The following is a 1153433-nucleotide window of genomic DNA, read 5'->3' on the forward strand; positions in this document are numbered from 1 at the left end:
ATTCCTCACATGTGATTTAATAGTTTTAAAGCTTTCACACCTTGGTTGTTCCTAGGTACCAGAAACTCTGTCAGCATAGGTTTTCAGAAATGGTAAAAGGTAAAGTGCTTTGCTTTTTCCACCACACTTCCATTTTCTAACCACCGAATTGGACAAAACCTTTTTGGAATCCTGTAATTCTTGTGAAATCTGCTCTCCAAGCTGGAAAATTTTAAAACAAATTGTACACTGCTCTTAAGAATACCACTATGTTTCAACCAGAACTCTGAAAAGATGCTTTGAAAGCACCATGAAGAACATGAAGTCCGCAGCTTCCTATTTCCAGCAATGTTGTACTTTCTGGCTCATTAATAGCCATGTTTTCTTTGAAAAAGGTGAGAAATTTCCAGTTAACTGCTGGTCCATCCATGGATATTTGCACTATGTTTTTCAAATTGATACCTTTTACACCTTCTTGAAATACCAGTAGCAAGTCACTAGCTTTGGTATGGCCCAGAAACAAAAATACAAATTTTTCCAGAAAAATAGTAAATTTCCCTGACTTTTCGAGAAAAATAAAATTCCCTGACTTTTCCAGGTTTTCCAGACTGATAGACACCCTGCTTCCCAAAGTAGTCCCCACCCAGAGATCCGAATGGGAGACTATTTTATCTTGGGAACATCCATGGCCTCATATTGCTGTTTCTTGGCATGTCTTTTTACAGTGCAGAGTTGGCTCTATGCCTAACCCCTAAATGTTAATGGAGGACCGCACCTGTCGTTGGTCAGCGGATCGCTCGGATGTAGCTGGGAGGATCACATAGTAGTCCTCCAACCGTACCCCACTTCTGCCAATTGTGGGACTCTCATAGAGCCATGACAGGACAGCTCTGAAAATCCCAACAGAGCAAAATGTTGACCATTTCACTCTGTTGGTTGACTAACTGCAGTGAACAAGCCACTGGGCGATGAGGTCGTCACATCCCTTCGCCATGTTATATCATTTTGTCTAAAAAAAAAAATGCAAGTAAAATATTTGTACATGCAGGTTTACAAAATTTATTTCTTCTAAAATTTTGAGACTCCGAATCCCTACAAGCAATGGATGAATTGGATGATTCAGAATGTCATGTCTGGGAATGTAATTTTGGTTACAAAACATCGGACTCATTGAAGTTGTAGCATTGGTATTACCAGCAACAGTATATATTGGTTTCTCACATGAACGTGTATGCTGAAGATACATTTTTGAAATTGGATTATTTGAATAAACTTTCACTGTACAAGGTTGAGCTTCATTATAAAAACCGGCATTCAGAGGACTATCATAATCATATGGTTAGTAAAACAGGGTTCATTGTAATGCACTCTACCTGTATTCTCTGAAAGTGCAAAGTCCCGAGTGGTCAACGGATGTTTAATGAAATGAGAAAGTGATTCGTCACGTGATGGAAGATCCCACAAACAGAATGAATTGAAAAGCCTGTAGGAAAAATCAGTTCCTAAATGAGTACAGTTCTGACTGGATTTACATTTAGTAATTGTAGGTACATCATTATCAGATGTATAACTGGAAGAACCAACATCACATTTATCAAGTCTAGCAATAGCCCCAAAATTAACATTTCTTGCCCTTCGGTTTGAATTTACATATTTAGTTTGACAAGCCACATGTTCAGTTTGTTCCATCAAAGTTTCGTTAACAACATTGTTGCTGATGGCATTGCCTTGCTCCAGAGAAATAACTATATTTCGACGGTCATTTTCCATGATTTCAGAGATACAGTAAGCAGTCTGAACATTATTTTGTTGTAATTCCTATTGCAATGTTTCATTATTTTGTTGCAAATCCTTATGCAACTCCTTTTGCAACATTTCATTATTTGCAATTCACAGAGAATATTTTGCTGCAACTCAGGGTGTGAAATCCTGGGGGGGGGGGGATTTCCCCCTCACGAACAATCTTGGTCTCAAAAATCCCCTTCACCAAAAATTTCCAGGGGGAGAGTTTTTGTTATAACAAACAAAAGATAAGCAATAACTTTTAATTTCGTTTTATTTACTAAGAATAATATCGAAAAAACACAAATTTGTGAAGTTGTATTAAATGCTTTGCCTCTCAAGAGATCATTAACAAATCTACATCAATGGGCACAATAAAAGTAAAAACAGAATGCAAAAAAATAATAACTATGAAATCTAATTGATTTATATTAACAAACACAAACTAAACAAAAACTTACACAAAATAAAACCACTTCAACTATTTCATAATTTATTAACATCTTGAACCAGTTAGTAAAGGTAGCTGCCATACAATATATGATACGTATAAAAGTAACAAATTAATTTCCTTTATGTAATTAATAATAATAATATTTTTAAATTGAGTATCTTTTTACTTTTAATAACATTATAAATATGTAGCCTATATCATATAATTTACACATGTTTGTGGGGGAGGGGGTTTGAAAATTAAGAACTTCCCCCCCACCAGTTTTCAATGATTTCGCACCCTGCTGCAACTTTTCTTGAAGATTTTCATTATTTTGCTGCAAGCTTTGGGTAACCGTAACTTGAAATGCAGCAATAATCTTGTCCAAGTTTGAATTCACTGTGCTTGTGTATGATTTTAACAAAAATGGATCAAAGTCTGGTTCACATGATTTACAAATATAGTTTTCATTGGTAGAACTAAATATTACCCACTGCACGACAGTCAAACCTCTATACTCCAAATGTTCTCATTTATAGCAGCCATTGCACTTCACAAAATGGGAATCTGCTTCGATGTTACTGCAACAAATAATATCCTTCATTGGCTCAGCATTTTCTTCATTTGTTTCATATTCCCTGAAACTATTGACGACACTGGATCTTAAGAAAACTCCCGTTCTTAAGTTGTAAGAATGTTGCTTCCGATCCATTCTTATTTAAAGTAATCAGAAGATAACTTCCAAACTATATATTTACGAATCCTGGCTGAAGGTCGCCATAATTGTTCCCGTTAGGTTTTAAATTAGCACAAGCACAAAATATATAGTAAATTCTTGTAAGAAATAAAATACAGAATTCAACTTACGACTTTGTGTATTACACCGTATATTCCGTAACAGTGACGACGAAACGTATATTTTCTTATCAAAGATTTTTATCGTGAATACAATTAAATTGTGAATTTTATAAAAAGATGACAGTCACCCATTCCATCATGGAAGCTGCATCTCAACTAGCAATGACTCGTATGTTGAAAAGAGACGAACACTCAAAAAATGCTTCCATCACTAGTAGGAAAAAGTCTTGCCTTTAGTTGAATGATAAAAAAAGAACATCTCACTGGGAAGTCATAATACAACAAAAACAAATTGCAAATGCACAAAAAACAGTATTTTCCCTTATCTTCAGCAGTTGTGAAGTGGTATATCATGTTTGTGCCGTCACCATTCTTAAGGATTGAGGACATTTCAAGTCTCACGGGGAAAGTGTAACAACTTTCCCCGAGATGTCGACCTACATATGGAACCAATGGCCACCCACCATTGTGAGAAAATGCTATGAATGAGTAACGTAACCCAGTCATAGGTTCGTCCTGCTTTTGTTTTCTAAATGCACGAATGGCAGATTGTGGTGGATTCTCTATTCAGCGTTTGTGAGCGAATTCACATGGAAGTAAATAAATAAATGTTAACACAATTTTTCACTGTACTATATGCACTTTTTTATTGAAATATATAAAACAAAATACAGAAAATCTTGGAAACTCTCAATACTTCACTTGTCTTCCTTAATTCACCGGAATGACACTTGACACTTATCATATAAAAATTAGGTGATGAGTCACATAATCTTCTTGACAAACAACACTTTCACTAGCATTTTTTAAAAAAAATTGCGATAACCACAATTCCACGCTTACTCACACAGCACAGAAAGCTTTACAGAGAAATACAGTACACTGAAAGAAAACTGGTCTAGGAAAGTGTGGAAATACCATACAAGACTTAATAATCAAGTCTATTTTCTCATTTTCTACAATACAAACAATAAGAAATGAAGATTATATAAAAAGTATAAACAATGTATTTTATGTGTAGATAAAACTTATGTTTAAAATTTTACTTCAGTAATCTGTTACACAGAATAACTGGAAAACAAAATACGTATTTACTTTAGTAATAGTATAAACAGCGAAAAATAAATATGTGAATTAATAACAAATTTCAACAGTGAATGATAAAATTAATGCACCACAAGATAAAACATGTCTTTCAGAAATGGCTGTTGATTTTTATCTGCATGGGAGCCACAACTTAACATATTGCAGCAAGTTACAGAACGAAACATGTAATGCCAAATGGACTGAAATGACTAGATAATTTCTTTCTATGCACCACTTAGCTAGTCTTAAGACACAACACTTCTGGTCCCTCTCTTCACAGACTCTTGTTTCCAATGTTTTATGCACAATGAAGCTTAATGTAATTCATGTGATAGTTATGTTCAATGATAATGATATTAAATGCCATAAACCAGATGGTAAGAATAAATAAAATAAAAATTGAAATACATATGAGGGTCAGTCATAAAGTCTATTATCGTAGTGAAAAACAAGACTGAAGCCAATGTTTGTGTTTTTCACGTAAGCAAAACTTCCTCTAGTGTCAGCTCAACAGAACTAACCAGCACTGGATGCTGGAGCGTCAATTCCAAGATGGCATCCCCAGTGGAAGTTTGCCCAGTGATTCCTTTCCTATTTTTGAAGGGGAATAAAGCGAAGGTGATCCATGCGGAACTGATCAGTGTGTATGGCGAAAATGCCCCATCCTATGACAGTGTGGTAAAGTGGCACAGGTGCTCTCAATGCGGAAGCACATGGCGTCGCCACCTCCAAAAAAGGGGAAGATGCAGAAGTCATCGGGAAAGGTAATGCTGAGCATTTTTTGGGACTGCCAGGGTGCTCCTCACAGATTACACTCGGAAGGGTCAAACAATCACACGAAGGTACTACCAGGACCTCCTGACCAAGTTACGTGAGGCCATCAAATCAAAGTGCCAAGGAAAACTCTCCAAGGGTGTTCCTCTGCTCCATGACAACGCAGCAGCGCAATCTGCACAGTAGATGGTGACACATGCAGCTGCGTTGGGTTTCAAAATTCTGCCCCACCCACCCTATTCACCCAACTTAGTACCCAGTGACTTCTTTCTCTTCCCTCGCATGAAGAGCCCGCTGCGTGGAAGGCGTTTCCAGGACGACAATGAGGTGATTGCTGAGGTGAAGCAGTTCTTCGGCAGTCAAAGTGGGGACTTCTACAACCAGGGTCTCCACCAGCTCAACCACTGCTGGGAAAATTGCGTTGCTCTGTGTGGTGCATATGTAGAGAAGGACTAACCCCACCCCACGCATTCATGACACCAGCTCAATTTCATCACTACGATAATAAAGACTTTATGACCGACCCTCGTATAGCCCTCTATCTTCACTAGGTAACAAACATCTAAAAGAGTTGATCCCAATGCACATTCACAGGGTAATCCTTTCAGACAGGGAAAGGCTGACAATCAAAATATTACCCCCAACCCAATTTTTACCTGAAATTTCATTGTTTTGTTCAATGGCAAGAAGATATTTGTGAAACTTGGGTCAAAAATGACATGCTTGAGCCTTCAAGTTTGAAAATCCCAAACCTGTTAATTTTTACTCAGTTGTACACTTAAGTTTTGAAAATATTCCTTTCCAAGATACACAGCTATCACACTTTAAAAAATAGGAAAGTTTCTGCATAAACAATCATCGATTAGTATTGCATTAAGCTTCAACATGAACTGAACTTTCCAGCATTTTCAAAAGCTGTTTTTCTGTAAGCTGTCAAATTGAGACAAGAAAAATATCTGTAATTTCTCAGGAAATTTCCAAATTTTAATGTATGTAATCTTCAGCTAATTACTCCTCTTGGTGAAGCTATACTTTCCCATAATAAGAGAATTTCTCATGGTAGAGAATAGTTGAAAGTAATGCATCTATTGAATTGCACACCTACAAAAAATGCTAAGTACGACATGGCCTGTTATAATTCTACAGTTGCTTTTCAATGTGTTACAATGTCACATGAAACACACAGCTTTATGTAAACCTCCAATCATAATCCATTACAACATAAACGTGCATAAAATACAAAACTCATCAATGTAATGTAAAACCAAACCCCAAACAACCTTATACATAAACCTAGTTGCACAAACAGATATAATATATAATATTTGGCAGTGTATGGAACTTATTTCTTTTAAAAAAAGAAAAAGAAAATAGCACATAAAAATTTATCCTCACACACTAAATCATGTACCACTTTTAGTGGTAGTTCAAGAACAGTAAAATCAATAAAGCAACAATAAAATATGTACACTATATGAATATATAAAATAACTTTTCAAACAAAATTTGCATTGTGATTGTTTTTTATAGCTTGTAGCATTTCATTCACACACTATTTACAAAGCAATCCTGCAGAAATGGTTTTAGTTTTAAAACATATTATTATTATTATTTTAAAGCAGAAGTTCATTTTGGTTTATAGCACAGATTTTAAAGGCCTCATGTATGTTTCTTTTTTCTTTTCTGTTTTCATATATTCTATTGGTTGGCACATTTCATCACAAAATCCAATATGTAAAAAACTGCCTCAATTTTTCTTAAAATCTCATTTACACTTTGGTTAGATTGAAACTTTGGCTAACATAAGAATCTGCTGTGATTAATGACAATAACCTATAAAGAAATGGATTTTTCAAAGTAAATAAAAATTTATATTTAAAAATTCATGAACACTTTCTGTATAATCAAAAATTAAACTAGAATTTACTTCGTAACATTTAACCACAATCAACCATAAGAACAAAATAATTTCGGTTATCACATGATCACTTGTCACACAACATGCAAAGTGGGGGAAAAGTGCACATCACACCAAGTTCACACTAATGAAGAATGTATCAAGTCTTTTTCAACTAAATGTTTCTGACTAGGTAGCATTAGAACATTTTCATAAGCGAGGCTTTATCTATGTAATAGACACTGGTTTCATAATGCTCTTTATAAATCAATATTTTAACAGGCCAGTCTCAGAACTAAATAGTAATATATATGAACTATTCTTCTTCTTCAGTATACACTATCATTCACCCATACCATTAGATTTAAAACACTAACTTTTCCTCTATATATGTGTGATTTTTATATAAAAAGAAAGGCAACAATTGTGCAGATTATATTAACCTTATTATCCCCAAAAAACTGCGATCTATTCTTTTTCCCTCCCTTGTTATTACTAAATGAACTTAAGTATTATTTATTACTAAAATAATGTTGTTTTAGCCTAGAATGTTATGTAACTTAATGTGTGATACTTTTGATAAATAATTTGCTTTTTAATAGTACTGCGACAATGTTTTGTTAACACTCTTTTATCTTTCTACATGATCGTAATGCATGATGATATGGCTGGTACAAAATTAAGAATTTTTTTACATACATATACAGTCAAAATGTTTGCTATTAAGTTCAACAGTTTCCAGTTCCTTAATCCACAGCATACATCTTGCCCGTTGATCTTGATGGTTAATTGTAACACTCATGGTTTCTTTAGAACCATGATAAATAAAACGAGAGTCACACATCACTCCATTCTGCTTGAACCACAGGTACATGAGCAGTGCTGCAACAGGAAGCATTACACATAAAATAACCATACGTGATCTATCGTTTGGATGTAGTTTGCAGACAGTAAATTAGCAAGCACACCTAACTAACTAACTCTCTAGCCTTCTGAAAGCCGAAGGTATATGGCTGCAGCAACAAAAGCCTTCAATGTGTTCCTATCCCGGGCAAGATCTATCCACTCTTTTCCATCCTTACCGATTTCCTTTAGATCCATCCCAACGTTATCCCTCCATCCTTGCCTTGGCGTTGCTACAGGTCTCCTACCATCAGGCTTCCCAACAATAATCCTGTAAACTCCTCTTTCATTCACGCCACATGGCCTGCCCACCTAACTCTTCTTGGTTTAATCATTCACATAATATCTGGACAGGAATATAAATTGTGCCGTTCTAAATTATGTAACCTTCTCCACTCACCTGTCTCCTCATCCCTTTTAGATCAAAATATTTTCCTAAGGATTGTATTTCCAACTACTCTTAATTTATGTTCCTCTTTTAATGTAAGGGACCAAGTTTCACATGCATATGATAGTACAGGCAAAATTAGTTTTGTATATTTTCACTTTTAGTTTCTTAGATATTATATGAGAAGAAGCACATCAAATAATTATATTTACTATTTAAAATCATAACAGACACACTACTTACTGTAAATGATAAGTATGATAAGTGGTGATATTTCACAAACTTGTTCATGTGCTTAGACCCACTGAAGGGAATTTGATCTACTCCATACTGCCATGTGACTAGTATGTCACGTACATAGCAGTGTATGATGCTCTTGTTTTTACAGTTATCAATGATTTGTTTAAAAATTGTTCAGCTAGCTAAAAGTGGGGATAGCATATTCAGTCTTGTGTGATTTCTTCTATACAGATTAGAACATTACGACGTGCAAATATATTTTTTATAATATTACAACATTGCACATTGCATGAGTGAAGCTTCAATAAGGTAAGGCAATATATTGTCCCGCACCGTGACCATGCAGTGTCAGGCTTTGGACTTGGGCTATGATTTCGGCCTGTGTATGGGACCAGTGGTCACCCACCATTGTAAATGAATGGGAAGCTACGAATGAGTAGTGTAACCCGGTCATGGAAACCTACGACGACGACTCAGGATTCGCTGTAACTGGTCGGATGATCTCCCATCTCTGCTGATGAATGTTAGGGTGAGGCTGGCAGTGGGTATAAGCCCTGGCCCTCACGGGCAGTTGCACCATGGGTTATTATTAAGGTAATAATTAAGTGCATATTGCACTGTGCCATGAAGGCACTCCATCTCAGCCATTATATGATCAGCACCATGCTCCAGCTACCTTTACCCCCCTCTTCCCCAGGTGTCCATTTATTTGGGGCTGCCACTTTATCCAGGGACAAGGCTGAAAAATTCCAACCTTAGATAACCCACCCTGGAAATAGAACCAAGGTTTTCCATGTGGCAGTTACATACCATACCAACTACACAACCACGGCTCCAACATTTAATTAATAAAAAAAATAAAAAACCAGATATATATGATTTTTTAGTAATTTCGAAGTGCAGTATTAAAGAGTAGTAACATTTGAAGTACAACATAAAATCAAAAAAAGCTTGAGAGTTGTATTTATATACAACACACACACTTACTTTTAATGTTATCCTATGAGTCTAATTTTGCCAATTCTGCCGTGTAAATGCCAATACTCTCCATATCATATAAAACAAAATAAATTTGCTTTAGAGATGAAGACATCACGTTTACAAAATAGTTGCTGATGGCTTTTAGGATAGTTTGAGCAGCCTGCTGCTTTGGGAATCCAGCTCTGCAAAGTAAAACATGAGTTAGTGATAAAATAACAGCAAGTGCACAATCTATTCTACTTAATGAATATGACCTTGGTACTCAAAAAGCTGCCAATCCACTGTGCAAGCTAAATAAATAAAATGTAGAAATAAATAATGATAATTTCTCTACTGTACTATAATGAAAAAGAAAACAAATCGACAGAAGCTCCTGCATGTTAAGTTCATATTACAATTCCTTATAAAATGCACTGTTAATACTTTTACTGTTTTCTTCACAATTAAAACGGTTGTCATCAAGTTATTTAACTTTTAGCGGATGGGAGAGTCTCTCCTGCCTGTTAACCTCTTGGTCTGGAAACTTGTCAGCACATGCTTTTAAAACTTACCGCAATGAAAAAAAAATCCACAGGGTGTTTTTCCTTGAATGAATGGAAGTTATTTTTGTTTTACAAAAGAAAGAAATTTAACTACAAAATTCATATTCGGGACCACCCCATGGCCAAAGTGAACGAAAATATGTAGTATGCAGCAGTGGTACATTCCTACAATAATGCCAAGTTGCCTTGAAAACAGATGGATAATTTTTGCAAGAAAAAAAAATAGCAACAATGTATAAGAAAAGCAGTGTAGCCATGGTATGCAATAGATTTTCAAAAAATTGGTTCTAGTGTAAGTGCTATGGCAGCTGGATGCACCTAATTTGCAGAGATGCACAACAAGAGACCACTTTTCAAGAACATTTAAGCCCACCATTAATTACAAAAACCTAATTATTAAAAAATCATAATTTTTGTGTAATTCTGAAAATCGAAGGTTTCCCAGTGGACCCTAATTGCCGCATGTTGTGAACAAGACTTTCTTCTTACCATTTTTGTCATTATTGTGTGTAAAGGTAAGAAACTGTGGTTGAAAAGTAATACCTCATTCATATGTTACAACCAAGTGCCGTAGAGCATTAAGTCTTACCTTCCACTTCCTATAGATGGAATAGCTAGCGACTTGAGGTTTTTCTGGTCTGCCAATGTCAAACAGTTCTTCACTGTGCTCTCCAACTTGTCTGAAGCATCCACCTCATTCCACGTTGGTCCATTCACATGAATTACCCATTTTGCAGGGAAATTATGCCCTGCACATACAGCAGCTGGAAAAGACAACCGAACATGAAATACAGCATATTTTTCTGGAAGTAGAATTTTTAACAGTGCTACTCTGTGTTACATCCAAGGTCTGGTTACAGTGATTATTTTAACTGTATTTTTGATGTCACATTTTCTACTTAGCAAAATACAGTGTAGCAGTTGTAGATAATGACAAATCAAAGAAAATTTATACTAAGATCTACACTGTATACTGTTGCCCCTTCAATGTGGCTGTACGCTACTGGTAACAGCTGGTAATATGGGCATATCAGTATATCAACAAAATTTACTGATCTGATAATCTATAAATAGCTCGTAATTTAGTGCAAAATCTGTCACATTATTTTAGGATTATAAACTTACAATTCATGTACCATGGTGTTGTAAAGTAAATGCCTAGGGAGGGGGAGACAAAGATGAGAAAAATAGAAAAAGAAACAGGTGGTGGAAAGGAGAAAAAGATAGAAACAGGCGGTGGAAAGGAGACAAGGAGGAGAAGATAAGTGCACTTTCTTTTTTGTCATCATAGGGAGGCATAACCCTTTGCAGTCACCTCAATACAAACATTAATTATGGTGGTAAATGAACCATTCATGCTTACGTTGGATCGATAGAATTCTCGGTTAATTTTATGTTCATCATGCTTGTATGTAAGCAGGAACACAATGCAATTTTACATGAGTACTTTATTTGTAAATAAAAACAATTCACATCAGTCTACAAAATATATTGTACAGTGGAATCTTAATTTTTACATTTTTCAAGGGACCAAGCTGAGAAAAAACTTAAAATGTGGGAAAATGTAAATCTGAAAAAAAAATTATTTATAACATTTTGATACGTTGGTACCATCCAGACTGAATGTATAGCACAGGAAAATATACAATCCAGAAACATTAAATCGGGATTCCACTGTATATATTTTTGGGCCTTTGTATCCAGAAAACTTAAACTTACCCCCTGCAGCATCCAATGTTCCATGGTTTGTGCGTAAATCATGTATTTCCTTAAAATAAAAAGAAAAACAACACATTAGTCTGTGATTTTATAGCAAAAATTAGGGAAAGGGGAATGAAACTAGTACAACTGGTATTTTAAAGGTAATCGTTGATTATATGCTGCAAGTGCCAATTTTCAATAAACAAAAATATGATTATTAAATTGTTGTTTTAAGTCCACTTTATGCACAGAAAGGCTAATCGGGATTTGACCTACAGTTTAAAGTGAATCCGAACCTCTATGCCATGTGACTCCACTGGGTATCGAACCCGGGAGGGACCCCTTGATTAGAAGGCGAGGACGTTACCACTAAACGAAAATACAAGGATGGCAATTGTCATGAAACTGATATCTGGTTAACAATTTCTGTCATTTTAATAACTCATTCGTCTAGTTCTAAAAATTTCATCATTGCAAGCATGACACAAACAGAGGCATGGCAGCAACACATATATATTAAGGGCCTCCAAGGCATGGTGGTAACACCATCACCTTGTAATCAAGGGGTCCTGGGTTTGATACCTGGTGGAGGCACATAGTGGTTCAAACTGTAGGTCCAGTCCCAATTGGCCTATCTGTTCATAAAAGTGGACTTAAAACGAAACTCAAACCAAACATACAGCTTAGAAAAGAAAGCTGACACATAACAAGGAATAAAGGCATATTTCCAGGAATCATTAAAGATATAGGAAAAAAAAAATACATAGAAATTTCAGTGAAAAATGCTCAGGCAAGACTTGGACATCTAGCAAACAGTGCTAAACTAATTCATATATCAACAGAGCTGCCGAGCCAGCATTAGTTTTGCCAGTTAGGTTGTTTTGTGTGTGTGTGTGTGTGTGTGAAAGGGGGGGGGGGGGCTGCCATGTTTTAACTGAATTTCCTAACATTTCTTCACATAAAATGCCATTACATAATGCAGTTAAGTTCACTTTTGAAACATGACTGAGGCTGTTTAATAATATACCTGACATCTTTATCATTTTAACCTCATCAAAAGTAACAAATTATCTACATAAATTGCTATACATCGCCTACCTGTTGGAATTCCTTTCCTCCTCGTTTCTCCAAAGCCTGGCCCACTTCTCCCATCAAGGCAATACTACTATTTGTCGGATGAACCATAGCATCAGCAGTAATGTTTGTGATGTCTCCTTGAACTACTGTTAACTACACAGACAAGTTACAGAAAAAAGATTAATTACATAAATATACAGCATAATATTTTCATTAGGGATGGGACCGATTAATCGGTATCGGCCGATATAGGCATATCGGTGTATCGGTTTATCGGTAAAATTACCGATTATTTTACCGATCCGATATATTGATTATTATCTGATAATTTAGTGCAAAATTCTGCCATTTTGTTGTAATTTTTATGGATAATATCCATGCCCTACTTTCTAAAAAAGTAAACGTCTAAATATGCAATTTATCTAGCACTGCAGTCACCTTGAAACACACATTTATTAAAGAGGTCAGTGAACCTTTCAGGTTCTTCAAGGGCCATTTCTAATTTTATATCGGATCGGTAGAATATCGGTTATCGGTATCGGTAAATTTTATATCGGTACTTTATTTGTATCGGCCAAAATTTCATATCGACCCATCCCTAATTTTCATTAACAAGTAATACATTAACTTATTGAAAAGTTAATGAAAATTAAAAGGCTCACAAACTTTGGAATTATAATTGTGTGCTACAAGGCCTGTATCAAATAGAATTAATCTTATATTCATGTCGGAAAACTTCACAGCAATTGTTAAAAAGGGAATAAAAACTACATTTTTATGTATTGTTTAAATTTACCGCATCAAATTCGTTACTAACTTATGATTTGGAAGCATGGGTGTTGCAAGCAATTTTTGTAGGGGGTGGGATCAGGCCATTGATAAATCTCAAGTGGTACAAGTAACAACAATAATGATTATCATCATGGTTATGATTATTGGAAAAACATATCAATTTTTATTCCAAATTTATTATCATTATTATATCCTTGGGGAGACTTGATCCACCAAATGAGTCAATACCAAAAACAACCGGATTTTCATTAATCGGTACTCTATCAGTATCGGCCGATATAGACACATCGGTGTATCGGTTTATCAGTAAAATTACCGATTATTTTACAGATCCGATATATCTATAAATATCTGATAATTTAGTGGAAAATTCTGCCATTTTGTTGTAATTTTTATGGATAATCTCCATACCCTCCTTTCTAAAAAAAGTAAATGTCTAAATATGCAACTTCTTTTGCACTGCAGTCACCTTGAAACACACATTTATTAAGGAGGTTAATGAACCTTTCAGGTTCTTCAAGGACCATTTCTAATTTTATATCGGATTGGTAGAATATCGGTTATCGGTATCCGTAAATTTTATATCGGTGCTTCATCGGTATCGGCCAAATTTCATATCGGCCCATCCCTAATTTTATATATACATATAGAGACAAATGATGAAGGAGACAGTAAACACTTACCACACGAAGAGAAATAGTTCTATATTTCGCGATATATGTTGCATTTTCAACTAGTTCTCTTCGTGTGGTAAGTGTTTACTGTGTCCATCATTTGTATTTATCCACCCTTCTGGCACCTTTTCTGATCCTATTCTTGTATGTATGTATGTATGTATGTATGTATGTATGTATGTATATATATATATACACACACACACACACACACACACACACATTTTGTACAGCTATGTACTGAAATGATAGTTATTCAATTTTGTTCTACAGTTTTACACACTTCATTCAAGAAAAAACGTTAGAAGTTAGAGGGAATTTTCAGTATGTTGTGTGACTTCTCACACAAAACTCTACCTTTTTTATGAATTTAGAAAACTGTGGAACAATTTATTTTTTGGATCAAATGGTAGAACAATGAAAACATAAACCTCGTTCCTGTATTTCACACTTAATTTTTTCAATCTAATGCAGTTTTACCTTGGTTATTCCTCTTCAATACTAACTATATTTTTGTTCCTAACAATTAAAATATCAAACTTTCTACTTTTTTACATTAAAAGAATGCCAATTTCCAGTGGTTCCATGAACTGGTTGAACTTCTGCCCCACCTGGTGGTCATGTTTGGAAGACTTTTGGAACTAGTCTTAGGCAAGAATAAAGTTAAGTGCTTGCTTATCTCATATTTACCTTCTGTCCAAGAAAAAGCTTCTTCTCTGATAAGACAGTTATTCCAGAACCTGCTGTAGGATTGTTAACAGTTGCGTCTTTCAATTTTCCTTTCCCCTTGCCTCCTTTAGCTGTGAATAAAAAAATGATATCATTATCTAATTTTTTAAGCTTTTTTTATTAATATGAAATTATGAAGCAACAGAATATCTCAGATAGGAAACCATTCCTTTCTGTTTCAGGTCTAACTTTTTCTTTTCCAAAGCAAATACTCTTCCTGTATTGAGTGGTGCTATTTGTAATTAACATTGAAATATTAATTCAAAATGACAAATAGATAGTTCACATTTACAACTTACTTTTATCTCTTAAAGCAGTGGTTCTCAACCTACACGAGACTGCAGCCCGGTAAATTATTTTTTTTAAAAGCCTCTATCTTAACAATTTTACTCGTAAATGTAAAAAGTAAACGTAAAATGCTCCCCTGTGCTTGGCACCATGCCATGAAGGCGTAAATGTCATTCAATATTTCAAAACTGTATACACTAATTAACAACCCTTGAAATTAAATATTAATAAATAAATTGTGACAAAATCACAAAGAGAGTGTGATTACGAGGGCAAATCAAAACGTCTTTTCACCTAACTATTTATTGCCAGATTACAGACCATAAGAAAAAGAAGATATACACAATCTTCTACGTACTTTTTGCTATTTTCCCACATAATCACCACACCTGTTGAGGCACTTGTCCCACCCCCAACTCCATGGGGCTTGGGGGCTTGAGCCCCCCCCCCCCCAATGTTAATGATGTGGGGGCAGAGCCCCCAAATAATTTTGCTTTAGAGGATCTAAGGTATTATTTTGCTTCTCTTGTAAAGTTTACTCAGAATTGTGCCACATGAACTTAACTTTAAATACACATTTGAAATGTTCTAGACCATGAATTTGGGGGGCTGAGACCGCTAAACCATCAACTTTGGGGGGGGGGGGCTGAGACTGCTAAACCATCAACTTTGGGGGGGGGGGCTATGACCAGAGACAGCAAAACACATGACTTATTACTATATACTAAGTATGTAATTATGAGTATTGTTAAAATTTTTACTAAAGAGAGTTTCAAAAGACGATGTGCATGAACTAGGGTAGTGGATGAGACTTTTGGGCTACAAATGGCTCTAACATGACATTCAGAACGAGATCATTGATACATTAGGGAGATCTGTTTTGCGCTCCGTGTTAGCAGATATTAAAAGTCGGGAATATTTTGCTATTATGGTTGAGTAAACTTGTGAAATATCCATTCGTGGACAATATTAATATTCTGCATTAGAACTGTGAATAAAAATTTTGATATTTTTGAGGAACTCATGGGCTTTTACGTGATTCCGAACACTGAGATCAAAACTTAAAAAAGGGAGAGAGTGAGTCATTCATTAATTTATTTCAGTGATCAGAGCCCCCCCCCCCCAATAATTTTGACAAGTCGGTGCCCCTGGTCCCACAAGTTTCGCAATGCCCGTTGCATGGAAGGTGGCCGGCTGATCACGAAACCAACGACGAACAAAGTTCTGCACTTCGGTGTCGTTCGTGAACCTCTGTCCTGCCAGGAACTTCTTCAATGGACCAATAATCACTGGGGGCTAGGTATGGGCTGTACCGGGAATGCTCCATAATATCCCACCCCCATGACTGAAATTTGGCAATTTTTTTTTCGCCACGTGTGGTTTTGCGTTGTCATGGAGGAAGACCACATTGCTCACTTCTAGAATACTCTGATGCTGACGCTTTTTCCTATTGGCTGCTCGCAGATGGAAGAGTGTGCGACAGTAGCTTGTCCCCATACATTGAATCTATTTCCCTGTGGATATCTGTGGCTGTTTGTCGTTTGCACCATAAAAACTAATAACACTTCGCTGCTCATATGGTGTGGACTTCCTGAGCACTCCGGCCATCTTTGCCAACTGATAACAGCACCATGCCATGGAAGAAATCGGAAGTTACAATAGGGCCATTCCAAGAAAAGCCTACTGCATCGGTCATTGATTGAGTTGGTGTTTTAAGTCCACTTTGTGCACTGTAAGGCTAATTGGGACTGGACCTACATTTTAAAGTGGGATCCGAACCACTATGTGCCTCCACTGGGTATCGAACCCGGGACCCCTTGATTACAAGGCGACAACGCTACCACTGCGCCATCGGGGAGGCCCTACTGCATAGGTCATATATCTCGCTTTTGTAATAACAATTAAAACAAGCTATAAAAAAAATAGGCACAAAGACTTTTCGATTTGTCCTCGTACATCTAGACTTCTTGGTAAATATAAAACTAGGTTTAAGTCAGTTGTCAGCCACTGGACCTAACCAAATGACAAATTTCAGAAGAACCTCTGGTGGCCCAGTATAATTGATGCCAGGGTAAGGCACCAGACTACAGCCCAGATGTTGAGAAAAGCTGTCTTCATTCCAATTCTCTGGATTTTTTCTAGCCTAAAACATCATGATACATATACTCACATGACTAGCCAGAACATACAATGTTTGGCTTAAGCTAGTAAGACAAAACATTCTCCTTGTGAGAAAACACACACTTAAATGATTCATTGTGCTATACTGTAATAACTTTACAGTATTTTTACTTTAAAACAACACAAAGGACAAATTAGAAATTTTCTCAGCACGTGAAAAAGTTCTACACTGACTAATTTTTGAGACAAAATTGTAAAAGTTGGTACTACTTACGTCCTCCTGGGCTTCCAGGTTTTTTAGCTCTCACCCCACTTGGGGCAGGTGCTGCCTTCTTGTGCAGCAATGGCTTTGTTGCTATTGGCTTCTTATATGGTACATTAAGTGGCATGTTGTTAGCCATCACAAACTTTCCACCTTTCTTCTTTGCTAACAGCTCTGGATGTATCTTTGGGAGTACGCCTCCTGAAGCTATTGTGACATTTTTCAAGAGCTGGAGTTGAAAGAAAGTAAATCCAAAAATTCTGTCAGGTTATTTTCAAGCTCTACATTTTACGTGTTCGTGTTGCTTATTAACACAACTTGTTTGGCACAGGTAATCTTATTGACATTTACAATTCTTTCAATTACATCTTTGTGCATAGCATGTACCTAATCTAATGGTCTACATGAAGGATTTCATGTATTTTGGTACTTAATATCAATCTTCTTAATTGGACTTGTTTGAGTTTTATAGGAGAGGAGCTGCAATACCTTTCTTTATATTATCTTTTATGAGTGCAGGAAAACTTAACACAATTATAAGCTACGATTTCTAATACTTTATCAGGTAACTAGTAGAGATTACAAAACCACAGTTTCTTCTGGCAATTATTTATTCTCCTGCCTTCACATGTACAGTCATGGACATTTTTGGGTTGTAGTGAATACATTGACTTCCAATGGACTTGTCACAACCCAGAAGTGTCCGTGACTGTACATGGTTACCTCTCATGCATAATGTATCAGTATAGTTCCAAACAAATCTTCCACTTTTTTAAACAACTCAACACATTTATAATCAAAGATCAAAAAAGCAAACAGTAATGATATTAAGGACAGAATATGACATTATAATAATGTCATTATAATAATGTTAATTTCATAATAGTTAATTACTGAATGAGCCATCAACTTACTTTTATTTGTAGCTCCTAAATACCTAAAGCATCGATTGATTGATTTATTTTAGTTTGCTTTACTGCCACTTTTGACATTCCGAAGATGAGGATGGGTGATGATATGATGAAGGGACACTCACAAAGAACACCCATGCCCAGGCAGGAATTTGAACCTGGGATCCCTGGGAATGCCCAAATAATTCTTTTAGGTTGCAATATGCAGGTTAGTAGTTAACCAGTTGTTCCTACAAATATGTCAAATTAACGAAGTATTTATGCTCATCGGTACAGTCCTTACACATAGCACCATGGTGGTTGGGCATTTGACTGTGGGAGACTTGGGTTAGATACCAGGGATGGCTGATCTCAGAATTTAAATTTTCCAATGATGTCCCTACATGAAGCAAGCCTATGGCTCACCCAGCATCTAATGAATGGATGCCTGGGGAGGGGTTAAAGACCTAGAGTGTGGTGTTGATCACGTCACCTCAAGAATGTGCAGGACCCTCCCTACCTTCGCACCCATTATGTCATTCATGGCAAGATATCATACACAGGGGACAGCTTTATCTTTTTTCTACCACATCTTTGGGCAAAGAATATTAATATCTTTATCTATGGCTTGTAAAGCTATAAATTATGTCGAATAGCTCCCTGATGCTAGGACTGCTTAAAGGATCCTGGATTTGATCCCTAGCAGAGCTACATTGCACAGTGGTTTGGATAGCACTTTAAACTGTACGTCCAGCCCCAATTAACCTATCTGAGCATGAAGTTGACCTAAACAAACCAGCTAAAACTGCTGCTAATGGACTCTTTGGAATCACTTGAAGACACCTTAAAAAAATTCCTGATAAACAGATATCTTCAGGACATCTATTTATCAGCTTTCAGCTTCAAGTCTGTTCTTTGTGTGTAAAATTAGACAATGACTTATTTATCGACCAAGAAAATTATCTCCCTGTGTTTCAGGTATGTTGAACTACAAAAAGCGGAACTGTTTCCTCCAAACATATTAATTACATTTCAACAGAAGAGATTTATCTACATACACACTTCTTGTGAGATATTCCCTAAAATATTTCACAAAGGTCTAATTTATAGGAATTTTGAAATTCAATTTACCTTTACACACATCCTCAACACAAAGTGAAAATTATTAAAAAGTCTGGACCCACAAGGATTCTGAACTTCTTACTGTTCTGCTTAAAGAAATCAAGCTGAACTATCAGATGGACACTACCTTCAATTTTATGAGAATAAATAGTATTCAAATATTTTTGATGAGATTTACTACTATAACCACATTATACTTAGAAATCTTAACAAAACATGGTGGAATACACTATCAGGTTGAGGTTTTCATATTTGTCTTTTAATTCTGCAACAAATTGAAATAATAAAGATTAACTAATACATCAAAAATGGTTGGAAAGACAAAAATATCACATGAACTTTGAAATGAGGTCACCAATCCCATGTTAATAAAAGAATCTTATTTTATGCAGAGCAAGCCTATGTTATTGAAAAAAAATTACATTCTTACCAAATGCAACTCCTCATCATTCGCAATTGCAAGAAGAATATGCCTTGGAGTAATACGACTCTTTCTATTATCTCTTGCAGCATTTCCAGCTAATTCAAGAACTTCCGCTGGAAAAAAAAGACAAGATATTACATTTTATGTATATTTTTACTTGACTCCAATGAACTTAGAAAGAGCAGACAAAGTAAATAGGTAAACATGCTGGGAAATGAAAGACACACACCCAAAATAAAGTGCTCAAAAAGTAGCAGTGCAACTTGGCACAGATATTGAGACAGCTATACAGTGGGAAAAAGGACATGACTGCCCAGAAGAGGCAGCTATCATGGAGGAGTAGGTCCAAAGATGAAAATTGGAGGGAGAGTGTTATTTTTGCAGATAAGAGTAACTAATGTTTCTGGATCAAATGTTAGAATGATGATGTGGTGCAAGTCAAATAAATATTTACACCTCCAAACACCCAAGTACAGGGATGTTTATGTGATGATTTGAGGATGTGTCGCATCAGCTAGTACAGAAATATGATTTCATGTGATCACAATGAACAAAGGACATCCATCATCTGGCAATGTTGAAGGGAAAATTCCACAGGTATGCTGAAGGATATCAGGAATAATTTTAAATTCTATCAAGATAATCATTTCAAGCACAAATCATGTTTTGGGGAGGAAGTGGCTGCTCTGTTAACATTCCGAGGGTTCTGAAAAAAATAACCCATTTATTTAATCTCTCAAATCATTAAACATTTGTGGCAATAATTTGATAAAATGATTAAGTCAACAATTAAGCTAAAAGCTGAGGGATGAATGGGTAAATATTTGATGCAATTTCACAAGTTTTATGTCAAGATGATTGAAGGACACCATCAAGCGAAAGGGGTATGACAATAAGTATTAATATGTTTTTATTTGTAGATTATTAGCTATTTCTTTATTATTTTACTCAAGATGTCTGAATATTAAAGTGGCTGTGATGCCAAGACTGATGTTAAGTTTATTCTCTGGCTTTACAGTATCTTCATAATTGTTTTACATTGTATTGTAGGCTAGGAAGATAACATTTTGCTTATTGTTTTCAATGTGTGTACCAGGCCTTCAAAATGAAAATTTCCTATTTTCTTGATATTTATGAAAGTCACTGTAGTCTCCTTGAAGCACACACCCTTGGAGGCTAGACCTATTTCTTTCCCATAAGACAGGATCTGTGGGATTAGAGAATATGATTCAGATGACTCCTGGAAATCAATAATACTGCATGACATTAATAATAATAATAATAATAATAACGATGTGGAACAATTTCACAAGAATAATAATTCTCGACTGATTGAATGTAATGTTCGAATAAAAAAATTATTAAAATTTTTTAAAAAAAATCTTAAGAAACCGAAATTTGTAATCCCAACAGAATTAGGAACGTTCCATGCTACAATACACTGCAAGGAATTAAACATAAAAGCCGCACAGAGAAACATCAATATCTGGAACAACATTATTATATGCTATTCATAAAAATTATGGAGATGTGTCATGTATGTTTATAAATCTATCATTTTCATACTAAATGATGAGACACAAGTTAGAAATGAACACATCCATGGACATAACACAAGACAAAGAAAAACTTTAATGTCCAGACTAGGGATGGCCAAACGGATCTGGATCCGAAAAATCCGGATCCAAAAGTTACGGATCTGGATCCGGATCCGAAAATCCGGATCCGAGAGTTTCGTATCTCAATCCCATTATAATATTACCACACCTACGCCATATCGAAAAATGTTAGTTCTTAAGAAAGAGTCCTACAAGAATTTTTTTCAAGTGTTGTTCCTAAAATACTTTGCTACGCATCGGCTAACACACTCGTGCACAAATGTCCGAAGTGATTTTGTAAATGCCATTGAAACGAATATGTATTCATTCGAATGTATTGGAAATGAAAACACACATAAATGTGAGACATTCCATTCCAGGATGAAACCTTTAACACATATAACAAGATAGAAATGTTATACAAAAATTATACAATTGTTCTACAGTTACGGTTTTACAAATTAAAATAAAACATTATAATATATGCAGTGTTAAATAATTATAAAGTGTAAGACTAACAAGGGAGGTTATCTAAGTGTCCCCCTCCGATTTCCATGAAACTTGGCAGGTGTATTTATTTATTTATTTATTTATTGCGTCTTGTTTATCATGGCGAAGTTAAGGCTTTGTAGCCTTTTCTACCAGTTAACCATGTTTACAACAACATTTAAACCATTACATAGAAAGGTAAATTTTTAAAATATAAAAAGAGAAATATAAAATTAAAGAAAAAAATACAGAAAAAAATGATAAGAAAAAAATACATACGGGAATAAAATCCTAACCTATACACACGAACATACAACAAACACACACATACACACACACACACAATCAGATATTCATGACAGTAGTCAGGGATTTGAAATATTAAGGTGAATAAGGATTTTCAGTGTTGTTCTGCGCTTAACTGTATGTAATTTATCACTAAAATATAATGTGCTAACTATTTGTGCCCAATAAAAAATGTTTTAATTGCATCTTAAAGACATATACTGAAGATGAGTTTCGGATTTCGAGGGGCAGTGAGTTCCAAAGACGAGAAGTAGAAATGGTGAAAGATTTTGAATAAAAATTTGAGTTATGAAGGGGGATGAGTAGTTGAGTTCTCCCTCGCGATCTGGTGTCAAGGCTGTGTGATTCGGAAAGCATTGAGAATTATAAGGTGTATAAACGGGCCCAAAGGAAGAAATACGTGTTTTTCTTGTTTTGGCTAAAAAAACTGTTCTAGGGGGCAACCCACCCTTAAATGTCAAGATGAGGACAAATTGAATTGAGGATCTGACTCCTGTGTCCCTCCCATTTCCATAAAACTTGGCAGGTGTATAGTGGGGCCCAATGGAAGAAATACGTGTTTTTTTTGTTTCAGCTAAAAAACTGTTTTTATGGGGCAAAACCCCCTCAAATGTCAAGATGAGGACAAATTGAAGTGAGGATCAGACCCCTGTGTCCCCCTCAGATTTCCATGATACTTCGTAGGTGTGTGTATAAACGGGCCCAAATGAAGAAATACGTGTTTTTTTTTTGTTTCAGCTAAAAAACTGTTTTAGGGGGCCAAAACCCCCTCAAATGTCAAGATGAGGACAAATTGAAGTGGGGATCTGACCCCTGTGTTCCCCTCCGATTACCATGAAACGTGGCAGGTGTATAGAGGGGCCCGAAGGAAGAATTACGTGTTTTTTTGTTTGAGCTACAAACTGTTTCAGGGGGCAAAATCCCCTCAAATGTCAAGATGAGGACAAATTGAATTGAGGATCTGACCCCTGTGTCCCTCCCATTTCCATAAAACTTGGCAGGTGTATAGTGGGGCCCAATGGAAGAAATACGTGTTTTTTTGTTTCAGCTAAAAAACGGTTTTAGGGGGCAAAACCCCCTCAAATGTCAAGATGAGGACAAATTGAAGTGAGGATCGGACCCCTGTGTCCCCCTCCGATTTCCATGATACTTCGTAGGTGTGTGTATAAACGGGCCCAAATGAAGAAATACGTGTTTTTTTTTGTTTCAGCTAAAAAAGCGGTTTTACAGGGCGAAACCCACTGAATTGTCAAGATGAGGACAAATTGAAGTGGGGATCTGACCCCTGTGTCCCCCTCAGATTTCCATGAAACTTGGCAGGTGTGTGTATAAACGGGCCCAAATGAAGAAATACGTGTTTTTTTTTTGTTTCAGCTAAAAAACTGTTTTAGGGGGCCAAAACCCCCTCAAATGTCAAGATGAGGACAAATTGAAGTGGGGATCTGACCCCTGTGTTCCCCTCCGATTACCATGAAACGTGGCAGGTGTATAGAGGGGCCCGAAGGAAGAATTACGTGTTTTTTTGTTTGAGCTACAAACTGTTTCAGGGGGCAAAATCCCCTCAAATGTCAAGATGAGGACAAATTGAATTGAGGATCTGACCCCTGTGTCCCTCCCATTTCCATAAAACTTGGCAGGTGTATAGTGGGGCCCAATGGAAGAAATACGTGTTTTTTTGTTTCAGCTAAAAAACGGTTTTAGGGGGCAAAACCCCCTCAAATGTCAAGATGAGGACAAATTGAAGTGAGGATCGGACCCCTGTGTCCCCCTCCGATTTCCATGATACTTCGTAGGTGTGTGTATAAACGGGCCCAAATGAAGAAATACGTGTTTTTTTTTGTTTCAGCTAAAAAAGCGGTTTTACAGGGCGAAACCCACTGAATTGTCAAGATGAGGACAAATTGAAGTGGGGATCTGACCCCTGTGTCCCCCTCAGATTTCCATGAAACTTGGCAGGTGTGTGTATAAACGGCCCAAATGAAGAAATACGTGTTTTTTTTGTTTCGGCAAAAAATTTGTTCTAGGGGGCAACCTCCTCTCAAATGTTAAGATGAGGACAAATTGAAGTGGGGATCTGACCCCTGTGTTCCCCTCCGATTTCCATGAAACGTGGCAGGTGTATAGAGGGGCCCGAAGGAAGAATTACGTGTTTTTTTGTTTGAGCTAAAAACTGTTTCAGGGGGCAAAATCCCCTCAAATGTCAAGATGAGGACAAATTGAATTGAGGATCTGACCCCTGTGTCCCTCCCATTTCCATAAAACTTGGCAGGTGTATAGTGGGGCCCAATGGAAGAAATACGTGTTTTTTTTTGTTTCAGCTAAAAAACGGTTTTAGGGGGCAAAACCCCCTCAAATGTCAAGATGAGGACAAATTGAAGTGAGGATCGGACCCCTGTGTCCCCCTCCGATTTCCATGATACTTCGTAGGTGTGTGTATAAACGGGCCCAAATGAAGAAATACGTGTTTTTTTTGTTTCGGCAAAAAATTTGTTCTAGGGGGCAACCTCCTCTCAAATGTCAAGATGAGGACAAATTGAAGTGGGGATCTGACCCCTGTGTCCCCCTCCGATTTCCATGAAACGTGGCAGGTGTATAGAGGGGCCCAAAGGAAGAAATACGTGTTTTTTTGTTTCGGCTAAAAGACTGTTTTAGGGGGCAAAACCCGCCTCAAATGTCAAGATGAGGACAAATTGACGTGGGGATCATCTGACCCCTGTGTCCCCCTCCGATTCCCATGAAATTTGACAGGTGTATAGAGAGGCCCTATGCCCCCTGTTTCTTCCTATGCCATATTTACGTGGTTTCGAGGTCAGATCCCCACTTCAATTTCTCCTCATCTTGACATTTGAGGGGGGGGCATCTATACATCTGCCAAGTTTCATGGAAATCGGAGGGGGAGACTTAGACCTCCCTAGTAAGTGTATTAATTAATTACAAATCGCGCACGCGCACACACACACTATATATATATATATGTGTGTATGTATATTATATATATATATGTATATTAGCAGGTAACAATATGTTATAAGCACATTCTTACTTTCCAAAGAAGCGCATGTGGGATGGCAAAACGGATCCGGATCCAAAAGTACCGGATCCGGATCTGAAAATTCCAGATCCGCGGATCTGAAAATTCCGGATCCGAAAAATTTTAGGTCGGATCCGTCAGGATCCGGATCTGGCCATCCCTAGTCCAGACAAACAGACTAACTATGACAGATAGATCATCACATTCTGCAGGTGTAAAATTTTACAAAAAACTTCCTTCTTGGCTAAAAAAATATCACTCCTTTTAAGGAAAAAAAAATCAGTTAATCAAGCAATATCTCACAGAAAAAGCGCTGTATGACATAAATGAATTGTAAAATACAGTATGTATCATTCTTATTTGTACACACAGATTTTCAAAGAAAATGCTTTAATATCTGAAAGGAAATACACTCTTTTGAAATTGTTTCTTTACAATTCAATAACTAATCATTAGGAACATAAAATCTTACCCAAATTCTGTATAACCAATCACAATAATAAATTAAATGAAACTGAAAGAGAAACAGGCCATTTTTTGTACAACTTTTCTATTCATTCACTTAATAATATAAAAGAAAAAAGTATATTCAGAGCAAATTGACTGACAGTTCTAATACGTACTTTGATGTGTATCCTTTGGCTTTAATTACTGCATGACACCAGTTCTTCATAGAATTAAACAGCTTCCGACATGTTTCAGAGTTTATTTTATTCCACTCGGCTTGCACAACAGTTTTCAACTCTTGTTTGGACTTGATGCCTGCTTTATGGTCTCGCCTCTTCAAAATTGCCCATAAATGCTCAATGGGATTTAAGTCTGGACTCTGAGCTGGTATTTGTAGTAGTTTGAGCACATTTCATATTAGCCAATTCATGTTAACTAGCGCCTTATGCGTAGATAGGCGGCATGTCCATTTTTTGGGCAGTCTGCTTTACATTGTTCTTCAATATGTCCAAATAGACATATGCATCCATGATATCATCAATAAACTGGATAGTACCAACACCTTTGGATGACATACAGCCCCAAATCATTAATGACCCACCACCATGTTTAACTGTTGGAACTGTGTTAATGTGATCATTTTGTTTATTTGATTTTCTCCAGACCCTATTTATCCCATCTGATCCGTATATATTAATCTTGGACTCGGCTGACCATATGACACTATCCCAAAATTCCTGGACCTTGTGGATGTGCTCTTTCGCGAATGAAAGTCTATTCCTACAATTCACCTTATTTACATACAGCATCTTTCGTGGTATTCTGCCATGATATCCATTATCGGACATTATCCTGCCAGCAACATTTTCTACTAACGGTCGTAACTGAGGAACACTTAGTCGTGGGTTTTCTCACACTCTTTTTAAAATAAAGCGTTCATCACGTTAATTCAACCGTCTCTCTTTTGGTTTTCTCGGCACATTCTGTGTTGATTTCTCTCTAAATTTGTTTACTATGTATTGAACTATGGAGTGTGATTTATTGACTGTTTGTCCAATTTTTCTTAACAAATAACCTCTAAGGGCCAAATTTATAATAATATCCTTCAGATCGGAACTAAGTTCCTTCACCTTGCCCATTTCAAACACGCTGATAGATAGTTGATATGCCTACAACAATACCTATGCCAGCATTCCGCTTGACGGGGAGCATGCCTGCATTTTCAAAGTTGTTACGAAGTTGCAAACTGTAAGAAATCGCCAAAATAGAGGTGGCGCTGTATGCGAGGAAAATTGAAACTCTTGCCCGTACAAATAAAAATGTAGCATGAAACAGCATGTTTTTCTCTTCTCACACAAATTATATGCTCTGTTTATACACTTTGAACATACATTTTTATTGACATTTGTTGGTGAAACCTTCATTAACATTAATTTCCAGGTACATATGGAAATGATTACATTTGCTAGTAGATATGACATTTTTGGGTCGGGTACCCTATTCTACACCCTCGAATTTTGAATTTTTTTTTTTTCATTATGAACATTATTTGATCCTATTTGTGAATTTAAAAAAATTGGAGCGCGGAAAGAAGTATTTACGACTGTACAGCCGTTTAAAGTTGAAATTTTGTCGTTTGAAATGGTTCGCAATTATTTCCAATTTCTAGATCGTGATATTAACATGACACCAAATTTTAACTATCGATCTCAACCTAACTGAACTAACCTATCCACGCGCCAATGGTCCGTGGGGCTAGCGTCAATGGTTCGTGGGGCTAGCGCCAATGGTTCGTGGGGCTAGCGCCAATGGTTCGTGGGGCTAGCATCAATGGTTCGTGGGGCTAGCGCCAATGGTTCGTGGGGCTAGCATCAATGGTTCGTGGGGCTAGCACCAATGGTTCGTGGGGCTAGCGCCAATGGTTCGTAGGGCTAACGCCAATGGTTCGTGGGGCTAGCGCCAATGGTTCGTGAGCCTAGCGCCAATGGTTCGTGGGGCTAGCGTCAATGGTTCGTGGGGCTAGCGCCAATGGTTCGTGGGTCTAGCGCCAATGGTTCGTGGGACTAGCGCCAATGGCTCGTGGGGCTAGCGTCAATGGTTCGTGGGGCTAGATTCCCTGTAAGTCAATTACAATGTCCCGTATGTCTCGTCGAACAAAGTCCTCTATGTCCTTCATCCGTTGAACGTGTGTCAATCTCATATTTAGTCCTGTTGTCTTAATTCAATGTCACACAAATCAATGCCAATGTCTAAAGTCGCACAAAACAATTGCAATGTCTCAAATATCCAATCCGCCAATAAATTACATAAATAATATATTGAAATCGCAAATTATCCCAATGCACAAGTCATTCATAACAAGAAAAAATTGCAAATTATCCCATTGTACAAGTCAAAGATAAGAAGAAAAAGAAAATGTTCAGACGTGCGCCTGTGACATGAATCCAAGATGCGCCATGATCAAATCCCTGCAAAACCGTTTCGACGTTACATAAGGAATCTAAATATTGAAAAACGTAAGTTTCCTAGCACGTAAATCTAAAAAAATTACTTTCCGCGCTATTTAGAAACATCGTTTCTTATGAAGAACTAATTTTCGTAACGAGAATATTTGAAATGTGCGAAAAATCGAGGGTGTAGAAAAGGGTACCCGAGCCACATTTTTTCCTCGGAAATTCTGTGTGTACAAATAACAATGTTACATACTGTGCACAACTGTCAATTATGTAAAAAACAATAAAAAAAACCCTACTAATCACATAGACCTAAGTGTTTATAAATACTATCACACAAATTTAAGGAATAATGTATCTAACTTAAGAAAAAAAATCATGCATACACTATATATTTTATTATGGGCATACCTGTTTATCCTTGTTTTTAATATTGTAAATGTTCAATTTATGTCAATTTGTTTATCACATATGTGCATTATGTAAACATATTTGAGGTTTTTATACTGTAATATTTCTTATACTATATTTATATGTATCTGACGATATCCACACCCATGGAAAAATGGGTCAACGGATAAATAAAGATTATGATTATTGTATGTGTGTATTCATGGAGAAAGCTCGCTCTCTCTCTTTCTCTCCTTCCTCGGCTACATGAACGCACATGCCCATACTTACTGTTGGAATCATATGTAAGACAATCAGATGTTCTCACATATAGAAATAAATACCAGTGTTTTAATTATGTTACAGACACTTACCTGCTAGATATTCTATTACCGCTGCCATATAAACCGGTGCTCCTACACCTATCCTCAGATGATGCATTCCAGTCTTGAGATACCGGTGCATTCGCGCTACGGGAAAGGCCACATTAGCCCTTTGCGATTTGGATATGGATTTCTGCTTTTTCTTTCCACCTCTGGCAGACATTGTGGGATATGTTTGAAACGAAACCACGGCCGTAAACGAGGTATTTGCTCAATCACGCCCAATTTTCAGTAAACAACTTGTTCCGGTGTACTTGTCCTATCTTCTCGGCACTTGTTTCCACAGTTTGGTCGCTAGGTGTCAGGAGCGTACGGAGAGCAATGTGTACATTTTTCTCATTTTGTCAGCTGGAGGTCTTAGAGTGCAATGGAAAAATGTAAGGTAAACATCAAAGGAATGTATGGGTCATTTGGGCCGTCGTGCACAGCGAGGAGTTTGAGGTCATGTTACCCCTTTACTTCAGATGTTCTAAAGAAAGAAGAAGAAGAAAACCAATACTACACTGAACTGAAAGAAATAGCACTGGAATTTTTCTTAAAAGGGGGGAAAATAGTCCTCGAGAAATCTAATAAATCTGCTGCACAGTAAGTTCGTATTTTTTTTTTGCTGTAGCAATATTAGATAAGACTGGCTTTACAATTCACACAAGAAATTGCGGTAAAAATCTGATATTCCCCGGACACCTATAACTTCTTCGTTTTGTCAATTTTTGACATTTGTACTTACCTATCTGCTTCGCGGAACATTCTTTAACGTGTGTTCACGTTTTTTTGATCAAAGTAATTGCATTTTTTTTTTTAAAAAAAAAAAGTGTTTTTGTAACTGAAGAACGTACGTTTCCGCAAATGGTTTGTGGGGCTATGTGTCAATGGTTCGTGGGGCTATGCGATAATGGTGTGTGGGGCTACGCATATTTTTTTCGAAACCAATTTTTAACTATTGTGACCTATACGTGACTCTACCTAACCTAACTTTACCGGAAATGATTCGTGGGGCTATGCGTCAATGGTTGAATTTCCGCTATGAAACATTCCCACATCACACTAAACACCTTCCAGATGTTAGACAATGCTACAGGAATCTCCAGTTTTGTGATAAGTGGCGTGCCAGAAAGGTTTGGTGGGAGTATTAACCCCCCTTTTGTCCCAATATTTCTATAGACCGTGTTAAAAATGTAAACATAAACATTGGTGAGGTCTTGCCCGGTTCCCCCGGAACTTCCGGTTTAGGCCAGTCCCCGTTGTTGCCAGTGCAGATTCACCGTCATACGAAGCAAGAAATGGGCGCTTGTTTTCATCAGTTGTGCGACGATAGTCAAGAAAGGTATTTGTTAAAGTTCTACTATGAAGGAGTGGACGTCTAGAATCCGTCGGATGATCAACTGCAGATCAGATTATTAAAATATGACGTGTCTTTGTGGCCGCCAGTTGTATAGCATACTAGTATCTCATGTACACGCACGCGAACTCAAAACGTATGAAAGTTCAGATATATTCAATTATTTTGTAAATGGAAAAGTGAGGAAAAGATAATTCTATGATATGGCATACCACTTTCACTTGCACGAATTTACTTCAAACAACAAGGGAGTTTTCAGACTGAAGCGACAAGCGATATCGGGATTTCGTACAGAAGCATTCGATCTAAAGCAAACCATTCACCAGTCACGCTTGCGCAAATAACAGGCCGGGGCAACACAATACACGCTATTGATAAAACAGCCCATTCCGAGCGACAAGCGACACCTGCAATTTGTCGTGTCTCTTTAATTCGGAAGGTGTTGTTTATTTTTGAATGTTGGTTTCCAAGAGAGACGTATCGCTGCAGTCTGAAAGCTTCCTTTCGAACCAATGCACGTTTCGCTTGAACTGGACTGTTGTTTTCTCAGTACCATGCATCGCGTAGCCTCGGTCGGTTGTACTCGTATGCAAGATTAATTGTTTCCTTTAGAGTAAAGGGGCTGTTGCTTGTCGCTTCGGTGTTTAATCTCCGTACCACTTAAAAGTGAATCCTCAGTGAACAATGAAATTTTTCGAACCGAAGCGACACGACAAGCTGCACGTGTTGCTCACATTTCCAATGGCGTGTATTGTGCCACCTGAGACTTGATCTCCGATGAACGGTAAATGCTTATTTATAGACTAAATGGGACTGTGTCGCTTGTCACTTCGGTACGAACCAGTGCTGTCGCGTGTCGCTTCGGTATGAAACCTCACTAAGAGGCGTGCTTTTCACCACAACACAATACGCAGATAAATGATCAACATGTTTGTAAAAAATGCAAGTCGTACAAATCCTTTCTTCGTTCTGCTTGTATCAACAGGTTTCGTCTCTCTACGTCCTTCGGAAACCTACGAAGTGATACTTGACTCAATAAATTTGTTCCCGATCGAACTGTACAACCATATGCTACACAGCTGACACCCTATTTCCTTGTAAAAGAATCTCCACTTTGCCCTTTCATTTTAACTAGTTGCCCACGAGACGAGACTTTGGTCTGTCTCGTCCCGTCTCGTGAAAGTGCTATCTCGTCTCGAAAATATTCGTTTGTCCCGTCTCGAAGGGTTCTGTCCCGTCTCGTTTTGTCTCGTCTCGTCTCGTAAAAGTGATCCGGGATATCATGCCAACAAAAGTCAAAAGTAGCAGAAACACAATATTTTTCCGGAAAGTGGGATAAAGCTCCAAATATTTTACCCATTGCGTTGTGAGAATAAATAAGGTTCGTTAACCATGAGGACATTAATGTTAAAAATGCAGTTTCTTGGTTACTGATTGCTGGGTATCTTATGAAATCTACCTTGTGGTTTTTCTCGCTTCCATACAACTGTCTATCCTTTTGAAATGTTTTCCCCTGGACCTTTTTACTTTCTGAATGTCGAACTTCCGAGCACTATGAAAATTTACATTTTATCTTTAAATTGTAAGCTTGGCGCTGGGAGCAACAAAAAATATTTTAAATGTGTAGTACGAACACAAAAGACTATTCAAAATTGCAATAAGTTACTTAGTATATTTCAAATAGAAAGTATTTATTGTTCTTAATATTGTTAACATCTCCTTCTATGACAAGTTTCATTAAGTGTTTCTTTGTAATATTGTGCTGTTTCTTATTTTCAGCTTACGACGCACATACTTGTTTGTTTTTCCTTTAGCCTCTAAGCCCGATACCACCACCGCTTGATGTAATTTATCCTTCGGCAGGTACGCATCTAGAAATATATGTCGGGGGAGGGTGTCCAGAAAAAATGATAATAATAACATTAACGACAACAATCAAGAAAATGTCTAAATTAATACATTAATATAATTCATAAATTTATTAACTTGAATATGCAAATTAATTAATTATATTGCCATTATTATTATTATTACATGAAATGTTACAAAGACGGTACAAGAATAGTAATATAACAGCACAAATATTAGCTAATACCTAGCTTATGTGTAGTTAAGTACGCCAAAATTTGCATAAAAACAGCTGTCCTGGCAAGGAAATTAATGACAAAAAAGGTGATGAATTGAATATTTGCTGAATAAAAGTTCCTAATTAATATTTCTGTACATAAATCTTCATTGATACTGTCATGCAAATCCGTATGGTCGCAATAGAATCCTTGTTCGGCAGGAATAAGTAACCCTCGATTATGCTAAACAAATATATTTTTTGTTTAGCTAGAGCAGGGGTTTCCAACTGGCGGCCCGCGGGCCGCATGCGGCCCCCGTTGCCTTTTTCTGCGGCCCGCGAAGCCAGTTTGCAAAATACATTAATTTTATTTATTTTTATTAAAATACGTTCTTTTTTACTGAAGGAACGGATGCTCTGTGAAGAAAGACACAGGTAGAATTGATTTTGCAGTCAATAATGATAAATAGAAGAATCTAAAGTGACGTAACTTTCTCTTCACACCATGCATTCCATCCCTTCGCTATGTGGAATGAACTCGCCTGCTTCCGCGAAGGCTTCACTCTTTGTGTTCAGAAACAAACTGCAGAGAGGCGCTATAGAGGTCTGTTTTACTACGCACGAAGTACGAAGACATTTCCAGTGTTCCAACTCGGATTGTACTGTGACTGATTGTTAAAGTTTGTGCAAATATCGAAATGAGCAATATCTCCAAAAAACGTAAGATTGAAAATTAAAATAGCTTCTCTCCAACTTGAATTGCGTGATTTGCAAGGCGATGTGTTCCTTCAAACTAGGCAAGAAAAGGGGCCAGAGTTTTTCAAATACCTTTCAAAAGAACGCTTTCCAAACCTTCGTAGTTTTGGGCAAAGAATGACATCGATGTTCAGCAGCACATACACGTGTGAAAGTGTTTTTTCTTCAATGAAGTTCATCAAGAACCGCTACAGAAGCAGACTGGCAGATTCTTCACTGCTTCACCTTCTGAGACTTTCAAATACAGAAATTCAAATACAACTTTAATAAAAGAAGCAGATCGGGCTCAATTTTCACATTGAACACTTACTATGAGGGATTCTTATTTGTATGGTAAAAGGTAAAGGTAAAAAGGTAAAGTGTTCCCCTGTGCATAGCACCACGCCATGAAGGCGTATAGGGGGTGTGGGGGTAACGCCCCACTCTTTCTTGATCCGGTCGTGAGTGGGGGTGATGTGATCAGCATCACGCCCCTAACCGCCTTTACCCCCCAGGGTTTCCCCCAGGTACCCATGTTATTCGACGCTGGGTGGGCGCCGGGGCCGCTTTCACCGTTAGAAAAGTTCCCGGATTTGAACCGGCCGGGGATCGAACCCGGGACCTTGAGCATGGTAGCCAGATGCGTTACCGACTTTTTTTTTTTTTTTTTTTTTTAAAGGAAAGCCCCTAAGCGGAAGCTTTCCCCATCACACTTCATTCACTCATATCATTTACATTTGAATTTCAGGACTCTTCAGGACGGACAATCACAAATACCCATGCCTTACCCGGGACTCGAACCCGGAACCCCTGGCGTTGTAGCGCGCTCTGCTAACCACTTCGCCACGGAGGTCGACACTGAGCCACCGCGGCCACCTTCTTATTTGTATGGTGTGTCTTTAATTTCTCTCAATTCATCAATAAGTATTGGGTTTTTGTGAAATAAATTGTAATTATACAATTTTGATTTGTAATTCCATTGTTTTATTGCCTCATTTTAGAAATTTGGGTCATGCGAAAGTACTACATTTTCAGTTCAGTACTTACAATTTTTGTAATTTTTTAGTCCCCCCCCAAAAAAAATGCGGCCCGCCTATCAACTGCTGGATAAAATTTTGGCCCTCGGACCTTTAGAAGTTGGAAACCACTGAGCTAGAGCAAGACCTCAGGCGGATGCAAGAAGCCGTTCCTGCAAAAGTGTCTGTTTCACGAAGCGAAGAAACTTGACAAAACCACCACGTATGGAAGGCAAACCGGCATTTATTTTATATCGCACATTTTCAGACCCGTGTCTCCTGAAGTTATAAAAATCCAAACTTCAATGACTTTTTTAGACATGCTATAGTTGAAAAAAATATATTTAGATGCACCAAAAGTGCATCATTATCAGATTATGCATATAACGTGTTATTGGAATCAACCTATTTGTGTAAATTGGATGCCTCCCCGATGGCGTAGTAATAACGCCGAGGTCTTGTAATTAAGGGTCCTCGCTTTCGATACCCAATGGAGGCACAAATTGAATCGGATCGTACTTTAAACTGAAGGTCGGTTCGCAATTTAGCCTATTTGTAAATCAAGTGGACTAAAAAAATACAATATCAACGTTAAGAATATTAGAATCCACTAACTCACCCGCAGGTAAGTCAAATTCCACATATCCCTTTTCATCCTCGTTCATAGAGTTCCTGCAATACTCTTGTGCATGTGTGTTGCATCCCACCAGGTGCGAGAAATGTGAAGAGATATTCTTTCCCTGTACTGCGTTATCTCTTTTTATAACAGTAAGGCTAAATTCTCGTTTTATCTGAACTTTTAAAAAACGTGCAAAATACTTCATAAATTTCCTATCATTTATACAAACAGTAGCACATATCACGTCCTTTTGTGCAACACTCTCAACAGCTAATGTTACTTTACTCGTCCTAATAAATTAACTTCCAACCAGTGACGGCACCAGGGAAATGTGACGGGGGGGAGGTGTCAACACTACATATATAACATATATATACATATATAATAATAGTTATAATAATTATTATTATTATTATATTCATGTATGCTGTTTTGTGTTTGTCCCTTGTTTAGAGTGGACGTTTACTGCCTAAATTTACTTCTTGATTACGAGTTTATCTCCATATGATTCTATTTAATAAAGGCATTAATTCGTTTTTATTCGTAAGTTGCGTTGTCTCTAGTGGCCTATTTCAGTATTGGAAGACATTCATAATTTTATAATTCATCGTCTTTCATGAGATGAAACTACTGATATAAATACTCAAGTTATAAGATAATAATATAAATGACGAAAAAATGTTTCGAAGAGTTTAATTTTCTTGCAAAATGAACGTGACGTTGCAAGAAATTAATCTTCTTAAGTATTAGAAACAATGAAAGTCATTTAGTGAAGTGCAATTCTCCTATAGGAGAATTCTGCTCTATGTGTTTTGGAGAACACATTGCCCATCTTTGGTACGTCCAGGACTTGACATTTCTTCTCAATATCAAGGACAGCCAAATGAGGCAGTTTGCATCCAGCATCCTGTTTCGAGCAAGCCTCTTCAAAGATTTTAAGGACGAAAATGTTCTTTCACATTCACACGCTGCATTGGAAACTGGAATTGTTACAAAGAATACAACTAGAGTGTGAACCTTGTGAAATGCCAATTTATATCTTCCTAGGATTTCAAAGAAATCCATTAAGTGGAGTACTTCGGTGCCATCTTCGTAACGCAGAAGAGTTTTGGGCAAAATTTGTGTTTCACCTTTCAGGGAAATGTTATCACAGGATAAAAAAATCTGAAAAAGAAATATTCTGACCCTGGCATTACTTACTCTTGCTCTACCACTCCAACGTATGTCTGTGCTACACAATTCCAGGCACCTATGGAGTTCGTGGGAAGAAGTTCTTCGACTTTGATATGTACGAGAAAGAGCGACCCTGCCCGCGATGTGTTTTGAATCAAATTTTAAGTATAATTTGCATTTTAAGGTTCAAGTCCAATACATTTCCGAATAATATCCCCTCATTTTGAAATTAACTTCAAGAGTATCGAAGAAATTCCCTTTGCTAAGCTTTGCCTCAGGCTCATCATCTCGAAATTCAAGTCCCTGAATAGTAAGAAACAGCGATGAATCCACAACAACTGACATGAAGTGTTTGTTTTTCTCCGATCACCTTTGGTCCCGGGTTCGATAACCCAGTGGAGGCACTTTAAACTGTAGGTCCACTCCCGATTAGCCATACTGTGCATAAAGTAGACTTCAAATACCAAATCAATCAACCAACCAAATCTTGAATCAACTTTGAATGTCTTTTACTAATTAGCGTTGTCACTAACGACCCACGATTAGAATAATTTGCCCGTACTACAGATGATGTTTTGTGGTCCTCAAAATATGTTTTAAAACCATCCACATTCAACGCTTTTTCCCAGTTCTTAAAACTGGTTAAAACTTAAATTAATCTCGACGATTACAGGACATACATGAATAAGAAATAACCTATGCCCAGATCAGTGCTGGAATCTTGAACGAAAGTCACACACACACATTCGTATATATACTAAAACAAATTTAGTCAAGTTGATATTATAAGCAGGAAAGTGATATCATGCAGAATACACCACTTTGAAAAGGTGAAAATCGTCATACTCTTATAAATGAACTCTCTTATTATTCGATATTTAATTAACTTCAGTTGGGGGGCACAGGGGTGGGGGCGAAGTGTCTGACTTGTGGTGCCCCCCTGCCACCCCCTTTGGCGTTGTCACTGCTTCCAGCCCTCTAATAACATCGCTGTTGATAGCCTCAGCTTTGAAATGGAAGCTTGCGTGTCGGCGAATAATACAAAGGACTTGTTTATCTTACAAGGAGTTCACTGTCCTTCTTTCATTCAAAGTCTGCCGTTTTCCATTTCTCAGCTTTTCCTAGGAGCTGAAAAGGATCCTAAGTGTCCCTCGTATTATTGTTCCTGCAAAACTTCCTGTCGGCAAGCAAAGCAAATTACAGAATTTTTATTGCCCCTCCCTTGCATCAACCTTCATTCTTAGGTCTGGATTTATGGCACTTGCCCGCTACTGCAGGTCAACCTCGGCCCTGAAGCAACGGTGTCCATTGTTCAAAGCGAAACCTCTGTCAGTGGTGAGCGGCGAAAAAGAGTCTCGGAATACACCCTGGTCGTAACCAGGCAGGGTGTGCGCTGAACTCCCGCCTCCCCCCTGGCATTGCTGTCAGCTTCCCTCTGAAGTTTTATAAAAACTACTTTGTGAAATTTGTTTGGTTACGAGTGAAAATGTAGACAATAGATACTACATGTATTTTGCTCAAAAACTAGGCTAAATTCACAGAATAAAAAGAACAGATACAACATTCGTTCATCTGATTTACAGAGAGGCTAATCGGGACTGGACCCACAGTTTAAAGTGGGATCCAAATCATTATATGCCTTCACCGGGTATCATACCCGGGACCCCTTGATTACAAGGCGACGACGCTATCACTTTACCATCGGGGAGTCCCCTCATAGAACAAAGTTTCCTCCTACGACAATTATACAGAACTTAATTATCTTCCTTCACTTGAAATCTATTCTATTTCAGCCTCAGTATTTCCTTATTACAATCCAACGAATAGTATTCTCCTTAAATAAAAATAAAAGCATTGGAAATATTCTTCAAACGGACGTAAAAAAATCGAATCGAACCACCTGTGGAATGCCTGAGGGAAAGAACAAGAATTTTCTCAACAAAGACATTTCCGAAATTTCCATAACATTCTAATAATTTTGCAACCCGCGCAAATAATCATGTGTTAAAATCTTGTCATGGTTCCCTGTAAACACTAAAATCATCAAATTAGTTCTTTCCAAATTTCCCGTATTTCCTCCTCCTCTTTAGCTCTCAGCTGCTCGGAGTGGGAAAATGCAAGATTATTTGTCCCTAATTATCTCCTTCTCTTAGTCTTGCTGTATCTTGGACTCCCTAATAACTTTCCCAACAACTCCTCATCAATTTGTACTGCCATGTTTCCTACAATTCTCGAAGGTAGAATTCTGTGTACGGTGTCAAGTGGTAGAGAAACGAAAATCGGAAGCGGAGGTAAAGCAAGAATGTGTTCTGTCACCCCTGCTCTTCACTCTCTATATATATTATATAGTGGCGTATATAGAGTGTGAACAAGCCGACATCCCCAAGGTGGGGATGACAAGGGTACCGGCGCTCCTGTTCGCAGATGATATGGTTCTGATCTCGGAGACAGATGCCGGCCTACAAAGGGCTCTGGACGGGTTGGAAAAATACAGCAGAGAATCCAAACTGCAAGTAAATCTCACAAAAACAAAAATTATGGTGTTCAAAAACGGATATGTATATGGGAAAAGACGAAAGGTGGACTTTCAGTGGGCAAGAATTGGAAAGGGTAAAAATAATAAAATACTTGGGATTAGTTCTCACTATGGCAGGGACGTGGACAAGACATATGCAAACGGTACAAGGAAAGACTGCGGCAATAACAAATGAAATAATGCGGACAGTATGGAAATTGGAGAAATACGATATACATTTTGTGGAAAAACTGTATCGTACATTATTAATAGGGTCAATAGGCTACGGGAGGGAGATATGGGGTGCAAAGGGGGGCCATGTACTAAACAGAATCCAATGCACATTTTACAAGAGAGCTTTGCATATCAGCATGGGCACTGCAAACTGCGACGTACTACGGGAACTTGGACTGGTCAAGGAGCATACGTGGGATATGTTGAGAAGAGTTAAATACTGAGCAACATTAATATCGAGAAGGGAGAACTCTGTAAAATGGCAAGCGCTGATGCAACGGGTACAAGGGGAGGAAATGGGAACGTGGGCGAAAGAGATCAAAAGCAAACTATACGAAATTGGACTGGAATGGATATGGGAGGAGGGACACGTCGACCAGGGGATATTGCAATTAGTGAAACAAAGATTAGAGGATATAGATAGGCAGGAAATAATAGCGAAATGTGAAACTAAGAGATCGCTCGAACTCCAAAGAAGGGGACCGCGGGAATGGGGACAAGTAGCGTACATCAAGAAAGTGGTTGGCATGGATGAGGCTGGGGGGTTGGAGACACAATACAGTACAAAAATGAGGAAGGGAGATATAAATGCGTATTATGCAATGGTGATGATGGGACAGAACATTTATTCTTATGTCAGGACACGAGCGTTCTGCAGGAGGAGAAGCTACACAACATAAGCTTGGAAAGAGTGTTCTATTCAATTGTAGTGCAAAGGAGCATGGAACTATTGGAAAAAGTGGGGGTGTATTTACAAACATTTAAGGGGGAAAGAAGTTCTGTAAAGAGACGGGATAAGGAAGAGGAATAAGTGCTAATTTACCAGAACTGCTATGTTAACATCTATACGGAATGTAACGGATAGTGTAGTCTGTAGGGAATCATAGTTATGTAATAAGAATATATGTAGTGCGCACAGCCGATTGCTCGCACACGAGATGAGTAATAAATACTTATACAATGTTTTTCCTACTTCCTAATAACATTCACTTCTGTACACCCTTTGATGCAAAAATTAAATAATAATAATAAACCCTATCCGTCGGTCTGTTTATCTTTCCAACCTATAGAGTTTGGCTATGTTTACAAGATAAATCTCGGACTCAGATACTCCACGATGTTTTGGCCCCTCCTTCCACCTTCTCTACCTGCCCTTTAACATGATGTTATTTAGAATTGTTTTAGTATCTGGAGTGCCATCGTAACATAAAATTATTAACCTGGAATAAATTGAAAAAAAATGGGTAGTATTGCTGTGTTTCGAAAGAGTATTGAAAATAAGTTTAGGTATTCAATGCATTCATTACTCTCTCTAGAATAGTCTTCTTTTGACTTAATACACCCTTATCAACGTTTCTAATTGAAATACTTTATTACAAGCAAACAAGTATTTGGAACTGATTAAATATTTTGCTTTTATTTTTTCGAAACATTCGAGACGAGACGAGACTTTTCAAAAGCCGTCCCGTCCCGTCTCGTGTCTCGTCTCGAAAACGAGACGAGACAGACATTCCGTCTCGTCCCGTCTCGAATTTCAAAAGGTTTGTCCCGTCTCGTGTCTCGTCTCGTTTTCGAGACGAGACACGAGACGAGACGGGACATGTCCCGTCCCGTGAGCAACACTAATTTTAACGTCCATAGCACTGTAAGCGTAACCGGATGTTCGAGGGGGACCAGACGAGTGCGCATGCTCCACAGTAGCTCCGCCTTTAACACCGTCTATCAGGCGCGGTTGGCCCTATAGCGCACAGGATCAGTGAACCCCCAGTAATATACGATAATCACCTCGAGAATGAACAATGAACAATGTCTGTAAATTTTCACATTATTTCGCTAAAAATTCTACACAATAAGTCATGTATTTGTGCCCGTAACACGGCGAACTCTCTTGCTGAGAAGAAGAAACCGCGAATCGGCCGCCCTGATACAGACCCTCAGTTGAACCCCCACAGGACAGCTCGTGCCATTGTGAAAGCTTCGTGCGGGAGCAGAAGCGCGAGGAGGATATAGTACAAAATACATGGGAGATGAGATTCCAGAACCTATGTCTCTACCCAACGGTCATGCGCAGTTCGTTCTCTAGCAGAAGCCGCGGGACAAGGCTCCTTTCTCGCTGCTTCCTCCCTTCCAGTGTCGCTGTGTGCGGTTCAAGTTTGAAGCGCACACATTACATATAAAGGCCTGCACAAGACCTGGAGCAGACCCGTTCGCGAGACATCGCTCCTGAAATGCCATGCAACCTGCGCAACACCCTCGCTTGAGCAGCTTGTATGCCCACCTACACAGATCGTTCCTGGCAGGCATTGTAGACCCGCCGGGTACCCGCAGTCTTACGATACCTAGTAGGTCTCAGTTCGTTCCGGTTCGTTCTTTCCATCAACTGCAGACCCCTCCCTCTGCATGACGTAGTTGCTTCGAGTAGAAACTGCACCTGGCCCACACCGTTCTGCAGTGTTGCCAACTGCAATAGATTTTCACTACTTAAAAAAGGGAACTCGAAGCTTCGTAAGCCACATCACCAATGAAATGAGATTTACGAATGTTGCTACCCCCCCCCCCACACACACATTGAAATAGGTTTTCCGTGGCACAGGATCCATAAGTATATGTCGTAAACAACCAATATACGTATATATAGTGATATATGACAGGACTGAAACATGTCACGTTCGACGCTGAGGTCGCGAGTCGAACAACACACTGTTCTACTGCGAACACCAGGGCCGTAGCCAGCCAGGGCCATTGCCGTTACCCTCGTTTGGGGGGTAGGGCCAAGTACTTGGATAAACGTGCCAACAACAACAATCACAATAATAGTAATAAAGTAGCATGAAAGGCATTATAATCCTCATAAATCACGCAAAAAGGGGGTAGAAGTCGGTTCTCACGCGCATTTGTGTTGAAACAGAGGATTAGAAATATTTTTTTTCAACACGTCAATTTCACATTAGCTAATAATGGAAAACAAGCACACAAACTGTTTTTGAAAGAAAGGAAGTGCATGATAAATGCATTCCGAATGTACAGACATATGGCATGTAAAATTTCCATCTACAATATTTTCTTTTCACATGGAGCGACGTATTACATAATCAATTCATCCAACTCGTAACAAACCAACATTAATAGCAAATAATATCACGGGCCGCCATAGCATTCTCTGTTTTAAAACTTTTCTCACTTAGATCGTTCGGCGCTCAGGGCCGACTCCCGCTACCCCTTTGCTACGGCATTGAACTTGATGAGACTGGATAATATTTTATAATATATTTCTACTTTCATAAAATTTGAAATCAAGGGGTTGCAATTACCCCTCCATTCCCCCTCTGCAGGTGCCCTTGGCCGTCTGGAAGGAAAATGCAAGAAAAATATGAAAATTAATTCCATCTTGAGTACCCTTTAGCCCTGCTACTCTTAAATTCTGCTAGTCTGTTTTTTCTTGTACTTTAATGTTTGACCCCCACCCTGACCCTTCCGCTAGACTTAATTTCCGTCCAAGCTTGTGAGCAATGCACCCTACCCCCTCTGGTTGCGCCACTGCGTGCCTGGTTAAGGCACCATGCAATGAAAAGCAATTAGTTTTCAGTGAGGAGATTTTTGTTTGCTCGATCATTCATTTAAATAAATGAAGCTGTAATACTGCGTGCATTTCCTGGCAATAAGATAAAAACTGCTTACGCTGAACTGAAATCGCTAAGTATATAAATTCTCCTTGGAGGAGAGAGCTCCTCCTAGGACCTCGTAGGATTTACGAGCTACGTAAGTAGGCAACACTGGCTGAAGCTGTCCACGTGGTGATGAAACACCTGGAGCGACACGCTGCCGGAGGGCTGTTTCCTTCCAGCAGGTTTTGCAGGCGCCCGGGTCTTGTTGAATGCCCAGTTACCTTGTAAGCGCAGAGCGCCTGGAAGACGAAGAACCCGGGTAAAGACGCAAGTCGACTCGTTGCCGTGGGCAGGCTAGCAGGTATACCTGTCCTCACGGGCAAGCGGGCAGTGGGTAGGTAAAATGCAGACTATGCTGGCCTCTGATTACATATTCAATCTTCTCTTGTATCATTTTTGCACCGAACTTCTTGGAATAAATGCAAGATTGTGTCAGAGATGGATGAGTGGAAACAAATAGAAGCTGGAATTAGATGCGATGAATTAAAATAAAGGAGATACATTACCAAAATACCTTGTGCATGCATTCAGAGGTTTTTCCTTAAAGGTGGAAACACTTCGGGTTCGCGAAAGAGAAAGAATGGCGCAAAGACGTGACCCGCTGTCGCTCGGTGTCAAAGTCTCAAGTTTTTTAGTTTTTGAAGTGCTTGGATACTTGTTGGAAAGTATTAAGTGATGCTGCGAGTGAAACGAGGGATGGACTTTACCTAGGTTATGTCATTTGATGCAGTGTAGGCGTTGCTGTCCGCGCAGGTAAGAAATGACCGATAGAAATGCACATAATTAACGTAAACAAACTTCCTTGTCCACTGAAAAAAAGCGTGTGCTGGTCGACCAGCCCCAAATTTGAACAAACCTGTCGCGTATAAATGAAAGGGTCTCAGGTTCGATTTCTAGTATGCGCATGCCATTAGTTGCCATTTCCCTTTAACAAATGTAGGACCAGTTCTGATTAGTCAGCATGGACGTCCGGAAGGGGAAAAGGGGGCCGCCCCCCATGGAAATTGAATGTAAACCAAAAATTATATATTACACGCATATAATTTAATTTCAGTCACAGTAATTTTTGGTAATTATTATAAAAGCGTTGCAGTAACTTCAGAATGAAGGAGTGTTTTTTGCTCCTCGTGGGGAAAAAATATATTACTTGCCCCTACTTGAGGACGTCCATGATATTCCAACAAAACTCAACTTTTTTCATAAAGGCACAATTTATTGTAGTTTCAGCCCTAAATTTATTCGCACACCCCTACAACAAAACCTTATACTCCCAGATAAAAAGAATTCTTGACAAAGCTTTTAAACCCTCCCCCATCCTTTTGTTGGGCGAAGGAAGTATATTTTGCGGAAAGTGAATATATGTCACATCACTTCAGTGAACCCCCAGGTAAATAATGCACAAGCCGCGCCTGCCGTCTATAAAAAGAAGTACACTCCCTTTCGGAAATATTGGGCACGCCACTGTCTGTGATATCTTCTTTTGTACAGTGTCTGAAAGTATTGGGCGTAGGTACGAGATTAGAAGTAACGTCGCTGCTACACTCTTGAAGTTCGTTTTCTGATAAATCAAGGAGCACCGAAGGACAAAGAAACAATTTTGTTAAAAGCCCGCAAAGCCTCTATTCTATCTTGCAGCCTCGTTACTTAATAAGTGATAAGTGATACAATATCTTTCTCTCCAATTTCAACTTTATTTAGCTGTAGAACAAAAGTAGAAAGGAATATTTATTCTAAGTTTAAAAATGAAGAAAATTCCCAGACCCTGAAGCACCGATTCCACCTTCGGTTTTCATAGCACTGTATGAAATGCTACAACGTTTCTTGAACACGCCAATCATTCTAAGTTGTTAAACTTTAATAAAAGAAATATTATAGCAGATTTCTGAAAAGCCACAATAGTTTGATTTTTCATTACAATATATGTGACTGTCGGTATGTCTTGTCCCAACAGGCAAGAAAATCACTGCTGTGTCACCTCCCATGGTTGCTAATTTTTAGCTCTTGGGGTATGTCATAAAATGAATGATCACACCCTTAAGCCTCACAGTATGATATTTCGTATTTTTAGGACTTTCCACTCTCATAAATGGCAATCGTGGGTCATTTTAAGAGAGGTATGCATTCTCCCTACTTCTTCGCTGCTTTTATGTGAAAATGTTGATTTTTTCAAAATTTCGGAGGGGGCTGTAACACCATCAGCCAGCCCCCTTCTGCGTACTCCAGTGCTAACGAGTAAGGTTTTACCGCCGTATACTACCCTCGACTACAGTCTTGACTTTTTGCTATCTTCATCCTTGTTTCTCTCACTCTCTCACACACACACATACACGTACACATGCAAATTTCTCGTGAAATACCCTTCTTGCGAAATGTGCGTTACTTGCATTAAATTGATGACGGACATACTAATTCTAATATCATATTTGGCCGGGGTGTGGTGCTGATCACATCACTTCCGCTCGTGAATGTATGGGTGGGACCCTACCCATCGTCCCTATCCCTATGAACCTCCATGGCAAAGTGCTTTAAGAACGTGGTACCTTTATCTTTACTCCCCCCCCCGTCGTCCCTCTCCATTTCTCTCGACAAGTATGCACTAGTAAAATTATAAATATCAAACAAAAAGTACTTGGTTAAGGAAGATTATTTTTTACCCACACTTACACCGTCCCTGCTCAGGGGCGTATTTACCTAGGCCCTAGGCAGACTAGACAACTGGCTAGGTCGGCGGATCTAAGGGGGAAGTGATGCCTTTCAGGCCATCATGTTTCATTATTATATATTTTTTAAAAAATCTCTTTTAGGTAGTGTTCTAAGAATAAAAGTAAGATGAACTCATTTACAAGGTAATATTTTTGGTAGTGTCTGCTGCCACGTTCTTTTTCTGCTGGAACCTCAAAAAAGATGCGCGTGGCAGCATACTCGGTCTTTATCTTATCGTGATTTCATCATGCTATGTATGCAATTACGTCTGTAACACATACTGTGAAGTTGTAGCGATTACTTTCACAAAAATGTTTTAACAGTAAGTCCCTTAGCATTCTTCTAATAATAAACCTAATTGCTCTCGTAGTTAGGTTAGGTTCTCTTAGCATTAAAATAATATCGCTAAATGCTTTCTAAAGAAAAAGGTTCTAAATTACCTGTACATTCATTCCCACTAATCATAAACTTGCATTTATCTCGTCTCAATCTGTTCTTAAGATTTGTAACATCCTCTTAGCAGACGAATTACGTGGCAGGAGCAAATCTGAAGCTTATTCTTACTGCTGACACGTGCGTGGCAGCAGACTCGGCCAATATTTTTGGTTATTTATTTATTTACATTTTACTTGGGATTACCGCTAAGCAGTTTTTCCCATATCTATTATATCTATATATTTTTGGTTGGAATTAGTGCCACAACACTTCTTCTTCTTCTATCTAACGTAACATCACATTGTCTGTGCTCACCCTACTGACGTCATGACACGTCAGCCAATCGGATATCAGCAATCACTACCATTATCCTCAAATCGGAGGCAATAGAGGGGGCTGGAATTTTAAAGGTGGTTATTACTGTCAAATACTTCTGGTTTCACGTGATCGGGAACTTAATGTCCAAAGAGAAATCTCGAGAAAGCTTATGCCAATTATAGGTAGCCTACATCATCATCAGTATTCTGCCATCAATGGTATTTTTTCAGAAGTTAAATGATTTCATCCAAAATATTTAATGGAAACATTTGTATTTTTGTAATTTACCTTCGCTTTTATGTCACTTCTGGTGGCTAATTTCGAGTGTTTTTTAAGGGGGCAACACTATTATGGAGGAAAATATGCCTAGTTTGCCCCCCCCCCGCCCTCCTGAAAAAAAAACATCTTTCTTGCCTCTCCCTGGGAAAAATCCTGCGAACGACACCCCCCCTCCCACATCGCGGCGCACTGATCTTGAACCCCTTCCCAGTTCAAATACCTCATAAGCTTACACAACGACGAGGCGTTTGTGTCGAGAAGCACATAGTAGTTTATAGTTACGGTAACAGATGGCGTAACAAGTACCAATTGAGTTAACCTAAGGCACAAAAAGTGGTGTTGACTTAGGCCGCACTAGTCTAAATTAAAAATTAGTTAAACTTGAATTTTACCTTTGTTTATTACAGATTTCATAGGCGTGCGCAGGCCCTCTGATTAGGGGGGGGGGTGCAAAAACCTTGAAAGTTCAGTCGGGAAAGAGAAACCTCATTTTATCTCACTGTTTTAGTTTTATTGCATTGACGGGTATGTGTGTGTGTGTGTGTTTTTCGATCCAAATTTTTGGAAATTGAAAACAGTATTGATTTAATATGGCGCAAAAAATTTCATGGGACGCCATAGCATTCTCTTTTACAGTTTTTCTCATTCAGATTGTTCGGCGCCCCCTAGCTACAGTTATAAACTTAACAAGACCGCAAGAAAAGCAGACATTGCGAGCGAAGCGAGCAAGTACATTTTACGAAATGTATTTTTGTTTGTATAAAATTTAAAGCTTAGGGGGCAATTGCCCCTCTGTGCCCCCCGCAGGTGCTTCTGGCCGTCTGGAAGAAATGATGCAAGAAAGACGTGAAAACTAATTCCATTTTAAGTATCGTTTTCTCCTGCTAGTGTTGCTTTCTCTTACTTCAATGTTTGCCCCCCTAGAATTGATTTCCGTCCAAGGTTGGGCTATGGCAATTCCCCTCTGCCCCCTTATGGTTGCGCCACTGCACCCCCTTTCACCGTAGTTGCTTTGAATTTTCATCGGCCTGCGATACTTCATTTTCTCCAATAATATCGTTTAATAAAAGTCATAAGATTCGTCTACGCTAAATTTCTAGGTGAAAGTATATGATTTGGGGGCATGGAACGTAGAAGGGGGGGGGGGGGGCAAGGATGACCACACTCCGACAACGAATATCAAGCTAAAAGTACATATTTCCCACGTATAATTTGATTTCAGTCATAGTAATTTACATTAATTATTATGTAATGGGGGAACGCAAGTATGCGATAATTTCAATTTCAAGTGGTGTTTTTGAGGGGGCAGCACTATTATTGGGGTAATATGCCCAATGGAAAAAATATCTTGCTTGTCCCTACGTGGAAAAAATCTGCGAACGTCCGTCATGGGGGGGGGGGATTGCCCCCTTGTTCCCCCGTACGCACGCCTATGACAGATTTGCATATAGAATTGGTCTACATGGACGAAGTTCACAGATCATCAGGCGAGACTCTTGTAAAAGTTATTTATTTTTAAATTTTTAAGAATAATGACTGAAACTGTCATCGGATACTTTGACCTACATCCTTCGGTTCAACGATGTGTCACAATATTATTTTCGGGTAACAATTACTCCAACTAGATAGTACAGAAATCTCATGTCAATTTATATTATTATTGTTTGTAATTAATTTAGTTAATTCACCTATCCGCAAGTGCAATCTAGACCAGGAAGATGCTAATCATGTTATATTTCAATGTCCACTTTATACCAAAGGGAGATCTTATTCAAGAATTTAATAAAAAAAGGAATAACTCTCCCAACTTCTTTAGCCTGTTTAATATCGTCACCGGATGTAAGAATTGTATTTATCATTTTTAGATTTTTTCATGAAAGTTGTAAATATTCAAAATGTGTAACTTGATATAGTCACCAGATATAACAATTGTATTTACACTCTGTAAAAAAAATTAGCATCACTGTATTCTTATTACGGATGTTGACAATTTTGAGTTTCGCATGCATGCATCTTTCCTGCACAACTTGAAATCAATTGATTGAAGTATTGGTCTGGATTCACTGCGTAGTGTGGTGTTATTCTTATGTTGATGTAGTGTTTGGAGTGTCCGCTAGAGGGTGTTGCAATCAGTTACTGCTGCAAGGCTTTGTAATCAATTGTCAGGAATCTGTAAAACGATTGTTTGTAGTGCAACTTGTGTTTTATGTTGCAACTACATGTTCATTATTGACAGTTTGTATACGTTATCATATTTGTGAAGTGTTCTGGTGCTGTGTAGTGTATTTGAGCGTGTTTTCTCGAAAAAAATGGGCAGAAAGTGTGACATTTCACCACGTAAGCAAAGAATGGTTCTTGCTTTGCATATGGATGGTCATTCTCAGAGAGAAATTGGTCGACAACTTCAAATGCATGAATCCACAGTTAGCCGCTGCCTGCAAAAGTAACAAGAACATGGAAAATCATCACTGAGAAGTCACTGTGGCAGAAAGAAAAAGACATCACCTTGACTGGATCGTATGATAAAGGACATGGCACTGAAGAACAGATGAATGAGTTCACGCCAAATTGCACATAAACTTCAAAATAAGGTGGGAGTTAATCTTACTCATGCTACTGTAGTATCCCGACTAAAGAAACAGGGTGTTTCTAAACACGTCCCACGTAAAAAAAAAACAGACTTACTGACGCACATGCAAAAGCTAGACGTGAGTTTGTCACATGTTATGGCGCATGGAATGATGCAGATTGGGAACATGTGATATTTTCTGAAGAAAAACGATTTAAATTGCTGGGGAATGACAGCTCAGTTAAACTGTGGATGCGGAAGGGAGAAGAACTTGCAAAATCTTGTAGTTTAGAAACTCAAAAGTTTTGTGGCAGTGTTATGATTTGGGCATGTTTCTCTGCAAAAGAGATTGGCATGATGCATATTTGCACATGGACCGTTAAGGCTGATCAATATCTGGAAATCCTGAATCGGAAAGTTCTACAAACTGCAGGAGATCATTTTTCTGGACAGAATTTGGACTACTTTATTTTTCAAGACGATAATGAAACCTGTCACCGTGTTCAGGTGGTGAATAACTGGTTTCATGATATGAATATTGAAAGACTTTGGTGGCTGCCCAACTCTCCAGACATGAATCCTATAGAAAACCTGTGGGCTATGATGTGCAAAAAACTTGGTAATCAGACGTACAGGTCAAAAGAGGAACTTATGGCAGCAATTGTACATGATTGGAATGAAATTGAGGTCGAATATTGTCAAAATCTCATTCATAGCATGCCTCGAAGGTTGGAAGCACTTAGGAAGGCCAGGGGTGGCCACACTAAGTACTAGTCAATGTATTTACTTACTATCATTTCAAATTAACATATCATGATGCATTTAAAACCTTTGTTCAATCTTTTTACTTGTAAAAATTGTCTTTCTGCGAAAACGTTCCACAAGCTATATTTGCAATAATTTTGATATTAGTTCTGTCAAGTGCATTATGTACGTAACTATGACTTAAATAATAAAAATATATTGTACAGATATAGTGTTTTATATAATTTTTAGGAAAACAAATCGACAAGTCGAATTAAATCAATAAAACAACAGATAATTCACGAGCGAAATGCTGACGACCAAAAATAATGAAGTGATGCTATTTTTTTTTACAGAGTGTATAATCAATTTTAGATTTTGCATGATATGATGTATATGAAAACTGTATATATATTCAATATTTGTAATTTGATGTAACAGTATCATGTATGACATATTTTTAGGACACTTAGCGTAGAGCTGGTATAACAGCTAAAACCAATAAAGTATGAATGAATGAATGAAGTGTTTGTAGGCCTACTTATCTTATTTTTACGTCCTTTTCTACCTCTATAGGCAGATCAAAGGGATTATGCACCCCCTGTCCTCCTGAACGTCTAACCAAAAATCGTCAATTAAGATTGTAAATGACGATCGAGTCCCCTCTTTCACGTCTAATTATTCCCCTCATCTTGACGCAATAATCATCAATTAGCATAAGAGTAAATGAGAAAAAAAACCTCTTTCTGATTAAAATAAAGGAATCGGCTTCGAGACCCCTAACAATAAAGCTTCAACGAATCCGGAACGCAATAGCTCAATGTGTGTCCCTTAATAGAGACACACAAATATGTCAACCTCTCTTCCACGCCAGTATTATCTTCTGTGGGATTTGTGTTTTGTCCTGTCCCTGTGTGTTTGTGGTTATCTATCCTTAGCCAAAAGTAAATAAAAAGCTAAGTGAAATAAATCAATTCAATCAAGCAATCAAACAACGTTTAAAATATATGGTCTTGTAAAAATCGTGATGAGAACGAGATCAGATCATTCGAGACTTGTCGAAACGAGACTGAGACTCGATCTCGTTCGATACTTCGGTATAATATTTGATAAAATCAACTAAATCAGACTTACTTTGCTATGTGACTTCTTCAGACTACCAAGTTGATATCCAGTGTTTGTAAATAACAACTACTCTTCTTGAGGAATTGTAACTGTAAGTAGTTACTTTTAAAAGTAAAAGAGTTACTTTTTTGCAATAGAAACAACGTTATCAACAGTTACTTTACGTTACTTAAATTTTTAATTTGAAAATTTGTAACGTGCGAGAAGAACTAAATTTGAAACTCTGTTTCCAACTATGTGTCTTCTCTGGATGTTAAAGTGAAAGAATTTTCGTGGAAACAGTTCGTTAACTAACTGTGATAACCAAGCTATTCCATTAAAACTCAACTCCCATCTTTGCCTTGCAGATTCAGTACGAGAATGTTAACAATTTCACCAGCAACTTTGCAGAACTTATTAACATATTCAGTAGCTTTGTCAGTTGGAAAATAGGTTACATATTTATTTCTTTATCTATTGTGTAGACACTTCAAATTTCACATCATTGTAAGACGGATCTGTGGTCTCTGACGAAACATTTTTAGCAGAAATCTTCAACCAAGAACTTGTCACGTGTTTTATTCTAATAATGACCGATAGAATTGGTAATTTTACTTTTTGAACACTCCTCGCACGTCAATGTAAAGTAAAATCATCTCAAAAATTTTAAATCGTTACGAATGTGACATGTACACAAATGTACATTATGGTTGTGTGTCTTCTTCGTCATATCTTGACAAATTAAATACGAGGGTCTGAAATGCCAGATGTAAAATGTGTTTTGATTCATAACTTCGAAACTAAGAAAGATAAAACATATATTTGTTTGCAGTAATAGTGAATCCATTACTCGTCATTGTGAGCCTGTGCAGCCTGGTTGCATATATTCAGAAACAAATTATTTTTTTCGTATCGTCGAAACAAAGCGTCGAACAGAAGAACGTTAGTAAGATAAGTTGTTTGGCCTAATAACCTCTATACACTATGACAAGCTGTGTATTTTTCATATATTATATATTTCCAGAAACGAGGAGACTGATGTTTATAAGTCGAGATGAGACAGAGATACTCCCAAGTCTTATCTTAAAATGCACCAAATGTACATTACTGTTAAAACGTTTTGTTGCTCTTCCTATTATTACACTGGCTCTTGCAGCCGTTCCCCATGACTTCACACACGGAAGTTAGTGCCATAAAAAATTATAGGAGTAAAACAAAAGCACACTAAAAAAATGAATGTTAAGAATTGAAAGTACTTTCACTGTAACTAGTTTTAAAAAATGAAGAGCCCTCCTTGCTCGATTAGTGGGTTCGCACTGACAGCCAGAGATCGGCCTCTTTCTCCTTCAAGAAAGACATTTCCGCATGGAACACCGGCTTTGTATTGGGAATAATGCCTGCCATATATATGTTTGTGGTTCACTGTTGTTTTTTCAGCACAAAAGAGGCTTAAGCGGCGATATGTTCTTCGTCGGGACAAAAAGTAGGAAGTCGTGAAGCGTAAACGTGAAGTACGGTGCACCACATTGCAACTATGACATCACGTGTGGACTTGCCAACCCCTCCTTGATTTCCAGAAATTATATACGTTCTCCATGAAAACCATAATATTATATATATATATATTCATAATTACGTTGGAAGCCTTGGTTTGCATTGCTCGGCTTCATACGTGCAGGATAGAAAAATTACCACATCTTGCGAGATCTCGTAAGGGACCTCAAAGAGAAAGACTTTACCAGGCATGCTAAGTTTCGTTTCACCTGTGATTCTGTGAACTCGAGTTTTTTAAAGTCCACTTTATGCACAGATAGGCTAATCGGACCTGGATCCGAACCACTATGTGCCTCCACCGGATATCGATCCTGGGATTACAAGGCGACGACGTTACTGCTACGCCATCTTGTACGACCTTGTGTGTGTGTGTGAGGAGGGTAGAACCATTAAGGGTGGTTAGAGTTAATCGTATTTTTTTTGCCAAAAAATGATATCTCTCCTTCTCATTCAGATCTTTGTCGTCTATCATAAGGAGTTCACCAATGTAAAATTAAAATATAACCTGAATTCAAGACTGTTCTGTTTCTGAAGTGCAGACTTCTGGTCTCACCCAAGAAGCTTCTGCGGTAGAGTCCCGTCTACTGCTTGGATCATCCACTGTATTACTTTCTATATATTTCACTGAATCTTTGTTTCAATTCTTGAAGCTCACATTGCTTAAAACAATTTGCAGGAATGTGACGATGGGGAATTTACGTATGAATGTAGCAAAACCAACACACAGAGACACAAGTACAAGAGAGAGAGAGAGAGAGAGAGAAAAGTACAGGGAGACAATGATAGAGAGAGGACAAGAGAGAGGAGTACAGAGAAAAAGAAGGAAGAGATAGAAAGAAATCAAAAACAGGAACAAAGGAAGATGAGGAAGCAAAATATATATACAAAGATAAAAGGAAGATAGGGATAAAGAAGAAAGAAAAAGAAAGCTGCCGAAACATAGAAAATAATCAAGAGAGATAGGAAGAAAGATGTAAAGGAACAGGAAAATCGAAAAGCCGAATCAGTGGAAGAAAGAGAAGAAGAGAGAGAAAAAGGCAAAAGGAAGTAAATTATAGATAGAGAGAGAAAGAAAGATAGAGCAATACAGGATGAAAGGAAGGAAAATAAAAGACAACAGAAGAAAATGCAAAAGAAAGAAGCATATGAAGAGAAAGAGTATGAAACAAAGGAAGATAGGAAGAAAGAAACAACAAGAAATGAAGAAAACGAAGAGAAAGATAGAAAGGAACGGAAGAACAGAGAGAGAAACAGATGAAAGGAAGGAGAAGAAAATAGAGGAAAAGCCAAAAGAAAGAAGAAAATGAAGATGGAAAATGAAATAAAGGAAGAGAAAACACAAAGGAAGAAAGAAAGAGAAACAGAATCCCTCAAACGCACTCAGTTCAATGCTTCGTTACGTGGACCAAACTGTTTAAATCCGTGCAGTACAACCTACTTTGCGTTTCATTTTATCTTTCTTCTAATTTCTGTTACTTTTCAGAAAAGAACAACTTAACCCAATCACGAACTCTTAAACGCGGACTCTAAAATGCGATCACTGTAATAACATGGTTACATAACCAACGAAGCGTGCAAATATACTGTTTCACCTAGGTCGTGGTTGGGATTGTCTTTCTCTTCAAACGCTCTTGCTACAATAGTTTCCTCCACTCTACAATTACCTTGCTGTTTATTACAGAGATGTTTCTTGAAGTTGTTAAGTGCCAAGGTTGGATGTGGTCAGTGTCGAACCGGTTGAACCGTTTTCCAGAGCTAAGAAAAGGAAGAAGATGTTGTTGTTAACTACGTACAAATACTGGGTCATTATCTACAAGATTCAAGTTTATAAAAAGTTAATGCGATTTTAGGCTGGTATGAGAATTATCATAAATCTATGAATTAAAATGGTATGACGGTATATAACAATATCAAATGAGAGAGTGTCCTGAAGGGGGGGCAAGGGGAGCTGTGCCCCCCTGGAAAATGAAAGTCAACCAAAAATTATGTATTTCACACATACAATTTCATTTTAGCCACAATAACATGTGTTAATTATTGCATGAACACCATAAATTCAAATTTAAGTAACTTTTTTTTAGGGAACAACACACTTTTGGGGGGAAATGTGACTTGTTTGCCCCCCCTGAGAAAAATCCTTCCTTGCCCCTCTCTGGAAAAAATCCTGCGGACGTCCATGGCTAGTAAACCCTTTTTTCGTTTCTATATGGAGTTGTTATCACAGCTCGATACAACACCAGGGGTTCCGGGTTCGAATCCCGGCCTGGCCACGGGTGTTATTAGTATGTGTCACTTAATCAGTTTCATATCATGCTTATCCTCATGTTCACGATTAGCCGAAATTGGCAGAAGCAAAATAATCATACAAATCCCTTGCGAATGTAGTTTAGTGCCAGAATTCGATATATTTTATACAACCAGTAGCGGCGTTTGGGTGCCAAAACTGGGTGGGCAAAGACAGTTTTCTTTCTCTTAGTAGACAAGGCTTACAACATGTATATCATCAAATATGCTATATTTGCTGTACATATGTGTGCATTTGTAGATGAAAATCTGCCTCCTCCCTATCAGTTTTCAACGATTTCGCACTCTGCTTTAAACTGTAGGTCCACTCCCGATCATAACCTATCCGAGCATCTGGCTTTAAACAAACGTTTGATATGTTGTCACAACTTCTGGGTTTCAGACCCCAACATATATCCTTGGCAGTGACAGCTGATATCATTTCCTCCAGGCTCAAGAACATCAAGTGGCCGGGAGCACTTTCTTTCCCACGAACCTCGTCACTTCTCAGCACGCCCTTCCACGATTCTGTGCGAACACTTTTACATTAAAAGACTTGCCTTGTACGCGGAAGTCTTTGGGCTTCGGTGAAAGTAATTTCTTTCCTTTGTTATCCGCGTTCTGTGGAATCTTGGCTTTCTGTTCCCACCCCTTCCCACTCTCACGCCCACCATGCACCGAACACACGTCGCTGAGCATTGACCTTGCATTTCCGGAAATCTGAAAGGAGCCATGGCCCATTGTTGCCCTCCAAGAACTTTTCTAAGTTGTTCTCTCTTTAGTTTCATGAAATAATCACTTTTCTTGCTTGAATTTTTTTTCGAATTAAGGGAGGGGGATTAAGTCCCATAGTCCTTTTTTTTCATTACCTTTCTTTCTTTCTTTTCTTGTCGAGAAAGAGCGGTGAGGCCGTAGGCTAGGTAGAACAGCAGAAAACAGGTCTGACCTTGATTTCGAAAATGGAGCATATGCACACTTTTTTTGAATGACTACTCGGCTACGTTGGAGCAGAGGACTGTCCAGAATTTTACGTTGTTCGGGAAAAGGCACTTAAGCCACACACTGCATTTCTATTGCTTTCATCCAAGAAAAACTGAAGCAATTAAATAAAATATTATAATTTCATATTGGGCATGTGTAAAGGGTATTCCAAAATGATTACCCTGATTTAAATTGCTTATAATTTTATTACCAATATACGTACTTACAAGCACCATATTTTGCAGAGACGCACATAAGGTGATCAAGTTTTATTTAAGAGCTGCGTGAATATTTTCAACAGTCTCCGCAGATGTTGATGCTCGCCCAGCACTTTTACTCTTTTCGACTGTACCCGTTTCTAAACTTTTGCATTCAAGCTTTTATCAACTTCACATCTGGTGGTTGTTTTCCATAGCGATTTTGAAACTTCCGTTGCACCGTTATTTTTTGTGATTTCGTTTCAGCCAGCCACACGAGACACTGAAACTTTTATTGTGTCGAGGCCATGTTTTCAGATTAAACAGCAGCAGCGCCCCTAGTGACGAACCTGCATATTAATTTCACACAGCCAGAAAAAAAAACTCGACGATTGGTCCAACGCATCGGCAAGAGAAATATCAAAATCAGTGCAATCACTAAATGATAAAAACATTATGAAATGATGGTAATCATTTTGGAACACCCTGTATATATGTCTGTAATGATCTCTGTTAAAAGAATAAACATAAATGTCTGCTGTAAAATTGCATTTTTTTTTGACCGAACAACCTAGAGTAAGAAATTTTAGGGTAACAAAGGGCCACAAATTAGGGCTTTCTGGACAAAAATTGAGTGTGTTATGAATAAATTGGGGGAAATGCCATTCCTGAATAGCACTTTGCCTACTTATCTTTTGCAATTGGCTGTACGTGCTTGGGCACCTGGGAATTTCCAGCAAACAAAACACGTTTAAGATAAAAACACCACATTCTTGCAGGTTTAAGCACTCAACAAAAACGAACTTCCTTCATGGAAACCTATTTTCTTTTTTTATCTCTGGTTACGAGCTAAGTTCCGTCCCAGGATAGTGCTATGTTCTCCCGTATTTCCTGGAAACTCCCGTATTGGAGCTAACTTTTTTGGATCCTCCCGGCTCAAGTATTGACATTCTATTTCTGCCATATATTTAATTAACAACGAAGGCAGCAAAATTAAAATTCACTCCGGTATAATACAAGTCAACTGAAAGATCTTCCCAGACCCGTCCACCAAAATTACAATCCAGGGTATGGCATTTTGTTGTGCCCCGTGCACAACATTAATTTACAATATGAGAAGGAAAATTGTGGTTCAACTTTTACTTGAGTTCGTACAATGCGCCTCCCCCTATCAAGAACCATTAGAAACAAAAGCTGGTGCTTTTGTAGGAAAATCTGTACACATTTTAGAACAGATCTTAAAGTTTCAACAAGAATTAGATAAATTCTGCCCAGAAGCTTCTGAAAAAATTATAAAGTCGCTGGAAAATATAATTATTTGTTCGTATTACGTACAAATCCGTTAATACAATTGGTTATTGCTAAAATAATTATGAATAATCGTATGCCACTTGTTGAAATTACATAATGTATCATTGTATTTATTCGCGTATTGTTATGTTTTCTTGTTCTTAAGAGTTTATATTAGATTAATTATTTATTGATGTTGACAAGTAGGCCTAACCATACTGTAAATAAACTCTCTTAGTGGAATTTACGTAGTGTAATTGGCTGCAATATAACGTTACCTTTGGGGATCTCTGCGCACTGGCTTTTAGATACAGTATGTAACATTGTTATTCGTACACATAGAATTTCCGAGGAAAAAATGTCACATCTACTAGTAAATATAATCATTTCCATATGTACCTGGAAATTAATGTTAACCCATTAATGCATAAAGTTTACAAACCCCTTTCATAAATTTTTTTCATGGTTTTGGTATCAGTACAATTCAAATAAGACACAATATACGATACATTTTTATTTTTACACTGTATGTAAGAGATACAGTGCGTCCGATAAATCGGACACTGTGCACTGCGATCACTTCCGTGTGCACAATGGTCACTTTCATGTTTTGTCTATAAAGAGCTGTCCCAAGGAAAAAGTATTGCTGTGCAAAATATGTAACCAAAAGAAAATAAAACACTTAAGATCAGTCATATGCAGTGGCGGATATTGGGTTCCAAAACCGGGGGGCAGTGGGGGCAAGGTGCCAAATGTAGGGGGGCAAAGACAGATTAGGTTTATCATAGTGCAGGTGCAAAAGTGACGAAAAATGGGGGGGCAACTGCCCCCCTAATCGTCGCCACTGGTCATGTGTATGTTTGCATAAATACATACACATATTTCGAAGAAACAATACAAATGGAAACATTTGCAATAGAAATCAACAAATATACACAAAATTATTATTATTACAGTATAGAACACAGTGGTCCGATATCAGATTGTGTCTGTGCACAACTGGAAATCTATCATGTAACCACTACTAGAGCTTTTTTGCCCAGTTCTTGAACCCAAAATGGATCAACTTTCCTCTAATGAACTGTTTTGCGTAGTGCCTCCCGTAGTAAGGAATCATACTCTCGTCGATGGAAAGTATTTCGTCCACACCCCCATGCTGTTCGAAAGATGAGGAAGAAAAGTTTCTCGAAATATGGTCGTATCTTGTACAGACGATCGGACTCATCTATTTGTCATTCAAATTAATATTATGCAGAATAGTCTCAAACCGACCACAAGGAATGATTTCAGAAAGTATCGAAGGAGTATATTTTTCTTTTGACCAAACATACGTCTGTTTGAATATTTTGCATAACCTGACAACAAGAGACCACCAAGAACAACAAGAAGTTCTTCTTTCGTCAAATCAAGATCAATATTTTTTTGCGAAGCATACAATTTGGATTGATTTGTTATAAGATTTAGCATGTCCTCATCAAAAAATAAATTATAAAATTCTAATGGTGATTCACAGTTTCGTGCTTCTTCAGATGGTTCAATAGGGCAGCACTCAGTTTGTAATTAGATTGAAGGTAGACTTTTCTTCCACAAGGGTCTTGATTTTGTCTGAAGACGTATTCTTTTTTTTTTTTTTTTGAAGCACCAGTGTTATGTGTAGTGGTAGATGTAGACGCTACATTACTGGATGAACCTTCACAATCAACACAACTACATATCTTAGTTTGCACCTCACAAACACTCATTAGCGTATTTCGCCAAAAATTGTTTAGTTTGGCCGCAAGCTCATCATCAGATTTATCACTGTCTTCATCTGTATCCTTGCCATCCACTGATGGTGTAACATAAATGAGTTGTTCCTCCTCCTCCTCCATATCTTCATTCTCCATAGTCATAGGCGCCGACTCCATGGGGCTTAGGGGGGCTCGAGCCCCCCCAATGTTAATGATGTGGGGGCAGAGCTCCCCAAATAATTTTGCTTAAGAGGATCTAATGTGTTATTTTTCTTGTCTTGTAAAGTTTACTCTGAACTGTGCCACATGAACTTAACTTTAAATACACATTTGAAATGTTCTAGACCATCAACTTTGGGGGGCTGAGACCGCTAAACCATCAACTTTGGGGGGGCTCTGACCAGAGACAGCAAAACACACGACTTATTACTATATACTAGGTATATAATGATTATTTACTATTAAATATATATTAATCAGAGACATAATGAATTTAGCCAACGACTTGTTAAAGACTGTTTGGGAATCCCCTAAAATAATGCAAATATTTAGGAATATTATTGATGTGAACGATAAGGCTGGCCATACTGGACTGCGACCACTTTGCCCTCGTCGGTGGACGTTGAGAGCCTCCAGTATGCAACGGATCTTAAGGAACTATGAAAACCTTCTCAATTTTCTTGAGAAATTTTCTGAAGAAGATTCTACTGACGCAGCTTCAAAATGTGCTGGATACCTGGAGACAATGCTTCACTTCAAGACATTTTTCTTTCTCTCCCTCTACTGCCATGTGATGGGTCCAATAGAAGACGTAAACTGAAAAATTCAGTCTCCACGCATTGGTGCTACAGAAGTGGAATCAAAACTAAAATACTTGACTGACATCTTTCAAGAAAAGCGAATGTGTTTTGAGCAGTTCTGGCTGAAATGCAGAGAGGGCAAACCGAGCCTCGTTGATGTGCCAGAAGAGACTTGAAAATCCTAATGCTGCCAAACATCACAAGTTCTACACTTGAAAATAGTATTACAAATCAATATGCACTGACGTGTGTGACACAGCAAAATCATGTGTTAAACAAGGACATGAGTCTACAGGACTACAAAAAGTAACAGCCGTAGAGAAAGAATGCATCTCGGCTGTGAACAGTTGCACAACAAACTTTCAGCAAGATTTGGATGCCGATAGGCTCTCCTTACACATGTCCATGCTTGGTGATATCGCCAAACAGAAGAAAGTGGTTCTAACTACCATGCGTGACATAAGGAAGTTTCTTTTGGAAGACAGCACCCTCCAGGAGCCAAATTCATGATGGTCCTCCGCACTGTGCCAGTGACGACAGCCACAGCCGAAAGGTCATTCAGTGCTATTCGCCGTCTAAAGACATATTTGAGATCTACAATGGGGCAGAAGAGACTAAGCAGTTTAGCGGTACTCCACATACATCAAACTGTGCTTGATAATTTGGACCTGAGACCGGTCGTTAATGAGTTCATAAAAAAATAACCCAGTGCGTAGAGCAACTTTTGCTTTATTTTTAAATTATATTCATATGTTTTTGTTGTGTATGTCACTTTATATCTTAGTGTACATGCTATTTTTTTTATTATTGCAAAATTCAATTTAAAAAGTTAAATATTGTAGCAAGAACAAAAAGTAAAACTATTTTCCTGCGATTTGTGTTAGCATTTATGTAAATAATTAAATAAAACTTAAATATTCGTTATTTTATGGGTTATTTGCAACCCATCACATGTCTGTTTGCGGACATTAAAACACACCCATGCCCTCGCTGGGACTCGAACCCGAGACCTCTGGATCAAAGCGAGTTGAGTTGACACCCAACACGCTCGGCTACCGAGGCCGGCATAAAACTGTTGGGCTCTTAATGTAAATACATACTTTTCAATAAAAATGTTAATTGTTATCTAAAAAACAAATGAGCAGACACAAAAGACATAAAGAGACTTTGAAACATTTTCTAAACGTTTTTATTGTTACATTTCATTTGCATGAGGAATATAATAGCTGCTTACAAACTGCTATACGAAGACGTAATTTTTATTTTTAAAAAAGGGAGGGAGTGAGTCATTCATTCATTTATCTATTTCAGTGATTAGAGCCCCCCCAATAATTTTGACAAGTCGGCGCCCCTGTCCATAGTAGTCAAAATTTGATCACACACACACACACACTAAAGCACAAACACGCACACTAATGCACAAAAATGCACACTAATGCACAAACACGCACACATTCACACACTAATGCATAAACACGCACACATACATGCATATATACATACACACACTAATGCACACACACACACACACACACACACACACACACACACATAAACATGCACACATACACACACTAATGCACAAACACACACACACACACATACATACACATATATATACATTGACAATGTCTAAACATCAAAGGTATCGAAAATTTTACAGGAAATGGAAAATCTGCATAAAGTGCTCAATGAGCACGGAGTCCGATATATCGGACACTATATTTTCTCTCGCAATAGTAGCTCCGGGATAAAACTAATGCACAAATTAGTGTTACATGTTTGATTACTAATGTCTCTTACGCATATTTGTCAAAACACATCTCGGATAAATGTCAACTACTACACATGAATTGAAATTAGCTTTCCCGTTACGCAGAAACGTAGTACAGCTCACTCTCCATGTTTCACTCCCTTACAATTTGGTTGGAAATTTACAATGTTGCCAAACCCGTGGGGTGACATATGCATCACAGAGGTACCAAAGAACTAGATTTGATAAATATAACCAATTAAAGTGAAACAGTGTTACAGAAAATGCAAGTATGTCAGTGTCCGATTAATCGGACACCAAGGTTTCACCAACAAATGTCAATAAAAATGTATGTTCAAAGTGTATAAACAGAGCATATAATTTGTGTGAAAAGAGAAAACACGCTGTTTCATGCAACATTGCTATTCGTACAGGCAAGAGTTTCAATCTTCCTCGCATACAGCGGCACCGCTATTCGAGCGATTTCGTGCACTTTACAACTTCGTAACAAGTTTGAACTAGGGGTGGCCAGATCCGGATCCTGGCGGATCCGAAATCCGGATCCGGTTGGTTCCGGATCCTAAAATTTTTCGGATCCGGATCTGTGGATCCGGATCCGGAATTTTCAGATCCGGATCCGGATCCGCGGATCCGGAATTTTCAGATCCGGATCCGGATCCAGAACTTTCGGATCCGGATCCGCGGATCCGGAATTTTCAGATTCGGATCCGGATCCGGATCCAGAACTTTCGGATCCGGATTCAGAACTTTCGGATCCGGATCCAGAATTTTCGGATCCGGATCCAAAACTTTCGGATCCGGTACTTTCAGATCCGGATCAGGTACTTTCGGATCCGGATCCGGTACTTTTGGATGCGGATCCGGAATTTTCGGATCCGGATCCGTTTTGCCATCCTACATGCGCTTCTTTGGAAAGTAAGAATGTGCTTATAACATATTGTTACCTGCTAATATACATATATATATAATATACATACACACACACATATATATATATATATAGTGTGTGTGCTCGCGTGCGCGGTTTGTAATTAATTAATACACTTACTTACTAGGGAGGTCTAAGTCTCCCCCTCCGATTTCCATGAAACTTGGCAGGTGTATAGAGCCCCCCCCCTCAAATGTCAAGATGAGGAGAAATTGAAGTCCCCGAAACCACGTAAATATGGCATAGGAAGAAACAGGGGGCATACGGCCTCTCTATACACCTGTCAAATTTCATGGGAATCGGAGGGGGACACAGGGGTCAGATGATTCCCACGGCAATTTGTCCTAATCTTGACATTTGAGGCGGGTTTTGCCCCCTAAAACAGTATTTTAGCCGAAACAAAAAAACACGTATTTCTTCCTTTGGGCCCCTCTATACACCTGCGAAGTTTCATGAAAATCGGAGGGGAACACAGGGGTCAGATCCTTACTTCAATTTGTCCTCATCTTGACATTTGAGGGGATTTTGTCCCCTGAAACAGTTTTTAGCTCAAACAAAAAAACACGTAATTCTTCCTTCGGGCCCCTCTATACACCTGCCACGTTTCATGGAAATCGGAGGGGAACTCAGGGGTCAGATCCCCACTTCAATTTGTCCTCATCTTGACATTTGAGAGGAGGTTGCCCTCTAGAACAAATTTTTTTCCGAAACAAAAAAACACGTATTTCTTCTGCCAAGTTTCATGGAAATCTGAGGGGGACACAGGGGTCAGATCCCCACTTCAATTTGTCCTCATCTTGACAATTCAGTGGGTTTCGCCCTGTAAAACCGTTTTTTAGCTGAAACAAAAAAAAAAACATGTATTTCTTCCTTTGGGCCCCACTATACACCTGCCAAGTTTCATGGAAATCGGAGGGGGACACACAAATCAAATGCCCACTTAAATTTGTCCTCATATTGACATTTGAGGGGGTTTTGCCCCCTAAAACCGTTTTTTAGCTGAAACAAAAAAAAACACGTATTTCTTCATTTGGGCCCGTTTATACACACACCTGCCAAGTATCATGGAAATCGGAGGGGGACACAGGGTCAGATCCTCACTTCAATTTTTCCTCATCTTGACATTTGAGGGGGTTTTGCCCCCTAAAACCGTTTTTTTATCTGAAACAAAAAAACACGTATTTCTTCCATTGGGCCCCACTATACACCTGCCAAGTTTCATGGAAATCGGAAAGACACAGGGGTCAGATCCTCACTTCAATTTGTCCTCATCTTGACATTTGAGGGGGTTTTGCCCCCTAAAACCGTTTTTTAGCTGAAACAAAAAAACACGTAATTCTTCCTTTGGGCCCCACTATACTGCCAAGTTTCATGGAAATCGGAGGGGGACCTTTAGATAACCTCCCTTGTTAGTCTTACACTTTGTAATTATTTAACACTACATATATTATAATGTTTTATTTTAATTTGTAAAACTGTAACTGTAGAACAATTGTATAATTTTTCTATAACATTTCTATCTTGTTATATGTGTTAAAGGTTTCATCCTGGAATGGAATGTCTCACATTTATGTGTGTTTTCATTTCCAATACATTCGAATGAATACATATTCGTTTCAATGGCATTTACAAAATCACTTCGGACATTTGTGCACGAGTGTGTTAGCCGATGCGTAGCAAAGTATTTTAGGAACAACACTTGAAAAAAAATCTTGTAGGACTAACTAATGAAAAATTTATTTGTAATCGAAGATCATAATACCTTTTAAGGTGTGGTAATATTATAATGGGATTGAGGTACGAAACTCTCGGATCCGGATCCGGAACTTTCGGACCCGGATCCGGATCCCGAATTTTCGGACCCGGATCCGGAATTTTCGGATCCGGGATTTTCGGATCCGGGATTTTCGGATCCAGATCCGGAATTTTCGGATCCGGATCCGAATTTCTCGGATCCGGATCCGGGATTTTCGGATCCGGATCCGGGATTTTCGGATCCGGATCCGGGATTTTCGGATCCGGATCCGGATTTCTCGGATCCGGATCCGGAATTTACGGATCCGGATCCAAGTAGATCCGGATTTCTCGGATCCGGATCCAAGCAGATCCGGATCCGGATCCAAACGGATCCGGATTTTTCGGATCCGGATCCGTTTGGCCATCCCTAGTTTGAACATGCAGGCGCGCTCCCCGTCAAGCGGAATGCTGGCGTAGGTATTGTTGTAGGCCTATCGTCTATCTATCAGCGTGTTCGAAATGGGCAAGGTGAAGGAACTTAGTTCCGATCTGAAGGATGTTATTATAAATTTGGCCCTTAGAGGTTATTCGTTAAGAAAAATTGGACAAACAGTAAATAAATCACACTCCAGAGTTCAATACATAGTAAAAAAAATTTAGAGAGGAAGGTTCAACACAGAATGTGCCGAGAAAACCAATAGAGAGACGGTTGAATAAACGTGATAAACGCTTTATTTTAAAAAGAGTGCGAGAAAACCCCCGACTAAGTGTTCCTCAATTACGACCGTTAGTAGAAAATGTTGCTGGCAAGATGATGTCCGATCAAACTGTCCGACGTGCCTTGTGGAAGCATGGATATCATGGCAGAATACCACGAAAGAGGCCGTATGCAAATAAGGTGAATCGCAGGAATAGACTTTCATTCGCGAAAGAGCACATCCACAAGGACCAGGAATTTTGGGATAGTGTCATATGGTCAGACGAGTCCAAAAGACAGTGATCACATTAATACAGTTCCAACAGTTAAACACGGTGGTGGGTCATTAATGATTTGGGGCTGTATGTCGTCCAAAGGTGTTGGTACCATCTAGTTTATTGATGATATCATGGATGCATATGTCTATTTGGACATATTGAATAACAATGTAAAGCAGAGTGCCCAAAAATGGACATGACGCCTATCTACAGATTCCAACAAGACAATGACAGTAAGCATAAGGCGCGAGTTAACATGAATTGGCTAATATGGAATGTGCCCAAACTACTACAAACACCAGCTCAAAGTCCAGACTTAAATCCCATTGAGCATTTATGGGTAATTTTGAAGAGGCGAGACCATAAAGCAGGCGTCAAGTCCAAACAAGAGATGAAAACTGTTGTGCAAGCCGAGTGGAATAAAATAAGCTCTGAAACATGTCGGAAACTGGTTAATTCTATGAAGAACAGGTCTCAAGCAGTAATTAAAGCTAAAAGATACGCATCAAAGTATTAGAACTGTCAGCCAATTTGCTCTGAATATACTTTTTTCTTTTATATTATTAAGTGTACGAATAGAATAGTTGTACAAAAAATGGCATGTTTCTCTTTCAGATTTATTTAATTTATTATTGTCATTGGTTATACAGAATTAGGATAAGATTTTATGTTCCTAATGATATTTATTATTGAATTGTAAAGAAACAAATTTAAGAGTGTATTTCCTTTCAGATATTAAAGCATTTTCTTGAAAATCCGTGTGTACGAATAAGAATGATACATACTGTATCTTTTAGCTGGTTGAAGGTAGGCAATGGCTAGGCCAAGAAAAGGGAAATCAACCCTGTCAATCACCGAAGTACAAATAGGAAGGAAACTGCTATCATACGAATATATTGGCTCATAGGCTTTGAGGGTCAGGTATTTTTTGCTTCCCCTCCCCCAAAATTCCTCACGCTGTGTACGTGTGTCCAGCTCGGTGGTCGAGCGAGTTAAGTGGTTGACTTTCGATCTTGCAATCAAAGTTTCCGGGTTCGAATCCCAATCTGGGCATTGCTGTTCTCTATATGACCCTTCATCATTCCTCCTCATCGTTGCGATTACTCAAATGTGGTAGAAAAGCGACGCTACAATAAAAAATATAAATACTATGGTGTGTATAATGGGGGTGTATGTAAAATGTCGTTTTTATTAATTTTGTGACTCCTCGATGGTCTAATAATGTAATAAAGCGGCCCCGGATACGATACCCGATTGAGACCAATACTGGTCTGAACTGTATATCCAGTCCCAATTAGCCTATAAGTGCATAAAGTGGGCCTAAAACTAAAAAATAATAATTCTGGCTCTAATAAATGAGTGGTAAACTAAGGAACGCCAATCAAATGCACATTAACTGTTTACCGGCTTCTTTCAAAAGCATATCATCTTGTACAGTCACGGACACTTTTGGGTTGTAACGACTCCATTGGAAGTTAATGGGATTGTTACAACGAAGAACTGTCCGGAACTGTACGTACTTTAAATGTTATAATATTGTTGCCTTTTAACATTTGTAACTTGCATTACATTTGGTTGTATTCTTGCAGTACGTCGAGATGATTAAATTAAAGAGTTTCAGCCACTAAAGAAACAAAAGTTCTTAAATATTAAGATGAATGTGCCACTTGGACAAGTCTCTAAAGATTTAAATTTACGCTTTTCTTTATTGACTGTCTTGTAAAAGGACCTCTGAATTTGCCTCTCGTGTAGAAGAGGGACTGTTGAATTTACAAATTATTCACTTTCTCCTCCCGATGCGTCTATTCATTCCTTCCCCTCGTCTAGTCTCCTTCGTGGAGAAGGAATTAAAATCGCAGCTACTGTGCTCTTGGCACGGGTCATTCACATCCAGGCCGGCTGAACCCGAACGAAAGCGAGAGCGATTTTTTCTCTCCGCCATTAGGGCCATGGCAACGAAGGGAGGACGTCGCGTGAGCCGCTTTCTCCGCCTGCTTGAGAAGATGGATGGCCGCGGCGACGATGAGAAGGATGAGCCTAATTTCCGCCCTTCCGAAAACACACGAAGCTCCCATGCTTCCTAAGTGTTACGGCCCTTCCGTCTTGGTTGGCGATGTAGAAAATGAGGTTCTTAGGAGGAGCCAGCTTTTCCTAAAAATTGATTATACGGCTAAAATGTAATTTCATTTCCATAACAGTACACTGTATGAATTATTATTGGTGACGTCTGGAGCAAGGCCGTCCGTAGGATTTTTTTTCTCAGGGGGCAGGAATGCTTAAAATGGGGGGAAACTCTCTCCCCAGTTGAGAGAATTCTCATGAAACATGCACAGCAGTAGGATAGTTTTCAAAGGTACTTAATCTGCTGTCTTTCACGGCACCCCTCGTTCAGGTTTTCACACTATAATTTCAAAATTTCAATGATATGAAGTCTTTCCAGAAGTCTCAGGAGGGCAAATGCCCCCAGGCCCTCCTCTGTGGGTGCCCTTGGACTGGAGTTTGTTCCTATTTGAACAGAACAACCAAAGTAAAAATGTGTTAGAAAGCAAAAAAAAAATACTATACTCTTCTCGTCTCCCTTTGGACATTCTCTGTTTACCCCATCGGAGGGGGCCTCACCGATGGCGCAGTGGTATCGTCTTCGCCTTGTAATCAAGGGATCCCGGGTTCAATACCCGGTGGAGGCACAAGTGGTTCGGATCCTACTTTAAACTGTAGGTCCAGTCCCGGTTAGCCTTACTGTGCATAAAGTGGACTTAAAACAACAAATCAATCAATCAATTTAAAGAAAAAAACATCTTTAGGTGTAGTACACAAGGAAGGTTTGTTCGGATTTGCCAAGCGTCTTTCCTCTGTCACTTCCATTAAACAGGACAGGGGGAGGGTGGGGGAGGCAGGCGTTCTTCCCTTGGTCCCTTGACTGTTTTTGCAAGAGTGGCGAAAGGTTCCCAGAGGGAAAAGATGTGGTAACATTTTCGACTGTCAACCGTGGCATGTGCTGTGGTTGCGGCATGAAGAAGGGTGAGGTTAAGGACGCCTAATCGTGGGAAAAAGAAAAAACTACAGGAACCGGGTAATTTTTTATATTTTTATCAAAATTTCAATAATGGTTTTTTTATGTGACTAAAATTTTCCCCAAAGTTCTAAAGTTTTAACACCATTAAGCCTTGTTTCCATGATATGAAAAACTCAATATGCTGACCAAGGCAGAAATTTATTTGATTATAAAACAAAAACTAAACGTGAAGTTTCAACCTTCTAGCAAGGTCTTCTTCAGACTCTGCACCAAGTACAAATGTAACAAGGTACAAAACAGGACGATATATATATACACAATACATGCACAGCAGTAGGATAGTTTTCTAGACCTTGCTAGAAGGTTGAAACGTTACGTTTAGTTTATGTTCTATAATAAAATAAATTTCTGCCTTGGTTAGCATATTGAGTTTTTCTAAAGTTTTTCCTTGAACGAGGTGTGTAAAAGTTAATAGCGAAATATAATAACTATGAACACTATACTAGGTATTTGACGTGCAAAAAAGTAATGAAACAATTGTGCTGGATATTCACTTATCACCTCTGATTAGTATAATTTGATTACTATGATATACCACTTCGTGAACTTGGATATCCCCGCCGGAGGAAAGTCTCTAGTCTAGAGTTAACACTGGAAGAAATAGACTGAACGCGAAGGGGATAAATATATATATATAAAGCAAGGGAGAATGAGAAAACGAAAGACAAGGGCAGGAATACTGTAGATTCGAAAAGAGGGATATGTAGATAGAGGTAGACACACACCAATATACGAATACAAAATGTGTTAATGACTATTGCACCGTTCGTCAACATTGATGACCTGTTTTTCATACAGTAAAATCGGACAAATTCTCGCACTGGATCTGATGTCAACAGTTGCGAAAAAAAAAGACTGTTGATAAACAGGAAATATAGTAGACTCCTTTGCGCCGCAGGGTGAACCGTAATTAGGCGGTCCTTGCAAGCTGTGGCAAGAGACGCGTGGCGCAGCAACCGTTGTCGCAGACCCTGAAGGAACGGAGAGAATTATGTAATTTACTCGCCGCTTGGCCGACCGCGCGGAACAGGGATAGGCCGTCGCTAATTAGAAGACCTCCAGGAAGTTGCCACAGCGCGAGAAACAAAAGGTGTGGCTTGTCTTGGCACCAGAATGTCTTCCAGTAATTGCCGCTCCGATGAGGTTGTTTCGTGGAGAGAGAAATAAAACAGGAAGATTTTCTTGGCTTTCGGGTACAATCAGCGAAACCGAAGCAAAAGTGTCTTATGTCGACGTTAGTCAGTGCTACCGAGTTCGATTCGCAGTGAGGGTACATAAATTTAGTCCCGGATAGTAAGAACGTATTTAAAAGACTTACCAAGTTCTAAAATTAAATAATCAAAATATGCTTGATTAGCATTTGTTATGTACTCTATGTTTATTTATTACCGCCAAACGTATTGGAAGGCAAGGAATTGGGATCATACGTCTTTGAAGGACAATTCCAAAGATTTATGGACACTGCTACTTATGATAATATGCATAAAATATTAATCAGGAACTTTACTTTTTGTCAATTGTTACAAACAGTATTTGTTTTTTGGTTTCTTTTTTGTGTTTTGTGTATGATTCTGTATGCTTGGGTTTCTTCCATGGTTCTGTGTAGTTTAAAACAGCCAATAAGATTTGAACTTTTAGCCCTCCCCCATGCGACGCGGGAGGAAGTATAAATATGGCCTCTGACAGAGGACAGCACACAGAGTGTTTATGAACCGGATAGCAGAAGGGAGAGTGATCTTCGGTCTCCAGTGGCCTCCCATGAGAAAGAGCATCCCGAGGCGGTTCCGCCGATGCTTAGCTTCCACTTGGCAGTTCTGAAGTGGGGCTCAAGTTAGAGGAATGTAATTAATGTAAATTAGAGAACTAATGGAAGAATCCGAGACTTGTTTGTTGAATTGTAAATAAATGTATAAAACCCATTTCAGCGAGTTTTCAGCCATTACCCTGCAACATTAATTCAGTAAGTTCTTGCCTGTGATTGATTCTTTGGTTCCGAGCGCTCTGGTGAGGAACGGGATGGGAACCCAGGACTAACGAGCCTATTTAGTTGTTATTTGGGTTTTTCCTGCCAGAAGCGGCCCGGTAAGGGTGGAGTGTTGCGAAACACAATTGAATCTAACTCCTTTTTTAAAAAAAATGGAATTTAAAATTTTGGGTGCGTCAGCACTTAGGCTATTTTGCACCCGTCACATTATACGGGGGCCAGCCCCTTACCATAACAAATAACAACTCTAACATTGCATAATTAAAAATCTTAAAATATTCTGACTTCTGTTAAAATCTGAGGCTGTAAACGAGCACTCAGCACACACAAGGACAAAAAACAGGACAACACACACAAAATTATACTGGCTATAGAACCAGTCGCCAGAGCCTCGTTCGTCTGCCAAATGCAGTCCAGGGTGTACTACGTGGAAGTGAGGTTGACTTTTGGGCGCCTACGTGGAAGGTACCCCTTACACCCCTCCTTTTTTTGTTATCCAGTAAATATTAAATGCTTTATCTATTTGACATTAATTTACCTTGTTTTCATACAAATTTTGGCGAACTTAACTACACGGTAGATAATATTTCTATTCTATTACCATATTTTTTACGTATTCATGTAATTTACATATTTAATTAATATTTTAATTTAATTAAATATAATTCTAATTAAATTATTATTATTATTGGAACACTTGGTCAGACCACCCCTCCGAAATGTATTTCTAGATACGTGCCTGCCGCTTAGCTTCTCTGTGTAGAAGAATATTTGAAACAAACTTTTCTAACTCTTGGTATTCCTCACATTATCATCGATCTCCGTATTTCATTTGTTCGTACATTTCGACAGAATTTTCCCAATGTTACTGAGTTTGAATCCTGAGTAAGCTATGGATGGGAACAGCGCTGTTCCCTCATATACGGAGGGAACAACTTAGGGAGGTGGAAAAACTGCGCAAAACAAACCAAAATAGAAATATATCTTCATTTTGCAACTTTTTTCAAGTTTTCAAGTTTCGTCTCGAGGTCTGCTATTTAAACGATACCTTTGGTCTAGCCTCGGTACGATCCCCATTTCTTCTTCACTACCTGTTTTCCACAAGACTAAAGCATATGGAGACTTAGTTAATGATTACATCTAGAATCTCTCAGTAGCTATAAATTTAATTTTATCTGACGACCGAAAAAGGACTTTTCTCACAATCCATATTGATGAAGATTTTCAATAGTTATTAATTTACTGCTGAAATTACGATTTTTTTCATTTTCTGGGATTATTGGTCAAAATTTAAGAATGTTGGATGGTGGTTCCTTGGAAAATTACGGAGGATCTCAAAATAATCTACATTATTATCGATGAGAGTCACCGCCCACGTATGAGAGTCTCGTTCGATTCCTTCCGTGAAGCAAAATTCCCATACCCTTCCATAAGAGGCCGTCTGGCTCACCCAGCATTACTCGTGATGGATCGTTGCTACGCCCCTTGAGTGCACAACTTAAATTACTATACCACGGCGTTGTTTGAGAATGCAAATAACAAAGCGTTATAGCCAAAGGATGAGATAAAAATGCGAGTCTATATTCTGAAAATCTTCTCAGTTACAGAGATCATACGATATATGTACATGAATATTTCTTTGGAAGAGATTATATTTGCCTTCTTCTTCTTTCTTCTACATTGAAAGATTATGCTTCTTCTTCTTTCTTCTTCTAACGTAAATTTCTTCTTTGGTTAAAAGAATAGGCTTCTTCTTCTTTCTTCTAAGGATATATGGATTTCCTTGATGAATAAATGATTGGCTTCTTCTTCTTCTATTTTTTCAATCTTCTATTTACAACAAATGTTCTTAGCCTTTTTTCTTATAATGACATCAATTTTTTTTATGAATAGATGATTAACTTCTTCTTTCTGCTATTTATCATCTATTTCTTCTATCTTCTATTTACAACAAATCGTCTTGGCCTTACTTCTTTTTCTTCTAATGGCATCAATTTCTTTTATGAATAGATGATTAACTTATTCTTATTTCTTCTATTTTACATCTATTTCTTCTATCTTCTATTTACAACGAATCGTCTTGGCCTTCTTCGTCAATTTCTTCTTTGGCAAAATCATATATTTCTTCAATCTTCTATTTACAACAAATCGTTCTTGGCCTTCTTCTTTATGACTTGCCATCCTTTATTACTTTTCTTCTTGGATCCTCAGCATTGCTACCTTGACTATCATCGTAAATTCCCTTGGCGGAAACTGGTATATCCATTGCGATAGGTTTGAAATCCTTTTCTCTTCTCGAAATATCGTATTTAAGACCCAAAGGATCATAGCTCATAACAGGAGGGATAGTTTCTACTTCTACTTGTCTCCTCCGTTCAATAACATACTCCCGAACTCTCTTCCCAGCGCGCTTTCCTCTTTTCTTCGGCATCGAGAAATGGAAGTCAAAGCTACAATGTAGTTTAGGGGCGTCGAATTTGACTACAGCGCCGCCTCCTATGCCAAAACCAAAGGGAAATAACCAAGGATCACTAATAAAAAGCGCTACCTGTGGCCCAGTTCTACTAATATAACTAGCGCAGCCGGAAGTGCTTTGGGGCGTCTAATTTGAATACAGCGCCACCAGGGACAAAAACCAGGTACTACTTTACTATAGGGGTGACACCTATAAATAATTTATTTCGCACTTTTTTACATTGCTAAAGTACTATTCTGGAATGCGGAACATTTCTTTAGGTGAAATAATGAATTTCTAACGAAAATAATGTCTATTTCTTACATTTACGAGTACTTACTCTTACTCGTTATTTCGATTCTGTAAAACACATTATGGCAATAGCGTACTGGTTCATCGCGCGTTGTGATAGTGTTTTGTCGATTTATGAGGTGTTGCAACCTTGTTCACCGGAAAATACCTACTTTCGTGCCCGGATTTGAAATTATGCTAATACCTCGCAAACCATTGACGTTAGCCCCACAAACCATTCACGTTAGCTCCACAAACCATTCACCTTACCCTCGAAAACCATTCACGTTAGCCCCACAAACAATTTTCCGTAAGGTTAGGTTAGGCAAGCATAGTTAAAAAAATTAAAATTACTCGACACGTCATGTTATAGTGAAAACACGGCGAGTTTGAAACACTGACACGGGGTTTACGTCATCTAACACACGGAACATTGTGCTCTCGTGCAAAAAGCAAATGGCGGCAGCAGAAACAGCGTGTCGGACAGAGATTTTCGCAGAAAACAACATGCATTCGCATTAAAATGGATCAAAACTACATTCATGAACTTCCAAAACGCTAAAGAAAATTATTTGTGTAAGTACTTTCTCCTGTAAAAAGTAAGAAATCTGTCACCCCTATAGTAAAGTGTTACCAAAAACCAAAACCTGGCGATATTCTCCTCATCAGAGGTAAACAGAATAAAAAAGGACATATTTCTGAACTCGTCACTCAATTTATTAACTTTACTGAATATTCCATATATAAGTATATCCTTAATTGTCATAATCTCCTATTTACATTATGTTATTTATTCCTTATATACATTTCTATAATCTGCATTTACTTATTTCCCCATTTGCTTTAATACACATAGTCATCCTTCTCATATTCTAATTTCAACAATCAGCTTTCTTCCCCGTTCTTTTGCGCACTGCCATCTGTCGTCACTTCCATGAAATATTCCATATCGCATTAGTGATTCTGTTCTGCCGACTAGGCACGTGACATCGTGGAAGATAAAGGCGGACCGACCGTAGTACTGACCACTTCACCCCACAATGGCCGCCGTCAAGATTGTGTCGAGTCCTACGTACAGTCACAGGCACTTCTAGGTTGTAACGATCCTTTTGAAAGTAAATTAAGTTATTACAACACATGAGTGTCCGTGATTGTACAATGTACATAGGCCGGCCTCCATGGTGGAGTGGTCAGCATAACGCACTGCAAAAGCACCGTCGTGATTAACCCAAGAGGTATACAAGCGAGGTAAATTAACCAAAACAGATATAAATAAAGAAAAATATTACAATGCTTGAGGGATAATTTCTCTTCACCCAATTAACCAACGACCTTCTACAAGAGGCAAGACATTTTCAAAAATTCATTCGTGAATGAGACTCAAGGTTCAGAAGACCAGAGGGCAATCGAGAAGAAGACTCGAGGAACCGCCTTCTACTGCTCGGGAAACTAAATTCTCTGGAGGAGTCAATCGATGACCACAAAAACAAGCTTGCTCCTCGATGCCCCACCACCACCACACGTGGTCACTAAGGTTGCGGCAGATCATTAGAAAGCCACGGCCTTCGGACGATTTAGGCAGAGTTGACTCCCGGAAGATGAGAAGAAGGTAGAAGTGGATTAACGATGGTGAAAGTAATGGCGAGCAGGAAAAGAAAGGCTTTGACAGGTTATACTGAAAGGACAAAGCAGGAAGCTATCGATTACGGTGTTGCACTGTGAGATATCAGTTGAGCAGCTTATGCCACGGATATTCTCTATTCTCGTGTTCGATCACCGCAAAAGGCATACATTTCTGTTCCTGCTTCTAGTTTTTGCAGTGTTTTTTTTTCTAAGTCATCTAGCTGTCATCATCCTGGTTGGTTGGCTAACAAGAATGGCAGCCATCTTTTAAGTCCACTTTATGCACAGGTAGGCTAATCGGGAATGTATCTACACTTTACAGTGGGGTGTACCTCCACCGGGAAACTTGATTAGCTAATGGGAATGAGAACAGCGAAAGGCACACGGTCAACCACAAGTAAGAGAGACATCCACAGCCAAAAGACAAACAACGAGATACAAAGACTGACTCAAAACACAGTGTGCATACCATAGCCCAGTCTACAGTCACTACGCAGTGCTACTCGGATCCAACTGAAGAGGCACTTGAAAAAAATAGCTTCGTGGACGCCATTTGCAATCAGACAGTGAGCTGAACAACGCTCTTTCTGGTGTGCTCAACAGACTGTCAAAGGACTTCAATGATTGCTTTAAAAATTGGATTGAAGATAATTGAAATCAGTGCATCTCTTCCAAAGGAGACATTTTCAAAAGACTGTAACTGTAAGTGCAATTCAATAAAGAGAGCAAATAGTCAAAAAGTAATACAATTAGTCCCGTTATTATTTTATATACACTCGTAAGATACGAGGCAATGATGACTGGACTTCCCGATAGCGTATTGGTAACGCTGTTGTATTGTAATCGAGCAGTCCAAGGTTCGATTCCGGTAGAGGCATAGGCGCAGTGGTTCGAACTGAGTACAGTCCCTATTACCCTATATGAGCACAATGTGAACTACGAAGATAGAAGGCAATGTTGGAATGTCTGAGGTAAAAGGCGAAAATTGGTTGATTTTACTTAGAATATGGACCAATGAAATAGTTCTGATAGTTCGGATTTAGGAATGCCAGGGAATTACTTAGTTAGTAAGGATATATTGTATAATCTACTCGACCCATTCTATTATTTGTACGTACCTCCAAATAATTGGCTCAAATATTGTATTTCTATTCAATCTTAAACTTGGTTTTAATGAAATGTCTCAAGTTGTTTCACTATTAGGTTTTTGTTACTATTATGTTTGCATGTAATTAGATGAATCTCAGTCCCAATTTCGTGCTTTTAGTTTCGAAGTATCATCATCATTCAACAAATCGCAAATGCGAAATGAGAACTAAGTTTCTCTCTTGATTACAGTTCGTAGTTATTTAATGACAGGTATATGGTGTGATTTTCCTCTGAACTACACGCAATTATTACTCATAGCTTCCTGTTGCAAACAAGCACACAAGAATTCGTTTTCGTCTGAGAAATTACGCTAGTAGAGCAAAAATTTCCCTTTATAGGTTTAAGCATACTTGTCAAAACTCCCTTTCACAAAGTTATGAAGGTGCCTCCCCGATGGCGCAGTGGTAGCGTCGTCGCCTTGTAATCAAGGGGTCCCGGGTTCGATACCCGGTGGAGGCACAAGTGGCTCGGATCCCACTTTAAACTGTAGGTCCAGTCCCAATTAGCCTTACTGTGCATAAAGTGGACTTAAAACAACAAATCAACCAACCAACCATCAAAGTTATGAAGAAAATTTGATGAGATTTCAGACTACATGCGGAAATAAACGGTTGGATATAATGTAGCACTTATCGGTTGAAGTTGTTCATTCGGTCGGTTCATAATCTTATTTTTCCTACAAAAGTGAAGTGTCTTTTTTAAAGTTGATTTAGAGATTCACTTAGCGGCATTGTAGACTTAAATACCGAGTCTTCCAATTGACATCCTCGTTATTCCAAGTCAGAAATAAAGTTAGCTGTGTACAACAATTGAAATTATCTAACAGTGATTGTGGCACATTAAATGAACTTGTTTATGCATTAACTGAGGAAAATATACTAAATTCTGTTTATAGTGAAATAATAGGGTAGTAATAATTGAGCAGCTATGGAGTAAAACTTGATAACCCACAAAAGTATGAAACCGAGAAAAGAGCAGATGAACGTTCGTTACCCAGATGTTCCCAAGGAACTTCATTCACTATCATACAGCAACTGGAGACTGTGCAGTATACAGAGTGTGGATTATCAAGTTTTTCTTCCGAGCAGCTCAATTTATATCATGGGTTTATTAGGACTTCAGATAATTTTGGGAGGCTAGGTTGACGTAAACCTCACACAACAATTACATAAAAATACGCACATAATGATAACGTCACAGGGAGGTAGGCACAACTCACACCGTAATTATCCTAGGAAGCATGAAACAGATTAATAAGTGCTCTTTTCGCCGAAATATATATTTCTTGTAAATACGTATTTCTGGAATTTCGGGATATATTAAAAGTTACTCCCCCTCCTTTCTCCAACGCAATAAGAATATTGCCTCCTCACTCATGTTCTTCAGCACACACACACACACACATTCCTGACTGCGCCAGAAGGGACAAGGGGGAGGTCGACCACTCGTTATTTCATCCTGACCGTCCCCCAAAGCAAACAAGAAAAAACATAAATAAATTGTTCTTCTGACCCAAATAGGCATTTTTATGGTATTTCAAATGTGACTACCTCCTCACTCATTTCTTTCTGCTTCCGCAATTCACACACACACACATACAATCACCACTATACAATGATCACCAAAAATAAGAAAGAATAATATTGGAAAACCCTGCTATGGATTGAAAAATATTCATATGCTTTAAAAATAATTTATTTCAGAAAGTATGTGGATTACTTGCTCATTTCTTGATATGAAATCGTCTGTGCATCCTTCGTTATTCAATTCTAAACATTCTCTAAACGTCAAATGCAGGAAAGATTGCTAAATGAGGGCTGACTACTTTAAAAAGTATGCGTAACCGCCTCCTTTCGAAAATCCTGGGCACGTCACTGTACCATACCCGTTATAGAGAGAAAGCTTAATCGCCTTGAAAATTAAGAATCTGGGATTTTCTGCCTCCTGGTGTTTTTTTTCTGGGGGGGGAGGGTACCTTGCCCTTCTCACAAAAATCGGCGCCTCTGGTTTAGTAGTAAAAACCCCTATGGGGAGGATTCTTGTGTCGCTACTGTGCGACAGAAGCTGCTTCTTCTAATGGCAAGAGTACAGGTTTTTGACATGCACCCAATTTCGCCAATCGCAGTTAGAGAAGGACAAGAAGCAACTGGTCCTACGAGACTTTTACTGGCTTGGACTCGAGTGAGATTTATGAAGCTTGTGGAACCTTGTTGGCCAAGTACTGGAATCAACCACGGGTTCAAGGACTAAATAACAAACCATTACCACTCTCACCAGTTGAGTGATCATATTAGGTGAAGTTACCAAAGATTATCACCAGATGTCTCTGTAAAGACAAGTTTCTAATTTTACAAAATCAAAAATTACAGATAATATTTTCTATCTCAAAGACATGGATAAGTTTATCCATTTAATATGTGTTCTATTTATTAATTTTAACTTATTTTGTAAAAATAAGTTATAGAGTCTGGATTTCTTTTACGTTACTCATTACATAAGTGTCCTTCAGTTTTAGCTTGAGAAAGACAAGCCCTTTCAAACAAAAACATTACAGAGTACTCTAGTCATTCTTTCAAACAATAATATTACCAGAGATTTGCCTATATACAGGGTGCGGACAAAGTCCCGTGACCCCCCTCCATATTGTGACTGCAATTGCTAAATTATTATTTGTTGCTAATGCATGTATATATTGCATGTTGCAGGTGCAAATCATGGCCTACACAAGTGACTACACCATTGAACAATGCCTGATTGCCAGCTTTTGGGTTCACGAAAGGGAACGAACTGGACGAACATTGGAGAACGTGCGAACAGACTTCCAACAGCGGTTTGGACGAGGCCCTCCTCCCAAATTCACATTTCTGCGATGGGAAAATAAGATTTTTACCACCGGTAGCGTGAAGGAGAAACCACGAAGTGGCAGACCGTCCACCAGACAGGAACAGTGCAGAGACGTAGCCGAATCCGTTGTAAGATCCCCAATGAAGTCGACGCGGAAGAGATCCGCGGAACTGGGCATACCCCGGCCCACAATGCGTAAGCACATGAAGTTGGATTTAAAGGTGCGACCATATCGACCGATGTGTGTTAATGAGTTATCGGACAATGACTTGATGCGCAGGAAGGACGCATGTCCCGCAGTGCTTCAGACATTTGACACGATACCGAAGCGGGGGAGAGTAATCTTTAGTGATGAGTGTGCCATTTATCGGAGCTCCCGGGCACGAAACGTTGTGTTCTGGTCAAAGGAAAACCCTTATTTTTACGAAGAACTGTAGAACAACCCTCCTCATGTCATGATATGGGCGGGCATGGACAGTAAACGCCTTTATGGTCCTATTTTATGGACAATGTTGTGAATCAGCATGAATATCTGAACATGCTCCGTAATTGGTTTGTACCCCTCTTGACAGACATGGGGGTTAGGTAGACATGCTGGTTGCAGTAAGATGGTGCACCCGCTCATTTTGCCATTCGAGTTCGCGAGTACCTCAATGAAGTCTTTCCACAACGTTTGATTGGTCGTGGGTCTCCTGCCTTACCGGCTCCACTTGACTGGCCACCACGCAGTCCTGACCTCAAAACATGTGACAATGCACTATGGGGTTTTATCAAGGAAATAGTTGCCAAGGACCGTTATGATACGGTTGAAGAATTGAAAGACGCTGTGCGGAGAGCGTTCACACACGTTACTCCAGCAATGTTGAGGAAGATGTCACACAGGACATGGCGACGAATAATTCTGTGTTACGAACATGATGGGGTTCATACGGACCCTTTGGACAGTTAGCGACCCTGTATAGTATGCGCTCGACAACAGTGTCATTGACTCATTATGTGACGATAAAAAGACACGCTAAAAACTCAACACCTACTAACATGCAATATTTCTACAATTACTCCTAGTTGTAATAACAAAGATTACTAACACTACCTACGTGGTTAGGATTAGGACTCTTAGCAACCAACTTTTGTGAAATGTCGACGCATCATGTTCGCGTAGACTGGCCTTCAGTTCCCAGCTTATTTCTACCACACTCAAGGTTCATAGTGCATATCTGCCTTCTAGGTGGGCGGCACACCCAATAAGATATTTCGTATAGTAAGAACTTTCCACTCGCAAAAATAGGAATTGTTCAGTTTTCATAAATTAATTTTCATTGTCCTTCTCTCGCCTTGTAATCAAGGAGTTCCGGGTTTGACAGCCGGTGGAGGCACGTTCTGGTTCGGACCGTATCTTAAACTGTAGGTCCAGTCTCCAAATTAGCTTATCTGTGCATGAAAGTGGACTTAAAACGCAAACTCAAATTCTCCTCCTAAGAAATGGAGTAGTTTTGGAAGACATGTGGACCAGCTGACATTGTAAATATAGCTAGTAGACAGAACGTCTCAGCACTATCACCCGCAATAAAGCTTTTGAACCTTTGGAAAATGTGTGGACGATATTGTGACGTACTGTACGTGTATTTGGCCAAGTAACTGCATATCAGCAGGCAAAAGATTTTTAGGAATATTTTAAAACCAATAACTTTACATAGATTGCAAGTTGTTTTGAAAGTGTACGATGATGAGTCACACAAATGAACTCTTTCTTCTAAATCGTATTTGTACGCAAGTGGGCAAACTGTAATACTGTATATGCCTAGTGTTTGCACAGTGAATTGGAATACGAGGCTAGTGGTGACTGATATCCAGGATGCGATTTGTGATTTTATCAGGCTGGGAGGATGGACTTGGTGGATTTCCTATCTTAATAATCTTGTAGATGTTTGCCTGCAGCTTCACAGAAAACTGTGTAATGTTCCCATTAACTTAAAATCTTGCATGCAGTATATTTTCTACTTGTACATTATGTACGCTTATACAGTAATTGGACGTTATTGGATATCAAGTGGAACAAATCAACACCATTCTAAGTTAAATTCTAAATTCAAACCATAAGAAAATTAGATAAATCATTGAAAAGACGAGATGAACGAGACTGTTTCTGCAGGCTCGATGGTTTGCCAGTTGGTTCGTTCGTGATTCGAGTTGATCCATTTTATTGGAAATGTTTCTGCATCGGAACAATGCACTGGAGGTCCATTCATTGAAAGGAAAGGCAGGTTTGAAAGTGTTGCAATTTCTACATGATTTCACTGATCGGTTGAGGTATAATTCGTCACTGGACCTGCTGTAATGGTACAATTTCGATTGAATTCACAAGTTCGTTAAGTAGGGTGGGAATGTGTTTCAGATGTTCTTTCGAGATGATAGAAGTCTTTAATAAGTGGCAAGTACTGTACATGCCATGAATCCCTGAAATTAACTGAGCTGTAACTCGATCAGCATGGTGTATTGAATAATGTAGTTTACATTATTATTATTATTGGGATGTGTCATTCATAACCAGAGGATGGTGGATCTCCACCCCATCAAATCGAAACCTGTAGTCATTTTCGTGCTGCGGCATTGCTGACAGTTGTCTGAATAATTGCTGTTTGTGATATTCATAACGTCCTGTCTGCGCCATCGTGAATCCATAAGTAGCGCGTTCTGAATCCAAATATTCCTTGATTTTGTATTCGAATACCAAATAAGGGAAGGATTCATGATTCATCGTCTATTATTACCACTTGACTATGCTTAACAATGGAAACATATTAGTAAAGTAATTTTGTAGGCAAAGAAAATAAGAAAGTAACGTTGGTAGTGTCTATAGAATTTGTCATGTGCCCCCCGCCCCCCCCTCCTCTGTTTATTCTAACACAGGTACTACTTGGCTTGAACTGATGTAAACAGAATCAACATTTAATATTATAACTCCCCATTTTTTAGGTACGAAGTGGGTATCCTTAACATGCCGACATTGATGTAATTAATAGTTTTAAACGAATCATCAGCAGTAGCTTTTGTTTATCAGTTAGATATCGATTTCTAAACACAACGATGAGGATATGAGGATTATTATCATCTCAGAGTAGATTACAACGACTGCCAGTAACAATAAAAAAGGAATACCCCTAGAAGTAGGGGAAGCAGCCGCCACCGTCGCTGAATGTGTTGAGTGGTCGACTCATGCTCTCGAGACCAAAGATTCCGGGTTCGTGCCCCGACCTTAGCATAAACGATTCTTTATAAGTGTCCCTTCATCAGTTTCATCTAATCATCATTCAACTACGTACATGGTAACTATTAGCTGAAAGTAGCAGAAAAGCGACGAGAAGTAAGAAAATATACACACAAAAGAAGTACAAGACTATGTAAAAAAAAATGCATGGCAATGTAGGGTGGGAGAGTTTTCATATTTCTAAATATGCTAAGTACATTTTTTACCAGTAATTTAAAGAAATAACATGTTGATGCAAGAGTAATGTTATTTTATGGTTTTATTTTAATGTTTATTTCATTGTTTGTACGGTTAAAGTAATTTAATGTTGAAGAAATCATAAGGACGCAAACAATTTCCAGAATGATTACACTGAATATTTATAAAACAATGGCACTCTTATATCTCAAAATTATATTAGAGAAAACTATTATTTGTTTGATTTATTACATTGGTTATTAATCTTCGCTTTTCTTCCACTTTTGGCTAATCGAGTTATTCTTTCTTCGTTATCTACGAGGAAGTTGAAAGGCAAAGAGTCAGCAAAGATTCCTCTTCCTTTCTAGCAAGAGGAGGGAAATAATCGTATGTTTTTTGAGAGTGAATCCATAATCCACACCCACGTGGCATTTTGATGCACGTGCCATGCCATCCCAAATGGTAAACGCAGGATCCTCAAGGCTAGTTGGTTTCTTGAACCTTTTAAGGGCTTCCTCCCGCAGTTCTGTGTTACTTCATCAAAAGGATTTATAGGCATCATATTTTCCATCTTCTGAACATGCTATGAAAAGACGTATTCTCTGCTTTAATATCCCCCCTTCCTCCAAGCTAACATGCGCATACATCACCGTAAATGACGTCATTTATCTAAAGAACTGCTGCTGGAGGCAATATCTGCTGCGTGCATAGATCTAATAGATGTTCTTTTAATGGTTCTTCTGAGTTTTTAAATATATGTGCTGAAAATAATTCCTATTTGTTCAAAATTAACCAGAGACATGGTTGTTATGACAATTTGTGTTCTTATGCATGCATAATGTAAATAGTTGGAAATAGCGACATGAAATGGCCGTGTTTAACTTGTTATAAACTTTCTTGTGTCTTCTACATACTGATATATTAAAATAACGTATTTGCATGTAAGAATACTTATTTTTGTATTGTTCAAACAGCATACTAGATAACGGGCGGTTAAGGAACCTAGGTTTTTTTTTAAAATTCTAGTTTATCGATTCAACAGAGTTCTTTAGGTTATTAAGAAAATGACAATAACTTGAGGTAAATACTTGTTAATTGAAGAGACTGGAATGTTCATATTTTCGGAGATGCCCACAGGCTACACTAATTTTAAAAAATATAGGAATGCCAGAAGAAAGGTTTTCAAATCAACACTTTAAACCGAATAAAGATTTCATTCGGAATAAGACTGTGCCTATAAAATGCAGCTAAATCGTTTAGAAAACATATTTAAATCCAGTAATGTTAGAGACATCGACCCGTGAACCCATGGAGTGACCACGATGTTGATGATAAATAGGGAATGATACTCTATCAATACACATTATTAGGTTTTCTACAAAGAGAGCAAAATTGAAACTTATTTCACCAAAACTTGAGCTGGATTTATATTAAATTACAGGAATTAAAATTTCTTCCATAAAGGCAGTATTTTTTGTACACTATTTTAAAAATGCTTATTGTAGAGTCATTTCCTTGAGGATTCTATCCATGATTTATATGGCCAGGTTGCTTTTGTGTTGCGGAAAGTCTGGGAGGTTACCCGAATTATACATCTGGGAGGCGTAAGGTCGATTTTAGGGTAGGCAAGGGTAAATTTAGTGCCAATTGGGCTTTTTCAAAACGTTTTAAGGGTGTTTGGATACATTTGGGTGGCAAGTGTTAGGGGATGTGTGTAAAAATTACTTATTTGCGGTATCATCTGATACTCGTGAATAGAGACCTTCACTCAAAAATGAAGTTCAGTATAAATTAACTGATTAGAGTTCTAGGCACGCAGAACGTCGTGACTGGATCAACCCACTCGTTACATCACGAGTATGTGCCTTCTTCATGTTCATGGTACGTTGTGTGCTTTTTGAAGGAAGAGATTTTGAAGAGGAAGACCATTTCCTCTTATATTATGCAAAGAAGATGAGAACAGATGATAAGATGGACAAAGCACTCGGGTAAAACAAAGAAAAACTGTTCTGCCAGAAAAGGTTAAAAGGGCCGACTAGCCTTGAGATTCTGTGTCAGCCGTTCTTCGGTGCACGTGACTTCAGATGCTGCCGCGTGACTTAAAAACTATGGCATGTTGCCGTGCGAAACGTTGCTGGGGCTAATAGTAAACGCCAGATAGGAAGGCGGTTCAGAGAGAGAGAGAGAGAGAGAGAGAATAATGTGACAGCAGAATAATGAAAACATTTTTGTCAGTTTCGTTTCTTGTACTTCATTCGTATCTTCTGCAGAAGTCAGACCCAGTTTGTGAATTCGTCGACAAAGATCACTCATTACTAGGGTGAGGATACGTCCCTTTTGACCGGGAAATTTCCGTTATAACCAGGGTGTTTAATATCCAGGAACCCATAAATTCTAATGGGTTCTATTGGGTTTCGCTGCAGGACCAGAACATTTTTCTCGCACAATTTAAATTCGGTACAAGTTGCGTATTACATTGAAAAAAGGTTCCTGGACCGCATTTTAATTGTTCCTGAAAAAAAGGTTTCTGGACCGTATTTAAATTGATGTGGGAAAAAAGGTTCCTGGACCGAATTGAAATTCTTCCGTAAAAAAGTTTCCTGGACCGAATTGAAATTCATTCTGGAAAAAATGTGTCTGGACCGAATTTAAATTCATCCGAAAAAAAGGTTGATGGACCTTATTTAAATTGATCAGGAAAAAAGGTTCCTGGACCGAATTGAAATGATTTAAATATGAAAAGGTTATACACTGTCTAGAACTCACGTTTGCTGATTTTCTCTCCCAATCCGGGATTGAATTTATTTACAATTACAGAAAAGGTTTGACCGATTAAAAGTTGCCTTTCAAAAATATCCGCGAGTACGTTTTACATTGGAATGTCACACTGCGGTTGTATAAAACGCAGTGCAGGGAATAAATCATAACGCTGTTGTTCTCTCGTTTGCCAGATTCAAGAACTCCCTTGTCGAAGAGTTACTGTACAGGATAGGGACACTGAGGTACGAGGTCCTCCAGCCTCCTCTCGCCACTCACACATATCACCCTCTCTCCTGGCGTACTTGGCGTCGATTGCTAATCTAGCTATAATCTTACCAGGAGCGGTAGTGTCCCAAAGGAAAGGATGAACGGAGGATGCAGGTGATGGTGGAGAGGTAATTAACCTTGGTGCCTATCTTGAAAAACCAAGGTGTGCTTACTGTTTGGATGTTTTCTCTATGTATAGTATTTGTGTCAGAACAAAGATAAGAAAGAATGAAAGAATAAATACTTTGAATAAATTCAAACAACATATATAAATATTATAGAAAATAATAATGAAAGTGATATGTCAGAAATGATTGACTTATTCAGTCATGGTCCTTAGACCGATTCCTATGATGTTTGCTCTAGTAAAAGTATTTAAGACATCACAATCACAATTTAGAATCCCTTGTTCTTGCTTAGCAACATATAATAGAATTTGATATGATATAAAATAGAATAAATAATATGATGATTATATAAGAAATATAATACAGTTTACCAAGCACAGAACATTGATACATAATTAAGAGTAGTATGATTTGACCTATAACCATTTCGATAAAGTATGAACCCCCCTCAGGCAGATTTGGCTACACTTAAAACTTGCTCAACATGCCCATATGAGCTTTTTCCTCAAGTGTGGTACTCCGTCTAATCCAAGATTTTTGTAAAAATGCCCTCGGGAATTTCCCGGGAAAGTATGACCCCCCTCAGATTGATTTGGCTACACTTACAAAAGCTGCATCTGTGAGATTGTTGTCCATAAGCTTGTTAAAAATAAGCCCCTCTTGATATTGTTTTTGGCTACACTTAAAACTAGAGCAAACGTATTAACACACCCACACCCACACACACCCACACCCACACACACACACACACACACACACACACACACACACAGACCCACACCCACCCACACACACACACACCCACCCACACCCACCCACACACACACACACACACACACACACCCACACACACACACCCACACCCACCCACACACACACACACACCCACACCCACCCACACACACACACACCCACCCACCCACACACACACACCCACACAAGTAGTGTAATTGATGATACAACCAGTGCACTTATAGCGTAGAAAAGAAGAGGTCATTTGATTAAACAGCCCGATTTGCCTACACTTAAAATTACAGCAAGATGCTCTTATTCCCCAATTCTTCAAGTGTGGTATGCTCTTAATCCCCAAGAATTTTGAATCCTAGTGTAGAAAAGAAGAGTTCATATGCCCCGATTTGCCCACACTTAAAATTAAGTCAAGTACCCATATGATTTTATTGTTTATAGTGTGTTATTCTGTCAAAATCCCAAGAATCTTGAATTCTAGTGTAGAAATGAAGAACTCCCCTCAGACAGATTTGCCCATGTGTGTAAAAGCTACATCTCTCAGTTTGTTGTCCATCAACTTGTCAAAAATATGCCCCTCTTGATATTTTTTTTGGCTACACTTAAAAACTAAGGCAAAATGCCACACACACACACCTACACCCCCCCCCCCCACACACACACACACACGAAGCACATTGTTGAACCCAACTGATATTTTTTATTAAGTATAGAGTTTTGATTTGAACCCCAAGAAATTTTATATAAATACCAAAGCCAAAAATATTCACACACATACACACACACACACACACAAAATATACAAAACACACTGCTGAACCCAACTGATATTTTTTATTAAGCATAGAATTTTGATTTGAACCCCAAGAAATTTTATATAATAAACAACAACAAAAAATGTCAAATCAAAAACATTGTAATCAATGCAAAAAGAATATATCCAGCCCCAATTGGGCTAAGCATCAAAAGAATTGTAATCCAGATAAATATAGAACTCCCACAAAAATATGCCCTAAATGCCATAGAAAATACAGCATGGAATACTTCACATATAAACATAAAGGTACTTGTTCTGCACAGTCATCAACATTGCCCCCACAACCATCTACATCTGGTCTGAAAAGGAAGCATGAAACACCTGTTAATGCTGGACCGGCAAAGCAGCCACGCTATGAACCCATTCATAGCAGTTTTGCTGGCCAACTTAGGGATTACCGTTTTGTATCAGAGCCAAGATGTGGTATTAAGAATTTTTTGAACAGTTTAAATCCTGATGTGCAGGCAATTCTAAATGCACAAAATGGCTCTTATAAGCTGTCCCTCAAATTGTTTACACAATATAAGAAATCAAATGGCACAAAATTTACACAGCCCCATATAACAGAAACTGTACCTGTATATTCAAATACAAATTCAGACAAAATAATAAGCAGTTTGATAGATCAATTGATTATTAAACACTCTGAATTTGCTGCAAAAGAATCAGGATGGAGCCTATGCGGATCTCCACACAAGTTATATATTAATATTTCTGAATTCAGCCCATTACAAGGATCTACATATCTGCCATTACCTGCCAATATCAAAAACAAAACAGCCGTGGTTAACATAGAAAATAATGATGAGAAATGCTTTCTGTGGTGTATTTTAGCTGCTTTGTATCCAGTTTTAAGGAATCCTCAGAGAATAACTTATTATAAACAACATGAAAATGATTTTGATGATGCAATGAAGGGCTTAGAATATCCAATGTCTGTTCAGAATATTGATAAATTTGAAAAAAAAAGCCAGGGATATTAATGGTAAACAATTATCTATTAATGTATTTACTTGTTCTACTGGCCGTGGCAATTGCTTGATAGCACCTCTCAGAATCAGTACATTTGATGATGATTCTGCTGTTCCGATTGATCTGCTCTTAATTGAAGGGGATGATACACACCATTATACTCTGATACATAATCTTGAAGCTTTAGTGAGAACACAACTAGACAAATCCAATACAATATTCAAGTTGTGCAGAAGATGTTTAATTGTATTTGATGGTAGAAAAATGGTGAATGGTGTTTGTGAAAAGAATGCAGAAATTGCTAAAAACAAATTAATTGAGCATCTGAAATACTGTGGCAACCATAAACCTGTTCATATGGTGATGCCTAATCCAAGTGAAAATGCCAAATTCAAAAAATTTGAAGCCCTGTTGGAACACCCAGCATATATAGTCTGTGATTTTGAATCAAATCTCAAACCCCTTGCATTCTGTAGCCCAGATCCTGATGAATCTTCAATTACATCATACCAGCTACATGAACCTTCTAGTTTTTATTATGTGGTTGTACAGGATGGGGTTGTTAGTAAAAAAGATTTATACATGGGAGCAGATGCCATCAAAGAATTTGCACAAAGAATAGAAAATGAGTGCCGTTGCATAGCATCTAATGTCTTATTAAAATCAAAACCCATGTTGCCTTTAACAGAGGAACAGATTGAAGATTTCAACAATGCAGAAAAATGCCCGGTATGTGATTCTGAATTTTCAGATACAAATATCAAGGTGAAACACCATTCTCATACAGATGGTAAATTCTTAATGGCCCTGTGTAATAGCTGTAATATTAAGATCCAGAGACCAAAATTTGTCCCTATATTTTGCCATGGAGCATCCAATTATGATTTCCATCATCTGATCAGGTACGAGGGGTTTGACAAGCAGAATTTAAATATTTTAGCTGAAAATAATGAAAAATATATTGCCATTAGCAAAATAATTAAAGTTAATGGTGTTCCTATTCACTTAAGATTTCTTGATTCATACAGAATTCTGACTGCTAGCCTGGCTACACTGGCCACTCAATTATCTGATGATCAATTCAAAATCACATGTGCTTCGTTTCCAAATCAGGACCTGAAATTAATTAGGCGGAAGGGTGTATATCCATATGATTATGTTACAGATTTTTCTAAATTTGATGAGTGTTCTCTGCCACCACAACAAGAGTTTTACAGCAAAATCAGAGGATCTGGAATCACTGATGATGATTATCACCATGCCCAGTTGATGTGGAACAATTTAAAATGCCAGACATTTGGTGATTATCACAAGGCTTATTTAAAACTTGATGTGACCCTCTTAGCTGATATACTTCAGGCATTTAGAAAATCTTCCATGCAAAATTATAAGCTGGATCCAATGTATTTTTACAGTGCTCCGGGCCTAGCATGGTCTGCAATGTTTTTAAACACTAAAATGCAATTGGATCTGATCCAGGATCAAGATATGTATCTGTTTATGGAACAATGTATAAGAGGAGGCATGGTGCAATGTTCTCAGAGATATGCCAGAGCAAATAACAAATATATTCCTGATTATGATCCAGCACTGCCATCAAATTATATACTGTATGTGGATGCAAACAGCCTGTATGGTTATGCTATGATGAAAAAACTGCCATATGCAGGGCTTGAGTGGGTTGAAGATTTCAATATTGAAGATCTTAAGGATTTTGATGACAGTAACTATGGCCTGTTCTTAGAGGTTGATCTGACAATTCCTGATGATATACACAACACATTTTCTGATCTGCCCCAATTCCTGAGGTTAAGTGTTCACCTGGCTCTAAACAGAAGAAATTGATGATGACTCTAGAGCCGAAACAGGATTATGTCATATATTACAAAAACCTCCAGTTCCTGATGAATCATGGTGTTCAAGTGACCAAAGTTGGAAAAGTTTTGAGGTTCAGGCACTCAAGATGGTTGAAACCATATATTGATACAAACACAGAGCTTCGAACATCTGCAATGAGCCAATTTGATAAGACCTTGTTTAAATTGATGGTCAATTCAGTGTATGGCAAAACAATTGAAAATGTCAGAAAACATATTGATGTTAAAATAATTACTGACCCCAGCCGGAGCAAAAAATTGATAGCAAAGCCCAACTTCAATTACAGAAGAATTTATGATGAAAATATGGCACTTTCAACATGAAAAAAACAAAGATTAAGTTTGATAAGCCTATTTATGTAGGGGCTGTGATATTGGAATTGGCCAAATTACACATGTTAAAATTGTATTATGATGTGTTGAAGCCTTTTTATAAGGATCGTGTAAAACTGATGTACATGGACACAGATAGTTTTGTTCTTGATATTCAAACAGAAGATGTTTATCAAGATATGTCACAGCCTGAATTGTTTAAATATTTTGATACCACTGAACATTCAAAAATTAAACACCACAACAAAAAGGTGCCTGGCAAGTTAAAAGATGAGACACTTGGTGATGTTATTGTGGCATTTGCTGGGTTAAGGGCCAAGATGTACAGTTTTGAAACATGTAGTGGCGCTGTTGCAAAAAAGCCAAGGGCATTGGCAGAGTGACTGTAGACAAAGAGCTTGAATTTGAAGATTACAAAAATTGCCTCAAATCATGTAGCACAATCAGAACATCAGAATCCAGAATTCAGAGTGTGGATCACTTGTTGACTACAAATATTGTAAGAAAAGTGGCTCTGGACCCACATGATGACAAGAGATGTATTTTGTCATGTGGCATACATACTCTACCATGGGGTCATTGTGATTTGAAAAGTGGTAATCAATGCCCAATTACAGAGCATGATTTGAAATAAATAAACATGCCTATGAACTTATTTGGGTTCAAAAAACAGGCTATTATGGACCTGCCAACACCACAACCCTCTTCTGATATGATATCTAAACTAAGTGCTTTGTTAATTATTCATCTGAACATCATACTTACAGATGTTGATGATGAAACAGGTAAAACATTGTACATATTTAACAATAATTTAAATCATTACCAATTACCTGTAAGTGGTCAATTGCAATTTATTACAACCCCTGAGGGTAATGTCAAGATTTCAATAGGGAGAAATATTTATAGAATTAAGCACTCAAACATGATTTCTGGCACTGTATATACTGTTTCTGCTGGTGACTGCTTATATATTGAGGTCCCGGGATCATATGACAAGCGTATACCTTTTTTTTATAGAATTAAGAATTAGATATTCAATAATAAATAACCACTAAATCAAAATGCCTAATGATATATTTGGCCATACAAGACATGAAGATCACAGTGATGAGATTCTGATGCTTGATGTCAGAGTCAAGAAATTAAGAAGTGATTTACAAGCTTTACAAACCACACTCAATGCCAGTCTTCAACTAGAAATTACAAATTTGCAATCACAATGCATGGACCCACTTCTTAAAATTGATTCTGAACTCAAATTGCTGCTTCAGAAATATACTGATTTGGCCACATTAGATAATTTTCAAAGTTTAGAAGAGGCTGTAGCAGCTCTTCAAGCCAAATTTAAGACCCAGGCCACCAACTCTGAGCAATTGAAACAGCAATTGGAAGAGCAGATAAATAATGTCCAGACACAGCTCCAAACAATTGTCAAAAGCATAAAATCACAAGAAGATTTTGATCTAGTGATTTCCACTCTAAAAGAACAGATTCAATCACTCCAGATACCTAATCTGGACCCCTTGAACAATGCCATAGCCGAGGTTAAAGAAAAAATTGAGACACTTGAAAATTTTATGAACAACTTGCCATCGTCTGATGCTTTGAGTGCAATAACTCGGAGTGTTGCCAACATTAAGCTGCAACTTGAAACATATGAAGATTTTGGAAAAATTCAAAGTACCATAACCCATCTTGAGGGTACAATAGCAGCAGTGCAAAGTGATTTGACAAATGTACAAGAATCTCTAGAATCTCGCCTGCCTGGTATTGTAGACACACTTGTCAGTGTCCAGCAACAGATCACAAAGCTTGAAAACCTCAACACTGAATCTGAGCTATCTCATTTTCATCACTTGATCGATGATATCCAAACAAAACTTGAAATTTTACAACAATCAACACCCACTCAGGCAGATATAGCCCTGCTCCAAAATGCTATGCAAAATGTGGCTGATGCTTCTGAATTAAATAATGTGAAATTGGCACTTGAATCTTTGCAAAATACTGTAACAAATCTGCCTACATCACAGGAACTTAAAAATATTAAGAGAGCTGTGAATCGCATATTGAAATCAGAAGATATCAAGAATATCCAGACAGAGATCAAACAACTCACTCAGACAGTGGCCACTCTACCAACTAATCAACATATTAATGAACTGCATGCCCTGTTTGAGGATATCAGAAGACAGGTCCATGATCTTACTGCTCAAAATTCAAAATTGGCAGTTATTGAAAATTTGCAACAAATTGTAGCTAATATCAAGCAACAGCTAGGGACCATGGAATCCAATCAAGCAAATGCTCTGTCTGTTTTTGCCACCCAGCTTCAAGAGATTGTGCAACAATACAAGAAACTTGTTGTGGACATAAAGATCAAGCCAGGCCATGATGATGTTGTTAGGACCATCAATGAGCACCTTGAATCTGTAACAAGCAGATTGCTTACAGCAGAAAAAGAAATAACCGGCATAATTGAGAATCCAAAACATACAGTAATTCTTGAATTGTACAGCATCCCCAACAAAGAATATGATTCACCATTTACACCAGGTGGCAAAATATATATGCTGTCCCCTGCACAATTTTATTACCAGTTTTTTGTTGGGGGCACACTTAGACCAATCAAGATCAAATATTGGCTTCAACCACAGGCACACCACTACCCCACCTTATCAATAACAAATGCTGACAACAAACCAAAAATCACCAGTGTAGAGTTAGAGGATTTTACAGATCCCAATACATTAGAAACATCTTATGCTGAAGATGATGGCTCTCTGGAATTTCATATACAAATAGGAGACAAATTATATTTAGAAAATCCTGTAGTATTAGCTGCTGAACACCCCATAGTTGCAATATTCTTGTTTTCATATTATGTCTAGACAAATTATTGTTGATGAATTACACAGACAAGCCAGACATAATTATAAGAGACTGCCAGTAGTCACAAAAGGCATAGATGATTTATGGCAGAGCGACTTGATTGAGATGGCAAGTGGACAGCTGAAAAACTTAGACAAAATGAACAAGGGCTACAAGTATCTACTTACTGTAATAGACACATTTTCAAAATTTGCCTGGGCTGTGCCACTCAAATCCAAGACTGGAAAATGTGTTACAGAAGCCTTCAGGACAATCATCAATCAGAGTGGAAGATCACCGCGCTATTTGCAAACAGATAATGGCAAAGAATTTTATAATTCTGTGTTCCAACAATTTATTAAAAGCCAGTCAATACAACATTATTCGAGTTACAGTGATCTCAAGGCCTCAATTGTAGAGAGATTCAACAAAGCCCTAAAAAATCTTATGTATAAACAATTTACACTTCAAGGTAATTATAAATGGCTTAATATTCTTCCAGAACTTCTACATAAATATAACAACTCGGTTCATTCCACAATCAACATGAAACCCTCTGAAGTAACTTCATGTGATGAGCAAAAATTGATCAGGACTGTTTATTATCCTAGATACCAGCCAACAACAAGAAAAGCCAAATACAAGGTGGGTGATCAAGTAAGAATCAGCAAATATAAGCACTTATTCAAAAGAGGCTTTACAAGAAACTGGAGCACTGAATTATTTACAGTGGTTCAAATTAAACCTGGGACCCTTAACACATATATAATAAAAGACCACCGAGGAGAAATTCTCAAAGGCCGGTTCTATGAAGAAGAACTCAGCAAAACTAAACAGCCTGACACATATCTCATAGAAAAAATCATCCGCAGAAAAGGCAACAAGTTATTTGTCAAATGGCTAGGACTTCCAGAACACAGCTGGATTGATGCAGACAAAGTGATAATATGAGCACCTGGGATGTTATAAAGAGGCTGCCAGAACCTGAACAGCAGATTAAGAGAAATGGTAAGTTGCTGCCTGAAAATATTAGATGTCTTATTGTTGGGCCATCGGCTTGTGGTAAAACTACACTAATGATTGATAATTTTTTATTGGCACCCAACTGGTTAGACTAGAAAAATAGGCACTTGTATGTTTTCTCTAAGAGCTTGGAACAATTAAAATATCAGCAGTTGATGAAGCTATATGATGGATTGGATATTGCCACTTTTGAATCAGATGTTAAGCCACTTCATGAATGTCTCGATAATTCTGTTGTTGTGTTTGATGACATTATACTGGATAATCAAAACAAGGTTAGAAATTTCTTTACACAGGGCCGACACAAAAACATTGATTGCTTCTACCTGGCACAGACTTTTTCTGAAATACCGAAGCAGCTGATCCGAGACAACAGCAATTTTATATGTGTGTTTCATCAAGATCATACCAACCTCAAACACATACATGATGAATATGTAGGTGGGGACTTGAGCTACAATGATTTTTCCAAGTTTTGCAGTAGGTGCTGGAACCAGGACAGTTATGGGTTTGTCACAATTGATATGACAAGAAAACCCAATAGTGGCAAATACAGAAATAAAATCAACAATTTTCTAGACATTGAAACATATATAAATAACCATTAAAAGGCCAATCATTGATGATCTTAAATTAAGAGATTATCTTGTAAAAAGATTTAAGGGATGGAAATCACAGAACCGAGGAATTTATGAACAACACAAACAAACAGAACAGCCTGTTATTGATGCTATTAGTGAATTAGGTAAAAATATCAAAACTGTTACAGAGCAAAATCAAAATTTGATCACAGAGCTTGTACCTGTAGCTGCAAGGAACATATTAGATTATCCAATCACCCCACTTTCCAGTATTCATACACCTAGTCCTGTTGCTCCTCGAAGAATTGAAGCTACTCTGGATCCTATTGAATTGGGTCTTCTTGCTCAAAAATATTTAAGCACACCTAAAGACAACAAAGATGAGGTCTTTGGCTTATATGCTGACACAGAGCGTGATGGTAGCATCATACATAGAATTGGCAATTTCAGAGTAACATTTATGGGAGATGATCTCATTGTATATTCAGAATCTCATCTTGGAGAAAAAGGTGGTTTTGTTAAATATCCCGGCACACCTGGGTTGTGGGAACTGATGACTAGGAAGAGACCTGGCAGCTATACAGATCAAGATTATGAGCACTACAAAGAAATATTAATAAAATCAGATGCTCTATACCAGAACAATGATCCCACACAAAAAAGAGTCAAGTCTAGCAGTGGAGCAAAATATAACAATTTAATCAAGCCCATATGGTCACAAATCAAGACTGGCAGTGGAATCAAACAATACAACACCCTGCCTAAAGAATTTGTCTGGGTTGATGATGTCAGGAAACTTGTAGATAGGTTATTGGTGATAGCTGGGGAGGAAAATGCTGGCAACCACAATTTTTACAATGAAAAGGTTGGAATTATGGACATAAGCACAAAATTGTCTAATTTTATAGTGAATGACACTAAGGGGATTGGATATCTTATAAAAATTATTAATACTCTACCACCTAAATTTTGGAATATTTCTGAGGGTCGGGGGTTGGTTAATGACATTATAAACAAGCTGCCATTTGAACTACACATTCCAGGCTATCAGTATTGTGGTCCAGGCACAAAATTGGACCATAGATTAAACAGAGGGGACCCTGGTGTTAATCCCCTAGATGCTGCTTGTAGAGACCATGACATAGCATACAACACACATTCTGATCTAGACAAGAGACATGTTGCAGACAAAAAATTAGAAGAGGCTGCATTTGGTAGATTTGTAAGCAAAGATGCTTCTTTGAGTGAGATAATAGCAGCATTGGGGACCACCATAGCTATGAACACCAAACAAAAACTGGGGTGGGGGTTGTGAATATATATATAATAAACCTAGGATGAAGGCCAAGGGTGTTATGTATCAAATACCTTATGCAGGTCTTAAATCTCTTAAAACTATTGATAGTCTTTTAACCAAAAAGCAGCGCAAGAAAAAAAATTCTTGTATTGCCAAGGGCCATGGTATGAAATTGTTGCTTAGTACCCCCAATTAAAAAAATTACAACAATCTAGAAAAAAATCACATGTGGGGGGTTTCATATTTACTATCCCGGCCATCTTAGCAGCACTTGGGGCTGTTGGGAGCTTGGCTGGGGGATCAGCTGCCATAGCAAAAACAGTAATAGATGCCAAGAAAAATAGGGCAGAATTAGATGAATTGAAGCGCCATAACCTGGCCATCGAGAAACAAGACAAAGGTGTTAAGAGAGCCATGAATAAGTTTAAAAAAACAAGAGCCGCTTACAAACCAAGATATTGAAGCTTTAATCAAGCCACTGGGCATCAAAAATTTTAGAGGTGTGTACATGTCTGATTCTTTACCAGAACAACCACTCAACAAAGAGTGTGGCATTGTTAATTTGGATAAGTACAAAAATCAGGGCACTCACTGGATCTGTTATCTTAAATATTTAAACAATGAGGCATTTGTGTTTGATTCATTTGGAGGTGTTCCACCTGAAAATTTAGTAAAATATCTAAAATCAGCTAATCTTTATTACAATAATGCCCGTGTTCAAAACTTCAAAGATGTTAATTGTGGACATTTGTGTTTATCTGTTCCTAGATATATGTCTCAAATAAATAAACCATCAATTGAAGATTTTCAAAAAGCCTTGTGGTATTTAAAACATCATGGGGGTATTCCATCTCACCAGCCAAAATTCAATATTGAAACTCAAATTGCATGATGATATAGTGTATCCCAAAACAATAGCTCTCAGAGCATTTTATGGCATGTACTTGATCCCAAATATTACACACCACAACAACAAAATTGCAGTAGGGGATCAAAAAATTGTCATCACTCCAGGGCAGTATAATCTGTCCACTCTAAATGCTCAGTTACCCAGAGGTATAGTCTTAACTCAAAATTCTGTCACTCACAGAGTAGAGATTGTATCTGCTACAGAAACAGTGGATCTGGGTACTATAGGAGAGCTGTTAGGCTTTGAGAACAACACAAAACTTGAACCAGCCATCAAACACACTGCTATTAATATACCTAAATTCTTAGCCATAGAGACTCTGAATATTCACTGTAATGTGGCCGAGGGTATGATCACCAAATCAAATGGCATAGGCACTCACAAACAAACTGGCATCATTGCAACATTTAAACCTAATTCTGAATTTATGGATCCAATCATCTACACTCCATCCCGAACATTATATTTTCCTGTGTGCCATAATAGAATAGATAACATTGAATTGATGGTCACTAATGAAAAAGAAGAATTAGTTGATTTTGCTGGAGCCACAACAACTGCAATCATAGAGATTAATATTTAAATAAAAATACATACAAAAAAAATGGAAAATATTGAGAGTTATGAGCTACAATCATTCCCCCCAAACAGGAGGACATTTGCAAATTTAAATCAACCCAACACAGAGATTGAGGTTGATCTTGATGTAAGGGATGGCTTTATACACCCCCACAGAGCAGATCTATACATCAAATTTGATGTTGTAAAGCTCGATGGAACAGATTATCCGGCAAATTCAAATATAAGATTGGTAGATAATTTTGTGCCGCATCTGTTCTCTGAAATTGAGATCAGAAAACATGGTGTTGTTATAAACAGAGTAGATTATCCCGGCATTACCTCCACAGCTTTGGCCACACTAAAATTATCCAAAACCGAGGCTTCTTACTACAAAATAGGTGGATTTGAGGCTGGTGATAAAATTATATCTAAGAGCCACACAGTGCTGTTTCCTATGCACCTGTTGCCTGGATTCTTCTCAGATTACAAAGATATTATGTGGAAGGGTGGTTTAAGAATCACATTTAGAAGAGCTGCCAATGATAATAATGCTTTGAGGAGGTACAGCACATTAAACTCTACAGGGGAAGCTCTGCCCAATACCCTACCTGATGAAGGCAAATGCATTATTCAGACTATGGAGCTAAGAATCCCTGTTGTTGAATATGAAGCCAGTTATGCTCTTAAATACAAAGCAGATATAATAAAAAATCCACAGATTCCTTTACAATTTTATACATATCAATGTGTACAGAAGCCTGCCGCTGGTACTTATTATGAGTTTGATGCTACAAATTCATTCTCCAGTATACAATATGACATGCCGGATTTTGTGGTGGTACTGTTTCAGACTGGAAGACACAATAATCAGGAAAAAATTCAAGTAGATTTGATAACTGCAACATCAAGAACATATATCTTAAAAATGGCAGAAATGAGGTATTTCCTAGAGAAAATTATAATTTAGACATGTCCAAGGATGATTTTCTTAAATTATATGAATCATTTACGGCATACAAAAGGGTCACTACTGGCAATACTGACATGTATTACACACCAGATGAATTCAAAGCACAGAGACCCATGTTTGTCATCAACACTTCAAAAAGGAAACAAGTTGTGGTTAATGACAGGACAAACATTAAAATTATCTGTGAATTCCACGATACACTCCCTGATGACACCATATGTAGTGTTATTCTCATAGGTTAAAAATCATATGTTTATGATGTAAGAAATGAGAGAGTCACAGAGCAATTCTAGAAGAGCTCTGCTTATTACCGGACCGGAAGAAAATATAAATGGGTGTGGGTGGGTGAGAGTGACTTTTTGCCTTAGTTTTTAAGTGTAGCCAAAACAATATCAAGGGGGGGCATATTTTTGACAAGTTGATGGACAACAAACTGAGAGATGTAGCTTTTACACACATGGGCAAATCTGTCTGAGGGGAGTTCTTCATTTCTACACTAGAATTCAAGATTCTTGGGATTTTGACAGAATAACACACTATAAACAATAAAATCATATGGGTACTTGACTTAATTTTAAGTGTGGGCAAATCGGGGCATATGAACTCTTCTTTTCTACACTAGGATTCAAAATTCTTGGGGATTAAGAGCATACCACACTTGAAGAATTGGGGAATAAGAGCATCTTGCTGTAATTTTAAGTGTAGGCAAATCGGGCTGTTTAATCAAATGACCTCTTCTTTTCTACGCTATAAGTGCACTGGTTGTATCATCAATTACACTACTTGTGTGGGTGTGTGTGTGTGGGTGGGTGGGTGTGTGTGTGTGTGGGTGGGTGTGGGTGGGTGTGTGTGTGTGGGTGGGTGTGGGTGTGTGTGTGGGTGGGTGGGTGTGTGTGGGTGGGTGTGGGTGTGTTAATACGTTTGCTCTAGTTTTAAGTGTAGCCAAAAACAATATCAAGAGGGACTTATTTTTAACAAGCTTATGGACAACAATCTCACAGATGCAGCTTTTGTAAGTGTAGCCAAATCAATCTGAGGGGGGTCATACTTTCCCGGGAAATTCCCGAGGGCATTTTTACAAAAATCTTGGATTAGACGGAGTACCACACTTGAGCAAAAAGCTCATATGGGCATGTTGAGCAAGTTTTAAGTGTAGCCAAATCTGCCTGAGGGGGGTTCATACTTTATCGAAATGGTTATAGGTCAAATCATACTACTATTAAGATTAATACTGTGGATCCTTAGATCCTTTAGCCTCCCAAAGTGAGGGGAGTTGCTAGACCGGATGATGGCTTCTTCTTCAGTCTCCTTTCTTCGACTTGGATTTAGTCTTCCGCATCTAGAAGTTCCTGGACGTCATCCAATGGATGAATGTAAAGTTCATGACAGATCGTTGGATGAAGTTTCGCTAGTCCATGGTCCATTACCAGGCTTCTTGGAGTGATCACACTTAGTATCCACTTATCACACTTTACTGTACATAACGCAATGGACTATATGGCGTCACACTGAGTTCAAACAAACCCGTCACGTGTTGCTCCGGCATCCGATCCAGAAACCGCAGCCAATAGGAGCCGTCGATGAGGTAACGTGAGGCTGTTTGCTGTGTTCACAGCAGATATTACAACAGGGAACGGCAGTGCTGCTACAACCAAGTGAAGGAACGCGCGCGAGAGAATGGGGCTGTGGTAACGTGACTGCAGCATTTGCATTTCGTCCATTTCTACCTTGTGGCTTTACCTTAGATTCTCGAGACAGCCATCACCTGGATTAGTCTTTCATGCTCACAAGTGGATAATTGTTTATCGTCAGGTCCGTATTCGATCCAAGTTGCGTATTGTTTCATTTCAATACGGAACTTGGACCCTATTTAAACAGATTTTAAAAAAAAGTTCCTGGACCGTATTTAAGTTGATCCTGGAATAAAGGTTCCTGGACCTAATTTAAATTGGTTCGGAAAAAATGTTCCCGGACTGTATTTAAATTCATCCGGAAAAAAGGTTCCTGGACCGTATTTAAATTCATTCAGAAAATAGATTCCTGGACCGTATTTAAATTGATCCTGGAATAAAGGTTCCTGGACCGTATTTAAATTGAACGGGGAAAAAGGTTCCTGGACCGAATTGAAATATTTACAGATAAAAAGGTTCTTTACGGTCCAGAACTCATTTACGCTTGCTGATTTTCTCTGCTGGACCGGAATTGAATTTATTTAAAATTCCTGGACCTTTAACAACCCTGGTTTAAATCCACTATTTGTCCCGTTTCATAAAAGTCTAGCAATTAGCTTGGAAACCAAATCTCAATTTGAGACATTCATGCTAAAAAAAAAAATATGACAATAAATAAAGTTGATGGACTTTTTAAACTAGCGTCATGCTAGTGACAAACATCTGGACTGCGTTCCAAACATTGTAGAGCCTTGAATGAACATGGTTTCAATACGGACCTGCAACTATAATTTAAATTCCTGCATCTTGACACAAACTCAAGACAAATGTTACGTTGTGTCAGATAGCTACGTGGGGAGTTTTATGAACGGTTGGTGAAGAATAAATAAAATACGCATATATAAATAAAAGTTGATCTCAAGAAGATTGGTTCTTCTGATAAATGTTTCTGATCAGGATGTAAGTCATACCGAGATTATAATAATTAATACTTTTGGACAACGGGAGATCGTATTTCATTTTTTGTTTATGATGCATCATTCATGCGATCCATACTTTAATAAATAATAATACCTTAATAATAACAATTTTATAATCAGACCTAACCGATTTTTCAGGGTGGGCGGTACATTGATCTCCTTGGGATCCCGTTTTTGGGTCAAAATATTAAGGTCACCCTACTTATTGCATATTTGAATAAATATTGTAACACCTTCAATGTTGGGTCAATAAATATAGTTGAAAATAACAAACATCTTGCTTCTTGAAGTTTGGGAGTCTTGAAATAGGTACTTACCATTCCCAAATTAGAGACCAATCTACATCACAAAAATACAATGATACTTTGCACATTCTCACTTGAAGAAATGTTCCTGTAATTATTTGATCACATAGTGTGAAACGTTTTCACTTGAAAATAAGGATTGAACATACAATGAAAAATAAAAAGATAATCGTGTATATATTTTTTGTAACATTTTTACTTCCCTCAACTACATATTATGGACTAGATAAATCTGCACTTTCTTAAATTGCGCAGGATTTACTGCCTTCGTAACACTTTTTACACTTTTAATAATTGCTCTAGTTTAACATTTGATTAATAAAATAAACAATCCACGCTATTCTAGAGAATTCTTACGTTCGAAAACCACTTAGAACTTAGCGTACAACATTTACCATGCGAGAGTTGGTGGCATGAAATTTCCTTATTGTCACAATTAAAATAATAAATAGCAAGAGTATTTATTAAGTCACAAGAGTGATTTTATTCCAAAATTTAACTGGATTTTTCGACAGTATACACTCGCTTCTTATGGGTTTGTTTCTGTGGTCATACTCGTTGTTTCGATTTTTTGATTCCTTTAAAGTAAAATTTGCTAAATTACAAACTGAAAAATAACATTGAAGTACCTCTATTTATAATCCTTGAATTTTTGAATGGCAGCTGTTGCTATCATTTTGATTATACGAGTAAGTTAACAGAGCATTTATAACATGTGAAGTATGCAAAATGCACCCAAAGTATAGCCACAGATTAGGTACAAAAAAAAAACTGAATGGAAAATTTTACTTATAAGGTTTGTGCGATGGTACTTTCTAGAACTACTTTGTTCCAATTCCAATTGCTTGGTTTTATTTTTCCATTACATTATGTTAATGGAAGTAGGAACAAAGTATACAACACGCCATGTTTTAGCTCTTGATATGGTGCTGGTAGAATAAGAATACATTTATGTAGCCTAATAGAATAATATTATTCGCTAATGTTGACTTTATTCCAAAAGTTTCAAACCACTTACGTGCATAGAAAACCCTTTTTAAACCAGAAGTCAGCTTTTTTTTACTTTTTTTCTGAGCTGTATTTGAAAATATTTAAAAGTATTCCATAAGGATGTTGCGCCTTTCTCGCATTCTTTCTTATATTAAGCTGATATCTCACATATTTTAAGTGTTCGTTTTATCTCTTGGAAATGTCTGTAGGAACTATCAAAAATATTTGAGGATTATAAGTCAGGCATTGTTTACATATATTAAAGCTCATCTTGTATCTCCTACTACCTGTCCTTAAACTCCTACCGTAACGTAAATTACAATCATTTTATTTAATGCAATTATTATACATTGAAATCACTTTATATCACTGAACTTCTAGCAGACTTACTTGACTAGGGCGTGCGCAATTTCGAATAGAATTATTCACCTTATCCCCTTAAAAACCCTTCAAATTAAATAAAACCCAATTTCATCCCACAGCACTGAAACCAAGAACAATATTGTAGACGTTTTGATATCTTAAATATAGTAATCTATCCCAGGTCCTCTGATTTTTGTTTTACTTTTAAAAATAAAAATAGAAGTTGCGAACCATTGAGCCTGATCAGAATTCTCATAGCCATTTATTTCACACACTCTAACTATTCCAAAACATAATAACTGCGCCCATCCCCTTATTAAAATTCCATCACCACCACCCTCCCGCATGTTTACATTGACATATTAAAAATGTTTCTCTTGTGGGTATATGTACACATACATGTAGGATTTTATGCATTTAGGTAACTGTAGGTCATCACAGGTGTGACGCGAGCAGTTTGGCACAAAATTACATTTAATAACGTTAGTCTATAACGTATGCACATTAACAATCGCGAAAGGAATGTCCTCCCGAACGTGAATGTAAATCATTCTTGTCTTCGATTTGAGATCAGTTAATCATGGTTATCAAAACATGTTTCAACATGGCGTTAATAATTCGACAAGTAGAGTACTTGGTGTCCATACAATAAAACATACCATTTTCGTCGTCATTTTATGAAATCTACGTGCACAGTTTCATGTATAATATCCAGAAAATATCTAGTGTTATTTTTCTTTATTTAAAATATTATATAAGGTTTTTTCCTTCAAATAATAGACGGGTTTGTTGGCTTCCAGTTTAGTATTTTATATAAATTATCTTTAGTTCACTGATGAAAAGGTATTATAAGTCCTTGCCATGACTCATCTCACCCAACAGGTCGATAGGTGCCGGAGCTTGCCCGAGTTGATATCTACCTGGAGATGAGGCCTGCTCGAAAAGGTTTTATAAGAAAAGAATAACAGTACCTACGCATTTTGTAGACCAACTTAAATTGTCTTTTATTTTTGATTTTGTACAAGATAAACTAAGATTATTCAATAATTGTCCACCTCAATACGAACCAGGCTACAAGTCTACTCTGGATGTTACATGTTGCAATTTGCCAAGGTTCTTAGAAATATTATCAATTTGCTTCATAACGATGCAGTTTACTGTGATCGAAATTTCATTCGACAACGCACCAATCACAAGCTCCCGTGGCTTCAAGTAACTAACCAATTGCTGCACTGAGCCACTTCGGGCTGTTGCGTCTCTTTGTTTAAAATTAATTTCATTGCTTTCAATTTACAATATCTTGTGGAGGGGCACGTTGCCATGTAGAAGAATTGACACGCAAATCAAAATTAGCCGCCTATTAACTAGTATACTATATGTAGGAATATAGGTTTGAAGTTTGAGGTAGTTAAATTATCGAAAAAACTATCTTAACTAGTATCTGGCAAAAGAAGATGAAATCCAACATTTTTGAAGTCTCATTAAATAGATTGAATAATACCTCTCATAACAATTAATGATAACGCTATAGCTACAGCGACACAGACAATATCTCATTGTGATAATTAAAAAAATAACTCCCAAAAAGAAATTAGTTTGAAAGTTAGTAGTTTTGCAGCAATAACTGCTAATGGCATGATTCGATACAAGTTAGTGTATTTCTCGAGTCATATACTTTAATATTGCCCTTTAATTATTAATTCATGGACAAGGCGACGAGAATTGTACTTTAGTATTTTTCTTTACATTAACTACATACTTCACACATACATATTCCAAATATAGGTATTGACTCTGTGAGCGCATATGCATAGTATACAGACACTCTCTATAGAAAACACTTACATTCATCCTATCACACACATAACATATTACTACGTAGGCTACTACGTCTCAGAATACAGTGCGCAAAGGGTCTGAATTATTTGTAATTGGTCTTCAAATATAGAAACTGTTATTCTTATCAGCTATTGAAAATTGCTGAAATGTCACGGAAGCCAACAAGACCATACACTCAAGTACTCAACTTGTTACAACACTTTACGTGTATTTACCACGAAAAATATGATTCATATTTCAATATTGAGGAATTTCGTTCAATTTTGTTACACTGTACATACTCTGATAATACGTTACTTGAAACTGCACGTTTATATAAATCCTAGGTATTTCATTTTTCAATCTCAAAAAAATAATAACGTTCATCTTAAGTAAGGGTAAAAAAAATGATGCAATTTGAAAAGATTGGAAGACTCAGAATATAGCAACAGAGTTTGAATAACATGTTCAGCGCACAATTGTTCATGTTCTGTAGAGAATCTTCAATTCGAATTTGTACAGAATATTGGAACTTGAAGATTGTTAGGACAAGTCAGCTATCCAAACCAGCAAAATATATTTTTTTCTGATGATGGAAACCTTAGCAGTGGCGTGGCCAAGAACTTCGTTAGAAGAAGGATTGGGTTTATGACTTCTTTTTTAATTAGTTAGTGGTATATTCTACCATATTTTCATGTATCCAGCGGGTAATTTTTTTTATTTATTTATTTTTGCAAGAAGAGGTTATAATCTCAATCAACTTTCCCCACCTGTGGCCACGTCACTGTTGGTTGGCTACTCTTGTGTAAAATGTTATCCATTACTTATATATTTACGTGTATATAACTGCGGGATAACATTCCCTTAATACCATCATTGTGACGTGAGCAGTTCTGTCTATTGACGATTCACAACAATGAACCTCCGCTGTGAACAATGTCTGGTACGAAACGTTTCACAACTCTTGACGTTTCGTACACATCTCCATGGTTCTTATCACAATGACATCCCACATTTCCGTTTCGACACTTATGGTATGGAATGCTTAGCACACTAATTTCCTTCTTGCACTCTCGCACATTCACTCATTTCGCCAAGCGTTTTTAAAGGAACATTAAGGATGAAAGTACACTTCATCTTTCTCTTCTTCAGGCTATGTCATACTTAGCTGTGGTCGTGATCGTGATCGTGGTCGTGATCATGGTCGTGATGATCATGATCTGCATGACCCAATATCGCTGACGTCAGGCTGTTCGTCGCCGCCGTGAAGGCTTTCTCCGTCATGTTTTGGATCACCGTTGTGACGCTGTGTGTGTGATCGTGGTCGTGTGAGTGATCGTCGTCGTGAGAATGGTCGTGCTCGTCTCCGTGGTGATGGTGATGGCCTCCTGCAACGAGAAAGAAGGCAAATTGAAATGTTTCATGTACATGAAGATTAGACACAGTACTAAAGTTAATTTACACAAGTACATGTAGTTTCATTGCCTGTAGACATATCTAATAAGAGTAAATTCAAGTAAGGAAAATATGAGGTTTATCATCATTAATTTTATTGGACGTGAAGCTTTACATTTGGTTGTCAAGCCCAGCATACATTTTGAATACATATTTATAAGTGCAAACACATTCCTAAAATAAATTATTTGCATATAATTACATTCACTTTGCTACCTACATTTGGTGCAAAGGTACATAAACCTTAAACTTAAAACTCAGCTAGCTTATCTACAGGGTAGGGTTCTTTGTAGACAACGAAACCAGACAGGATGCCTTCCAATGGAGACGTTTAAACGAATATATTATTTAAACACAGGATACATGGAGTAAGAATTTTACATGATAAGCTACATTCTTCTATAATTTTCTCGTTACAGTCAATTTTCATCTCAATATTCTTTTTATTATTTATTTTCTTTATTTGGATATTCTTCTATATGTACTTCCTTCGTAGTGGGCAGATCTGGATCGGGACTTCCTTCTCAATGGGCGGTCTGGACTTCCCTCTTAATGGACGTTCTAGGTCGGGACTTCCTTCTTGATGGACGGCCTGGATCGGAACTTCCTTCTCAATGGACGGTCTGGATCTAGACTTCCTTCTTAATATGGAGGATATGGACTTCCTTCTCAATGGACGTTCTGGATCGGGACTTCCTTATCTTCTTTGTAAACTTCCCTCTGGATTTCAATTTAGGTTTTGACTATTCAACGAATGCCTTTATCATTTTCCAACTTTTTCCTCCAAGCTTTGGGAATAATACTAATATCCTCCCTTGGGGCTTCGATCGGAACGCGCCACCACTAACTAGGTACAACAGAGTGTATACTTGGTGCAGCCGATTGACATGCGCATCCAAGTAGGTGCTACAGTTAAACTGCGCAACCAAAAAGTGCTGTGGGGCGTCGATCAGAACGCGCTCGCCACTGATGTAAACAAAATTTCCGCTACGGGAATGGTAAATCAACCAAACAGATGCAATATCTGTTCAAAGACACAAACTTGTATCAGTGCTTTGACTTCCTTAATTTTCATATTAACTTACATGTGATCACTGATTTGATTTATAAAATATATATATTAATTTACTTCTTTCATATTTATTCTTTGTCTTCTTATAATATATTCTATTGTTTTTCATCTTTCCAATTTGTTTTGTTCTTATTTACAAAATTATTCACATATATTATGCCAATTCTTAACCTTGCACGCCTGGTGCTGCCATCTCTATTCGTCTTTGGCAAACTATTCACATTACTTGGTCCTATTGGGTACGTAACACAATATTCCCCACGTTGGCCATAAAAAAAATTGTCGTAATATATATATATATATATATATATATATATATATATATATATATATGCAGATACATTTTTTTTCAAATTATATGTGTACAAGTCTATTATTTCTTCTTGACGCTTTCTTTCTTCTCTTCTGTACAATTATATCTTCTAATGTTATCTAAATTCTCTCTCCTTTCTACATCTGTTTTTATGTGCTTTAGAAGAACTGTATTTCTAAAAATACTTATCACTTCATATGGGCCTTCATATATGAAAAATAGCTTTTTGATAGCTTTCTCTGAAGCTTTGCTCACAGGATGTGTTTTACAAAACACCAAATCTCCTTTCTTGATACCTATTTTCTTAACCTTCTTCTCGTCCTTTGTCTTTCTTCTATTTCTCTTTTTATACAGCTCTAATATCACTTTCTTCATTTCGCTCTTTTGCTCCATCATATCTGGCCACTCCAATTCTTCAAACACATATGGTTCCTCCGTGTATCCCAGAAATAATTCAGCAGGGCTTCTTCCTGTTTCTTCTGACAATGCGTTGTTTAACAATTTAGTTATTTTATTAACAACAGTTGACCATCGTGTATGGTTATCGTGGCAGTATGTTCTTAACAGTCTGACTATTTCTCCATTGTATCGTTCTATGGGATTCGAGCTGGGGTGGTATCGCGTTACATTTATTACTTTGACTCCTTTGAATTGCATATAGTCCATGAAATACTCCGATACAAACTGTGTGCCATTATCTGTTAACACCTTTCTAGGAATTCCATAGTGTTTAGTGAAACCGTCTTCGAAACATTTAACTATCTCTTTTGATGTTGCTTTTCTTATGTTGTAACACATTACAAATTTACTACTTATGTCCACGCATGTAAGGATGTATTGGAATCCTCTTGATCTCGGCAGTGGTCCAATTAAGTCTATGGATATTAAATCCAATGGCCTTCGACCTATAACGTGTAATTCTTCCTTTCTTAATTTCCATTTAGATGGCTTAGTCTGTATGCATACAACGCAGTTTCTAACATGGTCCACAACATCCTTTTTCAGAGTCTTCCAAAAATAAAAACGACGTGCCATCCTCAAAGTTTTGTCTGTCCCAAAATGTCCTGACTCTTCATGTACTGTTGTTAAGATCTTATAGATCATTGTTTTGGGTACACATAACCTTACTTGGTGAGGATTTTCAATGTTCACTTTAAAAATCATGCCTTCTATAATTCTGTAATTCCCTTTGATTCTGGCTTTTCTCATCTTCCTTTCTCCAACAATGGTTTCTCCTTCCAATATTTTAAGTATAGTACTAAGTTCTTCATCTTCTTTCATCTCTTTTATCCATTCTTCTTTTACTACATTCTTCATTTCTTCCTCCACAATCGCATTTATGGACAATTTGATTATCTCTTCTGGTTCTTGTTGGGGTCTTATTGGAGCTCTGCTTAATGCATCGGCAATTTGATTATCCCTGCCCTTTATATCAATCACTTCAAAGCTATATTCTTGTATTAACAGGGCCCATCTGGTAAGTCTAGGATTCCACTGCTTTGCCGAATTTAGCCAGACCAAGCTTTTGTGATCGCTGAATACCTTAAATCGCCTTCCTTTGAGGTATGGTGAGAACTTTTGTATTCCGAATAGGATGGCTAGGCATTCGAGTTCACTTATCGTATAGGATTTCTCAAAAGTCTTAAGAGAACGGCTGGCATACTGGATGACTTGGTCTTCTCCATTGCTGTCCTTCTGGAATAGATACGCCCCTAGTCCTATATTAGATGCATCGGTTCCCAAGCAAAATGTTTTCTCGAAATTCGGTTGGCTTATGGCAGGCGATGATATGAGATCGATCTTCAGTACACCGAAAGCTTTATCTTCTTCTTCTCCCCAATTCCACTTGTTAGTTTTCTTTTAATAGCTCATACAATGGTCTGGCCTTTTGTGCAAAATCTCTAATGAACTTGCTTCTCCAATTACACATTCCAAGAAATCTCTGTAATTGTTTCTTTGTAATTGGCTTAGGGAAACGTCTTATCGCTTCATCCTTATCTGTACATAGCTTAATTTCTCCACCGGATATAACATGGCCTAAAAACTTAACTTCCTTTCTGACAAAAGAGCATTTCTCCAGTTTGACGGTTAATCCTGCTTTTCCTAATTTGTTCAATACCCAATCTATTCTTCTTATATGTGAATCCCAGTCTTTACTGTGAATGCACATGTCATCTACATATATGGCTAACCAATGCTTAGTTTCTATCCCAAATATCTTGTTCAACGCAGTCATAAATGCCGAAACCGATGAATTTAAACCATATGGCAATCTTCTGAATTGAAACAATCTTGAGCCATATCTGAATGCTGTATACTTTCTTGACTTCTTCTCGATCTCAACTTGAAAGTATCCCAGGGTCAAATCAAAAGAAGTAAAGTATCTGCTTCCTGCAAATGAGTGTAGCATCTCATCTATTTTATCCACCTGGTTTCTTGGAAGTAATACGTGTTTGTTTAATTCTCTCAGATCTAAGACTGGTCTAACTCCTCCATTGGGTTTGTCAACTACATGCATCGGGCTTACATGTATGCTATTTGAATCTTCTATAATTTCCCATCTTAACCATTTCTGAAGTTCTTCCTCTACAGCTTTTCTTTTCGCAAAAGGTATCGGATACTGTTTAGATACTATAGGTCTTTCTGTATCTACTTCTATTTCGTAGGAATACCCTCTGGCGAGTCCTGGCTTTTGGCTAAACAAATTCCTATGCTCTAACAAAACTTCTTGTAATTCCTTCCTCTCTTCTTTGGAGATATCTTTGCACTCATCAACCTTATTCTTTATCTCTTCAACAGATGCAGTATATTCATCATTTTCTTTATTCATTTCACTTTCAATTTCTTCACATATATCATTTGGTACTGCCTTCATCTGTCCGTACATTAAATTGAGGTTGCCAATGCATTCTTTTCTCTCCATTTCGTTGTTTACAGTTTCCATAGGAACATCTAGTCTTTCTTCTTCCAATGACTCTAGATTCAATCTTCTCTCTTTGATATAAATATGACCATCATATTTTTCCAAAAATGGTATTCCTAATATCATATCACTTCTTAGACCTTTTACTACGAGAAATCTGACAGGAAAATTTAAACCTTGAAGGTTCATCATTACGCCGACAGTTCCCTGTATTTTATATTCTTCTTTCCCTGCTGCCATGACCAATCTTATTTTATCCCTTTCTGATGCATCTAAACGAGTTTGTGGATATTTTCCCTTTATCCGTTTCCAACAATCATAACTCATTACTTCTACCACACTACCACAATCTATTAGGCACTTTACTTCTAATTCTATAATTTTTGCCTTTACATAAAAAGTTCTCCCTGGCTTCAGGTCATTGAAATTCGGCTCTTCTATTAAATATAACTCAAGACTTTCTCTTTCACTATGTACATTTCTATTTACAATTTCTCCCTGCCTTACATTTCTCCCTGTTTTTGCTCTCACACCTGGGAGATGCTGCAAGAGCATTACATGTTTGACCCTCTATTCTCTTCTCCATTTCTTGAATCTTCATCTGCTGTAATTCCCTCTTGGAATCTTCTTGCGTCATTACAATAATTTCTGGCTAATTCTATGGCTTCGTCTCTTTCTACATCCGGAAGTGCATTTTTTCTTTCCATTTCTTCATTGGGCACACTTACTCGGTATTCTCTTTCGTTCTGTTCATATATGTTCCTCCATCGCTGATTTCCTCCTCTTCCGTATCTTCGGAAATTATTTCGGCCTCTCACGTTTCTCCAATTTCCTCGATATCTATCATCGTTTCTCTCTCTTTCTTCCACAGAGTCTATGTTTCTTTCATATCTTCCATTGTTTCTTCCTACGTCTCTTCTTTCTGCACTTGGTCTCTGGTTTCTAACTTCTATTCTTCTTACATCAAATTCCTGTCTCCGGAACTTTGGTTTTGAGCTCCCTTCTTCTTCTGAATGTTGCCTCTTTCCATAGAATCTTCCTTCCTTATCGTTCCAGGAATTCTGAGTTTTTGTTAGCACATCTTCGGTTCTTAGATATTCAATCAAATCATCCACTGCTTTTATCTTAACCGCTGCTATAGCTCTCTGTATTCTTAATGGCAATGTTTGGAAAACTTGTTTAACCAGCTCCTCTTCACTGCATCCTTCCTTTAGGTTTTTGAAACTTCTAAGAGTCTCCCATGTATGTTCTTCCAGGCTGTCGACTTTTGACCAATCTACATATCTTCTTTTTAATGCTTCTAGCTGCCTTTCCTTTATGTCTTTACTGCAGTAGTAGTTCAGGAATTTTCGGCTGAACTCCTTAAAATTTCTAAATTTGTGCTCATTTAGTTGGTACCATCCTGCTGCCGACTGTTCAAAACATGTCTCTATGACGTTCAAAATCATTCCTTCGGGGATCCTCATAAGTCTGACATTTGTTGTTAGTTCCCTTAAAAACTTTCTGGGACATTTATCAGATATATTCCCATTGAATTTTGGAAGATGCTGCAATTCTTGTGGCCTAGGTATCCTGGTCCTATAGTTCTCGTCTCTCGGGAATTCATTTTCCAATATGTCTAAGAGCCTTTCATTATTACTTCCATCTTCGCTATTCTTCCATTTCCTTTTCTTGTGACCTCCCGCTATTCTATATCTCTTATGCTTCTCTTCTTCCTCCGTCGTCGATTCATCGCTTGAACTCTCTTCTTTCAGCTCTTTCATAACCTTCGTTTCTTCACTTTCTCGAAACCTAGGATTTATGTTTCCTTCTTTGATGAATAGCTTTCCTAACTTTCTTTCCACTTCTTCTACTTTCTTTTCTGTTTTCTCTATCTTTGACACTGCCCCATTTAATTTTCTGTCTAATTCCTTTCCTTTCTTATCTGCTGCATTAATTTTATTTTGATTTTCCGCAATGTCCTTCACCATACTGCTAGTTTTTTCTTGAACTTCTTGCAGTTCCCGCGTACTTACTTCTCTCAGTTTTAGAACTTCCTTTTCCATTCTATTGCGTGTTTCCCAGCTTCTATCTTCCATTAGGACCTTTGCTTCTTCTATCTTGCTTTCATTTGCATCTACTCTAGAAAATACTGCTTCTATTTGCGATTTATTTTCAACAATTTTTCTTTCCATACTGTTGGTTCTATGTATATTCTCCTCCCTAAGTTTTGAAACTTCTTCCTCGATCGTCCTATTTATATCCACGCTTTTGTTTTCGATTAGCAGTGTTGTTTCTTCAATCTTCTTTTCCAATGATCTTCTATTTTCTTCACATGTCTCGGTTATTATCTCGTACATTTTCTTGCTTTCATTTCTTACTTCTTCTAATTTTCTACTATTTTCATCGAGCCTTTCTTTCACTTCCTTGTTATTTTCTTCCAACTTTTCTTTTACTTCTTCAATCTTCTTCAGTTCTATGTTATTTTCATTTATCTGCATTGACAGCTTTTGGAACATTTCCATCAAGTTTATTTCTTCTGTCTTCTTCTGCTTTTCTTTTAGCTTTTCCTTCTTGCATTCCTTACATGTATAATCTTCTTCCCTTTTACTTATTGCTATGTATTTCTCCTTTCTTATTCCCTCGCACGTCCAATGTTTCATTTCTTTACATGTGACACAGAAAATAATTTCTTCCTTGTTTCCTTCCTCTCCGCAACAAATGAAAGTTTCCCTTTTTTCTCCGTCTTCCTTCATTGTAGCTTCTCCATTCTCATTTCCATATTTATCCTTTTCCTCCATTTTCAATTATTCTTTCTCTCTTCACTGTCTGGTTCCTAATTCTCTAGCCCCAAAAGTTGGTCGCCATTTATTTATGCTACCTACATTTGGTGCAAAGGTACATAAACCTTAAACTTAAAACTCAGCTAGCTTATCTACAGGGTAGGGTTCTTTGTAGACAACGAAACCAGACAGGATGCCTTCCAATGGAGACGTTTAAACGAATATATTATTTAAACACAGGATACATGGAGTAAGAATTTTACATGATAAGCTACATTCTTCTATAATTTTCTCGTTACAGTCAATTTTCATCTCAATATTCTTTTTATTATTTATTTTCTTTATTTGGATATTCTTCTATATGTACTTCCTTCGTAGTGGGCAGATCTGGATCGGGACTTCCTTCTCAATGGGCGGTCTGGACTTCCCTCTTAATGGACGTTCTAGGTCGGGACTTCCTTCTTGATGGACGGCCTGGATCGGAACTTCCTTCTCAATGGACGGTCTGGATCTAGACTTCCTTCTTAATATGGAGGATATGGACTTCCTTCTCAATGGACGTTCTGGATCGGGACTTCCTTATCTTCTTTGTAAACTTCCCTCTGGATTTCAATTTAGGTTTTGACTATTCAACGAATGCCTTTATCATTTTCCAACTTTTTCCTCCAAGCTTTGGGAATAATACTAATATCCTCCCTTGGGGCTTCGATCGGAACGCGCCACCACTAACTAGGTACAACAGAGTGTATACTTGGTGCAGCCGATTGACATGCGCATCCAAGTAGGTGCTACAGTTAAACTGCGCAACCAAAAAGTGCTGTGGGGCGTCGATCAGAACGCGCTCGCCACTGATGTAAACAAAATTTCCGCTACGGGAATGGTAAATCAACCAAACAGATGCAATATCTGTTCAAAGACACAAACTTGTATCAGTGCTTTGACTTCCTTAATTTTCATATTAACTTACATGTGATCACTGATTTGATTTATAAAATATATATATTAATTTACTTCTTTCATATTTATTCTTTGTCTTCTTATAATATATTCTATTGTTTTTCATCTTTCCAATTTGTTTTGTTCTTATTTACAAAATTATTCACATATATTATGCCAATTCTTAACCTTGCACGCCTGGTGCTGCCATCTCTATTCGTCTTTGGCAAACTATTCACATTACTTGGTCCTATTGGGTACGTAACAACTTATTCATTATTGCATTTTCTTACGATTTCATGTTAGCTTGTCTCAAAGAATATATCTAGTGGGAATATCTAGTACATATAAATAGATTATTGCCAACTTCAAGTTCATGGTGGGTTGTGTGGATAACACGTGGGACAATCAGCGATAGCATACTGCAATTGGCTCATATGAAATGATGTCAAATGGATATATATGTGAAGTTTTGAGAAAGGTAATTGGAGACCCAATCACGTAGTCGATTTTCATGAAATTAATAATATTAGAAGTCCCTTGCACGTGCTAACTTTACCCTTTACCATATATTCAGAGGAAGACTGTAATCATTATTATTTTATTTATTTCCTTACTATTTCTAAGGAAACCAAAGAAATCAAAATAAGATTTTACTCGTGTAACTAGATGTCAATCTTAAACTAAAATAGAAATTAAAACTAACAGAGTAGTTCATTAAAAGTTGATTGATTGAATGATTTGGTTATTTTGCGTCGTTTTTATGCTACTTTTGGCTAATCGCGATAATGAGGATGAGTGATGATATGACAAAATTGATGAATGGACACTCACAAGGAACACCTATGACAAGGTCGGAATTCGAATGCGGGACTCCTGGCGTCGTAGCGCGCTGTGCGCTAACCACTTTCCCATGGAAGTCACCGGCAGTTCACTAAAAGTGTTTCATACAATGAAATGTATATATCACTTTAATTTATGCATAACATCGAAATCTATTTTCTTGCATTAAGAATTAGCTGAGCCCCCACCGGTAGAATTCAATTCGACCGGAAACGGGTAACGGGTACATTTTTCAGTCCCGTTCAATGCATGCATGCATTGGGGCCCTCGCGTGCATTGAACCGATTACACGGACACACTTCAGCTAACGAGAGTAATTTTTCCAGAGATCCGTTATCAGATGCTATAACGGGGGTCAGGAAGGCCGTGGAGTAACGGATGTTGCATGAGAATAGATGTTCTTCACTGCCGAAGATGCGCCATCGCGTGCAGAACCAAGGACTCGGAACCACATGATTTGCGATCTGGCACTATCTTCTTTCGTCTACCGTGCGCATATGAGTGGAAATTTCAGTTTATTTTGTAAATAGGAGCCATAAAGCGGTGGATTACACTTCAGCGTGTGTCAGGATGGATCTTGCATCAGTATATCATTCCAATAGGACTGTAAAGGCCAACACAGGCTAAACCTTGTATCAGCATATCCTTTCAATAGAACCGTATAGTACAACCCAGGCTAAACCTTGTATCAGCATATCCTTTCAATAGAACCGTATAGTCCAACCCAGGCTAAACCTTGTATCAGCATATCCTCCCAATAGAACCGTATAGTCCAACCCAGGCTAAACCTTGTGTCTGCATATCCTTTCAATAGAACCGTATAGTCCAACCCAGGACAAACCTTGTGCCAGCATATCCTTCCAACAAAACCGTATATTCCAAGCTAGGCTAAACCTTGTCAGCATATCCTTCCAATAAAACCGTATAGTCCAACCCAGGACAAACATTGTGTCAGCATATCCTACCAATAGAACCGTATAATACAACAATCTAGGCTAAACTTTGTGTCAGCATAGCCTTCCAATAGAACCGTATAGTCCAACCCAGGACAAACCTTGTGCCAGCATATCCTTTCAACAAAACCGTATATTCCAAGCTAGGCTAAACCTTGTCAGCATATCCTTCCAATAAAACCGTATAGTCCAACCCAGGACAAACCTTGTGCCAGCATATCCTTCCAACAAAACCGTATATTCCAAGCTAGGCTAAACCTTGTCAGCATATCCTTCCAATAAAACCGTATAGTCCAACCCAGGACAAACATTGTGTCAGCATATCCTACCAATAGAACCGTATAATACAACAATCTAGGCTAAACTTTGTGTCAGCATAGCCTTCCAATAGAACCGTATAGTCCAACCCAGGACAAACCTTGTGCCAGCATATCCTTTCAACAAAACCGTATATTCCAAGCTAGGCTAAACCTTGTCAGCATATCCTTCCAATAAAACCGTATAGTCCAACCCAGGACAAACATTGTGTCAGCATATCCTTCAAATAGAACCGTATAGTCCAACAATCTAGGCTAAACCTTGTGTCTGCATATCCTTTCAATAGAACCGTATAGTCCAACCCAGGATAAACCTTGTGCCAGCATATCCTTTAAATAGAACTGTATAGTCCAACCCAGGCTACACCTTGTGTCAACATATCCTTCCAATAAAACCGTATAGTCCAACCCAGGACAAACCTTGTGTCAGCATATCCTTCCAATAGAACCGTATAGTCCAACCCAGGCTAAACATTGCGTCAGCATATCCTTCCAATAAAATCTCATAGTCAGTCCAATCTAGGCTAAACCTTGTGTCAGCATATCTTTCAATAGAACGGTATAGTCCAGCCCAGGCTAAACCTTGTGTCAGCATATCCTTCCAGTAGAACCGTATAATCCAACCCAGGACAAACATTATGTCAGCATATCCTTCCAATAGGGCTGTAGCTATAGTTCAACCCAGGATATATGTTCCAATGTGGCTCATTTCGGGGCGTTATTTAAGAATTTAAAAGTTCATTTCAACAGATTATCCCCTTCTGTTATAACCGAGAGTTAAGAAAATATTGCCGAAAATTGAGAAACGTAGGACAGGTCGAAAACTTAGAAATAAATTGGGTTCGAATTCGAAGGTGCTCTTTTATATCTTATGACCAGGTGTAACCGCTTGCTATTGCTATTTCTATTTTGAGTAATATAATAAACAATTCTTACAAGGGTTACAAGGGAAGTCAAAATAATGTATTAAAAAAATTTCAATGCTTTTTTAAGAGACGGCATTTTATAATTGCCTAAGGGCGGCAGGAACAAAAAACACCCTCAGAGGAAAGGGAGAGGGAATGAGAGAGACTGACATATTTAACAATACTGGAAATTTTGCTCGTATTGTTGAGTTAGTTTTTCCTGATACATGCGGCTTCCGAAAGCTCTAAGGTAATAAAATGAACACGCTAGTAAAATCTTAATTCATGTCCCCAGGACGTGAAGTATATAAAAAAGTTGATTCATTTTCGAATCACGGATTTCGTGACTAGCTCAAACAGTTCCTTAGTCGTACCGTGTCATTCAACGGCGTACACAGAAAATTAAGGAAGATCAGGGAGAGGTTATTTCCCCCTCATTTTCACGATGTAGAAAGCAGAAGAAATGAAAGACAGTGTCAACGTAAAGGAAGATGTAGACAGGTTAAACGAGCTGACTATCCTTGAGGATAGCCCTTCCATCATTTTAAAGCCGCGCATGCTCCAACACTTAACCGTTGCCAGGACCGGCGCTAGTCATTTTGCCGACCTGGGCGGTGGCGGCAGATGCCGCTCCCTTTCGAACGCCCCCTCCTCCCCCCCCCCCCGTCATTACCCAGCAACGGGAAATTGAAAAATCAATATATTCCTAAGTAAGACATCAAACTATAAAATAAATAATGAGACTTGTTACGCTATTTCGATATTATTAATCACAAAAGAATATCTCGCTCGACCACAGTTAAACTTTAAAAAATGCGACACTAATTTTATATTATTATTATATTTTATGAAAACTCTCTCTCTCTCTCTCTTAAACGTATCTTAAATGTAACAAGTATTAGGAAAGAAATGAAGGCTTGACTTAATATGTTTACTGTTGTAGGTCTGTGAAATATGACTGGATCTTTAAAACGTAATATTGCCGGATCTCCCGCGTGGGTGATCTAAGGTCTGAATTGTTTCCTGCGTTGTCCCCGCATAAAGCGGCTCTGGGGTTCACCCAGCTTCAACCCTGGAAGGTATAGGCGGCCGGAGAGTGGTGCTGATCACATCACCTCAAAAATGGTCGAAATCAAGAATGTGTGTGGCCCTACACCCCACATCCCCTAAATGTGACTTCATGACATGGTACTATATGCACAGGGAACTTTACCGTTACCTTTGCATGTAATATTCTCTTTCGTATAATGCTATTTAATGCATAAAATCACTATGATGTTTAAGCTGCTCAAATATTTCTCTTAGAGCTAAAATAATCGTCAAGGACCTGGTAAAAAAATCAACTTTGTACCGGTTTTGTGGATCTTCAGCAGTTACATCATGCGGAAACTGCTTCTTGTTTCGATTTTGGCCCTGTACAGTGTTTCCTATCTTTGGATTATGTATATCTAAATTCGATTCCAATTCTTTCTCTTCGACCGGGACTCACTGGTCGCCGCCGCCCGCCGACGCCTCCACAAGTGGAGGGAGGAAGGCTCTACCAGGCTGTCAACTGGCGTCTAAGAAACTTTGAAATTTTTCATCACTCCTGCTTTTTTCAAAGCGCTGATATGTTTGCTCATTACATTGCGTGGAATCTGTTTTCTCAATTTGTGACACTCAGTGGTTTTAAAGTGATACTACTGATATGTTCCTTCAAAACGGTGGGTTGGCATATATTAACTTCCAAGTTATATAATATAATATAATATAATATAATATAATATAATATAATATAATATAATATAATATAATATAATATAATATAATATAATATATAATTTTATAACTTTTGAGGCCTCCCCGATGGCGCAGTGGTAGCGTCGCCGCCTTGTAATCAAGGGGTACCGGGTTCGATACCCGGTGGAGGCACACAGTGGTTCGGATTCCACTTTAAACTGTAGGTCCAGTCCCGATTAGCCTTACTGTGCATAAAGTGGACTTAAAACACCAACTCAAACCAAACCAATATTATATAACTTTCAAGTTTTCAATAGGCTTATTTTTTCTTCTCTTCAAATTTTGCAGTCCTGAAAATTTGCCGCTCTGGGCGGTGGTACGGTTCGCCCCCCCCTTCCGCCGGCCCTCACCGTTGCACATGGAGAAAATGGGCGTGTTTGAATTTCTCATGTTGTTCTCAAGCTACCGGCAAGAGAAACTTTCATGGTTTCCTGTGCGCTAATGGATTATGAGATATGTAGGAAAGAAAAACTCACTTATCACAGGATAAGCACTCTTTTAATTCAATGAGGATTAAGACTCCTCCTACGGCAATTACCACCTAAACACCTGGTTTTCATTCTGGTTTTCGAAATCGTCGCAAATTATTTTGCTGTATATGTATGTCCCAAGTATTTTCTTCAGCATCAATATTACTATTTCTGTAATTTGACACACAACTTTATTCTTGCGTTCAGAATCATCTCTATTTAGATCATTTGTCCTAATATCCTCACCATGTTATTTCCCGTAGTATTTTTTTCATTAATATGCTTACCTTACGGCGTTATTTTATCTCTACGCTACTTTGCTTCCATATTTTGGGGTGTAAGGTGTGACCTTTTTTTAGGGCACCCAAACGTCAACCTTTCTTCCACATAGTACACCCTGAACTGCATTTTGAAGACTAACGAGTCTCTGGCGTCTGGATCCACAATCAGTGTAATCCTGTATGGTACTTGTGTCCTGTCCATCTGTGTTTAAGATTGCCCTTCATCCATTTCATCTTGACACTTATCATCCTCAACTTCGCGATTAACCTAAAGTGGCAGAGAAGCGAAGTGAAAAAAAATAAACGAATCAATCAATCAATCAATTTTAAAACTGCCTCGTGTTTCACTTCCATTGCTCAAGTAATTCTATTTTTTCACCTTGATTTATCTTCGCTCTAAGTTTGATTTCTTTTTTTCGGCATCTTTTATTTAGTCTGTTACCGTCATGTCTCGTGTATTTATTCCATTTGTCTTTTAAGGGCTTCTGCTTTTCCCTATTTCATTAATCTCCTTACTGGATAACTTCCGTTACTTATTTCGACATCAATGTCGTTCATATTTTCCATTATACAAGATGACATAATCGTGTACATATAATCAAATCCACGCAACAAACATCAGAAACTTGTATCCATTAAATGTACATATAACTGTAATTTCCAATTTTATATTATTATGTAGTCTGTAACAATGTTTCTCTTATGTGTTCTGTTAGTTTTAAAATTGGCAAAGATGTGTCGCAAAAGCGACTTACGAGGTTGAAACTGCCCATTCCAATCACTATTATTATTAAGTTTATTTATACATCCATACATTCGCTCCTTCATTCTATTTAGGTTCTCCGTTAGTTCCATTTCTTCCCTATGTTTATTAAATTATTGTTATTGTGATTTTCATTCCTTAAAAAATAGTCTTTCTAACGCGTTATTAATATTATGTTTTGTTCCTCGATTTCATCAGTGACTGCGCTGAAACAAAATTAGTGAGCAGACAGAAAAATATTTTCTGCGGGAGCAGTCACATTTAGTATAGATGTATACAGCTAATTACGATGCTAAAAGAGCATTCATTTATCTAATATTTTTTGTTGCTACTGTAATCCAGGACGGTAGGGGTTTGGTCGCCTCCTGCCCTCTTTTGGCATTAATATATTTTCCCTAAGACTTAATTTTATTACTCCGAAGACTCGAAGATACTTCTCATGTTTTTACCTTTTTCGTCTTCGTTTCTAAATTATTTATTTCGTATTCTTATTCTATTATTCCCTGAAGAATTTTATCATTTTCATTTAGCTTTTTTGCCTCATACTTTTTTTTAGTACCTCCTGTGTCTTGAAGTTTGCCTTAAGACTTTACAACACGCCGAGTAAGTTTGCTCATAAAACATTGTTTATTGTTGACAAGAAACAAGCCGGGAAAGTGGTGCAAAGGGATTCGCCGGGAGGAAAGTTGTAGGTCCAATTAACATTAGGATAAACAAACTGACCTACTTCAACCAACCTTGAGTTGGAAGCTGAGATGTTTTCAAAATTTACGCGCCCTTGGAGAATTCACGGCCTCCTGCGTCGAGCAGGGGAAATGGTTGATGGTGAAGCAGACAAAGGGGCAGCTGAATAAATGATTTCAGAGCAAGGGAGGAACGGAGGATGGACACTACAAGGAGAATGAATGATGATGACCATGATGTGCAGGGTGCGAAATCATTGAAGACTGGTGGGGGAGGAAGATCTTAATCTACACACACACAAATTATACGTATATATATATATATATATATATATATATATATATATATATATATATACATACATATATATATATACACATATATATATATATACATACATATATATAATTTACATTTATATATATATATATATATATATATAAATGTAAATTACTAAATATTGAAAAATACATTTGAAGGAATTAAATTTGTTACCTTCACATATATCAGATATGTTTAACGTAACAAACCTGGTTAAAGATGTCACTAAATTACGAAGTAGTTGAAATAATTGTATTATGCATAAGTTTTTTAATTATTTTTTTTTTGCTTTCTATTAATATAAATAAAATAAATTTAAATCTTATATTTGTATTGCATCCTTGTCTTACTTTTATTGTGCAGTGTATATTATTATTGGTGTACATCAGTTAATGATCTCTTGAGAGAGAGAGATAGATTGAGAAAACATTCAAGACTGCACTGCTCTGTGTGTGCTTTCGATATTATCCTTAATAAAGTACATTGTAAGTCAAAACTAATTGCTTATCTTATGTTGTTTAAACAAAAACACTCAACCCCCGGAAATTGTTGATGGGGGAGGGGTTGAAGCCAGGATTGTTGGAGGATGAACCCCCCTGTCCCCCCAGGATTTCGCACCCCGATGATGTGACTACAGAATGATAATGAAGCCGTCCAAACATTGAATCTGAACTAAAGTGGAACAACACTACTCTGTGCGGGTTTCCAGCTTGTATATTGAATTATAACAGCTAGAGATGTGAGATTCGCTAAACAGCAGGATTTCTCCGTGAAGCTGATCACGTCTATGGATATGAATACATATTTAATGAATGTTGGACTTAACTTGACGAGTAGACAGGGAAAACGTAGACTCTTTGGAACTGTTAATACGAGAGAGAATTCAAGATTATCGGCCCGAATCAATCATCCAGACCAAGGGGACGGACAAAATAGAATTGAGATCCGGGGTGCCGACATGTGGCTCTCTCGGGAACATAATCTTGAATCTCTCGATCCATACGCTTTGTGGAAGTCATGCGCGACCAGCTGTGCCAGCTTATAGTCTTCGAACACACCCAATAGTTTGCCTATTGTACTTGTTATTTGTATATTTATTTGCCATCAACACTACACATAAATTTTGCGTTTTAAGTCCACTTTATGCCCGGATAAGCTTCTCATACTACTGTATGTGCCTGAACTTGCTATCGAACCAGAGACCCATTGATTTCAAAGCGACTATACTTATACATACAAAACTTATTCATACACACACTATATATATATATATATTTATCAAATCGATAAATCATATCTATTTAATGGAAGTAGATGTAATGACCCATGTAATGGTGGGTAAGGGGTTATATTTTTGTATTCCCTGTGCGGGAGCGACTCAAACCTGCTGTTTTCATCCAGCAGGATAATATATTTCCTCCACCATGAAAAGTGGCGCACCTGTCTATTGTATTAACAAATTATTTAACGTGTTCACTTCTCTTACCGAACTGTGCTGCATTAGAATTCAAGTGAGAAGCTTGGCCCGATAACTATGTCATTTCATCCATTCCCACTTCAATTACTACAGGATCTGTCATTGTCTCCTTTTGATCTTTTGCAAGATTCGGCATTCTTGACTTCTTTCGTAACTTTTCTTCCTGTGCGTTAATCAGGTTTACTGCCACCTGAAATCATTAACCCTCGCTTGTCCGTGATTTGAATGGAGCTTGCAAATGGACCTTTCATTGTCTTTTGAAGTTGTTCTTTCTTTATGGCAGACGGTCCGATTAAACACTGAGACAACGAAAAGCACAACCGCGATGCATGATGTGGATTTTGTTCCAAGGACGAACAAGTTTACTTTGTGCAGTTTGTTTGCATTCGCTGGTCATCGGTTTTCTCCGTGGTCAACAGCCTACGTTGTTTTTGCGAGGAAACAACTTCATTTGAAGCGGAAGTGCTGGCCACGCAATGCTAATTAGGGTGTGGCGTGCCCTTTTGTTCAAATAATGCGAGATCGTTGTAGACAGTGGCGTAGTTATAGAAGCTTCATTGATTGGTTTTAATTACTTTACTTCGCTTTTCTGCAACGTTTGGCTAATCGAAAAGATGAGGATGAATAACGATATGATGAAATTGATGAAGGGACACTCACAAAGAACACTAGTTACATGTTAGTTACTTCCAGCAGGGTTGTCAAAGGTGTAGGATTCGCAACAGGTCCGGAACTTTTTTCTCTCGCACAATTTAAATTTGGTCCAAGTTGCATATTGTTTCATTTCAATACTTGGAGCGTACTTAAATTGATCCGGAAAAAGGTTCCTGGACCGCATTTAAACTGACCCGGAAAAAAAGGTTCTTGGACCGAATTGAAATTCTTTACAGATGAAAAGGTTCTTTATGGAATTCAATTTATTTAAAATTACTGATCCTTTAACAACTCTTACTTGCAGGGAGAGGAGGTGGAATTTCCAATCTGGTTATATTGTATAGGGAAAAGTATATTTAATTTTAGATTATTGTGCACCTCAGCAAACTGTAACAAGAAACGACTAACGCTTAGCGCATCGTCCAGTACTGCCAACATCAGACTCGAAAAGTTGTAACTTCGTGATCTCTGACCTATGATGATTGGATAAAAGTAAAAACCCGGACATATTATCAGAAAGTAAAAACCCGCCCGCACGCAAATTTCAGGGTCCGAAAAGAGGACATGTCCGGGAAAACCAGGACGTATGGTAGCCCTACCTTATATACTTGGATCCAGTATTTGAAATGGAAAATGTTAGCTGGGGGGGGGGTGCTTGGTGGAGCCTTGAAGTTAACTGGGGGGATGCTCCTATGGTTTAACATGATTACAATGAGGCAGTTGGAAGGATGCTTTGCGAAATCTTTGATAACTGGGCGAATATCTCTCACCCACCCGCATCCATCTCACTTCGAGCACTGTTAATTGCACAAGATAAGTAGATGTTTGACCAGTGACGGTGCCTGAGAAATTTAGTGGTTAAATAAATATGGCGTGAATATTTTCTGAAGATGATGTCATATTTAATATACCATAATGTCATACCAAAAATGCATATTGGCTAGAACCATAGTTATTTACCTAGTTTGCTGGGGAGGCGGTAGGGAGTTCACCCCCCCCCCCGCCCCTTCTGAGCTCTGTCACTCTTTGACGTCAATGGGTGGGTATTATTTATGCTGCCATGATATGAATGGCATATCTCGCCAACGACGCAACTTAAAACTGCGGACATCTCTTGTAATTGTGTTTCACTATGTAAATAGGGATGTATATGTGTGTTTGTATGAGTCTTCTTGAGTGCGTAGGCGACGTCGTGCCGGAATGTGTATGTCCTTAAACGACGTGAGGAGCTGTCGCGAATGTCCGTACGGCATTGCGATTACCCAGTGAATGACAATGGCGTGCAAGATGAGGCACGGGTGTCAGATTCCTTCTGTACCTTATGAAATATGAATTGCTGAAAACACACAATGCGTGAACATTTTTAACTTTTAGGATGGGTGACTTATCAAGAGCGTGCTCTATCGTTGCTGAGGCAGACTGGAATCTGGGAATGTCCTTGGGCACAGTAAGGCCAAAATGCGACTTGTTTCATCTTATATGTTATTCTTGCTCTCTCGCATGACGTAGAGTGAGCTTACTTTCGTAACATCTCTGGTTGTTATGCATTTGCAGCTTGGAAGTGAGTTACAACTCCCAAAGCGTCCAATCATCAAGTGAGGCGCTGACGCCATCTCAACACAGCTGCCCTTGTCACCACTCTCCGTTATGGACTGTTCGCTACATATAGAATGTCCGAGCACTACATAGCACTAACATATACTTTACACCACGCGTGATATGGCGCCACTTCCACTTCGTGCGCTGGTTTTCATCTCAGTGAAATGAGGCAAATACGGCACGTCGGATTAATTTGGACAACCGTCATTACTTGCAGACGTTTCGAAATGCAGTCACTGCACTTTCATTCATCACGCAGTGAGGAAGATCGCTAGGGTCAGATGAAAACATGTAAAATACCCACTCCAAGACGCTTGAGATCAAAGCAATGCATTTCTTCAGGTATTTGTTCGAAATTTATATCTGTTTTACTAATTAAAATGAAAGTGAAAAGTTCAAGCGATGGTTCATGAGACAAAACCCTTCTCAGAGCCCCCACAAAACTATTGGGGGTAGGGGGCGGTGAAGTGATCTTTTGGAAGGCAGTCAAATATGAACCTCTTTTCCTTGTGGTGCACTCTGAGAATGCAATTTATGACACCTAATGTCCTGTGTTGTATCCGTATGTGCGAGTGCCCCACATTCAACCTCAGTTTGCAACACAGGTGTTGAGATTTTAGTGGTCAGACATCGACTCTAGTCGTAAGGTAAAGTTCCACGAACACATAGCACCTGGGCCTCCCCGATGGCGCAGTGGTAGCGTCGTCGCCTTGTAATCAAGGGATCCCGGGTTCGATACCCAGTGGTTCGGATCCCACTTTAAATCGTCGGTCCAGTCCCGATTAGCCTTACTATGCATAATGTGGACTTAAAACACCAACTCAAACAAAACACACAACACCGTACCATGAAGGCACATTTAGGGGATGTGGGGGGTAGGGTCCCACACATTCTCGATCTCGGCTATTTTGGAGATGATGTGATCAGCACCATGCTACGCTCCAGCCTCCTTTATCCCCCCCCCCTTTTAGGGTTGCCAGGTATCAATTGTTTTGAGGCTGGGTGAGCCCCGGTGGCCGATTTATACGGGGACAAGGCCGGAAATTAAATCCGGGTCTCCAGCGTGCTCTACCGACTAGACCACCGCGGCCCACCGATTTTTATCGTTCAGATAAGTTATAATCAAGACTGTTTCCAAATTTTCGCGAGACTCAATCTCCAAATTATTGTCTTCTATAACATGGGAGTGGAAATAGATCTAACGCATTCAATCAACAAATATTGTTTCTAACTGTACCCAAAATGTAATTAAACAACACTTGTATTTTTACAATCATGGATTCCTTTTTACTATTATGAGAATTTATTCTGAAAGTCTTCGTATCCTCTTCAAGGCTAAGTCCGTAATACCATACTGCTTTGAAGTACTCAGTATATTTTGGATCCATTGTAATATATTTTACAGTATTGTTGAAAGGTATTGTACCCCGTCAGTTTTTACTCTCTCTTCTGATCTTCACAAGACCGCGGCAGAAAAGTTTGGATCATAATTCACCAGTTTCTCGACATCTGAGTGCGTGACCTGCGTACGGCAGAGTCGTGCAGCGGAAATCTTGGCAACAGGTGGACCGTGGAGAGCCATATGACAATAACGCTCTCGCGTGTTGACAGACATACCTGGACAACCACTATCTTGCGCAGAAGCAGGCATCAATATTCAGAAAAAGCTGTTATGCACGGAAGCAACACACTGTGGAATCCAATGCCTCTTCGTTCCCAAAGAACTTAGGAAGGACATCCTGCTGTATATCAGTAAACTCTGCTGAGCTCGAGGTTCGTGACCATTAGCGGGAATTCTGTGGTCTCGAGATGCTTGTTTACTAGGAGCGGAGAATTGTATTTTTCTTTTAGCTTGACCCACGGGTCGTGAAGGCGTTGCAAAGTATGATGTTTGTGTGTCCTTGAGTTCTCTAACTGGCGCCTTATGGAGTGGCGTGAATAGGCAGGCCTTCAGCTGTCAGCATCTGTCCAAAAGTTTAGAACTTCACACCGTTTATGATGCAAGTTTTTTCTTTGTTCCACTCAATTCTATTGTCAGGGTCAAGGTTTGGATGTCATTTAAAACTGTATATCTTAAAATGTGATTCGCTTATACTCTTGGGCGCACGCAGGATTAGTTTAAAAGGCGGCTCAACTGTTGAAAATAATTTTGACTGCATCTATGAATTTGCTTTGCTTTGAGTTGCTGTTTTAAGTCCACTTTATGCACAGTAAGGCTAATCGGGGATCCGAACCACTTGTGCCTCCACCGGGTATCGAACCCGGGACCCCTTGATTACAAGGCAATGACGCTACCACTGCGCCATGAGGGAGGCCGCATCTATGAATTCGAAGGTGGTTGTCATTATGCTATTGTCATCATTATCATATGTAATCTTGCTGTTGAGTAGGGATAGTTCAGAGAGGGCATTTTAATACTGGCGATATTAACGGAACCATCCTCTGACTATTCTTGATTGATGCAGCCTACCTCCATGGCGGAGTGGTAGTCGCAGGGGTTCCGTGTTCGAATCCCGGCCTTGGCATGGGTGTTCTTTGTAAGTGTCCCATCATCAATTTCATCACTCATCCTCGTCTTTGTGATTAGCTAAAAGTTGCAGAAAATCGAAATAAATAAAATCAATCAATGCATTGTTGCAATCCCAAGGCCATTTCCATTCACCACGAGAGAGGGTGCAAAAAAATGTGTGTGCCTTTAATGATAATCCATTATTATTTCAAGTTTCCTTCGCAATTGACATATCGGAGTAGAAAACTGTTAAGTAAGCTAGGCAAAGAAAAGAAAGATGAAGTTTTTGCCGACAACGTTTGGCAATTCCTTTCGTCATATAACTTGCCAGAAACTCTTAAAGGGTGCAAGAGAAATCAGTGCCTCTCTTGACTTAGCTAAACCGATGCAGAAAAAATGCAACCGCCTCATTGAGTAACAGATCAGCCGTAGCAAGGAGCCAGGGCGACCAACGACGCTTTCTTCTCTTTTGGCTGCCGATTTAATTTGTCATGCCCTATTTCCTCCGCTTTTGACTTTTCCTCCGTCACCTCCAAACACCATCTTCGTCTGCTGCGATCACCAATTCCTTGCACCCGCTGTGACGCCCCCTGGTGGATGCCCGATGACCGCAGCGCCTATGTCATCAACCGGTTATGCAACGAGGGCCACTCTTTTCGTGCGGACGCTCCTCCACTTTCTATTTGCCTTAATGTTGTTCTGCGGTCATTCCGCGAGTGAAAGGGTATGCAGAGCGATTGTTATGTCAACATGCTTCATTGTTTGCGAAAATTAAACCGGCCTTTTGCGCGGGGAAGGACGGGATAAAGACTGTTTTCATCAAATATAAGACTACATCTTTTGGTTGTGTTTGCGTAACGAAGACTGCACGATTCTCTTCTGGAATCACGAGAGCAAGACATGCTATATTCACCTGCAGTGGTGCAGGAACGTTTCTGATGGGCAAGGGCACACAATTCAATCCCCCTTTCTCTATGTGTGTGTATATATAGAAACGAACAGTCTCTTCGAAAGAGGGTTAGTATATACAAAACATCCACCCGCCGATCCCTCCATATTTCAAGAATACATGTGTGTATGTATGTACTCATATGCCTGTGTATGATACTTTCTTTCTTCTCACACTATGTTGACAAAAATGTTCAATATCAACTGACCACCTACCCAGACAGGAGGTAGCGTGCGCTACCCCTATCCGTATGGAGTATTAGCCACAGTAATGTATATGTATATCTATATCTTGTTTCAGAATATTTCTAATAAGAAGAAACACTTGTCAGAAAATAATTTTGAATTTTTACATTATGTTTTCAATGTTTTTTTGGTATTTTCAAGATGTGTTTCTTCTGTAAGTTATAATTGCAGAACAGATAAAAGTGGATTTTTTTTTTTGGGGGGGGGGTCATTTGAAACTTACCCTCGGATTAAAACTTTTGGATACTCGAGTTTGGACTCCAATTAAAAATTAACCAGTAGACCTGCATAGAAACTATTTACATCAAAATTTAGCTTATTCAATTATGCGTTAAGCTATGATAACATTTTTTTCCGATTTTTTATTGTTGTGAGACCAATTAAAGTACCGGGTTTTGGTGTTTTAAAAACGAACGCATTCTTTGAAATTCTATAAAAAAAAACTCTTGGTCCGATCGTAATAAAATTTAAATACAGTGAAGGTAGAAAGGTATTGTTCTTAATTTTCAGATTCTTTAAATCGGCCAAAAAAATAACTTATGAATTTTATGGAGCAACTCTTTCTTAGGGTTCCATAGTCCTACAGATACGATCTTGGTCTCGTTTTGAAGCTCTTTGCAGCTGTTATCACTGTCATTTTACATTGTGAAACCGATTTTATACAGATTTTTATTCAACGGAATAAATATGTATGTTGAACGTGGCGACCCAGTACACAGTGACAGCCACATTTCCAACTGTTAGACGGATATCGATCGCTGTATTTGATATTTTTTACATATAGTATATCGAAAAGAATTAGCAGCGATATACCAATACTGAACATCAGTGCAAAAGTTCTGAGTCTTCTATTATGGACATGAATCAGAAATTGTCGCTAACTTCAAATATAGTTTACTGGGGAAAAAAAGAAAAAAAACTGACCCGAAGTATTCCTAACATTAATAATTGCTGCACACAGGCACAAACTGCGACAATCGACGAAAAAATACACCCTCCTCCCATGCAATAAGAAAAAAAGATTTCAGACCGAAACGACACACGTCGCTTGGAAACAAATGCTCAGTAATACATGCAAACTTTCGAACCGAAGCGACACGGCAAGCTGCAGGAGCCTCTTCTCGCTTGCGTGTCGCTCGAACTGGGCCGTTTTTTCACTATCGTGAATTGTTCCGCCTCCTGGATTTGGTCAGAAGTGCCCGTGGCGCTTGTCGCATGTCACTTTGGTTTGAAAGCCCAGTGTCGTGTGTCGACTGTCACTAACGTCTCAAAGTTTTCTAATTTCTGCCGTTAGACTTTAATGAAAGCATGCGATAGCAACAAAAAGGTTCAAGGGCAAAGGTGCCTGAACTTCGATTAAAATATAATCCGAGCATTGTGCCTCGTCGGTTATCAGTCAACCTCCGTGGCTAGCGCAGGGCGCTACGACGCCATGGTTCGTGGGTTCAAATCTCGTGTAAGGCAAGGATGTTTGCGTTTGTCCTGAATGAGAATTGAGTAAAACTGATATAAGAAAGAAGAGAATGACAAGGAAATCTACCTGTTAGCGGTTTTTGTCCCGGGTTCAATACCCGATGGAGGCACATAGTGCTTCAAGTTTCACATTTTACTGTATGTCCAGTCCCGATTAACCTTTCTGTGCATAAAGTGAACTTAAAAAGAAACTCAAACAATCCCAGCATGTGTACCGTTACGATTTTGGACAGTAGCGTACAGCACACCAACCCAGCACGAACATCTCTTTAAGAAATGAGGCGAAAAATGCACTTTTCCTGTTTGTGTTGATACCGTACATTTAGCGATGAATGAAGAAGTGAAAGGTCAGTTTATCTAAGCACTTTCTCCGCATCATTCGCTTTCTTTTTTCCACCGTGAAAGTCCATTACCCATCTGGGCGAACAATGATGGAAAGATGAGGAAGCATCTGAAGGCAAAAAAAAAAAAAAAAGGAGCATTTAGCGAAGGAAAAATAGAAGACTGAGAACAAAGCTATGCACGTGTTACCTAAATTATCGACATTGTCAAAGGGAATCGTAAAGGGGGCGCCTTGTTAAGGGACAAGACCTACACCGAAAGGTGAAATTTTTGACGAAGGAAAGCGGGCACTAATTTTCTTTTCTTCCTTCAGTGGGCGAGCAATTTGTCAATGACTGGATGCGGCCTCTCGATCTCTCATTGATGTTCGGGAGAGTTTCATTTTTCATGACGCGATATTCTCTTTTTGTCTTGCGATTGAACCGGCTTCAAAAGAGGAACAAAAAAGTGTTGAAATGAAGATAGACGAACGTGGTAGCAATTGTAATGAACGAGAAGAAAGTAGGCCCATATAACAGAGTAGAGAACGAAAGTTCTATACATTGTTAATGGATTATTATTGGTTGCAATAATGACATGCAGTAGTGTGATACTCTGAATTTCTATTTCGAGAATTTCTTTCACCCCCTTCGCTACCACTTATTTCATCTCATTAACATGTAACTAATTATTATCGAAGGTGAGATGGGTGACCTGCTTGGTGCCCCATAACTGCTCGACTTTCAATCTTGCCATCGAAGTTTCTGGGTTCGAGTCACGATCAGGGCGTGACTCTCTCTTCATCAATTTAATCTAATCATCACTCATTATCCTTGTCGCGATTAGCCAAAAGTGGCAGAAACCAAATTGCAAATATTGAGGTGAGGTGACATTATTATATTATATTTAAGAAAAACCTAACGTTTTCATATTTCTTCCCTTACATGTAAAAGAAATCGACTCCTATATATGTACTTCCGTAAGTGCCTACATCCAATATTTGTGCCGCATTTTGTATTTGTACCTTTTAAAAATCTGATGTCGTTTTTATGCCGCTTTTAGTTTGGTTTATGAATACCAGTTTGGCAAGGTTGGTAAAGTTCCTCGTGCACCGTGACATGAAAATACATGCGTTCTTGATCTCGGCCATTTTTTTGGAGGTGATGTGATCAGCATCACACTTCGGCCGCCTATACCCTTCAGGGTACGCATTTATTAGAGGCTGGGAGAACCCCACAACCGCTCCATGCAGGGATATTGCCAGAAAATTCACCCACCCTTGGAATCAAACCCGGATCCCCGACGTGGCAAACAGATGGCCAACCGACTAGATCACCGCATGTCTCTCTCTCCACACAGACACACACATAAATATGTCTTTATATTTCAGTCACCAGACGATAGTCTCCTCCACCCCGGACGAGTACCAATCGAGTTGAGGTTCTTCCAAGCCTCAGCTCGCTTCGTCTCCTCTCTATACCGTCACCACCACAGTTTATAAGAAGGCAGTTAATGCAGGTAATCATTACGTTAATTGACCCTTCCCACAACGAAACGACTTCCTCATCGAAGGCGTTCAGTACGTCACAGCCTCTCTTTTAAGAATGGAAACCTCTGAAATTCCATCTCACAACTATTAGAAACTCGCATGACGTTCGTGCAAGAAGCAAATTAGGAACGAAGACATAAACAAGTTTCTCTCCGCGAATCATTAGGTAGAACTCTTTAATTCGTAATAGAAGAACTTGAACTGTAATCGCCTGTCGGCTGAATAATACATCACGGAAAGTCTTCCGTTCCGTTTCAATTTGTACGAGAGGAGGAAATAGATTATCTTGTCCTTATCGAGAGGTTCTGAGATATAATCCTCCTTTCCTTTTTTGTTCCTTCCATCTTCCAAGTGGCATCAAGCATTTTCTTCAAGACAATTCTACGTAATTCCCGTAAGCTAACCGTGAGCAGATAATGATATGGGAGAGAAACGTTGGCTGGAAGGTGTTATCTGTTGATTGAACTCGTTTTATTTCCTCCAGCAATGTGCAATTATCTTACAGGTAATAGGCGTTACAAAGGGGTAAAGTTCCAAACGTTTCTGCAAAATTAAATTCGGATACGTAACACAATAAGGAAATGGAAATAACTATTTCAGGGTAAATAAGGGCAATCTTAAAAGAGACAATTAAGGCGCCTTTCATATTATATACTCATTACGAGGACAGCTAAAGTTCTAGGCATTATGACATCGTCAGCGCCTATTCTGTACTTAGGAATTCTTCGTCAAAGGGTGGACATTTTCATAGTGTCTGAAGATTTCAGTGGGTTTTTCCCTGAAAAATGAATAATCTGATATCTTCGTTTCAGCAAAGCTTCTCCCTTTGTTTGGGCATTTAACGTCATGTATTACTTGTCTTTCGTTCACTTCTATTTTTCCAGAATTATACTTTCATTCTCTTTATTATTTGCAACTGATCAGTGGTGGTACATTCATGATGAATTGTTTGGACACTGTACATGGTTCATTCTGCATATTAACTTTTCAGAGACTTTTTCTCGTCTTCGTTATTAATTTTCTTCGGTTTCTTACTTTCCTTTCGGATAATTAACACTACACACTCTTACTCTTATTCCATATATTTAAATTAAGTTTCATATTGTGTATTCTTCCGTACGTATACTTGAACCTTGGGCTTTCTTTTCTTTGCAACTTTTCTCTCGTCTCAAGTTCCTATAATATATTTCATATTCAAGGCTCAGCTGAACCTTTGGCCGGCGCCAGAAAAGCCGTTAACGAAATTTCTCCTCTTCTCGAAAAAACGCTTGGATATTCCTATTCTAAAAAATTACATCTGTTTAGAATTGCTTCTAGAGTATTCACTTGGATCTTCGTGTGGTTTGCCATTGTCTAGATTTTCGTAATAGTTTCGTGACTGCGTAAACCTATTAAACAACGGAAAGTGTATTTCAAAACGGGTAGGTCGATTGAAATTGCGATGGTATATACGAGGGTTGGAGAGTAAGTCATGGCAACCCAGTAATAATTCGACACTCGAAGAATGTATTAAAAATTTGTTATATACACAACTGAAAGAGTATCCATTAGGATATTTTGTTGGTAGGAATCATGAAAGAAAACCCAAGCAACCCTGTGACATACACATGTATTAATGTACAAGTTACAAGAACCTGTCTGACCCTGTGACATACACATGTGCACATGTTACAAAAACTTGTCTGATTATGACAAACCTTCGAAATAATCTCCCGCCTTGTCCACAGCACGCTGCCATCGATATGGAAGATGTCAATGCGGGAGATTATTTCGAAGGTTTGTCATAATCAGACAAGTTTTTGTAACATGTGCACATGTGTATGTCACAGGGTCACACAGGTTCTTGTAACTTGTACATTAATACATGTGTATGTCACAGGGTTGCTTCGGTTTTCTTTCATGATTCCTACCAACAAAATATCCCTAATGGACACTCTTTCAGTTGTATATAACACATTTTTAATACATTCTTCGAGTGTCGAATTATTACGCGGTTGCCAAGACTTACTCCCCAACCCTCGTATTTGAACAGAATTAATTTTATTATAAACCTAATTGTCATAAGTATGACTTTCATCCAACCAAGGATACGAAACGGTAAGTAGGTGTTTCCTTTGGCGATGTACCGAATATGTGAAGTTCAAATGTAACTAACGAGAGAAGTGTGTGTGTCAGAATCCGATGCAGCCTTATACCACTTGTTCCATTCAAATTCTCTATTTTGCTCCATTGCTCATGGGATTCTAAATTTTCTTCTTGCTCACCACATCTTCATCACTCTACTCTCTTTTGATCGACGACTTTCTTCCGCGTTTGTTTCCTCTCGTGATGCTCATTGTGCTATTTCTGGGTCGCACGAAGAACAAGAAAATGAAAAAAAGAAAACTTTTTTTTTTATCCTGCCGTGATGCAACCCATTCAACTCTGTGCGGTTTCTCTCTTGCGGAACACCCGAAAGCATTTGCGTGCGTGATACGATCTGCCGAGGCAATTCCACGCAATGTTACCAGGTCAATTTGGGTTAAACATTTACGTGTTACATTTGCGTCATTTTCAGTGGTTTTTTTTTTCGGTACCTTATGGAAATGTGCATTTCCCTACAAGATTGGAAAGTTGGTAAAAATGTTTAGGTCCGTTTTAAGTGTGAGTCGGCTTATTGGAACTTGGTCTCTAGCTAATGATGAGGACTGAACCCGTGAAGTGCCTCCACTAGAAATCAGATTGATTATGGTGGGGTCCTACTTGGGCCGAGAAAACTCCGACCTTAGATTACCCACTCCGGAAATCGAACACGGATCTCCCGCGTGGCAGTCAGACGTTCTGTCTAATATCACCATCGCAAATGTATAGATTTTTATGTTTGACGGTAACGTCGAAAACCAACAAAACGAAGCTTCAGTTCCTGTATTTGTATTTTTGTTATTTAGCGTTGCTTTCTTCCACTTTTAGCAATCACGACGATGAGGATGATATGGTGAAATTGAAGAAGGGATCCTCCCAAAGAACACCCCATGCCCCTGATTTGAACCAGGAAACTTCAGTAGTGAAGTCGACAACTTAACGCGCTCCTTCACCAAGGCAGAAAACTGTAGGCCCAGTTCCTATTGATCCGTCCGAGCATAAAGTTGACGTACGACAAACCTTTTTGCTATCCAGTCGTTCCTTCGAGTTGGTAATCGATTATCAAACATCAGATGATGACCCTATCCGTTCTTACGTATTGCTAATCGATAAACAAATCACAGATGATGACCCTACCCGTTCTTTCGTGTTGATAATCGATAAACAAACATTAGATGATGACCCTACCCGTTCTTTCGAGTTCGTAATCGATAAACAAACATCATATGATGACCCTACCTGCTCTTTCGAGTTGGTAATCGATAAACAAACATCAGATGATGACCCTAACCGTTCTTTCAAGTTGGTAATCGATAAATAAACATCAGATGATGAGCCTACCCGTTCTTTCAAGTTGGTATTCGATAAAGAAACATCAGATGATGAGCCTACCCGTTCTTTCGAGTTGGTAATCGATAAACAAACATCAGATGATGACCCTACCCGTTCTTTCGAGTTGGTAATCGATAAACAAACATCAGATGATGACCCTACCCGTTCTTTCGAGTTGGTAATTGATAAACAAACATCAGATGATGACCCTATCCGTTATTTCGAGTTGTTAATCGTTAAACAAACATCACATGATGACCGTACCCGTTCTTTCGAGTTGATAGTCAATAAACAAACATCACATGATCGCCCTACCCTTCTTTCGAGTTGGTGATCGATAAACAAACATCAGATGATGACCCTACCCGTTCTTTCGAGTTGGTAATCGATAAACAAACATCAGATGATGACCCTACCCGTTCTTTCGAGTTGGTAATCGATAAACAAACATCAGATGATGACCCTACCCGTTCTTTCGAGTTGGTAATCGATAAACAAACATCAGATGATGACCCTACCCGTTCTTTCGAGTTGGTAATCGATAAACAAACATCAGATGATGACCCTATCTGTTATTTCGAGTTGTTAATCGTTAAACAAACTTCACATGATGACCGTACCCGTTCTCTCGAGTTGATAGTCAATAAACAAACATCACATGATCGCCCTACCCTTCTTTCGAGTTGGTGATCGATAAACAAACATCAGATGATGACCCTACCCGTTCTTTCGAGTTGGTAATCGATAAACAAACATCAGATGATGACCCTACCCGTTCTTTCGAGTTGGTAATCGATAAACAAACATCACATGATGGCCCTATCCGTTATTTCGAGTTGTTAATCGTTAAACAAACATCACATGATGACCGTACCCGTTCTTTCGCGTTGATAGTCGATAAACAAACATCACATGATCGCCCTACCCTTCTTTCGAGTTGGTAATCGATAAACAAACATCAGATGATGACCGTACCCGTTCTTTCGCGTTGATAGTCGATAAACAAACATCACATGATCGCCCTACCTGTCTTTCGAGTTGGTAATCGATAAACAAAGATCACATGATGACCCTACCCGTTCTTTCAAGTTGGTAATCGATAGAGAAACATCACATGATGACCCTACCCGTTCTTTCGAATTGATAGTCGATCATCAAACATCCCATGATGACCCTATCCATTCTTTCGAGTTGAGAGTCGATAAACAAACATCACATAATCGCCCTACCCGTTCTTTCGAGTTGGTAATCGATAAACAAACATCAGATGATGACCCTACCCGTTATTTCGAGTTATTAATCGTTAAAAAACTTCAGATTATGACCCTACCCGTTCTTACCAATTGATAATAGATAAACAAACATCACATTATAACTCTATCCGTTCTTTCGAGTTTGTAATCGATAAACAAACATCAGATGACGACCCTACCCGTTCTTTCCAATTGATAATCGATATAGAAACATCGGAAGATAACCCTATCCGTTCTATCGAGTTGGTAATCGATAAACAAGCATCAGACGATGACCCTGCCCGTTCTTTCGAGTTCATAATCGATAAACAAACATCAGATGATGACCCTACCCGTTATTTCGAATTGATAATCGATAAACAAAGATCAGATGATGGCCCTAACTCAAGCAGGTCCAGAGTTATCAACGGGCACACAAAGTGCGAAACTATTGGGGAGCTCAATAAAGCGTCGAATTTCTAAACGTACAAGAGAGAGCACCAAGGTTAAACCACACGTGCCCAACGTACCCTTGAACCTAAATATGGGACTACCTCAACGAATATCAGTTTCACCGTGTGGACGGTTAAGCTCTACGAACGATTTCCACTTTCCAGACTCGATGACGCTCGGTGAATGACCACTGCATTGCCCGGCGATAGACCATATGGGTCTTCGGGGTGACGTGCAGGACAGGAGGACATGTACTTTCATTTCTTAGCTCATTTGCTTTCGCTGCCACGTGACTGGCAATGGGTGAAGTCGCCACCGCACCAACCGGTCCGTCCTCGGTGAGAGAAACTGGATCGGGTGACTGACCTTGCTTCTTCCTCCGATCTTGACCTACAACAAGGGGACCCTGTGTGTGTCATTGTTGCTGAATTGGCTAAGGTTAATGCAAAAAATCATAACGTTCTCGATGATATAACTAGGGTTCCGATGTTAACGATCTAAAGGTTCTTACAAAGTTACGTACAAAATGACCTTGAAATTATAAGAAATGAGACAAAAAGTATTAAGTCAACGTTTAAGTCCACTTTTATACACCAATCAGGATCGAACCTAGCGTTTAAAGTGGGATCCGAACAACCGTGCTACGAGGATTGAACCATGTCCCCTTTAATTACAAGGCGACAACGTTACCACTACGCTATCAGGAAGACCCTGCAAATATTTACATAGGTGAAAAAAAAGGTTATCAGAGCGCGCCAGGGGCCCTGGGTTCGAATCTCGGCCTGGAGATGGGTAATCGTTGCGAGTGTCACTTCATCACTCATCCTCAACGTCGCGATGAATCCAAAGTGGAAGAAAAGCGTCGCGATTAGCCTAAAGTGGCAGAAAAGCGACACTAAATAACAAAAATCAAAACAAAACAAACATACGTGATAAAGGATTCATTTTGTGATAAGTGGTTTCATAATTCGTGACTCGGATCATTTCTTGGTAAGCATGAAGTACAACAAAGGATTTCATTAAAGAAGGAGAGAAAGGATGCAAGAGAAATTTGATGTAAGCAAGTTGAAAAATAAGAGAAATGTATCAAGACAATATAGAGAGGAGATAGGAAGAAAGATAGAAGAATGCTCGAATAGATATGAAACATCGGTCGGAGAAGAATGGAACATACTTAAGGAAATTGCAACATGTACAGCAGAAGTTGTTGGATAGGAAAGGAGAAAAATTAGGAATGTATGGTATGATGAAGAATGTCAGGCAGTGACTAAAGAAAGAATCGAGGCAAGACAAGAAATGTTAATGTAAAGAACACGAAGTTCAGTGGAAACCTTCAGGGAGGAAAGAAGAGTAGCTAAGAAAGTGTACCGCAAAAAGAAGAGAATCTATGAAAATAATCAAATACAAGAAATAGAAGAGCTTGCAAGGAATAAGAAGACCAGAAAAATGTACAAAAAAACTGGCGAAATAGAAAAAGGGTATCAACCACGAATTGCATTGTGTAAAACTAAGAAAGGGGATTTAGTGGAAGGAGTAGAAGGAATTCTAAAGCGATGGGTAGAGCATTTTAAAGAATTACTGAATACACCAACAGTACAAGAGAGGGAAGTTATGAAGGAAATAGTATTTTATGGACCAGAGCAACATATACCAGAACCTAGCTATCAACAGGAAGTCCTGCAAGCCATAAAAGAAGTGAAGAATAATAGAACCCTAGGAGAAGACAAAATTAAAACAGAACTTTTAAAGTATGGAGGAGAGAGGATAGTAAGAAAGCTACATGAATTGATACAGAGAATCTGGGAAAGGGAAGAGATGCCAGAAGACTGGGCAATGGGTATTATTTGCCCGATTCATAAATCAAATGATAAAACTGATTGTAGAAACTAGAGGAATTTCGCTGCTAAGTGTCCCATACAAAGTCCTGTCAAGAATATTAACTAGGAGAATAACACCTTACAGTGAACATATTTTAGGAGACTATCAATGTGATTTCAGGAAAGATAGATCAACCACAGACCATATTTTCTCAATAAGGTGTATACTCGAAAAGTGCTATGAACATAACATCACCTTACACCAAATGTTTATAGATACCAGAAAGCATATAACAGCATATGTAGGTAGAAAAGCCCTTTTTAACATAATGCAAGAATTTGGTATACCACTGAAGCTAGTCAGGCTAATTAAAATGACATTAGTAAACACAAAGGCAAAGGTGAAGGTAGGAGGTGAATATACTGAATAATTTGAAATATCACGAGGAGTGAGGCAGGGAGATGTATGTACTCTCAACTCAGCTATTCAACCTGGTCTTGGAAAAAGCCATACCAGGGATAGAAATAAACAAAGGAAGAAATATATTCAACAGAATAAAACAATATCTTGCTTATGAGATGACGTATGTCTAACAAGCAAAACTGATATGGGAATCAAGGAAAGCTTTGTACAACTAGAGAATGAAGCAGAAAGAGTGGGTCAACAAGGAAAAAACAAAGTACATAATAAACACGCTGGAGAAGAGAAAATATCAAGAAGTTAAAGGTATACAAACAAACAAGAGGAAATTTGAAAGAGTTGAGAAGTTCAAATATCTAGGGACAATCTTAACAGATACAAATAATATAAGTGCAGAGATAAACAACAGAATAGCTGCAAGCAATATATGCTATTTTTCCCTCTTGAAGTTAAGTTATTCAGATCAAAGGGCATATCTAAACATCTCAAGATAAGGCTCTACAAGACTGTAATAAGTCCAACAGTTACATATGGAGCAGAAGCATGGTGTCTAACAGCACAAGATGAGAAAAACCTACTCGTATGGGAACGGAAAATCCCAAGGAAAAGATATGGACCAGTTAATGAAAGGGGACTCTGGCGTATAAGAACAAACAAAGAACTCGAGGACATATATCAGCAGCCAGATATTCTGATTGAAATCAAGAGGATGAGACTGAGATGGTTAGGACATGTGGAAAGGATGGAGGGAATGAGGTGTGTGACAAAATTTATGTATGAAAGACCAGAGAGAAGAAGAAGGGCAGGAAGGCTGAGGAAGATCTAAGGAAGCTGGCAGTGAGAGGATGGAGGAAGAAAGCAAGAGATAAACCCGTCTGGCAGTCCATTGTGGAGGAGGCCAAGGCCCTACAGGGGCTGTAGGGCCACAGGGTAAGGTAAGTAAGGTAAGGTAATTCGGCACAATATGTTTGGTGGTAGAAACTGTAAGTGGATGTGTGTAAGGTGCGACTATCTGGAATGAAATGCTGTTATACGTTTTATTTGCATCTATCTGCAACGTTCTCTTCGATTCACCCCCACCCTCTCTCCCTATCTTTATACTCGAGTGGTACTAGTAAAATTTAGGTATATGCAAATATTCATAAAGTGCCAGAAAGGACTGTCAAATGCAAAATTGCAGAAACATGAAAGAAATAATAAAATAAATTTTAGAGATCCACAAAAATGATTAATAAAAAGGCCAAAGAATGCAAAATAAAATCAACGTCTTCTGTTTCTTTCTGAAGGGAAACTGATTGCTTTTACGTTTAGCACCGTTACCAAAGCGACCTACCTCAAACAAGACTCTTCAGCAACGTACGAGCCCTGGATAGGATGTAATTCCGACTACTTTTCAATCTCGTAAGGGAAGGAGATTTTTTCCACATCATCAAAGTGGGTTGGTGGACCTCGATCAAGTGAACCGAAGACAACTCTTTGCTGAACGTAACCTAGGCTGTTGCTGCACGATTGGAAACCAGTCTCACCATTGGATCAACTTATTAAACAAATTGCCACTCTTTGATTAACAGTGCTGGCTGGCTAAGACCAGTTTCGCTAAAACAAAGAGGCGAAGAACTAAAAAGTAATCATCACCCACGGAGCACTGGGGTGTAAGTGGCGGCCTTCTGGAAAAACATCCAGCAACCAACCTCTCTTCAGTGGAGCACATCCTCTTGCAGGGAAACGAGGCCTCTGCTCCCTGGACTACAATTCTCTATGAGGTGTGTTCGAGTTTGTTTAAGTTCATGTTATGCAGAGATAGGCTAATCGAGACTGGGCCTACAGTTAGAAGTGGAATCCGAAACAGTATGTGCCTGAACCAAGTAATGAACCCGAGACCCCTAATTACAAGGAGACGAAGTTACCACATCTCTGAGGTTTGTGCTGTGCATCCTGTACCATGTGTGTTTCATCCATCATCTATATAAACGTCATTCATCCGCATCGCTGTGATTCGCAATAAGTGGCAGAAAAATGACGTCCAATATGATAAATACAAGTACATTTCCACTGCTGTTATTGGTAAGGAAAGGATTCAAGGAAATAAGAGGTAGTATATCTCTGATACAACGTTCCCGTGAAAAAAATAGACCTACCGGATATCAGAGTAGTTTTACCTTGTAGTAAACGTTTCCCGGATTCAATTTTTCGCACAAAACTTTAAACTGTAGTTTCAACCTTGTTTCTTTTTTTGTTATTTAACGTCGCTTTTCTGGGACAAATCGCGCCGATGAGGATGAGTGATGATGAACAGATAAAATGGATGATGGAAACTGACCATCCTCCTAAACGGATTCGATCCTGGGACTCCTGCCTTCGTAGCGCGTTACTCTTATCACTCCGTCACGAGGCCGACAGAGTCCAGTTTTGTATTTGTATTTCTGATATTTAGCGCCGCTTTACTGCCACGTTTGGCTAATCACGACGATGAGGATGATATGGTGAAATTGAACTCGAACCCAGTAACTTCAGTGGCGAGATTGATAGTCGACCAGTGCAGGCTCCAGTCTTGATTAGCCTATCCGTGCATAAACTGGATACGAAGGAAAAAAACTTTTCACAAAATTATTGTAAGCCTCAGAGTCATTTGCAATTCAATGGTAAGCAAATTCAGGGACCGTGAAATGCGGTATCTAAATTCATTTCGTCCCATCTGCTGACACCATTTGACCTCTGATGGCGGTGGTTGTTCTCAGAGGCTTGCACTCAAGGTAACCGAGCAGTGGGTCGAACGCCATGGTATCTCAGCGAGAGAAAGTAAGGGAGGGCATATCCAGTAAATCTCGCTTTCCTTTTACGTCATATTTGCGTGCGTGTATATGCGAAGGCGTAGGATGATGTTTCATCGCCGCCTGCAAGTTCACGAATGTTAGTGCGTGAGAGAGATGATGGGAGTTTTAATTAAAGTGACGGTGCTTGTCTTTCCGGTATGGGTTGGCCACTGAATAACTGTCAAAGATTTGGGGTGGATCATATATTTTTAAAAAAATGTATTTTGATGTTAATATTGCTATTACGTGCTCCAAACAGAGTTGTATCATCCAATAACATGATGTAAAAATATTGTAGTTAAAACAAATTATAGAAATTGAAATGTCCTCTAAAAATGTGTTAAATTTGAGGGTCAACTAAGTGTATATTTTATAGCATTGCATAGTAATATCAGTAATATTAAAAACTACACACTAATTAGCACTATGTTGTGTTAACAGCGAATAAAAAAGAAACTAAACTGAAGACGTCATTGGTTGGAAGAACGCAATCCGAAACCAGAGATCCTGGAATAAAATCTTCTAAGTTTACTCATCATATCTCTTATTGTCTACACACTTGCATTTTAATAATACAGGGTGATTCTTATAGAACCGGCCCGACAAAATGAGCTGTAATATAAAATATACCATACAGATATTAACATAATTTATACACGACGCACCTTGGATAGTGTGCCGTTGATTGTGATCAGAGCAAGTTGATAAAGTTAAACGGGTACAGTACTGTTTATGGTTTCAGGAATTCGTGCGCGATATTCCCAGAATTTTAGTGATAAAGCATGGTTCCACCTATCGGAATATGTAAACGCACAAAATTTTAGGATTTTGGCGTCTGAAAACCCATATGCGATTGCTGTGCCATCGCTACACCCGCAAAAGCGAATTAATCCACAAAAAGTGTGTGTGTGGTGCGCCATATCTGGTTTACGAATTATTATTGGAGCGATCTTCTTCGACACGACCGTGAACAGCATCATCTTATACTCTTATACTGCCGTATTTTTGACGTGCATCAGTTGGATGATATGAAACTTACACAGGGTTATTTTAACATAAGTCAGTGACGTTCCACACGCCCAACGTGACCATTGAATTGATTGAGAGCTTCATCCCCAACAGCGTTATTTCGAAAGGACTGTGGCCCCCAAGATCCCACGACCTTACCAGCCCGGATTTTTTTCCTGTGGGGTTTACTGAAGGACAGGGTGTAGGCAAACAAAGCGAGTACGTTACAAGCTTTAAAGGACAACATTTCGGCTAAAATCGGAAACATTACCGGAGAAACACTTTGGCGAGTCACCGCGAATATGCAAACGCGAGTGGAGGCGTGGCTTCTTGAAAACAGCAGACATTCTCAACACATGCTCCGATCACAGTCAACGGCACACTATCCAAGGTACGTCATCTATAAATTACAAATACGTTAATATCAATGTGGTATATTTTATGTTACAGATTATTTTGTCGGGCCGCTTCTATAAGAATTACCCTGTATCCTGAAATTTTCCTATTTCATTCTGACAAAGAGTATCAGAGTGCGTCATGCACCATTTAGGTCCTGCACGATGACTGTGTGGTCTAAGGCTTTGTCCTCGGGCTACGGCACGTGCGCTGTATCGAGTCTCCTGGAGGGGGGGGGGGGCGTACCAACATTTCTCCCTGGATTTCGGCCAATGTATGGAGCCGGTGTCCACTTACCATCGGGAGGAAACTGGGGAGCTACGAATGAGTAGCGTAACCCGGTCACGGAAATGACTGTGAGTTCGTCGTGCTGACCACACATCACCCCGCAACTGGTTGGATGATCGCCCACCTCCGGTGAGGCATGTGGAAGTGAGGCCGGCAGTCGGTAGGTAGACACTGGCCCTTACGGGCTGTTGGGCCACGGGTTATTGTGGACCACTTAGGCCCACCCTTGGCGCTGCCCCAGCTGAATTACTCTTCAATCCAAAGAACTGCTACTCCTCTGCAGTAGGCCGTCAGAGAATCTTGTTTGGGTGTAGCCACCAGGATAAAATTACTGATACCAATATGACTATCTTTACTTAGAGTTGACCTCCGTCGCTGAATAGTTAACACGACGCCAGGGCCCCGGGTTCGAATCCCGGTCTGGGCATTGGTGTTTTTTGTGAGTGTCCCTTCATCAATTCCATCATATCATCACTCATCCAAATCTTCACGATTAGCCGAAAGTGGAAGAAATGTGAAGTAAAATAAACCAAATCAATTAATCAATTGCAAAGTCTCACGAATATTTGTAAACAGTTGTTAACAGAATGAAATGCAATGTTAGCTACAACAAATAATCAATAACAATGATTAAACAAAGTGATAAATTCCGCAACACGCCTCTTTATCAAATATACCTTTACTCCGGCATGAATTCGGGGCGAGATCTACTCCAGTAGTTATGTCTACGCTGTCAATTAACAATACATGCTCCAAAACTCTCAGACAGTTACATTTCAATTTTTAGTGGAATGTGGCAAGAATGCTACCCTACACGAAGACCAGTATAATGGCTGTTCATAGCGAGCTTGAGACCAATGCAAAAGCTGTAGGGGGAGGAGAGGGGGGAGTTAAGAACAGACAAAGAGAGGCCTTTAGTTTCACGAATGAATCTTTAATGAGCCTGCAACCCAGGTACTTGCAGTAAATTTCTTCTTTTCGCCACCGGTTGCTAAAGGGGCAATGAAAAACGTTTCCTTTACGACCAACTCTCAACGATTCAGTTCATTTACGTTGATGACACCGCATCAAGAGATCCAGCTCCTGCAGCATCCGTCGCCGAAAGAGAGAGACGAGGAACGAGCTCTCATCACGAAGAGATTTTTCTCCAAAACCCATCTTGCAACTCCTCACCACGCTTGTTATTACTCGTATATTCCCCACAAAGGAAGATACATCGTTTCGTGAATCCAGCTAAGAGAAGGCTCGTTCCGAGGATTCTTTGGGATGCTGCATCGCAGGAGCTTCATCTCGACTTTCCATCTCGCCGATGCTTCTCGGAGGCGATGCTACTTTTACGACTGCAAAGCTACAGAGCCATAAAAGAGGCTGTGCTGATCGTTTCCCTGCTTCAATTTCCGCCTTTTCTTAAATTCTGTTTTTTACACCTTTTCTCCCTTTGCTCCAAGGGACCGTCGTTGCTATAGCAACAGTCATGCTTCTTCTTGAGAAAACTACTCTGAGTAGAGAGCGAAGTATCTCCAGTTGTTAAATAAATATGTTGTCTGCGATTATTTGCTTTCGAATCGGGCACGTAGCCAGGGGGAGGGCTAAGAGGGCCGAAGCCCTCTTAAATCCTACAAATATCTAATTTAAATAGTGTGTAGTGGTAATTAATTTTACTTCCTTACCAAAACATTAGATCGAAAAAGGTTTAGTGTATAATAGAGCAACCAGCTTAAATTTTTATATTCTAGAATTTAATCCAAAGAATAAATGGATCCACAGCTCCCAAAATTTATAGTTTTCTTTTTGAGAGGTCACACAATATAAACTTTTATGAGTAAAATTTGCCCCTAACTTTTGAAGTCTTTTTTTTTAATGGCAAGTGTAAAAGTTAATAACAAAATACAATAACTATGTATTTCAGTACACTAACTGTACGAAAAATAATGTCACTCATACGGTGAATCGAATAGCAAAGTCCCTTGATTTATATAATTATAATAACAACAATAAATTTGGATTAAATTGATTTATTTTTAATAACTTATAATAGTTACTAATGTAAAATGACAATTATAACCGTGGTAATAATTATAATTGTCATTATTATTTCTACTAATCAAGTTTTATCAATGGCTTGTCCGTCTACAAATAATTCTGGCGACGCATCTGCTGATAAGGGATGAGCCTCCCCCCGAAATAAAATCCTGTCTACGGACCTGTTTCGAATACAAGGTTTTCTCTGAGGAGAGGCCATTGTGTTATGTTGGTCTGATTGGAAATGATACTAAGACTTTCGCATCAAGGTCTAAGGATCTATAAAGTGGTTACCAGCGGCAACTGATAGAAATTCTTACTGTCACGTTCCCTCTCTTAAGGATTTGCATAAATTTGGGAAAATAATTACGAAGTTGATATTCAGTGTTCCAGTTTTCCTTGCTAGCTATTCATTCTAATCTTATTCGTGTACTTTTGTCCCGAAATTTTTCCTTTGATTATTTGCGTTAAAATTTTAAACGCCTCCAAATTATTATTTTTAAAACTTGGCATGTAGATTAAAATCATTATCATCTTTTTAGTTCTTGTACTTGTTGGGATGTAGACTATATTAATATATACATATCTATTTATTAAAATTTACATCATGAAAACTTAATGTGCCACAGAAATTGTATAATCGAATGCAATCAAACAAAACACTGATATTAAGCCTACAGCTTTAATTTGTGCATGTTTTGTCCACTCATCCTTCTCGAGCTAGTCTCATCGTCCGTGGTCGGAAAGTAATCGTAATTGGACCTACAGTTTAAAGTGGGACGCGAATCGCTGTACATATATAATGTTCCTTTCCCGTGGATTAGAACCCGGAACCCCTTGATTAAAAGGCTACAACGTTAGGCACTTCGTTTTCCGACAGGTCCTATGATCTATAGTGTGGTGGTTATTGTGGCGAACTACGAAACAATGGCATGAAAGCTCGAATTATCTGCACCATCAATTAATTCTTCATCCTCCTTGTTTTTTGTATTTTCTTTATTTGCTTTATTTTACTTCGCTTCTTGTGCCAATTTTGGCTAATTTGCGAAGATGAGGATGATGAAATTGATGAATGAACACTCACAAACATCCATGCCCATGCCAGGATTCGAACCCGGGAACACTGGCGTCGTAGCGCGATGTGCTAACCACTCCGCCACGGGGTCCGGCTCATCCTCCTTGTTATTGTTGATGTTATTTTTAAGTCCACTCTATGCACAAAGGCTAATCGGGACTGGACCTACAGTTTTAAGTGGGACCCGAACCACTATGTGCCTCCACCTGGTATCGACTACCCGGGACCTCTTGATTTCAAGGCGACATTCTCCTTGTCGTGATTATTCCAGAGAGCTAGTAAAATAACGTTAAAAATGTTTAAATTACGAATTATTTCGTAACCATCTAGGATTAGCGAAACAATAATGTCATAGCATATTGGTTGAAGTTTGCAACGAAAATTTAAAGACGACGAGACAATGTATCCATCTGATATTGACAAGACTGTATAGAGTAAAAGTTTTATTTATTTTCCTAATCCCGTTTTCTAAGGCAGCACTCAAACGCATGCGGAAATTTAAAAGAATTACGCGCCGTGCTACCGTTACCATGGAGATGGATCGAGTGGCAACAATCGACGCATCTGGGAAGTTTGAGAAGTGGAGCGCCACCACCTTTAGACTCACCTCAAGAGATCAATACCACACAAATCCATTTGAGATTTAATCTCTTTTAACTCGGATCCACCGCAACAAAACACGCGAGAATCCAACTTTCCAGACTCCCGCTTTAGAAGTTCCTCGTCACGTGAGAGACAAGGCAATGCGTCTGTAGGCGTGTTATCAATTTTTACAGCGAGGTCTACAGTGTTCGGAGAAATGTATTTTGACCGTAAGGGTTGCATAATGCCTGCACGGATTGATTTATCATTTGAATATTGAACTTTGTGTCTCTCTGCAAAGATATTAAAAGCAACAATATGAAAGATAAATTAGAACTAAATGAAATGGCATGATAGTTCTCCACTTCGCCTGACTACAACAATGAAGGCGAGGGGATGTTCGTTTCACTAAATATTTACTGATTTTTTTTGTATTTTGTGTGAGTATTTCTCTTGTTTTTGCATTGCTTTGGTGAGCAGGTACAACCAGAGACCAGAGTTGCGCAACTAGTGAGCATAATTTTACTTTCCAAAGTCCAAAATTTGGCCTTTTCAAAATTACCTAAAAAAAATGCGATCACAGAACATCATCAGTTATGATGATTATTTCTATTGATCCTACAAAATAATCAATATACCAAAAATCAGTATTGATAGAATTAATAAAAATAAGGAGTGAATAACATATAGATAACATTAATGTGAAATTCTACACCTTGCAAAAAAAAATATACGAAATACGAATTTTCCCGACAACAGGTAACATTAGGTCAGTAGTCTGTGTTATTACAATAAGCGTTAGAAGTTAGATAATGGAAAGGTGTTGTTCCCAAACCAAATTTAAAAGTTTAATTGTATTTTTGGAGGCCAGAATAAATTAAGCGACGGAAATAAGACCAAATGTCTCCCACACTTCACAAGAACTTGAATGCAATATCAGTCTGTTGTCATTCTTCCAATTTTTTATACTTTTCACAAAATTTATCTTTCTTCGGTCCACCTAAAATTTTAAGTTCGTGTGGCAACACTGACCTGGACACTAACCCAGAACCGTACATGGCGAAATCGATGGTTCAATGCGCCTGTCGATTGACACAACCGTTTTTTATTTAACTTTGAATGTTGTATCTTGCATGAAGATTGATATTGATTATAAATTATGAATAAAATGTTTTTAAAAACTGAATCATTAAAATTGCATTAATTACAGCGAATTAGTACTGTGAAAAACAACCATGATCATTTAATTACGGTGTAATTGGCTGGCAGCGGAAATTGTCGGTATTAGAACATCATTTCTCCAGTCAGCTGCTTACAGTGCATGTACACACGAGAGATAGACGATTACACAGATAACGACTCACATTTCCTGCTTTTGTCCTTTTGTACTTTCTGCTAAGGAAACGCTTGATGGGTCGTCTTTTTGTGATCATCAGTAACAGAATGGTATAAAAGATGTTCTCCGAGGAAAAAAACATGACAAGAAGTCTGTTCTGACGATCGTTACGTGCAATGAAGAGTGTTACTGCGGCAGAGAAAGTGGAATGTGGAGTGCATCTCCTGGAAGAAACATTTGAATGTGGAAGTGCAGCGTGAGTTGCATTTGGAGAAAGTTATTTTTTTCTCTCTGAATGGGAAAGAAAGGATGAAAGCGAGAAAAAGCCTTCGTGAGAGAAAAAAGCACGCCACCTTTTCAAGCCTTAAAATTTTACTGTTCGCCGAATGAAGTGTTGTTGTAGACAAAGCACGAAGTAAGTTCTGAAGCTAGACAAATGGAAATGCAAAGTGTGGATTTAAAGTGCAATGATTCGCGGAGTACATAAATATTAGTGTAAACAAAAGCGCAAGGGAGTCATGCGGGAGAGAAGTATACGGCGTATTAGCACTAGATTTCCCAAGAAAAGAGATTCCTCGAGCTCAATGATACTATTTCATTCCAGTAAAGTGACTTAAGTTGACCCTTATTTCGTGGTAAAATTTTTGACTATTCTTATTGATGTGGTCCATATTTTTAAAAACAAAATTTTGAATAAATTAAAAATAATAAAAAAGTAATGTTTCGATTGTGGCCTCTGGCACAAAGTCCCCCCTGGCTGTAATAGTGCCATGTTCTTTGACATGTAAATTGTATGTATATTACTCTCTAGAACATTGGTTATGACACAAATAAAACATCACGTTATGTAAACATTACTGTGGAAATATAGATTGATTGATTGATTGAATTGTTGATTGAATTGTTGTTTTAAGTCCACTTTATGCACAGCAAGGCTAATCGGGACTGAACCTACAGTTTAAAGTGGGATCCGGACCACTACGAGCCTCTACCGGGTATCGAACCCGGGACCCCTTGATTACAAAGCGACAACGCTACCATTGCGCCATCGGGGAGGCCATTACTGTAGAAAGAATTATTTTTTAAAACTTAATAAAATAGTTTTACTTTTGCATTACTTTCAGTCCGTATGTTCATCCCTAAGTTTATCTTGTAATTTGAAAGCAAATAATCATCATAAATAACAGTTTACAACACAATTCAACATTGTGCTTAAATAACCTAACATTAAAGTGAAAATTAATTCAAGCATGTAACCCTCATGTATGCGTCGAACGAGATTCCTCCCCGCTATTCATTGGAAAACTACTTTGCAGATAATAGCATGGGCATTTGGAGTAATAGTTAATAATAAAATTTAGGTTGAATTAAAAAAGGATTCAATATTTCAATTTACTGCTAAGATTAGAAATTAGTAGTAGTAAAATTCTGGTATGCGGATGTGAAAAGAATGATTCGGGGTAATATCCCGAAACATAGTTAAGAAAGAAGCAGAACATCTCATGAGTTTGGGGAATGTAACGTTACCAAAACTAAAGGCAAATGTAGAAATTGGCCTATGCTTATACGTGCTTCTCTAATTTATGATAACAGCTTCAGCCTGGATACAGACGAAACCGATTTCACAAATTTTAAAAGTGCAGAAATAAATACCGCACCCAGAGTTTTGGAAGCGTATTTCTCAATCTTCATTTCCTTAAAAGCGCTTTTCTTCATGAAAGTGAAAAGCAGATCTACCTACACAATAGAACTCCTGCATATATTCCCCTACTGTTACATAGAGTTTATTGTCCGAGGCTTCTTAGAACATTTACACAAAAGCGGGATATTTTGATCCGATCACCCAGAGAAGCAAGAAACTCTAGATAATTGTAGAGAGCACCCGTTTTGTACAGAGCTTAACAATCTGCATTTAAGTTAACTTCAACTTTGCGGTAATAGTTAAGAATAGCAAAGAAACACCAGACGATAAATTCCTCGTCACCTAAACTAACTCCTTGTAAAATTTTCACCTTAATTTTTGAACAAAATAATCTGTCGAATATTGCTTCTTAAAAAGTTTTGTGTCGAGAAATGCAACAAAAAAGTGAAATTCTTCTCCCAACCATAGATGGTTGAGTTTCACGAGAGGTGTACTTCCTCAAAATTCCCTGCCACATCAAATGTAAATAATATACGTTTGAGTCCTTAAGTCCATTTGATGCACAGATAGGCTAATCGGGACTGGATCTACAGTTTAAAGTGGGATACGAACCACTATGTACCTCCATTGGATACCGAACCCGGGACCCCTTGATTCAAGACGACGACGTTATCACTACGCCAACGTATACTGTATGTTACCAACGAAGGTGGTTACTGGTGGAGGTATTCCTTTCAGTAGGGAAATGGATAGATATATACACCTAAATATATATACACCTAACAATCAAAACTGACCAATCAATATCTGCAGTTTTTTTTTATTATATTTTTTTTCTTTTTTCTTTTTAAGCTGAGAACCGCATTTAATCTCGACCTCCATTACCTCCTACCGTTCTGGAGAGTTACGGTCATGATTAGCACCGTAATAGGCTTTATGGTTGCACAAATCCTCACCCTCCACCATGAACGAAGATGGTATTATCATACTATCAAACCGTTAATTCCCAGGTTATCCCGAGACAAAGAACAATATGGACGGCTCAGAATGAATGCAATCATCAGACTGCGTTACACTCTCCCGTCTTCGTCGACCCAAAAGTAGCGATATCGGAATCTCGTAACTGTACGAGACGGACTTCGGAACAGATTACCTCACGGACATTCTCAGAAAGGCGTGACAAAGTAATGGATTTCTAATCTCGACCACTACTCACAGAACTCCACGAGGTAGAACAGATAATGCATTATCTCCTTCAGCGATAGTTTCTCACTTAAGTTCATCAAATTGTTAACTCCTCTGTCGAATTTCCACCTCCCGACCTTTTTTGTTGTAAGCTTGAGGCGACCACATCCTGGAAGGGCCGTCATCTTCCTCTCTCTTCCTGCCAAGGGTCACGGTCTTGCCTCCTCGAGGAGATGGAATTTCCTTCAAGGTTGACTGAGGCGACGGGAGAGAAGAAAGCTCTTCAGAGAATCACTTCCCCAGTCATCGCGGAAGAAAGAGATCGATCAGCAGCGGCGATGGCTTCTCTGCAGAACGGTCCAAACATTATCATTATGCAGACGAAATTTCACCTCGAGTTTCTTCTTTCTTTCTGGAGTTTTTCTTTTGTTTTTGTGCATGTGCCTTTTTACATGTAGTAATTGAAGTGACGGTGATATTGCCAAGACAAAGCAAAATCCGGGATCTATAAAATCATATTGATCTAAGATTGTAAGATCCATTGGACAGATTGTATGCTGCTACTGTCGGGGTTCCTGAAGATAGAATGTAAGATATTTTATCTTCCACCACAGAGCTGGTTTTTAAACTTGTATCAACTGGACAAAACGTCCCCAAAATTCCATCCGTTGACCTTCATAAAACACTCAAAATGCTGACCAAGGCAGAATTTATTGTAAAATAGCGTACTGTAAACGTAACGTCTCCACCCTGTAACAGGGTCTTCTTCAGACAAAGATTCACACTATTTTTTTAGTGTGTTTCTTAGTCTGAAGAAGACACTTTCTTTGTGTGTGAATCTTTGTCTGAAGAAGACCCTGTTAGAGAGTAGAAAAGTTACGTTTACAGTGTGCTATTTTGCAATAAATTCTGCCTTGGTCAGCATTCTGAGTATTTTATTAAAAATGGAAACCTACGGTTATGAGTTCGTCAGACGCGTTGCATATAAATTCCGTATATTAATTTTACATGCTTAATATGGGAATGTAATGCCACGGTGGCAGGTGCTCGATCTCTTTTTCGAATGTACTGGATTCGAGTCCGTGCAAAAGGATAATTATTTTCGTAGTTCCTGAATTGTCATATTCACATGATTGCTCAATTAGGCCCTAATGAGTCATTCACACATCCGAATGAACTAAACATAATACCTCGATTTTAAAGTTTGAACGGGATAGATTATAACGCGATTCAATCAGAGCTGTAGTCAAGCAAACTCTCAATATGTTTTTCTATTTCGTCTTCAGCTTAAGATCCATTGGACTTATGTTTTTAAAATGTAAAGCTAATTATAATTTTTTAAAACCTAGATACATATACAAGTGTAAAAATACCACAGCGATGTGGATACGAGTGAGTAAATATGAGTTTGAAAAGTCAAGTTTGTACATTTTGGAGCGTAATGTACCCTTCATTCTACCTTTTCTATCCCTTTTGTGCCATTAAAGTCCTGCAATTTAATTCCTTTTTTGCCGCCCTACGGTAGGATTTACCTTTAAGTAGCTATATCCCTCTCCATTTTTCCATTTGTATTTTAATAACGTTGGACAGGTGATCTTCCTCTTCCTGCATTCCGGGCACTCACCCCCCCCCCCCCCCAAATCGCCAAATTGGATTTATCTCCTTCGCTTTTGTTATATCCTTCACCACACCTTGTTACAACGCTACTGAATTGAAAATTGTAACGTATGTCCATATTCACGTGACTATAGCAGTACATCATACGTTAAGAGTCGTTTACTAACCAACCGGTGCTGATATCCACCTACAGCCGAAGTCTTCAGGTTTGAGTCATAGCCTCATCATGGGTGTTCACGTGTGAATGCTCCATCAGCAATTTAACTTAATTATCATCGTCGTCATGATTAGCTAAAAGTGACAGAGAAGCAAAATAAGAGGAATACAAAAGTATAACTACATCCTTCAAGATCTTTTGTGCGATAATATCGTTTTTTTTTAATTGTCCTAAAGTGGAATACTATGTCGTCACATGATTTCGCGTGCAGATAGTATAAATCGATCTCACGTTAGTCAAATATTACATAGCGTGAATATATATTACAAGAAATCGTGATGTCTCTCGTCAGGTTATGTACTTTGAAACTACTGACAACTATAGAATACTCACGTATCTCCTTGCATGAGACCACGAAGAAAAGATATTACTCACCTGTAACAAAGAGAAAGAAAAGGAAGTTAATTTAGTGTAAAATTCAATGTTGGCAATTAAAATTTTATTCACTATTTCAATAATAATTCATTTATTACTATGAACAACGAGTTGCCTGTACAGCACCTTGTCTATATACACAATATAATCCATATAATGACACAATCAATTGTACTCATTTGCAAACATTAATAAGTACACTATCCACCAAAATGATATACATTCTGAAACAAATCTCTTACAAAACTGTAATTCAATAATTTTAAAATGTAAAATTGTATATTACAATTTTGTAAAAGCTGGCCAAATATTCATAGTTCTAACACAGAAACACTGCAAACTTATAAAATTAAATTAGTTTAATTTTTAAGCTTGTATTGACCTATTGGTTACATAATAAACTGATGATAATTATGTATATTATTTTATGGCTACAATCAACTTTAATTTTTTGGATCACGTAAATTCAGTCAGTTACTTCTGTTTTATCAGTGCTAGAATGTTGAATATAAGTACTGTATTTTCTCAATATATGGATTTTTCTCAATATATGGGTTTTTCTCAATTTATATCCGTTCTGAAGGTATCTTTTATTTACACCCTGCTTGAGAATTTCTATCAGAATGTGACATTCTTTTGATTCGAAAATTTCCAATCCTATTTGTCATTCTTTCATGGAGGCTCGCAGCGACCATCTTTCTTTAACAGCTTCAGCTTCTCTTCGGAATGCACCAATGGCGATTCTGGGAACTCGGGAGTCGTGACCAATGGCCACACAAGGGCATGGGATTGTTCGCTGTCTTTGTGTCAGGATACAGAAGTAAAATTCTATTTTGCATTCTAATGACAGGTCTTTTCTCTTTCTCAAACGGTTGAGATAGTTCAAGGTTTTTCTGGCACCTTACTCAGTGTTTCCAACTGATATAACATGTCACCTACTTTTACTATTTAATGAGTGTGATTCTTCTGTTTCAAAATTCCTTGTAAATAACATATGGGTTATTCCCACATTGATAATGCTTATTTATGAATGCAGTATCGTTGCAAGCCACAGGTTGGCGAACGACATTTTCTTTGTAATGTCCCAAGTGCCGTGTTATTTAGCGTTTATGATAACCTGCTATCCTTGAAAATGAACTCGGAGAATGGAAAAGTACGAAGGTCCATGAAAGAGATGTTGTATATTCATTTGCGGAACGTATAACGACGTACTTATATAAAGGTGAAGGCAGGAATATTGTTCTGGTCTTTCACGTAACGTTCCTCATGAATGTAGAATCACAACCATGGCATTATTATTCTCCTGCACACTGTGTTCTTATTTTTACATTGCGTTTACATGACATGCTCAGCACGGTCTGCGGGCATTCCTTTTATCTTTTGTGCTATTCTATTTGATACTGAAGAGAGAATTTGCGAGCTCTAAAAGGTTATAAAAATAAAGAAGCCAGAACCAAAAACAAGGAAAAGTGACCTCTGGTGCTAAGGAGAACTTTCAACGGCCCAAGGCCCCCCAATGAAACTTTCGTTGGATGATTGCATGGTCTGTCCATCACAAATTCCATTTGGCTTTTATAGACTTTGATTGTAGCCATAAAATAATATACATAATTATCAGCAGTTTATTATGTAACCAATAGGTCAATACAAGTTTAAAGATTAAACTAATTTAATTTTATAAGTTTACAGTGTTACTGTGTTAGAACTATGAACATTTGGCCAGCTTTTAGAAAATTATAATATACAATTTTACATTTTAAAATTATTGAATTACAGTTTTGTAAGAGATGTGTTTATCATACTTCCTCGTATGATATACTAAACGAAAGGGCATGAAATTAGGCGGGTGGCAGAAATTTGCGCTGTTGCCACGTCGGAGCACAACCGCATGTGCTCGGGGGTTTAAGAGAATGAAAGATCTCGTTGTAGAGTTGGTCTTTGTAATCCATGTGATACAAACTGACAGCATTTGCTCGAAAGGTCAGGGATGACACAAGAGTGCCCCGGAGAGAGGTCTGAAGTTCGAACTAGGCAACGCAGCCCGGTCGACGTTGCCACACAGTGCGCGGGAACCAGCTACTTTTGTCCTGCTCTCGCTTTGCTTTTCCCACACGTGGCACCAGCTCAATTCTGCACAACCGCCTATTTTCATGGCTGTGAGTTCAGGTGCAATATCAATACCAAAATTCTGAGCCACCATTTATAAGGTATTCTTCTCCCACTCGAAGATCGAAGTGCAAGTAAACAGAAAGGCATGAGCTGAGAGTTCCTATTTTATAACAACAGTTCTTCCACATACTTCCTTGATATGTAGTGCGCTTAATAGAGGTGCACAATTTCTTTTTAAGTCCTTCCGACACGTTTCATTCAGTACTGGTTTCCTTAATCAAGCTAGAACGAGCACTGGACAATAGTCAGATAACGACACGTGTAGAAAGTACAAATTGTAGGAACTACTGTTACACGTTAACGTCACACTTAAACGCTGTTGATTGATGGAACATGACACACTGCCCTTCGTTACCAGGGAATTAGCGTAACACGTGGCTAAGGAAAGGGTGTTAATTCGTTTCCATTTATGGTATACCTTCAAAATAAGACAGTGACACAAAACATTTCAACTAAAATCAGGAAATATGTTAGATACCGCAAAAAGGAGGGTTTTCTTCTAATTACGTACATGTTGTTGTTGAGTGCTTTGGATGCTCTTCGTGGAATTCCCATGCAGCATCAACATGTTATAAAACGATTCTTTTTTGTTCTTGTTTATAATATGGAGTTATATACCTTATAAAATAGTTGCTTACAGGTGGATTTCATGTGACGTCAGGACGCGCACAGCCGCCATGCTTGCGGCCAATTTTGTTTCTCGTGTGCAAGAAAATATCGTGAAATAACGTGAGATTCTGTTTGAAACCCTGAATACTGCACAATGCACCATCGTAAACAAGGTTCAAATCTCCGGTCCGCCCGCTTGAATTCCTTACGCTTACAAGAACTGGCCTCAATCATGGCTGTTCGAAGCCACAATTTAGCAGTTTGAGACGTAGGTAAAACACACTGATAGATTCCAAACACGGTCTTTATTTTGTAGACATCATTGAATCTAGAGTGAAATGAGAGTTGTATCAGGTATTAGCAACCCCGTAGATAACAGTGATACACAACAGTAATGAGACTTGATAATGCCTTTGTTTTCAAAAACTTTAAGATATTGCCCCGCTTATGCAAATTGTCCCCTTGGAATGCCTACGCGACTGAAGAGACAAAAGAAAATCTTGAAACGCGGATGTTTGGGCAATGTTTGCTCTTGCAGCAGTAAATAAACTCGTCTGCGAAGGTTACTTGCACTCGGAAGGAAATTCCCGATTTATCACAAGGAAGGAAAACAATTGCTGCTTCGTCAAGACGCTCCATGTAGACGGTCATGCTTGTCCTTGGCTAGAGGACATTATATCCCTCTGGAGCACCCTTAAAAGGATCTACAAACTTTCCACTCACTTATCTCCGTACAACCACCACTGTCATCATCCGTGACCTTTGTTTTGAAAAAAGTCCTTTATGTGTGGATGCTGCCTGCCGGATTTCACCATCGATGTATCAGAGTTCGTGTCCCGGTCTAATATTGAATACTGCTCTCCGACCTGGTCCGTGGCATGTCACTCAAATCTATCGAGACTAAATTCCGTCCTAAATTTCTTGTTGGTTACTGTATGTCACCGAGTTCCATTTACAAAACACCTGGAAAAACCCATCCTTATAAATATATTAAATATCCACACTCCCCCACGAGAGACAAACTGGTAGATCGCATAATTCTACATAAAATAGCCAGAGGCAACTTCAGGTGTGATCTCTTTCTCCAGGAAATACACGTTCCAGTGCCTTCTCGCACAAAAAGAAGCACTCCACTCTTCGATTGTCAGGAACCTATACATAGATTATTCCCCATTCACCGTTCATCTTCCACAAACTATACAAGTACTACAATAATCTGCCATATCAAATAGGCATTTGTGAAAATCAGGCACGTTTTAGAAGGTTGCTGTGTAAAGGTTTCACTTCATGTTGTTATTTTCTCTTGTTAGTACACAAATTCCAACTTAAAATGGCTAATGCTGCATTTGGAATTTTATGTTAAATAATTAAGTAAGATTTAAAATTAAGGAAGTGTTTATAAAGCATCTAAAAATTCCAATTTCTTCCCACAAACAGTTATAAATCAGTTAATACTAGAAAAGGAATGATATTGTTAAGCACCTGGCATTGATTTAATACCAGCTGAGTTAATTAAATATGGTGGAAATTCGTTAATATGTCAAATTCATAAATTAATTTGTTTAATATGGAATAAACAAGAAATCCCTCAACAGTGGAAAGAATCCATAATTGTTCCTGTGTTTAAAAAAGGTGATAAAATGAACTACAATAATTACCGTGGAATTTATCTACTCTCAACAACATATAAAATATTATCTAACATTCTTTAAACAAGACTAACCCCATATGCTAATGAAATTATAGGTGATTATCAATGTGGATTTAAACGTAACAGATCAACTATAGATCAAATTTTTCACATCAGACACACACTTGAAAAAAAGTGGGAATATAATCAAAATGTCCATCAGCTATTCATTGATTTCAAAAAAGCATATGATTCGGTCAAAAGAGATAAATTATATAATATATTAGTCGAGTTTGGAATACCTAAGGAGCTTGTTAGTATGATAAAAGTATGCACCAGTAAAACAGAAAGTAAAATTCGGGTCGGTATTAATGTGTCTGACAAATTTACAATTCATGATGGGTTAAAACAAGGAGATGCATTATCTCCATTGCTCTTTAATTTTGCCTTAGAATATGCTGTTAGGAAGGTAAAAGAAACTAAAGAAGGATTAAAATTAAATGGTGTGACTCAGTTGTTAGCATATGCAGATGATGCAGACTTATTAGGGGATGATATAAATACACTTAAGAATAATGCTAAAATATTTTTCAAAACTGCTAAAGAGATAGGTTTGGAAGTTGGAAGTTCGGCTTACATGCCGAAACCAAGTGTTAAGTAATAATCAAAATCTAATTATTGATAACAACTCGTTTGAACCAGTTTCCAAATTCAAATACTGAGGAGTAATGTTAACAAATGAAAATTTTATTAAAGAGGAAATAAAAAGTAGGCTTAATTCAGGAAATGCATGTTACTTCTCTCTTCATAAACTTTTGTCTTCTCGTTTAATATCTAAGAAACTAAAAGTAAAAAATTACAAAACAGTAATTTTGCCTGTAGTATTATATGGGTGTGAAACTTGGTCCCTTACATTGAAAGAGGAACATAAATTGAGAGTATTTGAAAATAAAATCCTTAGGAAAATATTTGGACCTAAAAGGGATGAGGAGACAGGTGAGTGAAGAAGGTTACATAATTTAGAACTACATAATTTGTATTCATGTCCAGATATTATTAGAATAATTAAATCAAGAAGACTTAGGTGGGCAGGCCATGTGGCACGAATGGGAGAGAAAAGAGGAGTTTACAGGATTCTTGTTGGGACACCTGATGGTAAGAGACCTGTAGGAAGGCCAAGACGAAGATGGAAGGACAACGTTGAGATGGACCTAAAGGAAATCGGTAGGGATGGAAAAGAGTATATAGATCTTGCTCAAGATAGGGACAGATGGAAGGCCTGTGTTGCTGCAGCCATGAACCTTCGGGTTTAAGAAGGCTAGAGAGTTAGTTAGTTAGTTAGTTATTAGTCTTGTTTCGTTTGAGCAACTAGTATATACCTAAGTATGTACTCGCAACGCTAGATAAATGGTGAGAAAATGTAAATTATTTATGAAGAATACGATAAGTGGCTGCTTAATTACTGTATTCTACAGCTCTGTATACTTCCAGCTTTATTTGTAGGAATAAAATGGGAACTTATACTTGTTGAGGGTGTGGCTGTCTTTTGTTGAGAAAACATTACTGGTGTGATAACTGCTTAGACATTAGATTTGCAAATCAACATTGCAGAGGAGGTGATGGTCGTTGGCTACCGTGTCAAGGACATGTAATCTTTTTTCACTATCTGCAAATAAGCGCATGAAAAAGTAACACTATTTACAAAACCTCCAAGGATGCTTTGACACTAATTGCTCGTGTACTTGTCATGCACAGCGGCTGCATGCTTTCCGCATCCTCACGGATTCGCCTTGAGTGTGAAAGGGCATGTCTCATCCAAAAGGTACCCATCAGCATGCTCACCTCCCGACCTCAACCTGCTGTTGTCTCTTCTCTTGGCTGAACGTACGAAAGTAGTCAAAGACAAAAGGTTGAAAGCAGCCATGCGAATACACCACGACCTCGTACTACAAAGTCTTTTTGCTTCGGATGAGTAAGATCTAAAAGTGCGTCCAGTGCATTTGGTTCAATCACGATCAGAGTGAGTTTTAGTTTCGGAGATATCCAGAAAGTATCAGTGGACGTTTAAACCGAAGTTCAGCTAAAACGTTTTTGACAACTAAAGTTTGTCATTCTACAAGGAGAATACTACTGAGGGAAATTCCAAATATCGAACTGACGTCAAAGAAAGTAGTAGCGCATCATTGCACTCTGACTGCCTGATTTGTCGACCTCTTCTTTTCATTTTATATTTTGATGATTTTCCTGAATCTCTTTCCACTATATGTAGAAGCCTTCTTTAGTTCGTTGGCAATTACGAAATAATAGGAAAATTACAAATTTTACTGATATAGCACTTCTGCAAATGAATTATATTCTCTAATTAAATGGCTTGAATTGTGAAACTTAACGCTCAAGAATGTATTATGTTAAGCATCTCACTGAAGAAAAAGCACATTGAATACCAAATGCAACGCAAGAAATAATTGTACTCGTTAATTTCCATTCTTGTATCTCAGCAGTCACTAATAGTGCCATACGTAGGCTACATTTACTGTATATCGTTTCCCAAAAATTAACAATCTCTCTGCTTTCAATATCTTCCACAAATCTTTCGTTTCTCCTCAAATTGAAAACTGCGTCCCAATTTGCTTCACGGCATATCCCTAAAATCTAGCTAGACTAATCTCCTTCCTAAATTTCTTCTAGCCATTGTTCATCAGCGAATTCCATCAACAAGGCATTTGCAAAAAAAATTCTTATGAAGATTCTAAGTATCCAAACGAGAAACACAAGCTTGATGTTCACAAGTTCTTACATAAAATATTCATTATGATTTGGTGCACCCAGGAGATGTACTTTGTAGACATTTAAGCAAAAAAAAAAACAGGATTCGAGTCCGGATGGAGCCACATTTTTTGTTTGTTTCTACACAAATAGTCAGTGGTAAATAATAAGAAGCGAGCACTCCATGTTATTCACTTTCGAGTGTCTTCATGCAGTGCCCGAAACGCTCAACTTATCACTTACTCAAACCAATTTTATGCCTCATTAAACGTTCCATGTTCTACAAAGTACATTTTTTTTTTCAAATCAAGCACGTTTTAGAAATAAGTGTCTTTCAATATGTAATTACGAGGGAGAGTCAAACAAAAACCTTAAAAGTCCAACAAAAATTACAGGACAGACTGTAAACAAATAAAATTTACATGAGGTATCGACTGTTATTTACAAAACGACCTCAAGGCTGCAACACTGATCAAGTGAGCTTCACAACACCATTTTTGTCATTTTAAAGATGGCGCCTCCTACATACACATGCACTAGCAAAGAGCAGTGGTTTCTTGTCCTCTGGAAGCCTTAAACTTAGACATTCTACGGCAAATGAAAATTCAATGTGTCTGTGCATGCTTACGACACCAGCAAGTTTACAAACAGAGGAGGAAGTTCGACAATGGCCTCAGTCCGCACGCAGATGGGTTGAAAGACCTTCGCGATGGCTCATAAGTGACTGCACAGAGATTTCAAATATTCTTCTTCGTGAGGTATACAGGCAGTAACTTAGACTTGAAAATAAATGTGAATCAGCAATGGGTCTAGGCTAAAATGCAGCAAAACTTGTGCAACTTGACGTGCAAAATTCTACTAGATAAAAAAAGAAAACAAATTAAGGTTTTTATTTGACTGCCCCTCGTATAACATATGTTTTTGTATTTTTTCTCATGTTGGTCCATTCAAAATGCAAAACGGCTGAGTGCTCAATTTTGAATTATTGGTTAAATAAATGAATACCATCAAATAAAATTGTTCAGCTACCAGAATGGACAAGCAGTCGCGATTTCATCTGTAGCATTGGATTCTGTCCAGATCATAGAGAGAACGGAACTAGAATTCAAGTAGAAATATTTCCTGGGGCTTCTACTAAAACAAATAATGTGGTATGAGGACGGTACATCAATTCTAGCTGCTTCGATCGCAGCAAAGTGGCACGTTTCCAAGCACTACTTTTAGCGATAATATTTCATGCACGCAACGTGCATTCAAGTCTTTTTCTGCAATCGATCTGTTTACACCCACAAGTAGATATGACGTTAAATACGAACTGAAGCACGCGTTTCCGCTGCTTTTAATGTTAAATGTGGTTGGGTTGTACTGGTGATGGTGAGGTAAGAAGGGTATAGAATAAGCTAATGCAATGATAACCCCTGAAGAAGTAGTTGATTTACTATAATGTAATAATGATAATAATAATACAGTTTGAATTATTGTACACAATCATAAATAATTTATGTTTCTTCTTGACCTTGTTCGCAAATACTGTGATACCACTTTTAACCAAGAGCCTTGTGCTGATCTTCGTGGCGGAGTGATTAGCACAGCGCGCTACGATGCTAGTGGCTCCGGGTTCGAATCCCAGCCTGAGCATGGGTGTTCTTTGTGAGTGTTCCTTTATGAATGTTATTACTCATCATAATCTTGGCGATTAACCAAAAGTGGCACAAAAGCGAAGTAAAATATGTAGGTAAATCAAATCAATCAATCATCAAAGGGCCTTGTGAATTGATTCATTTGTTTTGGAAATCAAAAACATCATTACTTATATTTATTTCCAGCTGTGTTTAGCCCCCCCCCCCCAATATTCTTAATTATTGAATACAAGCGGATAAATGTCGTTATGCTCTAAGCTCTCATTTTGAAATATTCCATGATGGACTCAGTTTTCTATTATGTTGTCTGAGATGTTGATAAATCACATGATTTGATATTATTCTTAAGGATAGAAAAATGGTCGAATTCAGATTATATACATTGCAAAATGGTAAACATTTGGTATTCCATTCTGTCTACCAAATTTATATTACATAACTATTGTAATTCTTGAGAAACTAACCTTTCAGAGAACAGTTTCACAACCAGAAAACAAAATGAAAGGCAAGAATCTTGGCATTTAGCTGTCACTGCATCTCGACCAGTGAAAGGGTCAGATGGCTGACCCTGGGTTATTGGATCCAGGAAGTGTTGGAAACATTAGATGTAAATGCTTTCGTCAAAGCCCATTGGCTGTAATGGGAAACTCATGTAGAGCCAAGACGCTTCCTATACAACGCCAAAGTTTCAACACCCAAAAGTGACGTCACGAAGATGTTTCGTGTTCCCTGGGAATTGCCTGCTTGAGATCTCCCACCCACCTGAGAAAATGAGACACCCGGAGGATTTTTTTTTTTTTTAACTGCGGAGGACTTTCACTTGCAGAAATGAATAAGACACGAAGATTCGTGAGCGAAGAATTATTCTTATCTACGAACGTCAAGAACGTCTATAACTTCCTTTTTAAAAACCGTGATTTACTCTGGACGGACCAATTTCCCTCATTTTCCCCGTTTCTATCTCAGACTGAAGCCTCCATGCAACAGGTGTCGGCAGAAATGCTTTGTGAGTCGTTGGTGCATTTCGGACTACGGCACTGCCTTCCCAAACGCCCATCTACGGACCAGTGTCAGCACATTCCAGTGCCATAGCTAGTCAATATACAGCTCCTGATGTAGTTTTAAGTGTACTTTATCATCAGAGGCAAATCGGGACTGAACCCACTGTTTGAAATGTGGCCCCATGGTGGTTCTACAGTTCTACTAGGTTCCATGATTGCAAGGAATATGATTAGTAATGATAATTGATTGATTGATTATGTTTATTTTACTTCGCAATTCTGCCATTTTTGGCTAATGAGTGATGATATGACGAAATTGATGAAAGTACACACACAAACGTCCCTGGATTCTAACCCGGGACTCCTGGCGTCGTATCGCGCTAACCACTCCGCCACGGACCAGCGAATATGATTACAAGTTTAAAACTCTGCCGTCGGGAAGACCGTTATGGCTACCATTTACTTTTACAATCAGACAGATTAACGAAGAGGGGTCACATGCCTTGTATTGTAGCGTCGCTTTTGTCCTTTTTTGCATAATCGCAACAATGTTTAAGGTCATTAACTTCCGAGTCTTAATAATTACAATTGATCGATTGATTTTTGCTTATTTTGCTTCGCTTTTTCTGTCACTTTTGGCTAATAGCGAAGACGAGGATGAGTGATGACTGGATGAAATTGATGAAGGGATGCTCGCAAAAAAACACCCATGCCAAGGTCGAGACTCGAACCCGAGAACTTCGGAGGCGATATCGAAAGTCGACCACTTCATGTACCTGGACATTAAGCCGGAGACACTGCTACTTTTCAGTTGCTTCAGTAATATGAGTTCCAAAGTTAATGGAAACATGGTCTCTACATAACGTTTCACAAAACTTAACGTATACCCTGTGAAAATGTTGGGACTATAGCACTGGGTTTCATGAAATATGAGACCTTTTTATAATCCAAATACTTGTTGATATAGAAAGATCTTGTAATACAAAAGGTGCAGGTACGTCGTCTTTTCTGACAGAAGCGATGTTCAAATGATTCTTTTGCAAGTATTTTGTCATTTATCACTGAAATATAGCCCCTTCAGTACAAAAGTGTGGCAGGCGTCGTCTTTTATTGAAATTGATTTTTCAGAAGGAATCGAAAAAAAAAAAATGTAGCAATTTTTTGGTTTGATCTGCACAACTTGGCTCTACTGTTATACATTTTTTTTCTCGGCCAATTACGTAAGTGAAAAAGACGATTTGAGAGCGTTATAATGAAAGTGCATGTCAGTACTCTTAAATCGAACTTTTCGTGCTGGACTATCACTGCCGTTTTGTTGGGCCGCAAAAACTGAATCGAATAATAAAGGAAGTGACGTCATGTCAGAACAGAAGTGAAGTAGTTAGTTTCATCAGCTGGGGGCAAATATCGATTTGTGTGTATGTATTTGTTTGCAGGAAATATTCTAAAAATATTCTAAATTGTGAGCAACATAAATGATTCATCATTGAAATTTGGAAAACTTATTTCAGAAAAGCTGGAATTCATTCATTTCTTTTCTCGTTTGGTGCTGGAGTTAGCACCGCGGGTGCTGCGAAACTAGAAATGAAAAAGAGGGAGAAACGAGGAAGGTTGCCTGGAAAAAGAGAGCGGAGAGGCAGGGTGGCGTAATGGGAATATTTTGGGAGGGTCGGGGAAGGGGGACTTGACGTTAGTCTCCGTTACAGCTGCGCCGTTCTCACTTTGAGAGCCACTGAATTAGATGATTTGCTTTAGAAACATCGAACTGTTCTTCATAGAGGTTATACGCGTCTTAAATGAGAGTGCTACAACCATAACAAGGGTTGTCAAATTCTGTAAATAAAAAGAAAAACGGGACATCTATCATGATCATATTGTAAGAAAGGAATATTACACATTTCCTATGACTTGCATTTTCAAATCACATATCGAAGGAAAGAATTGCCTATAAAAAATCATTAAGCTTTAACACTATGAATAATAGCTAATTTTAATGTTTTAAGCGTTAGTTACATGCTCACTTTTTGTGCCTCTTCGATGGCGTGGTGGTAACGTCGTCTCCTTGTAATCAAGGTGTCCCGGGTTTGATGCCTGGTGGAGGTACATAGTGGTTCAGATACTACCTTACATTGTAGATCCAGTCCTGCTTAGCCTACCTGTGCATAGAGTGGACTTTGAACAAAAACTCAAACATGCTCAGGTTTTAAACTTGAAAATTAAAATATCTGAAAACTAATTGTGACTTATTATCTTCTTTACCTGACAAAATAATGTGTGAGTTTGTACCATCAGTTTTCTGTATCACAACTGCTCCCAATGGCATACACAAGGGGATAGCTGATAAGACTACAGCCCCTCCCGGAAATTTTGAGAAAATCAAAATTTTTAAAGAAAGCAGCAAAGAACTCCGGAAAAACCGAAGTGTAATTATGAAATATTTTATTTCCTATTCCGCTCCCTCCATAAGAACTCACCTTTACAATTCCCGCCCCCTCCGAAATAAAATCCTGCGTACGCCAGTGCCTGCCTCCTTCTGATATTTATCTGATTGCAGCAGGCCGACACTGAATGGATAATATCTCTCAGGGAAAAACCGGGACAAAGAGCCATCCCGAGAACATTTTTCGAAAAAGTGAGTTTATTTATTAAGAACCGTGGCTGTCCCGAAAAAATCAGGACATCTGGCAACCTTGACCACAACAAACCGCAACACCATAAAGACAAGCTACCCGGGAAGTTACTAGACCGAAAACAATAATAAATTACACGGACGGGATCAAAAACAAGGTCTCCACACTATGACGCAATAACATGTCGTAATACATGACCGCCATCACAAATTCCATGCATTTTCCAGCATTTTACTCCCATATTCCTCCACATGTAAACATTTCAGGCGGACAATAACGGTAATCGGCGGGAGACATGGCGATCTTTCATTTACACATGAAAATCGATAGCTGGTGGTCGTTTCTGTGCAGGACATTGCTTGGAGCGGTCGCTGTACAACGTAAAAGGCTATTTACGTCATCGAATAGCCTTCCTCGTGTTTCGGAAGAAGTGTCACTATGGCAACAGAAATAATACAGGAATACGCGCTCGCTTTGTAATCAGGAGGGAATTAATGTGACGTTTTCCGTTTAACGAACGAGAGCATTGATCAGAGTGGCTTATCCTTCCGTTGGAAGTTCGGTAAAAGGCTATAATCCGTCTATGGTGGTCTTTCCGTCTTGTGATTTGAAACTTAGATCCTCATTTGTAACTATGTTTATACCGCCACTGAACATTTCGTGGTACTGATACATGCAAGATTCATTATCAGAAGTTGAAACAAGTGTTGCCACATGGACAGAGATTCAGGTAAAATTTTAGAGGAAAAGGGAAAAATATGTAAATTGTAGGGAAATTTGAAGATATTCTAATCAATTGTTGCATTCAAGCTTTTTCTTTGAACTTTTCATTTCTTTCGTTGGTTTATTTATTCCCGCAAAACAAACAATAATGAAATTCATAAATTGGGGTTGGGAACAACCGATAAGTTTCAATTATCCTAATGTTAGCTGTTGTTCTGATATTTTTGGTATATTTTTCACAAAGTATGCAGTTTGATGTGACTTATCTCTATTTTTCTCTCTCACTATTTTAATTGAGTCAATCAGACGTTGATTTTTTAATAAAATAATGTTGAATACAGTTATGTGATCAGGATTTAAATTACACTGTCAGCGGTAGAGAAGGGAAAGGAGACAGAGAGGGGAACAGAGAGGAGAGTGAGACAAACATAGAGAGAGAGAGACAGAGAGTGATATAGAGAGACTGGGATAGAGAGACTGAGATAGAGAGACTGAGATAGAGAGACAAAGAGACTCGGATAGGGAGACTGAGATAGAGAGACTGAGATAGAGAGACTGGGATAGAGAGACTGAGATAGAGAGACTGAGATAGAGAGACTGGGATAGAGAGACTGGGATAGAGAGACTGAGAGAGAGACTGGGATAGAGAGACTGAGATAGAGAGACTGGGATAGAGAGACTGAGATAGAGAGGCTGAGATAGAGAGACTGAGATAGAGAGACTGGGATAGAGAGACTGAGATAGAGAGACTGGGATAGAGAGACTGAGATAGAGAGGCTGAGATAGAGAGACTGAGATAGAGAGACTGGGATAGAGAGACTGAGATAGAGAGACAGAGAGACTGGGATAGAGACAAGAGAGACTGGGATAGAGAGACAGAGAGACTCGGATAGGGAGACTGAGATAGAGAGACTGAGATAGAGAGACTGGGATAGAGAGACTGAGATAGAGAGACTGAGATAGAGAGACTGAGATAGAGAGACTGGGATAGAGAGACTGAGATAGAGAGGCTGAGATAGAGAGACTGAGATAGAGAGACTGGGATAGAGAGACTGAGATAGAGAGACTGAGATAGAGAGACTGAGATAGAGAGACTGAGATAGAGAGACAGAGAGACTGGGATAGAGACAAGAGAGACTGGGATAGAGAGACAGAGAGACTCGGATAGGGAGACTGAGATAGACAGACAGACAGAGACAGACAGAGAAAGAGAGTGTTAAGGGTTAGAAAGAGAAGAAAGGAAGACATAGATTGAACACAGAAAGCAAGATAAATCCGAGGAAGAGGCAGAGTGAAAACGAGAAAGAGAATCAGAGTTTCAAAGAGAGAGAGAGAGAGAGAGAGAAGATGCGATATTGATAAAGAGAGATAATCAGTAGCCATGACCACCGAAGCTGTAAATACTATTTTATGCACCTCTGAGCCTACCCGAACTAGATTCCCTGGCAAAGCCACCGACAGTAAACGGATTTTCTCTTACATTGGCTTCGTTGTGAGAATTCATTGACAATCTTCGACATATCCTTAATCCCAAGCGGATAAAAGTACTCATACGTTAACAAGCGGAAACGCGTTCATCAGAAGTGCGCGTAAAAGCCAGCTGCGAATCTCGCTTATGCAAATATATCACAAAAGGAATTTTGCAGGTATAAAACGCTTGAGTGTCTTTAATTTTATGCGCAGCAGATGGTTTTAAGGCCTCATGAATGAATTATAAGATATTTGTTAGAACTTCTCGTCTTTGTTCCGTTAGTTAACGTTACCATTGCTTTTTTTTCGCAACGAGGACATTGAATAACCGAGGGAAATAATCCACACACCATCTGTTTGGTTTATGTAATATATAGCAATGTAAAGTCACGATCAGGAGGCTTTCACTATAAACCTTTAATGCGAATTCTTGGAATGATGATAATCCTATCCAGTAACAGTAAACAAATCGGCGGTTCGAACATTATGGAAACCATGATATAATACTGTTTCATCGCCTTCTCTTACCTTACCTTACCAACTATCTCTACAGCTCTGGGTGAACTTTGGCCTCCTGTACTATCAGCCTCCAAGCATATCGGCCCAATATCTTCTCCCTCCGTCCATGGACTCCCATTCTTTGTAGATCTTGTACGACACTATCCCGCCATCTTAGTTTGGGTCTGCCTCTTCTTCTTGTGGAATACATTCTCTCATACATGATTCTTCGCGGCATTCTATCCTTACGTTCTATGTGACCCATCCAACCAATTCTTCTGGCTTTAATAAATCTTATTATATCCTGTTGGTTTAAGATGGAATTTATCTCTTCATTGTTTCGACTTCTCCAAAAATCTCCATCCTTGATTGGTCCATATATTTTTCTGATTATTCTTCTTTCTGTTTTCCTTAATTGTTGTTCATCTTCTAAACTCATTGTTCATTCCTCAGCACTGTAAGTTATTACCGGTCTTATAAGTGTTTTGTAAATCAATAGTTTTGTATATCTGATAATTAACTTGCTTTTTAGTAATTGTATATTGGCATAATATGCTTTGTTCCCTGCGTTTATACTTTCTCTAATTGTATCATGCATATTATTTTGGTCATTTTTCGTCATTCCAAGATACTTGAAGTTTGTTACTGCTTCGAATTTCTTGTCGTCTATTGTAAATTGATGGTAACGTTTTTTACCTTGTTTTGGTGTCAGTAGTATGAATTTGGTTTTGTTCATGTTTGTCTGTAACCCAATTTTATTTGCTTCTTCTTCTAATATTCTGTATGCTCTCTTTAATTCTTCTTCTGTTCTGGATATTATAACTCCGTCGTCGGCATATGCGTTAATTTGGCTAAGTTTCGTAAATATTGTTCCTCTTTTATCTATTTTGCTTATTATTCCATGTAGTGCTATGTTAAATAAGCATGTAGATAGTCCATCTTCATCGCCTTCTCTAGTTCACATTAAGGTTCGGCTGGACCATTTTCTGACGCCGGGGAAACTTTTCCGAATTTTCCTCTCCTTTAGAGAAACAGCTATGATATTCCAAAAATCTGAAAAATTACATATGCCTAGAATTTCTTGCAGGACATTCACGTAAATCTTCACATGGTGTGCTTTAGCTGTTGCCTAGATATTATTAATAGTTGTGTGGCTACGTAAGTTTATTAAACTATTGATAATATCTAGACATGAAGGAAAGTTAACCACACGAGATTCATGTGAATTTTCTAGAATGGTTTTGGAATATCATAGCGGTTTTTCTAAAGGAGATGAAAATTTAAAAAAAAATGCTTTGGCATCGGCCAAACAGCAAGTCGAGTCTTAACCTATTAGTACTCTCAGGCCGAGCCTGATGGAATAGAAGTATTGACGCATGCATCCATTTTCAGAAATAGCCCTCCCTATGGCGTATTGGTAACGTCGTTGTCATGTAATCAAGAGGTCACTGATTCGATACCCGGTTCGGATCCAACTTTAAACTGTACTTCCAGTCTCCATTAGCCTATCTGTGCATAAGATGGACTTTAAAAACTCAAAGAAACTCCCCCCTCCCAAACTTACTCAGACAAAAGAGTGTGTGGTTACGTTGCTTTCGTTTCCTGCTATGATGACAGTGAAAATGATTCTGTATTAGGCTGTACGTCCGTCCCGATTAGCATAAAGCGGATATCAGATAAAACTTTCTGTGTTATGTTTCATTCATTGTTAGCATCGTGACATATCAAATCAGAACATGTCGTACAGTAGCACGCAGAACGATAGAATATCAGTGTCCGCATCATTTTCAAGCAACGCGTGTAATTTTTGCACTTTAAAAGCCAACGAATCCAAACATTAGTGTTCATTTTGTCCAGTCATTCAAGGTCCAATTTGCATCATGTTAGCGCCATAAGCAGATGGTATAGGAGAGCGAGCAATGGCCTACCTGGAGTCAGGATTGCTCAGCGTGGCACGTCAAGGCAAGGGAGTATCAGATTAGACACAGCACTTTTAAATGGCTCCTTCTGTACGTCTATACCCTGTCCCAGCTGTGGAGCAGGGGCACGCATAGCGGCAGAGGAGGAGGATGGAAATTTAGTGATGAAAGCGCAGCGTTGCCAACCGTACGGTCCTGACTGTACATGTACAGAAATGTCATGGCATGTAGGGACAGACCTTAGTCCGTACGCTAAATGTACGGCTTATCAAAATTTGCACTTCCTGTTTTATCCCTAATATTTCCCTAAGAAATTCTTAAACCAAGCGTACGGAACTGGAGACAAAAATACGGTCCGTTTGCTATGTGCGTACGATATTATCGTTTTCAAAAGGTTGCAACGCTGCAGAGCGAAGCCGGGAAATCGGGTAACTCCATTCTTCCATTATGCAATCCCGTTTCTTTCACTGTTCATTGGTGGAGCCGTCTCGCGTCACAACTTGCGCAGAGACTTGATCTCGTTCGCCTGGTCTACAGTTAGCTGGTACAGGGTTTAAGTTCAAGTGACAAAGACGATGTTCCTTAACTTTTTCGACAAATTTCTACCCCAATCTCCCTTCGCATTTAAAAGACGTGCATTTTCTATATTTTCAATAGGGCTGAGCCGATAGCACTTTGAACAGATACCGCTGCCGATGCTCTTACCGATTACCACCAATAACGATACCGATACTTTGGAAATTGCAATGAATAAAAGTTGTTCAAAATATTTATCAATACCTATTAGTGTATATATATTTTTCTCCAATTATATGGATCAATGTACCAAGAAATTTGTTTTAGAAAATTCAAGGATTGCATCAGGATATTATAATAGATGTTATATTACCACATCTAGTTGTTCATGCAAAATTGGTGCAGAATAAATAGAATGTTTGAATTTTGCATAATTTCCAGGATAATTAAATGTCGCGTGGCATTTTTTGCGGAACCCACGAAAGACCAAAATGCCGGAAAAATATCAGCTGGTATTGATTGATTGATTGAGTTGGTGTTTTAAGTCCACTATGCACAGTAAGGCTAATTGGGACTGGACCTACAGTTTAAAGTGCGATCCGAACCACTATGTACCTCCACCGGGTATCGAACCCAGGACCCTCGGCTGGTATCGGTATTTCAATTCCAACCGATACATCGGTATCGACAGATATCGATACGTCGGTATCGACTCAACCATAATTTCCAATTGTCAAACATGTGCGCAATAATCTGTTTCATTTCTAAATATTGTTCTAAATCTCTGTGTGCCCCTTCAACGTACACAAATATCATTCAAAGTTGGATAAAAGTTATAATTACATAAAGTTGGATATTCCCTGCACATTGCATCATGCTATGGAAGCATAAGGGGGTGAGGTGGGAGTGAAGGTAGGGAGGGACTCGTACATTCACTATCTCCATTTGTGGAGATGGTGTGATCAGCACCACGCTCCGGCCTCTTTTAACCCCAGGTGTGCCCAGGGATACGCATTTCTTAGAAGCTGGGTAATCCCTAGAGCCACTCCGGGTACGCACATTACTGAAAAAGTTCCCACCTGAAATCAACCACCACGGAAATCGAACCAGAGTCTTCCGCGTTTCAGTCCTTTTATATACGTTGTAATAAAAAACCCTAAACGGTAGTTTCCCCCTGTCATTCTCTTTCACATCTTTCCATATAAATTTTAATCTATTCCCGACTTTTCATTCAGGGCAGACAAATACCCAGATGTAACCAAGGATTCAAACACGGGGACCCTGGAGTCTAAGGGCACTGTGATGTTCACTCCGCCACGGATGTCGATGACTGGGCCACCGATGCTGAATCATAAATTAGATGTATAGATTAAAACTCTCCGACAAATTAGAGAAGAAAAATTATAAATACATCATGAAAAAAAAATGAGGAAAAGAATCATGAGCTTAAAAGAAAAAACAACCATACTGATTGTGTATAATCGGTAGCTTATCCATTTCGATTTTTAATCTATAGATTTAAAATCGCTGAGCAATTAGTAGGATTAAGCATTGGACAGTTAGCTCACTCCAATAAACTACAGTAGTTAGATTGCCATGTGGAACCAGAATTCTTCGGCTCATACCCCAGGTTTGAATTTGTTCTTTTGTCACCAAGATTTACACCCTGGATTGCATTTTGCAGAGTAACGAGGCTCTGGCGTGTGGACTCACATCCAGTGAGACTTGTGAGCTGTCCTTGTAGGTTTATGATTGTCCTTTCATCCTTTTCATCCTCAACTTCGCGATTAGCCAAAAGAGGCAGAAAGCCGTCGTAAAATTCATCAAATCAATCAATCAACAACATTTATAGTGGCAGCAATAATGCACTGTATCAACAATTTCTGTACACAAACTTATATAATATCGAAGGCGCAATTCCTCTTCCTGAAGTAGGTAAGCCTTCGTAGGTTGGTCTTGTAAGAAGACTCATAGGAAACCGCATCTCATAGCGCACAAGAATATGCTGATCATTCTCTTTCTTACGTCACGCCTGTTAAAAACATCTCCAGCATCGTTTGTGTAGTACATACTTCAGTCGTTGGACACACTCGGACAGAACAGAAACCTTTTGACTCGAAATGATTAAGCAAGGGTAAAGAGTGGTAATGCAAATTAAGGCATTTGAAGTAGTGTGGGAAAACACTCCCTCACTCAAGCTTCTGCGTTGTTGATTGTTAAAAGAAACGGCGCAGAAGTGTTGCAGTAATTTTTTCTTATTGCCATTCTGAAGTAAGCCTATATTTTTCAAACAGGTGAGGGGTTAATGGTTGATGTGCATGGGCACCTGTAGGGAGGGTCGACGGGGGTTCACCTGACCCTCTAATAGAAGGAAAAATTGCCTACGGAATTTTCTTCTCTCACTTCTATTAGTATCTCTTTTCCGTTTTCTATTTATCTTTTCTCGTATCATTTTTCTAGCTTTTGCTGATGTTAACATCTGTATCTTATTGGTTCCTTCCTCTTTTCTTGATCATTTCTTTTTCTGTTTAACTTCCGTGTCATGTTCTTCTCTACACTCTCCTCTCTCTCTTTTGTATGTGTCACTATTTAATTCGTTTAGTTACATCCTTTCTATCTCTTTTCGCTTCCATATTTCTCCTTTCCCCCTTCTGCTTTCTTTTTTTATTTCCTTCTATTTTTCTCTGTCCCTCTGCCTTTCTATTGCTTAATTATTTCTCTTCCTCTCTCTCCACTCCTATCGCGGGCCTCCCCGATGGCGTAGTGTTAACGTTGTCGCCTTGTAATCAAGGGGTCCCGGATTCGATATCCGGTGGAGGCACATAGTAGTTCGGACCTCCACTGTAAACTGTCCTGATTAGCCAAAGTGAGTATGAATTGGACTTACCTCTGACACCACGTAACTTTAAAAGAACGTAGGAGGAATATCAAATTAAACTGAACCGGGTTGGAATGCTCACTAAGCTCCTTAAACTTCATTCCGGTCAAAACCAGTGCAGCAATTGTGTAGATAATCGAATCCAACCCTTGAAGTTATTCCATTGTATTTCCTGAGTCTGGTTTCATAGCCGATATACGAGAAACAGCATATGCAACAAGTTAAACCTTTCCATTGGATTTTGAAAACCTAACTGACCTATCGAATAATCCATGAATTCTGTCACAACCTGCGTAATAGTTTGACAGCTTCATGATAGGTTAGCTTTGAGCACTGCAAGTTGAAACGCTGCCGGAAATTCGCGAGAAAAAGCAATAATAATTTATATTACTTCCGCATTGTGAATCGCCAAAGTTTCTGAAAAAAAGAAAGTAATTTCTACTGTCTTGAAAGATGGATTTGCCTCTCGGCTTCTCGTGCTGAAGGATAAGTTTATTTCTCCTGCTATGCAACGTTCTCGAAATAGTTCGTTTACGGGCAGTGACCTCTTTTAGCTCAATCAATGCTTAAGGAATGGAAATGGTTCTTTAATAATTGATGCGACGTGGACGTCAATGAGTAAGGGAGCGTGCTCTCGCCCTTTGGGTTTCGTCACGTCATGCTTTTCTTGTGAACGTGTTTGGCAGCAGCGTGGGTATGCGTGATATGTAGGTGAGGAGAGGTCAAAGTTATACTACAGTGGTTAATTCCCTAGAGAAAAAATGTAGTCGCACCCTTTCTGCAAAACATTGCATGTAAGTTGCATGTGTGTATCCAACGAATATGGCATATTCGAACCTACAAGCGAAAATAAAGCAACACCTGCGCTGCTTTTGTGTAGATGTTAGACAGGCTAAACGGTGCCTGTTGTGGGGTGACCGTGGATCTTCTGAAGTTCCTCCTCCCTTCTTCGACGCATTGAACGTCTCTGAGAGAAATGGCTCCCCACCCCCATTAATGAATGAATGAACGAATTAAAAGTTTTGGGTGCCTCGGAACTTAAAGGCCATTTTGCACCCTTCTATGTTTGCGGGGAACTATCCCCTTATCTAAAATTCTGACTAAAATGTTAAAACAAGGGGTGTAAAAAGTCCCTTGGGAAAAATTAAAAGTGCAAGACTTGCACAATACGAACACAACACATTAAAAGGTCAGAAAAAACTAAAAGCCTCCTCACAGACAGTAGAAGAGCTCTTCGTAATAGGATAAAAACATTTCATAAAATACTGTTATCACCGCCCAACAGGGATGACAAACAGCTGGGAAGATTAAAAGTCTGTCTGAGGAGAGCAAAGTCGGCAATTTTAAGTAATTTTGTCACACTTTGGGCTAATCGCGACGATGAGGATAAGCGATGATTACAGGAAATTGATGAAGGGACACTGACAACCCCGGGAGCCATGGTGCCGTAGCGCGATGTGCTAACCACTCGCCACGGAGAGCAAATCAAGCTGATTCGATTACGACTTACGGGGTGGGGTGTAAAGGATGACGACCATTTCTGAAGACACTCAAATGCCAACCTCTCCTCCACGTAGTACACTCTACCCGGTCGAGGCACATTAAACTGTAGGTCCAGTCCCGATTAGCCTTTCTGTGCATAAAGTGGACTTGAAACAAAAACCGAGACTGAAAACGTAGTGCACTCTGGGCTAATTTACAGACAAAGGAAGCTCTGGCGCCTGATTCTGCAGCCCCGTGTTTTGTGCTGTCAGTGTGTGGTTGTGATTGTCCCTTCATCTATTTCACATTATCACCATTCATTCTCATCTTTTCAATTAGCAAACATTGGCAGAAACGCGAAATTAAATAGATCAAAATAAATAAAATAAATCATAAGAACCGCGGTGGTCAAGACGGTAGGGCGTCTGACTGCCACGCGGGACACCTGGGTTCGATTCCGGCCTTGTCCCCGCATAAAGCGGCTCCAGGACTCACCCAGTCTCAAATCATTGGGTGCCTGGGGCCAACCCTGGGGGGTAAAGACGGTCGGAGCGTGGTGCTCATCACATCACATTCTTTTTTTCCCCTCTCTCCTCTCTCTCTCTCTATCTTACTCAATCCAGATCACATCACGTCCAAAATGGCCGAAATCGAGAATGTGTGGGCCCTACCTCCACATCCTCTAAATGTCCCTTCATGGCACTGTATCTTTTTTAAAAAATAAATCAAATCCAATCAAATCGATTATGACTTACGAATTAAACGTCTATTCTCTTTTACGTAGTTCTACGCTATTTCCGTCGGTTCCCTTCAAAAAGATTGCAGATAACTGAGAGAGGAAGAGAACAGAGCCAAAATGTGAAGCACGATTACCTCTCCTCGATCGCCCGTGACCTTGCGACGTGACATTGTTCGACGTGGCTTCTCTTTTGGCAGAAGACAAGGCCAGTGTGCTATGAACGGAAGGATTGCGTGTTGCATATTTTACAGGCGGAGCGTGCCCTGGTACGTTCGTCACTGCCTGGAACTGAAGGATCAATTTCTGTCGCGGAAGGTTGCTGCCTCGGTGATCGCGGGGGCAGATGGTGGAATGGGGTGCCCCGAAGCATGACGTTTAACCTCGGCAGGGGTCGCCACAAACAAACTTACAGAAATGCGAATGGATGAAGAGTCTCCTGGAACATCCTGAATGCTATCTTTGTTGGCATAATTAGTAAGGCAGAGGTTTTGCTACACTTCTCCTTTTCTCTCTCTCTCTCTCTCTCTCTCTCTCTCTCTCTCTCTCTCTCTCTCTCTCTCTCTCTCTCCTTCTGTCTCAATTCTCTTTCCACCTCTCACATTCTCTCTCTAGTCTCTTCCCACTGTCTCTCATTCTATCTTTACTCTGACCCCTCTCTCTCATTGTCTCTTTTTTCTTTCTCCTCTCTTCTGCTACCTCTAGCCTTTTCCCCAGTCTCTCTCTTTTCTCTTTTCCAATTTTCTTCCCTTTCCCTTTTCTCTTTCCCTATTTTCTTCCCTCTCCCTTTTCTCTTTCTTTCTCTCTTTCCATCTGTGTCTTTTCTCTTTCCCCTTTCTCCTCTTTCTTTTCCCGATTAGCCTTCCTGTGCATAAAGTGGACTTAAAACCTAACTCCTCTATCTTTTCTCTTCCCTCTTTCACCTATCTTATCTCTTTCCCAATTTTCTCTCCTTCTCTCTCTTTTCTCTTTCTTTCCATTTACTTCTGTCTCTTTTATCTTCCCCTTTCTCCTCTCTCTCCTCTTTATTTTCTCTTTCCTCTTTTCCCTCCCTCTCTTCTCCTTTTCTATTATCTCTTTACTTTACTCCTCTGCTCTTCCTCCTCTCGTCTCTATTTTACATACAGCAACTTTCTGAATCTTAGAAAAATATTGGAAACAAGCGAATGGAAAAGTTCACCAATACTGAACTGCAGGAACCATATTGATATTAACGTAGAACTGGAGAAAATATAAAAGAAGTGGTAGTAAAAAATGTTTAAAGCAGGATGAATATGCAAATGAAGGTTCGAAGGAAGGACTAGAACTGAAGGAATACCACAATAAACAATAAAGGTAAAAGTATGACCTAAGAGAGGGTGGGAAAAAAGATTATATGGAATAACAAATTGGAAACGAGCGATGCGATGGATGTTCATTTTAGAAAGACCAAAGATACATATGAATGTTTTAAACATCAAACTTTCAAGAACAGATCTTAAACTTCTCTTTAACTCGCCCATTTGTTAATTTTAAACTAAAACGAATTTTCAGCTTCACTGCACTAAAATAATATTTTCTATCCGGCGTAGCAGAAAAGTTGGAAAAGTCCTGCGATTGCTTTTCCCATACAAGGAGGCAACACTGCCTGATTTTTCTCCTGTGTAATATCACTTAGTACTATTACATCAGTTTTTAAATTATACTCGGTTGCGGTTTATTTCTGGTCAATGACTTGAAGAGCACTTTCTCCACCGCGTTATCGTCGAGATTTTTATCGATTTATGTAATAACGAATCTGCACCGTTAACTATAAAGAGCACCATAACGGTATCCCCATGCAATGCAGGTTTGCTGATGCACGCGAAATTTCACGTTCGGACATGTATGAAGATAAGAAAACCGTTCGGTTCTTGTTATTTTTCATTTGACCATATCCAGGCCTGTTACCTTTTTTTCACAATCTCTGCTTGTTAACTCGGAGCTAACAAACCGAGATCTGGAACGAGGAATTGTATTTTAATTTTTGAATCGTCACTGAATGGTTTAAATGGGTTGCTAATGCAATTAGCACACCACTTTTCTCAGCATGGCGTTAGACGGCCACTAAAGTCTTATTCAGAATATGTTTGACGGTACTGAAACCTGATTTTGACAAATTAGCACGTTGCGAAAATTGATTCGTAGCTTTTACGGAGGACTACTTATTAAGAATCAGTGAACTTGTTCCTGTGTGAATGTATACACTGGCCGGTACTTCAGTAATTATTACTTTCCAATCGTAAATACTGACAATCTAAGCATAAGCAGAACAAAAAATTGTTTCTAAATAACTAACATTTTCATTTACCTTGGTATAACTTTGATACGCTCGTGTTTACAAATTCAGTGGAAAATATTGTACAGTCAACGGCAAAACAATGGGGCATCTAAGTAGGTACTGAATACTCGCTTTCCTGCAACACACGTAACGTGTTGTCTAATTCAACGGCAATGGTAGAAGTTGCCTTTCAAAATTTTCTATTAAAATCCATTTATCGCCGTAATGTTAGGCAACACACATAACGCCTTGTACAGAAACGAGTATTTCAGGATTTAGGTGGCCCCTTTGTACTGCCGGTGATTGTACAGGTGAGTGAGCTTGTCATACAAAGGATTTCAAGATACAATAGCCGTTTCAAGGAAGACTCCATATTAACAACGTGACACAAAATGCTCATTCTTCTCTATTAAATGTGCGAAGCACAAATGAAATTTTCCAGAAAGTCAGATAAAAAGTAGTACTATAAAATGTAAAAAAATAACGAAATCGGTGGGAGTATTTCTTGCTATTCAAATGTGAACAGAATATTCCAACTTTGTTGAAAGAAAACCGTTTGAATACGGATTCTCTGGCATTTTCTATTTAAACTGAGTTCTCCTGAATCTCTATCTGGGATAAAGCCTATTGAAAAATATGCCTTTTTCTGTAACTATAAAAGAAAAAAAAGCAGTTTCCCCGAACGCCTGAAAAATACAAAATTCATTACAAAATTTTCAAAAAAGTGTCGAACGAGACTTTGTGTTGTCATAAAACCACATTGACTGCAAAGTTCATCAAAAGTCGTGACTATGACAGTCAACACCATATACATAAAATCTAACTAATGCAACCACATGATTCAAACCGAGTACACGTGATTACTTGTAATCATGACAGCAAGTGGACTATAGGTGTAAACAAAAATATATAACTTATTTCAAAATTGGATCTTGTGTTTAGTACAGCGTGCTGAGACGCCAGCGTGTGCCAGGTCCGAATCCAGGCCTGGGTATGGGTGTTCTGTATCAATTTCGTCATATCATCACTCATCCTCATCGTCGCGATTAGTCAAAAGTGGCAGAACGGAACCTTTACTTTGACCCAGAGAAAACTCTCTATGGGTGTACAGTAAACTTGAACGTAAAGTTTGTTTCTAAGAGGGAGATTCCGAAAGCTCGTGGATTGGCAACACTGCGCCGATTGTGTAAGCCGAGTCTGTGATTGTTGCACGTGAAGATAGCCTGTGGTGTGCTTTGTTAATGTACGAGTGAACCAACGCGCAGCTGTTGCTTGTTTGCTCGCTATAAAAATCGAACTGCAGAGTGTATTACAATTGCGGATGAGAATGATATACTGATAATTACCAGACAAAGGATGGCTATTGAATTTTGTGTGAAGTTACGCAAAAGTGGCCAGGAAACGTTTGAGATGATCAAAGAAGCATATGGTGAAGAAGCAATGGGCAGATCGGCAGTATTCAAGTGGTGCAAGCATTTTAAGGCGAGAAGTGGGCATCGATCAACATCAGTGAACGATGTGAACATTGTGAAAGCAGAGACATTGTTGAAAGAAGATAGACGTTTATCGATTCGTGAATTGGCACCTAAATTGAATGTTGGTGTAGCAAGATGTCACGAATGGAGCAAATCGCAAAAAAGACATGAACTGCTTCATGAAGAATGCTAAACCGCATTTGGCACGGCAAGGTAAGGCAGCTTTGGAGAAAATTGGTGGGCAGTCTCTAGGCCATCCTCCATACAGCCCAGACCTCGCACCCTTCGATTCCTGGACGTTTCCAACACTTAAGAAAGAGTTACGCGGAATGAAGTTTAGCAGGGACCAGGAAGTGAAAGCTGTCACATCCACTCTCAGAAAATGGTCTCCAACATGTGTTTGACAAGCTAGTGCATCGCTGGAATCGGTGTATAGAGTGTGAAGGGCGCTATTTCGAAAAGTAAACTCACACCAACCCTTGTACTGACTCGGACTCCGAATAGTGATCTCAGTCCACGAACTTTCGGAACAACTCTCGTATACGTAGCTATATATTGTTGCATATGTACCGTACAGAGTATTCTCAGCAGACCCGCAAGAAGTTGTTTTAGCCGATTAACTTGGCAAAGTTCCCTTGGAATTTTCCATTGCAGCACCGCCTCAATAAGCAAGGAGCAGTAAAATAAATAAAGGTAGGAAGGAGTTATTAAGTCTCACGCGATTCTGGAAACTTTGGCCACTTTATATTACTCAAATTAATATTGCCGGCAGCGGAGACAAAAACTTTCTCTAATTTTCAAAAGTGGTCCACGCTCATGGGATGCTGAGAGAGAATGTGCATGCTTCCATCTCCGTCTCCCAAATGCGAGAAGAGCTCATATCTTGGTAGCTTTCCTGTTTCCGGGAAACGGAGAACGTCAGGAGCCGCATCCTTTGGGTCCGGTCTTAATGTTTCCCAGAGGCGTGATTTTCAAGCTCGGCCTTATTCTGTAGCCGTCGGCTTCATCCCGAGGAAGTTTGTCAATGCGTCTCTGGACAACTGGAGGATAAATCACTTTCATACTGAAGTGGGCGTTGTCTTTCAGCGAGCGCGTCTTACTTGATATTTCAGAACACTGGGTAGATACAAACAAGTTTGAAGTTTTAGCCGATCCCCAGACTTGTGATCCATGCTGATCCATATCGCAATGATTCTCCCAATGTACAGTCAGAAAAAAATGGGACACGTAGATCCAGAAACACTTGTTTCCCTGCCAGGAGTAATGTGCGTTGCCTAACCCTTAGGCGATAGGTCGATTTTAGTACCAAATTTTTAGTGATAACTTCTACCACCGCTGTACCATTTTTATTGCCGTTGACCGTACAGATGGACTTTTTAAAGTTTGTCCACAGATAGGTAATCGGAACTGGCCTTAAGAGTTTAAAATGGTATCCGAATCACTGCGGCTCCACCGGGTATCGAACATGAGACCCCACCTGATTACAAGGAGATGACGTTACCACAACACCATTCAGAGCAAATAGAGGCACCTCCATTGCAATTTATGTTTGGAATTTCATTTCTGTTTTGGGGTTTCAGTTTTTTAAGTCCACTTTATTCACAGAAAGGCTAATCGGGATTGGACTTACAGTCTAAAGTGGGATCCCGAGCCACTGTGCTGTGCCTTCCAACGGATACTCCTTGAGTACAAAGCAACGCCATTCTGTTTCCCTTGATATATGTAATGATTAGAGCCCGGAAGTTCAGGCATTTATTTTCGTTAAAATAGGCAGGCAAAAAGGCATTTATAATGTGGTAAATAGGCACTAAAAATGAAAAAAAAGGCAAAATAAACCGAAAAAGTCGCTTACTTTTATCTATAATTTCTGGCAAAATGTTAAATTGGGAAGAGCATTTCAATTTTCTCCGTCTTGATTGCACATAACTTCAAGGTGTTTTTTTAAGTTCTCAACGTTCATTGATAGTCGTCTGTCAAAGAGAATGTTTTTCATAATAGAAAATGTTCTTTCTACTTCGACAGAAGTTATTGGAGCACACATAAAACAAGCTAATGTAGCTGGACGCATTTCGGTAACAGCATTTTCACCTTTTAGAATATCACAAATTGTTTTCAATTGTTTCAAGACCTCATTTGCACTCATTACCCGTTTGCACTTTTCCCCAACAGCTGACCCCTTTTCTCCTGGCACTTCCGTCATCTGCTGCATAGATTCCTCGAAGATTTTCATGGATGCTATAATTGTAATTGTCTCTGGAAATCCACCATAATGTGCAAAAATAAACTTGAATAGCACAGGAGTTTTTTCACTTCACGAATTGAAGCCGCTTCATTTTCTGGAAGAGCATCGATCACCTCACTGATTTTTTCAAGGTTGTTAGCATAATATATAGCTGTTGATATCCAGGTTCCCCATCTCGTCAAGACTGGTTGCGGAGGTAAACTAAGCTCAATCGCAACTTCCTGAAATTTTCGGGTTCGAGAGGGAGATTTCAGAAATATCTTCTTTGTGTTCGAAATCAACCTGTCCACTTCAGCAGTCAATCATGCACAAGAAATGTTACCCGAAAGGCAATATCCTGACTCAGCATGAAATACTTTTTTCTCATACTTTTCTCCTTCAGCAATGTTGAAACATGCGTGAGTTCAATATTACTTAAATAAGGCGAAAATTATTCACATAATAAACGGAAGAATAATAACTGCCAACAACGTTTTTCGGAGAAAAATAATTTATATACACCTTTTTTTTAAAAATAAAATGTCAATTTTCATTGAAAAAGGCAAAAAAAAAAGGCATTATAATTAAAAATAGGCAGTGGGGTCCCAAATATGCAAAATGAAAAGGCTTCCAAAACATTCGAAACAACATAAGAAACGTATATCCGGAAAAATTTTATCAATATATGCAGTAGATAAAAAGAGGTATTTTGCCAAACTTCCGGGCTCTAGTAATGATTATTAGTTAATTTCAATGGGGTACGCTGTGAGGACTGATGGTGTTACAGCCCCTCCCGAAATTTTGAAAAATCAAAATTTTCAGGTGAAAGCAGTACAGAAATGGAAAATCCAAAGCGGTAAATGTAAAGCCCCCTTAAAATAACCCCCCAATAACCATCTTTGCTTTGAACAGCTTTTAAAACTAGGGTTAAAATTTGTAATTAAAAAATATTTATTGTGTATCCTCTAGAACGCAGCTTTGTACTATCTACTTTTACAAATCCAGCCCCTCAGAAAATATTCTGCGTAACTAGTGGCTAACTTAATACATGATAATAACTATCTTAACTTCGTTACCTATTGAATGGGGAATGCTAATCAGCACTGTATCTTTCTATTGATATGATTGTGGTTAATTTTACCGATTAGGTATTTTTCTATACATTATACAGTTAATATTTGTAAGAAAACGAAAGTATCATACAATAACTCAATTTTATGAAATAAAATATACTGCGTCTTTCTAAAGCAATGCACACTCATTTCATTCAGTGTTCTCTACACATATGGCATCTTTTTCACTTCAACCTTTAGGCTTTCGGATCTCACGCCTTACGCTTCATGTTAGCGTAGGTCCCAATATATTTTTTTCGAATTTGGAAGGAAAGCTTTCTATTACTCTCCGCACGCCATTCTCTCGCATCTTGAAAGAAGGGGGAGAGTGTTTTTTCACTGAATTGAGCCCTTCGAACCCCACAGAAATTCAACGCATCAAGCTTTTGGTGTTTGGGTATAGGTTGAAAATCAGTTTCATCCGGGTTTGTGACCCGAACATCTTCGTGAAATCCCAATTATCCCCGCCTCCCCAACATCCATTATTGATACATAAATTAGGGTACCATTGAGGTCCTTCATAAAATGCTTGCTCCGCACACACATATGTCACTTGATATTATGTTTACAAATCACGAGCCCTGGATTATATTGTAGATAAATTAGTTTCCCCTTGTGCTACAATTTAATTATATGTAAAGAATGGAAACATTGAGTACCTGATACTTAAAATTCGTGACTCCTATAATAATGCCTATGATTTAATAAAAATATTTAATAACTCCTGACTTTTGCGGTCGGTCAAGCCTTTGTGTTTATACAAACATTGTAAATAAGTGCTTAGAAATGTTATTTTAAAACCATTTCTTGTCGGAATGGTTAGCGTACCCTAGTCCCAATTCGACTCATGAATCAGGCATGTACCCATTACAAGTTAGCAAACTCTTATTTAGATATCATTTTACACGATACGTCCTCACCGTCACGATTAACCCAATAGGTAGAAAAGAGACGTAAAATAACCAAAATTAGAGAGGAATGTTTGGAGCCAATATTCGAACTGATCCCTTTTCTTATTTTCCTATTCGTTTGGTATATGGAATCTTGATAAAACAAATAATAAAATTTATGGCATGAGCTGGGGATAGCCGAAAATACAGCATTGTGAGGGGACTATCTTTCCTAAACAATGATAAAAGTTATGCACAAACATCCGTATTTGTACAGTAGCAACTTTGGTGTAATAAAGATGCCAACGTTGTATTCTCTTTTTTTCTTTCTCCAAGATTACTGAATTACGGTATATTCATAATTTCCAAGAGGAGATAAATGGAGGTCTATGCCTTCTTACCTCCTATATATTGTGGTTCGCACCATGCTGACTACACCTGCATTCATAATAGTACTACAAGTTGCTAACAGAAATATCACAATTTCAAACTTCGATTCGTGCAGGAAAATACACTCCAACGTGTAATTCAGGGATATCTGACACCATGTGCTCCAGACGAAACATTCAACATGGCAGCCTGTTTTCCAAAATAGTAGCACCTTCCCCTTGTGGGATTTTTAGTATGTCGTTAGGGTTATTCGATTGCTAAATTTCGGGTAGTTCGGTGGTTCGTCCAGGATTCATTCTTGGGAAGGTAGGTTCATGGAGCAAACTATTTGCAGTAAGATCGTTTGTCACCAGGGCTTTGAAATCGAACATCTAATCTGGATCTAACTTTTTAGCACTTCAGCCAAAATCTTGCATATTGTTCCTGTACAGTCACGGGCATTTCTGAGTTGTAACTATCAGCTTTACTTTCAGTGGGATCATTACATCCAAGAAGTGTCTCTGACTGTACTATTGTGCTTCCGTTGGAAAAAGAAGGCTTGATCTGCCGATTACCAGTCGTGGCCTATAACCCTTTGGATGTAGGGAGCCGTTCACATCTGACGGCCTTGAGAAAACTCCCAGAAAAGTCTTTGGTGTCGGAGTTTTGCTTCTAACCGTCGGAAGGGAAAACCTGATTTCTTTCTTTCTCGCTTTGTTTGGACTGTCCGTGTACTGGATCAGCGAGCAGATCGTCATGCTTGGTGAGTTTTTCTCGCAACTAAATCACCATTATTACACCTACACTGCTATTGCCACGGTAACCTAAAGACTAACAACGCACCCTTAAGTACATGAGGTAAATAAATGTCCAAACGCCACGGTTGACCTTGCTTCATAAGATATCTTCAAACGTAATTAATTGTGCGTTACAAATGTTTCAAAATTTTTACTATAATAGCAAGCTGCTGTCGCTCTGGGGAAATAAACGTTCGCTTAATGACAGGCGATTCCGAACAACCAGTAGGCACTTGATGTTGTGGCCTTTCATAACATTTTTCAGTATTATACGAATTGCAGCTTTACTGTTGGGGATTCATAAACTATTGTAAACTATTTGTAAAAAAAACAACTTATGTTTTGTATACTGCAAGGTTGTTGGGTTTACAAAATGCCAGAAACCCTCTCCTTTGTGGCGTTATGTTAATTCAAATATTTCTGTAAAAAAAAGTGACAATGCGAAATGTGTGATAAATGTGTAGAATAGTTGACGTAAGATATGTGGATTATCTCTTTGTAAAACTTCACGATTGGTTATGGCGCTCCAGGGACAACATACGGAAATAACGTGAATACTATCGCCTGTGGTATATGAACCAACTAGTTTTTACATACATACAGAGGGAAAAATAGGCTTTTGAGGGCTTGCAGGGTCGAAACGAACAAATCATTGTCAAGAAAAGTTGTATGGTTTGATGTCCTGTACGTGTTGTGAAACTTAGTCGGTGTTGAACAGCGACACCCTGTATATCCTACACTGTGCAGTGTAGATTTTCGATATCGATTAAATATCAATATCGAGTCGATTTGTCGAAAATAGCGACATCGTCGATGTCGAATATATCGGAATAATCGATATGGATAATGTCGTTATAATAGATCTAATCCATATATTGAAATCGATATTTTTACGATATCAACGCTTCGCTTACTTAAAATATGGACTCGATATCAATATATCGAAATATCTTTTTGTCGCCGTTCTGCAATGGAAGTTTACGCACGTGTGCATTGCTCAACAAGGGTGTGATGTTGATTCGTGGATGGATCAATCAGAAAATCGCCGACTTGGATATCGGCTCGTGTGCACGGGGCCTAATGGTTCCAGATCCGACTACCCTTCCTGGGCAGGAACCAACTGAATCCTGCAAGTTCGGCTACTTTTCCACTCGCGTAATCAGTGTCTCTGTCTTTTGTCCGTAGGTCACCGGACTTGAGCAACCAGAGTGGTTTTCCCCCTCCTTTCCATGTTAATGGATTCACTAATGGCGCGAGCATTAAATTTTTTCAGCTGTACCATTAACCAAAGTAGTTCCTGCGTACACAGAGCTAATGCATCGGTTTTCCAGTCGCAAACACAGGCAGATTAAGCAAAAAATATGCACGAAAGCAAACAGAGGAAGTCGAAGATTTACACGAAATAAACAGATTACGCAGGACCCACAAAGGAAACAGGTTCAAGGATGCTCTCAGGGCACGTGCGCGGCCGTAGGACTACGCTACATACCAAAACACTTTCTGGCGCATCCATTTTGCCCAAGGACCATATATGTTTGTCTATGCTGTGGCCGAGGTTGCAGCTTTTGTGTGGCACGATCCTGTCTGATAAACCATCAGTCATTCTTTCCGAATGCTGACAGTTTGTTTTCGCTACTGATCCAGAGGGAAAAAATGGCAAATGTGCCGCATCAGCTGAAAGGCCACTATCCTGATGACTAGTAGCCAGGGATTGGGCACGTAGCCAGGAAAAAGGCTCGGAGGATTGAAGTCTCCCCCTCCCCCCCACTGACAACCTACAAATATCTAATTTAAATAGTGTGTAGTGGTAATTAGTTTTACTTGCTTAGCAGGGTTAAACATCTTGTGTAATAAGTTCTAATGTACTAAGAGATTCATTTTCAGGGCTTCTACTCCCACCACATTTTTGCATTTAGATGGTGGCTGATAAAGGATGAGCCCACCCCCGGAAATAAAATTCTGGCTACGGGCCTGCCAGGGATACAACCGTGATCTATCGGGTGTGCCAAAGAATCGGATAAAAAATCTCTCTCACTCTGTGTGTGTGTGTGTGTTTGTGTCTCGTATGTATATATTATATTTTTTTCTGTGTGGGGGATCTCTCTCTTATCTCTCTCGAAAGAGATAGACATATTCAGTCTCCTGTATGTGTGTGTGTGTGTCAAGATAAAGCTACCCCCTAGCGCATTTGAACATGCATTGAAGACATATGTGGTTACCGATATATTACTGGCTGGGGGAACCCCAGAGCCGCTCCATGCATGGACTTCGCTAGAAAAATTCCCACTAGACGTCACCAACCCCAGGTATCGAACCCGAGTCCCCCCTCCTACTGCCCCACCGCAACCATACATATGAAGAAACTATCACTATATTTTTATGTGATGGAAGCTGAACCACAGCGTCCTCCAATGCTGATTCCACCAACAGAATCTAACCCAGAACCATTTGCCACTGTGAGTCAAGAACTTTACACGGCGATCGGTCGCTAACAGTACAGAACCAGGGGACCTGGATTCGAGCCCTAATGTACTTCTTTCATAATTTTCATGCTTGAGGGATAGAATATAATGCAAAACAACAAAAGGTCTAAAGAACTACCCCTATGCTCATAAGTCAAAACGTTAACGGAATTCCCGAGTAGACAATTGCCGGACAGGTATTACTTGGACATTTGTTGTATAGTAGAACTGCAGGCAAAAAAGACCTTTGGAGAATCGCGTCATGTGTATCGTACTCGCTCGAGGTGGGGAGGGGTACTGGAGCAGGGTTCCTTATAGCTTGAGCTGAACAAATGGAGGGGAAGATGCGCGAAGGCTTTTGGCCGAAGGTTCTTTTCCTTGTGGTCGCTCTATTGTTGTTTATTTACTACGATTCATCTGTCTTATGAACAAACATATGCTGAAGATGTAAACAACGCCCTTCCTTCCGTCCTTATACCTCACTTTCAAAGAAACGTTTGAATTTTTGTTTTAAGTCCACTTTATGCACAGATAGGCTAATCGGAATTGGACCTACAGTTTAAAGTGGGATTCGAAACAGTGTGCAATGTGCCTCCACCGGGTATCAAACCCCTTTATTATCAGGCGACGACGTTACCACTACGCCATCGGGGAGGCCTTAAAGAAACGTGTCAGACTTTGATGCAATACATGATACAGGCATTAAATATTCGCTCATTTTGCATATTAATTGGTCTTTCGTGGAGGGAAAATAATTCCCAACTCTCCTGTATTTGGTCTTGAGCAATTCTACATGCAAAGCCTCTTGCGCTGATGATGTTCCTCGGGGTATCCAACATGTTACATAATCTCGAGCTGTGTGCACTTCACAGAGACATGCGGGTCCCTACCGGTACCGTAGGCGGTCAATTTATCCTGCCTCTTCCCGTCCTCAACCCATTAAACAAGTGAAAGTGGCTTTTTTGTATCGCCCTCAGACACGCTTCTGCTCGAAGGAGCTTCTGCATTGCATTGCTTGTTTAGATATGCTTTCCGCCTCAGAACCCCCCCCCTTTCCATTTCCATGTGCTGAAGAAGGGGGAGGGGTGTAACGGACGTGTCTTCTTTCGTTCAGAAAGGATGTTGCCGGATATACAGACGAGAGAGCATCCGGCAGCCGGAGATGTTGGCCCTCCTAGTGATCACACGTGAGGCTGCGTTTCAGCAGGGTCCTCCTGTTTCCTTAAGCACTGATGTTTCTGACAGGAGACAAAGCAAGAACATTGGAAAATCAGCGGAGCGAGGTAAAAGTTTCGGCGCTGTAGACCGGAGATGACAGGAAAACAGAAAAAATCAATTTTGGAAAATCTCCCGGAAAAGTTTCCAGACCGCTTTTCCCCTCACTGATTTTAAATCTGCCTATGGCAAGTTTCCTCAGATTTTCTTTTACTCTCCGTGTGCTTATTTTGAAGTTACTTTTTTATTGCTAACTTCAAGTTTCTCTTCATTTTCTTCTAGGTTTTATTTACTTTGAGAGACTTTTACAAAGCGTTTTTTTTTTGTTTGTTTTTTTTAATTTGTACATATTGTCACCTCGAACTAAGCGCGATGAGTCTACTCGCTATACCACGAATCTTGGATTTGGGTTTGATTCCGGCAAGGCATGGGAATGTTTTTTCGTGTGTTCCTTCATCTATAGAATTCATTCTAATCTAAAGATGCAGGAAAGTGACAAAAATATGTGCAGAAATACAATCTAACAAATTTATGTGCAAGTGTTGTTAGTTCTGTGCGTGTGTGTCTTGATTGATTTGGTTTATTTTACTTCTGCCACTTTTAGCAAATCGTGAAAATGAGGATGAGTGATGATGTGACGAAATGCATGAAGGAACACTCATAAAGAACACCCATGCCTGGATTCAAACCTTGGACCACTAGCGTCGTAGTGTCTCTGTGTGTGTGTTGGGGGGGGGGGTGTTTGTGTGTGTTGTATTATCTCGCAATCAATCTACTTGTAGTCAGTGCTCTAAGTGAAAATTCCTAGCTGGAGGTTACTTGGTCGAGTTTGAGTATTGATGGCTCTAATTGAAACCATGTAAATTATAACAGTTGGTTAAACAAAATTGTTTATTATACTTTTTTATTGTGTTTAATAAATAGGGATGCCTATGCAAATTATCCTAGCTGGGGTGGGATTCTTTATGACAATTATCTTAACTGAGGGATAGCATCCTCCGTGTTCACACCCACCACTTCGAGCGCTACTTGTAGTAGAATGCAAATTTTCAAAACAAATGTAAATTAGGATACTGGGTCTCTAGTAAGCCGGTATCTGACAGGAAAGCCGCTGATAATTCTGATATTCATCACGTGGTATCATTTGTTGATTAACACGGACGGACAGGTGGGCTAGTTGAGATTTTCTGCTAATAAACTATTTAGCAAGTCTTTCATTTCACCAAATTTTATCTTTGTAGGTGTACCCAGGTACTTTGAGGTGTCGATAGATGACATTATACTGACACGATTGCCACATCTAGTAGCCTCTGTAGCTCAGTCGTTGACGGATCGACTCAAGATCTCGACACTGAAGTTTCCGGGTTGGAGTGGTGGGCTGGGCAATTATATCTCGTCACCATTAATCCCCATCGTCACGATTAGCCTAAAGAATTGCAAAGCGATGCTAAATAAGAACAATACACTTGTACTCATTCGCGCAGTTTTTAGAACCATTTTCCCAGGGGTGCCCACAGGGGGGATTATGGCCCAGGTTGGGCCATCGAGATTTTGGGGGGGAGTTCCCTTCAAATAACATTAAATTCAACATTTATATCTTTTTCCAAAATATCTGTAAATATTTTACACCTTAAATGCACTATATTTAATCCATTAGATGAAGAAAAGAAAGTGTTTAAGGGTATTATCGAAGGTGGTGGTGGTGGTGGGGGGGAGATATCCAACTTTTACATGTTAGACCTTAATTCATATGTGGGTTCTGGGGGATTCTGAATTAAATTTTGAGGGGGACAGTATCCAACTCTAGGTCTTAGATTATGGCGGGTATTTTAGTTAGAGGGGGATTGAGCATTACATTGAGGGGATATCCAATTCTTGTGTATTACTATTGTCTTAGACTGTCGCGGAAATTCTGATGTGGAGACTGAGAATTAATTTTTTGGCGGAGGCAATATCCACTCTTCAATATCAACAGTAAGTCTAAAATTGATTATTAAATTTAAAGGGGGAGATAGGAAGCTCTTGATAAAGTGTTAAATCTTAGATTGTCAAGAGATTTCTGTAGTGGAGAGAGAGTTCGAGCATTACATTTTGGAGACTTACTTAACGATATGCTATCCACACGTTTTCGACCCCGAACGTGCCAAAGGAGAAGCTGGAAAAGATTAAGAATGTATTGACATCCTATTAAATTAATATTCTTGAAAGCCTGCAAAGAATGGATGTAAAAATTTTCTATGTTGCTAGGATGCGTGCTTGGCGCTTTAATGAGGTGAATGTGAAGCTTTTATAACTGCATTACAAGACAAGCGATATTCTCGATTATGATAAACGATTTTCGGGGCGGTCTTGAGCGATGGACCCCCTGTTTAGGGAGGAGGGGCAGATCAAGTATAGTGTTCAGTAAAGCTAAGAAAAAGTTACTTTCGGTAGACACGCTGTCGTAATTAAATACTTTGTGCAGATTACGATATGGTTTGAGGGCGCGAATGATATTATTGAGGAGGGTAGCATGAAATGATTTTGGGGGGCCGCATGACATGAATTTTAAGGGATGCGCCATTGGCCTTGGTGGGGATGGGCACCCCTGCATTTTCCTACATGAACTCTTACTTTTCAACCTCTTCGGATTAATTGTAACGATGATGATGATAATTTTGTGAAATTGATGAAAGAACAAAAGAAGTGGAGCACACATGCCATGACTTGGGCTCAAACTCAGAACTTGACGAGATCCTGAATCGAGCATTTAAGTCGTTCGGAAAATTGGTGTTGTTTTTATGATCCTCTGGTTTTCTTTCTGGAAAAAATCATTTCTTGAGATGACAAAAGAGGAAAACAAGGGCAGCAAGTGTTTGTCAATGACTTGTGTCACCTCCTGTCGCTGCAGTGGAACTTGCTGAACCACGCTATCAAGGATCCGTTCTTGATCGAAGAATTTCAGGGCCCTGACATCATAATTGACGTTGATCAAAAAGGTGACTGGAAATGGGTTATCGGAATAGCCGACCGACCTGAACGCCGAACAAAGACATCTGGTTGACAATCAATAGACGCCAAGTGCCGCCCCGTCTAGTAACCAGGTCAAATTGCTTTAGGGTGATGAATGTGACGGAAGCCTTGGTTGTTTGTTCTGTGTGTTTTGGGTTTAAAAGGGGACGGAGGTCAATCAGAAAAAAAAGGAAAGAAAAGAAAAAAAAGTTTAAACAATCTGCTCCCGGAATCACGGTCATGGCTAATGCATGACGTGGAGAGGGTTGGATGGGGATGAGAAGTGGATGAGTATGCCACTTGATAACGATGGACTTGAATTCCCAATTAAGACGCAAGCATCTTCCTCAACAATTCTGCTACGATCGAAATTCTACCTTGCAAAGTGAAAAATCTTACGTTTCGATGCTATTTCCTGGCGTATTTCGGCCGTTTTCTCGCGTAGATAACCAATCAGAAACGATTTATTTCATTGTTTTTTTATTATTTCGCTATTACTGCCTCTTTTGGCTTAACCACGAAGATGAGGATGAAGGGCATTAAGATGAAATTGATGAATGGATAATCACAACCACACACGGACAAAACACAACACGAGCCCCACAGAGGATTGTACTGGCTATGGATTAAAGCGGCAGAGCCTCGTTAGCCTGCAACAATGCAGTGCATGTGCATTAAAGAGCGGTTGACATTTGTGTGCCTTACACCCCTAATCAGAAGCAAGCTGTGCGTCACAAGTGCAGATGTAATGTAAATAATGATCATATTTTTACAGACCAAAACTATTCAATCATGAGGAAATAGCGTTTCCTACTAACAGTACTTGGTATAAATCAGTCGATGCTTCTGAAATGTACTTTGATAGCGTAAACAATATACATGTGGAACAATAGTAATTTATTAGTAATTGCAAACGCCGAGAATTGGTTCACGGAAAGTATTGTATACTCTGGGTCTGAATAATTATATGTTAATTTAATTATCGCTCTCACGTTCCCTTTAGTGAGAGAGGTCCCGGAGTGGATTCCCGGTGTGAGCCCTCAAAATGTCGATGTTGATCCAGCATTGTGAGGACAATCGGGGAGCTGCTTGAAAATAAGTGGCAGGGTCTGAAAAGACAGAAAACAGCTGAGCACGTGTCTTCCAATGGCAAAGCCCCTTGGCCCTCAGAGGGCTGCAAAGGAGGAGGAGTTTTACGTTAATACATCTTGAATCTTTGAGCCGATTTATGCAAAGACATTGTGAGGAAAATTCCCAACTGAGATCACGCACCCCGAGATTGAAAACAGGGCCTTCGGCCAACGACGCTCGCCAAAGTGTCCCAAACTACGAGTAAATAAAATACAAATACAATAATTCTGATTAAATTAGTGGATGATGGATTTTTCTTTTCTTCTTTATCCCCTTTACATGAAAGTGTTCGAGTGTACAAATAGGGGGTAAAGACTAAAGAGAGTGTGATTATTAGTGTGTATTTCTGCGTGATCTAATCAGAGGTGTTCACCATCCGGAGGGCGATCTTGATGAGGGCTCATCTCACTCTCACCCTCCGGAAGACTGAGGGTGAGGGCTAGAGTGAGGGAGGTTGATTCAAATTGAACACCTCTGGATTTAACAGACTCCATTGGAACCTTCACGGTAATCACTAACGAAAGAAAAATACCTCAATTTGTTAATTTATTTCGCCGTCTACGTCCGCATTCCTTTCTAGCGCATGAACCGCGGCTGAGGCGTGAAATCAGGAGAGAGTATCATCACCAAGGGAGGAAAGAAGTCGTCCGTGGCCTTCGTTATAATACGTACCAGCAGCCGTCGTCTACAATCGAGGAAGGAAAGTGAGAGAGGGATGCAGGATGTGCGGGCAGGCATAGGACTACCTGGATGCCAAGGGCCAATGTCTCGCACCTCGACCTTGGTCAATGTTTACAATAATTGTAAGGAATTTGCAAACAGAAACCTTGAAATCAGGTTCTCACCGTGAAAAACACATGCCTGTTAAGCTCGTTTAGAATGCAAGAGAGCTTAGAAAACTTTGAAACATATTAATTGCATGTTGATGTGGGCTCATTTGAAAGACGAAACTATTTGCAACATGTTGAAGTGTTAAAGAACTTGTATTGATAAATCTACTTTCAACTGAAGACCGAGGGAGGGAAAGAAACAGTATTTTTGTATTTCTTTTATTCGTTTTACGTCGCCTGACTGCCTCTTTAGGCTAATTGAAGTGATGAAGATGAGTGGTGATTAGATAAAGTTGATGAAGGCACAATTTCAAAGGAACGCTCGTGATCAGGCCAGGATATGAACCTAGAACCTTCGGTAGTGATATTGTGAGACGTCTCCCCCCCCTCTCTCTCTGTCAACCGATTTTAATGACAGTGTAAATTATACGAAGCCTCTGCGCTACGATGACAGGGGTGCTGGGTTTGAATCCCCGCCTGAGCATGAGCGTTCTTTGTTATTGTTCCTTCATCAATTTCATCCTATCATTACTCATCGTCATTCACCAAATGTGACAGGAAGCAAAGTAAAATAAATGAATGAATCAAAAAGTTCCTGGCGGAAGAACCTTAATGTTTTTATATACATTTGTAATGGATTACTTTGTGCACATGCGCGCCAAAAATACATATAATGTATTCTTTAAATGCTCTGTCAGAATCAAATGGTAATGGACCAAACTTCCACTGCATCTGTTGTCTAATTCCAGTCCATCACTCTTTCTAGTCTATATAATATGGTCCTAATATAAAACGTTTTGTTTAACATGATCCCTGGTAAACATTGGTGATTAAAATGTGCGTTAAACCAGTAACATTTTTTTGGAATTTGGGACTTCTCTTTTACTTGAACAGCACATGAGTTAAGTAGCTCAGGAGGGTAAAATATTTAAAATTTCACAGAGCATAAGGCTTTATAATACATTTTTAAACGTGAGTTTTCTTACTATTTAATACTATTGAAGGTAAGTGTTGTGCGTCTTTGAAAACACCCCGCACTAAATGCAAGATCAAAGTGTTCATATTCATTACAATAAGCAGAAGAAAACAAAGCTTCCTTAAAAAAATCTATTGTCCCATTTTCCATCTTGCTCCTATCTTCCATCAGTACGTTTCCCATATATCCTTTCTTCAGCTTCAGGAGATTGGAGAAACCTCGCTTTCACTGATTGCATGCGTGCTTGTTTTTCTGTTGAGAGATCGGTCTGTCGATAGCCCCAGCACCCTCTTTCGGGCAGAACTTCCATGAAAATATAATTCTTCTCGTGCTTTGAATAGCTCGAAGTGCCTGGTGCCAATATCCTTTCCGTTAGAATCCGTTCGTTTCACCCACACAATCCCTGCTTGCGGCGTCTCTTCGAAAAGTTTCGTTTCTGCGGGAGGTTGTCAATTAGTGTAGCCTCATTCGAGATTGGAAGCGGGTTCGATTACACGTCCGACTCGGAAGTTAGGTGCTGATCCTCAGCCTAATAGCATAGTGGGAGAAGGCCAAGGCCTTGCCATACCACTTTCTTCTGCAGAAGAGGTTGTAAAACGCCCCCGTGGACACACTCGATGCACAAACACAATCCCACTTGTTCCGGAAGACACTGAGGCAAGCATTCAAATACTCCATCATGGAAAAAGCATCTCGCCCTTCGCACAGCGTGTGTTCGGAAAATATCTCTGGAGTCGGTTACAATGGGAAATGCATAGATGCGTGAGTTTATGATTCGTCATTATTTTTTCTTCTGGAGTGACTAAGGTATCTTGTTTAAAGTACGGACGCCTGCGAGTAAAACATAACGTGTAACGTGAGTCAGTGGGTGGAGCGCCCAAATGAGTCACTGCGTTTCATTGAAATGTGATCCCGACAAAGGTGAACTGGTGTTTTAAGGCATGTGCCGCCCGAGGTCAGGACTCGGGCCGGTGTTGTAGGATTTGAAGAAAGTGACATAAAAAAAATCTCCCTCCTCAAGGTTGTTCGTTCGGTTTATGCGCCTTTGTTCAAAGTTTCCAAAAACTGTTACTCAGAAATATTAGGTTTGTGTGAATAGGACACAGAAAATTGTAACTAACTAACTCTCTAGCCTTCTACGCGAAGGTTTATGGCTGCATCAACACAAGCCTTACATCTGTTCCTATCCTGGACAAGATCAATCAAATCTTTTCCATCCTTACAGATTCCTTCAAGTCCATCTTCATATTGGCCTTCCTACAGGTCTCTTACCATCAGGTTTCCCAACAAGAATCCTGTAAAGTCTTGTTTCCTCTCCCATTCGTACCACATGGCCTGCCCATCTAAGTCTCCTTGATTTAATTATTATGATATTATCTGGACATGAATGCAAATTATGCCGTTCTAAATTATGTAACCTTCTCCCCTCACCTGTCTCCTCATCCCTTTTAGGTTCAGAAAATTATAGATAAACTAAAATATTTTTCAGTTCCAATACGTTCATTGTAGAAACTTTACCGATAGAATTGATTGATTGATTTGGTGTTTTAAGTCCATTTTATGCACAGTAAGGCTAACCGGGACTGGACTTACAGTTTAAAGTGGGATCCGAACCACTATGTACCTTCACCGAGTATCGAACCCGGGACCCCTTGATTACAAGACAAACATATGAGGTGTATTGAAAATTGGTTTTAGGTTGTCATCAGTAAAAACAAGGGCAGCTCGCTTGCAATTCGTACGTGCAACACGTTCCAAGAGTTTCAGGTTATCTGGAATAAGGTAATGGTAATTATAACTGAGATGCATTAAAAGAACAGTAAGCCTGAGTTACTTTTTAAGCAAAGAAATTGTAACCAGGTTACTTTTAAAAGATAACTATCTAAAATTATTATTATTATTATTATTACGGTTAGAACTATTATTTGTGTCTTACGTTATTCCTCACTCTCTTTTACAGTTAGTGAGCAGTCGGACAGACCCCCCCATGCTTGAGGAGAAATCTCTTGCTGATGGTAAGTGCAGACTCAACATTACGCCGTAGAAGTTTTACTTGTTTTGTTGCTGCGCAGAACATATTTTACATTTCGAACAGCCGTACTTTGTGAGACAAAAATACAAGCATCATTTCGGATACATCACCGGAAGCTTGCTTGCGGGAGTAATTTAAATGTGAATGTCTCGTTGCGAAACAGGACAACACGAAGGTCGGAAGCAGGAGCGTTGGAACTTTGAGGGTCTTGGGGCATTATTTTGCAAACCCTGCACAGTCCACTACCTCGAGCAATTTTAAATTGAACGTGTCACAATACTGCCTTCCACATGTAGTTGATGTCATATTTTCGCAAGGAAGGACTCTAGTTTGACATTTATTTTCTCGAATCCTACTGTAAATACAGCTAAAATAATGGCGTTTTTCTTCTAGGATTGTGATTAATAATTTAGCCACTTCCCACCCTTCTTAAAAGTTTGCATAGAAACCTGATTTGCAAGCTCTTTGGTCTAAAATTTGCCGCTTAGAGTGGAGAAACGCGTAACTATGATTGTATTCTAATTTTTCCCGACATGCTCCACCACCACCGGAAATTGGGATGGTTATTATTTTTATAGTCGGTAACAGAAATAAAGTTTAGTTAATTAGTATTTCAACCCAATAACAAAAGATCGAAAGTGTAAAATGCAGGAACAAGGAACAAATATTCTAAAAATAACAATTTATGTGAGATATCGCACAACGGCAATTTTATGACTAACATTTCCCCTTTACTTCCAAAGAGGTTCTTGAATAACTGTTCATTTCAGTATACTAACTGTATGGAATGTAAAAAATAATGCAAGCAGTTGTTCCTGATAACCACTCTTCTGATGGATCAAGTAGAGTCTTGCCAAGAATATAATGTTAATGGTAATAAAATATTAATTTTCAGTTTATACACAATTATAATATTCGGCAATCATTATTTTTCTATTCAGTGTTATGCCACCGGCCTGGCCTCCCTAACCCAACAAAAATAACTGGTGACCCACATGAATCTTACCCCTCCTCCCTTCAGGAAAATTCTGAGCATAATATAACATGCAGTGGCGTGACCAAGGGGAGGTTGGTGGGTATCGTATCCCCCAACCCCTCCTTGGTCCTTTATTTCTAATAAAATAACGTCAAAATGAGGTCTGACTACTATAAAACGTATCCGTAAATCTCTTTTGGAAAATCCTGGGCACGCCACTCATAACGTGTATTCGTACATGTTATTTTCTAACAACAATTTTCTAACTGAAACAGGTTGGTAATGAGGTTGACCTTTAAAATACTAATTCTTTCTGATCGTCCTAACTAGGTTTTGAGTGTTGTAATTCCTATCGTATCAGTCTTTATTTTTGCTTCACTACTAAGAAATGGTTGCAAAGTGCATGCGATTTACACGGTTATAGCGTCGTTGTTTTACATGCAATTATCAATAGTAGTTAGGATATTTATATCATTGATGTACATTGACACTATTGCACCTAAAGCGAGCGAAAACAAAACACTAATTGGCACCAGCAGCTGTAATTCATTACTTCCGTTTCGAATATTGTTGAGCAACAAAACGGAACTAACTATCTTAGAGAATCGTTTATCCATGTGAATTTATGATTTCCTCATCTCTGGAATTCCGACTGTTTTTCATGTCTCACTCGCGCTCGCTGTCGTGTTTTGACAGATGTGAGACCTGCCATGATTTCATGCCTGAATTCCCCATTAGCAACACCCATCGTGAAGTGTTGTGCGAACCTCTGTTGACAACGAATTCTTGCCTTGAGGTTTCAGGTGCCAGCAACGAAAGCACGTTGTTTTGACGCCAAAGTAAAACAGTAACGTATTTTTTTCCTAATTGGCTATTTTCACATTATCTTACATACAGCATGCCCAGTTAACCTTATTCATCTTTTTGGCCTTCTGGATGGCGTAGCGGTAACGTCGTTGACTTCTAACCAATGGGTTCCGGGTTCGATACTCGGTGTAGGCGCATAGTGGTTCGGATAGCCTCTTCATGCATAAAATTGGACTTAAAACAAAACTCACGATAATGATAAACCAAATGCATTCCCATGAAGAAACATTAAAAACATCTTCATTGCCATCTTCATTGTCTCCCTAATAACGAATAACTAACGCTTTTTCCTTTTAATCAAGGAGGCAGAAGTTCGTGTCTAGGTGGAGGTGCAGTAGTTTAGATCCAGTCCAGGTTAGCCTATTTGACCATAAAATGGATTAAACTCTTCTCCTTGTCATATTTCATCTAAATACGCAAGGAGGAGCCCTATCAGATCTTTGCATTTCTAATAGCGAAACTTTGTTTTAAAGCCAACAGAGATTACTCGTAACTAAATCTAGCATTTTAAATTAGAATTCGAAGAACTGAAATGTTCTTCCATCGAGAATAAAACCACAGAACAACAATGACGGATGTGTGGAAAGGCGCAAGAAGATAAGTGTCGGAGCTAGTATTGTTTGGTTGATCTTTTTGTGACACTCCTATACAGGGAAGCGAGTTAAATTGATTGATGAATTGTTATATTTTACTTCGCTTTTCTGCCACATGGTTAATTGCAAATATGAGGAAGAATGGTGATAAGATGAAATTGATGAAAGGACAGTCACAAACAAAAATGGACAACACAAAGCTGAATGTGGGTCCATACGCCAGAGCCTAGCTAGTCTGCAAACTACAGACCAATCCAAGGTATACTACGTGGAAGGGAGGTTGGCATATGAGTGTCTTCGGAAAGTGCAGCCGGCCCTAAAAGAGTTTAACTCAGGGGAAAGAGAAATGATGCGGAATTCGAGGACCTGGTCCGAGTCAATCAAAATTTCTACAACGGCAGGAACATCTGACTGAAAAAATCGCCCTTTTTAAGCATAAACATTAATTAAAAATATATGTTTGATGGAACTTACCTATGAATTGCAGCCCAAACATGATACCAAACCCAACCATGATGGCAAGGAGCTGGAAGAAACCGGATTGAGTCTTGGCCCTCTCCCGCTGGAGAACCTCGAAGAAGACGACGTAGATGAGCGTCCCTGCAGCCATGCCTTGCAGGACGACCGTCACGAGCATCGAAGACGCGCTCTCGGCGCCGGCGTGCTCTGTGACGGCAATCCCTATTCCGATCCCGAGAGGCGAAACGGCGGCGAACGTCGCCACGTAGATCATGAGCAAGCAAGTCCTCGTCCTGGAGGTCACGAGTTCGATGCCGACGCAGAACGCGATCACGAACTTGTGGGTGGCGATGGCGGCGAACAGGTACCACACGTTGGCGACGTTGGTCTCCAGGCCCACGGCGAGGCCTTCGAAGACCGCGTGGAAGGAGAGGGCCAGGACGGCCAGGAGACCTCTGAGGGAAGCGGCGAGGGAGTCGCTCTTGAGGCTGCCGTAGGGAACGGCGTGCGAGTGGCCGCCGTGCAGGGGGCCGTTGTAGCTGCTGCTGGCACTGTCCCTCCCGCTGTCAGCATTGAGGTGGCCGTTGGCGAAAAAGGGTCCTGCAGAGAGTCTGTGCTCGATGTCCAAAGGCGAGGACTTGCCAAGGGTGGACGTGGAGGTGAAAAGTCCTTGGGTCGACACGCTGCTGACCTCTCCACGGGAACTCAGGCTGACCCTAGGGATAAGAGTGCCGCTTGCAGGCTTGGTGCACTTCCTGATGCTCATGGTCCTGTGCAGCACTGCCTCCTCTTCCTCCTCGTGAGTGGAGTCCAGCAGCAGGTGAACGATCTCTTCGACCAGGTAGACGAAGAAGAACCCGCAGCAGAATATCAACTCGCTGAGGTGCATGTTGGATTCGGCTATCTCGCCTTTCCTCACGAGCATCGCCATCGCCTCCCTGACTTCCGGTTGCAGGTGGAGGAAGGTGGTGTACAGGAGGACCCCGCCGCCGAAGCACAGCAGCAAGGAGAGCACCAGACGTGTCCTCTTGCTCTCGATGCCGCCGCGGTTCCACTTGAACCACGTCGCCAACTTCACCGGCAAGATCCCCAAGAGAAACGACGCGAAACCCAGCACGAACATCGACACCACTTTTGCAGCGATGAGGTCCGAGTTACTGTCAGAGACCTCATGGTCGTGATCGTGGTAACCCTCCTCCGTCATCGTCGCTGCGATCGTCTTCTGGCGCGAAACAACACTTCACTGTCCTGGCAAGATATTGCCTCCAGAGCACTGCTTGCAGCCCCTATCCAAAGCCGTGCCAAAAAGTCGATCGGAGAAGTGCGGCGGAACACGCGGCTTGCGGCAGGTACAAAGACCTTCCCGCCTCAACTTGAACGGTCAGAAGCGCGCGATGCAACTAAAGCCTCTCGGTCGGCGCGGCAACCGTCTGCTCCTGACATATTGGAAAGTGTGACGTCACAGTCATGCGCTGTTGCCGCACCTGTCGGCTCAGGTAACAGACGCTCCAATCTCGTTGCTTTCGTCTCGACCGTCTCCTTCGGAGTGATTCATCTCGCGGGAACCTACGGTGTTTCCCGCTGCTGCACAGAACGGAGCACTCCTACGTCGCCCTCCTCCCACAGACAAGATCATTAAATGTTGTTATCAATCGTGACTTTTGGCTCTGGAGGGTCGATATGAGACCATGAAAGTTTTCCCCCAGACAGATTATCCTTTGATACTGTCTTTCTTGTGAGTCTCGACGGGAGATGTTCCACCATAACCTCTGACGTCTGTCGCTTTATCTTTCTGTCACAGAGAATGGCTCTCAAGCACTGCATCTGTTTCATACTTTACATAGATTCAAATCATAGCGTACATTTTCTGTTATTTTCGAGCAGTACCGACAACTACGAACATTTCCCCTTGATATGATCCTCCCGAACCATATCAAGGATTCGGTCATGTTTAATATTATTCTTAAACATTTTGCTCTTTATAATTTTAAGATATTTGAGGGTTGATCTAATTACATAATTAGATTATCTAGAGTTTCGTATTTGCCTTTTGCAAGCTTCATGAAAGAAAAAAGAAAAAAGCTTTCATTGTTGGCAATTAGTAAAAATGTGTTGTTTTCCGTTTTAGAATCAAACTATTATGAAAGCCATAAGAGCTAAATTTCAATTGAAGTTATTAGAAATATAAGCCTTATGGACATTGGAAAGAAGCTTCTTTAAGAATGTGACAACTTTGTAGTAGAGAATATTATAGAAACTTCAAACATCTGTGCTTCAAAGGTCATAATTGTTGTTTTAGACATAGAAAATTGAACCTTATAAAACGTACTGTTTAATCTTTAAAATATTGCTATTATACACAAATTAATTATACATATCACAGCTGTAGCTATGTTTATCTTTTGTGTCACGGGAGGCGCTCTGATTGACATATGGGGGTATAAATACAGCTACGGATTCTTAATTCAGGGGCATTTTCATCACCGACTCCGACGAGTTTATATCTTAAATACTCAGCTCCCTTTATGGGAGGGTTCAAGAACTCAATCTTCGTTCTCAAATTAGCTTAGAGACATAGTTATTCTGTCGTATGGGTAGGTTCGCCCTGTGGACATGCTAACATGTCACCATACGAAAGAATAAGTTAATTTAAACATTATTTTGAAGTTTTCTGAAATTTTAAATTATATCTTCACAAAATAATGTTAAATTTCGACTCAGAACATACTGTTATTCTGACGCATGGGTAGGTTCGCCCTGTGGACATAATAACATGTCACCATGCGTGAAAATAAGTTAATTTTCGATTGCTTTCAACTTTTGTGATAATTCAGTTTGATTTCTTCGAAACTTATACGCAATATGCGTAATATATTTTCAATTTTTGCATAAAGCAACAGGACTTAATTTTATTCTGCCGTATGAGTAGGTTTGCCCCGTGGACATGCTAACATGCCATCATACGGAAGAATAAGTTCAGATTATTTCGTCTCCATGATTATTATTTATTTATCAGGTTATTCATTATTGATATCTGGCATGGTTAGGTTTCGCCCTGTGAACATGCTAACATATTGCCATACCCGATATCAAGTCGATGTCTCGATTATTTTACGAATTATAGCACTTTTGTACTTCTTCACATATCTTGAAGCCAGACCATAATGTCCAATTTATATTAAAATCGGAGTCAATACTTAAAACCTTTGCCAGTCATGTCAAAGTTTTGCTTAATTATGACAGGGAGCGTTCATAAAGTTCCAAGCAAGCGCCTGGTCGTCTTTATATAACTGATATGACAGCTTGATCCTTATTCTGTAAATAAACTGCAAGAGTCGCGTAGATTTGATTATAAGAAGGAAATCTGTTCTGTCCTTTGTTTATGAAGATCTGTAACTAAGATGTAAATTTATGAAAGTATCTTAAAAATAAACCATCTTCAGGAAAATAATTGCCCATAAAGAAACCTACTGAAGACGCAGACCTTTCTTCAGAAACAGATGTTGTTCATTTATATAGTCTCCCTTTTCCATAGATTGTCAAATAATTTAGTACATAACAGTCGAAGCTTCATATCCCATGTATTTCTACTACTATACCCGTACCTGAGAGGGGTCAGAGTATCCAATTAGCCGACTGAGTTTTAGCCGAGGTGAAGAAACAGATGACATAGGATATTGAAAGGTGATTGAAGGAAACAGGAAGGTAAAGATGAGGATGGGCGCTTTGTCTTCGTGATTTTTTAATGTAATAGCTACGATTGTATATTGTTTCGAAGGCGATTTATGCTCGAGGACGCTGACGACAGAGGGTGGTCTAAAGGTTCGAGAGAGGAACCGCCACGAAGCCTAGTTCAGTACGAGAGCAGTCGCGATGGATGTTTCCGCTCACTTTCTTCGTCTCCTTCGCAGTTCAGAGCTGGCGATCGAACGCAGTTCTCTCCCCAGCCACGCAGCTAAGCTATGTTGAATTTTAAAAGGTATATTTGTTTATTTTGATTTTGAGCGTTTTCCCTCATCAGTATCCCGCAAGTTATGTTTTCCTTCCTAATTTTGCGTAACGCTATGCGTCGCTCTTCATAGTCATTCACCTGTTGACATATGCTGATGGGAATATTAGCAGCCCTGAAAGGACTCCCCTGGAATTGGAGGAAAGGAAATGAAGGGAGAGAGAATGGTACCATTCACTCTCATTCCCAGTCGCTGTAAATTATTTTTTTAAAATAAGCAACACTATCTTAATGCATATATTTGCTTTGACCAGTACGAGAAATATTTCATGTGTTTTCCGCGATACTAGAAAGTGTTGCAAAGCTTGTCAGTTCAACTCAATACAACTTGCATCTTTATTATTTTGTGTCACTATTCTGTTACTATTAGCGATGAATATGAGTAATTATTAGAAGGGATACTCATGTCCAGCCCTGGACTCGAACCAGAAACCCTCGATAGCGCTGCTTCATAGAGACATCGCATTGGAATGCAAGTGCATTTACTCAGAATAGATTAGTCTCACGCAGGATTCCTTCCTTTTGTCCTAGAAAAGAAGCCGACATCACTTGTGGCTTTGTAAACTAGCTGACAAAGAGAAGAAGTATGCAATTCCTCTTGTGCTTTAAACATTCGACGTTTTATGTAAGATCTGTACGTGATTGTTTTGCCAGTGTAATAAATTTTGTATCGCAACTTTACCTTTATAATATTATTGATTGAATTGGTGTTTTAAGCCCGCTTTATGCACAGAAAGGCTAATTGGGACTGGACCTACAGTTTTAAAGTGGGATCCGAACCACAATGTGCCTCCCCGGGTATCGAACCCGGGACCCCTTGAATAGAACTCGATGACGCTACCACTACGCCATCGGGGAAGACTTTATAATATTAACATGGAACGAACATTATCTCACTCTATCTTTCGGTACATTTACACCGCGGGACTATACCACATGCTACATTGTGAGAATATATGTGCAGTATTTATTGAGCCTAATTTCGTTCATACTCATACATTTTCACTCCACTGGCACAGGCTTAAAGACTTTGGGTTCATAAACCCTTATAATAGTTTGGAAAAGTTATTTTTATTTGCTAACTTAGCTCTGGACAATTGAAAGGTACAATACATGTATTTCATGACACTTAAATGACTTAACACGAACGAATTGAACAAGCATAAATGAAAAAAATATATAAAAATAGATGAGTGACACACACATAATAGTCCTAATCTTGACTAAAATATTCGTAATGTCTACTAGGCAGTCACAAAATACAGGTTAATCATTGTTGTTGCTTACACTGCTTAGACAACAATTGTTGCTCAATAATGTCCACGAACGATCTAATAACAGGCTATTAAGGAGTGAAGTACTTTTCTCTTGAAATAAGAGATAGGACAAGTACTATAAAGGCCTGAACATAGAGGGGCTTTGGGAAATGAAGCACTGGGTCTCCATTTAAGACAATTGTATTGAAAAGGTCCACAAACGTCGTAAAACTACAAAGAATATTTAACAATCTGATATTGCTTGACCTAAATAATTTAACTGAATTTGTATAAAATGGGGTACTTATATGATGTTGCAGGAGTATAACCAGGATTTTCTTTCTGGTATGGTCAAACCTTCATTGGAATAGCATTGAAACAACATTGAAATAACTGCTTGCAACATATTCTGCATTAGCTTTACCTTTGCCAGAATGTTATTCAACTCGTCAAACTCGCATAGCATATTCTTCTATTTTCGCTGCATTTTTTACAGAATATGTGCAAGATGTAAATTTTTTTATAAACACTAAATATCGCGTAAAACTACTATATAAACCGCAAAACCCCGCAATGGATGGGGGAGGGAGTAACCCCGTAGGGTTCATTATTATGTATATGTAAAACAATAACTGTAGTAATTCTTCTATAACAGCGCAGAGCAGAGAAGACCACTTAAATATTGTAAGGTAAAATAATTTGTTATTCATTTTTAGATTGGCTTACATGCAGTAGTTGTTCTATTAATACCACAAACTAATTACATTCAAACCACGAGCTTTTCTTCCCTAGCTTTGTGATGTGGGGGTACTAGTTGAGGCTGTACGTTCATAGGAGCTTTGCCAATTCCTTTCACAAGTACAAGTATTTTATGTCCGACACACATACAGTATAAATGTGTAGGTTTATATATATAGGGAGCCTTTGGTAATACAGGATTTTGCAGAGGGCTAAACTTTGTAGATCCGGCATTGCATAATGCTACATTTGCATTATTTTGCCACTTTGTATGAATGACAAAATGTGTTTAGTGTATCCTTTTATTGCCTCATAAACATTGTCGGGCAACGATTGACGTTTTTGGTATTATTGCGAATTGGATAAAGTATAGTTCCTAAAGATAGAGCACACGATAAAAAAATTCAGAATTATTTTTATTACATTGCCTTGTGTAACATGTAAATGAGCAAGAGTCAACCAACAACAGTGCAATCCATTTTTCAATCACTACAAAATCTGTGAAAAAGAAAATGTTTCTCTAAAAAATTGCAATTTAGACCAGCATAATTTGGGGGGGGGGAGACTGAAGCCCATTCGTGGCTACTCCAATGTGACGTTACCTCCAAGCCTCCTACTATACTGTTTTTGCACACGTGTTGAAAACAAAAAGAAGAAAGTTGAAAATAATTAACGCTCGTTAGTTTTCTCAGACTCATACAGTTGCCAGCCAAATTGACCTTCTTGTAGTATTCTATATAATTTTAAAGCTTAAATGACGCCAGATTTGCCAGACATCTTCTACATTCCACGCTCTAGCACAAGTTAATAATAAAGTTGCGAGCATATAAACCAACACAAAAGTGAAAGGAAAACCGTGGGAAAATAACACAATTCTCTCAAAAGTGTTTGAGGATCCCTTTACAAGTCTCTCGTTGAATCATGTAGTTTGAAAAGGTGAAGGTCTTTTGAATGCATAAATGCATTGTACTATAACAAGAGAAAATCCTCCTGCCTCGATTGCCAATGATATTCACAGAAACTCTTCGTGGCCAACAGGCATTTTATGGCCAATGCTACTTTTCATTTGATGGTACGAGCTCTATACAACCCCAGGGTTTCCTTAGATTTCAGGGAAGATATTACTACATACTCAAAAATCCTGGAAGAGGATTACGCAAGTTGAGTAACGAATTATTAATAGAGAACCATTTGAAATATATTAATGTGTGTTATAATTTGTAACGTGAATGCACTTTCCTCTCAGTGGTATTTTCGGTGTCAAAAATTAATAAACTCAAACTTTGTAATATCACATATAAACAAACGTATTGTAATACGTTTACCTGTGGCAATACCATGCCATTTGTTTCAAATCAATAATCCTGTGTGTTAGGCAGCCAGCATTAGAGCAATTTTGAATTGGGTTGCATAAGACTCAGGAGGATAGAAGCAATTGGGATTCCGTTTAGTTGCAAATTACTTATCACTGCAAAGTGATCATATATATTTTAAATAGCGCATTTGACTACATGTTGACTGCAATATCTCATATCTTAACTTTCTATTGGAACAAACCCAGACTCGTATTTATTTGGCAATATTGGCATGCATTTTTTTCACACTTCTGTATGATAATAACTCCATTAACCTCTAGCCCTCCTCGATAGTTTAGTGACTAACGCTGTCCCACTGTATTCAGGTGTCCCAAGGTTCGGATCCCTGTAGAAGCTCAATGTGCAGTGGTTCGGATGCCACTTCAAACAACAGTTTCAATTTCGATTGACTTCTGGAGCTAAGAGAGGTCTTAGAACAAACGTTGCCAAACTTTTGCTTTACAATGTGCTAGCTAACCACTCCGCCACGGGGACCGGCTTCCTTTTGATTTAAAATTTAATAAATTGTATGGGCAAAAATGCCAAACCTTTTTTCTAGAAAAATCGAATATACAAAATACTAATCATGTTAAACGGTAAATAGTGAAATTATAATTAAACTCTAAATAAAGATGGCAGCTAATATTTTGCAACTATCATTTAAAAAAATGCCAAAAATCAGCAACAAAGACTACAAAAAAATTTTAAGTTATAATTATAGAATACATCCAATATTTTTTATTTATTTTCACTGGAAGAAAAGTTACTGAAATTATTGAGTTGCTGTTTTAAGTCCACTTTATGCACAGTAAGGCTAATCGGGACTGGACCTACAGTTTAAAGTGAGATCCGAACCACTTGTGCCTCCACCGGGTATCGAACCCGGGACCCCTTGATTACAAAGCAAAGACGCTACCACTGCGCCATGGGGGAGGTCCTTACTGAAATTATTATACTTTCATTAACACACTCAAGAAACATTTGCATAGCAGGTTCAGGAGCGGTTAGCACATCGCGCTACAACGCCATCAATTTCATCATGTCATCACTTATCCCCATCTTTGCAAATTAGCCAAATGTGGCACAAGGAGCGAAGTAAAAAAAAAGCAAATCAATCAATCTATCTGGACCTGCGGCCAGTGTACATAATACTCTGTAGGGTTGTGCGTTGTTCTGTGTTTTGCCCTTACATGCCATGAGTTCCCCTTTACAATCCCAATTATTAGCCTGGGATACAAGTATAATGCGACGGCTGCAAAAAGCCTAAGTTGCTGATGCTGACGAATCCAGAATTTTCGTTTCCATCAATAAATTTACCGGTTAAATTTGTGATACAATATAAATATAAAATAAATTTTATTTGAACTATATGTACAGTCACCGGCAATAAAAATGGGACCCCAGGGTCCTGAAATATTCGTTCCCTGTAAGCCGTTGTGTGTGTTACCTAACTCTACGGCGATAAGTGGATTTTAATAGCAATCTTTCATTGGCAACTTCTATCACCGTCGTAAAGTTAGGCAACACACACAACGCCTTGCAGGGAAGTGAGTATTTCAGGAGCTAGGTGTCCCATTCTTATTGCCGGTGACTGTACCTCCAATACATACACACATAGTATGTGTCAGTCACAAAGATGCTGTTTCCGAGGCAAGAAAAGCTTCTGTTATTCTGCTCAATAAATAGACCAGTTCTGGACTTACAACAAGAAGGTAACACAAGTAAATTATAGTATAGGAATAATATGTATTTATTTGTAAAAAATGTCGCTTTACTAACGCAAATACTGAAAACGTAACACGTTACGTCACTTTCAAAGTTTACCGATAAAAAAAAACAGCGTTCCACGAGAGACTATGAACATCAGTCCTCACAATCTATGCAATATACAAATTCGTTGCATGTATTGATAAGGAAGTTGATGGAGATTTTGAGTACACTTCTCTGTATTGTTTTTAATTCACAACTTTTGTTCTTTCCTGTACCAGCATGCTCCTGTAAGCTGAATATCCATTCTGCTCTCAGCACGAACATAGTGTTCATCGGAAAGTTACCACCGAAAAAAAAATGGGAGAAAGTGTAAACGTAAATGAATCCTTTCCTTTTGTAATATAATTACGCGATTAATGCATTGGAATTGCGTGGAGAGCAATTTATTTTGTGGCAACGACCTGTTATGAGCTTCTCGGTTTTGTTTCCTTGCGTGACTTTCTGCATCGGCGGTTCAATTCTTGTTTGTTTAACACTTTTCTTCCTCTACCGGCTCTGCTTTGTTTTGCATCAATTACCTAATTAATTGCTGAGAGGCATACAGCGCATGTTTGAAAAATGGTTCCGTTATTAGGCACAAGTTTGACCCATTTTAGATGGAAGCATTTCCTTAACATTTTTGCTAGCATAATGCTATGTAAATGCTTCCAAAAATCTTGTAACTGTTAGTTCTTTACACAGAAGCATTTCATGTAACATTTCGGTTAGCTCTTGCGATTGCAATGTATAATACGTATATACATCACGAAAGGCACATCCCACTATTGTGAGATGACGGTGTTTACAATTGAAATAACTAAAATATTTTTCCTATACACTATAAAGTATGTATTTAAGCAGTGCCATTGCTTTGCACCTAAAAACGCTCTTACAGGAAACGTTATTCCTCTCGGTTGAATAGTTATCTGCTTTTAAAAACGTGAAGTGATACATTGTTTACATCTCACTCGGCCGCCATTACATATGCACTCGTGACCTAGAGCTCGCTTCTGATTGGTTATGATACGGAAATAAGACCGATTCTATCCTGAGAATTGCCATGAAATATGCCATGGCATCTGAAATGCCATCAGATTCTTCACCTTATAGGTAACATTTTGGTCATGACATAAATGTTAAGGAAAATGCTTTCGTCTAAAGCAAACCTACACTTTTTGTTCTGCTTGAAGTTTTGATGTACTCCTTTGGGTCCCTCCTCAGAGGTGACCGATGGACAGTGACCGTTCAACTTATCATCTCTGCGATTATTCAGGGCCTCTTTCATGACGTAGTGGTAACAACACTGCGGAGGCACATAGTGGTTCTGATACCACTTTAAGTTGTAGGTCCAGTCCTCAGTAGTCTATCTCTGCATATGAGTCCCTGTCAAGGCACTGGAATTCAATTGTCCTTTTCGTCCCATCCAATACCGATTCATCTATAAAGTGGCATTTAACCTGACGCCGTAGATAAGCGACTTTGGTTTGATTGATTGACTGAATTAGGTTACGTTACGTCACTTTTCCAATTTTGGCTAATAGTGATGATTAGGATGACTGATATTATGAAACCGATGAAGAGGGACTCACAAAGAACAACATGCCCAAGTCGAGATTCCAACTCGGGACCCCTGACACATAAGCATCTTTGGATATCAAAGATAACATCAATACTAAATATCAGTATTATAATCCATCTGATCTAAACAATGATTTTCATTGACATAGTCATTTTCTTGCATTTTATGTACGTAGGCATTCCGTTAAACAATTTGTTGCCACGGTATTTAAGAGTAAAGTAAAAAATTTCTGTTGGCATGTAACTTCAATTCAATTAAAGAATTTTGAGGATTAAGTAATCTTATACAGTAAATTTAGGCTGTATGCATTATATAATATTGTATTTAATATATTATTAGTACACTCCGGCGCCCACCCAGCGTCGTTGAAAGTGGGGTACCTGGAGAAAAGTCTGAGGGGTAAAGGCGGCCAGCGGCATGGTGCTGATCACACCACCCCCACCTGCAACCGTGATCAAGAAAGTGTGGGGCCTCAACTCCACACTATACGCCTTCATGGCGTAGTGCAAGCACAGGGGAGTACTTTACTTTCTATTTATGTTACTTTTGCCCCATAGAATAAGAACCTAATCAAAAGTTTGTCTTGTATACTTTCACATTAGTTTTATATTCGATCTACTGCACTGTTAGAATTTACCGTAAAATTTACAATATTTTACCGTTAAAAATTTAACGGCCTGCCTGTTAATTTATAAAAACGGTACACAACCGTTTTTTATTTAAATTTGAATATTTTATTACGCATAAAGAAAAATAATGATTATAAATTACACTTGCTTAAGCCATAAATATATTGTTTAAGACTGAATCATTCAAATTACAATAATTATTGCAGCTATATTATGGCCGTTACTACTTTAAAAACGATCAGGACCATTTTTTAAAGGTAGTTGGATGGCAGCAAAATTTGACGGTATTAGACCGTCATTTCTTCGGTCAACTTTTTACAGTGTGTATATTTATCACTGCATTTTGTATTGTAAGAACATAGCTCCTCGGACTAAAGACTTTTATTAAGTTATCTAGAATAGAGGCTTCATCCATCCCTTGAATGTAATCAAGCAGAGCGGAAACGCCTAATCAACGTAACAATCAACATGAATGGGTAAAACGAGGCGCACGTTTTGGGCATTGGGAGAAACTAGAATTCCGTTTTTTCTACAACTTGATGCATGTTTCACTTCCTAAACGTGCTCACAAGAAGCAGGGAAAAGGAAGAGATCCTTTGCTTCGTTTCCTTCCGTCAATGTCCCTATGAGATTACTTGCCCCACGATTTTATTGCTGCCCTCTCGTGATTAATTTTGTTTTTCCGCCTCTACGGTGGGAAATATTCGTAATTAACAATCAACAACAGAAAATAAGGAAGTTTTCATCATTAGCTACACGATGAAACTCTTCAAAGCCTCCTTCCTTTGTATATTAATCGTGCAACTGGACAAAGAAATTGCATTTTAATGAGTGTGAGTGATATAAATGGCTTTCTTTTGGATGGAGGCTCAGTGAAAGTTCATTTCAAGAGGACTGGATAAATGGCAGTCTGAGACCGTCAATTTTTTGCTTCCATCCAGCCACCGTACAAACAATGACTGTGACCGTTTTGGAACTGTTAACGGCTGTTACAGAGTTATCCATAATTAAGATAATTTTTAATAATAACACTTTTCAAAATAACGGGTGCCCCAAAAGTAACGCAGGATTTAAATTGCGCGCCATTTTTTTCCCCCGCAGGGTTGGCAGCGTTCTGCAATGTCTCATGTTGTAGTAAAAACATTGCTGTTAGCCAATATGGATCGCTACACGACGATAGAGAGTAACGATCGTTAAAATTCATTAGTACGGTAACTGTGGGCAAATTTCCTGATGTTTTCGGTAGGAGAAACGCCCCAAATGAAACAACAGTGCGACCTCACACAGTGCGATCTTTCTCTTCTGGGGATTCATTAAATCCAAAGTTATGCTGCGAAAATAAGAACGATTCCTGAATTGAAAGCAGAAATTCAAAGAGCTATCGACGGCATTGAGCCGCAGTTATGCGAAAAAGTTATTCAGAATTTTGTCAAAGGAATTCGAGTGTGTCAAATGCGTCGTGGAGGACATTTGTCAGATATGCTCTTCCACATTTAATGGCAATGTTTAGTCTTTCCGATAATGTAATAACTTTGCCAATAAATATATAAAATGTTTTTTTTTTCTTAAATTAAATCCTGCGTTTCTTGTGGGACACCGTTACATTTATGGTGCACACATCTGTCATTTATAATCAATAAGATAAAAGTATTCACATTTAGATTTGAAAGTTTTTTATGTACAGTCGCCGGCAATAAAACTGGGACACCTAGATCGTGAAGTGCGTTATGTATGTTGCCTAACTCGACAGGGGTAATAGAAGTTTCCATTGAAAATTTGCTGTCAAAATCTTACTTACCGCCGTAGAGTTGGACACTCACACACAATACCTTGCAGGGAAGCGAGCATTTCAGGACCTTGGCGTCCCATTTTTTTTGCTGGTGACTGTACGTCTTAATGCTGTGGCACATATGGGTCTTGTTTTAATAGGAATTATAACCATAAGAGAGTGTGGGGCATGAGTGGTGGGCTTACTCTAATAGTGGCACATGGTCTTTGTTCTTCTGGTATATTTTGTTTAGCAAACATAACTTATGAGCGGTTGGGTAGCCGTAGTATACTAATTAATTAGGAGAATGATTAATTATATTCCTAGATTGTCTTTATGGTGGTTTATATTAAGAATCACTAATATAGCGGCTCCACCATCTATTAATTTGTTGGGGGAGATTAGTTTACTAAATAGGATTATTGGGTGGTCCTATTTTAGTTTTATGGAAGTTGCACTACTCTCTTTTTTAAGCGCGGCCTATTCTTTATATTTGTACCATCAATATAACCTGTATGAGTGTGTGCCTGTGTTTAATTTTCCAAATAGTTACCGACACTATGTGAACTTCCGATTGAGCTACAACACAGAGTGGTGTCGCACGAGTAGGACACAACTGAGTGATTTTATTTTAGTGCTAATTAGTTTGTACAAGCTCGGTTCCAAATAAAGTATTCGCAATTTTAATTTCAAAGTTTTTGACTTTTATTTTGTGTTGTATTATTATTCGGTTTATGCGTTTTAAGTTTTTTCTTCTGGAGGATTGGGAATCGTTTCCAACTCACGATATGTGCTCACGGGGGTAAAAAGGTTGCCTCTCGTTTTGGTAATTTTACAGGCAGATTGTTAGATTTTAAGGGTGGAATATTGTAAATTTTATTGTAACTTCTAACAGCGCCAATTCTTGGCAAAGAAAGAGTGACAATTTTACTAAATATTGTCTTAAAATGTTTGTGCAATGATTGGCCGAGTGTGATTTCAAAATCGAATTTTCATTGTTTAAGGAAATAATATTTGCTAGCAGCTAAAAAAAACTATTCTTGCATGTCGTTAATTCCACCAATATCCGAACCGATTTTGAAATGAACATTTTATTGGGTGTGTCAGCACTGAGGCTATTTGCGTTGATATAAGCCATCCACAAAATAAAAATAACCATTTAGAATATGAACTTACTCTTGGACACGTCTTATTATCGTAGTTCGCAGGCCCCCGTGGCGGAATGGTTAACACATTGCGCGACGACACCAGAGATCCCGAGTTCGAATCCAGGCCTGGGCATGGATGTTTGTGAGTGTCCATTCATAAATTTTATCTCATCACTCGTCGCCATCTTTGCAAATTAGCCAAAAGTGGCACAAAAGCGAAGTAAAATAAAGCAAATCAATCAATTATTATCGAAATTCAGTTTGCATATTTTTTGCTTTTCCTTGCTTTGATTGTTATTTAGCATCACTTTACTTCCACTTTTGGCTAATCGCAACAATGAGGATAATATTATGGCATTTATCAAAAAACACTCGCAAAGAACACCCATGCTCAGGCCAGATTTGATCCTTGGATGTCTTGGGTCGTTTTGCTAATCACTCCGCCACGATTACATTTCCAAAAGTTCAGAAGTAATTCAAATATGTGTATGTACGCGTAGTAATAATGATTCTGTTATGTATTAATAGTGAAATATTTCTTTCTCAAAAAAAAGGAACGGGCGCTTTTCTGAGGAAGCAGTGGTCCACCCTGGTTCCCTTTCAGTTTCAAACACTTACAATGCTGGTACTTAAACGAGATAAGACCCAACAAATGATTCGCTCATAAAAGAAAGGAGTACGTGTGTGAATCGCACGTCCTTGGTTCGAAAGCCGGTCGTGGGACCCACATTCACTGAAGAGATGCACCTCGGCGTCCTCGACCGGCAGACTAATTGGAGCATGCGGGAAGGAAGGGGTTGACCGTCCTCTGGAGGTGCTGGCGGTTGCGTCATGGGATGTTGTGCGTCCGTCGTTTGCCCAATCTCTGTGTCTGCCCCTTTCTCCCGCGTCTCGCTCGGTTGCTCGATGTTGTCAGTCATTTCTGCGGTTCCTCGCTTGCTTTTGCTTACTTTTCTGCTTCTTTTGGTTAGTCGCGACGACGAGGATGAACTATACTCAGTACCGGCTATCTCTGGAGTGGCGGAGAAGGGGGGGTCGAGTGGGCAGAGCGAAGCATTACACGCTGCTGCAGTCGCTTTCTCCCCTCCACGCAATCCCGTTCCCTTTCACGTGTTCATTGGTGGAGACGTCTCGCATCACTACTTGCGCAGAGACTTGTTTTCGTCCGCTTGCTCCAGAGATAGCCGGGACAGAGTATATGTAAACGTGAGAATTAAACTTTCTGCTTTGATGGATTTATGTGTGAAGAGAGAATGCAGCTAAAGCAATCAGCTCCTTCAGATGAGAAGGCAAATGCACTTTATTAGATATTATCAATATTTTTTTAAAAAGTAAAAACTACATCGGTGGTGCAGTCGGTAGAGCACCTGAGTTGCCAAGCGGAAGACCTCGGTTCGAAACCCAGGGTGTACTCCGTAAAGCGGCTCGCTTACCCATACAGCCTCCGGGAAATCTCTGGTGCGAGCACACGAGAACAAGTCTCTGCACAAGTAGTCAATTAATTTACTGTCAATGTTGTTTTAAAAAATTATCTTTGGCTTTTAGAGAAAGCCACTAAAAAATGTCCAGGAATAAGAAACTTTAAAAATCTACTCATAGTGACATGGTCCTACGATTGGCAATGCTGCAGTGACTCACCTAATCTCCATTTTTCTGCAGCAATACTTGAAACCATTGTTGCTCTCTGCACGTGCATGAACTGTTTGGTGCTGATTCGCTGGCTTGAAACCACACAATAGGTGCTGAGGTGTCGGAAGTTGAGGCGATTTCTCAACAGAAATTGTTCTGTGTTTCTTTTACTACACAGATGTCGCCACTTGCAGAACCATCTCAACAATGGCATTAAAGCACCACGCGTTATGTTTTTTGGGTCACGTTGCAAAGAAGTGACTCAAAAGAGAGTCCTCGTTGCAGTTTCCTTCCTCTGGATTTACGTAATGGAGAAGAAACTGGAAAGAGTGCAAAATATCGCCACTGTGCCATTTATAACACTGGCAGTATTCAACTTCTCAAACTTGTTTCATTTTATGCGCAATATCCGCTTTAAAACTAGCACAAAAATTACATTTTAGACATGTATTTATTGTTTATTTTATTTGCTATCTCTTGCACTTTGCAACGTGCCGTGATACGTATGGGGAAGGGGATATGGAGGTGGAGCCGTATTATTAGAAGTTTTTATAACATTTACAGTATTTATCATTAAACTTTTACAGTTTGCCTGTAAATCTACAAAAACAGGACGCAACTATACATACGTACAGCACAACGATCCTGGGCGAACCCCAGTCATGCAGGGACAATCCTGGAAAAATTCCCACATTAAATCACCACTCTGGGATTAGTGCCCGGGTATTTATTTATCCCAATCTTCTATTAGCATGGAAAATAATAAATTCTAACTACAGTGTAAAATGTAACTAATTTTATTTCATCGTGAATGTCACCAATTAGCTTAGATACTCCGAAAACTGTGGATTCGACACTAATCTAGGTCATTTGTGGCATTTTATTTTTCATCCCCTCTCACCCCAATGCCGATAGGTGATGAACTTGGCTTGGAGTTGAACCGCATTGGGAGTGTCACGAAAACTATGGAATCTATGGAATCCAACACAGCCTGAATGTTAGACAACCCGAGAAACACTATCGTTGTGCGGATTGCATAGAGTCACGGATGTCTGTTTGTGAGGAATTTAATATCGGTGGTTCTCGATTATTTTTACATGTCACCCCTTCCTACCCCACCCTATGGGTGCCAGGCGTGTCTTACCCCAAAATATTATTTACAGATTGCAAGTGACACGTGTACCAAGTTTGGTTGAAATTGCTCCAGGCGTTCGAGAGTTATGGAACAAACAAATACACACACACACTCACAGACACACACACACACATATATCCATTTTTATATATAGAAGATTAAATTCAGTCGCCATAGAATATTGTTCTGACGCACTCAATGACTCGCTTCTTAACTGACTGTTATTGCTTCATAAAATACTTTCATTTACGCTTTCATGCAAGTCGGCCCCCGTGGCGGAGTGGTTAGCACATCACACTACGACGCCAGGTTCGAATCTGGCCTGACATGGATGTTTGTGAGTATCCATTCATCAATTTAATCTTATCATCACTCATCCCCATCTTCGCAAATTAGCCAAAAGTGGCACAAAAAGCGAAGTAAAATAAAGTAAATCAATCAGTGAACGCTTTCATATAAATGCGACCCATAAAAACACACCCTACAACATTGCCATCTTCAATGCACTACCAGCACTTTGAACATTACTAAAGAATCAAGGAAGCATTCGTAACTGATAACGCGGAATCGAATTTAGTCAAGGTTGTGTACAGCACCTTTTCCATGAAACAAGTGCACCAAGTGTATCATTACATAACAGCAATCTTGAATTGTTTGCTACCGAATTTGGAGGTTATTTCGATTGAGATATGAAGGACACTTATCGGAATCTTTTTTCTTGAGCATGTCTGATTGACCACTGGCCAGTACTAAATTGAACAGAGTTGTAGCACATATTTGTCACTAACTCCTCATAAATAACAGAATTTATCATTTAATCTAAAGAGAATAAACAAATATTACATTCATCCTCAATTGAGGTCGAAAGATATGTTTAAGCATCGTTGAGATAACACTGTCATTTTGAAAGATTTGTGTACCAAAATAATAATAAGGTCGCTGTCCTTGTCATACTTCATTTTCGTAATCTGGAGATGTTGGAGACGCCATGCTCTAGCCTAATATGAAGCAAAAATGCAACATTCTCTCTTCCTTTGTGAAGATTTCTCTATACACACTTACGGCTGTATACAAGTAGTAATTTGAAAGTAAGTGGCAATGATTGTGCATTAACATTCAATCCTAATTTGGCTTTATTTATTATCTTACTTTAACACTACTTTTCGAGAGATAACATCATCTCCATTTCCAGGTGAAGTATTCTTCCTTCTCTTTTTTCTCCTCATAGTGGAATCTATGCATTGTGTGTCCCTTGACTTACACTAATATGATCTGCATATTAATGTGTATCCATTATATGATCACGTTGTCGAAAGCCATGGGTATATTTTTTTTTTACATGTGCTATTACATTTCATTTCTAAGACCCAATACCTTAGTTGTTGCGTATGAATAATACAACTAGTACCTACTGCATGTCGAATCAACGGCAATCAAATTAACCACCATAGGATGTCATCGGCGAAAATCTTTCTTGAATCTTTCATTCCGCATTCTGGATTTGAGAGTTTCCTTTATAGAAATGATCCCAAGAATATTAACATTTTTCAAAATGATCATCACGTACCAAAGCTTATTTAAAAAACTGTACAAACTACATTAATTTCTGTGGACGAATGCGAACATGAAAACAAAACTTAATTTCAACCAATTGTGTATGCCACGTTTTCTCTCTCAACTAATCTTTTAGGTTTTCTTGCCAAATTGCTCTAAATTATCATTTGTAAACGACGCCAGCACCGATATACATTACCACAAATGCGTAAGCGTGAACTGTTAAAATATATTCATCCTTTTCGTGATATTCTAAATTACAACTAGATAATACATATTAAAATTTAGTAGAGTTCATAATATCAAAATACTCTTCGCATATTGAGAATTTACATTGGTGATTTACATGAGCTTTTGCATGGGCAAATAGTTTCGGATAGAAATTATCCTCAATAGCTTACCTGCCATCTCCGAAGAGTCTTTTCCCAAAATTCCATTGCGAATGGGACTTTTGTAAAAGAAAAACATACATCAATTTATTTACGATGGCGCGTGATATAAGCACTAGCATTGCAAATAAGCATGCATTGCATCATAAGTACGTTCACATGCAAGTACTTACATTGTAGAGACCTGTCAAACAAATAACACTGCATAAAAATTGAGACTGATGCACAGTGCATTAGAGGTCACACCGTTATTTTTTAATCTTAAGCTTTCTTATATACCCGCAATTTAGATAACCCGAAGCTCGTAAAAGACAGTGATAATGCTAGAAGATCAAGCGTTCTTTAAGTCTGTTCAAAGCTGTTTGTTATCCAGATATCAAGGCTGATAATTCCTCACTACTAATTGCGGTTCCTTAATCATGTAGGTCTGAGATTGAGTCGAACCGTTATGTAGCTCCTAATCTGAAAGTTTCTTACTAGCTTCCATACCGTTCGTGCACATGAAATTTCTATGATACATGACTACTTCTTTCTCAAAATATATTATTTGTCTGAAAAGACTGTATGGCATAGTCTCAGCAATCAAATCTGTAAAATATTTGTTTATATTTATACCTAGGTATAGCTATGTGTGTGTGTGAGTGTGTATATGTATATATATATGTGTGTATGTATATATGTACACACACACACACACACACACACACATACATACACACATACATTCATAGATATACGGCTATAGTGAAATATCTTGTTACTCCCAAGTTTAGTTCTTTAGCTACTTCCAAAATTTCTTGTTGTTTTGGAAGATTTATATGTTTTTAAAGTGCATCAAATTCGCTCGATTTAATAATATAGGCTATTGGATGCAAGGTTTGTTAGGTTTCAACATTTTACCACTGTTTGTAGTGGTGGTTTGCTGAGACTTCTTTTGTTATAACTTATAGGTTATCTGAAGTCTTTGAGAATTAATTTAGCTATTCTGATCTTGACACTTTTCTCATGATCTTTCAAGATACTTCACATGAGGGGAGTATTTTAAAATAAACAAATCGAGTACAGGATACACCAAAATTAATATATAACTTTAGGAGCGCCATGATTAGAAACTTGCCGCAGTTTTCGTGTTTCGTGTTGAATTCTGGGTAACCGAATTATCAAGAACATGCGCAAGATAATTGCATTTTGAGCCTTCGGCGATAACCCTGATTAAGATAACAGCTCAATCTTTGTCGCATTCAATGTAACGACACATGTTAAGTCATGGCATTAAGTGATTATGTTAAGCATAACCGTTACATGCATTAGTCAAAGATATGATAAGGACTTTGATGTGTGTGCTCACCACCTCAGATATTCTAGATTTTGACAATGATTTTTGGTCACTCTTTATACATATTTCATTGGACATGGAAAGAAATAGCTTCAAAACTGTGGTAATCTGATTTGAAACTAAGTTGCGACTGTTTTATGATTAGAAATTTTCATGTTGTTTATTTTAATTGCACGATTCTAATTCACTGTAATTTACATTTTTGTTAATTACACAGTATCTACACATTTTCTAAAAAATTCAAAACATTGATTGAAATCAATAAAGAGAATAAACAAAGTTATTAATAAATATGTATAGCTTCATAGCCTAAGTAGAGATTACCTAGATTAATTTTTGAATAAGGTTTCTTGTAACTCACTCATGGAAAATTCGTTAAGTACAAGATTATTTCGGTTCTTGTAGAGAAAGAAATATATTGTGATCTGAGGGTGTTATATAAGGAACTAGCGACCTGTTTACTGCTTCGCCCGCTCTCTATTATATTTGCTCATCAGATAGAAAACGTCAAAATCAATAATCAAAAACCAAATCGTCAAATTCAAGCAACTTTATCAAGATAGAATGAATAAGTAGCACATAATCATGAAGCATTAGTTCAGTACAATATCAGTACACACAAAAAATAAGGAATCATATCAATAATTATGAAGCATTAGTCTTATAAATTAGCATTTATAAGAATGATAGGCGTGTTCATTGGTCCTCCAAAACACAACAGGGTAAAGTTGACAAATATGGACTAGTCGATAATTATGGAATACCATCACTATATCACTTTTGTTGTATGTAGCTATTCATCGAAAATCTGGTAAACCACGCCCTGGTAGCCAACCATAGTTGTGAGACTGTTTTCGTGGTAGTTGGACATGTTAACTGCTGCACAAAGAAGAAATTCTGTTTCTGACGTTTCAGAAATTTTTGTAAGGTACGTGTTTAGGTGCTAATATGTATACTCTATTTTGTTGAATGTGTACATTTGAAGGCTTCAATAAGCTAAATGTTTCTTTATCTGTAGAAGAATGGCCATTATGAAAGATTGAAATTATAAATGGCGGAGCAACAAATGTTGAATACTCTCCCATATTTACGAATAGGAAGAAAACTGGAAATATCAGGTAGATATAGGAATTATGAAATGTGACATCAGTGCTGTTCAGGAAGGAGAAATGGGTTTTCTGAAGGCTGTAAATATTTAAAAGTATCTTGTACGATATTATTTAGTTTTCCATGAAAATCTCGATGTAATGGAGAAATGTTGTCTTGGAAGGAAAACTATTTTGCCAAGCGAACTTCAAATTCTGCATGGTGACTACGTCATTTTGATAGAAAAATATTTTATGGTCTAACCTACAAAGATGTTAAAAATATGGCGTTTCAACTTGCCAAATATAATGCTGTTGAACATCCTTTTGAATCCTTAGGGACGTTAGGAAATGGTTGGTTGAAATTGTTTCCTAATAGACACAGAATCGACTTTTTTTTTTTATTTCTTGTACATTTTCATGTGTTCTCTTTTATGCTATCTATATTTGACAAAAATATTATATTCCACAGTTATAATGGTTTAGTAATAATGTACTTTTAGTTTTTAAATGAATATGATTAACGTGTCGGCTCATGTTCAATTAAAAGGCCAAATAGTCATGATTTGTCAACCTTTCCAAAAAGATGTACACATCTGCATTTTATTTCATATTTTTTACAAATTCCCGTTAAGTGTCTATGTTTTCGTAGGGAGCTCAGCACCGCATTAAAACTTACTAGTCTAAGTAAATAGTGGTTACAGTCATTTTTCTGTTTGTATATATTTTAATTAGTTATGACAAAAAATATAAGCGTGGTATTCCCAAGTTTGTCTAGATTACTCTATAATACTGAGAGTGCCATCTATTGACAACTTTTATTTATACGTAATGTAAGAATTTTCGTCCCTAGGTTCATTTCCCCTTATGGGTTAAATTAAGGAAAATCTCTTCATAGTATATGATTACGTCATAAGAGGGAGACACCCTAAGTTTCCAGGTTTCTAAGTTCATGGGTTTGGGAAATGTGTTGAGTCAGTGATTGAGGACAAACTCTTTTGTTAAAATTTGGGAGGAATATAGGTAAAATTAACTGGGACATTGTCATTGTAGCTAGGATCTCAGTTGTTATTGAGCGCAATTTAATCACACTTCTGACATATAAGTTTCCGAGAGAAAAATTAACTTTCATAAGTATTAAATATAATACTGTAGTATTGAAATAGAGATGTTTTATTTGTTGATTTCTGCGTATTTAGTTCTTGAAATAATATATATTTTTTTCAGTGTTTTTCATGTTTCTGAGTGCTTATACATAAGTTTCACAATGTGTACTACGTGAATCACACATATGTTAAAACGTGTTCCGTTATCTATCTGTTGCATAATTGTGTGAAGGAATCATAAATTTTAAGTCGTCTTACAACTTACTGGCCAATAGCAATCTATTATAAATAAGTCGATAATCTTATTTCCTTAATAAAATTGATCTTTTGTCTACAATATTTACCTCACTCTTACCACAATGCCAAACATAAATAATTTATCATTGATCTAGAATGGGGTGAAGCAAAACTCCATAAATTAATCAAAACATACTAGGTATTCTGAATGATGAAATTATGCCCACAAAATATAATACCAAAGAGAGTAAGCGTGTAACTTACCAATATTGAGAAGGCCAAGCATCAAACCAAAGCCAGCCATTATGGCTAGAAGCTGGTAGACTCCGACTTCGTGGTTGGTACGTTCCCGTTGCAGAATCTCAAAACAAACGACGTAGATCAGTGTCCCGGCCGCCATACCCTGGAGTATCACCGTGGCCAAGTTGAAGGCAGATTCATCTTCGGCGTTGCTGCTGACAGCCAGTCCTATGCCGATGCCAAGGGAAGTGACGAGGGCGAAGGTCCCCATGTAGATACATATGAGAACCGTCTTGGTTCTCGAGGTGACGAGTTCCAGCCCGACGCAGAACGATATGATGAACTTGTGTGCAGCGACTGCCCCGCACAGGAACCAAACGTCGACCGCGCCTTTCTGCAATCCGACCGCAAGGCCCTCGAAGAGTTCGTGGAAGGACAGAGCGATGACGGTCAGCAGCCCTCGAAGGGACAGGAGCACGGCACTGCCTTCCGATGCAGGAAGGTGAACGTGGGAATGTCCCTTCTGGGCCTCCACGTCTTTCGATATGATCACCGGGGGAGGATCCTCCGTCACGGGCGTCGAGACGGGGTTGCTGACGGCGTCGATGTTCGGGGCGGAGCATTTCCTTATGCTCATGGTCCTGTGGAGGACCTTTTCGTCGTCGCGGTGGTGGTTCGCGTGCAGCACGAGGTGCACCAGCTCCTCTGCCAAGTACACGAAAAAGAAACCGCTGCAGAAGATCAGCTCGGCAAGATGGACGTTCGTCTCGGGGAGGTCGCCGGATGTCGTCAGGTTGTCAACGCTTTGTCTCACCTCTGGCTGCAAGTGCATGAAGCTGGTGCACAGCAGCACGCCGCCGCCGAAGCACAAAAGCAGAGAAAGAATGAAATCCGATCTCCGACCGCGGATTTCGTGAGCTTTCCACTTGAACCAGACGGCCATCTTCAACGGCAGCACCCCGAGGATGAAAGGGACGATGCAGAGAATCAACATGGACGACACCTTCGCTACGACAACTTCCGAACTGGTGCCTTCTTCGGCGCCGGAGCTGCTGCTGTTGTTTTCTGCCATTGTTTTAACCGAAGAAACCTCTACGTCTTCCTTTGGCTTCTTCTTTCCTCCCCGTTTGCGAAGAAAAACCGCTTCAGGTTCCCTCAAAAGGCAGTTATTTCCCGCGCGAAATTGAAATGGCAAACAGCTCGCGGGCCGTGTGCAAACACCAAGTGTCGTCTGCAAAGAGGCTGATTTCGGTTAGATACCCGAGTGTTATTAGAAGATAAGGACAAAAGATCTTCTGATTCCGTTATCACCGGACTTTGAGTTCTATTGTCAATGTGTCAGAACTAGTTAGAGACAAAATATGTCAAATCCTGCAAAGTAGCATAGATCTAATTCGTTTGGCGTCGTTATACGAAGTCGCAGGCACCCGTATGTACCAAGATTACGTCCGCTGCAGTGCGCATGGCAAGTTCAAGGTGAAAATTTCCTTGACTTGTTTGAGTAAAATATTAACTCTCATCTAAGCGGTAATATGTGAATGTGTGTGTGTGTATATATTGCACGTGGAGTTAAGGACGAAGATAAGGCTGGAAAAGATCTCAGCATTGAAAGGATTATTTGTTTGTTTGTGCAATGTTTTTAGTGCTAGGAAGATAGTTCAGATTTTCTGGTGGCACTGCTAACACAGTTCTTCAACATTGTCACAATTTCGATATAATTTTTAGGTGCCTTCGAAGATGATTCTGTGAGTGTAATGGAATGTTTTCATTAGGTAAGACGTCATGGAGAAGATGAGGCATGGATCACGTTCTTGACCATGACACACGAGAGGCCATATGGTTGACATCTTACCTACATGCCGTTTTCGTAACGACATATTTTATGTTGATCCCCTTGTAATGTAAATAGGTCTTCATGTTGTGAATCTGCTACGAAACTACTGAAACGACAACTAAATGCAAACTATTTCACGCTAGTCAACTATCGTGATCCAATGACATTAGCAAAAATTCTATCACTTTCAGGGTTTTCGAATTGCTTGTGATTTACAGAATCATATCCGATATGTTGATGACTAATGTCATTCTTGTGGGTTCGCGTTGAGAGTGAACTCTTCGTTGATACTGACAAGACTCCATTCTCTGTTGTTCCTAGCACTTGGACGTTGAATGGGGTACTTATTTTGCATTCACTGCAAGAACGAAGTAATACCACGTGATTTCTGGGAAATAGCTCCTTTCCAATGTACTACTTCTGGTGATATTTTCCCCATGAATATATTGGTCGTAGCTGCACAGCTCGTAATACTGTATAAGGTCTCACAACTTCAATATAGCAGCTATGTTGAGTGGGAATATCTTTATCGCATGCACTATATTCCTACGCGCAAGATTTATGCACAGTTTCCATTCGAAGAACTAATAGGATTTCTCAGAAGCCACAACTATTTATTTACTTTGATTTCTTTCTTACAGAGGACAGATCATATATATGGTTTGAGTGCTTTTCGAATGATCATGTTATTCCTACTACACTTGTAGTGCAGAGTGATCTAAATGGAGATCTAAATCTAGGAGAATTTAACGTGACATGTGTTGATAGGGAAGGCACTTCTGTACTATTTGTCTTATAATATAAACGGTTTTGATGGCGGAATGATTATGCCAAACGACGGATCATTCACAACATTAATAGCAAAATACAAAAAAATAGGTTATTAAATCATTGAATTGATTTTATAACTGTTTGAAGATCCAGGCATCAAATCGGAAATCAACGAATAAGAGAAGTACATAAGGTTTCATTATCATGTGTTAATTTCTGAACAAATTCCCATTTTTCATCGTACATCTACATCACTTCCTCCAAAGAAAGTTGGTGTTTTACTGCCTGATTATTTCCTTGACAGTTGTACTGTCAGAAATTGGGCGTGACCACAAGAACAAGAGTGTCAAGAAAAGACAACATGCGAGAACTGAACAGGAACTTCGTTTCCGCGTACTCAGCCGTCATTCGAAATTCCAGCAACACCCCAACACTAGGAAATTCCGAAGAAAATGCAATGTCCTTCAATTACGTTGTTGTTGAGCTTCGTTGATCGCGGAAAGCAATGTACTTCACCGGCTAAAGAGGCGACTGCCTTCATGCAATGATGGGGAACTGGGGTACTTTAAGCAACACCACTTCTTACCAGAGTACTCTGCAAACTAAAGGGGAGAAAAATACGTCGAACTGGAGCCATCATCCTCTTCAACTGTCGTATTTCTTCTTTCTGTTCATTCATGTTCAAAGTTTTCACTCGTTCTCTTCTTCATTAGTTTCCAGATCAAATTTACTAAATAAAATTTTCAATGTCGTCCTCTGTCGCGACACTGAAGACATTCGTGATGTTGGTGGATGTTCGGACTAATTTCATCGCTTACTAAGCTATGGAGAAGCAGAAGTAGTGCAGTGGCTATGACGTCTGAATGTCACGCTGACACTCAAGGTGGATGATTTTTAGATCCCTGCTTGAAGCGACGCCGGGTGTTTAACCAGCCTCTAATAAATGGGTACCTAAGGACACCCCTGGGAAGCGTGATGCTGATCAACTTCACAAAATGATCGAGATGCAAATTGAGGCCCTACCTCTATTACCCCTCCCCAACCCCATATGCTTTCACGGCATGTTGCAAGGAATTTAACGTTACGTTTCGCACGATAACATCCAGCTCTCGGATCACCAGAAAAAAACTTTCTCCAAGATAACGAAAACACTTGCTTAGGCGAGAACTTCGAACTTGATACCCACATCTGATTCTAACAACAATTAGGGAAGAATTGACAAAGCCATTCAGTAATATAGATCTAGAAAATCAAGCAACTAAAGTAGAGAAATGCAGTTCCACTACTATTTGAAGATTATTCCCTTCATTAACACTTGGCCCCACTGTACATACTACCAAGAAGAGGAAAACGTAATTGACTAGCGTTGGTTTTCCTGTTTGAAGTGACTGCATCAGCTACTCTGTGCCGCTGTGCGTGCACGAGAACAATGACACCACTTCTGTGAAGCGTCTGAAGGATGTCCTTGTTTACTTATTATTCACGATAGGAAATACCCGTCGTTCCCCTTGAGTTTATTTTGGAGCCATGTGATAATTCTAAACTCTTGAGTGGACAAGCACGCAGAAAGTGATAAGATTCCTGCAGGGTTATTGCATTTCTATGGATCAACCTTCAAGGTCACTGTTGTTTGTTTGATGAGAACGTTTCCACATTTCGAGATTTGATCTTACTCTTTACTTACCTTGTTCAAATTCTGGTGATTTCTTTTCTCTTGTAGATAGAAGCGACCTAACAAATAATGTACTCGTGTGGCACGTACTGTTAATCCATTTGTGAATCTCTTCGCATAAGCATGTCCCGAAGTTTTCGGCACGAAACTGCGGTTTATGTCATGCTTTGCGAAAAGAGGAAAACGGAGTACTAAATCACGTATAGATGTACTCGAAAGATTACAATGCCAACTCCTTCAGGTTTATCTTTGCAATATATCCGTGTGAAAAGTTTGTAGTAAGTTTAACTTTGTACACAAAAGCTAGTTGAAACGCGAATCTTCGGTTTCACTTGAGATATGAACTCCAGGACTCGCAAGTCGACGTTATTAAACAATATTCTATGAAAATGTTCATATTGCTTCCGATTCAATGTGCAGACAGAACCTGTCGCCCATTGACACATTGGTCGATTCGGGAACTGCGTTAGAATATACACCTTCACACTGGAATACTTTCCTTGAGTCTCCGAGAAGAAAAAATCATTCAAAATCCATCAGAAAATGATGAAATAATGAATTCCCTTGTATAATTTTGAGTCAATTCTGGAACGGTTTCCGAAATAGTGGAGAATTTTCATAAACAGTGTATGAAAAGTGTGTGAATTTGTTCCCATCAATTATTCCAGGCTGCAGCACAAATGCATCTAATGGAATTCCATGTGTACTGAAACCCATGGATGGCTGGAAAACTCCGTAGATGTAAAATAAGAGGTTACGCGATTTTAAAATCTCGCATACCCATGATATATGTGTGTGTGTTGTACTCTTATGGAACTCTGTAATTTAATTTAATTTCTGCATGTATTTTGAAGTTTACTGCAAGTCAATTTGTTACCATTTCATAAAAATCAATGTGTCAACATAATAAAACATTCAAGACTCCACTTTGGGCCTCTCCGTTGACGCATTGGTAACGTCGTGGCCTTGTAATCAATGGGTGGGTCTCTACTTAGATATCCGGTGGATGCACATTGCACACTGGTTCCGATGCCACATTGAACTGTAGGTCCAGTCCCGATTAGCCTATCTCTGAATAAAGTGAACTTAAAAAAACAATTCACAGAAGGAAACCATTCAAGAAACCATTTAGTTTTCAGTATTACTTGTGTCCCGGGAACTTTTGTAACGTTGGAAGCGGCCCCGGCGCCCACCCAGCGTCGAATGACATGGGTACCTGGGGGAAACCCTGGGGGGTAAAGGCGGTCAGGGCGTGATGCTGATCACATCACCCTCACTCACGACTGGATCAAGAAAGTGTAAGGCGTTACCCCCACACCCCCTATACGCCTTCATGGCGTGGTGCTAAGCACAGGGGAGCACTTTACCTTTTTACCTTGTGTGTTCAATTCTATAGTCCAAGTATTATGCTTTTCATTTTTCCATCATTGTAAGTCTGCGTATGTCCTGAAGCAAGACAATGTTACTTACTCAGAGAAAATAAAAGGATAGAAAGAAAAGTCATCTTTTGCTACACTATCGACACTAGTTGTGCTATAAGCAGCAATGTGCTTAAAAAATCGTACTAAAACGTTCTTCTCATTCCTTTTATCCGACAGTTTTACATATGTTCTCCTTCCATCAGCATTTCCACGTCTCTCCCATCTACTGGCTAAATCCATGTATCTGTATTGTATTTAATCCGACATCTTCTGAAGGTGGCTAACGTGCTAATATTGACTTCTTAAGTACACTTGCACAGGAGAAGTCAGTCATTTAACTTTCACTACGTTGCAACGAAAGTGCCAGTTCCTACACTCCATATCCTTCTTTCTCACAAGAAGACTTGAATAAGCCTAACAGTGAAAGTTATTTTGTTTATATCTAATGTATATGATAAATATTCGCACACGATTTGAATATGAAATTACGTGCTGGCAGCAGGTGAGTAACCTTCCGTCATGTGTTCATTGTTTGTTTGTGTGTGTGTGCGACTAAATGTATAAAATTAATTAAATTATATCTGCCAGACATTTATGTGCCTACACAGAACTTTCCACGCGCTGAATGCAAGAGTTTCCCATTTAAATATGCATCGCTCCAATGAGAGTTTTGTTAAGTTGCAAGGTACTGTTGAGCGACACTTTCTACTGCATAAGAAATGTTAGAGCAAGGGAAAAATACACTCTCTGTTTGTACACTTCTAGGCATATGATCAGAAATGCATTGATATCGAACTGTATTCCATGTGAAAATGTAGCTTTCTGTTGAGGAATTGTTTACTTTATCTCTTTATTTACATGACTAAGTTAAGGCTCAACAGTCTTCTCCCCCAAGTAACCATTTACTAAATGCTTCTTTGTGTTTTGTTTGTTTCAAACAAGTCCACTTTATGCCAGGTAAGCTATTCGGGACTGGATGTAGAGATTAAACTGGTACGGAACAATTTCAATGTGTTTCCTCCACCAGAATCGAACCAACGACCCTTGGATTACAAGGCTTGCCTTTTGTCGTGTGTGTGTTAAATTTGTATTTTGTTATTTAGCGTCGCTTTTCGGACACACTCAGCTAATCGCGACGATGACAATGATTGATATGATCAAATTGAAGAAGGTACACTCACAAGGAACACCCATGTCCAGGCCGGGATTCGAACCCGGGACAGGGGTGTAACCCTTTACAAAGACACACAAATGTCAACCTCCCTTCCACGTAGTACCCTCTTTCGCAGACTAGCGGGGCTCTGGTGTCTGGACTCACGACCAGTATATATTTCATACGAGGCGTCATGTGCAGTTGTCGTGTAGCTTCGGAAGTTCGCATTTATTACTGCGGGTTCCAACCGACACGTGCGTCTTGTCGCCTGTCGCTTCGGTTTGAAAGATCTCTTAATTTATTACTGAACTATAACTGAAAATGAACATTTTTGCGGATAGTATGATGGTCGAACTGCATGCGGATGACACTTTGAATTAACTCGGATAAAAGTTTGGATTGTGTAGAAGAAAGAAATCGAAAACGAAGCGAGGTCAGGCATCCCACTGTGCTGCAAAAAAAATTAAAAATACGCTCTAGTACGTGAGACTAGACTCCTCCATTGCGTGGTGCCTGAACTCAATTTGATGACCTACTAACTACCTGTCACTTGCCGATTACCAAATTGCGGCATTACTTGATAAAAAAAAATAGTTGCGCTGTAAGATGTCTAATGGCAATTTTAACGCTCCATCTATGGTTCCTTTTCACTGCTCGTGAGGCAAATTTGTTGGTTTATTTTTACACATGCATGTGTTCCTATTACCATTGTCGCACATACTTGTTTCTGATGTATCACCATTTGCTCAATTTTTTTGTTGTTCTCCGTCACTCCTACATAGAAGGACTTTGACCTAGGAAGAAAAGCATTATTTTATCTGTAACCCCGGTACAATCTCATGGTTGGGTAGTGGTAGATAGAGAATGAGGTATACACCTCATGATCATACATGGAATCCTACTTGGGACCTGAACATGCCAACATTCTGTGATTTGTACGTACAGTTACCTTATTCTGCACTGCGCCAGTGCAGAGATACATGATTTAGGTATCAGGTTCAGATTTCTAACATGATATTGATATTCCCAGGGTGGCGTTTGAAGGAAGGATGAGGGGAAATTGAACCATTTGCTCGCTAATCTTTTGCACTTCCAGACTAGTTACTAGAATCTCTTCCGTGAAAAACTTTCACACGCAATACCACACTGGATAAGCCACTTCATTTAGATGAATGAGGAGACCTCAAGAGTTGATCTGCTGAGCTTGAAAGTAATTTTCTGGGGACACATCTATCCGCTAGTTTACATCTTGTAGACGTGAGCTTATGGTCTTTAAGGAGCAGATGTCGGTGATACTACAAGCATCACGGTTCAATGGAAATTACTACGATTGTTTTTAATAATGCACTTTGTCTCTTGAAGAGCAGCTCATCCACCAAGTACAACTTTTCTGTCTATAGCGGGTCCTGACCTTTCGACTGTTGTTAATAGTGGGCACTGTAATCTCTGCAAATTTTCATTTACTCACTATAATATTCCTAGTAATTACAGGTACTAAGGTCTGATTAGTTGGGCACGATGCATAGACATGACTCCGTACCGAAGAACCTTTTCCTTATCTTTCGTCTGGTGGTCTTAATACCAGCCGATAAAATCATGCATTATCTTGCATGATAAATGCTGCTACTGTTTCATCCTAAAAATAAGATGTTGTCTACCTGAAGTGACAGGAAAAGATAAAGCAGAGGAAGCAAGAAACCCCACGGCTATACTGAGGCACGTACGTTGCCAGACACCTTCAACTGAAACGTGGTGAAACGAAAAATTGACAGGTCATTATGCAGAGGGCATAGTTCATGGTGCACGTGTTATTCCTGCCTCACCCTTCTTGGAAGGAAATACGTGAGATGGAATATATTTGTGAGAAGCATGTTCACGTGCCGTGACTCACATAATTTGGGAGTGGTTCTGTTCTGCAACTTCTCTGGATCGTTTGTTTTGTCCAATGAAGAGGAAACGACGCTTTCGGATGTATCATGCAGTTGTTGTTATTTTTAAACCTTGTTACTTGTCATTTATTCCGACCATTTGCTATTATTGTTGAAGCGTTAGCCTATTTCATAAAATACTCGGTCTGAGCATGGGTGGGTGTCTTTGCGAGTGGCCCTTCATCAGTTTTATCTAATCATTGCTCAGTATCATCCTCTCGACTAGCAAAAAGTGATAGAAAAGCGACGATAATAAGAAACATACAACTACAGCTCAAATACTTTCATAGTAAAGTTCTCACACATTCACGTGAATTCTGAAAAAAAGGTGCCCAAATACTCGAAAGCTGCTTAGGGTGTAAGGGGTGAAGACACACAAATGTCAACCTCTCTTCCACGTAGTATTCTCTGAACTGCAATTTGCAGATTAATCTGGACCCACAGCCAGTATAATCCTATGTGAGGTTTGTGTTGTGTTCTGTTCATGAGTGTTTGTGATTGTACTTTCATCAATTTCATCTCATCTTCATTCATTCTGATCTTCACGATTGAAAAGTAGCTGGAGCGCGAAGTAAAATACACCAATTCAATCAATCGAGCAGTTAATCTAAAACTGACGTTGCTCCCATCTTGAATTTTCAATGTCTCAAGAAAGCGAGGTTAACTTCTCTGTAGATATCCAGAGAGAAGATATTTGTTCATCGACAAGAAAGCTTCAAGACATATTTTAAAATTCAGCAGCTGTGTGGTGGTCACTCTACGTGATGGAATGTCTTGTCAGCATCTCACCAGCTGTAAGAAACTTTTCTTCTGGAAACCGACGCAATGTTGTAGTTACTGAGTGAGTGCTTGCTCAGTGTGCATGTGATGCGATTACACTTTTGGTAAATAATAGTTTCAGTTCTACCCAATACTGTGAGAGTCCATATCTCTGTTTCTGCTTATGGCAATATCATTCTCTAGGGCATAAAAAATATTTAATTTAATATATTATGTATTGGTTGTGTAGTTGCCACAAAATCGCATCGAGAAATCTGTTAAAGTTCAGAACATTCTCACAAAACAACAAGAATCAAACGCATAACACAAAGGATTCAATTACAAGGATCTGTGTGTAGGTCTTTCTATGTATGTTTACTGTATGAATTGACATCTGGAACAGAAAACAGCGTTAAATATTACATGCTACACTCTCAGAATTATGAAGACGTGTATTTCGACCACATACATACTAGAATTAGCATTTGGTGTTATGGATGCTGTAGATTGCAATCCGAAAATAAATCAACTCCAGCTTTCAACGACAGAAGTTCAGAAGTTCTTCGTGAACCAACGTATGGCAATGATACAGTAGATATCAGAGGCAGATCCTTAGGAACTATCCTTATTAGAACTGTAGTATATTTATCATATTATATTTGTTGGGTATCTGTCGTCATCCACACGCAGTAATGTGCTTGACAGTAGTATCGACAAGATTTGTAATGGACGACATTTCGGTTATTCACCTATGCTCTAAAGTCTGACCCTTCACTACATCGTCATTCTGAATTCTATATTTTTGTTTGTCTTGTTTCTCCGCTGTCATATGCCACGACTTGAACAACTTTAATGGCCAACGTTCAGGGGGAAGTGGATAGTACGGCGCGCTACGACGCCAGGGGTCATGGGCTCGAATCCCAACCTGGGCATGGCTGTTTTTTGTAATGTCCCTTCATCAACTGGATCATATCACTCTTCGCGATTAGCCAAAAGTGGCAAAAAAGCAAAATAAAGTAAAGTAAAGTAAACTAATCCAAATCAATTAATCAATCAACTTACAATATTAATGGTTCGTGCTGTTACCACGATCGTTAATATAAAAAAGAAGTTGCAGAAAATGATCGATTTCCAGAAACTGGACGATGACTCAGTAAGGCAAGAGGCGTTCACACCTACTGAACAGTTAAAGTCAGCGACCCCAATAATAAGCTCATCAGGATTCAGTGCGAGGAACCTTATTCCTTCATTGTTCGTACCAATACGTGTTTCCGTCCCTCCACGCTCCCGTCCTACACCGAATGTAATCATCTGTGCCGCGACTCGAGATCAACAAACGTAACGGTTTGACATTGAAGATATTCCCACGCACTCTCCCTATGCAGTGAAGTGATTCCAATGCTCATTTGTATTCTGAAGCCAAATTCTGACTATTGCTTGCATCGCACTATGTACGTATGTACGTGTGTACTGATTTTATGAATGCATCAATTGTCATGTGTTATAATTCGCGATCGTTTTGTTATCCACACATGCATCTGCATTCTTGCAGAAATGGCCTTCATGCTTAACACTTTCTATTTTTAAAAATGTATTATTGAGTTTGTTTTAAGTTCATTTGATGCACAGATAGACTAATCTGCAATAGAACCTATAATTTAAAGTGGGAACCCAACTACTAGTGCCTCCACTGAGTATCTAGCCCGGAACTATTACGAAGTGATGAAGTTACCTCTACACTATCGGGGAGGCCATTTATAAAAATGGAAGGTCTATGCATGTTTCAATACTTCTATTACCATCTAGGTTGGACTGAGAGCACGAATAGGGCGGTGGTTATCACGGTGCGCTACGACTCCAGGGGTTCGGGTTCGAATCGTGACCTGGGCATGGGTGTTCTTGGTGAAACAGAGTCGAATAATTCAAAATGTCTATGAGAGTTCCATTTCACAATTCTCGCATCAGTATTGTGTACATCTCAATAGAATTACTATTGCCTCCGTCTGGGTTTTGGTCTGAGACTATAATCTGTCTTTGTGCACGCTCTTTCAGGAAATTAATTCAAATCCAAGACAAGGACTGCAACTATTATGCCTTATGCCGGAAATCGAAGCCATTTAGGTAAATAAATAATGACGCCGTGATGTGTGGCGGAGAAATGCGTTCTACAACAGTAAGCAGTGATAATGGATGCCTCTTCGGTTTTAAACAATTGTGAATGGCTCACGGAAATGGATTCGAAGAACTTCTGGGTTTTTGTGCGCCATGTCTTTGACCTCAAAATGCGGCGCTGCTGTTCTGAGGTTCCCGGAGCATTGAGATGGAGAGTGGCTTCGAAAGAAATGTTTGTATGTGGAAGGAGACCTCCTGGTGCAGGCGTCTGCTGGTTAAAGAAAAGAGAGGATAAAGAATTTACAAGGAAAGACTATACAAGTGACGAGCTCCTTAACTGAGACGGACATGCGTCAGGCATTGATATCCCGAGTTCCACAGCATCTGAACATACGGATACAATTACACCCTACAATCAAGCTCGACCTGATTAAAAGAAACATTAACTTAGAAAGGTTTGTTAGCATCCAAAAATTCTTGTTTTTAACCTTCAACATGTTCTGCTAATTGCTCGTAGATAATAATACGACATATGCCAATTAATTGTTTATTAATTGTAATAATGTTTATTGTGATTATGCAGGACACCTGTACCTAAGACTAAGAAACAGAAATTTGATTTATTTCAGACTTCGGAAAAAAAAATTGAGTAATTGCTGGTGTACAGTCCTGGGTTGTAACAATTCCATTGGAAGTCAATGCATTCATTACAACCCAGCAGGTTTGATACCCGGTGAAGGCGCATAATGGTTCGGATTCCACTTTAAACTGTAGGCCCAATCCCGATTAGCCTTAATGTGCATAAAGAGGATTTAAAACACAAACTCAATCAATCAATCAAAACTACCCAGAAGTGACTGTACCACTGGTAGGATGTATTTGTGAAACAGTGTGTTCAACATCAAACTATTATTTTACGTGGCAATTTTTAGTAACATCCAATAACATTCTCTATCATAATTCTTTTTTGTTAACTTTCCATTGAATTTTGATGCTACAGTGAATTTACTGTTCCATAAAATAATATTTTCACTTCATGATAAATTGAACGAATAGTTACTAGTTATGACTGAAATATTTGGACGTGATTTGTTTAGAATATAATTTCAAGTAATTTGGATATGTTTGAGCATGTCAAAACAATCCATGTAGTCAGGAAAAATCACATTAGTTTATTAATCTGAGGCACCATCGTCCTATAAACTCTTAATAGATCGTAGACAAACAATTATTTTTATCTCACGCGGGATGCATTGAAACACGGAGCTTCGGGCGAGTGCTCCCTCCCTCCTCTCCCTACAATATTCGAGGATATCGTAATGTCAGCGTGGTGATAAATGTTTGAAACTCGCACATGTCGTGTGTGTATACAACACCATTATTAATAATAATAACGTTTCACTCGTTCATCCCTCATTTCGACGCTACGACCCCTCGAAAAGTGCAACTACGTGTCACATATTCACTGAACTGCCACTCATATTCATTTCTACTGTCGCTAATCGACAAATTCATTAATTCATAAAGAGCAGATCGTGTAACCAAACAGGACAAGGACTACTATCTTTCGTGTGAATATTTTTGGACAAGAGAAGTGTTGATTTAATGTTACAGGTCTGGTGGTGTAACAGACGGACAAGTATCCAAAACTTTATTTCGAGTTGGGTCCGTTGTCAAGTGTATCACATGTAATACTAATGATAATAATAAAGTTTAAGTCCACTGTGGCGGAGTGCTTAGCATATCACGCTATGAAGCCAAGGATCCCGGCGTGGGTGTTCTTTGTGAGTGTCCCTTCATCAATTTCATCATATCATCACTCATCGTCGCGATTAGTCAAGAAGTGTAAGAAATGCGCTCGTGCGTACGTACTCTGTGTTGCCACATTCCACATATTTACACTTGATAAAGATGAAGTCAACGAGCTCTTGACAGCGCTGCACATTTGGCAACGCGGAGTGCAGCAATGCAAGCGGCTGATTGCATCGTTCACTCGACACAGCGTCAGAATGAGTTTTCTCTCCGTGGTGCAGCTGTACGGTCACCGGCAATAAAAATGGGACATATAGATCCTGAAATGTTCGCTTTCCTGCAAGGCGTTATGTGTGTTGTCTAACTCTACGGCGGTGCTAGAAATTGCGATTGAAAATTTGCTATCAAAATCCACTTAACGCCGTATAGTTAGGCAACACACATAACGCCCTGCAAGAATCCGAATACTTCAGGATTTAGGTGCCCAATTTTTATCGCCGCTGACTGTACATAATTTCCTCTGAGTAATCGAAAGTTAAAAAATGTGCCTATTGTTTAACTCCCATAAATCTAGCCCCTAACCTCTAGGCCATAGTAACTCAGATTTCGGAATGCTCGAATGCTACACACTCCTACTTGCAGTAATTGTTGTAAACCACGGATGAATGGAAGACATCCGCTAAGAAAAATGATTAAATGGCAATTAAGTCTTTACCCCGAGCTATCAAGAAAGACAGCAGTCTTTTACTAATCGCTTTAGTGAAGAATTTTCAAGCGCGCACACGTCATACTGCCCCCAGCGAGGGGGTCAGCGGAAAATACCAAGGAGTCACCCTTATCAGCCATCGTACAGCAGGAAAACCATTTTCAAATTAACTTCCCATTAGATAAAACAGAAAACATTAAAAAACGGATCGTTCTTGGCCTTTGGAGATGAATCACGTAATGTTCTGGGAAGGAGGTGACTCCACTTTCACCTGCCTTGCAAGGTGGCCATGACGTAAGGGATGAGGCGGATCTTCTTTCATTCCTTTGCCCACCATGACGAGGAGTATCTTCTCTCCCAGATGACAAGAGCAGTGTTGCCACAGACGCGGGTTAACCACTTTTATTAAAAGGGGAGAGTCAAGTGTTACCAGAAATGTTTAAAGAGGGGATTCAGGAATTTGATAAAACTTGAACAATATAAATTATTACACTGGTCTACGTCCATTTTGCTGACTGGAGGCTGGTGGTTGTTCTTTAGTAATTCGAGGGTGGTAAATCCAAAACCGAAATCCGTTTTTTTCTATCACGTCAGGTTTCGGAGGAAAATAGAAAATTATCTAATATTAGGGATGTATATTTAGAACAAGGTCACAAGATGGCAGCACATGGAATATTATAATGAATATTATATCAAACAGTTATTCGAACATTGTTAAATGTAGAAACACAAGAGTATATTAACTAATATTCATTTAAAATTCTATCCAATTACAAATAGAACTGAGTATCGTATACGGAAGCGGTTCGAATACCAAAGTATTCATAATTATATTTATGACGATACAGTACTAAAGTGGAACCTCGAGCAAAACAACCTGCGCAGACCCGCGACTCCTGTGCACCGTACCCCCGCGAGTAGGGGAGGGGGAGAGTGGACCATGCTTCCTTATGGCCCGAGGTGGAGGGAAGAAGGGAAAGCTGCGCGGGGACTTTTCGTCCCAAGGTTTTTTTCCTTGTGGTCGATCTTTAGTTTCGGTTTACGAATTCAACTGTTATTGTGTATCGGAAGTGCTTGCTGCTTTTAACTTTACGCAAGTTTTGTGTACAGTTGCTGATTTTCGTGGTGTTTTGTGTATTGTTTCGGTTCATTGCTGTGTGCGGAATTACAGGTACATCACGTTATACACATCCAGTTACCTGTTCAGCTGTTGTGTATTTTTGTTGACATGGCATCTGTTCGTCGAAAGTGCAAGAACAATCCTGATATATTTTGTTACATTTGCGGTTCTTTTACAACCCCAAAACAAAGAACAAATATTACTGACTTTGTAAGGAAAGCATATAGTGCATATTTCGGAATTAAATTGGGTTACCAACATAAACCCTGGGCACCTCATAAAGTATGCAGGACCTGTGCAGAAAATCTCAGACAATGGAGTAAAGGTCAACAAGCAGGTTTCACGAAATATCCATGCTTTTTGTGTTATGGGACAGTCGAGCAAGGAACGAACATTGGGTACGAAGACTGTGCCAGGAAAAGCTTTGAAGTCGGGGCGAAAAACATCCAGAACAAGCCGCTTGTTGATCCTAAGAAAGTGTTACTTCCTCCACTGCACATTACGTTGGGATTAATGAAGCAGTATGTAAAAGCTCTGGATAAGAATGGGGCTTGCTTTAAATACATTTGCTCAAAATTTCCTGCATTGACGCATGAGAAAGTAAAAGCAGGTATTTTTGATGGTCCTCAGATAAGGATGCTAATGAAAGATGAAGGATTCTTACAAACAATGAAACGCACAGAGAAAGATGCATGGTGTGCCTTTTCTGATGTCATTACAAACTTTCTTGGAAACTTCAGGGCGCACAACTACGAGGTTCTAGTTGAAAATTTGTTGGTGACGTTTCAAAAGTTAGGAGTAAATATGAGTGTCAAGCTTCACTTCCTGCACAGCTACTTAGATGTATTTCGGTCCAATCTTGGTGCCGTAAGTGAAGAACAGGGTTCCACCAAGACATAGAAACCATGCAGCACCGATATCAGGGGAGATGGAATGAAAACATGATGGCCGACTATTGCTTGTGCTTGCAGCGTGACGTTCTTGAGGCCACCTACTCCAGAAAATCAAAGAAACGAAATTTTTTTCCTAATTAGGTATGCATGTTGTGTTATTCTGTGGTGTATGTTAAGTTTAGCATAAGTACAGGCATCAGGTGTTGACTGTATGTGCTCGTGAAACAAATTGATCAATTTGCCGAAATTGCCTAAACGTTTTGTCCATTAAGAACTCCTTATTGAGAAAATAGAAACGTATGTTTGTTAAACAACGTGACGTGATACTCTGCATGGACATCTGACTACGTCGCATTCTCTTTGCAAGTGCTGTTGGAATGTAGCCGGATATACGTAATTTTCTGAAAATTTTGAAATGAGACTTGTGAAACAATGCAACTTAATACCTGTTATCAGTCCTATAATTTCATTATGTGCAGATATCTATATGAAAAATTGTTGGAGATTAGCCTAGTATTATAATATTGTGAAAATTTTCAAATGTGATTTGTGAATTCTGACGGGATACACTTTTTCTGACTACATATTTGGAATCAGCGACCTCAAATTATATAGAATCAGTTATAATATCTAAGTCAGCAGAATAAAAAAAATTATATGTAGACCAGTGTTATCGTTATGATTATTATTATACAATAGTAACTAGTATACAACAATACAATAAATAAATTTTATTATTATTGTATCCTTGGGGAGACTTTGCTATATATGATAGATGAGTGGATCCAGTACAATATTTTGCTATTATTTCTTTACATTCCATGCAGTTAGTGTACTAAAATGCATAGTCATTCTATTTTGTTATAAACTTTTATACTCCTCGTTCAAGAAGAGCTCTGAACAGTTAGGGGAAAATTTAGTCCTAAAGTTTATGTTGTGTGATCTATTACTCTTGGAATCTATTATTTTTGGAATTTTGAAAACCGTGGAACCATCTATTTCTTGGATTAAATGGTAGAATTTTAAAACATAAACTGGTTCCTGCAATATTTTCGATCAAGCTATTTTCTTTTACTTTGGTTATTCTGCTCAAACGCTAACTAACTGAACTTTATTGCTGTTATTAACAGAATAATAACAATATTGTTTTTTGTTTTTTTAATAATTGAAATGAACAACGCTAATTTCCAAGGAGGGGTCGACGAACCGTTTCGTCGAGCCCCCTTCTGACGCTGATGATTCTTGCCTACTTCCTCACTACATGTTCCTTCACCTTCTTGTACTTCCTCCTCTCTACTTCCTCATTCGTTCGCCATTCTCAGTGATGAAGAATGACAACTCTATGAACACCTGCAGTTAAAAAAAAATAGAAAATAGAAATGAATAGTAGGTGGAGACAGATCCATCGTGTTCTTACCTAAAACATCCTTTAGATCTTTCTCCGCGCCTTCCGCCCTGCTGGAAACTTAACAATGGGCGATTGTCTGCAGGGAATTTTGTGTTCGGCGCCCAATGGAAGGCCCTTTGCATTGTCACAGAGGCGTACGTGCAATAAGGAATCTGGGCGTTTTTCGACAAGGTGGAACGTGTTACGAACCGCGCAATAGTAGGCGTATATGCATCTTGCCACATAAATTACAGTTATTCCAATTCCCTCTGCTACCCACGCTGCCTGATTCGAAATGCCAGCGTGAGGTATCTTCGAGACCATCCCAAATATCAGTTTCTCCCAGACTTTCACTACTGCGGACCAAGGATCATGGAGTAACGACCGAGGCTCGAAATTCGGTAGACCAGCTCCAGTTTTCATGTTTGCCTGTATACCTCGGCAGGATGACTTGCCTGTATTAAAAATTCGCGATGCCTCCTTGTATACTGGCCGAATTCCATGGCGGAGTGGTTAGCAGCGCGTTACAACGCCCGGGGTCCAGGGTTCGAATCCCGACCTGGGTATTGGTGTTCTTTGTGAGTGTCCCTTCGTTAATTTCATCATATCATCAGTCATCCTCATCGTCGCTATTATCCAAAAGTGGCAGTAAAGCGACGTAAAATAACGTAATTCAATCAATCAATCTCCTTGCATACTTTATAAGGCCAGGTACAGGTTTACCAAGACGAGAAGAACCCCGACAAACTCGCAAACTAAAGTGGTCAGTCATTTGTTTACTTTTCTCGCTTTCCCTTCGCTTTTGTCGGAGTACAATCTTGTTGCCATGTGTACGATGTCAAAATTAAGCTGTGTCCGGTTTTCCCCTTAATGATGGACACTGATTAAATATAACAGCGATGTGTTTAGGCAACACAGGAGTAGGATTACATGGTAAGCAGCTATTACATCTCCACGCTCATCGCTTACGGATGAAAATTCGACGACAGCTCCAGTGAGTTTATCCTTTCTTGGTCGAGCTATATTTTCAAAATTGTTACCTTGCTAAAAATGATCTCGAAACAGAATTTACCGGTTTTGAGTCCCAACCTGGACATGGTCGCTCTTTGTGAGTGTCTCTTCGTCAATTTCATTTAATCATCAACCATCCAAATCGTCTCTATTAGCCAAAATCAGCAGAAATTCGACGTAAATTAACAAAAATATGAAATGCATGATGGTGGACCACATAAACAGAATGATAAAAATATTTATAAAACTGAAAAACTAATTCGAATGCAAAAATTTAAAGAACGTCGTTGAAGAATAAACGTGCAGCAGAATAAACAATAACGGTTCATTTCCAGCAGTGTAATGCGATACTGTATCAAGAGCATCTGTTTTCTTTTGTTAGGTATCCAGGCCGCGCACGCAAACGTCTCACAATCGCCCACACGTGAGACGCCGTCTAGCATCACCTTGCACATTCAGTTATCTTCATTAGTGCTGATATGCTCTTCCAATTATGGAAAAACGGGTCCTTGTTGCAACTGAAAGTTTTGAACACATCACGAACATTTTCCCCAACAATGTTTGCGTTACAGTACACTCTTCAATACAGATGTTTCGCGGTTTAAATATTAAACGCGTTCCTTGGCCTGCAATGGTTTTATTTATTTTCACTTTTGTTTTTGGAAGGAGATGAGGGTTGTGTGGCTAAATCATTCATTAGTATAGTCAACACATATAAAGTTTTACCGTGTAAACAGAAGTCATTAGCCGAACAACTTTTTTCCGAATGTTTTCTCTTATTAATTATTAATTAATTTATTCTTTAAATACAGAGAGTATAAAAAATAATACCACATACATCAACTAAGTAAATTTGACAAAAACCTCTTTCAGAGTAAATTTTTCTTGCAAGTTTGTATACTGCTATAAATGATATTTGTTCATGTACTTCTTATCTACATACCTGTACATGGTTTTGCTAACAATTTTTGTCTTTCATGGAGACATTGTTTGCTACTTAAATATTATAATATCAATGAACATTAGCAAGCAAAAAACTGGAGAGAGAGAGAGAGAGAGAGGAGAATAAGCAGAAGACAACGTCACACTTCTCAAACATACTAATATTCTACACCAATAACTTCTTGCCCATCTTTAAAACTACTACTTCATCATGATAGGAAATAAACAAAAAAATATATTTACAAGTAACATTTCATGTACTTTAATTGGACTTGGCACGACAAGAATTTCCAATTCCCTCCCAAAAGGTTAAAAATTGGAAACAAAGAAATGCAAATTCGTCTCGACGCTACCGAAAACTGAATTTTATCCTGAATATATGGAACCTCACAGCATACACTTACAATTGCTCTCATTGACTAACTTTGTAATTGCTACGAACAAAAAATTTGACTGGTCCATAATAATTAGGAACATATGTTTCAATCAGCAGCATATGTTTCAACTGGAATGAGGAACACTTTGTATTACATATGAATATCTGAACGAATACTTATGTATATTTCATGCTTATGTACATTTTAAGCTTACCAGAAATCAACTCCAATGGTTGCTATGCAACATGATGTGTTAGTCAGAGGAGGAAGCAAGTAACATTTCCCGTTGCAATAATTCAAAAGTAACCATTGAGCTTCACACATTAAACTTGAATGAAAAAAACTGTTTAAAATCCTTCCTGGAAGTGAGAACCCATCCTTCGGTTCCATATTCTTCGAATCGGTTACTCATTTATTTTCTAGAGCTGCGACTTCCTCCATATTGTGTTTCTGGTATTTCCACTGCCAGGTAAGCATTATTTTTTATCTGTTGGTGGACCGTGGAAAGCACCTGAGGAAGAATAAGGGATGACTCATTGGGTCTCGGAGACTATGAAAGACTGATTCGAGAGTTTAAATCACTCAAATGTCGTGCCTCACAGTAATGTAATTATTTTTGCAACAGTGAATGCAAGTGGATGATAACTAGACACCAGATTTTAAAAGAAAGTCCTTTTTTATTTTTCAAAACGGGGCATGGAATAAATAACAACAGTGTTGTTAATTATCTTCCACCAAAAAGATTACATGGTTTTTAACTTCCCTTTTTTTCCCCTTTCTCAGCCCACATTCCTTTTTTCCCTCTATTTTAAAACCATTTTCCTTTCTGGTCCCTTTATTGACTAGTTTATCAGCCTACATTCCTTCCCCCATATTTAAAAAAAAAATCTTCCTTCCTCCCTTTATTGACAAGATATCAATCAAATATTTTGTACGGCTGTTTCTTCCCTGAACAAAGCATTCAACAATTGTCTCTCTCGTGCAGTTTAGAGGAAAGAAAGAGCAAGCGCTTTCTACCTTACCTTCCCTCCATGAGTGTTGGGGGTAAAAAGGGATGCATTAATACGAAAATTAATGTATCCCTTTTTATATATGAATGGTATTAATATATATTGCGCTTTCATTTAAAATAGTTTTTTAGTGGAGTGCAAAAAAAAGTCATTCCTCCCCCTATTTTTTGGCAATAATTTTCCCTTTTTTTATTCTTTTTAGAGCATTTTTTTCCTTTAAAATTCGATCTCTACCTGTAGTGTAAACGAATTAGACTTCATGTGACTTTTTGGGAGGGGGGAGGAAAATAATTAAGTATTTTTGGATCGTCCACAGCATTGACGCCGCCAAAAGGGGAGCAGGAGCGGGCGGTCCCCAAGTCAAACACTTCACCCCCCCCCGTCCGCCCTCCCCCCAACTGAAGTTAATGAAATATCGAATAATATGAGAGTTCATTTCTAAGAGTATGACGGTTTTCACCTTTTCTAAGTGGTGTATACTGCATGATATCACTTTTCCTGCTCATAATACCAACTTAACTTGACTAACAAATATTAATTTGTTTCAGTAATATATATATATATATATATATATATATATATGTGTGTGTGTGTGTGTGTGTGTGTGTGTGTGTGTTGGGGGGGTGGCTTTCGTTCCAGATTCGAGCGCCGACCTGGGCATATTCGATTTCTCATTCATTTATGTACCGTAATCGTCGTGATTAACCAAAGTTTTAACCAGTTTTAAGAACTGGAAAAAAGCGTTGAATGTAGATGGTTTTAAAACATCACGAACGTATTGAGGACCACAAAACATCATCTGTAGTACGGGCAGATTTATTCTACGTGGGTCGTTAGTGACAACGCTAATTAGTAAAAGACTTTTAATGGTGATTCAAGATTTTGGTTGGTTGGTTGATTTGGTGTTTAAAGTTTTAATTTTATGCACAGTAAGGCTAATCGAGACTGGACCTACAGTTTAAAGTGCCTCCACCGGGTATGGAACCTGGGACCAAAGGTGATCCAAGAAAACCGACACTACATGTCAGTTATTGCGGATGCATCGCGGATTCTTACTATTCAGGTTTGATAGATTGATAGATTGATTTAGTTTATTTTACTTCGCGTTTTGTGCCTCTTGACTAATTTGCGAAGATGGGGATGAGTGATGAAATGATGAAATTGATGAATGGACATTCACAAACAACCAAGCCCGACCGGGATTCGAACCCGGGACCCTTTGCGTCGCAGCGCGATGTGCTAACCACTTGGCCACAAGGTCGGGCTCTTACTATTCAGGGACTTGATTTTCGAGATAATGAGTCTGAGGCAAATCTTAACGAATGGAATTTCTTCGATACTCTTGAAGTCAATTTCTAAATGATACGTTATTATTCGGAAATGTATTGAACTTGAACCTTAAAATGCAAATTGTACTCAAAATTCGATTGAAAACAAATTAATCTGCGTAATGTCCATACTTATTCTCAGAAAAATAAGCCAGAAAGTGGAAGAGGCGAAAGTATTCGCACTGATGTCAGATGAAACAAAAGACATTGTGAGAAAGGAACAGGACAAATATTTGTATCGTGGGCAGGTAAAAGAACTCTTTTTAGGATTTGCCACTCTTCAATCATTAGATGCACGTTCGCTCTTTCTCGTACTCAATCGAAGAACTTCTTCCCAGGAACTCCATAGATGCCTGTAATTGTGTAGCACAAACACGTTTGATTGGTAGTGAGAGGTGCACAAGGGTGAGAATATTTCTTGAATTATGAGATAACAGCAATCTTTTTCAGATTTTTATTCCTGTGATAACATTTCCCTGAAACGCAGATTTTGCCCAAAACTCTTCAGCGTTACGAAGATGGAACGAAAGTACTCCACTGAATGGATTTCTTCGAAATCCAAGGAAAATATAAATTGACATTTCACAAGGTTCACACCCTAGCTGTATTCTCTGTACCAATTCCAGTTTCCAATGCAGTATTTTGAAAGAACCATTTCGGGTTTAAAACCTTTGAGGAGCTTTGCTCGAAACAGGATGCCGGATACCAGTTGAAGTTGAGGAACGTGTTCCCCAAAGCACATACAGCAGAATTTTCCTACAGGAGAATTGCACTTCACTAAGTGACTTTCGTTATTTCTAATACTTAAGAAGATTAATTTCTTCCAACGTCATGTTTATTTTACAAGAAAATTAAACTCTTCCAAACATTTTTTTCGCCATTTATATTATTATCTTATAACTTGAATATTTATATCAGTAGTTTCATCTCAATAATGACGATGAATTATAAAATTATAAATGTCTTCCAATACAGAAATAAGCAACTAGAAACAACGCAACTTGCGGCATAAGAATTAATGCCTTTATTAAAGCGAATATATGGAGATAAACTCGTAATCAAGAAGTAAATTTAGGCAGTAAACGTCCACTCTGAATAAAGGACAAACATCGACATTAATATAATAATAGCCACGGTTAAAACCCTCGCCTGGCCAAGCAATGTTTTTCTAGGGAACAACACTCTTTTGGGGGAAAATGTGACTTGTTTGACCCCCCTGGAAAAACATTTGGTACTCCTGCTAATGAGTAGGCACAATCTCATATTTCCAGTCTGCCGATGCAGCAATGCTTTTTTTCTAAAATACTCTCCTTTGGACATATTGTGTTTTGTTTTTGGCACGGTAATTAAGCCTAAAATGGCATTTTATTGCATTGGGGGACCCTAGGTACCCAATCTTCGTGTTTACGAAGCACCAAAATGTTTCATCATATAGATGCTAGGATATATGGCCTTTTTTTAGTTACTTATTTGTATTTATTTATTTATTATTATTGTTTTTGTATAATAATAATAATGTAAGAATGTTTCGTTTTTTGATCAAGCGAATATTTTTTTGAGATGCTTGAGAGTTGGTGAAATTTTTATGATAAAGTATATAATGCATTTGTGTACTACTACACTACTTTTTGTACACAGCAAAAAGTAAACAAAATATATAGAGAGAAGTTAATACATATTTGTAAGGAGAGATAACAGTAAATTTATTTGAAATGTATAATTTAGGTTGGGGTCACTTAGGGACCCCACCACCGTTCGCGTAACTTTTCGACAGTGGACGGGCAAGCGCTGAAATTATACATTTGGTACTCCTGCTAATGAGTAGGCACAATCTCATATTTCCAGTCTGCCGATGCAACAATGCTTTGATTGAATACATCATGGTAACACGACGAACGCGTTTGCCACCACATGGCCAAGATTAATAGAGATCATCAACCTCGTTAATGAATTCCCACGGCACGGCTTCATACTGAATCATTCTGTCAAGAGTTCAGTCCGTCTGATAATACTTGGAGACATCGAATGTGCCGCCTACTCTTTCCCACAACTCAGTTTGAACGTTCGTAAGTTAGTTCAATCGACTCTCCATGATCCTATTCTCAATCTTTTATTACTGCTGCTACATTTAGATATTCTCTGTAATAATACTCCAGTGGCACAAACTTTAGGGAGGCAAAACACTTTTTATGTCTTGTTATCAGATATGAACGCAGGGATCCAGGAATAACAACATCGTACCCTTCCATGAACGTCCGCAGGATTTTTTCTAGGGAGCGGCAAGGAAGGTATTTTTTTCCAGGGGGGTCAAACAAGTCACATTTTCCCCCAAAAGAGTGTTGTTCCCTAGAAAAACATTGCTTAAATTTGAATTTATGGTGTTCATGCAATAATTAACACATATTATTGTGGCTAAAATGAAATTTTATGTGTGAAATACATAATTTTTGGTTGACTTTCATTTTCCAGGGGGGCCACGACCCCCCTTGCCCTCCTTCTGACAACTGATTTTGTTATTCCGAGTTATGTGAGATGGTTAATTATTTCTAATATTTTTATATCACTTTTCAAATATCTCGGCTCTTAAGGCGTAATTTTTCTTCCATTGGACACCCCTTTACATGTGTTAATTATTTTATAATATTTTACACCATATTTCAAATACCTCGTTTTTTTAAAACATTGTTTTTCTCCCATTGGACACTCCTTTACAGATGAAGCCTGGGGATGAGAACCTCCAAATCACACCATTACAATAAGCCAACAAACTGGAGCATTTTATATCGGTATGAATAGAACCATATTCATGAAAAGATCCGGTCCCTTTTAGACACTTGGATTTCTTCGGGCATATAATATTCTCATGGCTTATACCCACAAATTTTCAGATCGACTCGCAAGATGGCCGTAAAACCGGAGATCTTTGTTGCTCGATATGAAGCACAGGAATCCAAATTTACGATTCCTAAATAGTAAAAATAAAATAATAGATACTACCGAACTAACTCCCTAGCCTTCTTAAACCCGAAGGTTCATGGCTGCAGCAACACAGGCCTTCCATCTTTCCCTATCTTGAGCAAGTTCTATATAATCTTTTCCATCCCTACCGATTTCCTTTAGGTCCATCTCAATGTTGTCCCTCCATCTTCGTCTTGGCCTTCCTACACGTCTCTTACCATCAGGTTTCCCAACAAGAATCCTGTAAACTCCTCTTTCCTCTCCCATTCTTGCCACATGGCCTGCCCACCTAAGTCTTCTTGATTTAATTATTCTAATAATATCTGGACATGAATATAAATTATGTAGTTCTAAATTATGTAACCTTCTCCACTCACCTGTCACCTCATCCCTTTTAGGTCCAAATATTTTCCTAAGGATCTTATTTTCAAATACTCTCAATTTATGTTCCTCTTTTAATGTAAGGGACCAAGTTTCACATCCATATAATACTACAGGCAAAATTACTGTTTTGTATATTTTAACTTTTAGTTTCTTAGATATTAAACGAGAAGACAAAAGTTTATGAAGAGAGAAGTAACATGCATTTCCTGAATTATGCCTACTTTTTATTTCCTCTTTAATATAATTTTCATTTGTTAATATTACTCCTAAGTATTTGAATTTGGAAACTGGTTCAAACGAGTTGTTATCAATAATTAGATTTTGATTATTACCTAACACTTGGTTTCGTCCTGTAAGCATATATTTAGTTTTCTCTTTGTTAACTTCTAAACCTATCTCTTTAGCAGTTTTGAAAAATATTTTAGAATTATTCTTAATTGTATTCGCATCATCCCCCAGTAAGTCTACATCATCTGCATATGCTAACAACTGAGTCACACCATTTAATTTTAGTCCTTCTTTAGTTTCTTTTACCTTCCTAACAGCATATTCTAAGGTAAAATTAAAGAGCAATGGAGATAATGCATCTCCTTGTTTTAACCCATCATGAATTGTAAATTTGTCAGACATATTAATAAACACACGAATTTTACTTTCTGTTTCACTGGTGCATATTTTTATCATACTAACAAGCTTCTTAGGTATTCCAAACTCTACTAATACGTATATTATATAATTTATCTCTTTTGACCGAATCATATGCTTTTTTGAAATCAATGAATAGCTGATGGACATTTTGATTATATTCCCACTTTTTTTCAAGTGTCTGTCTAATGTGAAAAATTTGATCTGTAGTTGATCTGTTACGTTTAAATCCACATTGATAATCACCTATAATTTCATTAGCATATGGGGTTAGTCTTGTTAGAAGAATGTTAAACAATATGCTGTGTGGACTTCATTTACTTCTGATTTATCTCCTACATGGACATTTAAAAGGTCATTAAAGTAGTTCTTCCATCTATTTAGAATATCGCTTGGGTCAGCTAGAAAATCACCGTCTTTATCTTTTATCAAGTTTACTTTAGGTTGCCACCCCTTTCTAAACTCATTTACACCTTTATATAAATCTCTGATATTTTTATTTTTGATGTTTGTTTCAATTTCGTTAATTTTGCTTTTCAAGTAATCTCTTTTTTTACTTCTAAACGTGCGGTTAACTTCTCGCTTTATTCTATTATAATTGTTTAGATTTGTATCATCAGAGTTATTTAACCACCTAAGTCTAGCCTGATTTCTTATTTCTATTAGATTATGACATTCATTATCAAACCATGGCTTACTTTTTCTTGGTTTATGGTATCCTATACTTTCTTTAGCTGCTGATTCTATTGCATTACGTATGTGCTCCCAATTCTTATTTACGTCTGTTTCATTTATATTTTCATCATCATTTAAATCCTGTAAAACATCAAATCTATTTGACAGTTTAATTTGGTAATCTTTCTTAATTCTTTCATCAGTAAACTTTCCTGTATCAAATTTTAGAACTTTTAGATTTTGTTGCTTATGATTTATCACTGAGATTATTTCTCTTAATTTAGCAATTACTAAATAATGGTCACTGGCACAGTCAGCACCTCTATGTGTACGAACGTCAATTATACTAGTATGCCTTCTCTTATCAATGAGAATATGATCTATCTGATTATGAGTTTTACCATCTGGAGAAGACCAGGTATATTTATGGATATCTTTATGTTTAAAAGTAGTACTTTACACAATTAAATTCTTTGAGGTTGCAAAAGTAATCAATCTTATACCATTATCGTTACTTAATTCATGAAGACTTTCTTTACCAATCGTGGGTTTAAATGTCTCTTCTTTGCCAATCTGTGCATTACAGTCACCTAACAGAATTTTCATATCATACTGAGAAAATTTATCAAAAGCCTGTTCTAACTCTGTATAAAAATCATCTTTAGTATTATCATCTTTATCTTCCGTTGGTGCATGTCCCTGGACTAAGGATAAGAAATAATAGATAATAATTATTAATTAATAATAGAGGTATAAGCTATGGAAATTCCAAAATTATTTTAAAATTTTGGCGTATTACTGTTACTTTAATAGCAATTTGTTCATTTTATGCCTATCATCATAGGCAATATCACATTCAATAATACTTTACTTTTCTACCAGTCAGTGGATTTTTACGACGTATGTATTGAACATAAACTCACATCGTGATCCAATTCTATAAATCAATGAGCATTAGGTTATAATGTGAACTATTTTGGGGGGGGGGGGATATTTAAGCCGGCTTTAGACGAAAGCATTTCCTTTAACTTTTTTGCTAGCATAAATGTTATGTAAATGCTTCAAAAAATCTTATAGCAGATAGTACTTGACACGAAAGTCACATCGAGTTACACCATCTATGTGGTGAGTGCACGGTGTTTACATTGAAGAAACTAAAATATTTTCCATTAGTCTACAGTAAACGTTGTAAAGCATGTACGAGTATTTAAGCAGCGCCATTCTTTTGTACCTAAAACCATTTAATAGAAAACGTTACTCCTCTCAGTTGAATAGTTATCGGCTTTTAAAAATGTGAAGTGATACATTGTTTACATCTCACTCGGTGACATCTGAAATCTCGCACAAGTTTAAAAAGCCGTTTTAAAGTTAGGTATATAAATAAAACAAGAGGGCCGCTGTTTGTGATAGCTGAATTTTCTCAAACTTTTCGCGTATAACGTCGAACCCATCCCTTTGGTTGAACCATTCGAATTTATATGTATGCTTTGTTATAAAATAATACTAATAATATGAAGATCCAAGAACAATTTAGTAGCATGTAGTATAATTTCTGAGTTTATCGACACCATGGATGTCTAGAAGGGGCAAACGGAGGAGACCCTCCCTGAGAAATGAATGTTAACCATTTTCACACATATAATTTAATTTCAGTCACATCAAATTATGTTAATTATTGTAAGGGAGTTGCAAAAAATGTTAACTTCAAATTGAATTAGTATCTTTTGAGGAGACAACTCTATTATGGTTGAAATATACCTAGTTTACCCCGACCCCTGGAAAATATATTTTGCTTAATCCTCCCTGATGGAAAGAAACCCTGCGAACGTCCATGAACAACACTTTTTCTAAACATGAGGTTTGCAACGCTGCTGTCAGCCTCTGGTCGTAGGTTTACGCACGTAGTGTTTTGGCCCGCTTTTCTCCCTAAATTCCTTGTTCTTCTCCACCCAGATAGGGTAGACACTGCTCGTTCGCGGTCAGAAATTTGTAAGGCAAAATTCAGACACAAGCAGAAGGCGTGAGTTCCCATGTGCCGCCTGGTGCTGAAGTGTTGCAATCTAACAAACAGGATCTCGAACACAGGTGTCGACTAGAGTTGAGCTTTGAAGTTGTTTACGAATTTTGTCATATAATTACATAATTAGAATTAATCAAGTGTAAGCCCTGCTTACATGGCTTACATGGACGCTCCACGCCTGGAAACAAGGAAATCCAAACCGCGACAGTTGCAGAGAGGACTAAGATAACAAAAAGAAAATCCTGCAATGTCATCACTACAATGAAAACAATGAGTCAGAGCCCACAACCCGCCAAGATACTGACTTGACTTGAGTCCTATCCTTGAACGTAGTGGATAATGGTGCCATCTTGAAACTCGATTCACAGATGGAGCACGTATCTGCGTTTCGGGGCCCAAGTTTAAACTGCAGTTCGAGTCTCAATTAGCCTGCCTACCTGTGGATAAAGTAGACTCAAACCTCGCCGAAATTTTCAACTGCATTCAAGGCTCGAAACGACATCGAAAGCTGCAATTGGTTCCACTTAGTTCCTCCGTGACAGTATGCAGACATGCAGGACGAGAAAAAGCTAAGCGAACACTATATTCAGTGACTCCGGTCCGACCAAGAAAGTAAAACGCAGAAGCATTACATAACCCATCTTTTTTACTTTTGCCTCTGTTTTGCACGAAGAATTAAACACTTTTACTCTTGCAGTAAACTTGAGTAGAGTGCGCTGTTGAGCTTCGTGACTCGCGACACCTGGCTGCCCACTCTAGCGAGAATCCAAGTCAAGGCCCAAGTGAAATCCTCGTGGAAGAAGGCGTATGATCTCCGTGATGCAATGCATGCTTTCCGTCCGCAAGTAGATGGTATTTACAAGGACCGAGCATCGCATTTTGTCTGTCTTTTGTCCCAGCTGATGAAACGCCATTATGGGTACGTGGGAGGAACGAAAGCGGATGGTCTGGAAATCACGTTTTGTCTAAACTGCACTCTTCTTACTTGAAAGGGAAATCTGAAGAGAAGGGGTTACACATTAAATCCCACTTTCTTATTGAATGTGCCTATTTTACTTTCTTCAGCCAAACTTTTAATCTTCCCAACTGTTTGGAGATGATGGCAGTGTTTTGACATTATTTTTTATTAGCTTTTTGAGAAGAGAGCGCCTGATACACTATCTCTGAGGAAGATTTTAGTGTATCCTTACCTTTTTCATATGTTGTGTTTGCCCTTGACAACCTTGTACTCTTAACCATTCTCAAAGGGCTCTTTACACCCTTTTTTTTCTTAAAGGTAAGGGTTCTAGGTACGAGGGATTTTCCTCTTATAGCCTACTTTGAAGGGTGCAAAATTGCCAGATGTACCGATGCACCCAAAAATTTTAATTCATTCTTATAGACATGGGAGCATAATATTTCCATTGTTATACACTATACTTGCCATGAAACGGACGTGGTTTACTTTTCCAAAGTAGACACGTACATACATTCGAGTAGCATTCATTTCCTTCCGGAAGGGAGGACAAGCGACTGCCACCAGCCCCCCCTCCCTCACCCTGGAAAATCAACATCAGCATAAACTTACACCTTAGGTACATTTCACACACGTGATTTCATTCCAGTTGCATTAGTTTGCAATAATTACTCGTACACTGCTCTACAGAGGTATTTCTCTTAGGTGCAAATAAGTGTTTCCGAAGTGCATTCATGTGAGAAATTCAAATCTGTAATCAGAATTTTGCTATCAGGCACAGTTTTTACTTACAAGGACATAACGCTTCATTTTACTCACATTCACAGTTCGTGATAAGTACAGGGGATTGTTGGTCGAATAGTTGGCAATATCTATTTACTTTCGAGCTTCTGTTTCAGATGTTGACAGTTCTTACTAAGCTGCAAGATTTATAAAGTAAATCAATGTAGTCTGAAAAACAGAACTAAACAGTGCAGGGGAAATTTTTTCAGGTGGAACCCAGCCTTGGATATAAATGGCGTTGGAAAATTGTTAGGGAAAAATACTGAAAATACAACTCACCATGAATATGTGACATACCACTGCAGTATCCATACAACACTACTTGTGGAACAGATCAAACATTTTTCTCGGCGTTCTTCACAAAATATCTGCAATATGTAGGAAAATTCGCAAGAAACACTAAAATCAAGTAAAAGGTTAAATTTGCGTCATTTCGCACCTTAGTATGAATAATAAATGTGGTTAACATTCGATTCAATCCAATTATAAGCAATAATTAATGTTGTCCTATTAAAGATAGGTTCTCTACATCTCGTCCCGGGTTCGATACCTGGTGGAGGCACATGGCACAGTGGTTCGGATCCCACTTTAGACTGTAGGTCCAGTCCAGATTAGCCTTTCTGTGCATATAGTGGATTTAAAACAACAAATCAATCAATCAATTTACATCTCGTAGCTGGTCCGCGTGGCAAAGTGGTTAGAAGATCGCGCTATGACGCCAGGGGTTCTGGGTTCGAATCCTGGCCTGGGCATGGATATTTGTGAGTGTCCATTCATCAATTTCATCATATCATCGCTCATCCCCATCTTCGCAAATTAGCCAAAAGTGGCACAAAACGCGAAGTAAAATAATGCAAATCAATCAATCAATCTACATCTCGTAGATCATGCGAGACAACATGATGTTATAGCTGCATCCCCTTTACAAAACATGGAAACAAGCAAGAGCTAATCAACAACAATTAACTACATTTTCGAATTCAGCATCCCAAAATCAACTAAAAAGTTTACTTTTGTTTCTGTAAAAATTCCATTGTAAAGTTGTGTAATTTGACAAATTATCGGAAGCCCATGCGGTCTACTATAACTTCTTTACTAGCTCCAAATGTGAGCAAGCAATCTTCTGATTGTTAGTGCCACAAGATAGAAACAACTGTTAAATTAAGATGTGACGCAGTCAGCTCAACACATTTTGTACGCCAGTTGTTTTTGTTCCAGAAAGAGACAATGTTGAATGCGCACTTATTCCAGCTCGCTGCAATAAGAGATTGTGTTGCAGATGGAGAAGACTGAAAGAACTTGATGCTGGAAAGCGGCATTTGACCTTTCGTACACAGGATGATGTCAAATCGTGACTGCAACATCTGGAATAAAATTAGGAGAAAGGAAGAAGACCAGGTGATAAAAAGGAAAAGCAATTCATTGTTGAAACTAAAAAACACCTGGTTTCACATCAATGGCGACTTCAGGAAATTTCGTGAGTTCAAGGGTGGACGAAATATTTTCAGACAGCCTCTCTTTCGGCGTCGCATGTAATTTTTGTAGGGAATTCAGGTCATTACTAAACTTGAATGGTAAAAATAGTAATAATAATAATAATAATATCTTGGTTGTGATTATTGTTATAGGAGTACAATAATAACTATTATTTATTTCGAACAGTATTTATGGTGCAGTACACAGAAAATCCAAAGTACAGCATTTTTACACATACACTCATAATAAAAGATCACAAAGTAAAAGAGAAAATGAACATAAGAATAACATACAAAATGTTTGACAAGGACAAGAAAGATATAAGAATCTGAAGTTTAATATATAACATTCCAATCCTAAAGACATATGTCAAAAAACAGAAAATCCAAACATAACACGTATACATTCAGTTATTCTTGGTAGCATTATATTGAATTATTAGATTATGTAGTATTTATAAAGTAATTAAAATAAACTAATTGTATTCCAAATTACTATTATTATTATTACTTTGGTGTATCATCCTTGGGGATATTTTGGAACTAGGTCCACCAGATAAATGAATATTCAACACTACCATTTTTCATTATTTTTATATTTCATGGAGTTAGTGTACTGATATATTCTAAATTGCTAATAACTATTACACACACGGTTCAAGAAATTAAAAGTTAGGTACAATTTTTTTTCATAGAGTTTGTTGCAGGGGTTTATCCAGGATTTTTCCCTTGGGGGGGTGTTGGAAATGTTTGGGGGGGTGTAAGTTTGTGGAAGTTAAGTGCATATTTTGGACCGTTTTAAAAATGTTCGCTCTAATTCATATTGTTTATGGATGTTTCTAGAGATTAAATCCCCCCTCCCCCTTCCTTACAAAACTTTGGAAAATATGCTTGGCGCTTTTGAGAGTTTATCTTATACTAAATGAGAGACTCTAGGGAATTAGGAGTCACGTGCCTTCTTGCCTTAAAGAAAATCAAATAACATGTGCAAATATACGCATGGCATGTTAACTGCAAAAGGAAGGCAAGGAATTTTTCACTTCTAAGTTGAGGAAATGCTTTATTTTCAATTATTTAAAAATTGAATAGCATTTATTTCACTATCCAACACAAAGAGCACAATGAACCAAACAAATTTTCTCTCTCCACGTTTTCCAGCAGGCAGTGGCAAGCGCCGTCGTGCCCTCACTGGTGCGCCTATGTTCAGATATAAATTTGGGACTTAATGTAAATTAAATTTATTTTATGTTTAATTCCTTACACTCAGGCCTAGTGTTGCCCACGAGACGAGATTTTGGCCTGTCTCGTCTCGTGGAAATGCTGTGAAATGCTGTCTCGTCTCGAAAATATTCGTTTGTCTCGGGTCACATGATCAATCTCGTCTCGAATTTTTAAAAGCCTGTCCCGTCTCGTCCCGTGGGCAACACTACTCAGGCCCGTAGCCAGGAATTCATTGTAGGGTGGGGGGGCAAAGTAAATCCTAGGGGGGGGGCAAATTTTTAATATATTGTGTCGCATTGGTAGATATACAGTACACAGAGGTACTTGACCCCTCCCCCAAAAGAGATAAGTAACAGAAATGGGATGATATCTTGAAACTGTAACGTACAAAAAAACAACTTCGAGCAACATCAAATGGCATTTTTTCGATAATGACCTTTACAGATTGCCAAAGATTATAAAGTTTAACTTAAATAGGCTAATAGGGACTGTATCTACTTGATATTTACAGGTTGATAATGTTAATAGACGATTAATGGGCCTCTCTGCAGAACTGAATAAGGGAGCCCTTTATAAATCATGCTTCATAATGATTTCCTCTAGTTTCCAGTATGCAAGATTTTTCCGCACGAAGGAATCTAACGAGAATCCAACAACACCATTGCGTTGTGTTATGTAATCAAGGGGTCCCGGGTTCGATACCCGGTGGAGGCACATAGTGGTTCGGATCCAACTTTAAACTGTAGGTCCAGTTCCAATTAGCCTTACTGTGCATAAGGTGGACTTAAAACACCAAATCAATCAATCAATCAAACCTGCCAAACAAATAGGAATACCTTGATTGTTCAATGACTTCTTGGAGGCCAGGGGAAAGGGATTACCTTCATTTAAAGGCAATTTAATTTTGCCTATTTTGCCTATTTCATACGATATTGCCTATGTTATTTCATAAATGCCAGATATCGCCTATTTTAGGCATTTTCTTTAAAATTAGGACATGACTGAACTCTGTGCATACAATTTCCTGTTCCCAGGATTATTTTCCGATGCTTCCAAGAAATTTAAAAATAACAGTTAGCGAGTTATTGCAGCTAATAAGGACTTGGACAAATTAAGGGCAATTCAACAAGTTCTGAAAGGTGAAAATATACAAACTGAGTTAGATCCACATGTTCTCGCGTGCTTTAAGTATGCTCCGGTAACATCTGTGGAGGTTGAAAGATCTCTTTCAATTCTAAAAAATGTGTTGTCCGATCGCAGACATAACTTGTCGGTTGATCACCTGAAGAAATACCTTGTTGTGATGTGCAACCACAATTAGTGCTTATTCAGAGACTGCCAAACCGTACAGTACAAACTTGAAATGCATTTAAACAGTTTCTTAGTTCGAACTGCTGTGTGGAATATATAGTGTAAATTTTTTAACTGAAATAACCGTGTGTGCAGTGATTGTGTATATTTAAATAAGTTGGGTACTGGTTGGAAGTAGCCAAGAATTTCTTTTGTCAGACTACTGTCTGTAGCCATTATACAATGGAAAATTTTGGCCTGACGTGACTCCTGTTTGCAGTGATTTATTAAGTACAATATTGGACTGCTGTCTCTAATGATCAGCTCCTGGTTTATTTTGATTTGATTTTTTTGATTTTTGATTTGATTTAGTTTATTTTACTTCGCGTTTTGTGCCTCGTGGCTAATTTGCGAAGATGAGGATGAGTGATGAAAGGATGAAATTGATGAATGGACATTCATAAACAACCAAGCCCGACCAGGATTCGAACCCGGGACCCTTGGCGTCGCAGCGCGATGTGCTAACCGCTCGGCCACAGGGTCGGGCTCCTGGTTTATTTTAAGCAACTATAAAGAATGTACAGGTATGTTTCAACATTATTTAAACACCTATTTCGTTTTGTATGCCTATCTTCATTATTTTGAGTTAAATTTCATTGCTTTTTTTTATTGCCTATTTGTATTTTAATGCCTATTTTACTGCCTGTTTTGAAAATTATAAGTGCTTATTTGCCTGCCTATTTTATATGTTTTTAGTGCCTAAACATCCGGTCTCTAGTCATCACTAATATTTCATATTAAGTTTCATAGAAAGAAATTGCTTTAATAGGGCGCAAATAATTTTAAGGGGCGCCATGGCATTCTCTTTAACATTTTTTTTCATATAGATCGTTTGGCTCCCAGGGCCGACTCCCACCGCCCCATAGCTATGGCTCTGAACTTGGACTATAAGAAGAGAAGATATTGCGAGCGAAGCGAGCAAGAAAATTTAACGAAATGATTTTATATTTGTATAAAATTTGAAATCGAGAGGGGGCAATTGCCCCTTGCAAGTGCCCTTGGCTGTCTCGAAGAAAAATGCAAGGAACTCGTAAAAACTAATTCCATCATGAGTATCCAATTGTCCTACTATTCTTAGATTCTTCTAGTCTTGTTTTTTTTACTTCAATGCTTGCTTCCCCTAGAATGGATTTCCGCCCAAGGTCGGGATGGTTGGGGGGGGAGGGACAATGCCCCCTGCCGCCCTGTGGTTGCGGCACTGATTATGAGTGTCTCTTCATCAATTTCACGTCATCATTCATTGTTGCGATTAGCTATAAGTGGCAGAAAAGCAACGCTAAGTAACAAAAATCAAATATTCACTCCCTCTCTTTACCACATGAATCACTATTACTAAAAGAAAATTTTTGCCCCCCCAATCCTGATACGACATTATACTGAATCCCCCACACCTTCATAAATCGCAAAATCAATAAGTGTCTTTGTTATGTTGCTAGAGTAATTGTAAAGATTAGTGAGAATTCCGGGTGTTCTGTATTTTTCACAGGGGGGCAAAGCAGGTTCTCAGGGGGGCAGTTGCCTCCTGCCCCCCTCTAGCTACGGGCCTGCTTACACTTCCTTTGCTTTCTCTGAAAAGTTGAATAAAATTAAACATGTCATTATGTCAGGGAATCGACTAGATACAAAGAGAAAGCCAATTTTTTCTAAAGCTATATCTTTGCAAACTGACAATAACTTTAATTTAATAGGGTGCCAGTAATTTCACAGGGCACCACGACGTTAACGCTTTTCTATTTTTATCTGTTTTGCTTGTTCGGCACCCCATTTGTACTTAGCGCCCAGGCAAGCAACTCACGTGGACCCTCCCCCTTTTACAACTCTCTTTCTAATAGTATATAATTTCTTTTACAAAGGCAAGAACTCTTGGAGCTACAAAAATGGTCATCAACTATAGACGTGAATGAATCACTTAGGTTCTTCATGAAATACTTGCCATTTTATATCGAATACTCTGTCAGTAAATTTTATATTGGTACTCTATGAATAACGGTTGGAAGAAATTATACCTACATATAGTGTCACTGATTTTCTACTCACCACTTTCGGTTTCTTTCTGTCTGGTTTTTCATTTTCTCTATCTTCTTCAGACAGTTTTGCAGTAAAGTGTCAGACATTGTTATACACTAAACAGAACGACAACACACGAACGGAGATGCTACACTGAGACTGACCTAAGGCATTTGACTGTTCTATTCTCTACCACTCCAAAATCACTCATCTCGCCAAGTTACAGAAAATAGTGTTGCTAACCATAGTAACAGAATTCACTACAAAGAGTCGAACCTGTATCTTTGAATTTCTTCCCTTACTTTTATCGTACATTTTTCACATGCAAGAATCGAAAGGAAAATGCAACAAAATGTCAATTTCATTGACTCAGGGCTTGAATAATTGAATTTACGAATCTGTAACGTATTTAAGAAATATATAAGGTATTCAAACGTTGAACTGTCAACACAGTGCGCGGAATGTGCTCCCTGGAAGGAGGGCGAGAGGTCAGTTTGACATTTTCCAGATGGCAGTGTTCCTTCCCTAGAGATGATCGAAGCCTTGTCAAAGGAACTGGTGTTTCCAGGAAATGGCCATGCTACACACTCCACCCTCCTTCCTTGACACTTTGGTTTTAGTTGATCGAAAGGTCCATTGGAGTACGCTTCTTCAGCTACAAATGATTTCTTTCTGTTAATGTTGAAGTATTGTTATTCTATTGTTGATATAAACATCCATATTTACACCCCCCTACAGGGGGGGTGTTCCACTTTTCTGCTTGGGGGGGGGGTGTTCACCAAAATTTGGGAGGGTGTTGGGGGGGTGTTGGGGGTGTGTGGATAAATCACTGGTTTGTTGTACGATCTCTCATATAAAACTCTACTTTTTGAATTTTGACAACTGTGGAACCATTTATAACTTGGCTTAAATGGAAGAATGTGAAAACATAACCTGGTTTCTGTGTTTTACACTATTTTTTTTATATAATCTTTTTTTACTTTGCTTAATCCCTTAGAATACGAACTAAGTGAACTTTCTTATATTATTTGTAAAAACTTGGTGCTTTTCTGTCAGTTGAAATAAACTGTGTCAAATTTCAGGGGGCTGGTCGACGGGTCATTTTTTATAATTATAGAAAGTACCTTATGAACTAGACTGACGATAGCACCACCTGAATTTCTTCAGTGACCATCTAACAATCATACTATACTAGCAGGGATGTTACAAAGCTGTAAATTCCGAGCTTCCCATGTACAGCTAAAAGTAAAAATGGTAAATTCACTCTTCTTGGTGTATTTCAAGTTTGCTTGCCCATCAAAATAAATCGGCAAAATAGGTTACTGCACTTGAGAAAGATAGTTAGTTGGTTTAGGCTAGCTTTTACGTACTTTGTAAGAATATGAGTAAAATGTTATGAAAGCTTTTGCATATCATCTTAAGCTGTATACTTTGTGTCTGTTATTTTAAAAGAAAAATAATATTGCATGAGCATGGCCGAAAGTAAGATGTTATCTCCACGTTTGGATTACGAAATTGTAATTTGAAATCGCCCCAAGACGAAATTTGTTCTCGCACCTCATGTTTCCTTTGAATAGCATTTCGTAAGGAGTGATAACGTACATTAGGTGTTTCTATATTCCTGACAAAAAAATTGTTTTTCAAGTTGATATTTCCAGCTTTGAAAGAAAAATACTAAAATCATTTAAGAAGTTCATTTGCTTTTCATGCATCCGAAGTTTCATCACTTTTTTTCTTATGAGCAAATATTTGATTTTTTTCTTATGAGCAAATATTTGATATAATGTCAGATATTTCCATGATTAGCACTTTCAGAAGTGACCAGAATTCTGTCCCCCCAGGTCTACCATACGTCTCATTCCTTTCATGGTACTGATCTGTACTTCAAAATCTTTCAATTAAATGTATTCGCAAGTTTCATCTAAAATGAAGCATCAGGTCAATGTCAACATAACACAGTTTCATTATGAAACTTGGGTTTTTCGTCCTTAGAAAGCCTACCTTCTTAACTTGGAAAAGTTATTGATTTTTGAGCCGCTCAAAAGAGAAGAAGATTTTCTAATGTTTTTATGTAAAAATAAAGTTCTAGGATTCAACGTGAAGAAATATATTGAAATCGATTCAGATTTTTATTTCTCCCAATGACAACGTAACTAATCAGATTCAGAATATTTAATTTGGAAAATAATTAGAATGTTTTCAACTTTGAACCTCCTGTAGAGGGCAAATGCCTCGTCAGTCATGTGTAAGAGTCACATTACATCCACTGCATTATTTATTACAGGGAAATGAGAATTTCCTGTAAGATTGGGACGTGTTTGTCCCTGGGATGTAAGAAATGTCAAATTCAATCGGTGTCTTTTTTTTTGGGGGGGAGGCTACTTTTTACATCATCCTTCATTCTCAGATTGTGAAAGATAACATAGGCTGAACATTAAATATTTGCTTATCGGTCTTCCATAGAATGCGATGCTGTCTGCACACAAGCAAGATTGGTGGAATGGAATTTACCCCCAACGTCTTGAAATTAGGTTCATGGTTCTCCACATTAAAATGATACAGACGCCCTGATATTACAAGAAATAAGAAGGAGATTCGGCTACAAGTGCACGATAAGCTATCTACTTACTCTGTGCCCTTTAACCCATTCTGCAGCGGATAGAGTCGAGGTTATTTCGCGGAAATCACGGATGGAAACACTGGATTCCGTTTTTGTTTACCGGTTGCAAACTCCACATTTATCTATGCACTTGTCTATCTGGGTCTGTGGTTAAATGTCATAAACCTCCACGTGCGAGATATGGGGCTTCAAATACATTTACCAGATAATCTACTTTTTTTTTTACTAAGAATAAAGCTTACCTTGAAAGGATTAGATTAACGTTCGCCTGCAAGTATATAACAATGGAATGTCTTAACGTACGGAGGCGGAGTGCTCGAATACTAAAAGGGGCCTCCCCGATGGCGTGGTGGTAACGTCGTCGCCTTGTTATCAATGGGTTCCGGGTTGAATACCCTGTTGAGGCAAAAGTGGTTCGGATCCCACTTTAAACTGTAGATCCAGTCCCGATTAGCGTTCCTGTGCATAAAGTGAACTTAAAACAAAAACAAAAAGTGAAAACTCGAATACTAAAAATAGAAAATGGCAAATTGCACCGTGTCATAAAGACACATAGCGGGTGTGGAGGTGGTGCTCCACACATTCTCGATCTCGGCCAAATTGAAGATGATGTGATCAGCACCATGTTCTCGCAGCCTTAGACTCCCCATACTTGACCCGAGGTACCCAATTCGGAACTGTGAAGATAAAATTGGCGTCCATTTGAAAACAGTAAGTCTTATGTTACATCCCCTTCTTTTACTTTTTATAGACAATTCCATGTTCTAAGAAGTTCAGTTTGCATAGCTAAAATCGGCGACATAGTTCCCAAGATATGATTTATGTGGTTATAGCGCGATATCTGATAAAGATAACCTTAATTGTGACCTTAGAAATGACGTCACAAAAATTTCTCAATAATGATTGTCAACCTTCCTACAAGAAAATACTAAGAAATAAACTATGAACCATAAAAGATGGTTCACCTCAAACTTCTAGGATTTCTGCCAGACTACAACATCGACACGATCAAAGCACTACCGTAACAGCAATTATAATATATTCACTCCCACATAAACTAACACCAGAGTTTCTCTGTTCAACCCTGTTGCATGAGTAAACCGTCTATTACGCCCTCGTTGCACGTGTAAACCGTTTTCACCTTTATCCCCATGCAGTGTGACGAAATAAAAGTGAAAAGATGGGAGGGAAAGCGAGAAGATGGCGGGATGCGTCGGCTGTGGACTCACACTCCGATGCCCAGCGTCGCTCGAAGGAACGCTGGGATGACTCTTGGCTTACTGGGTCAACGCACCACCCTGGGAAGGTTCTGCCGAATGACGCTGACATTGACATAAGCAGAACAGAAACGGTCCTCTTGTTTACACTTTCACTGTTTTTACTCTGCCATACATGTTTCATAATAATTTTCTAGGCTAGTAACCTGCAGAGTTAAGAAAAGGTGTCCTTATGTAACAATCGCGTCCATATATAAAAAAAAGTACTCTGGATTCTGTGGAACCCATGCCTTCCAAGTGATTTTAACGCTCACACCATGAGCGTATCCAGAGGGGAAAATTCAGGAGAATTTCAGCAGCCAAGCTTTAAATAGTAGAAAGTAAAGTTATATGAATGCAGGCACACTCTTGATCTTGGACATAGTGGAGTTGATGTGCTAAGCACCACTCCGGCCGTTTCTATCTCCTTCTCCAGGGATAAGCCCCAGGGTCCCTTATGGCATGGATATCAGTGAAAAATTTCTATTCTAAGATATATTCACCCCGAGAAGATCTTATTTTGATATGTTTTTATTTTCTACTTATTTCTCAAAATATCTAAATAATATTTGTAAACAAAATATGGCAATATATAATTTTTAAAACTAAGGGTACTATATACAATGTAATAATGTAACAAAAAACAATAACAAAAACAATGTACATTCACTACATCGTCAAAATTCTTAGAAAAATAAAGAAAACGAATTATGATAGAGAATATTATTGCATGTGATAAAAATTGGCACTTTGATAGCTAATGGCAGTTTGATATTGAACCCACTCAGTTTTGTACATTGTACCAGTGGAACATCGGAAATGAAAATATACCCTGATTTAGAAACTTTCATTAGCCTCCCATGGTTGTAATCATCAATATATATACGTATATGTGTATATACATATATACAGGGTGTTGCAAAATACCTGTTACAACGCTTGGGAGGTGATTCGACAAGTAAAAACAAGGAAAAAATGCCATGTGAAAAAATGTCGAAATCGGCACCGTTTTCGAGTGACAGGCGTGCGAAAATCGCCTCACACCATGTTTATGGCACAATAACTCAAGAAGGAAGAAAGATATCAATGTCGGAATAAAATAATACAAACAAAATCGTACCTGGCGAATACAATGGTGCATCAATTGAGGCCCAGTGTAAATTGCGCAAGGGGACTCTCAAAGAAAGTGGGGAATCCTCTGATGGAAAATACAAGAAATTTACTACTATCTTCTACATAATGTTGAGATCGGAATGTAGCCAGTAAAAAAATTGCGACGTATGTCCACATATCCAACTACTGCTGGGACACCGTCCCACACTCGGGAAATAGGAAAATAACTGCAAATCTCCAGTTGTACACGGTTCACATTGAGGTACGAAGAAGAAAAGAAACCAATTTGTTGCATGTCTCACTACTGCTGGGACACCATCCCAAATGGAAAAAAAATACGGGAAAATCATAAATAAACGTTTTCAATCCCTTAATGTTGACACACTACTTTGCAGTATGAAAAACAAAAGTTAAACAATGGCCACATGTCGTCAGTCTGTACATACTACAAGAGAGCTCCCCAAAGAAAGTGGGTAATCCTCGAAGGATATGAAGACAGAGAATGGCGAGAAAATGCACACAATGGCATGTAACATTTCCAGGCACAGCACATCTGGAAGGGATTCCACTGAGAAGCGCACAACCTCCGCACATGCAGATCGACGGTATGAAGTACAGCAATATCCAGCATCTTCACTCGCACCTTTCACTAAAGGACACTATGCGGTGCTGATAGGGGCTCACAAACACCGGTATACTCAGAGAGGTTGTTGAAAATGTCCGCCATTGACTTCAAGACAAAGATGGCATCGGCGAAGCACTGATTGTCTGGTACGCACTGGACTTGTCTGGCATGTCACCAATTGTCCCAGCAGCGGCACTAACACGAGCAACGAGGTCCTCAGCAATTTCCACATGGGTTTCATACACGAGCCTTTTCATTTCTCCCCACACAAAGAAATCCAGTGGTGTGAGATCGGGGGAACGAGGTGGCCACGGTAAAGGTCCATCCCTGCCAAGCCAACGATCGCCGAAAATATCGTTGAGTAAGACTCTGACTCCCCGGTCGAAATGTGCGGGGGCGCCGTCGTGTTGAAACCAGATACGTTGTCTACCTGCCAGTGGCACGTTTTCCAAAAGTTCAGCTAACACGTCATGTAGAAACACCCGATAATTCCCACCACACAAAGTACCACACAAAAATTTGTATGGGTGCAATCCCTCCTCCTGAAGAACGCGGAATACATTGCTATGGTAATTTTGTTGAGTACGAGCAATGACACGTGTGCTGGTGTCAGGACGGTCTCGTATCGCGTCCAACACGTCCTCTTCAAATTGCACAGTGCGCACAGTGCGGGGTCTTCCACAATCCCACCTACGGGGTAGTAGAGATCCAGTTTCACGCAGTCGAGCATCAAGTCTTTGAAAGAGTGCATGTGCTGGTAACCGCCTATTGGGAAATCGTTCGTGATACGAACGCCGTGCTTCACGGCTGTTTCGGTTTGCCTCTCCATAAACGAGATGCATATCAGCAAGCTCGTGGGTAGAGTACTCCACCATTGTCCTGTTCGAGAACTGCCCAGCAACAGGGGCACTTTCCCTCCGAGTGACGGATCACAACTACCGTGATTAGCACCCACGTAATGTCACACAGGTGTCCACGCAGTTGTTGCAAACCGAGAAAGAACACGGGAATACGTACTCTACGTACAATATTCCTTGGCGCAATTCATCCATACACACACGCCAGACTAAACTCCACGCTGCGAGACGCAGAACAAGACAGGAAAAACAACGGCCGACTACACTCTCTACGTAGTATCCACCAACACTAATACGTAACAGGTGACCTACACTCACAGCGCCTCTAGTGGGGCTTTCTGTATCAATTAGCTGAAATCAATCTGAGCGTAATTTGACGGCATAGCGTCATTTTCGAGTGAATTTCCTATTTCCCGAGTGTGGGACGGTGTCCCAGCAGTAGTGGGACATGTGGACATACGTCGTCATTTTTTACTGGCTACATTCCGATCTCAACATAATGTAGAAAATAGTAGTAAATTTCCTATATTTTCCATCAAGGGATTCCCCACTTTCTTTGAGAGTCCCCTTGCGCAATTTACACTGGGCCTCAATTGATGCACCATTGTATTCCTCAGGCACGACTTTCTTTGTATGTTTTTAATCCGACATTGATATCTTTCTTCCTTCTTGAGTTATTGTGCCATAAACATGGTGTGAGGCGATTTTCGCACGCCTGTCACTCGAAAACGGTGCCGATTTCGACATTTTTTCACATGGCATTTTTTCCTTGTTTTTACTTGTCGAATCACCTCCCAAGCGTTGTAACAGGTATTTTGCAACACCCTGTATATATATATATATATATTAATTATTAATTGAAATGGTGTTTATCTTGTGATTGTATATGATACCTGTGCTTCAGACAAAGGAACACAAATCTGACTTTTTCAGACCCCTGGAAAAGTTTGCTTACAGGTCCCGCGTATATTGTATCTCCCAGACCCCGCCTCCATCTTGGTTACTATCAGTGACCACGCCAGACGAGACTAATGTGCCCCGGTCGACTAATCTGCTGCTTATCCCTATTCATAGCAAACTATAAAAACTAGTATTTTTTTTATGACATATCGCCGGCTGAATATTTTGTTGCATGTCCATGTGCATTAACTTCTCAGAAGAGCTGATTAAAGTTTGTATGGATTTGGAATGCACTACAAGATTTGCAGACATTTTATTATTGTTGATAATTCACAGCACCTGACAACCAGATACGTCGATTCGGAATGTGACACATTAACGGAACACGATAACATGATCAACTCATTTCCGACGAAAACAGCAATCAATATAGTGGCTGCCCCTGGAAAATATTCTCCTCCCTCTGCGTCCACATTCAATGTTTTATGACACCTTCGTTGGATATAGTTACGCTAAAAGTAACTAAACTGTAAGTTACTTTCTACTAGACTTTCTTGCTGTAACCTTGCCATCTAATCAATCTGATCCTCAAGGTAACATCACCACAAGCCTTCCCACCATTGACACAAACATGAATTTGACATTTGGCGTTTACGAGTATACATTATGAATTCTCTCCGTGACACTGAGACAACCATTTCGATAACAGAGGTGTAGTTTCTGGACGAAACATTCAAAGTGTCTGAGAAAGCAAATTGAATCCCCATTCTCCCACATTAAGCCACACAGCGTGGGTCCTCTCTCGTAAGAAAGTGTGTCATCTCGTCACAATGACCCTGAGCACAGCTGCAAGTAGATCTATAAATAAAGCTCCCGACACATGTCAGCGCTTTCCTCACAATTTCACTTATTAAATTCGGAAGTTACGAAACTGTGTTGAAATTTGTATCATCAACGAACAAGGCCGTCTTCTATCATCTACCATGGTGCAAAAATAAACGTACTGCTAATCTGTGACTGCTTTGTTCTCGGATTTATTACGTAATAAGCTGAGATTGTATACTCCAAAATAATTATTTTCTTATTCACTTGAAGAATGTAAGTAAATGAAACCCAATTTATGTTCCACATTTGTCATATACTTGCATTTTTTTACATAAATATGTATTAGATCTTGATTTTATTTACATATAAAATACATATTTTTTTAGAATTTGTCAGGATTGTTATTTCTCTTAGTCAAATTGGAAACTTTTTGTGCAACTATTCAGAGACCTCACCTAACCTGCAACAACAAAGACATGTGGATGAAATCATGGAACTGAGTCACCCTCGCTCTAGAAGGGAAGTCGGGGTGAGGAATTTGTCTAGCTGGATGACAAGACACTGATGAAATCTTGAGGTTTTAGTGTAATAATTTTGTTGATCGTTACTTGTAGTCACAGCATTTAATGTGCAAATTAAAACAAAATATAGGAGCTATGTTTAATGTTTCCAATATGAAATTCGCTCCTGTTTAGTGAGTACATACCATTAGTCATCCTCACCGTCGCGATTAGCTAACAGTAGCAGAGAAGCGAAGTAAAATTAATAGCTTGCAAGAAATTAACGCTGCCCTTTTTTTCTGAATAGTTCGTCAGCGTCATTTTTTTTCTGACCAATTTGCTCTTCTGTGAATGTGTCTAGATATGCTCATTTATAGTTATGAACTGAACATAATATCGAACTCTAGACAATCGATATACAATAAGTAGGACGCAATCAGCCACTTAAAACTGCGCTCAAATCTACATATATTTCTGGCTGAGTCTATATTTGTTCTACCAGCAAGTGATCTGATTGAACATCGTCATAATATTCTTTAAATTACTAAATCGTTTGCCTTTCTGGCATTTTTCGCACTACAGTATTCAGCTATTAAATACGTGTACTAAGTTTATACATGTAAGAGAATAAACATAATGAAATTTTCTTTAAATATATACACGAGTCTTTATTGTACGTAATTATTACAGAAATCATTGGTATCACTGAACAAATAACAGGGGAACAGCAATGTAACAGATCATTACAAGTCTTTGAACGTCTCTTGATAAAGTTTAACTGTAAAGACCTGCCATAAGAATTCAGTAGATCTGGCTTCTCGGGTTTTGCCATCTGCCGTGCATGTGCCTTGGTCTGATCCTCGGTGACTTATACCATTCTCGCTAAACTTGGGGATCTCTCGATTCGTCATGTACATGGATGACTGAAAAAGTCAGGAATTCATAAGTTACTATGAATACTAGTAAATACGAGTATCACATATCAAGCAAAAGTTTTCCAATTTCATAAATTTGGATTCCTGCAGAAATTTCGAATTTTTAATTATCCATCTCCGTGCCAACCGTTTCACTAAATTCAAGTACTTAGGAGTGGAGTAATATTCACAAATGAAGATGATCGTAAAGAGGAAATGCATGTTATTTTTTCATCCTTTATCCTCTCATCTAATATCAAAGAATCCCATATTTAAAATATCGACACAGTAATTATGCCTGTATTCTTAATATTCTTATGTGGATGTAAAACATAGTCCCTTACACTGAAAGAGTAATTTAAATGACGAGTTTTTGAAAATAAAAATCCTTAGGAGAATATTTAGACCCAAAGATTAAATTGCATAATATTAAGCTGCATGATCTATAGTCGCACACTATAACATTCCGGACGTTACATGGGGCGATGTGGAGGTAAGGGCTCTATACATCCGCAATCTCGGCATTAGTGGAAGTAATGTGATCAGCACCACACTCCGTCCGCCTTTATGCTCCCTGGTACCCATTTATTAAGGGGTGGGTGAACCACATAGCAGCTTCATGCAGGGACATTCATTGAAAAATTTCCCCCTGAAATCACCCACCCAGGAATCGAACCCGCATCTTCTGTGTGACAGTCAAACGCTCTACCGAATACACCAACGGACTTACATCACATATGCGTATATGTGTATGTGTGTTACGTGATATTTTAAGTTTAAATGCACTTATGCCATGAAGGTGAATTTTGAATTGAATTACAATTGGGCGAGCCGCTCAAGTCGACTCGCATGAGATATTGCGAGAAGATGATTTATTATTATTATTATTATTATTATTATTATTATTATTATTATTATTGCTGTACATTAACTCACATGATGTTCGAAGACATTACAGCATCAAGTCGACTCGCATGAGATATTGCGAGAAGACGATTTATTATTATTATTATTATTATTATTGCTGTACATTAACTCACATGATGTTCGAAGACATTACAGCATCAAGTCGACTCGCATGAGATATTGCGAGAAGGCGATTTATTATTATTATTATTATTATTATTATTGCTGTACATTAACTCACATGATGTTCGAAGACATTAATTAAAGCATTCTCCCTGGATGCAAGGGGCGGAATAGATGGTGCTTCTCGGCGGGTGGACACGCTGTGTTATGGTACAACGCTTTACAGACCTTGTCACTTCAGATGTTAGAGCATATTCTTACCGCCTGGTGACTAGCAAATTATTTGCTTCCAGGGACCCGTCAAATATCTGAGCGATGCTCGCTGATCAAGATCTTCGCTCGTTGAGCAGACAAATAATTTACTTGACGCTGCGTGTGCACTGATCAAAATATCAGTGCATTTGAATAATAATAATCTGTGATCAATGTGGCTGCGTCGAGTGGACAAGATTTCAGTGTTTGAAAAGCTGTTAATTGTGGAAATAGAATAGTTGATGTGAACAAAACTGTCAAAGTTCCATTTTCACACCTTTGCCCAACTTTCCAAAACTACGGTGTATGTTTAATTTAATATTTATTATTTGGAATAAACAACACTTTCATTTTAATACAATTACAAAAACTGAAATATTACATTACCTTCTGTTACTTGAACTTTCTCTGTAATTACGCTATATCGCAAGCTGTTAATCATATATTTCCTCATTGGTCGCCAAACCGCCATCCACATATTTTTTCCTCTTCTTTCCTTTGCCTAACGATATCGAAACACAGAAACGATATATTCTGTGGGAGCAAGGTTCAAGTTCGCTCAGCGATCAAGTGAGCAGCGCTCGCCGAGCAACGCCTATTTGACCATCACGTTGCTCGCTCAGCGCTCAGATACTTGACGTGCCCCAGGAAGGTGGGGAACAAAGTGAGCTTCAACACACAATTTAAGATTCCAAAGTTTCACTGAAGTACCACTTTAAAAATAATAATAAGAAGAAGAAGATGAAATGACAATATTGATATGACCTAAAGGGAATTGGTAAAGATAGTCACGTGTGGACCGATCTTGTCCAGGATAGAGACTAGTGTTACTGTGACAACACATCCAGGTATTAAAATGTCAGAGAGTCGATTATGTAGTTTTCTATTCCAGAAATCAGATTGGAGTATTTACTGGGCATACGAGCACCTCTCCAATCCTAGTATTGTGACATTTCTCCAGTTTTATTCCAAAATCAGTTGCAGTGAAAGGATACTTACATATCACCTTGAGTACGAGCATCAACATGTATCCTACGATGACACACAGCAGCTTCAGCAGACCGGCGACATGAGTGTCCGATCTTTCCCTCTGCAGGACTTCAAAGCAAACGACGTAGATCAAGGATCCGCCGGCCAAACCTTGCAAGAAAGCCGACGCCTCTTTCGTACCGAGGCTGGGGTTTGAATCCCTCATCACGACCATGCCTATCACGGTTCCGATGGGCGTCATGACGCTGAACGTCGTCATGTACAGGCACAGGATGAAGAGGCTCGCTTGTTCAACCACGAGGTTGATGCCTATGCAGAACGATATGATGTACTTGTGCAGCGAGATGGACAGGTACATAAAGAAGACGTCCATGGGGGTCCTCTGCAGACCGATCGTCATTCCTTCGAAGATGTCGTGGAACGTGAGAGCGAAGATGGTGACTAGGACTTTCAGAGAGCCTTTGACGGAGCCTGACTCGGTGTGGGACATGGATATGTGGGTGGGTCCCTCGTGAGTGTGGTCTTCCGGATACCCGTGCTCGTGATCATGTGCGGCAGGGGTCACGGTTCGTTCGACCGGTAAAAACTTTTGTAGGGTGCCGCCATTTTCATTGTCGTTGCTTGTGCTTTCCGATTTGCTGTTGCCTTCAAGGGATGGAACCCTACTTCTTTTATGATCGTGCGTGAGCCGTGGCGAGGGGGAGCGTCCATCTGGGTATAACTCAGACGACAGATGTCTGGGCGTTCTGGCCCGCTCGTGGATATCCGGAAACTTTGGCGAGAGAGGAGGAGGGTCTCTCCAGTTGTTCTCCTCGAAAACGGACTGGTAGTCGGATCTTACGCTGCCGGCATCGAACGCTTTGTCCAGGATGAAGCTGGGATCGGACCTGCTGGCGATATCCTTTCTCGGTAGTTTCGAGTCCGAGGGGAACAGTCGATTCAGAGGTTCGCTGGCGCTTCGGCTGTGCTCAGGCACGGTGGATAGCTTGTTCGCGTCGGTGCGAAGATGCTTGTCCAAGGAGAATGCAGATGGTCCAGTCCTGAGGTCTCGAGGTCTCCCGCGCCTCCGCAGACAGGCGCACATAATGCGTCCTCTCCGTCTAGAACGAAACTTCTGCTTCAAGGCGCGGCCCGCTTGGTGCCCCGTGTACTTCTCTATCAGCATGTGGAAGAGCTCGTCCATCGTGTACACGAGGAAGAACCCCACGCAGATCACGATCTCCCCGATGGGCAAGTCGTTGTCGTCCAGGACACCTTCCTTTTGCAGATCCTCCAGTTCCTCTCGCATTTCTGGGATTATGTGAAGGAAAGTCACTCCCAGCAACATCCCCCCGCTGAAGCACACTATGCCGGACAGGATGGCGTGGATGAGCGAAGACTCGAAGTTGGATCTCCTCGTAGTGCATTTCATGAGGAAATGGGGAAGTACCCCGAAAGCAAAGGTCAGCAAACCGGTGACTACAAGGGCAATGCTCTTGGAGAGAATCAGCTCCATTTTAACCCCTTCTTCAGTGACACGTTTATGTAGTTACGACAACCTGTCTGCTGCAGATCCATAAGAACGAATGAGAAAATGCTGAGTTAAAAATATCTGCGGAATCAGGGTAGGACCTGAAAGGAAAGAAAATATATTAACAAAATGAAGCAATTCCGTGAGTTGGTCCCACAAAACCAACAATTGGTTGCTTTGAGGCACAACAAATCATTTCAATTTCTCTGTGCACCGCAGAGAATGCAAACAGTAATGATGACATTAAATGCTACTTGTATTTTATTCTCATATCTTGTTTATCTTAGTGCGGCTTATATTTTGATAAGATAGAGCTTGTAAGTGTGTCAATCTAACAATTCTCTTGGGTGAGTTTCACTTTTCTCTTCTACGAAATGTCCCAAATAAGGACCTTCTAACATTTTCAGAAGCTAAATGGTTAGCGCTGTCGGCTTTAGAGCGAAAAGGAAATCTGGTACTGGCGAGAAACATTCAAAGAGGCGTCAGTTCAGGTATCGATTTCAGCGATAAATTCAGTGTAATTTCCAATTGTTCACTTAAATGCTTGTGTTTTAACAAATCTTTTATGCCCAGCTCCGTGGTGGAGTAGTTAACACAGCGGGCTATGACGTCAGAGTTCATCCCGGCATTGCCGTGAGTGTTGTTTGTAAATGTTCGTTCATCAATTTCATCATATCATCACTCATCCTCAACGTTGCGATTAGCCAATAGTGGCAGAAAAGCGACACTAAATTTAAAAAATCTAAGTAAAAGCAAATCAAAATTAAACTGCTGGGTGACACAGCGCTAAGGCTATTTGCACCCATCACGATTATACGGGGACAGCCTCTTTTTCAATAAAGATATAAACAAGTATAAGTACTTCATAAGTATTTCAAACATTTGCGGTGGGGGAAATTTCAATTTACTCTAGAAGCATCGGTATATTATACAAATCATACATGTATATACGTATATTCACCCTCTGTGGTGATCACGTATTTTTGTCTTTATTTTAACTTGTCTCACAGAGCATTCACACCCCATAAGAGTTAAAAAAATAGCAACAATGGGGTAATGCTGAGACCTGATGGGGGGGGGGGTAATTCTCCTCATCCCTCTTCAAATGCCACTTTGGTTATAATGAATTGATTTTCAACCTGGGTAAAAATCTTCCAGTTTAAGGCTTTTCTTTAAACAATCAGCTTTGAGATAGAGTCCATAATTTCCACAAAAGAGTCACCATTGTGTACGCTCTGATGAGATTTCTCTCGCATCATCATTCACTAAACAGTTTTGGCCTTATTTCACGACACTGCACTTTTCTTTCTTAATGCGAGCTTAATTTTCACAAAACGGACCCTTGCGCGTGAAATTAGCTAAGGTGGAACCCATATATTACGTAATGGGTAAGCGTTTCTGTTGCAATTGACATTATCTGCAAAATCACGCCGAAACTTTTAAATGTCCGCCATTTCACATGAGCTGGACCGAGAAGAGAGTAGAAAGTATGTCGCGCGGGGGTGGAGGATGGAGAGTGAAGACGAAGCGGGATGAGATGACTAAGATTTCGGAAACCTGTTCTGAAAAATCAGGCCAGGCCAATGCCCTTTGTGTACAGCGGCGAGGTCAGAAAGTTCACGACATGTGCGTTATGAGCTCCGAGGAGAAAGGGTTTTCCATTTTTCCTCCCTTTTTTCGCCATTCTCTCTCTGCGATTATGAGGCAAGACAGTAAACTTTCGGTTTTTCAAGAACACGATTCTATTCCCCTTTTTCTGCGCTTCATTTGTTTTCGCGGATCGTATACCTTGATCGAGATCACGGTGTTATGGTTTTTTGAAGTTGACTGTCTGATGCTGTTGCAATGCGTTCTACTTCGTTGCGTTTCGCAAAATTCCTCCTCGAGAAATGGCAAAAATTGTAGGTGTTACTAGTGGCGCAAGAACGAGGGTATTCCTGTGACGCGTCGAGTATCTGAGTGATCAGCGAGCAACGTGATCACTCAGCTACTTGACGGCCAAGGAAGCATGGTTTGCGAGCGCTGCTCAATTGCTCGCTGAGCGAACTTGAACCTTGCTGGCCACGAGTTTAAGCCACAGAATATATCGTTTTTATTTTTCGATCTCGTGAGGCAAAGAGTAGGCCGCTAATGAACAAATATTTATGATTAACAGCTTGCAATATAGCGTAATTACAGAGGAAGTTCAAGTAACAGAAAGTAATTTCCCAATCCCGTTCCAACCAAAAATGTTCCGTCCTGCACACTCCTAGTTACGGCAGCCTATATGATTCTAATGTAATAAAATATAGCTTTAATTTCACAATTCGAATTATATGAACTTTCTTCAGATATCTCAGGGGGGCAAGTGCCCCTTCTGCCCCTCCCCCTTGCCTCCCGAGAAAACTTTATAGGACCTATTTAAAATGAGTGCAAAACGATGTAATTAATGCTTATAGCTTTATCAGTTCTGGAACTGTAACCTACATGATTTTAAAAACATGACAGTAGTCGCCAGTTCCCGTAGCGGAATAGTTGGCACATCGCGCTACGACGCCAGGGGTCCTGGGTTCGAATCCTGGCCTGGGCATGGATGTTTGTGAGTGTCCATTCATCATATCATCACTCATCCCCTTCTTCGAAAATTAGCCAAAAGTGGCACAAAAGGCAAAGTAAAATAAATCAAATCAAAATCAAATGAAAATAGCCATAAAAGTTTAAAAATAAAACTGGAAATTATTTTGAGAATATCGCTTTTCGTTGGAAGTACAAGGTTATGCAAAATTTACTTTGAAATTGGAAAGGTGTGTGGGCTGTTATATTCATGTATACACATACTCAAACACACAAACTTTGTATGCCCAAATCAAAAACGTTCCTGTACCGCTGGTTAATGGGATACATTTCATTTTCCAGGTTCCAAATTTGATGACAGTACTCTATATCAATTCACTGCTTTCCTGCTGAAGTTGATTTGATTCTAGTGAACACAAAGCCAAAAAATTCAAGATGAACAACTCATAATATAGTTAGTGTAGTAGTACACACCACTGTAGAAATTTAATCGTAAATAAGCCAGTGGTGTAGATCGGATGGGAAAATGCAGTGAGTGTGTAGGAAAGTCGCCCTTTTTCCGTTTTCCATGCAGGAACGCAGGCATCATGCTATTTGCCCTGAAATACGTAGTCAAGAGAAATTTAGCTTTGTTATGAAATTATTGAAACAAAAACTGAAATATGCACAATTTTTCACAAGCTTCAAATGCTATTTCTTAATTATATTGAAATTAAATTGATATATTTTTGTTGTTGTAACTGATACCGGATAAATTTAGCCATGAGCAAAGTGAGAAGTACGAGAAAGGGGAGATATGCTAAACTTTTTAAGTTGCAGTGCAGTTTACACTTAAGTATAAACTGATTTATCAAGTGCTCCACAAACATTTTATGCACACAAAATATGAATGTTACAAGTACGACGAGAGCATGGTATGCATATTAACATGTAGGATTTACAGTTAGATGCTTAAGTCAATGAATTACCAAACGTCACGACGGTAGCGCAATACGATGGCCACTCAATAGCCCTTGATATAGACTCAGAAACTTTTAACTAACTTTAAAAAATACCGTGTAAGAAAATGACAAAGCGCAGATGGATAGGTTTCTGTAACAACCGAACATTGTTGAGTAATAATATAGCATGAAGCAGTGGCGACGATTGGTTTTCAAAACTGGGGGAGCAAGGACAGTTTACTTTCCTTAGCAGATAAGGTTTAGCATAGTGCAGGAGTAAAAGTGGCAAATAGTGAGGGGGCAACTGCCTCCCCCCCTAATTGCCGCCACTGGCATCGAGGAGTCGTGAAAGTTCACACACAAACTGAGTGTTACTGTTCCCACATAAAAAAAAATACATTTAGGATGCAACTGGGATATATGTATGTCGCAGGCAACCCTCCCCCAAATAATCTAGTGTGTGTCAAACTTTTACACATTCATATTAATAGTATCAAATTAAACAGAATAAAACAAAGATGTTCAATGACGTCCAATTCATTACGGCAATATAAAATTGGTAGTGCAAGTGTTTAAAGACTAATTTGAATCGCAGTCTTACTTTTAAATGGGAAAAGTATAAATTTTAAAATTTCTGATTTCTGCATGTCATGTTCACTTCCAAATTTCACGTGTTCAAGTCAACAGTCGTGATAATGTAATGGCATATTTATTATTTGATTTCCGTGTAAGCTAAGAATTTATTAGCTGTACTGGTTTCATTTTTTTTAGGCAGGCCGTGCACAGTACCTGGTAATGCTGATATTAATCCATATTTTCGTATTGCTGTTATTTACCGTCGGGTTTCTGCTACTTTTAGCTAATCACGACGATTGATTGGTTCATTTGGTTTATTTTACTTCCCTCTTGACTAATCGCAAATGAGGATATGAGGAGACTGACAGTGGCGTAGCGTTATTGAACGCCAATAAGCCTGGCGTTCCCTGATTTAAAATGGGTAAGAAATGCGTGAATGCTGTAAATAAAAAGTAAAACATTATATATGTGTTTGAGCTATATGGCATTATAATAGCTATTTATCTCGGTATGCCTACAACGGTCCACTAAACAGCTCTTGTGATAGCATTTTTCTAATGCTTTTGCTGGCCGGACGCTGGGGAGGTTTGTCGTACAGGAGTCTGCCTGCCTGGTGGAAAAGCTTGGATCTCTATAGATCGACCACAAGGAAAAAACCTTGGGACGAGAAGTCCCCGCGCAGCTTTCCCTTCTTCCCTCCACCTCGGACCATAAGGAAGCATGGTCCATTCTCCCCCTCTCCTACTCGCGGGGGTACGGAGGTCTGCGCAGGTTGTTTTGCTCGTGGTTCCACTATACAGTACGCGCGAAATGCCCTTTCGTAGGCCGGCTTACGGAACAACTTGATTGGTTCATTGGGCTCATGTGACCCTTCCTGCTTTCCGATGCAGACCCCAAACCTACAACGTTTTTCGCGCTCCGTGCTCGTGCTGTGTGTTGCTACAATATGCAATATGACTCACGTAACTTTACCAAACTCGAATATATAACTTATTGTGTAACTTATCGCACGGACAGCGATGTGCATTTCACCAGAGTTTTCAGTCCTCGTCATAGGCGGAGTTCTGGAGGGGCCAGGAGGGGCCTCCCCCCTCCCAACTTAAAAAAATACAAAAAGTAACACATGGTTAAGTTCAGTTACTACATTCTTGTTATGAAGCCATACCGCAAATCTTAACGTTCTAAAAAGCCTGAAGCCGAAGGCCTGCTTTCACGTATAGAATAGTTGGATTCCATTGCATGTTTATCAGTATTTTCTGAATATCTCCCTTTCACAAATGTTTTATCCCAGTCCCTTCAGAAAGCTGATACCTCAATAGCTCAAAGTTCCAGTGTAGCCAACGGAGTGATTAAGGAGCTTGAGTCCCAGCGAAACGAAAACACTTAGGACAGAAAATGGAATGGAGTAAAAGGTGTTGACAAAGAATTAGGTCTAAACGTTTTTGAAAGTGGAGGTGAGATGAAAGAAGGTACAAATCCAAAACGGCCTAGACTGATATCAAACAAATTAGATGCTTATCTGGTTTGTTCTTCAGTTGGCCAGAGAACCAGAGAAGAGACATCTGCTGAAACACTTTCTACATTTCAAAGTGAAGAAAACTGGAAGAAAAAATACAAGTGTGATTTTTTTATCCATTGCTGGATATTTTGATTGGCGAACTGAAAAGAAGATTTAGTGGTGAAACTTTGGAAGTTGCTGAAGCCAGTTTAAGATTTATTCGTCTGAATGAAGAAGGAGCTACACGTTTCATTGAGATTTACTCCATTCCTGGTATTGACAAAACAATGTTGATGGCAGAAATGACCATTTTAAGAAATGTAATGGAAAGTTTAGGTTTGAGTTTGATAAGTGCGCCTTTGAGGAATGTTGTTCTAAAGATAGTGGACACAGTTTTGAGCAAACATACAGAAACACACACAAATTTTAGCATTTTTCTGAAAATTGCTCTTACCCTGCCATCAAATAGTGCCACTTGTGAGAGGACATTTTCTGCTATGAGGCGAATCCACAACTGGTTGCGTTGCACAATGGGTCAAGAGAGATTGAACAATTTAATGATCTTATACTCTGAGTCAGATGTTGTTAAACAAATTAACTTAGACGATTTGATGGATGTGTACAGTTTGAAGAAAGAAAAACGTAGAATGAGTTTGTATTGAGTCAACAGTCATTGTTGAGGCATCAAAACAACTTTTCAATTTAATTTTTCTAAAATTTCTGAAGCTTACTATTGTACCGTAACTTTTCTAAAGCAATATGAGTATTGTATCAATAAAAAAATAATGAAATGCAAAATGCAATAATCGTACTGTTTTGCTCCTTTTAAAACTGACAACCAAAGTACTAATTAATATTTGTTTATTTAAGCAAGGAAATTTAACATTTTCAAATCTAAGAGGCCTAAAACTCAGTGTTTTTAAGTTGTTGTTTTTTAATTTCCGGGGGAAGGCCTCCGGACCCCTTATAAACTAAGGGATATTCAATAACCCCCAGGTACATCATATGCTTCTCCCAGAGTCTGCCCCCCACCCCAAAGCAAAAGCCAAAACTCCGCCCATGGTCCTCGTAGTATGAAAAGTTAGAAACAGAGATTATTTATTCATGGGCGAAGTTTAGCCTGTGGCTGCTCTACCACTTAAGCCTCAAAACTAATGTATCATTAAGAAAGTTTATTTGTTCGTTAATGTGTAAATTCTTTATATTTTGTCAATGAAAATGTTGAGCGTTCGTCGCAAAACTCTTAACATCGAATGGTCTCTGGACGGAATTATTTTAAAATATTTATCAGGTTTTTTTTTTATGTCGCAACGTGATGTATGTCAGACAGCAGTCTGAATCACTAATCAGCATTGTTATGTCAGTAAAGTGTACGATAGGTGGGTCATCCGCCGACCTCTGTGGAGGAGTGGTTAGCATGGGTATTCTTTGTGAGTGTCCCTTCAACTTCATCAATATCATCACTTATATTATTCATTTTCGCGATTTGCCAAAAGTGGCAGAATAGCGAAATGCGTCTACTATTGTTCTAGAAGCGCTTATGGTAGGATTTTTAATGACTTGCGTCCTGCCGAAAGGTTTCCTTGGTTAGCTGGGTGTGCTGAGAGAAACAAAATATAATATAGTTTTGCTACACATGCACTGTGTTTTGGGCAAAAGACCCCGAATGGCGTAAGGTGTTCTGAGTTGAACAACCTAATTTAAAAAAGCTATAAAACACCAGTCTTCCAAACCTTTGTTGCATAGTCATTTGCTAGCTTTGAAATATGCATGGAGCATGTTTTATCTGAAGCCGACCGACTTCAGGCAACAAAACACAATGAAATTTCAAATAGACAATACTTATATCGACTAATCCCATAAGTAAACTAAGTATTAAGCAAGAATGGGCGTAGCCTTCTTTTGGACTTGGCGTTCCCACCCGAAATGCTCTGCTCATGCTACGCCACTGGAGATTGGTAAAGGAACTTACAAAGAAGAATACCCATGTCAAGGTCGGGATTCGAGCCCGGAATGCCTGGTGTTGTAGCCTAAATCACGACAATGAGGAAGACACCGATGCCCTGGAACTTTGGTACCGAGATCGAAAGTCACAAGGCCACCGAGCCGGCTGATATTAAAAAATGAGAGCAGTGCATAAGTACATAGGGATATCTAGTAAGTCATTTCTCTTAGTCTATCTGGATTACTTATAGCGTGCATAAAGTACATATGTATGCACATATTTGCATACAAAATTTAAAGTTCGCTTTCATGTTTTTACCCAGTGGTGAAGAGAAGATGAGAATATTTTTCGGCGGAGTTTCAACCCGCCATGACTCAGAAAACTAAAAAAACTTGGATTTATAATGAAATGGCTCAGAATATCCGGAAATACAGAGAAATTTTACACATGCCACAATTCCCTTCCCTTGCATGCAAGTGCAGCTGGCAGAAATAGTAAGGCAAAATTGCATCAACAAAAGAAGAACGCAAACTATTCGCGATTAAAATTATCCGATATGCCATATGGTGAGATTTTCAGGAACCACTCCACGTAGGACACCTCGCTGCGCTTCGCCGTGTTGAAGCCGTTCAAAGCATGGGGAACATGCGAAAAAGTAACTTACATTGTTTAGTTTTTTGTTCTAAATGGTTTTGTGGTTCAGGACAAGTGAAAAGCTTACATGTGTTTTCCACCCCGTGGAATCAACAAAAAGAAATGTTTAAATAAATCGGGCAAAACAGAACTGATTGACAAGATTGGCATAACTGAAATGCGGCAAGGAAATTACGAAGAATGTACGAGTCTGTTCACTTTATTTTCCGAAATAATCTTTCGGAAAGATGATTTTATTGCCATGAAAGTAAGTTTTAAATTGTTCTTTATGAATATAACATTTTTTTTCGAAAACAATGTATTGACACGCACCTTCTGCTTTTAGGGCTTTATGTTAGTCGGTTACAACCCTTCTATCAGACTTCTCAAAGGCTTCTAAGGGTTAGTAGGACCGAGCCCTCTGTGGTGCAGGATTTATTTTTAATTATCGCCTATGTAGGTTTGAAATGAAAGATCATTAAGTTTAAGATCTTTTACTCGAAGATTTATTTATACTTCCGGTGATATACAAAACAATTTTTAAACAGACAATTCACCCGATACAACTTGTAGGCCTAAACCTATTAGTTGTACCGAAGTTTATAACCCTGGTCTTTTTGATGATGCAGGAGAACGCCTTATTCAGAGTTGGGTTTGTGGAATATCTGCCAAATGGAGTACAAGTACACCAACCAATCCGAAGATTGAAGCAAGATATTACCCAACGTCCCCTGAACCATCAGCCTTTCGGCAACCAGGAGAATGTCCCGTAGACTTACAAAAGTCTAGCTCTTTTATATCATAATTTTGTTTACAATTTACCAAGGTTACTACATGGTTGTTTTATATTTCCATAGTTTCAGCATTTTTTCCTGATTTAAGTTAAACAATTCATTACCTATTGTAACATTAACAATAACACATTTTTAAAGAAAAGATTCCAACATAGATTAATACAATACAAATTGAATAGTTTTGTGCTTGAAAAAGCATATGTTGACAGGAGCGACACAGTATTATGTATGTAATACAGGTGCAAGTTGATTAAGTGCGAAGATGAAAATAGTTTGAGAATTAATTAATGTCCGTAATCATAGAAGTAAGTCAGACATGCTAATGTAGCTGTTTCATTCAATAAGTTAATTTTTAGTGAATAAAAATAGCCTCAATGAAATTGTTGTTATTGTTATTATTATTATCATTATCCGGTGTTGTTATTAAACCAGCCTGCCTCTTTTGGGAAGAAAACTGCAACGGAATGTTTACATTTATTTCCTGCCCAAGCTTTGCAATACAGGTGAATTGCTTTATTTTCAAATCATTTCTGAGAACCCCAGTTAGGCAGTTACAACCGAGGCTGCAGTGCAGATGAAACAGCACCGCTTTGAAAAACCAGTGCGTATACATTAGTTTGGCCTCCGTTTTCCGTGTTATTTTTATTATCATAATTAAATGCTTCGCTCTCAGCTAGGGTTACCAGACGTCCGGATTTTCCCGGACATGTCCTACATTTTAGCCTAATGTCCGGCGTCCGGGAGGAATTTGAAAAATATCATAAATGTCCTACATTTTCAGAGTCACATAATATTAATTAGGAAAGTAGATAACAGAAAAAATCATGCAAGTTACAAATCTATGGACTGCGCTTCCAAACTCAATGGTGAAATTTATTTTGATTCAGTCATTGCCCAAAAGGAAAAAAGTTTGTCCTGCTATTAAAAATACCGAAAAACGGAAGCACTTAATGAGCAAAGTTTTGGAACCACTTTCTGATAACGTAACTGTTCAATGCCTGAGCAGAATCTCTTGCCTTAGGGGTTTATACTGATGGAACAAGGTGTTGCCATTCTTATTCAATATAATTTGATTGTAAAGCAGGGGTATAGAGAACAAAGTTATTCAGGGTGTCTACCAGTCAAGAAAGTCATGGAAGTCAAGAAAAGTAAAGAAATCAACATGTAGGTCAAGCAGTCAATAAAAAGGCAATAAATTATTCTTGTGGTCAAGAATTTTTGCTATCATAATGACTGATTGGTTGATTTAGTTTATTTTACTTAACTTTTTTCTGTCCCTTTGGCTAATCGCGAAAATGATAATGAATGGCGGTAAGGTAAGATGGATGAAGGGACAGTCACAAACGTATAAGGACAATCGACACAAGCCTCACATAAGATTATACTGGCTTGAGTCCAGACGCCAAAGCCTTGCTCGTCTGCCAAACACAGTTCAGGATGCATTAATACGAGAAAACAGATCTAATTCTCTTCTTAAATTCAGCTTCAGTTTTCATCTTAACTAGCCCTTTGGTAGGGGTTTTCAATAAATAAATATTTATTTTCTTAATTACTAATTTCCAATTTTACCTAAGTAGGGGTCGGATAAATAAACTTTGAGAAAGACGGGAAAAAGGTCTAGAAAAAGTCAAGAATTCTCGATGTGTTATTTTGGTAGACACCCTGTTATTGAACTAAAAACTACCTAAGATGAAACTTCTCGAACTTTAAACTTCTGGAATTTTAAATTACGGTAATTGCTGAATATTTGTTTAACATTACAGGTCATAATTCAAATGTTCAGAGGGTACTTTTATTACCATCAGCCCAACAGACTAACGAGATAAATTATTTTTTCATAAAGTCCGTAAAATGTCTGTTACTGGTCCCTATAATTTCAAAGATTTTGACTGTCCACTCTAACATAAATATAATTTGACTAAACCTGAAATTTTGATAAAAATTGTCTCCTCAGAGAAGTACCACTTAAACCATGTAGTAAGAGGTTCATTGATTAGTATGATTGCAAGTCTTGTGCCCGGTTCGCTCAACGCGCGTTAAATTTTAAGGAAGCGTTAAATCAAGTTAACGCTACATTAGCACATTGAGGCATTTCTCCAACCTTCGTTAAGGCTAACAGACCTCTAATGTCGTCGTTAAACTAAAGGCACTCCTTTGCTTCATTAAAGTGCTTAACAGCGCGTTGTGTTGTGTCGGAAATAAGATGGCGAAATTGCGTATGCCAGCTGTTGTGTTGAAAGGTTATTCCAAACCGATTTGAACACATTATTTGCATACCATCGCAAAACATACACTAGTTCGATTTCTTTCTACAGCAAAAATAATTTTCCCATTTCGTATTTCATATTATAAATTCGTACTGCAAATCAGAAATCACATGTAAGTTAAATGAGAAATATTGTATCAATGTACTTTTTAAAATTTTGTCAATAATGGCATCGTGATCATCACACATTATTCAAATTTTATTAATTTTGCCTGTCGAGCCAAAAATATATGCTTATATTTAATTATACGAACTTGATGTTTTTAAAATGCATATTGGGCTTCCACCTTCAATGCACTGTAACCATAAACACAAAATATCGCATGACTTTTTAAAATAATGTAACCTCCTTTTACATATTTCAATTTGTATAAGGTGAAGTTATTCACCAAAATATTCGGTGTCGTCGTCCACGCCGTTTTCCAGTGGATCACATAGAAACTGGAGAAAGTCGTGGTTTCTTGTGTTTATGCTTATGTCTGCTTATAACTACCATTCCAATTTTATGTTGTTTTTTAAACTGAAAAATGTCAGAAAACGTAAGAGATAAAATTAAAATGAAGCAACTGTCCTAGAAATAGGCAATACACGTCCTGTACTCTCATTTAATGTAAAATAAATTTGTGACATTACACAATGTAGCCTGCAATCTTTCAAAGTAGTAGTGAATTGTTCTTTCGAACTTTTCAAATTATTATCCACCTACTCCAATTAACATAATGGAAGGAAATGATTTTGCAGTGACGAGAATGCTCGACACAAGTGTTCATCATTTTATATTCTGAATCACAAGCGGCTAGGGACAGCTGTAGCAAACTGGAGATGCTAAAAGCACCAAACCTGACCTGCCTAACCTAACCAAGTACAGAAATAAAGAAAACCTGCCTAACCTATTTACTTATTTAGCTCGTAGCTGTATGTATGTACTGTAGAATAAAACATGTTGTTTAATATAACGTGAGTCTTAATATAATCACAAAATCAAAACAATTATTATGCAGTATATTGAAAATGGGCTGACATATAACGGTGCAAATGGAAATTAAATCGTATTCATAACAACTGAAAGAGCACTTAAAAATTGAAAAAAATAATCAACCGTTACATGTACAAGGTACATTTACGAATGACTACCATCTCATCACGTAATATAGCTTACATATGTTGTTTCATTAAAAAAAAAAAGCTTGAGGTCCTAAGCAGTTTCAGCTATATTGTTTCGTGCATGGACATTGTAACATTTTGATATTGTGCAGTGACATAAAACACACTACCATCCATTCGGAAATTATTCCTTGTACATACGTACAAGTGGTAATGATATTGTCTGAGTGCACTTGTTATATATTTTACCAGTTACGATAAATTAAATGTAAAATATCATATTAATCAACCGTTCCATGTACAAGGTACATTTTCTGAATGACTACATTTTCATCACATAATAAATAACCAAACATATTGTAAAGAACCGTACTACACATGTATGTTTCGTTAAGGAAAAAAGCTTCAGGTCCTAAGCAGTTTAAAGGTGTTGTCGTTTCGTGCATGGAAATGGTAAGAGTATACATATTTGTTTGAAAAACACACTACCATCCATTCGGAAATTTTTCCTTGTACTTAAGTACAAGTGGTAATGGTACTCTCTAACAGTGCACTTTTGTTTTTACCAGTTATGATAAATCAAATGTAAAATATCATATTAATCAACCGTTCCATGTACAAGGTACATTTTCTGAATGACTACAATTTCATCACATAATGAATAACCAAACATAATGTAAAATACAGTACTACACATGTATGTTTCATTAAGAAAAAAGCTTAATCCTAAGCTGTTTCTGGTAATGTAGTTTCGTGTATGGAAATTGTAAAAGTAAGCATATTTGTTTGTAAAACACACTACCACGCATTCGGAAATTATTCTTTGCACGGTACGTTCGTACAATCTGGTGAGGATACTGTCTAACAGTGTACTTGTCCTTTTTACCATTTATGATAAATCAAATATAAAATATCGTATGGTATTATATACATTTTTTCTTTAAAAAATATTTGTACGAAACAAAAACACAACCATTCAGAAACGTCCCTTGTACATAAGCATGAACGGTAATTATACTGGTAAACATTTTACGTGCCTTCTTTTTTTGTCAGTGATTATTTGGAAACAGTAGATTTCTTGTTTGCAATGCCACATTCACATCAATGCCAATAGAAGTGACTTGCAATATTTACATATTTTTTAATTGCCATGGCACAGTAAGTTAAGTTATGCATGGTGTACATTTCGTGAAATGTTCTCTTTTGTTGAGGAAAATTATTACAGCAAACACAAATTCATTTCCACCTTTAGGCCTCTTTTGTCATGCCATTTTAATATAATTAAATTTATCAAACTTCAAACAGATTACCCTAACCTAGAACAGTCGATTTTATTTATATATTTATGATCTTGTATTGGCAGTCGGTAGGCACTCATTTAAATCTAACTTACGAAATTACAATGTAACTGTTAATCCTAATACATAACATTTTCGGTGTGCGGACGTAAATACCTAACTAACATTCATTTCTTAAACATATATTTATGTGTTACACATTACTTTATTTATTTTTGTTCCTGGGATTTCATACAAAAAAAAGCCCAAATCCGCTTACGCACAGTCTACTGTCCACGGTGCAACCCAGGGGGTGCTCGTTGCTATGTGAAGTACGTATGCATTACGTCATCTGGGAGGATCGGGTTTGACGGTGCTCATTGCTATGTGCATTAAGTTTGTGCGGGTGCTATGTGCATTAAGTTTGGTGCGGGGTACATTTAGCTACTAACACGTCGCAAAAATCGGAACAAACAGGTTATTGATTTTGTCGCAATCGTTATATTTTTATTGTATTATTTCTCTTGAAATGAGATTGTTTTGTTCATTCCACCTATAATCATGCCTAATTGTGCAGTAACAAGCTGTGAGAATTATAACCAAAAAAGTAAAGGAAGTGATATAAAATATCATAGATTTCCAGCTGATACTCGTGTAAGTAAACAGTGGATTCGTGCTTGTGATCGAGAACATAATATTAATATTAAAAATGCGAGAGTGTGCAGTGCCCATTTTTGTAAAGAAGACTATGTGCGAGATCTAAGAGCAGAACTTCTGTGTTTGCCAACAAAGAAAGTACTGAAGCCAACTGCAGTGCCATCACTAAAATTACACCATATTACTTCTGTGCAAAATAATAGAGAATGTGATGTAGCAAATTCTCCTGAACCTTCCTCTTCAAAACATGAATCATTTTTAGGATGTGCTGATAAAGACTGTGGAGATGTACGCTACGAAAGGTGTGAAATAAGGAAACGTTCCATAAATAAGATAAATACTATGTCGCCGAAAAAAATAAAAATAGACGTAGGTACAGAAACTGCTAGCAATGTTTCGTTGTTGGAAAACACTATTAATCGCTTACAGAAGAACAACACACGTTTACATAAAGAAATTAATAAGTTAAAGATTAAGAACAAACTCTTGCAACTTGCTTTAACCAAAAAAACTAAACAAGTTCAAGATCATCAACATAACCTAACCGACAATGTAACAAGAAAACTCACGAATATCTTGGGGAAAGTGTTCAGTGACACTCAAATACAATACTTAGTACAAGGTAAAACGAAATTCCTATGGACTAAAGATGATATAAGCAAAGCGTTGACTCTTCGAGCCGTTTCAAAAAAATGTTACGTTTATTTGAGAAATACAGTTGGTATACCTTTACCTGGACTTTCTACGTTAACAAGATGGGTGCCGAATTCATTTCGTTGCCGGCCAGGTATATTAGGTGATGTTTTGCAATTGATGAAATATGTGTGAACTCTCTCGAATTGTAAATCACATTACACTAATAATTTATTTAAAAGTTTGTTTTATTTAATTTCGTATTAATTATGTTCGGATATCTGAGTTCCATATTTTCGGAAATTTTACGTACAGAAGGATGAGGAAGTAGAGTGTAAGATTGGCATTTCGTGCTACAAGATTTGTGTTGTAAATAAAACCCCAAACCTTGAAAACGCAAGTCCAGTTTGTAATTTCCATAAAATGTTAATTTTCGATATCAAAGTGAGGTTGTACAAGTTACCGTGCTGATAAGTTACAGTTGTGTGAAATCGTTTTGCGTATTAAAAGCTATAATACGTGTACGTGCAAGCGAAGAGCGAAAGTGTACAAATACGAATGCAACACCCTTAACTAGCCGAACCTACTCGAAACTGGATGCTAAGAACGCCAAACCTAATTCACCTAACCTACTAATTCAAGCGTACAGGAAGGGATTTATGAACACACAGAAAATTTAGCTCATTGATAATATTAAGCAAAGCCAAAGCGAGATGCAAAGGACAACACGGTAAGTAGTCAGGAGAATGTTGCCACTATTACTGCATTTTTTGTTTTCAATTCCATATAATTTATATTCCTTTGCGGTGGACAAGTCAGGTAGTAATGGTAAAAATCAAACAGTAATAATGCCTTTGAGGATAGGGCGTGAGATGTAGAAATTTCATGAAGTCCCTATCATGACAACGGCAATCTACTTCTGGCGTACATACAGTCATATAGTACACATGTACCGAAATCTTGTCATGCGATTTTGTGTGTAATGAAGAGATTATCACCCTGCAATCTAAACTTGGGCCAAATTACGAATTCAAAGGACATAATTAATTCTTCAGAGAATAGTTTTTCTATTAACTCTGTCCATTTAATTGATACTCATTAATTAGATTTAACTTGATGTTCACTGACATAAGGTTAATAATGTTGATAATTATATTTCTCCCTTGTACATGTGACGTTTAGAACAGGTTAAGATAATATATCTGAAGCATAAATGAAAATATAGCAAATAAGTTACAAGAAATCACAATGAAGGACTGTACAAGGGTATGAATCGTTAAATAGTAAAATTTCATTTTTGGACTTTGTCTTGGGTTTTCCTATTACATTTCCAAATACATTTTAGTCGTCTATAACCAGGAAAAAATATTCTATATGCCGAGCTCGTGGCACAAGTATATAGTACGTCAACTACACCACAAAGAACTTACTGTTTTAAAGAAAATTTTCCACGAAAGGAGAGTATGACATCCATTGTTTACACTGAGTAGAAAGGTACAAAATCATCCACATTATATTTGTGAAATAATAAATTGAACGAAGTAGTAAAACTTCATTAATGGGCATTATATTTATTTCATACAATGCTCAATATCGTGTACATAATGTTATAAAACCGGAATATACATTTTATTCAAGAAGTGTAAATTCCTTTGCTGTCGTTAGAAGGCAATTACGTGACATTTTACTATCTTGTCTTCGCGATTAGCCCGAAGTGGCAGAAAAGCGGAGTGAAACAAATAAACAAAATAAATCTATGAAACGATCATTTCTTTTTTAACTCTTTCATTCATGCAATTCTTCTTTAGCATGTTAAAAGTACAGTATAGTATACTATGATTATAGAATGAAGACATGGTAAATGAGAACATGCGCAACTATCTTTGTAACACATCGATCAGAAAGTTTGAAAAGTATGGATTTTCACAATACGTTTGCGAGTTTTCAATTATGTTACTACTAGTGCCTCCCCGATGGCGCAATGGTAGCGTCGTTGCCTTGTAATCAAGAGATCCCGGGTTCTATACTCGGTGGAGGGAGATAGTAGTTCGGATACCACTTTAAATTGTAGATCCAGTCCCGATTAGCCTTTCTGTGCATAAAGTGGACTTGTTGAAACACCAACTGAATCAATCAGTCATGTTACTAATCATTAAAGGAATGCCTCAATACCATCCCAAAATTTCGATATTTAATAATTCCCCCTCCTCAAAGTAATAAAACACTTTCCCTCTCTGAACCTCGCATAGAAATTATAGCGGCCGTTTGCTTCGGCCAAGCCCCGAACGAACATAACCGAAGGGGCACCGAGCATAACCGATCCTCCCACAAGACGTCACGCGCTCGTGCATGATCGGCAATTTTCGGATGGCGCTACCTTATATAAAATTACCTTGGGTGCAACCAATGAAAACGTTGCACTTTTCGTATCAAAGTATGAGAATAGCAAGGCATCAAAGCAAATCGTCTCTAACATGTCGTTAGTTAACGGGCCTATAAAATCGCTTGAGCGAACATTAAAAGTTTAACAGGCTGCTAAGATTTTAGTGATGCGTTAACTATCAACTCGTTAAGAACGTTTTAAAGATGGTTGAGCGAACCGGGCATTGGAATTTTGCATTTAAAAATTCATTAAGAATTCATTTTTTTAAAACTGAAAAGTGTAATTTTCAACTACTTTCTAACGTGCTCTATAGAAATATGTTTCATTTATTGAAAATGTTTTGTGTCCTACATTTTGACTTATTGTCCTACATTTTGGGACAGCATGTCCTACATTTCCCTTACGGCGATCTGGTAACCCTACTCTCAGCACAGCTTCACCTTCGTTATAGTTCCTGGAATTCACATCGCATTCGCAATATTTAAATATAACGCGTAATTTAAACTTTCCTTCCATACAATGACAAGACGCTGCTATTACGTACTATTCTATGGTACTACTACTGAATGTAAACAAAGATCTATCCTACGTAGAGCGGCCATATTGGAAGCGACACTAGCGCTCAGGTGCTAATTTTAGGTAGCAGCACCCCTGTTGTGTCCCCACGCTTTTGATGGGCAATTGTTCTCCCATTTTTAAATGGCAGTGTCTGCTGCCACGTTCTTTTTCTGCTGGAATCTCAAAAAAGATGCGCGTGGCAGTAGACTCGGTCTTTGTTTTATCGTGATTTCATCATGCTATGTATGCAATTACGTCTGTAACACATTATGTGAAGTTGTAGCGATTATTTTCACAAAAATGTTTTAAGATTAGGTCCCTCAGCATTCTTCTAATAATAAACCTAAATGCTCTCGTAGGTTAGGTTAGGTTCTGTTAGCATTAAAATAATATCGCTAAATGCTTTCTAAAGAAAAAGATTCTAAATTGCCTGTACATTCATTCCCACTAATCATAAATTTGCATTTCTCTCGTCTTAATCAGTTCTTAAGATTTGTAACATACTCTTAGCAGACGAATTACGTGGCAGCAGCAAATTTGACGCTTATTCTTGCTGCTGACACGTGCGTGGCAGCAGACTCGGCCTTTTTAAATACATGGGGAATTTGATGCTGAACTAACCTCAGAAATTATGACTGAACATGATAGTTGAAAAACTGAGATTTAAAAAAAAAGATGATCGTCAACAACAGAAAAGATACCGGAATTAAAAAAAGCATTAACATTTGCACAACACACGTTTGCGTCACTTGCAATTTTCACAATTTAAGTGCTTTATTGTTATGAATCCGGTAAAGAAAAATACATAATAATTCCAGGCGACTGTACTTTTATTTTTATAGTTATAATTAGTAACCATTAATAACCCCCTTTTCTATTTTTCTTTATTTTTTATACGTGTTATCATACTTTTCCGCGTGACTAGTAAATATGGTCCTCTGTTTAATCGTACACATTTATCGAGAAGAATAGTTTTTACAAAAAAATATTTTATCTTCTGTTTCATGTCTCGAAACCTCTAGGGCTTTCTTATTTACGTGAATTATAATTATAAAATTGTTGTTAAAAATAATAATAAAAAAATACAAGGGGGAAATGTCTGCTTAATATAATGAAAACATACGTTAATATTAAGTTAACGAATAGGGCATAGCGTCATAGTGTATAATAATAAATATCATGCGCTTACGCACTAAATACATATTTTTCTCTATAATTTTGGAAGTTTCTCCGAAGCCTATTCCCGCCGTTGAATTACACATATTTGTAACCAGAAAAAACATAAAGCGTAGTGTGAAAATCTAAATGTTTGTATAGAGCCATGGCAGCTATGGACGACCCAAATGACGTTAAGTTTAGTGCTATTTGTTCATAAACATACTATATTTAGCCCGTTTGAGCTACCCTGCCGTTGCGCTTTAATATATTATTTGTTAGGTTCAGGAGAATGTAATTTTCGGAAAATTATGATTTGCTACATATTCTTAAAACTTTACTAAACCCATTTTTATCATCGATTTACACTAGAAATTCTTAACTTCGTTGAAAATAACGTTTGATTAGCCATCCTATCGCGCTCCGTAAAGCTTAGGATGGCTTAGGTCAACTGACACAACAGGGGTGGCGCCGCCACCGGAAAAGTTTGGCAATGAACAGCCCCATTGGACTGGCAACGTTGGTAACAGATGAATATAGACAGCGCGAACGTTGTAAACTAACTGGAAAGCAGAAACAAGAGACAACGTAAAACAATCGAACATTCTAGTTTGTGGTAATATTTTCTCTAGTTTTCCCGCATGATATTGTATTTAAATACTAAGGTATGCTCAATATAATGCCTGCTGTGTATGTATACATATAATGCATACAACGCCAAACTCAACTGCATGTGTGCAAATTTTCCCCTTGTACATCATGTTTATTGCATGTGAAATTTTAAAGGTTAGATTAAATTACTGTACTTCAATTTATAGTGAAGTGCTTACGCTACATTTTTGTCACCTGATTGGCTTTTGGCCTAAGTTCCGATTGTTTAATTCCGATTGGCTTTGGGCCCAAGTTCCGATTGTTTAATTCCAATTTTATCATGGTACGCATGCATTTTTTGCATTGTTCGATTTCTATTTGCCTGTTAACACATACTTCCGAGTTTCATCGATTGTTTATTGCGTGTTTGATTGAGAATGTTTTTGGTACTATTATCGTATGAGGGAAACACCTACGAATCATATATTTCGGACTTCTTTACATTGCTAACGTGTTATTTTCGAATGTGGAACATTTCCTAAAGTGAAATAATGCATATCAATGTCTATTTCTTAGATTTACGAGTACTTACTGTTACTTGTTGTTTCGAATCTGTAACACATTATGGCTGTGATAGCGTACTGGTTTAGGGGGTGTTCTGAGAGTGTTTTGTCGATTTATGCAGTGTTGCAACCTCGTTCACCGGAAAATATTTACTTTCATGCCCGGATTTGAACGTGGTAACATTATCGTATGTTACGTCCTTCTTGCCCACTCCTTCTTACCTGTTTACGTCTTTCTTGCACACTCCTTCTTGCCCGTTTACAAGACCGTGCTAGCAGACGGCGCTCCGGCATCCGTAGAGTAAGTAAGTTTTTCTTTTTACAGTTTCTGTCACTAACCATTCACGGGAACGAGGTATGCCTACGAGGTTAGGTCTGTTAGGTTAGGTTCCATTAGCGCTCATTTCACCCCTAAATATGTGCTTCATCATCGAAAAATGTCCTCACTACGTTCAATCATGCATATCCGGACAACATCGGTTTTTCTCGATTTTCTCCTCCAGGAAATTTTTCCTCGCCTTGGGATTTACTTTGTTGAATTCCTTATAAAATAACCTTTCCAACAATATATGACACGTATTCCTTAGGAAAAGGACGTAAACTAGACTCTTACCAAACCATTCACGTTAGCCCCAAAAACCATTTTCCGTAAGGTTAGGTTAGGTTAAGTTAGGTTAGGCAAGCATAGTAAAAAAAAAAAAATACTCGACACGTCATGTTCTAGTGAAAACACGGCGAGGCTGAAACACTGGCTACAGGGTTGCATCATCTTAACACACGGAACATTGCACTCTCGTGCAGAAAGCGAATGGCGGGAGCAGAAACAGCGTGTCGGACAGAGATTTTCGCAGAAAACAACACGCATTCACATTAAAATGGATCAAATCTACATTCATGAACTTCCACAACGCTAAAGAAAATGATTTCCGTAAGTACTTTCTCCTGTAAATTTGAAGGAATCCGTTTCCCTCATACGATAATGTTACCATGTTTTTTTCACTTCCGTGTACTCCTATATGGTTCTCTTGCAACCAGTCATTCGTTTACTCTTGTCTTGGTTACACACTACTGCTGCCATGTAGATCACATGTGTGTGGTGCGAAGGGGTTTTGTACTTAGGTTAGGCAAGTTAGCATGCAATGTTAATTAGACAGTATCCATTGCCTAGATCTTTAAAACTAGTAAAAATCACAGGTCTGTTGTAGGTTCGATTCCCACCAGCGCAAAAGAAATTTCAGCTGAAGACTAGAGAAGAGGTGCTCTCTCAAAACGTAATGTTAGAATAAGTATAATATAAAGCACTAGACTTTAAATAATATCCAATTAACATTGCATGCTAATGTAGAACCATTGTCACTAACAGTCAGAGAATTAATTACCTATATCCTATCTGCCGAACATGTCTCACTCGTTTATTTCGTCACTTTTTACATTTGTACTTACCTATTGTGCATTGCGAAACATTCTTTTAGGTGTAATTTTGCTTCTTACACGAAAATAACTTCAATTTATGAGATTAACAGTTATTATTGTTCTTTTTCCACTTCAGTAATACACAATATGGCTGTGCAGCTTGACTTGTGTAGTGGATAGATATGCAGTGTTTCCAACGTTACCAACCGAAAGATGCCCCACACACCATTCATGCATAGCCCCAAAAACCATTCACGGTAAGGTTAGGTTAGGTTTGGTTTGTTTAGGCATACATAGTTAAAAGAAAGGGACGTCATTTTCTTGTAAAACAACGGCGTGGTTGGATACAATGACAGGAGATTACTTCATTAAACGTGTGCAACATCCAGTTCATTTAGAGAAAGCAAATGGAAGCAATGGCAATTGGGCCTCGGAGAGATATTTCTCTTCAAAAATACATGCATTCCCAGTCAAACAGATTCAACGATGAAAGAAAACACCTCCACGAACCTTCAATATGCTACAGAAACTCATTTCGGTAAGTAGTTTCTTCTGTAAAAATGAAGAAATTCGTTCGGCGGATAGAATACTGTTACCGAGACTTTTATTAGGTGATTCAGGTTTACGGCTCTTAGGATTCAAATAATTCCCATAAATGCTCTCAACATGTTGTGAAGTTGGTGCTTGTCTCTAGCATGATACCGCTTTCGAGCCTCGTGTCAGTGGTACAGTTTGGTCAAAAAAAATATCCCCACCCAAAGGTTTTATTGAAAGCACATGAAAATGAAAACTTACCTAATTCTATTGAAAAGAAGGTAATATTTTTCTACAATATTTATCATCAATTTTCTTCTTGTACTATCCATTGTATCCATAAGTCGATCTGGGACACACTCTCAGCCTTTCATAAATAGGGGAAACTACTAAGGGTAAAAGTCGCTCAACAGTGGTGCTATTATAGTCATAATATCTCCTACGTGCCTCATGGCACAGGGTGTGGCGCAACCAGGAGTGGTGCCAGGGGAGCGTGAATGGGTGCTTGTGCACCCCTTAATTTTGTTCCACTCCCCCTTCAGCACTCCCTATTTGATATGTTATAAAACTTAGTGTATAGTAAGATGTTTCAATCCAATAACAATAAAATAATGTGTCCTTGTTTTCAATAGAATTAGGTTAGTTTTCATTCTCATGTGCTTTGAATAAAACCTTTGGCTGGGGATATTTTTTTGGACCAAACTGTAGTCTGTAGAATGCCATGTTGATTTGAAGCAGGGATATTTGTTTAAACTATTGTTTGCATCTTCTTTTCACCAATAAATAGAGGTTTTCGGAACTGCACGCAGTTTTAATTGCTTTCAGAGAGCTTCATATGTACTTCTACAATCATTTCCACTAATATGTGGTACTTTCTCTTTTTTCTATGAACGAAAATGTGGGTGCTTGGTAAGGTACTTTGTCTTTTTTTTCCTAATAAATTGCACTTTTCAGAACTTCAAACAGTGGTAAGTACTTTCGCCAAGGCTCAAATTTACTGTAACAATCATTTCTACAATTCTGCAATACTTCGTTTTTTTTTCTATGAAACTGAAAAAAAAAGTCATTAACCATATGGAACCCTTACCTGGCTTTGCTCTAAAGCGAGTGAAATACAGGGTGATTCTTTATGTAGTTTACAACTTCAATAAATTATAATTATTTATTGGAACCACATACAGACTTGGTTTATATGTCATTATGCAGCAAAACACTTCCAAGTTTTGACTCACGTAGTGTGTAGTTGCGGAGTTGATCACATGCGGCGCCACCGGTCTACAGTTGAAAATGGCGACTTTCACTGGTGCGGAAAGAGCTAAGTGCGTGTTCCGATTCAAAGAACCAAGTCAGGAACGAGTGGACAGCGAACGTTTCGCACAGAATACGACAAGGACCCACCCAGCAGAGAGAGGTAAGGGAATTCCTTGATCATCGTTTCCCAAACAAGTGGATAGGTCGTGGTGGACCAATTGCCTGGCTGCCACGGTCTCCAGATTACACTCCACTCGACTTTTTTGTGGGGGTTTGTGAAAGATAGGGTGTACACCCCTCCCCTACCTCATCTTCATGAACTTCAAGATCGCATCACAACAGCCATCGCTAATGTTACCCCTGAAATGCTGGTTAATGTTTGGCAGGAAATTGACTTTCGTTGGGATGTGTCCAGGATGACCAACGGTGTACACATTGAACCATAACAGATTTCTGATAAAAAACTTGAAGTTTTTGCTGCATAACGACATATAAACCAAGTCTGTATGTGGTTCCAATAAATAATTATAAATTATTGAAGTTGTAAACTACATAAAGAATCACCCTATACTCAATACTCTTCGAAATGTCACAAGAGGATATTTTGTAGTTCTTCTTCAGTTACTCCATCAAAAGAAGCAACAGGTCTTGTTCTACCAATTTTTGTACTAATGAAGGGTAAATGTTCGATCTAGCACAAACACATTTCGACAAACATTTTTAATAATAATTGAAGCTATTTTCTTAATGTCAAGAACCATGATTCTTTCATGGAATCTCAAACACACATCTGTGTCATCTGAGCTTCTCATTACCGCTTCATAACCCTTATTAGCAGCTGCAGTATTCACCAACAAATTACCATCACTTTTTCATGTTTACTGTTGAGATTGAACACTTCCATCATTGAGATTGTGACGTTCCATCATTTATCTCCACAGTTCGTGAAGTGTTTTCTAATAAGTTTTACAAAATGCTCTGGTTTCCTACATTCGTTAACAACAAATGCAATTAGACTTGTTTTTTTCATTATGTGACTTAGGAATTTCCTTCACTTGCTGACGATCTGGGAAGATGAGATGCTCTGTGACTGATGCCCGAGTTCTTCCCATGTGATTATCGTAACGGTGTTTTATAGACGTCTCATTGTACGCATCAGACAGACATCGATTCTTGGACTAGTACAGTGGAACCTTGATAACTCGAACTTGAAGGGGGGGAATTAGAGATATCAAGGATTTCAACTTACCAAGGTTCGAATTATGGAGGGACAAAATCGCCGACTTCGAGTTATAGAGGTCTAAAGTTTACTACACTTCGACTTATTGAGGTCCGTCGGACTAAAACTTCAAGTTAAAGAGGTGATTAGAATTTAACTTCGACTCATAGAGCTTTTCCATAGTCTACCTTCGAGTTATTGAGGTGGAACGGCATCCCATAAACTGTACAAAAATTCGTCTTATCAAGGTTTTATTTGAGTTGTTGAGGTTCGACTTATCAAGGTTCCACTGTATTTCCTTCTGGAATGCAATGGACAAGGCAGATAGACCTCACCCTAAGTTTGACTCCTCTTCTTTTACTCTCTCTTAATAACAGCCATACCATCAATCGCCGTGGCTGAATTTCCAGATCTTTCCTCATGGGAAATAACATTTTTCTGCAAGTATGTCTCTAATGCCCATGATAATGGTTCTAAGAGAAAGCTAATTTGAAGGTTCCTATTCTGTGCTGTCACAATAATTCGACCAAATAGTGTCTTGTGTGATAATTGACCTGCCATAACTATCCACTGCCTTCTTCTTGGATCAAGAGAGCAACAGAGAGAACTAGAAGAAAAACCATGTATACAATCGATGTTTATGCTACTGAAAGAACATTCAGAGAAAATACAGTAGAGTATGGATTGGACCCTACAGTCGCTTGAACCAATGCTCACGTGATGTGCGTCACTATAGAGCAAGGTGTGTACCAATAGAACAGCTCGGAAACAGACGTGGTCACAGTAGGAACTCGCCCCTAGCATGGCGAGTGGCACATCTGTGTGGCATGGACTCAATGAGAGCTTGGAGGATTCCTCGCCACTCTTCACTTTGGGCAATTTCATCTCTGGAAGAGTTGTGGGAGGTGCCATCCTACCTAGAATGCATTTTGCCAAATGCATCCCAGACATTCTCTATGGGATTTAAGTTCAGTAATCACGGTAGCCACTCCATACTTACTTTTCCCTCATCCTCTGGCACGTTATGCACTAACAGAACTCTGTGAGGATGAGCATTATCGCCGATGAAAAGGAAACAATCACATATTGCATCTGCGCACGGCATGGCAAGAGGTCTGAGGTTCTCGTCTCCATATCTGAGGGCCGTTAAACTGCCATTTTCGTTGACGTGGAAGTCCGTACGTCCCACAAAATCATCCCACCACCTCCATTTTAGAATGTTCCTTGAACAAAAACAGGGTTATAGCGTGTTCCATATTCCCTCCAGATTAGGCACGTCTGTTGTAAGGCTGGGGACTGAATCGCGACTCATGGGAACACCGCTAAACCCCATTCATTGTCGTTCCAATTGCGATGTTCCTCAGCCAAGTTTCATTGGACTGAAAGCTGTACGGTGATGCAACACGCACCAAGAGTATATGCATAGAAGCCATCTTTTAGAAGGCGATTGCAGACACTTTTGAGGAGACATCTGCACCCTATTGCTGTGAGAATGGCATGTTATAGTTTCGTTGCATTCTGTCGTCTGTTCCAATCGCACATTTCCCATTGTTTGGAACCGAATATACAGGCGAGAAATGGCATTTTGAGACACTCCAAGGGCTACAGATACCTCTTGCTATATGTCCAGCTTCCATCCTTCCTATGGTTCTCCACGCCATTGATTCCGGTAAATCGCACATTACAGGTATTGTACCACTTGCCCACCTTCTTCAATGAACTCTTACATTGTCCTTGGGCTGTTACTTTCATTCTCAAAGCTGCGCACTTCAGTTGTTAATTCAGAGATATCAGCATTAATGATGGCCAAATAGCCAATTGACTCCAGTAATGGTGTTAAATACCATCCAACTTGTCAATTAAATTATTAAAATATTCACATATTTTAATTAGTGTTGTTATTATAATCTTAATTATTATTATCATCATTATTCATTTAGATCAGAATTTCTATAATTGTAATTTCTAATAGTAAAAGTAAAAATATTAAAAATTATCAAAACTTTCCATTTACATCAAGGTTATCTAGGCAGTGAAGTGATAACACACAGAAAGCATCCCAACCTTACAAAAAATCATATTAGAACCCTTCTCCCCTAGTGGTACCGACAACTTGCCTCGCTCAAGGCCTATATGGTGGTTCTTGTGAATTTTTATTTTTTATGTAGTACTGTAAGAGAGTGGAAACAATGCCGGTGTAGAGAGAGAGTGAATTGGCCACTCAGTGTACTCAGCCACCAAGGTGGCTTATCAAACTGTTATGCATGCATTTGGTGCTTAGTAAAAATACCATTACTTGACATTAGAATATATATTTTTGATACATATAAGTTTGATTTAAAATTGGTCTGATTCTGTGTACTGGATAATTTTTGTAAGCTACTGATGCAGGAGAATGAGAAAAATGTTTGGAAATGAGGGGGAATTAATATGGCCCAATCAAATTGCCCTTGGGAACTTCATAATGACGACGAACATTGAAATGTTAAACTCAATATGCTGACCAAGGCAGAAATGTATTTTATTATAAAACATAAGCATAAACAAGTACTTGGTACAGAGTCTGAAGAAGACCTTGTTAGAAGGTTGAAACGTTACATTTAGTTTATGTTTTATAATAAAATAAATTTCTGCCTTGGTCAGCATATTGAGTTTTTCATATCATGGAAACAAGGCTTAATGGTGTTATAATTGAAATGTTGTCTGAACTTTCGCTGAGTATCCACTACACATTCATTATTTTTTTAAAAAAAATGTTTCCATTGCAAATGCTTGATGCATAGTGTTACACTGTTCCATGGTAACTGGAATGGCAAGAGTATCAGCATACAGTGCCACCACTCTGACAATGCCATCTCCATCCTCCAGCCTAAGTATTAGCGAACCAAAAACCATGAGATCATGTTACCAGACCCTGTATTTTTGTAAGAAAATAGTATTTTAAAGAAATCTATGAATATGTGATACTGTAAAGAGAACTGAATTTAATTCTGCAAGTCATAAGTGAACATACTTGTACACATGCTGGCATTAGTTTATTTCATAGACAACATTCAACAAATGGCTTCTTGCTGTAAAGTATGTGCATGGAAGTATATGATATAGGCCAAGGAGCCAGTTCATTGTGGTATAGAGCAGGAACAAGCATAATGAGTATACTAAGCCAGCAATCATAAGTTAGATCTCAAAATTGCAAAAGTTACTTTCAAATCAGTTGAAAATAATACATTGAATTTTCGAATTTTATATCTGAAATTTAAATAAGAAATTGTTGGTATAATTTTTCAACATATTTGTAGAATTTCGTATAAATAAATGTGTTATTTATTTTTCCAGGTATTATATTTAAGCTAGTGGGATGGAGGATTCGACTTGCCATTCAAGTGATGGAGAGAAACCAGGGAAGAAACTTCGCCACCGCAAGAAGCTATTGTACAAAACTCTGCTTCAGCAGATGGAATTTTATTTGAGTGATGCAAATTTGAGAAAAGATAGATTTTTTAGCCAGCTGCTTCAGAAGGACAAATGTAAGTGAAAATTTTATGAAATGAATCTTTTCTGAAAACTAATGGGTTTTTTTTTCTCGGGTGGGGGCAAACATGGATTCACACAAAGCAAGATCCAGCATATAAGGTGGGTATTAAAGCACAGGGGTCACTCTACCTGTCAAAAGCTGCTGCACAGACAATGTCTTCCGGGAATTTTACACAATTGCTACATTAAGACCAATTAACTATTAAATCAATCATTTCCAAAGCTCTTATCACTAATGCAATGAAACATTTCATGCACAAAATAGAAGTATTTATGCCAATATAATATTTTAATATTTCAATTCCATTCCTAAGCGGCAGCTTTTCCAACACAAACCTCATCTCAATTAATGTCAAATCTCGACTTGTTCATTGAGGACAAACAATCACAAACATTCATGTTCGAACTGGGATTCGAACCCGGGATCGTGGCATCATAGCGTGCTGCGTTCACTGCTTCGCGAAGAGGGTAGACAAACTAGACCACTTTGGCTCTCGCAAACATTATAAAATATTAGAAATCCTTTTTCTCAACCTCGATCTGTTTTCTGCAGTTAATATTGTTTACTTCTGGCATTTTCCCTCCTACCACCAGATCTCCAGTGGTGGAGAAGGAAAGTGGAAGGGGTCTGCAGCTGGGATAAAATTCCGAGAATCACCACCAAAATATCATGTTTCGTGCGCCAAGTGCTTTCCTAACGTTTGGAAGATTTTAGCTGGTTTCTCGCAGGGGGTTGCAGTCTGGTCTTCTGAGAAATTCGTCACCATTCGTAAACCTTGATGGATGACATGGGCGTAATGTGAGACTTAACTTGGGGGAGGGGGCAGGTATGAACTTAACTTGAGGCGTAACTTTTGGGGGAGACAGAGTTGAAAAGTTTTTCATCCCATAAAAATAGTGTCCAGGACAGGCACGTATCTAGAAATATGTTTTGGGTGATGTCCGAACCAAGTGTCTCAAGAACAATAATAATAATAATGTTTAAATTAAAATATTTATATTAAATCAAATTAATACTAATGACAATACATAAAATTAATATTATATTATTATTACACGAATATGTAAAAATACTGTATATGAATAGAGATATGACAGTGCATATTCATTACAAAGCTTACCTGTAGTTAAGATCAGAATAATTTACGTAAAGACAAGTGCTCTGGCAATGAAATTAATGTCAAATAGATGAATAATTGAATATTTATTGAATAACAAAAATGATGTTACATGTAGTTGGAGAAAAGTAAGTTTCTGATTAATATTTATGCATATTGAGTAGTAGTGTACATAAATCATCTTTGTAATGTCATTCAAAGCTGTATGATCACAATATAATCCTTGCCCTCTAAAAAAGAAAACTTCAAAGGAAATTAATAACCATCGATTATGCAACAAATGATAATATTTTCATTACTTAATTTTAGTACTTTTTTTAGGGGGGGGGTCCGTACCCTTGGACCTCCCCCTAAAAATGCCCTTCCTGTCCTTCAAAGTCATATGATCCCAATATAATCCTTGTCTTCCAATAAGTTCAGAGGAAATTATACAACAAATGCTAAACGAGTATATTTTCTTTTAATTTTCATACTTAATAAATATTTTGGGTGGGGGGAAGGGTCCGGACCCCCTAAATACGTTCTTCCTGTCCTTCAAAGCCGTATGATCCTAATAAAGGGTGATCGAAAAGTCCCCGAACCCAAACTTAAAATTTTGTTTTCGCCGGTCATTATTATGATAATGTCAAAATTTCTATGGAAGCTGGTTTGCGAGGGTCGTGGCTGTACATGACACAAGAGATGGCGCTAGCAGTCGTGGCGAGGAAATGAACTACGAGCAGTGCTGGTAACAAAATAATCATTTAAACCAAACCAACAGTTAACCTAAACTGTGAAAGCAAGGAACAAGTAGACCTTACCTCCCTGATCGTGTAGACCTTTCTCATTGGATATCTGGATGGATGTAGGCACATCACAAGAGATGCTGAAAGTGTCCCCCATGCTGCAGCATGCATAAACGTATGCGACGGCACATGTTTCGTGCTACGCGATGCAGAATAGGCACATTAATTGCAGTAATGCACTGGGCAATGTTGGTGGGGATTATTTTCGTACACTTTCCCCTTCAAATAACCCTGCAAGAAAAAATCGGGTGAGGTTAAATCAGGTGATCTTGTCGGCCAAAGCCCTGATGAAATCAGGCAGTCATTAAAAAATTCACGCAGAAATGCCATGGTGGCATTGGACGTATGGCATGTTGCCCCATCTTGTTGTAATCACACATCTCGTTCATCGGCGTCCAAAAGTGCGATAAACTGCTGTATAATGTCGTGCTACACAATAGAGTTGACTCGGTTTTCGAAAAGAATCTGTCCAATAATTCGTGATCTGGACACGGCACACCAGACACCAATTTTCTGCAAGTGGAGGGGGACCTCGTGTAAGATTTGTGGATTTTCTGTGGACCAGTAGCGAGTGTTCTATGCATTAAAATGACCTGACAAATGGAACCAGGCCTCGTCCCTGAAGTATACCTTATCAAGGACAGCAATATTGTTGCGAGTGAATTGTTGAAACCACCGACAGTACTTAATTCGATCACCATTGTCACCTGGTCGCAGTTCCTGAACCACTTTTACGTGGTATGGCCGTAATTTTAACTGTTTTGTTGTCTTGTGTACTGAGCCATATGATACGCCCACCTGTTGTGATAACCGCCGCAGTCCTTTCTGCAGTGATTGTTGTAATTGTGCGGCGACGTCTTCCAAAACATCATTCGTCACAACTAAAGAGCGCCCACTACGTGGCTTATCGTGCACACTACCATGTTCATGAAATCACTTGATTAATGCATGAAGAGTTGATTTACTCACAGAACGCCTGAAACGCCTCTCAAATTTCTCGTTCACGGCACTGTATGATGTCGTTTTAAAATACTCCTCTATCAAAAACACACGCTCCTCCACCGACAAACTCATCCTTGCAACTGGTGTGATTATTTTGTTACCAGCACTGCTCGTAGTTCATTTCCTCGCCACGACTGTTAGCGCCACTCCCCAGTGCCATCTCTTGTGTCGTGTACAGGCAAGACCCTCGCAAACCAGCTTCCACAGAAATTATTACATTATCATCATAAGGACCGGCGAAAAAAAAATTTGAAGTTTGGGTTCAGGGACTTTTCGATCGCACTGTATAAGCCTTGTCTTCCAAAAAGTTCAGAGGAAATTATACAACAAAGGCTAAAATAATATATTTTTCATTATTTAATGTTAGTACTTGATAAATCCTTGGTCCAGGATTATTTGCTAAATAACTGAGACATTTCTGAAATCATAAATATTTCTATTTATTACTTAGCTCCTTATGTTTTAGGATGTTAACAAAAGTATCCTTGACTTGTAAATTTTAACAAACGTGAACATTTGGGGGGGGGTGATCTCCTACCCCAGCGAAGGTTTGAGCATTTCCCATGTAAGCTTATGTGGTTTTGGGTGTATTTGCTTCCTCCCCTGCCCGAGCCAAGTTATGCCTATGGCATTAGTCACAGGACATCTCGAGAATGAAGCACCATCAACCAGGTACAGAAATTCTCATACACACACAAATATATATATATAATTCCTAGTGTACTTCTTCTTTGTAGCTAATCAGTGGTGATTTATTCATTCTAGTTTTTGGACTTTTAACTACTCTTTTTTTAAAAGAGATTTACTTATGTTTCGGAGGCTGAATCTGCCTCCGTCTTCAGGGTAGCGTGTAGTCTGTTAGATCATATACATGGTATATAAATGGTTGCCTTGGAGGATTATTCTTGGTGGCCTAGGCTCCACCGTGTCTGTCGGTCACAAGGACCTCTATATACATAAAGTTGCCAGGTAGCATTATCAGTGACCCAGGCTCCACTTCGTCAGATGACCACGTCAAGGTCACGATCAAGGCTTCATGTGGCACCATTAGGTTTCCCCGTTCGTGCAATCCGGGGCGGTCCAGTCCCCAGGGTTTGCATGAATCCTCCAACTGGAATCCCCCGAACTACTATGTGCCTCCACCTGTTATCGAACCAGGGACGCCTTGATTACAAGGAGATGAAGCTAACAATGTGCCATCGGGAAGGACCCTCCACCACAGAACAGAACAAAATCTTGGTCGTTGTTGAAATATTTTTGAAACTGATTTAGCACAATTGTTCTGTATTCTTGACATCTGAGATTGCGGGGAATATGCTACCTCCATCCTCACCCCCTCCTTGCCCGAATCACTATTTGCAGCATAGTAATTTCATATTTCACACTAAACGAATATAGGCTATCTGCGATAATTCTGTTTCTATTCATCAAACGTTTGCTCCGAAACTTTCCATCTACAATTTAAAAAAAAAAAAATACCAAGATTGATCTTCAGGGGGCTTTTCCCCTGTTACATATACCCGAAACTTGTTGTATGCAGGTCGAGAGCATCTGGTGCATTATCCTCGGGTCTCCCCCTCCCCCTTCTCCCGGAACATTATGTACGTCGCAGGGATAATGACGCAGACTGCACCATCAAAATTCTTGGGGAGGGATAGTTTTCCTTTCAACATCATAAAATTCAACATATTTTTCTAAAATATATGTGTAAAAAGGACATCGTGCTGCAATGTGTGCCATGAAGCGGAGAGGAACATATTTTATTAGTAATTAATTCACTAAAATTTGTTCCAAGATGAAGAAAAAGGAATAATTTGGAGAAGGGGCAGATCAAGTAAATTGTTCAGTAAAGCTTAAAAAACAATTTTCAGTAATAGGACAGTGTCATAATAAAATAGTTTGGGAATTATGGCATGATCTGGAAGGATGCGCTATTGGCCTTGGGGGTGGGTAGGCTGATCTGGACAATTGTTAGAAGTTCATTATCCAGATATTCATGAACTTTTTAACCTGCGCTTTATTTTATTTTCTCAAAATTTCGGGAGAGTCTGTAGCCCTTCAGCTCCCCTTTGGTGTACGCCAGTAATAAGACAGATATTTTACTTTTTTGTCATCATAGAATATCAATATTTTATTCCAGTTCTGAAATATTTTTGAAATGGGCATTATGTAATTTATTTCTCTTCTTGACATCTGAGATACTGGGGAATATGTCGCCCTCAACCCCTCCTTGAGAACAGCAATGCTCTACAGCATACTTTCGCCATCCTGGTACTTTGAGAAATTTCATACTCCAGACTAAGTGAATATAGGTTATATCTGTGCTGATTCTATTTGCATTCCCAAACACTTTCATCTGTCCATTTTCAATTTAGCCCTATAATTTAAAAAATACCCAGTTAAATCTTCACACAGCTTTCCTCCCCGGGTATTTATACCCAAAGCCAGTTTCTGCAGCTCGAAAACATCTGGTGAGTTCTCCTCAGGTCTCCCTCTCCTCTCCTCCTGGCCCATTAGACGTGAACGAGGGTCCGTGAAGAGCCAACTGGGCTCTGCAGGGTTGGCCTGTCAAGAAAAGTGAAAAAAGAGTAAAATGAATTAATTAATTTTCAGGACGTTGATGCAGAAAATGAAAATATTAATCAATGGTTTTCTAGAAACATCCTTTCTCAGTATTCAATTAAAATTTGAATTTTTTTTGTCGACTGGTTCTCGAGATAATCGTGACCAAAATACCCACAAAACCCCATAAGCTTACATGGAAAATGCTCAGACCTTCGCCGGGGTAGGAGATCGCCTTAAGCTACTCTCAAATCTAGCATGTAAGCTGTTAGAAAGTTCAACTAATCCACACTATCCACGTGCTAGCTACTCTGTTTTCCGAAATACATTTCATCGTGAATGCAACAAAATACTGAGCAACAGCTATGTGCAGTGTCAACTGCGGAACAAATCTGTCTCATCCATATACTATTCAACTTTATGAATGTTATAAAAACTTCTAAAAATAAAAGTAAATAAAACATAGCCAGGTGTTTTAAACGTGCCCGACGAGTACTCATTACGATATGTTTTTGTTAATTTAAATTACATTTTCAGCCACTAAATAGACTTCTGTTCACAAATAACTAGAGTATCAAATATCAAAATGTGTTTTAAACAAGTCTAAAAAAAATGTTACAACACTGTGTTTTAAACGTTTCAAACATTTGTAAAAAAACAATGACATGAGTTTTAAAGGTTTAAAATAAGTTAAATGTTGTTCTATATTTCTATAATGCTGTAACTTGCGAGTCCGTCCACTCCTCCACTCCACTCCATGATCAAAAGTTGAAGAAACAGGACCTAATCCTTCCCCAGACACACTCGGCATCGTTGCGTCCCCTACTTCGAGCATCAGCATGATTTCCTTTCAAGAAAACCGGTACTAGTCAGGTTGGATTTGGCCTGTCGACAGAGGCCGACGACACGTACCCACTTGCTTGGCTTTTGTGTGCGGCCTTGCCACCTGGCATAGTGGGGACGTGCCTTTAGAAAAGCTTTTTTGATGTGTGAGAAATACGTAATTTGTGAATGTTAAGTGACTCCCAAATTTATTGTCTTAGTGCAAGCACCAAGTACAGATTAATTTTTGGTAAGATGTTTCATGTAAAAACTGAATGTGGGATATTTTATGCAGTAAGAGAAAGAAGGGGTGAGCATTAAAAGAAAAGTCAGTTAGGCATAACTAAAGTTCAGCAGCACTAATGCTATATTTCATATGCTTTGCAACATTGATACTGCTTTCCACGAGAATTACAGGGCAAACCTTCAAAAATATATAACTTTAAAATTTGTAAGTAAATATATAATTAGTCTTCTGCTGCAAGTAACATTTTGCCAAATACCAAGTTTCAATTTTTTGTTAAATCCTAGTTTTGTAGTTGCTTTCCAATTACTTTTGATTTACTAGGTATTAAAACTAACACAATACTAGTATTAAAACTAACTCAGTGCTATTCCTTAACCTGAAGGGTTTATGTTTTCAATGCACGATATGTTTTCAATTGTCACTTTCCGTGACAATATCAGTCTACTCTTTACCATCCTTCCCAATTTCCTTCAGGCCCATCTTTGTATTACCCTTCCCACAGGTCTCTTACCATCATGTTTACCAACAAGAACCATATGAACTGGTCTATCCTTGCTACATGACCTGCCCACGGAAGTCTTCTTGATTGAATTATTGTAATTATATCAGGGGATGAATATACATTGTACCATTCTGTATTATGCAATCTTCTCCACAGTCCTGTTGTTCCATATCTATCATAAGATTTTATTTTCAAAAAATCTTTAATGGATGATATTCAGCGAACAACTTCTCCCACAATTCATTGAGTGAAAGCACGCCCGCTGCCATGATTCCGGCAAACATTTCGGAGCATGTTGGAAACCAGTTTGATATGTATTGCGATCACAACTTTTGTGGCAGTGATTGAAGGTACAAATACATATAATGATTATATGCGAAATGTAGTCTTTCATATTTTCCTAAGACTCGTAACAATGACCAGAGTATCTAAAAAGATGCTATTTGCCACAAAACAACGTTGTATAAATCTACGTAACATACTAAAAAATACAGGACTATGGAGCCTGTTTCTCATGGAATCAATCGGGACTATCCGATAGTGGAGTGGCTAATGCTATCTTTTGCAATCAAAGGATCCAAAATTCGATTCCAGGTGGAGGGGAATTGAAAAAATATAAAAAAATATTTTTTTTAAAAAAAGTGAATTAAAGTCAAGCTTTGTCTCATGAAAATAATAATTTATAGAAATGTTCTGAAGTACAATATTGTGTACTATATTTTTTAAGGCTGTAATGTATCATTATCACTTTTCGTATGTATATTCAGACAGCCATAGAAGATATGCTGAAAAGTATATACGTACAAATATATACATACTGCAAACACATCCGCTGATGATGAGCAACATTTCATGTTTTTGAGAACGTTATTAGAGATCGTACAGCACGTTGCAAAGCATGCGGATGTAAAGAGTAGCATAAAAATCATATAACATTAGCCATAAACACAGTACTTCCCTTAAAATACGATTCATATTTCACCCCAGATTGGAAAAATCACACCATCTTAACCACCGACGAAACTGTCTGAGTGTATGATGTTCTCTCACAATTAATACATAAACAATGGCATACACACAACACACACACACACACACACCTGCAGACAACATATTAATTCACCAAAAGGAAACTTCATTTGAAAATCTACAATAATACAATTAAAAATGTTAAACATCGGATCATTTTCATGCATGCAGCATATGCTTCGCTTCACGCTTGCTGTAGTTTGCCGGACTGAGTCGGACCACGTGTGGATTTGGCCAGATATCCCATCATGCTCTGCGCTGCTGATGTCACATTGAATATCATCCATTCATGTTCGTCTTTTAGTGTAAGAGACCATGTTTCGAGTGGCCTATGTAAGGCGTAAGTAACGATTAAAATGCATAAATAAAGTTTTCAAATGCCTATAAAGCCTACATAACGACTAAACTGCATAAATAACCCTAATAACCCATAATAAAGCCTAAACCCCTAAATGAGGCCTCAGTATGTACTAAAGGTACCAAACTTGACCTGCCTAACCTACTCATGTATGCATCAAATAGCAGAAATAAACGTGAATAGTTAAGACAGGTAAGGTTTGGTGCTGTTAGCATATATCAAGTTCCTACCACTTGTCATGTTTCATCCACACAAAGTGACAGGCATAAATACTGGCATATTTCAACATTCAAATTCATTAATATCATTGAGTCAAAAGTAACGTATTTTAGTTTTGATGATTTGTGATCAACAATTGTAAACTTTTAAGATTGAATGTATCCTTTGCTCTTCAATATTTTATTCTCTTCCAGACATAGGTTTGGATGTCTTTATGGAATGCAACAAAATCAGATCTTTAACATCGAATGTTAAAGATCTCATCAAAGCGATAGGAAAGTCTGAAATTCTTTCATTATCTCCAGACTGCACAAAAGTCTGCAGAACAACTCCTATTCAGATGAAAGAAAATGAAGACGATTGCACTATCTATGTGGTATGTATAAGTTTTTTTTAAATTTACAAGGAGGTGGAACATTCATTTTTAAAATCATTTTATTCATTTAACTAAAATATTTTATAAGGAATGATTTATCCACTTTTTTAAATTGTTTAACATGATTTCAGTTAAGTGTGCACAAGAAAGAAGAATTGGATGCAATTTTTTAAAATAACTTTGGTAATTTTTAAAATCCTTGTCTTAAATCTGAATTCATTGTGCTGTACACGCTGAAGTGACAAGAGAAGGAATAGAAGTATAGGATATAAAATAAATAAATCCATGTTCATTGTTGCATGCTGTTTTGAGTAACCAGATTATTTAGTGCTCAAGCTACATGAAACATAGCAGATATGTAATTTCTATTTCATATATAAACCTGTTGTTTTTCCAAAACAGCTACACCTTAGCAATAGGGTAAATTGACAATAAAAAAGAGCAATCATTGTTGATATATGTAAAGTGTAAATATAATAATTCTGCTTTTTTTTCTTTCTTTGTAGGAGCAGTTACCCCCAGATGCTCATCATGATTGGCTGAAGGATATATTTTCTCCATATGGAAAAGTAGAATATGTTTCAATTCCGAAGTTCAAGAATGGAAAAAATAAAGGCTTTGGATTTGTTGAATTTGATTCTTCAGAAAGTGCATTAAGGACTTTAGAAGTGAGGATCTTTCCATTATAGTGCATTAAAATCATGTATTTATAATAGGGAGAGGCTGATATAAAATTTTGGCCAATAAAGTACTGATATAAAATTTACTGATACCAATAACCGATATTCTACTGATCCAGTATAAAATTTCAAATGGTCCTTGAAGAACCTGAAAGGTTCATTGACCTCCTTAACAGATGTTTGTTTCCAGGTGACTGCAGTGCAAAAGAAGTTGCATATTTAGGCATGTACTTTTTCAAAAAGTAGGACATGGAGATTATCCATAAAAATTATTACAAAATGGCAGAATATTATGCTAAATTATGAGATATTTGTAGGTATATTTAATCGGTAAAATTATTGGTAATTTTACTGATAAAACTGATACACCGATATGCCTATATCGGTCAATACCGATAGAGTGCCGATTAATCTGTCCCATCCCTAATTTATAATGTAAAATAAGAAGTACAATATGAACATTGCCCAGGGGCAAATAATCTACAGTAAAATCCCCACAGTTCCATAATCTTTCAGTTTTCAAAAATCCAAAAATTGGAGTTTTATGAGAGGTCACACAATATAAACTCGATGGTTAAAATTTGTTCCTAAATTTTAAAGCTTTAATTTTGAACAAGATGTGTAAAATAACAAAAGTAGAATAACTATACATGTTAGCATACTTACTGCTGGAAATGTAAAAAAATATTGAAGAACTGTTGTGCTGGATATTCACGGTTTGGTGGATCGCATACAGAAGTCTCCCTAAGGATATAATAATAAATTTTGAATAATTTTTTTGTTTTCATTAGTTTATAATAGTTACTATTTTATCTATTTTATAGTAAGCATAATAATAATAATAATTTCTACTATTCAAGTTTTATCAATTGCCTGACCCCCCCCCCCCTAAAAAAATTTCTGGCGATGCCCAAGGTTGTTGTAGCGGTAACTAACTAACTAACTCTCTAGCCTTCTTAAACCCGAAGGTTCATGGCTGCAGCAACACAGGCCTGCCATCTGTCCCTATCTTGAGCAAGATCTATCTATATACTCTTTTCCATCCCTACCGATTTCCTTTAGGTCCATCTCAACATTGTCCCTCCATCTTCGTCTTGGCCTTCCTACAGGTCTCTTACCATCGTGTTTCCCAACAAGAATCCTGTTAACTCCTCTTTCCTCTCTTCGTGCCACATGGCCTGCCCACCTAAGTCTTCTTGATTTAATTATTCTAATAATATCTGGACATGAACACAAATTATGTAGTTCTAAATTATGTAACTTCTCCACTCACCTGTCTCCTCATCCCTTTTAGGTCCAAATATTTTTCTAAGGATCTTATTTTCAAATACTCTCAATGTTGTAGCGGTACATGTAAAATTAAATCCTCAATTGAAAATCTGATTAAGTGGGATAAAGATTATCTTGGAGCTTATTTTATTATACAAGGTCGCATGTATGATCTAAAATGTTTAAGTAAAAAAGTAAAGTGCTCCCCTGTGCTTTGCACCACGCCTTGAAGACGTATAGGGAGAAACACAAAGGTACCTGGGAAAATTGGAAAGTTCCTGGATGCTTTGGATGGAAATATAATGAGTTATTAACATGTGGACTATTTGGGTTATGCCGACCCAGCCAGAGGCAGGAAACTGCGAAGGATGATTATGACTATTTGTGTTGCAGCATTAGTCTGAAACCTTAGATATCTGAACTAAGAATTGTTCAGCAAGTCCACATGGTTACTTTAAACAATATTCAATCAAATGTTAATTTTAATTCAATTATCTTGCAACCAGGTATATGTAAAGAATATGCAAAGAATAATTAATATACCGTGCGTCCATTTCGATCTTCAGCCGAGAGATCGGGAGAAGCGTGGCGGGCGGCGCTGACGGAGATGCCGACATTTGCGGCATGTAATGCCCGCTTATTTTTATGGACATATGCAGACATTTATATAAATATTGCAAAACAAGCACTAACCTGTGTTATAATTTATCATTTGTAATTCATCCAAGTTCTGCCCTTATATACACAAAAAAATACACTTTAGAAACGATGTTAAGAGCCACAGATAATAAAAATTTGAATCATAGTTTTGACCAGTAACGTCCTGCTTAAGTTTATATCCTTGAAAGAGTTTTGTGGCGATGGAGATCGTTTGGAGGTTTCGAATGTGCAACAAGAATCCCAACAAGAATCCTGTTAACTCTTCTTTCCTCTCTTCGTGCCACATGGCCTGCCCACCTAAGTCTTCTTGATTTAATTATTCTAATAATATCTGGACATGAACACAAATTATGTAGTTCTAAATTATGTAACTTCTCCACTCACCTGTCTCCTCATCCCTTTTACGCTGTAGACGAAACCGTTAAAAGTCAATGGTGTTCGTGAGCTTCCTTGCAATCCGAAATCTCGAAGCTCGAGTTTTTTTGTTCCTTCGCGACTAGATGAAGACAGAGCTGTAAATATAGTGGCGAGCAATGTAAACCAAGAGCGTGTTAATTTCGTACTGTGCGCAAGAGTGTTATTCTTGGTTACTTGCCGTTACTTGTTTGTGTTATTGCAGTGTGTATGTGTGTTGTGTCAGTTAGACGATTGGAAAACAGACTCGTGTCGAGACGTGTGTAGGCAATTTGTACAGAAATTCCCAGGCATTTCACCTTCACACAGAGATACGCTTAGACATCTTGTCCTTAAATTACGAGAAACTGGATCGTTAAATTTTAAAACACCTAAGCAAAAACGACGGATTTTAACCGAAGCAAAACTCGATGATATTGGTGCAGCGTTAGAACGTTCTCCAAACAAACCTCTACGCCGTGTTTCACAAGAGGTGGGCGCGTCAAAATCATCGGCACATACAGCCACGAAGCTACTAAAATTAAAACCGTAATCTTATAACACAGGTTAGTGCTCGTTTTGCAATATTTATATAAATGTCTGCATATGTCCATAAAAATAAGCGGGCATTACAGGCCGCAAATGTCGGCATCTCCGTCAGCGCTGCCCGCCACGCTTCTCCCGATCTCACGGCTGAAGATCGAAATGGACGCACTGTATAAAGGTACCTATTTTTAGTGCCTAGAGAATGTAAACAAATGTTATAAAAAATAGACTCAATGAACTTTGCAACCTTTCATATAGTATATGTAGATAAATAGTGAATCCTTGATTTGTGTTCTTTCTGTGATATTTTCTTGATGTTTGGATGCCATCCACCGATATCTTTCTCAAAGAGGCGTAAATGTAATTAGTGTAAAAGGTGTTTAATGAATTGTTCAAGTCGTCCAGATATGGGAAATACCAAAGAATGAAGATAATACATGATATTTATCACATTGCTCAGATGGCTAATATGGCAACATGGATAATTGAAAGTAAGTTGGGATCAAAAAGGCGTAACAGGCCTCTTTTCCTCAGCTCTGACTGCAAGTTGGAGTTTTATGCTGCATACATCTTGTTCCAATTTTCTTTTAATGTGTTTGTGCCTTTTTTTCTAGGCATTTGGTGCAGCTGGGTGTTGTTTGCCTTCAAACTTGCCTCCAGAACAATTGTGGAGCATCAGAACATTTGAAACAGAAAACATGGGAACTAAAGAAAATGCACCAACGAGAGATGAACCAGAAGAAATGGAAGTAAAAGAAGAATTTCAGGAAATAGCGGAAGATGAATCTGATAAAAGGCTGTTGAAGGATGAAAGGACAGATGAAGGAACATCAAAAAGTAAAAAGAGGAAAAGGACTGAGGACAGCAAATCGAAAACCAGCCTAGAAGAGGAAGATGCAGAACAAACCTCAGCTGTAGGTGAAGGAGCACCGAAAAATGGGCATTCAAGGAAGAGGAAGGTAGACAACATTGAAAGTGAATGTGACGAAAGTGAAACTGGTTAGTAAGTTTAATAATAATTTGGAGTCAAGTAAGGCATTTTCCCCCAAAACACTGCTTCAGTTTGAAGTTATTTCGTGTTCCTGTAATGATCTGTACCAGTCTTTATTTATAATTAGTTATAATTAACGCAATGAAATGAAATTATGTAATGTGAAATATATATATATATATATTAATTTTAGGCTGACATTCATTTTCATGGGGTTGGAGGCAATGGCCCCTTCCATACACCAATGTACATTTGCCACAAGTGTTACAAATCTGATCTATGTATCATTCATCATGATCACAGTAGAATGTGAAAAAATTTAAAGAATATACCTTACAACACCAATTACAATATGGGTAATTCCATGTCAAATCAACCAAGAAAAAATAAAGTTTGGTATTTCATGTCATGTATTTGACTAATTTTTTGTATACATGTTTCTTATCTGAAATATAGAAAATATTTTATTTTTATTTTTCATGTTGCCAGTTATTGAAATTTGAAAATTGACAAAATTGCTCAAAAACTTCTCACTGCTGAAACTTTAAATACAATTTGCAGGAGACCTGTTTCAACTACAGGGCTGGGCATGGTCTCATTTTAAAGCTTAGCAGAGGGCTTTCATTTGATATACAACATGCTTGGTTTTTTCCAATAAAACAAATTTTGAAAGATTTTTCAAAATTTTATTTTACAATTTCCAACAAACTAAATTTAAAAAAAAATTACACATGTTGGTACACATCTACTGAAGGTCCAGTCAAAATTTCAAGGTGGTATGTTTCTGGTATCATATGAAAAGTAAATTCCTTTCAAGACCATGCAATGATTCAAGTTAACATATTTTGTATATCTAATCACATTATTAATACAGAACATAGACATGCGGGAACATAGGGGGCAGTCGGGAAAGAAAAACCTAAATTTATCTCGCTGTTTTAAGTTTTATCGCCTTGATGGGAGTGTGTATATATACATCACCTAATATATACACACACAGAATAGATACATACATATATAATCAATTCATCTCGCCCATAACAAACCAACAGCAAACATCATAAATTGTCTCTCAAATGTGCGCTCTCCTTTTCCTCCAAACAATTGTTCATACATTTAAGAGAAACCACATTACTTCTCTCCCTGGTAATTTACAATGCATCACAGAAAACAAATTGCAAGCGAAGCGAGAAAGAAAATTTTCAGATCCAAATTTTTGGAAAATGAAAACAATATTGATTTAATATGGCTGAAAAATTTTCATGGATGGCATGGCATTCTCTTTTACATTTTTTTCATTTAGATTGTTCGGCGTCCAGGGCCAACTCCTGCTGATCCCTAGCTACGGTTCTGAACTTGAGAAGACTGCAAGAAAAGCAGACATTGCAAGCGAAACGAGCAAGAATATTTTATGAAACTTTATTTTTATTTGTATAAAATTTGAAATCGAGGGGGCAATTGCTTCCGGTGCTCTTGCCCGTCTGGCAGAAATAATGCAAGAAAGACGTGAATACTAATTCCATCTTGAGTATCCTTTTGTCCTGCTAGTCTTTCCTTTACTTTCATGTTTGCCCCCCCCCCACTAAAATTGATTTCCGTCCAAGGATTGGGGCCAATGCCCCCTGCCCCCCCCTCCGTGGTTCCGCCACTGCACCTCCTTCCCCGTAGTTGCTTTGAACTTTCATTGGCTTGAAAATGCTTCATTTTCTTTAAGAGCATAATATCGTTTAATAACGGTAATAAGACTCCTCTATCCTAAATTTCTAAGTGAAAATATAATAATATAGGGGCAAGGATGGTCACATCTCCCCCCTTAGAAACAGAATGTCAACCTAAAAGTACATTTTCACACATATAATTTGATTTCAGTCATAATAATTTACATTAATTATTACCTAGGTATAATGGGGATGCAGGAATGCGATAATTTCAAAAATTCAAGAGGTGTTTTTGAGGGGGCAACATTGTTATTGGGGTAATATTTGCCATGAAAAAATACCTCGCTTGTCCCCCCCCCCCCCATGTGCACACCTATGATACAGAAGCATACATACCAAGAAACTGCTTAGTGATACAGAAAGTCTTTCTTTGATAAAATGTATGATGTTTGTGTCATCTCCTGTTGCTTCAGCTAGTATGCTCTACTGGTGACTGGTACAGTGGTGCATAAGGTTTTTCATTTGGGGGGGGATTCAAAATTCAAGCTCTGTACACACATGAGTGCATGGATATTATGTGTGGAAGGGGGGAAGCATTGGAAATGCCATTTGCAACAAACATGGGTTTCCTGTTCTATAATGCAAAATTTACATGCATAGTTTTTATTTAGGCTATATATTTATTTAGAATTTTATGGTTATTTTAAATATATGATTTTTAAACCTGTTGTAAATCTTTGTTCTCATTCTCGTCTCGGTCTCGACTCAAAAATTTGTCAAAGTTTATTTTAGGTCCAGTTTATGTTCAGGAGAGGATCTAAGTTTAAATTGGTATTGGAACCACCAGTGGCGGCGATTAGGGGAGGCGTGGGGGACACTTGTACTGCCACTTTTTCCCACTTTTGCACGCACTATGCTAAACCTCATCTACCAAGGGAAAGTGAACTGTCCTTGCCTCCCCCCCCCCTCCCCATTTTGGAACTCAGTTGCCACCACTGGGAACCACTGTGCATGTGTCTCTTTCCTGGATCGATCTAAGGACTGCTTTATTTTGCCCCAAATCATGAAATATATAGTATAAGCAATGTATACATTATCTCACAACGTATAGAGGTCATTGCAGCAAACAATTTTTCTTAATATGGTTTTTCAGCTTGATTTATCATTTCTATGCTGTGAACCCTAGAAATGCGAATTTTTTCCTGAATGTGTGATTGATTGATTTTGTGTTTTAAGTTCACTTATGCACAGTAAGGCTAATCGGGACTGGGCCTGCAGTTTAAAGTGAGATCCGAACCACTATGTGCCTCCACCAAGTATCGAACCTGGGAACCGTTGATTACAAGGTGACGACGCTACCACTGTGCCATCGGGGAGGGCCCCTGAATATATGAAACCAGGCAGTACGGGCTGACAACTGTAACTGACTGATTAACTTTGAAATTACAATAAACAAAATATATGACTTATTTGTCAATTATATGTCTGAATAACTCGCATAGTTACGTAAATTTGAGGCAAAACCGAGAGGAATCCGAAACTTGTACATATCAGCACCATATTTATTTTCAACATAATCTCTATAGATAGGTTTAACTATACTTTTCTGAACATCCCCTGACAAATTAAGAAAAAGAAAATCGGTGAGCTCCCTCAGGAAAACTGAAGAAATTAGCTGCTGAATGCTAAATTTGACATACTACGATGTGAGTATTTCAGTCTGTGGTTTCATTCTATTGTGTTTTATTATTCCAAGTTGGCTGTATAAGGTCATAGAAATATCTTATTTATTTGTTAAAATTACATGGCATTTTCAGTGCATTATTTTTTTTTTATTTCGGGGCAAAATGAGGAAAATATGAATTCTGCTTATAATGACGGAATATGAATATATTTAATTTATATGTTTTGAAAGTATTAAAAACCTACATCTTTTGTGACAATTGCATCAAAGAGAGGAAACAAGGAAGAAAATTTTGACCAAGAGTGACTTGGAAAGTGAATTTTTGTTATTAAATAGTTAGTGCGTTTTACTTTCTTATGGTTTTATGGAAGTTAGAATAGAAAATGGCATGATCTCTCTGCCGTCCTTGGTGTCTGTGATCATGTGATATGTGAGTTTTATTTGATTTTGTCCATAAATGGTAGGTTCAGAAAATTGGTAAATCCTAACGACTTTCTGGCATCGAGAATTGCAGTAAAATGCAAGAACTTATTTCTCCATTTCACCGTAATTGTGTAGAATAATGTTACATGACTACATGCCTAAATTGTCGAAATTTGGCATAGGTACGTAATTTGTTGTTCAGTTTTGAACCTTGAATACTTTGACGACTTGATAACATTTTAGAGTATGTTCAAATTTTGCCCTGATTCCCTACTCTTTTTCTGTTAAAAAGGAGCTCAGAAGAATCTTACTCATTTACTCATTCCAATGTAACATTTATTTCCTGAAACTTATTCTACAAAAATTTCAAACTTTAGCGTATAGTTTCAATAAAATGTAACTATTTTTATAGTGGAAGTATGTAGTGTCTGAAAATTCCATTTGAAAAATTCGAAAGTGAAGCTCAGCGCTACTCTTCTGAAGCATGTTTATATATTTTGTTCCATTCAATTACTTCTTTAGTGTACCCCCCTGAAGATTAGTTTCCTAAAACCAAACTCTATCATAATCAATCATTTTACACTAATTTTCATGCCCTTAGAAAAGATTTCCCGCAGTGCAGATCAAGTGAACTAGGTTTACAGTGGTTTTAATTCTGTTCGAAATGAAAAATAATGTTTGAAAACAAAAAAAACTATTTGTGTTAGCTACTAAAAAATAGTTTCATTGAACAGCTACTAAAACAGTTTTTTTTTAACAGCAGCACCTTGCTCCTGTCAAATTATGTGAGGAGGGTACAAGGGGTACAGCTTGGATCAGGGATTTAGGGGATTACTTTACCCCCTTCAAAATTTTAGGGGAGTACATTGTACCCCTGTAACCTCTCCCATTCCTGTGCCACTGACAGGGTCCACTTTGCAAAGGACTGTGTGTCTTGGGATTTTAAGAACATCTGGTCACCTTGGATAACTAAATGACTGTGCTGGACTACAAGGATGCAAGAAAGACACATGCACTTCATGTTCTACATCATCTTTCGAAAGTAATCAAGGGGTCCCAGGTTCGATTTCCGGTGGAGGCACATAGTGGTTCGGATTCCACTTAAAAGTGTAGGTCCAGTCCCAATTAGCCTTGCTGTGCATAAAGTGGACTTAAAACACCAAATAAATCAATCAATCAATCATCCCACCCACCAATTGGCATCATACGCAGATGCTACAAAACCTGTGATGTGTTCAAAGGGACATTTTCAACATTGCATTAACTTCAACACAATGTACCAAAGTTTCTTCAGACGCAGAAAACACTTTAGTCTCCACTTTTTCTGTGCTTACTGGTATGAATGCATGAAACCTGTTTCAGCTACAGCTTCACCAAACCATGTCTGTAAAAGTATCTTCCAAATATTCGTCACTTGTCACATAAAAGAAAATTATTGATGGAATGTTCCTCAAGGCTTGTTAGCAAAGCTTCCTTGAAACCAATTGTGCTGGGACAGGAATCACACTCATCTAGAAAACACTTCTGTTGTGGGACCCTACACATTATTTTTTAAAGACAATCTTGGTATGTTTTTAATGGATTTTCATGTCCTGGGAGAGTTATTTAAGTGTGCTCCAGCTATCATTAACATTTTGATAAGTGGTACAAACACACACAGTGTGGGTACCACTGGTTCCTGCTATTATGGAACTCTTTGGTCTTAATTCTACAAATTTTGAAAACCCAACCTTAAGTAGCAGGTTTTTAGCTTTAGAAAGTCTGAATATTTCTCTCACATTTCCAAGGATCGATCTTTTTTGAATGTGGATACGTTTACCATCTGTGTCCCTCATGGAAACATAGTCCTTTTTGCCAGGCCTTTACCTGCTAACTTCATCACAGCAGTAAAAATCTTTAACTAATGAGTCTGTTCCTTCTGGTAAAGTTTTTCCAGGTCTGGGGTCAGGTGAGGACAAAATCTACTTCTCTTCGACGAGTTTTTTTGCTTTCTTGCTATGTAATTACTAACACCTTTTCTATTTTTCCACATGACCAACTTTGAGGCAAAATAAACAAAATCATGAAACTTTCACTTTTATTTGCAGTTTTAAATCTCTCTTTTAAGTTCCTCAAAGGTTTCTGATCCTGAATTGCTACAGTGGCATTGTTCTTCATCTTTATCACCTTCTGCATTAAAAAGTGATTGGGTATAAGTATTTCTTATTTTCTTTATCTTTTCTGTGGAATACCTTTTCGACCTCTTCAGTTTCTTCTTACTCACTGGAGACTCACCAAGAGAGATCAAAGAGGCATTCAAGTAGCTGAATCCTTTATCAACATCCATATATTCTGAATCTTGGTTACTGCAACTAGGACCAGCATTATCATCTGGCCATGAAGGATTTTCTTTTTCTGGAACGATCGCCTGCTTTTCCTTCCCCAACTGCAGTCTACAGGAAGTGCAAATTTTCATGTTTTATTTCAATTCGATAATTTAAAGAAATCATCCAGGCTGCCACATAACCTCAGATCTTTACTACACCAGTGTTCCTTTTACTTCAAAGGAATACAACAGTAAATGGACCACTTCTTGCCATCCATATCAAGATTTTTTTTAAAAGAAATGGAAACAATAATAAAGCAAGTTTCAAACAATTCACAGCATAGAAGTTTACTGAAATGTACACACTGACAGCTACACCAGAACTGATCCAGTTGGACAAAGAAGCATAGGTTGATTGATTGATTGATTTAGTTTATTTTACTTTGTGTTTTGTGCCTCTTGGCTAATTTGCGAAGATGGGGATGGGTGATGAAATTGATGAATGGACATTCACAAACAACCAAGCCCGAGCGGGATTCGAACCCGGGACCTTGGCATCGCAGCGCGATGTGCTAACCACTCGGCCACAGGGTCCTGCACAAAGAAGCATAGGAGAGCAGGAATAAACAAGTCACTGCAGGAAAGGGATGACTCACACTTGAGCTTTAACTGTCTCTTACTCATGATGCCAAGGAGATACCACCTTGAAATGTTGACTGAACCTTCAGTAGATGTGTACCAATATGTTGAAAATTTTTGAAAATTTCTTTTTTTTTTTTTTTTTGGAAATTGAAAAATAAAATTTTGAAAAAATTTCAAAATTTGTTTTATTGCAAAAAACTAAGCATGTTGTATATCAAATAAAAGCCCTCTTCATAAGCTTTAAAATGAGACAATGCCCAACCCTGTAGTTGAAACAGGTCTCTTGCAAATTGTATTTCAAGTTTCAGTGGTGAGCAGTTTTTGGGCAATTTTGTCAATATTCAAATTTCAATAACTCAAAAACCTGCAACATGAAAAATAAAAAAATAAAAATATTTTCTATATTTTAGATGATAAGAAACGTGTATACCAAAATTTAGCCAAATCCATGGCATCAAAGGTTTATGCACTGGTTGATTTGACATGGAATTACCCATATTGCACTAATTTACAAAATAAATACCAAGGCAAACAGGGAACCATGGTACTTAAGGGAAACTGACTGCCACACAGGAGACCAGAGTCTGAGTAGGTGATCTCATGTGGAAATTGTTCCACATTACCCTTGCACAAAGTGGCTTTGTGGTTCACCTAGACTGTAATAAATATGTACCTGGGAGGTAAAGGGAGGCAGTGCATGGTGCTGTTTACATCACTCCACAAGGCCAAGATCAAGTTTGGAGCATCCACAACCCCTGTGGTGCACTACACAGGGATAGCTTGACCTTTTGCAAAGTGGTTTTATTGATTTATTCATTCATTTATTGACTTTTTGTGTTGTACCAATGCATTCATTCATTTATTGACTTTTTGTGTTGTACCAATGCTAATTCTTTTGTAATTTCTTCTAATTCATTTGGCCTTTTTTTGTCAAAGAGACATACGTATATAAAAAGACGGAATGAATTTATGTGTAGTAAAAATGTGCTAAATATGTAAACAAATTTAGTTATTTTCACCAAAAAATGGAGTTAAATATTAAAATTGTAAAAAAATTATCTTTTTAATAACATAAGACACTACATCAGCTACATAAAATACAGTACGTTACACTGACATTAATTGTAATACAACACAAAATGTGTTTTCATTTTCTGTTTACAAAACAATGAATAACAAAATATTGTTGTTAAGTGTTCGAACATGATTTTCCTTCTGTTGTCTCTTAAGATGGATTTATTTTGACTAAAACTGCGTTCAATATCGCAAGAAATTCACCCAACTCTTTCAGTCATACGGCAACATGTAGTTATTGCTCAAATATGGAGTATATGTTGAGAAATGTTCTGAAATATGGAAATACTATGTAAAAATAATTAAAATATGAGCCAAAACCTAATATATGTACAAATATGGAAAATAAAGACTGGATTTGTCGAGTCTACATGGCACGATGTGCGAAGATAATACAAAATGTAAATTATTTCAGCTTCATACATAAATATGTTTTTACGTGCATATAAACCTGTTCCCTGGTAATAAACATCAAATTAAAATAGAGAATATGTAGAAACTATCAGCAATAAAAAAGTACATGTTCGCATCAGTTTATTTTAAAAATGGACTGTGCAAAGTTTGAATTTGCTGTCATTGTTTCACTTACTTCTTCTTTTCCAGCTAGTTCTAGTAAGAAGGTCAAAGTGAAAACAGAAAAAGAGGTCAAAGTGGAAACAGAAAAAGAGGTCAAAGTGGAAACAGAAGAAGAGGTCAAAGTAAAAACAGAAAAAGAGGTCAAAGGGAAAACAGAAAAAGAGGTCAAAGTGGAAATGGAAGATACAGAAAAAGAGGATAATGGGCATTATGAAGACAGCTCCGTTCATAAAAAGAAAAGAAGGAAGAGAATTAAGAAGCACAAGACAAGCCATATGGAGGTTATTGCTGTTGGCTTACAGATACTGCCCAAGTGAGTGAAAGAACATTTAATTTCATTCCAATTAAACAAAATCAATTTGGGGAATTGAAGTTTGGCTTTCCTTTCTTGTACTGATTTCACTATGCTTAATGTCATTTTTTTGTGTGCATTGCATTCATAAGTGTAATCCTATGTAGAATTATTAATAATATTTGTGATTGCCATTGTACACATATTTCAATGAGAACAGTATTATATTGAAGAGCCGTGGTGTTGTAATTGGTAGGACATCGGACGGAGATGCAGGCTCTATTCCTGGGGTGGGTGATCAAGGTTGCAATTTTTCTGGCCTTGTCCCTGCACAAAGTGGCTCTGGGGTTCACTCAACCTCAAATAAATGGGTACCTGGGGGCAACCCTGGAGGGTAAAGGCAGCGCCTCATTTCATCAGTTCCAAAGTGGTCGAGATCGAGAATGTGTGGGGACCTACCCCCATATCCCCCAAAATTTCCTTCTGACACTGTGTTGTATGCACAGGGAACTTTACCTTTTACCTTACCTTACAGTATTATATTGACTGATAAATTTATATTTGTGTAAATATAAAGTAATCATCAATTCCACATTCTTAAATGGTCTGTAAGTTTGAGTGTATACCTTTTAAATTTATTATTGTTGCAAATATATAATTTCATGTACTTTGCAAATACTGAAATAATAATAATAATAATAATAGCCTGTCAATTTTTGCAAGGCACTGTCACCATTCATTTTATATAAGACATTGGGTTTGTGCTTATGTTACTCTAAGCTAGTACACTCAGTTTCTTTCTATTTTCTTCAGGAAAGAGTGGAAGAGGCTACGAAACAAATACTTGAATTTACAAAGAGAGCAAATGACAAGATTAAAGGCCCAGCTATACCGTTACAAAGGGAAATATCATGGACGTGCAGAAAGAAGTAAAAATGGGAGAAATGGAGTACAAAGCATACCTGAACAGGAGAGGGAGGAAGAGCAGAATTCTGAGAATTGCAAGCAGGAAGAAGGAGCTGACCATCCATCTTCAAAACCAAGAGTCGAGTTCACACCTGGAGTAATCGTCGAAGTCAGATTGTCTGAGCCTGTATTTGCAGCCAAAAAATTTAAGGTTTGTTTAGTTTTTGCCCTAGTTTTCATTTCTTGCATCCGTATTATTTCCTTCTAATATAATTGTTGCAATTTATTTTATTTTAATCCAGTTCTTTCATTCCACTTTCCCACATAAGTGGGTGAACAGTCTCCAATTGAATCTCACCCTTTGATAAAGAGAAAGGAAATGTCCTTATGTGTATCAAGTGTACATTAATGAGACTTACCTTTATTAGCCAAACGTTATTGTGAATAATATTGTATTGTTTAATATCCTCCCATGGCATTTTTCAGTGTTTTTCCTAATAATTGAACCTAACCATACCTGAAAGTCCATGTTATTTATCTGTGATATGTTTTGTTTTGATGTTCTCTTCATCTGCTGACAGATACAGTCCATGGCTGTTATGATTTGTTGCATGTGTATATCAAAAGCTACACTGCATCTTCTGGCAACAGAAAATCAGAAAAGGACATGCAAATCTAATAGCAACCATTCCATAAAGAAATACATGAATCTTCAGATATAACTTAGTTATTTATGTAATTACACGTACTTGCTAATAATTCCAGCATATTTTTTGCCATAAAATTAGGTGTACAGTATTTGGTAATTTGATAAATCACAGATACTTTTGTGTTTTGACAACACCATTGGCTCTTAGTTATGCTGGTGGTATAACTCAGAAGTGCCCATGACTGTACCAACATTTTTACAAATGAATTCATGAAAAGACTTCTCTCGGTTAATCGTCACTTTACATCATCACTGGAGAATATGACTAGGGGTAGACGATATCGAAAATTTGATATCACGATATATCGTCACAGACGATACGATAGGATATTTTTTCCATATCAAGATATCGGCAATATATCGTTTCCGTGATATATAGCACCAAAGATCGTGATGATAAATCACCAACATGATATATATTGCCTACACGATATATATCGCCAAAATATCATGATGATATATCATCAAGCTGATATCGCCTGAACCATTTCTTTTTTTCAATATGGCAATATATCGTGTAAACAATGTATCTCCCAACACTAGATATGACACACTGGGACAGTTTCCTTGAAATAGCATGAGTTATTATTGGTACATATTTGTATATTTAGGAACAGGACAGATTATTCACTACTCTGTGATTAACGACTGGTACAAGCATATTGTATTGGTAACATAGATCCAATATCTATCAATAGTCTGTAATATAATGCATAATTCTGATATTTTATTATTACTTTTATTAATAGAAACATGTGCCATAGTTTTGTAAAGCCTAAATATTTGGGTTCTTTTTCGAAGCAAAACCCACTAGAATAACCTTGGATCATACACTAATTAAGGAAGTTAACCCTTAACTACTGTCGACCATCTCTCACACAGTGCTCAATTTATCTTTTACTTTATTTCTCACGCTCCTCCAACCACAAGTGGACCCATCTCCATACCTTTCAGTTGGGCTACATGCTGTTAAGAGTTCTTGCCTTTCTTCAAATCTTACTGAATTCTATTTTTGGCGAGTTGTCTGACAGACATACCATAGTAGTTTCATGTGTTTTTCTGCTACGTTGTCCTTCCAATGGCTCATTACTCATTTTCAATTTCAGCAAAAGATTGTGTTACTTTGAATCCCTGCTCTTCTAACATCATAAAAATGTAGAAATTTGAAGAGTTTGGAACTTCAAAAAGCTAAAGAAGCCATTTGTGCAATTTTTGACTGATTTTCTTCCTCTTTGCATAAATTAAATTACATTTCTTTAAAAAAATACTCGTAATAATTCAAAACTGCTTGATAATAGGAATGGAGCAGATTAATCGGTTCTTTATCAGTGTCAGCCGATATAGACATATCGGTTTACCGATTATTTTACCGATCCGATATATCTATAAATATCACATACTTTAGTGCAAAATCCTGCCATTTTGTTACAATTTTTATGGATAATCTCCACATTTCATTCACCTTGAAACACACATTTATTAAGGAGGTCAATGAAACATTCAGGTTCATCAAGGACTATTTGGAATTTTATATCAGATCGGTAGAATATCTGTATCGGTAAATTTCATATCTGAACTTTATCGGTATCGGCCAAAATTTCATATCGGCCCATCCCTACTTTATAATAGTCTTCTATAACCATGTCAAATCACATGAAAAGCATCAGAAATTAAAATTTGCAAAACAGTTCAGAGTTCAAAATTAAATCAGGGTCTGACAAACCCCTCCATAGTAGTGTGATTATCAATACCCATAGTACTTAGGGTTAATGAACCCATTCATGTACTTCATGCAACATTTGTAATTTTATATTGGGTTGCTAGAATATTAGTTATCAATATCGGTAGTAAATTTTGTATATGTGCTTATTGATACTGGGAGAAATTTCATATTGAAGTTGAGTGGCTGTATTATCTGCATAGTCAGTCTGCTATAATTGTGTAAATACATATTTAGTTATTTTCACCAAAATATGGAGTTAAATATGGACTTAAAATTGTAAAAATTTACCTTGTTAATAATATAAGACACTACATGAGCTACATAAAATACAGTATGCTTACATTGATATTAATTGTAAAACAACACAAAATGCAGTTTTATTTTCTGTTTCCAAAACAATGAATAAGAAAATTTTGTTATAAGTGTTCAAACACGAATTTCCTTGTTATCTCTTAAGATGGATTTATATTGACTAAAACTGCCTTCAATATCGCAATAAATTCACCCAACTCTTTCGATCATGCAGGAACATGTAGTTATTGCACTAATGTGGAGCATATGTTGAGAAATGTTCTGAAATATGAAAATAATATGAAAAAATATGTAAAATACAAGGTACATTCAATATATAACCGGAAAAGTATAAAAAATCGAAAATACGACTATGTTTGGTGTTTCTTTGTTATTTTGTGGTGGCATCCTAGAACTATTAACAGATGGGCCTGGCACGCCTGCCTCGCAAACGGGTGCTGGGAATCAGCACAAAACAAGATGGCTACACCTTTGCAAGTTTGCACCAACTTGGAGCAGCAAAGTGTCATTAGATTTCTGTTAGCTGAAGGGTTGAAACCAATCTAAATTCACCGTCGGATGGCAGTGCAATATGGTGAAAGCTGTTTGAGTCGAACACAAGTGTACGAGTGGGCAGAGAAGTTCAAACAGGGTGTAACAAGTATTCAAGATTTGCCACGTCCAGGATGCTCTGTCTCTGCAGTTACTGAGAACAACATTGAGGGAGTTGACGAGTTGATACGGGAAAACAGGCATATTACGGTGAGTGAGATTGCATCAAAGATGAACGTTAGTGTCGGATCAGCCCACCATATTGTTCATGACATACTGATGTTCAAGTAAGTGTGTGCAAGGTGGGTTCCAAAACATTTGACACCAGAAATGAAAGACAGGCGAATGGATGTGTGCGGGGAGCTTTTGTGACAGTACGAGGCTGAAGGGGAGGCATTTCTTCACGGTATTGTCACGGGAGATGAAAGTTGGGTACAATTTTACGAACCTGAACGAAAGCGGGCTACAATGGAGTGGCGACATTGTTCATCTCCAAGACCAAAGAAGGTGCGAGCTGAAAGAAGTGCTGGTAAGGTCATGTTGACTTTGTTTTGGGATCATAAGGGAACAGTTCTTGAACATTACATGCCTAGAGGTCAAAATGTGAACAGTGTGACATACGCAAACCTTATGTGTGAAAATTTGAAACCAGCACTTTTGAAGGAGCGACGTGGTCTGGTGTTCAGTGGCATCCTGTTACTCCATGACAACGCGAGACCACACACTGCTAGAGTCATATTGGCTACCATCAGTGACCTAAAGTTCATCTGCTTACCCCACCCCCCGTATTCCCCGGATCTGGCATCTTCAGATTATCACATTTTTGGCCCACTTAAAGATGCTCTTAGTGGCTTAAAGTTCGAGGATGATGAGGAAGTCCAGACAGCAGTGCATGACTGGTTACGCACATGCCCAAAAGAATTCTTTGCACGTGGAATTGGGAGGCTTGTGGAGCGCTGGCGCAGGTGCATTGAACTTGAGTGGGGACTACGTTGAATAATTATCATGTGTTGTATGCCATTCGATTAATAGATTCTGTAAAAAAATATATTTCCGGTTATTTATTGAATGAACCTTGTATGAGCCAAAATCTAATATATGTACAAATATGAAAATAAAATCTGATTTTTCCAAGTCTACATGCCATGATGCTCAAAGATAATACCAAATATAACTGATGTCAGCTTCATATATAAATATGTATTTACATATAAATTCTTTCCCTGGTTATGTTCATCCAGTGTGCAGGGATGAAGTTTGCACCACACAGGATCCTTGCTGACTCAGCAAGTGCAGAAACAGGGTTGCTATGCATCTGGAAAACCTGGAAAACAGGGAAATGTCAGGGAATTTGGCTTGTCAGGGAAAAATCAGGGAATTTGCAGACAGTCTGGAATTTACGTGCATTTTGGAGTCTGTAAGAGAAAAAGTTGCAAAATGAACAAGCAGTTCATTTCCACTTCTGGATTTGGTTCTTGTGATTCCACTCCCAAAAAATATTCAGTTTAGAATCTTGTTTCTTTCATTCTTATGATTCTTAGTCTTGTGCAAAATTATGGTTCCTTTGAATTTCTGAAATAAATTTTCACTTTTATAATACTAGATATTAGAAAGAATATCATAGTAAAACTTGCAGTACAGATATCTGATTGATAACTAAATTATGTCAACAATATGATCATAATTATCGGAAAGATTGGTGAAGATGAGGTTATCGTATATTATTTTATAGGTCTTAGTCTTGTTGGCATTTCCTATAGAATTCCTATATGCAATAAAAATTTCTCCAGATGTTATGTACTTACAAATATAAGCAAAAAAACCAGCATTTTCTACTAACTATAAATCCACCACAAAATGAAAAATTGTGTATGGTTTTTGAACTTTTTCTGTTGTTTTTATACTGTGGAGATCTGGTATGGTGAAATAATGTACCTCTGTTACCTTTGCCTGAAGGCTAGAGACACGTGATAGTAGCACCCATACATTTGATGCAGATTGTAATTTTACATTTTACTCTTTGAATTTTCGTGTTCTTGTGTGTGTAGAATGAAATTTGCTAAAAAAAAATTAAGTTGCGAAACTGAATATCCATAATAATTAATGAAAACACAAGGTTCAAAAGAAAAAATCATGATGATAAAAATGTCTTGGAAAATTAAATTTTTGGACTGGAAAACCTGGAAATGTCAGGGAATTTCATAATCAAACAATCGTAGCAACCCTAAGAAACCTGACAGATGCAAACAAAACCTTGTATTGAGGAACACAACAAAAAAAGTGATAAAGATTTTGCTTTGAAATGGAATTATTACCGTTCAGTTAATTTAGGATTCATTCATTCCATGCAGTTTGTTATATATCAGAAATGGATATTATAATACATCATGTTATTAGTCTCATGGCTAGTTAATTCCAGCATATTTGCTTAATTACAGATTTATTTATTTACTGATTTCTTACCATTTTTATATTCCAGGCTCAGGCAAAGTCTCATTCAGATGTAAAGTATGTTGATGTTGAGGATGGATCACACACAGCCTATATCCGCTGTGAAAATGCAGATGCAGCTGAAAAACTTGTTAGTTTGAGGCCATGGGAAGACATGGGTGTCCTAGAAGGTTAGTGCATAAATTTAACTGGTTTTCACGTGTGTTTTTGGTTGTATATGAAATAAATTACTTTCTTCCAAATTTTATACATTTTTGCACGGAAGCGCAAATTAGTTGTAATGAGAACTTGAAAATACAGTATTTAGAAAATGTTGAGAAGTGCCCAAAATACAACTTTTTCCATGTTTATTTTGTCATATACTTCTACTTGTGCTTTATTTCTTTATTTTGGGCCAACCTCCATGGCAAGGTGATTAGCACAACATGCTACAATGCCAGGGGTTCCAGGTTCGAATCCGAGTCTGCACATGGGTGTGCTTTGTGAGTATCCTTTCTTCATATCATTACTCATCCTTACCTTCACAATTAGCCAAAAGTGGCAGAAAAGTGAAGACAAATAAAAAAAAATCAATCAGTGTAAATTCTTTATTTTGGCTTTTCAAATTGTATTAAAATACTAACTTGTGGAAAGTTGCAGTCTTCCTCAGTGCATTTTAAAATCATGGTATTAAAAAAAATTCTCCAGCAGAGAGGAGAAGGGGGAGGGTCTGTGGTTCTGTTCTTGATGTGGCTCAAAAATTTAAAATATTTCCAGTGTCTAGTGAGTGTTTCCTACTTCCTTCTTCTTTGCTATTTAACCCTTCTGGCCTTCCTTCCTTTCATTCACTATATACATAAAATGTATATTGGAAGGATCCAGGGAAGAACAAGAAATGAGATGACACAAGGTGTGGCAGAAAAGTAATGAGCCTGTATTTTTTAACCACAAAATATTTTTTTTTATATACACATCAAGTTTATCCCCTTCAAAATAGTTCACTAGAGCAGCTATACACTGATGGAGGTGTTGTTTGTAGCAGTGCTGGAAGGCTTCCGCTGTAATGGTGGTGTCCTTTCAAATAGTTTTTGAGACAGAAGTAGAAAGTCACAGGAATAAGGGGGCTGGGGAACCACAGAAATGCTATTTTCCGCCAATTTTATTGATCAAGATTGACGAGTGACATAGAGCAGGGCATTGTCATGGTTCAACATTCAAGTATATGCATTGCCTGGTCGCACACGTACCACCCCTCTTCCTGAGCCTTTCAAGAATTCCTGATAAAAAGTTTAACAGTTTGTCCTGGAGGCACAAATTCGTTGTGGACGATCCCTTGACTGTCAAAAAAGCAAATGAGCCTCTATTTGAGATCTTCCTGCAAGATGTTCGTCTTGCACTTCTTCTTGGCCATCTAAAAAGACCTTGGCCATCTGAACACTTGTGCCCTGGATAGGTAATGTTCTCCGTGAGCCCTTTGTAGTGGATTCACCGAGTTTTACACAAAATTTGATGGCACAATGTTGCTCAAAATTGTGCCAGTCCATTTTTGTAACGCACCTCAGAAATACAACTTCACTAAAGATGCTCTCAACAATGTCGTAGCACCAGCAGCGGTTGAAACTCATACTGAGATTACGGGAGATGTTTATCTAACTGCCATGTGAATGGAAAGGCATTGTTGGTTCGTGTGTCGTGTTGCCTGTTTCATTACTTTTCTCCCACACCTTGTAGATGATATTGCCTCAGGGCTCCCGTATGAAGAAATGCACTTTCCCTGTGTTACCAACCTTAACCGGGACAAATCCTGACTATTGCTGAACTACTGAGAGTATAAACAAACCTGCCTCAAGGAAAATATGGGGAGACCACAAATAGGTCGCAGGGACCCCACAAGTTCACGGGAGTGTCGGTGCTGCCAGTGCAGAGGAGTGACACCTTGGGCCAATTAGCAGGACTGGCACAGTTGCTCGACCTAGTAAGCAGAGAAGAAGAGCTGTCCGGATAAGTAACCTGCTCCTATTAGTGCACTCACCTCTCCTCATAAGTTGCATCATAAGTGGGATACTTTTGAATTAAGAAAATGACTATGCATATTCATTTAGAAATATTGTCACTGTAATTTGCTCTACCTCTGATTGCCACCCATTGGTCAACAGTACTCACCCTCCAGGCAACAGATCCCATTGCAGTAGCATCGACAGACAATTCCACACAGTGACAGTGAAAAAATCAGGCAAAGTCAGTTTGGTATCTTAGTTGGTAGAGCATGGCACAGTATGCCAGAGACCAGGTTCAAGTCCTGGTTGAGCATGCATTTTTCTTGAAGCTTTCCTGGTGGCTAATATTGAAGAGGTTTTCCTGGGCAATCAGTCAGGTGATTTCCGGATATACTTTCGAGACCTAACGTCACTTTCATCTTCAGGGATTGAAGTGCAGAGATAAGTCAGGGTGAAATTATATGTATTTGGTGTGGGAGGGGTTCAGTGTAGGTGGCATCACGCTCCCAGTCGACTATCGCTAACCAGGCTGGGTCCAGTTCGAGTCCCATGTCCCTGTTGAGGCTTTCCTTTTCCCCATGTATGGCTATTGCTTCTTTGATGAGATGGTCCCGTAATTTGATTAATTTATTGATGATCTCAGTGGTTGTGAAGTGAATTCTATGGCCCTCCTGGATGGAATGTTCTGCTAACCCTGATTTTTTGGGATAAAAATTCTTGATGTAGCTGGCACGTTCTTTGCAGCGTTGTTCGAGTGTCCTCCCCATTTGTCCAATGTAGGCTTTACCATAGAAACAGGTGATACAGTAAACCCCGGGTGTCTTCTGTCCTAGGTTGCCTTTAGGGTTTCAAAGTCTGCTTCTGACTTTTAATGCAGTTTGTGGATCGTCTTGATGTTGTTTCGAAAGAATGCAGCTGACGACTGCAGAGAGGTTACCAATGTATGGGACAATGGCCATATTCTTCTCGTCTTGGTTATCAGGTGGGTCCGGGTGTGTTACTCTCTTTAAGGTCTTGTTGATAATGCCTTCACTATATCCGTTCTGTATCATCAATAAATCATCAAATTACTGGGACTGTCTCATCAAAGAAGCAATAGCCATGCATGGGGAAAAGGAAAACCTCAACACGGAAACGGGACTCAAACTGAACACAGCCTGGTTAGCGATAGTCAACTGGGAGCGTCGACGTTGAAGAAACGCCACCTACACCAGACCCCTACCACACCAAATACATATAACTTCACCCCGACTTATCTCTGCACTTCAATCCCTGAAGATGAGAGTGACGTTAGCTCTCGGAAGCCTATTCGGGAATCACCTGGCTGATTGCCCGAGAAAACCTCTTCAATGAAGTTTTTCTTGAAATTTCTAAATACTCGTAGTACATCTACTGTGTGCCAATTGTGATTTTCTTTTGTCATATGTTGTAATTTCACTTCCACCATCCATTGGTGGTTGAGAAAAAGTATTTGCAATCTAATGTATTTTTCTTTCTAGGTGTAGAAGAAAAGAAATACTGGGAAAAGATTAAGTTGGATAGAGCAGGGAAATTTGAGAAAAAAATACGTGTAAAATCTAGAGGAAAAGATAAACTTCTAAAGAAAGCAGAAAAGGCTTTGCACATAAGATTTGATGACCCTGACCAAGGTTGATAACAAAAGAGGATTCGTCAGCATCATCAGTCTGATATTTTATACATCCCACTCATATGTACAATATGTATGCATGCATGCTCATGTCGACGAGTTCAGTAATTACAATAAATATATTGTACCTTTGATAGTGCTTGTCCTTTTTTTTATACTTTTAATATTAGAGTAATAAATATTTCTGCTTGAACACTACAGAACTCCATGAAATTCTGTTTTCATCTGAATATTAAATTTATTCCCACTTCAGGAGTTGTGGTTTTCCATAGGCCATCTGCCAAACTAGGCCAGGATTCAATTATGAGGATGAGAATATTTTTGGCCTTGTTCCTGCATAAATGGCTCCGAGTTCACCCAACCTGCAATAAATAGGTACCTGCAGGGTAAAAGTTGGCAATAGCATAATGCTGATCACATGACCTCCATGAAATGGCCTACATCAATGGCACCTAACTTTACCTTGTAGTAAATTGTGGTAATTTGATCACTCTCTCCGATGGTAAAAAGAGTAACCTGAACATGCCCATATCAGCGTATCAGTAATGTTACGGAAAATGTTACCAATCCCTATAAGAAAAAAATTCAATAAAAAACTAAAAGAGCTGACAGAGGCAGAATTTATTGCAAAATAATACACTATAAACGTAATGTTTCCACCCTCTAACAGGGTCTTACATTGTTTATAGTGTATTCTTTTATAATAAATTCTGCCTCGGTCAGCTTTTTTTAGTGTTTTATTAAACATGCTAATAAGGTTTAATAGTGTTACTATTAAAAAAAATTAGTGGAAAATTGTGCCATTTTGTTATTTTTTTCAAGAAAACTCATATAACTTGGTTGTGTAAAGTAAATGTCTAAATAATTTCCTTATCTCAAGCAAATCCAATTCCAGATGCTATTTACATACACTTAACTTTACATCAGATGGATAGAATATGGTTCATCCTTAAATGGAATGAAAACTGCAAACAAAAATAAATTCACATATTTTGTAGCATGGCACATCAGTGCAAAGAAAAGATTGAATCAACCTTTCTGCTTTGCTGTGTGTTCATGTGTGTATAAAAATAACTTTTTGCACATGACAACCTTGTTCATCAAACTTTAATTTAGAAACTTATTAATGTTTTGTTGCAAGCTGTGTTTCAGCATCTTAGTGTACAGGTGGCTTTATCTTGCAAGCTCCGCAAGAATGAACCTAAACTCTTCAGTGTCCTGAATATAGATGTGGGTAACATGTTACACAGCTGCAATATTTAATTTTATTTTCCATTATCACTGTGCACAACGCTGATATAATCTTCATAATAATCTTTTGCCACCCAAGCGTCTCGAACGAGATACCCAAATGTAACCCTCACTGTCCCAAGCATCTCGATCGAGACGCTGTGTCAAGGTCGTAGTTTTTACGTTATAACTTTTCTATTTTTGGCTAGAATTTCGATTTTATTTTTTTATATTGTTCCTAACACATGTATTTAACAGAAATGGTTTTTTGCATTTTTTTTTGTCTTCATGAAAATGGAGGATAAAAGGCGGGAAAAGGTACTTCTCTTTTGCGGCTCTTTTCAACGTCAAATTTTTGCCGATAAAGGAAGATGGGCTTTGTTGTTCTAAAGCAATGCTTTTCACTCCCGTCTGTTAACTGCATTCGAAGGAAACTTGTTTATCAGTATCTGATGTCAAAATGAAAGTTTTCCGTGAGGGTGTATGCAGGGGGTGGGGGAGGGGGAAGACTGGTTGTTGAATCTGCGTTGAGAGAATGGAATTTCGAAGCAAGCTGAAGGAAACCTTTTTTTTTTTTAGCACAAGTGTCCACAAGTTGTGACAGGGGTTACCCTGCATTGTCTAAAAATAGAATTTCAAGCAGCTGCAAGAATCGCCGCTCATTTTTCACTGCGTTCTAGCTTTTCGTCCGTGAATGTTGTGCGTAGGTGTCGTTTTGTGCCCAAGTGCGAGGACATTTTTTGGGTGGTGACAATTTTTTTAAATAATTTTTGTGGGTTTTCTCCCTTCCCCCTCCATATATATGCCAAATTTGCATAAATTTTGCATTTTGTGCATTTTGACCTTTTTTTCGGGGGGCGTGGGGGGAAACACCATTTTTTTTAAAGAAAAGTATTTTTGAGGGGATTTCCCCCCTTTCCCCCTCCATATGTACACCGAATGTGCATAAATTATATATCGTCTGAATCTGTGATTCATTCTGCGTACAACGGTATATCTTTCATATCTCTAGGGCATTTAGTTTCTGAGCCATAGTCATTTCAAGGTACCGCTGCATTTTGAAGCTTGAATCAGTGGCGTGCCGACCATTCCTTTTGGGCTTACAACTCAAGTTACATTGGTCATACGACAATGATGCAAATATTTTTCTGTTTCTTACATTCCAGCGATAATTTCTATGTGCATTTGATCTTTTCATATCCTTTTTTTCGGGGGGGCAGGGGGGAGCAAAACCCCACTTTTTAAAAGAAAAAGTATTTTCAGGGGATTTCCCCCCTTTCCCCCTCCATATATACGCCGAATGTGCATAAATTATATATCGTCTGAATCTGTGATTCATTCTGCGTACAACGGTATATTGTTCATATCTCAAGGGCAAATAGTCTCTGAGCTAAAGTCATTTCAAGGTACCGCTGCATTTTGAAGCTTGAATCGGTGGCGTGCCGACCATTCCTTTTGGGGGTACAACTCAAGTTACATTGGTCATATGATGATAATGCAAATATTTTTGTGTTCCTTACATGTCAGCGGTCATGTGCATGTCGACACTGTCATGTACTTTTTTCTTGGGGGGAGGGTGGGGAAACCAATTTTTTTTCCCGAAATTTTGGAATTTTGAGAGTTAGCCCCCTCCCCCCCCACCACATATATGCTGAATTTGCATAAATTTCATATAGTCTGAATCTCTGGTTCATTCCACGTACAACGGTATATCACTCATCTCTCTAGGGCAATTAGTCTCCGATCTACACTCATTTAATTGAAACTGCATTTTGCTCAAAATTGGCTCGGTACCGAGAGGCTTACATGTGAAAATGGCTTTGGGCGCCAAAAGGTTAATGTTGATGTTTCAGTCAAGTTTGCAGTGTCACTCCCACATAATCAAACAGTGAATTAACAATTCTCATCATTGAGATAGGGCCTCTCCCGATGGCGCAGTGGTACCGTCGTCACCTTGTAATCAAGGGATCCCAGTTTCGATACCGGGGGGAGGCATATAGTGGTTCGGATCCCACTTTAAACTGTAGGTTCAGTCTCGAATAGCCTTACTGTGCATAAAGTGGACTTAAAACACCAAATCAACCAATCATCATTGAGATACAGTGGAACCCCAAGCTTACATTTTCGTGCATTATACATTCACTCTTGTATATTTTCCTTCATAAAAATATCTAAAATAAATGTAAAATTTTCCTGTTTTTTCTTGCATTTGAAGTTTGAAACGTAAAATTGAGGTTTCACTGTATTAACCAGTACATATTCATTCAAATTTTTAGTCTGATCATATGTTACCTAACCCAATAAAATTGCAGCTGATCTGCTCATGTTTTTTAAATACAGTGGAACCCCGATTTTACATTTTCCAGCATTAGACATTCCATTATACATTCAATCTTGATGGTCCAACATAGTTAATAAACGTTTAATAAATTTTCCTAGATTTTACATTTTCCCTTTAGTTTTTATAGCCTGGCTCCCTGAAAAACGTAAAATCGAAGTTCCACTGTACCTTATTTGTCCTGCAAAAGCATGTACCTTCACATTTTTTTCAAGAAGGATATGTTTATAAATAGAAACAACAATAGATACTGTAGTCTTCTTGTTTCTAAAAAAATCATTACAAAATATATGTACATTTACAATTACAGTGGGCACCGCTGTTACATTTCAATCAATTCACATGTATTTCTTTTTGTGGACATGTCACATGAATAAAACCCATTCATCTCCTGAATCCACCACCCCCTCTTCCACCGCCTCTTCCGCCACCTCCTCTTCCTCTACCAAATCCTCCTCCTCCCCCTCTTCCTCTACCAAATCCTCCTCCTCCCCGACCCCTTCCCCCACGACCTCGTCCACCTCCACGGCCACCTCGACCTCCTCCTCTCTTCTGGACCTCACCAGGTGGTACGGGAAGGAACCGTTTTAGAGGCAGAAGCTTTGCTGGATCAATATATATCTGAAATAAAGCAAAAAAATAATTATATACCTTTTATCACACTTGAAGCCTAAGTTTCGTGTTTTCAATTCTCATGCTATATTATTCAAGAGGAGAAAGAAAAACTTACGTCTACATTAAACTTTAGTCTGCCGCGTGGGTCTGACGAAAGTAAGCCCAGTGTCGCAGAGGCTTTTGAGCACGATATTTAAATTTGTATACTTATTGGAGAAAAATTGTAATAACTCTGGCACTATGGGACTAATCTACTTCGGATAACTTTTGTTTTGCAGCTAGGACATCAGCGCATGCAACCGTGTACAATTTGGAACCCCCAACCCCAGGGGCCGCAACCCCTAAATGTCAAGGAAAAACATAAAAATGTGGAGTTTGCCCCCTCTTTCTTCGGTATTTTGGGAAGATCACATGAACTTTTGCCTTTTTTTCAATGAATGGACCTTTCGCAATAGAATGAAACTTGTTTCATGTTTGTGGGTGCAATACAATTTGAATAATAAGCCAAAATGTAAAACTGTTTTTTTTTTGTATTTTTTTTTAATAGCCAATTTGATATTACTCATAAAATTGTTATAACTCTCACATTATGGGTCCAATCAACTTCGGATAACTTTTGTTACAAAGCTAAGACATCAGGGCATGCAACCGTGTACAATTCAGAACCCCCAACCGAGGGGGGGTTTCAGGCGGGAGACACAACCCCCAAATTTCAATGAGAAAAGAAAGAAAATCTGGAGTTTGCCCCCTCTTCTCCGGCTATTTTTGAGAAGAAGATGCGAACTGACCCCACCCCCCACCCCTTAGCGAGACCTCCTGTTGCAAGCAAGCTCCCAAACTTCAAGAACACAGACGACTCTGTGTGTCACATTCGGCATTCTTAGCTGGAAGGAAAACAGCGTCATAAATAGCAAGCATTTATGGGTTCTCTTGTCAACTCAGGATTCGAACACGTCACGTGGGCTTGTTGGAAGGGAGAAAGTTTGGATGACATGATGGCAAAACTTGTTCGGAAAACGACTGTCAGTGTTTCCACCCCAATATAAAAATATAAGTCTGGCAAACCCTCGATAATTTTATCTAAAGCTGCATGGTTCAAAAATAAACCAAATTACGACACTTATTTTTTTTGGTTTAAATTTAAACCAAATTTCAACAAAAGGTTAAAAATGGTATGAGAAAATGGAGAAAGAACAGGTAGTTTAGCACAAGCTATCAAAAATCTCAGGTTATGTTTATTATAACAAAGCTGACCTGATATCAATATACCACTACTGGTTAATCTCAGTTGCATTGGTATTAGAAAGTATATTGTTTGAAATTGACACACCACATAGGCCAATACTTTTTCTGAAATCAGGGTATTTTACCATTTAAATATTCTAGAAATTATGCACAATTGTCAATAATACAAGCTTGTAATCATGGTAGCTATTTTAATATTCTGATTTCTAAAAAAATGGTAGATTGATTTAATTCTAAAGGGGACTTCATTGAAAATTTAAGTTTTTTTCAGGTCGAGGATCATGATGATTAAGTACTACATTTCCTTTCAGTTAAAGAAGAAAACCCAAATTTTCACTTCTTTACTATATTTTGGATTACTCCTCATTTTCTATATTTTATCAGTTTTTTATTGTATTTTTGTAAGATTTCTAAACTGCACTATGCTCTTTCACAGTAGTTTCAGGCATTTCGGTCTAATCTGCTTCTAAAATTCTACAATAGAGCAGAGATCATCTTGGTGCCTAACACAGAGTGAAGAAAGCATCAAAGGCAATGTTGTGGGTGTGAACATCTCAAGTAAAAAATAACAAAGGAGCAGACTGGTGCATCTTTCAGATGATTTGCATGTTGGTCTGCAACCATGAGGTAAGTTGACAAAATCTGTAGAATGCACCACGTGCAGACTTCACACACTATCCCTTGATTGTTCTGCCACATATGATGGTGATAATTCAAATGTGTGTCGTCAGTCACAAAAGGTTAATGTAGGATATGAATATCATAGCAGGAATTAAACATGGGACTCCTTGATTGCAAGCCTATGCTGTCAGGCCACATCTTTATGTATTTACACAATATATAGGCAACATACCTTTTGACTCTTTTGAAAAGACTTTGCTTTGACGTCGTCACTCAATTTCACAGACACGCAGTAGTCTCGAAGGTTTCCAAATATTTCATCAATCTTTCCAATCTGCTCCTTGTTCTCCAGATATATAGGTGCATTGAAGTAAGGAACGTCCTCAATGACTACCTTGCAGACTATGTCATCTTGGCATGTATGTGTAAAATAGCCCAGTTCCATCACCTGCAACATCATGAATACAAAAGTTAAAATATAATGTGAAAATCAAAAAACATTGTTGAACATGCACACAGTTAAACATAACAAAACTGAGGGAGGATGCAATTTTAAACAAAATACTCTTGCAAACTTTACTCATATGAAGGGTGACATAAAATTCTTGCATTTTTCCAGGAAATTTTAAGATTAAATTCATGCTTTATACTAAAAACCTAGTTGTAGGCGTTAACTGCACTTGATGCTCAAGAGAGTCTGGTTCATTGTACATTGTTATAATTAAATGAAAATAAAAGTACAAAAGCATTTTGTATGGATCCTATCGTCAAGGAGCTAGTTCAAGAAAAAAAAAAAATATATATATATATATATATATTTTCTTTCTCAAATTTTGGTTTCTCCACGATATTTTTTTTTACTCTCAGCTTGATTTCTATTTCGGAAAAGGGATTTTGTATTATTACCTAACTACAAATGCCCAAATTTCTGTTGTTATTTAAGATAGAGGAATGATTTTATGCGCAATGGATTCAACTCAGTGCTTTCACTATAACCCGTTGACAATTTCATTCCATATACAATATTCAGGCTTCGTTTCTATGGAAACCTTTCTAACAAAGGAAAGTTGAATCTCATTTTTAGCCATTGTTTTAGTTTCCATGGAGATGATTTGAAATAAACAATTACCTAACTTCAAAGGCCCTTATCTCTGTTGCTATTTAAATTATAAGAATGATTTCACAGATTTCTGTTTCGGAAAAGGGATTTTGTATTTTGAAACACATTTAAGAAATATACTGAATTTGACTGGATATTAAAGCAATAATGATAACAGAATTATGGAAGTGACAGATTATTTACACAGATATCAGACCCCTACATTTATCAGCACATTGATACAGCATGTTTCAAAAGTAACAGACCTAACTTTCATCGATACCAACTTGAAAAACACAAGCTATGTTTACACAGAGTTCAAGTCTCATCCTTGATCCTTGGCATATTTTTTAATAGTTTACCTTGTCAATTTATTCTAAACAGGAAACTCTGCCTGATGAGTTTGGGAATAGCAGTTACATGGGAAGAGTAAGACAAAAAACATTATTTTAAGGGCATAATATTAGTAGCAATCCAGAATAAGAAACATGGTCCTTTTATTATTTTACTTCAGTTCACATGCAAAGAGAAAACCTACTTTAACTAAACTTATGGTTGTGCCAAATTATTCAAGTACTTTCAATAGTATCATGTATGAAAAATTACATTTTAATATCTAAAGTAAGTAAGAATCATTTGTTGAAATGTTTTTCATTAACTCCTGAGCTCTATTTATTACCAATCTGTCCTCCATAATGATGATCAAAAAAATAGCGAAATGTTGTAGGATGTTCTTTAATAACCATTATTGACACTACGTTAAAGTCTAGAAGCCAATCAAAGTAAGCATGTGGCACATAGCGTATACCAGGTGTGCAGGTTAATAATTCTTAATTGATCTGAAAGAAAACAAGTGTATCTGGGGAGAAAGGTAACAAATGCTTTATTCAAAGTATGCGCCATCGCTAGCTATACATTGTGCCCATTTGTCCATCAAATTGTGGATGCCCTTCCAGAAAAATCGTTCACATTTTGAGGTGATCCAGTCAGCAAGCCATTGTTTGACATCTTCGTAATTGTTGAAGTGTTGCTGGGAAAGTAAGTGAGACATCGATGAAAACAAGTGATAGTCCGAAGGGGCTAAGTCTGGTGAGTATGGCAGGTGGGGCAAGAATTCCCAGTCAAGTGCAGAAATGGTGTGTCTGACGCCTTTCGCTGTGTGTGATGAGGCGTTGTCGTGCTGCAAAATCACTTTTCCGTGTCTTGTCACCCAATCTGGGTGCTTTTCGATCAATGCATGGTTCAAATTGATGAGGTGTTGACGGTAGCGAACGGCATTCACTGTTTCACCTGGTTTCAGAAGCTCATTGTACACCACACCCTTCTGATCCCACCAAATGCACAGTATGGTCTTCCTTCCAAAGCGATTTGGTTTTGCGGTCGATGTTGAAGGTTGTCCTGGGTCAACCCATGACTTTTTGCATTTTGGGTTCTCGAAGTAGATCCATTTTTCGTCCCCAGTCACTATCCGATGCAAGAAAGACTTTCTTTCATGTCGAAGAAAGCAACACTTCACACCATTTTTCGCTTTTCCATTTGTCGTTCAGATGATGTGGGACCCATTTTCCTGCTTTCTGGATCTTTCCCATGGAATGAAGACGATCAGATATGGCTTGGCGACCAACATTTAACTTCTCTGCCAGTTGTTGTTGCGTTTGTGTATCGTCTTCGTCCAACAGTGCTTGCAATTCGGCATCTTGGATTTTTTTTCGGCTGGCCCGGGTGATCTTTGTCTTTCAAGTCAAAATCACCACTTTTGAATCGTCGAAACCAACGCACACACGTGTCTTGCTTTAGGACACTGTCACCGTATGCTTCCACAAGGATATGATGGGTTTCACTCGCGTTTTTCTTTTGATTGAACAAGAAAAGCAGGACGTGCTGCACATGCTCCTTATTTGGTTTGAAGGTCAACATGTTTCCCACACAAACCCAATATCACGATCACTCGCACTCGGTTGCACATCCACGGCATTTTGACAGGTACTGTCCTGGCAACACACTGACGTAACAGTTGAGACTGTGCACCAACCCTTGCTTCCAGCGCCGAAATTAAGAATTATTAACCGGCACACCTGGTATTAACGCATTCTCTGAAATGACCGAAGTTGAACATACCTCTTCTGGAGGGCCTTGATCTTGATAGCCCCTATTGAATCCACCACCTCTTCCTCCTCGGAAACCTCCTCCACCTAAGAAAGAAATTTAACTTGAATCTTCTGTATAATAGAAGGAAATTTGTAGGCAGTGGTGCTAAATTCTCAAGTATGAATAGTTACAAATTAGGGCTCAGCAATATGATTTTTAGGTCCCCGAGATATATTCCGGGGTCTGTAAACTGCAACTGTTTAAATATTCTGATTGTCTTGTACATGAAATTATTTATTTATTTATTTATTTACCACAGAATTCCAAATGGCTTTGGCCATTTTATATTGGAATATAATAACAATGGAAATAACAAAAATAACAATGGAAGTAACAATAAATAATAATAACAAACTAAAATAAATAATTTTTCCCTTCTTACTTCACGTTTGTGCATACATACATATGAGAAAAAGTGGAATTACATGTTGATACACAGTAGCTTTTTAAAACGTGACTGGTTTTCAAAAATATCAACTTGGTTTGGTAGAGTGTTGTATTGGCCGGGTAGTCTGTGGAAGAAAGAACGCTGTATTAGGCTTAATCTGGGTTTCTGATATGTGAAAAGCTGAGAGCTCCTTGTGGTACGGGACGGTACTCGAAAGTGAATTTCTTGAAGGCGATCACTTCTTATGTTCCCATTGGTTATTTTATGGAGGAAAATATGGTCTGCAAGTATGTGTCTATCATGAGGGATATGGATATTTAGCATTTTCAGAAGTATGGACTTTTGTAAATGTTTTGTGGATGGAATTCGGTGACGAACAATGGCCAGGAAGAAATTTAGAACAGAATTTAGTCTATCTAATTTTGAGGGGCATGCCCTAGACCAGATTGGAGAACAGTATTCAAGTTTAGGTAAAACGAAAGATTTGTAAAAAATGCCGAGAGCAGACATGTTGTTTATTTCAGTAAAACGATAGAGGAGACCCAGCATGTGCATGTAACCCTTAGTGACTGCAGAGATGTGGTCAGAAAAGGAGAGTTTCTCATCAAATATGACGGCTAAGTCCTTCTGTACGGCAACACTTTGAACGCAATTGTTTTCTATGAAATATTGCATATTAAATGTATTTTTCTTTAAGGAGAAGATCATGGTGGTACATTTCTGAGGATTAAGTTTCAGGTTCCATATTTCACACCACTTTATTAGGGAATCTAAGTTCTTTTGCAAAAGTGCCATGTCATTTAAATTTGATATTTTACTGTATATTTTGCAATCATCGGCGAACAAAAGACGATTTTTACAAGAGTCAGAAAGATATTCTGGAAGATCATCAAGATAGAGGATGAAGAGAAGAGGTCCAAGAACACTGCCTTGGGGAACACCAGAAGATACACCTCGATATGAAGAAGAGGTTCCGGAAAGAACAACCTTTTGTTGTCTGTTTCGGAGATAGTGTTTGAGCAGAGAGAGAAATTTCCCATGAATATTAAAACGATGAGATAATTTATGTAAGAGGTAGTTGTGGTTTATAGAGTCGAAGGCTTCGGAGAAATCAAGATATATTACATCCAGTTGAGAGTTTTCAGATACACGGTTGATATCGTCAGATAATACGATGCTCAAGTTAGTTAAGCAGGAGCTGCCGGGTAAGAAGCTGTGCTGTGCTGTATTTATATATGGAGAAGTGAATTTGTAAAGTCGGTCCTTTATTATTTTTTCACAGGCGATAGAAAGTGGTGATAACAGGGAAATGGGTCTATAAGAAGCAACAGCATCCTTGTCCCAAGATTTAAGTATATAACGGTACCACATTAGCCTTTTTCCATGAATCCGGGAATGTTTCCTCATTGAAACACCTGTTTAGTAAAATAGAGAAGGGAATAGCGAGAGAAGAAGCAGTGTTTTTGCGGAAAATAGAAGGGATTTCGTCAGGACCATTTGCGCGATTTTCAGGCAACGAAGATAGGATGCTTAGAACTTCTCCCGGAGACGTGGAGAGAGATGGTAGAGAGTGACAGCAAACTGAAGTGAGATTAGGAAGAGAACAAGCCGGTGTATTGACACTATATTTTTAGAGAAAAAGGAGTTAAAGAGATCAGCTCTGTCAGAGCCCTCTGCGTGTGCTGAGTCATGCTTTACTTCGAAAGGTATTCGGGAATTTTTCCTCCTAGAGTTGATGAGTGACCAAAAACGTATGGGATTTGATTTGATGTTGTTTGTGATAGCGCCGATGTATTCACTATATTTAATTTTCTGCAGTTTTTTACAGTGGCGTCTTAAATTGGTGAAGGTTTTTCGAGTGTGCTTGTTAGGAAATTGTTTCCAGAGATCCCATGCCTTTTTTTGGTTTCCCAGGGCAAGTAAGAGTTCAGAGTCGAACCAAGAAGGGAACTTGCATGATTTAGAATATTTTAAAATATAGCCCTGGCATATATTATAATTCCATTGGAATACTATAATGTAAAAGGTATATCTCGATGGGCTAACCACTAAAAAGCAGACTACAGTAGTGAGTCGCCAGAGAAACCATGTCGTCATCCTGAAAGCTCACCACCAGGGCTACCCACAGGCCGCAGGCTGCGACATCAAAATTTTGGGGGGGATTATTTCCCTTCAAATAATATAAAATTCAACATTTATATATTTTTCCAAACTATATGTAAGAATTTTACACCTTAAATGCAGCATATTTAATCCATTAGATGCAGAAAAGGAAATGTTTATGCGTATTATCGAAGGTAGGTGGTGGAGAAATATCCACCTCCAAAATATTAGGCCTTATATTACATGCAGGTTCTTGGGGGGGATACTGAATTAAACATTGGGGGGGGGGGGATATCCAATTCTTGTGTATTACTATTGTCTTAGACTGAAATTGTGTGGAGACTGAGAATTAATTTTTTGGAGGAGGCAATATCAACAGTACGTCTAAATTTGGCTTGGAAATTATGGTGGTAGGATTGAGTATTAAATTTAAAGGGGGAGATAGGAAGCTTTTGATAAAGTGTTAAATAATGTGTTGCAAGAATGTGTGTTTGTTTGGCACTTTACTGAGGGATTGTGAAGTTTTATACTATAGGTGCATAACAAGCAATATTCACTAATGACATCGCTTAATGCTTAGGGTTGGTATAACTAACTAACTCTCTAGCCTTCTTAAACCTGAAGGTTCATGGCTGCAGCAACACAGGCCTTCCATCTGTCCCTATCCTGAGCAAGATCTATCTATATATTCTTTTCCATCCCTACAGATTTCCTTTAGGTCCATCTCAACGTTATCCCTCCATCTTCGTCTTGGCCTTCCTACAGGTCTCTTACCATCAGGTTCCCTAACAAGAATCCTGTAAACTCGTCTTTCCTCTCCCATTCGTGCCACATGGCCTGGTATAGTGTTGGTATACTGCTTAATTTAGAGCAGGTGCATCATTTGAAACAAAAATATATATCGAATCCACATTTCTAACTTCTTGTCATAGGAAAATTTCACTTTAACAAGTGAAATTTGCACTCAAGATAAAATCCACGTAATTATTGTTATGGGTTACTAATATAATTATATTTATCCCAAGAAAATGGGAGTTGGGGTGAGTTCTTTGAAACAGGAACTGCATTATATTATCGTCCTGAGCTTTACTTTGTGGGGATTACTATATAATTTGGGATGGACGCATGAAATGATTTTTGGGGGGATTGCACCATTCGCCTTGAGGGGATGGGCACACCTGCTCACCACACCACTGTTGAAAGTGTTACAGCTGTTATATGTTATGGTTTTCTCCTGTTACTGGTGCTTTGCAGTTCAAAACAGAATGTGTCTGCTACATGCAAAGTTTGTTTGTTGTAGTGTTAATGTTTGTAGTGCTTCTAGATTTTCAGCATGGAAGAGCTTTAAGTTCAGATGGGAAGGAGAAGGTGGTGTATGTTCAGACAGAAGATGCACCATGTGAAGAATCCTTGCAATACAGAAAGTGCTTCTGCGGTGAAGCAAACAAAATGGTTGTATCAGCAAGTGTCTAGGTGACTCAGCACAGTGTGGCAGGAAGCTGGTAGAGTTATGCCTTTTGCCAAATACAATTTATAACTACTCTGAGCTGCTTTAAGATGATATAATGTCAGCTATGATCTTGAATCAGTTTATCACTGGAAGTTATTGATCTGAGAGAGTGGGTCTCTCTTCATACAGCACACATGTCTAAAGTTTACTTTCTACATATGTTTTTAACAAGAAACAAGAAACAGCCCTAAGATAACTGCCCTCTCACCAGCACCACTTCACGCACATTGGATCTTACCAAAGCAAATATCTGTATAATTTACCGGTACCAGTTTCATAGATCGGAGACACATTAAAATCAGATATTTTGGGTTTCGCATGGTTCGTATTTACCAATTGTGTATTGCAGAACATAGTTCAAGGTGACATTATGCTATTTACACGAAAACAAACACAATTTTTCACATAGAGAGTAATTTTTGTTATTCCCTTTTTTTGCTTCCTTAACACACAATATGGCAGGCAAAACTTGACTACCGTAGTGGGTAAGCAGTGTTTCCAACCTTCCTCACCTAAAAATACCTACTATCATGTTCGTCATGTGTGCAAATTGTACATTATGCACAGGTAGCTGACTGATAGCCCCACGAACCATTCTGATAAGGTCGGGTTAGGTTTGGTTAGGCAAGCAGTTAAAAAAAAAGGTGGTTGGAAACACTGACAGGGGGTTATGTCATCAAACGTTTGCAGCATCCAGTCCACGTAGGGAAAGCAATGGCAATTGTGCGCCGGTGAGATATTCTCTTGAAAAATACATGATTTCCCAGTCAAATAGATTCCACGATGAAAGAAAATACCTCGACGAACGTTGGGAACCTTAGAGAAACTCATTTCCATAAGTAGTTTCTTCTGTAAAAATGAAGAAATGTGTCTCCGATATATGAAACCAATTTACCCTCACTGAGACTAAGACCCAATAGATTAATACGCAGGCAGTTTTATAAACAAACTGTGAGAAAGAAACAAGTGACTTTAGGATGTAAGTAATCATACGTACCACGTCCACCTCCTCTGAAACCCCTGCCGCCACCACCACCTCCTCTAAAATCCCTGCCACCGCCACTTCTCCTGTCATAGCCACCGCCGCTGCCACCACCACCACTTCTTCTGTCATAGCCACCGCCTCCATAAGACATCCTGCAGGTCTTTTCTAGAAAGAGAAAACTGTAAATATGCCAGATGAAATATGAATGATGGCAATTCCTTAAAACAAATTCTGCACTTAATCACGAGGATTGTGTGTAAGCACTATTTGAAGCACACTTCTGTGCACACAAAAGATGTATTTTTTTCAGGCAAGAATCAATTTATGTAGGCATCTGTGGCAGAATCATCAACATAATGTGCTATGTAGCTAGATATTCCAGTTTCGAATCATGGTCAAGGCAAGGACGTACAATTGTGTTTGTCCCATCATCCACTTCATCACATTCCCATCGTCCCATCTACAAAGAGGTAGAAAAGCAGCACAAAATAAACAAAATAGAATGTATTGGAAAACATAGGATTAACATGAGTGTCGGTTGTTGACCACACTGATGTTATGTCAGTGAGGCAGTTGTGCTTCATTATCTTCTGGTGCTGTGCCTATCGTATGGGTGAAGCTCGAAAGCGTGATTACAAGGCTGAGATGTCAGATTCTTTCACTGTTTTTCAAATCTAAAAATTGGAGTGTTATATGTGATGCTAATATTGATTTTAACATTTGTAAAATGTGTGCTATTTGAAAGGTTTTGTCCCTGCAGCTACTCCAAATAAACCAAACCAAGACTAAATACATGTTCTCAGCGCGAAATATGGAATTCAGGGAAGGCCAACATGTACAACTTAATGGAGGCACCTATGAAAAATGCAAAAGTTTTAAATATCTTGGAACATTAGTTACCATGGATAATAATATTAAGGAGGAAATAAAAGCAAGAATTGCAGCTGGTAATCGAAGCTATTTCTCACTGTTAAGAACACTGTTAAGAATTTTCAAATCTCGCAGCCTGAGTAGAAATTTGAAAATCAAAGTATATCAGCTAGTCGTAAAGCCAGTGGTGACATATGGAGCAGAGACATGGACTTTGGTGCAAGCAGATGAAGAACTTTTGCGAAGATGGGAAAGAAGGATACTGAGGAAAATATACGGGCCAGTAAATGAGAATGGATAATGGCGAATAAGGAGAAACGATGAAATTAGAGCACTCTACAAAAAAAACAGATATAGAGTCCGATATAAGAGGTATGAGACTGAGGTGGCTAGGACATGTGGAAAGAATGCCTGAAGACAGTGGTTAAGAAGGTCTATAAAGGGACACCATGAGGGAGAAGATTAAGAGGAAGGCCAAGGAAAAGATGGTTGGAGGACGTTGAGGAGGACCTTAGGAGGATGGGAGTAAGACGGTGGAGAAGTCGAGCAGAAAACAGAAGAGAATGGGCTATCATTGTGAGAGAGGCCAAGGCCCTTTAGGGGCTGTAGCAGCCAAGGAGTAAGTAAGTTGTCCCTGCGGCTATATAGCGGAAAGTGCATAATTTCAAGATACGCAAATTTGTGAAATGATTTTATTGCATATGACGGATTTGAAAAAAATAAAAAAATTGCGACTTAAAGGTATTTGTAATATTACCGTTGAATGAGTGTTCGGGTTGATGTTCATGGTGTTTTTTTCGCTATTCTTCGAATTTGCATGCGTTTTGTATGCGTGGAACGAAATTTGCTTTCTAAAAAATGGTCCAGGTCCATTTGTATCTGGGTTGAAAAGGGCTGGTTTCCGTGTAGACGTCAATTGGAGGAAATGAATGAAATATTTGTTTATTTACAGTGTTTTGCACTATACTGGCATATTATTTATTACCATTATGGGCCAAAGTTCCTTTTGCTTTATTGCGATTTTATCATGCTACGAATGCAATTTTTACATGGTTTCATTTTGATTTACGTCTGTTAACACATACTGCGGAGTTTTAGCGTTTACTAAAGATTTTGTTCAATATATGCTTTTGTGGTTAGGTTAGGTTTGGTTCCCTTAGCATTAAAATAAAGTCCCTAAATGCATTATACTAAGATACCGATTTACAGTAATGGCTCCGATTGTTTTATGATTTCTCCTAGCACAAAGACTAATTATTATAGAATTTTGTAAATCATTGTCACACGAAATTTGAACCTTCCTTAAAGTAATGAGCACTGTCTGGACTCGAAAAAAAGTTGAAAATTACCTTACGCACTTCTCATGGACAAGATATTCTCCATCGACAAGCGACAGTAAATATCGTAGAAGCATGGGAATGAATGTAGAAGTAAATTGGAACCTTAGTATAATGCATTTATGAACTTTTATGTTTATAGTAAGGGAACCAAGCCTAACCTAACCACAAAAGCATATATTGAACAAAATCTTAAGTAATCGCTAAAACTCCGCAGTATGTGTTAACAGACATACATCGGGTAACACTTTACTATACCAGAGACGGATTTCTTCAAATTTACAGGAGAAAGTACTTACGCAAATCATTTTCTGTAGCGTTGTTGATGTTCGGTAATGTAGTTTTGATCTATTTTAATGCGAAAGCATGTGGTTTTCTATGAAAATCTCTTTCCGATGCGCTATTGCTGCTGCCGCCATTTGCTTTCTGCATGAGAGCACAATGTTCCATGTGTTTGATGACGTAAACGCCGTAGTCAGTGTTTCAACCCACGCAGTCTTTTCGCTATTAGATGGCGTGTCATTGTCCGTATATGCTACATTGAACGAAAGGAGTGCTAATGGAACCTAACCTAGTAGGCATACCTCGTCCCCGTGATGGTTCGTGGGGCTATCATGAATTTTTGGGCTAACGTCAATGGTTTTTGGGCTACCCATGGATGGTTTTTGGGGCTAACGTCAATGGTTTAATAATTACTCTTTATGTCAAAAATTGAACTTTTTTCGTCAAAAAATTTCGTGAAGGGTTTTTAATTTTTTTTAAAATTTAGGTATTTTTCAGTGAACAAGGTTGCAACACTGCATGCACACTCCAAATCGACAAAATACTGGCACAACGCTCGATGAACGGGTAAGCTATCTCCATATTGTGTGGAAATAAGGAAGAACAGTAAGTACTCGTTAATGTAAGAAATAGACATTATTTTCGTTAGAAATTCATTATTTCACCTAAATAAATGTTCCGCGGTAAAATTTTCGTATACCCAAAACGTATTTCTTCAATTTTACAGGAGAAAGTACTTACCGAAATGGGTTTATTTATACTTTAGGAAGGTCTTGGAAGTTTGCTTTCACCTCGTTGAAATTTTTTTGCTGATAAATCATGTAATTTTCGACATTAATATCACTCCGATGCACGAAAGTTGTTCCCTTGATGTCCGTCTACTACGTGAACCAAATATTTGCGAGTTTTTCATGACGTAACAACCGGTCAGTGTTTCCAAATGTGCGGTTTTTTAACTGTGTAACAGTTCTAGAACGTAAATAAACGTGAGTTACTGTTCATCATTTCTGATTACGAACTTGCGACAACATGACGTGCACAGGATCAGTGGCGTGCTCAATGTGAGTTTGATGGGAGATATAACCCCCCTTCCCTTTCGCCCAGTATCTCTAAGGCTATTTATGAATGGTTCGTGGGGCTATCCGTCAATGGTTCGTGGGGCTATCCGTGAATGGTTCGTAGGGCTATCCGTGAATGGTTTGTGGGGCTATTTATGAATGGTTCGTGGGGTTTTCGAACCCGACAAAAAAATAATTTTGAAAAACAAATTTAACTATGTTTCCTAACCTAACCTTGCCGTGCATGGTTTGTAGGGCTTATATTTATGAATGGTTCGTGGAGTTTTCGAACCTGGAATAAAATACAAAATCAGTAACACGAAAGTAGGTATTTTTGTATGAAGGAGGTTGCAACTCTGCATAACCACTGATCATGGACTACGCTAGTCAAGATTTCTCCTCCATATCGCGTGCAACGCAAGCGAAAGGGAACAAAATAAAAATACTCGATACTTCGAAAATTGAGATTATTTGCATGCAAAAAACGAAACGCGAAATAGAAGAATCCTTACGAATGCAGAATATGTAAGTATCAATGTGAAAAATACGAAAATAAGGTAATTAGAGACGTTTGGTGGTTACCGAAATTTTAATTAGTAGAGTAGTACCGGGCCGTTTCCTTACCTTATGAGAAATCGTGCTTTATTCCATACAGTAATATTCTTGAAATTCGCGGATTGCAACCCTGCTATTAGGGGCGTGGCTTGTATTTGTGGCTGGAGGAAATGTGGCGTTCTTCACATACGTCCAGGATAAGAGTAATTGAACGTAGGCTGTTCGGGGCTAAATATGTCGCTTACTTCAGATGGTTTCCGCATCTTGAAGATTTCAGACTTCTGAAACATCGAAATCTGTGCATTAATGGAAAAATGTCGCCATTTTCCAGCGTGTACGGTCTGTCACCGGCTCTCATATATACTTTCCTTGCCGCCGGCCGGGAGAGATGATTAGCCTTGCACATAATCGTGATCTAGACTTATAATACCGAACAGGATCAGGTGATATATTATTTATTTACAATGAAATGTAGGTTAATATTTAAGTTCTGCTCTGGTTGATGTTACATGAATACCTGGTATATATATTTTTTTAAAAATTGTACAACACGTGGTGCTGCTCCACGTAATAATGAAAAATGTGAAACCAAAATACAAAACTGTCCAGGGGTGGACTAATTTACGAATGTAGAAAATTAAAATCAATTAACAAACAAATTTTGTCACGCATACAAAGAAATGAATATTTTTTTCAAAATATACACTTACGTACTTTCTACCCGGTGGTGTTGACGCTTTTCGGCTTGAGTTTCTTTTGTTTATCGTACAATGTATAGTTGCCAGATCTGTTGATTTCCTGAGCCTGACAAAAACGATCACTTGAGGGGAAAATGGTGTGCATAAATCGACATTTTTTTTACCGTTTCGGGATTTTAAAAAATTTCCCGTGCCATTCCCATTCCGACCAAAAAAAATTGGTCCCGCACACCCCTGTAAAAGACAGCTAAAAATTTGTATGAAAACGGAAAATATTTCCACTGATTAAAGGGAAAACGAATTCCGTGGTTGTGCAACACTTTCCACAGTGGAATGAAATCGTCGTTAGCTCTTGTAAATAAACACAAACTAATAAGGAGCTGAGAATTTTACATTTATTTTACGTTGTACAGTTACAGAATTCGCAATTTGTTATTCAGGGAACTTACAGTATATTCTAATTTTAAGTTAGGAATAATGTACTTTACTTTGTCCGTGGCTTAACGTTCCAACGAAGGATTTGATGGATAACTCTAGAAGTTAGACACTTGAAATTGTTTTAATTACTAATTTATTTTTGATAAATGAATAATGGCTACGTCTATTGTAATCCAGCAAATCAAGAAGAGAAAATATGAAGGAAGGGAAGAAGAGCACGGCCAGAATGAAAAAAGGAGTAAGTATCGAATAATATGTAATTTTCAAATAGGAATAAATAGTACATGTAATTTATGACTCACTTTTGAAGAAAGAACGCCCAAGTTCCTTTTGTTTTATTGTGATTCCATCATGCTCCGAATGCAATTTTTACATGGTTCGATTTCGATGTATGTCTCTTGCAACATACTACGGAGTTTTACTTGTACATTCATTCCCATGCTTATACGATATTTACTGTCGCTTGTCGATGGAGAATATCTTGTCCATGAGAAGTGTGTAAGGTAATTTTCAAGTTGTTTTTTTTAACATAAGTAACATTTTTCGAGTCCAGACAGTGCTCATTACTTTAAGGAAGGTTCAAATTTCGTGTGAGAATGAATTTCAAAATTCTACAATAATTAGTCTTTGTGCTAGGAAAAATGGTAACGATTAGATATACCGGAAACACATTTCTTGAAATTTACAGGAGAAAAGACGAGAAAGTACGGCTCGGGTACCCTTTTCTACACCCTCGATTTTTCGCACATTTCAAATATTCTCGTTCCGAAAATTAGTTCTTCATAAGAAACGATGTTTCTAAATAGCGCAGAAAGTAATTTTTTTAGATCTACATGCTAGGAAACTTACGTTTTTCAATATTTAGATTCCTTGGTAAAATTTTCGTTTCCCCAAAACGTCTTTTTTCAATTTTATAGGAGAAATTACTTACCGAAATGCGTTTATTTATACTTTAGGAAGGTCTTGGAATTTTGTTTTTCCCTCGTTGAATTTTTTTTGGCGGTAAATCATGTAATTTTCGACATTAATTTCATTCCGATGCACGAAAGCTGTTCCCTTGCTGTCCGTCTACTACGTGAACCAAATATTTGCGAGCGTTTCATGACGTAACAACCGGTCAGTGTTTCCAAATACGCGGTTTTGTAACTGTGTAACAGTTATAGAACGTAAATAAACCTGCGTTACTGGTCATCATTTGTCATAACGAACTTGTGACACCATGACGTGCAAAGGATGCGTGGTGAAATTCGATGGGGTTCAAAATCCAGTACAATTTGTACTCAACATGGAATTTTAAGGAGGGATTTGACAATTCCGGGAATTTCTTCATTTTGTTTGAAATTCGGTATACTCACCAATTTTGGCCCCGTAATCACGTATCTGCAGTTAAAATTTGGCGCTCATACGTGGAAATAGCAAAATAATCTCAATTAAGTTCGTATTTCCACACCCTCGATTTCCGAATTTCCCACCGGTTCTGGGCTCCGCCCCTGGGGTAATCGACTTACCGCCCCCAACCGCTATCGCAGCCCCGCCTGTTTCTATAGACTCCCTGTTAAGGGCATGTTAGAAATTGGCCGGATTAACCTGCACCCAAATAAGCGCCAGCAGTTAAAATTTGGCGCTCACACGTGCAAATAGCAAAATAATCTCAATTAAGTTCGTATTTCCACATCCTCGATTTCCGAATTTCCCGACGGTTCCGGGCTCCGCCCCTGGGGTAATCGACTTACCGCCCCCAACCGCTATCGCGGCCCCGCCTGTTTCTATAGACTCCCTGTTAAGGGCATGTTAGAAATTGGCCGGATTAACCTGCACCCAAATAAGCGCCAGCAGTTAAAATTTGGCGCTCACACGTGCAAATAGCAAAATAATCTCAATTAAGTTCGTATTTCCACATCCTCAATTTCCGAATTTCCTGCCGGTTCCGGGCTCCGCCCCTGGGGTAATCGACTTACCGCCCCCAACCCCTATCGCGGCCCCGCCTGTTTCTATAGACTCCCTGTTAAGGGCATGTTAGAAATTGGCCGGATTCACCTGCCCCCAAATCAACGCCAAATTTATACGTGAGCGCCAAATTTTAAGTGCAGATTCGTGATTACGAGGCCCAAATTAGTAACTATCCCAAATTTCAAACAAATTGGATAAATACCCTGCATTTTAACAAGAGATTCATGATTAGGAGGCCAAAATTAGTTAGTATACCGAAAATTAACAAAATTGGAGCCTTTCTCTATATTGTCAATTCGCTCCGAGTAGGTGGGAAAAAAATCCAAAGTTCGTCAGACTTTTTCTTTGACATCAAATGAGAGTACGAGACGTGTATTACCTATTTCACAATCAGTTGCTTTGATTTATTTCAATCACTTATCGCACAACACTCTTGCTTCCTTCCGTTCTGACGTCAGCAGACTCAAGTTTATTTTTAGGCTAAAGGTCTATAAGAAGGTCGCAACACTGCATAACCACTGATCATGGACTACGCTAGTCAAGATTTCTCCGCCATATCGCGTGTAACGCAAGCAAAAGCGAACAAAATAAAAATACTCAATATTTCGAAAATTGAGACTATTTGCCTGCAAAAAACGAAACGCGAAATAGAAGAATCCTTACGAATGCAGAATATGTGAGTATCAATGTGAAAAATACGAAAATAAGGGAATTAGAGACGTTTGGTGGTTACCGAAATTGTAATGATTCCTTATGTAACGTCAAAACGGTTTTGCAGGGATTTGATCATGGCGCATCTTGGATTCATGTCACAGGCGCACGTCTGAACATTTTCTTTTTCTTCTTATCTTGGACTTGTGCAATGGGATAATTTGCAATTTTTTCTTGTTATGTATGACTTGTGCAATGGGATAATTTGCGATTTCAATATATTATTTATGTAATTTATTGGCGGATTGGATATTTGAGACATTGTAATTGTTTTGTGCGACTTTAGACATTGGAATTGATTTGTGTGACATTGAATTAAGACAAAAGGACTAAATATGAGATTGACACACGTTCAACGGATGAAGGACATAGAGGACTTTGTTCGACGAGACATACGGGACATTGTACTTGACTTACAGGGAGATGGTCTGCTGCCCCACGAACCATTGGCGCTAGCCCCACGAACCATTGGCGCTAGGCCCACAAACCATTGGCGCTAGCCCCATGAACCATTGGCGCTAGCCCCACGAACCATTGGCTCTAGCCCCACGAACCATTGACGCTAGCCCCACGAACCATTGGCGCTAGCCCCACGAACCATTGACGCTAGCCCCACGAACCATTGGCGCTAGCCCCACGAACCATTGGCTCTAGCCCCACGAACCATTGGCACGTGGATAGGTTAGTTCAGTTAGGTTGAGATCGATAGTTAAAATTTGGTGTCGTGTTAGTATCACGATCTAGAAATTGGAAATAATTGCGAACCATTTCAAACGACAAAATTTCAACTTTAAACGGCTGTACAGTCGTAAATACTTCTTTCCGCGCTCCAATTTTTTTTATTCACAAATAGGATCAAATAATGTTCATAATGAAAAAAAAAAAAATTCAAAATTCGAGGGTGTAGAATAGGGTACCCGACCCGAAAGTACTTACGGAATTTAGCTCTTGTGGACTTTCGGAACCTGGGAAAAGTGTTTTTTCGAATTGTGCAAGTTATTCGGCCTGTAAATAAGATATTTTTCGACATTCATGTATCTCCGTTGCACGATAGCTCGTGCCACCATTACCGTCGACTACATGAATCAAATGTTCCGTGCGTTCGATTACGTAACCCCTGTCAGTGTAGCAACCACGCGGTAGTTTTACAAGATGACGTGTGAGCGGAATTTTTTTTCCAATTTAATTTTCTGTTTGCCTAACCTAACTGAACCTAACCTAACCTTCCGTGAATGGTTTGTGGATTAAAAACAATCATTTTTCGGTTAATAAGGTAGTTTTACAAGATGATGTGTGAGCATTTTTTTTCTTTTTTTTCCTAATTCAATTTTCTATGTTTGCCTAACCTAACCTTCTGTGAATGGTTTGTGGATCAATTTTCGCTCAAAAACTTCTTGTGAATAGTTTGTGCAGCATTTATCGGTTCATAAGTTTGGAAACACTGCATATCAGCTGACGATAGACAATGTGAGTCAAAATTTGGCCGCCAATTAGCAACGACCATTAAATACTTTTAATGTTAAAAATAACGCTTTTTTCATTGAAAGAAAAAGTAATCCCTAGTTGAAAAAAGTACTACTTTACTATACCGGAGACACCTATCAATGATTTATTTTGCAATTTTTTACATTGCTAACATACTATTCTGCATTTTGGAACATTTCTTTAGGTGAAATAATGAATTGGTAAATTTCTCGTATGGGACAAACGGATTTCTTCAAATTTACAGGAGAAATTAGTTACCGAATGCAGTTTCTTTAGACTTGTGGAAGTTCGGGGAAGTGTTTTCTCGCATCGTTCATTGAATTTTGCCGGTAAATCATCTATTTTTCGATATAAATGTGTGACCGATGCACGAAAGCTCTTGCATCCATTTACTTCCAGGTGGATGTAGCCTGTGTCTGATGACGTAATCCCGGTCAATGTTTCCAAACACGTGTTTTTGTTACTGAAGAAGGTACGTTTCCGCAAATGGTTTGTGGGGCTATGTGTCAATGGTTCGTGGGGCTATGCGTCAATGGTTCGTGGGGCTATGCGAGAATGGTGTGTGGGGCTATGCATATTTTTTTCGAAACCAATTTTTAACTATTGTAACCTATAGTGACCCTACCTAACCTAACCTTACCGGAAATGGTTCGTGGGGCTATGCGTCAATGGTTTGTGGGGCTATGCGTCAATGGTTTGTGGGGCTACGTAGGTATTTTTGGGTGCAGTGGGGTGGAAACACTGCATGCCGAGTACGGTAGTGAAACTGTGACCGCCATTTTGCATGTTACCGAAGGCAAAAAGAAACGAGGAAAACTTACTCGATATGTCGCAAATTGAGCTTATTTCCGTGAAATAAGCGAAATGCCACTTTCAGCAATGTTTCTCAATGCAGAATATGTAAGTACGAATATTCAAATTAAATGAACTAGCAAATTTCAGCCGTTTGTCCGATACGAGAAATTTACCAATGAATTTCTAACGAAAATAATGTATATTTCTTACATTAACAAGTACTTACTGTTGTTCCTATTTCCCACAAACCATCCACGGTTAGCCCCAAAAACCATTGACGTTAGCCCAAAAATTCACGAAAGCCCCACGAACCATCACAGGGACGAAGTATGACTACTAGGTTAGGTTAGGCCTGTTAGGTTAGGTTCGATTAGCACTCCTTTCGTTCAATTTAGCATATACGGACAATACGAGTGTATTGGGCTCTCGTGCAGAAAGCAAATGGCGGCAGCAGCAATACCGCGTCGGAAATAGATTTTCGTAGAAAACCACATGCATTTGCATTAAAATGGATCAAAACTACATTCCCGAACATCAACAACGCTACAGAAAATGATTTGCGTAAGTACTTTCTCCTGTAAATTTGAAGAAATCCGTCTCCGGTATAGTAAAGTGTTACATGTTCCGCTATGCAAATGAGGTAAGTAGAAATGAATTTTATTTCAAAATAAACAAGTTAAATGTGTTTCCGGTATATCTAACTAGTACCAGAGAAATCATAAAACGGCTACACTCTACTTTATGTCCTTATTGGCATTTAGTGGTAATTGATGGGAGTTAACAACACTGCAGGCTCGTCTTTGTGTCCGTGTTGTGAATGTGTGTGGTTTGCTTGTTTGCGTTCTGCGTGGTGATTGCTTCTTTGCGTCCGCGATGCGAGAAGAACAACAGATTCCAGACACTTGTAGATAGTGTAAAATACGTTTATCCCCAGTAATAATTTAGTGCATCATTCAAAACCGTGCTTGCAGACAGCCGGCATCTCTTCGGGTAAGTACCTTTTTCTTTTTAGAGTTTCTGTTCACGATAGCCCCACTAACCATTCACGGGTAGCCCCACAAACCATGCATAGGTAGCCCCACAAACCATTCACGTTAGCTCCAAACACCATGCACAGTTAGCCCCACAAACCATTCACGGGGACGAGGTATGCCTACGAGGTTAGGTTAGGTTCCATTAGCACTCATTTCACCCCTAAATATGTGCTTCATCATTCAAAAAATTTCCTCAATACTTTCAATTACGCATATCCGGACATCATCGGTTGTTATCGATTTTCTCCTCCAGGTAATTTTTCCTCGCTTTGGGATTTACGTTGTTGAATTCCTTATACAATAACCTTTCCAACGATATATGACACGTATATTCCTTAGGAAAAGGATGTAAAGTAGAGTCTTACCCACAAAACAATCTGAACCGTTACCGCAAGCATAGTTTACATTTTTTTTAAAAAAAATTAAAAATACTTGACATGTCATGTTATAGTGAAAACATGGCTAGGTTTGAAACACTGACTACGGGGTTACGTCATCTAACACACAGAACATTGTGCTCTTGTGCAGAAAGGCAACAGCATGACTAACAGAGATTTTCGCAGAAAACAACATGCATTCGCATTAAAATTGATCAAAACTACATTCACGAACTTCCACAATGCTACAGAATACACACATCCGTGTAGCAGGCCAGCCAGGTTGTAGATCATGCACATGCAGTTTAAAATATGGTGGAAAAAGCTCAAAAGCTAGCTTAACCACCTGGTGAAAATTTGGTAGAGTCTATTCTTTCTTTCTAATATTTTTCTCCTTTCAAGAACTTCTGGATTGCTGATCTATGATGAAACATAATTTTTGTTTGTTTCTTCAATTTATTCACTACAGATTGCTCAAAGTTGGAAAGTGTAACAATTTTTGAACATGCAGTGTTTGTACAAGAAAACTGTCTTATCAGTTCAGGTATTATGTGTATGATTATGTAAAACATTGTGTAGTTTAATTAAATATATTTTATATGAGATTAATATATGTGTGCATGTTTGCTGAAAGTAAACGCTTAACATTTTTATGTTTCATCATTTCAGCCACCAAAACAGGAAGAAAGGTTAGACTTTGTCCATACTTGGATACTATCAACAGACAGCTGCTAGACTTTGATTTTGAAAAACTGTGTTCTGTGTCATTGTCAAGAATCAATGTTTACGCTTGCCTGGTGTGTGGGAAATATTTCCAAGGTAAGTTCATGTTTTGTGATTTGATTGATCTAGCCTATAGTAATATATTCTGTGCAGAATATTGGAGAATCTTGCGTTTGATATACGTGACTCCTCTCTTGATTTTTTTCTTTCAGAATGGGACTGTAAAATCTTATTTTTATGGCAATTTTCTCATCATTTCACCAGTTATTCTTTATTGTTTTAAACTGGAGTCAGCTTCATGTTATATTTAATGAGAAACATTGATTTTTTGATGATTTTTAGAAAAAGGCTGTGAACCTTACCGCCTAATCTACCCCCTGTGCAAACATAACCATTAAATTTAACTGCCTAACCTAACAACAATCTTCCACCACTTCCATACACACCGGTGTATGAGAAAATGCCTCCTTTTTTATCAAAAATGTTGAAATGGTGTGCAAAATGTATGAAGGAATTTAGTACACCACAGGGGCGGTCCGTGACTTTTACAGCAAGGGAAGCACATGTCAAAAGAAATTTTAAAAAGCATTATTATTATTATTATTAACGTCTTCTTTATGAATTCTTCTATCACTAGATTCCTGAATTCATCTTCTGCATTTTCACTTCAGTTTTAGCAGCTTCTCAATTACAGTCCTTCGGTATTTCTACATTAATGTGAATTGGGTGAAATGATTAAAAGGATCATTCAGCACTAGCACTAGACATGGGAATTGTTTAAACCAACGAACTTGAACAATTCAAAAAAGCTTTTCTTCAAGTAATACAAAAGTTTTTGTACTTCCATCGAGATATATTCATCAACACTTAGTTCACTTCTGTGACGAGTCATGTCAAATGTTGACCATAACTAAATTTTAAAAATGTAGAATGTGTCTTCAGGAAACCTTTTTTGTGTTCATTTTATCAACTAATTGTAAAAACTTTAATTTCTATTTTTGATTCATTATCTCCAGTTTGCACTTTTGATCTTGTTGCAAGTTTATTCTCATAGTTGCAAATGTTCTCAGGAGAATTTCAGCCTGGATTTGAGTTTGCCGATGACGCTGTGATGTTTAAGTAAATTGTTCATGTCATAGAAACCTGAATTGCTCCACACACCCTTTTCATTTGAAAATAGGTCCTCCCGAATGGTAGAGTGATAACGTTGTCGCCTTGTAATGAAGGGATACAGAGTTTGATACCCTGTGGAGGCAAATAGAGATTGATCCCAATTTAGACTGTAGGTCCAGCCCCAATTATCCTGTCTATGCATGAAGTGGGCTTAGGAGCAGAACTTGTTTGAAAATGGGACCCAAAGCCAACAGTAGTGTTTTAATGCTCTTCTGCAACCACCTATTATTCCACATTAGTCTGGATTAAAATATCAAACACATTTTTTTCTCTATTACACCCGGTATAGCTCGACCACAAGGGAAAAAACCTTCCGTCCAAAGCGTTCGCGCAACTTTCCTGCCGTTATCGGTGTTCGGTGCAGTGTTGCCAGGTAAGATTTGAAAAATTTGGGAGATTGTTCCTTGGGAAACCAGAAGATCTGCTACAAAATCCGTTGATCTAATAGTAGCGGATGAAGGACGTTCTTGGGGGCGGAGGATTATATTTATATTTATATTATATTTAGCGGCATAGTCGTGCACACTGGGGGGGGGGGGTGAAGGCGAGTGGCACGCATTGTTTACGGTGTAAACGTCACAGATACTTTTGTAACAATGGTGCTAAACCCAGCACCCTGTGTTCGGCGAAAATATACCGAAGATCTCCATTTCAGGAGTGGGCATGTTTCAAACAAAAGAAAGTAAACCGCCCGAGGGAACCGACCAACATCTTTCATCTCTTCCGCATTTTCCGGTTAGAGGGTGCGTGGAAAGACCCTCAAATTTGCCCTTTCTCAGCACCGACACAAGGGGTTTGCGATGCCTCTATTATCGCGAGTAATTTTTATGACAGGAAATGGTAGAAAGTTGTGTTCACAGATGAAGCTAACGTGCCGCCTTTCGTTGTCGGCGATTTTCCACAATCTTTCAAGTCGAATGCTAACAATAACAAATCAGTTTGCCTTCTGCTGGTGTTCGGTGTACAGCTATCGATAGGGGTGGGCACGCGTCCTGCACCATAATGAGAAAATGCATTACGTATGTGAAATATATTTGGTGAATTAGACAGCATGTCTTCCTCAATAATTCAAGATAGCAACGCTTATGATAGGGTGCCAGCCATCCTAGATATATACACACACACACCCACAAACACATACATGTATAACATAATTTGCCCACGCTAAGAAGTCAGTGTTTCTACCTCGTAAGGAAAGGACGTTTCACTGTGTTTGCGTCACTTCATCCATTTCATCAGTTTTTCATTCATCCATATTGTCGTACTTACCCGTAGAGGCACCAAAGCGACGTAAAATAACTAAAATAGAGTTTAGGGTGGGATAAAATACAGCCATCTAAAATAGTAATGTAGTACAAGTAATAAAATAATGTCCTATAGATCGACCACAAGGAAAAAAACCTTGGGATGAGAAGTCCCCGCGCAGCTTTCCCTTCTTCCCTCCACCTCGAGCCATAAGGAAGCATTGTCCACTCTCCCCCTCCCCTACTAGCGGGGGTACGGTGCACAGGAGCCGCGGGTCTGCGCAGGTTGTTTCGCTCGTGGTTCCACTATAGTACAATTGAGTAGCGTTTGACATAATTTCACAGTTCAAACAGCACTTTTCACGGCTGAGTGGAGTTCCACTCCACATCTCCCCTTCATGTTCAAGTAAGATGAGGAGGAAACGTGTTTTTAAGCTGGCCGTTGGAGGTTCCATAGCAATAGTTTATTAAGGAATTCTCCCGAGAAATCAAAAGGCCTGGCAACGCTGACGTGAGCCAGCGTGAATGTTGCTTCCCCCTGCTCTTTCTTGCACCCGCCGGCGCGATGTGCTTCTGCGCAGGTTATTTTGCTTGTGGTTCCACTGTAGAGTCTAAATTGGACATTGATCTACCACCAGAAATAACCCATCTCTTCTCTTCAAAACTTCTTGATCTCAAGCCCAGCTACTCTCCCGCAAAACCCGGAATGAGTTCTGTGGATTCATTCCCTTTGAGTCAATTGAACTGCACCAATTTGGTCAACTGTTAAGTATGATTTTTAAACCTATGTTTTTCATACAAATTCCAGAAATAACGCACATGAAATTCACTGGGATAACTGACAACACAAAATTTGCTGTAAATGAAGAAAACATATTGCAAAATTTTTAAGGCGGATTTAGTTAGAATGAAACTGAGGCTGGAATGCATGCATTCCCTATGCCGAAGACAGAGTTGAAGATCTACAAAGAATACCGAATGCTTCCTTTCCCTTTGCCAAGTGTGTGCGACACTGACACTGGTGGTCGTCTGCTGGCTACCTAGGACCACGACGAGGACACACATCTTGCGGTTTTTACAACAGCCCTTAGAAGTAGATATACGAGTACATAAGAATAGTTTGAACGAAACTGTACAAATAAATTGACCACATAAGCACAGTTAATACTTCTACTTTGTAAGGGAATGACTCATTCCCTTCATTCCATGGAATAACCACCCATGGTATACCATAACCTTCTTACCCTTTTCCGTGTTTCTGCTTGTGAGCAAGTATTAGATCTTCATGTGGTGTCCCATGTACACATTGAACGTTAGAGTGAGATGAAGTTGTTCATAAGATTGCATTTCAGTCAGAAATCATTGAAAGGGTAGTGTGTTTGTACCAACTTAATGTAATTAGGACTAAATGGAATCGGTATTGCATAGTATCAATTTGAATTTAAGAACCTGGCAAAATACATGATCAGTCTTCTGCATGCTTCATGATTTTCACAAGGTGTGTAGGAGGAAGATGAAAACATTTTGAACTGAGTTTGAATTGGTGTTTGTAGTGAAGTTTGTAGAATATGGTAGATTTTATTATTATTACTATTTTTAGGTTTTCCAAAGTTTCATTCTTGAAAGCATGTGGTATCATTTTTGTAAATTTTGGCAGCTGGAATTGTGTTTTGGGGTTAAAAATATTATGTATTTGTGAATAAGAAGGAAAATGAACTGGCTTGCATGGTGGAGTGGTCAGTGTTGTATACTCCAAGTCCAAAGTCAAAGGTCCCAGGTTTGAACCATAGTCAGGCAGGAAGTTTTAGGATTAAGTAAAATGTTGTAGTTGTATATGTATAAAGTAGAAAATACTAAGTGAACTGCTAATGCAAGGTAATCAAATCTACCTAACCTAATAGAACTAGCTACATGAAATTGCTCAAGATACACAAAGGGTGTACAATAACATACTGAAAAGTTATGTGAAAATTGTGAATCATCCAGCTTCCCCTGAGGTACCAAACCAACCTCTTGGCTTCCTCACAATTTCTGTAACTTGGATCTTTGTGTAAGTTTTGTAATGTGGGAAGGTCAGAAGTTGACTTAATAGCTCAATTGCAGAACATTCACACAGGATGACAAAGACCCTGATTTGTTTCCTACTTGAGCTACTAATTTCACATAACTTTTCAGTAAATTACTACCTAAGCAGACATTCTCATAGCAGGAATTATTGATTATTTTACTTCACTTTTCTAAATGATTTGGATTATTTTACTTCACTTTTGTGCATTGATTTGGTTTATTTTACTTCACTTTTCTACATTGATTTGGTTTATTTTACTTCACTTTTCTGCATTGATTTTGTTTATTTTACTTCACTGTTCTGCATTGACTTGGCTTATGTTACTTCACTTTTCTGCATTGATTTGGTTAATTTTACTTCACTTTTCGGCATTGACTTGGCTTATTTTACTTCACTTTTCTGCCACTTTTGGATAATCACGAAGATGAGGATAAGTGATGATATTGTGAAATTGATGAAGGGGCACTCACAAAGAACCCATGCCCATGCCAGGATTCAAACCCTGCTGTGCTAACCACTCTGACACAGAGGCTGGTGCAGGATGAATTATATTTCACAGTAAAGAAGTAAATGGATAGATTCAGAGTTGAGCCAATATCACTTTGAACCGATACTTATACTGATGGTTGAAAATTATAGCAATTGAAAGTTGTTCAAAATATTAATTAAAATCCCCACCCTATGCACATTTCCGCAGTTAATATTAGTGGACGAGCATTCCATTCCAATTATAAACATCAATTTATCAGAGTATTCCTTCAAAATATTCAAGAAATAAATCAGAAAAAAAATACCCCTTATATAAACATGAAATACAGTGAAATATTGGTGCAAAATAAATTGAAATCTCAAATTTTACATAATTTCAGGACAATTAGACTCGATGAAACTGTCGCATGACATTTTTGTGAACCCCTGTGAAAGACCAAAACACCAGAAAAGTATCGGCTGGTATTGGTAAACAAAATCCAACCGATACATCAGTATTGGCTCAGCCCTAGATGGAAAATATAAAGTCAATTTACATTGTACATGCTCAAAGGGAAAATTTGATAGCTGGGGTGAGGGAGTGTTCCTAAATTTTAACATGGGGCATTGGATAGCTGGAGCAATGCTTTGTGTAATTCTTCCTAGCAGAGGGGGGGAGGGGGGCATCCCATGCATCCTCTTCCAGTTCTAACACTGAACATGCACAAATACTTGAATATTTGAGTTTTTTCTTTAGAGGGCTAGATTGGACATGCAAAAGAAATATTCATTACGGATAATGTTCAGAAGATACAATAAATTGCCAATTAAAAATATTAGAATGAACATCTTTTCTGTTGGCATTTACCAGTTGAGAGTACAGTGTGGAGCTTATGGCAGCAGTATTGCTGCAACATACACTCCAGAAGAAATTTCCACCATGCATTGAATGTCTGCTGTAGTACACACAAAAACGAAAGTTGCAAGTCACAGTTACTGTTTAATGCAAGAGCGAAAATTCCATGACAAATCAAAGCCACTAAGAAATGTTAATTGTTAAAGCAATTAAGAGGAACTAGTTAAATAATCTTAAAGATTTGCATACTTAAGTACTACTAAATTATCATTCCAAAGGGCCAAAACTGTTCCAGCTTCAAGCACAAATATATTCAAAACAATAAACACACACCGACCACTTAACACCAAAAGAAGTATCTTGATGAACTTTTGCCAGTGAGCAGGTTGTTATTTTTAGCCACCCAAATTATGAAAAACACAAGAAACAAATACTTCTTTGAGAAAATGGGCAGAAAATGTTAACATTAGATTTCCTATGCTTGCTGCATATTCATTCGTTTCTCATCACATCAGTTCTTAGACGAATTTCCTTTCTGACAAGAACTGAAATTTTGAAACTTGAAACTGGTTCTCTCGGCATGCTAAGATGGCAGAGGTCCCGGATTCGCATTCCGGCTTGGGCATGAGTGTCCTTTCATTATTTTCATCCTATAATCATCATCCTCATCGTGAAGATGGTGATTATACATTATTTGTTATTGAAATAGTTGTTTAAAGAAGAAGCTGAGCATGCAAGTACAAACACATTTCAGAAAAATAGATGTAACTCTGTTCATTAAATTTGAATTTTTGAATTTGACTTATGCACAGAAAGGCTAATCGGGACTGGACCTACAGTTTAAAGTGGGATCTGAACCACTGTGCCATGTGCCTCCACCAGGTATCGAACCTGGGAACCATTTATTCTGTGTTTACTAAACTAATGGACTGTGTACCTGTTGACATGAGGATCTGTAACGAAAAATCACATAATCACACATCATTAGCCAAATAATAGGCTCCAAATTTGTTTGTGCCTTTTGGTAACTTTTGCAGCAAGTAACACAATCACCTAAATTTAACATTTGTAAGCAACTGTTAATCTGATGCTGTGCTTATTTTCAAAGTGAAATGTACTTATGATAGTTTATTTTTCTTCTTCCAGGGAGGGGAGCAAACACCCATGCTTATCTACATAGTGTTGGAGAAAGTCACCATGTATTTCTTAATCTGCATACATTGAAATTCTACTGCCTGCCAGACAATTATGAAATTATTGGTAAGTTAAATTGTTATGGAGAGAGAAATTAAACTGTATATCATGGAAAGGCCTTTTCCGAATTCGCCTTCCTTCTGCCGATAGAGTGCGCACAGCGTTTACACCACCAGATGTTTTGTCCAGGCCCGCTTCGCGAGGCTCCTCAAGAACACGCCTCCTCCTGTACACGGGCAGTTAGTGATTGACAGGTCGTAAAACCCTTGTCATTTCTTTCCGCTGACATGTCCTAGGTTTTGCTGTTCTGGTCGATTGGCATCTTCATTGCCAAAAGCTGATCTTACCATTTCGTGTCAAAATTCCAGATGAACGATAATATAGAGTCCTGCAGCAACAGTATGTGGCTTGTAACATACATAATTGTGGAAGCTTCTCTTCAACGAATAGTATTTGACCTCTGGGGCGAGGTAGTTTGCACAGCGCGCTACGACAGCAGGGGTCCGGGTTCGAATCCCGATTAAGACATGGATGTTGTATGTTCTGAATGTGATTGTTAAAAAATATGGAACTGAGTAAATACTGATATATGAGAAAAGTAGATAAAATATGACATCGGACTGCCACGTAGTAAACCCAGGTTCGATTCTCAGTGTGAATGATTTCAAGCGGAAAATTTTCCAACATTATCCTTGCATAAAACCGACTCTGTGAATGTATTTGATCAATTTTTATAAAACTTTCACTGATACGCAATATATGCACTAATTTAATCAAACTTGCATATCTTAATTAATATTTGGTCTAAAGCAAAATATGGTAATTTAATACCATGTCGTCCAAAAAGATAATAATTGAGAAAATGGTCAACTATTTCCATTTATATATATTTTTGTTGTTGTAACCCCTATGCAAGGGTAGTATTTTCCTAAACTTGACTTCGTTTAAAAATTGCGGCCTTGTTTGACTTATGATTTGCGGCATTTTTAGCCTTTGTAGACAGTTGCGGTAATTATGATAACTCATCTAAGAAAAATTAAAGCTTTGGTAAAAAATATTGTTTTCAGTACATTTCAAGCTACGTACATTGTATGTTTCGTGTATTTTTTCAACATATTGATTTGGACCAAAATTCAAAGTTTAGGATATTTTTGTTAGGGAAGTTATGTAATATCAGAGTATTTCGGCTGAATTACTGTTATAGCTCTTTGATCGTTTCTTGATTCTCTTTTTCAAAATTTTGAGCCCAGATGTCTCCGATGGGGGAGCTAAAAAAATTGATATTTACAGCGTAAAGATTACTGTATGACAGGTACCTGTGAAACAAAATTTCCAGATTGATATTTCTTGGATAACAAACCTACAACAGGGGAGGGATTGGTCAAAAACAGGCATTTTACATTGTTATTTACAAAGAAATGTTTGCTTTTTAATAATCATGTAATTATAATTATTGCATTTATTAATTACATCATGCGAATGGCGTAATAAGTCCGTTAGTAGTGTTACGAATTAAATTTTCCTTTTCTTTATCCCATTAGTTATGAAGACAAATGTCACAAGGTCTTTTAAACTAAAAAAATAGACTGCTTTAAGCCAAATTTAAGTCAGATTACGTGTCAGTAAGCAGTTTTTTTACCTGTTTAGACTGCTACTTCAACTGCGACATTTGTTCGAACGGGAAGTTTACTGATTCTGGCCTATGTTAACTTATTCTTTATAGAATTACAACAAAATGGGTTGCTTTGATATTTATTGTAATTTTGAAAAATCCAATTAGCTATATATAAAAATATGTTTTGTTACTATAATTAACTACTTGTATTTGAAAGAAATTGGTAAAGCCACCCATCTGCATTATGCAATGTGTTTTGAAGGCGTATTGGTGGGTGGGTGGTGGTGGCTCTTTACATATTCACAGTCTCGCTTATTTATAGAGGCGATGCAAATCATCTCTATGCTCCCACGTAGTTATATAGTAGAGTCCCTTGTACGTAGATGCAGCCCATGCAGTGGGAGAGCCCACTTTCCTCACCCTCTCCTCCGGGAATCGAACGGCAGTCAAGCTCTCCTATCGACTGTCTTTATCCTCCCAAAAAGTGCAGGTGACCTGTTCCCTTGCCTGATTTATCACCGCACGCCACTGTTTGGTACTGTCCTTCTAAGCCCCCTAATTCCAATCTTTCTTCCAATAAGTTCAAAGAGTGGGCCTCCTCGATGGCGCAGTGGTATCGTCGTTGCCTTGTAATCAAGGGATCCCGGGTTAGATACCCGGTGGATGCAAGTAGTGGTTCGAATCTCACTTTAAACTGTGAGTCCAGTCCCGATTAGCCTTTCTGTGCAAAATCAACAAATCAGTCAATAAGTTCAAAGGAAATTATAACCATCGATTTTGTAATAAATGCTACACAAATATATTTTCATTATTTAATTTTTGCACTTGGTAAGTCTTTCTTGGGGAGGGGTCCGGACCCCTCCCCAAATAAGTCCTTGAGTTTCCTCGATGAAATTAGTAGTAATTATCTCGACTTGTATTCAAGGAATCCCCGGTAGAACTACACAGTGGTCTGGATCCCACTTTATCCTGTAGCCCCAGTCCCGATTACCCTATTTAAGCATGTAATTGACTTAAAACAAACTTTAATTTTGCTATAATGTATGTAAGATTCAATTGGGACAGTCTCTGTACTAATGTATTTATCCTTTTGGAAAATAGAAATAAGACAAATGAAACACAATGAAAAAACAGCCGGGTGAACAGTGGCGTCGCTAGGCCCTTTTTGGGGGGGCTTCAGCCCCCCCAATCCCTCGGTAAGCCCCCCCAACCTTTAGCTATTATTACATACAGTATTTCGAGAAAACATATTTGAACAATTGTTAATGCAGGAACATACCTATAGATACAAAAAATTACCTGAAGAACTTGACATACACAATCACATCCATAGTACATTTAATGAACGCCATTCCAAAAGACATGTTTCCGAACTTATGCAGAATGTTGCAAATTGCAGTGACATCAGCATCATGTGAGAGGAGTTTTGCTGTTTGAAGAGAATCAAGACATATTTGCGTAATAGTATGGGCCAAGACAGACTTTCCTCACTTGCAATACTGGCCATAGAAAAGGAAGAGTGTCATGAATTGTGTGTGGATTGTGTTATTGATAATTTTGCAAGAAATTCGAACCGCAGAGTACAGCTGATACATAAAGACATAGTTCACCAGCATTAGAAAAACAGGACAAGAATATCCATCTGTTTTCATAAAAATTAATGCAGTAAGTCTATGTTAGTTTTAATTCCTTATGCTTGTTATACATTATTGACTTATTAATCACTTTGCTATTTTCAAACATTAAAAATATTTACAATAGTAGTAAGTCATGTATCTGGTTGCAGCCCCCCCAAAGCAGATGGCCTAGCGACGCCACTGCGGGTGAAGGAAATCAACTTTGGATTTTCCGAAATGGTCGGAGCACGGTCAAAAGCCGCCCCCAAGGGAAAAGACAATGCCAAGGGTAGAAGAAGAAGTAAGCGAAGCCATGCCCACTATTGTAAAACCTGGTCAGAGTCATCTATCGGCAGACGGCTGAACTCGTAGGACTTGAACATAACCCCACCAGCCGATGGCCAGCCCCGCTATGGCTCGAATAAAGCCATTCTCAAAGCTGTTTGAAAATGCATATCAATGTTTGCAAATGGCGTATTGTCACAATGGGCCTCTCAATTTGAAAAAACAAAAAATCAGTTTACTCAGGAAGGATGCAAGAAAGCCTTGCAAGGTTTAATTTTTACAGTAACTTAGAATCGGGCTCTATACGCCGATCCAAAAACTGAGATATTTGACAGCTAATATCTTTTAAAATATGGAAGTGATAAAAAATTTTCAATATTCACTGTTAAGATTCATCCTTTCTAATCAATTCACCACAAAGCTCATTCAAATGTCTCAAATAGTTTTCGAGTAAAAGTGTTCTGAATGAAGGTCTGTTTTTCCGCTGTGGCCTCTTAAGAATACTTGGTTCATAACAAATCAAATTGAACACAACACTTTGTTGTGATAGTTATTTTTATTAAATATACCTCTGTGGTCAATATTAACCGGTAAGGATGCATGTATGGGTAAAAGTTACCCAGGTGATATTTTGGATATCTATTTTTCGATCACATCCAATGAGTGATTGAGGCCAACCATCTCAGTGTGTTTCCAGTGCACTGTTCTGACTGTCAGGACCTTGAATCAGCTGTGAGACGACTTGGTTAGTTCTGCTCGCAGGGCTATGGAAACAGTGCTTGGGTAAATTTCACCCATGCATGCACTCCTATATTTCAGTGTGGTATTTCAACCTGTCCTTTTTTTTTTCTCATTTTTATCAATTATGTAAAAAATGTTCAAAATTAACAAGATTAGTTTAATCAATAAAGATATGATCATTTAATTGCTTTAAATAATTATAACTCATACTCACAAAGTAATTTATTTATTTATTTATTTATTTCGTCTTCTTTTACATGGCGAAGTTAAGGCTGTGGAGCCTTTTCTTCCACTTGACCATGTTTACAAAAAAATTGAATATGAAATAATTAAAATTTTGAAAAAAAAAAAGAAAAAAAATATAAAAAATTACAGAGAAATAAAAAATACAAAGAGAAATTACATATAAGAAATATTAATAATTAATTAATAATAGTAATATTGCTTGTAATAAAAAGTAATACAGTGGAACCTCGATATTACATTTTCCTGCATCTTACATTCAATCTTGATGGTCCCAACATAGCAAAATGCTACAAAAATTGTCCTCGATTTTACATTTTCCTGCATTTTAATCCTTAATGGGCATGGTGCCAGATTGTAACACAAAGGGTGTCACGTGGTCCCATGAGTTCACTATTTTCAAGAGTTATCAAACATTATTGAACTTTTTCACAAATTATCATATATTTTGGACCTTCTTTACATAATTATGACACACTTTTATCTGCTATTTCCGTTATTGCTGTCTTTATACTCATTTTATCGCAACAAAAATCTGCCACATATTTGTAAATGGCTCTATAAATATATTGTCACGTGACTGTAAAACACAAAAAATTATACAATGTCAAAATGAGGGGAAAAGCTCATTGATTGGGCCCATAGTCATTCGAAATGAGTGCTTCATTATCACTTTTATCAAACTCTAGGTCTAAAGTTCAAATCACCAATTCTGAGACCTTCTGTAAACGAAACCACGTGCATACAGAAAGCATTGCAAACTCATAGAAGTAAAATAATCCACACGAAAATTCAGCGTTGTTACAGGATTCATTACGTAAGGTAAAACAATGGCCAATTTGTAGTATGGGATACGCTGCCGCAAATGACGTCTCACTTTAAACCCAATGCTCTTTCTTTTGTACTTATTACTTCACCTTTATGGTTAACTCTTTGCATCAGTAATCATTTCCCATAAATTTGGCTTCTTTCTTGCATGCAAATTGAATATATTTTACTTACATTTGTTTAGACAAAATGATATATATTTCTAAGGTTTGATATAGATGGTAGTGTATTTGAAATTTGTTTGTAGATTTTATGTAAGTAAAATATATAATGGGCATAAACAGCCATGTGCAATGCTGTGAGTCCAATAAATATATTGATGATGATGTTCAAAACAAGACAAAGAAAGTTCGTAAATTTATTGCGGTTGGAAACTTTGACAAGCATCCTAATAATGATTTTTGTTCCGCCAAATATAGTACACTTCGTAAAATAACTTGGTGACATGGCAAGGCAATATAAGTGTGAACATTTTGTAGGAATATGCATTGTAACTTTAATAATTCACTTCCGCTTCCAAATTCTTCAAGTATGTGAAGAATATTTCCACTAAAAGAAGGATCGTCAAATATGATTCTCGCACCAGGTTGTATACCGAAAGACTTACACAGTGAGCAAAGAGCCACCAGGAGGTTACATGCTATTCCAAAATATGAAGCTACCGAAAAGGAGACCAAAGTGCATGTTATTGCTTCCGAGAACGAGAGCGTTGTTCTCGACCATGGGTCCCAGGGACCACGCCACATCCGTTACAGGTTAAGCTTGGTCCCCTGAAAAATGTAAAATAAAGGTTCCACTGTAGTTACCACCTTGTGTTCTAGTAGAGAGCGCTCATCTTACCATATGTTTTCCTTATATTTATCAGCTTCATGAACATTAAAGAAACTCAAACTTCATAAAATTACTTTAATCAATGAATGTTACTATTTACATGCTTCAAATACTAATTATAATTTAGATGTTTATGAAGCAATTTTGTTTGTGGGTAATATTTTCCCAGTGTGCCTCCTTACACCCTACAGGATAGCACACATTCTGCCAGGTTAATAAGAACTTTTGTTTCTTCAGTGGCTGAAATTCTGTAACATGCTGGACATGATTAGAGGTAGACATGCAGTGCTGGAAGTGATTATTAGGTGGGGGATGTTTGCTCCAGCATTGGGGGATGCTCCTATAGTTTAACATGGAGGCAACAAGACTGCTTGGATAATTTATGCATCCATCCTGCAACACCTTCCACTTTGAGCACTGCATACGTGGCTCTTCAAAAAGAAGTATGTACAGTATGCCGAAACGTTGAGCGTATCAAAGAATTTCAACCATAACTACAAAATGAAGGGAGGTCATCAGATTGAAAACATAAAGTTTTAAAAATATCAAGAAGGGTGGTGATGGAAAAATGGCACTGGCGTGCGGTGACATTTAAACTAGGGTACGCAACATGGGCCAACCGAAATGAATTATGGGGGCCAGAACCCCCCCCCCCTCCTCCCTGGCCATCATGTTATTCAGAAAATAACTTTTTTCTACAATTTTATAATGGGAAATTTCTCATCCTTGTATCAATATCCAAATGTAACGAGGTAAAATATATGTATGATATTTTATATTCGCAAATATATTCTGATAGTAGCTACGTAGAGTCCAACAATTCAACTTCGATTATTTCCTTCATGCAGTGCGATGAACATTGAACGGGAAGGAAATGGCATAATCATTTTCCGTGCTTTCAAATTTCATGTAATAAATTTGATAAATCTCAGTATCCTCTACTATTTCACAACATCTTTCGTAGAGGAAATCAACGAATAAGGCCAACAATAAAGTTTCACTGTTTTTCTACTCAGTCAATCACTCTGTAGAGACATTTTTTTCTTCTTCTCAAAAATCAAAATGCCTAATATACTTACCATCCTTCACAACTCCTGCCTGAAGCAATTTTTCCAAATCAGGAACAGACCTTCCATTTCGGATTGTTTACACTTTTTTCGTAAATTCCGAAAATCCCTTCTCCAGTATATCATCAATAACCGGTCCCCTTATTTTATCACTTCACAGCACCGACAAACAATAGAGATCCTGTAATGTAAATAATATGAATGAAACACTCGCTTCAAATTTCACTGACAGAAGAAAGCAAAAGTCAACCTCCCACGGTACGTTGTGTCCGGTCCGCTATGCCCGAAAACCACGCGTTCTTGTGGACGAATGAATCGGAGTTGCCAGTCGACAAAGTATTTTGTAGAAGGGAGATAATTAAGGACAAGTAGAAAATACGTCGGCATACATCCCAGAACACTTCAAAAGCTAAACTACCGTACATCACTTTGCAATGTCTGGCAGGAGGGGGGGGGGGGGGGGCTCATTCTAATCCCATTGTAAGCATTGTGTTTTATTATGTTTTTCTTTTATCATTCATTCATATCGTTGGGTCAACAATCAACACCCATGCTATGGAACTCAAAGGAAATGTTGATCCCGAAAGGAGATAAACAGATACTCTCATACTCTGAGAATTGTGCGAAACTTGCAAATTGTTCACATATTTTCCCCTCGACACAGTGACAGTCCATTCTGGTCCTCACCTCCCTATACGAAAAAAAAACAACTTGCTAGTGTAACTTTAACCTCACATAAATATTTTATATGTGATAGTTTACGCGTATATTAAATATGATCTTCCACCACTACATATTCTTGCCCTCCTGTCTGATTCCTGTATCACTTTTTATAATGTATTTTTATTGCAACCCAACAGTGATCTATCTACGCGTGGCTGCTAAATGCTAGTAAGCTAAGCATTCCAGAAAAAAATATGTTGACTACTGTCAACACTGCATACGCTGTCAAAATCTTGGGTACCCTCGATGCTTAGAACCGGGAAAGAAGTGGGAGAGAGCGTAAGCGTGGGCAGACCCAAACACGTGGTCGGGGCTGATATGAGCCAATGGGGTTACCTTCCGAATTTCTAGGGTACCAAGCAGAAGAAACAGCATCTTTCTGGGGAAATCGGCAGGAACGCGGATCGGGTGGGTGCCGAAGTCGCAATCGGGATCATTCGGGACTGCCTTCAGGAAGGCAGCAGCGTGTTCGTGCGGAAATCGGAATTTCTTGCAGTGGAACTGCTTTCGGAGCAATAATTGTTGAATTTTCATGTTCGGGGAAGACGAAAAAATGTTTATTTTTTCTTACTGTGTTGTGGGTACGCAGTGCGTACCTTGCGTATCCTGAATGCACGCCGCTGAAAAATGGAAGAAGTGGCAGAAGCGTGGTTTATCCCCACATTCAGGAAACATACCCATCTCTGTCTGTTTCTTTATTATGCTAGTGTTGGCAATAAGCCTGTACCAGTCTTGCTTGGATTTATCCATCATTTATAAATATGGAACACAAAATATGGTTATTGAAATATAATTACAAGGGTGAAATATGTGATTTTCAATTTCTTTCTACTTTCGACACTGAACCATAACTCTGCTTTTCCAGAATGGTAATTTTCCGACCTTGTTCGTGCAAAAAGAGGTTCTTGGATTCATCCAGCCTCTAATAAATAAATAGACTAAAATCGTAAATGTGTGGGGATAGGGGCCAATCACTTACTCTATATGCCTTTGTGGCATGGTGCATAATTGTAAATGTACTTTGTGAAATATTAACTTAAAAAAGGTTTTTCCTTCTCTTTCTAGACTCGTCATTAGATGACATTAAATATGTGCTAAATCCAACCTTTACAGTTGATCATATATCAAAGCTGGATTCAAGTGACAAGTTGTCTCGTGCAATAGATGGGACCATGTATCTCCCTGGAATTGTGGGACTCAATAATATCAAAGCAAATGATTACTGCAATGTAATTTTACAAGTAAGTAGTAGTTTGTAAAGCTTGTTTGAAGTCCATTCTATGCTTGGATGGACTAATTGTGACTGGACCTGTAGTTGATAGTGAGATATGAATCATCATGCCCCTTTATACGAGGGAAATTCATTAAATACAGGAATTGTATTCTGAACTTTATGGAGATTTATGCACAACGAAAATTTGTATTTCGGACTCAAAATGCTTCCTCCGCAACACACCATAAAGGTGTTGTGACGATCGAATGGGTGGAAAGAATTGAAAACGGAAGACGAAATGTCAGTTAAACAGTGGGAGGCCAGTTTGTGTGGCAACTGAGGCAGTGAAACAGCAGATCGACCAGCAAATCCGTTAATTTACATAGTACACTGTCCCCTGACTTAAACAATTGTCTCCATACTGAACCTTCATTCTGTCATAGATTTTAGAAGGTTTCACTCCCTCTGACTACAGAAAACGAATAACACTTCCTTGCTCTTCTACGGTGCAAGTCAACTGTGGAGAGGCCATGTTGTACGAGCTACTGTGCAGGTAAGTTATGCTCGATCATCACGACACCTTTATGGTGTGTTGCTAAGAAATCATTTTGAGTCCCGAAATGCAAATTTTTGTTGTGCATAAATCTCCATGAAGTTTAGAATAAAATTCCTGTTATTTAACCCATTAACTGTGGCGGAGCTATATATAGACTCCCTAAATATGGTCCTTTTTCGCGAGCATCTATATATAGACGGTATTTCAAAATTGACGATTCTTGTATTGCAGCAAGTCATTTTTATAGACACCAATTTTTTGTGCTTTTATTAATCTGTGTTTTCTATTGGCAATCAAAAAATCCATTGTTGATGCTTTGTCAGTTCCTGAAAAATATATTTTTGCAATATGGACTTAGAGCCGTGGTGGTCTACTTGGTAGGATGTCTGACTGCCATGCGGAAGACCTGGATTCGATTCCTGGGGTGGGCATTCTAAGGTCAGAATTTTACCAACCTTGTTCATGAATAAAGTGGCTCTGGGCCTCACCCAGCTTCAAATAAATGGGTTCGTGGGGATAACCCTGGAGGCTAAATGTGGTCAGAGCATGATGCTGATAACATCACCTCCAATTTAGTTGAGATCGAGAATATGTTGTGGGGTCCTTTCCCGAAATCCATTACATGTGCCTTCATGGTATGCAGGGGGAACTTTACCTTTTATCTAATATAGAATGTTTATTTGCGGCAGAGTCTATATGTGGATTGTTTACCTGAGCTTCATTTTGCAGAAAGTCTTTTTATAGTTTTTTTCTTCATTATTTGCGATGATGTGAATTTGGGGTAACCCTCATAGTAAGTGCATTGTAATGATTTGACATCAAGTAATGTGATAACTTACTAGTGTAGGTCCCAAATGAGAAAAGTGTACAGTATATACATTTCATTGCATATCATGTTTAAATTCCATTGTCTCACACAAGGCATTTTTTAATGTATACTTAACTGGTAATGTAATCACGATATCAAAATTCTTTCGAAATTTTGAAATACAATGATGTCTTAGGTCTGGAAAATTACATTTTGTTGATTATTTATAGTCATTAACAGCAGGATTTAAAGATCATAAATAGCGATATTGACAAACTGCTCTTTTATATCTTCAGACCCAAAACCTAACTACATCTTGTAATGAGTCATATACAAGAACTAGTGAAAAACAAGGGAAACTACTGCATAATATTTTTTTAATGAAATGACAGTTTTTCTTTTAAAATGTTAATTTATTTCTAGGCTGTAGTTAATAAAAAATGTTCTCTTTCCAAATAATTGTCTTATCACAGGTAAAATAGTTACATTTATTTTCATAAAGTTATGAACTAGATATTATGCATGAAGATCATCAAGTGTACAAAACAAGAATGTTTAAAATGTCCAAAGTTAAAACAAAAATGCCATTTTCTGACATTCCTTGCTCCTGTCTTCACAATTGTTATTTTATGGTGACATTTTTAAAACTTTGTATTCATTATTTACACTGATTCACTTTCAGTAACTGTCAAATTTTGTTAATTTTGTGCATTGACATTGTATAATTTGCCATATACAAAAATATTGGTTCACTGTTTTCACTTTAATGTGTATTTTCTTTAACACACTTCTGAAATATTGAACCCAATAGAGCAGAGAAAGTTGATTGAATTTATCTGCATTCTACAATTATTTTCATAAAACTCACATTCACAAATTAAATGCATGTTGGTTTTTCTCTTGTAGGCACTATCACATGTTCCACCACTGAGAAATTATTTCCTGCGAGAAAATAATTATGCCAAAGTAAAACGACCTCCTGGCGATAGTTCATTTCTCCTTGTTCAGCGTTTTGGAGAACTTCTGAGGAAGCTGTGGAATCCTCGTAACTTCAAGGCTCATGTATCGCCTCATGAAATGCTTCAAGCTGTGGTATTATGGAGCAGAAAGAAGTTCCAGTTTATAGAACAAGGTAATTATTCTCTATGTTTGGTTTCCCATTCAAGGTAATTATTCTCTGTATTTGGTTTACCGTTGTTTATAACTTACATTCACTTAGTTATGATGTTGTTGCATTTGTTTTGCAAAACTTAGGGAAAAAGCAAGGATACATCCATGCCAAGAAAATAGATTGGATATACAATAGCATATATTGTAGTTTTTAGTTATTCTGTTCAATTAATTTTAAACTGCTACAATGTTCAAGTATTGGTATCATATTAGGAAAGCTTGATAGCCCAGCTGAAGCAATATTTGATATCATAATAGAAATTATGGAACTTTATGTAGGCCTTTATGTAGAAGAGTTTTTAATGATCTAATATTTTTATGTAAATTAGTAACAGAAGATTGGCAATGTTCTGAGCTGTTAGAGAAAATAAACTTCTATGTAACATCTTTTACAGCAAGGAACAGAATACTTTCTTCATGCCATTCTTAAGGTTAAACATACACAAAAACTCTCCAATAGTAAGAGTTCAGGAATCATTTAATGAGTTATTTCTAGTGCATGATTTGGACATATTTTTTGATTTATATGTTATTTGGTGCAAAATTCTGTAAAACTTTCTATTTGTATTGGATATGACTGTAAATGAGTTTTAACTGTATTCATAATATGTTGTTAAGCTATCGTACGTTTTAAAATTATTTTATATATTAACATTAACATGATTGTAACATTTGTGTGTACTATTATTAACATTATCTTTGTGTATATTATGTTCAGCATAAATGGGACTTTGATCCTGTGATGGATAAATAAATGAAATGAAATAAAGTTTATAACTTGTGATCTTAAAAGTTTAAGAGAAAGTGCCAAATGAAATAAACAACAAAAGAAAGCTTGTGAAGTTTCCATCAAGAATCGTGGGAATACTTTTGCACAGGAGTTCAAAGCCATGTTTCATATGACAATTCCCTGCTGCTCCTCTAATGTATACAAATGCTTAGTGACAAAAGTTTGTTCGTAGTCCACTTTATGCTCAGACTAATTGGGACTTGACCTAAGGTTTAAGGTAAGATCTGAACCACATGCCATTCAGGTGGCCCCAGACAATTTGCCAGTATGAATTTGTTATTTATGCAATCAAATATCAACAGAGATAAATTACAGTGAAATATAGAGGCTTCTTAACCCTGACAGAGAGATGTCTTGACACAAGGAACAACATTATCTTATAGTGTGGCACACACAGGAGATATACTATGTAGAAATTTAAAAAGAAATACACAGCATTTTTCGCTTGAAGTTCTGTAAAGTACATCTTCTTGCACAGGAAATACAAGGCACTGTCAACGTTCAAAGACAACAGTTCTGTTGGAGTACCACTGATGAAGAAAATTTCAGACAGGTATAACAGCAGATGAGAAAAATCATCCAGAGCCAGGGCTTGCTCAGTTGGTAGAACAGCAGCACAGTATACCAGAGATCTGCATAAGCTGATGAAAAATGCAATGTGCACTCCTTACTCCACAGTAATGTCGTGAGAAGATAGTGGTGCAAGCCCTGCACCTTTAGGAATGTTGCCCGCATCACAGGGCTCACTGCCTCTATTCCCCATTGCATCCTCTCACAATACAAGTGCATGTGACATTTTTTTTTACTTTCTCATGCTATGTCTGTATTTGTGACACATAACAAGTGACATCATCATCCATACTGTTCCTATAAAATATTCATCTTGCTGTAATCGATCTATGTTGATAGTTGGTTGCATAAATTATGAAGTCTCCCAGATGTTGGTCACTAGTATCCAAATGTGTCACTACACACGGTAGCTTTTGTCCCATTATCCTCATATGCTGAACCTATCATCATTTTGGGGGGCTTCTCCAATAGCATAGTGGTTCATCCTATGAAATAAACAACAAAAGAAAGCTTGTGAAGTTTCCATCAAGAATCGTGGCAATACTTTTGGCACAGGAGTTCAAAGCCATGTTTCATATGACAATTCCCTGCTGCTTCTCTAATGTATACAAATGCTTAGTGTCAAGGAGCCCCATGTTTTATTCCTGGTGAAGACAGACTGCACAATGAATTGGGTTCCACTTTAAACTGGTGGGTTAGTTCCAATTAGCCTATCTGAAGATAAATTGGAATTGAATATTTGTTTTCTTTGGCAATACTCATTAGAAACTTCCATTTACCTCAGAAAACATATATCTCTATTTTTTTTAAAAGTAGAATTGTTGTGGGAATTGCTGATATTGCTCATAATTATTTTCTTTTTGATCTGGTTAGGTGATCCGATTGACTTCCTCTCGTGGTTTCTCAACGCCCTTCATCTGGCCCTGAACGGAACAAAGAAACCCAATTCCTCCATCATCTACCAGACATTTCTAGGCTCCATGCGCATCTACACCAGGAAGATCCCTCCGATTGAATTGGAGGACAAGCAGAAGGAAGCTCTGCTCCAGATGGACGAGTACCAGGAGAAGGTCGCAGACTCACCTTTCTTGTACCTTACGTGTGACTTGCCTCCACCACCTTTATTCAAGGATGAGTTCAGGGAGAACATTATTCCTCAGGTAAGCCATTTCAAGTGTGTCTCATCTGTAGCACATTCTGGAAGGTAAATAATTCATTCTTCACTACATATGTTTGTGTTATAAAGGCATAGAATTTGATGTCCTAAAATTATGAAAGTATACATTGTTATTATTGGTAGTGGTTGGAGAAATGCGAGGGATATTTGAATTATGTTTTGTAATAAGACTTTATTGATGTCTAACTGAAAAGTTAGTGGAAAATTGTGACTTAATACTTTTGTTCACTGTATTATTCTATGCTGCAATTTTTTTTAATATATTTTTTTCCAGGTGAATCTCTACACACTGCTAACTAAATTTAATGCCCAGTCTGAAAAAGAATACAAGACTTACAAGGAGAATTTCATGAAGAGATTTGAGATAACAAAGTTACCTCCATACTTAATTTTATACATCAAGGTAAATATATACTGCATTCATTTTCACATTAGGTATTTGTTAGTTCTGAAGTAAGAAAGAAAAGCCTGTCAGTAAAATTAGTCAGTTTATAGAAATACAGTGGAACCTCGATTTTATGTATGCTTTTCAGGAGACCAAGGTGAAAAACTTGAAATGCAAAAAAATGTAAAATCTGGGAAACTTTTATGACATTTTGCTCTATCGGGACTACAAAGATTGAATGCATAATGCATAAAACTGGGGTTCCATTGTATATTTTATTGTGATTTCTACTATTTAATGCATTGTTATGAAAATGTATTTGTTTTTCAAATTAACTCGAAAAGCCTTGGTGAAATAATTATTTTTAGATTGACAATCAAAGCCTTCTAGAATATTGGCATATTCCCATCAATATGTTAGAGGATATAAGATACTAGCAAAGGGTGAAACAAACAATTATAGTGTTTTTAGCTGAAGTATAGTGATCATCTTACACGCATGTTCATCTAATTTAATTGCTCTGATGATCTGGTCTGGAAAACCAGGAGAAATAAGGGGATTTTCGTTTTATGTAATAGTGGACATCCAGAAATTGTTTCAGTCAGTTTATATTGTTATTAACAGCACTATCAAATCGGATTGGGGATGTGTTTATTTTGTTATCTATTTTGAAAATATTCTTTAAATAGATTTTGAAAATTTATTATCTATCTACATTTTGAAAAGTCCTCATTGACTGTTGTTGAGATAAATGGGGGATGACATTTTGTACATGCACCATTGTGGTGTTGCTGTTGAAAAATGTATTTCTTAAATATCTTCTTGTGCCTCGTGCTAGATAGAGCATGTTACCTGCTGTCCAGAGATAAGACAAAACACAATGCGATTGAGAAACCCATGAAAACATTCAGGCTTTCATTGTATTATTTTTGTGACTAACTTTTTGAGTTCAACAAATGTTAAAAGAGGGCAATGTGCAAATTAATGTTCATAGAAATGCATCACCGTGCAATTATCGGCACCAATTGCAAATCAGGTAATGATTAAAATTGGGATTACAGTGTTTCTCTTGCCATTGATGATAACGTTAGAACAAATTTGACCTCTTTTTTTGTGGAACTTCGTAATACCTGACACTTTGAATTGAATTATTTAAGTATAAAGTTGTGTACATGGTAGCTAATTCAAGTTCGTTGTATATTATATCAGATCACTGTTAAAGTTCCATTAATTACTTGTTATTTTCTTTTAGAGATTTACAAAGAACACATTTTTTGTGGAGAAGAATCCAACAATTGTCAACTTTCCCATAAAGTAAGTATAAATCCCATGCTATTAACCTTTAGCATGCTTTTCTTTAATTTCTTGTCCATATACAGTGTTAAATTGCTTTCCTCCCTTATTTCAAAGGTTTTTCAGAGAACCAACCAAAATGTTGTCTCTCAGAATTCTGATGTTTAGATTGAAAATTGTGATTAAGGATGCAGATTTCTTTTTGACTCATAAGTAGGGATGTAATTTTTTTTTTTTCTCAAAATATTGTTATTTTGTACTGCAATTCAGTGTTGCATTTTCATAGCTTACTGCAAAAGTAGGTGTTAATAAATAATAACTATTTTTAGGTTACTTTAATATTACTAGGACTACAAATTTTTACTTTGAATGATGTGTTGTTAAGAGAGCTGCTGTGGTTCCAGTCGGAAAGTGGGGAGGAACACATGGGAAAGACTGGCATTCAGTTCAAGGGATGGGTTATTTCAGGTGGGAGAATTTCCAACAATAACCCTACTTGGAACAGCTCTGGGGTGTAAAAGTGACTAGAGTGTGGTGCTGATAACATTGTCTACACCTCTGATATTTTGAATGTATGTGCCGTTCCTTCAAATACCTTCTCTCTCGCATGCCTTCTTCACAGCATGCTGCAATGACAAACGGTAACTTGACAAAATTTTACAAAGTTAGAACATGTATAGATGAAGTGTCAATCATAGCAGCAGCAAAATTAATTATCAAAATAGTATACATAAAGCTAACATGTAAACTAGAGTATTATACTGTGATGGCAGTAAAAGTTACGTGTAGTGAAAACATACACTTCATCTATGAAATTATTGCATCTTAAACACAGTTCATTATCACTTCCAGGAATGTTGATTTTGGGGACATTTTAACACCAGAAGTACGTGCTGAGCATCCCCATACTACGTATGATCTGTTGGCAAACATTGTCCATGATGGAGAACCTAGGAAAGGAACATATCGAGTACATGTTCTACATAAAGTAAGTAGGAATATATTACTTCTAAACATTTTATTTAAGGTTTTGTTTGTATATATAGTTTGAGACTTCTTATTGTTGAAACTTTGTGTTTTGCATCCTGTATCTAATAAGATATGCAGAGTGATCTTTTTGAGATGGTAATGTGAACCACTGGATGCAAGAAGGTAATGTACGTATCTGAACAGTGTGAATGTGAGCAGGAAGGGTGCTAATGTAGGGTGAATGGATGGTTTAGCGTCGATTCGCCTGCTTAGTAGCACTAGCTCACGAGAGACAAACATCGTGGTCACAACATGCAAAAGCGAGCATGTTGCATTTATAACACCATTAAGCCTTGTTTCCATGATATGAAATACACAAACATTACTCCCCTCCAGACTATTAGAAAGTTGTTGTGGGACATTCTAGCAGGTTGCTTTCCCTTGTCAACTGTACTTTCACCTAAAAGGCTAAACATATTTACTTCCATCTAGAATGTGGTTGGACTCTTTATTTCACGCTCTTTTTCCTTCATTCTTCTTCCTTCTTCTCTCCTCTTTCTCTCTTGTCCTTTCCACTCTTTCTAACACCTTCTTCCATTCTTTGTTTAACTTCAGTCCCCCATTCCAGTTCATTGTGTCTTCTTCACCTTTCTTCTCTATTTCCTTGGCCTCCTTCCATTTTCTCACTAGCATTCTCTTCTCCCTTCCTATCTGCTTAGCCTCATCCCACTCTATGTCATGTCCTGTTTCTCTCTTGTGTTTAAATATCGCATTTATCTCTCTCTTAAGTCGTACATCATCCCTATGTTGTTTCCACCTGTCTTTCAGCCTCTTTTTCGTTTCTCCTATGTACACACACTGACATTCTTTACATTTCACTTCGTATAAAATGTAGATAATCCCTTCCTCTTCTCTGTTTTCCTTTTTCTTTCTTTTTTCTTGTTTACTGTCTTGGTCAGCATATTGAGTTTTTATGTTGCATTGTATGGTGTGCAAAATTTTCAAGTGTTACAAGGACCAAGAGATCTTTTCGATGAGAGTACAAGTGTCACCATATCCCTTCACATCAGGGCATCGTAAAATGGTACATGTTTATAGGAAATTTAAATGTTTGCATGGCACAGGGTACAATTAGCCTTTGTGGTATGCACTGTGATTCATCATACCAATAACTGGTAATGAAGTGGACTCTTTTCTGCAATGTTTTTGTGACAGCTATAATGGATTACCATGTGTGTAATTTTGAAATTTCTTTCTTTCCCAAGTCAACAATAGTATTCCTCATATTCTTGTGTATTGTTGAGAAATGAGTTCCATTACATATGATATGTGTGTAACAATGTTCACATTGTTATGGATTAACTTTAGTAGTTACTAAGGCAATTCAATTCAGCCTTTGTGAAATTTGACATTGTGAGATGAATGTTGAAATATTTTTAGAATGTAGTTTCATAACCACTATAGTATATGAAGTACGATGTAGCGATTGAATTTGTATAATAATGGAAGGTGAATAATGCAAGCATGAAATATAATGTTTTTATGAAGTACTGATACTGCACATAATTTCTTGCAGGGCACAGGAAAGTGGTATGAAATGCAGGACCTTCATGTAACTGACATCCTACCACAAATGATAACCCTGACAGAAGCATACATTCAGGTGAGTGATTGTTTAGCCAATTAAGAAAACATCAGCACACAATAAAAGCTTTGCAATGGCTTTCCCCATCTTGTACCCTCCTGAACTCAAAAGAAGAGGATTGAACTTGCAAAAGTTGAAAGGTTGCTTTTTGTGATGTGATGCAACACCATAATATTGTTAACATCCATTTCCCACAAGTATTACAGAATGAAGTGCAAGGATATAAAAATGTCTCAATGTTTTACAACCGCCAACTCCATATTTTTCGTACTGTAGTAACTGCTCAAAGGCAGGAAATTAGTGAGCTACGAATGAGTAGCGTACCCTGGTCATGGAAATCTAAAACAACGATCACACGTCACCCTGTAACTGATTGGATGATTTTCCCCTAATGGGAGTGAGGCTAGCAGACTGGACCTCACAGGCTCTTATGCCATGTGTTACATTTTTTATTGATCAGGAATGTGCTGTCATGTCCTTTGCTTTGGCTGGTGCCTCTTTGGAGAAGCCAATTTCTTCACCAAGTGTAGTCCATGCAAACTAGTCAGATTAATGCAGGAGGTGGCCTTTTCAGAGGGCACTCAAATATGAGTCTCTTCACCTGGAAAATACTTGAGGAGGCTAATGCATAAACCTATGGCAAATAGGTTTCCTTAAGATTTTGTAGGCCTCCCCGATGGTCCAGTGGTACCGTCGTCACCTTGTAATAAAGAGGTCCAGGGTTCAATACCCAGTGGAGACACATAGTGGTTCAGATCCCACTTTAAACTGTAGGCTGATTCCCGATTAGCCTTACTGTGCATAAAGTGGACTTAAAACACCAACTCAATCAGTCAATCAAAAAAAACTTAGGGTTTTGTGTTCTATGTCTGCTTATGATTGCCCCTTCATCAATGTAAGGGGTAATATTCCTAAGAGGGGATTCACAAGTCAGCTTGTCTTTCATGTAGTTCACCCTGGTAACTGCGTTCTTGCAGGTCAGCAAAGCTCTGGCACCTGGACCCACAGCGAGTATAATCCTCTGTGGAGTTGTCCATCCATGTGCTGAATGCCCTTTGCATCCTTAGCTTTTAGCATAGGTATGGAAATTGAAGTCCTCAGATATATTATTACTTTTAGTCTAGGTAAGATATTTATCTCCACACACGAGTTTTAATTAATGTTTGCTTTACTTAAGACCTGCTCTTTATGTATTTGTTGATAAGGTCATTGACCCCATAAATCGAGACAGATGCAAATAGCCTTGGTGCTGAATCAACCAGGAATTTTATTTCATCCAATCATCCTTCATCCTCATAGCCAAAAGAGGCAGGAAAGTGATGCAAAGTAAATAGAAATTTAAAATCCATATATTATACTCTTTTGTAAATGTTCTTGCCATTCTAGAACAGTGATAAAAAAAAGAGCAATACAGTGGACAGTACGTACCTTTAGGTTTCGAAGTAATCTCCATCAGCATCTAACACCTTTTGCCAACGTTCCTGCAGCTGCACAATACCCTGGTGATAAAACTCGGTGGGCTTGGATGCAAAGAAGTCCGTGATTGCGTTCCGCAGGCATCCCTCATTTGTGAAGGATCTCCCACAGAGGTGGTTGTCTGTTGGTGCAAGGGCCGGTGAATATGGTGGATGGCACAATGCCTCCCAGCCAAGTTGCTGAAGGGTCTCCTGGGTCATCTTTGCCACATGTGACTTAACATTGTCGTGCAGGAACAGCACACCCTTGCGATTCACCAATGCCAGCTCCTTCTGCCGTAATGCACGGTGCACCCTTTGCAACTGCTGAGAGTAGAGTTCAGCAGTGATGGTCTGACCAGGTGGAAGGAGCTCGTAATGCACCACTTGCCGACAATTCCACCATACAGAGAGGATAACCTTTCGTGGGTGCAGAGGTGGCCTTGAGGTGTGAGGAACAGGGTCACGTGGCGACAACCAATGTCTGGTATGCTTGGGTGTGTCGTAGAGGACCCGCTTTTCGTCACCAGTGAGCAAGCAATCAAATATGGGTGTGTTCAGGTGCCGAGTGAGCAAGGACAAACAGGCTGTCACCCGTTGTTCCTTGTTGGCTGCCGACAATGTGTGGGGTACCCACTTGCTTAACTTGTATGACTTCCCTATCCCATGCAGGTGCAGTCTGACTGTTTCAGTGGAATTATGGAACCTTTCTGCAAGTTCATCACACGTTAGGTCCTCCTCGATGGCTGCTTTCAGGGCCCTGTCATCCAACACATGTGGTCGTCCACTGCGAGCTATGACTGCTGTGTGTGCGCAACGTGCCTGTATTACTGACAGACGATGGTCAGACTAACTCCCGATTGCTTGGCAGGCACGTGCGTCATTTCATTTCCTCTCTGTGAGCACATGATTAATGGGACGTCAAAAACGGCAAGAACTTTTTTGGTTACCTTGTAGTTTTACAGTTAGGCAACAAGTATATGATTCTGTGAGAACTTGACATAAGATAGTACCTAAGATGTACCAACTTGTTAAGAGAGCTGTGTACTTTCTGGTTGTATTTCATTAAGATTGAGAAACAACAGACTATTTTTACATTGTGATTGATGCATACAAGAATCATAGAATGTAGAATGTGTTGTAAATTTACAGTTGATACATATTTGTTGTGAAACATTCTACAAATATATTCAGGAGTCATTATGAGCATTAGTATCAATATAATGAAATGTTTAGTGTTTGATATGTGATACATCATATTGGGATGAAGCACGTTAAGTGCTCGAATTTCAATTTCACCACCAAAATTCCGAGGCTCGAGACCTGGCCTGGGTAATGGTGTTCTATCCATTTTATCTTATCATCACTCATCCTCATATATGCAATTAGTCAAAAAGTAGCAGTAAATAACAAAAATACACATAAATATATGTGACAGAATACTGGAATAATTTATTTCTTTCGTGTGGAGGTTAGGATTGCTCTCTTGTTGAGTTCAATTGCTGTGCAACTTACAAAGTGCAAATATATGTTGGTGATTTAGAAAGCTGAAATAACTTCTCTGTATTGTTATATATTAATCATTAATTTCTTCAAAATTTGTATATTTTTAGTATTGCAACAATATGGTGAACTTACCATTTAAAAGTCACACTAAACCAGCACAAGTAACCAAATTAGAACTTTGCCAGGCTTTTGACTTTGTCTCAAAGTCATCAGTGGAATCAAAAGCTTGGTTGAGTTTTAATTTGGGTGTTTTTGTGTTGCCTTTTAATTGTTAATTCCAACATGCCTGTGTCAGCACGTTAGATATTCATGTTGGATCGGAAAAAACTATCCAATTTGCAACGTGGAAATGCGCAACTTCAATGTTATGTTATGTTAGATATGTATTTTAAAAACTTATGTAAGGTGCATCCAGACAGCAAGTTTCAATTGGCAGTAGAAAAACAAAGATGTAATTTCCAAACCCTTTTATTGTCAGTGGTTACTGCATACCGTCAACTACATGCTAAGTCTCCACCATTAAATAAGAGCATCTGTTTGTATGTCACCACACCTCCCATTCACAAATGTAGCCGCTGTAGTGCTATGGTCACAATTGTGCACACATGAGTTGTACCTCCCTTGGCAAAGCCACAGGTGCAATTGTGATACAAAAAGCTCTTTGCCTGTGTACTGCATAGTGAACATGTTCGAGAGAAGTAAGCAGCTTGGTCTGTCATCAGTTTCTTGAGTGCAAGGAATTTGAAACTGGTAGACATTCATCGTCAACTGTGTGAGGTGTGTAGAGACAGTGCTGCTATCTGTGATTACATTGTAGAGGTGTGGGTTAAGATCTTTAACGAAGGATATGAAAATGTGCATGAGAATGAGCGGAGAGTGCCTGGTTGCACACCGCAGCTTAAATATAATACCGAGGTTTGCTGGGAACAATTAGATTATCACCTTACAGCCAAACTCAACACCAATAAATTGAAGATAGATATTTACATGTAGTCCTGTATCTGGAGAAGTATAAAATATATGCCTTGGTGACGGGCATTTTCTTGAACAGAACAACTGACAGAAGTTGGTAACACCTGTTTTTCATTACAAAAATAGTTTGTAGAAATATAGAGTCCATTGACAATAAAACAATTTGACAATTACTTTTTGTTTGTGCCAATCAGTACTTCTTTTATAATTATACATATTATTGTTGTTTTCTTATTCTCCTCTTTTTTTCTATCTTTCAAGATTTATGAGCTAAGAAAGGAATCCAGAAAAATGTCTGACTCAGGATGACAACATGAGAAGAATTCTACACGACATTCTCTTTGAGTTGAGTGAAAGGAAGGAACTCGTCAGCTACAAAATCACATTTTCAAAGAAATGATAGTTGCAATGTATATTCTGGGAATTCGGTTTGAAAGTATTCCAAAACTGTCTCAGTAACAGTATTTAACTTGTGAAGTTACGCAAGAAGTATCCTGGATCATACTGATTCAATAAAAGATTGAAAGCAAAAGTTGTTTATTATTGGGGAGTCAATACAGATGATTCAAGAGAGAGGACAGCTCCTTTTGTTTCTCTAGAGAAAGTTGGTTTGAAAAATTTTGAGAGCCATTTCTCTGATATATTTGTGATCTTTGGTCAAGTATTTGCATGAATATGTTCATGATATGGCATACAAATATGTGCTACTTTATGTTCGCTGGTTAGGTGTGATTTAGCAGCATTTTTGTCTGTCATCTTTCCCATTGAATCAGGATGTACTTAGAAGCAGATGCTCTTCAGATGAACAATAAAATTCTGCTCATTGATTCAAGCAGGTAAGCTTGGGATAGAGTTTGAGATAAGAATAAGTGTTTGAAATTAGTAATCGCAACTCATAAAACCAGCAAACCATCACAATTTAGCAATTATTATCTGCTATTCATATAATTTGGTTCATCTACAACTAACAACTATACTTTTTTGTGTAACATTCATTTTAATTTATTAGGCTGACAATTTTTACTACTACATAATTCTTCACACAAATAGCTTTTAATACCACATGCTGAGCAGAACATGTTTGTAATACCGTCAGAAAGCAGGAATACAGGAAACACAGCACACATTTCACCAGCTTCTTGCTGGCAAGGATATTTTCTTCAAGTGCCATTAACATAGCTTCTGTTTTATCACTTTGTTTTATTGTAATTGTGCTTCAACAGAATACATATTTCTTATCATACTCATTACAACAAAGGAAATAAATATATTCATATCATTCTGGATACTTTTGATGCAGGAACATAGAGCATTTGTTCTCATAAGTCAAATAAAGCAATTTTTCTCATAAGTCAAATAATTCCCAGTTTCTTTAAATAAAGAACTAAAATATTTTTTAAATGTTTTTACAGTTGTGAATTTAGCAACTGACACTACAGCTTTAACACTGAAATATGATTTCATTGGATGCCAAATGACACCTAAAAATAAAAATGAAATTTCAAACTCTGATCCACGAACATGTCTCGTGGATTCTTGATTTTGGTGGGATTTTGTGATACATCTATGTTTATGAGTAATGCCAGAATCACACCACCACATACAATAGGGAATGTGTGATATGTTATGCTGGTCAGGGGATAAGCAGTGCAACTCAGAAGAAGCATTCTTGTTTGCAACAAGTGTATTTGGTGTTTACATTTCTTAAAGTATATTCTAAATTGTTCTATATAGGACAATAGGCAATCTTTTGAGAAGATTCCAGAGCACAAAACCTTTAATTCCTTTGCTAGATCGCATGAAAAAAGAAAATGATTATTCGATGTTGAAAGGGTGAAGCTGATACTGTTTCAAAGCTGTTAACATTTGGTCTTTCAAGAAGTGAAAATCTCTCATCTGAGAAAATCGATACTGTATTGGCTTTAGTGTTAGAAGAAACGTTGAATGAATCATAGTGCTCAGAAAGGAGAAAATTAGAGTTTAGGCTGGAATTTATAAAACTTAACATCAGCATGGTCAAAAACTTCGTGAGAAAAGTTCCCAAAAATATCAACTTGTTCGTGATGTAACTTGTTTGGATCCAAGCATTATTCTCCACCATCCAGAAGAGAGTGGAAATTGTGCACGAAGTTTTACTCCGATCAAAAAGGATTTCAGAAGACTGCTGAAAAAGAAAAAATCTCACATTATAGATCATGGAAATTCTTCAGTGGAAGGTGGATTTGGAAACCTTCTTTGTCAGAACATTTTAGAATGCTATTAAGAACATGCTAGGAGTCGAGCACATCACAATTGAACTAAAGACTACTTTTTCTGTAATTGCCTCCAGACAAAGGTATATACATTACCTTAAGAAATAGTTTTCTTAACATTAAGGAAGAAAGAAAAGAAAATTTGATTATGAAGTTAAAGAATTGAAACAAAAACAACAAGAAGTAAGGAGGAACTGCAGTACAGTTGCAAAAGGCAGCGTTGCAGATTTAAGATATCACAGTTGGAGAGGAAATGTGGTGTGTAATTTTTATTATAGGGTTTTTTAACAGTACATATCATCAAGAATTCAATGTTCTTATTACTACCAGGTAACCAAGAAAGTTCATGCGGTTGTTACAACTGTCCGTAGTTTTCGTGGGGTAGTACGCAGTTCAGCCGCCAGGGGTACATGTATGTGTGATTGGCGGAAAGCTCATTCCTTGGCACGTCGGCTAACGTAGATAACAGGTCGCAGTCGATAGTTCGGGAGCAAGTATTCGCAGTGAACCATGGCTGTGTCGAATGCAGTAATCAGGGCGTGTTTACTGTATGAGTACAAGTTGGGCACAAAAGGAGTGGAAGCAGCAAGAAAAATATGTGCAGCGTTTGGAGAAGGTACAATTAGTGAACGGACAGCGCAAAAGTTGTTTCAGACCTTCTCGAGTGGCGATGAGACACTGGCAGACAAACCTCGATCGGGCAGACCGAAATCTCTCGATGTGGACCAACTGAAGGCAGCAATTGAAGAGGATTCAAGTCAAATGTGTCAAGAACTCGCTCAACGATTTGCGGTAAGTGCTGAAACAATTCGTGTGCACTTGCATGAGCTTGGCAAATCATGGAAACTGAGTAAGTGGGTCCCGCACGAGCTGACTGCTGCGAACCGTCTCCAACGACTGAACATTTGCGCTTCCTTGCTCACTAGGAACAACAACTGTCCAATTTTGGACCGCATTTTGACGTGTGATGGAAAGTGGGTAATGTACGATAACAAGAAACGCTCATATCATTGGCTATCGTCAAATGACACCATACCTTTAACTGTAAAACCTGCTCTTCATCAGCGGAAGGTGCTGCTGTGTGTCTGGTGGACTACGGCTGGGATTGTGCATTATGAGTTCTTGGAAAGTGGTAAAACCATCAACAAAGAAGTGTACTCCGTGCAATTGCAAAGAGTGGCCGAACAGCTTGCAAAAAAACAACCTGCATTAGTGAATAGGAAGCGTGTTCTTTTCCACCAAGACAACGCTAAACCGCATACAGTAAAGATGACCCTGGAGGTGATTTCTTCTCTCGGCTGGGAACTTCTGCCACATCCAGCGTATTCACCCGACATCGCTCCATCAGACTTCCATCTTTTTTTGTCTATGGACAACCATATACGCAATCGACATTTCCAAACTCGCGAGGAGGTTGAAAACGCGGTGGTGCAGTTTTTTGCGACCCTACACAAAGACTTTTTCAAACATGGCATCTACAGGCTTGTACAAAGATGGGAGCAGGTTGTAGAAGCAGATGGTGGATATTTTGCAGAATAAATATAAGGTCAACACATTTGTTTTGGACCTTTTCTTCTTTGTACTAAAACCGCATGAACTTTCTTGGTTACCTGGTACAATGCATTTACTGTAAGTGGACTAAGTGTAATCTTCCAAGTATGACGGTGGTATAATATGGGTCTTCATTCAAAGCAATGTGGCATATTATTCCTATCATGATGTCTTTCATATCTGAACTTATAAAAGACCAAACAATAACACTACAAATATAGTATACTAGCTGATTGCCCGGGTATTTATTTATCCCAATCTTCTATTAGACAGGAATATAATGAATTCTAACTATAGTGTAAAATGAACTTGGAGTTGAATGGCATTGGGAGTCAATATTCATCTTAGCGACCCTGAAAACTATGGATTCCACACTAATACCGGTCGTTTTACATGTCACCCCTCCCACCCCCACCCCTAGGGGTGCAAGGGGTGTTTTGGAGTTGAACGGCTCTGGGAGTCATTATTCATCTTAGCAACCCCGACAACTATGGATTCCACACTAATATTGGTCATTTTCGATTATTTTTACATGTCACCCCCTTCCCACCCCCACCCCAAGGGTGCCAGGGGTGTCTTACCCCCACAGTATTTCTCTCCAGATTGCAAGTGATACGTGTACCAAGTTAGATTGCAAGTGATACGTGTACCAAGTTTGGTTGAAATCGCTCTAGGCATTCGTGAGTTATGCCGGTACAAACATATACACACATACATCAATTTTTATATAGAGAGAGATTAGTCCAACTAATTTATAGATTTGGTTGCATTTTTTTAAAATAAATATATGGACCACGATAATGTATTGTGAAAAAGGTGAGTGTTGGACTCCTAAGGTGGAGGAGGAGGCTGATTAAATAATAATGATACACAAATTTTATCATCTGTTTGGTTACTTCATCAAGTCAATGAAAATGCTGTTGTCTTCAATATTTTTTTTTTGTAAAAAATTCGATGCAATTATGTGATCATGGCATATTTATTAAAATCTCAAATAGAGCTATTTGTGTTAGGTCACTATTTTTTTATGCATTTGAACAGGGAAATAGATTTTTATGTATCTTGTCTGTTCACTTTTGTGACTGAATTAAAGAATATATTACACAAATGCAACATAGAGCTGGAATGTGTTGTTACGGAGTCTTAGGAAATCCTTCACTGGTATCCCACTCTTGACACAGACCAAGGACAAACACATCAACTTGGGCATCCAAATGAAAGATAGGTAAAAGCTGTTAACCAAATATGAACTTGATTTTTAACACATTAGCAACTATACAGTTTGGGTACATTGTGATCTGTGTGCTCTAAATAAACAACCATTTATAAATGTAAGGAACGTGCTGTTTATAATATTAGTATAAAGTAACATTATCTTAATTTTCTACCATACTCACAAGACAGTATCCTCAAATATCCAGATTAATGGAATTCATGAAAACCTTCCTCTCCACTAGAAGTTTTACCATCTACTTTTCGGTTAGCTGCAGAAAACATTAATCACAATTATCCATGCCTTACCTGGGATTCCAGGGTGTAGGGGTGCTCCTTCCCAGTAGTGCACCCAATAGTCAACCTCACGTCCACATAGTATACCCTGCACTGCAGACTAACGAGGCTCTGGCGACTGGCCAGTATAATTCTGTGACGTCCTGTGTTCTGTCCTTATTTGTGCTGAGTGCCCTTTTTAGCCTCCGCTTTTAACCAAGGTAAGGAACTTTTAGTTTTCAGACACGTTTTTATTTTGGTTATGATAAGGGGCTGGACCCCATATAGTGTGACGGGTGCAAAATAGCCTCCGTGCTGATGCACCCAAAAAAATGTAATTCAAATTACCTGGGATTCCAATCTATGACTAGTTTCATGAGTAACATGGTGACAAATCTGTGGTAATGGAACAAGCCATTGTTATGTGAGAAGCTCGATTCTTGTGCTGGCTCATACATTGTTTACTGGAAATTCACTGAAGTCACGTGACACTGAACATGTGTCATTTGACTTTGGTGAACCCCAAGAAACATTGCACGAGCCACGTCTGGTAATGATGAACAGGTAATTTTGACATTGATATTCCTTGAGAGAGTTTATCAGTCCACCTTCATTGTTGCTATTTACTGAAACAAGGAAATTGTGTCTATATCTAGTCCTATATTTGGGAACTTTGTAAGCAATTCAATTCACTCAAGAAATAGTCACTATCAATCTTGGATGAGAGCACTTGATGTGCAAATACACTTACTTTTCTTTACCCCTCTTAAATACAGTGTTTGTAAATTAAGAGATTGGAGCCATTACTCATATTTAAATGTAGCATAACAATTTTCAGTTTTCATGCACAGTAATCGGACAAACAGTTTCCGAATTAATTCTGTTTTTATTCCTGTGTCATTTAGCTGCCGAGATTCACAATTCATTGCCATATTCTAGTATTGCACATAGAGAATTCTGACATAAAAACTTGAAAGTTTCCAATTTGTTAGAAGGAATCAAATTTTAAAAATGTTAAACCTAGTAACTTTTTAGTTTTTTTACAAATTTCTTTTGTCTTCATCATATAATAGTAATGAATCGATAATTATTCATAAATCCTCATAACTATAACACAGTATAACCTTTTGAAGTTTAATAAAAATAATTGGAAATGACAAATTGTGTTTATCTCGTCACTTGGCATTTATGAGGTTAATTGGCATTCCATTGTTTTCCTATGTGTGCTGCATGCTTTCATAACAAATCTTTCTATAGCATAAAGCATTACTCCTTTGGTTTCTTCCTAATCCTTTCAGTTTATTTGACATCAACACTTAGAAAAAACGATTGGTATTCATAATGTTTAATAATAGAAATTTGGAACAATATTTTCCACTTGTTAAAATAAGTTAATCTAATCCTCTTCTATAGGATTTTTGCGAGATTGTTCTCAATACATATTTCTTTTTAATTTGTTCATTTTTTTCCTTTGTGAGGGTACAGTAAAAAGAAAATATGACATTAAAAATGTTGACATGCTGATGGGCCTAAAGCCCTTCCCAAAATTTTGAATAATCAATATTTTCAAATGCAAGCAGTAAAGAACTATGGGAATGGGATAAATTGATAAATGCAAACCTCCTTAAAATGACCCTCGATTAACATTTTTGTCTTGGAACAACTTTCAAAACAATGGTTAGAAAATGGTAATCATAAAATATTGTCTTCTAGAAGGCAGTTATGTAATATCCACCTTCAAAATTCCAACCCCCTCAAAAAAAAATGTCGTTTTCACGTTCAGAAGACACAATGGGCTCTTATGGGCAATGCTTTTCTTATGGGAAATACGAGCGCGCTGTTGTCAAATTTCTGGATTTACAAATTTAGCTTAAGTAAAATCGGTACCTGCAGTTTTGCAGGAAATTTTGTAGAGAATACGATGGTGAACACAAAAAACTGGTAACTTGCTTACATAATTTTAGATAAATTAAAAACGCAAATTTTCTGTGAAAACACAATTTTTACATTGTTTTCATTCCTAACGTTGAAACATGCCGTAAAATTGAAGCTTTCATTATGAAAAAAAATGACACTGTTTTTTGATTGTCATAGGTGACGGTGGTACTCAGAATTTATCAATACTTTAAAGCATATTTGCATTAAAAAATATTCAAATAAAGTATGTGGAGATTTTTTATATTCGTGCAGTAGAAAATTCGTCGCTAGCCATTTTTTGTTCTGTAATTCCAAGTAAAACCTTCCAGCGACAAAGTTGTGGAGAAAATAATGAAATTATTTTTTATAACCACTCAAAGGTTCCCAGAAATATTACTTCCATGCATTTGGAATTTCTTTTTAACCCGAACCGCGCGCGAAGTAAGGAGACGTCTGGCCATCTTGAGCCGACTCACCGCAGCATTCCGGCTAATCACCACCAAGTTTTCGAGTTGATATTTTATTTCCATTCAGTAAAAATATTAACTTCATGCAGTTTGTTATAATAGAATTGAAATTACTTAAATTTAATAATTGACAATTATTTCCAATGCTGCTGTTGTGAGCAACATTAGTGCTGTCGCAAATACACGTTGTTTTCGTTTACATTACTGTCGACATTAATACTGAAATGAAGATCACCTTTCAGTTTCCAACGTACACATAAATTCATAGACACCATATTAACCTTTGAAAGGCTTTCCAACACGTGACAAAATATGGGGCTTCAAGATAGAAATATGACATGCCTTGCTTGAGTCATTCACTTCTTATCAGTTCACGTGGGCCATAACTCATTTGTTTGTTTGGGTTGCAACTTGAATCTAACCCATGTGCCAGGTTTCCCTTACTTGAGTGAGATATCTGCTTTGGTCTGTTTAGACTTTTTCCCCCTCCCGAAAAAATGTTTTCAGGTGTGTGAGCTCTCAGTGATTTTTACTGTTTTAAGTGATTTCTGAAGTGTCATATTCGTGCATTACACTCGCGTGTGTAGTGATCGCAATGGATCATAGTAAAAAGGGTAACTGTAACGTTCACAGTATAATATTAATATTAATAATTACATATAATTATCATTATATATACAAAATACGTAACACCTTCATTGTGAAGGAAGGTCATCATTTCCCGGCGACATGAGCTAGCGCTGTATTGGCAACACTGTGCGGTTTCTCCATAAGCGCCGTTGTGTCTTCTGAACGTGAAAACGACTCAAATGCTAATAACTTGAGACTTGTAATGATATATTGTATACAAACTTGTGTGTTTGTAAAGCAATTAAAACACATTCCAATCTATGTAATTTATTTAATTCTAAATTGTATGCTTTTACACATTGTTAAAATGTAACAAATATGCAACAATTTCCACACGTGCTTGCAGTTCCAAAAACAAGAACTACATCTGAACATTCTGCATATAAAACAGGTAAATTGACATGGAGTTTCAAAATCTTAAAATCCGATTTTAGATAATGATGATAATTCTTTAGTTTTGGGCCATTTTCTGGTAATAAACTTGGCACAAACCAATTATGTCATGCTGAATGATACCACATAGTGATAGAACAAATTGTAATAATCCACAGTAAGGTTCAAGTAGTTTGTCTCAACTTTACACATGTTTGTATCATTCTCGGTTTGCCACATAAAGTCCGGTGTTGTTCTGGCCTCAGAAATCATTTCAAAGTTCGCTTTTCCATATTCTTTACGTTCGAAGTCCAGCCCATTTCTGTTCATGACTGTATGTAAAGTTTACATCCATGATTTCCTTAGGGAAGAGATATAAGGGGCATGACCAATGGCACCAACTTTTGAAAGACATTGGTTGGGCTTACGCAAATACTTGATTCATAATTTCTCACAGAAAATAATAGCCTGTTACCCTCCAGTTCATGGATTTCATAACTTGAACAATATTGACATGTCCATGGATATATTCCGTAAATAATATAATAAAAATAATAATAACCCGTGGCTCTACAGCCCGTAAGGGCGTTGTTGGGCAATCTCCCGACTGCCAGTCTCCCTCCCACAATCCTACCTATAGGTGGGTTTCATGTGACGTCAGGATTCGCACCGCCGCCATGTTTGCGGCAAAGCTGTTTGTCGTCTGCAAGGAAATACCCACCACGCAGCGTTCGTTACACCTGCGCCAAGTGCGCGTTTGTTGTTAGTACTGTGTACAATGTCGATAACATTGCAAAAAATGCAACGAAAAGGCCAACTCTAGTTCACCTGTGTTTATTTACTTGAACCAGCTACATGGAATCAGTTTGTTTTCGTATTTATTAGTGGTTCGGATTCTGCTTGAAATATTTACATCCAGTAAGTAACCTATGTTCCCGCTCGGGGGAGAAAGTGGTCATCGACGACCTTGAGTATAGATTAACTGAAAATTCCAAGGCTCGGCCATTATCTTCTATGTTTCCTTTTAACGTTTGTTCAAGCGTAGTGATTTGAAATGTTGAGTTGTTCAAAAACAGTAATTTCACTCCTTGCTTTAACAATTTGGGATATGCAGGCCTCAATGACGGAGTGGTTAGCACAACGCACTACGATGCTAGAGGTCCCGGATTCGAATCTCGACCTGGGCATGACTGATCTTAACGACTAGTCAAATATAGCAGAAAAACGAAGTAAAATAAACCAAATAAATCAATCAATTTGAGATATTTTGATATATCATTAACATGTTTCAACCAAGTAGTGCTCTTTTCTGACAGTATGCAAAACCTACTACCGGCACCTTTTCTCATGAATAGGATAACAATTAATAACAGTTTGTGTTAATGAATGAAATATAAATAATCAAGTACAAGCGTGCAATTATCAAGATGAATTTAACTTTGAATGTTATAATTTTTATCGTCAAACTTATCAACACCTTTTTACCAAATAAAACAATAACAAGAAAACGCTACTTGCATGAATGATAGAAAACACCAGTTCAATCCATTTGTACTAAAAGTCACAGAGAAATGTGATATATGTCCTTACCTGAAATGTTCACCCCACCTCTCTATACTCTTTGTTTTGTTCATTAATGTTGGCACGATTTATTCTCGCCACGACGGGCGTATTATAATCAACAATCGGAAAATTTTGTGCCGTGAATTGCACTTTCTGTTCTTTCTCGAAAAATTCTAGGATAAACGTGAGTGCCTGTTAGACCTAAACAACCTAATATTGCACAAAGTATACAATCATAAACAAGGTTCAAATCTCCCGCCCTCCCACTTGAATTCTGAATGTTTACAAGAACCTCCCACAATCATGGCTGCTCGATCCCACAATGCAACAGTTTGTGACGTAGGTGAAACACACCTATAGGTGTGGAGAGCTTCAACCAGTAATGGGGTGACGTGGGGCCAGCACGTCGAACACCCAGCCGTTATAGGAGATATCCGTGACCGGCTTACGCTACTCACTCGTAGCTCCCCAATTTCCTCACCGGTCCTATACACAGGTCGAAAACCCAGGCGGACTCGAACCCATGCCGTCCCGCAGTCGGAGTCCAAAGCACAGCGCCTTAGACCGCACGGCCACGGAGGAGGACATATAAATAATATAGAACACGAAAATATCAAATTGGACATGTAACACGCTGATTCTGAAATGTTGGGCAATAATAATTGCTAAGTAATTAAATCATCAGAAAATTGTAGTGTAGCCTAATTAATAGATATTCGTTAAGTTGTAATTACATAAACCTGTTCCTTAACTGGGCTACTTTATTTCTTTAAAAAAAAAAAAAAAAAGAACACCGAGACTCTATTTTGTGCTACGGCGTTCTACAATTGATTGTGTTGGCCCACAGACCCATGGTGTTACAGATTCTTTCTGGCAGTCAGTTTTTTTTGTTGTTTTTTTTTTTTTTTACACATTGTCCTGCAATTGACGTATTTTTAAGGAAAGCTTAGCCAAGGATGGAGGATATGACCCCCACCAACCTACCCTGGTCGCGCCACTGTTTAGGAGTTGGAAAATAAGAAATAGAAGCGCAAAAGGAATACAGCCCATTTTTTACAAGATAAAACCTGATGAAAACTGTGGGAAATTCTGTTACAAGAGAGTCGATACCAAGTGTTGATATAAATAAAACTACTATAGTCTTTGCTAGTTTCTTGTACCTTTTCAAAAGAAAAAAATCGATTCAAATTGATTCTGTAACTTCACCACGTAATTGCAGCGGTCGGCCACCTATTGTATTGATTCTCTGTCTTGCTGGAATGCAGAATCGCCAGGATATATTTTTCCCTCAAAAGGGTGCACATTGACTGATTTACGGCAGATCTGCAAACAATGTTGACGTAAATTTGCGAAATTTGCAGAGCTTCCGAGTCTGATTAATTATGCTTTGTTTAATTATGTAGCATGAAGTCAGTGATTTAGTAACGTGACTGGAGAGGGACAAGCAATTCATATCGTATGTAAATGCGTATGTTTGTGGAAAAACAATATTCAGTATTTAATTACCAACCGTTCATGGGTAGTAGGGGGTATCCTACCCCGCCTGCCCCGTTTTGGTGCCTTTACCGCAGTGTCTGCGCCAGACATTGTGTTCTCTCTCAGTGGATTCTATATTATGGACTAAAAATATATTTGTTGTAACTTGCGCGATGTTGAACAGACATTACAATCTTTATGTCTTCATCCCTCTTGTTGGTAAGACAAAAAAACGTGGTTTTGGGCAAATGAGGATGCATATCATCATTTCGTGGAATGGATAAACGTCTTGCTGGAATTAGAACTTTTGTTATTTTTACATAAACGCCTAACACGAATTTCTGATTTTCAAGACGCCCCTACTAAAGTCCACCCAGCCAAAGAATGGACTTGAGGAAACCCAGACTTTCCGCCTCCAGTTCAAGGGGGGGGGGGGGCGGTGAAGCGGTGATGCTTTGGACAAAGTCGATTGTTTCAGCTGTTCATTTCACCCTTCATGGCTTTCGACAGAAGTCCGATACTTTATATGTCACATCCTCAATATTATATATAATAACTGTTTTTAAGAAATAAGTGTAATCTTCATGTGACTGATAGAAAAGTTTGTATTGCGAGCACAGCTTGCAAGAATTTTTGTTTCTTCGTATATTTATTTGCAAATTGACAACGATATTAATTTATTGGGTTTTACGGGGCACCGCGTCGTTTACGGTTGTTCAACGTTTCTTTTTCTCTTTCTGCTCGTTCGATTTCATCTGGCTTCAGCGCCAGGGGCAAAGGTTGTGATGTCTTTAAGTTATTTAACGTCGCTTTTCTTCCTCTTGGGTTAATCGTAACGATGGGGATGAGCGGGTGATGGATGGACACTAGTGAATGCAGGCTTTTTTTGGTAGGGGCTGGAATTCTAGGCTGGATATTTCGTAGCTGCGTTCTAGGAGGATACACAATAAACTATTTCGTACTTACCATTTTAAACTTTCGCTTTACAGGTTGTTCAAAGACAGAAATGGTAATCGGGGGTTATTTTAACCCTAGAACACTATCGTGTTCCAATATTACAGTGTAACTAGGGCTACGTAAATTTTACGTACATGAAGGAATCTATTTTTAACACAACCTCTACATCATGAAAACAAAATGACGATTCTTTGTTAACATTATCTTGTTTATTTTCCTTATATTGAAATGTTATTCTTCATTTTAAAATGTATAAACATGGGTTTATTTAGCATAGAATATTTTAAGAGAATGTCTTGATTGACAAGCCCGTGCGTACATTAACAATGAAGGAGAAAAGTTAGAACAATAAAAACAAACAATAATAACATTCATAACGCTGTAAATAAGGAACGAATGTAATTTTAAGGTCTTACAAGAAAATAGTGCATACTTCTAAACTTTTGTTTTCGAAATCTAACTATCCAAATCGAATTTACGAATGTCAAAATTACGTGAAAGATTTTTCTCGTTTTACTACAGCTACGTAAAATTGACGTACAGTGCAGAACATAACAAACCAAATCAAGACGATCAACGCTTGCACCCTCCTTACCACAGTGCTGCCTCGCGTCTCACAGAATGCCCGAGGCACTGCTAGGCGGAGGGGCGAGTGGGTGCGAAGTGGGAGGTAGGGGAGGGATTTGAGCGCAAAGCATACGTAAATTTTACGTACGGTAGTGTTCTAGGGTTAAGGCGGTTTGCATTAACCACTTTGGATTTTCCAGAGTTCTTTACTGCATTCATTTGAAAACTTTGATCTCAAAATTCCGGGAGGGGATGTAGCTAGCAACCCCATCACATTCCCCCGCTCGCGTACGCCAGTGGTGATGGGACAAGACAATGCCTTGACCAAGGTTTGAACATGGGACTTCGTAGCGCTTTATGCGACGACTCCTTCACGGGGATTGGCGGGTTATCTGTTCTCAAGAGAAAGAAAGACCAATCCAGATAAAAAAAAGAAAATTAAAAAACTCGTGATGGTCGGTTGCTGGGAGACCAGTAAAGATGAGCGGTCAAATCAGAATCCAGTGGGATTCAAATTGCGGTTTGTTCGAATCTTCTGAGCAAATATTCGAATCTAACAGTCGCTAGCGAGTGACGACATGTTTTTAAAAAAATCACAGGTTTCATTTATGATCAGCCGTTAATTTGTACACCCTTTGAGCCACGCTAAGAGGTGAAAACTGAACTAAAACGTGTCCTTAACCCCCGATGTGTTGCTAGCTAGTTGCACCGCAAACGTGCGGATCGTGATGCTCTTCCCTCAACTACACATGCGCCTCCTAGCGGCGGGCAGTTGCAACGTTGAGTTACGTGAAGTAGACGCCAAGGTGAGGTGCTGGTCGTGAGTTGTGCGTGCGCGCGTGTGTTGTGGTTCGAAGTGTGTTTGTTTCGTAGCTCTTGGGAGAATTTTGGATGATAAAGAATGGAAGAAGAGCTAAATGTAAGTACCTGTCTTGTATTGTTTGTCGATAAGGTTGACGTGCAAGGAACGTAATTTTGAAAACAGTTGTCAGTTGCACACCTTGTGCAGGTAACGGTTAGCTTGTAGCAGTTGGAAAGTTGAACCGATACACCTGGCCACATGTTGAGCCGTGAACGTCGTTGTCTTGCAGTTCGGAAATACCGCGCGGAGGAAAACGAAAACCTTCACTAAGATTACAAATACAATAAGTTCTGTCACATGTATTTAGTTGGATTCTTAACCCTTGTGCATTATTGACAAACCGGGTTTGTTATTGTCCTGTCAGAAGGGGTGCAGGTGAGGTACGTTCCCGCGTAGTCCTTTTTGAGTTTGTCAAGTACACCGAACGTGCTAACAAAATCGTACAAGTACGTAACATTAAGATAGTTATAAAAATAACTAGTTTATTCTGTTCGTCACCCAAAACGGCCCCCGTGGAAGATAATATATGAACCTAAAAGCACATATTTTACACACATAATTTCATTTCAGTCACAGTAATTTGTGTTAATTATTATAAGGGAAGGGGAGAAACGTGCGAACTTCAAACTTTTTTTTCCGGGATGAAATATGCTCGGTTACCCCCTGGAAACAATTCTGCGATTTACGAACGGGGAAGGGGGGGGAATTGTTTTGTGATTGCGTGTTTATTAGACACTCGTTATTTTGAGCTCTACTAAAATTAAATAATCAAAATATACAGCATTTCTTGTGCAACCGAGAGTAAATTTGGATCACACAGCTTTGAATGAAAGTACCAAAGAAGATTTATGCACACATAATAGTATGCATAAATATTAATCAGGAACTTTATTTTTCATCAAAAGGCCCTAACGTCCTTTTTGTTGTTATTCAATAAATATTTAATTCTTTACCTTTTTGGTATTAATTTCCTTGCCAGGACAGTTATTTTTTTAAAAAAAATAGCAACATGAACTACACGTTCACGTAAGTGAGTTAATGAATATCTGCTGTTATATCTCTATTCGTACAGCATCTTTTTACTATTCATGTAATAATGACAATAACAGTATTAATTAATGTACATATTTTGAATAGACCTATAAATACTGAGATACTTGGTTCGGACCCCCTTCCCCTTCAAAATATATTTCTATGTACGTGCCTGAGTATGAGTGTGAAAATGCTTTTGTTTTTGTTAAATCTCATACTACGTCCAGTAAACTATGTGCATACCGGTTGAGTCGGATTCAGAACAGTACCTTCGCCTGGGTGGCCAAGGGGTTAAGAAGCGGTTGACTTTCGATCTCGCCACCGAAGGCCCCGGGTTACAGTCTCCGCCTGGTCATGCGTGTTGTTTTTGTTTCCATCACTTTTATCTAACCTCCACTCATCCTCATCGTCGCGGTTGGTCAAAAATACAAAGAACAGTAGCGAAGCAAGAATATTTTTATAGGAAGGGGCAAATTTGCAAGTATGTGAAAATTCTATAAGGATTAAGAAAATTTTCAAAATACCTTTGCATTGCCTAATTTTTATTCATACATACACCTCTGTGTAAGTATATACGCGTATTCCTAATTTACTGTTAGATACTACAAATCATATTCAGACATATTTCAATAAGCGGACAATAACTACGGGAGATCACACGGAAGTACAAGCGACACCAATCAATAGCAGTAGGCAGTGTGATATTCGCCAGTAACTACCTTCCCACCCTCACGCTAATAGCCAAAAATTAGGAAGGAGGTGAAATTCCCGTCACCCCCCTTCAAATACCAAACCTGGCAATATGATTGTGCGGGATCCAGAAAAGTCGGTACCGCGATCTGGAAAAAAAAATCCCGACCGCAGGAACTATTTCCCATCAGTCTGAAAATTCCACATGTTCACAATATGTCTCCTTTGGCAACACAGGACACAGAACGAGAATTTAAATCCAACTTTATAAACTCAATAAAGAACAGCTGGGCATATTTTACACATTCCTTAAAATAATCTCAATATTAACTACCGGCCTCCCCGATGGTGTAGTGGTAACGTGGTCGCCTTGTAATCAAGGGGTCCCGCGTTCGATACCCAGTGGATGCACAATGCACAGTTATTCAGATCCCACTGTAGGTTCTTTATTCTTTATTTGCGTGGGCGAGGTTCAGCCTGAGACTGTTCTGCCACCTAACCCGTGTCATCGATTACATTTAAATACATTTCTTACACATATGTTATTACAGTATTAATACAGTGTACAATAAACTGTATGATTTAGTTACAAAATCTATTGATAAAGTAATTGTAATACATGTATGAATAAAATGATACAAAAATTGTGAAAAGACAACAACATAAAAATAAAATATTAATTAAAAAAAATATGTAGACAAAATACATAACATAAACATATAAGTTACATCATAGCAGTCTCGATTAGCCTATCTGTGCATAAAGTGGACTTAAAACAACAATTCAATATAAAATACAGCAGAACATGAAAACAAAAGTGTACAATACAGTCCTGTTGTATCCACAGAAACCAAATAGCAACTTAATTTGAATTGCTTAACTTGATTGATGAGAGATTCACATTTCTTCCTCTTCTTTTTTTAAGAACAGGAGGTGGATGACAACTTTCCTTTGCACATTTTACGCACACAAGTTCAGCGAATCTTGTTTCCTTTCAACGGTTTCTTAGTGGAAGCCGAAGTTACTTAGATGTGACGTCAGCGATGTCACCACCGGTTATGCAGGAAGTCTTCCCAGGCAAATCCATTAACGATTCGATTTATCCTGCGTTGAAAAACAAAGGCGAGGGGGGGAGGTAATCATTCCTGATTGCATTGTGCATCTAGCTGATGGTTTAACGGGCGATGACAGGTGATTTGCACTTCAGGTTTTGAGAATTTGTTGTACAGGATAGGAAAGAAGTGAGATTGGAGGCGACGAGAATATTTTGCTGTTAGTGGTTCAATATACTTCTAAATACTACATGTAAAATACGTATTTGGATCAAAATTCCAAAATTAGTATCATGTTTTGAGCAGTGGTAAAAGACTACCAAGAAGGTTACTAAAACCGCTGCATTTAAACATAGTACAATATCTGCAGATGTTTTTGAGTGTTTATACTGACAGCAGATCGGTGCGTTTATATATAAAAAAGTTCTTTCCTTGCTATAATTGAAGTACAGAAGTCATTTATCTTGTGTCATGATATTGTAATTGGCCTCCGTCTCCGTGCTAGTCAGCGTAACGCCAGAGGTCAAGGGTTCGAACCCTGGTAAGGTTATGTTTTCATCATCACATATTTCGTCTGTCATCCCCAACGTTGCGATTAACAAGCGATAGGTATCACTTGGAAACGAACCTTCAGAAATAAATGCAACCGTTTTGTACTGGAGAGAGACGACAAGCTGCTCGCGGCCGATCTTTGTGGCGGAGTGGTTAGCACAGCACGCTACGATGCCATGAGTCCCGGGTTCTAATCCTGGCGTGGGCATGAGTGTTCTTTGTGAGTGAGCCTTCTTCGATTTTATCACCCATATTCGTCGTCGCTATTAGCCAAAAGTGGCAGAAAAGCTACGCGAAATTAACCTTATTCAATCAGTGGAGACAAGCTGCTCGTCTCCCCTCGGCCTGTTGATAGCGCATGCGTAATGAATGCTTTTCTACAGATTGGATGGAGGTTGTGTCGCTTGCCACTTCAGAGTGAAATCCACGTGTCGCTTCGGTCTGAACGTCGTTGATTTCTTCACATCAAGTCAATCGTTTACTCTAACAGAGCAAGTGACTATTGTATTTTGACACTTTCCCCTAGGGTACATAGTATGAGTTTTTTACATACTATGTATCATTATACATTTTCTTTCCAGTCTATTATCGACTTAAGAATCTGATATCGAACTGTCATACGCATGCTTTCAATGTGTTACTCTGTCAATCCAAATATTACAGATCTGATTTGTAATGCTTTCATGAGTTTAATAGCTATGAAAGTATAAATCTTATGAGGCTTCGTGATATAGAAATTAGGATTTTTTTTTCTTTGAACAATAGGGACTGAGATGCAACTTTTGCTCCACGGATGTTTTTTGTTTTTTTAATTCCGTTTATTAATTCGTTACAGCCAATTAGAGCCACCCCACAGGTATTTCTGAATAAGTCGCAAAGTAAAGCAATTTTTATTTAGAAAAATTAAAGTCTGGGACGATACGAGATTCTCAGGAGTAAGGTTCTTGTCTTGTCTCGATACAGATTTTTACAAACATGGCGTGAACTAATCATTTATCCATACGTACCCCTAATGCTCCACAAATTTTCGGCAACAACTAAAATCTAAAATTTTTCACAAAAATCCAATTTAGGCTCATTCTGGTAGTAAGACTATGTTTTTCCCCGATGGCGAAGTGGCTGCGTCGTCACCTTTTAATCTAGGGCTTTCGAGTTCGATATCCGGTGGAGGCCCACAGTGATTTGTTCCCACTTTAAACTGTAGGTCCAGTCCCGATTAGCCTATCTGTGTATAAAGTGGATTTAAAGCAACCTCATCGAGGCAGAACGTCTACCTTTACATCCCTCCTTCCCCATGAGCGACATTACACCTCCCTCACATAGCAAATTCTGGACAAACCTCTGCCAGATACGAGGGTCACTATTTATATTTTGAACCTAACAATGAAAAAACAGGAATTTGGCATTGAAAACTGCTTTATTGTTTTTCGAAGTATTCTCCTTTATGGTCAATACACTTTTGCATTCGTTCGAACCATTTGTCAAAGCAGTTTTTCCAATCTTCTTGAGACACCTCCATAATATGGTTTTTGAACGCATCAACGGCGTCTTCCGCCGACGAAAATCGTTGTCCACGCAATTTATTCTTGACATTCGGGAACAAGAAGAAGTCATTGGGTGCCAAATCAGGACTGTACGGCGGATGACCCATCAATTCGATTTTTTGACTGTTCATAAAGTCGGTTGTTAGACGAGATGTGTGACAGCTGGCATTGTCTTGATGAAGAATGATCCGACGGCGTTTGTTTGTTTTCCGTATTTGACCGAAGACCTCTGGCAAACATATTGTTGTGTACCATTCAGAGTTGACCGTTCTACGTTCCTCTAAAGGCACAGTTGTCACATGACCAGTTTTCCAGAAAAAACAGGCGACCATTTGTTTCGTTGTGCTTCGAGCGCGAACAACTTTTGTTGGATTGGGTTCATCTTGAAACACCCATACAGTCGACTGCTGTTTACGTTCCGGCTCATATGCATATATCCATGATTCGTCACCTGTTACAATCTTATATACGTCTTTTGAAGCACCACGATTGTATTTATTGAGCATTTGTTTGCACCAATTGACGCGACCGTCTTTTTGAGTTTTTGTCAAATTGTGTGGGATCCAACGAGAACATACCTTTCTCACAGCTAAATGATCATGTAATATTTTATATATGCTGGTGGAACTAATGCCTATCGTTGCCTCAATCTCACAGTATGTCACATGACGATCTTGCAGTATTAGGTTTTGCACAGCATCAATGTTTTCTTGAACAACAACTGATTTTGGACGACCTTCGCGAATCTCGTCGGTGAGCGAATGGCGGCCACGATTAAATTCGTTATACCAGCGTTTCACAGTGGCAAAGGATGGGGCTTCATCGCCAAATGTGGAAGTAAGTTGATCGATGCACTCTTGTCTTGATAATCCACGTCGAAAATCGTAAAAAAATCATCGCACGAAAATGTTCACGAGTTAATTCCATTTTATTGTTGTCGCGCAATCCCCAAGGCAACATAAACAACACACATGAAGCTATTGACAAAACATTTGAAGTACGTTATGGTCAATAATGCCAGACGATTCCGTGCAAACGTCAAATCGCGCCTAACTTCAATCAGTGTTGCCAAGGTTCAAAATATAAATAGTGACCCTCGTATATTACACTTGAAAAAAAAAAAAGAACGTTCTGTAGTGAAACAATTTTAATTGACTTCTGAAGTATCATTAGGTACTACTTAAAGAGTAAAATGCTCGAAGAGAAAGTTCTGAAGTTCCCTCCCCCTCTGCATCTCCTTCATTTGGAGCTCTGTTATAGCACCTGCTATTGTAAGACGGTTAACCTCCCATATACAGTTTGCGTGAGGTAAATTGGAGCGTACGTACATGGGAAAAAGGAACTCCAGTCCTTTATATTTCAGCAGAATAAGTAAAACATGTCGCACTTAATTACTGGAAAACATTCCAGAAAGGTTTACATATTTCAAGCGCTTCCCGTGCAAGTCAGCAGAGACGGGGAGGGGGAGATGCAAATGGTAAAAGAAAGTTTGCTTCTTGCTCCCTGAGAGCATAGTAAAGCAGAATGCTAATGTTGCCTTAAGAAAGGAAAAGTTAAGGAATATTTTATTAAGCAACAATTATCTTCACTTACTCGGTTGTGCAATAACTTATGTGTTCTGTGCGAGCATTCATTTAGATATGCATTAATGTGCCTTTCATGCGTTTCGAAATGAATTTTGCGCGACTTTTATGCCTTTGTTAAGCCAAGTTGAACATGCTTTTAGCTGCGTGTTTTTAAGTCATGAAAAACGGCTAGGAAACATTCAGACCGAATCGACGTGCGACGCTGGGGTTTCAAACCGAAATGTCAAACTACACGGGTCCCTCCAGGTTGTAGAAAAGCATTCACTGCGCATGCGCGACTACCAGACACAGGTTATTAATAACTCACAGCACAGATATTAATAACAATAAACGCACCTATTATACACTTCCTAGATGTAAGAAATTCCTTAGGTTACATGGTTATACGTAGAACCAACGTTGTAACTAACTACGTCCCACCACTCCCTTCTGAGCCACGTGGACGCTGTTACCGATACACTCGCGTGGTCTGCTTTACAGCAGAGGTAAGGGTGGGATTATTTCCGTAACATCCCTGGCTGTTTTGCATTTACAGCCTGGGAGCGAGTCACATCTTCGGAAGCTGCCAATCAACAAGCGAACCGCTGACGTCATCTCAACATGGCACCAATCACTAACACTCTTGCCCACGCTATACGCTGATGGTAGGCTCGCTAGGGAGACGTTACAAAGATTATCTGACTACTTGTTTTTTTGTGTGTTCCTACGTGTATTTCATAACTTATCAATTATTTAACGAAGCTCGAGGATGAGAGAAGTAACAATGGAGTTGTATATGTACAATGTTGTGTAACTTTTGCACAGTTTATTAATAATGTAGTACGAGAAAAGCTGTCGATAAGCGGACTTTCTTCTATCCCACGCGAGGACAAGGGAATTACGTCATTTCGCCGTCACCGTTTGCGAGAGGGCCTGAAAACATTTGCTGATTCTCTTTTTTTTCGTTGGTTCTTCGCGTAAACGCCTCCAGTGAATATCCCTCTACCCTCAAACAAAATGCGTGGTTAATGTTAATCATCATAAATTGCACTTATTATCGTAGGGGAAGCAGGACATTTTGAAGTGGGAAAAAGGAAGGTATTTGCCCTCTGTCCAATTGTTGACGGTGTGGGAACCTAGATGGCAGTACGGGATGCGTTTCCTGTTCGTCGAGTTAACGCACAACGAATATGGCCGCTAATTTTTCTGGGAGAGGATGATAATCGTGTGCTACAATTGTGCAAAGTATGACGTGGAAGAAAGGAAATTAAAATTTTTTCAGAGAAACGGTAGTTACCAACTCTAGCGCCAAGTATGTCGCTGAGAATTTTGTTTTTGTGCTGAGTGTAGGAAGTCTGGTCTAAATATTATCGTGTTCGTGTTGGCTGGTAGGTTAGGTGCACAGAGATCCCAACATATCTCAATTGATATAAACATATTGACTCTACTAACACATTTAAGCGCATGGACTGCTAAAAATGTACTTTTAGTGACTGAAAATACACACAGTCACTGTCAATCCAGATCACGCACATAATTTGAAAGACACCAAAATTACACGTTTAACTGTGTCAATTGATGCATTAAAAGTGTGAATTTGTTATCTTTGAGATGATCTTGTCTGATCTTCCCAATTTATGCATTTTTAATGCATCATACAGAACAGAAGCTGATAAAAGTACTCTTTCATGCATTTCTGTGCGTATTTTAACACCCAAAAAGTGCATCATTTGGAATGAACATTAATGTGTTATTGGAGTCAACATATTTGTGCCAGTAGACACGTTTTGGCTTCTGTGTGATACTGAAAAAATTCAAATATGCTTATTTGTGACGCAGACCACTTCGTGGTGGACCATGCTAACAATGGTGACGACTAGTCGCTACAATATTGCAAGTTCACATGGATTATTTTGCAACATTAATAAGTAGATACGACACAAGAATATTTTTCCTAGCCATTTAAAAGGCATTATTTCGATTCAGATCAGTTTTGATTTGCAAAGTTTCTTCTCATATTTAGGTATGTATGCCTAATGCGTATATTCTACATCCATTGTAAGAACTAGGTTAATATAAATACAACCGCCTGACTTTTAAGAAATAGTATTCCCTATGTGTTAATTCTGATAGTATCTTACTCATAAATATATTGATCGTATCTATGCAGTTCCTAGTGTTAGATCCCACAACTTCAATATATTAGCTACGCTGAGTGGTAAGGTTTTGATTGATTGATTGGGTTTATTTTACTTCGCTTTTCTGCCACTTTTGGTTCATCGCGAAGATGGGAGTGAGTGATGAAGTGATGCAATTGATGAAGGGACACTCACATAGAACACCCATGCCCAGGCCGGAATTCGAACCCGGGACCCCTGGCGTACTTTATGTCTTGTATGTGTGTGTGATGGTTAGGGAGCGGAAGCTGATGACCTAAAAAAATATAGGTATATGACCTATAGAATGTCCTAAAAATGCAAAAAAATGACCATTAAATTTGTTAGTTTCAGGTTAAAAATTGAAATGGAAAGGAAATTAAGAAAATCCAATCGTGCTTTTAAAAAAAAGGCACCAAATAATACCACTTGCACATTCAATTAAAATATGCAACGAGGATTTCCAATGGAAACAACCGAACAATTTTAAAATAATTTTATGAAAAAGTCGTAGACACTGAATGAATTGGTGTAAAGTGTATTAATTTCCCGCATCTTTGCCTGGTGATGGCGTGGTGTGTTTCTGTCGCACTGTAAAGAAAAAGAAATCCGAGATAGGCCTATGTTCACCTTGGTGAAAAGACTCAAGAATATTGCCAAAATGAAATGAGTGAGAAAATATGACGAAACAATACACGGAATATTGCGAAAAATGCCGAAAATCGGGGAAAATTACCTAAAACCTGAAAATTGGCAAAAAATGCAAAAAAAAATGCACTTTAAAAGAACCTTTTTTGGGTTCTAGACGAAGTGTAATATTGTGTATATTTAATGGGCATCGTGTCCGAGATGTCAGGAAAAAGATGACATTTCATCAACTTTCGCTCCCTAGTGATGGTCCTTGCACCGATTTCATCTTATCATTTTTCATCCTCATCTTCGCGATCAGCCAAACGTTGCAGAAAAGCGAAGTAAAGTAAAACAAATCAGATGTGTTATTTAGCGTCGCTTTTATTCCACTTTTGACTAATCGCGACGGTGAGGATGAAATTGATGAAGAAACACTCACAAGAGCAGTAGTTATTATAATTTTTATTACGTGAGAGGATATAACAAGTGCTCGACCAACATTATTCAACTTATAACAAGCGTCATCAATTGTAACATCTATGCCGGGATTCGAGCCCAGGGGTTTTTGGTTAAACAAGTCAACCATTCTAGAACCCGGGACTCGTTGCCTCACAGCCCTTATTCACGCTGAGGTGAAAAATCCATGAATGGTAGAGTCGATGGGAAAGTTATCTTTATAATGACACCAATTAAAAAGTATGGCAATAGATCAAAACAGATATCACAGAGCTAGTGAAAACCTTGTTGACTGCCGAGTAAGCGATATGTCGCATGCAAAATACTCCATATCTGGACATCTGCTGCATTAAACCTTGCACAAGGAGAGGAATAAAAAATCGCATCGCAGTTGCGGTCTCGTAACAATGCGTCTGCATTTGATTCTCTCCGATTGTTTGCAAACCCATCCGAAAGGTGGCGCATTTGAATGCGGCCATTGTGTTCCGGCAGGTGTGAATTACGGGAGACCGTTTCCGACCTTCAGATCGCGACAGCTGGGGGTCGTTTCAAATGTACTCGAATGTGACGGGGCGGCGATCGCGGTTGAAAACGCAGGGGGAGGGGAGTTTATGCACTACAGTACTTTTCGTTTTCTTTTTCCGGTCTTTTTTGGAAATGTCTACTTGAATTTTCTCCTTACGTCATCCAAAGGAACACTCTCCCTAACTCCCTTTGCAGTAGAGGAAGTCTACAAGTGACTGCAGCGCCTACAAGGGATAGTGTGGAAAGCAATGGTTCCCGACTCGGATAACACAGATGGCAGTGCAATCAGTAGTTCGTACTTTGTTAAAAGAGTAATGCAGCTTATTTTGTTTCTTCAATACATAGTGGATTTTTTATTGTATTGAAAGGCGGTAAGTAAATTTCTGGAAGCAATTATACTTGTGGAATGATTTGCAAGCATGCATTAATTTGAAAACAAAATGAAAGAAAATAAACAGCATGCGCAACACAATCAGCAACAAGCAGTGTATTTCTGGACGTCAGTTGTTGGACCACTGGCGTACGCAGGGTGGAGCTGATGGGCAACAGATTCTCGAAATTTTGAGGAATGCAAAATTTTTCAACGAAAACAGTAAGGAACTCTGGTAAAACAACGAATGTTAAAAATGATAATTAAGAGATATTTTATGTACTGAACCCCACCCTTCCCCAGAACGCAGATATGTAATATACATCTTTACAATCCCAGCCCCCTCCGAAATAAATCCTGCGAACGCCAGTGTGTTGGGCTATATAGAGAAGTTAATTTTCGTGTTAACAAATAGAAATAGGGCATGACATCATTACATCGTGCCACTGCACATAAGATCGCAAAAGAAGAAAATCGACGAGTGTTTACATATTTACTGGCTGTCGTAAACACAGGTCGACCTTGTTTACGGTTAAATAGTGGTACAGGTAATTGTTGGTGGAAAGCCCCACAACGCCGCCAACGTCTCTAACATCTTCATCTAACGGGCAGCCTTGTTTTGGAAAGTAAAGTTTCAAGATCACTGGAATCAATTGGAATCTGCACTGTTTTCAACCGATATTCTTTAACGCCTCCAGTGTCATTTATCATTGTTTTAACTTGTAGCTTTGAAATATATCACAGAACGTAGCTAATTCAAAATTTACGTTGTATACAGAACATTTTACAATTGGATAAATAGTATTATCTGTTTTAGTTTAGTCTAAGATCACTTCGAATAATATGGTTCAACATGTAAGCTTTCACGGTCATATTTAATGTCTTAGTGTACAAGTACGTACAACATTTTAAGAAAGAGTGCGGTAAAACCTAAACGTCAAAAGCGATCATCCATTGAATCCTGCAATCATCATAGGGTGGCTACTCAAAAGGAATTCTAAGTGAATTTTTCTCCCTAGACGTGAAACATTGCGACTTTTATTCGCATTGAATTTATACATATTTATAAATGCCCTGAGTCAAGTTTTTCACAATTTAGCTTTAATTTTTTATCGAGGAAGGAGAACACAGTTGCGTGGAAAATAAAACATAATTATCTCAATCCTTTTACTTTGTTAGTGTCCTTTGCAGAACAATTTATCTGGCAGACGGAAGATTATTTGCAAGATAAGATATATTGAAGTTGATTAAGTAAATTTGAGTTTGAAATTCTTATACAATTAACAATTTTTCGTAGATTAGTACGTATATCCCGTAACATTTGTCACTTTTATTTGTAGATGTATTTGGAGTCTATGAGAACTGGCAAATATTAACTCCGCACTTTAAATTAAAGATTTTAAACATATACTATCGTTTAATTTGAATTTGAATTTATTGATACTTCGGAGTCACACAGACCCTTTATATTGTTAATTATGTATGTGTGTGATGGTGAGACGCGGTGATACGTAAAGTTGAAATATTTATTTATTTATTTATTGAAATTTCCAGTACAGCAGAAGCCATTTTAAACCGGAAAGAAACAACAGTAAAACAGTACACTAGTGTTAAAATGAACACACGAAACAAGATAAAATAAAATAAAATAAACAAAATATAAACATAAACAAGTCGAGACAGTTCCAAGGTAAACAGATGTGTTTCACAAAAGCATTACTTATATACAATTTTTTCTATGTTGGTGATAAAAGATGGATATGAACTGAATATATCGGTTTGGTTTAAGATTACATTGAACTGATTTGGTAGCCTATGAAATAGTGAAAATAACAGCTTGTATCCTTGAATTTTTACAAAGTTGGCCTTGAAAACCGAGAATTATACTTGAGTGTTATCATGGTCCTAGAGTGAACACCCTGATTAACCACTTAACCCTCCGTATTTTCCCTATCAGAGCAATAATGGTCGGGAAAGCACCAGGTAACTTATCTTCACTATTTCCCCGAAAACATAGAGGCGTTGGTCCCCTTTTCTGTCGTTCTTTCAGTTTACATGCCCCTCAAGTGATCGGGTCCCCCTTTGGCGGCACTAATTTTGAATTTGGCGGAAATAAGAAAACTACTGTACGGTGTTCGGAATGCAAATTATTTGTATGCAGAACCGTTGCAGTATCCATACGAAATATCGGATTTATCAAAATAACGATATTGAAAAGTGACAACATTCGGTTCTTTATGTTTGAGTCAGTATGTCTTTTGTTATACGTATATCTCCTAAGAGTACGAGAAAAAATTGAGATTTGTACATTTTAAAAATATTTTGTAAGTTTCTTCGAGGTGTGTTTTCTACATTCGATTGTTTTTTCTGCGAGTCAGAGAGACTTTGACAGAGAATTTTGGAACAAATAGTTCCTTTCTAAGCCCATATAAGTTGTATGATTTCAATTCGTTTTGAAAAATACGTTGAAAATTTTTGGAAACTACTTTGATATTTTTGTGAATGGTGAGTTTACTTTTTAGTGCCTTCATTATATGGAAAACTTTTAATTACTTTTAGAATAATATTTTGGTGCATTTGCTTCAAGACTCTTACCTTGTAATTGTATGACACTCTCTCATCATCTTTGTTTACTTTTCTTCTAATAGCTAATAAAAATGTCCGAAATGTACATGTTTGCATTCATGAATATTTCCCCTGATTTCCAGTAAGTGCTAGTGTAATTCAACCTCGATTTGCATCAATAATTCACGTAAATAACGTTGGTTTTGATGAGGCGGCACTGAGTGCCGCGTGCGGGACACTTGTGCTGCTATGAGGACGCGGATGACGGAGGGTTAAACTAACCCATAAGCGAAATCCATTGAATCTTTGGAATCATCATCTCTGAATCTACATTGTTTTGAACCGACATTCTTGAACCGTTCCAGTGTTCTTGAAAATTTACTTTCCAAAACACAGCATTCACACGGCACCGGTACTCTTGGGAACCCATTAGAGATTAACTTCAAATGTTCGTTTTATATTCACGTTCTTTAATTAAGTTGTAGAAATTAGCGAGCGTTGATGCTTCTTATTGTACTTCTCCATTGTAATGTGCATACTCTGGTTCTGGGATCAAGAACTTTCGAGAAGGGAAAGCCTGCTTCGCCTTTTCAAGCTCTTTGACGACTTACCTTACAAAGAAGAGGAAATGCATCCACTTTCACTGCGACCATTTTGTATAAAAAACCTTGGCATTTTTTATAAAGTGCAATCAAAAATTCTTGTGCGCAGTAAGCACCTGCTTCTCTCTTAATTAAATAATTCTTGCGGTCATGTTCTTCATGCTAGAGTATGATTTAGAGACTAAATAAATAGAAATATTGTGGGGAATTGCCTTTGTACCTCTTGCAGTAAGCACGAGTATTCAAATAAACTACACTAAGCTTTCTTGACTCAGGAGCGTAACCAGGATATTTTCTCGACTGGGGTTTAACCTTCGATAAAAATATGTGTTGGAAATTTGTCAGGGGGAAAATGTCTGAAATAGCAACTTATAATGTAGGTACTGTTTATGAGTTTTGTACTCATAAAATGGTGCTTTCGCCAGAATGTTTTCTCGTAACAGCAGAAAATTTATGATTATCTCGGAGTATTTAATTGGATGTGCAAAATTTTTTGTCAATTTTGCGAGGAACATTAAAAATCAAGTAAAATGTTAATTTGTATAGCCGACCTTCGCAATACCTTCCCCGGGTTCGAATCCCGGTCTGGAGATGTGTGTTCTTTGTGAGTGTTCCTTCATTCACTCATCCTAATCGTCGCGGTTAGCCGAAAGTGACTGCAAAGCGAGGTAAAATTACATTATTTGATCAATCAACCATGTTAATTTGTATTATTTTTGTTACTTTCTTATGTATGAAAAATGTGTTCAGCATGTCATTTAAACCACTTGCAAACAATTTCACGCGTCTGGTGTTTGTCGGTGTTATTGCGAATGTGAAATATAAGTTACCTACATGATAGATACATATCCGTGTGTGGGGGAAGGGGAGCCAGTTACAATTCCTGTCATAACACCAAAACAATAGCCAGTCAAGAATTCAACACTCCAGAATGTACGAAGTACTTTTATGTAAAAACTTCGATTTAGGGCAGTGTAATTTGGCAAGTTTTCGTGAGGAGCCGAGGCCCGGTGAGCCACTACCTGGCTACGCCAATGTCGACTAATTACCTTGAGTCACCCGTGCGTGGTAGTCTGGGTAACTTATCTTGCGTAATCTTCTCACTACGTCGCTCACATGCTTGTTAACCAATGTATTAGTCTGTCTCATTGCAGTTGGTCAGTCGTTTCATCCTTTCCTAGGCGTAGGTCAGATGGCGCTTAATTTCGAAGGATATCGCTGTCTTTGAATTGGGTCACGAGAACTCTTCGTTCGTTCAGGAAGGGACAGAATAACGGCATTTAATTACAAGGATGAAGCCAATTGTGTTACTGCTGTTGTTGCTTATTTGCCGCCACGGACCTTCATTAAATGAATTACACGAGCGTTTTTTGTAGGATTGAGCGGAAGAGACATTCCACCGGTGAACTACCTGTTTGACCACGACTTGAGTGACTCGCTCTCCGCCTCTGCTGTTCATTCAGGGCCTCGCGCTTCCTACTTATGTATAGGGTTCTCTCTCTCTCCCTCTCTCTCTCTCTCATATTTCTTCCTCTTTCTCCTTCCATCTCTCCCGTTCATTTGCCCTATTTCTTTTTCGAATGTCTTCTGGGGTCTACCTCTTGTTCTCCTTCCCTCTGTTCTATTAATTGTTTTGCATTTCTATCTTCGCCCATTCTTACCACATGTCCGAACCATTTTAATTGTCTTTGTGACAGTTTCTCTTCCATTGGCTTCTGATTTAATTCGTCTCTGATTCTTTCATTTCGTCTATCTCTTCTTGTTTTACCTACTATTCTACGGAAGCATTTCATCTCTACTGTCGGTATTCCTCTCTCACACAAAAGAAATAGATAAACCGATAGGAAAACAGAGGAAGAGGGAAGGAAGGAGATAGAGGAATTGAGAAAAAATGACAAAAGATAAGTAAGTAAAGAACAGAAGAACATAGGGGAGAGAGACAGAGAAAGAAGTAAGAGAAATGAACCGAGAAAAAGACAGAAGGTGATAAGTAGGTATAGAACAGAAAAAGAAAGCAGGAAATAGTTAGAGACGAAGGGGGAGAGATACAGAGAAAGAAAAACAGCAAAGTAATAGAGGAAGAAGGACATAAAGAGATAATCAGATACAGAAGAGCGAGAAATGAGGAAGGAACAGAGAAAGAAGCGAAGATAGAATGGCGAAAGGAAGGAGACAGAAAGAAAGAATATCAACAGCATGACCTTGAAGCAGACTGCACCTGAAAATATTCCGTCAACCACTGAGCCCGCACTCACGAAATTCCATGCTGCCACTGACAACCGCTCAGAAATTTCCAATTCTTCCATCACCGTCGCAGTGAAAGCGGATAGATAAGAAATCAACGTATGCATGCCAGTGTAATATTTCAACTCCGATTTGGATATAGTATAAAATTAGAAATAAAGTTTCAGTGCCCATCTGATCGTTACTGCTAGACAATTTTGTTTGCTATCCCCGAAGTTTCCTGTTTGGTTTTTTAAATGTACAGGCATCATAGCGCGACGGAACTTCAAGTTTCTTCAGCCAGAAACCGCTTCGGTTTCTCTATGTATATATTCTATCTCGTTGGACTGAACGCCCACTTCACTTTTCGGTCCTTTACCGTTATTTGGCTATAAAATCCGCTCCAGAAGTCGTTGAGGAGTGGCGAATAAAACAAATGATGCTTGGAATGTTAGGGTAATTTAGATAAGCGTTTCAGAAGGCTCCTTGGGATTTTCACGAAACCATCTCAAAATCAGTGTTGCCAGTGCACACGGGAAAGGTTTCTTCCCAATTCCACTTTTCCGTTTCGCAATGTCGCTTTCTTATTTCTGTCGCTTTTTAGGAGAATATGAACAGAAAACAGTCTTGCTAGTGGAAAGATAAAAAGGCCGAATATAAACAGAAAACAATCTTGCTAGTGGACAGGTAGATGGCCAAATACGAACAGAAAACAGTCTTGCTAGTGGAAAGATAAGAAGGCCGAATATAAACAGAAAACAGTCTTGCTAGTGGAAAGATAAGAAGGCCGAATATAAACAGAAAACAATCTTGCTAGTGGACAGGTAGATGGCCGAATATAAACAGAAAACAATCTTGCTAGTGGACAGGTTGACACGGACGCTAAAACGACGGGATCGCCAACTGTCACGAACGTAATGGCAGTGCCAATTGCCAAGGACGACGTGACTTCCGGTCGGACGTAAGTTTGTATATCCAAATATACTGTAGACAAATGAGGCACAGGCGAAGAAAAACGCACAACCACTGATCGGTCGCACGGCAGCTGCTTTACTGGACGCGACGAACGTCTCGACGCTACTGTCAACTCAACCTCTTTCACAGCGAGCGCGGCTCTGCTCGTCTTACCTACCTGCGAGACTTACTATGGCCGTTACGCGCGCTTATTCACGCATGAGGGTTGACCTTAGCTTTATGTAAGACGCAATTCATCTGCGTAATATATATATGTATGTTCATATAACTATAACTGTGTGTTATCTCACTCTCCACTATAGATAGTCTTTCAGTAACACACACACAGAGAGCTGCAAGTTATGGTAATCCTAGCCTGCCTCAATCTTCCAAATACCTTATGTTCTAATTTCACCTCGGCTAAAACTCAGGCGGCTAAATGGGATACTCTGACCCCTCTCAGGTACGGGCTTGGTGAATAAAGCATTGAGAACTTAAGGGTGTTGTTGGTGAATCATGAAATAAATGAACGACTCTTCTCAAATTTTAAGATTGGCAACTGCATCTTCTGGGAGGTTACTTTGACCTTTCTTTTCATTCATTTTTATCCAGGAGATGGTTTATTTCCAATACATACGAAAGCTTACATTACACTCAAGTTACAATTTACAGTCCATGAATATCCTTAAATTTAAAATAAATACAGAATCCCCTGTTCGTTAATATTAGATTCGATGAATCCAGAATTCTAATTTGCTGCATGTCTCCACGGGAAAAATCCAAATATGTATATGTGCAGGGAATAGTTACGTGTGTATGTGCGTCGCTAGGAGGAAGCCGTACCAGGGAAGAGAACCCTGTCGTTTTTGCAACCGTAGACGAAGCTTACGGCCTACCATTCAGTAGCAGACAAAAACTTTCGTACGTGCCCCTTCCTACAGTATTGCGACCAAAATGTGTCACGAGTGTCGATGTTAATACGGGCAGGATTTTTAAACAGAATAGAATCTACGGGCTCCACTGAGTACTTGGGATCGAGAAACGTTAATAGGCCGAGCTTGCAACAAGATACACTCCAATGATGACATTTCCATTGAAAAACGAGACATATTGCATTACATGTCTAGTTTTGCTTCCTTGCCCAAATAAGTCTACGTTGAATAAATTTTGAAGAAGGCCAAAATAAAGTTCGGAGATCTGAAATTCTATCATTTATCCGTAAGAATGAGAATATATGGGTCAACAGTGACAAATACATGTCCAATAGGCAGGCGTCATTAACCTCAAAGGATTTCGGCCTATCCTAACCTGTCGTCCCATAACATTATAAATTTCGAAGTATAAATTGTGCTTGGCGAAATACAGGTATATTTATTCCCAAGTGTCATTAGATGTTTATATCGTAGAGCCGACGCTGATGGAATGCGTGCAAACTAAGCTCCGCATTTACTTATATACCTTTCCAATCGATGCTCACTTGTTAAGCATTACGTAATTTGCACAGCGCGACTTGCGACATTTCCAAAAACTAAATACTCATCAATGTCTATATTCACAATCTCAATATCAAAGTTGAACTAATTTCCACGTTGCAGCAAAACCAAATAAAATTGTATAAGGGGAACGATTCATCTCTGTTAATAAGGACTAAACTCTAATCATTCCCCGTTGCAACTTGAACCTTATTGAATACATTAAACTTAAAAGAACAGATTCGATCTTCCCATTGTTGTTAAACGAAATCTATGTCAATCTAAATCATAAACATTTTTCTGCCGTGAAAGAACACAGATTTACATATCCAATATTAAAGATTCGGTCAGAAAATTAACATATAGATTATTACATTAGGCTGCGTTTACACTTATTGTTACAATAAAGAAAATATTAGTGGATTTTATAAGTCTAATAGTAATCTTTCTATTTATCAAAAATTATGAAATATGAAATATTAAATATCAAATAATATGAACTAACTAATATAAAATAACCCAGAATAATTAACGGCACATGGATATGAGCCGTGAGGTTCATATCAAGGTAGATGGCCAAATACGAACAGAAAACAGTCTTGCTAGTGGAAAGATAAGAAGGCCGAATATAAACAGAAAACAGTCTTGCTAGTGGAAAGATAAGAAGGCCGAATATAAACAGAAAACAATCTTGCTAGTGGACAGGTAGATGGCCAAATACGAACAGAAAACAGTCTTGCTAGTGGAAAGATAAGAAGGCCGAATATAAACAGAAAACAATCTTGCTAGTGGACAGGTAGATGGCCAAATACGAACAGAAAACAGTCTTGCTAGTGGAAAAATAAGAAGGCCGAATATTAACAGAAAACAATCTTGCTAGTGGACAGGTAGATGGCCAAATACGAACAGAAAACAGTCTTGCTAGTGGAAAGATAAGAAGGCCGAATATAAACAGAAAACAATCTTGCTAGTGGAAAGATAAGAAGGCCGAATATTAACAGAAAACAATCTTGCTACTGGACAAGCAGAAGGCTGAATATAAACAAGACAATCTTGCTAATGAACAGGTAGAAGGACTAATATGAATTCAAATCTTACTAGTGGACAAATAGAAAGCCGATTATAAACAAAAGAAACTCTTCCTAGTGGATAGATAAGAAGGCCGAATATAAACAGAAGACAATCTTCCTAGTGGATAGGTATAAGGCTGAATATAAGCAGAGAACAATCTTTCTAGTGGACAGATAAGAAGGCCGAATGTAAACAGAAAACAATCTTCCTAGTGGACAGATAAGGCCGAATATAATCAAAACAATTCTTCCTAGTGGACAGATAAGAAGGCAGAATATAAACAGAAGACAATCTTCCTAGTGGGTATGTATAAGGCTGAATATAAGCAGAAAACAATCTTACTATGTATATAGTGGATAGGTACAAAGAGGGTCATATATAAGCAGAAAACAATCTTCCTATATAGTGGGCAGATAAGAAGGCCGAATATAAACAGAAAACAAAGCTTCCTAGTGGACAGATAAGAAGGCCTAATGTAAACAGAAAACAATCTTCCTTGTGGACAGATAAGAAGGCCGAATGTAAAGAGAAAACAAATCTTCTTAGTGGACAGATAAGAAGGCCGAATATAAACAGAAAACAATCTTACTAGCGGACAGGCAAGAAGGCCTAATATAAACAGAAAACAATCAGAGGTAAAAAGCCGAATATAAACAGACTAGCGGACAGGTAGAATCCAGAATGCAAACAGAAAACAATCTTGCTGGTGGACAGATAGAAGGCATCACGCCTAATTACATTTGCAAACTGCTTCATTAAACCAGTTCCATCGCGATTACCGCCTGGGTTAATTTTTTCTTCTTCATGCATTTTCGCCCTCCAGAGGGAGGGGATCGATCGTCGAGGACTTCACCCGACGTGCGTGCATTGCAAAGTGCGTGTCATGCGTAAAGGAGGCGGAGGGGCATGGCAAAGAGTGAAGCCTCTTTAAGTCCGATTTCGTTAATATCGTATCGGATATTAGCTATGTTTGCCGAGCAACCCCTGCCCGTTGCTATGGTTACGTGCTAGTCCGTCATGATTCAGGGGGCAATTCGTGACTGGCAAAACCTGTCAGTTCATTTGTTTCAACCCTCCTTATCGGCCCGTTTCTTTATGGTGGGGAGTAGGTTAGAGCGAGGGTGTTTCAGTTGCAATGTTGCCTTTATGTACGGTCAGCGTTAATAATTATCATGAAGCAAAGGCGAAAACCCCTAGTTGATAGTCAACCCGTAGTTCGCAGCGAATATAGTGATTGCATATCATCCAAGGGGAAAAGAAGCACAGTGAGCACATAACACATACGAGTATAAGTTTGAATTGCACGCATATGCCCAGGGATAGAGTTAGGTTGTTTCCATATATTTAAAAAATGCATTACATAATTACTAGGGCCAGGACTTTTAGGATTTTATAGACATCATTTTAGGCTTTTTAAAAAGATGATTTAGCCCTTTTTAGGATTTTTCCCTACCCGTAATTTTATTGAAATCAATTTCAAATCTTTGCATTTACATTAGCATCAATACTGCAAACACATTTTCCTTCACATGTTACATGTTTACTAAACTTAAAGCATACAAAAAACACGGTTTTTAGAAAATACAGAAAATAATGAAAATTTTAAATGTGTCATTGTTAAGCTATTTCTTTTCTAATGCCAACTTTGCTTCCCTTTTTTTTCTCATGCCCTTTCCCTTCTCTCATTTCCATTCCCCCTTCTGTGTGTGTGAGAGAGAGAGAGAGGGGGGGGGGAGAGAATACGTTTTCATATTGCCGTACAGTTCACTCTGATGAAACATAACAAGGTTTCAGCATTTAACCTGAGTTTTTTTTTTACATTTATTTAGCTCAAAAGTTCAATTTAGCCCTTTTTAGGATCTTAACTGCTTTTAGCCGTTTTTAGGACCTATAGAATTCATGTATTTCATTAAGAAATGGCTAAAACTATAATATACGTTACAATAGTGACGTTACCAAGTAAGGAATAAAATAGGTTAAAACCTATCCAAGCAAGTACAATAACTAAAGAAACTGAAACATTGTGATCTACGTGCAAAGTTAACAAAGAAGACTACTCCTACGTAAGCCACGGAGAATTTGGCGGCCACGTGGACGTTCAGCTGTTGCTGAACTGTGTACTTACAGTCTAGATGTTTAAACCTGATCACAGATGGTGCTGCAATCATGCAACAATTGTCTTTCCTGTTAGTTGATTTACTTGCATATATAGTGCATGCGTGCTTGCGTGAATTAAAATTTATTTGAAACGATCCTTATTATGCATTACCTTATAACTAAAAAACGTGAATATAAATAGCCTAAAAGCATAGATATATAATACTTAAAACGTTATATTTTAGTGTTTCTTCTTTTTAGCTATGAACAGGGAAAAGTATGATCACCATATTGTATGTGCAAATTTACCGGTATATATGGATTAAAAATTACAACTTATTACTTAGATTTATTCACAGGACGTGCAAGTGCAAGACGCCATGATATGCCAGAATGTAGGAAAACATTTCGCCGCGCCACTGGAGTCCTGGGGACAAGTGGCGCTCGCGGTGGCAGTTTTGGCTACCAACAATACATGCACCAAAGACACATCAAAAGTAAAATGTCTTGCTGCATTCGGGCACATCCTGACGTTTTGTACAGTTGGATGCATTAAGAATTGCAAGGCAAATTGTCCATGACTCTTTCCATTATTTTTTCTTGCATCCTACGTATTTTAAGGACTGGATCTTTACGTATGCTGCGGCCCAGTGGCGGAGTGGTTAGCACGACCCCTGGGGTCGTATGGATGTTTATAAGTGTCCATTCAGCAATTTCATCATATCATCACTCATCCACATCTTGGCAAATTAGCGAAAAGTGGCACAAAAAAGCGAAGTAAAATGAAGCAAATTAATCAATCTAATCAAATCTTTACATATGCTGGTGCAGATTTTATCAGCAGCTTCATTGGTGTTTTATTGCGAGCTCTCTTTGCATAAAACAAAGAGAATAAATATGGTGATGTACAATTTACTTGGCAATACTTATGCATCCCACTGAACACTCGCCTCAATTAGTACTCCGGCAATTTGTTTCTTTATACAGCATATTTGCAGAAGATACAATTCAACATACAATTGTATTAATATACGCTGTATAAAACACAACTTATTATTAACTTCGTTGACCCTGTACGCTCTGTGCAAATAGGGTATATATTTATACTATTTGCAAGTTTTGAAGTCATTTTTGATACACTCTGTATTGTGGGAATCGTAGTTTCATTAAATTAACCGGCTGGTACAAAGACAGAAATCATAAACCTGAATATGTTGCAGCCCCATTTCTCTACCATGTGAAATTCATGAGCACGCCTATACTCCATGAGGCCTTAAAAAGATCGCTTCGCGGGCTTGCAGCAGACGACAATATGGGGTGTGTCTGTGAGAACCAATCAGGTCCGCGAATGAGCGAGCCCGGTTGCCACAGCTAGCTCGCTGCACCTCTGCCTGTTTGTTCGGCTGAGGAGCAGACGACAGAAGAGTATCGGCAACAGTGTGCGAGCGAAGTCTGCTGTTAGCCCGCGAAGCGCTCTTTCTAAGGCCTCCTGCAGTATAATATAGAGAGGGGAGCATATCGTGAAAATCCAGTCCTCAATCACCATATTTATTTAAATATTTTAGTAAGTATCGTGCAAATACATTTGACAAGAACCAAGAAAATATAATCGTGTGTTCTCCAGTCCAGACACGCTCATCTTAAATGTAGGCACTTTCATTCTGTTTTGCATAAACGTTTAAGATAATTCTGAAGTAATTTATGCTCATATGTTTAGCTTCAGCCATTAAAGTAAAATTGTTACATGTTGGAACCGTTACTAGCTGATAAATTACTTAATTTTAGAGCGGTCTTGCACAATTTAATGGCAGATGGAAAGTGCGTCTATTGTGTGTCTTCACTTTCAGTTTCGCATCTGCATATCGATAAACATTATTGGTTGCAGGGAATGACGCAGGAATTTCATTGGTAGCAGACAAGATTTGGAGTGTTGACCAACGCGTGTGTGTGTTTGTGTGGTGGTTGTGAGCATATGTAATGCGTTCTGTGTAACTTTGTGAGCGTGCTAAAGTTAAGACATTTATGTGATTGGGACATATTAAGGTGTTGGATTTCCCGTCGGATAATTGCAGTATTTTGCAGGTATGTTTCGTTATAGCATTTAATTTTTATATTACTCCGTTACCCTTTAAACTTCGTGTCGGGATACAGGCTAAACGGGACTGGACCTACAGTTTAAATTGGGATCCGAGTCATTATGTGCCTCTACCACGAATCGAACTCAGGACTCAGTGATTACAAGGTGACGACGTTACCACTACGCTATCGGGGAGGCCCTATGAGCATGTGTCCTGCTTGGTTATTCAACGTCCGCATGTTTAGGCTGATCGCGACGATGAGGATTGAGAAAGTAGATGAAACAAATAATGTGCCCATGTTCGGATGAGCCCACAGTATTCTGAGGAAGGATGTGAATGAACAATCTCTGTTATCGAGGCATTTATACGTATTCACGGTAAATTCAGTGTGTCCCAATTGGAACAGTTAAACGTGTAATTTTGATTTCTTTCAGGCGAGTCCATTTTACGATCTTCGGTGCTGGAACTGCAGTTGAAATTGATTGATTGATTGATTTGGTGTTTTAAGTCCACTTTATGCACAGTAAGGCTAATTGGGACTGGACCTACAGTTTAAAGTGGAATCCGAACCACTTGTGCCTCCACCGGGTATCGAACCCGGGACCCCTTGATTACAAGGCAGCGATGCTATGCAGTTTAAAGTTAGATGTGAAGGGCTGAAAAGGGCTTTCAGTCACACATTCAGCATAACAGGTAACCAATAAAAATTAACATATGCGATTTTGATCTTGTTCTAGTTCAACACTAGTCACAGTCTCAATTTGCAATTAGCGGTTGCAGAGGGTTCGACACTCGGGATATTTTCGGTATCACGCGAGACGGGTGTTCAAGGAAGATTTCACACCGAAGCGACAAGTGTCACTTGAAGACTCACCAACCTATTGCAGGCTTATGCAAGGCGTGACATCGCTGCAGTGTGAAACGTTTTGGTGCTCAAGTGACGTGTTGCGTATCGTTTGACACTTTCGTGCGAATGCCTTCTAATAGTGTAATATTTGCGATGAATTTTTAAGTTTCAGTTTTATACTGTTGTACCGAGAATAGATAGTCCGCGGCCAGCTTCCGAACTAAGGTGGACAGTCATTTGTTTCTCTCACAATCACCGCATACGATAATATCCTTCGTTTTTGCACTAATGTCCCGGTGTTGCCATGTGTATAACTTCCCTCCGTTTCTTCGTTCTCAAAAAATGCAACATCGTTAAATATGACGGCTCCGCTTTCACTCAGAGCGGTTTTACCCTGCACTTGTCACCGAATAAAGGTGACGACGATGTGTTGAAGCACGCCACCCATTTTGGCAACAGGGGGTCAGGATTACTGAATTATTATCGTTTTAGTATGATGTTCACTGAAAATCTAGAATTTTCTTCAAGAGTTTTATGAAACTTTTGGAGCTATGAGGAACTTTATCGTCTTGGCTTTTCGTAATTTTATCGGGTTTTCCTTCCGGCTCTTATTTATCGATTCCTCACACCTGAAGACTTTTCCTTCCCCAGTTGACATGGTACGTACCGCCATATAATATTTACTTGCAACGTATGGACATCTACAGTCGACACATAGAGTCACTCTGTAATCAATACTTAAAATTGCTATCAACGTTTCTTTCTGTCCTCCATATTTTCCTTGCTCACTTCTAACTTTCCCCACTTTTCCTGTGAGTACGATTTTTACAGCAGATTCCCTAAATTCCCTCTTTCACTTTATTTTCCTGTTTTTTCTCTTTCTCAGGAATGTTATCTACCCAAGACCGAACTTGAATATTGCCGTCTTATCTCGATTTGTATACATCCGTCCCGATCTCGAACGGCAATTCTTTATCTTATCTCGTCTCGAGGCTCGAAATATTGAGTATAATCAACGGTTTCATAATATCGATTTTTTTCCTGCTTGACGCCTCGTTTCGACGCTACGAGTCCTCAAAATCATGATTATCCTCAATATATTCGCAACCACGCATCACTAATGGATTGACTTTACAATCACTGTAAGCAAAATTTATAATTTATCTAATAATCAGGTAGATACCCCCTTGGTATATGTCTATAGAAGACACCTAGCAAAGTAAATTCCGTTTATGTATTTTTTTTAAGTATGACGCCAAAGTCTCGACCGAGAATCTCGGACACTAAGTCTCGTCTCAACAAGTCCAGAAGGGTCCATTCTCGTTCTCGTCTCGATTTTTGCAACGCTTTATCGGTCTCGACACATTCATAGTTTTATCATCTAATTGGAGAATTATTTGGGATCGAACCATTTCACAATGAGATAAGACCACTCTGTTGTGTAGCAACACTCCATATGTTTTAATGTGAATTCTCTAACTTGCATGGTAACGTTACACATCCTTATTTATTTTTGTACAGTGGGATGCACAAGTACTGCTCGGTAAATTGTCCATGACTATTTTCATTATTTTTTCTTGTGCGTCCTCCTTGGTTTTTTTAAAATGGATTTTAACATATACTGGTGCAGAAGTTGTCAGCAGCTTGTTTCAATTCTTGACGCTCTATTGGGTAAAACAAAGAGAAGGAACATGGTGATGGACAATTTGCTTAGTAATAGTTATGCATCCCACTCTACACTCTTCTCAGAACTGCCGAGGGTAATTTTTGAAGGATGAATTAAAAATGAAACTGTCTCTTAGTCGCATAGATTTCATTAAACGGGGACTAATGTGATAATCAGTATGGTACCCCAGGGGAACTGCATGTTAAGGATGCAACTGATGTTTTAGCTAAAAGAAACCTTGAATCAGTATGAGTACGTAGACTTTGAAACAAGACGTTGCGAAACGCATGCGATGAAAGTGGATGATTTCACTCCACATACAAGAGCAGGATACACCCTCGTGTGTTTACTCAGGGCTGATATGGCAAGTATATTTACATTCTCAACTTCCGTGCCAACACATGCCGACCAAGTTAAAAGAACTACTGACATTTTCTCTCCGTTCCCTGTGTCTTGTCCTTTCATTCTCTTGTGTCGCTTTTCATTTTCCTCGATCTTTTCGTCTCCTGTTCTCTTCTTTCTTCTTCGTTTCCCTCACTCTCGTTTGTCCTGTGTTTTCTTCCTTTCGTGTTCTCTCTTTTCCCTTCCCTCTCTATCATTTTCCTCATTCCTCTGTTTATCTTTCTTTCTCCCTCTCTCTGAATATTTATATTTTATCTTCTTTTTCTCAGCTCCGTGTGCCTATACGTAGTTTCTCTTGCCTTGTGTGTGTGTGTGTGTGTGTGAGAGAGAGAGAGAGTCTTCTTTTTTCCTCTCTCTCCGCATTTCTTTCTTTTCCTTCCACTATCCACCTTTGTCCCTTCTCTTCCTTTTCCTCTTTTGCCCTCTGGTCATTTACTGTTTCCCCCTCTCTGTCTATCTCTGATTTTGTCTCTCTCTTTATCCTCTGTATTTTCCTTTCCCTCATGCTCTTTCTTCGTCTACCTGTCTTTATCTCTGCTTTTCTTTTCCACCCTCGATCTCTCACAATATCACTTTGTCTCTCTCTTTCGTGCTATCTATTCCCCTACCTCTTCACACTTCCATATTTTATATTCACCTCCTAAAACTAATTTCACAGCTAATCCCTGCAGAGCTGAACGATAGATGTGCCTGCCATCGAAGTACAGCGTCCTGAGTTACTAACCACAACCGTGGCTTATTTCCACACCTGTCGCAGGACGAGACCAGACCTCCTGTCGACCGTTGTTCTCAGACACCTGTTTTACTGTTGAATTTCCCATTGTGTTCTGTGTTTGGCGGGTGGAGCTGTGGAAAGCGAGAAGGAAAGAATCCAAGTGACACGCTGTTCCTTGAAACAATAAGAAAAGGGAAGGTACAATGCTAAGAACGACAATGAAACGACCTTTGTATAGTTGTGCAATGTTCCCCCGGATGGGCTTGCATGTTTGCTGAATTTATTAAATGCCACCTAGAAATTTCATTTTCTTGCATGATTCGCGTGTGTATATTTATTCTTTTTCGCTATTTGTAAAGAAACCTTGGTAATGTGTTTCTCATATCGCCCGCTGAGAATGTAAATGTTCTATGTCCAATTTTTCATTTTTTCAGGAGAGCCCTTTAAAGTTTGACATTATATATTTATTGAACCTTTGGAACCTTTGCACTGAAAGTTTGTATCATTGCAAAGGCTGATGTATTGAAGCCTCTCTAAAAAGTAGTAGTTGTTTGGTTAGGCATTTATGCTGTAATTAATAATTGAAATTTCAGATAGAACAATTGTACGCAATGCCAATGTTCTATCTACCAGATATATAACACTGCATTCTGGAAACGAGATGGAGATGAAACAATTTCATTATAAATTTGTCATTCGGTAGCAAAGTAAAATAAATAATTAATATTTTGGGAAATCAATCAACTACTTTAATTCGACTGCTATTCCATTTTTTTTTCAGTTAACAACAAAAGTAAGAACCGAAGACCATTACTATTGCTAAGCATCTTCCAGAAGTGACTATGGTTAGAATGCAAGTGATTTACCTATCTCATACTCGGATGGTGGTTGTAGTTGGTTCAGGAAATTGTCGTAAGGTTTCATTGGCTGTTGGAGTTTGCATTCTCGTGGCTGCTTCCAAATTCTGCACATGGACCAAAGAGACTCAAAACATATCAAGATTGGTTGTATGTAGACATCAAACGAAAGCAGAGATCAAACAATTGCATCATAAATAGACTATAGCTTGAATATCTCCATTTGTTTACAATTTGGCGATAGCACATTTGCATTCTCAATGGACGATATGTGTCCTAATTACTTTGTCAGTGAGAATCCGCCTCCCCGAGCGCTAACGTAGTCGCCTTGCAATTCGGGTTCGATACCCGGTATGTGCACATGGTGGTTCAGATCCCACTGTAGGCCTAGATCCTTAAACAAAAACTAGACAAAACCGCAGTCGATGATAAAACTACATTTACACATAGGACCTAAATTTTCTAGTATGTCTAAATAATTCTCAGAGAAAGATAATTCTAATTTTGGAAATTGAGAAACAATTTTCATATTCTTTACATTCTAATTTAAAAATTCTATTATAACCTCATAAACTGATTTCTATTCTATGTCCCTGCACTGGCGTACGCGGAAGGGGCTCCCTCCGAAATTTTGAGAAAATTAAATACAAATAAAAACAGTGAAGAACCAGTGGTAAATGCAATTTTTTTCCTTAAAATTACCTCCAATTGCCATTTTTTGAGAGTGGAAAGTTTTAAAACGAAATATCTTACTCTGTATGCCAACTCCTAACAAATCAACTATTTACTGTCCACCTTTACAATTCTAGCCCCTTCCGAAAAGAAATCCAGTGACAAACACTATAATTAACATAATATTTGGTAAGCGTTTTAGCATTTAGAAGCCGGACCTGTGGCCGAGAGGTTAGCACATCGCGCTGCGCTGCGCTGCGACGCCAAGGATCCCGGGTTCGAATCCCGCTCGGGCTTGGTTGTTTGTGAATGTCCATTCATCAATTTCATCACTCATCCCAAATTTAATTATTATTATTATCATCAAGTTATTTCGCAACATTGGGCTCGTCCCATCTTTTCCGACAATAAGTCTCGTCTTGATTTTTTGCAACAGGAGTGTATCTACCATTCATAGTCTGAACAGAGATTGTTCATAAACTTTATGATAGCCGAATTTTTCGAGACAAATTGTTCCGAAGTTTCTGGACAAAAAAAAGTGTGTGTGAAACGCACGAATTAGCCTGTCACGTGCGGCGAAATAATTTCTCCGTTTCCCTTTTTTATTGTTTTTGTTTTGAACAAATGTGACCATATACTGCACGGTGCGGCTTTGTATATTGTGTGCGAGATATGTGCAGGACCCGAGTGTGAATTACTTACTTATTCCCAGAGCAGGACGAAATATTGCTCGCTTTCACCAGGGGAGTACTCACTTCCATAACACTTTCCTCGTTTTAGCACTTCGCCAAATGACACCATGTTGCCAACCTGCATGATTATAAATTCACCAAAGAATAGGCACATATCACTGAAATATCACAGAAAATATTCTGGTTGAAATACTGTATAAGGCCCGTTTTAGACGAAAGCATTTCCTTTAATATTTTTGCTAGCATAAATGCTACGTAAATGCTTCCATAAATCTTATAGCAGTCAGTACTTTACACGGAAGCATTTCATGTAATATTTCGGTAAGCTTTTGCGATTGCAATGTATAATATATACAGCACGAAAGGCACGTCGAGTTTCATCGTCTATGGTGATTTCACGTTGTTTACAACTGAAATAACTAAAATATTCTTCCATACCTGTACATACAGTGGCCGATATAAAGCATGTATTTAAGCAGCGCCATTGATTTGTACCTAAAACCATTTAATAGGAAACCTTACTCCTCTCGGTTGAATAGTTGTCGTGTTTTAAAAATGTGAAGTGATACATTGTTCACATCTCACGCGGCCGCCATTACATCTGCACTCGTGACCTTATAGTAGCTCCCTTCTGATTGGTTATGCTACCAAAAATACTACGGAAATAGAGTCGGTTCTGTCCTTCAAAATGCCACGAAATATGCCGTAAGATTTTTCACGGCAGCATTTTGGTCATGGCGTAGATGTTAAGAAAAATGCTAATAAATGCTTTCGTCTAATGTTTTCAGACCTAAGTTGAAGCGCACAAGTCATCTGCCTACTTTTGGTGATCTTTAGGAATACATGGTGAGGTATGAAGGTGTATGATATTAATATTAACCAACTACTCTCTGGCACTCCCCAAACCCTAAGGTTTATGACCAAGTCAACAGTATTCTTCAATGTGTTCTTTCCTGAGCAAGATCTACATCTTAGCCTTCCTACGTGTCTCATACCATTAGGTTTCCCGACGAGATGCATTCTACATGGCCCACTGTAGTCTTCTTGCTTTAATTATTCTAATAATGTATTTAAAGTACTAATATCACTATTATCATGGCATTATTACTAATTAGAACTACTGGCACATAGCCAAAGTGCTGTCTGTAAATTCAAAGTGTAACGAGCTCGTGTCTGTGATATTTTCCACGTACTACACACATTATTGCACCAACGTCACATTGATATCTATGTTGTAAAACTTCAACCATGATGATTTCTTACGATTGTTATCTCAGAATTCACATTGCTGCCAAAAGATGGCAGACTAAGATCTATGTATTGACTTTCTAAGTCAAAAGCACGAAATATACGTTGTTGTCTATAGTTTGCAGTAGCTTACCGTGAAATAAGAAAAGTATTTTTCTGCTATGGCGGTAGCACCACGTGATATACTACGACATCGTACACATACACCCATAAAAAGCTCTCATGTGACCGTCGCTGTACATGTAGAACACGTGGTAGGTCTGAAAGTTGATTTTTGACGTTGTAGTCCTCTTAAATTTTCCTTCCTAAGCGCAGCTAGGCACTTATATCGGTTTATAAGAGTGATTTTATATTACAGAGTGGACAGTTAAAGTAAGAGATACACTTTCTTGGTATTTCTTCAAGTTATTTTGTTTTAATCTTCATATGAAATGTGTTAATTGATGAATAAACAAATACATCTTTCCTGTTTTTGCCCACTCCTCCACCCACGCCCTGCACGTTTGGCGTGGTTAAGTAGGGTTACAGTGCGAACAAAATATCCGGCTTCCAAAAAATCACTAGATGTAGAGACAGAACACGTTAGCTGGCAACAATGTTGTTCTATAGTGTGTGCCGGTAGGGGTTTTCCAAATCAAGTCGCTTATTAAAATATTTCGGAGGAGCCGAACCGTAGGCGCAATAACTTGCACATTTTCCACCAGGTGATCCTTGTCGGCGATAATGGGTTCTGACAAGTGATCCGAGGGAGCCCCCCTCCGTATCTCCCCGCCAAGTCACGCGTGGAGAGCTTTCGGCTCACGTCTTGTTCCCGGACCATGCCTGTTAGTTAATTCGTTTTGTTTAAAGTTTCCAGTCCAGCGATTTCTGGAAGGATAGTAGTGGAACAGTGATTCTCGAGGGGAAACAAAATAAAATAAGATGCTTCAAAGGCTACATCAAGATTTGTTTCGTTTCTTTTGTACTAAGGTCTTTTTTGACATGGCATTAGTGTAAGTACGGTGCTACATACACTACGTTTCCATCTGTATATCCATGATTATTACGCTTATGGTAAGTGATACTTTACCTCACTGTGCGAATTAAGCTTTTTGCTGTGGGCGCATTCAATGGCGTATTTAGTGATTTCATTTCGGGAGGTAGATTTTTCTTCGGGGATGCAAATTTGTATGTGTTACCAGACAGTAAAGTAGACTATTGCCTTGCGGTTTTAAGTACCTTAGAATATTGGTTGTAACCTTGGCCATTAAATCTTACGATAACATTTACAATGTAATAGAAGCACTTAGTATCTTTACATTCTAAGAAAACCCAAACTCATAGAAGATCTATCGAAATACAGTAAAACCTCGTTAATCCGGACACCAATAAGCCGGACTTCGCTTAATCCGGACAGGCAAAAGAAAAAAAGCAGGATGCAAGGTTTTAAATGTGGCTAGAAGTGAACAAGAGAACTTCCCAAAGAGAAGGCAAGTCAACCACTGATAAAATTCTGTTTTTCGCAGACTTTGTAATAGGGTATTTAGTCCTATGCCCTTTAAATGCACCATAATAAACGTGTTATGTCGTTATAAACGGAGTTTTGATGGATTTTCTACTGTTCTTTTAGGGTATTTCAGTTAATCCGGAGCCCGACCCTGTGGCCAAGTGGTTAGCACATCGCGCTGCGACGCCAAGGGTCCCGGGTTCGAATCCTGGTCGGGCTTGGTTGTTTGTGAATGTCCATTCATCAATTTCATCATTTCATCACTCATCCCCATCTTCGCAAATTAGCCAAGAGGCACAAAACGCGAAGTAAAATAAACTAAATCAAAATAAAAAAAAAAAATTTAAGTTAATCCGGACTTTCGTTAAATCGGTCAACTTATCCCCCCCATTAGACCGGATTAACGAGGTTTTACTGTAGTAACAGAAATCTCGACTAAATTTCTATTTCCAACTTCTAACCTACCTATAGGGCCTCCCCGATGGCATAGTGGTAGCGTCGTTGCCTTGGAATCAAGGGGTCCCGGGTTCGATACCCGGTGGAGACACATAGTGGTTCGGATCCCACTTTAAACTGTAGGTCCATTCCCAATTAGCCTTACTGTGCATAAAGTGGACTTAAAACACCAAATCAATCCAATCCAATCTAACCTACCTACAAGTTTCTTGTGAACATTTTAACACATGCAAAATATCAGCACGATGCCATGGAAACAAGTTGAAAACTGCTTGCTGTTGTCTCGGTGAGTTTGCCAGTTGCAGAATGGTGTCCTCCTTTAATCCATACTTTTCGGCAGGGAAATCTTTCCATTAACTGACACGAATGATTTTTCAGTTGTGTTTGGTTACATAGTTAAGAAATAACATATTATATATTTTCAATTAAATTCTATTTGTTTCTTTGAGGGGGTTAGAAACATCCCTAGCAGGGATAAAAATAATTTTCTTTTACCGGGCGGTAAAAAAAATTGTGTGTGTGTGTGGGGGGGGGGGGGTTTCCATGGCATCCCCCGTTAATTCGCACACTGCTTTATCTTGTATAAAGGTATTGAGTGTGAACGTGTTGACAAATGTTCATCGTATACAAGTTTTGCTCACCAGCATGAGATCTGTGTAATTCTGACCAATGAGGATGCTTGCCCGAACCTTGGGGAGCGAGAAGGATGCTCCTATGTTTTCACAAGGTGCCAATAAGAACAAATGTGCCTCCCCGACGGCGTGATGGTAACTTCGTTGCCTTGTAATCAAGGGGTCCTGGGTTTGATACCCGCTGGAAGCACATAGTTGTCCGGATCTCACTTCAAACTGTAGGTCTAACCTTGATTAACCTACTTGAGACAGGTTGCGGGGAATGCTTTGTGTAAATTCCCGTAGCTGCAACTATTCCCCACTACGAGAACTATCAGAGGAAACCCAAATCAATTTAATTAATTTTGGCTTAATTTCACGTTACACCATATTGAAACGTCGTTTGTCGAGGATAAGGTATTTTACCCCTACGGCCAGTGCTCGGATGTGGGAGAGAGGGGACGCGTGGGGATGCTATCCTTACAGCTAAGAAAATTTCCATAAAGCATCATCCCTCCATCAACTATATTGTCTCCATTCCGATTCATACAAGCATCCCCTCACGTATCCGCGAACTCGACAAAGCAATCCCTAGCAAGGAATTTCTACTTCGAGAACACTGTTCACGTCCGTGACAAACCAAAAGACATATACAGTAATTTCGTCGCGAGACTTTCACACCGCACAAAGAAGCGTCTCGGATAGACACATGTGAGCGACTGGAGCAGTGCCTCTTCTATCTTGCCACATCTTGACATTCACTCTCTCTTATTGGCCAAAAAAACAAACACACATAGGACGGAGTGTATCGTTGAATGAGACCAGATTGACAGCCTTGTCCACACAGATCGGCTGGGCATTCAGATCTATTTTCTCCCCATATTTGTTACTTGAAAAACCTTGGAGAATGCGTCACTTTCACCCTGGTCGTGCCGATCGTGGGTGTAGATAGTGAAATCGACCAAAAACAGGAATGCCTAGGTTACTGCGTGATGAGTCAAAGGCGGTAGAATTCCTCTGTTGAGAAATAGCGGCTTCCAGTCATTGCCAGACCTCTATGAAAAATTGACTGTTACCTTTGTCATCGCCTTGGTCAGAAATACAACAGAATGGCCCCTATGGCCTTACTAACACTACGAAAAGTTTCGTGTGACACTGGAAGCAAATGCAGAATTGCACTTGCGAGATATCGAAAAGGTGATATTGTTCGCTACGTATTGACACGATGTCTCACCCTTGCAACAATGGTTACAGTTTCGATTCCCACGAAGCCAAGGATCTCAGGTTCGAATCCCGGCCTGGGCATGGATTTTATTTGTGAATGTCCTTTCATCATCACTCATCCCCATCTTTGTGATTAGCCAAACGTGGAAGGAAAGCGAAGTAAAATAAACCAAATCAATTAATTCCGTTGGGTTACATATCTAGTGGTAAGAACTTCACTTTGTTCTGTAGGTTCAATCTCAATTACCCTATATGTGCATAAACTGGAGTTTTAACAAATTGATCCACATAGCGGTGTCATAAACGTTGATTTTGTTTCTTCACGGTCTACACACAGTGAGACCTATTGGGCAGATTTTGTAGTGCACTAAAATACCAGTTAACGTCTGTTTTTGCCTTTTTAGGCAAGAGTTCTAGATTCGATTCCTCGCGCAAGGAATGGGCTTCTACTTGGTTCTTCGTATATTTCATCATTTCAGTATTATCGCAGCGATTTATCTAGGAAGCTAAATAACAAAATTAAGAACATGATTTAACTAGAAGTAGATATGTCTATAAGAATTATCAATATACAATGCAGTAAAAAAAAATATTTTACTTCTCTACACATCTGTCATCTATATCTTTTAACAGCTCGTGAGAGTAAACACCGGTGTAAGAAGTAGGGGTTGGAGTGACTTGAGTGGGTGCATTCATATAATCCAGAAACATAGTATTGTTATTCTATTTATATTTTACATGACGTTTGTGTATTGTTCGGTCAACAGCAAAGATAATAGTGGACAACTATTTTCATCCTTCTGTGTCGATTTAAGATATGGAATCCTGTTGATGCGAATCCTATTCACGTTTTCATTTCAATTCACGATCATTGTGGAAAACAGTGAATGAAAACGGCTATGGACAGTTCCCCTACTATTACTTTTGCCGTTGGGGGTACGTACACCGTTTCAATCGGTAAATCCAAGGTAATGACGCCAACGATAAGGTGATACCTTACCTCAACGAAACGCACAAAGCGAGACGAGAAAGCGTATGGCGTAAAGAAGAGAAAAAGCTGCATATTTGCTTTTCTGCAAGGCATTATATCAGCAATATTTACGTGCGGGGTTCATTCACTCTTTCCAAGGTTTTAAAGTTACGAAAACAAAGTGAAACCCCCTTCTAGGACGTTGCGACATCAACCAGCATGGTTCACAGTCGACTGCTTCTTTGTGAGCGAGGTTTTTTAGCTTCAATCCACGGTTTGTAGGTCAAGGTGGGCTCCCGTAGCTACTGCATAGCCTTTCGCATCAAGATGCAGGTGAATTCGTTCCTCGCCTTTTTTCTAATTTTAACAGAACGACGATGCTCTTTTTTTCTTGTGCGTGTGCCTGCGCTTCCTTTGACCTCTGCCATAAGCGTCAAGTGCGTAATGCGAAGGATTCCCAGTAAGAAATCGGTCTTTGGTGGAATTGGGTCAGTGTCGCTGATCAGTCATCAGTGGGTGAAGACCTTCCAGGGTTTGAGGGTTCGTTGTGAGTACACCTGCGCCATCTCGTTGCAATCATTGTAACTTCGTTTGGGCGAAATCAGGGAAGTACCCAGGGTCGAGTTTCGGAGAAGGTCTCTGGGAAGAGTAGCGGGGATTGAGGTCGGAATTTTTTTTAAACCAATTTGATTACCACAGTTAACAACAAAGGTGAACTCATCTTTTCAATAAACATGAAGCAACATGGCATTTTGGAAAAAAAAAAAAAGCTTTACATCTACCGAACAGTCAAATTTCTTCTTCTTGCCCTTGACATTATATTTGTTCTTTTTCTCCTCCACCCCCTTCTCTCATTTTTCTCGCGTCCTTGTTCCTTTACTCTATCTCTCTTTTTATATTCTACCAATTCATTCTAGAGTCGCCGTGGCCTCTGGCTGCCACGCGAGAGACCCGGATTCGGTTCCCGGGGTGGGGTCATCCCAAAGCTGCTCTCTGGCTCACCCAGCCTCAAATCAATGGGGATAAACCTGGGGTGGGGGTGAAGGCGGCTGGAACGTGGTGCTAATCACATCATCCCCACATCTCATAAATGTACTTTCATGGTTGATTGATTGATATGTTGTTTTAAGTCCACTTTATGCACATTAGGGCTAATCGGGACTGGACCTACAGTTTAAAGTGGGATCCGAACCACTTGTGCCTCTACCGGGTATCGAACCCGAGACCCCTTGAATGCAAGGAGACGACGCTACCACTGCGCCATCGGGGAGGCCCTTCTACTTTCATGGCACGGTGCTACATGGACGGGGAACTTTACCTTGACTTACCAATTCATTCTCTTCCTTTTCTCTTTCGTCCTCTTTTCTTATCTCTTTCTTCGCAATGAATGTAGTTACATTATAAACAATCAATCGTATTAAAACGCTTGTTAACGTTGCTTGAAAATTTCTCATGTAGTTTTTTTTAGTTGTGATTCTTTTCTTTTCTCTCTATCTTCTCGCTTTCTCGGATTCTTCCATATTTTCTTTTCCACCTGGTAACTTGGTAAGCTCTCTTTGTATTCAATTCTTCTTCGTAGTTTCAAAGAATATAAGTTACTAAAGCGACCTTAATAATTTCAAGATTTAGTTAGTCACGAAGAAGAACGAGCAAGTACCCTTATCTTATCTGCGTCTCAATAAATATCTTCATATTATCACTTAAAGGGAACCAACTGCAAATATTTAAGATTTTATCTCTATGAGGATGATTTGTGAGTAATGTTTGAGCAATTATTTAATATCTTGCACAACGAAAGCAAGGTGTTTGTTTTTTGTGTACAGGCCCCTTGAAAAGGTTGCTTGCGTGTGCAATATATCACCATTAAATCTTTATTTCGTGGCATTTCCTGCAAATGTCGTTAGATGTGCAATATAGGGTACTGCTATGTAAGGAAATAATTTCTCCAGAACCAAGGACTGCCCCACCAGTTATGCGATCTCTCTCGATGATTCCATGCACTGCAGGCTAACGTGCACTGGCGAGTGATGCCATCGCCAGGATATTAATCATTTCTAATATAATTATTCTCAGTAGGGTTACCTTTAAGCTTACTTACACTTTCCTTTCTTGTACCTTTCCTAATTATGCATAGCAGGCCGGTCCAATATGTAAAACAATCTGGAAAGTTGGAACAAATTGTATTATCTCCCTAAGAGTGTTCTTTACGATATATTAATTCTGCACTCCTCTACCACCTCGGATTTGGTCGCCATCTTTGAAAAAAGGCGCCCAAAATAAGTTGTTTTGCAAATATCTCGCTTGGAAAACATTTTATAGCAAAATAAGTTATGATAAAAATTAATCTACATGTAATTCTCTACAAAAAATGTGCTGTTCATTTCTCTTCTAGGATGCGCCGTTTCAGTGCTGGAGTATCGAGAAATTTCCCGTTTTTTCCTGTCCTGTTTTGCAAGAACGAAAAGCAAACATTTTTGTATTATGTTTTGTAGTATTTCCATTCTATAAAACTGAAATTATTACATATGTTCTTCCTTACAGAATATCATTTATGAGTATAATTCTCTTGTTTACGTTGCTACATACATGTAAATAAAATATAGTTCTGGTGCAGTCTAAGCTTTTATTCTAAGATTCCAAACCCTCACGTTTTATTATTAATTACGAGGACGACAACGCGTTGCAACGGTCTGAATCCTGTGCTTGTTGACGCACTCAACAATTGTCGATTTTCACCTAATAGAAAAGAACCACTCAAACTACAGCCCGTAGACGAGAACCGCCCCCTCCCCAAAATGTTATGTGGACTACATATTTATGACGCCCCTAATTTTATTTAGATATATTCTCTTTAGTGTAAGTTAGAATGTAATGTGGTGCGTGACTCAAGTAGTTAGTGACCCTGATCCGACGTCCGTGGCTATCACATCATGCTACGACGCCAGGGGTCCCGGGTTTGCGAGTGTCCTTTCATCAATTTTATCATCGTCGCGATTTGCCAGAATAGGCAGAAAATCGACGTAAAATAACCTAAATCAATCAATCAAGTGATAACCCTCTCTATATATGAGTTTGGCCGGTCTCGTTGGTAGTGTTCAATGTAACAAGTCCCAAGTTAGAACCTCGGCCAAGGCATGGATGTAACGTTGTGTTTGTCTTATCATTCATTTCATCATTCATCCTCATCGTAGGGATTGCTTCAAGGGATAGAATAAACGGCGTAAATAACCGAAACAGAAAACTGAAATTAAACTTTTGGGGCTCCTGTCTTAGAGAGAGCTGGTAGATGTTACAGTTCCTCAGATATCGAATTCACGGTGCAGTGATTGTTGACTTGCACGATAGCTGTTCTTTATGAGTGTTTCTTCATCAATTTCATCACATCATCAGTCATCCTCATCTTCGCGATTGGCCAAAAGTGGCAGAAAAGCTAAGTAAATTGAACCAAATCAATAAATTGACTTCCACGAGATGGACCAATGCAGACCAAATTTCAATTTCCTGGTTGAGATAAACGTGCAGACACGCTCTTCAGCCAAGAGACCTACGACTTTGCAGGCATTATTGACTTGCAGTGATGAAGGTTGGTAAATTCGTTTAGGAAATGCAGGAAAGTCCTTGAACAGCAAAACTGGAGCCACAAGCGCCGTCTTGCCCAGAAGGGAGAACTATGGAAGATCTTCCTCGTTGGAGACCTCTGCCTGAAGAAGACGGCGCGTTTTCCTTTCAGGTCACGTGCATGGGCGTAATCTGCTGTCACTATAACGTACCTTGCTATGGCATTGTCCTTCCGCTCGGTGACACCTAGCCACCAAAAAAAATTGCTCTCCGTCCAGTCAAGGTAACGTGTGGCATTTTTGTTTGTTCCTCACGCTGCGGACGACGTTCCAGGTTGTCTGTCGTTCTTTGTGGCTACTGCCTGATGATATTTTATGCACAGACGATGTTTAGGGCCTACAGCTGCAACCAGTATTGTCCTCCATAAAACTTTTGCCCGCAACTATGTCAATAATTTATTCATTCATACATATAGAAGACACGATCATGTTCTTCCAATTTTAAATATTAATCACATTCTAAGTATGGCATACAGAAGGAAGTTCCACTATCCCTGTTTCATTCGCGATATATTAGCAGAAAGCTAACTACACTACCTGTTCAAAGCAACCGCATGTTCCTAGTCCATAAATATGGTTCCCGTAAACGGAACAACTTCGATACTAGATAATAGTTATTCTTTTTGGCTCATAAAGCATGGAATGCATTGCCTACAAACATTCCATCCATATTATTATTATCTTTAAACAATTTACAATTAATCAATAAGATATTTCCCGTTAAACAATCTCATTGTACGTATCAATGTACGCCTTTTAACAATAACATTATTATTATTCTTTATGTTTTATTATAAGAGTGCGTTCATACTTCTATCTTCAACTTTGGAAAAATCTATCAAAATATGTCTGAATTTTCAGTTTTTGAAACTACATGCAATTGATTATTGTCAATTACAGTATATTTATTTCACATGAAATTCTGAAGCATGCATAGCTTATGAAGAAAATAACATTTTTGTAATTGAAGAATATGTAACCATTCATTCTACGTAAAGCATTTTTTGTTTCAAAATTCTTCCAAGTAATGTAATGAAATGATTAGTTGATTAGATTATGTAATTTAATTATGTAATTAATGCAAAATGATTATTATGGAGGGGTTTAAACCCATTAAGCCCTCTCTATATATACGGTCATGTGCTCACAACATTCAATTTTCAGATTCATACAATTCCTGAAACATGGATTGCAGATTTGTGGCTGTAATAGGGAAATACGGGTCTGCTTACAATACTCACCGAGAAGGCGGGGCGAAGTAATTCGAACCTTCACATTAGACAATAAAGTTAACAACTTCTTCCGGTAGGTGTGCCTGGGAAGTGAAACCCAGACATGGCTTCGAACGTTCAAGTAATTAATATTACTAAGAGGCAACGTTCATTCATTAGGCGTCTACGTAGAACGTGCCTTCCGTAGAGTGATCGTGTAATGTAATCACTGGCCACAGCCACGAGCTTTAAGCGGAAGCCGAAGATTAATCTTTGTCACGAGCCATTGAATGGAGGCCTTCTAGGTGCAAAACACCGATCTTTAAGGGGATGAGTTAGAGGGGGGAAGGGGTGGATCGATTGTGTACTAGGCTGAAGCAGAACCATATCTTTAATCGGATATTGTCAAACTTATCTTTGGCGTGGTGTGATATATTGTGGCTGAATAGAGCGTTGTATAAAGATTACACGGCAGTCGATGTAATTTCCTAGATTTCACGATGCCTAAGTTAAAAGAAGGAGTGGTTTAAGAGCAAATTAAAAGAGACTGTATTGCTGGCATGTGGAGTTAATGTTGATTTATTATCCTTGCAAACACAATTTGGTAGTACAACTACCGATACCTCAAAGAATAGACACCGTTGAAGATAATTTTGTAATGAAATGATCTTAAAATTACTATTTTAGAAGTTTTTATGGATGAAAGACAGTAGAGGTGAGATTTTTTGTAGGCAGCGCCGCCACCGGTAAAAATAAGAAATAAGGTAGGTTTGGTAGGTCAAAAATAAGCTAGACATGTAAACGTATAATGGTAGTGTTGTTCAAAATTAATTGGGATAATTTGTAGAGTTTTTGTACGGATTGTCTGTTCACTTCTACAGTAAAATGAACAAGATTGTCTCTGCCTCAACATAGATTAATTAAAATCTTTCATGAGATGGGAAAATCGTTATTTGAAAGAAAAACACCCATGTACAGAAGAGTATGGAATGATGTCTTCTCATCGTGCGGCTGAACAAGTTGATTGCTCAGATGATAAATGATGTCGAACTAAACGAGTCCCATCAACGTGGTTTTCATATCCCTGAATAACGAGCCGTTAAACTTTACTGCGCTATTCCAGGATTAAACTAAATGAAGGGTTCGAGTGTAAAACATGGTAAGTGAGAGTTTGGTCATTTATGAATTCATTTAAAAAAAAGTATTAGAAGCTATACTGTAGATAAATTGTTTTCGTGTTGTCTTTACCAATTTCAGAAGGCTTCACTGAGTCCAATGTAAATTGTATGACATGGCAATTTCACTTGAAAATTGAAGGATGACACATTTTACTGTGTAACTAAAAAATGACCAAAATGTCACTTAGCTACCACGTTTTACACCCTAGCCCTTCAAATATAAGTGGAAGGTTAACACCACACTATCGGAACACGATATCACTTGTAGAGAACTGTTCTTGAAAAAGTGGATGGAGAGGCACATGAATTCAAGAATTTCAACAGATGAAAACCTGTTTTCTTCACAACGTAATTCATTCGCAAGATAGGAAACAAAATAACTGCTGTTAATGGAAATAGACATTAACATGGTTTTTCAATTGAAAATTTCCAAGCAACGTTCATTCAACTTTTTTCTATTTCTCGTCAAGACACCATTGTAAAAACAGAAAGGTTGTAACTTCCAAATCCGAGTTAAAATCTAACTGTACCGTGTAATTATTCATTTCTCTTTCACGATGTGAACTACTGTAATTGTGTCCCCCAAACCCTCCTTATGCGTAAGAAAATTGTAACGATAAATGCAAGAACTGATTATAATCGCTTCCTGTGTTCCTGGAATTCGCTTCCATTCAGCCTAATGTATGCTTTGTATTGTGTTCCAGAACTTGCTGCAATGTTGCCAGCTTCTCTAATTTAAAGTTTTCGCCAAACAATACTATACGAACAGTCATGGACACTTTGGGTTGTAACAGCCCCATATCCTGTCAATGGGATTGTTACAACCCAGAAGTGTCCGTGACTGTACAATAATGCCATGGAAATTTAAAATTGTTATTCTAAAAGCGGCAGTTTGTTTTCGCTGTTTATCGAAGTAAACGTAAGTCTAGCTTTATAATTGCATAGCTTTACACACAACGATTAGAAACTAATAGCTCTTCACAGTATATAATTTATGCGAATGTAGCAGCCTTGGTCACCAGACATATCAAGTGTTCAACTCACAATATTGATTTCGAATGTTCGGACAGGACATTCCATCGTATTTCTTTCATCGATATTTCGACTAATATAATTTTTAGGGGTGAGCTGATGCTGATATGTATCGGTCGATACCAGTGGTATCGGTATCTGTTGGAATTTATTTGCCAGTATTTTTGCGGCGTTTTTGTCTTTCACAAAGTCCTCAAAAATACCGTGCGACACTTTCGTGGAATCTAATTATCCTAGAAATTATGCAAAATTCAAAGTTCCTTACAATTTTGCACCAGTTTTGTGTGGAAGAACTGCATTTTGTGATAACATAAAATGTGATTTAATATTCTGATGTAATTCTCAAATATTAGGCGCAACCAGAAATTAAGTTTCCCTGTGGTCGTGCACAAAAAGGAAACATTATTTCATTCAATGATTTATTGCCACAGATACAGCACTTGTCCAGTTACTTGTCAACATAATTCCCGCCGGAATTCAGGCACTTGTCATAATGTGGGACCAACTTCCGTATACCTGCGTCGTAGAAGTCCGCCGCCTGGGCGCCGAACCAACCAGTGTGTGATAGCCGTCTGAACCGTCTGAAAAAAACGCTGACTGGGTAGGAACTTTTTCAGGTGCAAGAACAGGTGGTAATCACTGGGAGCAAGATCCGGGCTGTACGATGAATGATCGAACACCTCCCAACCGAACCTGTCCAGAAGAGCTGCAGTTCGCCTAGCCATATGCGGCTTCGCATTGTCGTGCAGCAAGGTCACCCCGGCACTGAACTTACCGCGTCGCTTATTCTGAATGGCTCGTCGCAATGTCCCCAGTGTTTCACAGTAACGGTTAGCGTTGACAGTCTCACCTCTGGGCAGAAACTCGATGAGTAGAATGCCTTGTCTGTCCCAGAACACCGTGCACATCACTTTTCGCGACGACACAGTCTGTTTGAACTTCGTCCTGCATGGAGATCCATTGTGACGCCAATGCATGGACTGCTGCTTGCTTTCTGGGGTGCTGTATGCAACCCACGTTTCATTCCCTGTGATGATCCGGTTAAGAAAATCGTCATCATCATGGTAACGCTGCAGAAATGTCAGCGCCGTGCCCATGAGTTTTCCTTTGTGTTCGGGCGTCAGTTGTTGCGGCACCCACCGGGCACACAATTTCCGGAACAAGAGGCGTTTGGTAACAATGTCGTGCAACAACGACTGAGAAATTTGCTGCATATGGCTGCTGAGTTCCGTGATCGTGACGCGACGATCCTCCAATATGCGCTGCTGCACCTGCTCCACAAGCTCGTCCATAACGGCCGATGGCCGCCCACTGCGCTCGTCGTCATGCACATTTTGCCGGCGTGAAGGCAAATGAAATGTCCTGCACCAACGACGCACCATCTACTTGCTCATGACGTCTGGCCCATACACCTGGCAAAGCTGACGATCGGCTGTATGCTTTGTGCGTCCAAGAATTTGATCACCGAACGAACCTCGCACGCGGCGGGAGATGGGACAAAAGCCGCCATGTTTCATCGCTGCCGCGACGCTACTGAGTACTTTCGGGTGGCGTCTTCTAGGACATTCACTAGCCAGGGCATGTGCCTCTCACGCATGCGCAAAACCGGTTTTAATACGCATGGCCTGCCACCTGTGGGCGAGTGGGAAACTTACTTTCTGGATGCGCCTAATATTTTAAAGCAACAATTTCGGTAAATTTGATTCATATATCTAGAGTCGAATACTTACACACTAATGTTTATACAGTAAAACCTTGTTAATTCTGACTAATGGAGGGGATAAGTTGACCGGTTTAACGAAAGCCCGGATTAACTGAAATAAACTAAAAGAACAGTAGAAAGTGCATTAAAACTCCGTTTATAGCATCAAAACACGTTTATTACGGTGTATTTAAAGGACATAGGCCTAAACACACTACATACATACATTACAGTACAAAGTCTGCAGGAGAAAGAATTTCATCAGCGGTTGACTGCCTTTTCTTTGGGAAGTTCTCTTGTTGACTTCTAGCCACATTTAAAACCTTGCATTTTTTTTTGCCTGTCCGGATTAAGCGAAGTCCGGTTTATCGGGGTTCGGATTAACGAGATTTTACTGTATATATTCTGAACAACTTTTAATTATTGCAATTTTCAAGTATCGGTGAGAGTATCGGCATCGGTATCAGCTCTGTCTCAATAATTTTCTGTGCGTAAAAATGTGTTCCGTTATTCTGAAAAATCCAGATATGACTTTAACGACCCTCGTATAAATGATAACTGTCCGCTCGGCACGTCTGAATAACTCGGATAGTAAATTAATTTTGGGTTCCAGGTATCACAACGCGCGGTTTACGGAAGTCTCTCAAACTATGCGTCGGTCGTCTTGATTTCACAGAGCTCCGTCTCGTGCTGACCTTGAACTCTGCAAGTATCAAAAGGTTTAATATCATTCTCGCCCCGAGTTTCAAAATACCGCCCCGGTTTCTGTACCATCCCTACCGGGGCGATAGGAAAGTGACGTCCGATAATACGTAAAACAATCCTCATCGTTGCTATCTCCACAGGGAGGAAGAAACGCCACAGCAATCATGCGTGCGCTCCTTGCAACACTGGTCGTGTCTTTGGTGTGAAGTCGTGAGATTGAATCCGTCAGGAGGAATTCGGCAATTCGCTTTCGGTGCTAACGTGCCTTTGACTTAGAGTCACGACATCTTGGGAATTCACTCGGGAGAACTCGTTAGCTTCGATTGTCAAGTATTTTGAAGGTATTGAATCTTCGTATGCAACTTTCTGCTTATTTTTTTTTCCTGCCCGCGGAGTTCCTTTCTTCCTGGAGCTGTCGTAAATCGATTGGGACACTGTAGCAGTCTCTCCATCTCCCTTTTTTGTTACTAAAAAGATTGTCACAGTTTCTTGAAGGAATCGAATCAAGTTTTATTTTTAAAAATATATTTTTCTTCCTGCACGTAGCTCTTCTGCTTTTTGCCTATTCGCAATGAGAAGGTTGAATGATGGTTAAGTGAACTTGAAGGGACAAGCTCATCCATTAGCGTCGAGAGCGGAAGGTGGGGGGTTAAGGGGCTCCACTTAAGAATTTGGCATCGTTAATTTCAAATTAGAAAATTAGCAAAAAAAAAGTGCAGGATCTTGACTGTCTATAACACAAATGATCAGTTGATTAGTATTCCACCAAAATAACCAAAGGGAAAAGGTTAGCTCGATAAATTGAGTATAACATGCAAGAACCAGGTCAAACTACAACTTAATGTTTTTATATTCCACCTCTTAATGGAAGTAATAAATGGTCCAGTCAGTTCAAAATTCCAGAACTTACAGAATTGTATGTACGTTGTTACATTTTGATTTTTAATTTAGCCTCGCTTTTCTGCCACTTTTCGCTGATGATTGATGATATGATGAAATTGATGAAGGGACATTCACAAAAGGACACCCATGGCTGGCCTGGATTCACACCCGGAACCCCTGGCGTTGTGCTAATCTCTCCGTCACGGAGGTCGACACAACTTAATCTTAACTATTTTTTTTCCAACGAGGTGTGAAAATGTTTATTGATTTATTTACTTAAAGTTTCAGATACAGTACCGAAAGGCCATTTTACACTGAAAATGTAACAACAACAAGACAAGACAAGATGGCACAGAAAGTAGTTACACGTACATTCTTAAGGATTGTCGGCAACCTATAGAAAATAATACGACTGTATAGAAGGGAGAACCTTGCAGTGGAACCGTGAAAGAGCTTTACGTTGCGGGTTAACATTAAGTACTCGTAAATGAAATTGATTGATTGGGAATTCGGTTTTAATTTTGCCATATAACGAAATTTAATAATTGTGCGAAAAATCATTATTCCCGATATCTACTCATCTAATAGAGCGAGTCTCCCTAGAGTTTATATACACTGATTATTGTATCCTGAAAGCTGAAACAAACTAGTGTTTGAATTTGTTCACGGCAACAAAATAGGCATTTAGCACAAAATCCGTGCTCTACATATAAAGCTATACTGGATGATGGAAACATGTGCACGCTTTGTCACACCTCATTCGTGCTTAACGAGTCCACTGCACCGTTAAAACCTACAGCTCGGTTGTAATGTTCACACACAGAGAAAAATCTCTGTCTTATCACATGTTCTGCTTCCTTTTAACCTATCCTCTCCCCACCCCGTTCGGCCAAAGAGCGGAAATAAAAATTTAAAAAGCACTGCCTGCCTGTTTCTTTATGTCCTACAAAACAAAGCCAGGCATACTAATGATTTCTTACGAAGGAAAAAATAATAATAAAGGGGAAAAAAAGGAACTTTCGGTCCCACAGTTGCGTGTAATGCGTCTCCCATGCTCTCAGCGCTTGCTGTTCGCCTTCCTTTCACAGGATCACTTCCTTCCAGGTTAAGGGCTACAAAAGTATCCCACGGTGGCTGAATGGGAACGCCGTGGGGACGGGAGCTCTGGAAACGGGGAGGGGGGATTCTGCAATGCTAAAATGAAAAGCTGTCAAGAAAGGTGCATGTTGTGTTGTTGGACTCGCCAAGTGGAGCGTTTGGCCTGTCGTCTTTTGGAAGCGGATTCGCCCGAAAACGCACGAGTTCGGACGAATGAATCAAATTGATGATGTGCCCAGGTCTCACCTCGGCTCGTGAATGAGCAAACTTGTTTCGTTTAATTTATTGGCTTATTTACAGCAAGGCCTTACTTAGAGTTTCAACAACTTTTACTTGCATAATAGGAATAATCAAATCTATTACAATTAGTAAATCCCGCACCGTGGTCTAAGGCGTCATGCTTTGGTGCTACTGGACGCGCTTAGGTTCCAGTCTCCTGGGGGAAGCAAAAAAACTTTTCTGCTAAGATCTCGGCCTGTGTATAGGACCGATGTCCTCCCACCATCGTGAGGAAATTTGGGAGCTATAAGAGTGAGTAGAGTAATCCGCTCATGGAAGCCTCAAACAACGACTTGGAGTACGTCGGGTTGACCACACGTCACCCCGTAACTGGTTGTATGCCCTGATTCTCACGGACTGTTCCGCCACGGATTATTATTACAATTAGTAATTATTCAATAAAATGCAAGTGGACAATACTTGTACATAAATGCAATTTTAGTCTACACTTATACACACGTTTCCCCGATGGCGTAGTGGTAACGTCATCGCCTTGTAATCAAGGGGTCCCGGGTTCGATGCCCGCAATGGTTCGAATTCCACTTTAAACTGTAGGCCCAGTCCCGATTAGCCTATCTGTGCATAAAGTGGACTTACAACAAACTCTATCAATCATTCAAGGAGACCCAAAAGGAATGCAACTAAAAAAGAACGTGAGCGCGTTCCCCTTCACCTTGTGGAATCCTGGGAGGCGCAGACCTCCTTCCCACAGTCCCCCTAGAACATCCCTCGCCCAACCTTACATTTTCCGCCCCGTCGGCAGATTCCACAGGAGCTCATGTTTGCCAAACGTGATTAAAAAACATTTGCCTCGGGCGATAACTGTCAAGACACCAAGATTGCAGTGTAGCCAACCGTGTACGAATAACATTATCTGCAATAAATTGCTTGCAGGGTGTCTGGCGTCGGTAGGGAATTCTGTTTACATAACGCAGCCGCCAATCTTGCATAAGAATATTGAGACTGCAGAGGTACCCATAAAATTGGAAAATAATTACGTGTTTATTTTCATTAATCCGTACCCGAAATCTGAATTTTTCATTTATTAATGAAAAACCGTATAGTAATTAGTAGTAGCTAATGCACTGATATTGAATTTTGATTAGGAAAAAAGGCAAAAGTCTCCGTGCCATTAGGATTGTGAATTTGAAAACTGAGACATTTTGACACTTGAGTGTCACTGCTGCCAGTAGGCTACATTACAAATTACCTACATGTTGACAACGCACACGATACGTGGCACAAATGAGACATCGTCGACGTATGACAACCAGAGGAATATTCTTGAAGCTTTCCTGGCGGCGAATATTGAAGAGGTTTTCTGGGGCAATCAACCAGGTGATTTCCGGAAAGGCTTTCGATAGCTAACGTCACTCTCATCTTCAGGGAATGAAGTGCAGAGATAAGTCATCAAATACATATAACGTCACCCTGACTTATCTCTGCTCGTCTACTCCACGTGGAGTCTCAGTCACAGTCACTGTTTCCGTACTTTGCAACTTCAATGTGGAGACCGTGGGAAGATGTTTGTGAACGGAGGGACAAGGTGGCGTAGAGTAGATGTGTGATAACACTGTGCGTTGAATGTGATTGTTGTAGCTGGTGGGCGCGCTCCGTGGACTTCAACGCTAGCCGGTCGTTAACGTAGCTAGCGCGTCGACTATACTTGTAAGCACGTTACAAACTAAACATTGGTATTTTCCAAGTAATATTCTGTTAGAAATTTTCTTTAGTTCCGTGGATCTCTCAGTATTTTTATAACTATTTGGTAATGAGTTGTGTAACTGGATGCTGGATAAGATGGTCCTGATCTATCGAGGATATCCTCATTGCCCCAAAAGCCTATTTACCAAAGTTAAACCTCCTAGCTGTGGCAGTTCCCGATATATCGACACTTGACGCAGACTGACGTGACCGTCGTATCAGGCAACTTTTCTTTTTTCGAGCGTTGCTGATTACCACCGTAAAATTCCCTCTCGCGTGAACGGACAGCGTCTCGGCAGATGGAGGGTGAATCAGGAAATCAATGATTTGGTCGTTAAAGTCCCATTTCCTCCGTCTCTGTCTCTCGTCGTCCGAGCGTGATCGCCTACTTTGAAATCAGAGGACATGGAGGAGGAGGAATCGAACCACGGTGTTGTAGGAATTACCCACGAGAAGCACCCTGCTTATCCTGAAATGTAGACCGACTCGCAAAGCATTGCAGTCCTGCGGGAAACATGTGGCTTCCCCTTGCTTCCACGAACAGCTCAACCAAGTTGAGAAAAAAGCCCGGCAAATTCGCAAACGAAAGTGACAGTTTTCTTTCGCTTCTCCTTCGCTTGTACCTGAATGCGCCCGTCCTACCCTCCCTTGTTTCGTTGTCAAAAAGCTTCAACAACGTTAAAGATGTATATACTTTCGCTGTATGCGGTTCTCCCCTTCATGATGATACAAATACTGTAGTAAAGGTGATGTGTTAGGATACCGCTGCACATTTTGGCAACGAGGGAGCAGAATTACGTACTTCTCTCAGTGTTAGTGACAATGGTTCTATATTAACATGAAGTATTAACTGGACATTATCAATTGTTTATTGCTTTTAACTGTACTTATTCTAACACTCCGTTTCGAGAGATACCTCTTCTCTCGTCAAGTGGTGGGGATCGAACCTACGACAAACCTATGATTTTTACTACAAATCCGGTACGCCAACCAACAATTATACGGTTGATTTACAGAATTGAAAATTGTGGGTGCGTCAGCACTTAGCCCATCCCCTTACCATAAGTGAACTAAACACTTGTCTGTGGACTAAAATAATCTTACCTTGGTTAAAAACTGAGGCTGTAAAGGGACACTCAGCAGACATATTGACAAACCACAGGACAACGCACATACACACAGCTCTACGGAGGATTATACTGGCCATAGGTTCAGACGCCAGAGCCTCGTTACCGGGGTGTACTACGTGTAAGTGAGGTTGACATTTGTGTGCCTTACCAGAAGGTCGCCCCATACACGCCCCAACTATACTACACGACACGGAATTCTGTACTACTTTTTTGCTCTCTTATACTACCATTTCTACAGTAATTCTTGAGGAGAGGATACCATATTAGCTTCAATTCTACACTGGGATGACCTATGGAGTTTTAGGGCATTGCTATGAAGGCTGCTGCTTCCATTTCCCTCAGTTTTCAATTAGGTTATTTGTGTAATACTGCTACGTTGTTCCACTGAATTTTATATGATCCATTCCATGCATGTTCAGCTGTTTTCGATCTATCAATTTCAACTTTGCGTATATGCTGCTTGTGTTCATCTATCCTCTTCTGTAGGGGGAGTGTTAGAATAAGTATAGCACTAGACAGTGAATAATGTTCAGTTAACAGTGCATGTTAGTGCATGACGCGCTCCCAATATACTAGCTTCTCCCCTGCCTAAAGAATGCTCAGACGGTATAGGTGTAGTATGTCTCCACATTGGATGAATATAAGTGTGATATGTAGGCCTATGTATGTTTCAAGTTCTTTATTTGTGTATCTTTTCTTCACTTTACTTTCTTCTTAACCACGTTAGGTCAGGTAAAGAAAGCAGACAAAAAAGGTGTGCATGTTTTCTTTGCTAACCTAACCTAACCCAACGTGGTTCACAATGATGTATCGAGAAAAAATGTGGAGAGATACTGCCGTGATTAAATGTGGAGGCATAATACACCTATACCCACTCACTCAACATATATCCCCCTTATCGCACTTCATACTTTAGCCAAAATCCAAACTGTTAACCCTCTCACTTGATAAATTTCTTCTCCCTGCCTTATTACCTTTAATCAAATAATTTTCACTCTCCCTTCACACACTCACACATAAACATAAACTACACAACATGAACTTACCCAAACAACAATACAACTCGTGAACACGTCTACACAACGTCACATGCTCACTCAACACGTACTAAAACACACACTGCATCCTATAAGAAAACGACCACAAAACAAATATCATATTAAAAAAACTTTATAAACCGGGTTTATTCTGGACTACCGAACAAGCCCGGTACCAGATCCAGCGGATTACATTGTAACTTGCAGGAATGTATTATATGTATTATGTTTTTTGAACCAAATAAAGTCACGAGGAAATGAAAACGGGGGAACTGATATTCCGTGGAAAAGACGTTCTGGTCTTTTTAATTACCGGAACATAAGCGCATACGCTCGAATGTATGCGGGTGGAATCGGGCATCTTCCGGAGGTTCCCCCCTCTTTTCTTGTTATTGCAGGTTTACAGGGAGGGCATCTGATTGCAATCTTCCTTACGGTTAAAAATTCAACGACAGCGCCAGAGGGTTTGTCTCTTCTTGGCAGAGCTGTACTTGTTTTAGGTTATTTGCCTCCCTGGTTATGATGAAGATGCATGAACAGGTATAATAGAACGCATTCTCTGGGCGGGCTCTGTGGCTTTCATCAGTCCCTTTTCGACAAATGCTGGTATCTTTTACATGGTATTTTTTGTTTAAGAACAATTTCCATTTTTCCGTAACGTTGTTCCCACCGTCTCGCTATAACCTAGTTAACTCAGCCTACAAAATTTACATGGAAGCTAACACGTCCGGCATCGAACCTGTAACCTCTTGAATAGAGGACAGAATAGCAAATTTCAGCTTTTGCAATCTCGAAGCCGTGATGACACCGCTCTCTGTATGCTACTTGTCAAATGTGGGCGTTACAAGTGCCTGGTATTGCTAGAAGGAACGTCGAAATGATGGGAAAGGAAATGTATATGCCAGAAAAAACGGGAAAGGGGAGTCTTAAGCAAGGTAATACACGGGCGTTGATATAACACTGAATCGGTTACATTGTTTTCGCTTTCAACCTTTTTTTCCTCTCATTTGAAGCCCACGAGGCAATTAGGTAACAATCCCCCTTCCTGGCAACAATAACGCATTGTGTTCGCATCCATCGGACTTGTACTGTTGCGTAAGATTTCTGTGAAGTCTCCATTGTAGCTGGGTTTGGCTTTCTCCAGGCGGCACGTCATCCCCAGAAGCCACGAGAGTTTTCCGAAACGGCGATCACGAGATGGAGCCCTTTGTCGTATCACTGCGCTATCCCATGCGGCATCGCTGAAAATCTTCCTCAAAAAGCTGGAAAGTTCGCAAAGAACTTTCTGATATTACAAGTTGTCGTCCCACGAGTCGCCACACCTACTTTAGTGAAGTTACTCCTCGTAATTGTGGATTGGTTGCTCAATCTCAGCAGCATTTCTCTGCAGGTTGTGCATGAATTATAATGCTGTATGCGACAATAGCAAGAAGGACCATTAGTAAGACGAGTGACAGCTTTAGAAGACTAGGATTCCACCGTGTCGGGAAAAGAGGACAGTGCGGGACAGGAACGCACAGTTCGCAATACAGCTACACGAAGATTCGGACATCCAATATCGGAGGACTTTATGAAAGAATCCACAACCAGAATGTGGACAAGACTTGAAGCCCTCTCCAATCCACAATATTTGCGAGGAAGAACCACGTCACAATCTTCATTGCCTACCCACATTAGCAGTTGGCTTTCCTTCATCTCGGTCGACCTCATCGGCTGATGGCGACTACCCAATGACTTGCTTCATTCATGACTGAGATACCATCACACATATTTTCTTCAATAGTTGTCATTTCTCTAATACACCTCACATCTTTCTTTACCCTTCTCGCGACAGCATCAAGAAGGAATCACCACCCATCTATTCAAGCTGCATCAGCACCACAACCAACAACCTTAGGAGGCAAAGGGTTTCACTCAACTCTGCTCACCATTGAGCTCACCGCGTAAGGGAATACTTGTTTATAGAATTTTCGAGCGAGTGCGTATGAGAACGAAGGAAGATAAATTGACAGAAATGACAGAACATGAGAATTCACGAATTAGATTGATGGACAAACACAATCGGATTCCCTTGTCGTGGTTACATTGCGAACTCTGAACCTCCAGAAGCCAGATTATTGTTTGCATTTGAGTTTTTAAGTCTACTTTATGCACGGATAGGGAGATCGGAGCTGGACATAGAATTTTAATATGAGATCCTCCGGGTATCGAACCCAGGACCTCTTGATTACAGGGCGATGATTTTACCACAACGCCATCAGGGAGACCCCATAGTAAGCCAGATTGTGAGTCGACCACTCAACACGCTTGGCTACGGAGGTACTTTTTTATATGAACGTCCAATCCTCTGAGTGCGTGTGGGTAACTACTCACCTAATTCGTTCCGTTACAGTCATCTTAGTAAGTGACGATATGTGGCTCTAAATGGATATGTCTGCGAACTCATAAATCATACTTTAGTCCTAACATGATATTTAAAGTAGACAGTCAAGTGTAATGACAAGAAGTTATGGAAGCATTAAAGAGAAGAATGAACGTCTTTTTAAGTCGACCACGTGCGACTGAAAGCAAGTGTGTTTAACCTCTTCATAGTGCGATCTCAAAGTGGTTTAGCAACTTGCCATTTCTTATGAAATTAAAACAAAAATGCCGTTTGTTGAACAACGCCTTTGATTGTAAGAAAAGAAAAAAAAAAAAGGTCTTCAGTTCCAACAGGAGCAGAGCTGTGTTCCACGGTTTAACAAGTATTTGTCTTCCTCGGAGGCGTGTGTGAATTTGCCTTAGAGCCGAAAAGACATGGGTAACGTGCGGCGTTCTTCCACCGTGATTAGGGCGTTCGTGTCAACATCTTCGTGTAGAGGAGATCACGCTATGCCCTGCTCGGTCGATCACGTGATCCCACCGAAGAGGAAGGGGAGGTTTGGGGGAAGAAAAACAGGAAAGCAGAGATTGAAAACGATTTGGAAGAAACGAGCAAGGCACTGTACTCCTTACGTAGGATACATTCTTCAGTGTTGCCCTCCTTGGAATACTTCTGCGTCTTTAAGGTCAAGTTCTGTCCACGAAGTCAACAGAAAGGAAACGCATTTTTAAACGGATTCTGGACCTCTTGATTCAGTTCGTGTCATATCTTCCTTCAGTCATGCAATCGTGATCGAAAATTACCCTTCATTTTACAAGTCCCGATAAAACCACCACAAGCATCGATTTAAGCAAATTCGATTGGTGGTTTCCTCTTCTCAACAATTAAATTGCTACTCTCTCCAACACAATGTAAATCACATTGAAACATTTAAATTTCTTGCTCTCGAAATTAACAAATATTATTTTGTTCTTGGAATTGACGAGCCCTGCATGTATATAGAAATTAACCGAATATATATTTTTATTTTGGGAACCTTGCTGGTGGAGAATTCGATACAGTGTAATTTTACATACGTATATATCAATTAATTTGGGAGCCCTACTTGTATAGAACAGAACAGAACAAAACATGTTTTTTTTTTTAACATGCTGGAGGCGTGGCTGTACAGGGTGGCAGTAAAGTATGAACCAAAGGGAGAACTGATGAACAGCACATTTCTTTAATGAAAAACATGCTCCACATGTCCGTCACCAGTCTCAACGCACTTCCAACATTGTTTCTTGAATTCTCTTCAAAATGTGAGTTTCCAGATCAGCCGTAGCAGCAATTATCATTTTCCGGATGATCCATTTCCAGGATTTTCAGAGCATACACCTCTGATTTCAAAATCCCCTATGGCAAAGTTCATGGGGTTCAGGTCAGGTGACCGCGGTACCCATTCTACAAGGCACATTCTCCCGGTCAAGCATTCGGAAACGTTATTTAGCCAGTTGCGTACGTGTTCTCCATTGGTCCCAGAGTTTATAGCCTCCCTGTACAGAGTATAACATATTTTTTTTTACTATTTCTGTGAGTTCTAATTACATGTAGAATAGAATAAAATATGTCCTTTTTTTCGATACAGAATTGAACAAAATGTTTTGCTTTGGGAAGCCCTTTTCGGATAGGATGAAATAATACATTTTTGTTTTGTTGTAGCTTTGGGAACTCTATTTATTTATGTAGAATAAACAAAACTAATTTTAATTTTAGACTTCGGAAACCTGCTTGTGTAGAATATAACAGGCTGTATTTTGTTTCTGGGATTTGAGAACCCTGGTTGTGGAGAATTTTTGGAATTTGTGGCTTCTGTCCCTTGGTAAAGGACTGAATATTTGTCCCTTCGACGTCTTTGTTTCCGAGACGAGCACAGTGGAGCAGAAAGAGCTTTGTGCTATGCTTTCACGTGGATACCTTAAACACTGCATTGCTGAAAAGAAACTCATTGGCCTCGGAACAAATTATTAAATGCACAATGAATGCAAGTTAGTAGAACAATACCTTGTTTGAAAAGTGAAATCATGCTCTAGGTATACAGAACATTACCGAATGTGGCAGCAAATTATATTTTTGTAGCGTAAAACGTTTTGTAAAAAATCAAGTAGCTATAGAGAGTAGCATTTCATCCTGGATTCAGAGCACTAACGTTAACTTCTCGTACTAAACTCGCTTCCCTGATAATGTAGTGGTTTACGCTGTCACGTTGTAAGCAAGGGTTCCGTGGTTCGATTCCTGTAGTGGTTCTTTAAACTCTATGTTCAGTCCCGATTACTCGTTGTGTGCATACTGTCAACCTAAATACTTTGACATGGCTTAACCGCGAACGGCGGTTAATACTTAAGTAACTTCAAGGATAGGAAATTGTTAAGTAGGGTCATGTTACTTTGTGTCGGGTTCATGTACCAAGCACGTACTCAAGTTCCTTTACTTGTACTTCGCTAACCTTCATATTTTATTTTTTCCTGTCCCACTTAACGCGAGAGAATAGGTAATGAGACAATTTTCGGTCTTGTCTGTAAATTTCCAATTCGATAAGTGACGGAGGTGGCTTGTCCTTCCACATAGCCCTCTGTTGCTATTTTCCCTTCCTCTCTTTCTTTCTCCCTCCATACAGCCCTCTGTTGCTATTTTCTACCTTCCTATTTTTCTCCTTTCACATACGTCCTGTTGCTATTTTCTTCCTTCCTCTTTTTCTCCTTTCACATAGCCTCCTGTTGCTATTTTCTTCGTTCCTCTTTTTCTCCTTTCGCATAGCCTGTTGCTATTTTCTTCCTTCCTCTTTTTCTCCTTTCACATAGCCTCTTGTTGCTATTTTCTACCTTCCTCTTTTTCTCCTTTCACATAGCCTCCTGTTGCTATTTTCTACCTTCCTCTTTTTCTCCTTTCGCATAGCCTGTTGCTATTTTCTTCCTTACTATTTTTCTCCTTTCACATAGCCTCCTGTTGCTATTTTCTACCTTCCTCTTTTTCTCCTTTCGCATAGCCTGTTGCTATTTTCTTCCTTCCTCTTTTTCTCCTTTCACATAGCCTCCTGTTGCTATTTTCTACCTTCCTCTTTTTCTCCTTTCGCATAGCCTGTTGCTATTTTCTTCCTTACTATTTTTCTCCTTTCACATAGCCTCCTGTTGCTATTTTCTTCCTTCCTCTTTTTCTCTTTCACATAGCCTCCTGTTGCTATTTTCTTCATTCCTCTCTTTTTTCTCCTTCCACATAGCTCTCTGTTGCTGTTCTCTTTCTACGAGACCGAGATGGTTCTGTCAAAATCGAGACGAATGATACTTAGTGTTCGAGACTCTCGGTATGATATTTGAAATACGAGGGAGGTTCATAAAGTAATAATTATTGCCAAGCAAGAGTACAGTAACGCACACTAGTCTTTGTGAATGAATCAGTCTTTCTCCACATAAACTCCACCCAGAGTGACACACTTCTCCCATCGATGTACCAACTTGCGGTTGCCGATGAACACGAGGAGCTCCACTTTCTTCACAATGGACATTTCCACTCTAACCTAAATATATGATTTTAACTGTATCACTGCATGCCGTTCATTTTATATTAACCTTGTGCAAAATAGTTTCTGTTAATTCGAAATAGTTTGCGAAAAATTGGCCTAAGAAGTTGTGCCAAATTGATGCTATACGTCATGAAAACCGAACGCCCTCTGGATATTCCAGTTACGACGTTTTCGTTCGGCAGTGAACTCGGTCGTCTGCTTAGCGCTCTAGAAATCCATGTACGAAGGCGTTCGTTGCTCCTCGTGTTTGTAACGCTGAATATTGAAGAGGATTCTCTGTGATTTTCAAAATTAAAGTTTCGATATTGACATGCGAGAGATGCACGAAAGCCAATTGCGGCAATCTAACATGTGCAGATGCATTCACGGTAGCTCCATATTTTGCGCAACTGATATTGGATGGACCAGAGATAAGAGGAGCGAAAGCAACGAGGGAAATTTGACATGGTGTTTACTTTCATCGACAGCTATTTCAAGATCATTTAATATTATTTTGTTGAAAGATTTTTCTCAGTAGCAATCATTACTAATTTTCAATTATTATTAGTAGTGCTAGTATTACTGCAGTGCAATAAGGTTACCTGAAGAAAAATGTCAGTCTTTTTGCACGACGGTATAATCCAGAGTTTTTTTCATTTTTCTTGCGTAGCTGAAAATAAATGTATGTAATGCAAATGAGCGTCGGGAAGGGCGGGGGTTCGAACCGGTCCGTTGACCAGCTCCTAGAAGTTGGATTCGTTCATTTCAAGTTACAAAAAACAGAAAGTATATTATTTTTATTGTAAATAATAATAACATAAATAAATTTCAGATAGATATTATTCCAACAATGGGCGTTGCCAGAATTTTTTGCTGGAGCTCGGGAAATGATAAAACTTGAATAGTATAAATAATAACAATAATAAAAATTGATACTAAAAATTGTTATTTTACAATTATATACTAATAAAAATAAACAGATGAGTGAATATCTAGTAGAAAGTTATTTCATACATTTTTTGTTCACATTTCACTTAGTGTACTAAAATTCACAGTTATTGAATTTGTTATTAACTTTTGCATACATCATTCTCGAAAAGGCTGTAAAAGGTAGGAGAAAATTTTGCTCATAAGGTTTATGTTGTTACCTCTCCCATAAAACTATATTTTTTGGAATATTGAAAACTGTGGAACCATTTATTTCTTGGATTAAATGGTAGAACATGGAGATACAACTTGGTTCCTATATTTTCCTTTATTTTTTTTTGATCTAATACACTTTCTATTGTCGCTATATTCTGTTCAAATACTAACTAAATTATCTTTATTTCTCCTATTAACAATAAAAATTACAAGCTTTCTTCTTTCTTTTTACTTGAAATGAACGATACCAATTTCCAAAAAGGGGGTGCGGGCGTCCGACTCCCTTCGACGCCCATGATTCCAACAGAATAATCAAAGTAAAAAATGCGCGAGATCGAAAAAGTTGAGTGTAGAATGTAGGATCCATATTTTTATTATTTAATCCAAGGAATAGGTGGTTCAAGTTTTCAAAATTCCGAAAATTAGATTTCTTAGGTGAGAGGTCGCACTATATGACCAAAATTTACTCCTAACTTAATTTTTTTCGTGAACAAGGCGTGTGAATGTAAATAACAAAATATATTACTTTTCATTTCAGTACACTAACTGTATTTGAAATGAAAAAAAAAAAAGAGTTGCGCTGCATATTCGCTCATCTGGTGGACCGAATAGAACAGCCTGCCCAAGGAAGGATGTAATAAAATTATTATAGAAATAAAAGCTTTTATTTTATTAATTTATAATAGTTATTGTTGTTGAATATCAATAATAACCATTATTATTATTATTTTTAATGTTTTAACTTTTATTACAATCTGAACTCCCTCCTCCGTACAAAAATTTCGGGCTACGCCCATTTTAATGCACTACAATGTAATCAAATAGAACAGTATTTTTAGTAACTTGCACTTTTACATAGGTTTCACAGACCAATTTCATTGTTCTTGTAGCTTATCATTCATGTGGCCTCGCCATGTAAATCGCACACAAACAAGTCGTCTGTTTTTTTTTTTCATTCGTGCGTTGATAAGTATCATATTGGAGCATCTGGTACTCATATTTGTGTATAATGGTGAAATTTTTATTTTCCACTGTGATATCCACAACACTGACCAGCTATAAAATTCGAGCTACTCTGCTCTTGTTTCGGCACAAGGCAACAAAAAATCTTATTTGTAATGTTAACTCAGCAGAGAAAGCACTGATTTAGTGCTTGCTTAGTGGTAACGACCATTTCTTGTTCTAGTAGTTACGTATCTTTTCCAATCCATTATCTCATAGCAAACACACACACGTTCTAACACCAAATGCAGCCAACGCGAAGTGCATACGACAGGACGAGCCGAACGACGACGTCACAACATGGCGCAGGTGTGTTTTGCGCGCAACGCTCGGCTCGAAAATTAGAAACTCGACTTTTTTACCTAAAAACGAACGCACATGAACGTGGGAAATTGCAGGTGTTATTTGTCGATGGTGTAGATTTTAAAAATTATATTTAATAAAAGTAGTGGAAATGTCCATTCCTGCTTCCTCCGAGAGAGAAGGCCTCTCGCTGCATTTTTCATCTTGCAGACTAGTTGCACCACAGTGAAACCTTCTACGCACCTTACCACTGTGTCATTATGATCCCACAAGTTAAACCTGAATCACACGGAACTGGATTTCCAGTAGGAATGCCCTAGTTGGCGCTGGACTGGCTACCCATTTGCTAGTTTTCGCCTCACACGATACTTGTTAACGTACTTGTCGATAGACTGTTGTTGTATGGACTAGAGATGGGCTTGTAAAAATATGGTAGTCAGTTCGTACCGAACAATCTTTTTAACTCAGGTATGCATATCCATACATGAGATTTGCAGGATTCATTCACATTTTTTTTTAAAAAAAAATCAAACGTTTAATTTAATACACTTGTAATAATAAGGAGTTTCATTTTCGGCTAATCATATTTGTCACGTACACATCTCATCGCTTTGCATAAATACCTAAATATTAATGAACTGAACCAAGACCATCTTGAGGTTCAGGCCACAGCGCTCAGTCAAGACGTCATCATCTGGAGGCGATCGTCTTAACGCTGTAAACCCCTTGTAGTATTTTTATCAGAGAATTAAGGTATATTTATTTCTTTTATGAAGTTAAATTTTGACATTTACCCTCCCGACGAATACAATTAGAAGAAAAAAGTAGAATATTGAATATTTACACCAAAATTTTAATTCAGGAAGTCACTACGGCCACCATAAAAAATCATACCATAGCACAAAAAACGGGTTGAAAACCGTTAGAAACTTCCTGGCGGAAAAAAATAATTTAAACATTGTATATCTTTGAAAAATATTATTTGGAATATTTGTCAGCTACAGTTAAATTCGTAACCGCTTTTGTATGAACTTATGTATGTAAAAATCAATTGATTAAATCAAAGCCCCGCATGTTAGGTTGACCGCAAACTTTCCAAGTTACCTAATCAATTAAATTGCTTTAGCTTTACCCAAAATTAATCAACCGGATAATGCAGATATTCTGTGTAGCTATACAATCTCAATACAATAACTTAATTTATATATCCTTGCAGCAAAATAAATTGGTACAAGGGCAATGTTAGATTTCTGTGTATAAGGACTAAACCTAAATCATTTGTCACATTGTAAGTTCGACCCTATTGACTTTATTGAACAAAAGATAATACACAAATTGAATCTTTTAATTGTGACAATAACTAGAGTTTCTAACATATTCATTGAAACAAAAAAGCAGATTAATATTTTGATCTTAGCGATCACTTGAGAAATAAACATTTGGAATATTTCCTTACACTGTTTTTACACTCTGTTAATAAAATCGTGAAGAGTATTAATAAATTATAAAAGTATAAACATTATCACTGATTTAATAATCAGATACGAACATCGAAGCTTCACAGAGACAAAAAATAAAAAGCAGTTCATATGAAACAGTTTTATAATATTTAATACATTTTTTTAGTTCATATTAACATAGCTAGGTAACAAAATGCTTTCTGTGTGAAATCATTTGTGTATATTCTTGGATAATTTTACACACGAATATTACTTTCATCGAAGTTCTTGCTGCACATCGTATCCTTGTCTTTGAATGCACAACATGGCTTCCATTAGCCTCCGATTAGCCTAAAGAAGCATAAAGCGGGGTAAAATAAAAATGTAAATGTACACATGTTATCAGCTTTGTCCAGTTTTCTTTCATTAAGCATATTTTGAAACTAAAAATTTGTGGAAGTCATATGAATATGTTATCGAATACTTGCATAAAATTTACACTAACAAACTGCTGGTAGACACTAACGTAATATTTTAAACGTTGACTAAAGCTTGAAACAAATTAATTTGAAATCATAAACAACAACGCATCTTAAAGTTAACCAACGTTTGTAATTCAGGGTAAATTATTTGTTATTTGTAAAGAAAATTGTTAACAAGAGATAAAACATGACCACATTTAAGAGTATATTAGATTCCGGACACATCCAATGTTTACATCATGAACTATTACTGTTATTTATTTATGAGTATAAAACCTTTGTTACTTAACTTGTATCTTTTCGCATGGACCGAAACGCATGGAATTACCCTAAAAAATTCTCATTTTCAACATCATCTTGAAGAAATGTGAATGTTAATCTTACCTTTTTCATCATAATTGCCTCTGCAATTGAGCACACAACACTTATACACCAGACCTCTCGCACATTTAAGCATATTTACACGTCATGTAAACTCGATTACAGTTCTTAAATTTGCATTTCAATTCCATATTCACTAAAAAGATCCAACATTGATTCCGAAGAAGCAAATCAAACATGGCGGCTATCTCGCCTCCAGTTGATGACGCTTAGTCACGTGACCGGAGCAAGCCATTAGGCTTTCATATAGAGAAGGCAATGACTGAACACGAATGCACTGCACGTCATCTATCTCCTTTTTTTATATCGAGAAACTAACAAAAACAGCCAATACTCGGAAACCACAGAAAAGAAACTCCCCTTTGCAAACGCACAGATTATCTTCACATGGCGAAACTTTGTTCCGATTGGCTCTTCCACAGAATCCAGTCGATGAAAACCAGTAGCAATTAGAACATGTTCTATTCCTCCAAACCAGTCAAGCAGCCAGCCAGGCAGCCATCACATCCGGGCAGGTAGCCAGTTCAGCGCCAACTAACTGGATATCCAGTTCCGTGATATTCGGCATTTAATCGTGGATTACTTTTGCAATTTTTCCTTTCAAAAACAAAAGGCGAGCCACACTTCGAACGTCAGCTGGCTCCACGGGCTGCGACATCTTGGTTTTCTTCCCCTCTGGCGGTGTTCCGCAGAACTACTACGCGTGGAATGTGTGCCCACAGTGCAAATTCTTGAAACAAGCTTGCAAATAAATAGCAAAAAATATTACTTTATGAACGTCCCTCGTATTTACCGAAACGAAATATATTTTAGATGCGACCTCTTCAAATATGCCAAGGGGATATCTACCTGATTATTTGTAGAAAGTAATATGTTTTGTTTAAATATTATCCAGTGGTAACTGTAAACCTGTCCTGTGTGATTGCATTCATATTATGCTAAGCATAAAATTACGTTTTTCAAGGACTCGTAGCTTCGAACCGAGACGTTACATAGAAACATGCTATCACGTTTGTGCTGTGGCACATTCTATATGTTGTTTATACTTAATATTTCGAGACGAGACCGATAGTCATGGGCGTAACTTCGAACCTAACTTGGAGGGGGGGGGGGCAGATTCGAACTTGAGGCATAGCTTGGGGGTGGGTTAGAATAAAAAAGCGTCGTATTCCACAAAATATATTTACCAGGGCTGTTTTGCTAAGTAACTGCTAAATTTTTAACAGAAATACAATTAAACCTATAAATTTGGTAGGGTCAAGTTACGCCTATATGCCGCGACGAGACCTAGAGTCTGCCAAGTTTCGTCTCGATACCATCCCTACCGGATAAGCGGTCGACGTTCTCCGGGTGATCGTAGCAGCGTGCGTCGCGAAGAGGGGGCGGGGGAGGAGGGCAGAACGCAAATTCCCTCATTGGCAACGGGAAAAGACGTTAATTTGAATGCGGTCCTCCGCGGAATGGGCCGGAAGCACGCTCCGTTGGCGTCGTCATCTGGCAAAATAGCAGAAAAGCCGTCAGGTGCACATGGATTGGTTCCCCCCTCCCCCTTCTGCCCTCTCCCACGCACACACATCACTCCTTCCGCGCGGTTCCAACCTGTGCATCGTCTACCTGCCCCCAATAACCCTTATCTCTTCCCCAGCACCACGGCAGGGGGAGATGGGAAAAAAATTAATGAAGCTTCTGGGTTTTCTCCCCCTCTTTGCTTTCAATCGGCCCGTTTCCAGGACTCAAGTCGCTTTTGCTCGGCTGATATGCCCTCAAAATACACCAGACTGTTGATATTTCCTGTTGCAGGCCCAGAGCTTAGAAGATAAGGCAATGGAAGCGGCATTTTCTAGGTTCTGTTAGTTCTCCTAAAGCTAGAAAGCATATGTGGTTCTCGATGCTTTTGCACGGTAAGTCCGTCGGGGCGTCGTTACGAGATCGGTGACGATCGTTGATGATATAAGAACGAGCGCTACGAGTCCATGTTGTATCCAGCAGTCTAACTTACAATATCTGGCTACAGAGCGCGATATGCTTGACCTGAATCAAATTGACTGTATCTAAGTCAAGGCAGTCGAATGCACGACTCACCTCCGCATCAGTCGTGTACTTGACCATAATACCCAGTCTACTTCGCTGCACTTTTTGACATTATTTATAGTTAGGCTTACCATATTTTTTTGTGGTCCAACCCAGGACATATTCGCGATCAACTCGTTACTGCTGAATTTCAGTTTTTTTTACAAAAATAAATTGAAATTACTTAAAAGCCTCAACTTTTTATTGTAACATGAAACTATAAATTGTACAAGAAAAAATATTAACATTATTTTCTAAAATCAATCAATTAATTTTAAAATGTTAAATTGAATAAAACATTTTCTGATGTTTAGGAAACCTCTCTGTTCTAGGTAGCATTATCTGTTAGTTGCCTCAGTTGTACTTTTCGCTAGACATGACTTTTTTCAGAAATGGCTTGTTTGTTTTAATAACATCATAAAATTCACAACATGAAAGTTCTGAATTAATTTTAACATTCAGCAGATGTTTAACAGTGGATACTAGAAGTCTACCGCTTTCTGCATACCAAATATTCACCATAATTGAAAATACTCTCTCAACTGAAGCAGATGTTCTAGGCAAAGACATAGCAAACTGAACCATTTTAGAAATGTTCTTGCGTGAAATACCAGTCTTTTGAAACACCTTTAAAATTGATCGCCAGTTCTCTTCAATAGTATCTGATACTTTTTTAGAACTTGAACCACAAGCTACCTTTTGGTTTTGAATGAAATAGGTCATCAATATTTACGGCATCTTTTACAATTGCATTAATAACTTGTGCACTCTTTTGGAAATCAGAAGAGGTACGCGTATAATCGATCGATCCTTGCCTGTCATAAATTTTGGTCGTGAATATTCTATACCGCTAGCTATTTTCATGTTCAGATTCTCAAAATCCCGGACAGCACTAAAAAACCGGGACTGTCCGGGCTAATCCCGGACGTATGGTAAGCCTATGTATAGTGCAGGTGTATCCCGATGTCAGGCTGGTGCAAGGAAATGACGTTGAATCAAGTAGATGGACAGTGGTGTTCAAGTTCAGAAGATTCAACAAATGGCTTTCTACTGCTTTATTTGATTAGTTAGCACGCACCACGTGAACATACACCACGCATTACGGCGCTCCAAAACGTAGTGCAAACGGTGCGGACACCAAATACATACCTTGACACCAAATCAACGAAGTAGACGAGTCGGTGTTGCACCGTGTAACCAGCAAGTGCAGAAAGAGTCAAAAAGTACAGCGAACTAGGCGGGGCTATTGTTCACAATAGTAAAAAGGTAAAGTGCTCCCCTGTGCATAGCACCACGCCATGAAGCCGTATAGGAAGTGTGGGGGTAACGCAGTCACCTAAATACTGATTTTAAAGTTCTCTGTTAATAACACGGAACACCACACTATATTCTTCCCGCATAAATCCATTCCTTCTCCTCTTGCTTTCTCGCCCGCCTCTTCCTGTTTACGAACGGTTTGTTGTGACATTGTTCTTATCTGCTTTAATTTCTATATTCGTTTCTGTCCTCTGTTGGATGGACGATATCGGAAATTTGATATCGCGATATATCGTCACAGAAGATAAAAAAAGGTAAAGTGTTCCCCTGTGCATAGCACCACGCCATGAAGGCGTATAGGGGGTGTGGGGGTAACGCCCCACACTTTCTTGATCCGGTCGTGAGTGGGGTGATGTGATCAGCATCATGCTCCTGACCGCCTTTACCCCCCAGGGTTTCCCCCAGGTACCCATGTTATTCGACGCTGGGTGGGCGCCGGGGCCGCTTCCATCGTTAGAAAAGTTCCCGGATTTGAACCGGCCGGGGATCGAACCCGGGACCTTTAGCATGGTAGTCAAACGCGTTACCGACTGAGCCACCGCGCCACAGAAGATGCGATATTTTTTTTTCCGTATCGTGATATCGGCGATATATCGTCTCCACGATATACATCGCCAAATATCGTGACGATATAGCTATCGTCTAGCTGATATCGCCTGGACTATATTTTTTCAATATCGCGATAAATCGTTTGCTTTCGCAATTCACGACTTACAGCTCAGCTGGACCTTCAGACGACGCCAGAGGAGTCGTTTTCCAAATTTCCTCTCCTTTTAAAAAACCGCTATGGCATTCGAAATTCTGAAAAATTACACGTGCATAGAATTATTTCTACAGCATTCACATGAATCCTTGTGTGGTTTGCTTTCGTTGTTCTCTAGATATTCGCAATATATATCGTTGTTCTGGGAGCGGTGGAATAACCGCGAACGGGATTAAGTGCGATATGGACTAAGCGCGAAAGAGCACAACCGCGAAACGTGACACAGGATTAAACGCGAAAGGAAAAAGAGCGAAACGGAACAAGCGCGAACGGAGTAAACGCGAAGGAACAAGCGCGAAAAGTTTAACCGCGAAACGGAATAAGCGCGAACGGAATAAACGCGAAGGAATAAGCACAAAATGGAATAAGAGCGAAAGGAATAACCGCGAAACCAAAATTCAACACCGGAATAAGCGCGAAACCAAATTTGAATACCGCAATAACCGCGAAAGGGATTAATCGCGAAACGAAAATTTAACACCGGAATAACGCGAAAGGAACAACCACGAAAGGGATTAACCGCGAAACCAAAATTGAACACTGGAACAAGCGGGAAAGGAACAGCCGCGAAAGGGATTAATTGCGAAACGAAAATTTAACACCGGAACAAGCGCGAAACCAAAATTGAAAACTGGAATAAGCGCGAAAGGAACAACCGCGAAAGGGATTAACCGCGAAACCAAAATTGAAAAGTGGAATAAGCGCGAAAGGAACAACCACGAAAGGGATTAACCGCGAAACCAAAATTGAACACTGGAACAAGCGGGAAAGGAACAGCCGCGAAAGGGATTAATTGCGAAACGAAAATTTAACACCGGAACAAGCGCGAAACCAAAATTGAAAACTGGAATAAGCGCGAAAGGAACAACCGCGAAAGGGATTAACCGCGAAACCAAAATTGAAAACTGGAATAAGCGCGAAAGGAACAACTGTGAAAGGGATTAACCGCGAAACCAAAATTGAACACTGGAACAAGCGCGAAAGGAACAACAGCGAAAAAATTGAAAACTGGAATAAGCGCGAAAGGAACAACCGCGAAACGGATTAAGCGCGAAACAGAATAACCGCGAAGGAATAAGCGCAAAAGGAACAACCGGGAAACGGATCAGCCGCGAAAATGTCACTTTCGCAGTAGTTCTGGTGACCCTTGGCTCTGTAAACCTATTGCACTATTGCGAATATCTAGACAAGAGCGCAAGCAAAACCCACAAGGATTCACTTGAATGTTGTAGAGGAATTCTAAGCACATGTAATTTTTCAGAGTTTGGAATTTCCATGCGGATTTTCGAAAGGAGATGATGTTTCGACCAAAAGTCCAACCGAGACTTGCTTGATGTAATATACGATCTATTTTTCGTTCAGTTACTGTTTCATTATTTCCTTGTCTCAAGATGTGGCCCCTTCGTCTTCTATGACCGATCAACTTCCACAGGTTTCGCTTGCTATGTGCACGTCTCAAAACATCTTTGTTTGTTCTTCTGTCTGTCCATTTGATCTTCAGTTTTTTCTTCCAGCTTCAGCTACTGTCCGTCAATATAGTTCTGTACCCCAGATAAATGCTCTTAGGAATCTGCTCCTTGCTTGAGCTTAATAAAATTCACACTATATTCGAACGAAATATCGGCAATTAATAAATATGTGTTGTGATGTGATTTTAATCGCAGAATTTTCTTGTAGATTTTTTCAGCAATCATAACTTACCTTGACAACAGCGACATAATTAAAAAGATAATAGATAATTAACATAATGGACAAACATATCAAAGTTCCAGTTTTTTGAGCAGGATTTAACGGATCGCAAGCAGGATATGACGCTTGCTGACATCTGCTTGCCCAGGCACCGGGGTAAAGTACAAGGAGATCGACACCTGACGCCGTGAAAAAACGTGGAAAGATGCTGACGAGATGACAGGCTAATGTTGCTCAGAAACACCTTAACTCGCATTCCTTGCGGAAGATGACACTGTTTTTTGTAAGTATTACTGTCAAGGTGTCTCCTTTGCAAATTACGCAATGACTATCCATCACGAACGCATACGCGAGGACGCTGTTTTGCAGTAATGTATTTTCAGTTGTAGGTTATCATTATGAGAACTTACCTCCTTCCCACGGAACCGCATTAGTGTATGCGATGAAGCACTTCACTTCCACACCCGACCCTGTGGCCGAGTGGTTAGCACATCGCGCTGCGACGCCAAGGGTCCCGGGTTCGAATCCCGGTCGGGCTTGGTTGTTTGTGAATGTCCATTCATCAATTTCATCATTTCATCACTCATCCCCATCTTCGCAAATTAGCCAAGAGGCACAAAACGCGAAGTAAAATAAACTAAATCAAATAAAATAAATCAACTTCACTTCCACAAAGTCCAGTTAATAAACACATTCAGTTAATTTCAGAAACGTAACCTGCTCGTTTTGTAAAAATCGAAATTGAAACTTGGATGGAAAAACAGGATAAGGTACTCATAATTTGCCACCCTATAACTTCCAGCCCCCCCCCCCCCCCCCATCATCATCTTATTCGAAACTAGGTTCCTGGAGTCTGCATCCCCATAGCTTTCACCTTCGGTGATCCGTACACCTATATCTCTGTTGCTATTTTCTTCCTATTTCCACATAACCCTTTGTGGCTATTTGTCCTTCCTTCTACCTTCTCTGTTTCTATTTTCTTATCTTCTTTCGTTCTCCTTCCACATAGATCTCTGTTGCTACTCTCTTCCTTTGTCCTTCCACATAGCCCTCTGTTGCTATTCTCTTTGTTTGTCCTTCCACATAGCCTCTGTTGCTATTTTCTTCCTTCCTCAGTTCTTGTCTCAAAACATGTCCTGTTCAGCTCCTCTTTCTTGTATCGTTTTTGTATCTATCATGTACTTGCTCATTCCAGTCCACATTTTCAATTCTCTGCCAAGTCACATCTCAAACACGCTGACGTAATATTTGAAAAGGAACAAAAATCTCCACCTCGTGTGTCGAACTGTCGACCTCGTTGAGCGATGGAATCGCGAATTATAATAGCTATAGAGCGACCACAAGGAAAGAAAAAACCTTGGACGAAAAGTCCCCGCGCAGTTTTTCTTTCTTCCGTTCCGCTCGGCCCATAAGGAAGCATGGTCCACTATCCCCCTCCCCTCCTCGCGGGAGTACGGTGCACAGGAGTTGCGGGTCTGCGCAGGTTTCTTTGCTTGTGGTTCCACTATACCAGAGGTTCTGATTTAAGTCCTGAGATGGGCAAGGATGTTCATTTAAGAGTGCCCCAATTTTTTTAAGTGCGTCTTGCATTTTTTTCAAGTAGTCAAAGCTACATTTTCTCGTTTGTTTGAGTTTTTTTCTGCACAGCTAGGCTAATCGACTGGAACTACACTATGAAGTGAGATCCCCCATTTGTTTACATTCAAGATCGTTATTTTTTTTTAATGAGGATTGTGGCGTGGGGGCATGCCTCTCTTCTTTCATTAATTTCACTTAATTATAATCAATCCTCATCGTCGCGATTATCCAAAAATCAAATACAAACGTAAAAGGAAAGTAGTATGTTGAAATTATGCATACCAACGTGTTTTTCGTGAAATTGTTGCCCATTTTGATGTTCAATGTAGAAAAATGAAGTCTGCTCCAAGGTGGCCTCCACGTTGTTAAAGTATCCTAAAAGAAGTTTCCCCTCTTTCTTATATCAATATCAGGGCGGGGATCCATGTAGAGCCACCCTGTGCATGTTTGGAATGCAATACTTACTTTTCCGGAAGGGGTGGGCGGGCGATGATCCTCCTTTCCTCTCACACTTGGCAGCTCAAAGGTCATTTGAGAAAGTTAACGGCGCAGAAGCTCCAATGCTACTTATCCACGCGTGCGGTTGTTCGCGCACGTGGCTGATACGCACACGCCACTTTCACTGGAGCAGGCTGGTCGGTGCCTTCCTTGTGTGGCCGTAGATCATCAAGGGATCCGAATCGGAAGTTCAGGAAAGAAGGTGGAATTCTAGCTGCCATGACATCAGTCTTCCTTGTCCTACACGTGGAAAAATCACCCAAAACAGGATTGTTCTCTTTGTGTGTCTGTGTGCGCGTGAGAGAGATTGCAATGTTGGGAATAGTGCACGACCCCGCTGGGAGAGAAAAAACACATTGCCTTTACAAATAAGCAGTAAAACATAAGAAAGACTTACTACGGCAAGTTCTTTTTTTAAATTTATTGTACGTACTAGGGGAACGAGGAAGCGGAACGATATTATCTGAAGAGCACTTCCCGGTTCTGAAAGGAGAAACTTTCCTGTTTCGGCTTAACGTTACAATCGCTCCCTCCTCGATTTGCTCGCACCGTTTTTATATTACGAAGTAACACATCCTGTAAACTTTGGGCTCAGAAAGAAACGGCATCTGTTTGTTGTTTCCACAGAGCGATGCTCTCTTCCTTGTAAACCTTGTCCAAACCAATGGTTCAGTTACGTTGCCTCCTCCTTTTTTGTATGGACGAGCTAAGCATAATTAACAAACTGAGTAAGCTTATAAAGTTATTTAAATGTCACACAAGCATACACCTTTGATTACTGTAATGGCGATGTAGATTTCGATAGGGTACATGATATTGATCAGAATTGGGTGAATTACTTTGCTTGCAAAAGTAACGAGTTACAATCGCCTTACTTTACTTCAAGAAGTAACGAGTTACAGTTGCCGTTAGTTTGCTTGGAAAAGTAACAAGTTACAATCACAGATACTTTGCTTATTCTACGACGTTTTTCTGCCACTTTTGGCTAATTGTGAAGATGATGATGTGTGATGATATGATGAAATTGATGAAGTGACACTCGCAAAGAACACCAATGCTCAGGCTGGTATTAGAATCCGAAACCCTTAGCGTCCTCGCGTGTAGTGCTAACCACTCTGCCACGGATGTCGACATTTATTTTGCTTGAAATAGTAATGCTCTATAAAGCCAACCAGAACCCGGTGCAATATGTTTCCGGTAGTCTACAGTCACTACTGAAATTTTGGAACTTCCAACGGCAATGTGACGGCGCTAACCAGTGGGTTACGAGTAGCCCGCATCCATCTAATTTATCTTTCATTTTATTCAATAATACTAAAATGCACATGTGTGTGTGTGTGTGAGAGAGAGAGAGAGAGAGCGTATGTTTGAGAAAAAGGGCAAGGGGAGAGATAAAACGAAACAGAAAATAGAATACTGTAACGAGGACGGAAGAAAGTCGGTTTCAAAGGACCCGAGAAAAGAAGTGACATTTAAATGCATGGCGCTTCGCTGAACTGACTCGCTTTGTGAGCTGAGTAACTGTACCCAAGAATGAATACAACAATGGAGGTGGGGGAAGTATGCGATGCACTTATCAGCTCGCAAGTCCTAAAGCGACAATTTGCGTCACACCAAAAAAGATATGATTCACGTTGCTATCAGAAATGCACAAGTTTGTGCGAGTCCTTATGTACGCGCGCGAATTTTGGTGATGAATGTACCGAGAAGAGATGAATGAATTTGGAAGTGTAGTGAATTCATCGATGTATGTATTTTCAAGTGTGGTGTCGCATCTAGCGTCGCTGATCACGGCGATGAGGATGAGTGACGATTAGATGGAATTGATGAAGAGACACTCAAAGAATACCCATGACAAGGTCGGGACTCGAACTTGGGAACTTCGGGACCCATCACTTTACGTGCTCGGCGACGGAGCCTGCAAGTTATGCGTTAGGAGTGCGATGAAGGAAGCGTTTTAATGCACGTATTTTGGAAAGTCACGGATCTCTAAGGAACATAGAGTTGCAGAGTTAGCATATTAAACTATCCAACTCAGTGAATGTGTCAAAAGGTTTTTGTGGAATGATAAAGAGAGAGAGGAAGGAAGAAATTAGCAACAGAGGGCTGTGTGGAAGGAGAGAGAAAGAAAATAGCAACTGCTATGTGGAAGATAAAGAAAGAGATGAAGCAAGAAAATAACAAAAGAGGGCTATGTGGAAGGAGAGAGAAAGAAAATAGCAACTGCTATGTGGAAGATAAAGAAAGAGATGAAGAAATTAAATAACAACAGAGGGCTATGTGGAAGGAGAGAGAAATAAAATAGCAACTGATATATGGAAGATATAGAAAGAGAGGAAGAAAGAAAATAGCAACTGCTATATGGAAGGTATAGAAACAGAGGAAGGAAGAAAATAGCAACAGAGGGCTATGTGGAAGGAGAAAGAAAGAGGCTAAGAAAGAAAATGGCAACAGATGGCTATGCGTAAGGAGGAAAAAAGAGAGGGAAGAAAATAGCAACATATGGCTATATGGAAGAAGGAGAAAAATAAGAACAGAGGGCTATGTGGAGGGAGAAAGAAAGAGAGGAAGGAAAAAATAGCAACGAGGACTATGTGGAAGTAGGAAGAATGAGAGGAAGGACGAAGATAACAACAGAGGACTAGTGGAAGGAGAAAGAAAGAGAAAACGGAATAAAATGGCAACAGATGGCTATGTGGAAGAAGGAGGAAAGAGAGAAAGGAAGGGAACATTATATTTTGAGGATAGTAGGATGATTCCAGCAAGCTCTTGCGTATCCGAATAATTGAGACACCGTGGGCAGTTACTTGAAACGAAGAAATAGAGGACTCCTGTCTCTAGAATACCACCGAACAGCGGTGATGGGACTCGATGAGCTGACCACTCATCACCCAGTGAGCAGTCATTTTATCAGAACTTGTCTCTCAAAGGGATGTTGTGCCACGGAGAGAGTTAATTTAGTTTAGGGCTGTTTGTAGATAATTTTACTTGTCTTGATCTCACCCAACAGCTTGCCCATTACCCGGGCTTGGCCAATTGATGGCGTTCTGGAGAATGGGTCCTGCTCCAGGATTTAAGTCAGTTGTGGAAACTGATGAAACCATCGAGGAAGAAACGAATGTATTGAGGGGAAGAGTGAATTTTGGACTGTGATGCCCACTTACGAAGAAATGGACGTATTTAAGAAAGTGATGGACCCGCTGTTGATCCAATAGGAAGACTCAGGGAGTCTAAGAGGAACTGTTCTGGAAATTGTTTACAGTGAAGAAATCCAGTCTTGTTTTCTTCTTGTCACTTTAATCGGATTTTGTCAAACGTCGCTGGATGTCTACTACGTGACATCTGACGCTCAAGGATGTAGGTGGGGTTAAGACAAGAGGATTTAAACGCTCTGACGTCACTAATCCTTTCCATGACGACGGCTAAAGCTGAAAATAAACCCAATCACTGTTCTCTTGCCAGAAGACGCGATTGCTGATACTTTGAAGAACGAGGAAAATCCGATATGTCGCAGTGTGTGAACACGAATTGCGATTTAGGATTCGACTGGCACGCCCCTAGTGTCGAAAATCTAAAAATATAAGCTTCAATTAGCAAAAACTTATCAAGAGAAGTGGTTTGTCTCGATGTTTTCTACAGTGTTGGTGCTTCACAATATGAAATAATTACCCAGTACTAATAACCATGTTATTTCCGTGTTGGATTTGTACGAGACATGAAAGTTGTTTAGGCTCACTTTTGCAAAGTGCGAGGATCTCTTGGATATGGGTAGCACAAAGCCTCGCATTTTTGCTAACGACATCACACACTAAAAACGGAGTTGTGCTATGAGCACCATATTAGAAAATGACGGTCATAAGTTTTTAGGTCATATTTATGAAGCCTTTCGAGGAGACCTGCGTATGTTGAATGGGAAGACAAGCACATTTGTTTAGTATTTTTCTTGTGCTTTATTTCTGAACAAATTTTTACCCATCTTTAGTGGAATTGCCTACATCTTTTCTCACTTGCCTTCATCTATGTAGCTTATAACCATACGGAGATACACATAAACCTATCAAATTACACTGCTTGTGTAACCTCATTGTACACGAATTCGTTTTCAATATGAACCACATACGTACATGTAGTTAAGTTATTCTTTACAAATAAATACATGCTGCAATAAAAAATCCAAATTTATATTTGGAATATTCGCCAGTTTGAGCATTGAGCTACGCTACTTATTGATTCATATTGTACTTTTTTCCTGTGTTTCTATTACTATAGCTTTTTATTAATCTTATTTTTTATGTATTATTACTGACACTTATTTTTCTTCTCTCGTGTTTTTATTGAAGGGTTGGTTATAAGAGAGGCCGAAACACGTCTGCTTTATTAAATACTTATTATTATGCCTCACAGGCATACTTATACGTAGTTACCGCTCTAGAAATCCAGCCAAGAGTGGCTGAAGAATGTTTCGTAATTGGATTGATTTTGTAAAAGAACAGTTCTTTGTCAGTTGCTCTCTCTGGTTTTTCCTTGCAAGGAACCGAGAAGATATTAATTCTTTCATTGTTTACCGACTTCTGTCAAGAGTAGCATTCGACGTTCGTCTGCAGACTGAAAGGGGCGAACTGAATAGACCCTGAAGCCGGAGGTCTGAAGGCAAGACGCATGTGAAGCATCAGCATCTGACAGGACCCAATCATACCTCCTTTCGTTTTTGCTTCCCCTTCACAAGATCCAGCCCATGTCTCTTATCTCCCCTGGTATTTGAGGCCTTCATTCGTTGCTGGTGGCAGGGAGAGAACTGACGAGGAAAGAATGCACTGTGCGCAGACCCTGGGGATAGTACCCAAACGAGATAAAGCCCGAATCACACGAGGCTAGATTTCCTGCTGGATTTTCCAGTTGGACTTGGACTAGTTGTGTGGTACTTGTTCACCTGCTAGTTTTCGCCGCACGATACTTGTTACCGTACTTCTCCGTGTACATTTCGACAAGACATTGCGAACAGACAAGCTATAAAGATGGACGAGCGATTTGATGAACGTTGTAGGAGAATTGCCATTGCTGTTACTCCCTCCCTCTGTCCCATAATTATTGTCCGGTACACTTTTGTTTGTTGTCTCATAATAATTGTCCTATAGGCAAACTGTGACATTGGTGTATACAGAAGAAGAAAATTAAACACGGGAATGAGTCATACAACGTTATTACTCAAGGATCAGTACAAATTGGCCGATCAAGTATCCAAAAGAACATAAATAAAAAGTCACTATTTTGGCATACCGGACTATAATTATGGGACAGAGGGAGTATTAAAAATTAAAACTATGGGCTATAAATTTGCTCGAAAGAAAATATGGTAATCCAGGTGAACTCAACAAACTTTTTAATGAACTCGGGAATGTATATTCATACATGAAAATCGCAGGATTAATTCATGCAAAAATATTTTCCTCATGGTAATAATAAGGATGTTCATTATCGGCTAATCACATCTGTCGTGTAATGCACATCAACACTCGGAAACCACAGACAAAAAACTTTCATTTGTCAAACTCACAGATTAGTAAGTATATTTAGAGCCAAACTGAAGAAAATTTTGGCCTGTGTGAAAAATTTTAGGGTGAGGTGCGTGGATAAATCACTGCTGCCATGCGATTGGAGAACGATCTCAATGTTGCCAAACCGATCGTCAACGGGAAGTGCCGAATTCTCTCGAATGCTACATTCCGTGTATTTCGCTGGCCAAATTCGAGCTGCCAGTCTGTAGACCGACTTATTTATTACAACACAAACAGCAAACTTTCCCAAGAATTGTGGGGGCCTTTCTTAATCTCTTTTCCGTCTTCCCGGCAAAAAAGAACGCAGGTGAAGAATTTACAACAATGCTCGACCGCTATTCGTTGGATTTTCGCGCTCTTGGCCAGAACCTTTCTTGTAACCCCTAACTAATTTCTAGAATCTCCTGTATAGAATAAACTACCAATAAAGATTATCAAAACATCTCAATTGACGAGGCTTTACAATGCAGGTGCAAATTATGTCTCGCATTTCTCATGTTACAGGCACTAAAAGTTAGGGTTTATGAGTAGAGACCGGATTTTAAAGGGAAAAATTTTACTCTAAAAGGACATAAAAAGGAAAAAAATATTGCCAAAAAATGAAAAAGGACTGTAGTTTATTTTTGCATTCCACTAAGAATATTATTGTAAATGAAAGCACATGCCATTCATATATATATATATATATATATATATATATATATATATATATATATATATATATATATATATATATAAAAGGATACATTAAATTTCGTATGAAGTAAAGTAAAAAATGAAAGAAATTGAATGCGTTTGTTACTGCTTAAGCCCAGATCGCATTGTTGCAACAATCGCTGCAACGTACTTCCAAGTCATGGAGGGAAGGTAAGTTAGAACGCCCTTCTTCTTTCTTTCCTCTAAACTGCACCAAAATAGACAATTGTTGAATGTTTTTTTAGGGAAACAAAATAGTTTGACAAAATATTTTATATCTTGTCAATAAAGGACGGAGGAAGATGTTTTTAAAAAGGGGTGGGGAAGGGATGTAGGCTGAAAAACTAGTCAATAAAGGGACCAGAAAGGAAAATGTATTTAAAAAAGGAAATGTGGGCTGAAAAGGGGAAAAAAGAGAAGTCAATACCATGTAATCTTGTTGGTGGAAGATAATTATATTAACAATGTTATTATTTATTCCACGATCCGTGATCCGTGCTGAAAAATATAAAAAGGAATTCTCTTTAAAGTCCAGTCTCTAGTTATAAGGGATCAGTAAATTCAAGTGATTGTAGTTCCCTTACCAGCCATGACCAACGTACCTGTAGAGAAGGAAGGAAACCAATGATACAATTCCAAGCCACTAAAACTCATGTTAACACGTGTTAAACGGCGTTGCGAAGTTCACGCGTGTCTAGACTTCTTTCTTTTTCACTTTTTCTCCTCTGTGGCTAGAGCGCTGAAGCGTTGCTCCAACCTTGTCCTCACATACTTACGGGCCCCCCTTTGAAGCCAGTGTCAGCCGTTTTGTATGAATGGGCGACCATGTGTGATATTTTTGTACTCGAGTGCTGCTTACTTGCTTGAAAAATCTCTCACGTTATGTTCCGGTGGGCAGAGATCTAGGTTAGGCGGTAGCCAGCCTATGCTTATATATTTTTTTATCTCTCTCTTTAAAATGAACTGGTCAGCATTCGTGGGAATGCCGATGTATGTTTGTTTATTCAGTAGAAAATGGGACGATGTAAGCATTTTGGAAAAGTACTCGTTGGGCTCACAGTGCAAAGGGTGCAGTGTTCACAAGTGTCTTGGCATAGCTCGGGGACGAATTCAGACGGAACAAAAATAACAAACTATGAACTTAAAGTACGAACTTATTTATTAAAAATTAGTCATTATATGGAGACTAGACTTGGTAGTAAGTCGGTTGGAGTCTCGAAATTTATAGTGTAAAAAATATATTCAACGTGTCAGCGTACAAACTTTCGTAATGTATAAAGGTAATTAAGGGAGACAACTTTTTCCAATATCCTTTTTTCTGTTTGAAGCCTCATTTCGACGCTACGAGCCCCCGAAAAAAAACAACGGGAGAGTATCCTGAATACATATGCAACAACGCAGCGCAGGTCCACAATTGCCGCTAATGAATAGTCTTCGTAATTACTGTAATCGGTACTGTAGCTACTGTACAAAGTATGAGCTGAAACTCTGAACTCTTACGCACACTGGGGATCGAAACCGCGACTCCTTGATTACGAGGTGATTCATTACGACAACGACAATGAATAGATAGAATTATCAATTTTCTTTCTATCATTGGTAAAGTTTTAATCCAGTTCCACCCGTTGTTTGGTTTGATTTGATTTGATGTTTGAAGTCCACTTTATGCACAGAAAGATTAATCGGGACTATAAAGTGGGATCCGAACCACTATGTGCCTCCAACGGGTATCGAACTCGGGACCCCTTGATTACCCACACGTTCTTAGTATAGCCACACGGGAAGATAATAGTAGCCAAATTATTCATCGCTATTTTAATTTTCTTTTGTACGTCCTGTGTTGTTTTCAGGAATATAATTCTGCTGACGCGAATCGGATGTTGTTGTCTGCTTCACGTTTTTATTTCAATCCATGACGATCATATTACGAAAAACAGAATTAATATTGTGAAGGACAATTCGTATACTGTTATTTGTGCCGTTGGTGTAAAATTTACAAGATAAACAAGCAATATATAGATATAAAATAAAGGTCAGCTCATTTTTTTCTCGTGGTTTTATTTTACTTCGCTTTTTGTGCCACCTTTGGCTAATTTGCGAAGATGGAGATGAGTGATGATATGATGATATGATGAAATTGATGAATGGACACTCAGAAACATCCTTGCCCAGGCTGGGATTCAAACCCGGGACTCCTGGCGTTGTAGCGCGGTGTGCTAACCACTCCGCCACGGGGGCCGGCAAGGTCAGCTCTATAACGCTTATTCTGAATTTCAGCTGTAGTAAATTCAAATTTTTGCTGTCCTAGTCTGAGGTGTCTGAACGAAAAGAGAAGGGAAAATTTTCGGGAGCAGTTTGTCTTTGTAAAGGGGGAGGGATGTCTGCAACCTCCCTTCCGCCACGAATGTGTCCCCGGCGCTCTGTTCCCCCTTCTTCCCGTCAATATCATGGGAAACGTCCTTCTCGCTGATGCCGTGAATTAAGGACGAGTTGCATTCCCGAGCATTTTAAATTATGAAAGAAAACGACTTTTCGTTGGGGAGAGTAATGTAACGTAAGGAACGTCGGCGACTGGGGGAGCAGCAAAGTCAGCACGGAGCATTAAAATTTCCTTCCAATTTGACTCTCCCCCGCCCTGTCGTCAGAATCCAAGCTAGGGGGGACGGATGACAGTGGCTTCATTCTCTTCGGTGAAATGCTGAACTGAGCTAATTTTCGTGGGTGAGGTAGGAAGGTCTCGAGACGTTTTGAATGCAAGGCTCAACACTCTTGTAAGTCCCGATAAGATTTTATTTTACATCAAGCTGGATTATTACGAGACTGAAACGGTATAAAATTTGTATAGATCAAGATCGATTTTTCCAATACTACTAAAGTTCTCGCCACGAAAACAGTCCAGTCAAGGTCACGCCATCCACCTGCAGTGTTGCCAATAAGCAACAATTTCAACCAACGAAATCAGCCGCATATGTAAACGCGCGGTGTCGATTGAACAGCTTAGAAGAAGTGTGGCAACCCTGGATGGCCAGGGGTGTGGAGGAGGCAAGGGGAAGCTCCAAGCTTGACTGGACTGTTATCGTGACAATGTTTCAATTTAAGATCGTTGATATCTCATTTGTCTTTATCGTCATATTATTATTATTGATATAGACTGTTTAAGAAATTGTTATGAATAACTCATTTCCACTTATTGAATTCGATATAGTCATTTAACAAACGAGAACAATGTAATATAATAAAACACACACGTAATAAATACACCCCTATATATACAGTGTTTTTTTTTCTGGCGATACGCCGCACCGGCATATATGAGAATAAAACTAATGCTATTTTATTATAACGAAAGAAATCTGTGTGTAACAAAATAGATGGACGATTATTTACGAATATAGAACACAATATTTTGAGTAATTATTATAATCAACAGAGTAACAATAATAAACCAAAACAGTACCCGAACCATTATGACAGTTTAAAAGTGTTCACATCTATCTCGTTGCTCGTGCACTGTTCTATTCTAAAGCAAATTTCAGCGTATTAGAGGCGACGTTACATGAGTTCCTACACTCTTCAATGTATATGATCCAAGGAAAGAAAAATCGACCTTCGTCGAGATTGCTCTTAATGTCATCAAAGTCCCATACATGCGCACGCACACCTACGCACACACAAGCACACATATGTATGTATGTATGTATTTAGATATCTGTATCAGCATCTAATAGTAGTTTATTTTATTCTAGGTAAGTTCAAGAAGCAACTCTGGGAATTAGAGAGGGTAAAGTACAATTGTATTGTTAATTGTCATCATGTCCTCTGCAGTGATAAAGTTAACTATCTCTGAGTTATGGAGCTTGGTGAGATATTTATGTAAACATTAACAAGATGTAGCCTACCCATTTATATGGATTCGATGTGGCTGACATCCACCAATGTAAGTAGTATTGAACCTCCCCGATGGTGTAGTGGTAACATCGTCGTCTTGTAATCAGGGGATCCTGGCTTCGATACCCGGTGTAGACTGATAGTGTTTCGGATTCCACTTTAAACTGTGCGTCCAGTCCCAATTAGCCTATCTGCGCATAAAAGTAGACTTAAAGCCGCCCCCCCCCCCAAACTCAAATGGTAAGTGGTGTCATCTTGCCCCTTGGCTGTCTGCAACCAGAAATGCAGGGAAGTGAAATGGGCTGCCGCATTTGCATTACATGCATTTTTTTAAAAGAGAGGAAAAAGTACCGGTATTTGTTTTTTGCTTTATCGGTTAGTATTTTTCAGCCTTTTAAAAAGTTTTTCTTTTGTTTTTGTTTTACTATTTTTTTCACATTCTAATCCATTCCGTACATTCACCATGTTTCACAGTTTTCCTCTCCGTGTTTAATGTCGTTCTTTCACTTCCTTAATTCTAAATAATATTTCCGTTCCTTTTGCTTCTCGCATGTGTATGATCATCCTGAAGTCCGACATGACGCAGTAGCGAGAAATGTCGTGTTGTAGTTGAACGTAAAATAGGGGTGTTCGAATTAGCAGAAGTAAAGCTTTTAGCTTCTCGCCAAGACTTGTGTCTGTCTGTATTACCATTTTTCTTCGAAAATATATGTTTTTTTTGGGGGGGGGATATGACTCGTTGTAATGGTCGGATTGACCATTATTGGTTTTGGTAATATGTTAATTAATTTCTGGCGAGCTACCGGGTGTAGGGTTAAGTAATATGTTTCCATGAGTATACTTTTTTGTTATTATTGCATGCAAGTGTATGTGCCTAATGAATTGTGATTTTTGTTGGATATTCGATTCCCATGTTTTTTAGCTTCCCGGTTGGGGGAGCTAGCCCTTTCAAAAGTCCGTTACAGTGGAATTTTCCAGTTCTACGGGATCCACGTCCACGGACGTTTACCCCGACTATAAAAAAGGGCCAGTGTGAGCTTTAGGAAAAAGATATTTTTTTACTACCTTCACAACGACGAAGACCCTTCGAAAGTCTTGTCCACTCAGGGTGGCTAGACTGAATGATTGAGAACTAAATGTAATACTTGGCAAATGAACATCTTCAAGAGTCTCGTCAACTTATGGTGGCTAGACTGATGTCTGAAATTAATGTATTTTGCCAATGAACACCTCTTCGAAAGTTTAGTCCACTTATGGTGGCTAAACTAATGATGCAAGATATATGTAGCATTTGGTAAAGCCAATCCCTGTTTGAAATTCCCAAGATTCCCAATTAGCAAAATATTTGCATTTGTACGATATTGCCGAGTCGCATCATAATGGCTTGCGGGCTGAATGAGGATGCTGCGTAAGGAAACGCAAGACTGGTCAGAATATCAATTAATTCAAGGGTAGGCCATATAGATAGTTAGGCTAACTCTTTGTGTTATTGAAAGTACCAATGGTTAGGCCATAGGTACACCTTTGCTTGAATTAAGGAAATTGGTTGATTATGTAAATGCACTATGGAAACACTTTGTAAATATGTAAATAATAGCAACGTATAATAAACCCATATAATCCTACTAGAAATGTTATGATTCCAAGAACTACGGTACTAACTAACTAACTAACTAACTAACTCTCTAGCCTTCTTAAACCCGAAGGTTCATGGCTGCAGCAACACAAGCCTTCCATCTGTCCCTATCTTGAGCAAGATCTATATACTCTTTTCCATCCCTACCTATTTCCCTTAGGTCCAACTCGACGTTGTCCCTCCATCTTCGTCTTGGCCTTCCTACTGGTCTCTTACCATCAGGTTTCCCAACAAGAATCCTGTAAATTCCTCTTTCCTCTCCCATTCGTGCCACATGGCCTGCCCACCTAAGTCTTCTTGATTTAATTATTCTAATAATATCTGGACATGAATACAAATTATGTAGTTCTAAATTATGTAACCTTCTCCACTCACCTGTCTCCTCATCCCTTTTAGGTCCAAATATTTTCCTAAGGATCCTATTTTCAAATACTCTCAATTTATGTTCCTCTTTCAATGTAAGGGACCAAGTTTCACACCCATATAATACTACAGGCAAAATTACTGTTTTGTATATTTTAACTTTTAGTTTCTTAGATATTAAACGAAAAGACAAAAGTTTATGAAGAGAGAAGTAACATGCATTTCCTGAATTAAGCCTACTTTTTATTTCCTCTTTAATATAATTTTCATTTGTTAATATTACTCCTAAGTATTTGAATTTGGAAACTGTTTCAAACGAGTTGTTATCAATAATTATATTTTGATTATTACCTAACACTTGGTTTCGGCCTGTAAGCATATATTTAGTTTTCTCTTTGTTAACTTCCAAACCTATCTCTTTAGCAGTTTTGAAAAATATTTTAGCATTATTCTTAATTGTATTCACATCATCCCCCAGTAAGTCTACATCATCTGCATATGCTAACAAATGAGTCACACCATTTAATTTTAGTCCTTCTTTAGTTTCTTTTACCTTCCTAACAGCATATTCTAAGGCAAAATTAAAGAGCAATGGAGATAATGCATCTCCTTGTTTTAACCCATCATGAATTGTAAATTTGTCAGACATATTAATACCCACACGAATTTTACTTTCTGTTTCACTGGTGCATATTTTTATCATACTAACAAGCTTCTTAGGTATTCCAAACTCTACTAATATATTATATAATTTATCTCTTTTGACCGAATCATATGCTTTTTTGAAATCAATGAATAGCTGATGGACATTTTGATTATATTCCCACTTTTTTTCAAGTGTCTGTCTGATGTGAAAAATTTGATCTGTAGTTGATCTGTTGCGTTTAAATCCACATTGATAATCACCTATAATTTCATTAGCATATGGAGTTAGTCTTGTTAAAAGAATGTTAGATAATATTTTATATGTTGTTGAGAGTAGAGAAATTCCACGGTAATTATTGCAGTTCATTTTATCACCTTTTTTAAACACAGGAACAATTATGGATTCTTTCCACTGTTGAGGGATTTCTTCTTTATTCCATATTAAACAAATTAATTTATGAATTTGACATATTAATTAATTTCCACCATATTTAATTAACTCAGCTGGTATTAAATCAATGCCAGGTGCTTTGTTATTCTTTAGCCTTTTAATAGCATCTTTAACTTCAGTCAAGTTAGGTTCTGGAACTAAAGGTTCTGCTGTGTGTACTTCATTCACTTCTGATTTATCTCCTACATGGACATTTAAAAGGTCATTAAAGTAGTTCTTCCATCTATTTAGAATATCGCTTGGGTCAGAAAGAAAATCACCATCTTTATCTTTTATCAAGTTTACTTTAGGTTGCCACCCCTTTCTAAACTCATTTACACCTTTATATAAATCTCTGATATTTTTATTTTTGCTGTTTGTTTCAATTTCGTTAATTTTGCTTTTCAAGTAATCTCTTTTTTTACTTCTAAACGTGCGGTTAACTTCTCGCTTTATTCTATTATAATTGTTTAGGTTTGTATCATCAGAGTTATTTAACCACCTAAGTCTAGCCTGATTTCTTATTTCTATTAGATTATGACATTCATTATCAAACCATGGCTTACTTTTTCTCGGTTTATGGTATCCTATACTTTCTTTAGCTGCTGATTCTATTGCATTACGTATGTGCTCCCAATTCTTATTTACGTCTGTTTCATTTATATTTTCATCATCATTTAAATCCTGCAAAACATCAAATCTATTTGACAGTTTAATTTGGTAATCTTTCTTAATTCTTTCATCAGTAAACTTTCCTGTATCAAATTTTATAACTTTTAGATTTTGTTGCTTATGAATTATCACTGAGAGTCTCTCTCTTAATTTAGCAATTACTAAATAATGGTCACTGGCACAGTCAGCACCTCTATGTGTACGAACGTCAATTATACTAGTATGCCTTCTCTTATCAATGAGAATATGATCTATCTGATTATGAGTTTTACCATCTGGAGAAGACCAGGTATATTTATGGATATCTTTATGTTTAAAAGTGGTACTTTTCACAATTAAATTCTTTGAGGTTGCAAAAGTAATCAATCTTATACCATTATCATTACTTAATTCATGAAGACTTTCTTTACCAATCGTGGGTTTAAATGTCTCTTCTTTGCCAATCTGTGCATTACAGTCACCTAACAGAATTTTCATATCATACTGAGGAAATTTATCAAAGACCTGTTCTAACTCTGTATAAAAATCATCTTTAGTATTATCATCTTTATCTTCCGTTGGTGCATGTATGTTTATGGTACTGTCTATTTTAAACCAGTTGTTTATTCACTTACTGTACATGTGTACATGTACATGTGTAATCTGCTCGCTTGGCACCCAGGGTGAGGTGGAAGGAGAGATTTGAAGGATTAAGGCAGGAAGTAATCCAGAGGGCCGGATAGAAACGAGGGTTAGGGGGGCCGAACTTTCACATCGTTCATGGACCAAAATCTACGTAATTACAACATTTTGGAACGTCGGAGAATTTCCTTATCTTTTAGCTCGCTTTTGCTAAACTGTTTTATTAGATATGTAGAGGCAACAGCATGTAGAACACGCAGGTAGATTATACGAAATGCTGTAGGAGGGAAAGTTTAGGGTAAGAGTGGAATGCATTTAAACGAAATGCGTTTTTGATAAAGCTTTGATTTGGAAACACTGCTGCTTAAGGAGATAGAGGGAGAGAGGAAAGAGGGAGGGCTGGAGATGAAAACGTGTCCTCAGAGAAAAATCGGAATGATTCAAAAAGGACCATAATTCACCCGGAAATGTGAGAAGTGGGAGATGAGGCTGCCTTAAGTGTCGTTAACTCCTCCCTCCTCCTTTCCGAGTTTCCTCTCTTATTTCCTTCCTCCCATTTCTTTCCCGCGTTTGTCGTGGTTTCCATGAGTAATATAGAGGCTGGGGGGATGACGAAAAGTAGCTTCTGATCGTATGGGAACACTTCCGACAAGAATATCCATAAAGTACTCGAGCTTCTGCCTCGATGCATTCTCGTGCTGCAAACAGGCAATTTCTTCGCAGTTTCGGTGTACGTCTACTCCACCTTTGACTTGTGAATATTGATACACAAGATGCCTAGAAGCTGTCCACGATTGCATAATACAGTATGATATGGTTTATTTTGATTGGTTTTTCTGCCACTTGGTTAATCGCAAAGCTGAGAATGAGTTATGATATGATTAAATTGATGAAGGGACATTCACAAAGAATCGTGCCCATGTCGGGATTTGACCCAGAGACCTCCTCCACAATTATAGTCTTATGTATTGTGACTGCAACACAAGTTGACAGAAACGTTTTCTTGTCATTTACTTGGAAACTTAATGCATTTCACCCACAAACTATCTTTCAAATTCTCAAATGTGTATATCTGGTACATGTAGTACAGTCACGAACATTTCTGGGTTGTATTGATCCAATTGAATGTCGATGGGATTGTTAAAACTCAAAAGTTTCCGTGACTGTACGTACAATAATGTTTCTTATCTGTAGTAGGCTGTACAATGCTTTGCCCTGTGTATCGTTTCCCTGGGGGGGTGGGGGGTAGCATAGCGTGCTATTATGCCAGGGGCCCAGGGTTCGAATTCCGTCCTGGACATGAGTGTTCTTTATCAATTTCATCGTGTCATTCATTCTCATTTTTGCAATTAGCCAAAAGTGGCAGAAAACAGAAGAAAAAGAAGAAAAAAACAATAGAATAACAATACCTTAGCCCTATGTATTTGTCAACGTTGACGTTGCTATGGAACTAAAAATAACGGACATGGCTATGGCTGAAGCGACCTGCAGCCTAAATTGGCAGCCACCTTTCATTCGGTTTCGACTGCGATAGGAACTGCTTTCGTGACAGTGGCGGTGAGTGATCAAGCGATCTAACGGCGGGGGAGGGGGTTGCTTCTCGCCTCCAAATTTGAAGATTGGTGAACATGCACCACGGTCAATATAGTTTGGCTCAGCAATCTTCATTAACAAATATATTGGAGTGGACTATTCTGATTAAGTGGCGTTTTTGGTGTCAGAAATGGAAGAAAAATGAAAATCAGAACTTACCAAAATAATTCAATGATATTGGTCAGAGGAACTTAAAGATTCCATTAGATCCAGTCGTTGCCAGCTAATTTAAACCAAATTTAAATTTGTCAACAAACCTAGACATACTCGAACTAATATAGTCTATGATTATTCTATAATTTATATATTAATACTAGCTGATTACCCGGCGTTGCCCGGGTATTTATTTATCCCAATCTTGTATTAGACAGGAAAATAATTAATTCTAACTATAGTGTAAAATGTAACAAATTTTAAATGTGATCGTGAATGTCACCAATTAGCTTAGCGATTCCGAAAACTATGGACTCGACACTAATGTAGGTCATTTGTGGCATTTTTTTACCCCCTCTCACCCCCCCCCCCCAATGCCGATAGGTGATGAACTTGAAGTGTCACGAAAACTACGGATCCCACACTAATATCGGTCGTTTTCGAAACACAGCCTGAATGTTAGACTACCCGAGAAACACTATCGTTGTGCGGATTGCATAGAGTCACGGATGTCTGTTTGTGCGGAATTTAATGTCAAAGGTTCTGGATTATTTTTTTAAATGTCATCCCTTCCCACCCCACCCCTAGTGGTGCCAGGGGTGTATTACCCCCAAAGTATTCTTTCCAGATTGTAAGTGATATGTGTACCAAGTTTGGATGAAATTGCTCCAGGCGTTCGAGAGTAATGCCGGAACAAACATACACACACACCCACACACATACAACCATTTTTATTTATATAGATAAATTAAATTTCAAGGATACATATTAAGTAATGTATAAACTTAAAAATGAGTAGTAAGTTACTTACGAATAAAATTGTTGGAATTGGGGCATCGACTTTTAAAAAACGAATTTACCGGGCATCGGGATCACGAAGGTTGATAACCACTCTTATAATTTACAGGTGCAATTAATTCTCAAGTTTTGGAAACCCCTTATGTTTATTCGAACGACGAATTATTTGGATCTTTTTAATTGTACATCCAGTTTCTATTATACCCATCGCACTTCACTTTGTACTTGCTACGTCTGGTACGGCGCACATGCCGCTGTCATTACTTCATAACTTCAGGAAGCGTTCGACAGGGACAATGGCGGCGACCGGACCATAAATATTCATTAATTTTCGATTCCCAGACTGATGGCACCTGTCAGACATGACGCTGCACTACAGGATGGACGACGCTTGAAAAATTGAAAAGCATTGGGGGGATATGGAGGCCCCGAAGCAGCCTTCAAAGGTATTTCCAAATACAGCGTATATTTCAACGATTTGTTTCAATAGGTGAATTACCCTACAGTCAGCACAGGACATCCAAATCTTTGACTCGTAGTGGATTCGGATCAGCGATTCGGGAATCAAGTATTCGATTCGAATTCCGATCATTTTAGTTTTGATAATTCAGATTTGAACGTCCATTAGAATGTCTACCAGCGTTTCAAAGTTATGTGTCTTAAGACGATATGTAGCAGTCAGCGAGCGTCACATGTTATTAGCATACAATGGATTGCGCATGAAAATAACATGCTCACTTTGCATGGTAGACTGACACGATGGCACTGATGTGTCACTCAAAAGCAAATCCTTAAAGGATATTTTTGAATGTTTCGTGTTGAAGATGCGCAACGAATTGTGCTGTCTCATCCAGGCTTTTGTGGAGCTATCACCGATTCGATTCTCTCCCAGTGGGAACTTTAATTGTTGTGACACAATTAGAGAAGAGCTTGAAAAGAATTGTTGGCCGAATCCGGTGCAGAACGGAGGTGGCGGTCCCACCCAGAATCGATCATCCGCCACTGTATTGTTGACTTACTTAACACCGCTTACTACAGATTGTTTCATAACTCGCGCATCGCAAGTATACTTTTAAAAAAAATACCGTAAGGTAAAATACCCCGTGCATATAGCACAATGCCATGAAGGTGAAGGCGCATTTAGGGGATGTGGGGATTCTCGATCTAGGCCATTTTGAAGGTGGTGTGATCAGCACCACGCTCCGGCCGCCTTTACCCCCTCCCCCAGGCACCCATTGATTTGAGGCTGGCTGAGCCCAAGAGCCGTTTTTTGCGGGTACAAGGCCGGAAAAAGTGCCCACCTTAGATCACCCACTCCGGGAATCGAACCTGGGTCTCCCGCGTGGCAGCCAGATGTCATACCAACTTTTCATTTATTTATTTAAAGGAAAACCCCTAAGCGGCAGCCTTCCCCACACATCAAACTCATATCAATTTATCTTGATACTCTTTTCCATGCAGGACAGACGAACGCAAACATCTCTGTCCGGACCAGGATTCGAACCCGGGACCTCTGGCGTCGTAGCGCGCTGCAGTCACTACTCCACCACGGAGGTCGAAAACAGACTAGACCACCGCGGCTGGCATTATGAAACCTTATCCATTTGGATATTTTTAACATTATCCGTTTTCTCCAGGCAAGATATTCTATAAATTTATCAGCGGCGGAGTCAGCGTTCATTTTTCCCCAGAATGACACGTTTGGGTGAGAAACACGTAAGAAATTATCGAAGGGTCTTACACGTTTGATGACTGATGGTACGTTAATTTTTCATTTGCGACCAATGTGGCCCATGTGCAGCTTTTGGTGGGTTTCGAACTGTCGATTATATGGATTGTGAAGAAGTTCCATTTAGGGGCATATAACCTCAGCTGGCAACACTTGAAGGTCAAAATGTTGTCAACAGACGGAGGCAATATGTACCTAAATATTGGCCATTTTTACATAAAGAATCACAAGTCATAATTTTGCACTGAAATTTGACCAGAACGAATAGAAGAGAGGAGAATGATGAAAAGTAAGAGCTAAGAAAGATGTAAAATTGATGGTACTATCCTCAGTATTCACCTGAAATTACTGAGGAAAATCACCGAAGAAACTCTGACAGGGTATCCATCCGCGACGTCTGAACCCAATTTTTTCCCTTTCCTCCCCACATGTTCAGAGCACGATCATAGAATAAATACATCATGAATGATAAAGACGGACGTTTCTTTAGAGACTGTGTTATGCTGATTTATCGCATATCGTTTGATGCGGATGTACCCACTCTCAATGTTTACAAATCGGAGCGTGGGAGTCCTTTGCATAACGGGAAGAAAATTATAAAGTAGTCTCCGTAAGAAATCGGCAGCCTCAGGTAGAGGAAGCTGAGCATCACGTATCGGCCCGACAATAAGTAGCACCTTGTAGTCGTCACGTGACGCGGTTTATTGTGTGCTAAAGAGCACGGCAGCAGGCAAATGCTCCTCAAAATGATGCAACCGGACCGCGAACCGTTTGTAGGCCGTGGGAAGTAAACCACAGGAGCTTTTTGGTCTCGGATAGCAGATCCATTGCCGGTTGTTTCTTATGGAGGAAGGCAATCGTTAGGGGGAACAGAGCGATTGTTTTTAGTGCTTGTATCGATTGGGCCTTCCGTTGCTTTTTGACTGTTTTCATAACCTTCTCCATTATGTTTCCTTCTCCGGTGACACGAAACTGAGGTTATAGCTCTTCCCTTTTTATTTCCTTCTACGATGTTTCTTATGTCACATCATTTTCCGTTTCATTCCCTGCTTAATGTCGCTTTTGTGATAGCCTTTTCCGTGTTGTTCCCTGCCCTAGTGAGGCTTTTGTAATAGCATTTTCCGGCTTGTTCCCTGCCCTATTGAGGCTTTTGTGATAGTTTTCCGTCTTGTTCCCTGCTCTAATAAGGCTTTTGTGATATCCTTTTCCGTCTTGTTCCCTGCCCTAGTGAGGCTTTTGTAATATCCTTTTCCGTTTGTTCCCTGCCCTAGTGAGGCTTTTGTGATATTCTTTTCCGTCTTGTTCCCTGCCCTAGTGAGGCTTTGTGATAGCCTTTTCCGTTTACTTGGATTGGAGTAGAAGGGGATAAGGTACCAGATTTGCAGTAAAATCTCACGTCTGTCATGGGTTCGATCCCCGCCAGCGGCGAAAGAAATTGTTCACCTGAAAATGAGAGAAGTGGTGCTCAGGGTTAGAGTATGTCTTAAGTATAATCACCAGACAATGGATAATACGCAATTAACACTGCATGCTAAAGAAGAACCATTATCACTAACATTCAGAGAACCATTACCGAACCTTGGTAAGTATTCTGTACTGGAAATCTCTTCAGTGGGCAGTAGTGGCGCCTCTAGCGGCGGCCTGCACAACACTCCTTTAATGTGCGAACTCTTTTGTCGTTTGGAAGAATTTAAGACCCTTTGTTCCACCTAATTGTGCATTTAGCGATCGCGTGATAACAAGCAATGAGCACGGTGGGAAAAGAAAATGGAACCCCTGACGGATGCAGCGTAAATGAGTGTTTGGGGGTTCCGCCCATGCATTTACATTTCTTTCCTGGTATTTCACACGATGTAAAAATGGCCGTACATTGACCGCATAAGTGCTACTTTTCGGTTGGAACGAGGGTTGTATTATTACGTTTTTGCTATTTTGCATCAATTTTCTTCCACTCTGGGCTAACCATAATGATAATTTGGCAACACGTTACTATTTACTGCTTTAAGTTGGGTTGAATCGATCTCAGAATGTGTCTTATTAAATATTCAAATTTAAACTCTAGAAAGGCCTCTCAATGGCGCAGTGGTTACGCCCTCGCATGGGAATCAAAGGGTCCCAGGTTCGTACCTAGGTGGTTGGAATTCCACTATTAATCTCTAAGTTGAAATTTGGTCCATTGCAAAATACACTTATAACGAACTGTCAATTTTTTCTTTTTGCATTTTTTCGTTCTGATACATGCATGAAACCATACAAATTGATGTAACTTTTTTAGTTGATTTTTTTTGTACATCCAGCGTCAAAAGTAATTGTCTATCACAATTTTCATTAGGCGTGTTTCATCAATGAACTGATCATAAAACGTCAGAAAGTAGAGGATATCCTCTGCTTCGCATTAACAGAAATCCATTAAAACAACACAGGATGTAGAATAAAAAAAATAATGAAAATAGCGATGGACAATGTGCCTGCTATTATCTTTGCTGTTGGCTGTACAACATATGTAATTAAAACTCTTGAAATGTAAGTCAGTATGTGTGCATGTGTGTGGGTGTAGCTGTGTGTGTATATTGATTGATTTGGTTTATTTTACTTAGCTTTTCTGTCACTTATGCCTAATCGCGAAGATAGCGGTGAGTGCTGATATGATACAATTGATAAAGGGACAGTCACAAAGAATTCATTTAACTAGGCAGGGCTTCGAACCCGGCTTCACTTGGCGTTGTAGTGTGCCGCGCCTCGGAAGTTGGCGAATGTATGTTTTTATCTATTATTTATTATCTATTTATTCATTTTGGTATTGTGAATGTGATTGGTTGATTTGCTTTATTTTACTTCGCTTTTTTTGTGACACTTTCGGCTAATTTGCGAAGATGGGAATAAGTAATGATATGATGAAATTGATGAATGGGCACTCACAAACATCGAACCCGGGACCCCTGGCGTCGTAGCGCCATGTGCTAACCACTTGGCCACGGGGGGCGGCTATTGTGAATGTGAAATGTTATATATTTATGTTTGTAAAGATCTTGACGCTTCAACGCCGACAGTCCGGAAACAGACAGTTCAGATTTCCCATTCTGCGAAAAGACGAGCTGCGATAGTTGAAAAAATAACCATCCGCAGTCTTGACGATGCCGACCTAATCGTTCAAGCGACCATTACGAGTTACCAAATAAACACGCCCTCTGTCATCCGAAAAGTAGTCAATCTAAATCGAGGTTGGCAACACTTCCAATCCATCGTGCTGCATCCGTTTAGGATAAAGAAAACACTCATCTGGAAGATTAATGGATCCCAGAAATTGATACAAGTGTTTCGCAGAACGTTCATTCATCTTCGCTCGCGCTATATTTAAATCAGAACCTTCGCTGTGTGACGTTCAGGATGTTTGCTTTCGCCCGAACCCACCACCTACGAAGGCAAACGTTCGTGATAAAATGGTGGTGATGCGTCTCGTTTTTTCCCCCATTTTCCAGTGGGTAGACTCGGCGATGAGGTGCGGAAATTGTGTAGCTCCTTCAGCCTTACGCAGCTGGCGCGAAAGGAAGGCGAAAGAAAATGTCAACAACTAAAGGGGTAACTTCTTCGGAAGAAAGTTGGTTGAGATTGCTGACTCGAGTCGCAAAGCGATCGTATGATGATTCAAGAAATGGATGTGGTTTTGTAGGAAAGTTTGAGTAGGGAGATTTTTTAAATATACACATGTACCATATGCTTACTATTAGAGGAGAAGGAGGTCTAAATATGGGCGAAGGTTTAAATATGGGTTTTGGAGTTATCAGCGCTCCTGGGTGCTGCAGCCTGGCAGAGGCTATGGGAACTGGTTGCGGCGCCAATTCGCAAGAGAAACTGATCGTTATTTTCGGCCTTGGACGCTGTTATATAATTGCGACCTCCGAAAACTTTTTACAGGTATGTTTTAACTCATAGTTTTCTGAATTCTCATCTGCTTTGTATAGGTTATGATATTAGCGGTACATAAAACAAATGTGGGCTTTTATAATGCCATGATTTGTTTGTGAAATATGTACCACAGAGAGCGAAAATAAATTGAAGAAGAAAAATAGCGTGATGGTCTAAATATGGGCTAAGGCATGAGGTCTAATGTTGAGATCACTTTTTCAACAAATATTTGGATGTTTTTCTTAATTTCTTTTTTTCCCATTCCGCGTGATTTTCAAAACAACAGATTATTCATAAATATGAATTTTATAGTGTTTTAGCGATAAATGACTGTTTTTTTAAAATTTTAATTGCCTTTTGTGATATTGCCACTAGTAGCCCATATTTAGACCACAATTTTGAAATACATCATTTTACCAGTTTTTAGAAATTGCTTTTTTAAAACTTTTTTATACTTTAGCATGATATTTTAAAGCAGGTGCTTGATATATTAATTTTTTCCTCCGAAAATAACAACATAAAAAGGGGGCCCATATTTAGACCTTTTCCTCTATATACGTACTTTTGTTATTTACGTCGCCTATTGGCTAATGACAACGATTTGTTTTATTGCTTTTCTGCTACTTTTGGCTAATCGCCAAGAGTTGGTTGGTGTCTTAAGTCCACTTTATGCACAGAAAGGCTAATCGAGACTGGACCTACAGTTTAAAGTGGGATCCAAACCACTATGTGCCTCCATCGGGTATCGAACCCGGGACTCCGCTAATGGTGAAGATGAAGATTAGTGATGATATGAAATTGATGAATAGACACTCACAAACAGCCATGCCCAGATCGGGATTTGAACCCGGCCCTCCTGATGTCTTAGCGCGATGTGCTAACTACTCCGCCACGCAGGCCGGCTCTAATGGGAACGAAGAGGATGAGTTATGATTAGATGAATGAAATGACACAAAGTACACTCGGCCGGGACTCGAACTCGAGAACTTCGGCGACGAGATCGCAAGTCGATCACACAACGACCACCAAACCGGCAGGAGTGCTTAGTTAAGTGACTTGGGTTGACTGCGCCGGTATGACGTCATCAAAGATGGCTGCTACTCGATCACGAAAGTGACCATATCTCTGTTAATACTTGACCGATTTTCGTGAAATTTGTGTTTCTTAAACTCAGTTCACCTTTATAAAGCAACCGAAATTGGTGTACTGTGCTGTTTACTTTGCACCAGATTTCAGCGCCACATTTCCACCTGGCGGTGAAAATTTGAACTATTTTTTTTCGTCAGCATGTTCTCCATGACCTCTGTGCAATATTTCGCCGCCATCCGAAGCTTCAAACGGGCTTAAGCGGGTTCTGAGATGGGGATGTATGACCACCCGGTACACTAATGCACAGTGTGATGCTGGTTGTCCGAGGTGAAAGGCGCATGCAAGTTAACATATATGTGTTGTATCTACCGCAATTCCACCTCTAATGTTCTAGTAATTATACGGTTGCATACCCCTGTAAGGATAAGTCTGTTCTATTTTCTGGTGCTGTCTACTCTACAATACAACTTTATAAAATATTGATACCCTTCACTTGAGAAAGCGAATATTAATTCCGCAGTGAATTTTCCTTAAGCGAAACACGGTAACCGCAAAGGCGAGCGCGCTGCACGTGATATCTTGTTTCCTGCCGTCCCATTGCCCGAAAGTTATGTGCGGTTTTCCCTTCGCACCCCAGATGCCAAGTGGTCACTCTAGAAACCGCAGGTCGACCGTGACGCGGCAGGGTATCCACATATACATTATTGCTTCAGGATAAAATCCTTGTTGCTGTAGTTCATAAGGAATAGCTTTTCGTGTTGTACGAGGGGTATTCACAAAATAAGTTCCGTTTGCAGATATTGCCGCTGGAGCGCTGTGATCACGATGATGCCTCGTTTATTCGCTGAAAGGCACGGACCCCATTTTCAGACATTTCAAGAACGTTTCCGCACCGTGCCGCATGCGAAATGCGATCTGTAATGCATTTCTTTAATGCGTAACGCTTTACAAGTTCCAGAGCATTTAGGAATTTATAAAATGCGTCTGTCAAAACAAAGTTTTCACTGTTCGCAGTGCTGTAGTTTAATCATGTCGATGAGAGATTGGTTTCGCTTGTTTTTCGTTTTGGCAGTCTGCGAGCTCTAGACCGTTGTGTGTGTTCCATTTGAAGGCCGAAGGAACGTGGCCAGCCCGTGGTTCAAATCCATGTTAAGGTTACGAAGTTTGTGTTTCTTCCCACTTTTCGATTCTTTCGCGATTATCATTCATTGAGGGGGTGGGAGAGAGAAGAGAGAGGTGAAATTAAAGTAACAAAATTGAGTATAGATGTCAGCCTTGGTATCAGTAGCAAATGCGGGTTATAGAACAGCTAATAATAGAGGATAAGGTAATTACCATTAAAGCAATATGAACTCGTATAAATGTAATTGTACGATTTATAGATGTATCCATATTACACCAATGGCAGAAATGGATTTACCAGAGACATGAGTATTGTGTATAGAAGTATTTACTGTTGTTTATTTATATTACTATTGCCGATAATAGCAAAGCCAAAATGACACTACTTGAAATTTGATGTTTTATAAGAGGTATACAGTGGTTGGATTATATTTAGTAATACAAATAGCAGTCAGACTCGCTGAAGTACACAGACTTTTCCCAGGTAGTGTTAAGCAGCGACAATATTTCACAGCACAGAGACATATAAACACAATACTGCCGTAGACGAAAGAAGAAAGGGTTTATTATTAATTTGTTAGTTGTACGAGGGCAAATCAAAAAGTATTTGCCCCAATTTTTTCAGCCAAAATAATAAACATGCATGGAAATCAAAATATAGGAATTGTTCTATGTACCTTGCACTATTTTTCCACATAGGCACCACAGCGGTTCAAGCATTTGTCCCATCGCACCACTAGTTTGGAGATGATGCTGTTGTAGAATTCGGCCGGTTGATGGTGGAACCACCGCCGGACAGCGGTCATCGCTTCGTCGTCGCAAATGAACCTCTGTCCTGACAGGAACTTCATCAGTGGACCGAACACGTGGAAATCACTGGGTGCGAGGTCTGGACTATACGGTGCATGCTCCAGGATCTCCCATTCGAATGACTGAAGTCCGTCGATGATCTTCTTTGCCACATGAGGCCTGGCGTTATCGTGGAGGATAGCCACATCGTCCACATCGAGAATCCCTTGGCGCTTTTTCCTGATGGCAGCTCGCAGACGTGAGAGTGTGCAACAATAGCTGTCAGCGTTGATGGTGTCACCTCGTGGCATGAAATCGAGCAGGAGAGGTCCTAGGCGATCCCAGAAGACCGTGAAAACGTATAACGCTTCACTGCTCATACGTGCAACACATCAAACGAATGTAGGGATTTCGCCTTATCGGTGTCTTAGATGAACTATAACACATAGTCTCTGTGCGTGGCTATGATACCTATGGTCGCATAGGTCTAGCTTGCGTCCCGAACTACCACACCAAGATGCACGCACAGCACCGAGCAATTCTTTCGTATTTTAGTTCTGTCGGCGATCCGTGGCGAATGTTCACTTCTCTTGCGATGTCCTTGCTTTTATACTTAACTCGAGATCACAGGTCAAACACAGATGAATCAATTTCGAATTACAGAAACGTGCTGCAGACAAAAAGAACACCTATATAAGTTCCTGTCCAAAATCCACACAATACATTTCTCAATACAGAAATGTACCCTTGGGGCAAACAATCATTGATACTCATCGCATCAATTACCATATAAGGTTGTAAAGCAGAGCGAAATAAACACATTGCAAATTATCAGAAAATTCACGTAAATAGTTCTGCCACAGATTAAAACTTGGAAATTCTACAAAGATAAATACAAATAAAGTCTGTCACCCTTTCTAATCTCCTCGCATTTCTCTCCCAAATACGAAACTCTCCGTTACAGCTGTTCTTCGGAATTAATTATTCAAGCAATTAGTGCGAAGTCAACTTTAAAACAACCCTTACAGCCCTGGGTCATTTTACATAATGACGCAGTTTACGTTTTCTGCGAGCGATCTCAAGGAGCGTTATCTGATCCCCTGTTTGGAACTTTCCTCGTTCCCTTCAGCGACCGCGTTCCAGGGACACCCTTTCCGAATCAAGTAATGAAATAATGGTTCCTTTTTCTTCGCTTTCGTCTTCTACCCTCCGAAAGTTTCGCTTAATTGATCACAAAGATGACAAATGGGTAAATAAAACTGGAAAAATCTGCCTAATAGAAATAGTACTTAAGTGATTTTTTTATAGCTCGTTGCCAAGCAACGCGAAGCTGCTTCTGGATTTCTTTCCATCCCAAGTACGTCCCCGCTAATCGAGAAAAATGCCACGTTAAAAGGATGGTGAATCAATAGAGTTTAAGATTAGCCATTGTTATTGGTGAATAGGAAGAAGAACATTGGTTTACTCCACTCCTGAAGAACAAGCTAAAATTGGATAAATAGTTGATCCTTGAAAAAAAAAATTTAAAAAAATTAAAAAAATTTAATCTTATTTGAGATTAATAGAGGACCTCCCCTGTGGCTTAGTGACAACGGGCCCAGACGCCAGAGCCTCGTTAGTTTGCAAAATGCGGTCAGTCGTGTAGTACGTGGAAGTGAGATTGGGTGTCTTCATAAAGGGCCACCCCATTACACCCCCACAGTGGTTCGGATTCCACTTTAAACTGTAAGACTAGTCCGGTAGAAAGGGCGAATTTATGGAGGGGTCCAGGGAGGTCCGGACCCCCCCCCCCTCCGAAAGACTTACTAAGTACTAAAATTAAATAATGAAATAATAAAATAACTAAAATTATATAATAAAAATATACTTGTTGTTATCGAAGATTATTTATTTTCGCCGAACTTATTGGAAGGCAAGTATTATATTTGGATTATACGACTTTGAGTGACAGTACCAAAAAAGATTTATGCAAGATTTTTTACTACTTATAATAATATGCATAAAATATTACCAGGAACTTTACTTTTCGGCAACTGAATCTAACACTTTTTTAATGTTCAATAAATATTCAATTATTTATCTATTTGACATTAGTTTCCTTGCCAGTGCTTTTTTAAAAATTTTGCCGACCTTAACTATACGTAAGTTAGATAATGTATATGTGCTGTTATGTCACTCTCCTTATACCGTATTTTACCCTATTCATTAATAAGAACACTTATATTAATTAATTTAAATATTTTAATCAAAACTGTTGTTATTATTATTATTATTATTATTATGAGACACTTGGTTCGGATCCCCCCTCCTCCTAGTAAGAGAAGAGCCTGTGGCTGGCCAAAGTCCGTTGATTGCCGACAGACATGTGCTCGGCTACACCAGTGTTTATTTACAAGGATTTGCAAAAATTATTCATAACTCAATCGGTGCGAGCGGTCCAAGCCTGCGACCAATAGGAAACGTCGTGAAGGAAGGGATTTTGGCAACGGGAAGAAGCTCCCACTCATCCGTTTCCCACTCCGCTGCAGATGTTCCCTCAAGCACCTCCGGTGTCGTCGGCGTTCATAAATCCCCTCCCACTGCAGCAGGTTGCGACATGAATTAACTTCGCCTGTTTCCTTCTTAACGCTCCGTTACATTCCTCCAGCCGAGCATCTGGGGTTCACTCTCGGTTGAATTTTTGTCCAAGTGACGTAATAAGCTGCAAAGATTTTGGTCTGTCATCTTCAACTCTGTACTTGAAGGGAAAGTGCGTGTCAAAGTACACAAAAAGTAGTGAATACTATTCTCTATCCACTGCAGGGAAGCCAGAGTCCTCCCCATGAAACTTCCTATGCCAATATGTTGCATGACTTAGAGGAAGTTTTACTTTACAATAATAATAAAAAAGAAAACTCAAAATTATTAACATAGGAAACGTTTTATGTAGATTCAATTTTTTTTTATATTGTAGGCATGTCCGTGCACTCCGGTACAGTAAGGCCAGCAGTGGTGGCACACAGCATAACTGTTACAAATTAATTCTTTAACTTTTGGCTTTTCATTATTTCTTCCGTGTTGCCTCAACAGAATATCAACCTGCAAGCGTCCAAGGTTTGTCCTTTTTCGATATGGGGCCATCAACACCCTCTCGCGGCCTGTCTACAAAACATCTGCGTAGTATCACCACCCTGGCAATGCCATCAGAAATCCGAAAAACACCCCGGCGACCTTCAAGGATCCAATGGGAGGGGACGTTGTGTGGAGACAAAGCTTGTTTTCCAACCCGTAAGGGCTGGAAGAAAGCAGAGAGTGCCATCGGTCAGCCTGCTGATGTCCTCAGTGTTGCGAACTGCACGACTAAGTGTCCAAGTGTACTGTATACTGTCAGCGATGTAGCATATCCACCAAGGTAGTTAAAATTTATATTCATAAATAAACTATTGGCTAGAGTTTCAAAACACAGGAGAAACACAAAAATATGATTGCTGACATACGGATGATATATTCTATGTCAAGTTAAACAAGACAGCTAATATGTCCATGGACAGTGGCCACATTCGCCAAATAGAGCTGGCCGCGGTCACACTTTTTCAAACGCTTTGCGAGGTGAAAAGTTATGGCTTTTCAGGCGGGTGAATTTCTATTTGTTTGCTTCAAAAACTTCAGTGATGACATTCTTTACTATTTATTACGGAAAGAAATACGTGGTGCCAAAGAGGATTTGTGAATATTGCAATGTGTGAAAATCTCGAAAATTGTTTCAATCATCCGCGATCGTCTGTTGCATTAAATACGTTTGACAACACACCAACTGAAATTCGAAAAAATGAACAACTTCGCCAGGACATTCATCTTTCCCTTAGACGTTATGGAAACAGTATCAGGTAGAGTGCTAAATTTTTCATTATAACGTACCATGTAGAAGCAATGAATTCTTGGTTTTCTTAATTTTTCGGGATCTGCTTCCTCCAACGGAAAATATCACCGCACGCCACTGATTGTAGGATAGTAGTAGGGTTGTTTTCATAATTGCTGTTCGTTCATTTTTGTCTTGCGTACAGGCCTCCCCGATAGCGCGGTGGTAGCGTCGTCGACGGTGCCGGGTTCGATACCCAGTGGAGGTCATAGTGCTTCGGATCCCACTTGAAACTGTAGGTCCAGTCCCGATTAGCCTTTTTGTGCATAAAGTGGACTTAAAACAACAATTCAATTATTTTGCGTACTTTAGGACATGTTTTGAAAGGTTTATGGCATATATGCATGCATATTGTGCTTGTTTTTAGTTCATATAAATCCTCGTCCTGGTGAAGTAATGTTGTTTTACAAATATCGCACATTCCAGTTTACCAAAGTCTCTGACAGTAAGTCTTGTTCTCCATACCGTTCCTAACCTGCTGAGTGAACCCGCCGAGAATTCAGCGCGTCACTGAATTCGAACCCGAGTCCCCTTGATCACTAAGACAGTCTCAATTCTCGCCGCCATAACAGTTTTTCGTCCACTTCATGGAAAGTGCTTCCGAACTGGACGAACAAAGATGGCACCGAGCGGATACCTTAAGTGCACGGCTAAGTGCGGTTGCCCGCCGAGTGTGGCTAACTGAGGCGCAAACGGGAGTACGGGACCTTCTTGGAATCCTGGACGTCGGCCAAATGACTTTGTAAACTGTTGCCGTGGATTACTCTCGCTGTGGGAGTGAACTCTTACGTGGCCTGTATCTGTGTTGCCGCACTTTTATTGAAGAAATCCGGTCGCGAGGTTTCAGAAGTTGCCTGCCTTGGTCCAATAGCGTAGGAGACAGCGCGGTGATTCATATTGCTCGTGAGGAGAATCTTAAGCAGTTTCTTACCAGTTGCAATTAAAATGGAGTTTGCAATTGTGGTTTAAGGTTAGCGAGCCTTGTTTTTCATCTTCACGTTTTTTTTACTTTTATTTTTCCTTACCTGTCTTACCTGTATATTCTTTACTTTCTTTCGGTTTTTTATTCGCTTTTTTCTTGTTTTCTTTTATCTTTCTTTTCCATTGCATGTTTATTGTTTCTTTTCTCTCTGTTTTATTTACCTTTTTGTATCCATTGTTGTTTCTTATTTTCATTTTTCTTTCTTCTTCAGTATTGTTATTTTCTTTGTTGTATTAAATATAGTAGTTTTCGTACTTAATTTCCTTTTCGTTTTTATCGTATGTTTAGTTCTTTCTTATTATTTACTGTCTCTTATTTGTGTCCGGTCTATTCATTTTGTTTTCTGTTCATATTCACACGGCGTGCCGGTCATAAACCTCCCTTTGGCCCAGTGTTTCTAAAGAAAGAACGTCGAATTCAGGAAAGAGCAACATTTTTGCTTACTACAAAAAAGGTATACGTTACCCTCCCCTTTCGAAAATCCTACTCACGCCACTGTTTGTTGAATTCGTTTACACTTTTCTACCTCTTCGTTTGGATTTCCTTTCATCTTTGGGTAATTTTTCTACTTTCCTATCACTTTGTTTTTTTATTTTCCTTTTTTCTGTAGGTGTTTTTTATATTATTGCTTTGTTCTTCTGCTGCCAGATTAATAAACATTTATCATGTATCGAACATACAGTCTAGAGCAGTGGTTCTCAACCATTTTCAGTCCGGGACCCACCTTGAAGGATATTACAGTTCATGGATCCCATAAGCATGGGCACCGGCAGAATTACTTGTAGTGGTGTACACCCAGTTTGTAATCATATTTTTGCTAACATCTAGTACTTTAAGAAGCCCTCTTATACGCTTGCTTAGACAAATTACACATACTTCATTCTAGAAAAGTAAATATGTTATTTAAAGCACTAATTTACTGTAGTCTAACATCTAACTGATGATGTTAATAACGGCGTTGACACCTCTCGGTAACCGCATACACACACACACACACAGGCGGTCTGAAATATCAAGCGACACCTTAAGTCTTCACGCATGTGACACACAGATTACTAAGAACTCATTGCTGCAACCGAAACGAAATCGACAGATAACTGATTCCCTTGATTTAAACATCAGAGAGATGCCGGTAAGAAGCAATGACAGAGTGCAAATAACAGAAAAGTAGAGATTAGACTACGTACAACACGGGTTGAATTTAAATTGTTAAAACAATATGTCTTAGCAATTTAAATGTAATAGGTTTTATTTTTGTTCATCTATTACAGTTTCAGTGTAAAATGGCTATTACAAATGCTGTATCTGAAACTTGGAATAAATAAATAAAAAGATACAGTAAATACATTTTCGAGCCCAACTTCGCGACCCACCCACCCTTCGGGACTCAGCAGTGGGTCGCGGTCCATAGGTTGAGAAACGATGGTCTAGAGCAGGGGTTTCCAACTGGCGGCCCGCGGTCCGCATTCGGCCCGCGATGTCTATTTTTGCGGCCCGCGAAGCCAGTTTGCAAAATACATTAATTTTATGTATTTTTATTAAAATACGTTCTATTTATGGATTTCCTTAAACAACTGGCGTTTCTAACAGATATCACAGGTCATCTGAACGAACTGAACGTGAAACTGCAGGAAAGAAACCAGCTGATGTCAGATTTAATGGGAAATATAAATGGGTTTTGTAATAAACTGAAGATTTTCAACGTTGCTTTGGAGAGGAATAACCTGGTCCATTTTCCAAGCTGTTGGCGGCTAGCAGAAAATGAAGAAATATTGGACTTTTCTGAATTCAGTGCAAATATTAAAGAAATAATGGATGAGTGTGATTCCAGATTTAAAGATTTTGAAGAACTTAAAAGCAGCATCCAGCTATTTAGCAATCCTCTTGGCGTTAAAATCGAAGAATAAGAAGCTTCTCTCCAACTTGAATTGTGTGATTTGCAAGGCGATGTGTTCCTTCAAACTAGGCAAGAAAAGGGGCCAGAGTTTTTCAAATACCTTCAAAGGGACGCTTTCCAAACCTTCGTAGTTTTGGGCAAAGAATGACATCGATGTTCGGCAGCACATACACGTGTGAAAGTGTTTTTTCTTCAATGAAGTTCATCAAGAACCGCTACAGAAGTCGACTGGTAGATTCTTCACTGCTTCACCTTCTGAGACTTTCAAATACAGAAATTGAAGTGGGCATTCCAACTTTAATAAAAGAAGCAGATCGGCCTCAATTTTCACATTGAACACTTACTATGAAGGATTCTTATTTGTATGGTGTGTTTTTCATTTCTTTCAATTCACCCATAAGTATTGGGTTTTTGTGAAATAAATTGTAATTATACAATTTTGATTTGTGATTCCATTGTTTTTATTGCCTCATTTTAGAAATTTAGGTCATGCGAATGTACTACATTTTCAGTTCAGTACTTACAATTTTTGTAATTTTTAATCCCCGCCCCCCCCCCACAAAAAAAATGCGGCCCGCCAATCAACTGCTGGATATAATTTCGGCCCTCGGACCTTTTGAAGTTGGAAACCACTGGTCTAGAGGAGTGTGTGCAATGGCATAGTGGTTTCTGACAGGTAGAAACTAAATTTACAGCATTCAATTTGTTTCAAGACGAGGCCTCCCCGATAGCGCAGTGGTAGCGACGTCGCCTTGTAATCAAAGGGTCCCGGGTTCAATACCCGGTGGAGGCACATAGTGGTTCGGATCCCACTTTAGACTGTAGGTCCAGTCCCGATTAGACTTACTGTGCATAAAGTGGACTTAAAACACAAAGTCAATCAATCAATTTCAAGACGATTCTCTAAGCCCGTGGAGGTTCAATCGATTGGACGTCTGACTGCTATGCGGGGAGACCCGAGTTCGATTCCCGGGTGGATGATCTCGGGTTTCAGATGATATCCTCATATGAGCGGTTTTATGGCTCCTTCAACCTTTCATCAACCCTGAGGGGTATGTATAAGGTGATCAGATCTATAATGTTTAGGGCTGTTCCTCTACCCCCGCTAATTGCACATTCCTCGTATGGTGCAGTGCACAGTGAAGAGCTTCAAGCAGTAAAATCACTCTGGATTTATCTTGAGACAAGGGAATGGGATGTGCGGTAAGTGAAGATACCAACCAACATCCTCCAAAAAGCAGCATGGTGTCTGCGGTGAAAGCCTTTGGCCTTGAGGCTCTCCAGCCGTTGTGGGCGTCCAGACTGTTCACCTGGAGGAGATGCGATTGGGTTTCCCCAACCAGCATCACGACCGAGGAGCAAGGGACCATCTTCGTTTCTCCATGCTCCCATGAACAGTGGTCGCTGCAAAGCTTACAAGCATGTGCACACTTGAACACCAGGACTGGTTTCTACACATGTGTTTTTTTGTGATAACAAATTATTTTGCTAATATGCAAATGATGAACAGTTATTCGAAAATTAAAAGATTATTTTGCTAATATGCAAGTGATGAACAGTTATTCCAAAATCATTAATTGCTCCATGAAGTCATCTGAAACAGTTCAGAGGTCTCTAATATTAAATATAAGAAATTAATGTGTTTTTTAAAAGAAAAAAACAATGGATGATCAAGTCTGAGATGATGGCAAGACAAGCCCGAGCTATCATCATTGTGAGGCGCCCTCTATACACAATTTCAGTAATAACTGTTAGGCCACCTTAAATGCGATGCTAAGTTGTATTTATTTATACATTTCTTGGCACATTACAAATAACTCACTAGTTTCAAGACCCTTGTGTAGATGGATGTCCGTGGCTGTCGACCTTGTGCCCCCCTAAATCCAAGCCTGTGTCAAAGCGATAAGATTAAAGAGATGAAAATTCACCTCTGTTGCCAGAACGTTTATTCTGGCACAGTTCCCGCCACGAAGTGTCACGTGACTGCTTCCATCCACTAAGAGGAGCGCTGGAGGCGGCACGTGTTTATTCTTTGCGTACCAGATCTAGCCGTTCCCTTTGCGAGGGAAATTTGAACGCTTGGCTGCCATATTCGCAGCGGAAGACAACCGACACACATGGAGCAGTTATTTCAGAGAGGGAGAGGAAAAGAATCTGCCCTCCAAGGGCTCGAATTGCTCACTGCTGTTATTTCCTTGCCCTTTCGAAGTGCGGTCGCCGTGTTCGAACAAAATGTACGTTTGGCAACAACCCGCAAACGACAGACCACGTAGTGGCGGGAACTGTACCAGAATAAAACTTCTGGCCTATAGTGAGAGGAAATCAACATGAATTCACACCCTGTCTCTGTATACTGGGTGCGGAATTTTCTTTCTACTCTTCCTCTGAGAAAACAGTTTCTTCGCTTCTCTCTTTTATTTATTTCTGTCTTTCATGTTTATAACCGCATTTCCTGTCTCTTAATGTGTCCACTTTTCGCTTGCGTAGGCCTTCCTTCCTCACTGGTATCTCTGCGCCCTGAAACTTCATTTTACGCTCGCGGACATTTAATTTACTTTGGAGCACAAGCTCTTCGGCCTCACGTTTCCTGGCCACGGGTTTCCCGAAACAGATTTTATCAAGAGCTTCCATGAAAGCAGTGGCTTCAAGGCTCACGTTGCCAATAACCACGCACTTTCCTGAGGGCGCGGGTCTCGGTTGGCGCGTCCAGGGTTCCACTCCCTGGAGAGATACCGGCGAAGTATCTTCATGTTGGGTTCGATTAGATTCTGGTCGTTAGCAGAACAGTATCTAGACATTTCATATTAGATATAATGGGGAGTTACCAGTTTGCACAAAATAAAGAAGCACGACAACACTCTCTGCTTGTGTTTGAATCGACACAACAAGAAATATAATTGGACATAAACATAACATACCATCCCAGAGAAGGTAGTTGCTAATTCTAATCGCTTTGTAATCAAGGGCTCTCGATTCGATCCCCGGTGGAGGCCCTGGTAAATACTAGTCTTAAAGCGACACAGGAGGTCCACACAACATTTTGTTCAACGTCTATAACCCCAGTGGTGTTAGAAATCATCAGCAATTTAGCACCAAGCACTGGGATTAAACATTGAACAAAATATGGTTTGAACTTCCTTGGATCGTTATGCATTTACACTTTTTTGTTTTGTTTTTTTATTGTGGTTCGTATCTCACTTGAAACTGTAAGCCCAGTACCGGTTAACGTAGCTAAGCATAAAGTAGGCTTGAAAGGAAATGTTTGCGTTAAATGAATGGGCTTGAAATTTTGTAAAACCATCTTAGATTCAATTTAAAGGATTTTTTTTTTAAAAAAATTATCCGTTGTAATTATATTCTAACCTTTATTTTTTTAAACTGATATGTACTTCTCAAATCTTTTTTAAAAAAAATTGATTCCCGTTGTAAATACCATCCACGTGTATGGAGTTGCCTTTATCCTTTTTAAAGGATGGATTACGAAATTCTTTGGGACGCGTTCCACGGGTGTAGGCATAGGACTTTTTTTCTGAGCATTATTTAATCAATTTTATCTAATCCTCATTCAAGCTCATTGCCGAGGTTAGCTTAAAGACACAAAAAAGCTACGTAACTAAAAATAATACACGTAAATGATCCTTGTCCCCAGATGGTAATTGTGTAATGTTAACTGGAGCTAATTTACTTTTTGAAAAATCAACTTTGTTAAGACAAGCTCGTCGCGATTAGCCAGAAGTGACACAAACGCGACGTAAAATAACCTAATTCAATAAATCAATTATTATTATGATAAGTGCAACTATGCTTTAGGCCACAGTGCGTGATAGAAAAGCTCGGGATGTCTGTTTGTACGCGAGACGTGTTAAATGTAATTATGGTCACTATCGACTACTGAGTTTTTAATGGAAAGATAATATCGAGTATTTAGTCGAACGACTAATTCGACTAATATTAGCAGAACGACTAATTCGGCTAATATGAACAGAACGAGTATTCGACTAATATTCGTCGTCGCCTTGTAATGAAGGGATCCTAGGTTCGATACCGGGTGGATCCCACTTTAAACTTTAGATCCAGTCCGAATTAGCCTATATGTGTATAAAGTGGACTTAAAACAAGAATTCAAATTCGACTTATATTATCAGAACTAGTAATTCGACTAATATTAACAGAATATTTGTCTTATATGAATTTGAATTTAAAATTTTGGGTGCGTCAGCACAGGCTATTTTGCACCAGTCACATTATACGGGGTCCAGCCCCTTATCGTTACACATAACTCTAACGTAACGTTGCATAACTAAAATCATAAAATATTAAAATCTTCTGACTTTCGTTAAAAGCTCAGGCTGTAAAGGAGCACTCAGTACGAATAAGGACAAAACACAGGACAACACAAAAATTTTTTACTGGCCATGGGGCCAGTCGCCAGAGCCTCGTTAGTCTGCAGTCCAGTCCAGGGTGTACTACGTGGAAGTGAGGTTGACTATTGGGTGCACTACGTGGAAGGAGCACCCCTTACACCCCTGGTCTTATATGAGAAGAACAACTAATTCGACTAATATAGTCAAACCGATTCGACCAATATTAGTCAAACAACGATTCGACTACAACAATCAACCTTCTAATTCGACTACTATCAGTAGAATGATTATCGATGCATATTAGGTATTATCCATCGATAGTTCTTTGATGATTTTAATAATCGACTATCCCTAGCTGAAGGTCAGAGGAATTCATGCTATCATTGTCGTAGGAAAATTCCTGGCAAGAGAGGCGAGCCCCCTGCCGAGAGAAATGCTCAACTTTCTCCGGCCGTGCCCCACTTCCTCCCAAGTAAGGAAGCGCCGAGCAGGAACAAGGTTGGCCCCAGACGTTTTTACAAGCGATGGACCCGTCTGCTCGCTGGCCGTCTACGCCTTCCCGAACACGATCTGCGTAACGCGTCGGACCTTTGCACAGACAATCTGCACATTACTTTATTGTATACAGGCTGTTTTGTGGGTTGTAATATGGCACGGACATGATGACCGTACTTTTAAGGTATACGAGGTTGTGTCCCCGTGGGAGTACACAACATGGGATGGTTTTTTGTCCTGCTGCAAGGAATGATGAGTCAGGAGTGTCAATCAACAAGGTATCAAATCCATACATTCACAAAATTGAACCAGGATAGTTTTCCCAGCTATTGGCCTATTAGGGGGGGGGGGCACGGATTTTAAAAATGGAAATATTTTATTCAACGGTTCAATGCTGGTCTCACACTTAATCCTTGTCAGATATCTGGTTTTATAAGTTGTGAAAGGAAAACGGATATATACAAAATATATAATTCGAAAGAAAGAACCAAAGGCTTTCCCTATATATTGCAACAATCCATGGAAGTTCATAGGGGTCTGATGGCTGAGGTTCTACACATTCACGGTTACGGTCATTGTGGAGGCGATTTGTGATTAGCGCCACTCTTCGACCATGTTTACTATCCATGTACTCATCTTATTAGAGGCTGGGTGAACCCCTGAACCAGTGAATGTGCCCGGCATAGTCGGAGGTTGTTTGTACAGACACCGACAATAATAAAGGGGCACCTAGATCCTGAACCACTCGCATCCTTGCAAGGCGTTATGTGTGTTGCCTAACTCTACGGCGATAAGTGGATTTTAATAGCAAATTTTCAATAGAAACTTATAATTCACAGTAGAATTAGGCAACACGCATGACGCTTTGCAGGGAAGCGGGTATTTCACGATCTAGGTGTCTCATTCTTTTTTGCTGGTGCCTGTACATACATATACATGACATACCATATATCTGTCGCTCTGTGTTTTTGCTGTTGTCTAAATATTCGCAACAGTTTAATAGGCTTAGGTAGTCACGAAAGTTATACTAATGCATGATTTCTTGTTTTGCAGTGAAGGTGCGTATGCAGTAGAGTTTGGTGAATCTGTGATTATCTACAGGGTTACACGTAAGTGATTGCACACTTTCAGTTCGAGTAATTAGGATAAGAATAATATCGCTAACCATGAACCATGCCATTTCATATCTGTCTGCCGCCCGTCATCTTCGTGTTGGGCATTTAAAACTTTGTTGCTGGAAAATGTTTGACTTAATATAACCCCTAAAACACAGTACTTTGCTGAAAAATATTGTGAACGTTTTAGAGCTAACATGAGGCTCCAGCCCTTGAAGATGTAATGTTGGCTCTTGGAACCGCCGAACCATCTCCAGAGCTTGATCATTTTTAGACATTTCATCCTCTGAGAATTAGAGTGAAATCCCATAATCTTCTATAGAACTCACCTGATCATCATAAGTTGAAGATGAAAATGAAACCCCAGAATCTTCCCTAGAACACATTTGGTCATCTTCAGACATTATTGCCTCTGAAGATGAGAATGAAATCTCAGAATCTTCTTTACAAACTCACCTGGTCAGTTTAAGACATTTCAGCCTCTGAAGATGAGAATGAAATCTCAGAATCTTCTTTACAACTCACCTGGTCATTTTAAGACATTTCAGCGTCTCTAGATGAGAATGAAATCTCAGAATCTTCTTTACAACTCACCTGGTCATTTTAAGATATTTCAGCCTCTGAAGATGAGAATGAAATCTCAGAATCTTCTTTACACCTCACCTTTCATTTTAAGACATTTCCGTCTCTGAAGATGAGAATGAAATCTCAGAATCTTCTTTACACCTCACCTGGTCATTTTAAGACATCAGTCTCTGAAGATGAGAATGAAATCTCAGAATCTTCTTTACAACTCACCTGGTCATTTTAAGACATTTCAGCCTCTAAAGATGAGAATGAAATCTCAGAATCTGCTCTAGATCGGTACTTTCAAGTTAAATTTTTCAATCTTTGACACTGACAAAATTGACACAAACATATCTGAATTGTACTTTGTTGGGTTAAACACGACGATGAGTGTGAATGATGATGTGATGAAATGGATGATGGGACAAACACCACATGTGGTTTCTCCAAGGTTTGAATTTAGGACCTCTGGCTTCCTAGAGCATGACCATGAGAATCAGTGTTAGGGACATTGCTTGTCCGTCCAGGAGTACGAGCTCATGACTAGATGAAATTGTTACAATTCTAGTTTTTAAGATACAATTTCTCTAAAATTCATTATTCATTTATATTGTTAAATGTCACGTAATATAAATTTCCTATTAAAGAATGAATTTGAAAACACCTCTGCTGTGATTCTATATTTAGTACATTGTAGCGATAAAATGGTCCACTTTGGAATCGGGAAATCGATGGACCCGATATTCATTTCTGCGACGTCCAACCACACTGCACCTCCGGGTACCCTTTTAGTGGCAAATGTTTTCAATTTAACCAACCGTCTCCAGGCAAAATCCAATTTGACAAACGTCCATTCAATTTCGATTATCCCTCTGGTGTCAATGAAAATAGTGAAATTTGTGAATAGTTCTTGGATGTAAAATACGTTGAGTATAGAAACGGTGTTTTGGAATTAGTTCGTTGTGGTGCCACGTGAGAGAACACATGCAGCTACATTTTTCATCACTGAATAATTTCAGTTTCTGTACATACATACTTAGACTCTACTGTTAGAGGATCATTTTGTTCAAGTCTATTTTTTCCTTGAGATACGTAGGTGAAGACTGTGAAACAAAATGAATCAAAGAGATTTTCATTTTGATCTGGTGGCAGATTCTGAACTCATATCAAGTAATCTCCAGTCTCGTTTTAAAAGAGAGACCAGAACGACACGCAGCCCGCTACTTTCAATCTTACCACCTGAGTTCCCGTGTTCGAGTTCTGGCCTGGACAGACGGTGTTCTCTGTGAGTATCTCTTCATCAATTTCATCCAATCATTACTCATCCTCGTCGTCGCAATTATCCAAAAGGAACAAAATATTTGCGCTAAATGACAAAAATACACTGAACTCCACCAAGACATGTCGAGACGAGTCCGAGAAGGAGACGAGCATGTGTAAAATTGTGACGAGAAAACTTAGGGAGCTTTGAGACTGAAGCGACAAGCAGCACGGGCCTCATCCAGTCTGTAGAAAAGCATTCTCTGCGTGTTCACAACCAACAGCTACAAAGTATTGAGAAAACCGTACAGGAGTCCTTGCAACTTGTGTCACGCCGGTACTAAACAGTTGATTTTTGTCTGAAGGTTCGTTTCCAACTGGAACGTGTCGGTTGTAGCTTGTCGCTTCGGTCTGAATGCTGCCCGAGACACTTGATCTCATTCGAGACAACGATAAACTATGTTGTATGATATTTGAAAATTTAAATAATCCAAAATATTTACCTATTTGTTGATAATGATGGGAGTGATGAACCATCGCAGCGTGGTTTCAGACATGCAGGATGAAATTCCACATTTTTTCAAGGGTTCGTAGCATCGAAACGAAGTGTCAAACGGAAAAACGTTATTCAGGAATTATTTCCCTTTAATGATGATATGATTGTGAATGTTTGGAATGCTAATTTTTTTCGAAAGTCGCGACTTCTCTTTTGGCGTAGTGGTAACGATCAGGGAGGGGCCGAACCGAGTGGTTAGCACATCGCGCTGTGACGCCAAGGATCCCGGGTTCAAATCCCGCTCGGGCTTGGTTGTTTGTGAATGTCCATTCATCAATTTCATCACTCATCCCCATCTTCGCAAATTACACTGATAAACAATGAAATACTCCTTTAAATAAAACTAAGTGATCTTTATGTATTCAGATGTGCTGATAACGAATATCGCATCCGTTTTCCTGTATCACCTAAAGTTTTTGCAGAACACCCACATTTTATAGTTTTATGGTTTCAGGTCTCCGTACCCTGCTCCGCATACGGCTTAACGTTTGGTTCCTAGCAAATGGATAAGAACCTTTTAGTAACCTTGTGTGTTTATGACTGGCACTTAATATTTCGTGGAGAAAACATCTGGTAGTAGAGTAATTTCCTGTTTCTCTGATAAAATTTGTTCTTTTGTGGGTTAGTCGAGTCTTTAACTTCCTTTCCGATAACTTTGCGAGTAGCCGTATTTTATGTTTGTGTATGTTCATAAAATTGTGAATGTAATATTGTGTATAGTGAAGTGTAAGTTGTATTTTAACAAAACGATGAGAGCATTCATAATTGTTTTTTAAAGAAATATATTATAACTCAATTAATGAGTTCGCCATGTCACACAAATGTGTGAATAACCCGAACTTGTTTTGTTATGTTTGCGGGGAATTTACTCCGAAGTCACAGAGAAATACTATCGCTCCTATAGTGAAAAAAGCATACGAGTTGTATTTTGGAAGTAAAGTAGACGAGGGAAAAAGCTGGGCACCAAGTAAAATTTGTTGTAATTGTTCGCGAACTTTACGTGGTTGGCTTAATGGCACTCACAAATCAATGCCCTTCGGAAACCCTGTAATATGGACAGAACAGGAAGATCATACTACGGATTGTTACTTCTGTTTAACAAACATAGTGGGATATAGTTCAAAATCAAAACATTCTATATTTTATCCTGATGTTCCTTCAGCCAAAAAACCTATGAGTCATGATTTTATACCAATTCCTAAACCTCCTAAAGAATAGACAGTGGATGAAACAGAACCAAGCAGTGCTTCTCCAGATGACGAACCTGGACTCTCATATTCAAACACCGATCCAAATTTTCCTGATCCAAATATACCTCACTTTATTTTCCAGTCCGAACTAAATGATCTAGTCAGAGACCTCAACCTTTCTGAAGTTCAAGTGGAATTATTACGTTCTCGTCTCCGAGGGTGGAATTTATTACAAGATGGTGTTGAGGTGTCATATCGGAAACGCCAACAATCACTGACACATTTTTTTCTGTTAGTAATGAGTTAACTTACTGCAATGATGTAGAAGGCCTTCTGCAAGAACTTGGAAGGAGTCACAACCCAAACATGTGGAGACTATTTTTAGATTCATCTAAGAATAGTTTAAAAGTAGTATTATTGCATAATGGGAATATATACCCATCAGTACCCCTTGCCTATTCTTCCACCAAGAAGGAAACATGAAAATATGGATACAATATTAAAAGTGATAAATTATGAAAAATATGGTTGGCAGATATGCGGAGACCTCAAAATGATTGGTATACTGTTATGCATGCAGTCTGGGTTTACAAAATGTTGTTGCTTTCTTTGCGAATGGGACAGCCGGGCAAAATATAAACATTACAACATTGTGGATTGACCCATACGGAAAAACTTAATTCCTGGAGAGAAGAGTGTTAGGCATCACCATCTACTTGTTATCAGCGCATGGGGTGCAATATGTCCTTGAAAATTCACTTTTTACATTCGCACTTGGACTTTTTCCCCTCTAACTTGGGCGCGGTTAGTGACAAATGCGGCGAGAGATTTCACCACGATATTTATGTCATGGAGAAACGATATGCAGGAAAATCGGTACAGAACATGTTAGCAGACTACTGTTGGAACCTCAAGGAAGAGGTTTCTGGTGGCAGTTACAGACGACAGAGTTCAAGAAAGAAATTTTGAAAATGTGAGTAAAAATGTGTTTTTTTTTTTCCTTTTTTGCATGAAATTTCTTAATTGAACAGTCAAAATCGGTCCTATATATGTATTTTTAATTTTTTTATATTTCATAGTTATTCACTTCAATATTTAAATCTTATTTCATGAGTAAACAAACAAAAATAATTTCAAATTTCGATGAATTATTACAAAGGGAATTAAATTTTTATTAAAAACAAAATATGAAAATCCAAAGAAAACAATAGGTGATACAGCATTTCTACTTTCAGATTTGGATTCAGCGGGGTCGAATTATAAATAATCACCTATTTTCGTTCAAAGGAGCAAAAAAAAGTTTAAATTTGTTCATCAGTGTTAGCCAAGAGGCACAAAACGCGAAGTAAAATAAACTAAATCAATCAATCAAAAGAGAGGGGCGGGTTACGTATATTTTTTTGGTAGCCAGGGTAGTCCTCATTTTGCCAGCTTTCCTGTCTTTGACGTTCTACTTTTTAGAAATACTAGGCCAATGGGGGGTTATGACCCCCCTCCCTTGGGCACGCCACTGGAACTGTACGTCCAGTCTCAATTCGCCTATCTGTGCATAAAATGGACTCATAACAAACTCAAACTCGAGACGAAACCTAGATTTGACCTTGAGACCGAGACTGCTGTTTATAATTTGAGCACTTTACTCGTCTTAGCTCATTCCGCCTTGACTCATTCTTCTTCGAGTTTAAATTAAGAACCAACGATACTTGAATCGTTCCTTCCAAACCATCCATCCTTAGTGGAACAGAACAGTCCGTGGACTCCCAACGCCCAAATACAGACAGACCATCGTTCCACCGAGTGGATACATCATATTGACCAAAGCGAATCGCAAGCGCGAAGGTATTCCACTGAAAACTGTCTTCTGTTCTCCCAGAGCTGTACTTAACTCTGATTTATATTTCGGTTCGCTTTGCATGAAGGATTTTTTTCGACGCAGCACGTTTCGAGCCATCTGATTTATTAGCCGCCGTTCGTGCCGCCTTTTCAATCCAAAACAAATTTCTCATGTTTTCCTGAGTTTTCCGTTATTGTCAGTTTGCAAACGTTTCGCGGTGGGCGCAGGTAAAACTTGATAAGCTGCATGTTGAAATCCCAGACATGAGTCGAAAGAATGCTCGAGGAATGTACAGAAACGCTTTTGCAAATTCCACTGTGCTTCTTCAATGGTTGCTGACCATTATCGCTAGAATGATGTTAAGCTCTTGAACGTTTCGTCACGAGAACACTAAAAACTGAATTCCGTTGCAGTGTGTATGGCCAGGTATAGGCGATCCCAATTTAAAAGTTCACTATGGGGGCTTAATAGGCTTTTACTATTTATAATACTACTACCCAAATAAGAAAGAGTGTTTTTGTCAGAAAGGAAAGTCGTTAATATTTGAAGAGAAAAGAATGAATATGCACCAAGTATACAGAATGTAATGTCGTCATTTTCTCTTTTCTCTTACAATCCAGATCATCTGGTAAAAACATATTTGGTTTTGGAGGCTAAAAATAACAGGATGCAGGCTGTTGGAATCACCTATAGAATAATTCAAACTTCAAACGGTACCTTTAGTCAATAAATGAAAATAGGAAAGTAAGTTCCCTAGGAACAGCCTTCTTGAAGAAGAGAAAATAATTTAAAACAATAAAGCCGGAGGACATTAGAAAATATTGAACTTTGTTCCCAAGAATGTACTTTAAAATCCGCAAAATGTTTTAGCTACCAGAGGCCATTTTGCAGTAGCCTTTCCGCACCCAAATAAGTTTACATGGGATGATTTTTAGAATTATTTATACCAGAGCAAGAATGGCACATAGTGAGTGAGTGAGACGAAGAAATAATGCTAGAGGAAGAGACAGGGAAGCAGATGAATAAAGAGGGAGAGAAGCCTAAGGATCAAAAGAAAATGAAAGAAGAATAATAAGAAATAAAAAGAGGGGGACAAAGTAAAGGGAAAAAAGGTAGTAAGAACGGGAAAAACGTCAAAAGAATAAGAGAAATATAAAACATGGAAAGATAAAGAACGAGATATAGAAAGGTGGAAAGAAAAGGGGAGAAAGAAGAAGGAGATAGAAAGTAAGTAAGGAGATTGAAGAGGAGAGAGCGATAAAAATGGGAAAGAAAGATACACGAGAAAGGGAAAGATAGAGGCAGGGGGGGAAATGGACTGAAGATACAGAGGGAGAAGGAGGTACAAAACGAGCAAAGGAAAGAAAGTCAGAGTTGGAACATAGAAAAGTGGAAGGGATAAAAAGATGGCGAGAAATTGGGAAGAGGGATAAAGGAGATTAATATTATCATCGTAACTGAGCTCCATCCACCCTTGACGTCACTATTCCCTGCGGTAGTCGGTCGTTTGAAGCTACTGACAACCACGAAAGAAGAGACGACCGAGATCCACGAGATTTGCTTGAAAAATTTGCGTACACCCCGCATGCATTTCGCATCTCAAGACGGATCCGCTTTCCTTTCACGCTGACGGTACGTGTGCTCTATCTATCGCGTGCGCGTCGTTGAAATTCGGGTCTCCTATATGGAGCAATGGAATGTGGGAACTTCCGGTCTGCATTCTCAAGCGACGACCCTCCCTCCCCCTCCTGGAGCACTTCCACCACTTAAAAGTGATGCCCTCTTTGCCTTCCATCATCCACGCATTTATCTACCCTTCGTGGAACGGTTCTTACGTGCTTTTATTCAACCTTATCGTCTGCTCTTTCTGCTCCTGTCAGCGCTGTGGAGGACGAGAAAATGGGGTTTGGTGGATGACAAGCGAGTCACCCTCCGGTTAGGTGTCATTGTTGGTTGCTATCAATCATTAGGATTCTTGTGAAGACGCTCTTTCCCCTCGGCTTTTGTTCTTATCTTTCTCCTTCCTCTTTTGTTTTCTTCCTTAATCTGGATGGAATTACGAAATCCGACATGGGAGCAGAGGGGTTGGAATGTATTTAGCGAGATAATAGCTACAGAACTGCGTAAGAGGGAAGATTTGGTTTGATTGTTGTGTTTCACAATGCAAGGAAAAGCTATTTCTGTGGATATCCCTCCCTTTTCTTTCCATGTTAGTTGTCACTTACTTCCCTTGTACGAAAACGGACTTGTACAGAGGGCTTTGAGTTCTTAAGAGACCCGTAGCGAGGGGTAGGCAAGGGGGAGGGGGGGGGGCTGAAGCTTAGGACGCAATTTTCATTATCATATATCAATCGGGGATTATAAATATTTTGTAAATTTTACTTAGAATAATGTGTAATACATAGTTTATAACGACGTTATTTTTTCAAGTTGAATCATTTGAAATTACAGTTGTTTCTTATGAGAACATACTGCATACTGTATAAATCATGGACATCCGGAAGAGGGGGATGCGCCCCCCTGGAAAATGAATGTCCACCTGAAAAGTATATATTTCACACAAAATTTCATTTCAGCCACAGTAATTTATATTAATTATCATCAGGGCGTTGATGTAACATGATAATTTCAGAGTGAAGCAGTGTTTTTTGGGGGTTGCATCACTATTGTGTGGAGAAATATGTCTCCTTTGCCCTCCGTGGAAAATAATTACCTTGCTTACCCCCTCCCTGGAAAAAAATCCTGTGGACGTCCATGGTATTATTTGTTTTAAATATTATTCTTAACCTTTTTTTTTTATTTTACTTGTAGGCTTATATTCTGGTAAAACACTGCTGAAATTTTCTGTTCCAGAATAGTACGCTTTTAAAGATGTTCTTCAGACACTAAGTCATATCTGAAATTTCCTTGAATATGCTAAACTTATTTCTTTATAAAACCAGAAATGCAAATTACGAATCTTTAAATATAACCTGTGTTACTTTTTAATGAGCTTTTCATTGTTTCCCCATTTCCAAATTTGTAGAATGCAAATAGCACAAACCATGGTATAAGGAGAAAATTTAGAAGGACCCATACAAGATGTCGGTGCTTGCTAGTTGGGGGAGGGGGGACAAACCACAAGCAGCCTAGGGCTGGTTGTTGTTACACCCCAGGTGTATCCGTGACTACTCAGATACCAGCTCTTTGATTAGTTGGGTAATCTAATGTCACGTATTCCTACCACATTGTAAAGAGACAACTGGATAAATGACGGTCCAAGGCCGTCATTTTCCGCTGCCATTCATCTACCCTAAGAATGAATCTATTGGTCATAGCTCGTATGTACTAGTTATTGTGCCACTCGAACGAGACCCATGTAGCGGCTGCAATCACACTGCTTGCCGGCGAAATACTCTGACAAGTATTAACCGCCATGGGATAGTTAACTTAATTAATGTAATTGTAATTAGTTTTAAAAATTTATTTATGGTGTACGCAACTTTGATTTATAATCTTTATCTATCTTTATGCAAGATAAAAATTTCAAATTTAAATTTAAAAAACGGTTGCGTCTGGTTTCTGTAATTTAACAGGGAGACTTCTAAGTGTTAACGGTTCATTCTTATTCCTTGTACAGTTGGAAGTATTGCCGTTCGTTTTGATTTTAATTGTTGAATTTCAAATTGCTTCTCTTTATGTTTAATTCATTTTACATTCCCTTTCTACTTCGTGGGTTAGTCGCGAAGATGAAGATAAATGATGAAATATATTCGACAGATTCAAAGACACATCTATGTCTTACTTGGAATTCGAACCTGTTTTGCAGCACGTTACGTTAACCACTTCGTCACAGAGATCAGCACATTGTTTAAAAAAAATGGGCAGGCTGATGAACACTTTACCTATCTTAGTAGCCAGGTTTGCTACCTCAACATCCTGATCGCAAAAGGCTCATAGTGGTCAAACATAATCAACTGACACTGCAGTGTTTTGGACAACACCGACCCCTGTATCCCTCCCTCGCCAAGTCGATCCGAACAAGGCATAGGATCGGAAGGGATAAAAGGAAATCCGAGCGTGTGCTCTCAACAATGAAAAGGGATAACAGCAAATACGGTTGTGCGCTGTCAACAATGAAAGTAGATACCTCGAAATAGGAACGGAAACTGGAAGGATTGCCGAGAGCTCTGCTGGTTGGAGGGGGACAGCGTAGAAACTATTCTCCATCCACGGTAAGAACAAAGTTAATTTAAACAAAACCACTTGACTTTTGAGAAATACTTCCTTTCCTATGTTTTAGTTCTGATGTTACTCTTTCCATGAATCTATTGGTCGTAGCTCGTATGTAGTTATTGTGCCACTCGAACGAGACCCATGTAGCGGCTGGAAGCACGCCGCTTGCCGGCGAAATACTCTGACATGTAAATTAGTGGGTAGCTAATCAACAAGGTAGAAACGTTTCTGGTTTCATTTAGTTCTTCGCTTTGTTCCCTCCCATATGAAGAGAAAGGAAGGAAAACGAAGGAAAGAGAACAAGCGAGATAAAAATAAGGTCTCCGTAAAAGCAGTCCATGGTATTCAGTAAGTACTAACTAAAAATGTACAGATACTCTACTGGGAAGTGTTGCACAAATACTAAAGACCATTAATAAATATTAATCATAAAGATAACGATGAGAAAACAGTTGGGGTTTAACGAATTGCTTAAGGATGTTTCTTGGTTGGTTGGTTGATTTGTTGTTTTAAGTCCACTTTATGCACAGTAAGGCTAATTGGGACCTGACCTACAGTTTAAAGTGGGATCCGCACCACTATGTGCCTCCACCGGGTATCGAACCCGGGACCCCTTGATTACAAGGCGACGACGTTAAGAATGTTCTTAAGCGAGCCTTTTAGGTTCATTATTGCTTGTATATGCGAGCCAAGTTACCTTAATATTTACAATAATCTACCGTTAAAATTTAACAGTGTGCTTGTTCATATACGGGACGAACTGGTTTCTTTTCGGGATCGCATGCGCATTCATATCGTCACCTTTCTGTTCTGTGCCTAGAATGAGAAATAAAGATGGCGTTGCAATTTAATAGACACACACTCACACATGTTTATATGTGTTTGTGTATAGTACAACAATGAGACGTGGGGAAAAACATTCAAGTATAAATTTGAATAATTTACCTTGCGTAAAGTTAGATATTGATTATAAGTCTAGTCGGATGAGAAGAAATTGACGATCTTACACCATAATTTCTCGAATCAACTTTTTACATTGTGTGTGTGTTTGTAAGTAGTCGTAAAAGCACAACATACTCTGATTTACGTAGAGCTGTTAGCGAAAAATGCAGGCTCGACCAGGACTCGAACCCGGGTCTCTGGCATTCCGTGCCATTGCTCTACCACTAAGTTACCGAGCCGGCCTGGCTTCGCTTGATTTTTCGCTTTCGCTGTTTTACCTGTGTGGAATCGGCTCTGCCAAACGCATTTTTCGCTAACAGTTCTACGTAGTATATCTCCTGTGTGTGCCTAATTTAATGAAATACTCTGATTTTTTTTTCTGAACTCATTTAAAGAAATAATAAGGCAAAGATTGACCAGGTAAATTTATGTATTACGTTTTAATCGGGTGTCAAGAGTCTTATTGTGATTCTGTTAGCGTTGACTTTCCTAAGTATTTTTTTTTCACCAATGTTCAATAAGGGTTAACCCCTTCTTTCCTTGCACACAACATGGAAATATTAACAAACATTTTCTCTGGCTACTCGGGTTCAATTATAGCTTTGGCCACATTCGGATGTGGTTTCCAAGTCGCTGAAACTTCTGGATTTAAACTGCAGGAAGACGACAGTACTTATTGAAAAGCTACAAACTATTTTCTACTTTAGCCACTAATTTGGAGAATTCACTAACATTTTCCAACATTCATATGATCATTTCCATGGATACGTCTCGAGGACTGTTCAGACAGTGCACTTTTTGTCGATAAAGAGCTATTCCGTCGAGTTTGCTTAAGTTCCCTTTATGCACAGATAGGCTAATCGGGACTGGACCTAAAGTGGAATCCGAACCAACATCGAGGCAAGGGTCCCTGGACTACAAGGCGATGACGTTAACACTACTCCTTCGAGGGGAGGGACAATTATTGCTTTCTCCCGCCTACTGAAATTCGTAGATAAACCGGGTACTTCGGTGACGAGGTTTGAAATTCGCTCACTCGTACATTTCACATTTTTGTAAATAATTCGAATTGGTGATTTTTTTATGGGATTTTATCTTCTGTCTGCAACACTGTTAGGACCTGTTCCGATGAGCGTATCTGTGCGTAAAGTGAGGTAAAAGACCCTTGTGGCAACCAACTCGATCATCTTCGGAGAACGGTTTGGGGAGAACCAACTTTTTTCTCAACGGAGCCCAAGAATTGGTTTGCGTGTCCTCGGTGAGGCGTTGATTGGGTTCGGCGGAAGAACTCGGTCTTCTTCTTCTTCTTCCGTTGCCGTGACCAAGAAGAACCGATTGGAACTGGCGCACCTTCAGGCCATCTTGCGTCGCGTCATGAACGGAATGCCGTGACGTCACATTCCTGCGTCCGGGGTCACAGGGTGAGGAGAACGCACAGCGTGAGGTCATGCACCGCCTTTGCTATCCGAACCTCAAGGCTGCGCGAATTATGCTTTGATATTCCATCGTCCCCGCTTGCAGATCACGTCCGGAACGTTAAACCGAATCACTGCAGCATGTGTCACCTTCGCCATTGAACAGAGAGAAGGGTCTTACTCAACGCACAATACTCTAGCAACCTTCGTGTTCTGACGTCAGAATAGAATGCTTTTATTGTTAGGTTTAGTTCTCATAGCATAAACAATACATTTGCAGTGTATTTGTGCTAAGAGACCTAAACCTAACCTAACAACGAAGGCATTCCGCTCTGACGTCGGAATACGAATGTTGCTAGAGTCTTGTGCGATAAGTGAGAGAAAAAAAATTGTTTTGAGCTTCCGCGGAGGTGCCAAGATCACAAAACAACCGAAGCGGACACAAAATAACGACCAAACATGACGCTTTTCAGTTGATAGGTGCCCAAAATGTGTTAAGAATCAAATTTACGGTTGCTATGCCAACGCTCTTTGTTCGGGCACCTACTGGTCGTACATATTTCATATCTCATACACGTTTCATGTTTCGGAAAGGCCCACAAATTTTGATCCCCAGAAGGAAGGTTCCCGTCGCGTTCTGTGTGCTTGCATCCGTTATGCTGAACCATTTGCCCCGTCAGTTCGAACAAAAATTATCCGAGTCCAGAAAACAGCGGCGATGGGACTCGATGCGCTGACCACACATTATCCAACGAAAAGTTGGCCCTCAAATGGCTGTTGAGCCACGGAGTTTGGTTTAGACTTGGCTATTACATGTGTGAAAGGATGTGCTGAAGATATAAAAATAAAAGTCCACACTCACACTGGTATCTAGTCTTTCTGAGCTGTAGTCATGTTTATCGTATCTCGACACTGTGGAAACTTGGTGTTTCTTCGATACGTCTCTCAAGTTATCAAATCGGTGTTTCAACTGACATTTTTAAAAGATTTTTAACCCAGAAATTTCTGACCCCTGTGGTATGTGTATAGCACAGGTGATAGTCTAATATATACAGCCCAAGGATGAATAAGGATAGCAAGCCCCTTCTTTCAATAATCGGGATCAGAACTACAACTTTCGAGATTTGTCGATCCGAGACCAAGACTTACTCTTCTCTGACCTCGTCTCGTTACAGGCTTTTGTAAACTTGAATGCTAGTTTATGTCCTTAAATAAAAAGTGCTTTACTATTCGACCTTATTTAGATATAGAAGCGGATGCCTTATCATTAATAGATAGGTTTTATGCGTTGTTTGAAGCTATTTTAAAATTAAAACTAATCAGTTGCAAAGCAAAATAAACAATTATCAGTCCAGTCGTTCCAAAGTTAGTCCGCTGCTACTTTTGTCGGGAACATGAGACGTTTTCATCACTCATCAGGGCTTGCTGAGTAGAAAAGAAAACACAACATTATTTTCAATGTTAAAACACAGTTTTATAATCGCTTATATTTCCTAATCACTTACCAATAAAACACTAGAACATTCAATACTAACGTTGGGCAATTCCCTCACATATAGCGAAAGTTAAAGTACATAATTAATTGTTTACTTTCAACTTATCGGCAAGAAGAAAACTCGAAAACCCAAAATCTGTACTTGAATTCTCCCCGTTTCCAAGTTCTTATTGATTCTTCACCTTCACCTGTTTTTCAAACTCAGTCCGTCGTCAGGTGAGAAACATTCAGGTGGGTTCACTTCCTCTGCTGAGATGAGAAAGTGACGTCAACACGAACAGATTATGACGATTTATAAACATATATACAAGTTTCAAACACAAGTGCATCAATCTAACTATAGTTATCTGTGACAACTTGCACATTATTTGAAGTAACAAACATTTTATAAATCTTAACTTCTTACAAATATAAAACCTTAAACTCTCAGGTTCGTTACAAATTTTAAAGTAAAATGAGCAATTTTAAAGTAAAACTAACAATTTTAAAGTAAAACGAGCAATTTTAAGTAAAACGAGCAATTGTAAAGTAAGACGAGCAATTTTGAAGTAAGATGAACAATTTTAATGTAAAATGAACAATCGCGTTTTTTTTAGACGAGAACGAGACACTTTCTAAATCGAGATCAGACAACGTCCTCGTTCACGAGACGAGGCTGTTCCAACTCTCGTGCCGTTTCGCTACTATCCATCCCTATGCAGAGAATGTAAATCTCGGAAATATAGGAATTAAATAACTCAGTAGTTAAAAAAAATTATATAAGGTAATAAGATTTAACTTCAACTTCCATTACAAAGCGAATACTTATTGAGCCAAATTTCACATATCGCATCCAATAGCATGCTTCGTTTGTGTACTTGGTTGGTTAATGAATGGAATGGAGAACGCATAGCGGTCCTAATCATGGTTTTCTGATGTCTCATCCGGTCATTGTGTGCCTCGAGTCTTGTTTTTTCGTTGCCTGGAGGGAGGAACTGGACTGGCTTCGTTTTCTGGAGCAATTAACCGTTCCTTTGAATGGCACGGTTACGGATGGGGGAAAGAATGGAAAGTTACGGTAAAGATGTTTCGTAAGAACTTCTGTTTGTTAACTTATTGCGTACGTTCTGGTTTCACTCGTTTACGAGATACTCCAATCCCCCAAGGGGGTAAATGAAACGGAGCCATGCGGTGAGAAAGATCTGTACTTTTGGTTTCTAAGTCCATTTAACACATTAGTACACCCTGCATTTTGCAGACCAATGAGGTTCTGGCGTCTTTGGAGCTCGTGCTGTGTCCAGTCCACCTTATCACCATTCATCCCCATCGTCGCGATTAGCCAAAAGTGAAAAAACCCGACGTAAAATAATCTAAATCGATAAATCAAGTATACTTAACGTTCAGATGGGAATTGGGCCTACTATCAGTGGCGGCGATTGGGTTTAAAAGCTGGGGGGCAAGGTGCAAAAACGGGGAAAGTTTAGCATAGTGCGGGAGCAAAAGTTGCAAAAAGTTGGGGGCAACTGCCCCCCCCCCTATCGCCGCCACTGCCGACTACAGTAGTAATCCCGTCCAATCCGAGCCATTGAAATGTGCAATGATTTAATGTAGTGTCCAAGACGTCAAGTCTTGGACACTAAGTACATAAGGCACACATTAGACGGAAGCATTTCATTTAACATTTTTGCTATTATAAGTGCTTTGTAAATGCTTCCAAAAGTATTTTAGCAGACACTACTTTACACGGAAGCATTTCATGTAATATTTCGGTTAGCTTTTGCGATTACGATGTATAATATATACAGCACGAGAGGTACCATCTATGGTAGTGCACGATGTTTACAATTGAAGCAACTAAAATAATCTTCCATACCTTATACGTTACTGTATACTGTACTGTATATGTTATAAAGTATGTATTTAAGCAGTGCCATTGCTTTGTACCTAAAAACGTTTATACAGGAAACGTTATTCCTCTTGGTGGAATAGTTATCGACTTTTAAAAATTTGAAGTGATACGTTGTTTACATCTCACTCGGCCGCCATTAGATCTGCACTCGTGACCTAGGGCTCGCTTCTGATTGGTTATGTCTCAATCGGGCCTAATTCTCGTCTCGATTGTTTAAGCGGTAGTCTCAATCTTTGTTGCCAGACCCAAAACTGAAAAAGCTGTTGCTACTTGAATAATATCGTACAGGCATTCTTACCTGCATACATGCGAGAACGTTAATTGCATGCCATAAATCGTGGATAACTGAAATTTAGCGGTCACATAGTTCGGTACAACCCCGCTCCAAGCTCAGCGTGCCAAGAACGCTTGTGTTGCAATTTTTTTCGTTCTTGAAATAAGAAATGAAGTCTCATTGTCACGTGCATCTCGACTTCCGCCGTTTCTCAAACAATAACAGGACATAAAACATTGTTCCTGGAGCGAGTGAGCTCATTGTGTATGTTAATGTGCGTACGCGTAGAGAAAGGACCAACGATAATAAGTGCCCCGAGCGTTTGTTCCGGAGTTCCCGCGGAATCTCGCGAGCGATTCCGATGAACTCTGGAGTTTTCAGTTCGGTAAGAGTGCGTCGCGTGACGGATCCACTTCTCCAATCGCCTTCGGTTCGAGCCACGGCCTTACGTGTCGTAATTATGGGAGGACACGGTTCAGGTATGTAGTGTGTTCGGCTAATTGGCAAGGTGTCGCCATCAGCACTTAAAAGGTACCGGCGTTAAACAATAAACAGTTGCTCGATAACAAATCGTTTATGGTTGGCAACAGCGAACGGTTCTTTTAAATTGTTTATTATGTGTGTGTGTGTGTGTGAGTGTTGTGCTTGTGATTCAAGAATGTTTGGTACTTCCACGTTGTTCATTGAACTTTTGTTAGGTTACGTCCTTCTTGTCACTTTTAGATATGAACATCGACAGGGATGCTTGAATTGATTCATTTTTTGTGTGTTTTAAGTCCACTTGATGCACAGCTAGGCCAATCGGGACCGGACGTACAGTTTAAAATGGGATCCGAACGGCTGTGCAATGTGCCTCCACCGAGTATCGAAGCCGGGACCCTTTGATTACAAGGTTAAGGCGTTAACACTGCGCTATCGGAGAGGCGCGACAATGATGAGTGATGATTGCATGGAATTGATGAAGGGACACTCACAAAGATCTTCCATGCTCAGGCCGGGATTCGAACCCGTGAACTTTGGTGTCGAGATTGAGAGTAGACCACTTAATGTATCTTTTTATTTTCATTTTTTAGTTAACTACAAGTAAAATACAACAATAAGTCTGTTTATGTACATGTATTCTGGACTTTACACACACACTCATATATATATATATATATATATATATATATATATATATATATATATATATATATATATATGTGTGTGTGTGTGTGTGTGTGTGTGTGTGTGTGTGTGTGTGTGTGTGTGTGTGTGTATATATATATATATATATATATACACACACACACACACACACACAGGGTGACATTTTAATGGCGTCCACGGACCACGGAAACGTGCAGAGGACATCTATTTTGTCAACTGGTCAGTGTGTCACAGACGAGTATCAGAAGGACGAAGTGTATAGACTAAATTGTAAATGCCAACTTGGCAACGAGATTTGAAAATATTTGATATGTAAGCTGAGACAAAATTCGATATTTCCACTTCCATTTGAATTCCTTTTTTTTGCTACCATTTTTCGTATAGTTTTTCAATTCCTGTTGGGTTACAGAACGCGTTTTCTTACTTTGTTTTACGGTACATAATGTGGCTGATTGTAGCTATGTCATTTTCACAGAATATGTGTGTTCCTGGCAACCCTGGAACGTATCGCTTCACGACAGGAAATGACGTCTCAAATGCAATCAAATCTTGTGTGTGGTTGCCAGCATTCACGCGGCAAAACGGGCTTTTTTGAATGACTGTAGCACCGAAACGACGCACCAACGAGAAAATGGTTACTAAGAAAAGTAGTTTGTTTTTATTTCCTTTATACGTTTCTGTGGTCCGTGGGTGCCATTAAAATGACACCCTGTATATAATTAATTTATTTACAGTTTGTATATAGACACAGTGCTATATTTGCAACCTTACGTAAGATCTTTGTCATAAAAAAGCAGTTGTACATTTAACATGTGGTTTACATACCCCAGACTCAATAAGTATTAAATATATACATTCAAACATGCTAAGATAGTGTGCAAATTACTCATACATTTTTGAATCTTGTGATATTTTCCATCGCGTTGTCTTTAAATACAATGTAAACAGAGTAGGTTCAACTCACTTTTTACAGAGTATATTATATTAGCTATTAACGAAATTACTGCATTGCTTTTCTTTTTTAGAAAATATGGAAAATATGGTGTCGGATACATAAACTGTTGAAAATGGTGAGGTGCTGTTCGGGGTATGTTTACTAGGCATGACGTTGGCAGGTCCAAATTTTCTTAAAGAAGACTTAAAACAAACGTTGTCTGTCTTGTATAGATTTTATGGACATCTCTCCTCTTCTCGCGCTCGACTCGAATGATGTGATCTGTTTCTCGTTTAGATTTTTAAGGGAACTTTCACACCGAAGCTGCAAACGCCAAAACGACACGCGACTGTCGACAAGTGACATGTGTCTCATGGGAACTAACCTTCAGAAATAAGCACGACAAGCTGCACGTATCGGTCGAACTGGGTCGTTTTCTCAATATATTGCATGTGTCGCCTCGGTCTGGTGTTCCGGCATGCTCTGAACCTCCTCTCTCTTTTTTTTTCTTCCCATACTGGAGATACGTGTGTCGTTTTGGTCTGAAGGCTCCCTAAGCTTTCTATCGAGTTTCCAGACTAGTCTGAACGTAGTCTCATTCTTCCATTCGAAGTTTAAGAGAGTTTTCAGACTGAAGCTACAAGCGACAAGTAAAATATGTATCTTGGAAAGCAACCTTCAGAAATAAATGCAACCTTTCGAACCGAAAGGACACGAGAGCTACACATGCACTTATCTCTCTGACGGGGACGTTTTCCCAATATTGTGCAACGTGTCGCGTCGGCCTGGTGTTCGCATAGACTGAAGGGGCGGTGTTGCCTGTCACTTCGACGTGAAACTCATGTGTCGTCTGTCTCCTCGGTCTGAAAGCTCCTAAGAAAGAAGATCGAGAAAAATCCTCGTTGATATACACTACATTTTGCTGATAGCATGACATTGCTTTAGATTAAGTATCTTGTCGTGCTGTGACGTTCCTCGGGAGAAAGTGTTGAAGTGTAATTCTTCGGGATTTGTGAAGTACATCAAGTAATTCGTACGTTCGAACCAGCCTCCGTGGTGGAGTGGTTAGCGCAGCGCTCTAGGATGTCAGATGTCCCGGGTTCGAATCGCGGCCTGAGCATGGGTGTTCTTTGTGAGTGTCCTTTCATCAATTTCATCATATCATCCCTCATCCTCATATTCGCGATTAGCCAAAGTGGCAGAAAAGCGAGGTAAAATAAACCAAGTCAATTAATCAAACTCGTATGTCTGATCCAGCTTTGTCGTCGAGCGCGTAGAGTACAATCTCGTCATCGAAGTTCCCAGGATCGAGTCCCTCCCTGGGCATAGGAGTCCCGTTATCATCTTCATCTGATCATCACCCATCCCCATTGTCCCGAAAAGCCTAAAAAAGTTGTTAAAAACAACGCTAGATAAGAAAAATACAAATATTTGCATGTCTGGTTAATAAAATGAGTTACGAAAGTTGTAAACAAAGCGAGTTTGTGAATCACGCGTACAGCATTGCTGAATTGCATAGCGAAATGGCGATTGCGAGTCGGGAAAAGAAAAATCAATGTCGAAAGTTGTCCTTGCAGATCGATATCAGACAGAATAAATACGACAACGCTGAAGAAAATGCTGTTGATATGTAGCATTGTCTCTTTGTTATCAGTCAATAAAGAGCACGTGTTTGATTTCCAGGTCATGTCACGAGAAATGTGTAAATGTGAATTTTTTTACCTTTGTGATTTTAAATTTCTGTCTCAGCTTGCTTGTCAAGTCATGTCGAAAACGAAGTCGGTGTTTATAATCCAGATGCCTTTCAATTGAGACATGTTCACTGATTGTTGATCCGAAGCAAAGCAAGACCATATTAGATTAAAACTGAAAATTGCTATAATTTGCTGTATTTACTTTCAACTGCACTGAAATAATAATTATTTTTTATTTCTGTCACTTGTTGGCACATACTTACGTTGTAAAATGCACGTTTTTATCGTCAAATTGGCACGAAACGCCAATATTTCACTAGTTCGATTCAAAAATGTCAACAGAAAAAACATGTAATTACAAAACTATCTGGTCCCATTTTTATAAATAAATAATATTTATTTATATAAATACTGCCCTCAACGGAGTAAAAACTTCCAATTACAGAAGGCAGATAGACATACACATATATTGGTTTTTACACACAAAAAACATAAACAGAACCAATACAATTAGCATACATAGCTACAAACATACATAGACCAGTAATAGAAGTAATCAATTACATAATCACAAATAATCAAATTACATTAAGGTAACGCTTATATATATTTTTCTTGTAACTATATTCATTGTTTACATATTTCAACTGAAAAAACAAACTGTTTACAAAGTTACCGTGGTTTAAAACAGTGTGCAATGGTCTGGGAATTTGTTTTAGAAACATCGATGTATTTGTTGATCTTGGAAGATTTTAAAACAAAATTACTGTCGACATGCCGAACAGCGCCACCATTTATTGAACACGAACAACATTTTTGAGAAAGAACTTCCCGATGAAAGATGGAAAGGTCACGCTATTCGTTAAACGAGTCCATCACATCGACGAGAAGGGAAACAGGGAAAAGTGGAGGAAAGTAATGAAAAGCTTGTAAAAAGCTAATGAAATTTCGCAAGAGTAGCCTCTTTTAAAAAGAGAAAAGAAAAAACTTCATTTGCTTGGAATGTTCTATTTGCTCTTCTCCAAAAAGTATTCCAAGCACGCTGGCTGCGGTGTCTTTTCCAGCATTCTGGAAAAGGAAGGGGAGTCCGATGTGGGACTGAATTTCTGGAGCTTTTTTTTTTTCGTGGGAGATAGGGGATGCTCCAGCTGTAAGATTGAACCTTGTGATGACTCACGCACTTGGGGTGTAGGGGGATGAGAAATAGACCACGGGGAGAGGATATTAAAGGAAGGGTGGAATGGAAGGATCGTAGCTGGAGATGAAAGGGAGGTGCGTTGAGCGAGGGGAGAGGGATGGTTAGAAGTCCTTTCTCAAGAATTGGTGTTACTGTACCACGATATGAAAACAAGTCAAGTTACCCTTAGCTTTGAGAGCACAGACACCGGTATAACTGGTTTGGAGGAGGTACGATGCGACGTTAATAAGACAAAGTGAACGGTGTAGCCCTTTATGAATGAAAAGAATCCATATCCTTGGAGGCAGGCAACCTGAAACACATATTGAATTGGCACGTTGCATACGGTGCTAGGATATACATTAAGGATGATGCCAAAAGATAGTTTTAGTTTTTGTTTTTGGTCTACTTTTTGCACAGTGAGAGATGAATCTTCAGTTTAAAGTGGGATTCGAAACATTATACTATATGTATACTTACATACTCACACACACACACACACACACACACACACACACACACACACACACACACATTTTTGTGACTTTTATATTTTTAGATTCTAGACGAGATTAAGACTAGAACGAGACAGCTATTTGTAACTCACGAGAACGAGACTAGCTTTCTCTTTCAGAGACGAGACGAGATTGTGCCAATTTTCGTCTCGTCCAGTCTCTGTACCATCTGTAATTATTAGGAAAATTGGGAAGCTATGCTCGAATGTTTAGAAACAAACTGATGGATTTTCAGTGGTAAACATGTACGTTTTTTTTATCTCTATCCTTTTCCCTCTCTTTCCCCTTTTCTCTTGTTCTAGAGAGAGAAGAGTTACTGCATTTGTTTCCAGAATGGTTTGTTTGTTTGATATATATACATAAGCTCACCGGACAAAAAATTAGTCACCCCTGTGCAAAAGCAAGGTGGTTTCCTGATGCCCCTACCCCTATAGATGACGTTGCAGAGGAGTGGCATGTTGCATTATGTCTGGATCAGTGCTGTGTTACTGTAGCAGTAACTTCGAGTGCGGAAGACGTTGTCCAGTACGGGAATAGTGTGTCAAGATGGGCAAAGCCAGGGATGTGTCAGAGTGGCAAAAAGGGGCTATTGTGTTTGGGCGTGCCCATGGTCAGGAGGTGGTTCTGTGATGTTTTGGGGGTGTTTTTCTTACTATGCACAGGGCCCACTGATTCAGGTGACCGTGAACATGAACCAGTATGTTTATTTGAACATCCTCGGTGATCAGGTGCTTCTCTTCAGTCAACATTTTCATGATAAGCACACTGTGGACACCCCCATTTACCAAGATGACAACTGCCGTGTTCACAGGGCAGCATGCGTATGTGAGTGGTTTGATGAACACTCAGGCACCCTATCGCACCTCGCCTGGCCCGTTAAATCGCCTGATCTTAACCCCATAGAACATTTGTGGGACTATTTGGAACAGCGGGTGAAACGCCGAAATCAGCATCCCGGCAATTTGGAGGTCTTACGTGATCTTCTGATCAGCGAGTGGTGTCATCTGGATGTGGAATACCTGCAGAACCTTGTTGACTCCTTACCTCGCCGAATCGAGGCAGTTATCAGGGTCAGAGTTGGTGTTACTCGGTATTAGATTGATGTCTCCAGGGGGTGACTAATTTTTTGTCCGGTGAGCTTATGTATGTATATAATATACAAGCTAATCGGGACTTGACCTACAATTTAAACTGGGATCAGAACAAATGTGCAATGTGCCTCCCATCGGGAATCGAACTCGTGACCCCTTGGTTACAAAGCGACGACGTTATCACTACGCCATCAGGGAGGCCCCATTTCCAGAATGGTGTAGCCATCGAAACAAAAACACAATTTTCTCCAACCATGGATTAGAGTGATTTATACACAATCTTCTCATGGTCGCGGTGTAGTAGCTACACCAAATAAATCTTTTATTCATACATCTTTCAACACCGTGTACAAATGTGGTCGTTTACCATTAAAAAGAGGAGCAACGTTTTTTTCCCTCCCTCCCCAAGCACCGTAATCAAATAATGGAATCTGCAAGCACAAAAGATTACATCTGAAAGAGGGAGGAGGTTAAAAAAGAAACCTGCTGATCCGTCTTGATAAGCAAATGCGAATTACGGAGTGATACGGTCTGAGATTAGCTACCGAATGACTGTGGAGAGTGCTCCTGTGTGCGTAGAGTAAAGCGTGTAACAGTGACGCCTAATTTCTGAACACCAATTGACACACTTATGAATTTCTGGACGGAAAACTCTTACGATAACGTACAGCCCTTATTTCACAAGTGAAAGGATATGCAACTGCTTCGGAGTCTAAGGGAATATATATTGTGAGATCAATGGGTTGAGAGGGACCGGGGGGGGGGGGGAGTAACTTACTGCTCTGTGAACCGAGAGAAATTGGAACGTTAAAAAATAAATGAAGATCGAAAATTGTAGGTCAAGTGGCGTATAAAACAAAAATTAATACGATTTTCCAGAAGCAGAACGAAGAAGCAATTAAAAGCCATGTTTCGAGGAAGATGTGTGGTTGTAAAGTGTCACGTCGTAAAAAGGATTGTTCCCCGGCTTTGTTCTATAACCACGTTGTGAGCTGGCGTATCCTACGGGGGGAGAGGGGGGAAAGGATTTGCATGTGGTAGACAATCAAGGTCGCTCTCGTACGTCGTTAGCTGGCTACCGCATGTGACAAAGTGAATACGTTAAATCCCACAACCGTCTTCTTTTATTTTTTTTTCCATTTCGTTCATCGTAATGACCTAGTTCTCCACATGGTCCTTGACTGCAGCGTTCTATAATGAGGTGGGAAGGTGCAGGGACACACACTGAAAGGAGGATGCATAAATTGCACTTATCAAGTGCATTGCACTTTTTCTTTTACCTCGGTTGATTGAATGAAGTATATCCACTATTTTGTTCTTTCACTTTCTCTCTATATTATATGTAGAACAAGCTGTAAAACTTTAGTTACCGCCAGTGGTGCCGCCATCGAAATTTGGGGGGGGGGGATTTTTCCTTATTGTAATATAAAATTCAACATTTATATATTTTTCCAAAATAAATGTAAACACCTTAGGTACACCATATTTAATCCATTAGATGAAGAAAATGAAGTATTTTGAGGTACCGATGCCCACAGGTGAGTTTGTGGACTCTAGTTATGTCCAGCAACTGATTTTTTTTGGGGGGGGCGATTTTTTGTGATCGAAATTTGATGTGAAATAGTACAGCATTTGGCACAAGTTGGAATACGTTATTAACTATTAATTGCTGTTACATAAATACCAAATTATAGACTGCCAAGGAAATTGTAACGGGTAATATTATTACTAAGGAAGGGAAATATCCAACTCTTACACATTGGGTCTTAAATTGACACGTGAATTCTGGTGGGGGATTGAGGATTAAACGTTGAGGGAGAGAGCAATATCCGACTATTGAATATCAGTGTTAAATCTTAGATTATCCTGAGAATTTTAGTTAGGGGGGCTGAGCATTAAATTGGGGGGGGGGTATCCAACTCTTGTGTGTTAATATTAAGTCTGATATTGTAGAGGGAAAATTTGGTTTGTGGACGGAGATTTTTTTTTCTTGGAGGGGGTAATATCTAGGTATTCTTCAACATAAACAGTAAGTCCAAAATTTTGGTTGGAGGATTGAAATCTTAATACTTCATTTGAGGGGAGTTTTTGATTTACAAAAATGCGTGTCTGGCATTTTCATGAGACGATTGTGAAGAATTATACATACTGTACCTGCATTACAACACAAACAATATTCTCGATATTTATTAATAATATAATTTCTTAAAATATAATGTTTAGTGTCGGTATACTGCTTAATTTAAAGCAGGTGAGTCATTTTTATGATATGGTTCTATTAGCAATATTATTGTATTATTGATTCCATGTAGGCTATGCTGCAATAGTTGTACTAACTGTGTACTTCATAGCAACGCCTTTCACATTACTCGATACAACAGGAAAATAAATAGTGTCAAATTCGCATTTCTAACTTATTGTTGCAGGGTAATTTTGCTTTAGCAAGTGAAATTTGCACTGAAGATGAAATCCATGTAATTATTGCTATGGATTACTAAACAAATTGTATAATTACCCCAAGCAGAGGGGGTGAGTTCTTTGAAGGAGGCACCTTATTATATTCTCGTCCCGGCCTTATGAATTTCTAGCTAGGGTTCTGTAATTCTCGATCTTAAGTTGTGTAAGACTTTGTGTTAAATACCCAAATTGTGGGTTATTAAAATCTTGTCCTCCAACCACAAACACTGTTTAAATACATATTTATATAATTGATATTTGAGATTGCTAGCTTTCCGTTATTTCGAAAATTCGAACCATTAAAAAAATAATTATTACGTATTCATCCAAAATATTTTGACCACGGTCTAGCTGGGGGATGGAAACCTCTGTTTAAGGAGAACGGGCAGATCAAGTATCGTGTTCAATAAAGCTTAAAAAAACGTTACTTTCAGTAGACACGCTATCGTAATTAAATACAGTAGAGCGTCGATTATCCGAAGTAATTGGGGGACATGGGTGTTCGGAAAACTGGTTTGTTCGGATAATCGAACTGTACATGTTTATTTGCCAAAAAGAAGTACTGTACAGTAAATTTATTCATAAAAACAGGCATCTCTTTAAGTATTACAAAGTAACGTACAAAGGCAACTTTAGTAGGAATATATAGTATGTGGTACAGTTTATTAAACAAAAATATGTACATATTACATACGCATTTTGCATGAACAATACACACAGTACACAAAATTAACGTTTAAAAAAATCCTTTATTTTGGTCTGTCTAAGCAAGCCTACACGCTTACGAGCAGCTAAGTCACGTACTTTTTTCATTACAGATATCTGAAAGTGGTCACTTTCATCTTGGGCTTCAGGGAGAGTAACAGGTGCGAGCGAGTACACAGTTCGGTTAAGCGGTCGTTCGGTTGACCGACGTTCGGATAATCGACGCTCTACTGTACTTCATGTGGATTACCAGATGACGAGATTTGGAAGGGATTGCGCCATTGGTCTTGGGGGGGGGGGATGGCCACCCCTGGTTACCGCCCACATATAGGCATCAATTATTGTTAGTAAGTCACAAGTCAAACTTATATTTTTGCAGCCTTCTTGCACTGTAAAAACTGATTGATTGATTTGTTGTTTTAAGTCCACTTATGCACATTAAGGCTAATTGAGACTGGACCTTCAGTTTAAAGTGGGATCCGAACCACTATGTGCCTCCACCGGTTATCGAAGCACTATAAAAATTGACTTGACAAAAGTGTTGAGAGTTACTGCTTAGTTAACAGTAATTAATATAATTTTAATGATTCAGTTTTAAAAAATATATTTCTAGAGGACGTTTCAGAAATGTGCTTTTCCATATTCTAATATAATTTTTAAGTGTTATTGAGTTTCTAACAGAAGTAATTTGAATTATGCTATTACAATAAGAATAACAACTAAGTACACTATTTAAGATATATTTATTAAATGCCAAAGAGTATTTTTAATTTTTAAAAGTACAGTATTATGCATGCACAGTTTACACAGTTCCGTCTTTCCCAATTTTTTTTTACGAAGAATTGGCTCGCCATCTTTAAATCAAATTCTAATACTGAACATTACTGATGTAATGGTAAGTAACCATGAATACATATAAGCTCAGAAGCGTGGAATAATTCTTTACACGCTTGGGAATAAATTTAGAAATGTAGAGACAGAAAATCCAGAGAGGGGTTATTCCCTGGTTTTCCCCTTTCGATTCGCACATTGACAACTCTGAACAAGTTCTGACATTAGGACTAAACTCGACATGTACTACATCATCTTTTATCTTTTTTTTTTTTACAGATGTGAAGATCGAGAGACAGAGATTGAATTACAGAAGAACCGGACAGGAAATGGCGTTATTGGTTCCCCGGAAGTGACTGCAGGTGCAACGAAATCCCTCTCCAGCTCTCCATTCGCTCCCTTGTCCCTTTGATGAAGGAGCAGGGCCCCGCGGAATTGATTAGGAGCGCCATTCTTCTCCTTGTCTTCTGTTCCGGTGCCTTATCACTATTGTTCTTCGTCCCCTGCTCACACTGATCAGAAAGAGGGAGACGACAGAAGAAAAGGGATAGCCAGAGGGTCCCGTGTTCCCCCTCAGACCCTCCCACAATAGTGCTTGAACAAGAAGATCGAATTGCTGAAGATAACCTGGTGGATGTTTAAGTGTTTTTCAGCTTGTGTGTCATGTAGTTGTTCCTCCATTTTGTGCATTGCCTTGTGCCTTGCGATCTAGTCTCTGATCATACAGTTTGCGATTCATAATATGTGTTTACATGAGGTTTTCTCTTGTCTTTTTACCATGTAAAAGTTCTGACTAGTTGGCACCAAGCCAAAAGTGTTCTACGTTGAGCCACTTTTTTAAAACCCAGTGTTAACTTCAAGTTTGCCACACCAACGTACATCAAGATCCCAAAGTTAGTTACAATGCTCCAATGCTACAAGGTGCAATACACAGAATAGCTAATTCTTTGATTGCTGGTTGTTACTCAAGGCATGTTCGTAAACCCAGCGTGAACTTCAAGTGAAGTTGCTCCAACGTACAGTGTGAGCCACTTTCTTAAAACCCAGTGTTAACTTCAAGTTTGCCACACCAACGTAATGTTTGTGAATCTCAAAGAGTGCCTACAAAAGTAGAAACAACGAAAAGAAACCAACAATCGCGCATTCCATTGCTTGTTTTTATTGTCGTGAGTGAATCGTGTGCTTTGTTCAGTGTGTGGTGCACAGGAATAAGAGGAGCTTCGGAACAGAACCAAAACAATGAACCATCCACCGGTTCGCTCAGTCTGCCGGCCGTAGGTGAGGAGCTATGGCTCGGGTCAAGGTCAAGAGGTGAGGAAGAGGTCAGTTGGTGACCGGAAGTCTGTTATAGAGGGCTCTGCGTGTCTTCCTCAGCCGCCATGACGGACTACTTGGATCCGCTCTTCATTCGAGCGCTGTGCCGTGAACCAGAAAGAAGAACCATCCAGGTAGGAAAATGAAATAAAAACATTTTATTATTGCGAACCTTGTTCGACATCCTTTCTTCCTTTACTCGCTTTACAACTTCTCGTTTTGCACTAGACTGAAGCCGATCTTATGCAGTTGAAATGCAGATGGCATCATTAGCGCCATACAATGTTGGGATGTGTTCACCTTCCTGCAGTGTTGGCAGCTATGACATCTGTATTTAATCTATTTTGCTGTTTTACTTCTGGTATTTCCAGTGCTGGACTTACGCCGAAAATGAACTTTTTAAACAAGACATAGAACCAGTATCGGCTTCTGCCTATTCGCACGTGCACACCCAAATAAATCTGCAATGGAATTAACTTTTATTATACTTATGCACTGAACACTATCTCCTTCAAAACATCAAATGTTCCCACGCCCCATCGCCTTATCGGCTTTTCTTTATCAGCGCCTGCCGCTGAGATACGTTCGTTTCGCACACAAGTCGCCATGTGCTCGCCTGCCGCTGTTTGCAGCATGCAAAGAGGGAAGGGATTGGGGCTTTATAGGCTTTAGGCACACTGCTAGTGCTGTGTTCACGATACAGCAGTGTTGCAATCCCATTCCATTCGAGGAGATCGTGTGGCGGAGTAGAGGCAGCACACACATCATGGTAAATCAAAGGATTTTTTTTCTGGAAAAAGGACATTTCTATGCTATCTTCGCCCACCCTGTTCCGAGCATGGCAGGGGCAAGAAAGAAGGGAAGGAAGGGGGGGGGGGGGGGCAACCGAAAGCGAAACGCATGTTTTGAACATTGTCTTACATTCCCTTAGCAACTTGGGCAAAATAAACTGTCGTGGCGCTGTAGTTGATCAACCCGCGCGGGAGGAACGTTGATCAGTCAGCTGTTTTCTTTGTGTCATTCGGCGCCCATGGCCGACTCCCGCCGCCCCTAGCTAAACTTGACGAAAACTAGAAAAGCAGATAATGCAAGTGAAGCAAGCAAGAAAATTTTACAAAATGCATGTTTATTTGCATAAAATTTGAAATCGAAGGGGTAATTGCTCCTCTGTGCCTCCCCTGCAGGTGCCCTTGGCCGTCAATGTTTGTCCCCCTTGCTACCCTAGAATTGACTTCCGTCGAAGGTTGAAGGGGGGGATGACCCCCTGCCCTCTCTGTAGTTGCATCACTGTATACTACAGACATATTTAAGCAATATCTATTTACTTTAGATACACTACCATTGTTAGTCAACCTTATTCTGCACAGTTTGTCTGCTCGACTAATCTTGTATTAATGCGAATACCACGCCCTCCTCCCCTCCATCCAAACCGATTCTAAAGGCATAAGAGGTGGTGTTTCATTTCAACCCTATCACCACAGGTAGGTGGAAACTATACATAATTATCCAAAACTAAAAATCAATAACAAGTCAATCAAACGATACAATCCCCCAATTTTTGTGTGGATATATGGAATTGGTATAAAATGTTGTCCCCCGAAAAATTCCTGTGGGCACCCCTGTGTTGAACAGCAACGTATTTATATTTGCTCAATATTGAATACATTCGTTACTGCAGTTTGTATACCAAATAGCATATAATTTCATGATTACTACATTATTACAATAACACAACTATTACGTTCTACATAATAGTGGGTAGGTTGAGTGGCAATTACAAATGTGAATTATTACATGTATTCACATTTTATGTATAAAAGCTCGACAAAAACCAATTAAACCCGAAAAAAAAACCTATTTTCAAAAAACTGGAGTTTTCAAACCCTGGTGACTTATAACACTTCTTCTGGACGCAAGGCTGAAGTGCACACCCATAGGGCCATACCACCAGCCGCCACTGCATAGAACTGAATTTTAATGCTCATAAATTACTGACTCCCACTCGGTAACTAGTTCACTGAAATCGATCTCGTGTAAGTTGTATTACTTAATGGGGCATTTTGGGTAAAAAATACAAATATTATACTGAAACGTTCCATGTGATAATTTGTCTCAGGTTGAGTAGTGTTCACATTTTTTTGACACGAATGGTCAAGATACACAATCTAAGGCAGTGACATCGATTTCAAATATTTTTGGAAGGAGAAAGAGAGAGCGTGTGTGTGCGTGCAGGCCCATAGCAAGGGATAGGCTATCTTCGTTCCTATGTGCAGTAGATGCATGAGACCAACGGCGTTGTGTTTCTCTGCGTGTGCTCTTTTATATTATGCATGTAATTGTATATCGTTCCATTTAAAAAAATATGACTGCTCCAGATGCCCCATTTCTCGATATTTTTCGACCCACCCCATACCTCCGATTTACGAGCCCCATTTGATATTATTGTTTCCCGCAAACCTCACATCGCTACTGTTTCTGGTTTCTTCGCTATTTCAGGTGGTACTTTTAGGTGCCTCACGCGGTATATAATGTAGCTGCAAATATAAGGGGTATCACTCGTGAAATCTAATAAATATGATATCCTTTCCAATCACCTGACTCTCATAAATGTTAATTATTTTGTCATATTTTTCGTGTTGTCTTTTCGGCGCGCACCGAGCAGTGAGACCCTTTAGCGTGGATATAATCTGGGTCGGTAGAATTCCTGTGTGTGCTTGAACGCTGGTTAGCAATAATTTCAGTCTAAATGTGTTGTTAGCTGCCACAGTGCCAGAAGTAACGATATAATTACAAGAAATTCCAGAGACAGGACATTCTCGGACTCCAAGATGGCAACATTGTTGGTGGAGGATGTTTGTACGTGTGTGTTACTGTCCTGCCCAGGAAATGGAGATGACTTGCTCCCGAAGAAGTTGCCTGCACGACTTACGCCTGTGCATTTTAATGGGCGGTGATTCGCAGGTGTCTCGTACAAGGCACTTACGGGCGCAACAGCCTCTGGACAAGGCACGACTAGACAGCCCCCCCCCCCCCCCCCCTGTAAGAGTGGGTGCTTCCTTTTTTTTTTTTGTTTCTCCAATTTGGACGACCTTGGTAATGACTTTAGAATTTTTACTTTCGTTTTTCTCCTTGAGGTCTGTTTCCCTTGTACTTTACATGTTTGTTGAGGTTGTCTGGTTTAACTTCATTTTTTTATTATTTACGAGGGGTGTTCAGAAAGTGCCGACGAGTCGATTTGGTTTTTGCTCACCTTCTCTAATTTCGAATTTTTCTTTACCCTTGTGACTTTAATATATGTTCTTAATGCATGATAATTTCAGCTTTTTAAAATATTAAAGTAAATTTTTCTCTAGCTATTCCACGGAAATGTTTTTTTGGGGGGGAACCAAAGTTTCGTTAAGGCCAGTGCCCACCCCCCTTAAAGATGTCCCTGATTATTAAAGCACGGATTTTGCCCATAATAATTAATTTGTGCCAGAAAGTGGAACTAGAAGTGTGTTTCAACTCTGCCGTTGGCCTTATTTTAATGTTGGAAGTTATATATATATATATATATATATATATACATACATACAGTGGCGTGCGCAAGGGGGGTTACGGAGTTTAAACCCCCCTTGAGATTTTGAAATATTATGAAAAAATGCTGTGTAAAAAATAAAAATGACCAATTTATCACTGTCAAGGACCTGCGACAGTACTACTACTACTAATAATAATAATATAATAATAATTTGAATTATTATTCCCATGCAGCATCGGAGAAAAGCACAGCATTCCAAACACGCGTCTTTAAGAGTGAATGCCTTGAAAATACACCAGAATTCTTGAAAATAATATATAAGGGCAACTACGATTTTAAAGAGCAAGAAAGTTGTTTTTGTATCTCGGCTGCAACAATGTTCAATGATCATATATTTTTTTGTGTGAACAATGAGCATTAACTAAAGAAAGTTCTTGGTTCGTTGAACTTGGCTAATGTATAGACAATGGCTAGGCCGACAAGAATAACTCAGTCACCAGTCCGCCTTCCCGCGGCACGTTTGAATTTCTGAATTCAAACTACAATAAGCTTAATTATTGTAAAATGTTTTGTTGGTAACAACAACAGTGTGAATTATCGGGGATATTTATAAGGCGACAAAGCCGGAAAAATTCCAACCAATTCCGGGAATCGAATCCGGATCCCCCGCATGGTTGTCAGATGCCCTACTCACCAGACCCCCGCAGCTTCTTGGATGAGTTCCGTACTTTGATTATTTCAATTTATTTTAATATATTTTCTTGTTTTTATGGATTTTCTTCACCTTTAAAATGTCTCATCTCGTTGAGTAGACAATTATTTAGTAAGATAGAAAAAATGCTCTAGAATTTGTTAAAAATAGAATTACTAGAAATTAATTTCGTTTTATTGCTTTCGTACATACTATATTTATGTAGATCTCTACTACTTAATAGTAGTAGTGGTATTAGTAGTATTATTACTAGTAATTCAACTAATTAATTATTATAAGTATTATTATTTAATTAAAGTATAATAAAACAATGGTAATGTGAATTTGGAGAAAGTTTTAGATATAACCCTTCATGAAATCCTGCGTACGCTACTGTATATATATATATATATATATATATATATATATATATATATATATATATATATATATATATATATATATATATATATATATATATATATATATATATATATATATATACTCGCGTACTTTCGACGTGGCCTTTGGCCACGTCTTGTACGCTCGCATGCGTGACCTTCGGCCACGTTGTGGGGCGCAATCATGTTTTAGATGGGGTTCCTCAATGATCTTAATGACTTTGAAAATGTCTGCATGTTGTATTGGATGATGGGGAACATGTGTACAAGTTTGAAAAGTTTAGAAATAACTTTATGTGTGTATGGGCTCTAATAAGTTACAAATATTCAAACTATTATTGTCTATTTTCTTAATAATGATCTGAGTAAGTAATAACCGTTTCAAGATAATTAATTGGATGTTTTGCATAAACGAATTCAATAGCGACTAAATTGAAAATGCAATATTTGTGTCTTTTGTCTTTTTCACATTTTTGAACGTAATTGGGTAATAACTGTTTTCCGTCATTTCCCTCGAATTCCTAGCTTGCCTCTGTAATAAATTCTGATGCTCGTATTTTGAAATTCGAAAAGTCTAGCATAATTCCCTTACAGTAGTTTTCGGGGTGAAAACAAACTTTCTTTAAGTTCCCTAGCAACGTCCGTTTCCATGGACAACAAGAAGCACGGCAAGCTCTAAGGAATTGCATGACATTATACCCTCTAAACATTTAGTTAAAGCAAGCACGATGTAGATATTTACGCATTGAGTATAACAATATATACGGAATTGTATCTGGGCTGAAACTCCTTATTATGTAGATGTCACCCTTGTTTCAGGCACCTTTTCAAAGTCATGAGTTCATTCATCTGTGTGCTATTGATCTGTGAGAAATATAATGTAGCTAGACAATTAAAACTTGAAGGAAACAATGTGTGCTGCAAAAAAGTTCCGTGACAACGGTTGCTAAGGACGTGAGAAAAGGGCATTTTCACCCTCAAGAAAGGGGCGATTGAGCGATTTTTTAATTTTCTCGGCCTTTTGGGACAATTTCATGGGGGGTCGTAATCGGGCATTTTTTGCCTCCGGGGCTTCCTTCATGGCGAACATTTATGTCAGTGAGTGGTGGGATTGGGGCTATATATATATTGGACTCGCGTACTTTCGACGTGGCCTTTGGCCACGTCTTGTACGCTCGCATGCGTGACCGAAGGTCACGTTGTGGGCGCAATCATCTTATAGATGGGGTTCTTCATAGATCTTAATGACTTTGAAAATGTCTGCATGTCGTAGTGGATGATGGGGAACATATGTATAAGTTTGAAAAGTTTAGAAAGTAACTTTATGTGTGTATGGGCTCTAATAAGGTACAAATATTCAAAATATTTTTCTCTATTTTCTTCATAATGAACTGAGTAAATAATAACCATTTTAAGATAAGTAGTTGGATGTTTTGCATTTACGAATTCAATTGCGACACTAAATTGAAAATGTTTTATTTACTTCTTTTGTCATTTTCACATTTTTGAACGTAATTGGATAATAACTGTTTTCCGTCATTCCCCTCTTTTGCCTCCCTTGCCTCTGTAATAAATTCTGATGCTCGCGTTTTGAAATTCGAAGAGTCTAGCATAATTCCCTTACAGTAGTTTTCTGGGTGAAAATAAACATTCTTTAAGTACCCTAGCAACGTCCGTTTCCATGGACAACAACAGGCACGGCAAGCTCTAAGGAATTGCATGTCATTATACCTCCTAAACATTTAGTTAAAACAAGCACGATGTAGATATTTACGCATTGAGTATAACAATATATACGGAATTGTATCTGGGCTGAAACTCCTTATTATGTAGATGTCACCCTTGTTTCAGGCACCTTTTCAAAGTCATGAGTTCATTCATCTGTGTGCTATTGATCTGTGAGAAATATAATGTAGCTAGACAATTAAGAATTGAAGGAAACAGTGTGTGCTGCAAAAAATTTCCGTGGTAACGGTTGCTAAGGACATGAGAAAAGGGCATTTTCACCCTTAAGGAAGGGCCGATTGAGTGATTTTTTAATTTTCTCGGCCTTTTGGGACAATTTCATGGGGGGTCGTAATCGGACATTTTTCGCCTCCGGGGCTTCCTTCATGGAGAACATTTATGTCAGTGAGTGGTGGGATTGGGGCTATATATATATTGGACTCGCGTACTTTCGACGTTGCCTTTGGCCACGTCTTGTACGCTCGCATGCGTGACCTTCGGCCACGTTGTGGGCGCAATCATGTTATAGATGGGGTTCCACAATGATCTTAATGACTTTGAAAATGTCTGCATGTTGTATTGGATGATGGGGAACATGTGTATATGTTCGCTAATTTGAAAAGTTTATAAAGTAACTTTGTGTATGTATGGGCTCTAATAAGGTACAAATATTCAAAATATTATTGTATATTTTCTTAATAATAAACTGAGTAAGTAATAACCGTTTCAAGATAATTAGTTGGATTTGTTTGCATAAACGAATTCAATAGTGACACTAAATTGAAAATGCAATATTTACGTCTTTTGTCATTTTCACATTTTTGAACGTAATTGGATAATAACTGTGTTCCGTCATTCCACCCAAATTCCTACCTTGCCTCTGTAATAAATTCTGACGCTCGTATTTTGAAATACGAAAAGTCTAGCATAATTCACTTACAGTAGTAGAAAATAAACTTTCTTTAAGTTCCCTAGCAACGTCCGTTTCCATGGACAACAACAGGCACGGCAAGCTCTAAGGAATTGCATGTTATTATACCCCCTAAACATTTAGTTAAAACAACCACGATGTAGATATTTACGCATTGAGTATAACAATATATACGTAATTGTATCTGGACTGAAACTTCTTATTATGTAGATGTCACCCTTGTTTCAGGCACCTTTTCGAAACCATGAGTTCATTCATCTGTGTGCTATTGATCTGTGAGAAATATAATGTATCTCGACAATTAAGAATTGAAGGAAACAATGTGTGCAAAAGAAATGCCCGTGGCAACGGTTGCTAAGGACGTGAGAAAAGGGCATTTTCACCCTTAAGGAAGGGCTAATTGAGCGATTTTTTAATTTTCTCGGCCTTTTGGGACGATTTCATGGGGGGTCGTAATCGGGTGTTTTTCGCCTCCGGGGCTTCCTTCATGGAGAACATTTATGTCAGTGAGTGGTGGGATTGGGGCTATATGTGAGTGGTGGGATTGGGGCTATATATATATTGGATTACAGGGCATATACAAATGAATGGTGCGGGTATAAATGTCAATACAAAAATATTTTTCAACTTACGTGGTTGCAGCAAACACCGTTCAAGGCGGAAACAGTCCCAGTTTTTGATATGTGAGTTAAAATTACAATCCTTCAATGTGGGCTCCCCTGGTCACACGCCACACATCAACGCGGTAATCAAACTCGTTCCAGACAGGGTGTAACATGCCCACTGTAATGTCCTGCACTGGCATGCATTATCCGATCACGAAGTTGCCTTCAAACTGACGTATTCATGGATCTTGAAACTTGGTAACTACATTATGCATTTGATTAATATGACATCGTTGCATAACTACTCTAATAAGCTACGATACACACAGTCCACTCCGTATATATTTTGTGGTTCCTTCCTTTGTAGATATTTAGCCAAGTCTGCTGTCCTGACAATTTGATTCATTTGAACGAATCATTTTACTGAATCAATTCGTAAGATTTTGAATTGCACCACAATTTCTATAAATGATTTACTTCTAACGTAATATTTATGCAATCATCATTTCTTTTGTAATGGAGAAAAGCCAATCGCGCCGGTTCGGTGGCCTAGCCTGTGAAGTAGTCGATTTTCGATCTCATCTGCTTACTCATTCTCATCGCCGCGATTAACCAAAAGTGGAAGAAAAGCCACGTAAAGTAACAGCAATACAAATACAAGACACCCAATCGCCAGGGCCTTATTAGCTTACAGTTCATGCCGTCCAGGCCCGTATAGCCAGAATTTTATTTCAGGAGGGGGAAGAAGTGAGGATTACAGACCCTGAAGATGAATTTCTCAGTATATTACAAGATATTTAATTCTGCTAAGGAAGTAAAATTAATTACTTCTATACACTATTTAAATTTGCAGGATTTCGGTGGGGGGACATCAGCCCCCCGAGCCCTACCCTGGCTAAAAAAAACGTGTTTGTCGTTCACAGATACCTTGTCAACCTCCATAATAAAGCCTCATTCAGAACATAGCGTACGAACGACTCCCGAGTGTGTTTGATGTCCTGGAAGTCTTCCCGAAGGAAGAAGTAGTTGGGGTCTAGAATTTGCTCCCTTGTTCTGTTTTTTGCCCGATCCTCACTTTAGAAGGGAAAATATACAGGGAGCACAGGGTTATGACGGGGGATGTTCCGGAACTCAGCGTCTTAAGCAGTCTGCGCGGAATCTTAAAGTGCTTGAAGAAAGAGCAGTTTGGGATTTTATGGCAGCTGGGACCAATACGGAGAAAGAGGAAAAAAGCCACGTGCCGTATTGTTTGGGGTGAAAGAGTGGAGACCGAAAAAAGCGAGGGAAGTAGATTGAGGCGAGACCTGTTTTTTCCCCTTCCCAACTACAGCATTTTAGTTGGCTGAGAAAATGTAATTATCCTTTCATTGGGGACGAGAAAGTGTACTTAATTAATGACAAGGTTGTGTATTAAAAGGCAAACGAATTTGCTTTAAATAGTGTTATAATCAGAAAGCGAACATATGTTTTTGAGAGGAATTACAAATCAAATGTAAAAGCATTGTAGTCAAGTGAATATGCTAACACCAAACACGATACTAATTTTTTTCCAGTGACACTCTTCAATTGGCATTTTATGTGCTATTAAAATGTATGTAAGTCAATATTCAAATGTAACCAGTATCATACACATTTAACATATCCATAGAAAATGAACTCCAACGCATTTAAACCAACCTCAGAAACAGTCGTTCTTACAAAAATCATCGTCACAAATTTTATTTCGTACGTTTTCATGTAGACCTTTTAAATTTTATTGTCGGAGAAAGCAAGTCCACACTATTGTCATTGTGTACAGTTCCCAGTTATTCTGAACATAATGTACTGAATGAACACACACACATACACATAAGTCATAAGTGTACAGTACAATGTCCAAGACCAAGACTGACTGTCCAAGACCGTCAATTTCCTCTGCCCTTCAACTACCAGAAAAAAAAGAAAAAAAACTGACCGTTTTTTAAAGTATTAACGGCCATAACAGTTAACCTGATTAATGTAATTTAAAAGACTCAGCTTTTAAAAATATAGTTATGGTGCACGGATTTGCAATTTATAACCTTTATCTATGTTCATACATGATAAAATATTCAAACTTTCATAAAGAAACAGTTGTGCCCCTTTCTGCAAATCAAAAGGCAGACTGTTAAATTTTAACGGTAGAATATATATTATGCACTACTACTACTACATATAAATGTAAGTAAATATTACGGTAACTTATAACAGCGTATGAAGTCAACTCTGGATGTATTCAGCTCGGTTGTAGTGAACATTCGGCTATAGTGAACCCGCAACTTCTGTTTTAGTGAACCCGCAAATACGGTTTTAGTGAACCTGAAAATGAAATGTTAATGAAATATGATCATTGTTAGCATCATAATCGCAGTACCGTATCCATTGTTACAATTATCTATATTTTCCTTAAAAGCATGCGGAACAGTTTCCGCGAGTCTCTTCCCAAGCTCTTCCCTCCACGTCAATGTTGCCAACGTAACAGCTCTGGCTCTTTCGTGCACTCGCTTGTCTGTGAACCCGTGCCCCACTATGATGCCATCACTAGCTCCGGCCCACATAGACCAACCTTTGCCATGAATATACATTTTGCACGTGACGTGATATTGTTATATTGGATGCATCGCAGCACCCTCTCTTACCTCCCCCGATACTTTTTTATAGTGCCGTGTTTGGCGTGAATGACATAATATTGTTATCCGGATATCCTTTATTTTCGATTTCACACGACCATCGGTGGAATATTGAAATGGGTGATGCTGCAGGATCTAGACGGTGAAAACTAAGAATAAATTGTCGTCACTTTAAAGTTAACAGTAATAGCAGCGCCCCCACCCCTTTGACAACTAAAATTTCCTTAGGAGGCACTTTATACACCTAGCTCCTTGAAAGACAGTTTTAACTACATTTAAGTTGAAATCTAGCTCTTTTATGCTCATCAGGTTTGGCAACACTGCCACAATGGCCATAGGAGGCAAGGAGAAATGCATTGCGCTTATGAAGTAATATTTGATTTGTTCTCTTGGGAATATCAAACTTCCGATGACATAGAAAAATATATCAACGGAAAGAGGGCAGTTTGAAGATGTGTTTGACAAGCGGAAAAGTCGAAACTTCCATTTGATTAGCCGTTGATGTTGAAGTTGATTCCCCATAAGGAATACATGGGATTCTGAAAATTCTTAATCATGATATTTTTCAAACATCGTGCCTAGCTTAATAATCAACATAAAAAAAAACGCTGCACATGCAACATGGGGAGAAATTCATACTCTTGCATACGCCCAGTTTTTATTTTAGCAGCAGTACCCATTCGGACGATATTGAAATAAATGCACAACTGGTGTGAAATTGCTTGTGTGAGTTTATATTCTGAAATCTATAGTTAGAAGCGGTTCATTCACTGTTTCCTGGATTCGCACTACAGTAGAATAGGTAAGACAAGAAACTCCTCGCGGCCTCACGCCCAAGCCATAATGTAGGGGAAGGACGCACAGAAGCAGGGTTGGCAGTGCATACGGGTCAAATGTCTACGCAGAACGAGAACACAAGAAAACTAAGCAAGACGATCTGAGTGGTGTGGTGGTAAACATACAACTGAATGACCGCGTTCTGCTAAGATGGAATCAATTTTGAACATCTTCAAACGGGGTTTGTTAATTTTCACCAAGGAATACAATTCTGGTGTGCGTCAAAGGGGGTGTTGTTTTGAACGAGCCACTGAATGAATCATAATGTCTTTTCGGGAGGAGGAAGAAGTCGCAGGATTTATTTGTACGTTATGGCATGAGGCGTTGTCAACAACAACAACACTGTTTCGTGTCAAATTTGTGATAAACTTCTCCCGGACCCTGTGGCTGAGTGGTTAGCACATCGCGCTGCGACGCCAAGGGTCCCGGGTTCGAATTCCGCTCGGTCATGGTTGTTTGTAAATGTCCATTCATCAATTTCATCATTTCATCACTCATCCCCATCTTCGCAAATTAGCCAAGAGGTACAAAACGCGAAGTAAAATAAAATATATCAAATAATAATAAAAAAAATTGGCATTCATATCATGGTATTAATCGCCAAAAGATTTTCCAGATTTGAACATTAACCGCCAGCATGTACAACAATTACACGTTGCCCTTTAGACACCGGTGCTTTGACGGCAGCCGCGGTTCCATCCACCCAAGCTTCTTTCTTTGTTGTCGAGCTGTGAAAATAAGTCCGTCAACGTAAACAATGGGTCGTCCTTATCGACGAAAGATTTTTATGGCTTTGAGGTACGATGAACGTAAACTTCTTATTTCGTCCTTTTCTATAAGCAATTGTCTATTATTTTCTGCTTTTCCCACTTAAACTCTAGGTCACGTATTATCTTGCGCACACACCAGACACTGCCTTGGAACTCTATTCTTTGTTTCAAAACCCTTCGGATACCTTCCCAGTCCGTAAGGTGAAATTCGTGCACAACACGCCTAACAACACACTTATCGAACTCGTCTATATGACTTTTGATTTTTCGGCGAGATCGTGTTCTATGGGGCGTATGAAAGTGTTTCTTCAACGTAGTGCATGCTTTACTTTCTATTAGTACAATTCTTCTCACACTGCTGAATGAAACACCACATGCGCGAGCCACCCTCCTTTGCAACTGGTTTTCGGACATACGAACTCCCACCTCGTCTTTCATAAATGCATTGACATTATATACAATTTCTGGCCCTTGGCTGTGGATTACTTTCCGTCCACCGAGTTTACTTGCTTTCTCTGAAATGCAAGCTTACATGCTACCAAGTACACTGCACACAAAACAAACACACACTTTAAATGAAGACAGGCAAGTCGATCGCATTGTTTCTCGGTGCTTACACAACATTAAGACGTTCGGCAACCCTGCCTGTGTGCACGATAGGGGAAGTTCGCGCATGCGCTTGCCGCGTTTCCGATCCAGCACATCGGTGGGAGAGTTTCTTGTCTCACCTCTTCTACTGTACACAAGACAACTTATGCACGTTCACTCGATTTTAAGGTGTGACATTTCTTTCTGTTGGTGTTTAAATTTTCTGGAGATATTACCATCGAATTTGTTCTGCAACGTTGGAGATTGAATAGTTGTTTTCTTGGCCGTGTTTTGCTTGAGGGAAGCGGAATTCCACCGGTGACAGGGCGAGAGGAGCTGCAGTGTGATTATTAACGAGTTTATGAAGGAAAACAAGCTGGTAAATGACTCGTCTATTCTGAACTGATGGAAGGTTTAAATATTTGAGAAGGCTCTCACGGGATTCCATTCGTGGGTAACTGCCATCTAATTTGTATTTTAAGTATCTGAAAAGTTTGGTGTGAATTTATTCTACTTTATTTATGTCACACTGTGACTGCGGGTACAATACTGTTCATGAATATTAAAGTTTCGATCTCACGTAAACATTACAAAGCATCATTATAAATCCGAGAAGTATGGATGCTTCACTTGTTACAACGTTAACGTGTACATGAAGAACAAGTTTCACTTGAAGCTCACGTTAACTTTTGGTTTGTTGGTTTCGTGCTTTTTGATTATTTTTTTCTAGAATGCGACAATTGATAGTTTTACAATAGTCTAATGTTTGATTTAACAAATCTATGTCGCCGGCCTTCGTGGTGGAGTGGTTATGACAGCGCGCTACGACGCCGTGGGTCCCGGGATCGAATACCGGCCTAGGCATGGTTGTTTGTGTACACTTGATCGATTTCATCGTATCATCACTCATCCTCATCATCGTGATTAGCCAAATTGGCAGAAAAGCGAAGCAAAATAAACCCAATCAGTCAATAATCTATGTCTTTCACTCATTCAACAAGATGTTAGAGTTGACGAGTTGTATCTTTGCGGGTGAACCTTGACCACGACTGGCTACGCAGTAGCAAAGAGAGGAGCTACCGGCTGCCTTAGCCAATGGGTGTCATTCTCCTCTAACGTTGTAAGAGCTGTCGACCACTCAACGGCGAGTAGGTAGCATCTACGGACATGTATCTGCGCGAATTAGTCAAGGTCACCCGCAGAGATACAGCTCTCAACTTCTAGTGTCCTATTGTAAATCAAAGACAATGTTTAGTACACAGTCTTTAATTTATTTTGTAAGAAGCAACGTACTGGTTTGATTCAAATACATTAGAAAGACCGGTTTCATAAGTGAAGAAGAATACAAGAGATTATAGCTCTGGGGGATTCCCCATGTAGTTTGAAATTTAAGAGAAGTACTTTTTATGGTTTTAACATTGGAAGTGATAAATTACAAAATTTTCTTTTTTTCTTTTCGATTTTGTGGTTTCCAGTATCAAAAGCTTTCTAAAAATCAATATTTATTACATCTACTTGGGCTCCACTATCTATTGCGGGTGAAATAAAATTAATAATCCCTGCAGATTAAGGATTTTCACGTAAGGAACCTGTTGATGAGGAGAGGCATGTCTCTCATGTCATGCTCGTTTTTTGGGGGGTGGGGAGGGACTCCACTGTGCACAAGACGTACTTATAAATATCCTTCGATACTGTATCGAATTAACAGCTTCCTTATTGGAGCGACAAATTACCATTGTTTTTAGATGTCACTCGAAATGTTCATTGAATACGTCTTGTTGGTTTTAGACGTGCAAGGGACCGATAGCTTAATTTTAGACTCCAAGATTAATTGAAGATTTATTACAAGTTTTAGTCACCAATGTCCTATCCCCCCCTCCTCCCTTCCCCTTTAATCCTTCAACGTTTCGATTCCCGTTCTGTCCCCTAACTCACGCACCCGCCTGCTCCGCCTTGCAACTACAACAAATGTAAAGAAAATGTGGCAACAACGTCTGAGTGCACGCGCTTATCGGAAGCGGTCTGGCTATTGTTGGCTATTGTTTCCAGTGTTAAGTTTTATCAAAGGATTGCCGATGGGGATATAATGAACGCGCGGACTTTACCTGTGCTCCGGTAGAGTGCGTTGGTTCCCAGAGATTACACGAAATCTGTGCACTCCCCTCTTGTGTTTAAAGGGCTGTAGCGTAATAAATATCCAATTGGAACGACACAATAGACCCCCCTCCCTTCCGGTCTGGCAGCGTGCACGAGAAACAAAGGAGGAACAACAAGGGACCGGATAATGAATTAGACCCCCGATTGTCCTCAAAAAACAACTCTCCGTTGTTCCCTTTTTGTCTAGAAACAAAATAGCGGCGAATGACTCACAAAAGTATTTTTTTTTTTTTTACCCGGCATCGGCGACTTGATTCGTGTTTGTTTTCTCGACATTATTTTCGTTGTGGGATTGTTTATCTGTCAGCTTGTATGAATGGTTGTGATGACACCGTTTCCCCCGCTTGCTTTGTATGGATGGGAAGAGACGTACATTTAGACAGTCCCCCTCCCCTCTCGGCTATTCGAAGACAAATAGTGCCATTCGTGCACACAAAAGTTTCGTTTATGTATCAACGTAAAACAATGAAATTAACAAGCCTCTTTGGGGGTCCTGTCTAAATGGTTTTCAAGATGGTGCCAAACGTTAGTGCATCGTTTATGCACGAATGTGAGCGTAAAAAATTAGTTTGTGCACAAAGGAAAGTCCGAGATGCATTTTGGTGTCATTTCGAATAGGTGGGGGAGGGTGGGGGCTGAACCCAAAACTTGATGTGTCAATATCTCGGATTTTCGGTTCTGCACATTTTGGTACAAACATACCTAATAGTGTAATTCGTTAATGCTCTAAACTACTGTACTTTAAACCATTTCGTCGGTGCTTCATTAGATTGATTTATTATTAGATTGAGTATCTCTGGAGCAAGAGAACGAAAACAAGTCTCTGCGCAAGTAGTGACGCGAGACGGCTTCACCAATGAACACGTGACAGGAAACGGTATTCCGTCGAGGGGGTTGAGCGACTACAGTTACAAGCCTCGCTCTGCGCCACTCGATTTCCGCCCTTCATCCAGACAATATATCGCGATATTGAAAAAATAACGACCAGGCTATATCAACTAGACGATATATCGTCACAATATTTTGGCGATAGATGTCGTGTCGGCGATATATCCTAACGATATTTGGCGACATATATCGTGTCAGCGATATATGGTCCCGACATGTGATATATATCGTAGAGACGATATATCGCCGATATCACCATACGAAAGGAATATCGTATCGTCTGTGACTATATTTTCTAGACGATATATCGCGATATCAAATTTCCGATATCGTCCATCCTTACCTTACTCCTTACATCCCAGTGCTTCATTAGAGCAAGAGTAATTTTAAAATAAACTGTTTGGAGGCAGGAGAAGTCACATTTCCAAGTCCAGTGCCGTCTTGATATCATTCCTAGGGAGAGAGAGAGAGAGAGAGAGAGAGAGAGAGAGAGAGAGAGAGAGAGAGAGAGAGAGTGAGAGTGAGTGAGTGAGTGAGTGAGTTAACATGGTAGCATCATGAAGTTGATCGTCGAAAGATATGTTCCAGTAATGCTGTTTGACGTATTCAGTACGGAGAAGCGGCTTTAAAGAAGGCCAGATATCAAGTATGCAAATGCTTCTCGTTGCTTTTTCCCAAATCAAGAGGACTCAGTGATTGTCCTTGTCCTTGTCCATCCTACGGAGGCATTGGTGACCGCCTTTCATCCACCCTGCGCCCACACACCTTTTGGATTTCTCCTCTGCTCCCAAGGCAGGTCGCTCGTTTGGGCGTCCTATTTGCTACTACGAATAGGCAACTGGGTTAATAACAAGCTGGGAGAGTACTATATAATTTGCAATGTGCACATCCACGTAGTTACACACAATGGGGTGTTTAATTTGTAACGTTCATCTGACGTCACAAGATAAGCATATTTACCTTAGCAGAGTGCGTCGAGACTAAATAGACTGTACTGAACCTTCTTCCCACGCCTTTCTCAGGCATTACTAATCTCAATTAATTTCAAGCACAGGCATCGTTTAATATGCATTTCCATTTAGGTAAGGTATTCCCCGTGCATATAGCGCTGTGCCATCAAGGCACATTTAGGGGATGTGGGAGTAGGGCTCCCATATTTAGAAACATGTGGGTGCATTTAATGCAGTTTAAAAAGGAATTATGTATCGAGGAGAAATTATAAACATCTTCGAGCTGCGTTTTCAGTGCAGCCGCCATATGCTCTGTCGGTACTAAAGAGAATCTGGCAAATTTATATTTATTTGATTTCAGATCGTTGCATAGACTGAAAAATCAGATTACTTTACATCCCAATAAAATATTAGGCTGCATGATAGGTGTACCAGATTTTGTCTTTGTATTTGCAAAGAGGCGGTATGTATGTTTTTATGTGTGTGTGTATATAAATACACCCCCCATACACACACACACACACACACACACACACACACACACACATATATATATATAGACATGTACAGTAAAACCTCGATTTTACGTCTTTAAGGTTGCCAGGTATAAAAACCTTAAAATCCGGGAAAATGTTATAATATTATTCAATAAGAATTGAATAAAATGCGGGAGAATGTAAAATCCAAGAACATAAAATCGGAGGTACACTGTGTATATATACATATCGATTTGTTAGATTATGGATTCCATCCAACACACGCATGGGAAGCAAACAGAAAAATATCTACAATCCAAGATTTTGACAATTAATATGTCTTTCAATTCTCCGAATTGCGCATTTCAAGATTTGGTTCTTTCTGATATAAATTGAAGGATAAATAAATATCGATTGTTGACTCAAAAATTTGGGTCCTGTAGACAAGATTGCGTACCGATCGACATTGTTTATGTCGCTGTAAGATAGTGCCAAGCCAGTCTTTCGGTCCTCTAAACAGGGTGTGTTCTCACCGGGAATTCCTTGAATTCCGGGAATTATGTGTAAATTAATCCAAATCCTATTGAATTTATACATATTGATAAATGCTCTGAGGCGAGATTGTCACAGTTGAGTTTTTATTTTCATCGAGGAAGGAAAATCATGTTGTGTGAAAAATAAAACAGAATTCTCTCGATTTGTTTACTTTGTTACTGTCCTTTGTAGAGCAATTTGACAGACGGAAGATTATTACAAGATAAGATTTCTTGAAGATGATTAGGTAGATTTGAGTTTGAAAATCTTAGACAACTAACAATTTTTCGCAGGTTAGAATATATAATATAATATTTGTGTAACTTGTGTTTGTAGATGTATTTCGAGTCTGAGTATGTGAAATGGCAAATGTAAACTAACGACCTTAAATTAAATGTTTTAAATATGGAATCACACAGACACGTCATATTATTACTATATTTTTGTGTGCATATCAGTGGCGCAACAACAGGGGGGGCATCCCCCCGCAACCTTGAATGGAAATCAATTCTAAGGAGGGCAAGGGGGCAAACATTGATGGCCAAGGGCACCTGCAGAGGACACAGAGAGGCAATTATCTCCCTCGATTGCAAATTTTATGCAAATAAGAATACATTTCATAATTTTTTTCGCTCGCAATCCCTGCTTTTCTTAGTCTCGTCAAGTTCAGAGCCGTAGCTAGGGAGCGGCGGGAGTCGGCCGAACAATCTAAATGACGCCTCGTAAAATTATTTGCTCCCTATTGTTTTCAGTTTGCAAAAATATGGATTAAAATGTTCTTGTTCGCTTCACTCCCTATTTTATTGTCTTCTGTAATGCACTGTAAATTACGAGAGAAAGAAGTAAGACTTCTGTTAATGCATTTAGTCTTAATGCTTGAACAATTGGGAGGAAAAGGAGTGTGCACATTTGAGAGAAAATTTATATATTTTTTGCTGTTGGTTTGTTATGAGGTGGATGAATTGATTATGTAATGAATATAAATAAGATACCTATATGCTGTGTGTGTGTGTGTGTGTGTATATATATATATATATATATATGTATGTATATGTATGTATTAAAGATACTTTGAATACGTACATAATTTAGTGTTGGCATGTATTTTCTTATTTTACATCACTCCATTTTGAATATGTGTAAAACATATTTTGTGCATGAAAGTTATACATGTTATATGTACAAAAAGAATAACATTCGGAATGCATTTTTCATGCATTTCCTGCCATTCAAAAATACAGTTTGTGTACTTGTTTTCCATTATTAATTAATGTGAAATTGAACGTTTTTTTCTCTTTCTTTTAGAAAATGTGTAAAATCATTTTCTCCAACACAAATGCTTTAACACCGACTTCTACCCCCATTTTGTGTAATTTACGAGGATGATAACGTCTTTGACACTACCACTACTACTACTACTAATAATAATAATAGTCATAATAATGGCATTATTATTATTGGTACGTTTATCCTAGTACGTGCCCCCTTCCCCCTCAGACAAAAGTTCGTGGTTGCGCCTCTGGTGCATTTCTGTGTGGGTGTTGAGAGGCGGTAATACGCAAGGTTGAAATAGAGAAAACATCTGCTTGTAGCCTTGAATTTTTTTGAAAATTTGCCTTGAAAACCGGGAATTATACCTACTTGAATTTTATCATAGTCCTACAGTAGCCACCCTGCTTAATTTTACCTTTGTATCTCCAGTAGTTTTGGAACAATCGAGAATATGCATATCGAATTAAGTTGACAGTTCTTTAAACCCACCAAATTCGTCACGTGAATAATTTCGAAGATTCAGAATATTAAAAATTAATATTTTGTTAACTTTCCATTAATTTACTGTAATACAGACATGCATACAGGTCAAACGAATCGTGTTTAGCCAGTCTTTATTCTAAGAATCCGTTCTCTCTTTCCGTGTTTCAAACACACTACTTATCCACTCCCGCCCCCCTGCATCTCTCACTCTTTTTCTTATCTTCGTCACTAAGTCTTTCTCCTTCATAATCTCTGTATCTCTTTCGTTCTCCCCTCCCCGTGGCCGCGTGAGTGTATGTGTGTGTTTGGTCGCAGATCGAAAGACCACCATTTTATCTACAGGCAGATAAAGTCAAGATCTATTGGTCCACGCGCTAGTGTTTCTGAGCATCTTCGGCCATCCAAGTTTTATCTTTATGGCACTCGTGTTGCTGATATATTGCTAGGCACGAGAAAGCAGTGTTTGCATTGTGACTATGGACACTCTGCTGCAAATATGCGGGGGGGGGGGGGGGGTCCATAAAACAGGTTGCCAGTGCACATTTTATTTTCTGTCAATCATCCTGTCGAAAAGCCTGCGTGATGAAATATTGAGTTAACTCGTACGACCCAATCCGGGTGATGTTCAAGCATGCTGAGATTAATAAAGCCGGAAATTGACAATTTTTGCCCCCCCCCCCCCCCCCCCACCAAACCCTCCAGGTTTGAATTGTATTGTGTAATTTGTATTATACGCTTAAAACCGGGTTATATATATTTCATGGTCTGTTCAATTGCACTGTCGGAAACGTTTTTTTTTTCAGCTTAATGCATGTGATAGTTCCAATTGAATTTTTAATTGTGTTAGTTTACGTCGCTTTTCTTCCACTTTAGAATAATCGCTAACATGGGAACGGGTGATGATTAATGAAATTGATCTAGGGACACTCACAAAGAACACACATGCCTAGGGCGGGACTCGAACACGGAAACTTCTGCGCCGAGATCGAAAGTCGACCAAGAACTATGTTATTTAAATACGCGACAAACAAGTGATTGTACACTTCAACAAAATACCGTATTTGTGGACGTATAAGACGCGTTTTTTACCTTTAAAATTAGGTCTAAAAAACTATGCGCCGATACTAAGGTTTGGATTACCTCCATTTTCTTGGAATTTTCTCTGTTCTGAGTTACACGATTTCTTACATGCTTCCTTGCGATGTGTGACGAAGAAGATTTAAAATGTGTTCTAGGGCCTGGATTTTGTTGACATTTCATCTTTTAACTGGTGCAACGTAGACATTGCTAACAAGTACAGAAATCCTGAACACCCTCCTCAGGTTGAAGAAATGTAATTTTTGGGTAATTTTTTACATTTTTTAAATTTTTCGGTCATTTTTTAAAATTTTGCGTCATTTTTAGGTATTTTTTTAAAAAATGTTGTCATTGCATGCTGAAACATAAGAAGTTCAACAATTTCTGTCTTGTCTGAATGTTATCTTGCGGTACTTACTCCGTGTTTATCTACCAGCGCAACAAAGCCTGTCTGAAAATCGGGAAATGCAACATTGTCGAGTTTCTTATTCACAGTCCGTACAACACACCAAGGTGAAGAAGCAATTGTTAAATTGTTTGTCTTGGAATATATACACAGGGTGTCCGGCTTAGACCTTTAACATTACAAAAGAGCATAATTTTGCAGAGAAACACAATTTTATTAACAAAATTTACATTTTGGTTGAAAAACTCATGCATTGTTTTGTCCCAGCACTTCACACAACCTCGATATGAGCTCCCCATCTTGTGGCACGGTAGATGTCGAACCGATATTCCAATTCCGCCAGGTATTCACTAGCATTTGAGGGGTCACATTGTTAATCGCCTGACGAATTCTGTTACGCAGATCTTCCAAGTTCTCGACAGGCATACTGTCCTTGATGAACCCCCAAAATAAAATGTCTGGGGGGGGGGGGGGAGAGATCCGGCGAGCGCGGAGGCAAAGCAAGTGGTTTAGAATAGATCCTCCTTCTATCCATCTTCTAGGAAAATGCTCATCGAGAAATTCTCGTACAATGATAGCAAAATGTGCCAGGGCTCCGTCTTGTTGGAAAATGGTTTCTGGAGGCATTTGAGGCACAGATTTGTTTTCCAGTGAAAGAACGCATTACACTTTCTGCTGAACCGTCCACTCCGCCATTTTGGAATTTATGCGTTACACGCGCATGCGCGTCACGTCAACTCGAAGTACTGGTGATTCTCGCAAATGGCCACAGTTGCCAGTCCCATACAAACAATAAGTTTCATTTGAAATTGAATGTAACTAAAGTTATACTGTTTTGTAATGTTAAAGGTCTAAGCCGGACACCCTGTATACTATTTTCAATAAGCAGATTGAGTTTTGTACGAATTTTTGGGTCATTTTTCAAAGATTTTTAGGTCATCAAAATCCGGGCCCTTACTTTCTATTTGAAATACTGTAAATTAATTATAAATTCAGTGATAAAGATTTCTTCCTAAAAAATGTGTACAAAAGGGCCGGCAAATACGGTAATTCTTTTAGAATTCATTTTCTTACAGTTACATTTAGTCAAAATTACCAAATTTGGCAAAATATTCCTTTCTTGCAATTGGGAAAAAGCTTAACCAAGATTTTTTTTTTTAAATCCAACAAATCCGTTTGTTTTGTCGGTTCTGTGACCAAGCTCGTTAAGTGGTCGAAGTTCCCGGGTTCGAGTCCCGTCTTGGGCATTGGTGTTCTTTGTGAGCGTCCCTTCGTCAATTTCAAGTAATGATCACTCATCTTCATGGTCACCATTACCCAAAATATGAAGAAAAACGACGCTCAATAATAAAGATACGATACAAAAATTAGTAACCAGAAAGGGCGTTGCTGAAACTAGAGGGGAATTCTCCTTCACTCTCCCCCTTCAAGTACCACCCTGATATTAACTGGCGTAAATTAAGAAAAGGTTCTTTAAAACTGAAAATACTAGAGCAGCTAAGTTACCCTTGGCGACTAGTGTGGTGGTGCGTTTGATCGAACATGGTTCAACCATTTGAAGATATCGGACTTTGGGCGAGATATATGAAATTATGTGTCGCCTACTTGATCTGGTAAATGTGAATAGGAAGTACTTTGGTTAGTTTTAGCATGATCTGTGTAAAAGGACCCCTGTAGCAAGGGGTATATGGGAGGCTGAAGCCTAGGGCGCCATTCAATTATTTTTTTAATATATTTTTATAATATATATATATATATATATATATATAGATATATATATATATATATATATATATATATATATATATATATATATATATAGACAACAGATTATGTGATGGATAAATTTACACTTGGCAGAGGTAAAGGGAGAAGGAAAATATACAAGGTGTGACACTTTTGGTCCCATTGAAGATTTTCAAGTGATAAAGTTACCCTTACATACTTTCTTCAGAGGGGAGGGGGTCACCACGTGAAAATACGGATGTCACCATTCAACTATTGACAACAGACTGCACACTGTATTCTTTATTTTTATTATTATTCTTAACTTTTTCTTCTTCTACTTGTGGGCTTATATTCTGCTTATATTCCGGAAGCACTGCTGGAATTTTCTGTTCCCCAAAGTAGTAGTAGAAGTAGTAGTAGTATGTTTTTAAAGAAGTTATACAGACACTGAAATATTCTTAAATATTCTAAACTTTTTTAAAATGAAAAATGCAAACTACAAATATTTAAGTGTATGTAACCCTTGTTAATTTCAATGTTTTTGCCTTGTTCCCTAATTTCAAAAGTTGTAGGATGTAAATATCAGAAATCACGGTATGAGAAGTGTCGTATACCGACTGATCATCTACGCTCATCTACGCCAGACCTGGGGCCCGTCAAGACCGACGCTCGCTGAGCAAGATTTTCGCTCGTTGAGCAGACAGATCATTTACTTGACGCAGTTTGCTCATTGGTCAAAATATCAGTGCTGTGATGAATGTGACTGCGTCGACTAAACAAGATTTCGGTGTTTGAAAAGCAGTTAATTATGTAAATAGAGTAGTTGAATGTGAACAAAACTGTCGAAATTTTAATTTTCACACCCTTGCACAACTTTCCAAAACTACGGTGTATATTTAATATTTATTATTTGGAATAAACAACACTTTCATTTTAATGCAATTATAAAAACTGGAATATTATCACCTTCTGTTACTTGAATTTCCTCTCTAATTACGCTATATCGCAAGCCGTTCAGTTCATCATAAATATTTCCTCGTTGGTCGCCACTCGCGGCTCGCCACGCTACCCCGCCATCCTCAACAGTTTTCTTCTTCTTCCCTTCGCCTCACGAGATCGAAATACAAAAACGCTATATTCTGTGGCGAGCAAGGTTCAAGTTCGCTCAGCGATCACGTTGCTCGCTGAGCGCTCAGACACTTGACGCGCCCCTGATCTGCATCATCAGTGTGATCCAGGCCTTATTATTTTATGTTGTTTAACGTCAGTTTTCCGTTATCTGGTTTCCAATATGTATGCCGCAAAATCTATACCGTCCTGCGTGACGAGACGTCTAGCGTCTATACCGTAATGTAAGTTCTTTATACAAATTGTGTTATATTGTTCGTGAATTATACACTTTTGCTTGTGTCTAAACTCTAGTCGTATTCTTTACTCCATACTTTGAAATAGCAAAGAACGAAATCTCAACAAGAAGAAAATATCGAAGGACACACATTAAGTTTCAGTGTTTTGTAGTGCACTGGAGGGGCGCCAATTCACAATCTGCCTGGGGCACGAAAATATCTAGGTAAAGAGCTACTGTCCACTGACATCTGTCATCTCGTCAAATTTCATGAACTCCTGCCCTCTGTGGCACCGTCCTCTTCTTCCTCTTGTCTCCTCTCGCTGCCCGCTATCCTTTCCCTCTGCACCATTTCCGAATCAGGTCCGACCACTTTCGCCACCTTCCATTTGGCTTTCACTGCTCCTCGCATCTGCCGGAACACGCCTTCTGTGTGGCCTCTGCTCGGCTACTTGTCGACGAACCTGCTTTGGAGGTTTGCCTTCCAGTTGCCCGGAGTTATTTACTTGAAGCACGCTTGCCGTATTATCTATGTGCCCATGATTCAGAAATAATTATTTTGTCTGCTCGGTAACCGTGCGCGTTAAGTGATAGACTTTCGATCTCGCCACCGAAGTTACCGGATTTGAGTCCCGGCTTGGGCATTCGTGTCTTTGTGAGTGTCCCTTCATCAATTTCATCTAATGATCACTCATCCACGTCGTCACGACTAGTCAAAAAGCGAAAAAGAGAAGAAAAAAGTAAAGTTCCCGTGCATATAGCACCGTGTCGTGAAGGCACATTTAGCAGATTCTCGATCTCGGCCATTTTGGAGGTGATGTGATCAGCACCACGCTCCGGTCGCGTTTACCACCAGGTTGAGGCTGGGTGAGTCTCCGAGCCGCTTTATGCGGGACAAGACCGGAAAAATTCCGACCTTACATCGCCCACCCCGGGATTCGAATCCGGAGATCCCGCGTAGCAGTCAGACGCACAACCGACTAGACCACCGCGAGAAGAAAAACTATGTTAAATAACAAAAATACAAATACAAAAATTAGGAATTAGAGAGTGAGTGCAGAAGCCAGAATAGGAATTCTCCCTCATCCCCCTTCAAATACCAACCTGACAGTAACTGCCACAAAAAAAGGAAAATATTAGAGCAGTTAATTACCCTTGAGGACTGGTTTGGTGGTGCCTTTTGTCGAACATGGTTGAGGCATTTTAAGATGTAAGTAAATTAATAAACACATGGACTCCTTCTGTTGTTGAATTGGTGTTTTAAGTCCACTTTATGCACAGTAAGGCTAATTGGGACTGGACCTACATTTTAAAGTGGGATCCGAACCACTATGTGCCTCCAGCGGGTATCGAACCCGAAACCCCTTGATTATAAGGCGACGACGCTACCACTGCGCCATCAGGGAGGCCCATTCTTCCTTCTGCCTTTGGTTAATATGTGTAGACAAACCTTGAAATGCGAAAACCTATATTAACATAAGGATGTTACGCATACAGATATCACTTATTCAGATCATCTAAAGAACTATGTTCCCGAGACGACTTATTTTCGCACATGCATCCCATTTATGTAGTGTGTGTACTGTCCATTTTCTGTCCGGTGTAAGAACAAAGCAAATGTAAACAAAAACACGTGGCTTCTGAGAGATCATATTGGTTGTCCGAATGGCAACTGTGCAGGAATCTTGTGCGTAAGAATATAGTGCATACGATAAAAGCACACAACTCAACGTATCTGCTGTATTGAAATTATGGGACATTATATTTTGAGATGTACACATACGACCAAAATATATCCATGAGCGAAGTAACGCCAGAACTAACACATAGAAAGGGAACTTTTTCTCACAAGTCACGTGTTTTGTTTACATTAACTTCGTTCTTGCAGTGGATGGAGAATAGCATTAATTTCCAGGTATGTTTCTCAGTATTCTTTTCGGCGACTGCTTGTAACAGAAATAATGAACCCGATATGCGTAACTTTTTACTTGCATAAGAATACCGTAAGTGCATATGTGAAAATCAGTGGGAAAGGGAGTCTTAAAACCAGGGGTGCCCATCCCCTCCAAGGCCAATGGCGCATGCCCCCCCCCCCAAATCATGTCATGCGTACCCCCAAATCATATCATTCGCGCCCTTAAACCATTTCGTAATTCCCACAAAATATTTAATTACGACAGCGTGTCTACCGAAAGTAACTTTTTTCTTAGCTTTACTGAACATTATAATTGATCTGCCCCTCCTCCCTAAACAGGGGTGCCATCACTCAAGACCACCCCTAAAATTGTTCATAATAATCGAGAATATCGCGTGGATCACACTTTAAACTGTAGGTTCAGTCCCGATTAGCCTTAGAGTGCATAAAGTGGACTTAAAGCATCAAATCAATCGAGAATATCGCTTGTCTTGTAATGCAGCTTTAGTATAAAAACTTCATATCCATCTCATTAAAACGCCAAACACACATCGTAGCAACAAATTATTGTGAGCGAAGGGAGCAAGAAAATTTTTACATCCATTTCTTTGCAGGCTTTGAAGAATATAAATTTAATGGGGTGTCAATACTTTCTTAAGATCCCGAGATATTTAGTCTTTTCCTTTTCCAGCTTTTCCTTTGGCACATTCGGGGTCGAAAACGTGTGGATGCCTTATCGCTAAATTCAGTCTCCAAAATGTAATGTTCGAACTCTCTCTCCACTGCAGAAATACCTTGTCAATCTAAGATTTAACACTTTATCAAGAGCTTTCTATCTCCCCTTTAAATTTCCATGCCAATTTTAGACTTACTGTTGATATTGAAGAGTAAATATTGCCTCCTCCAAAAAATTAATTCTCAGTCTCCACACCAGAATTTCCGGAACAGTCTAAGACAATAGTAATACACAAGAATTGGATACCTTAATGCTCAATGCCCCTCTAACTAAAATACCCGCCATAATCTAAGACCTAGAGTTGGATACTGCCCCCCCCCCCAAAGTTAAATTCAGAATCCCCCTCAGAACCCACGTGTCAATTAAGGCCTAATATGTACGAGTTCGATAACCCCCCCCCCCCTTCGATAATGCCCTAAACACTTTCATTTCTTCATCTAATGGATTAAATATGATGCATTTAAGGTGTAAAATTTTTACATATATTTTGGAAAAGATATAAATGTTGAATTTTATATTATTTGAAGGGAAAAAAATCCTCCCAAAAAATCTCGATGGCGCAACTTGCGCCATAAAACCCCCCTGTGGGTGGCACCCCTGCTTAAAACATTCGTGTTGTGTTTGAGTTTATATTTTTCATTGCTGTATCTGTCTTGGCATAACATAGATTTACCTCTGCACCTTTGTAACTAGGAATTTTGAAACATATTTACTTTTCTCTTTCTAATATAACCTATTTTGTCTTCTCTTTCAGGACTTGCAGATCATCTATTCCAATTTGCATGGAATGGAGGCGCTCTCTCCGTTCAAAGACGTGGCGCTGCGTTCGATCTGCAAAACAGCCCGATACGAGCGCCACGAAGCGAACGACGTTCTGTACTAGTAAGTATGAACCACCTTTGATCTTACGAATTCTATTCTGTTGTAATCCGAATGAATTATGCATGAATCTTCGTCCCCGCCGTAAAGGTTGAGAGGTCCTGTTTCTCTCTCACACACATACACACGCCTCGAAGCTGATTCGCGAGTGTTTTGTCTTGTGTGTTGTAACGCAATGCCCCCTTCTGCACTCTCGTGCACGTACGCAGAAAGTGCTTTTGGGTGTGTATTTCGCCGAGGCACTGAACTTTACAGAATGCTCGTCCGCGTCTTGTTGACAGTCACTCTTGTTTGCCCGACCTCTCCCTCCCTCCTTCTGAATGTGCAAGAAGTGATCGACAAAGTGATCACAGGTACTTGACGTTTTGAAGTGTCTAAGAATATTGTTGTGTGCACTGTGATACTGTATGTAGTCTGTCAATGAACCTTTCTCATGTTTTTTCACAAGCTTAGAGATGTGTTTTATATCAGGTGGACACAATTAAAACTTTCCTATTCAGAGAGAGCCCTCTGTTGTCCGTTCGAAGCAACGGATTGCGGTGAAACTTAGTATAGAGCTGATGCTGATGGAAAAATAGTTCAAATTTTCACCACCAGGTGGAAATGTGGCGTTTAGAATTAAAATTTCCCTACTAAGAGCCCTCTGGAGCCCGTTCGAAGCAACGGATTACGTTTAAACTTGGTATAGAGTCTATGAAAACCATGGGGAAGCGAATACTGATGGAAAAAATTGTTCAAATTTTCACCACCAGGTGAAAGTGGCGTTTAGAATTAAAATTTCCGTACTAAGAGCCTTCTGGAGCCTGTTCAAAGCAACGGATTACGTTCAAACTTGGTATAGAGGTTATGGAGAGCATGGGGAAGCGAATGCTGATGAAAAAAATAGTTCAAATTTTCACCACCAGGTGTAAACGAGAAATCGGTCATGCTGTTTTTTTATTTTGTGTGTGTGTGTGTGTGTGTGTGTGTGTGTGTGTGTGTGTGTGTGTGTGTGTGTGTGTGTGTGTGTGTGTGTGTGTGTGTGTGTGTGTGTGTGTCTATCTGTACAGAAGGGGTTCAATATGCACTCCGTCAACGTGAACGACCCTTTGAAAGCGTAAGACAGCGTGATATGTAATTAGGATTATTTCTCAGATCACGTTAAACCAGAGGCATTTGTCTGCAATAAGTTCACTGGAGTAATGATAAAATTAGATAAATAAATGTAAACAAAACGAAATTATACATAGAAGGCATGCTGTTATTCAGAGGGTTTAGGGCGTATACCGCCGTATACTCTCCACTACCGCCCTGTACCTATATAATTGTACTTTACTACACTGTAAAAGTTGACTGGAGAAATGACGGCCTAATACCGTGAATTTCCGCTATCATCCAACTAGCAAAATGAACGTAACAGTTTTTTAAAGTGTTAACGGCCATTGCTTAGTTAACTTAATCAATGTAATTTTAATTATGCACACATAGCCCTATAAAGAGCATCTTTTTTAAAAAAAATTGACAGGCTATTAACATTTAACGGTACAATGTTGTAAATTTTACGGTAGCATCTAATAGTGCATACGATTTCTAGACATATACACTAAGTGGATATCTGGCAATTGTTAGCCTGTGCTACATGGATGGATGCATAAAATCCCGTTTTTATGGTTCGTAGCGTTGAAAGGAGGCGTCAAACAAGATGTTTACCTAAATGATCATCGCTGTGAAAGTTTGTGTACTTACGCGTTGTGTGTTTTTATGATCTTTGTTTCGAAACCGAGACTTGCCCATCGAGACCGAGAAACTCTCGTCTCGATGCGATCCCTACGAAAGTCTTAATACATCCCAGAGTGCTATGTCGCATTTACGCCAGTGAAGTTGTACATCAAGCGAAATTTACCCTCTTCATTTGGCTTGTCTGAGTTATTAGTGTGGGCAGCGATTTGTTGTGGGAAGATAAATGGAAAAACAAACAGAAGAGCGCGCAAGGTGTTTGCACATAGATACATCACGAGTTGCTAAGTGGAAAGAAATAGGACATTACCTGTCCCACCTTTTAAAGCCTTTTTTAACGGAATGTGTAAAAGTTATGAATTTCAGTATAGTAACTGTACAAAATGTAAGAAAAATAATGGACAACACTTGTGTTACTTATACGGTGGATCGAGTAGGAAAGTCACACCATTTATACAATAATAATAATAACAATAACAATAAATTGGTTTATTTTATATAACTTATAATAGTTATTATTGAAAAATGACAATTATAACCGTGGTAATAATTAATTATTATTGTCATTATTATTTCTACTAATCAAGTTTTATCTGTGGCCTGCCCTCTCTACAAATATTTCCGGCGACAACTATGCTGATAAGGTATGAGCACCCCCCCCCCCCCTCCCCGAAATAAAATCCTGGCTACGGGCCAACATTTTTATTTTTATTTATTACCAAATTTGGAGAAGGTTTATGTAACAGTGTGCCAACTTGCTTTCCTATCGTACAATTTGTCGGCCTTTATGATCTTCATATACTTCGAAATCGAACCTTGATTCAAAAACGACTGAAATAAAACTGAGCAGAAGGCAATTTTGCTCTAATCCGTAAATTGTTTGCACTCATTTTCGTCGCCGGCAACCGGTCGAAAGATATGCCTGACATCTTGCGGCCGACTTTGGCTCCATTGGTCTTGAGCTGCATGGTGGTGCCATCCAACGGCGAAATTCATAACTACATGTCTGTGAAGCGGACTGAACCGTAATGAACGAGCTGAATGCTCGTAACGAAGTGTAATAAAAATGAATGCTTCGCGCGCGCTTGTGTATCCATGCTTAATTAAAACATTTTCTGTTTCCTCTATGCCTATTAGCGGGTACAAGAAAATAGTTTTACAGCTCAGATGATGTTTATTTTGTTAGATAAACGCAAATAACTGGATCGAACGAAATGGAGATTTACTCTGCCTGTGTAGTCTGTAGGAAGGTAAAATTTTACATGGGTTCTTGTGGAAGAATCAGGGGCGGCCGGTCATAAGGACGATACGGACGCCGCACTGCCGTGTGCAACCGCAAGTGAACAAACATTACATTAACATTTATATGTTAGCTTTTACATTGTCTGAATTGCAAATATTCCATTGCTTATAGATCGTTGGTTAGTCGGTTCTGTATTCATTCTTCCGCGACAATTGAAAAGTTTGCACGCCACCGTGCGGGGGAATACGGAACTTCGAGAGAAATCTGGCGGGGCGCCGTCCTCCCACTTTACGAGACGTAGAGCATTCTCAGTCGCGGTCGCGAGGGTTAAAAGGCGAGGAAACTGAGGGAATAACACGCGCGGGATCTCTGGCTGGGAGGACGGAGGGTTTGTCGTCCGAAACCCACCCCCTAGGCAAAACTGGCTCTCTCCTGGGAGAACGATAAACAAAGAAGAGTTGCCAGAAGCAATGAAGTTAACGTAAGAAAGAAAATTACCAACCGTTGAAAAAAAATATTCTGTATTCCATAATCTTATTCATTTATGACAAGAGTAGAGCAATAAATAACGCAATTTCCAACGAGGAAAGAAAATGTCGCTAACTGAAAAAGTAGAGACTCTTGCATGATTTTTGTTATTTATCGTCGCTTTTTGCTACTTTTCGGTAATCACGACGATGAGGATGAGTGATGATGGTATAATGAAATTGATGGAGGGGCACTCACAAAGAACACACATACCCATGCCGGGATTCGAACCCAGGAGCCCTGGCTTTGTAATCCGGTATGCTAGCCGCGGAAGTCGGCTATAGATTCTTGTTACACGCAAAATTATCGTGTAGCTATATGCGTTGTATTTTTTCTGAATTTAGTGAAAAGTACATTTGGATTACAATGATGTGGAGTACATCATGTAGATTTAAATACATGTTTTGATTAGCACCTTTGAAAAAATTCCTGATAATGTGACAAAGTTCTCCAATTTCTTTTCAAGGCGGATGTTAAATAAATTAAAAACTCGTCATTTAAACTCACCAAGAGTCGCTACAGGAACCTGTAAACTACAAATTTCTTAAAATTTGGCAAAATTGTCTGGCAACCCCGAAGCAATAAAACGATTCTTCGTTTTCCATGGAAAAGTGAAGTGAAGCTTTTTCGGTAGTTGTGCATTTGTCGCGATGAACAGTGTGGAGAAATTGTTGGTGCGAAGTTTTTCTACCAGAAGTCAGAAGTCTGGATGAAAAAATAAACAAAAAATCTAGTCCGAATTTGAATCTAGAACAAGGGAGGTCGTGAGTTCACTTGCAAATTTCGCGTTGAAGGACAGAAGGATGAATTTCAGTTACAAGCATGTCTGAAGATTTCTGGTAAGTTTGAAGTTTTTACTTTAGAGCTTCTGGTAAAGCAGATATCACCTTTCCAGTGAGATATTTATTTTGGTGCCCTATTTCACATATCAATTAGTCATGTTGGATAGGAGACATTTTCTGTGTAACTTTTTTCTAGAAATTTTCACCATCAATTCACGTAAATATTCGTCATTGTGCTTATCAAGTTGTGTAAAAATTAATATCCCTTCTTCTGTTAAACGACTAAATCTCTTAGAATTCTATTTCTTCTTCCATCTTCTTCGCATTACTGTTAAATAATTATTAATTCAAAACGTGTAAAACATGATATTCGGTAAACACGAACGTATCAATTTCTTATCACGTTGGCTGTTATACGAAATTCATCATTTAAACTCGCATTACTAGTAGAGCAAATTTGTGCCGGCCCCCGTGGCGGAGTGGTTGGCACATCGCGCTACGACGCCAGGGATCCCGTGTTCGAATCCCGGCCTGGGCATGGATTTTGTGAGTCTCCATTCATCAATTTCATCATATCACTCATCCTCATTCGCAAATTAGCCAAATGTGGCACAAAAGGCGAAGTAAAATAAAGTAAATCAATAGAGCAAATTTGTGAGCTATCGCCCCTCCACTTTGGATCACCACGAGCCGCCACTGGGAAGAATTAATTTTCAACTTCACAAAGTTCATGGGTGGAAAGAAGAAGGCTTGTAGAATAATATGTCGGACCGAATAATGCTAAGACAATGTTCTGATTAGCAAACGGTTCCATTCTTCATAAGAAAAGCATGGAGTCTACAGTTCCACCAGTTCCATCAACACATCGTTGTCACCTTTATTCAGCGCCAAGTGGAAAACTGTACATAGCGAAAGCATTTAACGGTGTTGAATTTTTAAGCAACGAAGCAAGAGATAGGAGTTGTATGTTGTAAATATGGCAACACAAGGGCACTCGGATAAAGGAGAAGAAAATTTTAGATTATGGGGGGGGGGTTCCTCATCTAGGTAGATCTATAAACACATTTCTTGGTTGTATTATCTAGCTTAATCGACACAAGGAGCTGCTCTTGCAACTGTCGCTAGAAATACGTACCCTAGAATGCAAAGGAAGTTTTTTTTTAATTATTTTTTTTATATATATATTTTTTATAAATAAATATTCGAACGTAGCTAAATCTGAAATAAATTTGTACCTCAAATTAGTTAGTAGGTATTTTCAAGTACTTCTCTCTATCTTGGAATATAGGATAGGATGTGGGGGACGTTTAAGGTATTTTTCACCAAGGTAGGATGGGACAAGTACAGCCAGGACTTTTCCCTCCATACTCCCACGCCGTTACGCTCACTCGCAGCCCCATGTTCTCTTTTCGCTGAATGTGGAAATGTGCTTTTGAAGTCAAGTGGGGTTTAGACCTTGCTGGTCCAAAATACGTCATTAATCCCTTTTGGAAACAAGATTTTTCGTTCTGGGATACGGGGATTTTCTGGGTGGGCTGATGCGAGAGTTTGGTTTGGATTATTGAAACAACTTCGTACGATTTAATGAGTCTAGAGACTCGGAAAGCAGCGCTGTAGAATTTTGTTACGTTACGGTATGCTTAGACTGCGTACAACACGATTTTATAGAGAAGTGATATTTCGAAAATAATTGTTCTCCTATGCATTTGGACAAAAATACTATAATCTAACGAAATGTCTTACATGTTGCATATTTCTGCAATTTCGGCTACAAATGAATATTTTGTTTAACTTTGCATATGAAGTGCATATTTTACAGGATATGTCAAGATTGCTGTTTTCTTGGGGAAAATATAAGGTTTCCCTTATTGAGAACTAATTGCCAAGACAGATTATCAGTGCCATCTCTTTGTGAAATGTGTAAATGATGAAACGAAAAGCTTCGGAATGATGTAGATTTTACCATTATTTTTACATGTAACTTTTCAGCAAATTAAACAAATTATATATCGCAATTTTTTGATAAAGTCGTATTATGTCATCCATTACATTGATGATATTTGGAAGCGCAAAACGACACTCGTATCCTGAACAAATTTACATTAAAAAGTCTACTGGGAATATTTATGTATCAGTATTAAATATGACTATCATATTGGTATAGGGGGGTGTAAAGTCATCCGTGATAGGAATGACATTTTACCTTTCCAAGTTTTTTTGGGTGGGGGGTGAAGAAACCTCGTCAACCCCCTGTGAATTCGCACTCTGTCGCCATGTCTTTTTATAAATGTTTAGCTTCTTAGTAACTTCTGCACCTCAAATCGTTGTTGTTGATTTAGTTTATTTAACGTCGCTTTTCTTCCATCATTGGCTAATCACGACGATGGAGTTGAATAGTGATAAGATGAAATTGGAAAATCACAAACGCATGTGAACAATACAACACAAGCTTCACGGAGGATTATTCTAGCTATGGGTGGACTAGATGACAGAGCCTCGTCAGTCTTCAACAATACTACATGGAAGAAAGGTTGACATTTGAGTGCCTTCTGAGAAAGTCAAACCTTACACCCCTCTCGCATTTGTATGTTTTTGTCATTTAGCGTCGCTTTTCTGCCACTTTTGGCTAATCGCGAAGATGAGGATGAAATTGATGAAGAGGCACTCACAAAGAACACCCATGCCAGACCTTGATTCGAACCCGGAACCCCGGGCGCCGTGGCGCGCTATGCTAACCACTCTTCCAGGGAGGTCGGCTACAACTACTATTACTACATGATATTTATTATTATTTCCTTGGGGATAGTTTTCTACTCGTTCCTCCAGATGAGGGAATAACCAGTACAACTATTTCTTTTTTTGTACATGTGGTACAGTTAGTGCACTGAAATGCATAACTTTTTTATTTTGTTATTAACTTTGCACAGCTCGTTCAAGGAAAAGCTTAGAAATTAGGGGGAATTTTTAGTCAATCTCATTTCCGGAATTTTGAAAACTGTCCTTAGCTTAAATGATCGAATGTGGAAACATAACGTGGTTCTGTATTTTGCGCTATTTTTTCTCTCGATCTAACGCATATTTTGTTCGTTTGGTTATTCTGTTTGATTACGAACTAACATAACTCCATTTCTGTCATTAACTTGCAAAATAACATCCCTTCTGATTTTTTGTATCATTAAAGGAACTGTTACAATTTCCAGGGGGGCGTCGACGACCCCTTTCCTCTCGTCGTTCATGGTTGACGCATTGTTGTAATCTGAGAATGTATGCGAGGATGGGAGCACGTAGTACGTGGAAAATTCCGCTAGGTGGCATTGGCGTTCAGTTGTGCGGTGTGGTCGATGTGCTCTTTCCCCTCGATTGAAGCACATTGTCACGTTCACGAGACGACCTATACTTGTTCATCAATTTAAATGCAGTACGAGTTTAATGGAATTCTCCCTCCTGCAATACTCTACCTTCCCCTCTCTCCCAATTCTCGGCGCTTAAAGGTTGTTTTTTTTTTCATTTGCCACGTTGCCAAATCTTGCGCGCGAAAGAGTTCGTTCTTTCGCCAGTACATCAGCGCTTTCACAACAGTGCCGTTCCAAATGTTTCACCTTTTGTGATTTATCGTCTTGACTTGTAATCAAGAGTCATAGGCGGAGTTCTGGAGGGGCCAGGATGGGCCTGGCCCCCCAACTTAAAAAGGATTAAAAAAATATAACACATGATTAAGTTCAGTTACTACATTTTTGTTACGAAGCCGTACCGCAAATCTTGACGTTTGGCATGATGGCATGTGCGGTAATTGCGCCGCAATAGCGGGTCTTAGACGATTTGATTGATGTGTATAGTTTGAAGAAAGAAAAACATAAAATGACTTTGTGTTGAGTCAACAGTTACTGCTTAGGCATCAAAAGAACTTTTCAATTTAATTTTTCTAAAATTTCTGAAGCTTACTGTTGTGCCGTAACTTTTTTAAAGTAATACGAGTATTGTATCAATACAAAATTAATGAATTGCAAAATGCAATAATCGTACGGTTTTGCTTCTTTTAAAACTGACAACCAATATACTAATTAATATTTGTTTAGGCTACTTAATCGAGGAAATTTAACATTTTCAAATCTAAAAGGCCTAAAACTCAGTGTTTTTAAGTTGTTGTTTTTTTAATTTCCGGGGGAAGGCCTCCGGACCCCTTAAAAACAAGGGATATTATAACCCTCAGGTACATCACATGCTTCTCCCAGAGTCTACCCCCCCCCCCAAAGCAAAAGTTACAACTCCGCCCATGTCAAGAGTTCCCGCTTTTGATTCTTGGTGGAGGAGAGAAGGGGAGGAAAGGTTTTAGTACTTTCGGAGTCCATTTTAAACTGTAGACCTCCCAATTTGTCTCGTTATTATTTTTTTCTTATTATAATCAGTGTGGTATTTGTAAAGTTTGCATCTGGGGGTGATAATATTCCAGCCCCTAAGTGCCAATAATTAGTAACAACAGAAGGAATACCCCCGCCTCATCCCCCTTTCAAATGCCACCCTGATTTGCTGTCTTCACGGCAATCCACGGCTAATCGGAACTGGACCTAAAGTCCGGGTATCGAACTCAGAACCTCTCGCACAAAAGGTGAGAACTCTAACCATTTGCTAAGTCGAAGCCCTTTTACGCCAACTTTATGGACAAATGGTCTAATCGTGATTTGGTCTACAGCAGGCCCGTAGCCAGGCAGGGGCAGGGGGGGGGGGCTCGGCCCCCCTGGCACTGCCATCAGCCCCCCTTTACATTAGGTAAACTATTTTGCATAATTTGTTTACAGTGAAGAGTGAAAATGTAGACAACTCACAACTTTAAGGATAAATCCACAGAATATGAACAGTATCTTGTTTATGAGCAGAAGTAGCTGCAAGTATTTAGAATATTCTCTAGACTTCAGAAAGTTCTTTCATAGGGGAGTTTCTTTATCTGTACCTTCACTGTCCCTGTTGCAACCTCCCGTTTAGACAGAAATGTGTGACTTTGATGTCATCATGCAAGTTCCCTCCGCATCTGTGCCAAAGGTCAACAACAGCTCCCAAGTTTTGGGAAGGAAAGTTTAATTGCTTCGGCCGGGGGTGGAATATACTGTGGGCACTGTGATTAAATATTGTGCGTTTTTTGTGTGTGATATACATATCTGTATCATGTAAAATAGTATGGGGTGTGTAAGGGATAATTTCAGTATCAGTCAATTAACACTTCAAGAGATGTTTTAAAAGATGTAGAAAAATGTAGTATTTGTGTAGTATATGATATTTATAAATGAATGAGCCCCCCCCCCCCACACACACATAATTTACCTTCATTTAATATTTTTTTAAAAAATGGACTTGGTTTACAAAACCCCCGTGATAACCCGTGAGCCCCCCCCCCCCCCCCTGGAGATCAAGTCTAGCTACGGGCCTGGTCTACAGTTTAAAGTAGGATCCGAACCACCACGTCACCTCCGGCGGAGATCGAACCTAGAATCCCGTGACAAAGATGTCACAACTCACAAGGTCGTAGAGAAGGCAAGCATACTCCACACACGAAAGTAGATAAAAGTGCAGAATTATATGGAGTGACGTCGAGTTTTGCCCTCACCACCACCACCACCATTATCTTCATTTCTGTGTACTTTAACCTCATAAAGCCTCAAAAAGCAATTACGTCACAGGCAGTTATGAATCCAGAGAAACCCGACCCGTCATTACAAATCCAGACGCCATCCTCCTAATTGGCCAATGACAGCCGAGGCGACCGTTCAATTGGGGAGATCTAATGGAGCAAATAAGTCCCTCTCACATTGACGTAACAGCTTTAACACGGCGTCAGGTTTAAATGGCATTTAAGGCGACATTCAAAGGTCACAGGACGAGCTCTTCTGGAGAAAGCCCGTCACTAAGTTGATGCGATAAATGGAGGCAAGCATTGGGAATGCACCGTGCTCCCAGAGTAAGATTTATAGCCATATCAGTAGAGGGTATTCTTTACTTGTTAACAATATGCGGAAATATTTAAAATACGTACTGAAAGTTGGAAATCAAACCATAATCGTCAAGTTTATTTTAAGCTTATTTTCCCTAAAACTTCAAATTCTGGATGTATTTTTGATAGAGTTTCCTCGTAAAACTAAAAAAAACTTATGAACTTCTAGATTTCCTTAACTAGAAAAACTTGACCGTAATTTTACTGTGAAATCACCGGGGAAAAAACTGCATGCAAAATCAAACGATACCATAAGCAAATAAAACAATGCCTCAGAGTTATTCGTCTTTCATTTGTTTGCATGCAGTGTCCTGCGGCAGTAGTGCAAACCCATTGTTGCTTGAATATCAACTTTTACGTAAATTATTTTACATTTTAGTATCAATCTGCAGCCCTCGACATAACAATAAACATTTACGAAAGTTCTGTTTGTCATTATGTATTGTCAGTGGCGGCGATTGGGTTCCAAAACTGGGGAGGGGGGCAAGGTCAGTTTTCCCTTGATAGATAGTGTGGAGGCAACTGCCCCCCCCCCCCCTATCGCCGCCACTGTGTATGATATTTGCAAAATAGAAGTTAACTTCAGTGTTTTTAAATCTGTTACTTACAGTCAAAATATTTTAGAATGAACCTACGGTTCATCAGTAAATTTTTTGAAGTCATCACCTTAAAGTTACGGAATTTTCTTTTCAAAGTTTAAGCCGAAACAAGTTGACGTTCTTACAAATTGCCCCTTACCAAACGCCACACCACGTCAGAGTTACCAATTTATATCTTTATTAATTTCGCTTCCCTTTTCTGACACTTTTAGCTGATTGCGACAGTGTTTGCGCACTCTCAAACGTACACTCATGTCTAAGACAGGACTCGAACTGTTGACTGTCGAAATGAGCGTGTCACTGCACAAACTTTTGCAGCAAACAACTTTTACGCCAGAATGAGAACAGAATAAATACGTTGTGTTTCAAATATGTAGCTATATCTTGAGCCACCCTTTATAAACCAAAACAGATTTTTTTTTTGCGTGGTCTTGACTGAAAGATATTTTTGTCCCCTTTCCAATTCCGAAGCAAGATCTATCGGGGGGGGGGGGGTGCCTTGCTTGTTATTTCTCCTTTGTGATTCGTGGCTCTTTCGCCGCAGCGAATCAAAAAGGAAAGACAAAAGGCTGTCGGATTACGCTCTCCTCCACGTAAGAGCCTCTGTGTGACGTTTCCATGGCGACTGATGCAGTTCTGAGAAGCGCCACGTGGGAGAGAGAAAGGGAGGGAGGGGTTTTTACTCTTTCCTTTTATCATGTTATCCCTTGCCTTTCTCTTCTTTCGACCCGGCCTGCGAGAGCAGGGTAAATATATTTAGTTTAAGAGCAATCCGAAGTCCTCTGCAGCTCGCTTTCTTGGAAGAACACGGTAGATTCTAATTCTACTAAATTGTGTCTTATATCTAGAGATCGGAAGTTGATGACCTAAAAAATTCTCCACCAAAAAAGGACCTGTAGAATGACCTTAAATTATTTAAAAATGACCTCAAAATTTAGAAATAAAGACCTAAAAATAATTTCCGCCCTTCAAATGAAAGCTTGATTTTACATAAATTACAATAGGCTAGTTGGAATAATTTGATAAAATCAGTTTAGTGGTTACTATTGAAGTAAAGGGGAAAAAGCAATTCAAGTGCTAATGTAGTTTTTTCTTCATGTTTTCACTTAATTTCATGCTAGCAAATGAATTTAAAATTCATGAAGCAACTGGGAAGGAGGAAAAGGAAACTTCAAAAATGATAAAGAAATGCAATAAAAACAGCAAAACTGTACTGAAAAGTAACTTAAAATCCAAAAAAAGGCTCGTAATTGCAACTGATTCTAACTGAAGTGAAACGGACTGCAATCAGGTCTTCAAAGCCCAGAAAAGAAGATGATTTCTCATCAACTTCCTAGCCTTATATCTCACTATGACATGACTAGGGCCCGGGACTTCATGTCCTATAAAACTGTAAGATATGTATATAATTATGTCATATAAATGGGAAAATATGTCATTACAAATATGTGAGAAAAATGCAGAAATATTCCCACTGAAGCCAAAAATATGCACAACAGTACTCTCGAATTTCTCCCATGCCCGATAGAGTAGAGTAGGGGCTGTAACGTACCTAATGACTTTTGTCTGATTTTTGTCAAGAGCGAAAAAGGCAAAGAAATGAGAACGAAACTTCTTTACTTCCCGTGAAACAATGAGAGAGAACATTTTGCCTCAATAATATTTGCATGGCTATCAATTATCGGCGGGATAAAAAAGTGGGGTATTATATTGTTCTGTACTAAGAAAAGACGGCACCTTTCTTCCTCCGTAATTTCCATATCCTGCCATCGACAATATGAACTATCCGTTGCGCTAAAGCTACGAAGAAAACAAAATATGAAATAACCGATTATGTGCAAGAGAATTACGAAAATATACAGAAATATGTCTTATTACAACAAAATTGTAGAAATATGTTGTAAAAACGCGAAATTGGTGAAATATGTCAAAATATGCTTTGTCAATTTTGTCTATTTCGGCTGATTTTCATCAGATATGTAAAGATCTCACCCCAATAATAGATCCAATATAACATAAAGTCCTGGGCCCTAGACATGAAACATGAACGGATTTGGGGGGAGGGGTGCGATTTCCCTTTCCCGACAGAGGTGGGAGGGGGTGAATCTTATTCGTGTACCTGATCTAGCCAGGAACATAATAGATTTTCCAGAAGTTTTCAGATTTTCCCAGTTTTCCAGAAGTTACAGTTGGGCGAAGCGATTTTCAGTCGGGTACCTCAACTCAACGAGAATCAGTTCTAACCCACACCTGGACTGTTTTACACAAACAATATATGGTGCAGTGAACCGGTAACTTATGTTCTACCGATTAGATTTGATTTATTTTGTTTGTTTTACTTCGCTTTTCTGCCACGTTTGGCTTATCGCGAAGATGAGGATGACTGATGATATGATGAATTTGATGAATTGACACTCACAAAGAACACTGTTGCTCAGGCCGGAATACGAACCCGGGACCCAAGACGTAGTAGTCTAGCGATTAGAGTATAGTTTTGTAAAAATAGGGGTTTAGGGCTGGAATAAATTGTTATTATTGTATGTCGTTTTCATTGCTACGGTAAACTGTACAATCAGATATGACAAGTAAAGTGAATAAACAAAGAAGAAGAAAACAACGTATTGTGAAAGGGTCTCGGCTTCGATCCTCTTTGGAGACATATTACACAGTGGTTCGGAACCAAATTTAACCTGTAGGTCCAGTTCCGATTAGCCTCTCTGTCAGTTTATATCTCACTATGCCGCCATTACATCTGCACCCGTAACCTAGAGCTTGCGTCTGATTGGTTATGCTACGAAACATGCTTGAGTAAAAAGTGCACTTAATTTAAACTTGAAAAAAAGTACAGTGAAACCTCGTTAATCTGGACTTATGGGACATCAACTTCAACTTCAAGTTACGGCTCATCAAATGGGAGTTTCGACTTTTCCTACTACTATGACATAGTTCAACGTGTCCTTTTTCCGTCCATGTACTTTTCTACGTCATCGGATGTTTGATATTCCCGAACGAATAAAATAATGGTCCCATAAGCCTAGTGCATTTCTCCTTGCCTCCTACGGCCATCCTGGCAGTGTTGCCAAACCTGATGAGCTAAATTTCACCATTAATATAGCTAAAGAGAACTTTCAAGGAGCTAGATTAACGAGGGCTGCATAAAGTGCCTACTAGGGTAATTTTAGTTGTCAGAGGGATGCTTTAAAGTGATGGCAATTTATTCTTAGTTTTCACCGCCTAGATTTTGATTGATTGATTGATTGATTGATTGAGTTTATTTTACTTCGCGTTTTGTGCCTCTTGGCTAATTTGCGAAGATGGGGATGAGTGATGAAATGATGAAATTGATGAATGGACGTTCACAAACAACCAAGCCCGACCGGGATTCGAACCCGGGACCCTTGTCACCGCCTACATTTGGCTGCATCACCCATCTCAATAATCCAATGATGTTAATATAAAATCGAAAATAAAGGGTTCCCGGATAACAAAATTGTCATCTTCATCTTAGCCACAGCGCTATATATAAAAATACATGGGGAGGAAAGAAGAGGTGGGTGACGCAGCCTATAGCTATACGAATACCATGTCACGTGCAAAATGTACACTCATGGCAAAAGTTGGTATTTATGGGCCGGATCCAGTGGTGGCATCATAGTGGGGCAGAGGGCGGGTGCCACAGTTCACAGTCAAACGAGTGCACGAAAGAGCCAGATCTGGCTCCAAAAGAGCGAAGTTGGCATCAGTGATGAGCATCTGTCCCAGCGAGAAAGACCTAGGGGAAATTGTCCCTCCTCGCCTTAACGATAGTCTGGATTAAATTAAATAACCTAAAAGAACAGTAGAAAGTGCATTAAAGCTCCGTTTATAGCAACAAAACACGTTTATTATGGTGTATTTAAAGGGCATAGGCCTTAATACACTATACAAAGTCTGCGGGAAACAGAATTTCATCAGTGGTTGACTGCCTTTTCTTTGGGAAGTTCTCTTGTTGACTTCTAGCCACATCTGAAACCTTGCATTCTGCTTTTTTTTTCCTTTTGCCTGTCCGGATTAAGCGAAGTCCGACTTATCGGGGTCCGGATTAACGAGGTTTTACTGTATATTAAACTTGTTGATAAAAGACAGAGCACTTGAGTCTTCAAACTATTAAGCATAACAATATGTCCAAAAACGGCAGTTGGGAAGGGCCATCGCCCCTATCGCCCTTGGATCCGCGCCTGTCTAAAAGGAACATGTGTACCGTTCCGAAGAATTCCAGCACTTCTGCAATTCGCCGAAAGAGGGAGGAAAAACAAGGCAAAGGAGTAGAGCAAATGAGAGCGGCTCGCAACAAAAGGGAAAACGGAAGATGAACATGGACGCATGGATGAACAAAAGATACCCTCGTGGTCGAAGGAAGATTGTCTAATTTTCCTCCTTCGCTTCCATCTTCCCTCCAGTGAGACCTCCACGCAACGGAGCGTAAAGAGTTCAACATCCTCCAGACAGCTGGCAATTCCTGGCGTTCCGAGCCTCCCCCATCCAAATAGACTCCCGAATCCTTGACGGGAGACAGATGAATGTGTTACCCTGCTTGGATTAGTCCGCCAGCTCATCTGGAGAGATCAAGTCTTTCCGAGAGCAAGATGCTAACCAACTGTCAGTTGATGTTGCGACGGTGGGGAAATTAGCTGCCTCAGACTCCTTCAGGGTTATTGTAGATTTACGTTGTCTCTTGGAGCTTCTCCTTCTTTCTGTTCTGAAGAGGAACAACAAGAATTTAGAGTTGAGTTGGTGTTTTAAGTCCACTTTATGCACAGTAAGGCTAATCGGGACTGGACCTACAGTTTAAAGTGGGATCCGAACCACTATGTGCCTCCACCGCAGTGTTTCGGGTATTATTATATGTGTGTACCTCCAATTATTCCAAAATTCATTAGCGAATGAAACATTGCATAATATACCAGAATTGTCGAATTTGTATGAATTTAGTTTTTTTGACCAATCACAACAGTTAATGATCGATCGATTGATTGATTGATTGATTTGGTGTTTTAAGTCCACTTTATGCAGAGTAAGGCTGATCAGGACTGGACCTTCGTAAATGAAACAATTGCTAAGAAAATGAAGCATAAAGACACCGGAATAATAGCGACAACAGCCCACAACACTAAAATAAACGCCGTAACATTTTAAAGCATAGAAATAAGTGCGAAAACAGTTCACAACACCGGAATATGCATGAAAGCAGCAGGGTGTGAAATCACTGCAGATTGGTGGGGAGAGTAGCAGACAGACAGCAGGCACACACACTATATATTGTGTGTGTGTGTATATATATATATATATATATATATATATATCAATTATTACATTATATTATAAAATATATAATATACGGACTGTTCTTAATTGAAAATTCGATTGCAAATTGAAGATTTTAATATACAGGGTGGAGCGCGGGGGTGGGAGATTTTGATAATGCCGTAATGCACGTTAATAATATATATATTGTTACATAATTCAGGACATAAAAAGGTACATGTATGCCATTTGCAAAAAACAAAACATAACTCACGTTTTCAAAATAACATCACCTAAATGGCGTCTCTCCCTAAGTAACATTCCTGCATTCGGGAATGGACGTTTCTCATAACTTTCTGCAGTACGTTCGCAGTGATAGGCCAAATCTATTCACATATCGCAGCCTTTAGTTCCTCCAGTGTATGATGACGAGTATTAAACACACGATCCTTTAAATATCCCCACAAAAAGAAATCACACACATTTAGATCTGGCGATCTTGCAGGCCAGTTCAAATCGCCGTTCCTGGACATGATACGCCATTTAGAGGACGTTATTTTCAAGACGTGAGTTATGTTTTGTTTTTTTGCAAACAGCATACATGTACCTTTTTATGTTCTGAATTATGTAACAATATATATATTATTACTGTGCATTACAGCATTATCAAAATCTCCCACTCCCGTCGCCACCCTGTAGCCTACTACAAATGCTATGAACGGTGATTTGAGTGACTACTGGGACGACCATAAATTAGGAGACATTAGAAGATAATACATACTTTCCTATGTAAAATTCACATCTAAAAGGTATTATATGTATTATTTACTTTAAAAATGGTGTCTCTAAGTGAAAGCAATCCAAAACATCAAAAGAGTATGTAGAAATTTGCTTTGAAATTCCAGAACACCAGAGAATTTGTTTTGTCAAAATGAGTGAGATACGTGAGAGGTGGATGCTTCATTGAGAGTCGATTCAGATCGTTAACCGTGGCAGAAGAATCGAATCAGAGGGAACTGTTCTCCCCTCCAGCCATTAATTCGGTTTGTATAGAATGAACCGTTCATTGACTTCTCCCCTGTGCATCGGTCCTGAAGGCAAGTGCACTGGAGAAGGAGGGGGGGTGGGGGAAGAAAAAAAAACATGGCCACCAAATTTTTGCTGAATACAGTTAGCTCGCTGTGTCCACGCACCAGAACATTCCATCTTCAATTATTTTTTTCCGGAAAAAGTCACGAGATGGAGCCACCGGTCTCGCTTTCACAGAGGAAAGCCTGTTCGGGTGCGCTGGAACGTTTGCGACCATCAATTACTGGATCAAAAAGCCACATGCCTCCGCATCGAGTCCCTCTGGAATGAAAGTTTCCCGCTACCAAAAGGACGAATCAGCATTGCTGTGTCGAAAATTGACGCATGTACGGGGGCAGTTACCCTAGTACGGTTTTAACCGTTCCTCTTTTTAGATTCTCATTTCACACCAGTGCCGGCAGTTTTTTGCAGGGTGGGAGTCCGGACACGGATGTTCGAAGAAAAATATATAGGGGTTTTCCACCAGTAAACATAAGCAAATGGGCACAATCGACTGTGGAACTTTAGCACAGCAACTTCCGGTTTGGTCTAAATGTTAATATAGATGGGTAATTCGAGAGTATACTTGTGGCTTTTTCCTCTTATTGTGTGTCAAATGAAAATGTATCACATAAAAATACTTAATGCCGAGGAGATGAAGCGGTGTCCTGACAAATTCATCGGATGAGCAACTTAGAAGTTATACGGGATTATTCCAGATTGACATCCGTTTACTGCCCGCTGCTGCACTGTACCATATTTATACATATTTAATTGAAATTGCCGGTTTCTGCAAAAGACAGACGCTTAAATCAAATAAATCTTTGGATGCCTACAATTATGTTTCAGATTAAAACAAATGCCCCCCTCGAAAAAAAAATGTAAGATTTTTCCTGAGTGGTTGGGTAATATTAAAAATTTCCTGACACACTAAGAATTTTGAATTATAAGTATTTACACTATTTCTTCCTTAAATTAATCGTTTATTGCTTTTCAGGAATAATAACTGCTAATTTTTTTAAAAAAAATCACACACTTATAGTGCAGAAAACCATCCAGAATAACCATTTTAAAAGACCATAATTAGTCATTTTTTAACTGTTCGTTTTCCCGAAATGGGAAATCATTTGCCGAATTCGGGATCGGGATGATTTTTTTTTCCTGTCCTAATCTGTGTCCGTAGTGGTTACTGCAGAGTCTACTGATGTTTGACGGCTTCCAGTTTTCATGGTAGCTTGAAAGCGACAATTTCAGCGCCCTAGATCTCGAGGAAATTAAAGAAGGAATATCTGTGGAAGATTATTTAGCCCTGATCGCAGTTTACATCTTACTACCACCTCCGCTTAGCTACATGTTGTGGGCCTACTAACCGGAAGTTATCGTGCTAAAACTATGGCGTCTGCCCGAAGACACTTTTTTCAGGTGGATTGCTCCTATATGGAATGTGAATTGAATTGTCAATGGGCAGTCTTTGCGTCACACTGCTGCTACTTAACACTTAGTAATATAAATACTATTTGTGATTGTATTTACCGTCGCTTTTCTGCCATTTTTGGCTAATCGCAGCGATAAGCATCAGTGATGAGCAGATGAGATCCATGAAAGTATACACTCACAAAGTATACCATGCCCAGGCTGGGACTCGAACCCATGACCGAGGTTCCAACCTCGGCCTCTTAAAGCTCTCGGGCTGTAAGGGATGCTCTCTGAAGGCCCAGTTCATCCTGGGCCGAATTTTCGCAAGCTGACGACGCTCTGGCGCCTGGACCCACAATGAGGATAATTCTTTGGGGTTGTGTTGTGTCGTCTATGTGTGTTTGTGATTGTCTGTAATCTTATCTATCGCCATTCATCCCCATCGTCGGGATTAGTAGCCCAAAGTGGCAGAAAAACGACGCAAAATAAACGAAATCAAATTAAATGAAACTTAACGTTCTCGACCACCCAGCCAGCAGTAAGTAATACTACAGTACTATTAAAGCTATATTATATATTATACATTATAAATTTTAACAATACTAATTTCATTTTAATAACTTGCGGCCACTGTGGCTGAGTTCGTTGAGTGTTCGATTCACGATCACACCTCTGAAAATTCTGGTTCGAGATTCGACCTGGTATGTTATCCAATCGGCATTGATCTTCATCGCTGCGATTAACCTAAAGGTGATGGATAGCGACGTAAATATTACACACATACACACACATTCAATACACGTTCTATGCTTCGGATCCCTCCCCTGACTGTATGTCCAATATCAATAAGCATATTTGAGCCTAAAGTGTACTTTGAACAATAGGCTTACCATGCAATACCGTTACTACTTTGAAACGGTAATAATCACTTTTTTGAAGTTAAAATTATCCAGTCAACCTTTTACATTGTAGGCGCAACAATACTTACAAACACAACGCAAAACCGATTGGAAGGAGCGTTGATTTGAGCATTGGAGGACTCAAGCTTGTCTTTCGATTTGTGTAGTTTTTTTTCATCTGTTATATGAGTAGTAACCTAAATGTTTTTCTTGTTTATTTCAGCACTGGGGAGTTGTCCACTTGTTGGTACATCTTGCTCACAGGGTCGGTTTTCATCGATGGATCTATGTTCCTGCCCCGATCAAGGTAAGTGAAATATATTATTATTATTATTATTATCACAATGACCATTTTACAAGAAAACCAAAGCCAGGAAATCAACTGTGGAGAACCATTTATGGACACAACTACATTCGGAACTTTTCGATTTTTACATATTCCTTGAGCGACGAGAGTTCCGACCTGAGCAGTTGTTGACTGGCCGAAAAGGAACGAACCTACTACGCTGTACATACCCTTTGTCCCTCATTTGTTTGGACCCAGAAAGTAGCTGTGTAGTTTCATGAACACCGTGATATTGAAATGGCCGAGAATATTGGAGAATGTAAGTACTCGTATACAAGAAACATACAATTGTGTTTCAATGGACACCATTTGTAAATGAAACAAATATCTTCAATAACGGTTCACGGAAATAAAGGTTCTCGTAGAATATCCAAAAAATGGATGCTGACTGCTGAGGAACAAATTTGGTTTTAATGTGACCAACAAATGAATGTTAATCAATACCATTTGTGATGTAGTAATTCTGATCCGTGTCAAATAATTTAGTCAGAATTTTAACATTTAACGAAGCTGCCATCTTTGTTCATGCTTAACAAAAGGCTTGACCAGAAATTTGTGGTTGATTCGAACCATCAGTTTCTTTTCTGTAGCCTTGAAATGTGGCAAATTTCTCCTCGGAAGCATGGAAGTCTTGTATTTTGTTGGGCGCTAGATTTTGTGACCGGATTTGTACGAACGAAAGTAATATTCAGTCAAACCTTACCGGATTTGTACGAACGAAAGTAATATTCAGTCAAACCTTAACGGATTTGTACGAACGAAAGTAATATTCAGTGAAACCTTACCGGATTTGTACGAACGAAAGTACTATTCAGTGAAACCTTAACGGATTTGTACGAAGGAAAGTAATATTCAGTCAAACCTTAACGGATTTGTACGAACGAAAGTAATATTCAGTCAAACCTTAACGGATTTGTACGAACGAAAGTAATATTCAGTCAAACCTTAACGGATTTGTACGAACGAAAGTAATATTCAGTCAAACCTTAACGGATTTGTACGAACGAAAGTAATATTCAGTCAAACCTTACCGGATTTGTTTCACTTCGGAACAGCGAGTAGATGAATGGAGAAAGTACACTGGCACACAACTTGGATAGGCAAAATCATTAGGATCACAAGAAATAACAGTCTGTGTTACAGTAAAATAATATATTGTTGCACTAAAACACGCATAGCAGTAACATCTAGCTCAAACAGCACAATACAGGCGAAGATATAACTATTTTACGGTCAAAGTCCGCGACAAGAAACTTTTCACAGCCGTCTCTTCTTTTCCATTCGTGTTACCAGGTCCTACTTGAAGTTTTTCCCTACCTTGCGTTTACAATGTTACTAGCGGTATAACCTATCTGGTTATAATTTATCACAGTAATGGTTCTCTACGAGTGAAAGCATTTGGTGAATATGGGTCCTCGTATCCTTTCGGATATACTATCTGCAAGTTCTCGGGTGCATTGCCCTCCAGAATCCCTCCACTTGGAAGGCAGCATCTAGCGCTTGAACCAGTAAAGCATCTTTCAAAGAGCGCCCTTGAAGCTGTCGCTTTTTTGTGTGCGCGCTCGGACCACGACTCAAGGCCAAGTGCCTGTGTGTTCGTCGGCACCCAACACAAATTCCACCATTGTTCTGCGTGGGAAACCTCTGCTTCATCTCTCAAAAGACCTCCTACCCATCACCAGTCCATTGCCATTTGTGTTTCTGGCAGAGGGGGTGAATCGGATGAGACGAACTAAACTTCTTTTGTGTAAGGATTGGACGTGGCGCTTCTAATGTACCAACTGAGTTTGATTCTAGGAAATTCGTGTATTAGCTACTCCCGAAAGAATTCATTTATAAAATCCGTTGCGTTAACGACGGGAATGTTTTTTGGATTGGTCAGTTTCAAGTTCATCATTAAACACAAAGAAACATTGTACCACATTTGAGTGAAGTCGACCACCGTGTATTGATCCATCACCGTATTTGAATTTGAACCCTGGCACAGTCTTGCCACAATGTAAGAGGTACAAAATTTCCCTTTTCATCCAATTTTCCCCTTAATATTAGGAAAATTGAAATCTCAGGCAGTGGCGACTTGTGGCTTTTTCGAGTGTAGGAAGAAGTTGTGGTAAAGCGAGGAACGTTTGAAAAATGTGTACAATTACATTCACACGTATTGCTTGTACTATGCTTTGCATTTAGAATGTTAGCTGCAGGCCTATGCTCAAGGTAGGGCAAGGGGCCCTTGCTCCTCACTTTGAACTATGAAATATTTAAATGTGAACCTATAAAAACAGACGAAAGTAACATTGATTAGCTATATTTCAGATTTTGCAAGATTGTCGATCTCCCTGTCGTCGTGTGGATTGACGATAATAAAAAGTGCTGCTTAAACTTCGAAATTATGCTAAAAGCTTCTAAATTGTGCTATGATTTATTATTAATTATTATTATTATTTTTGATAATTGTAACTTTGTATCTAATTTTCTAGAGTTTTGAACTTGCGTTCTTATTTTTAACAGTTATGTAATAGTGTAAATTTCCCCCCAAAATTGTTTAAGATGGTGCAACAAACGACATGGGTTCAACATAGAACTTAAAAAGGTTTGAGAAAATTGTTTACCACCAACTTTATACCGCTTTCCTGCCATAAAATCCCCTGACGTACTAAATCGGGCAGGATGAAGAAATGATAGAAGATGGATCGTGGCATGGTTAAAAGAAAGCTTGTCGCTGGATCGGCATACTCCCTATCGTTTGAAACATGTCGCCAGGTCCCCTGGTGAAGTAGAAACAAGATTTGGACAATTTTATTTTTATTTCCTGAAAACATATATCTTTGAATTCGATTTCCCTCTCCCAGAGACTTGCGTTTGCAGATTACGCTAGATTACCATTATGCCAATAGCAGGGTGCTAAGTGCCAACAAAGATCAAATTGTGCTTGGTTTAGTACCATTTTGCTGGGGTTGGCATGCATCGCTGATTGAGGAAACTCGTGGTGGTTCCACCGATCTTCGCAACCTCTCCCCCTCCCCCTTGCACTGCCCATTCCACTCCTCACCCATCTGGCTGTTGGATGACCGCCGATGTTCCTCAACGAGCGGCAGCAAAGCATGTGACCATTGTGTTTGGGCGGCTGCTGGAGCGAGCGAGAGCAGTCAACTCTTGACATTAGCTAGCCTAGGCAATTGTACGTACGTACATTGCGCTCATAATTTTATAACAGGCATTAAACGCCAAAAAGTAGAGAACTGGAAATAAGTGCAAATGAACTGCAGGAAGTTCCTCACTTCCTACATGGAGGAATCGCCCCTGATCTCAGGCAACAAATCTTCATCACTATTATTGTTGTTTTTGTAATTACTATTAGGAACACATCGAAAGTGTCGACCTGGAGAAATATTAGGACTGACCGAATGAAGAAAAAGAACAGAAAATTATGATTGTTGACATCAAATTGCACACTGCGAAAAATGTACGAAATATGATTTTTTTAATGAAAACTGTGACCTCGTTAGGTTTATACTAGTTGTGCTGTCACGATCATTTTAAATAACGGAATGGTATTAATTGTTCCCAGCCCAAATAATTATTATTGTTATGGTGGGAATAATTTACACGAAGAAAGTCTTAGAAGAGATTGTATGTAATGTGTAAGACCAAATTTTCCTCATTTGATTTTTCATAAAATTTCTCTTTTTCCTTTTCACCTAAGATTTTACCAAAATTTCCCTGAGGGAAATGACGCCACGTATTTATTGTCTACCGTTCAAAATACGCTAACAGCACTAAACCTAACCTACCTAACCTATTCACATGTTCATTTCTGCCATTAGATGCATACGTGAGAAGGTTAGGCGGGTAAGGTTTGATCCTGTTAGCTATATCTGTCGCTGGCCGGTCATTTAACAGCGTCTACAGTTCTCATATTTTCCGCTGTTTCAGATAAATAGGCACTGCAATGACACTTGATTTCTGTCGTTCTTTAACGGGTCTTTCTCGATAATGGATAAGGTGTTGAACAGGCTCGGGATTAAAGAACATCGTCCTGCTATCTACTGGTGAAAAGTTAAATGTGTACATACATACATACATACATACATACATGTATACATACATATACAGATAAATACATGCACTATAATCTATCCCAAACACGTAACCAATGAAATATCGACTTGCCACTTTCTGATTAATACCTTTGATTACACAGTAACGTAGCAAAAACTTGCTTAGTTCTATCGTACGCAGTTGGAAGGCGTATTCAGGTGTATTCTGAACTTCAATACCTAGCACCGTGTGCCAAGTTACAAATAATTTGTGATTCTACGGTTTTCCCCAGCGCGTGCTGGACACTAGAATAGCCAACATCGTTGTCCTATGCAGACTGACGCGCCTTGAACGATGCAGGAAAGAGAAGCCATGGGGAATAGTGCATAGAAAGGAAGATAATCCATGCACAGCAACAGCACAAAGAAGATCATATTTATTTGGAACACAACTGAACTGGCGCATGGCCAATTACAGTGTACAGAGAAGTAGAGCACAACAGCATTGAAATGGAAGATGGTTGGGTAAAAGTCATGGAAGGAAGGTTGTGTTGAGAGATACTAAGTTCTTAAGGCCACTCTATACACAAATACGCTACTCGTTTAAGTTTAAATTGTAATTGTCTTGTAATCAAGGTGTCCCGGGTTCGGTATCCGGTGAAGGCACATTGTAGAGTAGTTCAGAACCCACTTTGAAATGTATATCCGGTTATGACTAGCCTATATGTGCATAAAGTGGACTTTCAACAACCCCTAATAAACTGTGGTGTGACTTTCAAAGCTTGTAACAAGATTAAGTGAAAGTGACAGGTCTATCACAAAAGAACCAGTTATAGATGAACTATATTTTGAAAGTTTGTCTCGAAAATGTCTACGTTGCTCAATGAAAACTAGATAAATGGCACAAATACTGTATTTTATGTAAAAATATGCACTTCAAACAAATATATGTAATATACTTCAAAATATGTGAAAATATGTAATATTAAATTCCTTCCTAACATCGTAACTCGCCGACATTCGTCATTTTCCGTGGGTACATCCGGACCCAGTTGGTGAGAAACTCATTTCGTCACATCGCAAGTCCTGTAGTGAAACAGTTTGCAAACACGAGGCTTCGCTTTCGAAAACATTTCTCGGTGAAATACCGACTGTAAAAAAATGGGGAGCTGCCGTAAAATGAGGAATGCCGCCCTTCTCGCAAAGTCTGGTCTGGAAACCCATCTTTCACAGTTTGGAAAGGTTGAACGTGTAAAGATTTGAAGTGTCTTTCTCCCCTTCGTTTGTTTAATGTCTGGTTCCCAGGGGGATTCCAAGATAAATAAGCCGGGAGCGCTCGATACACACTGCCACAGTCGAACTTTCAGTTTTCGGCGGTGGAGAGTTTGTTTTGCGTGTGCTTAGCTGATGAGCTTCTACTCAACTTCGAGCTTGCTGCTTCCGTACGTGGTTTTTCTTCAAGATTCAACAGCATGGGGGGAAAATGAATGAATTTCACTTGCACACGTTGAAAAACAGTTACAGTACACCACATGCGGCAAGCGACAGCTATAGTAGCTTAGAGATATATGCTAAAAAAAGGTACCAAACCAGGCGCGCCTAACCTACTCACGTATTAAAGCAGAAATATACACGTGAATAGGTTAGGCAGGTTAAGTTTTGTTTATTTCTGCTATTTGATACCTACGTGAGTAGGTTAGGCAAGTCAGGTTTGGTGCTTTAGCATATTAATTTTCAAGTTATAACTGTCGCTCGTCAGCACAACGATATTAGTAATTTTAAATGGCACATAGATGGAGATGATATAATTAGGATCACTGTACACAAGTTTAACTCGTAGCAAGGACGAAATTGTAGTACTGAAAGTAAAGCATGATGCATAAAGATTAACGCATGAAAAATTTAACTTTCTTCTCCCGCTTCTTTTATACTGCAATATTTAAAACGTAATTCTGAATTCCTTGCTTGCAAAAGGAGTATTTATTTATTTACTTTTAAGTCCTGGACGTCCATTTTATACTGAAACTTGTTACACGATCGTTGTTGAAATTAAAGCTTTCTTAAATTTCGAACCCACTCAACGTAATCTGGCCAATTGAAGTTGTGGGAACCTTATTTCATGATCTGTACAGCTACGAACGCAGAACTAACACATTGGACGTCTCAGACGTCACGTAATTTTGTTTATATTAACTTCGTTCTTCCAGTGGATGGAGGATAGTAATTGATACATTGGCAGATTTGTCGGAAGATGCCAATGAGAATGTATGATATCGCTATATCTCAACGAACAAACATACAACATTAAAGGATCATAAAATATAATCCCGCAGTAACACCCTTTTCTAGGTCGTCAAAGAAAAAAGTTGAACACAAATAGGGCAGTCGGCACTGGATCCTCTGGTCGCTGAAAATGGAAAATGCACCAGAATTCGAATGTGGTGTGCTTCTTGATTACACGATGATAACCTTAATACTACGCAACAAGATCAGTTCATAAAACATAGTCCGGGCCTCACTTCATGTTTGTCCGCCACCGCCAGTGTGTTTTTAGTTTTCAATATGCACTCAAAATCTATTAATTTATTGGACTTCACAATAACACGTGCCGAATATTGAGTAGGCTACTTTACATATATATTTTACCCGTATATATATGCGTGTGTGTGTGTGTGTGTAGTGTGTGTGTATGTATGTATGTATATATATATATATATATATATATATATATATATATATATATATATATATATGGTGCCCGGTCGTCATGGCACCTAAATTTTTTATATTCAATTTTTTTTTTTTTTAATATTTCGCTTACGGAAATTTCCACTACTTTTTTTTTTTCTAGTAACGAGTACAGTATGGGTTTATTATAATGTTTGTGCGTTATGTATCATTAACATTAAATGAGAATAATAAACATGTCATTATAAGTTTTCGCACTGTTGCTAGACAGATTTTAAAATCTGCAGCATTATGGTAGAGTCGGTTACATATTAGAATCTATTGCATTAAGCAATATTTAGGAAGAACACCCCTGTGTAAGAGTTAATTTCTTTTAATCCAGTCTTGCATTAATTAATAAATTTCAATGTTTTAAGATCACAGCTTATCTTAATTGGATTCATGGTTTTCTTAGCCCGTATTTGCAAAAGAAGAAGAAGAAGCTGGCTCCTGAATTATTTTTAGTTTTTTCTTATAAAAATTGGCCTCTCCGCTAGCCCCAAGGGCTTAGTCAATTGAATCAACATTAGTTGAATTCGGGTCCTTATGAATATGTATCCCTTCAACGGGTCCGGTCCTCTCCGTTATATTTCATTACTTCGCCGCGAAACTGCTGTTGCGTTTGATCGGGTCTCTCGCAAAGAAATCGCTTTTCATCCCCCCCTCCCCCCCCCCCTCCGCGAAGGGCCTGATGAATATTCACGGCCCGCGCCCGTTCCTCTTCCAAAATTCATGAAGGGCGACGGATAAATGGTGGAACAAGAGCAAACTTCCGCCAACTTTCGTCACTTTGTCTTCTCTTCGCCATTCTTTTCTCCTGCATGTTTGTCTCGTGTGTAAGCACCCTCACGCTCCACTCGTACATCATCCGCCAGGTGGCAGGACAAGCAAATATTGCCGTTGTCCACAACCAGCAGACACAATTTCCCTTTTTTCATTCAGAAATTCCCTTCATTTTACAAAAATTGAAATCCCATCACTAAACTTTATCAACTACTATTATTAGTAGTAATAGAATTTCTGTTTTCATTGACTCTGAATATACTAATTCACAGAAATATTAGATTTGATTCAGTGGATGAAAATAAGGGTGGAATAACAAATAATAATATGCACTGTTTATGGAAAATTGCAACTTTGTGTAAATACACAAGATGTGAAAAGTTTCTTACCGTATTTCACCTCATAATCGTCGCAGATTTTATGCGAATTTTTTTTATGCACAAATGTGGGGTACGACCATTATGTTAAACTTTAAAGTAAAAAAAAAAATGTGCCGGTATTATCGTCCTACTTGAAGATAATTTATTCAGGTAGACTGTCTTTGTTGCAAGAGTAGGATGCACGGAATACTCGTGAATACATTTCAAAATTTCATCAAAAGTTGCCGGGAATGTGTGAATGCAGTTGGCCATCACTTTGTGAACAACTCTTATAACACAGGTCAATACTCGTTATGCAATATAAATAAAATCGTCTGCATGCTAAAGATATGTGCGTAAGGATAAGCGGGACGTCACGGGTCGAAAATGCTGGCATCCGAGCCTTTCTGCGCCATCTGCAGTCACGTGCTATCTCGGCCCAGAGCCAAAATGAACGCACTACACTAACTGTGTTACTACTTTTGGCATACCAAGTTTTTTGTAAGGGTGTGTTCTATATCTTCTTCCTATATCTTGCAATTTTATCTGTGTTTGACCTGACCGTTTCTTAGTGTCAGGAACCCAGAGATGGGTGTATGACCCCTCCACCTTGAGCATGCTGCTGATGGAAAGATCCCAACCCAAATTTCAAATTTGAATTGTTATTCATTCTGTGGGTTTATCTTCAAATTTCAATGCAGTTTCGATATTTTTCATGAAATATTCTCCTTTTTCACTTAAAATTCTGAATTTCCCTGCATTGGAAGAATTTCCTCCTCATATGGCAACTCTGATCGTGGATGCTCTCACGAAGTAATCTCGACGAAGCGTAAGACGAAGATTGCCGAGCCAAAAAGCTTCTGCAGTCTCCATGTCTTGTTCTATATGGGAAAGTAAATATGTCCCGGGCTATCGTCCTGCTTCGTATCTTGTTATGAGGGCATTGATCGTATGTTTTTGTCAGCTTTGCAGAACCCGTTAGGCCTGTCAAAACTCAAATTGACAGGTGTAATTCGGTTTTGTGTGTACTTAAATGCAGAGTGGTCAGGTCTTCCTTTTGGTGGTTGAGTGACTGTCTTTCTTGTTAGTGGTTGATAGCAGTTCTGATGCAAACGCTAGCCGTAGTTCTTTTTTTTTTCTGTTACTTTTTGCTAATCGCGAAAATGACGATGAGTGATGATATGATGAAATCGACTCACAAAGAACACCCATGACCACGCCGGGATTTCAACCCGGAACCTCTGTGCTAACCACGGAGGTCAGCTGATGGCGTATATACAGGTTAGCACTTAGATATAACTTGACGGGGGCAAGGGAGGACACTTGCCCTCGTCCCCCTCACCAAATTTTCAGCTTTTACAAAATTTACAAATAGGATACTTTTGATAACCTCTGGGGACCTGAAGAGCAATGTAATATAGAGTAATTTTGAAGATTTCGCAAATGTAACAGTTATTTAGCAAGATAGTAGTTCCAGATGAGAACCTTTCGATTCTTCCCCTCCCCCTACGGTTACGCCCATGGGTTAGCACAGATTTTCCTCAGGCGTAAATCCATCACTCGTTGTGGAGACAGGTTGGGAGCCCTCTTCTTGCGGAGTGATACCACGACTTTTCAACTCCAATAATGGTAGCCCAAGAACACAGAGGAGGCTCGAAACTGAAGTGACTGATTAAATACTTCTGAGAACTGGATTTATTAACTTTAGACGAAATCATTGTAAGAGTCTATATTCCTATTTCATAAATAAATGCTTAAGATTTCCATTGAATAACTGAATTAACTATCCTGTAAAATGTTGATTTTGTTTCCGTTGTTATCGTTTATCACGTAACGCATAAAGTAATCAGTTCTGTGAGTTTAAAGATATTAAATTATATTCACACATACACAGGAAAATTCCAGTTATTTTCGCAGCTGACGTTGCGGGAGAGTAAATACTACATATTGATAACAAAGGGACAATAACATCATCAATTTTAATAGTACTTTGACATTTATTATAATCGCAAACTATCAACACCATCTGGTGGTTCGATATTTATTTACAGGTATTTGAGCGAAGCTTAGTTTGGTGTATCGTAACAGTGGGATGCACAAGTATCTCTCGGTAAACTGTCAATGATTATTCATTATTTTCTTGCAATCTACATGTTTTTAAGATTTAGATCTTTGCGTATGCTGGTCTAGAGATTACCAACAGCTTGTTTGGCGTTTTAGTTCAGTTCTTGAAGCTCTCATTGCAATTTGCTTGGTAATACTTATGCAAAGAGAATCAATGTGGTGATGGACAATTTGTTTCGTAATATTCATGCAGAGAATCAATATGGAAATGGGCAATTTGCTTGGTAATACTTATGCAAAGAGAATCAATGTAGTGATGGACAATTTGTTTGGTAATGCTCATGCAAGAAGAATCAATGTGTTGATGGACAATTTGCTTAGTAATACTTATGCAAAGAAAATCAACATGGTGATGGCCAATTTGCTTGATAATACGAATGCAAAGAGAATCACATGGTGATGGCCAATTTGTTTGGTAATATTTATGCAAAGAGAATCATCGCGGTGATGGTCAATTTGCTTATTAATACTTATGCAAAGAGAATTAATATGGTGATGGATGGCCAATTTGTTTGGTAATACTTATGCAAAGAGAATCACTGTGGTGATGGATAATTTCCTTGGTTATACTTATGCAAAGAGAATCAACATGGTGATGGACAATTTGCTTGGTAATACTTTTGCGAAGAGAATCAACATGGTGATGGTTGCTTGGTAATATTTTTTGCAAGGAATCAATATGGTGATGGACAATTTGCTTGATAATACTTATGCATCCCACTTTACACAACATACTCTTGATAGCCAACACAATGCTCGTAGCTCTGTGTGTGGCATTACAGCAGCTCTAAAAATAAGATATATCAGCGGAAGTGGTTGACGGCGCCTTCACGTTTCCTCGATTGCATAACTTGTCCGTAATTTCCTCCAGGAACTCTTCATTGAAAGCACCCTGGAAGTAAGAGGCATCTGGCCTTTTGGAGACTATAAGTCGTTTCATTGCGAGACTCCGGTCTGTCTGTTTCTGCTACGGTGCGGGAGGGATGCAGGGTTAAGAAGGCCGTAAATTATTATAGTATCTGCTGCTTCTGCTAGGTCGAAGATCTGGCAGTAAGCTCAAAGGTTATGTCCCCTTTGGAACCTTCCGAAATGCTGGTGTAATGGGCCCTGCCAACACAAGCGTTACCGCGGCTTCTTATCCTGGGCATGTTTTATAGGTTTTGGGGGGACCTTTCCATTCTTCTTCTTAACCCTCTTTCTCCTCCCAATTTCATTCGCTCTTTCTTTTCGCCCTGATCGTTTATCTACGTGGCGTATGCTTTTTATTGTGAGTGTGTCAGAGGCACTGGTTGTAACCATCTAAGTTGAGTAATGGATTTGGTCATTGCATTACATCCCCAGAGAAATGATATCACAAAGTTATTTGTACCACAAAGGAGTACGCAGGAGTTGCTTGGAAACGAATTAGCCTGCAACCGGTCAGCCCCCCTCCCTTTCGAACAGCCCCCAATACGTTTCATTAATTATATTAATAAATATAGTAGTGGACATATTTTTATCTTATATTGCCTCATGTCGATGTTTTTAGAATTTTTGGAATTTTATCTTATGTTATCTCGTGTCAATGTTGTTGAATTTTTAGAAGTTTATCTTATATTGTCTCATGTCAATGTTGTTGAATTTTTGGAAGTTTATCTTATATTTTCTCATGTCAATGTTGTTGAATTTTTGGAATTATATCTTAAATTGTCTCATTATCAATGTTGTTGAATTTTTGGAATTTTATCTTGTGTTGAATTTTTGGAATTTTATCTTATATTGTCTCATGTAAATGTTATTGAATTTTTGGATTTTTTTCTTATATTGTCTCGTGTCAGTGTTGTTAAATATTTGAAATTTTATCTTATATTGTCTCATGTCAATGTTATTGAATGTTCGGAATTTTATCTTAATGTTATCTCGTGTCAATGTTGTTGAATTTTATCTTATATTGTCTCATGTGAATGTTGTTGAATTTTTGGAATTTTATCTTATATTTTCTCATGTCAATGTTGTTGATTTTTTGGAATTATATCTTAAATTGTCTCATTATCAATGTTGTTGAATTTTTGGAATTTTATCTTGTGTTGAATTTTTGGAATTTTATCTTATATTGTCTCATGTCAATGTTGTTGAATTTTTGGAATTTTATAATTGAAACAAATAATCTGCACCAATGGTAATTCCCCCCTCAATTTCTTGTTGCTTCTGAATGTCGATATTTTCAACAGGGTGTCATGTTTAATTAGAGGTCAAGATTAAAGTTTGGAATAGGTCTCAGGTATATATTAGTGGTTTAAATTCTGCAGAACTGTAGGACAGCTCCATCCAGGTTCTGTGCATCGGAAGGGAACTTTAAGACAAACTTTGCTGAAACCTTGATGTTACGGAAATCCATATTTTCTTTAGGTGGTTTTCGTGCTTGAGCCATGTGGGAAACTTTGTCTCCGAATGGATCTGAATGGATTCCTTTCTAAACTTTCTTACAACTCTGATTTTGACCCAGGAAATTCTTTAGAGATTCTTGGTCTCTGACAGTCTGCTCAAGATGTCTCTTTACAGATTACGATAGGGATGGGTAGGGTGTAGTGGGCATACAACGAATCACCAGGTATTAATATATGGAAAAAGGAAAGATGAGATGGAAATGTCTCTTTGCAACAATCTCTGACAGGTGCTGAATGGCCGTAAGTACGGACGAACCCCGCCACCTCCCTCCTACTTTCTATTCTTGCTTCGGTTTTTATTCTTCTCCCATTCTGCTTATATGCCCAAGCCGACATTATTGTTGGTCTTTATCCCATCTGGAACACTGATTTAACTTGAAGATCTTCTCTAATTCTGTTCCGTTTTGTTTTCACTACCACTCTCAACAGCAACAGTCGCGAAATACCTGAGAAAAGAGAGAGAACATCATGATAACTATGACAACAAAGCCCCTCTCAATCCGTAAAGCAGAGGTCAGAGGCGAGTTTAAATCCTGAGAGTAAGCTCCGCCCATATGCTCAGGCGCATGCGTTGAAGGCTGTAGCATGTTAACTGCGCATCCTTATACGCAAGAGCACGTGATGCAGACTCGCTGACTAGCTTCGGAAGCTACTTGTTTCGAGTTTCAGTGAAGTCTAATTGATTGTGTGGTGCAAAGGGGGAGCAAGAATTCCGCAATCGAGGTTCTTTGACAACAAAGCATGAAATTGCGAGAGTACTCGTGGTTCCGGAAAGAACAGACAAAACAAGCTATCGTTGCAGAAGTTATTGATTTGGATGGCCAGCCTTGCATGCAGGCGAAGGAGGTGTTTTCTGCTAGTGGCATAGTTTCTGCATGCGGTGGGCGGTTGGGCGCTGGACATGACGCAACTGGTTCAACCAGATATGCTCGGATTAAGTTTTCCTGTTCGTGCCTGGCGGTGTCACGTCACTCCAACCTCAGCCAGGATTAACAAGAGGACTGACTTCCCGTCAGGGACAGATTGTTGCAGACTCCTAGTCACGTGATGCCCTTACCCATAATGCCACATTTTCCCCATTTTGTTTGTGCACTTTCTGAACTTTTCAAAGTTCAAGGTTTTCTCGTGTACACATGAAAGCCTGACATATTAGTTTGCAACTGCCTTTCGTAATATTCTTACTTGATTCATCGCAGGTTGATGCCAATAATATTTTCGTAAAACTAATTTGAACGTAAATATGGCTGCCAAAAAGATGCACTTCTGATTTTTCGATACGTCTATTTTCGTTTCGCCTAATGTCTTGTCAGTACACAATAATGTGATTATGACCCAACCGCCATTTTAGGTGAAAGGGAAACATTTCAAATAAGTGAAATCAGGGGAACTTGTGTATTTTACAAGCTTGAATTTTTTTCAAGTTTTACGGCTATGTGTTAGCTTGCAGTAATGATCATGTGATGGAATCTCACAAAGCACCACGCTCTAAGTCACCGGGTAAAGTTATTCTGAAGCTGAAATAGTGGAACATCAGTCAAACGGCATCGTGCACCAGATCCACATTCCTCCCACGGCTTTGTCTCCACAGAGGTCGCGCCTGTAGCGAACACGGTCCGAAGGCGTGGCGGTCGCCGCCAACTCCCTGCATTTTTCTCCTTTTGACAGGAAACGGTGTCGAAACAACCGCTATTGACAAACATGCGAGGAAATTTATGTTGAATGTGAATTCCCGTAATCCGATTTCTTTGTTGGCTGTTTCCCTCTTTCTTTGCACTGGGCGTTGAGTTTATTTGTTCTCCGCGTCAATTAGAAGCCTCGATACAAGTGTCTCTCTCTCTCTCTCTCTCTCTCTCTCTCTCTCTCTCTCTCTCTCTCTCTCTCTCTCTCTCTCTCTCTCTCTCTCTCCCCCTCCCCATGTCTCTGTCCAGGCCCGTAGCCAGGAATTATTTGTGGGGGGGGGGGGCGAAGTCAAACCTAGAGGGGGCAAATTTTTAATATACGGTGTCGCATTGGCAGATATATTAGGGTACACAGGCACTTACCCCCTCCCCCAAAAGAGATAAGTAACAGAAAAGGGATGATATCTTGAAACTCTAACGAACAAAAAAAAAATCGAGCAACATCAAATAGCAATATTTCGATAATGACCTTTCCAGATTGCCAAATAATATAAAGTTTAACATATATAGGCTAATAGGGACTGTATCTACTTGATATTTACAGGTCATTACTGTTAATAGACGATTAATATGTACCAACAGCTTTGGGCCTCTCTGCAGAACTGATTAAGGGAGTCCATTATAAATCATGCTTCATAATGATATGATTCCCTCTTAGTTTCCAGTATGCAAGATTTTTACGCACAAAGGAATCTAACGAGAATCCAACACCATTGTGTTGTGTTATGCAAGAAAAATCAAATTAATTAAATAATAATGGTTACATATTATCTGCACTTTGATGAATTGTGTAAAAATTTTTAATACATTTTTTGTACTTGCTAGAACATTAAAACATGTGCCTCTTAGTCCACCACGGACTATATTTCTTTCAAAGGGGAGACTCTTGAATCACTACAATGTTTGCCTACTGGTTATGTTAACCATTTTGCAAAATATTGTGTGAATTATAGGTGAAATACATGTGTTTGACACCTGACAAACAAATAGGAATCCCTTGATTGATCAACGACTTCTTGGATTACAGTGTCATCATTAATATTTCATATTAAGTATCATAGAAAGAAATTGTTTTAATAGGGCGTAAATAATTTCACGGAGCGCCATGGCATTCTCTTTAAATTTGCTTTCATATAGATCGTTTGGCTCCCATGGCCGACTCCCGCCGCCCCATAGCTATGGCTCTGAACTTGGATTATAAGAATAGCAGATATTGCGAGCGGAGCGAGCAAGAACATTTTACGAAATGTACTTTTACTTGTATAAAATTTGTAATCGAGGAAGGGGGCAATTGTCCCTCTGTGCCCCTTGCAAGTGCCCTTGGCCGTCTGGAAGAAAATGCAAGGAACACGTGAAAACTATTTCCATCATGAGTATCTAATTGTCCTGCTATTCTTAGATTCTTCTAGTCTTGTTTTTTTACTTCAATGTTTGCTTTCCCTAGAATGGACTTCCGTCCAAGGTCGCGGGGAGGGGGGGACAATGCCCCCTGCACCCCTGTGGTTGCAGCACTGTTTATGAGTGTCTCTTCATCAATTTCACGTCATCACTCATTATTGCGATTAGCTAGAAGTGGCAGAAAAGCAAAGCTAAGTTACAAAAATCAAATATCCATTCCCTCTCTCTACCATATGAATCTCTATTACCAAAAGGTAAACTTCGGAAATTTAAGCAGTTCCAAGTTCATAGCAACACATCCAAGAAAAATATCCGAACACATTAGACACATTTAATACAAGACTACTCAAAATGTCACAACTGTTCTAGATACTGAAAATTGCGAAATCATTTCCCGAAGTCTGAGTCTGAATCTGGAAGGGAATCTCCCCCCCAATCCTGATACAACATTATACGGAATCCCATAGGATACACCCTAATAAATTACAAAATCAATAAGTGTCTTTGTTATTTTGCTAGAGTAACACATGATATAATTGTAAAGATTAGTGAGAATTCCAGGTAGGAATGTGTTCCGTATTTTTCACAGGGAGGGCAAATCAGGCTCTCAGGGGGGGGGGGGGGCAGTTGCCCTCCCTCTGGCTACGGGCCTGTCTCTGTCCCTCCCCCCTCTCTCTCACACACACAATAGTTTGTTTTTCAATATCTCTCTTTCTCTCTACACATTCAAAGTGCGGTGCCACTTTTGGCAGATCGCGACGGTGAGGATATCACCGATGGTTATGTGGAACTGACACAAAGGACACCCATGCCCAGGACGGGATTCGAACCCGGGAACTTCGGTGGCGAAATTGAGAGGCAACGACTTAACGCGTTCGGCTCCTTTTGTTTACCTCACTGTTATTCTCCATACAGTCTTGATAAATACACGTATTTTTATTTTGTTAATCAGAATTTCCATCGATTGAAAACACTTGATATTCTAATAGAAATAAATACTCGCTTGAGTGAACGTAAGACGTCTTTTATACAGGGTATGTCAAAAATAATGAAACATCTCTACAGAGGTACTATAACGTAACTATTTATGATGGAAATTCAAACAGTGCATCAATATAAAGAAAAACTCGACGTTTTATTCTCACTTGGCGCGCTTGTGCTGCTTTGCCGCTGCTCCGCCAGGATCGCTAGTGTAGCAAAATGGCGGGTGACCAGCAGATGTGTGTTGGAGTTACGGAAAACTGATTCCATCACAATGGTGCAAAGACATTTCCGCAGGTGTTTCGGTAGTAATGTGTATGTTCCACCCTCTTTCGAAAGATTAGTTACAACGGTGAATTGTTAGTTTGCCACCCGAAACATGGTTCCCAATTGAACCTTTGTAATGTGAGTAAAATTTCCAGCATTTGTATTGATGCCTTGTTTAATACTATTTTTGGTTTGGAAAGAATACCATCCAATGAAGGTAGATATGGTGGCGAGTTTTTGTTCTTCATCTTCCAAAGTGAAGGACATACAAACTTAAAATCTCTGTGTACCTGTACCATTGCCATTTTGAGCCGTAGAAACAGGCATATTTTACTGATGATCAGATGCTGAATCCGAAAATTTCCATTTCAAGTGTAGTAAGTTGATCCCCTATCCCCCTTCTAATTCACAAGTACCTTGATAACTCTACACAGTCATACCAAATAACTACTAAATAAATTTATTTGAGAAAATGCTGTGTAAGTCTGACGTCCACCTTGGACTTCCAACGGGTTAAGGGCACTGTCCAAATGCCTGTATAGCGTGCGAGTGTGTAGGCTGGAGGACACGGGATCACATCACGGGTAAATATCCTCTCGGCGTCGTCGTGGACAGAGATAATTAAGCTTTCTCCACTGCTACAATCCCCGTAAATGTCACTGAAAGGGGAAAAGCTATAGGAGGAAATTCTTTCGGTTTTCATAAAGTGATACAACTTGCATCATGGATCTTTTTCTTCTTTGTCGAGTCCTGAAACTGTGACGAAAGTCGCTACCTTTTTTTACCTTCTTTTTATTCGCCACTGCCTGGAACTCTGATCCGACTATCAGTGTTTTTGTCCTTTTAGAAAGTACTTGAACGGCGAACTCATTGTCCGTTTTTTTACCTTTCCTTCTTGGAAAAGGATTTTGTGAAGCAAAACGCACCTAGCTCGACTAGTCAAATCCAAACGCGATAGAGTTGGCCTCCGTGGCTGAGTGGTTAGCACAGAAGTTCCGGAACGTCTAGGCCTGGGTGTTCTTTGCGAGTGTCCTATCATTAGGGAGACAAATTTATGGTAAATAAAACTGAGGAGAGCGGTAAATAAAATGTTAGATCAGCGGTATATACCAGCGGTGGAAAAAATAATAATTGGCACACACTTTTTCATTATGAGAGGAAACAGCATACAAAAGAGCTATAAATTATTAAACTACTTCATTTTTATATACTGTACACATACACAAGTACTTAGCTGTCCAACCAAAAAGAAAACATCAACACAATATCACTTCATTTCTAAATTGCATATCTCAAGTGATTTATTCATTGTATGTATTTAAAGGATATCCTTGCTGTCCAACAAATAAAATAATCACTACTGCACATACACAAACACATGTTCAAAATCACATGATGATAAACAAAATTCATTCATGACTGAACACAAATGACACTATTGTTTCCTTTGATGTGCGGGAACAGACTAATCTTATCGCTGCTACAGCTAGCAAGTTCAATGAAACTGGAAGTTGAGTAGACATTCGGGGGAAGAAAGGAATGCAGCTTGACAGGGAACGAAGTTTTCGAACCGAGATTATGTGCATGGGAAATTCCAATTTGCAGCGTCTTCCTGATGTGATCGAAGATAAAACGTTCTTCAGCTGCAAGTGGTAGGAAACTTTAGGCAAACGTTTCGTTACAAATCGAGAGTTTGCGCGCACAACCTCGATTGCCGGTTTTTGCGTGTTTTCTACTTATTTTGATGATATTTCACGGTTATTTCGCGAAAAAGCGGCCATTTCGTGGAAAAGCACACATTTCGCATTACTTCGCGAATAAAAGTCATGCATATATTTCATCATTGGGGGTGTAGTTACGTGCAGAAAGTTCAAAATTGCATATTTTTTCCACATTTCGCGATTTCGCGCATCGCGAAAATTCAATGTCCCTACCTATCATCAATTTCATCATATCACCACTCATCCCCATCTTCGCGATTAGCCAAAAGTGGCAAAAAAAGGGAAGTAAAATAAACCAAATCAATCAATCTGCCAAGCAAACACGATAGACGAGGTAGGCAAAAATATACCCAAAACTACATTATGTGTTTCGGATCTGTATTGCCTTTCTATGCGTTCGGTTCTTTATAATCGTTCGTTTTTTAGTGGTACGAGGATGTGAATTCCTTCTACAAAAGAAGAAATTAAATATACAGTAAAGGCTGGTTATTCCGGACCCCGAAAATACTTCGCTTCATCCACAGGGAAAAAAAATCAGAATGCAAGGTTTTATATGTGGCTAGAAGTTAACAATCACATTCGTCATGTTGCTCCGTAACGGACTCCATTATATTGCTTCACATTTTACTGTACTGTATAGTGTATTTAGGCCTATGCCCTTTAAATACACATTAATAAACGTGTTTTGTTGCTATAAACGGAATTTTAATGCACTTTCTACTGTTCTTCTAGGTTATTTCAGTTAATCCGGACTTTCGTTAAATCGGTCAACTTATCCCCCCATTAGTCCGGATTAACGAGGTTTTACTGTATTACAGTAAATAGCGGCATCGGCATTTCATCACCTGATATTTCCGTCTCTCGTACTCCATCTTCAGATTTGGAGTTTCTGTGAGTTTCCAAAGGTTAAATAAAATGAAACACGATTTCAGGTTCGGAAAATATGGTAATTTCTAAAGAAAAGGGAGAAGAGAAAGTGTGTAAATAACACACCTCCTCACGCTACAACACTAAGGGTCGCTGGTTCGAATTCCATCCTGTACATGGGTATTCTTTGTGAGTGTCCGTTCATCAATTTCATCATATCATCACTCATCCTCATCTACACGGTTACCCCCATCCCCCTTCTTCCCTCTTGTTTTCCCTAGGCTTCGTTACAGCACCAGTAAATTCGCATCGGCATTCTCTTCCCCTGGTTGGTCGTTCTGTCTGTTATACGTTTACTGCCTGTCTGACCTTTAGGACAAGGATAAACACGGATATTGTGCATCACGTGAGGCCTTCACATGATTGATAAAGTGAACTGGTTACTGTACGTGTGACATGCAGAGGCCTTCAATCGAGTAAGCTTCTAAGGGCATTGGAGGCAGTGCATTGATTGTATGCCAGCAGATGCATGCAAGGGGCGTATACCCAAAAGAATTTTGGAAGGAGGTTTGGAGAGTCATAATTTTTATAAATTTTACACACACAAAGGTAAAGCTACATCCTGCACATTGCAACATGTCATGGAGACATGTTGGTAGAACACCACACATTCACAATCTCTGCAATTTGTGGTGATGTGATCAGTACCACTCTCTAACCGTCTTCTTTTTTCTCCTAACACTACCGAACATTTTGACATAATTGAAATAAGTGTGCACTAAATGCGAAACTGTACCTCATCCACTTAATGAGTTGTGTATTGCTGTAAGACTGTCGCGTCTGTAGCTTGCCGACAAATAATGCTTTACACGCATGAGGACTCGTGCAGGTAATTAATTCAATTCTCTGAAGTCTTCTGTAAACCAACATCGAGACATTTTTTACGTCGAAACCTCTTTAATTGCTTTCTCTGATGGGATATTTTAAATGAATTCCCGGCGCGCAGACCTATTTTTCAATCGAATTAAATCCACGTAAATAATATCCTCGACGATCTAGAATTCTAGAAGTATATCTAAACATATTCTATTTTTCAGAATTATCAGCATGGACTTCAAAACTGCAGTTTCGAAATATCGTCGAGACGCAAAGGCCAGCAAACGTTTCTTCTCGTAACAACAGAGCCATAAGGAGACGGCCATCCATGTCTTTTCCAGGCAGAATATACACGCTGGAGAAAGCACATGCATCTTAATGCGGTCCTTCAAGCGGCAAAAACGTGTAACGTAAAAACAAAATGCAAGAAAAAAAGTAACCATGAGCTTGTAGAAGCATTACGTATTTCAAACAGATTTAAGAACACTTTCTAATGTTTGCTCGTCGCAAAACTGTAACAATTAACACTTCTTTTTTACAAATTTGGTATTCTTTATTGTTTTGCTGGAGATTGTAGTGTAGAAAGCTGATTGTTCATTCATTTCTCCCCTTCGAGGCGCCGTGAAGAACAACTCGTTGAGATGCTAGGGAGGACGAAGAAGCGGGGGCTTTGTCCTCCACACAAGGTTTGGTTTCAGAGACCTCAAGGAGAGAAAAAAAATCACATGCACTACAGAGCGTCGTGACTCTTCGTAGCAGAAGTGTGCTCACGCAGCATCCGTCAGTCACGTTGAAATAGATCTTCTTGCAGTGAGAAAACTGCGAATTTACTCTAATCTTCTGAGGGAATTCGTCTTCACGATTCACAGTCAAATATACAGTACAATTGTATGTGAACTCGAGTGACATCTATGAGATTATAATTTTACTATTCGTGTATGGATTGTACCGAGATGATACAATTCTCGTCTCGAAATTAAAATTAAAATCGAGACTAGGCGAACTTAGTGTCCGAAACTTGCGGTCTCAAAACCACAAAATTACTTACTCATAAATTCCAAGCAAATATCTGCCTGATTATATATTTTGTTGCAATTACAAAAACGGCTAACCTGTGTAACGTGGTGCATACACATTCAGGATAAAAAATCCGTTTTGTCGAGGGTTCGTTGTAGCATCGTAACGAGTCGTCACACAAAATTAAAACGTTATTAAGAAAATGTATTTCTATTAATGATCTCTACACGCAAAAAAAAAACAAAAAAACTTTGTGCGGTATGTAGATTTACTCTGTAAATCATTTTCTCTTTAAAAATATATTTTACATAAATTATATGCTAAGTTGGAATTCGCTGTACACTTGGCAAGCTGTTCATTCTCTGTAAAATTATGATGCATGTCACCGTTTCGCCAAAATTTACTATTTACTTTGTCATCCAGTGTAGACAGATGTCGCCTTCTTGGGGCAGAATACGTTCGTTGAGTTGTCGACTCATGTTCGTGGCCCCAGGTTCGAGTCCTGGCGTGGTCATGGTGTTCCTTCATGAATTTCATCTAATCATCATTCATTCTCATCGTCACGATTAGCCAGATAATTGACGTGAAATGAGAAAAAAAGGCAAATAAAATAGATAAGAAATTTCAGCTTGAACCACAGTTAGACATGCTCGCACGCACACATGGATGTCGACATCATTGTAGTGCATGTATTAGTGTTTTGTAAGTAAAGTAAAACGGTTATTATTTATTCATTTGCAATGAATCCGGGTTTTCTATTGAATTCGAAATTGAAGCAAGGTAACGTACCTTCTGAAAAGTAGCCCGTTATAGTTATTGATATAATTTTCAGTCACGTGACACTAACGTAATTATTAACGGAAAATGTTAGGTTACTCCCCAACTCTGATACTAATGCAGTTAGCAACATTGTGCATGATTGTTTTTGAAGTTTCTACTGCATTATTGCCTCTTCCTGATTCAACAAATATTTCCCAACAGAGAAACCTTATTGGTTCTGGAAACAAAAGCCACGAGAAACAATAGCGTAATGGGACAATCCGAAGAGTGAACGAACATTCAATGGGGAGACAAATGTGGCAACATCGCCGTGTGCACGGAACCGTGCCTCGAGCAGAAACTCTCGGCCCCAGCGTGTTTCGTGGACGACGATATCCGTCAGGAGTAGTCTGGAGTCGAGACTACACACGGTGTTTTGTGGTGGGGGAAGGCGAGAGTTTGTGGGAAGGGAATAATCGCTCCCATAGAAGTATAGCCTCTGCTCGGTGTCCAGTGATTTATCCAGCTTTTATGTAAAAACAAGTGCTCGTTTGTGTATTGTTTTTCTGGAAGTTTTGCGTAATATTGTGCGGTGATTTGTGATTTTTTTAAAAAGGATAAGAACGTTTATTTTGACCAGGTTTCGTGCTGGTACTTGTTGTTTTTTTTTAAAGTGTTTCTCAATAAAATGTACGAAGGTTGAGAAAGTTTTCGTACTCGCGAGTGTGAACAAGTGTCGGGATTATTGTCAAGAGTTTTGTGTCTGGAGCAACTATTTGGTATAACTTTTGTGTATTATTTACGTGTTGTGTGTGTGCCCGTGTGGTTGCTTGCGTGGACTTCGCAAGCAAGTCGTTCTTCGGCGTTGTGAAAGAAACCAACTTTTGCCAAACTGGATGCGCAGGCGCGAACAAAATTGACCATAGAACGTGAAGATGAGAGGTAAGGAAGCATAAATGAGCTGTTTTCTTTCTCAGATAATATTTTTATTGCGGTGCTTACCCGTAATCATGTCCCAAAGTAAAAGTTAATGGTTGTCAGCCTTTGCGCGGAGGGTTGCAAGTTGACCAGAGGCCTTTTTCGGTCCTTTTTTTTTTCCCCCCCGTTCTTTTGGCGAGGACGTGCAGGAATCCGAACGTGCTTTTGTCATGTCGGGGGAGCCGTGAAAAAGGGCTCTGACCACCGCGGCCTTCGAGCATTTGCACAGGTGGGCAAAGAATTGTTCTCCCGTTCAGCTACCCTTCGTTCTAAGCATCGTGGGAACATCCTGGCGCCCCAAAGGGAAGCAACAGGTTGACTGGCGCCACGACAGTCAAAAGGGGACCAAACAGGCCACTTTTTATTTATTCTTCCCTCATTAATTCCTATTTTTATTGCCAATCGACCCATTATTGTGTTATCTCGTAGTTTACCAAACATTTTTAAGGCACTTCAACATAACAATTGATAGGATAGGAGGCCAATAGATGACACTATATCCCTGTTTACAATGGCGAATTTACAGCATCCGTACTGGTAGTCACATAAACACACACACACATATTCATTTTGTCAAATTTAAAAACATTGAAATACCAAAGAACAAAAGTGTGCGTAAGTAACTAATATTATGAGTACCTACTTAAAACCCACATCCTGACATATACACTACATAAAATTCGAAAGATACATAAACACAATATTGATGAGCACACACTTGGACACTCCCATTCGTATGCAGTGTAATTCACACAATATACAAGGAAAACTGTGATGAAAAGCGCCATAGCTTTAATTTTTAGTAGTGGTAAGTTGTTTCCAAAAAAGTATTTGTTCTTCGCTCCTTACGTAATTTAATAGTATGAATGTCCCAGTGATGACACCAATAAAAATTAAGAGACAGAGATAAGCATTGTTATATCTTGAGTTATTGGTACGGATCTGAAGTTTAATTTTATTTTCCCCTAAATTTCGATCTTATTGTTTACGGCAATTCGATGTTATTTTTCGCGGATTAGGGCAAAATTCGGTGTTATTTTTTCATGCGGTTTTACTGTTCCCTATATGCTTAAAATTTTCACATTGTTTTAGTTCTGGAAAATTGAGAGAAATTTTAGTTTTAATGACAAGAAATATGACTTACCTTCGTGAGAAATTACCAAATTTATTCCATTTCGAAAACTATTTAATCTCATGAGCCACTAAATATGAAATGTTTATTGAATGACAACACCCAAATCTTTGAACCAATCATACACATCACATTTCCCTAACAATGCCAAAGAATCCTTCTGGGACCTCAAAATACCGTTTTGTGTACTCGCATACATGCCCCCCCCCCCCCCCCCCCAGAAATATAACAGGTGCTTGCCCCGGAAAATTTTCCTGTTCCTACGAAACTTACCTTTTGGGAAGATCCCCTCAGGGAATTCTATTTCAGGACGAGGTTAAACACTGTCAGTCATGTCTGCGCCAAACTGCAATAAATGAAGTGTGACAATCTAATTTTAATCTAACTATCACCCGCTACACTACGAATGACAGATCTAATAGCACTTCAGGTAGTTCTTTTTGAATAGAAGAAGTGTTCTCAGTTTATACTGCATATTCCGCTGCGTTTCTCGCTTTAAAGTGCCAAATTCGGGGTTATTCTGAAAATAGCATAATTCGCGTTATTTCGTGATTCATAAACCCCGAAGACTTTCTTTCTTAACCTACCCAAATACATTTTAAACATTTTGCTTTCCTCAACTTTTCGGTGTTTCGTTGGGAACGTGTTGTATAATGCTCGAATATCTAACGTATACAATTTTTTTTTTTTTTTATTTTTTAATTGATGGTACAGGTCCCCTTGTTTCTCAGCTGACGACGCCTGTAGGCAGAAAGGCGGCAATATTTTCTGTTGGGGCATTGCCATTTAATGTGCCGCCAGTTAACAGAAAATGTATATTTTTTGCCAAGAGAGCATTGATTCAATTTGTCTTCGCTGAATGGGTGGGCGACTAGTCAACAGTGCGTCATTCGACGCCCTTCCGGCTTTGTCACTGGACGTTCCCACATATTTTAAAGGACTAATAATAATAATAATTCAATTGCGAAGCGAATGTGTGGCGTGGTCGACTCCCTCCCGGTCTCGCAACCGAAAGTTCTGGGTTCGAACCAGGCACGTATGTAGAAATATATTTGTGGGGGGGGGGGGGTCCAAAGCAAGTGTCTCAGTAATAATAATAATGTGTAAATTAAAATATTGATAAAAATTTAAATTAATATTGTATTGTTATGCTAAACAAGTGCATCTTCATTATTTATGTATGTAGACCCTCCTAAATATGTCATTAGTTCGAAGCCCTTTTCTTCTTCATGGGTGTTTAGTTCCTTTGCGAGTGTTCTTCATCGTATCATCCATCGTTGCGGTTGCTCTAAAGAGGCAGAGGAGGGACGTTACATTAAAGAAAAAAATAGAAATGTGACGTGTGCTTTTGCCCAATCAAACAATTAATTAAATTAATCTAAGCAATGTCATCCTGTGCGGGAAACATATCACTGATGCCACTCCATAGCGATCAAAATGATTCCTGATGTATAGATAGTCGAGCTGGCCTCTCGGGTGTTTATAAAGGTTGTGGGTGGCAAAGCATGAGTTGAAGTAGTTTTTGAATGAAATAAATACGCCAATATCAATAGATAGAGAATTCGTTTTGTAACTACATATAAACTGCAATGTCGGTAATATATCGATAACCTGAAAGAACCATGATCATTTCATAATTTTTCACAACTAAAAACGATAAATCCATCACCTGCACATTGTAACCGGCCGGGAAGGGGAGGATGTGGGGACAGAATCCACCCACACATTGAAAATCTGAGTCATTTGTAGAGGTGATAAACACCACGCTCCAGCAGCACTGGAACACCCACCACGGCTCTCAATTTTTATAACTAGACGTAAAGAAATGTCACTGGTATATTCGGCGCCAAAACAGTCGGTGGGAACAAACATATGAAGGATGCAATACAAACGTAAAACATGATTATGTAAGGCTGTGGCTTCTGGTGCTAGACACTCGTTAGCCTGCAAGAATGCAGACCAGTGGAAGAGAAGTGACATTTGGGTGGGTGTCTTGAGAGGTCACACCACCCGCCCTTACACCCAAGTTGACCCAAGGGAACAAGCTTTTACTTATCTTTCAGGAACCATGGGGAAATATATTTGAATGTTTTTCTACATTTGCAATCACTATCCCGATATCTGAAATCAGCTAAATATTTAGAGAAGTACGTAGTTTAAAGGTGGCCGGTTTCATTGATTCATTTGCGTTGTTATGCTTAGATTTCGTGACACTTTTGACTGATCGCGAAGATTATAAAGCTGACCGGGTGCTGTTGGAATCATCTGTGAATCACGTCGGAATAGTGTTTTTCAGTGAGAAAAATGGGAATTTACTTTTATCTTCTAAGGAAATTAACCTTAACGATAAAGTCAACGATAAAGTAGAATTCCGTGTGCAATAGAGTATCATCTATGAGGTCATAATTGTACTCCTAATGAGTATACCAATGGATTACGAGTAGAATTTTGACTTCATAGATGTCGCTCGAATACTCGTGTAATTCTCCTTTATCTTGGATCGTGATTCGTGATGAAAAATTTCCTTTAGGAGATGCAATTAAATTCGCATTTTTCTCATTGGGAAAGTAAATAACAGTGACGGAATTATCAAAGTGGGTTGGAAACCAGTTTTCCTGACCATGACAAGAAAAGTGAGGTGGATACAAGCTGTTTGTTTACAAAGGCCAAACAGTGCAAGAGGTGTGTTGCTCTACGGAAGGGTGTTATTAACCATGCATTCGCCTCGAAGGCCAGTGTCTAACACTGTTGGAAAAAGGAAGGAAAAAAAAGTTTGCCCGAAGAACTCGAAGCATTCCACTTGGCTCTATCGTGAACCAGAGAAATCAGGGTACACTCTCCAGATCGTAACTAAAGTGTTCCGTACCATCACGGTTATCCGTGGGAATATGACTTTTCTCCATTTCGTATGTGCGTTGCTGCTTGATCAGTTGCATTTTTTTTTAATAGAGTTATCCTGACTTCTGTTTCCATCCTCTGTATTTTATTATCTGAGGAATTCACAGGATTTAAACCTTCAGCCAAGCACCCAGGCAGGGTTTTATGTGATTTTCTTCAATAACCCGTGGATGCCGGGGTGGTGCAGAGTTATTCTTCTTCCATTGTAAGAGCGAAATTGATGTAAACAAAACCACTTGACTTCTTGAGAAATAGTTCCTTTCCTATTTATTACATCTGGTCTTATGTTGCCCATTAATACATTGGTCTTAGCTGTACATCTCGTACACCTCCGATTGTCAGGCTCTAAAAAATATGCTTTTAGGTTTCAAAAATTGGTTGTAATAATCTTAAATGAGGCTCGAAAAACTGAAATAGGTTCTAAGAAACTTAAAATGGTTTAACATTCCTGAAAATATCGATTAGGTACAATCGTTAAAAACAGAATTTCAAAAGAATCGTACATATAACCACCAGATATTAATTTTCTAACCAAATTGTCATTTGCATACATGATTTTCAAAATTATTTATTAATTATTGTTGAGATGAAAGATGAATAATTTGGTGCACAATAAAGAGCAAGAACACTCTCCTCGTTTTCCAGTCAACCTTCCCCGCCCCCCTTCTCCCGACTCTAGAATTGTTCCGAAACCTTAAAGTAGGCAACGACCACGCATTTCACTTCGAGTGTACCCAGGTTTTCTCGTATGATTTCTGAAGAGTAATGCACTCTTTAGCAAGTGTAAGACCACCTTCTCGGATAGTGGGAACAGAGATCCGAACCACTGTGTGTCTACAAAGAATCGAACCCTCACTTGTTGATGGCGAGACGGTGGATACTCGTCTACTACAAATAGTGGTGGTTGATTCACTGATATACCTTGTGCACTATTTGAAGAAGTTTTCAAATAGCGAGGCTCTGGCGCTTGTGTTATGTCCTGGTCGTGTTTGTTTGATTTGCTTTATTTTACTTCGTATTTCGACCACTTTTGGCTAATCGCGATGATGAGGGTGCATGATGATATGATGAAATTGATGAAGAGACACACAAGGACTACCCATGTCCAGGCCGGAATTCGAACCTGGGATTCTAGCTTCGTAGCGGTGTGCTAATCACTCCGCCACGGAGTGGAGCACCGTATGTGTTTGTGATTGGCCTTTCATCAATTTCATCTTCGCACCATTTATCCTCAGCTTTGCGTTTAGTCTCAAGTGACATAAAAGCAAAGTAAAATACATTTTTAGAAGTGTGATGGTGGGTGAATTCAGAAGCGTCCTTCGAAGTATTGGAATTTTGTACAACCTGCACTTCTCCAAAAACTAACCATTTATGTAAACAAGGAGATGTAGTATCCAAAAGAGTGGGGAAGACTCTCCTGCAGTTTGCTGTCTGCCAGTTCATAATAAGGACCGAAACTGGAACTATCCTATACCACAACGCACTGATTACCAGAACCTGTATGAAAGTAACAAGACCTTAGCTATGCTTTGAGGGCAAAATCCAGTCACGAGTAGGTCACGTGACCAATGCAAATTGACCGGCTTACATTTTGAGTGGGCCTGAGGTTCGAATCCAGGGGGTTTGCGTGGTGTAATTTATTGCTTTCCCTTGCAGGACTTTTATTGGGGCGTGTTCAGCCAGTCTAGAAGTTAGCCCATCCGTGGTGACGCTTACACAACTTCTAATGGAAGAGCCCATCCATGATTTTTTTCGCGTGCGTTTTGTCAACCATGACGTGTATAAACAACACGCGGAACCACGGGATCGAAAGCTTCGTTGCGTATGGAGACAGGTTCACAGGTCTGCGTAAAATTTCGCACACCGTACGAACGGAACTGCTTGAAGAATCTTTCGATATTATTGGTAGCAAGTTGCAAAACGAGACTGACTAGTTGCCCGTTACGAATTAGTCATAATTATAGTTGTTAGATGGCATTAGAAATTGCAAAAATAACTTATTGTTATTTAGCCCAGATTTTGAAGGCAAAACATGTGGAATATACACATGAAAATGTACAAAAATATAAGTGAAATTGTAAAGATATGCAAGTACAGGGTGGGGCAAAAAAGGTAACCGAAGTTATATCGCATTTCCATGTTTCGGTTACCTTTCTTTGCCCTACCCTATATATCAAAATACGCTATATAATTTTCGTAATCTTCGGGCATTTTCTTCATTCTCGTGCTATTTTATATATGTTCCAGCTGAATTCTCGGAAATTCCATCAAGGTTACTACCTGAAGTGCATTCACTGTTTCCAAAGTCAGTAATTGTTGTTTGTGAAATATGGCGTAGTGGTAAAGTCGTTGCCTTGTAATAAAAGGGATCCCGGGTTCGATACCCGGTGGAGGCACATAGTGTTTCGGATCTCGGTTAAACTGCCATATTTGCGGCCAATTACATTTGTTAGTTGAAAGGAAATATCCACAACGTGGTATTCGTTAAATCTGCACCAACTACACGTTGTTTTAAATCACGAATGTCTGTTATTATGCTGGCCCCCGTGGCGGAGTGGTTAGCACATCGCGCTACGATGCCAGGGGTCTGGGTTCGAATCCCGGCCTGGGCATGTTTGTTTGAGAGTGTCGTTCATCAATTTCATCATAATCATCATTCATCCCCATCTTCGCAAATTAGCCAAAAGTGGCACAAAAGCAAGTCAGTCAATCAATCAAGTCTATTAATATCTCCCGCCTTCTTACAAGAAATGGCCTCAATCATGTCTGCTCGAAGCCACAATGCAACAGTTTGTGACGTACGTGAAACACACCTGCAGAAGATACAAGCGAAATATGACTGAACAAAGTATACACGTGTAGTTCAAATGTTCTATATCCAGATCCTTCATTGTTTTCATCTTCATCTCGAATATTATGCGGATGTAGAAAGAGACTTAAAATACTTTTTTTTTTCACGAGGCTGCGACTCCTGTTTTCATGTATAAAATGCACTTTTATGTAAAACTTTAGAATCACCAGATGGTGTGCCCAAGGAAGTTGACGTAAGTTATATCCGTCCATTGACTCAGATGTTGCATACAAAAAGTGAATACGTAGAGAGATTGAGAAATATGAAACCGAGCGTACGAGGAGTCATATCCGCCAAATTCCTACGCACACTACAGTATCGTCATCTAATGTGGACTTTGTCATAGGTGCAGTTTGCCCGTGTTGTCTTATTTCCTTCAACAAGCATGTGGATGTGGAAGTAATTCCTTTATTTATAATGTCGGGCTGAATCAGTGAATAGCGCGTCATGTCTAGATAGTTGTCAATCATGTCACCTCGTTTTCTTTAATCACGCCCATTTTTACATTACATTTGAAATTTCCGCGAAAGTTGTGTTTCAAATAGTTCGATCACAGCGAACTCGGATATTTGTGGAATTTCATTGCACTGCGACTTGTGTACGAGTGCTGGTGTGCAAAGTAGCACTTGACTTTGCGCTTGTACTGGAAAATTTCAGAGATAATAGTGCATGGAATGTAGCAAGCTAATTACTGCTAACGTGTGAAGTCTGTTAATTTCGAAGGACTACAGCCAGAACTCGGACACAGCGCTTCTGTTTTTTGGATAGGCAAGAGAGTATTAATTTTGGTAGTATCATAACAGAATTAACAGGTCTAACACACACACACACACAAAATGTTTGTTCAGAATATTCAGCGTAATTTGTTTTAATAATCGGAAATAATAATTGGAAATACGAAGTAATTTAGTCAGAGAAATTAGGTCTTGAGTCTATACCTGTGGTATCGAAAAGTATAGGTTGGATTTTATATACCGATACCGGCCTATAGTTTTCCAGCGTTTTGGTCGGCTGTGTTCTAATTGCGAACAGTCCTAATTGCGAACACATAAATGTGAGGAAATACTAGCATGTCCTAATTGCGAACACATAAATGTGAGGAAATACTTGCATGTCCTAATTGCGAACACATAAATGTGAGGAAATACTTGCATGTCCTAATTGCGAACACATGTAACTGAAAAAACAGTTTTATAAAACTAATAAGGGTAGTGACTCAGAGAGACAACTGGTTTGACTAGCGACGATAGCCAACCTGATTGACTTATCGTGATGGACGATTATTTTCTTTTTTGACAGAAAAGTGGCGAGGAGCACTGTATGAGGGGATTGATGGTATACCATTTTTAAGTACAGTGTCATATGTTTTGAAATTTGAATTTGAAATGAATAATTATATTATAAATTGACGAAGCTCTTTTCAGTTAAGAAGTGTGCAGTATGTAGTCGTATGTATAAAATAGACCACACTTTTATTATTAAATTTATTTATACTTCGGCAACGACTTTAATCATGTCGAATTGTCTATGTTAGGTCCTTAAAAAATTCGTTAAAAACACAGGAAGTGAGAGAGAAAGTTGTAGTTGCAGTCTAATTATCCTGGAAATATGCAAAATTAGAAGTTTCCATTGATTTTGTATTATGTGAAAAAAACAACGTATTTTTTGATCACATAATAAGATGTATTTTTGTATTCTGTTGTATTTTTTGAATATTTTGAAGCAAAACTAGTGATTTTGTAGCTTATAATTGGAGTGAAAACCGTATTTTTAACAATTTTTGTCACAATTCTCAAGCAACTGTGGCAGTGGCGGCGATTGGGGGGGGGGGGCGAGAGGGCAACTGCCCCCAACTTTTTGCCACTTTTGCCCCCGCACTCTCCTAAACCTTATCTACCAAGGGAAAATAAACTGTTCTTGCCCGCCCCCAATTTTGGCACCTTGCCCCCTAGTTTTGGAACCCAATCGCCGCCACTGAACGGTGGCAATAGATATGTATTGTATGGGTATCGGTTCAGCCCGTCAAAATGAACAAATTTAGTAGATACCATAGATTAGATTCATGCTTTTGGTTAATACATTTATGGTAAAGTTAGATCATCATAGACCAGTAAGTATGGGTCACGTGACTCCGCAACTAATGTACCGTTGGCTTTGCAAATACAGTAGAGCGTCGATTATCCGAAGTAATTGGGGGACATGGGTGTTCGGAAAACTGGTTTGTTCGGATAATCGAACTGTACATGTTTATTTGCCAAAAAGAAGTACTGTACAGTAAATTTATTCATAAAAACAGGCATCTCTTTAAGTATGTATTACAAAGTAACGTACAAAGGCAACTTTAGTAGGAATATACAGGGCTAGCATAAATGATTCATTCGTTTTGAAAAGGCTATATTTTCAAAAGTATCACACGTACACACATGAAAGATATATGAAAAGAACCACAAACTCACCAAGTTTATACACCCTCTACAAATGTTCGATATGTGCCCGTTTGGTTACACGACACATGTCCAGACGATACTCGAGCTCATTCCATACATTTTGTAGCATAGTCCTGTCAATGGTCTGCACTGCAGCACTGATGCGTTCTTTAAGCTCGACTAAGGATTGCGGTAGTGGGGGTACGTAAACAAGGTCCTTAACGTACCCCCACAGGAAGAAGTCGCAGGGCGTTAAATCAGGAGATCTGGGAGGCCAGGGGAACAAAGCTAGGTCATCCTCACAAATACGCCCAATCCAGCGATGCGGAAGTTCATCGTTTAGGTAGTCACGAACTGGGATGTTCCAAAGAGGGGGTGCCCCGTCTTGTTGGAAGACAAAATCCCTGAAGTCAGCACTGAGTTGCGGGAACAACCACAACTGCAACATATCCTGGTAACATTTACCGGTCACAGTTTGCTCAGCGAAGAAAAACGGCCCATACATCTTTGTTTGTGACACTGCACAGAAAACATTCACCTTTGGCGTATCTCTTTCAACTGTCACGACTGCACGTGGATTTTCCGTGCCCCACAATCGCACATTGTTTACGTACCCCCACTACCGCAATCCTTAGTCGAGCTTAAAGAACACATCAGTGCTGCAGTGCAGACCATTGACAGGACTATGCTACAAAATGTATGGAATGAGCTCGAGTATCGTCTGGACGTGTGCCGTGTAACCAAAGGGGCACATATCGAACATTTGTAGAGGGTGTATAAACTTGGTGAGTTTGTGGTTCTTTTCATATATATTTCATGTGTGTACGTGTAATACTTTTGAAAATATAGCCTTTTCAAAACGAGTGAATCATTTATGCTAGCCCTGTATAGTATGTGGTACAGTTTATTAAACAAAAATATGTACATATTACATACGCATTTTGCATGAACAATACACACAGTACACAAAATTAACGTTTAAAAAAATCCTTTATTTTGGTCTGTCTAAGCAAGCCTACACGCTTACGAGCAGCTAAGTCACGTACGTTTTTCATTACAGATATCTGAAAGTGAGCGAGTACACAGTTCGGTTAAGCGGTCGTTCGGTTGACCGACGTTCGGATAATCGACGCTCTACTGTAAATTTAAACCAAAAGTCTTCTACTAATTTATAGTTCGCCACACACAAGAGATTACTACGTAGAAATTTCAGGTAAAAATGCATGCTCGATAAGGACTCGTAAGCTGGGTACAAACGGCGGATCCTAAAAATCAGACGAAACCAAAGCTGGCTCGGTAGCACAGTTGGCATAGCAATGACACAATATGCCATGGATCCAGGTTCAACCCCAGCTCTTTTCACTTATAACTCTAAAAGTTGTTTACAATTCAAACAGGTCGCATCACTATGCTTCAATGTCGCCACAGATAGTTTAGAGGTCAAGGTAAATGGTCATTACGTTTCAACAGTCCAGTCATTTGGAGGTAGATATTTTTGCTTGTTTCCTTTCGTCTTTTCCGTTTATCAGGACAACGACATTGACTCCTGTGTAGCAAGATACATTCACGAGGCTTTTGCCAAGGACGGCGATAAGAAATAAACCGGTCACTCTTTTGTTCGTAAAATGACAAGTACATGTTATCTGCAGTCACCGTTGCTTGTTCAGCACGATATTCCTGACGGTAGAGGGCAGAGTATTTCATGATAGCTCACATCATTATGTCCTATAGAGAATTAAGTTTCGTTTATTTCTGTAATCGTATTGCGCAATATGTTTCTTTTTGGAGGAGTGAAAGTTATTTTCTTGCTGCTTGAATTGTCGCTGCTTGGTAACTCAATAACTATAAGAATAACACGTCACACCGATTGTTAGTAGTAGAGTCGTTCTATCTAAATAGATTCCATTGTTTATACATGCAGTTGTAGCAAAATGTGAAAATGTTGGATTTCCGCAGAAGTTTTCTGGCGGGGGGGGGGGGGGGGGCAAGGTTGACATAAACAATACTTTATGTGTGTGTGTGTATGGTATATGTGTGGGTGGGTGTGTCTTTACTTGAATTTGAAGGGGGGGTGCGAAAATGCCCTGTCCCCTTTCCCTCCGAAGTTGGCTCCTATGCTGTCCAGTCGTAAACGTTATTTGCTACTTACGATAGAAAGTCCTTAGGCGCGGGGGGTCCACGATGGCGTAGTGGAACGTCATCGTCTTGTAATCAAGAGGTCCCGAGTTCGATACCCGGTGGAGGTACATAGTGGTTCGGATCCCACTTTAAACTGTAGGTCCAGTCCCAATTAGCCTGACAATGCATAAAAGTGGACTTAAAAAAACTCGTAGGCGCGGGCTAACACCACCTACGTTGCTGCTGGTAAATTACCGGTAAACACTGTAGATCTGTTACTTAGAAGGCCCTTCCTGGTAGCCCAGGGTCACGATCTCCGGTGGAAGCACCGATTACGCTTGAAACTGTAGGTCCAATCACTAGCAGAAGTGAACTTAGGAATAAAAAATAAACCTTGGCGTTGCTGTTCTTTTGAACCCATGTTTAACGTCTCATCTGCTTCATTCCACGACAATGATCTTGAGGTGCATCTTTTTGCTATTATTCTATGCACAAATTATTTGAATGAAATCAACTCCCTAGGTTCTTTTTTCTTTCTTAATTCAACTTTACTCTCGCATATTAGAATCCACAACATGTCACCATGACAACATTGAGTGTAATAAGATTAGAAATATGGGCAATTTAGCCCATCGCTACGTACTTGCTCTCTACGATGATCAACAGACCCGACTGCATTTACAATGTGATATTGACAACTCTCCATCCACTGCAACAACGAAGTTCATGTAAACAAAACCGCGCACTTTCTTCCTTATTTATTAGTTCTGGTGTTACCTTGGTCTTTGCTGTACAGCTTATATATATTACAAGTTCCCAAGACTTCTGTATATCAGTTACAGGGTGTTGCAATGAAAATATAACTAAATCTATGCAGAACGCACCTTGAACAAGTAACTTTTTCTTACAACACCCTGGACATGGAGTGATATGGCTTCATCTCATGCACAATATTCCTAGCCGCAAGATTCCTCCGCAGCTGTCACTGGAACAACCAATGGGATTTCTTAGAAGTCACGTGCAATTGTTTACATTGACTACATTCTTACGGCGGACAGTTCTTTCAGCATCCTAGGGTTTTACCCACAAAATGTGTGTCCACTCTTTAAACAACACCCCGTACGTTCTTTGAATGGCCCTTTCCTTCTGCAGACTGAACTAAGAGGACCCTCAAATTAGAGACAACTGTTGGTACCTCACGGTAGGAGACTTGCTGTAATGTACTGTCCCGTTCCCGTCTTGTTTTGCAGTTGCGTGCTAAAACTCGACGTAACAGTTGCCTTAATTGCTCCCAGTGCGGCGGTCGTTCCTGCAAACGCACAGCTACGTGCGTGCAGCTACGTTATTGCACACCTGAGGAATAAATAACTGCAGTGTTGGGTGTCTGAAGTTGCTGGCAGGCGGATGGAAATGGGGAATTAATTCATGCCTTGGGTGGAGCTCAACTGAGACCGACACTCTAAACCACACCTAATTTTTCAATGTTAACCCGATCTCTCTCGTTCCAAATAAAGTATGTGCTCAGGCTTGAATTACAGTGCAGTTCTTTGCAGGCCAACACTGACATTTGATCGAAGTACTCTTATCGTTTGCCAATCTGGAGATTCAGTGTGTACACTACCGAGCACTCCGGATGATTTTGGACGCCGTGCTTGCCCACGACTCGCAAAACTCAACGCTGTGCTTGTCCACGACTTACACCACTTAACACTGTGCTAGTCCACGACTCGCACAACGTAACGCTGTGATTGTCCACGACTCGCACAACTTACGCTGTTCTTGTCCACACTTACACCACTTAACGCAGTGCTTATTCACGAGTCGCACAACTTAACGCCGTGCTTGCCCACGACTCGCACAACTTGCTTGCTTACGCTGACCACCATAGGTGGCACCGTTGGAAAGAGAAGAATCCAATTAGTGAAACATAAAAGACTGTTCTGGGAACAGAAAGCTGTAAAGAAACTAACTGTTCATCCTATAATTGTATTTTGAAAGTTTGCAAGAAATGTTTCAATAGTTACCGAGTTAATATCCATGAAAATGAAATATTGTGACTGATTACTTGTGGAAGCTTGCACGTTGTTGACAGCTTTATCACTGAGCCACCGGGATGGCCCTTATAGAAAAGAGAACCTAACCATAGACTGTACCCATAATTGTGTTTTGTATACATGAAATGTAAAATGGTAGTGGTGTAGATGAATTTTCATCCCAAAATTGTTTTGATCGAACTTTACAGTAAAGAGAAAGATGAGATAGCCTATATTTTCTGTTGAAAATTGTTTATATCCACGGATTAAAGATTTGACTTGATACTTCCCATTTCATTTTCGTAACATCATTTTCTTCTACGCCGGTTTGTGTTCTGTTCACAGTGAGAGTCCTGGCATAGGTGTTGACTGATCCCCCACCCCCCCCCGAAGCCGTATTCAAACCTGTAGTAGATTTTATCTGTGGAGTCGTTCTTTACACTGCCGAGGGGGTCGTCAGGAAGTAACCCCGGTTTCGCCGAGACCTTTGGCGCGAATTTTAAATTTGAACGCTTATTTGACAAAAAAAATAATTGTAACTCGTAGACTGTTTTACCAATTTACTTCGGGTAATTTTTGTTTTGCAGCTAAAACATCAGGCATGCAACCGTGCAGAAATCAAAATGCCAAAGCCAATAAGAGGGGTTGGCTGGGCCGCGGCCACCAACTTTCAATGAAATAAATCATAAAAATGGGGAGTTTTTCACATATTCTATAATGTAATGCACCCAGGAATATGAAATGATTTCATTCGGTTGAGAAAGGACCGTTCTTTGAAAATAAGGCTAAAGTTTGCATCCCCTTCCCAAAAACAGCGGGGGAAGAGGGGACAAACTCCCCATTTTTATGATTTTTTTCATTGAAAGTTGGGGGCCGCTGCCCATACAACCCCTCTTATTGCCGTTGGCATTTTGATTTCTACACGGTTGTATGCCCTGATGTTCTACCTGCAAAACAAAAGTTACCCGAAGTAGATTGGTCAAATAGTCTACGAGTTATAACATTTTTGTCAAATAAGTGTACGAATTTAAAATTCGTGAAGGCTTCCATACGTAACTTTCGAGTCGGGGGGAGAGGGTTCTGGGTGGGTGGGTGTGTTTTCTTCCACATGACATTTCAAAGTTTCATCTGAACATCTGTCAGCGTTTACAACCTCACATACAAGTATGAAGGTCCTAAAAGCTCATGATTTTTTTAGGGACCATCGGCGGACTAGGCCTAGGTCCGTAGGGGACCATTGGTAGATTAAATGTTTTAAAGCAATTTATTTTACTAGGTAGCACTAAAAATACCCCACATAAGATATGGAAAATGAAATCCCAAGATTAAAACCTAAGTGGTCACTTTTGTCTGCTGGCTTTGCAGTTGAAGTGGAACAGGATTTCCAAAAGACAGAAATGCCCAATACGGGAGTGATGCAATCGTGAAAGAAGCTGGTTGCATGTGGACCTGGAAGGCAAGACCAAAGCCTTATGAGCATTCGTGATCGTCCTTGATGGGGCAGTGGAGCCAGGGCGTGTCTTGAAAAATAACTGGATGCGTCCTTGGCCGGTCCAGTCTGGAGGGAGTGTGCGTGGAGATTTGAAATAGTTCCAGTAATTCATTCCAATAATTATGTCTGTTCGGTTTAAATGGAAAATTTGTAAGATCGTGGAGGAAGGAGAAAGGAATACAGTGAAGGATTGTTACAATTATAGCCATAGGTTACTATGTACAGTGCGTTCAATTTAAAATTGTACCCACCGGCATAGCATCATGTCAGTTTCTTAAAATGTAGATGAATGTGACTCCTAACCTACTTCAGTAATATAGTTTCATAAAAATGAGGATTTTTTGCATAAACTTTTTTTCATGTGCGCAGTGCAGTACCATTTCAAATTGAACGCACTGTGTATTCATTTTTTATAATCCTAAGAAGGCTAATATGTGTAACGACTCGTGCCTTTGGTGCGAGAAGTCCCGGGTTCGATTGTGAGGACACCTGGGAAGTCATGACTGATCAGATTTTTTACTGGTGATGCGAGGTCAACACATCGAGTCCCATCGCCGTTGTTGGAGCTTTCGAGACCGGAGTCCACATCAAGTTGCTCCCCTGTTCTCCTCACCATGCTGGGTTCAGCACAGAAATTTTGGACCTTCTCATCGGGGTTCGAACTCTGGACCGCACGCACCGAAGGCAAAGGACTAACAATTTAGCTACGCGTGAACTCTCAATAGGGGAACTGCTTGATTATTATGTCAGCAGAATCTTGCGCAGAAAACCAGATAATAGCGGCGATGGGATACGGTGAGCTGACAGCGCGTCACATAATGAGAGAAGCCTCCTTATTGGCGCAGTGGTAACCTTGTAATCAATGTGTCGCTGGTACGATTCCTGATGTAGGCACATTGCATAGTGCTTCGGATTCCACTTCACTTAGATCCAGTCCCGATTAGCCTATCTGTGCCTAAAGTGAACTCAAAACAACATCGAGAAGCAGTTTGATATTCCTTGGACTTCTTTGGTGTTGATTCTGAATTGACTGACTAGTAATTTGGCAATTTTTGCGTCGCGTTGCATAAGCTCAGTAAAGAAAGAATGGTGACGTGGCAGACAAGTGAGTACACACGCAGTCTTATATACGTAATATTTGTACATGAGATTCCAGTGGCAAAATTACACATGCAGCTTTTCTACAATCCAGACTTCGAAATCAAGGTTGTCCTCTCGAATCTGGAGCCTTTGTAATGTCTTTTTCACACCACTCTTTCATTCCCATGGTGGAATGGGTGTGTGTGCACGATATGATAAGCTAAACGAAACTCAGTAGATCTAGAGACAGCAAATCAACCACACAAGGTACAACTTGACAGTGGAAACAAAAACTACCTATGGTTGTTTCAAAGTTATGCTGTGTTTGAGCTGTCTCTAAGCGGACATGCAAAGCAAAAGGTGAAACGTGTGGGTTGATAATACGGGGACATGTGAAGCATAAATGTCGAGTTCTGTTTACGGAAGAGAAGGGCAGGTCCTATATGGGGCACGCCTTCATGCGGTTACCTTCCGAATTGGGAGACTAAAAATGAGTCACTTGGAGAGGGAATGCTGCGTATCCGGCGAGTGGGTGATGCTGTAATAGAATACTGCCAGTATTTCCAACCGAAAATCAGAAAAATGTCCACATTTAGGTATTTGTGGGCAAAGTTGCCAGGTGCACGATGAGTCATATGGTTAAATGAAATAAATATTCGTGAGCAATTTTATCTGCCTAGGGTATTGTGGAAAGGATACAAATACATGATGGGAGAGGATTCCAGGGGGGGGGGGGTTGTAAGCTTGCAGGAAAACAATGAGTGAAAACCAAGAGAATCATGTTGTATTCCCTTGAAATAATGGAGTGCCTGTGTCAGTAGCTAAAGCTTTAGCCTTGTAATCAAGGAGTCCCGGATTCCGTCTCCGATGGAGGTACACTGCACAGTGGTTCATATCCCAGTCTCGATGAGCCTGTCTGTGCTTCAAATGGAATTTCCCAACAAACTTTTCCCAATGAGGTAGAAAATTGACGTAAAATATCCAAATTGAAAAGAATCTTAAAACCGTTGTTTTTTTTGTTTGTTTTGTTTTAACAAAAAATTACAGTACGATACAAATATAGAGTGGGTGAATAAAATGAATGAAAATAAATGTCTTGTATTAGTCTTAGCGGCATACGAAAGGCGGATAGAAATTTAATGAAGAAAGGAAGAATTGATTCTTGGAGGAATTATGTTTATAGCAGAACAATGCAATAGAGTAAAAATTATGTAAGTGACATCATCAAGAAATTGCCCAGGGAAACATACGTGAAGAATTGTTTGTTTTGGACAGAAAGTATAAACAATTTAATGTTTCTGATCACCTGCTTACAAGCAAATCATATATTCTGTACGATTTGGGCATTTGTACACCTCGTAGTTGGCAACCATGCCGACGCAGGAGGTTGAAATTGCTGTGCCGACTCCCACTGCGGTTGCTATCTCTATCTCTCAATGCACGCCCATTCTCCCGCTTTTGTCTGTGTGTGAACTTCTGGAAAAAGGGGGCGAATTGTTTCAACCGAGGTGAGTGGACGTTGCCAGCTTTAACAAAATCCCTGCCACAGGTTAATTGGGCTCTGGAATTGCTTTTGTATCTCGGCTTGAATCGTGAACAATTAAATTGCAGTCCGGCTTTGTTTGTGAAGAGCGCAAGAATGGAAAGTTTTATCCATTACAAATTTTAGGAAGCTTTGTGTCTTTTGTTGTAATTTTGTAATGTACCAGCCAGGACAGTATTAACAGACATTTTACACAACCAATTAATTCAGTAGTGTACCCTGGAATTACATGAGACTATGTTATTTACTTATTTACTTTTAACTTGCCGTCATGATTTTTTCGTAGTATTTTATGCCAGATCTTTTTGAACGCAGGAATCTGACAATGTGAATATAATTTCATCAGCTCCTTCCTCGAGCACTGCACTGAATTGCTGCCATCTAGTGGCTGGTTCGGGAATCCTTTGGACCAATTATATCCAACAACATGTATAGGGATCCAAAGTTGCTTAAACTGATATTTATTGCCTACTTGATTTTATTGATTGATTAAGTGTTTCAAGTCCACTTTATGCACAGGAAGGCTAAGCGGGACTGGACCTATAGTTTAAAGTGGGATCCGAAGAACTTGTGCTTCCACCAAGTATCGAACCCGGGACCCCTTGATTGCAAAGCGACGACGCTACCACTGCGCCATCGGGGAGGCCTTTTTGCCTACTGTTGTATATTGACTACACAGCATGGCTCAGGACAGCGTGTACCATTAAATTTGATCGACATGCAAAATATGATGTGGTTTGACACTTTCGTAAGTACAACAAGGTCATTTATTTATTAGCTGAGCGACACTGCACAGAACACATTCTGTTAGCACTTACAACCAGCACCCTCGCCCCCCTGGCTGAGCGCGTTGAGTGCTCGCCTCTGACGATTCCAGGTTCAAGTTCTGGCTTGAATATATACATGTATGTATTTAAAAGTGCAAATACGTGCAACATACATTTGTTCACAGATATCATTAGTCATCATCACTATGTCAAGACTGCAAGTGTTTGTTTTATATACACAAAATGGCAAGCTGTTGTTGTTTTTTCAGAGCAATTCACTGTAGCAATACCTAGGTACATGTGTGTCTGCAGAGTTGTCGAGATTTCGATGCTTGTTTTATAAGGTTTTAATCGACATGGGACATACTTTGCCCTGTTAGTATTGGCCCCTCGTATCCCAGCCACATATTCCGACATTTCCATCCAACATCGCCCATCATCCAGTAAACAACTGCTGAAAGCACCTTCGTCTATCGCCAGTGATTTCTGCTCCCATCGTCTGGCTACACTGCAATATGACGCCATTTTTAATTGAAAATTCAGTCATTACGCGAAATATGAAACCTTGCAATCTGTATTAAGTGTTTACAGTTTCTTTCAATTCACACACAAATTGTTGATATTGATTGGTGCTTCGAAGCCACGAGTACAGAGTGTGAATCCAATATGAACAACTTTTCGGTTCTTCTATCATGCATGTTATCTGATTGTCAGTCGTTGAGCTAGAGAAGCAGAGAAAAGGTGACACAAAACAGCCAACATACAAACAAGTGTCATAGAAACCATTTGAGGGAAAAAAGTCATTCATTTAGCAGAAACCAATAATATTCCACAATCCTGCATTTAAAGATTCAAGGAAACATGCGTATTTCCTATCGTATTTATACACAGCTCCGGACAAACTTAATGAAACCAGGGCCATATCTTCCTCACAATATTCACAAGGCGTGTGTCCACCACAAATGTCCCTTCGTGGTTGCCAATTCTTGTACAAAGTATAGTAGTGCCGTTGTAGGTTCCGGGGTAACCCTCGCTTTTCACCTAGGTCACGGAGAAGTAGGCAACATGATTGGTGACTTGCAGAGATGTCTTTTCTACGCGTCACCAGAACAGCCAATGAGACAAGAATGTTCTTGAAATCTGCCAGCACTCTTATGCTATTAGTGGCCGGGAATAACGGCCGGCCGTACTTTGACACTCATTTAATGTAGTTGATTGATTTGCTTTATTTTACTTCGCTTTTGTGCTACGTTTGGCTAATTTGAGAAGATGCGGATGAGTGATGATATGATGAAATTTATGTATGGCCAGGCCAGGATTCGAACCCGGGACCCTAGGCGTCGTAGCGCGATGTGCTAACCACTCCTCCACGGGGGCCGGCAGAAAGGGCTGTGTTACAGACTGAACGAAAATTGTCTTGCACAATTCGCTTATTATTACTTTCGCCATTGAGTGTGCAACGGCATAGATAATGGTGAGCAAATTGTGCATTGTTTTTTTTTAAATTGTGGGTCCTACAATTTAAGAGTAAATCTCATTGGTACTTCAGCAGAAGTTTTCCACTGCTTATTGATGTTTTTTATTTCAATTCTCAAACCTCATATCGCAAAAGACATGGTGAATGAACATGACAATGGACAATTTCCCATCGGCTGCGCACACCACACATAGATGTATGAGGATGTTTCCCCCTCCCAGATCCGTTCCATGAACTTGTTTTTTTTTTTTTTTAGTTTGCATCCCATCGTGACCACCGGCTCTGGAAGGAGCCCAAGGACATCTCTGCTCCTTCTCCAGCTTTCGAAAGCTATTTTGACCGGTTCTCGACTTTCTAAAGAAATGCGGTTTGCAGTGTTGCCGACTTCCACTAAGAACAACGTTGTTGTTCATGTTACTACATACTCTTGAGACTTCAGCCCAAATTGGGAAGTAATGAATATGTTTACCGTGCTTTTCTTAGATATAGATGAAGACTTGTTGGCAAGAAGTTCACTTGAAGCTCTAGTGAGCGAATCAGAATGGACCTACAGTTTAAAATGGGGTCGGAACCGTCATGAAATACAATAAGACGAGGACAGTCTGCATATTTCTGAACTCCGCGTGACGTGTAAGAGATTTCGACCTTTGGCGCCTAATGTGTTACACATACGTAGTAGACATAACTTAGAATTTAGTGTTCACAACTAAAGAACAATATACTCTATAGACCGAGCAGGACCAATATTGTCAAAAGAATGTTCAAATGTGGTTGAGGATCGCGTAGAAAGTTAAGCAAGAGTACATATATACATTTAGCTGCATAAATAATAGTTGGCCATTTATGAATGTTAATAGTTACGCAATATAAAGTTCCATGATTGAAAAACGAACATGAAAAAGAGGTAACTATCTGTCTTATCCATTATACAGTGCTGTACACAGGAGAGGGGATGTGTAAGTATGCTACACCATACTAAAGATGAGGGTCTCAAGGACTCCCTGGTTCGATACCCGGTGGAGGTTCATAGTGGTTCTGCTTCCACATTAAACTGTAAGTCCAGGCCCAATTAGCCTTTCTGTGCATAAAGTGAACTTAAACTGCACAGTCAAAGTGATGTAATCAGCACCACACCCCCAGCCGTCTTATACCTCCAGGTATAAGACTGAGTAAGCCACAGAGCCGCTTATTACTGTAAGTTCTTATCTGAGATCACCCCCATCCCGGGAATCGAACCCGGTGTCTCGTGCGGCACTCGGGCTATACCTACTAAGGTGTGTGTTGGGGGGGGGGAGGGGAGGGAAGGGGGTAAAGTGTATTGTGATGTCGACCTACAGTGTCATTACCGAAAGCGCCGGGTTCAAGTCTCTTCATAAATTTCCTATAATCATGCATCTTCATCGTCACGATTGTCCAAAAGGAGGAGAAGAGCTACTATGCACAAAATTGAAAATTACCGATTCTTATTTCATAGACCGTATTTGTTCCTGCACATTAGGTAACTAGTGTTCATCATTTCAGTAACTCGTCAAAAGCGAAGCACAGTACTGTGACCGCAGGTCACTTCACGTGGAAAGTTTTCAATCGAAGAGAGAGAAATTTCCTGCAGCAGCAGAGGGTAAAATCTCTGCAGAACCATGCTGCGTTTTCCCACCTTCCAGGTGACCTAAATGTTTGTTTCCCTTTGATAACTGGGAAATGCCGTGTTCGATCTCGGCTGCGAATTAGCTCATTCTTCCGCTGTTCAACGACACTTTCCGCACGGTTGGAGTCACCTGTACGCTGGCACAGACATTCTTTTGTTGCCTCGAACACTGACGAAGGCGGTGACGTCATGGCGACGTTGCCACTTCGCCTCGCAAGACGCCAAAGGTCATGAGCTTTTTACTTCTGTTGCTGATAACCAGGTATGCAGTGCGATCGATCCGGTAACAGAGTATTGTCAGTATAATGTGTAATCAAGTGCTGCAGTTTCACGATTGCAGAATATATCTGTTTGAAATTGTTACCACAAAAAAAATAGTAAAAATACTAATGACGTGTATTTATTTGCAACAATGATTCCAAATATCTGCATGTTTTATAAATTTAATTACTTACTCGAAATTAATTGAAAATTTCGAATCACTGGTAGAGCATGCGCATTAACACAATGAGAGAGAACAGCGAGATTGAATAAAAATACAAACAATTGTGTTTGTCTCATCAGTTTTATCACTAAACTTTGTGATGGCCAGAGAGTAAGATTTTTTTCTGCCTGCTTTGGATAAGCGTGTTGATGAATGATGATTTTATGAAATGTGATGGACCCAGGCTATAACCGACACCTTCGGTGGTGAGATGTTCACTCAAAACTTTATTTCGCCTTCATTCTCGGACAGGCTAATCGGGACTGAGTACAATTTGCAGTGGGATCCGAACTACTGCTCAACGTGCCTCTGCCTGGAAATGAACCCGTGAAATAACCAAAACATAGAAACACAAATAGTCGCACTTGCACACACAGTATTGGGTATCTTGCAATTTTTCTAGTTGTGTAGTGTAGGTATTTATGGTATCTCCTGTCTCGTCTCGTGTTTGGAAATATCTTCATTGTATAAGCAACATATAGGTTATAGTGGTAGCACCGCACAAACATCCACAACGTATAGAGGTCGTTAGACAACTTTTTCTGAAGGGTTTTGACGCCATATATCAACCCAATAAACATCTTTTTTTTTAAAAAATAAACGCGATTCTATCCTGAATATATATGCAACCACTCAGCACAGATTCACAATTGCAACTAATAGAATAATTTTGCAATTACGATAAACAAAAATGAGCCGGCTCTGTGGCCAAGGCGTTAGGTGGCCATCTTTCGATTTCGCTATCGAAGTTCCCGGATTAGAGTCGTGGCCTGAGCGTAAGTAATCTGTGACTACCCTTTCGTCAAGGTATTCTAAATATTTCCTATACTCATCGTTACGATCAATCAAAAGTGGCAGAAAAACGACGCAAGATTATAAAAGGTACAAATAAAAAATACGACAAACAATATATATGGCCTATCTTGAAGATATTTGGATGTAGAATGAAGCGCATAGTAAAGTGCTCTTTTTTTAAAAATATATTTTAGGCAGTATTACATGTAGTCTGGATGGAAAGACGCCGAGACTTGGGAATACGCTACTTGCCTACGACTCGCGTAATTACGCTGATATTACGCCGATATCCGTGGCAAAGTGGTTAGCCTGACGATAGCGCAGTCTTAGCGTCGGCGCCTTGTAATCAAGGGGTCCCGGGTTCGATACCCGTTGGACGCACATAGTGGTTCGGATCCCATTTGAAACTGTAGGTCCAGTTCCGATTAGCCTTACTGTGCGTAAAGTGGACCTAAAAAACAACTCAAACAATCAAAGTGGTTAGCACGCCACGCTTCGACGCCAGGGTTCCTGAGTTCGAATTCTAGCCTGGACATAGCTGTTCATTGTGAGTGTTCCTTCATTAATTTCATCACTCATCATCTTCACGATTAGCCAAAAGTAGCAGAAAAAGGAAGTAAAGTAAAACGCAAATCTATAAATCAACATTAAATCGCACAACTAACGGTGTGCTTGCCTACGACTAGGACAACTTGATCCGCGTGTGCTCTGCAAAAACCAAGCGAATGCAGATATTTGCAAATGAAATTCCAATCGTGGCGTTCTTATCGCCGTCGTAACCACTTCACTTGCACGCTCGGCGCTCGGTTCGACTTTCCTCCCGTCGCAATGAAAGCTAATAAATATTCCCTCCCGAGTGAAAAGTGTTTCAAGATAAAATCAATTAGCATCGTTGTAATTGCTGTAAAGTTTGGCATTAATTGCCGTGTTTCTGCAGTGTCCGTTGAAAGGGAGACGCACACACACTGAGAGATAAAAAGGCACAGGCCTTTTATCTTTCGTTCTGCGAAGCGGAAGGAGTGGGAGTACATGAAACTGATAATGTTTGTTTTTCCTTCATGTGGGTGTTGAAGTGTTAGGTCTTTTGATGCCAGCTGATTCGTGAATGAGTCATGTTTATTTCTTTTTCAGCTTTAGAGGCAACAGGTGCGTGCCGCCTCTGTTGAAGGAAATCGCTCCTTCTTTCATTCTGAAACAGCCATTTTCTTTTAAATACTCTGTGTCTGTGCACGTGACATATGTATATGTGCTACGAACAGGTGGGGTGGTATTTGGAAGGGGTTCCTGCCTTGTCCCCGCATAAAGCGGTCCTGGGGCTCAAGATATTATGCAAGTTGCTCTCGTAAGCGCCAAAATTATCAACCAGAGGAGGTATTCCTTCTCACGATAAAGTTCCCCGTACACCGTGCCATGAAGACACATTTGATGGGTGTGGGGGTACGGCCTCACACATTCTCGATCTCGGCCATTTTGGAGGTGATGTGATCAGCACCGCGCTCTGGCCTCCTTAAACCCCTCCAGGATTGCCCCCAGGTACCCATTGATTTGAGGCTGCGTGATGTTTCAAGAGTGGTTATTGGAATCCTCACCAACTGGAAATTTTTGAAATACCACACTACGAACAGGTGTAATAACAAGGTCTGCCACGTACCAGGAATTTTGTAAATTCTGCCTTAATTTTCCTTCAAGGCGTGAAAGATTGAGCATATTTAATTCAATTTACACTGTATTTTTCGTACCCGAGCATATTTAATTCAATTTACACTGTTTTTGTGCCCGAGCATATTTTATTCAATTTACAATTTTGTGTTTTGTGTGCCCGAGCATATTTAATACAAATTACACTTTGTGTTTAATGTGCCCGAGTGTATTTCATTCAAATTACATTTTGTGTGACCATCGTATCCTCTCCATTACACGAGTCAATGTCACATACACATTAATTTGTCTCATCTCCATACTCACATCAACAGATCAGTTGATAATCCATTGTACTGTATGCAAATAGCCATTTATGCACGTATTTATTTAATGTTTTTAGCTTTCGCTTGCGTGTTAAACGTTTGTTTTGGCTTCATTATTCACGCTTAAAAACTCGCAAGAACACGCGCTTCACATTCGTGAACTTGCTAGAATATGCTGTTATTACGGAATATAAGAATAAGAATTGGAGTTAATTATTACCTACTATGTGTGTATGCATAAGGGATATGAATGAACGTGTTTAATTTTCCATATCATTTCGTTCACGCTTTTACAATCTTGTAATGTGTGTAACATGGTCGAGCAACAAAGAAGGCTGGCTATATGGCCTTTATTTCATGTAACGAGACGTAACAGTTTTACTCAAACAGAATGTTTCGCGTCATGCCTAATCGGTGTGGATTACATTAAGTTGGACCCATTATATAGTTTTCTGCACACGGGAATTTTCGTGTGATGTTGGTGGGTAGTCTGTGCAAGTTATGATAATTGTTTTAACTCTGTTTCTTTTTAAAATGAATAACTAACTTAATTCATATTATCGAGTGCCAAAATAAGCAGTTCTTTTTACATATTACTTGATCGATTGTTGGTTTATTTGCTTTTCTACCACTTTTGGCTAATCGCGAAGATGAGGATGAGTGATGATATATGATGAAATTGATGACAGGACAATCACAAAGAACACCCATGTCCAGGTCTGGATTCGAACTCGTGGATTTGTCACGAATTGGAGGCCGGCTAGAGATTACTTTTCTATTATGTTTCTTATGGGAGGGAATATTGTATTACTTCCATTCTTCTTCCCTCTATAATTTCATATTTCTTTCTGTTTCAGTTATTTTTACGACGCTTTTCTACCCCTTGCCCAGGGTTGGAACCTGAGATCTGTGGCATCTAGCGCGTTACGCTGACCATTTTGACACAGACTAGGCACATTTTTATGTTTAAACGTATGAGGATATTTTAATTTTAAATTTATATTGACATCAACGAAGAGAAGAACAACCGTTTGTAGTTAATGCATGAAACATGTTACAATAACTTTTTCAAAACTGTAACTGTGATACGTTTGGGCAAAAGATTGCTAGCAAGACTGAAGATTGTGCGAGTTCAACGTTCATGATGGACATATTAATCGCATAAAACTGTTGGCGTTATTATATTACTGTTATTCAGGAAATCAAGGCCCTTCACGTGACGCTATTTATTTGCGCTTGTTCATTGTTGAATATAGCTGATGGAATCACCTGTGAGCCGATACATTTCATCACATCCACAATTGTGAGGCTTGAAATCAACGTAGAGCAATTTGCAAATAACAATGGAATGTGTATGTTGATAAAGTGACTTTCTACATGCATATTATCTGGTGTCAGAGTCTGATAAGAGATATACCTGCATGGTTGTCGATAAAGTTCAGTTGCATTTAAGTCACTCAAACTGGTGCACATGTATGCACCTGCATATTGATGAAATGCTTATGTATTGGTACTATGCACAAGTATTGCTCGGCCCATGCCTGTCTTACGTACAATTCTCGAACTGCTGCTCATTGCGTAGTCCTAACAGAATAAACACTGCCATGGACAAATTGTTTAGTAGTAATTATGTACGGTTAATAAAAATGAGACACCTAGATCCTGAAATACTCATTTCCCTGCAATGCGTTATGCGTGTTGCCTAACTTCGGCGGTGGTAAAAGTTGCCATTGAAAATTTGCCACTTATCGCCTTAGAGTTAAGCAACACACAAAACACCTTACAGGGAAGCAAGTCTTTCAGGATCTAAGTGTCTGATTTTTATTGCCGGTGACCGTACGTCAAAGAAGAAAAGGAAAAAAAAGTACAAGAATTTAAACGAGCTTTATGGTGAGCTCTCTTCTTCCACGAAGTAGACTCTGGATTGTATTTTGCAGACTAACGACGCTCTGGCGTCTGGACTCTAACCCCCTCACCCGGGGGGGGGGGGGGGGGGGCTCGTGTTGTATCCTGTCCATGTGTGTTTGTGATTGTCCTCTCATTAGTTTCATCTTAGCACCTTTGATCCGCATCTTCGCGATCAGCCACATGTGGTAGAAAAGCGATGTATTCAAATAAACCATAGTAATCCAATTGCTATTATGGCATAAATTATTCCTAGAACTCCAATTTTTTCCTCTTTGTTGAGTTACGAAATGTAAAATTATTCCAAACACGGGTCAAATTAGAATACAGGCTTCTGGGTGTCTAAAGAATGAATAAGTGTTGATGTAGATTTGGGTCACCTCCTCCTGATGGGTCAAAAAAATATATATTTAAGTTTAAGTAATTGTTCCTGCTGAAAATGACAAGGATAATAGTAGTAATACAGTTGTAATAATTACTGATCAATTAGACATCGGATTTTAGGTTTTAACCTATTTTTTGCTTTACAGGTATGTAAGAAATAATACGTTATGTCAGCGTTTCGTTAAAAAACGCAAGAACTGATGAAGTTTCATAGTGCCTACAAAACCTATTTTGCTTGTTAGAACCTATTTTAAGTTTATGCGCTTAAATCAAGCCTTTTTTAGATTTTTATATATTTTTTAAAGGTTTTACAGGATTTTTATATCACACAGAGGCATTTGCTTTGTTTGATCACGAAAAAAGTCAATGACAAACGTGTTTGAAACGTACTCTCTGTCGATTTCCCTTCCTCCAAGTCCACGGTGATTTTTCAAATCTCTAAACTAAGCAAAATGTCTGGTTCCACGGTTACCTGTACAATCCAAAGTGGTCTGATCTGTGATGTCTTGCTCACTTGCGCGTCACTTCGGTGCTTTGTGGCATTCACGCCTTGCAAACTAACATTTCAGCACTGAAGTTTGCACCACTGACTATATTTTTGTTGAAAGATTATTTTCAGCATATAAGATGATCCTCGCAGACAAAATTCCGGAGTTTGACTGTGGATAACATGAATAAAGATTGTTGCCTAACTATACGGCGAAGAGTGGATTTTAATAGCAAATTTCCAATGGTAAGTTCTGCCATCGCCGTAGGGTTAGGCAACGCACATAACTTTATGCAAGATAGTGCGTATTTCAGGATATAAGTGTCCCATTTTCATTGCCGGTGACTATACATAATAAGCATTTTTCAAGAATTTTTTTAAAATGTTTTTTTTTAACCTACTTCAGGATTTTTCGAGCCTAACTTAATATTTTTAAGACCTATTTTAGGACTTTTAGAACCTATTTTAGGGGTTTTCGAACCTATTTTAGGATTTTTAGAGCCTATTTTAGGAACCTAAAAGCACACTTTTTAGAACCTAAAAATCCGAGGTCTACTGATTATAGAAATAAGGATACTCATTCTATTGATATTTCTAGGGTTCGTATATTAATTACTGACTAAATCAAATCAATTAAATAACGTTGTTTTCAGAGTTCTTGGATATTGAGTGGGAATATCTGTTACTCCCCCTGTTAATTTACACCCTGCGAAAATACATTTTGTTTCGGATGAGGCTAGCTTTTCCTTCGGTTTACCTTGCAGTTGAAGAGCTTCATAAATTAATTTTTAAACTGAAGAAGCGTAGAGTTGTTTTTTTAGGTCGGATTATCAAGTTACCTGCTAACTTGTATATTTTGCTCTGCGTGCTTAGTAAGTCTTCATGCTTTATGTAAAAAAAATAGTACAAAGTATCCGACGCGCAGCCACTTGCTGCCTGCTTTTAATCACATCACGCTCCATCTCGTCCAGGTAACTTCGTTACACAATATCGAATTACGGCAAGAACTGCGGGAATGTTGTTTTCCAAACGGGAACGTCTGTTTCTCCTCTTGCCTTTGATGTTTGGGATGGTATCCCCTTCCCCCTACTTGTACTCAAAGGAAAACTTGTTGTAACAAGTTCAGGTTGTTTTTGAATTTCGCGCGCACATGGAGTTGCGTTTTTGCTAGTTTCAAAGTTTGGAAAGCGGAAGGAAACAGCAAACTTTCCGTTGTCTCTGACTCACTTTTTGTCTTGTCTTTTGTCACAGTTCTGCAAGGAATGATAAGTATCTACACTTCATCCAACTTTTCAGACACTTTTTCTTTCGCGAATTGAAAATGCTGTTTTCAGTTTTGATTAAGTAAAACTCCTCTGATGAGCTCTGTTTGAGATCGACATATCTCCACTTAGCGGGAAGATGTAGTCACTTATCTCTAATGTACTGACTTTTTTTAAGTCAGAAATATTCCTGACAATACACTATTTCCTCTCTTCTGTAAATTTGATAAATTGGAGTTACGTGTCTCTGGTTCTCACACAATGATATTACACTAAAAGACGTGTGTATTGGTATGTACAATTCACATATATCCTTCTTCCGCATCTCTTAATAGTTAGTATTTAATAGTATTTTTAGAATTAGCCGAACTCCGTGGTGGAGTAGTTAGCACAGCGCTCTACGACGCCAGGGGTTTCCGTTTCGAATCCCCGCCTGGCCATGAGTGTTCTTTGTGACTGTCTCTCCATCAATTTCATCTTGTCATCGCGATTATCCAGAAGTTGCAGAAAAGCAGCGAACGAAAAATCAATCTCTATTTTATAGATCTAAGTATTTATAGTTTATGACAACCTTAAGTGAAAATATTTCAAACATATTTATATGTAACTTTCGATTAAAAGAAAGCGTGTTGAAAAATTGTTGGGAAAATTATTTCTGATACATCATTCATTGTATCTGTTATTGTGTATACTAATTGAATAAAGTAGTACTTTTGAAATAATTGTTCATGTAATTGTATGTATACTTTCGATTTAAATATTTGATTGTTCAAAATTATGCGGCTTATAATACATACATTGCAATGGCCTGTGTCTGGGCATTCTTGCAAACACATTTTACACTTCCTTCTGGTGTTACCTCTGAGTGCTCTTGTCCAATTCTCATGGTTACCTCGGGGTGTAAGGGGTGACCCTTCCACGTAGTACACCCAATTGTCAACATCACTTCCACGTCGTACACGGTACACCCTGGACTATATTTTGCAGACTAACGATGCTCTGGCGTCTGGACCTACAACCAGTATAATCCTCTGTGTGTGCTGTATACTTGTGTGTGCTGAGTGCCCCTTTACAGCCTCGGCTTTTAACCCAGGTAAGAATATTTTGTTCCTCCGACATTTTAGTTATGGCCCCGTTTAATTTGACGGGTCCAAAATAGCCTGTGCTGACGCGGCTACAATTTCAAATTGAATCAGTCAATGAGTCGTCATTGTTACCTCCTCAAGACGTTCTTCACCGTACCTTTAATGGACGAAGATTGGGTGGAGTACAATCTCATAGACTGGTGAGAGGGTTTCAATCCCGTTTGGCCCATCACAGCACAAACTGTCAAACTGCTGAGTTGAGTTACATCAGCTTGCAGGCATTTGCACCGAACAAGAACTTGCATCACTCCCATACGTAAGCTGGTCGCTCCAGTTTTGTGGTTTTTCATTGTTTCTTGCTTCCATACTGAAATTTATGCCGAAACAGCAAACACCCTCGCCCTCCGTGCCTTGCACTGAACCGGGACCATCCCGCCACGTCACTCCTTCAAGGAATGGGTATTTTTGTTTTCGCAATCTGGCAACATTGCCAGAAAGCAGCTTAATCTCGGCCCCCCAAGTGTCCTCAATGAGAGACCCGCTCTGCTCTCCATTCATTTCGTCATGAATCACAATTTCTCACTTTCAAAGGGAATTCAGCTGTGAAGGGTTGGCCTGTTGGAAGACTGAGGGAGGGTTCAGTTCGTCAGATTGTGCTCGGATTAAAACAGGAAGCTCGAGAGTGGAGGGGGCCTACGTAAGAAAAACCCTTGGCAGTTTTGACCAGATGTTTTCCTCTCTTTCCGTCACAGCTGTGTAGCTAGGCGTGGCTGTGACATTGTGCGTCCTTCCCCCTCCCCTCACTTTGAATTTCTGGTGACAATAAAATCTGATCTTGCAGGCAAATGACATCTGGCGACATATATTTGGAAGGCCTGATGTTACGTCATTGGCAAGGCTTATCTTGCAAATCTGCACCGTGTATCATTTATGGTTCACCCGTGTGTAATCGGTGACAGCCACATGACGTAGCAGCTCCCCTCTCACTTCATTGTATGTGCTTTTTCTGCTGATTCCAAAAATGCTATTCGTTAAATATCATAAAAAAAAAGCAAAATCATCTTTATTATTGTAGTATTCCAGCACAGATTTTACTTACGCGGCCAGTCTTCACGACGAAAAGGTTACCCCATCGCAATATGAAGATTCCAGGTTCAAATGTGGAATTAGGCTAGGATTGTGGTGTTTAATTTAGTTACGAATAGGCACAGAACAAGCAGGAAAAGATATGAGGGTTTCAACATCTTTTGTATAAACATCACCTTCACCTGAAGATACTATTGTAATACAAAGGAACCTTTTGAAAACAAAGCTTTCGAGTTATAGGCTTGAATGATTCAGATTATGTTCGGAACATAAGTCTTTATTAGAAGCACTACAAGACTTTTTTGACATTTTCTGTTTCAATTATCACTGACCTGTGATTGAACCGAACCCTGATAGGAAAAAAATAAATTGGAAAAAATATTCTCCAAGCTTGTGGCGATGAACTTGTAATAATAACAATGATAATAAACTAACATTAATAACAGTAATTATTCTAAATTTGCACGAAGATAAGTTGTATTATTTGTTCTTTGGGTCTGTTGAAACTAACTGAAATCCAGACGATTTAATGACATAACGACACACTGACGCGTCAGCAGCAAGGAAGGAAAATTTGGTTTCTGTAAGCGAAATGTTAATGTTGTAGGTGTTCTAACTGCATTTTATGCCGTGAAGATCGTTTCGTGAATTTGAAAGCTTGCTTTCTTCTAAAATTCTACAAAGGAAAATCCATCTTTTACGGCGCAAAATAAGAAACATACATAGGGGCCTTCATACACACATACACGTTCAAAAATATGGAGAGCATGTTTGTGAAATAGGTCTTCCGATGGTGTAGTAGTAGTAACTATGTCGGCTTGTCATCGAGGAGTCCCAAGATCGATGCACTGTTTTCGTATTCCATTCACCGTAACGCAGGAAACCAATTTTGAACGGTCGGCAGAGCATCGGCCTAGTAAAAGCAGTTGCAATGTAAAGTACTCACCACAAGATGATTTTATGGTGGACCGTGGTCGAAGTTTTTGCTTGCTGTTTAATGCAAATAGCTTGTTGCTGGGGACGAAGAACCACAAGGTTTTAATTTTCGGGGAGGCACTACTCTGGCTATTCCGCTCATTGAGTGGAGTGTACAGAACTGCACCGAGCGTTCACGGGTTAATTCCCGTTTCATTTTCTTTAGACTTCCAATTCAATTCTCTGTGCCAGCATATGCCTGTTCTGTGACAGCAAAAGGCAATCAGCATGTACGAGTCCATTTCCACAGCACGGTTGTTTGTTGAGCCAAACACCTAATTCCCACCCACACATGAAATTTCGAAGAAACATTTGCTGGGCGAAATCACAAACGTTGTACATACCTATAGCATTGAATGTAGTGCTGCAAATAGCAATTGAAGAAGGCAAAGTTATGCAGTTCGGAAGGGACGGTTTTAGCAGCTAGCGGAGCGAATGGTTATCGCCAAGTGCCGACACGTCGCTGGCTAATTGCATAATGAAAGGTAATGTTCGCATTATTCGGTGCAAAGCATGAGCCTGATAAACGATTTCTGTCACGCTCGTGTTGCCAGGCTACGTACGGGTCATTTAGCCGGCTGACACACATAATGTGTCATCCGCAGTTGCGTGAGTAGATGCACTCGCAGTGTAGGATATATAGGAATCTAGGCATAAAGGAATAGCGAAATAATTGAAGGAAGAATGTCATTATAATAATAAAACATGCATGAGTCCGGTGTGCAGTGTATCAAGCGTTGCTAAAGATGTAATCTTGAAATTACTGAACGGACTACAAAACAAACACACAGACTCAAAGAGCGAGAACTCAAAATGCATCAAATCAACGTTGAGTTTGATTTCTTTGAAATGCCCTCGTATGATCTCAACTTATGCTTCTTTAGTGCATCGCATGGAGCAGCACTGGTAGATTCCGTGGACGAGACGCACGTGGGCGAAGCGCACAAAGGGAATTCGGTGGGTCAGGTCGTGGGTTACTATTCTGTACAAGCAACTTGCATATTACTAGAATGACTAAGCCTAATCCACAAATACATTCAAAAAAATATAAAAATGTTTACATAACGACATCTCCATCTACAGAGATATACTATACTATAATTATAATAATAATACTAATAGCCTAACCTAACCTACAACCCTCCACTCTACTATCTTAGTCATAGGACCGGTTCGACGAACCGGAAGTTAGGTGCAGTCAAGGCCACGAAGTCAGGTGCACTTCAACCACTGTGCGCTTCGCCCAAGGCACCCACTGGTAAAGCTACCCTTTTATGTGAAAAATAAGTTTGAACCTTTTTAGATACTATTGTACGTACAAAGCTAGAGATAGACGATGGCCATTAGCAAAAGAGAAGCACCGGTGCAGAAATGCAATGAACTGTCAATATAATCCAATATTCCGACGTGCCTTCCGTAAATTCCGCATGGGAAACATAGATCGATTTATTGAAGATTAGACACACACAGGAGATGTACTACGTAGAAATTTTCAGCGAGAAATGCAGGCTCGACCAGGACTCGAACCCGGGTCTCTTGACATACCGAGCCGGCCTGGCCTCGCCTGATTTTTCGCTATTGCTGCTTTACCTGCGTGAAATCGTCTCTGCGGTAGCACTGGCAGAGACGATTCCAGTATGCTTTAGTGATTTTCTGTGTGCATGGTGGGAAACGTTGCTGTAGAAATTATTCGGAGGTGATTCTCCACATTTGTGGCAGCGGTGCTAGGGCTAAGCATTAAAACTAAGCTTTTTGGTGCAGCACTCCTCTGAGGGCCAGGGCTTACAAAGTGGCTTTTCATTTGCTGACTGTGAAATGCCATCGCCGCTACTTTTTCGGCTTTCGTGTGCCACACCCACCATCCCCGCTTTTCCAGCAGACCCCAATAATCCTCCATGCTTAGTCAACACCGAAATTTATGGGCCTCCCACTGAGAATCGAACAGACTGCTCGCGTCCTGGGCGAGAGCGCTAACCACTTGGCTACGTGGGAGCCCTGAAATATGAATTGATACATGCAAAAATAAAGCTTTCATTCATAGTGAATGGAGTTAATTAAGTTATGCAAAATTATGTTAGAATACACCTGAAGATGATAATTCTTCTCTCCGGGAAAACAAGCTCACAATATTAATGGTTGTACGATGAATAACAGATTGATACGTTTGTGAAGAGAATTCTTTGGCTTGAATGAAATACACATAGGCAAGTAACCTCATGCTTTCGGAGGTACAATGGGAACTCTGGTTAGAGACAATGCAAACCGCCCTCTGCACCTGCAACGGAAAGGAAACAGGAAACACGTTTCAAAGCGTGTGGGAAGGAAGTTCCCTTGTCGTTGGTTTTGTACTACCCTCAGCCCTGCCCACCTGTTCCCTTTCCACTTCAATCCCTCCCCAAGGAATGGGTGCACCAGCATGCGTTTCTTTCCTCCGTTTGCCAATTACGATATAAATTGAGGCAAGAAAGAAGAGCACGAGAAGATGATGTAAAAACGCACGAAAAGGAAAAATAAATTAACAGGAGAGGAGGAGGAATAATTGAATGAACTTAACTTCAGAAATGAACTGTCCCATCAAAAATGTTTCCTCTCAAAAAGATCTTGGTGTTATCATCGATGAAAAGCTAAACTTCAATGATCACATTACATATACTACTAAACGAGCCATGCGTCTCCTTGGTATTCTGTACAGGTTCCCTGAAATCCAAAACCAATCGGCCATTAGCATATTTTTCAAATCCTTTATCCCTCCCATTCTTGAATACTGCTCCCCCATCTGGACTATGGCTTCTAAAACTAATCTTTCCAGGATTGATTCTGTCCTCAGCTTTTTCCTCGCCATTGCTCGCCATAGAATTACTTCTCTCAGACACCTCCATAAAACAGATATTATGTCTATTTTGAAGATCCAGTCATCACACACTCGTCACGAACTAGCAGACATGAAATTTTTGCATAAAATCATTAATGGCAAAATTAAAACCGAATTCCTTGTCAACCAATTTCATCTACGAGTACCCGCAAGGTGAACCTGCAACATAAAGCTCTTTCACATTCTTGCTACAAGGCTCTCTCCTACAGCGGTCTCTTTACTATAGGCTCCCCCACTTATATAATAACCTGCCTGTAAATACCGATATTTTCTTGTCAGAACACAGGTTCCGACAATTGCTAAGAATGTACGTGTAACAATTTCGTCTTTTCGTCTGCCATCTTGTATTGTGTTTTTTTTTGTTGTTATTTTTATTTTTATTATTGTTTTTATTTTCTTCTTGTTGCTGCAGTTTCAGTATAAAATGGTCTTTCAGTACTGTATCTGAAACTTTAATTAAATAAATAAATAAACAAATTAGAGGAATCGAAAAGGGAGAGAAGAAAAAAATGGTAATGAAACGATAACTAAAGAAAGAAAATAAATATTTAAAATAAGCAAAAAGTACTTGGGAAGGAAGTAAATGTCAGGACAAGGTGTAAACTGAGAGTATTGTCGAAACAGTGGCGTGCCCAGGATTTGGTGGGGGGGGGGGGGGTACATGTACTTTCGTTAGTAGTTAGTCCTAATTTGGCCATCTTTTCTTGCCATTAACGTTCCTTTTTTATGAATACTGGGCCAAAAGGGGAGGGGTGACTAGGGAGCGGATTTTTAGGTAAAAACATATTTTATCCTGTTGGTTCTGAATGGTTGCAATGTAATCTGTGAAGTCTTATTTCACATAAAATTTGCATAATTTTACCTTTAGCACATATAACACATACTTCTAAGAAAATGACATAAAATATACATATTATAGACATTCCAGACAAAGTTTCCGAATTATTTGTGTAAATGCATATTTTGGAGTTAATGCATAAAATAGACGAAACATGCGGCAAATTAGTAAATTACTATCCTATTCGGGAGTCCACAACAAATAATTTTGAAACTTTTGCCTGTGTTGTGAATGACAAAAACTCCATTGCAATATTTCCAAGATTTATTGAAAGATAAATGCTTACAAAACAATTTGGGGTTCCTGCTTACAAATCTAAGCTTTTTGTGTGGCGTGATAGGAAAAAAAACCCTGACAAGTTCGACACAACTGTTTTTGCGAAGCAGTGAAGGACGTTAGTGCAGTTGAAAGGAAATTAAACACACTTGTTAGTGACAAGCACGAAATCTGTTTGAAAAGAAAACACAGGGTACCAAAAACTGTGTAAAGTTGCTGCCAGGTTCTGGAGAGTGAAATGGTAGGTGATGTTGAAGGTGCAAGTGTTCATGACATCCCGTATTTCAAATATGCACGTCTCACTACGTGTAGTGTGGAAAGGTCGTGCATTTTCAATGGACAATTTGGAAATGTGTTTTTTTTGTTCATTGTAATCAACGGAGTGTATAAATCATCTAACGTCCTGCTGTCAATGGTATCTATTTATTTGTTTAACAGTTTTTAATGAAAATATTTTTGACTTATAGCCACATATTTCCTCTGTTTTTAGAACATAAAAATACATATTTTTCAGTTTTTTAGCACCTAAAAATTACCTTCCTAATTATGACACATCCACCCCTTGATTTTTGATTGATTCATTTGCTTTAGTTTCTTCGCTTCTTGTGCCACTTTTGGCTAATTTACAAAGATTGGGATGAGTGATGATATGATGAAATTGATGAATGGACACTCACAAACATCCATGCCCAGGCCGGGATTCGAACCCGGGACCCCTGGAGTCGGAGCGCGATGTGCTAACCACTCCTCCACGTGGGCCGGCACGCACCCCTTGGTGTTGGCATATGCAGCTTGGGAGCGAGTCGCAACTCGCGAAGCATCCAATCAACAAGCGAGTCGATGACGTCATCTCAACGTTGCACCTATCGCTAACCCTCTTTCTCGTGCTCTACACTGTTCGTAGGCTGGCTAGCTAGATGCGCGCTGTCGTCGTCTGGAGATGTTCCGAAAATAACAAGACACCACAGGTCTTTGATAGTACAATATACGGACGACAAAAAACGAAGGGCGAGTGAGGATAATCCTGGAGAACATGAGAAAGATACAGACTCGCTCTGAAGAAAACACGACACGCATCCTTCACCGACTTCCTGGCGGACGAGTACTTGGATGATGCCCCACTTTGGAGACCGAGTGAACTGGCGTGCGAGAAGGAAGGGGATTGCTGTGGTGACCTTCTAGCGCCGCACGAAACTACTTCGGGCACGATTTGTATCCATCCCTCAACGCCGTGCCTACATTTCCTGAATCCTCTCGAAGGTCTGGCACAGGCAGGGAAAGGTGGCAGAATGATGTCTTTGCTAAGATGATACGAAGGAGGTGCCAAAGACGTGGAAAGGTGTGCCCCTGTGCCTATCTTTGGACACAATGTTTGCTGACTCCGAGAAAAAGGGGTGTAAATTCCCTTTACATTCAATAAATTTCGTTTTTTTTTATGTTAGCATTTTCATTTTGGATAGAAAACGACGCTTTCGTTCATAAAATGTATAACATAAGATACACGCGTCTCTCTCTCTCGTTCTGTGTATTGCGCTCTGTATCCACCTTTCTCTTTTCTTTCCATCTATCTGTCTCCCCTTCTGTCCCTTGTCTCTCTGTATCTACCTTTCTCTTTTCTTTCTTTCTCTGTCTCTCTCCTTCTGTCCTTTGTCTCTCTGTACCTACCTTCCTCTTTTCTCTCCTCCTTCTGTCCTTTGTCTCTGTATCTACTTTTCTCTTTTGTTCTCTCTCTCTCTCTCTCTCGCTCCCCTTTTGTCGTATCTTTCTCTATCTACCTTTCTCTTTTCTTTCCATCTCTCTCTATGTTTCTGTCCTTTCTGTTTTAAGCTTTCTACCGTTGTAGTTTTATCTTTCCAATACTTTCTTTGCATCACTCCCTCCTCTGTCTCACACACACACATCTGTATGTAGCCTTCTTATACTCAATGCTACAGAACTTCATTCAAATAAATTGTACCTAATAAGTACGATTTGTGTTTCTTCTCATGTGAACGTGGCACCCCGCGTCCCTCTGGAAAGGGTTTATGGCGAAGCGAAGGAAAACTCCAGCCTTACGCTGGGAATGCGAGTGCAAGAGGTCTTGCGATTTCGTTACGGTAACTCATGGGAGTTCGCCGACCGCCCGTGAGAATCTTGTACTCCTGGTGTGTTTTTGTGTCGCGTTCTGCGTCGCAGTGTTTTTCGTATGTTCTACCAGAGACATGTTAGGTGCCGGCAGGCATTCAAACCTTCACTATACAATTTAAACCAAACATCACGCTTGAAATTGAAGAAAATATAGTCTATTTTTTTCACTTTTGCATACAGTTCTTGAAATTGAACAAAATATAGAAACTTTTATTTTTTTATTCATTTTTTCATGAACATTTTTGTATGGAATGATCGGAAATGGTCACTGGTGTAGATAAAAAGGGTTCAAATGTGCAAAATACATATCATTCACCACGTTTGAAAGCAATTCTTACGAACTCTGGTCCATGCTTACTCACATTGACAAATGTATTTTAAAAGTATTTTGGCGTAGGTAGTGGAAATCAAATTGTGTTCTTATTACAATAACAATAGCGGCAAAGTGTATTATACAATATATGTTTATTGAGAGCCACAAGCTTTTATATTAAAAACACATACTTTTATGTAACTTGCAGTTCCACTAGTATAATTATCACCATCGCATTTTAAAATTAACTTCTAATACGGAAAATTCGTGACGAATATTAAAAAATAATAATGGCAGAAGATTTGCTCTGGAAGGGAGGAAAAATTATTTTCCTGTGTAAACGAATTTAGAAATTTTGAACTTGGAAGAATCTAGTTTATTCCCCCCATTGAATTCAAATAGTGGAAAGTATGTTTTCTCATTGCGCTTACCTATATATGTTGTTAAAAGCGTTAGGCATAACTAGGGATGTGCCGAAGCCGATTACAGATGTATAAAAATCGGCAGAAATTGACATATCGGCATCGGCAAAAATCCGATATTTAAACCGGTACAGATTATAATAGAGTTTTACCTTCTAACAAGTTTTACATTTTTGTTTTGTAACATTTATTGAAAATTTGGTAATGATTCGTCATTATTGTAGAGTTTTTGTAATAAAACTATTGCAAACTCTCATTCAGAGGATCAACCTAACTATAAATCGGAAATAAAACAGTACATTGCTGTTGTATTGGAAATTCAAAAATGAGTATTCAAACCTGAAGCAAGTGCTGAGAAAATACTTGGGCATACCTGCTGCATCAGTATTCAGTGATTGAGTGTTCAGTGTTGCTGAACAGAAGATCTCACCGGACCTTTTTACATGACCTACTTTTTGACACTTAGTCCGGAGACCGAAGTCCCCTTCCTAGGTGCCGGGCCCAGCTAACGGTTTTGATTCCAGGGTACGTGTGACCGGATCGGTTTTTACCCCCGACGAATAGCCGACTCGTGCATAAAGTGACGTTGAATAATAATAATAATAATAATCAATAGTAATAATGACGTAGATAATAATAATAATTGATGTTAGCCAGCGGAAATGCTTTGCTGACTTAACGTTGACTAAAATATAAATACCAACAGTTATGAGGATTAGTATACTATTTGTATGAACACAAATCATAGTCAAATCATAAATAACAAAAATGTATATTATATAACACACAAAAATAGACAGATTACACAGCCCCTCACTATCATTCAAGCTTTCACACACACTCTCATACCGCAGGGGAATAATTACATTAAGATAAATACATTGGCCCTTTTTTAGACACCATGCAATATTTAGTTTTTTCTTATGAATATTAAACTGCGCCCGAAGACGTTAATTGGCTTAGAATTAAAGATACTAAACTTTCATCTGCGCGTGCTCATTACATTCTGCCAACGGGCATGACACGTAAACTTTTTATTCTTGCAATTTACCAAAACATTTAAACAATTATTGTTTAAATTATTACTAATGCGCCTTGGAACTTCAGTAACATTAGGCAGGGCACGCAACTCGTGCAACATAGATATGAACTGCAAGGCATACATGTTTACAGAAAAAATGAAGACACTTATGTATGAATATATATTAAAAATAGCACGCAGTTAATTTACTTCCTCACTTAGCAAACTTGAGGGATGATTTCTGCAATAGATACACGATTTATGCAGTTTTAATCAAATATTACCGAGTAAAGCATATAAGGTGACATAAACAAAAAATATTACTCAACAGTTCGGCGCAGAGCGTGGAAAAACAACAGTATGCTGTGAATCGATCTTCCTAATTAGCAATTGTTTTGAAATTTAGATTATGTTGGCAAGAAATAATTATAATCAATACCTTCGCGACTTTTAACTTTAAATACTGGCATCCTTTCGTCCGACTGCCGATCTTTGGAGTCTTGGGTAGACGATCACTCACACATATAGAAAATTAACAGTAGTATACTATACCATCTCGGCGTTCTAGACGTTTCAGCGACGTTTACCGTAGTCCTCTAAACGGCGGCGTGACGTTAACCCGCGGTCCTCTTTGCGGCACTAACACTTCCCCACGCTACTTCTTTGTAGCGGCACTTCGCAATCTTCTTGGACACACCTTCATTTTACGCTTCTACATCACGGCGATAATCTTGTCGGCCTCGTAATGGAGCTATTAATTGCTTCGCATCGTCTCTCTCTCTCTTTCTGGGGGGACGGCGAAAAACGGGCGAAGTCCCTTTACCGGGGGTACTCGTGGATTCTCGCTGCTAATCTCACGCGGGACGTCGGCGTCGTCTCAAGACGCAGTAGGTGTCGCTTCATTATCTCAATCTCTCTTCTAGACGGTAGATCTAAGTGTGGGCTGGTGTCGCTTCATCTTCCAATTTCTCTCTCTCTCTCTCTTTCTCTCTCCGTAGAATTCTCGTCGGGCATCGGCGTCTCGACTGGCGGCTTTCGGCTGTATCGTTTCATGGCTTCTAATCGGGCTGTGGGCGTAATTTGTGGCGATGTGGCATTTGTGGCTTTCGTGGCGGCGTTTTAGTGGTGTGGCGTCGCGACGCTGAGCGATGATCTGCTGCGTTGTCGGCTTCATGCAGGCAGGCTAGGAAGACCCCAGGCCCTCCTTCTCTCGTGATTAGCCCGCCATTGTGGTATTAATGTTCCTCGTCACAAAACGAATAACGCGAATCCAGTGCACAGGTCACTAATTAACACTGCGTATTCGTACAACTAGTCACTGTCACTCACTCACGCAGGATAAAATACACGGCGCGGTAGAAAAAAGACAAAGTCCCGAATCTTTACTCCGACTGTCGCAGAGGTGTTGTCGGTTCGAAAAGTGGCGGTAGACTGTACTTGTTTGTTCGTTCTGCCACTATATAAAGACAGCTTGAAACTTCGAATACAACGGACTGACTTTTAGGCGCGGGAATCTGAAGTTACGACGTTGGTGGTCAAGCGTCCATTTTTTGCCTGGTCCAGCTTCTTCAAGCACACGTGTTGCGTTAGAATGGGGTGAAAAGAATAGTTCTGCCCTCATCCGGTACGTAACATGTTCCTCCAGTAATTGGCCTCCCAAGTTGACTTTCCGTCGCCAAATGCACAAAAGTCGCTCAAAAACAGTGAAAGATTTATCACAGCACATTGTTGGTTCCGAGCTCCTACGCCCGAAAGGGGGAAAAGTTGACAAAAGCAGAAAAACACAAAAGGTTCAGAAACGTGGTGTTTTTCTACCGAAGCTTCAAGCGGATACGAAGTTACAGAAAAATATAAAATAACGAAAACCTAGGATAAAAAAAAAGTAGGTGACAAAAACTGATTGTCATAAAGAGAAGAAGTAGGTTACTTCCTGAAGTGCTTCCAAAACTCGTGTTTCTGAAGTTGAATCTGTCAGCAGTAAATTTCTAACATTAAGAACAGGAATTCATTTTGCATTTCAAAGAACTGCTTGTGTACTAATGTAAAATCTCTTGAGAATCCATGTTCTTCTTAAAGGTTCACATAACCACCTTTTGTAGATGCAAATGTACATTCGCATCTCTTGAGAATATATATGTATATACACATATGATATGCAATACAAATGTACATAGCAAATTTATTTTTGTCATGCTGAAAATAACATCCCATTTCTGTTTAATAATCTTGTGTATCGGAATCGGTTAAATATCGGCATCGGTATGGGTTCCAAAAATTATCTATGAGTACATCGGCATCGGTAACTTTTCAGCTTCGTCACATCCCTAGGCATAACAGATAAAAATAATAATAATTTTAAGGTATTTATTATACAGCACATGTCCCATGGTTTAAAAAATCTGTATGACAATGTGAATAATTCCTTGTAAAGTTTCAGAAGTAACTTCGCAAAGTGCACCATTGCTCTTTAATTTTTTTTGTGAAAGAAAAAGAAATGTATTGTCAGGGGTGTGATATATTTATGTACTTGCATGCGTTCTCTTTCTAGATAATAACTATTCGTGTTTTCTTTTTTCTAGGTAAGTTCCTAGTTTCATTCATCAGCAGTGTTGCAGTACAGAGGGCAGTGGTGCCAAGTAAGTGTAATGTAGAAGCAGCACATTCTTTCTTGTGTCTCTGCATACGGAATATAGATGTCGATTTTGACCAATATTTTTCTTTTTATGACTCTTATATCGAAATTGTACCGCTTCCACTGTAATAAGCTGAGTTCATTCTCGAACGGGAACAAAAGGAAGCCTTGAATTACAACTGAAGCATGAACTTTCAAATGTCAAGTGTGGATGAATATATGGCTTTCCTTGCTACTTTCAAGTGTGTTTGGAATTGATATGGTCGCCACTGGAAACTTTTGTTAGTCAGCGTGCGTCTTTTGTTTGCAAGTCGAGAGGAACCGTAACTCTCTGCCTAACCTCTTGCTTTGAGGATAGCGCTTGACATCATTGTAAGCCGACAAAGTGTGTCAGTCTCTACATCATTCATTCCCGTTACTTGTCGTCCCAGGAGATTGTATACACTGCTCTTCCCACTGGCTATAGTCTAGACTCTCGCGTTTCTTTTCATTCACTTCTACCTTGCAGACGGGAAAATCATATGTGTGGAGAACTGGTAGAATTTATGTAGCACTGATTGTATGGGAAAGGGTAAGAAGCCCACTCGGTAGCTAATATATTCACACTCACAATTTGCAAGGAAGCATTTGAGAGCAAAAATGCTTTCTTTTTATAAATATATAGTTATTCAATGTGCACAAAATATCCCCTCCAAAATACACATTTTGAACATTGTAAGTCATGCATCAAGAGCCTTTCTTCGTTTTTTATGCATTTTTGTGAAAGTGAAATTGAAAGTCTTCGTTGTTTTTATGTACTTTTATTACAAAAATGTGAGAGGCCTCTCCGATGGCGTTGTGGTAGCGACGTCGCCTTGTAATGAAGGGGTTCCGGGTTCGATACCCGGTGGAGGCACATATGGGTTCGGATCCCACTTTAAACTGTAGGTCCAGTCCCGATTAGCCTTACTGTGCATAAAAGTTGACTTAAAACACCAGCTCAACCAATCAATCATTACAAAAATGTGTATGTATATGCCATGATCTTCCTTTATACTTGTAATCACCGGACTGTTTTGCACATTTATGTACCTTTAATAATAAGTTTCTTCTGTACTTATTTTGAGCAAACTCCCAGAAATACAGTGTTAAGTACACAAAATTGTATTCTTTTATAGCTAGTTCACAAATGTGCAAGGTATGCCTAAATGATCTTCAATTGATTGAACATACCGACGAAGATATTTATTTTTTGCTGTCCTAAATATATACATAAAGGTACGCCATCTGTGGACAGTTTTCTCTGCATGCATCTGAGAGTGGTTTTCAACCCACTTCACTGCTGCCTTCCGAGTAGAGATAATAAGTAAAAGCTAGGGAACTGTTTTAGGCCATGTGAGTGGGAACTATCTCATATGCAGTGTCACTCTTTTTAAGAGGTGAAGCGGGGAGGGAAAACGAAGGTTGCCTCGGCATCCTTTCTTCTCCTCGTCTCGAGTGGAAGCTTTCTCTGTGAAGAGCTTCCGCGTGGAGGTCGTTGTAGAATCACCGTAGTGGGAGGTGGCCGGAGAGCGATGCAGACCACGGCGGTTTCAAAGTGCATTCCGTCGAGTAATCTTCGTACGATGCCCTCCACGGTTCACTCGGAATTTAAGGTTTCTGGAAATATATTTGTTAATAATGCGAGGTATCCCACAGAACTGAAAAAATCAGGGAAATCATGCTATGAATGAAAAAAAGTCGGGGGAAAATCAGGGAATTTTTGAAAACGCACCCCGAAACCTGAGTCACGGATAATTCAGGTTTTTTTTGTACTTGCCACGATTCGGGAATGAACATATCCTCTTTTTTCTAAATAGCTTCTTGATGGAATATATTATACGAGGGCAAATCGGGAAGTCGTTGCCCCATTTTTTTTCAGCCGAAATAATAAACGCGCAGGTAAATCAAAATATAGGAATTGTTCTATGTACTTTGCACTATTTTTCCACATAGTCACCACAACGGTTCAGGCATTTGTCCCATCGCACCACTAGTTTGAAGATGCCACTGTTGTAGAATGTTTTCCGTTGTGAGCGAAGAGCGAGGACTCCCCGACCGGTCATTCTCGTGAGGGTCTTCTCGGCCATTTTCGAACTCGCAACACCACCACCGCACATTTCTCAAAGCGAGACACTTGTCCCCATACGTCGGCTGCATTTCCGTATGGATCTCGATGGGCGTTCTTCCCTTGCTCCATAGAAAACGAATAACATTTCGCTGCTCATACGACGTGAACGTGTTGAGTACTACAGCCATCTTTGCAAAGTGCCAGCAGCGCCGTGCCGCGGAGCAGCCGAGAGTTAGCTGGACCGTTCCAAGAAAAACATAGCATTGAATGTATATACGTATATATCGGTTTCTCATCCACAGTAATATTTCAGCTGAAAAAAGATAGGGGCAAAGACTTTTCGATTTGTTCTCGTATAAAAAAACGTTTTTATAGTTAATTTTTATTTATTTTGAACGCTTTAATTTTATACTCTTGAATAACTAGTTCAATTTTTGCACTTAAAATTTGGTTATTAGCATGTTAAAACGCCATAGAACGAATCTGTAGACGCCATCTTACATTTTGAAAGTTGCCAAGGATATATTTCATGAATCTACATATGCTTCATAAATATAACACTAAAACAATAAATTCAGTGAAAAATCCACTTTTGACTGCCTGACTAAAAAATAACGAAAGCAGAAAAAGTATAGACCTTTTTATTTCCAGAACAACATCCTGGAAGCCTGAAACCCGCACGACGGCTGTGCCTGACGGGTGGCGTTTTGTCAGGCTGTCACCGATCGTGAGATAGCGTAATACGCTAGACAGATTGACTGACACGACCAGCGTTAAAACAGTTCTCCTGCGTAGTTGTCAACAAATGGGGGCAGAGGAAAAGCTTTTCAGCCTTTCTTCCTTCTCTCTACAGTTGTTTTATTCGTTGAAAATCACCGAGAAGTGTGGACTAATTCGCAGCGAGAGGAATAAAGGAAGACGGAAACTCATAATGGAGGCTAAAATTTGAAAGAGGCCGATGTATTACCCAAGACGTGCATACATCTTTGCGTTCGATTTACTAATGTACTTATTTCATCATTCATCCCCGTCGTAACACCACGAATCTCGCCTCTTCAGTCTATTGATTTTATCTTACTGTTTCACCACGAATCTCGCATCTTCAATCTATTGATTTTATCTTACTCTTTCACCACGAATTTAGCATCTTCAATCTATTGATTTTATGTTACTCTTTCACCACGAAGTTAGCATCTTCAATCTATTGATGTTATCTTACTCGTTCACCACGAATCTCGCACCTGCAATCTATTGATTTTAACTTAGTCTTTCACCATGAATGTCGCATCTTCAATCTTTTGATTTTATCTTACTCTTTCAACACGAATTTAGCATCTTCAATCTGTTGATTTTATCTTACTCTTTCACCACGAATTTCACATCTTCAATCTATTGATTTTATCTTACTCTTTCACCACGAATTTCACATCTTAAATCTATTGATTTTATTTTACTCTTTCACCACGAATCTAGCATCTTCAATCTATTTATTTTATCTTACTCTTTCACCACGAATCTGGCATCGTTGATCCATTAATTTTATCTTACTCTTTCACCACGAATTTCACATATTCAATCTATTGATTTTATCTTACTCTTTGACCACGAATTTCTCATCTTCAATCTATTAATTTTATCTTATTCTTTCACCACATTTTTCGCACCTTTAATTTATTGATTTTATACACCATCACTTTCACATGATTCGTTTTCACGCCGATTTACTAGTTTTCATGCAGCCCCGTTCCCTTTGCTCAAAGGTGGCCTTGAGTTAAATTAAATGTTGCGAGTGTTGAACCCAGATATCCACGAAGCGGGAAGGGAAGGTGTCGCTCCTGTGCGAAATCAACTGTACGCACCTACACTTCTCCATCACCAGCGGCGAGATTTCTTCAAGCGATAAGTAAGAGAAACCGCTTGGTACGGCAGCGGGGCCGAAATTTTTTACTACCAGTTAATTAGAACAAGAAGGTCAGCGTCGAGGGTGGGACACTCATCTTCTTGTCAACTATAAAGAGTGTTATATGTATGGCATTCCCCTTCATGCATGTTCTTTTATTGTATGAACTGTCAATCCAAGTATTAACTAAGTATCTGTTCATTATTACTTTACACAGAGTCCCATTGACCTGGAAATCCTGGGCAAGTGAAGAAAATCAAGTTGTGAGTGAGTGTGTCCTGCAGAAGTAAGGAGATTTTAAAAAATATATACCCAAAATCCTGAAAAAAGTGCGGGCAAATCGAGTGTTTTGTTGTACTTCCCAGGTTTTTTCTTGAGCCAAATTCGTGAGGAAAAAATACATTAATAGTTATTTCATGATGATTGCAATTCGCAGGCTGATATTTTAGAGCAAAATGGACATCAATTTCCCACCTGCTTGCCAATTTTTGACTTGGAGGAGAAACTATATATGCCGAGTACATATATGTATTATACTATCCCGTTGCTTCAAATAGTTTCTAGAATTTCTCGACTGGAATATTTCAAATACCACACTGGCAATACTTTTTCGAGGCGTCTTAACTACCCTCTTCAGATGACTTTGTTTTCATCTTTGGATCATAAATTACTGTAGTCAGAGTAGAAATTAGATGAAATGAAAGCAACTGTCATTGTTGCCAACTCAGTGCAAGAAAAGTACCAAAAATATGCTTGTCCGGGAAAAATATATTAACAGTACTCTCAGAAATTTTATCCTGTGAAGGTATGCATTTTGTCATGATGTTAGATTTGATTGATCATTTCACTCTTTCTCATCGCACTTCAATGGTTCAATTCTCTTTTTGCCACTTTATGTTGGATAAGATAGACGTGTTTTCTATGGAATTGCTTGGTAAGTCAGAGAGGTGCGCATCCCCAGTTGTTAGTTTATTCCGGAATGCCAATCTTGGTTATCTTTGTGCCCAAAGTGGTCATCCAGAGCATGAAAAGGAAGATGGGGACCAAATCGGTATTCACGTGGAATCCGGGAATGAGCCTAGAGGGAATTAGAGCGAATGCGGGAATAATTCATCAAGGTTGAACGAAGTCGCCGCTTTCTGAAAACAGGGACAGTGCTATGATACATGTGCAGAAGTGCGACGTACAATTATGACGAGGCCGAACCGCAAGCTTTGGGAACAGGTACCACCTTAAACAAGTCACGTCCTCTCTCCTTCAGCATCAACAATAGCTTCATTCCTTTCCAGTCACGCGTAGACTCGAATCACGCCTCGAACCTGTAGTTGTAGCAAAGCGATTTTTGTAGTAGCGCGGTAGATACAGAAGAGTCTAGAAACAATGAGGATGGATATTCCGAAATCATTGAGGAAATAGATATTCGAGAGTACGGGTAAGATGTGGGATGCGAAAAGAAATACTAGAAAGAAATGTCCATGTATGAGCCGGAGGGCGGAATGCAACTGGTACGACTTTACGGAAAGGGAAAGTGATGATAGCGGCGAAGGGAAAATTGCAGTTGCTGTAAGGCAAATTGAGAACTTGATTTTTGCTGAGTGACTGCATCCCACCAAAGATGTGTAGTGAGAAGAAAATCTCCACAGAGTAATTATGCAGTGATCACACAAATACGAGGTTTGGCAAAAAAAGAAACCGAACTTTCGCAAACATTATTTCATTTACTTGTTGCACAGCGTAATCAGTTTTACCCTCTTCAAAGTAGTCCTTTTCACTGTTAAGACAACGCTTCCACAGTATCTTCAAATGTTCAATGTACTCAATATGTTTCCAATTTTAGTTCTATCAATGGAGTCATAGGCTTGTTTAAAGTCGACAAAGATTTGTGTTATTTCTATGTTCTCCTCCCAACACTTCTCCAGTATCTGTCTGACTGTGTGTATTTGATCTATTGTAGACCTGCCTTTTCTGAAGCCGGCATGGTACTCTCCTAATGCTTCTTCTGCATATGGTTGTAGTCTTTCCCTAAGTATGCTTGTCAATATCTTGTATGCTACACACAGCAACGATATTTCCCTGTAATTTTGACGCATTTCTTTATCCCCTTTCTTGAATATGGGGCAAATTATACTCTCTTTCCAGTCATCTGGCATATATTCTAAACCCCAAACATTGCATAGGAGTAAGTGTAGGGATTCAAACAGCTTCTTCCCTCCATATTTCTGCCGGTATCCTGTCTTTCCTTGGTTCTTTATTTTTTAGATTCCGAATAGCTTTTCGGATTTCTGCTAATGTGGGTTCCTTGGTCTCATTTCTTGGTACTCATTTTGGGGTTCTGTGTTGTTCAGTAACTGTTCAAAATATTCAGCCCATCTATTTAATATTTGCTTTTCATTCCCCAGTAATTTTCCATCTTTATCTTCGCAGATGTTTGTTCCTGGTTTAAATCCTTCCCTTATATTCTTTATTTCCTTGTATGCCATGTGTATATTTCTTTGTTTAAAGTCTCGATTGATTTTATTTATGTTCTGTGTTACATGTTTTCTTTTCTTCCTACGACATACGTTGTATATTCTTTTTCATAGCTCTTCCAGTTTTTGTTTCTTTGCTCTTGTTGGTCTATCTAGATATGACTGATGTACTGTATCTCTTTCTTGGATGGCCCTTTTGCATTCTTCATGAAACCATTCCTTCCCTTTGTTGTACTGGATTTATCCTAACACCATCTTTGCTGTATCCTCAATATTTGATTTTATTTTATTCCATATTTCATCCACTTCTGCTTCTTCTGTTATTTGCATGCTGTTTGTGACTACTTGTTCTAGTTTGTGCGCTAATTCTTTCTTAAACCTCTCACTATGTATCTTTTCTGCCAGTTTCTTAATATCGTACTTCTAATCCGTTTTATTTCTTTGTGATTTTGTTATTCGTCCTCTGAAGACTACTTTGACTAGGTAATGGTCTGTTCCACAACTGGCCCCCTCTGTATGATCGTACATTTATAATGCTTGTTGCTCTCCTTCGATCTATGAAAACATGGTCTATTTGATTGTTGGTTCTTCCATCAGGTGATCTCCATGTATATTTATGTATTTGTTTTCTGGGTAACATTGTGGATGCTATTATCGTATTTTTACTAATTGCAAGTTCAATGAGTCTATGACCATTATCGTTTGAATTTCCATGTAAGCTGTGCCTTCCAATTGTTTCCTTATAAATTTCCTCTTCGCCTATCTGTTCGTTCAGGTCCCCCATTATTATCTTCGCATCGCTGGATGGTACACTGTGTATTGTCTTTTTTAGTTTATCATACAATTAATATTTTATTAGTTGTTCCTTTTCTTCTGTAGGTGCATAGACATTTATAATGGTTACATTAAAGAATTTAGTTCTAATTCTTATTTTACATATTCTCTCATCTATAGGTTTAAAATCAAATATGTTCTCTTTCATTCTTCTCTCTACTATGAAGGCCACCCCTGCTTCTTTTTTCCCTTTATTTTTGCCACTACTGTCTATAACATGTGACTTTGTTTCATGTAGGGCAACTACCTGTATGCTATATTTAATTAGTTGGTCCGTGACTATTTTCAAGGCCCCTGGTTTGAGAAGTGTTCTGATGTTCCATGTACCCATCTCAATGTCCATATCCTTTCGCCTTAGTCGCCTTAATTTATGTCCATTCTTCCGAGGCTCTGATTGTGCTTTCGTAACTGTTGGAATTTTTTCAGGGCTGAGTTGTCGGCACAGCCCCCAACCCCCAACCTGGGGGACCAGGATTTTCTTTCACGGTTTACTCCCTTAGCCTTTGAAGTTTCCCTTCTCCACAAGGCAGTGGTTTCCCTCTTCTGCCATCTCTGCCGTTCCGAAGGTCTCCTTCTCCGCCACAGATGCCGTTGTGGTGTTCACCGTATTCCTGGTAAGGGACCCTTACAAGGTGCTTGGTCCATCCGAAGCCAGATGGACGAAGGTTTTTTAAAGAGGTATTACTCCTCAGCCGTTGAGATGACCATCCATCTTCTTCCGCCTTTGGAGCCGTTGACCGTTAGGTTGGCTCTTAGTCTGGCTCTTTATACAGTAGCCTGCCTGGCATGGGAGACCCTGCCCATAGCCTAGGCTCATGAGAGCACTCAAGCTCCACCACCAACTACAAGGTCCTGCAACCACTAGGTGGGGAGTCCCAAATATTTACACGAAATAAATCCAAGAGCTGGAAGCGACGGGTGAATTCCCGTAATGTCTACAAGGAACGTTTGTCGACGATCGAAGTGCGTACATACAGGGCAATCTATTAAATATATTTGTATGAGGATTGATCGATGCTCTTTAATAAGGCCGTTAGAAACAATTGTAGAGGTTACGCTTGATTTTCTCATGTAATCGATAGATGTCGCTCCCTTGCTTGTTTAGTATTATGGAGTCTATTCGGTTTGTCAATGGGATATAGTTCCATAAGAAGTAAATAAGAAAACTAGATATATATTTTTCTCTAGTGGTTAAGTGATGTTGATACTAAATGGAGTTGGTTACAGCATTTTATGCGATAATTGTAGATTTGTTACAGAGGATTTGCACAAACACGTGTAGATTTAAAATCTTCCTTATCCAAAAAAAAACAGAAACTACTTATTGAGAAAACATGCATGCAGGAATGAATCATTTAAGGAACTTAATTCCCATTTCATAAGGCTGCTTCATCATGGCGTTTTCTCTCTGCCATCATGAAACTTGTTGTGGCAACATTCTTCTGCATCGCATTTATGTGGGTGGTCTCCTGCGAGAGAACGCTGACGTCACGTTTCCACGACGCTACGTGAAATTCCTCCTCATCCCTTATATTTTCCTTTTCTCCCTGTCTCGAAACTACCCCTCCTTCCGCAGAAGATAAGGGTAATTATCTTTAGTTAGGATTGGGTGTGACGGATAGTTAAGTGAGATCTGACACCCCCCCCTTCCTCCTGTCTCTCAGATGGTTGGATATCTAAACTTCGCTGTTTCAATAAGGCTTACATGGATTCGAATACTGTGGAAATGCAATCGATTAATATTGAGATACATTCGGAGTGGCGTATTCTGAAAACTGACCTGGTTTACTTCAACAATTCCTATTTATTGTACATATTTATTATACTCCATCTAATTTAATTAGATATATTATAGAATATAGGTACAACACCATTGCAGGCATGAAAGTAAAACAAAAGATGATGTCCGACACTTCAAATTTTCAGGCAATTTCTATATTTTCAAAAAAAAATCCCTTTTAACCTAAAATTGGAAATTTCCCTTCATGTAGAAACGCTGGCTCTGGCAAGCGGGGCACAGAAAGCAGTATGGAACAAGCAGTGTTCTCTCGCCAACTCTGCTTGGAACTATGGCACGTCTCTCTTTTCTTAAATACACACACGCCCACTTTCTCCTCGACCCTCCCCCCTGCGTACAGTCGGGTAGGAAACCCAGTCGTCAGAACTGTGCGATGGAGAACGATCAGAGGCGTACGCAAATCAGTCCGTAAGTTCTTTCAATAAATTACTTAAATTCTGGTTTAGAAGAATTGTTTACAAGTGTTCGATATGTGACACGGCACACGTCAAGTGAGCAGACCGAAGTAGTACACGCTCCTCCGAAAGCTGGTAATTTTAAGGCAATTTCTATATTTCACGTGTTTGTTTATTGGTGGACCCGTCTCGCGTCAAGTGTTATTCGACTGTGCTGGAGCATACTCTATGTGGTATGTGTCACATACCACATCATACGTTGATTTTTTATGTGTTTCTACACATACTGTTAAATTTTCAGATTATTTGCACGAGAATTGGTCACGTTATTAGATTGCGAAATTATATCAAATTTATTTAAACACTCTGTATGTGAGCACAAGAAAAAGTTGGTTTACCGGCGGAAAACGTGATAACGTGGAGAATATCCCACTGTAACAATAGATTAATTAATAAACGTGAAAAATACTTTTCAGAAACTAGATCGAGAAGCGGATAAGTAATTGGTTCGTTATTAACAGTTCTTATTGTCAAATCCTACCACGACAAAGGTATCGTTTTTTAAATCAGAGGATAAGTAATGAATGACCTACTAAAATATAATTATAACCCCATTGTATCTTAACATTAGGTAACAAACAGAAAGATCTAAAAATAACAAAATGACGCGACACTACATCTTCTATATGAAGATATACATGATCTAAATATTAGATCTAACTAGGTAAAATAAAACTATGACATTTCACAAAACTTGAAAAGGGTTATACAAATTCGGAGAAAGTGAGATGTTTCATGCCCTCTAGTGACAAGCTATTACATTAATTTTATTGTCATTTGTTTTGAGAGGCTACAAAGGAGCAGGAATGTTTAAATATTCATGTTACGTGTGTTTTATGTAGTTGTCTAGAGTTATTATTATATTAAAGGACATCATTTTTTTTTACTGTTATCTCGTCACTTCCTGTGCTATTTCCTCCAAAATATGCGTTTCCAAGAGATAAATTTAGTAACGAAATTCCGACGTTTCCTTGCTAGGTGCAAAAACTGCTTGCGAAAATCACTTTGTTCTGCTTACAACCTGATTTTTAATAGTTACATAACTTTCAGCGAGAAATATGGCACTTTTTGACACTTCATTATAATATTATTGACTATGAAAATAACGGCTGACTATAAAAATTACAAACTTATTCACAAGGACGTTTTTTAATTGCGTACTTTTAACTGAAAGACTGATGAAATACACTTCTACGAGAATGAATGTGAGTCATTCAGTGAAGACATTTTCAAATACTTTTGAAAACTTAAAGAGAACCTAAAACTTGTACAGTAAAAATGATAATGCAAAAAAATTGGCAAAGTCAAAATGCGAGAAAACACTTCAAGAATACATATCTACAATTTCCTGTTTCCACGCCATTTTTCGTTACATTCGCATAAAGAGTGCTCAAATTAGCGAGAAACGTTAAGAATCGTGTAAAAGTTCAAACTTGCTTTTTTGATCTACTCACTCTGCAGTAAAAATTGCGTGTGTGCAACATATCTTTTCTAGAAACAAAACATTTTAGCATTATCGCTGCGTCGAAAATTAAAGGTTTATGGTTTCAGATAGAAGTACTGGCCAATAGTGGAAAAACGCGTCACTTTGCTCTTCTTTGGTCTTCTTGGTCCAGAAATAAACAACTGACATGGAGATACAAATGTGTCCTCCCCACTTTTTTGTGTGTGGAGCGTGTGCGTCTGTGTTCACTTCTCCCCTCTCAGCTTCTCGTGGTTACAGAAAGGGAGGAACCCATACAGAAGGTGGCACCGCTAACGATTTCGAGGTCACGTGGTTTCCGGATGTGTCCTTCGTACCGGGTGTCTCCCTTCCCAGCCTTTCCTCTTTTCGCCAATCTTATTTTTCTTTCCTCTTTCGGGGAGAATTACTGCTGCGGAGGACGAAGCAAGGCAGCAAATTGAATTCCTGTCTCGGGAGACAAAAGGGAAAACGAGATATTGGAGGTGTTACTCCTGCGAAGGGTGGCGGGGCTCCCTCTCTCGTCTCTTCCACATTTGCAGATCAGAGGGTAAAAAAAGGGAGGAATTCTCTCTTTCTCTGGATCTGCTTGGGGGCATGTTCCCCTTGCTGACGCAGTTGGGGACTGGCACTGTTCCTTCAATCTCCCGTCTCAGACTGAGACTGTACCAATTTCCGTGGCAAACGGAAGGAAGTTTCATCCGCGGTATATTAGTACAGGGAGGTTATTTCAGTCGTTCACCGCCACAGTGACGGCCGTTCCGCGGACTCTTCATGCAACAGGTCCCGGCAAATTGCGTTCAGGAAGTCCGTAACAGAAACCGCTTGTTTTGTAATGTTTCCACTTTTCACAATTACAGTTACAATTACAATTGAAATAAGCACGTACCTTGTCGCACGGATGCAGGAAAAGGTGTCCTCCCAAATACAAATATTTCTGGCACCTTATTTCTGACATCTAATCTTAGATTAGTCATCGCTACTTTATTCTCAGTTGTCGCGACAGCGCCTGCAGCTTATCGGGGGTTGGGTGAGTTGTCAGCCGCGAGAGGGCGCTTCATACTGCACGTGTCGGCAGTGATGCCAACCGTAGGGACATGTCCCTACGCATAGGGACTTTTCACTAAATTTCGCCCGCGTAGGAACGTAGGGACAGATTTTGCCAAATGAGGGAAAACGTAGGTACTTTTTTCAATCTTGGTAAATTACATTTTATGAATTAGTTTATCTGGATACTTTAGCGAGGAGGAGAAAAAAGAACTAACTAACAGATCTCCATCAGAATTTTGGAACATGTTATCGGTTACCAAAAACTTTCAAGGCAAGTTCCTTTTTGAAAACATTTCCACTCTCGCGAAAATAGTGCTAACATTGCCGCATTCTAACGCGGAAACGGAAAGAATATTTTCAATGTTAAGTGATACAAAAACAAAAAAGGGAAATAAAATGGGACCAAAATTGTTAAAGAATGCAGGAAATACAGCATCACCAACCAACATCTATCTCTTCACAGCAGCAGCATGTATGACTTCAAATAACATAATCAACAGTAAACGACTCAACGTTATTCATTAGGGGTGTGCTGGATTCTTTACTTTAAAAAGTCGTTAATTCTCGACGTTTTCTGCCTTGTAAGTTTCTGGAACTTATCGAAAGTTGTAAGTTTTTATTCTAGAAATGCAAAAACAATCACTTAAAGTGAAAATGACTTGTAAAATTCGAGATTTCCAGTGCTTCGGGAAATTTCGAACATTTCCCGTCCAGAAAATTTTCCGACTTGGTCGGGAAATTGCAAATTTTTCAGTCCCGAATGTCGGGATTTAAAAAAATTACCGTCCCGTCCCGACCCAAAAAATTCTGTCCAGCACACCCCTATTATTCATTAAGGCAAGAATTTACAATACCGGACCCTTCTGTAATTTCTATGCTACGTCTTATACTCACGAAATAATTATTCGTGATTATTTATCTCAAGTTAACATGTTGGGGTGAGGGGGAAAAAATGTTCATTAACGTGTAGAAGTTGTAAAATAAGCTTTTCAATTATCGCAATGATTCTCCGTATACAAGTATGGTAGCCATATTTGTTGATATGAACAAATTAAAATTAGTTACGCTGTCTACAGCGTTGCCACACTGTTGATTTCATACTTGGAGAACATGGATCGTGTAAGAATGGCGGAAGAGAACAGTAAAAAAGTTGTTAATGTTGTACAGATTGTTAGGTGGAGTGTGCAGGAGGATGGCTGTGGGCTAATTAATAAACTGATGGATTTCAGTATATTGCCCAAAGAACGTGCTTACATGTGACAGCGACAATCACGATGTAGAAGAACTGATTTGATTACAGGTAAATTTGGCAACAGTACATCAATCATAAAATTGCAGGATACGAAAATAGCGTCTTCGATGATGAACGTTTCTCGTTAAAGTGCTACGAAAATAATATTTTTTATCGGTTCGTAATCACAATTACCGCAAAACCATTCAGGAATAGCCCCACTGACCATTCTCGGTAAGTTTAGGTTAAGTTAGGTTAGGCAAACATAGTTAAAATTTGGGCTCGAAAAAAACATGCACGGGTAGCCCAACAAACCATTGACGGATAGCCCCACGAACCATTCAGGTACGGTTAGGTTAGGTTAGGATAGGCAAACATAGTTAAAATTTGGGGTCGTAGTAATATCAGGAATGTATATTTCGTTTTTTAAGTATTGGAAACACAAAATCTTCCGGTAAATAATAAGCAATCGTGCCGATCGCGGACCACTCAATTTCACTTATTTTGCAATTTCTACACGTGACCCCCCAAATCTTAACTTGAAATTCGTGATTAGGAGGCCTCAATTAGTGAGTATGCAAAATATTACAAAAATCGGGGAGGGGTCATGTATTGTAAATTCGCTCCTTCATTAATTGTGGAAGCACCGAGCAGAAGGATTTGGTAAGTAAATGTGTATATTTTATCTTCTGTTTTGCATGCTAATGAGGTGTTGTTTTTTTAGTTACTTTACTTGGCGTAGGGACATTTGGTCAGTTGTAGGGACATTTTGACTACGTCTGTAGGGACATTGCTGAAAAATGGTTAGCAACACTGTCGGCTACCAGACGTCAGTCTTCGTTCATGTTCAATTCTGTTTGCGTTCAACAGTACGCGTGTTGCTTATACTGTGTTATTGTAATGTGCTACTCATGGCCAGTGCTTTATTGTGTGTTAATTGTTATTCATTCATTACTTATGTCGTTAAACAAATATAGTCTTGAACAGAGAGTTTTTATGTACGATAATTACGTGAAAACGAATTCTTGCAGAAAAGTGGTCAGGCAATTACGAGAGACAGGATCTCTTGAACCTAAGAAACGTGTTGTATTGCTGTTAAAGGAGGTCATTTTCAACATCTCTTATAACACAGGAGGTTAGTGATCATCATTATTATTACTTTTAAATATCATTTTACGCTTTCGGTTTGCTTTATGCGCTGGGATGCTGTCTTCCATTTCTGTCAACTGAGGATAACGTAGCGATGTCTAATCTAAGATTAGATGTCAGAAATAAGGTGCCAAAATATTTGTATTTGGGAGGACACCTTTTCCAGCATCCTTGCGACAAGGTACGTGCTTATTTCAATTGTAATTGTAACTGTAATTGTGAAAAGTGGAAACATTACAAAACAAGCGGTTTCTGTTACGGACTTCCTGAACGCAATTTGCCGGGACCTGTTGCATGAAGAGTCCGCGGAACGGCCGTCACGCTGGCGGTGAACGACTGAAATAACCTCCCTGTAGAAGGCAAACTGCAGTACCTTTTCAAAAGACTGTATTCTCCTAAGGATGTCCGTGCATAAGTTACCCGTAACGGAATAATTTATATTGCTTCATCACTACGGATCATCTTTCTCCTTGTCGGCTTCTAGAGCATTGGAATGCATTGCCTATGAACATTGCACGCATGGGCAACCGTAATATCGGATTAAAAAAAATATGGATACTCGAATTTGGACTTCAATTAAGAAATAACCAGTAGACCTACATAAAAACGAGTTACATTAGTAACTTATTTAATTCTGCGTTAATGCTATGGTAACCCAATTTTTTTCGACCATGCCTTCGATTTTTTGTCGTCGTGAGAACAAAAGAAAAAGTGGCCCGATTTTTTTGTTTTCAAGACGACCGCTCTCTCTGAAATTCTATAAATATAAAAAAAACTTGTGGTCCGATCGTAATGAAATTTAAATACAGTGTATGTAGAAAAGTTTCAAATACAATTCTTAATTTTCTGATTTTTTAAATTGGTCAAAAAACCGCTCTTGTTCATGAAAGTGAAACAACTTTTTCTTAGTATTGAATAGTCCTACAGATAAGATCTTGGTCTTGTTTTGAAGCTCTTTGCAGTTGTTTTTAAGAAACCGATTTTTATTCAACGGAGTAAACATGTGCATTGAACGTGACGACACCGCTTGCAGTGACAGCCCTCAGTTTCTACCGTTCAACGGACATCGCTATAATGACAGCGATGGATGTTGGTATCCAAACTCGAATATCCATAATTTCTAATTCCGATAGTCGACGTTTCAGAATTTGAAGGAGTCAGGATGTCCTTTGGTGCCTTAAAGAAAGGTCGCCCCTTGCTCCCCTCTATACCTTAGAGACATGGGCGAGACTTTTCCTTTGTGACCGAAACGAGATAAAGAAGACGAGCTGGATGTCCGATCGCGTTAAGTGGTCGACTTTAAATTTTGCCACCGAAGTTCCTGGGTTTGTGCCCCAGTCTGGGCATAAGTTTATCAATTTCATCTAATCATCCTTATCATCGCGATTAGCCCCAAAAATGCAGAAAAGCGACGCTAAATAACGAGAAAAGATGAAAACAAAAATACATTCATTCACGAGACGAGACGAGACTGGACCAGGTATCGTTTCGTGTCAGTTCCTTCTCTAACGTTAGATAAGTCAGTCAAAAACCCACGGGTATAAATATCTCTTTGCTACGTCATCATTTGATTGTGTGATTACTTACTTTCCAACTCAGTAACCATGAAACATAGCCTAATCGTGGGATAAGTTTATATAACAAAAATAACAGTACTGGTAAGTGGTAATTGATGTGTAATCGGTGCACACACTGCACTTACAGTGAGGATGTGGAGTAGACGAGTGCCTATCGTTTGACCTTCGCATCATCTGCGAGCTACGGAACAAAGAGATATAAATTTCGCTGAAATAGTCTGTTTTCCCATGAAGATTGTTAATTAATCCAAAGCCTGCGTGTACGCTCATACTTTCCAGGGTCTCTGGAGAGATTTCCTGCAATAATGAGAATGAATCATAGCTGCACATTGGAAAGACAAAGCACTGCAACATCAGTCAGAACCTCTGATTTCTTCAAATTATTGATCTCTGATGTCTTGGAATTTCTAAACAGTTTCTAGAATTTGGAACAAGAATAGTTTTCTTAAAGACTTTGTTGCCGGTATATCCAGCACCATAGTTTCACAGCAGGGTTAGTGAACTTTAGCATGAAATTTCTGGTGATTCATGCGAACATCTTGTAATGTAAGTTTTTAGAATCCCTGCAAAGCTGCAGTTCAAGAGGAAAAAAGGTTCTGACGTCAGGAGAACTGAAATAAGAATCTTTTCTTTGACGTAGACAGCAGGGGAAGTTGTCGCTTTTTGCGGTTTTAAGTGAGTCATTGCGGTTTGATGCCTGTGAATCATTGAAAGGTGGATTTCTGTTGTCCGGTCTCTTTGATTTGACGAGGAAGTGCACGTCGGAAATTCCATCCCTGACAAGATCGGCAAGTGTTCAGAGAGCATGGTAACAGCCTCCCTCAACAGACTGTGGCAATGGGGAACTCGTTTTGTTTCAACGAAACAATGCATTTTCCATAACAAAGACATCTTCAGCATTTTTCCTCATGTCTGAATCACACGAGGCTGCTTGACTTTCCAGTTGGACTTGAACTAGTTGTATGGTACTGGCTCATCTGCTAGTTTTCGCCTCACACGATACTTGTTACTGTACTTTTCGGTATACAATTCCCACAAGGCATTGCGCAACGCAGACAAGTTAAAGAGCTGGACGAGCGATTTGAAGAACGTTATGGGAGAATAGCTATTACTGTTATTAAAAATTAAATGAAAGTGTAGGCTAGAAATTGGCGAAAGAAAATAAGGTATCGACGTGTACTCAACAAGCTTTTTAATGAACCAAGGTATGTGTATCCATTCATGAGGTTCACACGATTCATTAATGAAAAATAATACATTGTTCAGCTAATATGGTAAGAATAAGAATTTTCATTATCTATCTTCATTTGTCGTGTACACATCTCATCGTTTTGCATGAACACGAATGCACCTCATCCCTGTTACCGTGTCTTTCATCGACCAACGAACAAAAACAATCAACACTCGGAATCTTCACATGAACAAACTTTATGTTGCACAGAATCTAGCAGAGGAAGCCAATTGCAATTAGAACACAGTCTAATCGTCAAGACCAGTTTAGCAGTCATCATTTCCAGTGGAATTCCAGTTCCTTGTGATTCGGCCTTACCATGTCTGCATCGCTTTGTCCTCCTCCACAATGAAGATGAACTACCAGGTGGATCTACTCCTCGCTGTCCTCCATCATCTCGCGTGAAGTAGATTGCTCTGGTCTAGAATGGCAGATAACAGCAACAATAGGTCTCGGAATTGTTGACAAGGCGCATTGTTAGCCTCGGCCCTCCAAATGCTGTTGCGCCCCATACGTAAGTTTACTTTAATCGGTACCGGCCCTGCAACTTTCATTTTACCATGGTAATATGAGCTTCCACGAGGGATCCATCGAACCAAGGAACCACAAATGCAGTATGATACCGCCTTATGCAACTATGAAAAATTCTCCATCTACTGCGTAAATATTATATGATGTTGCCACTTTTTCATATCTAGATTCCATGTACAGTCAGCGAATTTGATAGTTCTTTATAATTTATACACCTCGATTTTGATGTACTCATTGTAACGTTTTGTAAAATTGGAAAAGTTTTCACATTTACTAAGAAGAATCAAAGACTAATTGCACAAAGCAATAGAAAATTCTACTTAAAGACAATCAAATAATGTCGGCTGAACTGTACTGTCTGATTGATTTGGTGTTTTAAGTCCACTTTATGCAGAGTAAGGGTAATCGGGACTGGAGCTACAGTTTAAAGTGGGATCCGAATCACTATGTGCCTCCACCGGGAATCGAACCCGCGACCCCTTGAATTACAAGGCGACGACGCTACCACTGCGCCATCGGGAAGGCCCTAGAACTGTACTGTCGACAATAACACTGTATAAACAAACGAATTGTGTCACTAGTAACTGAGGCGAGAGTGTAAATAGCAAATATCATAACTTCTTTTGCAGAAAAGCTCCAAGGCTATATCCTTAGAAAAAAGCCACATACACACACATACTACAAACTTCTACAATTCATTAAATAATCCCCCCAGGCTTCTGTCTCCCCAATCAAACTTTGAAAATGGCGTGCATGAAGCAGGTGAAAAAACTGGTGTTACTGTCGGTTTATTATTATTGTTATTTTGTTACATGTGTATGTGAATTTTATTACTTTGTTTTTCATTTCATTGTTAATCTCCTGATATAAAATGGATTCAGGATTTCCTAAATAATATTTAATAAAATGTATATTTGTAAATTGGGCTGCCGGGTCTTTTTTTTGTGTTGTTGTTGTTGAATTACGACATCTTTTATACTTGGACTGAACAGGGACACTAGGAATTGAAGATGAAACATTAAAGTTTTATAAATATTTTCACCGAGAAGAAAATCTCATTTTGGAAATGGAAACTGATCTCTTTTTGGAAAACTGTGTTCACGTCAAAAAGTGATATTTTACAACGTTCCTTATTGTACTTGCAAGTCGTGCTTCGGAAGTGTTTCTTGTGGCAGGAGCGATGTTGATTTGAGTCAACCTTGTTCAGAGCAGTTGTCGCTAGTGAATGCTTCCGTTTTCAAGGTTACATCAAACTTCCTCATTTCAGAAAACCCCTCCACGGCAGTTGTCATCTGAGCGTTAACAACGCGGAAGTCCTTGCCTTTGCCCGAAACGAACATGCCACACGCCGCAGTCGTTTGATCTGAATGCACGAGAGAATGTTCTTTTTAGGAGATTACAGGAGAAAGGGCATCATGAGGTCTGCATCCAGTAACGTCCTGTGGAAATTCACATGAATGAACCTGGCAATATTTTCGTATTGTAATTTAATGTAGTCTTTAATAAAAGTCCTCATCTGGAATTTTAAACGATACAATTTCGATTAATTTTCTTTAAAAATAATAAAAGGCTGTCCATTCATTATCATGCGTGGCCTTTACATATTTTGAATGTTGCGAGATAGATGATGACTTCCCAGTCTAAACCAAACCACATGACGAAGGCTGCTGAGGAAGGTAACATAATTTTGTTCAAGCAAAATAGTCCTGATCTGTGACTCCTTTGTGAAATTGTCACGGCAGTGCAGACAATACATAACATTATAGAAGTCAATATGGTTTAGATCGTACCATGAACCGTTTCCTAAGGGAAATTTCAAACCGAAGCGATACGCGACACATGTTGCTTGTGAACTAGCGAATCAACAGCAATGTATCACACCATAGCGGCATGACAAGCCGAACAAGCGTGCGTTCGATTGATCAAATCCTCAAGCAACACGTGTCGCTTCGGTGTGAAATCTCCCGTAGACTGTAGGGCCCTTGGCGCTTCGGTATGAAAGCTCCCTAAGGGTCACAAAGAAAACAAGTATCCATGGCGATGCTTTTGTCCTTGTAAGCGCATGAAGAAGCTCTGATTAATTTCTTGATGGGGTTGACGCAGCGCTATAGAAATTTGCATTAGTCCCGGTGTACGAAGATCCGGATCTGCAACAGCAAGAAAGAACGAAATTGCAGTAAACTTGCTGTGAGCGTATCGTATTACGTGTCTGAAAACGCGGAAACTATATAATCCATGCAGAAGAAAACACCGCCATTCGCTTTCCAAATATTGAATTACGGAACGGAGCTTTCTACGTGCCCCTCGGATTCTTATTTTCGCCGGGAACCGTTGGAAAATGGAGGAAGAGCGAATGTAGGGCATCTAGTGGGATTTTGTTAGATTGCTTTCCCAGCTCGGAGCGTGTTGGTATGTACGGCGAGTTTATGAGGAATTGCATATCGCTGCATTTGGCGAATGGCGCAATTACAGAAGAACGTGACTCCTCCAAGCCTGGATAGCTTGACGCAAAACTTGTATGCCTTATTTAGCTTGGGTTTAAGGATTTCAGCTGAAGGTTCTGGTGTAGATTATTTCCGTAACATGTCTGGCCATTGTGCATTTGCAGCCTGAGTGCGAGTCAAAACTCCCAGGACCACCAATCCACAAGCGAGTCGCTGACGTCATCACAACCCAGCACCTATCACTGACGCTCTTGCTCATGTACTGCACAGTTCGTAGGCTCGCAGGCTAGACAGACGCAGCCAGCTAGGGATGTTCCGAAAATATTCGGACTCTACAAGTCCCCTAGCGGAAAATACAAAAGTGCACAAGGAATAAAGCAAATCAAAATACACATGCGGCACATCAAGAGAAGTACTGCTAGTACGCTAGGCATATACCCAGTCACTAAAGTCGAGAAACGTTTATTATTATTATTATTATTATCATCGCAATAGGATTACAATTAAGCCATACAACATTTCATTTAGAACAATATTAATACAAATAATGGATTGATGCCCAATGTAGTAAAAACTATACAAAATCTACATCTAAGGACAAGGAGATAAATTTACATGAGCATGTAGTGTGTTATAAAGTTTGAGTGTTAAACATATTTAAAAGACACGAAAGTGTAACAGTGTGTGGGTTTGGATATACTCGTAAGTGTGTATGGAATTACTGTTCAAAGGATAGGGATGAAAATTTTAGAACATATGTGGGGAGGGGGGGGATTCGTAAACTAGCTTGTAAGTCGATAAAATTATAAACATCATCTTTTTATTATGGGCGTAAGTCGCAAAATAATGAGAATTTGGCCTTTTACTCGATTTTCACTGGTATTTCCTTTTTTTTCCCCTTACATAGTTAGCGAAAATCGGTAATATGAATCTACACGAGAATTAATTGACTCTTTAGTATTCTGGTACTGGATTCGATTCCTGGTGGTCCCACATTGCAAATCCCAGTTCAAAATTGTAGGTCCATTCCCGATTACCCTATTCGAGCCTAAAGTGGACTTGAAAGAAGCTTTAAATATTCTGACAGTTAAACGAATATTTTGATCACTGTTCTGGCACTTAGGTTACTTGGCCTAATTTGTCAGTTCGTTAACGCAGAAATAACTTTATGCCTATTGTAAAAGAAATTCTGTAAATAGTAATTTTATGATCCGTGAAGCAAGCATATCGCATAATCGTAAGATGTTAATCTCTAATTCGTTCTTGTAATTATCAGCGTTCTCCTGCATACAGTTTTCTTATTCTCCAATGTTCGTTCTTGCTTTTAATATTCTTTTTTCTGTATCTTTCTGCTGAGTTTTTACAGAAAGTATAATTAAATGGCTGGCTGCGTAGTTGCCATGTCCAGGAAAAGAGAAAATATTAGAAATTTCAAGAGTAAAATTGATTAATTTTCGAAAAGTGATGCAGTACATGAAAATTTCAAACAACAGTTCGCTAGAAACAACCTTTTCAGCGCCTTAGTAAAATTTAAAAATTTTCTGTCAACCAGTTCACAAGATAGTAATCGTGACCAAAGTTACACAGGCTTGACAAGAAAAATCTTCACCGGGGCATAATATAACCTTAAGATAACCATTCACAATTCGTGCGCACAAAATGGATTTTTTTTCCCCCCTCCGCGATGAAAAAGCTGGTAATCATCTTCATGGTTTGTTAGCGCAGAGCTATCATTAACTCTGGTATTCTGCTCATCCGCGACTTGATTCGTGTTAAGATCGCTTCCCTCGATGCAAATGATCTTGAGGTTTGGGGGAGACCGCGTGCTGTAATGTTGGTTTAGCATTCAAACATCCCCTCCCGTCCCGTCCCTTGGAAGAACGAATGGATGTAAATTGAGGTGGTTTTTCTCACTCGGATCAGTTGCCGAGTGAAAGTGCTTGATTGGTGAAAGGAAAGAGTCCGGCAGCAGTAGTTTTTTGTTTTTAGCAAACTCAGGAAAGAGTTTTGAGAGGTGAGGGAACGGGTGGTGAATGACCCACGTTGTAGCTGACTATGCAATTAACTCTTAGGTAGTCTTTGCTCTTTCTTTGGCAGGAGACGTGAGGACAGATTGCGTCATTAGCAAGAAGTATACGTATGCATGTCGTACTCTTTTTAACATTTTCCTCTTGTGCTCAGTAAACCGTGTTTGGCCCAATCTGTTAGCTTTCCCGCGCTAGCGATCTCTCGACAGTAGGGATTGCTACAGAATCAGAATATCCGGATTTCAAATTATCCTATATTAGTTTCGGATGCCAAGCATACACAAAATGAAAGAAATAATAAACAAAAATAAGATTCCTCCTGATTACTAATAAAATAATGTTATATATAAATATAGAGATAATACAATAAATTCAAGTCATAATTCGGATAGTGCAGATTTGTTGAAAATCCGTACAGTGAAATACATGACGAATAAAAGAATACGTGGATATCCCATAAAACTGATAAACGATGAAACTGTCCGGATAATGCACACATCGGATATCCGCACATTTCGGATAATCCGAATATCCGATATCCGAGGAAAATGTCGTTAGCTGTGCCGAGAGTAAGCTTGCGCGTAGTTTAAACCTTTTTCACGTCGTATTAACAAACCTAATTGTGCCAAGTTTTAGTGGTACAGGTTAGTGTGCTGTAGGTATACTTGTGCATTCTCTGGTAGCTTATCATGTATCTTGTCTTTACCCTAACCTGAGGTTGTCACTGGCAGTTGATATCGACAACGCCGCCTGATTTCTGATAGAAAGGTCAACGTTCGGCGGGAAGAGCAACAGCCTATGCCAACGAGGTTTCGTGGAATCCGAACCATTGCACTGTGTTCACCGGGGACGGCAGCGTTAGCAACTGCATATATTCCGCCAGGCTCGAAATGAAGGGGTCGAAAGGTGGGCATCGCTTTCTTGCTTCACTTCCCATACACTCTTCAGCCAGGCATTCTGGGAAGAGCAGAGGCATTCCTGAAAGTTACCCATCTCGAATGTCTAAACCCTTTCGGCCGTTAGGTTTGGCATTACAGTACAAAACAAAACTTTCTGGTCACATGTGCAATAGTTCTTTAATTCAAAAACAATTTTGCAATTATATTTTGTTATTTTCTTTGTGCATAATCCGAAAGGAATGAAGAAAATTCTGTTGTACATACTTTACTCAATGTTGATGTTATTTTGTTTTGTTATTCGTTACTATGGTGACTAGAAATTGGTTAATATACTCATGTGTTAAGTGACATTTGTAAAGCTATTTTATTTAATTATTGCAACAAACTGCTCCACACTGGGGACAGTTGCATATGGCAACACCCCTCCCTTGATGGGTCCAAGAGCCTACAAAAGTTATACCTATGAACTCTTGTCGCTAGAAAAGAGATTGCATTTTCAATGCAACACCCGGATACAATTAATGACGTTTTTCCGGGAGGGGGTTCCCCCCTTTTTTTTATTCCAAGCAAATACTGGGATGAAATTAGTCGCCACGAATTCTTCCCGCTTTGCTGGTTTCTATGGCAGAGTGCTTAACTCAGCACGTCATGACACCAAGAGTTCTAGGGTGGAATCCACTTAAAGAATAGATGCATGGTCGTTCCATTATATCATCTATGCTTCAATTTAAATGTTATTCTTTATCAGTTCATCCCCATTGTTGCCCATTAACACAGAGAGGATGAAATGTAATGTGAAGTAAGCAAAATATAGAAACATTCTTCGTTTTCCTCGCTGGCCGAGCGGTCGACACACGATTTCGCTACTCAAGGTCGAGTCGAAGGCAGATGCGCTGTAGCATGTCAGTCAGTCCATGGTGTCCCTTCATCATTAAACTTATCACCGCATGATCGCTATTGACCAAAAGTGGCAGAAAATTTACGTAAAATTAGAAATCTCATAAACAAGAGTCGTAGTATACAAAGAACGTAAACGTACTAAAATTGGCTTGTTTCTCCAGTTAACTTATGTTATGCTAGTTACCAAAATAAATGAATGCATTTGCATGTGGTACACTTTGACATTGACGAATTTATTGTTACTTGCAATGTTTTCATTATTACGAGTACATATACAAACACACGAAATTTGTAATATTTTAGAGAATTTTATGTGATATTTAAATGCATATTTTCTACATATCTTGCCACTTCTTTTGGTTCTTATGACTCCGCCCTCTAGTTATCACCCTTGGCACCTCGCAGTGAAATGAAGTGCACGTATGCGAGCTGTGGAATAATAGGTTCCGCCCGGCATGCCGGGAATGCGAAAGGAATGTGCATGACGTCAGAAATAGTGGGCGCTAAACGGATGAGTCAAATGGAGCGGAAGTGACGTACGAGCGGAGAGGATCGTGAGAAGAGTTCCGAAGGAAAGTAAAGTTTGTTTCAGGCGGCGGACGTCCTGGGAACAGGTGCCCGCGCTGGGATTTTAATTTCTGTCTCCCGTGAATCACTGACGGGGGACAGTGACATGAAACCTGATTTAGTTGTGTTTGTGTCGATGGTCGTCGGAACTACAATGTTTTCGTAAATGAATGATGCGTTTAAGTGATTAATTCGGCAAGTGTTCGACTCGCGGTTTCGCCGTGGTTCCCGTTTTGAGTCCTGACAATTCTTTCGTGAGTGTCCCTTCATCAATTTCACCGTCATTCATCTTCATTGTCGCGATCGGCCTAAAATGTTTGATAAGCAACGTATTATAGCACTGTCGTCTCTTGAATAAGAAAGGCGGTCTTGGCTCGACTTGGGCATGTCTCGTGTAGTTGCCTACTACGTAAATTATGTAGAGAACAAGCTACAGTGAACACCCAATAAATGTTTTATACAATATTGATTTGCACGGAACAAAAGATATGCATTAGTGAGAAAGAGTGCATTCCGTAGTCCTCGAATAGGGAATTAATATTTAGTACGAACTTCAAAATTCTGTTAGTACGGATTGCGTTTGTGATGGTTAGTTATCACACCATTACATCTAAAGAAATTAGCCTGGTGAGTTTGCAGGAATATAATATATTCTTAATAATAACTTACTCCTAGTCCTACACATTTATTTAATGATTAGTTTTATCCTGCTTTGTAATTACTTGTACAGTCACGGTCACTTCAGGGTCGTAATGATTTAATTGAAAGTCAACGGTGTTGTTACAACTCAGAAGTGTCCGTGACTGTACATACTTGTGTATATAGCCGAAGAAGTCGCTAGAAGGTAGCAAGATCAATATCTCTCTCTCTCTCTCACACACACACACACACACGCACAAGCTAAAATTGTTGCTCCCATGAACATTGCACAGCGGTTCAGGGCTCGTTGTAATTGACTTGATGTTTTGATTTCTTGTGCCATACATAATGACGTTTATATATGTGGAAGAATCAGCGAATATATCCAATGTTGCCTGCACATTGCACAGCAGGTCCCGTCACGATTAGCCTACATGTATATAAAGTAGACTTAAAACAGTCAAACTCAAAAATGCAGTGTTGCTTCTACCATATACTTACAGCATGTTCTGTGCCTCTCCCATAAAATCTGGATACGCCTGTGGTGTTAAGGCACATTTTACAGACACATGCTTCATACGTCGAGGACTGTTTTTAAAGCAATAAATGCCAAAAAGATCCCACGCCCTAACCATAAACCCCGAACGCCGTTTGGTTTTACTCACATTTACATCACTTATGCACTCGCATGGATAAATCATATGTGAAAACGTTCGAGAGAAAACAATATGCTAAATGCTAGAACTAAAGGAACGGGAAAGGTAAAACCTCTCGATAAGGATGAGTTTTAATTGCTGTTCTCTGTATGTTAGCTCCAGTACACTGAAGCACTGGCAACCCAACCGTCGTGCTTTTACCGGGAATGGAATTGAGTACGTCCCCTCCTCCTATGTGCCTTCCCTGATCCTCCTGTTGCCTGCTTATTGAGTAACTGCGGCAGAAGAGGGATTACGCCCCCCCCCCCCCCCGTTCCCGGACTGATGAGTGGTTAAGGCCAGGGGGTACGGAGCGAGGGGAGCTGGTTTGGACATGGCGTGTGTAAGTGGGAAGTAGCTTTTGTGTGTTTGCCGATCAATAGTGTCGCTTCATTCACCACAAAGGAGCGGGGGTAGGAGGAAGGGTCTCCCAACTAATCCCCTACCCACATGTGGGCTTAGGGTGGAATAGATCACCCAGGGTAGCAAGGGCGATGATGAATAGCTCCACGTGTGCATATTTGTTATCCGTGATATCACCGAGTAGTGTGATCCATATGTTACAGTTTGTCTTCATGGTCTGAATAAAAAATGTTGCATGATTTCTCGCAAATTTTCTTCGATATAGGGTCCTCGAGAATTTAACACGCATACAATTTTAAAAACAAATATTCTGTGTACAGCAGTGGTGTTATTCAAGTATTTGCTCATCAAATAAGGTGGACGATCAACAGTGTTTTTATAACTATAAGAGACCCGATTGTTACACGAGGAACATGTCCACAGTTTGTAGAACTTTGCACTGTAACCAGGGTAAATTCGATGCGAGTCTTACCATCTGACGTTATAGAGAAGGCTCCTCCTACTCTGTGATATACGTTCGGCGCATGATGGGAAGTTATAATGCGCATGCGCAAAAGCTCACCGAACCAGCATTTCAACCACAGCCACTGAAGACTCGCTAGCCACCCCAGCCTTGGCCAAACTCTGGACGAGGGCTTGAGTCTGTTTCTGTCACTTTACAATCTAAGAGGAAGACCTTAAGAAATAATTCATCTCCCTCTTACAACCCATGGAAAACATATTTTCGAGATTACCCCTTCCTCTCGACTCTTGTTCATGCCTTCAGAAGGAAATAAAGAGTACAATCAGAAGAAAATAAGAGTACAATAGTGTTTACTCACCCCTCTGTGTAAATGTACTTTAGCGCCGTGAAATTTACATTCTGTTCTACCAAGCTTTATCATTTGCATGCAAATAATATTATGTAACATACGGGAAGAGTACGCACAGCTTGTTTTACTAAATGTATTTTTCTTTTTTCTTTACAGGTATGTTGTTCCATTGCAATACATACGCCTTACGATGTACGTGAGTATATACTTTTGAAATACCGGCAGAATTATTTCTACAAAAATTGTTCTATTTCCATATTAATCCTTGCCAGTATCATTCCTTATCCAGGCATTGTGGGTCCTATATGCATGTTCTACACACAGTGGCAACGGTGAATTTGCCATATGCCTGCATAAAACTAGCAGTGTCTAAACAAGGCTTTAACGAGCAATGTAAAGTCATGGACACTTCTGTCTAGTAACAACGTCATTGATTTTCAATGGGCTCGTTGTACCCAGAAGTGTCCGTGACTGTGCATGTATGTATGTATAGAAGTATGCTTTACAAACAACCCGCACAACACAAAAATGCTTTTCGTGAAATTGGCTTTTTAGATTCCTTATAGTGATTTTACAATTTGTATTTACGGATGTACTAGCGAATGTCGACTATGAACATGGGAAACCAAATAATATTGCGGAACTATCTTATACTCTGTTCGTTGTTACTAAAAGTGATATATCATCATTATAATATAGTTATTAACTATAGCAAATAACATGGCAGCAGCGACATATTCAAGATATGTCAAACCAAACACACACAAAAATTACAAAGTTATTGCTTGTTCAGGTAAGTGCGTGCATTTTGACAAAGTACAGGATTGCAGTGATTGTTTTATTTGCTTTGTGAGTAGAGGAAGTGTGCTACCATCTTTTGACGGCTTGCATCATCAATTAACGGAGATCGAGCAGCTAGAGAAAGCTTTATCAACTTGGATATATATTCTGTCAGCAGTGACAGTTATTCCGTCACGTAGCCTAAATCTACCTAACATCTTCACGTGTTTATTTCTCCTATTAGATTCAAACGTGAGTAGGTTAGGCAGGTCAGCTTTGGTGGTGTTAGCATATCCACAAATTGCTGTATGTGTTGCTCGCCGGTAGCTCAGTCGTTAGTCATGCGAGAGACCAGGGTTCGATCCCCGGCGGGGGAGAACCGGAATTTTATCCACCTGTTCAAGCGGCTCCGGCGCCCAGCGTTGTATAAGGTGGGTACCTGGAGGAAACTGGGGGTAAAGGCGGCCGGGGACGTGATGCTAATCACATCACCCCTACGTTCGGCCGTGATCAAGAAAGTGTGGGACCTTAACTCCACACCCCCTGTACGCCTTCATGGCTTGGTGCAAAGCACAGGGGAACACTTTTTTCTTCCTTTTCTGTTGCTCGACGCTCGTTGAGATAAACGAACAACTTTAACAACTCAGAGAAAATTATCTCTGAAAGCTACGTTAACAGCGCCAAATTGTGCCTAACCTACTAAGTTGTTTATTTCTGCTATTATATGCTTTCTTGAGTAGGTTAGGTTTGATACTCATTCTCGTGGAAGACATCGTACAGAGTTAATTTATTTGAAGCGAAAGTTCCGGCTTCTGTTGAAGAACATTGTCATCCCAGCATGCATTCGTGAAACAATTACGTCATTGCCTGTATACTTGTTCATTTGGGAGTTTCATTATATTTATTGCACGCAAATTTGTACTCTGGAGGAAGGTGCTCGTTGCACTGGAACGTGCAGAATAGTCCGCCCCTTTGAAGATAAATACATTGTTAAATGATACAATTTTGCCTTAATTGGTTCACTGTGTTTTGTGTATAACTCTGATTGAAGTGTAAGTGTACTTGTTTGGCCTTAACGGCGGACTAATGAAAACCAAACACGTGACCATTTCAATGGCTATTGAGTGTCTCAGCAGGATGTTCATTAAGGCGTTCTTAATGACGAGTGTCTCACGTGCACTAAGAGCATCGGATTACCAGCCTAAGTGTTGCTTTCGACTAATGAACAGAGTTATTATTTCAGAGGGGGGAAGTTTATGCACGGTGGGCTCAGGCTCAAAGTGGCTTCGTTTCTGGCTCGAAGAAAATGCAGATATCGGTCCACTTCTCCACCGAAACAGACCAGTTCGTCGCCTTTAGAAATGTCTGGGTTACTCCGCAACACAGTTGGGAGTTATTTTACGAATATTGTTGAGTGATGATACTGAATATAGAGCCACATATTTATTGTAAATAAAATATCAAGATGTTGGTACCAAAACTGAGCATATTTCGGGATCAAAAGCGTTATATAAAAAGAGATATCGGTGTTGAAATGGTGAATAAAACCCTAAAATTGATTTACAAACTACACTTATTACACGAAATTAACATTTCCATTTTAATAGCAAATTTATATGGTTATTAGACTATGAAGTTTATTCCTGTGTATATGAGTTTCATTTTTGCTTCTCAAATATTTAGAGCAGAATTAATAAAATTTGCGTGATTTGGAAAACTCGCAGGATAAATCAGACTTAGAAGGTGTCGCGTTGGTAAATAAACTATAATTTCGCATTTTGCAGTTCATTTCGCATAATTTCGTGACAAAACGTGGTAGCAAAATGCACCTCACACACCTTTCAAAAACATGAAAAATTAACACTACAATGTGTTATTTCACATTTCGTGTTTTCGTCAAAAAGACACATGCATGCCTCTATGAATACATAATGATCGAAATACTAGCACATGGAACAGGGTGCTAAATCACTTATGATTGGTTGAGGGGGCGAGAGTCAAGCAGACAGACAGACAGAGGGAGAGAGATCGACAGTAGCCTGTCTGTACTTGATAAAGTATATTGGGATTGAAATGTAATTGCCTGTCTTTTTTTATATATAACAATGAAACTGTCCCCGGAACATTACAGTAAGGAAAGGTTTTTTTTTTTTAGTATAAAGTCGGTGGTGTTGGTGTACTCTCCCCCCCCCCTTGAATTTCGCACCCTGATGCTAAAATTGCATGCTATCCTTGGGTGCTTTTTCAGAGGAGATTTGAATCCACAGCCAGTATAATAATCTGTGAGATTGTATTTTACCCTGTGTCTTTTGCGTGCTTCTAAACAACTTCAGCTTTTGTCAGATCAGTGTCATTGTTATCTTTTTAAATGATCGTACTTTGTTCTTGTTAAGTGGCTCATCTCCATAATAATTCATTGAAGTTGAGACTGTTTCTTTAATTTCTGAACTGTAACAAGTTTTTTTTGTTGTTAAAGGAACTTATGTTTTTTAGGCGTTAGGCGAATGCGCTACTAGCGTCCATATTAATTTTAATAACAAAATCCACGAAATCATGCCAGATATATGTCACTGGCCGTGTTCGTGAGTAAACGAACAGATTTTTGTAAAACCATGTTCAAACTTTACACAAAGTCCCTTAAAAAATCCTAAAAGAAAGAAGAAATAAATAAGATGACGAAAGAACTCAAAGTAGCGCTTCCCCCATTACTAAGGAATGTCATGGTGTAGGAGACATGAACCAGTTCTGTCTACAGTCAAGGTTGAGAAGATGAAAAATTATCTGAATACAGTAAAGTATAATTTTTACTCCGTCAAGATGATCGCCAGTTTCACCGGATAAAGTAAATAGGGAAGAAATCCAACGTTATACAGTAAATCCAACTTCTTCGACGTGAAAATGGCAAGATATGTTCGTACCGTTTTCTTTTTTCAGGGTGTGAAATGCCCCACCTCCACCCTGAATACAGAAATTGACGAAAAGAGAACTACCAAAAAATTTTCACTGTTGCTTTTACTTTGCAACTAACAGTACTCCTATTGTTGTTGCGAGAGAGTACCGATTATGTCGAGGACTAGGAGTGAAAATTGTTAAGAACAGAAATGTTTGCTCGAGCAAACATGGGAGAATGCTTTTTATTGAGACAAAACATATGAATGGAGGAGGGGGTGCTCTGTGTAAATTGTAGGTGAGATGGGGACGAAACTCCCTTCGCAGTACACTATTGGGGACGATACGCAGGCAAGAACGAAAACCGAAGATTCACCTGTGCCGAATCTTATCTCCTTAACGTTTCATACAGAGAACTGGATTTATCTAGTCAATGTGTAACTTCGTCTCCGAGAAAGCCAAATTTTGCTGTAAGCATGTAGGATAAGAAAAGTGAAATGAATCACGGAAAACAGTTTGTTCTAAGAATGTTGAGAAAGCCTTTATCGCAAGTCCACATCACCGTTTGGCATTCCACTGATGCCAGACAACATTGTTCCCGCGGTTCTGTCGACTGTGGCGACATCTAGTGACAGGTTTGTAATAGCGTCTCTGATACACCTGAGACAGACAGAGAGAGAGAGAGAGAGAACGGCAAAACCGTATCTCTAGAGAGATGAGCTCATCTCGACATCGAACATCCAACACACAGGTTTCCATGGCAACCGTCTTTTTCGTCTTGGTGTAACTTTTCCGTAGAGAGAATGCCCTTTGTTCGAGACACCTAAGATACATCTACCAGTTTTATCAAGACTTAAATATAATGGCAGAAAGGCAGCAATTTCTGCCTTTGAGAAGATAATAGTGTCCTTCAACAATTATTGCAAGAGGGGAGGGAGTGGCTTCTTTTGGACAAAATGTTTTTTTTTTTTTTTTTTTTTTGTTTTTTTTTTTTTTGTTTTTTTTGTTTTTTTATAAAAAAAAGACTAAAGCCGGTCTCACACGGTGTTTAGTCTGTCTTTACTTCCGAATTGACCTCCCGCTTGAAACTACCAGTCCTCAGTTCACGAAGGCATCAAAATGGCCTCACACTGTCCTTAAAAACCGAGACTTAAAAATGGCGACTGCACAAACACCATATATTGGCACTGTTTGAAAATTGCAGCGTATGTAGCAGTGAATGTGTGTATGTGACAAATTTTATGTCAAGTCTTTGTACCATTTTTACGGACACGCTAGTATAAAGTTGTATTACCTGAATATTACGACAGGTTTTCATCTTATAATGAATTCCTTCTCCGTAAGATTTTGAAATTTATTCTCCAAATACTATATAAAACTTCAAATACAGTATTTAAAATACGAAACTACTGTTTACATTTATTTTTATATACAGGGTATCTAAGCTAAATACTAAATATTTTATTAAAAACTGAAACTCAGGAGAAAGTAAATACATATTTTTGAAGGTAATGTTATCAAGGTTTTTTTTTAAATTTAGTAAATTCCAATGTGTGCCCCGTTTGTAGCACGGCACATATCCAAACGATAATCAACTTCTTGCCACGTCCTGGCCAGCATGTCTGGGAAGATGGTTGCCACAGATGCGATAATTCTTTTCCTTAGATGGTTGACATCTTGAATTTTCTCCGCATAAACCATGTTCTTCACATGTCCCCATGGGAAAAAGTCTAAGGGAGTAAGGTCCGGACTAGTTGGAGGCTATGGAATAAGCCCTTTCCTTCCAATCCACACTTCCAGTTTCTTTAAACGCCTAAGCCATTGACGAATGGTTTTGTCCGAAGGCTGAACACCACCATACTGCCGTCGAAAGTTCCGCTGTATAGTAATAACAGATCCAGTTTCTACAAGCCATATCACACACTGGACTGGACATTCTGTTGCGGCGTCGCCATTGCAGTGACTGGGTTCGGCTCTGCTCTGCCACTTCAAGGTCAACGCTGCGCAGCGCTGCGAACCTTTCTTGGAATAAATTCCAAACGGCGTGAATGAAACTTGTTGAGCTACCGATTTCAAAGTAAATAACTAACCCGAGTTAGTTTGCGCACTATGATTGTTTACTCTTCATTCTATAAATAAAATGTAACCCTGATTGGCAGTTGAATGGACTTGGGTTATGACCCCCCTCCTTGGACACGCCACTGTGAGAGTGGCCTGTATTTTTAAAGCTTGTTGTTTTTTAAATGTGGTGTGAAAAACTTGTAGTGTGGCAGCCACCCACCTTGAACGTCGTCCCTTCTCTCCACCTAAGAGAAAGCATTCGTTAACATGCTCCGAGTTTCATCTTTAGCCTTCAGGCGTTTCGCAAAGCTCTTGGGCTTACTCATACGAGGTCGAAAGTGGGTTTGTTTCCAGACACTAATCGCCATTTGTCGCCTTGGGTGTTGTGGAAGCCGACGTCTGTAACCTACATAATTTTCCCCTCTAATGAGCAGTAACGCACAGGTCGTCACTGCTCCTCCTTTCGTCATTGGACACAGGGACTGAATTGTTTACACGAATGGACGTTGCAAACATGTAAAATTAGCAAGGATTGATTTGAAATTGCTGTGAAAGTTAAGAATTTAGCGAGAAGAAAGGAAAACTAAATCTCTCAGGGCCGGAAGGGATTGTAGCGAACAGCTACTCGTTCGAAAGATAAATAGGACCGTTTTTATTGTGCATGACCTGTTTAAAACAGTAAAATCTGTTTTATGTTTTCCCCTTGTCCTTGTAAAAAATATATTGTAGCTCGGTGTACAACGTTGTATAATAACAGCTATCTGCCTTAGGCTTTATATTACTTTGTACGAGCATATTCCCTTTTTACAGTAACCAGGAGAATGTACACGACTGACTGTCACAATCCCGCATAAGCCTTACTGAGAGCGTAGCTAACACCCTCAATAACAGAAAAATTGTCTGGAGAATTCTTGTCAATGGCCGGCAAGCAACACGTTTTTTAAAAAACTTCTTCTCCCCATGCTCATGACACTTGCTGCTATTTCATTTAATTCTCGTTGTCATCAATGCCGTGAATTCAGGCTAATTACATTGAATATCTTATCAAGAATCAGGATCAGAATTTCTTTGAAGAAATCGCCAGTCTAGATTATCTAGTACGCAACAAGTCTTCACACGTATAGAGAGTGTGAAACTTCTCTACATTCTCAGGTTGTTATTTATTTGTATTTTTGAAAATCATGCCTTTTTTTTAACACTTTTGGTCAGTCGTAACGATGCGGATTGATGGTTATTAGTTGAAATTGATGCGCACTCACAAAATTGATGCGCACTCACAAACATTCATACTCGGAGCTAGAGTCGGTGGTGAGATCACGAGGCGATCGCAACACAGCCACCGAGGCGGCTCATTTTACTTATGACATCACACTACAGCTTCGAAATTTTTTCTCAGATCCTCTTAAGAACGTCCTATTTCTTAATATTTTCTTGAAAAGTTATCTCCTCCCTCCCATTTCCTATCTGTGGATTAATTTCTGCAGAGAATGAGCTAACGGTACCGATGCAATGCAACGTATATTATATTTCGTGATCATTTATAATATATTACCTACATATTGTATTGTATACGACTTTATTCACGGTAACCAGCTGTGTTCAATTTCGCCTCAACATCGGAGTGTGTTTATGCTTTTAATTTCCAACAGCTAATACATGGTGAAACATATTGCCCTCCAAAATTTTACCGACATGTTAGTCTGTCAATTTTGCGATTTCGAAGTTCAATTGTCCCTTCAGCGCAATCTGTTGGTGTAGTATTTGTTTACAAGCTCTTTGAAATATTTTCATGTCGACAGTCAAGTCTGATAACTTCTCTGGTTCATTGACAACGGAGCAGTATGTTTCGAGGCCAGTTATAAAAGCAGTTAAGAAGGTCAAGCTACGGAAGTCGGAGGTCAGACTGTTTATCTCGTTTACTATTCAGATTTGACTATCTGGGCAATCCGTCGGTCTACGTTCCCTCTTTCTATACCCGTTACGCATGCTTCACGTTATTTTCCACTTGGAGAAATTGGATCATGGTTTTGGAAAGCATTGTTGCCAACTGTATTCACTGTCATGCACTCTATACCTTCTAATTTACTTCTGAAATTAGTGTCATGATGCTAATCTGCGTAATTTTGCAGTCAGTAAATACACACTTTAATTAAGAAAGACCCGAAATAGTAATAGTTGTCTTTCCGCACGCTAGATGGCAGGGTTTTTCCGAGTTAAATATGCACGCTACAACTAAAGCTTTCAACAATAAACTCTCTTTTCTTTCTACTAGTATTTAAGAGTACATCTTGATCTTTTGTAGTGGCGTAAGATGAACAGTTCTCGATCTCGGGAAAGTTCTTTATGTTGAGGTTTCAGCATGGTACCTATGATATATACGTAATACTAACTGTTAGATCATCACAAAGGCACCCAATTCGAGTGAACGAGTCCAAATTCGAGAGCCTGATTACTGGGAACTACGTTGTCGGTTTCAGATTAATATTCCGTTAGCACGCAATTGGTTGTTTTTATGATTCTCTTTATATTACTACGTTTGAAACACAGTGTTCACTGAACCTGCTTCCACATTTGCGTTCCCCTTGTACGAGCTCGTAGTTGTCACCCCATTTTGGAACTGAACTCGTCCAGTTAGCGCATGCGCACTTGCGTCGATGGTCGCGGCTATTTCAGACTGAATTGAACCACTATTATTGATGTCATATTTCTACTCCGCTTTTCTTTTTTGAGATTTTCTCTGCAATGAGGCTAAATAATTTACTCAGATGTTATTTAATGGATTAGTTTTCGACACATTCACCGAATTTACCTTATTTACCAGTAGTTTATTCAGCATTTTTATCGCAGGAAGGGCAGTCAATATAAAGTTCGCACCTCAGAAATTAAATTTAAAAGTGACTCTTCTGCAGATTTTTAGGAAGGAAATTAACGTGAATGACATTTGAATATTTAATGGAAGGTGCTGTAGTTATGCTTACTGGAGGTCGTAGGTTCAAATCCTGATAGGTTCTGCGGATTCACTCACTTAGTCGTGGGAAATGCTGGGATGCCATCTTTGAAGGACATTGATTCTTCTTTCAACCTCTTCTCGTCGGACTTGCATTTAAAGATAAACCCAAACGACTTGCCCACTCACATTTCTATGCATTTACACACTAGTACAGTCTTTGATCAAATTAAGCAATAAAAATTTAATTTTCAATTAATTGTTTCAGTAGTTTTCACGCTGGGTGGCCGCGGTGGCTCAGTCGGTAACGCGTCTGACTACCATGCTAAAGGTCCCGGGTTCGATCCCCGGCCGGTTCAAATCCGGGAACTTTTCTAACGATGGAAGCGGCCCCGGCGCCCACCCAGCGTCGAATAACATGGGTACCTGGGGAAAACCCTGGGGGGTAAAGGCGGTCAGGGGCGTGAAGCTGATGACATCACCCCCACTCACGACCGGATCAAGAAAGTGTGGGGCGTTACCCCCACACCCTCTATACGCCTTCATGGCGTGGTGCTATGCACAGGGGAGCACTTCACCTTTTTTTTTTTTTAGTAGTTTTATTTATGTTCTTGCTATGCATGTTTTATGTGTTTTTAATTAGCTTACCAGAGTTACAAATGTACAATATTGTATAAAAAGTTTCTTTTAATCTTTTAAAACTATAGAAGTTTATGAATTTCCCATTTCTTTTGATATGTATGTTTTAATTTAAATTAACATTTTAAACAAATGATACGACGTAATCAGGGAGAAGCCGCTACCCGCTAAGTTTTAAAGTGGTTAACAACTAACCTGCATGAAACTATCTGGGAACCGTGAAAATCTCAAGAATAAATATTCTGTAACTCCAAGAAAGGTGTACTTAGTAGCATAAGGATCACGAATTGTGTTCTGTGGCATGTTTTAAATGGAATCGAGAAAGTGAATGAATCACTGTTGAGAGACGCTGACTGCAAGACCCAGATGACTGACTGCAAGATGTGACCTTCCCGCAGCTAGATGTCTCTTGAAGGCCTGGTTAATAGCACAGGAAGGGAGACGGAAGTGCGAAGCACTCAAGTAGCGACGTCATTTCCTCTTTCGGAGGATCTCTGGTCGTTGCTCATCGCGTGTGTTCAGTGATGCCTCCTGCGTTTCCCCTCTTCTTACGCGTCTTCCTTTGTTAAACACCAGGGGAGGGAGAGGGGGGAGGTGCAGTTTTTGCACTGGCGGAAACTGTGTGTACATAGCGCAATCATGGCGCGTTAAAAATAACTGTTTATAGTCTGCAGGGAAGAGGGCGTATAATGAATTTATATGTACCCCATTGACCTGGAAATCGTGAAGCATAATATGAAGCAACCTTGGCCACAAACACGTGATCCATTTGATTTGATTTATTTTATTTTACTTCGCGTTTTGTGCCTCTTGGCTAAATTTGCGAAGATGGGGATGATTGATGAAATGATGAATGGACATTCACAAACAACCATGCCCCATCGGGATTCGAACCCGGGACCTTTGGCGTCGCAGCGCGATGTGCTAACGACTCAGCCACAGGGTCCGGCTCGTGATCCTTTTGATTGATTGAATTAACATTGGTCGTGTCAGAGGCCAGTAACAGGTTTGCCAGACATCTGCCTATATTATTAAATCAATGCCCAGATGAAATAAAAAGTTTGGAATTTATCGTACAAGAATATAATTACGTTAGGTACATGGGCAAAATACCACCCGAACGAATACATAGGAAAGGGATTCTTAGAAATCGTATGGCTTTCCAGTGTATAGAGAATAAGGTCAAAATCTGACATATTTGTCTCTTTAACCCACGTTTTCTGTACAAGTTATCAGATCGTATAACAGCATGCTAAACCAACAAACTATTGGGAACTTAAGGCACTCACTGGTGCTCAGAGTGAACTCCTCTTCTTGAGTGAACAAAAAGGAAAACCGCATCCAAAGTGATTCTTACTGCAGTGTCGTGCATCTAACTTGTTGCATGTTCTTCGTAGCGTGATCAAGAGCTGGCGAGGTTCACGTTGCTCCCTTGCCCCCTCTCGTACCTCCCCGCGCCCCCTTTAGCTCCCCAATCACATGTCAACGGAAAGATGCGAACTAGACTCGAGCCGTATTCGGAACTCGTGCACGACACTGGAATTCCAATTCCCAATGCGTTTAATTACAAGATTCCGTGATATCGCCTACATGGAAATGCTGTTGTCGTTTCGTGGACAGACGATAGATGGCTCTGCCTTACGTCATCTCACCGATTGCAATTTCTCACTTGCTTTGATATTTCGCACCTCACCTCCCTCTCTGCGGTAGGGAGAGAGAGAGAGAGGCATGAGTAATAAATCAACTCCCCTGCATTCAACCCTCCCCCTTTTTGTTAGTTAATTTTTAGAGAAATATGTCCGTACTATGCCCGGCTCACGCTAACTCCCGACCCCCATTTACGTTGAAGAACGGTTATTTTCATAAAACCATGTTTCTCTGCTGGTCCCTTCGAGAAGGAGGGATTCTAATGTTGCCAAAACAGGGGCAGCGGTAGGCATAATCAGCTGTTTGACTGCAAGGTTCTTCGTAGGTAAATGCGGCAACAGGGGGTCACTACCATAAAGGCAGGCCCCTCACCGGGAGTTGGCTTGACTTTTAATCTCTCTCTCCCTGGATGAGTCCAATTCCAAGGGAAGTAATACAGACCCTTCCCACATTCAAACCGAAACGACACGCGACAAGCAACGCATGTCGCTTGGAAACGAACCCTTAGTAATCAAGGAACCTTTCGAGTCGAAGAGACACGACAAGCTGCACGTGTCGCTCGGAATGGTCGTTTTATCAATCTTGGGTATCTTGTCGATTCGATCCGTTATTCGCTCATGCGCGGTCAATATTTTGCTTTAGACTGAAGGGACTCGTGTCGTTTGTCGCTTCGGTGTGAAATCTCCTTTAGGATTTGTGTATATTGTTGTTTTAAGCCCATTTTATGCACAAATAGCTAATCGGGACTGGACCTGCAGTTTGAAGTGGAATCCGAACCTCTGTGCCTCCACCGGGTGTCGAACCTCGGACCCCTTGATTAGAAGGCGACGACGTTACCACTACCCCATCGGGGAAGCCCCGAAATCTCCCTTACGCTACACCCGCATGTTCTTACGTCACCCATTAAAACTTTTCCAAAATAGCTTTTTTTGTGATAAATTTGCACTAAATTTACCTTTATAACTTTATTTTGAATCTGAATTAATTTGGCGAAAATTATTTTCTATTCATATATGCAAATTCATATAATGTTAATTGTTTTTCAATTATTTCCTGAAAGTAAACATTTCACCTCAAAGGAATGTTTTCATAGTGAAACTCACAAAATAGACTTGTTGTTCATAATGTTTTTATGAGCATTTATATTGTTGGTCTACTATATATATATCTTACCTTGTCATCAAAGGATCCCAGTTACTATTCATGATAGAGGCACAATAATTACACGGTGGTTTCATCCACACTTTAATCTGTAGGACCGGTCCCGATTAATGTTAACTTGAGCATAAAGTAGATGAAGTCTACCTAAAACTCTTCCGCCGTGACATCTAGTGTGTGTTTTTAAAGTTACATTTTTCTGTGTGCACAGTTTGATACACATTCGAGTTCTGGTCGAGCCCGCTGAAATTTCTACATGCTACACATGAAATATAGTATATATTTTTTGGGGGGAGGGCAGGATAATATGGAACTAATAGTAATATGAAGAAAATCCAATGATGCCTCTATAGAAGTGACGCACTATTTGCGTTGAGTTTTGAAACGGATCGGCTTCATGGAACGCACACTTTCAACCATTATTCTACACGGAGTTCTTGACATACTAATATTTTGGAATTTCTTTGGTATTCCTTCAGTACATTTGTAAAGGACAAAGTGTTCCTCGCGTATACTTTTCGTGTTATCACTGGCCACAGATTTTGCAGGGCACATTAGAATATGCCAAAATCTGTACTTTTGTAGCGGGGGGTTGGCTCGGGGCGCTGAAATCATACAAATATCTAATTTAAATAGTGCATAGTGGTAATTAATCTTACTTTCTTGGCAGGATTAAACATTGAACATACAATAAGTTGTTATATACTGAGGGCTCTTTTACCTCCCACCTCAAATTTTTGCCTGTAGATGGCGGCTGCTGATAAAGAGGTGAGCTCCACCCAAAATAAAATCCTGGCTACGAGCCTGTTTGTAGCCATAGCAGTGGCGCAACCACAGGGGGCCATGCCCCCTCCAACCTTTCGACGGAAGTCAAATCAAGGGGGGCAAGCATTGACGGCTAAGTGCACCTGCAGGGGGGCACAGAGGAGAATTGCCCCTTCGATTTCAAATTTTATGCAAATAAAAGTACTTTTCGTAAAATTTTCTTGCTCGCTTCGCTCACAAGCTCTGCTTTTCTCGGTTCCGTCAAGTTCAGAACCTTAGCTAAGGGGCAGCGGTAGTCGGCCACGGATGCCGAAAAAGTTGTATAAGAGAGAATGCCATGACGTCCAGTGAAATTATTAGTGCCCTATTAAATCAATATTGATACAAATTGCAAAAATTGGATCTAAAAAATTTCTTGTTCGCTTCGCACGCAATATAGTTGTTTTCTGTAATGTAATGTATTTAAATAATATGTGTTGTATATATGTATTGAATAAACTTTCAATACGTACACGATTATATATATATATATATATATATTCTTATTTTATGTCGCTTCATGTTGCATATGTGTAAGACATAAAAGTTATACATGTTATATGTACAAAAATTATCTACGGAATGCATTTATCATTCATTTTCTGCCATTCAATAATACAGTTTGTGTGCTTGTTTTCAATTATTAGCTAATGTGAAATTGGCGGTGTTTAAAAAAAAAATTTCAAATAGTTTGTTCCAAACAAATGCTTTAGCACAGACTTCTACCCCCTCTTTGCGTAATTTATTAGGATAAATACGTTTTTGATACTACTACTATTACTACTATAATAATAACAATAGTCATTATTGTTGTTGCTATTATTATTATTATTGTTGGTACGTTTATCCTGGTAGTTGCCCCCCCCAGACACAAAGTCGTGGTTGCGCCTCTGACCAAAGTTGAGGAAATTTATGAAACAAACTGCTGAAAATTTTATGAATTTATTCTGGTTTTGTTATACGGTATTTAGATAAACTCAATACCGCATTGCTTCATAAACGGGGTTTATATATGTTACGCACTCGTCGCAAATCTGTGCTCCATCGTGACCTGTTTCGAACCATAAGCGTAATGAAATACGCAGTCTGCATCCATTTTGTCGACCTCGGGAGTACCCCCCCCCCCTGCTTTATACAGATCCACTGGAACCATGTAACGGCATCCTCCCCCCCCCCCCTTCCCCAGCATATCCAGTGTGTGCTTTGATATACATACAAGCACGTACGCATCCTGCCTTCTCCCTCCACTACTCGGCGAGGTAAAAGGGACCGCTTCTAAGCCCATATATGTGTGTGTGTGTGTGTGTGAGAGAGAGAGAAACCTAATGGAATTATTACTCGGTACACCGGGTACTCGGGTGCTCGTTAACTAGAGAGAAAAAAAAAAGAGAGAGGGCAGAAACATGGTCAAAACAGAATAATTACTTCCATTTTCATGTTTTGCGAAATCCACATGTAGATGGCAGCGTTTTCGTACCCTCAAATTACGGTACTGTAGGAGCTAACTCCGTACTTCCAAATGCTGACTATAATCTCTCTGAAATATTAACTTTACCTTGGTCAAAGGAAGAAAATCAGAATTTATAATTACTTCTGCTTTATCGTATTGTATTTTAAATTTTGTTATAATCTGTCATGCTTAACAGAGTTGGAAAAAGTCTGATCTGTTTATCTGTTTATCAGGATATAAGGTGAAGAAGCATTCACAAGGTTTTAACCGTAGTAGAATATTTCCTTTGTAAACAACATTGCTTATGTGAATAAAACATAATTAGTAAACACCCGACGCAATCCTTTGTCGTCTTGCTTTTTATTTTCTTTCTATGGCATGGATCTTTTCATGCATGTCCACGTTTATGTGTTTTGGTTTGAAATGAAGCTAAATTTATAAATTATTTATACATTTATTATTGATTTTCTAGAGCTTAAGAGCAGAAATGTAATGAAGTTTTCTCTAAATCGCGTCTTTTTACGTAAAACGTGTTCAATAATTTCACGAAGTATGTAGTGATTGCGTCTATAACGTACCCAACTATGAAATTCATATGGACATTCATATAACTGTCCTAGTTGAACCTGTTCTCCATCCACTGCAAGAACGATATTAATGTAAACAAAACCACCTACTTTTTTAGAAATAGTTTTTCTTATGTGTTAGTTCTTGTGTTACTGTGCCCATGAATATATTGGTCCTAGCCCCTGGCGGCTACAACCTCCCCTCCGAAATTTTGAACAAAATCAACATTTTCAATTAAAAACAGTGGAGAATTAGGAAAAATCCAGAGTGGTAAATGCACACATCTCTTAAAATGTCCCACGATTGCCATTTTTGAGAGTGGAAAGTTCTAGAAATACGAAATATCATACTGTGTAGGCCTGTGCCACCTCCCCTAAAAGTATCTATGTACTATCCACGTGTACAATTCCAGCCCCTCCCGAAAAAAATCATGCGTACGCCAGTGATCCTAGCAATAAATCTCAGGTCTGCTTCATATAGCAGCTACGTTGAGTTTTATGACCTTATCGCATTCACTATATTCTTACGCGCAAGATTTCTGCGCAGACGGCATTGCAATAACCAATAGGATTTCTCAGAAGCCACCTGTTCGTTTACATTGGCCTCGTTCTTACAGAGAATAGAGAATAAGCTGTTCGTACTGAGAGGAAAGCCATTGTGATTCAGACGAATGGGTTTTGAACTTTTACACATTTGCAGAGACTTTCTCCGGGCGAGGTGTAGAGATCACCAGCTGAAATCTTTCGAGTTTCCTTCGGGACAAATCCTACCTAATACTAAGGGTGAAGGACGAGGCCAAAGGGCTTGGATCTGAGCGAATCAATCTAGAGGACCTAGTCTTCAGCGTAGAAGCGTCTTTCAAGCAAACTCTCGGGATGGTTTGGCTTCATGGAATTATTTTCCCAGTATTTGTTTTTTCTATGTAGGCCATTTCGCATCCCCCTTTCCACCAATTAGGTTAATCTGTGACTTTGCATATGTTGAGAGACAGTGTCTGGCTTGATAAGAAATTGCCATTTTTATTATGTCTGTTTCCTCATCTATTACATTAATGTGCTGATTTCCGTGGTGGAGTGGATATCACGATGCCAGGGGTTCCAGGTTCGAATATCGGCTTGGGCGTGTGTGTTCTTTGTCAGCGTTCCTTCATCAATTTCATCACTCATCCTCGCCTTCGCGATTAATCAAAAGTGGCTGAAAAGAGAAGCGAAATAAACCCAATCAATAAATTACATCAAGTTGCCATTCATTCTCATCGTTGCGATTAGCCTAGAGGAGTAGAGAAGATCCATGAAAAGAGAGGACTGGTGTACACAAGCCAAAAAGTCTGGTACCAGGACCCTTGTAATCAAGGTATCCCTTGTTAGATACCCTGTGGAGGAGCTTATTGATTCGGAGCCCACTTTAAATTGTAGGTCCAGTCTCGATTGGGCTTACTGTGCTTAAAGTTGACCAAAACTGAAAACAAACGAAATGTCTGGTGTCAGAATCGCTAGTGCTAGTCTGATGGTACCTAACGGGAACCACGGATGTTCGTGAACCACAGCTTTTACGTTATTTTTTTTCCTTTCCGTGGCGAACAGGAAGGAAGAGACAATTTGTTACCGCCGACACGTTCTGACGCGAGGAGGGTGGACCCAAGAGAGGAAGTCTGCGAGGAGCAAGAAAAATGAGCGATTAACCTGCCCGTGAGAACAGAAGGCAGGAAGCCACGGCAATTTATTAAGAGGCGATTGTTGTCCGCTCACAAAATGTATCAGAGTTAAGACGGGAAGGTAAGATGGGTTGCCACCAGATACTTCATGCATGGGTTCCAAATTATCTGTTCTCTAAGATTTGATGCCGACGGTTCTTTCACATGACATTGTACACAATAACACAATGGACATTTCCACCCAATTTTTTTTACAACAATTTTAAAAACTACACCTTGGAAAAATTACCAACTTCCCCCCCCCCCCCCCGTGAACTATATATACGTCCATGTATATAACAATATCCCATACCATCATGTCCCATACTGAAATGGTACGATATAATTATTTTGAATTTTGCACTGCGAAAAAAGCCGCCTCTTCTCGTTACCCCGAACTCATTAATTGGTTGGTTCACAACTTCACCACTAAGGATCTTATCGAGACGAGACATGGCCGCCTTGGTCTCGTTCTCGTTGAGAGTTGTAAATGTCTGTCTCGTGTTTATTTGTAAATGTCTCATTGACAGTCTCGTCTCAATTTATAAACATCCGTCTCGGTTTGGGAGGGCAATTCTCGTTCTCGTCTCAAGTCTACAAAAATATAGAATTAACACGTATGCAAAGGCTTATCATTATAAATACAAAAAAAAACTTTATTTTTATTATTTTTATTTTGACTCCTCGTTTCGACGGTACAGCCCTCGAAAACTAAATATTATCCTGCTTATATATGCAAACCAAATTGCAGATTCAAAATTACCAGGAATGAACTGGCGTTGTAATTATATACACAAAATTCATGATTTATCTGAGGAAGTCGCATATTCCAGGTTTGACTCTCGACCTGGGCATGACTGTTTCCTTGTGAGTGACATTTAATTGGACTTGAAATTGTTACATGGGAGGATGTTTGCTCGAGACTTTGGGGACAGCTAGGGGGATGCTTCTATTGTTAATGTTAGTGTTGCTCACGAGACGAGGCATGTTCCGTCTCGTCTCATAAAAGGAGATGGGACAAGTGAATGTTTTCGAAATGAGATGGGGACAGAAGAAAAAGTTCGTCTCTTATCATGGCAGGTTGGGTGATACTTAGATTGTGCAGTTGGTGGTACTGTGGGTGGGTGTGTGTGTGGGGGGGGGGGTGTACTCCTGCATACCGACTTCGAATACTGCTTGTAGTTATTCATCTTCATTGTAGCGATTAGTCAAAAGTGGGAAGAAATGTGATGTTAGAGATGATACATAATAAATTAACCATGCGTTCTCATCGTTGCGGTTAAACAAAGTGAACGGAAAAGCGACGTAAAAGTAGGCTAAATACAAAAATTTGCAATATATATATATAACTGAAGAAAACTGTCATTTACTGCAGGAAATTTAAAAACTCACCGTACCTTTTTATACCGTATCACCTCTTATATTGTAGAAATTGGCGTGTAAACCAGTGTGTTCTAAAAGCATTATCTTAAAATTTGTGAAGAAAATATTGTGACGAAAATAATTGTAATTCCAGAAAAGGCATTCCTAGAACATTAAGTTCTTGCCAGTCAGAACTAACCTATGCATTCGCAATGAACAAGGCTCTTCACGTGTTCAGCCATTGACTGTTACAAGGTTTGCTTTGTCACCCTAATGGGAAAACTCTCTACCGAGTGGCTGAATTATGGTAAATACTACTATACTTCTAGGGCATAATTCATCTCCCAAGAAATGGAGCACAGATTTTTGCACTGGAAGTTTTAAGATACTTGTTTTACACAGTAACAAGTGAATTTGCTGTCGATTCCGCGATTCATGCTAAGTTGACGGGACGAGCAGAAGCCCCGCCTACACGCATTTCTAAGTGATGACGTCAGAGGACCTCCTGTCTGTGGAGAGGACGTTTTCAAATCCGTGACGTAGTAGGTGAATTTCAGCGGTGTTTGAAGGCGTGTTTCTCGAGAACCGAAACAAATATCGCCGAGATATTTTGCACGTCTCATGTTTGTGTCATTATCTGTAAAATGAATGGATTTTAAACGTTTTTCATGTCAAAGTGGAAATGTCCATTCAACCAATCAATCATAGCATTACTAATTAAAATCAATATTTTGCCTTTCTCTTTTACCAGATAGAAGTTTTTAGGAAATTTGGCCCCTGTCTGAGTATACTTGATTTTCATTCGTCGTTCTCTGATTAAACAGTCAGGTTTTTCATTGCATCATCCAGGCTTTCCGATCCTGCCCCTTGCACTTCATGTCAGAATCCTCTTAAGTTAGAGTTGACGAGCTGTATCTTTGCGGGTGGCCTTGCCATACGTTTATGTAGTTGCCACCTACTCGCCCTTTGAGTGGTCGACAGCAATTACAGAACGCAAGGATAATGACGCGCAGCCGGTAGCTCCTCCCCCTTGCTACTGCGCAGCCGGCTTTGGCAGGGTTCACCCGCAAAGATAAAGCTCGTCAACTCTAATATTATCTAATTTCTTCTTCCCCGGATCGTTTACCCGTTAACCATTCCTTCCACTGGATTTTTAAGTAGGCAGTTCCTTCTTATCTAGTGACAGAGCCAATTTCCTTTTCTGTTCTTGATCAGTTGTAGCATTCATCTTTTCACCAATTCTTTCCAACACTGTTTTATTTCTTTCTTGGTCTGTCCATTTCACACTCTCCTTTCTTCACTATAGCCACATTTCTAAAGCTTCTAGTCGCTCTTCCTCACTTCTTCGTAAACGTCTTGATATATATATATATATTTGTTTGTCCAAAGGCCTACAAAACATACTTCTTCTATTATTATTCTTACTTTAACTTACTGCAGCTATTAGCAGGGTTTAATTTAAAGGTCCAGGAATATTGAATAGATTCAATTCCGGTCCTAGAGAGAAATTCAGGAAGCGTAAATGGGTTCTGGACCGTAAAGAACCTTTTTATATTTAAAGTATTTCAGGGTAAATTTCCTATATGTGGAAAACGGATTTCTTCAAATTTACAGGAGAAATTACTTACGAATGCAGTTTCTTTATAGTTGTGGAAGTTCGGGGAAGTGTTTTCTCGCTTCGTTCATTGAATTTTGCCGGTAAATCATGTATTTATGTGTTTGATGACGTAATCCCGGTCAGTTACAAACACGTGTTTTTGTAACTGAAGAAGGTACGTTTCCGCAAATGGTTTGTGGGGCTATGCGAGAATGGTGTGTGGGAGTACGCATTTTTTTCTAAACCAATTTTTAACTATTCTAACCTAAACGTGACCCAACCTAACCTAACCTTACCGGAAATGGTTCGTGGGGCTATGTATGAATGGTTTGTGGGGCTACGTAGGTATTTCTGGGTGGAGTGGTGTGGAAACACTGCATGCCGACTACGGTAGTGAAACTGTGACCGCCATTTAGCGTACTTCATACGTCGAAAATATAGATTATTTCCGTGAAAAAAGCGAAATGCCACCTTCAGCAATGTTTCTCAATGCTGAATACGTAAGTAGGAATATGGAAAGTGACATAAATAGCGAGTTTCAGGTGTTTTCCGGATACTGGAAATTTACCGTATTTCAGTTCGGTCCAGGAACGTTTTGCCGGATCAATTTTAATACGGTCCAAGAACCTTTTCTCCGCACCAGCTTAAATAAGGTCCAAGTTCCATATTGAAATGAGTCAATACGAAACTTGGACCGAATTTGAATTGTGCGAGAAAAAAAGTTCCGGTTTTGTTACGGAACCCAACAAAACCCATTAGAATTTATTGGTTCCAGGACCTTAAACAACCCTGGCTACTAGTTCGATACCCGGCGGAGGTTCATAGTGGTTCGGATCCCACCTTATACTGTAGTTCCAGTTCCGATTAGCCTATCTGTGCATAAAGTGGACTTAAATTAAAACTAATTGACTCATTACTGCAGCTACTACACTGGTTATGATTCATTCCATGTATCTGGAACCGGCAAGTTGTGTTGACGTTAATTTTCTTTCTCTTCCTTACACCACACACTCAACAATGAATTCACATAATCAGGTGCTGTTACAACGAGAAAATATCGTAACTCTTAATAAGTCTATAGTGAAAACATGCCCCAGTGCGTGGTTTGTGTACTCAAGTGATTCACCGCCAACGTGGGAGCGAAGTCCAGACGACTGCTCGCAGAAACAAAGGAGAAGATGTAGGAGGGGACGAAGGAGTGGGATTAGAGAGAACCCTGGTTGTGGTCGATACAATCGATAGCCAGGTTGACTCATCGGAAGAACAGTGATTAGCAATGCAATTACAACCTAGGCTCTAGAGGAAATCTCTGGCGAGAGTTATCTGCAACTCCAGGGCCTCTGCCATTATATGCAGATCCTCTGGGGAGCTGTGAGCAGAAGCAAGGCGAGAAGGGTGGAGGCGGTTGTATACGAGAGCATTTACATAGGCCTTGCTTCATCAAAATGAATTGAGTCTTAGTTACGAGACCCCTCTCACGGTGTTGGAAAGGATTTCTCAATTCTAATCTCGTTCAGAGCTTTGTATATATGGGCTTCTCCTTTGTGGGCATTATTTTTTTGTTCTTTGGATGTATCCAAATTAGGGTGAACATCGAAATTTAGTAGGTCCAACAGGTGCTCGAAGTCTATGGAACTACGCGACGTATTTTCTCGTGTGAAAGCACAAGGGCAACATTTCCAATATCCCCTGTGACAAGCTACAATCTTATTTTGAGTATAGTTGTAACCGTAATTCTGAGAACTTGAAGTCATTTCGAAGCCAACGGTTTCCATAGCGGAGATATCACACGCGATTTGACGGGAGTTGCCGTCTGGCCGGATGGAAAAACGCACTGCAATTTAAAAGACGTTACAATCAGAGCTGATAGAGTGTGACTAGAATTAAAATTATGTTGATCCGATTTCAGTTAAGACACTCAGTTGGATTGTCAGTTCTTGAACATGTATCGCTTTCGGTTATGCTGGAATTTATAAAATGTCTTGTTTTTAATTTATTTAATCTATTCCTTCTCCATCCCTCATCTCCTCTCCAAGGACACTCATAGAGGGAAGAGAAAATGGAAAGGTATAGAGGATGAAGCTGTTTACACCCTTTTCCTTCCTTGTGTGAGAAAGTGGAGAAAAAGAAATTAAAATACACCTACACCCATCCATTTCGCTTTACTACGTCCACCCACCCAAGTGCCACCCTTCTTAACTATACGTCTTATTTTTTAAGAACGTGGAGAAGGAACGGAGTTGTTTGAGCCTTGTAGGACCCATTCGCTGGGAAGCTGTAACATCTGAGCAGGCCCAGACACAGGTAACTAAATGAGAATCAGATAAGACCACTGTCAAAATAGACAATACCTAGGTTTAGTCCAATGAACTATCCGAATCTAGTTTTTTTAAAAAAATAGCGAGAAATTCCCGAACAACCTAATGAAATATTACTTAGTAAAACATTAATAATCCGACCTGTACAATTGTTTCCTCTAAGTTGGCAACCATGCTCCTTTTCCAGCTTTGTTCCTCTATTTCTGCCTCCTAATTCCTTCCTATCCAAACAAGATTTATTAGGGACCGATAGGCCATCTGCCATCCTCTAAATCAAACACCCCGATGCGTCTGGAGAACACGTCCTCGCTTTAAGCTTCGGATTCTCACAGAATTCCGGCTACAATCACGTCGCGAGGGAACTTTTTGATTGCAGTTTCTGTCTGGATTGGCCTTTCCAAAACGTCGCGGGTATTGTTTCTCTCCTCTCCCACACTTCGGAAGATTACACGGTGGTGTTCTATTTTAGGGCGTGGGTCGAATTTATAGAATTGTTGCCACAAACAAACAGTTACGAGTATGGCACGTTCGTTTGTCCGTGACGCGAAACTGCAAATTTACGTTTTCTCCTTTTCGAGGTATGTATCTTTCGCATCTCAATCTTCTTCACGATTATTCTTTCTCACTGTCTGTAATGGTTTAATCACCTTCGCTTGTATTTCTCATTTTCTTATTCTCATTTGCTCTTTGTTTCTTGAGCGCATATTTCTTATGCTTTGCTCTTCGTTTCATGTGTATTTCTAAGCCTGTGTTCTTTGTTTCTTAGGTGCTTTTCCCTTCGTTGTGTTTACCCTTTTCACTCTGGTGTTTGCTTTTTCCTTTATCCTTTGTTTGTTGTGTGCTTTTTTCCTTTACCTTTTGTTTGTTGTGTGCTTTTTCCTTTATCCTTTGTTTGTTGTGTGCTTTTTTCCTTTACCCTTTGTTTGTTGTGTGCTTTTTTCCTTTACCTTTTGTTTGTTGTGTGCTTTTTCCTTTATCCTTTGTTTGTTGTGTGCTTTTTTCCTTTACCCTTTGTTTGTTGTGTGCTTTTTTCCTTTACCTTTTGTTTGTTGTGTGCTTTTTCCTTTATCCTTTGTTTGTTGTGTGCTTTTTTCCTTTACCCTTTGTTTGTTGTGTGCTTTTTTCCTTTACCTTTTGTTTGTTGTGTGCTTTTTCCTTTATCCTTTGTTTGTTGTGTGCTTTTTTCCTTTACCCTTTGTTTGTTGTGTGCTTTTTTCCTTTACCTTTTGTTTGTTGTGTGCTTTTTCCTTTATCCTTTGTTTGTTGTGTGCTTTTTTCCTTTACCCTTTGTTTGTTGTGTGCTTTTTTCCTTTACCTTTTGTTTGTTGTGTGCTTTTTCCTTTATCCTTTGTTTGTTGTGTGCTTTTTTCCTTTACCCTTTGTTTGTTGTGTGCTTTTTTCCTTTACCTTTTGTTTGTTGTGTGCTTTTTCCTTTATCCTTTGTTTGTTGTGTGCTTTTTTCCTTTACCCTTTGTTTGTTGTGTGCTTTTTTCCTTTACCTTTTGTTTGTTGTGTGCTTTTTCCTTTATCCTTTGTTTGTTGTGTGCTTTTTTCCTTTACCCTTTGTTTGTTGTGTGCTTTTTTCCTTTACCTTTTGTTTGTTGTGTGCTTTTTCCTTTATCCTTTGTTTGTTGTGTGCTTTTTTCCTTTACCCTTTGTTTGTTGTGTGCTTTTTTCCTTTACCTTTTGTTTGTTGTGTGCTTTTTCCTTTATCCTTTGTTTGTTGTGTGCTTTTTTCCTTTACCCTTTGTTTGTTGTGTGCTTTTTTCCTTTACCTTTTGTTTGTTGTGTGCTTTTTCCTTTATCCTTTGTTTGTTGTGTGCTTTTTTCCTTTACCCTTTGTTTGTTGTGTGCTTTTTTCCTTTACCTTTTGTTTGTTGTGTGCTTTTTCCTTTATCCTTTGTTTGTTGTGTGCTTTTTTCCTTTACCCTTTGTTTGTTGTGTGCTTTTTTCCTTTACCTTTTGTTTGTTGTGTGCTTTTTCCTTTATCCTTTGTTTGTTGTGTGCTTTTTTCCTTTACCCTTTGTTTGTTGTGTGCTTTTTTCCTTTACCTTTTGTTTGTTGTGTGCTTTTTCCTTTATCCTTTGTTTGTTGTGTGCTTTTTTCCTTTACCCTTTGTTTGTTGTGTGCTTTTTTCCTTTACCTTTTGTTTGTTGTGTGCTTTTTCCTTTATCCTTTGTTTGTTGTGTGCTTTTTTCCTTTACCCTTTGTTTGTTGTGTGCTTTTTTCCTTTACCTTTTGTTTGTTGTGTGCTTTTTCCTTTATCCTTTGTTTGTTGTGTGCTTTTTTCCTTTACCCTTTGTTTGTTGTGTGCTTTTTTCCTTTACCTTTTGTTTGTTGTGTGCTTTTTCCTTTATCCTTTGTTTGTTGTGTGCTTTTTTCCTTTACCCTTTGTTTGTTGTGTGCTTTTTTCCTTTACCTTTTGTTTGTTGTGTGCTTTTTCCTTTAACCTTTGTTTGTTGTGTGCTTTTTTCCTTTACCCTTTGTTTGTTGTGTGCTTTTTTCCTTTACCTTTTGTTTGTTGTGTGCTTTTTCCTTTATCCTTTGTTTGTTGTGTGCTTTTTTCCTTTACCCTTTGTTTGTTGTGTGCTTTTTTCCTTTACCTTTTGTTTGTTGTGTGCTTTTTCCTTTATCCTTTGTTTGTTGTGTGCTTTTTTCCTTTACCCTTTGTTTGTTGTGTGCTTTTTTCCTTTACCCTTTGTTTGTTGTGTGCTTTTTTCCTTTACCTTTTGTTTGTTGTGTGCTTTTTTCCTTTACCTTTTGTTTGTTGTGTGCTTTTTCCTTTACCCTTTGTTTGTTGTGCGCTTCTTCCCTTTCTTTGTGGTGTGCTTTTTCTTTACCCTTTGTCTGTTGTGTGCTTTTCCCATTTCCCCTTTGTTGTGTACTTTTCCGTTTCCCATTTGTTTTTTGGGTGCTTTTTCCATTTCCCCTTTGTTTAGTGCTTTTACCTTTCTACGTTACTTAACTGCTTTCTTCATTTCCCTTTCTTGAGTGCATTTTCCATTTCCCTCTTGTTTTCCTGTGTTTTTCCTTTTCTACTTTGTTTGTTGGATCTTTATTGCTTTCCATTTTGATTCTGGAATGCTTTACTTATTTTCACGGTGTACTGTTTATTCATGTTCTCTTTGTTTCTTGGATGTTTATTCCCTTGCTATTTGTTTCTTGGGTACTTGCTTATTCCTTTGCGCGTTACTTCTTGACTGCTTGTTGTTTTTCCATTGTTGGTCGTGTGCTTATAGGATTGGGCCGCCTGCCTTACAAAATCAAAATGTGTTATACTTTCATCAAAGAAAATAGAAAGGGTTCCTTCTGTCATAAGCTGCAAAACATTAAATGTAGAGAGTTTGGAAAGGAAAGTAAATGAGTAGTGACTGAAAATAGGAAATTTCTATTACCTATTTTGTTGGAAGTTTGTAGTTTTAACTACCAAGCCATGCAGACATTTTGAACCAAACCTTGACTACATGCAAATATGCCATTACTGTTAATAGTGTTCGCAAGTTGGTGTGGGGTACGTTGCAAGAGACGGTGACAGTCAGGGGACTAGCAGGAGCAATAATAACAACCAGGACACCTGGTAGATTGGACTGACACTAATTAGGTCTGTTATATGACCCTGCTAACCTTCCCCCGTCAGTTTGCGAAAGAGTTGTTTTATGTATGCTAATTTACATGCTTCGTAGGCTGCAGTAATTGACTATTGACAGGGTTGCGAAGGCGACATATTTCACGAAAACGTTAGTGTTATTATGTTTTCGTGCTCTGCAAACAAGCTCAAACATTGTATCGTTTCTTTGTACGCGTGCTGTTAATGTTTCCTCCCAGGAAAGAGAAAGTTGGCGATGGTAGGCAAAAGAGTTGGTCATGCAAGGACAAGGGGAGTGTAGAAAAGCACGCAATGTGAGACACTAATAAGTAGATTTAAGAGAGAAAAGAAGTATGAGTGATTGATTTGGTTCATTTTATTTATTTTTGTGTGCCATCTTTGGCTAGTGGCGAAGATGAGGATGAGACGGAGATATATTGAGAAACTGATGAAGGCACATTAACAAAGAACAGGATTCGAACCTGGGATCACTAGCGTCTCAGCGTTCTGTGCTAACCACTTCGCCACAAAGACAACGAAATAAATGGAGTGAAGGAGTGAAGGGCAAAAGAGGGACACAAGGAATGTGTTAAGGAGGTAGAAAGACAGAGTGAAAGGGGGGAGAGAAAAATACAAAGAGTGAAAGAGAGAGCTAAAGGGAAAGAAAGACAACACCGAGGGCGAAAGACATAGTGTGTGTGTGCGAGAGAGAGAGAGAATGAGTGAAAGAGGTAGACAAGACGGAAAGAACGAGGAAAAATAGTGGTATTAAGTGAAAGACTAGTTTAAGAAAGAAAAGGTTGGTTTTTCTTACCATTGTTAACACTTAAAAGTATCAACCTGTATATTTTTCTTTAGTTTCGTCACAATTTCTTTGTACATTTCCACGCCAAACTTGAAATTATAATTAGTATTTAAAAAACGGGTTTATGATTAACACTAAGTTTTATGGGAAATTTTATATTTGTTTTACCTTTCATATTTGTTTCTTCTATCTGCATTCAAGAAAAACTAACGACGCCAGGGGTCTCGGGTTTGAATCCCGGCTTGGACATAGATGTTTGTGAGCGTCCATTCATCAATTTCATCCTATCATCACTCATCCCCATCTTCGCAATTAGCCAAAAGTGGCAGAGAAGCGAAAATAAACAAATAAAAAATAATCTAAGTTTAAGTTCACTGCATTCACAGATAAGCTAATCGGGGATCAGTTTAAAGTGGGATCCGAACCCGGAACCTTTAGGCTACAAGGTGGCAGCAGATTAGGAGAATGAAAGTGTGAATGTGGAGAAATCTAGCCGAAATGATGATATTTGGATAAAGTAGCCGATCTCTTTCGGTCTCAGGCAGGCATCTTGTGTGTGGCATCGACACGATAAAACCCTGTGGCGCTATCTGTGTGGGAAAAAATCGAAATCATAAAATCGACACAAATGTGTTTATTTCTCCTTCGGACCGAACTTTCTTCGGACGATATTCACCGGACAACGGGAGGAGGAGATTGCCAGGGGTGGACAGAGCAGAGATCGTGAAAATTTGTGTCGTGGGAGGGAAGGATAAGGTTTAGATTCCCAATTCTTATATGCGAGTTTTCGCGTGACATTGGGCCCGCAGAAAGACAGAACAAGAATAGTCAGTGTAGAGAAAGCGCAGTATAGCAAATTGTGTTTCGAAATAGTTTTATAGCTATTGCAAGCTCTGAAATGTTCTTAAATGTGTACGCTATATTCTAGGCCAGATATCGAATGTGTTGTCCAAATGATGCCATAATATTGCTCAAAGTTTTTGAGTTGAAAGTGATTTGAAATTATTAGCTGGGCTTATAGCGCCCGCAACATAGCAAAAATAATTGTTTTGCCCTCCGTGGCGGAGTGGTTAGCACAGCGCGTTACGACGCCAACTATCCCGGGTTCGAATGAGTGTCCATTCATCAGTTTCATCATATCATCACTTCTCATCGTCGCGACTAGCTAAAAGTGGCAGAAAAGCGAGGTAAAATGCAGCAAATCAATCAAACAAACAAACTTTGAAATGCGTTGACCGATTTGTCTCAATTGCAATACCACAACAGTAATCCGAAGCGTCTGTCGCGAAAACTTCAGCTCAAGAGCTCCTAGTTTACTGCAGTTATTTTAGTCACGGTGAAAGAAATCAGGATTGTTGAATTTGTTGACAGTACGGTGCTAACATCTGTGAGACATTAGCATTTCGTCGATATTTCTGATTCATCATTCCGTTTTACTCATCTCTCTATTCTAGTCCCTTGAAATGGGTTGTTAAGTGTCTCTTATTTACAAGAGCAATAAATAGCCTACTCGCTGCTGAGTGTACTTGGAGTGACTCAGCATGATCTGGAGTTGACTAGGCGCCGGTGTGATGCACTAACCATCTAGCCATTAAAAGTTCAGTGTTCGTGTCTCAGTATCAGATTCATGTTATTCATCATTCGTCGTCGCGATTATCCGGAAAGACGAAGATAAACGAGAATCCTATATGTTCTTCTCTGTTTAGACTCGGCATGACAGCAGCGAACAATAATATTGTTACGATGTGGCATATTTCCACTGTTCTACCACTACTACTACTACTGTACTCCACACACCTTGTCTTCTTTCTATCTTTTTTCTGCGTTATCTCTCTACCTCTCTCTTTCGTTCTTTTTCTGTCTCTCTCTCTGTCTGCGTCTTTAATCCACCTCACTTTGTTTTATCTCTTTCTCGTCCTCCCCCTTTTTATACCTATATGCTTCTCTCTCTCTCTCTCTCTCTCTCTCTCTCTCTCTCTCTCTCTCTCTCTCTCTCTCTCTCTCTCTCTCTCTCTCTCTCTCTCTCTCTCTCTCTCACACACACCACACACACACACACACACACACACACACACATATACATACATACATACATACATATATATACTGATATGATTGATTGATTGAGTTGGTGTTTTAAGTCCACTTTATGCACAGTAAGGCTAATTGGGACTGGACCTACAGTTTAAAGTAGAATCCGAAACACTATATACCTCCACTGGGAATGGAATCCCGGGACCCCTTGATTACAAGGCCACGACGCTACCTAACACTGCGCAATCGGGGAGGCCACATACTGATATGAAAAGAAACAAAGGGATAAGTGATTATTGGTTTTGGTAATAAAATCTTTAAATAAAAAGAGAGAGTCATGTACTGTGACATTAGTACTTATTTTAATAATTTCAAAACTACGTTAATATGGTTTATAATTTAAGGCTAGAATGGTAATCTTTCGGCGTATATACAGCTCCGAAAATAGCCAATAATAGAGTTTACGTTATTGCTTTTATTTTTATCTACAGAGGCAAATTTTCGGTAGAAGTGGAATCGGGGAATTTGTGTTGTCTACAGCGACTCGAACCTAGGGTCGGTTTGGTTTGGGATCTTCTTGTTTGATATCCTGGAATAATACCTGTGAAGTTATAAACGTATGCCGTAAGCTAATAGCGAACGGCTTTCTCTAACTTGCTTTATTTTCTTGTTCAGTCGATGTTCAGTGATTGTAGGGGTAAAGTAATGAATGAGTTTGCTACACTGTTAGCGTGGCGCCTCAAAAGTTTGTGAACTGCCAAGGTAGGGGGCGCCTGGATCGTCATATTATCCGGGAGAGGAACCGAATGCCTGAAGTTACTATCCGGGAAATTACTTCAGCGTTCGGGAGAGGAATTTGAATTTCTGCTTCGGTTAGGTTAGTCTTCGGTTTTTTTTCCAGATTCTAGGCAGGGAGTGACAGAGCTGTCCCCCCTCCCCCCCGCTTCTCCTGGGGCACTGATCCAAGAACGAAACCAATACGCTTTGCACAAGGCAAGAATTACTCAATCGTTGTAGTCGTCCACAGTTCGACACGCAAGGGGATTAGGAAAGAAACTTTTAAAAAAAGTTTATCGCAAGGTCTTGCGACAAATTGAATGTGTTTTAGAAAAAAAAACTTGTTCCTCGCCCCCTCCCCCCTTCCCCTCACCATGGCTGTTTCCCTTTTTCTTTATTTGTATGTTTCTCTCTCTCGCTCGCTACCTACCTACTTTCCTCCCTCCTTATATCCTTCTCCCTTGTCGTGTGTGACATGTGTCTTGTCCTCCGCGCGTGTGTGGTAATTTCTTTGAATTTTCTGTCCTTTACTCAAGCTTTTCCTTACATCCTGTTCGTGGCGTGGTTAGCACAGCATAGCACGCGCGCTACAGCGCGAGTGGTCCCGGGTTCGAATCGCGGCCTTGGCATGGTTGTTCTTTGTGAATGTACCTTCATCAATTCCATCACTCATTCTCATCGCCGCGATGGGCCAAAGGTGACGGAAAATGGGTGCTAAATAACAAACATCAAATATTACGTCCTGTTAGTTGTGAGTTGACCTTGTTTTTATTCTTTGAATTATTATTATTATAACAAAAATTACAAACAAGGGCTTGGATGTCTTGGAAGGGCTGGCCAACACGTCCATGACAGGTTACAGTACAAATATCCGTAGTTTTTCATGAGTTTTATTTAGAAATACCCATTCCATCACTCTTGTTGTATGCGTTTAATATTTTCTTCGAATCATAGAATAAAATACCGGGAGAATTGTCACAATTTTTAAACACTAATAGAGGGAGAGCTTGTTTCGATTCATTTCGTTTATTATAAAGCTTTCGCCTGCCACAAGAGCGAAGATTCGCATGTGAATAACCGCTGACGCCTGGAGCCATCTGTTGGGCTTTCTCTAAACCATTAGCATTGCTCTTTCGCTTGCATGACCACTAACTTCTTTCGCTCTGTAAATTATATTCTGGAAATCAGCTACTCTTTTGTGGCAACTTCGGAAAGTAGTTTCCTATGTAAATAGTCCATGGCTAGGCTAGCAAAATTTAGATTTCGCTTGCCCGTGGCTCGACTAGCAAAAGTTTAGATTTCGCCTAGCAAGAATTGCTCATGGCTCGGGTAGCAAGAGTTTAGATTTCGCCTAGCAAGAGTTGCACATGGCTCGGCTAGTAAAAGTCCAGGTTTCATCTAGCAAGAGGAGTCCATGGCTTGGCTAGCAAAAGTCCAGGTTTCGTCTAGCAAGAATAGCCAGTCCATGGCTTGGCTAGCAAAAGTCCAGGTTTCGTGTAGGAAGAGTTTGCTCATGACTCGGCTAGCAAAAGTCCAGGTTTCAGGTTTCGTCTAGCAAGAATCGTCCGTGGCTCGGCTAGCAAGAATAGTCCGTGACTTGGCTAGAAAACTTTAGATTTCGCGTAGCAAGCGTTGCCGATAGCTCGGCTAGCAAAAGTCCAAGTTTCGTCTAGCAAGAATAGTTAGTCAGTCCATGGCTCTGCTAGCAAAAGGTTAGATTTCGCCTAGCAAGAGTTGCCCATGGCTCGGCTAGCAAAAGTCTAGGTTTCGTCTAGCAAGAATAGTCAGTCCATGGTTCGGCTAGAAAGAGTTTAGATTACGCTTAGCAAGAGTAGCCCAGGTTTTCTCTAGCAAGAATAGTCACTAAATGGCTCAGCTAGCAAAAGTTAAGATTTCGCCTAGCAAAAGTTGCCCATGGCTCGGCTAGCAAAAGTCCAGGTTTCATGTAGCAAGAAGTAGCATGGCTCGGGTAACAAAAGTTTAGATTTCGCGTAGCAAGCGTTGCCCATGTCTCGGCTGGCAAAATCCAGGTTCCGTCTAGCAAGAATAGTCAGTCTATGGCTCGGCTAGCAAAAGCTTAGATTTCGCCTAGCAAGAGTTGCCCATGGTTCGGCTAGCAAATGTTTAGATTTCGCTTAGCAAGAGTTGCCCATGGCTCGGCTAGCAAAAGTTTAGATTTCGCTTAGCAAGAGTTGCCCATGGCTCGGCTAGCAAGAATAGTCAGTTTATGGCTCGGCTAGCAAAAGTTTAGATTTCGCCTAGCAAGAGTTGTCCATGGCTCGGCTAGCAAAAATTCAGGTTTCGTCTAGCAAGAGTTGTCCATGGCTCGGCTAGCAAAAGTTTAGATTTCGCCTAGCAAGAGTTGTCCATGGCTCGGCTAGCAAAAGTTTAGATTCCGCTTAGCAAGAGTTGCCCATGGCTCGGCTAGCAAAAGTTTAGATTTCGCCTAGCAAGAGTTGTCCATGGCTCGGCTAGCAAACATTCAGGTTTCGTCTAGCAAGAATAGTCCGTGGCTCGGCTAGCAAAAGTTTAGATTTCGTCTATTAAGAATTGTTCATGGCTCCCAAAGCAAGAGTACAGATTTTGGGTAGAAAGAGGAGTCCATGTCTCTCTTTGCGAGAGCTGTGTACGGTAGAAAGTGCTCAATCACGCCCTGTGTTACGGCCGTTTTTACACATGAACGGATTGTAGTTTTTCATAACTATACCCGTGATTCTAATTTTCCTTGTGGTTACTTTCCTCTGGCCTCCCGTCGTGTACACTCGGGCCGCCGTTCAACGAACTTGATTGCTTGGGGGGAGGGAGAAGTGTGGACATGATTCGGGAGGAGAAGAGCTGGCTGCTTTTGACAGCTGAAAAAACGCTTTGGAATGCAGAGCTACAGGGTACGGTCTGGCAGGGAAACCGTCATGATACACGAGTGAATCAAGTACCTACGTCAGATGTTTTAAGGTAACAGGTGTGTGTATTTTTAACGCTACGTTGCACTTCTTGCTGCTTGATGATGTTTCTCGGTTTGAAGCTGACAATAGACACAAGAAGGATATGTGATATGGTCCTTAAAGACTTGTAAAGAAGTCACGGGAGTTGACTCATGACTAAATTGTATTGATGAAGTTCGAACATTTCGTAAAATCGTTCAAGAACATTGGCATATTAAATATGGTTGTTGCGTATGCAGTGAATGTTTTTTCGCATACTTGTGTTTCGTTTGCTTCTTAAGATAATTGCAATAGAGAAAAATACCACCGAGAACGTAATCGTGGACTTTTTTACACCATTTGTGCATGTGGTGTCATTTTTTGTAATGAATATTGGACTGATGAGATCCTTGTGTAGGTGTTCCTTAGTCATTTTAATGTAACATCCACCATGATACGCCCACAGCGTCAGAAAGATAATGTAAATTACGGAAACAAATAGAAATTCTAGGCTATTCAGGAAATTGCACTGAAGTAAAAAAAAATGCAATTTTCCAACAAACATTACACACATGATATACATGAAAAGTCGTAGTTTGTGACTGATGTCCCTTTACCGGAACACCCTAGAATTGTCATAGTAAATTAGCCTTCGGACGGCCTCACTCCCAGCTGATTCTACTCACTCACTCACCCCGAGGTAGATCATCCAACCACTTACGGGGTGACGTGTGGTCAGCACGACGAACCCCCAGTCGTTGTTGTAGGTTTCCATGACCGGTACCGCTACTCTCATTCGTAGCTCCTCAATTTCCTCAACGATGGTGGGCCCGTAGCCAGGCAGGGGCGAGGTGGGGGCTCAGCCCCCCTGGCACTGCCGTCAGCCCGTTTGACATTACGTAAAACTACTTTGTATTCTAATTTCTTTGAGGTGAAGAGTGAAAATGTAGACAGCATATATTATTTTGCTCACAACTTGATGAAGGATAAATTCACAGAACATGAAGAGCAGCTATTACATTTGTTCATCTTGTTCTTGAGCAAAAATCTAAGTACCGGCAAGTGTTTAGAAGATTCTCTAGACTTTAGAAAGTTCATTCATAGGGGATCTTCCCTGCCCCTGTTGCAGCCTCTCGTTGAAGAAATATCTGGGACTCTAACGTCATCATCCACATTCCTTCCACAGCTGCGTCAAATGCCAACAGATCCATAGTTTTGGGAATGAAGAGGAGTTTTATTGCTTCGGCCAGGGCACGGTAGGCACTATGATTGAAGTGATATGATATAAATATATATGGTATAAATACCTGTATCATCAAAAATAGTATAGAGTGTGTATTAAGGGGTGGTGTCAGTAGCAGTCAATTAACACATCAACAGATGTTTTAAAAGATATAGAAAAAACTGTAGTATTTGCATGATATTTCTAAATTTTATGTTTTATAATAATATAATGCCCCACCCCAATTTACCTTCATTTAACACTGTTAAACTTTTGAAAACTGGACTTGTTTTACAAAGCCCCCTGATAACCTGTGAGCCCCCCCCCCCCCCCCCCCCCCCGAGATCAATTATAGCCTCCGTACACAGGCCAAAATCTCAAGATAAATTTTGTTACCTTTCCCACCCCAGGAGGGCGTCCAAGCAGTATAAAGGAGATCCCAAAGCAGGAATTGTAATTCATTAATTCGAAAAATAATGTGCTTTTCAGAGATGTATCTGAAACTAGTGAAATTAGGATGCAGCTGGCAACACTGGTATCAGCTCGTATGGTCGTTGCGTGTGGTTTACACTGCACGATTAAATGTTCTACTGCGTACTTCCTCGGTATGACAAGGACGGACGTAAACCCAGCGTAACTTTGTACGACCCAGTGGTCAGTGGAGCGTTGTCCCCCTCGCGATTCTTAAATAATTAAACGTTGTTACTTTGCGCGGTAGAAAGTGCTCCCGGGATGCCTGCGTTTTGCCGCGAATGTGCGTGACCTGGAAAACATACGCATAAAAAGGCTAAAGAATTTCCATTCTTCGACCTCGCCTTAAGAGGGCGGTTTCATTGTGGTGTAGCAGCAGTGGTTCTCAACCTTCGTGAAACAGCTGTCATATAAATTCTGTGTACAAGTCGATATCCCGATTCCAGCAATTTTACTCGTAAATATTTTTTAAAACTTTATGCGCTTATTAATATGCAGCCTTGAAAGGAGATATTAATAAATAAAATTATGGTATAGGCTTAATCATAAGAGGTAATAGTTCGATTAATGATTTGAATTAGTTGTCAGCCACTGGCTCTAATATACCTCTTGCGTCCTAGAGTATAGGACGACCGTGTTTCAATATACGCTGGGTTTGGATGTTCTATTGTGGGAAGAGGGGAGTAAATTATGTTCTATTATTATTATTATTATGATTATTGAAGCTTGACTACCAATCAGACGACCAGAGTTCGATTCCTCAGGTTGGATTTTTTCAGTTTATGTCCCTGTATAAGGCGGCTCGCTGGGGGTTCATCTAGTGTGTAATAAAATTAGTTCCTTAGGACAACGCTGGTGGTAGAAGCGATCGAAGCATGATGCTGATCACATCATGTCCCCACAATGGCGTAGATCGTGTGGTACCTTAATCCCTTGTGAAGAGCCATGGTTTGTTGTGGAATCATTATTATTGTACTTAGAGCTGGTCTTCTTTTTATCTTGCCATCAAAATTCCAAGGTTCGAATCCCGATTTGACCGTGAGTGTCCTTTGCAAGTGTGTCATATGGTCGGTCCCCCTATTGTCGATTGTTGAGCGACAAACTGAGAACAATTGTAATGAAATGTTTGCACACTGTGTTCCATGCTTTTTATTCCGAACAAACAGCCTTCTTTCTTTCTGCCCCCCCTCTCTCTCTCTCCTTTCTTCCTTTCTCTCTCTTTCTTTCGTTCTTTCTTTCGAGAGAAAGAGAGAGAGCTCTTACTCTCTCCCTCTCTCTCTCTCCCAAAAAAGGAGAAGGAGAAAGGAAGGAAGGAGGGAAGGAAAGAGAGAAAGAAAGAGAGAGGGGGGATAAAAAGGAGAGAAAAGAAGGAAAGAAAGAAATAGAGAGAGAGAGAGAGAGGCAGAGAGAGAGAGAGAGACAGAGAGAGAGAGAGAGAGAGAGAGAGAGTCTTTCTTTCCTTCTCACTTTCTTTCGAGAGAGAGAGAAATGGAGAGTTTCCTTCCTTCTTTCTTTCTTTCCTTCTCTCTCTCTCTCTCTCTCTTGCTCTCATGGAACACGCATACTTATGCACAAAGCAGAGCGTGTTGGATACGATTGTCGCAGAGACCAATGAACCACACAGCCCGACATGCACCGGGCATTGATTTGGAACGTGCGGAAGAAATTTCTCTCTGTTACCATGTTGTCCCGGCTTACGTGAAGTAACAACAAGTGGGCTAATCGGGCGAAATCTGCTGGAGAGGGTGTGCGAAGGTCTTTGGATCTACAGGGTGATTGCAAAATCACTAGTCCCGTGCTTCTATCATTAACAACACGTAAACCCAGGAGTCACGTAATACGCTGCACAGTAGGGATGCGAGAATGAGAGGTGTTATATCTATACCATATACCAACTCTTGACGAACTAGAAAGAAAAAATGATTTCTTTCATTCATCAAAACACGCTTGGTTAGTCCTTCTGCCAACCACAAAATTGGTAGTCTTTACTAATTTTGCTGATTTTGATCAAATTGTTTCGTAACTCTAAACATGTGCAGAATTAGTAAAAGAATTTCGTTCTGGGGAGAGAAAAAAAATGTTTCTCGCCTATTTAAACAAAGATTTGGTTACCTGAAACATTTTTTTTGTTATTTCCAACAAAGTTTTTTTTTCTGTGTAGATGCAGAATGTAATGAAAATATTTCGAGGGTGTCCGGTGCAATTTTACATCAGGCAGATATTTATGTCTATTCTTTTAGTTAGCAAACATTACAGGAATGTTATAAACGTTTGATCATCATTGGAATCTTTAAGGATGATCAAAATTTTATGTTATGCTGATAATATTTTCTTTAATTGATTCAGTATGACAAATAAAAGCAACAGATAATCGCAGTTTGTGACTTATGTCCCTTTTCCCAAACACCGTAGATTTCATGGGCAGTTTTCTAGGATAGAAACACTGTCTTTAACCTTCAAACGGTAAGGTGCGGGTCGGATCCGACCCAAGCGGAAGTTGCTTGGTCACTGTTTCCCCCTCCCATATTTGCTGGTGACATAGCTTCAGGTAACCTTCACCTTACTCATGAGGAAGGCGTCTGAGCGACTGCACGTCCTAGGTACGTCACTGTCCGGTTTTATTCTTATTTATATTAGCCCTTGTCGCTCTCTGGGTCCGATCCGACCCCACCTTACCATTCACGGTAGACATTCTCCCTGTAATTTCACTTCTTTTTTTTTTCGTTTGTCCCAATTGTTGTGCACCATGGCGTTCAGGAAGTTTATCTGCACTGCGGATGAGATTAGAGCTGAGTTGCAAAGACAAGAAGAGGACTCCGAAGGAGACTGGGATGATGAAATAGGTGAAGACATCTCCGAGTGAGAAGATGAAACATTAGCAAACAGTGACGATTTTGAAGATGTGTTTGATTGTGTTGGTGGGGACGTTTCAGACTGGGAGGATCGTGATTCTCAAGTTGCAGTGGTAGAAAATGGTAATAGACAATTTGAACTAGGTAAAGATGGCGAAACAGTTTGGACCAACAAGCAGCTGTATTCAAAATTTTCAAAGACAGCACCTTCATCATCACTCATTTGCCTGGACCCAAAGGAAATGCACGTGTAATTACTGATGAATTAAAATTATTTTCCTTATTTATTAGTGATGAAATCATCGAAACAATTGTATGCCATACTAATGAAGAAATAGAAATGTCCAAACTCAAGTACAATTCAAGTCAGTGGTTTATATCTCCTACTGATCCGATGGAAATCAGAGCTCTGATCGGACTGTTGTACATGAGTGCTCTACTAAAAAATTCTGGTTTGAGACTTAGTGACATGTTTTCTCCCATATATGGCCCTTCAGTATTCCGCTGCACAATGTCCCAAAAGAGATTTGCCTTCCTTCTGCAAAATTTAAGATTTGATGATAAGGCCTCCAGGAATACACGAAAATCTACGGACAAATTTGCTGCGTTCAGAGAAGTGTGGAATGCTTTTGAAAATAATTGTGGAAAGCATTACAGTACTTCTGAGTACGTCACAGTGGATGAGACTTTGCTAAGTTTCCGGGGCAGGTGTCCTTTCAGGATGTATATTCCATCGAAGCCTGATAAATATGGCTTCGCAGCACAATCGTTCAGTTGATGGGGAAAGAACATGAAAGCGACAAAGAAGCAAGAAAATCAACAGTACCAGAAGCCCAATTCCCAAAGAAAAGAAGAAGGTGTGAATTCTGCAATTCTTCAAAAGACAGAAAAGGGAACGAGTTCTGTAGGATGTGCCATCGTTGCTTGTGTGGTGAGCATAAAGTAGTATTGTGCCCTTCTTGTGCGAATGACTGTAGTGATAAAGAAACCAAACTGTGTTAAGTTTGTTTTCAAACTGTGTTAATGACTACTTTTCCACCACTAATGTATTCATTCGTAGTGATAACTGTTTGTAGTTTGAAAAGAAAGAAATCTAGACTACACTACACTTTACCTGTTCAAATGCTGAAACTACAATTTCGTGTTCTGTTTATATGGATGTAGTTTTACTAATTTTGCATTTAGTTTTTCAAGATTTTTATATGCATTTGTTATTTTTGTTTTTTAGACAATCTCGTTTGACTTTGCAGTTATTTTGAATCCTTCCATTCTGTAAATGAGATAAAGAAAAGTTGCTAGTTTTGGAAATCATTGGGAATCAGTGGACGCGGGAAGGCAAATAATTTTCTTTTTTAGAAAATATTGTAATCAAATAGTATTAAAGGTCTTATGACTAAAGTAATTTTAAATCTAAACAAGTTAGCATGCTTTACCTTCCTTTTTTTGAACATCAAATTGACAAAATTCAAGATGGGTCGGATGTGACCCAACCTTACCGTTTATGTTCTGAGAATTCACCTTACCTACGAAGGGTTAAAGAAGTAAGTCTACAATCGCAAAGTGATTGCGGGAAATTAAACACCTGGCAATAGTGTTAAGACCTGATCCTTCCACCAGCATCCAGAGAAATTAGTGCTACACATCAATGAGGATTTCAAGTTTCAGAAGTAAATTAAAAGGAGGGGGGTTGCAAAATCGTAGTTTCCATGTGGGGGACGAGAACAAGTGGATTTTTCAAGGTTTAAGTACACTTTATGCACAGATAGGCTGATCGGGACTCGACGACACACAGTTTAAATTAAGATATGAAACACTGTGTTCCTCCACCGGGTATCGAACCTGGAATACCTTCATTACATTGCGACGACGTTACCACTAGGCCATCAGAGAGACCCTGGGGCGGATATAAGATCTGTTTCCCTGTGTGATATTTTACGAGTGACAGCAGAATATATCAACCAGTAGTTATGTAGAAATATCACATAAACTATCGAATTCAAATTTGCTATTGTAACAACGTGGCGAAAAAAGGCAAGTGTGACCAGAATTTGGGTCTCGGAGCCATGGTGCCATTGCAATACCAACTAGTCTGAGTCAGTCAAGTTGCCACCAGATACTGCTGCAATCTACATCAAATCTGAGGCACGTAGATCCTGATAACTCCAGTATAGATGTCTCTCTCTGTGACAATCATGATGTGCCGGTTTTGACCTCGGTGGATTCTGGATTGTATTTACAAAGTTCGAAAGATCCTTGGTTTTAAAACCCGATGTATACAATATGTCTATACTTTCCACATCTGTGTCCAAATAAGCGAAGCGTTTCAAAGATTTCATAAATTCTCATAAATAGACCTCACATTGATCCTGTATTCCTAAAATTAGAATCAAATGCAGTAGAAAATTGCTACTAAAGATAAGACCCCTCCCTCGCCACTGCTATTAATTATAGTCACTCCTCTCTCAGAGTTTTTTTTTTTTTTTGCCAGTGTACGTTTGTTTATTTAAACAGGGTAAGAGTGCATGATATATTAATTATCATACTTCTGATATTTACCTTTCTTAAAGCGTAATTCACACATGAGAACCACATTTGAAGTCGTCTTCGCTTTCCAGTTGCTCGAGGTTTACAAGTCTCGCATTAGGTCCGTTAACTCCCAACAGATGGCTCTTGAGACCAATTATTTCCTCGTCTGTGATTCCTTCAAGAGAGAACACCATCTGTCGGGCGTTTCTGCAAGCACCGGTAGAACATTCATCGTTTCGTAAAACTGAGTAATGAAATGTTTGGCGTTGTCTTTTGCGACTATTATTGTGCACAGTGTTTACATTACTAAATTCGTTCCTAACCGGGTAAATAGTGCTAATTTTTCTTTGTTTTCATCGCTTTATAAGCATAGTTAAAGAGAGAAAAGGCAATAATTGTACTATTACTCTATTAGCATATCAAAAATTGTGATTTTCGTAATAGTATAATAACTACAAAACGGGGACAGTTTTTTTAAAAAAAAAAAATATTCTTAAAATATTGAACATTTGTTGTTTCATTAATGAAAAATATTTAAATGGCTTCTATTAGGCGCGTCACCACTAAGGGGGTCATGGTTTCTCCAACCCACCTGAATAGCTATAAAATTATTTATTTATAGGCATTATGGCAGCTTTAGTTTTAGAAATTGTGGGAGGAGTTTTTGAACGCATGTTTTTATTTTCTTCTTAGGCCGAATCCGCTATTTTGTATCCGCTTATAGTGTGACGGGTACAAATAGCTGATGTGCTTGCTAACGTGCCTATAGTACAGAATTTAATGAATCATTAAAAGAATCCGTCGGGATTGTATATTGTGGAACAAGGAGGGAATCGTACACATAAGAATAAAAAGTGAAAGAAAAAGAGAGAATAGAAAATAATAGGTATGGAGAAATATACGGAAATGAAAGAAAGATAGGAAAACAGGGGAATGGAGAGAGAGGGTGTTAGCAAGAGACAAGGAAAGAGGGAAACGCACATTAGACATAAAAATAAAAATAGAAAGAGAAAGAAAAAGTTAGACTGAAATAGAAAATGATAGATACGGAGAAACAGATGGAAATATAGAAATATATATGTATGGGAAACGGAGGAAGATAAAGTCAGGAAGAGATAAATAGAGAAATAAAAATGGCACAGAGAGGAAGGAAGATTTAAATGCATATGAAATAAAGGGAGAGAAAACGAGAAATACAGATGGGATAGAAATAAATAAAGAAGAGGCAAAGAAGAAGGTATTCGCGCAAAATGAGTGACAGGCGGCTGGGCTTAGCCAAGATTACAGCTGATTTGCTATATTTTTCGCAGTAGGGACTCTTGAACTTGTGTTTGTCCGTGTTGCGTAAAACTTGTTCACCGTATCGATCATCCTTTTCTTCCATCTGTCGTAAACAGCAACCGCTATTTTGTTTCTCCCTCTGGTCTTATCTAACGGATTCTCTCTGTTCTGTAACTTTTTTCTTTTTACGATCTTTCCATCCCCTTGGGCTCCAGAGACATGCAACTGGAAGAATACGAGTATTTCCAGAGAAACCGTTAAGAAATAAAAACTTCATGGAACTCTGAACTCTGCATTCTTTTCATTTTTTTACCGAATTAATTGAAAGGAAGAAAATAGACACCGACAAATAGAAAATGCCGACTTTGTAACTGCATTACAAACTTAACGTGTAAATAATTGATTTAGTATTGCACCTTTGTAATTGAGGCTCATTCTGAATTTTCTGCATGGGGCTGTTTCAACTCCAGAGCCGCTTCTGACAGAAATTCATGATTTATTGAGTTGGTGTTTCAAGTCAACTTTATGCACAGTAAGGCTAATCAGGACTGGACCTACAGTTTAAAGTGGGATCCGAACCACTATGTGCCTCCACCGAGACATTCATGAGATGTAAGGGGTGACCTATTAAGGCACCCACAAGTCGACCTCACTTCTTTTAGTACACCCGGTACTTCTTCTTGCAGGTCAACGAGGCTCTGGCGCCTGAATCCATTTCCAGGATAATCCTTTGTGCTGTCCTGTGTGCTGAGTGCCTGTTTACAGCCTCAGCTTTTAGCCTAGCTAAAAAGCAAGGACATATTTAGGGGGGTGCAGGGGGTCCGGACCTCCCCCCCCCCGAAAGACTTACCAAGAACTAAAATAAAATAATGGAAATATACCTTTAAGCATAACTACTCGATTGTACTATAATGGATGGTTATTTATTTCCTATAAACTCAGAAGGCAAGGGTTATTATTATATTTATTATTATTATATTTGAATAATTCTGCTTTGAAGGCCAGTACAAAATAAGATTTATGCACACTACTACTAATGATAATAGGCTGTGCATAAAATATTAATCAGGAACTTTACATTTCGTCAACTGGATCTAACATCCTTTTTTTTATATGATAAATATTGTTTATGTATTCGACATTAATTTCCTTGTTTTTATACAATTTTTTGCAATCTTAAGTACACGCAAGCTAGATAATAAATATATGATTTTATATCTATATTCGTATACCATCTTTTTACGTATTCGTCTAATAATAAAAATACAATATTAATACATTTACATATTTACATCGATTTATTATATTTTATTATAACTTATTTTATTGTTGAACATAATAATTATTATTATTAATTGATTGAATTGTTGTTTTAAGTCCACTGTATTTACAGAAAGACTGACTGGGCCGAACCACTATGTGCCTCCACTGGGTATCGAACCCGGGACCCCTTCATTACAGGGCAACGGCGCTACCACTGCGCCATCGGGGAGGCCCTATTGCTATTATTATTGACACACTTGGTTCGGATCCCCCCCCCGAAATATATTTCTAGATACGTGCCTGCTAAGGCGATTTAATTGCTCTTAGGCGGTATAGTTCTAGTTCTTGTTAAGTAATGAATGAGTTGATTAGTCTTAAAAATTGAGTAATAAAGTTTTTAAGAGGTATGTTTTATTCTTCTTTGGGACTGTCCTCAGTTTATTTGTGTGACGGGTTAAGATAGCCTATGTGCTGATGTGCCCATACTATAAAATTGTGTCAATCAATCGGGTCTCTCCGTCGGTACCTTGTAATCAAGGGTTCCCGGGTTCGATACCCGGTGGAGCCACATAGCATAGTGGTTCGGATCCCACTTTAAACTTAAACTGTGTCCAGTCCCGATTAGCCTTTCTGTGCATAAGGTGGGACGTAAACAATAATTTAATCAATCAATCCAAGACCCCCCTGTATAGACGCAGTCTCTCCTCACGTGTAATTCAGACGCCCTAGTGACTCTACAGGCAAATAATTTAATAGTGCGGTGTAATTGTGATGCACTAATTTTAACGTCAAGTAAAACTAATGTTTTAAAGTTTACACTTTCAATGAGAAGAATTAAAGTCTGATTGCATGTTGTAAGGACATCATACCTAATAAACAGGGAACGAATTTATATGCAAATACATATTTATGTATGAAGTTGAAGTCAGTTATATTTTTGTATTATCTTTGCGCATCATGGCATGTAGACTGGAAAAATTCAGATTTTATTTTCCATATTTGTACATATTTTAGGTTTTGGTTCATATTTTACATATTTTAGTTATTTTTACATGTTATTTCCATATTTTAGAACATTTCTTAACATATTCGCGAAATAACTACATTCCCCCTGTGACCGAGAGAGTTGAGTGAATTTCTTGTGATATTGAATGCAGTTTTAGTATTCAAGTTCGAACACTTACAAGAACATTTTGTTATTCATTGTGTTGTTCTACAATTGTCAATGTAAGCATACCGTATTTTATGTAGTACGTGTTGTGTCTTATATGATTAGAAAGGTACATTTTTACAATTTTAAGTCCATATTTAACTCCAAAATTTGGTGGTAACACATATTTAGCATAATTTTACTACATATAAATCCGGAATAATGTCAGTCGAACTGCACTTTGACCATAAATGGCGAATTAGGACACTAATATGTGAAGTGAGCGTACCACCGGGTGAATATTCAAGTTATTTTCGCAACGTGTCGAGCTGACTGCATTAACTTTTCTCTTTTGTCCCTTGCACTGAAATATGGCGCCCAACTGGGGCCGCATTGTACTGTAGCTTCGCAATTTCTTCCCCCAACTTTTAATCTAATCCGCAGCCTGAAGATTGTCGGCGACAGGTGCCTGGGGTATCGATGGGTATCAAGAAGAAATACTAGTCTCCCGGGAGTATTCCACCCACGGGCCAATATGAGGAGATCCCAGCGGTTACCGCGCGTGAGTTCCCGGAAAACCAAGCGTTTGGGGAGGATGCAAGGCGTGGGGGGATAGAGGGCACTCTGGGAGCCGATAGCCCTGGTTTCCATGGTTACTTAACGTAGTGGACCGCGATTCCTTCCGAAAGTTAATCCAATAAGTGGAGGGACCGGGGGAGGCTCGATTGAATGTACTGCAGGAGTGTTCTAATCTCATTTACCCCCTGAAGCCAACATTATATGTAGTTGGGTAGCTTTCTTCAAGGTTGCCAACGTCTTTAGAGAATCAGAGTTCCGTTGCTTCTTTTTCGTAGAGATAGTCTTTTTAAGTTGGTCGCAAAGTGAGTGGGAGAGAAAGAGGAGGGTGAGTGTCTTCCGTCCTGCATAGGTCTTTTTGAGTTAGTACGTAGATAATCTCATAGGTTCTAATTCCTTACTACTACTACTACCAAGTTCATTACAAAAAAACCGCTTTCTCAACATTTTCTTCTTTTCGCATTTCTTCTCTTTTTCTCATGTTCTTCATCCCATATTTTCTTCTTCTCACCCTTGTGCATGTTCTTATTTCTTTCATACCCTTTCTCTTTTCTCCTCCTTCAACCGTATCATCTCTCCTTTCCCACTACATCATCCCTTTCCCCCCTCCACATCATTGTTTGTTATTCCACTTCATCCCTTCTCCTTCTCACCCCCTCTATATCTTCTTATTTCTTCCATATTATTTTCTCTTTTCTCCTCCTGCAATCGTATCATCTCCTTTCCCACTACATCATTGTTTGTTATTCCACTTCATCCCATATTGCCTTCTCCTTCTCACCTTCTCTATATTTTCTTACTTCTTCCATACCCTTTTCTCGTGCTGCAACCGTATCATCTCCTTTCCCACTACATCATCCCTTTCCCCCTCCACATCATTGTTTGTTATTCCACTTCATCCCATATTTCCTTCTCCTTCTCACCCACTCTATATCTTCTTATTTCTTCCATACCCCTTCCTCCTTTCTCCTCCTGCAACCGTATCATCTTCTTTCCCACTACATCATCCCTTTTTTTCACTCCATATAATCGTTTATTCCTCCACCTCTTGTCCCTTTTCTTCCAAATCTCTCCTCTCTTCATATTTCTTCCCTGTTTAGGATCTCTTCTTTTGAAAATTGTTTTATCTTGCTACTAGTACACCCTCCGAACGCAGACTAACATAATCGTACCTTGAAACATACAGCTCCGCAGCGCAATAGCCCGTTGAGTGCGAAGGCCTGCCAAGCGGCTTTTCTCTGGGTGACAAGTTGTGAGCACATCGACTCCCATTCCCGCTGTTTTCTGGCTTTCCAAGCCGCTGCTTCTTTCAAGTACCTCCACAGATGACCTCACGGTGCTCCTTCAACACCGACAATTTGGACTCTTCAGGAATCGAACAGCCGAACCCGTGCTACGTATATGTGGTAACGCGGTCGCGCGTGAAACCAGAGTGATGATTATTATCTGAGATGTCTTCTTTAGTCCTCCGCACCTCTTTCTGTGGAGTGTTTTCACTCGAACGTCGTCCAACATTTTAACTGCGTTGGTATAAACACGGTTGAATATTCCAGACTGAGAGTACAGCCACCTCTAAACATTTTATGGGAAGCAATTCAAACATTGTTTAACATATCCAGCTGCATCTTTTTTAGTGTAAAAGTGTTACATTAATAGTTTTAATACTCTACGACAACCCCTAAACTAGAGGTTTCGAACACCAAAAAACCTCGGGCCACAATATTATGTGCAGGAATTGAGTACAAGAATAGACAGAATTACTTACAAATTAGATAAAAGTGTATGTACAGAAAATGAATTGAAACAACTTTGTTTTAACAATCTTACTGGCAACGACCTGTCTGAATTTGTGAAGTCAGACCAAAATAAATATATCAATTTCTAATAAAGAGATCAACTTACGTTTTACTAGCAATACACGAATTCTTTTTTTATGAATTTGGAAGTACATGAGATAACACAAAATTGAAATTGAGGCCAATCAGCTGCATTTACTGCAGGAATGTCCACTTCAATTTATCTCGTTGAGAGGTTGAGCAAGTGAATTGGAAATACGTCTGTGAGAATTCTGTAACTCTCTCGTGCGTGTGTGCTGCCAAACACATGTATTTTTTTATCCAGAGTTGAAAGTGTTCATTTGATATATATTTTTTTAAAAAAAGCATCACCTTGGAAACATCACTTAATTCAAATTAAAGAAAAGCTTCTTGTTCCTCGGTGCCAGCAGCAAGAGGATTGCTAAACGCCCGGACGCTGTTCTCTACTTGTCCAAGTTCTTTTACTGTGCTGTCGGAGCCTAAACTTACTACTTGGCCACCACATATAAAGAAACCCATGTCTCATTCCAAGAGGAAAAGCATTTAACTGCTTCTGTTATTTCTTGTTATCTTGACGCTATCGCACACTCAGTCTTTCATTGACTGAGACACTAATGGACTTTGTATCGATCGTTTGCCTCTTGCCCCTTCCCCCTTCCGAATGTTCGATTCAACCTCCCACATCAAGGAAGCCTGTCGCATTTGTAAACAAGTCGGTAAAAGAAGAAACGCAACAAAGTGTTAAACATTAAGGCACTGAAAACTTCACTCTTATCATAAGCATGCTGCCAGGAGTACGGAAATATTAATCTACAAATGTTGACACTATCAGACTATTTACTGCACTGTTCTGTACTTATGTATTTTAAGATAGCACAATGTCCATTGCCTTTTTATTCTCGCATATTTAAGTATGTGGTCTTCTCGCTTTGTAGTATGTGTGAGAAGAGTAGGTTTGAAACTGTGATCACATCAATAAAGTATGTGTTAAATTGCGATCCCATCAATGTAAAATATATGTTTGAAACTGTGATCACACCAATAAAATATATATGTTAAAATGCGATCCCATCAATGTGAAATGTATGTTTGAAACTGTGATTCCGCCACTGTGAAATTTGCAAAAAATATTTGCGATAGGTGAATCGAGACAGTGAAATTATTTTGGTAACAATGAGGTTCCCGTGTAGCCTAGTGTCGTAAGGGCACTGAAGATTGAATTTCTCAATTTAGTAGCCAGTTCTGCTTTTGTGTTGCCGATTTTATGCCGAAATTTCCGTAACTGATTTTAATTTTTTTTTAGCGTCGCTTTTCTTCCACTTTTGACTAATCGGGACGATGAGGATGTCTGATGTGCTGAAAGCTATGAAGGGACACTCCCAAAGAACACCCATGCCGAGACCAGTATTCGATCCCGGGACCCCTGGCGTCATAGTACTCTGTGCTAACCTCACCGCCACGGAAGTCTGCAGAAATTTCATAACTCTATAACGATGGGGGGAGAGAGAGAGAGAGAGAGATTAAGTGGGGGGTTGGGGCACAAAAACTGATTTTTGTGAAAGCAAACTTGAGAGCCACTTTAAAAAATGGTAGCGAATTCCGGCAGATCGAGACACCTCGGTCCTCAAAGCACTTGATTTCATAGGATTATTAAGTTAACAAATGGTCGGAATGCACTACTACTATTATCAGCAGACGTAAGACACGAAACACTTTGCATTGTCTTAACGGCTCTAAACTAGTTCCTTGAAGAACTGGTGAATGTGAGCACCTCCACAACATTATTATTATATGCATTTTTCGTATGCATGATGTATATGGAGCGTGCATATTTTATAGGCGTTGTCCTTGTTATTAATATACTTTCAAGGCGTTGAATTGTTCCTTTCGTCAACGCTTTCACTTCCTTTGTCTTTGTACCAATCGTCGACACAAAGGACGATGATACTCCGTACTTTACTACCGTTCAATCAACGTCTACATTTAGTATTGGTTATAGTGATTTTGGAAATTAAAATGTAACATATAACTTCCAAGCCTAATTACACTGTTAGAGTTACCGTAAAATTTGCAATATTCTACCGTTAATATTTAACAGTCTGCCTGTTGATATTTTTAATAAACTGGACACCAACGTTTTTTAAAATTTAAATTTGAATATCTTCTTATCCCTTATGAAGGTAGATAATGATGAATATCTTCTTATCCCGTATGAAGGTAGATAATGATTAAAAGTAATGAGTGCACCATGGTATGTTCATTAAAATAAAAAGATTTATTATATTTGTAACTATGTAATGGCCGTTAACATTTTAAAAAACTGTCATGGTCATTTTTTACGGTGGTTTGATTGCATAGTTTTCTAGTGTTGTAGTGCCGATTGGTTATAAGGGCAATGAAGACAAAGCACATAGTTTCCGTACTTATTTCTTGTCCTGTCATTTTTGTCTATGGAAAGAAAATTAATATGAAGAAAATAAGAATGAGAGATAAATACATCCTCTCGCACCCCTTTACATTTTGTTTACCTCCATGAATCCTAATTAAAGTCCCTCTATCAGTCATTCTGACTCAGGTTCTCCGTGGATTTTGTTCGGCCATTCCAGGTGAATATTGTGCTTCCATCTATCGTGGAAGATGGGCACCCTTTCCTCTCATTGTCCCCTGCTATACAGTGTAAGTTCGTGGTTACTTTTAGAAGTCCAGAACTGAGCAATCATCTAATTGTAGACGTTTTTCAGATGTAGAAAGGTCTTGTGGAATTCGTTGTTACACCCTTCAGAGTAAGATAATAGTCATTTAATTTATATATCAAATAGGTCGATCCACTTTTCCCCAAATCAGGGGAAGCAAATGTTTTATTCTGTTAATTAAAGATCTGTTTTAATTTTGTAAAGCAGATGAAATGGTGATCGGTTAATTTTAGGTGTCAAGTAGACAGAGATGTCCTTTTTTCTTTCATTTTGTAGATATCTACAATTAATATTGCTATTATTTAAACTCACGACACAAAGTTCAAAATAGGTTGATTTGGTTTACTTCGCTTTTCTACCACTTCTACGACTTTTGGCTAATCGCGAAGATGATGATGGAGTAATGATATGCTGGGATTGATGAGAGAGAGTACATTCACCCTCCACGTGACCTCCAGGTTGCAGCAAAGCGAATGGTGTGAATAAGCGGTATTGTGTAAACTAACCAAGTAGTCTACCTTTGTATGTTGACATTTACTTGACCATATCGCATTCGGTTTTAATTTCAGTAAAATCAGGACCAGTGGAAGGCTTACATGAACCACAGTTCAGTTTACAATCCCACGTTATAAACTGTCGCACTAACGATTGGTTTGCCCAGAGTCGAACCCGGACCTTTGCGTTTGAGTCGCGCAATCTCTTTATCATCCCATGTCATCTTCCTTGTGTTTTTTGACAGCTTCTTCCTAAAGATGCTCTTGTAACTACTGGAGACACAATGCGACATGTCTTGCCCTGTTGGCTTAGACGTGTAAGCTTCGCTGCGAACTGTTACGAAACCTTCTACCTATTCACAGTCATGTAACGCAACAAAGGGCAGACACCTGTTTCGGATGTGCTGAAAGGTACGATAAGAGGATGAAACGGACAGGTTCCCCCCGTCTCTTTCTTTTCCTGCCTTGCTCCAGAAGCCCTTAATTGGCTACACTGCTTCCCCGCGATCGTGTAGCAGACGACGAAAGTGGAGAGGTTTGCATTATGGTCTTGCGGGAGGGAGGAGAGGGATTTGTTATGCAAGGCCCGGCACCTTATAATGCCTTTCTTCGTTATTGTGCATGGCGTCCTGTCACGCCCGGGGTTTCCATGGCAACGCTCTCCGTGGGGCCGCCGGAGGAGGGTAATGGAAATTGAATAACAAGATGCGAGCTCCATCTCGCATCACCATCTTGGCTGATCCGTTTTAGGGTGGGAAGACGCTAAGAAGATGCAGGCTTAGTGTTGCGACAGTCATTTTGTCAATATCGGGACGAGACTTAGGCGACCTTTATGCTGAGGACTTCCTGCATCGCCGAAATTTCTGTTGAAACTGGCCGATCCTGGTTTCAGTGCCTTCAAATAGAAATCATTGCAACCTCACTGCTCTAAAGGCAAGTGTCTTCATCATTTTGTCATTAAAGAGCTAAGAGTTTTAAGATAACATTTTTATATTCTTCAATAGAACCCCCCCCCCCCTCCTTCAATCATCGTTCCTTCGAGCAATGGTGCGACCCGAACCCGGAAAATTATTTTTTTAAAAAGTCCCCGATCCCATTTCGTAATACCTATTATTTTAATCTTTACACGTTAATTAGCATGAAAACTTGAAATTAAATATTAATAAATATATTATGGCATAGTTACAAAGAGTAATAGTTCCATTATATCTAGATTTGTTCAGAAATAATAGAATCGAAGAGAATTGTTGTTTTAAGTCCACTTTATGCACAGAGGGCTAATCGGGACTGGACCTACAGATTAAAGTTCGATCCAAACCACTGTGCGATGTGCCTCCATTGGGTATCGAACCCAGAACCCTTTGATTACAAAGCGAAGACGTTATAACTACGCCATCGGGTAGACCCGAGAAATAAATAATTACGTTTAAATTAGCTGTCAAATACTGGACCCAATGTAATTTTGGTTTCCTTAATTCTGATCACTAAATTAATTTGGCAGGTGCTGATTCTTAACACCAATTAATAATAATTTTGAAATTGATGACTGTTATTTTCTCGTAAAACTGATAACTGTATTATTAATTAATTTGATTTTGATGTTGTTGGTTGAAGGAAAAATGCTTTAGGAGAACTAACCAACGACATGTCCCGTGAGCAATTTCGCAACCGTTGGTCACTTGGGTGAATTTCTCTTTAATTCAGTTAATGTTCTCTCCGAGCTGCTGCACCGTAGCTGAGCGACCATTTTTGGGGCAATTTTTTGTTTTCACGCCAACTCGGGGAGTTTCCCAATGAGTGGCACGCGCTTAAATATTTAAGAAACCCTGTCGCACTATCCCGCGTTGGCAATTTTCCCTCAGCGCCGAATTTCCGACATTGAAATGGATGAATAAATCATGCGGTGGGATTCTCAAAGCAGCCATGCTGTCCGTGAAAATGGCAGAATTGCACACCAGGTGGCAGTAAGGTGAAGCGTCCTTGTTAGGGACTGGTAGCTACCGTGAACTAGAGCACAAATGCTAAACTTGGATCCTTTATTGCGATAAAATTGCTTCTTTAACTTTGAAACCTTTTAGTTTTAAACGGCTTGATATTGTGGTGTTTATGTTTTCATGTTAACCGACATCCATACAGTTTTTGTGGCGATGATGAAATATGAACATTACCTTTTGATATTTGTTTTGGCCCTCCTAACCTAACCTACAATTCCGCTTAGGTATAATAGTGCATATGTTGTTAAGGTTAGGAGGGCAAGGTTTAGAGCTTTTAGCATTTAGTTTTGGCGGTTGTTGCATGCTGGGTGGACCCTGTACCAGACCCTATTTTAGTTAGCTTTCCTTGTCTTTATCCCTATCCACGAAAACGAACATGGAGCCTAGAGTACATTAAGGAAGTGAAGTTTTATTGAAACGTTCCAGAAAGTATGTTAACACCGTTCTTAAATCGTGGCAGAGAATTTTGCATCAGTCATAGCCTCGGGCATTGAGACGGGCGTAAGGGGGTGGTGGCAATTTTCGAAGGCTCGCAATTGTCAACCTGTCTTCAACGCAGTACACCATGGGCTGCTGTTTTTGCAGGCTGCCGAGGCTCTGTCGGATGGACCTACAGCGAGTACAATTCTTTGTAGGGTTTATGTTCTCATCACCATTCATCCCATCGTCGCGGTTAGCTGAAAGTGGCAGAAAATCGACGTAAAAGAAACTAAATCAAATCAATCGGGCATGGAGAAACGAATATGGAGAAATACTAAGCAATAAATTTCTTCTCACACTTCATTGTAAGTGGAACTTTAGCGAGTAACATTATTTAGATAATTACATGAGAAAATAGGTACAAGAAATATTTATGGCATCACTGTTGTTTCTGTGACGAGAAAGCACCCTTTTTTTCCTCACTTCTCTTAAACTAGGTTTACTACTCCTTTCCTTCTACCCTATTCTTGTCCAGATTTCAGCTCGTTCGTGTTTCGAAATTCCAGACGAGACTGAGATGAGGTCACTATTTAAATATCTGGAAGATTGCGAGACCAGAGTTGTTGAGACTAGGGATCGCCATAAAATCCGGATTTCAAGTTATCCGATATCCGTTTCGGGTAATTCCGATATCCGGATAGGTTCGATGAAGGCTTTGTGGAGAATTCGTACTGTGAAATACGAACATGACGAATAAAGAATATGTGAATAGCCCGTAAACGGATAAACGATAAAAGTGTCCGGTTAATCCACCTATGAGGATATTTAGGATAACCCGGATATCGGATATTTTGTTCTGGAAATCCTGCATTTCGCTCTCAGAAAAGAAGAAACAGGATATTTTCCTTTAAATATCTGTGGATGTGATTTTTATATTAATGTGTACTTTATTCCTAGATATTAATCATTTCATTTCTTTCTTTCTAGGTAAGTTTCGAGACGCTGACGTTCGCAGTAGAGTGGAATAGGGTGTCACAAGTAAGTGAAACTAATACAGGAAGATAACACTAGTTATGTGATGAAGTGGAGTGGATTTTGGCCCGAGAGAGTGGGAGAAAATACTTTGAAAGGAATTGTGGCCAGTCTTCGAAGTGGATAGGGTTTCAGAGGGATGGTATCGCCTCAGCTACAACAATTTATGCAAAGTATTCCCCAGCTGTCTCATTGTCCCCATGATAAAACATTGGAGCATATCCACAGATAGCCTCGAGGCGCAAGCAAACATCCCTGCAACTAACACTTCGAGCACTATTTTTGGCAACATTGGCTTGAGTTTACGTGTTTCGTATAGCTAGAGGCACATATTTTTGGTAAATAAAAAAGCAAATTTTCGGTACAAAAACTGAGTCAATTTCGGGTTCATAAGCGGTAAATAAAATAAAATATCGGTGTTATAGCGGTGAAAAATTGGATGAAAAGTGGTATATAAAAATACATTTTGGTTTTAAAATTGTGAATATAATCCTAAATTTGATTTAAAAACTACACTTATTCCACAAAATTAACATTTCACTTCTAATAGCACATTTATGTAGTTATCAGAGTATTAAGTTTATTTCTGTGTAAAGGAGTCCATTTTTGCTTCTCCAATATTAACAGCAGAATTAATCAATTTTCCGGGAATTGCATAACTCTCAGGATAATTCAGACCTCAGAAGGTGTAGCGTTGGTGAATAAACCCTGATTTTCGTGTTTAAGAGTTAATTTCGCTTTTTGCAGTTCATTTCGCATTATTTCGTGACAAAACATGGTCACAAAATGCATCTCACACCTTTCAAAAACATGAACAATTAACACTACAATGTGTTTTTTCAAATTTCGTTTTTTCGTCAAAAACGAAATATGCATGCCCCTACGTATAGCGTTTCAAATCAATTGGCCAGTTGGTTGAGAGATCTCATCAAGGTGTATTCGCAGAATGTTCTTAAAGCTGAAGATTATATCAAGTCCCCTTTTTACTCAGGTTGGATAATAGAGACTGGCCTTACAGTTTAAATTAGGATGTGAATCATGGTGCAAAATGTCTCCACCGGGTTCAAACCCCGAGCATCTTATAACAAGACAGAAAGAAGTCCCGCTACTCTGAGAGGGCCTTGTGAGGTAACAACTCTGTTGTCAGTAAACTTCACTGTGCATTGCTTCTTTTATATGGGTGAAAGTTTAGTACTCTGAGCTGTTAAAGGTGAAATTCATATTCGCGTTGTTTCACCTGACACTTTCACTTGTTTTCAACTTGTTTTCATCGTTTCACAAGAGTAAGTTGCTGAACACTCCGAGAATGCGTAATATTGGCGAACATGAAGGTTTTGTTTAGCATTTCAACAATTCTTAGTCCCAAAGATGAGAGCAAACCCTGACAACGTTGTAAGCAAGCTGGCTAATTGCAATGGTAGTGAATGTATAAAGATGATTGTTAATTTCACTTATTCAAGTCAGTAATTAATTACTAACACCCCTGAAACTCCCCAATTTATGGTCATTTTGGCCCTAAATCTCGCTCTAAGCCGCTCCCCCCAAAACGTACTCGCACCCATCAGATGAAAAATTCTGGATACACCCCTTTTTCAAATAGATGTCGCGAATAACGGAAGCTAAGAAAGAGGTCCCAGGTTCGAATCTTGTCAGGCATGGACGTGTTGTTTTGTTTGTCTCGTCATTCAGTTCAGGGCTGACTATTAAAAAAATATACAGTACGTAACTTCTCGTTGGCACGCCTAACGAGCCACCTTATCGACGTCGTCTTTACCTAACGAGCCAGAATAGCCACGTAAAATAAATGCCCAAATACGCGTTGAAATAGAGAAGTCTTCAATTAGGAGAATATGAAAAGTAGAGAGCGATATTGGATTTACAATATCGGAAGATTTTTTGAGCCAGCATGATCCCAGGGTTTGTTTCAACTTGGCTGGCCAAGAAATCCGTATAACGGATATTCGGATTGAAATTATCCGAGATTGGTTTCGGATGCAATGGATAATTCGGATATTTGAGTAATCCGAATATCTGGATACAACAGATTCGATGAAGGATTTGTGGAAAATACTTACAGTTAAATACGAAAATGGCGAATAAAAAGTATGTGGATAGCCCGTAAATCGGATAAGCGATAAAACTTTCCGTATAATGCACACATTCGGATATCCAAACATTTACGATAATCCGAATGTCCGTATAATTCGGATATCCGGATATTTGGCAATCCCTAGTTTCAACATGATTGTGTATACAATTGCCAAATGCTCCTTTTCTCAAAGAAGTTAGCCGCACTGCTTGGAGGCGACGGAAAGTCGGAGAGGAAACCGGATACTGTCGGAGGGTTGAGGTTAGATGGTCATCCAGCATCCTTCTCCCTCCAGCAAGGGCAGGGATGGCTCTGGGCAGGCACCGAAGCGACCAACGCGCCATGGCTTCAGAGCTGAGACGTCTGCGGACCTCTTGTTTCTACCCCCTTGTCGTTTGTCACTGGGAGCCACCCTCGCTCCATCCATCTTGGGGAGCAGAGGTCGAAGGCAAGCGAGCTGATGCTCTGCTCTCGTGGACCAAACAATTGCTTTCGGTATTTTGAAAAGTTAAGACTTTTCACCCCTGGGAGGTCGTTGCAGGAATATATAATGGCCGTTAGGAATGGTATGGTCCGATTCCACTTAACCCCTCCCCGGGTTCCTGTCATTTATATCTGTGACTTTCCCCAAAGGATTTATTCTCAGTTTTCGATGCTGGGGTGTAAGGTCGTTTTTTTTTTTTTCGGACGTGTTCGGGGTGTGCAGGCAGGTAAGTCTTGAGCATATCCCTAAATCGCCCCAAAATATCAAAACTCATTTTTTAGTGGATCATCTTGAAACGATGTTGACTACTTTCAACTATAGAACAGCTTAACTTACAGGTTATCACGTTCTCAAAGTGACTTGCAGACTTGCGCTCCCCCTCTACATAAACTATTTGTCAATGTCTAAAATGTTTTGTAATCAATTTGTAGCTACAGCGATGTCCCAAAATTTCTGCTTGTCTCCATCTCTCACTCTCTTTTTCTCTACTGCCCCCTCTCCCCTTTCTCTTTACTCCTTTCTCCTCTTTATTTCTCTCTACTTCTTTTTATCCCAGTCTCACGCTCCTTCTATCTTTCTCTCGCCCTTCCTCTTTCTCTGTTCTTTCTATTTCTCCTTTTCTCTTAGTTGCTCTTTATTTTCCTCTTCTATTGTCTTACTTATTTGCTCCTCCTTATTTACCTCTCCTATTCTCTTACTTATTTTCCTCGTATTCTCTTACTTATTTTCTCCTTATTTTCCTCTCGTATTCTCTTACTTACTTGCTTGCTCCTCCTTATTTTCCTCTCGTATTCTCTTACTTGATCCTCCTTATTTTCCTTTCATATTCTCTTACTTATTTGCTCCTCCTTATTTTCCTTTCGTATTCTCTTACTTACTTGCTCCTCATTTTCATCTCCTATTCTCTTACTTATTTTCTCCTCCTTATTTACCTCTCCTATTCTCTTACTTATTTGTTCTTCCTTATTTTCCTCTCCTATTCTCTTACTTACTTTCTCCTCCTTATTTTCATCTAGTATTCTCTTACTTATTTGCTCCTCCTTATTTTCCTCTCCTATTCTCTTACTTACTTGGTCCTCCTTATTTTCCTCTCCTGTTCACTTACTTACTTGCTCCTCCTCATTTCACTGTTTCTCTAGGTAGAGACTGAATTTAAGAGGACGCAACCAAATCCGATTTTCTTTCATTATTGTAAAATACATTAATCAGTATCCGTACAAGTCCGTGTGCCCAAAATATCTATATTTACTCCAATTATCGTGGTGACATTTGTCAAAAAAGAAAAAGCTCAAAGTTTTTTTTCAGCAAGGCACTTGATATGGTTGAAAGATTTCGCGATTAGCAACACTGTCGCAGGGCTTTCCATCTTCCACAGAGTGGGATCATGGGCAGAGTCTAGCAGATGGGAGTCATATGCCCTCCATATTGCAAATCGGGTCTCCCGGAGGAGCAGTTTGCCCAACGACAGGCGGAAGTGGAGTGTTCGGCAGGATATAGGGAAGAGGAATCACTTCATCTTGAAACCGGATTCGCCTCAAATGGCTGCCGCACCAGGGGCGGAATATAATGCCTCAGTGTTTAGAAGGAGAAGTTCTGTGGCAGCTTCTGGTTGCTCGGCAACGACTTGCTCGAAAATGGATCAGGTTTCCAACGATTACGTTGATTCTGCGAATTATGAGAAATTAATAGTTTTAAGATGCCGGGCTTATTTTCAGTTGAAAATAGCTATATAATAGCGAGAGAAATCCACACGTTCTCTTGAATAAGCTAGATCTTCGAATTGGATCATCTCTATGTCTCCCTTTCTTTTTTTATGTCTCCCTCCGTTTCTCTCCCTATCTCTTTCTTTTTCTTCCTATCTTTCTTTATTTTTCTCTCCCTCTTATTTTTCTCTCCCTATCTCTGTCTTCCTCTTTCTATCCCTATCTCTTTCTTCCTCTGTCTCTCCCTATCTCTTTCTTTTTCTCTCCCTATCTCTTCCTATTTCTCTCCCTATCTCTGTCTTGCTCTCTCCCTATCTCTTTCTTGCTCTCCCTATCGCTTTCTTTCTCTCCCCTATCTCTTTTATTGCTCTCTCTCCCTATTTTTTCTTGCTCTCTCCCTATTTCTTTCTTGCTCTCTCCCTCTCTCTTTTTTCTCTCGCTATCTCTTTCTCTCCCTATCTTTTTTTTCTATCCTATCCCTATGTTTCTTCCTCTCCCTATCTCTTCTTTTCTATCCCTATCTCTCTCTTTCTCGCTTCCCCGTTTCTCTTTATTTCTCCTTCTCCATCTGTTTTTTTCCTCTCTCTCTCTCCGTATCTCTTTGTATGTAATCGTGAAAACTAATTTCCGAGTACCGCCGTAATCCTTTGAAACGAGATTTTTATAGCTTGTTATTTTTATATTTTCTGCAAGTGTTCCCAACACATTACCGAGACTCCTTCATTTTACACCTAACAAACCCCATGACAATAGAAATGCAATACTCTTCTTCATGCAGTACATTTAAAAAAATATGTAACTCTTCTTCATGCAGCGTATTCGTAAGCAATGTAATCCGCTTCTTTATACAACGTATTTAAAAAAATGTAATCAGCTTTTTCATCCAGCGTATTTTCAGAGATGTAATTCGCTTCTTTATACAGCGGTTTGTAATATATGTAATTTACTTCTTTATACACCGTATTTGCAACTTACATATATTCGATTTTTGTGAAAAAAATCTTTCATTCTTTCTTACTGAAGGTGAATATTATCTTCGTTGAGTTTTACAAAGTGTATAATTAAATTATATAAATAACATATACGCAAGGTTTAAACAACGTATTGAAATGCTAATTCTGTGCATCGAGCACAGAAGGAAACAACGAAGGAGAACAAGGTCTAGTTACCAAAAGTTGGCCGGTAAGTGAGAAAGCATGAACGTGTAGCTTGGGCCTGGTAGCCCTGCGCCCACAACGGTATTCAAGCAGGAATGCAGCTCCGTGGGTATCAGGCATTATACAAATACTTCTTTCCGATGCTCTAGTTTCTGACGACCGCCCTCGGAACAGAATTTTTGATGCGTTTCCCCCGGATAATGAAGCCTTGGGCTGAATAAGTGGTTTCCGAGGGCTGGAAAGGAATGGGCCATTCTGTGGACGCTACGAGCGTCGTAATTGGTCCTTCCCCGCAACGGGAGACGTTTGGGAGAAGTACGAGAGAAATTAAAAGCCGTAAAGATGCGAGAGCCTTCCCTTCTTTTGTGGTCTGCCCTTCGTCCATTTGTGCCACGTGAGCATTTTGCTGCAGTCAGCCAAGGTTCGTTATATGTGGAAATTCAGTGACGGGCAGCAATGAAACTCATAATTACTGACGAGAAACTCTCATTTTCTGAGCACATCTCCGCAGTCACTAAAGGTTCCATGCGTGTGCTGGGTCTACTGTACCGTTTTACTGAAATAAACAACCTGTCTGCATATTCCTGCTTAAAATAGTCTATGCGAACATCTGAAGAGATCTCCTTCTCCAGGAAATTCACTTGTCTCGCACAACAAGAATCACTCAACTTTTCGCTTGTCACAAACCAAGATTATGCCTCATCCAAACTTCCCTGTTCCACAGACTACAAACATCGAGAAAGAAACTTTATTATTGAAATTGGTAAATACTCCATTCTGTATTACACTAATGCCGTGGTAAATTTGTACATATACTCTCGAATTTAAGACGACATCGAATTCAAGGCGCACCTAAAATTTCAGCATGCACAACCCGAAAGAAAGGCACCCCTTAGATTCGAAGAGATACGGTAAATTAAAAGAAGAGAGGTAAAAAGTCGGCATGTCGCTTTTGTGACTCCGCGTGGAATAACGTTTTGCTTCCCTGGAGAGTGAGGAATACTTCTGAATTGTTGCATCTCTTTTGATTCACCTTCTTCCCTTCTCTCTCCCCCCTTTCTTCCTTCCTCCCTCCCTCTCCCAGCAGTGTGATGGGATTTCCAGCAAAAACCTGTAAAAACGCACCCCCGCTCCTTCTAGACTAATTGCACGAGCTGGCAATTGTAGGAATGCCTACAGAGACAGAGAAGCTGCAAGACAAATGTTTTGTTTTCTCCTTCTTTCATTTGTTCTCTTCCTTTTTTGTGTGTCTTTTTCGTTTGTCCTTTTCCATCTTCTTCGCACGGAAGCTTTGAGAGCATTGAGACGGATTCGATATTTTCCCGCCTTGCACTATTCTGCTCTGGGCATTAGTTTTCGAAGAGGGATTGGTTTGTTTTAATTGCATGCCTTGTTGTATTGGCAAATTTCTTTAATTACAGTGGATTTATGAGCTCTTGAGAGTACAGGACATTGCGTGGCGAAGTTACTTTGTTTGAAAACTCCCTCGTACATCAAATAATATTTTCATGTAGTTTTCCTTTTATATATATATATATATATATATATATATATATATATATATATATATATATATATATATATATATATATATATATATATATATATTTTCCACTGTATAACAATACCTTCCTCAACCAAACGCATTGACCAACCTTGAATAGATTAAGAATTTGTAATAAAAGTTAAAATACATTTAAATCAATTAATGACACTCAGTGTTTGTAAACTTCTTCCATTTTTTATCAGCACCAAATGTATTCTTTCCAAAGATTGATTTGTCACAGTAAAATAATATGTTACGTAGCTGATGACACTGGGAATGAAAAACCGAGAATTTTCTTAATATTGAGATCCAACAGTGGCATGTTTATGTTAAAAAAAATGAGCAATTGTTCCGCAAAATGTGCGTACTCTACTTTCTGGTCGAGAAACATCGGTGGATCTCCTGTAGAACGAAACGTTGACGCTCTGTTGAATCCCGAGTCATGCATCATTGTCTGTAGCTGGGTTCCATCTGGTGGCTGATTGCGGAACTACATTTGCATCGAATCCTCTACAGAGAGAGCAACTTTACCTTCGAGAAACTACGTCAGTACGGTGAAAGCTAGTACTCAAGGGACATATAAAATTTGGAAATTTGAAGCTTTGTAAATCGGGTTGAAAAGAAAAACATATTTTTAAAAGATCTGTCAGAACATGTGTTTTTGTTGTCACATCAATCGCTGGTACCTACAGAGTTATTTATAATTAGAAAAAATATAAAAATAATTGTTTGGACTGCTAGGAATGTTCAGATTTGTAGCCTATACTTACTACTGTGTTGTGTTTGACAAAGTAAATCTGAAACTTAAGCTCGGTTGGAGCTTTGGTCGATGTCTGTGGAATCGTTTTCGAAATTTGCTCTCCTTTTGAAAAACAGCTATGATAATTCAAATTCTGAAAAATTTTCATCTGTTTCCTTTGAATTCCTAATAGAGCAGTGGCCTTACGTTTTTCTTATAGCGGACCTTATTTACATTCTATAAGGAACTGACAGGCCGCACGTTCATATACCCTGTCCTAGTTAACTGTGGAGCAGGGCCGCGCATAACGGCAGAGGAGGAGGGAAATCGAGTGGTGAAAGTGCAGCGTTGCCAACCGTACGGTCCTGACTGTACATGTACAGAAATGTCATTGCATGTAGGGACGTACGATCCAGACCTTAGTCCGTACGCTAAATGTACGGCTTATAAAAAATTGCCGTTTTATCCCTAATATTTTCCTAAGAAATTCTTAAACCAAGCGTACGGAACTGGAGACAAAAATACGGTCCGTTTGCCATGTGCGTACGGTATTGTCGCTTTCAAAAGTTTGCACCGCTTCCAGAGCGAAGCAGGGAAATCTGGTAACTCCAGTCGCCCGTTACGCAATCCCGTTTCTCTCACTGTTCATTGGTGGAGCCGTCTAGCGTCACTACTTGCGCAGTTAGCTGGTACAGGGTATAGATGATCTTGACAAATAACTGCATGGTTTCTGTTGTTCAATATGCATTCACTGACTGCACTCGTTTGTCATGAAAGAATATATCAGCATGGGTAACTATTGCAAAGAACACTGTCACGGTCTGAATTGAGCTTTGGCACTGCAACAAATAAACATAATGAAGCAATGTTGTAAGATATTGGTTTAAAAAGAAGAAAAAACAGTAACAATTCATGCACAAGAATTGTCATTTATCCCTTCAATGAGAAGACTGCTTGTTTTACCTTGTATGTCAATATTTGCCTTGAAGTTTGATGAGGCTATTCGCAGACAGCTTTGAAGACGTGTGTCTGTCAGCCGATTCTTCAACTTTGATTCCACATTCTTCATTTTGGAAAAGAGCTGTTCGCAGACATAAGTGGTACTGAATAGATCGAGTTGGTGTTTTAAGCCCACTTTATGCACAGTAAGGCTAATCGGTACGGGAACTACAGTTTAAAGTGGGATCCGTACTTCCAAGTACCGAAGAGGGAACGTTGAACAGAGCATGATTGTACAGAACAGGAAAGTGACTCATATTTTGAGTTCACTGGTTCGCATTTTTTATTTATTATTTTATTGCATTACGGGCTTCAACGGGCCGCTAAAGTAGCCAGAGGGCCGCCGGTTGAAGACCACTGTTCATCACGTGAATCTTCGTGTGGTTGTTTTCGCTATTGTTTAGATATTCGCAATAGTTTCTTGGTGGCTACGTAAACTACTACGAATATCCATCGCAATGGATGTCCTTGTATGCGCCTGTTCGCTGTGTGTTGCGGGTAGCCAAGCTGAAAGGATACGCATGACCACAACTCGCATCTGCCGTCGAGTGTACTAGCAAACCATGCTGCTCGCGCACCCCCTTCCGGATTCCCCTCAAACTGTTCCCGGAAACGGAAGCGTAGCTCGCTGCAATCAACGGACCATCCGGAAAGCCCGTCGCATCGCCAAAGGAGCTTCCAACGTGCCGGGGACGAACTGGAGTCCCTCCCCCCCTTGCTGAGTGTGCACTGTACCCAGAGGGCCTCGTGTTAACACAGGGAGCGGAATTGAATTGGTGTTAAATTAGCGAATTGATTCGACTACCAGGCTGGGACAGGGATTCAGCGTTGGAGGTCCTGGACTGATTAAAAAAAAACTTGGGAGCAAAATTGTCACCCCCTTTCCCCCCTATTGTAGGGTAACTAATCAAGTCGCTCTCGTGTGTAGTCCACCCTTCCGTGAAAAGTGGAGAAAAAGTGACCTATGTGCAAAATTTCAAAGCAATTTTAGACCCCAAATTCGCAACGTAATTTGCCATATTGAAAGGAAACACGCACAATGTTTGGTTTGATAAACGTCCCAATCACTGCTTAGGCGTGTTCATTCATGTGCGTTTGTCTCTTAAACTAGAAAAATTCATCGCTGGAATTAGCACAGGGAGATAGAGAATTGATGTACTGTAATGATTATGCAAACATACGAGTTTGTCACGCGGCCAAGTTCATCACATCTTCCCTCATCTCATCGTATGTCCCGATTCACGTATAGATTAGTACAAATAATGATTAGGTGAAACTGAGGTCAGTCAAGCCCAGTTCGGGACTCGAACCGTAAACCTTCAACTGGATTGTGAGTCAGAGGCCCCCTTTGTGCTTACAATATTCGGGACTGGGCCTACAGTTTGTCCATCGCAAGTAGAACCAGATACCCCTATCCATTAGGCGTTGAATGACTGATACATTAATCATTATCCAAACCTACCAGCCTCGTGTGTTAACACAATGCACTACGAAGCCAAGGGGTTCTATGTTCGAATCCTGGATAAGGCATGCACTTGTTCCTGTCTCGTCATCAATTTCATCATTTTATCATTCATCCTCATCATCGCGATATGCGTAAGAACGCCGAAACGCGACGTAAAGTAACCGAAATAGGAATAGGTTATATATAATGGGGAAAGCGAAAAGGCATGTTTCGATCAAGAAATATGTTGGGGAGGTCCGAACCAAGTGTAATAATAATAATAATAATAATAAATTAAAATAATTATATTAAATGAAATTAATACTAATTACAATACATAAATTAATATTATATTATTATTACACGAATAGGTAAAAAGATTATAAGAATATAAATATAACAGCGCATATTCCTTACGTAGCTTACCTGTAGTTAAGATCGGAATAATTTACATAAAAACAAGTACCCTGCCAATGAAATTAATGTCAAATAGATGAATAATTGAATATTTATCGAATTAAAAAAATGATGTTACATGTAGATGGAAAAAAGTAAGTTTATGACCGATTTTATGCATATTATTTGCAGTAGTAGTGAACATAAAATGTTCTCCGTAGTCATTCAAAGCCGTATGATCCCAATATAATCCTTGCCTTCTAAAATGTTCAGAGGAAATTAATAACCATCGATTATGCAACAATCGCGAAACGCAACGAGATATTTTCAATATAAATTTTCGTACTTAATAAGTATTTCGGAAGGGGGGGGGGGGGAGTCCGGACACTCTAAATACTCCCTTCCTGTCCTTCAAAGCCGTATGATCCCAATATAATCCTTGTCTATCAATAACTTCAGAGGAAATTATGCAGCAAAAGCTAAAAGAGTAAATTTCCATTATTTAATTTCAGTACTTGATAAGTCTTTCGGGGGGGGGGGGGTCCGTACCCCTGGACCCCTCCCTAAATACGTCCTTGCTCACGCCCTCCTCCTCAGGGTACACCCAGCTACTCATTTCTTTAAGGTTGGGTCCACTGTAGAGTTCTGGGATATTGCTGGAAAAATTGCCACCTGAAATTACCGGGAATCGATCCCGGGTCTGCATCGTGTCAGTTAGACACCTTATCGACTGGCCCACTGTAGCACTACACACATTGTGCGTGTGTGTGCATTTCCGCCGCTGTAAGTTCTAAACGTACGCCATGAAACCTTTGTTTTCCCCCTTGCGTTTGATGTTTGTGCATCGTTCCGTTGTTTTGCGGCCGGCAATAAACTTTAAAAAGGCAAATTGCAACGGGAGCGTTTTATCGCAGGCACTTGTCGTTTTCACTCTGTCGGCCATTACTTAGAAACTCGCTGCGGTCTCCTGTCGTAACGACTTGTTTAGGACCGCGGTTTCGCGTTGCTTATTAGTGCGAGGAATCCGTCGCGATACAATCTCTCACGCGACTGTAAAGGAAAAGGCGACAGTAAATGCTCCCAGCGACCCAAATTCTCCTACGACCATTATTTGTGGTCGAGCATCTTCTGGCGAGAGAGCCTCTCGTGGCATGCCTGTGACGAGTTAACGGTGATCTATGATTCGAGTCTACATTCATAGTCACCCCGTAGACGTCAGCAGGGTTTACGAGATCAAGGGTGGGACAAGCCATGTACACCCTTTCTCCTACGCCAACACTGCGTGAATATGATATAGCATTCTTATCGTCTTACACGTAATGTTTAAAATGAAATTACAAGTGTCAAACATTGTCGCATCTATCATATTGACGGTTCAGTGTCATTTTTAAGATTTTCAGAATAGAATTGTTCAACTTCGGAGAAAACTTAATTCAGATTTCAAGAACATGCTCGTCTGATTAGCTGCTCCGACCGGCTGGCGTTACTTCCGGCTTCCAATAGCATGAGAGCGCTGGCAGATTTCAAGAACATGCTCGTCTGATTGGCTGCTCCGAGCGGCTGGCGTTATTCCCGGCTTCCAATAGCATGAGAGCGCGGGCAGATTTCAAGAACATGCTCGTCTGATTGGCTGTTCTGGACACCTGCTGTGACGCAACAGCGCAGTGTAAAGGAGAGGGTGAACAGTGGAAACTACAGCGGCTCTGGTATAGTCGCATGGCGGGCAGAGGTTAATAGGGAAATAGGAATTGACAGAAATCGTATGCAGTCACTTGGAAAGAAAGAATTTCAGTGACAAAATTGTAATATAATAAAATTATAATAGGAATGGCCACAAATTCAAATTATCCGATATACCGTTTCGGATGCAACTGTTAATTCGGATATCCAAATAGGTTTGATTTGTGGAAAATACGTTCAGTGAAAAACAGAATATGTGGATAGCCTGTGAAACGGATAGACGATAAAACAATGCGGGCAATGTACACATTCGGGTATCTGAACATTTCGGATAATCCGAATGTCGGATATCCGGTTAGAAAATTATCCAATATCCGGACAAAATGTTATCCGCATTTGGCCTTTCCGAGTTTATAAGAACGTAATCTAATAAATGGAAAACGGTGCTTACAGCTAGGAAAACTGTAATGGAAGGAACAGACTGATAAGGCGAGTTGACTTCGACAGGCCCTTCGGGTTAGTGATTCGAAGGCAAGCTCCCTCCCTTGTCATCCTGTCAACTTGTTCGGGAATTGAGCTCGACGGAAACCAGGAAGGATACTCAAGGAGAAGACCCCCAGCTGCAAGTGACGTGTTTTTTTTCCTCCCGCTGTATCTCTTTCTGTACTTTTTCCCCTTCAACTTGACAAACCCGGTTCGTTGTGATCAGCGGCAGGCCATTCCCTTCGCTGACAGCTAGTGTGCTCTCGCATTGTCCTGCAAATGGAAAAGTTCTGCCGTTGATATGGCGACGGGGGACGCCGCCGCCTACGCGCCCTGTCCGATTCCATGACAGGTATTCCGTCTGCGAAATGGATACTGACGGGTACACTCGCAACCTCCCGGGAAATTCCCACTTCCCGAAACTTCCGGACTCGCCGGTTTCTTTCCCTGTTGGAATACGAACACCTCTCCTCCCGGAGTAAGACTCAAGGGAGATCGGATTCAGTTTCAGTGTGCAAATAAACCGAGCGTTTCAAGGAACTTTGAGTTAAATGTGAAGTTTGCAACAGTAGAGTACTGGTGGGTCTCCCCCTCTCCCTCCCTCTCACGTGGTTACTTATGCGGTGTTCCAGTGCTTCCTTCCCCATGACGTAGTGGGAACGTCGTATTCTTGTAAGCAAGGGGTCCCAGATTTGATACCTGGTGGAGGCACATTCTTGTTCAGACCCCGCTTTAAACTGTTTGTCCAGTCCCAGTTAGTCTATCTGCGCGTAAAGTGGACCTAAAACAAAATTCAAACTATACAGTGTTTCCAATTAACTGCAAATTGTGGAAGAGTAAGGGAAAGCAACATTTGAGATAAGAAATGATGGGATTTGATAAACAACCATCAAAAACCTGTAAACGTCAGTGAAAATTACCTGTTTGTTGTACCCGTTATTTAGTTTAGTTTTGGTTGAGAATATTTCACCTACAAATGTTTTCTTGTTTATTTCTTCAATCATGTGAATAGAGTGCACTGTTCAAAATTTAACACTTATTTATAGATCGACCGCAAGGTAAAAAACCTTGGGACGGAACGAAAAGTCCCCGCGCAGCTTTCCCTTCTTCCTTTCAGTTCGGGCCATAAGGAAGCATGCATGATCCACTCTCCCCCCGCGGGAGTACGGTGCACAGGAGTAGCGTGTCTGCGCAGGTTGTTTTGCTCGTGGTCCCACTATAGTAGTTAGTTAAAACATTGCAGATTGGTCTGCAATTTTTTAAAAAAGAAACCTGGAAGTAATAAAAGTTAATTAACAAAAGAAGTGGGAATCCTGTAGTTCAGGAGTATACTTTTGCATAAGGGGCGCGTTTATTTTTAAAGCTCGGGACTTTCTGTGAATAGAAGACCCATCACATTTCAGTTCTGAGTAGATCTCCAAGAGTGGTTGCCTTTGGCGCAAGAGGTCTCGTGTTCGATTCCTTGTGTGAGCTTCCCAAAATGTCTATGTCGATCGACCATTGTCAGGAGAATAGGGGAGCTTGTTGGAAGCAACTGTTGAGGACTCCTGTGTCGAAAGCGAACAAACAGCAGGTGATGGGGCTATCGAAGCTCTGACCACACCTCACCAAACAAACATCCTCGTCAAAGCCCTGGCTCTCAGAGCGCTGGTTTCACTAGGGCGTTGTTTTTTTTGTGTTTTTTTTCGTGTTAAAAATGCCATTGAGAAATGTATTTCCACTGTCATGTATTTCTTACGCAGACGACCATTCTTTAACTTAAGAATTTTCACTAATGAAAGGGATGATTTGGCATTTTCTGTAAAGACCTGTTCTTCAACTTTTCCTCTTTCCATTCACGTGCTTGTGTTTCACGATGGCGTAGTGGTAACGTCGTCGCCTTGTAATCAAGGTGTTATGGGTTCCAAACCCTTGGAGGCATATAGTGGTTCGGATCCCACTTTAAACTGTGGATCTAGTCTCAGTTAGCTTTTTAGTGCATAAAGTCAACTTAAGAAACAAACTCAGACTATCCATGTGCTTTGTTCAGTTGTCTTGGTGACATGTTCCTAGGTAACTGAAGAAAAGGAACAACTCACTCCACAAGTGGCCGTGGAAAATCCTGGTCATTTTGCTAGTTTCAAACAAATGATACGATTATTCTATCAGGAATATTGTGTGTGGGGGGAGGGGGGTAATTAATTTTAGTTTCATTTCAAACCGCGAGTCTGTGGAGGACGCTACCTCTCGTCCTTCTATGCTCTCATAGTAATCGAGGATTTCCGAGTACCCCCAGCCCAGTTCTCGATCAGCCTTTCTCAGCATCGAGTCTGCCAGAACTGAAACCAGTTTCTGCTCCCTTCTCTCAAAGACGCTTAATTTCTTCGCCCCAAATTTTAGCGGGATCGTAACGTTTTGTAACAGGGACGCGGTTATCTTCGTTATTACTCATGTTGCAATCCTCTCTGCAGGAAAGAGCATCCTTGGTATTCGCAGACGACACGAACTCCCGTCCACGTACGCGACACGCGCTCTGCGCATCCGCTGCATTCTCTTCACGGAGTCACGCGTTGCGTCCGAGGCATTTTACACATGAGCACGACAGAGAGTTTGTTACATCTTTATTGCAATTCCTTTTTACAGATACGTTGCTTTCTTTGGACACGTTTTAACCATTTTTAAAGTTGTATCAGAGCTCCTTGAAATTTATTTGTCTAACATAATTTTTCCCTTTCTCTTTCCGCCTCGGTGATTTAATATTGTGCGAATATTTAGAACATACTCAGATCTGTGACTTGTTTTTCTTCCTCGTGTGTTTTATCATTGTCGCTTCCTTTTTGTCGGTGGATATATATAAGGGGCTAATCGAAAGGAAAATAATGCTTCTCTTTCTGGTATGCAGAAGTGTGACAGATGAATCCTGTTGATGGCAATGAAGTTTCCTAACATTCCTATGTGATGTGGATCGCGTTATGCAGTAATGAGTCATAGGCTTGAATGGCGGCAAGACATCCTTTTCTTCACCAGATCGTACATTCTCAGTTCGCGATTAAACTAGAAATGTAATATATAGAGGCTGTGTGTGCTATATATGGGTGACGCGTGGTCAGCACATCGAATCCCATCGTCGCTGTTTTGTTTCCTTCTAGACGGCAGACAGGCACGTACTTTCAAGTAGCTCCCCAATTGGCAGCATCGAAATTTTGAACGGTCTCCCTCCAGGAATTGAACCAGAGACAGTTCGCGCCAAGGACAACAGCATTTACAAACGACGACGTAGTATAAATTAGAGAAGCAACGAAAAATAATCAATATAGAAATATAGATTAGTCGAAACTGAACTCTTTTTATCATGATAGTTACCGCTACCGTTGTACGAACGCTCCTGGTTTGGTTTTCGGTGATGAACCACATTGTTGGTGTTCATACTATAAATACAAATACATTTGGGAGACAGATGCACAAGAATTACTAAAAGTAAACAGGAAAGTTTTATTGCTTTCTGTTTTCTCTGGAAAGCTAGGTAATATTCTTGGGCATACAAGACGACAACATTCTGCCCCTTGCATGTTCTCAACCTGTAGGTACATAAGAGTTAAACCGGTTGCCGACAGTTCAGGATTTGTCTGCTAATGTTTCTAAAGGAGAGGTTTGATTGATTGATTTAGTTTATTTTACTTCGCGTTTTGTGCCTCTTGGCTAATTTGCGAAGATGGGGATGAGAGATGAAATGATGAAATGGATGAAAATGGACATTCACAAACAACCATACCCGACCGGGATTCGAACCCGGGACCCTTGGCGTCGCAGCGCGATGTGCTAACCACTCGGCCACAGGGTCGGGCTCTAAAGGAGAGGAGAGAAAAGTCAAGGGCTTGACGAGGAAGAACTCTTCAGTGACAATCTTGAGGAGAATGGGTAGGGTAATAATTGATCAGAGTCTGTCGTGAAGCTAGAAAAAAAGAAGCAGCGTTTGCCGACTCGCTAACCGCATGTCATGAAATAGCAGCGATAGATATTAGCTGTCAGTCTCCTAGTCCCGGGTGTTTCTGGCTGTAAACGCGTTCTGTGTCTGTCAGTGATGTCAAACCAGCGTTTGCTTTGCTTTTCCTGATATTTTCGACTGAAACCGATGCGTCAGCGGTTTCTATTATGCAGTAACCAACCCAGGAACGACATTCCCTTTGTTTCCCCTTTAATTCGTAACCTACTCTCGCACCCCTCGTGTGATTTCACCCTTAAAATTATCACTTGTTCATTCATGGAGATGAGGCAGCAAAACCACTTCAAAATGAAGTTCACTTAAAAAAAAAAAGAACTAATTGGAAAACTGTAAACCAGATGGCAGCAGTAATCAAACGACAACCATTGTTTTTCCAAATCACTGCGAAGGAATGCGAAAGGCTTCAGTGTTGAGAATGAATGAGGATAAGGGGAACCCTGCGATGGGCGCAGCAAGGGGGGTTGATTGGTCTGCAGGATACATAAGGTCAGGTAAATTTGGGAGGTTTGGAGCGGAAGATGTTCAAATTCATCTAATCAGATTTCATCAATCACATTCCTGCCGTAGTAGGTTGCTGGTTTTTCTTCTCTCGACTGCTGCTTGCCTGCCCGTAGACACGACATTATCTTCTGGACATTATCTCCGGAGATGCAATTTACATCCGCAGGGCGGGCTGGGAAGGTGGCGAATCTCCGCAAAAGACATGAACGAATTACAGTCACGGACTGTTGTGAGTTATAACAATCCCATTACCTTTCTATGGAATCGTTACAAGCCAGAAGTGGCCGCGATTGTACAAGAAACTGAAGCGAAGCATGTTATTACATTATTTTACAAGCATCCTTTCTAGCTAACGCTACTAGAACGAAATGTTGAAATGAGCACTCGCATTTCCCACTGAAAAGAAATTAGCAGCTGCGATAGGTAGACATCCACGCATGTGCAGCCTCACGTCCCAACCATTGGACGAAAGCTCCCACGTGACAGCAGAAACGAGCTGCCATCTCTTGACGGGTTTTTCAGCTTATCACTCCGCTGCTTTAGGCTTATTGCGTTTCTCGGAGAGCCTTTTAGGGACGAAGGCAGAGGTTCTGCCCTCGCTGAAGGTCACGTTGTGAATAAATTACGATTGGGTGTTGCTCTTATTTCTCCCAGCCGCATCGTCTATAATACCAGATGCTGTCAGAGGTGAGCGATAGATCAGGATGGCTTTTGCGGAGGACCTTTCCGAGAATCCCGGATCTGCAGGCTGTTGGATCGACCTCCAAAAGCGACGAGATGGCGTGTGTGTGGCGCCATCGCCTACTCTTTCTCTGCGGTCGCTCACCTTACGCGGGCGATTGGGGCCATCATTCTTGCAGTCTATCGTCGTAAATTACTCGGAAATGTTCGGTTTCCGCTTGATGGAACTGTTGCCGACCTCTGTAAAAAGATCGTGGAGAGAGAGCATCGGATGATCATTTCCATCTGGTCGTTATTTACTTTTCGGTTGATCTGATTTGGAGGACATTATGCTCTGGAATTGTATCTTCTGGTTCATCGACGCGTTGTGCAACCTTATCGGGTTAAATGTGATGATTTGGACGAACGATGATGCATGAAATGGCCAGGACTCGAACCCAGATCCCTGAACGCACGCGGCGAACTGAAGTCTGTTGACGCGTGGAACGTAACGACATACAGACAAGGGTGTTATCACAGGGTGAGCTCTGTAAATAGTCGCAGTCCACCTCCTGCCTATAGATCGGCCACAAGGAAAAAACCTTGGGACGAGAAGTCCCCGCGCAACTTTCCCTTCTTCCCTCCACCTCGGGCCATAAGGAAGCATGGTCCACTCTCCCCCTCCCATACTCGCGGGGGTACGGTGCACAGGACTCGCGGGTCTGCGCAGGTTGTTTTGCTCGTGGTTCCACTATACAAGATTGCATATATTGTAAGGGAACTAGGATTGTAAACACACACGGCCTCGTGTTTCTCCGTCGTCGCCTTGTAATCAAGGGGTCCCGGGTTCGATTCCGTGTGGAAGCACATAGTGTTTCGGATCCAACTTTAAACTGTAGGTCCAGTCCCGATTAGCCTTACTGCGCATAAAGTGGACTTAAACCACCAACGCAATGTAAACACACACACACGCGCGCGCGCATTCATGTGTGTATATGTAGACAGTGGCGAACAACCAATATACCCAAAGTTAGCTGGCGTTACACCTGTCTAGGGAGTGGGTAATCAACCTGAGACAAGAACCCAACACACTCGTAACTGAGGTGTCTATGTTAACAAGTGTTACATAAAAGTTGTTATTGTATATGGGGGAAAATGGTGTGATGGGTGTCTTCTCGCTTCTAGAAACAGTATTCGCCACTGCGTGAGTGCACGTGCGTATGTATAAGGGAGAGAGAGAAGGTGATAGAGAGAGGCTGAAGTTACACACTCAGACAAGTCCAGAGACAGACCGCCCTCAAGTTGTCCCAAGCCAGACTCATTTTCTTTTCCCTCCCCAATCGAGCCATGTCTCTAGTTTTTCATTAGTTCAGGCAAACTTCCCTTACTTCCGCAAATACGTAGCAGTTATTAAGGAAGTAAATGGGCCAGGTCAAATACATACTGGCAGTCTCTGCCGCGGGCTGGTTAGCACAGCGCGCTACGACCAGGAGTCCCGGATTCTAATTCCGGTCGGGACCTCTTTGTGAGTTCCCTTCATCAATTTCATCACTTGTCCCCATCTTCGCGTTTAGCCAAAGAGGGCAGAATAAACAAATCAATCAAATTCACACCGTTCCAACCAATTTGTAATTTCAGACGGGTTAATTTTAATTAGTAGTTTTAGTTTGTTATTAATTGTACACATTTGAGAACAAATTAAAATAAAGCAATCGGGGTAGTTTTCGGTTTGAAGTGAAAAAAAAATGGATCGGCAACTATGTTAACCAGACACACAAAGAATCCCCATGCATTTGCAGAACAATCGAGAAATGTTTGCCAAAACGCTGTCGGGAACTAATGATATAAGGATATGGCTAGATTTGGGATGGACAAGGAAAACTGGGCGGACCAACTTCACATCTGGGGGTGGGGAACTGAGTTTGAATTGAATTGTTTTTTTTAGTCCACTTTAAGCACAGTAAGGCTAATTGGGATTGAGCCTACAGTTTAAAGTGGGATCCGAACCAGCTTTCAATGTACCTCCACCTGATATCGAACCCGCGAGAGTGAGTCTCCATCTTACAGCCACCACCATCTGAACACAGCGCCATCTGAAACTACTCCCTCTGCAGGTGACCTCGCCAGGCTACATAAATGTGAGAGGACGCTTAACAATGTAGAATTTCCGTTCTTACGCCCTCCTGGGTGTGCACAAGTATCAGGTGCAAATGGTTTCACACATTCAGTTTCGATTAGAAGAGGAAAATCTCAAGGTAAACTTGGAGCTTCCATAACTTTGCAGTTTCTTTAACCTTAAAGGAACATCCGGTATGCTAAATGCCACCTTAGCCGTTGGAAGCCCCGATTTCATTCCACCGTATTAGCCAGTGGAAACGGCCGATTGAAGGATTCTGACTTCCGCTGCGATTTCACTCGGAAAAACTTCTGTCGGTTGCGATTCGTCGCCTCGATATGTTTTTTTCTTTTTTCGATTCTTATCTCTCGAAGGAAGTTCGATTCCGCTTTTCTTCCCTCTTTTCCTTTAATTGCGTGGTCGGCGAGTTTGTCTTCTGCGGTGACGTAATCGAAGGGAATTCGATCCTTATCAGCTTTCTAAAATTCCGCTTCGATTCTGCGCGATTGGATCGCAGAGGCTTGTCGCTTTGTTGGCTGTGTTGTCGCTTTGCAAATCCCTGAGACCTGCTCGCGAGCTACACCCATTGTTGCCCTTAGAACAAAAGCGCTCGACGAAAGCTATTCTTCAGGTACTATTTACTGCGTCGCTATCTCAGTTTCTCTGATTGGCATTTTACATTAACGCTATCGCTTTGGTGATCGCGAGTTCCCTGATTCGATTAACCTCTTCCGCGTCGTTTTGTGCCACTCGGCAAATCGCGACAATGAAGGGGAATGATGATTAGCTGAATTTGATGAGAGGAGCTACTTGAAAAGTAATGAGCCCAGATCCTACAGTGAAAGACTGTGAATTGATTACTCAATGCTCTGGACTACAGATGCGACGTCATGTGGTGTCCTTAAGTGGAGGAGTGCTTTCATTCTTCTTAAGAAATACACGAGATTCTAAACACACTTGTTGATTGTATGGAGAGCTTTCATTCTTCATGCGAAATTCACGAAAGTCTAATCGCATTTGTGGGCAGTTTTATAGACTACAAAATTACTCTAAAAATTCAAAAAATGGTATGGAAGTCTAACACATTTGTTGATAGTATAGAATGTTTTCATTCTTCCTACGAAATAGACGAAAGTCTAAATACATTTGTTGATATTTTATTTAATAGCCTTTATTTGGTTTAGTAATCGACGTGAGACGCTTGCATCTGCAAAGGTAAGGAAATATGTACTTTTTAATTAACAGGCGATTATTTCCATTTAAGAGCACTTTGATGGAATCTAAACAAATCCCCACTTTAATGCGAACCTTTAATCGGAATCCCAACCCAGAACCGTTTACCTCATAATTGGCCGACTCTCGATCTCCCCATCGAAATATCCGAGTTCGAATCCTGGCCGCATTTATACGAGATTGACTAAGAAACTAAGAAAAGTCAACTCGTGGCTAACGCTCACATCCATCTTAGTATTCATGCTGAACCAGCGACAGCATTGTTGATAAAAAAAAGTGAGTAGTAACTAAATGTTAGAATGACTAGTTCCAGAATAAGTCGTGTAGATGGCAGCCCTGCTTGTGTAAGAGGCGTTTTCTGTTCGTCCTGGATATGGCGGTTTTTACATTCGGCACAGAACCCATAAAACGCCCGTCAAATATGGACGCAACTTCCTACGATACGAGGGACGTTATCATAATTGAAAAATATAAAAAGGTAGGTTAATATTCGGTGGTGAACGAGGGAGTTTTACTGGAAATATGACCCCCCCCCCTATACAGCAGCCATTTAACTACCACGTCTTCTTCCTTGTTCCAGATTAGCTGGAATGTGTGACACGGATTCCAGCGGCCGTTTTTCTGTCACGTTCCAGTTCGTTCTGTTCCAGTAGCAGAGCTTTTAAAACGCTTTTTCGCTGTCACAATCACTCACTCCCATCACGATGAAGCGTAATATGACGTTATTTACTTTCACGTATTTTCTTTTTCTTTTTTAACTAATTCTCTCTCGCCCTAAGTTAAGTGGCGTGGTTTCTCGTCCATTACAGCTCAAGTGGCGTATTAAATCGAGGGACGAGGAGATAAGTTAGGCACAGTGCACGCAAGACAGCCATGAAATCGAAAATGACATTCCTTGTATAATTTGTAGAACTGCGCGCTGGACGTGTTGCTTTTCCTGCCAACGGATGGCGAAACGGGCGTACGAGTGATTTATACTGATTTATGACAAGTTCGAAATCAATTAGGGACAGTATTTTGCTGTAATGTACCTAAACTACAATTTTATAATATATTACCATTCTGGAACGATTATACAAAGAGTAATGAATATAACTACCGTTAATATTACAACAGAGAGCGCATACTATTTCTACCCAATGAATAAATAAAGTTAGGATAAGCTTGGTTTTAATGTGTGAATTTCTTTCGATGAGTTGTCATATTCTTGAATAACACAGATATTGGAGATTTTACAGAATAGATCTAACTGCAATATTTTCTTGTGCACCAAAGTTATTATTTTATATGGTATACGCATTAAAAATAAAAATTAGTTTGCATTAGTAGTGCGATTTGCGATATTATGTTTCTACTACTACTACTACAGTCGAACCTTGATAACTCGAACTTGAGGGTAGCATCGTCGCCTTGTAATCAAGGGGTCCCGGGTTCGATACCCGGTGGAGGCACATAGTGGTTCGGATCCCACTTTGAACTGTAGATCCAGTCCCGATTAGTCTTGCTGTGCATAACGTGGACTTAAAACACAAACTTATGCATACAAACTCGAACCTGAGGGGAAAAAGAAAAAATCGAGGTATCAAGGATGTCGACTTACCAAGGTTCGAGTTATTGAGGACCAAAATCGCAGACTTCGAGTTATAGAGGTCTAAAGTCTACTGACCCTTCTGAACGTCGGCACGCACACTAAGCACATTAACAATGATGGTTACATACACGGCAGGGCGGGGGAGTTCAAGTCCCGATTGTTGATCACCTGACATTGTACGTACGCACCCTACACTTCGACTTATTGAGGTCTGTGTGACTAAAACTTCGAGTTATAGAGGTTATTAGAATTTAACTTCGACTCATAGAGCTTTTCCATAGTCTACCTTCGAGTTATTGAACTCGAACGGCATCCCATAAACTGTACAAAAATTCGTCTCATCAAGGTTTTATTCGAGTTGTTGAGGTAAAATTAGTATTGAGTGTTATGGACAATTCAAGGGGATTACAAGAAATCGACTTATCAAGGAATTCGAGATGTTGAGGTTCGAGTTATCGAGGTTCCACTGTACTACAAAAACAACAACAACAATAATAATTTGCTGTAGCTACATTGAACATGTGTGGTTGCAAAGTGCACCTTACTTTCAGTATGGCTACCTAATAAATTTGATTGCAGAACAAAGTTAAATAAATAAATATGCGTATAAGTTTAAAAAAATGGCATATGTATTGAATTTTTATGAGACAGGAGTGTTTTTGGGAATATGTAGACCTCTGCGCCTCACCTTCCCTATAGGTATAGCCATTTACGATGGCGGTCAACTAGCAAAGATTACAACTTTCTCGGCGAGTTCTTTTGTTTTTAATATCTAAAAACGTTTTGAATGAAGTACAAGAAAGCATACCCAAAAACTTCAACAGGAAAAATTGATTTCGTAATGCACCAATATACGTAATGTTATAACCGCTCTTCGAACAACCCTAGTAGCTGACTGACGTGTACTATAGTGACATATATACGTCTGCATTTTCAGCCCATTTAAGCGGGCTTTGATAAGGACCAGAAAATGAAAAGAAAAAACAAACCTGAAATGAAGTAATTTTTTGAAAAAAAAAAATAAACATTTGACAGTCTAAATTATAACTGAAATTGTGTATAGGGGGAACCTCACGATGTTGTTAGCTCCGTGCCTGACATACATAAAATTGTGCGTTACCTTCATAAATATTCATAATTTTCTGTTGTAAATAGTGGTGTAATTGTGTGAATAGACAAAAAGTTTGCATCATTGTTGGAAATAGCCGCAGTAAAATCGAATGTAATTTAATAGCCTGGCGGTGCATATCGCATTTCAGTTTGGGTAGGAATCGCTTTCGTTGCTTCGATGGCATGAGAAGTTCGAGAGAAAGCTTCCAATTCAAGGATGCCTAATGACACAGGGGCTTGCTTTCACATTCAAGGAAGGAAAATTCTGAATTTACGAATTTCAACTAGTAAGAAAACAGTAAATAAAGTATGAGAGGCCATAACCTAAAGTTAAATTCTGTACAAAAGGGTTGAAAGATTGAAAAACATGGTGGAGATTCGAGCGTCGTGAAAAGGCAAGAGCAGGCTAGTGGACGATTCTACTCCCGATAGGAGAGGTAGGTAGAAAGACGCTGCTGGTTTCAGATTAGTATTGATGCTTTCGGTTTTTTTTTTTTTTTTTTTTTATCGCTCGCTTTGTTCTGTTAGTAATGAATTTTACAACTCTTAACGTATTTTTCTGCCAACGTCATTATATGTGAAACTTCAATGTTGCTTCAGCAGCGGATGATTTCCACGGAAGTTTCCAACCTTACACCCCTAGTTAACTGTTGGACTCATCCAGTCGGCGCATGCGCACTTGGGTTGATGGTCGCGTCTTGTTGGATGGACTTGTAATACGCTGCGGCAGTGGTTCTCAAATTGTGGTACGCGTACCCCCATAGGTACATGAACAACTTGAAAGGGGTACGCGATCAGCTCGTAAGAAAAATGTCGAGAATACCCACATGACAACATTTTTACCAGGTTCATTGTTTCAGACTTATAGCTTTAACACTCAACAGGAAAATAAGGCTGATTTTGTCACTGACACTCTTACCGTTGTTTCATATGTTTTGAAATAAAATACTCGTTCGAAGTCTATAATAGACTAAATTTGGAGCCGAATCTCCGCTTAGAGTTTCAAGTACATCAAGAAACTGTGTCAGAATATTCATGCACATCCTTCTCACTAGAAACTCTTGAGGATTTACAATAAGAACTTCAAAATTATACTTTTTATTTTTGTTCTTTACTTTTTCAGCAACTCAGGAAAAAAATTATGAGAATTGAAGTGTTTTATATACTTCTTATAGTATACATGTGTTCCACATTTTTATTTTTGTAACTAATCATGAAGATTGTAAACGTAGAAACGCCCAATAAAATATTAAACGTAGGATTCTAATGTTTATTTGTTTATCATCTTTCCACATACAGCCCGAATGACATTTTGCTCTACTGCAGATTCGCGCCTCGAACATATCAAAAACACCCCACCAATCAGGCGGCCAAAAAAGAAAAAAATCCCCAAAACCCAGTATTCGGATAAAACCTATGATGGGGGTATAGTAGACGTTTAGTTACGACGAAGGGGTACAATGGAGGAAGGCATTTTGAATACCGCTGCGCTACGGTGTAGAGGGGCACGCAGCACAAGTAAAAAAAAAGAAACCGAAAATCCTGCCTGTGGTTGTTCAAGATGCCAAAGACTCTCTGCGATAATAGATACATGTTACTAGGTGTACTACATTGCAAAGGTGTGATGCAATAACACCAACTGCGGTCTTACATATAACTCACGCTTGGTGTAACAGAACATTATTTTTTTGTGTTTTGCGGAATTGACATTGTCCAGCGCCATCTTTGGTTTCTTTTTGAACCAAGTGTGGTGGCAACTTCGTAGAAAATATTTTCTTTAGCGTGTGCAAGTAATAGTTTTGAGCATTTAGTACCTGACACATTGCATGTGTCGCCAGCACCCTATTAAACTATAAACCTTGACACACATGATTGTCGAAGAGCACTTTTCTAGCAGACAGCAACAGCGGAAAGAGTTGTTTACGTTGTGTATTTCTGGATGACGCGGCATTGTTTTGCGAATTTCCTTGTTTACGGCTTTTCGAAAAAGCACGTTACTTCGCACACGATACACAGCCGGATTCCGTTCTTGTCGGCCCAATTATGTAATTCCTCGCGAGCGTGGGATGGGACAGTTTAAAGTCTCCTTGCGTGGACATATTGCATCATCCACAACAACTGCTTTCCGTCTGTCTGAAAAGCATGGCTGCAAAGAACGTGCCTAATTGATTTAGCTTATTGTATAGTTGTTTTGTTTTTCATGCATCCAATCTTCATCAGATAACTCCTTTGGTAAAATTGAACCACTTCCCTGTACACCCAACGGCGAACGAAACAGTAGGCGAATTGTCCACCACCATTTTCATTCGGTCTGTATTACACAGTGTGATGATAATGAATTGAAAAAAAAAACATCAATAAGCAGAGAACAATGCCTGCTTCGAACCAACATAGTTTCATTCCTTAAAACAATACAGGATGTAGAATAAACAAGTAGTGAAAATAGCGGTGGACAATTTGCCTACCATTATCTTGACTGTACCTTGCATCAAGCAATGAAGACACAAATAGGCAGAGGATCTAGAACCCCACACATTCTCGATTTCGGCCAGATCCTTCGAGACTTGTCGACAAGACCATCACCCCCTAGAGCTAGAAGGCCACTCCCTTGCCGCGTAACGTCACGCCGACCCGACCGACCCTTCCAACAGCAGCCAGTGCTGTTCGTTTGTAGCCCAGTTCCAGGGGGTGATGACAATACCGATACTTAAGTGCCATATGATATTGAAACATTTGCCTAAACTATGCCATGCGGATTGTTTATGGAAAAGTCATGTATTGTACTTACAGTAAGTACAGCCACTTTATTAGTATCAATTGCGAGCCTGTTCTGGTTGCATATTGAAGCTAAAATCCAGTTTTTTCGAGGGCTCGTAGTGTCGAAATAAGTCGTCGGACAGAAAAACGTTATTTAAGAAAAGTTGTTTGCTTCTGTAACCTATGTGCAAGTGAGTTGCTACGAAAAGTGGGTTTAACTCCCTAATTGGTGTAACACACCTTCCCATTTCCATACCACGATTTGGTTTGACAGGAAACGATTTTTAACACCACACCAGCAAGGATGGTGTTAAAAAATGCCAAGTCCCATTAACACTAAAATGATTTTTACCACCACCTTTGGTGTGCACATATTTTTGGACGTTTATGCGGCGAAATGCAGTATATGTTTCTTTGTAATATACGTAGTTCGACACGACACCGAAACTTTGCTCTTTGAATTTATTAATCGAGTCAGGACTGAGACCCTTGTCTTTTTTATTAAATTTTACAACAAACACAAAGGCGACAGAATGCAGAATACATGTTTTTGTAGAATGTACGAGAAATCAACCCGTTTAAGGAGCGGAAGCGAAAAATCAGTTGAAGCATTGGCTGGTTCGGTACCTCGTCCTGATTTCGCTAAGCTTTTAACATCCGTGCCGTACCCAGGATTCAAACACTGTACCTGTGGCGTCCTTGAACACAAGGACGAACCAAAGCGGCTGACAAGGAATTCTTTCGAGGTTTTTTTTTTTGGGGTGTCGGGGGGGGTTACAATTAGCCCTTCCTCAATGCTGTTACATAGTACAAGGCATGGCCGGCCACTTGACGCTATCTCATCCATCCACGCGCTCTTGAAAACGTCACATGCGTTTCGCGTGAATGTGTCACACGCAGTAATTGCCTCGGCGTCTCTGTTTGTCCGTCAAAAGAGCCCGCGCCGGTGATTGCGTTGCTGACAACGCGTCCAAAACGGATATCGCACAACGTTACAGCCCCTCCCCCATTATCCTCCCTTGACTTTTTGTATTCTGATGAACGCGGGAATTTGATTTCGGATGCGTTGGCGTCCCGTCAGATGTTTGCAACCTTGGGGAAAGGGAGGGAAGGGGGATGAAATCTCCAGAGAGAAGCTTTGGCGGGTAAATTGAGAGGTAAATTACCGAGGCATCGAATGACCAACCGGTGGCTTTTTTCGGGCCGAGTCCTTGCACTCGAACCGGAAAATCGCATGAATTTGCCTAATAGGTCATTATGTTCGAACGTCAAACGGGCCGGAATCAATATCCGGCCTGCTGTGTGCTATTTTGGGGCCGCCAAATTCTGCTAGCACGTGACTCTTTCGGAGATGCTCTCTCGCTGAGATCTGCAGCGTCAGACAATGGCGTACGCACAGGGGTGGTTGATGGGGCTACAGCCCCCTCCGAAATTTTGAGAAAATCAACATTTTCAAATAAAAACAGAGAAGAACTCGGGAAAAACTACAGTGATAAATTCACCGCCTCCCTAAAAATGACACCCTATTGCAATTTTTGAGAGTGGAAAGTTCTAAAAGTTCGAAATTTCTCATTATGTTATTCCGACCCGAAAGAAACAGTAGGCGAATTGTCCACCACCATTTTCATTCGGTCTGTATTACACAATGTGATGACAATGAATTGAAATAATGACGTCAATAAGCAGAGAAAAATGCCTGCTTCGAACCAACATAGTTTCATTTCTTAAAACATCACAGGATGTAGAATAAAAAAAGTAATTAAAATAGCGGTGTATAATTTGCCTACCATTATCTTTGCCGTTGACTGTACTATCGAATCCATCTTTACAATTCCTGACTCTCCCGAAAAAAAAAAATATCGTGCGTACCCCAGGGGCAGCATACTATTGGACACCCGAATGGAATTCTGTTTTAAGACAGTTCAGATCGAAGCGACACGCTGCAAGCTGCGACGCGTAGATTTCACATCGAAGTGGCAAGCGACACATTATGTAAGAGAAAAACACTGCACATGCTCAGTCCGAGGCGACATACTATTGAGAAAAACCGACCAGTCCGAGTGATATGCAAGCTACACTTGTCACATGTCGCTTCGATCTGAGAGCTCCCTAAATGTGGACTCCGTGACGATATTGAAATCCGGATATGTTGCAGAAAGAAAGGTTTTGTTTGATTTTTTTAAAAATTGATGCTGCATGACCAGGTATTTGTTTACAAAGGCCACAAACGAATGACGAATTAACAGGCAAAGGTGTGTGTATGTGTGTGTTACCGACGCCATATTTACCTCTCACTCTAGTCATGACAGCGAGAGGTCCCCATTGGCTTAAACAAAAAACTGTTGAACGCCGCTCTTGTAAATTAAGGCGAAGAGTGACATTCAATATAGTCGGAATTGGTACTGTTACTGAAAGACGCAAAACATAGGACAAGAGAGTATGAATTTCTCCCCATGTTACAAGTGGAAGCGTTTTTTTAAATATATATATATATACTATTAAGCTAGATACGATATGTAAAAATATGATGAATAATTATTTATAGATTCCCATGTATTTCTTATGGATAAACAACTACAAGTTTCGACTTTTCCCAACACATACAATATCTTCAACTTGTCCTGTTCCCGTTCATGTATTTTTCTACACCGCCAGAATTTTGATATTCCCAAGAGAATAAGTAAAACAATACTCCCAAAGTTCCCCCAACCCCCTTCCTACAACGATCCCGCTGATAGACCTATCTTTCTCCATCTCGTCGCGGGGAAAGGTCGGGGGTGGGGGAGGTTCTCGCGTCTGACTGGACTTGGAAACTGTTCCTCATACCCTCAACAGTAGACAATTTTCAACGGAAGAATATTATAAATTTTACAGTAACTTCCAACAGTGTACATGGTGCTACAAGTGAACCCCACGACAGAAATATACAGTCACAAAAGTGCCGCCATATTAAAGGAGTTTAGTGTAATTTGTAGCGCGTATGTGGTGAGTGCTCCAACATAATTCTTTCTCGTGTATGCAACCTTCCTTCACTCTTGTTTCGTTCTGTAATGAAACAGCCATCTCTGTAGGTAGTCATGACATGTGACAAGCCTCGCGGCGTTCTGTTTGATGAATTTCTACCGCTCGTTTCCGACCTCTGTGTGCAACAGTGGAGTCCCCCCCTTTCCACAGCATCCCTCACCCCCACAACCCCTTCAAACGCCCCTCCCACACCGGCGGTGCGTTCCTCAAATTGACAACTTGGAAAACTCCATAATTGCGCGTCTCCTCTGTTCTATTGGCGCGTTGCAGTTCCTTATTAATGAAACGTCACGACCAAGGGGACGTCGAGGAGAGGAAAAAGTGAAAGTCTTTCTCCCTCTCTCTTATCAAATTCGTTGTAACAACTGTCACCCTGTTCTCCCCCCCCCCCTTAACGTTCATCTGTCAGGACCACCAGTCTCTTGCTTGCGGATACAAAGGACTTTCGTGAGATTTGGCGGGAAATTGACGTTGATCGTTTTTTTCCAAGCGCATCCGGAATCAAAAATTTCTCCGATGTACACAAGTGGAGCATCCTCGATGATGGATGTGGTAACGTGGACGCCTTGTAATCAATGGGCGCCGGGTTCGATATCTGGTGGATGAACGTAGTGAGGAAAGGAGAGGAGGAGAAAGGAGAAGATAGCTATGTCTCTCTCTCTCTCCTCTTGAAGAAGAAAGAAGAAGAAGCCACCCGTCTCCACTTTGATCCGCCCCCGAAAAAGAGAAATGGAAAGAAAGAGAGAGGGAGAGAGAGAGAGAGAAAGACAAGAGAGTGGTTTCTCTCTCTCTCTCTCTCTCTCTCTCTCTCTCTCTCTCTCTCTCTCTCTCTCTCTCTCTCGCTCTCTCTCTCGGAGAGAGAGAAAGAAAGAAGGAAAGTTCCTTTCTTTCTCTCTCACTATGTCTCTCTCTTTCACACCTATTTTCCCCTTTTACATTCTTTCTTTCATTCTTTTCGTATCAGGAGAGAGTGAAATAGAAGAGAGAAACAAAGAAGGAAAGAAAAAAAAGGGGGCTCGTCCCCCCTCTCTAAAAAGAAAGAAGGAAAGAAAGAACAACAAACAAGAGAAGAGGAAGTGGGGATATTTCATCCCCTCCCCACTCTTTCTCTCTTCCTATCGAATTCTTCTTTTTCTTCTCTCTTTCTTCCTGAAAGAGAGAGAAGATGATTTCTTCTTCCTTTACCCTTTCGTCCTCCCCAGAAAGGAAGGAAAGAGAGAGAGAGAGAGAGAAAATAATTATTTTGTTATTTAGTGTCATTTCCGCCATTTCTGCGACGATAACGATGGGTGATGAAATTGGCGAAGGGACAGTCACAAAGAACGCCCATGCCGGGATTTGAACCCGCGAACTTCCGTGGCTAGATCGAAAGTCGAGCACTTAACGCCCTAGGACAGCAACACAATGCTTCGTGCTCTTTCAACTGTACCTCCAGTTTCGATTAACCTACCTGTATATAAAAGTGGACTTACAGACTTTGTCACACAAAGAATACAGTACCAAAAAAAAAAAAAAAAACATTTTCTTTTCAACGTTTCGGCTAATAGCAACGCCAGGAAAATTATAGAAGAGCGAGGGGGGGCGAGAGTTGCAGATGGTGGATACACGAAAATTATTGAAGTTCGAAATATATGATAATAATGATGCTATTTATTCATTTTTTTTCCTAAAGTTTCGTAGGGGGGTGGAGTTCGGCCTAGCGTCCTTAGAGTTCATAAGGATCGGCAGAGCACACAACTGTTTGGCTTGCATTTGCTTTGACGGGGGTTCGAAGCTACGATCGTATAATGTTCACCATCTCTAGTAATGCTCTACAGATGGCACTGTAGTGTTTTCTTTCAGTTTCGCACATGGCACGGAATCTGACGTGAAAGTCGAAGACACGTATCTTCGTGTCAGATACTCCCAGTCTCGTTCGATTTAAAAACTTGCATAAATCAAATTTAATACACGATGCGACTTCTATAACTATCTGAACTACCTGATTATTTACAGAAGAAGTATATATTTTGTAAGTATTTCTAAGTAAAGTCAATTCTGCTGCTGGCTGGTCTATAGGATAAAATCATGTTTTTTTTTTGTGTAACGTCGAACGAGGCGTCAAGCAAGCGTTATAAGAACAGTTGGTTGCGTATACATCGAGCAAGCTTGTACGGTGACACCCTGTACATGTTTTCTGTAGTATACTACACGCCTGTCTGATAATTCGAGACTCGAAATTAAGCTGAGGCTTGCCCTTTGAGAACGAGACTGAGACAGACATTTGTTAGTGGCCACGAACCGGGGTCTCTTCCGAGTCTCTGGTTGGTGGCGTTCCACCCATCGAGTTACCTTATGCACAGATAGGCTAGGCAGGACTGGACCTACAGTTCATAGTGGAATTCGAACCAGTATGTGTCTCCACCGGGTATCGAGCCCGGGACTCTTTGATTACAATACAACGACGTTACCACTACGCCACCGGCCCGACCCTGTGGCCGAGTGGTTAGCACATCGCGCTGCGACGCCAAGGGTCCCGGGTTCGAATCCCGGTCGGGCTTGGTTGTTTGTGAATGTCCATTCATCAATTTCATCATTTCATCACTCATCCCCATCTTCGCAAATTAGCCTAGAGGCACAAAACGCGAAGTAAAATAAACTAAATCAATCAATCAATCAATCACTACACCACCGGAGGTCTGTAATTAAGTAATCGAGAAAAGCAAATACGATAAATCCAGAAGCTTTGTTTGAGTTTTGTTTAAAGTCCACTTTTATGCACAGGTAGGTTAATTGAGACTGGACTACAGTTTATAGTGGGATCCGAACTACTATGTGCCTCCACCTGGTATCGAACCCGGGACCCCTTGGTTACAAGGCAACGACGTAAGATTGTTGGGGGGAAGGAGCAGAAAGACAGACAGACTGACAACAAACACACACCACAAAATATATTGTATTATATATTATGGGACAACAAACAAAAGTGTACCGGACAATAATTATGGGACAGAGGGAGATAATCAAATTATATTATAAAATATCTAATATATTATATCGACTGTCTTTCATTCAAAATTTAAGATTTTAATGCACTACTGATGCTATGAACAACAGTTGCGTAAGGGAGGAGGGACAAAAATTAAAGAGACATAAGAGATAATAGTTTTTTGTATAAAATTCACATAGAAATGCTATTACGTGTTTTATTGATATATTTATATACTTCGTGGTTGCTAACGAAAGGCGATGAGAAATGGAGAAGAAATAAGTTGGTCTAATTTCTGTGTTCTGGGGATTCCTGGGTTCAGTGTCGTGATGAGGCTCTTCGTTGTCAGTTTTTTCTTTTTGTATGTTTTCGATATTATTCCAGTCAAGTATATTCGAATCCCAAACAAATTGTTTATGTTTGTTCATTATTGTAAAAACAAAAACTCTCCCCCCGGAAGAATTTGGTTGGGGGGAAATTTCAGGACAAGATTGTTGGTGGGGAACCCCCCCGGGATTTCGCACCCTGGCCATCGGGGAGGCATTATAAGTCAGATGCGTTTGCTTAATCATGCACATTTTGCATTGTTTCCTACGTCACTATCTGTTTCAGGTTGTAAACACGTGAATTTCCATTTGTTTCTTTCCACTGCATTCATTACTCCGCAGGGCTTGACGACACCCGGTAACCAACATCAACGCTTCCCCTTATTAGCCCAATTAGTTCGGTGAATCCGATGCACAGAGATCGAAGGAAAAGCCGCCCCTTTCCCTCTTGCCTTCCGTGTAATAGAAAAATCACTACAAACAGATAATTATCTCTTTTGCCCCTCGAGTAGAATTTCGATGAGAAAACTTCACATTTTTTTTTCTCTCTATGTTCTCGCACCAACCGTAGATCCCCCACCCTATCTTTTTCTTCTGTCTTCATCTCTCTCTTTACCGAGATTTCTTTTCAGGGGTGTTTCGCAGACTTACTGCCCGCCCGGTTTCATCCCCCTCCCATCTTTTTTCCCCTCCTGCCTCCCGTTGGGAACTATAACGACGATCGATGTGATCCGCTTGAAATGTAATTACTGGATCCACCGCTTGGCGGCGTTGGCGTCGCGCTGTGGCGGCCTACAAGGGTCGGAGATTTTCCCGGGCCAGTGTTTTCGTGTCTCGTGCACTGGTACGTCCGTGCGTGTTGCGTCGCGTTGCGAGTTTCGTGCGGGCCCGTTCTCGTGAAGCTAGGACATACACGCATCCGGAGTGTAGGAGGCAAGAATTATCACGCATGTGTGCGAGTGACATGCCTGTTTTCGCGTCGTCTGCATTTTGGAGTGACGTGTTTTTTTTTGTGTTAGCGGCGACGTGCCGCATATAAACAGAGCAATATGTTTCGACATTTCGTGAGCTTCTGGTGGCAATTTTTGGTGCGTCCTGTTGTCAAAGTGTCTGAAAATACGGACGGAATGGTGCAGTTTGAGGTCACGGTCAAGAGGTGCTGAAGATCTTGAGACACCTGTGAGACCATCACACGTGCAGTTTCCGTTGGCGAACGGTTGGTCTTTTGGTGCAGACTAGTCCGTCAAAGGACCTTCCTTGCATCTCCATAAGAATACACATTCAGGGCGGACAAGTCTGGGTAGGAGTTTCTGTGAACTAGGGGGCGGAGACCTGTCATCAAGACGTCTTTACGTTTCTTCCCTTTTGTGCGCGTGTGTGTGTGTTGCCGACGAGTGCTGTAGAAATATAGTTGTTGGTGCGCCAAGAAAAAAGTGTTGAATTCCTCCTTGAGGGTTCCCGACTGAAGTGGTGTTGTGGTTTTTCTCAATGGCGGTACGGTACGTAGATGCGTCCATGCGTGGGAGCTGACCCCTCCACCTCAGAAGGACCAAAACTTGTCTGATCGAATAACGAAAACAAGAGTTTACGGAAAAAAGACCGGGAGGAATAACTTCGACGATGGATTCTGTCGGGATGGGTTGAGTACCTCGTCCCATTTCGGGGGGTATCTTTTTTCAACAGTTGATATAGTAGTGTTGAGGGTGCGTGTATGTTGGGCGCCATGCAGAAGCACACTCACGTACCGGGTGCCCCACCTTCGTCCAGGAAGCAGGCCCTCCTGGACCCCATCCGTCGCTGGAACTCGTTCCACTCCAGGGAACGCAGGTCGCAGCAGAGTGCGTCGACGGCCGTCGTGTCAGGGACGGCGGCGTCCGTGTTTGGGGCCGCGGGGCTCAGCGTCAAGAGCATCCCTAGGGTCATGGCTCTGAGGTCGGGGTCCGAGCAGGCAAAGCCCCCGTCGAGGACGCAGAGGAACCAGAAGCAGTCCTCTCAGGATGGACAGACGTCGCCGACATGCCAGTCACCGCCGTCAGCCTTTCCACGACGCCGGTTCTCAGTGTGGTAAGTGTGCTTGACTCGCAGGTGTGAACACAGATAGCATGCTATCTCTGGTTCCCTCGACAACAATGGTCTCATTGTGGCTTCACTGGCTTCTTCCGGGGCTGTGATGTCCTTTGTCGTAGATAGATTCTCCTCACTTATTAGTCCCGCATTTCCCTTCAACAAACAACATTTGTGTCCAAGTTTCAGTTCGACTGACATTGGACAAAAATGCTCTATAAAGAAGTAAGATGCATCAAAATTGCGCTGCATATATTACATATTACTATTAAATTCGTTGACTGAACACTCGCGTCAGTAGTGCCGCAATTCTCTTCTTCATACAGCTTTTTTGTCCAAGCTGCAGTTTGACCGAAATTGGACAAAATTGCTGTGTAGGCAAGCGAGGCGAGGGTTCCTGCCGAAAATGCTTATAGAAAATTAAAAAAATAAAACCCAGGTGACTGCTTTGCTGATGAGCAGGATAGCACTATGGGACAGAAAGGAGTACCCCACAAAATATTCCACCTATTCATTGGCGCACACCAAAAATTCACATTTATATTTTCTATAAATAAGTAAATATTGTTCTGCACTCTATGGGTATTTTTTGTTTGATTACTATAAGTACTGGGAATGTCCGCAGATATGTATTCCATAAATCTTGATGCTCTCTGGCACTGCTTCAGTTCACGGAGCGGAGTTACGTAAATGAAAACTATACATCTGCAGTTCACCTGTTGAACAAAATGAATTCTAACTCTCCTTGGAAAGCTGAATGGAGAAGTAGAACCTCTATTTGTATTTGTTATTTAACATCGCTTTTCTTGCGCTTTGCTGCTAATCGCGATGAAATCAATGAAATGACACTACAAGGAACAGCCATACCCAGGTCGGGACTCCAACCCGGAAACTTCGAGATCGAAAGTCTGCCACTTAACGCGCTCGTCCACCGAGCCGACAAAATAGGATCTAGAGAAAAGGAGAGGGATAGAATGGAGTGATAGAGAAACACAACACGAAAGAGAAGATCAGTTAAGAGAGATTTTAGAGAGAGTGGAACGTGTCCCCACGTCTTCCGTACCCCTTCATGGTTCCTACCAACAGATTATTGTGTAAAAAATTACATCATAAGCATAAAGAGGGGAAAGAAACCCCCACGATGCTTCAGTGACAATGATGTTGTATTAGCATGAAATCCATATTAATCTCTCTCTCATTGTTTAAACTCCTTTACAAGCTGTATTTCAGAACATACATCTTCTTTTATCTCGAAAAAATTAATTTTGTTCTGTTTTTCTCTTATCGGAATTCGACTCTGAGACCTTTATGTTACTTCACACGTATCTTGTATAAGACCCTTTGTTCTCTCAGAGAATAAACTTGCCTCAAAACTTCACTTTAAAATAATTTAAAGTGGAAAGAGTGTGTTTGTGTGTGAGAGGGAGGAAAAAGGGGGGGTTCTGTCCTGATACACCAAGTTTAGCCAATTAAATTTACCTTCCAATCTATATTTTATTCTTACTCTTTCACTGTTTACGATGTTGATTGGAAATCATATCCTTGCGTACTATGCAATCCCGTCTATTTGTAGTGAAACGTTGGTTGCCTCCCTGAAAGGCAGAATAAGAAGAACCCCCTTTGCTTTTTTATGTCCACTTCCGACACCTGCTGTATACTCACAAGCAGAAGTGTGTGGTAGTGTAAATAGTAAATACCAAGCTACAACAGTCCGATACGCATTTCCAGCACATTGCATACCAACCATGTCTCCATCTTAGGACTAAGATGCAACAAAATCTCAGGCTGTAAAAGATCAATAACCACAATTGGAACAGTACAAAATACAGGAAATTCCGTGAATGATACAGCGTACATGATGCCCTGAAGAAAGAAGTGCCATTTAAAAGGACAGTGAAGTGCTAAACCATCAAATATGCCCCAACCAGGAATCAAGTTATGTAGCCTTTTATGACAAGCATGTGTGATATTTAGGCATGCCTCTTACCATACATTAACTATGAATTTTCACTGTGGCCCTCCGAAGGATGATCACGTAATTTTGGACATCGAAGGGATTACATAATTAGACGTATTTTGGCGGCCCTCTCCATTTATACTTATGTTATCTGAGGGTACTGATTTTCATGTAATTACATGTTTTCCCCTGTATGTAGCGAAGTAATTGATTTGATTTGGTTTATTTTATTTCGCTTTTCTGCCACTTCTGGCCGATAGGGAAGATGATGAGTGATGGATGATGAATTATGGAATTTATGAAGAGACACTCTCACAAAACATCCATGCACAGGCTGGGATTCGAACCCAGGGCCTCTGGCGTCGTAGCGCGGTGTGCTAAGTACTCCGCCACGGAGGCCTACCCCTAACGGAATTTTCCAGAAATTTACTCCAACCTGCAAAATAGCAAACGAAATATTTTCACGTATTTAAATATACTGACATTTTGGCGATACATGTTGTATATTTATGTAAATCGAGCTTTACTGATCACACATTGCAAGTTTTAGACATTTGCTGGGTGGGTGGATGGGCTGTCGCCCTTCCGCTCCCCCCCAATCCACCAACGATGCACAATTTTTCAATTAAGTACTTTGTCAATGAAAAAAAATCAATTGTTTTGTCTAAAATTCAGTGATATCAATCACTTCGCTATGGAACACTGCACAGAGTAGGCTTAATTTACCGTCAAGATGCTTAACATTTGAACATTTTGAGGAAGACCTCTTGCGCACTGCAACCACGTCCATCTATCGTGCTGCTAAACGCGATTAACTTGTGTCTTCGTGCGACTACACGGTCTGTTTCCCCGCGGCGTAGCGGAAATGTTCCTCCCCTAAACATGGAAACGGCTCTGGAGAAAACAGTCGAACGGAACCAATCCTCTTGGGGAGCGTTGTTGTTATTCCGTGTCGAAAATGTTCAACGTGTCATTACAAGGTGTGTTACTGAGTAAAAGGACGTTCGAATGGAAAAATTAGGACTTGTGTATCCTCCTTAGGAAGCTAACCGAACATCAGTAGGACGTAGGAAAAGGTAGATTAATTAAGAGAAGCTACGGCGGATTCGTAGTGCCCTGTTGAGAGTCAGTGCATTGGGCCAAAACAGGAACAGTTATGTTCCAAAGAGACACATTGAAGGTCTGGACAATCAGTCGGCGAGTAAAAATAAAGTGGAAGTTTGGGCAATTCATCCCGCGAGTAAAAATAAAGTGGAAGTTTGGGCAATTCATCCCGCGAGTAAAAATAAAGTGGAAGTTTGGGCAATTCAGCCCGCGAGTAAAATATAAAGCGGAATTCTGGGCAATCAGCTCGCTAGTAAAAATAAAGTGGAATTCTGGGCGATCAGCCCGCGAGTAGAAATAAAGTCGAAGTTTGGGCAATTCAGCCCGCGGGTAAAAAATAGAGCGGAATTCTGACTGTGAAAATAACCCGAGAGCATGGAATATGTTTAAATAGAAGAGAAATTATGTGATACAAGATATTTTCAGATGGTAAATAAATTGACATTTCCCTTGTTTCTGGAGCCACAAATTTGGAATCTCCATTTAAAGAAATCCCCTAATGTCGGAAATGTATCGAATAATAGTTACGGTATATTTGCACGCAATGTCACAAACATGCAGTTTCGTCACGGACGTGTGGTCCAACGGGAGGGGAGTAAAATTTGCACGTTATTTTTCATCATAATACATGCAATTAACTTTGTACAGATAGTTCTGTTAGCAAGGATGAGTTTCCAACATTCCGTGTGTGTGAAAGCCGCACGTATGCGCTCGAACTTCACTTTCACCGCATGCAATTCATGCGTGGTTTCTTTCATGCAGTTTTTACTTGCATTCCGTCGCCAACGAGTTGCTTCGTACGAATCAGTGCAAGTTTTAACTTTTCCTTTGGAGAGAGAGACAGGAAGTTTAAAACTGTATTTTTTTTATTTTTATTTATTTATTAGTAGCTGATTACCCGGCGTTGCCCGGGTATTTATTTGTCCCAATTTTGTATTAAACAGGAAAATAATAGTGTAAAATGTAACTAATTTTAAATGTGATCATAAATGTCACCAATTAGCTTAGCGACTCCTAAAACTATGGATTCGACACTAATCTAGGTCATTTGTGGCATTTTATTTTCACCCCCCCGCCCCATGCCGATAGGTGATGAATTGAAGTTGAACCGCATTGGGAGTGTCACGAAAACTATGGATTCCACACTAATATCGGTCGTTTTCACAACACAGCCTGAATGTTAGACAACCCGAGAAACACTTTCGTTGTGCTGGATTGCATAGAGTCACGGATGTCTGTTTGTGCGGAATTTAATATCTGTCGTTTTGGATTATTTTTACATGTCACCCCTTCCCACCCCACCCCTAGGGGTGCCGGGGGTGTTTTACGCCCAAAGTATTCTTTCCAGATTGCAAGTGATACGTGTTTGGTTGAAATTGCTCCAGGCGTTCGAGTTATGCCGGAATAAACGTATACACAAACACACACACATCCATTTTTATATATGTAGATAGATTAATGATTTTCCTAAGAATGTGTAAAGGTCTTGTGTAAGTCACTTTTTTTTGTCGGTAAGGTTAATGTGCATACGTTGATTCCGCTTGATTTTCTAACCAGCGACACTAATGCTCTGGAATGATGATTTCTGCAGGGACCGACTAGAGGGGAAGCATCGGTTTCGGGACTGTGGCTGAGCTATTTTCGTGGGCATCTTACACGTCGCCATCGAAGATTCCAGGTTCGAGCACTGGCCAGTCCCCTAAGATGACTTATTGGTGCTTGGATTCCCATTGGACTAGTCGATCCCAATTTTGTCATAGGAATTGCCACAGAATCCGGATATGGATGTTCGGATAATACAAATTTGATGAAGGATTTGCATAAAATCCGTACAGTGAAATACGACCCGTAAAACGGATAAACAATAAAACTGTCCGGATAATGCACACATTGGGATATCCGGACATTTCCGATAATCCGAATATCCGGATAAAAAATTATCCTATATCCGGATAGAAAATTTTCTGATATCTGGATATACTTTAATCCGGATTTAGCCATCCCTGCTTTGTCAGTGTCCTCGTTTCACTGATTCAATTCGGGGTTTCCTCGATATCGCAGTGGCTAACGCTGTCGCCTAGTAATCTAATGGTCCTGGGTTCGATTTCCGGCGGAGAAAACGTGCATAGCGGTTTAAATACCGCTTCAAGCTACAGGCTCAGTCTCCGTTAAGGTATAGATTTTGTTGATCCACATTACTTCACATCTAGTATGTGATGTATATTTCAGGATCTAGGTGTCCCACTTTTATTGCCTGTGACTGAACATTGTTCTTCTTATGGAATCATTAAAATTGAACATTGTTCTTCTTATGGAATCATTAAAATTGAACATTGCTCTTCTTATTGAATCATTAAAATTGAACATTGCTCTTCTTATGGAATCATTAAAATTGAACATTGCTCTTCTTATGGAATCATTAAAATTGAACATTGCTCTTCTTATGGAATCATTAAAATTGAACATTGTTCTTCTTATGGAATCATTAAAATTGAACATTGCTCTTCTTATGGAATCATTAAATTTGAACATTGCTCTTCTTATGGAATCATTAAATTTGAACATTGCTCTTCTTATGGAATCATTAAAATTGAACATTGCTCTTCTTATGGAATCATTAAAATTGAACATTGTTCTTCTTATGGAATCATTAAAATTGAACATTGCTCTTCTTATTGAATCATTAAAATTGAACATTGCTCTGCTTATGGAATCATTAAAATTGAACATTGCTCTTCTTATTGAATCATTAAAATTGAACATTGTTCTTCTTATGGAATCATTAAAATTGAACATTGCTCTTCTTATGGGATCATTAAAATTGAACATTGCTCTTCTTATGGGATCATTAAAATTGAACATTGCTCTTCTTATGGGATCATTAAAATTGAACATCATGGAATACATGATTTTTCAGGATAGGCTGTAAGTTGTAGGAATGAAACGTGCTTTTCAAAATGTCACCAACATTGGCAATTTCCTCATCTGTACAGTGAGATGCATAAGTATTACCAACGATATTGTTCGTAAATATGTTTTAGGGATGTGACGAAGCTGAAAATTTACCGATGCCGATGTACTCACCGATAATTTTTGGAACCGATACCGATGCCGATATTTAACCAATTCCGATACATAAGATTATTAAAAACAGAAATGGGATGTTATTTTCAGCATGACAAAAAAATAAATGCTATGTACATTTCTATTGCATATCATAATGTATGTGGTTATGTGAACCTTTAAGAAGAACACAGATTCTCAAGAGGTTTAACATTAGTACACAAGCAGTTCTTTGAAATGCAAAATGAATTCCTGTTCTTAATGTTGGAAGTTTACTGTTTTGGAAGCACTTCTGGAAGTAACCTACTTCTTCTCTTATCGCAAATCTGTTCATCAACACTGAACTCTCATTCACTGAATACTGATGCAGCAAGTATGCCCAAGTATTTTCTCAGCACTTGCTTCAGGTTTAAACACAACAGCATATCCTCGTCACGTGGACTAGTTGGTTCAGCAATGTACTGTTTTATTTCTGATTTTGAGGTAGGTTGATCCTCTGAATGAGAGTTTGCAATAATTTTATTACAAAAACTCTACAATGATGAAGAATCATAACCAAATTTTCAATAAATCTTACAAAACTAAAATATAAAACTTATTAGAAGGTAAAACTCTAGTGTAATCTGTACTGGTTTAAATATCGGATTTTTGCCGATGCCGATATGTCAGTTTCTGCCGACTTTCATACATCTGTAATCGGCTTCGCCACATCCCTAGTTTATTATTTACGCGATGAGACGTTCAATTGAAACAAAAGTGCTGAGAACTTCTGTACCAAAATACGTAAAAACAGAATCCTTAGAAACAAGTAGGATGCATAGTAAAAAATTAATGAAAGTAGTCATGGACAATTTGCCTAATAATATTTGTGCATTCCACTGGACATGCAATTCTGCCCGGTGTTTTCAAAGGTGACGAACAAATGCACATTCCTGGACGGGTATAATTTCGGTAGCAAGTGTCAATACACCTTATATGCGTGCAGAAATGTGATTCACAGCAAGACTTGTCCGATATTTCACCCAAGGCATTGTGGTCCAGATGACGTTTCGCGTGGGTTTCATTCAGCGTCATTTATCCTCCGCCTCCCGCATCTGTCTTCATCCATTGTTCTCCTCCTCTTCAAGTTTCTGCGATGGGATGTGGGTGTGATGTCAACTGCAGCTTCAGAGGATGTTTTTTTTCCACCATATCCCACCGGGTATCGAAATGTGCGATATGATCGTTTGAAAACTGAAAAACACCAGCATGAACGTGTCATTGTCAGATGTGTGGGTGCTGATAACGTACCTCTGTTGATTGCATCCACATGGATTCTCGTGCCAATGCACGGATGTTGATGGATCTGAATTTAATGAAACGACAAGATAACATCTTTTTTTGCACCGAGCATAATTGGTTGGAGCAAAATTATTTTCGTAAAATCTATGGCTGTTGTACATTCTCGGACACTTCTGCGTTGTAGCGATGACTGTACATTTGCAGCTTGAGCTCGAGTCGCAACTCGCGGAGCATCCAATCAACAAGTTAGCCGCAGACGTCATCTCAAAGCACCACCTATCGCTAAACATGTTGCTGACGCTCCACCCTCTTTATAGGCTCGCTAACTAAACTCGTTCGCTCGCCTGTAAATTATGCGAAAATAATCTGGCTCTACCGGTCTTCATGGCATAGTGGTTACCGTGGAGTTACGGGGGATTGCGTTCCAATCCCAGATTAGGTATTAAGCAATGCAAATATTTGTGAAATTTGCCATGCTTAAAGTGCAGATATTTTTTGTAGATTTTTGCGTGATTTGGAATGTTTAGGAGGAAAAGGTTTGTATAAGGATTAAAAGAAGGACACCCATTAATATTTTTGCTAATTGGTGGAAATTGACTGTGTGAAAGGTTAATATAGAATTCTAGGTCTTTTCCAATAGCGTGTTAGTTAAGGTTGAAACCTTGTAATCTATAGATGCAGTGGGGTTGTTTAGTACCCCACGTTAATTTACCCATACAGGTTCGATTAGCTTCTGCAGAAGACGTAAACATAGAGCAACTTTGCCAGACAATCTTTGTCATAGTTCTCAACTGCGATGTTGATTCTATGGCGTAAATTTTGGTAAGAGAATCAAGAAATTATCAAGAAAATTGACAATATTGCATAGGAATTCACAATTTCACAAATAGAAAAACAATTACCAACATTTTCCTCTGTAACAATATAGGTGGGTTTGATGTGACGTCAGGATGCGCACAGCTGCTATATTTGCGGCCAATTTTATTTATCGTCTACGAGGAAATATCCAGCATGTAGCGTTCGTTACATCTGCACCAACTGCACGTTTGGTTTAAATCAGGAATGTCTGTGTTGGTGTCTTACAAGTTGATAACTCTCGAGCTTGGGAGGAGGGGAGTCTCTGTATGTAATTATGTAATATCCAGAATCTTCGAGAGTAGTTTATGGAATACCCTCTCTCCCCATTTTTTAAAAACAAAATATAAGGTTAGGTTATACCATTTCCTCAAATATACTTAGCGCCCTCCTCTCTCCCATTGACATTGTTTCTTGTGTTTGCAGAGAAACGTTTGCCGAAGGATACCTTTGGCATTACCGCGTTTCCGCACCGTCAGCGTAGCGTAAGGGAAAAGGACAGCTACCCGCCACTTAGAACCAGCTTTTCTGGCCTATATTGTTTACTGGCGAGAGATCTTCCTTAATAGCCATGTCTCCTTCACGTTTTGGTAATTAGGGAATGCACACGAGCATGTTCAGTGGTACTTGAACATTTGCGTAGAAAACCATTATGACATGCTTTCGGTGTTACTTTCGTTCCCCGAGCAACACAAGGTTCCTTTCTTGTCTTTTTTTGATTTTTTTCATTCTCTCATTGTCTTTATTTCTCTTGTACTTTTTTGTCGCGTAGTTTTTACATTTTTCTTTTTTGCTCACTTTTATTTCTTCTCTTCTTCCTCCTTTCTTTCTTCTTTTCTCCTTTCTATGCGTTTTCCACCTTTTTATCTCTCATTTTCCTTTTTGGTTTTCTTTTCTCCGTTCTCTTTCCTTTGTGCCTTTCGTTTGTTCTCCTTCCCTCCTCATTTTCTTTCGTAGTTTTCTCCTTTGTCTCTTTCCTTTTGTCCTATTTTTCCTGTTTACCCATTGTCTCTTTCATTCGTCCTCTTTTTTCTCCGATGTCTCTTTCTTTCGTCCTCTTTTTTTTCTTCGGTGTGTCTTTCTTTCGTCCTATTTTTCCCCGTTGTCTCTTTCGCCGTTCCTCCATTGTCTCTTTCGCTTTGTTTTCCTCCCTTGTCTCTTTCGCCCTGTTTTTAATCGTTTTGTCTGTCGCCCTGTTTTTCTCATTTGTCTCTTTCGCCCTGTTTTTAATCGTTTTGTCTGTCGCCCTGCTTTTCTCAGTTGTCGCTTTCGCCCTGTTTTTAATCGTTTTGTCTGTCGCCCTGTTTTTTTTCAGTTGTCTCTTTCGCCCTGTTTTTAATCGTTTTGTCTGTCGCCCTGTTTTTCTCAGTTGTCTCTTTCGCCCTGTTTTCCTCCGTTGTCTCTATCGCCCGGTTTTTCTCAGTTGTCTCTTTCGCCCTGTTTTTCTCAGTTGTCTCTTTCGCCCTGTTTTCCTCCGTTATCTCTATCGCCCTGTTTTTAATTGTTTTGTCTGTCACTCTGTTTTTCTCAGTTGTCTCTTTCGCCCTGTTTTTAATCGTTTTGTCTGTCGCCCTGTTTCTAATCGTTTTGCCTGTCGCCCTGTTTTTCTCAGTTGTCTCTTTCGCCCTGTTTTCCTCCGTTGTCTCTTTCGCCCTGTTTTCCTCCGTTGTCTCTTTCGCCCTGTTTTCCTCCGTTGTCTCTTTCGGCCTGTTTTCCTCCGTTGTCTCTTTCGCCCTGTTTTCCTCCGTTGTCTCTTTCGCCCTGTTTTTCTCAGTTGTCTCTGTCGCCGTTGTCCGTTTCCTCCGTTGTGTCTTTCGCCCTCTTTTTATTCGTTGTCTCTTTCTTTGGCTCTTTTTCTCTCTTTCGCCCCTTTTCTCCTTTGCCTTTCTTCCCATATCTCTCTTTCCCTACATTCCGTTCTCCTGTATCTTCCGTTGTCTCCTCTCTCGTTTCATTCAGGTTAGTTGCTGTTCCATTTTCACGTCTCATTAAAGTTGAAAAATCACACTGTACGTTAGCGTCTGAAATTTTCCCGCGTTCCATGCCTCTAAATTTCCCTGTGGCGACACAGACGGCGAAATGGTCTCCCGCGACACACACTTCACGGCGTGGGCTGCGAGGTGATCATGGAAATGTGGGACATTTTTCCGGTTATGCGACGTTTTGAAATTTCAGGAGAAAAGTTTTGGCTGCTCTCGGGATTCTCACCGAGGAGTTTTCGTAACCATGGCAGATGTTGTTAACTCTCTCTCGCTTTCTCTCTCTCTCTCTCTCTCTCTCTCTCTCTCTCTCTCTCTCCTCTCTCTCCCCCTCTCGCTCTCTCTCTCTCTCCCTCCCACCCTCCCCTCTTGTCAAGTAAGTTACTGATTACTCATTTCTGTCAGTATTCAAATTCAAGTACCTAAGAGTATTTTTTTAGTGGGATATGGTCCCTCACACTAAATGTTGAATAGCTACATAGTATCTAGTTTTTTGGGAAAATAAAAGTCCTTAGAAAACCATAAGAGATGAAGAAATTTGGGAATAAAGAAGGTTTCGGATATGACGTACATCTACGTAATCTCTCTTGATTTCGCACGGAACAGGATATTACAAGGTTGTATATTATGTATTAAAAGCAAAGGTGTTAAGACTTGTGCTTCTGCCCAAGTAAACCTTTGGGTTTAGGAATATCAGAAAGGCTGTTTAACTAGATTGTTGATAAATGGTGTACAGTGTGTCCCACACCGAAGTAAAACATCTGAGACCGGGACGGGACCGAAATGAAACATCTGAGACCGGGACGGGACCGAAATGAAACATCGGAGGCCGAAACGGGACCGAAATGAAACATCGGAGACTAGAACGAGACCGAAATGAAACATACCGGGACGAGACCGAAATGAAACATCGGAGACCGGGACGAGACCGAAATGAAACATCGGAGACCGGGACGAGACCGAAATGAAACATCGGAGACCGGGACGAGACCGAAATGAAACATCGGAGACCGGGACGAGACCGAAATGAAACATCGGAGGCCGGGACGAGACCGAAATGAAACATCGGAGGCCGGGACGAGACCGAAATGAAACATCGGAGACCGGGACGAGACCGAAATGAAACATCGGAGGCCGGGACGAGACCGAAATGAAACATCGGAGGCCGGGACGAGACCGAAATGAAACATCGGAGGCCGGGACGAGACCGAAATAAAACATCGGAGGCTGGAAGAATACTCGTGAGAGAAGGCCGAAAGTTAAGCGCTGCTGAAAGACAGTAAGACTGCAGTTAGTCTCCTATGGGTGTCTTGCATATTGGTGAAAGTACCTTCGTGAAGGATAACAATATTAATTAATAATCATTTGAATAGTTGTAAGAAATTCTGCCCAAATTTGCCTGTATATTATAATAAATTGTTGAATATCTCCACACTTTCGCCCTTACAATACAAATGGAGCATTGCTTATAGTAAATGTGCAAGGACGGAGCAAGATATGTCCAAATGAAGGTACTCTGTACGGGCATGAAGTGTCAACGACCTCATAACACATTCGCTAATAAGCATAACATAACCTTATTACCTGTACATTATTTTAGCTGCCTCCGTGCCGTCGTCCTTGCCTGCCGCCAGAGCAGCGACGGAAGAATAGTCTCGTGTGTCATTTGAATTCCTCGCAGAGTGCCCGACCCAGTTCCCACTTGACTGCTCGTGCGAACGCTCCCACGAAAATGAAATTAGCCATCTCTGGATTCCGCCTGATAATGCAACACGAATAACGTTTATCTTTACAACTCAATTACGGTCATCCATTTTTTTTCTCGCTCTGTTTTTGTCCACCTACCCGACAATGATATTTGCCCCATTCCTCTCTACCAACCATCTTCTTTAACATTTGTATTGTTCGTTCCTTTGATCTCAAAACTCTAGTACCTTCAGTGGCTACTTCTGTGGCCGAGTGTTCCAAGATGTTACGTTGTGTTCGTTCGTTTCACCACCTATTAATGCAATCATCATTTATCTTCATCGTAGCGACTAACCTAAGGGAGCAGAAGATCGGCATGAAAGATCAAAACAAAAAGCTTCAAGAGAGAGAAATTGTAACTAGAATGTAAGTGAGATATGAACCACTGAAATATCCCTTCTCCATAGGCGGTTGTTTGTCCGAACTCGTTGAGTACAAATGAATACAGTTATCCTCTCAATTTATATTCGTAATAGTGAAGAATCATCTGAAAGTAGCATGATCTTCATCCCTTATCTTACAGCGGTGAAGTATCTCCCATAAAATATCAGTTTTTTCTTACCCTGTCTCTCACTGGTGAATAATCTGGAAAAAATCCTGGATCTTCATTCTTTGTCTCTCAGTGGTGAAGAATGTGAAAATTATTTCTGGACCTTCTTCCCCCGTCTCTCAATGGTGAAGAATATGAAAATAAGTCTTCCTGAATCATTTTTCCCTCTCAGTGGTGAAAAATCATCTGAAAAAAAAAATCCTGGGTCTTCTTTCCTTGTCTTTCAGTGGTGAAGAATTTTTCGAAAATAATTCTCGGATCTTCTTTCCCTGCCTCTTAATAGTGAAGAATCGTCTGAAAAAACTTTGGATCTTGTTTCCTTATCTTTCAGTGGTGAAGACTCGTGAAAAAACAACTGGATTTTCTTTCCTTGTTTCTCAATGGTGAAGAATTCTCTGAAGAATTCCTGGATCTTCTTTCCCTGTCTCTCAGTGATGAAGAATCATCTGAAAAGAATTCTTGGATCTTCTTTCCCTGCCTCTCAATAGTGAAGAATCATCTGAAAATAATCTTGGATCTTGTTTCCTTGTCTTTCAGTGGTGAAGACTCGTGAAAAAACACCTGGATCTTCTTTCCTTGTTTCTCAATGTTGAAGAATTCTCTGAAAAACTTCTGCATCTTGCCTCTAAATAGTGAAGAATCGTCTGAAAAAATCTTGGATCTTGTTTCCTTGCCTTTCTGTGGCGAAGACTCGTGAAAAAACACCTGGATCTTCTTTTCTTGTTTCTCAATGGTGGAGAATCCTCTGAAAAATTCCTGGATCTTCTTTTCCTGTCTCTTACTGATGAAGAATCTTCTGAAAAGAATTTCTAGATCTTCTTCCCCTGTCTCATAATGGTGAAGAATCCTGTAAATGCAAATCGTGAATCTTCTTTCCTTTCTCTTAAAAGCAAAAGTGAAGATTCTCGTGAAAAAAAAATACTTGCATCTTCTTTCTCTTTCTCCCAATAGTAAAGAATCCAATTCTTCTGCGATTTGGAATAATCCTCCCTTGAATAATGTCTGTTTCAATGACTACATTGCAGTTAACACTTGTCATTGGACCGCTAGATGGGCAGTGAAGAACAGCAGCAACAAAGCGACGAGAACAATAGAAGAAGAACAGACGACCAGAATTCGCGGAAATGCGAAAAATGTTCCTTTTTCCTCTACGCTTTGTTTGGTCTGCTTCAAGTGGCCGGTTGTTACGTGCAACGAATTGTTTTCCGAAACTTTTCCACCTCCGCGATGGATTAAACTAACCGCTTTTGTCGGCGTTGCTCGGCAAGAGAGCGTGTAATTAAAATGAAGAGCATTATACCGTCCCGCGGGAGGGGGCGGGAGTTCTGAGTGAGGGTAGTAGCGCAGGGTTGCAGAGGGAGGAAGGGAGATTAAACTCCAAGAAGATGCGGATTTTTCCAGGTCTTCTCTCTGGAGCTGGATTCGCGGAAACCTGTCGCATTGAGTTTCCACTCGGAGCACTCTTCGGGTGCTTGGAATGCAAGTTTCCTGCAGTAAAGGAACGAGATCCATTCTTCCTAGTCTGAGCACTGTAATGTTTGAGAAGATGATGGCTGGTTCTGATATTGTCGCTTTCGTCTTTAGACCTTGACGCAGAAGTGTCCTGGGCTCGACTCTGCTGAGGCAGATGCAGAGAGAGCACAGTGGCGCAACAGGCCCTCTTGAGGGCCCTGGTTTGCCGAGCGGCTTCTCCTTGATTGAAGTGTTGGCGCATCACTACTGGTATCCGTAGAAGTACAATCAGCCATAGAGAAATGAGAGAGACGGTTTCCTAATCATTTTTAGTCTGTTTTTCTCTCTCTATTTATCATATTCTAATTATAATATTTCTCTCTCTCTTTGCGTGTTTTCCTATTTCCTTTCTTTCTCTCTCCTTTTCTATTTCTCTCTTTTTCCTCGCTTCTTTATTTCTCATTCTTCAGCCGTTTTTAGCGTTTTCCTTTATTCCTTCTCTCTCTCTTCCTCTCTCTGTCGCTTCATTAATTATCTTCCTTCCATCATCCCCGATGGCGGAGTGGTAGCGTCGTCGCCTTGTAATCAAGGGGTCCCGGGTTCGATACCCGGTGGAGGCACAGTGTGTTTCGGATTCCACTTTAAACTGAAGGCCCAGTCCCGATTAGCCTTACTGTGCATAAAGAAATCAATCAATCTTCCTTCCAACATTCCCTACTAGTGTCGGGCGATATATCCCGATATTGAAAAAATATTGTCGAGGATGTATATCGTGTCGGCGATATATCGTCACGATATTTTGGCGATATATATCGTGTGGGTGTATAGTCATGATATATCGCGATATCAAATTTCCGATATCGTCCATTTCTATTCCCGTACCGTTGCGTCCTCCAGAAAAAAGAAAGTACTCCGTGTGTGTGTGTGGGGGGGGGGGGTGTACATACAGTACTTTTATGGTAGGGCCAGTGCGCGCTAACCATAACAGCAACATGAGTACTTTCATCCTCTCCTCCCGAATACGCACGCGAGATTCGATATCCCGGCACACTTTTTCCATGCACGCTAAGATCTTGATGGAAACAGCAGATTGGAAAAAATAAAAAAGGTCTCGCTAGGAATTTCCAAGAACTGTTCTGCTCCTGTTGCGTCACCGTTTGTGGCTCCCTTCAGATAGAGATAGAGGGGAACTGGTTTTCCATTCCCTCCTTGGTTGCGATGGTCGCTCGTGGTGTGTGGTCCTCTCCCCGCGGTGGATGCTGGCTGCGTAATTCATCCCCGAATTGCATTTGCTCGGCTATTAGCACACAATAGGGCGCTTGCATCGCTTGGCTTCAGCAGCAGAGCATAGTAATTGTTTGATGAGGATCGAGGGCAGTTGGTGATGGTAGGTTAGTTTCGCAGGGATTTGCTCGTTGTCGAGTAAAAATTTACCATTATCAGCCGTTGTTCCCTTTCCATCAAGAATTTTTCACATTTGCAACGCGATTCTATGTTTCTAATTTTCATTGCGATTTTTGTTCCCAATTTTCAATCCGATTCTTTCAGAGTTCCAACCCGATTCCTTCTTTACCAGTCCCTACCAGATTCCTTCTTTACCAACCCGATTCTTTGTTTCCAGTTTCCAACGCGATTATTTCTTTCCCGTCTTCAACCCGATTTCTTCTTTCCCGTTTTCAACCCGATTTCTTCTTTCCCGTTTTCAACACGATTCCTTCTTTCCCGTTTTCAACGCGATTCCTTCTTTCCCGTTTTCAACGCGATTCCTTCTTTCCCGTTTTCAACGCGATTCCTTCTTTCCCGTTTTCAACACGATTCCTTCTTTCCCGTTTTCAACGCGATTCCTTCTTTCCCGTTTTCAACGCGATTCCTTCTTTCCAGTCTTCAACGCGATTCCTTCTTTCCCGTTTTCAACGCGATTCCTTCTTTCCCGTTTTCAACACGATTCCTTCTTTCCCGTTTTCAACGCGATTCCTTCTGTCCGGTTTTCAACACGATTCCTTCTGTCCGGTTTTCAACACGATTCCTTCTGTAAGGTTTTCAACACGATTCCCTCTTTCCGGTATTCAACACGATTCTTCCTTTCCCATTTTCAACGCGATTCTTCCTTTCACATTTTCAATGAAATTTTTCTTCCCCATTTGCATTTTCGATTTTTCTTCCCCATTTGCATTGCGATTTTTCTTCCCCATTTTCAATGCGAGTCTTTCTTTCCGAGTTTCAACCCGATTCCTTCTTTACCAGTCCCAACCCGATTCCTTCCCATTTGCAACACGATTCGTTCTTTCCAATTCCAAACAGATTCTGTCTTCCCCAATATCAATAAAGATCTTCCATTTTTATTGCAACGTAGCAAAATGAATTGGCTTTCGCTTGGGCTTCAGAAATGTTTTTGACCTTCGAACTACCTGCAACAGTGACCTGTTGAACATTTGTTCATCACTAACCTCTCTCGTATGATTAGGCAATCACACATACACCTACACATACAGACCGAAAGAAAGGAAAATGAATGTAGTTCCATTCCTATATCCTAAGCTGTCGATTTTATGTTGAACATGTTGTAAACACTTAGTCGTCAAAAAGCACCGCATGATATACTCGAAATTTGTATTAATTAACGTTTACACTGGAACACATCCAATACACGATAACGTCTATGCTCTGTAATCAAGGGGTCCCGGGTTCGATATCCCGTGGAGGCACATTGTACATTGCTTCGGATACCATTTTAAACTGCAAGACCAGTCCCGATTAGCCTTTCTGTGCATTAAGTGGACTTTTAATGCAAACTCAATCAATCCAATACATGGAATTATTATTTGTATATCTTATTTCTTTGATTATGCGACTCCATTCATATCGTGTTATTGATTTCTGGATTCAAAATTTTTTTTAATAGGCTCCTTCCCTTGATGTACGGTGAACAGCAAAAATGTGTTGTGTAAAGTTACAGGAAATAAGATCCCCAGCTACTATTTCTGAGTTTGTATGCAACCTTGCTTGCATTATAACCTATCCTGACAATGTACAGAACAATCGCAGAGACGAATATAATAGCCCAGACAGTTTAATTTCCTACGGTTGATATATTTTTGCCTCTGGCGGTACAAGCTATCCAGGTTATTTATAGAATCGAACAGCGCCTCTCAATTTTCCGCTCTGCGAAAACAAAAATGAAGCGTCAGTGTCAATGTGTGTTTGTGGGTGGGGGAGAATGAATGGAAGATGCTTCAGTCATCGAACATCCCCAGCGGCAGTTGGCAGGCTGATTTCCGGAAGCCCCCCCCCATCACCCCTCACATGTAACTAAACTCTCACCATGGCAACGAGATAATATGCCAGCGAGTGTGTTGAAGGGGGAAATGGGGGGGGGGACGTTTTGGAGATACGCCAAGGGAAGCGCCATGGTTGGCGATAACCATTGTGTGAATGAAAATTTTCGGATGGCCTAGAGCGACTGGAAGATTAAATACCCAGGGAACGAGTCGGGATCGGGGAAATTAAAACGAACAGACTCGCTCTCTCCTCTCTTTTTTTGTTTTTTCGTTCTCGCCTTCTTTCCATTTGTGAAAACTGGGCGATAGGGAAAGGGGTGCGTGTTTCCTAAAGCCGGAGTCATTTGTTTCATGGAGCGAAGTGGAGAATTAAATTCCTCTTATCGGTTCGTTGAGAAGGCAGGAAGAGCGTTAAATCCGTCTTCCCAGTGAGCCGGGACAGTTTGCTTTTGTCAAGATGATAATTCAGTTCTTTTTTCTTCCCACTTGGGTTCTCTTCTTTTTTTTTAAAAAAAAATGCTGAGCCTGCGAGTGGCTTAATGCATTCTATTTTTCCTGGCAGAGAAATTCTCCTTTCTTTCTTTTATTGATTTGGAAAAGAATCCTGAATATAAACAGGGTTCCTCCTGATCTGTAAATTCTAGAAAAGCCACGAGATCTAATGAGTGAGAAGGGGATTTTGGAAATCTACGGAAAAGTCGGGGAAAATCAGGAGGTTTTTTTTGTACTTCTCAGGATTTCGGAATAAAAATCCATTTTTTTCGAACCAGATTCCTGATAGCGGATTTTCCACATAAGATTATTGTTTTAGCGATTTTCATTAATTTATTATGAAACATGTTGATCAAACTTATTCTGCTCAATAGGATGTGCTGCCGAACACTTAGAAGGCTCGGAAGTTGATGAAAAAAATCATCTTTTTTTCTAAGCCTTGAAAACGATGCTAAACCTGATATCAGTTCATTTCTCTTCAGTTAGAAGCAGAAAACATTATTTTTATATTGCATTTTTCAGCTTTTATGTCATTTTCAGTTGTTTTTTTTTGCCGTTTCTGTTGCATTTATGCTCATTTTTTAGGTTTCTTCCCCCTCCCCCCTTCCGTTGTTTCTTAAATTTTTAATGCACTTACTAGCATAATACACATTTAAAATGTGGTAAATATATTTTTCCTCCAGCAAAATTAAAATACTTTGTGTGTAGCCTACTCTGAGGGTGCCTTGCTGCCCACTATAAAACTGTATTTTCACTACTGTTTCGTGCAAGGACCTCTGAGAGCAGGTGAAAAACATTAATTACTTTTCCCTTTGCTTCAGTAGTTTTAACTACTAAGCAACGGGTTTTATCGAATTTTTCAAACTACTCTCTTGTAATTTATGAAAAAATAAATCTCTTATTTAGTGAACGAAAAAATATTTTTAGGTCATCAACTTCGGAGTGTAGTTGTAATCATCTTCAGGCACCCCGAACCACTATGTACTTCGCCTGGTTTCGAACCTTGAACCCGTGGCTTACGAGGCGATGTCGTTACCATTACGCTCTCCGTGAGACCTAAACCAGCACAGAATGCTGTGAAAATTTGTTTTAAAATTACTTGTAAATGTCAGGGAATTTGTTTTGTCTAAATGAGACGGAGCCCTGATACAGTAAAGTAATTTTATGTCAGGATGTCGACAACGAAAAAAGTTGGCAGGAAACCGTGATTCTCATGAATCCGTAAGTAATGTTTCATTGGTTGTTTAATTAACTTATTTTACGTCGATTCTCTGCCGCTTTTGGCTAATCGCGACGATGAGGATGAGTGATGTAATGAAGTCGATGAAGTGACACAAAGAACAACCATGCCCAGATGAGATTCTAGCCCGGTAACCGTAGCGCGCTGTGCTAACCACTCTGCCATGGAGGTCGGCAGTAATGTCTCGTGTATTGTTTAACATGGGCCGTAAAGTGTCAGAACAATTCTATTACTGAGGAAAGCATAAGCGAAATGAAAATATCGGTGGGCAATTTGCATTGAAGTAGTTATGCATCGCACTGTTCGATAATCAAGATTGGGAAGGGGCAGGTTTTTCTTGAGACAAAGCGGATTCTTTGAATAAAGAATTGGCAAGGACAAGCACAAGGCACAGAAGCTTTTCGCCCGACCCTGTGGCCGAGTGGTTAGCACATCGCACTGCGACGCCAAGGGTCCCGGGTTCGAATCCCGGTCGGGCTTGGTTGTTTGTGAATGTCCATTCATCAATTTCGTCATTTCATCACTCATCCCCATCTTCGCAAATTAGCCAAGAGGCACAAAACGCGAAGTAAAATAAACTAAATCAATCAATCAATCAATCAATTAGAAGCATTTGGAGGGAGTATCTAAGTGGAATTTAATAGTCATGCAAAAAAATGTTTAAAACAATCAACATTCTCTATGTGAACCCACATGAATGTTCCTTTGTATGTGTGTGCATAATTTGTCTCAATGTTTCATTCATTTTGTATGTAAGCTAAGCTTCCATCGTACATTTTTCACAAAAAGTAGTGGAGGAATCGTTACGTCACAGAAGCCAGAAATTATGGTGGAAATTTGTTACTTTAGCGCGCCATCTCTTTTCTAGAAATCTAATTAAATGCCACAGTTTGCTAATTAATTTTTAATAGCCCTGTGTTGGCGACTGTAATTTTTCTCTCTTTTTTGACTGAACTTCAACTCCTCGTCAGACTGGCAAGGTTCCAACGCTTACGGACTTCTCAGTGCTAATTAAAACTTTGTCGGTTTGTATTTTGATTTTCCTTTAAATAAATCATGCATTCCGTTTACATAGAAAACGCTAGTGAAAACTGTGTCTTTAGCACTCAATGAGCACTAAATCGACTAGGTTTCCTAGCACTGGCATAAACAAGACTTTTTAAGGGGGTTGTGGCCAGTGTTGAATCCAGCCAGTTTCTTCTGGGGGAGGGGGAGTATAAGACTTCAAGATGGAACATGTCACAGCCAATTATATAGTACTATTAAAAGCAATATTAATTCCCTTGGCTCTTAATACGTAATTAAATTAAATTAAATGTAACTTTCGATAACAGCCTCTCGTGGCCATGAGAGGCTGTTATGTATACCTTTTTCTTAGTCAGTAATATATGTGTGCCCAGTTTTTGTTTAAAAGAAAAGAAGAAGAAGAAGAAGAATGTTCGGTCAAAGAGGGAAGGTTCAAAGCAGGGATGGCCAATTTGTCGATGGAGAACTATTTCCAGCGGCTCGTGGCAGCAATGTTGAGGGTATATTTTGGTCCGTAGCATATTGGTGCTGATTACGCCCCAACCGGTGGAGGCCAATCAATATGTAGAAAATTGATTTGATTTTTGTTATTTAGCTTCACCTTTCTGCTGTTGTCTGACCGCGACGATGATGATGGGTGATATGTTCAAATTGATGAAGGGACACTCACTAAAAACATCCATTCCGGAATTCGAACCAAAGACCCTTGGCGTCGTATCGCGCTGTGCTAACCACTCCGCCACGGAGATCTTCTCAGTATTTCAAGAAGCAATAACAACCAATAATACTATAATACACCAGAATAATTCTCAGCAGTGATTTATCCACACATAGCCTTCTAAAACATTAGTAACAACATAAACATGCATATCAAAGAAAAAAATTTATCAACAAATGCAGCAGGAAAAAATGGAATTTCGTCAAACTTCCGAACACTCCCTAGGTGCGCTGCAGTCGTGTAGGAACATGTAAATTTAGTTTGTGGTAAGCATCCTATTTCCCCGAACATTAGAATAATAAAATGTAAACTTTCTTGTAATATTATTAATACTTACTTGTTTTTTAAAAAAATAATAATAATAACAAACTGCCATGGTCATTTTTATGGTAATTGGATGACAGCTGAAGTTGACTATCTTTTCCTCCAGTTAACTTATTTACATTGTATTGTAGTATGTCTTGCAAATTGTGACCTCAAAATGGAAGTCGACATCCAAGGTCCCTGTTTGATTTTCTTGTTTGTTGTTTGGTTTTAACACTCTCTTGTCCTGTATTTATCAGTTGTGTCATGCATGAGTAATCCACGGGATGTCTAAATCACGACTGTCTTCTGTTTCTTTCCAGCTTCGGGAAGCGTACGGGAGGCAGCGCTCGGAGGCCAAATGAGTGCTTTGTCCTCGAGCCGTCCGAGATGATTGTGGTAAGTGAATTTTTTTTCTTCTTCCTACTCGGTAGCTGAGTTAAAGCAGTAGGGGTAGTTGGTTACTAATGAATCCCCTTGGGGAGGGAATCTCCTCCCTCAAAAGTTACATGTAAATACTTAACATCACTTGAAATCCTAGCGTCGTCGCTTTGTAACCAAGGGATTCCGGGTTCGATACCCGGTTTGCATCCCACTTTAAACTGTGGTCTAGTCCGATTAGTCTTTCTGGAAATAAAACAAAAACTTGAAAAAGTTGAAATCCTAGAAACTGAAATAATATCACAGTTTGCAACACTGACGCTTTTGAAGGACGTGTATATATACCATAACTAAAGAAGGACGTATATATGTACCGTGACTAAAGAAGGACGTGTACTTGTACCGTGACAAAAGAGGGACGTGTATATGTACCGTAACTAAAGGACGTATGTATTTACCGTAACTAAAGGACGTATGTATGTACCGTAACTAAAGAAGGATGTGTGTGTGTGTATATATATATGTGTATGTATGTACCGAGACAAAACAAGGATGTATGTGTGTACCATAACAAAAGAAGAATGTATATATGAACCGTGACTGTTATTTCGGGGTCGAAGTAATCTAACTAAATACTGCCCCTACACTAGAAGACCAGGCGGTACGGGAACACTCACAACACATGGACAAATGCTGTTGTTTTTTTCCAAGCATAACAGTCTCGTTAGCCTGCAAGATGCTCTTTCCAGTGTGGGAAGTCATGAATTATAATTATTGTAAACATTCTTTAACGCTGTACCGCGTGCAACCCTCGTTGAGAAGCACTGCTCCCGGAAAACATATAAACAAATTTTGATGTTTTAGAATTTGGTATGCCAGCATGCAGTTCATTTTGTAAACAGCACTTCCTGAAACTTGGCACCTTATCAACCAGTGTGTGGATAGCATGTTCTGTATATTCCACTGTATGAATGGCTCTCATTCATTCCATAAAGTGCCCGGGCTCTAGAAAACTTGAAAGAAGCTGTTGATTCATCGTGAATGCCAGAGGAATGCCATCGCTCTTGCTAAGTGGTGATGCAACCTTCCATCAACCAGGACATAAAAACTGCTGTTGTGAATGTTTTAGCGATGATGTTTGAAGAATTCGTGATTGATATCTGGGGCAACCGAGTGGTCACAGCTGTCCGCTGGCGGTCGGATCTCGCATGTTTGAATCTTATTCTTTCTACCCCTTATGCCATTACAGCGTGGCCTCCTCTCTTCTTGGCCATCTTCTTTATTTCTTTGAATATCTTTCCTCTTTTTCTTCCCATTTCTTCCACCATGTTCTCGTATGACTTCCTTGGTCTGCCCCTGGGCCTTCTTCCTACTGGTCTTGCCTCCAAGAACTGCTTGGGTTTCCTTTCCAGCTCCATTCTGGTTACGTGACCAAACCATTTCATCTGTCTTTTGATGAGTTTGTTTACAATTGATGTTTGCTCCAGCTCTTGCCTTATCCTTTCATTTCTGTGCTGTTGAAATGTACCCATCCATCGACGTAACCTCCATCCTTAAATTAGTATGCTGCTATGTTGTAGCTCAATTCCACATGTTAAATGTCGGGTCTTCCCGATGGCGTGGTGGTCACCCCATCAAGCAGCCTCGGGTTTGACTCCCGGTTGAGGCACGTTGCACAATAGCTCCAACGCTTCTATCTGAGCAAAAAGTGAACTTTTGGGCAAGTAGAGTTATGTGTAGCTCACAGTTTCTGCATAATTGCCTAAAATAATAGGAACGGTGGTAATTGCGAACGGATAAGGAATTGGTCATTCTTAAATTGTATGTCACTTCATTTAAGATTGTTCTGAAGAAAAACTTTGTGCAACGCACTTTTTATTTTGCGTATTTAAAAGAAAAAGAAACATTTCTACCTGGTGGTGAAAATTTGAACTATTTTTTCCATCAGCATTCGCTTCCCCGTGGTCTCCATATCCACTCTCCAAGTTTCACCGCAATCCGTTGCTTCGAACGGACACCAGTGGGCTCTGGGTAGGGAAACTTTAATTGTGATCGCCCAGTATATAGTTACGTAAGAAACATTCCCCATTTGCAAAGACAATACCCTCTGTACAAAATCATTCATTTTAGATTGTATCCTTTCCTGTAACGCAGGTGAATCTGTGTTTACCATTCGAGATAGTGATATTCATTGTATTTCGTTTTGCATTTAATCAATAAGTTATAATAACAACAACATTTGTTTGATACGTACTGCCATACAAACTGAGAAAGATTTTCTGTACAGATTGAACTTTGAAGGTGGCTACTATACCCTGTCCGAGCTAACTGTGGAGCAGGGCCGCGCATAGCGGCAGAGGAGGACGAGGGAAATCGAGTGATGAAAGAGCAGCGTTGCCAACCGTACAGTGCTGACCGTACATGTACGGAAATTTCATGGCATGTAGGGACGTACGGTCCAGACCTTAGTCCGTACGCTAAATGCACGGCTTGTCAAAATTTGCACTTGCCGTTTATCCCTAATATTTCCCTAAGCAATTCTTAAACCAAGCGTACGGAACTGTAGACAAAAAGACGGTCCGTTTGCCATGTGTGTACGGTATTGTCGCTTTCAAAAGTTTGCAACGCTGCAGAGCGAAGCAGGGAAATCGGGTAACTCCAGTCTTCCGTTTCTCTCACTGTTCATTGGTGGAGCCGTCTCGCGTCTCTACTTGCGCAGAGACTTGTTCTCGTTCGCCTGGTCTACAGTTAGCTGGTACAGGCTATAATTCACTACGATATTCTAAAATTGAAAGAACAATCGTCTCATACAGATATATAAAGCGAGTACTCTTATTTTCAAATACATTCGAGTGAAAAAATAAAAATATACATTATAACCTAACATTTTTGTAGCTCCTTTACAAATTTGAATGAAAAAAAAATAATACATTTTGTGTTTAAGACGCGTTCGTCGATATTTCGACATGGTAGTTCATGTGCATTACATGAGAATTGAATTTGGCGTGCTCGATCTACAGGGAATATTTTATTCATGTGCTGCAAGTCTTCTGTGTGCAGAAATCTCTGCATATTGGAAAACAGGTGCACTTCCTGAGTTGGCGCAAGGTTCCTTGGGTCCAGAGTCCAGCTCAACTACTTGTTGTTGGTCCAGGTCGAGATCGTCAGCTGTTATCGATTGCCGGAGGTAACGAGGAGGTTCCATTCCAGCCTCCGTCCAGCCCTCGATGGAGTGGATGCAGAGTAAGCAAATTTCACGCGTTGTTGTCTTGGACCTTCTCGCCATCTTCCTGTTTGCCTTCTTCTCTCCGTGTGTTTTGGCGTGGAATGGTGGTGGGATCCGAGCTCAATTTCCCGTGTAAGGAAATCAGCCGATCGTAAGGGTCATTTTGCGCTCTGTTGCATTCGGGTATAACAGCGGTTCTGCTGTAATGGGCCCCCTTTTCTTATTTCTTCTGCTTCGTAGCGGAACACTAATTTGGATTTTGGCCCTTTCTCGTTGTAGGAAGAGTCTGTGACTTGTTGTTCCCCCTGTGTAAAGATGAGGAAAGGAGGAAGGGTCTGTTTGCTCTCCGTAGCTGCAGTCGTTTGTGAGCGTAGGTCTTCTCCACAATCCTATTTTCAGTTCTATCTCCACGGATTATTACTATTATTCACATCTCTATCTCTCGGCGTGTAAAGGGTTACATTGTGGAAAGACATTCAAAACATGCTATCTTCCACGTAGTAAATCGTGAAGCATAAGTGTTGCAATTCCAGTATATCACATTTCATATCAATAATCAAGTCGCAGAATATCAACCTGTTTGTTCAAATCTTGCATCTCTTTGTAAAGCATTTAGCTAAATCTAATTCTTCCACAGCAACTAAACGCACTGCCATGAAAATAGGCGTCTGGGCAGAAATGCGCTGGTGCCACATATGGGAAAAGCAAAGCGAGGCCGGGACAAAAGTCGCTGGTTCCCGCGCACTGTGTGGCAACTTCAACCGGACTGCGTTGCGTAGTTCGAGCGTCAGACCGACCTCTCACCGGGGCACTTTTGTGTCATCCCTGACCTTTCGAGCAAATGCTGTCAGTTTGTATCACATGGATTACAAAGAGCAACTCTACAACGAGATCTTTCATTCTCTTAACCCTCCGAACACGCGGGGTTGTGTGACGTGGCAACAGAGGGAACTTCTGCCACCCGCCTAATTTCATGGCCGTGTGTTTAAGTGTGCATTAATGGGCATTTCGGGAAATTCAAGTGTTCTGTGTTCTTGAAAGCGAATGGGAATGAAAATAAATTCGTGAACGAGCTTCTTTATTAAATTATTTTTAAACTAATGTTGAATAGACGTCATTCAATTGAATACCAAATACCGTTTAACACTTGAAAACTTTTTAAACGGCATGAATGGTCTGGAAGTGTATTTTTTAATTGCCTGGAATACCTTTCCAAGACGAACGGGAAACTCCGAGTATATAGGAACAATCTTGTGATTGGCGATACTCACGTCCTCAGTAGATTGCGCGTTGCGTCACAAACAACACAGGAAAAAACGAGGAAGTCCCCCCCCCCTTTCCGCAGACAGATTTTAAAAATACCTCCTCTCTTCACACGCTCTCTATCCTCACACACACACACATCCTCTCTTTAGTGCGTGCTTTGTACGCTGCCCTGTGGTGAAGTGATCATCCCCCCTTTCCCCCCGTGTGTGCTCGACGTGTGAAGGGACAATTGGATTGCTTTCGGTGAGATACGGCGGCAAATGGAGGATCCACTGGAGCGTCCAGCGCATGGAGAATCAATAGGTGCGATGGAAGTTGACTCTCCACACAAGGCCTAACGAGATGTTGCCAGGCTTTAACATTGACCTGAAATCCCAGTTCTTTTAATAGGCGTGCAGTTCCAGGACAATAAAAGCCCGAAAACTGGAAAGGAAAGCGTGATGATATATTCAAAGTACCTTCGAAGAATTCTTCGATTAGAATAAAAACGCATACTTTCAACATTACATTATGCCATCTGCATTGATTATGTATTACACGTTTCATGCATAATTTGAAGTTCAACAATTGCATTGCGTACTTGATCGTCAGTGAATGTTACTTGGGTATTTTTATAGTCTGAATTATTCTGTTTCTGCAACTCGTTCAAGGCCACTGCTGCAATGTACAAACTATGATATTGATTTTTTTACCGTAAATTTCTGAATCCAAGACGAGGTTTTTTGCCGCAATTTTGTGCCCAGAAGTATGGGTTTCGTCTTGCTTTCGTGGCATATGATGTGGAGTTTTTCTTTTCTTTACTGGACAGAATCTCTGCCACGCCTACCGCTCCGTGGCTTTAGCCTTGAATGTTCGCATGCCCTTTGAGCATTGTTGTGCGATAGCACGTAGTGAGTGTTGTGGCGAACTTTATATCAATTGTTGCGAGACGTTGTAGTGTAGATTGAACTTTTAAACTTCGTAGTAAAGTGTGAAATACCGTACTATACAAAGGTGGTACGTATCTGACTAAGGGATGTTTGTATCTGATTTTATTTTTTGTGTACCGGTACTTTTATCGTCTCCTTCAGTTACTTGTGTAATATTTGTAAGTTTTGAAGAAAATAGTTTTTCTGTAATCCCTTGTTGAAAAATGGGGGGGGGGTCGTCTTGGATTCGGAGTCATCTTACATTCAGAGATATACGGTATTTTGCCTCGCTTTTCTGCCACTTTGGGCTAATCGCGACCAAGAGGATAAGTAGTGATATAATCAAATTTCTTAATAAAAATTGTCATTTTTCATTATTGGTAAGTCCATATGTAACCCTCCATAACCCGCGCGGTGCCGCCTTTTCTGAAATTTTGAATTATTTTCCTTTCCAGTGTAGCAATGGTCTGGAAAGCACTAGGTAACTTATCTACACTATTCCCACCAAAACATAGAGGCGTTCGCACCTTTTTCTGGCGTTCTTTCAGTTGTTTACATGCCTCAGAAGTGACAGGTCCCGCTTAGGCCGCACTCTGTACCGCCGGCAGGAACCTTTCCTATCTTAAATCATAGCACTCCAGCCATGAATTTGGCGGATGTAAGAAGAATAAAACGACCGTAAGTTGTTCGGAATGCAAATTAATTGTATGCAGAAACCCGTACTAAATAATCAGAGTTGTCAAAATAACGATATTGAAAAGTGACAACATTCGGTCCGTTTTATTTGACTTTGTATATCTCGTAAAAGTAGAAGAAACATGTTGAGATTTGAAAATTTTAATATTTTGTAAGTATTGTCGAGTTGTGTTTTACATATTTGATTGCTGCTGCTTCTAGTCAGCATGATTTTGACTGAGAATTTTGGAACAAATAGTTCCTTTCTAAGCCCATATAAGTTGTATGATTTCAATTCGATATGAAAAATTTGTTGAAAATTTTTGAAAAATACTTTGAAAATTTTGGGAATGGTGAGTTCATTTTTTAGTTCCTTTATTATATGGCATGATTTTAATTACTTTGGAACAATATTTTGGCGAATTTGCTTCAAGAGTCTACACAGTCCGTCCAATGGGAAAGGTTACTAATGAGAAATGAAAGACAGGATGTTGTGGACTGGTAGCTTACAATAACGTTTATTAAAAGTAGACACCTTGTGAGTCAATACATGCACTGAAGCGGTTGTAGAACTTCCTCCAAAATCGCGGTCGAAGTCTTTTGGATGTCTGGAATGGTGTCCAAGCGCCTTCCGTTCAACGCCAATTTCAGTTTTGGAAATAGCCAGAAGTCGCATGGAGCTAAATCTGGAGAATATGGGGGGTGATTGAGTTCCATTATCCCTTTTTTGGCCAAAAACTGGCGTACCAAGCTGCTCTTGTGCATGGGTGTGCAACAGAGACCATGAGCCCTGTTCCCGATATTCAGGCCGAACTGTACGAATCCTGGCCAATAGACGATGCAAAATACCCACGTAATACTCAGCGTTCACAGTGTGACCGCTTAAAAATCAACTTCTTGTGTGCGGTTCATTTTACTTCGCCTTTTCTGCGTCTGGAGTGGATTCCTTGTGAATGATGCCTTTGGAATGGAAGAAAACCGTGAGCAGGGTTTTGATTCGGCTCTTCTGCATGCGCACTTTCTTCGGTTCTGGAAAGCCTGGACCCTGGACCATCACGAAATCTTGCATACCACTTAAACACGTTCTTACGGCTCAATTCCTCACGACCGTAAATAGTATTTGAAACGTTTCTGTTGCACTTTTAACCAATTTGAAACAGAATTTAATGTTGACACATTGCTCCGTTTCCGACCGACGTTCAGCAGGTACTGTCAGTCACAAGATCCGTATGCATCGACCGTTGACGCTAGTGCTTTGCAACTTTGCCGGAAGAAAGTCGAAATGTGTCGCTACGTAGTACATATACTTCTCCATAGATGGCACTGGTGGTTCCGTGGTGGGGGGGGAGACCTTGCCTACTGGACGGACTGTGTAAGTCTGTTACTTCTATGTGATATTTTCTCTAATGTTTCTAGTTTATATAGTTTTAGTTTAGCTAATAAAAATGTCCAAAATTAACTGTTTGCATTCATATAGTACAGTGCGTCCATTTCGATCTGCAGCCGAGAGATCGGGAGAAACGTGGCGAGCGGCGCTGACGGAGATGCCGACATTTGAGGCCTGTAATGCCCGCTTATTTTTGTGGACATCTTGCAAACCTAACAGCACTAACCTGTGTTATAACATGCAAAAGTTCTTCTGTAATTCTTCCAAGTTCCACCCTTATATACACAAATAAATACGCTTTAGAAATTATATTAAGAGCCACAGATAATACTCTGTAAAACATTTTAATCATAGTTTTGACCAGTAACGTCCTGCTTAAGTTTATATCCTTGAAAGAGTTTTGTGTGGATGGGGATCGTTTGGAGGTTTCGAATGTGCAACACTGTATCAAGATTACGCTGCAGACGAACCGTTAAAAGCTAATGGTGGTCGTGAGCTTCCTTGCAATCCGAAATCTTTGAGCTCAAGTTTTTTGTTCCTTCGCGACTACAGAGCTGTGAATATAGTGGCAGGCAGATGTAAACCAAGAGCGTGTTAATTTCGTACTGTGCGTAAGAGTGTTATTCTTGGTTACTTGCCGTTACTTGTTTGTGTTATTGCAGTGTGTATGTGTGTTGTGTCAGTCAGACGATTGGAATGCCAGCCGCAAGGTTCACGTTAGAACTAAGAATTTTTATGTATGACACTTACGTGAAAACAGACTCGTGTCGAGACGTGTGTAGGCAATTTGTACAGAAATTCCCAGGCGTTTCACCTCCACATAGAGATACGGTTAGACGTCTTGTCCTTAAATTACGAGAAACTGGATCGTTAAATTTTAAAACACCTAAGCAAAAACGACGGATTCTAACCGAAGCAAAACTCGATGAAATTGGTGCAGCGTTAGAACGTTCTCCAAAGAAACCTCTACGCCGTGTTTCACAGGAGATGGGCGTGTCAAAATCATCAGCACATACAGCCACTAAGCTACTAAAATTAAAACCGTACAGAGTTTCTATAGTGCAAGAATTACGGCCCCCTGACAACGTAAGTAGAGTAAATTTCTGTAATTGGGTTTTGCAGAATATTGTAGATGGTATTGTTGATCCACAGTTAATATTTTTTTCGGATGAGGCATGGTTTCATTTGCGTGGTCATGTTTGTTCACAGAACAATAGATACTGGAGCACTGAAAATCCCCGAATAATACACGAAGTTCCGTTACACGATGCAAAAATTGGTGTGTGGTGTGCTGTAAGTGCCAAAAGAATAATAGGGCCTATATTTTTTGAAGACACAATAAATTCAGAGAGGTACCGCACACAAATACTCGCGCCGTTTTTTCAGTTGTTATCAGATAATGAGAGACAATATGGGTATTTTCAACAAGATTCGGCCACAGCCCATACCGCCGCTGATCTTTGGACGCTATAAGGGAGGTGTTTGATGACAGAATAATTTCAAGAGGTTTATGGCCTTCACGTTCGCCAGATCTTACCGTATGTGACTATTATTTGTGGGGAACCTTGAAAAATAGAGTCTACCGAAATAACCCTCATAGCATAGACGAACTAAAAGACAATATAAGGGCAGAACTAGGAAGAATTACGGAAGAATGAACTTTTGCGTGTGAATCAAAATTTCATCAAATGATGCCAGGAATGTGTGAATGTAGGTGGACATCACTTTGAACAACTCTTATAACACAGGTTAGTGCTAGTTTTGCAATATTTATATAAATGTCTGCATATGTCCATAAAAATATGCGGGCATTACAGGCCGCAAATGTCGGCACCTCCGTCAGCGCCGCCCGCCACGTTTCTCCCGATCTCTCGGCTGCAGATCGAAATGGACGCACGGTATATATCGCCTGATTTCCAGTAAGCGCTATGGTAATTCAAAATCAATTTGCATCAATAATCCATCTAAAAAATGTTGGTTTTGATAGGGCGGCACTCAGTGCCGCGCGCGGGACATTTGTGCTACTATGAGGGCGCGGATGACGGAGGGTTAACTCCATATTTGGCGAAAATAACTAAATGTATATTTGCGTATCTGACACTTTTTGATACATATAAATCCGTCTCGTCGACATAATCTTCAGAAACATTGTCCCTCCACCGGGGATCGAACCCGGAACCCAATGATTACAAGACTACAGCGTTTCCAGTACACCATCGAGAAGACCCTCCCTTCAGAAATGAATAATAAGATTAATCAAGAGATATTCTTGTTTACAGCAATCCAAATATGGTCTATAGGATTTTAACAGTGACTGTCGATCCCTATCGCGGGCCCCAGGTTAGGGAACGCAACTCTAGATCAAATGGGTAAGTTTCCTGGCTGCAACGCCAGCTCCCGAAGTTTCCTACACATCAAGGAACTTCTATCTCCCATCCACCTCGTCGCTAATTCCAGGATCGGTTAATTAAGCTCCCAGGGGAAGAGTCGGCTTCCGGAAAGCACGCGATGATGGCGACGCCGACGGAGAATGTTCCTCAGCCAGAACACGTCTTCTCGCCGCTTTGAACTCTGCTCCAAGGTGCAACTTCTGAAGGGTGCGGCAGTCGCGGGGCTTTGTGTGCTTTTTCCGGGAGATTGGATTGCGATCAGGCCGTTATTAAAGGGCTGAAGAAGGACTTAGGTAGATTAACACCGAAGAACGTTTTCAGGAAGTTCGTTTCAAAGTCAAATTTTATGTAGAGTTGTTCTTCAAGTTCACGCTTCCAATGTAAAATACTCTTGCTGTTGAATGTTCTGGGGGTGATGAAGTGTTGAAGATCCCATAAAAGAGAATGGCACTACACATAAGCACTCTTTAGGAGGGGAGGGTTAGAATACATTGCCAACTTACCCACCCTGTCTCCTTTTTGGGGAGCTTTCAGACAGAATCGACAAGCGACACGAGGGTTTCACACCGAAGAGACAAACTATGAACGACACGGGCATCTACACTCTGTAGATAAGTATTATCTGGGCATGCACGAACAACAGACCAAAGAGACATCATGTAGGCTATTGAGATAACGCCCCAGTCCGAGCGACACGTGCAGCCTGTCGTGTATGCGCAGCCTTTCATGCACGCGTGTAAGTAGGATTTCAAACCGAAGCGACACGTATCATTTGGGAACGAGCCAATCAACAGCAACGTCCCACATCGTAGAGGCATGTAAGGCCGCACAAGCCTGCGTTCGATTGGTGAAATCTCCAAGCGGCACATGTCTCCTGTCGCTTCGGTGTGAAATCTTCATTACACATACCTTTACTAGAAACATAAAACGAACTATGTGTAATGTGCGATAATGATTTTAATGTCAAACACTTCAGGTTACAGCTTCTATCTTGGGTTTGTCTACATATATCTACAAACTAACAAACAAAAAGTATATAGATATTGGACACTTAAGATGTAGAGAATATTGCATTTTGTTTCTGAGAGTTGTTTTCCGAGCGATTGGTGTCGTTTGTCACATGTCTCTTGTTGTGACTTTACCTTTCTTGAATCTTATTTCCACTTTACCCGTCTTCTTTCTTTAATCTCTGTATCTCCTTGTCCGTTCTTATTCCCTCGCTTCTTGGTTATTTCTTTTTTCGAGGTTTTCGCTACATTTTTCTTATTTTTCTCTTTCATCCCCTTCGTGACGAAATCTGGCCACAAACTTAGGTAGAGTCGAATTCAGTACGGCCAATCCTACAATTCTAATGATGTTTTCGCTAGCTTGTGACCGGCGGGTAATGCACCCAGGACTTTTTCTTCGAAGAGAGAGGCCGATCCATCATGAACCTTGACGCTCGGATGAAGGGGCAGCAACCCCCTTCCCCCCGATACGAGCTGGGACTCCAGCTGACCTCCATCGTGGCGCTCTGCCAACAAACCGAAGCCCTTGACGTCATAACTCGCGGGATGGCGTCTTGTATCGGATGCGCTGCCCTGGACAGCTTGAGAAATGTTCAGCGTTTCTTTACGGGATGCTGTGTAGGGGGAAGAGGAACGCATTTCTGTAGCTTGAATGATAATTTGCTCGTCCCTTTCATGCAGGAAGTACCCTTTCCCCAAACGAAAATGCGAATTAAATGGGGGTCGCTATTGATCCTCCACTTTATTAGACCCTAGCATGCCTGGAATGGAAGTAATTAATGATGTCACCCTCTCTCCTCCGAAAAAAAAAACAATAATATACTATAAACTTTTGTAACAAAAATATTTCTTGTACGTAAACTTCTTCACAAAACAAAGTAACATGTCTGCTTTTGAACGTCATCAGTTCCATCATAGACAATACCCCGGACCATTGTAATACTGATAATATTTACTGTGTTTAAAGGTAGGGATATTCCACGGCATCCACAGGCTGAACTTCGCATTTAGAAAGAAAACAAGAATGAGAGAGAAGGAACTTTCTTCTCTCTCTTTGTTTTTATCTCTTCCTTTCTCTACCTCCCTCTGTTTTCTCTCTCACCATTTCATACTTCTAAAAAAAAGATGAAAGGAAAGGTTTGAGAGAGAGAGAGTGAGAGAGGGATACGCCACTGTAAGTTAAACTTGTGTTGTTTCAGCACTAGACGATTTTCACGGAACCTGTTTCCCATAGCCGTTCCACCCCTATTTTGCCACTGGACTCATCCAGTAAGCGCATGCGCACTTGCGTATTGCCGTAACTTTTTAAATACACCTCGTACAATCCAAACTTTCATTGAAATAACCATTTACCCGGATATTCCCCATCACCCTTCGAACCTGGTCATCGTCAACCGGATATACGCCCATCTCAACCACGCCGAATCGGATAAAACCCACATATCTAGTTGAAGCCTGTTTACCTTCCCAATAAACACTTTGAGGGTATTAAAAAAAGGAGGGAGGAGACGTCCATAAATGACTGAGATCCGACTAATGACGATTTCAAACGAGTCTGCTCTTCCCGTTAAAGTGCTTAAGTTCGAATACGAGAGGACGCCTTGGGGGGATTCTGATAATATAATCTCGCTTCCTCGGCTTCCATCTCAAGGCTAATTGGATTTCGGATTACTTCAATCGATTGTCCGTTGACGGAGAGGGGGGGGGGTTGCGGACGGAGAAAGTTCTCAAATCAAAGGAAGTGCTGCGTATAGCGTCATCTATCCCACATTTTTATAACAAATCGAATCTACTTCAAATGCATGAACAAGGATAATTTACATGAAAATGGAATGAAATGTATTTGTGGTGCGTTGAAATCTTTTTTGGAGAAGGTTTTTTTTTATTAATAGCAATTATTTTGCACAATTCGTACCTCTGCCATAATTCACATTTATTTCAACATAACGGCAGGTTGTCTGATGAATATTATACACCAATCAGTATTGTGTGGTTTTTAGAGGAAATGTTATATTCAGGTATACTGTAAAAAATTAACTGGAGAAATAACGGTCTGAGACCGTTAATTTTCACTACCATCCAACTGCCGTAAAAATGGTCATCATCCGTTTTTAAAGTATAAACAGCCATTGCATAGTTATACCGTCATTAATGTAATTTTAAGGCTGTTTTTAAAAAATATATTTATTTTGCGCGAAACCTAATTTACAATTATTATTATCTTATGCAAGTTATAACATTCAAATTTGAATAAAAAAAAGCAATACCTCTCGTTTTGGTAAATTTGAGTCTGTTAAATTTTAGGGGTTATTTTTGTTTCGCCCCAAAGACTGAATCAAACTGTGTTCCATTGTTAATGAAATCGCAGTGATACCTTAATGTATAACATAGCAAAGTAATTTAAATTATTGCCTTACAATGACGTGCAATATATTTGTATAGGAATAACAAAATGACTAATGTAGTGAACATTTTTAAACCGTTTATTATTCATATTTTTTTACAATCGCTGTGAAAGAATAGCTTCTGTTGAAATTTCTCACCAGCACAAGAATGGCCCAACAATGAACGACAAAGTTACATTGTAGTGTGGCATCTTTCTCCTTCATATTTTTGTCCGCGCGTCTGCAGCTCAACATTGATTGTTGCGTATCACAGAATTGCATTGCGAGCTCAGTCTCTGGAGGATAGTGACGTCGATTTTAAAATTCCTACTAAAGGGCCTTACTAATACAGTTTTTTTTAGTCGAGAAGTAAGGAAGTTGATCGAAGCAGAGTGTAGTGGAGATATTGCAGCTAGGGCATGGACGGTGTAAGTGTTATGTAATAATAATAATAATATTACAGATTTGTAATTTTCTTCTATCGTCGAAGGTATCGTATCATTGGCATTTATCTGTTTTGTTTTTCAGCTGTTGTTTGAGTACATAGTACAGTAAAATCGCGGTAATTCGGACTAATGGAGGATAAGTTGATCGGTTTAACGAAAGTCCGGATTAGCTGAAATAACCTAAAAGAACAATAGAAAGTGCAATAAAACTCCGTTTATAGCAACAAAACACGTTTATTATGGTGTATTTAAAGGGCATAAGCCTAAATACACTATACAGTACAAAGTCTGCGGGAAACATAATTTCATCAGTGGTTGACTGCCTTTTCTTTGGGAAGGTCTCTTGTTGATTTCTAGCTACATTTTAAACCTTGCATTCTGGTTTTTTGTTTTTTTCTGTCCGGATTAAGCCAAGTCCGGCTTATCGGAGTCCGGATTAACGAGGTTTTACTGTATTGACTAGAGTGCTGCAATGAGCGTTTTTCGCTCGAGCGGCAAATAGTTCGCACAGGCAACGCTAGATGGCATACAGAATTGATAGGTCTTACGTTCGAGCGAGAAATGCTCGAACGTTCGGAATACACTCGAACTTTCGAACCCTATTGGCACCCGTATTTCCGTCATTTGTCTATGGTAATGGATATGGATATGGATCGTGAAGTAAAATACCAAGTGAAATTGAAAAATAAGTGATCATTGTCATAATCTCCATGTTAAAATGCAGTTTTGAATATCTTACCGAGATATGTGAACATGAAATGGATGATTATGTTCTGAAACTACCAAGGCTGACATTTTATGTTTTTACGATTATTGTCTCATTAAAATGATGCTCTATTGAATGTTGTAATTGCATTTTATTATTTCGCAGAATATGATTATCATTCGGTATGTGAATGTGTACACGTATTTGTTGCACTGTGATACCATCTTTGTAATTGTTTAGGCAGGTTTGTCAGCATGTTTATTGCATACTTTCATATATATTGTACGTATTTGAGCCTTAAATAATAATATATGGAATTATTATTTATAATTGTAATTGTATAGAGTGGTTTTAGGTTGACAGCTCTGAAATACAGAACGTTGTCAATCATTCATTCTTTCAGTGCAAACTGTGTCGGTTCACAGCACCCTTAGTAGGTATATACGGACTTTTTCTCATGCAGATTAAATCGGATATAGCACAACATTTATGTTATTATGCATTTATGTTAGTGAAAATTGGTCAGGAAGAATATGAACGGACACGTCGGCTTGTGTTTCGAGGCCCGGTGGGGTACATTGCGTTGTGGTTGGGATACCACTTTAAACTACATAGAAAGCAAAATTATTTGGTTCCATTAGGTGATCAGTGGAACATGACCGTGCATGCCAGAGTAGTTCGGCGCCAGTGTGATGGCCCACACTTGTTTATATAATGGTGTTCGTTCTGCCGAGTACACCAATGAAAAAATTCACCCGAAACTGGATTCAGTGTGACCATACCCTTCTTACATGAAGAAGCAAATGCAGGATTACGCTTGTCAACGTAATATGGCCGCAATATAGCCGCTGTTCTTAGATCTCGCGTTTTCTCGACTGTGATTGCCACCCGCTGCAGCGCACACATACTCCAAGACGATTTGCTGCTAGTTTGCTCTACAGTCAGTCCACTGAATCTCTGGAGCAAAAACAAGTCTCTGTGCAAGTTGTAACTCGAGAATGCTCGACCGGTGAACGCATGAGAGGGCGGGTGTATGCATGGAGGGGAAAACGAGGCTGCAACAGCTCGCACTGTTTTGCTCCGCTCACTCGCTTTCTCCCCTTCTTTACCGTTACGCGCGGCCTTGCTCCACAGATTCCTGAGACAGAGTGTAGGAGCTCTGACGTCAGGTTAATGCCAGGCAGCATGCTTGTAAAGAACTACGAGATGCTGACGCAAGACCTGGGAAAAAATTGTAAAAATGTTATGTTGCCACTTTAAAATGTGCACCATGCCATGAGCAGAAGACTCCGATCCGGACGAAATGGAAGTTGACGGTTGTGTTCGATCAGAGATCCGGTTTATCCTTTTAATGCCACTCAACTAATCTTCCCCCGCGCCAATCTCTCAGGAGGAAAGCGAATCGGGAGGAGGGAGGCTTCAGGTTGAGGAATTGCAGGGCGTGGCTGATTCCCAGTGTAAAGCCTTTCTTTCAGGGTTTTTACATTCAAGAACGTTGCTGACAGGTTCTTTCATCGAAGAGGTTTTGCTTTGGTTTGATAAGAGCTTCGTGGGCAGATTGCGTGTGTGTTTGTCACTTTATGGTGAGAGGTGTGCGCAGAATGACAAAACTGAAAACATTTATTACTTTTAAAAAAATTGAGTCTCATGTGGTACAAGGAGTTTCGCAATACAGCTTCACCAATATAAGAATGCTCCCGGTAAACTCGTGAAATAAAGTGCACAGTCATTTGTTTTCTCTTCGCGCTTCCTCTTCTCTTGTGTCTGTGAGGCGCAGCTCCAAAGGGGCATTCTTATTTTAGTCAAGCTGTAGCCGAGTGGTTACCGCCTTCATCTTTGTTGCGATTAGTCTGTGGTCCGATCTGTTGCGGCAAAAGTCATGGTGAAGGCATTTTTTTTTGGAGGCGCAGATCCCTATGAGAAATGTAGATCTACTGTTAAATACGGTCTGTGTGCAGTGGCGTGCCTTAGAATTTAATGAGTTTGTAAGGAATGTATGCAATCGCATTTGTACGTTTTATGGCATTTTACCTATTTATCGTCGCGTGTTGCAAATGAAGACGAATACGCAATTAGGAACCACATGTATAAATTTAATGTACATTTGGAGTACATATTTGTTTATAACATGCGGTGTTTGTGCCATTTCTCTAATTTTAATTGGGTATTGGAAAAAAAATATTTGTTGGTCAAATACTAAAAATATAATTACTCTAAAAATGTTGGCAATTTTTATCCAATTGTGACAGACCTGTCGCTTTACTTTTACACTCCAGGAAACTGACACCGAAGAAATCAAGGGTCTTCACTATTCCCATATTTCTCAAATACTCCCTGTTGACTCGGGGAACTGTGACTGCAAGTCAGCAGTTCGCGTATTGGTCCTGATTGAATTTACGAGAAATTCACTCGAACGTTATAAATCACAAGATGGAAGAACCGATTGAAGTACGCGAAATACTTACACTCGTATGTTATCCCCATATTTCAGTAATTTATGTACATATTTCGCATATTTTGTCCACATTTGGAAGTTAGTTTTGAGTTCACTTTATGCACAGACAGGCTAATCCGGACTGGGCCTACAGTTTAATTTGTGGTCCGAACCTCTGTCGGGTTTCGAACGCGAGACCTCTTGATTACAAGGCGACGACGTTAACACTACACCACCGGGGAATCACACCCGTAGTATCACAATAATAAGAATGAAATATGGTAAAGTCAGCGGCAAATTTGAAATGAAAAGTCGCAGGGATCTTGTATCATGCAAGATGGTTTCCGAGCCAAAGTCCAAGTACGAGCCGGCTGCGTGGCACGGAATTTCGAAGCCGTGAGTGAATGTGTCGCTCTGCCATTTCACATGCGTCGTTCGTGCTCTTGCTCCATGGGTTGGAAGACGAACGAGGCGACCGTTCTCACAGCGGCCAACGATTGGTTCTTGAGACTTCTCACGGCCCTCTGGACGCTTGTCCCGACTGGAATGAATGCATATTTTTACGTTATTACATTTTTTGGCGGCGTACTTAGTTGCAGAGGAAGTAGCGCCGCTTTTCTTTTCCTTAGGGTAGTCGCAATGACAGTAAATATTGATTAGCCTAATATGATGAAGGGACACTCACAAACAGTCCCAGGCTGGACAGGAAACCCAATAATCAAATAATACAACTTTTGATCAGAATACATACTGTACGTATATAATTCTAATAACCTTGAGAAGACACGCATACATTAATGTCTAATCATAGCATAAGAAAAATCTACAGGTTAGTTCATAACCACTTTATGAATGCGCCACTTGCTACAATTGACGTCATACTATATCTTCATCACGCGGAGGCATAACATAGTGCAACACAATTTTTTTTGTTCATTGCAAATAAAAGATCTCGTTAATATTACCATAAAGTGAGTATCAGTTATTAACATCTCCAAATTACTATGCGTAGAGGAGCAGTTATCGTAACGTGGGAACATGAAATTTAAAACTTAGGAAAGGGATGTAAATGAACCATAAAATGACCATGAATAATAAAATTTTATCCATGGCTTGGAGCAGTATAAAAGAATCAAATTTCTTCATGACAATAGTTAAACATAGATGGCATGCCTTTACAGGGCTTTCTAAACATGAAATTCTACCCAATGTTCAAATACATGATCTTTCTACCTGCTGTCAAGTTTCAGATTTCAGATTTCTTTTCGGAATGATGAACGTTCCAATCTTCGGTAATGGAACTCTTGCCACTTTTCTATATCCCGATCGCACGTACCCATAGCGAATGCCGCAGCCCCTTTAGCACAAATGCTCCAAGATATTCTTTAGAGAGTATTAGTTCTCTACTCTTCATTCTTTCCTAAACGCGGCGAAACTCGACCCATTCTTCAAACACACAACCTTTCTCTCCGATCTAGGTATTTCGTATTTTTGGATACGGCATGGAAAGTTCAAGTTATTTACCTTGATTCATTCTCACCCAGCTGCTCGCCAGGTGCCTGGGCTTGCCTAGTCTTGATGACTTCCCCGAGAATGATCTCTGCTCGAAAAGGATTAGGGTCTAAGTTTGAGAGCAAAGGTGGTTTCTTAATAGCATTGGAACGCTTTTACTATTCATTAAATGATCCAGGGTTTCATACAGGTCATATGTGCATCTTATCTGTTTGTCATTATTGATACGCTAGCCTAGAGTGCTGCGGGAAGAGCATTTCGCTCGAGCGCCAAATAGTACGCACGGACGACGCTAGATAGCGTACGAAATCGAAAGCTTCTTCGGTCGAGCGGTATACGCTTGAAGCCCAGTAGTACACGGCAACTGTAATTTGTCTGTGGTAGTTAACCCTCAAATATGGATGGTGAGGTGAAAGTCATCTCCATGTTAAAATGTAGTTTATTATATCTTACCAATACAGTGATATAGGAAAATGATACATGATTGTGCGCTGAAACTGCCAGGACGGATATTTTACGCTCGAGCGTGGGAGATTCGAACAGTTCTTTATGATACCCTCTCATAAAATGGATTCTCTCTCTCTATATTCAGGATATTTTTGGAAAAAAGTATCATTGCCTAACTTCCCCACGACTATCCTCAAGAAAGAAAATCCTACATTTTGAAAATTTGGATATTTTTTCTAGGTCTGGACCGTGCAAGTAAATTTACACCCCACAGAACTTCTTCCCTAACCCTTTCTTTGTAGAAATACTTGTAAAACGCATAGGTGGGTGCTGCATAGTGTTGACGATGGCAACCGTCAGTGTGAAATGCAAGTCGATAAACGTGCAGGAGGCGACGGTCCGTGCTCCAGTGAATAATTCACTCCGGGCGATATGTTTTGGTCAGCAGGCTATGAATATTTAAACGGCCTCTCGCATCGAGTCGATTTGCACAGGTCGCGAAATTCAAATTTTGCGTTTCTCCAGGCCGCAGATGACAGCGTTGTAAGTGACCTACCTACCCAAGGACCTGACTCGGAGAGAGAACGGATTCGTAAATAGCCATTTGGTTACTATGGAAACACCACCACGACCCTTCATCCCCCTCTCAGGGTGCAGTTTGCAGACAAGGAATGGCGGTGGTATTGTTGTCGGGAGTCGCGGAGAGGAGCAGTGTTGTCAACCATTGTTGCGTTATATCTCTACAAATGGACGGAATAATCTCCATATAAAGTATTATTTTGTGTATGCTGTACAGTGAGGTGAATATATATATTCCATTGTTTCGTGGATAGAGATAGCCCGGCACGGCTCCCAATAGAGCATGTTAAGTGGTCGACTCACCATCTCGTCAATCAGGGTTCTGGGTTCAAGTCCTAGCCTGAGCGTTCCATTGTGTTTATTAATTTCATGTGATCCTTATTCACCCTCATTGTCATGCAGAGATGCACCATAGTGACGTAAAATAGGAAATGTAAATGGATTCCACTTGGCTTGTGCCAAGCTACCAATGCTTGGAATACCAATGTTTGTTACTGTACGTGCTCTTTATAATAGGGACCTCCAACGACATAGAAAACATGCTAAATTAAATTAACATATGGCGGCTGTCAGGGCGCCAGATTCAAAATTGTTTCTGTCATTCTAAAATCGATTCTGGTGGTACGTTTGCCTTGAGAGTGGAAACTTCAAGTGAAATTGTCTTCGAAATTCTTGACGCGCAGCAATGTGTTCCAATCTTGTCCGGATTTACTGTATGTTGTAATATCGCCGGGGTCGAAAGGGGCTCTATATACAAAGTTTAAATTCACTGTATGCATAGATAGTCTAATTGGGACTGGCCCTACAGTTTAAAGTGAGATTTCAAACACCATGTTCCTCCATCGGGATCGAACCTGGGACTACTTGAAGGCGACAGTTTGGCCACCACTTTATCGGGGAGGCTCTCCTATGAACATTGCTATAAATTTCAGGTCAGACTATTTAAATTACATTTTAATCGCGTATAATCTCGTTTTTCATTTGTGGCCTCTTTAACTCCAGTTATGTCTCCTTGTCACATGGGAGGCCCTGAGCTTACAGCCTCTAGTCTGGTTCCATTGCCCATGCCTGTTCTCAGAAAGTTCTCCTCGACATTGAAATAGTACAGTCACGGACATGTCTGGGTTGTAACAAAGTAATTGAAAGAAAACTTGTTTGTTAAAACTAGTGATGGGCATTAGTCGATTAGTCGAATGAAAAAAATAGTATACTAATATTAGTCGAATTAGTCTACTAATATTAGTCGAATTAGTCGTACGACTAATATTAGTAGACTATTTTTTTCATTCGACTAATAATCGACTAATGCCCCATTAGTCGAACGACTAATTTCAATCGAGCCATCAGTCGATTTCTTTTCCTACTATACAAACAAGAAACGACCCATTCCGATTCCAAACAAACCATCGGCTAGTGGAGTAGAGGTCTTAGGAAGGTATTTCTTTGAAAGGTCACCGACTGAAAAAAGTCCATCACATGTTCCGCGTCACAGAAAGAGAAGGCTGCCCCCGCTGTGACGTCACCTCCCTGGCCCTCCCCGATGGCGCAGTGGTAGCGTCATCGCCTTGTAATCAAACGTTCGATAGTTCGACTAATTCGATTAATATTAGTCGAAAAAGTAGTTACTAATTTTTTCGACTAACGACTAATTAGTCGATGGTGCCCATCACTAAAAATCCATAAATGTCTGTGGTACGTTTATATTAAAAAAAAAAAAAAAAAAAACAATCTCCTCCTAATAGTGCAGCTGATTAATTATCAAAATATTAACCTTAACACTACTACTAAAGTTTTTTTTTTTTTTTTGCGTAAAGACATTGTCTTCTTCCTCTTTTGGTTTGCTACAAATTGACAAATTCTGGAAGAAAATCCTTAAGGGTGGCAACATTGAAGGACGGTGGGGGATGGAGATCGGAGAGGAGGGAAAGAAAATCGGTATTTCATTAAGCATCTTTCCGACATCTAACGGGGCGGGGGAATGGGCAGAAATATGTAATGCATATTCCGAGATGTATCTGAAATGATGGTCGAGGGAAGGATTCGGGAAGATCGGGGGAGGGGATATGAGCTGAGGGAATTAGACCTTAGGTAAGGGAAACGAATGCTACACAATTGAGTTGGGGAAAAACTAATCAGACTTGGCCTGAAACTTTCGAGAGAGACGGTCAGTGTTGCCAACTTTGGTGAGTAACGTTTTTTTTTCTTTAAACCATTGCATGTTGTGCCGGTTCTGGGTATGATATTGTGACAAATGTTTATCTCAAAGTTTCACCTGACCTGGAGTTGTTATGTACCGGGATCTCGCAAGATGAAACTAAATTTTGCGAAAATAACTTGAGATTTTGCATTATAGTTGATACGCGAGTATTTTTTTAAAAAAAATCAAGATTAATATAATGTAAAAGATATAAACTATTCATCGCAAGTATTATCTAATATCTAGTTGAAATATAGTTCCACGTTTTACTAAGGCCTACAAATATCACTAAAATATCTGTTATGATCTCAACACATTAAGAATCATTTAAATCTTTAGGAACTTCTAGTAAATAGATATGCTATCAATAGTTACTTCTCGCAACCTGACAAACTTTGTTTTCGTGTTCTAAGTTTGGTGCTGAAGCTGTGTTAACGATATTTGTACAAGTTTTTTACCTCTCTTTGATGTTTTATAATTGACACTGCGAAAACGTTACAAGAATTTGTGTGAAGAGAAAATTGTCATAAGTCTTGACATATCTGTATAAGTTGTAACTAAAATAACGTACAACTGTCGCGTACTGTGAAATTACGAGTCGTTGGTGGTATTACCAGCCGATGAGTTTTCTTGGGACCAGCGGCGGCGCCAGTATTAATCACCTGAGGGTGCTGAGGGGGGTGCGGAAAAAGAAAACGTGAAATATGCATGCATGTCTTAGTCCCTAAATCAACTTTTAGTTGTATCTGTAATAATATGTTAATGAAACTGAAGAATACTAGCGAATTGCTTCATTTTTGCCTGATTTTAGCACAGCAACGACGTTTGGAAATTTGAAAGAAACAGCTTGTTCAAGGGAGGCCAATGACATATATGGACGACTGGAGGATTTTTTTCCGTGGAGAGGCAAGCAAGGCAAGGGGTTTTTCCACAGAGAGGGGTATATTCCTTCCCCCTAATAGTATTGCTCACTCTCTCTCTCAAAAAAATACTTTAGTTTGAAGTTCCATGTTCCTGAAACGCTCTTGTAATAATTAACATAAGTGATCGTGAAATGTACACTTTTTGATTGACATCCATTGTTTTAAGTTCACTTTATGCACATATAGGCTAATCGGGACTGGCCCTACAGTTTAAAGTGGGATCAGAACCACTATATGCCTGCATGGGGTATCGAACCCGGGATCCCTTGATTACAAGGCACAATCAAATGAGGTATAAAATTCAAGTGTCAGATTCGTTGTGTACGTGCCAACAACTGCTGAGTGTTCAGTTTGTGTTCGTTGGTTAAAAGAAAGAAATCGCTACTATGTAACCTAAATTTCTGCAATTTGAAAAAGAAAATAATACAATAAATATGAAATTATGTAGTCACTTTCATGTAATTATCAATTCACTCTTTTTGGACTGCCTCCCTTTTCTGAAAAGGTTCCGTTGCTTTGTTTTAGTCAGAAATCCGCCGCCACAAACGTGGGTTTGTGAAAAACAGTCTGTGAAAAAGTCTGAAATGGTTCGTTTACTAGAACGAATTAACAAGGAAAATACCGTCACGATAAAACTTGCGTTCAATAATAATTTCCCGAGAATGACTTGAGGTTACTTGAAAGCAACTGAAATTTTTGTTCCAATGCGACTTGAAGAAAAGAGGAAGAACAAGTAGGTGGACAATAAAACCGTGTTTCAACAGTGCAAAGTTAACACTGAGCGTGACTCAGCAATATACATTTATGGAGAAACACAAACAACAAATCTGAAAAAATAAACACAAGGGCCGCTGATCTTAACAGTACAGGAAAATAAATGCGGAATCTCTTCGAGAGTAGGATCAATGCTTGCCTGTTGTAAATAATAACAGCAGTCTCGCTTCAGTACCTAATATTCGGCCCTCAATATGACAACGACATGACTGTAGAATATAGGTTTTGGATAAGGGGTGCCCAAGTACACTCTCGCGCTCCCTGGCGCCGCCCCTGCTTGGGACCTGGATTTGAAACTGTTTATGCGAGATTCACTTGTTCGGAAACCAATTGCATGCGTTGTCTGGTTGGTTGATTTGGTGTTTTAAGTCCACTTTGTGCACAGTAAGGGTAATCGGACTGGACCTACAGTTTAAATTGGGATCCGAACCACTTGTACCTGCATGCGTTGTCTGGGACGTAAACTTATTTACACCTTACCTGAAGCGGCATGATCTATCTCATTTCACGAACATTTAATAAATATGGTAATAATGAAAAATTCCCTTTTTTGTGTCTCAAAGATCGAAACGGCAGGACTTTCAAAGCCGTTAAGGTTACAGCTTCCATAACTGCTAAGAATTCAAATGAAAATGATGGCATAGCATTTCTGAAATCTCATGTTGTTTCTGCACGTTTCGAACTGTAATTTTGACTACATGCTCTTTTAAGTTTACTTTGTGCCACGAAGAACACCCTAATCTCTGTCCGATGTAAGATTGAAGCCAGTATAAACAAACACAAATGTCTCGTGCGATACCGTATTGGGTCTTCCAATGACGTATGTGCAGGTATTTTGCTCACAGGAATATAGTGCATGTAATAAAGGCATACCACTCAACGTAGCTGCTATATTGAAGCTGGGGCTTTATACGACAGGTACGACCAATGTGTTTGTGGACAAGACAAGTTCTGAACTATTAGATAGGAAAATAACTATGTCTAAAGCTGAACGCCCAATGAGAAGCGACTGCTTCTATTGAAGTCAAGTGGTGTAACGCCAACTACAGAGAAAGGCAAAGATTCGAGGCGCGGAATTGCCGCGTCTCAATGGGCGTTAAGCTTAAGAAGTTACGTGGTTATTGTTTACTTTAGGTCCTCCGTATAGTGGATTGATAATAGAAAAGTCAGGAAGTTTTCATTTTTGTCGCAAAAAATCTTCGTATGGCAACACTGATTTACATCCCGTTGAAATGTAGGCAAGTTAGATCTCGAGGTCGAAAAGTGGAGACCTCTAATAGGAAAAGTGTTTGCCATGTTCTCAGCACGTGCTCTTTCCCCCCCTCCCCTCCTTTCGTCGCCATTTCCATTCTGTTGTTTTTGGCCCGAGGGTTGCATAATGAGGGTAAGTTGATTTTGAGGGGGGTTGAATCAACAATGTCAGCGTCGAGAATCGGCTCTCTTGACGCTCTTCGCCTTTTTTTTTTTTCAGCTTTATGTCATTTTGTTTCGTGTCGAGGGCGGTTTATTCTGTTGAAATATGCATGAGATGCGACGGGGGTGGCTGCTGCGTGTATAGCGAAAGACGGAAACGTCATCTTGAGAAGTGCGATTGGCGGAAATGCGGTTGTCTCTCTTTTGCGGATTGGTTGGGGTGTGAAGTGTTTGCTTTGCCTCCTTTTGAGGCGAAATCCCATCCCGACAATAACACGCTTCTGCATTCCTAAGCATGTAACAGAGACGTGGAGAAAGGACCACAACAAAACAAGATACACGTCATTGGTATCTTGAAGCGGACTCGAGTTTCCAAAAAGACAGTAACCGTGTTGATGTAAGTACAAACCCTCATCACGTCAAAATTGCCAATTCTGTAAAAAAAAATCTGCCAAGGACGTATTTAGGGGGGTCAGGGGTCCGGACCCCCCCCCCCGAAAGTCTTCTCAAGTACTAAAATTAAGTAATGAAAAATATATTCGTTTAGCCTTTGTTGTATAATTTCATTTGAACTTATTGGAAGACAAGGATTATATTGGAATCATATGGCTTTTAAGAACAGGATGGACGTATTTAGGGGGTCCGGACCCCCTCCCCACCCGAAAGACTTATTAAGTACGAAAATTAAATGAAAATATACTCGTTTAGCATTTGTGGTATAATTTCCTCTGAACTCAGAAGACAAGGATTGTATTTGGATCATACGGCTTTGAAGAAAAGGAAGGACGTATGTAGGGGGTCCGGACCTCCCCCCCTCCCCACCCGCCAGACTTATTCAGTACGAAAATTAAATGAAAATATACTTGTTTAGCATTTGTTGCTTAATTTCCTCTGAATTTATTGGATTTGAGTTGAGTTGATGTTTTAAGTCCACTTTATGCACAGTAAGGCTAATCGGGACTGGACCTACGGTTTAAAGTGGGATCCGAACCACTATGTGCCTCCACCGGGTATCAAACCCGCGATCACTTGATTACAAGGCGACGACGCTACCACTGCGCTAACGGGGAGGCCCCTGAACTTATTAGAAGACAAGGATGATAATGGGATCATACGGCTTTTAAGGACAGGAAGGACATATTTAGGGGGGGTTAGGGGTCCGGACCCTTCGGAAGACTGACCAAGTACTAAAATTAAGTAATGAAAATATTAACATTTGTTGCATACAAGATACTGCTACTCAAAATAATATGCATAAAATATTAATCAGGAACTTACTTTTTCCAACTACATGTAACTTAATTTTTGTTATTCGATAAATATTTAATTATTCGTCTCTTTGACATTAATTTAATTTCCAGGGAACTTGTTTTTATGTAAATTATACCGATCTTATCTACAGGTAAGCTACGTAATGAATATGCACTCTTATATCTATTCTTATATAATATTTTTTTCTAATCGTGCAATAATAATATAATATTAATTTATGTATTGTAATTTGTATTAATTTATTTTACATTAAACATTATTATTATTACTACTACTACTACTACTACTACTATTCCTGAGAGACTTGGTTCGCCCCCCCCCTTCGGAACATATTTCTAGATACGTGCCTGCCATCTGCTTGGGGGAGGGGGAGGGGATGTATTGCTGTTTACCAGAATTGCTTGAGATAAAAAAATGAATAATCGAAATATCTGCATGATTCTTCCAAGTAATAGTTTTGCAATACGTGAGTTGGAGATTTAATAGTGGCAACTAATTGTTTACAAATGATACAAAAGGGATACCACTGTGAAACTTTTACAGCCCTTCAATCTTGTTGCCAGCGATGTGGGAGTCGTAGTATTTTTGTAGCAGTACGCAGGTCGCAGGTTATGTTCCAAAAATGAACAGTAATTCTCCGCACTGACGGCCTGTCCTTGAGGTACGGTATGCGTTAAGATAACACCATCACAGTCGTACACGAGAATCACCATAACTTTCACATTAGTGGAGTTCTGACTCCACAACTTTACACCGCCAACCCCAACGATACTCTTATTCTTCTCGTCACTGCGCATGCGCCTATTGTTGGATGGAAGAGTCCATTTACTGGGAGATAGGTTAGGTATCAAACTAACGTGTGGTATAACCGAGAAGCACAGATTTCGTTTCAGGCGTATATACAGCAGCGTTACCACTATTATATCTCCAACATACGTATATCACTCTCAAGAATGAAATGATATAGTGTGGGTCTTGATGATGAGGGTACAGATCATGGAGTATGGACCTTGACGATGACATAGAATATATCGATGGAAAACCAGATAATTCTGTAATGCTTTTTGCGGCTGTTGTGGTGAGGCCCATAGCGGTGTTGTAATAGATCAGTGATTCACTAGGGTGCTATAATCCATTATTAATTACCTACTGTTGATCAATAGCCACGTCTAAAAAGCGTTTTTGTTTTTAGAAAGGAGTAGGGATAGAATTGCAGAGTGCTCTGTAATTTGTATTTTTTTTCCAATTCTTTGTTTTGTCTGATTCTTATTCTTATTCCCATATCATGGCCACTGCGTTCGCCGGACATAACCCCTCGACTTTTTTATGGGGTTACGTGAAGGACACAGTGTTTAGTTCACCAGTTCCTGATATGCACACTCTTCAGACACTAATACGGGATGCTATAGAGATAGTGACGGAAGAGATGTTGGCAAAGACATGGAGAGAAATTGAGTATCGCCTAGACGTTCTAAGGGCAACAAAGGGAGCACATGTCGAAGTGTACTGATAACAAAACATTATGAGTTAAGCTACCATTTCCAACAAACCTCATATCTGTATCTAGCATAGTTCTTTAGCAATAAAAGTTTGTAATCAGGGAAAGACTTTATGCTTACCCTGTATAGAACTACTGAGCGGATTATGGCGACAAGAATGAGGAAGAAATCATTTTATTTGATTCACATTGCTGCATTTTCATCACTCAATATGCAGTAAACTCTGGATATACTGTAGTGAACATTCGACGATGTGAACATATTCCAGATCACAGATCCAAGTACATTACAAATTTCGTTTGTAGTAAACCCTCAACTTCGGTTTAATTAAACCTAATATATGAAATTGTTTTCTCAAACTTCAATTCCGGTTAAGGGAAGACATTTCGATTTTAGTGAACTTCGAGACATAGCAAACCAATTACCTAAATCCGTAGGGGTTAATTACTTGCGGAGTAGACTGTATTTATTTACTTTGCAGAACACTACATTTTTCGTTCTTTTTTTTTTATTTTTATTTTTATTTTTTTTTTTTTTTTATTAACTAAATATTTTACTTGAATCTGTGAGCAAACTCAAGTCCGTGAATGCGACGCTATCTTCCAGTACCGTCCTTCAAAACTTACTAGTATAATCTTTACGAACACATTCCCTGCAAGTTAAAACTTACTCGGCAAATTTGTACTGTTTTGCGCTCCCCCTCCCTCTTCCCAGGAAAAAAGTAGTAGTTAAACGAACTTTCCTGTAATGCAAATTAAATTGTTTGCTTTGGTTGGGAGCAGGACGGCCCTCCATTCCCCTGTTTGCTTACCCCCCGTGTAGCCCTTTCCCATTGATCACGTGCCTTCCAGCGGTTTCTCCAGTCGTCCCCCATGGAGGCTCCAGTGATGGATGATGAACCCTGCCTTGGAGAGCGATCCATCCAGCCTCTTAAATCTCCCCCAGCATCCCGTGTGGCTATCCGCCTTCAACACCATGTCAATCTTTCGCGTTTCTTATCGGAATGCCCAACCACAGCAGATACTTCGCAAGATGGCTGTAGGTTTAAATCCAGCTACTGGTTACCCAGGTAATGTGAAGCTTAAGTTAGAAAATACCGGAAATCAAGGGGTTCCGGGTTCGATACCCGGTGGAGGCATCTCCGATCTCACTTGAAACTGCAGGTCCAGGCCTGATTAGCCTATCTGTGCATAAACTGGACTTAAAAACACTAAGTCCCAAAACTCGAACATACTGGACATCGAACTTAGCTGATGTTGTGTTGCTGGAGATATTAGCTACCAGCTACGATTACCAATTTTTTGTAAAACCAAAAGGATGTGTGTTCCTTTAACTGTTCTTAGCTCTTTTCATTCTCTCTGTCTCTCTCTCCCTCCCTCCCCTCCCACCCTCTCTCTCTCTCTCTCTCTTTCTCTCTTTCTCTCCCCTCCTCCCCTCTCGTGTGTGTGTGTGTTTGGAGAATGGAGAATAAACCTTTTCCTGCTCCCACAAAAATAGGCAATAATTAGGCTGGAGAGTTCAATAAACTAACCGATCTCGAACTACGCACTGGTAATGATCAGGCTGGAAAGTTCGTAACGAACAAACCGATCACTGATACATTCTGTGTGTGTGTGTGTGTGTGTGTGTGTTTGTGCTTACCGTATTTATTCGGATCTACTGCATGCCTCCTCAGTGACGTAATGCTAACATCGTCGCCTTGTAAGTACGGGATTCCTAATTCGATACCCCATGGAGGCACATAGTGGTTCGGATCCCACTTTAAGCTGCAGGCCCAGTCATTGGAATCTAATGCATATTTGTAATAAAATTTAAAATCCGTAACATAAACACACAGTTTTATAAAAATAGTGTTAATCTGTAACAAAATTAAATTCATGATGTCAAACCATTGTTAAATAACTTCATCAGACCCCCCCCCCCCCCGAGATTTTAAAACTGGAAAGCGCATTGGATTGGAGTAAATACAGTGTATATATAGTCCTCCTCCGTGGCCGTGCGGTCTATGGCGCTGTGCTTTGGGCTCCGACTGCATGATGGCATGAGTTCGAATCCGCCTGGATTCAGTCTCTGCGTTCTCGGTCTGTATAGGACCTGTGGCGACCAACCATCGGAGAAAATTGGGGAGCTACAAGTGAGTAGCGTAACCCGGTCACGAATATATTCTATAACGGCTGAGGGTCCGACGTGCTGACCACACGTCACCCCAATATTGGTTGAAGATCTCCACACCTATAGGTAGAATTGTGGGAGGGAGACTGGGAGTCGGGATAGAGGACAAGGCCCTTACGGGCTGTAGAGCCACGGGTTATTATTATTATTACAGTATTGCACTTATTGAGCGCGGCCACTTTTGAAACAAACCCTTCTCAATTATCATAATTGGTGGAAGTCACGGTTAGTAGAAAAATTAAGGTAGAGAAAAAGTAAAACACACGTACTTATAATTTTCGTATGGTTTTTCTTGGATGATTTTGTTTTTCTCTTTAAATGTATGAAATATTAAGTCAACTAGAAAGAATCGACCGAAGTAGAAGAAAAAGTAATATTCCTTAACTTCCCTAAAATTAAAATTATTTTAATAATAGACATTGCACGCCCTAAAGAAGGTAGCTCCGTCTTGTTTCTCTTGGGTTGAAGGCAGCCTTCTACGTTTCACGCAAGGTTCAACGCGAGTGCATGCGCGCTGCTCTCCTTCGTGCCTCAGTTCATTAGGTCATTAGAGTCGTATATGACGTTGTACAGTTTTAACGGGTTTCGATTTTGTTTTTCTTTGGCTTCGTTTGACGCCTACTTTTTCTGAGGTGGTCGGAGCCAGGTGTTGGTTCCGTCTCTCCCCGCCCGCGGCGCTTTTGTTCGCCATCAACAATGAGCGGCGTTTTAGCATAATTTAAAAGAAGGATGAATTTATAATGTTCAAATTTAGAAGCTAGAACTAACCTCCGGGGAATCTTGCTAAAAATGCCACCACAGTAAAACCTCGTTAATCCGGACTAGGCTTAATCCTGACAGACAAAAGGCCAAAAAGAAGTCAAGGCTACAAGTCAACAATCGCATTCGTCATATTGCATTTTACTGTACTGTATAATGTATTTAGGCCTATGCCCTTTAAATACACGATAATAAACGTGATTTTTTGTTGCTATAAACGGAGTTTTAAATCACTTTCTACTGTTCTTTAAAGTTTTTTCAGTTAATCCGGACTTTCGTTAAACCGGTCATCTTATCCCCCACATTAGTTCGGATTAACGTGGTTTTACTGTATTTTAAAACAAATTTCGCGAAGATAGCCTTGTATTTGTATGTATGAATACACATGTATTTAGATGGGTAGTAATTAGTAATTGTAGTGTTTTAGTGTCATTGGTGGGTATGTGACCGAGAAGAGACTTTTAAAAACAATATTTTTGCAAGAAATGTCGAACGTAAGGACACCTTTCCACGGGGCTATGGAGTGCCGTGTAGGATACTTGAGTTCCGTCTGGAATATTACATGTAACATGAATCATATTTGCGGCGCCAAACGAGCGGTCATTGAATAAGTCTATGGTGAATTGTTACTGTGGCGTCCAACCCGGAAATAAATTAATGATTTTCAATAAGTTTGATTTTTGGGGTTTTAAGTCCACTTTGTGCACAGGAAGGCTAATCAGGACCGGACCTACAATTTAAAGTGAGATCCGAACCACTTGTGCCTCCCCCGGGTATCGAACCCGGAACCCCTTGATTATATATATATATATATATATATATATATATATATATATATATAAATACCACAATGCTATCGGGGAGGCTCGAATTTTCAATAAATATGCTCTGTAATGTTATTTAGTGTTACTTGGAGTATTGAGTGCACATATGACTGAAGACTTTAAGGTTCTATGTCAGACCCGTACCCACATTTTTTTAAAGGAGGTGCCTGGTAATACATGCCCAACCCGCAACCCCACGCTCTGTTCAAACCATTCCGCCACGGTGGTCGGCGAAATTCTGGTGGAGAACTGTGATACAGCTAGAGTTAAACGTACAATTGTAGAGTTGCAACATTATGGTCCAAAGTAACGGGACCAAATTCAACTCACCGATACAACCCCTTTCTTAACTACCCAATATTGCAGGTTGCAGACATGTGAAGCATACCTCTCTCCACAACAAACCCATTCATTTGCAAAAAATCGACATTTTTACAAATGTGAAAGGCAGATGTTATTTGTGTAGCTTTTTATAGCTTTACATTTGAATGTTTCTTAGTTCGAGGGGGGGGGGCATGGGCCCCATGACCCTCCCCCTGGATACGGGCCTGTTCCATGTACTTCCAAAGAGATTATTTTGTCAGCCAATTATCGTTCACTGGCTTTTATTGGCTCACCTTGGAATCCCATTCCTCGAAGAGAGCAACATTCTTCAGAGCTCGGTAAGACAGATCTGTTAGGTCCAAAATAAAAGAATTAAATGAATGAATCATAATACAGATTCAAGGACAAAGGGAACCTTAAGTCACCTTGCATTAATATTTTTATTTTGCTGTTACTTTCATAGACCGAAACGGAGTGGGTTTATCCGCTGGGTTAGGAAACTCGTGTCGTAGAGGAAGACGTATTTGGTAGTGCCAGCATAATATTGTGAAACGTAAGTGATGCGTAATCTACCCTCCCCCCAGCCCTTCACGAGAAAGCCGGATTTTGCAACACAGTTCCCAGACAATATAAACAACGTGCGTAATGTATCGTAGAACACTTTTTTCTGTGCAGTCCTGCACGCGGATACAAATTGCTCATCACCAGTACCAGTCGCTTTTCTTTTGCATCCTTTGCGCTATTTAACAAATAGAATTGTTATTCTCAATTGAACATCCAGTTGCGTACAGTGGGATGCACAAGTATTGCTCGTCAAATTGTCCATGACTATTTTCATTCATTTTTCTCTTGAAGCCCCTATTTGAAGGTACAAATTCGTATGGGAAACGAGGGCAAGAGTGAATACCTTGTTTTGGAAGACGAATTACAAGTTAAACACGTAGAGTACAGATATTACAATGGTAGGACATGAAAAGCACAAGTTTCTAGTATCATAGTAATGACACGCTTATGAAATTAGACAAACTACAAATGTGCTACAGGGAATATTTTCAAATTCTGCAAACATTGGTGGTGGGGGGGAGAAAACAGTGCTCGGGGCATGAAGGAACTCGCAAGTAAACATTAGACGTTTAATGAAATAATTACAGTGAGCTCAAATATTCTATTTAAAACACATTGTAAAGAAAAAAATATACGTGATCATTATTGTAATGAAACAATTGGAATGTAACTTGTGGTGGCTCTGAATGAGAAAGTCCTCATAATGTTCTTAAAAGTATAAACACAAACACTTGTAAAAATTAAACAAAGTAGCAATGGAATGCAAAAATATGAGTTGGAGTACTAGCACACATACAGAGGCTTTGAAGGATCAAAGTTTCAGCATTGCTCGTGAGACCACTGCCTGCAAATGGACATTTCCACTCTAACCTAAAATATGATTTTAACTGTATCACTGCATGCCATTCATTTTATATTAACGTTGTGCAAAATAGTTTGTGTTCATTCGAAATAGTTTGCGAGAAATTTGCCTTAGAAGTTGTGCCAAATGATGCTGTACGTCACGAAAACAGAACGGCCTCTGATTGGATATTCCAGTTATGGCGTTCTCTTTCGGCAGTGAACTCGGTCGTCTGCTTAGCGCTCTAGAAATCCATGCACGAAGGCGTTCGTTGCTCCTCGTGTTTGTAACACTGAATATGGAAGAGGATTCTCTGTGATTTTCAAAATTAAAGTTTCGATTATGACATGCGAGACATGTACGAAAGCCAATTCCGTCAATCTAACATGTGCAGATGCATTCACGGTAGCTCCATATTTTGCACAACTGATATTGGATGGAGCAGAGATAAGAGGAGCGAAAGCAGCGAGTTAAGTTTTGCAAGGGAAGTTTGACATAGTGTTTACTTTCATCGACAACTTATTCAAGATCATTTAATATTATTCTGTTGAAAGATTTTTCTCAGTAGCAATCATTCCTAATTTTCAGTTATTATTAGTAGTGCATGTATTACTACAGTGCAGTAAGTTTACCTGGAGAAAAATGTCAGTGTATTTTTGCACGACGGTATAAACCAGCGTTTTTTTTCTATTTTCTTGCATAGCTGAAAATAAATGTATGTAATGTAAATGAGCGTCGGGAATGGCGGGGGTTCGAACTGGTCCCTTGACCAGCTCCTATCAAGTTGCAAAAAAAGAAAGTATATTATTTTATTGTAAATAATAATAATAACAGAAATAAATTTCAGTTAGATATTATTCCAACCATGGGCGTTGCCAGAATTTTTTTTGCTGGAGCTGGGGGAAATGATAAAACTTGAATAGTAGAAATAATAACAATAATAGAAATTGATAATAATAAAATTGTTATTTTACAATGATAAATATTATATAGTGCGTGTGAGAGTTACTAAAACAATTGATCAATAAAATACTAAAAATTACCTTCAGACACAATAATTTTAGGCATATTTTATTCCAATAAAGAAAACATAAGTAATAAATATCAGTATACATGGGGGAAGAACGGATCACCTAAAAGATACTAAATATTTCGAATGTACAGTTACTGGCAATAAAAATTGAGACACCTAGATCCTGAAATACTCCCTTCCCTGTGATATGATCCTCCCGAACCATATCATATTTAATATTATTCTGAATTATTTTACTTTTATATTCACTATAAAAACGTTATGAAAGATGAGATATTTAATAGTTGAACTAATGACCTAATTCTGTCATTCGAGAAATTTAGAATTTTTTATTTGCAAGCTTCTTGAAAGCAAAATCTTTCATTGTTGACAATTAGTCAAAAATATGTGTTCTCAGTTTTAGAATCAAACTATTATGAAAGCCATAAGTGCTAAATTTCAGTTGGAGTTATTAGTAATATAAGCCTTATGGACATTGGAAAGAAGTTTTTAAGAATGTGACAACTTTATAGTAGAGAATATTATAGAAACTTTAAGGATCATAACTGTTGTTTTAGACATAGAAAAATGAACCTTATGGAACATACTCTTTAATCTTTAGAATATTGCCATTATACACAAATTAGTTCTGCATATCACAGCTGTAGCTATGTTTATCTTTTGTGTCACGGGAGGCGCTCTGCTTGACATGCGGGGATATAAATACAGCTTCGGAACCTAATTCAGGGGCATTTTCATCACCAACTCCGATGGATTAACATCTTAAACACTCAGCTCCCTTTATGGGAGGGTTCAAGAACTCTAGTCTTCGTTCTCAAATTAGCTTAGAGACATAGTTATTCTGTCGTATGGGTAGGTTCGCCCTGTGGACATGCTAACATGTCACCATACGAAAGAATAAGTTCATTTCAACTTTATTTTGAAGTTTTCTGAAATTTTAAATTATATCTTCACAAAATAATGTTAAATTTCGACTCAGAACTTACTGTTATTCTGACGCACGGGTAGGTTCGCCCTGTGGGCATGCTAACATGCCATCATACGGAAGAATAAGTTCAGATTATTTCGTCTCCATGATTATTATTTAGTGATCAGGTTATTCATTATTGATATCTGGCATGGTTAGGTTTCGCCCTGTGAACATGCTAACATGTTGCCATACCCGATATCAAGTCGATGTCTCTAATATTTTACGAATTATAGCAGTTTGTATTTCTGCATATATCTTGAAGCCAGACCATAATGTCCAATTTATATAAAAATCGGAGTCAATACTTAAAACCTTCGCCAGTCACGTCAAAGTTATGCTTCATTATGTCAAGAAGCGTTCATAAAGTTCCAAGCAAGCGCCTGGTCGTCTTTATATAACTGGTATGACAGCTTGAACCATATTATGTAAATAAACTGCAAAAGTCACATAGATTTAATTATAAGAAAGAAATCTGTTCTGTCCTTTATTTATGGAGATCTGTAACTAAGATGTAAATTTATAAAAGTATCATGAAAATAAACCATCTTCAGGAAAATAATTGCCCATAAAGAAGCCTACTGAAGACGCAGACCTTTCTTCGGAAACAGATGTTATTCATTTATAAAATCTCCCTTTTCCATAGATTGTCAAATGATTTAGTACATAACACTTGAAGCTTCATATCCCCCGTATTTCTACTACTATACCCGTACCTGAGAGGGGTCAGAGTATCCCATTAGCCCACTGAGTTTTAGCCGAGGTGAAGAAACAGATGACATAGGATATTGAAAGGTGATTGAAGGAAACAGGAAGGTAAAGATGAGGATGGACGCTTTGTCTTCGTGATTTTTTTAAATGTAATAGCTGCGATTGTATAGTTTTTCGAAGGCGATTTATGCTCGAGGACGCTGACGACAGAGGGTGGCCTAAAGGTTCGAGAGAGGAACCGCCACAAAGCCTAGTTCAGTATGAGAGCAGCCTAAAGTGTCGCGATGGATGTTTCCACTCACTTTCTTCGTCTCCTTCGAAGTTTAGAGCTGGCGATCGAGCGCAGGTCTCTCCCCAGCCATGCAGCTAAGCAATGATGATTTCAAAAGGATGGTATTTGTTTTATTTTGATTTTGAGCGTTTTCCCTCATCAGTTATGTTTTCCTTCCCAATTTTGCGTAACGCTATGCGTCGCTCTTCATAGTCATTCACCTGTTGATATGTGCTGATAGGAATATTGGCAGCCCTGAAAGGACTCCCCTGGAATTGGGGGAATATAGGAAGTGAAGGGAGAGTGATCACGGCACCTTTCACCTGCGAGGCGTTAAGTGTGTTGCCTACCTCTACGGCGATAACTGGATTTTAATAGCAAATTGGCAACTTTTACCACCGCTAAGTTAAAGTGATTTGAATCAATCCTCATTGACGGGAAGTTACGGAAAATCGAAGCTGTTAATAGAAGAGACTGGAGAATACCGGATGATGATCCATTTGGAGTAAGTGCCAATGGACGTTATGTAAAACTTCTGTAACCTTGCGTATAACACGAATGCATGTTCGAAGCAGCGCATATCAGAACTATATTTAAAACTTGTTGATAACGTTTCCGAGAATGAAATGTCCCGGAATTATTTTCAAGGCATCTCCTTTGCATGCGATGACGCACTTTCTATAAACAACCATTGTCACGTCTTCGCATTCGGCTGGAATTTCATTGTTTCGAGATGTTCCTCGGAACATGAGCGTGTGTGAGGAGTGATTCGATTAATTGACGTCAAGGGAAGGAACTAGCCGCTGCCGGAAGTTGACGCACGACTTCCGGTTGGACACTTCGAAACTTCCTGAGGAAGCTGATGGTGGCTGCTGCCTTAGTCTGAGTAAAGGAGTCAGATAGTTGTGCGCTCAAAATATTGTGATCCGTGATTTCGTTTGAAAAATACGTGTGCTTGTTCGCTTTGTGATGGTTTTTATTGTGGCGTCATGCTGAAACATGCGAGGAAGGATTCTGGGGTCCTGGAAAGGGTGTCCCTGCCTCGTTCCTGGCCAGGGACACCTCGGACTTCCATGCTGCTAAAGCCTGTTGTAAGTAGGAAAATAAACTTTCAGCCTTTTGTTCCACAGATGACTAGTATCAGACGGTTCTTCGTCGAATATTTTATTTATGATGTAGGGATAGTGCCGAAACGTCATCACAATCTCTTGTCTGCTGATGAACGAGAGAGCCTCTCTCGTCTCCACTTTGCAGATGACTGCTTTTTTCTCTCAAGTCGTAAAGTAATAGATACTAGATTAATCATAGCTTTATCGGTACCGGCTTATATAGATATTGTCTCGTCGGTAAAGTCCGATATTTCTACTAGGGAGAGTCAAGTGAAAACACTAAAAATCCAGCAAAAATTATGGGACATACTGTATATAGTTTTTTTAATATTTTTTTTTGAAGATTTTATTTTAACCAAAAAAACATGTGGATGTGTGTAACTATATGGATGCACGATCATTTATGAATATACCACAATATTTTGAGTAGTTATAATCAACACAACAACGAACCGGCTCAAGAACAGTAACAAACCAACTTGAAGAATACCGGGCCTTATCTTCCTAGGGGAAATAAAGCATTGATTATACTCTATATATTATACACTTATGATTTCAGTTGGAAATAGTGTTTTTCGGAAATGTGCTTTCCTTCCACCCCTGGGGAAAAAAATCGTGTGCCCGCCCATACTCAGAGAATATTCCAAACACTACCTTTAGTCATGTATTCTAATTCTTGTGCGTCACTTATATAATGCCACTTCGTCAGTCGTTCCATTTTTGAAATAAACTATTTCCGTTGTGCTTTGCCACACTGCGACAAACCCTAATCGTAGAACAATTTTTTGGGGGGCAAAATTTTATATATCAAGAAAATTGACTTCACTTGGAGCATCAGGTATGTCATTTATTTGTGAACCACCCTCGCGCGCGTGCCAATGCATGTACTTGCGTACCTACGCACTTTTAGTGCCACCAAAACAAGAATTACGAAACACAGTCAGCATTTATCGTGGACCCGAACGCAGGAAGCGTTTCCTGTTGTGATCGACTCGTCTGACCTCGATTCGGGTTGCTTTTCGTCACTTCAGATGGCGCCGTTCACTTTGTGTTATAGTTTTCGTGAAAATATTCTGTTCCCAGGAGAAGGTAGGGTTGGGGAGTATGTCTGCATGAAACAAAAAAAAATACCACACGTGTGGGGCGATTGCCAAATCATGCTCCTCATTAGTGTGTTAGTATCTGTCGAAATCTTACTTCATAATAGGCTATATTAGAGCATATGGCTATTATATATAATGCAACATGCTGTGAAAGGAAAGGATATCGGGGGATGTGGAAGAAGGGCACCACACATACATTTGTGAAGGCGATGTGACCACCACGTTCCGACATCCTTCCCCTTCCCCCTGTGTCAGTTTCTTAGAGGCTGGATGAACCCCAGAGCTGTTTCATATTGGGGGCATTGCTGGGAAAATTGCCACCTGGTATATTAAATAGCGTGTGTGTGTGCGTGTCAGGATTGGAAACTAAACACATTCAACTTTATTCCACCAACTGATTTCCTTTCTGGGAGTCTTTCACACAAACACATTCTTTTATTTCATTTTTTGTAGTTTATCTCCAACAGCGTGAAAATAACTTGTTTCATTTGATTAATATGCACAGTTGGAAGACGGAACATTTATTTGTTACTGTTTAATAATTACAGAGGGGTTATGGAAAGTTGTTTTAAAAATACAGTGCTAAAAGTTGAATAGTAAAATAACTGTCTAAGACCGTCAGTTTTTGCTGCCACTCAACTGCCGTAGAAATGACTGACCGTTTTTAAAGCATTTTAATCGCGATTACATAGTTACCGTAATTAATGTAATTTTTATGCTTTGGTGTTTCAAAATACATTTATGGTGCACAGAACTGTATTTTTAGAACATGATCCATCTTAGTGCATGATAAAAAATATTCAAATATAAACAGAAAACGGTCGCGTCTCGTTTTTGTAAATTAACAGCTATTAACGGCAAGATATTGTAAATTTGACCTAACTTCTAACAGTGTACCTGGAAAACGTGATGTCGGCGAATTTGGTTTTGCAAAATGGATGGGAACACACATCGCATGTCAACCACCCTGTATATTTTAGGTTTTTTTTCTTCTTAAAATGTGTGTCTGAATTAGAATTATAGTAAAGAAAAGGGGGTCTCAAATTATCTGCATTTGCAGTCTTATTAACAGCATGTATCATAGGGAAATTTAGTTTGTCTGCCATCTTGAAACATGGCGAGAGATTGCTCTCAAATTCAAAGCTAGACAAGTCCTACGAGATGTGCAGGTACTCTAAAGATTTCGGCTTAAAAGCTCTAAATTTACAGCAGTCGTTCGTTTCTTCCGCCTGGAGCACCATGCATAAAACATGCTTCGAGGATTAGACTCCAACACGAGGTCGAGGTCTTTCTTAAAAGAGAAATCTGAGATCCATATTATTCAATTTTGCTCTAGACGTGCCTTGAAATTGAAACATAAAAGAATGCTGTGAAAAGAATTACTTGTAGGCCTGTGTATTAAAAACAATAGAATGTGGAACACAATTGCAATTAGACATTACACCCTTCGAACACACGCATTATGATGTCGTACTTCAGTGTGTAATCAAAGTTTAACTTATTCATTTGTTCATGCTTGCGCACCCCTAGTTTTCATCTCAATAAGAACAAAAATAATAAATTAATATTTCTGGAAGCACGTTTACAATAGGACATATTGCGCTAAAGTGTACGCAGGCTAGAATCCTGTCTAATGTGTAATCCAGTCTCCGTTACCCTCTGTGTAGCATGACTACTACTTTTTAATTATCATTCAAGAAAAACATCGATTTTAAAATAGTAATGCGCAATATTTCTTGCGATTTTGCAGTTAGTTGTTCCTATAATTACTTACGAAATAAGTTATATTTTATATCTTTACAACCTTTCTTATTGTTTATATTAAAGATGCAGAGAACTGACAACATTATACTTTTATGTAGGACAAAAACTTGTTCCGTAGAATTGAATCGTTTATTTCAGATGCTCCCTTTTAATCAACCACTTCTGCCTTCTATAGGGTTTCTGAAATAAACAATTCAATTATAAAAGATGCAAAATCAATAATGCAATTATAAGTACATCCTTACTGCAATGAGAAATAATAATAACAATAAGATTAAACAACCACTGCGAATACGGATAAATAAATATAATAAAATCACACTTTTTTCAGTGGAATAAACATAGAATCCGTCGTAGAAGCTGCACATGCATAGACCCCAGAGTGTAGTGCCATCTGTACTGGTGAAAGTTAACATTTTGTTTAACTTGCCGGGTGTAGCAACTAGCGTAATGTTCAATTTTTCGTTTATTTAATCACTTCCTCACTTATTTTCATCGTCTCAATTAACCTCAAGATTTGGAAGAGCGGCTTAAAGTAACTCAAGTACACACCACCTTCTCTTATTAGAAACTTACGTGAATCAACATGTTCGTGTGGCTCGAAAGTCAAGAAAGAGAAAATTTCATTTGTGGCAACCAGGATGCCTCATGGGTCCTACGTGGTGTATGATTAGCAGGAGTTCAAAATTCTCGTGACCCAAATATTTATGACCTCAGGAAGCTCGGTACAGGACACAGACCGCCAGTACCAGAAAATCATCCCATGTGGGTGCTGATTTCTAGGAGGATGTACTAGATTTATAGTATTCTGTACATTATATTCAGGGAGCGGATTTAAATGTAAATACAGTAAATCCTCGTTAATCCGGACAGGCAAAAAAAAAAAAAGGAAGCAGAATGCAAGGTTTTAAATGTGGCTAGACGTCAACAAGAGAACTTCCCAGCAAAAAGTTAATCAACCACTGATGAAATTCTGTTTCCCGCAGACTTTGTACTATACTGTATAGTGTATTTAGGCCTATGCCCTTTACATACACCATAATAAACGTGTTTTGTTGCTATAAACGGAGTTTTAATGCACTTTCTACTGTTCTTTTAGGTTATTTAAGTTAATCCGGACTTTCGTTAAATCGGTCAACTTATCCCCCCAATATTCTGGATTAACGAGGTTTTATTGTACATATCTTCATTTGCGAATTGTGGCATGTAATCTTGAAAAATGCTATTTTAATTTCCCATAGCTTTTAGCACATATTCTTAGTTATTTTTACATATAATTTCCACTTTTTCAAATTTTTTCCGCCATATATATTCATGCTATTATTACGTTTCTCTTCTTGTGTTAAGTGGCAAAGGTTTTCCGTTCAACTGTGTTCGTTCTGCACTCACTTGTTTATTTTAAGTGTTGACAATATGCAATACTTCTGCTATTGTAACATTCTTAACAATATAGAATGCAAGCACAAACCTTTACTGTGAAACCCATGGCATATTTTAAATACACTCACATTACTTCATGCAATATTGAACCCGGCTATAGTCAATAGTCAGTCAGGAGTAATTTCACATTTATTTAATTCCAGATTATGATGCTATTGATTGATTTGGTTTGTTTTACTTCGCTTTGCTGTCAATTTGGGCTAAATCCGAAGATGAAGATGAGTAATATGATAAAATTTATGAGAGGACACTCACAAAGACACTCATGCCCAGATCGGGAATGGAACCCTGAACCGCTGCCGTTGTAGAGCGCTGTGCTAACCACTCTTGTCACGGAGTGGTCTGGCACAGATTGAGATTAAATAACATACACATATAGATGTAGTGCTTTTTATGTGAAGAAGGGTTCCGGTACTCTTCAAGTTGGTTTGTTATTGTGTTCACCATAAGAAGTGCTCAAGATATTGTGGTATATTCATAAATGACCTTGCATTCGTGTAGTTACACACACACACATCGGCCGATATCAGTTTTATCGGTATCGGAAAGTATCTGTTGGAATTCATCTACCGATACCAGCCGATACTTTTCCGGCATAATGGTCTTTCACGGGGTCCGCAAAAATGTCGAGGGGCACTCTCGCGGAGTCTAATTATCCTGGAAATTATGCAATATTCAAACTTTATTTTCATTTTACACCAATTTTCCACGAAAAACTGTTTTTGTGATTACATAATATATATTTTAATATTCTGATACAATTCTTGAATATTATAAAACAAAATTTCTTGGTAAATTGATCCATATAATTGGAGAAGAATATTGCCACCCCAATATTGATAAATATTTTGAACACATTTTTATTATTGCAATTTTCAAGTATCGGTATCGGCGGGAATTGGTAAGAGTATCGCTATCAGTTCAGCCCTAATACATATTATATAGTATTTAAATATTATTGTTACATATACCGTGACACGCTCATATTGTTGATCCGATATGTTCCCACATTGATTCAAATCAAGCAACACAAATCAAGAGCGTTCCATTATGTTGTAATTAATGTCTGGTGGTCTTCTCATGGCCAGATCAGTGGACGCGTATGAAATCCCTCAGGTGCCGTGCATTGGTTGGACTCTGACCCTTAACGGCAAAGTTCGTACTAAAAAAAAAAAGCCTGGAACATATAGATTTCTCTTCGTATTGTTTCTGCTTAGTTATCGGCCGGATGCTACGTCGTGTTGAAATCAGGATTTTCATCTTCCGGCGTTCTCGTGCCATCCTGCGCATTGATGTGTAGGAAACACGGTTCACCGGGAACAGCTCATTCAGCCTTGGCCAAAGGTCTCTCTCTCTTCAGAAATTGGTGAAAGAGAAACCGAGACGCGATTTTTTGCTTCCTCTTTCTTAATAATTTAATCGGTTTCTAAACTTTCGAGGCGTTTCCTTCGTTCATTCGTAAAAAAGGCGCATTGCAATAATATTAATAATAATAATAATAAACAGTTACAGTTGTTCTTTTTTACACTGTTAGTATGAAAGTATATGAGACCTCCCCAGTAGCATTGTGGTAACGTTGTAATCAAAGAGGTCCCCGAGTTCGGTCCCTGGTGGAGGCATATGGTGATTCGAATCTTACTGTAAATTTCACGTCCAGTCCCTATTATCCAATCTGTGCACAAAGTGGACTTAAAATATGGTTCCCAGATATTTCAGAATAAAGTACGGGACACATTTTTCAAGGTTACGATGCGCAATGCGTTCTTCTTCAAACGGAAATGTGTTACACCCTGTTTTAAAGCTTCACTACTGATGATATATTCCATGAAAAAATGAGGGTAAGGCATTCTTGAATTTAATTTCATTTCGGCATTTTAGAAACACAAAAAGCACAGAACTATTTCACCAGTCTTACTCGCATCGATAGCTAAAATAATTATCTAATTGCCCGAGGAGTTTCGTTGTGAGCGCAGAACACTAAGTCAGCGGAATTTAGTCGACCTCATAATTAGATTATCTGCAGCGCTTCTAAGAGGTTTTTTAATACCACTGTGGGTTAAACTTCTCCAGTATGGACGAAGATAGAAAATAGCGAGGCCAGGTTGACTCAACGATCCCTATCGCTGAAATAAAAAAATAAAAAAAAGCTGTCCCGAGGACTTTTGTCGGGACAACGGGACGCCTTAACGAAAACCTTAACGAAAAACGGGACGTCTGGGAACCCTAACTTGAAACAAAATATCTTGCCTGTCGAGGTACATTGCCCAATAGTTCGGATCCCACTTTCAACTGTAGGTCCAGTCCTGATTATTCTTCTGAGCATATAACCTTTCCGATAGATGTATGCTTTGTGTTTATTACATGTGATTTGACGATCATTTAAGTTTAGCAAGAAGTATTTACAAAAGTAGGTGGATGAAGCAGGCTTTATTATTCCCTTCCTCCTCTAGGTAGGTTTCCATGGAAACTTGTTGCGGAGATTTCTATTGATGACAAATGTTAAAGAGCGGCAACCAAACAATGAGCTCACGTATCTGAACTTTGATATTTTAGACAATGCCGCATAATTATATTAAAGATTTTCATACGTGGATCGTCTAGCCTTAGCACTTCCGTTGATATGTTTATTTTTCCAAAGTGGGATTTTCCCCGAGAATGTGAGTCGGTAGTTTTCGACGCTCGTTTTCCGTGTTTCCGCGGGACATCTGTTTCCCATGACCTCTGGCTTTTCGGGTCGGGGGATCCACCGCAAGCCTTCCCTGCACTCGTTCGCTCTTGTCACGTTTTCTGCTTCTGATCTGATATGCAAGGGAGCGGGGGACCGTCGCAGATTGATTATCCGCACCGCCAGACGAGAACTTTGGCGAAGGCCATCAGGAGAGAGAACAAATGCTCCCATCTGTTGGTGAAAACTTCGTCAAGGCTCATTTCTCATGCAACGCCATCGCTCTGCGAAAATGTAGCGGGCTGTTTGTAGCTGCACTGCCACTTCTGTGCCTGCTAGAGGAAACTTCGCCACACTGCCCACATTCCTCACAAAGTTTCCAAAATATTCCTTAAAATTCTACACAAAGTTTGAATTTATTGTAATTTTGCTCTAGATGGACCTTTACACCCCCTAAATACCCTCCTCGCCCGATGAAAAATTCTTGTTAAACTCCTGACTATACCACCTTGAATATTTGGCCAAAGCATTTCGACATTGCGCATGACCAGGGGTTGAAAAATACAGGGAGCCCAGTCGACGTAACGGCTAAAAATTTTCACCTGGCGCCTGAATTTTGAAATTCAGTTTGAATAAATTTACTTTTGATGAGTTTCCTTACGGAAATATCCATTACCTATTTTTTTTCATTTTTTTTATAAAGACAAGTACAGTATGTGTATTTTCTGCGTCACGTGTGTCATTGAAACAGAATAATAAACATGGTATTATAAAGTTTCGCACTGTTGTTAGCCGAATCATACAAATATGATAGTCTGCCAGTAGAATGCATTGCATAGTTATTCGTGCTGTTACCAGATGAGAGACCACTCCGGTGCAAAAATTAATTACTTTTAATCCGATATTTTATTAATTAATAAGTTAAATGTTTTAGGATAACATGTCACAGCTTGTTTTAGTTGGTCATGACTTTCTTGGCCCGTATTAATAAAAAAAAAGTGTCTCCTCAGAAAAGGGACCGGCGCCTGAATTTGTAGTTTTGTCTGCATAACTACAATCACCAGCATCAATATTTTCGACCTTGCGCGAAGCCATATAGTTAGCGCTCTTGCACTTCGTGCGAGTGCTTCTGGATTCGATCCCAGGTACTTGCTGCGAAAATTAGTGTGGATGTGATGTGATCAGCACCACACTCCGGCCGCCTTCACCCCTCTTACAACAGGTACTACCAATTTATATGAGGCTGGGTGAACCCCAGAGCTATTCCACCCAGGGACACAGCTGGAAAAGTTTCCACCTAAAATTACCCTCATCGAGAATACCTAGGTCTTCCACGTAGCAGCTAGACGCCCTACCGACTGGGCCATGTCTCTGTCTGTCTGTGTGTGCCCGGATTTATAGGGCTTGAGGTGCTACAACTTAGGGCTTCCTATGGTAGTAATTGAATCACGATATCGCAACCGAAAGTTCTACATTGGAATCCTGGGTGCAGGAGTTTTATCTGTGAGAGTGTGTTACATCAGTATCCATCATCCTAGTAATTAGTGTAATGACAGACACGTATCTAGAAATATATGTCGGGGGGGGGGGGGGTCCGAACCAAGTGTATCGGAAATAATAATAATGTTTAAATTAAAAATAATTACATTAAATAATTAAAATATGTAAATTTAATAATATTGTAGTTTTCTCTTACATGATTACATAAAAAGATAATATGAGAATATAGATATAGATATAACAGTACATATTTATTACGTAGCTTGTATAAAAACAAGAAAATTTATGTCAAATAGATAAAGAATTCACTATTTATTGAATAATAGAAAGGGATGTTAGTTCCAGTTGTCGAGAAGTAATGTTATTAATTAATATTTTATGCATGTTATCATAAGTAGAGTGGTGTGCATAAATTATATTTGTTACTGTCCTTCGAAGCAGCATGATCCCAATGTAATAATACTTTCCTTCCAAGTTCAGAGGAAGTAAATAGCCCTTAATTATACAATAAATGCTGAAAACTACATTTTCATTATTTTATTTTAGGACTTGTGAAGTCTTTCGGCGGGTCCGGACCCCTCCCCCCTAAATTCGTCCTAGTCTAATGATATAGAAAGCGGCGTGAAAGAAGAAAAACTCAATGCGGTTTGGTAACTAAAAGGTTGAGGTAAGAAACGGAAGCACATTCTTATGTTGTGAAGATGGCACGGTGCTACAAGAACGTTTATATCGCAAATTACAAGGCAGGAGAAGGCGTTTCTTCGCAAGGGAGCACAGGTTCCTTTCCTTTGACAGCCGAGGCGTGGAAATGGACGTCTAATCAGAGGAAGGAAGCCGAAAAGCGGGGAAATTTTAAATAACGGAGAGTTTCATAAGATGGTTATTCTTGGCCGATAGATGACGCCACTCGTGCTTTTAACGTTTAAGATTATTCCTCCCTACGTAAAAAGGCAGATGCTGCAAAGAGCTTTCAGCACTTAATGGAAGAGTTCTATCTGCGAAGCCAGATCTGTGATAAAGATACATTAAGCTGGCATGGTTTTGTGAATGAGAAAGACTTGGGTCGAGTTTCGAGAGAATATATATCACGGACTGCAGCTCCCTCTGTGGCCGAGCACGTTAGGTGATTGACTTTCGATCTCGCCACCGCAGTTTCCGGGTTCGAGTCCCGGCCAAGGCATTAGTGTTCTTTGTTGAGTGCCACTGCATCAATTTCATCATATCATCACACTTTCTCATCGTCGCGATCAGCCAGAAATGGTAGCGCTTAATAACAAAAGTACAAAGGCAAGTTTCGCAAAGGTTCACGTTTGTTTCAGTTCTGTCGAAATGCGCCCTAATATTCTGCAGCATACTTATAGATGGTGTTGAGACTAAAAGTACTGTGATTCAAAAGTATCTTGACATTTTAATCAAAAAGCATTTTATTGACAAAATTGACAGTACTACTGAAAAGTACTCTATAATAGACGACAAGTTCAGCACATTTTAATGTGATGGCCTTGCAAGTCTAGGCATAGCAGCCACCTCTCTTGCGTAGACCGGAACAAAATGCTCCAACATATCTAGCGTGATCTCCACTGTCCCTGCAGCTATTCGCTGTGTCAGTTGCTCTATGGTGTTGGTCTTTACTTGCGTACACCATAGACTTGATGAAACCTCAAAAAAGGGGAGTTAGGTCTGAGAGCGAGCCGATCCACCTATCGGGGAAGGTGTCAGCTAGGTAGTCCCGAACGATTCTGGTGAAATGGGGCGGTGCACCACTTTGCTGGAAAACAACAGCGTCTTTTATCCCATCCTGAAAACCATTCATTAGCGATATAAGGAAAATGTCAGGAGACTTGAATCATCCTGCATCACAGAGATTGAGAAGAAGGTAAAGAATATGTAAAGATAGTCTGTGGATATTGCTATGTGGAGATAGATTGTGTTTTGCCTAACTGATTATTACACTGTGTGCCATGGTTATTAATTTATTTGTTAAACGTCAAATTTCAGACTGAACATCCTGTATTTCTTCTCTTGTGGAGCAACAAGTCTTATCAATCAATCAGTTCATTCAATGTGCTTATCTGAGCCTGAGTGGACTTAGTACTTTTTTTTTAATATAAAAAAGTTTTCGCACAGCATAAAACGACATTTCGTTTTGTTGTACTCACAAGAGTCAGAAGCTGTTGCACCATAGACAAATAAGCACGCTGAATCTGTATGTCACATTGCCAAGTAATCTTAAGTTACACAACAAGCAGGTCGTATGTTGTAACACCTGTAGATATGAACTTCAAGTAGGCTAAACGCTGATGTGATTCCTGATTCCGTTTTCATATATTCACTGCATAAGGATCTTTCTACGCTGGGCGGCAAGTCTGATCAATCCGCCGGTTTGTGGAAGAGCTCTCTCGTATGTATGTGTTGCAGAGCGAGCAACGTTGTAAGAGGGTGGAAAGGATAGAGTGAGCAAGAAAGGGGCTTCGTCGGTTGCGTTCGTGCAGAAGGGAAACCTCTCGCCATCATATTCGTGAGTAACAGAGCGGGGCAGAAGAAACTGGAGGTGGTTCCGTGAAAAGTGGGGGAGCCTTCCCCCGCAGTGTTTACAGCTCAGCGCACGCTCTTTCTCACTCCTCTGCAGTTTACTGGCTTTCAGGCGTAGCATGCAGTCGGAGAGCTCGCACTGCACGGTCTTTTGCTGGCCTCCACAAGTACAGTCACGGACACCCCAGAAGTGTGCGTGAGTGTACAAGCGAGTTGCTTAATCCTGCTGTACGGTTTAAATACAATTACTCTGTGCGATCGAATTACAAGAGATAAAAAGGCCGTGTTTCCAGTTTGTTTTAAGAAGAGGAGACAGAAAGGGGGCGAGAGCGTATGTTCAATATTTGTAGGATCTCAAATTTCTCGTCTTTGCTATTTGCTGCATTCGCTTTTGAGGGAGAGGGGGAGAGAGTTAACATGCTCCAATGAATCCTTTTAGCTGGACATGTCTGCCTCGTTACATGATTCTGGGAAGCAAGATTTTTTTTTGTACGATTCTCCGATTTCGAGTGTTACGTGCACGGCATTATCTACCAAAAAAAGAAAATGAAAAAAAAATAATGGAAGCCATGGAATAGGAGACGGGCTCGTTAATATATGTCGAGCCTGTCACATGTCAATTTGCTTGTTAGCAATCTGGGTCGCGGTTTCGAGCTTTTAATATAATCTGCTCACGAATTGACGTCATGGAGGCGACGACAAAAAAAGCGAGGCGAGCAGCTGCTATTCGCATCGGCCGTGATTATTGAAACGACTTCTGTGGGACTCCGCGCACTGAATGCTTCCTCGTCGCATCCAGTTCAATTACGCCAATTGATAGAAGAGAATGGGGGGAAAATCGAAGCGTGATTACGTGATTGTATTGTGTTGCTCTCTCCCCCCCCCCCCCGTCCCCGCGCTGTCGAAGAGTGTTCTTTCGCTACTGTGCCAAGTATGGATACACCCCAGAGAGGCAGTCAGACCTCATCGCTCGTTATTGTTTTTAGGTCCACTTTGTGCACATATAAGCTAACCGGGACTGGACCTACAGTGTAAAGTGCGATCCGAACCACTGTGCATGTGCCTTCACCGGGAATAGAACCCGGGACCCCTTGGTTACACGGTGACGACGTTACCACTACGCCATCGGGGAGGCCCACCTCGTCACTCGTGGCTGTGCACTACACTTTCGGTCAGGGACAAAACTTTCACCCGGGCGAGGTGGATTTTTGGTGACCTCCCTACTTTCCACCCTGCCTCCCTCCGATCTTTCTACCCTTTTCCGCCTATTTTCTACCCCCCCCCCCAAAAAAAAACCTAATCATGTTATATATTTACGGTTTTAATTACGAAAAATAATATCCTTATTTTTAAAATTAAAGTGTTACTGTCAAGGAACACGTTAATTGTATCAATAGGTATGTATTTCTTTAATACCTTATAATGACATCAAAATAGCAGTAATCTATTAGCTTAAATTACTACATGATATTTCCAATATACTTACTGTGTTGTGTAGCAGTAACTTCAATTAATTCTTGTCAACAATAAATCCATCTCGTAAAACAATAGCCACGCACCCGGTTAAGGTCTCTAGTGGTTCGTATCCTACAATTCAATTCAAACTCAAGCGAGCGTGTCGCTTCAGTCTGAAGTCTCCAGAAGAGAACGTAACGTGTTTATATATATATATATATATATATATATATATATATATATATACACACACACACACACACACACACACACACATATGAGAGAGAGAGAGAGAGAATGAATGAATGATCGTTCAAACAAAGATAACTCTGTGTTCCATATTTTTTGTTGCAATAATGTAGGCTATATTGTGAAGATTTTATATTATGGATCAGAAACACATATAAAACACCTGTAAGCCTTCACATATTTATTTTGTTACACTTAATAATCATTGATTTCTGTATATTTTTTTTTGCAAGACATTTTTCCTACAGGAAGTAACTGATTTATTTTTTCAACGAAGTAACTTTTTTTTCCCGACCGACCGGAATCTGAAGTTTCGGAAAGCCTCACACTGTCTACTGTTCATTTACTTAATCTTTTGAAACTTGCTAGTTTATGCAGGAAACCCCTCCTCTTCTCCCCGCTACGAACGAAAAATATGAGCTTAATCAACAAAGACGGCTATCAATTAGAAGGGAAAAAACCTGGAGGAATTGCCGTTATGAAGTTCTGGCTTAGAGAGATGGAAACCCCATTTGTTGCCCCTCCATTAGCTTTGGAAACAAAAGCGCCTCCTGGTGTTGTTAAAATGTAATTCCTCTTGACACTAATGCAATTTACTCTTTTGTTTGGAATTAACAACTTTTTTTCTTTTCCCGTTCTCTCGTCCTCTCTGTTAACTGTGCCGTTATGTATTTCTCTGCGTAAAGCCGGAACGGAGTATATGATGGGGAACTTTGGTTGATCTTTCTAATTTAAGATGAAGAATCGCGAGCATGCGTCGTGGCGGTTTTTGTCAAAGTGAGGCTCTAGTGTCCTCAGGTCTGCAAGTTTCATGTTACTAACCAGAAGTTGTTGAATTTGTTTTTAAGTCCCCTTTAAGACAATCTGGACTGGACCTACAGTTTAATGTGGGATCATCCGAACCACTATGTGCCTCCACCGGGTATCGAATCTTGATTACAAGTTGACATTGCCACTTTGTCAACGGGCAGGCACTTTACCTGAGATAGGGACAGGTTCCTGCGGCGATAAACATTCTGGTTTAGAATAGGGATGGACAAATCCGGATAAAATTTTAATCGGATAATTTTCTAGCCTGATTTCAAATATGCGGATAGTTTTATCGTTTATCCGTTTTGCGGGCTATCAACATATTCTTTTATCCGTTATTTTCCTTTTTCACTACAGATTTTTTACAAATCCTTCATCAAATCTGTTCTATCCGAATATTCGAATTATCAGTTGCGTCCGAAACGGATAATTTGAAAACCGAATATCCGTTATTCGGATTTTGTAACCATCTCTAGTTTAGAAATGCCAGAGTCCATACTGGAGAGAGGAGTTGCTATTATCCCCAAATGCTTCTCGCGCACGCACATTCCCTACGTCAGGAAAACATAGTAACTGATGACGTCATCATAATGCTCACATATTCCTTCATAGCAATAGAAGAGGGAGTTCATATTTTTATTTTTAACAAAAAAATTATATTTCAAGTGGCAAAGTTTATGTAATACGGACAATTCCTGAAACATTTTGTTAACGTTTAGTGATTGGTATTAGATTTTTGCAGTGTGATTATCTTGAAATGAATATTCCCATACATGATTCGATCCTAACGAAATGTTCGATTTTTCTGTTTTCAGATTGACTATCCAGATGTTCAACTCGGACGGGGTGGTCAAAGACAACCGTGCAGCGCGATGAGCTTAGAACGGGGGTTGGTCTACGACCAGCCGGAACTTGGACTGCGCCAAAGGCTCTTATCGAACGAACATGACCATGATCAGGTATGCACTGATTACATTTCTTATTCTTAGGCATATTAGTGTAAAATAAGTATTAGTTGATGAATGTGCCAATGCATTGGACAGTTCGGTGAGATTGATGAATGTACAATCGTAAATATCCGTTCCTTAACTGGGATTTGAACATATGATCTTCGATTTCATAGCGAGTACATAGGAGAGTTTCGACAATCCCTGGAGTAGAGTGTGGATGGACATAAGAAACGCATATGAAATTGAGAAACAGATCAAAAGTACACAAAAAGGTGTGAGGTTTATCCAGTCTTGGTCAAGTTAAAAATGACTTCGCTCCTGTAGCGGTGAACACTTAAGCCTTAATGGGCTACTCTGAAACGCCTCAGATGTGTGGAAAAAGTGTAGAATGTAGGTGGCATTTAATACCACATCAGAGCGTGATATTCAGCACTTAACTTTGCTACCACTAATATTAGTTTTATATACTTCATAGATTAAAAGAAACACTAAAAGAAGTAATGTATTTAACCTCTTTCCTGAACTACAGTTCCCCTTATACAAGATAAAACAACACTTATCAGGACACAGAATATCAACGTCCAATCATCATAGCATAACCATACAACTTGATTGGACTCAACATGTACATAAAAATGCACTTTTGTTATAAATTTCTGCACAGAAATACACGTTTTTGCCTCACCGATGGTGGAGTGGTATCGTCGTCGCCTTGTAATCAAGGGGTCCCGGGTTCGATACCCGGTGGAGGCACATAGTGGTTCGGAACGGAACCCACTTTAAACTGTAGGTCCAGTCCCGATTAGCCTTACTGTGCACAAAGTGGACTTAAAAACACCAATTCAATTCAATTCAAATAAACGTTTCCTATACATTCACTCATTCATTATATTAATATTTTTCTCAAAATTTCATATTAACGTTAATATCAACATCATCATCAATAACTTTATTCACATTTGGCAGTTATACCCAGCATACATTTTGAAAACTTGCATATAAACGTCCAAAGAACTCACTCTCTCGTAGTAATCTAAAATCTAGAGGTTAATCTGTAAGCACTTTCAGAAATTACAGAATTGCGTCTACTAAAATTGACGTCGTTGTACATGAAGAGTACTATGCTTTAACCCAGCCATTTTAAGTGCCCAACTACTCAATTATGCATGGGCGTAACAAACGTGCGTAAAATGAATGAGTAAATCATAGATAGTTCTTTATCTTCTACTAAACTGTAATGAGAAAACTGTAAAAACCAACTGCGTTGAGTTACCGTTGTGTGTGACAAAACACTGCTAGACGTTATGTACTTTTTAACATGTGCGTTGTTCTTCAGACAAAAAGACAATGTGATTCCCTCACCTCCTTTTAAAATTTGCAAATGTAGCGATATCGTGTTCTTGCACCAAAAATGGTTTCTTTTATAAACAAAATAACCTAAACAAAAATTCACCAGATGCCACTGCACGAAGAGTCAAAATATAAAGAAAGAAAAATGAAAGAAGCGATACCTATAATTATGTTCTCGAGAACATAAAAATTAGAAATTTATACAAGGCGAAATATTGTGGTAAAAAATGTGTGGTGGGTACGGTAGAGTAGCTGAATGCGTAGTGGGTCGTTAGGGCGGTCATAGATTCAATCCCTGCCTTTAGGTTTAAAATAGTATGGTTCTACTAAAGAAGCTAGGAAATATCTCCTCGGAATGGATTGAAACTAGGGAAAGATAGGCTAGCATACACAACTGCCAACCTCCGGGACACATCGCTACAACGCCAGGGGTTTCGGGTTCGAATCCCGGCCTGGGCATGGGTGATCTGTGTGAGTGTCCCTTCATCAGTTTCATCTTCTTGTCGCTCATTCTTATGTTCGCGATTAGTCAAAATTGGCAGAAAAGTTGAAGTCAAATTAAGTAAATCAATCATTCAATATTCACAACTATTAAAGGTATTTTCTACTTTTGCGGCGGCCGATCCTAATGCTGGCAAGGGGAGCGGAGAAGCGACCAATCCAGCACGTTAAGAAGTAGATAAGCCAGTAGAACGAGGTTCACATGTAGTTCCTCCCCTCTCGGCGCCACCACTGTTGTCTGGTTGGTCTGCTGCGTAATCCCCACTCCCCACTTCCCTTGTCAGAACTATAGCTCTTTTCAGTTCTTACGGCGGGCGCTCTAGAAGCTGGCAGGGGAAGTGGGGAGCGGGGAAGCGACCAATCCAAAGCGTTAAGAAACGCAGCAGCCAGTAGAACGAGTTTTACGTAGTACTTTTTCCGGCCGCGTCGTGTCTCTCGGCGCCACTGCTGTTGTCTGGTTGGTCTGTTGCGTAATCCCCGCTCCCCACTTCCCCTGCCAGCATCTAGAGCGCCCGCCGTAAGAATTGAAAAGAGCTATAGGACCAGCCGCCGTAAGGGCAAAAAAGACCTATAGTTTAAAAGTACCGTTAGACGTATGACAATATTCCCAGTGCAGTGTTTGTGTAGCTAAATTTTCTGTTTCTTTCCTATTTGTCCTAGTGTTCCCTTGAGAGATTACGTAGTGGCACTGGACATTATTTGCAGAGTTAAACCAACGCTCTGGAGCACAATGGCAAACTTGTAGATGCATGTCAGACTAAACTCAAGCGTTGTGTACATGTGTGTGTGTGTGTATCAACCCACGAAAACAAGCATAATTAGTCAACTACTGCAATTTCAGTGGACATTTTGCCAGATCGATGTATAGATGTGCATGTAATCGCATGATGATAAATGTACTATGTGGGGATTTTAGTTTCGACATAACCGGTGAGGTGGCTGTTGGTACAATGATAAATGACGTAAGTGTATTTTGGGGGAGGGTGTAATGGCTGCGTTTATTTGTTGACGTGACCCTATGTTTGCGCTATGATTTACGGAAACCCGATTCATTCTCCTCTCGCTCCATTTGTTACTGAGCAACTCATCATAAGACTTGCCTAACTGTGATTGACCTCGACGCAAGAACTGCTGGCGATTTTTCTGCTCTCTGTGCTGGGTTAAAACGCTTTTCTTGTCCGGAAGCATCGAAACTGGTTTTAGGAAACTTGCAGTGGGGTTTGTTTACAACAAGTTGATTCATAACTGTTACGGCGTTGATTCTGAAGGTAAATTTTCTGATGTTTCTGGAGAGAGAAAAAAAAATCTGGTTTGGTGCAAGGAAACAGATGTGAGATCTTTTACTGCAGACATTCGCATATCGGAAAACATCCTCCGCCATCGGCCATTTTTATATCTCATTGTGGTTTGAAAATTGACGTTTAGGTGCCATCTGACGACTAATGTAGGTACAAATGTGAAGAGCTAGTCGCCAAAATTTGAAGCCATAGGTCAAATTCAGTAGATGAAAATAAAAATAAATATATTGCTGCGCTGTATAGGCTGGATGACACAGAAGAAGCATAATGTAGTTAGTCGGAATTCATTAAAAATGTTCATTCATTTTCGTATCTTGTGAGCTTCTTGAAAGGTGTTCATTTAAATGAACGTGACGTTTCAAATCATACCGATTCATAAGATTCCGGTGTAGGAACAGAAATTGATTGGAGTCGTAGGTTCGAATTCAGAATAAGGCATCGCTACAATATATCAATAGAGGGCGAAAAATGATGAAAAAGAACCGAAATACGACACTGAATGTAAATTAATTGTTCAGAAACATTTACCATTGGTCAGTTATCTGTGAACATCAATTTATTTAGAGTTTCTCTATGTAAAACAGAAATAAATAATTCTAGCTGATTACCCGGCGCTGCCCGGGTATTTATTTATCCCAATCTTCTATTAGACGGGAAAAAATGAATATTAACTATAGTGTAAAATGTAACTAATTTTATTTACAGATTCACTATAATATTAATTTAACTCAAAACTTGATTATAAACAACATTTTTAGTTTCACCTCCAGGAGCAAGAATAAATAAATTGAACGGCATTGGGAGTGTCACTGTTCATCTTAGCGACTCCAAAAATTTATATATTCCACACTAATATCGGTCTTTTCGATTATTTATACATGTCACCCCTTTCCCACTCCCACCCAACTCCACCCCTAGGGGTGCCAGAGATGTCTTACCCTGACAGTATTTCTTTCGAGATTGTAAGTGATACGCGTACCAAGTTTGGTTGAAATCGCTCCAGGCGTTCGAGAGTTATGCCGTAACAAACATACATATATATACACACATACATCCATTTTTATACATATAGGTAGATAGAAGAAGATGTCGTGATCGAAAGTACTTTGCTTAGCTTCCATAGACGGCTACACGATGGCTTAAGAAAGGCACCAAACCTAAACTTATTCGCGACTTGCGACTGCTCCTTTCTAACATTGTAGTTTCTACCGTTGTAGTTTGATTGTTTTTTCCCATATTGCCACGGAAGTTCCTGGGTTCCAATCAGATCCTGAGTATGGGTGTTCCTTGTAAGTACTCTTTCACCGTTCATCCTCATCGTTGCGATTATCCAAAAGTATAAGAAAAGCGGCATAGTATGACAACACATTGTTTTGCCACGTCTCGAGATAAGCACGATGAAATGATGAACTGATGCAATGGTCTGATACATCGGTACCTTAACCAACGTTTCGAACCTAAGACCTCTCGCTTGTAGCACGTCACGCCGACCCTGCGCCTAGTAAATCGACATAAAATAAGAAAGGCACAACATTCCGCTGAGCTTCGAGCGTCCTTTTGTTTTAGTAAAAAATGAAAACCGAATTTTGAGAATCCGGGAGGAAGGGGGAAACTTTGGGTGGATGAATTATGCACGGAACATGTAACGCTAGACTGTCCTCTTGGACGGAAAGAGTGGGAGGGGAAGCTACCTGGAGAGGAGCGAATCTGATTCCAACGAGCTTTGACCTTCCGGAATTGGTTTGCGACAGCTACCCTTCTGAATAATGAATGCGACTCAGTTTCCAGTAATTGTTTTTCCATTTTGCAGTATTCCGGAGACCTGCCTCCGGTGCACAGCGTCCTGTCTCGGACGGAGCTCTACTTGAAGTCCAACCGCAGCTCTCACAGCAGCGACACCAGCTCTGCTTACAGCGGTTCGGACACCATGCAGAGCGTCCAGAGCTCCCTCGACGCCGACGAGGTGGACCTGTCGGGCCTCGTCGAGTCCGTCGTCGACTCTGACGAGGAGGAGGATCTCGCCGAGAGCATAGGGGTAAGTTGTTCAGTTCAGTGTTGTTTGTGGTAAATGGCCCAATTAGAATTATCTTTTAAGGTGTAAGAATAGAATAGAATGGCTCTTTATTTAAGCAGGCGTGTTTAGGCCTCATGGGCCGTTGTTACAACCAAACATTGTCACAGATACCGTGAATCCATAAAAACAAAGAAATAAAAGGCTGAGCTGTTGAAGAATGTGCCACTTTATCTGAACAGGATTGTACAATAAAGGTAATACAAAGGTTATGCAACGATAGAATATTACATTGAATAGTTTTTGCACTGTGAAATAAAGCTATTAATTAGCCATTAGAAGTGTATTGTTGGAGGTGATATGTATGTGCTATGTGATGTTAAGATCCTGCACTAGGGTAAAGCGAAAATAGTCAGTGTGTGCAAAAGGTTGTGGCTTGTAAACTGATATCTTCGGTCTACAAAATCTACCTAAAATTGCGAAATTTTCTTGAAATATCATAAAATTGTATAGCTTTTCATGTTTAATAAAAACAGCTGAAACATCATAAATATTATAATCAAGACTCGTAACAGCATAATCCATTTTTTTTGTAGATAGAATCTGAAACTTTTTTTTTATATAAAAAAATGCTTCTTGGCCATATTTCACTATTTTTGCAGTGCATTTCACTTCTGGGCGGTCTTACATAAAACCATAAAATGTTGCATCTCCAAGCTATATACAGTAGAGTACTTAAATTTGGGTATATTTCATTCGTATGGCTTCAAATGTATGGCATTACGTTGCCTTCATTTTATATATCATTCAGGATACAGCCCTAAAATAGGTTTCTCGTTTAGTTGCAGACATGTATGAATTGAAGGGCTCGGGTGTAAAACATGGTAAGTGACATTTTGGTCATTTTTGAGTTACAATTTTCGAGTGAAATTGCCATGTAATACAATTTGCATTGGACTCAGTGAAGCCTACTGAAATTGGTAAACACAACACGAAAACAATTTTTCTACAGTATAGCTTGTAATATCCTTTTTTCTTAATGAAGTCTGAAATGACCAAAATGTAATTTACCATGTTTTACACCCGAGCCTATTAACGCTTTTTTAAAATTTTGTACAACGAAAAATAAATTGCAAATATGGCGTATGAATCCAATATTGAAATTTTTATTCTATTTCAACATAATTATCGAAATTCTTTAAGTTTTCTGTTCAAACGCATCCAATTCCAAACGTCGTTTATAATCTTTACTTGCTTCCACAATCCTCCCTCATCACACCACTGTTGATGTGAACGTCTTTCTTCTCGGAACCAGTTTCGGCATTCACTGGAATTCCGGTGGTGGGCATCCTGCGATGTATGCAGACGTGCACATGAGTTCTGCTCGACGGGTTGCATACAAATCCACATACTCCTTCAAATTACAATACATTCTCCAATAATACAGCGATGCGATTGCTTTCTTTGAACTAAGATTAAGTGATCTTGGTCTAGAAATGAAATAGTAGCTCCCCGAAACATCTAAAAATAAAGAATAAAAAGTACTGACGACCTCATCAACCTCTGAGACGTCTTAAACTAACGACGTAGTGGTGACACTATCGCCTGGCAATCAAGTGGGCTCGCGTTCCATTGTGGAGACACAATGCAGTGATTAGGATTCCACTTTAAACTATACGTTAAGTCGCTATTAGCCTATCTGAGCATAAAGTGGACGTAAAATAAACTTTGTCCAAAGTTAATAGTAAACTTTCAGTGGACCTAGTATGCCATAAGTAAAAAATGTCATCTACTCATCCACTCCCACCCCAATTTCGGCAAAGAACCCATCGGATTTTGTTGTTCTATACTAGGAGAACTACTGTGATAGAAATAACTCACTAGATTTTAAAAATACGAGGTGTGTGTATTAAATAACATGATTGCGTGTACTCTATCTGGAAAACAGTTGACTTTGAACCTTCTACTGTAGAATCGAATAAGACTCTGCTCTTCTCCGTATCACTTAGTTTGTCTTCGAGTACTGATTAAGTGTGCTCGTATGCCGGTCTGCCGGATTCGTGGCTGCGATGAAATTCGAGCAGATGTGTTTAATCAAATTATGAATCACGAAATTTTCAGTCACTGTTCCAGTTTTCCAGGCTTGTTTATTACATAATTCAAAATGTTTACTACAACAATGGGAAGTTGGATCCATTAAATCTTAAACTTGTGTAAATATTTATTATTATGAGCATTGTGTAAGGTATTGTGATAAGTGACAAATAGCATGTGTATGAATGATATCTTTGCCTTTGCAGAGTCTCGAAGTCAGGGACACCGTGAGAGAGTGCCTGGAGAAGGACCCTGCAGACCGAACAGAGGACGACATAGAGACGCTTCTAGAATTCACCCAGCATTTGAAGGCCTTCACAAACATGACACTCGCCGTGCGACGTGCCCTATGTGGTGTTATGGTGAGTTCATGCACTGCTTTCTTGAATTTCACTCGCAGATGTTTTAGTGTTGAGGTAGAAGAGTATGTTAAAGTATGCATATTGTATTTTCTGATAAATAGTGGGTTTTTTAATCAGTGTGAATAAAGGACCACATTTATACACACAGTATTCTAAAATATGGAAAACGGGTTTGACTTTCAATGTTGCCACAACGTGAATGGGCAATTTCTCCTTCAACTTAAGAAATTTAAATTCACAATCATAAAACTATTATTTTGCTCCTGTTCAAGAGTTTGAATGGCCAAATGAAGGTAGAATTCTGACAACTTTAGAAACTAGGAAAGGTGGAGTGGTTCCAAATCAAATTAAAATTTGTAATTATGGTTTGTTTTAGGCTTAGTGGGTCATTCCATGTCAAATCGTCCAGAATTTTGTGAAAATGTCACCCACTATCCCCGATTTTGATGAAATTCGGTATACTTATAGAACTTTTAATGCTGATTACAGAAATGATATATATTTTTTTTAGATTGGTCAAGGGGTTCTAGTTTTCAAGTCCCTCGAATTTTCGACATTATTCACGAAATTTTCATCATAAAATATCCCTAAATTTCTTCGCACAGACTCTTAATTTCCCTTCATGAGACAACACTGGAAGCATATTTCAGTGGCTCAAACTTTACATAAACTGCAAGACCAGTCCCGATTAACTATTCTGTGCTTCTAATGGTAATTAATGTGTCAGAAACTTTTGAGGGTGGATTAGCAATAAACTACTACTGACATAAAAAATACTAATAACTGGTGTTTATTCAATATTAAAAAACAAGCGTCTCGTGAAGAATCTGAATGCTTCATTCATTTCCTTAATTAATATATGGAAGCAAGTGACCGAGAGAAATAAAATTGCATATTTAGATGTACTTTACAAATTCAGGGTTAAGAATTTCCCCTTTATACATGTAAGAACAATAAAAAGTGATCAAATTGTGTTTTGAGTTACAGAATGTAGAAATATCAGAAGTAAATTTACCGAAATTTTTACCTATAAATCATACACCAATACGTCACTTCTACTAATGCCAATATACTATAGATTATTCTTTCTATCTTCATTTTTTAAAAAAAAAAAATCCATTCATGTCTTTATAATACTTGGTTGAAAATCCGAGAGAATCTTTGCTACATATTTATGCTAGAACTAAAAATTTGAGTCTCAATATTTTCAAATAATTGTCATGCAGTTGTTAAAAAAACATTATGTAGTACCTAGTATTTTAGCACTAACTTACTTCTTATTACTATCATATCTTGAGTTCGAACACTGTGTTACTGTGTTTACATATTTATTGTTTGTTGATTAACAAATTTTGTAGCTTGTAGCTGTCTTCTTTTTTTGTACTGAATAGTCGGCAGTTGTTGATATAATTAGTATTTTTGTCTCCGTAACTGTTTATTCTGTAAATTAGTATAATGTAAGAAGCAATCTTTTATGTACCATGCAATTTGTAGTTTACACTGGCAAAAATTGTTTCTCTGCAGGTATTCGCAGTTGTAGAGAAGGCCGGCACAATAGTGATGAATGATGGGGAGGAGCTTGATTCGTGGAGCGTTCTCATCAATGGTCATGTGGAGGTCGAGCAGCAGAGTGGCGAGACACAACAGCTCCACCTAGGAGACAGGTATGAGTCTGACTACATTTGTGGATGTTTGGGATATTATATAAATTGCTCTATTGCTTATTGAGGTTGCATTGTGAAGAATATCTGTCCTTGCATTTAAAATTAAAGTGTACATCTGTCGCAATCTTGATGAAGAGTTGTATTTTATTTTAATTGTAGTAAACTTAAACAAGTAGTTCTGCTTGAGAGAGAAATAAAAGTTTCTCTGAGAGATCAATTGTTTTCCTGTAGTTTACGGTTATTACAAGCATAAGAAAACAGTTTTTTCTTTGTGACGTTTCAGGAGAACACACGCTCCTTTCATCAGACATTTATTTTCATTTTGACTAAAGATACAGTTATAACAATGGTTAGTAATTTTTAAACAAAAAGAATCTGTTATATAATGGATGTTGTCAATGTTACATTGTTGTAATATAGCAACTTAACTGTGAAAAAAGCAGTCTTTTTTTTTTTCTTTTTTTTTTTTTTTTTTTAAATTATGAATGCCAAATATCATCAGGTAATTTGGACATTATAAATCTAAACCCAAGAACAGGTTTGTCAACTCATATCATCGAAGAGAAGCATTTGATTAAAAAGAGAAGGGTTTTAAAAAGATTAACGGGAAACACAGAGTTGAATGTCTGGGAAGCGTCGTTCATTGCAGAACACTGGAATAAATTAAATAATGAAAATGGTAACATAGATCCAGTGTGGAGTTTTCTTTTTCACAAATGGAGTAAGCCACCATCTTTAAAATTTAATGTAACAGAAAACATCAAGAGACTTTGTGAAAACAATGATGAATTTGAATTACCTGATGATATTTGGCATTCATAATTTAAAAAAAAAAAAAAAAGACTGCTTTTTTCACAGTTAAGTTGCTATATTACAACAATGTAACATTGACAACATCCATTATATAACAGATTCTTTTTGTTTAAAAATTACTAACCATTGTTATAACTGTATCTTTAGTCAAAATGAAAATAAATGTCTGATGAAAGGAGCGTGTGTTCTCCTGAAACGTCACAAAGAAAAAACTGTTTTCTTATGCTTGTAATAACCGTAAACTACAGGAAAATAATTCTATCATGCAAGCAATGCGTACATACAAGAAAAACTATTATTCATCTATTACGGAGATCAATTGTAATGTTTTTTATTTTTTACAACATTCTAGTTATAAGTGATGCATTGATGTTCATGATAAAGTTACAAAAATAATTATTATTTAAGGCTCCTGAAAAATGCAGAAAAGTCAGGTAAATTGACTTGGGTGGAAAAGTGTGTGAATTTTGTAAATACATTTAAAAGTTCAAGAGTCATAGAAAATTGTTGTTGTTGTATTCATATTATTATTATTATTGTACTTGCTAGAATTAAAAGCACATTTTACTTTTTCCTCCAATTGGCTCCTTGCTGGGAGATATTCTACATAGAGATATTTTATAAACTTTATTCCTTTGAATATTTAATCCACATACAATTTTTCTATAAATATATTAAAGCATTGAAAAGTCAGGGAATTTCTTTTACCGATATTGGTAAGAACTATGAAAATGTGATATTTATTTAATAGAGTTAATTAAGTTTAAATTATAACAATTACAATAATTGCAACGTGCCCCTAGAAATTATTTCATTGATGATTTGAAATTGTATATTTAATACATGCCTTATTGCATTTTATTCTTCAGTTTTGGAATCACACCGACAATGGAAAAATTGTATCATAAAGGTGTGATGAGAACAAAGTGTGACGACTGCCAATTCGTCTGTATTACGCAGACAGACTATTACCGCATCTTGCACCAAGGTGAGGAAAATACCCGGCGACATGAAGAAAATGGGCAAGTTATTTTAGTCACCGAGCAGAGAGTGTTAGATGGAGGGACTCGCCGAGGACATATCGTAATTAGGGTAAGAAGGAAATATCTATTTTTAATTTTGAAATTATAAACTGTGCTGTTTGTAACTTATTTCTGTATAGTTTGTGTGCTGAAGAAGTGTAGAGAAGTACATTAATCTCAACCACATGACGCACATAATAATAAATGCTGTTACAAAGTAATGTATTATACTATTATAAATGATACTATTATAAGAGTTTTTTTTTCTAATGGCATCCGTCTGGGTTCCACAGAACTTTTTCAATACCTCTATATACCATACACTCACTAACCTTACATGACTAGCAAGCATAGCATTTACTATATTATTTTGTAATATCCCATTGCTTATGTAAAGACCTTTGCAAGGAATATTAATTTGCGATAAGCCAAAGGTGGTAGAAATGCAAAATAAATTTAATAAGAAGCGAAGGATTTTAAGTGGGAGATGTGTCAGATACTTAATTCATGCTTCTCATACTTAACAGAAAAATATGGAAACCACAAGATAAAGTGAAAAATAAAATTAAGATCCAAATTTTCATCCCCTTCTCAGTCACCATCAAAGGTCCAAGATGGGAAGGGGAGAAGCACTGTCAGAAGAGCTATTCAACAGCAAGCAATACTTACTTATTGAATTTTTAATTTCCAGGGAACTGCTGAACGATTAATGCTGCAATTAATAGAGGAGAATTCCATCATAGATCCAACGTACGTGGAGGATTTTCTTTTAACTCATCGAACATTCATCGACAGCTCGGTTCATGTTGCTGGACAACTACTGAAGTGGTAAGTTAAATTCTGTTGTCCTGGTGCATTGGAGAACCTAGCAACTGTAAGGTTACTGATATTCTCCCATGTATGCTTGACTGTGTCGTGCTAGCAATGTAAAGGTACAGAAGAATTATTAGGAAACCTTATACATTAATTAATATATGCCATTGAAATTCAATATTAATAAATAAATTATGGCATGATTATAAAGTGTAATAGTTCGATTATGTCTGTTTGTTGACAAATATAAAATTAGGTTTAAACTGGTTGTGAATCTTTGGATCTAATGAAATGCAATTTTATCAGGCCATTATCCATTAATTTGGTAAGTGCTGATTTTCATTGGCATGTTGCCAGCCCCCATAGCGGAGTGGTTAGCACATCGCGCTACGATGCCACGGGTTTCTGGTTTGAATCCTGGTCCATGCATGGATGTTTGTGTGTGTCCATTCATCAATTTCATCATGTCATCACTCATCCCCATCTTCGCAAATTAGCCAAAAGTGGCACAAAAGTGAAGTAAAATGAAGCAAATCAATCAATCAATCATTGCCATGTTGCATTTTGAACACCAAAAATATCCGATTTAATAAGAATATGAAAATTGCTAAAATGACAATCTTAGGAAGAACCTCTTGTGGCCCAGTATAATTGATTCCAGAGCCCATTAATGGGCCATGTCCAACAGTTGAGAATGCTTTAATGTGCCATAACTATGACTATGTGAACAATGTTCATAAAATGAAGTGAAAACAACCCAGTTTTAAACTTTTTTGTCCGATACATTCAGGAACAAAATTGCTGATATTGGCATGGATCTTTGCTACTTAAAAACCTCGAGAAATTATTATCAGGTAAGGGAGAAGAAAATCAAACAATCCATGAATGTTGAGCAGCAACAGTCTGGTTCGTACTCATAATTTTCATTGCCCATTACCTCATACTGTTGCTCACAATAAAGTCATAATTTAAGACAAAGGAACATTACACTGTATATATCCACTGGGTGATCAATTCCAGTATCTTCTGTATCTTCAGGTTATATTTTTTTTGATAGAGGGGAAAAATGACTTGAAGAAAAGACTTGATTCAGTAACTCTTCACAATGTGCTTTTGTAGGTTCAACGAATCAACTGTTCGAGATCGTGTCACTCGGGTAGTACTTCTGTGGGTCAACAATCACTTCACGGACTTTGAGACAGATCCAGCAATGATGGAGTTTCTTGAAACTTTTGAGTCTGGCTTGGAGAAAGAAAATATGCAAGGCCAGGTAAGTGACAGTTTCAATTGTTATTTTAATTTACCCTATTCCCTCTCGGATATTAGTGCAAGTGAAGTTAATCAACTTGACATGTCAGCAACATTTGTAAAGTCATTGCAAAGGGAAGCTTTACTGATAAATTGGATGAGGAAAGAAATCACTAAACCATGATGTCTATCCACTTCAACTTGTTAGAGCTTAAGGTTGAAGTGGAAACAAAGCTGCTACACTTGTTATTGAACCCTTTAATGAAATCAGACGGGATGGGAGAATCGAGCAAATTTTGGGAGGATATTATACAATGAATTGCTGAAGTATTTTTGCCAATAGAGTTTATGTAAAAATTCCATAAAAAATGCAGGATCAGCCAGGACTTGAACCCAAGTCTTTAGCGTATCATGCCTGGTTTAAGTCCTTGTCCTCATCCAGCCTCAATTAAATGGATACCTGTGGAGGGGAGGGGGAATGCAGCCAGAGCATGGTGCTTATCATATCACCTCCAAAATGACTGAGATCGATACAATGTGTGGGGCCCTACCCCCACACCCCCCTACATATTCCTCATGGCATGGTATAAAGTGCATGCATGGGGAACTTTACCTTTTTTTACCTTTCATCAAAAATGAGAATGTTCAGACTATTGGTGGAAAATTTAAAGTTCAAAAGTACTGTCTCTGGAGAGTCTTGATAGCAACGTGATATTTTGTAATCATTTCACACAGGAAGATATAAAATGCGAATGTGTCCTTCAAGAAACACATTCGTTAATTAATCTCTCAACATGAACATGATTTGCCACTGGGGAATCCCTTAAAAATATAGAAATATGTTGTAAGTATTATTCTTCTGAATTTTCATATTTTTTCTCCCCCAGCTTCGCCTTTTAAATATTGCTTGTGCTGCTAAAGCAAGAACGAGAAATGTGACCTTGACTAGACCATCACGAGATGAAGTCCTTCATTTCTCTATCCTAGGAGGTTATGAGAAAGGATTTGGGATATTCATATCAAAGGTAAGTTCAACAGTTTTGTACTGGTTTCTGCATGTTCAATCTTGCAGAGGAGGTATAAATAATGTAGAAAAAATATGTAATATACATGTATAACTATTAGATTTTGATTGATTTCTTTCTGACTGAATTTCTTTGAAACAGATTAAACAATATCATTAACACAAGAATGCTTAATTAAAAATCAAATTTCACCAGAGTAAATTTCTACTTTTTTGATCATGCAGGAAAAAAAGTTAGTGGCAAGCATATAGTCACAGTGATAATTTGAATACAGAAAAAAATATTTATTAATTGTTTTGGGTGTTATTTGAGTTTGTATCGGTCATTAAAATGTTCCACAATTGTAGTGCTTAATAATACGTAAATCTGAAACATTACAAAGAAACTGTATTTAATTTTTCATTTTGTAATGCATTCTTCACATACTGTCCCATCTAATTTACTTTTACCAATTAATTGTATTATGAGGAGTAATCACATGAAAAAAATAATGACAACGTATTACCATTTTAGGTTGAAAAGGGATCAAAGGCAGAAGACGTTGGCCTTAAAAGAGGTGACCAAATTCTGGAAGTGAACGGTCAAAGCTTTGAACATGTGACTCATGCACGAGCTTTGGAAATACTTAGAGGAACAACACATCTCAGTATTACTGTCAAATCAAACCTCTTGGGTAAGTTTTTTTTTTCCTTTCTTTTCTTTTCATGTTCTTGCAAAAATGCCACACAACACTTTTGCAGAGTTCAAATATGTATATTGATTGTAATATGTAATTTTCATGATTTTGGCAGTCACACTGTGGTGAGAAATTGAATTGTTATTAAATAATAAAGTTAAGTGAAATTATGTATGTTTCAAAGCATAATTTTGATAGATTGATATGGCATAGTTACAATTGAAATCTGTATCATAAAAGGAATTTGTAAATTTTCTGAACTACTTTAAACTTGTTTCAATTTCCAAGTTTTGGCATTTACTCAGTCCTAGTTATGTGACTTTTTTTTCACACATTGATATTTAATTTAGAGATGTGGTGAAGGAAATGTGATGTGTGATCTTTTGATAGTTAAAAGTAAGTCCTTATCTCACTTTCTCACTGGAAAAGTTACAGGAATATATAATATGATGATTGTATTTGCAGTGAAAATGGACTTTTCACATGTTTCTGAACCTTAGTATGATACTAAACCTTAGTATGATACTAGAGATAATACTAATATGCTGTTTGTTATAATTGGAATAATTTCTTTCATATTTCCACTCAAAAACATGCTGTAACAATTTACGTAAGTCAAAATATTACAGATTGGTCTGGAAATATCTTTAAAAATCTTTGAAAAGACACAGAACTGGTTGACAAAATGAACAAGAACCCTTTTACGTAATTAAAGTAATCAATAATAGAATAACATTTTGTAATGCACAAAGTATCAAAAAATTATTGATTGAGGTAATAAGTAACAGTATATTAGAGAAGCTTCATGACTAGTAAATTATATAATAATGTCATATTAATATTTTCAATTTCAGCTTTAAAGGAAATGTTACAAACACCAGAGAACTCACCAAGGCCTCGAGGCAAAAAATTACCAGAAATTGCAAGGTTGCAGCCGGACCCACGAGCAAGACTCTCAACGGTTGACCCTCCGTCTCTCTCCATCAGCACAATTCCAGATCCTGCACCACACCCATCACCGAGCAAAGATAAGAAAGAGGGTTCTCACAAAGGTTTCATGACATTAGGCCCTAAAATAAGACTGCGGAAAGCTCTTATAAAGATGAACATTCTACCGAAGAATATCATTGGGTGAGTACATTTCTCTCCATTGTAATCATTATATTTTCTATCCTTTAAATATCTGCATTTAACAAGACAAGGATTTTGGTTCATACAAAACTATAGTGTTCATAATTTTGTACATAAAACTATGTTCTAATTATGATGAAGATTTGAGAAAACATTTTGCTGCTATAGTGCCAGGTTTCTCTATTGTAACTCTTAAGATGAAGGAATTCAAGTTTCTCATTGATGTGGAAAAGTCAGTGCTTGTGCATTACACTTCCATAAAATTCTGCAAGATCGCCCAATTTGTGAATTTGAGTTAAAATATTCACCTAAAAATTTCTGTACACCTATCCTCAGATTGAAAATGCTGGATATTACCCTCTGCCCATGGTGCTATATGATATAAATACCTCAAAGTTCCAGCTTCCATGGTGAAGTGGTTATCATACCGTGCTGTGATGCTAGGACCTTGGTTCGAATCCCAGCCTGCACATGGATGTTCTTTGCGAATGTCCCTTCATTAGTGTCATAATATCATTACTCATCCTCATCTTCGTGATTAGACAAAAGCAAAAGAAAATAATCAATCAAATGCTATAAATCAGGGCAAACAGAAAAAGCAAATTCTCTTAATATAGCTCATACATATTGAACTAATAGTCTCCAGCTGGTGGTAGTATTCATTCTATATGAAATTGATATCCTCATCAACAAAGTCATGTTCTCTAATGTTATAGTTGTGAACAATTAACTTCGCAAGAATGTTTTGTGACCTTGCAAATGTAGGCTCCTCTTATACTTTGATGTCTTGAATGTTATGTCTATTAATGTTTGGTTTTACTTGTTTACTGTGATCTGACAACATTCAGAGAGCAAAGTTCTTGAAATTACTCACTCAATTTTTTGAACTCTTAACAGTTGAATACTTTCATTTTTCTTCATTTAAACTGAATCCATTCTCTCTGAAGAACAAAATGTGAAAATCTTGTTTCTGTACCACAGTCAAAATAGTTTTTTTAGTTGTAATAATGAACTATTGATTGTTCTAATGTTAATGTAGAGGCCTCCCCGATGGCGCAGTGGTAGTGTTGCCACCTTGTAATCAAGGGGTTCAAGGTTCAATGCCCGGTGGAGGCACATAGTGGTTCGAATCCCACTTTAAACTGTAGGTCCAGTCCCGATTAGCCTTATTGTGCATAAAGTGGACTTAAAACACAAACTCAATCAATAATGTTAATGTATGTGTTACAGATATTGTATTTTGTTTTTGTCTTATTGTATTTTGTTTTTGTCTTGTAGGGAAAATGTGAATCATGAGGACACTACCTTCAACAATCAGACAAATTCGGGGCACACTGCACTGTATCACAGTCACAGCAACCCAGACCTCATGAGCTTATGCTTCGATGACCTAAGATCTGATTTTCCCGAACATGTGCTCAAAGTTTACAAGGCTGATCAGACCTGCAAGTACCTGCTTGTTCACAAGGTAACTAACGACCAGGAATGGGAACTGATTGTGTCATAAACCTAAAAACATGTATCAGCTATTATATTTTCTTTAGCATGGAATCATTTATTGTTCTTAGCTGAATTACACATTGATTCAAGCAAATAAGTAATTGTAATGTTGATGTAGAAGGTGTGACGTAATGGTAAATTTTGGAAATATAACTAGAACTAGAAAAAGTGCTTGGTAATGTTATAAAGTAGGAACGGGATAGATTTATCGATACTCTCTGAGAATCAGCTAATGTAGGCCTAATTAGTTTTAGTAAAATTGGTGAGCAAGTACAGTGGAACCTCGATTTTTACTTCTTCCCATATTACACATTCAATCTTCATGTTCTCAGTAGAGCACAATGTTATAAAATATTCTCAGATTTCAAATTTTTTCACCTCAATCCCCAGAGAAACATAAAACTGAGGTTCTGCTGAGCATGTGCGTATCTAGAAATAAGTTGCAACATAATGAAAAATTCCACTATTTCCTTGCAGTTTTTGTGGAATATAGGCTGAACTCGCTCACTCAATTTTTGTTGTTTTATAGAGTACATGTGCAAGAACACAATTTGTTCTTGTAATGCAAAACGCATTGCATTCGCCTTGATAAAGTAAAAGTTCACTTTCTGAAGGATTTCATGATGCAGATGATTTTTTTGTATCCATGATGCTTTTTAATATTTGGGACCTGTTAATTTCAAAGGCTCGTCAACTTGAGTGATGGCAGTGGCCCTTTTAATTAATAGTTTCAATTCATATTGCAGGACTTCAGAAGCGGTGATATATTTATGTACACCTGAAATGTATGTACATATTCATGTATCCGTTTATTTTATTTATTTAACTACGAGTTCAGATATAGATGGTGACAGTAGTCACTGAAATGAATAAAATAAACCATTATGCGGATATGTAAGTACATTTCAGATGTACATAAATACTTTCAAATAAGGAAAGCAGCACAGATACAAAATTTTCTATATTGATATTACAGCTGTATTTACGATGCTAAATCATGAATATCATTTCAGTTAATGTTTCGGGGAGGCAGGGGGAAGCATAATTTTATTTGTATTTGTCTGCCATTTTACAGCCAATTATTAACCAGCATATATGCTCTTTTGCACCAACAGGAAACAACAGCTCACGAAGTTGTTATGTTAACTCTTCAAGAGTTTGGTAACACAGAACCCAGTGGAAACTTCAGTTTGTGTGAAGTGAGTGTTGCTGAAGGCGGAATTGTTAAACAGCGGCGATTGCCTGATCAGCTTCAAAATTTGGCCGAACGGATTGGAATAAACAGCAGGTGAAGTGCATAGGGAGTAACAAGAGTAGAAGCGGATTGAAAATGAAGTTAAAGTATTGTGTAATACTTCCATATTGCGGTTTTTCTTCATCTGATTAATTGCGACATAGTCCTTTGAAATTAGACAATCAAGGAAAAACTGCAGTATGGGTAAATAACAAACCTTTATCCTGCAGAATAAACTTCTCATGTAGTTTAGGCAGTGTGGAATGTGAGCACAAGCAGAAACTAACCCAGTTTAGTCATTGTAATTTCACTTTGCAGTTGCTAAAAACCAACTGAGAATAAATATGATGTTGAAAACTTCTTATGCCACATGTTGGCAACATTCTTGTTAAAAAAAACACATAAACAACTCGATACGAGACACTTGAAAAGGAGCTTTCGACAACATCTCGGAGCTATCATCAGGACTGGTCGAGAGATGGCAAAGAAAACACGGTCGAAGTTCCGTTGACGCTACTTGCTGTGTTGTCCGAAAGGTCCAGGATGTTCCGATCGATGACTAAAGAGGAGTTTTTTTTTAACTGTGTTGTACCATAATAAAATGTCTCGTATCGTGCTGATCATGTGTTTTGAGTTTTTTAACAAAAATATTTTAATATAACATAATTAAATTACTTTTTATCAGGTAAAAAAAGTTGTAAGTGTCACATTTGATTAGCAAATCTTTTAAAAAAAAATTCATTATAAAATAAACATTTTTAGAGTAATTTCATTGAATTTATAAATCGAATTTGCTCTTTCCACAAACAGGTACTATTTAAAAACAAACAACACCACAGAGACACTTGTCCCTGATGAATTAGCCCCCGAGTTGGTCAGGGAGAGTCAGGTACATTTCCTGCAACTCAACGCTGTCGAAGTTGCAATTCAGCTGACAGTACAAGACTTCAGCATCTTCAGGCAAATTGAAAGTACAGAGTATGTAGATGATTTATTTGAACTGAAGAGCAAATATGGAGTACCAATGCTTTCACAGTTTGCTGAGGTAAGTTCAGTGTGCATGTATTTTTTTAACTTTAAAAATTGTTGTGAATTCTTTCATACGTAGCAATAAAATTGTAGTAAATGATGAATGAAGGTTTGTCTGTATGTCTATAAAATTACAGTACATGGTTCTTTTAACCTGTATTTGGAATACATTACCATCAAAATTTATGGGTGGTTTGTGGAACACAAATGCTGGATGAGGCATAATCTTGGCTTCTTACATGTGGAAAGTTGAGTGCTTTGAGTGGTGCAAGGTGGCACTCACAAGTGACTATCCTGTAGAAGGTGATCACTCCTGATGTTGCAGTTGGCTATTTTATGCAGGAATATATGGTCTGCCAATTTATCTGTCTCGTGGGGAGTGTGGATATTTAATATTTTCAGAAGGATGGGCTTCTGCAGCTGTCTTGTAGATAGAATTTGGGGACGAAAAATTGCCAAGAAGAAATTTGAAACAGAATTTTACTGTACCTAAATTTGAGTGGCCTCCCATGGACATGATCAGAGAGCAGTATTCAGTTTTAGGCAAAATGAAAGATTTGTGAAGAGTGGTGAGAGCAGACAAGTAGTAGGACCCAGCACATGCACTGAACCTTAGTGGTTGCTGAGATGTTCTCAAAAAAGAGTGTTCCTCATCAAATATGATGCTCAAATTCTTCTGTGTACCAATTCTTTGACAACAATCATTATGTATGAACTATATTGTTTAATGTGTTTGTCTTTAAGGAGGTCATCATAGTACATGATTAAATTTCAAGGTCCTATTTTGACCACACTATTGGAGAATCTGAATTCTTCTGCAGAAGTGCCAGGTCACTGAAATTTGAGATTTTACTATATATTTTGCAATCATCAGTGAAGTAAAATAAAGATTTTAAACTAATCTTTAGTATTTGCATTTAATATACTTGAACTGAACCCTGTGGCCCAGCAGCCTTTCAAGGCCAAGACCTGTCAGGTGGTTTTTCATTGAATGGTCAGTACATAGACATTGATATATTGCTTGTTTTTGTTCATTTCAGCTGGTAAACAGAGAGATGTTCTGGGTGGTAACAGAGGTGTGCTCTGAGCACAATCTAGTCAGGCGTTCCAAAATCATAAAGCAATTCATCAAAGTAGCGAGTAAGTGTATATTTTAATTTTTTTAAGTATATTTTTTTCTCTAAAATGTAGACAAGGAAATACAATAGTTAACATAAACATTGTAGTTTCATTACTTCTTAAGAGAATAATTGTTGTGAAAATATGTAATCCTACAAGTCCCTATCTAAATGTACTTGGAGAGTGATTGAGGCATGAAAAATTGTGTCCTGTGTGTTCCTGATATGTTGATGTAATTTCAACAAGGTATTTTAAAATCTGTTCTAGCTACACACAAGTTTATTTTTCTACAATTTACAGCTCATACATTTGTGTGCCAAAGTGGTGTAAACACCTCCTGTTAGCGTACATATCTTGGTTTTTTACATGTGTAATGGTGACATTCTTGTATCAGATACAAGTCATTTTGCAGCAATCAAGTATACTGCAAAAGCATATCTCATTTGGCACTTTCTCTCTAGCAAAGGCCAATTTATGTGTTGGAACACCACATATGATGTCTGTGTTGTATACCTATCTAATCATACACTCAGACATTCGAAGCACTCGCCTTTACACAAATCATTATTTTCAGGGCAATGTAAAGAATGCAAGAATTTCAATTCGATGTTTGCCATTGTATCTGGTTTGGGCCATGGTGCTGTCTCCCGGTTGAGGGCCACATGGGAGAAACTGCCCACAAAGTACCAGAGGCTGTTCAATGATTTGCAAGATCTAATGGACCCCTCTCGAAACATGTCCAAATACCGGCAGCTTGTTAGCAGTGAGCAATCTCAACCACCTATCGTAAGTATTTATATTTGTTTTTTTTTAAAAGAATAGTAGTTGCATGTTACATGATGTGATTTGCAAGACAAAAGACATACATTCTAAAGATGTCATCACATTTCATATTCTCTCTTTGAGGCCAGGTGAAGAGACTGAATATTTAATATTGATATATTTCTACCAGGGTTAAATTCGTATGAATGGCGATGTATCAGTATTGTAAATATCAGTTTGATTTTACTGGCTGATACTTTTCCAGTTGCTCATGAGGTCCACAAAAATGCTGTGGGATCCTTTTGCAGAGCTAATTATTCTATAATTCGAGTGAATATAAATTTTTTACCAATATTATGTGATGATTTTTTTTATTATTATTATTAATATTAAAGCAAAATTGTAAAATGATGCTTATAATTGGAGTGGAAGCAAGTGCCCACTAATATTAATCAATGTTTTGAACAATTTTCAAGCATCAGAATAGGAAAAGGTATTGGTTCAAAGTAATATCAACTTAGCCATAATTTCTACACATTAATAAATAATAATGGTATGCTTTGATAATGTTAACTCATAGTTTTTCTCTACAAAACCTATATAAATATAGTTAATACTACTTTATGTTTACCGCATGGACCAAGGGCAAAAAAATTAATATAAATGTAGATTGTACCAAAAATATCCAATGTAAATACATGTCCCATAAATAATTTCAAGTTTAGTTAAATCTTGCCTTGTGCCACATGCCAAGATCGTAAAATTGTAAAATACACTCATTTGCATATTGTAAGGTTGTTATGTTTTGCAAATTCACTTTGCTTCTTCAGGGACAGATTTTGAAACAAAGATGAAAAGTTATCTTAAAAAAAAAATAGGGGGTTCCTAGTGTAGCATGGAGTCACTTTAGGAACCGATTTTCAACCATGTATTGCATAACAAATATTACTCTTCTGTTGTACTGTTGAAGTTTGTGTGTTCTGTAGTCACACATCATGCACATTATTGTGTTTCTATCCTTCTACATGTTTGTTCTTTCTTTCAGATTCCGTTTTACCCAGTGGTTAAAAAGGATCTTACATTTATTAATCTTGGTAATGATTCTCGTGTGGAAAATCTTGTAAATTTTGAGAAGCTCCGTATGATAGCAAAAGAAGTCCGGACTTTAACAAACATGTGTTCCTCACCCTACGATCTGTTGACAATGCTAGAACTGGGAGGTCAGCCACCATCAAATGCCATGGTCACTTTGAACCAACTCACAACTGGAGGACAGCAGAGTGCCACGGTGAAGAGAAGGAAAAAGTCAACTGCAACTCCTAACCCTAAGAAAATGTTCGAAGAGGTGGGTACTATTTTTTCTTAGTGCATTCTAGCACATAAACATATATGAAGGCCTGCTTTATTTAACATGCAGTGAAATGTACTGAGTACCAGGGTTGCCAGGTGCAGCTAAATTTACATTTACCTTAAAAGTCAGTTAATTTATTGTCTATACATCTAATACATTCTAGTCTGCAGTGTGCCAGCATAGATTATGTGCTACTAAATGACCGTTTGTTGTTTCACACAAGTTTTGTTCATAGCCAAACACAGTGTCTCATGCCAAAGTTACAAAACTTTAAATTACTCCACATCACTGCTTTTCATAAATCTCTTTCAGTATTTTGGATTTCAGTACTTGTTTAATTTCTAGACATTTCAGGGGTGCATAAAATATCTGAGCATTTGGGAAACATTATTCACTTGCTCTGTGAACAAACTTTTTCTTTGCTCAGGCAAATATCAGACCACAGAATTTAGTATCATTGTGTTATATGGTTAAGGCAAGTGTTATTGAAGTGCCAGGGGAAAGGTATTTGTTATAGGCATGTGTTCGTACTGATTCCAGAAGTATTCAAGTTACGAGGCATGATATATATATTTCGCTTTTCATGAATTGTGTTATAATGCAAGTCCTGGTTGGTCCATAAACAAAACACATTAAAGCCATCACATAAATGATCACTTCACTCAACAAGTGAATATCTTGCTCAGTCAGCATGTTCCCTGTATGATATTGCTAGGTAAAGACAAAGTGATACATTGTATCAAATGACATAATGTGATCACAGTTGGAAGTTAGTTTGGTTTTTTGTGTTAATGCATTTTTGTCCAATATTTTTGTATGCATTTATTAATTTCAAAATTTGAAAACCAATTATCAATTAATAGAAATTCAGCATATCATGCTAAACATGGAGAAGTGAAGAAATTTGTTTCTGAAATAGATTTTTGATAACCGGAAAACTCTGGTAATATGTTTGTACTTGGAGTAAATATAAATTTTTCACATTTGATACAAGTGTTTATATGTACAGTGGCTTGCAAGTTGCAAGTATTACTAAGCAAATTGTTAATCACCATTTTCATGCATTTTGTTTTACCCAATGAGAGCTTCAAGAATTGAATCAAAATACGAAACGAACTGCTGACAGCCTCTGAACTAGAATACTTAAAAATTACTTCCTTAAAGAGAAAAATAAATCAAAATAGTCATGAACAATTTGCCGACCAATACTCGTGCATCCGACTGTACAAGTACTGAAATATATGTATGGCATTGCAACAGCAGTCATTCCTTTTATATCTCCACAAAAAAAAAATATAAAGAAAAAATCATCTGTAAACCAATTAAAGTAAGTTGAAACTTTACAGAATGATTCGGGAAATTTATGTGGAAATATCTGGAAAATTCAGGAAATTAATTTTGACGAAGTAACCCTTCTCATGTTAATTGATGTTGTTTATTTTACAGGCACAAATGGTCCGGAGAGTAAAAGCATATCTAAACAATATGCGGGTAATAACTGATGAAGATCGTCTTCATCAGTTATCACTCGAGTGTGAACCAGCTGGCAGTGCTCCTTCGTCGGTGCCAATCAGGAAGCGACATCCTTCCCCAACGCTATCCACAACCAGTAGCACAAGCAGCACGAGCGAAGGGAAGAAGGGCGTGAACTTGGGACCTAAATTTGGTGAGTAACATTAAATTTCTTTTCCTGCTTTTCTAAGGAAAACTAGGTTCTGGAATTGTAATATTCTGTATGACTTGCCTGTAAACCATTTAATTGATCTTTTGTATTTGATGTGTAGATTATTACATCCAAGGTGTAACAAAAGTGGGCAACAGGACTTCCGTAAAGCAGAGTTGCACCAATGGCCGGGGAGACACACATGTTTCACTGCAAATGCGCATCCGGCAAAGCAAAGGTTAGCTGCAGAATTTTTTTTTACCCACCAAAAGAAAAGAAACCTTTTCTTCCCTTCCTGTAATTTCCAACCTAACCGTTGTGTAAGCAAAATTCATCACATGTGTGTCTTTTGGTAGCCCATGTTTTTTTATAAATGTCAAAGAGAAGACACAGAAATAATGCATTCAGTCTTCTGCTGTATGGGTTCAGTTTTAACATACGTGTGGCAACTCACCATACTGGGAAAAGAGGAGGTGAAGGTGCTTTTCAGTATTTAGCTTTAAGGGACTCCTATTGGAGAATGAGAAGCTTATCAATGAAAATTTCCAAGTTAGTGATCCAGGTGGCGATGGTCATTTCGTCTAAGGCATACTGTTTGTTACCAGCTCAGATTGTAGTGAGGATTGAAGGAATTTTGTTTTAAACCTAAAGTTTATTCATCCTAAGAAGTTTTGAGTAAAATCCCATTTGCATGGGATTTTGATCTTGGTTGTAACCCTTGGATGATTTACTGCCATTTCTGGAATCTTCCTCAGGAATTTTTCCAGGATTTTAGACAAAAGAATGTCAATAGATGTGTTAAATTAGAACTCTGCCAATAGCAATGCAGTAATGGTTTTATATGCAAACTTTTATTTAGTGTACCAAAGTTAGTGTTGAAGCTAGTCAATAGTGTCACTACTCTATGTTTCTTTAGCTCTATTGTCGAAGGTGTACCGGATTGCATAACCCATTTTGGCCTTGTCTGTTTTATGGTACATTTTAGTTCCCACCTGGTGGAGTCATTTATGCTCTTTAGTTCTGTATTCCAGTCTACACTTTGGTCATTCCTATATTTGTTCCCACATGTGCAGGTAGTCACATAAATGCCACTCTTTGCATTCTGATTAGTGTAATATTGTTCGAGGTGGGAGGGTGTGGATGAAGGGGATTGGCTGGCTGTTGTGCCTGACTAGAACTTTACTTTGCTTTTTTTTTTCTTCCTTTTTTTATGTTGGTGTGTCTTGGGCCAAGCCGCTTTTATTTTACTGGACACTTTTCTTGATTTTGTTTCTGTTGTGTCAAGGGTTGAATGGATTCTGCTCCAAACCAATACTTGTAACTCTACCAATACTGATACTGACGTTTGAACATTGTAATAATTAGGAGTTTTGTTCAGTGTACATATTTATAAATATTAATATACAAGGACTCCATTGCAATTAAAATTAAGAAAAAAAATGTTACATAGGACATGATCAGAATTCACTTTTACCACACAATGGTGATGCAAAATAAATAATATTATGCAGTTCGCATAAATATAGTCCAGAAAGGTATGATGAATTTTGAATCAATATTTTCCAATACTGTATCAGTAGTTAGCTCTTGTTTTGTCAAATCTTGCTGGCAAGCAAACAGTACATGCCTGAAGGCAGCATAGTCGATCAAACTTCTAGCTTCTACATGGAACGAGTAAGTTTTTTTAAAATAGAATATCTTATTCCATGTACCCACCAAACTCATAGTTATTGCATTTTAAATTTAGGAATTTTATCCTGCAGTGGGCAAGGAGAAAGCAGCAGGGGATGTGGATCGAAATGGAGCTCCTTTCTAAATATCTGTGTAATATTGCTTTTTAGATTAAGATACTGTTACTCTTCAATTATCACTAAAATCTGATGTGATGAGGATAAGTATGCCTACCAAGTCCAACTTGAAATGACCACATGGGAAGATATAAATACCAATCTCTCTCTCTCTCTCACACACACACTCGGTGATATTAAGAGAAACAATCCATGTGCACATAAAGACGTGTATTCCATAACTGTTTCCTGTGTTGATGCCATAGTGTATGTTATGCTCATTTTTGTACCATGTGATCCTAACTGTAACTTTCATTGAGAAGTGTGTGTCTGTGGTGAGGACTGTTAGTAACATCTCATATTGCAGCATATATTTAAAAGAATGTTAAATGTATATTGTATATTTGTAATCGATTCCTATTTGGTCTAGGAATTAATTCGTGCGGTTGTTACGCACACATTGAAGCTGTAGTTAAAACACAAAATACATAAATACCTTAAGAAAAATATTGTCCATCGCGAGCCACCACTTTCGCCCATCTGTCAGGCAACTTACGGATTCCGTGGCGAAAGAAGTCCTCATCCTTTGAAGCGATCCAGTCAGAGACCCATTTTTCGATATCTTCTGAAGAAGTGAACCGCTGTCCAATCAAATCGTTATTCATGCAATCGAACAAGTAGTAGTCCGAAGGAGCAACGTCTGGTGAATACGGCGGGTGGGGTAAAACTTCCCATCAGACATTTTCTAAATAGGTTTTGACCGGTTTTGCGACATGTGGGCGAGCGTTATCATGTTGAAAAATAAGTTTATCATGTCTGTTCTCCCATTCTGGTCGTTTCCTGGCCAGAGCTTGCTTCAAACGCATTAATTGTGGTCGATAACGTTCTCCATTAATAGTTTCACCCGGTTGCAGCAGCTCATAGTACACCACACCTTTCATATCCCACCACATGCACAGCATAACCTTTGCACAGTGAATATCTCGTTTCGGTTGTGATGGACCTGGTTCACCTGGCTTCACCCAGGCCTTTTTTCGTTTCGGGTTCTCGTAATGGATCCACTTCTCATCGCCAGTAACAATGCGATGCAAAAACCCCTTTCTTTTCTGTCTTTGAAGCAGCAATTCACAAATGGTTTTTCGTCTTTCAATTCATGTGGAACCCAATGTGACATCTTTTGAATCATTCCCATGGCTTTGAGGCATTTGGAAACTGTTGTTTGATCAACGCCTAATGCTTCTGCAAGTTCTTCCTGTGTTTGACACGAATCTTGATCGAGCAATGCTCTCAATTCTTCGTCTTCAATTTTTTTTTGGCTGTCCAGGTCGCTCTTGGTCTTCCAGGCCGAAATCACCACTTCTAAACCGTGCAAACCACTTCTGACACGTTCGCTCAGCTAGCGCATGGTCACCATACACTTCCGCCAAAATACGATGACCTTTCGGTAGCACTTTTCTGCATGTTAAAGTAATGAAGCAGAACACCCTGCAGAAACACTTTATCTGGCACGAACTGCGCCATGTTCAGTTGACTACAAAATGCTGTTGTTGACGCGTCAATCAACTGCCCTATACTACGAACGATGCGCGCTGACAGGAGTTTTCAACGCATGTGTGGATACACGGAACTGTGGGACGATACGCTCGTTACGCCATCTCTTGTCCAGGCGCACAAATTAATTCCTAGACCAAATAGTGTTCAGATGTAAAATTTCCTAACATTGATGGCTGATAGTGTGTAAATGTTATAATGCACAATATTTAATCAATTTGACCACAAACTAGCTCACTATTGTTATTCTTAGGAAAAAACTACATTTTTCATTGCATGAAATTTATTTTTCAAATAAATGCTTTGTTGATGGATACAAACCTACTCGGTGTAGTATTTTGAATATAAAATACATACTAACCACTATATTTCACGCCTGACATAAAAGAAAAATAAATATAAATAAATACAATAAATTTGTAGAAGAATAACATTAGACAACTAAATTCATTTGAAACATTAACTAGAGATTTTTTGTCAACATAATTTCGTCATGTGAGAATCAGAGGAATGCAACTTTAGAAATGCAATTTTCAGTTTTGTTGAATGTATCTCCTCTGAAGAACTCTATTTGCAGTCAGATTCACATATCACCATCTTTCCCCTCTAGTGGTAGTCATGTATCTACTGATTTTTTTTGGCCATCTGACATATTCCTAAGAATATATTAGTTCCTCTCTCCTGTAAATTTGATATATTGGAGTTACGTGTTTCTTGTTCTCACATGATGATTTTCCTTCACATATTCAAAATTGTCACAAAGTTTTGTGTAAGAAACAGCATAATTGCATGATATATATTAAAATATCTAAAGGGCTTCATGGATGGCATAGTGGTAACATTGTCACTTTGTAATCAAGGGGTCACAGATTTAATACCCAGTGGAGGCACAAGGTGGTTCAGATATTACTTTCAACTGTAGATCATGTCCTGATTAGCCTTTCTGTGCATAAAGTTAACTTGAAAGTAATCTGTAAGGTTAGTAGCAAATGAAATACAACTACAACAGTTATAAGCTAAAAGTTAACTTGAAAGTAATCTGTAAGGTTAGTAGCAAATGAAATACAACTACAACAGTTATAAGCTTACAACAGTCATCAATGGATAAATCAGTCCTATCCCTAGGTAATACTGTGATTTATTGGCATATTGTAGTTCTATTTTTTTTTGTTGTGTTTTTTTTACCACCTCTAAACCATATCACAAAGAAATGTTATCTGATCTAGTATGTTGCCCCATAGTTAATACATTCATATTTGTGCCACAGATTAACTACAGGGAAGGTGAGAAGTAAGTAGGCATTGAAAATTTGCTGCAGTTTTTGTAATATTTAAGCAACCTCAATGACATTTTCTGTACATATACATTGTGGAATAGGATTACATATGTACCAGCTCAAAATTCAAAGTAGGCACTGGCGGCATCCACCAGCTTCCTCAAACAAACTGGGATGTAATCTACGATCTTCCGTAGAAATTCCTAAAGAACGTTTGTGATAACATCCCAAATCTGTGCCTCCAATTGTTCCACAGTGCCGGGTTTTTATCTTGTACACTTCCCCTTTTGCCCAGTCCCACAGGAAAAAGTCACAGGGTGTGAGGTCTGAATTTCTGGAAGGTTATTTGTAAGGTCCTCGTCACCCCAGCATACGTCCCAGAAAAATTGTCCAACCAGGCCCATACGGTAAGTGCAAAGTGTGGCGGTGCACCGTCTTGCATGAAAACAAGCTCCTAGCAAGATATGATGGGATAAACATACCCTTGCAACATTGCCACGTATGTAGCATTCGCCATTCGTAGTGTCATTAAGAAAAATATGGACCTACAACCCTATCAGCTATCATATTATAAAATTCGTATGCACACTTGTATTCCCTAATATGTATGTACAGAAAGTTTCATTGAGATTGCTGAAATATTACAAAAAATACAGCAAATTTTCAAATTTACTTCTCACCCACCCTGTATGTGATGTGTTAAAAATTGTTTCATAAAGTCTAATCACACTGTAGCTCCTTTGTTAGTGCATGATGGTGCTTTGCCGTTGTAAACACCTGTTTCTGAATTTCTCATTGTAGGGGCAGCCTCACCGCAATCTGTTAGAAAGATCTTAGCACTTAGTGAACCTAAGACCAAGCCTCACCAACCGCGACACCCATCTCACGCATTACCTCACACACTCTCTCCATCTCCGTCACCCAGTTCACATCGACGAGGTCGTGAACATGGCCGTTCAAACCACGAACGTTCACACTCAGACACTCCGACAATGCCAGTGGACCTGAATGCAGAAAGCAGTAGCGTCACGAGTTTGAGTAATCTGCCGCTTCGAAAAACTTTAACTTCAGGTATGTTATGATCAGAACTTCGATTTGATTCACTTGCTCTGTCTATCTAGGAATCTGCTAACTCGAGGAACGGTATCCTGATACTGCTTCAGCTTGCTCTTCATAATAAAGTCAAGTCTTCCTCAACTCGTGGCATCCATTCTGAAGGGTGCCAGAACAACGATGAAATAGCTGCTTCAGCATACTTAGCATAAAGGTTTATGAAAGGTTAATTTCTGGTTCATACTCCATCATAAATACCACATCTGCATAATATTTTATTGTTTTGCAAAGTTCTCACAGACTGGAAAAGTCTTGGAATTTTTTTAAAAAAGCTTCAAAAATCTAGAAAAGTAAGGGAAAACCAAGTAAGGTTTGTATTTGCCAGGATTTGGAAATGGAAATTAATTCCACCTTTTTCCTGTACCAACCTCATGATGAGATATGCTATATGTTTTCATGGTTGATTTTTGTTCATTTATTTTGAACATTTGAATGAAAAAAAGTTATTCTCTTGAAGAGCAAGTGCAGTTTAGCACTTAAACCTTATTTATTAGCATGGTAAAGCACCACAGAATAGTCTGAAAATTTATTTTAAGATTGTTGAAAAATCCTGGGAATTTGATTTGTCAAACTGAGTGGAAACCCTGTGAAACAAATGGTTTTCACCAGTAATAGCTGAAGAAACACTATGCTAGCGTCATCATTTCATACACATGACATAGACACTGCAGAGACAATAAAAAGTTTTCATTGCCTCCACCATGTTCATGCTATGTGGATGGAATGTTGATACTAGTGTCTCACGTCTCCTTGTATTGTTTTTAGTGTGTTTTCCAGTTTTTGTTAACCAAAAAGTTAACATTTGTATGAACATCCAACGTTCATCGAATGTAGAACAACAGGGTAGTATTCAAATAATGACATTGCAGTATCACTTGTAACTAATTATCCCAATTAGATAACAAAACCATATTTGGATTCAAAATGGCCAACTCCAGAAAAGTAAAATCATTTCTTACAATTAATGTAGATAGTCACTGTGTAAATTACATTTTGTAATGACCTACCACATATTCTTTAAGTGAAGATTGTAAATATCAACACATTTGCTTCTTTGGAAGAACAAATAATTGAAATTGAACCAATAGTTTTGTGTGTGGGAGCATGACCATCCCTCTACCCACCAGTTTAATTTACCACATACGTTTCTCTTATAATACTGTACGTGTATCAGACACAACAGTGGGACATGTTAAACATATATGTGTGCTGTGCCTCAAGAATGCATAGATTTCTACGCTAGTAGCATCCCAGATTCCATAAGCAAATGTGTGGGTTTCTCCAGAAATAAAACATCCAGTAAATTCCAAAGAAACTTGATATAGCATTCACATACAGTATTGTGATTGTCATTCGTCTTTTTTTGAGCCAGAAAACACATGGACAACATGCACCTTAAAGTATTATATGTTCTCAACTTTTCATATAGTTCAATTGAACTTCATATTTCTCTTTGTAGAAATGTTTAACTGCCATTCATGTGATTATGTGTATGTTTGTGTTTCCTATACGTCATGTGAAATCGGCAGAAAAACTTCTGTCATGTGTGCAGATATCCTAATATTTCACCATATAATTTGACTTTTCTGTAAACTCCTTCAGCAGTTTTATACACCATCCTCCTAATAACAAAACTGACACTTAAGTGTCTGAACAAGTTGACACAATCTTTCCACCAAAAGTTCTGGGTTTGAGTCCCAACGTTGGTTTGTTTGCTTGTTAAGCATCTCTTCATCCTCATCATTGTGATTAATGGAATGAGCCACAAATGGAGTGTAAAATAAATTACAAATATGAAAGTATAGAACTACAAAACAAAAACTGAAACTCTCCAGTTTACTCTCCCCTCACACTTTTCATGTGCAGGTTGCAAAACACGAGTACCACAATGATGGAACCTGTTCATGATTAAGTTCCAGTAAGAAGGAAAAGATTGAGACCAACATGAAATTGTAAAGTGACATATTAAAGAGTTTTGTGTCATATTAGTTCCATTAAAAAATTTATCCATGCCAGGATTTCTATTAAAGAAAGCTACAATTGTGCCAGAGAGTTTTAGTAACTCTTATTTCCAAGTTTTTTTACAATCACTATTATTATGCTAAATTGCTAGCAGTTAGTAGAGGGGTTCGGTAATGAGACAGCGAAATATCTTAAGAATATGGATTATTGAGAGACAGACCCAGAAAAAGAAATGCCAATTTTTGAAACAACATGCGTGTAAATACGTATACCATTCTCAGTTGCAGTTGAATCATTTTGTTTAATTAAATGTAGTAATTGAACCAGGGACTTGATTGGTTTCATCTCTGACAACTTGGAGTACCATACGTTTTTTAATTCAGCACCACACCAGCACTTTCTGGTGATGGTAATGGAGAATAGCTAGTGACTGCTATATTGAAAAATTGACAGTCAGTATGCTGTGTTTATTGATATTTTTGTATTTTTTCATTAAGAGTAGCTCAAATGAAAATATATGGAATGTACGAAAATTGTAGAGCATAGAATTAGCCACAAATGATGTCCAGAAATATTGTTTTATAGGATCAACAGTTTCAAGACAGTCTGCTGATTTTTTCAAGTTTTAGGCAAGTTTTCTTTTTATATTTATGAAATGTCAGATTCTTTTCTTTCGCTGTTTACAAAATCTACTCATGTCTGTATTCTTATGCTTTCAATCAGTAACATGCCCATAGGAGGGAGCCAGTTTTTTTTTCTTCTTTTTTTTTCTTCCATAAACTATTAATTGCCCAATTATAGGACTTTCCTTTGGCTCAGCTTATAGCAAAAACACCCCATATATCGTTGCCTGCCTTGTGGTGACATACCCTCTTGAGGTCATTATATCAACAGGAAAAGTCTGTGACACACAATATCTAATTTTAGACACCTTAAGAGACCAACTAAACTCTAGTGGAATGTCCTAACAACAGACTTGAACACCAAAGGTGAGAGTACTAACCATTTTGCTATGTGGGCAAGTTACCAATTAACTCTGAATTTTAATATTCCAAAACATAAAATGTTGTCTTATCAACATATTTCAAAAACAGTTATTTCTTTTATCACAGATGTCAACTAAATGGTGTTTTCTGCAAGAAATTGAACAGAATATAACTGTGCAAAATGTTATGCTCTAGGATGTTAGTTTGCTCAATTTTCAAAAAGTGAAGGAAACATTTACAAGATATTTACAAAAAGCATAAAATGTAACTGTTTTTCAACAAGGCAGCTGTATCAAAATGAAATATCACCAAGTCCACCGAGATGAAACCAAAAACCTAATTTTTCACTCTTGGCTCAACTACTAAATCTTACGAAAGCAGATTCCTACAATAAATAATAATTTAAGTAATTTCCACTTACATATAAAATGAAAACAAGCCCTTGTTTTATGTGCCAATATTACACACACACACTAAAAAAACTGAGTAATATTGTACTGCAATTTTTGTTTCTGCACAAATAGAACAAAAAAATTAATGACAGCCCAAAGTTCAGCATGTAATCAAATAGCAAAGTATGTATATAAAGCACTACTAAGCATGGTAGTCAAACTGTATTTTCACCAGTCAAAACTGCTGAATATTTTCTTCATCTGCTGCTTTTTATTATTTTGTTAAGCTTTAGCATGTCATGTTTTTATTTAAGCCAGAATCATGCATGAGCAACAATTACAAATCTAGTTACAGGCAGCATGACTTTTGCAAGCATAAATTGAAGCACTGGATACATGTAAATATACCTTATTATTTTAAGAACTTAACTTGAAGCATAAGTTTTCAACAGTTGAAATTGTAATTGTACATGCATGAAGGCAAATTATATAACTGGATGATTTGTGAGGAACCAGTGTAAGCGAGATCGGATTTTGAAAATGATGAATTGTTAAGTACAAATTAATACATGTTGCAGGCAATTGAAGTGATGTACTGTCAATGTATAAAGGCAAAACGAAATGTACTGATTCTGCGAATAATGGGAGTTGTGGCCAATGAATGAATTTTAAAAAACTTCGAATTTTAAAAAAAAATCTAGATTGAGGTGTAGTTTCTGTGAGACAATCAATACATTTTAAACATAAATTTTCATTTTGAATGGTAATTTTATTAAGAATTCATGTAAATATGTGTTTATATACATAGCTTATATTACAAGAGGGTTGGTTCTGTAAAGGGGGACATGCCACTTAATTTTTGTGAGATATAGATGTCAAGAGGAGTCAAACACATTTTCAGGCAACGAATAAGTTAATTTTCAGACATTCATAATTTGGCTTTTATAATCAATTTTAAATGTTTGTAGAGGTGGGAGGGAAGTTTAATTTTAGTGAAGGTGGGTTAGAATCGTAATTTATTATTGTGTAAAATGACAATTGATTGCCGGTTTCAGACAACTTCAAGGAGAGGTGAGTGGTTGCTCAAGGAGAGGGGACTATCAACTTAGATGTCAACTGACAATTTATTGTTAACCAGATAAATCAGAAAACTACACTATGTATTTGGAAGTGTTTTTAAGAAAAAGTGTACATAAGTTTTGATTTTATTCTCAGAACCATAAAATTTAAAAAAAAATATTCTTGGTACTATCAGTAACATTCCTATTATTATGTATTACTCTCTATACTGCTAATGTTTCTTGTTGATTATTGGTGAAGCAATGTACAGTTATACCAAGTTAAAATTATTGCCAATAGATAGCAGATAATCATCTTAATATTAGCAGTACACTAAAAGGATAAATGTTTGCGGAAATATTTAAATTTACTTTTGTTTCTTTTGCTTGCAAGAAATTCTCTTTATCTCAGTGCTTTTAATTTTTGGTCTGCTGGTTATGGTTGTTACTTTTGTGTAGTGTATTTTTTTGTTTGTCGATAAAATTATGATTATAATGTTTGTGTTTACACTGAAAACTCTTTCTAATCTGGCAAAACTTTACAGTTGTTTGTTGATGAACACATCTTTGCAATATGCAGTTACATTTGTGTAATTCATAGTTATTATTGTCCACATTGGAAATTTGATGTGACACTGGAATTTTATATTTTATGATTACATTTACATACTGAATTCAGGTTCATGTATAATGTAGTGTACACTGTGTTTAACTGATTCTGATTTCTTCAGTTATATTTTTCGGTAAGATTTTGGTCATCATTATGCATAAGTTCATAGGGTCTTCAGTTTGGTTTGTCCCAATATCTATTCCTTCAAGCTTTTCTTTGAATCTCTGAGTGTATTATTGCCAGTTGCTTGTTGAAAAGAAGCACTATTAACTTTTTACAGTACACCAGTAGGCACAAAATGTGAATTCGGAGAACTGTATCCAAAATCTAATACAGGGTAGATGTGATAAATTCTTCCTTACAGTCGATCATTCATCAAACTAACTCATGGTTATCCTAGTGCCAGTATACATCGTAACGTAGACAATAACAAAACGTGTTTTATACATGAAAAATGTAAAAAATACATTAAGATTTGCATTTGATTGCAAAAAGATTTGTTAGTACTGAAGGAAGTTCTGAAATCCCAAGGTTTTCATTTCATCTTTTTCATCATTCAGTCTTGTCATTCTTCATCATTCAGTCTTGTCATGTTTATACAATAAGCACAATACTTTAAAGGTAGTTGTTTTCACAGTCTCAAAAGACACTTCGATGTAAAAGTACTTAAGTTTGTCCTGATTTTTACATAAGAAGTGGAGAAAAGTTAACTTATGAATTGTAGAAGATATATGAAATGGAAAGAAAGCAAGTCATACATTTCAACATAGTGCATTGCAATAATTTCTGCATTAAAAACATAGTTGTTTAAGCTAATAGTTCGTAAGTTCTCTCTAGTGCTACAGAGTGCTTCTTTGTACACTGCACTTTGGCCCAAATCCAAAGCCGCTCCTTTTCCTGCCCCGTAGGTTCCGTGACCTCAAGTGACAGCAGTAGCGTTGGGTCATATCCGCATGCCAACTACGAGACTGACTCAGGTCATTCAACCCAATTGGACTCACATTCCAACAGTTCGGTCGAGGTTGGAGTAGGGTCTGCGAACTCTCCCCCTGTCCAGCATCGACGCTACACAGTGATGCAGGGTAGGTGATGGATGTAAGAGCTAATGTTGGGATTCCTTGGTGGAGGTTTCTATCTTTTTTTTAGGAGGTTTTTTTTTTATGTGACATCGTTGTTAGAAGTAATGCAAAAATAGCTTTTTCCCCCCCTTGATCTATGCACTGCCCTGTATTTAGTTTTGGTATGTCCCCGTCACTTACTGGCTGACATCAGATACTCTAGTTAAGTTTTGAAATTAGATTCTAGACTGTACATTTCAGTTATTGTTTTCTTTTGTATGCATGATTTAATTTTATAATGTATTGCAAAAAGATTTTCCTATACTCCCCAAATGAATGCACAAAATGCTTTTTTCTCTTTCTCTCGCCACTGCTTTGTTTAGCTTACCCAGAGGTGGATGGTCAAAGTACAAAAAAAAGCATTATTTTTTTTATAAAGAGTACTTATTCTTTGCAAAAATTAAATTGTACACTTAAAAATATAAGTAAGTGGTAATTTCTGTTTATTATAATGTCAATACCAGTGTTGGCATTGGATCTTTCATACAAATTCACAACAATTGTTCCTGCATAATATATTGCAAGGTAGAAATATATGTTAAAGTTTCACCCAGAGCCATATGACATATGTTACAAGATAAAAGGTGGGCAAGTATCTTTAATTATATAATTTAGTAAATAGTGTCTCCAGCTGATGATATTTGACAAGATCATGTTTCTACCAGTTGAAACACGCTTCTGCACCCTCAATAAGATTTTCACATTAATCGGCATTGACCCATGTCACAGTCAAGTTGTACATGTGTACACCACACCTGTTTTTCTTTTCACTGCAGTTTCTTTTTTTATTCCATATGTTCACGTCATAAACTATTTTTCTTTATGTAAGTAGTGAGTGATATCATGTTTGGAAATATGGCCTAATTTTTTCTGGGCAATGTACCAAGAATATTTGTTGAATTACTAGCCGGTGATTTCTGCAAGTACTCCATGCTTTTGAGAGTCTCAACTCATGAAAATTGACGTTAGCTCTTGAAAAGTAGGAGTTTTTCTCAGAAATCTACTGACTGACAAAATTGATAAAAGTTTTTCATCGTTATTGATTTTTAAAGAATATTGCAATAATTATTGATATGCATAGGAATAAATTTTGCAAATGCTGTCCAGCATGTAATGTTGCACTGCCTTACAGCATCATAGGATTGCATGCTAATTTCAGAACTGCACAATCTTATTTCTTATATTAATCAAGATAATCATGGATGCCAGTGAGTATATTTTTTTTTATGGAAAAACATTATTTGTTGATTACAGTAAACTTTTTAAAATTTCGACAAGCAAGATACTGTTTCAGCCTTTTTTTCTCCTGTATGGAATCAAATTTAAAAATGAAGTATTTAGAATTACACATAAAAAAGTCATATGTGATTTTAGAACATAATGAAATATAATTTATATATATATTCATTAGCATCTGTGTGTGTAAGTTGTGTGAGAAACTTCAGGTTGCATTATATAAATGTGTATCTTGTGTACAGTTATTTTATGTATGTAGCTTTGGTACTGCATTTTCCAGTATACTCACATTAAATGCTTGATGCGAGTGCATGTGGAATTACTACACTCTCATTTAATCAACATTGGGCAATGAAGATTATTCTATTTTAATTTCCATTCTGACAAAACTGATGAAAGTTCCTAAAGTTTGATTATGAGAATTTTAACTTCATTGTCAAACAAATAGATTGTGGTAAATGAAATAGCCAACTTTATTCAGACAGGAATTGGGTATTTACACTTTTTCGTGATGAAGCAGGTTATTTTGTACACTAACCACAGTCACATAATTGATTTAGACAGGTCTATAGCTTAACCTAAACTGAAATCTATCGAGAAAGGAGATTTCTGCAGCAACAAAAGTTAATAAATCTCAACATTTGCTGCAGAGTTATGGAAGTGTTTTGAGTAAGATTCCTGTTTCATGCAAGATTTTCAAGATTTTGGAGAAAAAATAAAAACCTTTTAACAATGCCAGTAAATGTGAAAGTTTTTGTCAAATTTACAGTGGGGAAAATTAAGAAGTTGAAGAACAAAATGTATGAATTTTTAATGGAAGCAAGTTAGGCTTCTGTGTGGTAAGTTTTGGGTTTGCAGAATGAGAATCAGGATAGAAAATATAAGGAAAAATCGCATCATTCAGAAAAGGAAGTGTTCACAACTCAACACTAAAAATCTTGAATACTATGCACTATTTCTCCCTAAAGTGATTATATTTGCATTTCTCGAAAGAAAACTGCCACTTCCAAGAAAATTTTGTCACTTACAGTGTAGAGACCCTGAGAATTAGTCGTATTAATACCTAGCTGTTCAGAATTCTGAAAATTGACAATACATTTTTTTTAAAAAAAAAAATGGGATCCTGCACACCCATAATAAGTAGATACAGTGCTTGAATTGAACTTGGGCAAATGCTGCTTGCAGTGATAATGATATCATACTATATAAACACATTTAAATGGTTTTATGTGGTCATAAAAGTCTCGTTTTAGTTATTAATTTCCATAAAATTTCTCTTATTAAAGTTTTTTCTCTGCGTATCATAGATGATGAAATCTACAACGTAACTTTTAACGTGTTCATTCATAATAGTACGTAGCTTATTTCAATAATGGCATACAAAATTGTGAGCAAGGGAAAGGGTGTAGATATGAATGTGTGTTGCATGAAAATTTTAAAAAATGACAGCTCTTGCTAATTGTAAGGGAAACAAATGTGATTATTAATGTGAGCTTAAAATGTGTTGTATACTGGAACTGCACGTGCATGAATGGTGCATATTTGTGTATAAATGTGTAAATATGTAATGTCTGTACATAGGGGGAAGAAGTCAATTAGTGTATGGAAGATCGTTGCATGATGTCTGTGGGATCTGGGATGTATCTAAAGGTTCCCTTCCCCTCTCTTGTCTGTTTGCAGTAGCTCAGTCACCCCCCATGCATCGAACAAGGCCTCCTTTCCCTCACGCTGTGCAGGTGCTGCCTCCAATCCCCACCCATGGTGAGTAGATCTTAGCTGATCTTAGTAGAGGGAATGTCATTAGCAATAGTTGCGTTGTAGTTTTGTGTGTGTTATTTTCTTTGTAGTGTATTATTTCTGTAAAACTAGTGTGATGAAATAAACTGGATATAACATTGTTGTGATTAAATTAGAATTGATTCCAAATGCATGTCTTTTAGAAGACAGCCCAATGTTGAAATTTAAAAAAGATAAAAACAACTGTCACAGTGTACCACAACTTTGGTGACGAGCATGATAAGTGCTTGACTTACGGTCTTGTCTTCAAAATTTCCAGGTTTGAATCCTGACTTGGCCATAGATGTTTCATGAATTTCATAAAATTATCATTCATCCTCCTTGTCTTAATAAGCCAAAAATGATGGCAAAACAATGTAAAAATTTAAAGAAGACTACAATATGTGCCAACATTTTAAGATAAACAACCAATTACAATCGTGGACACTCCTGCATTGTTATGAACTCATTGGCTTAGAATGGGATTATTACACCCTAAGTGTACCTCTAACCTGGACTTATCTTTAGGACAAAATTTTAAAAATAGTAAGTTTGACCTGGAGAAATAATAATCCCACCAAATGAACCCAGTATAAGTTATAGCTACTAGAATAATTAATTTATTCAAATGTGAGAGAAATGCCATGAGGTAAAGAAAAATCAGAAGTCCAACATTTTGGAAGTAATGCATCAAATAGTTTCAACATTCCTTCCTTTTTAATGAGATGATGGGGATGCAGTATTATCAAACTGTTTATAGCTTACTGAGATTTCCATTCTTGTACTATGTTGTTTATTGCATGTTTATATTGCTTTTAATCCTGGCAAGACAAGAGTAATTAATGTCCATGTGAATTACTTGCCCTGTGTATAGGATTTTATAATACAGTGATAATCTTTCTAACCCACTACCAAATTATGGATAACTTAGCATGGTTGTTCTAGTTGCTCTAGAATAGTTTGTAAATGGATCTCTCATTTTATTATTCCATCTCTATAACACATACTTCAGCAATATATATAATTGAATATGCTATTTTTGTTATTAATTTTCCTGGAAAATCTTTTGATATTAGGCATTTTGAAAAGAATACAGCATGCTATTGTAATGAGGAATAACTTAAAATACTGAAATGAAGCAAGATATTGCTTGTTTTGACATGTGATATTTCTTTGTGTCCTAAATGTATATTAGCAGTGAAATACTATGCTGTAATATTCAAGTCCATTGTGTGTATTTGTATGACAAAATTGCAAAACTTACAATTTGTAGGAGTATTCGAAGAGTGGGGGAAGAATAAGAATTATATTAAGGGAAGATTATATGTAGTAATATTTTTAAGTTTTTATTAAGTGTTCCACTATAAGATGTTTTAAGTACATCTGTAGTGGATGAAGCATCATATGACTGTCAGCCTCCTTCCTGATGGCATAGTGGTAATGTCAGCACCATGTAATCAAGTTGTCCTGGGTTCTATACCAGTGAAGACACAAGATGGTTCGGATTTTACTTTAAACTGTAGGTCCAGTGCATACAGTAGACTTATAAACAATCTCAAACAGACAATTTCATAATTGTCAAGGTAAATAATCAATATTAGGAACAGACAAGAAAATGCAACTGATAGAAAACAGATTAACAGTGACTTATTCTTGAGAGAGAGGTTCTTAAACTGGTTCTTATGCTTTTTTTTAATATTTAAAATAGATTAAAAAAAAATATTTTTTTTGAATCGATTCACATTGACTGCATGTAAGGAGGTCTGCAATAAATTCAGTAATGTTTTCTAAGATGAAAGTTGCACTAAGATTATGCAGATGATGTGGCTGGTTTAAATATGCTGTTATTCTGTTAATGCCATAACCCAAAGCATGCATCCTATCTTCTGAATCCAAGGCTGCAGCTTGAACTGAAAGCTTGTGCCTTTGCTTACAGTAACATGCATTTTGATTAGGTTCTTCTTTTCTGTATTTTTTTAAAAAATCATGATAACTTTGTGTTAACATGTGTGCAACATAAACAATTAGCAGTTTACATCAAATTCAATTTAATAACTTCTGCCAGATTTTTTTCATGAAGGGACATGCAAGGCATCTTTTTTCTTCAAAAACTGTGCTTGCCCCTCAGAAACATTGTTTCAATTTTAAATTTTCACTTTACTGCCATGACATAACCATCTGTCTAACAATCTTATTTGTAAATATCTGTCTATTATAATAATTAACACAAATTACTGTGACTGAAATGAGATTATATGTGTAAAGTGTATAATTTTAGGCTCACACATTTATTTTCCAGGCCAAGACCTTCTGCATTTTGAGATGATGTCAACCAATTTGTACAGTGAATTTTCAAAAACTTCTTACACCACATTTGTGGTAAAAACAGACTTAACCTTGTAATGCCTAGGAAGGCACAGCATGAAACAAATTAAAAACTCGAGTCAAGCTTTCATCTCTCTCTCATGGTCATCAAGCTTAAACTGTTGAAGATCCATCGCTTCCTGCCTCTCGTAACCAGCATCCCCCCCCCCCCCTTTCCTGATGATGACCTCGAGAAAGGGTCTAAAGCTTGGAACTGAATGTTTACATTGTTTTGTGCTTCTAATTTTCTGGCTACAATGTAAATTGTATTTTACAATTTTCATACACTAGCCAATTAGAATTCTAGCATCTGTTTTCACACTAACTAACAGTTATTGTGAAACTATATCCCCATAAGACAGAGTTATCATTGTAAGATACACATCATTTTCTCTCTGTGGCATTGTATAGTTTTATTAAGGATTTACTTGTGCTTGGGCTGCACTGTGTGTAAAGTTTGCATGGTGGGAAATTGAGCTTTTTTTCTGCACTATTGGTGTACTGTGTAGATATGGGAGAAAGTGTCTGTAAATGCTAGAAAATGTGCTTGTTCTGAAGATACTTACTTATTAATTCTGAAGGTACTTACTTTCTTTTCCCCCCTCATTATATACTTGAACTTTGGAGTAAATACATGTGAATCCCCATTCTTTATTCCCAAGAACATTTTATGCAGTGTACATAAAATATCCATTGGCTTAAGATATGCAATTTGGATAATTTAAGGTGATGTGGTTGTCAAATCCATGCTAAACACTTGATTATAGGTCTAGTTTTCATCAAATGTTTTTAATATTTCACGGCAATTTACATTGTGAAAGACTGAAGTCCAAATGTAAATTTTACTCGGTATTGAGAGGTAAAACAGTTGATACAATGAGACAATGTTATAGAAAGTTAGTTGTGATTTAAAATACTGGGAGAAATGGTAACAGACAAGTGGAGTTTATGGTTGAATTGAGCACTGCAGTTACTTTGTTTTGTTGCAACAGGAGTAACGTTGAACATGTTTTGTTTGTGTACTGCACATACACACACTGACAAAGTGAAAGACATATACACTAGAGTAGCAAAGTATCTGCGAAATGATATACAGTAGTTGCAATTCCTTCATGTAGACGAACACTGATTCTCATTAAGCTTTTGCATGGTTCAAAATTTGTTTCAGTACTTTTATTTGGCCTGAATGGTTATTGATGCTTGGACAACTAACATATGTTAAATTCATTTGAATAGACATAAATACAGTAGCTTCTAATGCCACATGCTGAACAAACAAAACACATTTGTCTTATTGGCCTGTAAGCAGGAACACAAAAAGATACGCAGCACAAGTATGAATAAAACTGTTAGAAATCTGACCTTTTTTTTTTTTTTTTTTTTTTTTTTTGGGGCCAGATTCCCATTGATGTCCAACTCTTTTGAACCATTAGCAATTGCCTTAGTCTATTGCTGCACCCTTCACATGTTACTTGCATATTTTTGGTTGGTTGTGTATGTTTTTCATATAATTTTTAGTTTCACTTTTAAATTAATGCACTGTTTACTGCTGTTACTGAGAGTATTTTTCTCCACCCTGAAAGGTATTCCACCACCACCTCCACGAGAAATACCACCCCGTGCACGTCGACCCCCAGATTACCCTGTCGCTGCACACATGGCTCGTCTCCAGAGGTTGGGCAGAGCACATTCCCATGAAGGTGTAACAGGATATTACCACACAGATCCAGAAGAAGATGGTAAGAAAGCACATTTGGCAATGCATCTAGTTTGTACCTTATAAATATACGCACCAGTTGGGTGAGAAGTCCAAACTAATTATTATTGGGCTGAGCCGATTTGTTGATTTTCTTTTACTCATACCATCCGATACCAAAGATTTTCAGTGGCTAGAAGAGCGGGCAAAGGCAACAGCTCGTCTCAACATTTGTTCTTTTTAATAGTTCGTTCACCGTTCCTTGTGACAGATTGGGAGACCAGCTAAGGAAGTTCCATAGATTTTCCTAGAAACACTGGATAAAACCCCACCCTCCTGGGAAGCAGATAGCAAGCTCAAAGGCATGGGTTAGTGAAAGCTGATCCCAAACGTGACCATGAAGGCATGTAACTGCTTAGTTAACACTGTAGGAAATAAACCATTCATTGCCAATTATTGATTGAAGATCCTGGTTGTAAGATAGGTGGATGTTTTTAACCCCCCGCCGTACTAATGCCGGGTCAGGTAGTTGCGGAGATCTTGGATAAGAGGGATGAAGGTCACTGTGAAATTAGCTTTGTTTTATCTACGTTGAAGCGCGAAGGAGAATCAGCAATTTATACTTATCCTCTTCACTTCTGTCTTTCGCGTGACTGCCAGTATGGGCCAATGATGGCTATTTATTTCCGCCGAAAGCTGGCCCCCGTGGCGGAGTGGTTAGCACATCGCGCTACGATGCCAGGGTTCGAATCCCAGCCTGGGCATGGATGTTTGTGTGTTTGCATTCATCAATTTCATCATATCATTACTCATCCCCATCTTCACAAATTAGCCAAAAGTGGCACAAAAGGCGAAGTAAAATAAAGCAAATCAATCAATAATTTCCGCTGAAATTAGATTGAGAACATATGGCTTTGAATGACAGTACTAAGAAAGATAAGCTAATCGGAACTGGACCTACATTTTAAAGTGCGACCCAAACCACTATGTGCCTCCACTGAATATCGAACCCACAATCTATTGATAACATATTAAATAGAAACAATTTTATTATTATATTTCTGAGACACTTGGCTCGGACTCCCCAAATTATATATTTCTAAATACGTGCCTAGTGATGTGACGAGTTAGTATGACTCGTTAACTAGCCTTTGTTATTTTGTACTGGAATTATACAAGTATCGGCATCGGTATCGGTCATGGTATCAGTATCAGCAAAAGGTGGTATCAGTTCAGCTCTAATTATTATTTAAGATCTTCGAAGTTTAAGTAAGTTTATTTTAGCATCCTTTTCACCTTTACAACAGATCTTGGGTTTGTCACCGTGGTGGAACCATTTCTAGAATGTAATACACAAATCACCCAGGTTTGATACCTGGTGGAGGCACATAGTGGTTCGGGTCTCACTTTAAACTGTAGGTCCAGCCTATTTGTGCATTATAACTTAAACAAACAATACTCAAATGACAACATTCAGCACTCATATTTTCGTAACTGCAGACCGATGCACTGTTCTCAATCAAAACTCACATATGTAAATGTAGCAAATGGTTACTCAGCCTGTATATGTGCACAACACACTTATAGTAGTACAAATCTGGATAAAACTATTCAAACTATTTTAAATCGTCTTACAAATGATATTTTTTAGCAATAGCTGATCTAGTACACACTATATATGTTTGTTGTGATTCAAATCTCCATAAACATGCAACACACATAAGTTCTAATTGTAGAGTATGTATTCAAAGAAACACTTAGATGCTATGTGAGACCATCAACAGTTGATAGAGCCACTTAAAAGCATGTTGATTTGAAGCGGAAAGACCCAGGTTTGAATCCTAGGAGACAGGAGATCTGGATCATGAATTTTTCAAGTCATTTCCCAGTTTCTGCGTGGCTCTGAGGCCCATACAGCCTTGTAAATGGGTACCTGGGGGTTTAAGGTGGTTGGGCATGATGCTGATCACATCATCCCAACTGTGGCTGAGATCAAGAATATGTGGAGGGCTATACCTCCACATTACCCCATATTCCTTCATGGCATGTGTGCACACGTACAGGGGTACCTCTAATTACTTTCTTTGCCATATGCATTCCATTCTAATGGCCTTTGACATTGTTTAAATGAACTTGTTCGCCAGTATTCAAATGAACTTGTTTGCCAGTATTCACAAACAATTAACATGCACTGTTCAAGTGAGTACATGCTTGTTGTGCACGCAATCACTCTACACTTAGTCAAACGCCTGTTTGTGGTCCCATCTCAAAGTCATGGATGCAGTCCATTTCGTTGAAGTGTAGGGTGCTTCTGCTTCAATAGATGTAATTCATGTAAATTTTCATGTGGAACCATAACAAAAATGAAAAATGTTGAAGAATCTTTGGGTTTTGTAGTGAGATATTCACTCTGAATAGTAAAAATCAAATGCAAATAAATGAAAAACCTCCATCCTTTCTTTCTTTCTTTTTAAAGTCTCCTAGTAATTTAAATGACATGACAAGCTCTATATTTGGCATTTTGAGTTTTTCAGCTTCCTTACATTTTTTCTTACCTAGCATTGTGTTATTATAATGAAATGATACATGATCTAGCGAGATTATAACCAATGCAATTCCCATGCAAGTAATTACTTTTCTTTCATTCAAATGTATTGTCAGTAACACATGTAAAAATCTACATTCATTGGATTACCGTAAGCAATTTTTTTTCATTGCTTTTTCCGAAGACCTGCAGTGGAGCATTATGAGAATCATTCAAAGCACATTTTTCTTCATTTTTCAGATGATGAAGAGACTCAAGTATCCGCAGTGTAGGCAGAAGCAGAAGGTTTTTTCTCTCCTGAAAACGTAAGGTGCTGACTGAAAAGGATGATAGTACAATTGCCTCAGAAACTAATTTGTGGGGAATACCAGAGGTTGACCCATGTCGTAAACCAAAGAGGGCAAAAGTGCAGTTTGATTGTGGAGCTAACTCAGTTATCTCTATCAAGATTGGATAAGGATTTTTATGTGGATAAGTAAATATTATATTTATGCAATATTTTATGATGATACATAGTGTATACCATGTCCCCTTACAGTATGTACTGTGCTCAAGAACAATCTTTTTTTTTTTTTAACTGCAACCACTTGAGATCTGACCTGCAAGTAAAAATGACATCCCAAGTTTTGACTGTGTTATGTTATTTTGGAGGTATACATGTGTGTGTGAGTGTGTGTGTGTATGTGAAAAGACATGTGGCTTCAGTGATGATCTGTCACAATATCTGTTAATTATATGCATTTCTCAATGTGATATTTTTCCACCAATATATCTGTATGTGTTGAATGGTAGTTGATAAAAGGATTCCCTGATGTCATATCTTTCCAATTCCTGCGTCAATGCACTCCAGTTATGTCAGGTCGTAAAAGTACAATGTGTCTTCTCTGTGCATTAAGACTTGAAACATGTGTCAATGTATGAACTCTAGAATACTCAATATATGTTTCATTGTGTTGGTAGATCTGTGCGTGCATGTGTTTTTGTGTGAGTAAGGATATGTGTAAAAAGTGCATATAGATACATATTATATATAAATAAATAAATATGGTATATGGTGTTTTAACATGTTCTTATGAACAGTACATATTATGTGTATTTCATTAGTAAAAGAAAATGTACATTTTTAAAAGAAGTTTTAACACATCCAACAAGAAAGAGCAATTCTCTTTAATGTTTTGAATGTGTGTATATTTTGCTTTGATTCTTAGCAAAGATATGCTGTGTGGCTTGTAAGACAGTGATCGTGATTTGACTAGTCTGATTGGCTTATCGGTGGCTTTGATGGTGAACTGCATTTGTGTGTGGGGCATATGTAGCATTCAGAGACCCTTTTTTAAAAAAAGAAAACAAAAAAGTTATATAGAGAAAGCAACGGAAACATTTATAAGCTTGTATACATTATAGATGTGGTTTGTTATAATGAATGTCGTATGACGAGAAACAAAATATTTTGGATCTTGTATTTTTACAGTGCAATTTTTCAGCGTACCAGTACAGAGTGTTGAAAACATGCCATTGTTGGCATTGTTTGATCATACCAGTCGTTTCATCCATGGTAGAAAGACTTATATTGCTTTGCCCGAGCCAGTTGCTTCGTATGTTGCTTGTCAGAGTTGGGTTACGAGTGTCTGTTCTGAAGTTGTATGGTCCTAGCTTTGCTGTTGAAAAGCATAATAATACACAGATATCACATATTACTTTCCTTGCTGTCATCTTTCAGGCTTTCGGTCATACATTCAGTAAAAATGTTATCACTAAGGGTAACTTGTACCAACTAGACCACATGTTCAAAATACTAAAAGAAAAATCCATATGAATATTTTTGGCAAACAGAGCTCTACATTTGTATATTTTTCATTTGATGTTCTGCACATGACTGTGTGTAAACTGTTCACAATGTTTTAGTGTAATTGAACTCAAGAATTCTACCTAAGCTGCCACTATGAAGGAAGTTTATGTATTTTTTTCTTTACGTTCCCATCAAAATAGGCATTCCTCTTATATTGTTCAGTTCAGAACATTAGCCCAACAATGATTTATATTGTATGCCATGCAAATTTCAATATTATTTTTTAACCATTGTAAAAATTATTGTAATTTAGAAACGAGCCACTTTTCTTCAGCAAGTACATTAATGCAGTACTTTTTATGTTGAATTATATGTAATGATTCAATTCCATGGTGACCTTCCATGGTGTGCTAGTTTTTAGTTGACAGGACCCTTTCTGGTGGTCCAGCATATGAGAAATACATTCTGTACAAACAATTCCCATGTGAAATATACATATATATAAAAATAAATGTGTTTATTTGTTATTTATGTGTAGAATTAGTACCTTCTCTGTAGTGATGTTGAAGTTGAGAGTTTCCAGTAATATGTAATAAATTTAAAATATGGGGAAGATGTAAACACTCTCCAATCGTGGTGAAATTTTATAACATTTCATAGCTATCATACTGCATCTATTTCCAGGGTGGCCAGGACATAACTTTACCAAATCAGGCAGTCCTGTAAAATTGCAAGCTGTATCGTTCTATTTTTAATTTTTCCTCCATAAATTATTATTTTTTTGTTCCATTAATGAAATATTCATAGAACCAAATTAACAGTAGGATGTCTAGTAGAAATAATGAAATTTAGACATTAGGAAAATATATCATTTTCTGTTCTCTGGTGAGAAAGTTAATATCCAATAATAGCTCTTAAATTCAATTGTATTTATACAAGTTTTACAGAGCTTGATTGCAGTGGAAGAGGATATGATTAACCTTAGTTTTAAACTGTTCAAATACTTACCTATTTTAGCATGTAGAGTACATTCTATTCCCACCCTGGGTGAATTCCAGTATGTTTGTAAAAGTTGGATCAAAATAAAAGGCACTTACACAGACAAATTATTTTACCATGTATGATGCTGGTGACATGTAGAATGAAGTTCAGCCTTTGCAAGTTTTCAACTAAGTCTATGTACTCACAGTACATAAGAATGCCTAGAAATTGTGGGGTAACTTGTCAAAACCCACTTTCAAAAACCATGACAATGGTTTCCTTCATACTGCTTTTCCACCAGTACACTTGTGGGAAACCTGATTTACTTGTTCATCTTATCTGCTTCCATCATACATTTCTTGTTGTGTCGGCCACATAATGCTCAAAATAGATATGACAGTGCCACCTGACAACTTTAAAAATAATTTTCAGGTTCGGCCTTTTGACTGATGCCAGCAAAGCAGTTTTCAAAATTTCCTCTCCTTTTGAAAGACCATCTACGATATTGCAAGATCTGAAATATTACATCTGCTTAGAATTCCTTCTAGAGCATTCACATTGTGTGGTTTGCTTTCGCTGTTGTCTATATATTTTCAATAGTTCGATGCCTATGTAAGTCTAGTAAACTATTTCGAATATCTAGGCAAAACCAAGCTACACAGAGATTCATGTGAATGCTCCAGAACAAATTGTAAGCAGATGAAATTTTTCAGAATTTGGAACATCATAGCAGTTTTTCAAAAGGAATGGAAATTTTGAAAACAGCTTTGCTGGTTTAGACCAAAAGTCCTAACAGCCTTTAAAACACTGTGTTCAAAGATATATTTTATTGATACTGAAAGATACAATGTTGTATGGGGTTAAGTACATTATTTTTTGGAATTTTTGTAATGTACTGCAAAAAATGACTATTTTTTTGTTTCAGCAATATACACTGGTCGACAATTGCTAAGGAACAAACACACATTGACCCATGTCTTTTTCATACACAACTCCACGTCAGTTTGTTGCCAGAAAGAGACCAGTAGAGGGCAGCAAGGAATCGCGCCCAGTCAGGAAGGAACATGTGCGCTTGGAGCATCGTTATCAGGAAAGTACTGCAGTGCTGTGGCAGGAGGTGGTACTTACGGAAGACAGTCAAACATGGTAGAGGCTGTTGGCAGTGCAATACTGGTGTGCAACAGAAGAAGCGTGTAGGAGGATGGCGAGAAGAGTACATTTAAGTGATTACGAACGGGGCAGAGTGGTTGGTCAGCTGGGGTCGGGCGAAGTGGCACGTGTTATGGGGGTATCAAAAAGTGTCATTTCCCGACTTCAGAAAGCTACTCGTACCAGAGGAACAGCTTTGCGTATGAATGGTGGAGGTCGTGGAAGGTGTACAACTGCTCGCCAGGATCAGTAAATCGTCTAGGTGGCAAAAAGGAATCGATCTGCCATTCCAGCCCAAATTGCTCAAGACCTTGTCGGTGTTTCAGGTGTCTGTGTGTCCCCAAAAACCATTACACTACGACTGAATAATGGTGGGTTGTATGCCCGAAAACCAGCTAAGTGTGTGCCATGCAAACCAGCTCGCCGTCATGCCAGATTACACTGGTGTGTGCAGCATCGTAACTGGGACCAAGACAGATGGGCAAATGTGATGTTCTCTGATGAATCGCGGTACTGTGTGACAAGTGATTCTGGACATCAAATGGTGTGGAGAACGTGGAACACAATATCATGCACAGCACATCTGTGAACGTGACAGGTATTGGGGACCCAGAGTCATGGTATGGGGGGCATAATGAAAAATGGGAAAACACCACTGCACATCTTCGCCGCAGAATCCGTTACTGGAGCACGGTATTCTACCGAGATCCTGGAAGGTTATGTTCGTTTTCTTTCGGAGTGCAGTGGGCCCTGACTTTCTTTACATGGATGATAATGTGCGTCCACACAGAACTGTCCAAATGACAGACACACTGGAAAGAGAAAACATCACCTGCATGGATTGGCCTGCATATTCACCGTATCTTAATCCCATCGAACATGCGTGGGATGCTTTCGGAAGGTGGGTTGCACAAAGGAATCCCCCACCCCGGACCCTCCAGGATCTGAAAACTGCACTTCAGGAAGAATGGGACAATATACCCTTTGCTCTCACGAACGCTCTCATCGACAGCATGCGAAAAAGATGTGCAGCTTGCTGTGCAGTCTGCGGTGGCCACACACCATACTGATTTTTTCTGGACTCACTCTACACATGCCAAATTGTGATTCATGTGCTTTCCTCACTTTGTTATGCTTATGCTGGTTTTGCTTTATGACATCCTGTTTCTTTGGTTGATGGGGAATCCCCGTCATCTTTTCTCAATAAACCTTAACTGATATCTGTACTTATATATTGTTCACTTGTTGCAGCCTGATCACGTAGTCAAAAGTTATTGGTCAAAATGTGTTTGTTCCTTAGCAAGTGTAAGTGGGAATCCGGGAATCCAGTGTTTGACTACTTGGCACCAACTAAGTTTATTGAGCCTAGAATTATGTGGTATTTGAATCATGGAATTTATGCCTTGCTGAGAATCATAAATATTTCAGGATCTGAAAATTTTATTTATTTATTTATTTACTTCTTCTTTGGATGGCGAAGTTAAGGCACAAGCCTTTTCTTACACTTAACCATCTCTACTTCACATTTTACAAATTCAGTTGAAATATCTAACAGTTTACGAAATATAAAACATCAAAATACCAAAGAAAATAAAGAAAGAAGAAAAAACACAAAAATACACATGCTGTAAGAAACGTAAAAAATGCACATATAGCATAAACACACACATAACAAAAACACTTAAAATACAGAAAAGTCGGTCGGTGTTTGACCTACAAATTTAGATCAAGAAAGGTTTCATTCATTTTATTGTCTTTCCTTGTTTTCAGTACTGGTAAGTTGCCTCCAGAAGATGCTTTCTTAATTTTGATTTTAAATTTCGAGAGAAGAAGAGTTTCTTTTGTCATTAGGGAGGTCGTTCCACGCTCTGGTAGCAGTGACAGTGAAGGAATTTCCGTAAAATGCTGTCTTGTGGGAGGGGATGGTGAGCAGGGAGTTGTTTCGTGAACGGGTAGCAAAGGTGTGTGCTGCGCTTAGGGGTTGAAATCGTGAAAATAGGTGGGGGGGTTCTTTTGAATGCACTATTTTGTAGAGTGCTGTAAGAGCATGGAAGCGACAGCGTGTTGAAAGGTCGAACCAGCCTAGGTCTTTGAAAGCCGGAGTAAGGTGGTCAAAATATTTGATGTTATAAATAAAACGTACACATGCATTTCGTTGTAGACGTCTTGCTAGTTCACCGTTGAGGTCAACATACGTCAAGTCGCAATAGTCTATTTGCGACAAAACTGGCGATTCCACAAGTGTTTTCTTTACCTCTTGTGGTAAGATATTTTTTAGGCGGTACAGTGAGTGTAATGCTGTGTAAGATTTTTTGCATATGGTCTTCACATGGTCACTCCAGGTGCGGTTTTCATCCACAACAACTCCCAGGTCTTTGACCGAAAGTGATAGTGAAATGTGAGAACCAGAGGAATGTAACTCCAGAATGATTTTTTAATATATCTCCTCTCAAGAACTCTCTTTGAGTCAGATTGAATTATCTCCATCTCTTCTACTTAGCTGTAGTCACATATCTCCAGTTTACTGTTGTTTTTTGTTTGTCAGACATTCTCATAAGAATACGTTATTTCCTCTCCAGTAAATTTGATGAATTGGAGTTACGTCCTCTGTTTCAAACATGACAATACTAAATGGTTAACACTCTTGCCTTTGATGCAACTTGTCGTGGGCTCAATTCTCGATGATTGGTCCAAAATTTTAGTGTTGGCCCAGCAAGGTACAGACACCAGAGCCTCGTTATCCTGCAATGTTGCAACTTACTGGGGTATACTATGTGTAAGTGAAGTCATTTCTTCTCCAAAGGTCATCCCTTACACCCCAGTTAAAAATAAGAGATGAGACTTGATGAACTAACCTACATAACCCCTCTCTCTTCAAAACAAAGTGATATTGTTTACCTTAATAATCTGTAATCAGATGTTTTTCACTTTATAAATCTCACAGAGCTCCTTCACAAATCCACTCGCTCTTATCCCTCTCCTGAGCACAGCCTTGATTGCTAATGCATCCTTCTTCAACTCAAAAGGGTTATTTACTTATTTACATTTATATGTAAGAATATTGCAGTAGCAAACTGTAAGAAAAAGAAATGCAAACCCAGTGACGTGCGGTGACGTCGACACTTGGGGTAGCAGTCAGTGGCGTGCTCAAGGGGTGGGGGATTGGTGTGAGTCACACCCCTCCTCCCTTTAGGGCCAGTATTCCTTCAAAAAAGAAGAATGTCAATAACAGGAAAAGATTGCAAAATTATGAATGAGTACTAGAAAAAAGTACACGTAACCCCCACCCACATTCGAAAATAAAAAAACTATTTGATTTGACTCTAAGCCAGAGATCCTGGGTTCGAATCTCGGATTGGCCATTTGTGTTCTTTGTGTGTGTTCCTTCATCTATTTTGTTGTACCAAAGGTGGCGGAAAAGCGAAGTAAAATAAACCAATTTGAGCAATCAATCAATGATTTGATTTTATTTTTGTTACTTAGCGTCGCTTTTTTGTCACATTTGGTTAATTGTGAAGATGATACGATGAAACTGATGAAGGGACGAGCACAGGGAACGCCCATGCCCGGGTCGGGGTTCGAACCCGGAACTCCTGGTGTCGTAGCGCGTTGTGATAACCACTCCCCCGCGCTTGGTTGATTTGGTGACAGGAAACAAAACACAATACACTTTTTTGTAGTTTCTTCAATGATATTAATTTGACTTTTTGAGTTCTGAGATACATTTTTCATTCCAAATTATTTCATTATTCACTGCAACACATAGGACAAGAATGCGCACTCATCACGGGTTCGAATCCTGGCCTGGATTGTTCATATGAGGTCCCTTCACCAATTTCATCATATCATCACTCAATCCTCATTTTCGCGATAACCAAATGTGGCAGAAAAGCGAAGTAAAATAAACCAAACCAACAACAATATGAACACGCGTTCTCTTGCCCAAATAAATACATCCGTATTTATGACTGTTACAGGGCAATATATTAGTACAGTAGAGCGTCGATTATCCGAACGTCGGTCAACCGAACGACCGCTTAACCGAACTGTGTACTCGCTCGCACCTGTTACTCTCCCACCCTACCGTCCATCATCCCCCTCACTCCCAAACCAAGTTTCCCACAGTAGTCGCCGCACTGAGCCACCGCTGGCGGAACATTGCTTCTAATGGGGCCTTCATAAGGCGCTGCTGACCAAAATAAAGGATTTTTTTAAACGTTAATTTTGTGTACTGTGTGTATTGTTCATGCAAAATGCGTATGTAATATGTACATATTTTTGTTTAATAAACTGTACCACATACTATATATTCCTATTAAAGTTGCCTTTGTACGTTACTTTGTAATACTTAAAGAGATGCCTGTTTTTATGAATAAATTTACCGTACAGTACTTCTTTTTGGCAAATAAACATGTACAGTTCGATTATCCGAACAAACCAGTTTTCCGAACACCCATGTCCCCCAATTACTTCGGATAATCGACGATCTACTGTATATTTAAATAAAACACTACTAAAACGAGAGTCAGAGAGAGCCTGAGCACATATTTGTAATTTAATCATTATATATTCCATATTTGAAAAAGAAAAAAAGAAAGAAAGCATAACATTATTGTCTGCACATAACACGTTCCCATTTTATAAATAATAAAACTACATCCCATATTATACATACACACATATTGTACAACGTGTAAAAGGTTGTGTAAATACAGAGAACATAAGTACTGCAGAAAATTTTACCCTGTGTTCTTTAGAGGATTTATAAAAAAATTATGAGAAACCAATCCCCTATCTGTCCTATAGGAGATACAGTCCAGCCAAGGGAAACGAAACTAGCTGGAAAGTGCGATTTTTAACGCGAGAGGGGAAGCAGGTAGAACACACCAAACCACACTGTGGCATTTTGCTTGTATGGGTTAGCTTGTTGGGTTTATTACTGCTTACTGTGTTTGTGATATCTCTTACAATTCGTAACAAACCGTTTCGAAGTGGAACAAAGAAAACTGTGTCATTTTGGTCCCTGTTGCACATTTTACAAAACGCCCTCGATATAATACACAATGTCATAAACCATTCAGTTACTACATATTCTTTATTATATTTATAATACTATGTGCAATAATAGTAATACTATTATTAGTGGATACTAACCTGATTACTGCTGTGTACATTTGAGGTTACTGGTTTACAAATAAGTTTATCTACTAATGTGGCATGTTCCTGATATATTCTGTTTGCTTATATAGCATATGGATGGCTATTTTTTCATTCTGTACCCTTACATAATTCGTAAACATCTCTACGTATTTCAGCGGCGATGTTTCTACGTTTGAAACTTCATTGTTGTTTCCACAGAAGACCATTTTCACGGAACCCGCTTCCTGACCAAAGTGCCGTCACCCCTATTTTGCCAATGAACACGTCCAGTTAGCGCATGCGCACTTCCGTCCATGGTCTCAGCTAAGGTAGCCAGACAGTAGACTGGGGGACCTGAAAGCCTGGGCTTTCAACCATTGCAGCGGGGGGCGTGGGGGCAAGGGAAGTAGAGGCAGAAATCTTCCTTTTCCCTGGGCCGGCCGTTTCTACCTGGAAACTGGCCTGGCTGAAGAAGATCGAGCTAGGGTATCCAGCCAGCTTTGCCCGCGGAGAACACCAATGGACGAGAAGAGCGTGGAAAAAAAAGTGTTGCATATGAGCTGTGGTGGCTTTAACAAGACAATAAATATTGTGATTTGAATATAATTCGAGATATGAGATTGATTGATCTATCTCTGCTAGACTAGCTACTCCTCAGTGCACGTCACTGTGCAAACCTATAGATATTTGGAGAAACTCGGTGCAATTTATAAAGTGACAATAATAGTGTTTTAATACTGGCAAATAGTAATTATGAGAAGTTGTTGTTATTTAATTCAACTGATATTACTTGTATTGTATTACACTTGTTAAAGTAACATTACATTTGTACTAATATTAGGGTTGCCAGTGATGTAGCAACATATTGGGAAGCTCTGGGTAAGATTAGAATGTGAGGCTCCCATTTGTTCATTTCTTTTGAAATCTCAATGTGTATCTATACAAAATCCAGGCGCGTATATTCTTGGCTACCTAGGCTATCGCCAAAGCCCAGATTAAATACAGAAAATAATCGACTATCAAATGTGACTGCTGCTAAGGCTGTGCGGGGATTTTTCGTCCAAGGTTTGTTTTCCTTGTGCTCGCTCTATACATGGGGATAGACTCCTTTCTTTTTAAACTACCACCAGGCTTCAGCGGTTAAATTCTTCCCCGACCAGCGCCTGGAGGCGGTCGGTGACGTATTTGTAGTGGCTTCTTAGACAGGGAACTCTCCGTTTCACAACGGCGGTAAGACCTTGCAGCGATGCCAATATAATAATAATAATAATAAAATCGCCTTTATTGGAGCGGGCCAATGCGCTAACCAGCATGGGATTTTCCCAGGTAAGGGAAATTTTGAAACTAAACTACTATTACAGGAACGGGAAAAGAGTGGTTGGCATGTGATAGGGAATTTGTCATCTAGGCCAAAACAACACTGTCCCATCGAACACATGCACAACTCACAGGCCGCTGACCTTCAACCAACCACTCTTTACGATGTTTTCAACCCCTCTGCTCTGTGCCTCTGCTGCTTTGTTTATGACTGGCTGGGGTAGACTGACTGGCCGGAGATGACAAAGTGCATTTTGCGAGTGGAAATCGCGGTGAAGGAAGTTTAAGAAAATTAGTTTTCTTACTGTGTGTATTTTCTTAAGTATATTGAGCGAGTGAATTACGTATATATGATCTGTGCTGCGTCGTGTAGTGAACGAAAATGAATGACATAATTAACGAACTATTGACGAAACAATTTACTCTGCTTTTGCATGAGGATAAACTTCAAATCGTGAAGATATGCAGGCCTCTGGCATCGCAAAAAAGAGAATAATGAATTTCATTTGTTATTTTGCGTTGCTTTTCTGCCACTTTAGCTAATAGCGACGATGAGGATGAGTGACGATACGATGAAATTCATGAAGGGACATTCACAAAGAATATCCATGTCCATGCCTGGATTTGAACCCGGGTCCCCTGGCGTCGTAGTGCGCTGTGCTAATAACCATTTTACCACAGAGGTTGCCAAGAGAAGAATGGAGTTCCTGTCCAAATTAAATATTCAAGGTGAGAAGTTTATTATACGTGTATATTTTATTCTCGCACGTAGGCCTACATAAATATATCACAATTTGGGCCTCTATATTTTATAAATAACCATGAAATATTTTCCTTATTGTTTTTTATTAATGAAACAGTGATATTTTTATAATTATTAGTAAATTGTAATATATGTATTTTAATCACAATGTCACATCACATTAAAATCCAAGAAATTGAACGAAAAAGTGCCTCCCATTTGAACATTATGATAAAAAAGAGATAGCCAGGTTTTAAACCCAGCATACGCCACTGACAAAATCTTCAGGGATACGCCAGCAATTTATCATTTTTAAATAATAATAATACATAACTCACGAAAATTATATTTAACAATTTCGGTCCTCCTAAAGTGTCTCTCTCTGTTTTCCGGGAGCTGAAATCTGAAGCTGTAGAACAGGGATTTACCCAGCGGAGGGTCCATAGCGAACCATGCCATCCTCGAACAATGAAATATTATGATGTGAAGATATAAAAACCTACGAAAATAACATTGACTATTTCTCAGATTGTGCAAGAATTTCTGTTTCGTCCTTGCATATATGAACGGATTGTTTGGGGAGAGAGGCAGGCTCCACCAGAAGTTTGCAATATGCAATTTTGTTTTATAACCATTGCTGCAAGTTCCTGTCCTGACCTTTTTCAAACTGCAGTCGTGTGGCGAAAATGGGTCCCGGGCTGTGCATGGGTGTTCTTTGTGAATGTTCCTTTATCAATTTCATCACTCATCCTCATCGTCGCGGTTAGCCAAAAGTGTCAGAAAATCGACGTAAAATAACCTCACTCAATCAATCCAACAGTATTTAGGATCTTCCCTTTGGCCAACATTTTCGGATCTTGTCCTGTCAAAAACATCCTTGGTACGGGCCTGCGGTATGAAGGAAGGAAACAACGCAAGCATTTAATACAAAATACTTGCTTCGTGGCAGTTGGAGATGCTTTATTCAGTGGCGTGCCCAGGATTTTCGAAAGGGAGGGCTTACGTACACTTTTTCTGGTAGTCAGCTCTCATGTTGTCATCTTGTCCTACATTTGACGTCCTTTTTTTTAGGAATACTGGGCCAAAGGGGGTTTATAACCCCCACCAACCCACCCCCTTGGACACGCCACTGGCTTTATTGTTAACTTATTAAAATCGGAAGTGCAAAGTCAGGAGAAATAAAATGCAAGACAGAGTGCTATTTATTCCAGAAAATATTAAATGGGTAAGCATGTCCAAGCAAGTTATCGGGAATTTTTGCGTAAATATTTCACATGAGAAATCGACGATAATTTTCACTTCTTTCGGGCTTCCTTAGGCTTTAGGCCCGCCTCGCCTGCCTGTATGTTACCCCCCCCCCCCCCCCCCGATTTGACGTATTCATTCAAATTATAACGTTTAACTAGAATTTAAAACCAGATAAAAACAGAATGTTTTAATTTTATTGCCCATAAGAATTAGCCTTTTCCATATTTATTTTCCTCACATCTATTTATTATATTTTTCGTATCAACCCCATGGGACGCGAGGCCCTGGGCGGTCGCTCACCATCTCCTTGCCGCCGCCCTTTGCTACGCCACTGGGTAAAAAGACAGCGTTAACCAATTCTTGACCGATAGTGTGTATTATTAATATTAACATGCAGAAAGAGGTAGGCAGGCATATTCAGTAGCATTCAACAGGCAAGGTAGTAGCAGAGCGTATAGAAGAAATAGTGTGCGCACTCCCCGAGTTGCCGTGGTCCACCGCCTAGATGGCAGTGGTGACGTTTGAGACGGCGCGTTGCTTACATAACTAACTACATAAGAAACAAAAATGCATGTTACTTACGTTTGGAGAAGAGCTCAGCAGCTGGATAGTTTGGAGAATTTCCGAGATGATTTTGCTGTCTTCGAGGCACTTAATTCCTTTCTTATCTCTTTGGTGCGGAAGAAAAATAGACATTTCAGATAGTGAAATACGAGTTTAGATAGCGTACGCAGCACATGATCTTCACAGCATCCTAATTGCGTAGTTTTTACAGCAATTATATTTAAATTATCCAAACACTCAAAAAATATATCACCCCATAAACTATTAGCACATGATAATTCTTTTTGCAACAACTTCTTCCACTCGTAGCAGAACATCATAAACACTTTTCGATACATAGGTAAGATATTACAGCCGTCGTCCGAACCATAGGCTTGGATTAGCGTAAGTGGGGCAGGTACATTAGTTGGTTCCCCGTGCAGAAAAGTTGTACACAGTTTACAATCCGTCACTTTGGAAATATACCGCACTATGTATCCTGCCAAATGATACGCCAAGTATTATTTACCAACACTTTGTTCATTTAAGTTCGGTATGTTGTTTTCTCAGTTCGGTATTTGAATTTCATCTTCAACAATGGAAATTTTTCCCTTATTTCATTTTCAGCTTGCTTCTTCACCGAAATATTTTTATTTTCGGTTGCTCTTGCCAGAGTTCACATTTGATTAACAAAAGACGTCAGAGGAGATTCAGTCCTGTATTCACAGTTTCCGCCCGAAAGTAAAGCAAGTTTTGCTGGTACGTAAATTGATTGCATAAGGACATATAAGACCCTTCACCAATTTTTCTAAGTGATCTTCAGAAGGCAAAGGTAGCAAATCGTGATGCAAACAGTGTCTATACCCCTTGGGGGACTTAATTTTTAAAAGAAGAGACTCCAGTATAAACTCAGAACTGTGTCTCATTCCTGTCTTACTTTTCAGTTGGCATTTCTTTAAGATTGTATCAATTACAATTTTTTGATTTTTGCTAAGAGACGCGAACTGTTTCGACTGTGTGACCGTTGTCTTTAACGCCCTTTTCAAGCAAATTTATTTTAGCCTGTGCGACCTTTAGTTTATTCTGCGTTCTAATTAATTGCGTTTCTGATTCTTAAATTTTTCTTTAGCAATGCTATTGTATTGCTAGCATCCGCAGTGTGAAGCAAATCATCCTCTACTGATAAGCTTAATGATACATTGCGACGAGTACTTACTTCATTATCATCTGTCCGCAAGGATTGCCTTTTCATGGGAGATTTTCGCTTCTTAACTGTCTTAGAGAGGTATTTGGGCAGATTAGGAAATATATGAGGAACAGCTTCTGGTTTGAATTTCCACCTTTGTCGTGGAATTTCTGCTGTATCGCCATCCACTATGAACGAATGCACTTTCACTAAACGGTCAGAGGAAAAATGAATATCACACACATAGCAATTATGACTTAGTTTTTTTTATCTGTTCTAGGGATGGCACACTCCCATTTTGTCTTTAGTGGCCTAAAAATAATGTCTACTACCTGAAGAACAGCGGTCAAATCTAGATCTACAGCCGGGTACGAAACACGTAGGCATCTTGTAGTTTTCGCTCGCTGCTGTCTCAAACACAATAATAATAATAAATAAAAGTACACAATGTTATTCTGATACAACAAAACACAACTCTCTACATAAAGCGCGGCCGCACTGCAAGCAGAAGACGCTCGCCGCAAGCGAAGGTGCTGCCAGTGTTTCGGTGGGGCACCGCTCTATTCACTTGGCTTACGGGAAGAAACCGAAGTGCACACACTTTCTCTTCTATACGCTCTGGTAGTAGTATCCTGTACGTTTGAGCGCTCTAGTAGTCTTGCTTTCATTCAACAGAGGGCTCTGAGAACAGCCAACGTCACGAATGTGTCTTCTGCTGCTTCGTGAGCAGCGATCTGTGTCAGTTTTATCCCGGTATGTTATTGTGAAAGGAAGCGCGGAGAGTTCGTTGTTATTACGTGTTTGAATACATCGTTTACGGTTATTTCGTATTTCTTGTATGATATTTCGTGCCGTTCTCGTATTTGCAACTGCAGCCGTAACTGACCCTTTACAGTGGTGCGTATGCGACTAGATAACGCTGAACTGTCAGTGGAAAAAAAAGTTGTGTTCCTGCATGTTTGCCCTTGTGCGATAACGATTCCATACAGTTTCCTGTAAATACTAGTGCTAAATCGTAAGGTGTGCTTTTTTTTAAAAAAAAAAAAAAAAGTTGTGAACCCATGGAACAATATTGTCTTCGTTGAATCTCACCAGTGCTGTGGTGTTTAGTGCTTTGCGATGTGGTTCTGGTGTAGTGCCTGTGTGATCCGCGATTCCAAATCGTGGTAAAATTGTTACGAGGTTCCAATTGGAAATTTCCCAAAGCAGTCGTTTATAGGGTAAGTAATAATGTTCTATTTTGTGCATTTTCTGGTGTTGGCAGGCAGTAAAATGAAACCCTGTTATCTCACTTGAGCTGTTGTTTGATCGCGACATTCAACTGCAATATCACAAGCCGGTTACGATTAGCCAAAAGTGTCAGACAAGAGAAGTAAAATAATGCAAATCAATCAAAAAACCGGTTCGTCGTCAGTAGCTTGCCCATGACCACACGGGATTGAATTTGACGTTCCTTTTGTAGCAGGAGCGGTGCCAGGATCCTCACCTCGGTGTGAGGAAAGAAATTTAGGGGGTGCGATGTTGAAAATATAATTATAATGATGCTGTAAGAGTTGGGTGTTTTCGGTTGAACTTAAGTTTTGAAAAATGGGTGCTCAAGCAACCCTTGGCACCTCCTTGCCGCCGCCTCTGATTTGTAGCCTGTATGAGCATAAAGTTGATTAAAAAACTATTAGTAAGGCAATTTTGATTAAAGTTAAGTTGTCGTACACCTTACCTTCTAATTTAACGTGTCTTAAATGATTAATCTCGAAGCATCTGGTCTAGTTTTTGCCAGTTTTCATACGGTACGGTACCACCCCATACCACAACTTTATCAAATTGAACCAGTCATTCATGCACATCGTCGTGATCAACCCTTTGAGGCGGAAAAGCGGCGTAAAGTAACGGCTTATTTTACTTGATGAAATGATGAAGAGAGACGTACAAAGAATACCTATGCCCAGGTCGGAATTACGGTGACGTAGAAGAACCAATTCAAATGTTGATGTTTTACGTTACTGAGGCATACAAAGCGTCCGCGGTGAAGTAGTTAGCGTAACATGCTTCAAAGTCATGTCTTAGGATCGAATCTCGTATGGCAAGTGGCCGTTCTCAAACATTTCGTCATTTCCGTGATTACAGTAACTAATAAAGAAAGAAGCCCAATTCGCAGTATAAATTCAGCCAAACTGGACTGCCCCAAGTTGGAAGCCAATAAATAATCGATCCATCGTTTTCACATGTTCATTATTTTGAAACGGTAACAGCGTGTTACTGACGTTTGCCTATGTACAGAGAAACAACCTACTGTATAATGAATAACAACTTGCATAATGTATAACCAGTGACGTCAAGAGTGGATAGGGGCGGGGATCTGGAGGAGGTTTCCGTGACGGGACAGTCATTTTTTCTTATCAAGAGTCGTGGAATATCCTCATATCGCTCAAGATAATGATTGTTATCGTGTGGAAGTTCTGATAGTTCAAAGACTTGAAATATTTGTATTATTATTATTGGGCACCAAGTTAATTTTCAACTGATAATATCAGGCACGTATCGGGAATTAAATTTCGGGGGGGGGGGCTGAACCAAGTGTCTTACATGTAATAATAATAACAATAAGTAATAAAGTAACAATAATGTTCATAATCATCTATTAATAAGATTAAAATAATATAACGATATTTAAATAGGTAAATTAATAATTATTATTATTATTATTATTGCATGAACGCATAAAGAAAGGCATGTATTATTTATCTGTCTCGTGTGTACTACTTCCCCTCCCCTCCCCAAATAAGTCCTTGGATAACATTTTTGTAATGAGATGGATTGAGCAAAGTGCCATGTCGCCGCTCCCCGGTTTACTCAGATTTTCAGAAACAGTTTTACTCTTAAAGAACTTATTTTCCATCTTCCTTATTGATCCCGCTGCTCTCATTATGCATTTCCCGAATTACTACGCTAGACCTTTGGCCGACGACAGCGAAACAGTTTTCGAAATTCCACACCACTTTCGTGTCTATGCAAGTCTGTTTTCCATCACAGATATCTATAGACAACAGCGAATGTAAGCCATACGATAATTCACGTGAACGCTCTAGAAGCAATTAATTCTAAGCAGACGTTATTTTTTCAAAGTTGGAATATCGTGGTGGTTTTTCGAAAAGAGAGGAATTTTCGAAAAATGTTTGGATCCTAAAGTTAGAACTAGGTTTCAAGAGGATTTCGTGTTATTAAGTTTCAGTAGTACACTGCGACGTGAAGTAGTTAAAGACTGCAAAAAATGAAAAAAAAAGTTCTTCGAACTTATCTCTCCATAAAAATGAGAAAGGACTTCCAAATCCAAACAATAATTATCATCATCTACTGCTGCAACCAGGCCCGTAGCCAGGATTTAATTTAGGGAGGGGTTCATCACTTATCAGCAGCCGCCATCTAAAGGAGAATAAATAAGGGTGCTAGAAGCCCTGAAGATGAATTTCTCAGTTGTTTACAAATTATCATGCAAGATGTTTAAATTAGATATGTTGGATTTCGGAGGGCTTCAACCCCATTAGCCCTCCCCCTGGCTACGTGCCTCCTGCAGCTCTCGCCTTGTAAGAACTCAATTTGAGCCCTTTGTTACAAAAAGTCTCAGATTCGGCTTCCGATTGTCAATAACAAGACAGCCCAAAATAGAGATGGATGGATCTGTAAAGTCATCTACACTTACCGCCAATGTATCTGCCCTTGAATTTAGTATATTAGAATGTAAGATTTCCTGTACTATGCTATTTTTCTTCAAACATACGAAGTAGTTCACTGTCTCGATATGCGCTCGTTGCTATCATGATTCTCTTTCACTTTTTCCTGTGTTTCTCACTCTTTCGTTCTCTCGTACACCAAACCTTTCTTCTATTTCCCTCTTTTCCTGTTTGTCTCTCCATTCTTTCTCTTATCTTTCACTCTTTGTTCCTCCGTTCTTCAATCTTTGTTTTATTTCACTCTTTTATTCCTATTGCCTATCTATCTTTCTCTCTTCTATTTCACCCTTCCATTCTTTCTAAATTTGTTTTTCTTTCCTCCCGCGTGTTCATTTCTTTCATTCTTTCTTCCTACGTTCCTCGATCTTTCTTCTATTTCCTACTTTCCTCCTATTTCTCTCATTTACTATCGCGTTCTTCCTTCCCCTGGCTCTAATCTATTCCTCCCTCTGTTTTTATGCCTTTTATTCTTTGTTCATCCTTCTGCATTGTGTATGATTCTCCAATTGCGTAGTCGTAACGTCGTCGCCTTGTAATCAAGCGATTCCTGGTTCGATACCCGGTGGAGGCACATAGTAGTTCAGATCCAACTTTAAATAGATCCAGTCCCGATTAACCTTACCGTGAGTAAAATGGACTCAAAACACAAACTCAATCAATCTAGCTCTGATGCAATTAATCTGAAATGTCTTTTGTAGGCAGTAACACCCCTGATATTCTCAGATGGGACGGTACCAAGTTTTCCAGTAACTACGCAGCGCCGTATATAAATATTTCGCAACGCAATAAAAGAAATCTGTTAGACAGCAAAACAATACTTTAGCTCTGTCGAAACAGTGGAGGTGAAGGCTGTTTTTTTATATTCGCCTACACATTCCTCCCTTGATATGTTCTTTGAATTAAGGTCACAATGGACGAAGAGCAAACACAGCCAGTATTGTTTAGACTGCGCAGTACTGCCTCTTGCCCTGTAAGATCTTGCAAGGTTGTCCGCCGTATATGTCTTTCCGTTGAATGGACACACGACTACAGTACATATTTGGACCACCCACCTCAATTCGGTCGATGGGAAGAATCCGGCTGTAAATGCAATATTCAGACAGCCGCATGCAGATCGCACATTTTCAGACATGTTGAATTTTAGATTCATGAATTCTGGGAACACTATAGCCTCACAGATTTTCATAAAGCTGGAGGGGTCAAGGGCGCCCGTAGGATTTTTTCTCAGTGGGGCAGAGTAACGTTTCATATCTTTTATATTAATAATAATAATTAAAGTTATTATTACTACTAATTTACAAATCATAAAATTCAAATTGAATTTAAAGTACTTTCAGTCATTAACATGTTCGAGAAAAACAAATTGAATTGTTTCTCAAGATGTTATTAAATCTCATAAGGTCTATGTTTGTTCTACTCATAAGGATTTGGGCGTAATTATTGATTCTAAATTGCTATTTGATGAACATATAAGTGAAGTTTGTAAAAGAGCTAAAAAGATTTTAGGTTTCATATTTTTTAATTGGACTTCCTTTAATAGAATGGAAACTTTTAGATTCCTATTTATAGTTTTGGTCCTAACATTAGTGGAATATGGAAGTGAATTTTGAAACGTAGCACCGAGAAAATTGAATCAATTCAGAAATTATTTATTAGGTTACTTTGTATGAAAATGAAGATAATTTACATATCACTAAATTATATAGAGTGGTTGGAGATACTTAATTTACCAATTAATTTATTGATACAAAACATTTTGACAAATAGGATAGATAGTGAATACTTTATAAATACAATAGTAGCCTATACGCTTCCAAAATACAAAACAAGAAAAAATTCATTATTATCAGTAAATTTGAAAAATGGTGGTGAATTTATAGAAAATATTAATTGATGATTTTGACTATGACTTCCCTTAAAATATTATCTTTAGAAACCATTATGAGTTAATCCTTTGATATTACTCTTTGTGACATAATGCTGTATAAGGTTTATTATTATTAACTGTTCTCAGTACTTTAAACAAAAACTATTATTATTATGGCTCAGCCGATACCACTTTGGACCGATACTTCAAAATAATAATTAAAAGTTGTTCAAAATATTAAGTATTGCACTCGAATTAGAATCAATTTACCAAGATTTTGCTTTAAAATATTCGAGAATTACACCAGAATATTAAATTACATGTTATGTTATAAATTTTTTTCATGCAAAATGGTGCAAATTAAAAGAAACTTTGAATTTTACATAATTTTTCAGAATAATATTATTAGTGTAGACTCGGCGAAAGTGTTCCGCGGCACTACTGCGGAGTCCGTGAAAGATCAAAATGCAGGGAAAGTATTCTGTCGGTATCGGTAAATAAGTTGCAACCGATACCGATTGGCCTCAGGGGTGACTTTCCACGTAGTACACCCAATTGTCAACCTCACTTCTACGTAGTACACCCTGGACTGCATTTTGCAGACGAACGAGGTTCTGGCGACTGGCCTTATTGCCAGTATAATTCTGTGTGTTGTTCAGTGTTTTGTCCTTATGTGTGCTGAGTGCCTCTTAACAGCCCCAGCTTTTAACCGGTCAGAATATTTTAGTTACGACACGACATTACAGTTATGTTATTTTAGTTCTGGTAAGGGGCTGGACCCCGTATAAAGTGACGGGTGCAAAATAGCCTAAGTGCTGACGTACCTAAAATTTTAAATTCAAATTCAACCAATTGGCCTCAGCCCTAATTATTATTATTCTGATTTTGATCCCAATGAAAAATTTCTTCGAGCGCCCAAGATTATAAGACAGCTTCCTTTCACCAGTAAGCAATCAGAACTCGGTACAGAAACTCGCTGAACTTCATGGCCTTTCTCAGTGGGTTTTGTTTGATCGTCCCTTCCTTTTCCTCGCCGAAGCGCTGTGTAAGTTTTCCCTCTTAGTCACATGTCAATTCAAGGCCAGAGAATTTCAACCAAGGATTCCTTGTTCAGCATAATACGCTTGTGATCCTTAAATGTTAACCGATGCGGAATTGGAAATGGAGCAACGCTTTAGATCTCGAAGTGTGTAATTGCGATGTGCCTTGTGGGTAGTCAGTAGTCTGTGGAGGCTGAACCGAAAATAAAGAATGGACTGCTGCTGCTGCTAACAGCCACTAAATCTAATACAGTTCTAAACCTGGCTCTCCTAAGAACCACGCATGCATTAGAACTAAGCGGAATTGTAGGTTAGGAGCGCCAGGTTTAGAGCTATTAGCAATTAGATTTATTGACTGTTAGCAGCTGGATGTGCCCCGCACCAGACTCAAAGATAGATAGGCAAAGCTACTACCCCTGCACATTGCAACCACGAAGGCACAGAGGAGGGCGGGGTGGAACGCAGGAATCACACATTCACAATATCTGCAAATTTTGTGGAAGTGGTGTGATCAGCACCACTCTCCGTTGGTCATAGATATCAATTTATTAGAGGCTGAGTAAACCCCAGAGTCGCTTCATTCAGGACTAGACAAATTCCCACCTGAAAATGTTTCGCCCTATCTGCTAGAGCACAGCGGCTGAGAGTACGGGTCATTAATAGTAGTTCATTATCTAGCTTAGTAATCTAAAATTGGAACTGTGATTATAGAATCAAGCATCCATTCTGATTTTACAGACATGTTTTATAATACCAATTGAAGGACCCAGTGTTTAATCTGATTACATACACACGAAATTTCGCTTACTAATCAGATTAAATGAAGAAAAAAATGTACCTACCTCCTTAGGTGAATATCCTTTACCTCTATGTGTAGTACATGAAGTTCTAATTGTAGATTATGCACACACAGGAGTTGTACTACGTAGAAATTTTCAGCGAAAAATGCAGGCTCGACCAGGACTCGAACCCGGGTCTCGCTATCGCTGTTTTACCTGCATGGAATAGTCTCAAGATCAGGTGAGGCCAGGCCGGCTCGGTAGCTCAGTGGTTAGAGCAATGGCACGGTATGCCAGAAACCCAGGTTCGAGTCCTGGTCGAGCCTGCATTTCTCGCTGAAAATTTCTATGAAGTTCTAAGTTCATATTAGGTGGCAGAAGGACACTTTTGTTGCACTTGACCTCGACATGTCGCTTTGTTAAGAATCTTATGTGACCTATTACGGAAACCGTGGACGCAGAAAGTCGCTCTCCTACCACTTTTAGCCAATGACAATGGTGATGAGGATGAAGAAGAAACATTAACAAGCACCCAAGCCAGGATTCGATTCCGGTACCATCGATGTCGTACAGGGTCAACGAAGTTAGTAATAAGGTGTGTTTAGCGTATTTTGATACACTTGTAGGTTTAATTGAATCTTCTGCAAATATGCTGTATAAAGAAACAAATTTCCGGAGTACTAATTGAGGTGAGGGTACAAGTTCGGCAAAGACTACGTAGTATCTGGAATTGTTTGACTATTATCATCTCAAGTTATTTACTTCAAATTTCGGCCAACAGATGGGCTAATATTCTAATTACATTTCAATATTTTTTTAAAGAGAATTGTTTGCAGGTATTATTGTTCTTAAGCCTAAGGAAAACTGACTTAATGACTCGTTTCGTCTTGCTCCAGATAAGTTTAGAAGTCACGTAATATTGGATTATGAAGTGTGCCAACTTTTGCTCTCCTAGAACAATTTCAGAGAGTCTTTAATTTTATTATTGAGCTATGGTTGATTTCATTAATTCTCAATAAAGTAAGATTTCACTAATATATATGCATCTCAGTATCTCTATTCAAAGAATACTACTAAAGCACATGCAAGCTCGCAATGAAGACGTAGATATTGATTTTGAGAGTCATATTCGTCCTTCTGAGCAGCTGTCGATACAAGGTTCGCCCATAAAAAAACATAACTTTTTTTTTAGGAAAGAAAGCAAGTAATTACCTTCAAATGAATTTATCACCTTCAAAATAATCACCAGAGGAGGCAATACACTTTGACCAGCGTTTGTACAGGTCCTGGAAACACTGTTGATAGTCATTGCCAGTAAGTGTTCGCAAAATACGCGTAATATTTAATTTAATATCCGCGACGACGTCAAACCTTCGCCCTTTCATAGCCATCTTATAAGCTTGGAAAAAAAGAAAAAAAATCAGCAGGCGATAAGTCCGGAGAATATGGAGGGCGATTGATCACTGTCACTGAATGCTCAGCAAGGTATTGTTGTACAGACAATGCGGTATGAGGCCGAGCATTATCGTGTAACAGAAACCATTGACCAGAATCACAGAGGTCCTTCCTAACCCGCTTCATCGTGTTTCTGAGTCGACCGAGCACTTCCGTATAATACTACTGATTGAGTTCTTTGCCGATATGAAGCATGTCTTGACAGTTGCGTGATTAAACGTCTATCACCTCTCACCAGTGCACGAACTTTCCCCACATCCTCGTCATTCCTTGACGTTGAAGGGCGTCCTGATAGTGGTTCAACCTCGATACTTTCACGTCCACCTTTGAAACGATTGTACCAGTCATACACCTGGGTTCTTGATATGCTGCACCACCATACACTGCCCGTATCATCTGTAACGTTTCGGTAAACGATTTACCCAATTTGTAACAAAACTTTATATGCTGTAACGTTGTTCCATCTTGGTGCGCGTAATTTGTACGCCGCCTGCACACGACCCGCATCTGATGAACGTTTGCCCCGATACCGACTGCCAGTAACACTTTGAAACATGCACTGAGGGGAAGTTTAGATATAGCTTTTTGCAGTGTTGTCAGAATACGTTTTTTTTTTTTCAGTTCGGTTTCTTTATGGGCGGACCTTGTATATCGAAAACTTCTACAGTGGGAGAGACATGTGTGGACAGACAGGCCTACTACGAGCATCCAAGGGGTGCGGGCTTCGATCCCCGGTGGAGTCTTACTGAGCGGTGGTTCGGATCCCACTTTAAACTGTAGGTCCACTACCGATTAGCACACTCCTTCATTTGAGTGAACTAAAAACACACTTTTACTACTACGAGCATCCGTTGTGAATCTGCATTAGTTCTCTATGAAGCCAGGGGTCCTAAGTTCGAACCCTCATTAAGTTTGCTCCAGTTCAAGCCATATGCGACTTATTAAATTCTAACAATATGCCTATTACTGGAATTAACACACTAATCACTCTGATTTACATGGATTATTATACAGGTGTTAATTTATATTCAAACATTATCTTTATCTCGTGTGCTAAAATATGGATATTTTTTAAATGTGCTTTTCTTAATTTTTGCTGTCAATTTTGGCTAGCTAATCGTGATGATGGTGATTACTCAAAATTTAATTGAAACTAGCATAATAGAACGCTCATACCAAGGTTGATACCTGAGCCCAGAACCTTCGTTAGCGAGGTATCGGGTTGATTACTCAACGCGTTCGGCAACTGAGGCGCCGTGAAATTACATAAAAACAAACAAATAAATGAACATGCCATCATTGTACTTAATATAATCGCACTTTTTGGATTTTGGAAATACCAATGCACATCTATAGTATAAATTATATAAATTTCGTATGCTTATTGGAACTATTATTTCAGAATAATATTTTTATCAACTTCTACCACATTTATGAACACGAACGTAACTAAAATTTGTAGCACAAACATGGATGAATTCACTTGGTGATAATAATTCAATGTCTCTTTTGCGAAATGTTATTTTATATTCCTGTCGATTTCACAACTGTCACAAAAAACTGTTCAATAAATTTTATGGCAGTTCAATCCAAGTAACAGTGTATGTGTCCATAGTGTTATTTTTCGATTCCGGTTGTTTCTATAGATGTGACTAGTTGTGTTACATGTTACATTATCATTACATATAGTGAGTCACCGAAGTCTATACGCAAATAGATCAATTTTTCGCGAAAGATAAACAAAATTATTATATATTTGTGTAAGAAATGAATGTGGTAGTTCTTAATACGAGATATATGGCGAGGTTTCTGAATTTTTAGAGACGATTTAGTCGTCTACAGTTTCAAATACAATTATGACTTGCCAGTGCATTACAACCATTTTGCTACTTGGGAATCCAATGTGTAATATCAGAAGCTGGATGCAACGCAAGTTAGAACTTTTACGTAACCAGGTATTCACAATCGGCTGAGTTTGTTTTGAGAAAAAGCTGAAACGCCTAATTCCTTATCAAAAGTATTGAAATCGATAAAGAAGACATGAGAAGTGACGTCAGTCAAGATTTCGTGATACAGCCGGAGGAAAATTACGTATATTCCCACATGCTTATCAGTTTTAGTGCATCGATTGTGGTTATCTTCATGTGAATAGTGCTTGAGATAACTCTGGAAAACAGTTCAAGCGTCAGCAAATAGTTCCGTCCCGTAGCAGTGAATGTAGGTATGCTCAGCATTTTTGGATCTGAACGAAAATCTGGCCAGCGAGCCTTTATGTACTTGTGCTTGAACAGGACAAACCGATGCGCAGAGGCTCATGCATTAACTGCATCCAATTATGATGTCCAAGAAGAGGGTATTGCCCTAGAATGACTTAATTATGTATAAATATATAATTGTATATAAAAATGAGAACAAGAGAAGACACAAGTAACAATACCTTGTTCGAACTCTTGAGGTGTCTGTACACGATCAAATGACGTTGAATTGAACGCTTAAAAGGAAATGACGTCATTTTTCTCATTGGATGCAAGGTTAGGTTCAATAATTTCTATTTAGGAACGGTTCTAAATAACTCCATTCAAGCCTGACTGTCGACCAATCAGAGCACATGCTATTGAAATCTATTATCGGAAAGAAGTATCAAGGTACATAATGCTATTTATTTCTATTCTGTGTTGAAGAGGAAGCATCATAGCAACGTGGAAAGTGTAAACACATGTTTGTGACTTGAGAGAAACGAAAGGAGTAGCGGTGGAACGTTCTGTATTTATTTAATCGCAATTATACAAAAAAGAATGATTAATATTTCTACAGCAGTGAGCAATGTGATGATACATTATATTCGACAACCAACCGTAATACATAATATTTTGTGTTGATCTTAAATTCAAGTTTAGATAAACACAATGAAAACAGCTATTTGTATATCTGTGGAGATGAGATTTTTATAAAATTATTTTCTTGTGTTCACTTTGTTTTTCTCGTGTCTTACGATTACATTTAGACTATTAATACGGGGAAAATGCATCAACATCACACTTCTTTCGAGTTTGTAAATAAAATTATTATCTTTGTTACGGCTAATCGCTAGCTTATTTATTTATTTTCATGTCGTACACTCTGCCACGTTTTAGTAAAATGTGAACTTGTCCAAGTTTTCTTTGATCGTGTACACAGTGGCAGCGATTAGGGGGGCCAGTTGCTCCCCCACTTTTCGCCACTTTTGCCCCTCCACCATGCTAAACGTTATCTGCAAAGGGAAATATACTGCCTTTGGCCCCAACAGTTTTGACACCTTGCCTCCTTCCCGGTTTTGGAACCCAATTGCCGTCACTGACATGTAGAATTTTAGACCATTCAAGATTCCAATAGGAACGCTGTTCAACGACTTTCAACTGTCGATTTTAGCGTTCCATTTAGCGACGTGTTTAAGACTCATTTGATATTGAACAAACAGCTTTACTCAAAGTTTCGTATCACTTTTAGCTCTTGGTCCTTGCCGTATACCATGCCGTCTTTGATTGGTTTTGTGCGGCTGACGTTCTTCCCACAGTGCATTATCGCGTTCTGATTGAGCGCGCAGGCAGGTGGGAAAATTGCAAGTGTCCCACCGAATGTTGTAATTGGAAATCCAGCAGCACGGACAAGGCAATGAATGCATGTGGCTTCTGATCGGGCAGTTCCTTTTTTGTGAGCGATTTCTGAAAACTGGGACATGGAACTCGTCGCAGGATCTGTTCTTTCCCCCTTGCTCTGAAGCCTTGTTCCAATTACGGGAGAAAACAATATGTACGCGGCATCATGAATGAGATGTTATTGTGCTTGCAGGCCGATCACGTAATACAGACGTCACACACACACACACACACACACACACACACACACACACACACACACACACACACACACACACACACACACACACACACACACACACACACACACTCTCGACATGGTCACAGTGAACGTCTCTATCCTTCCTTTTTTGTTGTTTTTCTTTTCTGGTCGGATTTCGCAAACTGGTCAGAGAAGCGGCATTTCTTGATTATCTGTTCATGTAACTGGCTGTGAAGACCGAGTCACCAAGTTTGAATCCCGGGGGGTGAATCTTCGTGACCTTTCGTATGCTTCATCCTATCCTCATCGGCGTGATTACTATATGGAGTTATGAAAACGACTTGTGTGATGTTTTATTCTTTTACAAGTAGGCAAACTCAGCAAAACTTTCAGGCTTTATAATCTTATACAGAGTGGTGCAAAAGTAGGTTGTCTTTCTTTTGTATTTTACATTGAATGATAGCATTGCGTGGCCCCATGATCCCCAGACATTACGCCCATGGATTTCTTTTCTGGTGGTGTGGTGAAAGAGAAGATATTCCAAAGAAAAGCACGCACTTGGCTCACTTGGTATATGCCAACTGTCAACCTACTCTTGCATCTCGCTGTACATTTTAAGATATTTCCTTCAACCCCTCCCCCACTCTCCTGCACGAACTTGTGTGTGTGGTCACGCACAATCCAAATTGTGTCAACTAACACAACACATGTATAGCTTTCTACTTGTAACAAATTAAATGGTATGAAATGCTAACAATGCTCTTAGGTCCATCCAAATAAGTTCGTCTACATCCCTGACACAACACGCTACGACGCCAAGGATCCGGGTTCGATTTCCGGACTCGGCATGGAGTGTTCATTGTGGTGTCACTTCATTAGTTTCATCATATCATTACTCATCCTCATCTTCGCTAGCCAAAAGTGGCATAAAAGCGAAGATAAATAAATACACCCAATCAATTAAAAAAAGTTCGTACAACAAGAAATATTGCAGAAAAACACATCAAAATATAAGTAAGTTTCTCACGTGTCATACCTTCTGATGCAGAAAAAAAGCAATTACATTTCTAACTAAAATTACATATTTAAACTGTGACAAATGATGTACCGAAAGAGCATCAAATTTGCTTTGATGCACGTCGAGTTTTCTGTGGAATTCACTGTAAAATTGTATTCTTCCTGTCTGCAAATATTCCAATGGCCATTATATTGGAATATTGAACACATTGTTAGTGTTACACTATTCCTGTCCAGCACAAGTGCTAAAGAAACGCACATTCTCTCACGCATGTACTGCACGCATTGTTGCCTGCTATGAGTCTGTATCGTGAATCATAACTTTCAGAGCATTTCGTGGCAAGTGAAGCACTCTTGGATCAAGGCTGGATTTTTTGGTCTCTCTCTCGCCTGCGTTACTGAAGCGTCCTTGAGATGGAAATTATGAAAGAGGAAGTGAGCTATTAAAAACGGTAGCTGGATTTATTGACCATGTAAATTGCACAACCCTAAAATGCTTTTTGTTTTCTTTTTTTCTTACTTCAACGTTTTGTCAACATTTCAACGTGCGGGCGTTTCGTCTTTTAATTTCCTTGGTCCTTTTACGTGTTAGTTTTGTTTTCCGAAAGAACGCCGGTGGCGTGGGAAGATCTTTTTAAGTTGCTTCTACTAAGAAGTGCTTCTTAACATCCAGGATATAAAGTAATTCAATTTACAGATTCCGTGATAATAGAACGTTTTAAAAACAGTACTTCAGGAAACCACGATCTGTTACATGTGCAAGATGTCTTTGAACTGACAGTGGTTCTGCTACTCACTTTCATAGTGCATCAATGCAGTTTTGTTGTAATGCACCTACTTCGATGAAGTGAACTTCGTTAAGAAAGAGGATAGTTCATTAACAATGTTACAGTCATTGAATGTATTATTATGGGATATGGCTGAATATATGGATATTGTGAGATTAGTTTGGATGGATATGTACAGAGTTATTTTGATTAATCTATTTTACTTCACTTCTCTGCCACTACCGACTATTCGGGAAGATAAACATAAATGGTGATGTTGTACAATGAAAGGACAATCAAAATACTCATTTAAACAGGACACAATAGAAGCCTCACAGAGGATTTTACCGGCAGCGAGTAGTCCAGAGGCCACAGCCTCCATTGTCTACAAGAATGCCAAGTTATCTTGAAACAAGTTTCCACAAGATTATTGTTACAAGTAGTAGTAATAGTGAAAACCTCTTCGCATAACCCTTCTAAGTTCGGATGGCTAATTCGGACTGGCAACGTAAGGCAATGCGCGACTTCCCCAGAAATCCTCTACTTAAACCTATCGGAACTGGACTCATCTTCCGAAAAGCCATCAGCACTAACAAGCCTAGGCATGTGGCGATCCTGACTGAGGCAAGGGAGCTTAAACCTTATATACTCCATTCCCACAAAATAAGTGCAGTATCTGTGCTGGATAGTGTAGTGCACACTTTGTGGAGAATTTTATCTCGACCATGTTACATACTTCTCACGGGATATACAATGTTTCTTTTGCAAGAATTGTGAACTTTAACGTCAAATTTTGCGAATCCCTTTTTGGTTTTATCTGAAACTTAAAATTTGGTTGATTTTTTTAACTCCACTGTTGTAGAACTTAGGACTTTCTTTTTCTCTCTACACCCCCCAAAAGAAAGTGACATCTAGTAACTTTTTAGTCAGAGTCCTTCACGATCCATTTTCCCGATCATCCTGGTCATAAATAGCAACTTCCGGAGTCCCATGGAAACTGATCCATTCATCCCTGCGGACTCCCAATTGACTGTGGCTAATGCGGTAATGATGACATGGTGAATTAGCCTAGCGAAATTCAGTAGTATTAGTGAATGCATTTCGCTCTCCCATCAAAACGTGACCAGCTTCACGTCACAGCTTGCTTGTGTTGAAGAAAGATTGTTCTCGTTGTATTCCCATTGCAAATTTTGGGCCAACTGCTTCGGGTAGCAGATTTGAGAAAATGACAATATTTTTACTAGTTGGCAATAACAACCACGCTCTTCATGCGCTTTAAATTCTTCTTCTTCTAGTGTATTTTCCTCGTGTTTTTCGCGTGTTTTTTTCACACTTTTTAGTGTGTCCAAATGACTTAAAGCTTTTACGAGCAAGAAGCCGTCACGGGTGAAGAAACCCAGGCAAGACCACAGTGGTGAGAATGAGAGAACGGAGATTACTTTTCCTGCTTCTCCCAAAATAGGCAATAGATAGGCTGGATAGGTTGATACCATGGGCGCCCGCAGGGAGACGCCAGGTGGGGGAGTGCCCCCCTGAGATTTCTGTAAACAGTTAATGTAATTCGAATGGTGGAATTGTATAGATATTTTATAACGAGAAGTATTATTTTCTGTGACTTACAGGCCGTAAGTTACAGCAACTGTTATTATTTATTATTTGAAATAGGGTTACATTTAAGCTTACGGTCTATTTTACACTGATTACCTAACTGTAAAAAAACAGCTTTTTGTCCTACATGAATTAATGTTAAGTACATTGTATATAGATATACTAAATGTGGAAATTACAAATGTATGTAATTTAAAAAAGAAAACATAACTAGTAGTAATGTAATAATAAACTTTTCTGTGACTCACCCCCCCCCCCCAAGAAAAAATCCTGCGGACGCCCTTGGTTGATACACTAATTATTTAATCTATACACTGGTTCTGTAGTCTTTCCCCGACTATGTGAGGGTTGTCTAGTGAAATTCTTGCCTCCTCATGTTTGGTTGTGCTGATGGGGTGGAAACTGTTGATTAAAAAATATATATAGGGAGCGGATTTTAAGGTGCAGCAACTATCCAATAATATAGCTGTTTCCATACTGATCGTTTGTGATTTATTTTAGGACATGAAATCAAGTAAAATGAACACACTTTGTTGCGCCTTTTTGCACCTTTTCGTGTGATTAGCACATTTTATCCTCTTTTTACCCCCGCTTGGATGCTTCATCACCTTTTTCCAACCATTTCTATCATGTTTTGTTTAAAAAATGAACAGAAAAATAAATGACTTTCACTCTTCTTGAGCAGCTACACAAAATCCTGTAATCTCATTTTGTAGAGCAGAACGAGCGCTATAAAATGGTATAATATAAATTATATCATGTTTACCATAAATTATGTTACGCGTATTTGCTAGTGTTAAATAAAGAATGTTAATGTAACTGGGTTAGACCTGAACAAATTCATTTTGTGCACATTTTTGAAAACATTTTTCAGAACCTTTTTCTCCCCCCCCTTTCCCGACCATAATTTTGCACCTTAAAATCCGTTCCCTACTGATGATGCTTCAGTACAGAGGTTCCCACATTTTTTCTTTCACGGCACCTTTAGAGCTTCAAGATTTTTCCGCGACGCCCAAGTCAGAGTGTAGGCCTATCTAACACTTGCAACGCCCAGTTAGTGTTAAAATATTAACACATATTTCAAATTCTGAAACATTCATATGTAAAAAGTAGTAAATAAGTACATTATTTTGAAGTAAGTGTAATTTCAGTGAAAATAGTAGTACATTTCGCGCACACTTTTGGAACCAGTGCTTTAGTAGAAAGATGGTTGAGCCTTTGTGCTGCTGTCGCGAGATCGGTCGTTCAACAGATTAAACATGTCTATAAATTAGGGGAAGCACGGTTAGACCAATATGAGAAAACCCCTCTGGCACTGTCGTCGAATTCTGTTTAGAGTCCAGCGCAGATAATTCTGCCGTGCAATGCGCGACAGAACTAAAGAAGCAGTGTTGCTAATGGAGCAGATAGAAAAATCGCTGCGGTGCGCCGATGCACAGCTGTTACGTACAACAATAAAATTAGAGAATTCAGGTCTATCTAACGTTGAGTTTTAAACGTCATGCATTATACCAGGACTAGGATTAATATGTACTAACAAGTGACTATGTATGTAGCTACATACATATGGACTAAAAATTCGCAAAATATGAACTAACACATAAGTAAAATTACCAAAAATGCTGCAAAGAAGACTTCTTCATACGATTCCTTATTTGAGTGATTTCAAACAAAATAAAAAAATATATATATTATTTTTCATTGCATTAATGCACTGGTGGCGTTCTAACTTTTCACTCCCAAAACCCGTATACACTGGTATGGAACTGCAACGGCAGATAATAACATGCCAACGTGTTAAACCGCTACAATTGCACCATAACACTCCTCCTGAAGCAGTATTATTATTTCCTCTCTGAGATCGGCGACAGTCGGTTGCCTTTGTTGTACATTTACAAAGGATGCCGGCTTCCACAACAATAACAAGTACATATACTGCCACTAGACGATAAGCTGCGCGGCTTTTTCTTTTGTTATGAACCAGGGCAGGCGCTAGTCATTTTGCCTCCCTGGGAGGTGGCGGCAGATGCCGCTCTATTTCGACCCCCCCGGTCATTACGCAGCAACGGAAAATTGAAAATCAATATATTCCTAACTAAAACATCAAAATATAAAATAAATAATGAGACTTCTTATGCTATTTCAATACTATTCAGCGCAAAAGAATATCTCGCTCGATCACAGTTTTCAATAGGCTTATTTTTTTCTTCTCTTCAAATTTTGCCGCTCTGGGCGATGGGACGGTTCGCCCTCCCCTTCCGCCGGCCCTGCTATGAACTTGGTCACCCATCAAAGCATGGCAATTTTAACACAGAAAACAATATGTATCGCATTAAGCAGCAAAAATGACAGCCTCCTCTATGCAATATCTACAAGAACACGTGCCGGAGCCAGAGTTGAAATGATGTTGGAGCCACATAATTTATTTATTTTGAATAATTCCAAAATTATGAAATATGAACAATTTGTTGCTGCTGTTCGCTGCTCTCTTGCCAAAATGCTTTATTGGGATGCTAACACCATGACTGGCTTCCTCCTTCATGAACTCGTGCACGTTGCTTAGAATTTCCCGAGCTTGGCTATGCAAGGTTTTTGATTTCAACTTCGACAGAACTGGAGGCATTATGGAATTTAACGTTCATCAGCAAACACACACTTTTACATAAACACACGCAATACACGCACACAACGTCAAACCGGTCAAATACTTAGTATAAAATAAAAATATGGTGCTTCCAATCCAACAAAACTCACCGCCACTTTACCTGCTTTCCCCTTCCGTGACAGAAATAGTGCTTCATTATTACAGTTGGCAACACTAGTTACTAGCTAGCCAATGAACATGCACTGCATAAAAGAAGCAACGACTACGCCGTGCTACATTGCCACATTGCCGTCCCTGCTGACCGGTGGGAACCGCGAGCTGGAGCGCTGTTCAATTGTTTTCAATGAAGTTTGCGCGAGTGTGTCCAGGAATGGAATGACAATATGGCAACAATAGCGAAGGTTTTCGAGCAGGGTAGAACACGTGATGCTAAGAGAGAGGGAGACGAAACGAAAATACGTTTCTACGCAACGGCAAATTTACGTGTGTGGCACTCTACCATGTAATCCTGCGTTGCCAAAATGTGCGGCATTGTCGTTCCCTTTATTCTTTGCCGCCTGTGTATGATCAGAAGAGGAAACTGTAGACGTGATATTTAATATTGTTAAAGTTTTTGACACTAAAGAATGGAGGGAAGTTATACAAATGGCAACACGGGGGCACTCGGAAAAAGAGGGGAAAACGAGAGTAGAAAGCAAATGGCTGTCTTCCTCTGTACTCAAGTTTTCCAGGGTTCTTACGCTCTAATGCATATTAAGTTGTAAAGTACAATCAAAATGCACCAAAGTCTTTTAGTCTCTTCTTAATTGCATCTTTGTCCCACTTTGTTATGTATTTCCTGTTTACCTTTTTTTAGTACCTTTTTACTTAAAATACTTTTCTTACCTTGCATACTAATCAAATCAGGCTTTAAACTAACTATCCATTTTTTGCTGCGATGGCACAAGCCTGCCATCTGTTCCTAGCCCCAGGCAAAATCGAACCAATAAAAACGAATCAACCCTTGTTCACAAAATTTCGTTTTCATCTCTGTGGTTGTTGACTTGTATTGAGACTGTGAAGAATGGCCAATGAAATAGATGTACATGGAATAATCCGTGTGTTGAAGGTATCATCCCATTACTTGTTCGGAGTAAACTGTGGAAAGAATGTCAGAACGGTCGAGCATTGGAGTCAGAAATAATTTTGGGCTAAGGTGACCAGACGTCTCGTGTTAGCCGGGACAGTCCCTTTTATTGAGTCCCTATCCCGCTTTTTTAAAACATAAAACGGGACGCCAAAATGCCCTTTTACTTATCGGTAGAATTACAGGAACCTTCTCTATTATTACTATGTATGTTTATCACATTGTACAGCGTGATGCTGATAGAAGACTGTTTACTGTTCTTAAGTTTTAATAAAATACAGTGTAGTTTATTATTTTTTGTGAGTGAACTGTGTAGTGCAATTTACTTCTTTATTTATTTAATTAGTTTTCAAACATAAGTATTTGTGACGAAACAGTTTTTATATTAAATGCGTACATTGTTCCGTCCCGTTTTGTCCCATTTTTCCTTCAGGAAAATATGAAAATGTCCCGTTTTGTTGTTTTAAAAATATGGTCACCTTATTTTGGGTGGATGTAGGATATTCTGGATTCAAATTTGGAGACCTAATATTAGTTGAGTTGGTGTTTTAAGTCCACTTTATGCACAGAAAGGCTAATCGGGACTGAACTTACATTTTGAAGTGGGATCCGAACCACTATGTGCCTCCACCGGGTATCGAACCCGGGACCCTTTGATTACAAGCCGATTACGCTACCACTGCGCCATTGGGGAGGCCTTACCTAATATTAGTGATCTCCTTAAAGTCAATTAGATATAATCCTTCCCGCAAACAAAAAATAACTAAATAATCACATCACCATTGTCTTGGCAGCAGAAGCCAACCTGATTGGCTCCTCCGCTCACGTGAGCGCTATGAAATTTTGGCAGGAAGAGCAAGTTATACGTCGTCGACTATAGCACGAATCTCATTCATCGTCCAGTACAGTTCTCGTCGCTGAAAAGGTCCTCGGCGAAAGGTAAAAATTCAGCGAGTGATCTCGCTAACTGTTCCCGTCACCAATGCTGGAGCGTAACGCATCAAGCTATGCAAACACAACACACAGACGTTTTTTCTCCTCGGTGGGTGGGGGTGGAGAGTCTCCGTGAGTACTAAACGAGTGCCTTTTGGGCGACCAAACACTCGAGACCAGATTCCGAGCAAACAACCACAGAGCTCTTGAATGGCGTGTATACTCAGTTGGAGGCCTATCACCGCTACATGTTTATCCGCTTTGCGTTCGAACCGACATTTTGTCCAAGTGTTTCCAACTTTGCTTTCAAAACACACTTTCGGAGAGTGTCTATTAGCAGGGAATTGTTCTGAGATGTTTGGCACTATTCCCAGGACGGCGTAGGATCCGGCGCGGAGATCGGCTTTATGGCAGTGACCCTCTGTTGCCGCGTTTACCTATGAAGGAACTCGCGGTCAAACAGCCAATTAGGTCTAGTGCTTGGGTAAGAAGTGGCAACATTAAAATCCCTCCCCCCGAAGCAGCCAACAGGGAAACAGGATTTTGTCAAAATGACCGTTCTGCGCTGTGAATGGACACCGGTTGGTACGACGGCCCGATATTAGGATACAAGGTTTCGAATTTTGCTCCTCCCCCCGAAAATTGACAGCTGGACGATTAAAGACATTGGTCGACCCATCATGTCTCCTTGCGAAGCAACGTCAATGTTGCAAGCTACGGTTTTTTGTTATTTTTTTAGCTTCCAGGAGTTTAAATGTATGTACTATGAATGGGACAGATTAATCGATACTCGATCGGTATCGGCCGATATAGGTGTATCGGTAAAATTGCTGACAATTTTACGGATCCGATATACCTACAAATATCTTATAATTTAGTGCAATATTCTACTATGTTGTTATAATATTTATGGCTACAATCCCCATTCTATACTTTTTTTTTTAAGTAAATGTCTAAATACACAGCTTCTTCTGCATTGCAGTCATCTGGCAACATACATTTATCAAAGAGGTCAATGAACAATTCAGGTTCTTCCAAGGACCACAGGATCGATAGAATATCGGTTATCGGTATCAGCCAAAATTACATATCGACCTATCTCTAAAATGTACATCTATGTATCGATCCATCGCCGTATTTGAAACCCTGGCGCAATTTTTTTGCACAGAGTGATACGGTCGTTGCTACAACAGCGCCGTTGTGAAAAGTGGGGTTGAAAGGAAGCTTGTAGTTCGCATATTTTTTCGAGGTTCCAGAAATCTTCGATAGATTAGGCCTCAGTAGGCTCCTCCATAGAATCTGTCACATTCAGAGTGAACGCTGCTTGCGAGCGAGGCTTTCTTTGAAGATACGTCGATTTCGTAAGGTACTGTATTGGCTAATGAACATCTGCGTTAAAGTTATGGCCGCCGGCAGGATTGCGTCTCGGGCTATTACGTAAGGACGGATTTAGTTTTGTTTTTCGACACGTGAAGGGGCTGCGCATAAAACAAGTGCAGAAGAAAGGTGTTCGTGTTTGTGCAGAATACTTGATGTACTACATGCCAAGTCATGGTCGTCCTTTTCCTAACGAACAAACTTGAAAACAGCTGAGCATCAAGATGTGGGGAGGGGTGTGTAACATTCGTACCAGGATTCTGACATTTGTAAGTGTCTTTTCTTATACACCACTCGAAAACAGTTATTTTGTGTTGGAAAAACTATGTACTAGAACGGATCGTAATGATGTCGTAAGCCTTCTTGTAATTCAGTCACAAAAATTACATGTGGTAATCTTGTGTGTACATTCAGTCACAAAGATATTTATACACACACCATTGTAATATTTGCGTAGCTCTAGTTCTGTGAATTTTAATGTCTTCATGTTCTGTGCTAAAATTTAACGTATGAATGAATGGTTTGTTTTCTTTTACTTCGCTTTTCTGCCAGTTTTGGGTAATCGCGAAGGCGAATGGTAAGATGAAGGTCACAAATATACATGGACAAAATACAACACAGGATTATACTGGCTGTGAATCTAGGCACCAGAGCCTCGTTAGTCTTCAAAATGCAGCCCTGGAAGTACTACGTGGAAGGAATGTTGACATTTGGGTGTTTTCACAAAGGGTGGTTTAATGTAATATAATTATTATTGTTTATTATTTATTTATTTCTTGTAGTGAGGTTACATCAAGAGCTCTAATTTTAGCGTTTACATTTCTGCATAGAGTCTGTGTCATACGTTTGACATCCCACGTTAAGCACAAAAATTAATTAGCGAATTTAAAAATTGTATGATTACAATGGAAAAGTAAAGGTAATAAATTATATTCATTTGAAAATGCGTTACGCAGATAAGGCACACATTAAAATAAGTAAAGAATGCAGAAAGAGGGAAGAGAAAATTAGTGCACCTAGACTAGGATGTAGAAAAATAAACAGATACAAGTTATCAAAAAATAATTCAAATAGGAGAATGCAAGAAACAGAAAATTAACGACAGGCTAATATTTGAGGATGTGAGCACGCTGAAGACTTAAAGTCGGAACTTATTGGTACAAGTTTTCACATTATACCCTTCAAGATGAAAGACAAATGTGGCACAATACATGACACTGCTTATTACCAACGACAACAATGCAATAAAGCACGAAGGTTCTTATTTACGTAAAATAACTTAATCTATGTCTGGAACGACGTACAACTTTACACAACTCCATACTTGACAATGAGCAAACAAAAACAATTGAATGTCGACCTACAAAAATATTAAAACATTCTAGATGTTTCATAATCTATCTTCCGCAGACACCATGCTGGAGATAACACAAACTAAGCACAACAGTTGAATAAACAACGGAATATTTAGAAGTTATACGGTGGATTATGACTAGACAAGACTTGGTCATTTTCATTGAAGAGGAAATATATTAAAAATGGCTGTTTTCTTATGCGTTTTGACAAGTCCACGAACAGAACCCACAATGTTTCAATTGAAAAAAAAATGTTGATTCCATTCCAATAACGCATTTATGTGTACACACTGCTGACGATGCACTTTCGGTGCATCAAAATATACGCAGAAATGCATCAAGGGATACTTTACCAGCTACCGTTCTGTGTGATGGTGGGAACGAAGTGTAAATTCCTAGCTGGGGGATGTTATACGCAAATTTTCTTAACTAGGGGATATATATCATCCTACCTCGTCTCCTCCTCCCCACTTGGAGCACTGCATCAACCTTGATTTCATGCATTTCAGACTCTGTGCATGAAAATACATTTTGGCTATTTTCGCTATACATGCACAGTTGGGTCTATTTTTCATATAAAGTGGGTATTTTTACAGAACTGGTCAGGATTGTTACTTTTTTACCTATTTTTTCCTCAGTTCGAAACTAGTTTGTGTCGATATTGAAAACACGCCTGCTGAATTAACCCCGATCAGTCATTATGGTCGGCGGGGGGTTGGGGGAGAAGAATGTGTCGTGCTGATTGCCACGGGTGGCAAATTGACATGAAAGCCCAACATGCTATTTATTACATGCAGCAGCTTGCAGCGGTGGCATGTAAACCTATGAAATACGTCTGTTCTTTCCGAGCATTTTTGCCATATCACAAGCAACATTACAAGTTGTCGTCACATTTCTTCACTTTAAGTTGATGCGTGTAATACATGCTTTACACAATATATTTGCAAAAGATGCAATGCAATTAAGACTTATTGGTTCTGTTAGAGTCGTTTTTCGAGTAATAAGTCAATTATGATTGGAAATGTTATAATTGAGTAACCAAAGTGTGAGAATATGTTTTGAATTATTTGTACTGTTTCCTTCACGAGTTCTTTACAGTGACATCAGCAGCTGCCACCTTGTGTCATACTTTAGTACCAGGATATGGATGCATTCGGAAAATGTGCGAACCGTATACGGGCTTCCCTGTAGTTTGACAATCGACACTAGCACTGGTGGCGGGGAATTTTTTTTTAAAATTCGGTGTCTACAAAGTTAAATTCATACATATGAATCTTTCTGCTTGTTTAATTGATTTAGTTTATTTTACTTCGCGTTTTGTGCCTCTTGGCTAATTTTCGAAGATAGGGATGAGTGATGAAATGATGAAATTGATGAATGGACATTCACAAAGAACCAAGCCCGAGCGGGATTCGAACCCGGGACCCTTGGCGTCGCAGCGCGATGTGCTAACCACTCGGCCACAGGGTCGGGCTCTGCGTGTTTAAGTATGATTATGTACACATAAACGTGTGAAATTCAATTTCAAAACAAGCCACATAGTCCTCAATTTTTTAAAATAAAATTTGCATATCCTTGCACTTCCAATAAGAAGTACTTGGATACTTGCATATCCAATAAGAAAAAGGCAATATTCACAAAATATATTTGAATTGTAAAATAATTACGTCTATTTTCAAGATAGTTACTAACACATTTTAAAAACAGGAACCGATAAACTTACAATTGTCTTGCACCCATTTTAACAGTTCTTACTTCCTTTTAAACTTTTCCAAGAGCACAGATAAGGTGAGATATTCGCGGTGGTTAGAATTATTTCTGGTGGGGAGGTAATGTAAACAAAGGAAACCTTTCGTGTTTAGCTGCTAAAAAGGAGATTCTTTTAACGACAGCATTTCGCGTCTGTCAAATTATTGAGGGTACTACAAGTCGACCAAAGGATTAATGGGATAGCACAGCACCCTCTCCCAGGGAATTTGGGGGTACAATGCAGGATTGTTAACGGTCCAGGAATTTTAAATAAATTCAATTCCGGTCCAGGAGAGAAATTTGGGTAAATGGGTTCTGGACCGTTCGTTAATAACCTATTTCAATTCGGTCCAGGAACATTTTTTACGTGCGAATTTAAATACGGTCCAGGGACCTTTTTCAATGAAACAATACGCAACTTGGACCGAATTTAAATTGTGCGAGAAAAAGGTTCCGGTCCTATTGGGGAACCCAATAGAGCCCATTAGAATTTATGGGTTCGTGGATCTTGAACAATCCTGGTACAATGTACACCAGTAATCTCGTTCCTGTGCCACTCTTTCCAGGCCAGAGTACAAGTATGGCGGCGGATCAGTATGCCTTGGTGTCCACTCCAGAAACCCTTTGTGCTTCCTCAACAAGGTTGTTTGTCGGAAGTCTTACAGCAATAAAAAAGCAAAGGAAACCGCAGTTTCTTTCGCATTATTTTCATAGTTTGAAGATTTGTGGTGTAGAATTACGCAGACCAACACTTTATTCTTTTTTTTACGGTTGTGACTGCTGTGTAAGGCGGCAGAGCGCGTTGTAATTATGGAAACAATTTTGTGGTGTCGATTATCCCTCCCGAGTACTTCCAACAGCTGACTCCGCGAAACCAATTTTACCGTTGGTCAGCGTTGCGATACACACTCCTTCCATCCTGGTTGAGAGTTCGGTGTGAAGCAGCTCAACACACGTTGATCGCTTCCAGTGAGATATGGTTTGGAGTGAAGTTACTGCGTTTAAAATTCACAACGTTTAAGGTCCACGTACTCTGTGCTAGTGAAAGCACATTGTAGCGTCCAAATTTATATGCCTGCTCGTAATGAGCCTTAGATTAGCATCTTGGTTATCCAAGCTAATACACGTTGAACTGGATCATGACACACTACATTCTTCCGAATTAAACATTACAATAATATAAACCATGTTTGCAGCATATACAGGGTTGGGCACGAAAAACTGCTTCATCTTGTCAGACATTCTCAATCTATTATTTATTCTACATTCGCCTATTCCACTACTCTCTCCATCTGGCCACGTTACTTCATCCCTCCTGCCGTATCTGTGCCTGTTCTTGTTTTTGAAGCACATTAATTTAGGAGAAAATTTTGTTTCAGACCAAGTGATTTGATGTGCCCAATCTTTTTATAACTTTTATATTTCTTTAGTATCCCTCTTTCTCTGCTCAGAAACAAGTCAACATTTTCACAAGTCAAGACATTCTATGCATACACGCAGAAGATAGTCCCGCTTGGACAGGTTCCGTTCTGTCACATAGTTGCCAGTGTACAAAAAGGTAGTTTTAGTTTAATATAGGAACAAAATGACATGCATAACAAGTATAGACTTGATCAGTTAATCTTGATTGACATCTACGCTCAAGCAACACTTGGGTCACTGTCCCCTAACGCTCCGCTCACGGTCAGGGGGTGTCCACACTAGCGGTCAAGGTACGATCAACGTGAGTCTGGCGTTTGTTTCTTCACATAATACACATATTTTTCTGTATAAAAAGTCTGCCGATTGTGCTAAGTACAATGTTTAAGAGACTTTCAACGACGGACTAGTCTGTTACACCACTGGCATTTATTAGAAGAAAATAAAGAAGAAAGATAATTGCGTAAACGGGGATATTGATTGATATGGTTGATTTAATTTGTTTTTTTGCCAGTTTTGACTAATTGCGAGGATGAGGATGCGTTGTGATATGACAAAATGGATGAAGGGACATCGCAAAGAACATCCATGCCCAGGTCGGGATTCGAATTCGGAGCACCTGGCGTCTAGGCGCGTTGTGCTAAGCACTCGGCCACGGATTGATTGATTTAGTTTATTTTACTTCGCTTTTTGGCTAATTTGCGAAGATGCGGATGAGGGATGATATCATGAAATTGATGAATGAACACTCACAAACACTCATGCCCAGTCCGGGAGTCGAGCCCGGGAGCACTCGGCCACGGAGGTCGGCTATTAAAATATAATACTGTTTATTGATAAACTTTCGGGTTTGAAATCGGCAAAGGTTTATTTGCAGCTACAATGTGGAAAACTGTAAATGTCAGCAGTGGTAAACACTTCTTTGTCGGTCTAGGTTTTGCATGAACATTTTCGGGCTCATTGTTTCATATCGACATGGTTGACCATTTCTTTTATCAGAAAGTTTCCGACACAACACGTGACAGATAAACATCAGGTTCTAAGTCTAGTTTCAAGGACCCGGATGTTACGCACATCGTGTGAAAAGTCGTCTTCCTGGTCTAAAAAATAATTTTGTTTAGTATTCCGTAAACGAAGAACAAGTTCGTCAAGAATGATTTTTTGCCTTGGAAGAGGGTTGTCCAATATCTTCTCTCCATTTGCACACACACACACACAAATTACAATTTTGTTGTCCGGAATAATATGACCGTCAACAGGCTACCTTTTGATTTAAGGATTTTAATTCATGCAAAAAAAGTCATTGCAACTAGTGCTCATGGATCATAGTATTTGTGAATAGTCCACTATCGAATTTTTTTCATTGGTCATATTTGTAATTTGGTTGTTTCGATCAGTTTTTCTTAAACTTTTTTTTGCGCAATGGTACCATCAATCAATTTTATCTATACTCGCCTATCTCTGTGTTTCAATAGGTCTTTGACTTCAGCCCGCTCATCTTCTGTGAACAAAACTTGGTTACGTATTCTCTGCAACGGGCTGAAGACTGCTACTGAACCGTGGGTTGAGCGTTACACACGTTCACATCAACGATCAAGCTTTGCAAAATCAAGCTCCGCCTCCTCACGCTCCGGTCAAATATTATTTCCACCCGATCGTGACCGGACCCCGAGTTGAGCGCGATCGGAACGAATCTTGACCGGACCGCTAGGTGTGAATGCTTCTAATTTAAAAAATAATTCAACAATATCTGACCGCATCGTGAGAGGAGGGTGATCTGAGCGTAGATGTGAATCAAGCTTTACGGAGAAGTTGGAAGTAGATTCGCCAGCTGCGAAATTTATTACGCAGATTGTTCATTCGTTTTGTTTTACTTTGCTTTTTTGCTATTTTTAGCTAATCTGGGAGATGAGGATCAAAGGCGAGGAGAGATTAAATTAGTGAAAGGACAATCCCATACATATGGACAGCGGACAACACAAGCCCCAAAGACTCGTCGGCTGCGAGTTCAAGCACCACAGTTTCTCTAGTCCTCAAACTGCAATCCAGGTGTACTTCGTGGAAGAGGTGTTGGCATTTGAGCGTCGTCGGAAAAGGTCATCCCACTGAAACCATGGATGATAAGCAAATAGAATACTGCTGTCGAGTAGGCAATTACGAGTCAGAAGTGCAGCGGGGCCTCCCCGATGGTACAGTGGTAACGTCCTCGCCTTGTAATCAAGAGGTCCCGGGTTCGATACCCGGTGGAGACACATAGTGGTTCGGATCCCACTTTAAACTGTAGGTCCAGTCCTAATTAGCCGTACTGTGCATAAAGTTGACTTAAAACACCAACTCAATCAATCAGAAGAGCAGCGAACTTAAACAGTAGGTACTAGATGGCAGCACCATGCAGCAAAGTGATCATGAATAGTTGTATGGACACATCAAAAAGAATGAAAATGAATTTTCCATGAAAATATGGTGAATTGTTAGAAAAATATACGGGGAAGAAGACAATGCAAGATGAGAAGGAAGAGAAGTGATGCAAACAGTAAGGAATAACTATTCGCTTTCATTTGATTAAGGCAAATTAACTAGCTATCGAAGATCTACAGTTGTAACGTTAAGTATTCTTATTTCGTAATCAACTACTCCCAACATTTTCTGACGCTTAAGAAAAGCTTGTTGACTTTGTTCACAATGAGACACGTACATGGGCTGCAATAGTAAGTATGCTCCGTAGTAAGTAGCCTCGGAATATGAGGTTATCGCAACATGTACAAGCGACCACAAGATTATGTGATTGAGCTTACGTGCGCTGGTGGCATATGTGCAAAAGGCAAATCAAGCAAAGGGATAGAATCCTTGCTTCCCGATTACCATGCGGCGTTGCCTAGTCAACCTGGCCTCGATATAGAAATAGACCATTGTCATCTCTGATCTTTCCAACAACGTTGCCGTTATTCTATCGCGTACATTGCAAAAACTGGCGAAACGATGCATTGCGGTAGATCTTCGAACAAATCCAGTTGTGAATGGGTAATTCGAAATGGCAACAGCGCAAATTCCTCTAGCAGCCTCCTTTCAAGTCCCCGAGTATAGAATCCGTGGCCCCTACTTCACCATTGAGACTGGTTTAGTCTTTTTTGTGCCCAATTTTATGCACTTGAAACTAATCGGGACTAAGCATCCAGTTTCAATCACTGAAATAGGTTTTCCGGTAGACGCTACCAACTTCAAGGATACAAGCTAAAATGTGGATAGCAATACTGCTTCGTGAGGAAGGGGTCACTCACCAGAGTTTCGTCCTTTCCTTGTTCGCCGCGCGGTGAAAGTTCATTTGAATTGTTTGCGTAAACATTCTTTAAATGAGAAAGGCGTGGAGGCGAGTGTTTCGAGATCCATCTCAAATCGACAAACACCTTGGAGGTCCCGAAATGAAAGGAGTCGTCTTCCTTCTTCCAAAATACCCTTTCGCTTTGGATTTCTCCCACGTCAGCTGGTGCTTAAACAAGGTTCTCTTTGGACTGAGGTGTTTGTGTTTAATTTAGGCTTTTTTGTGTATTTTAACTTTTGATGCCTTTCTAATTGCCTCTGGAATTTGCGAACTTCCCGCTTTAGAAATTATTATTATTGTTGAGGAATAGACAGCATTTTATCCTCAGATGTACCCACACTTCTTTCTCGTTCTTTCTTTCATCCTCAGTTTTGGTTCTCTTGTCTAAATTTCACTACCAGCTTGCAGCACTGAAAAATGACCTCAGATCGTCACGCGGCAAGATGAAGGTGCGATAGCGGTCAACCAACATCAGGTTACAATTCCAGCATCAGACATGTTTCATGTTTTCTGATTGCCTTGCTGCAAAAGGGGAGCTGATGGGCTACTTCCTCCTCCGAAATTTTGGGAAAATCAAAATATTGAAATGGAGTAAAGAAGTCGGGGAAAAACCAGTGTTGAATACAAATATCCAAATGACAAATACCCCCCCCCCCCAAATTACCATTTTTGCCTTTGAACAATTTTTAAAGCGAAGGTTAAAAATTTTAATTGCGAAATATCTAATTACGCATCCCCCGCTGGAATAGAGCTTTACAATTCCGGTCCTCTCCGAAAAAACAAATTCCTGCGTACGCTGGTATAGGAATAAATAATTCTTTGCCACATCCCTGAAATTCAAACTGTTGCGTCAATGAATTCTAAGAAGTTATTAGCTGATTTTGAATTACAAGTATTCGTTAATTTGGTTAATCTGGAGAACCTGTTAGTTTACAAAATTATCCAGCCTAACTAAGCTTATTTTGGGGGAGCAGGAAAGGTTTGATACCTTCTTCCGTCATTCTCATCCAACAGGCTGCCAGGTTCCTGAGCTTACCTAGTGTTCCTTTCCGGAGAATGAGTTCCCCTTAAAGTTTAAGTTATGCAGTTGATTTTAAAATAAGCAAAACTGTGATGCTGATCACATCGCCCCCACTCATGACCGGATCAAGAAAGTGTGGGGCGTTACCCCCACACCCCCTTCATGGCGTGGTGCTAAGCACAGGGGAGCACTTTTTGTACATGAGAATTGCAGCAAAATTTATTTCCCTGTGTGCCCTATTTAAAAAATGGGGGGGAGGTCTGCATGATTGGAGAAGACATGTCTCTCCCGTTTCTGTATCCCTCATTCGACACCTATGTCATCGCGGTGTCGTCGATTTGAAATCCTCTTGAGGAATTTGGGGGAAAAGTAGCTTGTTCCACCTCCTAGAGTATAAAGTAGGCGTTTATTCTCATCAAGTTCCGCTTTCCCATCTTTCAGTACCTAGGTTTTAATATACATAGATCCTGAAGTTAATATGGGACACAAACTCAAAGCGACAATAAAAGTGGGACACACATGTCGTGAAATACCCGCTTCCTTGCTTCTGTAGGTTGCCTAACTCTGAGACAATAGTGGAACTTCCTATACCAAAAGTCCTATTGAAGTTGGCTCATCGTCCTACAGCACCATTCTTAGCGCATTGCAAGAAAGCGGGTATTTCAGCATCTACGTGTCTATTTTTTATTGCCGGTGACTCTACATACCAAACTGTGAACCGAAGCGCCAAAGTGTTAGAAAGGCAAGTTTCAATATCACAATGGAGTCGCTGTGGGAACTTGTCGATAAAACCAGCTCCAACGTTAAGACGCTCATAGCATCACGAAAGCAATTTTATCTTCACGAACTTCGTTGGATCAGGACAACCTTGGAAATTCGAAAATAAGGTACCTTCAATGAAGTCACGAATGACCCAGTATTTGCGCACCAGCACGATAGAAGTTTTCCTGAAAAAAATAATAGTGTGAAAACTGGATATGGACGATTTTCTCCCTGCATCATTTAGAAATTAGATTCTGTTTCTAAAAACAGAAATCCTGCTTTCAAATTTGCGAGTTCAGTGTTAAGCGCATTACAACAATATTATAACTTTGAGTTCAGTTAACAGCCTGTTACAAGTTGCCATTTTAATTCCGATTAAAAAAATCACTAGTGGTTTAATTGTTAAAGGAATGAAGATTTTTATCTTGAGTTTATTCTTTTGTGACACGTGATAAATCACAATCGTTCTACATACTAGAATATTATTCTTTTATATTGATTCTGGCATTTTGAATTCTACGATAAAGAGCTCGAAATGGGTATTCTCAAGGTGAAAATAGCATGTTCTGCTGATAAAAAAATATTGGTACACTCCTCTATGTTACATTAGCTTTATCAAAATTCACAATATATAGAATGGTGCTTCAACATACATTATCTTACATTCTAAACACTTGTCAATTCTTACAATGGAGTCTCGAACATCTTTCTTTTTACCAAATTGATTATTTTTCTCCCGAATTTTATTGTCAAAGTTTTATAACAAAATGGCAGCCAGTATTTTTCTACAGAAAATAAAATGTCATACATTTCAAGAAAATGAATTAGATTGTCCTGTAAGGCACCTGATGAACATTGACTGAAGCTTGTATCTCGTATACATTCTTTGCAGATGTTTTCATGATACTAGTGAGAGGCATCGCCACTGGATGGGCGAGGGTGGGCTCTAGCCACCCTAAAGTAATCTCAGCCCACCCATCTGCCCACCCAAATAGAATAAATACATGATATACAGCGTGTCCACGAAGTCCTGCTGCCGTTACAATGAAACTTAACTCCTAAACTATGTGAGATAAAGACATGCGGTTTAGTTCTGATCGCACCACCTGCATATAGTGTTGGGTAGGATAATGCGCTTTAAGCCTTACTTTCACGCCCTTTGAATCTTTCATGACGGAACAAAGAACAGGAAGAAACTTTACAAACTATTTATGAAAGAAACATAGTCGATATTCGAGAGGCACCAACTTCAAATGATGTTCGGCACTCGCCAATTTTTAACGATATACGGGGTGCACCACTTTTCAAAAGTATACACATAATTAATAAGATTTTTTATTAATTTTGTAAATTACATATTACGAGTATAATTTGCTCGAGCATTTGGGGCGGGGGGCACGTGCCCCTGTGTTCCCTCTGGATCCGCCACTGCACGAGCTGTTGGCGGAGTTCGTGGCATGGTTGTGTTCGTATTATACCTGCATATATTTTTTAAATTTTATTTGGAGGAAAATCATGTTGAAACCAACGCTCTTTTTTTACTGCGTCTGCGTGAAGATGAATTGTTATTGAATGTTATTGAATTAAAAATTTTGGGTATCAGTACTTTGGCTATTTTACACCCGTCACATGATACGACGTTCAACCTCTTACCATAACACAACTGTAATATCGAGGGACTAAAATATTCTGACTCGTGTTAAAAGCTGAGGCTGTAAAGGGGCACTCAGCACAAATCAGGACAAAGCACAGGACAACACAAACACACAACCCCACGAAGATTATGCTGGCCGTAGGTCCAAAAGCCAGAGCCTCGTTAGTCTGCAAAATGCTGACCAGGGTGTACTACTGCAAGGGTGACGAAAACTATGGATTCCATTCGAAACACAGCCTGAATGTTAGACAACCCGAGAAACACTATCGTTGTGCGGATTGCATAGAGTCACGGATGTCTGTCTGTGCAGAATCGCTGATTCTCGATTATTATTACATGTCACCCCTTCCCATCCCACCCGGGTGCCAGGAGTATCTTACCACCACAGTATTTATTTCCAGGTTGCAAGTGTGCGTGTACCACGTTTGGTTGTAATTGCTCCATGCGTTCGAGAGTTATGCCTGAACAAACAAATTTACACACCCACACACACACATACGTCCATTTATATATATATTTATTATAAAATAAAATATTTGTTTATGCCAACCTTGCCGCCTCCCGACATTTATTTTAAGCTGCCAACTCTGGTAGTGCAAGCAGATAAAGATGGCTCAACATGTCGGGTAAACCAGTTAGTTTATACGATTATTGATGCCATCCATAAAAGTCATTCTGATGCCAGTGTTGAGGAATTTGAAGGTATTTTACCAATTGAAAGTTGAAAGTAATTCAGTAGACTCGATCGAAGGAGACGCATTGGTAAATCTGCTGTTTCAAACTATCTTCCCAGTGATATTGCAGAAACTCCAAATCGCATTTACATCATCCTAAAAACGCTGCCTACTTTGACCGAATATTAACTCTGTCCCTGGGTGGAGCAAGTGGAGGGACCGCTTTAGGATCTGTCTTCTGGAGCGCCAAAATGATCTAATTAAACTGATAACACAAATAAAAACAATGAGAAATCCTACAAATATAATGAAAAATATTGAATAAATTTGATTAAAATGGTTGGTTATTCCAGAATTCTATTTACTATTCCAGTACCCCACTTTTCGCCACTTTTGCCCCTGCACTATGCTATAAGCTTATCTACAAAGGGCAATATACTGTATTTGCCCCCTCCCCCCAGTTTTGGCACCTTGTCCCCCTATTTTGCAACCCAATCGCCGCCACTGGTTATCAGTTGAAAATTATATTTTATCATCCTTGCGTTGCTAGTTTACAAGCTTCATTTGTCTTGAAAAACATAGGGAAGCTTTTCTTCAACTGATGAAAACTTATTTCGCTTTACTTTTATAATATTCCTTACTTTTACAAAATACAGGAAATTTACGTATATTTCAAATTTTTTAACACTAATAAAAATTGCATACAAAATATTTGTATTAATTTGCATTATATGTATGAATTTAAGTTATGAACAAGAATGTTCCAGCACAGCACAACGTTGATTGGGGGGGGGGGGGGCACCCTCATGAAACGTCATGACCACCGAGCCAGAGCCCACCTAAAAATATTTTATCCACCCTTGAGCCCACCCTGAGAAAATTTCTGGTCACGCCACTGATTTACTAGTCGGAAAGGAGACTGTTTGCACGTACAAATTAAGTTAGTTCTTCCGCTTGAACTTTAGACTATGCAACTGACAAAATATGTGTTTGTCAAATTGTGTGGAAGTCCAAGTTGTGTACATACAGGCTAATTGTGAGACCTACGTAATCCGAATAACTGAAAATGTGCCTCCCAGCAGGAATCAAACTTGGAACCCTTGATTACATGGGTGTATGCTCACTAAATCAGAGGGAAAGATCAGTGCCTAATTATAATGCACTTTTGCTGTGAAAAAGTGAAATTTATCCTCCACGTTGTTGTATATGGCGGTGGAAATCAAACTAAGCGTGAAGAATTCGTGATCCTGTACAACATACGTATTTATTGACTCATTCCTTGTGAACATTGTGTAAATATCTGTTTATTGTTGCGCTCTGAAAGGGCAATTGTGAAAAAGTTTATTAAAAGGGATTACCATCACCTAGCTATTGTTAAAAATAACTAATGCCATACACAGCATTGAATAAGAGTACACAAAGCCTCGTGACAAGATGTGTAGTAAATTAACGAACCACTGTTGCGGCTTATCGCTGAATAACAGGCACAGAAGGTTCGCGATATAGCAAGAATAAGAGATCGTTTCTCTGATTTCGAAGCTTTTTACAGGTCAGAATAAACTGATTCTTTACACGAGCAAAAGTTTTTAACATCTTCCTTTCTAATGATATGAAGCAACATAATGAATTGAGACTTGTGTGTATTCAAAATTGTCTGACGTAAACTGAACGTTTTCATAAAGTTGAAATGGAACAAGACAAAAAAAGTATTTGTACTTATTGTGACTACAGGTTTTGTTCAGATTACGTTTACATTTGTCAAAGGTGAACCTTGCTTTACTAGTCCATGTCCTAATTACTACATTTACTCGAATATAATGCGTAACTCCAAAAAAAGAAAGTTAATTTTATATAATAGATGTGTATGTTCTGAATTTAATTTCATTACAGAATAACACTATTTCATACAACAATGGGTTTGTTATGAATTTAATTTCATTACAGAAAAACACTATTTCATACAACAATGGATTACACGAATTTTAAATATTTTTTACAATATAATGATATTTTATGCAACAATGGGTTTATGCTATGAATTTAATTTTCTCACAGAACAACACTACTTTTCGCAACAATGGGTTGATGTTACGAATTTTAAATTGTATTACAATATAATGCTGTTTTATACAACAATGGATTTATTTTACGAATTTAATTTTCTTACAGAATAATACAATTTTATACAACAATGGGTTTGTAATGAAGAAAATTGTCTTTCAGAATAACACTGTTTTATTCAATAATGCGTTTATGTTGACGATTTTTTTATTACAATATAGCGCTAGTTATTTCTAAAATCTGGAGAACACTTTGCACTCGATTCTAATACATCATCGAGTCTAATGCATTCCTTCATTTTGGAGACTAAGTGCGCATTAGATTCGAATAAATACGGTAATAAAACAGTGGTACACACGGACACATTAGAAACAGGATTACAATTGCATCTTAGTATGATGTAAAATTGGACATGATGTTACACAATTTGCTAAGATTTAATGTTGAGGCTCCTGGCGGGCACTTCTTCAACTAACCGTTGAACACATTGAGCGGCCCTCGTATTTACCTCCAAGGCGCTTTTTCTTTTGTGAGCGGTGGCTTGGAAATAGCTTCGAAACAGACAACGTTAAGGATCGAACTTGTGTTCCCGAAAGCCTTATCTAAGCCCTTCCCATTGTTTCGTGGGAACCAGAGGCGGAAAAAAAGAAGAGTGAGGCGCCGCTCTGTGTCCACTTCATGAACAATGTTTTGCAGATAAAGTGGGTCAGCTTCCTGTAATTTGCTTGATCAATGATCCGTTCTCGAAAAGCATTCGCTCCGTTACAAAAAAAAGAATCTGCTTTCACAGCAGTCTGTTCGACTGAGAAACGAGTCTATATCTTGACGAACTCTTATAAAGTTTTATTGCTTTCAAAAACAGCTGATTTTTTTCCTGTCGTTCTTTTTGATTTTTTTTTCAGGACATTATCACTTTATTTATGGAGGATGCAGTAAAGCAAAGCCCGAGAGGGGTGAACTGTCGTGTCTTTAATGGGTGTCGTGTCTGTCTGTCTGGACTTTCTCTTTGCCTTCGGGAGATTCTAGTGTGATATACAGCAGCGGCATTGCTTGGGGATTTACATCTATTTTCTAATACAACCGTGAGGATAGCAGTAGGGAAACTAGTTATATCTTCCCGTATTCCCCGTTTAATCTTTTTTTAAGGAATGGAATTGTATTTGGCTGGAACAGAGGTTGTACTTCAATTCTTGAACCCCTCGTCAATGTTGCCACATAAACGGAAAATTCCCGTTTGAGGGAAAAATCACAGATTTTTAAGGGAAAAGGGAAATTGGATGAAAAAATACAAATTTCAGGGAACTTTTAAGACGCCACATTCAGTATTGAATACATTAGGTTCCAGTTTCATATTCATTTCTTTTTGCTGTTAGATTTTATTTCCACTCCTTTGGGTGTAAGCCTGTGTGTCTGTTTATATTTATTTCTATTTTGTTTATACTTTATGTCGATTTTCTGTATCTTCCTGTTAATAGTGACGATGAAGATGAATGAAAAACTTATGAAATGATGATGGAACAAACACAATTTTACAGTCACCGGCAATAAAAGTGGGACACCTAGATCTTGAAATACTATTTCCTGAAAGGCGTTGTGTGTGTTGCCTAACTTTGCGGCGGTGGTAGAAGTTTCCATTGAAAATTTGCTATTAAAATCCACTTATCGCCGTAGAGTTAGGCAACACACATGACGCATTGCAGGGAAGCGAATATTTCAGGATATAGGTGTCCCCATTTGTATTGCCGATGACTGTACATTCATGCTTAACAAGAGTTCGAACGTGGGACATTTTGCCAGGTAGCGAGAAGACTGGCTATAGATGGATGCATGCGATTAAGTTGTTTAACATTTTTCATTTTCCGAACGTAGACAAATGAAATTATTATTTATATTAGTTCTGTAGGTGATGGTGAAGGGAAAATGGGAGTTTTGCCCTCAGATTGTGGCTGGCAATACTAAAATTCAGATAGTCTTGACTACCTCACTGGCCGAGTGTGTTGTAGGTCGACACCATCGGAGGTTCTAGGTTCGAGTCTCGGCCCGGGCAGGCGTGCTCCTTTGAGTGCGACGTCATCAGTTTCGTTTAATTATCATTCGTGCTTATCGTCGTGATTAATATACATATGAAGAAAAGCGACGCGGAATGCTAGGAAAATGCATAAATACCCAACTAGCATTGGCTCTCGGCGATACTTTAGACCTGAAAATATGATCCAGATAATCTCTCTCTCTCTCTCTCTCTCTATATATATATATATATACATATATATATATATATATATATATATATATATATATATAGGGTGTTTTTTTTAGAGTAATAGAACTTTGCATTGAAATAAAACACACAAAAAATAAGTTTGAAGCCAATTGTGTTTTCATTTGAAAGATAACTTTCTGACATTTACTTTTTGAAAATAATTTCCGGCATATGTCCACCACGACTAGCTGTGATGAACCGGATTCCATCGGTCAAATTTTGAACTACTTTTTCAAGTAATTGGGAACGTATGTCGTTAATAACACGAGTTATGTTGGCTTCCAAAGCGTCAATTGTTGCTGGTTTATCAGCATAAACCAGAGACTTTAGATATCCCAAAGAAAATAATCCAGTGGCGTTAGGTCACATGATCTTGCTGGCCAATTCACTGACAGCACCGATATTTCCGAAGTGCTCTATACGTTTGGCGAACAGAACATTGATTTTGGAAATATATTTCCACAATTTGTAAACGTTGTTGCGGCGTCAGTCTTTCCATGATCATTTGCCAATGCTCACTGATATGAAATGACAAAACAACATGTCATCAAAACAAAACAAATGACAGCTATCCCTATCGAAAGTTCTATCACTCTTAAAAAAACACCCTTTATATATATATATATATATATATATATATATATATATATATATATATATATATATATATATAATGTGTGTATGTGTGCCGAGTAGTAACACTATTTTTTATTCATTCTATGTCTATTCCTTTCTTCCTGTGTCATCATGTTAGCTATTTTTGTGGGCAGCCCCCTCTCCCCTAGTAGAGACGCCCATGCTGCCAAGACCCTCCATTTCTTCCAGTTTTCCACTAAGGCTTAATTTACAGTAATTTTGGCGCCAAGTTTACACATTGCAAAATTCCAGCATTCCGCTTGGAATGTAATTAATTTGGCCCACGAAGGAGAAAAATTGGAAATTCCTTATTCTATTTCTAAAATTTTAGTCGTGATACCAAGAAGATATCGATAATGTTAATGGTTGCTCTTTTGTCGTACCGTGAAAACAATTACGCCTGTACTTGTGTGATATAATCGAAATGAACAAGTGTGAGAGCGATGTGCAGGCGGCATACACCGTTACTACATGTGATAGGCACACACGTGAAACGTGTCTTTTGCGATTTGATAGTTCCGCAACTCTACATACCCCCTCATTTCTTCATTCCCATTACAATCTGACCATCGAAGCAATAATATCTTGCCCGGCAGATAAGCTTTTAATTTTAGATACAGTGGCGTACATGTATGATGACCCCCTCTCAGTAGCGTAACTAACACGCTCTGCGGCCTCTGCAACTTTCAGTTGTGGCCCTACTCGTTTTTTTTTTTTATCTTTTCTTTCTAAAATATTAATTCACGCTTACATTTATATTAGACATATACAAATATGAAAATGCACACATGTAATTTGAATAAATATAAAAACTGGTACTGTAAACATTTTTTAAAAATTAGATATGACAATACACTGTTACTACAAAAATTACGATATTGTTCCAGTCCTCCGAGTTTTTTGATGGGAGCAAATTCTCTTGCTAGTTTGGTGAAGTCCAGTTTTCAAGCCGGATCGTTTTCGATACTAAACAGCGCCAGTCGACTAAATGTCACTCTTGTCATTGTGCTCTTCAAGTAAGTTTTAATCAATTTTAGCTTCGTAAACTACCTCTCAGTTCACTGGCGTACGTAGAGGGGGACTGAAGGAGCTACAGCCCCCTCCGAAATTTTGAGAAAATCAAAAATTACAAATAAATGCAGTGAAGAACTCTGGGAAAAAACAGTGGTAAATGTAACCCCTGATCTTGAAATGACCACTGATTGCTATTTTTGAAGGTGGAAAGTAATACATTTACGAAATATCTTATTGTGTATATCACCCCCATAGAAAGCAGCTATACACTATCCGCCTTTACAATTTCAGCCTCTCCCGAAATAAAATCCTGCATACGCCAGTGTCCCAGTTGATTAAGACGTCACAGTCACAGGTATGTTCAAATACAGCATAGGCTATACTAGTATAAGCAGTGCATACGTCAGGAATGCTACTAGCCAGAATTTTGTTTTCTGTCTAGAGGAATTCTAACGTTTCGCTGATGTTCGACGTTTTTTATCTTTATTATTATTTCAGTTTTGATACTACATTCCGAAAACAAACAATGTCTGTAGCTACAGTGCAAAATACGTTTCTCCCAGAAAATAGCAGATTCCACTAACTGTCTGTCTGTGCGTTCCGTTAGGGTGGTGGGGCTTAAATAGGTGAAGCTTTCTTTGATTTCTTTCATACTCTGAAATCTATTGTTTACTTGATTTACTACAATTTCTAAACGCAGTTGAAAAACGTATTTTTTTGCCTGTCGTCTACCCTTCAGCAACGCAATCAATGAAGAACTATTCAGCTAATGAAGGTTTTCTTCTAATCTGGTATTTCACTTTCTACTTTTCTAGCGATTAACATTTTCTGTTTGCAGTTTTAAGGACATAGAAATAAAGGGGTATTTTTTTATGAAGATTATGTGATGCTAATTATGAAGAACAAAAATTTGGAGCGCGGAAACCAGTATTTACGAATGTACAGCCGTTTGAAGTTGAGATATTGTCGTTTGAAATTGTTGAATCCAAATTTCCAACAGATTCCGGGCCCGCCCATGGTGTAATTGACCTACAGCCCCTACCGCTACCGCGGCCCCGCCGTTATCTATAGAGTCCCTTTTAAAGGCATGTTAGAAAATGGCCGGAGTCACCTGCCCCCAACACTATTCCTCACTGTTTTCCGCAGTGACAAATGAAGATACCAAAAATGAAGGCTAAAATCAAACCTAAGAAGGTAACTTACCTCTTTTTACCAAGGCCAGGCACTGAATTGCGTGTCGAAGTTAAATTTGTAAGTCCAAAAATGAAGTATGTCCTACGTTGAAAGTCCTTGTTGTCCTTTTCCACAGAATGCCACCCTCCACTCCCTTCCCATCATAAAAATAAGAAGTCGCAAATTATAACATCCCACAAGTCATTTAGAAAATATAACCCTCTTCTTTACGGTCTGCAGTTGCCAAGAAGAAATAATTAATTAAAATCTCTGAAGTCGCTTAAATGAAATCCAATGTCTGAAATGTCCAACCCGCCAATATATCACACAAATAACATATCGCAATCGCAAATGTTCCCATTGCACAAGTCGATCATAAGAAAAAAAAAGACAAAAATCAGACTTGCGCCTGTGACATGAATTCATGATAAGTAATCTTCAGACTTGCGAATGTGACATGAATCCATCATCCGCCATCATAGAAGATCTGAAAAACCTTTTTGACGTTACGCAAGGAATTTTTTTTTTTTTTTTAAAAAAAAACGTAAGTTCCGTAGCACGTAGATCTAAAAAATTAACTTCCGCGCTATTTGCAAACACTGTTTGTTATGAGGAACTAAATATTTTGACGATAATATTTGAAATGTGCCTGAAATCGAGGGAGTAGGGATACCGGAGCCGTCGCGGGTCGATACCCGGTGGAGGCACATGGTGGTGAGGATCCCACTTTAAACTGTAGGCCCAGTCCCGCTATCGGTACAGAAAGTGGATTTAAAGAAAAAAACTAAACTCAAGCATAGGCATTACATTGGGTCGTGTCAATAAAACTGGCCTAGTGCTTGTGAGCACATAGTAACATACAACGGCCTCAGAGTAAACTCCAAAGAAGTTGATTGATTGATTTGTTGCTTCAAGTCCACTTTATGCACAGTTAGGCTAATCGGGACTGGACCTACAGTTTAAAGTGGGATCCGCTCCGAACATTTCTGCAAGGTTTCACGGACCACCTGCGAATGCATGGCGGCCTCTTGGGGATTCACGGATCATAGGTTAGGAACCCTTGGACATAAGCGACAGAAACTAAGAAATGGATTGCATATAAAAGTGCGGTGCTTGGTTGAAATCTGTGTATGGTGACCGCCGACCTCAGTTCAAGGCCAAGGCATTCGGTCACAGGGTGAGTGAGTTGAACACGTCTCGGAAGACCCTTCCAGTCCCAGGGTTACGAGGTCGCAGCTGACCCAGTGCTTGAACAGCGACCGGTATAACTTGCTGTCAGAGTTATGCAAACATATGTCCGAGACCGTAGAACATGTTAGTGGCACTTAGCAGGAGAGCGTTACATATTCGACTTGAAGCTCTCTAATTCGACGCTGGATGCGAAGTCGTGGCCAATATTGTTCGCGTCCTCTTGAAAATAATTCCTGTACACACGGTTTTCCAGTAAACATGTCCTGGACGACCGCTTATTGTTGTTGACGTTAAGTGAACAATGGTGCATGTCCGTGGAGTAGACATTACTGTCTGTTAGAAATTATCAGAGAGGAACAAACAAGCTGGTACGTAGGCAGGATGCTGTGTTCACTTGGGAAGGTAGCGAGAGACATTTCTCCGTATCTTCTCTTATCTACTTTTCTATTCTTCTCCCTCTCGCACGTCTATTGTCTGTTGCTTCGTCATGTTCTCGTCCTTGCTAATTTCTGCTGATTTGGTTCCGGGTTCGATTCCCTGTGGAGGCACATTGCGCCGTTGTTCGGATCCCACTTTAAACTGTAGATACCGTCCAAACTAGACCATCTGAGAATAAATTGGAAACTTTTTTTTGCCTTTCTTTAGTCTCATATTCTTTTAGTTTCTGTTGGTTCCAATCTTATGTATTCCTTTTCTATTGCTCAATCCTCCTGTTGCCCTTCTCTTTATTTGGCCCTTTATTTTTCTTATTCCTTCACTTTCCATTGTTTTATATTTTCTCTCGTTTCGCTCTCTCTGCTTTATTCTGTTTATCTCCATGATCTTTTAGGTTTCTTGTTCACTTCACGTGCATTGTTTCCTATCCGATTTCTCTATTTCCATTGTTCTTTCTCGGTCTCTCAATTTCTCTATTTGCATAGCTTTTCTTTGTCTTAATATCCTCCTTTATATCGTCTTCCCTCCTCTCTTATTCTATCTTTCTCTTAGTCTCTCTCCTGCCGGCCCCCGTGGCGGAGTAGCACTTCGCGCTACGACGCCAGGGGTCCCAGGTTCGAATCCCGGCCTGGGCATGGATGTTTGCGAGTGTATGTCTATTCATCAATTTCATCATATCATCACTCATCCCCATTTTTGCAATTAGCCAAAAGTGGCAGAAAAGCGAAGTAAAATAATCTAAATCTTCTTATCTTCAAGCAAGAAGACGTCTCCAGAGCATCGTCGATACGATCTCTGCATGGTAACATATTTCGAGATTGTCTTCAGTGAATCGTTGCCCAGGCTACACAACTGGGAAATATGAGATGTGGGAAAGGCACTTGTACCGTCAATGGACACCTTATCGACATACAGGGTGGTTTGATTGATTGATTCATTTGTTGTTTTAAGTCCACTTTATGCACAGGAAGGCTAATCGGGACTGGACCTACAATTTAAAGTGGGATCCGAACCACTGTGCATTGTGCCTCCACCGGGTATCGAACGACATACAGGTTAGCGCATATTGTATCTACCAATATAAGTTGGCAACCCTGTCCGTGCGCATACGCAGAAGTCTCCCATGGTTAGGCAGTTGCAAGTATGGCAATCAGTCTGACGCGGAATATTCACCTGTTCAGACATGAATCGTGGTAGTGGGTCCGTTCATCTGAACGGGTTCGTTTCAGGAGACTCAGCAAGTACTGAGACGACGGTCCAGTTAGTCTCCATCAGTGGCGGCGTTTAGGAGGGGCGAGGGGAAGGGCAGTTGCCCCCCAGTTTTTGCAACTTTTGCTCCTGCACTATGCTAAACCTTATCTACTAAGATAAAGTAAATTGTCCTTGATTCCCTAGTTTTGGCACTTTGGCCCACTAATTTTGGAACCCAATCGCCGTTCCTGGTCCCGTCAACCCGTGCCAGAGTGTCACTACATGATACAATGGGTCAGACAATAGAAAGCCAATGGCAGCGTCATAGGCGCAACCACGATTTTTTGTATGGGGTACAAGTACCAGGATAAACGTACCAATAATAATAATAATAATAATATTACTATACATAATATTAATAATATTGTTATTATAACATTATTATTATTGATTTGCTTTAATTTACTTCACTTCTTGAGCCCCTTTTGGCTAATTTGCGAAGATGGGAATGAGTGATGGCATGAAGAAAATGATGAATGGATACTCGCAAATATCCATACCCAAGCCGGGATTCGAACCCAGGATCAACATTATTATTATTAATATTAGTAATGGTAGTATCAAAGACGTTATTCTCCTCGTAAATTACGCAAAAAGGGGGTAGAAGTTTGTGCTAAAGCACTTGTGTTCAAACAAACGATTTGAATTATTTTTTTTAACACGTTCAATTTCACATTAATAACGGAAAACAAGTACATAAAGTATTTTTGAAAGACAGAAAATGCTTGTTAAATGCATTCCAAATATTTTTTTTTCATTAATATAACTTTCATGCATGATATAGTATATGCAACGTGGAGTGACGTGGACACTAAATTGTGTACATATTCAAAGTTTCTTTAATAAGTATTATATTTAGCATATATTATTTAACATTACACAACCAATTCATCAATCTCACAATAAACCAACAGCAAAAGTTACATAAATTGTCTCTCAAATATGCACGCTCCCTTTCCTCAAAATAATTGTTCATGCATTTAAAACAAAATCAATTAAGACTAGTCTTATTTCTCTCTCTGGTGATTTACAATGCATTACAGCGAACAAAGAAAAATTGGGAGCGAAGAGTGCAAGAAAATTTCTGGATCCAATATTTTTGCAGGCTGAAGTCAATATTAATTTAATAGTGTGCAAATAATTTCACGGAACGCCATGGCATCTATATCACAAGTTTTGTACCTCACCGATGGTGTAGTGGTAAGTAACATTGTCGCCTTGTAATCAAGGGATCCCTGGTTCGATACCCGGTGGAGGCACATAGTGGTTCGGAACCCACTTTAACCTATAGGCCCAGTCTCAATTAGCCTTTCTGTGCATAAAGTAGACTTAGAAAAAATCAATCAATCAATTTTATAACTTATTTTCATTTAGATCGTTCGGCACCCAGGGCTGTCTCCCACCTTCCCCTAGCTACGGTTCTGAACTTGATAAGCCTAAGAAAAGCAGGTATTGCGAGCGATGCGAGCAAGAAAATTTTACGAAAAGTATTTTTATTTGCATAATATTTGAAGTTGTGGGCGGTAATTGCCAGACTTGCATCTGCCAAAGCATGGGAGACTTATGCGCATGCGCACCTACGTTCCGACAAGGTTGCTAACTCATATTTCTAGATACAATATGCGCCACCCTGTATATATCGTGGTAACAAATTCTAAGATACTTACTTGAAGTATACCCAAAACTGCAACGTTGCCGGTACTGTAAACGGTTAGTGGGCTTTCAGACTCTCCACTGAAGTACCCCAGTTCGAATCGAAGCCTGGACATGCCTCATCAATTCCATCCAATTACCACCCACTATGATTGTCGTAGTTATAGCCATGCCTAAATCTAGATAACGAAAACTAAATACAAAACTGCAATGTTACCTCATAGTAGTTGCGGTGCCAGACTTTCTCCTGTGGGCCACTAGATGGGCGTCCAAGATTTGACTGTACTACGTCTTTTAAAAGAAAATGTATTTTGATATTTACTGTTACCAAGGCAGAATTTATTATTCAATAGTAAGAAGTTTAAATTTTCGAGTATAAAAATCATACACTTTCAAATGTTGCATTGAAAATGTATTTAATTGTAGGTTCGCACAACATGATTTATGTTAATAGGAAATAATAATTTAAAAAATGCTGCGATCTTTGTGCGAGTAGATTCGTCGGGGATTTCCATTATGTTAGAAGAGTGCACTCCAAAACAGAGATCATGAGTTCGAATGTTCTTAGGTATTCATCATTAACCTTACGTTTCTTTAAACTGGTCACGAAATTAAACTAACTATATTTTGACATTGTGAGCTCTGGCCCTCCTTTGGCGCCGCCCCTGCCTCAGCTGGCGTATTGTTAATAACGTCGTCGCCTTGTGATCAAGGGGTCTCGGGTTCGATACCCGGGGGAGACATAGTGGTTCGGATCCCACTTTAAACTGTAGGTCCAGTCCCGATTAGCCATCTGTGCATAAAGTGGAATTAAAAATTCAAAGCAAACCTTTTTTATCTTTCAGGTTCGTTGCTGTAACAGACCGAATCATTTCGAAATCGCGCATCTCTTAACCTTGACGCGTATCATTGCAGTCCATCGTCAAAGAAGTCGTTCCGGCCGCTGAATTTCCCCCTGCATTTCTTTCCTGCGCGTTATGGTTCCAAACCATCAGAAATGCGGAAAGAGAGAGAGCATTTTCTTTTTTTCCTCCTCTTGTTTCTTCTGCTCTCGCTTGCCCTGGCACGTAGTCGTTTCATGTTCTTTAGTCTTCTTCTTCCTCAGCTTTTGATTCTTGCGGCTGCCAGAGTCACGTTACGTACGAGCATCAACCGAAGTTAACCATGCAGAATTGTTTCTATCCTTCTCCCCTAACTCTTTTTTCTCCTTCTGTTCCTCTTGTCTGTTCAGCTGCAGTCTGAAACTAATTGTTACAGTGGTTCCGGAACTCCCAATCTAGTTTTGAAGCCAGTTTGCGTGTTCTTTTACAAAATTGTTTCAACTTTTTACACATTAGTTTTAAGCATTCTTCAGAATTGTTCGAAACACTTTTAATTGAGCCTATTTTTTCACATCAAAGCGTGACTCTTACATGTATCAAGACAACATACGTACCCACCTACTCGAACCCTTGAAGTGCAATACACTAAACGCACAAGTTCATAATCCACTTCTTAATTTCATTGCTTTAGTTTTATCTTCAAAGCTCTGTAGATTGTCTTTTTCTGATTTTGCTTCCTTCAGAAATATTATCCTACTGCGGAAGACGAGACTGTATCGAGAGGACGAATCTACTCGCGATAGGGGAGCAGGTAGAAACATGCACGAAACAACGCTATAGGTTTCAGATCAGTACTTTGTTTGTATGTGTTGTTTTGCTTTGTTTATTAACGCTCGCTTTGTTGTTTCTGATGGCTGTTAGAATTCTTTAACTCCCATTCTCAACGTGTATGATACTTCAATGTTGTTTCAGCACCAGACGATTTTCACAGAAACTGTTTCCCTTATTAGTTTCACCCCTATTTTGCCACTGGACTCGACCACTCGGCGCATGCGCAGTTGCGTTGATATTCGCAAGTAAAGCAGATGGGCAGGACCATAGTACCTGCACCAGTTTCTCTCATTTTCAATTTTAACTTCCCTTCTTCTACACATCGCTGTTACCTTCTTGTATATCTTCATGTTGTATTGTTAGCAAGTCTTAACCCATTTACAGAACTCTTGAAGTGACTCTCTACTTCTTGCACACCCTACTAAAAATTATAAGTATGTGTAAGATAACCACTTGCATAATTTTGTATTTAATTTATTTTGCGTCACTTTTCTCTCATTTTATGGTTAATCGGCTAATCGCGACGATGATTACAGTTCTGAACTTGTTATAACGTCCTTTGTTGTCCCTATCTGAAGGAAACCCGTAGCAGCAAATCCTTGGGCGTAGTGGACACGGACAAAGGACGACAAGTTCGGAGTTGCTAAGGCTCTTGCCACTGTCTCTATATCAAACAGGACAGGTGGAAGAGGGGCACGTGGATATTCTCTGCTCTTTTTTACACTCATGGTGTCATCCTTCTCCCACGAACTTGGAGAGACGATGAATGCCCTGAGAGGCAGCCGAGAAGGAGATGAGCAGCGGATTCAGTTGTCAACTGTGGCACGCGATGTGGTTTCGGCAGGAAGAGGGATGGGGTAAGATCATATGCGCCTTGTAAGAACAGTTGATGAAAATGATGAAGAGACACCACAAAAGGAAATGGTACTAGATTCTAGAACCTAAACCAGCAAGCGCCTGAGTCTACCACTCAGCTCACTTGGTCACCGGTCGACCGGCATGGCGGAGTGGTTAGCACAGCGCGCAACGACGCCAGGGGTCCCTCGTTCAATTCCTGGTCTTTGTGAGTGTCCTTTCATCATCTCATCAGTCTCATCGTCGCGATTTCCAAAAGCGGAAGAAAAGCGGCGCTAAGTAAAATCGCACAACCCGGTCGGCGAGACGAAGATGTCTGCTTCTATGAGCCGAAATGACCACTCTCTGACTTGTGATCGGATAGAAGTACACGATTTACATAAATAATGTTTGGAGAGGCTGCACGCGTCTCCTTCCCACACTGATCTTGCCGGGGGGAGGAGGGGGGCAGGGATGCGGACGCTCCCTGGTCGAAGAGTCCGTCCCCCAGCAAATAAGAAAATGTGACTGCTTCCCTCTCGTTTTATCTGGCTCAGTTATTGCATGCCTACCCTAAGGGTTGTCCATTCCCAAGACTTAATTTTCCCGTTTAGTAACGTAACAGTACATTCTGCTGCATATAACTACTCTTCCTTGTCATTTCCGAGTAAATGAATCATGTTTCCTCCGTTGTTCTTGACATACGAGAGGGAAAGAGCCAGAAGTCATCTTCATGCATGTGGCAGCATTTGGGGCAGTGTAACATGTCTTCCCGTTCTGCCAGCGAAACCCGACACCGTGGATTCTGTATCTCCCTTCTCGCATCTCCCGCAATGAATCTGTAACGCTTTCTTGCACATGCGACCTTGCTCCTGTGTGGTGCCTTCGGTCTCGTCGACTTTTACCTGTGTCCTTGCGTCTGCTCCAGGAAAACACAATTCAAGAAAGAACCGTGACAGGTTCAGTCTTGAGTTGGTCCTAAAAATTCCTTATCTCAAATTTATCAGTCACGGTTGGGCAGCTACATACAAAATCTAGCCCTTGCTACTTTTCCGTACCCGGATTCCCCATGCTGCCAGCAAATATAGAAGTTTCTCTTCTACAAATCTGCAAGACTCTCTTTAGAAAGTTGCATCGGTGGTCGAGTACATTGAATGAGCCACTGACCATCTAGGTTTCGAGTTCGATTCCCGGCCTAAGTAATGGTGTTTTTTTTTTTGTGAGTGTTCCTTCCTCAAATTTATCTAATTTATCATTCATGGTCATCGTCGCGATTAGAAAACAAAGCGATGGAAAGAGAAAATACAAACTCTCTCTCTCTCTCTTTCTCTAGTAGATAGCATCTGTTGGTACACTGTAAGAAGTTGGTTGGAGAAATGAATCTCTCTCACGCTTCTTTTTCCTGAGAGAGAGAGAGAGAGAGAGAGAGAGAGAGAGAGAGAGAGAGAGAGAAAGGAATAAAAGTGGATTCTCCATGTCCTTTTCCTTTCTTCCTCCCTCTCCCTCCCTCCATTTGTCTCTGTATCTCTCTATCTCAATTTCACGTGCAACCCTACTATCCTAAAAAAAACACAAAAAAAAGCAGGGTTGTTTTTAACTTCTATTTTACAATTAGCTGTAATCAATGCAATTTGAATGATTTGCTTTTGAAAACTACCGGGTGATCCGTTTGAAATGTCAGAAAAGTAAACCGTTGTGTACAATAGGTTAATGTACGTATCTCTGAGCAGTTTATTGTAATATATGCAGAAAGGATGTAAATTTTGAGTGAGTGCAGGTTTACAGACTTCAGCCATGTGGCTGTACTAGTGTGCATATAACACTCGAAAATTTCACATTCCATACGATACATTGAGTGCTGTTGTGGCGTGACCACTATAACTTGACAAGTTTAAAAACAAGACGCTGCAAATAGCTTTTGCGCACCTCACACCACATTTCCCCACTCCCTTCTCCGCGGCGACGTTGGTTCGCAGTGTTGCAACCTGGAGGGAGCGGAATGGTCTGAGTATTTTCAACGAAATTTGTATTCGCTTTATCCTTGGCTGTTTTCTACCTGTCAGAGATTCAGCTCACCTTTCGCCAACGACTCTTTTCCTTCTTTTAAATGCGAAACCATCCATTTAGATACTCCCGTGGCGGCGCTTGTGGACTCGATAACATTATACTTAAGTTTATGTAACTCCTTCTGATTTCGCAAATATGTTGCAACATTGTAAACAATTTATCTGGCCTGTCCTCTAAGGGGCTTTCCAGAGCAGATTGTGGATTTCGTTCGACCCGGCATGATTTGATTTTTGCATTTCAAAAATATTCAGCCAAGAGTAAAGAGCAAGAATATTTCAATGCTTTAAAAAAGAACACAGGCAAGCGTGTTATCAGATTGCCTTCTCGTAGTGATTGTTGTACGATAAACAAAATAACCCCCACCCCAGTCGGCTTTTTTTTTTTTTTTAAAAAAAAAAAAAACCAGGCCACTGCTCGATGTCGCATTCAAAAATGAAGTCATTCGCCCTGTAGTTTCTCTTCGTTATAAACCTTAAGGCGGTGCGAAATACTACAGTTTACGATCCGCGCACGCACGCATTTTCAAAGACCGGATTAAATCAAATGAACCACTGATAAAGTGATATAATATGAGCCGGCACCGTCAATCTACACAGTAAAAATAGTTTGTCATATTTGTTTTAGCTTAATTTTGCTGAGTTGGCACCACTGGCACTCTCAAGGACAGACCAGTACGTAGGAGAGTGGTGGGAGAATGACGTAATAGGAAGTGCTCCGCAGCGATCTGCGCATATTGGGACTTAACGTGTCAGGCTATATCTTTATCTACCATGAACGCTAGCACCACGCGGTTGACGTCTGTAACCGTCCACTCACTCAAAACTTACATCCTTTCTGCATTACAAACTGCTCAGAGATACTTACATTAACCTATTGTACACAACGGTTTACTTTTCTGACATCAAACGGATCACCCGATGTATTTATGGTCCCACTGCAATTTATAATGACTATTTTCAAGTAAGATGAAATATTCAAATTTAAATTTGAAAATTTTTGTCTCTGCGCCGAAGCGCGTATTTTATCCTTGTTATGAAACGAATTTATTCCGCATGAGAATTTACTAGTGCTACAGTTTTGTAATCAGGAATGCCGTGTTCAGTTCACAGAGAGGCACATATGAACACCCAGATTAACGGACTTTAAACCAATCTCGACAACTTTTGTGGTTAATACAGGGTGAGTCAAAAGCCAGGAACAAACCATAGGACTAATGTGTGTTTCAGGTGCTGAGATGGTGCTGACCAAAGACGAGCGTGTTGAAGTAGTACTGCTGGCTGGCAGTCGCAGTGCAAGAGATATTACTACAAAATTCAACCGTCTACACCCCGATATACTACACGACTGCAATATGCATGATTGGGTGTCCCTGAATTTTGACTCGCCCTGTATATTAATTACTGTATTCTGAATAATTATGACCTTTAAGTTACCTAGTATTATATTAACATATATGGTTTTCTTTTTTACAGTGGTGACCAATTACATGGCCTTCAAGAGGCACAATAATTAAGGTAAGATTGTGAAGAATGTTGCAAACTCACATATTTGTAAATTAAGATCTACATTATTTTTTTTGTTTGTACTAGCGTTTTCTGTATAAGCTTATGAGCCGTTGCTGAAATTTCTGTACCTACTTACGGAACGTCTCCCACCCTACTTGTCAACAAATCGAAATCAATTGACACCAATAGATAACTCTTAAATCACTTGAGATACAAAGGTGTTAGTGAACTGAAAAACTGCCTAGAACCATCTTACTGTGATAAATAACCTTGATCGTTACACTCGTCAGACTATAGAAGCCGAACAGTCGAAAGTAAATAAGCGATATCTGTTTAGCCTTCGATATTTCGGAAATTACAAATGCGGAATTCGGGGGACCGAAAATTTAAAATATATCTATTTCATGATTAGTAATGCTCGGCTGGAGCCTTGGCCGACGCTAGAGAAGCTGATTTCGAAATTTCCTCTCCTTTTTAAAAATCTATTCTAAATTCCAAATTTTGAAAAATTACATCCATGTAGAGTTCCGTCTCGGAATTGCAGGTGCAGGAATACCTAGCTTTTCTGTGACGTCACTCCAATCGACAACCCCCTCCTCCCAACTTTATTCAGAATTTTCCATCTGGCTGTAAATTTGATGTCAAAATCACCACAAATTGAGCCTGTGACAAAAATTTAGGGGATGTTGATTAAATTTGAGGGTGGATGGATACATCACTGAGGCCCCTATGAGTTTTTCCAGCCAAATTTGCAACTGCTTCTTCGAAAACAAATCATCCGATACAGGAAACGAGCAGTCACAATAGTAAATTAAGTGTAACTGTTAACGCTATGTCGCTATTCTAGCAAGTTGAAAACTTAACTGCCTGGATTGCTAAGCAAGGGTCGGAGTCATTGACTTCCAGTTTAGCACGAGCGACCGGGAAAGCAGGAAAAACCTGGATGTTCAGGGAATCGTATCGCGTTCCTCTTAATTCGTGAAAGTGGCGCGGATGAAAGAAAGGAGTGGGGCGAGGATATTGAAACTTGATTTCGAGGAAGAGGAGACTTGAAGAGATACAGCGAAGCGAAGAGGGCTGTTTAGGTGAAGATTCTGTCTCTCCGTGGCGCCAAAGAGAACAAAACGTCTTACTGGATGCAACAGGCTGCTTCAGGAAAGCATCCGTGACCTCCTGCAAATCCTTTCCTTACTTTTTATCTTTCACTTTTCCCACGTTTCTTGTAAACTGCAAATTCTTACCGTCGTGTTGTTGGAAAGCGAAAAGCATTACTGTGGGGTGGCGCTAAATCGTGAGCTTTGGAGCTTCTGCCCCCCTTTTTTATCAATTCGTTTCAGCTTCGCTTTTTGGAGCCAGGAATGCTTTTTCTCTTCGCAAAATCTGTGTATTGTGCACATGGGACATTCCACGAAAAGTGGTTCTACTTCTTGTCAATAACAAAATGAATTCATATGGAAATTATTATTGTTTCTAATTGCATTAAGGCTTAGATGTTTGCGAATGCATACAGGGTGTCTCAAAAGTAATAGCACAAACTGACACAGGTGAAAGTACACGATAATAGATGCAAAAAAGTCTCAGTAAACGTGGGTCTGCAAACGAGCCGTTTTCGAGATAATCGCGAATGTGTGATTACAAGCCACCACTGACTTCATTGTTTGTATACGTCGTCCTTGTTGGTAAAATGCTAATAATAATGTGCGAATGTGTGGGTACAAGCCGTACCACCTCTTGGAAATGTTCTGTTTGATTGCAACGCCACCTCTCGGAAATGTTCTGTTTGATTACAACGCCATCTCTTGGAAATGTTCTGTTTTGTAAACAAAGAGCAAACCTCGGTCCGCGCAGGTAGTAAAGCACTCGGTGTTTACAAAATGCAATCAATGATGGCTTGTAACCACACATTCGCACACATTATTAGCATTTTATCAACTAGGACGACGTTTATAAACAGTGAAGTCAGTGGCGGCTTGTAATCACACATTCGCGATTATCTCGAAAACGGCTCGTTTGCAGACCCATGTTTAAAGAGACTTTTTTGATTCTATTATCGTGTACTTGCACCTGTGCCAGTTTGCGCTATTACTTATGAGACACCCTGTATAATTTGCGAATTTCACCAATAAAAGTTACTAACATCTGCAGTTTATGTGCTTCAGACAAATGAAGTCATTGGTACATTTTTAAAGCGTCACAGCCGTAATGCACTTTTGTTAATGCTTTTCATGCATTTTAACTATGCCATCATACTCAAGTATTTTTTTCATTTGTTAACAAACACCATAAGGTACATCATAATTCAATTAAATCAGTTCATTATGAATATTTTAATCCAACGTCATGTTTAGAACGTTAAATTTTGTGTGTAGAATGTCACACATGTAACGTAACGCTGGAATGTCCCACAATATGTCGTACCAAGAAGAGAGAAACCGCAGCCAAATGGTGCACTGAGATAAACAGTTATTTGTTTAGGCCTCACACAGCCATCGCGGACAAAAATATCTTTCGATTGTGCGCAATTTCACACGTGTTGACATACTTACTCACTTGCGCCGTTGTCAAAAAAATTCAACAACGTTAACCCTTTGTTGGTATATGTGTGACCGCGATGCTCACCTTAGAATATAACTTAAGTTTTTCAGGCCCAGATAAAGGTATAACTGTCTGGTCTTGAATGAATTAATTACATTTTTTGGGTGCGTCGGCACTTGACTACTTTGCATCCTCAATGTAAACGGGGTAATAACCACCTTTTCTAAAATTGAATAAAGGGTTTTAAAAAAAAGCCCCTTGGAAAAATTTTAAAGTGAAAGGCTGTAAATGGATCTGCACCAGACAAACACAACACATTTAAAAGTAAGAATCTTCTCACACAGTGGAAGAGTCCGGCTCTTCGCAAAAACTAAAAACATTTGATAAAACACTTTTGTCATCGCCCAACAGGGATGACAAACACTTGGGAAGATTAAAGTCTACCTGAGAAAAGCATATTAGGCACATTCAACAAGAATATGCCGAATACTTAAAATAACAGTACAGACACGACATATTGGAGGGTCCAGCCCTTGCAGGAAGTGACCATGTGTTAGACGGCTGTGACCAATACGGAGTCGAGTGAGAAGAACTTCTTCTCGACGAGAGGAAAGGAACGAGGAACGCCATGCATCTACGATGGGCTTCATAGCCTGAAACTTGTTTCCGTCTTGTGTAGCTGCCATTTGTAATGTCTATGGCCAGATGATACCAGTTATAGGATGTGGCATTGTTCTCATGCGCAGACACGTTATTTTAATGACAGTGCCTGTTTTGGGAGCGCCACGCTCGCACGTATATCAGCCGCGTAACCATTTTCTGCAAACATGTTATTTCTCTACTCATTGAATTAGTCTTGTATCGGCCTCCTCGATGGCGCAGTGGTAGCGTCGTCGCCTTGTAATCAAGGGGTCCCGGGTTCGATATCCGGTGGAGGAACAAAGTTGTTCGGACCCCACTTTAAACTGTAGGTACAGTCCCGATTTGCCTTACTGTGCATAAAGTGAACTTAAAACACCAAATCAATAAATCAAAAAAATCGTCTTTTATCGCTGTTTTCTGTTCCGATTCTTCGTGTAATTTTTTAATTTGACTTCATTAACTTATTACTGTTAACCTATTCTTATGTTAGTATCTTCTATTTGATGCCTACTAGAGTAGGTTAGGCAGGTCATGTTTGGTGCTGTTAACATACTGTATTATATCCTAGCTGGTATAGTTGCGTTTCCGCGCCACTGTCTGTGGAGTGTCCCTTTGTCAGTTTGATCATATTCATGCACATAGCCACGATTATTGGTAGAAAAACTGCTCACATTAAGAAAAATAATGCAAATACACACAAGACTTATATTCTGAGAAAATGTTAAAAATAAATCCAAAATTCTCGGTTGACTCCGGCTCATCGGCTACAATCGCCACTGCTTTCGCAGCTCGTACGCTGTACAGTTATATTTCTCTAAAGCAAAAGGTAAAAGTTCGTTACGTAACCTGTCAGGCAGTTTTTTTGAGGAGCGGAGATATAATCGCATTTGAAAGCCCTTTCGTCTGGAGATGATCTTATCGTGGAGCTTAACATCAAGCTATGTGACGGGATGCATGCATACTCAGTGGGCCTCTTGGCTGTAACTTCTACGCGTGTCAATATTACTGACGGCATTAGCTTACAAGTCGTCGTTGCCACGAGTTCCTTTCACACCTGTAACGCACGTTCATACCCTGCTGTGTGAGCATTAATTAGTCCATGTCTAGTCATATTAGGCTTTAGTATGTGGTATCGGAAGCTGCTGCCTCTCTCGTTAGAAAAGCTCCCAAAGTTCCTGACGGAAATTAGCCATGAAACTTGCAGAATAAGACGATAATGAGAAGAAAATTACAAGTGTGCTGTGTGACATTTCGCATCTCGCCGGAACCTCTTCAACTTGGTCAATAGATTTAGGGGGCGCGCCTGTAATGTATACAACCACGTACCTCCTGGAGAGTAAGGCCCGCTTTACACGAAAGCATTTTCCTTGGTATTTTTTTTTTCGCATGTATGCCATGACCATAATGCGACCGTGTAAAGTGAAAAATCTTATGGCATTTTAGATGCCATGGCATATTTCATGGAATTTCTCAAGGATAGAATCCGTCCTATTTTCGTAGCATTTTTTTTGAACCAATCAGAAGCGAGCGAGCTCTAGGTCACGAGTGTAGATCTAATGGTTGCCGTGTGAGATGTAAACAATGTATCGCTTCACATTTTTAGAAGCCGATAACTATTCAACCGAGAGGAATTGCGTTTCCTATAAAGAGTTAGGCACTGCTTAAATACATACTTTATAACGTATACAGTACACATATAGAATAATATTTTAGTTGTTTGAATCGTAAACGCCTTGCACTAACCATAAATTGTGTAACTCTGTGTGTCTTTCATGCTGCATATACTAGGGTATATCAAAAAGTAAGTTACACCCCCCCTGTATAAAACAAACAAAACGCATTAGAAGTAAAATAATTATTGTACAAAAATGTACGAACATTTAACCTTTTTTCGACATAGTCACCAAAGTATTCCAAGCACTTTTTGAATCGTGTGACCAGTTTTTTTATTTCTTGTGTGTAAAAATTCCGTCCAATTTCAATTGAGTTGACTTTTGTGCTCATCGGTTAACAATCGCGGCACCCAGTGAGAGCACAGTTTACGATACACCCAACTGGTGATGAATCAGCATAGAGACACACTATCGTAGGATATGTTCAGTTCACTTGCAATCTCTTTAAATTTTCACGTGGCGGTTGGCAAGGATGATTGCATTCACAAGCTCCGTTTTGTCGATAGTGTTCACAGTTGCAGGCTGCCCAACACACTGTTCGTCTTTCACGTTTGTTCTTTCCTCTTCGAACATCTGGCACCATTTCCTGATCATGAGGTGTGACATTGCATTCTCACCATACACCTTGACAATTTGGCGATGGATTTCACTCTGATTATGCCTTCGTGTCCACAAAAGTCGGACAATACAGCGCACCTTAATTTTGGACGCCACCTCAATACGATGCTTATACTCATAACGTGACTACCCTCATATTAAAGCAGCTGCAGCATGGCTGCTTTGGGTATGGGGATAATACATTCCGGACAGTGTTGCCACCAAACGTGATTATTTTATCTCTTTTAGTACAGGAACACTGCTCGGGTGTAACTTACTTTTTGATTCGCCCGTATTACACATCGCAAAACTAACCGGACTGTTACATGAAGTACTATCTGTCATAAGATTTTTGGAAGCATTTACGTAGCATTTATTATATGCTTCCGTCTATAGCGGACCTAAAGGTGGCCAGAGTGTGATGCCGAGATTGTTAATGTGTAGAGCCCTCCCTCCACACTCCCCATATGACTTCACGATATCTTGCAATGTGCAAGGGATAGACTTACCTTTATTTATAAAACTATTACGTCATCACTCGCAGCTTCCCAGGTACGAATCCCGGCTGGGGTATGAACTTCAATTTCTTGTAATCATCTTTCATCCTCGTCGTCTTGATTAGCCAAAAGTGGTAGAAAAGCGACACTAAATAACAAAAATAAAAAATACAAGAATCATGCCATTAGTTCTGAACCTTTAACAAGGTACCTTTGGGTTCACAGGTTCCAAAATGGTTCCGTGCACATGACTGATCTCCTGAAGATAAAGAAAGCATTGAGTTATGACATAGTCTTACTACATAATGTTAAGGCAAAGGTAAGTAAATTGACGCATTCACTGGTTGATTCTTATATCTATGGTTTGGGTATTGGGAAGTTATGTAAGTGAGTAAACAAAGCATTTGTGTTCATCTTTCAAAAATTCTTCAAATTCAAGGAATTGGCTAACCGTAAGGTGATCATTAGACTCCAAATTGCATCAGAACTAGTCCAAATTCTCGCCGCTAAGGTAAAACAAACATCCTAAGGTCTACTTGTCGTTGAAATCGAACCCAGGTACATTGGTGTCACAGCACCTTTACGGTGTTAGGCTACAGAAGTTTATATAAATTACAAAAAGGTTGCATTGATTTGGTATTCATATACAGGTTGTTCTAGAAGCAGGAATCCTGGTACCGACGGTGAGCAGAACATAGGGACTAGCACGTAGTTGCAAAGAGAGCTCTTCAGAATAGGAATTGAAGTATAGTTGCGGAGCGTAGTCTTAAGTTTCGCTGCTCGTTCAAGGTTTTAATTCTTGGGGAGGCACTCCGGCCGGCCCCATTATCTCAGAAAGGTTCTGCTGCTTACGATCTCTTTGTGTGATACTGGTTTTGACTTGGATCAAGTTATATCAACATACGTATGTAGTGTAGTGTTCAGACTTCCTCTACTTTTCCTTATTAACTTGTGCCATGCGTTAATACTATTTGTAGATTAGAAGTCCACTGGTACCTCCTCATTAGCTTGCTTTTGGTTTGGATAACAGATTGTGTTCTGATAAACAACACTACATATTGTGCTGTATGCTGCTTCTCCGATTTTCTCCGTAAATTCGATCGCAGCGTTGCCATAACTATTAGTGACATCTAGCGGAGGTTGAAGAAACTTTTTTGGTTGTCGTTAGCAATGCGAAACACGTGAAGTTGCTTAACATTTTTTGACATTTTAATGACTGAATTTCGTCGGAGACTTCTGGAACACCCTGTATTTGATTCATGAGTGTTCCTTTTCTTTATTTCTCCTAGCTCTTTGAATGTAACCATAAAGATCTTGTAATTTAGAGCTCTCGTCTATTCTTCCTAAAAAAAACCGCACTTGTATGTCTCTTCCGGAATCTAGATCCGGTCGCACTCTCCATCCTTCCAGCATTGAAACGAGCGCACATATATATTTCCCGGGCACATGTTTGTCGGCTGACACACTTCGGGCCGCCTGAGCCTTTTGTGGCGGCGCAAAGTTGGTCAGTAAAAGCAAAATTTATCTGAATGTGTCACGCAGGAAGGGCGTGGGTTGCATGGCCGACGGATGAAGGCGGCTGCACACATCTCCGCAGGTGGACACGAACACGCGGATGTGTGAAAGCGTTCGCGGGTGGAAAGAACAATTGCACCGCTCATAAATAAGCAAGTATGTACCCGTTCCTCCAGATTGTTCTTTTGTTGAAGATTGCTTAAAAAGGAACAGAGAATATTGCCTACTTGACATTTCTTTATAAAAACTTAATAATAACATTTCTAATAGTATTATTAATAATATTTCTGAGCACAGCAACGGTCAGATTCTGTACCACTTCCAATGTTTCTATATCATTCTTTAAATTATATTTTAGAGTTGTCATTGATCGTTTTTTTGATTTGGCTTATTTTACTTCGCTTTTCTGCCACTTTCGCCTAATCGCGAAGAGTGATTATATGATGAAATTGATGAAGGGACACTCGCAAGGAACATCCATGCCCAGGCCGGGATTCGAACCAGGGACCTCTGGCGTTGTAGCCCGCTGTGCTAACCACTGCGCCACAGAGGCCGGCTTTTGGTTATTAGTCCATGATAAATAATCATAGTAATTCGCCTTTTTACAGAAGACCTTCATTTGTTAGTGATAAACGAAAAAAATGCAAAATAGGAATAACATTGTTACTAAAGCAAAAACACTACAAGGTAAGAAGGAACGAGAACATGCAAGATAAAGAAACTGACTGGGTCACTGGTTAAGAAGGAACTGTCTGCTAAAAGACGCACTGCAGGAATGGCTATATGGGAGGGACGGGATCTGATGCTTGATAATGTTAATTTAAGCGGACACGATGACACGAAGCGCAAGGTGTTAGATCGAATAGCTTGGAGCTTGCAGTGAAAAAAGCTGCCTACATTGATGTTTTCAACGCATACTTAATTTGTTAATTAAGAAGACTATTCGATAGACGAATGTTTTGAGTTTTAAGTTCACCTTATGCACAAATAGGCTAATAGGGACTGGGCCTACAGTTTAGTTTAAAGTTGGATTTGAACCACTTTGCGCCTTCACTGCCGTACCTCTACGCCATCTGTGAGGCCATATGTAAGAATGTTGGCATTAGAAAAGATAAAATAGCCTTGGTTAGGATCCGCTTCCTATCTTTTGCAATGGAAGATTGACAAATTGCTCGTAAATAGGTGCTTTATTGCCCTGCTGTAAGATATTGTTTTGGGTTTCGTCTTGAAAAGAAATTTCGTTCTCTACTAGCAGTTCCTGTGTACTGTGTACGTAGGTTGTTTGCGTAAAGGGATTGACGAAATATGTTATATTGCAAGTTTACGGGGCTCTGCTCTCCGACCGCGAATACAGGGGCTTGCATTTTCTGTCTTTCTATTTCTGTTATTTGTACCTCCCTGGTTAATCGCGACTATAGAGACCAACTAACTGTCTAGCCTTCTTAAACCCGGAGGTTCATGGCTGCAGCAACACAGACCTTCCATCTGTCCCTATCCTGAACAAGATCTATATACTCTTTTCCATCCCTACCGATTTCCTTTAGGTCCATCTCAACGTTATCCCTCCATCTTCGTCTTGGCCTTCCTACAGGTCTTTTACCATCAGGTTTCCCAACAAGAATCCTGTAAACTCCTCTTTCCTCTCCCATGGCCTGCCCGCCTAAGGCGACTATAGAGACCAACTGATGAAATGGATGATGGGGAGGAAACTCAAGATATACAGTAAAACCTCGTTAATCCGGACTAATGGGGGGATAAGGTGACCGGTTTAACGAATGTCCGGAATAACTGAAATAACCTAAAAGAACAATAGAAAGTGCATTAAAACTCCGTTTATAGCAACAAAACACGTTTGTTATGGTGTATTTAAAGGGCATAGGCTATACAGTACAGTACAAAGTCTGCGAAAAACAGAATTTCATCAGGGGTTGACTGCCTTTTCTTTGGGAAGTTCTCTTGCTGACTTCTAGCCACAATTAAAACCTTGGATTGCGCTTTTTTAATTTTTTTCCTGTCCGGATTAAGCGAAGTCCGGCTTAACGAGGTTTTACTGTATATACATTTCTTAAACAGGGTTCGAACCTGGAACTTCTGGCCACGTAACATGTTATGCTATCACGCCACCCGACCTTTTCATTCTCGAGTATTTGGAAGTCCTGATTTCAACGACAGTTCGGTATAGCTCGACCAGACGCGTACCTGGTTTCGAGCCACACTTGTTATTCTGAGAAGCGCTGTTGTCACCTTTACTTGCAGTGTTTAGACATCCAACACAAACTTTGGCGACGTTACACACCCAAGGTCTTAACATTGTATGGAAGAAAATAACAGCACAACACGATAACACAACCTAGCAAAGATAACGGCAATCTCACGTTAGGATTCTCTGAAGAAACTGAATTGGCAACATTTCATTTTACTCCATGTGGACTTGACAAGGACTGTCAGTGCCTAAAACTGGCTTTGGTGGGAAAGGTTTGAAGGGAGAATATACTGGGCTCCACGTGAACTTGACATGTGGTTGTCAGAGAGAAACTTATCAGTGGCTTTCGAATCAGGACTTCAACTTTACTCGAGTTCATGACCCGGCTTCGAGTACTGTACTGCAATAGATGAAAATATTCTGATTGTAATAACAGAGGTCACGGGTAACAGTTGTAAAAGGATAATGTGGAAGAACTAGCATGACTCCAATCTATCTGACAGCAATGACCTTACTAATTTACTTTCTCTTTCATTTTTACACGGAAGACCTGTACTTTCGTTCGAGGCGCACGTATCTCGCTTGAAAGGTGTTTGAATAAGAAGACAGAGGGATGAGTTGACAAAAGAAGAAATGGACGCTGGGAGGTGTTTATTCACGACCTTGGCACACTTGGTGCTAATCGCTCCCTGCCATTATCTTCCACCAGATGGCAGAGCGATTCTGCAAACATCGTTCTGGGTGGTGAAAGCTTTGTTCGTATACCACCCTAGGCGAAAAGAGTGTAGAAAAACAAGGTTTGCACAATTTGTCTGATGGCTGATCAGATATTTAACATTAGTTATTTGGGAGTGTGAGAGGTTACGCTGTCTCTTGTGTGTGAATTTTGAAAATTTGGGTTACACTTTGTCATTCTCACCCAACTGGTTGCTAGGTGCCTGGGGTCAGACTGGCGTACCCAGGATTTTATTTCGGAGAAGGCTGGAATTTTGAACGTGGATATTATTAGTGCGTTTTGGAGGGAGAGAGACAATAAAATCTTTGGTAATTACCCATTTTTACCTTCATTTTAAAAGTTGTCCAGGCAAAAATGGTAATGGGGGCTCATTTTAAAGTTGTCAGTTACCACGTTGGTTTTCCCAGAATTCTTTACTGCTTTCATTTCATTTTCTTAATTTGTCAAAATTTTGGGAGGGGGCTGTAGCCCCATCAGCTCTTCCCTGTGTACACCAGTGCCTGGACTTGGCTAGTGTTGATGGTTTCTTGGAAAAGGATTAACGTTATTATCAATGATTTCCGTTTCGCCTATTTGCCATGTTGCCAAATTTTGGGAGATTTCTATCAGACGATCTCTGATGATAATCGTAAACACCAACAAATGCGGAACACATCCTTAATAGCAACAGAAATGGAAATATGATATTTATATACTTAGGTATGTAGAAGTAAGCTATTTCCAAAAATCATACATCACAGTGGTTAGGTTAGTTTTACCAGTGGCTCGTGACTTTTTCGGAGTGTAGGAAGAAGTTACGGTAAACCGAGGAAGGTTTGAAAAATGCGTTCAATTACATTCACACGTATGCACACATGTTAGCTGCAGGCCCATGCTCAAGGTATCGCAAGGGGCCCGTGCTCCTCACTTTGAACTATGGAGTATTTAAATGTGAACCTATAAAAACAAACGAAAATAACATTGACTATATTTCAGATTTTTCAAGAATTTCGATTTACTTCTCCCTCCCTGTCGTCGAGTGGATTCACGATAATAAAAAGCGCTGCTTAAACTTCGAAATTATGCTAATTTTCAAAATTGTGCTGGGATTTATTATTAATTACTTTTTTCGAATAATTGTAATTCTGCATCTACTTTTCTAGAGTTTTGAACTTGCGTTACTTATTCTTAACAGTTATGTAATAGTATAAATTTCCCCCCAAAATTGTTTAAAATTGTGCAACAAACGACATGGGTTCAACATAGAACTTAAAATGGTTTGAGAAAATTGTTTACCTCCAACTTTCTACCGATTTCCTACCATAAAATCTCCTGACGAACTAAATCGGACAGGATGAAGAAAATATAGATGATGGATCGTGGCATGGTTGTAAAAATGCTTGCCGCTGGATCGGCATATTCCTTTTCGTTTGAAACATGTCCGCTGGTGAAGTAGAAATAAGATTTGGACATAATAGTATTTCTATATCTTGAAAACATATTCCCTCTCCCAGGGATAGCGTTTGCAGATTATGGTATATTTTACCATTATGCCAAAAGCAGGCTGCCAAGTTCCAACAAAGATCAAACTGTGCTTGGTTTATCACCATTTTGCTGGGGTTGGTTTCGCTGATTGAGGAAAAAGTTGCTGGTTCCTCAGACTTCGCCGATTTTCACCTCCTCGCCGTCCATCCCTTCACTGTCCCTTCCACCCCTCACCCATCTGTCTGTAGGATGACCACCGATATTCCTCAGCGAGCTGCGGAAAGCCTGTGACCATCGTCTTTGGGTTGCTGCTGGTGCGTGCGAAAGCAGTCAACTCTTGACAGTGACTAATCTAGTCAATTGTACGTACATTCCGCTCATGGTTTTATAACACGCATTAAACTCTAAAAAGTAGAGAACTCGAAATAAGTACAAATGAACTGTAGGAAGTTCCTCACCTCCTACATGGAGGAATCGCCCTTGAGTTTTAGTCATTAGTCAACTCTGAGTTATATATGTAAATATAGACATACGTATGTGTGCATTGTGTACGTAAGGAAATTCGATGGCGTACTGGTAACGTCGCCTCTTTGTAATCAAGGGGTCCCGGGTGCGATAACGGTGGAGACACGTAGTGATTCGGATCACACTTTAAACTGTAGGTCCAGTTCCAATCAGCCTATTTTTGCATGAAGTGGACTTAAAACAGAAATTAGAGCATGCAAACAAGCAAATTCAATAACTGCCCAGTTGTATTTCTATGTTAGTTAACTATAACGTAAACACCTGTTGTATTATGACTTGTAATAAAACAAAAACAAAGTATAGTTATAATCTTAAATGAACGAGATGTATGCAAACAAAATCTATACCTAGGATACATGTTAACGGCATACCAAATATCCCTCATTTTAAATATTTTCCATTCCACTTGATATCAAACTGAAGTCATGTTTCGACTAAATTGTGAACAGGTGTCAAATTAGATATTCTGATGATGAGCCGCCCTTGCCAACGTTTCCCATCTGGAAAGCCTGTGTAATATATTACCGTAAACCTATACTGTCAGTTACATAATGATTTAATGAGTAATGTTTTGATTATGATAGCATTCGAAGATGCACACTGAGAGACGCGTATATTCGCAAGCTGCCAGCAAGATTTGCGTAGGAAGGAGCATTTGCTTTTTCCTAACGACTCCTTTGGAAATATCACTAACCACTTTGCAACGCTTCGAAAGATGACCTTTACGGCGAAGAAACTGCAAAGTATAACTCTACCATATCCTAATTTGCACCTTTCGTCTTTCTAAATTGACTGGAATTGCAACACTAAGTATGGAATAAGTGCAAGTGCCGTTAAGTGATTCCGAAGCCCCATAAACCTTATGGAGCGAAAGGCGATGCAAATCAACATGTGGAAAATGCATCGCTTCCTCTTGTAAAATGGCGCTAATTTCATGAAGAAAGTGTATTTTATGACCGCATCGCGCATCAAATTTACAAGCTCATATTTACAAGAGAGTTCCATGTTCTTGTTCTATGTGTTTTCTTCCATTAATCTTTTCCTGGTGAGAATAATGGCCAGCTGTTTGTTGTCAACCTTATTACACCGTTTCAGTGCTAAGTTTCTTCATGTGCGTTGCTTGTGAAATGCGCATGTTAATGATCTAATTCATCACCTGTGATTTTTTTATGGTGAAACTTCTTTTTATGCTTCTGAGCGGAATAACTGTACTGCAGATTGTCGTCCATAGATTTATGTGTTCGTTTTGCACGAGGTAGGATCTCGCTACTGGAAAACCATCAAAGCAATCGCCTATCGGTTTGATCTTAGTCCGCTACATGGTTCCATAATTCATGAGTTATGAGTCTCGCGTACACCCGGCGGTAGAAGTAATAGTAGGCGAGTTGTCCATCACCATCTGCATTCAGTTTGTTTTCAACATTGTGATGATCATGAATTGAAATTAAAAAAAAAAAAAACATCAAGAATCAGATGACATCAACAGACTTTCATTCCTTAAAACAACACAGGAATAACAAAGAATGACAATTCCTGTTATTTAGGCAAAAAATTAACCTCAGTATTAGTATTAATACAGAACTCCATAAACAACATAATCATTGAGAGAATACAATCTATACCAACACAGTATACCTTCACATTTTCTTCATCTTCTTCTCAACTTCTGTTAATAGCGATGGACAATTTGCCTACTATTATCTTTGCCATTGTACAAGTATCAAGCAAGAAATTGAACACATTTCGGATTCCACTTTAAACGCACATCCCACTTATACTATCTTCGCTAATAGTGAAGGTGATGATGAATGCTCTTAAGATGAGATGGTTCAAGGGACAATCATAAATATACAGGGATGACGCAACACAGAGCCTCACGGAGGATTACACTGGCTGTTAATTCAGGCGCCAGAGCCTTGCTAGTCTGCATAATGCAGTCCAGGGTGTACTACATGAAAGAGGTCGCCATTTGGGTGCCTTTTGAAAGGGTCGTTGAAATGTCGACACCAGAAGGGGGTACATATAGGGATGGTCATTCCGTCCTCTACTGACCACAAGTCAGGGGAAACATGTAAATTATAATATATTTTAGCACAAATATGCATATTTCAGTGATATTTTTCATTACAGTAAACATGACTGAACTCTCCACCATTAAGCTTACGTTTTTGCTACCGGCGTTACTGAGATTTTGGGAAAGTGGTACAGCACACATCTTTACCGACATATTTGAGAACTCACGTTGTCCAAGTGTGACGACACAGAACACACATATACTTTACATGTGTGTTAGTACAGGGATGCTCCCACATTTCGCTAATTAACTCCACATGATTGAGGACACGTGATGGAAAAAAGGTTACAGAATTGAATGGACCTGACGTCATTGACAACCATAAAAAAATATCTTGCGCCTCCAGGTACTTCAACATCCGCACTTGCAGATCCCAAGCAGGTCTGAGATCGATGTGGAACAGCTGTAAGGGCAAGGAAAAAAGCGACGCTTGACCCCTTCTGTCATTTCGGCTAACGAGCCGAACGCTGCCCCAATGATTGTTCTGGTTTTTATTCAGTTTGTCTGGATGGATTCAGGGCCTGTTGTTTCTAGGTCCCTCGGTGGCGCTAGCATTAGTACCAGGAGCTTGACATTGCCTCTCCTTTTGGCGTTCACTCTTCTGCTGGAGATCTGCAAATTCTTTTACGTCCACGCAGCGACCTTATACTTGCTTCTTGACAGTATGTGCTCCGGTTCCGTCAAGATTAATAGACTTGCACTGCAGATGATTCCTTTACAGGTATAAGAAAACTGGAACTGCCAGTATGTCGAATGGGTATTAATCAATGGACTAAGAAAATATGAATGCATTTATTAGAGAGTAAAAACTAAAGAAAAACTTACCCAGAGTAAAACAATTTCAACTATTTTGTAATGTACAGTAAAACCTCGTTAATCTTGACACCGATAAGCCGGACTTCGCTTAATCCGGACAGGCAAAAAAAAAAGCAGGATGCAAGGTTTTAAATGTGGCTGGAAGTCAACAAAAGAACTTCCCAAAGAAAAGGCAGTCAACCACTGATGAAATTCTCTTTCCCGCAGACTTTGTACTGTACTGTATAGTGTATTTAGGCCTATGCCCTTTAAATACACCATAATAAATGTGTTTTGCTGCTATAAACAGAGTTTTAATGCACTTTCTACTGTTCTTTTAGGTTATTGCAGTTAATCCGGACTTTCGTTAAACCGGTCAACTTATCCCCCCATTAATCCGGATTAACGAGGTTTTACTGTATTGACATTTTGGACCAGCTGTTAAAGGAATTACTTTGCTACTTTATAAATATCCGAGATGTATAAAAGTAACAAATGAACTGCTATACACACATATCATTATATTAATAATACTTTCATATGGCCTCCCCGATGGCGTAGTGGTAATATCGTCATCTTGTAATCGAGGAGTCCCGGGTTTGATACCCGGTGGAGGCACATCGCACATTGGTTCGGACCCCACTTTAAACTGTAGGTCTAGTCCCGATTACCCTATCTGTACATAAAGTGGACTTTAAGACAACAAATCAATCAATATACTTTCATATGCAATAACACAATAAATATGTATGTTAATAATAATTGATGTAGGCTACATATTTCTGTGTGTGTGTGTGTGTGTGTGTGTGTAAATTAAGATCTTCCTCCCTCTATCAGTCTTCAATGATTTCGCACATACCCTTTTCTCTCTCTCGTCTTGATCGCCAATGATCTGCCTCTCTCTCTATCTGCATATCTCCCTCACTCGCTGCACAGCTTTTCCTCTCTTTGCCGCGTAACCGACCGCTAAACAACGAAACGAGGTGGGTGTTCAACTTCCAGTCACGGAAACCTCCCCACCCCCAGACACGTTGGCCTTAGTGCGAAACTCGCCCAAAAAAACAACAGGCCACGATTCTTGCCTTCGCTCGGAAACAGAACGGCGTAATGCATGAATGCCTCGCCTACTTAACGAAGTTGTGGGGCCGGATACCGTCAAAATGCGAAATTACCGGTGAAGGGAGTCCGGTCTCCCGATCCACACACGGAACTGCCAGCATGCGTCCGCAATCCTAAGAGTGAAATGAACTGTCGAAAGTTGACTGAGAAAAACTTTTGATTTTTCCCCATAAGCGCCCTAAAAAGATTTTTGGAAATTCCGCCTCAGTACACGGAAAAATTCTCACACTCCGCATCAACTTGGCAGGTTGAAATTATTTTATGTTAGCTGTTTTTTTTTTCGATTCTGTTTCACTTCACGTAAAGGTGCATCCTCACTATGTCGATCGACTTTGCTGAAATCAATGGACGTACCCACAACACTGCGCGGTGGAGACGTGCATCGGTCGAGCTCCCATGTCTAGTTGGGTCCTCCCAGATGGAGAAGTGGTAAGGTCGTAATCAAAGGGGGTCCCGGATTAGAATTAGTGGAGGCACATTGTTAGGATTAGGATTCCACTTTGTTGTACCTCTAGTCTAGGTTAGCCTTTCTGTGCATAAAGTGGACTTAAAAAAGACAAAATTAATCCACGTCCACGCTGTCTTGGAATCTTTGGACCAAGGCTGCACATAAGGGTAGAGAAGGGGAGAAAACGAGTGGGCTGAGCAAGGGCAGTGCGCGCTTTTTTAAATGGCTGGTAGCTGCAGGCTCGTTTTCCCTCCCCCTCTCACGCCTTTATTGGTCGAGACGTCTAGAGTCCTATTAGCACAGAGGACTCATTTCCATTCGCTAGCTCCAGAGATTCTTGAGACAGAGTATAGACCTAATACAATTAGTTTAATTTGCCAATAGAAAAGGGTAAGCGGCCTAATTATGTAATTGTAAGAAGAAGAATATTGCATACTGAGTAGTGTCAGTACTGTCAACCCTCTACGGAACTTTTCCTTGTTTACAGGGTGTCCGGGCTAAAGGTATACAAAAATACGCACATACCTTTTACTTTTAGCATCTGTAAAGTTTATTAACTTTCTTGTCCTGGTTATGTACAAAGTAACTCAGAACGTTTTTATGTATCTTGGTACACCTCAATGTTAGCACAATTTGTAGCTCGACACATATCCAAACGAATAGTAAAGCTCGTGCCAAATGTTGACCAGCATTTGAGGCGTCAACGCTGTCTCAAATCACCAAAATCGTGGACTTTCCATTGTGCACAACATCTTTAATGAAGCTCCATGCAAAAAATTCTAATATCTGGGGATCTCGGTGGCCAGGCAGTTTCTGCGCATGCGTGACTCAACAGCACGATTGATCGTCCAAGTGGACTACTGAAATCTTGGATCGATGGTCAATCGACTCAGCTTCACTACGAAACTATACAAAGAGTAGTTTTCGCATTATAAGCAGTTATTTTTGTATACCTCTAACCCGGACACCCTGTATTTAACGGCTGCCTATACACCCATTATGCATTGCCTCTTTTATAATCAACTTTATTTTGCAGCCGCGTGGAATGATTGGAAGGGAATAAATTATTTGTCAGCTACAAATATCGGGATCCCGGAATTAGTCCGAATATTCCTGGATTGCATTCCCTATTCCGCACAGAACGTCAAATAAAGCACCGACTCGTACAAAGTACACTTTACCGCTCACGAAGCAACAACAAAAAAAAGGCTAAAAGGTGAATTTGAGGCTAATAGACGCAACGAAAGCACGCCACAGGTTCAACATAAATCTGCAGGAGTATACATTGTACTCCAGACGGCAGACTGACACACAAAACTTCGAAACAGCTGTTTCTGCCATTAACACATACTCACATATGCTGGGCACTCGCATGCAGGGAGAGGCTGTTGAGAGGACACTGGGTCAAGTGGAGAGAGACGAGTAAGGCAACAGGAAGTATGGAGAACCCCAAGTACTAATTTATCGCCAGGAATTTCCTCTGCCTGGATCACGAATGTGGTTCTGCGGTTACCCTTCTTGTTTTTCTTCCAGGTCACTTAGTAATACAATTACCAGCGGTTTTACTTCTTTATTTCCCTCTATTCCCCCCGCCCCCTTCCGCGGAGGTTGACAGACAACGGTGGGTTTAGGTTGAAAAACCAGTACGTTTCATTCATTTGTAGTCCGTGTCTTCCCACTTTCTAGCTGGCTTCGTCCCGAGCGGTTCTTTTGTAGATCCTTTTTGCAGCGAACGTGGCCTGTGTAGCGAAATTGATATCTTCCCGCGAGGTTCTTAGCAGTTCGAGTTACTAAACTTCGCAAGTTTATTATTCCCCATCCACTGTAAGAACGAAGTTTATGCAAACAAATCACGTGACTTGTGAGAAATAGTTCCGGTGTTGTTTTGCCCATGGTCGCAGCTGTGTATAGTTCATATCGTATAAGGTTCCACAAAAGCATCTACGCTCAGTGCTATTCGCGATTAAAATTACCACCTGCGCGCTAGTGTCGCTTCCAATATGGCCGCTCTATGTAGGAAAAATCTTTGTTTACATTCAGTAGTAGTATGTAATAGCAGCATGTTGTCATTGCTGGTATGGAAGAGACGTATAAAATACGCGATATTTTTAAATATTGCGAATGCGATGTGAATTCCAGGAACTATAACGAAGGTGAAGCTGTGCTGAGAGCGAAGCATTTAATTATGATAATAAAAATAACACGGAAAACTCAGACGATACGCACTGGTCCTTCATAGCAGTGCTGTTTCATCTGCACCTCGGTTATAACTGGGGCTCTCAGAAATTATTTGAAAATAAAGCTTGGGCAGGAGAAAAATGTAAACATGCCGTTGAAGTTCTTTCCCCAAAGAGGCAGGCTGGTTTAATAACAACACAGGATAATATTAATAACAACAATAATTTCATTGAGGCTATTTTCAGTCTTCACTGAAAATTAACTTACTGAATGAAACAGCAACATTAGCATATCAATTTCCTTTTTCTGACTTACTTTTACAATTACAGATATTAATTAATTCTCAAACTATTTTCATCTTCACACTTAATCGACTTGCACCTGTTCCAAATTACATACGTAACACATTGTTTTCGAAAAAAATGTTATATTCATAAACAACAATTTAAAACTTACTTTCATGGTAATAAAATCATCTTTCGGAAAACCTACTTGGAGTGGTTCCTGAAAATCTCACCAGCTGGCATATCGGATAATTTTAATCGCGAACTGCTTTTTCGCACGCACTATATTCCTAGGCGCAAGTTTCCAAAGCCGCCACTCCAATAGCCAATAAGATTTCTCAGAAGCCGCGTGTTTTTGTTGACATTCCCCCCCCCCCCGGAATTTATGATGGGAAGGATTTTTTAGAACAAAATTGTTGATGGGGGATTTCGCACTTTGAGATAGAGGAAAAAGAATTAAAGAAAATAAGGAATAAAGGAAAATAAGAGGACTGAAAGAGAGATAAGAAATACAGGCTGACATAGAGAGAGGTTGGGACTAAAAATGAGGACCTCCTTGTAGCAATCTTTTCATCTACACGCTTCCTTCTTTTCCGTCAAGACCCTGCCATATTCGGAGAAGCGAAAGTTAGTTTTCTGGACGGTGAACCCGTCTTTTTTTCCACGAACCGAGCGATCTGTCCGCACGTAGCGTGCCGAGGAGGAATGAGATGCACATTGAGAATTGCTTTCAATATTGCCGCTGTTTCATAACAAGTTTTTACCATCATTCTTCGATGGTTATGCAAGAAGAACCGGAAAAGGAGAGAAAAAGTTAAAGCAAGAAAATAATAGCTGTAAAATGAAATGGTGGCGATCATTTAAGAATTTGTCCATTTTCCTCCAGAGATGGCACCACGTAGGGTAAAGGTGAGAAACGGTAACATTAAAATTACTTTCCTCATTCCTTACAATTTCAATAAGTAGACATTTACAATTAAAAAATAACTTTGTATTGTAGTCTGCAATTTGTACATATATTGTAATTACTGTCTATACTGGAAATATGCTGCAATTCCTTGCTGATAATTAAATGCACAGAGTACAATTAAGAAATCGTAGCAAATATTCTGATGAAATCGATTCTCTCAGCAGTAAGATCATACTATCTTGTAAAAACTGAGGAGTGAATAGGGAGAATACGGATTAGAAAACCAGTTAAGAATGAAAATTAAGAGAATGGAAACAATGTGGAACTGGGATGTCAAAATGTTTGCTTTTATTTCAAAGGAATATAACGGTTTTTTTTTAATGTTTTGAACATGTTTTAAACAGTGTTTTAATCGAAAAAGAACATGTTTTAAAAACAAATAGAGCGTTAGAATCATGTCAAGGGGACTTATTTTCTAGATTTGATTTGATTTTGTTTATTTCACATAGTTCGACTGCCAGGCGAGAGACCCGGGTTCGTTTCCCGTCGTGGGTGATCTACGGTCGGAATTTTTCCGGTCTTGCCCACGCATAAAGCGGCACTGGGGCTCCCCCCAGCTTGAAATCAATGGCCACCTGAGAGACAACCCTAGGTGGTAAAGGCGGCCTGAGCGTGGTGCTGATAGCATCTTCTCCAAAATGGCCGAGATCGAGAATGTGTGGGGCCCTACCCCCATATCCCATATAGTGTCTCTTCATGGCACGGGGAACTTTACCTTACCTTACCTCCTGCCAGTTTTGGCTAAGATGGGGATGAGTAATGATTACATGATGAAATTGATGAAGGGACATTTACGAACATCCAGGCCTCCCAGATGGCGCAGTGGTACGTCGTCGTCTTGTAATCAAGAGTCCAGGGTTCGATACCCTTTGGAGGCTCATAGTGGTTCGGAAACCACTTTACACTGTGGGTCAAGTCCCGATTAGCCTTACTGTGCATAAAGTGGACTTAAAACACCAACTCAATTAATCAAATCAACTATTAACACCCACCCCCAGGCCAGGAATACTTATTTTCTAAGAAAAATTGTTGGTATGGTATTTGTTTTTCATCTATTGAAGGACTGTATTACAAAGTAAACATTTGACTAACTTCTTGAATTGTCATTTACGTTACTTGAAAATCTCACATGTAGGCTGTTCGAGGAGGTTCAACTAATCCACTGTTGCCAGGTCTCACACTATTCTCGTGGTAGCTACTCTCTTTTCAGAAATATTACATTTTATATCACAAAATACATTTCAGTTAACAACAATGTATGTTAAGTGTGGAACGAAACTCTTCTTCCATATACTCTATGCACTATACTCCTACATGCACTATATTCCTAACTACCTAACTCTCTAGCCTTCTTAAACCCGAAGGTTTATGGCTGCATCAACACAAGCCTTCCAGCTGTCCCTATCCTGGGCAAGATCAATCGATCTTTTTCATCGTTACCGATTTTTGGCCTTCCCACAGGTCTCTTACCATCAGGTTTGCCAACAAGAATCCTGTAAACTCTTCTTTCCTCTCCCATTCGTGCCACAATGTCTGCCAACCTAAGTTTTCTTGATTTATTTATTCTAATAATATCTTGACATGCATACATATTATGTAGTTCTAAATTCTGTAACCTTCTCCACTCACCTGTCCCCTCATTCCTTTTAGGTCCAAATATTTTTCTAATGATTTTTTTTCAGTTACTCATAATTATATTAGTTATATTCCTACGCGGAATATTCCTGCACAGCTGCTATTCAAACAAACTACGGGATTTCTCGGAACAAATAATTCCTATGTTTTAGTTGGGTGTTAATTTGCCCATTAATATATTAGTCTTTTTCTCTACAGCTCATAGTATAAAGCCCCGCAACTATATTCGTGCAAGAACCATGCACAGCTGTCATTTAAACAACCAATAAGATTTCTTAAAAGCCACGTGTATTTGTTTACATTGACTTCGACCTTACAGCGGACAGAGAATGGACCATATTAGTGTGACGTCACGCTGATTGAGATTACACAAGAGAATGAAAAGAATAAATGAATTAGGAAATGGAGTAAAGCGAATGTTCCAGCAAGCTTCCGATCTGAATTTTCAACCAATAGGCGGCGGCGCTGCAGTTACGCGAGTGTGGTGAACTAGCAGATTCATATCGGCAGCATCACTGATGTGACATCGGTCTGGCTCGGTTGAGCTTCGGCTGTGTTCGGAAACGGAATAGCTCGATTTTCTTTAAAAATACGATATCCTTACTCCAGTTATTCTTTATGATTTGTAAGGTGTGTGTAATATATCGACGCATTCTCTGAAATCTCATCTTTACATGGATATACGATACACATCAAAATTTTGTTTCATAAGTGCTGTCACAGTAATTCAATGCTTTTGAATAAGAGAGAACCACGTGTCACATTTGTTTGGACTCAAATCGTGCTCAGTCGTCTGCTGTGACGTCACTACTAATATGACCCATAGATGCTGATCTCGATTACTTGTCTGCAGAGCTTTTGCAGTGTTACGAACGGAGCATCTGCAGAAGTCAATAAAGATAATGCGCTGGGCGTCGTCACGCCGAAGAAGAGCTGCTCGTGTCATCAGCATATTAGGAAGACAAAGGGGATAAAAAGGGCCGGGGAGGGGGGAAGAACAGTCCATTCATTTGTTTGCGTGCTGCCTTATCGCGGGGGCGTGGTCCCCATTGCCAATTCGCCCGCCGTGCATCAATCCCGGCGTTTGCTTTCGTGACTGTTCGTGGCTTGACCTGGATTTTCCCCGGCAATGCAGCTTCACCTCTGGTTGGCGAAAGTGCTCGCACGATCTTTCGAATGGAGCGGTGCGTGTGTTCGTCTTGTGACACGTCTACACACGCAGGTGCCTTTGCCTCTTTTGGTTGTTGCCGCTACTCTATCCTGTCACTGCAACTCATGTTTTTTTTTTCTCTCCTGGTTTCCTACTGACCTGGAAAAGGACATGGGAAAGTCAGAGAATTTTGTGAAACAAAAACCTGAAAAAGTCAGGAAAATTATATTTTTTTGCTTTCCAGTATTAGACATGAGGCATTTTACATTTTTCTTCACTGCGCTGTTTGATACATACATACATAGATAGGTAGTTAGGTCGTCTGACTGCAACGCGCGACGAGACCCAGGCATTGGCGTGCACAGACCCTCTGATTGTGGGGGGGATTGTGGCAAAAGCCTTGGTTAAGGTTCAGTCAGGAAAGGTGGAAAAATCCATCTCAATGTATTATTGAATTGAATAGTACGAAACAGGGGAATACGGCACACCGGAAATCCAGTTAGTGTAAATTTAGGCGTAATTCTGCAATTGGTGTAATTCTACGCATAATGTAGTAATGGAATTCATGTTTGATTATCAGGTAAAGGAAAATCTAATCTATACAAAATTCACAGCTGCTCTTAAACTAAAGCTTTCACTACATTCACGTTTGGAAATTAAACGCGGGAATATATTTACTAACAATGGATAGAGTAAACACTGTAGATCCAACATTAGAATGAACTCCTGCATTGTTACGAAAAAAGAGAATACTGTCATCGTTTCTCTGAGTCTCTTATCAGAGACTAATTTACATATATACACGATTTCTTACAGCATACTCAAAACAGCGATACATAATTTAATCATTTTCAACATGTGAGAGAACATATCTAACGAATGAAGTATGTGGGAGAGAAATTTGCCAGCTCGCTGGTGATCCTACGAACTGCGCATGTCCGTTTTGACGAGACGACCTTCCTGGAGTATCCGACTGCATGTATTTTCGCCATATGTACGCGTCGAGCTTCTGCTAGCCGTCCTATGCATTTAGCATGGTAGGGGTTGTGTTGCGGAGGTTCAGCGGAGGCTTTGCACGAAACTGAACTAGATGGGAGCTGAGTGGCTCTGGCCCGCGGTTTCTTCTTCTCACTAAGAGAATTTGGCACTCTACACTTATGAACATCTGTTATTGTTTATTTTGTATATTACTGGGGGTTCACTGTACATTTGCGCTATACAGCCAACCGCGCCTGCATTGAAGTGACGCGAAATTGAGCAAACAGATCAGACCACTTTGGATTGTACAGGTAACAGTGGCACCAGACATTTTGCTTTGTTTCGAGCTTTGAAAAATCACCATGGACTTGGAGGAAGGGAAATCGACAGAGTACGTTACAAACACGTTCGTCATGGAATTTTTTCGTCACGAAACTAAGCAAATGCCCCTGTGTGACATAAAAATCCTGTAAAACCTTTAAAAATATATAAAAAACCAAAACAGGCTTGATTTAGGAGCATAAACCTAAAATACGTTCCAACAAGCAAAATAGTTTTTTTAGGCACTATAAAACTGTTGCGTTTTTTAACGAAAAGCTGACATAACTTATTACTTCTTACATACCTGTAAAGGAAAAATAGGTTAAAAACCTAAATTCCGACGTCTAGTGATGATATGATGAAGGGACACTGTTGAAAAGCACCCCACACTCTGGTGGCGAGATTGAAAGTCAACCACTCGTAATTTTGACGTCGTGACGTCGCCATGTAATCTAGTGGTTCCAGGTCGGAAGCACATAGTAGTTCGGAGCCCACTTTAAACTGTAGGTCCAGTGTGTCTGAGCATAAAATGGACCTAAAACAAATAGTGGCCGACATTGAGAATGTGTGGGTCGGGGCCCTATCTGCAACCCCCCCCCCCCCCAATATGCCTTCCGGACAAAATGCAATGTGCTGTGACTACGCATATACAGTGGGCTCTTTTTAATTCGAACTTTGATAATTCGAACAGAAGTTTATTCCTCTTAAAATCATCTTTGATGATAAATGTTTTTGTTAATTCGAATTTTGGATAATTCTATTTTTTTTTCCATGTCCTATTGGAGTTCGAATCAAAAAGAGTCCACAGTACTATATTCTCTCCATATTATTGCTTTCAAAAATGGCTACATATTTAGCAGACAAGAGACATGGACATACGGGGGAGAGTTAATCGAGCGGGTTAAAAACTTCACATACCTGGGGGCAACGCTCTCCATGACAGGGAGTTGGACACACCACATAAGGGCAAGAAAAACTAAAACAAAATTTGCAATAGGACAAGTCATAAGGACAATAAATAAGGCACCTCAAATGCCTTTCCCGGTCATTCAAAACCTCTATTCATCAGTAGTGTTAGGTACATTAAACTATGGAATAGAACTGTGGGGGTTAAGGGGGGACAACACAATAATTGGCATACAAACAGAATTTTATAAGAGAGTAATGGGCGTAAGCAGAGGCACGGCCAACTGTGGGATTCTTAAGGAATTGGGACTGAACAGAGACGCGGTACAAGCACGGATGAGGGTTGTTAAATATTGGATGCGATTATCACAAGAGGGCCAAACTACGCTGAGGGGACAATGTTTGGAAATACAGACAAGAGAGCATAACGTTTACAGCTGGGGCCTGGAAGTGAAAAATCTCTTATATAATAGCGGAATGGGTTGGGTATGGGAAGAGGGAGGAAGGGGGGGCATCTCAACAGAAAATCAAATCAGGGACAGGTTACTCGACATAGACAGGCAAGAAATAATAGCAGACTGCCAAACAAAGACCTCAATCAGGGAACAACTAAGAGTAAGAGAATGGGGGAAAGCGAAATATATCCAGTTCGTGGGAAAAAATGAAAGAGACGCGCTGGCATGGTTCAGATTAGGGGGATGGAAACAACTAAGAAAGAGAAACGAAGCAGGGGAAACGATATGTCCTTTGTGCGATGGGGAGGAGACGGACGAGCATATCCTACTGCACTGCCCTTCTACACGTGACCTAAGGGACAAATGGATGAAAAACTTAACAGGCAGGGAGATGATAGAAGTGGTAGACGACAAAATAAAGATAAAGGAAGCGGCGCAGCAAGTGGGGAATTACCTGGGAGAGGTAAGAGAACGGGGGGGGGGAAAGCTATTAGAGAAGGTAGCGAAATGAGTGATCATGATCCAGACGAGCCATCTTTATAGTGTAAGTGTGTGTAAAGCAACATGTATGCGTGTTTTGGTGAGAGTGCAGGAAAAGAGAAGTCAGGAGAAAGACTGAAATAAGAACTGTCGAGGGAGGGGAAGAATGTGTATATATGGAACAAAGTAAGAGACAGCTTAAACGAAGACTAAATGTAACAAAATATTGTAGAAAAATCAAAAATATGTAGTGCGTACAGCCTATGGCTCGCACAAAAAGAAAATAAAAATCTGTAAATATCGAGACAAGACCATTTATTTTCAATAATATTAGTCTAAATATACTTTTGATAATTAAATTTATAGCTTAACATTTTAGTAAGTATGTTGGATCATTTTATGTTAACAGCAGTAGAAAGTCATTTAACAATGCCTGGAAAAGTTATGGTATTTGATTTGGCAATATGAGTAGGAGTCTTGTTCCAGGGCGTCTTGCGTTGGAAGCCCACATAAGTCACGACTGTTCTTCTATCGCTGACCACCCTGCCTTCGTTGTTGAGCTTAATTCAGCGTAGAAATGTTCCAAGAAAACCAAGTGAAAAATAGTTTTAGATTGCCTAAACACATTGAGATTTCTTCTAGTTTTTGGAACCCATGCCTGTGTTGGAAAAGTTTTATTTTTGTGAGGGCGTCTGCCTAATATTGGCTACTTTTCGTTCGCATAATTTGCGATAAATGGCTCGTACAGATCATTGAAGGAATGCGATAAGTTCAAACTGAAGCAGTGTTTTGCGAGGAGGGGGATGGTGCCCCCACCCCACTACCTACGGATGCCCATGACTGCATATTTTAAAATGTTTTAGAATCTGTACATGTGACTGTAGAGTTTGGAATTAGGGATATAACATGCAGGTCTCACCGCCCGTGTCACTAAATTCACCGTTCGGGACACAACTAAAAAGCTCTCGGCAGCTTCTGCGGTGAAAGGTACTGGATAATTATCTTTCCCTCCCCCCATTTCTCGCAGATCAAGAGAGCATAGCGGTACCAGGTTGAAGCAAAGCCTGTAGAAAGCTCTCGGACTGGCCGGCGTGTCCAGCTCACGGTGGAACGCCACATTCGGAACACTGGAGTGACGTAAGAGGCCGGCTGGTAGCACGAATCGTGCCTGCGGGAAGTTTTGCCCGTTCTGGATACATAACAAATGACCAAGGGTTTTGCGAATTCCGATGCATTTTCGGCGTTAAAATGGCTGGGAGCTCGTAGCGCCAATGAGAAGGGGGCGTAACCTTGTGACAGTGAAAAGAACTCTCGAGTTTATGGTACGACCTGCTCTTACTTTTACTTGTTTTGGATTGGAAATGTTGCAAGCCTCTGCGTACGTCACAGAACGTGTGCTGGTACGGAACATATGTGTTTGTAGGGCGAGTTCATAGGCGTTCAATACCTTCGAAATAGGCAGACAAATAAAGTACAACAGATGGAATGTTCAGTGCCTTCCACTAATGTCACGCCTGAGTGAAAGATATTTGTTCATATCCATTTTCACAATTCCTTTGTGTGTGTGTGTGTGTGTGTGTGTGTGTGTGTGTGTGTGTGTGTGTGTGTGTGTGTGTGTGTGTGTGAATTTTTAATATAGTAGAGGAAAAGGTCTAAATATGGGCCCCCTTTTTATTTTGTCATTTTCGGAGGAAAGAAATTAAAATATCAAGCACCTGCCTTTAAAATGCATATCTATGAAATATATACTTAAATGTAATAGCATGCTAAAGTATAGAAGGTCTCCATTTTTTTTTTAAAAAAAGCAATTTTTCAAAAAATGGTAAAATGATGTATTTCAAAATTGTAGTCTAAATATGGGCTACTAGTGGCAATATAACAAAAAGCAATTAAAATTTAAAAAAACAGTCAATTATCGCTAAAACATTATAAAATTCATATTTATGAATAATCTGTTGTTTTGAAAACCATGCGGAATGGGAAAAATCGAAATTAAGAAAAACATCCAAATATTTGTTGGAAATGTGATCTCAGCATTAGACCTCATGCCATAGCCCATATTTAGAGTATCACGCTATTTTTCTTATTCAATTTATTTTCGCTCTCTGTGGTACATATTTCGCAAACAAATCATGCCATTATAAAAGACCACATTTGTTTTATGTGCCGCTAATATCATAACCTATACAAAGCAGATGACAATTCAGAAAACTCTGAGTTAAAACATACCTGCAAAAAGTTTTCGGAGGTCGCAATTCTATAACAGTCCTAGGCCGAAACTAACCACCACTTTCTCTTGTGAATTGGCGCCGCAACCTTTGTCCTTGACAGATAACCAGTTCCAATAGCCTCTGCCAGGCTGCAGCACCCAGGTGGCGCTGATAACTCCAAAACCCATATTTAAACCTTCGCCCATATTTAGATCTTCTCCATGTGTCCGAATGTTACTGATATGCAATGTTAATTGGACATGTTCCATGAACTAGACCTCTACGACGCCAGGCGGCCCCGGGTTCGAATCCCGGCATTGGTGTTCTTTCTAACTGTCCCTCCATCAGTTTCATCATATCATCAGTCAAAGGTATAAAAAAGCGACGCTAAATAAATATAAAATGCATAATCATTACGTTTCGAAAAAGCACCTCTTGAGTTCTTCTTTTCAAGTCCATTTGATGCATAGAAAGGCTAATCGGGACTGGACCTACAATTTAAAGTGGGATCCCAATTACTCAATCGGGTATCGAAACCGTGACCTCTTGATTACGAGGCACTGTCAAATCGTCGTGTGATAACCACATGGACGTAACTCCAATTTATCAAATTCACAGGAGAGGAAACAGTGTATTCATAGGAATATATCTGACTCTTAAAAAGATCCAGTAAATTGGAGATAGGTGACTCCACCTTACTGCTAAGGATTAGAAGTGGAGGTATGTCGATTTGACTCCAAATAGTTCTTCAGGGGAGTTCATTTGAGCAAAACAGAAAACAACATTTTTGGACTTACGTACCTCTTGTTCTCATTCGACAACGTCTTGCCTCGTCTCGATACCTCTAATGAGTTAGGTATTTATGCAGAATTTTAGGCAGGTGCTGGGTTTTTGTGTGTGGTAAGCAGGGTTGTTAAATGTCCAGGAATTTTAAATAAATTCAATTCCGGTCCAGGAGAGAAAATCATCAAGCGTAAATGGGTTCTGGACCGTAAAGAACCTTTTTATCTGTAAAGTATTTCAATTCGTTCCAATCCAGGAACCTTTTTTGTGAGTGAATTTAAATACGGTCCACGAACCTTTTTCCGAAACAATTTAAATTCGGTCCAGGAACCTTTATTCCAGGACCAATTTAAATACGGTTCAGAACGTAACTTGGATCGAATACGGACCTGACGATAAACAATTATCCACTTGTGAGCATGAAAGACTAATCCAGATGTCTCGAGAATCTAAGGTACAAGGTAGAAATGGGCGAAATGCAAACGCTGCAGTCACGTTACCCGTCTCCATGTACAGAAGGTTGTTTCACGTTGATGGTAACGATTTCGATCACCAGGGAGCAGTTTGTAGGCATAGCACAGAGCAGCCAGAGCCAGTAGGACGAAAGTACTGTGTGTTGACTTGCAAAAACGATGGTTGGTGTGTGAGTGAGTGTTTTTATGGCACCAAAAATTCTAGTCTTTTGGGAGGGGTACATATGTGCCCTTTCCAACGTTGGTTATAGTTATAGCCAGATATTTAAACAGTGCCACATGAAAGCATTTCATGTGTCAAAGAAGGGCACCAATGTAGTGTTGAATCGCCATAGAGCTTGCACCGTACCTGTTGCTGGAACCACTCAAAGTGGGCCTCGGACATATCGGAAGCCCAAGCGATCCTCCGATGTTGTGCGGAAAGTGAGATCATTGGTGCTATGTGAAAACCCTGCAACGCAATGAGTGATTGCACAGGCAGTGCAATGTTTCCCTGCAACTGTAAATCGCATCATAACCCAAGATTTATAACTTGTGCGGAAGCTCAAGGCTTAAGTTCATAAGTTGCGTGCCTCACATGTCCAAGAAAGGAAGACCAACAGTCGGAAGCTCTACGAACGCCATCTGGCAGGGGACCGCTGGAAGTATGTTGTGTCCCTGGATGAAGCATGGGTGTATCTGTCGGGATGTGGTAAGAATGGGCCATCTACTATCGTCCACGTGATGCAAGAGGTCGATCTGAGTGGGTACGTGAATGTGCTGAAAGTTTTCCACGCGGGTTCATGGTTGTTAGTGGTTATTGCCATAACGGCAAACTTCCACTGCGCAGAGTGCAAAAAAAGGCTGAAATAAATGCAGCCTATTACCAGACGAATATTTTGGAGCCACTTTACAGACATGAAATTACTTCTCTCTATGGCAGCGACACATCTCGTGTTGTCATCCACCAGGACAAGACTTCCAGTCATACGGCAAAGTCCACGCAGGCATACATGGATCGGATGGCACGTGAAACGGGCATTCATGTAATCCCCTTTACAGACATCCTTGTGAAATCCCCCGATGCCTCTTCCACGGATTTTTGTGATTTTCCGTTGTTGAAACGAGCCTTGGGAAGCAGATGGCCCCGCACAATTTAGGGTCTTTGGAAAGCTTGTCAGGAGGAATATGATCGCTTGGACCAATGTGTTCTTCAACGCAGTCTCCTCCAATGGAAACTCCGCTGCAGGGCCATTGCTGCAAGACAGGGGTATCACGTGGAGCACCACCGCTCGTGGCGTCATGGATTTTCTTAAGATGAGGTGGGTTCTAACTTTGTTACCATGGACATGAAACGACCTTCTGTAGTCCCATTCTCTCGCGCGCGTTCCTTCACTTGGTTGTAGCAACACTTTCCGTCCCTGTTGTGATATCTGCTGGGAACACAGCAGCCTCACGTTACCTCATCGACGGCTCCTATTGGCTGCGGTTCCTGGATCGGATGCGTTATGTACATTGCGTTATGTACAATGTACAGTAACTCTTCGACAAGGAAGTATTTGAACGTGGCCCACGAGAGAACAACAGCGTTATGATTTATTCCCTGCGATACGGTTTCTACAACCGCAGTGTGACATTCCAGTGTAAACTTACTCGCGGACATTTTTAGAAGGAAACTTTTCATCGGTCAACCCTGGTCCAGGAATTGTAAATAAATTCAATCCATGACTGGAAGAGAAAATCAGCAAACGTAATTGTTCTAGACGGTGTATAACCTTTTCACATTTAAAGCATTTCAATTCGGTACAGGAACTTTTTTTCCGGATCAATTTAAATACGGTCCAGGAACCTTTTTTCAATGAAACAATACGCACCTTGGACCGAATTTAAATTGTGCGAGAAATTAGGTTCCGGTACTGCAGCGGAACGCAATAGAACCCATTAGAATTTAGCGTTCCTGGACCTTATAACAACCCTGGTGGTAAGTACTGGATACATTGATCCGCACGCTCTAACGGCAAGATTTCCTTCAATCTTCCAAAATAGATGAAAGCTACGCGTGATTCCAATCATCCACTCTGAAGCTCATCCATCTCTTCCAACGACGTGGTGAAGCTCAGTCGAAGATGATCACGGATGCAATCTGATTTTGCGAATTCGTGCGAATCGCATCGCACTAACGTCCAGTGCTATTTTGCGAGGGCGTGTCCGGAGCTTTTTTTTCTCCTCCTAAAACATGCATCGAGGTGGTCCTCCGGATCTTTCCCAACACGGTCAATCACCTGCTTCGATACGCGGAGGCCACTCCACGGCCAAGAGGAGCGTGAAAAACGTAGAAAAATACCGTCAGGCAGGGCGAGAGCCTGCGTTAACAAGGAACCATATCGTTTCTTCGCCATGCATAGTGAAGTTCCCGATTGGCCTGCGGAATGCCTTTTTTACGCCTCATTTAGACGTCCAACCAATCAAAGAATGCGATTTTGAAAGGTTAGAAAACTCACTCGTTTAGAGACATATATGAGTAACGACTGCTTGCCTGAAACAAAAATCCAATTTCTATCCTCTTAGAGAAACTCGAGACAACTTTAGAGTTTTAGAATTTAGAATCCGAACGAGTACTATTTCCGGGACAGATCCAAGGTGCTATTTCAGCATTACATCAGCAAGGAAAGAAAGGGTAGTTTTGTGGGTTTGTTGCTTGTAAGTCACATTATGCTCAGAGTCGAATCGGGATTGGACCTAAGTTTAAAGATTGATCCGTACCACTAATGTGGCTCGACCAAGAATTGAACCCTCTCTTCATTAAAAGGCGACAACGTTACCATATTTTGAGAACTGAAATCTAACAAAAGGTTTCTTTTAAGAACTCAGATCTAAGGAAAGTTTTCTTTTAAGAACTCAGATCTAAGGAAAGTTTTCTTTTAAGAACTCAGATCTAAGGAAAGTTTTCTTTTAAGAACTCAAATCTAAAGATAGGCTTCTTTTAAGAACTCAAATCTAAAGATAGGTTTCTTTTAAGAATTCAAATCTAAGGAAAGTTTTCTTTTAAGAACTCAAATCTAAAGATAGGTTTCTTTTAAAAACTCAAATCTAAGGAGAGGTTTCTTTTAAAAACTCAAATCTAAGGAGAGGTTTCTTTTAAAAACTCAAATCTAAGAAGAGGTTTCTTTTAAAAACTCAAATCTAAGGAGAGGTTTCTTTTAAAAACTCAAATCTTTGGAGAGGTTTCTTTTAAAAACTCAAATCTAAGGAGAGGTTTCTTTTAAAAACTCAAATCTAAGGAGAGGTTTCTTTTGAGTGCTCAAATCTAAGGAGAGGTTTCTTTTGAGTGCTCAAATCTAAGGAGAGGTTTCTTTTGAGTGCTCAAATCTAAGGAGAGGTTTCTTTTGAGTGCTCAAATCTAAGGAGAGGTTTCTTTTGAGTGCTCAAATCTAAGGAGAGGTTTCTTTTGAGTGCTCAAATCTAAGGAGAGGTTTCTTTTGAGTGCTCAAATCTAAGGAGAGGTTTCTTTTGAGTGCTCAAATCTAAGGAGAGGTTTCTTTTGAGTGCTCAAATCTAAGGAGACGTTTCTTTTGAGTGCTCAAATCTAAGGAGACGTTTCTTTTGAGTGCTCAAATCTAAGGAGACGTTTCTTTTGAGTGCTCAAATCTAAGGAGACGTTTCTTTTGAGTGCTCAAATCTAAGGAGACGTTTCTTTTGAGTGCTCAAATCTAAGGAGACGTTTCTTTTGAGTGCTCAAATCTAAGGAGACGTTTCTTTTGAGTGCTCAAATCTAAGGAGACGTTTCTTTTGAGTGCTCAAATCTAAGGAGACGTTTCTTTTGAGTGCTCAAATCTAAGGAGATGTTTGTTTTGAGTGCTCAAATCTAAAGAAAGGTTTCGTTTGAGAAAACATTTTTTTACAGCAGAAATCGAAGTAAGAGTTTTGAAAAACTCAAATCCAAGACAAATTGCTTGAAAAATGAAACCGAAAAGCCAGCTTTCAAACACCGAAAATTGATATTAACGAAATCACTTTTTTTTCTTTTTTTTTTTTCTTCCAAAGACCAACATTCAAGAAAGAAAGTTGAATATTTGGCAGCATTCCTAAACACAAATCATTAAAAAACAAATCGTCCTAAAAAAGTGATGCGTAGAAAATACTTTGGGAGCATTTCTTTTGCATACATGTAGCAGCAAACCTACCTGGAGCTCACCGTTCTCATCACCCCCCCACCAACCTTTCCCCTTTCGCATGGTAAGCAGATGGCAGGCATACTTCCGGTGGCATTACCAATGTACTTCCGGCGTGGTGCGATGACGTGTCGGAGCAAATGTTCCATTTCCACCCTTTCTGTCTGTCCCTGTGTGAATTTTTTTCCCCCCAGTCAGGGAACCTGTCTTCGTTGCCAACATGCAACCGCAAAGCTATTCACCTTGCTGCACCTGGCTGAATTGCGCCACATTCGGGCAGTTGCTTTGCTTATCTCCTGAAAGTTTCCGTGGTTTGTTTAGTGGCAAGCGTAACGAGCGATGGAAACTTTGGATTTATTCCTTCTCATCTACTTTATCATTCTATTGTATGGTTTCTATTTTAAGGATTGGGCACAATATCCTATTTACAATATTTATTTGCATTATAATTAGCTTCATTTCCGTATCTCCCTTTCCGTTACTCTTTTTCTCACTTTTCCTTACTCTTTCTTTCCCTTTTCCTTACTCTTTCTTTCCCTTACTCTTTCATTCCCTTTTTTTACTGTTTCATTCCTTTTTTTACTCTTTCATTCCCTTTTTTACTCTTTAATTCCATTTTCTTTACTCTTTAATTCCATTTTCTTTACTCTTTAATTCCATTTTCTTTACTCTTTAATTCCATTTTCTTTAATCTTTCATTCCCTTTACTTTAATCTTTCATTCCATTTTCTTTACTCTTTATCACCCTTTTCTTTACTCTTTATCACCCTTTTCTTTACTCCTTTACTCAATTTTCCTTACGCGTTTTCTCCCCTTATCCTTACTAGGTTTCTCCCTTTCCTCACTGTTTTCCTCCTTTTTCTTAATTTTCCTCCCTCCCTTTTCCTTACTCGCTTTCCTCCCTTTTCCTTACTCGCTTTCCTCCCTTTTCCGTACTCTTTTTCCTCCCTTTTCCGTACTCTTTTTCCTTCCTTTTCCGTACTCTTTTTCCTTCCTTTTCCGTACTCTTTTTCCTTACCCTTTTCCTTACTCTTTGTCATATTTTTCTTTCCCTTTTTCTCCATCTTCATCCTCTTCTTTTTCTCCATCTTCATCCTTCTCTTTCGTCCTCTCTCTCCACGTCCGCAATACATATAATACCAAAGGAATTAAATGTCAAAGAAAATGGACCTTTACTTAGTGACTGTATAATAAACTGAAAGCTGTTAATACTTCAGACATATCTGCTTAAAAGCGAACTAGCTGCGAACTCAAAATGTGTCCGTTTTTGTAATTAGCGCATCTCGTCTCCCACTAACCTACATAACAGCCTGGAATTTAATATCTCTACTTGTGTTTTCAATGACTACCCAACTGAGTTTGCCAATTAAATCGTGCCGAATATTCGTTCCTAACCCTTCACCCTTGATGGCATTCTTGCTACTGGTAGCAATTGGTCGGTTGTCTTTCCGAGTGGCCTTTGCCATCAAGAGTCGATTAAGGAATTCTAGAGTTAATGCGATGAAATTACTGTCTTGCTTTGTAGGTTTAGAGAACAATCACGACACATGCTTTCAATAGGCATTGACCTTTAACCTAGAAACTGCTCATTGATAACCCTAAGAGCGTGGCTCCACCTAGCGATTTTCCGCCCTCGGGAAACTCCATCCTTCAACTTCGATGAAGGTAATTTTCCTTTGAAGGTTACTCGCGAGTCAAAGGCCAACTTTTCAATCGTACCAAACTGAGCTCATCCTGCATTCTTGAATAATTCAATATTTCCTTTCCTTTTGTGTGTGTGTTATCCTTCTGATGTGAAGATTTACAAGAGATTAAGTAGTAGGACGATACCAACCAGTGGCGGATTAATGATTTTACAGCCACAAAGGCAGATTAACTTTTTGTTTTCTAGTTGTCACCCATATGCTCGTTAGATATATTGATTTTACGGTACTAATCAGAACATACTGAAAAAGTACCCTTATGGCTGTGTCCATTATCGATATCTCTGAAACTACAAGGACGATAAATATAAATCTTGGTGATCTGACCAAATAATAGCTGGACATAGCAAAACCAACTCGATCAATCAACTACTGTCAATATCTCGAATACTAGAAAATGTAAAGATCTAGGATTTTCAACAAATGAAGAACTAGTAAATGCTAAAACGCGAGATAAATTATTTTGATTGAAACCTCAGTCTGTCTGTGGGAGTGACACATTGAAATTCAACAATTGCACTTTTTTAATCGTGCGATATCTCCGAAACCGTTAGAACTATAAATAAGAAATTTGGTCCGTTTAAAGAACTCGGACATCTCTGCATCATTCAATTTCTGCCTTCTCGATCGATTGATTGATTGATTTGGTTTATTTTACTTCGCTTTTTGTGCCTCTTGGCTACTTTGCGAAGATGGGGATGAGTGATGAAATGATGAAATTGATGAATGGACATTCACAAACAACAAAGCCCGAGCGGGATTCGAACCCGGGGCCCTTGGCGTCGCAGCCCTTCTCGATCGATCTGTCCATTCTGTTCTAGTCAATCATGGAAACCATTCAATACTATCGATTTATCAGAAACTACTACTACTAAAGATAGAGGTATAAAATTCCGTGAACGGAAACTCCTACCTAATGCTAACATAACTTGATGTGAAGGATATAAGTATTTCCTGGTATAAGTGTTGTGTGTGAATGTCCCGTGATCAATCTCATCGTCGTACTCACGATTAGCCACAAGTGGCAGAAAAACAACCTGACAAAAACAATACAAATATATGTTTCATTACTGTTAATTTTGGACGTCATGTTTGTTTTTCAGGCGTACAAATTACCACAATTTCACCTTTTGGTGAATATATTTTGACAGTGCATTAATTCTAAAGCTCCCATGAACCATACGCAAGAAAATTGGCTACGATTGAACAGTAAAGTAATTCAATAAATTAACCTGCAACAGGAAGTGTCTTTCCCGACTCGCTGAGTATTTTGGTAACACCTCCTCTTCGCCTCTCAGCTTATTAGATTGGATGCTGTTTGCTTTGGCGACAATTCATCTCGAGACAGAATAAAAAGCACGAAGAGCGAATGCGTTCCGTAATGTTAACGACACGAAAAAAGCGAACCGTTCTTCGAGCCATTCAGGAGGAAAGAGGTGACTTAACAAATTCCTCTGTGCGTGAAAATTAAGCGTTTCGGGTTTGAAGATTGTTGAACAACCAACAGATCATGCACATAGCCTGATTCGCGAAAACACATTTTCTCTTTACAGTTGGGCTAGGCGAAGTGGTAACGTTATTCCCTTGTAATCTAGAGGTCTCGGGTTCGGTAACCGGGGGAGGCACATAGTAGTTCGGACCCCATTTTAAATTATAGATTAGCTCTGTTTAGAAGGCTGAAAGGCGACCATTTTCAAGGACAGCAATATGTCAGCCTCCTTCCACGTAATACACTCTGAACTGCATTGTGTAGACTAGCGAGGCTCTGGCGTCTGGACTGTGGGGCTTGTGTCGTCCACATGTGATTGTCCTTTCATCCATTTAATCATATCACCCTTAATCCTCATCTTCGCGATTAGCCAAAAGTTGCGGAAGCGCGAAGTAAAATAAATCAATTAAAAACTGTGTAGTTATAATGTATTTTTAATAACATATTTTCTAACAACCTACTCCAGATAATAAGGTAAATGTAAAGTTCTCCGTGCATATATCACCGTATCATGAAGCCACATTTAAGGAATATAGGGATAGGGCCCCACACATTCTCGATCTCGGCCATTTTTTGCCACCAGGTACCCATTGATTTGAGTCTGGGTGAGCCCCAGAGCCGCTTTAGACTGGGACAAGGCCAGAAAAATGCCGACCTTAGATCAACCGCTCCGGGAATCGAACCTGGGTCTCCCGCGTGCCAGTCAGACACCCCACCGACTTTTTTTCTAAAAGGAAAGCCACTAAGCGTAAGCTTCCCCCATCACACTTCATTCACTCAAATTTCTATTTCAGGACTTTTCAGGACAGACAATCACAAACATCCATGTCCGAGCCGGGATTCGAACCTGGGACCTTTGGCGTCGTAGCGCTATGTGTTAACCATTCCGCCACAGGGGCCAACACCGACTAGACCACCGCGACTCTTACTCCAGATAATAACACAATAATAATAATAAGAAGAAGAAGAAGAACAACAACAACAACAACAACAAAGCGCTGTTGTGCAGAGTTCAGACTAGTTTGAATTAACCAAGCTGATAGCTGATTCAAGCTAGGTTTAATATTATCCCAGTTCAGTACTAGGAAACAACCAGCATTCTTGTAGTACCTGACGAGTTCCACATAACAGTTTTACACTCGTTGGTTTCCTGATTACTACATAAAAAAATACTTGGACATTGAAATTTTTTGAAACGGCCCCGACCTCACCATTCTGGAATGTAAAATAAGCCTCATACACGACGTCGGCAGGAAACCACGTGTCCCCTCGGTCCAGTGAACACACACGCTTTGTGGACGACACATTGCGATTTCTGCTCCGGGTGTGTGGAACTTGCACGCATCCTCGCCAATCTTCCTTTAGAACTTTTTCTGTTTCTGATACTACAGGAAAAGTACCCAAAAAAGTTGATAAACACGACTCACTGGAATAACTTACGTTATTCGTGCAATATTTAGCTGTTTTTTTTGTTTTTGTTTTTTGCCTTTTCACGCAAATTTTTCACATCGCTTCTTTATTTAATGTTTTACGATGATTTCACTTGTTCACCCTAAAGTGATAAAGTGGGCATGTTAACTATTGCCAGAAGCTGGATTCGCCGTTACGCTCAACAATAAATCGTATCGTACTTAACTTTAGTTCATTTAACGCCGCTCTTATCTCTTCCCTGGTTTGGAATTTCTCCGCTGTTCTGGATTACGAAAAGTCGGAAAATCATTTCCCGAAGTCTGGATCTGACCTGGATAATTCACACGCCGTCATTTTAAATTATTAATTTTTTTTTACAGTACCCTTCGGCACGTAAAAACATGGTCAAGAGGTACCATGATGAAAAGTAAATTAAGTGGTCTCTGTTCGATATTTGTGCATTGTGAAAAATTACAAAAAAACATACAACTATTCATCAACAAAGTGATAATGTTTTTTTTGGAAAGGAAGCAAGGCGATTAGAGTTTCTATTTTAATAGTAGACACAAGTCTGAACTTGTCTACTACGTCAAAGTATATTTTCAATTCAATTTGAATTTTATGGTTTGTAAAGTAGTAGTAATAATAATAATAATAAGTTTCTATGACTGAAGAACAAGATATGAAATATTACACTTGCCCCCTCCCTCCTCCCCCGAGAAAAATCCTGTGGGCGTCCTTTTTGAGAGTTAAGGTTATTTCTTTGCTTTTCACAAATTACAACTTTATTTCATTTACTGTACTGACATTTTAATCATTGCCCCTTCCCCAACTTTCTAAGTTTTCAAACCAGCAGGTGCGTGCTTTTAGTATTTCCGGCAAGCGTACAGACGAACAAAGCCAGCATTTGAATTAGCAGGAAGGGGAGAGCGCCCAAGACCTAATTCTGAGTGCAGAACTACTGCTCCTTATCGGTAAAGAGCGGCCAAAGCACGCAACGGGTGGAATTCAAACTCTGTCCCGTGCATTCACTTGTGATTCGCTTGTCCTGGTGGTTGCCAGCGCTTCCTGTCTCAGGCGGTCGGTTGCCAGTTGGGTGTGAGCTTGAGTGCGTGTCTGGTGGGTGGAACACCAGAAGGGAGTGCAAATTTCTATTTTTTTTTTTTTATGCCAAGATCTTGCGTTAGTAAACACTAAATCAGACATTGTTGATTTCCCTGATCAACCGAACGATGAATTTTAGGGGGAAGGAGTGATGGGCAATTCGAAGAGTGTTTTGTTCGTTTCTGTCGAACGTGGGAGAAAATTCATCATTAACCGAACTCGTTTTTTAAAAATTATTATTCTGAATGCATTATATTATGTGCAAATATATGCAAATGAAACCAGGGAACGTCCTCGGGACAACATAACATTTAATCTGTTTTCGGAAAAAGAATAAACGTACCTCCCCCACCAAAGCTCTGTGTGTGGGGGGAGTGCTGGTTGTTCGGACTGAACCTATGGGGCTATTCACCGGATGTTTACATTTCTGTGCTTCCTTGTCGCGGGCGGGAACTTTACTTCCGGTTTTCAATAGAATAACATGGAGTTCAAAGGTGTAAAGTCAGTGTCTTAAGAAAAGGCGACAATCATTGTGTGGTTTTTGATTGCAACACGAGGTTGGGAACAAATATTTTTTCTCGGGTATCTATACATAGTTTTCAGGCAGATCCGATAAGGAAAAATCAGTGAATTCAGGCAGTAAAGCGAAAAGACTGGACACAAACACGCGGGAATAGGCTCTATAGTCGACACTACATCACCGGAGTAATTCAAATGGAAATATTTTACGTGTTTCGAAAATCATAATCGTCTAACGCACATGTGTTTACTATACTTAAAAATTGAAACTGTTTATAATCATCCAGAATTCCAAAAATATAATTTTATAATTTAATGTAATCAATGTAAACTTTATTAGTCAAATTTTTACTAACTTCTAAAGTCTTTTCTTGAACTACACTTTCAAAAAGTTAATAATAAAATACAATAACTGTGCATTTCAGTATTGTAACTGTTGTGCTGGAAATGCACTCGAATAGCATTAATAAATAAATAAATAATAAATTTAGAATAACATTTGTTTATTTCATTAGTTTAGTAATTATTTATTGTAAAACATTTATAACAGTTGTAATTATTATTATTTCTAATTATTACTGTTGTAAAATTAAAGTATTTCAATGTTTATAATTTTGTAAGCTTTATTTCAACCTGCAGAAGTTTTAACACATTACTGTTGGTAGAAAATCAACATTGTCTTGAAAAATATTTTTCCGTAAATCTTCATCCAAAGGATCCGGGAAATGACCAATCTTTTCTAGGTACCTTTGTTCATAGGCGTTCGCAGACCCTCTGATTAGGGGGGGGGGCAAAAGCCTTGAAAGTTCATTCGGGAAAGAAAAACTTCATTTTATCTCACTGTTTTATTTTTATTGCATTGATGGGTATATGTGTGTCCGGTGTGTGGCCGTCTGGAAGAAATAATGCAAGAAAGACGTGAAAACTAATTCCATCTTGAGTATCCTTTTGTTCTGTTACTCTTAGATTCTGCTAGTCTTGCTTTCTTTTCCTTCAATGATTGTGGGCATGGAACGTCTGGTAGGGACAAGGATGGCCACACCTCCCCCTTCGAAAACGAATGTCTACCTAAAAGTATATATTTCGCACGTATAATTTGATTTTAGTCATGGTAATTTACATTAATTACAATGGGGAGGCAGGAATGCGATAATTTTAAATTCAGCTGGTGTTCTTTGAGGGGGCAGCACTATTATTGGGTTAATATGCTCCATGGAAAAATACCTTGCTTGTCCCTTCGTGGAAAAATCTGCGAACGTCCGCCTCCCCTTGCCCCTCACATTTTGTATCCCGTATTTTATAAGAAAATAAGCTGGGTGGCGATCTGTATTCCACTTGTTTACATTGGAAAATTGCCCAAACCGGAAGTTTTTTCCCCGCCATCTGTAATCGAATTGTCTGATCGATTATTTTTTTGGTTACTCAGGAATAACTCCCATAGTTAAAAGTGAGATTCGAACCACTATGTGTCTACACCGGCTATCGGACCCGGGACGACAAATTTATCTGGCGACAGGTTTGGTTGGATAGGAGGAGCATTTTTATGTTTCTCCATCTTCTTCCCTTTCTTTTATTTCTTGTTGTTCCATGCCAGGAACAACACTGCTTTCCTGGAACGACGACAACAATCTGTGCATATTTTCGATTAATGAATATTTTTACGTGCTTCAAACGACGAATTTACATTTCTATTGTAAGCATTTTTATGCTTACAACTCTCAAACCCACCGCAGACCCCACGAGTACCTCCTGCAGAGTCTACACGCTTTCCAGTTCGAGAATGAAACCCCGAGGCTCTTGATCATATAATGTGAAGACCCCAGTACAATCACTTGTTATTTCTTAACATTGTGGTCTCGATGCATACCTATTACACACACTGTTTGTAATTGCGTGTGAAGCGATTATAATTAGTCATATGTGCACGGCAGGAGTACACGAAAGTATTCACCACAAAGACCGCATAATCGAGGACTGCGACTTCATCAGTGTTCCTTTTGGCCAAAAAAAACTAAATACCTTCCCCCTTCTCCTCTTATGGTATGTAAATTACCTGAAAGAAAGGAAAACTTTTCCCAAACAGAAGCTGGGAAAGAAATCTGCAACCATTTGCATAATGACTACCCATGCACGAACATGGACCTTTTTAACAAGAGACATATTACTGGCGTGATTTTTAGTTTGTGCCGTGGCAGAATCCATCCGAGCCTCATTTGAATACAATGCTGCATTGTTGACTACAATTAACATCAAGGCAACGCATAGAAAAACAATTCTTTTGTGCTGTCCTTGTCCACGTTAATGATTTATGCATTTCAGATAGCAGACGTTGGCACACAGGATCTGCATTCATCTCCAGATGATGATTGGTTTCAATGTGCAAGCCATCAGAAGTGAAACCGTTGTGTGCTTATGAAACTAGGACTTCGCAGTTGGAGATCGAGTCTTGCCTTTGTTGTAGTTTGCGGAGGTGGATCTCGTTGGCTTATTTGAACTCTGATATCATCATTTAATTTGGAATGGGAGTGTTATCAGGATAAGGTTCACTATCGCACGACTAGAGATGGATAATTAAATGAAGATATCATCAAGCCGTTGGATTGCATAAGCAAGAACAACATTTCAGAGTAGGTGTCTTCTGATTTAAAGAACAGCCTTTTGAGTATCAGGAAAAGATTGAGTTCTATATGTAGTGTCAGGCATGGACCATTGGTGTTACGGAGAGAAATAAATATATAAATATGCGAGATGTTATAACTAGACCCCGGGTTTTAGGTAATATCAAAGTACACAATATGTAACAATAATTGATAAAATATGTAGCTAAATATGTAGTATCAAAGAATATGTAATATTAATAACAATCGAGTATCCAAGCAATTTTGAGAATTCTGCTAGATATTTATTATATTGGAACATATTCAACTTAATTTTAAGGACATAAGTTGTTCAAATTAAAATTTGTATCAAATTTTTAAACTAAAAACACAGCAACGTGTACATATTTAAGAAACCAATTTTTACAACTATTAATTACTTTTCACATCACAAATTATTGTATTATATATATATATATATATATATATATATATATATATATATATATATATATATGCAAGAGAGCTCTTTGTAACTTTCGAAACATCTACAGAAAGAACAATCGAATGAAAATACAGAGCTACTTTTGTACAAGGGAACATATTGTGTAACTCGCTACGTTCAGGAAAGTAGCTTTCTTGTCCACCAATGCCAAGTTTCTTGGTGCTTTGCCTAAACCTAAAAGCGAAACGAGAATATGTAACCAGAAGGAGAGGAGGGGGAGAAACTCCAGCATCTTCCGATAATTAACAGTATTTTTTTGTCTTCAGCTTGTCTGTCAACATGGCAGTAAATTGCAAGTGACCGTAAGCACTAAGCATCTCATTAATTAGAAAATATTACATCACATGATCTACAAATTTTCTTCACGTTTCAGAGATCCAAAACACAGGAAAAAATATCAAGATAGAAAACAAACTTACCGAAATATGTTTTATGTAAAGTAAATTATATAGCAAATATGTAAAGTATGTAATAGCTATCCTGGCAAATATGTAAAAATATGTAACATAAAACTTATGGAAAAAAACATGTCAGTTATATAATTTGTTAACATTTTCCTGTTCAAGGTATGTATCTATAAAGGAATAGAATATGTAATTACATACATATCAGAGCTCTAGTTATAAACAAATGATCACAGGACTAACGAGGCTCAGGCATCTGGACTCACAACCAGTATCATCCCCTGTGGGATCGTATTGTCCTTACTTGTGCCGAGGGCCCTTTTACAGCTTCAGATTTTAACAAGGGAATGGAGATTTATCCCTCAGAGCAATTTTAGTTTTATTTCTTGTTAAGGAATCTACTCTTATTAGCTTTAAAAATTGATCGAGGAAGTTTATAACAAGCATACTTTTTGTTATTTTTAGGGCCCTGCTCTACGTTTTGTTTTAGTTGTTGAGGGTCTATCTGCGAATTGTGTGCATCAGCCTATGAGCTAAGGGTCTTATCTGCGTATTGTGTGCATCAGCCTATGAGCTAAGGGTCTTATCTGCGTATTGTGTGCATCAGCCTATGAGCTAAGGGTCTTATCTGCGTATTGTGTGCATCAGCCTATGAGCTAAGGGTCTTATCTGCGTATTGTGTGCATCAGCCTATGAGCTAAGGGTCTTATCTGCGTATTGTGTGCATCAGCCCTTCAGCTGATCTGACCATAATATAAAAATAAATCAGTCACAGGGAACAATGAGTATCACAACGCTGTATGAAAGAGCGAATCAGACTAACTATACTGCTCTTCCAAGAATAGAGAAACGTTCTGGTGCTGTGGTCGAATTCTCCACCCCAATCGAGCGTGGGTGATGCAATGAGATGCTTGCCATGTAATCTTGTCCCTGCTTTGCCAAGAAAAAGTGTGTGGCGCTCAACATATCGCCACACCTTTATTTATTACATCCCCTCATTATCCGCAGGAATTGCGCATGCTGGAGCCTCTGTAGACCTATCAATCTTTTTGTTACACTTAGCAGGAGTTTCCTTTCTGCGTGTTTGTCATCATGACATTCAGGGGTCTCCCCGGTGGCGCAGTGGTAGCGCCGTCGGCTTGTAATCAAGGGGTCCCGGTATCGATACCCGGTGAAGGCACATGGCACGGTGGTTCGGATCCCACTTTAAACCGTAGGTCCAGTCCCGATTAGCCTTACTGTGCATAAAGTGGACTTGAAACACCAACTCAAACCAAATCATATCATGAGCATTGCGAGAAGATTAAACAAATGACTATCTATTTTAGTTCACGAATTCGCCACGGCTTTTCCCTTCTTGGTACGGCTGTAAAAAATATGATCCGTAATGGTGGAGAAGATAGAACGCACGCGGATACACTTCCCTTGGTACACGTGTATCAAGAGCGGCCGCAGGATTTTTTCTCAGGGGGGCAAAGTCATAGAATTTTTTTTTATTATTATTATTAGTTACTACTACTACTTTGCAAATCATAAAATTCAAATTGATTTGGACATACTCTGCCGTTGTATACAAGTTCAGACTCGAGTCTACTATTCAGATAGAAATTGGATTCGCCTTCCTTCCTTTCAACAAACATCTACCACTCTGTTAATGAGCAGTTCTTTGTCTTTTTGTATTTTTTACAATGCACAGATATCAAACGGATACCACTTAATCTACTGTCCTGCATGGTACCTCTGATCCATGGTTTTACGTACCGAAGGGCAGTATAAAATAACAATAAAAATATTAATAAAAAAAAATAATAATCGTTGCTGCAACTTAGGCCTACAATTTCACCATTCGAATTTCATTATCTTTCCGGAAATCTCAGTGGGGAGTGGGCAAGTGCTCCCCCTGGCCCCTCCCTGCGGGCGCCATTGAAGTGTATTATTATTTTATCAGTGTAGTGTTCAAGTTAGATTCTTATTGGTACTCCAGAACGAAGGTTGCTCGTGTGTTAGTACGGATATTAATGTATGCAGTCCCGTGTCGTTTATTTGTAATAAATCCACAGAGACGTCAGCCACCTACTCTTTTACCACAAGCCACCATATCCTACCGTACGTTTTTGCTTAAACGATTCGATTCTATGCTGTTTTTCTATTGCATCGGGTTTGACGACGGGTCAGGTTTGCGATGTGGTGTAGCGACGTATTCTGAAAATATGAAAGTGAAGAGAGTTTTACGTGAGGAAGTGCAGAGAATGCAAAATGGGGAGAGCGAATATTGTGAAAAAATCATGAAGAAGAGAGATAACAGCCAGGGACGTGGGTAGGCTGGGGTGTTTCAGGGTTTCAAATTTATATTCATTACATACAGGGTGTACCAGAAGTGATAGCGCAAACTGAAACTATGAAAAGTACGATACTAGAAGCAAAAAATTCTCAGTAAGCACGGGGTCGGAAACGAACAGTTTGCGAGATAATTGCGAATGTGTGGTTAGGATCCTCCACTGACTTGATTGTTTGCAAACATCGTACGCTTGTCTTCTTGCACAGTCCGAGGTTTCTTTGTTTAAAACTGAACACTGCCGAAAGCGGACTTTGTAAACAAACCATGCGTCCTATACAGGACGAAAGACATAACATGCACCTCGAAAGTCGCACATTCTCAAGGATACATCAGCCCCTCAGTGAACGTGGGACCTTCGCCTACAATGAAGTCAGTGGTGGATCGTAACCATACATTCACAATTATCTCGCAAACAGTTAGTTTGTGACCTCATGTTTACGGAGACTTTTTTGCTTCTACTATCGTGTACTTTTCACCGTTTGCGCTATCACTTCTGGTACGCCCTGTATATATAATCAGTTCGTCCAATTATCCTCAGCGTGGTGATTAGCCAAAAGTGGCAGAAAAACGACGCAAAATTTTTAAAAAATACACGCCAGATAATAGGCTACAATACTCTTGGTCATGAACTGCGTTATATTTTTGAAAGGAGCCTTACAAAACACAACTTTTGGAACATTTGGGATTATTTTTAACCTGCTTTCAGGCTTTGGTGTAACATTTGATACGCAACAAGCAGTAGATAATGCTTAAATACTAATGGAAGAGCTTTCGGGTCATTGCTTTCAGCATATGCCGAGTAAGCTCTGAGGGCCTGAGGCTTCTTGTAATCAAAGCATCTGTATGCTTGTAGAATTTCCCCTCAGAATCGATGACTACACCAAGGTCTTTAGGTGAAGGCGAAATAACGGTATTAAGGTCACCAGGTTTAGATGCACTGTACAGAAGTATCCTACGAGGTGGCACGTGATTAAAGCTCGTTTAAAAAGGTTGAAGTTCATCGAATTCTCCCTACACGATTATTTCACTTGTTAATTTCCAATTGAGCTATTTATTATTTTTTTTGAGGTGGAACACGAATATACTATACTTGCGACTAACGTATGTGGGTAAAATTATTAGTAAATTTTTTGATCGCTTCTTAAGCCGCAGCTTTCGTTTGATGACTTGTGATCAGCGCATAGTTTCCCATCGATGATATTGCCAAGCTTTCTAAGCCTTGATACGTTCTCGAAATTTAGACGCGTCGTATTATTATACTATTAATATTAACTTGATAATACTCAGCGGTGAACGATGAGACTTGGTGAAGTACACAGACTCCTCTCAGGTACAGGGATAGTGTTAGGCAAAGACAATATTCACAGCACAGAGAAATAAAACCACATTACTGCAGTATGTATAAACTGAAAGGTTTTATTCTTTATTTATTGCAATTATAATGCAAATATACTTGAGACGAAGGCGAGGATTTCGCTTTGTCGATGAATCGACTCAATTAAAACGCATAAACTCAATGCGTGGCTATCGACAAGCCTATGATCACATAGACCTAGCTTGCGCCCCGAACTACCACACCAAGAGATATGCAATGATAACTGAGCCAATATTTGCTCTTTAGCCTTTTATTTCCAAATTAATCCTTAGGCTAGCTTTATTATTTAACGTAGAATGGTTGCAGAATTGTGCATATCATCAATGCATGGCTATCGGCGTACCTATGATCACATAGGCCTAGCTTGCGCCCCGAACTACCATACCAAGATGTATGCACAACACCGAGGAGTTCTTTTTAAGTTTAAAAGCTTCGTCGATCCGTGGCGAAAAAGTGTGTGATGATTTCTTACGCGATATCCTCGCTTTTATACTATTTTCGAGAACACAGATTAAAGTACAGATGAATCACTCACTATCTACAAAAGGATACTATCAACAAAACTGACATCTACACATGTATAAAAATACAAATTCGTATAGCGCACTCTCGCAAACATGAAGATACATTAAATTACCCATAATGTAGCATAAAATACAATAAACATTAAACAAAAGATATACATTACAAACTAGGTGCAATGTTACATAAAATAACAAGGAATTATGCTTTCTTTCACAAAATAAATATTAGTGACATATTTTCTACTGGTGACGTCACATAAAAATATGGATCATATCAGCCGGATACGCCTACGAGCGATGCCTTTAATCCTAACCCCCTCATATTAATATAGTAGCCATATTGGAACACAAATATTGCGAATAGATCTTCAAATATTATTGAGTAAACTTTAATTCGAGCTTCCAAATATCATCAGTACAATAGCTGACAACATATCAAACTAGAGGCCGTTTCGGAGACAGTTACTTTCGATCTCAATACGGAAGGTCCCGGGCTCAAATCCCGCCGTGTGCATGGGTGGTTTTTTTTTTTTTTTTTTTTGCGAGTGTCTCCTTCATAAATTTCACGTTTCATCCTCGTCGTCGCGATTAAACAAGAAGTGACAGAAAAATGACGCTAAATAACAAAACTACAAATAAGCAAACAAACATATGACTAATTTGAATTTGCCAGAACAAGGTAGACTTTTTCAGCACTCATTTGCATACAAAACAAAACACTTTCTGAAAGTGTTCTTTTTCTTAATTGTGAAGGAACGAAAGAAACATTCTGGCATTCAAATTTATTTGCCGCACGAAATAAATAATCCCCTCCATAAGTCTCTATTGTGAGCATATTGCAGACTAACGAGGCAATGGCGTCTGGGCTCAGTCACTATAATCCTCTGAGGGGTTCCATATCCTGGCCATGTGTGTTTGTGATTGTCCTTTCACCAATTTCTTCTTATAACTACTAGACCTCGGATATTAGGTTTTTAACCTATTTTTTCCTTTGCAGGTATGTAAGGGCGTTTCGTTAAAAAACTCAACGACTGATGAAGTTTTATAGTGGCTAGAAAAACTGTTTTGCTTGTTAGAACCTATTTTACGTTTATGCGCCTAAATTAAGCCTTTTTTAGGTTTTTATATATTTTTAAAGGTTTTACTGAATTTTTATGTCACACAGAATCATTTTCTTTGTTTGGTAACGAAAAATTCAATCCCGAACGTGTTTCAAACATACTCTCTGTCCATAGTGAATTTTCAAAGCTCAAATGTCTGGTGCCACTGTTACCTGCACAGTTCAAAGTGGTCTGATCTGTGTGGTCTTGCTCACTTTCGCGTCACTTCGGTTCTATGTTTTGTTGAAATATTATTTTCAGCATATAAGATGATCCTCACAGACAAAATTGTAGAGTTTGACTGCGGATAACATGAAAAAAGATTTTTGCCTAACTATACGGTAAGAGTGGATTTGAATAGTAAATTTCCAATGGTTCTGCCATCACCGTAGGGTTAGGCAACACACACAACGTTATGCAAGATAGTGCGTATTTCAGGATATAGGTGTCCCATTTTCATTGCTGGTGACTATACCTAATCAGCATTTTTGAGGAATTTTGAACTATTTAAAGTTTTTTTTGAACCTACTTCAGGATTTTCCGAGCCTACCTTAAGATTTTTAGGACCTATTTTAGGATTCTTAGAACCTATTTTAGGGTTTTTAGAGCCTATTTTAGGAACCTAAAACATACTTTTTAGAACTTAAAAATCGGAGGTCTACGTAACCGTTCATTCTCGTCTTCGCGATTAGCCGAAAGTGGCAGAAATCCGAAGTCAAGTAAAATAAATCAATCGATCAATCAACCATCCAGAATATTATCATATTCTGGTGTTAAGTTACCAGTGCTGAAACTATACGGAAATACAATAAAGTAAATTAAGTGAAGTGGAGAAATACCTGGGGGAACTAAGACAACGGCGGGAGAAGGATATTAGAGAAGATAGTGAGATGAGTGATCATGCTCCAACCGAGCCATCTTTATAGTAACGTAAAGTGTAAACGTCCCTTATCACATAACGAAGAGGGGAGAATGGAAGAGTGAACGAGAAATAAGAGAAATAGTGCAAAGGGGGGAGTTTGTGTGGGAAGTGAAAGATTGTTAAACTATACTTATTATGTCTAATTTCCTTGTATCTGATTAACTACTAAGAGTTATTTGTATATTGACGTAAATAGGGTACAATATTAATACATGAGTTTGAGGGAAGAGAAAATGTGTGCAAAGTAAAATTTATGTAGTGCGCACAGCTCGCACAAGGACAATGCAAAGAAATACTAAATACAATTTTTAGATGCAAACTTATAGAACCAGCAGTCATTGACTCTTCTGTATATTGAATTTGAATGTGTGTTGTATTGTATAGGCCTATTTTTACTTTTCTTGGAGTGTGGTTTTTCTCATGTGCTTTCGTATGAGAATTTGTAATATGATACTTCAGTGTATAAAAAGCTTGCGTCTTTACAAATACAATTACTGACAGTCCAACAGGTATCGTACCACTGGGTTCCCCAACAAGGAAACGTTCTTCTGGAATAATGATTGGCGAGAAAGCGTCCATTACAATGCAGAAACATAAACCGGAACTGTCTTCTCGGTGCTCTTTTATTTTTTCCGAAGAGATGGAGGGGGTAATACATTTCTATGACCTTCACGTGCAAAAAGGACCCTCACGACCGCCCTCCAGCTACAAATCTGAACCGTGCCGCTTGGTGCGCCGTGGAATGCCGTTGTCCATTCCCCGTCCGTGCTCAGCGGTTCTTAACCTTGGCTGGGCTGCAGGTGCCTTGTGGTCTGCTGTTCTCTCAGGTCTATGGCAAGTGTCCTGGCTGGGCGTGGAAGGAGAACGTGGTCAATGGTTGTTTCTCCATAGATTCCCTCCTGGAAGTAAGAAATCAGGCTGATGCCATAGGTGGAACTGGTGGGGGCAAAGGGTGCACTTGCCTCACAAAATGTACAGTTTTATTAAAATATTCCAAGTTAATGGTACTTTCGTTAACCTCCACGAACCTGAGAAGCAAGGTAATGAGCATTTTTTATGATTTGGCAAATTAAACTGTTACTTAGCAAAATGGTCATGGACGCTATTTTTATGGGAAAGAAAAAAAATTGAATCTGCCCCCGCCCCCCCCCCTCAAGTTCGATTCTTCCCCTCCACCAAGGTTACGTTCCAAGTTACGCCCATGGCAGATGTGGTTTGAGGGGATCAAATTTGCGTGTGTGCTTGTGTATTATACATTATACACTGCATATCCTTACGAGTGCAGTAGCTAAAGAGGTGAAACCGACTGGGGTGTACATGCAAATGTTTCGAAATAAGTAAATGGTTGAATTTTTTTTTATGATATTAAAGTAATTTTTCGGAGGAAGACGTGAAATATTCGTAGGGGCCGTAACCCCTGGCCCCTTAATGACGTTCCTGCTACAAAAGCATATCAAATATGTAATTAGGTAATTACAGATATTTTGCAAATCCACTGGATGGAAAATAGGAATGATTAAAGTCCGATTGTGAGGAAAGAGGTTTTGTACCGGGAAAAAATAATAGGTTTGGACATAAAAATATATAGTTCAATATGAGGAAAGTTATTTGGAAATGCCTTTGAAAATGTAGTATAATTTTATTCCAAAGCTATTTCGTTTGAAACCCAAAGTAAATTAATATTATGTGGCACCGTGTTGTCAAGTTTGTGCAATTTTGTTCGTTACGGATACCTTCATGTTCCTTGATACTCTTTACAAAGTTATTTTTCTCGGAAACTAGTGCTTGAAATTTTGTTTCGGAATGAGTGGAATTATGGTTGAATGTCCATCCTGGAAGTCCTGTGGAGTCAAGCATGGCATGTAAGACCTAGTTGCATGCACTAAACGCACAATTTGATGCATGAGAGCAAGGTTGATGCATTTTTGATGCATCAATTGACACAGTTAAATGCGTAATTTTTTTTTTCGTAAAAGTCATGTCTAATCATAATTTATCCTGTCGCAAAATGATTTTGATGAGCCAAGGCCAAGGTTCCTCACTGATCTGGGAAATAATCCAAAACCTGGAAAAATCGGAGAAAAGAAAGTAGCCTTGTGCTTGCCAGAATTTAGAAATAAATTGAACTTTTTCCTGAATCAGCTTCTTGACGTATATAAAATGTTTTTGTGGTTAATTTTGGTAATTTATTTCGAACATTGATGAATAAACCTTTACTGTTTCGAATTGCAAATGCAGTTCAACACTTAAATCTTAGTTGTCATATAACATTATCACAAAATGACCTGAAATTTTATTTCAAATTTGCCTGGAAAAACCTGGAAAAGACTGGGAATTTGATTTACCCGTATGACTGAGGACACTCAGGATCACCAACATTACGCGCCGTTACTTGAACCAGAAAGATTGTTCATTTTTGTCATATACTTTGGATTTCTCTGCAAAATATAAGTGTCTTGTATCCAGACATAAGCAGATCATAATGGATTTGATGAGATCACTTCAAAATTCGACCGAGAATGTCAAACCAATATCATACTAAAAACAAAACAAACCGTTTCCATCTCCCAGAGTACCATAAAGAAAAGTAACTAACAGGCTCTGAGCCCCCTTGCAATATACAGTTGTACCCTCTTACTAGCTAATCAAAACTTTTTCTTAAAATATTAATTCACACATGCACATATATTAGTACAAATGTGAGATATACATTTATTTATTTATTTAACAAAGATCCTTAACAGAACATATTGTTCCAATAATAAAGGATCATATTAAAAACATTTATAATAAAGAATAAATATACATTTAAAAAATTGGAGAACTACAGAATTACAAAGTTACAAAATATAAAGAAAAAGATACAGAAAATAGAGAATAGAAAAGGCAGTAGGTATGTTATACAAAGCTACAGAACAAAATACAAACACAATATAGTACAAACACAACAGAGTATCGCTAAATACTTTCAAATACAAACATATAATACATCGCACAATAGTCGATGAACACTAAGATTAATTACACAAATTGTACAAATATCAAATCCATATGAGAGTAAATGAAGCAATTAAAATAATATAATACATGTATGTAACTAGAATCAGTGTAAGAACTGGTACGAAGATTAATAATATGAAACTCAAATTTTAAAAAAATATATTAAAATTATATTTTTAAAGTTATTCACCCGGATCCAGTTGATACGTCCTTTCCCATTTCACTAATATTTATTGTTATTAATTATCTTTTCTCTTGTACAAATGTTTATTGTTCTTTAATCATAATTTCTGTAATTTACCTATCACTGATAATGTCAGGATAGTGACTAACCTGCATATACTTATCTTGTGAGGGCTGTTACCATGGCAATTACGAGTGTCTTTTGGCTTGACTTGGAAGTTCGGGCTCGGTTTTTTTAAAATAGACTGATCAAGTTGAATTATAAGAAGTTTAATTTCTTTGGGTGACATGGATTATATGTTAGGCATATAAGTATTTAGTTTGCAAAGAATTAAAATAGACTTCCTTATTCTTAGTGCAAACTTAACTTTGATTTTGTATTTGACGAACGAACAGAGAGATATTGCTCCATACCCTGAGAGGTATAACGCGAATGCTTTCGAGTCTTTCATGTGAACTGATTATTTGCTCTTTTAGCTAAATCGTTTTCTTTGACCACAGAACGTGTCACAGTAGAAATTATTTTAAAGAGAAACAAATGTAATATGGTCGCAACCTCTGCAGCCCATACTCCCCTCACAGGAAGTGTTACTAACGCTCATGGTATACATCACGCAGTCTGTTTGAATTCTTGAACGACCGCAGTGCCATATGAGACGGAAAGCATCCCGCATGGACCCATACGTTGAATGCATCTCTTACGGTTTGGCTTCACTGGACACCGGCGCAGAATTGCCTTTCAAAGCACATCCCGTTCTCTTGGCCCAGAGGAAGGATGCGGGCTGTGGAAAACGGGTACGGGCATCTCTGCATGTGTTGAGGTCCCGTTACACTCGGAGCATAAATCATCATAACCCTTGTCGGAGAGAAGAGGATGATAAATCTCGTTCCCGCGCAGGGTGATTGCCTGATGGTCGGTAATAAGTACTAAGTAATTACCTGGAATAAAGCGATCAAGGCACCTGACGATGCAGAATGCACGCACGCTAAGTCTTACGCACAAAGTTATTGTTGAACATTGTTGTAACGATTCTCGTATCATATCTCCGTTGGACACGATGATGCACGTAAACAACGCTTGTCTACATTGTGGACAATGTAGACCATATCATAACATGACATTTCAAATATGTTATTACTATTATACATGGTTAACTGGCAGCTGTGGCCAAGTGTAATAGTCTGTGCACAGTAACTATTATGGAACTTGTCATGCCTGTCTTTTAAGTGTTAAAAAATGCAAATCCACTTGTTATAAGTTAAATCTATTTATGAAGTACCACTCTTGACATGTAAGTTTCTGTTTATGTCATGAAGATGAAGACATAGCACCATAACGTGTAGACAAGGTAGACCCTGTATTAAGAGCAGACAATGTAGACCGTGTAACGTGTAAACAACATAGTCCGAGTAAGCTTAACAATGGACGTTGTTGGCTATTTTACTTCGCTTTTCTGCCACTCTTGACTAATCGCGATGGATCTTGTAGAAATTAAATAGAATTATCCTGCGAACTTTCTTATCGCATTTCAATATTGGCTATTTCTCTTCGGTCTATAAGGACCTCTCCAATGACGTAGTGGTAACATCGCTACCTTGTAATCAAAGGATCCCGGTTTCGATACCCAGTGGAGGCATATAGTGGTTCGGATCCCACTTTAAACTGTAGGCCCAGTCCCGATTAGCCTTACTGTGCATAAAGTGAACTTAAAACACAATTTAAAAAATTCAATTCTCTAGACGACTGTACTTGTAGCGTACACCCCAAGGTCTGGACCGTACGTTTGGATGGAACATGCAATGATGGTCAGGACTGTAGGTTGGCAACGCTGATAAGTTTGCATTTATTGTAAGAATAATACCTGGCTGCTCTAATATTACAAAATGCATACGGTAAAACTTACGTGTTTTATTAATTCTGAGTCAGTATTGCGCGGATTATTATAGCTTACGATTTTTCCTTTTTTGTAGGAAAATTGTTGACTGACTTTTTCAGGATGTACGCAGCTGTGAAAACTGATACATAAAGATCCTGTGGCTGCGGGTGTGTGCTCGCATCAAAGAGCGTTTCTGTGTCAAACGAGAAACCGCAAACGGGTGCAATAACCCAGAAAATTGAGATAGAAGCCCCTCGTAATTCAAGATCAAAGTGGCAGTCCGAACACATAACCAACAATTACTGATAAATGAAGAAAAAGAAAACCAACTCTTCTGAAAAAACCGCCTATAACTGTGCGAGTAACTGACCTATCATGTGATGTAATGATGAGCAACGAAAGATAACATTCCGTTGTTCTTTTATTACCCTACCCCTTCCTTACGTTATCGTAATTGTTTTTCAGTGACGTTGCTCTGTTCATTTTTTTAAATTTTATTAAAATATTGTGGTAATTAGTTATAGCTGCCTATTTTTCACATTTGTTTTAAAATCGCAAATGCAAGTTCTACATTGCATGTACTGGCGAAGGACAAAAGACTGACGATTCAACAGTTATCGAAACATCATGCGGGGCAAGTGATTGTTGTTAGATAAGGGGAAAAAAGCGAATTGTTGTAATTAGCTTTCGTTTGTAACGGTTAGCTCAATCGACTGGTGAAAATTTTAAGCGTGTTGAAGCAATGATAACAATAAAAGGTATTGATAAATATTGTAAGTAGCTTTAAGTACTGCGTAATTAATTTCTGCTTGGTTTTATGCCTCATTCCCATCTTTGCGATGTTAATGATGTTTTAATGATTGCTAATTTATTTGCTTAGTTTTCGTGCGTGGTCCTTTAAAATAAGTGTCCGGATTTTTTTTTCTTTCAAACCTTCTAACTCCGTACTTGTCTGCGACCTGGACATGTCGATATGTGCTGTGGATTACATAACTCTTAAGGATACGTATATGTATTGTGAACTTTCTGCAACTATTCTGGGTTTTGCATTAATAAAAATGATAAGGTGCTCATGAGAACGTACTCCAATGGTAACAGAGGAAATGAGCGTGTGCTCCATTTTGTAGAACAATGCACTTCTTCGCAATAGGTCCAGACTAGCGACATCTCATGCATATATCTGGCGACGTGTATGTACAAGAGCGCACGCTCAACTGTGGATATTCATATATCAGCAATTGCTCAAGTACTGAAAATGTGTTTTCATGCTCGTATCATAATTCAAGCACGTGCTCATCACTGGAGCATGTACTCATTGAGAGAATAGGTGCTCAATGGTGAGTAAGTGCTCTATTTTATTGATAAGACACACATTCTCAATTCTTTCAAGATCCATACAGACACTGCAAAATCACCCCACTTTTGAATGGATGTATAGGATTTTTTATGTGGTCACATTCACGCGTGTGCGCGCGTACAAGTTAAGGGCGGATTAAGGGCGTTAATACTAATAGAAATTTGATAGTTTGTCACCTTTACATACTAATCAGAGCTGACCCTACAACTTGCATTCGAATCACTTCCTCCACAGGGAATCAAACACGGGGAACATAATCTTATATACAAGGCCTGCGTCGAGATTCTGTTTACATGCACCGTCATCAGCGGTAGGTTAAGAAGCACACCACAATTTCAGCTTCACAAGTGTGGCTTAAATAGGTAACGAATTGACATGCTTGAACGTAGTATTTCTAATGAATGTGTGTGCGGAGAAAAGTTATAAACATTTGCGGCTGTAATGCTGAAATCTCATTGGGATCCACGACCTACCACTGATGACGTTGCATGTAAACAAGGATTCTGCACAGGCCTTGACATTACTCGTATTGGAGACGATCGCGTTAGCCAATGTGCTATCGGGAAGGACTACGTTTAAGCTTTGATGATAATCGATGTCAGTATAACCTGCAGATACTGCCCGCGTGGCCCTACACAATGTCTTTTGTAACGTCTAGGTTAATCACAATGACAAGTGTGATTGGCGAAATGATGAAATAGATGACTGAATTAAAACGATGTAACATCCACGCTTAATCTAGGATTCGATCCTAGGACTCTTGGCTTCGTGACACGATACGCTAACCACTCTGACACGAAGACTACACCTGATAGTCTCTCATTGTATAAAGTTGACTGTCAGATCTGTTCTCGCAGAATTTATGAAATTTGGATGATTCTTTGCAACGACACATTACTAAAGCACCTGACATTCAAGCCACCCGCAAGAAGGAGTAAAAACTATCGTGGGTTAAGATCACAGAATCCTTTGTTTTATACCAGCTGGATAATTTCAGTATATTGATTTATTGCAATCTGTACAAAGAACAGTCAGGAGCAAACTTCCGTTGCTAGCGACTTACTTAAAACAAGCCGAAATTCTTACAACTTGTATCCTATTCTTTAAAAGAACATCACATATTCGTTCGTAATCTTTACCATTATCTGTCTTCTCTGCCAAAAGAGAAAAAATATGAAAAATTTAGGGCATGTTTTAATGATTATCAATTTTCTCGCTACTGTACAAGAAAACTCGAAAACTGTGCTAGGTTGCATAATCCCAGGCTTTGTGAAGATCCCGTGGTGGAAGATATAAGTAAATTCACAATCAGTCGTAGAAATCATCATCTACCATGTAAACAATGTAGAGATTTTGCTCTATTATTCTACTCATGTTACTATCTTCTCAAAGGTTCAAAACGAAACACTTAAAATGTTCTTACAAGAAGCATTTAGACGTCTTCTCTTAATTGCGTGGGAATTTCCCTGGGAATTCGAATTCCCCAACACGTGGATTGAAAAAAAACAACCACAATACTCCCTACCATTGCGGACGAACACCAGCTAATTATGACTACATTCCCTTCTGTGCTGGTACAAGACCAATTAGCGTTGAAACATTGTAAATCTCTTGGTTGTTAATGTCAATCTTATCACTGACATCGGTATGTCTTTGTGCGTAGTTTTCCAGTCCGATAAACGCCCATAGAAAGGTAACTTATTTTACTTATATTTTTGTGCTTAAGACGTGAAAATTGTTAACGTTAAATACTTGTTTTCTAAGAAATTCATGCATTCATATCTTTTACTTTCACCTCCCAATAGGAGTCGCTGATCATGACACCAAAGCAGTGGCGCCGATTAGGGAAGCGTGCTACTCTTTGTGCCATTTTTTGGCCATGCACTATGGCCTCTTAATGTCCCCCAGTTTTGACATGCAATCGTCGCTATTGCACCAAATAATTATAATATTACAATATTAACAAATTAGATGCCTCTTAGATATTAATTGTAAGATTTCAGCATGTTAATAACTAATTTCAATAGTAGTGTCGAAAATATTTCACAACATAAGTCGCATGAATTTTGTTTGGTGGTCCTTTATTAATTATATTCAGAATTTATAGCCAGATATTTCTAAAATTTACATCGGCAATGATACAATGTACATGAAAGTTACATATACATTTGATATGACAAACACCATACGCTATATGTGTTATACGTACAGACAGACATATCTGGTAGAGAGGCACATAGTGGTTCAGATCCCACTTTAGCAGATTGATATTATCATATACAGAGTATGGTATGTACAAAGGTACATGTGATTAAGTTATAATACATCCACCTAAACACGGCTTTTATTATTATCGTTTACAGTGTAAGTCACAACGGAACTTATAAGAAAATACATATAAAGATGTTAAACCGCAATTTTTTAAGATTATTTATTGACAGGTATTCGTTTTATTTCATTTTCATTCTGCAATCATAAGATTGAAATCAACTTTGCTTTTTGTTTACAATTCCATTATAATTTTTCATGTAGGTATTGTAGAATTATTCTTCTTGTAGGTTACCGTTGTAACAAGCATTTACATATTTTTTTATGAAACATATCGGGAGAACAAACGTTCCTTTCATCATTGAATTGTAGTTTGATGCTAATGTAGTGTTACATATTTTTTTGTCTTTAAATAGCCAATTAGCAGTGAGTAGGGTAAACGGTACGTTTTAGGCCACCCCCAAAATTTTGGTTTACTTTTATTGTGTATACCTATACAGTAATATACTCAAAATCGAACTTTGACTGTTACAAAAGTGATACAATACAAGCGCAAAAAAAAAAGTCAAAGCTCAAATTCCAATTTTCATAGTGCAAAATTGCTAATTTTCGAAAATCCCTCTATAACTTTTGCTAAAATTTTATTTTTCAATAATTAAAGCGAAGTGCTAAGTTAAAAATAAGTGCTAAGTTACTTCCGGTCCACTTCCGGTTTACTTCCGGTCCACTTCCGGTTTACTTCCGGTCCACTTCCGGTTTACTTCCGGTCTAGGCTACCCCCGAAATCGAAAAAAAAAATAAAAAAATAAAAAAAAATTTAAAAAATTAAAAAAAAGAAACAAATTATATATAAAATAAATAATTACCTAAAATTTTATTGTTTTGAGAAGTATCTTAAAAAAAATTTGTATATATAAAACCTAAATTATAAAAATATAGATATAAATCAAAATTTTTCCCGATTAAATATAAAATGGAGAGTTTACTGATTATAAATACAAATATTTTGCTATTTTCAATTATTATTTGAGAATTAGAAGTTGAGAGAAGAGATTTATTAAATAATTAATTTACCTAAAATTTTATTGTTTTAAGAAGAATCCTAAAAAAATATTTTATATATATAAAACCTAAATTATAAAAATATAGATATAAACCAAAAGTTTACTGATTAATAAATTGAGATTATAAATACAAATATTTTGCTATTTTCAATTATTATTTGAGAATTAGAAGTTGAGAGAAGAGATTTATTAAATAATTAATTTACCTAAAATTTTATTGTTTTAAGAAGAATCCTAAAAAATATTTTATATATATAAAACCCAAATTATAAAAATATAGATATAAAACCCAAATTATAAAAATATAGATATAAAACCCAATTATAAAAATATAGATATAAAACCCAATTATAACAAAATGAATAATCAAATTAAAAATCCAAACCAAGATATTTTATATCATGTTGTATATAATACAACACATGTAGATAATGAAGAATTAGATATTCCAAATTTTCTAGCTAAACTTAAACCTAAATTTAAAAAATTAATTTGTGATAAACTTAGACAACATTCTCTCAAATTATATTGTATTTTATCATCAAATTATATAAATTCTGGTAATAAAATAGAAAAATTTTATCATCAGACTCATGTGTTAAAATTATACTATAATGATACTAATAATTTAGATGATATTTATGATAGAATTTGTGAAGAACTTAAGTTACAACAACAACAGTTCGAAAAACAAGATTCAGGTTGGTCTCTTTGTGATACAAACCATGAACTTGAATTGAAAATAGCAAAAAATGCCCCTCTTGGAGGATCTGGTTATATTAAATTACCTAAAGAGATCAGAAACAAATTAGCTGTATTAAATATTCAAAATAATGATAATAAATGTTTCCTCTGGTGCATCATAGCATATTTTCATCCAGTTAAAAATTATAATGATCACAAATATCGTGTCTCCCATTATGAAAAATTTGAAACAGAATTTAAAAAATCCATGTCAGGAATAAAATATCCAGTACAAATCTCAGATATTGAGAAATTTGAAAAGCAATATCAACAATACAATAAAAAATTAATAAATGTTCATGTTTATGGTTATGATATAAATAATAATATTTATCCACTCAGACACCATCCACCATCTGCTGGTGCACATATCATAAGATTATTATATGTTACAGAGAGAAATAAGAAACACTATTGTCTCATACAAAATCTAACAAAATTGGTGCATAATCAAATAACATTAAATCATGTTAAAATTGCTATATGTGATAGATGCTTGTCAAAATTTTATGGAAGAGGTGACAAATCATGTGAACAGCAATTAGAGGAACACATTGAAAAATATTATTATCCTCATGTAACTTACAAATTTCCATCCAAAAGTATAAAATCTTCTAATTATGAATCGCTGGTACAACATCCATTTGTAATCTATGCTGATTTTGAAACAATACAGATACCGATGCAAACATGTCTTCCCGATCCAAATGAATCATATACAACAAATATAGCTAACCATGAATCTTGTGGTTTTGTACTAAAATTAGTAAAAACTTATGAAGAAAATAATCCACAACAATTATTTATTTATAGAGGTAAAAATGCATCTCGAATATTTATTGAAAAACTTAGAGAGTGGGTAAAAGATTTTGCTCCAATTTTATATAATACAAAATTGATGAATAAACTTACACCAGAACAACATCAGAAACATTATGATACCAAACAATGCAAATATTGTAAAAATAATTTTAATTTATTTAATCCAAAAGTTAAACACCATAACCATTTTAATGGAGAATATATTGAAACAATTTGCAATTCATGTAACTTGAAAATAAAGAAACCAAATTTTATTCCAGTATTTATTCATAATTTACAAAATTTTGATGCACATTTATTTATCAAAGAATTAGGATATGATACAGAAAATATTAATATTATACCACGCAGTAAAGATAAATATATTACCATAGAAAAAACTATCAGATTAGAAAATGGACAAATAATTAAACTTAGGTTTCTAGATTCATATCAGTTTCTATCTAGTAGTTTGGCAAATCTGGTGAAACAATTATCCGATGATGAATTTATTCACACAAGAAAATATTTTAATAATGTTAATATGGAATTGCTAAAAAGAAAAGGAGTTTACCCCTATCAATACATGGATAGTTTTGATAAATTTAATGAGACACAGTTACCACCGAAAAATAAATTTTATAACCATCTTCAGGATGAAGAATGTAGTGAAATAGATTATCAATATGCACAGACAATTTGGAATATATTAAATTTTAAAACAATGGGAGATTATCATGATATCTATTTAAAACTGGATGGTCTTTTGTTAGCTGATGTGTTCGAGATTTTTCGAAAACGTTGTTTCAAGAAATACAATTTGGATCCTGTTTTTATGTATACAACACCTGGTTTATCCTGGCAAGCTATGCTTTTAAATACAGAGGTTGAAATTGGTCTTGTTACCGATATCGAACAGTTCATGTTTGTTGAATCTGGTAAGCGTGGTGGTATAGTCCAATGTCCTTTAAGATATGCCAAAGCAAATAATAAATATTTATCTAGAAATTATAATGCTAATAAAAAAATTTAATATATTTTATATATTGACATGAACAATTTATATGGTTATGTCATGAATCAATCACTACCAATTGGCAATTACGAATGGATGAAAGATACAGAACTTGAAGACAAAGATTTCTTAAACTGGTCTGAAGATCATGCAAAAGGTTGTCTACTGGAAGTTGATTTGGAATATCCATCACATCTACATGACCGACACCATGGTTTTGCTATGGCACCAGTTTCTCAAAAAGTACCAGGTACAGAGGAAACAAAATTGATATTATCATTTGAAAATAAAAATAATTATGTACTTCATTATCGACTGTTACAGTATTATTTGAAACATGGTATGAAATTAACAAAAATCCATAAAGGGTTAAAATTTGATCAAGAAAGATGGTTAGCTCAATATATTGAGAAAAATACAAATAATCGAATACAAACAAATTCTAAAGTTGAAAAAAATCTTTATAAATTAATGAGTAATTCCATATATGGAAAATGTTTAGAGAACAAAAGAAATCGAGTGAGGTGTAATTTGGTGTCAGACCAAAAAAAAACTTCTGAAACTTATTGCCGACCCCACATATAAAAGTTTTACAAAAATTACTAATAATCTAACTCTTATTGAAAGATCCAACACTAATATAATGTGTGATGCACCGATAGCTGTCGGTGTTACAGTTTTAGAATTATCAAAATTGGAAATGTATAAATTTCATTATGATGTTATGAAACCTAAATACAAAAATAGAATTAAAGTAGCTTATATGGATACTGATAGTTTTGTATATGAGAGAGAAACAAATAATTTATACAATGACTTGTTCTCTATAAATAAATATTTTGATTTTAGCAATTATCCAGAAAATCATCCATTATACAATATTGAAAACCAGATGATCCCTGGGAAAATGAAAGATGAGGCAGCAGGGTCCATAATATCAGAATTTGCCGGACTCAGATCGAAAATGTATTACATGAAAATGGATGGGGAAGAAAAAGAAATTAAAAAAGCTAACGGTGTAAAACAGGCATGTACAAGAAAACTTGCAATAGATGATTTCAAACAATGTTTAAAAAATAAAAATAAAAAATATACATGCCTGCCTACCATCTTACTAGTAAATTAGATGGTGTTTATACTACAATAGAAAATAAAATAGCTCTTGATGAAAATGATAATAAATTGCAAGTATTAAATTGCAATATCCATACTAGAGAATATGGACACTATAATACATTAAAAATTTGTTCTAAATGTTATAAATTCAAAAAAATTAACATAAATATTACAACAATTTAAAATTATTTTATTCTATTATATTTTTATTAAAATTATTCTATAAATTCAAAAAATTAATGCAAATATTACATAATTTATTTTATATAATTAATATTTTTTTAATTTTTTAAAATTTTTTTAAATTTTTTAATTTTTTTAATTTTTTTTTAATTTTTTAAATTTTTTTTTAGATAATACAGCAACCTAACACTGTTCTATTATATTTTGTTCTATTTTATTCTATTTTGTTAAAATTGTTCTATCACTCTTTCATTTTTTACATCATATATGTATGATTTCTCCACAATTAAAATTGCACTACATATGGTATTTTCAGGTAATGGTTCATGAAATTCACATATTAACTTAATATTAGTTCGATCATTGATAACCACCAATTTTCTTTTTGATGCATTTATTAAAAACATAGGTCTGTGAACTATGAACTCGTCTGGGTTATAATACATATCGATATTTCCTTCAGTTACTCTTTTAAATGCAGAATATGCTTCATATAATTTTAAATAATCTTGTTCTGTAATATTTAAATTGTAATTTTCACGTGGGAATACCTCATTCCTACCATTCTTAAGATATATATTTTTAATTTTACAGTTATCAAATTTGCTGCTATCTTTTTCTTGATTGTCATCTCTCCCTGTCTGAAACAATACGGCTACAAATTCTGGCATGTCATATTGTAGAGATTGGAACTGATTAGTAATGTCGTACTCGAAAAATTTACCCTCTACAGGTTTCTGTATGCATTGATATGTATAAAATTGTATTGGAATTTGAGGATTTTTCAAAATGTTGGATTTGTACTTCAGAGCATAATTCGATTCATATTCAACTATAGGCATGCGTAACTCCATAGACTGGATCACACATTTTGCAACTTCGGGTAAACTAGCATCGTTGGCTGTTCCATCTGCATTTAAAGTTTTATATCTCATTATAGCATTATAATCATTGGGTGATCTGCGAAATATGATGCTTAAACCACCTTTCCACATAATTTCTTTATAATCGGAGAAAAACCAAATAGCAATCTCATGGGGAACAGTACTGTGTGACTTTTTGTCATAATTTTTGTTCCAGCTTCGAATCCACCTATTTTATAATATATACCTTCTGATTTTGATAATTTTAATGTTGCCACAGTAGTGGATGTAATTCCAGGACAATCAATTCTGTCAATAACTGTACCATGTTTCCTGACTTCAATTTGTGAGAACAAGAATGGAACAAAATTGTCTATAAGTTTTACATTAGCAGCAGCTGGAAATTCTTCACTATTACTTTGTTTTACAAAATCAAATTTTATATACAGATCGGATCTATGAGGATGAATAAATCCGTCCCCGACAGAAATATCAAACTGTACTTCCTTATTCGGTTGATTAAGATTAGCAAATGTCCTCCTGTTTGGAGGGAATGACTGTAACTCATAACTTTCGATATTTTCCATTGGTATTTATATATATAATTTTTTATATATTAATTTCTATTATTGCAGTGGTATTAGCACCGGCAAAATCGACTATCTCGTTTTTCTCATTTGTAATTCTTATCTCTATGTAATTAACTTTATCATAGTAAACAGGAAAATAGATTGGTGAGATTGGGGAATAAAAAATAGGTTCCATAAATTCAGAATTCGGTTTAAATGTAGCAATAATACCTGTTTCCTTGTGAGTACCAATTGAATTTTTTTCGGCTTTGATAATCATTCCTTTAGCAATATTACAGTGAATATTCAACGTCTCGATAACTAGGAATTTCGGTATAAATTTACCTATGTGTCTAGTACCAGGTTCTAATTTTGAATTGTTCTCAAATCCTAGAAGTTCACCCATGTTAGATAGATCTACTGTTTCATTGGTGGATACAATCTCCACTCTGTGTGTTACAGAATTTTGAGAGAGTCGTACAGTATTAGGAAATTCTGATTGTAGAGTAGATAAATTATATTGTCCAGGAGGAATAATAATTTTCTCGTTACCTACAAATATACTGTTGTTGTATGAAGTTATATTCGGAATCAGATACATGCTGTAGAATGCTCTCAGAGCTATAGATTTTGGGTGGAGATGCAGTTCCAAGATCGAAGTTTCACTAGAAAGATGAAAAATTCCCATACTTTATGTATAATACTGCTTTCTGAAAATCTTGTAATTTTATGTGTGGTATTTTATTTAATATTCTGAGCATCGTAATACAAATATGACCACATATAATTTGATCAAAATCTTGTATGCGCTGGTCGTTGTAATAAATATTACAATATTTTAAATAATTAACTAATTCTCTAGGTGGTCTCCCTCCAAAAGAATCAAAAATAAAAACATTGTTGTTTTGTTTATAATAACAGATCCAGTGGGTACCAATATTTTCGGACTTATCCAAATTGACCACACCACATTCTCGAGAGTGACTATTTTTAGGGAGAGAATCCGACATGAAAACTCCTCTGAAATGTTGAATTTTAAATATTTTAACTAAAAATTCAATGTCTTGGTTCGTGAGCGGCTTTTCTGAGTACTCTGGATTTCACACCACTGCCTAATTTTTTCTCCATAGCCAGATTATGACGTTTTAGTTCCTCTAATTCGGCTTTATTTTTTTTGAATCGAGTACAGTTTTTGCAATAGCAGCACTGCCACCAGCTAAACTTCCCACGGCACCCAAAGCAGCTAGGATAGCAGGAATGCTAAATATGAATCCACCACTATGTGCTTTTTTTCTTATATTTTGCAATCGTTTTAATTGTGGTGTACTAAGTAATAACTTCATCCCATTTCCTTTGGATATACATTGTTTTTTTTCTCCTGTTGTTTTTTAGTTAAAATTGAATTTACAATTTTTAAATTTTTGAGATCCCGATATGGAATTTGATATACTACTCCTTTCGGTTTCATATTTTTTTAAAATTATTTTTTAAGGGTATTTATTTATATATTAACAAACTAAATTACTAACTAAAATTAACTAATTTTCTACAAACCCCACCCTAATTTTTGTTTTGTGTTCATAGCAATTGTTGTACCCAATGCTGCTATTTTCTCACCCAAAGAAGCATCTCTACTGGTTAATCTTCCAAATGCTGCATGCTCCAATTTTTGATCGTCTGCATGCCGCTTGTCGAGGTCTGTGTGTGTATTGTATGCAATATCATGATCTTTACAAGCGGCATCAAGTTGATTAATTCCCCTATCTCCTCTTTTTAATCGTTTATCAAGTTTGGTGCCCGGACCACAGTACTGGTAACCAGGTACATGTAATTCGAATGGAAGTTTATTTATAATATCATTAACCAAACCTCGACCTTCTGATACATTCCAGAATTTAGGAGGTAGAGTATTGATAATTTTAATTAAGTATCCTATACCTTTTGGATCATTTACAATAAAATTGGCTAATTTATCACTGATCATGTTTACAATACCTATTTTTTCATTATAGAAATTATTGTTCCCAGCATTTTCTTCTCCGGCTATAACCAGCAATCTATCTATGAGTTTTCTCACATCATCCACCCAGACAAACTCTTTAGGTAAAGTATTATATTGTTTGATACCACTACCGGTTTTAAGTTGGTTCCAGATCGGTTTAATTAGATTTTTGTATTTGTCGCCACTGCTCGATTTAACTCTATTCTGACTGGCATCATTATTTTGGTATAGAGCATCGGACAATATCAAAATTTCGGAGTAACTCTGGTAATCTTCATCTGTGTAATCTTTAGGGTGTTTCTTGGTAATCAGTTCCCACAACCCTATAGTTCCCGGGTATCTCGACCAACTATTTCTTTCACCCAAATTTATTTTCACATCATCGCCTTGAAATGTTACTCTAGATTTCCCAATTTTCCATACTACACCTTCATTTGGTTCCATGGTCGGATACAATCCAAACACTTCATCTTTTTCAAATTTTCCAGTACTTAGGTAATCTCTTGCCAGAGGACCCAACTCAATTTTCTCAGGTTCACCTATAGTTTTAATAGGCGGCTGTTGGAGTGTTAGGGGAGTATGGATACTAGATAATGGTGTAGGAAGAAAATCTGTATAATTTTTAGCAGTAAGAGGTACCAATTCATTTATGAGATTTTTATTTTGTTCTGTGATACCTTTCATTTCTTTACCAAGACCACTGATTGCATCTATAATTGGTTGATCTTGACGTTTGTGTTGTTCATAGAATCCTCGATTTTCTGATTTCCAACCTTTGAATCGTTTGGTGAGGTACTCACGTAATTAAAATTGTCTTCTATTTTGTATTTTGTCATTTTTTTGATTACAGGTTATTTTTATAACGTTTTAACGTTTTTTATATCGATTTAACGTTCATGAAATCGTTGATTTTGTTTCTATATTTTCCATTGTTAGGTTTTCTAGTCATGTCGATTGTAACAAATCCAAAATCATAATCGTTCCAACAGGATGAACAAAATTTGGAAAATTGGTCGTAATTTAAATCTCCCCCCACATAATCATCATGAACATGTTTAAGGTTAGTGTGATCTTGACGAAACAAACATATTAAATTTGAATTATCCCTCAGTAACTGTTTGGGAATCTTAGAATATGTTTGAGCCAAATAAAAACAATCTATTCCTCTGTGTCAACCTTGAGTGAAGAAATTTCGAATTAAATTTTGATTTTCCAGAATCACATCATCGAATACCACAACAGAATTTTCTAAACAGTGGTCGAGAGGTTTAATTTCTCATCCAAATGTGGCTATACCCAGTCCCTTATACAATTTCATGAGTTGCTGGTATTTTGGTTGTTCTAAACTTTTTGAGAATACATACAGGTGCCTATTTTTCCAGTCTAACCAATTAGGCGCAAGCAAGAAATTATCTACCAGCAGTGTAGTTTTACCACAACCGGATGGGCCTACAATAAGACACCTAATATTGTCTGGTAACAACTCACCATTTTTTTACTAGTTTCTACTAACTCTGGCAAACGTTGTACAACGTTCCAAGTTGGTATCATAGAATCACCTGGTTTGCCTCTATCCAACTTTTTTCTGGCAATCCTAGCCATTTTACATACAATTTGTTATTTTTTCTTTAATATTTTTTCAATAAGATATGTATCTGGATATTTTGTTTTACTGAGTTCCTCTTCATAAAATCTTCCTTTCAGTATTTTATTATAATTATCTTTTAATATATAAGTATACCTGTTGCCTGGTAAAACTCAAACCACTGTAAACAATTCGGTGCTCCAATTTTTTGTGTAACTTTTCTCAAATAAATGCTTAAATTTACTAACTCGCACCTTATCTCCTATTTTAAATCTGGGTTTCTCTGTTGTGTATTTATACTTATGACAGTAAACAGTAGAAATCAATTGTTGTTCATCAGATTTAGTTACCTCGGCAGGTTTCATATGTATGGTTCTATGCATGGAATTATTGTAATTATGTACTAGCTCAGGTAAAATTTCTACCCATTTATAGTTACCCTGTAAAGTAAATTGTTTCCACATGAGATTTTTTAATGTTCTGTTGAATCGTTCTACTATACTTGCTTTAAGATCACTGTATGTAGAATAATGTTTAATATTATGTTGATTCATTAATTTGGTAAATGTGGAATTGTAAAATTCTTTTCCTCTATCTGTGTGCAAATAATTCGGTATCCTACCTTGCTCGAAAATAAATTTGAAAGCTTCAGCGACACAAGTTGCTGTTTTAGATTTTATAGGAATTGCCCATGCATATTTGCTAAATGTATCTATCACGGTAAGTAAATATTTGTAACCATGATTTATCTTATGTAAATTTTTTAAAACCCCCGTAGACATTTCTATCAGATCACCCTCCCACAGATCATCTATGCTTTTTGTTACCACAGATAATCGTTTGTAATTACGACGGGCTGGTCTGTGTAATTCATTAACTATACCTTGTCTAGACATCTAGTGCGAAGAGAAAATATTACATAAAATCATCATGAACATGTCAAAAATTAATTTATCACCAGTTTCAATATGAAAAAGCGATAATTGTTCATCCTCATGTATTTTATATTTGTTGGCAGATTCATCCCAGTATGCTATAGGTATTCGAACTGCTTTGTGTATACCATCTTTTCTTATTATAGTAAATTTGGGAACTTCGACATGTTTTATATTATTTAGAAATCTAAACTTCAAAAATCTAAGTTGGCCATCAACAAAAAATTCGTGTGCCTGTGCGTACGGGTATAATTTGTAAACATTACCTGCATTAACATATGTCCAGTGCCCTCGAGTGTTTGGAATACTTTGTAACCTAACAATTTCCATAGAATAAAACTGACGAGAATCTGCATCGTCTAATCTGCTTAATACCGGTTCCAGGTGTTCGCTGATAGTACGAACCAACTCATCGTAACCCGCTTTAATTTTCACATCCACATATACCTGTTTGAATTGTTCTTTCAAATCATGCAATTTATTGGCAAAATTCGATAAGTTCGATTCTTGTGCTGCTTCAATGGTGCTAATTTGCACCTTAATGTTCGAGATAATCTGCTGTAAACTTTCTACTAGTTTCAATTTCGAACTCTGGCTAGCGAGATCGTGTACTTGATTTCTGATGTCCATAAATAATAAGTTTAGTTCATTGATTATTTGGTTGGTGGGAAGATTAGCAACAGTTTCTTTGATTTGTGCAATTTCCCCCTGAATATTTTTAATATCTTCAGATTTGAGTATTCGATTTACTGCTCTCTTCATGGCTCTTATTTCCTGTGAAGTAAGCAACCCTGCTACAGTATTCTGAAGTGTGGTCAGAGTTAATTTTACAGCATCCAGTTCGGTTGCATCTGCAACAGTTTTCAAAATTTCTTGCAGTTGGGTTATGTCATCTTGAGTAGGCGTAGATTGCTGCAGTGTTTCTAACTTATTCTGTATGTCATCTATGAGATGGTGGAAATGAGATAATTCAGATTCGGTATTGAGATTTTCTAATTTAGCAACTTGTTGTTGTACTAGGGCTAAAGTTTCGGTGATACCTGGCAATTTTGATTCCAGAGTTTCCTGTACAGTAATTAATTCATTTTTCATAGTTTTAAGAGTATCTTCGATGTGAGCTATGGTTGCTTGTATCTTACCAAAATCCTCAAAAGTTTCCAGCTGCAATTTAATGTTTGTTACACTACGAGCAATGGCATTGAGTTCAGTAGATGAAGGCAAATTATGAATAAAATCTTCCAATGTTTGAAGTTTGGTTTGAACTTCGGTTATGGCTAAATGCAGTTCATCTGTCTGCAGTTCTATTTTAATATTTTCCAGTGTAGGAATCTCGAAAGATTGAAACTGTTCTCGTAATTTGGTAATACTCGCATTTACTTGTTCAAATTCCTCTTGAGTTTTGATACCCTGAACAATGGTTTGCAGTTCGGTGCGAATACTATTCGCTTGCTCGTTTAATTGCTGTTTCAATTGTTCGGTATTGGTTATCTGCATTTGTCGAAATTTATCGAGTTCATTTTTTAATTTGGCTACACTTTCCTCCAAGTTTTGAAGATTGTCTATTGAGGCTAAATTGGTATATTTTTCCAGTAGAGATTTGAGTTCTCCATCAATTTTTACTATGGGGTCAATCAATTGAGTTTGAAGATTTGTGATTTCTGCTTGTATATTCACATTTAATGAATTTTGTAAAATTAATAAATCTGATTTAAGTTTTTTTAGACGTTCATCTAATCTAGCAATATCATTGGAATTATCCGGTATTTCCTGTCTTCTCCTGTTCCCAAATATGTCCATAATATATTTGTTATTTTATTTATTTATTATTATTTTGTTTTCGGTATTTTATATATTTCATAAATTCATAGATTCATAGATTATTTTTATTTCGATGAAGAGAGGAATTAATTTATTATACTCCCCAATTGTTTCAGCATACAGGAATTCACCTGCTTGCACTTCGTATGTTGTGTCGGGACTAATTGCATTATGCTTAATTCTATACAAATTCCGACCTATGTGCACAAGTGCTGCATTGGATGGAGAGATACTTATTTGCATTTTCCCACTGACAGGAATTTTATATGATGGTTTGTTATTATTGAATACATATAATTGTTTCCCTGTGTCTTCATCAATTTGGTACCAGATACTATTTAGATGAATGATGACCAAACTTCTCAGTTTACTAAGAATATTTTTTATAATATCCATGTTGACTGGAATTTTCTCTTTGTTGAATATGTTGTTTCTTAAACCCAAACACATTCATTGGCATAATTAGAAAATATTTATATGGTTATTTTATTAATATATTTGCATAAAATATGTTGAGGTTTAGGATTCTTCTCAAAACTATAAAATTTTAGATAATTAATTATTTTAACAAACCTCTTCTCTCAACTTCCTAATAATATAAGAAATAAAAATTAGTACACATATGGTGATATAGAGATATACAAATACAGGATCTTCGGTTCAGATCTGAACCGAATAGATGCTGGGGTATTTTGCTAAAATTTGTAATAATTTATAATATTTTTAACTTAGCACTTCGCTTTAATTATTGATAAATAAAATTTTAGTAAAAGTTATAAAGAGATTTTGAGTATATTACTGTATAGGTGTACACAATAAAAATAAACCAAAATTTCGGGGGTAGCCTAGAACAGAAGTGGACCGGAAGTAAACCGGAAGTGGACCGGAAGTAACTTAGCACTTATTTTTAACTTAGCACTTCGCTTTAATTATTGAAAAATAAAATTTTAGCAAAAGTTATAGAGGGATTTTCGAAAATTAGCAATTTTGCACTATGAAAATTGGAATTTGAGCTTTGACTTTTTTTTTGCGCTTGTATTGTATCACTTTTGTAACAGTCAAAGTTCGATTTTGAGTATATCACTGTATAGGTATACACAATAAAAGTAAACCAAAATTTTGGGGGTGGCCTAAAACGTACCGTTTACCCTATTGCAGTGGCATTTATAGCAGAACTACTTATTAAAACAACTTTAAATAATTAAAGAAATAACCTTCCTAAAATCTAACACTTAACATTATAATTACTTACAAGTAGAGTCACGAATACTTCCTGGGGTCGGTGAAATCAGAAATGTCAATGAGTACACTCACCTCAATTAGTACCCGGTAGTTTGTTTCTTTATACACCATATTTGCAGAAGATGCAATTCAACTTACAAGTGTATCAATGTACGCTGTATAAAACAGATCATATTACTAACTTCGTTGACCCTGTACATATTCATAATAAAGGGACAATCGCAATTCTGTCAATTGCAGTGTGTAAAAAAAAAGAAAAGAGCCCAAATCCTGTAGGTAGATAGGTTTGATTTATTAACTTCACTTTTCTGCCACTTTTGGCAATAGGGATGAGTGATAATATGATGAAATTGATGAAGGGACACTCATAAGGAACACCTATGTCCAGCCCATGATTCGAGCCCGGGACATCTGACGTCGTAGCGCGCGCTGTTCTATCAACTCCTCCACGAAGGCCGGCCCTTAAAAACCTGTTAAATTTATTAACGTTATCAGAAATGTTATGTTTGTGGTAATATCTATTTACTATTGCTATGTAAACTTGATGAGGTTCGGACGTGTCCCATGTTGGTCCCTATGAAAAAAAAATGGTCATCCTAACAACACTTAAAAAGGTAGGGAGACATTTATATGGAGCAGAAGAATTGCCGTGGCTCGTGCTTCAGGCCATTGAACCTCGTGGCGTAGGCATCGGAATTACGGACGTCCCTGGCCTCCCAAATAACTCTAATCTTCACTCGTTCGCTGTTATTTCTCGATCCATGCCGGCGTGTCCTTCCTCGTCCACTACCTCTAGTCTTCCCGCTCCGTTCCTGGATAATTTACATTTTTTTAACGGGAGAGTTTGGGAAGGACTGGAAACATTTTGCCACGCGAGCTACTGACCATGATCCGCGCTTGTCGTTGCTCGCACGAATGCACACGTGTTTCAAATTAAAAATAACGGAAAGCAGTTGGCGGAATTTCCTTGAAAAGAGCGTAATCGAATTCGGTACCTCTAGGACAGGCATTCGAGAACTTTTCAGTCGGAGAGAACCATTCTGCAGTGTAAGTTCTCTTGTTGAAATAAATATATATGTATATATTTGTCTGGTTTAACGAGGCCATAGAAAATCTAAACCTTACTAGCTAGCCAACATCACACTTAGTGAATCTTCTTGTTGGAAAAGGATATACATATATGGTTTATTGAAGCCTAACTATTGCAGCAAAAGGTTTTATAACTCCTTGCCTTGACTCATTCTCGCCCAACAGGTCGTGGCTTGCGCCGAGTTGATACCTTCCTGGAGATGACGCCTGCTCGAAAAAGGTTTATAAAAGGTTTTAATCAAAACATTAGGTCTACTAACTAGCCAGGATTACATACGTAAGTTTACAATTAAGAAAACTCAAATTTAAGAATGCATTTGTGTCACGCAATAATAAGGAACAAATGTAGCATGTTATTAATGCCATAAACAGTATCGGCGATTGGGTGCCAAAACTTGGGGGGAGGGGGCAAGGACAGTAGGACGGCTTACTTTTATTGAGAGACAAGGCTTAGCATTGAGAGGCCATAGTGCGGGTGCAAAAGTGGGGGGGTGGGGGGCAACTACCACTGACCATAAAGTTCAAAGAATCGTTAGCAACCTCTCTTTAAAATAAAATAAAATATTTCAGAAGTGAATTAAATATTTCCCACCTTGCTCGCCGCCTCATGATCTCTTTACCAGTGCCGGATTAACCATAAAGCAAATAAAACAGCCGCTTTAGGGCCCCAGGAGGGGCCCCGCCAGCGGCCTGTGTGAGAGCTATCTTGGACAGAAAAAAACAAAAGTTTAATATAATAAACGATTGATATCGATAACAGCTTCTTCTTTGGAAGAATCCTAAATTAGTACAAAATTAGTTGTATTAAGTATTTAAACTCTACCTTCAGGCAGGCGCACAAATATAAATCCACCACACATACCCATTTTTGGTCGCTTGCGTGCACGCACATCAATCTGAGATTAGAAATGGGAAGGCAAACTAAAGGGTGAGAGGTCCCGGAGGGGGCCTCCTTGTTTATCTTGCTTCAGGGCCCCAAAGGTTGTTAATCCGACACTGCTCTTCACCGAAGGATTCGAGTTCGAATCCAGACGTTGACATGGGTGTTCCACTGTGAGTGCTATGAATTTCATTTAGTCATCGTTCTTCATCACAGTGTAGAGAGACAGAAAACTGTAAAATAGGAAAAAAAACAAGTGAAATAAAATACTTCTCCAGGTTGATGTGAAAATTAATTTAGAAATGCAGGGGAGAATTTAAAAAGTTTACTTTGCCAGTTTCGACAATAAATAAGACAGAGCCGATAACGAGACTGCATGGGCGTATATATAGTTCACGTAAGGGGGGGGGGATTCAACTTTTGGTATGCGTAGGATTGCTTTACCTCATAAGTGAAAATCCAGGGCACTGCCTACCGGAAGCTTGTTGGGGATTGGGGGGGGGAGGGTTTGCTGGACCCGATAAAGTTGTGTGTATGTAGTCACAGTCACGCTACTTAGTATTGATACTTTTCTGTTCATCTTGTGTCAAATAACTTGAGAATGTTACAATGTTTACCTGGTTTTCTTGCACTGTGTTTTTAAAAACAGATTTTCTTTAAGAAGACTCGAGGGGAAAAAAAATATAACTGATTTGACAGTCCCAATGTAGTTTCTTATCGCAGAAATTCCGAAACTTTCAGGAAATTGCAGACATTTGGTCTGCAGTCCCATCTGGTGTGTGAAATTACGTAATTTCCTTCCCATCCATATCTCGTCAATATATGTCTCGAATTTAGGGAAATGAAATAAGTCCGAAGAAGTTGGACCCGTTGAACCCTCCCCCTCCTTAAATACGCCCATGAACGATAGTGATAACGCTGTCTGTCGCCTTGTTATCAAGACGTCTTAGGTTCGATCCCCGATGAAGGTACACTTCATAGTGTTTCGGAGTGCAATGTAAACTGTCCAGGAGCATGAACTTCACTCGGAACATTTTACCACTTTTATAAACGAGCACTTTTTGTTCTCAAAACCAGCACCCAGGTGTTAGCGAGCGAGAGGAACCACTAAGGTATCCCGGAGGCCCCTGCTTTACTGCGCAGGTTGATTGATGACTCACGTGTTGTTTTGCAGAACCTAGGAACGCCATAGTTTCTGTTGGCTGCCCATGTGTGTTGGCCAACACAAGCGAAGACGAACCTTCCTTTTTCTTTTTTCTTTTGTTACGGAGGTCGATCGTGAGATTAAAGTTAAGGAAACGCAGGATATGGAGAGAAGGGGGAGGATATGGAAGGGTCTGAAATAAACAATTGCTACCTGTCTGCGTCGCTTCCTGTATTATGAGGGCGAACTTGGGGGAGTTCTTGTTTTCTTTCCCCGCCCCCTTTTTTTTTCGAAAACTAGCGACAGATGGGCATGAATGCTGTGGAAGTTAGACGGGTACAATATTCAACAGGGTGTCTACCAGTCAAGAAATTATGTTATGGTCAAGAATTTTTGCTATTTTTTTTACAGTATAATGAATTTACATTATTATATACCTGTACTGGGATTTGTTAAAATTGAATATTTGGAAATCTAAAATTGTATTGAGTTGTGATTAAGATTTGTTCAATTTGTTTCTAAAGAATTACATTCTTGTATGTGTTAAGTTTTGTAGAGGTATGAAATTAATCTGCGTTAATAATTAAGGTAAGTCTAAATATTTTATTGAAGTACAGCCTCAGTTTTCCCTTGTAGGGATTTTTCATTGAATAAAAATATATATTTTCTTAATTTCCAAGTATACCTAAGTAGACTACGATTAAATAAATGTTAAGAGAAAGTGGGAGAAAGGTCAAGAAAAAAATTTAAAAAAAAAAAATTTTGGATTTATTTTTGTGGACACCCTGTACAAGTATATCGTACCAAAGCTCCTACAGGGCCTCTCCGATGAGTGGTAGCGTCGTCGTCTTGTAATCAAGGGGTCCCGGGTTCGATACCCGGTGGAGGCTCATAGTGGTTCGGATCCCACTTTAAACTGTACGTCCAGTCCCGATTAGCCTTACCGTGCATAAAGTGGACTTAAAACACTAACTCAATCAATCAAAGTTCCTACAATGGAATCGTAGCAAGGAATTCTGGGTTCGAATCTTCTATAGAGCAAGGGCTTTATTTCATTGCCTGTATCTTCGTGTTTTCACGAATTCAGTGCTCATCCTCGCCACAGTAAATCTACAGAGGTAGAAAAGCGATGTATAATAACTGAAAATTCAGATGCAATGGGTTCATAGTCGTAGACCGCTCCACATTAGTTTGACGGGAAGTTGGTGGTGGTGGTTTTTGGGCGGGGGGTATAGAGAACCAAAGGTACGAATACAAAAATAAGATGTAGAAATCTGTGAAGAGAGAATGAGAGATGTGGAAATCACACACTCTACGTTGATAATATACGTAAAATTTGTGAATGTAGGTGTACGTATATTCATTTTATTTATTTGAACAATCCTAATTCAAGGGCCTCCCCGATGGCGTAGTGGTAAGGTCATTGCCTTGTAATCAAGGGATCCTGGGTTCGATACTGAGGACAAGGATTATGCACATTTATAATGAGTGGTTCTTTAAATATTCAATTAATTCATTCTTGTCACTGAACATTCCAGCCCTGATCAGCCTTTCCGTTCATCAAGTGAAAAAATATATCCAATCCTCGTTCAAAATAAACTCATTTTGTACCAGGATACCATCAGCATTAAAAATAACGGAAACGATGCTCATATAATACTAATAATAGCAATTAAACCAGTATTATCAAGGCTGGTGCAGTAAACTTGCAAGAGTTCATTAGTGAATAGTTGACCGTTTGATTCTGAAAAGAATCTCAAATCTTAAATTTGACTAAGATTAAGATCTAATAGGCCTATTTGAAGATTGGATATGTACGACAGTACTGTCTTGAATACACGTTTGATTGGCGAACTCTTTGGTGCTCTTCGCTGGAGGCAATATATTGTCAACTTCATCACAACTTAACTACATCTTCGCGGTTAGCGAAAACTGGCAGATAGGCGAAGTGACTAAAACAAATCAATCAATCAACCAAATTGGCGACCTCTGTTGTTGACCGCGTTGAAGACTGCGGGCTTCCTTCAGTGTTTGTTATAATTTTACAGGTACACTGATTCTCGACAGGAACTGATCATCTTCAACAGGCAGCATTATTCCGATTACAAACCTCCTTTCCAATTGCAGGATTCGCCGGCCACCGTGGCGGAGTGGTTAGCACATCGTGCTACGACACCAGGGGTCCCTGGTTCGAATCCTGGCCTGGGCATGGATGTTTGTGAGTGTCCATTTATCAATTTCATCATATCATCACTCATCCCCATCTTCGCAAATTAGCCAAAAGTGGCACCAAAGGCGAAGTTAAACAAAGCAAATCAACCAATTGCAGGTTTCCGGGACAACGTAAAGTATGCAAATTATATGACTCAAAAATCCTTCACTTTATGAATTGGTGGTCTTCTGGCTATTTATAAATAACTGTGGTCCTTATAAGGCCACTTCGTCTTCGCCTTATGGGACATTTATTTCATAATTTTATGTATCTAGAATAGTCACACGTTTCTTAGCAACTGTTTGGGTACTTCGTTTCCCATTTTAAACTCTAGGGCTATTTTCGAGCCTGTATTTGTAAATGATGGACTTTGGAAAAAAATACTATCCATCTCCTCTCTTGCGCAGATGAGGATGCTGGAGGACAGGGTGCGCGTGGGATGTGCCATGTCCGTCCCGCGATGCCGAGATAACGAGAGGCACCCCCCGGCAGAAGAAAGTTGTCGGTGGGTTGGTGAACCCAGATGCCCGCTACCACCTTTGAACCAGGCCCTTACCAAATGCGGAGAGAATGCGATTTCTGGCTCCCTTGTTGCGGGGAGGTACAGCGCGGGATGTGGGTTGCAGACATTATCGGAGGCGTGCGAAGATGACTTCAAGGTCGCAGCGTAGCAGGGCGAAAGAGGAACATGTCTTGCCATAGTTATGATGGAAAACTTGTACGTGCTTCAAAGATGGGAGGTTACGGAGACAAGAATGGCGAACAATATTCCTCACTCTCTCTAAGTATGCTAAGAAATTATTTTAATCATTGTTAGAGTAGTTTGCTGCACGAAGTTTCGTTGGTCCTGATGTTAAGTCCCGGGTTCGATATTCTTTTTCAAGTTTCTTTTATTCTTCTGGTCATTTTACGTTGCGTTTGTGCCTCTTGGGTTAAGACTCAGCTGGATCTTTGGCCACCACGCCAGGGAAGCAGTTTTCGAAATTTCTTCTTCTTTTGAGAATCCGCTTAGAATTCCTTATGGAGCGGTTGTTTCCAAAGTGTACGCCGCGGCGCCCTGGGGCACCTTGGCTGGCTTACAGGGTCGTCGTGAAATGTTCCAATATTTTCACTGAAATGACATTACTTGTTAGTAAAAAAAAATGGTTTTAGATATAATTGTTCCAAATATGAGCTTATTTAGTATTTTTTACATATAAAATGTTTCTGGATTTAAAATATGTGTTTATTTTTTGACTTAACGCAAGAAACCTAACCGCGCTAACTGAGCGTTGTAAGTGTTAAATAGGCATACATTCTGATTTGGGCGCCGCGGAAAAATTTTGAAACACTTAAGGGCGCCGTGGAACGAAAACTTATATATAATAATCAAAAACAAAATTTTGTCAAGTATGTTTTACGTCCACTTTCTGCTCATGTAGGCTAATCGGGACTGGGCCTACAGTTTAAAGTAGGAAACGAACTACTGTGCAATGCTTCTCCACCGGAGATCGAACTCGGGACCCCTGTATTGCAAGGCGACAGATTTACCACTACGCAATGGGGGAGATAGGCGAATGGGGACTGGTCCTACAGTTTAACGTCGGATAGGAACCAATGTGTAGTGTGCCTCCAATGGGTATCGAACGTGAACGCCGTGATTACGATACAGGATCGTTACCACAATACCGTCGGGGATATAGGCTAATTGGGACTGGTCCTACAGTTTAAATAAAGTAGGAACAGAACCACTCTGCAATGTGCTTCCACTCGGGATCGAACCCGGTATACCTTGATTACAAGGCGGCCGCCTCGTGTGAAAGAGGGGTAAAAGCTCTGTCATGTTTCGATTAGTTGCACTACCTAGCCGTTGTGTTCATGTGTGGTCTTCATAATTCACTTCCACTATGCGATAAAACTTGAGTACTCTAGTTGCATTACTTGAAGCGGTGACGAGCAAAAGTACTTTCGCCGAAGTGGCACAAGTTGCTCGATAAATTTCCAGGCCAAGACGAAACACAAAGCCTTTCACACCAGATAGGAGAGTTCCCACGACGCGTTCACAGGAAATTTCGTGTCGGATGCGTAACGTTAATTGCAAGCGTAGCGCCCGTGTCACCTGTTTGCATAGGCAAGAAGGAAAGGGCAAGTTCAAGGTCGCAGGCGAGGAGCGTGCATTGTGGAGCCGTGTAATGTATGCGAGAGATCAGTAACCCAGTAGTCTGGTCTTCAGGTGTGTCGTTGTGGGCGAAATAGGATTGTTCTCGGTGTTGCCTTCTTCAGGTCTTCTTTACTCACGGGGTGCAAAGGGTGGCCCTTTATGAAGACACCAAAATATTATCCTCTCTTGCATACCTCTGTGTACAGCGCGGTACGTCGCAGTGGTCGCTGGATCGAATCCTGGCATGAGTGTTCATTGCGAGAACCCCTTCATTAATTTCATCATATCACTCATCCTTATAGTCGCGATTAGCCAAAAGTGGCAGAAAAAAAGCTACGCTAAATAACCTATAACTTTTTCTGTAATTTTAATATTTTTGTTGTGTGTGTGTTCATGTTTCACGTGTATTTTTTTTTTACTTTTCTTACAGTGTGTGTTTCTTTCGGTCTTTTCTTTTTTGTGATTTTTCTTTTCTTTGGTATTTTAATGTTTTTAGTTTTTATAGATTTCTCAAACTGTTAGTTATTAATATAAATTCGTAACATGTAAAGCAGAGATGGTCAAGTGGAAGAAAAAGCTTGTGCCTTAACTTTGCCATTCAAAACAAGAAATAAATGAATACACTCCTCACAAAAAGTTTTGAATATTGTTACATTACGCACAACTGGTTTCGACGTACTATTATATTAGGCAATAGGTGATAGGCATGGTGGCATATGGCGGCGATAAGACGAGAACGCCCAGCAGACAGACAGATACCATGTGTTGTTGCATTCCAAGGCCATGCCTATCACCTATCGTCTAACGTTAACAATATTCCAAACTTTTTGTAAGGAGTAAATAAATAAATATATAATTCAATCAGTCGATCAATCAACCTCTCTGATACGTACATAGTACACACTGTATGTACTGCATTGTTGCAGCCTAACGAGGCTCTGGCATCTATAGTCACAGCCAGTATCAACCTCTGTGGGGCGCGTGCTATGACCTGTTCACGTGTGTTTGTGATTGTCCTTTCAACAATTTCATGTTATCACCTTTTATCTTCATCTTTGCGATTGTACAAAATTTGCAGAAAAGCGAAGTGAAATAAAACAAATCAATCAAGCTTTCCTCATCATTCGCTTCATTCTTCAATGTCCTTCCTCATTTTCCCTTTCAACTCCATCCTTTTTTCTGACCACTCCTCTATTTTCTTCCTCACTCTTTTATCTTTGTTTTATCGTGCTTCCTATTTGCTCCTGCTTTCAAAATCTTATTCTCGATATGTAGCTTTCATCTTACATTTGGCTTTGTATTTCTTTACATTCTACTGTCTCTCCTTTGCATCGTGGATTTTTCGTTTTCTTTATTTGGATCGCAATTCTACGAGCATTATGGTAATCTAAACGAAAGCTGTATGCTAATTTATTTGTCCTGTTCTTTCCGTTATCTATCATTTCATGTACCCCATCAGAAGACACCCAAATTCCAACCAAACTTGTCTTCTGTGACTACTACCCAGTCTAGTATTACATATTTTCCAAAGAACTATATTGTTCTTTTTGTTTATTTTCTCGCTTTCTTTCTCTCTCCTTCTTGCTTCATTCTCTTGCTCTTTCTCCTTCCTCCTCTTGCGTTTTCGAGCTCTCCTTCTTGCTCTCTGTCTGCCTCATTCGCATTTTCTCTCCCATCTTTGCCTCTTTCTCTTTACACTTCTTTCTCCCCTTTTCTGTTTTTTTTCTTCACTTTTTCTCTTTAACTTTATTTCTCCATCTTTTCTGCTTCTTTCTTACTCCCCTTTTCTCGTCGTTGTTTCTTTCCCCCTCTTTTCTCTTTATCTTTCTTTCTCCCTCCTTTTCTCTTTATTTCTCTTTCTCCATCATTTCTCTTTATCTTTCTCAGTCTCTCTCTATTGGAGTGTGTGTTAACTATTATAGTAAATTCCCTGTAGAACTCTGAGGACAGTTACGAAATCACGTTTTGGTTTAGCATTTCCTGTGAGAGGTAAAAAAAAAAAAACACTTAAACCAAACACAGGATCCAGTTTTGCGAACAACTGAATCATCAAGTGAAACAAGACACTTGGGTGTAAAGTCGCTTCGCAGCCAAACAGGAATTACAGGAAAGCGTCCGGTAATTAAGGGAACAGAAATTAATCGCAGACTAAAAACCGTTACTTGATGGGGAACTTACCCAAAGACCCCAATAAAATGTGTCAGCCGAAACAATGCTGGTTCGCGTCCACACGTTATGCAAGAGGGGGAGGGGTTAGGAACTGCCATAGTGCATGCAGCTTATGCATACACATGTGACGGTATCAAGAAACCGGTTCGGTGTATTTAATTCCCAAAGCAACTTGGCAACATTGTTACTTGTTCACCCACACATTGAGAAACAGACAGTTTAACTCGGTTAAAGCTCTCGAAGGGAAGGCGCACCGAAGATACCCATCTTTCCTCTTCACGGGCATGCTGCAGTGGGCGGCAGAGGTCCAGCTTTTGTGGGAGGGGGCTACTGCCCCTGTCCCCCACCTGTAAAGATTGGTCTCCGCTGAAAAATTGCTTTGGAAGGAGCCGCAATGGAAAAATTTACAAATATGTAAAAATTTAGAAAATATAAATAAACCAACTGGAAGTTACATCTGAAATTCTATATAGGGAGGGCATCACGATGTTGTTAGCCACGGAACTTTAGTATATAAATCCGGGCCTGGTAATAAGCAAATTGTCCCTATTGACTTTTACATCTGTGCCTTTAAGAAGTTGAATGTGAAATTGTCTTATTTTGCGCCGTTTGCCACTTTCTTTAGCTAATCGCGGCGATGAGGATGAATAATAGTGCAATGGTTTCCTGACCATTTTCCACCATGCAATTTGACACAAAAATATATTTTAAATAAATCGTATACAATTACAATAACAATAAGTAGAATACTTTGATAAAATCACTTTTATGTTTGACAACGTTACGCAAATATAGAAAATAAATAAAATTGAAATATATAATTGATAGGCTTCCGAACTAACGTCACTCAATCACCTAGTTGATATCCCGAGAAAACGTCTAAGTCTTGGTCTGTTTGGTCAACTTCTGCCTCCAGATTTTCCATTGAATAGCATTCTTGCGGGATATCCTAGCCACTGTATTAGTTTCCTTCTGTTCTCTGCAAATGTTTGCATCCTTATAGAGATTTGCTAATACTACATGTAGCACGTTTGAGTGCCCCTGTGTACCCCTGTAACCAAAGAGGTACAAATATCCTGGGATCAGGAAAACTGATGTAGACAATTTTCAATTCATCCGAGAAATCCAACTAACGTAGAGGAAAAGTTGAATGCCCGCTTCATAAAAGAATATGAAATATTCATGTTAAGAAATTCAGGTGTATCAGCATTCGTGCAGGTGCGTCTGCAAAAATGCGTACTGTAGAAATACCATGATTGGTTGGCTTGGAACGCATGGACACCTGCCACAATCATGCAAGAAAGGATGGCATAAGGCATTTTGTGGAGAAGCATGGTTGAGACAATTGCAATCCATAAAGGCTGGTTTACATTGGTCGAGTGAGCGGGAGAGTTACTGGGACGAGTTCCTGGCCTGTCTGCTGGATTCGACCCTTCTATAGCGAGTAGCTGTTTACACACGTTTTACTAGACTCCAGCAAAGTGAGATAGTAGCTGCACTGTTTAGTGCTCTTTTCACAGATTGAACCCATCGACGTCGTTGTCGATTTAAAAAGAAAAAGTTCTGCAACGGTTTACACACTTTTATTCACGAGAAATGCACAATAATGCACAAGGACATATCTGGAAATAAAACTAATTTCTTTGATTTTTCTATTTTCGATCATTCTTGGTTGAACATAAATTCCTTATTTTAAATTTTATTTCTCCTACGCCAAATGCATCAAGTCTCATCTCTTCAACTTCATACACCCGTAGTTTATTTTGCTTGTTCCTATAAGCGACACAAATTCCATGGACACTCACAGACACAACACAACACAGGCTCTTTACTGCCCTCAGAAAGCGTTGACTCGGTCGAGTCGCTGTCCTCCGTGGACAGCCACTGGACTGTCCTGACTACTGGAGCGAGTACTGGCTCCAGTACTCTTCCAGTTGTTTACACGGGGAAAGTAACTCGCTTTACCCTACTCGCTCCAGCTACTCGACCAATGTAAAACAGCCTTAATACGTTCCGGAGAACATGTTTCTCAACGAGTGCTCCTCTTCTACATGTGTGTGCAGCCCGGTTCTGTACGGAATGGTTAGGGGAAGGCAATTACTGTTTGTGCAAACATCATCATTCCCCCACATCGTGATTGACCTAAAGAACCAGGAAAGCAAAGTAAAAAATAAAAGTGAAATGAGAGAAAAGGAAAATAAGTTATGTAAAACAACAAACGCCGAAATATAAGCATATGCATGATTTCGATTTTAATTAAGTTTTGTTATGTTCTAGGTTCGTGAAGGGATTAAAAGCAATAATAGAACACCAAGGGTTGAATCTGCGATCGTATAATTTTGTACTAATGGGTTCATTTGGAGAGAGATGTTGCTGGTAAATTATTTTAGGAAAGTCGTGTTGACACTTTAGTTTTTGGTTTGCCATTCTTCCTTTGTCATTTCGTGTTATTTCTCTTGATTTTGATTTTTATCTTTCTCTTTCTACTTGGTTTCTCTTCCTATCTGTTTGCTTTCCTTCCTATATTTGTTTCGCTTCTTATCTGTATGTTTCTCGTCCTATCTTTGTGTCTACTTTCATGTGTTGCTCTACCCTTGCTTCTCTCTTTCCAACTTTGTGTTTTTCTTTTCCCAACTTTGTGTTTCTCTCTTCCCAACTTTGTGTTTCTCTCTTCCCAACTTTGTGTTTCTCTCTTCCCAACTTTGTGTTTCTCTCTTCCCAACTTTGTTTTTCTCTCTTCCCAACTTTGTTTTTCTCTCTTGCCAACCTTTGTGTTTCTCTCTTGCCAACCTTTGTGTTTCTCTCTTGCCAACCTTTGTGTTTCTCCCTTGCCAACCTTTGTGTTTCTCCCTTGCCAACCTTTGTGTTTCTCCCTTGCCAACCTTTGTGTTTCCCTCACTATCTTTTTTCTTATTTTCCTACCTTTGTGTTTCTCTTTCCCTCCCTATGAAGTTCAGTTTGAGTACAATTAGATTACTTAACACTGTTGTTATCTCCCTCCAATAACTGTAACTGACATAATATAATGTAGGAACGCATCAAACAAACTGCAATAAACGTGGGAAAAGAATTCCAAGCTAAAACGACTAGACTTACTTCTCTTCTGTACGTTGCCGTTTTGTTTCTTCCAAATGAAGAAATCTTGTTTCCGTCGTGTTTCACGGCGAGATGACCTGCAAAATCCGGTTAATTTTTTTTAACAGTTTTGTGAAACTGGTACTTTTTCAACCCTGACCTTTCATAGCTTAATTTATGATTAAGCTTCTTTCTTTTCAAATATGTGTTCCTTCACATGACTCTCAGATGTCGCTAGTGAAGCAGGTATTTGTAAGGAACAACTGCTTTTAAGAGCTGTGATATAAAATACCTTAGAAAATGGTCGTAATATTGCAATTAGAGAGAAGACTTGAAGTGCTGCAATTGTAAGGCAGATCCTACCATTAATTTGCATTATCATATTTTGTTTCTATATTTTACAAACAAATTATTATAATTCAGAATAAAATCAATAGACTACGAGAGTCGAAAAATGAATGCATTAAGTTAATTTATCCATAAATCAATACATACAGTATACATTATATACATATAAAAGGCATAGACTGTACAGAAAACTGCTATGGCAGAATGTAGATGCTAAACTACCCATTTCGTCTCCCCGATGGCGTAGTGTCAGTGTGTCGCCTTGTATTCACGGTGTTCCGTGTTCGAGACCCGGTAGAAGCACATTGCACAGTGATTCAGATCACACTTAAATCTGTAGGTCCAGTCCCGGTTAGCGTAATTCCATAAATCCCCAACGGAGGATTTGGGATTTTCATGGGCCCATTCTCAATACCAGGACATTATATTGTTGAGATAAATATCCCCTCATGGAGCTGCTCTGTGGTTCACCCAACCTCTGATAAAGGAGTACCTATTCCCTGTCCCAGGTATATCTGGAACAGGCGAACGAAAACTAGTATCTGCGCAAGTAGTGACGCTCCACCAATGAACATATGAGAGGGAACGGGATTGCGTGAAGGGGAAAAGCGACTGCACTTAACCAGCCTTCGCAGCAGCGTGTACTGCTTCGCTCTGCCCACTCGACTTACTCCCCTTCTCTGACGGTATGCGCGGGTCTTGCTCAAGAGATAGCTTGAACAGGGTACAGGGAAAATGATAGCCATTGCTTCCATCGCATCACCAGCGCTGTCCGTCTTGCTCTCACCTTCTTCGTTCCGCCAAGAGCGAGACACTCCCGCACAAACCGGAAATTCGAGGCTGAGTAGGTGCACGTGTCCAGACTCTTCCCATCAGGTAGACATTGTTCTTCCTCCAGGCGATGGTAATTTTGCCTCGTTTTTTATGTTTCCCCGGCATTGTCTTCCAGCATTGCGTGATCTGGAGGGCCGATTAGGCTCATGAGCAATTGCGAGAACCTCATCATTGCCTGCCTGCGTCGGTTATTACCTGCGATTGTTATCGTTTTGTCACTTTCGTTACCAACACGAAGTTGGCATACGGCAGGCGTGCTGTACAATAGATGCTTCTTATCTCTGTTCGTCTGAATTTAGTTGTTTGTTTTTCTTCTTTTTTCTAGTCGCTTGTTTGTGGTATTTTTTCGTTTGCTTGTGGTCATTTTTGTTTATTGTTTCTGATCATTTTTGTTTGTTTCTGATTTTTGTTTATTGTTTCTGATCATTTTTTGTTTATAGTTTGTGGTCATTTTTGTTGTTTATATTTTATAATTTTTGTTTGTTGTTTCTGATCATTTTGTTTGTTTGTTGTTTCTGATCATTTTGTTTGTTTTTTCTGATCATTTTGTATGTTTGTTTTTCTGATCATTTTGTATGTTTGTTTTTTCTGATCATTTTGTATGTTTGTTTTTCTGATCATTTTTATTTGTTGTTTCTAATCATGTTTTATTGTTTGTGGTCATTTTTGTTTATTGTTTGTGTTTTTTTAAAATTTTTCTGATTATTTTTGTTTTTGTTTGTAATCGTTTTTAAAATTTATTGCATTTAGGATCATTTACATTTCTTTCAGACTTTCTTTAAACACTTTATTTATTTAAAATTTATTTCATTCTGTCCTTTGTTTCTTTCTCTTCATATCTTAAATTTTACCTTTTCTCTGTCTACTCACTTTTTATATTTCATTTTTCTCTTTACTCTTTCATTTCATTCAGTGTGCCGTACGTTTTTCCTTTCTTTCCTATGAGTAATATTAAAGCCTCCTGTTGGATGAAGTTTAATTAATTAATTAATTTTATACTCTTTTCTGCCACTTTTGACTAATCACGAAAACGATAAATGATAAGATAAAATTGATGAAAGGATAATTCAGAAATATAGTACAGCGACAGCAGATAAGACGTCATAGGAAGATCTGAGCTTCTGGAAAACCAGTTGACGTGTCTTCGGGATCCAATCCGGCATGAAGGAAAGTGTCCATTGCAGTTCTAGACTTGTGAAACACCCTGTATTGGAGAATACCAATCAGACTTTCCTTAACATGGAAAGGCAACTTCAATCAACTCTGCAAATCTTACAATACTTGGATACCATCTTAGTCACAGACTTTACCAGGAATCGAACCTGGAACATCCTTCATCCTCTAACTATTAGGTTAACAGGCAGTCCATTGAACAGAAGTTGTCACAGATTATTAGCGCAACAAGAAGAGTTGACAAAGACAGCCTTGTAAGTTCAATGGCCCTATTTGACAAGGACAAAAGCATATGATTTAACAGCAGTAACGTAACAGTTCTGGATCTGTGCGAAAAAGCATTCAACTATCTCTTCATCTGGCGTGCACCAGGAGAAAGTTGGTGTGCACTTGCCAAGGTTTTTCTCTAAACGTGAAGTGACTGACAATATTCTCACCTGAATGGTAAGCACTGCACTGGAGGAGAGGCTTCAGGGACGGGATATACCGAGTGTCCGCGGTGGCTCAGTCGGTAACGCGTCTGGCTACCATGCTAAAGGTTCCGGGTTCGATCCCCGGCCGGTTCAAATCCGGGAACTTTTCTAACGATGGAAGCGGCCCCGGCGCCCACCCAGCGTCGAATAACATGGGTACCTGGGGAAACCTGGGGGGTAAAGGCGGTCAGGGGCGTGGTGCTGATCACATCACCCCCACTCACGACCGGATCAAGAAAGTGTGGGGCGTTACCCCCACACCCCCTATACGCCTTCATGGCGTGGTGCTAAGCACAGGGGAACACTTTACTTTTTTTACTTTTACAGAAGTCTTTCCCTGATTACAAACTTTATTCATATCCGCTATATGCAATGTAGAGATGTGAAAGTGGTGCCAAAATGTTGGAAAACTAACCAAGTTTATTTGTTGCAGGTTTCAGTAATGTGGCTGTAGTGTAGCAGTGTCAGTGCCAAGGAATCCGGAATTAATGCTCTTGATATCGGGGGCATCTTTCCATACAATGTTGCTTGGACTTGACAGGATTTGGGAATGAAGATAATTCCATTTTTTAAATACCAACTTATTGATGGCAGATATTCTAGACGAAAGAACTCCGTACATTTGAAAGTTCCTCTGCACTGTTATTGGTGACCGGGTCTCGTGATACCAGAGGACATGCTGAGCTTTTTCCTGATTTGTGAACATTTCCGGTTTTCTGGGCACTGACACTGCTACACTACAGCCACGTTACTCAAACCTGCAACAAATAAACTTTGTTAGTTTTCCAACATTTTGGCACCACTTTCACATCTCTACCTTGCATATAGCGGATATGAACAAAGTATGTATTCAGGGAAAGACTTCTGGGACACCCGGTATTATCTAACTCTCTGTTATGATTAATTCACTAGTAGTGATTATGTATCTATATTCCCGATAATTTTAGATTATTTCTTTAAAATAGCCTTACAGTTTCGGCTACTTAGAGAAATTCATGAATTCTATTATTTTACTGATGTACGAAAAAAGTAAAAGAAAAATGCAATAGGTATAGACATGATATAACGTGCTAAACATAGTAAAAGCTGATGTTCAGCTTACTTCTAGATTACTTGTGTCAAAATGTTTCGTTAAATAAATGTAGTTTTTGCTGGAAGTGCACAGAAATATTTTACCACGGAATATTTTATTAAAATGAAAGTTTTTGAAGAGTGTAGCATCTCCTTCAATCAAGGGTTAACACTTCCGTAGAAAAAGCTTTGAACGTGGTAAAATAATCTTGACAAATGCTTACCAGATGTACTTTTGCCTCCACGAAAGTGTAACTTTCACCCAAGAAGAATGTACCATGTTGAATGTTACCGCGAAAAAATGTACGTGGCACAATTTTTCACAGCGAAAAATGCACCGGGCACAATTTTTCACAGCGGAAAATGTACCGGGCACAGTTTTTTCACAGCGAAAAATGTACCGGGCACAGTTTTTTCACAGCGAAAAATGTACCGGGCAAAGTTTTTTCACAGCGAAAAATGTACCGGGCACAGTTTTTTCACAGCAAAAAATGTACCGGGAACAGTTTTTTCACAGCGAAAAATGTACCGGGCACAGTTTTTTCACAGCGAAAAATGTACCGGGCACAGTTTTTTCACAGCGAAAAATGTACCGGGCACAGTTTGTTTAAAAAATAATTCAAATAGTTTGTTCGAACACAAATGCTTTAGCGTTTTTTGCGTAATTTACGAGGATAATAACGTCTTTGATACTACTACTATTATTTTATTATTATTATTATTATATTATTATATTATTATTATTGGTACGTTTGTCCTGGTACTTGCCTCCCCCACCCGACAAAAAATCGTGGTTGCGCCTCTGTACAATACCAATCTAAATCATGTATCTTTCAACTGCATCGTGCCGTGCAGTTGCCTATTAACCTCGTTTGTTTCCAAATCTCGCCCAGGCGTCATCTCCGGCATCAGGTCTCTTGGATGCTGCCTGAGCAAGATTCGTTCCTGCGAATCTAAGCGGAAACTCCAGCAGCAATATCTGTCAACGGGGAAGGAGGCAGCGGACCAAATAAAGAGCTGCTTTCACTTTTCAGCGCCTTGCACAGTGTTACGTCACTTATTAACGGAATAACAGGGCATTCGGTTTTGCATGAGGTTCATCGGAGCCTTTCTTCATTTCCTCTTCACACAACGGTTTTGCTTTTAGAATAAATTTGGGTTCCGCACACTTCATTGTTCGGCGTATCATAACAAGAGTGAAAGGAGAAAGTGCCCCTCTTTATGTGGGCACTAGAAATTGCGAAGGCATCTCTTCCTTAGGTGTGAGCGGCATGAAGGAATTAATTAATCCATGATACTGGGTTCCACCGTTTGTTTCATGATTAGACTGGTTGTCTTAATTCTGTTGTAACTACAATAGAATGAGGTTTTGTTTTATTAGGTCCAACGTCGTCGCTTTGTAATCAAGGGGTCCAGGGTTCGATACCCTGTTGAGGCACACTAGCGAGAGAAAGAGAGAGAGAAGAAGAAGAAGAAGCAGCAGCTTCTCTCTCTCTCTCTCTTTTCATCTCTTTCTCTCTCTCTTTTCATCTCTTTCTCTCTCTCTTTTCATCTCTTTCTCTCTCTCTCTTTTCATCTCTTTCTCTCTCTCTCTTTTCATCTCTTCTCTCTCTCTTTTCATCCCTTTCTCTCTCTCTTTTCATCTCTTTTTCTCTCTCTCTCTTTTCATCTCTTTTTCTCTCTCTCTCTTTTCATCTCTTTTTCTCTCTCTCTCTTTTCATCTCTTTCTCTCTCTCTTCTCTCCGAGAGAGAGAGGAAGAAGAAGAAAGTATTTCCTTTCTCCTTCCTTTTTTCTCATTCTTTTTCTCGTTTTCTTTCTCTTTCTTTCTTCTCTCTCTCTCCCTCTCTCTTGCCTCTTTTCTTCAACACCCTCTCTCTCTCTTCCAAACTATCTCTATCTCTCTCTCGACACGGCACAGTGGTTCGGATCCCACTTTAATCTGCAGGTAAAGTCCCGATTAGCCTTTCTGTGCATAAAGTGGACTTGAAACTGCAATTCAGTTAATCTTAGGTAGACGCCGGCCTCCGTGGCGGAATGGATACATAGCACATCGCGCTACTACACTAGGGGTCCCGGATTCGAATAACTGCATGGGTGTTTGCGAGTGTCAATTCATCAATTGCATTATATCATCATACTCCCAATCTTCGCGATTTGCCAAAAGCGGCAGAAGAGTAAAGTAAAATAAACCAAATTAATCAATCAATCTTAGGTCCACAGATACTGTAGGTTAATCGGGACTGTGTTGATGGAGTATTTTAAGGACAATTTGGGATGAGCCGGCCTCCGTGGCGGAATGGATAGCACAGCAGGTGTTCCGGGTTCGAATCCCAGCATGGGTGTTCTTTGCGAGTTTTCCAATCATCAATTTCATGATATCACCACTCATCTCCATCTTCGCGATTAGCCAAAAGTGGCAGAAAAGTGAACTAAAATCAAATCAAATCGATCAACAATTGGGGAGCTACTTGAAAAGAAGCAGCCTACTCTGGTTTCGAAAGATAGAACATATTTCAGACAGCGTATTTTATCTTGATTGGATACGCATACCTTGCTTGTACAGTTTAATGCACAAGTATTGTTCGGGAAATTGTCCAAGACTGTTTTAATTAATTTCTCTCTTGCATCCTACGTGTTTTTAACTTCTTTTTTTTGTATGCTGTGCCGAGATTTCAACAGCTAGTTTGGCGTTTTGTTTCAATCGTTTAAGCTCTCATTGCTGAAAACTGAGAGAATAAATATGGTGGTGGACAATTTGCTTGGTAACACTTATGCATCTCACTCAACAGCACGGAAATCTCCAGATGGCGTTACATTTTCTCTATTAAGAAAGATTATCATTCAAAATCAACTGGAGACGTAGTTAATTCCTTGCTCAACTTTAATTAAACAAAGTTGGCTAATTTGTGATGTATTTTAAAAAAAATAACTGTATTGTTGATTATGCTACTCAGATAAAATTTATGAAAATAGGTTAATTCAGCTGCAGATGTTAAGCAATACTCTTCTGTGTGGTGATGCAAGATCTCTTTTTCTCGTTCCAGACTGATGAGACCGGAGGAGAGCGGGATGAGTCTGACTAACGTCAGCAACTGCCGGACGGTGGACAAACCACGTGACCCCGACAGAACGCGAGATTTGTTCGGGTTGCAATTAGAGGTGAGTGCCTTGTTTTTATAACTTTCTCTGACGTCACAGGTCGGTTACGAGGAACTCATTTTTCGGTTCCTCTTCAGAAAATTTCCGCTTTCGAAGCGGTCTGCCTTTAATTTGGAAAGTTATACCACCAAACCGGAAGATTTTTTTTTTACTTACCTGTAAACAAAAAGCATTGAACAGTCAGGAGCAAAAGTCATTAACCGTAGCTAGAGAAGTGTGTCTGAATTGTGTTTTTTTAACTTGTAAAAAGATTTGATGGCATTTCGGCAATCATTAGTTGCTCTTTTGTTGTGTAGATGTCACTTCGTCCTAACTGCATCGCTTGCTGTTTTACACATGCATTTTGGAAACATTTTTATTGCATGTGCTACTTTATTGATTTGTTTTATTTTACTTCTCTTTTCTGCCAGTTTTGGCTAATTGCGAAGATGAAATGGAATGGTGTCAAGCTGAATCTGATGGAAGGACAACAGCAAACATATATAGGCGTAACACGACACAAACACCACAGATGATTATACTGGCCGTGGATCAAAACGCCCGAGCCTCATCTGTTTGATGAAATTCAGCCCCTTCGTGGTTAGGTTAGTCATGTAAGGTTTAGTTCTCTTACGCCGGCCCCCGTGGCGGAGTAGTTAGCACATCGCGCTACGACGCTATTGGTCCCGGGTTCGAATCCCGGCCTGGGCATGGATGTTTGCGAGTGTCCATTCATCAATTTCATCATATAATCACTCATCCACGTCTTCGCAAATAAGCCAAAAGTGGCACAAAAGCGAAGTAAAATAAAGCAAATCAATCAATCAATCTTAGCATATGTACAATGCAGTGTTTTGGGCATTGACCAAAAAGTTATTCTTTTTGCTAAGAAAAAGGAAGGCATACCGCCATGACGTCAGAATACGAAGTATCTTCAATCTGGGTGTGATAAGTGAAACCCCGACCAATTGATTGATTTTGTGTTTTAAGTCCACTTATGCATAGTAAGGCTAATCGGGACTGGACCTAGAGTTTAAAGTGGGATCCGAGCCACTATGTGCCTCCACAGAGTATCGAACCCGGGACCCTTTGATTACAAAGCGACGACGTTACCACTGCGCCATCGGGGAGGCCCAATAGAGAGACCCAACATAGACGGACTATATAGCCACGTTTGATTGATTGGTGCTCAGAGTGAAATCATTTTATTGTGACGATGAGCCCAATCATATTTATTGGCCACATCAGCTGTAGCGTCCTTCAATATCCCTTTCTGATTAAAACTCCATCTAGAGGAAATTCTATCCTTAATTATTGTGCATAAGAGTCATTCACCTCGATTCCAACAATGACTACGCTCCGAGCACCGCGTCTGTGCTTCCTTTTTTCTTTTTGATCCTCTGCCGGGTAGTTAGGCAGCTGCTACGTGTAGAAATCATGCGTAGAAGGTTCTTTTTGGCCGCCTTGGACTGGAGCAACCATGCTCGATTCTGATGCCGATAGCTGGCCGATGACAGGTTCCGTGGGTGAGGCCCCTCCTGGAGGCTGTTGGGAGAACAAACCAATTACCTGTCTTGTATTGTGGTGGAGGATTCCTTCCGGATTCTCCACTTGCTTTTGAATCTTAACGATGCAACTTCCTTGAGTTGCTGGATAATTCCTTATTAGGGGCCATATCCATAAGATCATTGATAGTGTTGGGTCAAGTAAACCGAAACAGTTAGGCGTTACCAATTACTTTCCTTCCAAAAGTAACTGACAAAAGCGCATCCACAGGAGGGACGATCGCCCCCCTTCAATTGCCTAGATAATGCACAATAATGTTCACAAGCAAATGTGTTAAATGTCTGTTCCTCACATTGTTTTTAAGAGAGAAGGATGAAAGAGAGAACAAGAGAAGGAAATAAGAGAGAGAGATAGGCATCGGGAATCTGTGGAGCAAAGTCGCGCATAACTGTAGAGAAGCGGAGAAAGTTAGTGGGCGGAGCAAATCAGTCCGAACGGCTGGTAGGTGCAGTCACATTTCACCCCTTCATTCACATTGGTCTTGCCTTTTCTATTCAGTACTCTCGGAGGGACTTGTTTCGTTTGCTCCAGAGATTCCCGGGACGGGGTTGTAACTAAATGTGAATAGAGAAGATAGTGAAAGAAATGAGTGTGGCATTAATGTTGGAATTATAAATCTTGCTATTTAAGCCCGATACAGTTGCCACTTTTGACAACGGAAAAAAATATTGTTTCCGACTAGCTTAGGTGCCCAAACAAAATTCGACCTCCGTAATATCTTTCCAGAATCTGGAACTGATAACTGTTCAGATTCAGGTACACTCGCACACATACATAAACACGCTGTGTAGATGCAGTTACTATAACAACCCTTTGCAATACTTAAAAAAAATATTGTGCTTTCTACTGTACAATGTAGACTACAAATATATTACTCGGAATGGTTCGGAGAGTTTCCAGTTTAAAAAAATCAAGATTAGAATAATATCAGATCCATCGAGACGTGTGACGAGACTGAAAACGGAAGATGGAATTTGCAAAATGAAGACGATACCGAGAATTAATGTGGTTTTGTTCGAGACATCAGCAAATTTAGCTTTTGTAAAGTGTTCTGCGTATATTGTTTTTCATATTCTCGAGAATATTTTTTTCGTATTTTCGTTTACGTTGCATATTTATATCGTTAACGACCACCGTCATGATAAGATCCGATCAGTAACGATAATGATTTAAGAAGATAGTTAACATTCACACTTTAATTCGGATTCGAACCTTAGACTTAATTTTGCAGTGTGCGACCAGACTAAATCTGTTTACAGTACTATATATTGTTTAGTTATAATATAGTTCCTGGATCAGACACCGGAAATACATTGAGCTATAGTCTCATTTTGTCATGTTCGACGAATGCATTCAACGCTCCCACTATAGGAAGGAGGAATATGGAACCAATACGCCACATTTCGGGAGGCTCTTGTTGGTGTGCCTGCTAAAAAAAACAAAAACCGAAGGAGCTTAGTTTTGCAAGAGAAACGTTAATAATTTGTATGGAAATCTAATAAGCAGGCTGTCTTTTTCTTTCCTCATCATGTCATACAATCAACTAGCCGTGTAATTAATTGTAAATAAGTCTGGATAGACTTTCACTTGTTTCTTTACATTATACATCCCCCAAGTCACGATTTAGACGATGACGTAATGCGTTACGAAGAATTACCGGGATCAGGTATATTCTTCAGCATTATGTTCTGAATTGTATACACCTCTGGTGATTCATTTTGTATTTCTTCTATAAATACCTCTGATTTCATAAGCAATCATTTACCATGTAGGATAAGAAATGGTGTAGTCTATAAATTTTAACGCTTTCACGTAATCTTGCTCACGTACAAGATTATTCATAATTGAATTCACTTAGAGAATAGTCAACGTTTTCCCAAGGTCGTTCCAATCGTTCTAATAATCAGGGGGGGCCACTCCGCGACTTGCACGTTATTGGCTAGAGCTTGTGACGTCACCAAGCGGACACGAGCGGTTGAAAGCTATGCGTAGAATGGCGTAGAATGTAGCAGATGGCCCATGAAACGCTGTGTTTTCATGCATCTTTTGATATTATACACCAAAGCTGTTAATTTGATTTGACAGCAAGAGATCAAATACGCGATAGAAGAATACATTTATTCCAAAACAATGCATAGTTTATTTTTTGCGTGATATCTTGTCCCTGCAGGCTGTAGTCCACTGCCGGCTTTTCTTTCCAGCTAACCTATTGCATTTATTTTAAATGTCTCATTCTAAGGAAAGTTCTTGTCCGGGCATATTCTGATATGTCTTTTTACTGAATGTCCTGGAATTTCCCTTTAATATTTTTACGCTACTTTTAACATTCTCCAGTTGATCGCCACGATGAGGATAAATTTGTTTTTGTTATTTATCGTCTTCTTCCACTTTTGGCTAATCGCGACGAACAGGATGAGTGATGATTAGTTTAAATTGATAAAGGGACACTCGTAGCAGGCACGTATCCAAGGGGGAGCTTAGGGGGCTCGAACCCCCCAAAAAGTTTTCTGTTTACAATAGATAAAATGAGGTATTTGGTTTCTTGTGGTCGGAAATAAAATAATGTGACGATAATTTAAGGAGAGGAATAATTATCGAGTCAAGCACGTATCCAAGGTGGGAATCAGGGGTCTCCAGCACCCCCTTCAGGAAATTACGCTACATAAAATTAGGTTCATGGCTTCTTAAATAATGTGATGATAATTTGAGAGAAATAATTATCGAGGCAAGACACAGAATGTTCTATAACCCTGTTATTGTTAATAGCGCGCACCCAAGGTGGGATCAGGGGGCTGGAGTCCACCTTAATTTTTTTTCAGTTTACACTACATAAAATTAGGTTTTTGTTTTCTTGAATAGTGTGCCGATGATATAAGGAGAGAAATACTTACCAAGGCAATACGGAGACTGTTCTATAACCCTGTTGTTGATAATATTGCATTAAAACTTTTTTTGAGCTTTCGGTGTTGTCGCTGCACTATGTAAAGACTTGTCAGCATTTGGAAGCTGCAAACGTAGCGCCACACGTAGGGCGATTCATGGTAATTTTTTAATCTCTGGAAAGCGCGAGAGGGAAAGTTCATGAATAAGAGAAGGAGTCGAAATACTGGTAACATTAACGAATCGTTTTATCTGCGGAACATTCTAGAATATAATGAGGTTAAAATACGTGGCTTCAATTTCCAAGTTGATCTGTACAACAGAATCTGTTAATGAGAATTCAAAGGTAAGTGTGACAGTTCATTCATACTGTCGATTGGTGATCCGTCAGTGTCCATTGGTGGCTTTATAAGATCTAGTGATTCTAAGATGAAATGGACTAAATACCGTAAAGTAACGAAGTCTACTATTAGTTCCAGTTGGGGTCCAAAGCTGAAGACATTGACGACAGCGGATCTTCCGGAGCCTCAGTGTAGTGCTAGTTCGGGTCGAGGGCCGAAGGGATCAACAACAATCCAACAATCAACAACCAACAATCTGTGTATTACTCTGTGCTGTTTGTGATCCACATGGATTTGTGATCATCCCTTCATCCATTTCATCTACTCACCATTCATTTTCATCTTTGCGATTAGCCAAGAGGTAAATTATACTTGAAATAAAACAAAAGTAATACAAATACAAAAAAAAAATAATGGAACGATTATGCTGTTACGTTTTCCTGTATTTTAGGCACGTTGCATTTACCAGCCAACAGTCAGAGATTGCTTTTCGGTCGAATGATACTTCTAATAATCGGAGGTAAATGCAAGCTGAGAATTATAATTTGGTCTCTTATCCACCTGAGTTGAGGATCTAAATTTTTAGATTTTATTTGTAACAATATTTACTACTGCGAGGAATTAAAAAGAAACTTACGGCTAATTTCGGCACTGGCTTTCTATTCTGTAATAGTTACATTTGTTGTAAGAACATAATACATTAATTTACTTTGTATAAATATTACATTATCCATCGCTTTTCCTAATTAAATCTCATACCATATCCAACACACACATAAAATGTGTTTTACTAATAATACAGTGCGCAATTAGAAAATAAGTCTTGTGAAGCAACACAAATATGGCCTCCCCGATGGCCTAGTGGTAGCGCCGTCGCCTTGTAGTCAAGGGGGTCCCGGGTTCGATACCCGGTGTAGGCACATAGTGGTTCGGATCCAACTTTAAACTGTAGGTCCAGTCCCAATTAGCCTTTCTGTGCAAAAAGCGGACTTAAAACGCGAATTCAATCAATCAACACAAATATGAAATATTAAATCTATTTTTTTTTATTTGGTTTATTTTACTTCACTTTTCTGCAACTTTTGGCTAATTGCGAAGATGGGGACGAGTCGTGATGATGAAATTTATGAATGGACATTCACAAACATCCATACCCAGGCCGGGATTCGAACCTGATTTCCTTGCCAGGGCATTTGCTTTTATACAAATTTAGCGATCTTAATTACACGTAGGCTAGATAATGAATACATGCTTTTATATCTCTATTCTTACACCGATTTTTACCTACAATATTAATTTAATATTTATTAATTAATATTATTTTAATTTAATATAATAATAATATAATTATTTTAATTTAAGCGTTTATATTATTATTATTATTTCTGAGACACTTGGTTCGCCCTCCCCGAAATAAATGTTTAAATACGTGCCTGACCAAAACTGTTAATTTAATTTGATAACAAGAGATGAAATACGCGATAGGAGAATACATTTATTCCAAAACAATGCATAGTTTTTATTTCATCATACATTATTTTGCGTGATTTCTTGTCGATGTAGTCCACTGCCGGCTTTTCTTTGCTGCTGACCTATTTATTGCATCTGTTTGGAGAGACTTATTTAAATGTCTAATTCTAATGAAAGTTCTTGTCCGGACATATTCTGATATAACTTTCTCGTGAATATCCTGGAATTTTTCCTTTAATATCTTGCACAACGAAGTCATAACGCTGGGAGCATTTGCATATCTTTCTCCGTGGAAAAGTGCAAATGCAATCTCAAACTGTTTTATGGTGTCCATCCATTGATCTGATGGAACTGTAAGCCCTCCACGAGATATAATGGCTATCCAATCACTGTCACTGGAACTTTCGTCAGGAATTGGAAATGTTGTGCCTGGCTTTCCCAAATGTTTGTTGATATGGCGACACTTGTGTGCGATATATCCACCAAGATAACGCAATGCATCCAAATTAACGTCTTGATCACATTGTAAAGTTGTCGAGTCTGCATGTAAGGTCTCATGTGAAAGTAAGTCTAGATAAACTGTAACCTGTGACGTGTTCTGAAAAGATGTTACATTTTTCTCATCAACAATTCCTATAAAAAGTTCATTAGTTATAAAATATTTTAAGTTTTCTTCTTGATCTTCGGTAGTTTCTGCACATTCCTGGCGTTTTTCAGAAGCAGAAACTGGAGCACTTGTAGAGAGGGGAATGTCGTAAGCATTTCCTGTCATAATGAGCAACCGAATTCTATTGCGCACCTCGAAAGGTGACGGGCAATTATGAAAAATGCCAAGACCTCGGATTCGTGAAAACAAATTTTCTAAACAGTCCTGGTTCAGATGGGAGGTAAGAATATATGGTACGTTGAATGCTTTGACTTCTTCGAATAAACCAATCACAGATTTTATTGATATTAGGAAACCTTTTTGAAATGGAAGTATGCTACTTCTCTTTCCGACACGCAATTGTGAGCAAATTTCTGCAAACCTCTTTATGGTATTTTCTTGACTTTGGATATTAAGACCGTAACCACTACGCAATGGCGTTTTGTTGTCGTAAGGACGTCTAGAATTTAATACGTCGAAGGCATCATTTACTAGTTGGAAGAACTTTGCTTCACGGTCTTTGTGTAACACATGTTGTATGGCGCATGCTGTGTGGCGAGATAATAATCTTGCAGCCATTTTTACATTTTGACGGGCACGACCTTTCACATTTATGTGAGCATCTGTTATGTGATGAGTTACTGTCAGTTCTGATGCCTGGCGTTCCAGAAGTTCTTCTATGAGACTTCTCTTTATTACTGTACCACTGGGTAAAATAAATTCCTCGTCTAAAAAATGGTTTCGCAAAAGCTTTAGAAGATGGGGGACGTCGTAGAAAAACCACACCTTCCTGTTAGAGTCAACAGGGTTCGAAAAAAAAGTTTTCGATGTATCAATACACAATTCCTTCGCCACCTTGGCATTCTTTCCCCCCATATCACACGTGACTGCTACAATTTTCAATCCTGATTTCTCACATTCTTCGATAATATTTTGAAGCAATTTACTTGTCATGGTTATATCAAAATCATAATACACAGGTTGCTTCCACTGAACGCACAAACCTCTAAGCATGACTACTTGGACATTATTATGTGGTCCTAATATTTTATCATCACACGAATCGTAGCAGATGCGACAGTCAATATTCATTTCGTCAAACGAAAGTACAGTAAGGCGTTCCATGTCGCTAAAATCACTTGTTTTAGCTTTCAATAAACATAATACTTCATTTAAAACTCCAGGTCTGCATTTAAATGATTTAGTCCACTTTTGAAGAGTTGAACGTCCAGGAAGTGGAACGTTACGTTTTCTCAAAAATGAATATGATTTTGTTGAGAGAGCCCTCAAAGCTAATGCATTTGCAATGTCTTCTGAATTCCACCTCACTCGTTTCCCTTCACTTAACAAGCACTTAACCTGCCCTTTTGTAAAACACCTGGACAATATTTTGTATACTTCCTTATTCACTACCTTGTTTTTATAAGTCTTTGTCAATAGCACTTTCCGTGCATTCTTCACAGAACCTAAATATTTTGCTTTCTTTAAAGCTGCATCGTATTTCTTTAACGCCGTGTCTTTCGCTGAATTAATCTTCTTTAAACGTTCGATTTCAGATCTTAATTTGTTAATTTCCTCACGAGCTTCAGTAACTTCCTGTAACTTTATAATAGGTTGAGTATTAGTCATTTGACTGCATTTTAGTTTAATTGGTGAGAGTCCCTTTAGCTTCGACATTGCCCTGATTCTTATCTCTCTTGATTGAAGGCGCTGTCTTCTTGCTTCAACCTAAAAAAAGACAATATTGTAAGTATCACAATAATTGCTAAGTTCATGGTGGGTGAGAAATAACTCTCTATTAAAACTTAAATGAAGTCATAGTCATGCAAGGTGGTGCCCTTTCGTATTTTGCACGCACTGTTCGTGACTGACTCGACATCAAATTACCGGGACGTTGGCTGGGTTGTCGCGGTCCACATGAATGGCCAGCAAGAAGCCCTGACCTCACCCTACGTGACTTTTAAGTGTTGAAGTGGGCGAAGGAAGAAGTTTATAAAACAAAGCCAAAGACTTTGGATCAGTTGGAGAATTGCATTCGGCATGTTCTGGCACATGTGGAATTTTAACAATTGTGCCTATGTGAACTTCTAGCACTTGTAAAGTTGTGCCATTCTACTGTGCGACGTATAACTGGTTCCATTAAAATCGATCAATTAATATTATGGTTATTAAATATTTCTAATTATGAGTTATTTTTCACCCACTCTGTAGTTTATTAACACTTTCATACAGATGGTATGTATTTGTATGTTAGCTATTTTACGTTACTCTTCAGATTCTCCAAGTTGATTGCGATTAGGATGATTTTGTAATTGTGTTTTTGTTATTTAGCATCTCTTTCCTTCCATTTTGGCTAACGATGAGGATAAGTGGTGATTATATTAAATTGATGAAGAGACACTCACAAAGAACACTCATGCCCACGCTGGAACTTGAACTCTGGAACTTCGGTATAAAGATGGAAAAACCGGGTCTTCAGCGTGGCAGTCAGACGCCTAACCGACTGGACCACTGTGGCTCATTTGAGCTTATATAAAATAAATTCAATTCAATCCAGAAACACAAAGTATTAGATTTTGTATGGTGTCTTTAAATTATATATTTATTTATGCTATGATAAATATATATTGTAATGTGACTGACTCTTTACGTTTTTGGTGCTTGTTCGCCTTCCCATGACAATATATTGTGTTATAATATTATAATTAAAATATCATTGATAGAACTTTATTCGTTTTGATACGTATGCATTACAATGATTCGCTTCTTTAGCTATTATCTACAACCTCAATGTTTGACGAGAATGTTCAAAGGATGTGCAAGGGCAAAACGTCTGTTTTATAAGTCGTATATTAAATTTTCTCAACTAATTGTATAATACAAATTTGTCTACAAACGAGCACAATGTGAATACAAGTGTAAATTAAAATTAGTGTTGGCTATCCACGGGATAATCAAAGTATTTATTTCTCGGTGATGTTTGAGCTTCAAAGCTGAAAGGGTCTATATTACTCTCAATATTTAGTAAATAAATAACCAGAAACTGAGTTTTGATCGTGTAGTGGTTTTTAGAAGTTACACATGTGATGATGTGGAGGGCGTTTGGAGTAATGTGGAAATAAGTCTGAAGTTTGGAGAAACAAATTGAACCTCTTTAATTTGAATAATTTATGAAAAGTTAATTGTGCAACTCGTAAGTTGCTGCTGTCTAAGGCATTTTAAAAGCGTGGATAATAATAAGGCTGTTAAACATAACATTTCCAACCCAGTATTAAGACCAACACTAAGTATGTAACAATAAAATTGTAATGACCATTCTTGACCTATCTCACACGGGTAAGGGCAAAGAACCATTACACAATCTAAACTTAACTTTACATTGATTTGATTTATAGAAATGCATTACTTACAGATTCTTGTGATGTGCTTGGCATTCCGTGCCAATTAGGAACGTGCTGATTTGGAACTGCTTCGGCTCGAAGTTCTTTTTTCAAAGGCAACCCTAATAATTCATTTTTCAGGTCTCTTTTGTAATCTTCAGGTAAAAAGTGAACTGAACATACACGTGAATTGTTAACGTTAAACTTCTCTCTTCGTTTGCAACGATTCACCCATTCCTGCTGCAGCAACTTATTTTTTGGGAAGCAATGGTATTTTATTCCAGACGATTTCCTTCCATTATTTTTGCACGTGGCAACAGAACAGACAAGATGATTTGTACTCATTATACGGGCACTTCAAGAAAAGGTGCGTACACATAAAAATCAATACATTTATGGCAAGCTTCCGTAAACGCTAACGAAGTAAATTCCATTCTGTCCGCTTAATGACGTCATAGCGCGCACAGCATCATGGGAATAAATCTCGGAACCTCGGGAATGGCATACCTTATAAAGGTACCTTGCTAATAATATTGTCCCGGATATACATCCACTACATAGATTTATGTAATAAGGTGTAACCACAGACTGTAGACGTGTGATTATTGGCTGCTGCAAGGAAGGCATTTTTGTACCGCTTCCAACGTCGCCAACTCGATCATTTCTCTAAGATTCTATTCTACTTGCAATTTTTCAATTTTGCTCTTGTCACCAGATGGAACGTTCATCACATAAATAAATATGACTTGCCATTGACATTTATCAATACTTGTAATCGCCTTTGCAACAGCAGATTTTATATCACATTTTAGAAATGCCATTTTACTTGAAGAGAATTCGCTGTGAGCAATAGTGTTCTTTCGGCACCCACTTAATTAAAAAGAAATCTCGCTATATGTGAAGATAAAATTGTCCATATCAGCATATAATGACGCATTTACATCTTAATTTTTACTTCAGTATTCATCACGAGCTCTGATTACTATGTTGAAGGAAAAACAACAGACGAAAATATGTTTTTGTACAAATATTTACAAACACTGCAGGCTAAAAGTGTATGAGCTATCCAATAATTGCTTTTTGTGGTTATGGGAAGTAAGTCGCCTTTCTGCAAATTAATCTAAAACCAAGCGCCCATGCTAATATTTCGATATTTATAATTTATTCAATATTTAATCGTCTATGATTAGGTGTATGAATGAATGAGTGCAAAAATCTTATCTATTTCCAAGGATTCGATAAAATCTTTCTATTTGTAGTACCTTATAACTGGTAAGCCACGAAGGCAATTGAAAAGCGATTATACACTCAGCACTGTGAAGTGTGCAAGATCATTTCCTTTGCAGGGTTTTATTACAAGGAGAACTGGCATTACTGCATCTGATAGGTATAATATTGTCAAAATATAGATTTATTACATCGATTCGGACTCAAGCGTAGGAGACGGATTTAGTTTAATGCGGCAATAAATCTTCAAGTTTATAGTTTTTACTTCCAAATGGGATTTAAACACATACCCACCCACACATGCCTGATCAAAAATTCCGATGCGTGGGCGAGCAATGGGATCTTTGAAATCGAGCGCCCTTTCCTCTGATACACGTGTCCCTCCTACCCTGTTGCCTAATCCGTTCGCTGGGTGCTACACCCTTTCGCTCAAGGCTGTTTCCGGACCATTCAAGCCGTTCCGAAACCATAGATCGGGAGAATAAACGAGAAGGAAGAGGAATTAAAGACAGAAGGAGTCGTGGATCTCGTCAGTGATGCTAACTGCGGCATTATTTCAGTAGCGTAAGGGAATGAAATATTGAAATCACTACTGTTAATTCTCAGTTGGTGTACTGTATTTGACTTGTTATCAAGGGGATCTAGTTAAATATAAGGTATATGTGGCTAGTTTGTCTGAAGCGTCAATTCACATGAATCTGAAGAGCTGCCTCTCCTGCAGGAAAGAGATGACGCGCGGACCTCATCCTGCAGGAGAGAGATGACGCGCGGACCTCATCCTGTAGGAAAGGGAGGACGCGCGGACATCCGTCTGCAGGTAAAGGGAGGACGCGCGGACATCCGTCTGCAGGTAAAGGGAGGACGCGCGGACATCCGTCTGCAGGTAAAGGGAGGACGCGCGGACATCCGTCTGCAGGTAAAGGGAGGACGCGCGGACATCCGTCTGCAGGTAAAGGGAGCGGACATCCGTCTGCAGGTAAAGGGAGGACGCGCGGACATCCGTCTGCAGGAATGAAAGGCCATGACGTGTTACATCTACAGCAATACATGTCAAATTGTGGTCACGTAATGCGTCTGTGGAAATATTTATCAATGAGCGGGATGGGATTTGAGGAAAATGCCAGATAAAATATATCATACAATATCATCGTTCTATAACACCTGGTCGATATCGATAAGTCGGTAGTTTATGCCCAGGTTAATAGCACGTGATAGTATATTGTAGCAAAATAAATCAATTCATATGTAGGGAAAAGAAGCTGGGATTCGAAGGTAGCCACACTACAGCTTACGAGTCGTCGTCAGTTAACAACTCTTCCGTTCGTGATTCTACGAAAGTGTTTCTTTCTTCGCTCTTCCTTTTTCTCTCTTCGTTCCGAGGCCTCCTGTCAGTAGTCATTTCGGCCGGACCTGCCTTAGGGAACCTCCCGGCCTGCCTTTCTCAGAGTTCATGTACCTTCTTCGCTCCAGCATCCGAGGACCACGATCTCCTCTCAGGAAGTGGTAACTATTGGATGGACTAGTTGGATGGAATTCAAAGTAGTTTGTGGAAGAAATAATCCCAACCCTTAGCGACCGTACACGCACCTCACACACGCTTCTCCCACTGTTCATGCATCGACTTTAATCAAGGTCACGGGGGGTGGCGAATAGAGCAGAATAGTGGCGTCGATTGGATCTGTAGCGGGGGCAAGGACAGCTTACTTTCTCTTGGTAGTTAAGGTTTAGCATAGTGTGGGGGCAAGAGTTTCAAAAAAGTGGGCAACTGCCCTCCACGCTACCGTAATCGCCGCCACTGGAGCAGAATGATCATTTAGTAATCAGCAGTTCAACGTTCTCTGTAATTTTAGCTTATGGTGTAAAATATGTGTATCAGTTCAAACGATATTATCTTATGAAGAAGACATTACAAGCTGTCCTCGCAAAATTACCTATTCTCTGTTTTCTGTAAGAACGAAGCCAATGTAAACAATACACGTGGCTTCTGAGAAATCTTATTGGTTTCTTCAAATGGCAGTTATGAAGCAATCTTGCTTGTAGCAATATAGTTCATGTAATGAAGCCATATCTCTCAACGTACGTAGCTGCTATGTGGAAGTTGTTTGACTTTGTTATAACTTGTACAGCACAGATTTAACACATAGAAACTGAACTTTTTTACATAAGTCTTATGGTTTCGTTTTCTTGCGTGGAATGGAGAATGAGAAACTCGTTTTTATGTTTTGTCAAGAATTGGCTTTTATTTTTCTCAGTTTCATTGTCATTTTTCCTAAAAGTAGCGTTCTTAAAAAAATATGCCATATTGTGCATTGAAATAATGAAGTTTTCAAGCTCGACTAACAATTATAAAGAATATTCAAATAATATTTGTTCTACCTAAAGCCTGATTTATATAACATTCATCTGGAAACAGGTCCATTCATTGCTAGATTAACAGCTGTTGAAAATAACAAGTGATTGAGAAATTCCAACTTAGATCCCAAAGCACTGCCTTACTGAAAAATATGAAATGAACATTTAGAAACGACACAAAAATCTTCATTTATTTTACATACTATCAAAAATACTTTTTAGCATATCGATTTTACTATCAAAAATACTGTTTGGCATATTGATATCCACTTGTAAGCACATTGTGACGACATTCGATATTTTTCGGCATTATTCTGCAGTGGCGCTGTGAACTTTGCAATGTGCTTCGCACATATTTTAACAAAATTTACAAACGAATACCGTGTTCTACACTCTTGACAATCTTTTCTAATTATAAAGATGCTGTCATTATTATGAATGCATTATAGCAATAATAATCCTGGATATACTCTATACGCATTACCTCTATCCAGTTATTCGAAATCCAGCTTAGAAATATAAATTCAACTTTTAATTACTTGGGTTACTTTGTAAAACGTCGCATTCAGGTACACTAGCAGATAGTTTGCAACTTCTCTACACATACAGTACTAATACCTGTAAATCAGCAATAAATTCGTTGCTTAATTTGGTCCAAGATTCGTATTAGATCCACATTAGCTACATTTCTTTAATCCCTGTGTTCCTAGCGGCCTCTGTACGCAAATTAATGAAAATTGACTACGTGGTTACACTCCTCACAATCACCACATATCCACATACGTAATTCCTCCTCAACCAATCGTTGATCAACGAATTCTTGTGTAGACCCCTTGAATAATGTAATGTGCAGGGGAAATAATAGATTATTTTTATACATTATCCCATCGAGGTCTTTTACACTTCTTATAAACAGTATATATGCTCCTTTCTTAAGAGCCTTCATATTCGAGAGCAGTGACGGCGATTAGGGGGGGGGCGAGGGGGGCAGTTGCCCCCCACTTTTGCCAACGCACTATGCTAAACCTTATCAAGGGAAAGTAAACTGTTCTCCCCCCCCCCCTTTTCCAGTTTTGACGCCTTGACTCACAGTTTTGGAACCCAATCTCCGCCACTGTTCGGGAGGTTTACGGTCTTTCAGATTTATTTACTGGAGAAAAAAAATCTTTAATATCTATACCTTTCTAGCGTATGATTATTTTTCTTCGTTTTCAAATGTCAACTTGCGTAACTTTTTTTTAGATATAATTTTAGGGATGATATTGGCCCCCACTTTGTGCCACTTTTGCCCCGCATTATTCTAAACCTTATGTACACTTCTGTTCAGATAAAGTGGCACATACTACAACTGTCCAACCTTACAAAATGTGCCACTTTATGTGAACAGGAGTGTACCAACGGGAAGTAAACTGTCCTTGTCCCCCACCCCCAGTTTTGAAACCCAATCGCCGCCACTGCTAATTATCTCTCTCAATTTAAGTAAAAATTGAAGTGTAATATTAGAATATTCTAATATATATATATATTGTTTTTTAATTGTATAAAAAATAATACCCACTTAGAATTTATGAAACGTGGAACTCCCTTCTTACATTTTTTCCTGAGCACAGTAACGATCTGTTTTTAGTTTGGTAATTATGCTGCTTTTTACTCCTCTGCTAATCGCGACGATGAAGATGTATTCACGAAATCGATGCAGGGACAAGACTCGAACCTGCGACAGAAGTAATGCCCAGTATTACTAGTTCTCAGAATTTATAAGACTCTGTCTGTTACAAGAGCAAAGAAAATACTACAACAGTTATGAAAACTAAATGAATATAATTATCTAATACTCACTATGTTCATTTTTGAGTAACTTTACGTAAATAACTTACGTTAGTTTATTTTCTTCCATTAAAATTCCTATGTGAAGATAATTTGAAGATAATTTGTTTTTAATTTTCAGATACTTATTTAATGTATTTATCTGCTTCGAGAAAGATTGGTAACAACAGAGAAGAAATGGAATATTTAACTTTGGAAATATTTTTCCTTCCAGGTGACGAGCCTCCTGCTGGAAGCCGAGCGTCGCAAGCTGGCCGTCCTCCAGCGAGAGCTTCAGACGGCGCTGGCAGAGGGGGGGTCGATCAAGGCAAAGGAACAGCAGAAGCAGGAGCTCATCCTCGCCATCTCGTGAGTAATTCTCGAACTACTTGCAAGCGATCCTGTTCGCGTGTTTGCATTTCACGCGGTGGAGAGTGACAATCTCGTGAGGGGGGAAGTAATTTGCGGGCTAAAATAACAAAAGGCTGCTACGACACAGTTGGAATAGTGTCTAGAGCCCGGATAGTTATGCATTTAAAATACGAAAATACCTAAAATATGCATGTAAATATGATACACAAGATATATCACAAGATTAAATTAGATGATATTTTAAGTCACCAGTATCTCAATACGTGTTGCCGGCCCCTGTGGCGGAGTGGTTAGAACATTACGCTACGACGCCAGGTGTCCCGGGTTCGAATCCCCGCCTGGGCATGGGTGTTTGCGAGTGTCTTTTCACCGATTTAATCATATCATCACTCATCCCAATCTTCGCAAATTAGCCAAAAGTGGCACAAGAAGCGAAGTAAAATAATAAAGCAAATCAAATCACCTGCAAGGACGACGAAAGAAGTGTTATCTCATTGTTTTGTAGAACAAAGTGGACTGAGGACTTCTATGCAAATGCATATTTCAAAAATACATGTTTTATTATGCTTTTTATCATTGCATATTTTGGGCGTAATGCATATTTTCTTTTATTTTGCACGTAAACTGAATTTGTCGGAACGTAGCCATTTTGCCACCTTCTGACGTCAAAATTGGTACAGTTACTTACAAGCCTACCAAGATAAGCTGGTAAGGGATGACCGTTTCTCAAGACACCTATATGTCAAAACTCCATCCACGTAGTACCCTCTGGACTGCATTTTGCAGACTAGCGAGGCCCTGGTGTCTGCACTCACGGCTAGTAAAATCCTCCATGCGTGTCTGTGATTGGTATTTTATCTTACCACCCTTCATCCTCATCTTCGCGATTAGCCAAAAATGGAAGAAGAGCGAAGTAAAGTAAACCAATTCAATCAATCAAGCAATCAAAAACGAGTTATTATTTCGATGCGATCTTTTCAGCATTATATTGACAACTTTAAGCATTACGTCTCGTTTGTGTAGCAGTTAGACCCTTTCTTCGTATTCTGCAGGCTAGCAGTAGATTTGCAATGGAGTCACTCCACCTGGAAAAGTATGCTTTTCTGTAATGATTGAGTGATTTGCAAAGGGAACATTCACAAGAGGCAACTGTGAAGGAATAGTTTTGATTGGGTCAACTAATCTTTTCAGCTCGCGGTTCAAAACTACAGACGGAGCAAGTTTTTACTTTCAAATCCTGGCCTTCACTTACTTGAACAATACACATGGTCTTACCCCTGGCAAGACTTCAAGCGGAGAGCCGACCTTAAAAATTCCGCCTCCTTATTTCGCAATCCCGAAACTTCTCCACCGAAAGAATTTCACCCAGCTTCGGCCTCAGTGGGCGTCCAGAATTTAAAACAAATTATTGTTATTCTAAGCAAACTACAACATCCTCGTGACGTCATGTAAACGCGTTCGTTGAATACCCCATACAGAACTACCTGTATGTATCCACAGTGGCGCAGGAACGGGGGAGGGGGGTTTACAGGGGTACATTGTAAACCCAAATTTTTGAAGGGGGCACTGTACCACCCAAATCCGTAAATCCAGTTGTACCCCCTGTACCGCCCCTCCCCCCTTAGATAATTTGACAGGACACAAGGTTCTACTGTTAAAAGAACCTATTTTGAAGTCTCTCAATAAAAAAAAAGTGTATATTGTTTATGACATAAGCATTATCTTCCTTACCATAGAAATTCAAACCATTGTAAACTTATTCTACTGCATTGTGGTTGCTACTAGTTAGTTCATTGACCTGTGTTCTTGGAAACCTCTTTAAGGAGATGAAAATTGTTTAAAATGTGTGTGAAACGATGGAATCAGATAAAGATTACTCTCAGAAAATCACGCTGCAGAGAATGCTCCTTTGCGTACACTTTTCTAAAGAAGTCCTCGCATCGATTCGAAGATAAGATACAAATCTTCATCAGAAGAGTATATGACTGGCCTCCCTTCTTTCGAATATTTCAAATGGAATTTTCCGAAACGAAATACACAAACGAGACGAGACACAACAGAACAACTAAAGGGGGTACAATGTACTTCTGTACCTCACCCATAATTTCCATAACTTTGGTATAGGGTGTTCGGAAAACTATACTAAAACCTATATGTTAAGATTTTTTTTGAAAACAAAGTTAGTACTGAGACAAGAAAAGTCAGTGTTTCCTCTCATATCTTGAGACGAGACTGAAATAAATCTCTTCAAAATCAAAGCGAGACGATACTTGATATCCGAGACGATCTCGTTTGAAACTCGGATATCATATTTGAAGAAATTTAAACTACTGTGTGTCTTATCCACACATGCCAGGGTATATCTTACTGTTATTTCAAATAAATCGTATATTTTGTTTATGTAATTGCAAAGTTAATCCATTAGTGACAATTGCGAACCTGTGCTGCCCAGTTTCATCTATTCAGGATAAAACTCCGTATTTCGACGGTTCGCAGCATCGAAACAAGATGTAAAGCAGAAAATGGTTTGATTGATTGATTGATTGATTTAAGTCCACTTTATGCACAGTAATGCTAATCGGGACTGGACCTACAGTTGAAAGTGGGATCCGAACCACTATGTGCCTCCACCGGGTATCGAACCCGAGGGCGACAACGCTACCACTGCGCCATCGGGGAGGCCTTAGAAAATGGTTATTATGAAAAGTTTTTGCGTTAGTGACACATTGTACGTTATGAAACTTTGAGTGGTGACACAATGTACGTGTTGCTTATACTGTCAGGATGAGATACCTCGCCTTGTAATTAAGGGGTCCCACATGCACAGTGCTTTGTATTCCACTAGAAACTGTAGATCCAGTCCCGATTAGCCTACATGAGTATGAAGTGAATCTAGAATAAGTTTTTATAACTTGTGATTGGAAACCGAAGCAAATATAAGGACAAACAAGAACGAGAAGGACTCTCACAACAGAGGAGACTAGATGAGGCTGTGACAATTTTCGGCTCCTCTCATCGTATATCATTCCTAGGTTAAATGAAATGTTTCCTAGATATTAAAACGGTGCAGTTTGGGATTCTATCTGAGTGGAGGACTTATTTTTACCTATGTATTAGGTATACTTAGAATTGGACATTAATTGCTTAAATCTAATTTTGATATCGAATGCAACACAAACACAACTCCATTTTAATTTAAACCCTAAAGTCAAACTGTAAGAAAATGACATTAGTCAGATGAATGAACGAGATAAATGAGACTTACTGCAGGTTCTATGGCTTTCCAGATGGCTTGTCGAGGGCACTGTGATAATTATATTTGATCCAATTTCTTGCAAATTTTTCTCCATGAAAGCAATGTACTGGGGCTCTAAGGAAAGGAGAAGTAGGAACTTCTAAATGATTTCTCTAATCATTTAAGATTAGGTTTATTTCGCATTGAGCTGTAGATATTGGTATATTTCGGATTGGATTCACATGGTCTTTGGGAATGAGGTGGGAATGTTTGATTGATTCATTTGGTTTTATTTTACTTCGCATTTCTGCCACGTTTGTTTAATCGCGAAGATGATGATGAGTGATCATGTGATGAAATTGATGGATACTCACTCACGAATAACACCTATGTCCAGGCCGGGATTTGAACCCGGGACCTCTGGCGCCATTGACCGCTATGCTAACTACTCCGCTGGCGAGGTTGGAATGTTTTTTCGAATTTTCTTTGTATGCGAAAATCTTTAAATGTGACGCGCACATGCTTTTGCTTACATTAAAGTTCACCTTTTCACTGAAACGAGGAATTGACATGTCATCCTAAAACACATGCATTTATCTACATATAGCCTACTACTACATACGAAAAAAAACCTTGGCCGGATCTTCATATTGTTCAGCAAAGATTGAAAAGAAGAAAAACAAACTTTCAACAGTTTGGCTTTTCTTGTTTGCTACGAGATCTGAAGGATTTCTGTTTTTTTACATGTAAAGATAGTGCCTTCAGTGCTTGAAGAGTGTGATTAACTACAGATAATTATATTGCAAATAAATGCTTTTCTCAAATGTTTTACCAATATTTCAAAGTTAGATCTCTTACGAGTTGGTCGGGAAGCATCTCAAATCAGTATTTTTATTTATTTATTTTTTAAAATTGTTTTTTTCTAACACATCGGCCTGGAGATGTCTGAGGAAATAACGAATACATGACTTCTAAAAGGTATTGGATGTGGTAAACACATATGCCATAAATTGTTTAAAGATATTTTTATGCGTAGCTATGGGACTTTAAAATTAGAATGAACTGAACTGAAGTAGAACTCTGTAAGTATGATAAATATTCAATAATGTGGTTCCTATCTAATCTATGTGGTTTAATATATAAGAAACTAAAAGTTAAAATATACAAAACAGTAATTTTGCCTGTAGTATTATATGGATGTGAAACTTGGTCCCTTACATTGAAAGAGGAACATAAATTGAGAGTATTTGAAAATAAAATCCTTAGGAAAATATTTGGACCTAAAATGGATGAGGAGACAGGTGAGTGGAGAAGGTTACGTAATTTAGAACTACATAATTTGTATTCATGTCCAGATATTATTAGAATAATTAAATCAAGAAGACTTAGGTGGGCAGGCCATGTGGCACGAATGGGAGAGGAAAGAGGAGTTCACAGGATTCTTGTTGGGAAACCTGATGGTAAGAGACCTGTAGGAAGGCCAAGACGAAGATGGAGGGACAACGTTGAGATGGATCTAAGGGAAATCGGTAGGGATGGAAAAGAGTATATAGAACTTGCTGAAGATAGGGAAAGATGGAAGGCCTGTGTTGCTGCAGCCATGAACCTTCGGGTTTAAGAAGGCTAGGGAGTTAGTTAGTTAGTAGGTTCCTATATCGAGTTGGTCTCCCCGATGGCGCAGTGGTAGCGTTGTCGCCTTCGGGTACGATTCCCGGTGGAGGCACATAGTTGTTCGGATCCCACTTTAAACTGTAGGCCCATTCCCGATTAGACTTACTGTGCATAAAGTGGACTTAGAACACCAATTCAATCAATCAGTCAATCTATATCGAGTGGGTGGGACATGATTATTTCTGGTTGGGATGGCTCAAGATTGAGGAGAGGAATTCTACTCACCCCCCTTTAATCTCACCCTGCATTAAAATGAATAGATGTATCTTTATTCTCAATTTTCACATTTCGAACTCCCTGATTTCCGTTCCGCTAAATTCAAAGTGAGCCCAGAACAAGGTCCAGAGCTTTGTACGTTTGGGAATTATTTTCTGGTCTTAAAATCTATTTTTAAAATAGCCATAAATTCTAAGAAAATCAAAGAAATAAAAAATATTTATGCAAATTTTGAATTAAAAGAACAGGAAAATTCGTGTTCACTGTTCTAAAATAGAATATTTCCCACGCCTTCAGATTATACCTAGGTATACGTAGGTACCTGTGAAGCACTATGTATGTATGTATATGTGTGTATATATACGTACACACACACACACACACACACACACACACACACACACACACACACACACACACACACACACACACACACACACACACATACATACATACATACATACGGGAGGCTGAATTTTGTACCTCCAAATGAAAAACGTTCCTGCGCCACTGTGTATCCAATTTATACTAGGGATGGCCAAACGGATCCGGATCCAAAATTTACGGATCCGGATCTGGATCCGGATCCGAGAGTTCCGGATCCGGGTCTGAAAGTTTCGGATCTGGATCCGGATCCGGATCCGAGAGTTTCGTATCTCAATCCCATTATAATATTACCACACCTTAAAAGGTATTATGATCTTCGATTACAAAGAAATTTTTCGTTAGTCCTACAAGAATTTTTTTCAAGTGTTGTTCCTAAAATACTTTGCTACGTATCGGCTAACACACTCGTGCACAAATGTCCGAGGTGATTTTGTAAATGCCATTGAAACGAATATGTATTCATTCGAATGTATTGGAAATGAAAACACACATAAATGTGAGACATTCCATTCCAGGATGAAACCTTTAACACATATAACAAGATAGAAATGTTATACAAAAATTATACAATTGTTCTACAGTTACAGTTTTACAAATTAAAATAAAACATTATAATATATGCAGTGTTAAATAATTACAAAGGGTAAGACTAACATGGGAGGTTATCTAAGTGTCCCCCTCCGATTTCCATGAAACTTGGCAGTATAGTGGGGCCCAAAGGAAGAATTAGGTGTTTTTTGTTTCAGCTAAAAAACGGTTTTAGGGGGCAAAACCCCCTCAAATGTCCAGATGAGGACAAATTGAAGTGAGGATCTGACCCCTGTGTCCCTCCGATTTCCATGAAACTTAGCAGATGTATAGTGGGGCCGAATGGAAGAAATACGTGATTTTTTGTTTCAGATAAAAAACGGTTTTATGGGGCAAAACCCCCTCAAATGTCAAGATGAGGACAAATTGAAGTGAGGATCTGACCCCTGTGTCCCCCTCCGATTTCCATGATACTTGGTAGGTGTGTGTATAAACTGGCCCAAATGAAGAAATACGTGTTTTTTTTTGATTCGGCTAAAAAACTGTTTTAGGGGGCAACCCCCCCTCAAATGTCAATATGAGGACAAATTTAAGTGGGCATTTGATTTATGTGTCCCCCTCCGATTTCCATGAAACTTGGCAGGTGTATAGTGGGGCCCAAAGGAAGAAATACGTGCTTTTTTGTTTCAGCTAAAAAACTGTTTTACAGGGCGAAACCCACTGAATTGTCAAGATGAGGACAAATTGAAGTGGGGATCTGACCCCTGTGTCCCCCTCAGATTTCCATGAAACTTGGCAGGTGTGTGTATAAACGGGCCCAAATGAAGAAATACGTGTTTTTTTGTTTGGGCAAAAAATTGTTCTAGGGGGCAACCTCCTCTCAAATGTCAAGATGAGGACAAATTGAAGTGGGGATCTGACCCCTGTGTTCCCCTCCGATTTCCATGAAACGTGGCAGGTGTATAGAGGGGCCGAAGGAAGAATTACGTGTTTTTTTGTTTCAGCTAAAAACTGTTTCAGGGGGCAAAATCCCCTCAAATGTCAAGATGAGGACAAATTGAAGTAAGGATCTGACCCCTGTGTCCCACTCCGATTTTCATGAAACTTGGCAGGTGTATAGAGGGGCCCAAAGGAAGAAATACGTGTTTTTTTGTTTCGGCTAAAAAACTGTTTTAGGGGGCAAAACCCGCCTCAAATGTCAAGATGAGGACAAATTGACGTGGGAATCATCTGACCCCTGTGTCCCCCTCAGATTCCCATGAAATTTGGCAGGTGTATAGAGAGGCCCTATGCCCCCTGTTTCTTCCTATGCCATATTTACGTGGTTTAGGGGTCAGATCCCCACTTCAATTTCTCCTCATCTTGACATTTGAGGGGGGGGGCTCTATACACCTGCCAAGTTTCATGGAAATCGGAGGGGGAGACTTAGACCTCCCTAGTAAGTGTATTAATTAATTACAAATCGCTCACGCGCACACACACACACACTATATATATATATATATATATATATATATATATATATATATATATATTGTGTGTGTGTGTGTGTGTGTGTGTGTGTATTATATATATATATGTATATTAGCAGGTAACAATATGTTATAAGCACATTCTTACTTTCCAAAGAAGCGCATGTGGGATGGCAAAACGGATCCGGATCCGAAAATTCCGGATCTGGATCCAAAAGTACCGGATCCGGATCCGAAAGTACCTGATCCGGATCCGAAAGTACCTGATCCGGATCTGAAAGTACCTGATCCGGATCGGAAAGTACCGGATCCGGATCCGAAAATTCTGGATCCGGATCCGAAAGTTCTGGATCCGGATCCGAAAGTACCGGATCTGAAAATTCCGGATCCGAAAAATTTTAGGATCCGGATCCTAAGGATCCGGAACCAACCGGATCCGGATTTCGGATCCGCCAGGATCCGGATCTGGCCATCCCTAATTTATACCAGGAAGTAAACAATTCAGTATTAGCTAAATATAGGTTGGGTTCATTCGAGTACAGCGTGTATCATAATATAGTAAACAATTTATCAGATTTATTGTGAAATTATCTGAAACACAACAATGAGGTTTGTTGTATAACAATGAGAAAATCTTCAAGTTTTGTTTTCATGCGCAAGACTTTTGTAAACATAATCATTGTGGCGCTGATTTAGTGTTAAGGAAAATGACGATTTTTACAGGTCCCCAGACCTTACGCTCCTTGACTTCTTCGTTTGGAGGCCTCCCCGATGGTGCAGTGGCAGCGTCGTCGCCTTGAAATCAAGGGGTCCCGGGTTCGATACCCGGTGGATGCACATAGTGGTTCGGATCCCACTTTAAACTGTAGATCAAGTTCAGATTTGCATATCTGTGCATAAAATTGACTTAGAAACTAAAAAGAATAATGCTGAAATACTCAAAATTATAGGTGAATCAGCATGCAGCAGTAGTGACGAGGTAACTAGTTTTCCACAGATATTCGCTGAAGTTTTTTTTTTGTAAGTTTCACATTAGAGCATTGCTTAGGAGAGGGGGTGGGTAAGGCTTATACCTTTTATTAACTGAAGATTTATGTAAGTTTTAAGCATTCAGAGGAGCAATTTTTCCCCTGAAACCCACTTGAACCTTGAATCTCCGTCTGTCTACAAGGAGCATATTCTTTAATATTGGGTTGGCAACTAAGTTCCCGCCGTTTTTTAAGGAAGGTGTTAAAAGGTTAGTTTTCAATAAACAGATACAAGTAGTTAATCAATAATGTATTCTCCTGTGTTGTTTACAACGTTTTGCCAACGTTCAACAAGGTTTTCAATACCTCGTCGGCAGGCACGTATCCAAGGGGAGGGCTTAGGGGGCTCGAGCCCCCCCCGAAAGTTTTCAGTTTACACTAGATAAAATGATTTTTTTTGTTCCTTGTGGTGTGAAATAAAATAAAATGAGGGTAATTTAAGGAGAGAAATAATTATGGAGGAAAGACGGAGAATGTTCTGTAACCATATTATTGATAATAGCACGTATCCAAGTTGGGAATCAGGGGGATCGAGACCCCTCCCCCAGGAAATTTTTCAGTTTACACTAGATAAAATTAGGTTTTTGGCTTCTTCAATAATGTGACAATTATTTAAGAAGAGAAATAATTATCGAGGCAAGACGGGGAATGTTCTATAACCCTGTTATTGTTAATATCGCGTATCCAAGGTGGGGATCAGGGGCTCGAGCCCCCCCCCCCAATTCAGGAAAGTTTTCAGTTTACACTAGATAAAATTAGGTTATTGGCTTCTTGAATAATGTGACGATAATTTAAGGAGATAAATAATTATCAAGGCAAGACGGAGAATGTTCTTTAACCTTGTTATTGTTAATAGCACGTATCCAAGATGGGGATCAGGGGACTCGAGCCCCCTTCAGGAATTTTTTCAGATTACGTTAGATAAAATTAGGTTATTGGTGCTTAAATAATATGATTATAATTTGAGAGTAATAATTATAGAGGCAAGACTGAGATCATCTATAACCTTATTATTGTTAATAGCATGTACCCAAGGTGGGGATCAGGGGGCTCGAACCGCCCCTTCAGGAAATTTTTCAGTTTACACTGCATAAAATTATGTTCTTTTTTTGTCTTCTTGAATACTGTGACGATAATTTAAGATTCATAATTATAAAGACGGAGAATGTTCTATATATCCTGTTGTTGATAATATTGCACGGAAACTTTTCTTGCGTTTTCGGTGTTGTCGCAGCAAACATTTTGGAAGCTGCTCAACAAAGGTAGCGCCACAAGTAGGGCGATTCGTTGTAATTTTTAATCTCTGGAAAGCACTAAAGGGAATCTTGAATAAGAGAAGGAGTTGAACTACTGGCAATATTAACGAAACGTTTTATCTGTGGAACTTTCTAGAATATAATGAGGACATAAATATGCGGCTTCAATTTACCGGTACAGAATTTACAACAGAATCGGTTAATGAGACTTCAGAATTTTCAGAGTATGGCAATTCATACAGTCGATTAGTGATCTGTGAGTGCCCATTGCTAGTGATTCTAGTGATTCGAAGAAGAAGACAAAAGAGGACAATATCGTAAAGTAACGAAGTCTACTAGTTCGGGTCCAAAGCTGAAGACATTGACAACAGCGGAACTTCCGGAGCCTCAATGTAGTGCAGCTAGTTCAGGTCGAGGGCCGAAGAGATCGAAGGTCTCTCTCTCTAAAGTGAATATTTCAGCGGTTTATTAAAACAGAAATAAGCTTCACAGATCAACTGAAAATCAAAGTTTTGAGTGATGATTTAGTTGTGCCCGAACAAAATTTCATGTATGCAGTCCGATAATTTCATGCCATAAAATAAATAATTTTGTTTAAGCCTACTGGGTTCGCACACACACAAATACTTAACTACCATGAAGGGACAGCCGAAAATGTCGAGAAGAGAGCAAGAAGATGTTGCATATGTAGTTATTTTAACGGAAATTGCAGGCTCTACCAGGACCCGAATCAGGGCTCTGGCATACCATGCCATTGCTCTACCAACTGAGCCACCGAGCCACCCTTGACTTCGACTGAGCTTGCGCTTAATTATATAGGATACATAGTACATGTTTTGTGTATGTCAAATTGTAAGATGTTACCTGTTTTATTAACGAGGACAGAAAATAAAGGAGAAAGAAGGAAACTGAGGGGCATTCCCACCGGTTGAGGAGACATTTTTCTTTGGTGGACAACACGAGCTGCCGCTTCGAGGTGACGATGACAGTGACATACTAAGAAGGGAGATTTCACACTGTGTTGCCTGAGGATTTCACAAGTCGAACGTTGTTTGTGAGGCCTTTTGTGTCGCTACGGTGTGAAACGTTTTTGTTGATTTGCTCATTCCATACGTCATGTATCACGTATACCTTCGGTCTGAAATCTACTTAAGTCTTGAAGATCCAAGTCACACGGATGGAAAATTAGGGCTTTGTTAAGGTTAGGTGCGAAGGCAGGCGAAAGAACCCTAAAGGATAATATCCAAACCTGCAGGAAGAACGCATTTTACCTAAGTCTCGAATACGAAATGATAAAAACTTCTGGCGAGTTGATTTTTAAAAAAATGTGTCCGAGATAAAGAATGGCGTGCCCAGGATTATCGGTAGGGTTACGAATACTATTTTCGGTAGTCAGTCCTCATTTTGCCATCTTTTCCTGTCTTTGACGTTCCTTTCTTAAGGAATACTGGATCAAATGGGGTTATGACCCCACCAATCCTCCCTTGGGCACGTCACTAGAAATAAGTAAGCATTTGATCATACTGGGAGAAGAAACATTAGATGTGTTGGGAACGGAAGGGTTTTCAGAGGCCTGAATATGAACAATTTAGTGGGTTTCGGCTTTTATAAGAGCTGCAAACATGGGATGACAAGACACAGTAGTGGTGTTCAGGCTCGAATCAGAGAAATATTCGAGAACTTTCTGCGTCCATCTCGCAGCCCACAGTTTGAATCTCGCGTTGTCGAGTGGATTGTCCATCCCGTGCATGTGTAACGGCTTCGTAAAAACACTCAGACACCATAGATGTGTTGATGCCTGATGAGAAGAAATGGACAAACACACACACACTCAGATGGTTCTGGCACACAATGTTAATGCACGGAAACAGGGGAGTCGAGTGGTGAAAAACGTTCCGATTTCACGTTCTGATTAAAATGGCAGCCTTAAACAATGGCAACGATTTAGGGGATAGTTGCTCCCATTTTTTTTGCCTCAATCCTAGGCCTTGTCTATTTGAGAAAGTAAACTTTCCTTGTACCTCCCCCCCGTTTTGGAACCCAATCGCCACCACAGGCCTTAAACATACAATTGTGAGGTTCTATCTATACCCCTTGAAAATATGATGTTCAGCCCCCCCCGAAAGGAATTCCTGGATACGTGCCTGCTCGTCGGTAGAAATCACGTGGTTTAGACTCGAAAAAGTCATCCAACCAAGCTCTCAATTCTGCATCAGTTTTGAACGAAACTCCCCGCATAGCATTTGAAAGAGATCGCAAGAGGTGAAAATCCGTTGGTGTCAAATCGGGAGAGTATGGTGGGTGTTTCAGCACTTACCAACCATGAGCTTGAATGGCGTCCTTGGTCATATTGGCGATATGAGGGCGGGCGTTGTCGTGCAGCAAAAGAACACCATGCTGCCGATTCGGTCTTTCTCTTGAATAGCCATGTTGAGTCGTTCCATTTGTTGCACATAGAGTTCCGCGTTGATCGTTTGGTTCCTTTCAAGCAATTCGAAATGGAGAATCCCTTCCCAGTTCCACCATACGCACAACATCGTTTTACGCGGATGAAGTTCCTGTTTCGCGCGTGGGGTCGCTTGTTTCCCGGGGCTCAGCCATTCCTTACGCCGCTTCATATTCATGTAAAGGCACCATTTTTCATCGCCAGTAACGATTCGGTGAAGAAATCGTTCCTTGTGTCCATGGGTTGCACGGTGCAGAGCAAGCAAACCAGCGGAGATTGTGGCTCGTTGATTTTTGTTGGTGACACTTAAAGTGTGAGGCACCCATGCTCCACACTTCTGAACCTTTCCCATCGAGTGAAGATGCTTCTCTACAGTAGTGTGGGAGCAACCCATTGTCTCTGCCAGTTCCCTTGTTGTTTGACGCGGATTTTCATGCAACAGGTGGTTCAATCGCTCTTCATCGAACTCAACTGGACGGCCAGAACGAGATGCGTCTTTGAGGTCAAAATTTCCTTTTTTGAACTTCGCATACCAATCACGGGTGGTTCTTTCAGCTATAGCACCCACTCCATACACAGCACAAATGTTGCGAGCAGCTTCTGCGGCCTTAGAACCTTGATTAAAGGCAAAAAGGAGGAGGTGTCGAAAATGCTCATTCTTCTCAACTTGACATTCCATTTTAATGATTTGTAAATAACAAAAAAAATGTGTCTTAGTAACAAAGAAACATAAATTTAGGTAGAACACTATATTCTCTTTCGCATGATGTACACCTTCGTGCCAAACGTATTTAATGTCATAGAGATTTTTCCAATTAAAAAAAACGGCGGGAACTTAGTTGCCAACCCAATATTTATTTTGAATTTTGAGTTGTTAAATTATGCACAATAAGAGTAGTATAAGAATACAAGACAAGTAGTGTAGTATTGAAATGCCAAACAATAAAAAAAATATTGTAGAATTTAAACATACATAGATGTCGCCCTGAATATATAATCTTCAACCTAAAGTACAACCTTGGTGACAATGAAGTTCGACCAGAAAGGAATACGTGATTAAATGCACAGAGGCATAGGCGGTGGAATGGGTGACCCGCAGAAGTGACGCATGTGGGTAAGAGGAGGCGTGTGAGCAGGCAAGAATCGTGATCCCAGCATGTTGCACCCAAGGTCACGTAAATAACGAAAACGTGACATTGAACTTCGACCAGGCACCAGACCCATACGGGAAATTCCAGATAGTGGCGCATTCGACGGAAGCATGACGTCACGGACACGATAAGGGAGTCCGCCGTATATAAGCGCGTGCTGTGCACCGAGGAACCGCAGTGCATCATCACCATGGCCAGGGGCTAACCTATTGACAACACCGTGAGGAGAAGAGTGGTGGAGTTGCAACGGGATGGACTCAGTGAACGGGAAATAGAGCGCCAACTGAACTTACCCAAGTCAACCGTCCACTGCATCATCAAACACCACCAAAATACGGGTACTACAGAGCCAGGTAAGGCCCCCCGGTCGAAAACGCCTGCTGAGTGTTCGTGACCTACGGATATTTAGGCACTATATCCAGACCAACAATCATGTTTCTGTGGCCGAATTACGACTGTGGACTCGAGAACGCTTTCACATTGAAGTGTCAACCAGAACCATTCGCCGTTACCTACAGCGATGCGGTTACCGAGTGTACAAGGCGAAACGTAAACCCTTCCTTTCCATGTTGAGCAAAGACAATCGACTACGGTGAGCACGAACGTACCGGGGAAGGACATTTCGGCAGTGGAACAGGGTTTTGTGGACGGACGAATCCATTTTCAATGTGGTGTACGGGAAAATACGGAAAACAGTCATTTGTCGGAAGGAAGAACAGAATGAAGCAAAATGTTATGCACGTCGGGTACAGAAACCTGCGTCAGTGATGGTATGGGGATGCATGACGGCATCTGGGGTTGGCCCACTACACGTCTGTGAGGGCATTGTGAGTGCACACGCCCATACACGCATACTGGAGCGGCATCTTCCCACAGTGCGAAGGCACCTGTTCCACAGGCGGCGTCTCATCTTTCAACACGACAATGCCAGGCCTCATACAGCGCGGCTGACAAGAGAATGGTTGACTCGCCATGACGTGCGAACTCTGCCATGGCCACCATCGAGTCCCGACCTCTCGCCCATTGAGAATGTGTGGCGTGTTCTTAAGCGACGTGTGCAACAGAGGAGACCCACGACAGTGGCTGCTCTTATCGCCTGCCTGCAGGAGGAATGGCACCGCATCGATGTGGAATACCTTGAACGACTCGTCCGCAGCATGCCCCGACGCATTGCCACAGTTATTCGCCGACGGGGCGGCGTCACACCATGGTAAACAGGATCCCCTCTAACAGTGGTCGAACTTCAATGTCACGTGTAGATGGACGAAAATGATTTATTTTGTGTGGACACCATACATTACTGCGTTGCAGCGGAAATTTATGTTTTCCTTTGTTCCATGTAGCCTGCTGAATAAAATATGTTCAGCATATGCATGTGTTCTCCTTCTTTCACAACGCACTCCTATATTTGTGACTGGTCGAACTTCATTGTCACTAAGGTTGTAAATCAGTTGCAATATTGATGCAAAATAACAGTAAACTATACCTGATTCTGTAGAAAGTAATGTCATTCAAAGATAATCAATTATTTCCTCGGGTAAAGTTACAGCTGCATTATATAATTTGAAAACGTTGGCGCCCGTTATGTAGCACACTTTGTTGGAGTTATATAATTTTTTGTTTCACACGTGAGCTTAGTAATGAGAAAATTTGATTTGTTTATGCACCCTGAAACTTATCCCTCATCCTAAAACAGAATTTTGTATCTTTTATTTTCTCTTGGTCTTTAGCATTAGCCAGTTTGTCTACCAAGAAGAAATATTCATTTTACGGCGTGTTTTGTGATTCCATAACATCACAGGCGTGTTCAGGCTAATTTATTTGGGGGTGTCCAGGAACGTAGTCGGGGGGATGAACCACCCGAAATCCTACAAATACTTAATTTAAATAGTGTACAGTGCTGATTATTTTTTTCCTTAGCAAAATTGAACATCTTGTATAATAAGTTGTAATTGTAATGTACTGAGAAATTCATCTTCAGAGCTCCCCCCTCCCCACACAAATAAATTTTGGCTACGGACCACGGAATGTCTTAAGGAGAGTTTGAATTACCTATCTTGATTAGACTAATTGTAACTTTGTTCCTTTTTCACAGAAACTATTAAACATATGAAATTAACTAACTCTCTCTCTCTCTCTCTCTCTCTCTCTCTCTAGCCTTCTTATACCCGAAGGTATATGCCTGCATCAACAAAACCCTTGCATCTGTCCCTATCTTGAGCAAGATCTATCCAATCTTTTCCATCCTTACCGATTTCCTTTAGCTCCGTCTCTTATCCCTCCATCTTCGTCTTGGCCTTTCCACAAGTCTCTCTTACCATCAGGTTTCCCAATAAGAATCCTGCAAACTCTTCTTTCCTCCCATTCGTGCCACATTGCATGTCCATCTAAGTCTTCCTTGATTTGATTATTCTAATAATATATTCATGTTAGATGTATGAATATAAAATTTTAACATAGTCTCTGAGCATTCGTTATCACTTTAGCACAGGTTTTTCCTATCGTTGTGACGATTTAAATAAAGAAAACAAGTGAAAATCAAGATTTGTACAGAATAACCAACTCTAATAAATGTAATACGAGTACAATAGAAGGCCACATTACTACATGTAATATTAAATAAATCTCTCTGTTCAGTTTTTCCACGTTTTCTAATGCGTATTTCTTCATAAAATGTAACATTGTACCTGGTCACTCTGTATTTTTATAAGGCGAGGAACATCTTTGCCACGTTATTATGGTAAACAATATAACATTGTTTTGGGGAGAAAGAGGGAGCGGAGCGGGAATATCAAATAAAACGAAATGGCTTTAATATGGATATTGCTTTCGTTATTTTAATAATAGTTCCTACATTTTATATTCTTTGAGGAAGCATTAAGGGTTACTCAGGCACCCCTGGCACCTCTCGTGCGCACGCCTGTGCATAACGATGGAAGTTTACTCCTGACGGTACAATAAAACTTATAGACTTTTTGCACACCTTGTATTCTCATTCACTTAGCTGTTTAATTTGCAACACGCAGCTCCACCTAAGCGAAATTGCAAGGTTGTTATTTCAACTTACACTACACGATATTTGTAAAAAAGAGCATGTTTGTACTCTTGTCAGTTATATCTGAAAATCTAAAACATGAGGTCTGTATTTTCTCTCCCCCCCACACCCTCACGTGACAATTACAGGAGACAGATGTCACGTGATTCTATTAGGCCACACCCAGCTTTGTTCTCGCACGCACTCCGGCTCCAGCCGAGGTTCCTGCTGACGACGCTGGACAAAAAAGCAAATTATTCATCATCTCTCGCTCGCTGATTGATGTTTTCGGAAATGAACGTGCAACGGCCATTATGAAACGACGGGCTCTCGATACTCCCGCCCTTTTGATGTTTACTTTATTGCCTCAACAATGGAAAAATCGAGCTGGCAATAACTTCTTCTGCTTCGTTAATAAGTGCTTCAGTTGTACACCGTGTGCGAAAAATTCACGATCGTCTACTACGATTTACTTGTACTCGTATTTACAGAGCAAGAACCTACTATTCGCAAGCGAAATTTATGTAAAAGGTTGTCGCACACTCCGCCTCGGGAATCTCCGGAGCAAGGCCGCGCTTAATTGTGTAGAAGGGGAGAAAACGAGTGGGCGGAGCAAAGTCCTGCGTTGGTGCTGCAAAGTGATGGTAGCCGAAGCCGTGTTTTCCCCTCCATGCACTCACTTCCTCTCTCACGCGTTCATTGGCCGAATCCTCTCGAGTCACTACTTGTGCAGAGGACTCGTTTTCGCTCGTTTGCTCTACAGATTCCCTGGACAGGTTAAAGATAATTTTTATCCTCCTTGCATACGTCGTGGGGTAGTAAATAGTCTAGGACCTCCCCTACGGCGTAGTAATAACGTCGTCGCCTTGTAATGAAGGGGTTTCGGGTTCGATACCCGGTGGAGGCACATATTGGTTCGGATTCGACTTTAAACTGTAGGTCCAGTCCCGATTAACCTTCTGTTTATAAATTGGTCTTAAAACTCCAAATCAAATTAATTAGTATATTTGCCGATAGAGGTCCCTCCGAATTCTGCAGTTTTTTTTACTGCATTTAACACAGAACCAGTGGCATAGTCTTTTTTCTCCTAACGTCAGTAAATTCGCCTCATTTTGAGCTGTTTTATTCAAGCGAACCGAAAAGTTTTTCCTTGATTTCTTTGTATGTTTCACTAGTTTATCCCTTTCATGCACACATACGCAACAACGAGACTTTCCTTAATAATAAATCGGCTTGTATCAGCCATTGATTTTTCTGTTATTCCTTACCCAAAAAGTGTTTTTTTTTTCACTTTCAGAAGTATTTTTAGCACATCTTTCTGTAAATTATACCTAAAATGAATACCTTCGTTGTGCTTATAAATTATTATTTTTATTTGTAGATCACATTGCCCGAATCTGTTCGTGACAGTTCCATGCATTGGAACGATTTTTGAGGAAGTTATTTTCCATTACTTCTCGCCCGATAAATACCGATGTTGCGGTTCCCTTGTGACGGAAAGCGCGCACTCGATCTCCGCCAAAAACCTCGCCTCTTCGCCGGGTAACGCAAACTCGCTTTCTCGCCAGAATCTAGCCACTATGCCCGTGATTCAAAACTTTCCGAAAGAAGATTAAAAATCTTGCGATACTTCTATCTACACGTTGTTTGATGTAGTTGTGGAAATTATTCCATGTATAACACGCCCCACACTTCTTTTGGGATACAATTTTGCGAAACTTGCACGTTATACACGCATAAGTATGGTACATTATATTTTAAATGGCCTCCCCGAAGGCGCAGTGGTAGCGTCGTTGCCTTGTAATCAAGGGGTCCCGGGTTCGATACCCGCTGGAGATATATAGTGGTGCGGATTCGACTTTAAACTGTAGGTCCTGTCCCGATTAGCCTTACTGTGCATAAAGTGGACTTGAAACACCAACTCAATCAATCAATTTTATTTTAAAACCTAAAAACACAAGAAACAATGGGGATGATTAAGGTGGGGGTGAGGGGCAGTTGCCCTCACGTTTGCCACTTATAGCCCCCGCACTACGGCCTCTTAATGCTATCAAGAAGAAGTAAACTATCCTTGCCCCCCAGTTTTGGCACCCATCACCGCTACTGACAAGAAATGTTAAAAAATCGCAGTGTTTTTCGTTTTTAATCACACAATAGGTTGAAATTCGCGAAAGAGGCATCAATTCACATTTTGTGCCAAATTCGCGTGATTTCGAATCCATGAAAATTGTGTTGAGCATGTCCCTACACATACAAAAATACTTCTCTGCAACAATTGTTTTCGGTGCTATCGCTTTTGCGAAAAATCAATGTTCCCATCTAAAAAATACAAAACAGTCGCCTCGGAAACACAATGCGGAAATCAGTGGCGAAGTACAGAGTAGATATGATTGACTGGCTAACTTAACAGAAAAGGAAAACTCAAATTGTGCATAAAATGGACTTAAAACTGAAAGCATAATTCGATTTTGTTTCCCATCTTGCTACCTTCTCTACAGAGGGAATTTGTAAAACAGCACAGCATAAGCTTGCACGAAACAAGATTTATCATGCTACGTGAGTGTCATCCTGTTATTATGTTGGCGCTGCACAATCTCTCGACACTTCTGCGTAGATGTGGCCGAGGCGCCGTTCGTAGGAAGCTCTACGAGACTCGGGCCGCGAGATGAGGCAGGTAGATAACTCATCTCGAAGGGAAACTCTTCCCGCTTGCATCTTTGAAGATGCTGAGCCGGCCGCGGCTGTTTGTTCTGCGGAATGAGCTGTCGGCCTCCCTCAAGGCTCGCTTTGAGAGACGAGGAAGCCGAGAGCAAAGCGGGGGACCGGCAGAATGAGAAAGGCGGGACTGTCCAAGATCTGACAAGCTCAGGTTCGCGATAAGATTCACAACTGGAGGATGGCACTCCGCGTCTGTTCTTTTTGGAAGAAAAGGCCGGGGGGTGAACGTGCTTTCGCACTATTTTCGCTGCAGTCATGGTTGCAGATGTTGCAGGATGGGCTTCGTGCTGTTTCTTTGCTGTCGTGCCGTGTAACTTTTCCTTGGCACAGTTTTGCCATATGAAGGGAAATTTACTTTGGGGGAAATGTGTGCTGAATTTTAAGCGAAAAGAGAAATTCGATTAATAGTACACCAATTTTCAAGGAAAATTGAAGATATCGGTCTCAATATTAGTACTACGGATTGATCCAGTTTTCTTAATTAACGGACCTCTGTGGCGGAGTGGTTAGCACAGCGTGCTTAAACGCCAGGGGTTACATTGTTCCTGATGGTGTAGAACAGTATTTTTCAACCGGCAGGCCGAAGTTGATATGTGCAGTGGATATATGTGCAGTTCTCGAAATTGAAATTATGTGGGGGATGTTTCCTGGGCCTGGGAAGGTATCCCTATGCTTTAACATTTTTAACATGGGAACCATGAGTCTGCAGCGGTAAACTTTGCGTAGTTTTTCCTAACTGGAGTATACCTTTCCACTTCGAGCACTGTCTGTATGGATGCCTCTAAGCTCTAACTATATAATATGTAGAATAACCGTAGATATGGGGAGGAAGCGAGTGGGCTAAGCAAAGCAGTGCGTGCTGCTGGGAACGGCTAGTAGCTGCAGTCGCGTTGACCCCTCCGTTCAATTCCTTTTCCTCTCAAGTGTTCCTTGGTCGAGTCCTGTCGGCTCACTATTTACACAAAGGACTTATTTTCCTTCGCTTGCTCCACAAACTCGTGGAACAAAGTATATGTGACTTAAATTAGGGGTATGATAACTTTTCGAACACCATGTGTAGTGCTAGTCCTCAATGGAATTAGGAGATCGCCAAACTTCCCTAGAGATAGAGCCACTTGTTACACTTCAAATTACATGACAAACGAGCAAGTTGAACTGAATATTTTGTAACTATTTCTTGTTTATTGTACACTGTTTCCGTCATATTTAATTTTACTCGTAGATAAATTTACTTGTTGCTTGGATATCGACAAATGTCTTAAGGTCGATCATTGTCTCGAAAGCAGATATATCAATCTAGTTAATTTATACTATCTTGAGCAACATTTGGCAGCTCTAGAGAGTCCTTCCCGAAGGTGTGTGTACAGTCCGGCCAAGGAAGACGAAACTACCTGGAAAGGACGATTCCAAACTCAAGAGGGGAAGCAGGGAGAAGCACTCGCTAAACTACCCTGTGATATTTCGCTTGTTGTGTTTATTACCGCTTTCTGTGTTGTGTTTATGATTTGTGATGGCTCTTACAATTCGCAAGAAACCGTTTCGAAGTAGAATAACGGAAATTTGGAAGTTTTGACCTCTGTTGTACATTTTACAAAGCACCCTAGTTACACTTGAAAATGTTCCAAACCATTCAGTTACTACATTTATATTTATAATACCACATACAATAATACTATTTTTAGTGAATACTATCGTGATGAGTGTTGTGTATATTTGTACTAATTATAATACTTACTAAGGAGATCAATGTAATTGAATGATCTAAAATAAAGCTACTAATGTGACGTGATGGATACTTTCCTGATAGCTATGTTCTGTTTGCTGATATAGTACGAAATGGATGGCTTTAATTTCGTTCTGAATCCTTACACAATTCGTAAAGATCTCTATGTATTTTGGCGGCGATGTTACTACGTTAAAACTTCATTGTTGTTTCCACAGCAGACAATTTTCAAGGAACCCGCTTCCTGCCCAATTGCCGTCACCCCTATTTAGCCACCGAACACGTCCGGTAGGCGCATGCGCACTTCCGTCCATGGTCTCAGCTAAGGCAGCCAGACAGTACGTAGTTTCGATTATTTGTACCAAACCATGTGTTATTTTTACATAAGACAGAATGATTGTAGAATACTGAAGGTTTATTGTTATGATTGCTTCTTCAAATACTGACTACACGGTTACCGTAAAAATTAACAATACTCTACCGTTTAAATTTAACAGCGTGTCTGTTAATTTACGAAAACGGAACGCAACCTTTTTTTATTTAAATTTAACTATTTTATCATGCATAAAGATATTGAAGATAATGATTATAAATTACAGTTGCGTGCATCGTAAGATAATACTGGGTGTCCCACTTAAAAGTGGTACGCCTAACATTCATTCTGGCGTTCACAAATAAATGGGTGGAATCAGATTAATGTAGTTGCCTACACTGAAATATCGCATTACTTGAAGTCACACGTAATTGTTGAATATTGTTGAGTTGCGTTCGACAGTTTAAAAATGATTGTTTGCGGAGATTGTTGTGCAAAAGTTTGCGGAGAAATGGTGCAGTTTGCAATTGAACACCGGATAGATATTGTTGAATTTTACATAAAGACAGGGTCCATTAAAGAGACTAAAGAAATGTTTGTGGCGAAATACGTCGGTATGAAGCCTCCCAGAACCAATGCAATTCAAAAGATGTATAACAAATGGAGGACTACAGGATCCGTTAGGAATGTTTTGAAGAAGAAGCGTCCCACCGTGAAGACCCCGGTGGTAATGGACAGAATTCGCAGTAACATATTGAGAAGCCCCAAGAAATCGATACGAAGATTATCTCAACAAGTTGGTGTATCCCGCACAACATGCCATCGTGTACTAAAAGAGCTCCATTTCCGACCATTTCGTGTGACCGTAGTGCATGAATTGAAAGAACCAGACAAAGCTAAACGAGTTACTTATTGCAACTGGATGTTATATTCGATTCCTGATGGTTACTTGGATCCTATGCTCTTCTTCATGACAGATGAAGCTTGGTTTCATCTTTCTGGTTACATCAACTCACAGAATTGTAGATTTTGGTCACAGGATAACCCACACGTCGTGCATGAGGAACCTCTTCACCCAGAGAAGATAGGCGTTTGGTGTGCAGTGTCGGGAACACGCATTATCGGACCAATTTTCTTTGAAGAGACTATCAACAGCGAAAGATATCTGCAGATATTTGAGTCGTTCTATGCACAGTTAACAGAAAATGAAAAAAGACACGGCGTCTTTCAACAAGATGGTGCCACTGCCCACACCTCCAACCAGAGTATGACCCGTATAAGTGAAGTGTTTCCCGAAAACAGGCTTGTCATCAAAAAAGCTTTGGCCTCCGCGATCGCCGGACTTAACATCTTGTGATTTTTATTTATGGGGAGATCTGAAAGGAAAAGTGTACGCTAATAACCCTCATACGATAGACCAACTGAAAGAGAACATCACAAACGAGATAAATAACATCTCCCCTGAAGAATTACGACGTGTTTCTCAGAACATTGTACTGCGAGCGCAGCGATGCCTGGATGCTGGTGGATGGCACTTTCAGCATTTGTTATAAACCAGACAGTTTTACAGTTTTACACAGTAAGTGTACCTAACCTAACATAAGATGTGAAAATGTAATTATATGATGATGTCTTGAAACTCTGCAGTATTTACATATGAAAAAACAATTCAACTAGTATGAAAAGCAGTCAGTGAGTCGTACCACTTTTAAGTGGGACACCCGATATTTGGCGGTAGTTTGATTGGCAGCGGATATTGGCAGTCTCCATTCAACTTTTTACAGTGTTGGTCCGCTGCCTATGGTTGAGATGCAATAAGTAGTATAGGAAAGTTATTGAATTTTTTGGCCATCTGAGGATCTTATTGCAATAGAAATGAAACCAACTGTAAAGAATGCAAGTAATCCGAATTTAAAGAGTCTATCACCTCTGACCTGTAGGCTCGCCGCCATCTTGAAAAAATGGCGCCAAAAATGTACCTTGAAAAATTATAAAAATTTTCTCAAACTGTGCATTGTACACAAAAAGTCAAGATAACCGAAAGGAAAGAGCAGAAAATGTTGTAAATTATGATTTTTGTTTGATAGATCTACCATAAATCTTAATCGAAATATTTTCTTTACTTTTTAGAATTAGCGTAAAAGTTGTTTTCCGACACAAATAACAGCAAATATGTAGCAAACTATGGAATTTACGTCCTAAAGTCACTGGATCAAATTATTAGATCATGATTTTCTCTAGAGAATGTTTTTTTGTTTCGTGTCAGGGGTTGAGGAGATATGTAGTTAAAAATAGAGTCGTGTGTTTCCCCATATCTGACGTGTTGCATTTTTTGCAATATTGGTGAGAACGTAATATATTTTTTCTGCAGTGTTTCGTTCAATTGAATTTGTTACATGTTGCTTTTGTTTAAATTGTAAAGTGTAAGGTGTATGAAAAGAACAACGCTGAAGAGTATTCTCCTGAAGATCGCTGCCAGCAGCTGCAGCGTGTAGACAACCATTCACGAGCCACTGAAAACATCTCCTTGAGCTGGAGGTAACTTGCGATCAACGGTTTGGCAACCACAGCTTTGCATCCATGCAGGACGTACAGTCACGCACAATAAAAATTACACAACTACGTACAGAAAACTAAATGCACCAGAAACGCATAGATTGATGCACTAAAATGTGTGTTATGGCCTCTGGGAAGAACCAGGTTTACAGTTCTATGCATTTTTGTACATCGTAAAGGTATCACAAAAGTGCATCATATAATACAAGTCAGTATTTCTTTGTCGAGATGCACTCGACTGAAGTCAGTGACGGCTTGTACCCACACATTATTAGCATTTTATCCATCATCTGGTGGATAGAGTAGAAAACGTCCCCGAGGATAACTAACTAACTAACTAACTCTCTAGCCTTCTTAAACCCGAAGGTTCATGGCTGCAGCAACACAGGCCTTCCATCTGTCCCTATCTTGAGCAAGATCTATATACTCTTTTCCATCCCTACCGATTTCCTTTAGGTCCATCTCAACGTTGTCCCTCCATCTTCGTCTTGGCCTTCCTACAGGTCTCTTACCATCTGGTTTCCCAACAAGAATCCTGTAAACTCCTCTTTCCTCTCCCATTCGTGCCACATGGCCTGCCCACCTAAGTCTTCTTGATTTAATTATTCTAATAATATCTGGACATGAATACAAATTATGTAGTTCTAAATTATGTAACCTTCTCCACTCACCTGTCTCCTCATCCCTTTTAGGTCCAAATATTTTCCTAAGAATCTTATTTTCAAATACTCTCAATTTATGTTCCTCTTTTAATGTAAGGGACCAAGTTTCACACCCGTATAATACTACAGGCAAAATTACTGTTTTGTATATTTTAACTTTTAGTTTCTTAGATATTAAACGAGAAGACAAAAGTTTATGAAGAGAGAAGTAACATGCATTTCCTGAATTAAGCCTACTTTTTATTTCCTCTTTAATATAATTTTCATTTGTTAATATTACTCCTAAGTATTTGAATTTGGAAACTGGTTCAAACGAGTTGTTATCAATAATTAGATTTTGATTATTACCTAACACTTGGTTTCGCCCTGTAAGCATATATTTAGTTTTCTCTTTGTTAACTTCCAAACCTATCTCTTTAGCAGTTTTGAAAAATATTTTAGCATTATTCTTAATTGTATTCACATCATCCCCCAGTAAGTCTACATCATCTGCATATGCTAACAACTGAGTCACACCATTTAATTTTAGTCCTTCTTTAGTTTATTTTACCTTCCGAACAGCATATTCTAAGGCAAAATTAAAGAGCAATGGAGATAATGCATCTCCTTGTTTTAACCCATCATGAATTATAAATTTGTCAGACATATTATTACCCACACGAATTTTACTTTCTGTTTCACTGGTGCATATTTTTATCATACTAACAAGCTTCTTAGGTATTCCAAACTCTACTAATATATTATATAATTTATCTCTTTTGGCCGAATCATATGCTTTTTTGAAATCAATGAATAGCTGATGGACATTTTGATTATATTCCCACTTTTTTCAAGTGTCTGTCTGATGTGAAAAATTTGATCTGTAGTTGATCTGTTACGTTTAAATCCACATTGATAATCACCTATAATTTCATTAGCATATGGGGTTAGTCTTGTTAAAAGAATGTTAGACAATATTTTGTATGTTGTTGAGAGTAGAGAAATTCCACGGTAATTATTGCAGTTCATTTTATCACCTTTTTTAAACACAGGAACAATTATGGATTCTTTCCACTGTTGAGGGATTTCTTCTTTATTCCATATTAAACAAATTAATTTATGAATTTGACATATTAATGAATTTCCACCATATTTAATTAACTCAGCTGGTATTAAATCAATGCCAGGTGCTTTGTTATTCTTAAGCCTTTTAATAGCATCTTTAACTTCAGTCAAGTTAGGTTCTGGAACTAAAGGTTCTGCTGTGTGTACTTCATTCACTTCTGATTTATCTCCTACATGGACATTTAAAAGGTCATTAAAGTAGTTCTTCCATCTATTTAGAATATCGCTTGGGTCAGCTAGAAAATCACCGTCTTTATCTTTTATCAAGTTTACTTTAGGTTGCCACCCCTTTCTAAATTCATTTACACCTTTATATAAATCTCTGATATTTTTATTTTTGCTGTTTGTTTCAATTTCGTTAATTTTGCTTTTCAAGTAATCTCTTTTTTTACTTCTAAACGTGCGGTTAACTTCTCGCTTTATTGTATTATAATTGCTTAGATTTGTATCATCCGAGTTATTTAACCACCTAAGTCTAGCCTGATTTCTTATTTCTATTAGATTATGACATTCATTATCAAACCATGGCTTACTTTTTCTCGGTTTATGGTATCCTATACTTTCTTTAGCTGCTGATTCTATTGCATTACGTATGTGCTCCCAATTCTTATTTACGTCTGTTTCATTTATATTTTCATCATCATTTAAATCCTGCAAAACATCAAATCTATTTGACAGTTTAATTTGGTAATCTTTCTTAATTCTTTCATCAGCAAACTTTCCTGTATCAAATTTTATAACTTTTAGATTTTGTTGCTTATGATTTATCACTGAGAGTCTTTCTCTTAATTTAGCAATTACTAAATAATGGTCACTGGCACAGTCAGCACCTCTATGTGTACGAACGTCAATTATACTAGTATGCCTTCTCTTATCAATGAGAATATGGTCTATCTGATTATGAGTTTTACCATCTGGAGAAGACCAGGTATATTTATGGATATCTTTATGTTTAAAAGTGGTACTTTTCACAATTAAATTCTTTGAGGTTGCAAAAGTAATCAATCTTATACCATTATCATTACTTAATTCATGAAGACTTTCTTTACCAATCGTGGGTTTAAATGTCTCTTCTTTGCCAATCTGTGCATTACAGTCACCTAACAGAATTTTCATATCATACTGAGAAAATTTATCAAAGACCTGTTCTAACTCTGTATAAAAATCATCTTTAGTATTATCATCTTTATCTTCCGTTGGTGCATGTATGTTTATTAAAATAATTTTACACCACCTACCCTGTAAAACTGCATATGATATCCTATCATTAATAAATTCTATTGTTTTAAGAGCCGAGATAATTCTATTATTTATGAAAAAGCCTGTTCCAAAATTATGATTTTCAGTACCACCATAGAAAAAAGTATAATTTTTAGTTTTACAATTCCCTTCTCCTGGCCACCTAACTTCCTGGACAGCTACTACATCTAATTTATACTTCACTATCTCATTAACTGTACACTGAAATGCCCCAGGCCGGTAAAGGCTCAGAACATTCCAGGTGCCTAATTTAATATCCTTATTCCTAACGTAGATCTTATCCTTAGTCCAGGGACCTCCCAAAGTAGTCCCCACCCGGAGATCCGAACGGGGGACTATTTTACCTCCGGAATATTTTACCTTGGGAACATCCATGGCCTTATATTTCTGTTTCTTGACATGTCTTTTTACAGTGCAGAGTTGTTAGCTCTACGCCTAACCCCCGATATGAATGGAGGAACTACTACACAAGACAAACACAAACATATTAGACAGCACAATTACTACACAAGACGAACACAAACACATTAGACAGCATAACTACTACACAAGACACACACAAACACATCACAACTACTACACAAGACACACACAAACACATCACAACTACTACACAAGACACACACAAACACATCACAACTATAACACAATATAAACACACACACCACAACTACTACACAATATAAAAAAACAAACAAACAAACAAACAAACACACACACACACACACACACACACACACACACACACACACACACACACTCACTCACTCACTCTCTAACACACACACACATACACACACTCGTGGAAGTGATCGATTTGCAATACCGGGACGGCGCCACTCGTGGAAATGAGCAATTTGCAATGTCGAAACGGCGACAAGATGCCACTCGTGGAACTGAAATTTGGCGCTAGTTTGGGGAGGGCTAGTTCGCAAATTTTTTTTGGCAAGTTAACATACAGGGTTAGCATGAGAATGAACAATAACCAATGTCTTTACATTTTCACATTATTTTTCTAAAAATTCTACACAATAAGTCATGTATTTGTGCCCGTAATATGGCGAACTCTTTTGCTGAGAAGAAGAAACCGCGAATCGGCCACCCTGATACAGACCCTCAGTTGAACCCCCACAGGACAGCTCTTGCCATTGTGAAAGCTTTGTGCGGGAGCAGAAGCTCGAGGAGGGTATTGCCAAAGTGTATGGGGAAGGAGTTCATTTATTCTTCAAGCCTTCTCCTGGACTAGGATAACACTATTTTCGAATGATTTTGTTTTTTTTTTGCATCATTTTCAGGAATTGCAACAGCACTATTTCTGTCTTTCTCACGTCCCCGAGGATATAATAACAAAATATATTATTATTATTATTTTCAAACACGTTTATTTTTGTGAATTTATAATAGTTATTACTTCATAATTATAAGCACAAGCATGATAATAATTGAAGGGTTCGGGTGTAAAACATGGTGACATTTTGGTCATTTTGGAGTTAGAATGTGCATCGTGTAGTCCATCGTAAATGGAGTCGAATCGTACTCGGTGTTTCGTTTCGTCAACAGATGACAGAGCTAAACGTGTTGAAAGTTATGTTGTCTACCAGTTGTTTCGTGTAAAGTACGGTAAGTAGCAAAGATGGCGGCGAAACGGCTGTTAATGAATTGCAACGTGTCTCAGAAAGTTCGCGAGTATTGAGGCAACAGCAAAGATGAGAACGAGTTAGAAGGAGTATATGATTCCCATAATGACCCGGAATATGTACCACCGACTAAGAATGAGGAGAATGAAGAGGTTGCCAATTAAAAATGCGACAAAATCTGTGCATGGCCACGTACATTCTATTTCATGTAAAACGTGGTATCTACAGTAGATACCATTGTTTACGTGCAGCATTGCTCATAATAGCAGTTTCGAATTAAATTTTACTCTCGTACCTGGATGTGAACTGCGATCTAGTAGAGAAGCACATACTTTTCTTCTACTAGATAAAAATAACTGTAGTCACATAGAAATTCATTTGATTTTTAATTGGGTATGCGCATTTAAGTCTACTTTAAGATACCATGCCTTACAAGCAACGTCAAAAATATATTACACTTAAGGAATATGTAATTTGATCTGAATCATATCAATTATTTGGAACAGTTTAGTTTTTTTTTAAATATTTCTTTCATAAATCTGTAATGCTCATTTTAAAAGTTGGACCTAATAACGTATTTGTAATTTAATTAACTTTCGAATTTATGATACGTGTGACTTTGATGAAAGCAAATTATTTTATTGTTGATATTGCAAATATGTCTTCTTTTTGGTTCGAAATTATAACTATTTTAATCAATAAGAGCTAAATATCAGTGAAAACTAATAAAAACTTAAGCCCTGTGTACATTTGAAATAATTATTTTCAAACATGTCAAGTTAAAGAAAAATTCAACAAAGTTACAAGGTCATCATTGTGTCTACATTTATTTGCTTTATTTTGCTTCGCGTCTTGTGTCACTTTTAGCTTATTTGCGAAGATGGAGATGAGTGATGATATGATGAAAGTGATGAATAAGCACTCAAAAACATCCATGCCCAGGCCGGGATTCGAACCAGGGACCCCTCGCGTCGTAGCACGATTTCCTAACCAATCCGCCACGGGGGCCGGTAATTGTTATCTTGAAGATAGAGATTTAAACTAGTGATGGCCTTTTCGAAAAAATTGTTTTTCGATTTTTGAAAATTAAATTTTTCGGTTTTTCGGAGAAAAAATCTTTTTTAGTTTATCGAATTTTTTTTTCGTTTTTCGCTTTCTTGTTTTTCGAATAAAAATTCGTTTTTCGAAAAAAAAAATCGTCTTTCGAAGGAAAAGTTTCTTTTTTTTAAAAAAATAATTGTTTTTCGTTTCTCGAAAAAAAATATCGTTTTTCGAAACAAATTACATAGACCCATCGCGCTACTACAATGCCAGGGATTCCGAGTTCAAATCTTGGCCTGGGCATGGATGTTTGTGAGTGTCCATTCATAGCCTCTGTGTGTGTGAAGTAGATATGTGAAGCTGAAAAACCGCTCATATATAAACATTTTTGATCTCCATATAGATATAAGGAAGTTATTTTTAATCACAAGCATTCAGAACTTATTTTTTTGAATACTAACGTAATAAAACTATGAAATCTACTTTTCTAATGGTGTTCATTTCAGTCATAGCCATAGGAAAGCAAAAACTTCTTTCAACAAGTAGCTCAGGTTATTGTTTATTGAATAAAATTATTATTATTAAAGGCTTTCATTTTTGTGTTACAAATTGTTATGGTTGCTATAAAAAGTCTAATGTCAAAATATTATTATTGAACTGACATCACAAGTTAGCTTGAATAAAGCTGTATCTGATCACTCGTTTTGATAATATCGTTGAATGTAAAGCATGGCAACTACAACAATTCCTTGAACAACCCTCAAACAAATCGCTTGTAGCACCACCGAAAAGAATAATTCGGATAAAATATCATGTTTGTATGATAGTAAACATACACGTTTTATTTGCTGTAAATAATTTAGAAATTTATTTTAATTTGTAAATCAGTTTTTTTGTGAAACATCAACTTTCAATAACTCGAAACCTGCATTTTGTCACTTACCATGGTTTACACCCGAGCCCGTTCAATTATTTTACTATTAAATTTGACCAATTGATTGACCCCCCCTACACCACCACCGCAAAAATTTCTGACTGCACCCATGCTTAACATAGTTTAAAATTGAACCCAGGATTATCATAGGCGTATACCCAAGAGCTGCTGTTAATCTTGTTTCTTTTTTCTTTCAGACGAATACAGGCTCAACACGATCAGCTGGACAAGGAATATCGCCAACATGCCATAGGAGTTCTTCGCTGCTCGAACACCAGGGGATTAGGGAAGGTAAGCGACCTTTTCCTTGTGACAGTAATACTTCCCGTAGAAGCTTGGGGTAACGATCAAGGGAAGTGTAAACGAAGTTCCAGCTTTTCTCTATTACAAAATATGAGGGGATGATTGCATCCAGTGGCGTGCCTAGAAAGTTCGCGTAGGGGGTAATGTTATACAGGGTGTCTACACCGAAATGTCCTATTTTTTGAGGCAGTTTAAAAATAGTAAATCTTTCTCGTTTCGGGTCTGACTTGTCCGTTGGGTGCAGAAGGACTTAAAGTTGCTGCCTAAATTTTGTCAACGTGTGGCGTGCATTGGTGTTGGTGTAGTTGTCCATAGAAACCAAAATTGCGTCAGTGCAGGAGAAGGCACAAACTGTGCTTTGGTACGCGGAATTTAAATCCATTGTGATGGTGCAAAGGCAATTTCGTTGTGTTTACAAGAAAGCAGCACCAGATGCCAAGAGGATAAAATCATGGCACAGACAGTTTCTGGACACTGGCAGCATTCTGAAGCGGCATGGAGGGGGTCGGCGTGTCCCCGAAGAAAAAGTTGAGAATGTCCGCCAAACGTTCCAGTGAAGTCCACGCAAATCAATACGTCAGGCTTCACGGGAAATTCACGTGTAACTGCTGATAAGGTCCTCAGAAAGCGGTTGCATCTGTATGCATACAAGGTGCAGATTCTGCAGGCAATCAAGCCTGATGACAAGCAACGACGATATGACTTTGCATGTGACATGCTTAACCCAATCGACCGGAATCCTGCCTTCTTGTAAAGTGTAATGTTTTCTGATGAGGCCACATTCCATGTCTCTGGTACTGTGAATAAGCATGACGTTAGAACTTGGGGGTTAGAGAATCCACACAGTATCAGGGAAAAGGTGCGAGATAGCCCGAAAGTGGACGTTTGGTGTGGCCCCATGTGCGACAAGATCATTGGACCGTTCTTCTTTGCTGAGGAGACTGTCACAGGAACGACGTACCTAGACATGCTGGAGTTGTTTTGTTTTCCCCAGGATGAAGACCTGCAACCAAACCTTTGGTTTCAGCAAGATGGTGCTCCACCTCACTGGTCGCTGGATGTTCGGAAAACTCTGAATGAAACATTTCCAGGATGCTGGATTGGACGAGATGAACCCGTGCATTGGCCTCCACGTTCTCCGGACATCACGCCATTAGATTTTTTTTCTCTGGGGCTAAGTGAAGGACAGGGTGTTCGCCACTGCAGTGCGGGACCTTGAAGATCTCCGCACTCGGATTGGGGAAGTGATTGGTACCATCCCTCCGGACATGTTGCAGCGGACCTGGATGGAAGCTGAATATACACTAGACATTCTTCTTGTCCCCGCAGGGGCTCACGTGGAAGTGTTTTGATTTGTTGTTGTAATTTTTTTTTTAAAACTTAACTTGACATACAACTTATTTTTGTGAAAAAATTAATTAATTAAATTTAATTTTGTATATGGAGCAAATTGAAAATAGGGCATTTCGGTGTAGACACCCTGTATTTCACCATCTTTCGTATCCGAGCCAGTGCTGGAAATTAGCGATGGCAGAATGAGACTAGAAGTTCTGGTTTTGCGCCTGATGATTTCATATCGCCACTTTCGGCGACTAGACGAAGGCCGCGTTCGGCGGATAGCGGTTTCCGAAGCGATTCACTAATGCGTTACTCGAAATTTGTTTATTTGGCCAGAAAGGTACCTCGTTGGTCCAATCGGCAGGGCGTCTGACTGTCATTCGGGAGATCCATGTTCGATTCCCAGGGTTGAGTGATTGCAGGTGGGGATTTTTCTAGAAATATTGCTCTAGGGTTCACCCAGCCTGTAATAAATGTGAGTTAAAGTCTGCCCGAGCGTGGTGCTGATCGCACCACCTCTTCAAATGGGTGAATGTCTGGTCTGGTTCGGGGCACACCAGAACCACCAGATGCCAACGTGGCCCTCCTGACCTAACCAGATATGCATTATTAGACCTAAGCAGAACTGTAGGTTAGGAATTGCTAGATTAGGAGGGCCAGGTTTAGAAATCTTAGCATTTTGTGTTAACGTTCCCATGAATGTCTGGAACCTTACTTCCAACCGCATTCCAAAATGCCTTCACGCACGTTGCAGTCTGCAGGGGCTCTCTGGTTCGAATGTATGCTCTTTGAGAGTGTTCATTCATCAAATTAATCATATCATCACTCATTCTCGATTAGCCAAATGTGGCAGGAAAGCGAAGCTAAATTATAAAAAAACTAAATCAAAGTAATATGCAGGGATAGCTTTTAGGTCATCAACACTTTCATAAGTTACCGTAAAGTTTAACAAAAACTGGACGCAACCGTTTTTTTAAATTAAATTTGAATATTTTGTCATCGTAAAGATAGATAATGCTTACAAATTGCAATTGAGTTCAGCATAAATATATAATTATTTTTACAAAGCGAATAATCAAAATTACATCATTTAGGTTAGTTACGTAATGGCCGTTCATACTTCAAAAATGGTCATGGCAATATCTTACGGTAATTGCACTGCAGCGGAAATTAACGTTTTAAGACCGTCATTTATCCAGTCATTTTTTTTACAGTGTCCTCCCTATCCCTAGATGATTACGTGAAACATCCACGCCTCAGAATGACAAATTTCAATCTGCGATTTTTCCAAAACCTCTTGAATTCATCACAGTAATTTTGGTTCTGTATAATATGATCAGCCTCTACCAAGTAACCGAGCGTCGGTTGTGTGTTCCAGTATGCGTTATTAACAATGGCAATTTTCCATAAATGATATTTATTGCATGATGTCCTGCGCCCGTAATCAGCTTATTGCATTTGTCGTTCCATTCGCATAATTAAGCCATGTATTATGTGGTTTACACTCAACATATGGATGTGATTCATCAGGCAAGATCTGTTGATAGCAATCAAGCACAGAGATTTCTTTCATAAATTTCAGCAGAAAATTTGTAGTCGATTACTGATGCGTACCATCTCAAATCAGATAGGTGAGAGGTGCCTGACCATCACAGATTTCACTGCAGAATAATATATGTGATTGGGTGTACAGACATTAAATGCTGATTTTTTTTCCTGCAGTATGAGACAACTAAGTTACAGGCCTGTAAAGAAGCGAGGAGTGCGTATTTTGGAAACAATATGAAAATATGCTTCTCTTCAAAGTTATTTCACGAAGGAATAAAGTATTTTTTATATTGATTAGAGCCAGAACACTATTTCATCGGAATAACAAAAAATCAATTTTAGGAGCGATTTGAGAAACTGGAAAAATTTATAAAAAATAAGATTTTGTAATTTTTCCGATTTTCTAAAATTTCCTCCCAGATAACGAGAAATTATTTTGCATTGAAAGTACTCTAGGATTGTAGTATGAATTCATTCCTTTCCATAATTAGTGCAATTATTGTATTTAACAATGACTAGGCTACAATAAATAAGATCAAAAACTTAAAAAATGCAATTTTTACTCTTTTTGAAATGGGGATGTGCAAAAAAAACTTAATTTCTATTTTTTTGTAATATTGGAAATAATTTCCCATCATTTATCATAAGAACTGTGGAATCAAAGTGGTCAATATGTTTGTTGTTTTTAATAAGGATTTTTTTTAAAATAGGTTCATTCTGATAGTGAAATATAGAGACTGTAAGAAGCAACAAATTTTCCATGTAGAATTTTTTTAATTATCCTACATTATCAAATACACTAATCACCAAGACCTTCTTCTGCGATTGGCGTTTCAACCCTTTATGAGTGTTAGCCTTATCAAAAAGGTCATTCCACGTTTTCTTCTTGTGTATAAATTCCTTCTAGTTTGTTACACCTAGTTTCCTCAAGTTGTCCATCCATCATAATTTTGGTCTTCCTCTTGCTCTTTTTCCTATTTTTTGGCTTCCAGTTCATCATTCTCTTTGGTAACAGTGTGGAGGGCCTTCTCTGTACATTCATGGAAAAAAATACTTCCACATAGAGCAGTAGTCTTATGTAGGAAGCATTTCTTTCAACGACTGCACATATCCCAGCTATTTAAATCATCCAGGACTGGTAAATACTTTTTTTTTTAGTTATCTCTCCATCCGTATCAATTTTGGGCTCCTGAATTCAATTAAATGCCAGTAGCATAGGTTTCAAATAGAGAACATCATTTATGCTAAACCTGTGTAAGGAGAGGCGGTGCTATTTGCACATAACACATCCTTTTCCTTTTTAACATAGTGCATAATTGTTATTTGTAATGTAATGGACAAAGTATATGTATGGTTGTTATTGTGTTTGTAATATTTTGCCTAATGGTGATGGTATCAAACTGTATGGAGGCACCTTTATTTATCTTGGTATCGTGGAACTGAAAAGTTAGAAAGCAAGGAGTAAGAATTATTGTTGTGAAAACTATGTGTACAGTATTGTGAAGAGTGACGTTTAGCACAAGAATAGTGTATTATAAGAATAAGTATAATTAGTGGAAAAAGTGTAACGTAGATGTTTTAATTTCTTAACATTCGGACTTGTTTTTATTGAGTATTGGGTAAAAAGAGTTTTCCGTAACCTCAGTGGCATCTCGTGTATGCTCTGGAGTCTCGCGTTAAAATGAATAGAATCCCGGACTCGACTAGCTCGGACCAAATTTTCCTCAAAAGTGAGCGTCATTTTATTTGACGGTGTTATTTGTGTGTGTTTCGAGTAAAATTTAGTCAAAAGTGACTAAAAGGTATTACCTAATCTTCAAGAGAATTTAGTAGTTTCTCGAGTAATGTTTAATCAAAATTGAAGAGAACTACGTGTCAAGATTGAAATAAATTTAGTAGTCTTTTCGAGTAAGTTTTAGTCAATATTGAAGATAAACTACGTGTCAAGATTGAAATAAATTTAGTATTTTTTTTCGATTAAGTTTTAGTCAGAATCATTGAGAAACTACTTCTGGAGATTGAAATGAATTTAGTCATTTTTTTTTCGATTAAGTTTTAGTCAGAACTGAAGAGTAATTACTTCTCCAACTTGAAGTTTTTCGAGTAACCTTAATTTGAGATAATTTATTTGACAGATGGTTGGTTTATTTCAAGATTGAGACAAGAAAGAGGAACATGGAAAAATGTGAAAAGCGGGTAACAGCGTTACCACTACACCATCCTGAGGCCCACTACACTGTCAAGTAGGTGCTTATTATCATTATCGAGAAGCGAAGAAAAGTGGACACGAGGTGATGGATCGTAATTTTATGATTCTGGAGATATTTCTGCAGTAACCAGTAATGAAGCTTGGTGCGTTTTGTCTTTCCTCTATCTTGATCTCCAGATATCCCACTTATTGATTAATCTCACATACCGCCGGCGTGCGTGATAATTTAATTCACCGCTTTTCCCTTTCGTTCGAACAGAACCAGCTCCCGAGATGGGGGTTGCGAGTGGAAGTTTGCATGTTGTCAGGCTGTTGCTAGGGGTAACATTGAGCAGGAGTGTGGAGATCTATGAATCACTTTGTACCAAACTTTTCGAAGTCATGATGCCCTTTTTACATGGAATTTCCATGCGTTTCCGACCGAGGCTTGATCATATTTTTTTTTTAGTTCTCATGGGTAGTTGCCGCCCTAGAACATTTAGCTTGGGTAGGATAGTCGCAGTGATGCGTTATTTTTGCACGCGTGTGATGTCGGGTTGCATACGCAGCAGGCGGAAATGCGAGTGATGCTGTGCGGGTCTAGGAGAATTAGGCGCCGACGCCTGTCTTCGATCGTGCGTCGCGAGCGCCGCGTAGCGGATGTTTCTGGAGGCGGACAGGGGGGAGAGCGGATGGAGCATCTGGCCGCGTCATAGAACGTAGTGAGTCTTTTGCGGAGTGGCAACAGTGTGGCTAGTGTGTGTGTGTGTTTGTTGTTGTTTTCGCCTACTCCCCGTCAAGGGATACTTGTGTGTTGTCGCAAGGGCGGTGGCAAGCGTTCAACGTGTGGTTCCACGCTGTCGGTTCGTTGCCCCTCAGAGCGGACGGGTCATCGCGTCACCAGGGCAACCGTGTGACCGGTGACCTTTACGAAAGGCTGGCCGATCCTGCGATGATAGGATCTGGCCTACAAAATCCGGGAACTAGATCTGTAGACTGTGCTGGCCAGAGCGTCGAGAATGCCAAGAGGCCCTTCCACGGTAGCGGTGTGACGTCAACGGGTGATCACCTAGCGTCCAACAGGTGTGCTAGTAATAGTCCTAGAGTTAGCTATCAAGCGGTACAGAGCGTGGACGAGAAGGTACACGCCAAAAGTGTCGAGAGTGCAGGGAACGTTTCCGCCAAAACAACAACCAAAGCCGAAAAAATTGGTTCGTCATCGTCCAAAGGTTCTTCTGGCTCTAGAAGCGAGTACACCCTTCTGGGCGCCGGATCGGACATCGGCGCCAGTCCAGCAAAGAAGGACCACGGCGGCGTCTTTGTGAAATCGGGCTCGAAATTGGAAGGCGGGTCGGGCGGGAAATCGAAGACATCGAAATGCATAAACTCATGCTTCGGGACGAAGTCTGACAGCTGCAAAGGCTCGTCGGTGGGGACGAGCGGAGCGCAGAGATCCAATGTTGTCGTCGTGGTGAGCGAACAGAACAAGTACGTCGGGGGTCCCAGCACTTCGGGGACAAGTGCCGGGACGTCCGTGGTGGACATGGGGACGTGTAGTGCTACCGAAATTCGGCCGAGTGGTGAAACGTGTGGTGGCGGAGCTTGCCGCAAGGTTTTGCCACCTAGGTCGACGGGAGGACAGAAGAAGCCGGCTGGACCACAACAGGTGAGCATCGTAGAGCTTATCGATAAGGTGCGTCAAAGTTGTTGGGCTGTTGGATCCATTGGATCCAAGGGATAGAATCCCTTTCTGAATTGAATGATAAACATTTTAGTTCAGGTACGAGAAATGACTGTTGTTGTTGAATTACTAACATTTCTTCGACTTAAACTCCTAAAATTTAAGAGCTGTATGTGTCCACGCTAATTTCCACCCCAACTGCACTATGCGCAGATTAAGTAGGTGACAATAATAGATGAAGGTTATAATAATTTGTCAGAAGTTAAGTGGTGGTGACATCTGACGGCTAAAACAACAACAACAACAAAATCAGTAAACAGTGGGTAAGGTAAAGTTATCCTCTGCACATTACAACATGCCTTGAGAAACATTGGGATGTGGAAGTAGGACCCATATTCACAATCTGGGCCATTTGTGTGATCAGCACCATGCTCCTTGTGCCTTTGCCCACCAAAGATTGTCCCAAAGTATTCATTAGAGGCTAGGTGGAGCCTAGAGGCGCTCCTTGCGTGGACATTGCTGGAAAAATCCTCACCTGAGATCATACCCCCAGTGAATCGAAGCCGGTTCTCCACGTTGCGGTCAGACGCCCTATCGACTGGAACACGGCGGCTCTAATATACAGAGGATGGCAGAAAATACATCGGCCTCAATAAATAAATAAATAAATAAATAAAAACAGGTTAATCCGCGACAAGTTTCTTCCTTCATTAATCAATAGTTGATTTGAGTGATTTGTCTTATTGAACTTCATTTTTCAGTTAATAATGGTGATAGATGAAATTAGTAAAAGGGCAAACACAAACACACGTAGGCAGGACAAAACACGAGCCACGCAGAGGATTATACTGTCGTCAGATCTCCTTAGTCTGTAAGATGTAGTTCAGGTTGAACTAGGAAGGATCACCCCTTGTTTGTTTGATGTTTTAAGTCCGCTTTATGTATAGAAAGGCCAATCGGGGATGGATCTACTGGATTTTAAAGTGAAATCCGAATCACTGTGCGATACACCTCCACAGAGTATCGAACCTGTGACCCTTTTGATTACAAGGCGACGACGTTTTCAGTACGCTACCTGCCAGTTAATCAATAGTGGTGCTTGATTAACACGTGCTTATATGAAGTTGGTGTATTTTGCTTTATTATATTAAGTACAGTAAAACCTAGTTAATCCGGGCCCCGATAAGCCGGACTTCGCTTGATCCGGACACGCAAAAGAAAAAAAAAACCCAGCAGAATGCAAGGTTTGAAATGTGGCTAGAAGTCAACAAAAGAACTTCCCAAAGAAAAGGCAGTCAACCACTGATAAAATTCTCTTTCCCACAGACTTTGTACTGTACTGTATAGTGTATTTAGGCCTATGCCCTTTAAATACACCATAATAAACGTGTTTTGTTGCTATAAACGGAGTTTTAATGCACTTTCTACTGTTAGGTTATTTCAGTTAATCCGGACTTTTGTTAAACCGGTGAACTTATGACCCCCCCCCCTACAAAACGACAAACAAATTTCCATTCACTGTGGGAATTACAAAAGTAGTTTACATAACTACATAACAGATTGAAAATCAAAGGTCCGTAGTTCGGCTCCAGGTTAATTAAAGTGTGCTTTGGTTGTTTTAATGTGTACTGCGTTGTTGCCCACATACGAGGGAAACAATTGAGACTCGTAGGCTCGAAGCCCTGTACATGCTGTGCATTTATCGGTTTCGTGCAGCGGTGCCCTGTATGTGTTTGTGGACGCACACACGAGGACACTAATGAGGAACGTTGGTCTCTTGGCCTCTTCATCGCTGTTCAGGTCGTTAAAAAGCGTCGTTTATCCCAGCATTTGATGATGCCTGGCGGACATGATTCGGGACTCGCTTTTGTCGCCGTGGCCATTAGCAACTTCTCTGCTTAGCATTTGAACGCGCAGTTTGATGCCGAGAGGAGGGGGGGAAATGTCACAGCACTGCCCATCGGTGGAAGAGCTCTTTGTAGCTTTATTTCGGTGTACGTTTTAAAGTTTCAGATACCATCACCATCCTCATCTTTGCCCTCTATCATTGTTTGGCTTTTTAGATGAGATGAAAGGAGGATGCTGGGTGGTTTTAGTTCAAATCTCTTCAGGTTAGTTGAATGATGATTAAATACTTGAGAGAACGACGTGACCGACCATCATGCCTTGCTCCGGATGTATTCACGGTTAGGGATGATCAGGAAAGTAACGTGATTCTTCGAGACTAACACTTTTGACTCCTGCGCCTGTTACGTGTCGAAATAGAGGACGAATTATGAAGCAACTGGCAACTATGAAGGTCAAAGAGGAACCTAGTTCACATGTCCGCCACTAGTCTCGATACACTTTCTCAAACGTTTTCTTAAATTTATTTCAAAATTTGAGAACCCGGAGACGTTGTAGTGGTTATGCTTTCCCGGAGATAAGCGGGGTCACCGATTTTTACACCATATGAGGATGTCTCCCAGTCATGAAAGTCAAGAAGAAGTAAAGAAATTATACTTCTGGTCAAGAATTTTTGCTATCACAATGACCGATTGATTAATTTAGTTTATTTTACTTCACTTTTCTGCCTCTTTTGGCTAATCGCGAAGATGAGGATGAATGGTGGTAAGATAAAATGGATGAAGGGACGATCACCAATATACAGGAACGACAATACGAGCCCCACATAAGATTATACTGGCTGAGAGTCGTTAGTTTGCCAAATGAAGTCCAGGATACATAAATAATAAACAATTCTAATTCTCTTACAGCTTCAGTTTTCATCTTAACCTGTCTTTTGGTAATGGTTTTTCATTAAATAAATATTTATTTTCTTAAATGCTAAATTCCAACTTTACCTAAGTATGAGTCGAATAAATAAGGGGTTAAGAAAAACGAAAAATATCAAGAAAATCACGAAAAAATCAAGAATTTTGGATTTCTTATTTCGGTAGACACCCTCAATATACCTCATTTCCCAAGTCCATGCTCGAGGTCAGGTGACCATTGTGTCAATACCATAGGAATCACTGTCCCAGTGTTTGTTATTCTTTTAGAAGTGGCCCGGTGGAGGCGGAACCCACTTGAAACTGTAGGCCCATTCCCTATTAGTCTCTGTGCATACGGTGGACTTCAATTCTCAAACTGCTTCGACAGTGCCATAGTTCCCCTGTAATCACAAAACAATATCGTCAGTGGTTCCCGGTCTTGATTTCCCTGCACTCTTAATATTTTTCTCGTAAGGGCGAGGAGTTGTAATCCCATTTTTGTTTCATTTTTGGGACCAAGTCACCTTGGTAATGAAATTCCGATGCTTACACATACTTGTGTCAGTCGATGCCGCAAAACTGTATAAACTTTGATGATTTCGAGTTCTGTGGGTAATTGTTCGCCGTTGTTATTTCTAGGATGTTCGGGATACAACCTAAATCATAAACTGTGATTTTCTGTATCTTTCCTTTTAAGAGACACTGATTCAATTAATTAAAGTATTATGAGTATAATTTCATATCGGGAATTTGTAATGATTCTAAAAAGTGGCGATCCGACACGTGCGTATATGAAGAGTTAAGTGAGGAAATGGAAGGAGGCCGTGGAATTAGAGAGGAAAGGGGAAGAAGACACAATGAACAGGAATGGTGGACTGAAGATAAACAAAGAATGGAAGAAAGTGTTAGAAAGAGTGGAAAGGACAAGAGCTAAGGAAGAGGAATGAAGAAAGAAAGAATAAGGAAAAAGAGCGTGAGATAAGAAGTCCAACCAGGTTCCAGATGAAAGGAAATGTTTATCTAAATCGCCTGTCAGGTGAAACGACAGTTGACAGGAGAAGGCCACCTGCTGGAATACCTGAAAAGGAATGTTCCAGATAAACAACTTTCTAATTAATCTTGTGTCTCGTCGAGGGGAGTAATTTTTGTATATATATACACACACACACGTATATCTTCCTGTTTTGTACAGTCACGGACACTGCCGGCTTGTAATGAATACATTGACTTTCAATGGCATCGTTACAAGCCGGCAGTGTCCGTGACTGTACCTTATTTAATTTGTATTTGGTTGTTTGCCATTAACAGAATATGCTGTAAAATTGCATTTTTTGACAGCCTATATTTATTAATCGAATGGTTATGCCCTTTGGCTTCGACACAAGATGCTTCGGGTTCGATCCCCGATGGAACTCTCACAATTTCGGTTCAGCATCCTAAGGATAATTTCAGCGCTACTTGAAACGAGTGGTAACAGACTTCGGTCTGGAAAATTGGGAAAGAGCTGTGATCGCAATTGATGAAGCTTTAGATGTTTTTTTTTACGCGCTATGAAATATTATTGCCGTGCTTGTGACGTCACCGTACATATCAGTACTGCATATCGTCTGCTAATCATCACTCAACCTCATAGTTAGGGATTATGAGACACTGCATATATATTTCGACGCTATAAAAGAGACTTTTGGGACGAGAACGAGAGAGAGATTTATAAATCTAGACGTAACGGAGAACGATATGAAGACTAACACTTGGACAAGACAAAACTTCCTCACACTTTTATTTCGCTTTTCAGCCACTTTTGGCTAATCGCGAAGATGAGGATGAGCGATTGTAAGTGTTCCTTCATCAATTTCATCATATAAAGAGCACACATGCCCAGGGAGAGATTCGAACCTGTGACTCCTGTGCGAGGCTCTTCCAACTCCTGTCTCGCTAGCATTCACAAACAGTCGACTCTGTGGCTAATGTCGATTATGTTGCCGAAGGTCCCTGGTTTAGGTCCCGCTCTGGGTGTTCTTTCTGAGTGTCTCTTCATCAGCATCATAACTCATCCTAGTCTTCATTGTTAGGCGAGAGTGACAGATGATTGACGTACAATAACGATACACAAACAGGATAGCATCCCCCGCTCATCGTCGCGATTAACCTAATTAGCTGTAACCGCGACTTTAAATAACCAAATAAGAGCAGAGGCTGAGCGTTACCAGAGTCCTTGGCAACTGCCGCCGTGGAGGAGTTTTAAGATGAAAATCGATTTGAGCTATTACCATCTTTTCTTAATATGGCAACTTGAAGTGGGACCCTCGCCTCCTCTTCGTTCTCATTAATGCTCCTGCAGTGGGGGGCGGGGGGAGGGGGTAGGGGGAGAAATTGAATGCCAAGTTATTTGCAGAAATTTTTTATGGCGTCGAAGCGCTCTGGAATTGAAAATGGGGGCCAATTAAATGTGATGATAAAAATGATGAAAGGGGGACGGATGTGACATCTTCTGGGCGAAATGAGAAGCTGCGAAGTGTATGGCGATGATGTTAGAGTTGTAATTGGTCGTTTTTCGCCAAGAGCGAGTTATGGACAACTTATACGACACACTGCGAAACGGCAGTGTGCATGTCGGACTTGGATGTAACGCAGTACATGAGCTGATGCAAGATGATTAACATACGAGGCGCAGTTCCAAAGAAAGGGCCGAATTATTTATAAAAAGTAACTGGCAACAGTAATCGCATCGCGCCTGCGCAGTAACATTATATTTTCGCTATTCAGCTGTTCGTTATCCTGCGAGCTAGAGCATGTTAAAATGGCTACTCAATCCCACCAGTTGAGAAGTACGGTATATGATTCGATCTTTTAACGCCAAAGGTCAGGATGCTTCCGAAATTCACTGAGAATTGTGTGAAGCGTATGATCGGAGTGTAATGAGTGAAGGAAGAGTATGCCAATGGTGTCGTGCGTTCACACTCATCAAAGGCGAAAAAATTCAGGCAAACTCCATCTGCACGAAAAGTCATGTCGGTTGTTTTCTGGGACCAACAAGGTGTGCTTTCGTTGAATTTCAAGGAGCCTGGGGAAACAATCATATCCCAGGCATACTGTGAAACACTATTGAAACTAAGACAAGAACTGTTCTTATCCAATGCAACGCTAGACCACACACTACTGACCTCACCCTCCACAATTCAGAGGTTCGGATGGGAGCTTTTAGATCATCAGCCGTACAGGCAGACTTGCACCTAGTCCTCTTATACCTCAAAAAGTATGGCTTGTGTCTCAACGATTTGAAGATGTTGAAAGAATCAGTGTTGGATGGGCTGAACTCCCAGGCGGCAAACTTCCATGCAGCGGGTATAGAAAGGCTTGTTCCACTTTACCAAAAGTGTCTGGAAATAATGCTGACTATGTTGGAAAAACAAGTGGATACATGCGTGCTTGTAACTATTAATACAGTGTTGCTACACTTATTTTCTTGATTAATATAATCAATCGACCCTTATATTTGAAATGCTCCTCGTACTAATGCAAACACGAAGATTGTAAATATATGCACGAAAGGAATTTTAAGAATTTACTTCATTCATAATCCTCATCGATATTTTAGTAATTAGAACAATTAGTCTCGTGAATGAGGAAGTCTTTTCTCGTTCTTCAATATAAAGTTCGCATTTTGTGTCGAATCCCAAAGTAACAAATACACAAATGTCATATGTATATATGTGCGTGTGTGTTCCGAGTTTTAAGTCCATTCTATGCGCAGATAGGCTAATCGGGACTGGATCTATAGTTTAAAGTGAGATCAACCATCATGTGTCTCCACCTCGTATCGAATCCGGTGTTGCATGATTGCGTTGATTGACACCACGCTGGTTCTTTAGGATACTTTATAAATCTATTTGGTTATGCACTACACTTACGTAACTTATAACAAATGTTGAAATGTACACAACACGGCAATTGTCCGTTGCGTTGCCCCAGCTGTACATGTAATGACACAACTCGCGCCATGGTACTCCTTCACTTCAAACGTTCTCTCTGGCTCGGCACCCACGCGAATAGCTGATACTTGAAAACCACTTACGCCATCTCTTAACAAGAAAATTAATTAAACTTATATGATCAAAATAAAATATTATGACTACATGGAAATGATATATAAAACACATTCATGTACACCCAGTTGGCCTTGACTACAATAGAACTGCCCCATGGGGAAAGCCTTTTTGTATGTGTATATTTATATATGTGTGATATATATAATGTACGTGTACATTCACGCATTAAAACAAACTGCAAACAAGTTTTACGACGTTAACAACACAAGACCCATCTACAGGTAATTGGAGATTTGCCCATTGGTACAGGAATTTAGAATTTGCAGACATTTTCATATAATTTGCATTGTACTTAGCTAAAGTCTGAAACAATACACCTCATATTAAATCTTGATCTCATCCGGATTTTTTTTCTTGCAGACGTCCGTCTTCTCGCTCCTCTGTCGAAGGGGTTGGTCTCGATCTTGACCGGGCCGAGACTTGACCGTTACCACCCTTATTACAACGGATAGAGAGAGAAGTGTTTGTATTCTGGTAGTTTCATATTGCTTTTCTTATGTCCATGGGTGCCGGAATAGAGAGAACAGTTTACTTAGAAGGGAAAGGCTCCCGTGAAAACAGCAAAATGTCCGTGTTCTTACCGGAATTAGAGAACTACCTGTCCCAGTAATCTCTGGAGCAGGCGAACGAAAACAAGTCTCTGCGCAAGTAGAGACGCGAGACTGCTCCAACTGCGTGAAGGGGGGAGCGACTGCAGTTACCAGCCTACGCAGCAACGTGTACTGCTTCGCTCTGCCTACTCGATTGCCTCCCCTTCTCTGACGCTATGCGCGGCCTTGCTACGGAAATAACTGGGACAGGGTGTAGTTCGAAAGAGGAAATAGCGGGCAACGAAGACAGCCAGGTAGTAGGGGTGAAGGGGCTCGATGCACTGACCATCCGTCATTCTTGGCGGGGCCGTAAGAATGAAAAGTTACAAGCGACCAGGAGTGTCCAATGATATAAAACTTGAAACCCTGGTTTTGCAACGCGTTACGCTAACCACTACGCCACGAGACCAGCAGAAGGAGATGGTTTGTTTTCAGTCCACTCTTATGCACATACAGTCTAGTCTGGTCGGGTGATATCCAAACCATTATGTAACATCCACTGGGTATCGAACCCGGGACCTCTTGATTATAAGGCAATGACGTTACACCACGTCATTGGAGAGGCACTGTCGGCAGGAAGAGAATGAGAAGAAGGGGCGAAGACAGTGAATTGGTAAGATTTTTGCGGTCCGATTGGTCTTTCTTATCGATTTTTCTGGATACATTACCAGCTCCTCGGGGTAGACTTGGAAAGATTGCCTCTCCCGCCTCCCTCTCCACTCCCTCCGCTGAAATGCAACAAGAAAGATTCTCGCAGCTTGTTTCTGTCGAAGCCGTCCACCAAACGCCATTTGACAGGCGGAGCCAAAGGTCTGGAGCTGGCCGGCAGATGCCTCTGTTGTCCATCACGTCATTCCCATTTAATGGAGTCTGAAGCATCCATTCGAGAGTTCCGGAGAGTCGAGGAGAGCGGCCGAATCAGGACGAGAGAGATGAGAGGAAAGCTAGAGTACAATATGATTATCACGAACAGATTTTCGTTCGATATTTGACCTCTTTTTTTTAACCCTACCGCATTGAAACATATTTATTTTATATAACACTTCTCAGTCTTGTAGATAGAAATTACATCCGGGGGGTTAGCCTTGTTTAAGGCACCATTATTTTACAGAAGACTGAGATTAGAAAATAAAGATAAATATGTCTGTGTGTGTAAACAATACCCTCTTTACACACACGTTGTACTCTAGTATTAGTTTTCACTACACGATTATTGGGTTCTTGTTTTCACATCCTATTGCTGCGTTGAGAAGTCCAGTTGCGATCTCGTCACCGAGGGTTTCGGGTTCGAAGACCGGCCTCATCATGGTTCTTGCTTTGAGTGTGTCCCTTCATCACTTTCATTTAATGATCATTTTTGTGCAAGATGATCAATCCTGACTTTCCTGTTATCTTCTCATGATTATAATACCACCGTGATTATATGGAGCACAGTAATTCAATATTGTGGTCCTGTAAATGAATATAGAATTTTTACACTTCGTTGATTGCAACTCCTGATAAGTAACGTGAATGAGTCTGCGTCAGAGACTCGAAAATTTTTACACTTGATCGATTGCATCTCCTGACAAACAAAGTGAAGGAATCTGCATCAGAGCTGATTAGAGAATTTGTACATTTCATGTGTTGCATCTCCTGACAAGTAAAGTGAAGGAATCTGCATCAGTGACTAGAGAATTTTTACACTTCATCGATTGCAACTCCTGACAAGTAAAGTGAAGGAATCTGCATCAGTGACTAGAGAATTTTTACACTTCATAGATTGCAACTCCTGACAAGTAAAGTGAAGGAATCTGCATCAGTGACTAGAGAATTTTTACACTTCATCGATTGCAACTCCTGACAAGTAAAGTGAAGGAATCTGCATCAGTGACTAGAGAATTTTTACACTTCATAGATTGCAACTCCTGACAAGTAAAGTGAAGGAATCTGCATCAGTGACTAGAGAAGTTTTACACTTGATCGATTGCAACTCCTGACAAGTAAAGTGAAGGAATCTGCATCAGTGACTAGAGAATTTTTACACTTCATCGATTGCAACTCCTGACAAGTAAAGTGAAGGAATCTGCATCAGTGACTAGAGAATTTTTACACTTCATCGATTGCAACTCCTGACAAGTAAAGTGAAGGAATCTGCATCAGTGACTAGAGAAGTTTTACACTTGATCGATTGCAACTCCTGACAAGTAAAGTGAAGGAATCTGCATCAGTGACTAGAGAATTTTTACACTTCATCGATTGCAACTCCTGACAAGTAAAGTGAAGGAATCTGCATCAGTGACTAGAGAATTTTTACACTTCATAGATTGCAACTCCTGACAAGTAAAGTGAAGGAATCTGCATCAGTGACTAGAGAATTTTTACACTTCATCGATTGCAACTCCTGACAAGTAAAGTGAAGGAATCTGCATCAGTGACTAGAGAAGTTTTACACTTGATCGATTGCAACTCCTGACAAGTAAAGTGAATGAATCTGCATCAGTGACTAGAGAATTTTTACACTTCATCGATTGCAACTCCTGACAAGTAAAGTGAAGGAATCTGCATCAGTGACTAGAGAATTTTTACACTTCATCGATTGCAACTCCTGACAAGTAAAGTGAAGGAATCTGCATCAGTGACTAGAGAATTTTTACACTTCATCGATTGCAACTCCTGACAAGTAAAGTGAAGGAATCTGCATCAGTGACTAGAGAATTTTTACACTTCATAGATTGCAACTCCTGACAAGTAAAGTGAAGGAATCTGCATCAGTGACTAGAGAAGTTTTACACTTGATCGATTGCAACTCCTGACAAGTAAAGTGAAGGAATCTGCATCAGTGACTAGAGAATTTTTACACTTCATCGATTGCAACTCCTGACAAGTAAAGTGAAGGAATCTGCATCAGTGACTAGAGAATTTTTACACTTCATCGATTGCAACTCCTGACAAGTAAAGTGAAGGAATCTGCATCAGTGACTAGAGAATTTTTACACTTCATCGATTGCAACTCCTGACAAGTAAAGTGAAGGAATCTGCATCAGTGACTAGAGAAGTTTTACACTTGATCGATTGCAACTCCTGACAAGTAAAGTGAAGGAATCTGCATCAGTGACTAGAGAATTTTTACACTTCATCGATTGCAACTCCTGACAAGTAAAGTGAAGGAATCTGCATCAGTGACTAGAGAAGTTTTACACTTCATTGGTTGCGAATCCTGTCAAGTTAGTTTGAAGGAAATTTTGAAAGATGGGCCTTGGTTCAGGGGGTGGGGTGTCCGAGATCACCTTGGGTTGTGCCTACCTGTGAACAAGTTTCCAACATGTCAACTTTAATCAGTTATGAATATGAACGAGATTGTATGGTCCCTTTATTATCATTATTTGTATTTGTGTTTTCCTTATTTACCGTTGCTCTTCTGACAGTTTTGGCTAGTCGCGACGATGTGGATGATTAATGATTAAATAAAAGTGATGAAACACACATAATTTCCATGCCAGGCCGGTACTCTAAACTGGAAATTATCGTAATTTAGTCTACCGTTTAAGTAGAACCGGAACCAAGGAATGAACCCTTCTGGGATTTTAAAAATCAAAAGTTAATGAGTTGTGAACGTACCTCTTTTGTGATTAGTACCCATGGGACATATTCCAACTTACTTTGCACAGCTTAATACAGAGTGATTCAAAAGTTCGACGCCATAGTAAAACCCTGTTATGGAAAAGGGAAAAGTTTCTGGTTTTCAATATAATGTGTTTCAATATTCAATGTAAAATGCACCGTTGAGGATTTATTAGTGCTTGCTTCATTGCAGAAAGCGACAGAGGGCATCATGCAACAGTACCAAATGGCATTGCAAACATCCGTACAATGTACCAACAAAATAGTCAGTTCTCATTAAGTCTTGTACCAGCATGGGGCCTCATTTTGGAAACCTTCTTCCAACGACTTTACTCTCTTTACATTTTTCTCTCTGTGCTAATAACGGAATTGTCCTGTCACGACGGACTTTTGAATCACCCTGTTTATCTGCCTTTCAATTTTTCTAGAGAACTGGGCCGAAAAGGATCAAAAACCAAATCTACACTCTGCTGGACGTGACACTAATTGCATTTTACGTAACTCTTCCTCTGCATATCTTTAAATTATTTTAAACTTTCCACAATCTTGTTTATGTGGCATAGCATGCACCTCCGTCATGTAGTACGTGCCTCTCGCACATGACGTTTCAGACAGGTTATTAATTTCCAGAGCCGCGTCCGAAAATTGATTTTTTCCGCTTTCCAAGGTTTGAAATGTCTCCTCACGTATCCGTTCCAATTTAATATTTTGCTACCCTTCCACCCCGCGCAAGTGACGCGGATCGAAACGTTATTAAGAGGGGTGAGGAGATCAGCGTGGCGCAGTGTTTACTTTTCCAAGTGGCCATGCTGATATTAAAAGAGAGGGGAGGGGGAAGGGGATAATGTAACGTAATGCTGAAATATCTTCACTTCCTTCTCCTGTGAACTACTTTTTCTTGGCGAGACTCTCTCTTTCGGGACTGCCTTTTTAACGATGACAGCTTAATGAGTCTGTGAATCATGTCTCCCCACCCCCCGAACCTCCCTTGGATCTTTATAACCTCAAGTCCTCCTCTGCTTTATTGCGGCGATTCCCCGATAGATGGCAACAGCTGCGAAGAGAGATGGCGCAGATTTCCAAAATGAAAAAAGTACAAAGACCACGCTGTATTTTAAAACCATTTATTAGAGCTTATAGGTAAACGCATGCTTAACAGTAACATTTTTGAATAATGCAGCTTCTAGAGAATAGGTAAGAAATGTTCAAGTAGATATAAAGGTAAACCGAAGTAATTGTTGGCTCACCATTTTTTTACGCACTGTGACGCACATTCTACCCTCCTCCCTGGATTTATCCTAATTTTATGTAAGTTACTAAAAGAAAGAAACACCATCACACATTGAATCTTCATGGTTCAACCTGTATTTTTAATGTGGCTCCTTAAAGAAAAATCAATGAAATGAAATTACCATTTTTAAATATTTTTGATTGGTTTTTGTGGCTTTTTGTGCCACTTTTGGCTAATTTGCGAAGAGGGGGATGAGTGATGACATGATGAAATTGATGAATGGACACTCACAAACATCCATGCCGGGCAGAGTAGTTTAAGTGGTTGACTTTTCGAGCTCGCCACAGAAGTTCCTGGGTTCGAGTCTCGACCTGGGAATGGGTGCTCTTTGTGAGTACGCGCAACGGCAAAATAAATAGTAGGCGTATTGTCCATCACCGTTTTAATTTAGTTTCTTTTCCATAATGTGATGTTCATACATTGAAATAAAAACATCAGTGAGCAGGTAATATCTGCTTCCCATCAGATGGGAAAATTCAGTTTCTTAAAACAACACAGGATGTAGAATAAAGAAGAATTGAAATAGTGATGGACAATTTGCTTACTATTATATTTGCCGTTGTCCGTACCTTCATAAATTTAATCTAATAATCACTCATCCTCATTGTCGCGATTAGCAAAAGTGGCACAAATGGGACGTCAAACAACAAAAATACAAACGCAAATAAATATGGTTCTTTCCTTAACGTTTCGGCACACAGGGTTTCTGCAATTGCAAGGTATGACTGAGAACTGGGTTCGAGTCCTGGTCCAGACTGTTTATTTTTACTAAAATTACTCCATGGTTACTTGTTCCACTTTGAAACTCGCACTGTGACTCGTTTTCCACACTAGTAAAGGCCCACTTTAGGTACGTATATAAGCGTGTAATTGTTATGTACTTCATTTGGCTATTCTTGTGTCGGGTTATTTCCAACGACAGGTTAACATATCAGTCTGGGAAGTAGAATGTTCCTAAATTCATCTTAAAACAGAAATAGACATACAGCTTTTGTTTAAATATAGGACGACGTAAATATTGAGAAAGAATACATTCTTCGAGAGACAAGATGGGATGCAAGAGGCCGCGAAATAGGTCCTAGAGATGGCAACTAGATGAGACATGAAATGCCCTCGAATCACCCATCTCTGACTCTTCGGAGAAATCTCCGTGGTCGGCTTTCAATCTCCCCATTGATGTTTCCAGGTTCGAGTCCCAGCCTGGGAATAGGTGTTCTTTGTTTGTGAGTGTACCTTCAGCAACTACATCTAATGATATCGATTATCCAAAAGTGGCAGGAAAACGACGTAAAAATAACAAATACCACAAATATAAGATTAAAACAAGTTGAAAAGAAAGTTCAGCCACGTTCAAATCGTAAATTGTCAGATAACAGAAGTTTGGTTAAAAGCAAAGTAATTTGGATTTATGCAAAATTTTCGTTAACTTTACGTTATAATTCACTACATTGTTGCATTTATCTAGACACGTCTAGAAGGGTCTGTTCTCATTCTCTGGTTAATTGTCCGCCAACTGGTGTTAGCGCAATAATTCCATTCCCAAGTGATGATTCATTGAATTTTCTTGTGAGACATTTTGAGATGTTTTCATCCTTGAAGTTGGCAACACTGTCGATTGATTGAATTTAGCTGTCAGCCATTTTGAGAAATTTTCACATCTGTATTTGGCAACACTGTCAACTTGTGTATAGAGGTAAATTGGTGACAAGCTTCCATCTCTCTCTCCCCCCTCTTTTTTCGTTTCCCGCCTGTCCCAAGGAAGAAAGGTAAGGAAATTGCCGAGAATTCAAACGATGAGTCATTGAAGTGTCTCTCCAGGGCCTCCGCCCCCCACCCTCTAAACCGACTTCAATATCCTCACAAAGAATCCTCACTTTGTAAAGCAAACTTCTTCTTGCCTCAGACTCAAATTATGTTTGCTTGCCACTCCACGTTGTCTCGTTTACCTTCAAACCGCGCTAATATTTTCTTACCCCCGCCTTTTGTTCCCGTTCCCTTGGCTTAGGCAGTTTTCAGATCGAAGCGGCACGGGCATCTCCAGTCTGTAGAAAAGCATTCCAGCATTCACCGCTCAAGTTACCACCGGACCGAGGCGACCCGATACACGTTATGGAAAAAAGAACGGTCCAGTCCAAGGTGGACACGTGCAGCTTGCCTTGCCTTGAGGGGAAAAAAAATGTATTCTATATAGTATGGGAGTGAGAGTAATTAAAAATGGGGGGAAATTTTCGTGAAATAGTTTCTAATTATAGTTTAATTTAATGTAATACATATTATGTAATAATAAGAACCTCTCTTTATAACTTAAATTTCTTCCAGTACGAGAGGTTCATTTCCAAGTAGCAACTGTCGCTTCGGTCTGAAAGGTCCATTAGGGATTTTTCAGACAGAAACGACAGGCGACGTGTGGCAGCGAAGGTTCACACGAACAAAATGACAAACTTCAGTCTATAAGCAAGCATTCACCGCGCATGCGCGGACAACAGGGCAAGGAGGCACGATACTTGCCATTGAGGAAACAGCCCAGTCCTATACCGCCTTCGTTACTACCTGTCCCGTTTCCCGCGCTAGCGATCTCTCGACAGTTTCGTTTCGGTGCCAATGAGCAACGAGGAAAAAGTTCTTCTGCTGGTCAGCAAGGAGCGAATGGAAGGCAGAAGAGAGGCGCTTACGTAGTCGCTGTTGCCACGAGTTTTGTTTGTGTCTTGCTGAAGAAGCTTGTTTTGTAAGCGTGGTGCTGATTAGTGTGCGTTTTCAAATATCCACAACGGAATTTATTCTGGTGATATTTGCTTGTCCTTTTTGTGTTTAGTGTCATCTTAGCTGGAACATTCAGGAAGGGGAATTGTGTATATTTGTGCATTTCCGCGTACTTTATCCACAGCCTGGCTTCGGCTTCCCCCAGCACGGGGTTCACGCGGTCTGCCTTCAGCGGCAATGCCGCGTGGTTTCTGCTAGAAAAGCCAGCGATGAGCAAGCGCGGGAAGCGGGACAGATTGTAACAAACGCAGTATAGTGACACGTGAAGTTTGGGGTGTCGCTTTGGTTCGAAAGCTTGCATTGATTACTGAGAATTCCCTTTTTCTCGCTTGGGCCTGAAAGCTCATTTAAACGAATTAAGAATTGAGTCAACGGCTTTTGTGTTAGAATGGTTAGCTCTACGAAGCCACGATACGTAGGTTCGAACCTTGTAAAAGACATGGATGCCTCATATTATTTGTAACACCAAAATTTCTCGGAGAGAGAGAGAGAATTCATATAATTCATTTCGCCCGTCTAACATTCTGGCTTGTCAACGTAATGTCGCACCCACCTTACTTCAAAGTAAGGAGCACAGAAATTTAAATTTATACTGGCAACACTGACAAGTAATAAATCCAAATGTCATTTTTGGTTAGTAACGCGTTAGAGCGACCAGTAGCACACAGATGCCGGTTGCCACCTCAGTAACAACACGTTCACGATCTCGCCACTGAATATTCCAGCTTCGAGTCTTGTTTTCGGCAAGGATAATTCTTTTGTTTCACTATCAGCTCACATAATCACCAATTCATTCTCATCGTCACGATTTCCCAAGAGTGGCAGAAAGGCGACGCTAAATGAGACAAGTACGACACGGAGGCCAACACAGCTGGAGCCGTAAGTGCAGATCCAACGTGTTTTGCTAACAGAAAAGTTGACCCTGTCCGCCACGTGGAATCCGACCGTGATTCCTGCTGTAATACATAACGCTGGGCCGCACACGAGGAGTTCGGGGTGAGGGGGTGAGGGAGCATGTTAACCGCTGGAAAAGGCAAACTCTGCGGAAACTAAATCCTGCGGGACGGAAATAATTTCCCAGAGTCATAATTTTCCAGAAGTGGCCGTACGAACCCGCCGGATATTATAGAGCGTCCAGGGGGAGAGAATATATGGTCTCCGACCTGACGTATGCTATCACGCTCACAAATCACAAAACTGTGATGCTCGTATGCGCATGCGTGTTGCATGTATGAAACCGCCAAATCCGCACTTAATTTCGTCCCGCTATTGGTCCGTTGGCCGTGTGCAGGATTAACCGACATTCGATAGGCTGTAGCGCCGATGCGGTGCAGTTCCATAATAAAGCACTGATCCCTGTAAAGTCCAGTGCCAGTTGCCTGTACAGGCCTAGTAATGGTCTAATCCAGCGTTCGATCATGAAGAACGGAGACTAGTTGTCTCTCCAGGAAGGAGATTTGCTACATATTTGTAGATCCTGGATTTCTAGACACTCTAAATCATTCAAATAGGCAAGCAAGAAAGCACTAGAAATGTGAGAAGAGACACGACAATATGCACTAAGAATCAAAAAGTGTTATATAGACCGGAGTTAACAATGAAAACTTAAAAGCTCACATTCAAAATTTAATACTACTTCCATAAAATTAACAAATTTAGCTGATTTCATAGTCCCGCTCCGTGGCCGTGCAATCAGGCTTGAAGCTCTGGCTACGGGACGCGCGCAGATTCCAGTCTCCTGGGGTAAGCGTAACAAGTTTTCTCCTGAGATTTCGGCCTGTGTATGGGACCGGTGGTTACTCACCATTGTGAGGAAATTTGGGGAGCTACAAATGAGTAGCGTGTACCGGCCAACGAAACCTACGACAACGTCTGGGGGTTCGTCGTGCTGACCACACTGGTAGCTAGGTAGGCCCGGGCCCTCAATGGGCTGTTGGCCACGGGTCATTTATTTAATCAGCTAATTTCATAATACGAGCAGAAGATGGTGTACTATAATTTTTACATTAAATGAAACAAACAGTATTACATATCTATACATTGTTATTTGTTTTGGAACTTGAAAAATGTCAAAATATTTCCGTCCTATAACCTTCTGAATTAATGGAAGCGTTGAGCGTATCGGGCCTCTCCGATATCTGGTGGAAGCAAAGGATCCTGCTTTACACTGTAGGTCTAGTCTCCATGAGCCAATCTATGCCTAAAGTGGACTCAAAATAAACAAGGGTGTAGTGTGTGTCAATAATTGTTCAAAACTCCTCCTCATTTATATCATACTAGCTCATTGCCTGGCGTTGCCCGGGTATTTATTTATTCCAATCTTCTATAAGACAGGGAAAAAAATAATTCTAACTATAGTCCAAAATGAACTTGGAGTTGAACGGCATTGGGAGTGTCACTATTCATCTTAGCGACCCCGAAAACTATGGATTCCACACTAATATTGGTCGTTTTCGATTATTGTTACATGTCACCCCCTTCCCACCCCCACCCCTAGGGGTGCCAGAGGTGTCTTGAAGTTGATCGGCATTGGTAGTGACACTATTCATCTTAACGACCCCAAAAAATATGGATTCCACACAAATATCGGTCGTTTTCGATTATTTTTACATGTCACCCCTTCCCACCCCCACCCCCAGTTGTGCCATGGGTGTCTTGGATTCGAACGGCATTGGGAGTGTCACTATTCATCTTCGAGACCTCGAAAACTATGGATTCCACACTAATATCGGTCATTTTCGATTATTTGTACGTCTCCTCCTTCCACCCCCCAGGAGTCTCACCCCCACAGTATTTCTTTACAGGTTGCAAGTGATACACGTAACCAAGTTTGGTTGAAATCGCTCCAGGCGTTAGAGAGTTATGCCGGAACAAACATACCCACACACACGCGTACATATACATCCATTTTTATATATTAGATAGATTTTTTCCAACTATTTATATGTCCAGAAAAAATCCTCTGAACGTCGAAGGAAGGCATTACATTTGTAAATCTAGGAATAAATAATACTTTAATTTATTGCTATTTATAGTGTGCTGGAACAGTATTAAGACTTGTGGAGAAACAATTTCAATATATTGAATTATTTCGACAAAAAGGTATTTAAAATGTTGTACTACAGATTATATTGAAATTGTTTCGCCATAATAGGTATTTAAAATGTTGTACTACAGATGCTTTTTAAACTGTTTCGCCGCAAGTCTTAATACTGTTCCAGCTCAACATAAAATAATCATTATCTTTAGTACATTTTTGTTCATCTGCATTGTATTCCAATCTAATCGCATTTCATTATATACAGCTGTGTTAGGTAACCATTTGTGTGTCATCACCTTCCACATTCTAACGACTATATTGTTATTTTTATAGCACGAGAAAATTATTGTCCAAATTGCCTATTGTCCTTTCTCACTCTACAATTCTTATTCCGGGTTCTTCCAGCGGTCAGCCGGTCAAGTTAATCAACCCCATCTGTTGATCTGGTTACAAGATTTTTTGGCGAGACCCAAGAAATAATGGCATTTGCAACAGTCTCGCCTGATCTCAGTAATTAACTCTAACTCTAGCCTTCTTAAACCCGAAGGTTTATGGCTGCAGCAACACAGGCCTTCCATCTGTCCTTATCCTGAGAAAGGTCTATCCACTCTTTTTCCATCCCTACTGATTTCCTTTAGGTCCATCTCAACGTTATTTCTCCATCTTCGTCTTGGCCTTCCTACTGGTCTCTTACCATGAGGCTGCCCAACAAGAATCCTATAAACTTCTCTTTCCTCTCTCATTCGTACCACATGACCTGCCCACCTAAGTCTTCTTGATTTAATCATTCTAATAATATCTGGACATGAATACATATTGTGCAGTTCTAAATTATGTAACCTTCTCCACTCACCTGTCTCCTCATCCCTTTTAGGTCCAAATATTTTTCTAAGGAACTTATTTTCAAACACTCGCCTGTTCTCAGTACCATCCCTAATATAGATGGACACAAAATTCGGATAACGGATATGTGAATATGAAATTATCCGATATCCGTCTCGGATACAACGGATATCTGGATAATACGGATTATCCTGGTATTCGGATAATCCGTGCATGCAAGTAAGTTATTCTGGCACGAATAATTTCTTAAATTAAGGAAATAATTACTAACTAAGGGTTCGATATTATCCTTGCACGAATGACCCACATTAAAAAATAAGCAAAGAAACGTGATAAATACTGAGCTTAGTAATGCAGAGATCTGTTTTAGAAAAAAAGATAGGCATTTTTACAGAATATGCAGAGAATCAATAAATGGATAAACAAAACGGTGTCCTGTAAAACGCGCCCAGTGAAAATTACGCCCAGCGAAAATAGCGCCCAGTACGGTGTCTACCTGTCAATTAATCATATTTTTCAAATAAAACTGACTCCCATCACACTTTATCCACACTTTCCTTCGTTTGCCTTCCATACTTAACTCTGTCCTTATTTACGCACACACTGCATTTTCTGCTTCTGTCTTCATACATTCGATCACGTCTTTAATTTTTTAGGATTCGGCTTTCCCAGCATATTATTTTTTTTTGTGCCAGCCTTCTACAGCGTTGGTGGGTCGATGGTGCTGTCTGTAGCAACTTCAAAGACTGACCGGGACTTCACAATTTTCTAACCACCTCTCCACAAAATAGTCGAAAAACTCAAAGCTTGGCGACTGTAGGTGCTTGGGAATGTTCGCTCGAGCCAGCCATGAAAGACATCTCAGGCCGAAGGAACGCCAGCGCAGCACACATGCGGATATGCAATCTTACTTCTTCATTTTCCCTGTATTCGCGAGTAAGTCCCAATTCTTGCACTTTTCTCCAGAGACATTTTTTCATGTGGAAATGGTATCCATGCACTTCAACTGACGGGAACACAACTTTAGTGCAAAAATCGCCGCTGGTTCAAAATCAGCGGTCACATTTTTAGGATTCCATTCTTTAATATGTTCAAGTACATTACGAAAAAGGCGTACGTATGTCTCTTTTCTTTTGTTGGTAGGAATGTAAAGGCCTCTGGATAGATGTTTGTTTCACTCTTTGAACTTCCAAAGTCTGCATGGATCGTGTACATTTGATAAAATTGCTTGCTACAGATTTTAAAGGTTCCATCCATAAAAATGTCATGTTTACCGCGGTGGAATGTGTCATGGAGAGCAGTTGGGCCGTGACTCTTGGTGACCAGGTAGTCGCTAGGAATTAATACTTAAACTGGTCGCGATTTACACAGAATGACGGGTTTTGTTTAGAATCCGTACGAAAGGAAATACAAACATGACGAATAAAATAGTTTGAGGAGAGGCAGTAAAACGGATAAAGGATAAAACTGTCCGGATAAAGCACACATTTGAGCATTTCGGATATCCAATATCCGGATATTGGAATACCGGATAGATAATTATCCGATATCCGGATTTGGTCATCCCTAATCAGTTCTGTCCCTCGGAAGAATAAAACACGCATATAGGTATAATAAAGTTATCGTAGATTTTCAAGCACCCAAGACCATCTTTTCAGAGAAGAGGGTTTGCACTTTCGGAAGAGTAGGTATTAATCGCAACACAATTCGGTCGGCCATCTAGCGTCAGTAATGAGCATAATGAAGATGGATTCTTCGTTTGAGGCGTCTACACAAATTCCGGGTAATTTACGCTAAAAGCTGCTCTAAGCTGCGCCTCCTCTCTTTCTTCTCTTGGAGAGAGAGAGAGAGATAGAGGTTCTCATTTTCTCCCACCCCTGTTCTCGCGAGAGACGGGGGACCACGGATGGGGTCGCTGTTTCACGGAGATTTTGCGGGGCAAATGTTTATTCGAGAACTTTACGCGTCAGGTCTCTAAGCGGCTTTCGCTTTACGTCTCTCCTCTCTTCCGGGTTTTCCTTCTTTCGTCTCGTGTCGCTTTTCTCTCTGCACCGTCGTATCCACTTTACCTGCTCTTGGAGAACACATCCCTGTAGCGTAACACATTCGGAGGGACCGTGTTTCGTGTCCTAATTGCGAACAGTCCTAATTTCAACAACTTAGTCCTTAAAATTATGTCGCGTATGCTGAAATGAAATAAATATCTAACAGAATTCTTGATATTGCTTGGATACTTGATTCTTATTATTACGTATTACCATTATTAGCTACATATCCTTTTGATAATACATATTTATGTACATATTTTATCAATTATTGTTACATATTTGTGTACATATTTTATCAATTATCGTTACATATTTATGTGCATATTTTGTACTTTGATATTACATAGAAATCCGTGGTCTACATTTTCAATTTTAATTTCTGGTTATCGTACAATTATAAAGCTTCATGCTAGAAATGTAATTATATTATTTTTTGGTTGACACGTTTCGCAGCCGGCATCGGTAGTTTAGCGGGTAGCGTAAACTCTAAGCCAGAGGTGTCTCTAAGTCACCTGTTCCATTGAAAATCTTAGCGTTTGATGTTATATTCCCGGAAGATGGAGAGGCAGGGTGTAATTAAGAATGGGGAACTTCGGTCACCTGACTTAAATCCTCTTGGAGCGCTACGACGCCAAGGGTTCCGGGTAAGAATCCGGGTGTTGTCATAGGTGTTCATCATAACATCACTCATCCTCATCTTCGGGATTAGCCAAAAGTGGCAGAAAAGCGAAGTGAAGTAAATAAACCATTCAAACTAAACCTTCTTGTACTTCTTCGCATGGCGATTAAGGTTTCGTAATGTGACCCTATGACATAATGGAATTAGTAGAAATAAGACGATACCAGACAGATAGCTTAAAATGAAATAATTACAGCGAGTGATAAACATGGCAAAAAAACACACCGCATTTTAGATTATTCATTATTGATCTCAACAGAATTACAGAATTCGAAGCTTCTACGAAATACACATGTCTGTAAAATATCACCATATATACTAGGGCATAATAAGTTACACCCCCTGTATAAAACAAACAAAACACATTACAAAGAAAATAATTATTGGACAAAGATGTATGAACATTTAACTTTTTTTTCGACATAGTCACCAAGGTATTTCAAGCACTTTTCGAATCGTGTGACCAGTTTTTCGATTTCTTGTGTGTGAAAATTCCGTCCAATTTCAATTGAGTTGACTTTTGTGCTATCGGTTAACAATCGCGGCACCCAGTGAGAGCACAGTTTACTATACACCCGACTGGTCATGAATCAGCATAGAGACACTATCGTGAGATATGTTCAGTTCACTTGCAATCTCTCAGTTTCCACGTGGTGGTTGGCAAGGATGATGGCATTCACACGCTCTGTTTTGTCGATAGTGTTCACAGTTGCAGGCTGCCCAACACACTGTTCTTTCCTCTTCGAACATCTGGCACCATTTCCTGATCATGAGGTGTGACATTGCATTTTCACCATACACCTTGACAATTTGGCGATGGATTTCACTCTGATTATGCCTTTGTGCCCACAAAAATCGGACGACGCAGCGCACCTCAATGTTGGACGCCACCGCAGTATGACGCGCGATACTGACATGGTGACTACTCTCACATTAAAGCAGCTGCAGCATGGCTGCTTCGGTTATGGGGAGAATGCATTCCGGAGAGTGCTGCCAATAACCATGATTATTTTCTCTTTTTTAGTACAGGAACACGGCTCGGGTGTAACTTACTTTTTGATTCGCCCACGTGTATATATATATATATACACACACACATACATACATACATACATTGAGTGCTCACTGAATTGCGCCCGCCCCTCCAAACAAAATGGAACGGCCCAGCAGCTGCCCTGATCACATGACCACCCGACTGGAAGTATCTAGGTGAATGTATACACACAACGCTACATGTTAGTCGAACAGCACACGTTAAAATGTAAGTGGGCAGGATTTAACGTCGTTCCGAACATCAGGTGCGTCAATAACCCAGACACCGACACTGGTTGGATGCGTCCGTTCCAGTGTATTGAAGTTGTACAGAGAGTGGGAAGGAAACTGGGAAACGAACACCAAGAGGCAGAATTGCAAGGGTGTACGGAAAGTGACACCACTGGGAGAGCGTCGACTCAAACGGCTCGTGACAGCTGAACGCACCATCAGCGTCCGGGAATTACGGGACCAATACAACAGTGGATGCACAACACCCATATTCCACTCAACTGTGCGGCGCACACTGGCACGCATGGAGTTCCACTCCTCACGAAGCGTCACCGCCGACTTCGTCTCTCTTCGGTCCACGAGCACGCTCATTGTACCATGGACTATTGGCAAAGCGATGAATCACGGTTCTTGCTACACCACCTGACGGACGTGTGTGTGTGTGGCCCCAACTGCACGAGGCTATGGTACCCTCCCGTATGGTGTGCTGTACAGGCGGGTGGGGACGGCTGTATGGTGTGGAGTTGCTTCTGTTGGCATGGACTGGGGCCATTGGTGTGTATGGACATCCGTTGTGTATCGGGAGGTGTTAAGGGATCACTTACACCCCACAATGCAACACTTCTACCCACACGGGGACGGCAATTTCCAGGACGACAATGCACGGTGACACCGAGGCGAGACTGTACTTGCTTGGCTGGAAGAACAACATATGAATTGACCACCTAATTCCCCCGATCTTAATCCCATAGAACATCTGTGGGATGTTGTGGAACGAGCTCTTCGAACCATGCATCCTGCATCGACGTCAGTTGGCTCGTTATGGGATGCTATGAGGAATATATGGTGTGGAGACATATCAGCATCTCGTAGAATCCATGCCACGTCGTGTCCACGCCGTCCGCCGAGCCAACGGTGGACCAACAAAGTATTAGGTAGGTGGTCGCAATTTAGTGAGCACTCAGTCTTCCAATGACATAACGCTGTCGCATTGTAATCGAAGGGTGCTTGACTTCGAACCCGGGTGGAAGCACATAGTGGTTCGTATACAACCTTAAACTGTAGGTCCAGATCCGATGGACTTATTTGTGCACTTGTGAACTTAAACTTGGTCAAGTTTGTCATTTTTTACTATTAAATTATTGCAATTTCTACATATTCTCAATATTGTTGAATTCATTTATTTGACAGTTATAGGCTATATAAGCCTAAATATTCGTTGAATTCTCTTTGACGGTACTCTAAATTTGATTTGTGGATGTAGATGTACAGAATTAACCACAAATTCAGAATTTAATAGCAACAGGTTTCTTATCACTTCTGTTAGTCTTATGGGAGAAAACTATTGTGATCATGAGAGACACCTTAAAAATTATTAAATAATGCTCTTACAGATATACAAAACTTGTTGGTTTAAAAATAACGACCCCTAACGAGCATTATAACTAATTAGATAGACCCACTTTAGAGTCAAAAAGACAATCATTTAAAATATATATTTCATTTTCATGAAATTATTAACATAAGTTTCGTCAATATTAGAAATCAGCGATGTCTCAAACGGAAAGAAATGAGTAACGTAGAATGCATCTGCACTAGTGACATCTATGATATGTTACTGGAAGGTATAAGAAGGAACAAAGTGCAGATTGCCAAATTAGTAAGAAATAAGGTACATTACAGCGTAAGGGACCTAAGATTTAAACCACTCTTATGCTTTATGCTAGTGGCTTCTGTATAATCACTGGAAGATTCGTTACAAGAAAATGTACTCAAGTGTAGACCATGACAGAGTGTTTGTTTCCTTAACCTAGTGCTTATGGAAAATTAAATTTCATGTGAAAGTACTAAGGATTTAGACCTCAAACTTCTGATTGTAGAAGGCCATCGTATCAGTGGCGTAAATAACGTCCCCCCAGTGGGGGGACTGGCGTCAGGGGTGCAGTAAGAATGATAAATTAAGGAAGACCGAAAGTTCACAAAAGTTTTCCTTTCAGCGTTAAAGTGTATTTTCAACCAAACATCTATGTTTATGCTCCTACAGCTGCAAACAGAAAATGTTAATCACTAGAAAAGTAGAAAGTGGTTACCAGAATAAAAGAAAATCTTCATTAGCTGAATAGTTGAAGTAATTGAGTACGTCGCCGAAGGGTAGACGACAGGCAAGAAAATGCACGAGCAATGCTGACATTCACCCTTTCCCCGCCCCTTGAGAAGCACAATGGCAAGAGTGATATTGAGTGGAATGGTGCTGTTAAACACTGAAAGCGATCTGGCTCGGAAACTGAACTTGACAAAACTGGCACAAGAAATTGCTTCCATCAATAAACGCAGAGGACTCGTAATGGGCATTTAACAATATCGACATGTTTGTAGAAACACTATATTTTCATATGTAATTATAATATATAATATTTTACAGTTTGTCTGTTGTCTTAACCTTTCGTACCAGTTTTTACATTGATTCAAATTACATGTACAGTATATTTTTGTGTATTTGTACGAATATGTACCTAATACTGGGTGTTCCATTTACAACGCATCCCGGAGTTGGGGATAGTACAACTTTTGAACCGGAAGTGGTACACATATAATCCTTATACCAAATTGAAGCCTTGTTCATGCATATATTTTTAAACTGGGGAACAATGATTGTATTTCATTAGTGTCCACGCAGTGTCGCCAGATGTAACGGGAAGTGCAAATTAAATTTTTTACAAAGCATGAAAAATGGCACATAACACACATGTACGGACATGCCATCGGTAATTTTCAGTTTGGTTAGGTGAATTAGCTCGGCATCTATGGCAGTGAAAAAGAAATGTTCATTTCTACCGATAGCCAATCGGATGAGGCGCTTTAAGAGGGAACTAGGAAAATCGATGTTTTCAGAAATTAAGACTGTGCATTGGCAACACTGCTTGTGTTTCAGTGCCACAAAAGGTGTGTTTCGAAACTGTATACATCATGCAATTATTGAAAACAATAAAAAAGAAACTTGGAAATGTTCATGAAAATAGTGTTACTTACATGCACCTGGCAACCATGTGAGGAGATTACATTTTCCCCCGATTGGAAAGAAACAGAGGAAAGGCCAGTCGTGTTCCATTCCTGATGCATCTGTACTCTGCTCTGATTAAGCTCTGTAAACTCATACTTATGTGGATTATGATAAAGGTTTAAACGCAGGATTAACCTTCAAAATTTTGTTTATACATGTAACAGTTGGGCTGAAAAGTTCGTAGGTTCGATTTTATTATTCAATATAGTTGCCTTTGAGGGCGATACAACGATTATAGCGGTCATACAATTTTTCGATGCCATTTTTATAGTACGATTTCTCTTTAGCCTCAAAATAGGCCTCAGTTTCGGCGATTACCTCTTCATCAGTGCTAAATTTCTTTCCAGCGAGCATTCTTTTAAGGTCTGCAAACAGGAAAAAGTCACTGGGGGCCAGATCTGGAGAATATGTTGGATGGGGAAGCAATTCGTAGTCTAATTCATATAATTTTACCATCGTTTTCATTGATTTGTGACACGGTGCATTGTCTTGATGAAACAGCACTTTTTCTTCTTCAAATGGGGCCGTTTTTTCGTGATTTCATCCTTTAAACGCTCCAACAACGCTATGTAATAATCTCAGCTATCTCGATCAACTTCACTTTACGATCATTTAAAATTATTTTGTGGACTTTTTTGATGTTTTCGTCGGTAACAGCCTCCTTCGGGCGTCCACTGCGTGCATCGTCTTCGATGCTCATTTCGCCTCGTTTAAATTTAGCAAACCACTTCTCAACGGTTGATTTTCCTGGTGCAGCGTCCGAATAATGTTTATCAAGCCAAGCCTTGGCTTCAACAGTATTTTTTTTCGCCAAAAAGCAATGCTTTATTAACACACGAAATTATTTTTTATCCATTTTTTTCACAATAACAAAAGCTGCTTCACTCACAATGCTATATCTCACGAACTAATTATCCGGCAGCTGTGAAATTTATACACGTATCTTTTGAAGGTTAGTACTAAGTAAAAATCACATGGATTTAATTCTATGAGTCAGCCTACGAACGTTTCAGCCCAACTGTTACAGTAAGAAATTTCCACTGAACTTTTTCAATAGGTTTTACTTGAGTTCTGAGAGCAAACTTCACAACAATTTACTTCAACAGTTGCTGTTTGTACTTGCTAGGTCAGGTGGGGCGGGGGGGGGGGGTGCGAATCGAGTAATTCACCTCCTACCGAAACAACATTGCATGCTGTTCGGTTTAGAAATAACCCACAGTACTGCACTTAGAGATTATGAAATATTCAGTTATTACCGCACACACACATACTAGGAATCAGCGGTCGAAATTACTAATTTAGATGATCATTGCAAGCAGTGCTAGAGATGTGCAAATTATTTTTTTTGTTGTCCAGACTGTGTAAGCCCTCGTGCAAATAACACGATCACATTGTGGGTTGTTTACTGGATAAATGGCTGAGTGGCATATGAAGCTGTATTGTTAATTTACGCTGCATTGATCAGCTCTGTTCAAATACTCGAACCATGTGCAGCCAGAGAGACTTCCCTTCCGTTGATTGGACAACACACTTTTGCACGTGCTGTCATATTTGAACACGTGTTTTTGCCTAAATAAATCTGTCGGCATGGTGGTCCAACGCGTCAAGTGGTAGACTTTCATTCTCGCCACCGAAGTTCTGGGTTCGAGTCCCAGCGTGAGTATAAAGCAAATACGTAACAATATTCCCTAACCTGTACAACAGAAACTCTGTCTTGGGTCTCGTTGAGTGCAAATTATAACAACATTACTTTCAATATGTATCTTTCGGATCAATTAAGGTGTGTGTGTGGGGGGGGGGGGTGTAAACAATTTTACTCGTAAATAGCTTTCTAATTTTTTAAACTTTATACAGTAATTAATATGCACCCTTTAAATTTAATAGAACAAATAAATTATGGCATAATAATAGAGACTATTAGTTACATTATGTTTAAGCTTGTTGTCAAACAAAAAAAAATTGTTTAACTTAGTTGACAACGCATGGATCTAATGGAAACTTTCAGTTTCTTCTTTCCAATATCAATAAAATAAATTGGTGAGTGCTGATTTTGTATTGTCATGTTCCATTTCGGACACCGAAAAATTCCAATTAATCAGAAGGGCGTCTGACTTCCACGTGGTATACCCGGTTAGATTCCCGGGGTGAATAATCTAAGGTCTTAATTTTCCGACCTTGTCCCCGCATAAAGCGGCTCTTTGGCTTACCCAGCCTCAACTGAATGGGTTCCTGGGAACAACCCTGGGGGGAATGATGGTAAAGGCGGCCGGAGCGTGGAGCTGATCACCTACAAAATTATCGAGACTTTGTGGGCCCCTACCCCCACGTCCCCTAAATGGGCCTTCATGGCACGGTGCTATATCCACGAGAACTTTACCTGACCTTGCCAGAATATTTCTACTTCAGTATATTTGTTACTGAAAATTGCTTGGCAAATAAAATTGAACGTTGTGCCCGTCCGTCAACTTTCAAATTTGGAGGCGCCACTGTCAAGAAAGCATTTCCTGTTTTCGCAGTGGAAACTGTGACGAAATTCCATCCTTCCAGATGGGCTACAAATCACAGCCTTCAGGAGAACCTTTCGCGACCCGGCGGTGTAGAAAAACTGCTAAAAATCACCGTCAGTGTTGCAAACTCTCCTGTTTATTCTTTCCTCCAGAGGTTGAAATGTTGTGACATGTACCAAATCATAATTTTATAAACAATTTAATGCATTTTAGGGTAGTCATTGTTCATCCCACCTCCCCTGAGAACTTGTCAACTGCGTCTAAACCGGTTTTCTTCCGCCAACGTTGGTAGTTTCTTCTCTGTGTTGCGGTTGATGCGCAGGCTCTCGCACACAATATAACACGATTTGGAAATTGTTCCTCTTCCTTCGTTGCAGAAGAAACGAAGGACAGAGAAAAGAAATGAAGAAGGGGATTAAAGGGGGGGATTTGGAACGGACTGACGTTGACTTTCTTCCACTAAGGAACAACGCTGTCATTGACGCTGAAAGAAAGTCGGGCCTCGCTGGAAACTGGGATTTACAAGAATACAATGGAACAAAAAGAAACAAATAAGTATTTACTTTCAAGGTGACCGTGTGGTGGGTCGGAGGATGTTGACAATTGTATCGAGACTCAAATCTCGTCTCGTGTGTGATGGGGTCAGTCTTGTTCTCGGTCTCGTATCAATTTGCAAACACGTGTCTCGTTCTCACCTCGGTCTCGTCTCGAGTGTCGAAATGTACAGTATAGGCAATAAAAGTGGTTCACATGTATCCTGAAAAACTGGCTTCCATGCAGTGCATCTTGTGTGTTGCCTAACTCTGCGGCGATGAGCCGATTTCAATAGCAACCTTTCAATGGGAAGAACTGCTATCGCTGGAGAGTTGGGCCACACCCAAAACACATTGCAGGGAAACCGGTATTTCAGGATACAGGTGTCCCATTTTTATTGCCGGTCACTGTACATAAAGAACACAAAGTGTGTCAATTGACGCAAATATGGTTGATTTGGTTTATTTTCTTCGGTTTTCTCCCACTTTAGCAAATCGCGAAGATGAGGATGAGTGATGATATGCAATTGATGAAGGGACACTCACAAATGACCCTCATTCATACCCAGGCCGGGATTTTGACGCAAAGATCTTGACTCCAGTAACATAGTTATTTGAAAATCGCATAAATTACTAACGATCACACACAAATACATAAAAGGGTACTTTTATCAGCTGCTGCTCCGTGTGATGCATTAAAATGCATCTACTGATGAAAGCGGCATCAACCTCTATTTGATGCTTCAATTTCATTGTTTGAGTTTGTTTTTAAATCTACTTATGCACAGAAAAGTCAATCTGGACTGGGCCTTCAGTTTAAAGTGGGATCCGAACGACTATCCACCGGGTAACCAACCTGGGACCCCTTGATTACAAGGCGTCGATGTTACTACACTATCAGAGAGGCAGCCGATTTGACGCATTTGTAGTTTTGTGTATAGTATATATATATAATATAGCATTGATTTTTGATTTCATTAAATTAACGGCCATTGACTGTCATGTCTCCAGTCAATTTTTTACAGCGTAGGTACAACTGAGAATACAGCATCAAATCAATCAAAAGATTGGTGACCTAGAAGATAGATGAAGAACAATTGACAATTAATTATCTCCAAAACAGCGCAACTCACATTGTCCATAACTTTTCATTTGAAGAAACTGTCGTTGGGAATGCTCTTGTCTGTACCAATCAGCATCTTGTAATGAGTTTCTTCGTGCGCTCTGATTTACAATTTGATTTCGAATGCAGCCATTTCGTTCCTCCTCTTGCAAATTACGCTTTGCGATATCCACAACGCAATAACAGCCACTGTTCAATTAGAGATTTAGATGTCTACGTCATGTTCAATTCTTCAAACCAATAAGAGGCGGAGAAACACACTAATTTAACCTCCACAGCCAGTCATATTTGATGCAACACAAACAATGCAGAGAGGCTGTTGGATGTTTGTGAACGTTTATTGGTTAACTGAGTGAGCGAGATATGAAGATCCGTGATGAGGTTATGCCGTATTGATTAGTTTTGTTCAAATACTGGAACTCGCTGCTAGCAAAGTGGTTTCATTTGTGTTGGCGCAACGTCATGACTTTTTTTGTTTTAAATTTTGTCATGTTCCCTTCGAGGTATTAATTGCACTTGTTTTTTTTTATGACCAACGACCATATTTTTTTTGCCTTTGCGTTCACTATACACCTGGGTGTCCAGTTGGGAATAGGTGAGGTGTAACCCAACCTTTTCTCCCCATGAAGACCTATTACAATGTCTTCTATACAGGTTGTTCACAAAAGACGTGACAGTTTTTACTCACTGTATGTAGCAGAATCTTTGCAATGTCGGAAAACCACCCAATCTAACTAAAAAGTCGTTGAAAAGTCGGGCAAGTTCCCGAGATAACACTCTTAAAAAGGTAAAGTGCTCCCCTGTGCATAGCACCACACCATGAAGGCGTATAGGGGGTGTGGGGGTAACGCCCCACACTTTCTTGATCCGGTCGTGAGTGGGGGTGATATGATCAGCATCACGCCCCTGACCGCCTTTACCCCCCCAGGGTTTCCCCCAGGTACCCATGTTATTCGACGCTGGGTGGGCGCCGGGGCAGCTTCCAACGTTAGATTTGAACCGGCCGGGGATCGAACCCGGGACCTTTAGCATGGTGCTACGCCCCTTGTGGGTACGTACTTACATGTTATTTACCACGGCTACAGATATCTTAATCTCAGGGGATAGGTTCTTTGTTTGAGAATTCCAAATAAGAAAGCGTTTTATAGCCAAGAGGATATAGTTAAATGCGGATCTATATTCTGAGAACTATACAAAATACAGAGAAAAATATATAGCGACATTGAAATATATCGAAAATTTACATCGGTTACATTCTTCTTGAAAGGAAATCTTCTTCTTTCTCTTCGTAATTATGGAAAGGCTTCTTCTTCTTTTCTCTCTTGATTATAGAATAGGCTTCTTCTTCTTTGATTATGGAAAAGGCTTCTTCTTCTTTTCTTCTTTTGATTATGGAAATAAGCTTCTTTAATTATGGAAAAGGCTTCTTCTTCTTTGATTATTGAAAAGGCTTATTCTTCTTTTCCTTTTGATTATCGAATAGGCTTCTTCTTTTGATTATAGAAATAAGCTTCTTCTTCTTTGATTATGGAAAGGACTTCTTTTCTTATTTCTTCTATATATAAGAAATCTAGTTGCGTCGTCTCGCTTCCTTTTCTTTATGCCCTATATATGTTTTCTTTCCCTTTCACCGTTTCTTTGGGGATATAAGCTATACTTATATAAAGGAGTAGGGTGGACTAAACTGACACTAGCGCCACCTCCTATGTAACAACCAAAGGGGAATAACCAGGATCGCTAATAACAAGCGCTGCCAATGGCCCAGTGCGACTAAAAAAGAAGCGCAACCGTAAAGTGCTTCGGGGCGTCTAATTGACCACAGCGCCACCGGGGAACGGACAAATTCAAAAACTGACGATGTTCTCCTCGTCAGAGAATCAAAAAGAAATTGAGATACATTTCTGAATTCATTTGCTCGCTTAATAACTTTCCTAAACGTTTCATATGCGACTATATTCTTAATTCTTTCAAACTACTATATACAACATTCTATTTACTTCTTCTATAGTATTTAGACTCTTCTTTTATATATTTCTCAATGTCCTATAATATATATAATTCCTCTTCTCCGCTCCTAATTTGTACAATGAGCTCTGATCCTCTTTATATGGCGTGCTGCCATCTGTCGTCGCTCTTGGGAAACGTCTTACTTGCAACTTTCATTGTGTCATCGAAACTGGCACGTGACATAATATTCCCCTCCTTGAGGATAAAAAATTTCTCTATTGGAAGAAATTTTTTGGAAATAGATAAATTTTTCCACTTTCTCTGCATCTCGTTTGACTCTTCTCATTGGCTCTCATTTCTACTGCTTATATTCCTTTTCACTTTCACTGTGCAATTATATGTCCTGGCATGCAGCATTTTTCCTCATCTCTCTATTACTCTCTTCTTTCTATTTTCGTTTCTATATATCTTATCACCACGTTCCGGAAATATTCATGACCTCTCAAGTTATTTTTAAATACAAAATATAATTCTTCAATAGTTCATCTCCTGCAAGTCTGCTCGTCTAATTTCTCCAAGATACTTTTTACCTGACGATGTCCTGCCAAAATAATAATTTTCGTTTCACCCTTTTCTTCTTTCAGCAATCTCTCTACAGATTATCAGTTAGCTCAGATTTTTCGTTTCAAAGAATTCTCTCTCTTCTCTAAGTTGACCATCTAAGTGTTTCTATCAGCTACAATAATTCTTCACATCAGCCTTAATTTCATATCAGCATGTATCTAGATATATTTATTTTCTGGGATTACAACCCTTTTCTCGGAATACAACCGATTCTTCTTTAACTTCTGGGATTACAACCCATTCTCGGAATACAACCGATTTTTCTTTAACTTCTGGGATTACAACCCATTTCTTTTGCACTTTTCTAAATACACGATGACTTTTCGTCGTCTAAGCTTACAAGGAATTCATTTTACTGATACTATTCGATCTTCTTTCATATTATCTTCTCCTTTTTCCTGAGAGTTTTCTTCATGATTAACTTCCTTCTGTGCCTAACTGTTCTATCTTCTTTCTCTTTTGTTCGTACAATTGAAAAGTTTACTTCCATTTTCCATATTACTTTCTTTGGCTTTTTTTTCTATTACAGGTTTGATCTTCCACTTCTTTGACCTCTTTAAGTTCCTGAGTGTTTTCTTCTCGTAACTTTATAGCTACTTCTTCTGTCTTGCTGTCATGCTCGTCATTGGAACTTCCTTCTTTCATATTCCAACTTCTATCTTCTATCAGGACCTTCGCTTCTTCTATCTCGTTTTCGTTTTCTGCTATTCTGGAAACATCTACTTTTGTCTTGCTGTCATTTTCTTCTGTCCTTGAAACAGCTACTTCTGTCTTGCTCTCGTTTTCTTCTATTCTGGAAACATCTACTTCTGTCTTGCTGTCATTTTCTTCTATTCTTGAAACAGCTACTTCTATCTGAGAATCGCTTTCAACCAGCTTTCTCTCCAAATATTCGTTTCTTTGTTTATTTTCCTCTCTGAGATTCGAAACCTCCTCTTCTATTCTTCTATTTGTATCTAAACTTATACTCTCGATTAACAACGTTGTTTCTTCTATCTTGCTTTCCAGCGACTTTCTATTTCCTTCACACGTTTCATTCAATCTCAAGAACATCTCGTGGGTTTCGGACCTCGAAGCTTCCAATTTCCTGCTATTTTCCTCGAGCCTTTCTTCCATCTTTTTATTATTTTCTTCAAACTTCTCTTCTAACTTTGTACTACTTTCATCTATCTTTTCTTCAAACTTTCTTTCTAATCTTCTGCTATTTTCTTCCCCTTGCATCGATAACTTCTGGAGCATTTCTATTATGTTCACCTCTTCCGTCCTCTTTGGTTTTTCCTTCATTTTCTCTTCTTCCTTTTCCCATTTCTTTTCTTCTTTTTCATTTATCCTTTCTTCCTTGCAATTTTTGCATACGTAATCTCCTCTTTCACTTATTCCTATGTACTTTTCTCTTCTTATCTTCTCACATAGCCAATGTTTCATTTCTTTGCATGAGCTGCATAGGATAGTTTCTTCCTTATTTCCCTCTTCTCCACAGCAGTTTAATATTTCCTTTCTGTCTTCCATTTCATCCATTATAGCTTCTCTGTTCTCGCCTTCAATTTTATTTTCTTCCTCCATTTTGGCTTTCTCCTTCTTTGCTTTCTCAGTCACAATTCTGCTAGCCGCAACGTTGGTCGCCACTAATGCTACGCCCCTTGTGGGTACGTACTTACATGTTATTTACCACGGCTACAGATATCTTAATCTCAGGGGATAGGTTCTTTGTTTGAGAATTCCAAATAAGAAAGCGTTTTATAGCCAAGAGGATATAGTTAAATGCGGATCTATATTCTGAGAACTATACAAAATACAGAGAAAAATATATAGCGACATTGAAATATATCGAAAATTTACATCGGTTACATTCTTCTTGAAAGGAAATCTTCTTCTTTCTCTTCGTAATTATGGAAAGGCTTCTTCTTCTTTTCTCTCTTGATTATAGAATAGGCTTCTTCTTCTTTGATTATGGAAAAGGCTTCTTCTTCTTTTCTTCTTTTGATTATGGAAATAAGCTTCTTTAATTATGGAAAAGGCTTCTTCTTCTTTGATTATTGAAAAGGCTTATTCTTCTTTTCCTTTTGATTATCGAATAGGCTTCTTCTTCTTTTGATTATAGAAATAAGCTTCTTCTTCTTCTTTGATTATGGAAAGGACTTCTTTTCTTATTTCTTCTATATATAAGAAATCTAGTTGCGTCGTCTCGCTTCCTTTTCTTTATGCTCTATATATGTTTTCTTTCCCTTTCCCCGTTTCTTTGGGGATACAAGCTATACTTATATAAAGGAGTAGGGTGGACTAAACTGACACTAGCGCCACCTCCTATGTAACAACCAAAGGGGAATAACCAGGATCGCTAATAACAAGCGCTGCCAATGGCCCAGTGCGACTAAAAAAGAAGCGCAACCGTAAAGTGCTTCGGGGCGTCTAATTGACCACAGCGCCACCGGGGAACGGACAAATTCAAAAACTGACGATGTTCTCCTCGTCAGAGAATCAAAAAGAAATTGAGATACATTTCTGAATTCATTTGCTCGCTTAATAACTTTCCTAAACGTTTCATATGCGACTATATTCTTAATTCTTTCAAACTACTATATACAACATTCTATTTACTTCTTCTATAGTATTTAGACTCTTCTTTTATATATTTCTCAATGTCCTATAATATATATAATTCCTCTTCTCCGCTCCTAATTTGTACAATGAGCTCTGATCCTCTTTATATGGCGTGCTGCCATCTGTCGTCGCTCTTGGGAAACTTCTTACTTGCAACTTTCATTGTGTCATCGAAACTGGCACGTGATAATGGTAGTCAGACGTGTTACCGACTGACCCACCGCGGCCACTGAGATAACACTCTTAAGCTTATTAAATATAGCTGAGTTTGCCGAGTTGATGTTTCTAAGTCTACTTTATGCACAGTAAGGCTAATCGGGACTGGACCTACAGTTTAAAGTGGGATCCGAACCACTATGTGCCTCCACCGGGTATCGAACCCAGGACCCCTTGATTACAAGGCAACGACGCTACCACTGCGCCATCGGGGAGGCCCATAACTGCACGATCGGGAAGGCACGTATTAAATATTGCAGTTGCAGATGAGGTGAAATGATTTTTCACATTTTTGTAAACACTAATTATAGTGATACATCTCTTCTAATTTCTCTGTGCATTTAGAATTTTTACTCTAAAAATATTAAAGTTTATAGTAAGTTATAGCATTTCAGAGTAGTCTAGCAACTTCTTTAAAATTTCTTGTGAAAGACTGAGAATATGATTTATTAAATGACTGCGAAACCTTATATATTTTATATAACGTGTGTATAAAATTTGAACGTTCAGCAATTTCCCATGACTTAAAACGTTAAGCTTTAGTGCTGCGCCCTATTATTCCCTTTTGTAATCATATGAACTATAACAAAATATACAATTGAAAATACCATGTGAATGAATTTATCTTCATATTTTATGAGAAAACTTAATGTTTGTGGCTTTGATTCCCATTGGCACTGTTTTTCGAAACCGGAGTCCGCTAATATTGCTTTCAAATGACTGAACTCGTATCTGCACAATGCTGGATCAACATGCTGATATTTTGGGTTCTCACGGATGCTGGAACCCAGAGCAGCTTGTTTCAAATACAGGAGTGCGGCTACACTAGACTAAAAGCTCTCTGATGATGATTATGCAAATTCTCAACAGGGGGTTAGAGTTTTAGCTGTGGTAAGGGAGTATTTTTGCCGTTTGTAACTACATGGCCTTTCAATGATGTTAATATACCACCCTTTCTTGTTCAGTTAAAAAATTTCTGTTAAAAATCACTTCCAGAATTGATCTTTATTGGCTAGCAGCAAACATTACGAAGATAATGTTACCACCAAGGAGAGCAGCAGAAAGCACTGCTTGGAAGAAATCACAAGTATGTCAGCAGAAGGCAACACCCAGAAGATTAAAGTGGTTGCTAACAGAAATCAACGCCCGAAAGAAGATCGCCAAGTACGTCAGTACAAATCACTTCCTGGAATAAGATTAAGAAGGTTGTTTGCAGAAGGTAGGGCCCAAAAGTTGATCAGGAAGGCTGTTAGCAGAATGCAACACCAGAAAGATGATCACGAAAGCTGTTAGCAGAAGGCAATGCTTGAAAGAAGATCACGAAGGCTGTTAGCAGAAGGCAGCGCCTGAAGGAAGATCGTGAAGGCTGTTAAAAGAAGGCAACACTAGGAAGAAGATCACGGAGGCTGTTAGAAGAAGGCAATTCTAGGAAGAAGATCACGAAGGCTGTTAGAAGAAGGCAACACTAGGAAGAAGATCACGAAGACTGTTAGAAGAAGGCAACACTAGGAAGAAAATCACGAAGGCTGTTAGCAGAATGAAACACCAGGAAGATCACGAAGGTTGATAGCAGAAAGCAACGCCTGTAAAAAGATCGCCAAGTACGTCAGTAGAAATTACTTCCTGGAATAAGATTACGAAGGTTGTTTGCAGAAGGTAGCGCCCGAAAGATGATCAGGAAGGCTGTTAGCAGAATGCAACACCAGAAAGATGATCACGAAAGCTGTTAGCAGAAGGCAATGCATGAAAGAAGATCACGAAGGCTGTTAGCAGAAGGCAACGCTTGAAAGAAGATCATGAAGGCTGTTAGAAGAAGGCAACACCAGGAAGAAGATCACAAAGACTGTTAACAGAGGGCAGCGCCTGAAAGATGATCACGAAGGCTGTTAGAAGAAGGCAACACTAGGAAGAAGATCACGAAGGCTGTTAGAAGAAGGCAACACTAGGAAGAAGATCACGAAGGCTGTTAGCAGAAGGCAACACCAGGAAGATCATCACGAAGGCTGTTAGCAGAAAGCAACGCATGTAAAAAGATCGTCAAGAACGTCAGTACAAAGCACCGGCTGGAAGATAATCACGTATGACGTCAGCAGAGAGCATTCGATGCCTACAAGTACTGTAGATCAGCAAGAACTTCCGCAGAGAACGCTGTATGGAAGCGAATGGTTGGGATTGATGGATGAATGAAAAGAAAGACCAGAACTTTTCTAAGTTTGCATGTATCCTTCCTGCCTGTTTCTTATGCTGCATCATTGATGTTCTTCTCCTTGTCTTTTCAGAGCAACCGAAGCCAGCCGGCGATCGGCCTGAAACAGACTCCGAAGGCGAGGGTGAGTAGAAATTTTCTTTTTTCTCCTTCATCTCTCAGGGCTCCTGAAATATACATCAACCTGCTCTGCGATGGAAATTGTCCCGGGCTCCGTCGGCATCTCCGGTCTTGGCAGATGACGCGAATTTTCAGGATTGCCAAGTGCCATCAATTTTTCTTCCCTGGATGCGAAAAGTGTCGTCCTCTTCCGTCGAAAAAAGTTTTCTGCACTTTTATGCCGTTACCGTTCCAGAGTACTCTATCCGCCGAGAAGTTCCTGAAAGCAATCTCATTGGATGGGGAAGAGTGCTGTAACGTTGCTCTGTCGCCACTCGGTTCCGGCAATGTATATCTTGCCTGGCGAGCAACAACACAGCCTCCGTGTCGGTCCGTAGAAGCTCTATTGTTGGGAAAAGGTAGTATAATACATTTTCTCCTTCAGTAGCTTCCGTCGCAGTTCTCAAGCGTTATTGTTGCATTTTTTTTTCCTTTATGAACATAGGCGTCACCAGGAATTTTTATGGGGGGTAAGGGTGATCGGGCCATAGATAAAAGGTGAATAGAAAACATAGTAATTATTATTATGATGATTCTTTTATACAAAAATAACTACAGGGTTATTCAAAAGTCCCTTAACATCCATTGGCCTATATAATGTAAAGGAGTTAGGCTGGGTACAATTGGTCATGCTAGAAACTGGTTAGGCCTAGGGGGAACCATATTGGTGGCCACCATATTGAATTCATTTTAAAATTGGAAGGGGGTGATGGTATATAGCAAATTAGAACACCAATATAGTTCCTCCTAGGCCTAACCAGTGTCTATCATGACCAATTGTACCCAGCCTAACTGTTTTACATTATATATGGGATGTTAAGGGACTTTGGAATCGCCCTATATGTAAACTATAATACAAATAAGCCTATTTTATTCCAAAAAACTAAAGTCCTCAACAGATGGCACTGTGTGTACTATACATCTTGATATGGTTATGTTTTGTGGAGAAGTATATAATGGTACGTATAATGAACATGCCTATTATTCTTCTGAATGCTAGTTTCCTGATCAATGATAATCGAACTAAACTAGTGCTTCGTAATTATTTGTGTGCATGCCAATTTCTGATACTCTCTGATATTATACTAAACTAATGCTTTGTAAATATGTGCTATTCATTCATCATTATACCGTATCGTACCTTCAGTTACCTGAAAACTGTAAAGAGTGGTTCACCTCCTTGGGTGACATACTCATGGTACGGGGATCGATTTCCTGGGGTGCGTAAGCTCGATTCTATTTACACACTAATTATAAATAATGGTAAGCCTCATGGCCTCAGTTGCGAGAGGTGAAAACACAACCTTTGCAAATTTCCATCACAATCGTAACTCCAGGGTATGGAGCCACGAATAGGCAACCCTCTGCTCCTTGCTCCGGCTGGTCACTTGGAAGCACGAGTTCTCACCCAGGGATCGGGATTAACGTGATCCCCAATCTACCAGGAAGGTAACCACCGAGCAACACATCACGTCAAATAAAATTCAAATACTTTGTAATTAAAATGTCCAAAATAACTTTAATCAAGGATCGCGCGCGTTACACACCTTCTCGCACAAGTCAAAAATATAATATGGTGGATCCTGCTCGCTTGTAGGCAGTGATGAGTAACTTGTTTATCACGACAGAATCCGCGCACTGCCTTCACCGTTAATAGCAAGACCTCAACTGCTTACCTCACGCGCGAGGCGCAGCGTAACAGATTGTTCCTTCTTACAATGCTACAAACTCATATCATAAAAATAACACAAGAAAAGCTAATAATGTATATGTCAGATTAATGCTAATTAGCGATAGTAAGCTTTGATTAAGGTTGGCAACAATTAAGAATGCCAACGTGGAACTTTTGACGTCGCCATTTACACGTAGCGTCATTCCCCCACTCCTAAAATAAACAGCTTTGCTATAATGTTATAATATTAAACTAGAACAGCAAATAACAAAACTGATTTTACAAAACTCGTATAAAATAATCCACATTTGCCCTCACACATAAAATGATTAAATAAAGATTTAGTTTACTTCAATCTTGTCAATTGTTGACAAATATCGTTATTAGGAAGAAATGTATTTAACATGTGCTTAAACAACAACATTTGCGTAAAAGATAGAAATAATGCTAGCCATCTTGGATTTGACAAATAATGAAAACTTTACATAAACTATAAAGGATAATTATTAGCCTATAAAGTCTGAATTAATGTTGCAAAAATACGCGAATAATATAATAACATAAGGTAAACATATATATATATATATATATATATATATATATATATATATATATATATATATAAAGGTAAAAAAGGTAAAGTGTTCCCCTGTGCTTAGCACCGCGCCATGAAGGCGTATAGGGGGTGTGGGGTAACGCCCCACACTTTCTTAATCCGGTCGTGAGTGGGGGTGATGTGATCAGCACCACGCCCCTGACCGCCTTTATCCCCCAGGGTTTCCCCCAGGTACCCATGTTATTCGACGCTGGGTGGGCGCCGGGGCCGCTTTCAACGTTAGAAAAGTTCCCGGATTTGAACCGGCCGGGAATCGAACCCGGGACCTTGAGCATGGTAGTCAGACGCGTTACCGACTGAGCCACCATATATATATATATGAGTTATGAAAACAATTAAGTATAAATAATTTAATTCAAGTTATTAACTTGATGATATACGAATAAGATATATTCCAATGTATCTGTGAAATTTAGCTAACATGGCGGCCGGTACACCTTTAAAAGAACTTTAAAGGACTCGCACACTCAAAAGCATTTTACATCGTCAAGATTGGACCCGGAACATATTTGGATATGAAATTAAGGATCCTTACCCGTCTCAGCGATAGCCATGACTTCCTCGGAACTGCGGAGATAATCCCCAATTCCTGCTTCACCAACGTCTCACGATTGAATCCCCCTTTCACTCTTTTCCCCCAACTATTTATTCTCCTCTCTTTCCACATAACAGTCCCCAGTTATCCAGGTGTCATCCTTCCTCGTCGTACATTTCCTGTTTATGCCTCTCAGTAAATCCAACTCTGCAATAACTGACATAAGTATTCCATTAATATTTCCTGGCTGGGCTGATTGCTAACTGTCTGGGAGTAATGACATCTTTTATATTTGTAAATTTCCTCCCCTGATTTTCAATGATTATCCTTCTTTCTTTTTATACATAATTATCATCTCCTTACGATACCGATAGCTCCAGGGCGCTTCAGCACTCGTCGCCGATGATGCAGCATTCTTTGCATCACGCAGACCACTAAAATGATGCTACAAGACACCCGATAGCATCGATAAATTACTAGAGAGATTTGTTAACTCCGTGTTATATTCTGTGCTCGATAGGCAATTACAAGAGTTCCAGATATGGTCGACCAGATGGCGCATCAAAACCAACTGCCACCAAGTGTCCACCAAGAGCACTGCAGTAATCTTTGCACGCAGACGACAAGCACAGAAAACAGTGGAATTATTCGGACAGCAAATACCTCACGCATTCACAGTAAAATACCTAGGACTTACACTGGATGCTAGGCTGACATTCAAAACCTATGTAGCAGAAATGCAACACAAAGGAAACCAACTTATAGGGGGGACTAGAAGCTGTGTTCAGAAACCTCCAACTGACACTAGCTACGAGGATATCACTCTACAAAGCAATGATAAGACCAGCCATGCTATACCAGCGTGGCATCACGCAGCCAGGACGACAATAGAGAAACTGCAAATCAACCAAAACAAAGCGGCAAGGATAATCAGTGGCCATGGCAGATATACAACAAACATCCCAATACAGGAAGACCTGGAGATTGATCCAATCGAAGAGGTCATAAGGCGAGAAACAGCCAAATTCTGGGATAACCTTAGAAGGCACAGCAACTCTGCAGTCAACATAATTGGAACAGAGGCTATCTTTAAGGGCATGCGGGGCAGTTTGCACGGGGCTCTTCCCACCCGTGGCAGTATTGCCAACTTAGCTCTCTTGGAGCCAGACCTGGCTCTTTCGTGCACTCGTTTGGCTGTGAACTGGGGCGCCTGCCCCCGTGCCCCACTATGATGCCATCACTGGTTCCAGCACACACAGACCAACTTTTGCCATGATTATACATTTTGCACGTGATGTGATATTGTTATATTGGCTGCGTCAACCCACCCCCCTTATATCCCCAGCTACTTTTTTTATAGCGTCGTGTTGACGTGAAATTGACATAATATTGTTATCAGGGAATACTTTACTTTCGATTTCATACGACCATGGATGAAGTCAAATGAGTGACTAACGCCGGATCTAGATGGTGAAAACTAAGAATAAATTGTCATTAATTTAGAGTTAACACTAATAGCAGCGGTCCACTCCTTTAACAACTAACATTACCCTAGGAAGCACTTTATCCAGCCTTCGTCAATCTAGCTCCTTGAATGTTAGTTTTAACTCCATTTAATGTGAAATTTAGATTTTTTATGCGCATCAGGTTTGGCAACACTGCCAGGATGGCCGTAGGAGACAAGGAAAAATGCATTGGGCTTATGGGAGTATTATTTGATTTGTTCTCTTGGGAATATCAAACTTCCGATGGAATAGAGAAATATGCCAACGGGAGGAGGGCAGTTTGAAGATGCATTTCACCAGCAAAAAAGTTGAAATTTCCATTTGATTAGCCGTAACTTGATGTTGAAGTTGATAAGGAATACATAAAATTCCGAAAATTCTTATTAATCATATTTTTAAAACATCGTGTCCAGCTTAATAATCAACATAAAAAGACGCTTCCACTTGCAACATGTAGAGAAATCTGCACTCTTGGATACACACAGGTTTTTCTTTTTTAGTAGCAGTGTCCATTCCGGCGATATTGAAATAAATTCACAATTCGAACCCCTCGACCACAGTGAACTCTCAACAACCTCGAGCGGCAGTAGCAGAGGAAAATATGCGGAGACATCAAAAAACGCCAATAGAAGGGCGAAACATTCAAATAAGAGTCAAGGAAACGTCACAAGAAAAATCACTCTTACTCATCATTAGTTCAGTATAATACCTAGGTATAGTAAGTTGCTCTCGCGTGGTCGCTAGTGCACTAATAATTGCACGAAAGTAGTAACATATTGTAAACCAGTACCAAGGCACGATTTCCATTAACAAGAAAAAAGAAAAATATGAGGTGAGGAAGGAAATAACGTGTATTGCGAAGGGGACGGGGGGGGGGGGTCCCGAATGAAAAAAAGGTAGATAGAGCTTGAACAAACGAAACTCAGAAAATGGATGAAACATTGGAATTTAAGGAAACTGTACGAAAATAGAAGACTTGTAGCATAGGCGTAACTTCAGGGGTGGGTAAAGGGGCATTACCCCCAAAATTTTGGGTTCATTAAAATTTATTAATTAAAATTGTTTTGTCAACCTTCTGTGCCGTGAGGTTCATGTTTGCCCCCTCCTCCCCTCCAAAGTTAGGCCCCAAATTTCGTTGATAACTTGTAGAATGACATTTTTATTGGGAGAAAGGATTTGGAAAAAATCAGTGAAAGGAGGGCTTAGACAGGCCAAAAAAAAAAATGTAAGAGAAAACGATGGTATGGATAACCAAATGATGGTCAGTGGCGGCGATTTATGGGGGCTCTTTTCCAGGTATACTGTCCTTGCCCCCCCCCCCCCCTAGTTTTGGAAACAATCGCCGCCACTGATGGAGGTAATGGGAGTAGTAAGGGAGGAAAAATTAATCAAAGCTAAAATTTTGCACGAGGAAAAATAGATTGCATGTCGAAACTTGGAGCGGACAGCACGAATAACCGCATCGTAGAGATGAAACATCTCAACCGGAAAAAAGGATGAGCTCAATTTTTTTTTCTATCCTGGGGGAGTGGGTTTTTCTCTCGTCGTGGACAAGTCCAACTTCCCATGTAATGAGGAAACAATAGGAAAGTCAGAATTTGGAACGTAGCTCCCGGTAAGGGTGGAGAAAGAAGCCGAGTATACCATTCTTGACGTAAAAGGGCTGGGAGAACCAACACTAAGCTGGTTGTTGGAAATTCTTGTCGTCCCTCGGAGAACGTCTTAACAGGCTTAGCAAGGAAGGGAGGGGGGAGGCAAGAAAATCTAAGAAAGGGACCACCATCATGCAAGCCGTGTTATTTATGGCGTTGCTATGGTTACCCCCACCAGATAGGGCCGTGGAGAATGCTTGGTGAATGGTTGCTGTGCTCTCTGGACAGCCTTCGATATTGTGTTGGAGACTCGCCTCAGAGCGACCCTCGAGGAGAAAACAAAACGTGATATTTTTGCGTATTTTTTTCCCCAAGTATATGAGCGCCGTGTTTTTTAAATTTATCACATTAATGAGGGTTGTTGTCAAGTCCATATTTTGCCTTTCTTTCGTACAATATATGTGCATCTTTGTTCTTATTATATCCCCATGTCAAAACTAGGACAGAAATGACAAAAACATAAATTCTTCACCCTTTACAGGTGATGTTACATATTCTTAAGTGCAATAACGATATTCGAAATGGATATATGCGGTTATCTGGATCAGACAAAATTGCATAATTTCCGATAAATTTGTCGATTTATTTAGCATTTTCTATAAAATATATTTATTTTATTCTTACATTCTCCGATGCGAGTCAACACTTTCCTGTCCACATATACACCCCCTTTAATCGCATTTCCTACTTTCCATAAATCAAAGTGCGAAATCCTAGGGGGGCAGAGCTTTTGTTACAACAAACAAAAGATAAACAATTACTTTTAATTTAAAATATACTGTACTAAGAATAATATCGAAAACATTCACATATTAGTGTAGTTGTGAGTCTTCAATGCTTTTTCTCTCTCAAGAGATCATTAACAAATCTACATCAATACGCACAGTAAAAGTAAAACAAGAATGCAAAACAATACAGACTGTGGAATCTAATCGATTTATATTAACATAAAACACAAACTAAACAAAAACTTACTCATAATAAAACCACTTCAACTATTTCATAATTTATTAACATCTTTAATCAGTTAGTGAAGGACGTAGTTTGCTTCTTTATAATATCTGATATATTTAAAAGTAACAAATTTATTTATTTTTTGGTAATTAATAATAATAATATATTTTTAATTTAGTAATTTATTTGTACTTTTAATAACATTATAATCATGTATATCGTATATGGGGGAAGGGAAGGGGTTTGTAGATTAATATATTTCTCCTCCCACCAGTCTAAAATGATTTCGCACCCTGCCATAAATGATGTTTTGTACACTCACCGGTCATAAAAATAGGACACCTAGATCCTAGGTTGTTAAAGGTCCAGGAATTTTAAATAAATCCAATTCCGGTCCTGAAGAGAGAATCAGCAAGGGTAAATGGGTTCTGGACCGTAAAGAACCTTTTTATCTGTGAAGTATTTCAATTCGGTCCAGGAACCTTTTTTCCGCATGAATTTAAATTCGGTCCAGGAACATTTTTTCCAGTATCAATTAAAATACGGTCCAGGAACCTTTTTCAATGAAACAACTTTTTTCAACAACTTGGACCGAATTTAAATTGTGCGAGAAAAAAGGTTCCGGTCCTGCAGAGGAACCCAATAGAACCCATTAGAATTTATGCGTTCCTGGACCTTTAACAACCCTGCCTAGATCTTGAAATATTCGCTTCCCTGTATATGTGTTGCCTAACTTTATGACAGTGACAGAACTTGCCATTACTATTAACATCCACTCAGCGCCGTAGAGTTAGGCAACACGCATTACGCAATGCAAGTAATCTAGTATTTCAGGATGTAGGTGTCCCATTTTTATTGCCGGTGACTGTACATAAATGCTCATAAAATGAAGGGGAACCTAGTGTTGTTGCGCAGTTCAGTTTTTTTCAATGTATAGTATAGACTATATCGAAATATACAGGGTTATTCAAAATGAATGGTACAAAAGTAAAGTTTAATTTATTTTTAAGTGAAAAAAGATACAAAAGCAATTCTGGTGGGAAATAGAAAAGGAAGGTTGTAAATTTATCTGAGCAATTACAAATGTTGGATATGAGCACCCTGGGTAACACGGCAGATGTCAAAACTTTATCCATTTCTTGCCAGACGCGTTCCAACATATCCTCGGTTATCAGCTCCACTGCATGAGAGATGCGCTGCTTTAAATCATCCAGGTCCTGCGGTAATGGAGGAACGTACACAGTGTCTTTCACAAACCCCCATAAAAAGAATTCGCATGGAGTAAGATCTGGGGATCTTGGAGGCCAGGTCAGCATTGCCAAATCTTGATTCCCGGTACGGCCAATCCAACGACAAGTAGCGCCTCGAGCGGAGTTTACGTCAACTACAACCACAGGCTATAAATTCATAATCTTCCTTTCTTCTTTCCCACCAGAATTGCTTTTGTATCTCTTTCCACTTAAAAATAAATTAACCTTACTTTTGTACCATTCTTTTTTAATAACGCTGTACATACCACAAAATTTATAGCTGATATGGACAATAAACATAGGCTCTATGAACCTCGAAATATAGACAAGGACGGAATCTGCCTACATATTGTTCACGCCATCGGCCGAATGTTTTAGACAATCCAGATTTTGTATGCATCGGTCAAGTACAGTGAATTTTACTTTCTCCTGTCGTAGTGGTGACATCTTTCAAAGAACCACTGCTTCCTTCACTTACAACGGACGAACTAACCAGCGTCGTACAGAAACATGACGGACTCTTTATCTTTTCATAGAATGCACGTGTGCACTAATTAACGCAACTAAGATAAGTAGCTTCCTAAGAGTATGCAACCGACACGCAGAACTCTAAATGCATCAAGTGAAAGTTGATGCACTTTCGGTGAATAAATTGGGCAAGTAAGACATGCATTTTTTAAAACTATTTCGATTGATTGATTTGGTGTTTTAAGTCCACTTTATGCACAGTAAGGCTAATCGGGACTGGACCTACAGTTTAAAGTGGGATTCGAACCACCATGTGCCTCCACCGTGTATCGAACTCTGGACCCCTTGATTACAAGGTGACGACGCTGCCACCGTGCCATCTGTGAGGCGATGCACTTTTAGAGCATCACACAGCAGCAGCTGATAAACCTTTGGATGCATTTTGTATATTTTTGATGTACCAAACCTGCAGCGTTAGCAGTTTATGCATTTTGATATGCCATTGCAGCGAAAAAAATATGCTCTGTCCTGGCTATCTTTGGAGTGGCAGAGAAAGGATGGAATCGAGTAGACGCTGCTCGAAGGCTGGTGACGCCAGTCTATTTCCCCCTCCACATAATCCCGTTCCCTCTCACGTGTTTATGGGTGGACTCGTCTCGCGTGACTACTTGCGCAGAGACGTGTTCTCGATCTCTTGCTACATAGATAGCCTGGACAGAGTATAGACATATTTGTGCCCATACATAAATTTTGAATTACGTGTGTTGTTAAGCAGTGACTGGGAGTTGGAGTTTTTGGTTCTGGAAGAAAGCACAATATATATATAGGACTATGGAATGAAATGCTTCTTCGGAACCTCAACAAAAGCGTTTGCGACGGTGCTCTCCATTTGGACACAGTTAAAACCTTTGCTGGATTCGTAAAAAAACTCAGCTAATGACCCGTATGACACATCGATCCGTCACAGTCGGCTCGCTTTGGTGACCTCTCCGTTGAACCCCTTCCCTTCCCTTCTCCGCCGAGCTCTCACCTGATTCGCAAGTTGGACGGAAGCCATCCCTGCCCAAAAACAATGGTAAATCTTTTAAGCTCCTGGAGCCATTGATTCGGTCGCCGCTCCGTCCCTGGATTCGCAGAGTCTCGAAACGGTGATAAAGTGGATGAAAACTTAACGCCCTACCTGAAACTTTAAAGCGCTCGGAGAGTGCGGACTGTGTCGCTTTGTTTAATAAGCAAAAACGCTCCGTTGCAGTGCGGAGCAACGAAAAATTAAGATACCGGATAAAGTTAGTACCACAATCTGTGCCAGAACTGCTTTCGGACAAATAACCCACAAAAAATAGTTCGTACTGCAGTTTTAACTCGATTAGCATATTTTTTGTATTGCTTAGCAGATTTCTTTTATAACGGGGCAGATATTTTTTGTCGCTGGGTAGGGTTCGTCAATTACTGAGCCGAGTTCGTCGACAGCTGAGCCAAGTTCGTCGACTGCTGAGCCGGGTTCGTCGACAGCTGAGCCGGGTTCGTCGACAGCTGAGCGGGGTTCGTCGATGACCGGGAGTATTTTGGACCACTGAGCATATTTATTTTCGATCATTGAGCACACACTAAATTTTCTCGACTCCTCTGCTATGATTTTCTCATTTCTCGACCAACGTATATAGACGCAAGTTTTTTACAACGATACTTCTATTACATTTCTTAATATGAAAGTATATTACCCCTGTTGTACTTGGATTTCTAGAATATACAGAGCCTCCTGTCAAGGCCACTTGACTCAACCGCAGACAACGTTAAACGACGTTAAGTTTACTAACTAACTCGCACTGTGGAACAACAACCGTGCGAGGACGTATTTTGAAAGCCGATCAAGTTGCCATGTAGTAAAGATAACAAAAGTACCTATTTGTTAAGTTTGTTGTGAATAAATTTTGTATTGACAGTCGTATACGAAAATTAATGCACAATTAATACAAAGAATAATAAACGTATCTACGAATTAAAGCGGCGTGAAGATAAATAACAATATATATTATAGTTTTATGTAATATTATTGATAAAATTATAACCAGATTATCTACATTCGTCAGCTTGTTTAAATATATTTTGAGTTTTCTATTAATTTTGGCATCTCTTTCGTAGAACAGCTAATTTTTATGCTAATCACATGCTTTGATTAACATGCACACTTATTACCATATGCATACATATACAGTAAAACCTCGTTAATACGGACCCGGATAAGCTGGACTTCGCTTAATCCGGACAGGCAAAAGTGGAAAAAAAGCAGAATGCAAGGTTTTAAGTTAAATGTGGCTAGAAGTCACCAAGAGAACTTCCCAAAGAAAAGACAGCCAACCACTGATGAAATTCTGTTTCCCGCAGACTTTGTACTGTACTGTATAGTGTGTTAAGGCCTATGCCCTTTAAATGCACCATAATAAATGTGTTTTGTTGCTATAAACTGAGTTTTATTTCTTTTCGATTATTTAAGTTAATCCGGACTTTCGTTAAACCGGTCAACTTATCCTCCCCCCCATGATTAGTCCGGATTAACGAGATTTTACTGTACTTGAAACATACACGAGCAACCATTTGAAATACTATAATGACTTTAATGTCGAAGATTTCAATTTACAGAGGACCTCCCCGATGGTGCAGTGGTAGCGTCTTCACCTTGTAATTAAGGGATCCCGGGTTCGATACCCGGTGGCGGCACATAGTGCTCGGATCCCACTTTAAACTGTAGTTCCAGTCCCGATTAGCATTACTGTGCATAAAGTGGACTTACAACACCAATTCTATCAGTCAATCAATTTAGTTTACAGCTTCCAACTTGGGTTCAGCCATCTTAACAAATATGTTAATGATATTCATCACCTAAGTCGTGTTTAGAAATGAGCTGGATAATGAATTATACTGTTATATTTTTACACCATTTTTACTAACCGAAATGCATTGAGCTTTTCTGACTATTATTTCCTGCTCTTGATCATAGTTTTGGCTCCAATTATTATCCATGTTTGACCTATAGCTAGCTAGCTAGATCTTCCAAATATGCGTGTCTGTTATCTATTTTCCCCAACCTCTGTCATTTGCAGAACGCCCCATTGTCCGATTCGTGGAAAGTTAGCTTCGGATGCCTTAGGATTTCTCTCCAGTATTTCCTTTCTTTCACGTGCAGCCGCATCCTCAGCTCCAACTCCCTTGTCGCGCCTGGTTAACGTTCGTGTTTTCCAACCTCTTGATCTTGCTACTCATCTCTCACGTTGAACCAAACAGCTCACGGTAACAAGCAAGTGTTTGCAGTTTCTCCCGCTAGATGTCGCACAAAGCCGCGCTGAAGGGAGCTGATCTCTATGGTTTCACGCACCTGTCCCACGCGTCGAGTAGGTTTAAGTTTTTCTGTATCGATTTCCATCCAAGTTGTCGAGATGAGTGCCCGGATTTGCAATATCCAAATTGGCGGCAGCGGCGAAACAAAGGACCAAGGGTTTTTAAGCGAGGAAATACACTCATGCTCATAAATTAAGGATAATAGAGGTTTTGGTGCTCAACGATACAGCACTGAAACAAACTAGTTGTGGTAGCACAGACACATGTTGAACACACAAGAAAGACATCCACATACCCTGTTTAACCCTGTTTATTGCAGAAAACGTGAGAAAAACCAAAGAGCGCACATATGATACAAAGCAAGGGAGATTGTAAAATGTTGTTCCACAGTCCTTTGAGCATGTGCACAGGTTTCAGTATGGAATGTGATGCCCCTGCACATTGACACATGCAGTACAATGGCTTGGCATACTCTGGAGGAGGTTGTCGAGCAGCTGTTGGGGCATGGCCTCCCATTCTTGCACCAGTGCCTGTCGGAGCTCCTGAAGAGTCCGAGGAGGTGGAAGACGTGCGGCGACACGTCGGCCTAGAGCATCCAAAGCATGTTCGATTGGGTTGAGGTCGGGGGAATAGGCAGGCCACTTAATTCGTATGATGTCTTCTGTTTGAAGGTACTCCTCCACAATAGCAGCTCCGTGTGGCCTGGCATTGTCATCCATCAGGAGGAACGTAGGACCGACTGCACCTCTGAAAAGACTAACGTAGTCTCGCAGTATAACATCCCGGTGCACCTGACCTCTAACAGTACCTCTGTCGAAGATATGCAAGGGTGTACGTGAACCCAAAATAATGCCACCCCACACCATGACACCACCACCTCCATACTGGTCCCTTTCGACGATGTTACCGGGTCGGTATCTGGTCCCTGGTTCACGCCAGATGGTTACTCGACGAGAATCATTGTTGAGACTATACCTGGACTCGTCAGTGAAGAGTACCTGAGACCATTCTTTCATTGTCCATGTCCTGTGTTCTCTACACCAGTTGTTACGGGCTACTCTGTGACCATGTGACAGTGGAATGCAAATTTCAGGCCTCCGGGCGAACCTGTTGAATCGTCTGTACACAGTGTGTCTGGAAACAACTGTTCCAGTGGCAGCTGCAAGGTCTCGAGCAAGGCCCCCGGCAGTACTTCGTCAGTGTCTCCGGGCACTTACGGTGAGATACCTGTCTTCTCGTGGTGTTGTACACTGTGGATGTCTACTGCTGTAGCGCCGAGACACGTTTCCAGTCTGTTGGAATCGTTGCCACAATTGTGAGATGACACTTTGTGGCACATGGAGCACCTGTGACACGACCTGTTGTCTTTGGCCCGCCTCTAGCTGTCCAAGTATCCTTCCCCTCATTACATCATCAATATGTGTTCGTTGAGCCACTTCACACACACACTCACCATTTGCACAACCGAACATAACTGCACACTTCCTACAGGCACTGTACTCTGGTCAGGAGTTTCGTTCCTGTGAGTCATTTGTCTGCTTACAGCGCCACCACACACTGGATCAAGGTCATAGTCAACACAGGTTCTTTGGTACAGTACCCAGACATCATTTCAAGCTGCAACGTGCACATCAAATATTTCTTTGTACAAGATTCAGCATTATCCTTAATTTATGAGCATGAGTGTATATCGAAAGCGGGCAAAACGTGATTTGTAATTTCGATGTGTTGTTCATGTTCCTTCCAGTCGAGTGAGTTCTTTCATTTTTCGACCAACAGATAGCACCACCTGTCAAATAATATTACTGATGGCTTTAATAGATTAAATTTAAGCCAACATGGCTCACTAGTGGGCAGTAGATTCTCCAAGAATACAAACGACATGATTTTATAGTGCTAAGAACTAAAAGGCGTCTGTTTTTGTTTGAAAATAAATTAAATAAATATCAGTTTATTAGTATTGTGGCAGAATAACAGAATGAAAAAATTGAATCTTTCCAAAAATGCAGTGTAAAACGTAGAAATCAGGTCACAAATTGGTGTCATATACTACTAAGCCTCTGGAAGCTGTCTTCGTAATGAAGTCGAATAGAATTAATAACTTTTCTTCAACTTATAGCTAATCGCTCTCGACGATAAGGATGAATGATGACGAGATGGACATATGGACATCACAACACGAGCCCCACAGAGGATTATACTGGCTGCGAGTCCAGACGCCAGGGCCTCGTTAACCTGCAAATACTCAGTCCAGTACTACGTGGAAGAGAGTGACATTTGGGTGCCTTGCGATAGGATCATGCCTTACTTACACCGCTACCCTGTGATGAAATTATATAGTAAACCAACAGAGGTAAACGGTGGAATCCTTTACTCGGGATTCGAACTCTGAATCGTTGTAATCAAATTGGTGGTAAGAAAAGGAAGAAAAGTTTATCATATTCCTACATATACAGGGTGATTTTTTTATACATGGAACCATTGGAATTAGCCATAATTTACAAACCACGTGTCATACACCTTTCAAACTTCAGTGGAATGTTCTACAGACTTGGGAGTTTAAACCACAATATGTTCAATGTGTGCCCCTTCCTTGCCTATCACGTACATGGCGCAACCTGACAACGAAATTGCGCACCGCTGCTGCTAATGTGTCCTCAGAAATATTGAATATTTCTGCTTCTACGGCGTTTTTCAGTTCTTGAATTGTTGTAGGGTTAGTCTGAAATACTCTCAAAGAAAATAGTCACAGGGGGTCATATCCGGTGACATTGGTGGCCATTCAAACCTCTTCACGTGCACTTGGTGATAACGATTAGACAACACACGGTGATCAAAGATTTCCTCAAGATAATCAAGAACTATTGTTGCCGTGTGAGGTCTCGCGCCATCTTGTTGAAACCAGCAGGTGCAAGGATCAACAACCATGCCAAACAAAACATCTCACCTGAAATAAACAAGTAAACAACATTCAGCAACGGTTGCATATAGATGCACGATTATTCTGCACAGCTCATCTGAACTTGTGCGACGTCCTGTTTTGTGGAATGATAGGCTTTCGGATATGGTTCTCACCACTTTCCCCAACACTCTTCTTCCTGAAAACATCAATATCAAACCTACATACCGCATTTTCTACTTTCCGTACAGAAAACAAATGGTGCCATGTATAAAAAATCACCCTGTAGTTGTATATTTGTCTTTTTTCTGACACTTGTGTCTAATCGCTGCGATGAGGATGCATGGTGATAGAATACCTCAAAAAGGAACATTCGTGATCAGGTCGGGACTCGAACCCGGGACCTTAGACCGCCGGATTATGAAACAGCCACTCAGCGTGCCAGGTCACTGGGGCGGTCGGTACTTGTAATACCCTGTATGGCTTCATTAAGTATGGACATATTCTAATCAATTGTCAGTGAAAAGGGAAACGTAATTATTTCTCTAAGTACAGTGACCGGCAATAATAATGGGACACCTAGATCCTGAGATACTCGCTTCCTTCCAAAGCGTTACGAGTGTTACCTGACTGTACGGCGATAAGTGGATTTTAATAGCAAATTTTTAGTGGCAACTTCTATCACCGCTGTAGAGTTAGGGAACATAATGTTTTGCAGGGAAGTGAGTATTTCATTATCTAGGTGTCCCATTTTTATTGTCTGTGACTGTACATAACGAGAAAAGGTGAGAATTTGAGATCTAATGGCGCACTTTCTCTGCCAGGACCTCATTTAATCAGAAGGTGCATCGCAGTTCACAAAGCAAGTTAAATCAATTTGCATTCCTTAGTTTCGGCAGGATTACAGGTGCATAGCTCCATTCACGTATATGTGGCTTGGATTCGTGTCCGTGAGAAATTTCACATCGTCACGAGAACGAGACTTCGTCCATTATTACGAGAACGAGAAAGTGCTTGAACAATAAGTTTTCCTCGTAACGTTCCAGGTGTCCGAATTGGATAGCACAAGAATAAAACGGTTGCCACTTTTCCACGCCAGATGTCACTTTCAACGTTACCCAGTGCGCATTGGGGGCCCAGGTGCGTAATACAAAAGCGGAAAGCAGACTCTATCCAAACAAAACAACGTTTTTGATTTATTTACTGCTCACATTGAAAATATGGCATTCCATTTCTTTTACATACATAATTATCCATAGAATATCCAACTACCACTGAGTTTTAAGTCTTGTACCCAATATGTATTGGCTCTGAGTGTGTGTGTCATGCCTTCCATTCTTCAAACACGCCTACACCGCGAATTCGGACTAGAACGGAGGAGGATAGCAATGGTGGGACGATGCTTTGGACGGTGCCATCTGTGAATTCGGACACGCCTTAAATTCAGTGTTAGTGGGGAAATTTGCCAAAAATTGGCCGCCTGAAAGGAGCTAGTCTCAGTGTGGTTAAATCCCTACCACCGAAGCATTCCAATCGGCTGAAAATTTGGAAGTAATATATTCAATTTTCAACGCATTGCATTTATACATATTCCTAAAATGGGGAGAACACAATCATATCAAATGATACCCTTACGAACAGATATCTAAGCAGGGAAAAACTGTGTTTAAATGTAAGGACACCAACTCCTAGGAAAGTTTACTTTATGTTTACAATAGTTTAATAGGCTTATGTAGCCAGGAAATTATTGCAAATATCTAGACAATAGCGAAAGCACCCCATACGAAGGTTCTCGTCAGTGCTCTAGAAGAAATTGTAAGCAGATGTAATCAATTTTTCATAATTTTGAATATGATAGTGGATTGGAGAGGAATTTTCGAAAAACTGCTTTGCTGGCGTCAGCCAAAGTTCCATCGCAGTGTTAATGTGAGATCCGACCCCTGTGCATGTGCTCCCAATCGGGATCGAACTCTGCACTTCTTGATTAGTAACCTCAACGCTGCCCAGTAGGCCAGCAACCACTGTTCCCAACAGGGGCGGCTAAAGATAAAATTTTCACCCACGCGAGGTACATTTTTGATACCCCCGACAGTCTTTCTGGTTCGCATCCCACTTTAAACTGTAGGTCCAGTCCCGATTAGCCTTACTGTGCATACTTAAAACACCAAATCAACCAACAACTAAACTGTAGGTCCAGTTCTGATTAGTCTTTCTGTGCATTAAGTGGACTGAAAAACATAAAGTCAAACAAGTAGCCACGCTTATGTTGGGGCTAAGATGTCCCCCACCCCTTTTCCTGTTATTAAACACAGCGTGTTGTCGTTCCCGCCTATTTCGTGCGCGGAGAGTCAACGAACTTCGGACCGTATGACTCGCAGCTCGCACCGCGGAACCGTCACGCCAGCAGCGCCACTGCAGTAACAAACGAGCAGCGGGAGTGTGACATCTGCGGGTTGCCATGGTGACGCTGATGCTCCAACCAGCCGCTTCCGTCCCTCCAAGGGCCACCCTTGGATCTCGTTACCTTGGCAACCCCGCAGAAACAGCAGGGAGTGCCAGATGATAGGGAATTTTTATCGACGCAACAAAAGCTAATATTAATCCTGCCTGAGGCTAATAAGTTTACCGTCGGTGGAATTATATTTTCCCAAGCCAACCGGCCAAGGTTTTTCCTTACGACTTCCTGGAAGAGGTTGGTTCGTCTTCCCAAGCTAACGATTACTGAATGCTCTCTTAACTCATCCTCGAATCCCCTCAGTTTTCACCCTTTCCTCGCTTCACCCTACCTAGAATTATTATTTCATTTCAGGAGGCATACATTCCAAGGTATTCTAAAACATCTGGAATGGGATTGCCATGATATTAGCGGAATTCCAAAACACTAAACTGTTGAGCCCTTGAACTTTCACAATTGATTAAAATTGTTGTATTATTTAACTTTCACAATTGATTAAAGTTGTTGCAGTGTTTAACTTTCACAGTTAGTTTCATATTTTTGCACTGTTTAACTTCACAAGTGATTTCAAATTGTAGCAGTGCAGTGTTTTAACTCTTACAATTAATTCCAAATGGTTGAGCTGTTGAATTTTTACAACGGATTTCATATTTATGAACTGTTGAATTTTTACAATACTCCAAAATTATGACCTGCGGTTCAAAAATTATGACCTGCTGAAGATTGAACTTCCCCAATGGACTTTAAAAATAATCGGCTCTTGAACTTTCACAATGAATTTAACATAATAAGCAGTTGACATCTTACGATATATTTCAAAATGTTGAAGACTGTTCTATTTTCAACATACTGTCATACATTGAAATTTTGCAAGGGTATCCAAAGTTATTTTTTAAGATTTTAAGTCGAATCTCTTCCACTTTTGTCTGATCTCAACAAAAATGATGAAATGTTGGGCTCGGAAATACCCTTGCCAGACTTACGCTCATACCGTAGCCTACCTGTTGTACGCCTGGGAACCAGGGTTCGAACCCAGGCTTGGGCATGGCTGTTCTTTGTGAGTGTCCCTTCATCAATGTCATCAAATCATCTTTCATCCTCACCTTCGCGATTAGCCAAGAGTTGCAGAAAAGAGAAGTAAAATACACCGAATCAATCAAACCATACCTGTTGTGGCGAAATCGTGAGTTGAACTAACTCTTTCAGTTAAAGTAAGATGCTACAATACACTGAGTTTTTAGAACTATTGCATTTTCTAATTTTTGCAAGGAAGTACAAACTTTCGCCGTTTTGCAAATGATCAGACTTTAATTTAAAAGGTGCACGTTATGAAGTATTGGTTGCCCTGTTCGATGCAAGTCGACAGTGCGAAAATAAGTTCGATGCAAGTCGACAGTGCGAAAATAAGTTCGATGCAAGTCGACAGTGCGAAAATAAGTTCGATGCAAGTCGACAGTGCGAAAATAAGTTCGATGCAAGTCGACAGTGCGAAAATAAGTTCGATGCAAGTCGACAGTGCGAAAATAAGTTCGATGCAAGTCGACAGTGCGAAAATAAGTTCGATGCAAGTCGACAGTGCGAAAATATGTTCGATGCAAGTCGACAGTGCGAAAATAAGTTCGATGCAAGTCGACAATTCGAAAATATGTTCGGTGCAAGTAGACAGTGCGAAAATACCGCTGACGTTTGTTGCCCTCTCCTATGAACTTACCGAGTCGTCAGCTTTAA

General features: G+C 39.1%; 8 protein-coding genes, 1 non-coding gene and 1 pseudogene across 23 annotated transcripts in view; 6 read left to right on the forward strand and 4 right to left on the reverse strand.

Moving 5' to 3' along the window:
* Positions 1-3670: 3670 nt before the first annotated feature.
* LOC145994790 (core histone macro-H2A.1-like) lies at positions 3671-29451 on the reverse strand. Its single transcript, XM_083131066.1, has 9 exons — positions 29032-29451; positions 19950-20056; positions 17520-17736; positions 14798-14907; positions 12663-12794; positions 11583-11631; positions 10453-10627; positions 9328-9503; positions 3671-7691 (listed from the first exon to the last, which is right to left on the reverse strand). Exons 1-8 carry the CDS (start codon positions 29201-29203, stop codon positions 9341-9343), a joined length of 1125 nt encoding a protein of 374 aa, XP_082987192.1. The 5' UTR covers positions 29204-29451; the 3' UTR covers positions 3671-7691; positions 9328-9340.
* Positions 28312-333414, forward strand: LOC145994789 (la-related protein 7-like). 4 transcript variants are annotated; one of them, XM_083131065.1, is made up of 10 exons: positions 292248-292330; positions 300622-300812; positions 309658-309839; positions 310346-310507; positions 314002-314386; positions 322768-322784; positions 322881-323053; positions 323846-324149; positions 329693-329834; positions 333140-333414. In XM_083131065.1, exons 2-10 carry the CDS (start codon positions 300644-300646, stop codon positions 333292-333294), a joined length of 1689 nt encoding a protein of 562 aa, XP_082987191.1. In that variant the 5' UTR covers positions 292248-292330; positions 300622-300643; the 3' UTR covers positions 333295-333414. The 4 variants fall into 4 exon arrangements, with proteins under 4 accessions (XP_082987190.1, XP_082987191.1, XP_082987186.1 ...); XM_083131064.1 differs by lacking the exon at positions 292248-292330 and adding an exon at positions 28312-28330 and having other exon boundaries at positions 322768-323053; positions 333140-333413; XM_083131060.1 differs by having other exon boundaries at positions 322768-323053; positions 333140-333412.
* LOC145994788 (zinc transporter ZIP1-like) lies at positions 100920-223927 on the reverse strand. Of its 2 annotated transcripts, none has more exons than XM_083131059.1 (2): positions 222726-223927; positions 100920-105300 (listed from the first exon to the last, which is right to left on the reverse strand). In XM_083131059.1, the coding sequence occupies exons 1-2, from the start codon at positions 223771-223773 to the stop codon at positions 105077-105079; spliced, it is 1272 nt and encodes a 423-aa protein (XP_082987185.1). In that variant the 5' UTR covers positions 223774-223927; the 3' UTR covers positions 100920-105076. The 2 variants fall into 2 exon arrangements, with proteins under 2 accessions (XP_082987185.1, XP_082987184.1); XM_083131058.1 differs by lacking the exon at positions 222726-223927 and adding an exon at positions 199775-201286.
* Positions 268719-272836, reverse strand: LOC145995233 (uncharacterized). Its single transcript, XM_083131799.1, has 2 exons — positions 271241-272836; positions 268719-268969 (listed from the first exon to the last, which is right to left on the reverse strand). Exons 1-2 carry the CDS (start codon positions 272724-272726, stop codon positions 268929-268931), a joined length of 1527 nt encoding a protein of 508 aa, XP_082987925.1. The 5' UTR covers positions 272727-272836; the 3' UTR covers positions 268719-268928.
* Positions 333415-337108: 3694 nt separating the features above from the next.
* Positions 337109-352469, reverse strand: Gar1 (Gar1 ribonucleoprotein). Its single transcript, XM_083131800.1, has 5 exons — positions 352387-352469; positions 347583-347735; positions 342555-342628; positions 339570-339785; positions 337109-337477 (listed from the first exon to the last, which is right to left on the reverse strand). Exons 2-5 carry the CDS (start codon positions 347719-347721, stop codon positions 337241-337243), a joined length of 666 nt encoding a protein of 221 aa, XP_082987926.1. The 5' UTR covers positions 347722-347735; positions 352387-352469; the 3' UTR covers positions 337109-337240.
* A 199-nt stretch (positions 352470-352668) lies between these two features.
* On the forward strand, positions 352669-389878 carry Usp39 (ubiquitin specific protease 39). Its single transcript, XM_083131801.1, has 11 exons — positions 352669-353046; positions 359830-359979; positions 366839-366952; positions 375901-376076; positions 378319-378544; positions 380816-381102; positions 381394-381522; positions 382757-382818; positions 383650-383785; positions 385343-385429; positions 389605-389878. Exons 1-11 carry the CDS (start codon positions 352962-352964, stop codon positions 389650-389652), a joined length of 1500 nt encoding a protein of 499 aa, XP_082987927.1. The 5' UTR covers positions 352669-352961; the 3' UTR covers positions 389653-389878.
* A 2227-nt stretch (positions 389879-392105) lies between these two features.
* LOC145995023 (histone-lysine N-methyltransferase SETMAR pseudogene) lies at positions 392106-393134 on the forward strand (annotated as a pseudogene).
* A 10246-nt stretch (positions 393135-403380) lies between these two features.
* Positions 403381-887141, forward strand: PDZ-GEF (PDZ domain-containing guanine nucleotide exchange factor). Of its 11 annotated transcripts, none has more exons than XM_083131069.1 (28): positions 403381-403502; positions 537970-539138; positions 566442-566569; positions 586307-586390; positions 787182-787257; positions 838593-838736; positions 843687-843911; positions 846188-846343; positions 847868-848007; positions 849690-849912; positions 850534-850670; positions 851775-851925; positions 852791-852928; positions 853442-853601; positions 854459-854735; positions 856014-856203; positions 857351-857523; positions 858280-858514; positions 859539-859638; positions 860192-860403; positions 861425-861724; positions 863177-863396; positions 863515-863631; positions 868809-869078; positions 875037-875210; positions 878163-878243; positions 882206-882361; positions 885104-887141. In XM_083131069.1, the coding sequence occupies exons 2-28, from the start codon at positions 539070-539072 to the stop codon at positions 885133-885135; spliced, it is 4368 nt and encodes a 1455-aa protein (XP_082987195.1). In that variant the 5' UTR covers positions 403381-403502; positions 537970-539069; the 3' UTR covers positions 885136-887141. The 11 variants fall into 11 exon arrangements, with proteins under 11 accessions (XP_082987195.1, XP_082987194.1, XP_082987203.1 ...); XM_083131068.1 differs by lacking the exon at positions 403381-403502 and adding an exon at positions 511476-511495; XM_083131070.1 differs by lacking the exon at positions 403381-403502 and adding an exon at positions 527598-527616.
* Positions 887142-899713: 12572 nt separating this feature from the next.
* Positions 899714-1153433, forward strand: part of LOC145994793 (ras-GEF domain-containing family member 1B) — an 802930-nt gene continuing 549210 nt past the window's right edge. The window contains exons 1-6 of the mRNA XM_083131080.1: positions 899714-900177; positions 950749-950790; positions 1042844-1042958; positions 1058841-1058974; positions 1089547-1089640; positions 1134278-1134328. Coding sequence (XP_082987206.1) covers positions 1042848-1042958; positions 1058841-1058974; positions 1089547-1089640; positions 1134278-1134328 — 390 coding nt within the window. The 5' untranslated portion in view covers positions 899714-900177; positions 950749-950790; positions 1042844-1042847. The remainder of the gene's footprint in view (positions 900178-950748; positions 950791-1042843; positions 1042959-1058840; positions 1058975-1089546; positions 1089641-1134277; positions 1134329-1153433) is intronic.
* TRNAT-GGU (transfer RNA threonine (anticodon GGU)) lies at positions 906626-906697 on the forward strand. Its single transcript has one exon. It is a non-coding gene; the product is annotated as a tRNA-Thr (tRNA).

This window comes from Lepisma saccharinum, chromosome 11 (genome assembly GCF_977018435.1).
Source record: "Lepisma saccharinum chromosome 11, izLepSacc3.1, whole genome shotgun sequence".
In the NCBI taxonomy this organism is placed as follows: domain Eukaryota; kingdom Metazoa; phylum Arthropoda; class Insecta; order Zygentoma; family Lepismatidae; genus Lepisma; species Lepisma saccharinum.

What these genes read in the sequence shown, in the direction of transcription:
- LOC145994789 (XM_083131064.1), top strand. Translation starts at nt 300,644, where the DNA reads ATGGAGGATTCGACTTGCCATTCAAGTGATGGAGAGAAACCAGGGAAG. An exon ending in GTGCATTAAGGACTTTAGAA is followed by an intron (nt 310,508 to 314,001) that starts GTGAGGATCTTT and finishes CTTTTTTTCTAG; the next exon opens with GCATTTGGTGCAGCTGGGTG. An exon ending in AGACATGGGTGTCCTAGAAG is followed by an intron (nt 329,835 to 333,139) that starts GTTAGTGCATAA and finishes TTTTCTTTCTAG; the next exon opens with GTGTAGAAGAAAAGAAATAC.
- Gar1 (XM_083131800.1), bottom strand. Translation starts at nt 347,721, where the DNA reads ATGTCTTATGGAGGCGGTGGCTATGACAGAAGAAGTGGTGGTGGTGGC. An exon ending in TTTCAGAGGAGGTGGACGTG is followed by an intron (nt 342,629 to 347,582) that starts GTACGTATGATT and finishes TTTCTTTCTTAG; the next exon opens with GTGGAGGAGGTTTCCGAGGA. An exon ending in CTTTTCAAAAGAGTCAAAAG is followed by an intron (nt 337,478 to 339,569) that starts GTATGTTGCCTA and finishes GCTTTATTTCAG; the next exon opens with ATATATATTGATCCAGCAAA.
- PDZ-GEF (XM_083131067.1), top strand. Translation starts at nt 765,462, where the DNA reads ATGTTGGGCGCCATGCAGAAGCACACTCACGTACCGGGTGCCCCACCT. An exon ending in AGTACCTGCTTGTTCACAAG is followed by an intron (nt 856,204 to 857,350) that starts GTAACTAACGAC and finishes TTGCACCAACAG; the next exon opens with GAAACAACAGCTCACGAAGT. An exon ending in AGCAATCTCAACCACCTATC is followed by an intron (nt 860,404 to 861,424) that starts GTAAGTATTTAT and finishes TCTTTCTTTCAG; the next exon opens with ATTCCGTTTTACCCAGTGGT.
- LOC145994790 (XM_083131066.1), bottom strand. Translation starts at nt 29,203, where the DNA reads ATGTCTGCCAGAGGTGGAAAGAAAAAGCAGAAATCCATATCCAAATCG. An exon ending in GGTAATAGAATATCTAGCAG is followed by an intron (nt 20,057 to 29,031) that starts GTAAGTGTCTGT and finishes TTTTTTTTCCAG; the next exon opens with CGGAAGTTCTTGAATTAGCT. An exon ending in CCATCTATAGGAAGTGGAAG is followed by an intron (nt 9,504 to 10,452) that starts GTAAGACTTAAT and finishes TTTACTTTGCAG; the next exon opens with AGCTGGATTCCCAAAGCAGC.
- LOC145994788 (XM_083131058.1), bottom strand. Translation starts at nt 200,963, where the DNA reads ATGACGGAGGAGGGTTACCACGATCACGACCATGAGGTCTCTGACAGT. An exon ending in GTTTGGGCTGCAATTCATAG is followed by an intron (nt 105,301 to 199,774) that starts GTAAGTTCCATC and finishes TTCTCGTTGCAG; the next exon opens with GAGGCCATCACCATCACCAC.
- LOC145995233 (XM_083131799.1), bottom strand. Translation starts at nt 272,726, where the DNA reads ATGGAGCTGATTCTCTCCAAGAGCATTGCCCTTGTAGTCACCGGTTTG. An exon ending in GCTCGTACTCAAGGTGATAT is followed by an intron (nt 268,970 to 271,240) that starts GTAAGTATCCTT and finishes TGACTTTTTCAG; the next exon opens with TCATCCATGTACATGACGAA.
- Usp39 (XM_083131801.1), top strand. Translation starts at nt 352,962, where the DNA reads ATGGCTACGTCTATTGTAATCCAGCAAATCAAGAAGAGAAAATATGAA. An exon ending in ACTTAATTTTATACATCAAG is followed by an intron (nt 381,523 to 382,756) that starts GTAAATATATAC and finishes ATTTTCTTTTAG; the next exon opens with AGATTTACAAAGAACACATT. An exon ending in ATTGTCAACTTTCCCATAAA is followed by an intron (nt 382,819 to 383,649) that starts GTAAGTATAAAT and finishes TATCACTTCCAG; the next exon opens with GAATGTTGATTTTGGGGACA.